Genomic DNA, 823,917 nt, shown 5'->3' on the forward strand with positions numbered 1-823,917 from the left:
GTGCTGGCACAGGCACTGTGGCCAGAGTGAACCCCTTTAAGGGCTCTGGGAATGGGGGAGGGAGAGGAGTGTTCTTGGTTGAGGCTGGCGTGGCCACCAGGGCACCCTGGGAAGGCTGGAGGCCCCTATTTCGAAATAAGTGTCTAAACAGCACTTATTTTGAAATAGCTATTTCGAATTTGGTGTTATTCCTCATGGAATGAGGTTTACCAAATTCGAAATAGCGGTTTGGCTGTGTAGACACTAGTAAAGTTATTTCGAAATAACAGCTGTTATTTCGAAATAACTTTGCTGTGTAGACATACGCTTTGATATGAGTGGGGTCTGAATCAGGCCATATATGACTCTCCAGCTGTGTCTACATTGACACCCTTTTCCGGAAAAGGGATGCTAATGAGACAAGTCGGAATTGCAAATGCCACGGGGGATTTAAATATCCCGCACGGCATTTGCATGAACATGGCTGCCGCTTTTTTCCGGCTCGGGGCTTTGCCGGAGAAAAGCGCCAGTCTAGACGGGATCTTTCAGAAAATAAAGCCTTTTCTGGAAGATCCCTTATTCCTGATTTTAAGAGGAATAAGGGATCTTCCAGAAAAGGCTTTATTTTCCAAAAGATCCTGTCTAAACTGGCGCTTTTCTTCGGCAAAGCCCCGAGCCGGAAAAAAGCGGCAGCCATGTTCATGCAAATGTCGCGGGGGATATTTAAATCCCCCGCGGCATTTGCAATTCCGACTTGTCTCATTAGCATCCCTTTTCCGGAAAAGGGTGCCAATGTAGACACAGCTCCCTGTTATACCACTGCTAAGTGTTATTGTCCTCTTGTTACGTCTGAAGTTTTTGCTTCATAAGAGAAGTCTATGAGAAGCTTCATCTTTGTTGAAAAATGTGCCTGACACTAAATCTAACAAATAAAAAAATATAAAGACAATGACTAGAAATTAAATTGTAAGCACTGAAACATCACCGGCTACGTCTACGCTGGCCCCTTTTCCAAAAGGGGCATGCTAATTTGACAGGTCGTAATAGGGAAATCCGCGGGGGATTTAAATATCCCCCGCAGCATTTAAATAAAAATGTCCGCCGCTTTTTTCCGGCTTTTAGAAAAGCCGGAAAAGAGCGTCTACACTGGCCCCAATCCTCTGGAAAAAAGCCCTTTTTCGGAGATCTCTTATTCCTACTTCGAAGGGCTTTTTTCCAGAGGATCGGGGCCAGTGTAGACGCTCTTTTCCGGCTTTTCTAAAAGCCGGAAAAAAGCAGCGGACATTTTTATTTAAATGCTGCGGGGGATATTTAAATCCCCCGCGGATTTCCCTATTACGACCTGTCAAATTAGCATGCCCCTTTCGGAAAAGGGGCCAGTGTAGACGTAGCCCACCAGTAAGGGCTCTTTGGAAGCCCATCTTGTTTTTGGTGTTCAAAGCATAATGTCTTAACTGAACCTGTACATGTGTGTGTTAATGGTTATATTGCAGTGTCTCTCCTACATTCTTCTTTGGTTTCTCTATTTTACTGTCTCATTTTACTGTTTCTGAAAAATACATACATTTAAAAACAAACAAAAAGCATTATATAAAATGTATTACTCAGAATCTCTTTATAATGAGCGTATCATATTAAAGCTAAAGTTCAAGTTCATACTTTTGGAGATTCAAGTCTTTAGCCATCTTGGGAATTAAACCTCACTTTCAGCTCACTGCACCTACTCATCAACAGAATACTATTTGGGTGGGCCATCACTGCACAGAGGAATATTACCAAAATAACCTTTAGGACACCAGCAATACTTTGAAGTTGAAATGTAGAGAGGGAAACAGATGGGCAATATCTGACAAATAAAATTTCTAGATATTGCCCATCTGCTTCTCTCCCTGCCTGCATTCTTTGCAGCAATATCAATTTTCAGGAAGGCAAGTCAATATAATCCTATAGAACTGATTTAATTTCCCCCCTTGAAAATCATCAGCTGCTGGCAAGGAAATATAAAACAGATTCGATGATGAAGGCAAACAATCCCCATGTCCATTCCCAGAGAGGCAAAGATATATATCAAGGTAAAATTAGTAGACAATAATCCTCCTTATTAATCATTTCTAGCAATTTTGACAGTTTCTCAAGTAATAGGTTTACCTGCCGAAGATTATTTTTAAATATATTTTTAAATTGAAAGTGTCTGAGATCACTTAGAGTGGGTTATAGTTTCCTTTTGTGAATAAGTCTACAAAAATCAATACTTGTTCTTTTGCATTTATTTGATCATCTAAAACCAAAGTCACTGAGTTCTCTCCAAGTGAATATTTGCTTAGAGCGAGTAGATGTTTTGATTGTAATAATTAAATGCATGTTAATCCTAGCTGCTCCCTTCTCAAAATTCATGTTTAAGGTTAATGGAATGTGGCTGCCAGCTGTTTACTAGGTATCCTTTCCTCTTTCAGTTGTCTTAAAAGTACAGCATGTAGATGGATATAAAGGAGACCCCATAAAATGCTCGGAATCCAGAGTATGGCTTTTGCCTTTTTTCATGCACAGCCTAAGAGAAGGCAGACTCATCACTTCTCTGCTCTACTTATCTGCAGCTACAGTGTAAGAATCAACATGGTTTAAGTATCATGTTTCATAGATCTAAATGATGCACATGGTAGGAAAGTAGTCAGGTAGGAGAGGGAATAGTCCAAATGAACAATGGGGCTGCAGGGGGCCATGGGGTGAGTTGGGATATGTGTAGAGAGCAACAGAAAATGTGTGGCTTCAGCTGAGACAGTCCTAGCAGAGACAAGATCTGCACTTCGATAAGCCATTTGAAATCTGTCAGATCACAGCAATTCTGCACTTCACTTCTACTGCTGGAACCCTATCATTTTGCCATACTCTCCTTCACTCAACCCAGCTCCCCATCACCCACACATTCCTATTCACCTCATTTAACCCCAGTCCCAAAACATACTCAACTCTTTCTCTCTCCTCCATCTTTCCTCCTGTTTGCCCTTTTTTCCCTCTCCTAGGATCTATCCTTCTAGATCTCCTTTTCACACATTTTCTCATCCTATTTGCTTTCCACCTTGAAGCAAGCTTTCTCCTATGTCTCTCTGCACCAACACATTCCAGAGTGCAACTCTGGGATTAGGGGAAAGCATTGATGTGGGCTCTGGCTGGGTTCTTAGTGACCTGCATATGACGATAGAGCAATGATAGACTCAGAGCTTGTGGTACTGGTTGGTGTTGGAGTCCTTGTGGAGTTGCACATACAAACTAGCGAAGGCTGGCTTGAGGTCTCTTGTAGGGAGAGGTCAGGTACATAATATAACAGAGTGGGGGCAAACTTGAAAGTGCAGATCTGCACAGCCAAACTGCTGTTACAGGTTGAATATCTCTAAATTGGGGCTCTCTGGTCTGGCAACATCCATGGCAGTGCCAGAGGCAGCAGCTCTGTGGGGGCTGGGAGCCCAGCTGAGCTGGCTGCAGACAGGCTGGTGGCTGAGAGCCCTGCTGCAGGAGTCCAGCTGGGCTGGCGGCAAGGTGGCTGGTGTGCCAGCAGGATCTGGCTGGGAGTCCAGCCCAACTGTGGCAAGTCCAGCAGGATCAGGAGCCCAACAGGGCAGCAGGCTGTTGGTGTGGCTGAGAGCCTGGTGGGTCCGGCAGAGCAGCAGGGGAACCAGCAGGGAGACCAGTGGCTGCGGCTGAGGTGCTGATGGCAAGGGGGCCAGAAGTGACCTCTTCTGGTCTGAAAAAGTCCCTCATTTGTGACCAGTCAGGCCCTGAGAGTGCCGGAACAGGGAGATCCAACCTGTAGTTTCAACAACTTAGCTGGAATATAGCCACTTTAGAGACTTAGAAAACCTGGCAAAAAACAATTTTTGAAGAACTGACATGGATACTGGGACAAACCCCGAAAAGGCAGTGTCCTCGGTTTTTAACCTCATGTAGTCATCTAGAAACCAGCAAACTGGGAAACTGCAAGAATAAGGCTGAGCTTCAGAAAGCTCAGAGCTGGCAATAAAAGAGCAGCAGGTTGCTTGTGATAGTGAACTTTTCCCCTTACCTTTGGATTTTAATAAGAGGTTGATGGTTCCTGAGTGGTACTGAAAATAACACCATGCATTCTGTAACACAGTTTGGCTTTTTGACCCCTACCAATGCTAGATCACATCTGAGCCTGCTACTGCCTGTTAATAGACCTTCCTTTAGCTCAGCAGAAATTCATGCTTTAAGATCCATTTTCAACCTCCACTGACAATTCATTTAGGGTGACCAGATAGCAACTAGAAAATCAGGATGGGAGTGGGTGTGAGATAACATGCCTGAATAAGAAGGCTGAATATCATCACTATACCTGTAAAATCAGGACAGCTGGCCATTCTAAATCCATCCAATATTGTGACAAACTAGCTAGTATAGGGATTTGCACTGCTTTTTACCTCTGAGTTGAAAGTTCCCAGACAGAGGGAGTATGCAGTCCATGCTAACATGGTGTGGCTCTTATAGAAATGTAATGAATGCAGCTGCTACTGCCTCTGATTTAATAGACCTGGCACTTTAGCGCACGTAATTGAAACTCATTCTTTTATAATAAGTGATGCAAGTAGATTTCAGATTACAAAATTTGAACTGTTCCATTTTGAAACTCCAGACAATGTGTTTGGAGTCAACAGCTTTGAGCTTTTAGTTAACATGCATTTCAACAGGATAGCAGCCAAAGCTGTGTATTTTTGTTCTCCGTTCCTTGAAAGATGACTACTTCCCATAAAGCTCTTAGGCTGAAATATGACAGTGAGAATATGCTGGGGATTGGTCTGACCAATTTCCTTGCAACATGCCACTTATTGCATACTCTATTGTTACAAAGCAATTAACTTTCAAAGAACTATCAATGCTAGTCTTGCATTTGGGTTTCCCAATAAGATCTGTAGAATGCTGCTATCTCATCACTGGGAAAGTGGAGGGTAGAGTGTTTTCTATTTACTTAAGTGTGCCAAATGTCTGACAGTTGAAGGAACATTACTATTGTCATTTTACTGGGAGAAAATGTCTAAAATGTATTAGAAGTAATAGGAGTTTTCAACACAGTGCAGATACTCGAGCCATGTTATTTTGGATAAAACCTCAAAATGAGCAGTTTTTGCAAGGACAAGAAACCACTTTACTAAATGCGGAGCAACAGTAAAGGAAACACATGGGCTTCATTGCTGGATACTACAGAGCACAATGTATTATCCACATATTACAGTGTTCTCTTGAATATGAACCTGAAATGGCTGAAAAAATTATCATCAAAAAAGTTCATGACTTTGAGAGCTGAAGTTGGCATACCCAGATTTGTGGGTCTCTTTCCTGCAATGTTATAGACATGGAAAGCTTTCCAAATTCATTATCCTTACTCCATTTAAACAGGAACTGTCATAGGAAGTTCAGATTATGATTAGACTTCAGTGCATAAACATTTATACAAAAGAGTATTTATGTTGGACGTGAGCAAATATATTCCACTGTTTAATCTCTAATGTATGAAGGTTATTAATTTTAAAAAATTGTTAAAACTTTATGAATGCATGGGTAATAATTCAAATCAGGAAGTACAGTGTTATTGAAAGTGCACTTTACTCAGTTTTGTGTGGATGAATCGTAATGTGGTCTCTAGTTGCATTGTTCAATTCCATTTTTCTAATACAATCTATTATACATTTTTATACAATTTCAGATACATGTTTGTAGTAACTCCTAGGTACACTGTTTTCATTGTCATAATGGCTTAACCTGTCTTTTACATATTTAAGTCAACAAAATGACTTTAAGTTCTTTCTCCCCTCTAAGGCATGTAGTTTAATAATTTTAGTCAGCTGCCATGTAGTATACATTTTATTTTAATCCAATCTCACAACCTTCTTTTCATGCACTTCAGGAAATCAGGCAGTTAGCTCTAGAAGGAACTAGTTATAAATTGATTTTATAATGCCAGCAAATTTCAAAAATTATTCAGTTGTAATTAATGTGTAATGCTGTGCACGTATTCCTTTGTAATTTTCATATAAATATTTTCATGGCTTTCTCTATCATACATACAGAAATAGGTTTAAGATAGTAGGAAAATTATACTTGGAACACTTGCATTTCCTGCTTTTTGATTGGTTGGCCTAAGTAACTTTAATTTTCTCTTAATGTAGCTTTTTGGTATAACATTTTCCAATGATTTTTAATAAGGGAATTAGAAAAAAAAACACTTGAAGAGAAGCTCCTCTCTCCAGCTCTTAAAATCTCTGCTGGCTTGCGAAAGACTCTTGCGCGTATTAAGCCATCACTGGCATAGCCTAGTGAAGATTTGGTAGGGAAGGAGGTGGCCCTGCAGAGGATTTAAAGGCAAATGCTTGGGGTATGTCTACACTTGCCCCTTAGTTCGAACTAGAGAGGCAAATGAAGCATACCGAAGTTGCTAATGAAGCGTGGGATTTAAATATCCCGCGCTTGATAAGCATATTTGCGTCCGGTCGCCATTTTAAAAAGCTGGTAGCCCAAATTAACTCGCCGCGTGTAGACACGATAGTCCGATCCAAAACCCTTCCCTCGAATTAACTGTTACTCCTCATTGCATGAGGGGGCAAGTGTAGACATACCCTTGTGTACTGGAAGCAAAGCCTGCTTATTCAGCCTTGTATATGGGGGAAAGGAGCATTTGACCTTTAACTCTGTATGAGGCCATTTCGAGCATGTACAGTGCTACATGTACTGTAGGAAACAATCCACAATTGGCAAGGAGATGGATTAGATCACGATAGTCTCTCCTCCCTAATTTCCATGATTCTAAGTCATGACTGGAGATGGGCTTTGTACCATATCCTCTGGTACATGGTCCAGCACAGCCCAAGCCTGGTAGGAGAAATGAATTCCAGAGATGAGGGTTCTTCTCTGAGAGCTTTCTTCCATCAGCCACACATAAACATAAGGGTTGTCAGTCAGTTCATGTTGGAGCTAGTTAGGCCTATTGTGAAGGCTCAAGCAGAAAGCTGTCTCTGAGGTGACTAGGCAACAGCTTGATTTACCCCTAGCAGCATGTGCAGTCCAAGCAGGGGCAGTCCTAGACTAGCTGCCAGCAACTGGCGCCCTAGGCAAACCATGCAATCAGCGCCCCCACCTCCAAACCCCTCAATGATATTGCGCCATTTGGTGCCCCATTTAACTTGGTGCCCTAGGTGACCACCTAGATTGCCTATATGGACAGGCCGCCCCTGGTTCCAAGAACAGTAGGGTAACACTGCTGCAGTCAGCATGAGTGCCCTATCAGCTGGGGCAGAGACAAGGGTACAGAGGTGAAAGTAAGGGGGTGCGCAGCTCCAGCCAGCGCTGACCACGCTGCAGCAAAAGCCAGCAGGGAGCTATTGGAAGAGCTGGCAGGGACCCGGTGCAATAGGACAGTCCCTGCAAGACATTCAAGTTACTTTCAGGGCTGCAAGGGTAGCCCCACGCACAGCGCGTTGGAATCCCATCTCCAGGTCCCCAAATCCTGCTCGCGCGGAGCCAGTGGCACGCAGCCCTGGAGCAGCACGGAGCGAGCAGGGCCCATAGGCGGTTGCCTCGGCGGCTCCTCTCCGAGGTCCCTCACTCCCAAGGCTTGCCTGGCTTTTGCCATCCTGCCCGCCCCGCAGGAACTCGCAGAAGGCCCCCAGACGGCGAGGCTGTGCCCCTGGAGGCTGCTGTCCCGTGCGAGGGCGCCCGTCGGGGTGGGGCAGCTGGGCGCAGGGAGGGGAGAGCAGGGGTGTGTCCTTCCCCCTCCTCCCGCACCCCCGGCTGTAGGGTCGCTCGCTGCTTCCTCCCTCTGCTCACTCGCCTGGCTGACCGGGGGAAGAGGTAGCGGCTCGGGAGCAATGGCCCGGGGAAGTTTGTCGCTCCTCCTGCTCCTCAGCGCGCTGGCCGGCCGGGGCAGCAGCCAAACTCCGCCGGAGCCTAGAGGTACAGTAGTGTTGGGGCCAGTGAGCGGCTGCCTAGCCCCGAGCTGCGGGGCTCCAACCGAGGCGGGAAGCGGGGAGGCGGGCTCCAGGGGAGGGCCCCGCGGGGCAGGCTTGGGGGTGTTGCCAGGGGTAGCACTGGCAGCAGCGGCAGGGGACAGAAGCGCCTTTGCGGTGCGGGAGGAGTCGGGCTCCACGCCTGCGTGCATTTCGGCTGGGTGGCAGCCGCCTGGGGTCCGAGCAAGGCAAGTGACAGTCGCCTGCTGGTGCGGGTCTCCCCCGCCTTGTCTGATTCCCTGCCCCCCACCCCCACCGGCGGCGCAGCCTGGCACTTCAGCTTGCCCCGGCGCACGACAGGCTCTTTCCAATGCCAGCCGAGAGCATTTCTGATCCCTGACTAATTCCCTCCCTCCCTCTCCCCACAACACGCACACAAATCCCTCTGCCCCGGAAAAAGCCAAGTGCCAAGCATTGCGCCTTGGTCCAGTTTCAAAACAGAGGTGAGGTCCAGTCACTATTGTGAGCGTCTGTTTCACCCCCCCCGCCCCCCAACACTTCATGTTGGGATTATTGCAGTTGGAGAAATACAGGAGTTGTATGTAGTGTGTCTAGGACCCGCTATCTCTTTTCTGTATCCACTGAGTTTAGAGGCGTCAATGCCACAGCTACCTTGAGTGGTCCCTTACAATATGTGCTAGCTATTTACATTAAACAATCCATTCCACCTTGCATGTTGCTGTGACTTTGGGAGTACCTTTCCCAGACTTGAAGATTTTTGCATGAGTCAAAAGCCTGTCTCTTTTGCCAACAGAAGTTGGTGGAATAGAAGTATTACCTCACCTGCCTTGTCTCCCACATGCAGGAATTATCACTCAAAGTGTGACAGTTTATATGTTACATTCACATAGTTTTCAGTCGGATTTGGTAGGAATGGACTTGAATATGACTTTAGTTCTCTTGTATCTCTCCAGTCCATGCCCCTCCTACCAGATATCTACAGGCATCTTAGTGTGCTTTTAATGATATTGAGATCCATATAAATGCATGCATTTTATGGTATGCCAATTTTAAGCAAAATTGTAAGCTGATGGTGTAGTTTCATTTAGTTTAGAAGGTGGTGTTATTCAAACTCTTAGTAATTTCTAAAATGAAATATATCATCTCAGTGGGAGTGGAATCATGTCCTTCCTAAGTACTCCAATGCTATGTCTATATAGTACTACTACTTTGCAGTTATACAGTGCATAACTAGTAACTTTGAAATGAAAGAACAGTAGTTTTTTGTTTTGTTTTGTTTTTGTAGCTAAGGCTGTATTATTGCTGGTGGGAAATAAGACAGAAAAATGATGTACAGATACGAAAGAAATGTTAATAAAAGTCATATAAAATTACATACACCAACAAACTTTTAAAAGTCTGTTTTCTAGTACACACAGTCATTTTTAGAGCATGTGCTTCCTACCCTAACATTTTTAGCTCTGCTTAAAAAAAAAAGGAATTCAGTAAGGAGATACCATGGGTGTGTGATAATACATCTCTGATTAAAATAGCTAGAATAACAACAAGCTCCTAAATGACCTTGATATCACACTATAACCAGATAGTAACATACATTCATCTAGGTTTTTTTTTATCCATTCAAGTTTGGATTTGACATCTATTTTATAAAACAGTGTATTATATAAAAAAGTCTTCAGCAGCTGACTCCTTAATGCTAATTTTAACCATGAAGATAGATGACAGTTGACTAAATGTCTTCATAGAAATTAAATAGTTGTAGTAAACCAAAGGCAAGAAATTTTGTCCTGCCAAATTAACTTATTGTAAATACTTAGGAGTAAGGCAGATTTTAAAATAGAGTGTTTAAGATATGGCAAATGCATGTACGGCTGTAACTGTCATTTGCTTTTCCTCCAAGGGATTTAATTCTCAGTTAAAAGAAACAGTAATTTTGGCAGGGTTTCTTTTACTATTTGCTCTCCCAGACTATCTTTCATTGGTGGAGAATGTGCTGTTCTTGAATCAATGTCTTGGTTTTTGACCTGCATGATGAAGAAACTTGATCATTGCTTTTCTCTTAGGAAGCAAGCAGCAGTCTTTGGTTTTCATTTATTTCAGCTGTTCTCAAACTTCATTGCCCCCAACTCACTTCTGACAACAAAAATATTTGATCACAAAGAGAGGAGGAGGATTGAAGCTTGAGTCCACTTGAGCCCCACTGCTCCAAGTTTGGGGCCTGTAACCTGAGCTCCACTGCCCAGGCAGGGCTAAAGCCCTTAGGCTTTGGCCCCAGGCAGCGGAGCTGGGACTTTGGCTTCAGCCCTGAGTGGTGGGGTTTAGGCTTCGGCTTTGGGCCTCAGCAAGTCTAATAGAAGCACTGGTGACCCTAATAAAATGGGGTCCTGATCCACTACTCATCTACTTCTTTATTTTGGGCTCCCACCGTGGTACTTTTCTTTGATTAGCAGATTTATCTGGTATAGTTTGGATCTTTAAGTGAAGTAAGGCTGTTTTTGTCTTTTTTTTAATACAATGAAAATGTACATGCTTTATTTAAATGATTGTATCTTTCAAAAATTAAGGAAAAAAGAAGTTCGTATTAAAAGAAGGAAAGCGATTCAAACATTAGAGCTTGCTGGCAGACAGTATTTGCAATTTTTCTGTCTTTTGCTACAATAAAAAGGGGTTAGGGATGCAGGAGTAGGGGTTGGATGTTCAGGGTAGAGGGTGGGAGTGCAGGAGTGAAGGCAGGGGCTGGAAGGGTTGGGGGCTCAGGTCAGGGGGTGGAGGGTGCTAGAGTGAGGGGAGGAGGGCTCAGGGCACAGGGATTGGTGTGTAAGATGGCTCAGGGTAGGGGGTGGGGTGCAGGAGTCAGGGCAGGGGTTTGGTTGGGGGGCTGAGAGTACCAGAGATACCAGAGTTAGGGCAAGGTCTGGGGGACTTGGGAAGGAGGGGGAGTGAAGGGACTGGAAGTGTTTGGGGGACTCAGGGATGGGGGTGCTGGAGTGAGAGCAGGGAGTGGGGGGCTCAGGGTACAGGGTTTGGTGTAGGTGGTGGTGAGTTCAGGGCAGGGGGTGGGAGATGCAGGACTCAGGTCAGGGGGCTCAGAGCAGGGAGTTTGGAGTTGTGGGGGCTCTGGGGCAACCCATGGTGGTGAGGGTGATGCTGCTCTGGTGATTTCTCTGAGGGGGATGGGTCTGCGTTCCCTGGCCGGAAGCTCCTCCCAGGGGGATGGAGCTGCATGGGCTGGCCCCTTGCTCCATCTTGTCTGAGGTGAGTCAGGGGTCCCCAGGCTGCAACTGCTCATGATTCCCAGCCTCTCCTTGGGAGGGGGGTGAATGTTGGGCTGTGGTTTATGGTCTCTCCTCTGGGGTAGGAAATAGGCTGCCACTCCCAGCCTCTCCTTGAGAAGGGCATCTCCTGGGGGGGGGGGGGGGGGGGAGACAGGCTGTGCTTCCTGGATCCAAGTGTGATCCTGGGGGTTGGGATGGTAGGTCTCTCAACCCCTGTCTGGCACTGTTTTGGGCAAGAGCGCCACTTTTCTGGCCACTTATCTGGTCTGGTGGCCAGCAACATGGGAAGCCCCATCCCCATATGGCCACTCTCCTGCTGGTGTGGCTTCCTCCAGTGGTCACTCTACAGTACAGCTATCCCTTTGTTCAGCCCCCTACCTTTCCATGTTATGGAATCCCATTCCAGACATACCCCATTTTCCTGGAACAAGTAAACCTTGACCTTGCATTAAATTAGTGTAAGAGAAAAGCTGCATACCAAATTTAGTGGTCCTAGCTGTTGCTGTTTAGGAGGAGTTCTTGAAGAAACAGACACACAAATGGATGGACGGACAGATGGACTCACAGACAGACAGATGCACAAACTCTCTAAAATATGTATATAGATGAGTTCCACTAATTGAAAGAGGAACTCTGGTACTTCTTGGAATGTTAAACTAAGTGTAAATGGGACCTTTTAGACCTCATTGCTGAATTTCCATATTGGACTGGCCATTTCCCACTTTATTTATGCTTGTCCTTAATCTCTTTTTAAGTTGCGCAACTGCTGCTACTAGCTTCTGACACTGAAAAGATCCCTCTACTGCAGAAGGATAATACAGTCAACTGTACTGTGATTTTAAAGTCTGATCTCAGTGAAATCCAGTGAGAATTTTTACACTTCCTCCAGTGGGACCAGATCTGGCCTTAAGTTTGTAAGGGTATGTCTACACTAGCCCCTAGTTCGAAGTTGCAAATGAAGCCCGAGATTTAAATATCCCGGGCTTCATTTGCATGTTCCCGGGTGGGCGCCATTTTAAAATCCCCTTAGTTCAAACAGATTACCTGTTACTCCTTGTGGAATGAGGGGTAACAGTTAACTCGAACTAAGGACTTCTGGTAGGTTGGTGCTATCGGTGGAGTAAAGTGTTCCTGAACATGAGGAATGGTGTCAGACTCTGACTCCAAATTACCTACAATGACAGATATGCAATAGGAAAAAGGAAATGAAAGAGCAATTTAGATTAAGTACCAGGAGAAATGTCAGGAGGCCACTCTGTTAGGAATAGAACACTGATACTTGGTCAGGAGTTCTAGAGTTGCAGGCCCACAAATGGGAGGTGGGGGAAAGAGACAACTGCCCTGAGCTCCCAGCTGCAGTGGGGAATGTACTTTTTCTTTAATCAGTGTCTTGGTTTTTGACCTGCATGCAGCAGTGGCGGTGGCCAGATCCATGAACCCTTTAAATCACTGCCAGAGCACTGTGCAGTGCATGCCAGACATCGCTGAGAGCTGCCTAATCCCAGCCCTGCCCTTTCTGCCTGAGGCTGTTCCTTCTGAGAGCATGGAGCAGGGCCCCCTGCCTTGTTTAGGGACCCAATAAGGCGGTAGGCCCCTCTGTAGAGTGGTATGTAGTACTTTTGGTCACCACACGTGGCTTTCCTGGAGTCAGATGGAAGTGCACTTCACTGCATGCATGTTCTCATCTGACTGCTGATGCCTGGAGTCACTAGAATTCCTTCCCCCTGCTGTCAGCAGGAAGACGAGGTAAGAGATAGCAGGTTTGACCCCTACCCCACCTCGGTTCCAGTAGACAGGAGAATTCAAAAGGATAATGTATCAATTGGAGTTGCAAAGAGCCAAAAAGTATCCCGTCATTTCATTATGATGCTGTCTGTGGATAATGATGCAGAGAACAGTGATCATCACAATTATTTTTTCACTATCTGCAGCTCCAGTTAGTGGCATTTTTTATGACTGTTATTTGTGATTATCTCTTGTCTACTGAAACTGGGGTGGAGAAGAGGACAAGCCTGCTAACCTGCCTCCCTCCTGACTGCTGACAATAGTGGGGAAGGCAGCTTTCCCTAGTCACTATGCAGATCCAGAGTCAAATAGGCTGCCCAGCATAGTTCCTGCGTAGCTGTGTAGCTTCCCATTAAGCCCCACGCAAGGGCTCAGGGCTGCAGGGGGAGAGATTGCTCTTCCCAAGCCCTGAAGCTTACAGCCTCAGCAGGGAGCAGCTTCTGCCAGCAAAGAGGAGGCCCTCCTCACCAGTCCCAACGGGGAGTAGCTGCAGCTAGCAGAGCGGAACTCTCCGTCCTGGCCCCAGTATGGAGCTACTCAGGTAAGCCCAAGCCTCAACCCCCTGTCCCACCCGAGCCCTCCCCAGCCCTGAGCCCCCCCTTGCACCCCAAAGCCCTCATCTCGTGCACTGCCTCATAGCCTATACTCTCTGTCCAGAACCCCCAGAGCCTTTGCACCTCAACTCTTGGTCTTAGCTCTGAGTTCCTCAACCCCAATCTCACCCTAAAGCCTACAACCCCAGCCAGAGCCCTCACGGCTGCACCCCAACCCTATGCCCCAGCTCTAAGCCCCTTCCCACACTCAAAACCCTTTGCTTCACTCCATCACATGAATTTTATTATGAGCACCAATATGAAGGTGATGTGTCACACACCACCTCCACATGGTGCATGTAAAAAAAATCATTACACTCAGGGTAGAAAAAATTAGAGGGAACACTGCTGCCCACTTGTTTTATTGTTGCTAAGAGTCTGGAGTTGCCTAGTCCTGTTCAGAAAAGTTATTACTCCAGTTACATAGAATACATAGTTGGACCCACACAACTTGTTCATGGGTCCAATTCTGCATATTCACTCTGTGATACCATGGGCACAGCATAAGCTCTTGGATATTAGGATCTGGCCCCAAAGCATGGAGACTTCGGGAGATGGATTTATAAGGGTACAAATATATCAGTTAATATATGCTCCCATTACAAATTTAAATCCTCACAGTATTATGTGGATTTAGGCTCAGAAGCATCTGGTATTGATTGTTGTTTGAGAGACAGAATACTAAACGTAGATGCACTATTGCTCTGACCTAGTGGGGGCAATCCTAATATTCTGATATAGAGTAACTCTTGGAGGATTTTGTTCCGTCAAAGAATGCTAGAATCTAATCCTGCTCTTACATGTTTCATGATACTTAACCTTTTCGGTGCTGCTTCCTGATGCAATATTACTTGGAAGCATTGAATTTCAAAATGACTAATATAGTTTGCAAAGAATTAATTCAGATGTTTTTAACTCTATGTACGAGGTGAGAAACTGCATACATTTTTCCACACACGCATATTGAAATTTAAGACAAGAAGCATTTCATCGTGGATCTTTCAGGGGCGGAACCTCATTTGGCACAATCTATTGAAAAAATATTACTTCTAGGAGGAGCAAAATACAGGTTTCTTTGTAAAATTGGTTCATTCCATGTGGAAACGTGGTCCAGCTTTTTTTCAAAGCAATAGATAGATGGACTAGACTTACCTCGGTACAGGGAAAAACAGTCTCTCTCTGTTTTGCAGTATATAGTCAGTCAATCTCTCATCTTCCTTCTTGCTCCTTGCCCTGTGCTGTAGTTGGATTGGCAAAAACTAATTTTCAACTCCCACTCCCGTGCACTTCATGCCCTTCCCTTACTATTACACTTTAATTTGACCCTCTCTGGTTTGGCACTCTCTGGTCCAGCAACATCCATAGTCTGGCATGATTTTAGTTGATCGGGACACTGGCACCTGCTTGATTATGTCAGCGTCCGGTTTCGAGACCATGGTGATGTCCTCATTACTCTTACATATCTCCAGAGCTTGAGATTCTACAATCTCCCTTGGCAATTTATTCCAGTGTTTCACCACCCTGACAGGAAATTTTTCCTAATGTCCAACCTAAACCTCCCTTGCTGCAATTTAAGCCTGTTTTTTTGTTGTCCTATCATCAGAGCCCAAGGAGAAGAATTTTTCTCCCTCCTCGTGACACCGTTTTAGATTCTTGAAAACCACAGTTATGTCTCTTCTCAGTCTTCTCCTTTCTAAACTAAACAAACCCAATTCTTTCAGTCTTCCCTCATAGCTCATGTTCTCTCGATCTTTAATCATTCATGTTGCTCTCCTCTGTACCCTCTCCAATTTCTCCACATCTTTCTTGAAATGTGGTGCCCAGTACAATGCTGATGACTGCTTGACTGACCACTGACTAATACATTCTATTATGTCACTCAAACAAGCACCAAGACATGTGCTCATCCCCCAAAAATAAAAACACACTGCAAGAAGATCAACACAGAGAAAATCAGATACAGATAAGTGATTAAAAAATTCGTATGTCATGTTTTACAGTGATAGTAGAAACTGTTAGTTTGCAAAAGTCTCTCTGGAAATTACCCAAACAGCTTGTGGAGCATCAGTGCTTATTCAGAGCTTCCTTGTTAAAAAAACAGTTTAGAGAAATGAAACAGGAAATTAAAAAAAATGAAGATGTTTCCAAGGGCCTTCTATACTTTCTCCTATGTGGATGAAATTTTACTGTCAAAGACAGCTCCCTGTCTTAGTTTGGAAAATAACAGGCACAAGATGGAGTCCAGAGTCACATGAGGAAGTCACATGCCTTTACATGACTTCGATGACTCATGGGAGCAGCTATTGCCTACTTGGAGGCTAAGGTGTGCACAGGAAAAATTTTCTGGGAAGGACAGGTTTCTTCTGTGGCCCATTGCCTCTGATGGGCCATCAAAAGAAAGCTGTCTGGTTTAAATATAGATTTTTACCAAATGGGTGTAACCCAGGAACACATTTGGGATTCACATCAATATCCAATATTAATAAAAAACAACAACAAATGATCTGGTAGCACTTTATAGACTAACAAAACATGTAGATGGCATGATGAGCTTTCATGGGCACAGCCCACTTCTTCAGATGACCAGAGTGCTGCCAGACTATTTGTTGTTTTTTTCTGTAACAGACTAACTTGGCTACCCCCTGAAGCTCCTGAACATGCAAGGCATAATATTAAGTTCAGATACACAAATAATACATGCTTATAAATAGGACAATCATACTTAGCAGTCCCCAGCTGACCCTGGATTCCGGGGAAGTGCCGTGTGGAACCCGGGGTCAACTGGGAGTCTCTAGCTGCCCTTGGGCTCCACAGCTGCCCCTTCGAATCGCGCAGAAGTGGTGTTTTAAAAGGGCAGCCCGCCGCATAGCTGATCTGCTGTGCAGTGGCTGCATTGAGGTTTCAAAGTGACAGCGACGCTGTACGTAGCTGCCACTTTGAAGTACCTCTTCCTCCCCCCTTTGCTGCTTCTCTCAGAGGCAGCAAGGGAGAGAGGTATCGACTAGTTGAGTAGTCAAAATATCCCTAATTGGTACCTTACCTGATATACTTCATACAAATTTTGCTGCAATTGTCTAACAGTGGTAGCAAAAGCAATATACACAGTCATATTTCAATCATACAGCATCACAGAAGGCTTAGGCTGGACATTAGAAAAACAAGTCCTAAATGTCAAGGTATTTAAGCAATGGAACATATTGCCTAAAGATGTTGTGGAATCTCTGTAATTGGAGGTTTAGAAGATTAAGCTACGTAAACACCTGTCAGGGATGGTCTAGATAATATTCTGGCTTGCCTTGAGGGCAGGAAACTGGATTAGATGATGTCTTGAGGTCTCTCCAGTCCTACAATTCTGTGATTTCTTATTCTTCCTGAGATTTACCTTGCAATTTCAGACAAATTGTCCCTTTGGTTAGTAAGTGTCCAATGACAACCTCCACTAATTACATTTAATTAATTCAGAATGAAGGAAGGAATTCCACCCCCACAAATGCCTTCACAGTCAATCTGGCTACTTGGACTGACAGTACTTGGAGAAGATCATAATTCTGAATAGAGGAGGCAGGACTTGCTCCAAAGTTTCAAATGCAAGAGTGCTAATACTAATGAGCCTCAAATATGTGTATATAAAAACAAATCTATATAGTTCATTGTCTCCATCTCTCCTACCCTTATGTTACTTTGTCTTTTTAGATTGTAAGCTCTTTGCAGCAAGGGCTTTGTCTTTGTGAGGGGAAATCATGCCAAGCATTTTTCTGATAACACCCACATACTACTACTAATAATTGAGGCTGCTGTCCAGGCTGAAACAGAACACCCCTCCATTGTAAAATAACAGACATAACTGACTGGTAATCTGTTTATTGAATGTGGCAATGAGAATGCTTTGTTGGCTGCTACTAAACTAGTTCATAGTAGGCATCCTGCTAGGGCTTGCTCCTTATTTTCCCTCCAAACCAGCTTCTGAGGCCAGTCCTGATTCACTGATGCCCTTTTAAATCAAGAACAGATAGTAATTGATGAGGTACCCTCAAAGAATTTGATAATTGTTAGAATATTGTTGCACTGTGTGTCAAGTAGAGTCAGACTGTGGTTATCTTGAACATTATAATTGCTATTACACCAGTGTTCTGAGTCCTTTTGGTGACAGGATTGCCAAGATAAGTAATTTAAATTAATATGTGTTTTTTGTCCTGTCAAGTAAGAAGATTACTTCTCAGGATTAATATATAAAAAGTCATCTGTCATTGCAATCAATTATTTTAGCATAGATTACTCATCATCATCATCAGCACTAACACTTTGACAAGATTTTCTGCCAGATTATTCCAGCAAAAAATCTCTGACTCATAGTCTAACGTCATTATAAGGTCTGCAACAGCTATAGCAGTGATATGTCAGTGAATGCTTATAAAAACCTTTTAATGAATAATAAACACATTTTCACAGCATCCTTTCCAAATACTACCAGTGTGCCTTGTCATACTCCCTAATAATGATAGTATGTGCATGCATTAGTTGACTTGGGTTCATGGGTATAAATCCTAGTCATGTTCAAAAATCAAGCAAAGTTGAGGTTTGATTTTGTATCCATGAGTTATAAGATCCTGTTGTTCTTCACTGCTTAATAGGCACAGTTGTTTTGGTGGCAATGAAAACTGCTATGTGTAAAAATAACCACTAATACAGGAAAAGGTAGAAGGAGAGAGAAATAGGAAGAAGTCATTTGAGGGAAGCAAAAGCAATATACACAGTCATAGTATAACACAGAGTAACAGATTGAAAAAGAAATGGAAGGACCTCGCCTTGTGAAGTTTGAGGATAAGGAATGGGAACTTACATGATCTGAGGGCAGGGATTCATGTAATTTAGAAAAATAAACAGGAAATATGCATTGAGATCTACAGATGAAAAGCATCATATAGAGTAAGTTTGGAAATACTAGATTTTTATCAGTAAACACTGATATGAATCAACTTGGCCATACACACAAACAGATGAAAATATATTTGCATGGATAATGATGATGATGATAACATTTACAGAGAGATAAAGTAAGACATTTATTAGAGTAAAATTCTATTGATTTAGACCTCTGAATTAGGCTTTATGAATGAGAAGTAAAAAATTACTATGTAAGGATATTAACTTAGTACATTTTGACATATAATGTCAACAATTTGTGTTTTGGTAGTATAAAGCCTTAACTTTTTGAATCCCAGCATCTACTGTCATTAAATAATTCATTTCTGACCCCTCATAGTTTCCTGCAACTATGAAAATTTAAGGTAAGCATAGCGGTCGGTAGGCTTTTGGTATAGGGTGGTATTGATGTGACCGTCACTTATTTGCACCATGGTGTCCAGGAAATGGACCTCCAGTGTAGATTGGTCCATGCTGAGGTTGATGGTGGGGTGGAAGCTGTTGAAATCATGGTGAAATTTTTCCAGAATCTCCTTCCCATGCGTCCAGATGATGAAGATGTCATCGATGTAGCGTACGTAGAGAAGGAGTGTAAGTGGACGAGAGCTGAGGAAGCGTAATGTAGATCTCCAGGTTAGCCATAAAAATGTTGGCGTATTGGGGGGCCATGCGGGTGCCCATAGCAGTACCACTGGTCTAGAGGTATATATTGTCACCAAATCTGAAATAGTTGTGTGTGAGGATAAATTCACAGAGTTCAGCCACCAGTTGTGCTGTGGCATCATCAGGGATACTGTTCCTGACAGCTTGTACTCCATCTGCATGTGGGATGTTTGTGTAGAGATCCTCTACATCCATGGTGGCTAGAATGGTGTTTTCTGGAAGATCACCTATGCATTGTAGTTTTCTCAGGAAATCTGTAGTATCACGGAGGTAACTGGGAGTGCTGGTGGTGTAGGGTCTGAGTAGAGAGTCCACATAGCCAGACAGTCTGTCAGTGAGAGTGCCAATGCCCGAGATGATGGGGCGTCCGGGATTTCAAAGTTTGTGGATCTTGGGTAATAGATAGAACAACCCTGGTTGGGGCTCTAAGGGTGTGTCGATTTGTTCCTGTGCTTGTGTAGGGAGTGTCCTGAGCAGATGGTACAGTTTCTTAGTGTATTCCTTAGTGCTGTGTTTCCCAATTTTATTTGGCTGAGGAACTCTTTTCAGCTTTTCAAAATTTCAAGTAACCCCTAGGTTTGTCAAGCAAAAAAAAAAAAAAAAGAGGGGGGGAGGGCGGGGGAGGAGAGAGGGACCCACCAATTCATGACCCAAGACCCCCCCCCCATCTCCTTTCTGTGAGGCCTCATCCGCTCTGTTCCCCTCCTCTCCATCACTTGCTATACCCAGCCCTTATACTTGTCTCAACCTAGTGAGTGAGATGTGGGGTGGGAATGAGGGATTTGGATGTGGGAAGGGGTGAGAAGTACAAGCTCTGGGAGGGAATTTGGATGCAGGAGAAAGGGCTGTTGACTCAGGGAGGGGGCTCTAAGCTGGGGAGTGTTGGGTTCAGGTGGAAGGTTGGGGTGCTGAGCAAGCCAGGGCTTGTGGATATGAGGGTGCAGGAGTTTGGGCTGGATATGTGAGGGACTCAGGGCAAGAAGTTTGTGAGTATGATGGGCTCAGGACACAGATTTGTGATATGTGGATGGTGGAGGAATGTTGTGGCAGAAGACTGAGGATGTGGGGATGCAGGAGTGTGGGGATGTAAGAGGCTCAGGACGGGGGGGGGGGGGGTCCAGTGTATGATAGGCTCAGATTTGGGGTCAGGTGGTGCAGGAGTGTTATGATGTTGCAGTGAAATGGGGATTTGGTCCCAATTGGGGGCTTGTTGGCCTGGCTTCATTTTTAAATAAAATATTATGTCAAACTCAAAAGGTTTTAGCATTGTCTTTATATGTGAGGGGGTGAGGAACCTGTTTTGAGTCAAAGGTCACTGACCCACAGAAAAGTCAGTTGGGGCCACACAAGTGAGATGCAAAAAAAACAAAAAAAAGCTCCTCCAAAAACCCCTAAGCCTCACTAAAGTGGTCCCAAATGTGCTGGTGGGGGTAGGGGACAGAGTACTAGTGGGTGGTGGGGAGAGGGTGCTGCTGGGTGGAAGGATGCTGGCTCAGGTGGCAGGATGCTGGGGCAAGGTGCTGGGACAGGCAGGTGGCAGGGTGCTGGGGTCAGGGACATGGTCCTGCTGGGCACTAGGGTGACTGGCAGGGTGCTGGGACAAGGAACAGGGTGCTGCTGGGTGCTAGCGTGGATGGCAGGGTGCTGGGGCTGGGGCCAGGGCCAGGGCCAGGGCCAGGGTGGTGCTGAGTCCTGGGGTGTGAGGCAAGGTGCTGGGGCCAGGGCGGTGCTAGGGTGGATGGCAGGGCTGCCAAGGAGCGGCATAGGGATGGGGTGCAGGATCTGGGAGGGAGCTGGGGGGCGGAAGGGGACAAGGTCTTGGTAGGGTGCAGACCAGATAGGTAGGGTGCAGAAGCAGGCTGGATGTAGGGTGTCTGGCTAGGAGGGAGGGTGCGAGGAGGGGACTTGGGTAGGAGTTGGACTTCCCTGATCTGGCACCCTCTAGACCTGACTGGTCCCAGATGAGGAATTTTTGGACCAGGGGAGGTCATTTCAGGGCTCCTGGTCCCCCCCCCTTCCCTACTAGGCTTCTTTGCACCTCTATCCCCTGCAACCAAACTAAGCTGCCCACCCCTGCTGGTTCCCTGCACTTACCCCAAAACCATCCCTCACAATCCAAGGGAGTGCAGCACCAGTTCCCTGCAGCCCCTCACAGCCCAGCTGAGCTGCCCATCTGTTCTGTATGCCCTCCCCCATCCACCTCAGCCCAGCTGAGCCCTGCACTGGTTCCCTGCATGCCTCCCCCACAGCACAGCTGATCCCCGTTTCCCTGCACCTCCTCCAAGCCCCACAATACTGCTGAGCCAAGAGCCGATTCCCTGTCCCTTCCTCCCCTTGAGTCTAGCCCCGGTTCCCGGCACCTCCCTCCTCCTGCAGTCAAACTGAGCTCTGAGCTCCACACACACACACCCCACCCCACCCCACCCCACCGCCCAGCCCAGCTCCCCAGACCTCCCTACTCTGCAACTCAGCTGAGCTCAATTTCCCTGCACCTTCCCCCAAACCATGTAGACATGCTGAGCCAGTGCTGATTCCCTGCCCCTGCCTTCCTCCCTCCCCTTGGCTGTGTCTACACTGGAACGATCTTGAGCCAAAGCGGCCGCTCTTGAGCAAAAATTTGCTGCCTGTCTACACTGGCCGTGTGTTCTTGCGCAAGTACACTAACGTTCTCATGTATGAAATCAGGGCTTCTTCCACAAGAACTACGATGCTCCCACTCAGGAATAAGCCCTTTTGAGCAACTATTCTTGCGCAAGAGGCCAGTGTAGATAGGCAACATTAATTTCTTGAGCAAGAAAGCCCTATGGCTAAAGTGGCCATCGGCACTTTCTTGGACAAGAGAGTGTCCACACTGCCATAGATGCTCTTGTGCAAAAGCACAGCTCGCACATGGAAGAGTGGATGTGTTCTTGCACAAGAACACTTGCACAAGATATTCTTGCACAAGAAACAACCAGTGTAGACATAGCCTAAGAGTTTCCTCACATGAGCAAAATGAATTTTGTGTTGTGCACCAGTATTGAGTTCATGTGGATTGTTTGGATGTGCCACCCAAGTTATTAATACATATTTTTAAACGTCTACCTTTTCCCTCTGCTGCCATGTCAGCTCCCCTGGTGCCTGCTGCCCCCCCCCCCCCCCGACTCCTCACCCTCCTCTGCTGTCCTGACTCCTGCTCTTTTCACTGTCCTCAGCCCTCCTGCAACCTGCCCCCCTCCACCAGCCATTCTCTCCTCCCTGTGCCCACTCCTCTAGTAGCCTCACTCTGATCATGTGAGCTACCCCTCCTCATCCCCTTTTCTAACACCTCCCTCTACAAACCTGCCCTGTGTCTCTCCTCTGATGGTGGTCCCTCCACTGGGCAGGTGTCTGCCCAGAATCCCCTGGCACCTGCACCTTCTCTTATCCCTGCACCCTCCTGGTGCCTCCCCCTTCCCTCACTTCCCCTGCCCCCTTTGCTCCATTTTTCCCTGATGCCCACCCCTCACCACCCTCTGCCCCCATTCCCCGCATGCCCCACTGCCCTCTCACATGACTTGCTCCAACCCAGCCTTCCTCATGCCCACCCCTTCTTTCAAGCCTTCTCCCAGCACCTCCCCTCACCCCTCTAGCCCCCAATGCCCTTACCCTCTCCCCTCCCAGCATCACCCTGTCCCCCTCCCACTGACACCTCCTCTCCCCTCCTGCCCTTTCCCTCATTGTCTGTGCTTGGCCCCCTGGCAATTGTCTCTCCTCCACCCCTGTACCTTTGGTGCAGTGGTCCCCAACCACTGGAGGTTGCCGGTCGCCAGGGGGTGTGGCCGTTCGCCCGCCAGCCGCCAGAGGGCGGGGACACTTGCGCGCCCAGGGCCGGCGCCCCCCCCCAGTGCCACGTGCCCGGGGCCGGTGGCCCCCCCCAGAGCGCGGGCGGCCAATCTGCGGCGCTCCTGGGGCCGGCGCTCACCTTCAGGAAAGGTCGCGCACGGCAGGGATGGGTCCGGGGGAGAGACGCTCTGGGGCCGGGCTGGGAGGACGCGCGCGCGGGGTCGGGACCAGCTCCATGCTGGCTAGCTGGCTCTCTCTCTCTTTTTCAGAGGGGGCGGGGGAGCGCCGGCTCCTCGCGGAACCCCTCGTTGTGCTCAGGATTCTGCGGAGCACCAATTGGGAAACACTGCCTTAGTGGGATCTGAGGAAAGAGGCCTGTAGAATTTGGTATTGGAGAGTTGTCTGGCAGCCTCCTTTAGGTAGTCAGCCTGTTCATGATGACAACAGCACCTTCTTTTTCAGCCTCTTTGATTATAATGTCAGAGTTGTTCCGGAGGCTGTGGATGGCATTGCGTTCTGCACGACTGAGGTTACCAGGCAAGCGATACTGTTTTTCTACAATTTCTGCCTGTGAACGTCGACGGAAGCATTCTATGCAGAGGTCCAGACTGTCATTTTGGCCCTTAGGAGGAGTCCATGTGGAGTTCTTCTTCTTGTGCTGTTGGTGGGAAGGTATCTGTGTGTCAGTGCACTGTTCAGTGTCGTGTTGGAAGTATTCCTTGAGACGGAGACGGCGAAAGTAGGCTTCCAGATCACCGCAGAACTGTATCATGTTAGTGGGGGTGGCGGGGCAAAAAGAGAGTCCCTGAGATAGAACAGACTCTTCTGCCGGGCTGAGTGTGTAGTTGGAAAGATTCACGATATTGCTGGGTGAGTTAGGGGTACCACTGTTGTGGCCCCATGTGGTAGGTAGGATTTTAGACAGCTTACAGTCCTTTTTCCTCTGTAGAGAAGTGAAGTGTGTAATGTAGATCTCCTGTCTTATTTTAGTAAAGTCCATTTGTGGGGAAGGTTGGTGTTTTATGAGAGACTCCAGATTGGAGAGCTCTTTTTTGATGTTTTCCTGTTTGCTGTACAAGATGCTGATCAGGCGGTTCCTCAGTTTTTTGGATAGTGTATGGCATAATCTCTCACTATAGTCTGTGCAGTATGTATATAGCAATGGATTTTTCACCTTCAGTGCATTTGGTATAATGTCCATCCGTTTGCATTTGGAGAGAAAGATGATATTTGTTTGTACTTGTGCAAGTTTGATTCTGGCCTGCATAGTTATACCTGCCTCTGGAAATTTCCACTACATGCATCTGACGAAGTGGGTCTTTGCCCACGAAAGTGTATGCTCCTACACTTCAGTTAGTCTATAAGGTGTCACAGGACTCCTCGCCGCTTTTGCAGATTCAGACTAACACGGCTACCCCTCTGATACTTTCTCTCACAAATCCACTTAAGATGTAGACACCAGTGGCTGGACCAGTGCCAAATACAGAAGTAAAATAACCTCTTTGAGACTCCCCAATTTATGCATCTCAGGATTGTATTAGTTCTTTTGGCGAGAGGAAACACATGTTCAGCTGATTATCCACCATGACCCCCAAATCTTTTATGTCACTACTTCCCAGGATTGAATCCACCATTTTGTAAGTATGAACTACATTCTTTGCTCCTAGATTAAGTACATTTACATTTAGTCATATAAAAATACCCAGTGTTTGCTTCCTCCCAGTTTACTAAGTAATCTAGATTGTTCTGAATCAGTGATCTGTGCTTTTTCATTATTTGCTATTCGCTCACTTTAAAGGAAAAATTGTTTTGGGTTGTCTGAAAATGAACAAAAAATTATTTACCAGAGAGTTTAATTTTTTGTTTTGTTTTGTTTGGGTATTTAATCCAAATTGAAATGTTTCTTGTTTTTTTCTTTGAGGTATTTAAAATTAAAATTTTATTTAAAAAATTAAAGTAAAATTCAAAATGCAAATCCCTTATAAGCAAATCAAAACTGTTTATTTCTAAAATGTTGAAATAAAAAGTTTTTTGAGTTTTTTCAATTTTTTTCCTGGCTGAAAAAATCCAGCAAATTTGATACAAATTTGTAACATATTTCAGTAACTATAATGCATTTTTGGCAAAAAAAAAAAAGACATTTTTTATCCAGATGTCCTCAGAGGTTATGTACATTTAAAGATATATATACTATGCAACTAGGGTGGCATATAAATACTGAAAGTATATAGATTTCTTTTTTTGTTACTGAGTAGTCTGAATAAGCAAGTCTGCACCGTCATATCTATGATGCTCAAGGGTGTGAAAAACTCACTCTTCTCCCCTCTCCCAAAACACATAGATAAACTGACCTGAGCTCCAGTGTAGAAAAAAGCTGATCCAATGGAAGAATTCTTCCACTAACTTAGCAACAGCCTTTTGGAGAAAGGGATTTATTAGAGCAATGGAAGAACTTCTTCCATTGCTGTAGTATGTGTCTACACTATAATTACACAGCTTCAGTGCGTCTGGTGTGTTACTGTAGTGTTTAGACATATTGAAAGGCAATTTGTCCCTGGGTCACTCCTCCTATAACACTCCCTTTACTTCCCTGTTGTCATTGCTATCTTCCTTCAAATTCACTGCCATTTAACACTTTAATCCATGTGTTGTATTTTAAATAGATTACACACATGACATTTCACATTGTTGGCACATGTGGCTCAGAGCATTGCTTAATGAGGCACCTTCCCACATGTATACTACTAGTCCTAGTGGAGAGCAGTCAATGCTAGCAACCTTGTAAATTGTACTAGCTGCTGAATACTCTGTATCTTGTTGCAAAGCAATATGCTATGGAATCCCCTAATACTGGATGCATGTATACGTGGGTATGGATATATGCATGTAAGGAAATATCACATAATAACCTCCTTGGGACCTTCCTCTGTGCTGCAGACATTTCTGGTGGATGCACAACTATTTTTATAAATTGTCCTTGAACATTTTTTAGATGTGGAAAAATAAATATACAGCAATATTTTCTTAATTATTCGTTATATGCAAAAATACTCACTGGTGCAGTATCTATTAATATATTTATTTTTTAAATCTTCTATAATAATGGGCAATTGTATAGGTAGAGCCCTGCATAGATGCAAAATTTGTATCCACATCCACGTCCATATCTGCAAAAATGAGCCACAGATATCCACATCCATATCTGTGGATGCGGATATCCATGGATTTGCAGGGAACTATGTATATGAGCACGGAATTCTTCTGTGCGGGGGAGAGCATGCAATAGAACAAAACACACGGTGCAGAAGTATGAAATAAGCATTTTGGATTTGATTTTTTTAAAATTAAATTTGCAATACCTGTGCGAGAAAATCCCAACACTGTACAGGCAGTCCCCGGGTTACGTACAAGATAGGGACTGTAGGTTTGTTCTTAAGTTGAATCTGTATGTGAGTCGGAACTGGCGTCCAGATTCAGCCACTGCTGAAACTGACCGCCAGTTCTGACTTACATACAGAATCAACTTAAGAACCCCAAGCGTCCCCAAGTCAGCTGCTGCTGAAACTGATCAGCAGCTGATTCCAGGAAGCCCGGGGCAGAGCAACTCTGCCTCGGGCTTCCTGTAGTCAGCGCTGGTCAGTTTCAGCAGCAGCTAAATCAGGACACCTGGGGCAGAGCAGCTGGGGTGCTTCTGGGTTGGACCAGTAGCGCCCAGAGCGGCGCTGCGGGACCAACTGGCAGCACCCCAGCTGCTCTGCCACAGGCGTCCGGAGAAAAGCCTAGTCTGCTGGGGGGGGGGGAGCATACTAGCTGCGCCCCCCCAACCCCAGCAGACCAGGAAGACACGGGCGGCGGACCGAGACACACCGCGGTCACGCCGCCTGGGTCCTCCGCGGCTTTGCTCTCCGTCTCCCTGGTCTGCTGGAGACCAGCAGACCAGGGAGACAGGGAGCAAAGCCTCTGAGGACGCGGGCAGCGGGACAGCCGCGGGGCGTCTGGGCTGTCCTGCTAACGGCTTCCCCCGCGGCTTTGCAAAGCCTCGGGGAAGCCGGCAGCGGAGAAGCCCAGGCGCGCCTGGGGTGCCCCGCTGCCTGAGCCCCCCCACCGCTTTGCAAAGCCTCGGGGAAGCCGGCAGCGGAGCAGTCCAGGCGGCTTGGGCTGCCTCGCTGCCCGAGCCCCCCCTCAGCTTTGCAAAGCCGCGGGGAAGCCGGCAGCGGAGCAGTCCAGGCGCGCCTGGGCTGCCTCGCTGGCCGAGCCCCTCCGTGGGTTTGCTCTGCGTCTTCCTGGTCTGCAAACCAGGGAGACGCAGAGCAAAGCCCCAGAGTACACGGGCGGCAGGACCGCGAGGTCCCGCAGTCCGTGTACTCTGGGGCAGCCCCGTTCCTAACTGCAGATCCGACATAAGTCGGATCCGCGTAAGTCGGGGACTGCCTGTATATGAAAATGACCAGAGCTAGTGATTTATGTGTGCCTGAAGTAATTGGAATCACACATGTAAATTAGGGGTGTGATTGTCCATGTTGGTGGAGAAGGAGTATAACTGACAGAACAGTACAAGTGTTGTGATTTGCCTCTCAAGCTATGCAAACCAGGCAAACCAGGTTACAATTAATTATTTTTCCCTTTGTGCCATTTCAGACCCTAGGACAGTGGTCTCCAACCTTTTTACACCCAAGATCATTTTTTAAATGTCAGAACAAGCCAAGATCTACTGCCCCATCCTTCCCTCAAGACTCCACCCCTTCCTTGAAGCCCCGCCCTCTCTATTCTCCTCCTCTCCATCACTTGCTATCCCCAGCTCTTCTATGGTCTATACTGGCTCTTTTTTTTATTCTTCTGTAGGAAGAGGTTTTTTCAACATTTGGCCTGTCTAGATTGGACCAAATGTTAGAAAAACCCCTTCTTTCAGAAGCCCCCTTATTCCTCATGGAAAGAGGAATACAGGAGTTACCGAAAGAGCATGTTTGCTCTTCCACTAAAAATAAGTGGAAGAACAAATGCGTCCCTGGATGTGGAAGAGTTTTTCCAGGATATCTCTGAAATCCTGGAAAAACTCCTGGGCTGCGTCTAGACTGGCAATTTTTCTGCAAAAGCAGCCACTTCTGCGCAAAAGCTTGTCAGCTGTCTACACTGGCTGCTTGATTTTGCGCAAAAGCACTGACGTTCTACTGTCCGAAATCAGTGCTTCTTGCGCAAATGCTTTGACTTTCCCATTTGGGCAAAAGTCCTTTTCTGGACATGTTTTTGCGCAAGAAGGCCAGTGTAGACAGCGAAAAACTGTTTTGTGCAAAAAAGTCCCGATGGCGAAAATGGCGATCAGGGCTTTCTTGCGCAAAACCGCGTCTAGATTGGCATGGACGCTTTTCCGCAAAAAGTGTTTTTGCACAAAAGCATCCGTGCCAATCTAGATGTTCTTTTCCGCAAATGCTTTTAACGGAAATTTTTTTCCGTTAAAAGCATTTGTGGAAAATCATGCCAGTCTAAACGTATCCCTGCAGTCTAGCATCTAGCTGTACCCTCACTGGGTTGAGATAGGATGTGTGGGCTCTGAGGGGGGAATGAGGGATTTGGGTGTGGGTAGGGGTGAGAGGTGCAAGCTCTGGGAGGAAATCTGGATGCAGGAGGAGGTGGAGAAGGGGATGCTGGCTCGGGGAGGGGTCTCCAGGCTGGGGAGTGTTGGGGTTAGATGGAGGGTGGTGGTACTAAGCAAGCCACAGGCTTGTGGATGTGAGGGTGCAGGAATTTGGGTTGGGTATGTGAGGGGCTCAGGACAGGGGGGTCCAATGTATGATCGACTCAGATCTAGGGTCGGGGAGCGGGGGGTGCAGGAGTGTTCTGATGCTGTGGCCAGATGGGGGCTTGGCTCCAATTGGGGGGTTTGTTGGCCAGGCTTCATTTTTAAATAAAATACTATGTCAAACACAAAAAGTTTCTGCATTGTCTTTATTTATGAGAAGGACAGGGAACCTATTTTGACTCACAGAAAAGTCAGTTGGGGCCACACAAGTGAGATGCAAAAAAAAACCTCCTCCAAAAGCCCCCCAAGCCTCACTAATGTGGCCCCAAATGTGCTGTTGGGAGCAGGGGACATGGTACTGGGAAAGGCTGCTAGTGGGTGCTGGGGCAGGGCACAGGATGTCAGTGGGGGCGGGGACAGGGTGCTGGGGTGGGGGCAGGGTGCCAGTGGGGGACAGGGAAGAGGAGACAGGGTGCCGGGGGGTAGGGGACAGGGTTCTTCAGCGGGGACATGATGCCAGTGGGAACAGGGTGACCGTGGGAACTTCTTTCCACCTTGCAAGTTCCTGGCATGCCACAGACCTGGGGGAGGGGTGCCCATGGGAACAGGAGACAGGGTTCTGCATCAGGGGACAGAATTCCAGTGGGGACAGGGTGTTGCTGGGGGCATAGGGCAGGGCTGGGAGACCCCCCACATCCGCCTCCTCTCGGGGGCATAGGGCAGAGCAGGGAAGCTCCGGTGCGTGCCTCCACCAGGGTCGACTCCCCGCTCCCGCAGAGCAGGGAAGCCCCGGCGCACGCCTCCTCTGGGGACTTCTTTCCCCCCTGCAAGTTCCCGGCATGCCACAGATCTGGGGGAGGGGAGCAGCCAGCGCACTTCTGGAACCCCCGGAGGTGGCGTGCAGCTGCGGGACTTCTGTCCACCCCGCAGGAAGCCGGCACTATCTCTATTGTTGCTGGAAGTAGGTAATAGGGCGTTTTGGAGGGTTGGGGGTAAATGGGGAGCCCCGAAAGCCTGGTGATCGACTGGTCGAGCCCTTGCAATCCTCTAGTCAATCGCGATCGATAGATTGGTGACCATGGCCCTAGGATGATCTTTAGCCTCTACTATAAGAAAAAAATATTTTTTTAATAATCTAACTGAAAAACATAAAAAATGCCAGATACAAAAATATGCATCATGAACAGAATAAACCATTCATTAGAAGTAAAGATTTGTTTTCTGTTTTGATATAATATAGTATCATTGAACTATGATTCCACCACTTAGATTACATTCTCTCAACATGTGTTTTAATTGAAAATGCATATTTAATTGGCAAAGTATTTTCAAAATATCTAAAGAATGGAAGACTTCTCTTTTGAGCAAGTTAAGCTCAGGAGAAACTCTTTTGAATTGGTGCCATTGTATCAAGCTTGTATGTTTTGTGGATTTCTGCTTAAATGTGCTTCTCCTCATCAGTCATTTCTTTATGGATGTACAGTAAATATGGCAAATATGTGCTACATTCAGAGTGGGTGGGCAGCTTTCACATGCATACCCTATCATTATTGATTATGCATGCGGCTACAGTTTCTCACTCCCCCCAGCTGTAGGTTGGATGCAGAGTGAGGCTCTAGTTTTCCAGCAGAGTATGTGAACATTTTGTACCACCTTCATAGTTTGGCAAATGGAAGGGAAAACTCGATTAATTTCCTTATTGTTGGCTATGGAGTCATTTTAAAATTGTATAGTGTCTTTGGAATTTGTGGATTAATTGGTACAACTGGTGTGTGTTAAAGCAATAATAATCCAGGCCCATGGCACTTTCTGGAGGATGAATAGCTATCCAGGAGAGATAATGGTACAAAGCAAGACTGAAGGTATTGTATCCAGTTAGTAGTTAATTTCTCTGGGCCATATCCTGAGTCATAGTCAATATTGTTACAAGATCATCAATATTATGGTCTTGCCCTACCACCACCCCCATTGTATGTCCTACCATGTAACTGAGGAAATAAAGTGTTTTGAACAGTTAATGGATACAGCTGTCCTTTGTCAGCATGGGAAAATCTAGGGAAGATAAACAATTTGTGCAAAATCTTCAGAACATGGACCATTTTTATATCTGTTTGTACAGAACCAACCACAATGGGACTTCTTTCCTATTTGGGGGTCTCTATATTCAAATACTATATATATTTTCTAATTTGTATGACCAAAAGTGATTATGGATTTTGACTGCAAGTGTCTCATTGTACTCCCTGTCAGTTTTGTGGCATCCTTTTGTCTCTCATCTTAAATGAGTCCAGTGGAATTAGTTGTGGTATTAAAGTTATGTATATATGTATGTCAGCTTAGAAAAGAGAAGACTAATGGTAGAGGTCTATACAATCATGACTGGTATGGAAAAAGTGAATAAGGAGAAGTTATTTACTTATTCCCACAATATAAGAACTAGGGGTCACCAAATGAAATTAATAGGAAGCAGATTTAAAACAAACAAAAGGAAGTTTTTCTCCACTCACTGCACTGTCAGCCTGTGGAACTCCTTGCCAGAGGATGTGGTGAAGACTAGCATTTTAACGGGGTTCAAACAAGAGCTAGATAGATTCATGGAGGTTAGGTCCATCAATGGCTATTAGTCAGTATTGGTAGGAATGGTGTCCCTAGCCTCTGTTTGTCTGTAAATGGGTGACAGGGGAGGGATCACGTGAGGATTACCTGTTGTGATCCCTCCCTCAGGGGCATTTGGTATTGGCCACTGTTGGAAGACAGGATACTGGGCTAGATGGACCTTTGGTCTGACCCAGTATGGCCAGTCTTATGTGCATAACTGTTTGTAGGATCAGGATCTTCACTTATCTTTTTGGTATATGATTGTATTCTGCCTTGCACTGTCTTCTAGTTGCCACCAGACCAAAAATAATATCTTTAATTTTAAAAGAAAGGGAAATATCATTTCAAAAATTGTTCATAGCTTTTCTTTTAATCCCAGTAACATACTTGGTTGATGTATACAGCCTGCCACTGCTTATTCCTAGAAGTGTTTTTGAGGGGATTGTTTTATCTGTAGGAGAAGAACAGGAGAAGTAGCATTACCCTTGCATTTTTGCAAGTAGTATGTCTCTAAGAAAGAAGATCAAAAAGAGTTAGAGGTTTTTTGACCAATAAAGATTGCTAACAAACCAAGCTGTATGTGGCATTTTTCTTGCCACTTTAGGTTTGTAATAAATAATTATAAATGGAATTGAATGTTGAGACAGTTCAAGCAATCTGACTGGATAATAGAGGGCATTAATTCTCTAGAAATGCCTTGGACAGCACATAGCAAATTAAAGTGATTCACCTATGTACAATGAAACCCACTCATAGTCTTTTTTCCTTTTTTAATCTTACAATAGCAATAGCTACCTAGGTGCAGAGCAATTTATTGAGAATTAATGATGGCCCACTCTGGTTAATGGCCTGAGACACAGCCAAGGGCCATCTACTCTCCCAGCTGGTCATTAATCCCCAGGAAATGCCCTATACCTTGACTGTAATTGCTTAATTATATTCTAACAGCCTAGAAGTAGAAGGTTTCATGTTCAGTCAATCCACATTTATTCTGAATGCTGGGTGAGTCTTTCTTCTTTTACAAACAGAGCCTCTTGTGCGTAACTTGAAAGAAATAAAACCCTTCCATTTAATAAGATGTTGGGTTGTGTAAATTATCAGAGTAAAACAAAAGATTTATTAATATTAAATGAGTCTCAGCATTTCTTGGTTAGTGAGGAGCATTGGCACTGTGTCTTTGGAGCAGCAGAATTGATGTCATTCTGAAGACACGCTATGCATTGCTCTCGATCATATCCAAGCTGCTGAAGCATCATCCAATGATCTATAGCACAAGATCACAAGTATGAAACTTAGAACAGGTTTTAGGGTGAGGCTCTAACTGGCTGTAAGAAAGTGATGTCTGGGATGTCATGTTGTTCAGCTGATTAAACTAATCTACCACACTCAGATGAAGTCAATTGGGGCGCTGCAACTATACAATTTGTGTAGTGGGAAAGCTTAGAGCCATTGAACGAAACTGTAAACCCTGTATATGATTGAAACCACTTCAAACAGCAGTTCCAACACCTATAAAGTCAATAAAATGAGGGTTAAATTAAGAAAAATGAAGTTCCTTCTTTTAAGTAAGGGAAAACCCTATATAAATCTTATTTCAAAATCTTGTAGTGGGTTACATGTCAGTCATACTTTTTCTGTCTCCTTGTTGTTCTATCTGTGGAGATTGCAACCATTGCAGAGCCAAAGTGAGTAGATACTAACTATATAGCTTGTATGAGTTGTGCAAAAATATTTAATCCTTGCTAGACAGATTAAGAGATTTTTGGAAGCTTTTTAAGCTTCTAAATTATTTTTTTTCTTAAAAGCTTTCTCATTTAGAGTTCTTAATTTATCTTCCCAATAATCAGGCATACATTTTATACAATGCCAACTAATGTTGATTGCTTCAGGAAGGAATCTTTGCTGATATTGGATTGTCTCTTTTATTCTTTCTCTTTCTGAATAATAAAGAGTCTGGAATGTAATACAGTATGGCACCTCACATGTAGAGCAGTTCAAATAAATGCAGAGGGAGATATTTGGGGTAGTAGTCAACAATAAATTGTGTACTTGTTTACTGTGAGTAGCATTGGTGAGGACATAGATTGAGCTGCCTGTGGTAAAAACTAAGGGCTTACTTGTGTGAACACTCAATTTATGGCAAGCTGGGGTGTAAATCTATCCCATGCAATGCCACACACTTAAGTGTGACTAACTGCCATGCACTAATAGTTCTCTAATACACTTAGATCTACTGTGTTTTTAAATGGAAGTAGATTAAAGAGCACTAGTGAACTTTTAGACCATGACAGCAGAGTTCACCTGGATAATTAGAATGCAGCAGGTGAATGTGGGGTAGACTTATACCCTTTGATGTTGCAGACTAAGTGTGAGTAGATAAATCCTGAGAGAGAGACACAGGGCAGAGATGCTCATTCCAATAATTTTGTAAAATAAAGGATCTGGCTTGGGTTTAGTTTGGCATAGGTAAGTTTGTGGATACAGGTTATGGTTAGAGTGTATTTATCATCCCATGGTAGGGTTATGGTGTGGTGCTATTTGATAAGTCTCAGAATGGAATAGGTGTTGGGTATGGATTAAATTTGGGTGAATCTTAAAATAATTGCAAATTTACAGGCTTAGATTAGCATAAGGGCTGAGGGCAGTTCAAGAACTTTGACTAAGAAAAGACTTGTCTGGGCTTGGGTGAAATAGAGAGTGGATTGGTGGAACTACTCTAGGGTAAGCATTGCAAGTTGTTCACTGTCCAATGGAAAGTTAGCATTGAGGCTGTCTAGTAGAGTTGGACAAATAACTGATTTTTTTGGTTTGCTGGTAGGTCTTGCAAAATTAAAAAAATCTGTTTGGGTTGATCATAGGTCACTGTTGTTTACATACAGCATACCCACTGAGGTCAGTGGTAGTTTTTTGCAGAGATACAGGGTGGAGTGGGGCCCCTACCAGTTTATGGATCTAGGCCTATATCTGGCAGATGGATATGTGTGCAAAGACAGATGCCTGTGCCCAAGTGGAGATCATTTGGACCCCATTCAATCACACTGCTGTGCCTGCATGCAATTAATTGCAGAATCAGGGCCCTAAAGTCTTATGAGAATGACTGGGTTTATTATCACTATTCTGTGTTTCTCACTGTTAAGAGTTATGGGACTTGTGAGAAAATACATTTCTAACTAATTACTGTTTGAATTGTCTCTAATGCCTCTCTTGAACAAATGTTTTTGTTTTTGTCAAATGACTCAGTACAATTATTAGATTAATAAAATAATAGAAAATTGCATGAGTTTGTGATTTGCAAATGCAAGTAATTGATTAAATCACACATTTACATGCCATTACACTTCCCAGAGCAGAGATATTTTTGATTTATTTTGAAACTGCAGTTTAAAAATATTAGTACCTTCTGCCTTTCTGAATAAATAAATAATAACTTTTTCCTTCTAGTGAAGAGGATCTTCTTAATTCTCTATGGCTGTGTCTAGACTGGCAAGTTTTTCTGCAAAAGCAGGAAAAACTTGCCAGCTGTCTACACTGGCCGCTTGAATTTGCTCAAGAACACTGACGATCTCATGTAAGATTGTCAGTGTCCTTGCAGAAATACTATGCTGCTCCCGTTCGGGCAAAAGCCCTCTTGTGCAAATGCTTTTGCGAAGAGGGCCAGTGTAGACAAGGCGGTATTGTTTTGTGCAATAAAGCCCCGATCGCGAAAATGGCAAAAACGCGTCTAGATTGGCACGGCCGCTTGAATTTGCTCAAGAACACTGACGATCTCATGTAAGATTGTCAGTGTCCTTGCAGAAATACTATGCTGCTCCCGTTCGGGCAAAAGCCCTCTTGTGCAAATGCTTTTGCGAAGAAGGCCAGTGTAGACAAGGCGGTATTGTTTTGTGCAATAAAGCCCCGATCGCGAAAATGGCAAAAACGCGTCTAGATTGGCACGGACGCTTTTCCGCAAAAAGTGCTTTTGCGCAAAAGCGTCCCTGCCAATCTAGATGCTCTTTTCCGCAAATGCTTTTAACGGAAAAACGTTTCCCTTAAAAGCATTTGCAGAAAATCATGCCAGTTTAGACTCAGCCTATGGGTATGTCTACACTACAGCGATATTTCAAATTAACTTAATTGAAAATAGTTAATTCGAATTAAGCTAATTCAAAATAATGCATCTGTACGCTAAAACTATTTCAAAATAGTGTTTTGCTATTTCGAAATAGCACGTCCACACTGAGTGGACCCTGAACCGAAGTTAAGGCTGGCCTGAACCAGTGCCGGCAGGGCATCAGGTTAGGACTTAGTGTGTGGGGCTGCTGCCTGAGGCTAACTGAGCTCCATGCTTAAAGGAACCCTACCCCCACCCAGGACAGACAGTTTTCAGGGTTCCCCGCTTGCTTGTCTACCTCGAGGAGGGACAGCAAAGCAGTCCTGCCTTGGAGTGCCCTGAGTGCCTGCGCTCGAGACACCACAGCACTCTGCCACATGGAGCCAGAGCTGCCCCTGGGCATGCCAGTGCATCTCGTGGGGTTGTTGCCATCAGCCCGGCTGCACTTGCTGCAGGCTGCCAGCTAGGGGGCCCATCAGGGGGCTGTCAGGATCCAGGAGGCCTTGTGGGAGAGTGTCCACCCTGAGGAACCCTTAGAGCCTCCCCAGTCCTCCCCACGGGGGCTCATGCACCGTTCCTTCCTCACATCCTTCCACTTACCCCTCCCTAGCTCCCCTTCCTGATGTCAAACAAAAGACATGTATGTTCAAAAATAGAAACTGGGTTTATTGATCAAAACTGGGTGGGGGAGAGAACCTCTGGGGAGACTGGGAAAAGGAGGTGGGAGAGGGGAAGAGAGAGGGTGGGAAAGGGGAGGGAGCAATCTGGGAGGAGGTAGCTGGAAGGGGGAAGCAAGGGAAAGAAGGGGGAGGGGATGCTCAGTACTCAGGGTTAGGGGTCTTGTCAGACCAACTTGAGTTTTATGCCAATCTGCTCCTGGGTTCGCATGTGGCCTTTGGTGGCCAGGCTGGCAGCTATCCTGCCATAGACGGCTGCGTTCCTCCATCTAGTGCGGAGATCATGGACGTTGGGGGCATCCCCCCAAAACCTGAATAAGGTCCATGATCTCCACCCTGGACCAGGAAGGTGCCCACTTTCTCCAGCCCGTCAGACTCCTGTTATTTCAAATTAACTTTGCAGAGTAGACATACCCTATCAGAGACAGTGTCCAAAAGGTAAGTAGTGAAAAGCAGTATTAAAGAGAAGAAACATATTATTATAATCTGGAATAATTACTGTGATAGTTAATGTGATCTAACAAGCTAATATTTTCAGGTGTGCTATCTGCACATCAAGAGTGAATCCTGGCCTTGCTGTAGTCAGTGGCAAAACTCCTATTGACTTCAACTGAGCCAGGATTTATTCCCCACTCTTATGAACTCAGCTATACAATCCAGTACACTAATTCTGTTATATTCCAATTATCCACTAAATATATGTGAATAGCTACAGTGATTTATTTCTGCAATAATCAAATGAACTAGAGAATTCAAACGGGAAGGTCCTGTAGCCATCAGCAAGAACAATTTAACATGGGAGGATCAGCTGCATTTGAAAGGTATAGGAAAATAAATCTTTACAAACTGTTATTAACAAGGATTTAAAGTAATTTCCTATGTAAGTGACAGATTGAGCTATTTTCTCTCCCCAAATTGTATTGGTACTGTAAATATTATACTTTATATCAAAACAACAATAAAAAGCAATATGTTTTTAAGAAATAAACTTTGTGGAAATGGCATATGAGGGAATGCTTTAAAGAAGACATATACCAGGTTCAATAGTAATCAGTTTCCAGGAATTAAACCATTATTCCTGTCTGAGTTGAAATCTGTTCTTAAAATATCAGCTGGGCCTAATGAACATCTGGCTCCAAAGCTCTCAGGAATGAACATATTGATCAGTATGTCCTCAGACAGTAGTACTGGCATCCTGCTGATTTGTTTCAAGGACATAATTCATAAACATTTAATTTAAAATGCAACCAGCAGCCATTTGAAGTCTGCATTCTGCTGCTGTTTCCATACAATGTTTCTCCTCACTCCTTTGATAAAGATATTTGTAGTTTCTGCTAGTGCAGTGAAACCTCTACAAAAGACCATTTTTATTTGGCAAATTCTTCTCTTCAGAGCACCTGCAATGTTCTGCTCAGGAAACCCAGAACCAAAAGTCACTGTGTTACTCAGCTTCCTCAGTAAGACTATGCTTTGTTTGAAATTAGGTCATCTATCACACCTTGTCATGCCAGTCTGTCTATGTCATCAGCTGTCTCCTTGAAATTCTGCTATTCTATGCTTTACCTTTCAGGTAACATACACTGAACCCTATTTTCTTAGGTTCCCAGAGACCTCCCCCTCTTTTCACTGGGCACTGACAGAAATTAAGTTTCCTGCCTCTAAAGAGACAGAGCATAAACCAGCGTGTTATTGAGGACACATGCCTACTTCAGTATAAAAGCACTGAAATGGTTTAGAGTAAAACTAAGAATAAGTTTACTAGCAAATAATAGAATTTTAAGTGATACTAAGAAAGGGAAAAAGAGACAGGCGTGGTTTTAAACAAAATAAAACACTTTTTTTTAACTGAAACTTAATTTTAGCAAATTACAATATTTACCTTAGCGGTTTTATTACTGAAAACAAGTACTGTTATCCTTAGCCCTTCAAGCTACGGGATCCAACTTTCACAACTCAGACGGTGACATATTCTGTGTCCCCCAGATGATGGATAATTATCTTTTTGCATCACTAATATTACCCAAAGTCCATTGTCTCAGACTCAAGAGCTAGGAAGACTTTCTAGGGTGCAGATTCTGTTCCCCGGCATGCTTTTCCCCACTGGTTAGCTTGATGGCTTTGCTTATCTTATAGGTAAATGTACTTTCATTGTTCTCTGCCTGTAATCTAGCCAGTCAGACAGGGAAATATATATTCCTTTGTTTAGACTGGATTTATGCATTGCCACCAAACACATTTTAAGAATATTTTTCCTGCACAGATCTAAGAGTCTCTTTCTACACAGCCCGTACATATACCACACAATGATTTTTGGTATCAGGGTGTTACCATCTTTCAGATACATATCATGACAATAATGTATTGAGGGTAATAAGTGTGACAGGCCTGATAGGAGTTACAGTGTGATGGCTCCTGTACCAGTTGGCATTAGTGGAATACATACAGAGAGAGAGAGATTCCCCAAGAACAATTTAACTCAGTGTCAGTTCCTGAAATCCTGACCCAGTTTTTACTCTGTCCTTTCTCAGTCAAGTATTTTATTAATGATCAATAAAAGATATTTATAGCCTGAATTGCAGTTTGTTCATTGCAGTGCACTGGGGACACAGTTGGAGAATGTGATTATACTGGTGTTTCACTCTATCCAAATAAAATACAATTGGGTATAGATACCATTTGGAATAACAGATGTTAGTAACTGTAAACTATTACACTCTATTAAAATGCTGTCTCAATTTATTTTCCAGGAATTTCAGTTTTAGGGCAGTGCCACTGAGCGACAGGTGTGTGTGTGTGTGTGTGTGTGTGTGTGTGTGTGTGTGTGTGTGTGTGTGTATGACTGAAAGAAATAGTATATAATAGTTTATTGTATTTTTATTTTTAATTATAAAATTAAAACTCTGGGTGAGAGACAGCACTCTTCCCATCCTTAACAGGAATCACTTGTGTTCTTTATTTATCCCATTATTACATCTTCCAACTTTATTGTCTATGCAATTCCCATGAAACCTTCCTGAATGGGAAATACTTGTGTGCATCAAGAATAGATGCATTCTTCAAGGGTTGACTCAATTGTTCTTTTCAAAGTCCAGGGATGAAACAGCAATTGTGCTATTTGGATAAGTACATAACACTTCCAAAAGGTTAAATATGTAATATGATATTGAATGAATTTGCAACAGAACCTCCATGAACATTAATAGTATATGTGTAGTTTATACCCATATAATATATTGACCACGAACCATGGGCTACATTTGGCCCAAGGTTTGAGGAGGTTTTTAGTATATGATGTATCACCATCTTTCCCCAATTATCTTGGCCAGACTGGAGCCTGAGATTAACTTAGACTCACTTGTAAAACATTGCCTTAAGGGGCCATTTAATTGGCCAGGCATTTTTTGGACACAGCGAGCTTTGGCTATTACTACCTCCCTCGTGGCTGCGTACCCAGTATATCCATGTAGTAGGGTCCAGTAGTGGGTGACATATGATGGCTATTTAGTCTTTACAACGACTATGTATTGTTCAGTTGTCTATTTAGTGCCACTTCACAGTGCATTTGAGTGGTTTCAGTAGTGCAGAGGGACTGCAGTTCCAGGATTTCATCCATTATGTTCAATATTTTAATGTCTTCCCTTCTCTAATATGGTCAAGTTCTTTTGGCTCAGGGATTTTATCTCACCTTGGTCAGCTACATGCATTTGATGAAGTGGTTTTTACCCATGAAAGCTTAGTCCAAATACATCTGTTAGTCTTTAAGGTGCTGTAGGACTCCTTTTATTTTCTGGTCAGTGAACTTATTCTTTTAGAACATTGTTTTTTGTCCTCCCACCAGTATCCCTTTTGGTTATGGGAGAAAAGAGTTTTTAACGCAGGTGATATTCTCATTGGCCAACCAGGAAGTATGAGGACTGATCTGTGCTACTGTACTTCTCAAAGACCTGCAATTGGAGTTGCTAATTGGGGGTTGGTGTACAATGCAGAGAAGGAAAATGAGCAGCCCTCCAAATGCTGTTTTCTGTTCAGTCCATAGTTTCTCCAAGTTGAAGTGTAACAGGGCATTCATGCTGCTTCAGAACAAGATGATCTCCTGAGGACTTATTTTCCTTGCCTCCACAGAACCAGGTGAAGTGGGGAATGACAAAGGGAAAGAGGAAATAGTGGTTACCCTTCCCAAAATGTTTTCCATGGGATAGGACATTTTGATCCAGATTATGCTTTTAAACTGTCATGTTTCTGAAGATAGACGACTTTACATTATAATACAAACTCTTGTCCAACTTCTGATTTGGCAAAACTTTGCAGTCTTGATTTTTTACACTTCCAGCTTCTTTCAGTTTCACCTCTGGTTTGGCAACATCTATGGTCCAGAAATAACAGGGATTTTGCTGGACCAGACAGTCCCAGCGGCAGAAGTTGATGGTGGTTGGGAGTGGAGCTGGCCAATAGGGCCAGGAGAACAGTGAATCTCATGGGCCAGTGGGGCAGTAGAGAACACTGGGCTGCACAGTCCGCAGAGCCTGTGCGGCCATGGAGTCCACGGTCAGTGGTGCAGTGAAGCCAGTGGGGCTGCTGGAGCTGGCTGTGTAGTCATTGGGGTCACCGGAGCCGCAGGGCTAGAAAGAAGAGCCCAGCAGGGATGCTGGCAACCCTCCTTTCCCCACAACCCTTGCCTGGCCCAGCAAATCCACTTGTCCAGGACTGATCTTGTCCTGAGGGTGCCAGAACTGTAGCTCTGTTTATCCCTGAAACTTCAGCTGAAACCATGGGCTGCTGTCCAAATACAAGACACAATGTCTGATGAAAATAATTTCCAGTCTAGGGCTCCAGTCCTGCAAAAGCTTACAGCCTCATGATAGGTTATGAACAGTGCTCAGCATTTGATTTCAATGGCCTTACTCACCTGGTGATGCTTAAGCACATACATAAGTGTTTCCAGGACCAGAACCTAAAAGAGACAAATTATATGTGAACTGATTGGAAAAGTCATAGCCTTTCAGATCAGGTCAGAGTGTATCTTTTTCTTTTTGTTAATAAACAATTATAAATTTTGAGCTTGAACAACATACACAGGAAGTTATACATTTAAATAATGATTAGAAAAATAAAGCTGTACATCTGGATTTAGTTACTAACCTTTAGGTGCTACCCAGAACAATTGTAGTATAACATAGTGGAAATCTGATAATGTTATATAAGTCTTTCAACATCATGCATTCTAATGCGGAGTATAGTTTCCTGCAGTATTGCTGATATGCCAGATAAAACAAACGTGTCCAAAGTCAACCTCTCTTATAACTGAGCATTCTTTGTATCCCTGTTTGTGCTGAGTCCCTGAATCCCTGTTTGTGCTGCAATTTATTAACCATTTGCTGTCATAAAAGTTCCACAAGAATGTTTTTGCCAACAGTTTTGTGTGTAGTTGGAGCTCACTGCTGGATGAAAAAGCAACTGTGGTTTACATGAGAGTTTGGTAAAGATAACAGACTTAATATTGCATTTCTGCTATGGTTAGGTAATACTTTGATTCAACAAAAGTGTCACTAGAACTGTTTACTTTCATTTTTCTCCCATGAGGAGGAAATTGTCATGTCTCTTCATCACCCTGACATAAATATTACTGTGACCAAGGTTCTGGAAAATAATAAGCATGGCTATTTCTCATCAGTTAACATAGCTTGTCCTGCTTTTTGTTTTATGTATAAAATTTAACTGTCATGTTTTGCATAAGCAGACAAAAATTGTTTTGTTGTTTGCTTTTTCTCAGAAAATGTTGCGTAGAAGCTGTGACACAACACTGAAGATTGCAAACCTTTTTCTTTCTAACCGTAGAAAGAGGTTTTCCTTGGAGGTTTTGCAGTTTACAGTGGAGAGTGTGAGATGCCCAAAGTGACATTTTGTAATTAAAGAATGAAGAGTACATCTACATTGCAATTGGGGTATGTGACTGCAGCCCATGTTGGCATGCTGGAGCTAGCTTGAGCTCCAATAGTTGTGAAGCGGCGACAACACAGGCTTTAACATAGGCTACACTAGATTAAAGCTTGCTCAGGTATGTCTGCACATACTGCAGTTGCAGTATGGTTATTCCTGAAAAGGAGAGATGTGCAGAGTTTTCTGCACGGACTTCATGCCTCAGACCCAGTGGTCACATTTAACATTTCTTCCATTTTGAAAGGTTCAAAGTATTTGAGAGAAATTCACTGTGTTTAAAAATAGGAGGCTACTGCTGTAATTGATCTCTCTCATGGGAATCTTTTAAAGTGTGCTATATTTCAGTATGTTACACTGGTAGCCCAAATGGCATGACAAATGTCCTCCTTTCCTCCAACCATGACCACATGTGGTGTGCTTTAGTAACTGCCACTGAGAAGATTTGAATCTGGGAATTCTGGCACTTAGGGTAGGAGCCTCTACAGGGGCGGCCCTAGACTAGCTGCCAGAAACTGCGAACCATGCAATTGGTGCCTTCCCCTCCCCCAACCCCGAGGGCAGGTATCGAATGAGGGTTTTGGTTCTGTGCTGAGGAGAGGGGGGGCTGGGGATGGAGTTCTGTGGCTGGGGGCTGGGGAGAGGGAACAGAGTGCCAGTCGGGGGAGAGAGTCTCCTGCACCCGCCTCCTCCCAAGATCCCTTCCCCTCCCCCCCGGCGGCAGGGGAAGCTGGCCAGCACTTCCCTTCTCTGGGGCAGACCCCTCCCTCCCACGGCAGGGGAAGCCGGCCGGTGCATGGCTTCTCCAGGGCTGACTGCCCTGCGTTGCAGGGATACCCCCCCACGCGCCACCTCTCCCAGGACTTATCCCCCTCCTGGCTGCAGGGAAGCTGTGCTCCAGGTAAGGCACCGGAAGGGGAAATGGAAGTGGCAGGGTACTTGGAATTTGGTGCCCCATGTAACTTGGCGCCCTAGGTGGCTGCCTAGTTTACCTATAGGAACAGGCCGCCCCTGAGCCTCTACAGCTTGAGCTATGAAGTCAGCTGGCTTTCAGCTTAGGGTGTTGAGCTCACTTATTCTTCTCTCTCACTGTAAGTGGTCTAAGTGCCACTACATGGGACAGTGAACTACATTAGGGCTATGTCTACACTGTAGCCTTCTTCTGGAAAAGCTTATGCAAATGAAGCACGGTGTGGAATATTTCTGTGCTTCATTTGCATAATTAATTATCAGCCTCTTTGTGCAAGAGGCTTTTACACACAAAGGAGCTGTGTAGACAGGCTCCTTTTTGTGCAAAACCCCCCTCTTGCGCAAGAGCCGTTCTTTCTCATTTTTTCAGGAAGAACTAATTTTTAGACCCTTTATGACGGCTAAAACTCTGTCTGTGTAATGAGATGCATGCAAGTGGACTCCTGCCTCCAGCACCCTGAGTTCACTGGAGTGTGAAGCACAAGGGTTTGCCTGCACACATCTCAATACAGAATTGGGGCATAAAACAGTAATAATTTTCACTTTCGTACCTTCAGCCAAAGCTTTTGAAACACTAAATAAATACCAAACCTCAAAACCTTTATGGAAATGCCAGAGTTTCTGATTTTAGATGCTTTTTTCCCCAGAAAAAGCTGTTCATGAAAAGCTGGAATTCTCTTCTGAATTTCTGTCTATATAAAAATATGGATGTCACCTTAGCTGCTTTTTTTTTTTTTTTTTTTTTGAGACTGAAGACATGATGCGCTCATTGAAGACAATGCACTCATTGAAGACTATTCACTGACCCTTACATTTTGTAGTCTGAGCTGAGCAGGAAGCTTTGGGGTCAGGGCAACGTGAGATGCAAGAGGGGAATGGATGGGAGTAGGCAGTGGAATGTGGACCAAGGAAAGTAATAATCACCTGGTAGCAGGGATATGGGTTACAGGCAGCAGAATAGAGCAACAAGGAGAAAATGAGGGGTATTTGTCCAATGAGAAAATGAGGGAAATGCACTGGATAGTTGTGGTACTGAAGATTGTTGGAGAGAAAAAGAAACTGAGGCCATGAGCAATGATTCAAGATCCAAAAAAGAGGGTCTTCTGCTTTAATGGGGAGAGACATGGGAAAAAAAAACTGTTTTCCCCCAGCATATTGAAACTGTACCTGTTCCTGAAGTCAGTGTTCAGGGCACCACTGCTACAGCAGACCCTAAAACACAGGCGGACAAATAATCTGTAGTGCGCTGTGCTTAATTTGTGCCTGGGTTTGCCAGGGCTGAGTCCAGGCATCTCTAGGCTTGGGCATTCATAGTGCTGGCACTATTCAAAGAGACCCAGGGCTCTGGCCACCACCACTGCTGCAGTAAGAGTGATGGTTCCTGGAGCCCCAGGTGCCTTTGAATCACTGCCAGAGTTCTGGAACAGCTCTGAGGGCGAGTGCATGACGTTCCAGGCAGTGCTTAGATCGTGCTGCCTCAGTTCCACCTCTTTTGCCCAAAGCCCCCTGCACACCTTACTCCGGGGCCTGCAGTAGTTGTTGGCTCCGCTACTCCAACCTTTCCACCCAAAGCAGCAAAGGAATTGTTTAATGCTGGAAGTGCACATGGTGCCCTACCAAATCAAACAGGCACTTCTTACCCTAGGGTACTCTGCCAAAGATGCCAGCCCCAGAACGTCGGGGTAGTACCATCTATAATAGTTGTGCATATGGCATAAGCAGCATATTACAAGTTCTAGATTTATGGACATTTGAAATTTTGAATCAGTTCATACTGTCTAGCTGTTTTAAATAGGTGTTTTCACAGCATTGAAGGTTCTAGTATGTCACCTTGTAGTTATTTACTAGAGAAATCTCCCACTCTTTGGCTCATGGATTTTATACTTCTCACCGTATAAGAATGCCTCACCAAGCATGGAACAGATACAGAAATAAGTGAGGTCTTTCCTATTTCTCCAGCCTTTCCAGCTTTTTCCTCTTTAAGGTTTAGTTAGTTTGACTTCACCATTAGTTAGACTTAACTTGTTTGGAATCCTGAGTTGTCTATGAGCATGTCTACCATACTGCGTAAATTGATGTATTTTACATCACTCAGGGGTAGTGACACTCCATCTTAGGTGTCCATTGTGTGCTCAATCACCCGTACCCGACACTGATTTCAATCCCCCATGTCTTTTATTAACCTATGGTTCCTTTACATCTAACTCAAGAGCCGCTTTCTCTACCCATACAGCCACTCTGATCCTGGATGGAAGGGGGACCTGGGCCCATCCACTCTCCAGGTCCTGACCCAGGGCCCTAAGGGTGGGGATCCTTTCCCATCCCAGTTGGCGGGGCATTACCCCTAAACACAACAACCCTCGGGTGTCCATTGAGCCCTACCCTGGGTCGCTTTGTTCCCCCGAGCCCTTGCCAAGCTAGGCTCTCCTTGACCCCTTGCTGGCTGCCTCTCTCACCTTCTCCTTCTGGTCCCATGCCCTTTGCGCCCCCTCTTCTATGTGCCCCATCACCATGTCCTCAGATGTACCTTCTGTCAAGTCCCGCCCACCGCTGTCTTCGCTGTCAGTCTCTGTCCCAGGCACCACTGAGGCTCCTCCTGCTGCGTTCCAACGTGGTTTGTCAGGGAAGTGCTCCCCCTCCCTGGTCTACGCGCCATAGGAGCGGCACCACTTTGGCCGCTCTGCTGCTTCGGCCCCGCGGCTCCATGACAGGTATGAGAAATCTACATCATTGTGCTACATAAGTTACATCAACTTAAAGCAGTGTCAACGCCACATTGTGTCGGCTTTTCTGCTGAAATACCTTCCATCTCTTGTTAAAGTGGAGTAGTTATGTCAATGGAAGAGCACTCTCCTGTTGATGTAGCACATCTTCTAGACACTGGCTCAGCTGATGTAGAATGGTAGGAAGAGAAATCCTATTTTATCTTCATACCCAGACATTTTTTTTACTCTTGTATCCCTCAGAAGTTTTAGCAGCTTATTTTTACCCCTGTTATATATAAACAGAAGTACTTGTTGTTTGTAATGTGTTTATATGCAATATGGAATCTTCTGGTTATTTAAGTTGTATATATATTTTTCTTTTTCTCCTGGGCTCTACTGTTATCTGTGTCATCCTATGCTGCCTTCTCTTTTGTGTCCATTGAAGGGAATCTCCCAACTCTAACTTCAGTAAAAGACCTTAACTTCAACCATCTGATGGATTTAAAGGTTAAGATAACATCCATAAGTGACAGATATCTGTAGTCTGTGCATGAGAAGAGATGTGCTTATGCATTAAATAAAAAATATTCAGGCTTTTACGGGAGACATAATATAGACTAAATTGGTTAGATTTTGTCAGGGGATACGTTCTTCCACCTTTGCAGTTACATAAACTACCTTTCTGGGAGAATAGCTTCAATTACAGCCTATAATGTATGGAACATTATAGCAGAACCATACTGAAGTTAAATTGCATTTTGACAGTGTCAACAAGTCAATATATTATCGGTGGCTCTTTCCTTTCCGTTTGCTTTTGAATAGTAGTAAGTGAAGACATGCTGTGAAAATGTTGTTAAAAGTGTGTTTCTCTGCAGGTATGTTTAGCAGTGCTCACATATGACGTAATTAGTCTATAGTTCTGATATATGGCAGTTTTTATTTAAACCATGCGATATGTGGAATACATTGCTTTAGATACCAACATAGAAACACAATGCAGATATCAACATAAGTAACAGAATGTAGTATAATATATACATAAGGAGGTTTTCTGACAGTAGATTGACATTGTGTTTAATGGCCTCCAAGATTAAAATATAACATTTCACTTCTACAGGTGATGAATTTAGTCACTCACATGGCTGCCTGGCTATATTATCCAAGCTATTTAGATATAATGTATCTATTAATGACTATATTCAAAATGGAGAGCTTTGAAAAAAAGAACCAACCTTGACAGATTTTATCTTTTTCAATGTAAATTAACATTTTTTTCTGCCATATTGTTAGTGTCAAGTAACTGGTTTCAGTTTCAGCATTGGATTGGTGGTTTACATATTCAACTTAGAATTTCCTACAGGTTGAACCTCACTAGTCTATCACTCTCTGGTCTGGCAACATCCATAGTCTGGACTGATTTTTAATTAGCTGGATGTCTACTAATCATGGGTGTGGCCAAGTTTCCCATGGTCCCATAAAGCTTGTTTACAGCTACCATTCCTGGCTCTCAGTGTTCTGTGCTGTTATTTAGCTCTAATTTACACTTAAATGTCATCTAAGAGCCCAAGAAGCAGTAGAACTGTTGGTAATGCTGCTAGATAATATTGACCTCCAGTGGTTCGGCAAATTCTCTGGATCCCAAAATCCCAAATCCCAAGGATGCTGGACTGGAGAGGTTCAACCTGTAGTATATATTTGAGAGAGTCTGTTTGTTCAAGAACTCCTAAATGGTAAGAGATAGGACCACCAAATTTGGTGTACAGCTTCCTGTTATCGTAACTTTAAGCAAGGCGAGGGATTTGGCTGTGCCAGGAAAATGGGATGTGTCTGGAATGGGATTGCTTCTCATAAAATTATACAGAAGAGAGACAGAATCACCAGACAGGTTAAAGGAGTTTGCTAGGGGCACTTCGCTCTGGCTGGGAATGCAGGGGGCAGATCAATCTGGATCTGCCCCCTGGGGACATGCAATCCTCCCCCAAATGTGCCTGTTGGAGCTGCAGTGGCCATTGAGAGGTGCTTCGCACCCAAGCCGCTGCCCTGAGAGAAAGCTGGGGTTGTCCTCTCTTCCCGGGGCAGCCAGTATACTGGATCCCTCTTCTCCAGCCCCACTCCTGAGCAATGATTTACATAAAGCATGTACATTTGAATTTTATTTTCTGGGTAAATCTTTTAGTTCTTAACACTGATGTTGTTACAACAAACGATTATAGCTTTAAGGTCCTATACAGTAGAACAGGATAGAGGTTAAAAATGAAACTGCTACATGTTGCATGTTGTTAGTGGCCTTGATTATGGACCCTTCTTGATACCAGTTACATAATGCCCTCATACAATACAGACTTCTTATACATTAGTCCTTATTATTCATGATTAAAACTTCTCTTGTCTCTTTGCTATATTAACAACCGGGTTTGGAATAGCAATCACTCTGTTAAGACTTATACCTCACTTAGGGTATGTCTACACTACAGCATTATTTCGAAATATCTAATTTCAAAATAGTTATTTTGAAATATCTTATTTTGAAATAACGCGTCTATACACAAAATGCATTTCGAAATAGCTGTTTGCTATTTCGAAACAGCGCATCCACACTGATTGGATGCTGAATTGCATTTAAGGTCAGCTGGAACTGGTTCCGGCAGGGAATCAGATCAGAAGTTACCTTGTGACCAGGGCGGCCAGTAGGGTACCCTGGGAAGGGCTGGAAGTCACCTATTTCGAAATAAGTATCTACACAGTGCTTATTTCGAAATAGCAGTTTCGAAATTGGTGCTATTCCTCGTGGAATGAGGTTTACCAATTTTGAAATAAGCCCTCCGGTATTTCAAATTAATTTCAAAATAGCAGTTGGCTTGTGTAGATGCTAGGAAAGTTATTTTGAAATAATGGCTGTTATTTCGAAATAACTTTGCTGTGTAGACTTACCCTTAAAAACTTGTCTTGTTGCTTTACAGTGTCACAAGCAACAGAAGACTAAAACTAAATAAACCTTGCAGGTTTTTTTTTAAATGTCACGTGCTTTCTTTGCTGCTGAGCCCTACTGGCAATATCTCAATGTTCATCATTTAATTACTTGGTAATTTAGCAGAATATTTTTGCTCACCCTTACTTTACCAAAATTATATCTAGCCAGGCCAGTGAAATTTGACCTGTTAGCTAGTATGCCATTGTTTAAAGGTCAGTGGAATCTGATTTTTCTGTAACTTGAATGCATGTGTTGCTGCAGCATTAGCTCAGCACTCAGTCACATGTGAAGAGAAAGAAATCAAATGCTGTGTTGATCAGATTATAGTTAACATTCTTTGCCAATTAATAGAGAACTTGTTGGAAAGCAGGCAGAAGTTAGCATATGTAAATGTAACTGAAATTCCAGAAAAGAGAGACTGTCAGAAAAGTGCTGTAAAGATGTTGCTTTTTGGGTATTGGGAAAAGGACAAAAGGAAAGAAACTGTGAAACATTGCAATTTTATCTTGCATGGGCACATACACAAGTATAGACATGTTCTGAATCTGGCAGTTGGGAGTGGTCTTTCTGTTAGCGCGGGACTTATAGCAGGGGAGCATAAAAGCAAGAAAAGAACAGACTGTGCTTGTAGTGCACAAATTTCGAAACTTCTCACATCAACAACGCTGCTCAGGGCTCAGTAAGCATGGAAAATACTTGTATTTCAATTTCAGAGTATTTATGACTAGCAACCTTTCCTCGGCTGGGTCACTGTGTATGTAGGTGTTATTTTTAAGTGTCTCAATGCTTTTAATCTTAATATAGAATTGTGTAAAGGTTCTTACTTCCAAATCTGTGGCTGAATTCCTATTCTTTTTGGGCACCGGACATGCTTCAGCAGTAGCACATTCCACATACGTGATGCCATCTTTATGTCCCCTAATGTTAATGTCTTAACATGATGGACATGGGTCTGACATTTTTGCCAGCATGACTGTTTATATGCATAGGCATAGGTCATGCCTTTAGGAACAGCCCTGAGGAGGGAGTGGTGGTATAAGCTGCGCCACCACAAGAATAGCTTGGGGAGACATTCAGAATCACAGTTCTTTGGATGCGTTTCACAGTTCTCTCCATGCCCCCTTACTCTGGTCTGTAGGCTAGCAGGAAATTACAACATCCCTAAGGTGGCTAAGCTGCGCCGACTATTATTATATACAGCACTGGTCTGCAAACTTTCCCAGTTGCACTCTCCCTTACTAGTAATAGAATTTGTCACTTCCTCCCTCCCCCTCCCCCCATTACTGCACAGCCAATGCTTCTTTAGTTGCAGAGCTTGGAGTGAAGGAGGGGCTGGGTGTAGACGCAGAGCTGGCCTGAAGTGGAGTAGAACTGCAGCAGGGGTCAGAGATGACCTGGGGCAGAGTTAGATGGGGGGTGCTCCCTTCCTGTCTCCATTGGTGTGGTCTCGACCCTGCTGTGTGTCCCTTGAATTTTCCTCTCTGCCTCCATGGGGGGGGTGCTCCCCAAAGTTTGGGGACCCATGATATATGGGTCTATATGGTCCCTCCTCCACTTCTCCATGAGAGGATGTAAAAGTAAGAGGGCACATGCACTGGAATGCTGGGTCTGGATAGCTCTTACTGATCTTTAAGTGGAGGGTTCTTAACTTGTGACTTGGATTAATCGCCTCCACAGAAAGTTGAATAATCCAAGTCACAAGTTACTTTGTAGGCTGGCCTTTTATATGAAAAAATGAACAATATATTCTCATTTTAGTATTGGCTATTATGAGTAATAGGACTGTTTCATATATTTTTACATGAATTACACTGTCATTCCTTTTTGGTTTTAATATAGAAGCTTAATGAATTTTTAAATAAAACAGTGTATTCTGTTGTGGGAGGGAGAAGGTATTTTCTTTTAACAGCTGTCAAGTGTTCAGCAAAGTGGGTTGGAAAGACGTCTTTCTGTTACTGCAATGCACAGTTTGTCACACTTCTTGCAAATGATGTAACATGACATTATGCTTGAATTTGCAAGTGAAAAGATTGGAAACATTGCCCAAAACGGGTCCAACATTTGACAGGAGTCCAGTAGGTGTTTTTACTCGTTCCTAATGCCCTGCCTTGACTTTAACCCAGCCTATGCTCAATATATAAAAGGGGCGGGAGAGGGAAGCTGATACTCCATTCCTTATATACTCACAGTCCATTGAAACCACTGGAAGCATTAGAGTGAGTGAAGGATGCAGCATTGGGCCCTGGTTGTACAGATGAGATTTAAAATACAGTCCTTCCTTAGGCATAAATTACAAGTGCAGGTAAAATCTCTAAAATGTACTTTCCTAGCAAATACATCATGTTCTAATATCTGCAAGTACACATTTTCACAATCAGAGGCAGCCTAAGCATCTCCTTTGGCTTGCTTTCTAAGCACTTCACTCCCATATCGAAAGATAGGAAGGCAGTATTTACATGTGATAGCCAGTGGCCTAGCTGAGCGAGAGCCCTTTACTCTGAGATGTACTGAAATGTTAACTGTATTATTTTGTGCAAATATTTAATGACTTGTTGGTTGTTAGACATTTTCTGCAGAGGAATGGGTTATTCCACATGAGAGGAAGCATTAAAGAGAGGGGGAGGGAAAGAACTACAAATACTGGGAACCAAATGCGTTCTAATTTTCATGATGAAGTACAGTATACATTTTTCCCATTATCAAATAGGCTGATAATAAAGCCTTTTAAACTTTGAAATTTACACAAACTACCCATGCTGTGCTCAGTGAGTAAAAGATACAATAGAATTTATATAACTGGGACATATTAGTACTGAATTTCAGTACAAAAATACTCCAGTTATATAAAGTTATTGTAGCCTCAAAGAGTCTAATGACTTAAATGTGCTATTGTAATTGTTTGTGTGAACTTTGCTGTAAGAGAGGTAAAATAAAGACTTCCTCACTGTGTAAGATGTCTTTAAAATAAATTAAATATCTCCAAGTCAGAGAAGTGCAGGATTGTGGGAAAAGGAGCATGGAAAGACATCTTGAAATTGTGCTGGGAAGCAACCTGAATAAGCATGGAAGGGTTCAGTGTTATTCTTACATCCAAACTCAATTGTCTGGGATGCTACTGCACTAAGAGCTTTGCTTGCTGCTCTCCCAGTCTACAGAACTGCTTCATGCAGTGTCTCTGAACAGTATTCATCTGCCTGACATGGAAGGTCATGCAGAGACTAGAGTATTACATGAAGGTGTCCTTCCTTCTCCGTCTAATCATTAAGAATGTGTCTGTGGTGTTCTATACCCACTGCTTAGTCAATGTATTTCAGGCCAAGTGAGATGCCAGTTTCAGCTGTGATCCCAAAATGAGACCCCTAACTTTGATATTCCTCACAGGGACTTGAGTCTGCTTCTTTTTTGTCTGCTATAGGTGGGTGTGACAGGGCAGCGCCCGAGCCCCGCACGGACCGAGCGCCGTCCCCGGCATGCTGGGGAGAAGTGGCGGCTCCGTGCCGGCTCCTGCCTTGCGTGGATTATTCTGCCGCGGGCAGGGCCAAGTGCGAGCTCACATGAGTGGCACCCGGCCGTGCCGCCGCGGCCTCGGCTGGGCTGGGAGGACGGGGCTCCAACTCGGCCCCGCCGTGCCGGACAGTGCAGGCGCTCGGCGGGATGGCACCAACCGGCAGAGGAGGCGGCCCCGCCCCGTGGTGGGAGACGTCATCGTGGCGAGATGCTCAAAGGGAGCGCCACCGCCGGAGCAGAGGAGGACGGGCCACCGGACGGAGGGCAACCAGGCAGAGGCATCTCGGGCCCTGGCTGCGGAGACCAGGGAGACCCAGCTGTCATGGCGACGCGACGAGAGAAGTAGGAAGCAACTCAGGGCAGGGTGCTGGAACCCAGGGTGCTGGAACTCCTTAGGGCCCTGGGTTGGGGCTCGGAGTGAGGGTGGGCCCGAGCCCCCCTACCCTCACCCGCCGGCGCAGACGCCCGTGAGTCAACCCTAACTGTGGACCAACCCTGCCAGACTCGGGGCAGGACACCGGGTGATTGGAGAGCACAAAGGACAGAGACCTCGGGTGAGGGAGGACGGAGGGGCAGGACAGTGGCCCTGCACGGCCCGAAGGGGGAGGTCGCCCTGGCGCCACGCCTCTCCACAGTGGGTTTATAGTTTTGGTGCAGAAATGATACATAACAAACTCAATAATTTAAGGATATGATCAATTAAAATCAATGGCACAAGTACCACTGATATCTGAGAGTCTGATTGGAGCTCAAAAACCTGTTAGAGGACGCTATTAAATAAACTGACAAAGGGTAAAATTATGAGGGCAAAACTAGAGCAGGAAGGAAAAAACCAGGTGTGACCAGAGATTTCAGTAGGTGGGCCACTCTGGTGTGCAGCTCCAGGAAGAGCTGGTTGAGTTGTGGCAAAAGCCAGCAGGGAGCTATTAAAAAGCTGGCAGGGACCTGGGTTGCAATAGGACAGTCCCCGTAAGACATTTTAAGTTAGTTTAACCACTGGAAGTGACGTAGGCTGCTGATTTTGAAACTGCCATTTGATTCTGACTAGATTTATCCTGAGTTTGAATGTCTATTGCTGGGTAAAATAAATGAAATATTAAAGAAAGCTGGAAGGACCAATTACAGGCAGATGAAATCCCTATCCACGTGAAAGACCAGATTATTTTTTCTCATGCACAGCGGAGTGGAAATCTTGCTGCTTTGAGTCACATTTGTCAGAGAGAGTGGCTTCACCCCCAAATTGATCTTATCATCCCTCACTTTAATTCTGCAGAAGCCCCTAGTGGTGCTAATGCTCTTCAAACTCAGGGCATTTGGATCCTGTCTAAATAGCTGTTACAGATTTGGCTATTTCTAAGATCTATCAAGTAAGGATTTCTATGATTTTATTATGTCAATTTTTCCCTATAAAATTAATATTAGATAGATATCTGTGGTGAGAGAATCCATCCTCCAGGCAATTGCCTTATGCTATTGTAAACTGTGCACTGACAGCTCTTTCAGTTGGTGACAGTGGAAGATTTAATCTTATTCCTATTAGTGACTTGGAAAGTGTACACAGAAAGTGTTATGCCTTTATAAATGGCAAATTATGGCTTCTGTTTGACTAGGCCTGTTTTGTTTTCAGAGCTGAGCAAATAATTTATAAAAATAATACAAATAATTTTTTTGTTAGTGATTTCTTTGAATGTACTTACTTAGAAGCTTTCACTTTTTATTTATTAAATTTAGTTATTTAAGAAACTCTTTGTAACTCCATGGATTGACTAGGAACAGTTCTCAACCATATTTTGATGTTTTAATAATATTGGTTGGCTTCTTGAACTTCTTAGAAGCCTGGCAGGATGAATGATATATTGTTGTTTCAGCTCCTTGACTGAATCAGGAAGCAAGCAATAGCAGCATGAATTTAAAATTGAGTTCTATTAATATTTGCACATGCAACTTTGAAATCTGTTTTCTGTTGACATTTATATGAGTAAAACACAATCACTTAAATATTTGCCCTGAAAGAAACAGAGAAAGACTGTGAACGTGGCCAAAATGTAAATTAAACATTCTAAGTGTTTGGTTTTTCAAAGACACAGGATAATTAGGAATTTAGTTGCCATTTGTGTCTTTGAAAATCTATCTCAAATGTTTTTGTAGTATTTATCTAGTATGGGCTATTTGCAGATAATTTAAAATGTGCCAAATTTCAATTTTGGTAAAATACTCACTTTGGATTGGGGAGACAAAGACACTTCAGATGTTTGATGTGAAAATAAACACTGTGGCTGTAGGCTATATGAGCTGGCAGAAAGAGTTTAGTACTCAGAATGACTGTACTTTGAGTATTTTTGATGAGGTTGGTAAACACATGAAAGGAGTGAATTTCTTTGCTTCAAGGAGATTCTGTCAAAAAGCTACATTTTAATTTTTATGAGATCTTGGTAACAATTTCCCAGTGAATATATCACAACAAGAACACATTCATATTTATGTACATTATGTTACATACAGTACTACTATAAACATTTGTCCCTAGTACAAGATGTGACTTGTGATCTTTTCAGCACTAGTTTCCTGTATATATGTTTCTTCAGGTTTTGCTATTTTGTGGTGTGAGCAACAAAGGAAAAACGTCTCTATGGCTCTGAAGAGAGTTTAAAAAAATCTGTAAATGACACCATGTTCTAAAGAATAGAACAACTGTACCCTTATTGTAGCACTAGGAGGGCATACTTTAGGAAGGGGGTTCAAGAATAGGTTCAGATAGGAGAAGGTATTAAATACTCTCTCTCCACCAGATACTCCCCCTAGACTACTGTCTATGCTACCTCAAATATTTGGAAAGTATGAACGATAAAACCCTTGTTGATGGATACAAGAGGGTTGTATTCTGTTCATTAGTATCTTGTTGCTAGGGAAATACTAGAATCATGGAATCATAGAATCATAGGACTGGAAGGGACCTCGAGAGGTCATCGAGTCCAGCCTCCCGCCCTCAAGGCAGGACCAAGCTCCGTCTACACCATCCCTGACAGATGTCTATCTAACCTGTTCTTAAATATCTCCAGAGAGGGAGATTCCACCACCTCCCTTGGCAATTTATTCCAATATTTGACCACCCTGGCAGTTAGGAATTTTTTCCTAATGTCCAATCTAAACCTCCCCTGCTGCACTTTAAGCCCATTACTCCTTGTCCTGTCCTCAGAAACCAAGAGGAACAAATTTTCTCCTTCCTCCTTGTGACACCCTTTTAGATATTTGAAAACCGCTATCATGTCCCCCCTTAATCTTCTTTTTTCCAAACTAAACAAGCCCAGTTCATGAAGCCTGGCTTCATAGGTCATGTTCTCTAGATCTTTAATCATTCTTGTCGCTCTTCTCTGTACCTTTTCCAATTTCTCCACATCTTTCTTGAAATGTGGTGCCCAGAACTGGACACAGTACTCCAGCTGAGGCCTAACTAGTGCAGAGTAGAGCGGCAGAATGACTTCACGAGTTTTGCTTACAACACACTTGTTGATACAACCTAGAATCATATTTGCTTTTTTTGCAACAGCATCACACTGTTGACTCATATTCAACTTGTGGTCCACTATGACCCCTAGATCCCTTTCCACCATGCTCCTTCCTAGACAGTCGCTTCCCATCTTGTATGTATGGAACTGATTGTTCCTTCCTAAGTGGAGCACTTTGCATTTCTCTTTATTAAACTTCATCCTGTTTACCTCTGACCATTTCTCTAACTTGCTAAGGTCATTTTGAATTATGTTCCTATCCTCCAATATCAGGGTATCTGAGTACTGCTCAACAGACTTTTGTGATACCAGTCAGACAATGCTGCACATTAGATAGTACTTGCCCCAGACTTTTGCATTAAACAATAATAAAGCAGACCATCAAAGAGCTAGGGAGACATACAGTATACAATTTGAGGAAAAAGGACACATAATTAAAGACAAGTTTATAATTCAAAAATATTTTGCCTGTAATTTATCCACACATCCCTACAAAATGTCTCAGTAAAGGACCAACATCCTGATCTGTTACCAAAGAATTCTTCAGATGAATGGTAACAATTAAACTGTGTGTGATTTCCTTGTGGGTTTTTTGTTATACATATTCAGATTGCCTGCACATGGGTGTTTCTTGTAAAGTTTGCTCATGTGAAACTGTAGAAAGTGTTTAGGTCTTAACACTCTAAGAAGCAAACAAGCATGCAATCAAACAACATTGCAACTTGGCAGGTGCAGTTATATAGGACATAACTCAGTCATCCTATTTCAAAAAACTTTCTTTTGGAGTTCAACATAACCTGCAAATTCTTTATGAGGATTTGGATCAATTTTGGAATGTGGCCCTGTGTTCTGTGTGTTTGTAAAATGGGTGCTGTTTTCAGCACTGTCTCTTGCTGAAATTAATTGGAAACATATTAAAAAAAGAATGAACTACACACGCGTAAATGTTATCAGGTTATGTGAAGCTGTCTAGACACTTTCCCATAGCTTTCTTATAACTCATTAGCCAGAAAAAAAATAGGAAAAAGAGGGGGAAGGAAAAAAAAACCCTGGGCAGTCCCAACCCAGCAACCCTTTTCTGTAAGGGCCTGTGGTTAATACACTTCACTGAGACTCAGGAAATTAATTTCAGTTCCCTGCTGTGCCACAGATTTTATGTTGTTCCATGGACAAGTCACTTAATCTCTTTATGACTGTGTGTATCTTGATGTGGGCACAGTGGTAAAATGAGGACAGACACATGCATAGAATAAAGCAGCAGGCCAAAACTTTTATTAAACTTTAATACAGGGGAGCCTGGCTACCCGCTTATCACCCATACTCTCCTATACCAGGCATTTACTTGGTTCCAGTGCCGAGGTCACAGGGTTTACATATAAACTGTAACTTAGGCTCTCCTTAGCCTACACCCCAGGCCTACTCTCCTTCTGCATCCTAGCTCACTCCTCCTTGTGAGGCAGAGGATGTAGAAGGGTGAAGACCTCAGCCTTATTTCGTAAGCCAAAGGCCATTACCAAAATGCCTGGCATTTAGCTTTGGGAAGTATTCTTTTTATTTTTTTAATTGCTTTGGAAACTGGCCACAAGTTGGAACAAACCCAGCTCCATCAGGCCCACTCCCAATCAATATGGGGATACTATGTGGCCTCTGGCCTCTGCCTCACCAGCTGCGGGGCATGGTTGTAAACCTATCCGGGGCAGCCCTCCTTTGGCATCAGTAGGCTGTGGAAGATTCCTCATTTGATCCCTAGCCTCTCCCTGTCTTGAAGAAGGAAGGCGGGGTGTGTACCCATCCTAAAAGAGGCTCCTGCTCCAATAACAGGGAGAGTCCCCATGTTGAGAACAGGAGTATGACCCCTGTGGTGGGGGAGGAACCCCATATCTGGGACAGGACCCTCTGCCTCTGGGGAGAAGGGCTCTAGAATCCTTACCAGCCTTCTTCAGCATCTCAATTGCTGTTGTCAGAAGCTCCCTTTTGCTGGAATGGAGGGAGGAGATACAGGCAGTCCCCGGGTTACATGGATCCGACTTACATCGGATCCCTACTTACAAACGGGGTGAGGAAACCCCGCACTAGCTGCTTCCCACCAGCAGACCAGGGAGACGCGAAGTTAGCGCCCCCCCTCCCCCCCCGGCAGACCAGGGAGACATGGAGCGGCTTTTCTCAGCAGACACCTCAGCTTGAGAATAAAGGACTGAGGGAAGTGCGGTGTGGGAGAATAAAACTGAGCTCTGGAGAAATGTTTGGCTAGAGTTTCCCCTACAATATGTACCAGTTCTGACTTACATACAAATTCAACTTAAGAACAAACCTACAGTCCCTATCTTGTACGTAACCCGGGGACTGCCTGTACCTAGTGTCCCTTAGGGAGGGTCATTCTCACCATCTGTTGGCTCCATCAAGTCCCTGCACCGACCGAGGCAGGTGGATTGCTTATATGTAAGATAGGGATATTGATACTGCCTTCCCTAATGGGGGAGTGATGAGCGTGTTCCAAAGATACAAATGATTGGGCATGACTATCCATATCAATAGGCAACAGAATGCAACAAATGAGATTTTGGTCTGTTTGGAGTCTGGGGGACCAGTTTTGTAGTGCTTACTGCTCCTTTTATTGTTTATCCGGAGTGATCGCTATCTAGTTCAATTGCATTGCACTGATTTCATTGCCAAATGCACATTTTAAGGTTTAATGTAGGTCTTTGCTGGTCATGTGGGATGTCGGCACTCTATTTGTGAACAGGCACCTTGTAGGGCCTGAAAGTCTTGCAGAAGAACTGAAGCCCTTTTACACTTTGCCACTTTCTTAGTCATGTGCCAGGAGCTTTTCTTTTAGAGTGGAAGTCTAAAAGGCCCATGTTATCTGATGACTTTAGTGTCTATGTATATATGGTTTGCAGCTGAGGATCATAAATTAACCCAGATTCTCAGTTGGCAGCAAGCAGTACCAAAGTAGAAGATGAAAAGTGATATTTTTGGCTTTCAATCCAGCCAGTTTTTAAAAGGACTTCCTACAGGTACGGGGCCATACTGGGATTCCCTGGGTGTAACTGTCCTTCTAAAAACTGGACTAACTTATAGGTCTCAAAATGCAGTAGTAAATGGGAAATTATCATCCTGCAGGTGTTTCCAGTGAGACCCACAGGACCAGTTTTTGCCTCATTCTGTTTAACATGTTTCCTCAGTGACCTGAAAGAAAATATGAAACTGTCTTTGATAAAGTTTGCAGATGACACAAAAATTGAGGGAATGGTAAATAATGAAGTGGATGGGTCACTGTTTCAGAGCGAACTTGATTGATTACACTCAGTATATCAAGCAAGCAGTGACATTTTAATAAATGTAAATGTATATATTAGGAACAAAGCTTGTAGGCCAGTGGTCCCCAACCTTTTGAGGCTCCTGGGCGCCCGGGGGTGGGCCCACTCACACGCCGGGCACCCGGGCTGCGCATCCGGGGGCACGCCAGGGGACAGGGATGCCCTTGCACCCGGCGCTGGTGCCGGCATGTGCCCCAGAGCTGGGGCTGAGGCCGCCCGAGCGCCTTGCACCCGGGGCCAAGGCCGCCCGAGCGACTTGAGCCCTGGGCCCAGGGTCGGCGCTGCCGCCTGAGCTGCGCGCCTGGGGCCGGCACCGGCGCCGCTCGAGCGCTACGTGCCCAAGCGCCCACATGTGCCCCAGGGCTGAGGCTGCCCGAGCGCCGCGCACCCGGCGCCGGTGCGTGCCGCGTGCCTGGGTCCAGCCCAGCCCGTGTGCCGCGCGCCAGGGGCGGGGCCAGCTCAGGTTGTCGGCGGGCACGCACAAATGCCCCAGTGGGCACCATGGCGCCTGCGGGCACTGCGTTGGGGACCACTGTTGTAGGCCATACTTACAGGATGGAAGACTCTATCCTGGGAAGCAGTGACTCTGAACATCATTTTGTGGTCATGGTGGATAATCAGCTGATCCTGAGCACCCAATGTTGTGATATGGCCAAAAGAGCTAATGTGATCTGGAGATGCATAAAGAAGGGAATCTTAAGCAGAAGTAGAAGAGGTTATTTTACCTCTCTACATGGCACTAGTGTGAATGCTGTTGGAATACTGTGTTGCTGGCCCACAGTTCAGCAACAATGTAGATTAATTGGAGAGGGTTTAGAAAAGAGGCACAGGAATGATTAAAGGTTTAGAAAATGCAGATTCCAGAAGCTCTGTCTATTTAGCTTAACAAATAGTCTATCAGGTAGAGCAAACATTTAACATTGGACTCTTCAATCTAGCAAAGAAAGGTATAACATGTTCTAGTGGCTGAAAGTTGAAGCTAGACAGATTCAGAGTGGAAATAACGTGTAAATTTTGAACAGAGTAATTAAACACTGGAGGTATTTACCAAGGGTTGTGGTGGATTTTCTATCACTGACAATTTGAAGGTCAAAGATTGGATGTTTTTCCTGAAATACATGCTTTAGGAATGATTTTGGAGGAGTTTTATGGCTTGTGTTGTATAGTAGGTCTTACTAGATTATCATAATTGGTCTCTCCAGATCTTAGAATCTATGAATCTGTGGCATTCAGTTAAATGGAAAGGTGGTCAGTTCAAAACTAGAGAGAAATATATTTTTTCGCATAATGCTCAATTAGGCCATAGAACTTAAAAATTTAGCAAAATTAAAAGATGGATTGGGTAATTATCTCAATTAGAATAGTTAATACCCTGCCTCCTCCCCCCCGCCAAAGAGTAATGGAGGAGAGAGTAAAAATTTCATTTTCAGAGTTCAAACCACTCTGTATTATGGATCAGAATATTTCACATCTCTCTTCTCTCGAGTTAGTTGGACTTTCTCTGAAGTATCTGGTGCCAGTCACTATTAGAGCCATGACAGATGAACTAAAGGTTTGATTTAGCACTGTAATTTCTATGTTCCTACAGTGATGATGATAAAACAAAATCAGACGCCAGTTCAAAAGGAAAAAATTAAAAGTAATCTAACCAGCCAACTTCTAAAACCATAATCTTCCCTTGACCTGTGAATATGCATCTCCACAAACCCACGCACAATATTTCTTCATGTGGCATAGCATACAGTCCCTCAATAGGATTGTGTGAGGAAGGCAGTCCTCATATTCCCCTTTAGATTTTGTTATACCTTGCATTGGTTTCATTGGAGAAGCTTTTCAGAAAAAAGGCTGCTATTATATGTAAAAAATTTGTTCCCTTTACTTTAAGTAAATGTCTTTTTGATGTGAAAACCTGCCTGAAAGCCTGTGAGAACATTTTCTCCCAGCTCATTTTTTAAAAAAAGAAAAATTACACTAGTAGAATATCCTGAAAAGTTATGAGTAAATTAACATTGTTAGCAGATGGTAAATGAATAATTGTGTGCATAGTATCAGTGTTACTTTTAAAATGTATTAAAACTAATGCTTATGAAAGTTTATGGCTTGACAGTTCTGTGACCAAAGTTCTCTATAATTATCCACAGGCCAGGAAGGGCATAGAGAGTTGCAGGGTAGTCTTCCCCATGTTGCCCTGCTTATGTGCCTCAATCTTCTCGTAGTGACATGACTCCAGGATTGAAAGTGTAGTACAATATCTCTAGCCATTCAATTCTTAGTCTACCTGACACTACCAATGGTGGTACAGGTTGTGACTCTGGGTTTTGTGGCATGGACATTTGTTCTGTAAGAAGTGAAATGAGATGCAACTATCTTGTACATATAAAAGCCATTGAACAGCTGTGTGATAACAATTTCCTGTCAATAGTGACCTAGGTTAGATTTGATTTCATACAGAAAGGTTTCATATCCTGTGTCTCAACTATTCATTCTTCCCTGTCTTCTACTTGTGGTTTTAAATAGTGTACGAAATTATCACATTTTCTGACGGATACAAAAGAGCCCTTGCAGTGATGGTTTTAAAATATAATTTAAAAGACTAAGAAAAGCACACAGACCTGATAAAACAAACTGGATGAAGTGCCTGAAAAACCTATGGCTCCTGGTATGTGGGACACTTGCATGAGACAGGTAATTAAGGAGACAGAATTCTGAAAGTTTGGGGAAACATCTTACACAAATAAAACTTAATATGCCTCAATTTTCCTTACAAGCATTAACTATTTAATGGGCGAAACATACTTCAGGATGGTGGCTGAAGTATCCCATTTTAGCTTTTAGGAAAGCTAGAAAAGTATAATTTAGAAGGGTAGTTCTTTTGGAGAAAAGTCCAGAAAAAATAACATGTAGCTCTCTAGGTAGGCAGGATGACCACTAGAGTATTGCTAAAAGTAGGTAGTCCTCAATAACAGTGAATTGAATTGATAGTAGAGGGGTTAGAATTGTTGTCTTCTCCAGATTGGTCTTTAAGAAGCAGGTAATAACATGGTATTGGTATCTCCTGTACTAATAATGTGGTAATGTAAACTGGAGATATGAAGGTAAACTGAGCTTTAAAGAATATTTGTAGCCCAAAGCAATAATCGGTGCTGTAGTGGACTATTGGAGCTATTTAGCTACCAAGGTTGTGAGCTAACAAAGAACCTAATTGATGGGTAGACTCAAAACAGTGAGGTCAGTTTTGAAAATTATCTGGCTAGTTTGCATATTGCAAGTCCCTCATTTGTACTCAGAAATTGGCATTTAAGAACACCATTACCTAATCTGCTAACATAAGTGCCTGCTGACCTATACAGTGAAGTGTTGGGATCAGTGGAATATTGGGGACATTTCACGTTAATTAGATATGTAAAGTACTTTTCCATACAAATTAGTAAGTCTTCCATTATTAGTAATCAATGCATACAAATCTGTCTATGAAGAACATGAAGTTATCACAAAATACTATATAATCCAGGGATGGGGAACCTAAGGCCCACTTGCCTAGATTCAACTCCTGAAGCTTGCTCCCCCAGCTTTGGGTAGCTGGCACAGGCATTCCAGTCCTATGCCCTCCAGCACCCCTTCCCTGTGCCATTGTTTTTAATGTGACAGAAATGGTTACATGTGTACACAGCTATATCTGTCCTTGATATTTGATATTAAGGAATTTAAATAGTCTGAGAGGGAAAGCCGTGTTAGTCTGTAATTTTAAAAGCAATAAGTAGTTTTGTTGCATTTAGAGACTAACAACAATATATAAATAGTATTGTGAGCTTTCGTGGGCAAAATCCACTTCTTCAAATGAGCTGGAGTAAAAAAATGGGAACCCAGAATTCATAACAGAAAAAGAAGAGAGAGAAAAAACCTGTTAATTTTAGGGCTGGTGCTAAAAAGATTAATTGAGTGGGCTGGAAGGGTCCCATACTTAGCTTTTGATGAGAATGAGATGTTAAATGTATGGAAGGCTGGCTTTATAATGGGATATCTAGTTAATGTTTTTATTCAAGACCAGGGAAACAGTTTCAGATTTGCATACAAAGGTCAATTTTGCACTTTCTCTCTGTAATAGGCTTGTGAAATTCCTTTGTAGAAGAATGTCTACTTTAAGATCCATGATTGAGTGCCCAAGCAGGTTACAATGTTCCCCTGAGTGTTTACATATGTTATTATTTCTAATATCTGACTTGTGTCCATTTATCCTTTGTTGTAGAGACTGTCCAGTTTGGCCAATATACATGGCAGAGGGGCTTTGCTGCACACCCTCTAATGCACTCTTTCAGTTTAATAAAGCTGCTCAGCCTCAAAATTCTCTCTCATTCTATTCTGCACTCTCTCGGCCAGTGGATGGGCAACCTAGGCTTATGAGAGGGCCACATCATCTAAGTGGGCCACAAGATTGTGTTACCAAGACAAACTTCCAGATAGTATAGTTTTGCTAACTGCTCTTGCGTGCCTAGAATTTGTGGAGTCTATACTTATTGAACCATAGCAGTGCTTTGAGTAGATGCACAGGGAGCACATGGATCTCTTAGTCAATGTTATGTGCAGTCAGCATGCACCTCACTTAAATGTGCTTTGTATGGGAAAAAAAAACCCTACACAGATGGAAACCAGTGGAATCTGGCACCCTGATCATGGGAATGGTAACAAAATATCTCACGGGCCACATATAGAACCCCATTGGGCTGCAGATTGCCCACACAGTTCTAGGTTCTCTAGGTGTTAGACTGAAAATCTTGAGTCCTGCGGAGAATGACCTGAGTTCAAAGGTGATGGGTGGTTCACCTTGGACATTGATACAGTTGTTGGCTGTTGCATGTTTATTAATAAAAGTCACAGAGGCTGTGTAAAGATTGGTGAGGCCATAGGAGCCGTGAAGGTGGTGAAGGCAGCATCCTATCGAAGGGAATAGGATGACTAGTGGGTTGCCAGGAAACTGCCCTTGTATAGGGGTTGGGAAGATACTTGGCAGGAAAAAGATTTGCAGAGTTCTGGTAGCCTTTCACAGCAGGGACACATAGTGAGGATGTTAAGGGTGGCTTTAGGTTGCCAGGAGTTTGTCAGGATGATTATAGCAAAGAAAAACTTTTAAATGGCTAGAATCCTGAGGCCTAGTGGAGGAGGAAGGGAGAGTCTGTGTGGCATTGTTGTAGAGAGAGAAACTGAAACATTAAGAGTGGAGTCAGTTTTTATATTAAGCACCAATAGGTTTGGATGCTAAGATGAGTAAATCTTGTTCTGAGGTTTGCATGCTAATTTTAACTAGCAGCTTCCACTCCCTCTACTGTTGTGCAGCATAATTAGGGATGCCAGTTTTGGTGGGACATATTCCTGGAAGTTTTATCACATGACATATTCTTAAAATTATTTTTAAATTCCTGGAGACTTCAGGACAATCCTGGAGAGTTGGGAACCTGCTGTGTACCACATGCACCCATGGCAATGATTTATAAAGAAAATAGATGAAAATGTCATAGCTGGGAAATAATATGTAGAAATAATGCAGTGTGTCAGTGTTTGAATTCATCTTCACGCTGGGGAAACTTTGCTTGGTAGACTTTGTAAAGAGATATTTTGCATTCTGTTGGCGCTTTCTGTTATGAATGACTGTTTCTAATTTAGATGGTGAATTAGGTGTACATGGTTCACAGCAGTGGTAACTTGATCAGTAGCAGAAGTGTACATCATTGATAACCACACCAAGAGTGATTTGTGTGCAGTACAGGTATATATGAATGTAGAGTAGGGGATGGTGTCAATTTAGGTTGACAGTGTTTCCATGGTGGGGAGAGAGAACCTTTTTTTTCTGATTTGGGCAATAATTTCCCCTCAGACTTTATATCTTATAACTGTGACATCCATCTTTATTTATTTTCAGATCTCTATGCAGTATTCCATGTTAAGTAAGCAAAGACTTATTCTTGCTGCTATAAAGCATACTTCTACTTAATCCTATGAAGGATTTGCTTGGAAATCACATCCTAAAATTCATTACATATTTAAAGAATGGATTGAATTAGTTCTGAGAAGGCTAGAATCAATCAGAACATTCAGGTCATCTATTGTCCTCTTGATCTGATGCCTTCTCAACTATTGATTTCCTTAGTTATTAATCTCTCACACTATATTTAATACTTATATGACCCCTATTACCAGAGTGTCTGTGTACCTCATGCATTTTAATGTATTTATTCTCTCACCACCCTTGTAAAAGAGGGAAGAACTCTGATTCCTATTTTGCAAACAGAAAAAAGTAGGCACAGAAAGCTTGTCTTCACTGCAGTGTTAACTCAGGCTATAATGTGAATGTAGCCCCAAACTGCTTCCTTAGACACACACATCTCTAGCTCAAGTAAGTGGTATTTGAAATAGCAGGCCTGTCAGGAGGTATGAGTTGAAGCTGGAGTGCTGCTAATGCTTGAGCTAATAATGCAGTGGGAATGCACCTACCGCAGTGGTGCTTAAACTTTTTTAGTCATGCCTCCCCCTCCTCCCCTTACCAGTAATGGAATCTGCTTGCTCTCCCTCCGACCCGTTACTACATAGTCAAGGCTCCCTCAGTATGGCTGTTGGGCTGAAGGTGGAGTTAGGGGAGGAACTCGGGATGAGGGAGGAGCTGTGGCTAGAGGCAGAGCTGGTCTGGGGTAAAGAGAGCATGAGGGTAGAACCTAGGTGAGAGCAAAGCAGGGGACCAAATGGAGCTGCAGGTTGGGTCAGAGCAGCTCTGGGAATGAAGAGGAAATGAGGCAGTTCTAGATGTGGAGGTGGATCAGGACTTAAAATTAAACAGGGTTGGGGGAGGAGTGGGGCGAGGGGTGGACCTGGTCTGGAAGAGAAGCAGGGCTGTAAACATGGCTCTACTTATGTACCCTTTGTGGGGACTGGCCCTAACCCTGCTGCACTTCCCCAAACATTCCTCTGTGTCCCCTTGGGATTCATGCCCCACTGTTTGGGGCCACTGACCTACTGGTTACAGTCACGTTAGTACAACTGATTGTCTGCTAATACAATTTGTGGAGCTTAATTGTTTTGGAGTGTGGCCATGATTCTCACCTGAACTAAGCTGGCTTGAGTGAAACAACATCTTGTAACTCTTTCAGTAAAGACAGTGTGGAGTAGGGAACTAAACACAGGTCTCCTAAGTCCCAGACTTTCATAATCAGAAGCAAGCTCCCACAGTCCAGGAGACACCAACGTTAACCGAAAAACAGATGCAAATTGCAGACATATTTTCCTCTTCTACATTGATCAACACCCTCTACAGCAGTGTTTCTCAAAGTGGGCTATGGCTGCTTTGGGAAAGTCAGTAGGGGACCTGCACCACTTTTTTACCTAAAGGGTCCATAGCCATGGAGCCTGGCAGCTCCCATTGGCTCTGTTTCCAGCCCAAGGGAGCTGCAGGAAATGGTGTGGCCTGGGCCGCCACTTCCTGCGGCTCCTCTTGGTTGGAAACAGCAAACCAGAGCCAAAGGGAGCTGCGACGCTCTGTGGCGATAGACCCTTTAGGTAAACAAAGCAGCATGGGCCTGCTAACAGCTTTCCCAAAGGGGCTTCCAGCCCACTTTGAGAAACACTGCTCTAAAGCATATATTTTAAGATCCACATAAATCTTACACATTTATCATGACATGTGGTGTACCTCAGCCAGCACACTCAGGGTATGTCTGCAAAGTAGAGCGTACCTTGAAATAAGCTATGCAGTGTGAGCTACGCAAATTGAGTAGCTCATTTTGAAACAGCGTATTTCAAAATTTGGTGATGTCTACACAGCACTAATTTCAAAATAAATCACTCTTTGGGCATCTTCCTTAAACCTCATGCAACGAGGTTTACAGGAAGCTGGAATAAGAAGCCCTTTATTTCAAACGTATTTCAAAATAGCAGGCAAACTGTTAAGATGCACAGAATACTATTTTGGGATAACAGCTGTGTAGACATACCCTAAATGCCCCCATAGCAACTATGTGGGTGAAATTAGACAATCACTGTGCTCTTCAATGAACTCACACAGGAAAATGATAAAAGACAAAAACACCACATTGCCTGTGGGTGAATGTTTTTCACGAAATGATCCTTCTGTATCTGACTTGTCAGTCCTCATCCTCAAAAGAAACTTGTACAACACTTTCAAAAGACATAGAGCCGCTGGGTTTATGCTTTGTTACAATCATCTGTAACCCACTAACTCTCCCACACCCTCAACTGTTTCTCCCCCTTATTTTCCTATGACCGGAGAGGTGTTTATGGGCTGCTTCATCTTGAATGGTTCCTTGAAATTTATGTTCTCTACTTATGCTGAACAGTTTGTTCCTTCGTGTGTTTACCAATGACACTCTGAGTATTTTCCCAGACCTGAAGATCTCTGTGTAACTCAAAAGCTTTTCTCTCTCACCTTGGAAGTTTGTTCTATAAAAGATGGTACCTCAGCCATCTTCTCTCTAAACCTTAGTTAACACATTTGTTTAGATTTCCCATCAAGTCTTTTCTGTGACAGTGTTTTGAACTATAAATTCCTTGGATTAGGGTCTGTCACTATTTTTTGTCTTGATCAGCACAAAATATATCATTGATATTTTACAGTAATAATCCTCACCAAAACTTGAATTCTAACCTTTTTGGAGATCTTATTCTGAATCCCAATGTAATATTTATCCTTTTCTGTACTTTCTGGTTCTGGCTGGATTTGGAAATACAGAAGCCATAAAAAAGTAGTGGAAATCTCCTTAGAAAAATCTTGTTTTATTTAAACTGACTTTTCCTTGCCCTTCTATTTTGAAAAAGCAGTATGTTTACTGAGTTATCTCTGGTCAACTGTTGTGGTGTTATGTTACTCCTGCACTGTTTACTGTGTAATTTTGTCATTTTTTTGTTTTGCTTCTGTGGAAATATTTTGTGTTCATGAAACCTTACCATTACCAGGCACTCTGTTTTTTGGAGTTCATGTCTTCCTGACCATTGGAATTATATATCCTAATTAGTTAAATACATAGACATTGTGTTAAAGCTGAAACACATCTGAAATGCTTGGATATTGGCAGTAACAAGCACAGAAGACATCAAAGGCTTATTTTGGAAAGAAAATCTGTAGTTCAGAGTGACACGTTGTATCATTGTCACTGCTAAGGATGGCTATCATTTTAGCTTTTTTAGAACAGACAAAGACATCAGTGAACATTAACATATAATGCCTGCATTCACCATAACATAAAATTAAATAAAATGAATACATGAACGTTAGTTTTTGATCTGAGACATTTAAATTCAATTTTTTTATTTTTTTATTTTTTGTGATAAAGCATTATCTCTGGGAGAAGCAGTAAACTGTGTGACAGTCCTTTGTGTCTGAAATATAAAGAAGTGTATGGTTTTTATGGAATCTTTAAAGAAACACAATGTATCAATGTAAGTCAGTTAAGAGTCATCAAAGTTGATTTTGTTTTGAATAGGTTACGTTCACCCTGGTGGTTTTAATTTTTTTTGGTTGACTCTTTTATCTTACTGATGACATGTTTTGATTTTTGCTTTAGTTCTTGGCATATCGCATGCTGCAAATTGATGTAATAAAGCTCTGGTAGTCAGGTAAATTGCAGGAGTTAAATTTCCATGAAGAATTCTACAAAGGCACAGGATAAGAATTGGATCTAAGTAATTATTGTAAAACACTTTTAGGTTAGGATCAAATCTTACCCAAGTGGAAAACCCGCACAGAAGTCAGTGGGATCTTTCTTTCTTAGTAATCACTGAGGGCCAATGTGTTGGCTTGAAGCCATGGGCTTCTGTAAGGGGCTGTGTGGAACACACTGCTTCAGGCAGGTACAATCAGGTACAAGGTGTCTTCGGTGTGCTCTCTGGCATTCTCAAAAATAGAGGGCTTGAAAGGGTGCAACATATGCTCCTCTGTTTATTCTTCTCATGCTCTTTAGGGAGGCTATCAGATCTGGCATCCAGAACTCTGTAAGTCACCCCATCACCTTTTCTGCCTTAACAAAAGAGGAATTTGTTAGTGTAACACTATGTGACAGCTCCCTGGTCTGCTACCCAGCCAAGTAAGTTCTTTAGGACTCTGCCACTTGCAACTTTGCCTTTCAGGTGTTAACTGTTGTGTACTTCAGTTCCCAAACTCTCCAGAAGTGTCTTTCTGCAGCATCCAGTTTCTGACACTTGCTGCAAACAGAAATACCAAGGCTGCTGTATGCATTGAGGTAGGTCACACACCAGCCAGTTGGCTCCATTTAGCATGCACACTTCATTTTAATGTAACATTGAGATGAATTTATAGTAAAACAAGAATGAGTTTATTAGAAAAGACCAGTGATGTGAGCGATGCTAAACAGAAATAGAAACAAAAAGGTAACATGATTCTAAGAGATGACATATAACTTGAGCTTTGTCTAAAGCAGTTTTCTTATGTACAGCTACTTCTCAGTGCCACTAACGCACTTTGGGGATCCACCATTCATAGATATAAAGAATACCAACATTCTTATTCCAACAGTGATGGATAACAAAATGGTCTTTTGCTTCTCCTTAAATTCCCTAAAGTTCATTGTGTTTGGCTATGCATTTGCTTGACAAACTTTTGTCGTTCACAGGTGCTTAATACAGTAAAACTCCATTAGTCCGGCATCCAATGCTCCGGCACTCCTGATGGTCCGGCACCATCAGGAACCCGGAAGTGCTCCGGCTGCCGGACAATTGGAGCTGCTCTGCGCCCGGCTTCCCTGATTCAGCCGCTGCTGAAACTGACCAGCAGCTGAATCGGGGAACCCGGGGGCAGAGCAGCTGGGGTGCTGCGGGGTTGGTCCTGTAGCGCTGCCCCTCGGGGCTGCGGGACCAACCCGGCAGTACCCTAGCTGCTCTTGGGGACGCCTGGGGAAGAGCAGCTGGAGTGCTGCCGGGTTGGTCCCACAGCACCGAGGGGCCACACTACGGGACCAACCTGGCAGCACCCCAGCTGCTCTCCCCCAGGCGTCTCCAAGTCAGCCGCTGCTGAAACTGATCAGCAGCTGACTCCAGGAAGCCCGGGGCAGAGCTACGGGACCAACCCGGGCTTCCTAGAATCAGCCGCTGATCAGTTTCAGCAGCGGCTAACTCAGTGCTGCGAGACCAACCCATCAGCACCCCAGCTGCTCTGTCCCAGGCATCCCCAAGAGCAGCGGGGGTGCTGCCAGGTTGGTCTTGTAGCGCCGAGGGGTGGCTCTACTGGACCAACCCGGCAGCACCCCAGCTGCTCTGCCCCAGGCATCCCCGATTCAGCCGCTGCTGAAACTGACCAGCAGTGGCTTAACAGGGGACGCCTGGGGCAGAGCCGGACTATCGGAAGGGGGGGGCTATGAGGGGCCTGAGGTGGCATCCCCCCCAGCCTACCCCAGACCCGTCATAGCCCCCCCCCTTCTGATAGTCCAGCATATTTGATAATCCAGCACCCCCTGGGTCCTAAAGGTGCCAGATTATTGGAAGTTTACTGTACTTCCCCTCCCCCTGTAAACGACAAGGTTTTGCCACAGCAAGTGCCTGTGTGAATGTTGTTTTCTTGGCAGGAGTGCTCTCCTGCTGACAAAGTGAAACCCACTGCTTGAGAGAGAGGTGGAAGTATTTTGTGGGCAAACGTGCCAACAAACGACATTCACCCACCCTGACTTTTAGCAACAGAGCAGTGTCAATACAGCCTTGTCACTAAAAGTTGCACGGTATAGACATACCCTGATTCTCAAGTTTTAGGATGATCCTCGGGGTTGAGTCACATGTCCTCTGTGATGGTGTTGACATGCTGTTTCCTAATCCTCCTGGTAACCAGTGGTTACTTAAGATGCAAATGAACTGCCCATTGTCTCTGGTTTACTCTGCTTAACTGACATTCAAGACTCAGTCAAACAAACAAATCAACATTCTTTGTTTAGGACAAACTTGTTTATCAACCCTGCTTTCAAAATATTTATAAGAATGTATTTCCACCACAGACACCTATTTCTTGCCACACCATCCACCCATATATCACTCAATGATATTAATGACTGGTGTGTCGCCACCTTTTATTTGATACTTTGCAGAATATACTTTATACATACATTATCTTGACAGCAATGGGATAGGCATAGAGAATTTGTCAGTTGCTGACATAGGATAGTGGACCACCAAAGGATGGTTTCATGATGAATTAAAGGACCATCACCTGTGTAGAGTATAAGGAGGGCATAGAAGAATATTTCTTGTGTTGGATTTTGGACTTAATATAGAGGGCAATCCTGCATCAGTCTGTGGGGTGAACTAGGTGATCCAAAGGGCTCATTTCAGTTTTGTCATGTATAGGTTTCTTCTCCTTTTCCAGGGCAAAATAAATGCCTACAAATCTGTGCATGAACCTGAAAGGTCAGAGGCCTGCTTCAAATACACAAGGCAATTAAGTGAGACATGCATAGATTGTACACAGACTTGTTTAGACTAACCCTTGCTAAACACTCTGAGGGGTAACCAAATTAGTCTGTAACTTTAAAAATTAGTAGTTCTGTAGCATTTTAGAGACTAACAATATATACTGTATATAGTATGATGAGCTTTCATGTGCAAAACCCTCTTGGGCTTTGTCATGAAATCCATGCAGCCAGTTGAAAAGATCCAGCTCTTGAGCTCAGATGTCACATCCTGAGAGAATTTTCTGAAAAAGAAGTGTTGCTCTTTCTGAACTATGTAGAACAACTATGCTATAATGATTAGCAGGACCTGTGTTTTACCAAGGTTTCATGTTTTTTATATCTGTTTGCCAATTCTATGTACTACAAATGTTTCCTTCAAAAACAAGTGTTTTTTTATGTTTTTAAAAGGAAGCCATTGCTAGCTTTTGAGTACTTATGAACAACCCTATAATAATAAACTAATTTGCATGTGTCAGGGAGGAAAACTCTTCAGGGCTATATTTTGCAACTCTTATTCAGGCTGAGGAACATTTACTTGTATAAAAGTAAATTCATTCCAGTGGGAGTAATCACGTGAGTAAGTATCTACCAACATTAGTAAGGGTTGCAAAATATAGCCTTCACCAAGGAAATGGATTTCAATTTGCAACATTGAAAAGGCTAATAGAATAGCAATAAAAGAAAATTACCTTAAGAACTGTGGAAAATGCTTTGGCAATGTCCTTAATACTAGCTTTATTAGTTCTATATTTGTTGTAACATGTTGTGATAGGTTATAGTAAATAGTCAGCTCTCACAGTTGTCCTGCATTCTAAACTGTTAGAGAAAATAACTTGTGTTTGCATCCTTTTTAATATAATGCTATCACTATTATATTATGCTTGCTATTTTATTCATAGTAAACTTCTGTCCTTGGGGGTTTTAAACTAGTTGGAAAAATGTCTCTAAGTAAATATGACACACAGAATTTTCCATCAGACATAACTTTGGTTTTAAAACATAAATTAAAGTGTAAACAAGACATAGTTAAGGCGTTTAGATATTTTTGTAGTCAAATGACTAATTAATGACTAATTTCCATTTAAACAAGAAAAACTGGAAAAAAAATCACAGTAGGCCAGTTTAATCTTGGTGTAAGCAGTTGCCATTTTACTACTCAGATAAAATCTTGAAATGGATGTAAAATTCAAAAGAAGTAACAAATCTTATGCAAATTCTATTAAGCAAAAATCTTTATTTTTTAAGGGGAGTGTCATGGCTCCATCCTCACTCTGGCATGATAAATGCAGAAGATAAAAGAGTCTTTTCTTGGAGGGAGACATAGTGTAGCTAGCAAAAGTACCCCAAAACCTTATCTTTCCAGGCTTTGGTATAAAACTTCCCCCCAAAATCTTAAAAACTTAGATTTTGGGGATAAAATCTGTTGCTTCCACCCAAGTAATAGTAAAGAAATCAGGGAGAGACTACTTGGGAAATCTCACCCCTAAAGTAAAACCAGGACACAAAAATTAACCAATACCAGGTTAATAAAAAGAAAAGAGAGAGAACTTTTAATATCATCACCATATTCCTGTTTCAAGCATATTGACTAGATGGAAAAGTCACACAGTAATACTCATGGAGAAACTCCACCATGGGCCTAGAACTTAGTTACAAAGGAAAGCAAAAACATTTTTAAAATTTGCACAGACATCAGATCCCATTTCCCAAACCATAAAACAATAAAACCTAATGCATTTATCTAAACTTTACCCTATTTACAGATAGTGAAGAAACAGTCTTTTCTTGGAGGGAGACATAGTGTCTATTCCCCTCAGTAGCTGGAGAGAAACTGCCCAGGACAAAGGAGGGAGAAACCAAACATTCCTTTGTCCTAGTTTGAGATTCCTACCTCCATTCCTATTGGCTGAATCTACCTGACTTAGGTAAGGTTAACCCCTTGGTTCCCAGGCTGCTGGCTAACCCCCATGATCATGACAGGGGGATAGAGAAGAAGAGTAAAGGGAAAGATCCTGGGGTACATGCAGCTATTTTCAGTTTGTTTAAAGAGGATTAAAGTAGCCATTATTATACAGAGCCCTGTGTGCGAATCTCTCAATTTTTTGCCTACTGGATAGTCTAGAGTAGTCCTGCTTCATCTGCACCTAATCTTTTCACATGTAATGTTCTAATTGGCCAATGAGATGGGTTTCAAATAGAGAGTGATTTAGAAGGCATGCCACCCTTTAGTTTGGGGATGTGGCTCTACTTATCATTTTCAAATATAATTAAAATATGGTGTCAGCCGACGGTCAGGGCTCCCTATATCTGCCCCTTAAGACCGGCTGAAGTTCTTTTAAATTGTGCTTGGTTCTGTTACAGCAACTGAAAGAGTCAGGTTAAAGCTTAAACAGTTACAGGTTTATTAAAGAAGCTTATAAATCATATGGTTACAATGGCTATTGCTCTATTTCTTAACTACTAGCAAAATATAGATACTGCTAGCAAAATATGGATCTTAAAAATGGTTACAAAGAAGATAAAGATAGAAAAATAGAAATAATGGTACCAAGTAACAGCTTACTCTTTCTATGTGTACACTTAAGACAGAGGACCACATCCAGGTACAATTTTTACCCCCTTCTGTGCCTCTCGACTCCAGCATGTCAGGCCAGGGCCGGTCCCTCAATTCCTAGAAAAGACGAAAATACGAGGTGGGCGTCCCCATAGAACCTCGGGAGGTCAAACACCTAACCTGACCAGCAGGTAGAGGGTAGAATGACACTCAAAGTGAGTGTGTGCTGGGCCCATCTTCTATACTCATGGGGTCACGTATTTCTCTTTCTTATCTGTCATGCCAAATGGGGCTGGTCTGTCTTTTGTGAGACCAGTTCTTACAAGGGAGTTGTGAACTTAATTTACACTTTAAGAGAGATAACTAAATTGGAATTACTGGGGATTCTTTTCTCAGTGGGAAATTCCTCTTCCAGGGACTGTGTGTGTGTTCGAATCTACATAGGTGCCAGCCGGTGGCAGTCTCGCATATCCTGTTCTCTCCTCATATCTATGTTTCAGCTTCTCAGGATCAGATGAGCCAGCATAGACTATGCTGATTTTATTGCTCCTTCTCTGTCCTGTATGCTTCAGAGAGGCAAATAAGATGGATGTGATGGAGGCGGGCTGTCTGGCCACATATGGTCACAGTTTTTTTTTACCCATTAATTTTCAAGGACCACATTTTGATTGTGGTGTGGTAGTTTTGTAAATGGTTGTATAAGGCAGCCACCAGAATATGGCAAGAGTTCCTTCTGTTTGCTGGCTGAGATCAGCTATGATCCTGTTTAATACTGTAGAATACATGTACGAGAAAGAAAGGAAGGAAGAAAGAAGCTAAGGTATAAAGGGTAGGGGCAAAGCCATCGCCAAATTGAAATGAGTAGTAACCTCAGAGTTAGGACACAGAGCATCTGAATTGCTTCTTAACCTTACCTGATTGTCCTCAGAACTAGTCATGTCAATGCTATATCTCCATGTTCTTAGATCCTGAAGAGAACACTATTCAAATTTTATTTTTCCTTATGTATTCATTTTTGTTACTATCTAGTGTTGCCAGGGTCAGCATACATGCACATAATCAGTATGTCTGAGAAGTAAAATTTGTTTTTAGAAACTCACTTTCATAGCTCTGATGGCAGTTGTGAAATAAGGCCTCCTGATGCTTTCCATACCTTTGAAATTAAGTGAAAGGAAAAAAATAAATGATGTAACTATCTGGGACTTGTTTAAAAAAAATTCATCAGATGTCCCAAAAAACCACAGTTCCACAAGCATAAAAGAAGTCCTCATTGGTTAAGAACCATCCCAGTTAGGAAAGTGATAGGAGAAATAAAAAATAGTACAGCAATATTTAACAAATGGAAAGAGGGAAATTTGACAGCAATGACGATAAACTAGCATTCCAAAAATGCTGACAATTAAGGAAGAAAGCTACAAGTATCAATACAAAAAATAAGGCCACTTAAGACTAAGGACAATAAGAAAGAAATTAAAAATATATATCAGGTTTAAAAATAAATTCTAGGAATGGTATTCAATGTTCTTTCTAAATTTTTCTATCCATGTGCAGAATACATTTTCTTATGTGAACCAATGCATATAGAGATGTGTACCATCAGTAGAAACATATGCTGCTGGCTGTGGGCTCTATGAGCACTCTGCTAATCAGCTGGCCAGCATTTGGATCTCTCTTGGGGGTGAGGGAGGGGAGCCGCTGAAGCTCTCAGCTTACAGGGAACCAACACTGAGTAATGATTTATTACTACATAGGGACTGTGAATGGTAAAATGGCATTCAGAACTACTTGCATTGATATTTAGAAAATCTTACAATACTGAAGAAATTTCAGAGTGCTGGAGAAAACGTGTCAGTGTTTAAAAAGAGTAAATGGTATGACCTCAATGGCACTAGAACCTTGACATTGATGCCAGCAAAATTCATGGCAAGGTTCATATTGGAGGCAATCAGTAAAGAAGAGAGAATAATTATTACAAGCTAGCATATTTCCCTGCAAAACAACCCTTGTCAAATGAACTCAATATTGCTTTTTGATCAAATTAAGTTGGGGGGCAAAGGTTGACATAATGTAATTAGATTTCTGAGAAAGCATTTGACTTAGTCTTGCATGACATTCTAATTAAAGAATTAGCATTCTACAAAATCAGCGTAGCACATATAAAATTGATTTGAAAAGTGGCTAAGCGATAGATCTCAAAGAATTGTAAATGGGGAGGGCACTTTCTACTGAGGTGATTCTAATGATGTTTCATGAGAACCTGTTCTTGGCCCAGTATTGTTCAATATCTTTCCCAAGGATTTGGGAAAAAACGGTAAAATCTTTGCAGGTTTAGTTTATAGTTGACACAAACTGGTGAACTGGTTAAAAATAAGAACATAGCAGTTTTACAGCACTTTAGATTGCATAGCAATTTGGAATCATTTGGACAACATGGGGTTTTATACAACGAAATCCAAGATCATACATCTAGGAATCAATAATATAGGTCAAGTTGATAGGATGGGACCTGCATTTTGGAAATAGTTCATAGTGGATAACCAGTTGAGCATGGACAGATAGTGCAAAGTGGCAGCTAAGAAAGTAAATGTGATTCTTGCATGTATGTGTCAGGAAATATTGAGTAGAAGTAAAAAAGTGTTATTACCAACAGGTTTGTGGCGTTAGATCTTTAGTGGACTACTGTATCGTTTACTGTTTTCTTCTCTTTAAAAATGGAGTTGAGAAATTGGACAGCATTCTGAAAAGAGGTAGGAGAATGAGTCAGGTTCTGGGATACAGCCTCTAAAGAAGCTCCATTGATTTAATTTACTGCAGAAAAGAGTAAGAGATAACTTGATCATGGTCTAGTAGTACCTTCCTGGGGAATAACAGATTGCTCTTTAATCTAAAAATGATTAGCACCTAAAGGTATGTCTACACTTGCTCCCTAGTTCGAACTAGGGATGCAAATGTAGGTGACCGAAATTGCTAATGAAGCTGGGATTTAAATATCCTGCATTTCATTAGCATGATCTCGCCGGCGTGTTACTCTGCTCAACAGCTGTTTTGAAAGTGAAAGTGCGTGCCGGGATGCATTCGTTCGAACAAAACCCCTTGGTTTGAACTAACATTACTCCTCATTTTTTGTGCGATCTCATGTATTGAAAGCATGTGCAGCATTGATGAAATAGGCATCTTTTTAATAAATCTGGACAATTTATTTAAGGAATTTAGCCCTGCTTTTGCTCACATTCTGTCTAAGCACAAATCACAATTTGTACAGATTTGGTTGTTTGAAATTGTTTGCTGAATCATAGTTATGGATTATTGATGCTGCCATTTCACGAGCAACTCTACAAATATAAAGTAACACCCCCGCCATAATTTACAGACTAAAAGGCTACGTCTACATTGGCCCCTATTACGGAATAGGCATGCAAATGTAGCACTTTGGAAGAGGCAAATCCGCGGGGGGATTTAAATATTTCCCGCGGAATTTTCATTTTCATGGCCGCCGCTTTTTTCCGGCTTGGAGATAAGCTGGAGAAAAGCGTCCAGACTAGAGCGATCCTCCGGAATAAAGCCCTATTCCGGAGGATCTCTTATTCCTTGCAAGTAGGAATAGGTTGAGTGGGGGAGGAGCAGAGCGTTGGGGAAGAGAGAGGCTGGGGTGCCAGAGGCAGGCTGTGGCCAGGAGACTTACCATCCAGCAGACCAACCAACCAGCCTGCCTGCCTGCCTGCAAAGCTAAGTGCCCGCAGTGCTTAACAGTTTCTCAGCCAGCCTGCCTGCCCTGCGCCTGGCCAGGCTGCATGACCATGTGCTTATGCAAATAACTGATATGGAGTGGAGTGGGACGTGGTGCTTTGTGTGGTGCCTGTTATTCAAACAGGCAGCTCCCATTGGCCAGTTTCTGGCCAGAAGCTGGCCTTTGGGATTGTGCTCCGAGTGGGAATTATGCCTGAATCCTATCCTACTCCGCTCCACGCTCACAGTTTTTAAAGAGAAATGGCCCTGCAGACGCTATTCTGAGCAGTGTGCTGGCCTGTGGGGCAAGCAGGAGATCCTGCCTGGAGGTCCCCGCTGCATCTGACGGCCAGATCCAGTGGCATGGCGGGCTGGATACAACCTTTGCCCAGGCATGCTTTGTGTTGAGGCAGAACCAAGAAAATCTAGTCTCTCTGATAGGTATTTTGTGCAATCTGTTCTTTAAAGCCTCCAGTGCTGGGGTTTCCACAACCACCCTTGGAAGCCTATTCTGGAATTTAACTATAAGTCCAGTTAGAAAGCAATCCCTTCAGATCTATTCTAAATCTTCTTTGCTGCAAATTAAGTCAGTTACTCTTGTTCTATCTTCAGTGGATCTGAAGAAATTTGATGGTTGTCCTCTTTAGGACAACCCCTTAACCCATTTGAAGATTGTTCCCCCTCAATCTTCTTTTCTCAAGACTAAAGATAACATGACTTTTAATATTTCTTCATACATTGTCTAAACCTTTTCCCATTTCTATTGTTCTTCCCTGTATTCTCTCCAATTTTTCCAGATCTTACTTAACGTATGATGCCCAGAATTGGACACAGTACTCCAGCTGAGGCTTCACCAGTGCTTAATGGAGCAGAACAGTTACCCTCCCTTTTTACATGCTATTGTTTGTATATCCTCACCTTAACAAAATTGTACTTTTGTCAGATATTAATTTTGTTTGCTTATTAAACTACTCTAGGCTACAAAATATTTAATTAAAAACTTTTTTCAGCAAAAACTAGCTGTGTGAAATGACATTTTCCAGGAATTTTGAATACCACTATAGAAAAATGTTATTCACAATAAGAGAGTTGTCTAAATTCCGATACTTTTCTGATTTTGGCTAATAGGTTTGTTTTTAATGGCTAAAACAAAAAAGTGTGTATATTGAGAGTTTTGCCAAAAACTTCTGAAGAAAAAATTCAATTAAAAAGATGTTTTGTTTTCATTGACTAATTTATGGAAATATAAAAAAACATTTCCCCCAGCAATTCTGTGCTAGACTCCAAAAATTTCCTTTCAATGAACATCTGTATAAAATAACTCTGGTCTTCCAAATATTCGTGAGAAGTGAATAATGGAGACCCAGCAGTTTCCTGTAAGTTTAAAACAAGTTTGACTAGTTGGAAGTCTAAGCTACATTGGCTCATACAATTGGAGCCTTTGACAAGTTATTTGTATTGCAGGTTCACTGTCTTTTAGCTGTTTAGTGATTTACTGTGAATTACTTACTATGACATCCTCTCAGTTCACTTTTTGATATATAGTAAAATTGCTGGTGAAGTGTGCATGTATTTATGCAAATAAAACCTTGGGACAGGTTAACTCAATGGGATAAATATTCTTTAGTAATAAGAGGAGTTTTTTTTTCTCATGAAGATAAACTATTTCATACGTTCCACAATTTCTGCTCAGTAATCAGGATAACTACAAGAAAAAAAATCCACACTCTTCTGTGAAATGTAATAATTTAGATTGCATGGTAATCAGACAGATTTCCCATAGCTCCACAGGGTCTGTTTTAATGTTTATTCTAACTGTAAAGAAACTGCTGTCTGTTCCAATCTGGTTCATTTATTTACTTCATTTTATTTTTAGGACAAGTTATATTAATACATTCCTCTAATTTTCTGCTGCGCCAAGAAACCATAGCAAACAAAATAGGCTGACCATATTTTTCCAAAAGGAAAATGGGACAGTGCACAGGGCTGGCCCAAGTCTCCCAATCTTCTTCCCCATTTGTGCCCCTTCAGCCCTCCGTGCTTCCTGTCTGCTCAAGGCAGGCCTGAGTCACTTCTTTCTAACATAGGTGTGCGGGACTGGCTTGGGTCACCCTGCCACCTGCCCATGAAGGACTAGTGCAAGGCCCCGTGCCTCTTGCTGATGGGGGGCTTGTGCAAGGTCCCGCTCTACCTCCGTGCATGGAGCTGGCCCAAGACCCTCTGTTGTGTACATGCATGGTGCTGGCCCTACCCCAAGCTGCTCTTCTGAGCCCTTGCTCCCATGAAGGGCTGGCATTGGTGCTTGTCCCTTCCTGCCTCCCCACCTCCTTCTAGGGGTTATATCACACTTTTTTGATTTTTTGGGTTTTTTTTTTTTTTTTTTTGGCAAAACTGCATTTGTCCAGTTTGCTCTTGCTAATGAATCATCAGTAGTTGGCAAGAGCAAACTGGACAAATGCACAATTTTGCCAAAAAAGTTGGGCTGGCTGGGTCAGAGCTTAAAAAAGGGACTATCCCAGCCAAAACAGCATCCTAGAATAAAACTAAAACAGTTGAACTTACTTATTTTGTATCATCATAAAATTCAGTAAATCTTTTGTGGAGAGAGAGGGATGGGGGGTGAGTGAACAAAGTAAATATTCCTTCTCACTGATAGGCTATGTCTACACTGGCGGGTTCTTGCGCAAGAACATCTTACGCAAGGGTTCTTGTTCAAGAACTCTTGCTCAAGAACACGTCCACACGGCCATGTGCTTTTGCGCAAGAGCATCCATGGCAGTGTGGATGCTCTCTTGTGCAAGAAAGCTCTGATGGCCATTTTAGCCGTAGGGCTTTTTTGTGCAAGAAACCCCTGCCGCGTATTCACACTACCCTCTTGTGCAAGAGCTCTTGAGCAAGAGGGCTTACACTTGTTAGAAAAGAGAGTAGTTCTTGTGAAAGAAGCCCTGTCTTCCGACGCCATACTATAAATATTCTTGCGCAAGAGCAGGCAGGCAGTGTGGATGCTGTGCAGGTTCTTGTGCAAGAACAGCCATTCTTGCGCAAGAACCCGCCAGTGTAGACATAGCCATAGAGGACTCTAGTGAAGAAAAGCAATTCTCCACAATGGCAGAGTGGAATTCTTCCCTCTCAATTTTTATAATGTATGTCATCTGTGATTTAGAAGATCACAGGAAAGTCCATGTGCCAATAGAGTGCCACCCACCCCTCATTGGGTGGGACACTCCTTGATCCTGGCTGAATAACTGTATGACAGCATTTGTCCTAGATTTCCTGTAGTGTTCCTATGTGTCTGCCCAAGCCTCAAGGGTTGCACCAGCCACTTAAAGGGGCAGAGGCAGGGGCAGGGGCTGAGGTGGGCTTTAGTTCTGCTTTACCATGTGGTCCTTCCTTCTGCTCCTTCTCTTTCCCTGAGACTCTGTACCAGCCCAGCTGGAACCTGGAGCCAGGCCGTGGTCAGCCTAATTTTAGTCAGAGCAGAAATAGAACTGTGAGATGAGCTGGATGCATGAATGTTTTGACTTATCATGCAAAAAGCTTGGATGGCCTAAGCAACCATAACTCCATGGAAATTGATGCACCTGCTTATACCAGCTTAGTCTTTCAGCTAAATAACTTGAGACCATATGTTGACCTTTGCCATTTGACTTCATCACTCTCACAATAAAGATTTTGTAAGTCCTCCTCAGCCTACCAAGTTAACTGATTTGGGGGTAATACTTTAATATCTGTTTTAAATACTGTAACTTTATTTTAGTAGAGGTGCTAAGACACTCAGTGTATGCAAGGATCTCAAAGCAGTGTATAAATCTTTTTTGAATTAAGCCTCTTAACTAAGAATTCTAAAATGCAGTCAATTTACTAATCAAGTAGTTGATAGAATTTTTATCAACTACTCAATTAGTCGATAAGGGAAGGCAGCCAGGCTCTGTCCCAGCTCACGCCAGGTCCAGGACCAAACCCTGCTGTGGCTCTTCAGTTTAAAAGACAGTAATATGTGGCTCTGCATTGAAAAGGCGGTAGGAGCCGGGCAGCCTGCTCGCCCAGCTCCTACTGCCTTTCAAATTGTAGAGCAGCAGCAGGGATAGGTCTTCTGCTGTGGGTTTGCATTTAAATGTGTATAGTTGATAACATTAACCGATAAGCTTTTGCTTATCAGTTAATTGTTTATTTCACTATACTATTACATACCTACTCTCAGCATCTGTATGAATTATGTAAACATTGTTTAGGTAATGGCGGCTTAAGCTGAAATTTTTCAAGGTGGTCGAGGAGCCAAATACCTTAAGTTTTGAAAATCCTCTGTTAAAGGCACCCGCTAAGTGAGTAGTAGTCAGTGAGTCATTGATAGAGTGGAGATAAGAACCTGTGATTCCAGAGTGCTATTTGACTGCCTTAACCAAATTTTCAATCAAAGATTGAGGAGGTATTTTTACTGGCTAGAAAAACTCAAATAAAACAAATGGTTATAGCGGAAAATATGTTCAAGTTGTTAATGAAATCAGACAGTTCATGTCACTCCAAAAGCTAAATAGACTCATCATTCTTGTGTGGTAAATCCATGTGTGCTTTCGCCAAGGTCAAGATGCCTGGAAATTATTAATGGACATTGGTATGGAGAGAGAGGCTACAATAACATTTATCACATTTTAGCTGATGAAACATTCATTAAAATGTTATCTTTGTAAGGAACTGGGAAACTCATCATTAGGAAGTTAAAGAGGCTGAGTTATCGTACAGGAAGAGCATAATATACCAGGGGAATTTATCTTCAGCATCTTATTGGCAAAAATTATGTGAAAGAACAGACGTTTATTATCTTCATATGTGATATCCCAGAAAATTGAATGTCTTTGGTTTAGCTATTCTGTTTGGGGTTTTTTTTTGAACGTTTTTACATAAAGATCTCAGTCAAGAGCAGATTAATTCACAATTATTGTTTACTGTTTTTGCTTGGGGCAGAATTACTAGATAATTGGATGGATGGGAAATGAAATGAGTTTGCTTTATTGCATTAATTATGTACGTATGCATGCCTTTACAAAAAAAAGGAATGACTGTAACAACTTTTATTTCTGAAGAATAAAAAAATTCTACTTTTAAATTGGGATATGCCAAATTCAAGTTTTTACTGCAGTAGCTGAAATCGTATATGATGCCTGACACAGTAAATAAGAGGAAATAAGCAGAGATGTAAATCTTCAGAACAGCTGCATTAGCTTGCTTTGGTAAAGACTAGTTGTATTTTTAGCTAAGTGTTGTAGATTTGTAAAAGTTGAGTTTTCATGCACAAAATGATACTTGACAATTTTGTAATCTATTCCATCTTTATTTCAGTCTTTTTTTTTTAAATCCCACTTGTTAAGACTGCAAAGTGAAGCACTCAAAAGTTAGGAAATGCCATAATTAAGGTTGTCTGTGAAAACTTGATTTACCCCTCACTTGCACATATGATACAGTCTTCGGGAATGTCTAACGTTTTACTGTGGCTCTAGAAACCCAAAGCTCTTCATAACTATTACTCTTGGCAAGGCTGTGGCAGGAAATTAATAATTGGAGGCATATCTGTCTGACCAATAGATGGCTGGAACAAACAGTATACAGTACAAGAGTGCTTTTGCTTTAAAGCGGCTCTTTTAGTCTCAAGCATTTACACCAGCGGTTCCCAACCTTTTCCAGATGGGGACCCAATTTGACATTTCAGGAAGAGTTGGTGACCCAAGGCAATTCAAAAACGGGGGGAGGAGGGAGGGCAGAGCCACCTGGGGAGACACTTGGCGACCCTTTTGAAATGTAATGGTGACCCATATTTGGGTCCCGACCCATAGGTTGGGAAACCCTGATTTACACATATCTGCAGCAGTTTAGTAAAGAACCCCAAAATCAATAATTAGCAAAGTCTGGAGCAGTCTTTGAGTAGAACAACGACATCCATCTAACTGACCTGTCATTTAGCTGCTGGGGTACCCTATGATGTATCTACAGACTATTCCTGAAATGTCCACCTTCCCCATACTTTCTCTATTTATTTGGGTTATTGTAACAATATCATGTCAATTAAAAAAACTTGATGAGCAAATCATTTCAAAGTTTAAGCAAAAGATTTCCTCAACCCGTTAATTAGACAGATGTGTTTTTGCAGTCTGCATGTCTTGTGGACCTTGACAAAGGCATCCCAAAGGGCAGATATGGACAATATTCCTGTTTTTTTTCTAACACACATACCTCAGCAATCTCAACAGAGATCTTCTCACGAAGGACAGAGGGTCAGTCTCCCTCCTAGCATTCCTGGCTGCTTGCTTAGTTGATTAGTTATGCTAAGGCTGTTGCACAGGCTTGCTAAACCCTACTGATTTAGCTACTTATAGCAATAAGCATGATAATCAATATTCCAGTTATTGATAGTGGTCCGGGCATTGTGCTGGTCTGCTAAGATCTCCCTGTACATACATGACATGCTTCTTTCAGCAGTGTGTAGAGTACGTACCCACATAGCCCACCCAGAATAGGTGTGAGTGGTAGTGTAGCCAGTGAGCAGGGCTGTCCGTTAGGTTTTATAGATCCCTACATAGTAGTGCTATTAAACTGGTGCCCAGATGCCTGATGGCAGCAGTGTGGAGGGGTTACAATTTTTAGAGGTGTGATTCTTCAGCAACACACTAATGAATTATTTTTAAAGCAGTGTTCTCACTATATATACCAGCCCCCACTGGTATGTAATGTAAACCTAAGCCATGTGTTCACATGTAGTTTTTTCTCAGAGCGCCATATTATCCAGTGAGTGGGTAGTTATTCAATATTTCTGTTTATTCTGATGTTTGGCCCCAATGTTTATTCATCTCATCCCATTCAAACCAAGCACTGAAGAAAGGATAACTAATTTCCACCTGACATTTCTGTACCCTAGACTCGTGTACCTGTTCTAAAGCATGAAGGCATTAGTGCTTTTCAGTGTAAAGGATATATGAACTAAACACGGGAAAAATACTTTTCACCAAATATACTTTTCACTTTTGACCTAAGAAACAACTGAACTATTTAAGATGAAAGTGTCCAATAAAATTAAACCTGAGACAGCCATGTGGCATGGACAAGATCAGCTATATGTTTAAACTTGACAAAGAAAGTAACAATTTAAATAGGATCTTATAATGAAAACCTTTAATTATAGGCAGTACTATCAGCTTACCTATGGTGAGAAGGGTTTTTCCAAAGTATTACTACTTAGTCAACTAGGGTATGTCTACACTACCCTCCTAGTTCGAACTAGGAGGGTAATGTAGGCATACCGCACTTGCAAATGAAGCCTGGGATTTGAATTTCCCGGGCTTCATTTGCATAAGCGGGGAGCCGCCATTTTTAAAACCCCGCTGGTTCGAACCCCGTGCAGCGCGGCTACACGGAGCACGAACTAGGTAGTTCGAACTAGGCTTCGTGAAATGAGGAGTAACGGTAGTTCGAACCAGGAAGCCTAGTTCGAACTACCTAGTTCGTGCCCCGTGTAGCCGCGCTGCACGGGGTTCGAACCAGCGGGGTTTTAAAAATGGCGGCTCCCCGCTTATGCAAATGAAGCCCGGGAAATTCAAATCCCGGGCTTCATTTGCAAGTGCGGTATGCCTACATTACCCCGCTAGTTTGAACTAGCGGGGTAGTGTAGACATACCCCTAGTATGTAGGCTTACTGGAATAAGATTGTACTTGTCCTTATTTATGGGCTTTCTTATGGCCCTCAGTGTGAAACTATACCTAATTATAATTTTAATTCTGAGTTTGAGGGTGTGGAAAAATTGGTATTTTGTTTTTAATAAGGGGCCTCACCATAAGTAGTATAAAAAGTGAGTTATGTCCTTGAAAAATCCAGTCAAGTCAATTCTCCCTTTTAGAATTGTATTTATTGTTCTGGTGTGTTTTAACTGAAACTTCATTACACAGTATTTTGAAAGTATACAGTCTTGCTTTTTGTCATTATAGTGCATTATTTTCTACAATATTTAGTAATAAAGAACAAAAAAGGATAAACAAAATCTAGACGGGATAAACATTTTAAAATCAGCAGGCTTGGAGAAAACGCAAAGATGCAGCCTTTTAGTTTTTGTGCATCTTTCTATACAGAACAATATTTCTGACTTTTCAAATAAATGCTCTCAGGAGTAGCTGTGGTTTGCTCATTAAGACCTCAGTCCTGCAAACAGTTGTGCACATAGTAAACTTTAAGTAGACCCGTTGGGACTACTCCTGTTAACTAATCATTTGTTTAAAGTGCTTACCAAATCAGAACCTAAGGGCCTGACTCTACACTATTGTCATTTTGCCCCTCATTTTATGGGGAGCAGCAAAAAAAGCCCCCAAAAGAGATTTATTGTCAAGCCCCAAAAGTATGCTAAGAGCTGCAGTCTATGCTTTTGAAGAATTTAGAGTCTAAAGAGACAGCGCACACAGACCAGGATGGAGGACTAGGGAGGAATAAATAAGTGAAATGACTGAGATGAAGTTTGTATTTTCACTATTTTGAAAATACAAAGTCTAGCTTCTTTCTTTCCCAGCCAACCTGCCAGAAATTTCCATTTTGCTGTATTGGGGCATAAAAATCCTACTTTCTCTCCTCATAACTGTTCTTTTCCCCTCAACATGCACCAGGAATCAGGGGGCGAGGGATTCTACAGTATCTCTACTATTAGGGGCATTTGTAAAAAGAATATGTTTATATAGTTATTTATTTATAAAGAAAATTGAGATGCACTTTTTTTTCAAATGTGTCCTTTTATTGGAGGTTGCTATGAGCAATCAGGAGCAAATTTCTTTATGTAAGAAATTTGCAGTGGTGCATATCAATATGTTATAAATCCTTTTGAGGGTTTTAGACTAAAATCCACTTACCCATTTATTTTTTGCTAGGAAAGATAGGACTGAATCATAGATTGTAAGCCCAGGAGAGCAGAGGCTGTTTAAAGCTCTGTATTTGTACAGTGCCCAGAGTAATGGAGTCTGACCCTGGTCAAGGATTGTGAGTGTTATTGTAACCTAAGTTATTTTTAAATCCAACACAAATGACCCAAATAACATCAGTAAACATGGTATTACAGAAAATACAATAACTTAGTGTAAGGTAAACAGATTGAAAACTGGAGAAGGAAGAACAAAAGACAGGACTATGCAGCACTTTAAAGACTAACAAGATGGTTAGTCTTTAAAGGTTAGTCTTGAAAGGTGATGAGCTTTCGTGAGCCAGACCCACTTCCTCAGATCAAATTGTGGAAGAAAGTTGGCATGACCATATATACCAAAGGGAGACAATAAAAAAAAGTGAACACATATAAAAAGGACAAATTAAATTTCAGAACAGAGGGGGGATGAGGGAACGAGGTTAATGTCTGTGAGCTAATGATATTAGAGGTGACAATTGGGGAAGCTATCTTTGTAATGGGTGAGGTAATTAGCATCTTTGTTGAGATCCAGTTGTAAAGTGTCAAATTTAAGCATGAATGACAGTTCAGAGGTTTCTCTTTGAAGTCTTGTGTTAAAATGTCTTTGAAGCAGGATGCAGGTAGTCAAGTCATTGAGACAATGCCCTTCCTGGTTGAAATGTCAAGAAACTGTTTTATCTTTGTGATCCTGTCTAATATCTGTTTTGTGTGCATTGATTCTTTGGCGAAGTGTCTGAGAAGTTTGTCCAATGTACATAGCAGACAGACACTGTCGGCACATGATGGCATAAGTTATATTTCTGGATGAGCAGGAATATGTGTTCTTGATCTTATAACTGAATTGGTTAGGTCCAATGATGGTGTCAGCAGAGTAAATATGTGGGCAAAGCTGGCAACGGGGTTTGTTGCAAGGGAAAGTTCCAGGGTTGGTATTAGTGTGGTATGTTCTGTGATTGTTGGTAAGAATCATACTGAGGTTAGGTGGTTGTCTATAGGAGACTATGGGTCTGTCTCCCAGAGCCTCTCGGAGTATAGTATTCTGTTCCAGTATAGGCTGTAGTTTATTGATAATGTGTTGGACGGGTTTAAGTTGGGGGCTATAGGTGATGGCAAGTGGTGTTCTATTGTTGGTTTTCTTTGGTCTGTCTTGAAGTAGATGGTTTCTAGGTATTCGTCTGGCTCTTTCAATTTGTTTTTTTATTTCTCCAGGTGGGTAATTGAGGTTTATAAATGCTTGGTGGAGATCCTGAAGTTTCTGGTCTCTGTCAGTGGGATTAGATCAGATGCGGATGTATCAAAGGGCTTGGCTATAGTTGATGGATCGTATGGTGTGTTCTGGATGGGAGCTGGAGGCATGTAGGTAACTGTATGAGTCAGTGGGTTTTCTGTAGAGGGAGGTATCTAATTTACCATTGGTGATTTGTACTGTGGTGTCCAGGAAATGGATCTTTCATGTTGAATGGTCCAGGCTGAAATTGATGGTGGGGTGCAGGTTGTTAAAGTCTCTGTGGAATGCATCCAGTGTTTTTTGGCCCTGGGTCCAGATCATAAAGATGTCATCGATGTAGCATAAATAGAGAAGAAGTAAACGGGGACAGGATCTGAGGAAACATCTAAGTCAGCCATAAAGATGTTAGCGTACTGTGGGGCCATGCGGGTCCCATGGCTGTGCCACTGATCTGGAGGTATAAGTTATCCTTAAATTGGAAATAATTGTGGGTGAGAACAAAGATACATAGGTCTGCTACCAGATTGTCAGTGGTGTCCTCTGGGATAGTGTTCCTAATTGCTTGTAATCTGTCTTCATGTGGGATGTCGGTGTATAGAGCTTCTACATCCATGGTAGCAAGGATGGTGTTATCGGGGAGGTTATCGATGTTTTGTAGTTTTCTTAGGAAGTCAGTAGTATCTCAGAGATAGCTGGGAGTGCTGGTTGCATAGGGTTTGAGAAGAGAGTCTACATAGCTGGATAATCCAGTAGTCCACGTGCTGATACCTGAGATGATGGGACATCCGGGGTGTCCAGGTTTATGGATTTTGGGAAGCAGATAGAACAATCCTGGTCGGGGTTCAGAAGGCGTTTCTGTGTGGATTTGGTCCCTAGTAGATGTAGGGAGTTCTTTAAGGAGACAGTGTAGTTTCTTTTGGTATTCTGAAGTGGGATCAGAGGAGAGAGGTCTGTAAAATGTGGTGATGGAGAGTTGTTTGGTTGCCTCCTGGTCATAGTCGGCCTTATTCATAATGACCACAGCACCTCCTTTGTCAGATGGTTTGATTATAATGTCCGGGTTGTTTTTGAGACTCTGGATAGCATAGTGTTCAGTGCGGCTGAGATTGAATGTTGCTTGTTGTCATTTATGAATAATGTCAGTCTGTGCATTGTTGCAGAGAAGGAAAGGAATTAAAATATGATGGTAATGGTATTTAGGCTTTTTTGCTTATGCTCTTTGCAAAGATGTATAATATTCACGATTATTTCATTAATACCTATCTTCTTTTCTTGTTTAGCTTTGAGGGTTAGTGATAGACCTGTTGAAAACACAGAATTAGAGATCATTTAAAAATTAATAAACCTAGATAATACACAACAGTGCCCTTTGACTATTTAGTCACAGGAAATAGTAAACATTTTAAAAAAAACTCAGCAATTGTCCATCCAGTCTGTTAGTCCTTTGTAGTATTTCCTGATTTTTCTCAGTAAGATTAATTATTTGGAATCATTTATTTGTGTGCAGTATATACACCAGGGGGGCAAGATACTCCCTGAGGACTGGATCCAGCCCATCAACATGTTTGATCCATCTCATGGTTTGTCCTACCTCACCGCAAGCCCCCAGTTCTCAATTGGCTTGGGGGCAGGGAAGTTTCCTCCCCCTGCCATGGGCATGTAGTGCCAGAGGGAACCATCAGTTGTTCAAAATGGCTGTTGGTTCCCTCTAGGCATCGCACGGCGTGGGGCGGGAGACTTCACATGCTCCCCCGCCTTAGGCCAGTTGGGACGGTGGTAAGGGAGGCGAGAGACCTCGCGTGCTCCCCTGCCCCATGGGGAGCATGCAAAGTCGTCCCCCACCCAGGCATGTCCTTTCTGCCACAGGACCTTTCCATCTAAGGCCCCGCCCGTTCCAGGGCCAGCCTATAACCACTACCAAAATTGGTGGAGTGGACCCCACTACAAAAATTATTGCCCACCCTTGATATACATACATACACATGAACATGTGTCTGGTATGAAGTTTCTCAGTCTCATAGATCTTTTTACCAATGGTCTTTAGAGGTGAATCTCTTAGTATTCACCGCCCTTTTATTAGAAGATAATCAATTAATGCCATAAGGGGAGAGGGCATTAAAGTATCTCAGCCTATCCATAGGGGGAAGAAAAGCCGAGAAATGTAGGCTAATATGCAAAATAGAAGAGTACTTCCCAAAATGCTTTAGGGATATTTGATAGTTAAGGTATTATAGAGATTATTTATAATCTGATGTATGCTAAACTGAGATCCTCATAGACCACTGGGGGAAAAAGATATTTTTTTGAGAAAATCTGATGCTTAAAAAGATGAGGCATGGATAAAGAAAAGAATGGCCTTTCATATTTTGTTTTCTTTTGCACTCGGTACAACAGGTGCCTGAAATAAAATGAGGAGGATGGATTCACTTGAGTCACTGATGTGCAATCGTTTACCTTGCCAAAGGAATGTCCAAATAATGTTGTTGATGGTCTCAAAGGGTCTGCATATCATGAAAAAAAATTGTCACCCAAATACTCTGTAAATTTGGTTTGTCATCAGTGAGGTTCCTATGCTGGATGACATTGTTGTGATGTTTTTCTTCTCTGCACACTCTTTGGGATACTCCAACCCAAACAGAAGTGTTATACACATGTTATGGTTATGTCTACACTACAAAGTAGGGTGTGGTTCCTCTGCTTTGATACACATTTGTACTAGCTGGAGTATAAATCACAGTGAAGCCATGATAACATGGGTAGCAGTAGCAGAGACACACCTTAGTTTTGACAAATACAAACCCACTTGAATTGTGTGGGATATGAACTTGGCATGGCTAAACCATGTCTCTGCAACCCATACCTGTACTACCATGGCTACACTGTTATTTATAGCCGGGCTATCTTGAAAAGAGATATTATATCATTTGAGCAGTGGAATTCACTCCCCTTACAGTGTAAATGTAGCCTGTAAACATACCTTTAATTAAACCAACACAAATTTGTGTCTTGACAAGTTAGTTCTTGGTAAACATGTATGAGCTGAACTTTGCAGCCCTTATTCAGGCAAAACTCCTAATTACCATAAGCTGATATAAATTAGAGACATTTTAATATTTCCTAAGGAGTGGTTATCGGTTTAAGTTAGCATTTTGTTCTGGGATCCTATATTAAAGATGGTTGTTGAAAGACATGCCCATGTCTTTGTCCCAATGTTAGCGAATTCAGTATTCACCTCCCAGCACTCAACTGTTCAGCTTGGTTCAGGACTCAGTATTTTTCTACTCCATGATCTTTTCGCATCTGACCTGTGCTAAGAGGTAAAGCCCATACATAGGAAGGAATATGGCCAGACATTGACAGACCTGGAGCTTGAAGAATATTATTTTCCATTCCAGGCCTTTTGTTATGTTTCACGAATAAAGAAAGAAAAAAAGTTTATTGTGCTAGCTAATAGTTGGGTGATATTCATCATTGGTGCAGCTTAGCTGATATCATAGTTGTTACATCTAGTTTATCATGTTTATATAATCTCGTCTCTTAATTTGTCTGTCTGTACCACACAGGAATCTTTCATTAAGGTCCTGATTCGGCAGAGCACTTAAGTATGTGCTTATGAATAACTGAAAATTGCTGTCTAACCATCAGAAAGTTAACACTGCTTGATGTGATCCTTAATCATAACTGACTGTCAAAAAACATGTTATTGCCGCTAACCTAGTGATTAAGGCCCATTGAAATGATTGTAAATTAGGCTTGTACCCAAAGTTAAGCATATACTTAAGTGCTTTGCAGAAATGAGGCCTAATTTACTGGTGCAATTTTAAGAAAAGCATTTGAAAAGCTTGCTAATGGTAACCAAACACATTAGAGCTGCTATTCATTTGTTAGTTATTCATTGTAATAATGTTATTACTTAGTCCTGCCTGGAGTGCAGGAGAAAAGGATTAGATGATATGTCTAGCTCCATTCCAGTCCTACACTTTTATGATTCTATGTATTTTATTATAATTTCTGTTGTTATAGTTTGTTTTTATTAATTATGTTTTTTACTGTAGAAACTAAGCTCCAAACAAGAATGAGTCTCCAAATACAATTTTAGAGGGTTTCTGCTTTGATGGCTATTTAAATAGATAAGACATAAGAACATAAGAATGGTCACACTGGGTCAGACCAAAGGTCCATATGACTCACTCTCCTGTCTTCTGACAGTGGCCAATGCCAGAGGGCTAGAGTGAACAGAACAGGTATTCATCAAGGGATCTGTCTCCTGTCATCCATTTCCAGCCTCTGACAAACAGAGACTAGGAACACCATTCCTACCGATTCTGGCTAATAAGCATTGAAGGACCTATCCTTCATGAATTTATCTAGTTCTTTTTTGAACTGTATTAAAGTCCTGTCTTCTAAACATCCTCTGGAAGGGAGTTCCACAGGGTGACTGTGCATTGTATGAAGAAATATTCCCTTTTGTTTGTTTTTAAACCTGCTGCCTATTAATTTCATTTGGTGGCCTCTAATTATTGTATCATGGGAACAAGTAAATAACTTTTCCTTCTTCATTTCTCTACACTGGTCATGTTTTTATAGACTTCAATTGTATCCTGCCCCTTAGTCTCTCTTTTCTAAGATGAAAGGTTTTATTATATTCTCCTCATTTGGCAGCTGTTCCAAACCCTTAGTCATTTTTGTTGCTCTTTTCGGAACTTTTTCCAGTTATCAAGATATCTTTTTTGAGATGTGGCAACCACATTTGCACTCAATATTCAGGATGTGGACATATCAAGGATTTATATAGAAGCAATAAGATATTCTCAATCTTAGTCTCTGTCCCTTTTCAAATGATTCCTAATACAGGTAGTCCACGGGTTACGTACAAGATAGGGACTGTAGGTTTGTTCTTAAGTTGAATTTGTGTGTAAGTCGGAACTGGTACATATTGTAGGGGAAACTCTAGACAAACATTTCTCCAGAGCTCAGTTTTATTCTCCCACACCTCATTTCCCTCAGTCCTTTATTCTCAAGATGAGGTGTCTGCTGAGAAAAGCCGCTCTGCGTCTCCCTGGTCTGCTGGGGGGGGGGGGAGCGCTAGCTTTGCGTCTCCCTGGTCTGCTGGGGGGAAGCAGCTAGTGCGGGGTTGCCTCACCCCATTTGTAAGTAGGGATCCGATGTAAGTCGGATCCATGTAACCCGGGGACTGCCTGTATTGTTTACTTTTTATTGACTGCTGATGCATATTGAATGGATATTTTCAGAGAACTATCACAATGACTCCAAGATCTTTTCCTTGCGTGCTAACAACTAATTTAGTCCCCATCATTTTATTTATATATATATATATATATATATATATATATATATATATATATATATATATATATAGTTTGAAATAAATAGGAGAGGGGATGCATCATTCTTTTCTCCTCCCCCCTTTCCCTTCTCCTATTTATTTCGAGTTCTAATATCCCCTATTCATAACTCCGGTCATCCAGTGGCCCCACTGAGAGTATGTCTAGACTAAATGCCTCTGCCGACAGAGACATGTAAATTAGACATTCCGACATAGTCAATGAAGCGGGGATTTAAATATCCCTCGCTTCATTAGAATAAAAATGGCCGCCGCATTGTGCTGACTCAGCTGTTTGTTGACACAAACCAGCAGTCAAGACGGGGACTGGTTGACAAGGAAAGCCTTTGCCAACCGATACCTTATGCCTCGTGAAATGAGGTTTACAGGATCGGTCGGCAAAGGCTTTCCTTGTTGACCGATCCCTGTCTTGACTGCTGGTTTGTGCCAACAAACAGCTGAGCCGGCACAACGCGGCGGCTATTTTTATTCTAATGAAACAGGGGATATTTAAATCCCCACTGAAAGAAAATAAGCCACTGGGGAGAAACTAAATGTGTTATTTGCATAGCTCTTCTTTGCAGAGGATCTGAGTGAGATTCCCATACGTGAGCCATTCTTTCCATAAGAAATCTGAAGAACTGTTCCAGATTGAGGTGGCCCTACGGAAAGTCTTAGAACAAGTTGATAAATAAAACAGAAGAAAATCACTGGTATTCAGATGGTTTTCACCCCAGAGTTCTGGGAGAGCTCAAATATGATATTGCTGTTAGTGTGGTATATAACTTATTGTTTAAATCAGCCTCTGTGCCAGATAACTGGAGGACATCTAATGTTACACCAATTTTTAGAAAAGGGCATCCTGGCAACTACAGGCTGATAATTCAGACTCCACTATCAGGCAAACCGGTCAAGTAAAAAAAGTAAAGAAAAGGAATTATCAGACACCTGGATGAATACTGTATGTTGGAGAAGAGTCAACATAGCTTTTGTAAAAGTCAAATCATGCCTCAGGTATCTATTAGAATTCTTTGAAGGGGGTCAACAAGCAGGTGGACAGGACTGATCGACTGGGTATAATGTACTTGGACTTCAAAAAAGTCTTTGACAAGATCCCACACCAAATGCTTTTAAGCAAAGTAAGCTGTCATGGGATAAGAGAGAAGGTCCTTTCGTGGTTTAGTAACTGGTTAAAAAATATAAGAACCAAGGGTAGGAATAAATGGTCAATTTTCACAATGGAGAGAGATAACATTGTATTGTACTAATCAGCATAATCATAAATGAAGGAAGTGAATAGTGAGATGGCTAAATTTGCAGAAAATACAGAATTACTCAAGAAGGCTAAGCCTAAAGCTGACTGCAACGAGTTACAAAAAGATCTCATAAAACTGGGTGACAAGGCAACAAAGTATCAACTGAAATTCAGTTTTCATAAGTGCAAAGTAATGCATATTCAAAACCATAATCCTAACTATACATACAAAATGATGGGGTTTAAATTAGGTGTTACCGCTCAAGAAAGATATCTTGGCGTCATTGTGGTTAATTCTGTAAAAATAATTGCTAACTGTGCAGCAGTAATCAAAAAAGCTAACAGAATGATGGGAACCTCAGGAAAGGGAGAGATAATAAGACCAAAATATCATAATGTTGTATATAAATCCATGACACATGCACAGTTGAATACAGCATACAATTCTGCTCACCTCATCTCAAAAAAGATATATTAGAATTGAAAAAGTACAGAGAAGGGCAAAAAATAATTAGGGCTATGGAACATCTTCCATATGAAGAGAGATTAAAAAGACTGGGTTGTTCATTTTAGGAAAGAAAGAGAAGACTAAGGGGAGGATACGAGAAAAGTGAATGGTCTGGACAAAGTGAATAAGAAAATGCTATTATTGCACAGTGAAAGAACCAGGAGTTGGCAATATTAATAAGTTGATAAATGATTTAAGCAGATTTAAGAATAGTATAAGGAAGTACTTCACACAATACACAGTCAATTTGTGAAACTCATTGCCAGGGGATGTTGCAAAGGCCAAAAATATAACTGGGTTAAAAAAATTAGATACGTTTGTGGAGGATAGGTCCCTCAATGGCTTTTAGCCAAGATGGTCAGAGATGCAACCCCAGGCTCTAAACCTCTGACTGCTAGAAGTTGAAACAGGATGACAGAGAGCTGGTCACTCACATTACACTGTTCTGTTAATTGCTGCTGAAGAATTTGGCACTGGCCACTGTTGGAAGATGGGATGCTAGACTCGGTGGCCCATTGGTCTTATCTGGTATGATGGTTCTTAGCTGGCATCTAACTTTTTGTAAATGGTGGGGCACTAAGGAAGTACACTGCGACTGCTGGTAAAGACTCGCAAGAAAAAGTAGTGAGGAAAGGACAGGAGCTAGCAGAAACAAGGTTTCAATCAGGCATATGATGTTTACTAAAGCTTCTGAGAGCCCCAGAGTGATGAACTAGGGCTTTGTCTTCTTTCATATTAGTATTCCAATTTTTTGAGGTGTGATCATACCAAGAGACAATCCTGTCTATAATGCACAGGAGACCTTGACATATTGTCTTGTATGTTTTAGCCCCACTCTATAATGAAATGGAAACATTTAGCCCAGTGATAGGCAACCAAGGCTAGTGAGTGGACTCCATGAGTGGCCCTCTATATGAGTGGGCCATATGATTGCCAGAGGTGGGCAACTTGTGGCTCGCTGGGGTTCCACCTGCAACCCCCCTTGTCTATCCCTTCCCCATGTGCCTCTCATGCACTGGGGTACTGGAGCCCTGCACTTCCTAATCCTCCTCCTCCCTCCCAGCACTTTGAGTGCCGTGAGTTCACTGATTGACACTCTATCCCCGCTCCTCGCCTTCCCTCCCAGAGCCGGAAGGTGGCAAATAGCTGATTTGCGCTGTTCAAGCATGGGGAGGGAGGGGAAGGATCAGAGATGGAGCATGAATCAACAGATTCATGGTGCTCCAGAAGTGCTGGGAGGGAGGGAGAGGAATAGGATGTGCCTGGCTCCAATGCCCCAGGGTATGAGAGGTGTGTCAGGCAGACAGGGGTCAAGTGAAACCCCAGTGGGAACTTGCAGCCCATGGACTGCAGGCTACCCACCACTTATTTAGCCCTTTTCAGGTTTATCTATAAGTTGAACGTGAAGCGGTTGCATTCTGCGCTGACTTTCTCAGCTGAACTATTACAGGAATATTATTACAACCACCAGTGCAGCCTGTCAGTAGCTAACCCTGGTGAACCCCGTCCAGCCCCGCTGGCTGCCTATTGCCCACCCCTGCGATAGGCTGAATGGTTGAGAAGTATTTAATTCTGTTGTTATATTTCAGCTTGTAAGAAATTGCCATAAATACTCTTCTGATGTAGTCATTGGGCCAAACTGGAATAATATAAAATTATTTTTTTCCTTTCTTTCCTACCCTCATTTCTTTAATTGTTGATAATTTCTCTGAATGATGTACCAGATCATACAATATGCAAATAACCGTTCGCTGCCATTGTGCTACACTAAGGAATAATCACTATCACAAATCAGTGATAGAGTCAGGATTTGATGGCTGCTTTTGAAGGCTGCCTAGAGCAAATCTAGCTGGGGAAGAGATGCTCTGACAAATCTTACAGGACAGGAATAGGGCTACAAGACATTTGTCTAGCAGCAGTTCTCTCTGCTATTCTTGGTGAGCAAGTCATTCCTAGTTCTTGCTCCTAAAAATGGTGGATGTTGACTGTAATGCTTATCTCTTCATTACTTCTATTCTTTGTACACTGCTGTGTCTTTCCATAGTAGAACTTTTTATCCTTTTTTAGTTTTTCAAGGAGAAACTCTTTCTTTGGCTTTCACTACCAGCAAACAGGTCATCAGTTTCTGTGATCTGAGATTACACCAGGGGTAGGAAATAATTTTTGAAGGGGGGCACTTTGGGAATTTTTCAAGTGATCGCAGGCTGCCCCAGAATGAGTGGGGCCTCAGGCAGAAGGGTGGGGCCAGGAGACTTCACCGCCCGCCAATCCTGATTGGCCTGGAGGTGGGGGAGCATGTGAAGTTTTAGCCCCCCCTCACCCTGCCAGGGACATGCAGTGCCTAGAGAGAACATTTTGTAAACAGCTGGCGGTTCCCTCTATGCCCCTGGTGGCGTGAGGAGTCTTCACAGGCTCCCTTGTCCCCGGTGCTCAACTGGCTTGGGGGCAGGGGAGTGGCAGGGCAGCTGTGGGCCAGAGCCCTTTCAGTTGCTGCTATTTAAAGGGCTCCGGGGTCCAGGAGTTCTGATCCTTTTAAATAGCAGCAAATTGAAAGGGCTCGCCCCTGCCAGGCAGCTGCTACTATGTTGCCTGGCAGCCACCAGGGAGGCACAAGCCCTTAGAATTGCTTCTATTTAAAGGGCTTATGTCTTCCATGTGGCTGCCAGGCAATGCGGTAGCAGCTGCCTGGCAGGCGCTAGCCCTTTAAAGAGAAGCAACTAAAAGGGCTTGCACCTTCCAGGCTCCACCGTGTTGTCTGAGAGCCACAGGAGAGCAATTGAAAGGGCTCGTGCCTCCCAGGCAATGCATTAGCAGTGGAGCCGGGAGCAGCCAAGGGCCGGATCAAAGTGCTTCATGGGCCAGATGTGGCCTGCTGACAGCCTATTGCCCAGCCCTGGATTACACCTTCTGACTCTTGTACAGTCAAAAAATAAATGAATAAAAAAGCTGCTATTCTTGTTTTGAGTACAAACATGAGCAGGGCTGGCCCAAAGGTTTTTGGTGTGAACTATGACTTTGGTGCCTCTCCACCCCACCAGATAGTGAAGGCTGTTCAGCAACCTGCCCTCTGCCAGTACCTCATAGCTGGCAGGTACTGGCAGGTGGTGGGTCGCTGACCGGCCTTTAGTAAGCAGCAAGCAACAATGACTCTACTGTATGACTGGCTTACACTGGGCAAGTGAAAGTGAATGAACTGCCAGACCCTGCTCCTGCAGCAAACCGCAGTGGTGCTCCTTTGAAACTATGCTGTGACACATTTTAACTATATTTATATGCATAGCCGTGCTCTGCAATGTGAACTAAATAATAGAACTCAACTCCTGACTTGGCAATGATGAACTATTTTACAAGTACAATATTTGATACTTTCAATTATATGAGATAACATATTAATTTTTTTTAAATAGAGACAATAATTCACTCCTGTCTAATTTGGTGCCCTGAAAGCCTGGTACCCTTGGCAACTACCTAGTTTGAATATATGATGTGGCCAGCCCTGAACTTCAGTAGGTATGAATTACAGTGATTGCTACTAAAATATATATTAGAATTACTACTAGTAAAAAAATTATCTGACCTATTTCACTTGGTCCTACTTTCCAATAAAACATTTAAGATTTTCTTAAAAGAAATGGATACAACTGGCAAGTATTTTCAAGAAAGGGACATTATGAGCAAAAAAAAAAAAAAAAAAAAAACCAACATGCAAAAGTTCCCTTTCCTCCTCTGTCATATATTTATATAATGAATTAGTTTGGAAATTATTTTTAATATTTGTGACCCTTGATAAACCATTGTCTGTAAATTCTACAGCAGCTGCTGTTGTCTTGATGATCCCTCTACTATATTGTAACTTAATAAAGAGGTAAGTGTTCCTGTGCATTGATATTTTCCCTTTTTGAAGCCTACACATTGAAAGAACGTGTGTTGTTTTTATAGAATGGATGGGATTTTGCCTTGGGTTTTTCTCATCATGTAAAAAGGAAATATGTTCCATTTTCTTTCTAGGTACTTTTCTCAGAGAACAATGTGACAGATTAAGTGAAACATAGGAAGCACCACTTGATTGTGTTCTTTGGTATATTTGCTAAAAGAATTACATATACAGAAATTTAAAAAAATCCTTGTTTTTACATTGTGTCAGAATGAGAGACGATAATCAGATGTCCTGTAAATAGTATTACCACCAACTGGAGCCAACATTTCATACTTCTGGAAAGCCAGAGCAGATATTTTGGGATGCCTGGTGCCCACAGTTCCTGTGAAGATTTTATTGAATTGGGCATTAACTCAATATTTTTTATTATTAATTTAATATTTGTGAAAGATGTTGGAGTTGCAGCCCTGATGACAAGAGTCTCCTGCACAGGGTTGATCTAGTGACTCCCATTGGTTCCAGTGGAATTTGGATTAAGATTTATAACCACAGAATAGCTTCATCAAGCATATTAGTGGGACAAACTTTCCTGCCTTTCTCTGAATTGGAGGGGCCATTTCTAGGACTGAGAGTTGTTCATTCTCTATGCCCTTTTCCTTCTGTGTTGAGATGCAAACAATCGCTCCATTATAGGATTTTGTGAAGTAAATATTGTTTTGAGGTATGTTTCTAATGGGTCACTGATGAATTATGTCATTTTTATTGGCTTTCTTAATTTGTTCTTTGCACTTCCTTTCATGGCATCTTTAATAATTGAAATGTTTCTCTTGTTCTTGCTTGAAGGCAGAATGTGTGTTCTGCTGTTCCTAACAGTGTTTGTTTAGCTGGTTGGGAGGGCACGGTAGCAGAGTATGACTGTGCTGTGTGAGTACTATGACCAATACACTTTTTCTGAATACAGAAATAAATCTGGGTAGGATTTGCAAAGCAGCCTTCAGAGGACAGTATGCTGCACAAATTGACGGCTCTGTCTCCTACTACCAAACTACAAATATTCACACTTGACTCTGGGATTCTGGGCACACTTCTTGAGGACTAGAATGAATATGACACATGATTGGTTCTGCTACTCATTTCTACTTCTTTATGATTGTTCTGTACTTCCCCTACAGAATAGGATGCATAAGTCACAATGGTGGTATTCCTAGAATCTCTCTGTAAAATAAACAAACAATAATCATCTACACAAGGGTCCTTCCTTCCCCCAACATCCTTCACCAGACTTTCTTTTTGGCTCAGTACAAAGAATTTTGTTTTATTATGAACACTGTTTTATTTCTTGGTACAATTTATTTTTTTATACTGTTTGTCTGATATGAAGCTCTTTCTCCATTGATTGGAAAAGAAGCTTTATGTAGTTACTGAAGCAACTCACTGAGGAAAGAACTGAACACGTTTTTTATTAGATGTCAATTAAAATGAAACAGATTGGGGTGGAGAGCGATGGGGATGTTTTAACCTCAAGCTATTGGATTCCATTTTCAAATTACACTGTAGTTTAATCCCAAGAATCAGTCACTTGCTGCAGACAACCAAGTTTTTGATGAGTTCTTTGTTGTGTTTTCATTTCTGTAGGGCTAGCAGGGGGTGCTGGAGTTACTGTTATGGCACAAAAATCACATTCCTAAACCTTAGGCTTCAAACATTTTGAAGCTCTATAGTGTGCTAAACATAAAGTCACGACTATTTCACTGCTCCCTATAAAATGTCTCATCTTCTTTCTGTAGAATATTCTACAAATAAAATTAGTTGGCAAGTCTGAATTACCTGTTTTATTAGATATGCAAAGACAGAATATCACATTTTTTCCTTTTGATGTAAATCATCGTGTAGTACCCTGTAAGTACTATACTACTCATTTGCCCCATTGTTTATATATCCCATTTCATCCCCCTTTTGATTTATGTCAGTTACATGTGTGTGGTCATGAATGCAAAATGTATTCCCAAGAATGAAAATAGGTCAGTTGTTTGTGCAGATCTGGGAGAAATTGTCACCTTTTTAGGCTCTTTTCTCAGGAGCTTGGATCTAAAATATAGATCAATTAAGACTGACAATGCTGCTAGAATATAGAACACCTGCAATGATTGTGAAGTTCATACTGCTTAACATTAAAGGTCACATCTTTGTTTATGAGGATTCTCTTTTAAGGATTGCTTGGATGGGGTGGGGATTTTATTCATTCTCTATATTTGAATACAGATCAACATACTATGTGCTAATTTTGTAAGTCTATTTCTAATCATATATGGATGTTAGTTCCCTAATTTTTATTTCTGCCATGTACTTCAAGATTAGTAAATTAATTGTTATTGTTAATTGTACTCCCTGTCAAATATTCAGCAGGCAGGTGAAAATCAAACATAATTTTTTACAAACATATTTACAAAACCGTTTAGACATTGGAATACTGAAAAAACAGCTGAGACATCTTACCAAAGGCTGGTATACTCCCTTATGTAGAGCCAAATACATTTTGGTATACCCCCAAAATGCATCTTTTATAAATAATGTCAGCGCCCTTCCCATATCACAAACAAATAATTCAGTTGCAAGTTAACATCTGTATTCTCATTGCATGGGCAGGAAATCATGATAGGGCTCAGAAATCTCTATTATGCTGATGACCAGTCATAGCAACTGCAATTATATTTTTGCAGGACAGTAAAAATGAGTTGTTATAATCTCACCTTTTGGTCCGGTTCTGATGGTTGCCTCTTTTCAGCAGGCAGGTGGAATTGTCAGAGCTAATTTGATCTCTGGTTCAGCAGTATATTCAATGGTAAATATTTGTCAGATAGCATTCAAAGGATTCTGACATTTGAGGATAATCCTCAAGATATAGACACACACCATAATTCATTAGCTGACTTTTACGGAACTAAACTGGCAAGATGAAGAGGCATGGGTGACATTCAGAGTACATTTTCAAAATGCTGTCCAGGTTTTTAGCCATGTGAATCTCATTCATGTCAATGAGAACTGCATATCTAAAGCCTTGCTTTGAAAACTTAGCCTCGTGTATTACAGGATGGAATCCCAGGCATGCTTTCAAACCTGTAAGAAGGTGGTAATGGTGGTGAGTATTAAATTAATGGATAGCAGAAGAGAACCCCTTTCCTCTCCTTGATTTGGGCAAGCAGACTGTGCTCCACATACAGATCCACCTTCTCAATGATTGGGGTAGTGAGCTCTCCCCCTTTTCATTCAGTCTCCCTTAACATGTGGGTAGGAGGATATCAGAGGACACACTAAGCTTGTGTCTCAGAAAGCTCCTTGTCGTCCAATGATTTTAGGTGGCTCAGGGGTTTGAGGTAAATCTTTCATTACAAACAGGGGTAGCCCATCAGCTTAGGAAAGGAGTCACATCCTAACCAAGATTTCTTAAAAACTACAGAAAACATTCTGCAAATTCTTTTTAAATCAATAAGTATGTAGAGATTTAAGGACAAACTGTGATTTGATGTAAATGTCACAAGTCACTCTCCAGTTGCCAAACATTTTGAAGTTTGAAGTACTGGGTGAGGCTTGAATCTTAGTGTAGCAAATTGTGTCTCACAAAGTTGCCTCAAGGGTGCTTGGTCCTGCTATGAGGATTTGATGACCTCTCGAAGTTCCTTCCATTTTTAGTATTCTATGAGTCTGTGATTACCAGGGCAATTCACTATGCCCAAGAGTTGCTTTTGTAAAGGTACTGCTGTGATAACCACCGTTTGGTACAGGCCACAGCTGGATTATAGCAGTTAAACCTGAGCTACAAAGTATTTGCAGGAGGTAGAGAGGGGGCCTCAACCCTCTGTCCCTCTTCCCTCATGGGGCAAGCCCATGGATGTGTGTGAGGAGCCAATAGTGGTGGCTCCATCTCCCATGGAAAATCTATGCCTTCTTATTGCTTAGTCCATTTCCCTCCCAGCTCCTGCTCTAATTCGCACACAAAGGAAAACAGAAACAGGCCAAACTTGTTTCATTTAAAAAAATCTTTCCCTTTCTTCCCATTGGTTCTCGGGGTTCCTTGCCAATACTTCTGGATGCCCACTGTTCTAGGTTTAACCCTTTAGTTACCAAATGCCTGGATGTTTAGCAAAGGCCCCTCCCATCCATCACAGTGGCCAAAGAATTAGTAAGGAACAGGCTATGTTCCTCCCTTCCTTCCAGTAAAATAGCTTGTGCTTCTCTTCTTACATCTGAGTTACTAGTTACTGGAGCAGAGGAATAGTATGTTGTAGATCAGGGGTGAGCAATAAAAAAATGGCAGCTCCCAGGGTTAGTTCCTGGCACACCACTACCGCTACATTTATGATCTTCAGGTATCAGAAAATTGCAGCTCGGGTTGGCCACAAATCACTGTTTGTGGCCAATGTGAGTGGCAGGAAGCATCATGGACTGGGATGCCACTTCCCACCGCTTGCATTGGCTGCAACAACAAAAGCTGCAAACCTCCGCTACCTGCAGAGGTGCAGGTAAACATGGAAATGGGTACCATCAGGGACTAACCCTGAAGACTGGATCCGGCCCACCCTTGTTGTAGACTGATGTAATAAAGCCTAAATCCATTGTGTGACTGAGGTCTGGTCTACACTACACACTTATATCAGTGTCTATACACCTGAGCAATAGTGATACTGACCTAACCCTCATGTAGCAGCACTATGCTAGGAGAGCTCTTACTCCCTTAGAGATGCTTAAAGAATCTTCCTGAAAGTGTTACAGTGGTGCAGCTAAACTGATACAGCATTTGAGTATAGATGTGCCCAGAGACGGCCAGCAGTAAATGTGTCCGTGTAGGGTACAGCTGCGTGCACTTCTGCCAGGGCTGGTCATAATCAATTGGTGTCTCCTGGGTTTGGAATATCTTTGCTGGCAAAGTGGAATCCTGATCAGTACTCTACGTCAGTGCCAGACAACAGGCTTCCCGTGATCTGCTCTCTTTAGTAAGACTCTTTAGTAAGACAACTAGCAGGAGCTTCTTATTTTACTGGAGGGAGGAAGGAGGCAGAGAACTCAACAATTCGTTGGTGTCTAAGAGGGAAAGAAGCTGGAGCCCTAGCTGCTCCAGGGCATATTCTACTCCTGGGTGCATTGGGAACCTGTCAGCTGCAGAGCCCATGAGGCAGCCGGCTCCCCACGAGTGGGGCCAGCTCATTGGAGTGGGGCTTGTCAAAATATAACCTTCGTGTGCTGATAATGTAACAAAGTGTCACCCATTATCCAGAACTTTTCCTCTCTTGATGCAATAAAGAGATGTTCAGTTACCCCCAAGTTACCCCCAAGTGGGTCTGAAGCAATTTTCATTTCTAGACTCTCTCCATGGCTCTTTTTTATGTTTCAGACTCTATAGTGTTGCTAACTTTGAAAATTACGAATTTGGACCCCAAGATAATCATGAGATTTAAAAAAAATAAATTATTTTGGATTCCTTTTATTTGCCTGCTGGCTGTAGAGCCTTCAGGATACATTCAATTCATATTTTCAAGAACGTCTTTACAATCATGAAGACAAGAAAATTACTTTAAAAATGGAATCTGAAATTCTCACATAACAGCTGGGGCTGTAAGAAAAAGCACCAAAGCAAGAATCACAATAAAGTTGGTGACAGAGTTATACAGAGTCTTATCGTACCAATTTTGTGATAGAAATGCTGCTAATCCAGTGAAATATTGACTTATTATAAATGTGCACCATTTTAAATCTTCATTATAAAGTCTTCTCTCATGGGAAAAGGGATGCAAATATCATGTCAGCACTAGCACTTGTTCTAAATATTAAGCTGAGTAACATGCAGTGGATGTGAAATGTAAATCATAATAAAAAATACTAGATGTATTAAAAAAATCTATTCTTTTGGACTGAGACAGTAAGTATTTTACTTTTGGCCTTTGATGCCAACAGCTTTGCATGAAGTTCTCTAATTGCTGATACTAAGAAATTTCAGTGTTGGTAAACACTACATCATGCACTCCATGTGATTTGCAATTCTTGAGACTAGACTTGCTAATATAATAGAGGTTATTAATAAAAATTAACGTTAGGCCCCAAATTAAATGGTCTATTATTCTTACTAAAATATCCTTTGCCTCCTGCAAAAATGAACATTCCCAGAGCTTTCAAATGTTCATGACAACAAAACCCGACTACATTATGCAAATATTCTGTTTTTATAGTTTATATGTTATTTACATAGGACTACCAGTTATGGTATTACACATTCTTCTCCAAAGATTTGTTTGAAAACCCAGAAAGGATTAACAGAAAACACGAGTTATGTAATCTTTTAATTTTAATTTCACTTTAAAGTAGCAACTTAGTTTTTCGGCTTGTCTGTCTTTGCAAGCTTACCTTGCCCCTTGACCTACGCTGAGAACTTGATTATAAAAAGCAATGTATGTTGCCACTGCAAAAGTCAAAGAAAGATTCATACATGATTTATTGCTAAAATCACAGGAGTACATGTTCTGAATATATGGAAAGAGTTTCAGTCTACAGAAATCGCTTCCTAAAAATGGGCTGTATGAGTTGATGTATGGCATATGCGCTACCCTGAGAGAAAACTGTCTTAATTCAGAGTGCTGCCAACACCTGTCAAAGAGAACTAAAAAGTTTTGTTCTTTCGCAGGAGATGCAGTGGCGGATTTCAGCACAGTATGGCATGATATGTGGAAAGCGGCTAATGCACTTATAACTATGTGATAGTTAAATAAACTGGTTCATTTGGCCTGGTCTACACTGAGAGTTTAGGTGCTTAACTGCATTAGATCGATTTTTCTAAACAATGAGTTCACACCACCAAACCCATTCTGCTGACTTTAAGAGCTGTTAAAGTCAATTTGGAGTAATAGTAAATTCAGCCTTGCATGGTCGACTTTAGGGTAAAGCAGATGCAGCACTGTGAAAGTTGACGTTATTGGCTTCTGGGATGCATCCCCCATTGTAGCCAGTTGGGCCAGGACTTTCAACTCTTGCTCTCCAGCTGAACAGGAAGAGCCCTGGGAAAATGTGAATTACATTTCCTGTGTGGCCAGCAGGAGTGAACGTAACTTACATTTCTTACAGGTACTGTGCTATCACAACCCACCCCTGGGGCAGTCTCAGATGGGGAACGGAAGGGAGCGGAGCCAGCCAGACTCTCTAATCTGCTTGGCTGCCTGCAGGAAGCCATGAGTTGGGTAGGGAGTGTCCTCTTCCTCCCCCTCCCCTGCAGCTGAGGCTCATTAAGCAGCTGTGGGGCTATGCTGCTACGCAGCTTAGAAGGAAACTTGGTCTTGACGATCATGGTGGATGTGATGACGTGCACGGCAGCCTTCCAGGACAGCCACATGCACAGGAACCCCCTTTAACTCTTGTGGACCCAAATTCCCTCCTCACGAAGTTCCATAGCCTCCTCTTCCAGGAGTCCTAGAACATGGAAGGGGGGAGTCAAGGGCAACCTCACATTCAACCCCCAGGGATGCATCCTAGATCAAAATACTGTCCTTCTCATACCTGTGATTGCACAGAGGGATTATAATACACAGCTTTCCCTTCTCTCTGCCCCCCAAAACTCCCATCTTGAACTCCTTTTCTGTTCCTGCTTCCCTGTATTCCCTAAATAAAAACACACAATTTTTCAGCAACAGTGTCTTAACTGATTGTGTGGAAGGAGGGGTGTACAGGATATTCAGGCAAATACACTTACTGCAGGGGGCACCTCATTATGCACGACTGTCTTATCACTGGCCATTCAAAAACCTGTTTTTCAAAGCCTCTCTGATTTCCAGTCCCCCTGCTCTGTTCTCCTTTTCTTCTTATTGCCCTGGTGTCTGGCTAATCATTATTACTGGTGAGGCACTGTGTCTTGACCCCTGCCTCTGCCGACTCTGCCATATACCATTCCCCCTTACCTTCACAAATATGAGGGAGCATATAGAAGTCTGCCACAACAATGGGAGTGTTGCTTTCACTGGGGTCAGTAGACTGGGGAACCTTCCCTTTTAATCCCCCAAACAAATTCTACCACCATTTTGCATTTTCTCAGCCTGTAGTTGAAATCCTCCTTACTGCAGTCCAGGCTACCTATGTACATCTTCATGAGCCATGGGAGCAAGGAGCAGATTGTGTCTCAAAGGATCACTGTTGGCATTTCAATACCTCTAATGTTAATTTTCCAGTCTGGAAGAAAGTTATAGAATGTAGCTTTCTGAAAAGAGTGGAGTTCCTAAAGATGCATGTCATGCATGTTTCCCAACCACTCCATATTGATGTTGGTGAAATGGCTGTTGTGAACTACCAGTGCCTGCAGCCTTATTGAACAGTACCCCTTGTGGTTTATGTATTCTTCGGCAGGGTGGTTAAGGGCCAAGATAGGGATGTGGGTTCCATTTATCATCCCACCACAGTTGGGAACCCCATTATGGCAAAGCTGTGTCCTGCATGTTTCCCAGAGTCACTATCCTTCATAGAGGGATATTGATTGCTTTGGCTACTTAGATCAAACAGCCCTCAGTAAAGATTTTCCCACTCTGAATTGATTCACAACTGACTGGTAGCTTTCTGGCATTGCAAGCTCCTACAGAGCTATTGTCACTCATTTCTAAGTGTCAGAGTGGGTCTCATTCTGGTATTCCTGCACTTCAGGGCAGGGGAAAACAATTCACAAAGTTCCATGAAAGTGGTCTTATGCATGCAAAAGTTCTGCAGCTGCTGCTGATCATCCTATAGCTGCATAACTATGTGGTCCCACCAGTTTGTGCTTGTTTCCCAGTGTTCCACTGTGTCAAGAGGATCAAATGCCAGAGGCATTTGAAGTCACTCATCTCAAATGCTTCACAGAAGAGTATGTTCATGGCCTGCTGAGAGTTTTCCTTGTTCCATTGGGCCCTAGATACACTCTGGATATACTCCAGCATAAGGCACAGAATGGTTAATATGATTGCCATAATACTTTGCTGAACAGGTTTCATGCTTACCTTGCTATGGCATCTACATAGATGACTAGGTGGGAAAAGACTGTTTGCTGTTGCTTTCAACCAGAGGGGAGGGAGGAGGTGAGTGCATTATGGGACACTGATGACATATACCCAGAACCACCTGCTGCACAGTTTTGGTCCCAGCATGCACTGGGAGCATCCAGTGCATAATCCAGAATGCAAAGGGGTTCCAGGAACTGTGAGAGAGTTACCCTCAGTGCATCACTCTCAAAGTCGACAGTAGACAACTTACTGGGATGCAGTATGTTGAACTATATTGAATTCTTGTGCACCTTGGGGGACATGCACCTTCCACTTTACTAACTTGGGTGCTAGAAAATTGACCTTAATAAATTTAGGAATCTGGAAAAGCATTATAACTTCCTACATAATGTTCAGCAGTGTTTGCTGTTCTCAGCAGCAATAACATACTATGTCTCTCTTAAAATAAACTATGGTTTTTCAAAGTATTGGAGTGAAGGTTTGGGACTTTTCTCACATTTCTTTATAGTACACCTTCATCTATACTTTGTGTATCTATTTTAGCATCTTCTGCTTGTGACCATTTTTCTGCTGTAACTTGGCATGACATGAGAGATGTTGGTTTGTGGCTAGGAATTAGAAGCGACTTTTGTAGTAAGTAGCTACGCTTTTTGGTGAATAGTTCATTATAATGCCCGTGGCCCCAGGAGACAAACACAGTACAAATATGCTGTCTCACACCAGTGACCTCGAATTATAAATATGTCTTTGACCTGAAAGATGTGGAAATTTGATTCCACCGGGGCTATCCAGAGCATCATGAATACAACTGAGTCCCATCCAAATTGGTTGAAAAATTGCAATCTCAGGGGTTTTGTCTTCTGTATTGCACATTTTTGTAGCGTTCAGGTTGCTCAAGATCATACTCCATAATGTTTTTTCCTCTTGTGTCTAGGCTGATAGATTTGTGACCTACTTATAGATATATTCATCCCCATTGAAGGCCTGCTTCATTCTATTGCTGAATGCTATTTTGCATCCTGAAAATGAAATATTATTGCTTTTTCTGATACAAGTAGTGCTATCGAAACTTAATTCAAGTGGGTGAAAACTGAGCAATCTATCACATGAAAGCAATGATCTCTTCTTATTTTTCTTTTTAAAAAGTATTTCAAAGCATAACACTGTCAAGTTTCCAGCAACCTGTACAAATCTTAAATTTCCTGAGTTCCACAAAATAAATTGCATGATATAAAATAATCTTTAAAGCCATGTTAGTACATTGTATGTGACTATATTAATTCCAAGAGCAATTTTAAGTTTTCTTGTGTTGAATAAGGTCATGGAATTATAGGTCGACCAAATAAATTGTACTAAAATTCTGGTCTTAATTCAATGAGGGCAAATCATGTACAAGTCTGAGTTATTTTTATATAATATTTCTGTATTTAGTAAAGCGTCAATTCAGCCAGGAAAAACACTATGAATATACCCTTGATTCCTGTTCTGAAATTTTGATCCTTACTTGTAGGAGTAATAAAAATAAATTTCAAAAATTGTGTAACTTGCCATTGGTTTAAAAAACAAAAATTCACCAATGTGTCGCAGACCAGCATATTATCCATGTGGTCATAAGTTTAAATCTCAAAGAATCTTCACAAGTAATTCATGCTTGGTTAAGATGCACACAAAGGTCAGTTGTGTAATCAGTTAGGATAAAATATATAGTAGAAAAATTAATGAGAGTGGGAAGATTAAAAGAAAGATAAAACATGTTCAAAGAGATTTTTTTACTACTCTTCAATAAGTCAACTGTGTAATTAGAAATATATTAGTTACGGATAAATAGTTCATCAAATTGTATTTCTGAAACCATTGTGCATTAAAAGTAAAGTATTATATTAGTATTACAAATGAGAAAAAACAGTTTTTCTGGTGTCTACAATTAGAAGTACATAGAATGCTATATAGTAGGTGTGTATATATAGCATCTGTGAATGCTGTTGAAAACTGATGGACCAAATCAATGAGGAATGACAAGAAATCTTTCTAGGACATCTGTGTGCCTGGGATGAAAGGAACTATCATGTGGAACAAGCAGCATGTTATCTAACATTTTCTAGGGAATGCCAACAATCACTGAAGCATAGTCTAGTAGAGGACTCCTTGGGCATATCACAGATGGCATAGCTAGCTGTGCTTAGTATTTGAGGAGATGGAGAAAAAGGTTCAGTAGATGAAGTGGACCTAATATTTGGCGGATGTCACCCATCTGCTGCACCTTAAGCTGTTAGCAAAGGCATGAGACAAACTTCCTATTTTTGTCTCTAAAAAATAAGAAATGGGAAGCCTGCAAATGTCTTTGATGCAGTTGGACAACCTGCAACATGGTAGCATAAGAATGATGGAATAGTTATCCTTCATAAACAAAATGTCCAGGAGAGAAAATTATAGCGCATTCAGCTGTACAAGAGTTTCAAGTGATCAGCTTACGTGAAAAAAAGCTTTGTAGTTTTGCCTTTGACTATTTAGTTGCCTGCAAAATCTATGGCTCAAGTGCCATGCACAACAATCTTGTCTCTGACCTATCCATAAGTAAGAAAGATTGGCAGAGAAATTTGCTGTGATAATTAGTTGATATTTTTGTCGTCCGAAGGAAAGGAGGATGGAACTTAAGTGGGTTATATTAATCTCAGAGCAGACAGTGACAACATTAATTATGAGATTCTAAGGATAATTCTGAAGCTACTTGAAACAAATTCTGCAGAAACTTTTGTCAGAAATTCACACTTTTGTCAAGTATCAGAGGGGTAGCCATGTTAGTCTGGATCTGCAAAAGCAACAAGTAGTCCTGTAGCACCTTATAGAATAACAGATGTATTGGAGCATAAGCTTTCGTGGGCAAAGACCCACTTCATCAGATGCATGTAGTGGAAATATCCAGAGGCAGATATAAATATGCAGGCCAGAATCAGGCTAGAGATAACAAGGTTAATTCAATCAGGAAGGACGAGGCCCACTTCTAGCAGCTGATCGGGAGGTGTGAATACCAAGAGAGGAGAAGCTGCTTTTGTAGTTGGCTAGTCATTCACAGTCTTTGTTTAATCCTGAGCTGATAGTGTCAAACTTGCAGATGAACTGTAGCTCAGTAGTTTCTCTTGCCTCTGGATAGTTCCACTACATGCATCTGATGAAGTGGGTCTTTGCCCACGAAAGGTTATGCTCCAATACATCTGTTAGTCTATAAGGTGCTACAGGACTACTTGAGACTTTTGTCAGTGGATGTATGAAAGAGAAGAATGAGATGTTGGAGTGAAAGGGGGATGATGCAAACCAGTTCACACTGAAATTAGAGTTGAATATGAGTGTCTACTTATTTTTGTTCTCTTTCTGTGTCATGAACATTCCTGTCACCTGCAATCTTCATATTAATCTTTCTGGCAAATCATCTGCCACCAATGAGTATGTGTAATGTGCAAGTTCTGTCATTATTTCTTGGTGTGAGGGAAAGGAAATGGTCTTCAGCTCATCAAAGTTGATTTGGGTACTTAAGTTAAGCAATCAGTTGACAAATGATACTGAAGATATAGGGCAAAAGTAGTCCAAGTTGCTGTATGGCTCCTGTACATATTGTCAGCATATGCTTTCAGTACGAACAAACCCTTTCCCGTGATTAGGAGGTGTTGGAAATCCATGTGTCATATTACAGAGCTAACTTGTACCTCTGAATTTTTGATCTCTCTGAGTGCGTCTACACAGCAGGGCTTAATTCAAAATAAGTTATTCAAATTGAGCTAGGTCAATTGTATAGCTTGTTTCAAAATAGCTTCTTTCAAGTTTTGGTGCTGTCTACACAGCACTTATTTTGAAATAGAGCACTCTTCCTCTGACTTCCTTTACCCCTCATAAAATGAGGCTTACAGGAGTCAGGGTAAGAAGTCCTCCGGCTTGACAGAATTTTGAAATTATGTCAAAATAACTGCCAGCTGTGTAGATATGGACTGTGTTATTTTGAAATAACACTAGTTATTTTGAAATAATGTTGCTGTGTAGATGTAGCCTCTGAGTGCAACCCCTCAGCTGTCAGATCCAAGGACTATAGGCTATAACCTGTGTATCAATCATGCTTACTAACCAGGTGTTATTGGGTCTGACAGTTGCAGTTCATCCTTTCAAGAGTCTGGGACCAGTGGTATATGTTGTGACCAGACAGCCTCCTGGAAGCGAAAACACTGTTAATTTTAGAGAGAGAGAATTTCAAAATGACACTGATCTATGTCTACCTTACCTAAAGTCTTATCCCTAATAAGGCCTAATTTCTTCAGCCATCCCTAGTGAGTTTGTGTGTGTCAGAATGGTTCTCCCCAATAACCCTGCACAACTCACTGAACCCACGCATTACTTCAGGGACATCATTCACCTTGTTTTTCAGGATTTTTCCAGATGATTCACACTTAGCTGATCTGCTAAGAAATACTTGAAAGATGACAACAGATGCTCACATCACACCAGACGTGAACAGTTGGGTGTTCTGTAATTTTATGTAAGACAACTAGATTCTCTTATTGACTGTGCAGCTGCTATCCAGTGCAACCAGTTTGGAATGACTGGTTATAAGAATTACTGCTATACTGCAGAAGAAATTCCTATAGATAGATCTTTATTTGTGCTCTTACTTACAAATATAGTTATAAAAAATAGATATCTGAACAAATGAAAGAATTAATACTTCAAGGTTTTTGTACTCCGACAATCCCCATTATACAACTGTAAGTTTGGGTTTGAATTCCATAGATACAATACAGTCAATGTGGAAAAAATTTCCATCTGAAATGGTGGTAATAAATTATACTTGTAGTTGGAGATGCTATAACTGAATGATTAGAGGAAATTATTTCTCTGTTTCTTTGCATAGTCAGTTTCATTTTTCTTGGGGTGGGTTCAGCTGTGCATCTGGGCATATGTATTACTAGGGGATAAACTCACATACCTTGCAGATCATACAAGAAGATGCTTGTCAGTGATACACAATTATAGCTGAAACTCAACAAGAAACATTCAGGATTGCTCACAGAAGAGTTAAGTGTAAACTCAAATTATATTTGGCAATGTAACACATAGGCCCACCCAAAAGACTTTTATAGCAGCAAGTGAACAGAAAAAGCTCTTGAAATTTTTTTCAAAGGAATTTATTGAAAAAGTGTCAGGAAATGCTATTGAATGGATTTTATATAAAGTAATTTATTTCAGTATTTTTCAAAAACATTTTTTACAATGGTACCTGAAATTTCAGAGAACTTGCACCCTTATTTTGGACTATTTTTCCATTATACAGGATGCTGCATACCCTTTCTTTTATAACTGTACTCATAGCATACCCTTGTGTTCTTTCTCCTGTGACCTATCTTACTTGAACCTTGCTTTCCCAAGATAGCACCTCCATTTTGAATGTCCTAAAATCACATCCTTTTGGTGTTCTTTGTTCTCTCTGGCAGCACATATTGAATGATGTGTGATGGCGGTGGGGAGAGGAGTGGGGCGGGAAGTGTTGTCTCAAATTATTCTGTATCCAAGCGTGGTAATTCTCAAAGGTGTTTGATTTTCAGAAAGTACTGAATATCTACCATTTGAGAAACAGTCCTTTTAATATATCTCAAATTAGGCACCATTGGAATCCATGAAGTCTTCAGACTAGCTGGAAATCTGTTTTCTAATGCTAATAAAATACTTTATAGTCAGGAATATATTGTTACTATTTTAATTAATGTTTATTATATTTACAGGCTTGGCACCAATTTCAAGGAAAATGGCGAGTTCTACATTTCTGACTATAAAATGTTAAAATTACCTAGATAATTACCATGTTATATAATGTTGCATACATGACTATATACAGGCAGTCCCCGAGTTACGCGGCTCCGACTTATGTCGGATCCGCAGTTACGAACGGGGCCCTTCCTCTCCCTGGTCTCCAGCAGACCAGGGAAAGGAAGCAAAGCGGCGGAACACGCGGCCAGCTGACAGCCCAGACGCGTCTGGGCTGTCAGCTGGCTGCGTGTTCCGCCGCTCTGCTCTGCTCTGCTCTGCTCCCCCTCCCCCTGGTCTGCAGACCAGGGGGAGGGGGAGCAGAGCAGAGCAAAGCCGCGGAGCCCGAGGGCAGCAGGATAGCGACGGCGCGTCTGGGCTGTCCCGCTGCCCGCGTGTTCCGCCACTTTGCTCCCCGTCCCCTTGGTCTGCAGACCAGGGGGACGGGGAGCAAAGCAGAGCAAAGCCACGGAGCCCGAGGGCAGCAGGACAGCCACGGCGCGTCTGGGCTGTCCCGCTGCCCCCGTGCTCCGCGGCTTTGCTCCGGACGCCTGTCGTACAGCAGCTGGGGCGCTGCCGGTTGGTCCTGTAGCGCCGCTCTGGGCGCCACTGGACCATCCCAGCAGCACCCCAGCTGCTCTGCCCCAGGTGTCCCCAAGTCAGCAGCTGCTGAAAATGACCAGTGGCTGACTACAGGAAGCCCCTGCCCCGGGCTTCCTGGAATCAGCCGCTGATCAGTTTCAGCAGCAGCTGACTTGGGGATGCCTGGGGTTCTTAAGTTGAATCTGTATGTAAGTCAGAACTGGCGTCCAGATTCAGCCACTGTTGAAACTGATCAGTTTCAGCAGCGGCTGAATCTGGACGCCAGTTCCGACTTACATACAGATTCAACTTAAGAAGAAACCTACAGTCCCTATCTTGTACGTAACCCGGGGACTGCCTGTACAGTGCATTGTATTTTCCTCTCTTTTTTCTGACTTAAAAACCCCCCAGGACAGATCTAAAACCAGGAGCAGGGAGAAGTTAAATGAAGGTTGATACTATGAAAGAGAATTAGAAACAGAGTCTTGTAAATACATAAATGTAGTAAAATAAAATATTTTCACTAGACTCCGGAACGGTCACTGAAATATTATACCTTTATGTTTTGTTAATGTCTATTTTCAGTGCGTGAGCAATGCTTTCAATGTGTAAGAGCACAAAGAGATGCTGTGAAAAATGAAAGCTAACTGGGAAGGTTAGCTTTATATTCCAACTGTTGCTAATTCAGATCACAAAGGAGCACTTTTTTGAACTTAGACCATTGAAAATGGTATATCAGATTCTGAACAATTTTTTTATATATTTTCTTCTAATAACTGATCTCACAGCTGGCAGGCTGCATTCAGTTTGCAGAAGATGACCTTCACTGTAACTTCCGTATACAGGCAGGCCCTGGGTTACATGGATCCGACTTACATCGGATCCCTACTTACAAACAGGGTGAGGCAACCCCACACTAGCTGCTTCCCCCCCTCAAACCAGGGAGACGCGAAGCTAGCGCTCCCCCCCCCCCCCAGAAGACCAGGGAGACGCGGAGCGGCTTTTCTCAGCAGACACCTCAGCGTGAGAATAAAGGACTGAGGGAAGTGAGGTGTGGGAGAATAAAACTGAGTTCTGGAGAAATGTTTGGCTAGAGTTTCCCCTACAATATGTACCAGTTCCAACTTACATACAAATTCAACTTAAGAACAAACCTACAGTCCCTATCTTGTACGTAACCCGGGGACTGCCTGTATAACACATAAAATGCCTGGTTCTGGAGAACAATTACAACAATTGCAGGATGTGCTTTTGTGATTTTATAGTAGGGTCCTGTTTCCCACCTCCTTTTTTGGACGATATTAAAAATAATATTATAATGCTGCAGTTGTTCTGCTTGCCTGATCATAGCAGTGAAGGAGACAAAATTGATTTCGGCTTATGGCACTGTGTTTCAATGTTGTTCAGCAGCACCTGTTGGCTGGCACCTGTTCACGATTATTACAGGTTTCTTTGTCATGGGCAGGATAGCAGTAACAACAAAAAATCAGATTTGAATTGGCAGCTGAAGGGGTGTATTTAAAATGCTTAAATATTTTTATATTTGAAGATGTTAATTTTAATTGTTAACTAGATATCTTGACAAATACAGGCACTCGTTATACATACACTAATATCTGTGGATTTCCTTTTAGATTCCATCATAACCAGATGAAAAAAATGTCAAAATCAAACAAAACCAATAAGCAGAGGAAATAATTTCCTTTCTGACCTTTAAATTCATTGTCTGGGTGAAATGAAGGATACCTCATTCTGTGATTAGAATTTCTTACTGTTTGTCTCTCTCTCTTTCTCTTTCTCTCTCTTTTACAAAGATTTTATTTAATCAAATCTCCATTACGTGAGAGGAGCTCTTTGCAATGAGAGTCAAGATATTTGCAAAAGAGTTGGAGAGTAATTAAACTCCATATTTACCTCCTCTGTCAAGAATCTGAGGATTAGTGTTGTAAAGTCACAAACAGACTTTTTCTCTCTTACTAGTTAATCACAGCTAGCATAAAGTGATCACATATATACACCATAGAACTGGGAGGGGATAGTAACTGTATAGTTAGACCTGATACTTTGCAAAAGACTGCTGTGTTTTATTAATTCATGAAATTATAGTACCTACCCTTCAGATTGGTAAAAAATGTGATTTTTGTTGGAAAACTTCCTTAGGACATTCATTTAATCTAAAAGCTAAAATATAGAATAGGATTATAGCTTTTGTTTTTAAAAACTTTTAGTTTCGTTTGCTTTAAAAAATCTTATGGCTTTGTATAACAGATTGCCTGGTTTCAGATTTTGGATTTTGCTTAGCGGAAAGAGAGAGATTTTTGATTATCCCATAAGCACTTGTGGTTTTGTGTGAAAGCACATCTGTTCATGCTCTTTTTACTTTGTTCTTGAATTGCTGTTGTTTTTCCACTTACATCTTCTCTCACTAGCACAGCATACAGATCCCAGGGCAGGAAAGGTCTCCTTCTGAACAACAGACATCAATTTGGTGGCATATCACTTAGCAAACTCTGTTACTTATCAAAGGCTTTTACCTCTTCAAGTTACCATGACTAGTGAATTTTGTGAGAGGGCTCCATATGTAGAAAATAATCCTTTGATTGTTTTCCTGTTTCTGTTGCCTTTCCTCTCCGGTGTATGCTTCTGAAATAATACTAATTTATTCCTTTATATTTTTGAAATTGTCTAGTGACTGAACTGTACCTAAGGGGAGTGGAAGTTCTTGTGTGCTGTACACAAGTGACCACTGCCAGTCCATCATTGAGTCTAGTAAAACATTTCTTTCTATCCTCATTGTGCTCTGTATATAGAAGGAAGAGCATGGAAAAAAGGAAGATGTGCAAAATATGATCCTACTTGACTCAGTTTAACATCAAGATTTGCTGCAACTGAAATCAGTGACTTTATATCAGTGTTGAATTTTGAACCACTGTCTTCAGAGAAGAAACAGTGAGAAATTTGCCATTGTATCACATGGTCTTTATAATGACAGCAAGAGAGCATTTGACAGGATATAAGGCATGGATTCCCAGTTATAAAAAATCCAGTTAATGTATACTCCTGATACAAGAATTATGGATAGTTAATTGTAACCTTCTGCTGGGGACACACAGAGCCATGAAACATGTTACTTCTCTGTCTCACTTTGCGAGAGTGAACTTGCCTGGAGATTAAATTGTGGCAGCTCTTTGCCAAACCAGTCTGTCTTCCTCCCTACAAATTCCCAGCCCAGCCCTGGTCTAACCAGTAACAACCAGTGAACTTTAGACCAAGAGTTTCTGTAAGAAGTTTCTCTGAAATGCACAGATCCTGACAATGTACATTCATACAGGATATTGCATTTGCTGCTCTTTTAAAGAGTCGGTATGTTGCAGTTAACTGAGGTAAACACACTCTTCTCTTCAAACACAACACTGCATTGGCATAATGTAAAAATAAAACAAGGGTCTGGCAAAAGAACATAGATTAAGTGATACCAAGTAGAAGTAATAAAAATATAAATGGTTAACAACAACCACCACAATAAAATGTGTTGTAAGACCTAACTTAGCAAACTGCAATATTTGTTTGAGGTAGTTTCCTCACCTATCTTCATTTTCCAGCTGTAACTGGCTAACTCTTAGCAATATTCCTCACAGAGTCCAAGGCACTGATTTTCCACATTTCCTCAGGTGAAGGAAAACTGAAGTCTTTCTCTGTCTCTCTTTATATCTGAAAGTCTGCCTTTATTTCAAGGGTCAATTGATCTTCTAGGATTCAGTCTTCTATCTTCTCCAGGGATCTGACTCCCTATTTATTAGAAATCTGTGATGCATTATGGTAAAATTTTACAATACAAATGTATGCATCCCTCAACCTCTGATACAAATGAATAGCCCATTGAATTTGGCAACACCTGATCTGAGATGCAGGCCTCAGTTCTTTGTACTGAGAAAACCTGTTCATCAGTTCTCCTTTATATCCTTGGTTTCATCACCATAAGTCATAGGTTTCAAAGCCTGGTGAGTGTCCGTAATTCCACAAACAGCATTGTCTCCTGCATTTCACAGTGATGTTATTTACCAGTGTGTTACAAGTTTTGAAATGATACCTCACAAGACATATGTTATACAAATACTATTGCAGTGACACTGAAACAGAAGAGGCTCACGCTGCAGGTTAATTCTATTTCTTACCCTCTATGTTTTGACATTGTTTGCACATTTTATCCAAATTTATAAAAATACATTATTAAAAGCAACAACATTGTTATAAAGACAAACCTTCAAAGGCCCAGAAGTTGGGATGAGCCTGGAAAATTTTGAAGCCAACCTAAAATGTATTTAAACCTTTTTTGAAGTCTGTCTTTTTTTCTCTTCACATCCTCCTTTTTTCCTTTTCTCCTCCTACTCTTTACTCCTTCTAACACATCTAAATACTCACTGCATTATGTTAAAAAGTGATAGAAATGTAGCACTTTAAAGTGCTACATAGTCCTGTTTTTTGTTTCTGCATTGTTAGTTTGCCTCTCACTCTCTTAGTTTTCCTCTCACCCTGCTTTTTTCCTGATTTCCCCCAAAAAACTGACTTTATCTTATTCTATCTTGCTCTTTTGGCTTTTTTTTAAACCTTTTGTGACTTTCCACCTGCATAGCTAAGTAAGTTCGGGTTTGATTCAACTTGAGATTTAAATATCGGAATGAGACAGTTATTTTTATTCTCACACTGGCTTCCCTCTTCCCTAATTCTGATATTTCTCCAAAATGTTATCTCCAAGTGGGGATGCTGTAACTTTTCTCTAATAGACCTACTGGCATTCAGAGTTTACTATATTAGAGTGGTTCTCAAAGAGGGTCACAATCCTGCTCTAATGGGGTTACTAGGGTTGTCGTTAAATCTGCTGTGGCTTGGGCCTAAAGCCAGAGCCCAAGTCCCACCTAGGTCAAAATGTATATTCTAGGGGTTCATCCCCAGGTAGAGGACCTGTAATCTCAGCGAACTCACCTAGGGTAGTTTGACTCAGGGTCAGTCCCCCACTCCTGGGGTCATGTAATAATTTTTGCTGTCAGAAGTGGGTTACAGTGCAATAAAGTTTGAGAACTCCTATGTATATGAGATTGATCAGTACTTCTGCCCTTTGTGAATTATGTTAGTTATTTTTGTTGCTGATCTTGTAAAGTTGCATTAAAGGTCATTAGACGGTATGGATAGGTGACTTTTTTTTACCATTGTGGGTATAACAGAAGAAAAATTAAATACATACTAGAGTTACAGGTGAATAATGAGTCATTTTATATTGTTCTTATTCTGAAGGGATGCTTGTTTGAGTTTGTATTAAGTATGTTACTTTTAATTTAGTCCATTTTTCCCATATTGTACTTTATCTGCATAATTGATTACATTTTTATCACTTGCATTTCATGCTCCATTTACTTCTAACTTGTTATTGAGATATAGTTTTGGTTACAAATGAAGGATTCATTGATCTAATATATATGTCAGAGGGATAGCTAACTCAGAAAAGTTTAACACTCTTTTCACTTTTTTGGTACATTCTCATTTTGTTTCTGTGACAGCTGTTATCTTTGTATACCATCCAGTCTTGGACAAATAGAAACAATTCGCAGATTTGTTGTATAACAAGACTTACAGTCTAAGCAGCTACTGGGCAAAATATGCTGGTTGTCAAAAATACCACTGTGGATATAGTATCATAAGATAGAGTCTCTGTTAGAATCATAGAATAAAAACATAGAATCATAGAGTTGGAAGAGACCTCAGGAGGTCATCAAGTCCAGCCCCCTGTCCAAGGTAGGACCAATCCCAACTAAATCAATCCAGCCAGAGCTTAGTCAAACCAAGACTTAAAAACCTCTAGGGATGAACATTCCACCACCTCCCTAGGTAACCCATTCCAGTATTTTACCACCCTCCTAATGAAATAGTTTTTCCTAATATCCAACCTAGACTTCCCCCTTGAGACCATTACTCCTTGTTTTGCCATCTGTCACTACTGTGAATAGCCTTTCTCCATTCTTGATCCTGCCTTGAGGGCGGGGGGCTGGACTCGATGACCTCTCAAGGTCCCTTCCAGTCCTATGATTCTATGATTCTATGATTCTCTTTGGAACCTCCCTTCAGGAAGTTGAAGGCTGCTATCAAATCCCCCCTCACTCTTCTCTTCTGCAAACTAAACAAACCCCAAATACCTCAGTCTCTTCTCATAGATCACGCACTCCAGCCCCCTAATCATTTTGATTGGCTTCCGCTGGACCCTCTCCAAAGCGTCCACATTCTTTCTATAGTGGGGGGCCCAGAACTGGACACAGTACTCCAGAAGTGGCATCACCAGAGCCAAATAAAGGGGAATAATCACTTCTCTATATCTGCTGGCAATGCTCCTCCTAATGCTCCTCCTAATGCACTCTAATATGCCATTAATCTTCTCGGCTACAAGGGCACACTGTTGACTCATATCCAGCTTCTCATCCACTGTAATCCCTAGGTCTTTTTCTGCAGAACTGCTACTTATCCAGTTGGTCCCAAGCCTGTAACAGTGCTTGGGATTCTTCCATCCCAAATGCAGGACTCTACACTTGTCCTTGTTGAACCTCAACATATTTCTTTTGGTCCAATCACTCTGGACCCTACTCCTGCTTTCCAGTATATCTACCTCTCTCCCTAGCTTAGTGTCATCTGCAAATTTGCTGAGGGTGTAATCCATCCCCTCATCCAGGTCACTTATAAAGATGTTGAACAAAACCAGTCCTAGAACAGATCCTTGGGGCACTCCGCTAGAAACCAACCATCAATCTGACATCGAGCCGTTGGGACTGACAGTCTAGCCAGCTTTCTAGCCATCTTACAGTCCATGTATCCAATCCATATTCCCGTAACCTGCTGGCAAGAATATTGTGGGATACTGTATCAAAAGTTTTGCTAAACTCAAGGTATATCACATCCACTGACTTTCCCATATCCATAGAGCCAGTTACCTCATCATAGAAGCTAATCAGATTGGTCAGACATGACTTGCCCTTTGTGAATCCATGTTGACTATTCCTGATCACTTTCCCCTCTTTCAAGTCCTCTTTCAAAATGGATTCCTTGAGGATCCCCTCCATGATTTTTCCAGGGACTGAGGTAAGGCTGACTGGTCTGTAGTACCCGGGATTGTCTTTCTTCCCCTTTTTAAAGATTGGCACTACATTTTCCTTTTTCCAGTCATCCGGGATCTCTCCTGATCTCCACGAGTTTTCAAAGATAATGGCCAAAAGCTCTACAGTGACATTTGCCAACTCCCTCAGTTCCCTCGGATGCATTAAATCCATGGATTTTTGTATGTTTAGCTTATCTAAATAGTTCATAACCTGTTCTTTCCTCAATGTTGATTGGCTCTCTACAGATTCAAAAAATGGAATATAAGGGTGATGGGATCTCACATGAGAGTGCACTCCTCAAGCACCAGTCATTGTCATTCACAATCATTAGTCTAAGGAGGTTCCTTGATAGACTCCCCAGTGAAACAGCCATCCAGCATGGTGTTTGATTCTGAAGTTTATACTTAGGCCAAATCGTTATAGCCAAGTCAGGTGTGCAGGATCAGACCAAAAATCCATTCAAATTGAGCGAGTAAGCAGAATGTACTTTCAAACGCATTATCCATAAAATTGATTATTAAAGGGAACAATTGTATTAGCTAATAAATGGTTCAAAATGTGATCCAATAGCACAGAGAATCACACGTGAGGATTTTCTAGGTATGTGTTACTGGGGTCATAAATCCCTATGTCCAAAGGAAAATTAAGAACAATCTGTTACTTTTCTACTGCATTTTACTATTCTAAAAGTTACTTTAAAATTAATATTAAGAAAAAGCCAGAACGGTTCCTTAAACCCCTGTGTCATCTGAATTTGACACTTCAGTCTCCTTCAAAGTACCCTTGACAGGGGCTAATGCTGATCGCAGCAGAAAGGAAAAAATGATAGGTTTTTTAAAGCATTTAAATCTAGTTGCAGCTGGCACCTGGGGGCAGTGGGACAGTGCCTGTAAGATAACTGGTTTTTTAAGCTTACAAAGGCAGGAGATGCTGCAGAAATGGCAATAGTGTCTTCTGCCTTTGAAATGTATATGCACTTTCAGTCATTAATATATTTTCCTTGGTTATATCTAGGTTTATTATATCACAGAGAGAGTAATATTAAACTGCTTTGTAAAGAGACCCAGGATGTCTTTTCTATGAAAGATGGCACATAAATGTGCATAGTATGGTATATGCTCATATTGACATCATCTGTAAAAATAAACTAAACCCTTAGCCAGTCTGAAGTTCATTTTGAAGGGCTTCTATTCTATATTGGTTCTTATCCCACTTATCACCATTGGATCTAAGCACCTTCAAGCAGTGCATAAGGTGATGACAAACATCTGTCACATTTTATTTATTCTTTCTCTTATCCTCTTATCCTCTCCTAAGGAAAGATTTTTGTGTACAGTGTAGTGTTTTGTTTGGGGTTTGATTGAGGGTTCTTTATTTAAAGGTACATACAGTTATGTGTAGTAGAGAAAGCAAGATTAAGTGTATCCTGAACTTGGAATGGAAGATGGTGAGGTTTTGATACTCCTTACTTCTTATAGAAACTTGTCCTACAATCTTGGTCCAGCCCCTATCCTTTTGATACAAAGTCCAATTAGGCCTGAGGACTGGAGTAATTGACCTCTGCCTTCATCCTGGAGCTTTAGATGATATTATGTGCATGGTGGACTCAGACATGGAGCACTTGAAGATACAAATTTGAACTTGATTCTGTAGCCAATGATGTGCTTGTTGTAGATTATGTTACTGAGGAGACACATTGCAGTGTTCTATACTATTTGGAGTTTCCTACCATCTGATACCTTTATATCTAGGTATACTGCATACAACTGATGCAAGATCTTTGTCTGACAGGATCAAGTAGAGTCTCTGTATATAACTGAAGATGGCAGAAAGCATTACTTGAGACCATTACTTGAGACAATTACTTTACCAAAGTCCTGCATCCTGATATGTTATTTTGGCACAAATATATTTTGTTGTGGGTGGAAGAAGAGGCTATCTGTGGGGTAGATGATGCTGAAAGAATGTTTATCTGTACAGGAGCTTAAATTAGGTTTGGATGGTACCTTGATGTAGCAGAAAGGATCTAATCTGTCTAGATATTCCATGCACATCACCTTGGTAGCTGAATACATATCAAACATCTTATTTTTCACATGGAAATTCTATCAGAAAAAGCATTAAAGGGTATTGTAAAAGATTTAAAGCAGTCTACATTTTATGCTGTTTCTGGCAACTAAAAAGAAAGTCATGCACAGGAACTGGTAGGTTGAATAGAATGCTCTGCAAGAATTGCCTCATAGTGGTCTTCTCTGGTTGAAGAGGACCTGGATATTACAGTATGTAATACTTGTCTATTACAGTAGACAAGAAGCAGAATATGAGTTAACAGTGCACCCTTGTTGCCAAGAAGGCTAATGGCATATTAGGCTGCATTAGTTGGAGCATTGCCAGCAGATTAAGGGAAATGGTTATTCCCCTCTAGTTGGCACCAGTGATGCCACATCTGGGCTATGTCTAGACTGCAAGCCTCTTTCGAAAGAGAGCGTCTAGACTGCATGTTGAACTTTCGAAAAAGCGGCTTGCTTTTTCGAAAGAAAGCATCCAGTGAGTCTGGATGCTCTCTTTTGAAGAAGCCCTATTTACATTGAAGAACGCCTTCTTTCGAAAGAGGAACTTTCGAAAGAAGGCGTTCTTCCTCGTGAAATGAGGTTTACTGCCATAGAAAGAAAAGCCGCGTTCTTTTGATTTAATTTCGAAAGAACGCGGCTTGAGTCTGGACGCAGGGGAAGTTTTTTCGGAAAAAGGCTACTTTTCCCGAAAAAACCCCTGAGTCTGGACACAGCCCTGGAGTATTGTGTCCATTACAGAAAGGCAATGGATAAATTGGAGAGACTCCTGCAGGGGGCAAGAAAAATGAATAGGGAGCCAGGGCACATGACTTATGAGGAGAGGCTGAGGGAACTGGGCTTAATTTAGTCTGCAGAAGAGAAGAGTGAGGGTGGATTTGATAGCAGCCTTCAACTACCTGAAGGGAAGTTCCAAAGGGGATGGAACCAAACTATTCTCAGTGGTGGCAGATGATAGAACAAGAAGCAGTGGCCTCAAATTGCAGTGAGGGAGGTCTAGGCTGGATGTTAAGAAAACTACTTTATTAGGAGGATGGTGAACTGTAATGGGTTACTCTAGATGTGGTGGAATCTCTATCCTTAGAAGTTTTTAAGGTGATGCTTGACAAAACCCTGGTTGGAATGATTTAGTTGGGTTTAGCCCTGCTTTGAGGAAGGGGTTGGACTAGACGAAGTCTCTTCCAACCCTAATCTTTTATGACTTCATGATTCAACGACTCCAACTACCCACAGAATGCAACATTCAAATAAGCTGATACAGTTTCTATGGTAGGGATAAGGGGCACTCTGAATCATCATCTCAAAGTGAGAAAAATATTTTCCCATGCCTAACTAACTTGAGCAGAAGGTCTTTAGATTCTGCTACTACCAACTGTTTGAGCAAAACATGTTTCATCCAGGTATCTCCATATGCTTTACAAAAGTGGACAAGTATTAAATGTGTTTTACAGGTAAAAACGTAAAAACCAACAATAGAGACTAGCACCTTAGTGAATAACAAAAATATATAAATAGTATCATGAGCTTTCGTGGGCATAACTCACTTCTTCCAATGTGCTTTTACAGATGTGCAAAAAGGAAATGATTAACTTGCAGAAAGTTAATAATAGAATAGTGAATAGAACCTAGATCTCCTGACTGTCTTTCATTTCAACTAACCTGTTTAAATACTGCCACTTGCTTTATGATAGTCAAATTTTTACAATATAACCCCAACAAGGGACTCTGGATGGGATTAGGAACAAAATCCTGCTGCTTCTAAGGCTACTAAATGCATTTAACTTATTTTCCCCTGTTTTATTCTCACAAAGCTGTTGCTTAAATAAAAAGTGAACACGATGTTATCTTAAGCAAATCAGATTCATATTTATCACAATTCACTGGAAATTGTACAGGAACAATGTACTTGCATTTAAAGATGCCAGTATGTTGCCAAGGTCAGAAACACCTTGGGTTATTTTTTTTCTGTTACTTACTGCCAGTTGCTTAAGTTAAAATGAGCTGAGACTTTTAACTCATACAGTTGGTGAGTTTTTAAAGCTTTGAGTCCATTTGCACAGTTAAGAGGCTGCCCTCTACTCTTTTCTTTTTCTCTTTTCCCAACATATCTTTATAATTGTACATCTTCCTAGTGCTTGAATATGCCAAATGTGTATTCTAATATTCATTCCAAACTGCACATGACAGATACCAGTTTTGCATCTACTGGCTCAGAGAGCTTAATTTTACCATTTTTTTATGTGAAAAATAGATTTGCTGTGCATGCTGTTGCTCGATTAGGAATACTTGTCCATAAACTAAAAATTATCTTGAGGCTGAAATATTAAAGGCTTTTGGAAATTCTTAACAGTTCATTTCACAGTATGATTTAATAGCCTGTAAAACATCTATAATACTTTCCCTACTTCTTTAAATTGTTCCCTATTACTCACTTTTTCTCTCTCTTAAGGGGTGCTCTTTTCACATAGCTAACAAATCTATTTATGTTTAGACCATGCTGTTTATGTTTCAGTTCCAATTTGTATTTTCAATATGAAGTTCATTTGGTCATGTGATTATATGTTTCTATATGGAACTGAAGGGAGATCCTGGGATTAAGAGTTTTAAATGAATGAACCACTAAGAGAAAAAGTCAGTATAAAATTATAATACACAGACTTTCTGTAATAGTGTGATAGATAGGAGGAGTGCTGGCCAGCACGCAGTGACTAAAAGGTTAAACTCAGATAGCAAGGGGGTGTTGGCAGAAAGTCAGGTCAGCCAATGGAAAAGATTGTTGAAATTTAAATTGAATGTAGAGGCCCTGCTGCTGTTCCTTTGTGTGTGTTCTAAGTTAGCAGCTGGAGGAAGCAAGATGAAGTAATTAAACAGAATTATCATGCCTGTAAGAATAATTGGGTGTGGGAATGGATGGGGCCTTGAAGTACGGATTGGTATGGTCATGAGTAGATAGAGAAATGTATGTTTAGTTGCGATCAGGGTATTTTTCTTTATTTCGCTGTTTTATTAAACTTTGTGTGAAATCCATGTGCCTCCCTCACAACTCACTATATCTAAGCTGTGCCAGAGATACCATTTTTTCCTCTGTGTTTTTTTCTGTTCTTTTCTTAATTGCTCCATAACACCTAGCAACCAAATATTCTTTATCGTATCAAGTATATCTTTTTGTTTTGTCAATAAAATCACCTCTTTTTTTTAAGGTGACGATTTGATTCTTTGGTCCTGAAAAGTAACAGGAGGTCTGTATGTGTGCCATGCTAGCCTGAGATGAGTTTGTTTTCTGTGTTTTTGTTTCTTTTTTCAAGCTCTCTTGTGGCAAAAGAGCTTGGGGTACCTCTTGGGAAAAAAATGCAAGTGTTTCTTCCTGGTTTCCAGGGTTTTATTTAATTCACTTGATGATGGCAGCTTATCTCTCAGGGGCAGTGAATCTGTGACTCTGGGGAGTTTTTGTAAGCAGAGACTATAGAGGTAAGGTATTCAAGGTCTTTTGCAGGTCCCCACCTTCTACACTCAGAGTGCCAAAGTAGGGAACAGCCGTGACAAATGGAATAAAATCTGTCAAATAACTCTGAAATTAGTTGCTGGGCTGATTCCAGAAATCCAAATTTTAGAGGAAATTAGAATAATAGAGTAATTACTGACTTAACAGTATCTATTTCATCACCCTGCGGTGACGTAACATCAAATTATTCTTAAAGCAGCTCATTCTAGTTTTGATCTTCACATCAGAGAGAAAGTCTTGTCATAAGCTGTACCATGTTTTTAAGAATCATAACATGAGTAACAATAGGAGGAACGTGGAGGAGAGAAAGAAAGATTTAAGGTCTGAACCTGGTCCTATTAGATTTGCAGTAGAGATTTACCTTAGACTTGAGCTGATTGAATATTTTCATCCAAAACATTTTTTTTCAAACAAAAGAAGCCTTGTTGAAAATTATTTTTTGTGGAGAATTTTCAAAATTTTCAATGAACAACCTAAATCAGAATTTTTGTGTTTCTTCCACCTCTCTTCCCTTTTTCTTCCCCACCTTTCAGTGTAATATTGGGAATAAAAAGGGAATAAGGGGAGAGAAGTAATTGGGGGAGTATTGCAAAAACTGATAAACCAAAAATTGGAACCTGAAACATATTTGAATTTGAGGTTCTTTTAATAAAAAAAAAATCAGAAAATTGAGCATTTTTTTAAAGCGAGGTAACAATTTTCAACAAAATGATACTATAGATTTAAGTGGGAGTTGGATCAAGTCATCATGTTGTATCCAACACCTGTGTTGGGGAACATCTGGCACACCAGCCACTCTTAGGTCATCAGTTAGCCACTGAGGGGCTGCCAGTTGGTTAGTTTAGCAGTGCTGCAGTGTAGATGTAGCCTCAATTTCGGGATACCACAGATACCCTAAAATAGCTATTCTGTGTCTTTTGAGTTCGCTTGTTATTTTGAAATATAACATGCTCGCTAGTCCGATGTCACTATAAATCTCATTCCACAAAGAGTAAAGGACGTTTCGGAATAGTGATTTATTTCAAATGAAGTGCTATGTAGACAGCTCTAAATTTTGAAATAAGCTATTTTGGAATTAACTCAAAACAAGCTATGCAATTTGTTTATTTCTGCAAGCACAGAGCCCCACAGCTCCCAGGGGCTGCAGTTTGCCATTCCTCGCTATTTGGAGCTGTGCGAAGTGATGCCCGCCCTCTGGCATTCCCTGTAGTCCTCATTGGCTGGAAACGGCTAATTTTAGCCACTGGGAGTGGCTGTGTCCATGGATGCTCTAGTAAACAAACTGTCTTGCACAGGGCCGGACGGAGGCATGGGCGAGCCGGGCAGCTGCCCAGAGCGCCAACCAATGAGGAGTGCCTGATGGAAGCTGTAAGGGGGAGAGAAAGATTTAAGGTCTGAACCTGGTCCTATTTGATTTGCAGGAGAGATTTGCCTTAGACTTGAGCTGATTGAATATTTTCATCCAAAACATTTTTTTTTTCAAACAAAAGAAGCCTTGTTGAAAATTATTGGTGGCCAGGCCAGGCTGGGCAGCGCATGTGCTGAGCGCCCTGGGGGCGGGCCCCGGGCTTCACACTAGCGGCCGTGACCAGCCTGTGCATACGCCGAGTATCCTGGGGGGGGAGGGGTGGGCCCGCACATGCGTCCTGCACCCGGGGGCGGCACCGCATGCCCGGGCCCAGGGCACCAAAAGGGCTCGGGTCAGCCCTGGTCTTGCAGCCTGTTAGTGGCTAACCCTTATGAATTATGTGTGGTCCACAGGCCAGAGGCTCTCCACCGCTGATGTAAAGGAAGGTACAATTCGCCTGAGCCAATTAATTTGCCTGGGACAATAGGTTGTTTTAACATACTGCAATGACTTTGGAATTGGAAGATATAGCAATTCTGAGAACTATTCATGAAAGAGCAGAGCCTTTGGTACATTTTCACACAGAAATTGATCATTAGAACTGGTCCAAATATTTCCACAAAATGTTTCTTTCCAGTGAAAAACTGAGAATTGCATTTGATAAACACCTAATACTTCACATTCTCCCAATCCATTGCCATTAAAAACCCAACATCCGGAGCCAAATTACAGCCACTGTTTCAACAAAAAAATGGAAACCTCTCGTTTTTTTCATTTTTGATGGTTTTCAGAGTACAAAAATACATAATTTCCCAACCAGCTATTCTGATCACCTATCCATGCATCCTGCATACAGCATACTCAGTTGCCCTTCCTAAGTCACTGATTTTAAATATCTTCCCCAGCTAGGCCACTGATGAAAAGCAGGCTGAAAGGCATGTCAACTGGGTTTATGATCTGCAGAGCTCAAGCACAGCAGGACTCCCTGATGTTTTAGAGAGTGTCAGAAATGAAGGAACAATGAGAAGAGCTGGCAGCATTATTAAGCATCCTTACTGTGAGAGCTCCCTGAATAAATGATGCCTTAAAATAATAACAAAACAATTTTTTCAAGAACATGACAACAACTAATTCTTGGCCTTTCATTATTTTAAGGAAATGTTATAATATTCTTATATTTATCGGGAGAAACATTAGGCATGGTAGTGAAAGAAAAAAATGTTCAGATCTGTTAAAAATTCTGCAGAATAGTAAATTTAGGCACAGAAAGGTAGAGCAAATCTATACTTTGTTTGAAAGTAGAACTGTATTGGACATTTAAATTACCACTTTGCAAATAATCATGATTCTGTTCCATAATGGTGGGAAGCAGGGGAGCTGGACCAATTTGTATAGTGCTGGTGGTGAGAGATGTTGAACCAAATCATAAAGTCTGTATATGGCAGAAATCACTTAAAGCTGGTGACACGACACCTGCAGCATGTCTAGTTCCAGTACCAATGGTGGAAGGTTAGACAATTACTTTGGTCTACATTCCATAATAGTAGAGACAGACCATACAATTACCTACTTACCAAGTAATACAACTATAGGCTTTGATAATTTACATCCTGTACCCTGCCTATTTACTTATAATAGTATTTCATTATTACTGGTGAGATATGACAGACTGTTATATAGTGCACATTATGTATTACTATGTCAACAACACGGATATATAAATCTATCAGCAGGATAAACCCGCAAAGACAGACACATGTCTAAATGCTTTTTTACAGTAAATTACCAATTCATCCTGTGTTCTCCAAGGAGATTAAAGATTGAGGTGTTACGGGAGAAACTCATATACAGGTTGGATATCCCTAGTCCAGCACCTTTGGGATCTGACTGGTCCTGAATGAAGGATCTTACTGGACCAGGGGAGGTCAATTCTGGTCCCCGTGATGCTTGCCTTCAAGCTCTCCTGGGCAGTTGCCAGCTTTATAGCTTGGCTCCCCCCCCCCCCCCGCAGCTGTTTGGCTTTGCTGTTGGCTGGGCTGCTGGGCTCTCTGCCCCCAGGCCGCCAGCTGGGTTACTGATTGTGCTTCCCTGTTGGCCCCGGCTGCTGGGCTCCCTGCCCTTGGCTTCTGGCCCATCTCTTCTGATGGTCCCGGCTGCCAGGTTTCCTGCTCCTGGGCCACCAGCTCAGTTCTGCTTTTAGCCGCCGGCCACAGCTGCTGGGCTTCCTGCTCCCAGGCTGCTACTGGCACCCCTGCTCCCAGCCACCTGACTCCCAGCTGGCCCCTGCTCCCAGTCGCTAGAGCTCTCTGGTGTCAGGGGTCTTCCTAGTCCAGCAACATCAGTCGACCTTCTGGACCATAAATGTTGCCAGAACAGAGAGTCCCAGACTAGAGAGGTTCTACCTGCACCTATCCTAGACCATTTATCTGCCCCCAACATAGGGAGCAGATACTGGAGTTTTCACTCATGAATTTTCCTCCCATTTGTCTTGTCAGGAGTTTCTCCTGCATGGAGATTGGCCTTTGTGGAACAGGCTTAAGGACCTGTTAATTACAGGAGATTCATGGAGATCTGATCATATAACCACCCTCTCTGATGGCACACCTCCTAAGGGTATGTCTACACGACAGTGTTAATTCGAGTTATCTTAATTCAAAATAGTTAATTTGAATTAAGCTAATTTGAATTAACGCATCTACACACAAAATGCAGTTCTAATTAGCGTTTTGCTATTTCAAAATAGTGCGTCCATACTGAGCAGACTCTGAATCGGAGTTAAGGCTCGCCAGAACCAGTTCTGGCGGGGCACCAGATCAGGACTTAATATGTGGAGCTGCTGCCTGAGGCTATCTGAGGTCTGTGCTTAAAGGGACCTTACCCCCACCCTGGACAGACAGTTCTTAGGTTTCCCTTCTTGCTTGTCTACTTCGATGAGGGACAGCAAAGCATTTGTGTCTCTGCGTGCTCTGCTTGCCCTCACTCGGGACACCACAGCACTCTGCCACAGGGATCCAGAGTTGCCCCTGGGCACTCTGGTGCGTCTTGTGGATGCGTTGCCATCAGTCTGGCTGCACTTGCTGCAGACTGCCATCCGAGAGGTCCATCGGGAGGCTGTCAGTATCCAGGGGGCCCCTGCAGGACAGCTTCCGCCCCAAGGAGCACTAACAGTCTTCTTTGTCTGCCCCACTGGGGGTTTGTGCTCCATTCCTCCCTCATGTCCTTCCACTTACCCCTCGCTAAACCCCCTTCCTGATGTCAAATAAAATATACTTTTTTTCAAAAGTAGAAACTCTGTTTATTTAACAAAATGGCTGCGGAGGGGAAGGGGGGGCATGAACCTCTGGGGAGACTGGGGAAAGGAGGCGGGAGATGGGAGGAGAGAAGGTGGGAGAGGGGAGGGGGAAAACTGGGAGGAGAGAGCTGCAAGGGGGAAGCAAGGTGAGGAAGAGGGAGGGGAAGCTCAGCACTCAGGGGTTGGGGTCTCGTCAGGCCACGTGTCTCCCAGCACAGTGGGTGTGGGGGTCTCGGCGTCCCTGGGGGGATGGGAAGTAGGGTGTGGAGATTGAGGAGGAGAGTGAGGAGAGAGAGGCGGGAGGGGGAGAAGAAGTGGGAGGAGGAGCGGTAGCTGGGGGGGTAGCAGGTGCTGGAACGGCACGAGGCAGCATGCTCTGCACCAGGGTCTGCAGAGGGGTACAGATGGCACGACTCTGGGCACGCAGCTCCCTTGGGAACTCCCGTTCTTCCCGTGCCCGCTGCTCCATGATGTGGGTCAGGGCTCTTAGGGCCCCCAGGTTGGTACCCTGCCATGTTGCAGTCGTCCTGTGGAGCCCTTGGGTGCGGGAGCATGTCCCAGGCGGGGTGGTGCACCCTGCACGTGCAGCTGGTGCAGCTGTGGAGAACGAAAAAACCCACATTCATATATTTAAAATATATAAATAAACTGTCTCAATACATAAAGTGGATGACTGGAGAAATGGCATTTTGGTAATCTGCAGTGTTGCACTTGGGTCAGATGACCTTTTATTTACACAAAGTGACAACACAACTATAGATTATGATGTTTGAAAGCAAAGCTGACCTAGAAGATGTAGCAAGAGGAGGAAAATAAATTCAGATTAGTGCGGAGTTTTGAGCTGCCACTCTAAATTAAACAAGAGCATGGAAGGCTGGGGGCAGGGGTGCAGGAGTAGCTCAGTGGCCTAAGCGCTGCATTTGTAATTGCAGCACTCCCTAAAACTGCCATTTCATGCTGTAGTGGGTCATCTCAGTGATTCAGCCATCTTGAGGTGGGTAAACTATTTAGCATGCAGTTTGCTATCCAGGTATCTTTCAGATGTGGCCATAAGCACTCAAGTTCAGTTTGGTAGGGGAGCATTAAAGATCTCCTGTCACTCTTGTAACATAATGCTGTCCCCCTCCCACTATTTTGAGAGCAATTGTATAGAATTCATATTATTATCAAATGTGACCAATGAAAAGGAGGGAAGAACTGTGGCTAAATGAGAGAGAGGGAGAGAATATGCAACTCTAAAAAGATGAGACACAAATGTTACACAGTTCAATCAAGCCTTAGAGCAAGATATAAAATAAACAGAGAATAAAAATGCTGTCAGATTACAGCAGGGGTGCTTTCCTTTGATCTTAGTATTGACAGAACAATTGAACAGTAATTTAAGACAGAATAAAACCTGGTAATATTATTTTACAGGAGAGAATATTAGCCGAGGGAAAAAAGCCTTCCCCTGCCATAGCAATATTTTAGTGAAATACTAAATGTACTGTATGCAGGCAAGCCAATCTGTATGGAACATTTTTATGTAGTTCCAATTTGTGTTGAATAGAAAGATAAAGAGCCTGAGGTTCTTATTAAATATGAAGAATTAATTGAAATGTATACTTCTGCTATCTGAACAATAACTGCAAAACTTTTTCTCCTAAAGAAACGTTTTTTCTTACAAGAAATTAAAGTGATCTGTTCTGTTTGGACTTTTTCATTGTTCCTGACAGCTAGTAACATCCATCTGTAGAAGAAAATCTGGGGGAAAAGTATAAATAGATCAGAGTAATTTTTTTAAATGAGGCTGCTTTGTGTGGGACTACAGTATTTGTTGGACTGCACAGATGTAAGGTTTTAGCTGGCTGGGGTTACATAATCACATGATCAACCTGAATTTTTAGGCTAAGTCTCATTCTAGCCCTAGTTCTATGTTGGCTGGATGCACTGATGCAAAGATGATAAGTTATCTTTTAGTAAGTATAGAGGTCAAAGCAAAAGCAGTAAGATTCTATGTTAACTAACCCATTAGGAAATATACTGCACATGGGTGGTTGGTTTGTAACATGGAATAGGTACTAATTGGATAAGCCCTAGCAATCCAAGATGGGAAAAAACTGCTTAACTGCAGAGACACCCATAGGAGCTGGAGAAAGGCATTCTAGTTTTGATCATCCCAGATTAGTGTAAACTGATTTGTAAACACACATTTTTTTTTAAAGTTGACAAAAAGTGGCTGCAAGCTCTGCACATTTGGAAGTTCCTTTTCTTCTCTGAGGAACTTACCTTGAAGAAAATTCTGACTGTCCCCCATGTGCTCCAAGTTTTGCCTTTCCACTTCTCAAAGTGATGGCTCCTCCATATAAGAAGCAGAAAAGTATGAAAAGTGTTCAGAAATAAGGAGCTTCAAAATTGTATCTGTTAATGGACTGCAAGAGCTGAAGACAACCTCTGTGAACCTGAAAAGACTAGGTAAAGCAGAAAGCTGCTAGAGACCACTAACATTTTCCTTGCTCCCCATTTTCTTACTTTCAGAACAACAGCACAGCCTCCCCAAAGGCAAAGTACAAGGGAAACAAAGTTGCTTCAGATTTCTGGGAGTGGGGGAGGAGAGAAGGAACATTTGATCCTAAGCTGTTCAAAAGAGCCCAAGATTGCAATCCTTACTGATGCACTTGATCCTATTCTTATGAGAGGAGTGCCACTAACGCCAATTAAAATCCTACATGGAGGACTGCTGGACTGAATTTCTCAAGGTCATCCCATACATTTTTAAAGTAGTATATGGAGATTTATTAGTATGCAATTCCAAATTCTACTAATGAAATGTAAAGTTATGTTCAGTTTTGAGTCACTTTAATTCCAGAAGAGGACAGATTTTTATAAGGGAATATAGGACTTCCCTGGTAGAATTGTGCCTAGAAGATACAATTACAGTTTAATATTCCTGAAGTGTAGAAGAACATTACAGTGATTTCAAGCCAGATGTCTTTTTGGCATTTTATAAGCAGGATCTTGCACTGTGTACCATGCTGCATATTTTTGTTCACTAATTCTCAGCCTTGGTATGCAGTCTTTGGTTTGCTGACTGCCATCTGCTTAGACCTTATTTGATCTTCTCATTCAACTGCAGTTTTATATTTTCCAGGGAGGGAGTAGAGAATGGAACAAACAATGTTTTAGGGAGAATAGGAGTATGTTTTGTATAGATCCTGTCGCAACTCATGTTTTTTAAATGAATTTCTTATTAAATATGTTAAAAGTAAAAAAAATAGGAATGGGCTATTGTCTGATAATTTGGGATGAAAAGCAAAAGGTTAAAAGGTTTAGATTTATATATGTAAGTCTGAATGTGGCTGCGCTGTAGGATGTAGTACATATGCCTCTTGAATCCTTGTTCTGTTAGACAGAAAGATATGGCCTATGTAACAAATGGCTGCAGTTTAAATGTATCTGAATAAAAGCAGCCAGAGAAACTGATACAGAATTTTCAAGAGTTTTCCCACTCTATTACTTGTGATTCAAGAACATCTACATAATAAAAGAATAGTAAACTCCAAAATGTGTTAGTGCACAATCTATTTAATATGCAATTTAATTGTACACTTTTAGAGGGCTTTTAAGGTACCCTGCTAATTGCTGCCTAAAAGATAGTGTGGGGGGAAGGAAGGAGAGAGAGATAATCAAGTCGGACAAACCTTTTCAGAGCTTAGAGCAGATTCAATAGCAAGTGCTCTTACAAAAACTCTTCAGCACATCTGCTAGCATGAAACAGCTTGCAGATTGGGAGCCTTATGATATGACCTTAGGAAAGTAACCTCTCTCCTGCATTTTAATGTGTAAAATCAGGCCAAATAATAACTACCTAGCAACACTACATTGAAGTTTAATTGATTTGTAAAGGCTGTGGAGATCTTCATATAGAAGTGACTATAAGAATGCACGGTATTGTCGGTGGTTTTCTAATATGAAAGAGATGTGACTCTCATAGTTTTCATCAGCATGTGTAAACACAGCACCATGGTAGTTTTTCAAAATGACCACAGGTCATTAAAGATGAGAAGAACATAAGAACAACCGTAGAGGATCAGACCAGCAGTCCATCTAGCCCAATATGCTGTCAGTGTCTTTTGACTGTGGCCTGTGTTTCATGTTTCAGAGGGAATAAACAAAACAGGGCAATTTCTCAAGTGATCTATCTCGTTGTCCAGGTTAGGCTTCTGGCAGTTAGATGTTTAAGGACACCCTGAGAATGTAATTGTATCTCTGATCATCTTGGCAAATAGCGAATGATGGATCTATCCTTCATGAATGTTTTTCTGAACCCATTTTTGTTAGTGTCTAAGGCTACATCTAGACTGGCATGATTTTCCACAAATGCTTTTAATGGAAAACTTTTCCGTTAAAAGCATTTGCGGAAAAGAGCGTCTAAATTGGCACAGATGCTTTTCCGCAAAAAGTGCTTTTGCGGAAAAGCGTCCATGCCAATCTAGACTCGCTTTCCTGCAAAAAAGCCCCGATCGCCATTTTTGTGATCAGGGCTTTTTTGCGCAAAAGAAATCTGAACTGTCTACACTGGCCCTTTTGCGCAAAAGCTTTGCACAAAAGGACTTTTGCCCGAACGGGAGCAGCATAGTATTTCCACAAGAAGCACTGATTTAGACAGTAGGAAGTCAGTGTTCTTGCAGAAATTCAAGCAGCCAGTGTAGACAGCTGGCAAGTTGCCAGTCTAGACACAGCCACTGGGTATGTCTACACGGCAAAGTTATTTCGAAAGAACAGCTGTTATTTTGAAATAACTTTACCAGCATCTACACAGCCAAACTGCTATTTTGAAATTAAATCGAAATAGCGGAGGGCTTATTTCAAAATTGGTAAACCTCATTCCACGAGGAAGAGCACCAGTTTCGAAATTGCTATTTTGAAATAAGCGCTCTGTAGACGCTTATTTCAAAATAGGAGGCCTCCAGCCCTTCCCAGGGTGCCCTGGTGGCCACTCTGGGCATAACCAAGAAAACTCCTCTCCCTCTTCCCCTCCCCAAAGCCCTTAAAGGGGTGCTCTCTGGCCACAGTGCCTGTGCCAGCTCCAAGCCTGCCAGCCCAGAGCCAACAGTTGCTGCACCTGATCCAGTGGCCCAGCATGAGCCTGGCAGCCAGCCCTTCACAGCTCCCCAGGACCAGTGTGCCAGCTCCCAGGAGCCTGCCACGGGCCGGAAAAGGCAGGCACCTGCCTGGTCCAGTGCAGAGATCAGGGACCTAATTCAGGTGTGGGGGGATGCCTCCAATGTCCATGATCTCCACACTAAATGGAGGAATACAACCGTCTATAGGCAGATGGCTGCCAGCCTGGCCACGCAAGGTAACTCGCAAGCACGGAAACCAGAGAACCAGCTGTCCAGGGGGGGTCCCTTTAAGCACAGGTCTCAAATAAGCACGGTAACTCTTGACCTGATGCCCTGCTAGAACCTGTTCTGGCCGGCCTTAAATGTGATTCAGTGTCCTATCAGTATGGAAGTGCTGTTTTGAAATAGCAAAATGCATTTCGAAATGCATTTTGTAGCTAGACGCGTTATTTCAAAATAAGCTATTTCGAAATAATGCTGTAGTGTAGACATACCCTAAGGTACCACAAGACTACTCATTTTTAAAGTTACAGACTAACATATCTACTCCTCTGAGACTTTCTGAACCCAGTTATATTTTTGGCCTTTACAACATCTCCTAGCAAGGAATTCCATAAGTTGACTTCCATTGTATGAAGCACTGAAATTTATTTTAAACCAGCTGCATGTTAATTTCATTTGGTGATCCCTGATCATGTCATATGAAGGTGTAAATCAATGGTTCCTAAGATTCCATTAGCTTTTTCATTGCTGCTACTACTCACTGAGTGGAAGTTTTCAGAGAATGATCCATGATGATTCCAAGGTCTATTTCTTGAGTATTGACAGCTAATTTAGACCCTATCAATTTGTACGTGTAATAGGACTATGTTTTGTATTGCTCATTCCTTTGCATATATCAACACTGAATTTCATCTGCCATTTTGTTACCTAATTTTGTGAGATCACTTTGTAACTTTTAATGATCAGCTTTTGACTTTAGTATTGTCTGCAAACTTGCTTGTATTGAACTTTTAAAAATTTGCAATTAGTTTTTGTGTCTTTGCTAGTTGTTTTTTAATATTTGTACTAATTTTTAAAAATTTGGTATATACATTTAGTTTGAGCCTCTATGCTGTTCTTTTAAAACCATTTCCATTCAGCTTGCAGGCATTTCATTTTTGTGATTATTATTTTTTAATGTCCATTTAATTAGCCACTCATTTTGTGTAATTCTCCTTTTTGAAGTGTGGCAGGGTCAGGCCAGAGGGCTGCTGCAGAGGGGGAGAAAGGCAGCACAAAAAAAGGTAAAAGACCTGTTAAATAGAAGCAGAGGGCTGCAGGACAAGTAGAAGCAGCTGGGAGGAAGCTGGTTCAGGCAGATTGGGGCCAGCTGACTCTAATGCTGAAGACCTTTAAAAGCCTCCTCATTTGGCACCTTGGGTGAGGAGGGGGTGACAGAGTGAGAGGACAGGAGAAGAGATAAAGGTGAGACAGAGAGCAAGAAGTTTGAGAGTGAGCCACACCAGCATTAGAGCAGAAACAGCAGGGGAGGGAGTCCCAGAAGGAGTGGGTGGGCTCCCCACCACAGAGATCTGCTGTGAACCCCAACTCCTGGGGCTTGGAAGTGAGAGGCTGGCCCCAGTGGTGGCCTGGTTAAAAGGTGCCCTTGCCACAGAAGTAAAATCTGTTCAGGTGGGTTTTCTCCCCACACTCAAGGTTGTTGAATTGAATTACATTGCTATTTCTATTATTGAGCAGTTCAGCTATATTCACCTGTTGGACCAGATTATGTGTGTCACTTAGGACTGCAGGACTGACTGCTCCAAGAAGCTGTCACTTACGGTCCCTAGAAATTTTATCTCTGCATTCTGTTCTAAGGTGACATGTAGCCAGTCAATATAGGGCTAATTGAAATCTCCCATTATTGCCAGGTTGTTTGTTTTTGTTTCCTCTGTAGTCTCTCCTAGCACTTCATAAAAATAATTAGAATCCTGGTCAGAGAGTTGATGGTATATTCCTATCCTTATACACTTTATATTCAAGTATGGAATTTCTATCTATAGAAAGTCGATGGTACTGTTTGTGTATAAGATTTTGCTATCTTTGACTCTATGCATTCTTTTACATATTCTACTTCCCCACCAAAACAGTCTGCTGTCATCTCTCTCTATATATTGTATTCTAGTATTATTGTGAGACATTGATTATGATCATTCCTCCAAATTCTCAGCACTCCCACTCTAAAAATTGTTCCAGAACTTCTGATTATATCAATATCCTCATTTAATACCCAGTACTCCAGTTCATTCATCTCAGTATTTAAGCTTCTTGCAACTGTACACAAGTACTTATAAAATTTGTCAGTATTTTGTTTTGCCTTCCCATGAAGTAAATGAATGGGACTCGTTCCTCTAACTATTCCTTTTCAGGGCTTACAGAGGTTAGCTTGTTTACCCTAACCAGAAGAAGTCAGGGGGAATATCTGACTGCTCTCTATAAATAGATCAGAAGGATAAACACCAGAGAGGGAGAGGAGTTAAGTGCCATTGTGCACACAAGAACACATAGGCTGTGTCTACATTGGTAAGATTTTGTGCAAAAGCACTTGCTTTAGCGCAAAATTTTGCAACCTGTCTACACTGGCCACGAGTACTTGTGCAAGAACACTCACATTCTAATGTACGAAATCAGTGCTTCTTGCACAAATACTCTGATGTGCCCACTCAGGGATAAGCCCTCTTGCGCAAGTATCCTTGCGCAAGAGGCCAGTGTAGACAGGCAACGTTAATTCTTGCGCAAGAAAGCCTGATGGCTAAAATGGCCATCGGAGCTTTCTTGCGCAAGAGAGCGTCTACACTGGCACGGATGCTTTTGTGTAAAAGCACATCTCTTGTGCAAAGGCACATGCCAGTGTAGATGCTCTCTTGCACAAATACTTTAATGCAAAAACTCTTGCGTTAAAAGTATTTGTGCGAAATCATGCGAGTTTATATGTAGCCATAGATATAATGGCCAACAAGTTTAGGATTCAAATTAACCATCAAAGGAGTAATGTTCTGGAACAGCCTTCCAAGGGGAGCAGTAGGGGCAAAAAGCCAAACTGCCTTCAAGTCTGAGCTTAACAAGTTTTTAGAGGGGATAGCATGATGGGCCTGCCTACAATGGCATGTGGCTTATCAGCAACTGCCGGTAGCTGGAGATGGGACGCTAGATGGAAAGGGCTCTTAGTTACTACAGGGAATTATTTCCCAGGTGTCTGGTTGATGAGTCTTGCTAAAATGCTCAGGAGCCAACTGATCATCATATTTGGGGTCAGGAAGGAATTCTTCCTTGGTCAGATGGGCAGAAATTTTGAGGAGTTGTTGGAGGGTGGTGGGGGGGTAGGGGAGGCTGCCTTTTTCTGCACCATGAGGCATAGGTCACTTTCAGTTTTAAACTAAAGTAAATGAAGAAATCTCTGTAACTTGAAGTCTTTTAATCATAATTTGAGAATTTCAGGAATTCATTATAGGAATGGGTGGATGAGGTGGTGTGGCCTGCAGACTGCAGTAGGTAAATCTAGATCAGTGGTTCCCAAACTTTTCGGCATCACGCCCCTTTTTGATTTTTGAGAAACTCTCATGCCTCCCCACCCTCCCCCCAAAAATAGCAGCAAAACTTGAACAACAACAACAACAACAAAAAAACCTGACCTCGGCAGCAAAACTTGATGGGGCAGAGGTCTGCGTCGCCTCATGCCCCTCCTGGAATTTCTTTATGACCTCCAGTTTGGGAACCCATGGTCTAGATCCGTGGTCCCCAACACGGTGCCCGCGGGCGCCATGGCGCCCGCGGGGGCATTTCTCAGCACCCGCCAAGTGCTCACGGCTGGTCTGGCCCCAGGTGCGTGGCGCACTGTGAGCGCCGGCCCCGGGGGCGCCGCGGATTCACCCCCCGCGGCGCATGGGGGGGGGGGAAGCGCTAGCGCTGGCTCTGGGCGCGCGGCGCTTGGGGGAGAGAGCGCTGGCCCTGGGCGCGCGGCGCTTGGGGGAGAGAGCGCCGGCCCCGAGCGCGCGGCGCTTGAGGGGAGAGCGCCGGCTCCGGAATGCGGCTGTGGGGGGGCCCCGCCCCCCCGGGCGCCCGGCGGGCGAATGGCCACGCCCCCTGGCGCCCGGCAACCCCAAATGGTTGGGGACCACTGGTCTAGATGATCATGGTGGTCCCTTTTGGCTTTAAAGTCTATGACCCTGACTGAGAGTTCCTATTGTACTATGTCAATTTCTGTCCTCTCTTGTTTGCTAGGACATAGGGAAGGGTTTATTAAAAAGGATATTCTAAGGGCGGTATCTGTCAAAACCACACTCTTCTCTGCACCTTTTGGCTTTCCCCCAGGCCTTAGTTTAAAAGCTCTATGACCTTTTTAATTTTATATGAACAAATGAATGAATAAGATCAGATCAAATAGGAAATGACCTGAATATTTACCTATTCCACAAACTGAACCCAGTCTGATATAGCTCAGTTAATTTAAAATTTCCCATCTCTATTCCCTGCTGTCATTTTCACCTGCGCCTTTTCTCCTCTCTTCCCATAAGCAAACTGTTCCCTGCTCTTCCCAGTCCCATCAGAAATGGAACTGTTGGAAATCTCTCAAGGCAACCTCTTATTCCAGCACAATAGCTAATATTTGGTAAAAGTCCCATGAAAATGAGTAGTTTGGATAGCAAGCTGAAAGCAGGGAATATCGTGTTCTTGGGGACAAAACCAAATGTAGGAAATTGGTAGTGTTCTCACCAGTACTATATCCAATTTCACTTTACAAGTACTTTGATGTCAAATTTTGGTAAGCATGATTGAGAACTCATATTTGAACATACACTAAAATGTGTGCCACCACTTTGAAATACAGGGCCAAGTTCTCTAATCATTTTTGCTAATATATTTGGGACTTTATAGATGTAACTGAGGTGACTTCTTGCTCTTCCAACAAGAGAATTTTGCCATGGAGAATTCTGAAATTTTGCAGTAAATCTACTTATTTGAAGGAGAGGTATCTTGTTGCAGAAACCAGTGGAAAAATTCAAGGTCAGTTACACAGGACTTACTTACCATACCTGCCACATACATATAACTTCAACTGAAGTCAATGAAAAGTGCTGTTGCTCAAAATTTTTGAAAATTCAGACCCACAATGGGAAAACGTTTATGATGGCTGAGTAAGTGGTAAGGACTTTTTCCATATACATGGTTTTGTCCTACAAGGTGCATGTTTGGAATGCAGCATAAATAAGAGCAGGGTAAAAAATAGCAAGTTGGACAGAGCATATGGGAACTTATTCCTGAATTAATGATAATGTAGCTGCAAGGCCAATGGTTTACTCCTGTCTAATTTGAAGTCTATGGCTAAAGGTACCCCTCTTGTATAATGAGGATCAAAGTAAGATGGTTTGCTCTGACATGAGTCTTCTGCATCTGTGCTCTCAGGCTTGCTTGGGATTTTGTTTCTGTACACAGGAACTGTAAGTTGATTTTTTTACCTGTGATGGTGTTGCCTTCACCCACTCTCACACTGAAACAGAGCAGACATTCAGGTCAGTCTGAGTAATGTGCAAATATTTTCAGGTAAAGTACCACATTGGTTCTAATTCTGGTTCTGCAGCAAATTTCCCAGGTGAATGGTATTTTAGATGACAATATCAAGGATGCACAAACGAAGTATAAAGCTTAGTGTTTGATATCTTTCCACATCCAAGAGGACAGGCACATAATAGTGCTTTCCCATGCATAAAACAATAGCTTTGTCAAGTCAAGTGAGGAGTATCTCTAGACAAAACAAAATGTGCTGTTCATGTGGAAAATGAAATGTCTCTAAAGGGAAAAATGTGTATATTTAAAGAACAGTATTTTGATTGTAGGCTTAAGGCTTTTCCAGAGAGCAGCTCTATTCTGCATCTCCCCCACCCTTGACAAACTCCACTTCATGTTTTCATTCTTATTCATTGCCATTGCACCATATCAGTTACTTTGTTTTGGAGAGCTGGAACAGAATTCAGACAGGCCTCGCTGAGCCATATGGGAGAATCATGGAGTATTTCCTGGTTAGTTGACATCTAAGGGAAATCCAAACATCTTTGTCATGGCAACTACACAAAGACTGGAACCTTTTCAACCATATAACAAAATCTAGGGAAGGTGTAAGCTGATGCACAGTAGATTAGAATAGGAGACAACTGTTGGGATTCCTGCAGTGTCCTAGATAGACCGATATGGTCTCTCAGCAGTCCTTTCAATTCCTTGTTAGGCTTAGCCTGCTGATCAGAACTATGATATTATTCTCCTCTGGGCTTCACAGAAGGTTGTGGGCTGTCTGATTAACAAAAATAAATAGCTTTGAACTTGTTGCTGTTTTCGTCAGATACGGTAAATCCTTGCTTAATATTGTCCCGATTAACATTGTTTCATTGTTATATTGTTTATCTTTTAGAGCACAGTGCCCCCTTAGAACATCATTTGACTGCCTGTTTTATCCACTACTTGCAGGATTTTCTGGAAAAGAAACCTGTCTTTGTGGGGGACTGGAAGCAGGGTAGGCTCGCAGCCCCCCAACAGCTCCTGTATGTTCCTTGTAAGGTATGCGGCTTGACAACTTTGCCATGCTGCTCTTGCCTTATGCCTTGGAGCTGCTCCCAGGAGACTCCTGCTTGCTGTGCAGGGGGAGAGGGGTGCTGATGTCAGGATGTCTCTCCTCCCAGTGACCCCCTCCCCCCCACTTCATACCCCATTTCTGCAGGGAAGTGTTTGCAGCTACTGCTATGCATCTATTGTGTTTCCTCCCACCTCTCTCAGTCCATGCTGTCTCTAGAGTGTGAGGCTACATTAATAATGTTAACTCTTGATGGCTTAGCTGAGTGCTAGTTCATCATTAGGTAGCAAGACATTCCCTAGGAAATATTCCACCCTCTAACAGCACCTCAGTCAAGTTTCAGAATCATCATTGCTGTGTACAGTATTAAATGGTTTTAAATTGTTTAAAATTTAAACTGTAAATATATATACTGTCTTTTGTCTGCTGAAAAAAGTTCTTTGGAATCTAACCCCTCCTATTCAGATTAGTTCTTATGGGGGAATTTGGATTCGCTTAACATCGTTTTGCTTAAAGTAGCATGTTTTGGGAACATAACTACAAGTTTAAGCGAGGAGTTACTGTACTTTTTTGGTAGTTATTGCATTTTGTTTAATTTCTACAACAATACACATAGGGTGAGGTTTTCCAAGTTACCGAAGGGAATTGGGAAGTTAACAGGGTTTGAGTTTCTTCTGCTCTCATTCTCCCTTGATAATTACACCTGAAAGTGACATTATCACTATTATTTCATGTTGCAAGGTCTCTGATACATACATATTCTGCTGAGGCCCAAAAGAAAACCAACAAGGTGCTCTAATTGAGCTCTAAATATTCTGTTAAGAATAGCACTTCCACTGTCTCAATGGTTAGTGAGGACAGAATTCCTGGGGTGTTTTTAACCTTGAACATACCTTATTCCCTGTCATATCAGGAAGTTCCATTGCTCTTACTGCTCCTTGCCTGGGACAGAACAGGATAAAAGTGGTGGTGTAATGTGTTTCACTTTACTGCTTGAGTGCCTCCTACTGACCAAGTGTGGTGTAACAGCTTCCTTGTTGTATGCCACTTCTGTTGATTGAGAGTTGCATCACTGTAATAGTCTCTTTAACATAATTTGTGATGAGTCCTCTTTGTGACTCAGCTCCAACTAGGTCATTGTATGATTCCCTCCACTTCTGGGTATTAAAGTCTCACCAAGCCTAGATGGCACCTCTAGCAGTCCTCAATACTTCCCAGTGGCTGGAAGGGGCCCAGGCCCTTCCTATACTGGGATCCAGTCCAGACACCCTTTAACCAGTAGCCACGGTCTACACAGTCACCGTCCATGCTGCTGGTTCTCTGGGTTGTTTCCAACTCTGCCTTTCTCAGGCTTTCTTTCTTCACAACTCCCCTGGGTTACTCTTCTTCTAGGGCTAGGATCCCAAATTTAATTTCACAGCTGGGTTTCCTTCTCCCACATCTGCCTGCTCCCAGAGAGTAAGTGAAGACCCTCTTGCTATAGCCCTTCACTACTAATAATTTCCTCCCTTTATTCCTTGCCCAGTCTTTGTTGTTTTATCACTGTCTTTTTCTCCCTCCCACCCACATTAGCCTGCACCATCAATTAGTATTTATAAATCTTCAGATGTAACAGTGAAGGTTAATTGGCTTCTTCTGGGCCACTTTAACCCCTTCAAATATGATGTGGGGTGAGTACCTCATCACAGATGGGTTATTTAGTAAACTACTGACTGCTGAACTCACTGAGTGTTCTGTTATTGACTGCAATGGGGTCGAGATTTCATCCATTATCTGTTTTGCCTTCTGTGTTTTCTAAATCGAGTTTCAGCCATAGGTCTGAAACACAAGATCTGAGTTCTTTCTCTAGCTTTGTGGAAGACTGTCTACATGATTGAGTGTGTATCTGTGACTTAGTTTCCAATATGTAAAATTGGTGTAATCGAGATGTTGTGTGGCTAACTCAATATCATTTTATGGTCCTTTAAAATATTTGAATGTCAGGGACCACAGCAATGAATTGGAAATAATCACTAAATAATATTTCCTTTTTCAGATGCCTCCACTAGTTATAAGCATTGTCAGCAGCTTTGCTTAGTGCTAGAAAAGGTCTGTTACTTTGAGTTTCATGCTGTGTATTTTAATTTGAAGATGAAAATATTATTTTTTTAAAAAAGTATTGTCCTACAGTACAGAGACAGAAATTTACTTATAATTTAAAAGCAAACAAAACCAGTCCATTGCAATTTTCCACTTTATTTTGAGGGAGAGAAAAAATGGGACTATTAAATACTATATGAACTATTGATCAGGGCAACATATGTGAACTGGAACTATAGTACGTACTCTCAGATTTTCTTTGCTGCTGGTCAAATGAGTTCAGTGCCATTTTTTTCCAGTCTGCAAGCACTGTTGGTCTGGACAGTTATGTTTTTCAAATTGGACTTATTTTCCAGTTATATAAAACTCTACATCTACATTGTCGATTGAGTACATTAAGTTACTCCCCATGGTGCACAGCTGGAATCCATTCTTGCTGCAGTGTTTTGTTTTGTCCCATTTTTTTTCTACCCACGATGTTCCCACACACTAGCATAGCTTAGTTCTACAACAGAGAAGTATCTGTTTTTTTCCCCCCACTGACACTTCTTAGAACATCTTAAATTGGCATGTTCTCTTTTGTCTTTTTAATACAAATTCAGTGGCAAGCAGCTCTGCTTGCTTGCACGAACATTTCAAAGTACCCTGCTGACTAGCAAGACTGGTTTGAAAAGTTAGACACTTTTAGGCAGACTGTTTTCTTTGCTGCTTTGAAGAGAGGAGAGCTGTTTTGAGAAGAAGATGGGAGGAAGTATATGCTATCCAATATTAGTGTGTTAAAAGAAAGCATGGGGACACTAGTCTCAGTAGAGCTTCCTCGAAGATAAAAATGATAATACTGTTCTTTCTGATGCTTTAAAAATAAAATAACAAAACATAGTGTCCCTTAGGTGCTATCAAATATTAATGAAAATAAATAATTTGGACATACTAATATGTCCTTTGGGGGCAGGGACTGCTGTTTTCTTTGTTTGTACAGCTCCTAGCAAAATGGGATGCTGGTCTTGGTGTGATCTAGGTTTTATCGCAGTCTAAATGTTAAATAATACATACACATACGTAATACAATTAAGTGTTTCTTAGTATGGAATGGAAGGCTTTCTGCATGAACCTCCCTGTGCCATCTGTCATCAGCCAAATTAAAGACCACATCTAGGGGACTGCTCTGACTATTTGCAATGAATTGGTTAAGTGATCAACAAAATAAAACCAAAAAATATGTTCTGAATGTCCAAGTAGCATATGTTGGAGGGGCTAGAAGATGAATGTGAAAGGTATTTTTTGTATGTACTTGGATTCTATTCACATTTTAAAAAACAGACTTCAGTAGTACTTCTTGACACATTTTAAAAATAGTTATGCTAATAGAATGCTACACGGACCACTACTATCGTATGCCCAATAATTAATATATAGTCATTCGACAGTTGAAGACATGGTTAACATGTTTGATTTACTACCATGGTGCATCTGCATAGCACCCGAAACTCGAAATAAGATACACGATTTGCGCTACTCAAGCAGCAAATACAAAATAAAATAAGCAAGGTAGTGGATGGGCCAGAGCAGGATCTTTTGCAACACATTTCGCTTCTCCTGAAGAACCTGTTGAGGATTCAAAGCAGCAGCTAGAGAGGTCAGACCTCCTTTAATGTGTTGTCCTATTTGATGTGAGAAAATGAAAGAGGTAACAGTCATTCTGTGACATTATGACACACAATTATTAGAAACAATAATTTTATGATAGCACCAAGTGATCCCCAACAAAATTAGGACCCCATTGCACTAGGCACTGTACAAACACCTAGGCTGTGTCTACATTGGTGTGATCTTGCACCAGAGCGGCCGTTTTTGCGCAAAAACATGCTGCCTGTCTACACTGGGAGGGAGTTCTTACACAAGAACACTGACGTTTTAATGTGTGAAATCAGTGCTTCTTGAGAAAGAACTCTGATGCTCCTGCTCAGGAATAAGCCCTCTTGCGTAACTGTTCTTGCGCAAGAGGCCAGTGTAGACAGGCAACATGAATTTCTTGAACAAGAAAACCCCATGGTTAAAATGGCCGTCAGAGCTTCCTTGCACAAGAGAGCATCTACACTGGCACGAATGCTCTTGCGCAAAAGCACATGCCAGTGGATACGCTCTCTTGCGCAAATACTTTAACGTTAAAGAGTATTTGCGCAAGATCATGCCAATGTAGACGTAGCCATAGTGAGAAACAGTTTTTTCTCCGAAAAGCTTTCAGTATACATAAACAAGGGACTAGAAGTTGGGACTAAGGACAGGAACAGATAACCAATTAATGGTACCATACCAAATGATGCTTTACTGGTTAACTGGTGTCTAGGAACAGCCCCCCATCCGTGGCCTGCGTCAGGCACAGTGGTGACCTGGGACCAGGAGCTGGTGGCAGTCCCAGTGCCGGGACCAGGAGCCTTCCAGTGTCAGCATCCTCAGTCCCAGGGCCAGGAGCCTGCTTAGTCGGTGTCACGGCTCAATTCCCCCACCTGGCACTTTGAGTATAGATATGGGGGCTGGCTAGCAGAATAAACTCTGTAAGAAGCTGTCTCTCTAACTCCCAGAAACAAAGTGGTCCGGTCTCAGTTTCCCTGAAACCCCAAAAGAAAGATGGTCGGTTTGTTGCCACCTTCAAGTGTAAATAAAAAATAAATAAACAAAGCCATTTCCAGGGAAGAGACCACTTGAACTCCCCTCCCTGAGGTAAAGCTCTGCCCCTCCCCCCCTTGTTTTTGCTTAGAGTTGGGAAAACAAGCAGATGTAATCTTCAGAGAACAATGGGGCTCTGCTTCTCCCAGGTAATGCAGGCACATAGGTTTAAGGACACATACACAAAAATCAACCAATACCGGTTAACCAAAACAAAAAGAAAACACTTTTATTATTAAAACAAGACTACTGTTGCAAGCATAGTAAATGACTATGTGTTAAAAGCCATGGATTGAAATAGTCTCAGAGCAAATCCCTGGGCTGTTATCCTTAGTTACAAAAGAGAAAAACAATTGACCATCTCAGACATGATTCCAAACCCCCAAATAAGGAAAACAATAAAATCTGACGGGCTATCTAAACTTTTCCTTACTTACACATTTCAAGGAGTCAGTTCCTGGGAGAGCCCATCTCTTCTGCTACCTGGGGAAAAAACTTCTCTGGTCTAAAATCAAGGAAGAGAGAGGAAAAAAAAACCCAGCCCTTTCTTGGTTTGAGATTATCTGCATTTCCTTGGCTGAATGCCCAAAGCCCCCTCCCTGAGGTGCATCTCCAGAGTTGCTTAACCCTTTCCTCACTCTCCAGGTAAATCAGACTCTCCTTATTAGCTCCTATTCATGACTGTCAGTTAACTGATTAAACATTAGGTTAATCAAATGTTTAACTGGTAAACTGATTTGTAGGCTTTTACCTCCCTAGTTGGGACAGATTGAATTTGTGAGGCCTTACACTCAACTTGTTGGCATGCCTATGTAATGTGAAATTAGACTTCCTGTTCTAAAATGGAAATCTAAATGAAAAAATAACCAACAGTCTTTGAAAAGAAAGGCTGCCTGCGTTAAACAGCATTCAAATGCATGTTTATCAACTGTGATAAAATCCTTGCTCTAAAGCTGTACCGCTCACTAGTAACAAGCCCCAAGAGCTGGGTATGTGGCAGAAGTACACATGCATTTTGTGCAACTTCTGTGCTCTTCCAGTCAGCTCCATTCTCATGAGTCAGCAGGGAATTGAAGGTAACAAGTTTTCTTCTCTCTGAAGCACTTGGACCTTAACACTGTATCTTTATTGAACAACTTCTAACAATAGTTGTCTTTGTTTATGCAGATAATGGGTAAAACTGTGGTTCAACTTTTGCTCTGGGATGCACCACAGTTAATGATGTTGTATCTGTACAACTATAGGCAAAGTTTGATATTACATGATGATTAAGCAGGCTCTGCCTAAAAATAACAACAATTAATAATAAATATAATATATAAATAAAATACCTAGCTCTTATTTTTCACGAGTAGGTTTCAAAGTAGCTTATGTGTAAATTTAACACAGCATGCATACGCATATATAAAATGTGTATATAAATAAAATATGTATGAACATGTGTACACAGTGTAAATACATATTTACAAAAAAGAGAGACAGGTATGCTGTAGTCCTTTTATGTTGCTATCTGTCACCTTCTCCAATACTCAGGTATTTTCACTAGCTTCTGTGCTGGAATTCTTTTTGTACTATACGTCAATCTCTTCTGACACTGGGCTCCCATCTGACAAAGCTATTTGCTGTACTCAGAGCAGAATGCCAGTCTTCACGTTGTGGCTAACTGATCACTGGCTTTTTTGTTATCAACAATACACAGCCTCAAGATGGAATAAGGAGACTCTAAGTCAAGTGGTTCTACAGCTGTTCATGATTCATTTGTGTTTGCAATGCTTACACTGTCTTTAGCATGTAGCCCTATTGTACATAGCAATAAATATCACTGAATGCTTGGAACAGAAATACAACAGGTATAACCACATAGATTTTAAAATGTAATAAAAATGGACTGTAATCTATAAAGAAGCAGCAAGCTGAGGGCTCAATACAATCTCAGCTATTGACTGACTGACTGTACAAATTGGACAAGCACCTAACCAATTGGATGCCTTACTCAAACAATATGTTTAACATGGGTTTAAAGTGAGCTGGAGAGTCACTAACTTATGTCAGAAAATAACTGTACTGTGACCACTGAGCTCTGTAATTAAATGGCACACAGGTTAATTGCAGGGACAGTCAGGAGAACAGAGTTAGAAGATCAAAAGGATTCAGCTGCATGATGTTTAATTCAAATAGCACAGTATATCTAGGAGAAAGAAGAGAGTCATTAACAAAGGAGGTTCATAAATGTGCAATAGTTTCAACATCAGTTTTGACAAACTTTGAGGTTAAAGAACTTTATGTTCTTTAAAATTGGCCATTGATTAAACAGTCTAATACTAGATAAGGGGCTGACAGACATTGGTGAAAATCTCCAAACAGACCTGTACCCAACCCAAACTACTTCCTTCTGTGTTTATTTTTGTTAAATTGAATTGATAGCAATTTAACAAAAATATGTGGGGAAGTGTAACTGTTTCCTGGCATGAAAGGTTAATGTGAAAGCTTAACTCACCACATCACTTTGCCTCAGTAGATAATTTTTTTCTACACCTTGGCAAGGGGGCTATTTTGGGTACATGGGGGGGGGGAGGGAGGGCAGCAGCCATGCGCTCCAGGACACAGCTTGCTTTTCAACCCATTCTCTGGACAATAAGGGAGTGAGGGAAAAGTACGAGCATTCCATGCATTCCTCTCGCACCTGGCCGTTGAAGGGAGTTCACCAGCCAATTGTGAGAGGAATGCACAGAATACAAGCACTTTCCCCTCATTCCTTTATCATGCGGGGAATGGGATGAAAAGCAAGCCGTGTCATGGAGCGCACGGCTGCTAGCCCATTCCCCATGTGCCCAAAATGGTGGCCTTGCACCTCCCTGGATTTGATCAGCATTTGGTGGGAAGTGGAATAGACTTGACTTAATGATTGCTCCTCATAGGACTGATACTCTTTAGTGCTTTTTGCATGATTCATCATTTAGACCTTGATTCAGCACTCTTGATAATCCTAGTGTGCAATAAATATGGCAGCTATGTACATTATAAACCCACAAAACAGACCCCCTACAACTATCAAAACAATACTGCACACACAGTTCTCTTCCTAAGGAGAGGATGACAGAGAGAACGAGCCACATGTGTCGATATTAGTCTTATTGATGCATGACCTATTGAAAAGTGCACAGATACGCCTATGATGAAAGTGATATAAGAATCTATACAGAACAGTAGTTCAGAGAAAATGGAATACACAAAATGAAGTATTTGCAAGGCAAGATGGGTTATCTGCAATGGAGATGAAAATAAAGTGTACAAAGTTTCACAGATAAATTTACATATGTGATTCATAGAGCTGGAAGAGTCCTCAGGAGGTCATCAAGTCCAGTCCCCTTGCCAAGGCAGGACCAATTCCAACTAAATTTACCCAGCCAGGGCTTTGTCAAGCTGAGACTTAAAAACCTCTAGGGATGGACATTCTACCACCTCTCTAGGTAACCCATTCCAGTGCTTCAACACCCTCCTAGTGAAATAGTTTTTCCTAATATCCAACCTAGACCTCTCCAACTGTAACTTGAGACCATTGCTCCTTGTTCTGCCCTCTGTTACTACTGTGAACAGCCTTTCTCCATCCTCTTTGGAACCTCTCTTCAGGAAGTTGAAGGCTGCTATCAAATTCCCCCTCACTCTTCTGCAGACTAAACAAACCCAAATCCCTCAGTCTCTCCTCATAGGTCATACGCTCCAGCCCCCTAATTATTTTTGTCAGCCTCCGCTGGACCCTCTTCAATGCTCCACATCCTTTATATAGTGGGGGGCCCAGAACTGGACACAATACTCCAGAAGTGGCCTCACCAGAGCCGAATAAAGGGGAATAATCACTTTGCTGGATCTGCTGGCGATGCTCCTCCTAAAGCACCTTAATATGCCATTAGCCTTCTTGGCTACAAGGGCACACTGTTGACTTATATCCAGCTTCTCATCCACTGTAATCCCCAGGTTCTTTTCTGCAGAACTGCTAGACATTCCGTCCCCAGCCTGTAACAATGTTTGGGATTCTTCCGTCCCAAGTACAGGACTCTACACTTGTCCTTGTTGAACCTCATTAGATTTCTTTTGGCCCCAATCCTCTAATCTGTCTAGGTCACTCTGGATCCTATTACTGCCCTCCAGTGTATCTACCACTCCCCCTAGCTTAGTGTCATCTGCAAATTTGCTGAGGGTGCAATCCATGCCCTCATACTGGTCATTAATGAAGATGTTGAAAACCAATCCTAGAACAGATCCTTGGGGCACTCTGCTAGAAACCGACTGCCAATCTGACATTGAGCTGTTGATCACTACCCGTTGGGTCCGACAGTCTAGTCAGCTTTCTCTCCATCATACAGTCCATTTATCCAATCCATAGTCCCTTAACTTGCTGGCAAGAACATTGTGAGAGACCGTATCAAAAGCTTCAAAAAATGTCCAACGTTTTCAGTCACTAGAGAGCTTGGATTGCTTATTAAACCAAGTTTTTGGATGATACTTTGAGTAAGTTATTTTGCCCAGCTCTTCAGGTAACACAACTGTACTATGTTTTCAGATGTATTCAGATTTTAGAAGGTAGTAAACTTGTGAGAGTATTAGTAAGTGACCTTTCATCAGATTTCTGAAATCTAGATTGGAAAATGGAAAGGTGTTTGTTGGGGGCATTGCATTCTTCAATACATATATGGCCGTTAAAAGTTGGGTCTTTAGCTTTATTGCCTTAAAACGATTTAATATATAGTATATACATTTATGTTTGTGCTACTGAACTCATCTTGTTCTCACTTGTGTTGTTTTTTTCCAGGCTTGTTTCCAGCAGTACTAAACTTGGCTGTCAATGCTATCATCACAACCAATGCTACCTGTGGGGAAAACGGTGCTGAAATGTATTGCAAACTGGCTGAACATGTACCTGGACAACCAACAAGAAATCCCCAATGTAGTATTTGTGATCAGAAAAGCAGGATTCCACATCGTACGTATGCAGTTTTGTTATATTAAAAGATATGCTCTTAAGAAAACAGTTCTGTGGGAGTTTTGTTCAGGTGAATCATTCCTATTTAGGGACTTCGTAAGCAGAAGACTGGCAATTGGGCAGGGGAGAAGAATAAACTCTAGTTCATTTACTTGATTACAGAGTAAAATAAATTTCCCTTGGCTAGCTTTGCAAAACTCTTGTCTATAAATTAAAATAAACTCTTCAGAACAAAGAGTGCCTAATACTGAGCAATTAAATCCATAATTAGAGGTTCTGCAGCTCCCACTGAGTTCGTATGAATTTGTGATTGCTTGACATACGTGAAAATTGGGCCATTTTATATAGGTACTTAATTTTAGGATTATGTCCTTAATTTAGGTACATGAATCTACAAGATTTGAGATTTGCAAATAGTTATACAAAATATTAATGTGTGGTTAAGGCCAATTTTATTTATCTTAAGCCTGTGATTCCACTCCCCACCTCCCATTGAGTTGAGAATTTCATTGACTGAACCCCAACCACCACTGAGAGTTTTAATTATACTTCATTTTTAACACTAAAATTGATAATTACTAAAATTATTACTATAGTTTTAAATACCATCTTCAGGATAAATCAGTTTTGAAGTATTAATTTATTATCATCAGGTGCCAGGATACTTTTGTGCCTCTAACAAGGGTAAGTGAATATAAGAAAGACTAGACCCTAAAAGAGCAATATGGTAGTAATCACATATTTTTAGCCCTGTAAGTAATGGAGGTGAACAGCATATTAGCAGCTATTCTCCATGGTAATTCTTGAAGAATTTCCTGTATGATTAAAATCACATCCTCCATTTTGGGACTGGCCATATATTTTAATAATAACGCATAATCTGTAATAATTTACACAGGAAACCAAACAGTATGAGGAATAGATTTTAGGTTGCTGCATCACTGATCCTTGACAGCTAGACATCACAGCCTCATTTATATATTAAAACATCCAAACTATAGATCTGTGTTTCTTTCCCTCTTGTTAACCTGCAACTGTCTGGTTTTAGAATGTCTGTTCTTTCATAGCCAACCATATCTCAGTTTAAAATTTTCATAATGTTAATCTGGTACTGTGAAGTGCTTTAATGAGTCATCTCTGTTTAAATAATCAGAGTACAATGTAATGTAACCAGACTTTAAGTGATCCCCTTGGAATCTGAGAGTCTGGTGTGCCTCCCCTTAATTACTGTTAATAGCATGTGAAACCAAATTAAAAGGAACAGTGGGATGGGCTTATTCTATGTGTGAGATCCCCCTGGTCATTTATCAGTCAGGTTGGTCCTTGGAGTAGCTCTGCAGTCCCATCCCTTTTTCAAATGTATATTATTTTTCTCTCTCTTTAAATAGGGAAAACTTGCCAGCATTTAATCAATGTTTTCAAATTAATTATGAATGAACTTTCATAATGTGTATTATACTTAATCGTTCATTCATCTCCCAATCCTACTTTCCAGGACTAAATTTCATATCAGTTTGGCTGGGGGAGACTGATATCACATTTTCCAATTAGATAACTTCTATCACAGTCACCTAAGAGCCCTGAGCTGAATTTATGGATGATTTTTGCAAGCACGCATTTTAAGACAGGGGCTGTAATTATGATCAGAGTTGTTAGATTTGACAATGCCTGGAGCATGTGTGTGTGTGTGTGTGTTTTAAATATAGAGATAATGCTAATTGTCATGGTCCCTGGATAAGCTGCTCCTGCTAAGGCTTCCCCCTTTGCTCCCCCAGTTCTCTACATTTTTAGTGGCAGGCCTTGCCTCCACTTCTGTTTGGGAAGTGGCACAAACCCTCCCCAATTGGGTCTCTGGATTCCATCTCTTAGGTAGCCTGCCATGATACCTAGCAAGCCCGATGGACTTGTGACCTGCAAGTGCTCTTGGATAGCAGTAGTATGCAGCAACATTTTCAGAGTATATTTTTATTGATTTTTGAGTTTTTGTAGATGTCAAAAAATGTGGGTTTATACCACATCTATTGTGCATACATAATAGAATATACTATAGTGAATGATCTCTTTGCAATGTTCCCTGGTGCGAGCAGAATAAAGCACACATGGGAATCTTTAGTGTACATCAGCAAGATCTGCATGGGCAAATTAATGCACAAATTAATGCAGTGATGGGCAAACTAGGCTAGTGAGTGGGCTATGAAAGTGGCCCGCCTTCATTTCAATAAGCCGTAAGATTGTCGTTACCAAAATAGTCTCTTAGGACGGAGCAGTTTTACTAACTATACTTGTGTACCTAAAATTTGCAAGATATGCTATTTGAACTGTAGCAGCATTTTGATGGGATGAAGAGGGGGAAGTGCATGATTCTCACAGTCAGGGCTCATCTAGACTACGCTAGAATGTCGAATGAGGATATGCAAATTCCACGGGAATTTGCATATCTTTTTACGATCTCACTTTTGAAAGCAGAGCTTTAGTTTAAAGTAGTTTAGTTTAGATTTGGCTTTTTCGGTGATCCCCCCCTTTGTCGAAAAGCCGTGTAAACCTACTTTTTTGAGGAAGAGCGGCTTTTCAACAGGGGGCGGGGGTTGCTGAAAAACCCTCATCTAAACTACTTTCACTTTCGAAAGCTTTGCTTTTGAAAGTGAGATCATAAGAAGACATGCAAATTCCACAGGAACTGCATATCCTCTTTCAACACTCTAGCGTAGTCTAGATGAGCCCTCAATGTTTGCACAGTTAGCAAACACCTTACTTCACATGCCCTTGTTTTACACGTGTGTCACTTTAGTAATACCAGTAGGGAAAAAAATTTGTGGGTGGAAACCAGTGGAATCTGGCAACCCAGCATGTGGGCAATGGTAAGCAAAATGTCTTGTGGGCTACATATAGAATCCCAATGGCCTGCAGGTTGCCCAGCACTGGATTAATGTGCTTTAGAAATCGCACCCTATAGAGCACATTATCCTACCTTCTAGATAAACCTTTAGATACAAGTAACTGTATCTGGAGTTTTTACCATGTTTATTGAATAATTGGAAGTATTGATTGGTTAAAACCTAAAACCAGAAGCCCTACCTACTTTCTTATTTCCCTTAAGGTCCTAGGTAGACATTACTTAGCCTTGATGCCCCATTCTCTTGGGCTGTGTCTAGACTGCATCCCTTTTACGTAAAAGGGATGCAAATTAGACACATCGCAATTGCAAATGAAGCGGGGATTTAAATCACCCCCGCTTCATTTGCATAAACAAGCTGCTGCTTTTTTTCAGCTCGGGGCTTTGCCGGAAAAAAGCGCCAGTCTAGACGGGGATCTTTCGGAAAATAAAGCCTTTTCCGAAAGATCCCTTATTCCTTTTTTTGTAGCTATGCCCTTGGGGACCAGACTGGAGCCACTTGCTGCAGCAAGCTCTCTCTCTCTTGCTCGCTTTCTTTCTCTCTCTCAGCTTGTGATCCTTCCCTTCTTGGCCTATTCTTTAAACCTGGCGATTGTATTTGATGGAAGTCTTCTCTGGGATGTTGTTTTACACTCCCCGCTTAATTTCTTTAACAATATAACTACACATTGAAGCAAACATTTCCCAGTTACCCACACCAATAATACCTCCATTTGTACCACTAATATTATACCAAGCAAATGCTAGTGCCCACTAGTGCCACTGAGTCATTTGATATTTAAATACACTTCTAACATTTGCAATTTGAAGGACTGACACCTCCCCTCACTCCCACAAAACACTTTAATTGTTTCTTTAAATATGTTCAGACATTCTGGCTTTCATTAATGAGGCAGGATTCCTGTCTTCCAACTGACGTGATACGAAACCACAGAAAATAGACTTTCAATCTGGTGAGTTAACTTAAAAACAAATAAATGGCCGGCAAACTCTCCAGTTTGATTTAGTCCCCTAGAAATCTAAGAACAATAAATAACTCCTTTTTCTTCCCATTTTATATATCTAGCAGTGCATTTTTAGGAAGCCATTCTAGACAAAAGGGTAACATTTATCAGGTGCTTGATACCTCAAGAATAATACATTCTCTGACTGGGTATAATATCTTCTATATCTAGCAGCTGAATGAAGGAGACGTATTGTTTTTGAAATACCTTCTGACTTTTCATTCTTAGAATTAGTCTTGCTCCTGGGTAAATCAGTGATTTCTGTAGGTGCAGATGCTTCTGCATTGAAGGCAGGCTACTATCCTGTATGTACAGGAGCAGAGCCTCCTGAAACATGTAGAGTGAAAATGCTTTTTTTGCAATTACTAAATGACATTTACCTGAATTCATAGGCTATGTTTACACTACAAGGTATTTGCGCAAAACCCAGCAGAGCGTCCACACCTCAAGTGTGTTTTTGCGCAAGAAAATTGGCAGAACAGAGGGCTTTTGCCAGTACAGTTATTCCTCTCCCCACAAGGAATAACTCTTCTTTGCGCTACAACTCTTGTGCAGAAAGGCAGGTGTGGCATTGTGAATGGCCATCAGAGCTTTCCTGCGCAAGAGTTTCCATGCAGTGTGGACTCTCTCTTGCACAAAAGCACTTCACTTTTGCGATGCATTTTGAGGTCTGGATGCACTTTTGTGCAAGAAGTTTTTGCAGTAGATCTCTTCCGCAAAAGGCTTCTTGCGCAAAAACCCTGCAGTGTAGACTAAGCCAAAGAGTGCAAGCAAATCCCCTCACCTTCTGAGTGCCATAAGAGGGCCTAAATAGTTCATAGGGTCTTGAGGACAACCTTTTATAGTAGAATGAATTTTACTTAGCAGTTTGCTATTCATATTAACACTCAGATAACACAGTGATGATCCCTAGATTAGCTCTGTGTAGAATAGAATGGAATTTATTTCTGCATGAAAACTGCTTGATTGCCTATGCCTTCCAAACACATATATTACCAAACCAACCACAGTAATTTCTCCTTCTCCTGCCTTCAAGTCCCAAATTCCTGGTTTGTGTTCGTCACACTGGCTCACACTCCTGATCTCAAACTATGTGCCTGGAAATGCTGGTTTAGTTGACTGTGATACCCTTGGAAGTTGCAAGGAAAACATAATATTAAATTCAGGCCTTTTTTCAAAAGTGAAAGACAAACAGATGATTGGTTATTTTGTTTTAATGTGCTATTTTCTCTCTTTAAGTCTGTGCTTGTATTCTGTTACAGATTTGGAGGTTTAAAAAGTCTTTTTTATACTTCATAATAAAGGTTTGCAGTTCACCATTAGAACAGATTGCAATCTGTGCCATAAAACCAACAAACTCATGGAAGTTCTTTTATGTACAGTATTCTACTCACATGCTGTTTTGACTAAATGCTACCACCAAACCACTGCTGGCTATTCTAAAGATGTTTTTCTTTTGCATATTGCCAATGGTCCCATAGAACGCCATCCAATAACTAATGCAATTGATGGGAAGAACACTTGGTGGCAGAGTCCCAGTATCCAGAATGGAATAGAATATCATCATGTTACAATTACACTGGACCTTCGACAGGTACTGTTTGTTTTTTATGTCTGCAAACCTTTCTTACTTGCATAAATGCAGTCTTACTCATCACTCCTTATTTTGTCAGTGATGTTTTTGGAGCGTAAAGATACTCCCTGATTCATTATTGCATACTTAGTTATTATAATGGCGGATGCACTATGTAGCTTATTCCTTCTAGCATACTGCATGACTATTTTTTTTAAATCAGATTTCAGGTTATTTGCTTTTAAGACACATTTTGAATTAGTGTAAGTATTCAGTGTTTGTTTTAGCTATAAGTTGGATCTTTAGGATTAAGTCTAATTAAAAATGGTGTATATGGGGGAAGAAAATTTATCAAAGGATTAACAGTAGGTTTAAAATGCTTCATTTAAAAATTGGTAAAATAATAAAGCATGCAGAATGTCTTTAGCTCTGGTAAAGATAGGTGCACTTAAAGGTTGTGGGATTTGTTTTTGTTTTTGTTTTGGGTTTTTTTGGGCTATCATGGCCCTTATATAAATTGCTTCTCCTTACTGAAAGCTCTGTAAGCTGTCAGTTGGTTTTAAATTAAACCTGGGATACTTGGAAAGTTAACAAGGCCCGTTGCATTTGCATAGACTCAATAGGTGTAGCCTCAGGTTTCATGTTACATCCTCTGCCAATCATTTCTGCCTCCTGACAGCTGTAGTTTTCTAGTATACAGTTATTTGATGCTCACAAATTTGCTGGATTATACCAGACATGTAAGCAAAAAGATTTTGGGTGCTGGAGGAGAAATAGTTTTATTTATATTGTGCTAATGCAAATACAGAGTAACTATCCATCATCAGAAATACCCCTCATGCTATTAGATTTACCACTCTGCTACTGATAACAGAAATTAAAGATGGACTAGATAATCCAGTAGGCTTTGACCTTATCCTCAAGACAATAGAATATTGTCACTAGGTCCCCTTAGATTCCTCTTTTTTCTGTGGTCTATTGGCTCGAGCCATACACCAAGATGATTTATAGGATGGGCTAATGTAAGGAAAATTCAATTATTTTTTTCCTTGGTAAAAGCAAAAGGGAGTGTCCTATCCTTTCCCTGTCTTGGGTAAATAGTACCCTCCCTCTCCCCTGATATCCCCCTTCTTTATAGCTAAGTGTGCAGAGATCCTCCCCATGACCCCTGATTCGATCTATTTTAATCCCCGGATGCATGGCCAGATTAAGAAAGGGGCTTTAGGGGCTGCAACTGAGAGCCTTAACTAAGGGAGCGGGCTTAGCTCAGGGCCTTGGGCCTACCTGCAGATACCAAGAGAATATTTCAGTTAGCACACTGTAATTGCTATATTACTCTGCTTAAGTTAAAAAAAAAAAAGTGTGTAATGATGTGCAAGAGGAAGATTGTACTGTTATCCTAGTCCATGGTCACTGCCCTTCCATTCCCTACCAGCCTTCACAGAAGTGGGGAAAGTTGTGCAGCCTGTGCTCTCCCTGTGCTCTGGCTGGCAATGTGAGTAGTCAGTGCAATGAAGGAGAGAGCTTATGCTCCTTGTCATTTTGTATAGGCCAAGGTATAATTTTATCACCCAACAGCAGTGATACATATCAATATGCTTGGCTATAAGATGTCGAGTATATAGCTCTATAATATATCAGAAGTGTTTTTCTTTGCATACAGAGAGCGATGGACTTCAATAAAGTATTTAGTAAAACATGAGATGTCAGTTACAGCTAGGATATCAGTCTTCACCATGAATGGATGAAGGTCACAAGATGCCTCTGAGGCTTTACTTAAAAAGGTTTTGCTCTTTATCTTCATTGGCAAACATGAAATTCAGTGATTGCCAGTGATTTTATTGAAGTATACTTGCTGTGCAGAAAATGTGTAACTTTTTTGAAACAGATTTGTCACATGTTATTTCTGCAAGTAATGGACTGTAAATTGCAGGAACACATTAGCAGGGTGTGCTATTACTAATAATTATGACACTACATGGAGTGCTTTTAGCAAATTCTACTTTTATGAAAAAAATTAGGAAAATAATTACTATTTCCTTCTTTAAATAATTCCATACTGTTTAGTGAAGCTTTATTATTTTTCTATTATGACTGTACTGCATAATAAAGTAATGGTGCATCATAGTAATAACGAATAAGTTATTTGCAGAAGTGACACATTTTTAACTTAGAAAAAGCAGGATTATTATAGTTCATTTTAGAAAAGCAATTATGTTCTTTTTGCATTAATTAGAGAAAAAGGGTAAAATATTTTTAAAAGCACTTAAAACTTAATGGGATTAGGCTCCTTATTCACTTAGGTATTGAAAATTTTACTCGTATTGCCTGTGGTGAGAGTGTGTTTTAGGAATAAAGATTTCTGGATTCTTCTTGTGACTTGGCTACTAATTTTAGGTAGTAGCTTGGATGGTCATATACAGTAAACTTCTGATAATCTGTCACCTTTAGGACCCAGGGGGTGCTGGGTTATCAGATATGCTGGACTATCGGAAGGGGGGGCTATGAGGGGTCTGGGGTGGAGTGGGGGGGATACGCCCCTTGGTGCTGCAGGACCAACCCGGCAGCACCCCAGCTGCTCTGCCTCAGACTTCCCCAAGTCAGCCGCTGCTGGTCAGTTTCAGCAGCTGCTGAGTTGGGGAAGCCGGGGGCAGAGCAGCTCCAACTGTCCAGCTTCCCGGAGCACTTCCAGGTTCCAGATGGTTCTGGACCATCAGGAGTGCTGGACCAGTGGAGTTTTACTGTAACTTCTGCCTGCGAGAATTTTCATTGGTAAAATGGTGAGTACATTGTCCTTTAACTCACAAGAGTGTTTTGTTGCACAAATCATATTTATAAAGCATTTTGAGATTGATGTATAAATACTTTTATAAGATTTATTTTTAGTTACGATTAATAGGTGATCAAAAATATTAATTCAATGGAATTTGGTGACTGTAACTGTGCTATGTGTATAGACTATTCACATGGCAAGTTTATCTGGAGTAAAAGCACCTTTTGAATTGGGCTGGCCTAGGAGTGTAGCAAGAATTATGAACTGGATTTCAGGTGGACCCTTTATTCTGTGTATTGGGAGCACAATATCTATGAAACATGCAACATATAGGAACAAGGAGTGTTTTGCCTCCTAGCTCTGTGTCAGAATTGGGGTTTTAGTTTTGGGAGCAAGGGGTAGTTTTGCATATAGCTTGATCATGTAGCCAAGGAGATTCTGATTCAATGAGATCAGTTCCGGCACAATGGAAATATTTTTTGAGGAAGGGCATAGGAAGGACACAGGAAAAAATTGGAAATGTGTGAACTTTCATGGAGAACTGGGGCTGCAAATTCTACTCCCTGGGCTATTGATCCCCCTAACTCCCCTAGTGGCTTGAGACAGAAGAAGCTGCTGTGAAAGATTAGCAGGGTTTCTACAGGTAAAACTGTCAAGTCCACAGGGAAGCTGAGAGTTGGTTGGAGGTGAGATAGTTATCCCCTCTAGTTCTGGTCCTAGAACAGAAAAAACAACAACGTAACTTGAAATTTTTAAAATCTCAAAAGATTTCTTTCAAATTTGGTATAAAAATAAGCTAGGGTCCCTAGTTAAGCTCCCTGTTTCCTTCACTATCTTACATCAAACAAATTTTGAAAAACTTTCTGCTCCATTGTACATGATCTGAGTTGTATTTTAATTGCTAGTGCCTTAAGAGTGTAAGCTTTCAGAGATGGGGACTTAATAACTCAAATGGCACATCTACTGTTCTGAACAGTGCAGTGTACACCATATAGAACTATGTAAAAAATAGGATGGGAGTGAGAGAGGAACATATTATTTCATCTGAAGCAGTTCTCCCATCCCCAGCTATGAAACACGAACAGCACTTTCAAGGATGTGTACACTGAACTCTTTATTTCAGGATTTTGTGTTGCCCAAACACCACTTTGAAGATTTTGATCTAGTTCAGTATAATCTTTCATGAAGTGAACCAGTTGAATTTCTTTCAGAACAGACCAGTTGATTGCTCATGAGTAAAACCACAGAAAAATGAACTTCTCCCTTATTATTCAGCTCTTCCATGAACTTAATAGGAATGGTGACAAGAAGGAGAAAATTGCAAAAGGGAGAGTTATGTGTTTGGTTTATATACATGATATTGCAGAAATGGGATGCTATGTACTGAAAAGAGACATGATGGAACTAAGCAACTGTGACAATTTAAACGGAGAGAGGCTGGAATATGAAAACAACAGGATGGAACTCAAGCTAGTACTATAAAAACTCAGTATAGCAACCAGTGGGAAAAGCTCCTTAGAGACAGTACTGTCACTAGAAAGCAGTGTTATGCTTAAAAGAAGCACACGGGATCTTTTTCAGGGGGACAAGGCAACACGCCACATTTATTGATAATATAACAAAGTAGCATATGCATTCACACACACACACACACCCCACCCTCCCACCCCGATGGAATAGCTACCAGTCGGGCCAGATAGGTCGGGTGCGAGGAAAGAGCTGGGTTCATGTCAGTCTGGACTGATGCCCTTCCTGGTCTTGATCTTATCAGGACAGAACCCGAAGAACCATACAAGACACCCTTTCTTTAACCGGACTTTCCTTCCATGCAAGTCTATGCATTTTGCCTTGTCAGGCCTTAATCGGTCATTCAGCATCACAATCAATCTTCCTATGACGTGCTTATTGGGAAGACATTGTTCTCGCAGTCATCTGATATCAGTATGCTGACAACGCCTTGGGGGTGTTGTCTTTCCAGCGAAAGTTGTGATTGGTTCCCTATCAAGGGGTGCTTGCCTCTAGCTTCATGGTTCGTCAATCTGCTCGGGTAGTATGCGTCTTCTGAGTTCTTTCACTTAGTTGATAATTATTTGGTGCTTCTAAGTCCTCAGCCCCTCCTCTGACCATTTGAGCATGCAGTAGCCTTCACACTTATCTCTCCTAAAACATTCTCTTGCTCATTCACACATACAGAATATTTACAGAATTGCAGCATGGAACAAAGGGGTACTTCTAAGTCACTTCAACTAAGTTACAAAGTCTTTAAACATTAAACTTCTTTCTATCTACTACAAGGCCTTACTAACACTAACATCACTATGTATTATAATATTCCATCCCTTTACTTTAACATGCTAACGTCAAACAGAGCTGGAGCTAAATTAACAAAGCTACCTGGCCCTATGTGAGGCCTACATCTTGTATGTAAGTTTAATCCAAACCTTTTGCTATAAGGGTATGTCTACACTACCCTCCTAGTTCGAACTAGGAGGGTAATGTAGGCATACCGCACTTGCAAATGAAGCCCGGCATTTGAATTTCCCGGTCTTCATTTGCATAAGCGGGGCGCCGCCATTTTTAAAACCCCGCTCGTTCGAACCCCGTGCAGGACGGCTACACGGGGCACGAACTAGGTAGTTCGAACTAGGCTTCCTAATTCGAACTACCGTTACTCCTCATTCCACGGGGTTCGAACGAGCGGGGTTTTAAAAATGGCGGCGCCCCGCTTATGCAAATGAAGCCCGGGAAATTCAAATCCCGGGCTTCATTTGCAAGTGCGGTATGCCTACATTACCCCGCTAGTTCGAACTAGCGGGGTAGTGTAGACATACCCTAACATACATTTATTACAACTGATTTATTAGTTACAAAATTCCAATTCCAGCGCTACAGTAGGATGAAATCAAAGCAAAAATTTCTACAAAACAACCACCACATAGAAAAAGTTATTGTGGAGAAAGGTCTTAATGGAAAGAGATCTGTGTAAAAATTCTAGAATCATAGAACTGGAAGGGACCTCAGGAGGTGGTCAAGTTTAGTCCCCTGCCCTCATGGGCAAGATTTTCCTCTTAATGCCCAGCTTAAATCTCCCTTACTGCAGTTTAAGCCCCCAGTGCTTCTTGTCCTATCCTCAGTAGTTAAGGAGAATATTTTTTCTCCCTTCTCCTTGCATCTATTTTTTATATATGTGAAAGCTATTATCATGTTCCCTCTCATTCTCCTCTTTTCCAGACTAAAGAACCACAAATTTTTCAGTGTTCCCTCATAAGTCATGTTTTCAAGATCTTTAATATTTCTGTTGCCTTTCTCTGGACATTTTCCAATTTGTCCACATCTTTCCTGAAACGTGATGCCCAGAACTGGACACAGAATTCCAGTTAAGGCTTAATCATTGAAGAGTAGAGTGAAAGAATTTATCGTTTCTTGTTTACAACACTCCTGTTAATACATCCTAGAACAATGTTTGATATTTTTTTGTAGCAGTGTCCCACTGTTGACTCCTGTTTAGCTTGTGGTACTATGACCCCAGATCCCTTTACACAATACTCCTTCCTAGACAGTTGATTCCCATTCAGTATGTGTGCAACTGATTGTCCTTTCCTCAGTAGAGTACTTTGCATTTGTCCTTATTGAATTTCATCCTGTTTACCTCAGACCATTTCTCCGATTTGTCCAGATCATTTTGAATTATGACCCTATCCTCCAAAGCATTTGAAACCCCTCCCACCTTGGTGTCATCTGCAAACTTAATAAGGTACTTTATATGCCACTGTCTAAATTATTGATGAAGATATTGAACAGAACTAGGCAACTGGTCCCAAAACTGATCCCTGCGGAACCACACTCATTATGCCCTTCCAGCATGACTTTGAACCATTGATAACTACTCTCTGGGAACCGTTATCCAACCATTTATGCACCCACCTTTTAGTAGCTTCATCTAGGTTGTATTTCCCTAGTTCATTAATCATCTCATCCTTTTCGATTACTAACATTTTGAAAAGGACAAAGTATGACCCTTAGAAACAGAATATGATACTCTCTTTAAGGTAATTTTTCACAGCTGTATTTTGGAGTCCACATGTAAAAAATAGGCAGTTTCACAGTTTTGTTACAGTGCTTTTGATTTTCTGAGTTTTGCAAAGCTTAAGCATTTAGTTTTGTATGCGATGGAGTTGTTTATGTTTCTGCAGCTGTGTTTTAAAATGTGTCTGTAATATGGGCTATATATGAGTTTGAACATTTGGGACCATATTTAAACTCATCTAAGACAAATATGAACATTGGTGTTTTGTGAGTACCCAGCCTAATCAAAAAATATCAGAATCCAAGTTAAGTAATGAGCCTGTGCCTATTAATATGTATCTACCCCTGAGCTATGTTCCAACATGGCCTGGCATAGTGTTATTGCTATTCCATGCTGGGGAAAAAAACTTTCTGTGAAAGGGCTAGCATAATCACTCTTCCTTAACTTGTACCCCTGTAAAATCTGACAGGACCTATTGGCTGCTTATGGAAGGGTCTGTATTCCCATAATGCACATAGCAGAAGAAATCCTGGGGTGAGGTTCAGTTGTTCTTTAGAGCTCTTGATAGGGTTGCCAGATGGTTTCAACAAAAATACCGGACACGCTTGATATTACATCACAATCTACATTACATCTTATTTAGAAAATACTGGACATTTATTTTTTCTCATTTATATTTTCTCAATTTGTTTCCCAAACAAAAAGCTCAAATACAGTTCAAAACCGGACACCTGGCAACCCTAGCTCTTGAACAACAGAGAAAAAAACGGTCACATGTACTTTACTGAGTTTAGGTTCAGACACAATCTTTTTAAACTTGAGTGCCTAAAATTGGGCATATAAGCATCTATTTACATATCAGGATGAGGCCTAGTTTTCAGAGCAGCTCCTGTAGAAGCTGATGGAAGTAGTGGGTACTCAGGGGCATGTTGAGATACTGATGTGCCCAAATGTCAGTGCATGAAATTAAACTCCTAAATCTGTACTTGAAGAGCTGCAGCTAAAGTTTTGGCCTTTGTGCTGTCCTATCTCTAATCACAGCTGTAATTCTGTACGAACTGTGTGTGCCATATAATTAAGTGCCAGAAGTTATTAAACCAGTGTGTATCCACTTACTTCTCTCCTAAAAGAGATATAACCCACTTTTTTTAATCCTAAATCTTAACAGTTGCATTGAAGTGGTAGCATTATTTTAGATAAAAGATAAAGCCAGCGGGTTCCACTTAACCCAAAACCAGAGTGTAACGAAATATGGATTGAATCAAATCCTCATTGTGCACCTCATTATCAATAAATGCCATTCTCTATTATTCCTTTTCCACCCTAAACACTGGGATAAAGAGAGCAAAATCAACGGAGTCAATCCTGGGACACAAAAAGGAGGGCTTGGGAAAGAGAGAGCACTAAGTTTAGAACATTGAAAGACATCTGGCAAATTCAGCCAAGGCCCGCAGGCTTTATTTTATATAGGATTTTTTTTTACATTGTAGTAGATGTGAATTTAAGCCACGTTTGTTTGAAATATTATAGTATTTGAAAATTCGGATTGTTTAAGGTTCTAGCGAGTAAGCCTTTGATTCTTGTATACATGAAAGCACCTTCACACCAATGTGAACACATAAAGGGTTTTCAGCTGGATATGAATTAGCCAGGATGAGTAGGAATAGTGTCCCTAGCCTTTGTTTGTCTGGATATGGGTGACGGGAGAGGGATCTCATGAGGATCTTGTGTTCCCTCTCTCTGGGGCATCTGGTATCGGCCCTTGTTGGCAGACAGGATACAAGGCTAGATGGACCTGTTGGTCTGACCCAGTATGGCCGTTCTTCTGTTGAATTATGTTTATTATACTTATTCCTACTTTAAGACTTTTATTTTTCCAGAATGGTGAAAAAGGGGTCTCGAGTAAAAAAATGAGGTCCCTGTTTCTAAGCAACGTCCAGCCAAATTTCACATACATGAGAAACTTTGTGAAGGAGTTGAATGTTTGGTTGCTTATCAGAATTTAAGCTGAACTCTGATCCTTTTCAGAGTTGCCCATTGCTAGTTTAGGTTTGTGCTTTGCTGGTACTAAGGGACATGTACAAGGTAGTGCCTGGTTTTCAAGGACTTTTTCTCTGAAATATTTGCCACTAGAGCTGAAGTTATTTTATAATTGTGCGCATTGTTTCAGATCATTTAAAGCAATTTTGTCATCAGCTTCCAATAACAAATATACAGAGGAAATATAATTATTAAAATATTTTAAAAACAAACAGAACTGTGGTGTTTTGACAATATAGATTTCTAATCATTACCTGTGTAATGTGTATAGTATCTAGCATATCCTATAATTTTTTCCTCTGTTTAAAATGCAAAAAGTGTGCCTGAACAAATTAAAAACAATGAACATTCTTTGCTAGCAGATGTCAACCCAGGTAGATTCCTGCCCTGGAACAATACTTAGTTTCCCTACACTTCTTCCCCTCAGATAGATGTCCAAGTAAATACATTAACCTTTCACCAAGGCTGACAGATGCAGGCTCTTCCATAGCAGCATGGAAGAGAAGTTCTAGAGCAGAGGACTCTCCAAGAGAGATTCTTGTATTTTAATGGCTGAATGCTTAAGACATGGATGTCAGTAAAACCCATCCAGTTGATCTCTGCTTTTGTAACAGTACATAAGAAAGCTGGGTTTCTCTTGGATAGCCAGGAACCAAAACATACCTATGAAAGTCATACTTTTCAAATACAACCTAAATTGGTTAGGAAGCAAATAGATTACTTGAAGAAGAGCTGTGATATCCTCCATGAACAGAAAACATAGCTAACTTGTTAGGTGATTGGGTTACCAATAAATCTCTTCTGAATTATGCCCTCCCATCTGTTGAACTCATTACTGAGTCTGATTGTGCAATTTTTATTGCCTTGTGGTCTGGAAGATTTCTTACTGACCTGTTTTTATCATCCTCACATTGGAACACATAGGGACAAAGAACAAAAATGCTTCAGAATTTCCAGAAAGAGAAACCCTTTCAGTTTCTTGTTTCATTCCTCCCACCCTCAGATGACAGAAGTATTGATTAACGTTATTTTCCTTTTTCCCATTCTGGCTGTTGCTATAGGGCCTTTCTATCAGTGATCCGATAGTTTCAGGGTCCATGTCCTGGATACTGTGTTGTATCTCTGTCAAAATCCTGGATGATACACTGAGACCTAATGAACCCTCTCTTCACATCCTGCACACTATTGTACTAATATTTCTCCAAAATATGCCTGGTGGGGTATCATTTGAAACTAATTAGTTACTAATCAATAATATAATAAAACGTGTAGCAACAATATACAGTATGTAAAATATGAACATATGCTGAAATTATGACTGAAATTTGTTTAGCAGACACATCAATAGGGATATTCCTGTTCCTCAAAGACAAAGGTCAAGCAAATGCCTTCACCAGGTGATATCAAAGTTGATTGGCAATCACCTGTCAAGTGGCCATTCTTTAGCAACAGAAGGGAGCAGGAACAGATCAGTAACCAAAAACTATGGAGCCTCTTTCACCACAAGACTCCCTATCGTTGTCCTCACAATGAGAAGGAATTCGATGCAGTGTAACCCTCAGGAAAATGCTTTTCAAAAGGTGACCAGACTATAAAAGTAGGATAAAAAAAAACAACACACATTTTATCTTTCTTTCTCTCCCCATCTCTCTCTTGCTGTCTTTCACCTGAGGAGACAAAGGAACTAGCTTTTGGATGTGGGGAGGTATTCTGACCTGCACTGTTGGTGGAAATATGTGGTAAAGATTACACCTTGAGCCAAGTATAGCTTGTTAAATTTTAGTTCTAAAAAGAGTTTTATAATTATTTTTCTTGTGACCATTTCTTTAATGCCCTTTATACTTAAAATTTGTCATTAAATAAACTGTGTTAAATTGTTTGAGTAATTCTGGTTAAAGTAGCAAATTGTTGCATATCAACCCGTTACAGGAGCAGTGAACTTATCTGAACTGTCCAGGAATGGGCTAGACAATGCAGAACACTTTTTGGAGAAAATCCAGCAGTGGAAGTATGTCGGAGTTACCCTGACAGTGGTAACCCAGGCTGGTGAAAGTCAGAATGCTAACTGGAGTGTTGATGGGTTGAAGTCATACACAGAAATTTAGGGTATGTGACCTGCATATTGTGTGACTATTTATGGGGGGACCCAGATTGGGAGCTACAGGAGAAAAGCATTATGAGGCACCAAAGATTGCAGAGCATATGGTGGCATAAGCTCTTACTTGTCTAGACTGCAGCTCGGAATGTCTCTCTCTCTCACACACACACACTCCAAAATGATTGTATTTATGCGTGTGTTTTATTGGCAAGTCCATTACTGAACAAAGTCCATAGAGAGTGTGGGAGACTGGTGGCATGACTGATGGTAGAATAAGAGGAATCTAAGTCTTGGTCGGATTTTGCTCGTCTTGCTGAAACATGTTGTAACTGAGCAGTTGTCGGTGAATAAAAACAAATCTGTAAAAATTGATTTTTCTGGTATACTATATGGGAATGTTGATGGTAATAAAATAAGGAAGTGGTATTCTTATAGCAGCCATTTATTGCAAAATCATTATTGAAATGTAGGCTTCATGCTAAAGCTAAAAAGGAATATAAGACGATGTATAGGAGGGGCATGTAGTGTCAAGTCTCACCCCATTTTTCTGCTGAGCCTAACTGTGGGTGGGATGGAAGGCAAGAGACTGTCCTTCTCCCACTGCATCTACCACTAGGCATGCTCAGCTCCTGTCCCTGGTAGCCAGGCCTGGGCAGGGAGCAGAAGGGGCAGGAAGAACCATGCACCTCTCATGCCCGTAGTTCTGTCTTGCTGCTCTATGACTGCCAGATAGGGAACTGGTGGCTTTTCTTCCCCTGTTCCCCCAGCTTAGTTGTTGGGGACAAGATCTGAGTGATCTGGATCCCTTTCACCCCCCTGATATTTCTGGCTGCTGGGCAAGGGTGCCATTTATGGGGGTCTAAGGGTGGCAGTAGCTCCCCAACCCCAGAAATTGGAATCTCTAGATTTCATACTTGAGGTCTGCTTAAAGCTGCATGCCCTGGCTCCAGCGGCAGTTCTTAAATGCAACAGAGTTTGAGAATGGCCATACTGGGTCAGACTAAAGGTCCATGTAGCTCAGTATCCTTTCTGCTGAGAGTGGCAAGTGTCAGGTGCCCCAGAGGGGGTGGACCAAAGACAATGATAGAGTAATTTGTCTCCTGCCATCCTTCTCCAGCCTTTGACAAACAGAGGCCAGGGGTACCATTCCTTACCCCCTGGCTAATAGCCTTCTATGGACCTAACCTCCATGAATTTATCTAGCTCTTTTTAAAACTCTATTATAGTCCTAGCCTTCACAGCCTCCTCTGGCAAGGAGTTCCACAGTTTGGCTGTGCCCTGTGTGAAGAAGAACTTCCTTTTATTAGTTTTAAATCTGCTTGGTAGCTTTGCCTTTGGGGCAGGAAGTTTGTTATAAAAAGAGAGAGGCAGGTGATTAAGACTAACACAAGGCTGGGCATTCCAGTAATTGAAGGATCATTAGATCATTGTGAAAACATTGCCAGGTACTCCATTTAAATGATAGGAGGAAAAGAGAGTAGGAATGAGTGTTGTGCTGCTGGTATAACTGCTGTTAAACTTATGCGTTCTTGAAAAAGGGGAGAAGAGGGACTAATCCAAAGCTGGTTACAAAGGGATCTCACAAAACTGGGTGACTGGGCAACACAAGGGCAGATGGAATTCAGTGTTGATAAGTGAAAAGTAATGCACATGGGAAAATATAATCCTAACTATAGATTAAAAAAATGATGAGGTCTAAAATAGCTGTTCTCACTCAAGAGATCTTGGAATTACTGTGGATAGTTCCCTGAAAACATCCGTTCAATGTGCAGTGGCAGTCTAAACACTGAAAAAGCTAACAGATGTTGGGAATCATTAGGAAAAGAATAGATAATAAGACAAAATACCATATTGCCTCTATATAAAGGAATTGTATGCCGTCATCTTGAATAATGTGGCAGATCTGGTCACCCCATTTTAAAAAAACCATATACTGGATTTGGAAAAGGTACAGAAAAAGCAACAGAAATTATTATGGGGTGAGGAATAGCTTCCATATAAGGAGAGGTTAACAAGACTGGGACTTTTTAGCTTGGAAAAGAAATGACTAAAGGGTAGGGGATATGTTAGAGGTCTAGAAAATCATGAATGGTGTGAAAAAATAGAGTAAGGAAATGTAATTAATTCCTTCACTAACATAACACAAGAAGCTGACCCAATTAAATTTATAAGCAGCAGATTTAAAACAAACAAAATACATTATTTTTTCCCAGTCAACTTGTGGAACTTTGCCAGAGGATGGTGAAAAGACCCAAACAATAATAGGGTTCCAATAAGAACAAAATAAATTCAAGGAGGATAGGTCCATTAATGGCTACTAGATGGAATGGGCAGGTATGGTGTCTCCAGCTTGTGTCCGCCAGAAGCTGAGAATGTGCAACAGGGGATGGATCATTTGTTGATTGCCTCTTCTGTTCATGCCTTCCGAAGCACCTGGTATTGACCTCTGTTGGAAGAGAGAATACTGAGCTAGATGGATAGTTGGCCTGATACTGCATGGCCATTCTGTGTTCTTATATAGAGCTGCCTCCTTGCTGTAACTCACTAGACCTCACTCCCCTTCCATAGCTGACATAGAGCCCAGGAGTCCTGAAAGGGTTTGTCTCTTTCTACAGAATTAGTAACAAAGTAAGGACATACATTAAAATGTTAAGGCTAACCAGTGTCCCTTAAGAGACTTGCCACAAGATGTCAGAAAGTATTAGTGTTAGAGCTGACATTTCTTTGATATTTCTTTAATTTTCTTTCTTTTATATGGGAATTAGATACAGTGCTCCTGTCAGCTAACTGACAAGTTGTCTGTCAAAAATGTAGAGTTTTTCAGTGCCTTAATAGCCCCTGAATAGAGATGATATGTGTGTCGGGGAGGGCAAATGGGGTTCATTCCCCCCATTTGGTTTTTAACTTGTACTGAGCATGCCAAATAACAGTGCTGAAGCCTCTGTCCTCAGTCTAGCTACCCATGCTCTCATCTCTTTCCCTCCCCAGTCTCAGCATGCACAGGTCAGCCCTCCTTACCAAAATCTGAACTGGCGCCCCTGCTGCTGGACCCAGAAGGTGAGTGGGGTGCCACTGTCACCTCCTCAGACAGGCTTTCTCTCAGGCAGCTGCTGTGCTGCACACAGCAATGACCCAGAGCCAATAACTTTAGCTGGTTTGAGAAGTGGTTCCCTCCCGGGCCCAGATGTCAGGGAGAATGGCCGAACATGCAGGGTGTGGGGGGAAACAGCAGGAGAAGGAGAGAGGACCCCACCTTCCTCTGGTAACTGGTGAGGCAAGGAGAGTGTCATGTGCTTGGGCTGGGTGCAAGATGTGAGGGTTAGTGGGCAGAGTAGGCATGTGGAGTGCATGTGTCCTCCCCTTTAGATTGTGTCCCACCAGTAGCAAAATCTCTATATGTGGTATTATGAAAGCCACTGATGATACATGTAGGATGACATCAGCAGGCCTATTATAATGTTGTTTATTGATTGCTTAAATTACTGTTTGGGGGGTATATTGGCTTTGTGGTACATTGGCTTTATGGTTGGGGGTTCAATTTTGCAGTGAGCACCTTTAGGGGAGCTGAGTATGCTAAACAACTTGCTGTAGGCATTCACCAGCTTTCAAGATTGGCCCAGTAAGGGTAAACTGACCTACTGACATTTGCTTCAAGTTTCTTTCTTGCACTTTTTTATATTAGCTGATTCCAGGCTGTAAATACTTGTTAAAATACCAGTAAACACAATATTTAGTAAGATACCACTGTCCCGAATAATATGGGTCACACCAGGGCATGGCCTAGGCCAGACCATTGCATTTAAAAAGATGACTTGCCAGCAACCTTAACCCAGCAGTGATTTTGATTTGCTGGTACATCTAAAATCAGCCCCCAGGAATAATGGTGTGGTGATAATAAAGTAAACGTTTTGGCAGGACCTGAGGTTGTATAAAAGCACCCAAGGCTCATTGATTCAAGATGAGGAATGAGTATGAGTGCCTTTTTTTTTTAAGATGGGAGAATTCATTAGTTGCTGGCAGTAATACTCTCCCTTTCTGCTCAGTTAAACCCATGTGCAGCAGACAGTGTGTGCTGCAGAAGTGCTTGGGGAGTCACTTTTCAGTGATTTGGTTTAAACAATCAGAAAATACAGTCATTAACACATGCCTCTTGCTCTTTGATATTCTAAGTCACTGAACATACTTAATGAGGAGGATATTTATTGTGTCTCTTCTAAACACCAACTACCAAATAGCAGAGGCTTGGCCTATCTTTATATAAAGGGTACAGTTTTATTGCTTAAGAACAGCTTTGCTTGGTTCTTAATCTTGAAATATTACAAGAAATTGTGCCTAAATAAATTCTTTCTCTATGGAGAAAAAATAAGGTAGACAAAATCTTCAGTTTGTTTGGGTTGGAGATTTGTGTGAAAGTTTGTGTTATTTCAGAAGCACTTCTTTGGTTATTCTGAGTTTATCAATTCATATTATTATTTATGTATATTGCAGAAAATCCAGAAGGCTCCAGTCAGGTATACTAGATAAGCATATCACAAAAAGATGGCCCTGCTTCAAAGACCTTATAGTCTAAGGCAGGGCTACTCAACTTTGGAAGCCCCGGGGTCACAATGATACTCACAGAGAGTACCGCAACTTAAGTGTAGTTGCACATCATGCAAATATACATGCAAATATATGCAAATAGTTTTTTTCACACTGACAGGCATGAATACAAAGATTAAAGCAAGACTACACAACACGCAGGCCCATTTAAGTCGGTTCTGCTGATATTCATAAAATGCAATATTTACCCGATTTCCACCCATATGACAGCACCTTTAATGAACAATGACAGTCCAGGAATTTAACTACCAAGACGCATATCAACAGAAGATCATTATAGTGACTCACCATTGTGGAGCACGTTCCCAGTGGAGGCCATGTTCAAAGGATCCCACCCGCAGGCCTCATGTTGAGCCCCCCATAAACCCAAACTTCACTGTGGGCTGCAAACAAATGGGCTGCGGGCTGCATGCAGCCTGGGGGCTGTGTGTTGAGTAGCCCTGGTCTAAGGCCTGATGTTGCAAAGACTTGTGCATGTGTTTAACTTCATGCACTGTGAGTAGCCTCACTGACTAAAGTTAAAAATGTATTTAAGCCTTTGCAGAATGAGGACTTGAGAACAGCTTAAATGGTCTAGATAAAACATTTCAAGTGCCTAAATGATGTAGGAACTTAAATCTCATTTTGAAAAGTGTTTTGGCACATAGGAGCCTAAGTCATAGGGAAAGTCAATGGGACACAAGCTCTTAAATGCCTGAGTTACTTTTTAAAATGGCACACACATTCCTAAGTTGCTTAGACCCCTTTGTAAATGTTATCCCTAAGTTAAAAAGAGTCTTTTCGAATTGGTGTATAAGGGGGGTTTCCTCCAATCTATTTGTAAATAATCTGATTTTTCACTACAACAGTGCAAACATGCCCTCACTATGATGTCAGAAGAAACATGTGAAGGTTTTAAATGTCAATTATACTAACGTTGATTTCTGCACAGTGGTATAGCAGTTTCATAGACATGTGTTATATCCTTCTTTCCAAAGTGGGTAACAGATGGGTGTCACCTCAGATTAAAAATAAGCATTTGCTTGCATACTATTCATTTTCCCCCCACTGACTAGAAAAATACAGAAACCATAAAAATGAATACAAGTCTTTAGACTTCACATTCATAAAACTGTTTAATGTACAAATTTGTCATCACCTGTACGTCAAGCAAATTCAAATAATTTCAGCAAAAAGAATTAGGCGTTCTTTGAGGAAGATAGTTTATTGCATAATGTGCCTGTACCTGACCAAAATGGCTCTATCTGGTTCAATATTAAAATTAAGGCTCCTATGGTGGAAGTAAAGCAGATATTTAAGTGGGGAATATTATTGATGATGTTTTGAGTCATTACTAGCATCTAAATTGTTGCCAGGTTGTCTCTGTAATCAGTGCTGAGATTGAGAGCAGCTCAGTAAATTACTAGAACTCACGATCAATGTATTCCAGAAGCTTTCAAATGGCACATGTAGAAATACTGCCATCATTACCAGCCCCTTAAGCCTACTGTAACTCAGTGTGGAATGAAGTAGGTGAGAGGGGTCCCAGTGCAACTTCCATTAAAGTATATGAAAGCTCCCATTGTCTTTAATGGGAGCTGGATTGGACCCAAAATTAGCAGCATCCCCTTCTTCCTGCTACACCTCATCATGAGTGCAAACCTATTCTAACCTGTTTTTCCTGATTCTCTCAAAACCAAAATGGAATCAGGATCATTGCCTATGTCTCTTTCTACGCTCAAATCCCCCATAACTTAATCAAACCTTGTGCTCTCCTCCTTGCTTCATTACCTCCTCTCTATGGAAAAATTTAGAGCTATGGGAAATGAAGAAATGTAAGTTGCTTTCTCCCGCTCGTGACTGGGAAAGCTTAACTTTGACCCTAAACACTGGCGTAATAAAGGCTAAAGACAAGAAGCAGCAAATGTTGTCTAGACAAAGCAATTAATCCTTTATAGGCCTTGAAAACTGAGCAACAAGTTCAGAAAGTAGAGAGAATCACAAAGAACATAGGCTGCCAGAAACCATGCTGGCACTGAAACTCCTCTCTGAAGCATTCAGCAGCTGGACAGCTTGGGAGTGAAGTCCAGTTTTGCAGTGCTTTGGTTTTTCACAGGGTGCTTTTTTTGGTTTTATTTTGTTTTAGTACATTTCCTCTTTGAATGTTACAAAAATAGATTAATGCTGCTATTCTGCTATTTAGATCAAAATGTGAACACTGTTCTAAAGTGTTTAGTTTTCTTAAGACGTACTTGGGTTTTAGAATAGTGATAGAGATGCAACCATGTTAGTCTGGTCTAGCTGAATGAACACATGTTCTTAAATCTGATTTGTCAATTTTATATGTGTTCTTTTTTTTTTTTTTTTTTTTTTGATTGTATCACTTTGGTATATATGGTTGTGCCAATTTTCTTCCACATATTGATCTGAGGAAGTGGGCCTGGCCCACGAAAGCTCATCACCTAATAAACCATCTTGTTAGTCTTTAAACTGCTGCATAGTCCTGTCTTTTGTTTGGGTTTTAGAGGATCTCTGGTCACTCTGATGGTTAGAGTGGGGAACAGGAGAGCAGACATTTTATACCCTTATTCAGTGTACATTTCAAACACGATACATTTGATTGTATTAATTGAACATAACTGAGTCATACATATGAGTGAATATTATTGTTTAATTAAGAAGATAAATACAATATCTAATTGGAAAACGGCTAGATTTATAGATACTGATGTTCTGACTTAGATTTTTAAGGTCATTATGTCAAAGCTATTCCCACATTTGCCTCCAAATTCTGGTCACTGGCATCTTATATTCAGTAAAACTCTCATCATAAGATTTTAACAGGACAGAGTCCTGCTCTCTTGGAAGTTTGTCACTGTATGGAAAAACTACCTTGGAATCTAGCATGTGCTGCTTTAAGCCCATCTCCTCCATCTGGTAGGAGCGTTTCAGCTGCAAGCAACTCAGATGAGCAGGAGAGAGATACTGTCATTAGGAGGCAAACTACAGCATGGTAGGGAGCTGTTCAGTTCTCTAAATTGATATTAGTTGACTCCTACTAAGCATCTTTTTCCCCATGCTGGCATTTTCAATTACAGCTTCTCTGACTGTGAGAGCAGAATGTTGGAGAGTGATGCGACTGTCTTTGTCATGACAAAGTGTTAGAAAGAAATTTACATGGCATCTTGAATAGTTGTGTGAGAAATGCTATTTTTAAATGAGCCTGTTTCACATCTGAATTGGGCTTTATAGTTTAAAAAGTTGTCTGACATAAGGAAAGCTGCTAATTTTTTAAAAATTTGGATGTCAAAGATTCCAATCTTCTGTGAGAAGAGAAAGAGTCACACGATTTCAAACTCTTGTAACAATCTCTAACCATACTCCACAACTGACAAATCACTGCCTGCATGGGGTACAGGGAACTGCCTGCATGATTTCTGTGTTCAAAAACATAAGCTGCTACACCATGAGCTAATGAAAAATCTGCTTAATAGCTATCAGTAGTAGTTGGACTTAGTATTTCTTTCACATGTGAATGTCATTAGAAAGCAAGACTATTGCAAAATGAAAAACACTGCAGGTCTAATATGTTATCCAGTGAAGGGGAGACATTCTGCCTACAAACAAACCAGAATACACTATGACTCAGGCTATGTCTAGACTGCTACCTCTTGCACAAGAGAATATGCAAGTGAGGCGAAGCAGTGAATATTGCCACACCTGATTTGCATACTTAGTGAGCTGCCATTTCTGCGCAAGGGGCTTTTGTGCAAAAAGGAACCATCTACACAGCTCCTTTTTGAGCAAACCCCCCCTTTTGCGCAAGAGCCGTTCTGCCCCTTTTTTCAGGAAGAATGGCTCTTGCGCAAGAGGGGAGTTTTGCACAAAAAGGAGCTGTGTAGATGGTTCCTTTTTGCACAAAAGCCCCTTGCGCAACAATGGTGGCTCATTAAGTATGCAAATGAGGTGTGGCGATATTCACCGCTTTGTCTCATTTGCATATTCTCTTGAGCAATAGGGGGCAGTCTAGACGTAGCCTTAATGTGTTGATATTAATTTGAAACTAACTGTGTAGGACAGGAATTGGCATTGTGTTAATTTCATTTAGATGGTGACTATATTTGGATTTTCTGAAGCATAGTTAATGATAGGTGCACCAAATATGACGGTTAGAATACTTAAAAACCAAAAAATGGTCTGGGAGCACTTTATAGACTAAGAAAACATGTAGATGATATCATGAGCTTGTAAAGTTTAAAAACTCCGGTCATCTGAAGAAGTGGGCTATGCCCACGAAAGCTCATGATACCATCTACATGTTTTCTTAGTCTATAAAGTGCTCCCAGACCAATTATTGTTTTCTAAGTTTGTCATGTACAGACTAACTCGGCTATCCCTTGAAGTGGTTAGAATGCTATCATTCATCTCAGTCTCCTATCGCAGCTCCATCCTTCTGCAATTAGCTCTGAGATCCTCTCTTACAAATGTATGCATTTCCTTATCACTCAACACTGAAGTACCATTTGGGTTTGGATTGGTCCCTTCTTTTTATTCAGTGTGATGTGTCTACTTTTCCCATGTTCTCAGAAGTAGGGGGAACATATACAAAGTCACATTTAACTCAAAGTAAACAATGCAATTTGAGCTTTGCAAATTGCATAGCTAAGGGTACGTCAAAACTACATGGCTCCATCAACGGAGCCATGTAGGTTAGTGTACTCAAAAAAGGGAAATGAAGCGGCAATTTAAATAATCACCGCTTCATTTACATCAAAATGGCTGCCGCGCTGTGCCAATCAGCTGTTTGGAGTAATAGCATGGTAGTCTGGACGGTCCGTGGTCGACACGAGAAGCCCTTCCAAGGGAATATCTCATTCCACGAGGCATAACGGGACTTATGGAATCGCCAAACAGCTGATCGGGACAGCGCGGCAGCCATTTTGATGTAAATGAGGTGGCGATTAGTTAAATCGCTGCTTCATTTCCTTATGTCTAGAAACCTCATCTACATGGCTCCGTTGATGGAGCCATGTAGTCTACACATACCCTTATTTCGTGATAGCACCAAATTTCAAAATAGGCTGTCTTGACTGTGCCAGATTTCAAAATAGAGTGCTATTCTGGTCTCTTCTTTATTCCTCGTGCAATGAGGTTTACAGGAAGCTGGAATAAGATGCCTATTATTTCAAATGTATTTAGATATAATGGGTGTGCTGTTAAGACACACACAACACTATTTTGGGATAAGAGAAGATATCCCAAAATAGCGCTGCTGTGTAGATGTACCCTAAAGGTTCTCTGCAAGGCATTCCGTAACAATGGAACAGGAACAGTGGAACAGGAAATGCTCCTGCTGCTACTATCAGCTCTGATTCGACTCCAGGCTGAGTTGCTTCTTCAGCTCATGTGGTTGCTGCTAGAGAAATCCCAAGTTCTGGGACTTGGGCAACTTAAATATTGAAGTCCCAGAATTTTTGTTATTTTGCAAACATTCATATTCTCCATATATGCCAATATTCTAGTCATCTGAGAAATTTACTATATTGGCTGCATTTTTGCAAGAAGAGACTTAACATTTTTTTCTGTTTTCAGTAAGATATCACATAGAACCTTCACAGAGGTATAGACAAAGCCTTAGAAGTGCTTTGTTTTTCAATTGCCTCAATCTGTCAGATGCTAGAACTGACACAGAGGTGAAGCTGTTTCTACGGACTCACAGTCCAAATTTCCTCTTTGTTGTGTCTTCATGGGTAGGAAAGGAAGTTACATATATATGTGTATATAATATTTTGGAGAAGAGAAAAGAGGGGTAGAGTCAGGAATATTAGTTTGAAGCCCTCATTCTCTCCTCCCTCCCCCATCAATAAACCTTACAAAATGCATTTGCCTTTGTTAACTATCCATACAGCATTCGTACATTTATTGTAAACGGATCAGAAGTAAAGCAGTTAACAATGTTGGTATCCTATTTATTATTACTACATTCCAGAGTTAAAGCATACTTGATATGAATAGGTAGCTCATACTTATCAGTTTCATGTTGCATGTTGGTAGATTTGGGAAGATGAACTGACTATAAACAATGCTAGAAGGATAAGCTGAGGAGGATATTTTTGCAACTATAAAGATTAAAAAATAATTTTAGTACTAGAAAAAACTCTCAAAATTATTCACACAGTTATACACAATGAAATGAATTATGTTTTTATATCTCACGCATCTAAATAAGAATACAAAACTTTTGCCCAAATTCCAAATGCTACATGTATGTTGCCATTTACCTGAATGATGTTTAGAATAAAAATTTTAAAAAAGAGAACTATAATAGTAAATGAAGAAGTGAAAAAAATTGCCTCAGATTGTTGGTATAAATCTTGAGACATTTACCCTGTGTCACCCCTCCTGCTCTCTAGCCCAGTGTGAGAATATTCAGCACACCTTGTGACTTCTTGCACAACTGTGGGAGGCTAGGCCTGAGGCTCCTTGGTGTGCTCTGCGTTGTGTATTAGGGTACGTCTAAACTACATGCCTCTGTCGTCAGAGGCATGTAGATTTGTTGTTTTGGCAAAGTCAAATGAAGCCGCGATTTAAATGATCGCGGCTTCATTTACATTTACATGGCTGCCTCGCTGAGCCGACAAACAGCTGATCAGCTGTTTGTCCGCTCAGCGCGCTAGTCTGGACGCTCCCCTGTCGACATCAAAGCCCTTTGTCAGAAGCCCCGGTAAACCTCGTCCCACGAGGAATAACGGGGCTGCCAACAAAGGGCTTTGATGTCGACAGGGGAGCGTCCAGACTAGCGCGCTGAGCGGACAAACAGCTGATCAGCTGTTTGTCGGCTCAGCGAGGCAGCCATGTAAATTTAAATGAAGCCGCGATCATTTAAATCGCGGCTTCATTTGACTTTGCCAAAACAACAAATCTACATGCCTCTGACGACAGAGGCATGTAGTCTAGACACAGCCTTAGTGTGTGTGCACCTCAGATCAGACCCACTCAGACAAACCACCAGAAACAGGCTTTATTCTGTTAAAAATAAATAAATAAAAACCCCAACCCATACAACAGGATCACAGTTCAGCAGCCCCGCCTGCATGCTGCTTCCAGTTCAGTCCCTGCTGAGACCCTGCTGGGGGCAGAAACCAGGAAGTTCTCCTAACATGCTGCAGTTTGTAGTCCACAACTTGTAGTTCCCAGGGCTATGGTTGAAGCACACTGGACCTTGGGCTATACCTTCTTTGCAGATATATGGTCTGAGATGTTGGGCAATATTCTGTATAATTGCTCAATATGGCATTGAATTTGTGATGCTATTCTGAATTACAAAAACTTATATTAGCTGATGGATTTATTTTTGAAATAAATGAGCAGGTGGAAGTAACAAACAAGGAAATTCCTGCTCCATTGGCTAACCCTATGCAGATGAATGATTCACTTCAGCAGTCAGAATAATATTAGTGTAGTGAATTATCCTGTACAGTAGCATACACTTTCCTACATCTTATGAGCCATTCTTGAGATGAGACAGTGCTATAACATATGGAAGTGTGTTTCTCAATGTGTGTTTTGCAGACTTTGCTGCTGAGATAATTAGCAATGAAAATGAGACCCAAGACTCATTTTGTGTCTCATCATGAGGCCCATTCTGTCTATAATTTGGGAAAGACTCAGAGGACTATTTAGAGTATTCCCCTACTAATTATGTTATAGTCACATGCACGGAGTAACTGGAAACAGCTCCATCTGTATGGTGGCTGCTGTGCTAATTGGCTGCTATCTGCCACTAGACAGTTTGGTATTGCTCTGCTCTTTTTTCACATTTGGATTGGCAAATTTGATTACCAGGTTGTTTTTCTTTGGACTTGTGTAAAAAAAAAAAAAGATGTGCTCTAAGATAGTCCAATTGTCATATCATTTGACATGTATCAACCTGCTGATCCAGTCAAAAAGCAAAACAGAAAGAGGTATTTCATGAAATACCCTATGGGAATAAGCTCAGAGTTACCATTTCACTAAGAATTTTGACTGCAGCTAACAGAACTTGTTCACTTTTTGTGTCACTATGAAATAAACACAGAGATGATCCGACTTAAGTGAAGTGAAGCTCAAAGATCCTTTAGGTTTTATTTTTGTTACTCAGTCACAGAGTTCCAGTGCATTCTATCACACTGACTAAAGCACCATTGACAGGGTTTGTATAGAGTGTGGTAAAGTAGCACCCACAGCAGGGGTGTCCTACACTAGTTCAGGTGCAGTTGCTATCATCTTTAACAAAGCTGACAGCTCCCTGAAATAAAAAACTTGCTTTACCCACTGAGGCTAGATCTATACTAAACGAGGAATGTTGGTTTAAGGTACACAATTCCAGCTGTATAAAATATGTATCAGAAGACAGCTTACCTTAAGCAGACCATGACGCAAATGCTCCTGTCAGCTTCCCTTACTCCTTGCAACTATGAGGAGCACCAGCGCCAACCAGAGCCGCCCTCGGTGTTTGATTTAGCGGTCTTAATGAGAACCACTAAACCAATGCCAGAAGATTGATCTCGGGGGTGACAAATGGAGATGTGACCTGAATCCCCTTTCAGCCACCTACCTTGTCACACCCCACCAATCCCCCACAATAACCGCTCCACAATCTTTGCCAATCCTGGTCCCTTGCCATGTTCCCTACATTATCCACTGTACATGTCCCTTGGGTACTTTGGTTCTTCCATCTAATACATTTATGATGTAACTTGCTTGCCTTCCCAACAATCAGACAAAACCCTTTTGTGTGTGTATGGGTAGAGAGTATTTTTCAACCATTTTGAGGGGGAACAGTCTTATAATTTATCTAACGCAGACACAACCTAAGAATTAATGAAAAATAATTAAGTCAGGGTAAGCTGATGTTAGACTTACACAGCAGAGGCATCTGGCATTGAATGTTTACATTTTAATGGTGTTTATTGTAGCATTAACAGCCTGTCCAAAAGAAACTCTTTCTCCCCAAATTCAATGTTGAAGCCACTAAGCCAGAAATTAGCACTGTATTCTCCCTCTGGCCTTTCTTCTGTGAGCTCATACCTCACAGAAAGGTGACTCTCACTATTAATTCACTGTGCATTCATCACTTCTAACAGGGACCTATGCTCTCCTCTGCTTCATTGTTAGCACTGTGGTATCTGTTTGTTGCTAATGAAAAAGGTGCTGTGTCATTAGCAGATGTCATTGTGGAGGTATGCATGTAATTGTTTGCGGCTCAAATCCCAGCAAGCAGGATAGTAGGGAAAAACCTTAATAAATCACTGAAAAGACAGCTTAAGATGACAAAAAGTGCTGATTACATGCTATTATTCTGTTTATAGTGACATTTCATGTATCTCTATCCTATAAGGCTTATTTATAGTCATTGTGCAGAAGCCATGTGATGTTGTCAGGAATGTTTTATGTAGAGAGAATTTATATTACATGATTATCTACTAATTTCTTAACCACAGAGCTTCACATGAAAGAGTAAATCACAATTGAGTTTGGGAAATGGATAACCGTTACAAAAGCCATATATGCATGTGCATGCTAAAATGCATATGTAATGCATATATTGATAGACTGTAAATTTTACAAATTTAAAAAAATATGCAAAGACAAAATTTTCAGTTTTTCAAATGAAACCGAAGGAGGAGTTTCTCTAGTGAGTTAGACTGAACCTGGTGGGTTATGTTTTATCACAATTCGAAAGTCTGTGCTGTTACTGTGGAACTTGCTTTCTTTCAGAAATATTACTGGAGAAGGGATATTTTCATGGTCAGAGTTTCAGTGCAAGGTGTTGTCACCTTTCATTTTCAGGGAAAAATTCTTAGATGAGAATTGACTATTTTTGTCAGGTAGGACAAAGAAAATGAATATATAAATACAAATTTACATGTATTTTTGATTTGTTCTCCAGGTATTCCAGATTGCATATGTTATTGTAAAAGCAGCTAATGCACCTCGTCCTGGGAACTGGATTTTGGAGCGTTCACTGGATGGTGTTAACTATGAGCCATGGCAGTATCATGCTATAACAGACACAGAATGTCTGACACGTTACAAAATTCATCCCCGCACAGGACCTCCATCCTATGCAAAAGATAATGAAGTTATATGTACTTCGTTTTACTCCAAGATTCACCCACTGGAGAATGGAGAGGTAAGATGGGAAATGTATGGCGGCCAACTGAAATATTGCAGACTGTGCCTTTATATAGGCTTTATATATGAAGGATGGGGCAGTTTTCCTTATATATGTTTATCAGTAGAGGTTGTCACATACCCCATTAAACACAGAAAAAAAACATAATAAACACATGCAAAAGTAAGGGCACTGTGTGTGCCCTAGTGTCTTGTACTTGCAAGCAACTCCTTTGTAGTTAACATAAGTAGCAATTCTCTCCTTAGCAGAGAGAAATATCCTGTGTGAAACTGCCATTTATTTTAGGGGAATTACAGTTTCACCTGCTGTGGTTAAATACACCACTTATAACTGTAAACATCTTTCCTCTTCCATTTTCTTATTAAAGTGACAATAAATTTGTTTTTTTCCACAGAATAAATGTTCATGTTTATTAAACTTACATCCTGATAATTCACAAAAATAAAATGACAGTTGAATTCAGAATAGAGTTTAGGCAACACATTTTGGTATACATTAGTCATAGAGTGGAATATTTTTATTTTACTGTACTGACTGATTGCTGAGTAATACCTAGCTTCCATGAAAACTCTCACTCTTCTCTTTTTTTAAAATCAAAACTGCTATTGTGTTTGTGGAATTTCTGAATATTCAGCATTTCTTCTTTTATACTCCATACCTATCTCACTTCAACTATGCACCTCACTATGTATCCTAGCTAGAATTTGTTTTAAATGAATGAAATGGGGTAACTCCTAGTGTTGGGTGCCTATATTGCATTTTTTCCCAGTAGTTTACATGTCAAAGCCTATGGATGCCCAATACACTGTAGTCAGGACTGCTGTCTGCAGACTTTTCACAATTCTGGAAAATACTCAAAACATGCATGTTTTTGAACTCTCAAAATGCTATCTGTCTAAAGACACTGTGGATTGAACTGAGAGACTAGAGGTCTGTATGGAAGAATTTGTGTATTTTCAAGCTTATGTTTGTATATGTACTTACCATGATTATTTGTGCAAATTGGGGATTGAGGCATGGAAATGGCCACCTTTTAATGCAGTTGCAGAAATAATACGTATACATGTAGGCATGAAAATGTACACCATTTCTTGCAATGAAATTTTCAAAGGGTCCTGAACGTGGCCTTGTAACATGTGCAACTGGATGTGTAATCAGTTGCACACAAGATAAAACTCAATATATAGATACCATTTGTGTTCACTTTTCATATGAAGTAGTGTTTACACATATAAAATGTAACAGGTATACAAATGACAGTGCTAAAAATTGTTTGTGCATGGATGTCATATTTCTGAACTGTTTCTGAGTAAATCTAGGGAGAGAATAGGGGGATTTGAAGTGGCAATTTTACAACTACAGAAATTTCAGACAGTTTAGTTTTGGTGAGAACATTTATACAGTTAAACCTAATGCAACCAGAACCCTTTCAGCTTCTCAGTTGATGTACATTCATTTCCTTTTTTTAAGTGCATATTTCTCCTCTGAGACTTGCAGGCAAATCTTGTATCCAATCTTCTGCAGTCCCATGAATGAAACTTTTAAATCAGATTCATGCTTCTTTACGTTCTTAAAGAATATTAAACTGGTTGTATTGAGCATGGGCTCCTAAATAATAAAGGGCCCAAATTCAGTAAAGCATTTAAGTATGTGCTTACACTTAAGTACATACTTAACTCTTACTGACTTCGGTGGAACTTAGTCTATGCTTAAAGTTAAGCACTTGTTTTAGTTCTTTGATGAACTGGGTCCCATGTGTTATCAGATTGGATTGCTGCATTAAACCACATAAAGATACATACCAGTGCTTTTTAAAAAAAGTCTGGTTTTGAGAAAAGGAGACTTGATATGAACAATGTGTCTGCACTGTGTAGGGCAGTGGTCTCCAACCTTTTTAACCACAAGATCGCTTTTTCAATTTAAGTGCAATGTAAGATCTACCTCAAACCCAAATACCCTTGCCACTCTTCCTTCCTGCCCCTTCTTTGAGGCCTTGCCTCTTCTCCACCCCTTCACCAAGGCCTCACACTGCTCACTCCATCCCACTTTCTCCCCCATCCTCACTCATTATCACCAGAGTGGGGTAGGGGTGCAGGCTCTGGTCTTGAGCCAAGGAATTTGGAGTATGGGAGGAGCTCCGGGCTTAGCAAAGGGTGGGGGATTGGGGTCCAGGAGGAGTTTCTAGGTGCAAGCTGTGGGAAGGAGTTTGGATGAAGAGGGACTCAAGTCTGAGGCAGGAGGTTGGGTACAGGAGGAGGTTCAGGTGTAGAACAGGGATTTTGGGCACCATTTAACTGAGACAGCTTCTGGGTGGTAGAGCAGTGGGATTAAGATAGGTTTATTCCTGCCCCAGCCCTGCACCACTCCTGAAAGCAGCTGGCATGTACAGCAATGGCTCCATGGCACCATGTGCTCTACAGGCACTAAGCCCGCAGCTTCTAAAGGCCACAGCTCCCCATTATTGATCAATGGGAGCTTCAGTGGTGGTGTCTGCAGGCAAGGACGGTATGTGGAGACTCCCTGCTCTCTCAGTCTCTCTCGCTCTCTGACTGCAGGCAGAGGTGTAGTGAGGGTGTTATGTGCCTGGGGACAAAGGAAAAATTTGCACCCCCCCGCCATGTGGCACGGCTCCATACCTGGTGCACAACAGAGGAGAACTTGTACCGCATCTTCCCCCACCCTCTACAGTTTGGGACCGGGCTCCCGCGTGCACTAACCCGTTAATGGAGATGGAGGAGGGTCAGGCTTGGATCAGAGAGGCAGGGGGGAGGCTCCAGCTGCCGGTGGCAGGCGGCGTAGGAGCACGTGAGCTGAGGGATGATGGGGGGAACAGAATGGGATTAAATTGGTGCCTCGCTAGCATGACTCCTCCGGCCCCCTCGCAACTGACTCCTCCGGCCCCCTCGCTACGCCATTGTCCCCCCTCCTGTAGATCTATCATCTTATGCATGTGCAAGATCTGAAAGAGCCGTCCCATGAATCTGCAGTTAGTGTCTGTGGCACCTGCTTCTGGGTGGTGTCTCAATGATGACACATTCACCTCCAAAGAGGGGGCTTCCCAAAGCAGGCCCTTGCTGCTGACCCCCAAGGGATCCACAGGTCCAGTCTCCTTTCAATGGGCCCACTTCCCAGGACTCATTGATCTTGGATCTGGCTTCCATCCCCTCTCCAACCTTTGCAACTGCCCAGAGGTGCTCACCTTCCGCCTTATCCATTCCCACCTCATTCACCCCATAGGGACAGTCTCTGCCTCACTTGTCCTAGGGACTATTCTACCAAGATGTAATACAAAGTTTCCATGTAAAAGGACTCAATACAAAGCTAAAAATTTCAATGAGAAAATGATTAATACAAAGATGTGTATTATCTGCTTCAGGGAGACACCTCTGCCTGCCTGCACCCCTCTCCCTCAGAGTCTACAGCCCCATTGCAAAGCGAGGGAGGGGAAGGAAAGAGGCTGAGGCCCATCCAACGGGACTGAAGCAGTCATGAGCAAACCATGCCTGGGAGCCATTCTCCTGTCCATTGCTGGTGCTGTGTTGCTTCAGGCACGCTGAAATGCAGTCACCTCTTGGTGGGCTGGACAGCTGTTTAACACCTGCACAAGGTTTCAGGCAGGGGCCAGTGCGGGCTGCCTTCCTGCAGAGCCCCCATCAGAATTACTGTGCATTCCTGGTTTAGGAAAAGAATAAACAGAGGATTGGAAATTAACCCGCCCAGTCTCACGTCCCCTAGGCAGGGAATGAGCCATCTACATTAGGCCCCAGCTGGAGTATCATGTCCAGTTCTGGGCGCCACATTTCAGGAAATGTGGAGAAACTGGAGAAAGTCCAGAGAAGATCAACACAAATGATGAAAGGTCTAGAGAACATGAGCTGTGAGGCAAGGCTGAAGGAATTGGGCTTGTTTACCTTGGAAAAGAGAAAACCGAAAAGGGACATGAGAGCAGCTTTCAAGTATCGAAGGGTATATCTACACTACCCCCCTAGTTCGAACTAGGGGGGTAATGTAGTCATTCGGAGTTGCAAATGAAGCCCGGGATTTGAATTTCCCGGGATTCATTTGCATGATGCCGGCCGGCGCCATTTTTAAATGCCGGCTAGTTCAGAGGAGGAGGAAGAAAAAATTTTCTCCTTGGCCTCTGAGGTTAGGATGAGAAGCAATGGGCTTAAATTGCAGCAAGGGAGGTTTAGGTTGGACATTAGGAAAAACTTCCTGCCTGTCAGGGTGGTTAAACACTGGAATAAATTGCCTAGGGAGATTGCAGAATCTTCATCACTGGAGATATTTAAGACCAGGTTAGATAGACACTTGTCAGGGATGAGCTAGGGCAACTCAACTTTGGAAGCCCCAAAGGCCACACTGATACTTACAGAACATGCTAAGGGCCTCAACTTAAGCGTGGTTGTGTATGCAAGCAAATATATACAAATAGCTTCTCTCACACTGACAGGCATGAATACAAAGATTAAGGCAAGATTACACAACACACAGGCCCCATTTAAGTCAGTTCTGCTGATATTAATAAAATGCAATATTTACCTGATTTCTACCCACGTGATAGCACTTTTCACGAGCAACAACAGTCCAAGAATTTAACTACTAGAATGCATAAGTACAGAAGATCATTACACTGACTTTTTTGTTTTGGCTCCCACTCGCCGGCCACATGTTGATCCCCACATAAACCCAAACTGCACCACGGGGCGCAAACAAACCGGCCGTGGGCAGCATACTAAGTTATTAATAAATATTTTATAAACCTTTACCTTTTCTCTCTGCTGTCATATCTCCTCCCATTGCTCCATCATCTCCCCCGGTGCCTGCTGCCCCCTAACTCCTCACCCTCCTCTGTTGTCCTGACTCCTACCCTTCTCACTGCCCTCAGCCCTCCTGCAACCTGCCCTCCTCCACCAGCCCTTCTCTCCCTCCTGTGCCCACTTCTCAAGTAGCCCCACTCTGACCATGTGAGCTACCCCTCTTCTAACACCTCCCTCTACACACTTGCCCTGCCTCTCTCCTCTGGTGCTGGTCCCTCCCCTGCAGGTGTCTGCCCTTCTGCTTCACTCCAGAATCCCCTGGCACCTGCACCTTCCCTTAGCCTTGAACCCTCGTGGTGCCTTCCCCTTCCCGCACTACCCCTGCCCCCTTTGCCCTCTTTTTCCCTGATGCCCACCCCCTCACCACTCTCTGCCCCCATTCCCCTCTGTGCCCTCACACATGCCTTGCTCCATCCCCACCTTTCTCATGCCCACCCCTTCTTTCAAGCCTTCTCCCAGCATTTCCCCCTCCCCCCTCTTAGACCCCAATGCCTTTACCCTCTCTTCTCCCAGCATCACCCTGTCCCCCTCCCACTGACACCTCCCCTCCTGCCCTTTTCTTCATTGTCTCCACTTGGCCCCCTAGCATTTGACTGTCCCTTGGCGCCTTCCTCTCCCACCTCCTCCCCCTCCACACAAGCCCCTTCCTCTCCCACCCCATCTCCCTAGTTTTTCCCCTTCCCTGCCCTGCCTTCTGCCTTCCACTTTGCGCTCGAGGCCCGGAAGTCCCCGTACTCTGAACTGTAAGCTAGGCCACGCAGGGCAACGCTGCGCCGAGCAGTTTTAAAGTCCTGAGCCGTGATGTCACATCATGCCTAGGTGTCTCCCTGGTCACCTGGAAACGCCGTGTATGGCGGCAGCAGCCTGCCAGCAGCGTGCACTGGCAAGGGGGAGCCGACTGAATGCTGTGCACAGCAGGGACGGTCTGGGGCCGGGGGGACACTCCTATAACTCGCCGCCCATGCCAGGTGAGCCTGCGCAGCATGCTCTTGCTCTCACCTCGGCCTGGCACCCCCCTTACGTGGTGTCTGGGGGCAATTTCCCCCTCCCGACCCCGATTCGCTACGCCTCTGGCAGAACAATCTTAAAGACAAAAGAAAAGTGATTGTGCTTTCCTCTGACTTTCAGAGAGCTGCAACATAACATGATGATTCCGTTCTAAGAACTTCTTTCTATATTGGGTTAGAGTCTGCTTATCTGCCTTATGCACATTTCTCTTCCACTGGGCACTGCATAGTTTGGCTCTGTTTGAAAAAACAACTCCTCTGCCTTCCATGAGGCATGCTGATCTATCAATATCACCTATCTAACAGATCCGGTGTAAAACTGGCTCCTATTGTGATAGTGGTCCAGGATTATAGGCAGGGTACTAACATTGTTGCCTTTCTGCTGCTGGGCTTAATGAAGAGGAGAAGCAGCAGATGCAACCTGTACAAGGAAGAGCCAGCTATGTGCTGTCCAGAGAGTAATTCTGATTTCCCCTCATCAGGGACAACTCCATCTGAAAATTCATGCCCCCTGGGTGGTGAGCCTTTAAGAAACAGGCTAAATAATAATTATTCTTTATGCAGGGTCTCTTAATTCAAGCTGTCTTCTTTCCCCCAATAACCCCCATTTATGCTAAGTGACCATGTCACCTCTCAGAGGAATACCCACTCTCCATCCATAGCAGAAACATTCCCAGCTCTGAATCCCTGATCCCATCTTCCTCAGATACAAATCTGTGTGCCTTTTAAATGTGTAAATTGGACCAACCTTTTCCATTTATATGTACTCGCAGCTCTACTTGTTTACTTTGAAACAATAGCTCAGAAAGACATAATCTACCCCGCCCAGGGAAAGAGATTGCTCCTCCTTGCAAGTTTACACAATCATTGTGCATCGACCTTAATCATACCTTCTGAAAAGCAGGTTTTCAGATCTCTTGTACAAGATCATCAAGTAGTCAAATGGCTATGGAGATTTAGATCCTTTCATCACTGCCAAAGGAGGAATCTAATTCAAATCCTATCTTCTCTTTCATAGAGTTGTCAAGGACTGAAAGCCCAGTGAAGGAGCATGCAGCCTCCTCAATGAAGTATTATCCCTCTTTACTGCTTTACCAGTGACTCTGAATGCTTTTGGCACAGATTCTGAGTAGAGTTCTCATCACCCTTTTTCACTAGATTAGAGTTGCATTTTGCTGCCAGTTCAAATCAAGCTGCTGCCCAGCAGGAAAGGTCATTTTAATGAAAATGTGTAAAACATGGAATGCGTGACAGTGAGAGCCTCAGTTTCCATTCTTCATCAGGTGCACTCAGGAGCATCTAGCAACGACTTATAAGATATAATTAGAAAAAATCATGTGACATATAAAACTTATAGTATATGATATCATGCATGCCATTTGAAACATCAAAATAGATGAAAACTCTATACCAGTGGTGGGCACCTTGTGGCTCAAGGGCCACATGTGGCCTGTTGGAGGTTTTATATGTGGCCCATGATAGATTTTGTTTATTGTTGCCATACACAGAGTTGCCAGATTCCTCTAGTTTCAATCCACATGTTTTTTTCTTACCGGTATTACTAAAGTGACATGCATATAAAGCAAGGGCACATAAAGGTGTGTGAAGTGTGTACTGATTGTACACAACATTGGCTGTGCGAGCTGTGCATTCCCTCTGCATCTGATCCAAGTGCTACAACGGTTCAGTTGGCACACACCCCAAATTATGCAATTAGCAATACCGCCTATCTTGGGAGACCATCTTGGTTACGACAATCTAGCAGGTCACTGAAATGAAGGACCACTCATGCAGCCCACTCACTAATCTGGGTTGCCCATCTCTGCTCTATACAGTTCACAGCACAATAAATGGTATTTAGAGTTAATGCTCCAAAGACCAATATATACCTAGTAGAATCAAATAGAAGCCCTGGCACTGGTTACGGTCCAAAAAAACAGGGAAGTGATTGCAGTAAAAAAGGAACAAATTAGATGTAAATAATAGAGATTTCTGTGCAAGGGAAATGAAGCAAAGAATTGCTATGGTAACCATAGATTTTTAGTTCTCAAACTAAAAAATGAGCTGAAAAAACCTAAAGTAGTAATCGCAGCAAGGAAAGATGGAAATGTCATGAAACCAAAAGAAATATGGTCTGATTTTTATGACACTCTCCAAACACCAAAATATAGCAGTCACCACCACCTCATATGTCCCTTGGATACATATTTAGTTTCCTGACTGTCAAGCAAATTAACACAACATCAAGGAACCTGCTTTATAACAGTGATAAAGAACATGTCATCCACTAATATATACTTGAAAAAACCTGAGTTTCCTCATTTGAGAATATTTGAGATATTGCAAAATACGTATTCATGTTGAAAATAAGCTTTCACTTTACTGCAGGTCCTTTCATTTGTTAATGATCCATGAGAAACATGCAATAGCCAACACGTTACAGCCTTTACAGCGCAATGTGACTAACATTCTACCTTTTCTATAAGCCAGAAGTCTCTGGCCTGGATTACATGAAGGGATAAATTCAAATTAAAATAAGCAGCTTCAGCTTCGTTAATTGCATAGCTTAAGTTAAAGTATCTTAACTCAAATTATGGCACTATCCACGCTGCGAGTATGTAAAAGGGATTTTCCTTACTCATCATAGAGGCAAGACTACTGGCATCAATGGGAGTGCCTTCTCAGTTCTAATTAGCATGTCTTCACTAGACTGCTAATTCAAACCCTAGAAGATCAACTGCGGCTGCTTCAATCTTATCTTTAGTGTGGACATAGCTTCTATGATTTCAGAATAAATACTGGGTTTGAATGTTTCACTAGTACTGATCCATTTACTTAAGTCAACACTTTTCGGGGTTCTGTACTTACTCCAAGTACATATTTCAATTGGTTTTGCCCATTTTACTGTTTGTAAATGTTCTAGAGTAGGTATTGATTTTCTCAAATTTATTAAAAAAATCACTGAATAATTTCTGTAAATAAGTCTGTCCCTATAGATTGTCTATGAGCACCTTATTTTAAGGAATCTAATATATGAAATTCAGCTGTTGGTTAGGCTGGCTTGGAGACAAGTCATGTGGCACTGTTTCTTATCTTTAATTGGCTGAGCATATATCTAAGGGTTTGTCTGCACAGCAAAGTTATTTTGAAATAACAGCCCTTATTTCGAAATAACTTTCTTAGTGTCTATACAGCCAAACCGCTATTTCAAAATAAATTCGAAATAGCAGAGTGCTTATTTCAAAGTTGGTAAACCTCATTCTATGACGAATAATGCCAAATTCTAAAGAGCTATTTCGAAATAAGTGCTGTGTAGACACTTATTTCGAAATAGGGGGCCTCCAGCCTTCCCAGGGTGCCCTGGTGGCCACTCGAGCCTCAACCAAGAACACTCCTCTCCCTCCCCCCATCCCTGGAGCCCATAAAGGGGTAGACTTTGTCCACAGTGCCTGTGCCAGCTCCAAGCCAGCCAGCCCAGAGCCAGCAGTCACTGCCCCAAAACCCAGTGGCCCCAAAACATGAACCAGCAAGCCCTGGCAGCCAGCCCTCCACCACTCCCCAGGAGCAATCTGCCAGCTCCCAGGAGCCTGCTAGGGCCCAGAGAAGGTAGGCACCTTCCTGGTCCAGGGTGGAGATCATGGACCTTATTCAGGTTTGAGGGGGATGCCCCCAATGTCCATAATCTCCGCACTACACAAAGGAACACAGCTGTGTATGGCAGGATAGCTGCGAGCCTGGCCACCGAGGGCCACATGCGAACACAGGAGCAGGTTTGCATGACAGTCAAATTGGTCCAGCAAGGCCCCCACCCCTGAGCCCTGAGCTTCCCCTCCCCCTTCTTTCCCTTGCTTCCCCTTTCCAGCTCCCTCCTCCCAGTTTTGCCCCTCCCCTCTCCCACCCTCTCTTCTCCCCTCTCCCGCCTCCTTTCCCCAGTCTCACCAGAGTTTCATTCCTCCTCCCCCCAGTTTTGTTCAATAAAGACAGTTTGTGTTTATGAAAAAATGTGTATTTTATTTCACATCAGGAAGGGGGGCGGGTAAGTGGAAGGACGTGAGGAAGGAATGAGGCACAAGCCCCCAGTGGGGCAGACCAGGGAGACTGTTAGTGCTCCTAAAGGTGGAAGCTCTCCTGCAGGGCCTCCTGGATACTGACAGCCCCCCGATGGACCTCCCAGATGGCAGCCTGCAGAAAGTGCAGCCAGGCTCACAGCAACGCATCCAAGAGAAGCACCAGAGTTCCCAGGGGCAGCTCCAGTTCCATGTTGCAGAGCACTGTGGTGTCCCAAGTGAGGGCAACCAGAGCATGCAGACACAAAATGCTTTGCTGTCCCTCATTGAGGTAGGCAAGCAAGCAGTGAAAGCTGAGAACCGGCTGTCCAAGGGGAGTCTCTTTAAGCACAGGCCTCATATAGCCTCAGGCAGCAGCCACATGAAGTAACTCCTGACCTGATGCTCTGCCGGACCTGATTCCGACCGGCCTTAAATGCAATTCAGTGTCCACTCAGCGTGGACGCGCTATTTTGAAAGAACAAAATGCTATTTTGAGTGCAGACGCGTTATTTTGAAATAAGCTATTTCAAAATAACTATTTCTAAATAGCTTATTTCGAAATAACGCTATAGTGTAGACATACCCTAAGAAACTTGTTTCTGGTGCAAATACCATGTTAATTAATTCCAAATCTGCACTTTGTTTAATATTTCTAATATTACTTAAAATTCCCTGCTTCCACACAATAATCTCATTAATTAAGATATATATAGATGACATGCACTAAGAGGCTCCAAGAAAGGTGTTTCTTTCTTCTAATGTATCGAGTTTTTAATCTCAAATGAAGACAGAAAGCATGACCAAATGTGTAATCCTGGAATATGCATCTGACCTGGGCAGTGTCATATAGATTCATAAATATTTTTCACAAGGTCAGGCTTAGATAAGTAAATGTCTGAAAATCAAGCCCCTTTGAGGTATACCAAGCAGGTCACCAAGATTTGAAGACACGTATAATCACTAGTCACACGTGCAAATTTTGGCCATCAGTACTTAGTATACAGATAAGAGATCTATGCTGGAAGTAAAATAAATAACACATGTATTTAGCTCTGCTGAAAGTCCAATCACATCTTCGACAATGTAAGATATGGCTAACTATAAAGTTTATATGGATTTCTGTTTCTATTGTTTCTTACGTCATGGTATTTTGACCAAAGATTAAAAAAAACTACTTTGGTTACCATTCATTCCACGAGGAGTAACGGTAGTTCGAATTAGGATCTTTAATTTGAACTACCTACTCCGTGTCGCGTGTAGCCGCAGGCATGGAGTTCAGTCTAAGGGGGATTTAAAAATGGCGGTGCCCAGGAACATGCAAATGAAGCCTGGGATATTTAAATCCTGGGCTTCATTTGCAACTCCGCTTGCCTTCATTACCCTACCTCGCTCGAACTAACGAGCTAGTGTAGACGTACCCTTAGAGTGCCATCTGTACTAATAAAACATTTAAGACTAACACTGCACCAGGGGTCACCAACCGGTAAATCGAGATCTACCAGTAGATCTTGGAGCCTCTCACAGGTGATCCTGACCGGTTTAGCCAGGAAGCTATCAAGCGCTGGCACTTCAGTTGCCCCACCACCCACTGTCATGCTGCTCCTGTCCTCTCCTTTGGAGCTGCCCCCCTGGGAGCCTCCTTCTTGCTGTGTAGGGTGTCAGAGGGAAAGGAGGGATGTGCTGATGTTGCCCCACTCCTGTACCCTATATCAACAAGGAGAGAAGGGGATGGAGTGAGTATGGCAATGCAAATCTCTGCCACTCTCACACACTTTATTTGTCTCTACCATTTTCATAAGCAACAACTGTCCTTCACTCTCATCTCCCAACCCAACACATACTTGGGGGTTTATTTACTTCTTTTAGTGGTCTGTGCATTTCATAATTTTCATTTCTCTCTCATGCTTAAACATCATTCTTTGAGTAGTGAGTTCTAAAATGCCTAGCCTGCTGTACCTCGAGTAATTATCCCTATGGGAGTTGCTGCTCCTGGAAGTGGCTGGCATGTCCCTGCAGGCAGAGGCGTAGGGAAGGAGGGTCGGGGGGGGGGGACAGTTGCCCCCGGGCACCACACTAGGGAGGCGCCGGGCTGGGGTGAGAGCAAGCGCACACTGCGCAGGCTCACCTGGCATGGGCGGCGAGTTATAGGGGCATCCCCCCCGACCCTGGACTGTCCCTGCCGTACGCAGCGTTCAGTCGGCTCCCCCTTGCCGGCGCATGCTGCTGGCTGCTGCTACTGCCATGCGCAGCGTTTCCAGGTGACCAGGGAGATGCCCAGGGCGTGATGTGACGTCACAGCCCAGGACTTTAAGGGTATGTCTGGACTACATGGCTCTGTTGCCATGTAGATTAGTTTACTAGACATACCCAAATGAAGCTGCTTCATTTAAATTAAAATGGTTGCCGCGTTGTGCCGATCAGCTGTTTGGTGGCACAGTGCAGTAGTCTGGATTCTCCGTGGTCGACATCAAAGGCATTTGTCGACCGCCCCGTTATGCCTCGTGGGATGAGGTATACCGGGGTGGTCGACAAACACCTTTGATGTCGACTGCAGAGGGTCCAGACTACCGTGATGTGCCGCCAAGCAGCTGATCAGCACAGCGTGGCAGCCATTTTAATTTAAATGAAGCAGCGATTTTTTAAATATGTCTAGTAAACTAATCTACATGGCTCTGTCGACAGATTAGCCACATCAGGATTGTCAAACATTGTCAAACATCAGCCACAGGTAATCTTGTATAAAGCCAATATGGTATATCAGCACAGAAAACACATCCATGCACACACTCATCCTGTCCCTCTCCCCACATGGAATAAAAACATTTTGAAAGACTACACTCTTTACAGGGAGTTTCAGAGTTAGACAGAATCTAAAAAGTATATTTGGGCTGAGATAGGGGAATTATTTCTATTGACAAAGACCCAACCCTCTTGTAAGAGATGTTTATTATTAAGAAGAAAATTAAGTCAGAAAGGGTCACTGTTTTGGGATGTTTTCCATTGTCTGTGGTCTGTAATCCTTTTTCTCTGGGGATAGTACTAGTCTTTGCTGATTCCCTGGATCTGTAAAGTTGTGAAACTTTAGCTTTATTTTTACATGGAATACTTATTTGCCTGGGAATGGGAATCTTGCATAGATGGATTTTGTCTGGATTTGACATTTCCTAATACGCAGACCATATATCAAACCTAACATCTCTTCTTTGATCTTTCTGAACTAGTGGCAGTAGATCAGTAGCATGCTGAAAACAAGATATCTGTTGATATAGTTAAGCATGCTGTGTATTTCCTAAGATCTCTAAGCAGATATTATATTTTCTAACCCATTACAGTTACATCATTCTGAGCCATTTCAGCCCAGATGTACCTTAAGTGGGTCATGAGCACTGGGTTATTTACGTTAACAGTGTCAACCTACTATCACTATCTCACTTAATTTAATAAGTCCACAGCATAATGGATAAAAGCATGCTTCCCATGGAGAGATGTACAATATTAATGTAATATTGATTCTTCATAAATAGAGCAGGGAAATAAGAGGGATTTAGAAAGGAGCTATTAGATGTCAGAGAAAGTGAGGCAGACAAATGCAGACAGAGAATGTTAGAGACAAATACAAGGACATGTATTGATCATGCATTCTCTCACAGTCACTGTTATGCTGACTGGTACCTGGAGAGCTACAGTTATTCATTGTGGGAATAACATATATTCCCTGGCTTGTATTTTGTGCAGTCTTATGTATAAATAATGCTTCAGCTCCATATTTGCTTCATAAGCAAATATGAAATTGCAGAACTTCTAAATGTGGTATGTAATCTATTGTTTAAATGAGCCATTGTATCAGATGATTGTAAGATAGCTAATACATAAAAATTTTAAAAAAAGGTTCCAGACGTGAGCCTACCAATTACAGGTTGGTAAGTCTAACTTCAGTACGAGGCAAATTGATGGAAACTATAGTGAAAAACAGAATTATCAGACTCATTGAGGAACACAATATGTTGGAGGAAAGAGTCAACATGGATCTTGGAAAGGGAAATCACCAATCTATTAGAATTCTGAGGGTTTCAACAATAATGTGGACAGGGGTGCATCAGTGAACATAATGTACTTGATAAATTTAAAAAAACAACGAATAGTCTGGTAGCACTTTATAGACTAACAAAAAATGTAGATGGTGTCAAGAGGGTATGTAAATATCAAAGGGAAAACCAAATAGGCAAAACTGGTAATCTATAAGCACCTAAAATTGAACAGTTAAAAGAAGCAGATAAGGATCATAGGATTGCAATTACTTGGACTTTCAAAAAGCTTTTGACAGGGTCCTTCACTGAATGTTCTTAAGCAAACCAGAGATGAGTAAGAGGGAAGGTCTTAAAAAATAGGAAATGAGGATTCCTTCCAAGGATCTGTATGGGTACCAGTGCTATTCAATACATTCATAAATTATCTGGAAAAATCAATCTATAAATACAGGAGCCATTTTATTAGTATTGTGTCCCTAAGTTCTGTCCCACTTGTACCTCATTCTTTTACTTTCTGTCTTTGATTCTTCCTCCTTCTCCTTTTTGCCTTCTTTCACTCATTTCTTCATCCTTATTTCTTTATTTTACCTTCTCTTCCCTTCAGACCTCTTGTTCCTGCTCCCTCTGGCTGCTGAGAATCTGATTCTTCACCTCACATAAATATTTGATAATTACACTTCTTTCACTTTTCCTAAAAGTTGTTCATGAAGCACTTGAGATGTCATAGTAACAAATGTAGTATAAATACCAAGATACATGGATTAAAAAGTTAGTGTGCTAATGTAACCATTTTGGTGGATTGTGTCATATTTATCTCTCCACAACCATCAATGACATGATTCTGCTGTTAGAATAAATGCCAGACTTGGAATGAAACATCTGTCTCTTCTACACTTCTTGTAGCTACTGTTTCCAAAGCACATAGTACTAAAATTGCATTTAGTAAACCTCTTCTGCTGTTCTGTAAGAGCCACTGTATGGAAAGTAAAGATTTGGGGAGCAGGCTTATCCACAGAGGATCCTTCTCACAAAATGTGGGAGAACTATTGCTCTAAGCTACTCATATCCTCAAAGCTTTTGGAAGAGTATTTCAGCCACAGATTCCTAGGAAGTACAAGCTTTTTTACAAAGTTCTGAACACTTAGCAGATGCAGATTCTTCAGGTTTTTTTAAAGCATTGTTTGTGTTAGATGGGGATAGTGTTTTGAGGATATTTTCACAATGACATTAATCCCTCAGTCTTTCCTGTTCTCTGACTGTGGAACACACAGTGTACTCTCCTGACTACTAAAATATTTGAGATTTATTGAAGCATTTGGCTCAACATAGAATCACTTGGTGGAAGTATAATGGCCCATGATATGCAGGAGGTCACACTAGATCATCCAGTGGTCCCTTCTGGCATTAAACTCTGTTAAATTATGAAACCAATATTTCACTTTTCTAGAGCCCCTTCTAACTGAAGATTCACTGAGGGGGAAAATGAGAAGCCAAATGATTTTGTCAATGGCTTTTCCTGCAACTGATGTAGCCTAAAACAGCAATAGAAATCAGGTCCTTTGGGTCCCAGTCTGAGGATTTAAGAACAAGTCTTTCCTTCCTCCCTAAAATCAACTGCCTAAGCCAAATGATAAACTGAGGATGTAGAGGAGGTGATGTAACTGTCTGTTGTCTTTTTCCCTTTCCTTCCCATTCCTCACATGACTTTTCCTGTCACTATTATTACTGTGGTGAGACTGACGGTAGAGCAGTGGTGTCAATGCTTTGTTGCCCCCTCAAACTTTTGACCCCATTGTCATCCTGAGATGGTAAAAAGATGAGTGCAAGGTCAAGAGGTAATTTCCTGTTTCTGTGCTTAAAAAAGTAGAAAGAGACTGATCTGACTGAACAGATGCATCAGTCTTTGTTTATTTTCTCCAGACAAGTGGAAGCCTGAAGTACACATGAAGAAACTGAAGGGATGTGAGAATTCTTAAAGAAAATAAAAACATTTTTTCATGAGAACAAATTTAGACACAGCTTCAAACTGCACTTATGGATGCAGCTGAAAAAGAATTCATTTGCCATGTGCTCAACTTCTATTTACTTGTTCCTTCTTCTAGTCTTCTTTTTGCTGCAGGTTTTGATTCTCTTAGATTTTGGGGGGGGGGAGGGTGAGGAGAGGAGGAGAAGGAAGAGACAAATTCCTATGCCCCTGGCAGGGACTTTGTTACAGTACCTTCTTGTTTCTCCTCCTACATAGAGAGAGTGGGTTTCACTCGGTTGGGGAGCCTTCCCACTCTATCACCCACTCAGTGCTTCCAGAAGATGAGTTCTTGGGGGACTTGCCTGCACTCTGCTTTTCAGGTGTAGACTCCCCTTGCATTGGGTCACAACACCATTTGGCCCAGTTACCTCTGCCTGCACAGAGGGGTGCCCAGTCAAATTATAGTGCCATTGCAATGCTGCACATTTCCATTTGTCCCATCCTACCCCTCTTACTATAGGAAGGGATGGCAGGGTCAAATTTCAGTGTCCTTTCACTGCTCATATGGTAGACCTATTCATTTAGTACAGGTTTGCTTAAAACTGGTTTGGCCATGCCCTGCCTGGCTCTGCAGCCCATGGAACTTTGAGCAAGTAGAAAAACTTAGGAGGCCCTTTCATAAGCACCACTGTTTCCAAGATTCCACTTCTCTGGGAATTTACAGCTCCTCTGTGCTAGTGTCAGACCCATGAAGTCCTGACTCTGCTACTTCTAAGTGCTTGCCTGTTAGTTTTATCTTCTTCATGCTCTATTGCTTGGCCTCGTCACTTCAGCATGATTGGCTGATAGGGAGAGGGAAAGGAAGGGAAAAGGGAAGGGATTTACAAATGAACTGTAAAGTTAATTCTCCCCACAACCAGATTTAATAATTGTACACTAAGAGCTGGGGCTTGTCAATATTAACAAGCCAAAGGGTCAGCATTTCCAACAGTACTCAATACTAAAAGGTACTCAGTTCCATGTCAGTGGGATTGAAAATTTGCTAAATCTTTCTCCCTAATAAAAGATAACTGGGTGCATAGAGGGATTCCAACACACACATTTAGATATGCCTTTATGAATAATCTCAATCATACCTACTTTTACTAGTTCTGTTTGACCCTCTGAGCACCCAAACTGCATTTTGTATGTTGTCTTTGCCTGTGAGAATCTGACTTCTGAGTTTGAGCTGTCAGTTTGCCCTGCGTTGCTACTATTGTTCTGTGCAACAGCAGTGCAAAAAGATGCCTGCAACATGAATAATGCAAGTAATCTCAGTCTCCGTATGATCTATTCAATCTTGCAAGGCAAATCTCAAGGACATGAATAATTTCAGTTGGTCTGAAAGTATTATACAATTAAAAACAAAGACACCTGTACTGCATACTTCCCTAGACTATTTATTTGTAAATATGTGCATGGAAACATGATGGTTTGCATAAATATTTTGTAAAGACACAGGGTACATCTACACTGCAGCTTGGAACATGTTTAGGTGGATAGACTCACACTAACTCCGCTTGAGCCAGGATGCTAAAAATAGTCTTGGGCAAATCACTTAACTTCTCATTGTTTCCATCTGTAAAACAGAAATTTTAGTCATGTTAAAGAGTTATTGGACCTGATCTTACTGTAGTCAAGAGAAAGACTCTCATTAACTTAAGGGCATTTGATGATGCCCTCATTCAATGCTTTGAAAATATACGATGCTGTAATAACATAAAGGTGTGCATCGTGCAATACTTATTGACTAAAATGAATACTAAAATGAATAGTCCTGTTGAATTGAATAGAATTACTCATGTAAGTAAGTCCTCACCTTTGGAAGTTATAATAGTACAAAGTAGTCCAAACTATGAAATCTGCTAAACTGGACTAGAGACCAACCTATCTTCCAGTATTTTGGCACTTACACTTTTAGGTGAAGTTGGGAAGTTCAAATGAGAACACAAACATGAAAAAGCAATTGTACAAAATGTTTAAGCAATCTTTTCCTCTACTCCTATAAGGCAGTGCAAATGAAAGGGTTGTGAAAAGGTTCCAGTAAGGATCTGCTTGCGTTGCCCTACTGCATTTTTTGTCTCATTGAGTAAAATAGTACTTGAGTGACCTACATAGAAATATATATCTTACACATGAATGGCAAATAAGAATATATTTTACACATTGGACTTAGACAATTAACTAATATGGAAGTACAGTAAACTTCCAAAAATCCGGCACCTTTAGGTTCCAGGGGGTGCCGGATTATCAGATATGCCGGAGTACCAGAAGGGAGGCTATGAAGGGTCTGGGGAAAGGTGGGGGGAAGGTCGGCAGGGAACTGCACAGCGTGGGAGAGGGCGGGGCTGCGGGACCAACCTGACAGCACCCCAGCTGCTCTGCCCCTGGCTTCCCCAAGTCAGCCGCTGGTCAGTTTCAGCAGTGGCTGACTTGGGGAAGGCGGGGGCAGAGCAGCTGGGGTGCTGCTGGGTTGGTCCTGTAGCTCCGCCCCTCACCTGGGCGGTGCTTCAGAACCAAGCTGGCAGTACTCCAGCTGCTCTGCCCCCGGCTTCCCCAAATCTGACGCTGGTCAGCTTCAGCAGCAGCGGACTTGGGGAAGCCAGGGGCAGAGCAGCTGCAATTGTCCGGCTGGCCAGAGCACTCCTGGGTTCCAGTTGGTGCCGGACTATCAGGAGTGCTGGACCACTGGATGCCGGACAATTGGAGTTTTACTGTATTAATGAATATTTCATATAATGCAGTTCATAAACATGTAACATATAGTAAAATATGACATGCTGACTTTGAAATGCAACATATGTATGCCTATTCCACATGGGGAAATTGTCTGGGAAACTTCTATTATGTGGTAGGACATATAGGTGCTATTAAATTATAAATAGTAATAGTCCAACTGTTTGACTAGTGTGCAAATAATCCTGCCTCTTTGCATTAAACCTGGCTTGTGACTTATTCAACTTGCAAAATGTGGAGAGGATGTACAATTACTGCATGTACCAGAATGAAAATGACTCTTAAAAGTTATTAATAAGCAGGACAACAATCTGTCATTAGTTTAAAAACAAGGGGGAAAGAGGTTTGCTGCCATTTCCCTGTGGGCCAAGTTGGAATGAAAACTTCCTCCTGGTAACACATGAGACAATCCATTTTTCCATCTTGGCGTTTCCTCTGTCCTTCAGCAGAAAGTCTGTTGTAATTTCTGCCATTTGTGGAAAACAGAACAGTGATTTATAACATGAATCATAAAGCTTTCTGAGATAATGTGTTGCAAATGATTTAAAAGTAACAAGTTACAAAGTACATATTGTACAGAACAATCTTTCACAGTTTGGGGGTGGAGGATAGAATGACCTGTTTGATCTCAGTCTAAATTTTATGATTCTGTTGACTGTAATTGTTAACTGGAAATTGAAATGTTGCAAATAGCTCAGATTTATATAAATATCTGCCAATATTGCCAAATAATACAGAGATTTATACCTGTAATTGGAATCTGACACACTTTGTTAGGGGTATATAAACTTGTCAGGCTGATAGCCAGCTGTGGCCAGTGATTGGTTTCATTCCAGTAAAAGAATAATGAGAAGAAGGAATTTAGGGTACCTAAATATAACTTTAAGAGAGCAGATATATCTCAGAACCCTGCACTGATGTCTGAAATATACAGCTGAAAAGATTGTGTACATTGAATAAGATCATTAATTACTTTTCAGAACTTTATTTATCTAATCTAATCTAATCTAATCTAATCTAATCTAATCTAATCCATATAGGGTCCCTAAGTGTACAAGTGTAGAGGAATGTGTGAGTGTTAGGGTGACTGGAGGAAATATCAGAAGTTAACTGAGGGAGGTGAAGACAAAAGAGAAGTTGGTGTTCATTGCCACCAAGTGAAAAAGGAGGAAAGGGGGAGTGAAACAAAGAGCAGGAAGGGGAAAAGGGATCACATTTTTTATACATTTACGGTAGAGATTATGTTGTATGCTGTTAAATATGCAGAATTACAAGTTTGTCAAAACCCTATCAGAACTTGTATTTATAGCCGTTCTGAGTAACTGCTACAGTTTTTGTAATATTACAGCAATTAGTGAAAGAAGTCAAGAGAAAGATATAATTGTTTCCATGACTATAATATTTAAATCTGTCATATTTTAAATTAGTTTGTTTAGGCAGATTTATGGTACCACTGCTGACCTTTGCTGTTCTCTCTGTGCAGCTTAGAAACAGATTTGTTCAGTTCTTTCTTTCATTCGCCCCTTAAAATAACACTTATTTGGAAAGGCCTGGATCAAAGTAGGAGTGGGGTCAATAATACTCATGTTCTACAGCAGAATGTCTTGTTTTTTCTCCTGTTTTGTTTTAAAAACATCTTATATGATTTTTAAAGGCACTGAATGCTTCCCATTGAAAAACATCCATCTGCTTTTTTTTTTAACTCTTTGTTAAGTTTATGTTCCAGTTGAAATGACATTGGATCTGTCACATTGACTGAAGCCTGAGCTCCTCCATTGTACTGTATTTGTAACTGGCCTTTCTGCACATGGGACTGAAATACAAAAACAAATGAAAAAGCAAATGTGTTGTTTAAATTTCCTCTGATCAGTCATTTCTTGCAAATCATAGCTCAAAACAAGCATTACTGGTTTAGTATAAATGCACTTCAGTGCAGTTTATACAACAATGTTCTGTAGCAGATGTATTTGCTTAGTGTTTTTAGATGTACTGTTTTGTACTGTCCTCATCATCCTTTAAATCCTTACACTCCCCATCCTTTACATCAGTAATTCTATCTGGGATTCCCTCAGAACTGCTTAAAAACCTGATCAAGTTCAGATTGGTTATTTCTTCTAGTCATTGTCATGCCCTAGCCATGAATTGTCTGATTTCATAGTGCACATCAGAAATACTTTCTTTATCAGAAGGTTTGCTAGAACATTTGTGGCCTATGCTGAGGGAACACAGAATTTAAATAGCACCTGTGACTCTGAATCAGCTGGCACAGGCCAGTCTCAAAATTCTCTAATTGCAGTGTAGCTATACCCTCAGACCTTAGCCAGGCTGCTAAGGATACCAGTTTAGGCAGCAGTTTTGTGACGATATTTGTAAACTTGAACCGACACTACTAACTAAATCTTCATAGGGATCAAGGGCCTGATCCATGACTTCAGTGGACTTTGGATCATATGCTAAAGATCCAGCAGTGTGAATTGTTGACAAACTGACAAAGATTAAGTCTATACTGGCACTTTATACCACTATAACTTTCTGGCTCACAGGTCTTCTCCCAAGAGCTGTAAGGTGCCATCATGAATCAGGCTAATGCACTGGGAGCTGTGCTCCCAGAGCGGTTAGCTACTTCCCTCACAAAGGTCGTCTACATAGAGTGGGGGGAGATCTCTCTCCTAGGCTGTGTCTACATTGGCATCCCTTTCCGGAAAAGGGACGCTAATGAGACACTTCGGAATTGCAAATCCGCGGGGGATTTAAATATCCCCCGCGGTATTTGCATTTACATGGCTGCCGCTTTTTTCCGGCTCGGGGTTTTTGCCGGAGAAAAGCGCCAGTGTAGACGCGATTCTCCGGAAAATAAGCCCTTTTCCGGAAGATCCCTTATTCCTACTTGAAAGAATTGCGTCTACACTTGCGCCTTTCCCCGGCAAAAACCCTGAACCAGAAAAAAGCGGCAGCCATGTAAATGCAAATGCCGCGGGGGATATTTAAATCCCCCGTGGATTTGCAATTCCGAAGTGTCTCATTAGCATCCCTTTTCCGGAAAGGGATGCCAGTGTAGACACAGCCCTAGTGTGTGTGGTATGGCCACACTTTTAGAGTAGACAAGGCCTGGCTCAAACTGGCAACCTGGAGACTGAAGGTTTTAGAGGCCATTACCAATTTCCTTAAAAAGGAAAACAATTTTAAAAAGTTCTCTAGAATTTTGCATGTTTTAGAACATTGTACTTCCTGCAAGAGGTGAGCCTTCAGCTGTTTTTTCCAATCAATTTAGCACATTCTGCTGTTTAGCCCTGAACATGAAATAAGAGTCTTTTTCTAAGGATTAGAATCTGCAGACCGTGATATACATTTACGGGTATATTCTGAAGAGCCAATAATACAGAACCAAACAGGGTTGTCTTTCTGAGGGTATGTTGTTTCATTAGTGCTTCATATCTACTGGATAAATACTCTATGGGTTTAGATATACACAACTATTGCTGAAACTTCAACCTAATGTAATATTTCCTCTTAGCTGCTGCAGCATCAAAAAGAAAATAAAAACAGTAAATGATAAATATACTTTCAGGAGAATTGAATTCCATTTTATGCTATGATTTATTAATAACCATTGGTATGACAAGTAACAATCTGTTTAAATATCTGATGGAGGACAATGTCTTTGACAAATTATTTTTCATCCAAAAATGACAAATGCAAGAATTGCAGTACTGTAGAAGAGGAATGGCTCGGGGAAGCAATTTAAGTTTCAGGTGCATTTGGAATCAAGGAGATGACAAAAGCAAGCAAAATAGAACTGAAGAGAGGAAGTCCTACTTAGCCTAAGCTTTAGGGCATGGTTGTCAATGACACAGTATTATTTGCTAAACAGTTCATTAAGCTGACATTTGCCTGTATTCTTTGGGGGAATGAGTTAGCTGAGGTAGAGTTTGACATGCACAGCCCTTGACATTTTTCTGGAAGTTCAAAGCATTGCATTTCAAGCAGCTCTATACTCATTAACAGTACATAGAATAGGATTTAGTATTGGGATAGTAAACGATTAATTTACTAGGCTAGGCATTTATTAGAAATTCTGCAAACTCTGTTCAATATACTATGTATTATACAGAATAAAAAATCCTGACTATCTTATGTAGGAACATTATGACACAGGCTATGAGAAATCATACGGTTAGAAATCATCTGTTGTATGTGCTTCCAGTTTTTTTTCTTTGTTTTGAAAACAACCCTACTGATGTCTGAAATTATGAGTTTAAGATTCTAATTTAAAAGCTCATGCTAAGAAACACCCACGGAAAAGAGATGTAAATTAGACGTATTGCAATTGCTAATGAAGCGGGGATTTAAATCTCCCGCACTTCATTAGCATAAAAATGGCTGCCGCTTTTTTTCAGCACGGAGCTTTGCCGAAGAAAAGCACCAGTCTAGATGCTGATCTTGTGGAAAATAAAGCCTTTTCCGAAAGATCCTTTATCCCTTATTTCAAGAGGGATAAGGGATCTTTTGAAAAAGGCTTTATTTTCCGCAAGATCAGCGTCTAGACTGGTGCTTTTCTTCAGCAAAGCTCCGTGCTGAAAAAAAGCGGCAGCCATTTTTATGCTAATGAAGCACGGGAGATTTAAATCCCGCTTCATTAGCAATTGCAATACGTCTAATTTACATCCCTTTTCCAAAAAAGGGATGTAGTCTAGACGTAGCCACAGAGTTTTTTCTTTAGGCTCCATGAACTAGCTGCTGAGGGATTGATTTGCCAATAATAATTTAGATATTCTGCAAATGAATAGTTTACAATGGGTTTATTCCATTATTCTGTTATTTAAGGGTACAGAAAATAAAACTACCAGTAGAAATAACTAGACAAAATGGTGGCTTAAACCAGATACATTAGTTAAAGTATTTGGATAACCAGCAAATAGGACCTACGTGAATAACTGTATAAAACTCAGGTCTGGTCTACATTACGGTGGAAAGTTGAATTAAGATATGCAACTCCAGCTACATTAATTACGTAGCTGGAGATGACGAATCTTAAATTGAATTTCTGTGCCATCCACACAGCAGGAATTATAAGGGCAAACACTCCCATCGGCTTCTCTTACTCCTCATAAGGAGCAGGAGTACTAGCCCTGAAGTGGTTGCCCTCTGAGTTCCATTTAGTGGGTCTTCACTAGACCCACTAATTGACTCCTGGAAGATTTGACGTGGCAGTGTCAATTTTCTGGGTAGTGAAGAGGTGGCCTCAGAGAAGTAGCTGTATTAGTCTGTTTCAGCAAAAACAACAAGGAGTCTGGTGGAACTTCAAAGACTAACAGATTTATTAGGGTATTAGGGCATAAGCTTTCCTGAGCTACAACTCACTTCCTCAGATGCTGAAAAAAAAAGAAAGAAAACTAAAAAGGATACAGAGATGGACTGTGACATTAGTGCTAATAAAACTCCTTTAACTGTTATGCTGCTCATTATCCATCTTCATATATTTAATGCTTTTCCGTGATGTGTCAGGAATATTTCACAATATGTCTTGTTTTTAACAATTTTAAGATTAAAATGTCTGCCTCCCACTCCCCAGTAATTTGTTATGCTTCCTGCAGGAGACAGAAAGGAGTTTCCCCCTTCATTGCACTACTGGCAAGGTGTACAAAGGGGGATATTCCTGTGCTTCAGAAATACCTCAAGAACTTCCCACTGTCTTGCCTTCAGTAGAATACCAGGCTTGGTATGCCAATGGCTTTAATATGAAATCCAAAGCTGACTGATGAGGAGTCGAACAAAGGGGTGCTATACTGGTGAACAAAGGTTACTTTGAAGTGCTGGTATTTATCTAATGCATTTCTATGATGTGTACCATTGAGATGCATTTTTTAACAAAAGAATTACAGCTTCCAGTAAAATTAAGACCTATACCTGTTTGTTTAACCAGCAGCATATCGATGGGTACCAGTAAAAACATCCCAGCCAGTGATATAGTTTATTTGAAAGGAAAGTGAACATGCAGGTTTCAAGCAACATAGCCAAACAGCTGGGTTTTTTTATATCTGAGAAACAGCTTGGGACTGACTGCAGTCAGTAGATTGCTTGGCAAAGTAGCTCACTCCAAATACCAAAGCTATGAGTAGAAGAAATACTGTTTTGCTGAATTTCTCAAGTAGCTATCATATGGTTTATTAATTTAAATGAGAAAATGTGCCTGATTTAAAATAAAAAACAACCTTGTTTGTTGAAATATATATTGATTTTAAATTGAAACTATACAATCATGTGAAGCACAAGTGTTGTGTCTTTTTCATTAAACAATACAAAAAAAAGAAAAAGTCCCTTTGAAACGATCAGTGTTTTACAGAAGGCTTTAGGGTCATCATGTGGGATTTTCTCTATTCTAAGCACAAGATCCATTAGAAATGGAAGGATAAGGAAATCCTTAAGTGATTTTCCACTTTGGGTATTTTCACTTCTTATCCTTGTCCACCCTGATTGAATTAGCTTTCATATAACACTACCATCTCTGCATCCCTACAATCTGTTTCTTTTTCTTTTTCTTTCCCTTTATGCATCTGACAACTCACAAAAGCTTATACCCTAATAAAATTGTTAGTGTTTAAGATTCCACCTGATTCCTTGTTGTTTTTGCTGAAACAGACTAACATGGCTACCTCTGAAACCTATTTAAGTAAATGCGACTGAGGCTTAAGCAGATGGTGTTGCCTGATCTAAGATTGCTTATGAATTTCCAGTTATCACCTTTAGGGTTGAGAGGTCCTTTGTCCCAGGATCAGGTCCAACATTCAATTATTCTATGGTTGGGAAGCTGGATGTGCACAGATGCAACACTCACACTATAGGAACTTGTGTATATGCACAAACAGTTTATTAATACATTTAGCACATTCACAAACACCATCATTTCATAAGATAAATAGGGAATGTACATGTATAGTTCCATAACATTTATTAACACCATTCCTTCTAGAATAACCCGAGGTGCTAGCCATCATCTTCCTCATCACTTGCATGTTCCCCGTCATCACCAGTGGTCATCCCAAGGATGACATCTCCTTCGTCTACTTATCATATATGTCAATTTGTTACTATGGGCCTTTTGTGGTTGTCTATCACATTTATTATTTCTGTCCTGCCTGGTTATTTAGTCTGGTCTCGACTTGTTATTTCAGGTTTTTCTAAGTAATGATGTACCTGCTAAGTTTGAGGATATTCTTGGAAGCACCTATACCATAGAAAATCCCTCTATCTTACCACCGTGGGTCTAGATGAAAGGCCCCGAACATATGTGAGCTAACTGTGCTATCTGAGCGAAAGGTCCCAGACAAAAATACTACCTTAGTCCAACATACAGGACGTGGCGTCTAAGTCTCTTGTGTTACAGCCAAACTGCCAATATAGACCTACCATAACTTATTATAATAAACATATAAGCAAGACCATAAGGAAATAATAAATGTATATAGCTATAGACAAGCAAGCAGATTAGCCATATTAGCTACAATAGATATACACTACAGTCATTGTAAAAGAGCTCCAAAATGAATCTAGAAAAGAGTTTATTTGGTAGCTTGAACCATTTGAGGACCACCGACTCCTCCCCAGCACGACACATAAGTCTATCTAGATGTCTCAGGAGATCTGCAACCAGGCAGGCAAGTCACCATTCAGTTCTCCCGGTCATTGCAAATCCATCTATATATGTTTCTAATGATCGAATCCCCTATCACTAACCTCTGTTTTGTCCTAGTAATTGGAGTTCCCTCTGCTGGGGTACGTCTACACTACAGCGCTAATTCGAACTAACTTAGTTCGAATTAGTTAATTCGAACTAAGCTAATTCGAACTAACGCGTCTAGAACTAAAAACTAGTTCAAATTAGCGTTTTGCTAATTCGAACTAGCAAGTCCACATTGAGTGGACCCTGAACAGGGCTTAAGGATGGCCGGAAGCAGTGCCGGCAGGGCATCAGAGGAGGACTTAGAGCGCGGAGATGCTGTCTCAGGCTAGCCGAGGGCTGCGCTTAAAGGGTCCCGACCCCTACCCTGGACAGACAGTTCTAAGGGGTGCCCCACTTGCAAAGCAGTCCTGGCTTGGAGTGCCCGGAGTACCCACACTGGGCACATCACACCACTCGGCCATCAGCCCGGCTGCACTTGCCGCAGGCTGCCATCTGGGGAGAGGGGGCAATTGGGGGGCTGCAGGAGAGCTTCCACCCCCAGAAGCCCGCAGAGCCAGCCCAGTCCTCCCCATCGGGGGCTCGTACCCTATTCCTCCCTCACCTCCTTCCACTTACCCTTCCCTAGCCCCCCTTCTTATTGATGTACAAAATAAAGATAACGTTTCCTCCAACATTGACTCTGTCTTTATTGAACAAAACTGGGGGAGTCTGGGAAAAGGAGGTGGGAGAGGGGAAGAGAAAGGCTGGGAGAGGGGAGGGCAACTAACATGATCAGGGGTTGGGAACAGGTTCCAGATGAAGAGAGGCTACAGAGACTGGGACTGTTCATCTTAGAAAAGAGGAGACGGAGCGGGGACAGGATAGAGGTCTCTAAAAGCAGGGGTTGGGTGGAGAGGGTGCATTCAGAAAAGTTCTTCACGAGTTCCCATAAAGAAGGACTAGAGGACACCAAAGGAAAGGAATGGGTAGCAGGCTTCAAACTAGTAAGAGAAAGTTGTTGTTCTTGACAAAGCAAATAGTTAACCTGTGGAACTCCTTGCTGCAGGAGGCTGTGAAGGCTACAACTAGAACAGAGTTTAAAGGGAAGTGAGATCAAGTCATGGAGGTTGGGTCCATGGAGTAGTCTTAGCCAGGGGGTAGGAGTGGTGTCCCTGCCCAAAGTTTGTGGAAGGCTGGAGAGGGATGGCACGAGACAAATGGCTTGGTCACTGTCTTCGGTCCATCCCCTCCAGGGTCCCTAGGGTTGGCCGCTGTCGGCAGACAGGCTAGTGGGCTAGATGGACCTTTGGTCTGACCCAGGATGGCCATTGTAAGCTCAGGGCTCAGGGTCGGGGGTCTCAGTGGACCCCCTTGATTTTCATGCACACCTGCTCCTGGGTGGCCAGGCTGGCAGCTCTCCTGCCCTAGACCGCCACTTTCCTGTGCCTAGTGCGGAGATCGTGGACGAGATCCACGATTTCCGCACTAGCCCAGGAAGGTGCCCGCCTCTTGCGGTCCAGGGCAATCTCCCGGGAGCCGCCAGCCTGGTCCCGGGAAGAGGGGGTGGGCTGGGGGACATCAGGTGGGTGGCTCTGTGCTGTGCCAGGTTCAGGGTCTGCTGGCTGGGTGCTGGCAGGCTTGCACCTGGCACGGGCACCGTAGCCAGCCCGAGCCCCTTTAAGCGGTCCGGGGCCGGGAGGGGGGCATAGAGTTTCCCTGGTGTTGGCCAGAGTGGCCACCAGGGAAACCTGGGGAGGGCTAGCCTCCCACTAGTTCGAATTAAGGGGCTACACAGCCCTTAATTCGAACTAGTAAGTTCGAACTAGGCTTAATCCTCATAAAATGAGGTTTTCCTAGTTCGAACTAGGTGCTCCGCTAGTTCGATTCAAATTTGAACTAGCGGAGCGCTAGTGTAGCGGCTATGAATATTAGTTCAAACTAACGTCCGTTAGTTCGAACTAACACTGTAGTGTAGACATACCCCTGGAGAGGTATCCTCAGTGAAGGAGGATACCTCAACATTATCTAGAACGAGGGTCCCAACTACGGGATCATTTCCCTCCGGTCCAGCTGGATGTTCTCCTTCCCTGAACCATTCACCCTCTTCAACATTGCTGAGGCTGTCTGACTGTAGGTGGGACAGTTCTACTGTGTCCCAGAAAGTCTCATCTATGTACCTCTCTATCTCCCTAAGCTCCTCCAATTCAGTCACCTTTGGCCTCCAAAGTCTGTTCACAGTTTCTGAGGGTCAGAAGCTTCTTGCACTGAAGACATACATATGCCACCTGTTCATAAGGCTAGGATTCATACATGCTACAATTGGTTCAATAAACTGGATAGCTCTTACTCTACTGCTGAGTTTCTGCTGTATTGCCTTTTTACTCCTAGAGATAATTAGTTTCTTGGTAGGCTTTTTTTTTTTTAATCAGGTGGTTCTGGTTTTAGTTTAGATGAAAGATGTTTAAAGAATGCCAACTGTATCTAATTCAAACTCCCCCTCTAAACTCTTTATAAAATTCTCTGGTGCCTGCTCTTGGTTACTAGACCCTCTGGTCACTTATAAGGAGGCTTTTTAAAGTTCTGTGCTTCCTTTAAATCCTGTCCCCCGGTTAGGGCTTGATCAGTGTGAAAGGGATTAGGTATCAAAGCCTCCTTAAAAAGCTTCACCGGGATTAAAGACAAACATTAAAAACTACTGTAACAGAGACCTTATAAGTACCTAACATAAGATCAGACAGCTGGGATAGTTATTGAGCCTGGATAATAAGCTTTTGGGACAGGAACTGGGGCTGTAACCTTGGGTGCTGAACATAAGTGTGTATAGCACATTTCATTAGGGTGAGCACCCAAAGAATTTTTTTAAAATGTACTCTTTGACCCCCTGACTCCCATTAACCACACATCTGGAGGCAACACTCTCGGTGCAATATGGACACATGACCAGAAGTAAAAGGTGTCATGTGACCCCCCCAAGGACTTTTCCCACCATCCGCCTACCAATAGGGATTAGTTTTGCCCCCACCAAACCCCCCTCATGCAACTATCCTGCAATTATATTACCCCAATGTGTGTGCCATTAACTTGGAGGCAGAGAGGCTGGGGGAAGTGTTCCCTCTAAGGCTGTCTACACTGGCGCGATCTTGCGCCAAAGCGGCCACTTTAGCACAAAAACATGCTGCCTGTCTACACTGGTGGGGAGTTCTTACGCAAGAACACTGACATTCTAATGTGTGAAATCAGGGCTTCTTGCACAAGAACTCTGATGCTCCTGCTCAGGAATAAGCCCTTTTGTGCAACTGTTCTTGCGCAAGAGGCCAGTGTAGACAGGCAACATAAATTTCTTGCGCAAGAGAGCATCCACTGGTATGGATGCTCTTGTGCAAAGGCACATGCCAGTGTAGACTCTCTCTTGTGCAAATACTTTAACACAAGAACTCTTGCATTAAAGAGTATTTGCGCAAGATCATCCCAATGTAGACGTAGTCTAAGAGTTTCCTCCCATGAGCAGAATAAATTCTGTGTTGTGCACCAGTACTGAGTTTGTGGCTTGTTTGGGTGTGCCACTGTGGCACCCAAGTTATTAATAAATATCTTATAAACCTTTACCTTTTCCCTCTGCTGCCATGTCTCCTCCTCTTGCTCCATCATCTCCCCTGGTGCCTGCTGCCCCCCCCCCCCACACTTCACCCATCTCTGCTGTCCTGACTCCTGCCCTTCTCACTGCCTTCAGCATTTCTGTGACCTGCCCCCCTCCACCAGCCCTTCTCTCCCCCCTGTGCCTACTTCTCCAGGAGCCCCACTCTGATCATGTGAGCTACCCCTCCTCATCCCCTCTTCTAACACCTCCCTCTACACACCTGCCCTGCCTCTCTCCTCTGGTGCTGGTCCCTCCCCTGTAGGTGTCTGCCCTTCTGCTTCACTCCCAGAATTCCCTGGCACCTGCACCTTCCCTTAGCCTTGCACCCTCCTGGTGCCTTCCCCTTCCCTTACCTCCCTCTGTCCCCATTCCTCTCATGCCCCTCTGTGCCCTCAAACATGCCTTGCTCCATCCTCACCTTCCTCATGCCCACCCCTTCTTCCGGCACCTCCCCTTCTCCCCTCTAGCCTCCAAAGCTCTTCCCCTCTCATCTCCTAGCATTATCCTGCCCCCCCCCCCCCATTGACACTTCCCCTCCTGCTCTTTTCCTCATTGTCTCCACTTGGCCTCCTGGCATTTGTCTCTCTCCTGCACCCTATTCTTCGGTGCCTTCCCTTTTCTTCTCCTGACTTGCCCCCCTCCCCTCAGCATAAGCCCCTTCCTCTCTGACCCTTTCCCCCTATTTTTCACTCCTCCTCCAGAGGCTGCCAGCTGGTCTGTAACAGAGTTCTAGGGTCGCCCTGATTTTCACCCGTCTGGTGCTCCCCCTACTCCAGGGGTCTCCAACCTTTTTACACCTAAGATCACTTTTTAAATGACAGACCAAGCTAAGATTTACCATCCTGCCTCTTCCTTGAAGCCCCACCCTCTCTATTTTCCTCCTCTCCATCACTTGCTATCCCCAATACTTATACTGCTGCTTTTTTTTCCCCCAATTCTTCTGTAGGAAGAGGTTTTTCCAATATTTGGCCTGTCTAGACTGGACCAAATGTCAGAAAACCCGTTCTTTTGGAAGCCCCCTTATTCCTCGTGGAAAGAGGAACATAGGAGTGACCGAAAGATCATGTTTGCTCTTCCATTAAAAAAAGCGGAAGAACAAACGCATCCCTGGATGCAGAAGCGTTTTTCTGGGATATCTCCAGAATCCTGAAAAACTCGGAGGCTACGTCTACATTGGCATTTGCGCAAAAACATACTGCCTGTTTACACTGGCGGGGAGTTCTTGCACAAGAACACTGATGTTCTAATGTGTGAAATCAGTGCTTCTTGTGCAAGAACTATGATGCTCTTGCTCAGGAATAAGCCCTCTTGTGCAACTGTTCTTGCGCAAGAGGCCAGTGTAGACAGGCAACATGAATTTCTTGCTCAAGAAAGTCTGATGGCTAAAATGGCCATTGGAGCTTTTTTGTGCAAGAGAGCGTCTACACTGGCATGGATGCTTTTTCGCAATAGCACATGCCAGTGTAGATGCTTTCTTGTGCAAATACTTTAACGTAAAAACTCTTGCTTTAAAAGTATTTGCACAAAATCTTGCCAATGTAGACGTAGCCCTGCAGTCTAGCCATACCCTTGCTGGGTTGAGGACAGGATGTGTAGGCTCTGGCATGGGAATGAGGGATCTGGGTGTGGGAAGGGGTGAGAGGTGCAAGCTTTAGGAGGAAATCTGGATGCAGGAGGAGGTGGAGAAGGGGATGCTAGCTCGGGAAGGTGGCTGCAGGCCGGGCATTGTTGGGGTACTAAGCAAGCCACTGGTTTGTGTATGTGAGGGTGAAGGAATTTGGGTTGGGATATGTAAGGGGCTCAGGGCAGGAGGTTCCAGTGTACAGATATAGGTTGTGGGGCAAGGGGGAGTGCAGGAGTGGCTGTGGCCAGATGCGGGCTTGGCCCCAATTGGGGATTTGTTGGCCAGGCTTCATTTTTAAATAAAATATTATGTCAAACACACAAAGTTTCTGCATTGTCTTTATTTACAAGAAGGGCAGGGAACCTGTCTTGAGTTAGGGGTCACTGACCTACAGAAAAGTCAGTTGGGAGCAGGGAACATGGTACTGGGGAAGGGTGCCAGTGGGGGCAGGGTTCTGCAGTTGGGGGCAGGGAGAGGGAATAGAGTGCCAAGGGGAGGGGAGAGAGGCAGGGGACAGGTTTCTGCAGCGGGAGACAGGTGCCGGGCAGGTTGCTGCAGAGGGGAGAGAGGGGGACAGTTCTGTGGCTGGGGGCAGGTGAGAGGGAGTCCCCTACACCAGCCTTGGAGGGAAGCCTCTGCCGTGTGCTGCCTCCAGGGCTGACTCCCCATGGAGGAAGGAAGCCCCGTTGCGTGCTCCCTCCTGCCGAGCAGGGAAGCTGCGCACGCGATCCCTTGGGGCCGACCCCCACTCCTGCAAGTAGGGAAGCCCGCGCATGAGGCCCCACAGGGCCCGGCCCCTGTGGGCCAGCCACACTTCTCCCGACCCTCCTCCTCCTCCTCCTCCTCCTCCTCCTCCTCCTCCTTCTCCTCTCCGGGCCAGCCACACTGCACCCAATCCCCTGCCTGGGGCACCCCACATCTCTTCTACTCTTTCCTCCCGCCCTCCCCCCCCCCCCGCCTTGGGTTTAAACTCACCGCGCTTGGTGGGGTGACGTTGCTGTGTCCCTGCCACCTCTTTCTGTGGGACCTAAGACCCGCCGGTTTTGACTGCGCAGCCGTTCATGTGCGGCAAACCCAGTGCGGTGCCCGTTCCCCGGAGCGCTGAAGTGGCGCACCTTCTAGTGCAGGGGCTCGCGCCCCCGCACCACAGGCAGCCCTTTGAAACATTAGTGTGTGCCTGTGCACACCCGGCACACCCCATGCGCATGCCTATAGTGCTGAATCTACATTGTCAGAAGTTGTGTGCCTCATCACCCAGCAAGTTTTTGTTTGGGCTTTGGCTTTTCTGATTTGCCAGGCCTTAAAAAGCAAACAAACAAACAAAAACCAAAACAAAGAAAAAACCCTCCTCAGTTTGAGAAGTACTGAACACATCTTCCACCTTGTTGGCTAAACACTTTAGACCCCAGGCAAAGACCAAATTTTTTGGTCTACTTCAGTATTGTCCAGCATACCATAGTGCTTTCAGTAAGTGCTTGAATTTGAAAAAAAAAAAAAAGAAAAAGAAAAAAAAGAATGTATGCTCTTGAAAAAACACTAAAATCTTATTATGAAAGTGTTTAATTGAAACAATATTTTAACAGTCAAAAGCTGAAACTTCTTTTTTAAAATGCATATTTAAATGAGTCATAGTTAAAATTCTAGCTTCATATTCCTGACTTAGTGGTAAATATTTCCTAGGTACTTTTAGTTCCTTCGTGTTCCCTTCTAAGAAGTAGGAACATTTTAGCCTGCACTATTAATGGAGAGTCTAAAATGTTTCATGGGGGAAATGTATGATTTATTCACAAATGCTGAAAAGAAGGAGAAATTATTTGGATAATTACATTTTGCCTATCTAAAATTTCTGTTACACATTCAGTTTGATAAAATACTCATCTATTCTCCTAAACCAAGAAGTAGTCTTGGAGTACCCTGTTTAACAGGTACAGGTTGTACCTCCCTTACCCGGCATGAACCATAGATGTTCCTACACCACAGAGCCCAAGAACAAGGACGTCTGGTGGCAGGGCAGGAGTGAGCTTGGGGGTACCAGCAGTCCAGTGTGTGTGGAGAAGGGGAAGGAGGGGGCAGCACAGAGGGATTTCTGGCCCCAGTAGCAGCCAGGGAGCTCTGGCCCTGGTCCTCCGCCCCAGCCCTGGCTGTGTAGTTCCAGCCCCAGCTGTGGAGCCAGGTGGCTGCTGAGCTGTACCCTGGCTGCGGAGCTCCAGTCCCTGCCACCAAGCTCTGCGCTGCCACCAAGCTCTGGCCGTGGCACACCGCAGCATCAAGAGAGCCCCAGGGGGCTGGGGCAGCAGCAGGGGCAGGCAGGAGCCCTAGCCCAATGGCAGCACAGGCCAGAGGGAAGGGTCTTTCCCTGGTCCGGCAAATCCCCTTGTTCAGGACTAGTCAGGTCCCAAGAGTGCTAGACTGGCGAGGTTCAACCTGTACTACACTTCACCAAAGAGATGGCTACATTTCCGCAATTATATAGATTTAAAATTGGATTATACAGTAGTTAATGATCATTCTGTATGAAAGACACTGTAAAAATGGAAATCATTACTGTTACAGCATTATCCTTGCCAAAGAGATGGGTTGCTGGCAGATAGTTGCCAGCTATAATGGTTCAGGGGCAGGTTGCATCTGTAATCTTTCCTCCTGTCTCTCCTGTAGGAACTTTTTCCAAGTGTGACAGGCCTCTACCTGCACTCTTCTCACAAGGCTACACCTCCCACCCCCTATTCCTAGCATACTGTCAAAGTTAGAAGCTGAGTAGAGTCTTATACAGCCCCTTTGCAGCTCCTCTCAAGAGTATTCCTCAAGTGACAGGTTCTTGCTACCTTCACTGCTCTCTGGGTGATATCCCACAGTTTTATCACTTTCTGACTAGATATCAGGGTGTCTTTCCAAATGTGTTACCATGACAACAGGGCCAACTGTTTTGACACTTGTAAGACATTTCCCTATGGGAGCTTGTGACCAGAGATTGATTAAAGTGACGCAGCAAAAGAAATGTTTTGTTTGTTTACCCCAAAATACATAGAAAGCAGAGAGAAGTATTTAAACAACAAAAGTCTAAAGATATCTGGTCTCACCTAAACTTTTTCTCTCATCAAACAGGGTTGTTTTTTGGTAGTTGCTCTTAGCCCAGCTACCTTCTCTGCTGAGTTGGAAAAGCCACACTGTTCCTTGCAGTTCTTTCTCTCTTTCTCTCTCATGTTCATGTCTGTCTCCTGTTCCCAGCTGCTGCCTGCTCAGATCTCCTTTCTGTCTAGGTCAGGCTCTCTCAGTTTAAGGCCCCTTTGATCATAAGTTCAGAACTGGGTAAAATTAACCTTTTAGCATGCTTGAGCAAAAAAAGTGGGGCTTTACCTACTAATAGGTCCCTCATCGTTTTCATAAAAGTATTGATATTCTCTCTGGTGGTAACTGATCTTGGTCATTATATGACAGGACCCTTGGATTTAATTCAATTCAGTCAGACATGATTATATCAATTGGGTGAATTCAGGTGAATACGACAGTCAGAAAAATAATACAGATAACTCCTTTTTTAAAGCAACTGCTCAGGCCAACAAAAAACAAAACTCTTGTCTCACAGGACTATAGGCAGAAGTTGTTGCTTCATTGATCTGCCTCAAATAAAGTGTGTGTGGGAAGGAGAAAACTCTAACTTTTAAAACAGGAAGTCAGGAGTGGAGCTTGGATCTAGCCTGTAACACTTCGGGCAATCTAGTTTACCCTGTCATGACCACTTTACTACAATTCCTTCATTGTCCACAACAGCCCTGCATATTCAATCTGGGACCTGAAAATGGGGTCATGTTCTTTCATCAGCTGGTAATAGAATCATAGAATGTAGTTTCTGGAAGGGGCCCTAAGAAATCATCTAATAAAGATACAACAGACCATAGAGTAAAAGGGTTTGGTTTGCCACAAAGTGCTCAAGCATGTTTTTTTATTACATGCAATGTTTTCTTCTGGCAAAACTTTTCCCAGAACACATCTCTTGTAATTCTTTTTCTTAAATGTTTTGCTCTATGACTTAATAGGTCAGTCTAGAACACGGTAATCTATCTGCATTAGGTTTGGACATCTTATTATTTATGATTTATGTATTGGTTGGGGCCAGGTGTGCTAAAAGCTGTTCAATATACAATAAATCCGTCTTTTGAGAGTAAGGGGATATTTGCTTTCTAAAAAAGAAAGTATTTGAAATAGTACATGCTCACCTGGCTCCTCAGTCTGAAAAAATACACGCACACCTGGTTTGACATCATAACAATGACATTTACTGGCATCTTCACAAGTAATGTTCATTTAACCTGATCATTTCAATAATTCTGTCCTTAGATTCATACGTCACTGATCAATGGACGCCCAAGTGCTGATGATCCTTCCCGAGAACTGCTGGAATTCACTTCAGCTCGCTTTATTCGACTGAGATTTCAGAGGATACGTACACTGAATGCTGATTTAATGAGGTTTGCACACAAAGATCCCAATGAAATTGACCACATAGTTACAAGGAGGGTAAGTTCTAGCAAAGACACAAAACGATATAATAGATTCTGAACTGTCCTCAATAATATTGTACCTACCTTCGATCACCACAGGAAATCTTAGAAGAATATGAATAGCTTCTGTTAGCTGTCAGACTCGCAGTGGCAGATAAATGGTTCTCCCTTCTTCAGTCTTTTGTTTACGCCTTAGCAGAAGGGAATGTTTGTTTATATTTTCTGTTTAATGATGTTATTAAAGTGAAGAACCAGTAGCAGTGCTGGCATGAGCACTTTAATACAAGAGAGCTCTTTTATTGTTATTATTCATGTTAGTTTTAAAACATATTTTAGTGCATAAGAAAAAAGGGAGTGCCATGCTTTCATTCTCATCTCTGCACAGTTTTGTGTTTTGCTCTATATGTTGTCATTTTGAAGACATATCCCATTTGGTAGCTAATGTTTCAAGACTTGGTCTGCTGTGTCTCTGGTGCTTTTAGGAAATGTCCCAGCTGTGTGAGCACTGGCTAGCAAAGAGGCAAACTAGGCAATTTGGAGGGGAGGGAAAGAAGCATGGAATCATTCTTGGAGAGGGGGGGAATAAACCTCGTAAAATCACTGAGGTCAAAAGCCCTTCTTCAGTTATTGAAAATATATCTTTAAGGTGGATTTTTCCATTGCCATGAATGTTATTTTTAATACGGGTTTAACCTCTCTGGTTCAGCAACATATGTTGTCTGGCGGGGTAATGGGTGTTTCTGGGTGAGAGAGTCCCAGCAGCTGGGAGTGGGGACCAGTTGGGAGTCTGGCAACAGAAGGGCCAGCAGCCAGGAGTCCAGCCAGGGCCAGGAGTAGAGCTGGTTCAGTGGCCAGGGGACCAGCAGATGAGAGCAGAACTGGTCTGGCAGTCAGGAGGCCAGCAATCTGGAGCCCGGTCAAGGCTGGCAGTGGAGCTGGTCCAGCTGCCTGGGGGCTAACAGCTGGAAGTGGAGCCAGGCAGATGTCTAGGGGGCCAATAGTCAGGAGGCCATGGCCAGGAATGGAGCTAGGCTAGGAGCAGACCCAGGTCAGCAGCTGGAGTGCAGGGAGCAGAGCATGGTGGCTGGGGCCAGCAACTGTGTCCATGGTCATGAGGGGAGCCTGGGAGCCAAGGCCGGTAGCCAGGAGGGGAGTCAGGCTGGGAGGATGGCAAGAGCATGGAGGCTGGCAACAGCAGGGCGGAATTGACCATTCCTGGTCCAGCAAACTCCCTAGTTCAGGACTGGTCAGGTCCCAAGGGTGTGAACCAAAGAGGTACAACTTCTAGTTCTTAATTCTGGACAATAATATTCTGGAGTCTAATTGCTCATATCTCAAAACAGGACACTTAGCTGATCTGAACTAGGCAGGCTTGACAAGAGAATCATCTAGTTTTTTGAAATGTTGAAAATAACCCAAAATGGCAAGGGTAGTGAAGACTAGAGAAAAATGTGAAGCACTTTGGTGGATTCATAAACAAAGTAAATGAATAGTAAACAAGATGGCAGTTAAAATTGGCTGTTGACAATGGACAATAATGAAAAGTAGGAGGAATAATTTGAATTTCTTGTGTATTTTGCTTTTTTTTAAATTAACTGTAACCATTCATGAAAAAGGTATTGCAATAACTCAGTGAAAAAGCTCTGTTCAAGATGCACCAGTGGTTTTAAAAAATGTTAAAATGGAAACTAATATTGAAATAATTATAATACCTTTATGTAAATAGTGGTATGTCCTCATCTGGAGAACAGTGTTCCTTTCTGATCCCTCCTCACAAAAATGATGTGGTAGAAATCTAAAGTGTGCAGAGGCAGGCAATGACAGGTATCAGAGGAATGTGAATACTTCCATCTCAGGAAAAACTGAAAAGATTGGGAGCGTTCAGCTTAGTTAGGGGATATTTTCAGTTCGATTAGGCTGCAGGCAAGGTCCCTGCCAAGCCAGACCTTGTCTTCAGTCTTCAATGCTACTACCAATTATATTTTCCACTGTGATGTGCATCTGGGGGTCTTAGTTTGGGAGCTGTAAGGCCAGCCACAAACCTCTCCCATATAAAAGCTGTTTCAGGCCTACTGAAGCATATTTATTTGAAGAGTCTTGCAGTCGTTCTTTCACCATCATGGATATACTGCTTGTTTTTGTCTGGGCTGTTTATCCCATGAGGAAATGAATAGTCAGTGCGTGGACTGACAGGTCACAATGTGGCACATTAATCAGGATAGGAAAATCTCCCTTCTCCTTGTCCCTATTTCCTATCATGTCAATCTGCAAACTAGCAGGAAATTTTAAATCTATATCTCACTGATCAGGTCATGCTGAACCGGTACCTTATTGAGATGACCAAATTAATTTCATAATATTTGTTCATAAAAGGTTCTTCCTTTAACACAATAGTATGTATTTGCCAAATAATTTTGTACTATTACTATTAGTGTACTTTCACCATGTGCTCTGAGCTTTCCTTCTTCACAGGATAAGGTCCACAAACAGTAGACTTCCGATAATCCGGAACCTATGGAACCTAGGTGGTGCCGGATTATCAGATATGCCGGACTATCAGGAGGTACTATAAGGTGGTTATATATATACTGTATACATTATATACCATATATAAAGTGTTCTTAACCCTTTTTATTGTACATACTGTATACAGTATACTGTAATGTTTTAGTTTTTTTAAGCCTTTTTTACCCTTTTTGCTCAGTTCAGCTGCTGCCGCTGTTACCTTGTGACTCATTTTTTGCCGAAGCTCACTCACTAGGCTCTTGCCATTTTGATGCCGGACTATCAGGAGTGCCGGACTATTGGATGCCGGACTATTGGAGTTTTACTGTATATGGCTACTCATTTTATATTGTGAATATTTAGCCTTTATTTGTTCTGTATCTGCTGGCTGTATGTGAGCTGTGAGCCAGTTCTATGCTGACTTCAGTGGAGCAATGCCACTTTACACCAGCAGAGAATTTGATCCTCTTTCTTTTTCTCTGAGGCTTGAAACTGATGTTCAGGAAGCAGTTATCTACCTTTCCACCTGTTGTATTTGTAAGAGACAAAAATGAAATAAAATCAGCACTTTCTCAGTACTTGGGCACCTGCAGCTTGCAATCCACTTAGCAATTCCTCGTTTGTTTTGTCTTACAGTATTACTATTCTATAAAAGATATATCTGTTGGAGGCATGTGTATCTGTTCTGGCCATGCAAGAGCTTGTCCTTTGGATCCAGCAACTAACGTATGTATATTTCTAGGCCCTTGTTCTTGGCATAAGTCAGGAGGCCACTGGCAAAAAATATTCCCCACTGGCAAAGTTTTGTGAATTGATGTCTGTTTCCCACTTAACTAATACAAACCAAACCTGTGCCAAGGCAAAAAAATGTTGACACTATTGAAAACTGGATAGACTTTGAAATCCACCATCGGAGTAACAGTGAAAAATTTCCTTAAAAAAATGGCTTTAAATACATCCATTCATTCTGGAAACGCTCCAACTCTGACAGGAAGTTGCATGAGTTAGCCTTAGAGACTGAACATCCTAAGTCAGTCTTTCTGTTCCTTCCATAGCATTAATCATGATTCTTCTTAAACAAACAAACATCACCATTTTAATGGACACCTGTAAATAAATGATGGAATATTTTCCATGTCAGAAACAATAACTGAATGGGAACTGAGTCTGTCTGAAAAATCACGAGGCGGTTATAATTTCTTCTTCTATGTTTTTAGCTTTCCACTCAAGTTTAATTGAATCAGAACATAATCAAATAAGGACTTCAGTTTAAGACTGATTCTTTAGCTTCTTCCAAACTGCATACACATTAACACTGACATGAAATTATTTAATGTATCTAAATTACTTGTAGCATGCAATAGTGTGAGATCACACCATGCTTTCACTTATGGAGCGGTCCTGTAGAATTTTATAGAAAATAATAATCTTTCTGTGGGATACTGAGCCATCTTGTGGGTTTTATACTTATAGGATTTTTTTATCTTAAGTCCTACAGAATAAATGATGACCTGTTTCTGCAGTTATTCTCAAAGAACAGTTGTCAGATTACAATCATAACCTTGGAACTATGCCTTTCCATTGGGCTTGCCTTGAAAGAATGGTGATAACATTGCAGAACCAGAAATAGTTCCTCAGATAATTCTGTTTGGATGTACTGCCTGTGCAACACAGGAAAGGATTTTGGGGGGTGACGTATCTTTTTATGCAAATATTCATAATCTAAATGTTGTTAAAACTATAATTCAGAAAAAAAATGAAATACACATGGAATCCAGGGTAGAGCACTTTGCTTGCAATAATTTACATAAATATATTGCTTGAAAGGGACAGGTCTGAAATATTTAAGATAATTATAAAAATATGAGTAGATTTTAAAGGCTCATTGAAGAAAACAGGATAATTTAATAAAAGCAGTCAGTCATAGGTAGGTTGGTTTGCATGTATTCTCCATCATCCTCAGAGCTTTTCTCTGTTTTATTCTAACACCATGCTGTATTAAGATTTTGTTGTCTTTTTTTAATGTGAATTAGAGATCTACTTGTGAATGTGAGCACAACACATGTGGGGAAAGTTGTGATCATTGCTGTCCTGGATTTCATCAAAAGCCCTGGCGAGCTGGGACATTCCTGGTCAAGTCTGAGTGTGAAGGTAAGTTACAAAAAAGTGAAGCAAAAAATAAAAGCTCTAGCTTAATTCCTGCTCAGCATTGAGTAGTATTTAGCCCTTAAACCTCTGCAGAACTCATTTAACTTCAAAATAATGCCAATTATTGTAAATGTAACCACATGTTAGTTCACATCCACTATGCAATTTTTTTTTTGCCATTTAATAAAAACACATGGTTGAAAATGTTTCCATGAAATAGATTTCCTCTGAAAAATGGAATTTTGTCAAAATTAAAACCTTTTGAGAGAATATGTCAATTCTGATGAAATTTTCAATAGGCAAATATCAAAACAATTTGTTTTGACTTTCTCTTTTTTTGATAAAGTAAAAATGGTTAATACAACTGATTTCATTTTGACTATTTATATATTTCTATGTAATAGATTAGATGAATATTTATATAAGGTGTTTCAATATTATCTAAATGAAAAAATTGTGTTTCCAAAGATTTTTTTTTCTAAATTTACATTTTATAGAAAATACTGATATTCAATTTTTTTGTTCTGATTTGGAATGAAAGCAGAGTTCAAAAAGCTGGAATTTCTCCTATCTCTAATAGTAATAGTAAACACTAATGTTAACAAATTACCTTAATTTCTGAACCTATTAAAAAGTAGTGCAACTGTACATGAATGCTCATATAGCTACAGGAGTGCAGACGCATTCATTCTAATACCTTTTGCCATGTTTTAAGTGTAGCACAGTATCTAATGAGTGAAAATGAGCCCACAGGGCCTGCTCCAAAGCATGCTGAAGTCAGTGGAAAGACTCCCTCTGATTTCAATGGGCTTTGTATCAGGGATTCCTATTTATTAAAATTTGGAAATGATAATTACCAAAATTCTATATTCATACAAACCAGGCACCAAACTTGCTTATATCACATTAGAAGTTGGCCATCGAGCTTGACTTAAGTTCAGCCTAAGATTCAGAATTTGAGACCAAATGATGGTGAAAAAATTAATTCACTAGTGCTAAAATCGTGTAGGCTATTTTATGCATTTTAATAGTGGAAATTGCATTACATGAACCAGTATATTGTCCTCTTCTAATTTTGGATCCAGCCTGAAACAAAAGCCAAAGGGGACAATTTTACATCTGAGGATTCATATAAGAACTAGGGGCCGCCAAATGAAATTTAAAAGGAGCAGGTTCAAAACAAATAAAAGAAAGTTCTTCTTCACATAGCACATAGTCAATCTGTGGAACTCCTTGCCTGAGGAGGTTGTGTAGGTTAGGACTATAACAGGGTTTAAAAGAGAACTAGATAAATTCATGGAGGTTAAGTCCATAAATGGCTATTAGCCAGTATACATAAGGAATGGTGTCCCTAGGCTCTGTTTGTCAGAGGGTGGAGATGGATGGCAGGAGAGAGATCGTTTGATCATTACCTGTTCAATTCACTCCCTCTGGGACACATGGCATTGGACACTGTCAGACAGGGTACTGGGCTGGATGAACCTTTGGTCTGAGCCAGTATGGCCATTCTTATGTTCTTACGATTCAGATCTGAACTGCCCTGAAATTAGAAGGCATTTGGATTCAAAGTTTTTGTTTCACCATCTCCCGTATGTCTTATTTGTAGATGAAGTACTTTCATTAAGCTTCCTGTTTAGCTTTGGTGAATATTAAAGTGGCTAATCATTTTAACTTTTCAATATATTCTTTGTAGTCCTTGTATCTTCTTGTGTCTTGTACTATATAACTTCCTCATGAACAAAATGTACATTCAGCATGGGATCACCAATTTCCAGCATATATTTTTTTTTAAAAAAGAGCTTTTAGGGATTTTTCCCAAGACAAAACACCCAGGCTATATCAAGACTGGAGACTTCTTTTGGAAGAAGCTTTTCTGGAAAAGATCTTCCAAAAAAACTTCTTCCAAAAGAGAGCATCCTCACTGCCAAAGCACATAGAAAGAAAGAATCTATTCACTGTGGATGCTCTCTCTCATTTAAACTGTGATTACTATGGACGGAGTGGCCACTAGGGCACCTATGCGTTTTCAAAACTCTTTCCTCTTCTTTCGAAAGAACTCCCTCTTCCCCATCCACACACACCTTTTTCCAAAAGAGCTCTTTCAGAAAAAGGCTTCTTCCTTGTAGAAAGAAGTTTATCAATGTCAGAAAAACCTCTCTGTTTTTTCCGAAAGAACGCGATTGCAGTGGGGACGTAAGTGAAGTTTTTTCAGAAAAATGGCCGTTGTTGTGAAAGAAACTCTGTAGTGTAGAGTTAGCCCAAGAAACAACTATTATATGAAGCAACTCCAGGCACCATTTGTGAGTCGGTCTTATTATTTTTAAAAATTGAAGAAGTGGTAAACTCATGAGTAAGTGTGCTATTTGTTTCAATGTTCGTGACACAGATGTCAAAATGATGTAAGAATATTGTTAATATTTCAGTAAAAATGTTATTTCTGCATGTCTATAGCCTGTATGTTATGCTTGCTATTATAGTTGTCTCTTTTTCAGAATGCAATTGTCATGGGAAGACTAAGGAATGTTATTATGATCAGAATGTTGCAGACAGAAATCAAAGTTTGAATATCCACGGAGAATACAATGGGGGTGGAGTGTGTATTAATTGTACACATAACACTGCAGGCATAAACTGTGAGACCTGCACTGATGGCTACTTCAGGCCAAAAGGGGTAAAGTATGCTTTACTGTCACTTCTGTGTTGTTCAAGAAATCACTTCTGTGTGGGGCGTTAGTTATTAAATACAAAAGACACACTTTTGATTGCCGTTTTATGGAGGTTAAGTTGTAATTCTGATACTAGTTGCTTTTCACAGCTGGAAATCTGTAAAGTAGATGTTCACAGGAATATGAAAGCAAATTGTGTTGATATGAAGAAATGTACTTAAGGTCAGGGCCTCCAGCTAGTATTTCAGTTTGAATTAAAGGAGGATGCAAGCCTGTAAACATGGCTTTTCCATCGGTAGAAAATTTCAATGTACACTCTGAAAAAACAGAAATATTGCTGTAGTTGCTCAAGGTGGAGGGGAAAGTCAGAGAAAGGAGAATCTAAAATTTGTTTATGCTCTTTAAATATAATGTAGTAGTACTTCTAAGTCTATCTGTTACCATGACCTGATCTGTACCATGCCTGGCCAAAATGTAGATGCAAATCAGACATAGTTAACAAAATTCAACACTATATCCTGAAGATACCTTCCAATCAGTACAGAAAGATGTGGTCTGTGAAAGCACTACACTAAATCTCAGAAGGCAATGCTCCATCTTGGTCTGAACTGAGGTCATGAGAAGAAGCATGACATACTGGGATCCATTATCTGCATAGGCTGTGACTCTATATTAAAGATCTGGAGAGCTACTCTCTATTCTGTTTAGTGTGCCTCTTGGTTCCTGAAGGTCCTTGGCACATTATCTATACAGCCCTCAGTTGCCCAAAGATTGGCCACTGGACATGGTTGTTCTTTCCTCTACTACCATGCAGTCTTAAATGAAAAAAAAAATTCCCCCTATGTAGCAAGTTTGAACTTTGTCTTCAAAGGATATAGAAGAAAGAGTTTTGGTCTCTTAGCAGCAGCTGGATGGTAAAACTGACTTTGGAGCAAAATTCAATCAATCATCCAACTACAAATATATGTCCACAAACAATTGTGAGTGTAGAAAATTTGGACAAGCATCTGAAAATAACAGTAGGAAGGCCAGGCTTTTGAAAATATAGGGCTAAGTGACTTGTCCAAGGTCGCAAAGAAAGAGTGTGGTCAGCATGAGAACAGAACTCTCACCTCCCAAGTCATATTTTCAGAAGTGCATCAATGACATATAGGAGCACAAATTCCATTGACTGTCCATAGGAATTGTCATCCTATGTCACTTAGGTGCTTTTGAAAATACCACTCTAACTTCTTTGATGTAACCATGGGATTATTCTTTCTTCCTAGTAATGGAAAAAAAGACTGTGAAAACATTCTCAAGGTTTAGTATGATTTTGGCAGCTTTCCATGTTCAGAGATGCTGGGTTATTAATGGTAAAAATACTGAATCTTAAAATAAGGATGAGTATATCAGGCTTCAATGTGTACTTTGTTCCCTGAACTTTTGAAGATCAGGCACAGAATGGAAGTGTTAAAGAATTTTTACAACCAATACGGTAGTTTTTTATTGCTTGTGCCCAGTTCATCGAGCAACAGGACTACGTAGAGCTCAAGTGACCTTATGGACACTTGAACAGCTACATGGGGTCCCAAGATGATGGAATACTCACCTTCCATATAAATCCTCTGCTGCTTACTGGAAAAAACAGAATTATGGAATTGGGGCATCTACATCAGTGTTTTTCAACCAATGGTACAAGTACCCTTAGGGATACTCGAGAGAAGTCGTGGGGTACGTCAACACAACAGAAATTTGAAGAAAACTGAATTTTTGTTTTAAGCTTTACAGCACTTTATTATTTTTGTACTTTTTACACCCTAAAATTTCATTGCCAGCCTGGCTACGATTAAGTTGTTTAAACAAATGTGTTGCAAAGATAGAAAAAAATTTTATGTGTCTGAAAACTGTAGGTACTAGGAGTACTTATTTCTTTTAAAGGGGGTACTTTATAATTTTTAAAGGGGTACTTTATTAAAAAAGAAGTTGAGAAACTCTGATCTAGATTTCTCTGCACTTTTTACATTTTGGTTCCTTTACTAAGATGAAAAAAGTGAAGGTGAAAGCAAATTGTTGAATTGTGTAGTGTTCCCTTTTTTTCATGAATCCTGTAGTTTAATTATTGTGTTTCACTCATCTTGGACAGTGTAACAGAACTTCTCCTCTTACAATAACTTTCACTCCATACTTGTTATTCGTTATCACAATGATGCAGAATTTAGGTACTAGAAACCCAAAGACACTAAAACAAAGGCATTCTTTCACTTTCTGTAATTAAAAAAACAATAAAACATTTCTGATATTAGTTTATATACAACTGTTTTTCTTTAACTAAATTTGGGGCCTTCATTAATGGAGCGTCTCTTTGGTAAAAAATTGCTAAGATTAGCACAAATACCAAATTAATAGATTGAAAGAACAATGGTGTTTCAAATTTTTTTTTAAAACAATGGTGTTTCAGATTTTTTAAAACAAATAAATAAACAAATCCTAAACACTTTGGCTAAATCTAGACTGGCATGATTTTCCGGAAATGCTTTTAACGGAAAGGTTTTCCGTTAAAAGCATTTTCGGAATAGAGTGTCTAGAATTGCATGGACTCTTTTCCGCAAAAGCACTTTTTGCGGAAAAGCATCCCTGGCCAATCTAGACGCTTTTTTGCAGAAAACAAATCTCAGCTGTCTATACTGGCCCTTTTGCGCAAAAGGGACTTTTGCCCGAACGGGAGCAGCATAGTATTTATGCAAAAAGCACTGATTTCTTACAGTAGGAAGTCAGTGCCTTTGTGGAAGTTCAAGCGGCCAGTGTAGACAGCTGGCAAGTTTTTCCGGAAAAGTGGCCGATTTTCCGGAAAAACTGGCCTGTCTAGACACAGCCAGTATGATTCAATCCTGACTTGTTTGTTCATGTTTAATTTAAGTGGGCACTTCTAATTTTTAGAAAGTAAGATTTAGCTTGGAAACTCACTGGGGTTTATGGTACTTTTTTTAATTTCTGGTAGGTGTTACCAGATGACCCTAATCCATGTCGACCATGTTCCTGTGATCCAGTTGGGTCTTTACATGCTACTTGTGTCAAGGATGAGAAACATGCTGGAAGAGGTGAGTTCCTGACAGTTAGATTACAGTGTTAAACGTGTACAACATTGTTAAAATGAAAACTGAATCATCTCCCCTCACAGAACCAGCTCTTATGAAGTACAACCTCACAGCAAACCACTGCTAATTCATTCACATAGCCTTTAATCTACCTGTGCTCTCATTGCATTCTCCCATATTGTCTTAGTTTTTCAGCCTGCAGTCATACGCATGTTGGGAAGTATATTCCCAATTGAATTTATTTATGTTGGCTTTTCTCATTATTCCTTGAGTTCTTAAATGCGGTAGATACTGGCATTCTCTCTCTCTCTCTCTCTCTTTTTCTCTCTCTCTCTCTCACACACACACTCTCTCTCTCTCTCTCCCTCTTTCTTCCCCCCCCCCTCCAAACTCAGCCTCTAGCATATCTCCTTGTTCCTTTGGGAAGTAACATGCATTTATGAAGCATACAGCATGAAGTGGCATCCTTGTAAAGGATTTTCTAGTTTTCTTGCCAAAAGCAAAGAGCTTTCTTTAAGAGACAGAGATTAAAATAAAGCAGAACCTTAATCTTATCCTCCCTTTTCTTCTGAGTGCCTATTATGCATTTTGAAAACTAGGGATACTCCCTTTGAAAAGTGTCACATTTACCTACCATCTCTATTATAACTCTAGGATTACAAACTCTTCACTTTAGTTTCCCTATAAGATCTATCTCCAGATAGTAAGCATGTTGCTTCCTTGTAGTTTAGACGATGCTTTTTTGTTGTAGACATTTGGTTGGGGTACAGCAAAACTACAAGGTCAGCTTTTAAAAGATTTTTCAAATTAGGCTAATTATACACCATTTATAAAAGATACTTTAGTGATCTTTTTATTAAGTAAATCAATGACACATAAAAGAAGCACAGCAGAGCTGTAAATACAGAGCTCAGAGGTACAAAATCTACTATGCCCACCATGTACTGATTACATCAATTAAATAATGGGATTAAAGATTCTAGATAGAATGACAGAGCCTGATTAATACAGAAGGAGAAGGAACAGTATATCACACAGATTAACAGGATACTGTCTAGAAGCTGAAGAGAACATGACTCGCAGGGTTAGAAAAGATACAGCAAGACAATGTGATATCTTTCGCAAACCTATGTGTAAGAATGCACAGGTTATAGATGAAGGACTTAAAAAACTAAAGGCTACTTTCATGCTATTAAAAGAGATATGTTTTATTCAAACATCCGCTACTGCTGATGTTCAATTTCCATAGTAAAATAATGAGGCTATCAGTCTGAGGGAAGAAGGCCTTAATTAAAGAAATGTGCCACACATGCATGCATGTCTGTGGGTTGCTGTCAGTTACAGTGCAGTTTATTTCTCATATCTACTGACCTAACCACGGTAGGAGGCATTCTACAGGGTTTTGTATTATGAAGAGCAAGGTGTCACAGCATTTTAAACGTGCTTGAAAGTAATTGTGTCCTCCATGTGTTTCTTAAAACCTTGTCGTTCCTTACTTTTGTGATTTTTGTCCTTTCCTGGTTCTTCTTCTGCTTCTACAATCATTCCAGCTCTGGTTCTTCTGATAAATTCTCCTGGTCCCCTTTTCATCTTCCTGACGGTGTCAACAGTGAGGCTGACAGCCACCATGGGCTTGGGGCAAGGTGGGAGGGGCCCCGACTCCACACACCCTGAAGAAGTGGGGTTGAGGAGCAAAAAGGGTGTGGCTTAGCAAAGTCAAAACTGCAAGGAGCAGTTCAAAGGGGGCTGGGGTAGCAGTAAAGGTGGCTGGAAGCTCCAGCCCCTTTGAAACGCCAGGCCCCATGCAATTGGCCTCTTCCTCGCTCCTGTTGGCGGGCTTCGGTATCCTGCAGCACTTCAATCTTGGGCCACTCCTCATCTTTCTCCACAGTTTTTCTCCTGTGTTTATTCAATTCCATATTTTAATGTCTCTACTTATTATCTGCCTGGATGTCTTGACATTTTTCTCTCTTCACAACATTAAACCTTTTCTCAAGGCCCTTATAATCCCATAGTTTACCAAAATCACTTCCTTTCTGGCAATCCTGTTCTGTTACATCTGTGTTAGAACACTCTTTTTGTTTCTTTGCTGGCTTTGTCTTCTTTGCCATGTCAGATATAGGCTTCTTTTCCTAACCTTTCAGATCTGTAATGCCTCTTTCCTTCCCTACTTACCTGTTCTTGTTTCTTGCCATATTGACCTCTGAAACACTATTCTGCCAGTGATGCCAGCCTCAGTTGTCTATATCGCCAACAAACTTCTCCAGGCATTTTTTTAATTCCAGCCTTCATGAAAATAAAAAAAGAGAGTCCTTTAAAAAGTTCAAAGTTGGTCAAATTTCAAAGGATGAATATAAAAAATAACCACAAGTAAGGACAAAATTAGAAAGGCCAAGGCACAAAAGGAGCTCAAACAAGCTAGAGACATTAAAGAGTAAAAAGAAAACACTCTACAAATACACTAGTATCAGGAGGAAAACTAAGGACAGGGTAATCCCATAACTCAATGTGTGGGGAAGTAATAACAGAAATTGTGGAAATGGCAGAGGTGTTTATGACTTGGATAAAGGCAAATGTAATGCTTGCCCATCTATAAAAAAAAAAGAAGGAGGAGAATCTGGGGAACTACAGACTGGTCAGCCTCACCTCAGTCCCTGGAATCAGGCTATCCCCTATCAGTCATGGAAAGGATCCTCAAGGAATCCATTTCGAAGCACTTTGAAGAGAAGTGATCAGGAATAGTCAACATGAATTCACCAAGGGAAAATCATACCTAACCATCCTGATTACTTTCAGTGATGAAGTAACTTGCTCTGTGGATATGGGGAAGGTGATATACCTTGACATTAGCAAAGCTTTTGACATGGTTTCCCACGGAATTCTTGGCAGCAAGTTAAAGAAGTATGGGTTGGGTGAATGGGACGGTAAGGTAGAAAGAAAGCTGGCTAGATGGTTAGGCTCAACATGAAGTGATCAATGGCTCCATATCTGGTTGGCATAGAGTACTCCAGTACTCCAGTGGTCAGAGTACTGGAGTACTCTATGTGGTCAGTTTTAGGGAAGGTTTTGTTCAACAACTTTATTAATGACCTGGATGGGGGGATGGATTGCACCCTCAGCAAGTTTGCAGATGACACTAAGGCTACGTCTAGATTGCATTGCTTTTCCAGGATACCAGAGATGTGCTTTTCCAATTTTTTTTTTGAAAAAGCAGAGGCGCTCTTTCGCCATCTCTGTAAACCTTGTTCTATGAAGAATAAGGGATGTGTCAAAAGAGCACTTTTTTCATAATTGGGCACCGTGTAGATATGCCAAATTTTGAAAAGCTTCTTTTGAAAGTAGATCAGAAAAAGATACACAAATGGCATTTATTTTCCTGATTTAACTTTTCAGTGTAGATCTAGCCTAAGATAGGGGGTGAGGTACGTATGCTGGAAGGTAGGGATAGGATCTGGAGTGACCTGGACAAATTGGAGGATTGGGCCAAAAGAAATCTGGTGAGGTTCAACAAGGACAAGTACAGTGTCTTGCACTTGGAATGGAAGATTCACAAGCACTGCTACAGGCTGGAGACTGATTGGGGAAGCAATTCTGCAGAAAAGGACCTAGGAATTACAGTGGATGAGAAGCTGGATATGAATCAACTGCGTGCCATTATAGCCAAGAAGGCTAACAGCATATTGGAGTGCATTAGGAGGAGCATTGCTAGCAGATCTAGGGAAGTGATTATTCCCCTCATTCACCACTGGTGAGGCCACATCTGGAGTATTGTGTCCAATTTTGGCCTGCCCATTACAGAAAGGATGTGGACACACTGGAGAAAACCCCGCACACGATAACAAAAATGTTTAAGGAGCTGGAGCATGATTTATGAGGAGAGACTGAGGGATTTGGCCTTATTTACTTTACAGAAGAGAAGAGTAAAGTGGGATTTGATAGCAGCCTTCAACTACCTGAAAGAGGATGGAGAGAGGCTATTCTCAACGGTGACAGAAGACAGAATGAGGAGCAATCAACTCAAGTTGTAGTGGGGGAGGTCTAGGTTGAATTTTAGGAAAAATGTTCACTAGAAGGGTGGTAAAGCATTGAAATTGGTTACCTAAGTAGATGGTGGAATCTCCATCCCTAGAGGTTTTTAAGTTCTAGCTTGACAAAGCCTGGCTTGGATTGTTAATTGGGATTGGTCCTACAGGATTTTAGCAGGGGATTGGACTCAATGACCTCAACCCTACGAATCTATGACTTCTTTGTTTTGGTTTTCACAAAGTAGGTTGGTAGCGATTGGACATCTAACATAGTGAATGCTAGTTAAAATGAGGTAGAATCAGAAGAGGCTAAAATAGGAAAAGAACAAGTTAAAAATTACTTAGACAAGTATGTCTTCACCAAGCCCTGATGAAGTGCATCCTAGAATACTCAAGGAGCTGACTGAGAAGATATCTGAGCCATTAGCTAATATCTTTGAGAAGTCATGGAAGACAGGAGAGATTCCAGAAGACTTGAAAGGAGAAAATATAGTGCAAATTATAAAAAGTGAAATAAGGACAACTCGGAATTACAGATCAGTCAGCTTAACTTCTGAACCTGGAAAGTTAATGGAGAATAGTCAATCAATCTGCAAACATCTAGAATATGATGAAGTGATAACTAACAGCATGGATCTATCAAGAACAAATCATGTCAAACCAACCTGATAACTTTTTTTGACAGCGTAACAAGCTTTGTGGATAGGGAGGAAGTGGTAGAAATGGTATATCTTGAATATGGTAAAACTTTTGATACTATCTCACATGACCTTCTCATAAACAAACTAGGGAAATATAACCTAGATGGAGCTACTGTAAGATGGGTACAAAACTGGTTGGAAAAGCATTCCCAGAGAGTGGGAATCTATGGTTCTGGATACCATATTTCCAGGAAGGATGTGAACAAATTGGAGAGAGTCCAAAGAAAGCACAAGACCTAGGAGGAAAATTTGAAAGAATTGGATTTGTTTAGTCTTGAAAAGTGATAACTGCTTTGAAGTATGTAAAAGCTTATTACAAAGAGGAAGAAGAAAAACTGTATTTTTTTAAAACCTCTGAGGATAGGACAAGAAGCAATGGCCTTAAATTGCAGAAAGGGCAGTTTAGGTTGGGCATTAGGAAAAACTTCTAACTGTCAAGGTAGTTAAGAACTGAAATAAATTGTCTAGGGAAGTTGTGGAATCTCCATCGATGGAGATTTTTAAAAGCAGGTTAGACAAACACCTGTCAGAAATGGTCTAGATAATATTTCATCCTATCATGAGTTCATGGGACTGGACTAGATGACCTCTTGAGGTCCCTTCCAATTCTGTGAATCACAGAATACCCTTCTTGAAGCAGTCCATGAAGAAGGACAAGAACACCATCTCTGACAAAGTCTGTAAAACCACTCTTCCTTCCTACCAGAAGTCCCTCCACAGGATACTTTTCTACTCTTATGCCTGTAGGAAAGGACAATTTGTGATGGCAGGCTGGAGAGTCAGTAAGGGAATTCTGATTGTCTGTCTGTCTGTCTATAAAAAACAGCAAACACAAAACCATTAAACTGTGTATACAACTAGGTTACATAACCACATATCAGGTCCTTCTCCTTGTTTTTAAAATTACAGACTAATGCAGCTACACCTTGAAACTATTACCTGTAGTTATTCATTACTCTTACTTGCCTATTGTCTTAAACTGTAAACAGTGGTGGTGCTGCTGTTGTTAAAGCCTTAGAAGTCTAGTTTGGCAGTCTCTTTTGATGATAACAGTCCAATGTAACTGTCAATTCCATGTGGCATTTGGGATTTAGCTAGAGCCAGAAGGGGTGTGGTGTCATCTGGGCTCCTCTCTTTCTGACCTATTCTGATCAGGACACCTCACAGGATTCGGAAGATGTAGGGATAGTTTCCTTGGAAATGGTGAAAGTGGAAAGTATGATGGGCTATGTCTACACAGCAGTGTTATTTGGAAATAACTGACATTATTCTGAAATAAAATAGTCCGAGACTACACAGCAAGCAGTTATTTCAACATAATGTCAAAATAATGTTGAGCTGGAGGACTTCTTACTTCGATTCCTGTAACCCTCATTTTATGAGGAGTAAGGGAAGTCGAAGGAAGAGTGCTCTAACTTGGACTTCCTGCTGTGTAGACAGCGCCAAAAGCTGAGTTAAACAATTGCGACTTCAGCTATGCAATTGACATAGCTCAAGTTGCGTAGCTTATTTCAGCTTTAGCCCTGCCGTGTAGACGTGCTCTCAGTGAAGCTCATTTCAGTAGAGTCTGTTCTTTCCATCTGTTCATTTTGTTATTTTGTACTTTCTCGTAAAAAAAAAATTCTTTTCAGGATACGAAAAAGGAGAAATGGGTGGAATAACTTAAACCCTTATTGTTTTGTCCTCCAATTAGACCTAATATTGGATATTCCAGTTTTTGGCTCATTAACCTCTAGTACCACGTCTATTTTTAACAAATATAATTTCAACACAGTCCTTGAATCATATCAACTTGGTCTATTACATTTTACCTAATTTGGTCTGATTATCTGGCACTTGTTTATAAATAACTTGACCTACTTTCCGTGACAAATTCCTAAACAGGAGAAAGTTATAGGCTAATTTTCGCAACCGCTCTTATACTGCAAGCATCACTGTAGTATCTAGGCACAGAGCCAAACTTTTTTCCCTTGTTCATTTCTGTCTTGAATAAGTGCTCACTAGCTCAATGAAACCTTATGTACTAAAAAAAAATGTACCTAGCCAATTGTGAAGGAAGTACTATGTACTGAGCCCATAATATGCTACTTTGACAGAATATCTATTTCAGTGAAGATAGCAAAAAGTCTCTCATCCAAGACAGCAACTGAAAAAAGCCAATTTACTTGAGTATTTGTAAACTGAAATGAGTTTGTTTCTTCTCTGAATGAAAGGCTGAGAAACATGATCAATTCCAATGGAATTTCTCTATATACTTGCAAATCAGAATGAACACACGTTAGATGTATTGAAACACATTCCAGAGGAGCTCGCTGATTGTTTAAGGATAAATGGTTTGCTTGGTGTAAAATGGAAATCTGCTTCTGAAGCATGTGGCACACCAAGCAATGAACAAGTTATAATTCTTATATTTAAATAGTAAGATGATGATAAATGGGGGTATAGGCTAAAAATGAGAGATTCTCACTGAGATGGAGGTTACAGAATAAGCATTCTGAGTGTGCCAAGGCTGAGAAATATTGGGTATGAGTAATAATTACTATGTCTCTTTGTAGCCTAGTAGAGGGATACTTTACCATTAACAATTGACCATTGCTACAAGAAGAGATTATAGAAAATTGCATATAGAGTTGTGATGAGGTTGGGATAGATCAGAAGACAGGTTGGAGAATGATGTATCCAAGGGTTTGGGAATTGTTCCAGTTAAAATGTTACTTTTTTTAATGTGTAGTTCCCATTATGAGCAGCATACTGTACATTTCAATAGCAATACTTTTTTACCATCCTCATATGTTCCACTAATAATTTCAAGGGTGAATAACAATGTTTCAGGCATTAATAGAATGTTTTAATATTTGAATCTCAAAGTGCTTTTTAAAACACTGATTTTCATAATTGTCCTGTGTAATAGGTTTATTTTCAATATAGATAAGGACAAAACCAGAATTTTTTATGAAACCATCCCTACCTTCAAACTTTGGTATGGATAAAATAGAGATGTGACCTGAACAACCTCTGGGTTTGGATTTGAAAGGCCATAATCCATGCAAAGATTTGTCAGACGAAACAGTGACTTCTTATAAGCCATTTTAACTTCCCCTGCCACCCTACCCCCAGTTACCAGCTGATAAACTAAAGCAGAGAAGTTAAGTAATTAAGTCCATAATCACCCAAGTCAGTGGCAGAGCAGGAACCTCTAAGACTCCCAGCCTACTGCTCTTAAAATTAGACAAAAACCCTTGACTAAAGCAGCCTACCACTTTATCTGAGGCACTGTAGTTTGGGATGAAATACGTCATTTCCTAATCATTGTGCTGTGAAACAGTCTGTAACAGCTGCAGTGACATGCATACTTCTGGAATCAAAGACTCCACCATGCTGCCATTTTTTTTCTTTTTACCCACAGAGTTTTATGTGTAATGCTAAATCCCCATTACAGCTGTTCATTTTAATTGGAAAGCTTGCTCAGACACTGTGGGATAAATAGGATCTAGATGCTGCCACACTCATATTTAGTAGTAGTTTACTCTGGGTTTGTCAGCTTTTCAGGGCACAGACTGTGTACAGCATTTACACTTTATAGTGCCTAACACAAGTGTGGCTCCAATCCTTGCAAAACCATCATAATACAAATAACTAATAATAAAGATGAATTGATCCACGTGTGAGTTTAGTGTTTTCTTTGACTTTCCATAGGCATGCTCCCTGGATTCTGCCACTGCAGGACTGGCTATGCAGGTCAAAGCTGCAATTGGTGTGCATTGGGTTACAAGGGTTATCCTAACTGCATGGCCTGCAACTGCTCTGCGAAAGGCAGCTTGAATGATGATCCTTGTATAGGTACCTGCATTTGCAAGGTATGGGTGTCTAACTGTTATAAACCATAGCAAATCACCATTGTTAGTATGAGAAATTAAAACTCATAATCTACTACCATCATTATGCTGTTCTTTTTCTTCAAGGGATTGCACATGTCCATTCCATTGTGGGTAGGTATTGATGCACCATTTGCTCAGTTGTCGGAGATGTTTTCCTTAGCAGTAACCATCAGACCAGCGTGATCTCTCTCTGGTGCCTCATACCACTGCTGTTTTGCCACATCCCTCCTCAGTTCCTTCCTACCAATAGTAATGGTTGTGGTCAGAGTTGCCAACTTCGATTCTTCATACCTTCCCTGCCTCAGTGTGGATAAGGTAGCATTAGTTTGTAGTCTTTTAGGGTATGTCTACACTACAAAGTTAGTTCGAACTAACGGATGTTAGTTCGAACTAACTTTCATAGGCGCTACACTAGCACTCCGTTAGTTCGAACTTAGTTCGAACTAACGGAGCGCTTAGTTCGAACTAGGTAATCCTCATTCCACGAGGATTAAGCCTAGTTCGAACTTACTAGTTCGAATTAAGGGCTGTGTAGACCCTTAATTCGAACTAGTGGGAGGCTAGCCCTCCCCAGGTTTCCCTGGTGGCCACTCTGGCCAACACCAGGGAAACTCGTCTGCCCCCCTCCCGGCCCCGGACCCCTTAAAGGGGCACGGGCTGCTACGGTGCCCGTGCCAGGTACAAGCCTGCCAGCACCCAGCCAGCAGACCCTGCACCTGACACGGATCGAGCCACCCACCCGATGCCCCGCAGCCCTCCCCCTCTTCCCGGGACCAGGCTGGTGGCTCCCGGGAGCTTGCCCGGGAATGCAAGAGGCGGGCACCTGCCTGGGCTAGTGCGGACATTGTGGACCTCGTCCACGATCCCCGCACTAGGCACAGGAAAGTGGCCAGCTAGGGCAGGAGAGCTGCCAGCCTGGCCACCCAGGAGCAGGTGTGCATGAAAATCAAGGGGGTCCACTGAGACCCCCGACCCTGAGCCCTGAGCTTACAATGGCCGTACTGGGTCAGACTGAATGTCCATCTAGCCCAGTAGCCTGTCTGCCGACAGCGGCCAACCCTAGGGACCCTGGAGGGGATGGACCAAAGACAGTGACCAAGCCATTTGTCTCGTGCCATCCCTCTCCAGCCTTCCACAAACCTTGGGCAGGGACACCACTCCTACCCCCTGGCTAATAGCACTCCATGGACCCAACCTCCATGACTTGATCTTACTTCCCTTTAAACTCTGTTCTAGTTGTAGTCTTCACAGCCTCCTGCAGCAAGGAGTTCCACAGGTTGACTCTTTGCTTTGTGAAGAACAACTTTCTCTTACTAGTTTGAAGCCTGCTACCCATTCCTTTCCTTTGGTGTCCTCTAGTCCTTCTTTATGGGAACTAATGAAGAACTTTTCTGTATGCACCCTCTCCACTCCACTCCTGCTTTTAGAGACCTCTATCCTGTCCCCCCTCCGTCTCCTCTTTTCTAAGCTGAAAAGTCCCAGTCTCTTTAGCCTCTCTTTATATGGGACCTGTTCCCAACCCCTGATCATTGTAGTTGCCCTCCCCTCTCCCAGCCTCTCTCTTCCCCTCTCCCACCTCCTTTTCCCAGTCTCCCCCAGTTTTGTTCAATAAAGACAGATTCCATTTTTGAACACAATTGTCCTTTATTTTGTACATCAAGAAAAGGGGCTAGGGAAGGGTAAGTGGAAGGAGGTGAGGGAGGAATGGGGTACGAGCCCCCGATGGGGAGGACTGGGCTGGCTCTGCGGGCTTCTGGGTGTGGAAGCTCTCCTGCAGCCCCCCAATTGCCCCCTCTCCCCAGATGGCAGCCTGCGGCAAGTGCAGCCGGGCTGATGGCCGAGTTGTGTGATGTGCCCAGTGTGGGTACTCCGGGCACTCCAAGCCAGGACTGCTTTGCAAGTGGCGCACCCCTGAGAACTGTCTGTCCGTGACCCTTTAAGCGCAGCCCTCGGCTAGTCTGAGACAGCATCTCCACGCTCTAAGTCCTCCTCTGATGCCCTGCCGGCACTGCTTCCAGCCATCCTTAAGCCCGGTTCAGGGTCCACTTAATGTGGACATGCTAGTTCAAATTAGCAAAATGCTAATTCGAACTAGTTTTTAGTTCTAGATGCGTTAGTTCGAATTAGCTTAGTTCAAATTAACTAATTCGAACTAAGTTAGTTCGAATTAGCGCTGTAGTGTAGACGTACCCTCAAATCATGGCTGTAACTAGTTTTAGGAATAAATTTGAAATACAGTCTTTGTAGTATACAGTTGCTGGTGCCTGATTTGGGTTTGAGTTGGAGATCCCTGATCTAAGCAATGATTTTGGCCCATTGGTTGAGGACAGTATATCACTCCTCATAATGCCATCTTTTCTGACCATGAATTTTGCCAACTGCCTATCCCACTTACCATGGATTAGTGGAGGGGCAGGATGTTTTTTCCTATGAGGGACCACTGACATCCCCAGAAAAAAATCATTTGTGGGCCACATCCGGCCTTGCAGAGAGGAGGACATGGAGTCTCATGGCTTCCCCTAGGCTCTGTCATGAATCCAAAAAGGAGGTGTTCAGGATATCTGAGGGGGCTCCAAGAGGGGCTTGGACTGGGAGGGGTTTGGGGTCTGAGGTAGGGCAGGGAGATGACGGGCTTGGGGTGCAGGAGGAGGCTCTGATCTGGGGCAGGCAGATAGGGTGCAGGAGGAGGTGTGGGGTGCTTATCTCAGGGATCTCTTGTTGGTGACGCAATTGCCCTCTTTAGGCCCCCCCCATCAGCAATCCTAGTAGTCAGCACGTCCCTGCGGGGGCGGGTGGCTCTAGCACTGCCCTTGCCTACTGGTTCCACCTCTGTAGCTCCCATTGTCTGCAGTTCCTGGCCAATGGTAGCTATGGGGGCAGCACCTGCAAGTGAGGACAGCATGTGGAGTTTCCTTGATCTCCAAGATCCAGCATTTGCAATTCCAGCCCCACACATGGAGAACCAAGGCTCAGGGACCTATGGTGTATGCTTTCCCTGCAGTTCCACTCCTCTCCAAAGTCAAGCAAGATTCCACTCACTTTATTTTAATAGCGCCAGTGGCCATGTCGGCAATGACTTCGCTAGCCTTGTCAGTCAGACCTCTTCTGTTGCTCCTGTGAGATGTGGATGTGACATCCCAGGATCACGGTCAGCTTCTTCATTCCAACTTCAGTCCTTTCACCTGACAAAAAGCAGTGGCATGGACATGTGGAACACATCTCCAAGAACAACTATTATGGAAAGATAGGTGTCTGGTTTTTAACAGTGGTGATGTCTGCGTGTCAAAAATTGTCATTTAGGGTGAATGTGTTTCTAGTCTGACTGCGGCACTTTAAGTCTTGATTACAAGTATTAAAACAAGTAATTAGGAATCAGCTGCCATTCAGGTAATCCCTATAGAATTATGCTCAAGATAAGATATTTATAAGATTCAGAAAACTGTGTATCACTTATTTCGAAGTCCCACCTCCATCTGCCCAGGAGCTATACATTAAAAGCAGGCAGGCACTGTAAACTCTAAAAATAAATAACCTGTTATATATCTTTAAAAGGACAGATATCCTGAACTGTTGGTTTAAGGGGGAATGGCATTTAAACCCTCTGTTTTATAGATTATTATGTAGCATATATGGGTATTCTGCTGCCAAAGTATGGACAAAGGAGATTCTCTTTTCCATTCTGTGCACTTTGTTTGGAAACCTCCAAGGTATTTCTGTCAAATTTCTGTTAAAATCTGACTGCTGAGGCTGAATGTGCTGTAGGCTGAAGTTCTCAGTTCCACAGAGAATTCAGAAAGATGTGTGTGTGTAAATTCAGAAAACCACATAGCTTTTGAATTAAAACAGTATTTTAAAATAATATGCAACTATTTTAGTTAAAATCATATCCTGACTACCAGTAATACACACAAAGAGCCTGTTGTCTAGAAGATGCTGCTTACATAAGAAATAAATCATCCTGAATATGCTCAGCAGAAAGCAACCTGATATATATTGTGGATTATTTTTCAACGTTTTGTTATGTATGTTCCATTTGGGTATTTAATTTATAGACTGTGATACAAATACAGGTGCAAGCATGAGTGTACAAAAAAGTTTCATTCCATCATCTCATATTGTACATGCTCATAAACCACCAATGTGACAATGGAACAGCACTGAAGTCTGTTCAGGGTATTAATCTTATCCTCACTTGGCACATATATAATGCTCAAATGTTCTCTGTCAGAAGTAAAATCTCCTCCTATCAGGGTTTTAATATTTAAGCTATCGAGCCTAGAGGATCAGACTTGGGGCACATTTCATTATGTTCTGATTTGAAAATGAGTTTTGGTGATGACTTATACACTCATAATATACTATACTGTAGGAAACAATCCTCTACTGACAAAGTCATGGATATCTTTTTATATCTTCAGAGTTAGTGTTTTTCCTTTTGATATTTCCATACCCTCTGCTCCATGTTTCCTGCCCCCCTCCTTTTTTTCCCTTCTCACCTATTTATTTTGGGTTTGCACAAAACTCTTGTCATCTGACGAAGTGGTCTTTGCCCACAAAAGCGCATGATACCATCTACATGTTTTGTTAGTCTATAAAGTGCTACCAGAACATTTGTTGTTTTTTAAGTTTATCTTGTTAAGTTACTGTTACTTAAGTTACTCCTAAGAATGGTGGAAATTACTTGCAGTTATAGAGTATAATTATGTTCTACTTTGTTACTGAAACTTTTGTTATAACTAATGCATTTGTTTTTCTGCTCTCACTTTTTTTCCTTTTCCTACCTTGCCCACACTAACACATCTGCAAATCAGTTGGATCTATTAAAGAGAGTTTTAGCACCAGATTTTCTAAGTGGGTTCAGAAATTGTGGCTGCAAACATTTGGGCACACAGAATCCATTTTCAGAGGCCAGCTACAGTTAGACTACGTCTAGACTACATCCCTTTTTTGTAAAAGGGATGTAAATTAGACGTATCACAATTGATAATGAAGCGGGGATTTAAATCACCCCCGCTTCATTAGCATAAAAATGGCTGCCGCTTTTTTTCCACATGGAGCTTTGCTGGAAAAAAGCACCAGTCTAGATGCTGATCTTGTGGAAAATAAAACCTTTTCCAAAAGATCCCTTATCCCTTATTATTTCATAGAGTGATAAGGGATCTTTCAGAAAAGGCTTTATTTTCCGCAAGATCAGCGTCTAGACTGGCGCTTTTTTCCAGCAAAGCTCCATGTGGAAAAAAAGCGGCAGCCATTTTTATGCTAATGAAGCGGGGGTGATTTAAATCCCCGCTTCATTATCAATTGTGATACGTCTAATTTACATCCCTTTTACAAAAAAGGGATGTAGTCTAGACGTAGTCTTAGAGTATAGTAGTCCTACCGCTTAAATTTTCAGAACAACAGCCTTGTCACTTGCTTTAGGCTTTTGGTACAAGGATTCCAACTGCTGTTGCTAGTTGGCATTAGGGACAATGGAAACAGTTATAGGAATAGATACATAATTACCATATATTTGGTGATAATGTCCTACATCTGCTCTTTGCCTTTTTTTTAGGGTCATGTCTGCACTACGAGACTAGTCCAAATTTACTAAGTTCGACTTCTGGGCCCCCTGTTATATAAATTCAAAGCTCTGCATCCTAACAATGGGGAAGAATTGAATATAGTCCGAGGCAGGCTCCATTAATGAGGATGCACTACGTCAGACTCAGAGCACCAGAAAACATTCTGGGGAGCTGCAGGAGGCCTTCCAGAGGCTAAAAAGTTTGAATTAGTGGCACCGGAGTGTCCACACTGACGTTATTTTGGACTTACAAGTTTGGGAATAGCATTATTCCTTGTGAAAAGCAGGAGTACAGAGTTCGAATTCCATGCCCCTTATTACGGAATGATGGGCTTGGTAGTGTGGACACACTGCTTATGAATTTGACATTGGGGGGCTAATTTCAGACTAAGGTCCTAGAGTAGACCTTTTCTCTCTTTTCCCCCTCCTGTCTTCTTTCTCTTTGCCCTTTGTGTTTCTATTTTTCTCCCCTTTCTACCACTTATCCTTTGTTTGCCTTCCTGTTTCCATCTCTCCAGCATCTCTGACCATAAGTCAGCCAAGTGGCTGCAGTGCACTTATTTCTGTGCTGCAAAGCCAGGCTGATCCTAACCTACTTGTATTATGGGCAGGCTTTCTATAAACTATTCAGCCTTTGCTGGCCTGGAGCCAATGGTTCTGGTACATCTGTGCACACTTCACAGTGATATGTACATGATTAAAGAGAGCATGTGGAAAATATTTTCGAGAGAGTACTTATAAGAATAATTCTTCTCTGGGGTGTCTTTGAATAATACTGTTGCATTATTCAACTCCCACTATGGTGAGAAGCTGAGTTGCCAGTATGTAATCACTCTGGCCCGTATGCACCCTATGTGGAGAAGCAGCATCTCTGTTTGTGCGTATGGGCCAGAGTGATTATATACTGGCAACTCAGCATCGTAGCTAGTAAAATAAACCATTACTGTAAAACATAATGACAAAATGCTGGCCTTTGGATCTCCCTCAATCATGGAGGGAGAAATACAGGCATTGACTCTACCTGGAATTAGCCCTCATTTCAGTGGCCAACTACAGGAGTAGCTGCACTCATGCAAACTCCAAGCCTAGACAAAAAGATACAAAAAGAACTGAAAAGTTTCATTTCACACTGGATGATCATGCTTTGGTTTCAAGTAGCTATCCCAGTTGCTGGCCACTGATTCCCAAGTATAGGCAAGATTTCCATTGCCGTACCCCATGCTTTCTTCCCTTTGACCTTCCAAGTTTCAGAGGAGATTTACTAGATTAATGTGAGAAAACATATGTTCATGAAAAAGATGTAAAGCTAAATGGCCAAATTCTAACTTCAGTTGTTGCTATGCAATCTCTTTCATTTCAGCTGGGTTGTACTGACTCAATTGTGTGATTACTCTCATACTGACAAATTAGGGGAAGGTTTCCCATAAATATCTTCCCTTTGCATTGTTGTATCAAACCAAAAGAGAGCAAAAAGCCTCTAATTTTAATATGGTAGATGAAATAATATTCTAACATACATTTCCAGGAAAATGTTGAAGGAGAAAACTGTGATAATTGCAAACCAAGTTTCTTCAACCTGCATCAAGATAATCACAGAGGCTGTGAGGAGTGTTTTTGTTCAGGGACAACAAACATCTGTACAGCTTCTCACTGGACCTATAGTAAGGTAAAAATAATAGCAAACATCATAGTACAAATATGTCATTGGTTATGTTTTTGCTGTCATTTAAAGCCTATCTTGTACACTGGATATTATCCTAAGACCTGCAGGCATATTATATGCAATGTAGGTCTTTTTAGATATTCTAAAGAAAAGGATTTCTTGCACCCAAGACTGAATCATTTTTTGTTTTCATTTTGAAAATGTTCTGAAATCAGCACTGTGACTGATACATAGAGAAACTCAGAAATATCTCTCAGAGATGAAGCTGTGAGTGTAAAACAGTCATGGAATGTATAAGGGGAGAAATATGAACACGAGGGTAATTGTGAAGTGTTCACAGGGCTGCCACTTTTCTGGGTGTGAAATAAATCTCCATGTAGACAAAAATTGGTTCATTAAGATTTTACACTTACATATATAAAATTTATGTAAGAAATATCTTTTAGAGGGGCATGTAAACAGTAAGGCTATGTCTACACTCGTGGCTTCTTGCGCGAGTAATATGCAAATGAGGCTAAGCATGGAATATCGCCGACCCTCATTTGCATACCTAATGAGCCACCATTTTTTTTTCAGAAGAGGCTCTTGCGCAAGAAGGAGCGTCTACATTGCCCCTTGTTGCACAAGAAAAACCCTCTTGCGCAATGCCGTTACACCTATTACTTTCCAGGAAGAATGGCATTGCGCAAGAGGGTTTTTCTTGCGCAAGAAGGGGCAGTGTAGATACTCCTTCTTGTGCAAGAGCCTCTTCTGAAAAAAATGGTGGCTCACTAGGTATGCAAATGAGGCTCAGCAATATTCCATACTTAGCCTCATTTGCATATTACTTGCGCAAGAAGCCGCGAGTGTAGACATAGCCTAAGGGTCTTATGTCTTTGATGAATTTCTTCTGTACAATATGAATATAACAATCAAGTTGAAAGTAGAGTGAGCCTCTCAATGGTCTTACTTGCAAAAGCATATATTGTACTTTAGCGAATATAACCCGCGGATTATGCAAAGTTTTACATACCCCGCCCCTTCCCCCTACGGGCCATACTCATCCGTGTGTAATACAGGTTTTTCTTTTTAGTGAAAGGAAGACAAGACTGACTCTTACTTGAGAAAAGCCGCATATTTTAATTTAATAATAGAGGCAGTTATATTAAAATTCATTAAAATACATTAAAATTCATTAGTTTACTGTGCAACTAGAAAAAGAATAAAAACAATTTAAAAAAAGCCGTCTTCGCATTCTCATTCACTCTGATCTCTAGAATCAGCGCCAGCGTCCTCCTCCTCAGCGTCTGAGTTCTCAAAACCATCAAAACTCTCGTCATAATCACTGTCTTTAAAAACATCCATAAAATCCATAGTCAAGACTAGGTCGGCTTCGGTGACAGTTGAGGTCTGTGGTGCAGAATCAGAATAGCTGTCGTACTCGGAATCAGAGCTTGAAGAGTCAATGTTGGGAAGAATTTCACATTTGCCACTACATACAATTTAAAATCGGCTGTGTAGGATTTGCGCTTAGGCATATTTAAAGGTTTAAAAAGTTTAAAATACGAGTTAAAACCACTGAAGGAATAAATGCATGGAAAAGCAGTGTGGTTCAAAGGGGTTATATACCAGTGATAAGGGTTGTAGCCTACTTAGTGCTTGGCGTTATCAGCTGCGGCTCATTAACACTTGATTACAGGTGCTTTGCATTAACATTACCAGAGGTTCATCTCCCAGGGGCCATACACATGCATGGGGTATACAAGACTTTTTTTACTCAATCAGGGAAAACAGCGAGTTATACACAGGTGCGGGTGATACTTGTGAGCGGGTTATATGCTCTAATTTACAGTAGTAGAGAATATTTTTTGTACAAGCATGCCCTATACTTTCAATAAGGTAACAAAGCCTGGATATCAGTTTCTTTATAAAAGGGCTATAATATTTAACCATGTCTATAATGCTATCTGGGAAAACCTGTTTCAGATTAAATAGCTACCTGTTTGGTAGTTTGGTATATGGTAATTCTGGAAGTAAAGCAATCTCCCTGGTGTACTCATCTACATATTGGTCTCCAGAAAGCATTTCCAGCTCACCGCTGAGCCATTTCATAGCTCTGCTGGTATCCAGGCTCCAGAAACCAACCAAAAGCCTTGAGTGTGCTTGTATATGTATTAACGTCTTCTGTACTGGTTAGTTTCCTGATAGAGGATTTCAGAGATTGAGGATCTGAGGTTTTTTATCTTTGCTAGCTGGTACAGTAGAAGTGACCTTTGAGCTTGGAAGATAAAGGTCTTTAGAACAATAAACTGCGTTACTTAGGTCTGAATAATGTCTGTTCAGATTGGTCGAACTTTCACTTCAGACTGCTGTACCCTCTGGGACAGATATCACTTACAGAATATTTGTATTGTGTGACCATGAATGGCTCTTATTCAAATAATATTGGGGAGTGAACAGGAATTCCCCACTCTCTGTTAAGCCACTGGGAACAATTTTTTTTATCTATGGCATCCTCATACTTTTTGGCAGACTAAATGGCTGTCCAGGACACAAAAATCCAAAAGCTGATATGCATACAGTAATTTCATTTTTCTATTAAGCTGAAGAAAAGAAAAATGTAAACAAAATAGAGAGGCTCAGTAGGTGCTGGGACTTGGATAATTTGACACAAAATTTTATTTTGTCATTATAGATACAAGACATGAGTGGATGGTATCTGACTGACATACCTGGTCACCTTCGAGTTACACCTCAACAGGATAGATTACCTCAGCGGCTTAGCATCAGTAATGTGGCTGCCAGAAGAGTGCTGCCACCAATATATTACTGGAGTGCACCCAGTTCTTATTTGGGCAACAAAGTAAGTGCAGATGGTCATTGCATGTATGATAAATTGATTTATAGTTAGGGAAAGTTGAAAGAATTTTTCTTTAGTCCCTCTTAGAGGGAAGATTAAATTGGATGGATATTTGACCAGCATAATTGCTTGCTGAAAAGAACTGAATTACGCATGCAGAGAAACTTTATGAGACACAAAGCATCAGGGGAAAGCAGAATAAACTATTTCAGTTCTGAGACCTCATGAGTTGCTTGCTGTCAGGTCTTACTGAACCTCAGATAATTTGCAGTGTTATCTCTCAAATGGATTTGCTGGCATATGGATATATGTTTCAGGTTGCCCTCTTCTCTTTCCACCTTGTTCTTGGATATGAAAGGCTGTTCCCTTTCCTACTTTTTATAAATGTAAATTGTATATCAGATGTTATGAGTTAGGTTACAAAATTCAATGCTTGTCTACGGAACTCTGCCCCTGAACTGAGAAGATGCTGTGCTAAAGTTTGTGCCAGTTTTATGTTTATCTTTATTCAGGTCCACTTACTCCTCTCTCACACACACACATAAATATGTAAACACACAAGTATCTGACCTCTGAAGGTTACCGCACTAAAATCTCTGGAAATCTCCTGTTTTCCTTAATGATTTGAGTATCAGACTTGCTGTCCAGAGACTTTCTGTTATCAGATGAGGTGCACTCTTAAAATGAGTTTTCTGTCAGTCTTTGAAATTGAGGACTGTGTTCAGAACTTGAGCTTTTTTCTGGTTATGGTGAAGTATTTGAAACTGTAGTGTGCTTCAGCACATTTTCCATTCTAGTCTCTTCAGTCTTGCCTGCCTATTTTTTTCCTGTTGGCTGGAAATCAACATGACAGAAGGTAAGTGAGCATGTGAAGATTAAACAGGATCATTTCCAAAGAATGTGAGCATTTTCTATGTGGCTATGAGATGCTTAAAGCAAAACCCATTCAGCTGGGGTAAGGGACATTTTTTTACCTTCCACACATAGTGAACTTTTCCTGTACTTCAGTAAAAACTTTGCACAGCCAAACTTCTTCCTTTTCCATTCAGTGAACAAAATAATGGGAAGACTTTGTGCAAATTGTCTGAACATGGAAGGCATTTTTCAGTGTAATTTGGAGGTCCTTTGTGGTTTACTGTCAGACATTTCTGTATGAATGAAACAATTTGCCTTAATAACTGAACCATATAAATTTTTGATACTACAGTAATACTGAAAGCACTCACAAATTACCACAGTACATCTTAACTGTCATGTTACATCATGTAAATTATAGTCATGATGACATTCTTAGCTTGGATGATTTAGTGTATTGCTATGGAAATGGAGTATTGCACATTCTTATTTGTAAACTCAATAAAACATTTCTCTAAATAGCTGAAACTGGATTAAACCAGCCCTTCTCAACTATGCCTCCTAGCTGTGTTACAAGTATAATAATTTCTTTTTAAGGTGGGTGTGTTTACCTAAGAATGTAAGTCTTAAAAGTATGCTGAGGAAGGTTTTAACAAGTGTTATATCCGTACATTTAAGTTTACTGTAATCTGTAATTCTGGGGTCCATTCTACAATTTCAACCCTCTTTCTTTTAATCTCTAGCTATTTCATTAAAAAGTTTTCTCTAAAAATAACTTTTGAGTACAACACGGTGACAAATATCCCTCTATATCAGTATTTCTCAAAGTGGTCCATAGACCCATTCTGGGAAAGCTGCAACTGGGCCGCTCCATTTTGTTTACTTAGTGGCTCTGCAGCCACAGAGCCTTGATTCCCCCATTGGCAGTGGTTCACTGTTTGCACCCAAGGGGAGCTGTGGGTAGCAGTGGCCTGGGTCACGCCACTTCCCGCGGCTCCCCTTGGCTGCAAATGGCAAACGATAGCCAATGTGAGCCGTGAGGCTCTGTGGCCGCGGAGCCAGTAAGGAAACAAACTGGAGTAGCCTGGTAGCAGCTTTTTCAGAGTGGATCCACATACCACTATGAGAATCACTGTTTTGTATTGAAAGATCCTAGTTTTCAACATAACACAAGACCCTTATTTGAAAGGCTTCTTCTAACATAAGGCTGGCATGTTGTGCGTACGTCTCCAAAATACTGATTGCCACATATTTTCAATCTGCATGTTTTTGACCTACCTATAAGTGGTGCTGTCAAATGACAAAAGTGTTATAAAAAGGGATTGTACTGAGTTTGTAACCCTGAGCTTTGCTTAAGAATGAATGACACGGCAGTTAAATGATATTTTTCTGTGACAGATTCTAGTTTCTCTAAAAATGTTGGGCTACAAAGTGAGCACCAAGAGGCTGTAGGTCACTCCATTAGAATTCTTCTTTGTATGAAAATGACTAGAAGATTATGGGACAAGAATGCAAGAAAATTATTGTAACATCTTGATGGTTTTTATTTTTCTAAACAACCAAAACACTACTATATCACTACCAACATGGCAGAAGTTAGAGGAAATTTTACCAAATTAAACACACAAAATAGATGCTGTCCTTCGGTTATATAACATGCAGATTTTTGAGTTTTTTAAAACCAAAGTTAGAGTTTTCTGATTCTTGCTTTAGCTTTTATTGGTTTACAGTAACAATCTGAAGGTTTGGTTTAGTCTTCAAGTAGAGGGATGTTATTTGGATTATTTTGAAGCAATATAATTTGGGAACTACTGGATTATTTTAATACAAAGGAAGTTTACACCAGGTTGCTGTTAAGATTTAATAGGGTTCTTATAATAGCTTTTCTGTCCGTCTTAGGGCTGCCATTTTCATTCTAGATTAAGGCACTCGTAATTACTTGGTAACACAGTTCTGTAAGGATATGTCTAAATGTCTAGACATTCCAGCTGGGGCGGGCTACAATTTAAGCTTTGGATCATCCCAAGCTCACAGGATCCTAGAGTCCAGCCTGAGCTTCAACATCTCTACTGCAATTAAATAACCCCTGAGTCCAAGCCCCATGAGACTGAGTCAGTTGGCATGAGCCAACTGTGGGTTTTTAATTGACATACCCTAAGAGCGCCTGCCTAGTAAAGAAAGTGCTTTTGTTCTATTAAACATAGATACGTATTACCTATTGTAAAGATTCTTTTGGTAAAACTGCCTTTAACAATTGCTTCTGCTAGGAATTATTTTTTACTCTCTTTGAAAGAAAAGTGGATAAGTTAATATAATTTTGTCTTAAAGCTCCAAGTGCCAAAAATTTGAATTAATGCTACAGTTTTATCCATAACTCTTTCCACTATGCATAGATATTATCCTTCTGTGTAGACCCCGAAAGAATGGCTGCTTTAATGTTTTGTCTGATCTGTATCAGCTGTGCAGCATAAAGGAGTAAAGGGAATAATTTAGCCTTAGTTTTATTCCATTAGTAGGCTTAATCTTTAGGGCTAAATTTTAAAACATTTGCATCTCAAGGTGTTTCTGAAAAAATAATGTGCAGCTACACCAAAGAAATTGCACAAGCAAATGGATAATTGTAGATGGACAAATAAATTATCTGATTCTCCGATGTGAGATGTATAATATAACATCATGGTAAAAATGCTATAACTTTAAGACCCTGTGCTGTTTGGTATTATTATGCAGTCAAAATTCCTTTTGACCTCAATGGAAGTTTTGGCTTTGAAAAAGATTGCAGGTGCAGCTTAGTGAAATCTGTGCAGTGGCACTTCACCATGATTTAAGGAAAAACAAAAATAGTGTAAGTTTCTTACTATTCTATGTATAACAGAGCTGTATGCTCTATTTCATTCCATGTATTTTCATTTTTGGTGCAGTTCTGGTGCAAGAGACAGAATGCAAAAGAAATTGCAGAATACAGATCATACAGAACCGCCCTCCCAATAAAGCTGCATGTATAATACAATGATGGACTGAAACAGAAACACCAAGATCAATTGTCCTAAATTATTAATGCCTCTAGACCCTCAAAACTCTATCTAGTATTCCTATGGTTGAGCTTCAGATAGCAAAAATTGGAGTCTGTTTCTAGATCATGAGACACAATAACTGCAATTTGATACCAGAGTATGAAAACATTTCGGCTTGTTTTCCCTGCAAGACTGAGAAAGGAAAGCAATCTCTGCTTTACAGTTCTTGATGGTTGAGATGACAAAATGCTATTGGAAGCTAATTTTTTGATAATCTTTTCTTTTGAGAGTTGCTGGCACTTCTTGGAAAACCTCAAATGTTAACAAATAACATCGATAGCACTGTTGGATGTCATAACTGGCCTAGTGAATTTTGTTGAAATATTTATAATTCTAGTTTCCCTAAGACACACACACACACAACACCCTTTTTAGTTTACTTATTTATCAATTCTGATAGATAAAATGTTATATATTTATTTACAATGATGTAAAATCAAATGGGTATACAGCAAGGTGTATATGATTTAATTATGTTTCAAATTTGACATACGAATTTATTTTTTTAATTTAGATTTGTATAAAATTCAAATGTATAACTGTATTCAACAACTTCTTAATGTCAGCTGTTAAGTAGATACAGAGGGGTCATAGGGATTTCCTGTGTCTGGCAAACACAAACAGTCACACTGTAGGACTAGAAGGGACCTTAATAGATCATGTAGTTGAGTACCTGACAAATGTTTGTCTACCCTATTCTTAAAAATTCATCAGTGATGGATAATCTCCTTAGGTAAATTGTTGCAGATTTTTATTACACTTATACTTCAAAAGTTTTTCCTAATGTCTAGCCTAAATCTCCCTTGCTGCAATTTAAGCCCATTAATTCTTGCCCTGTCCTTAGTGATTAAGGAAAAAAATGTATTACCTTCTCTTTATAAAATCCTTTTAGAACCTTGAAGGCGGTTATCATGTTTCCCCTTGGTCTTCTCTTCTCTAGACTAAACAAACACAGTTCATTCAGTCTTTCCTTGTAGGCAGCCCCGCTGACAAGGATGGGGGGTGGGAGGCAAAAGGGGCAACTGCCTCGGGGTTGGTGATTAAAAATGGCCCAGGGCTCCTGGCCTTGCCAGTACTATCGTTATTGCAGCAGCTGGGGGATGCTCTGGGGGATTCTGGAGACTGGCTGTGGGGGCGGGCAGCAGCACGCCACAAGCAACATGGAGGGCTGGCTGCTACATCCCCGTCCCTTCTGCCTGATGCTCTATCCCTTCCATGAGCGCAGAGCCAGCCCCGTTGCACCTGACAGTTCCATCAGCACCCCCTGCTTGTAGGTCATGTTTTCTAGATCTTTAATATTTATTGTTACTCTCCTCTGTACTTCCTTCACTTTGTCCATGACTTTCACCAGTATGGTGCCCAGAGTGGGACACAGTATTTCCGTATGTTCTAGTTTACCAAAGAATGTCATATGAATTCTCAAATAAAGGCTGTTGTTAAATTGGTCATTAGGATCATTGTGAAATGCCTTAAGTTAAATTGATGGAGATTGCCTATCTCCTAGAACTGGAAGGGACCTTGAAAGGTCATTGAGTCCAGTCCCCTGCCTACACAGCAGGACCAAACACCATCCCTGATGAATTTTTGCCCCAAATGGCCACCACAAGGATTGAACTCACAACCCTGGGTTTAGCAGGCCAATGCTCAAACCACTGAGCTATTCCTCCTCCCCCTGTAAGTATGCTGTGTATGTATGCCTGTAAGTATGCTGTGTATGGAAATACATGTATGCTGAAAATTATGTTTTTAACATCTCTCTCCAGGGATTGGTCACCAGCAGAGGTGAAAAACAGGTTTCTGTTAGACAGGAAATGTTTATCTATTTTGCTGTTTACACGTCAATTAAGTATTGTATGGTTCAAAGAGGGTCTCCTCTCCCCAGTCTGAACAGAATGCTAGTGAAGGATTGTAAAACTTTCTAAGAAAGAAGAATAACGGGAAAAAGTAACAGTGGTTTGGGAGAACCTTATCTTGAGGTTTGCACCAAAAGCTTGCTCTAGTTCATCTGGGGGACAAATATAACATAATCATTATTCACCTAAAAAGTAAATGACAATAAATTTGCTTCATGAAAGAGAGGTCTCATCAGGCTTGGTTGAAAATAATCACTGGAGAGAACTTTGTGTGAGATGAGCCTATTTAGATAAGAGTATAAATTGTTAGTTTAGTCTTTAGAAAGTATGTTGTTATTTTGTTATTTGTTTTATATGCAACTATTTGTTTTGAATATTCTTACTCGCTATCACTTAAATCCCTGTAATAATCGAGATAATAAACCTACCCTTGTCTTCCTAGAAAGATAGAGAAGTGCTGTAGTATTAAGCAAAGTGGTGATTCTGACTTGACTCTTCCCAGCTGGTGTGTTCCTTTGGCTGGTCTTTGCCTTTTGCTAAGGTTTACAGATCAAAAGGTCTGGAAAGCAGTGCTTATGGTGCCAAAGGATTGTGGTTTCAAAGTGCAGGGAAGACTCCCATTCTAAAAAATAGGTGTGGTGAGACACCTTACAAACCTGGATAGTCTTGGGGAGTGTATCAAGTATATTTTCCAAGGACTTGTCTGCAGAGTTTGAAGAGTCATATGGATTTTCAGTTGGTTCATAGAACTGTTTGACATCTTATTAATGGCATTTCAAAATTGTGTACTGTGGTATCAGTTATCAATACATAGCACAAAAACATATAGTTCACTATTATTACCTTTCTAATCTTATTAACTTACTCTAATCAAAAGTGGAGTTTGCTCATTTTTAACACTGTCATTATAAAGCACCACAACTTATCGGGCTCCAAGGTGTCCAAGAGGGGTGAGTAGAAGGGAAAATAAAGATTTTAAATTAAATTTCTCTTAATATCTTAATGTCATTCAAGAGATAGGAAAAATCCAGATTTAATAAAAAGTTTAGATTCAAGCACATACAAAAGTTGATTTTCTTTTTCCCTTTGTTCTTTCTCTTCTATTTTAAAATAGAATATATAATTCCATAAATTATCCAGAATCCCCAGTGTTTTTTAAAAAGTACACAAACAATTAGACCATGGCAAAAGATAGTAGTCTATCTCTCATACCTACTATAGACTAATAGTTACTGGATAGTCTTCAAACATGAATTAACAGTCCCTTAGAGAACTTTGATCTAGTTGTCTCTAGATGGATTAGATAGGCCTAAAATAAAATCTGAGAGTCAGGCCCCCAGTTTGTCTAAATCAACTAAATAGATTACTTAACATGGCTTGATTTTTAGAGGATGGGTGTTTAGCACTTTCTGAAAATCCTTCCTTTAAAATGTATCAAGTTGGTCACCCAAAAGTCAAGGCACCCAAAATCACTAGGAATTTTTGAAAAAATTGGCTTATTAATTAATAATAATAGTCTGAGTCTTCCAGAAGTTATCCAAGCATTCAGGATCATCAATAATTATAGAAGAAAATAAGATAGGCCTTTTTGAGAGTTCATTACTAAAAACTGGAGTTTTCTGATTGACTGACTGAAAAGTGGTATTTTTTTTCCTGGATTAATAAACAGCATTCTGTATGAAATGTTGAGAAACAAATGCCAGTCAGAGCTAATAGTAAAACAACAGATCGGCAGGAAGCTTGTAGTTGTTACGTATATTTCAGTTGTTTTCTTCTACAATTTTAAAAGCAAAAAACATTAACAAAAGTTGCTAATAACATGAATGACTTATGCTTTTATCTGATCATCCAGCTAGAATATTGTGTCTTTTAAAAGCCCTTGGGCTATCGTCTCCTCTACTCTATCATTACCTGCTGCAAAAGATTTCCGAATGGGTCCATATTGCTTAGTTAAACCCTGGAATGCAAGCTGAGCTGCTTTCCCTTAGGTTCCCATTAGCTTTCACTGCCTTATTTTGATCTTCAACTGGAGGGTAAGGTGGGGCCAAAGATTTTGTTTTTCAGAGAGATAATTCAACTAATGACAGCAAATTTCTTTAGAAAGGAAACCTCAGTGGAGATTTTAAATATGCATTAAGTGCATCAAAGCTAACTTTTTTTTTAAAAAAAGTTCTGTTTATTTCCATGGACCCAAGAGATGAAAGTGTTAAGACCAGACATTCTGCAGATTGAAATGGGAGTAATTTGATAGAACCCCAATTTGCAATGTGATGAATTATTAAACAAGCAGTTTGTTGGGTGATTGAATATTACCTGCAAAATACTGCTCATCTCCGACTCCTTGAGGCACATCCAAAGCTAACGAAATTGAGCCAATTAGAGTGGCTGTCTCTTCAATGAGTTGTGACCTATCAATGGTAATAGCTTATTATGATGATAAATGAACCCATCTCTCAAACTGAAGCCTGAGTACACAGTTCAGCAGTTTCCTTGAATCATGGGGCCATTACCTCTCAACTTCAGATCGACAAGAGCGACAGCAATGAGAGCAGATAGCATGCATGAATAGGCACCAATGATTGTTTTACCCAAATGAGTATATTTACAGTTATTTTTGGTGAAGCTTTTTTTTTTAAATATGGACCTGTCTGAACATTTCCTGTTTTTACAGGAGATATTTATAGTATTCCTCACACTGTATGAAGAACACCTCCCGCATCTCCTGAGATGGCTGGATGAATTTCTGATTCGTATCTATGTGCCTTTCCAATCAGCAGGGTTTCAGAGGCATTGCTATGTGGCAGAATATCTTTTCTGACTGAAAAGTTTGTTTTATTTGTTTAGTCCTATTAGCCCTTGGAATTATTGTGCAAGAAGCTCACTTTGGTCGGAGGGTGAAGGGAGAGCGCAGGAGGAGGAGAAGCAGGAGAGTTGTAACATCAATAAACTTTTGGTTTTTTCATTAATTTATTCTTTCCATAGAGAAGTTTTTTGAAACTTTGAAGTGAAATATCATGAGGCATTTCAGAGTTTTCTAGAAGAAATGTAGCTAATTGTGGAGAAGAGATATTTACATAGGAACAGAACATGTTTACAATAGCTTACTTTCTGCATTAATTTGCTCATGTTTTAAATAAGAATTAAATGTTATTGAAATGGTGATGCCAGAGTACATTCAAGAGAACATTGGAACTGCCAAACTGGATCAGACCAAAAGTTCATCTAGCCCAGTATCCTGTCTTCTAACAGTGGCCAATGCCAGATACTGCAGAGAGAATGAACAGAACAGGGCAATTATCAAATGATCCATCCCCTGTCATCCAGTCCCAGCGGATAGTTACTTTGACCAGGAGTGGCTATCTTCTTGAATGAAAGTATAGTTCAGTTTCCAGAGCCAGTCAGCCAATGGAATATACAGTCTGACTGTCTTTAGTTATATGATCACATGATGCTCTCAAATAATACAATTCATATCAAAATATCTCCATATCATTCAGAGCACCTTATCATTCAGATGCACACTTTGGCAAGGCACTTAGCACACACTAACTCTGCAATTGCTGTTCTCTAGGTAAGTTCTCTAGGTAAGCTCCGCGAGCTTTTTGCACGGTGGCTACAGTGCTGTTGTGTCAAGGCAGACACTTCAGTTGTTTGCTGTGTTGTAACTGGCCTCTCAAAATGTCCCATAATCCCACTTGCTCATTGTTTTGAGCTCGGCTGGCTGCCTGACAGGCATGTGTATCCCCTTTCAAAGTGCTGTTTCGGACAGCCTGCATACTGTGCTGGCGTGTTCCGGGACACAGAGTAAACCTGTCAGGTGGAATGCTTCTGCTGTTGAACACAGAGGCAGGTGTTTGTGTGCATGTGTATGTGTGGAGGGGGCTTAGAGCCAGGGAGGGAGGCAATGTGGCTGATGTCGGGATTTCCCCTTCCTCTTGCCTCAGGACAGGTAGTTTTCTGCTGCTGTCTAAACCTACAGGAAAGCATGCTGATGTTCCCCAAAACACACAGTCTCTTAACCCACACACACACACTCTCTGTCACACTCTCTGCCCCCACACCGCACCCTTCAGTTGAATAGCAGCTGTCAATGTAGTAGGGTGTCCAGGGAGCACTGGGATTAGGAAATCTGCATTGTGTGAAGCTGTACCTGCCCCATGCGGCATAGCAAACCCTTCCCGACGCACCCTCTGGCCAGTTGCACAGTGGGATAACTACCACAATGCACTTTTCTCTGTGGTGTTGCAAGAGCTGCTAATGTGGATGTGCTCCACTATCTCAAGAAACACAGTGTGGACATGCAGCAGCAGTTTTCCTGCAGTGTTTCATGTTCCACACTGTAACTGCCAGTGCTTTACATCTGCCAGTGTAGACAAAAACTTTGTTGTGTATTTAATGAGGTAGGACTCTTAGAATTACATCTACATTTTATTACACTGCATGTCTGCAGAGGTATTAGTAGATGTGGAGAGTACTCTCTGGAATTCATCCACCAACTTATCTTCCACCCTACAGAAGTCCACATCAGCAATTATCACTTAATTTTCTTCTGGTTCCTCTAAGGTCAGATGATCAAACTTTTTTACTTACTCTCTTTCTTATATTGTATTATATAGTACAGTAAAACTCCAATTGTCCGGCATCCAGTGGTCCGGCACTCCTAATAGTCTGGCACCAACTGGAACCTGGAAGTGCTCCAGCCAGCCGGACAATTGGCGCTTCTCCGCGCCGCTTCCCCAAGTCCGCTGCTGCTGCTGCTGAAACTGACCAGCTGCGGACCTGGGGAAGCGATGTGGCACAGAGGAGCTGGGGTGCTGCCGGGTTGATCCTGCAGGGTCGCCCCTCACCCCACTGCTCAGTGCCTGGCAGCACCCCAGCTGCTCTGCCCCACGGCTTCCCCAAGTCCACCGCTGCTGAAGTGACCAGCGGCGGACTTGGGGAAGCCATGGGGCAGAGCAGCTGGGGTGCTGCCAGGTTGGTCCCACAGTGCTGCCCCTCACCAGCACCCAGTTCGCCCCACGCCATGCCGTTCCCTGCCCGCCCCTCCCCTTTTCCCCCCAGACCCATCACAGCCCTCCTGCTAGAGTACCTCCTGATACTCCGGCATATCCGATAATCTGACACCCCCTGGGTCCCAAAGGTGCTGGATTATTGGAAGTCTGCTGTACAGATATTTTATCTAGATCTAAACATAATTGTACAGTTTACTGTTAGTTATTTTAGTACATACAAATGTGAAGAAATGAGTCAATATTTTATTATTAATGACTTTAAATACGAGATTTCCTAACTGCCAAGTCCATGAAACCAAAATTAATAAAATTAATTGGCTAAAATGACTTTATTTAATTTATGCTGTAAGTTAGAGACAACAGATGCCTTTAAAGAGAATATTTGGATATTATGATGTTTGGTCAGCTGTGAGGTCTTATTAAAATATGTGAGTTAATGTTGTTTAGTCTGCTGGGATTGGAAGTCCTCTCTGGAAAAAAGTTTGTATCACATTACTCTTTAAGGTCTTCTGTGATTTGAAGAGCATCTCAGTTAACTCTTCATTGATTTTTTTTATATTGATAAATGCTGAGTTCAGGCAGACACACATAAAATTCCTATTCTATGTAGCATTCCTCTTGTGTGTCTTTCATAATATGTTGTCCAATCACATTTTTCTTAGCCTGCTGTAAGTAACATATGTGTGTATCTATATAAATGTAAGTTACATCTGTCTAAGAAATATATGAATGCATAACATTATTAGACACACAAAAGAGGAAAACTACATAAAATGGGATTGTAATTTCTATAAACATGGAAACTAACTAACTAAAAATAAGAAATAACATGGTCCAAGGTGCCACTAGTTTCTTTTATAAGTGTGCTTTATAAATCTGTATTAGAGTTGCATTAGGGTTTTTCCATCCAAACGTTTCCCTGCAAAATTCTAATTTTGCCAACCACTGGGAAAATCAAAATAAAAAATTTTGTTTCAGGTTTGGTCTACTTGAAATGAAATATTCTGCTTGTCAAACTGAATAAAAAAGATTTAGTTTCAGGTCAGTTTGATATTTGGCTCCTCACACGTAGCAAATGCACATAACCCTCAGGCAGTGGAATACAGATAGGGACTACACATCTCAAAGTATCTCTAGTTATAGGTAAACAAACCTCCTCTTCCCTCTGTATTGATGGCTTCTCTTATCCAATCATAAAACACCACATGGCAACATGTGATAAAATGCAGTCATCCGTCAAGAGATAGAGAGTGGCAAAAGAAGTATTTGTGAAATTTCAAAACTAAGCAAAAATAAAATAAAAATATTTTAAAAGATACCAAAAATTTAATTTTCTTCAAGAGCTAGGAAATTATGAAGAAATCTATGTATTTTTCTAAAATTTTTTGAACCTGCATTTTTTACAAGATATTTTTGTTGTCAGAAAAATTTCAATTAGCTCTGGTGCATATCTTTCAGGCTACTATCTGTAATTCTGGATCATAGCTAAAAGTTGCATTCCTGCAGGCAACTTTTTAAAATATAGCAGTATTTTTTTCTCACAAAATGTGCAGTAAATTTCATCTTATTCCACTTTGCTTCTGATACTCTATTTGTTTTCATGAAATAAGGTGATTCCAATATGCTCTGTGCTAGGATTACATCATGTACCAAATTAACCTTGTTGTGGAGTGTCATGCTGCCAATTCTCAACATGAGTGCTTTTGCTTTCCTCTTTTCACTTTTGTGTAGTAAAGGAATTCTTTAACTCATGTTTCAATCTATGTAGTTTTCATCTTTTGATATGGGTAATCAGTACATACATGCCACCGCTTTTATTTAGCAGATGACTGTTTTACAGATCTTTGTGAGTCATTGGCACAAAAGAATCTTACCTTTTCAACAATGTAATAGAAAGAAACTTCAAAAGTATTTTCCAGAATGTCCACTGTTTGCTCTGAAGACTCTTTGTAAATTGTAAAATATGGGCAAAATTCTCTGACTCTCAATACAGTTCTCTTGTACATGTTCAGCACAGGTTTCACTCTTGGTCTCCCATTAAAATTAGTGATAGTTTTGTGTATGAACAGGATATACATCATGTGCAATTGTGCTCTCTTTGGTATTGAAGAAGGGACAGTGCTGATCAAAGGAATGATTTTTACGCAATGTATGTAAATAAATCACCAGGGAGTCTTGAGATAGAGCCAATAAGCAGTAAATTCTTTCCTTAGTCTTTCTCACTGACTTTCTTTCCCATTGGTTTCAGTTGGGTTGCTTGGTTGAAATAGAGTGCAGAATTTAGCAATGCTCTCTAGAAATTCATAGCCTGATAGTATTAGAATCCTGCTCTTTTCTTGGACCATAATAAAAAGAAGCTGTGTGTGTTCTTTTGAAAATATCTTTTTGTGAGTCTAGAAGACTATAAGAGTAGATGTGCTGTGCCTGACACCCACAATTTTACTTGGGAGAAGCTGTACACTTCCAAAAAAAGCTACACAAAAAATATCAAATATCAAGTGCTGGAGTGCCACTGTTGTTTCATGTCTCAGGACCAGAATTTGACACATCTGAAAAGTTAGGCATCTGACTCCATGTTGGAGAATCACATACTCTTGATGGCAGTTAACCTTGATGTTCATTTAACTTCAGTCATCTGTGTTTGAAAATTTAGGCCTGAGGATTTCTCTTCTCTCGTTGTCAATCATCACCCTTCAGAAGCAGGCTGATTTCATGTAAAAGAAGGATTAAAATTTTATAAATAATAAAACAGTGCTATATTAGGTGTTATTACAGTAGAGTTTTACATCTTATTTGTAGAACATTCAGATTACCAGCATCTGTTTGAACTGCCCTGAAGCATCCTGGGAGTTTGTTACCATTGCAATTCACCTTCTCTAAGTAGGCAGTGCATGCCACTTTATAGTAATGAAAAAAATCCACCTTATTATTGAAAACAACCATCATAACGAATGCTACCATCCATGCTGAATCACAGTCTAATGCTTATGGTAGGGTATGACCTACATTATAATATGTTATTATGGTCAGTGTTAATGAGAGTTCCAAACTAATTAATGTGAAAGGAACACTAACAATAAAGTATGATCATTAGCTTTGAGGGTAAAGATATGCAGTCTTTATCACACAGTTATCCAGACACCATATCTTACAATGTACTTGCTGTGGGTGATCTGAGAACATCAGGAAAATGTCTTTACTTTGAAATTTGACCAAGCAGTAGATCAGGAAATGATAAACAATTGAATCAGAAATACAGCCAAATATTAAAAATGCTAAGAATGTAGTATTATTACTGCCTAAAAGGCAATCCATCTATCTTCCCTTTCTCTGATACATGTGACAACCTACACAGAAATCACAGCAAATTGACAATAGAAATTAAACAAGTATTATTCTTCTGTTTGTATGATTTTCAATTATGTTGATTGTGTAAACAAAATGCAAGTTCCCAGTGATTTGGGATGACCTTATAAACATCCCTCTTTAGGACAGTATTCAACATCCCGTTCAGAGCAGATAAAAAGGGTTCCAGCAAACTGGGCCAACTATTAATATGTGACATGCAGGAAAGTTCAGTGAGCTCTTCAAAGTTCCCAAGACTCTTGTTGTTATCTCTAGAGGCTTACATTTCATTGAAAGCCATAAAGTCTCCTGTAAATTTTTTTAATAATTATTATTAATGTGCCAGTGGAACATGAGGAAATTCCAATTGCTCCAAACTCAGGAGACCAGAGGCTTGTGGAAGAAATGAAGTGATACTCAGAAAGAGACGGTTACAACACATGATCTCATTAAGCTTTTAATTTTTTAGCTGGAATGAGTGTGGTTGAGAAAAGTTGTAGAAATACACTGATGATCAAAGAAGCCCTTGCCAGTATTTATTTGAGATCTAAGAAAAGAAAGAAGGAAAAAAGATGGTTTTAGCCACAAAGAACAAAACATTTTCCTTTTTCCCTTGAGTGTCTAAAAATACAGCTAAAATTCTGCTACTTGATCTACAGTGTGGATTTGTATTAGATATTCTGCAGTAGCTCTGAGGGCACTGGGAGTTTTGTTCATGAAACAGGTGCACAACATAGAATGTAGGTTACACACTGCAATCAAGAGACACACTGCAAATCAGAGGAAAAATTTTGTGTGAAAAAGGGAGCATAAATTGAGCTCTAGAAGTATTCTGGTAAGTATTTTTATTATTATTATTTTATTTTATTTTATTTTACTCTTCATAAAGGAGAAGCAGAGATATGAGGTAGGGACTGTGGAATAATCTCTTTTTAGGACATTCTCCTTAGCGTGGAATTAAGCACAGGCATTGAAAGGAGAATACCCATGGAGGTTGTGTCTACACTACAAAGAAAAGTTGGAAAAAGATACGCAAATTGCAATTTGCTTATCTTTTTTTGCTTTTCTTTTGAAAGAGGGTTTTCTGACATTTGGCCCATCTACACGGGGCCAAATGTCAGAAAAAAAACCCTTTTGAAACATTCCTTCTTCCTCGTAAAAGAAGGTTTACAGGTGTCATAACCATGAGGCTTGGCCAGCAGCCCAGGGAATCGGGCTAACTATGTCCCCTGGACCTAGCCAGGTAGCAGTCAGCCAATAGAAATGCAGGTAGGGATTTCAAACTGAGACAAAGGAATTTTGGGGTTTTCCCTCCTTTGTCTCTGAGCCAGTTTTGCTCTCTAGATACTGAGGGAGACAGAAGACATGTGTCTCTCCAAGAAAAAGACTCTTCATAATGTGTAAGTAGAGTAAAGTCTAAATAAATCTGTCAGGTTTTATTGTTTTCTGGTTTGGGAATTTGGATCTGATGTCTGTGCTGTTAGAAATGTTTTTTCCTCTCTTTTGTAAATACATTTTGGCCCACAGGGGGATCCTACATGAGTATATTAATTGGTGACTCTTACCATCTAGCCATTACAACTATGCTTGTAATTGTGCTTTTGTTTTGATGATAAAAGTTCTTTCTTTTTTAAAACAACCTGGTATTGGTTCATATCTGTATCATGGGAAATCTGTCTCTGGATATCTGCAAGCCTCTGACTGGGGGACAGCTACCACAAACTGAAGCTTGTATTTTCTCTCTTCTTTTTCAAGCTCTTTGGGGAAAAGAACTTGGGGTACCCCTGAGGAGTGAGGTTTTTAGGGAGGAGGTTTCCTAAGTGACCTCTTCTCTGGTTTTCCTTGTAATACTTGAGTGGTGGCAGTTGTTTTTATTTCCCAAAGTCCGGGTATTAGGATTTTGGGGAAAGTTTTTGTACCAAAGCCTGTAGAGATTAGGTTTTGGGGTGCTTTTGTGGGCCCCCACTTTTGCATGCACATGGCATTCATTGTGCCAGAGTGGGGAACAGCCTTGACAACAGGGATGCTGAAAAAACGTGCCTGCTTTTCCAAATTTTTTTCGGAAAAGCAGATGCCTTCCTTGGACACGGCAGAGCAAGTATCCCAGAAAAGCTCTGTAGTCTAGACGTACCCTTTAGTTCCTGGTGCCAAGACCTGTGCTCAGAACCACTTTCTAGGGAACATGTTTAGAGGCTGTAAACAGGGCATTCAAATATTTAAGGAAAACAGGGACTCTGTGATGACTGAGGCTGAAAGCCTATCTGACTGCTTCCCCTTCCCCTTACTTTGTATTATTCCCCTCCCCACCTAATTCTGTATTATTATTGAAAATTGTTTGGAGGTATAGAATAGCTGTTAAGTAATGGAACAGCCCTTTCCCACAAGCTTCAGGAGCACTTTCAAATGTTCTGTTATCTTGGAACCTGAGTGTGACTGGCCTTTCTATGGTTCTGCAGGGGAATGAGAGTAGAGTAGGACTCCAGATCTGATGTGGTTGCGTCAGTGCTTCTTGTGACACTAGCATGACTTTTTCATAAGTCTTTCTTCTAAGTGGGTAGGATTATAGAGGGGCAGGCAGGCCAAGCTGAGCTTCCTTGCGTGAGGGGTGGGGAAAGGGAGGAAAATAAGCATCTTAGACAAGGGCTGTAGCTAATCACTTTCCCCTTGGAGCAGGGCAAGGAACAGTGACGCATTTCCTCCCCAAATCCCTTTCTTAGGCAGGACAGCTACAAGCTGGACATAATGCTAAGGTTCAGTCTAGCCAGTTTGGGTTTACTGTATTTCTCCCTCCTTGGTGTCAGATGTAAGGAAAATATTTTTGAGACAATAAATAATAAAATTCTTGAATGCCTTTATTGTTGTTTTCTCTTAGTGGTTTATTTTTTGTCTCCACATGACATTCAGTTTCAATAGCTAATCACGTCCCTTATGTCAGCAATGCCAGGAATCTGGAGGATTTTAGGATTTAATCGGTCTTTTCCTGGATTGGCTTCAAGAAGATTGTAACATTTTAAAATTCTCTTTGTTTTAGGCTTAGGCTCAGAGCAGCTTCACTCCATATATTGTTATGGCATTACACTAGTTCTAGGTCTTAACTTCAGATACATCCATCACATGCTGCTCTTTGTGCTAAAGCATAGCATAAGCAATGGATCAAGGAGACAAATTTCAAGTAATATGGGTACTCAGTCTTAAAAATCACTTAATAAGGTTGAGTGAAGGGAAAACACAAGACAAAAGGTCACAGAAGAATACTGAGAAGAATCACTGACACAGGAAGAATCTCACTTTAAAAGGCCATATTTTGCCTTCTCTTGAATGGGTTCATACAGGGGAAATAGAGAGCATAGCAGAGAGAGAACAGCCATACTGCTCCCTGTTCTGTGTTGCAGCAGCTAGATTATTTGCTGAATACAGAACTGGGTTCCAATAGAGTCATGAGTTATATGAAGCTCCCTAAAAAGAGTGTAAGGCCATAGCCTCATCCCTTTTCTGCACCAGCTGGCAGTCTAAGACTAATGATTGTGGTAGAACTCTGTGTGCTCTTTTAAGGATGTAGCAGTGAATGCTACTTTGTGTACTGTCCCAAATGCCTTGCGGTATTTAGTTCTTAACTTCACAACACACTCCCAGCATAGTATTGGCTTAGAAAGCCAGTCCAGACCACAGAATGCAGATTTGTCGAGAGCAATAACAACCACAGATAAACTCAAGAGTCCAGACGTTCGGCTGGTGTGAACTGGCATGGCTCCATACAAGCCAACGCTGCTAGAATTGTACCATCCAAAGAGGGTGGCTAAAGTGTTTAATGTTTTGACCAACAGTGTTACACTAGGAGTTAAGTTATAACTCAGTGTGTGTGAATGAGTGAATTGGGTGAAATACGTGGTTAGAGACTATGTTGTGACAACAACTTTAAAACAAAGCCTCTAAAAATTGAGGCAACTTTATTAGATTCAACAAAGTCCTTATTAAAATTTCCCATCTGGAAGAGCTATAGAATTCATAAATCTTGTGGAAGGGCTATGGGAGTCATGTACATTATTTTGTTGTACAAAAATACATCATATTAACACCATAACAAGTTAATTACTTTGTAGTCATTCCTAAAAGAGGGTTTCAGTAGCAGATTTTAGTGATATAAAAACAAAATGATTTAAGAAATCTTCCTCCTGTAGGGAGTATTAGGTCTGACTGTACCAAGTCACTTAATAAATTCCCATGTCTGAAGTTACATTATTCATTTTTCTATTTTTTACAGAATTCAGCTAGTTTAGATCAATATCCCAAGGAAATGTAGCTTTCTATTTTAAGATGACATTTTCTTAGTTGCCAGGATATTATCGTCATATGGCACGTGTGTAGAATATGGCAGCAATTTGGGTCTCTCTGTGTTAGTCTGGGAAAAGTTACCCAGTCTCACTACATTGAGGTGGGGCATAACTTTTATTTTTTGCAAGTTTTATAACATTTTTAGAATATCTTGTTTTACTTTTCTTATTTGACACTTATCATAGTGTCAAATTTCATCTGGACACTGAAACTGGGCACACAAAATTCTTGAGGCCTTTGAGTTCTACTTGCCCAGAAATTAGCTGTGGCAAAATTAATGTAGAGATTAAATAGCAGTTTTTGAGCTAGTCCATCAGAAATAGCATCCATGTGGATACTGAAGTGTCCCAAGTCATTTAAACTTCATTCATTCACATGTCACATAGGAGATGTCTGCAGTGCACAAAAAGCCCAGGTTCTGATCCAGACCCTCTTTCATCCATCCGCACATTAGCCTTACTTGGGTCAGCAAGCATTCAGAACCCAGGTACTAAGACCCTGCCAGAGTGGGTTGGGGAAGCAGTCAGGTCCAAGCTTTGTCATTTTTCAGTGAAGCAGCTCAAGCCGCACACCAGAATGAGAAGGTCTGTGTACTGCAATATGGATGCACTAGCATGTCTGAGAGACCAGAGTACAGCAACTGTAAGCCCATGTTTCAAGCAGCGTAGATAGACAAGCATGGGCTTGCTACATTGAGTCTGTAAGCCCAGATACTCATAGGCTATGTCTAGACTGTGGAGTTAAATCAGAAAAGGTTACACACATTGCGAACTGCAATGTGCGCATCTTTTTTGGCTTTTTTTTTTTTTTACACAGGGCCAAATTTCAGAAAAACCTCCTCTTTTGGAACATCCCTTCTTCCTCGTACAATGAGGAATACAGGGATGCCAAAAGAACCAATCCACTTTTTTGGAAACTGTTCCAAAAAAGTGGATGCATTCCTTGGATGTGGCAGAGCTTTTCCAGGATACCTCCGATATCCTGGAAAAGCTCTGCAGTGTAGACATAGCCATAGTATCTGTATCAGATCTTCTGAGAAGCCTTTGCTGTCTGGGTATTTGATTAGCAGATTATCCCAATTAGATTTGTCTCTGGAATCACAGATTCAGTGAATATATTCAATGGATACCTGAAACTATGTCAGTAAAAAACCTTTTTCCTTCCCTGTATTTTTATTTTCAATCCTGCCCAATCTCAAAGACATTTTGTTGCAGCATTATACACACCATACTATTTTTTCACACACAGATTAATACCTGACCTGGTGTTCCTTTTTCTGTTACCTAAATACAGTTCTAAAAGGTGCTAATATTTTTACCTTTCAGATATAAGTGAAGCTGAAATCACATATCCCAGGTGATCTTGGAGCAACCCCAAAGGACTATTAATCATTTGACAAGATGAACTCCACCAGAGAAAATAGCTCTATATGTAAATTCTGATTTAACTATTCATCATAGTTTCTAAAATGGGTCTCTTATATTAGAAATGGGAAAGACCTGTTAGTTCATGCTGCTCTGTTAGTATGGTTTGCAACAGTAACAAAAAATAGCTCATTCTTTATAATATTCGGAGACACTTTGGATCAAGTTTATGCATACACAAGATATCTAAAAGGATTTTGGCCACTTCGCTTCCAAAGTAACTGCTAAATTGATACATTAGGCCAAACCAGATTCATTCAGGATTGAAATCCTTTCAACCCCCCTTCTCTCAATTAATCTTTATTGATTATGGTTATTATAATTGGAATGGGTAGTGTGGCTTTTGGTCATAACTTTACAAAACTTTAGTTTTTGAAGCTCTTTTGTGATGGGGTGGATTTACACTATTCAAATCCTATGGTATGTGCTGGAGTCAAGGATTATATCACTGAGGGTATGTCTACACTACCCCACTAGTTCGAACTAGCGGGGGTAATGCAGTCATCCACAGTTGCAATGAAGCCAGGGATTTGAATTTCCTGGGCTTCATTTGCATGAAGCCGGCCGGCACCATTTTTAAATGCCGGCTAGTTCGGATCCCGTGCCGCGCGGCTACACGCGGCACGGACTAGCTAGTTCGGATTAGGCTTCTAATCCGAACTAGCTGTACACCTCGTGGAACGTACAGCTGTATGCCTCGTGGAACGTACAGATCGTGGAACGAGGTGTACAGCTAGTTCGGATTAGAAGTCTAATCCGAACTAGCTAGTCCGAACTAGCCGGCATTTAAAAATGGCGCCGGCCAGCTTCATGCAAATGAAGCCCGGGAAATTCAAATCCCGGGCTTCATTTGCAACTGCGGATGACTACATTACCCCCGCTAGTTCGAACTAGCGGGGTAGTGTAGACATACCCTGACTGATCTGAGTTAGGTAAGTGATACATGTCTGGGTTGCTATATAAACAACAATAATATATATGAAAGAAGAAACACATGTACCACTTCCCTTTTCTTTTATGATTGCAAGGAGACGCTTCCCCTCCTACTCGTGATTGCTTACCATCCCTGTAGTGATGACAGTTGCTACTTATGTGGAAAAGTACTGTTAACACATGTTTGTGAAACTTTGCTGTGTCCTCATAAAATGCAGCCACCGGAAATAAGGAGAGTCAGTGCCATGGGACTGGCAAGTGCCCCACAGATCACCAGAGGTCCATGAACCATGGTTTGGGAGTCATTGTACTCTCATACTACTTTTATATAAATTCAGTTTCAGGATTTATTTCAACTTGCTTAAGAGAAACTATAGGTTAGATAAAAGCAGGTAGGTGAGGTAAAAGAGGTAAATGTGTCCAAGAGAAGTGGCATCCCTAAAACTGAAGATGAGTTGAGAAGCATTTTGAATAGGACAATGACAGTAGGACAATGTAGGATAATGATTTTTTTTAAAGTTACCCTTTGCCTGGATAGATTTCAAGAAAAACACAGTTATTTAACTTGTGTGGGAATGAATTTAAAATTAAGAATCTAAAGCTGCATAAATATTTGTACCACCCAAGAGAGTGTGAGAATAGCAGCAGTCTGCATCCTGGTGGATAGTCAATGCTTTCATACCCTGCTTTGAACTCTTAGTAGACACTCCACAATGTCCTGGGGGCCTGCCTTTGCAAAACAGAGACTCCTGTTTTCTTAGAAAACAGCAAATAATACCACACTGTGTAAGGAGACACCGGTGGTTTATGGTACATATCTAAACTAAAAGGAAGTCATAGAAACACTTAAATTATCTCAACCAAGAAGGCTATGAAGATATATTTTACACACATACACACACAGCGGTTAGAGGTTTAATTTGCAATCAAAAGGTCATGATTTGCACTATGTATAATTCAAATGCATTGGAATTTATGACATTAATGTTAAGATACAACCATTAGGGAAGATGATCAGAGATGTAACAATATGTGAATAGCACAAATTCAAGGGACTCTCCTGCTCCTTGAGCCAACGTTGTCTTTGTTCTTGCTCCATTCTTCCAGTGGAGTCCAATCAGAGACAGGAAGAGTAAAAATATCAGAGTCTTACTTTAGGTCTCCCTGGTCCCAGGTGGCAGAGGTGCCTCTTGCAGGGCCCCTAGTCTTCATGATATTGAAAGGATACTGTGGAATTCCATTCTATGAATTAAGAGCATATGTTAAAAATAATGTATGGTCCCCTTCCTTAAAGTATTCTTTGGCTTGGGTGTGACCTAGTGACCACTGGAGGGCGTTGACTTGCTGATAAAGCATTTGTATTGGCTTGCTGAACCTTACTTAGCTAAAACTGAATTAATTTGAAACATTTGTACTGGAAATCCTTGTGTTTTACTCAGATTATTCTTAACATTTAATATTGTAGCTCAGTCCCCTCTGCTGCACTTTACTGAAGTGCTACCATTTAATAACACTGCGATCCCTTCTACAGTTGAGGGCTTAGTCTGAAAACTCTAAGATGTTGATCTGGTTCTCATTGGAACGTTTTTGGGTCTTTTTTTTTTCTAAAGTAGTAACTGAATCTAAAACTTCCATGGCATGTTTTACATAAACAAGTAGTTCAGCAGGGAAAAGATAGTATCCACTTACTATTGAACACTTGTTTTAATAACCTCACTAGCACTACTCTCAAGAACACACTCTTGTTGCATTGATTCTTTGATTCTTATGAGCACATTGTGACCACTTTTGTTCTCTGATTCTCTGGCACAGGACCTTTGAAGTGCTAAACATCCTGAGTTCCCCATAATTTCAGTGCAGTTCACTAAATTGGGTTAATTGGACTGATTTCAGTGAGAGCTGAGGTGGCTCAGAACTTCAAAGGCTCAAAGTCTGTACTTTTAGAGGTTTGTCAGTCACTTATCCCTTGTGAGAAGACCAAGTCTCCATGACAATCAGTAACCAAGCTGTGTCTCACTGATTTTTACCGGTTTCGGATAGGAATATCATTACCGAGCACAAGTAATCTCTTCAATCAACTGTTCCAGTTAGATTATGAATTAACAGTAGGTTTTTAATATGTGCTAAGATTCAATTAAAAAAAGAAAACCTTCCACTCTAAATCCTGAAGTCTGTATTCAAACAAAACTCCCATGGAGAGGTGTGGTTTTGGTTTTTTTTGTTGTTGTTTGTGGTTTTTTGTTTTTGTTTTTGTTTTTTGTTTTTTGTCTGAAGGAAGATTGATTAAGGACTTCAGGACTTGGCCCTCTGGAAATAAAAAGTGCTATGTCTATTCCATGCTATCCTTGCATGCCAGTAGAAATCTTCAATTTGGTAAGAGAAACTAAATTTAACAAAATATCTTCCAGGCTATTTGTGGAAACATCATTGATCCTCTGTCCCTAGCAACAATGTTTTATAATCCTCTACCAAACCAGAGTGTACACTTTGTGCATATATAATAATATGGTATATAGGCATTGGAAGATCAGATGCATAAAGTGTTGCATAGGCATCAGTATTAATATGAATTACAAATATGAAATTATAATGCTGCTTTTCAAAATGTGCATGTGTGCACACAGACACACAACTTCCATTAAACTTGCATTTATGAATATAGTCTCATTCATTCTGAAGAACATTTAAAGTGATTTTCAAAGAAAAATCTCTTCACCTACTGTTTCAGCATAGACACCTCTTGAGTTGGAAAGTCAGCAACCAGCTGTATATCCAATGGCTTTTAGGTAAATCTGATAGCTGTTCAAACAAACTCAATATTGATATGGCTCTAAAGCAGGTCACTTGATAGTGGTTGGCATATTAAAAAAGATACCCATGTTCCACAATTTTATGAAAAACAAAGGGTGGGATTTTCAGAAATGCTCCATGTTAGCCAAATTCTGCTCCCATTGAAGTCATATGGGGAGTTTTACCATTGATTTTTAGTGGAAGTAAAGTTAGGCCTGGCCATTTTTGAAAATCATAATGAATCCTGAAGCAATGGCAGAGCTGGTACTTCTTAGAGATAGCTGAAAGCTCTGTGGACAGTTACACATGTCACATAGCACTGTACTGTGGGGAAGGAATGTTTTTGATTAACTATTCTGAGAAAGTCCTTAGTTTATTAACATACCTTTAAGGTCATATAGACAGAGAGTCTCAAACTGACCGCCATTTCTCAGTTATTAATAATTGCTTATGCAGTTTATATAATTACATGCAGAAACCCCATCACAAGTAGGCAAGATGGTGGCACGTACAGATGTATGTTCGGTCAGAGGTGTTGTTCACTCACAAATAGAGGCTGCATTTTGTAAATCTGACCCAGTTCCCATAAAGAGCACACTTCAATTTAAAAGTCCCACCTGACAGCCCACACATGTATAGTTGTATGGATTTAGCATGTAGCAATGGTTCTGTGAAATGCCTCTGTTTTAGTACATTTAGCGTATATTGTATGTATGCCTGTTTCCTCTTCCTTTTCCTCAGCAATGGGAAGACCTTGATTACCAGTTGAACAACATACTTTTGTAGATACAGTGCACTGCAAGTAGTCTGGGTCAGTTACTAGCTCTGGACCTGCAAATCATGGAGTAACTAGCAGTCCCAATACATGAAAGTAAATTCACACACAAGATTATTAAAAGGCATACTACTTATGTGTAACAGTTTACAGCATATTCTTATTTCTGTGTTGTTTGCAGGCAAAGGTGATAGCCCAGAAACTTCTGGTACATCATGTAGACAGTTGTCCTTTACCCAACGGGCTCATCTACACTGGCCCATTTTCCGGAAGGGGCATGGTAATTTTTGAAATCGCAATAGGGAAATGCGCGGGGGATATTTAAATATCCCCCGCGGCATTTAAATAAAAATGTCCGCCGCTTTTTTCCAGCTTTTAGAAAAGCCGGAAAAGAGCGTCTACACTGGCCCCGATCCTCCGGAAAAAAAGCCCTTTTCCGAAGGATCTTATTCCTACTTCAAAGAATAAGATCCTCCGGAAAAGGGCTTTTTCTCTGGAGGATCGGGGCCAGTGTAGACGCTCTTTTCCGGCTTTTCTAAAAGCCGGAAAAAAGCGGTGGACATTTTTATTTAAATGCCGCAGGGGATATTTAAATCCCCCGCGCATTTCCCTATTGCGATTTCAAAAATTACCATGCCCCTTCCGGAAAAGGGGCCAATGTAGACTTAGCCAACATGTGTTTGAACAATACTAACTTAAGTTAAACACTTTTAATCATTTTTCTCTTAATACTATTGTCAAGCAATAGCTCTTTTATCACATTTTATCTTCCAGCTATAACATTAATCATTGCTTCAGACTACACTATTTGTATTAAATCCAAAGCACTGTGAATCCCTGTTAACTATTGAAAAGTTTGGAATGGAAAAACAGAACATTTAGATTGTTAGTCAGTACCTGTTTTTATTAAGACCTGGCAGCCTGATTTACATTGGAACTAAGCAAAAATACACTTTGCCAACAGACAGAAGGAAGGCATAGTGTATTGGAACACTTTAATTAAAAGGAATGTATGTAGGTAGTATATAAATCATACTGTCACACTCTGCAGATCTTGTGTTTATATTTTTTATATGAGCTAACACCTTTATGTTGACATGAGTGGAAGTTTAAAGTTAACTATCACAATATGAACTTTAAAAGTGATGAAGTTAATTATAAATAATATACTGGATTAAGGATGAGATTTTCCCAACAGCCTAAGGAAATAAGGTTCAAATCCCATTAGCCACATTTTGAAAATCTCACCCTGAGTTCAGATGTCTCAAAAACAGTGTGTGACATTTTAGTCCTATGAAAATCAGTGGCAAATCTCTCACTGACTTCAGTAGGGCCAGAATTTCACCCTTAAGCATTTTATGAAATTCTGCGCTGAGGCTTCTCTATTTTCAGCTGCCAAATACAGGTATTAAGACTTTGAATACCTTGTGGTAAAGAGGGGTCTCACTGTTAGGAAGAAATTACAAAGGTAAGAAAAATGCTTGTAGGAGTCTACTAATGGCAAGCAAGGTTGCATATTTTTGCCTCTTCTTGATTGGTACAGAAGATGCAAGGTTATGGATAATGAGTAGCTTGGAATATAGATTTGGAGAAGGGTATATTTCTGTAGTAGTGAAAATTTCTCATCTTTATCTTGCACTGCTGGTTATATAGAGTCTTATATGAAGTTTATTCTGTACATCCAAGAGATTGTGGTTTTACACTCAACTGTGAAAAAATATTACTCCTGTGCCAGGTTTGATATTTTCTGAAAATTCAAATATAATAAATGCAAATTAATCTTTAATACATGGATTCAATGTTCTATTTGGCATGTAGCATGGTTGGAATGTAAGGAAATTCTGAGAATGGATAGGGGAATATGTGGCAAGGAAAATGGCTATCGAGAAATCTCACACCCACACTCTTTAATGCACACGCAACACATGTATTAATACTTCATTAACCTGTGCAATAGATCCATATGGCCCAGGGCTAGGCTGGTAAAGAAAGTAGGCCCAGGAACTCAGGGAGGAGCTTGGGAACATTTCCTCTAAGCAAAACATTTCCCTATCTATGTGGAATAAAATCCTTATTATAACCATACTACTTTAATTCGCCGTGTGGAGCTTCAGGCAATGTAAAGGGGACAGGGTGTAGCAAGGATTGCTAGTCTCTCTGCAGAGCTGAGTGGCACATATATTTAGCGGACAGCTTGATTTCCTTTAGATACCCAGTTGCCACTAATTTTATTACCACATTTCCTGCTAGCAGTGCATCTTCACCCTCCTTGTGAATGGTGCAAATGCAGAGCCACGGATTGTCTCAGTTATATTGCCTCCCATGCATTTTTTACACAGAACACACCGGGTTTTTATTTCCCACAATACAAATTATGTTACATGATTGTAATAGACATAATCTTCTCAGCAACTGACATCACATGCCATTTCGTAAGCCATATTGCACTAAGCCCAGTATGAAAATATTGCATTTTTAGGAATCAATGATAAGCAGAAGTGACAGTTTATGCTGGCCAGCAACAAAATAACTATATTATCTCCTGATCAGTGTAACCACTGCAGAATAGATTTTTTGTTGTTGTCATGGTGTTTGGGTTGGTTTTTTTTAAAATGAAATCATAGTAATAAAATGACATTAAAGGTAAGAGACACAAACACACAAAAGTCAGGAAATTCACAGAGATAGATTATCATCATAAAGCCCCAGGGATTTCACATGTTCAGCTCCCATTAGTGTGAATAGGAGTTACAAATATAATTTCTCCCATGTACAGAAACAAAAATAGCTTTATTTAGAACTAATAAAGCATCCCTGTCTCACTCTCTTTTGTGCTTAGACTTCGATTCAGTCATCCTCACTATCCCTTTCCCCCTTATTTCCCCTCTAGAAATAAACTGTTGTTTCTACATTAAATTTGACATATAGGAAAGATTATATAATTTGATCTAAGGAAAATAAATTTAAGGAATTCCTCTAACGAACCATATTGTAGCAATGTAGGGAAGCTGAAGTAAAGTAGCAAGACACTGTGAGTAGCTGCTTGTATGTTTATAGTTAGGCATATTTCCTATACTTAATTGACAAAGAGACTAACATAAGCTAGGGTTTGTTTATGTCGACTATACAAATTTTCTGGATAAGTCATCACTGGATTATCCTGGAACATATCATGGCTGTAAAATTATCCAGTTGGGGGATGGGGATACAGAGAAGCAAACGCTTTGTCTGTGATTTTAAATTGTCTTTTAACACATTTATTTGCAAGTCTAACTATGTACATTAGACTTTACAAACTTTTGTTCATTGTGTAAAATGACTATTAAAATTCCCAAGTCTTCAGCACTGGGAAAATGCACCTTTTTAACTGACATATCTTTTAACTTGCACGGTGCTAAACATGATTTTGTTCTTAATCCAAAACAAAAACAGACATGTCCAAATGTGCTAGTCACACACATTATTTAGTATAGTATAGGAAGGCCGTTGTGCACACAAGCTCAGAAAAAGTGGCCATACAGTAGGGATGTAAGTGACTGGTCAACTATCCGATAAGCATATGCTTACCGGATAGTTGACTCGACTAGACGCTTCCTCCCCATCGCTGCCTCTATCAGAGAGAGGCAGCAATGGGGCGAGAAAGAGCTAGTGCTCCCCAGCACTGTCTCTGTGGAGGGGGTCAGGGCACAGCGGAGAACTGGTGGCACTTCCGCCTTTGAAATGCAGCAAGAGCAGGGCTCTTGCTACATTTAAAAACAGAAGCGCCGTGGGAGCAGGGAGCGAACATCACCCTCTCCCTCCCCCTGGTGTTCCCTGCTTTTGAAATGTACAAGAGCCCCTGAAGGAGATGCCCCTTAACAGCTCCTGCTCAAAGATTTCATAGAGCTCAGGTAGGATTTAAATTTGGGGCTTTCCTTGAAATCCCAGGAGAGGGCCAAGGCAATATTACTGCACAGGGAGCTTTATTTATACTATGTGACAGCTTTCCTGAACTTGACCCATCAAGCAACTTGTTCAGAACTCTTTTCAAACCGTTGACATGTACGAACTGCAAAATTTAACTTTTAAAATTCAGAATTAGTGTTAGTGAATTATAGTAAAAGGTGACATTTTCATATCATCTTATGTTTGTTTAGGATTTTACTGTGTATTTGTAGTGCTTATTCTTTGAATTCATGGCCCTTAGAGGTCTCCATGATACATAGAGAGTTACTAAATAAGCATATAGTTAATAACAGTGAATCTCTGAAATGCAAAGTATTGGACTTCTCAGACCCCGTATAGTGGTGAGGAGAGAAGAGAAACCTGTGCTGAAATTGGGAGCTTTCTTCTTTAAAAACCTCCCATTTTGTTTTTAAGGGAAAACATATTCAAAGCTAATATAGGGAATGTTTAATGGACAATGTATATTCTCTTTTGGAGATGGATGCTGCAGTTACATGAGTTTTGTCAACTGGAAATATTAATTATAATTAATCATAATAATCTATACTATGCATTCTTTTTAATGAATGATCCCACAATTCAAACTATGTTATCTAATCATGAATCACTTGTGCAATTGTTTTGGGGTTGGAATGCAGCAGCACAAAAGCAATATTACAAAACAGCTTTGAGCAAGGAGGTAAGAATAACCATTTCCAATTAACTGTAGAGAGGGAAGTTATATAAGTACTATATTTTATTATTCATTAGTATTGGAGTAAAGGATTGGAGCTCCATTGGTGAACCTTTCTGTTTGGTGCTGTACAGAGACAGATCAAAATACGGTTCTGTCCCAAGGAGTTTACAGTTTAAGTAGGTAAAATGGAATTTAGTCAGTACATAGGTGCTAACTGCCTTACTTGTGCAAATACTGAATTTACCTCTCTTCTAAGTATGATTGATTTCACATTTTATGCTATCTCCAGATGCATAGCATATATTGACTGACACCAAAGGCAATAACAAGGCTGAGGACAATATGTACCATCTTTTAAACTGTTGTTAACCCTAGAAACACTCACTATTTGTTTCATTATTCCCTTGTGTTTGGGGGTTCTTTTTTTTATGAGAGATGACAAAGACTTGCAGTGAGATGGCTGTAGGCAAGGAACTTGACAAGCCAGAGAATTATAGGTTTTCTTAAGTGCGGGGGAGGGGAGAACATATGACTATTTTTGGTATTAGCGGGATTCTTCTTGCAGAAGTATAGAAGTGATGGGTCAGCTCCTGTCATTTGAAGCAGAGGAGTTGAATGTAGAGACAGACATTCTTATTTTACTTAATGTTACAGGAAGGCATTAATTGACCTATAGCCATAATTATCATGTTGGCCATTGAAAGCCTATAGCTCAAGAACTGACAAGTAAACATTTGATCGGTGAGATTTAGAGTTGTTTTTCACTTATACATCCTTCGTCAGTTTCAAGTCCAACAGTAAAGTTGTGGGTAGTTTTCATTAAGAAATGTTTGATGTGGGGATGCTATTTGCAACTAAAGATGAGACTCAGAGTGGGTAACCAAATTGATCAATTTGATTTGCATCACTGTTGGTCATCTGTAAATTCTCCAACACTTCAAAAAAGTGGCACTTTATCCAACCCTACCTCTCCCAAGCCCACACCACCCACACTAAATTATTGTTTATTAAAGGAATAGCAGCTGTTGCAAAAATCTACTTAGCAGCTGGTGAGCTTGTATTATGGTTTTTTTTGTTCAGTTTAACTACATTCAGACAGGGAATAGAGGTTTGGATAATATTTGTAATTCTGATGAAGCACTTAGTAGATTTTTAATAGCCCTTCATGATGAGGGCCTGGCATATTCTGTAGCAGTGTCACATCTGTTGGCATTTTTTTGCCAGACTGGGTGGCTTCCAAGGTCTAAGTCAGACTGTGTGTCACCACAGTAATAGAGGATGTGAGTATATTGTACCTGAATTATCTCCACCTAGCTAATATTGGCATAATATATGGTTTAGTGTGGATTTAAGGCCACGATCCAATTGCAAGCAGTATGTGGGAGTAGTGTGTAGGAAGGACACAATCACATAAGGTATTTTTAGTTATGTATGAAGCAATTGAGAAGAAGGGGTATAGTAGTGATCTTACACTCTGTGTATTTCAAGAGATTACCAGTGGCAGAGAGGATCTTTGTTAGAGGCAATAGGCTGATAAGATGGACAGGAATCCCTACTCTCAATATGAGCATATGGTAATGCAAAGGAGTGATACATTCATAATGCCTGCATTTACAGCAAGACACACATTTTTAGGGCTCAACAAACAGTATGAGGTTTGAATCAATTCTGCCACCCTTATGTCATCTGTGCTTCAATCACTGTTTCTTTGAAACATCACTAGTGAGTTTTGGGTTTTGCCAGACGATTGGAGCAGCTCTCCACTGACTCCAGCTAGTCTGGAACTAGTAGGTAAACAAAGGTGGGAAAGTTCACAAAGTCTTGGAACATGCTCAGTAAGACATCTCCAAGAGTGGAGGGCAATTCCACTCCTAAGTATGTCAGGAAAAAAAGGGCACTAAAATTCAGTTATGTCAGTGCAACATAGAGACAGCCATACTTCACGGGAGAGGAAGATTACTGTCCTGAGAACTGATCCTTAAGGCCTGCTTTTTACAAACTTCAGGGATATGCTAGAGACAGATTTAATTAGGGATTCCTTGTTAGCTGTTATTGTAGTTAGATGTTTGAGGGAACTGTATTGTGTGTGTTTGAAATGTATGTTTTATGTGTGTGCGTATAGAGGAAGAGGGGGAATGAAGCCGCTGCTCAAAACTGTTGAGTTCATTCAGGCAGAGAGAGAGAGAGAGAGAGAGAGAGAGAGAGAGAGAGAGAGAGAGCCTTGCTGGGAGCAAAGTGAAAATATCTGCCGGAAAGGTGATGCTCATAGGCCTGCTTTTACTAATTGCAACAAAAGGATAACCACAAAGAGAAGGGTACCAGGCCATTTAAAGAACAGAGTGCTTGCTGTTTGTTCAGCTCTTTGGGACAACATCAGTGTCAACTCAAGGGTGTATGATCTAAATGCCTGGAATTTATGGCCTGTTTACTTTCCTGCACTGAAGAAATCTGTGTGTTTGATATTTTTTTGTTCTGTTTTATTTGCACAAATATTTATTATATTGCTGTAATGATAAGATTGTGCTTAGATTTATGAGGAGTCTTGCTTAATCAAACTTGGAATCTGCACCCCGCACCCACACTCTGAACATCTTGGCCCTAGCCCAGAGCCCCTGCCTGCACCATAAATCTTCTCATCTCTGGCCCTGTCACAGAACCCCCACCTCCAGCCAGAGTCCTTACTCCCTCCTGTATCCCAAAAAGTATGAGTGAGGGTGGGAGAGAGTGAGTGACAGAGGGAAGAAGGATGGAGGGGGGTGAGGCAAAGGGCAGGCAAAAGTGTTTGTTTTTCTGAAATTAGAAAGTTGGCAACCCTACATAAGAACAGTCATACTGGGTCAGACCAAAGGTGACTCTAGAGTCCCAGTATTTGGTAAAACTGTTAAAACGCATGTTTGGTTCCATTGGTTTCAGTGGCACTACTTGCAGAGAAAGGTATTAGTCAGCAGGAATAAAGGTGGCAGAATGGAGATCATGTTAATCAGATCTGAGAAGAAATGGTTTCTTCAAATCCTGTATGCCCCATGGACAAGATACTCGGATGGTGCCACAAAGTTTTCTCAAACTTCCATTAGGTCATTGCACACTTTGATGCTGTATTAAATGTGTATTAGATAAAATAAATTGTTGAGCTTAATTTAGACAAGTTGAGTCTTTTTTTATTTCAATGAATGATAAAGTGTGATTCATTTAAGAATAGCTGGGAAGTAGGATTGGGACTTGGTGGTTTTTATGCAGTATTTCAATAAAAGTCAGATTCGGATGGATTTATCTGTATAATTTAGAAAATCCTCATATAATAAACTTCTTATTGTATTACTTATTTTTTTCCATAGGAAGGTTTCTCATTTTGACAGACACATTGAATTGAAAGAAAGTTGTAGGATTTTTAATTAATGTGTATTGCATGTAACAAGCTGTCTGTTTCAAATGTAAGGTGCCCAAATGAGACAAGAATTTTGATAATCTTGCTCAAGATAGCAAGCAGTGTTCCCTCTAAGATGGAGCAGCACAGATGAGTAATCAGCCTTGCCCAGTCAGTCAGCTCCGAGCAGTGAGCCCTCAGCCTCTGACTGGGCAGAGTTGATTAATCACCTGTGAAGCTGTGCTGCCATGCAGTTTAGAGGGAACACTGGCAGCATGGCCCATAGATCCAGTGGCTGGGTCTCAATAGTTCTGCAGAAGGAAGCAAGCATAGATGGGACAGGAGGATCCCCATGCCAGCATGCGGCACAGATAAGCATTCTTGATGTACTCATTTTAGGGTAACACTCCTGATGTGTTTGGCATTGTCCAAACATATAAGAAGACACCAGAGCAATGGTTAGGGGACTGGTGATGGAAAATGGAGCCTTTTATCTGTCCAGTTTGAGTCTTGCTTGTTAGGAAGAGACTGAATGCATGGCTTTCTGTCACTTGTGTCAAGGGGGCTGATGAGCTCTTCCCATTTTCTAGTATACACAAAGTCACCACTACAGGTGGGACCCCAATGGGCACTCTTATCAATGAAGCCAGGACTGAACAAGGATCGAAATTAAACCAGTAGTTCTCAACCTGTTTACCCTTACGGGTCTCATATGCAACTGCCTGTCTGCTATATGGGTCGCAACCACACAATGTCTATGCTACCTGTACAGCTACCAGAAAAATAAGATTTAGTATTTGTTATGTGACAGCAATATGATTCAAATTGATCAAGTACCGTTCATTTCAACACTGGCAAATTTTGCTAATTTAAAATACTCTAAGAGTATTTTAAATTAGCAAAATAAGTAAAAAATTAATTATTAAAATTAACTAATTTATTATAAGGGTGGCATGGCATAGTTTATTGCCACCCTCCCTTCCACTCTGCTGCTGGCTGTGCAGCTCGGCTGAGTGCCCAGAGAGTGTGGCTGTAGAGTCTGTCAACAAAAGATGGGGAGCACTGCCTAGTGAAAGCTGCCTAGTGAAAGCTGCCCCACCACAGCCTAGTGAAAGCTGCCAGGGACTCATCCAGGGGCTTTATCCTATTAGCTAGTGCCCCAGCCAGGGACTCCCCCCAGCCTTTCCTCAGACTTCCCCTTCATCCAGGGATGTCTTCCAATCAGTCAACATCTCCCTTTCTCCACGCTCCTGGGATTGTCCCTCAATATGCAGAGTCCCCAACATTGGACTGGGAAATGTGTTTGACCTGTAGAGACACGGTACCCTGTCCAAGGCTAAACATCCTCTCCCAGGGACTGCACCCAGACGCCTCAGCAATTGCCCCCAGATCTACCAAGGACTGCCACTAGTCCCCAACCTAAAGACTGCCCCTCTCCTGCACTGGCTGCAACCCCTCCCTGCAGCCCTAAACCCCTGCAACCTGTTTCCTTGCATTTGCTAGTCTCCTCCCTCAATTGCACATAGCTCAGCTGTGCAGCCCACCCTGCCCGGCTGCTGCTGTGGTCATAGCGCTAGGGAGCCTGCTCCAGCCAGTCAATGGACTCATGATCCTGCGGAGACGGGAGATACTAAGTAAGCATCCTGGACTGCTGCCAGTGTCACTAGGACTGATCTGTGTGCATGTAGGGAGTAGGAGGACTGATACTAGGCCCTATTCAGTGCTGCCCCATTTTTTTACATCCTGCCAGCTCTGTACCTGATGCAGGTTTCCCTCCCATTGCACCTTAATTATGTCTCTGGGATGCAGCTATGTGCTGATTAGGCCACAAGTGGCCTGTAGGCGGTAGGTTAACTAAACTATCCTTATGGGTATAAAAGGTGTTGTGAATAGAAGATATCATTGTCTTAGGTTTGCAGTTGCCCTTCATCAGCTATGTTCACTCAAAAAGAGAAGAGAAAAGTAGCAGAAGAAACAGATTCAGAGGCTGTGTTACTTTCCCTGTTGGGAAGCAGCAAAAATTAAGGGGTCTTGTGAATTCTTGAAAGTGTTGTCCTTTGTCTAGTATCTATATGCATTGTGTAAAAGGACTTATGTAGTCAGTTTTGTGAAAATTTGTTATCTAGTTTTGCCATAAAAATCTTTTGAGTAGGACAGAGGGATGTGTTCCCAGTCATGTTCTTTATAATTGATATTTACCCTTCCCAGCATAGAACCTTCCTATAGAAAAACTAGTTCTGATAAAATGAATACTCACCCTGAACAATCACTACTGAAGTTTGGAAGAGTTATTTCTGCTTCTGAGCTACCTGTCGGCCTGGAAGTGAAATATTAAAATACAACAAACTTATATCATTTTTTTTCTGATGTGATTTCAAAAAGGAAGTAGTGGACTTCCTGGACTCATGAAATTTCTAGTCTATGTTGATCAAAGAGTTATATTCAGGCTACTAAAGGAAGTTGGCTACTAAATGGTAACTTTTAATCATGCTAAATTAGTTTAAGTAGTTTGTCACCCAACAGATTGATTGGTGGTAGTTGCAGGTGAATTCCCTGGCACAATCTGAAGACCACTTTCCTAGGGAAAATATTGATAGGAGGCAAAAATTTTAAACAGTGAAAAAAATATGATTCAGGAGTAAACAGTTATTCAAACAGAGCATGGCATTGCTGCTGTCCCCTTTATCTGAAGCATTAATACAAACACTTAACAAAGTTTATGTATGCTACTTAAATTCAAGTCTTATCTACGATAATAAAGACTAGTTACTCTCTTTCCTGAATAATACTACTTGAATAGATTTAAAACAGTGAGGATCCAATTGGAATGCCTTTCTTCTCCCTTCTCTCTCTCCGTGTATATGCAGACCAAGTGCAACGCGAAGATTGAATCAACAAAATGAAACAAAATTTCCTTAGGAGTTTTCAGTCTATATTTGGGTTTTGTTTCTTAAAAACATATTCATTCAGACCTGAGCTGGATTAATGATGGAATGTTGCCTTAAACATAGCGGCTACGTCTACACCAGCATGAATTTCCGAAAATGCTTTTAACAGAAAAGTTTTCCGTTAAAAGCATTTTCGGAAAAGCGGGTCTAGATTGGCAGGATGCTTTTCTGCAAAAGCACTTTTTGCGGAAAAGCGTCCGTGGCCAATCTAGACACGGTTTTCCGCAAAAAAGCCCCGATCGCCATTTTCACGATCGGGGCTTTTTTTGGAAAACAGAACTATGCTGTCCACACTGGCCCTTTTGGGCAAAAGTCTTTCAGAAAAAGACTTTTGCCCGAACGGGAGCAGCATAGTTTTTCCGGAAAAGCACTGATGATTTTACAGGCGATCATCAGTGCTTTTCCGGAAATTCAAGCGGCCAGTGTAGACAGGTGGCAAGAGCAGCTGCTTTAGCGGAAAAACTTGCCAGTCTAGACACAGCCAGCAAGTAAACTCAGGACAAACAGATGTACAGATATTTCAATCTGTGAATCCTGCATTAAGTAATCCCACCCGAGGTACATTCATAAACTCTTTGTACTTACGTCAAGATATACCGTCTGTTAAGATGGCATACAGTCCACTCACTACTTGTCAAACCCCATCACTCTTACATAGGAGCCAGTTGATTATGGATCAAAAAAGCAGCCCATGGACCATGAGTGCTGTTATTTTTGTGGGCATTTCATCTTCATTGTTACCACTGCTGTAGTGACATGTGATGTCTTTGTACTTGCTAAAACCTATGTCATAAAAAATCAATGCTGGGTCATTGTATACAATGGGGTTTCAGTATCTCCCACCATTGTGTATAAAGACAATCTAGTAGCAGATACTGCTACCAGGATACTGTCAGAACCAAAGAGTATTGAGCAAGTTTTCAAGTACCATATCTTGGAATCATTACAAATGATGGAAATTTCATAGGCATAAAGGAGAGAAACATCTTACTGAATATGAGTAATATTTTCTCTTACCACTCTGTTAATGTCAAATGGTAGGTGTCAGACACCTTCCAAACATTGGTTTTCTGGAAGCAATTTGGACAAACTCTTGACCAAAACATTGTTCTAATTAATATATTGATGGTAGCAGAAATCCAATTCAGAGTTTAGGTATACCATGCAAAATATGTTACCTAGTCACATTTTAAAATCTTACTAATAGATACAAATTGATAAATAATAATTCTAACCATTGAGAAAATACATGTAAATGCTGCTTTGATGACTATTCTTGTTGCTGGTTGTCTAAAACGAAGGAGCAATTTGGCCTTCACAGCTACAGAAATAAAGATTGGGATCAATGTCAGTAAAAGTGAACACAGATCTGTTAGTAGCTTATTCAATACCTCTCATTTATTACATTTTATATCTGTGTAATGGCATTAGTGTCAATAGAATGTCTGTGTAATAATCATGGCATCATTATTATTTGAAATGAAAAAGACCTGTTAGGTTGTTTTATGCACCCTTCTGCCACTTTACACTTGTACCCTGGAGTATATTCAATGCATTTCTAAAGCCTTGTACTGTGAGTGGTGAAATCTCTGAATACATAGCACGATTCCACTACCCTGCAGTAATTTCTTTCTCCTTTTTAAAGTATCTTGCTCCCTTGTATTAGGTCAGAGATAAAGCCTCTCTGAAAGAAATCCATTGTAAGGCAGGAGTTTTACTACTAAATGCACCACTGCACTCATGGACAAGGTACATATGCTTTATATTCAACATTACTATTATCAGTGCTTTTCCTGAAAGGCTTTAGATTCTTTTTTGTGTTTTCCTAGTTCGTTTTCACTTTCATCAACAAAGGAAACTTTATGGAACTGACCTGAAACATCTATCTGTAGAAAGAAGTGAAAGTGATGTACTGTATGTTAAACTTTTCATTGTGAGTGTGTTGAAGATATATAATGTTTGCTAAAGATTATTGTTAGAGTTACAGGGCTAATTGCACCTCAGTCCCCTGTCTAACTCTCCTTGAAATGTCAGGTTTCATGCCCTGACCTATCTCAGGGTGAAAAGTCATAATTCTTCTCCCATTAAACAGCACCACTTATTACTGTGAAGATCTGACTGGACCCCTCTGTCTCTTCCCCGTGGGAATCACACAGATTCCTGAAAGGAAGAAACACAGGTGTTCAGTACATAGTGATATAGTGAATAGCAGCCTTCTTAAAACAAAACAAGTTTAACAACAAATAGACCAAAACACTATAGAGAATTATTTTAAAACAATGAACAGCTGACACTCTATCTAAACTCATCTAATGATTCATTACAAGCTCATATAAATGAGCTTCCCTTTGAGTTGCAGGAACAAAACAGACCCAATTTACATTTGTTATCCAATTGGCACATGTTTTTCCCCAGGTAACAAGCTAGACCATCTGTGTTGGATAAGATGAGTGCTGGCCAGCATTCACTAACTAAAGGGTTAAACTCAGGTAGCTAGGGGATGCTGACAGGGAACCAGGAGAGCCAATGAAAGAAAGTGTTTAAGTTTAAATAGAAAGATGTACCTGCCTGCTGTTTCCTTTGTGTGAGTTTTAAGCTAGGAGCTGGGGAAAGCAAGATGAATTGAACCAGGCAGAACTACCATGCCTACAAGGAACACTGGGCATGGAAATGGACTGAACCTGAAAGTACAGATCAATAGGTAGAAAAATGTATATTTAGTCACAATCAGGTTATTTTTTGTTTTGTTTTGTTGTTTGGTTAAACATCTCTGTTAAATCCATGAACCCCCCATTCGCTATATTGTGACACACTGCTGGCTAATTCAGAGCTCTGCCACTACAGCCTGGCTGAAAAGGCCAATTACAGCTAGTTGAGCAAGCCAGGGCCTGAAGGGTTAATGGAAGCAGCTGTGGGCCTCCTTAGCCAGAGGCCTACATGAGGCAGCCAGAGAGGAACTGAGAGAAAGAGCCAGGATATGGCTGAGTGTGCTCCCCAAGCAGAGGGGAGGAGCTAGGGTATAGCTGAGTGTGCTCCCCAGGCAGGAGGAGAGGCTGGCTCAGTTTGCTGTAAACCAAAGCTCTGTAATTAGAAGGTGATGTGAAACTGACAATAAAACACACAGGTGACTGCACAAGAAAGGGTCTTGTGGATTAAGAAGATGTACCATGGTGAGGTACCTGAGCTAGGACCTTGCCACAATATCTAAGCTGCACCTAGAGATACCATTTTTCTCTGTGTTTTAATCTGTTCTTAGTTGTTTTATAATATCTGCCAACTGTCTTCCTAATATTCTTTATCAAGTATAGCTTATGTTTTTTAATAAAATAACCTTTTTAATAAGTTGATTTGATTATTGTGTCCTAGCAGGGTGTAGCAGGAGGTATGCAAGCCTAAGACTGAGAGGTAAGCCCTCAGAGATTGCATTTTGCTTTCTGTTTTTTTTTTCTTTTTCAAGTTCTCATGTGGTAAAAGAGCTTGTGGTTATTCATCTAGAAGAAGTCCAACTGCTTCCTTTCTAAGTCTAGGAAGAAAGGGTTTTTTTTGTTTGTTTGTTTGTTTTGGTTCACTTGGTGGTGGCAGCTATCTCCCAAGGCCAGGGAATCTGTGACCTTGGGGAGTCTTTGTAAGCAGAAGCCTATAGAGGCAAGTTATTTAAGGTCTTTTGCAGGCCTCCACCTTCTGTACTTGGAGTGCCAGAGTAGGGAACAGCCTTGACACCATCTCAGATAATGTCCCTATGATGGCTGCTCCATTATTTGGCAATTAGACCTTTTCATCCTTAATGGCCTGTATGACACTCAAGGGTGCAATCCAGACCAATGAGGGGCAGTCTCATTTCTGTCCAACTTGAAGGTATAGTTAGCAATAATAGGACTCTACTTCTAAGGGTATGTCTAGACTTACTTTCACTTTTGAAAGAAGATATGCAAATTTGGTGGTAATTTGCATCTCTTCTTCCGCTCCTTTTTTGAAAGATTTTTTCGAAAAAGCAAGCAATCTAAACCTTCTTCCTCAAAAATTGAGATTTACAGGTTCCTTCGAAAAAAGGGTTGCTGTTTCGAAAAAAACTCCTTCGAAAAAGCAATCGGAAGAAGATATGCAAATTACCGCCAAATTTGCATATCTTCTTTCGAAAGTGAAAGTAGGTCTAGATGTACCCTAAAACTTTAAGTCAATAACAAAGTATTCTCAATTACAAAAAAGTATCAAAAGAATAAAAGTATATCAAAGATCTGGACATAAGAGAAAACCAAGAGAGTACAAACTTAAAACAACTAGCTCTAGAAATCTTAAATATGGAAGGTAGAAACTTTTATTTCAAGTTTTCTGTCTTTGAATCAAATTTCAGAGTCACTTATTTTTTCATGAATGAGAGCTACTAAATAACTACAGTATCTGAACATTTGCTTACTGAGTGAGCCTGCCTGAAACATTAAACAGTCTCATAAAGTATTTTTCAGTTGCAATATAACTTAGGACATGATCCTGCAACTTGCTGAGTTATTCCTGGGGATGCTAAGCACTGCAAGTTTATGTGGAATTCAGTGTAACATTAGTGAGCTTGCAGAATAAAGACTTAACTCATCATCTGGCATAAACTGAAGAGGAAAGATTATAGGGTTCGTCCGTAGAAAAGTTTTCTTCTTGTTTAATTTTTCCCTTCTCTATTCCCCTTTCTTATTCTTCACAGACTTCTTTTTCAAGAAGATATTTTGTGATCTGACTGCAATACTACCTTTGCTATTACCATACATATGGGAAAATCTGCCTGCCTCATTAAATCCCTGATGCAGTGTGTTGCATATGTAACATATTATTTCTGGTGACATCAGGTTATATTACACCATAATTGTAAAGTTACTTGTAAATATGCTGTTTCTTCCCCTCCAGGCAAAATTAAGAAAAGTGCACATGGAAAGCAGATTCTTCTGTTTTTTTTTAATTTTAATTGGCTGAACTTGATACTCATGGTAACAAAAGACTTGCAGTACTAGCTACCTTCGGGCATAGCGTGGACTGGTGCTGTGCAGCCTTCTTCTACAGAGCTTAGATAAAGCACCTGAATGCTGACTAGCTTCATTCCTCTTATTTTTGTCCGGCTGTGTCTACACTGGCCACATAACCCGTAATAGCTATGGAAATGAGAGAAGTCAGAATAGGGAAATGCGTGGGGGATTTAAATATCCCCCGCGGGATTTAAATAAACATGGCCACCGCTTTTTTCCGGCTTGGGGAAAAGCCTACTTGCAAGTAGGAATAAGAGATCCTCTGGAATTCCGGAGGATCGCGCCAGTCTGGACGCTCTTTTCTGGCTTTTCCCCAAGCCGGAAAAAAGCGGTGGCTATGTTTATTTAAATCCCGCGGGGGATATTTAAATCCCCCGCGCATTTCCCTATTCTGACTTCTCTCATTTCCATAGCTATTACGGGTTATGTGGCCAGTGTAGACACAGCCTCCTTGAATTGCTCTTCAGCAAAGACAGGAAAATGTGTCAAATCACATTAACCTGTGATATGTGCTACTGATACATGTTCTTGCCAACATTGGAAGCGAGAGCTATCGACTGATCAGTAAATAGATATGAACATTTTAGGAGAGAAATAAGACTTCTTTTTGCCTCTGTTGCTACATGTGGGGATATACATAAGAGCTTTTTTGCAGGGAAGTAATGGGAATAATGAAAATGTTGCTAGAATATTTGTTCTTTCCCTGGCTTCAAACTTGTTGGGATCCCCATGGTTCTATTGTGTTATCCTTCCTGTTCAGTGTTGATGTACAGTATTGTGCTGAGGAAGAAAATGGTATGCAATGCCAAGAATATGTGGCTGTACTTAGCTGTACATCTCCTTTTCTTGAATCTGGCTTCTCTAGTCTTCCCTGTCAACAATGTCAGACAGAGGTAGGCCTATGTTTATGCCAGATAAGATAGAAGTCATGGTGATGTGTAAGAAGAAATGGGGAGGTCTTGTGCCATCATTTGTTATATCTGCATTCTCTGATGGGTCCCAGTTAATCAAAACTCTTAATTTTAAGCACATGAGTAGTCCCATTCATGCTTACATAGTTTTGAACTTTCATGAAAAATGGTGATAAGAATTATGTGGAAATTCTTGCTAATTTTTTTTAAGCAGCCCTGCTTGCCTCAGTGATCTGTGTATTTGTCACTGTGAGGGAGTGAAGAGAGGAGGGCCTGGCATCACAAGGGTTAAACAAAGCCTTTTGGCCAAGCTATCCCCACCCCATTTTACCTGCAGCCAATACTTGCAGCCAAGGCTTGGAGGGAGGATAAAAGGAAGGCGCCTGGCTTAGTTAGGGTCTGACCAGCAAGAAGACAGGAACGTGGTTCCACAGGACACAAAACACAAAGCTGGTCCACTTGGCCAGCCACAGGAACAAACTACCCCACTCCCTAGGATAAAGAGAAGAACCTACTAGAAACCCTAAGTGGGGAATCTGGAGGAAGGAGCCATACCAGCAGCTGGAGGAGCAGAGGAATGGGTGGGGGTGGGGCAGGGGCAGAACAGACATGAGTTCAGAATTCATAGGGAGCATGGGGCAGAAATGATGGCGAGCTAGAGAGCAGAACAGATGTGGGGGTAAAATTGATAGGGGACAGATGGATAGGCAGGTGTGATATTCTTCTCATTTCTGCAAAAAAATGATATGGCCCTCTTTCTACTTTCAGACCACTTTAAATGCTGGTGCCATGTTCTTCTTAACTTTCTTGTTTACTTCACATAAAATTGAAAGTGTGTGTTGGAAAATATTCGGAATCCCTAATGGTCCAGCATTGAAATTCATGCTGCTGTAGAAGTTAAGATCTATTGTATTTCTCCTGCTGACTGTATCTGGAACTTAATTGTTTAAGATCACTGGTAGGTGATTCTCAGTTGAGAGTAATCAATAGGAGGATGGAAGGAGGTATGGCCTAGCCAAAGCTATAAATGCACCCCAATTTGCTGGTACCTTTCCTGGTACAAAGGCACAGTGTTGACTCCTATTCTGCTTCCCATCCAGTGTAATACCAAGGTCCTTTTATGCTGAACTGCTGCTTAACCAGTCATCCTCAGCCTGTAGCAGCACTTGGGATTCTTCCATCCCAAGTGAAAGACTCTGCACTTGTCCTTGTTGAACTTCATCAGATTTATTTTGGCCCAATCCTCCAGTTTGCCTACATCACTCTGGATCCTATCCCTACCCTCCAACATAGCTACCTCTCCCTTTAGCTTAGTGTCATCTGCAAACTTGCTGATGAATGCAATCCATCCTCTTATCCAGGTCATTAATAAAGATGTTGAACAAAACTGGCCCTATAATTGACCCTTGTGGTACTCTGCTTGGTATGGGCTACCAACCAGACGTTGAGCTGTTGATCACTATTCGTTGAGCCTGACAAACTAGCTAGCTTTCTATTCACCTTACAGTCTATCCAATCCATTCTTCTTTAACTTGCTGGCAAAAATACCATGGGAGAATGTATCAAAAGGTTTGCTAAAATCAAGGTATATCATGTCCATCACCTTCCCCATACCCACAGAAACAATTACTTCATCACAGAAGGCAGTCAGGTTGGTCAGGCATGACTTGCTCTTGGTGAATCCACGTTGTCTATTCCTGTTAATAAATTGCCCAGATGCTATAAGGGTAATTCATAGAAAGACCTGAATAAAAAACAGAAGTTCCCTTCCAAAATGAAGATAGTTGACACTGGACAAAGACAAGATCACCAAATTCATGTTTACCAGTGACCTAAATTGTAGCAAAACACAGATTGGAACAGAGGAAGGCAAGTACATTCAGAAACAATGGCAAATATAAGTGATAACTTCTGTCATATTGTGAGAATTCAGTTGCATAGTTAACCACTTCAGTATTATATAGAATCCTAGGTAAAATACACTTCCAGATCTGACCAAAGGACCTGTCATGTGCCATGTTGAAACATTAGAGAGACATGGTGGATGAGGTAGTATCTTTTATTTGACCAATTTCTGTTCTGAGACAACATCAATTGCTCCAATAAAAGATATTAACTCACCTACATTGTCTCGCTAATATCCTGGGATTAAAATGCAGCTACAGCAACACTGCATAAAACTTTGAAACGCTGGCCTTCCCATGCTACCATTATGGTGACATTTCCAAAAAAGCGCTTGTAAGCATAGTTGCCCCACACAAGATATGGTGGCACGATGTGTGGGAGGGATGACCACTTGGAGTTTTTATTACAGTCATGTGTTTGTTATCTGTGCCAGCTAAAAAAGCAACGGGTTAACTAGGGGAAATAAGAACTGACTGTGTTCAGACCCTTTCTGAAATTTAATTAGAAGAGTAGACAAAATAAGAACTGACCTGACTTAGACCCTTTCTGAGGTTGAATAAAGCTTGACTATCTTTGCCTTCCTATTGCTTTTCATTCTCCTAGATCCCTGCAGGTTTAATCAGGACTAGAAGCAGAGTGCCAAAGCACTGCATTAGAAGCTGGGCTTTTTAAGTGTTTTTGATGTCACCAGAGGTTAGAGGTAGTTTTGTTGACCCAACTGGTTTGGATAACGTTTGGATACATATCCAAACTTTTGGTTGCTGATGAATCCTGGGAGATTCATGTAGTTTTCACATGGCTACTAACTATATATCCTAAATCCATAAACTTTTTATACTTTCATATATGATCTAAAATTAGCTGATTGCTGTATCTTAAATAAGGAGATTGATTTTTCTTTTTTTTAAATACTGTGCACACAGAAATATGAGAGCCCTTTGCTTTCTGTTACATGTGTGCAAACACACTGTGCAAAACATACAGTATGATGAATGATAGAATACAGCACATTGTTCCCTTGGATCAGCCTTAAGAATAATCATACTGTTCTTCTCCCTGCAGAATACTCATAAGATTGCTTTGTGGTCAGCAACATGGATTGAAAGGGCAGGGAGCTTGCAGTTGTAGCGTGTTCATCTCAGAAGAGGCCCACATGTTACACTGGAATACAAAACAGACTTTTTAATATATATTTTTAAACTGCTTCATGTGCAATGTGTTGGTGCAATAAGCAAAGCAAAGCTGCTGTATTTGCAGTGAACTCTGTCATTCATGACAGCAATTTTTATTCCTGTCCTAAAAATAATCTATATACATTGTGATTTTTCTCTGGTAGGTTATAGTCACAGCTCTGAATTTGGGTGCAAAAACAGGATAGGAAAATATTGAAAAGATGCAATATGACCTGAGGTTTTCAGCCTCTTATTTTCGCAAGTGACACAGGCTGAGATAAAGAACTATAGCTTTCCTTTGATTGACTGCATAAGGACTGATTATTACATTTCTCAATTTTAGATTACAATTGATATGAAAGCAAAACTGTCTTTCCTGTATGCCAGCTTGCCTTTATTGATATATTTTGCATCTGAACAGGAGCTGCTATATTCATTATTAATTATTATTATTGTTTATTGTTGTTTGTATTCTGGTTGTATCTAGGAATCCTAGTCCTGGATCGGGGGACTGCGCAAAAGCCTGTCTGTTGATTCATAAGGAGGCAAAGATCAGATGGGGGCTAAAATAGCTGAAACATATTCAAAACCAATCTTTGAAACAGTTCTTAGCCTTCTATAATGCAATTTAAAGGAAGATGTATTTGAATAGATTTCAAAGCTGTTTCTGAGGAACTGCTGCAGCTTGTGTTTTATTGCATTTTTTGAGGGGGAGGGAGGGAAGGTGTGACCTTTCTATGGGGAAAATATCACTAGGTGAAAGTGAATCCACTCTTGCTTGGGACATGGAGGTTCCAATGTTTCCTAAGGATTTCCTGCCCTAGGCACTAGATCATTCACATCTCCTTTCACTACACTGGAAATCTGTTTCCTGGAAATATTGCCATAGGAAAAGAGTAACCCAGAATGGTTAAAGGCACATTTCCTATCATGTAATAAGCATCATTCTTGGTTTATTGTAGATAACAGCTGCTGGAGGGCATCTGAAATTTACCATCTCCTATGACCTCACAGGGCAGGAAGAAGCTGTTCAAACAATATTGCATTCTGATATCATCATAGAGGTAAAGTATTTCTATTTTCAGTGACAAGTTTTGTCCTTCTCTTCTGTGAACACTGAAGGCTAATTAGTATCCAAAAGTGAGCAATCAAAATTGACATATAAAGGTGTACCAGCAGCCAACAGCAACAAATAAAGATCATACCTTAATGATTTAAAACTGCCTAGACAAGACTAAGTACCCAAAGGAGCCTCTGCAGCTACCAATGTTAGAAAATATTGTAGATTTACTACACATGTAGCAACGAACAAGAAAAGTGAGGAAATACAATACAATAGTAGACTGAAATAGCACTTGTAGACACTTTAAACCAGTATAACACTCCAGACATCCATACTATATAATAACATATATGCTATGCTGCAGTGGGTTATATGGATTTTCTCTGGCCCATGAAAAGCTATGCCACTGGTTTCCAATTGGATTACTTGGACTTTGCCTGCACTGATTTTCTGCAACAAAGCTCATGTCAGGAACATTGTAAATCCAGTGCATTCCTGGTATAGACTGTTCTTATCAAATATGTTTTCCGGTTCTTCTTTATACTAAATATCTTCAACAATACAGCATTTTTCTACCCCTTTTAAATATTTCATTGTCTCCCTAACACGTTGCTCTTTCTAGGGAGCTGGCTTAAGAATCAGCACTTCAGAAGAGGGCATTCACCTGCATCCATTTGAAGAACACACTGGAGAGGTTGTGCTGAAACCAGACAAATTTACTAAACATGGCACTGACTCTCTAGTCAGCAAAAGGGAATTCATGACTGCGCTGGCAAATATAAAAAGGCTTCTCATAAGAGCCACATACAGCAATGGGATGGATGCCATCTACAGGTAGATGTCGGAATTACATGTTTTGCAGCCCCTCTTATATATGCTTTTATTTCAATTTGTGCAGGGCTGAGGTTGTTGTAATTTAAATGGATGCTTAGTGTAGTTTTTTCTCAATTAAACCTCTAGCATTTATTTAAGTCTTAATATTTGCAAATAGTCTGCATTTTTCTATTCTGATTTTTTTTGGCTTCTGCTGGCAAACAGAGAAGTGAAATCCTGTGGATAAAGAGTGAATCACAATTCTACAAATAGATCTATTCTGTGGCAGTGCAGTTCCCTTGTAGATGAGTGATGCTGATGGCTCATAGTTCTGAGATGCCTTGGGTATGAGAGGAAGATCGTAATTTTTGGTTCCTCATTTAAAGAATAGGATGTTCAGACTATGCATCAGAGAGGGATCCTTTAGCTCTCAAAATGAATAACAACTAAATTGACAAAATATAGCTAGAAGGATTTTTTTTAAATCAGTATTGTATCTACAAGTAGCTAATCCCAAAACTTTCCACCTGATTTATGTCAGATTATTCTACTGTCTGGTCTTCTTAAAATGAATAGTTTAATTTGAAGTCTTCTGATCTCTTTCTATACAATGAGTGATATGTGCGCGGAGGGGCTTTATATGAGCCAGCACAGTGGCAATCCCATCTAGCTGGCTGCGCTGTGTAGTCTACATTGCCCACAAAAATCTGGTTCAGTCTATAAAGCTGGCTTTGGATTTGAAATTTCTATTAGTGCATTAGTGGACACTACAGGTGGACCAAAAGGCATCCAGGTTCCTGATACTGTAGGTTTATCATTTGTTAATACACTGTTGCTCAGTGACTTGAATTGTGTTTGTAAAACTTGGTTCTGGAAGTGATTCTGTTGCATAGTGGTTTTCCAATCACAGATTATCATTTACACAGTATAGACTAACCCACAAACCAGTCACTTCTGTTATCTAAACCAACTGGAGGAAGAAGGAGCTGACTCCACTCCTATGATTACCTGTCTTGAATGAACTATTATCTGAAGGAGGAGAATAATCAAAATCTCTGTGTTCCCCTGTTCCAATGGAACAGTAGTGCTCAACGTTGTTTAATTCACGACCCCGAAGGCCGGGAAAATTTTTGTCAAGCCAAAAAAAAAAGGCGCCGGGAACATTTTGTTGTCCCCTTTAATTTAAAGCCACTCCCCTGCCACTCTCCCCGCCCCCGCTGCACATACGTCGGGCGCCGAGCTGGGAAAACACAATTGGCGGCTGTCATGGTGCTGTGACTCCCCAGGAAGACAGCCACAGGTTGTGCATCGCTGCACTAGAACACGTTCCTAGACACAGTATGTGGAAGCATGGTAGCATTTCCAATATTTTATTTCACACCTTTATTTAGGGAGTTGAAAACTTAATCATTCAAGTAGTATCCAGCTGAAACATGACAAATTATTTGAAAGCAAATAAATACCAGTTTTGAAACTAAATCCCTCAAGCCACTATAGAAGGCAGCAAGGGGTGGAGAGGCAGGAAGGTAGGTCCGTGGAGCTGGCACGCGAGGGGAGCCTGCTTGAAAGTTGATTCCCCATGTGTACAGGCTCTTGATTGCCCTCCATGCTGCTGCCTCTCTATCAGAGGCAACAGGGTGGAGGTAGAGGGGACAGGCAGATCCAGTGCTCATGGGCGGCTATCCCCCTTTGAAGCCCGCTCCCCCCTCCCTTGCTACCTCTAATACAGAAGCAGCAAGGGGGGAGTAAATATGTGTAGTCAACAAGATTAACTGATAAGCCCAGGTGTAAAGTTTGTTACCTGGTGTTTTTATTTATCTGTCTTAACCATCACCCGTTTCGCGAGTCCTGAAGTTCGACCCACGCCATGCCTGCCCAGCGCTTGCCTTTCTCAGTTGTGATTTGGGCTAGTTCAAATCAAGTTGGGACGTAGTCTCGTAATGCCGCTCTGGGCGGTGGGTAGAGGAGGGTCCGGGCTCGCCCTCACTCATGGACCCCAGCCCAGGGTCCTAAGGACACAGACCTGATGTGGTCTTGTCCAGCTGGAGGGGCTTCCCGCCGAAACACACCAGCCCGCTGGCCATCCGTAAATGCCCTACCCTGGTCTGCTTCCTCTCCCCTCCCCGCCTTCTCCCACCTTCCTTTTAAATACCCCTCGTTCCAGTTCGGCATCCTTCCCCCTTCTGGTGAATGCCACCCTCTTTTCTCCTCCCCTCCGAACCCTGCCCCCTTGCCCACATCACTCCCCCCCCCACCCCCTCCGTTGTTTTCCCGGGCGCCGCCCTCAGCTAGCTGTTTGGCAGCACATGAGCATGCCGCACATGCGCCAACCCCATCTTGCTGCCCTCCGTGCATGGCCGGCGCGGAGAATTTTCAAGTGCAGGGCAGTAGTGCCCCGGCATACCCAGCTCGCTGCGCCCCGTACATGGCCGGCAAAGGGGATTCTAAAGTGCAGGCTGGTAGCTCCCCGTCACACCAGGCTTATCGGTTAATCAGGTAGTCGGCTACACACTGACATCCCTAGTCAGAACTTAGGACTCCTGATTCCCAATATGGTGCGCTATCCACTAGATCACATTACTTCCCCTGTAAAGAAGACCCTTTTTTGCTAAGATGGTTCATTGTATTTTGGAGCATATTGGAGTTTCATGGAAAAATGAAATGAAGTTTCATGGAAATGCTGAGAAGTACCTGCAGGGAAGTTCAATAGGGGAATACATGGATGGGGCAACATAAAAATCCCTAAAGTGTTTTATAGGTTCATGGCAGTTTTCCTCCAGTTGCAATGGGATTGTAGTTGGAAATACAGGTACCACAAGGGCTATGATATCAAGTAGCTATTAGTTATTTAGAATATTCTCTATTTGTATTGTCTCTGGCTGAAAAATGACTTTGAGTTACTCTCAGTCCATTATTCTCACCATCTTGGGGATATACTGCCTGCGATCACCATAGACAGACTCCTAATCAGTACTGATGGTACAAAACCCCTTCCACAGTGGCTGGTAAATCTGTGTGGTTTGAAGTAGCTTTTTGTGTTTGTTTGTAGCATCATCAGTATTGTGCAAATGCATTAAAACTCTGAAGACTCTTTGATTATCATGGTTTACTCAGTGCAGGTGTAGAAGTCAGGGTGCTCAGTGCTGTACAATACAGATAAAGACATGGTGTAGAATCCAGGCTCCTACTGAAATCTATGGCAGTTTTGTTAAGATTTCACCCATGGTCTCTGTAATTAAGATGCTGATGGTACAGACTCCCTTGCACACAAAGAAGTGGTTGGTAAATCTGTTATTTTCTGTTAGATTCCATTTCATTCTAATAAAACACTATAGGCCCCGGGGCTAAGTGGTAATGCTCTTTACTATCTTTGCAAAATACCTAATGCAATTCTCAATTGGTTGAACACTCAATAATAATTTTGCACATTAAAATAAATGTATAATATTCTGTTCTCTCCATAAAGGATTTGGCTAAACATTAATTTTATTCTTGTTCCCCTGGCCCTACAAATCTTGGGAGTATAGGGAAATAGCTTGAAGCATCTATGTGCTTTGTACCAGTCAGCAGTGACTCTTCTGGTTGCTTAAAGACTAATTTTGATGGATTATGAAGGAAATCAGACTTCCCCAGAAATCTCATGTAGCCCCAATACTAGGAGTGTGAAAAAAAGAAAATGCATGTGTGGAAAATGTTCCTTGGGGTGTGTGACAGAGATGCAGAGGTCCCACTCCTCTGGTAAGCATTTGAGGGTTTTTAGGTTTTTCTAGTGAGTAATTTCTACCTTAAAACAGCAGCAGAAATTCTCTACCTTTATTACCCAGTTTTTTTAAATAGAGCAAATTTCAGCCTGCTAATGACTTCACATCTGCAAGGATTTTCAAGGGTGATGTGATCGTTTGTGTTTGAGAATCTCTCCACAGAGAGATTAAATGAGTTGCACAAAGTCATAGAGAACTGAGAATTAAACTCCAGTGTTCTGAATCCCAGTCAGCCTCAGCCTGAACCAGAAGTTCATCCCCACTCCTGACAGGAGGATAAAACAGCAATAATAATAATAATAATAATAATGAATAATTAATAATAATTTGAAGGCACAGTACTTCCTATTAACTTGTAATGTTGTACCCTTGACTTAGGATGCATTTACACTGCAGGGCTTAACTCGAAATAAGCTAAGCAAATTGAGCTAGGTCAGTTACGTATCTTATTTCGAAATTGGGAGCGTCTACATACTTATTTCAAAATAGAGCACTCTTCCTCCAGCTTCCCTTATTCCTCGTACAATGCAGGTTATAGGCATCAGAGTAAGAAGTCCGCCAGTTTGATAGTATTTTGACACTATTTCGAAATAACTGCCAGCTGTATAGTCGCAGACTAAGTTATTTTGGAATAGCACTAGTTATTTTGAAATAGTGTTGCAGTGTAGACTTACCCATTAGCAACAGCATTTAATCTAGAACGTCTTGTGAAATCTTTTACAGGTAGGGATGCAATTGTTACTCTAGTTTTTAATTAGGAAGTGTCCTCAAATTAAAATCTAAATAAGCCCATTTAGGGCTGCACTGGGGTATTATTTTGAAATAACTAGGCGAGCATCTACACTACCAAGTCTGTTATTTTGAAATACTAACTCCTGTTTGTGAAGAGGTATAAGCTTATTTTGAAATAACTCCTGAAATAACTATTTCGAAGTAACGTATTTTGAAATAACCTGGTAGAATAGACATAGCCTTAGAGAGGAGAAGAGTGAAATGCAGCAGACGTCTTGGAAGTGATTGTTGCTTTTCTGCCTAAATTGGGAGACTGTTCAATCTGGTGGTATCTTTCAAACTGATTGAACTTTTAAAGTGTATATACTGTAGCTAGGCAGAACTGAAAACCTCTGTTGTGTCGTGTCACTTAATCCGCCATTGTTCAGATTCTGTTCCAAGGAAGCCTGTAGTAATAGAGTTTGATTCTTCGCTGTTAATATTTGCCATTACAGCTAATGTCAATGTGGTATAGCCTGAGATGGGGACTAGAAAGCAGCTGTAGAAATCCTGATAAAGACAATATATTACTTGCAATCTGAAATAGACTCATCAATGATACAGAGGAGAGGAGGATGGGAAAGGCAAAGCTCTGGGGTCCCCTAAGTATACAGAATCAGCTAAAAGACAAATGAACAATGCTCAGGTCAGTTCCTCATGTTCTTTACATGGCTGATGTAATTCAGATGCCTGCCTTAGCAGGCAGTAAACTATGCTGATACTGCCTGAACTGTCTCCCTTTCTTTTTAATCTTATTTGTATTTAGAAGTCAGCAGTTGCCTGCTGACAGTAACAGTCAGCTTAAATATTTGGTCTAGATGTCGAATCTCAGATTGTTCATGTATCTCCAGGATCCAGTGCTCCATTACTGCCAGTATTATGTATTTTAATGAATGCGGAATGGCACTGAGGAATAGAAATTACAACAATGAAGTGGAAAAAATGCGCTGCAGCTTTCTTCAATGAGTAACTGTTTAACACTAAAAACTGTTAAACACATTAAAATCCCATTTAGCAACCAGCAGAACCTAATGAAAATTGGAACTCTTCAGTGAATACAAATGTGGAATAATGTTAGGTGAAATGTCTCTGTGTAACAGTTTCTCATTGTTCTAAATTATATTACGCAGAGCTGAGAGCTGACCAAAATAGTCAATAGGCAAATGAGATTCAATATTTCAATTTTTTTTAGTTTATGGGTCTTTCTAATCCTCTCATTTGTTTTGTGCATTTTTTTAGCATTTCAGTCATATTTCTTTAATGTCCAATAGACTAGCGATTGTTCATGGAAAGTAGAACTCAAAAAAGGTAACTGTATAACTGCTTTGTTGTGGGGCGGGCAGAGTGGAATAACAAAGGAGAGAGGGAACTTATTGGAGAATCAGATGTGAAATCAGCTCACGCTCTCTGGGTTAAGTTTTATTGCAGGGGTTCTTGGTTTTTTCTGAATTTACTCCGATTTGGCATAAGTCTCCAGATGAGCATTTCACCTATGGAATAAACTCAAACTCTGGCAAAACATAACTCCCTTAGAGACCGACCACACGGAGTACCTCATGTTTCCCCAGGCTCCCTGTTTTGGCTTCTTGTAGCTCTCTTCCCTTCCCTCGCCACTTCTTTTTTTTCATCTGTTCCTTTCTTTCTCTCTGCCAGCCATCCATCCATATACAGGCAGTCCCCGGGTTACGTACAAGATAGGGACTATAGGTTTGTTCTTAAGTTGAATTTGTATGTAAGTCGGAACTGGCTCCAGATTCAGCTGCTGCCACTGAAACTGACCAGGGGCTGACTACAGGAAGCCAGAGGCAGAGTTGCTCTGCCCCCAGCTTCCTGGAATCAGCCTGATCAGTTTCAACAGCTGCTGAATCTGGAGCCTGGGACAGAACAGCTGGGGCACTGCCTGGTACGTTCCCACAGGACCAACCCGGCAGCACCTCAGCTGCTCTACCCGAGGCGTCCCGCAACAAAAGCCTGGTCTGCTGGGGGCGCAGGGGGCGCACTAGCTGCTCCCTCTCCCCCCCAGCAGACCAGGGAGACCCGAGCAAAGCCACACCGGCGGAGGGACCCCGCCGCCCGTGTGGCTTTGCTCCTTTGCCCCCGCGCAAAGCTGCACAGGCGGTGGGATGCCGCCTGTGCGGCTTTTCTCCTGTCTCCCTGGTCTGCTGGGGGGGGGGGGGTCCAGCAAAGCCGCTGGACCCCCCCAGCAGACCAGGGACACCTGAGCAAAGCTGCCGCCTGGGCAGCTTTGCTCCCGGGCAAACGAGCAAAGCCTCCTAGGCGGCGGCTTTGCTCAGGTGTCCCTGGTCTGCTGGGGGGGTCCAGCGGCTTTGCTGGACCCCCCCAGCAGACCAGGGGGACAGGAGCAAAGCCGCCCAGGTGGCGGGGGTCCCGCTGCCTGGGCGGCTTTGCTCCTGGCCAAACGCCGCGCACAAACATTTCTTGCACAAAAAGAAAAAGCACAGATGCCTGGGCGGCTTTGCTCGGGTGTCCCTGGTCTGCTGGGGGGGTCCAGCGGCTTTGCTGGACCCCCCCCCCAGCAGACCAGGGAGACCGGGAGAAGCTTTTCTCGCCCCGGAGGACACGGGTGGCGACCCGCCGCCCATGAGTTCCGGGGCGAGAAAAGCCCCGTTCATAAGTGCGGATCCGACATAAGTCGGGGACTGCCTGTATAGCTGGTTGGGGGGATTTTACTGTGTGTCTGTGTGGAGTTTTCATATTTTTCCAAATCAATGTATTTTTTCCAGTTTTTGGCAAAATACCAAACTTGCTTGTTTGAAAACAAAATAATTTTTAGTATTTTAGTGAACATTGATTTTTTTTCACAAGAATTGGCATTGTGTCAAAAAGCCATTCTCTTTTTAAAATGCATTTCAGTGGAAAGTTTTCAACAATCTCTAGGAACCAAGGCATCCTTTAAGGCTTGTATCTCACCAATTCAAATGTAATACTTCTGAATCATAGCTGTAGTTTGACTTCTATATTAGAGGTAGGGGGCACCTCCAGTCAGGCCAATGGGTCCACAAGTCCATATTTGAGGGAAATTCTGTGACTTCCCATATATATCTATTCTCTGAGCCCTGGCTGGGAATTAACCCCACAAATCTCAGCCTGCTAACTATCAGAGGGATAGCTCTGGAACAGGGCACAGCAGGGATGTATAGAATCATAGAATGACAGAATATTAGAACTGGAAGGAACCTTGAGAGGTCATCAGTTCCAGTACTCTGCACTCATGGGGACTAAGCACCAGTCATGGATGGTCGGTGCAGCTAGGACTGGAGAAGGCAGGCCCTCAGCCCCACCTACAGCCTTGCCCCCTCTGCTGAGGCCACACCCTCCACCACAGGGAGGAGAGGAGGCAGGGCAGTGCACTGAGTACGTGCACCTCACCACCACAAGCAGGGGAAAGAAGTGGAGGAGGCAAGTGTGCATACCCCAGCCTCCCCAGACCCAAGCACTGGGGAGGAGGAGGCTGCACGGTTCCAGCCTCCCACCCCGGAGCACAGGGAGACAGAGTGCTGGGGGTAGCCACACTCTGCCCCCAGAATGCCTACAGCAGGTGTTCTGGGGGCAGAGTGTGGGTGGGGCCATGCCTGGAGGTTTGGGAAGGCAAAGCCTTCCACCTCCTAGGCTACCAGATGCCCATGAGCACCATCTAGATAATCCCTGACACGTGTTTTTTTTTTCTAACCTACTCTTAAAAATCTCCAATGATGGACATTCCACAACTTCCCTCCCCTCCAAGACTCATCAAAAGATTTGCAGTCTTTTGCAGCATGCAAGAAGATGGGGTCACTTAGAACTAAAATTATTATTAAAATAGCTGTCAGATGTGATGACGGTACTTACTTGATTTGCTGATTTATACATTTTTGATTGAACGTCATCTTAAATAATAAAAATAATATGTAACATTCAGCCAAATTATTTATGTAGGGCACTGGAAGATTGTAGCATTTTCTCTGACTCGGTACAGTGAATATTGATTATGTGACTCTTTAATTTTTTCAAAGGAACTGAAAGAAAGTTACTAGTGTAGGGCTTTAGGGTTAGTTGCTGCTGAGATAAATATCAGCCAAATTGCTGCAGCACCAAAACAATTTCAAGAAAGGTAGACTTAACATTTTTTTTCAGTTTTCTGCTGCAAGATTATGGAAACAATAGAAACTTCCTGTGCCTCTCTCTTCTCTTTTTGTGACATATGGAGAACTGGAACTAATGATAGGATATTATTTTTCTCATGTGTAAGGTTTAGAATTCCTCCTTTACAGAGCTGAAAAGTTGACATCTTTTTTTCAAAAGGGCAAATCTTCAGAAGCAAAAGACCCCATAATCAAAGCTCAGTAATGTAATGTTTTAAGCAGGAGAAAGTGATTTTATGGTGTAAAATTCTTTGCTACTTCATTTGCGACAAGCAGGCTATTTATATGTACATTTGTAATTGAAGCTAAAGCATGCAACTTGCATGCCAAGAATAGCCTTCCTCCTACAGTATTGTGAATTTTCAAGTTTGTGCTGACCATACTCTTCTTCACATGATGAACAGAAATAGTTACATGCCTTCTGCCATTAGGCTAGAGAATTTGAGACAGTGAATACCTTCCTATATTTAAGCAAGTAAATGAGAACAGCACGCAGAATCTCCCCATTCACTTTTAGTTGCATTCAAGCGTACTGATCTGCCTTCTATACTTGGTCTGTGAGTTAACCATTTTATTTTTGTTAATCTAATCTCAGGTTGAGTGGAGTTAGCCTTGAAGTTGCTGATCGTTATTCAACTGGCAGAGATTTGGCGTCGGCTGTGGAGGTTTGTCAGTGTCCTCCAGGGTACAGTGGTACCTCCTGTGAGGTGAGTATACATGTGGAGCTGAGAGATTTATCTCAGTGCAAATCACCTGTGATAATGCTACAATCTGTTGGAACAGCCTATTGATACAACATATCCACTTGAGCCAACCTGTTTCATAGATTCACTTTCTCTTGGACTCTGGATCAAATGAGAAATTGCTGCTTGAAATTTCAAGTTGCGAATGCCAGTCTTGTAGTGTTAGGTGGTGGTGGTTCTTATTATAATTGAAAATTGTAATAATAAAGTTCCTTAGTTATTTGCAAATCATGCCATTTGATTCCAGAATGCCTCTTCTGTAAATCTGGTTTGATCCCTTGTTTAGTTACTCTAATTAAAAAATGGCAGATATACTATATTTGATAGTGTTCAAAGCTGATGCTTTAGACCCCACAAAATGATTACTACGTTATAGAGTGTGAACACTTTGCTGGTTTAATATACTGTAGACTTGTCATTAGTGTAGTCATTGCCTGAGTGTAGCTAGATTCCCACTCCCCCTTGGTTCTTTGCATGAGTGCAGTTCAGCTTTTTTTCCCCTTTTGCGCAGTCTTGTGGAAGGTTACAGGAGTAACATACACATGCTCTCAAAACATGCATATGTTCATACAAGCTCACTAATGCACCCTCAGTACATGCCCCTACATATGCGTCTGCTAAACTAAGAAAAGCATGTCTTGGGGTAGTTTGGTGCACAAAAGTCTTCAAAAGCCATGCCTCTAAGGAAGTGCTTTCAAACACCAAGATGCTCTGCTTCACAAAACTACAAACAATATGCCATTTACACAGACACTCTAGGCATTTGCTTGTCAGCTCTCTTTTTCTTATATATGATATTTAGGGCTTAGAGTCTTGTTTCATGCCAAATGCTTTTGCTTTTTGCTGGGGCTAGTAATACTAATCTAGAAAGAAGGCCTAAAGGAATTTGCAGAAGCTCATCTCACTTCAAAAATGATATAGATAGGAAGAAAATCAAATGAGACCATTGCTTAGCTAGATACATGCAGCTTTTCCAGCCCATCTCCAGTAGGTACAATTACTTGGGAAAGCACACTTGGCTGAAAGACCATTATTATCTTGGACACTCATACTTCTGACTGCTCCATTATTCTTCCTAATTCAGACCTTAACTTTTATCTCAAGGCCAGAAATTGTAGAGGACCCTTGACTGCAATTGTGTTTAGTTCTGCCACAGCCAACTTTGGAACACTGGCGGAACTCCTACTTATCTTGATGCTGCCAAAATTCTGATGCGTGATCCACTTCTCATCTTAATTATCCTAAATCTCTATCTTCTGGGCTCCAGGATGTCCAGGATGTTCTAGCCTGACCGTTCTCTTGCTGCTCCAGAGAGTCAGAATATATTACCCTCATATTTCATCTCCACATTCAATTCATAGTTATTGCCCATTTGCAACACTCCTCATGGATTTAACACACATAAAGGCCTAGATTCTACAATGGACAGAACATGTGCTAACAACTGCCCTGTCAAAGAGCCCTAGTGAAGTCCATGGGGCTCTGTATGGGTGCACCAGTCTGCCTGTGTTCTCTCAATTATACAATTGGAGCCTTTGTGCTGAGCAAATAACGTGTAGTGGAAAATTCTGTTGGACAAGTTTTTTCTTTATTCCCTCTGACAGAATGCCACTGAGCAGATCATGATTTCCTAATATTTATTTATTGAATTGACGGTTGTGAGCATACCTACTTGAGATTTAAAATCTGAGCTGTGTGCTGACTAATTGTGATTGGTCACAAAAATCACAACTAACTATTGTGTCTGGTCCCTGGCTGGACCAGTATGACACTTATAATCAGGAGATGGGAGAAGGAGCCGGTGGGGCTTTGAATCTCCCAGGGAATAAAGCAGCTGAGAGAGTGCAGTTAAACAGAATTTTAATGAACTTTTAACCTCTTTCTTTCTTGGCAGCACTGCCAATGCTAATACGTTTTTTCAGAACTGAGGTTACCATAGATTTATTAATATGGTGCGGATTTTAAATTTGACGTTCTTTCATGCTGTTTACAAGGCAATTGCATGTGCACGCACAATACAACTAGTAAACAGGCATGACCTCAATATAAATAGTCCTAAGAAGAAAAAGTAGTTGTGAAAGGCTGAAGTCAGACACTTTTCTGGCTCATTGAATTGCACCTGTACTAATGCTCTAGTGAAGTATCTAGGGGAACCCAGTTTCTTTGCTCTGCTAAAATGTGTCCAGTCCCCCAGTAAAGAATTCACCACCAGTGATAATATTCAAGAGCATGAGATTAAAATTCACTTTCTACACGAATTTGCACAGGGAAAATTGTTCAGTTAAGTGTTCGTGACAAGAAGCAAGTGAAGTGGAGCCATTTTTAAAAATCTAAGCAAGTGTTCATTCTTGTGATCGTCATCTATTTCTGCCCGTGTGACCCTCTGACCTTATATACTCCTGTTTCCTTGCATACTTACTCCTCCTCTTGGCTTTGGCTTTTTGCTGACCTCCCTTATAGCTTTCCATTGTGGGGAGTCAGTGTCTCACTTGTGCTGCCATGATTAAACTGGATTCAGCACCTGCCCTCTGAATCAGTGTAATTTCCTCTCTTTAAATCTCAGCTCATAAACTCTCTCCTGCTCTTCCATGCTGATTCTTCAGTTTATGCTTTAAACCTGGTCGTGGCTTTCTCAACACCAAATAAGGCTGGGATTAGGCATCTACATCCCATGAATGACTGAAAATATCAGCCTCAAATAGTACAACGTGGCTCATGCTTGCTAATCCTCTCATCTTAGATTAAGTTTCTAAGAAAGACTAAAAATTCCATATACATTTAATAAAGGAAGGAAAGATTAGAACATAGAAAATGTCTGTTAAAGAACTTACTGACATATCTTGCACGCTAAGGGTACATCTAGACTACCGGGTTTTTTCGAAAAAACGTCACCTGTGTCTAGACTGCAGCCGTGTTCTTTCGAAAGTAAATCGAAAGAACGCTGCAGGTTTTTTTGATCGCGGTAAACCTCATTTTACAAGGAATAACACCTTTTTTCGAAAGTACTCTTTTGAAAAAAGGCACTATTGAATGCAAACTGTGCTTTTTTTGAAAGAGAGCGTATAGACTCTCTTTTGAAAAAGTGGCTCGCTTTTTCAAAACATCTGCTTGTATTCTAGACACTTTTGAAAGAGTCTTGTAGTCTAGACTTAGCCTAGAAGAAAAAAGAATTCTTTGTTTGTTAAGGCTTTTTGTTCTTAATTTGACATCTACCGTTAATGCTGATTAAAAATGCCTAGCCAAAAACAAAACAGCAACAAAAAAAACCAACATCTTTTCCTGGAATGTTCCTCAAAGAAAATCTTCCTTTTCTGTCTCTGGGATCCCTCAAATTGAGTAAGATTTCTCCTTGGATGCTTATAGCTCATGATTGCGAAGATGAGAAATTGGGCTAATTCTGGCAAGAAGCATTCTCTGGCTGTGGCTGCACATGAGGTTTCCACTGGCGCCGACCCCAGCAGCTCCGATGTAGGCCTGAGCATGATCTTTATGTCGGGCTCTCTGATCTTCACGAAGACGATGCTTGATCCCTTTGGCTACGTCTAGACAGCGGGGCTATTTCAGGATACCAGAGTACCCTGAAATAACAATTCTGGATCTTTAAACATGCCCATTATTTCACAATCTATTTTTAAATAACAGGTGCACTACCCTGGCATCCCTGTAACCCTCGTTCCATGAGGGTTAAGGGACTGGTCGGAATAGTGCTTTATTTTGAAAATTGACATTGTGTAGTCGGTGCCAAGTTTCGAAATAAGCTATTTTGAGGTAAGGGTGCTGTGTAGACACACACAAAGTGTCAGGCACTGTTCTTGATGGTTGTCCCCCAAGTTACCTGATCTGCCATCTGCCTCTTCAGGTGTCAACATCAATATCACGCTTTACCAAGGTGTTCTTAAAGACATCCTTCCTTTTCTAATTAATCTTCAAAGCTATCTGATGTTATACAGGAACATGGCTATAAAAACATAAAAATAAAAAGTAGCACCCCTTAAAGGGGAAATGAGATCACTTGTCAACAGTAGGTTGTTTGGAAAACATTGTTACAAATGTAGGATAATTTTCTTAAAAATAGCTCTGTTTCTGTAAGGCAACTTCTACTTTACATAAGGCTGGCTGTCTCGGTTAATACAGTGCGTCATGCACCTGTTTACAACATGCAAAATCACTGCACCACATGAACAACGTTATAGAGGGAGGATAATTTGTGAAAACTATAAAGCTATTTTTGAAACATATCGTAAGAGAGACTGCTGCTTGACATCTTATTATGAATAAGAGAGAGAGCTGCATTTTTGCTAATGAATCAGTTGTAACACATTACCTTTGCCAAGAATAATGTAGTAATGCATTTATTGGATCTAAATGTAAAGTAAAGAATTTCAGAAGTGAAACAATTATACATTCATGAAGAACTAAAACTGCAGTTAAAGGAGCATGTTTTGTTTTCAACCTGTGTTGTAATTTCACACCGTCTCCTGTTAAATTTGGAGGGTATTTTAGTTGTGAATTGTTTGCAGTTAAGCTTCTCAAAAAAGGTCCTTGCTTTTTTCTCTCTCCCTTTCAGTGTTTTGTCTTCTGGCTATTTTTCAGTCTGTACCTCTTGCTTTGAAACTGTCACATTTCTATTCTTCATTCCTCTGCTTTATTTTACCATTTCAGAAGAAAGATCAAGTTAATACTGCCTCTAATCTCACACCTACCAATAAAGCTAAGGTCAGTGCAAAGCTACAGTGCTAGGAATAATAGCTTTCTATAAATATTTCAATACTTTTAGACATTTAACAAATATATTTTCTGTGTGTGTCAAATTCAAAACTTTAAAAAAATAGTCACATTGTAAATTTGTCTTTCTGGCAGTCTTGTTGGCCTAGACACAGACGAGTGAATGGCACTATTTTCGGTGGGATCTGTGAACCATGCACATGTTTTGGTCATGCGGAGTTCTGCGATGACATCACAGGAGAATGCATAGTAAGTTCTACTGCCTATGATAATCTGATTGGTAGCACCAAGATCTCATTCAGTATACCAATACAATTGAGTTAACCACCATTAGTACCTCATGTATTTAAGGAAAAGAAGCAGTGATTTGGCAGAAGAGATCATTATATTGAATTGCTGCTGAATGCTCCTATATCAGGATAAAGTAGTTTCTGCAATAAGCAAAAAGAAGGGTCTATTCACTTCAGCTTGAGTTGGTAAAATAGGATCAACAGCACATGATATTGCATGATGGAAGAGAGTGAAGTATATCAATAAGCGTTTCAAGAAAGATTTCCTATAGCCTCCTATCTCTGTCTCCTGTGTGGATTTATTCTGTTTATTGTCTGCAAAAAGTAACTTTGTGAATTCTGTTACAGTATAGCAAGAAGGTATTGTTGTTGGCTTCCTCCGTTTAGCTTCAAAGAAATACTTAATAAATCAGGATTTTTTTAAATGTAAAGCATATGTTTTGGAGTGAATAGAAACCAGCATTTTTCGTGCAGAATGCATATATTCACTATAGTTTCCTACTAATTTAGCAATTAAGTCCACACTATTATCCAGAGCAATCTTACCCAATATACAGCAGTTTCTACCCTGCTCTCTAGCCTTTTGGAATGGGCAAATTATGCTGAATAGACTGTTCTGATTAACTCAAGGGCATTTTAGTTTTATATTCTCTGACATGGCATGAAGCTTGAAACAACATTTCTCATTTCATTAGTCTTGCAGAAACACAATTTGAGCTGGTGCCAATTTAGTGGGATATCATGCTCTCATTTCCCTGAAGAATTTCAAGCAGATTCTGTATTGTGTATGTTTCTAAATGTTCCCTTTTCTTTCCTTAAGAAAAAGCTTCTGGGAAAAGTCCAAAATGAAAATTCAGGGTTTTTACAATGTAATTTGGCATTTAGAATTACCGCTGGTCTTCCTGTTTTTCCCCCATACAAGATGTTTAATTGCATTGCAGTATAAAACAAGATAGCCTTAATTTGTGGATCAGTGGATTTTTCAGATTGCTTTTCCATGAATAGAATTTTAATTATACAGTGAGTCTTAAAGAGGTACCTAGGAAAACATAACCCTCCTGACAGTTACATTTTGAATCTTGTACTTTAAATGCAATGAGAACAATTCATGACTATGCTGATATGGGTGTGTCTTTCCTTACACAGACAGAGAGAATTTAGTGTATTACTGATTGTAGCTTCCATCCACAATCTTTGTGACATCAGCATGGGATAGAATCAGTTTAAAAGAATGAAAAGAGAAGGCTTGCCAGTGATTTAGTGTTTAAGGCTCCAAAAGGTAAGGCAGCTGCTCTGGGCTATTTTGCTTAGAAGTACGTGGCTGACTGAAACCACTTGCTCAGCCAAGGTAACCCAATACACTAGGATCTCTTTTTATTGTTCTCTACCAGTCATTCACTCACACTTCTTTGTAGGGAGTAATGGAGGGAGTTGTAGAGGTTGTGCAGTCCACTGATTTGGCACCATTAAGTTGGTGTTCACAAGTGAATCAATGACAAATTAGTATAGCTCCTCTATCACATGTGTCTGGGCACAGTACTGTGAGGATAGCATACTACTGAAAAGGATTTGGAAAATATCCAGTTGAAACGAAGAATAATACCTAATCTACCTACATTATCAGACATTTATGGTATGCTCATCATTGTTCTCTCCATGCATGTACTGTACCATTCTGTCTAGAGAGAGAGTGCAGAAAGGCTTAAAAGTCTGTCCAGAGGTTTCTTGTAGCTTCAGTTAAGTGCACTCCAATAAAGTGAAGTTAGATTGGTTAGTATCCATGCAGGCTTTTAAATGCTGTTGTTCAGTTTGGATTCTACAGCTTTTGAAGTGAAAGAGAGAGAAATGTTTCACATCAAAGGCATTCTTTCTATTGAGATTTACACAGCCTTTTGGCCTCCTTATTATTATTCATGGTATTTTTTCAGTAACACAACAGACAATTTAGGCACCTAATTTACTGATATGATACCTCTTTTTATTCTCTTGAGCTTTGAAATGTGGTTGAAAAGCAGCTGAAATATGTTTTTGACTCATGATAAAAGCTCAGCTCATCTGCTCCAGAATAGGCCCGTATAAAAAGCTCATTTCTAATGCACATTTTGGAATAACCTGCGAAGCCCTTTGATCCCCAGAACAACTATACAGTGAGCTGTGTGCTGTACCATTCACATTACCATTGTGGTGTACATGAGCACTGCTTTGGTAAGCAGTGCAAGTTCTAAACACTCAGAAATCCTCTTTTGTAATGCTAGGAAAGCACAGTTACTATGCAGCTTAAACCTAGTTCTTGGAAAGAACAAAAGCACTTACTGGTGTTAATATTCATTGCAACATACAATATTTGTAATGGATTATTAAATCCCTTCTAGTAAGTCAGGAGAGAACAGACCCTCTGAGATTTTGGTTTGAAATTATTCATTTTTGTAAAAGGATAGTTCCCGGAATCCTTTGCGAAATAGCCCTCATTGTTTCTTCATTCATCTGTACATGGGGTGGGCACACACCATGAGTACCGTAGCTAAGAACAGGCAAGGACTGGAAGGTAGCTGAGAGGATCATGCTGGCCAGAAATATACTAAGTGTAATCTAACAAAGGGCATGACTCTCCATGACAGAATCCAGAGGGAGGGCAGCAGTACTTGGGCAATCTAAAGGGGCCTTAGCATAAATAAGATATAGGATCTTAGTATGTAGCAGTGTTAATATTTATGCATTTGCAACATTATCTTGAGAGTCTTGAGTACTATTCTATATGCTGAGAGAAATGTTACTATGTGACATCCAGGACAAAGAGAATAATATTTTGAGTGCTATCTGAACCTTAGAGAGAACATCCCTAGTAACTATTGGCAACTCTAAAAATGGCAAGCTATTGCCTCATCTGGCCCAGGCCCCTTTCCTATTAAGTCATGTACATTTCTTGAACATCACTTATGGCTTTCATGTTGGCCTTTTCATGGTTCTTCAGATATACAGCTGTGTGTATCTGTAACATTGTGTATGGCTTAGAGTTGCTATACCAATTTACAGTTCTCTGTCTTTGCATTTCGCATTGATTGCAGTATTGTGTAGGATGGAACAGGTGCAGATGAGAAGGGTAATTTGTGAATAGCTGCTTGATAATGAAGTTGCTGAGCTAAAGGTGGAACCTTTCAAAACTAGGGATTTCTGGGACTGCACTTATGTCAATAGGCAGAAGGAATGGAAAAATGTGTCTAGCATTGGAAGCATTTGTTTTTAGAAAGTCAAGAAATGGGAGATAAAATGAAATGTAGGGACTCTTAACTGCCTATAAAATCATGCCATTGATACTTTTAGGGTATGTCTACACAGCAAAGTTATTTAGAAATAACAGCCCTTATTTCGAAATAACTTTCCTAGCATCTACACAGCCAAACTTATTTTGAATTTGGTAAACCTCATTCTACGAGGAATAATGCCAAATTCGAAATAGCTATTTCAAAATAGGGGGCCTCCAGCCTTCCCAGGGTGCCATGGTGGTCACTCCAGCCTCAACCAAGAATATTCCTCTCCCTCCCCCTCTCCCCCGAGCCCTTAAAGGGGTAGACTCTGGCCACAGTGCCTGTGCTAGCTCCAAGACTGTCAGCCCAGAGCCAGCAGTCACTGCCCCTCACCCAGTGGCTCCAAAACATGAGCCAGCAAGCCACTGGCAGTCAGCCCTCCACCACTCCTCAGGAGCAGTCTGCCAGCTCCCAGGAGCCTGCCAGGGCCCAGAGAAGGCAGGCGCCTTCCTGGTCCAGGGTGGAGATCATGGACCTTATTAAGGTTTGGGGGGATACCCACAATGTCCATGATCTCAGCACTAGATTGAGGAACAAGGCCGTCTATGGCAGGATAGCTGCCAGCCTGACCACCAAAGGTCACATGCGAACCCAGGAGCAGGTTTGCATGACAATCAAGTTGGTCTCGCGAGACGCCCACCCCTGAGCCCTGAGCTTCCTCTCCCCCTTTTTCCCCTTCCTTCCCCATTCCAGCTCCTTCCTCCCAGGTTTCCCCCTCCCCTCTCCCACCTTCTCTTCTCCCCTCTCCCGTCTCCTTTCCCCAGTCTCACCAGAGTTTCATTCCCTCCCCCCAGTTTTGTTAGATAAAGAGACTTTATATTCATGAAAATACATGTATTTTATTTAACATCAGGAAGGGGGGTTAGGGAGGGATAAGTGGAAGGATGTGAGAGAGGAATGAGGCACAAGCCCCTAGTGGTGCAGACCAGACAGGCTCTTAGTGCTCCTCAGGGTACAAAGCTCTCCCACAGTGCCTCCTGGATACTGACAGCCCCCCGATGAACCTCCCAGATGGCAGCCTGCAGAAAATGCAGCCAGGATCACAGCAGCGCGTCCACGAAAAGCACCAGAGTGCCCAGGGCAGCTCTGGCTCCATGTTGCACAATGCTGTGGTGTCCTGAGTGAGGGCAACCAGAGCATGCACAGACAAAATGCTTTTCTGTCCCTCATCGAGGTAGACAAGCAAGCAGGGAAAGCTGACAACTGGCTGTCTGGTGGTGTGTGTGCGGGGGGGGGGGGGGTGGAACCTTTAAGCACAGACCTCAGATAGCCTCAGACAGCAGCATTAAGTCCTGACCTGGTGCCCTGCTGGAAGTGGTCCCGGCCAACCTTAAATGCGATTCAGAGTCCACTCAGTGTGGATGTGCTATTTCGAAATAGCAAAATGCTATTTCAAAATAAGATATTTCAAAATAACACTGTAGGATAGACATACTCAAAGATAAACTTCATTCTTACACTGAGGTGATAGAAGGAAATTATCATTATGGATTCTGAAAAAATCGATCCACTGTGAATGAAATATTTTCAATTCATCAGATACTTGAATTTGTGGTTCAAAAAAATAGAGTATGAATAGAGAATGAAATCTCATCCCTATTTGACATCAGTACTAGAGCAAGGCTGAACTATGCATTATTCCTGGTACCTAGACTTTAAGGTCAGATGAGACCATGGTTATCATTTAGTATGAGCTACTACATATTGCAGGCAACAGAAAATCATCTACCTGCTCCTATAATAGGCCTCTAACCTCTGGCTGAGTTACTAAAGTCCTTAAATCATGATTTAAATACTTCAAGATTTATACAAGTTTAAACCAGCAAGTGACCCATTCTCCATGCTGTAGAAAAAGGCCAAATAACCTCAAGGTCTCTCCTAATTTGACCTGGGGGAAATTCCTTCCCACCACCAACTACTGTAATCAATAAGACCCCAAGCATATGGGCAAGATCCACCAGCCTGACATGTGGGAAATAATTCTCTTTGGAAACTTATATCTCTCCCCATTTAGTGTTCCATCTCCGGTCTTTGGGGATTTTTGTTATTATCAGTTGCTAATGGGCCACATACCAATGTAGGCAACCCTGTTAGAGAATTCCTCATGTTTTTTACTGTCACTGCTTACCTAGAATGGTTGTTCCAGAATTGTTCTTCTCTGATAGTGAGAAATCTTGGCCTAATTTCAGCTTGTTGATGGCCAAGCTCTTTTGAGTCTCCTCCAGATGAGGTCTCACTGCTGTCTCGTGTAGTAGTTAGTTAAGATTTTGTAATGGCTATTTTTAATAAAAGTCACACTAATAAAAATTCACAGAAGCCTGAACATGTCCCTAACTTTTATTAAAAATTCCCAGGTTGTTAAAGTTGTTAGCACGGTTTCACTTTTTGTGCCAAGGCTAGTAATAAAAATGTTAAAGAAAATTGGTCCCAAGACCTATTTCTGAGGAAATCCATTAGTAAGCTTCCTCCAGCGTGACAGTTCACTTTTCAGTATGAACGGTTGTAGTCTCCCCTTTAATAAGTTCTTCCTCCCCCTTTCAATACTCACATTAATCCTTATTTTCTCCAATAATTTCCCATGTGGAATTCTATCTATGGGGGGAGGGATAGCTCAGTGGTTTGAGCATTGGCCTGCTAAACCCAGGGTTGTGAGTTTAATCCTTGAGGAGGCCATTTGGGGCAAAATTCTGTCTGGAATGGTACTTGGTCCTGCTGTGAAGGCAGGGGACTTGACTCAATGACCCTTCAAAGTCCCTTCCAGTTCAAGGAGATATGCAATCTCCATTCATTTTATTTATTTATTTATTTATTTTTATCAAATGCCTTCCTGAAATCCAGGTAGCTTAAATCTACTAAACTTCCTCTGACAAAACAATCATTTCCTTTGTCTTTAATGTTGCTGTTGGAAAAAAGGTGGCATGATGATTGCAAAATTCTCAAGATGGGGTGAATGGAAATTGCCTCCCCCACCATTTTGTATATGCTGATACCTTGCCTATCATAGGAGAGACAGATGATATGGTTCTAAGGATGACTGGAGATTGGAAGGGAGCTACAAGAAAAATGGCTCTTAAGACTAATGAAGATAAAATCAAATATATGATTATGAACTGATGAGAGAAAAAGGGAGTTTATGTAGTAGACCATAATCATAAATCAGTTAAACATTATAAATACCTAGGAGTATTAATTACCAGTGACAGTATGGTGAGGGAGGAAATTAAGGCACAGCTTCAGGGCAGGAATGCCTATTACCTTTTCCTGAAAAAGAATAAATTCAGCTCCAAAGTACTATTGAGAAAAAACAAGCTTCAGAAATACAAGATCTTGTTTTATATGGATGTGAAACTTGAACTCTTACTGAGAAGGAAGGTGATGGCTTAATATCTTCAAAAATAAAGTAATGAGATGAACTTTAGGGACAATAAAGGAGACTGATGTATAGAGAAATAAAAGACAGAACTATGTAGCACTTTAAAGACTAACAAGATGGTTTATTAGGTAATGAGCTTTCATGGACCAGACCCACTTCCTCAGATCAATATGTGGAAGAAAATTGGCACAACCATATATACCAAAGTGATACAATCAAAAAATGAACGCATGTATAGAGAAGTTCTAATAAGGAACTGTTAAAGGTCGATGGCAGAGGTGGACAATAAGCGGCCCATAGGCTGGATGCGATTTACCAGGGGTAGATAGTTCCCTGGCAGGCTACCAGTGCTTCATTTATTTGTGTGCCCACACATACAGCCACTTGCAGCTCCCATTGACCATGGATCACCATTCACGGCCAGTGGGAGCTGCAGGAAGCAGTGTCCTGGTCTGTGACACTTCCCATATCTCCCATTGGCCAGGAATGGTGATCTGTAGACGGGCGGTTGAAAGAGGCCGTACCTGCAGACATGCAGGTAAATAAAGCACCAGTGGCCTGCTAGCCCTGATGAACTGCATCCAACCCACTTTTTGCCCACCACCGGTTTATGGAGAGCCAGGTATAGCAAATGTAGTGAAATGGCAATAACTTCAGGGGGCAGTTAGAATGACAGAAGACAAATCAGCAAATTGTTTCCTGGTTGGACATCCTTGTGGTGTCCAAGATCATAACGGATGAAGACAGGACAATATCGAGCAAAATCAAAGAGTTCACAATGTGAATTACTATCAATAGGAAAAGTTATGCTGATGACAGAAAGGGGTAAAGGCAAATTATCAGAGCATCCAAAGGCCTATACAGCAAGGGACTGAGCAAATCAGTTGCTAAAAAGGAACACATATGATTTGTTGAAGTTCCATGTTTTGGGGCGTGCGCGCGCACACACACACACGCACACACACACACACAGTTTATTACCTCTAATTAGAAGTAAGAGAAAGAGAATCTCTTGCTTGTACCTGCAAATCATAACACTGATCCTGTTATACAGCATAAGTAATAAATAACCAGGCGTCAGCTTCTGCCAGCTACAGACCTTGTAAAATGAGTGACTGTAATGTGCAGCAGCAACAGTTATGTACAGATGATTGGCTGATATATTGTGTGCTGTATGTGTCAGATCAGCATCTGAATCCTTTACTTTTTCATCAAGAGCATAAGGTCTTTTGTAAGGTTATGATAATAAACCTTTTCACACTTGTAAGTGGATTGGGTCCTTTTAAAATATACCAGTTCTAAACAAGAAAGAAAAAAGTATAAATACTCTTTTAATTTTGCTTAAGAAAATCTCTCCAGAAGGAGCATGAACATTAATGGACACGAACCACTGATTGTAAGAATTAGTTCTCACTATCACTTTTACATATAGTAGAACATGTACTATAAGGAACAATCCTGCTCTTGTGGGAGAATGAATTAGATGACCTTACAAGGTCTTTTCCATTGCTAGATTCTTTGGTTTTGAGATTGAATTGATATTCTCCACTTTGCATCTTCTATTCAGGACTGCAAGTACAATACAGGTGGCCCATACTGTGATAGATGTCTTCCTGGTTTCTATGGTGATCCTACTAAAGGCACAAGTGAAGACTGCAAGATATGTGCTTGTCCATTAACCATCCCTTCTAATAAGTAAGATGCATGTTTACTGTATAACAATAATTTGTTCATACATTTCATAAATTTGTGTTATTTTTGTGTTGAGTGCTTTTTCTCTTTTGAAGGAGGCTTTCTAAATGTCATAGTTCAAATAAAAACAACAATAATTTTGTTCAGTTATGATTTAAACCGTGGACTCTTTTAGAATTGATACTGCTTCATTTTGGGCCAGTCAGTACTGTAAAATATTGTCTCACATAGGGTTTTATGAACATTAATAAATATCATATGACCTCAGATAAATATTAGTTCCACAGAAATATTAGTGACACAGAAAAGCTGAATGGCTTTAATTACTATAAAAACAAAGAGTAGCCCTGTAGCATCTTAAAGAATAACAAAATATATATAGTATCGTGAGCTTTTCTGGGTAACGGTCACTTAATCAGATGAGTTGAAATGGGTCTTACCCAGTATTTCCTGTAAGCTGCGCTGCAGCACAGCTTCACAGGTGATTAATAGCCCCACCTAGTCAGTCAGCTCCATGCATGGTGCCCTGAGCCCCTAACTGGGCAGGGCTGTTTAATCACCTTTGAAGCTGTGCTTTCCTGCAGTTTAGAGGGAACACTGGTCTTACCAACCAAAGCTCATGATACTATATATTTTGTTAGTCTCTAAGGTGGTACAGCACTACTCATTGTTTTTAAAGTTACAGACTAAAACAGCTATCCCTCTGAGGTATTTTTGTAATTATTATGCCAGTCAAGACTGGGGAAAAAGTAAAATCTAAACTTCTCAACTCCCAGAGCTGTGTTCTCATCACTAATCAGTATTCCCTCTTAACAATGTCCCACTTTACCCTCCCTTACATTAGCCCTCCATTTACCCTCCTACCACATTAGCTCTTCATTTAAATAGAAAGCTGAAATTACATATTTTGTGTGTGTTTTTCTTAGGCGTTTAAGCTGGTTTTTTAAACTTTCTCAATAGTAGTTGGATAACCAATCGGGCTAAGATTCCTTCTGCCTTTTTCTTTTTAATTGGAATTCAAGTAGCTCATTGTAGCTGCTGATTCATTCAAAATCTGATGAATAGAAGAGAATTTTCCTAGTTAATTCATCCTTGTAACTTGCAAGTCAAGGCATTCTAACTCACTCATAAATATTTCTTGGAATACTCACTATGAACTTATATTAGTAAATATTGGTGAAATTGTCAAATCATTACAACTATTTCTCTGTGATGCTTACATGCAGGCAATTCAATAGACCCGTAGTGTCCAACAATCTAGCCACTAGTCACATGTGGCTATTTGGCCACTTGAGTGTGGCTAATTTGCTGTAGCAGTAGCCACTGGTTGGACACCATGGCAATATGTTGTGGTTTGATTCCCTGGGTTTATCCAGGATGATGTCCTGACAGTTCAAATAACAAAATTCTATTGATACTGTGTACTCTAGGTAAAGTTCTGCTCTCAGACCCTCATGCTGGATCTTCTGGCTGATATTCTGCTTGTCTCACATGTGAAGACATATTTTTAAAATAAAGATATGGGTTCAAATTAACAACTTTAGCATAATCCAGCCACAGCCTGACTGTGTTCCTTTTGTGGCAGTGTCATCATTTGTGCTGCCAGTATTTTAGGAGCCCAATGTCAAAGATTCCAAATCCATGTCCAACCTGCTTTAATACTTAAGAGACAAAGATGATGATTGCTTCATAGGACGTTTAGGGCTAAATTATTTCTCCATGAATCAGAGCTCTGCAGGGAACAGGGAAGGAGGGCATCACCTGAATGGAAACCTGACTGCACAAAGCATAGGTGGCCCAGTTTTTGCTCTTAGTTATATCAGATTAACTCTGTTGACATCAGTGGCGTTGTTCCACATTCACATCTCATTGTAAGTCAGATGGTACTCTGACCAGCAGTGTGCAGAGTTCCTGGGGGAAAGTGGTGCACAACTGGCCCTTTAAACAGTCCTGTCCTGGTGCTGGTGCTATTCAGTATACAAGGCTTTACACCTACCCGGCCCAGGCATAATTCCCCTGGAACCACTACTACAGGTATGTTACCTACTAGTCCCCAGCAGAGGCAGTAGATAATCTTTCTTTAGCATGGCTGTATTGTAGTGTATGGGCTTTTTGTACCTGCACCCCTGTCTAGTATACACGTTTGTGCAGAGCACCTTCTGCTTTTGCTTGGGATTGAACCCTCAAATTGCCTGGTGGGTCTCACTTTCCCACAACCACACACTTTTGAGCACTCCACAGGCTGCTTCTAATAAGGAGATATCTATACTTCAGTCACTGAGCTAGCACAATCAATGCACTAGCAGTGAAGCCAGGACAGTGAGCTTTTCAGCATGGACAAGTCAGCCCAGGCTTGGAACCCTGAGTAGTTACTTATATAGCTAGCCCTCCCTGATGGGCATCCTGCCACAGCTTCACTGCTCAAGCTGCAATCACACCCCATGATTGCATTATAGACATACCCAGCCTCATTCATTTGTAACTTGTACTTGGCTCCATGCTCATCCTCACATGTGAGAAGACTGCAGTGGCAGCTGCTGCATAAACAACATGAGGAACCTCCCCCACTATGTGAGTGGGAGTAGGAGACTGAAGTAAAGCTTCCTATTGTAAGAATATGTACTTCAGTACAGTCCTGCCGTCAGTTAACCATGAGAGTGGTAGCAAATAATATCCAGTATTTTATGTTGTGCAAGTATGTATTGGCTGAAATCAGCTCTTGTAGTGAGGTTACTTTTCACTGGGAAAATGTCTGTAACAAAATGCCCATCTCAGGTAATTGACTTGTGGGCAGTGTGCTTTTCTTACAACTGGAGGATGAAAGCTCTGCTTTCTATACTGAGTTTTTTCTCTTAAAGATATGGGCCCAAACCAGCATGCCATGTGATGATCCCAAACTGTGATGGAGGAAGGAAGTGCTTAGAATCCATATCTGGAATCAAATTTTGCTCATATCTCTAAAATGGGTAGAGCCAAAACTGTGTACAAACATTCCCAACATGTTGTGGGGGAAGTCGGGGTTCTAATCTCATTGCTTATGCCCAGCTGTAAACCTTTTTTATGATATTAAAACAAAATAAAGTGATGTCTTTTGCACTAGAGCATATTATATTAGCTTAAAATATTCTTTTTTCATAATTACTGCTATTGTGACAATATAACTTAGCTTTACTTCATGACATATTTTAGTATGCATGGCTCTGTAAATCATTCAGAATGCGACAGCAAAATTCTTTCCAAGGTAGCTGAGAAGAAATATCAAAACATTTCCAGCAACCTTCTGCCTTTCTTCCCTGACATATATAATTTCCCCCAATTGTGTATGTACCCCAAATTAGCTCCAAATGTAAAGTTCAGAAGAGTTCATTCCTGCATGCAGTGTTTTTGTAACTGTGTCAGTCTTAACATATTAGAGACACAATGTCAGTAAGGCAGATCAATTTTTGTTTGTGACACAAGTGTTTGACCTTACATAGATCTCTTTGACATTCTCAGTATGTTTCCCAGACTTGAAGAAGAGCTCTGTGTGTCTTAAAAACTTGTTCCTCTCACTACAGAAGTTGGGCTAATAAAAGATATTACCTCATCCATATTGTCTTTCTGAGCATACTATTAACAATTTCTGTTTCTCTAACATATAATTTAATCCACTTTTTTGCATCACATGGTCTAGTTTTTGAGAACCTAGGAAGTGGCCAGTATATACATTGTGCACATACAAAAAAGTATTCAACTCATCAACTTACATTATTAATTGGACTTTCCTACCTCACACTCTAAATCTGAGTAAAATGTGTCTTGTATAACTCACTACTGTCTATACAAGGAATTTCTGGGCAGATTTGAAGCCAAATTGTTTGCTATGATATTCAAAGAATATTTCTCTATCTATGGTACTTATATGCCCTCCCCCCAAGCACCGTAGTATCTCAGCACCATACAATCTCTATCCTCACAGTACAGGTTGGATCTCTATAGTTAGGACTTCTGTCATCCAGCAGCATCTGTGGTCCAACATCCCTGTAAGAACTCCCAGGCTGGAGCATTCACTTGGAAGACCTAAGCCCTGCGCTCAGCAACTCCTCTCCCCCACCCCCAGACCTTCTGGAGTGCTGCAATTAGCTCATTTGTAGCATTCAAGCTCAGGGACAGAGTGGGAGGACCAGGGATGATGGACACTTGGGGGAAGTTGCAGGGTGGCTGCAAAGCCCTTTGGCTGGTGATGTGGACTGGGAGCATAGGCTGGCAGCTGCAGGGCTCAGTATATTCCCATTGGGTTGTGTAGCCTGGGGGTGAAGAATAAGATAATTGATATGGCTATGGCTAGCGTAATCTGACTAGAAGGTTTTAGGTCTGTCCTCCTACTCCAGGTCACAAAGGTTGAGAGCTCTGAAGCTCTATTACTGGAGGCAAATCTAGGGACTCACAACAGAAGTCACACTTACAATTAGGATAGTTCCAAATTAAAACAATTTTTATTATGACCGGTATTAGGATGGCAATATAAAATGCACAGCACTGATGGCACATCTTAATTCTATCACCCCAGAAGGTAGCATTAACAAAGTTTGGATATATAATTGTACTTATCTAAGTAACACGACAAGTAAAGTTCCAATACATTGTGAGCTATGAAGACTAAAAATAAGAGTATTGAACCTATGTAAACTACAAGTTTCATAGCAGTACACGGCACTTTTATCCCTCGTGGATCACAAGATATGGGATCACAATATGGTGACACATATATTGGGAAACCTGGGTAATTATCAGGAGTTTCAAAATTCCGGTAGTTATTTTCCTTGACAGATAGCAGAACAAAATAGTACAAATAAAATGTGTGCAACTAGAATACTTCCAAAGAATTTTTTTCTATAAGGTATATGTCACCCTTTGGGCAGGGTTTTTCCCTCACTACATTTTTTTTGTACAGCACGCATCCCAACAGGACAGAAGTCCTGAATGGAATGAATATTCATGAGCTGGAATAAAGTTTTCTTGGCCCTTACTTTGTTTGGCCTATACATTGTGACTTTACCACCCCTGAGTAATGAGGTTATTACACCGCACTGTCATGTATTCCCTTCATAGGATACAAATGGGAATTGCTTACTTATGTTCAGTCTGCAGACTTGACTTGCCTCAAATAAGGAAAACTTGAAAAAAAAATATGAATCATATTTTTTTGATGGCCATTACAAGAGTGGAATATTATGTTTATCCTATTATTTTTTATTATTACTTCTATATTACTATATATTAATATATGTAATAAAATGACTGCTGAGCTATTCATTTTGGGCTAATTTCACATGATTGTAAAGGTGTATTACATAGATAATAAAAGGCATCACAATTCTGAAATGTCAATTTCCATCACAGTTAATTCATTATTATGCAGTTATTATGGCTCCTCAGAGGTTTCTAGGTCACATTCAAAGTTTGTTACATGGTTCACAATAGTGTAAGCAATACCCCCAGGGGAAAGAAGAGAAAATTACAAAAGCTTGTTCACGTTTACTAACTGCACTGTACTCATTCTTTTCATAGCGTTTTGTCCTAAGGCTGTTGGACCACTGGTGTTTCTTGTGGCAGCCAGAGTGGTTATAAATAGAATTTAAGTTAATCTATAATTGAAACAGAAGAAAGAATAACTGAGGGCAGATTGCTTTAAAGTGGTAGAGTGAAGGATCTCTTGTTGTCCTAAACCGTTTATATCTTTGTGTGCCAGCAGATTACCTCATTACAGTGTGTCAGTCATGTAACAGGGAGGAACACAGCCAGGGTAAAACACAATTATAGGAGGCTTGCAAGCATGCAAATAACTGCATTGGCAAGACCTGACTTTTATATAAAGCCATAGCTAAAAACATACATGAAGAAGTAAAGCTCTGTAGTCTGCAATCCATTTTGAAATTGCAGCATGACGGGATGGCTTGTTGATACAGCTATTGCCATTTGATTTGCTCACCTAAGGAGAATTTTAATCTTGAATTGTCTTGGAAGTTACACCAAACATTTTCCTTTACCCGTCCCCATCTCCTTTTGGTTCCATTGAGCTTCTTTCCCACTCCATGTAAACTATGTTATATGAGCTTTCCAAAGAATTGCCCTTCAGTTCCACATGGATTACAGTCTGAGGTTTCATGTTTTGCCAGGCCCTCGGGGGCACAGACAAGCAGCTGTACATTCCTGCTTTTTAATGGTGGACTGATTCAGTGAAAGGCTAAAGTCCCATAATAATATGACATTGGGATGGTGCCATCAGCTGTGCTATATCCAGTGTCGGTAGAAATAGCAGAGTCATTCCAACTCCTTTTGGCTGGAGTCAACCCTAAACTCCATGTGCTGGACCAGAGGGACTTTCCCTGTGCTCTGTTTTCAAAGCAATGCTTTCTGGTGAGAGAAGGGAATTAAAACACTAATGATTATTTTTTTATGTTTCCTCTTTGTCCCTGTTTTTGCTCAACATCAACAACATAGCTTTAGCCCAACATGTCATTTAGACCGAAGTCATGGATTAACATGCGATGAGTGCCCACCTGAGTACGCAGGACCACGTTGTGAGAGGTAAGTGCCATGCCATTCTCTTTTTTACCATTTCTCTCTTAAAATCTAAAGCAAGAGTGTTCTTCAACATAGGATTATCATGCCTGTTTGTTCTCTCCTTTTGCCCCCAAACTTACAATGAACTCACAAAAGAGGTTTCTATTCATACTTCTCTGTCACAGAGTATGTATACTGATATAGTTACCTATTTTATATACTAGTTTTCTTACATTGCTTTGTAAATCAGTTGCAAAAAAAGGGATCATTTATTATTTGAAGGTTAAATATTAACTACAACTTCAAAAAGACACTTGTCAGAAAGCAATCAGAGTTTTTAATATTAGCTTTCTGGCTATTTTGTACCTCTTTTGAACTTTCATAATTATTTTTTGTCTTTAAAATGTGAGTCAAATGCTCAGAGCATGGTGAATCAATTATTCAGTGTATCACTGTTGCTTCTTTTTGAAAAGTGTGCAGCCAAAAATGCAACTTTTCTAAGAGGATTTATTTGCCGTGTTAATTATTTTAAGCCAATATTTAAAATCTTTGTTGCTTCTAGATTTCTATTGCATTTCTATTGTAAGTTACTTAGCAAGAGGAGCTACAGGGGTTTAAATAGTGACAGAAAAATGTGTGTAAAATGTACAACAAATTTACAATGCCCAAATAAATAATTCAGAGATGTATCTATTGCTTTAGAATATCTCATTTTAACCTATATAAAAAAGACAAGAGAAGCTTTGCATATAAGAACATGAGAATGACCTCACAGGATCAGATAGATGGTCCATTTATTCCAGTATCCTGTCTTCTGAGAGTGATCAGTACCAGTGCTTCAGACAGAATGAACAAAACATGGCAATTTATCAAGTGGTCCGTTCCTTGTCATCCAGTTCCAGCTTCTGGCAGTCTGGTGTAGTCATGTATAGTTGGTCTTAGTCTAACTTCCCTCCATGAGCTGTTGGTATTAGGAGAGCCTAAAGTTTAATGAAGTTCCTTTTCTATCCTCCCATCCCACTTCTGGGTTGTTATAGAAGCTGTAGCTCAGCGGTTTCTCTTTGAAGTCTGGTCCTGAAGCTTTTTTGGACAGTCCCAAACTGGACAGTCCCTACGTAAAAGAATAAATGGACACAAATCAGATATTAGGAATGGCAACATACAAAAACCTGTTGGGAAACACTTGAATCTCACTGGACACACAATTGCAGATCTAAAGGTAGCCATCCTGCAGCAAAAAAACTTCAGGACCAGACTTCAAAGAGAAACTGCTGAGCTACAGTTCATCTTCAAGTTTGACACAGTCAACTCAGGATTAAACAAAGACTGTGAATGGCTTGCTAACTACAAAAGCAGCTTCTCCTCTCTTGGTATTCACACCTCCAGATCAGCTACTAAAAGTGGGCATCATCCTCCCTGATTAGATCCACCTCGTCATCTCTAGCCTGATTCTGGCCTGCATATTTATACCTGCCTCTGGAAATTTCCACTACATGCATCTGACGAAGTGGGTTTTTGCCCACAAAAGCTTATGCTCCAACACTTCGGTTAGTCTATAAGGTGCCACAGACTCCTCACTGCTTGTGTTTACACTGTCATCTCCTTTTGTGAAACCCTTAGAGAGGGGTAGCTTAGAGTTTGCAGTGCTCCCTGTCAGCTACTTAAGGGAAGTGCTGAATTAGTATATCCCTAGGCCCCCAGGCCATCCAGCATATCATCCTGATTTGCATACCTCTGACTAGATCCTGGATCCTCCAAAGTGCTGCTTTGACCTTTCTTTTGGTGGACTTTTTGCCTTGGGACTCACTGCTAGAGTTTTCTTCCAGCATAGACCATAAAGTGAATGAAGGCCGCTGAGTGTAAACTGATGTAAGTTACAGGATGAAAAATGGGAGAGTGGGATTGTAGCAAGAAAAGTGACCAAAAAAAAGTGAAAGAGACGAGAAGGGTTCCATGTTTATACCCTCTTTCACCTTCTAGTATATTTACTCCTGTGTAGCCATGCTGTTCCAACTTACAGTCATAGTGATTTCCACTGAAAGCCCATATAGTGCCGTGATTTCTCTACACAGAGCACGTATGTGTGTGCAGGCTGTCTCCTCTACTTGCCCATCTTCACTGTGGCTGCTCCTGCTGAGTGCTATTTCTGCCTGTCTTTTCCAGTCCACCTTGGACATCTTCCTCCTCCTTTCAGCTATGGAGCTGTGAAGTTAATGACTGCAGGAAGTAATCACATCAGGAACACTTTGATGGCAGTTTGTCAACGCAAGGTCATTGACAGTTTCCATCAGCAATAACTGCTGTTTTTGATATCAGAAGGGTAGCCATGTTAGTCTGATCAGCCATACTGTCACTGATACGTTCTCCTGCACATCTACCAACGTAATATATGCCATCATGTGCCAACAATGCCCCACTGCTATATACATCGGCCAAACTGGACAGTCCCTACGTAAAAGAATCAATGGACACAAATCTGATATTAGGAATGGCAACATACAAACCACAGGAATCCTCACCGCTTTTGCTGTTTTTGAATGGAGCAAAATATGTAAATTAGTGTCAAGGAGGGGGAGGCGTTATTTAAATTGAACATGTTTTTTCTTTGTTTTTTTAAAAATATAGAACAAAATTAAAATGTGAAAAGAATGTTGCTTAGGTTGCAAAGCCAGGCACTCAAAAATTAGCATTTATAGTTGTACATACAACCTTAATTTGACTACACAGTGCATGGTTAATCACATGCTATTTTCCCATGGCACCATTGCTTCATTCAGTGCATAGGTTGGAAGCACTAAGGAACCAAATTAAGGTTGAATAGGCAACCAGGAATGCATTATTTTCCAAACTTTAGAGCACTTGGCTTTGCAATGTAAAGAATTTTTAACATTTTATAGGGTCTCTTGAATCAAAGTGATTTTTCTATTGGTTGGAACTTAGTTAATGGTTGCTACCTATGTCAAGCTCAACCAAATAGTGAGAAGAGGCAATAACCAAGCAACGGGAGTACTAAAGGATTTAGCCTGGGTGGAATACTTCACTAGTGTTGAGTAGTACCGTACTCCATGAGCAGGCCTCTTTAAATGAGAAGCACATTCTGGTGTTCTATGGCTGCTTGTGAGAATGCAGCCTATGGGTGGTAAGAGAAGGGCTTATACGTTTTCCAGGTTGACTAGAACAGCAAAACCAGATAGAAACAGAAGATCACAGGATACCTGTAAAATGGGGGAGGCAGAAGAGTGAGTTAAATGAAAAGAGGGAAAATACTGAAAGATTATTACAGTTTTTCTCACTCTGTCCATAAAGCTTTTCTCCAGTAATCAGAATTGTCTTTCTTAGGTTTTGTTCCCACCCTTAATGCAGGAAGTTTACTGTCCATGTCACACAAAGCTTTGCTCTTCATTTACATGAGCCTTCCCAAAGGCATAGCACATTGAATCAGAGAACAGCAGAAGTGAAGTTGTCTTAAAAAGAGGACATATAGGAAAGTGGAAGGATCGGGGGGAGGGAGAACACCTTAGTTCTATGATAGAGCTACCATAGATCAGGGGTTCTCAACTTTTTTTTCTGAGGTCCCCCAACATGCTATGCAAATTCCAAGGCCTACCTGTGCCACAACAACTGGTTTTCCACATACAAAAGTTAGGGTTGGTGTTAGGGGATAACAAGCAGGGTAATTGCCTGGGGCTCCAAGCCACAGGGCCCCCCACAAAGCTAAGTTACTCAGGCTTTGGCTTCAGCCCTGGGTGGCAGAGCTTAGTGCCTGAGGCTTCAGACCCATGGGGTTAGTCTTTTGCCTTTCTGTCCTGCCCCCACCCCTCAGTGAGTCTAACATTGGTGCAGCTTGGAGGACCCTCTGAAAATTGATTGTTGCCTCCCCTGGGGTGCCCCATTCTCATGGTTGAGAACTAGTGCCCTTGTTTCTACCTGTTTTCAAAATGTAATCAGGGTTCAGGACAATATGTGAATGTAGTTAGAATTAGGGCCATCCTTACCCATACACAGAATATGCAGCTGCATAGAGCACATTTGGGGCACCAAAGGGTCTTAATGTCCACCCACCTGCCTCTTCCTATCCCTGTTCTGTGGCTTCACTTTCTCTGGAGAGGCTCTAGTTAACTTAAAAGTGAAAAAGCTTGTCAGATCTATTAGCAGAGCACAGAACCTTATGAAAGAGCCATTCAAGTGGTAACAAAGTCATTTAACAGGCATTTGCCAATCCGGTATATATTGTCAGTTTCTGTATCTACTGCCTTAGTCTACAGGACCTTAGTTTAAAATTTGCTCTAAAGGTATATTGTTAGTGCATTGCTGAAGATTATAAAATCACATCTATAAACAATCATCCCCAGCCTCCGACTGCCATTTGGCCTAGGGGCATGAATTTAACAGTACTGCATAGGGCCCTATATAGCCGAAGTATGGCTCTGGGTAGAGTATAGCTTTGAAATGCTGACAAGGTCCATGAGGCTGTGGTTTATATATTTTATTATCAGTTTGAACTAACCAGAATACAAGAAGCTACCAAAGTCTATTGTTGTTAATACCAGTGTTATATGATTAGCAGCCATAGTACTTTCAAATCCATGGAGTATTTTTAATATGAATGGCTTTGAAGTTTCTCTGAGTATTATCAGATACAGAACTAAAGCCTAAATGGAAGGAAAAGAGAAAAATGAATATGCACTGAGGAAAGAAAAAAAAGAGATTAGTAACACAGGAAGTTATAGATTTATCTTCTATACGTCCAACAATAACAAGGTTTTTACTATTCACATGTGAATGCCTTAAGAAAAGCATAGGTGAAATGTTCCTGATGTGCCATTCTTTTTACTTATAATAAAGTTTTACATGGAAAATTCAGTAGTTTCTCCACTTTGGGGAAAGTATATCCTATATTACTTGGGAACCTGTCTTAAGAAGAGTTCCTAGGCTCTTGTAAATAAGATGTCATCTCTATAAATGTAGTAACTCATTGTAAAGGAAGTAAGTTTGAAACTAATCTTTAATCATTGCTGAAATACTGTACATATGTAACCCACACTCCTAGGCTATGTCTAGACTGCAAGCCTCTTTCGAAAGAGGCTCTTTTGAAAGATACTTTCGAAAGAGGCTCTTTCGAAAGAGAGCGTCTAGACTGCACGTTGAACTTTCGAAAAAGCGGCTTGCTTTTTCGAAAGAAAGCATCCAGTGAGTCTGGATGCTCTCTTTCGAAGAAGCCCTATTTACATTGATGAACGCCTTCTTTCGAAAGAGGAACTTTCGAAAGAAGGCGTTCTTCCTCGTGAAATGAGGTTTACCGCCATCGAAAGAAAAGCCGCGTTCTTTCGATTTAATTTCGAAAGAGCGCGGCTTGAGTCTGGACGCAGGGGAAGTTTTTTCGGAAAAAGGCTACTTTTCCCGAAAAAACCCCTGAGTCTGGACACAGCCCTAGTGTGGTTCACTGACCAATGCAGTAGCACCTAGACCTCAGCAGCAGTTAAAACCAACAGACCTCTACAGCATGGGCTGGGAGCTATCTGGCTTTTAAAAGCTCAGAGGGTAGCAGCTCGTATACTAAGCTTCAGAGGTCCCAGGTTCAAATCCGCCCGATGGTGGTTACACATCCAGTAGAGGAATATCACCATCCAGTGGTGGTTACACATCCATGGAGGAATATTCGTTGCTTTGCTGTGACTAAAACACAATATGTTCTAAATTGATGACAAGTTCTGAATATAAAGTAAATCAAGAAGAGTGTGGTACACTATCCTAAAGGCCATTGACTGTATCCTATTCTTCTCTTGTGAAACAGCAGTGATTGGAGAAGGTCATGCATAAGAAATAAAACATAGAGCAGGTTGTGCAGGGGAGCGGACAGACTTGCCAGGCCCCTGGACAATGTTTCGGGGTGGTGACTGGCTGTGCACTCCCAGAAGGGGCGGGGCCTCAGCTGGAAAGGCAGCCAGTCCTCAGTGCCACCTGGAGTGTGCTGTGCTGCCCTCTGCCCTCCCCTTACCCCAATCAGGCAACCCTGAGAGCCATCTAGAGAACACCGGGAGGAACTCCAGTGGCAATTTAAAGGGTCCAAGGCTCTAGTGGCTGCAGCTACTCCTGCAGTAGCAGCAGCTGGCTGCCCCAGGCCTTTTTGAATTGCCATGCTCCGGGGCAACTACCCCCATAGTTTCCCTCTATGGGCGGGCCTGATGTTGTGCAACCTTTACTCACACTGAGGTGTACATATACATTTAGTCCCATTTGGGCTGTTTGTATGAGTAAGGCTTACAAAATCTAGACCATAATAGTTTTTAATTTTAGATATGGTGGAGGAATTGGAATACTTTATTTAAGTTGTATAGCATCCTGCAATGGACAGATTTGATCAGATTCAGACAGAATCTCCTCTCTAATCTCAATCATCCAATGCTTTATGAGCTCTGTTAGATCTAATAGTCATTTCATAAGACCGTTATAATAAAGGTGTTAGGATCCCTTTAGAAGCAATGATGAGATGTGCTGAGGTGGACTTGATGGAAAAGAGTGAAGTTGCCCCTGAACTTCTGGGAGGAAAAGTGTAGTGAAGATTTATGGGTCTATTCAGGCAAAATGTACAAGATTCTTGCTCCTGTATCCTGCCTGATATGTGATGATGTAGAGCTGATACTGTCAAAATATTAGAGTTGATTTTGGACTGATTTGAAAACAGTCTACTAGTTGGAGTTCCTGGCTTAAATAACATGGAGGTTAGTAGAATTTTGGCCTTCTTTTATGTTGAATTCTTGTGAAATGACATAAACATCAATTACTAGCCTGAACTAGGAGATTTTACGTTCTTTCTTTTACTTCTCCTTTAACAATAAAATGATCTTACTGTGAAGTGTGAGCAAATGCAGTGGAAAGGGAGAGCAGACCAGAATATAAATAGAAATGGGCTGCAACAGTAAAGATACACTTTCAAAACATGCCATGTGCATTCAGATTCACTATTTTTTTACATAGAGCCTGGAGAAAGCAACTGGTAGAGAAACAGGTAATATCTTAGCATCCCTCTTTTGAAATTAAGGTGCAGTATATCTTATTTAGCTAAAACTTAGTAGTTCTCACATTACATTACATTCTCTCAATATAACCTCTGTGTGGCAGACAGACATGCTTGTAGTATTAAACAAATTGCTCTATGTGGCAGATGTGATGTATTTATTTATCTGTGTATCAATATATTTATTTATTTACATGGACAAGCAGACAGACAAACAGGAAATTGCTTCTGTATTGTTAGGAAAAATTGTCAGCCTTCTTGATTAGTGAGTACAGAAAAGCAACCTATTTGGGTAGCTACACATGATGTGCTGTACAAAGGCTTTGCAACATGGACCTGAATTCCTCTAGAGTGCCAATAGACAGATTTCTTATTATGCTTCTGTCTTGTCTTCAGTACCAGTGACAAGATTTCTCCCCATCTTGAAAATCTAATTACTAGCAGAGCTGGCAGGATTACAGCTGGTTCTGTACAATGCTGTTTTTCAAGGTGATTAAAGAAAAAGAAATACTTAAAAGAAAATCAAACCATCCTTAGTGATTAGTGAGACAACAAAAATGTAAACATTTCTCCTAACAGGATTATGTAAATACTCTGAGTGATAGTATCTCTTGTCGTAGGTGTGCAGATGGCTATTTTGGACAACCTTTAATACCAGGAGGATCATGCCGGCCCTGCCAGTGTAATGACAACCTTGACTTCTCTGTTCCTGGCAGCTGTGACAGCTTATCTGGAGCTTGCCTGATATGTAAACCTGGTATAACAGGCCAATACTGTGAAATGTGTGCTGATGGATATTTTGGAAATGCTCTTGATCCAAAGAATTGTCAATGTAAGTCCTGAACTCTAGCTTCTGCTGACAGAATTGATATATTCCATATCAGCGTAATTGATGAGTACCTGAGATGTGTGTGGAGAGCTGCATGAATGTGAGTGAGCTAATATATGTATATAAGAAAAAGCGATGCTCACTATTTCTATCTATATATAGAAAGAAAGATTTCAATGTATATTTAAAGCAGAAATTATTGAAAAGCATCCTGCTACATGTGAACAGTGACATGGATAAAGCTGTGTGTTTGGTATTACAGTAGGGACTACATTTTAAAAATGGCATTTTAAGAGCCACAGTAATCAGTAAACACAACTTCCATTTTTGTTGAGACTGTGTGTTTTTCAGGCCTACTGGTTGATACTGTACTTTATTTAGGGCTTGATACTCTCTTACTGGTAGAAATCAAAAGGCCTGTGACCGTGCCCCCTCCCACGTTCTGGTCCCAGCCGCTTTCCCAGCCGGTCGATTTATTGCTGCACGTCGGATTCTATCACGTTCCCCCTTTTAGCGGTTGGGGGAAGGAAGGGGGGCCCGGGCCCACCCTCACTCTCGGGCCCCAGCCCAGGGCCCTAAGGACTGAGACTGCGCCCCAGTCTCGGTCCGGCTGACGGGGTTGTGCCCCTAAACGCACCAGCCCACGGGCTGTTTCACCGCCCTGCCCTGGGCTACTTCCTTCCTCCCCCACCCCTCTGCGGGGTATCTGTACTCACGGCGTCCGAGCGCCCTGGGAGACGTTCACAAGGACATCCGGATCCCTCCACTCTCCAGCAGTCCGTGTAGTCTCCTCCTCTCTCCCCCGCCTCTCATGGCTTGGGTTTTTTTTAACTTCCCGCCACACCGGGAGGGATTTACGCGCCCCGCCCTCAAGCCGTCCGGCACATTGCATCGCCTCCCCCCTCCCCTTTCCCTGGCTGGGCAGAGGCCGCTTCAGCTGCGCTGCGGCGTCTCTCCAGCTGAGCTATGGCGCCCATCAGCTGAGCCGCGGCTCGGGGCAAGCAACGCACCGCCAGCGCGCGTTTTGCGGTGGCGCTAATCAGCTGAGCCGCGGCGCCATTCAGCTGAGCTGCGGCTTGGGAGCAACTGGTGCACAGCCGGTATGCGCTTCGCGGTGCCTCGGAGAGGGCGCAGAATCTCGGGCGTTGAGTGCGGGGTCTCGGCACCCCATCACAAGGCCACAGGGGCCACTTGAGTTACAGTGGTGTAAAACTAGTGTAAATTAGAAGAGAAACAGCTGGGCTGTGTCTAGACTGGCAAGCTGTCTACACTACCCGCTTGAATTTCCGCAAGAACACTGACTTCCTACTGCCTGAAATCAGTGCTTCTTGCGGAAATACTATGCTGCTTCCGTTCGGGCAAAAGTCCCTTTTGCGCAAAGCTTTTGCACAAAAGGGCCAGTGTAGACAGCTCAGATTTGTTTTGCACAAAAAAAGCCCCGATCGTGAAAATGGCGATCAGGGCTTTTTTTGCGCAAAAGCGCCTCTAGATTGGCACGGACGCTTATCCGCAAAAGCACTTTTTGTGGAAAAGCATCCGTGCCAATCTAGATGCTCTTTTCCGCAAATGCTTTTAACGAAAAACTTTTCCGTTAAAAGCATTTGTGGAAAATCATGCCAGTCTAGACGTAGCCCTGGTGGTTTTACTGCAATATGCTGCTGAGGTTGCAGTTTCTGGAGCATTTGGCTAGGTTGGTGTTTCTTAAGGTAGCCCACAAAACCACTCTGAGAAACCTGCTAACTGGCCACTCTGGTGTGTTTATTTACCTGCTCCACAGCCACGGAGCCTCACAGCTCCCATTGGCTCTGGTTTGCCATTTGCAGCTAAGGGGAGCCAAGGCTGCAGTCAGTAAATAAACAAATGGGAGCGGCCAGTTAGCAGGTTTCTCAGAATGGTTTCACAGAGCACTTTGAGAAAACTGGGCTACGTGCTAAAATATGAAATTCTGGCTCATCACTAATTGGTTTTGTAGTTTTGTCTAGTACTGATTTGTAGTTTTACAGTGGGACGTCATTTAGAAGCATGGTTTCAAAAGTGGTCTGTATATTTGGGTACAAGGGCTCTAATTCTAAGGACTTTTTTGGTAGATTCTGAGCACCACCAACTCCATTTGAATTAAATTAGGATTTTGGTCAGCACCCCCTGACTATCAGACTGTTTAGGTTTAAAGTTGGGCATCCAGAAATGGAAGTACCCCAATTTGAGGCCCCCTTTGAAAATATAGGTTTTTGCTTAGCAGTCTCTTTAATTGATATACAATGTTAATACTTATCTCCAATGGGATATTGTAAAGTTTTTTGTTCTTAGCATTTAGAGAGCCTTTCATGAAGGATTTCAAAGCATTGTTATTGATCCTTTATCAAGTGTTTCCGTTGTGTGGATACACACGTGTATCCATAAACTGTGTGTGCATAACAATATCTTGTGTGTATGTGTAGAGATAGCTAACTATATAGTCAGATAAGTATGCGTAACTATCTCCATAGACTGTATGTGTATGCAAAATTATAAAGCTAGCGTCTATGTAGCACTTTTCCTCGGTAGATTTTAAAGTGCTTTAGAAAGATGGTCAGTTTCAATTCTCCTCACTTTACAGATGGGGGATATGAGGCACAGAGCAGTGATATGGGTAATAGGACTTTCCAAATATGCTGTACCTAGATAGTGTTAAAAAAATAGCATTCACAAGTGGTCTCAGAACTGGTTAATAATTCATGATATGATGTCACATGATTTAAGACTTTAATGTCACTTAAAAAGCACAAATCAAACTTCAGGTGCAATCACAGCTCCCATAACTGTCTCACCCTCCCTCAAACATTGACATGGCTAAAGCTTTGAACATTTCTGCAACAGTGGCAGCTGAAAAGGGGAGGTATCTGGAATATGACAAGAGATTTGGAAAAATATAAAGTATTAAAAATAAATAAATTTTAACACATAATTTCAGTTTTTGCTTTTGTAGTTAGTTCTGGCAGGAGAGACTCACAATGTATTCATATCATTATGTTCAGAGTTACCTTTCCTTTTTTTTTCCTCTACCTTTCATGTGGATTTTCTTTTTGCATAAGATTTTATATTTCTTTAGTAGACTTCCATCATATTTGCCCTGTAGCTACAATATCAGAGAGTCTGTGACTTTATGTGGTTGTTTTCCATTTTCACTTTTCATGAAAGAGCCTAATCCAAAACTACTATAAAATATGAATTTTGCTCTCAGATTATTGTTTAAAATGTTTCCTGCTCTTTCTTAAGTAGAATGCTGTTATCATTTGCCTTAGCCGTTTCAAATGATGATCCAGCTTTATATTATCACAGAATTTCTGAATTTCATAGTGTATTTTTTTGTAAATGAAATGTTAGAACAAATGTCCTAAGCCTATTTGATTTGATTCTTCAGAGTTTGGTTTTTAGTGATGGTAGTATGAAGGTGCATGGTTTGGCAGAGAAAACAGCTAGCAATTATTGTAGTAATATCACAGTTGGATGAAATAAGAATTGCATAATGATGTGTATGTGTGTGTACCCTACCATAGATAAAGATAGATGGGTGAGTGTGCGTAAATAGTGTGAATAGTAGATTTTGACCAATGTAATTTGAGGGGAAATTTCCACATTTGCTGGAAAGAAGAAAACATTTCCCTGACAGGCTAGTTTATTACATAGCAACTGTTTGAAGTTGCTCAAAGGCTTGGACAAGAATAGTGGAGGTAAATAAGTGAGCAGTGTATAAATGAGAATAAATGCAGTTTATTGTGAGCATCTGTAGATTAGCCGATGATGCTACTAAATGCAAGTGACTTCATGCACAGTGGTGGAGCTGGAAAAAAGAGCCAGAGTCTCATCTTCCATCTTCTGCCCTTACCTCTATATTACACTCGTTCTCAACTCAGCCCTAGCCAAGATAAGAGGACACTGTGTGAAATTTTGAGTATATTATTTATCATATATCCCGACATGTGTGCAAAAAGTTTAATTTCTGCCTTAAATTCTCAAGATATATTTGGAAATGAGTAATAGATAAAAAAAATCGAATGATGCCCTCAATAGACTTACTATGTATATTACATGCTGACAATATGTAGGAGGCTTTTAAGAATGGAGGTTTACAAGTGTATCATCTTTCACTGTTGATCTCAGAATTAGAAAGCTATTTTGAAGCAGCTATGTGATGATAATAATTATATATCCTTTTTTTTAAATGCAGGTAGTTTTAAAAATTAAAAAATAATAGGAGGCAATAAGGAGGAATGGGAAGTAAAAGAGTGAGGGAAGTGGGCCAAAGATAGAGCTAGAGAAAGATCAGAGAAAGGAGAGGACAAGGGATATAACTCTAGAGAACTGTTTCTCAAACTGGTCCATGAAACCGCTCTGAGAAACCTGCTATTTGGCCACTTTGGTGTGTTTATTTACCAGCTCCACAGCCACAGAGTCTCTCAGCTCCCCACTGGCTCCAGTTCGCCGTTTGCAGCCAAGGGGAGCTGCGGGGAAGCCGCAGCCAAACCTCAACAGCCAAACCTTTCATCTCTATGCATCCAGCAATCTGCTAATACAAAGGTTTGGTACAGTGGACAGGATGCTCTTTAAATTCAGTGGGCTTCAACAGATCTTTGTTCCTCTTTCCTCAGTTTTCCACGAGATTTTGAGCATGTAATCTGTAGAACAGGAAGTAAAAGTTTCAGACCCTAGATTATAGGTTAACAAGACCATAACAGAATGTTTTTATTTTATTTTTGGATTGTGGTGACATGCAAATTATTTAATTTATCTTGAAGCAAAATTTCTCAGTGTACATACAGTTTTATAATCTATAGTTAGAGATTCACTGATCCTAAAATGGCGTGTAAAGCTGTGATGTGCTTGGTATTTCTTTAACTGCTTAAGGTGATCAGCACCTCGTAGGGTCTTCCCAGTAATTAGCCAAAAAATACTGCACATTTTTTCTTCAAAAAACTTTGTTAGGAAATTGGTATGTAATCTTTCACGTATTATTATTCATGTCCTCACCAAGTACATTGTGACAAGTCTGTTTCCCTGTAGCATGTCACTGCAACATCAATGGCTCATTCTCAGAGATCTGCAACTCTCAGACAGGGCAGTGTGACTGCAAGCCCAATGTTGTGGGGCGTCGCTGTGATGAATGTAAGGTGAGTAATCCGAACTGGGATTTCACATGATACTTCTCTACTGTTTGACGTGACTACGTGATTTTCCGTTTAAAAGTATCATGGATTGTTCCATGCACAGAAAAACAAAGTTTAAATGGTTTTATTACTATAGCAAGAGATCAGTGTGTATTCTGGGAGTTTTCTGGAGGAAAACTCGGCACTAAATGAATATGCCACTTTCTGTGTAATTAACATGTTCACCTTGTTATTCTAAGTCCCCTGAAAATTATATACACTATAGATATGTAATGTATATGGGGAATGCAATACATATGAGAACCCTAGGGGAAAAATTATTGCCTCAAAAAAGACTGGCTGATTTGCAAAAAAGTAAAAACCTTGTAGTCTTTGCATTGAATGTTGTGCTTTTTTGAGATTTTCATGGCAAAACTGCCTGCTGTCTTGGTGCGTTAATTCCAAAGTGTAAAACTGCAAAAGACAGTTCATCTCATAGAGCCACCCAACAGCCCAGGTCCCAAATCCTTAATGTTCAAAAGTGTGTTCTTGTTTAGACCAGCAGGCAATACTTCATGGATTATTGTAGCTCCAGAGATTGCTGAGTGAGAACTGGCTTTGGCCAATATCCATTGAAACACCTAAGCAGGCACCTAATTTAAAGCACATGAGGAATTCTATGGAGTGAATGTAATTATTTCCACATTTAGTTATGTTTGTTAGTTAAGTAAGTATATTTCTGGGGCAGGGCCTCCATAAATGCCTCTACTTTGGTTTTCAACATCAGTCAAAGGTTTTGTTCAAGGAAGCCCCGCTATAGGTTGGATCTTCGGTAATCTGGACTGCCATCATCTGGCAACATCTGTGGTCCAGCATCCTCATGGATACTCCTGAGCTGGAGCACTCATGGGAAAAAAACTTGGCCCTTCACTCAGAAACTCCTCACCCATTCTTCCCAGAGCTTCTGGGCGCTGCAAATAGCACAGGGAGAAGAGGGGAGGAGTGGGGATGGGAGGACACTTGGGGGAAGAGGAAGGGTGGCTGTGGAATTCTGAGGTTGGTGGACAAGAGCATAGTCCCATAGCTGGCAGCGAGGTCTGGGAGCGCAGCCTGGCAGCCACGGGGCTCAGTGAGCTCCTGTGGGGCTGAGCTCCTGAGTCCTAACCCATAGACATGGGGCTCCACAGCCACCCTGTCTCTTTCCCCAAGTATCCCCCTGGACCGCCCGCATTTGGTGGCAGCAGAGGGGCCAGCATTGACCTCTGTTCATCCCACAAATTCCCTGGTTCAGCATTAGTCAGGTGCTGAGGATGCTAGAGCAGGGGGGTACAATCTATAATATCACTGGAACATACCAGGTGGAAGAGAGGGCAAAATGCACCCTTTGCTATACAATACGTACATATAATAAATAAAGCTAACCACGGCATTTATATTTGAGTTCTCGTGATCAAATTCAATGTGTGGTGCGTTCCATTTCATATCTGCATTACCAGGTGGCAAATACAAAGCTAATCTTTATTTAATGCTACACTTTTTTCTCATCATTTTTCTTTTCATCTCACCTCTCTGCCTTTGTTTGCTAATTCTGTTTTGCCTTTCACTCTTAAAGAGCAACTATTTTTGGGCCCCAGAAAGGCAATTCTGTGTACCCTGTGGCTGCAGTCCTTTAAGATCCATGTCCCTACGCTGTGATATGTCAGGAAGATGCATCTGCAAATCAGGATTCATGGGTAAACACTGTGAACTCAGGAGACAGGTGCATAAACGGAAAGAAAACCCACGGGCCACTCAGCAAATCCAAGTCCCTTCTCAGAGATGGGGCTTCACCGGTACCAGCGGGTGCCCTCGGGGTGCTTACAGGCCTGTCGCTTTGGTAATCAGAAAACCTGTGTGATGCATGTGCATGTGGACTCCCAAATAGTGGTTGGAGGATTTTACACACTCATCTATGTTGTGCTAAATTAACAGTTTACCAAGAAGCCACTAGCTTCTTGTGTACATAGTACAAATTCAAACTTTTAAAATATTTACACTCTTTCAGAATTAAACCTAGCATAGAGCACAATGTAAGGAAACCCATGAACACCAGATAAAGTCTAGAGACAACATAATCCATAATAACACATACAAAAATTACAAGTAAGCTTCTGGCCCCATTGATATCAATGGGAGTTTTTCCACTCGCTTTAACAGAGCCAAGATTTCACTTTGTATCTTTGCTGATTCAAGATACCAGGAGAAGGATCCGGCCTGCTGATGAAGCATGTATGTATGGGTTATAAATCAACATATATAGTAAACCCTGAGTTTTCACTAGTTCACATTCCAGATATTAGAGCTGACTTCCTTTTATTGGCTAAAATGCATCTTGTTGGAAGAACCTGTTTCTCAAACTGAAAACTGTAATCAGAATAATCCGTCATTTTTCATGTCTAGTCAAAACAGCCTGTTTTTGAAGCTAGTGTAATTATAATGCACTATAATGCACTGTTCCTAAATGGAAGTGGTATAGGACATACTTTTGTTGCCCAAACCACATTCTCAAATACTATTTGCACATACATTACACACATGAACATTCATCACAAGAACAAAACGTAGTACATTGTGAAAGTTTTTTTTTCCAGGCTTTTAGAAGTCAGACATTTGCTCCCCATTTACAGTGATTGTTATAAAACAAAATGTTGATTTCAGTATATAAATAGCCTTGATTGAGGATTCATTCGGGGAGGGAGAAGGGGGGGCGGGGAATGCTGCATGCCTTATCAGAATGCAAAACTCATCACTGTAGAAAATACAGTATTCTGGTGATGCTTCTTTCCTTCCTTCACACCATACAGTTCTAGCCTCTGAGCCAATTTTACTGTTTTCACTCTGATAAACAGAATGTATTAGATCCTATCAAACTTTTTCACTGAGAACTGAGCTGCACGCTGGGTTGTGCTTATTTTACTGCATTAATCTGAATGGCTGTCCTGAGATTTTGCATATTCTCATTTCTCCTTTTGAATTCTATTTCTTCCTCTGATGAAATAAATCTTTAGAGATGAATTATGGATTTAATTGAACTTTGAAATTTAATTACAATGAGTTGGGGTATTTCTTTCTCTCTGTTATGTTTTAGCATGCTGAAATACATACCAGGGTAGCATTTCGTTTATCGAGTGTAGAAATGAAAATATGGATAATTGCTTGTTATATGGATAATCATTTGTTTTTACATGATTCTTCTGGTAAGCCTCTGCCCAGCAATCTGATCTATCTCTGTGGCATATGGAACGTCAGGGTTCCTCCTCCATGGATCAGACTTCAGTACCCAGACCTTAGTTGCTTACATGGTGTTTCATTGAAATCAATGGGTAACACTCAAAACTAGAATAAAATGGTACAACTCACACTGAAGTAAATAAAGTTGTATTTGCTTGTATCACAGCTGAATTTGGCCCTTTACTGTAAAGGGTTTTTTTTTTCTTCTATTTTGTCTGCAAAATAGAGAGTTCAGTTGTTGTTTTTTTCTAATTTATCTTTTTGCATTATTCACAGAGTGCTGTAGTCATATGTACCATTTGACAAATGTGTGAGAGATGGTTCCTGGCCTAAGGAGGTGAAATCTATCCTCCCATTAAATCCTGTTTCCTTTCTGAGGGAGCACGGATGTGCCTTAAATCAGACAAATGTAACAAAGTCATAATGGTAATGTGAAAATTGTATAACAGACTCTGCTGAAGCATAATGTATTTACTCAGTAAGTTTATGACTATAACCTTCAATAGTATCACAGTCCAAATATTCAGTTCAGCAAGATGGAGCTGGCATTCCAGCCAGGTTAAGTGGCAAAATTCTACGTGTGACCTTTTAGAGCAGATTTCAAATTTTCCCTGCTGAAATAAATTGCTACACAGAGGTTGCCTTATGAGTATGTAATTGGGGGGGCTGTTTGCAATCTGATTGCCTTGCAATTCTGCATGTGAACAAAGATTCTAGAAACGGGCATCATAAGAAAATTCAGTAGGCTTACACAGCAACTCAAAGTACCCTAATTATATTAACATTGAATCAAATCTTTAAGTACTTACTCATATCAGAGCCGATACTTCATGTCCTCAGCTCGAATTATTATTACTGCCTTTGAGAAGGAGTAAAACTCTCTGTCTTCAGTACATTTACCATTTAACTTTTTGTGCTATAGCTAGACCTCGTCTATACTGAATGCTCTTCCTCTGTCTTGTGTGGCAGCCTGGAACATTTGGTCTACAGTCATCTGGAGGATGCATTCCCTGTAACTGCAATTCTTTTGGTTCCAAATCCTTCGACTGTGATGAGAATGGACAGTGCCACTGCCAGCCTGGTGTAGCAGGAAAGAAATGTGATCGCTGTGCGCATGGGTTTTACAACTTCGAGGAAGGAGGATGCACTCGTACGTAAATAATCAGGTTCATTTAATGGCTTATTGCAGATTTTTCCTTCTCAGTGTGCATTTTGTTCTTTCTTGGACTATCCTTCCAGTTACCATATTTTCTGAACCTGTCACATGAAGTCCCACCCCTGGAGGTAGTACTTACAGGGTTAAGATGGACACGTGACCGGAAGTAAAGGGTGTCATGTGCCCCCTTTAATAACTCCTCCCACTGTCCTCAGCCAATAGGGATGGGTTTGGCCTCCACAGGACTCTCCCATGCAACTATGCTGCAATTGCATTAATCCAACTTGCATTAACTTGGGGGAAGAGGCCAGGGGTACCTCTATTTCAGTGGTTCTCAAACATTTTGGCTTGTGAACTACCTGGTTCAATGTAAACCTTTCCGTGGACCATCAGTTGCTAACTCTAACTCCCCATTATTCACTGATCTGGCCACAGGGCGAGGGGATGGGACAGAGAGGAATGAGGTTCAAGGTAAGGGTGTTAAATTGTGGTTAAATTGTGGTTATCAGGCTAATCATGTAGTCGATACAAATTGTATCAACTACATGATTAGTCAATAAGTATTGCTGTGCAGAGCAACCGTAGGGTACCTTCAGGAGCTGGCTCGAGCTGGAACTCAGCAGTCCTGGCTCGTGCCAGCTCTGGGAGCCACCTGTGCTGTGGCTCTGCATTTTAAATGTAATAATAGCCGCCGGACTCTTACTACATTTAAAATGCAGAGGTACAGTGACCAGCGTGAGCAAAGGCTGCTCGGTCCCAGCTTGCACTGAGTCCAGCAGCCCCGTAACAACCCCACTGCAAGGGGGTGCCATCCCCCTTCATACCTAGACCCCCCCCATCCAAGTCCCCCTCATTTGTTCCCCTCCCCCCGCCAAGACCCCGCACTCCCAGCTTGCTCTGACACCCTCCCTTGCTCCTGCACTCTCCCTTCTGTCCAGGCACCCTGCTCCAAGCCCTTAGTGGAGCTAGTCAAGAATTTTCCAACAAAATATTTTTTGCCAGGAAATCTTGTTAGGGCTGACAGCTCTATTCTTTTTATATTTGCATTTTAGGTTTGGCAATATAGTAATATAGCAATATACACATATATATCAACATACATTTTAATATTGTATTGAATTAAGTCCTTTTAGTTAAGTATATATCTCCTATACCTCCTTGTTTTAAAGTGTAGTGTGTAAAGAGACAGAGTTCTGGGTATTGTGACTATGTTAATGAGATTAGAAATATTGAAGGCCCGGGCCTTCAATGTGAATTGTTTGGATTTTGATTTCACTTAGTATTGTTTACCTTTAAAGGATTCTGTGTGAGAGACTGTTTGCATGAATGAGATATGGTGTGAAGGTCATCGTTAGAGCCAGATGGCCAGAGAATGGGGAGAATGTGGGGTGAATACAAACTGTAAAAGACTGTGAAGAGCAGAAAAACCGTCAGTGCGTACCCACGGTCAAGAATGGATCAGATTGGCAGATTGATGAACCTTGAAGTGGAGTGGGCACCCCCAAAAGGACGATTGATTACAGGATGAGCCTTGAAGAGGTGTTTGGGAACGATTGACATCAACAAGATAACAGTCTGGTCACAAGCTGACAGAGCAGGATCCATGGATTTTAACAGAGAAGAAGGATTATAAATGGTAGGGTGCTTTGCTATGGAACTTTGGGTTTGTCTGCCACTGTCTGGAGAGGAGCATCGGATCGATTGACCGACAAGGTCCTGTTCCCCCCTGTGCTCGATCTAGCTGGACACTAGATTGACACAGACTCTGGACTGGTAACTATATCATCTGGCAGAACTGTGTATGCATGATGTTTTGTGTGTGTGTGTGTGTGTGTGTGTGTGTGTAATTGAAAAGCATATGCAACGATTAAATTCTCAATAAATGTGGCATACTGACTTTTCCCCCATAAAAGATATTGTGTGCTTCGTTTAAGCATAACAATCTCAGGAAGTTGAAACCATTTTTTTCTCACAGGCACATATCCATTTCAACAGAACTTCTGTTGGGAAGGATTCTATGGTCTGTTTCTTTGGGGAAGGGTAGACATTGCTCAAAACCCACCCAGAATAGCCAGGAGCCCACTGATTGGGGCACTCTTATGGGGTGTGGAATACCCAGGTTCTAGTTGCTGGTCCAGATCTGGCATGGCAAAGACTTGAACCTGGATCTTCTGCTTCCTAGGAAGTACCTAATGCACTGGACTATAGAATTAGCCTCTGTTTTTCTTCTGTCCTTTTGCAGCAGTTTTACTTTGTGTAAATAATTAACTTCTTTTTGGGGTAGAGAGAGATCAAGAAAGGTATCCTTCAGAGTTATAGCCTAGTAGTTAGTAAAATGTGGGAGGGGCAAATTCAAGTCCCTGGTAGAAATCAAGCACTCTCTAGAGTCAGTATCACTGTCTCTAGATCAGTTTCAAAAGCTTTAACTTTATTCTACATTGGAACAGGACCAAACACAGAGACTTCAGTGTTTTTCATAAAATGGAATTCTTGTTTTCTGGCCATCCTTAATGGGCTAACATTCACAGAATTAAAGGTATCTTTTTAAAAAATGTCCAGTCTTTAATCATACGACAAGTAATCAGAATTCTTAAATACATTTTTTCCCTACTCACTACAAAATGTTTTTATGTAGTTGGCTAAGGAACATGAAAGAACAATAAATGAGATTTTGCATTAAAATATTAAATTCTGTGTCTTCAAACATAAAAAGACAATGTTTTAAATTAGATTAAGAGTAATCTAGGTGAAATGGTGGGGATTTTGTTGGGTTTTTTTGGCAGGGTGGGGTGCGGGGAGTTGTTTTAGGGATGGTAGAGGAGAAGCTTAACAGAAAAATATTTTCTTTGGACCAGATGAGAAAGTAATTGGGGAAAAACCTAGTTACTTAAAACGTTAGAAAGACTGAGATTTTTACAAGTTCTAAAATGAAGAAAATAGACAAGGAGGAATTATGTTAAAAATGCAGTTTTCCTCCTATTTATTTTTAGTAAGCTTTTTATATATTCTTTCAAAAGACAAAAAGTACAGGAATTGAATAATGAATCACATAGAAAAGAAAGAATGTTTTAAAGTATATCAAATCATGCTAGAAAAAAAGTCCATGAAAATGAGCACCAGAGAGACAGCTAAGCGTAGAATAAAATATTGGGCCTCTTTTATCTAGCATTTATCCTAAAGGAATGTAATTTACAGATTTTTGGCATAATAAAAATACATAAAACCTACAAAGGCATATTATAGAAAAACAAAGTATCACAATATATTATTGACATCTATAGAGAAAAGATTTATGAGATTTCTACATGTGAATCCAGTTTTTCATCTACGACAAATAAGTTCTTTTTTATTATTAATTTATTTTATTAAGCTGACACCCTACAATTACTGTATATTCTTATATCAATTAATTTTAATTAAACAACATGTATTAGGAATAATATTAAAGTCTGAAAATCCAGAGAAGAGAATTCAAGTCCCTCAGAGAATTTTGCATGGCTGAACCACTGCCCCAACATGCACTTAGTGCAGCTGTGGAGGCCGAGGTGTCCGTCTGCATGGAGGTCCTTGCAGGTTCAAGGCAAACATTTAATTATTTTCTGCAGCAGTTGATTTGTTTTAGAGAGATTACTTTTACCAAACTACAGACAACTGTTTCATCTCCATGCTATGCTCATTATTGAGTTCTAGTTGGCATAGAAATATTTTAACATTTAGAAAGTTTTTTATGGGTATATTTTATCTGTTCAGTGTGTTCAACTGTGGTTGTGCCACAATCCCTATGCAAGGGGCAGTACATTATTGTGCTGTCCCATAGAAATAGATCAGGGAACAGATAGTCACTCATAGTTAGAATGCACTTCTTATGCTCCAGTGGGGAGTGCGGGAGTGAGGATGGAGTAACTGTGCCAACCATGTACCTCCCTTATCTATATTTTTAACAGTGAGAGCAAGTAACCATTAGGAAAACTTACCAGAGATGGCAGTGTATGCTCTATCACTGGCAATTTTTTAGTCAAGACTGAAAGTTAATCTAAAAAATATGCCGTAGTTTAAACGGGAATTAATTTGGGGAAGTTCTGTGGCTTGTATCCTACAAGTGTCTTGTATCTGACCAGTGTTTTATAATCTATGGACCTTGAGCAAATTACTTCTCACCCCCTGTGGAAGCAGCTCCCCACCCAAATGCTGCCCACAGCATAGACTAAAAAAATGTCCTATGCCAGCCTTTGTGGAAGTGTTAAATTGGTCATAATCTGGCCCATTATATTTTAAGGTGTCTTGGTACCGACCAATAAAGCTAAAAAAGCTGAAACTTTAACTGCTAGCTCTTCAACACACAATGAGCTGGGACTACCCAGAATCTAAACATTTGTACATTTGATAATTTTTCCATAAATTCAGGTTTACTATGAGCAGCCAACTTTCTCTGATAAGTGCTCCAGTTAGAGCTTTAGTGCTACCATTCTCTTCATAAAAATTCTGAATCTTATCATCAAGCTCATTGATTTATTTCTTCTATTGCTGTATTACGTTGTTCTAAACTCACACTTTTATTTGAAACCAGAGTCTAATTTTGTTTGAAGAGTTTATTACTGACCATTAAAAGCAGAATATGGTGAAGAACAGGAGCTAGATTTCTGTTTTACCTATTTAACAGCTTCTGAAGCAGATGCAGCTAAAGGGGATCTCATTGACACATGTAGAGATCCTGCTGCCCACACTATTAGCTTTACTTGGAGTTGCAATAGGTTTGGTGGTAAGACTTCTTGCCTTTTTTTCTTTCTGCCTCCTCTTTGGAAGCAAAAGAGTGAAAAGAAGGGGAGCCAGGAAGATTAGCATGTCAGGAATGGAGGGTAACATTCTCTCTGTTTTATTTATTTCTCTCTTTCTCTCTCTCCCCCTTGAAGCTTGTGAGTGTTCCCATCTTGGTAATAATTGTGATCCAGACACCGGCCGCTGCGTATGCCCTCCCAATACCATAGGAGAGAAATGTGATAAATGTGCACCAAATTACTGGGGTCATGACCTTGTCAGAGGATGCAAGGTGAGTGGATATCTATTTTGTCTGTGTGTGTGTGCCATGTTTTCTATCAGGTAAAGTAGATTACTTTGAAGCTACAATGCTATTTTAGGCTTGCAAAGAACCACAGGATTGTGTTTGCACGAGTGACAAGGAGTCCTGTGGCACCTTATAGACTAACAGATGTATTGGAGCATAAGCTTTCGTAGGCAAAGACCCACTTCCTCAGATGCATGTAGTGGAAATTTCCAGAGGCAGGTATATGTATGCAGGCCAGAATCAGGCTAGAGATAACGAGGTTAATTCAGTCAAGGAGTTTATGTTTATGAGTTTTGGTATCAGTCAGGGCAGCGATATAGGTATTGATGACCTTTACTGGAATACTGCAGATTCTCTGTCTCGAAGGCTTGCAATCTGTTATGCTCTTCATTGGCGTCCATGTTTGTACCACACATGTGATCTGTGCTGAAGCTATTAGGTGTTGCTTGTTTATGATTTCTGTATTATAGGTATATTAGCACGCCTGGGAAGATTACTGTCAGAGTTCAAGGCAACTGCATCTTTATTTCTCACTGTGGTTGATCAAGGGCACCCACTATTAGTTTTCTGCCATCCCAACTCTTGGGCAGAGACCCAACTTTTTCTCCCTAGTGATGGGTACTCTGCATAGCTCCCTGGCTACAATGTGAATTCATCAGAAAGGAAGACAGATTCATGAGGCCGCTTTGCCTTCCTTCCTCAGTAACTATAAATAGCATGGCTTCCCACAGTTAAGTTACCACGCAGCTCTTTCTGTGCAAGCACAGTTCTTCTTACATTGAAAGCATTAAAATAAATAATAGAACCTGCACGAGCTAATAAGCTGACCAGAAATTGCACCCTGACTCTAGAAAGGGTTCTGGCAGGTGAGCAGTCTTTCAAACCCCATCTAGGAGTTTGCCAGTAATTACAGGCTCATAACTACATTGGCTCACAATGCCCATGAATCTTAAAGTCTCTCTTTATACAGTCTGAGTCTTTGACTTGGTAATTGGTGATTCATGGACAATAGGTTTTTCCTCGGGGTGTAGCTTCAAAAGGCTGGAAGGTTTGCATAACTGGAGGAGTCAAATTTACATACACCTCCCCTAGAGATTTCCTGGAGAATCCACTTAACTTTAAAAGTCCTCATTGTTTCAAATAGTCTTGTGAAGCTTTTAACACTACCCAAGATTTACATTAGTTGATTCTCCTCCCTAGAGACAGTGCATATTATTCCACAATAATGCATAAACATTTGCATTTTTAATACAACTAACTCCTAAAATACTTAAATTGAATTCAATACGGTTTGTCTGGGATATTGCAGGAATTGCCATATCTGTCACAATCACAACTTGTTTATATTAAGTACTGACAAAGATTAACAAATAATATACTGTGTCTTTGCAAAGCAAATTCACTTAAGTTGTGCATCTGACATCAGTGAGAATTTTATCTTAGCCTTCGGTACAAGGAGATTTTCAACTTGTATTTAGCAATCCGTGGAAGAGAGAAGGGGAAGGGTAGGAAAGAGCAATGATGACAATTTAAAAGTGCTTTTTTAAACTGGGCTGTACACTCCTACTTTAAGAGATGTGTAAACCAGTTATGTTCATAGGTATAGCGGACTCCTCCTCTAGACAGGAGAGGAGGTGCATGACACTGCCCCCTCCACCCTATATCCTACCCCCACTCCACTCCTTTCCTCAATGTCAGCCGACGGTCAGGGCAGTGAGTCCCTTATGACCGGCTGAAGTTCTTTTAAATTGTGCTTGGTTCTGTTACAGCAACTGAAGGAGTCAGGTTAAAGCTTAAACAGTTACTATTTATTGTTACAGGGTAAACTTAGTTGTTAAATGCTACTACTGTGTTACAGATAACACAGACACTACAAAGGACAGGACAGAAATTACACCAATAAGTCACTTACAGGTACCATGAAACCCTTTGGTTCTCTGAGCTCTTATTAAATGCATGCAAAATAGACACATAGCAGGTATATATTCTCACCCCTGCGTTCCAGACTTGGCGTGGCCAGTGTCTTTCTCTCAATCCCTTGGGAAGAAGTAGGGTGAGGTTGGGCGTCCCACAGACCTCGGGAGACAATCAATACCTGCCAGCAGGTATAGATGATTGGAGCTCAAATGGGGTGGGCTGCTGAACCTCTTTTATACCCCTTGGGTCATGTAGGCTTCTTCCTGGTTTCAAGTGGCCAATTAGGAAAAATGGCTTTGAACACCAAGTTTCCCACGAAGGGTGCAAAGCATAATTTACACCTGGGAAAAATGCAGACAATGGGCACCTCTGGTATGTGATGGGCGAAGATTCCTCTCCTGGGACAGTGCAGGCGTGTCAATTACTGGTACTAGCCATCAGGGCGACGGGAGGTCCCGGGTCGTCAGCTAGCCCATTTACTGTCTGGTTTCTGTTTATGGTAGAGTCAGGGACAGGCAGCACACCTGTGTTCCCAGGGCATCAAAGGCTGACTGCCTTTCTCTTTCTCTCGGGGGGGGGGGGGGGACAAGATGGGGTTTGTGGAAAAACAAGATGGGGTTTGTGTCTGGCTACATTCCACCCCCTTGACACGCCTCACTATGTCCCAGAACGCAAGATGGCGGTGATGCCAGCACCCTTTGCCCTCCTTGGAGGAAGCTAAAATCGCCCTATCAGCAGGGTCTGATCAGATAATTTGGATCAAGGGATTGATTAGGATCGCTTCCCAACGCCATATACCAGATTTGTGCAGAGGAGGTGGCAGTGTACACAAAATGCCTAACAATACATAGAAGCATGCAGCAAGCAATTACAACAAGTAAAATGGTTAATATAGTATTTACAATAGAGTGAAGGGAGTTAACGAAAGTCCTAGGTGTTGGGCTAGACAATCTAGCCATGAGGCTTTACATTTTTAGTTACAGCATGTCTTATCCCATACCGTTTGTTGCCACTTCCCTTGCCTTCCGCCCTTGATCTCCCCCCAGAGTTATTTAGAGGATTGCGGTAGTCGCTGTCATCGAACCATACCAGTCCCCATCGGAAGATGTCACTTTGTTTTACCAGTCATTTGTGCTGAGAGGGACAAACTCGATTCCCAGTCCAGTAGAGGAGTCAAGTAAGGTGTTCTGGTACAGCAGTAGCAGTTGGGATGAGGAAGAAGACCATGGCGAGTTGGAGTACCATGTCTCATTTTAATAGTCTGTAACTAACAACAGTGGTTGCAAGTACTACAACAGCAAGCGGTATATATATACAAAAAGTTCATGGTGGTTTTCCCGGATCCACACCAGCATTGGGAGGGATCCATCGCACTGGAGCACTGTTTAGGGCTATTGCCTCAGTTTCCTGTAATAAAACATAAGGTTTGCCGGTCTTGGATACAATCCAAGCCTCAGTGATGGTTATTGGTGTTAGCCCAGCACCTGCAGTGGTTCAGACTCCTTTTCCCTTATAGGAGTGCAGTACATGGGTTTGTGTTCCCAAACTGGGGTGTTGGGACAAGGGCTATTAAGTGGTTTAGTCCCATGATCGTAGACAACCCTGTTGTCCATCGGGTTGGGTAAGCAAAACCAATTTTTGAAACAATTTTTACTCCAGTTAAAACATACTTCCACCCTTGCTTACTGGTGGGTAGTGTACCAATATAATTTACTTGCCATGTTGCCCATAGTATTTTTCCATCTCTTAGCCTGGCAAATCATTGCCTTTCTGTTATATGTTTTCTGAGTTCAGCACATAGGGTGCAAGCTTGTACCAGATTTCTGGCTTGTTTGTGGGTGATAGGCCACCCCCTGGCATGTGCCTGCCGCACCAGCTTATCGCTCTCTGTGTGTCCCAAGGTTTCATGTAGCCAAATGTACAGGCGTTCCCAATCCACCTGGGCAGCAAAAATTTGTACTGCTGCATCTGCTAGGTTATTTAGCTATGCAGTCACGGTGTTATTCTTTTGGTGAGCTGCCACATGACCTATGCTTAAGGCATTTTGGGTTGCATACTGGTATATCCATTTCCAATATTCCAATCTCCAAACAGGCTTTCCTATTTCCCAGTTATTATTCTTCCAATTAGTTATCCACTGGGTGGCTCCAGCCCATACAGCATAGGAGTTAGTGTAGATGGTACTGGCCCCTGCCTCACAAGCTAATTGATTGCTGCCAGCTCTGCAAGCTGAGCTGTTCCTTCTATGTTTGTGGACAGGGGTGCAGTGGATGTGTCTGCTGAAACAGCAACAGCCTTCCCTGTCCACTTTCCTTTGAAATAACCAGGCAGCCTGTATTTACATATAATGTTGAATTTAAAAGCAAGCCAAAAGTGTTATCAACTCAGCCTTGAAAGAGACAGTTAAGTTTCAAAGCTTGAATTTCTAAACTAATAATTTGGTTTCTAGAAAGTTAAATGTCCTTAAGAGTTGAATGCCCAACAGAAGCACTAACCAATTTGTACCTTGTTTGTTTGCAATTTTAAGCAAGAGGACATTATCCAAAACAAAATAAAACTAGTTAATTTGAAATCCACAAAATAGAGTTACAATATATAGAGCTCATTCCTTTATGCAGTTAACCAATTAAGTTTTAGTAGAATCCTTAATTTTCCTTTGCAGATTTAACAAAGGTGTCCATAGACAAAATGTTTACATTTGATTGTTTCTTTGCATAGATGGTTTGCACATTGTTAAGAGGCTGCAAAGAAACAAGGTGTCATTTTAAAACAAGATTTCCCTTCACATATTACAACCACCACTTAGTTCCTTCCACACTCCCATGGAGTCCACCTTTATCTTCACATTCCCTCAAATCACTTGCTTTGTTCTTTCAAAAATGTTTTTCATTTCTAGTAACTTTCCAATGTCTGCCTTATTCCTTCAACTATGCCTATAGGGCTCCAAACTTTTTGCCTTCCCCTTCTTATGGTCCATCCTAATTCCTGCTAAATGACTTTTTACAATGACACGTTTGTCTACTATTAATTTGGTAAGGAGGGTGAGCTTGTTCACTAAGCCTCATACCTCCTTGTCCTTTTCTTAAGCATATTCCTGAGGGAAGAAAAAAAATAAATACATCTGAGAGTTGCTTAACTCTCAGCACCCATCCTTAAGGGAATCTAGCTCTGTCTGGGTACTGAGGGACATGCATTTCTACCTCTCCACTTCTGCAGCAGAGGCTTTTACATTTTTGCAGTTTTTACTCATTCTATAGTGTACATGGCATGTTACAGGAAAGTGTGCAATCTTTGTTTACAACACTACTTAGCCACATTAAACTTTGCATAGAGTGTAACTCTTTCTTTATGCTTACAGTTTTTTTGTACCTTCATTAAACAACTTGGACTAAAATGGTCTTACTGAAAATAAACCAAACCAATTTGTTTTAAACCTACAAACAAACAAGATTACTGGACCTTAAAACTTCATTTATTTACACTATATATATATATATATATATATATATATATATCTACACAGAGATACACATACATTCTCTCTGAACCTTTCTTACACTATTTCTACATAGCTGTACAACAATTACATTCCCTTTTTATTCAATGGGGTAGTTCAGTTCCAATAGAACCCCCTCCCTTTAGAGTTCTTTTAGCAGTATCTATAATCAAATGTTCAGATTTGAGTCAAATTTGCCTGGATTATTTACAGACATTCCTTTGGAAAAAGGGCCCATTTTTCCTTCAGAATGACTGTAAAGAAACCACAGTTTTCTATCTACACCATTTTAGCATTTGCACAACTGCTCAATTCTCTCCATTCTCTGCAGAGTTTAAATTCTCTGTGTTTCTCTTTTTTTAACACACTTTCTTATCTCTAAAATAAAAAAACCTGGCCTTGTTTTAGATATTACTCTTGTAAGTATGTTTAAGGGTTTAGATTTCTAGTACTTACTGCCTTTTTCTCAGTTCTACCACAAGGCTTTCAATCTTATCTGTTACCTGCCTGCTTGTCTGGGCCTGATCCTGTTTTTCATTTCTGCCTTCTTGTCTGGGCCTGATCCTGTTTTCCTTGCTAAATGGAAAGTGGCTCCTTTCCACAGACTCAGGCTTTGTCCCATTTTTTAGCTTGCAGGCAGTTCTATACTTACAGAACTGCACCCACAAATCTTCAGGATTTCCCCAATCCTTTCCTAACATTTCTCTATCCCATTTTGGGTTGCCCCAACCTTCCTGGGCAAACCCTTTCTCTATACCACTAAAATCCATGTCTATTATGACAGGCTTCATGTGGCTGTATGTGAACCAGTAGCACAATCCTGCCAACTACGCCAATTCTGTCAGCCGACGGTCAGGGCAGTGAGTCCCTTGTGACCGGCTGAAGTTCTTTTAAATTGTGCTTGGTTCTGTTACAGCAACTGAAGGAGTCAGGTTAAAGCTTAAACAGTTACTATTTATTGTTACAGGGTAAACTTAGTTGTTAAATGCTACTACTGTGTTACAGATAACACAGACACTACAACGGACAGGACAGAAATTACACTAATAAGTCACTTACAGGTACCATGAAACCCTTTGGTTCTCTGAGCTCTTATTAAATGCATGCAAAATAGACACATAGCAGGTATATATTCTCACCCCTGCGTTCCAGACTTGGCATGGCCAGCGTCTTTCTCTGAATCCCTTGGGAAGAAGTAGGGCGAGGTTGGGCGTCCCACAGACCTCGGGAGACAATCAATACCTGCCAGCAGGTATAGATGATTGGAGCTCAAATGGGGTGGGCTGCTGAACCTCTTTTATACCCCTTGGGTCATGTAGGCTTCTTCCTGGTTTCAAGTGGCCAATTAGGAAAAATGGCTTTGAACACCAAGTTTCCCACGAAGGGTGCAAAGCATAATTTACACCTGGGAAAAATGCAGACAATGGGCACCTCTGGTATGTGATGGGCGAAGATTCCTCTCCTGGGACAGTGCAGGCGTGTCAATTACTGGTACTAGCCATCAGGGCGACGGGAGGTCCCGGGTCGTCAGCTAGCCCATTTACTGTCTGGTTTCTGTTTATGGTAGAGTCAGGGACAGGCAGCACACCTGTGTTCCCAGGGCATCAAAGGCTGACTGCCTTTCTCTTTCTCTCGGGGGGGGGGGGGGGGGGGACAAGATGGGGTTTGTGGAAAAACAAGATGGGGTTTGTGTCTGGCTACACTCAAACCCTACCTTTTCCTGCACCTGCTGTTTTGTGGTGGGTGAAAGGCACTGGGGGATCAATGAGACCACCACTATTCAGATGGCGCCATTGTGGAGTGAAGCAAAGGTGGGAGTTTGGCTGCCAGTGGGAGCCTGCTAATTTTTCTTTTGGGTGCTCCAGCTGTAGAGCACCCACAGAGTCTGTGCCTAAGCTGATGAGTATCTAAATCCCATTATTTGTCACAAGAGTTAAGGAAGGGAAGGAGAAGAGAAGAAAGGAAAAGTAATGAAAAGATGAGAGGATGGAGAGGAGGTGGATTTGAAAGATATGGTAATGACATGCACTGACAGAAGGTGAGTATCAGTCAGCCAAGGCTGAAAACTAGTGACAATGAATATTATGCCAAGTTCAAATATCTGTTCCTCTCTGCCAGTCACCTTGACAAAATGGGGTTTAATACTGCTGCAATTATGCAAGAAGGGTGTGCATTGCCTGAACATAGTCATTTACCATTAATGACCTTCCTTAAAAGACTGTTTCTCGTGTAGCTCAAGCTGCTGACTAATTACGTAGCCTCTTTTATGATTGTGTGTAAAGCTCTTCTTGTAATGCTTGGCTTCTGAAACCAGCCTAATAGAGGTGAAGACCCTTGTCTGAGCTGTGGAATCCATTCTCTTTTTGTCTTTTCTATGAGGGTGTCAGTATGGCAGCTTCTATGGCACTGCCTAAATTAATAATGATATATCAGTCACATCTTTCCTTCTAGCCTGTTGCAGCTAATTTCTCCAAGGTGAGGTGTGAATGTCCACTCCACCAGAGTACTGGATGGAACAGGTTTCAGAGCCTGTCATAAACTCGCAGGCTGAGGATGCTGCATAAAACCAATTCCTTGCAAAAAACCATTGTATTTTATTGTTATTTCAGTTTTTATATTGTACCCTGAGCTATGTCTGTGTGTGGTGAACAATTTGTTCTCTAGGATTTATCTTCCAGCATAACTTACACTATAAGCATACGGCTTTGGAGGTTTTAATTCTTAGACTATACAGCAGCCTGTCAAACATTTGCTAACCATTAGAGTTTCTGTTGCAGTCAGTAAAGATTGAGTGCATGACTGTCATATAAATGACCTGTGCTGTGAGCAAGTCTTTTGAATTCAGATGGGATCCTGTAGGTAGTCATGTTAACAAGATTTTGAGTGGAAACTAAACCTACAAATTTTGTCCCTCTCTCTGCCAGATTTACTTCTTAATTTTAGTGAGCATGTGTCCATGCCAATTACTGTGGCAACTTGTACTATTGGCACTGGAACAATGTTGCTATTGCAAGCAAAGTTTCTTGATGTGAGGCTCCCATTATACCGCTGATTAAATTGAATGTCCTCTGCTAGCATTACAGAATAGTCACAATAATACTACTGAGGGATTCTTCTCTTTGGAGGCCTTCAGCTTCTCTTATTGCCTGCTTCTCTGTAGGATCCTGAGCAAAATCTGTTCCATCTGAACAAAGAAATGTGTTGTCCGTGCATTGGAACGTAATTGCTAATCATCACTTTAGTTCAGGTGGGACTTGGTGGCATTGGGAATGAGACCTGCGGCAGCTGCAGTTCTGGCAGTATTGGCTGAGCCTGCCCTTTACAGGCTATCGAGATTTGTTTGTGGGTTTAACAAAACATATTGTATTTCTTGCTCTGCTACCTCAGACTCAGAGACTGTACAACCAGCCACTAAACTGGTTCACTTACAATGTATAAACCTTAACTGATAAATAAAATATGACGAAAACAAAAACAATATTGTAAATACGTGTACCGTATATTCCGGCGTACAAGACGACCTCTGAAGTTAAAAAACATCCCCCCAAAATCGGGGGTCGTCTTGTACGCCGGATGCCCCCCCGCCGGAGCCCCTCCGCGGCTTTGAAAGCCTCGGGGGAAGCCGGCGGGGGGGCATCCCAGGCGCGCATAGGCTCCCCCCCCGCCGGAGCCCCTCCGCGGCTTTGAAAGCCTCGGGGGAAGCCGGCAGGGGGGCATCCCAGGCGCGCATGGGCTGCCCGCCCGCCGGAGCCCCTCCGCGGCTTTGAAAGCCTCGGGGGAAACCGGCGGGGGGGCATCCCAGGCGCGCCTGGGATGCCCCCCCGCCGGCTTCCCCCGAGGCTTTCAAAGCCGCGGAGGGGCTCCGGCGGGGGAGGAGCCTATGCGCGCCTGGGATGCCCCCCCGCCGGCTTCCCCCGAGGCTTTCAAAGCCGCGGAGGGGCTCCGGCGGGGGGGGAGCCTATGCGCGCCTGGGATGCCCCCCCGCCGGCTTCCCCCGAGGCTTTCAAAGCCGCGGAGGGGCTCCGGCGGGGGGGGAGCCTATGCGCGCCTGGGATGCCCCCCGCCGGCTTCCCCCGAGGCTTTCAAAGCCGCGGAGGGGCTCCGGCGGGGGAGGAGCCTATGCGTGCCTGGGATGCCCCCCCGCCGGCTTCCCCCGAGGCTTTCAAAGCCGCGGAGGGGCTCCGGCGGGGGGGGGGAGCCTATGCGCGCCTGGGATGCCCCCCCGCCAGCTTCCCCCGAGGCTTTCAAAGCCGCGGAGGGGCTCCGGTGGGGAGGGAGGGGGGGAGCCCAGCGCTCCTGGCGGCTTTGCTCCCGGTGCCTCTGGTCTGCTGGGGACCATCTCCAGCAGACCAGGGACACCGGGAGCAAAGGAGGCGGAGGGGCGCTGGGGTATAAGATGAAACCCTATCTTTTAATTAAAAAGATAGGGGGTCGTCTTATACGCCCAGTCGCCCTATACGCCGGAAAATACGGTAGTTTTGTTCCAAGCCCTTCCCTTATCCAAACTAGATTCCGTTTGATACAGATACATTGCTGTTAACACTGAAAATACAGTACTCTATAGGAACTCCTAAATAATCTACGTTCATCTATGGCTGCAAATGACAAGACTTCCCCTAATAAATATGATTAAAATCTATTGTTATTTCTCTCTTCTTTCTAGGCCTGTGACTGCAGTCCACTTGGATCCCTCAGTTTCCAGTGTAACTTAGATACAGGCTGCTGCTCCTGCCAACCTGAATTCTCTGGGGACAAATGCACGCAGTGCAGACCAGGCCATTGGAAATACCCAAAGTGCATTCCCTGTGACTGCTTTCTGGCAGGGACGGATCCTCAGACGTGTGATGCAGAGACAGAAAAATGTTCATGTGCTGATCGTACAGGTCAATGTAGCTGCAAGGTAAGGCAATGAGGTATGAAAGCTGACTTAATGGTGTTATAGGAACCTGCTTCAAATTTAATGGGAGTTTGTACTTGCCTATCACAACAAGTTTTCAGTGGAATATCTTGGGGTCTACAGTAAACACAAACTCTGTTAGTTGCTTATAATCATAGCTTTTTTATCCTAGCTGAGAAGTCTTGCAACTAGAGGATGAAACAGACACTTACCTAAGTGTTCTACTATAGCATTCTTTCATCCATTAAAGTTTAACAAAGGAAGTTCCCAAATGTGACCTCAACTTAGACATTTTTTTTTCAAATTGTTTTTCTTTTTCTCCTTACAGAACTGTTATCATGTTAAACATATTCAGTGAACATCACCAACCCTTTGGCAAATTAAAGTAATTTTTTGGGCAATAGCAACATTTGGGCCAAATGTCTAATCCTTAATAAGTCCTTACTGGGACATTTACTTCAATGGGAATTTTGCTGAGTAAGGGCCATAGCACTTGTCTCATTAATAACCATGTGTGTAATCAGAGTGACTCTGTTTTAAGATCCTTCATTCTGTTTCAACAGCCAGACGTGCAGAGAGAGTGGAGAACTAATACATAATTAAGGAAGAAGGAGTTGAGATTACTTATTATTTCTTGATAATTCTTTTGTCAAATGCACATTAGTCAACAGAGTTTTAGGCCTAAAGTATAGTTCCCAAAGGGAAAAAAGGAATTTTACAAAGCCTTCTAAACAAATATTGCTTTGATTGATTGGGTTTTACAATTTTGATGAAAGCAGTTGTTTTTACGTATGTGATCCTGCCATTGTTGTGAATCAAAACACAATAGCATGGAGCTTCTATTTAAGAACCAGAAACCATACATAAGTAGGAGCAAAATCAGTAAAACTGATCATTTTAGGGCTCATTTAAAAAAAAAGGTAAACAGCATAAATGAAATTAGATAATCAACGTTCTTTCAATTTTAATACTCTGATTTGTTAATAATAGAAATAGATAATTTTTCCTGCTATGTTTTATATTGACATTGTTCTTTAAATATAAGATTTGGCTCTTTAATATTGCTTTTGAGTGTTAAAATGCCACAGAATAGGTACAAATATCCTTTCAAAAAGGCTCAGTGTGAGTTCTTCACAACTTAGCTTTCCTTATTGGGCATAATGGTGTAATTAAATTAAAAGCATTGATATTACAACAGTAAATAGGTGCACATTTCAGCCCTTTAAATATAGTTCAATGATGCAGAAAAACAATCTGATGAAGAGAGAAAATGGGAATGTTTTTTCACACTTGATATTTTTATAAAAATAAATTCCTCAGCAACTACGGTTAGTATCATACCTTAAATATTCAGATATGCCAAGATAAACTTGTAGGAGACAAAAGGCTTGATTAACCTATCATTTTTATAGGGAATAATTTTACTGTTATCAATAAGCTGTTAAGCATTCCACACTAGAAGTGCTATTTGTTTTAGCACATGTTCCTCTACCAGCATGGAGCAAGCATCTTCTGCCCATACTAATCTAGTAGATAGAGGTATGATATATGTATGTGTTGCAGAGGGGCGGGGCGGGGGGGGGGGGGGGGCGGGAAGGGTGGTTTTTGCTGTGTTTAAAAAAAAATCTTCCCTGTGCTCTTTCTCTTGCAGGTTAACGTGGAAGGTGTCCGCTGTGACAGGTGCAGGTCTGGAATGTTTGGACTCTATGCCAAAAACCCACTTGGCTGCAACAGCTGCTATTGCTTTGGCCTGACTACTCAGTGCAGTGAGGCAAAGGGGCTGATCCGCATGTGGGTGAGTAGGGAACTGCTGAGCCGTGTAATGTGATAATGTTGTTTCCTGCTGGCGTCTTTTAGCCAGGCACAGAGAGGTAGCTAGGAAATGGCAAAACGTTTAAGCAATCTTTTCCCCTGCGTACTTTAAGAAGCAGAGAGAGGAGCATGTTCCATTAGACAATCAGGGTCAAGGCATTAAAAAAATTGTTTGATAGTGTAATAGATGTCAAGCCAAAGTAAATCTATTAAAATGCAGTAAAAAGCAATGTGGGAAAATTTTGAGATGGAAAATCCAGTGCGCTAGAGCTCTGGTATAAAGATGAGAATCTGAACTAGTTGCACAGTAGTTTCCCTTACCATATTCCAAGGTCATTGGTGCTTATTGTTAAATATGTAGATTTGATTTGATTAACTCCTCATTTTTCCCCTTCTAATTTATTGTCAAAGATGTGCTTGTGACAAATGTTGATCTATTTAAATCTTGACTTAGTGGGTGGAGCCTACCTAAACAACAAAAGACCACATGCTAGATTGACAGTCCTGGTGACTGAAGTCCTTTGATTATCTCTAGAAACTTTTCTTCGTCTGAGCAGATGGGGAAGGATTCTAGATGAGCTATATTGGTGCAGGACTGTCAATCTGACATGGCTTGGGTCAAGAGAAAGGTGATAAAACCAGTCAGGCCACAGAGCTAATGAAAGCATCAGTACTTTTGCAAACTCTGTTTCAGTCTTGGTATGAGACTATAAAGCTGAACAATTATTTCAAACTGTTTTTATTCCTCTCTTTTTACTTATCTCTCTTTGAATTCTGAAATTTAAACAAGACTTTGCAGATTCCCACTGTAAGCTACATGGGCTTGTATAATTGGGAACACTCTGATCTATCTCAAAACCGAGTCAGTCTACATCTTGGAAAAACTTCCTCATCTCCTCTCTCCCTCTCCCTGCTGAAGCATGCTCAGTACAGCCTTAGGGCTGCTAACAGTAAATAGGTATTCTCACACTGGCCACAGCAGTTGTCATTGTAACAAAAATACGTAAAGCATTATGTTCCTTCCCCTTTAAATAATTAGTAATAATGAACATAAAACATTAACATAGCAACAACAATATAGACCGTCCTAACTAATTGATTGGGTACACTACCGCAAACGTCAGGCAAATGCCAGGGATTTTTTTTCCATCTCTAGCATAATTGCCTTATGTTTGGGTTTCCCTGATACCTCTTCCACACGGTTCCCCAAGAATTCAGTGTGACTCCAGTATTGTCACTTCGGTTCAACACTCAGGTTCTGTTATTTAGCATATAGCAAAGCTACTCTGAGTGGATCAGACACAAATGTTGGGGAGTGCCTGTAGGTTGTATCTCACATCTAACAGTACACAGCAAACCCTCTTCCTTTATATACATTTGCAGATGATATTGCATTTGCTATGCATTGCATCCTGTGTTTTGGGATTGGCTCAGTTGCTTTGTAGGAACCAATCCCTGTACAGCATACTCCGTCCACAAATTGTCCATGCACAACTTACTCCTTATTTCATTGTGTGGTTCTTGGGATATTTTCTAATTGTTATCTTGACCACTAATCCACTTATCTCCCTAACCCTGTCTCCCAAGAAATGAGGCCCCACCCATGTCCAATTACTCATATCAAGCCAAGCCTACATCCTACTACTTCAAGTCCAGTCTAGTTCTAGGTTTGGGAGATTTTCTGGAACTCAGGAAACACCTGCGATCCTTGGTCAGTAGCAGGTGCAGAAGGACTTTCTGATAATAGAACCATCTGTGCAGATGTAATGTCCAAATCTGCTGAAGTGGTTGGTATGGGGTCTTCAGCAATCTTCCTATTTTTGGAATTAGCATTTGGTAATTAGGGCCTCTGCAATACGTGATACCTCAATATCCAAATGAGAATTGTCTACAGGTAACTCCTAGCAATACTACAATAAAACATGACTGTGATATACAAGGTTCCCTCTAAGCCGTGTGTCAGGACAGCTCCCAGCTGCTTAATCAGCCCTGCCCAGCCATAGGGTTAGGGCCCCACACATGGAGCTGTAGTCTGAGAAATTCTCACACCACCTCTGGGTCCCTCTGAGAGGCAATGCTTCCCCACTCACAAACAGAATCTGAGTGTAGAAAAGAAACTTGTAATAAAAGGAGGGAAGTAGCTTGGCATTAATTTGGGAAAACACCACAAACAGGGCTCATAAATGTGCACCATGAGTAAAAATCCCGCCCCAAGTAGGCTGGGCAGTGTATTTTCCTCTCAGGTCCTTAAGACCAGCAATCCCAAAGTCCCCTTCACATGCCCAATCCTTCTCTGTACCCCACTCACAGTTGCTGCCCTTGGGCAATGCAGATCCAAAGTTTAGAGGTGCATCCACAGAGTTCATCTCCTTTCTTGGGGCAGAGGGGGCCAATATGTTTCTTATTCATTCTGCTGGGGACTCACCAGCCTGGGATGGTGAGGAGTGTGAATAGGTGTGGGGAGGACACAGCTCAACACTCCCACCCTAAAAATAGTTTCAGTGCCACTGATCTTAGAGCCTCTAATAGTAAATAATTATTCTCATATTGGCTGCCCAGTGAATAAGTATAACAAAAATGCACCTGTCAATCCAAGATCTGGATCTTATAAGAAGCGTATTTCATCTTAATGTAAGATTCTTAGACTCTGAACAGAAGTGTGGTCCAGGACTGAAACAACAGGCAGAGCTTGCAGACATGTGCTCATATTTGCTGCTGGTCCCCCCTTTCATGGGCACTGAATATGAAGGGAGCATAGTAGAGTAGAAAACTTAGTCTAATAGTTCTATTTAGTGGGACTACTCACATGACTAAGGACTCTACAATCTAGTGTGAAAGTAAGTGCAATCAGTTTTTAAAATAATAGAAGTAAAAGCATAGCAAGACTTTGCCTACTTGAAAAAAGCTTGAAAAAATAAACTTGTTTTTCTTTTTAATACCTTTAATACGTTCAGGTGACCTTGAAGCCAGAACAGGTGGTTCTGCCACTGGTAGATGAAAACCTTCAGGACAGTACTACCAGAGGGGTTGTATTCCAACATCCAGAGATAGTAGCTGACATTGAACTGGTGATGCAAGATATCCATTCAGGACCTATTTACTGGAAACTTCCAGAGCAGTTTGAAGGACGAAAGGTAAAGATAAGATTTCTTTAAATTCTGATAAAAACTGATGTTTTACAAAAGCTTCTAATTCTTGTATTGACAAAATCACTGGAAGATTTTTGCAACGAATAAACATTTTTCTTGTTCCAATTTATTCTGGCAAAAGTTTTAGAAAAATAATAGGAAATTCTATTAGTTGTCATCAAAACTTGGAATCCTATAACATCAATACCATCTTGAAGAAGATATTTATTCATGCAAATATATAAGAAATATGCTACTATGAAATTTTTTTGGCCATCACAGGAATTGATAGCTAGCATCATTAGATAGATATGAGGAATTCCTTCTCTATGAGAAATACCTTCTCTTTGGGCCTTATCCATCTCTGTGGCTCTATTATGTGTTGTACTATTGAAGGCCCCTTATTGGATTTGTGGGAATATTAATATTCCCACAGAGCCAAACAAAGAGGGACATAACATTTGTTTCACTTTCTGCAGAAATAGATTATCTTAATATATATCTGTGCACAATCCTGTATCTCTGTATGTTTCAAGTAGCACAGACCTCTGTGTTCTCTCTCTCTCTTACACACACACACACACACACACACACACACACACACACACTGATGTTTCTATACATGTATTCGTAATACTTACATGCACAGAGATATATTTGTAGCTAATTGTAACTCGTGTCTCTGTATGCTTTATTTTGCTTTTTTAGCTGACTGCTTATGGAGGGAAACTGAAATATGCTATCTACTTTGAAGCACGCGAGGAGACAGGTTTTGCCACCTATAATCCCCAGGTCATTATCAGAGGTGGGCCTCCAAAACATACAAGGATTATAATCCGGCATATGGCTGCCCCTTTGATTGGCCAGCTGACGAGGCATGAGATAGAGATGACGGAGGTAACATTTTAATCTGTTGTGTTTCAGAATATTAATCTTTGGTTCTGTTGATACAAATAGTTGACTGGATTTTGTGTTACCATTTTCTTCAGCATGAATGGAGATACCATGGTGATGGTCCAAGAACCAGTAGTTCTGTGACACATGAGGACTTCATGGATGTGCTATACAACATTCATTACATTCTTATTAAGGCTTCCCATGGCAGCATCATGAGACAAAGCAGGTAACAATTTTATGCAATAGCTTGAAATACTTCAGCTATCCCAGCTAATCCACTTGAGACTTCAAACTGAATTTTTAAATCATGAAACAAGCTATAAGCACAAAAGCAGCAGGTTGTACAAAAAGAAAACTAGAGAAATGGGAGAAAGGAATTATACTCAAAGGAAAACCATAATTGTTGTAGCCAAAAGAGACCTGTATTCTCAGTATCTCAAAGCCAATAAAAAACCCAAAAATATATTTTGTAAACAGATGTGAATACTATGCAGATATTGTGCTTTCATATAAATACGGATTGTAGCCTATGAAATATTTGTCTCTTGACAATCAGTGATGAATAAACAATTGGTGATGTAAATAGTACCCTCTTAAAATGACACATAACCCAATATAGCAGAAGCAGATAAAAATTCAATAAGGTACTAGTATGGTGGTAGCACTAAAAAGTTGTAGTGTAACAATGTTTGTGTACCAGAGAAATTGAAAACTAGTAGCAATGCCCTAAAAGTGAAACAAGCAGCTGATGGTTATTTATTATTAATTTATTTAAGTAATTTTAAAGAAACTAACTATCCATTTTCCAAAACTTGGTTGTCCCCTGCAGCTGCAGTTGCCACAGTTCTTTAAAAAGTCATGGGGTATGTGGCTAAGAACTATAGACTTTGATTCTGGAGAGCAGTTAAAACACAGACTTAAGTCCAACCCTATTCAGAATAGCCCTTAAGTACATGCTTACCTTTGAACATGTGCTTAAGTCCAGTGATGTAAAGTTAAGCATGTGCTTTAATCATGTCCTGAATGCTTTCCTGAATTGGACTCCAAAGCTATGTCTAGACTACAATGATTTATCAGAAAAAGGTATGCAAAAAACCTTTTTCCGATAGTTTTTTCAGAAGAGGCTTTTCCGAAATTTGGCCAGTCTACACTGGGCTAAATTTTGGAAAACCCATCTCTTTCAGAAGAGCCCATCTTCCTCATGGAATGAGGAAGACAAGACTTCTGAAAGAGTGTGTCTGCTTTCCTCAAAAAAAGCAGAAGAGCAGACGTGTTCCTTGGTCACAGCAGAGTTTTTTCTGTAATACCTCTGGTATCCCTGAAAAACCCCATCGTGTAGACTTAGCCTAACTCTTAACAAGCAAAAGCTTCTCTTCTCGTCCAGTTGCCATTAGAAATAAAATATGGGGGATGAGTTATAGAAAAAATTATTATAATGGAGTGTTGTCATTTTTTTCAACGTGAACAATGAGGAATTAATAGCTTTTAAATTTTCTATGAATATTCTTTCAACACAAAAGTTTAAAAAAAGCAGAGGTGCAGATGATAGTCTGTAGAAAAATACCATCAATGACAATTCGAACCAATGGCAGACTTAAGTATAAAATAGCTTAATTCCAATGTTAGCCTTTTATTAGCGATATAATTTATAATTTGTTTTGCAAAAGCTATGCTATTACAGAGAGTGATTTAGAGGCTTCTGCTAAAAATCCAAAAGCAAACATTTTTCTCCTACTGTGTTCATTATGTTGTTCTCCTTTTTCTCATTCACCACTCAAAATTGAAACATTTATTTCATAGATTCAAATTAGATTTTGTTTTGCTTTTCAGGTATTTCGTTCCTGATAATAAATTAGTTTGGACTGGAACTATGCTTTCACTTTCACTGTTAAATCTTAGGTGATAATAAGATAGCAGTGGTTATACTTAGGGATGCTAATGGTTAACCAGTAAGCCTCGCTTTTAATGGTTGAGGCTTGCCAGTTATGGTTAACCGGTGGGAGCTGGAGCAGCCTCCCACACACCTTAGGTAGGGGGGCTGCTCTAGCCCAATAGCCCCCTGCAAGTGGGGGCGGAGGGGATGTTTCAACCTGGCCAGGGAAGCCCCCTACCTTCCCAGTTTAATCGGTTAACTCATTAAACTTATCATGTAACCAGTTACCTAATTAAAAGGGTTTTTACATGCCTATTGCACTGGTTCCCCTTAGACATGCTTCAGGAAGCAACTGGACCTAACCTAACTTAAGTAACTCTTTTCCCTGGACAACAAGTAGCTTTGTGGTCCCAAAGTAATTGTAATGTTAATTCAGCTCTGTAACAGTTTGTGCTGTACACAGAGCATTGCCTTTAATTTATGATTACGGTGCAGTGTGGGTTTTAGTATGGACCATGTATAGTCATGCCAGTGATCTAGGATTTGTACTTGCATTGCTAATTTATGCTGAACCCATCCCTGCAAGTATGGCTATTTTTGCTATTTTTGCTATTCTCACATCATACCATAGTTTGCAGTGCAGGTTTGCCCTATATTTTAAAGATGATGGGGAAGCAGATTCCACTCCATTGTTTTTATATTAAGTGTACAAGGAATTCCATACAAAACAATATTTTTGGCCCTATTTATTTTGAAATCCTTTTTTTCTTATTCTACTTCTCTATTCTAGGTGACCCTCCTTCTGAAGTAGGAAAAAGGTATATATGCTGCTGTCATTTGGAACATTGCATTGACTTAAGATAGTAGAGGTGAACTCCGGATCCCATTGAAGTCAATTGCAAAACTCACATTGGTTTGAATGGGTCAGGATTTCGCTCTAGATTTGCTAATGGTCTTCCTAATGTTGGCACCTATATACCAAGATGACAATTGCAGTAGACGTGCCTAGACAAACAGATAATTGTAAGGGGGGGGGGGGCAAGTCTGTGAGTTGGGTGGTTTGGGAGTATGAACAGGAGCTAATTATTTCCATACGTTTCTTTGTACTAACGCCTACACACAGATACTTAATAAAATAAATTCTGGCTGGATTAGCTTCTTTGTTTTGATTTAACTCTTATAATAAGTATTCATATTCAGTGATAGAAGAGAAGGAAATTTCATCTCCTTGCTTGGATTTGAATTATATTTGGAAGCTTTAAAATTTACATGGCTTGCCCTATATTTTTTACTTATTTGAAGAGCAAATGTTTTCACAGTTTAGTATTCATTTAAACAAAAAAAAAATGAAATCCATAAAATATATCCTTTCAGCAAAGCAACAGTTTTTCAATCTCCTGGGATAAAATAATGCTTTAGAAATGACTTTTGCTGTCTATGTCCATGCTCCATTTCATGCCCTTAAGAATAATTTTGTCTGTTCAATGTATGTGGGGGGAGGATGGGCAGGAGATAAGGGTATAAGAAATTTACATAATAAAGAGAACATTTGGGAAAGGAAAGAGTCAGCAGTACCAACATGAAACATCTTTCCTGACAATAACCAACTTCTGTATGTTTCTTTGTTTTAACATTTGGCATATTTGTCCTTCATATTCTGAAGGGGGAAATGAATTCTGCCTAATATCTTAAAAACTGCTGCTAAAAGGCAACTATCTGTCCAATATCTTTGAAGTCTATTCTACAGCTTGTTATCTTGCTTTAGATACTGGGGATATATTTTAGTTTTTAAAAAGCTTCATTAGAAGCATGTTTAGTGAATACAGTTGTTGCACCTTTGTGAATTGTGAACTCGATCCAGGTTTATTATGTGACATCAATTTTTTAATGATCTATTCAAATAAAGAATCAGATACGGGTTTTCTCAGCATTTTCCTGCAAATAAAAGAGAGGAAATGGAAGATGAGTAGAAGAATTAGTTAAACTGCAGGGTAGAAATGGAAAATGAGATTGAAAGAATGTTGGCTTTGAAGTTTCCTTCATACGTAAGGCAAAAATAGAGCAATTTTTGTCTCATGTCTTTGAGGCCAACAGAGTTCGAGGACAGCCAAATGTTTTTCTCCTATACTGGCTGACTCTGAACTTGCATTGAAATGGTGCTTTATGGAGTCAATAAGCTCTGTTTACCTGTTTCTTTTTTCCAGAATTTCTGAGATCTCAATGGAAGTTGCTGAAGAAAGCAATGTGTTTGGAATGAGTCCTCATGTTCACTTGATTGAGAAATGTGACTGCCCACCAGGTTATTCTGGCTTGTCATGTGAGGTACAATGTCGGGTTAACCTCTGTTACATGTCTTTACTCTGTATTTATCTTTCAGCTGTACTAGTATGAGGAGAGTTTCAAACAATAACCATGCTTAACAAAGCCACATGCTCTCTCTTAATTTAGTCCTTCTGTTCCTTCCCCCCCATGTCCTCAATCTTCAAAGCACAAGTACTTACTTAACTTTAAGCAGATAAGTAATCCTACTGAAGTCATTGGAATTGTTCCTGTGCTTAAACTTAAGCACATTCAGTTTTGCTGGATCAAAGTCTCTGCACCTGCATTGTGTGAGCAGTGAGAGCCAATGAAACCTGCTGAAAGTGATGACATGCATACAGTAGTACCTCAAAGATCTGAACACCAGATTTATGGACTTACTGGTCAACTGGATACCATGTGGAACCAGAAGAAATCAATCAGGCATCAGGGGAGACAAAAAACTCCAGCATATACTGTACTGCCAAGGGCTCAGGGCTTCAGGTGATTGAGGTTTTGTCTTTGAGTCTAGCGCTCCCATAGGGCAAAACCGTAGCACTCCCCTGAGCCGTGATGCCTCAAGCGTCAGAAGCTCCATCACTTCCCTCCCACCTAGAGCCAAGATACCTTGTCTTTGTGGCTGCAGCTGCTACCACCCCCCGCTTCTGCCCCCTCCCCCCCCCCCCACCAGGTCTGAAGTCTGTAAGGTCTTGTTCAAAGTTACAGTACATTTCAACATTACGAACAACCTACATTTTTGGGGTGCCCATACTGCTGAGCAATATTTAAGTTTTTATGATATCACTCTTCTCTAGAGGCTAGCCTACAAATATCAGTTTATCATATTCATATACAGTGATAAAAGAGAAGGAAATTTCATCTCTGTGCTTGGATTTGAAATTATATTTGGAAGCTTTAAAATGTACATGGCTTGCCCTGTATTTTTTACTTGTTTGAAGAGCGTGGCTATTGTTTAAAATGCTCAGATACTGTCATTGGCTTGGTATATCCTTAGCCAGTTCCCTGCAGTGAATTTGAAGTTAGATACTTGGCAAAGCAGCCATGAGTTAAGAGACTATCACACATTCTTATTTATCTCTGGATGAACACAGCCCAAAATTGTGAAAATAAATTCATTTGACCTGCATTCACATCCCTTTTGTGTGTATTGCACAAATATTCTATCAAATGTATTTACAGGGAGGAATGTTCCCCCAAATCATCCACAGATTTTTGAGTGGATATTACAAAATCTTTCCCTGTAGTGAATTTTTATTTTATACGTGTGCAGAATCATGTTGAAAAATTATCCTAAGTGATGCGTCCATCCAGTCTGGGAATAGAAACAACAGGTAACCTCTGGGTCCAATAAAATCATCTTGAATTTTAAATATTAAATTTTTACTATGAGTCATGAACAAGCTATATACTAACAAATATGCACAGTAGTAATTTGGTAAATTTCACCTAATTTTTAGTTAATGATTTCTCCACAAAGAAAAAGATTTCTTCCTTTTTTATCAAATGAGTTTTTATAATATCCTGAAAACCTTCATTGAACAATTTTATTAATGTTTCAAAGTCAGACACCCAAAAGTAGAGCAGTGTAGGGATGAAAGTTGCATTTCATAAAAGATTTTGAATTTTGGAAATTGGGCTTTTGTTGTGATGCCCAAAATCAAAACAAAAGAAAATAAACTGCATCAAAATAAAACCTTTTCATTTCAGCCTGACTCAAAATTCTTTCATCTTTTCAATTTGCTGTAAATTTTGTTTTTAGTTTGAATCAAATCCAAACTTGCTTTCAATTTTTCAATTTACAAGCAAACTAAAAAATCCATGATTTACTCAGTTCTTATATGTGTCAATATTGTTAGAACTTTATCATAATACACACTTATGGCGGGGGGAGAGGTACGGTTGAAGTTATAATGTTGCCATTTCCTGCTTAACTGTGGAATCTTAATACTCTCTCAACATATATTTTAATGGAATATTCTATAAAGGATTAAACCCCCATATTCCTGTAGGAAAAGAGAAAGATCTGATACCCAGTGGCTTTCTAGTATGTGCCCATAGATTGTAAAGCTTGTGAAGTCATCTGGAATAACTTCTACTGCTTGATATAGTCAATATCCCAAAACTGTAGTTCTTAAGAACTATGCATGTAGTGTTTTTACCTCAGAGGATGTCTAGACTGCATCCCTCTGCATCGTTTTACAAGGCATAAGGGATCTATCAGAAAAGGCTTTATTTAGCAAAAGATCAGCCTCTAGATTGCTGCTTTTCTCCGACAAAGCTCCGCGCCAAAAAAAAAGCAGCGGCCATTTTTATGCTAATGAAGTGCGGGATATTTAAATCCCCGATTCATTAGCAATTTCAACCTGACTAATCTGCATCCCTCTGCCGGCAGCAGGTGCAGTCAAGACATCCCTCAGATATTTCAGAGGTGACATTGGTCACCTCTAAAACTTTGTATTCAAGTGCATGTCCAAAATATAAGGATCAGAGTTCTTTCCTGATAAGCACTGCTGGTATCTTTCAAAAATAGCTCTGGAAAATGCATTCAACATGCTCATAATTTACTTGATATTATACCCATATTCTGGATCATTTTGTAATTTTAAAATCAGTACAGATGAGAAGAATGTCAATATCATATTAAACAAATGAGTTGGAGTTTCCATTTAGCTTAAGATGTACCAAAAATTGCGCATATATATATATATTCTCCCAATCTTAGGGGCTCTCAGCACTTGCAAAGATCCCACTGTACCAGTTTATTTTAGACAAGGACATTTTTGAGGGAGGAAATGAAGAATCCCTAGTAAGGAATAAATTACTCCCATTTGAGATTATTCCACTAAATTAGAATTCCTCACAAGCCATGCTAAAGGCAGATAGACTGTTTCTGTGCTTCACTGATTTTAACAGTCTAAGCCAAAATAAAAGTGAGTTGAAATTACTTACTTCTGACTCTGAAGAAAATAATTGTGTTTCTGCTTTATCTCTTACTTAGATTCTTAATGGGTCACCAGTGATTATAAATTTAACATACTGCTACAGGCTATTGTATGAGCGTAGTCAAGCACATGTCAATTAACTCTCCACTCAAATATTCCACTTTTGAAAGTGCAAAGTGTCTACCAATAAATACAAGGTGGAACAGAGTGTTTAGCATATGTAACAATACATGTTTCAAAGGATCTTTTAAGGTGAAGTGGTCAATTTAATTACCCCTCCCTCCAGTCTTAGGGAGGAAAGGTCAGGAGAGGAGAAGCCACTGGAAGAGGTTGTTATGGGGCAATAAATTGTTGTAATAAGCCATAACTCCAGCGTTTCCATCCTGTCCATGATTTTTAGTATCTCACAGAGTTATGAGTTTGAGCTCCCAGGCTTGCCTTTTAAAAGTGTTGAGTAGGCTACCTTTGAAGATGAGTGATATCTAGGCATTTTGGGGATCTCTTGCTTATGGCCAGAAATATCACTGTCTCTCAGTTCCAAGCAGCATGATAGAGGACCTTTTTATTCCCTTCTCCCAGAGTTCAAACTATAATGAAATGGGAGTTTGTGTACCTCCCTTCTTCATGGGTGTGAGGGGTGTAATCCACAAAGTCTTATGTCACTAATGTTCCATGAAGATTCTTGTTATGTCTACAAACCTTTTTGTGCAGGAGAGTGCACCTCTTGTGGCAAATTAGTATTTCATACTTAATAATGGTTTTCTCCTGACTGGGAGTTTCCAGCTTCATAGCTAACACTTATAGTTACAAAGCAAACACTTAAATATTACCTTATAACATGGCATAAAGATGTTATAAGTGAGATTAATACATGCAGAAACTCACAAGCATTCCTTAAAGTCCAAACTCTAAATACATTTCTCTACATCTAACATTTATTTTAACAATAACTAATGCCTGGTAAGCTAGACTGGTTTTCAGCTACACATTTGCCAGTCTTTAATGAGACTTAGAGGCCTTGACATGAACTGACACTTGATGTGCTAGCTTAACAAATACCCCATGTGAGTTCTAATGTGAGGTGATGGGTGATAACTAGGAGTATGCAAACAATGGGGTTGGGGTTTATTTTCTGTACTGAAGCAGTTTCTCTTGGAATATTTGGATGGTTCCTTCCATAATGAGATCTACTTCTCTAATGGTGTGCCTTTGTTTGATGAAGCCTGTTTCAAGTGTGTTTAGATGCATATCCTGCTTACCCCACACACACTCAGAAGAAAGGCTCCCTGGCCCTGTTTCCCTTTCACAACTGTAATCTTGGAGGAGAGGGGGGAAGGCTTCAGGTGCTGCTCTCGCCCCCAGCACAATCCCATTGGCCAGTTTCAGACCAGAAACTGGCCAATGGGAGTTGCCTGTTTGAATAACAGGCAGCCATGAAGCACTACACTCGCCTCCCCTCCTGCTCAGTTATTCACACAAGCACATGGCCAAGTAGGCAGGCTGGCTGGTAAATCTCTTGGCCAGAGCTTGCCTTTGGCACACGGCCCCTCCTTTCCCCAATCCTCTGCCTCCCCGCTCCTGCCCCCCTCCTGCACCCAGACCCACTCCCAAATCTGGTGCCCTACTCTCCTGGCCCCTGGCTGCACACTGGGGCTCTTGTACATTTCAAAGGAGGAATGCGGAAGTGCCTATTGACTAGTTGAGTATTTGATGGAAATTCCATCGACTAATTGACTGGTAAATTAACCGAAATTTAATGCCCTTAATTGAGTGGTGCACTTCTCCAGAAATGTTTCCTCATGATGGGCCATGGAGGGGTTGGTATTCTGGGAAGCTATCCCAGGTACCAGGGCTATTCCCATAGTTTAGACAAAGTGTTTGGTTGTTAAATATAAAGTTGTTCTGGGTGAGGATGAAATGGGTGTGAATGAAAGGTCTCTCCAACTGTAGTATGAAAAGGCTGGAGTCAGGAATTTTTCAGTTGTGTTTCAAATTTTTGTTGGTTCTGGTATTTATTACATAGATGAAGGCATGTCAACTTGTAAAAGGTGGTGGTGATGAAGATGAGCTTGCTGAACTCCCACTATCCATCCACTCTGTGTTTGCCTCTCTTTTATTTTAGGCATGTTCTCCCGGATTTTATAGACTGCCTCCTGTATCAACTGTCAGGAGTCTTGGACCAACCCTAGGCATTTGCGCTGCATGTCAATGTCATGGACATAGTAATGTGTGTGATCCTGAAACCTCTATATGTCAGGTATAAATCCCAGATTCTTCTTATCCCAGTGCACTGTTTTTTTCTACTTAATGTAAAATTAATCTGCTGTGTGCCAAAATTGAAAATATGAAGGACATATTTTAATCTCTTGCCTTAAAGAGGGGACACTGAAAAAGTTGCTGGACCAAAACCATGAATCTCTGTCTGCCTTCAAAGATTTTCCAGAATGACCTTGAGTTAAGGATTCTAATTCTGTAGTGTATATTTTCTCCTCCAAACTACTGCTTGGTGAAGCAGAAAACGTCTTGAAGAAGGGTGCTCCTCTCTTGTCAGGGGATAGAAGAGAACTTGAGAAATGGAGATAACAGGAGCAGGGGAGAAGATCCTCAGGAAAAAGCAGCTATGGACAGGAGTAAGAAGTGTGTGGCTGTTGTTTAGAGTCCCTGAGTTGGAATCCAGAGTGGTGAGCAGGCCTGGATTTCCTTGCCAGCCCTAGGTAATGGAGTATGTATTGCAAGCAGAGGATAGATCTTATTTGGGAGCCTGAACAAATGGCCTAATTTACGATGCTAAAGACCAGGGCTGAAGACCTTGGGGAGGTCAAATATACTACTGGACTTTTTAATACCACTGAAGGGGTTCATCTGAATTTTGTGACGGGGCCAGAAGGCCAAGCCACAACCCAATAGCCTGCGGAAGGTGCCAAGGGTGAGAAAAGGACTGTGATACTGCACTCCGCTTCTTGGAGGCACTCAAAGGTGATTGCCCCATTATGCGTGTAAGCCTATGCCCAACGTGCAACTCACTGTTTGTTTCACAATAAACGATAATATTCCACCTCTATGTAAACCCATATGTAACACAGCATGTCTTCTGGGAGAGACTGAAAGAAGGCAATTCCAGAAACAATCACATCAGAGACAGTCAGCAATTAAATACTTGTCAATGCAAAAATCCCTTGTATCTAAAAATGTTTGACTCCTTTAGGCCAGGAACAAAACACAGACTGTTCTCTTTTCTTTCTCCCTCCCTCCTCTCAGAACTGCAGGCACAACACAGCTGGTGAACATTGTGAGAGGTGCGCGGTCGGCTTCTACGGGAACGTCCAAGGATCTCCAGAGGACTGCCATCCTTGTGCTTGTCCTCTAACCATTGCCACCAATAAGTAAGCCTGTAGTGTTAGATTGCCTCTTCTAGCCACTCAGTGCTCTCGGTCAGCTGAACACAGGATAAGTGCATGCTAAAATGTGTCCAATCCACTTCCACTAATTGATCTTGCTAAGAGTCAGGGATTGCTCCCTTGCTAATTAGTGATGAATAAATTAATAATGGGTGGAAAAGCAGTGCTCCAGAGCTAATGAATATGTGTTACAAAAGGTTTCTCATAAGTGAAGCTAAAGCAGAGCTCAAGTACAATGTAGCCACAAGGGAGCTGTAAATAGTCTTTTGCTCATGTATTGTGTTAGTATAAATGTATTACAGCCTTTTCGCTTTCTACTGGGCAATTTATTGATTCCTTATTTAATGTTACATGGGTTTTAGGCAATTTGTGAAAGATAGAATAGTTTAAAAGCAATATAGTTATTGCAGTATCCATTTTATTGGTTGCCTTATGATAATGAACCTTCCTACCTCCCTCTCTCTCCTTCTTCCCCACAAATGATACTTGAGCTTTGTTTTTTATTGTAATGAGAAGCCATAGGTACCATTAGGAGTTATTCTTTAACGCTTTTGAAAGACTGTGGGACATGCAGTTTTCTTCAAAGCCATGTTCTATGCCATTAGGATAGGCTAATAGGTCAGTATTCTTCCCCTTTGAGAAGTCATCTTCTGTCTTCATTGTTTTATAATTTTGAAGGTGGTTTTGGGAGGGGGGCAGGGTTGGTGGAAAAAGTTCCGATTTCCATCCTCATCACTCAAGATTTCCATGACCTTTCATGTGAGGCAAAGAGCCTTAAGAAAATAAGCACTGAATCTAGATCAACCAAACCAGTTACTTAAGGATGATTCAAGGTGTTCCCTTTTCCTTAGGAAATTGTTGTGCAACCTCCATAACTACCAACTCTTATCAGTATAGACAGTGAAAAACTTGAATGAGACTTAAATCTGCCTTCTTCATAGCAGTGTACAGCGCTTTAACCTCTGGGACATGGTCCTCCTTTCCTAATTAAAAAGAAAAGATGTTCTTGTGCTTATTAGTTTACCTTAGATTTGATAATTGCCAGCCTGACGATATTCATTTGACTTGCTTATTGCAAGCTCTTTAAGACAATATTAGAGGTGAAAAAACTCAGATTAAACCATTGTATTGCAAGAGTAATAATAAAATGACAGACACCTTTGTGCCATACACACGAGCTGGTAATTGGATGACACGGAGTGATAAAATAACATTTTTTCATTAATATAATTCAATTTTTTTATTTTTGAAGTTTTACAAGAACCCAGCTAAGTTTATAAGGCTTTTAAGTTTTTAAAGATGTTGTTATATTTTTGCACAATCAGCATTCAACTACAAATATGATGAACTGAAAAACTGGAGTTGCTTATGGGTATGTGGATCTATTTTCATGGAGATGAAAATGTGTTGGATAATGAGTCTGTGAGTAGTAGATCAATTTGTTTATATTTTATACAAAGGAGTAATTTTTACTACTCATTCAAGCACTATTGATTTAATGCATTATAAGGATGCTGACTGCAGTAGACCAAATGGGTATTCTGTGACACCACACCCTCAGTGCTTTTTTAGCATTAATCTGGTTTGACACTCCAGGCACAAACAGTTGGATACATTTTGTAGCATTGTACTATTTTGATGCTTCACTGTGTTTCTCCATTTAAAAAAAAACTGAGTATAGAATCCCAACTTACTAATATTCCACTTCTTTCATGGATGTGCACTACAGTCACCAATTTACCATATAAATATGGCATAGTGAACAGAACTCATTATCTTCTGTGTCTAAAATACATGCATTCACTGCTTGAGCTAAAAGAAATTATTCTTTCATTAGGGTAGCATTAGGGCAAGAATGTGAGATCATTGCAAATGATCTTGCCAGTCTTTAATTATCTCTTCTTAGTCAAAGCTCAGAACCAGTATTCCATCCTCATGCTCCCTGGCCTGCTAGCCATCTTCAATATCATCAACATCATATCCTCCCTTGGCTTCCTGTTATGCTATCCCATCCTTTTTTTGATCTCACTTGTCCGAACACTCCTTTAAAGAAGGAGCATCCTCTTTATCTTGCCCATCAACATTCAGTTGTAGTTCCACAGGGCTCTGTCCTTGGTCTCCTTCTCTTCTTCCTCTATATTACCTCTGGGTAATCTTATACACAACAAACAAATCAGCTGTCCCCTATGCTGTGACTTACTGATTCACTGCCCTACTCTAGACCTGTGTCCTACTATCTAAATTGAAGTTTCAGCCTCTCTCTCCAGCATCTCCTTTTGGATGTCTAGTTGCCAGTTCAAACTCAGTGTGGCTAAAACAGAGCTCTTATTTACCCCTCCTCTCCTAAGTCTTTCTCACAGCACCACGATTCTGCCTGCCTCTTAGAACCATAACCATGGTATCAATTCCCCATGTACACATATCCTAAGATAATGGCTTTTCCTGTCCAACCACACAACTAAAACTCTTGCTCATCTGTTGTCTTGATTATTGTGATGTCCTTTTCTCTGGTTTTGACAAATGCAGTTTTGTCCTGCTCATAGCCATTCCAAATGTTCCTGCAAAGATAGTTTTCCTAATCCGTTCACTTGGACCATATAATCTCTCTGTTTGCACTGGCTACTTATCTCTGTCACATCAAACATAATTTTCTCATCTTCACTGTCAAGATCAAAGTTCCCTCTAAGCTATGTGGCTGAGTGGCCGCACAGTTATGTTCTGAGCCCTGCGCAAGCAGGGAAATCAGTTGATTGGCAGAGACGGGGCCTCTGTAAACAGCAGTTAATACTCCCTGCTGGGAATGAGTGGCTGGGAGGAAGGAAGGAGTAATTAATTGGCTTGGTGGAAAGTCCCGTCTGCTGGAGGAGACAGAGAGAAAAAGAGGAAGGCAGAGACAGAAACCCAGCAGACTCTTCAAACCTCCTGGGCTGGGAAGAGGGAGGTAAAGGGCTGACTGCATGGGATAGGTGGGGGAAAGAGGGAGTGATTGAGTGCTAGCATCTGTGCAGTGAGGTGGAGGCATGGGGCAGTTTGCAGTATCCGACTCACTGCAGTCCTCTCTGTTAGGCTGGTTTGGAGGGAGGGGGGAGAAAGCCTGGTGTGTGAGTGGGGGGGGTGTGAATGTGTGTGGGAGGAGGACATTTGTATGATTACATTTCAAACAAAGTTTGCATAGAGGTGTTAATGGCTTAAGATAAGAAAGAAAAGATTATTTTAACAGTTTCAGAGGGGTAGCCCTGTGAGTCTGTATCTGTAAAAATATTGAAAAACAGTGAATAGTCCTAAAGACTATTAGTTGTTTTTTAATTTTTTTAACAGAATTTTTGGAGCGTTGCAGATATCTTAACGATTTTTTAAAATCCTGTGTTACTAATTAATACATGGAAAATTGTGTTGCATTAAGGCCAGACCTTTGCTATCTGGTAGAGTTCCGGCTTTTATGAGTTAGAAGTAGCAAATACTAGGTGTAATGCTAGTTATTTTGTAGGATGAAACCTTATTTGCAAGCTCTTTGAAACATGCAATGTCCACACACCCTGAAACCATGTGTTAATTTGTTCTGGGGCTTCTACTCTTCCTCTAACAGAAGAAGGCTAATTCCCTACCTTTGTAGTTTCTAAGTGTACCTCACAACAACTAGTCACAGGTGTTTTTTTAAATATATTTTATTCCACACATATGGACTACTTAAAATACATGTATATATGTATTTGTGTAGACACACCCACACAGTATGTGTTTTGTTGTATTGGTGGTATACATCGACACACTACCTCAATATTGGTGGTGCACATAAGAAATTCAACCCAGCCAAAAGAAAATTCAACCTAGCCAAGGAGAGAAACTTTTAGAGGGAACACTGCTCAAGACCCCACATGGCCTATCCACATACTACTTACCATCTCACAGCTATTATGATGTCAATTCCTACCTTCAAAACCCTCCTTCAAACTCTCATTTGCCTTGATTCCTGTAAAAAAAATTGACAGTAGTTAGGCTGCTGGTTTGTGAGATCACTGTCTGTCACACTGACCAATACTGTCTCATTGTTTCCTTGAATTCCCATCTGTTTTCATTCTTCTATTGTTCCCTTGTCTTACATTTACACTGTTTTCACATTGGTAGACTGTCTTTTTGTTTTGTCTTTGTACAGAATCTAGCACAGTGGTATGCTGGCCCACAATTAGAAATTCTAGGCCCTCTGATGATGGTGGTGGTAATAATAATAATAAATAATAATAACAATAATAATAATAAATAAGTGTTTAAGTAGGTCTGATTCTATCCATTGGAAGGCAGAGGTATCCATACACATCAGCAGATGCTACATTACAAAACAAAGACCAGAGAACTTGAAAATCAGCAAAATATGGCTAGGGTGGGAACATTTACTGATGCTTGGCTAATTTTCCCCTTTACTTTTTATCCTCTGATACCATTCACATCACAGCTAGGGACTTACAGAATAATTGTTTTCACTGATGAGTATCTTTCCACTAAGGCTATGTCTAGACTGCAGGCTTCTTTCGAAAGAGGCTCTTTCGAAAGCATCTTTCGAAAGAGCCTCTTTCGAAAGATCGCGTCTAGACTGCAGGCGGATCTTTTGAAAGAGAAATCCGCTTTTTCGAAAGAGAGCACCCAGCGAGTCTGGATGCTCTCTTTCGAAGACGGCCTCTTTACATTGAAGAACGCCTTCTTTCGAAAGAGGAACTTTCGAAAGAAGGCGTTCTTCCTCGTAAATTGAGGTTTACCGCCATCGAAAGAAAAGCCGCGTTCTTTCGAAATAATTTCGAAAGAACGCGGCTTGAGTCTGGACGCAGCGGAAGTTTTTTCGGGAAAAGGCTACTTTTCCCGAAAAAACCCCTGAGTCTGGACACGGCCTAAGTGTACATAGGTGGGTGAGAAAATCCTGACATTAACATTGAAGAGTAGACTCTGTTACTGGCCCTGTACAGCTGCTAAGAGTGAGATGACAAACTAATGGAGTACAGTAGAAATGTATTTATTCTTTTTCCCTCCTATGTCAGCTTTAGCCCTTCTTGTGTTGCGGAAGGTCTCACTGATTACCGGTGTACCACTTGCCCACCTGGATATGAAGGCCAGTACTGTGAAAGGTATGGTAATTGTGTGGGTCAAGAGTGAGAGAATTGGAAAAGGGATAATGTAGAAAAAGGCATGATCCCTTTCAGTCGATGTCAGTAAATAATACAAAATCCTCTAAATATGCTTCCTTTGATAAGTTATTTCCTCTTGTATATATGATTTAAAATCTGGATTTATCAGGTAGTTCACCAATTCCTACTATAAATTGACAGTGGATAAATTCAATAATGGCAAAATTATATTGGCTTAGACTTTTTTACGCCATATTACTTTACATCGTATCCCTAAGATCTAAAGAATACAGTACATTTATCTAAAATTAAGTACTTCATATATTCATTACTCAATGTCATCCTAAAATTCACTTGTTTGCTATTAGTGGAGCCTTCTTAAGCTTGACTACAAGGGAGAAAAGAGACAGAAGTTGTTCCAGCTATCAGAACAAAGAGTTGAATAACATAGTATGAATAAGATGACCACAGTTAGTAGATTATTAGGACAAATTTCACTTTTAAACACAATAGCCAGGCAGTATCTTCAGTAGCATTTGGAGGTCTCTTGATAATAAGCAGATCATGGGGAATTTGTTAAGTCAGTCTGTTGTAGAGTTTTACTTTTGTCCACCCCTGCAGCCCTGAATAAAACCTTGACTACAGGATTGTGCCTATAATCACTTGGTCTGATGGTATGCACATTTCTCCCTTACCCGATATATATGTAGTCATAAAGTGCCAAAAAAGAGACTTATCTTGCCAGCTGCAGACAAGGTAAATATAATGTGCTATCATTCTTGATAGGCCAAATCTGTGTTGATATTTTTAATGTCTAGATGTTCCCCTGGCTACACCGGTGATCCAAGAACTCCAGGACGGTCCTGCAAGGAATGTGAGTGTGATCCATATGGCTCACTGCCTATCCCCTGTGACTCAGTCACTGGACAATGTACTTGCAAACCTGGATCCACAGGGTGGACTTGTGCAGGCTGCGAGCACCGGCATGTGCGTGATGGCATGGAGTGCATTTGTACGTATACTAATATTACTTTTTGGGGTTTCGTGGTGGTCTTGTTGCATCTAAAGAACTGAATCTTGCTATGGTGCCAGTCAGTTCTGTAGCTGGTTCTTTCTGAAAACATATACCCTACTTCTCATTTCCCTGACATTCTGCCCTCCCATTTTCACAAGCCTCAAGTTGCTGGAAAAATCTTCAGTGTAGTTTAATACTATCGTTGAAAATCAGCAAGGCTCTGAAGGACTTCTTTTAGTCAGTTTCGAAGTTTGCAGTTTTGCCAAAGGTTGGGGCTTCTACTGTGACAGATTAAAGATCTGAGTTTATTGAATATTTTAGTATTCTCCTAAATATTTAATCAGCAGCTCCACTGTTTTTTGCCATGAATCATACATAAACTCTGAGAAGTATTCATTGAAGCTTATAGGATGCGTTGGACATTCTGGTTCACAACCTCCTGTTGAAATCCAGCTGAGAAGCAATCACGGTACAATCTGTTCAGGAACAAAGAAAGTATTTTGTTTAAAAGATAAAATGAATATCAATCCATCCTGAACACTGTTGAGTTAAATTTTACAAAACACATGCCATTTGCCCTTCACTTCAGTTTTATTGGTTCAAACTGTCTTCACTTCTATTATTTTTTGGAATTTGGTTTCCATGAAATTGGATATTATGTTTGTTCTGAACCCACAGTTTCATTTTTCTATGATAATTCCTTGTGTATTATCAAAAGCACATAAAAATCAGGTTGAGGAACCTATTCTTAGACACTTAGTCAATCCTGCATTGAAATAAGGCATTTTCTTCTTCAAAAATATGAATAGGAACTAATTTAATTGTGATCTTTTTTTCCCCGCCAGGCCTTCACATCATTGTTCCATTTAAAGCAGAATACAGATAGGGATCCAATAAGCTCCCAATATATAATATTTTTATTCTATGCATACTTGAATATATTGGCAGGGCACAATGAATTGGTTTTAATGTTTTATCTGAATTTTATCTTGTTATTGAATTTTAATGGAAGCTTTTTCATTTTGCTATTTTCTTTTCATGTAAGGCACATATAATACCAAAGCAGACAGGCACCATAAAATTAAGATTTATTTTCATATTGGATAAATTCCTGAAGTACAGGCAGTCCCCGGGTTACGTACAAGATAGGGACTGTAGGTTTGTTCTTAAGTTGAATCTGTATGTAAGTCGGAACTGGCGTCCAGGTTCAGCCGCTGCTGAAACTTACCGCCAGTTCTGACTTACATACACAATCAACTTAAGAACCCCAAGCGTCCCCAAGTCAGCTGCTGCTGAAACTGATCAGCAGCTGATTCCAGGAAGCCTGGGGCAGAGCAACTCTGCCTCAGGCTTCCTGTAGTCAGCGCTGGTCAGTTTCAGCAGAAGCTGACTTGGGGACGCCTGGGGCAGAGCAGCTGGGGTGCTGCTGGGTTGCTCCAGTAGCGCCGCTCCTCGGCACTACTGGAGCAACCCAGCAGCACCCCATCTGCTCTGCCCCAGGTGTCCTGATTCAGCCGCTGCTGAAACTGACCAGCAGCGGCTGAATCAGGACCAGAGCAGCTGGGGTGCTGCTGGGTTGCACCAGTAGCGCCCAGAGCGGCGCTGCGGGACCAACCGGCAGCACCCCAGCTGCTCTGCCACAGGCGTCCGGAGAAAAGCCTAGTCTGCTGGGGGGGGGGGCGTACTAGCTGCGCCCCCCCCCACCCCAGCAGACCAGGAAGACTCGGGCGGCGGACCGAGATGCACCGCGGTCCCGCCGCCTGAGTCCTCCGTGGCTTTGCTCCCCGTCTCCCTGGTCTGCTGGAGACCAGCAGACCAGGGAGACGGGGAGCGCCTCTGAGGACGCCGGCAGCGGAGCAGCCCAGGAGCGCCTGGGGTGCCCCGCTGCCCGAGCCCCCCCCTCGGCTTTGCAAAGCCTCGGGGAAGCCGGCAGCGGAGCAGTCCAGGCGCGCCTGGGGTGCCTCGCTGCCCGAGCCCCCCCCCCCCCCCCCGCGGCTTTGCAAAGCGCGGGGAAGCTGGCGGGGCAGTCCAGGCGCACCTGGGGTGCCTCGCTGCCTGAGCCCCCCCGCGGCTCCCAAGCTGCGGGGGGGGAAGCTCGGGCAGCGAGGCACCCCAGGCGCGCCTGGACTGCCCCGCCGCCGGCTTCCCCGCGCTTTGCAAAGCCGCGCGGGTGGGGTGGGGGGGCTCGGGCAGCAGGGCTGCCCCGCTGCCTGAGCGCCTCTGCGGCTTTGCTCTGCGTCTTCCTGGTCTGCAGACCAGGGAGACGCAGAGCAAAGCCCCAGAGTACACGGGCGGCAGGACCGCGAGGTCCCGCAGTCCGTGTACTCTGGGGCAGCCCCGTTCGTAACTGCGGATCCGACGTAAGTCGGATCTGCGTAAGTCGGGGACTGCCTGTACCCATTTAGTCCTTACTAAGCCTAAATTTCCAGTGACTTCAGAAAGGACTTGGGTCCTGTTATTATTAAATCAGCTAATACTGTGGTTACCAACCAGTCAATCGTGAGGTGTTCCCAGCCCCCTCTTGTTCCCCTTTCCCCCAATGAGGAACTACAACCTCCAGCAAAAATGGACTTAGCGCCGGTTTCCTTCAGGGTGGAGGCAAGGTCCCGTGGCTGCACGCCAGAGCCTCTCAGGAAGCACGTGCACTGCTCTTCCCCTCCCTACAACAGCAGGCGCTCTTCTTGAGAAGACAGATCAGGTGTGTAGCTGCAGGATTCTTCCCCTTCCCCTCCTCCCGCCATGCTGCAGGAAGGAAGAAAGGCAGCACAGGGAAGGAAGGGAAGACAACAAAGTGCGTGCCACCTCTGCCAACAACAGTGCACACTTTCTTGTCTTTCCTTCCTTACCTGTGCTGTGGGGAGATGGGGCAGGGGAGGGGAGCACATTAAGATGGTGGTGCAAGATCCGGAGTGGATTTGTCCAGCATTACCCAGAGATCCTCATCCTTGGAGACCCCCAGGTACTGGCCGAGCTGTCCGTGCCCCCTCCCCTCAACCCCCATCAGCACCTTGCCCCCTGTTCCCTGACCAGACCCCCACTAGCACCCTGCTCCTGCCCCCATCCCTTCTGGCCAGACACCTACCCCCAGCTTGGTTCTGTACCTTACTCTCCACCCAGATTCTGCATCCCCATCCCTAGCCCAATCACTGGCAGCTTTATCCTGCCCACTCTATACCTCTTAGTTTTGCCCCCACCTCAGAGTGTAAAGGGGCCAAAAAATTCCACTAACCCTGGAACCGCAGAAGAGTTAATCTGGACTGAGGCCTTGAACCTCAGTCCTACTGGACTGAGGGCTAGAGTGCCAGGGAAGTGAGGTGTCTCAATTGGTGGCACATCAGTGAGGTTTGGGGGGGTTGGTTTTTTTGCATCTCACTTGTGTGGTTTTTCGGTGGGTCAATGGCCCCTACCCCTCCCATAAATAAATGCAATGCAGAAAAATTTTGTGTTGGATATTTTATTTAAAAATTAAACGTGGCCAACAAGCCCCCATCTGTCCACAGCCTCATAACACTCCTGCACTTCCCACAGACCTCAGCCCATCATGCACCTGAATCCCCTGCCCTGAGCTCCTCACATCCCCACACTCCTCCTGCACTCGCACATCCCCAGTGTTCTGCCACAACATTCCTGCACCACATACACACTGCAAATGTGTGTACTGAGCCCATCATACTCCCAATACCCCTGCCTTGAGCCCCTCATACACTCAATCCAAACTCCTGCACCCTCACATCCACAAGCCTGCAACTTGATCAGCACCCCAACATTCCACCTAACCCCAATACTCTCCAGCCTGGAGCCTACTCTCTGAGCTAGTGGCCCCTTCTCCACCTCCTCCTGCACCCAAATACCCTCCCAGAGCTTTCACACCTCTTGTTCCAACCTAGTGAGAGAGAGTAACGGCTTGAGTCAGCAAATGATGGAGAAGAGGGGAATGGGGAGGGCGGGCCTCAAGGAAGGGGTGAGATCTTGGGGAAGGTTCTTGAATTGCCCTGACTTTTAAAAAGGGATCTTGAGTGTAAAAAGGTTGGAGACCACTGAGTTAACACATAATCTGGACAAACTGCAACTGTGCAACACAAATAATGCAAAAGACCCTAAAATAGTCATTAAACCTCAAAATTGATTTGGAACAACATAACAGCTCATATCCATCAAGAGCTAAGTATGTCTTTGTTCAAGAGGATGAATAGTAAAGCCCTGTTTAAAGTATACTAGGCATAACAGGCCTGATACTATAAGATGCAGAAAATGCCAGTTTGAGCTTCATGGGCTTCAATACCTCTCAGAAAATGCCCTGAATCTGGCATCATGAGAATTGTAAGTGTGCATAAAGTGCTGGCTCTCTTGAATGAAGTATTCCCACTGCATAGGAGCCAAAATTTCCTTGTTGATGAACAGGGAGTTTGATGGGAAACTTCAGTAAGTGCTGAAAAAGGACACTATGTTCTATATGGAAAAAGTAGTATTAGTCCATTAATATAATCATATATTAGTGGGAATGCTCCAGTGTTACAAGGCTTGATTCTTTGTTGTCCTGCACCATGTATTTTCATTGATATCAGTGCTGCATGAGACAAAAGTGCATGTAAAATGCTATCAAATGAGAATGGCAGGGTTTTACACCCTCTCTGTGGTTTTATGAATGACTGCAAAAGATGCCTGAAGCCATGTTGCATATAGCTACTTACCTATAAAAGATGGACCACTTTCCCTTGTGTGGTGCCTAAAGAAAGCTACCTAAAGCCATAGGTAGGTACCTAAAGTAAAATGGTTTTCAGATGTGCTGAGCACCCAAATGTCCCAGTGAAGTAAATGATAATGTATAAAAAACAGTGCATAGTACTAAAGCAGTATTAAGGAAACATGAGAAAAATATGTCTGTGGTTTGTGTATTATCTAGTAGTAATAGAACCAAAATTGTCAGTGCAGTATTAACTCACTGTGTGTGTGTGTGTGTGTAACTAGTATATATACAAAACCACATTAGTACTCAGTTTGCAGGGCCGGCCTTACCATGAGGCGAACTGAGGCGGCTGCCTCAGGTTCCATACTGGGGGGTGGGGTGAGGAGGAGGAGGGCGCCACTAGGACCCAGAGTGTAGAAAATTGTGTCTGCTGCTGGTGCAGTGGGAGGGTATGGGGGCATCATTTGAGCTCCCCGCCTCAGGTGCCAAAATGTGGAGGGCTGGCCCTGTCAGTTTGCATGTGCAAATGGGTTATTAGCATTTCCACACACAAGTGAAAGTGCTCAAAATTAAATATATAAGTGATTGTGTGTGCCAAGTTGCAAGTATACAAATAGAGGTATTTTCTCAAATATGTATTAATATGTCCTTTCTAACAATCTCATACTTTAACTACCATGCGTGTGAGTGATTGTTAAGCATGCCTAAGGTGCTTCTCACTGTAGTATTTAAGTGTAAACAATGTGAGCACAAAAATGATGTTATTATTGATGTGAGCTAAATAACTAGTGTATACTTCAGAAATAATGTTGTGTTTCTGCACATGCACTTTTCATGTCACTGTTCCAAGCTGGTAATTCAAGAGTAGGTAATTCTCTACTCCCATACTGAAGAATATAAATCAGATACCACTCTGCTTCCCATTTCTACAGGACTGCCTGCTCATGTGGCAGGTTGGAGATATCCCTAACATTGTGAAAACCCTGAGTAGTCTAGAGCCAGTATAGCTAGCTCTATTCTCCTCCCTCCTAGCCCACTGAAGTCATTCTATGGTCATGGCAGAGACAAGAAGTGTTGGTGATATACAGCTGCACTGCAATCATCATCAGCTGTCAAAGGATCAATCAAGAGCCATTGTAGAGAGTCAGTGGCTAACCACTTTCAGCTATAATAAAACCATAATAATATTGATTAAGTGACTAATAGTGACTAAAATGGAGTAAAATAATACCCCATGAGGAATGATATAAGCATAAAATATTTTAAAAAATTCTATATGAGTATTCACTTAGGTATTTTTGTTCCATTCAATAATTTCATATTTAATACTAGTGCGTTCGAGGTAATTGCGAGAATTGTGATGTAAGCACTAAGTTATTGGATGGTATTTAAATGGTTTAACTTAATACAAATATACATACATATACAAAGTTAGATAATTATAAGTAATGTAAATTTAAAGCATAATCTTGTTAAACTATTAACATTTTGGCCTATCATATTTAATATTTGTCCATTGATTTTAGATAGTTAATGCCAAATGATTCTATTAATGAATTTTTGGAAGTATTCTTTAAATGGCAGTGCCATATTTAAAAATAGGACACAAAAGTTAAGGAATGCACATTGAAATCCTATTAAAAGTAATTTTTTAGCAAATGTATTACAATGTATTATAATTTAAATGAAACATTTATATATAAGGTTCCTTTTATATTGTACATCTTAATGGTGGAACAACTCACTGTGAAGAAGAAGAAGAAAACAAACCAAAGTGTATATTTGTATTTTTAACTGAACATAACATTTATTTATTTACAATATAGTGTCATCTGGTCTAACATCTGTAACTATTTCATAACATCATTTTTGTTGTTTGACAGGTGGCATTTTTGTCAGTGTTATTTTGTAATAATTTTAGAGAGCCACAAGCAGAATGGAAATAGGGGATTTTTAAAAACATACAATTGTTGTACAAAGGGAAGAATTTGTTTACAATCACATTATAACGGAAAGACAATTATATGTGGATAGCATAGGCAGATGGAATAAACGTCCTTATTAAATTCCCAGAACAAAACAACATTTGGTCTCGTCTGATGAGCAGTTAGGACAGTGATAAAAATTACACCCAAAAATACATTTCTTATGAGAAGCCCCATAGTCTAAATAGCCTAGCATGCCTCTGAATTAATTCTGATGTGTTTTTATTGTTAAATGAGTAATTCTGGCACATATATAATTGCCCTCAATTGATTGGTTCGTGCTAAAATCATCAGATTTTCAAGAATTCCAGGGAGTGAATAGTTTGTATACTCAGAGTCATGCTGAGAAGGCCTCCATACTGATTAACATCTTTGCTCCTTGAAACTTGTGTTCTCATGTAGTTGAGTTCTAATATCTTATTTTCCCCTTTCTGTTCAAACAAAAGATAGCCTTCATAACTAATAAGAAAATTAGTAACAGAGCTTATTTTTGATGATGCTCGGAACAAATTGTTTAGTTTCAAATATGAAAAAGTTCCCCAAATTTTATCTGATAGGCTGACATATTGTTTTTAGTGTATAATATTTTACTCTGTTTAAGCACTGTTGTGATGTTAAATAATAAAAATATCTATGCAGAGTTCACCACTATAACTGTCACCATTGACCGAAAGCTACCACAGTCATAGACACGGGCAACGCTATCTCCTCCTTTCAGCAGAAAGTAGTTGTGAAGTTTTGGCTATTGTGGTGTAAATGTTGAACTTTTGACAGTGACAACTGATTTCAGAAATGTGTACTTCTCTATCAAAGTTAAAAAGAGATGACCACAACCTTCTGTGTCAGCGGTGGGCAACTTCTGGCGTGTGGTCTGCAATGCCGTCTAGAAGGGTTCTATGTGTAGCCCTCAAGACATTTTCTTTACCATTCCCTAGGCACAGGGTTGCCAGATTCTGCTGGTTTCCATCAGAGTAGTTTTTTTCCTACCAGTTTTGCTAAAATAGCGTGCATGTAAAAGGCAAATGCAAGGCTGTGCACTCCCTCTGCATTTAATCAAAGCGCTGCTACGGTTCAGTCATCCCACCCCACAAAACTACCCTAGCCTGGGACACTGTCTTGGTTACCAAAATCTTATGGCCCATTAAGATGAAAGAGAGCTATTCATGCAGCCCACTCAATAACCAAGGTTGCCCATCGCTGCTCTATGCCGATGAATAACTCAGTGTTTGGGTGTAGTCTTTTTGCAACTCTGCCTCTTCACCTACATTAGATGGTTTGGGGCACAGAAACCTAAAATTGCCTACATGCCCACAATATGTAACTCAGCATTCCTAATATTCTCATACTTGTCCTCCCTCTCCTTTTCACCTCCCATATTGCTTGAGCCAACATCTACTCATGTCAATGAAAATACTTTCATTCATTCAGCTGAATTTGAATCAAGTCTATAATCTGTTGTATCTCATTTTAAATTAAACCCTGATTCTGCAATGGCTTACTTGTGCTTAACTTGATACTCTGTGAGTCATTTTAGTGATGTCAACAGGACTGCACGGAGTGCATAAAATCATGAATGAGTCTTTGCAGGATTAAAGTTTTAGATTATAACTTAATCTGGACAGGGACTAAACCTTTCTATGTGTTTGCACACAGCCTAGCACAATCCTGATTGGCTCCCAATTCTGATAAAAGCTTCCAGGCTTTACTGTAATAGATGTAATAAGCAATATAAAAATAATTCCCCTATTGAGCACATTTCAGGGGATCAGTTTTAAGTACATTCCAGGCTTATCTGTAAAACTTAGTCACGGTATTTTGAGATCTACAGCAATACTTAAACAACAAACCTTATCTTCAAATGAGAAATCTTGTGAGATCTTTATGTCATACAAAGGAATTCCAGAAAAAGTAGGACTTGATGAAAAGCCTTTAAAATATGATCTGATTACATTTTCATTATCTTTGGCTTTTATATTTAAAATAGGTAAGTGCACAGATGTCTTTAAAATAGTGCATCTTGAAGTGTCATTTATAATGAGATCAGTGTTTGTGAAACCTTTTTTTTTTTTGGCGTACATGCTTTTTCAGACACTTTTTACTATGAGGTAAGTCAGAATATTTACAGGACATATTATGCATGAGACATTGTGGTGAAAAATGAAAATACAATATTTTGTGTTAATTTGCCTCTGCAAACATTGTAACAGTGACTGCATGATTTGCTCCTTACACATGTGTACTGCTATAATGAACTGAAATATTTGTTAACATTAAATAGAGATTTATGCTGACAGTTTTATAGATAAAGCTTTGGAAACATGTAGTCATATAAAATACATTCATACTCTTGAAGTATTTGCTATTATGCCTGTACAACTTAAATATGTGTATTGGAGTAACTATATCTTCCCCTCAACTGTGGTGCTGATTTAGAACACTTATTAAATGATAGTAGTTTATTCATTGAGAATACTTCATGTTTTTAGAAACTATTTTTTTTCTTTTACTGTGAATTAAGTTTTTGGTTTTAACTTGCAGCCCACTTTAATTTCTAGTCTTGAAAAATATTGAAGTCAACTAGACATGTATTGTTTCATATAACATACAGAATAAAAATAAATAAAAATAAAACATCCTTAAAATAATTCCCACGCTTTATAAGAACATTGACTTTCTATTGAGCAATGGATTTACATCCTCGACATGGCTATCTGATCTGTGTGTCGTCTTCATCAATTAGGAGACAGCTGTTGGTATATACAAAATATGCAGCTTGCCATAATACTTATCTTCAGCTTATAGAAATATGTTTTCTCTGTCTAAACACATAGATGACAAGAGGTCGGACAATAAGTGCTATTTCGGGATAACAGAAGTATTCCAAAATAGCTATTCCGATAAACACGCCCATTATCTCGAAATAGATTTTGAAATAATGGGTGCGCTATTCTGGCATCCATTCTATGAGAGTTAAGGGACATGTAGGAATAACACTTTATTTTAAAATTAAATTTCAAAATGAGCTATTTTGAAATGAGATCAAAATAAGATATGCAAGTTGCGTAATTCAAAATTGTGTATCTTATTTAGACCTACGGGTGCAGTGTAGATGCACCCTAATAGGCCTTTTGACATAAAGGAATAAACAAGAATATAAGGGCCTTCATTAGAACAATTGTAACACAAGCAACAAACTATTGAGATGTAGGGGGAAGAATTAAATAAGGAGAGGAACTCTTAAAATATCAATATCTATCCCCCTTACAGAGTAACTAATCAACCTACTTCTTATTGCACTAAACCAACATCCATTTTCTCTCATGCCTCTCCAAGTAGCTCCTTGGTGTATTAAATCGGTATCCATTCTTCTTTCTACATCCACATTTGGTTCCCTGCTTCACAATTCCACTGTCTTCACCTTATTTAGACTGAGGGAACATTCTAACGACTGTGACTGAACATTATGAAAAGCAGAGGAGATTTAATCTACATGGAACAATAGATTTCAGATGAAGCTGTCATTCTGCATTGGAAATCATCTACCATACATCCTATTTTTACAAAGATGCTTATTTTACTTAATGGTTTCCTAGCCATTAGGCAGCTTAAAAGGGTGTTGTTGAGTGAGATAATTACATCCTTGTAAAATTTTAGGCACAACCCTCTGTGTCTTTTAGCATCCCCAGTGTATTCATTGTTTCACAATTACTCCACCTCCCAAAATGCTGTATAGCTGTGCTGAACCTATGTAACACGTTTGTGCATCATGATGAGAGACTCATACCCACACAGAGGCATACCCATAATTTTCTGTTTACAGAGTGAATAATTTTCTGTCTGCAGGGTGAATAACATTAGACTATAAGGTTGTGTGAGCTTCTTTTAACGGCTGATAAAGTACTGGCAAGAAAAGATTCAAATACCTTTAAAGCATCTGCGGTACACAACAGATAAATTATAATCTGAATAATGAAATGAAGTGGAGAAAATCACTAAATAATGGGAAGTGATCAGCATTTTTAAACTGACCCTTTTTGCTATCTACATTGTAGTTTAACTTGCTTGACCATGCTGCTATGTGTGGTGTCCCTATAAAGTACCTAAATGACATGAATTCAAGAGGTTTGCATTTATTCAAATACATGGCAGCACAATCATAGTTCATTTTTAGTGCTCTTTAGATTTGCTGAATTACCTGCCTGCTTTCTCTAGGCTTCCTCTAAATTGCTTACCTAAATTAGGAATTTGTACAGGCTAGTCTATATCATGTGTAATGTTATGTAATGTTAATTTTTCCCTCTATCCCAGGTATGTCTATTAATTTAGCTCTATAGGTTTTATATCATATGGTCCCATTATCAAGTGCTAGGCAATATTTCTTAGCTATTGTTTCCATAATTTTTCTAGTATCATTCATTTATTTAATTTTGGTTTAATGATCTGAAATTAGTGACATTATCTTTCACAGAAGTGTAAGTGTGCTATAAAAGATTTCTGACTCAAACATCTGCCTTAAATGTTTAGTAGGAATAAATATGCTTTATTGTCCCTGTCCTTCCCACAGCCTGTGATGATGAATGCACAGGGCTCCTTCTAAGTGACCTGGATCAGCTAAACCAGATGATTCTGAGCGTCAACCTCAGTGGCCGACTGCCTCCTCCATATAAGATCCTGTATGGTTTTGAAAACACGACACAGGAATTAAAGGTACATGCACAGCACTTGTAACACAGGCAGGCGAGATCAAGCCTGGGACCCCTAGAGCTTAATGCATAAGCCTAAAAGCCAGCTGGCTATTAGCTAAATTACACAGCAGTCTCATTATTCTCTCTGTAAGTGGTCTTAGTGCTACTAGGTGGGACGGTATACCACAGCCAGAATACACACATACGTCAGTCCAAGACTTCAGGCCAATCAGATATATATTTGCCTATATACATAACAATAGCTAGAGCTAAGGAAGAAAAAATAAAAGATTTAATTACTTCAAACTTGTCACAATTGGTAAATAGTTATTACAATTGTGTATTTTGACTTACGATAATAATTAAATCATGCAGAGGTAATTTATGCTTTTGCACTTGGCTAGAAGGAAATATATTGCAGTCATAGAGAAAATGAAATGAAATTATAAAAAATAAAAATATTCTTGTTAATAGAACATAGAGCAGTTACATTGCACTGTATATATGCTACCACATGCATATATTTTATATCCTATATTAAAACATTTAAAACTGTCATGACACCTAAGTAAACAGTTTTGGATGGGTGTGACATTAGTTATTAGTGTCAAAAAAGGAATTGCATCTGCACTGAGAAGAAAGCTTTGATGTTTCTTCTCTTTACTATTTCTGAAACCCTGAAATCCAGGAAATATTTTTTCTAGCATTTGCTATCACCTCAGCGAGCACCAAAGAGACTCCTTCAGCTGGCACAAAAAAATCTGGATACCCTTGTGACAGAGATGGATGAGCTACTGACAAGGGTAAGTCTGTAGCATTCTGAGATAAAGCTAGGAGTTTGTTTAAAGGGGTGTTTCTAAGTGACTGACAGGATTATTTTTGTAGATGAATTAAACATGAATTAATGCCTGAATTATAAATTGCTTTTCATTCCCAAAGAACCAGTTTTAAATCACATACCCACCCTTCCTCTGACATCCTCTTTCTTGGGTGGCAGAATGTTGAGATGTATTCTTTCTACTAATCGGAAATGGTAGAAGTATCTATAATAATCCAGAAATGGCAAAAGTGTTCAATAAATATTTAAGTTCTGTATTTGTGGGGAAAGAGATAATTCAGTCCTATTGTATGGCGAGAACATTCTTCTTATGCCATTAGTATCTCCAGAGGATATTAAATAGATGATATTAAAGTTTGACATTTTAGGCAGTAGGTCTAAATAGCATTCAGAAGTTCTAAAAAAGCTTGCAGAATTGCTCACTGTGCCTTTAATGTTGATTTCTTTCAATAAGTTTTGGAGCACTGGGGATACTTTACAAGACTGGAAGAAAACTAATGTTGTGGCAAATTTTTAGAAAAGAGAAATGCAAAGACCTGGGTAATTATCAGTCCAATTAGCTTGATATCAATCCTAGGCAAGATAATGGAGCGGCTCATATGGAATTTAATTAATAAAGTATTAAAGAAATGTAATGTAATTAATGGAAATCAACATGAATTTATGAAAAATCAGATCCTGTCAAACTAAGTTGATGACATCTCAAGTTTAGTTGATAAAGGTAATAGTGTTGACACAGACATCTGTAAAGCATTTGCATTGGGATTGTATAACATTTTGATTAAAATACTAGAATGATATAAAATTCATGTGGTATACAATAAATGGATTCAAAATTAACTGACCAGTAGGAGTCCAATTGTAATTGGGAAATCACCATCAAGCTTGTCCTGCAGGGATCAGTTATGGGGCATACGCTATTTAACTTTTTTTTAATCAGTGGCCTAGAAGTAAGCAAAAAATCAACACTAATAACAGTTGCAGATAACACAGAAATTGAAGGATTGTTAAATAATAAAGAAAATAGGCCACTGATTTGGAACTATCTGGATTGCTTTGTATATTGGGTTCAAACAAAAAAAATGTGTTTTAATATGGCTAAATGTAAATGTATACCTCTAGGGATTAAGAGAGTAGGCCATAATTACATGATGGAGGACTCTATTATGGGAAGCATTGTATCTGAGAAACACATGGTGTTGTTGGTGGATCTGAACTTGAGCCCTCAGTGTAAGTGCCACTATAGCCCCAAAAAAGCTACTGCAATCATGAGATGCATAAAGAGGAGATTTTCAAGTTGGAGTGAAGAACTGGAGAAATGGTCTGAGGTAAAAAGGATGAAGTTTACGAAGGACAAATGCAAAGTACGCCACTTAGGAAGGAACAATTAGTTGCACACATACAAAAATGGAAATGACTGCCCAGGAAGGAAGCAAACATCATGCTGGGATGCATTAACATGAATGTTGTAGGCGAGACACATGAAGTAATTCTTCACTCTACTCTGAGCTGCTTAGGCCTCAACTAGATGATTATGTCCTGTTCTGGCTGCCATATTCCAGGAAAGATGTGGACAATTTGGAAAATTTTGAGAAAAAAAGATTAAAGATCTCGAAAACATGACATCTCAGGGAAGATTGAAAGAATCAGGTTTGCTTACTATGGAAAAAAGGAGACTGAGAGGGGACATAACAGCTTTCAAGTACCTAAAAGGTTGTTACAAGGAGGAGGGAGAAAAATTATTCTCCTTAACCTCTTGATGATAGGACAAGAAACAATGAGCTCAAATTAGAGCAAGGGAGGTTTAGGTTGGACATTAGGAAAAACTTCCTAACTGTCAGGGTGGTTAAACACTGGAATAAATTGCCTAGGGAGGTTTTGGAATCACCATTATTGGAGATTTTTAAGTGCAGGTTAGACAGAGACCTGTCAGGGATGGTCTAGATCTAGATGGTTGTTATAAGTGGCCTGCGGACTGGACACAGGTCGCCAGATACTTTATCTGTATCCACAGGTATGGCCACTCACAGCTCCTATTGACTATGGTTCATTGTTCCTGGCCAATGGAGCTGCTGGAATTGGTGGCCTGGCCTGTGATTCCTATATCTGCAAATCATGGACAATGGGAGCTGCAAGCGGCCGTATTTGTGTACGTACAGGTAAATAAAGTGTCTGGTGGCCCTCTAAGAGCTTGCCCTGGTGAACAGTGTCCAGCCCATGGGCTGTATATTGCTCATCCTGGTCTAGATGATGCTTGGTCCTGCTATGAGTACAGGGAATTGGCCTTGATAGTTCCTTCAAGTTCTATGATTCTATGAAGTTATGTGACCTCTCTTTACGGAACTTACTTGGATGACCATTGTTGGAAGTTTATAGATTTGATTATAGTCTGTAAGTACCTACATGGGGACCAAATATTTTATAGTGGGCTCATCAGTCTAGCAGAGAAAAGTATAACACGATCCTTCATCTGGAAGTTGAAGCTTCACAAATTCAGACAGCAAATAAGGCATACATTTTAAATGGGAGAAATTAGCCAATGCAAGAAGTTACCAAGGAATGGGATGGATTTTCCATCAGTGACAATTTTAAAATCACAATTGAATGCTTTTCTAAAAGATCTGTCCTAGGAATTATTTTGTGGAAGTTCTATGGCCTCTGTTATCCAGGAGCTCAGACTAGTTGATCATAATGGTTCTTTCTGTCCTTGGAGTCTGTGAATCCCTTAAAAAGCATAATTGTCTCTTTCAAATCCTCTGGCCTTGTTTTTAATAGTCACAATCTGTTTGTTGTGATTGTTCATTCCTCCTACGTCTACATTGCGCTCTCTTGAGCAAGAACATATGCAAATGAGCCTCCATTTTTGCGCAAGGGACTTTTGCGCAAGAAGGAGCAGTCTACGCTGCTCCTTCTTGTGTAAAACCCCCCCTCTTGCGCAAGAGCCATTCTGCTGCTTATTTTCATATGTTCTTGTGCAAGAAAGCACAATGTAGACATAGCCTTCTTGTTTAGCTACACAACATTATTTCTCAATCTGTTTACCACTGTGGACCACACAATCAGCTCTGTATTTGTTATGTGGGCTACATCCACACACTATATATACTACCTTTATGGCCCTGAGGATGTCTCATGAGCTGCAACTGTGTGCTGATTGGGCTGCAAGCAGGCTGCAGTTTAAAAACTAATGCTATAGAGGGTATGGTGCTGTGAGTTGTTTCTATTTCCAGTTAAGAAAGTGCACAGCAAGACAGAGAAATTTCTGCTTTAAAGTTAAATCTAGTTATCATGAAGAGTCAATCAGTGGAAATATCTAACTGGCAATGTCATTTACAGCGATAAATCAAGTAATTTTAAAACACCTTTATTTTGAGGAGGTAAGGGTCTCTGGAGGTAAGGGTCTCTGGAGGTGAGGGTCTCTATGTGCTAGCTGTTCATTTTTGTTTTTGTTTTTTAAGGAAAGCTTTTATTTCAGATTAGAGCTTCAGTGCAGAAACTGGAATATTGTTAAGTTATCAGAAAGAGAGTAAGGAAAATAATATAAAGTGTGCCACCTAATGGTAGATGATTCTAAGAAGGGGAATAGTTGTCAGCTGTGAAGTTCAAATATTTGATGGAACATAAATATAAAGGATAGGCAGACTTGGAAAGATGATGTTCAGCAAAATAGTTGAATTGCTCCTCTGGGCACTAATTAACTAACTCACACACACACACCCACCCACCCACCCACCATTGAAAGCTGTATTGCTAACATTAGCATCTGAAGTTTGTAAAAGTTTTCTTGTAATTTTAGACTCCTTTCCTAAAGAGAATCCTGTGTTGTAGTTTTAAGCCACTTTTAAGATAGTGCTGCTTGTGCTTTTGTAAATTTTATCTAAGTATATTATTTTGAAAATCTCTTCTGAATTACATGTGGTGCATGTACCAAAAAAGAGGGAATGTATATGTGTACAAATATTAATATAAAGTAATATCATTCATTATCTTTTTATTTTCATTTTTAATACAAAATATAAAGTATTAGGTATCACAGATCTTAAATTGAAAAGGACCTTTATAACTGCAACCAGGGAAAATAGTATTTCCTAGATTTAATGTAAAGGATGGGAGAAAATATTATTTAATCTTATTACAACCCCTTCTCTGTGTTTGGCCAGTCGAAACAACTTCTCATCAACTCTTTACTCCCCTCCACCATGGTTATCATCCTCCTATCTCTCCCTGCTGTCTCCTCCTCCATCCACACTCCCTCATCCACCTACATTCATATTCATTACCAATTCATTCATGCTCGTTAGTATCTGGTGCTTGTTTGTTCTTCCCTTTCCTTCAGCCATTCTTTTCTCTCCCTTTAGGTCTCCATTTGACTTTATTCTCCCTCATTTACATTCCTATTCACTCATTTCTTCCAACCCATCCTCACTGAGACTCAAGTAATGATACTAGTTGTCTGTGCCTGTAAGGACTGGGCAAGGCGCTGTAAAGACTTTGTGGTGATGAAATCTCAGGGTAGCTGTTTTAGTCTGTAACTTTAAAAACAATTAGTCTTATGACACCTTAGAGGCTAACCAAAATATAAAGAATCATGAGCTTTTGTGGGTAAAACCCACTTCCTTGAATGAATTGGAGTGGAAATAACAGAAACCAAGAGATTGGTTCTAAACCTGTTTCAGCTCAGAAAACGTCTTAACCCACCCCAAGATTACCTCTAAGGTGTGTGGTTCAGCCCCTTCTCTACTGGTTGGGAGAGTCTTGCTGCTGTGTCCTCCCTCAATGACAGCAGCAACTCCCTGCTGAGAAGTCCCCTTCTCCCCACTCACCCCCCATCCAGGCAGCTTCATGCATGGAGCCCTGAGGCTCTGGGTGGGCAGGCCTAATTAAGCAGCTGTAAGGTCCTGCTGCAATGAGGCTTAGAGGGAACCTTGACCCACACCTTATCCTGCAAATCAGAATGTCCCTATATCCATCTATGACATCCACAACTCAGAAAATCTTGTTACTGAATCTGGAAAAGTAGAGTGCTGAGGCAACATTGGCTATAGGTAGCAGGAAGTACTTAAAGGGAAGTCCAAACTCTGCCTCTGTGAAGCCAATCTGAATTAGCCAACTATATGCCTGCATTGCTTGTTCACTCTGCCTGAAGCATGTGTTCAGTAGAAGCCTTTGGTGCAGCTATTTTCTGGGTGGCATGTAGAAAATAGAAGCAGTATCACTGTAGAAGTCCCTTCAATGAAAGCATGTAATATTAGGAGGCCATATCACACAGAGGGAGAAGTAGAGCCGAGCACAATGATAATATTTGTATGGATATCAGACTTGTCACAAAGGGATCCAAATAAAAAGGAAAACAAAGACAATGTATATGGATGTGTGCCATCTGTGAACCCTAGCCACACAAGATGCTTATAGGACCCACCCAACTTAAAAATATTGCATTTCCTGAATTTCCACGGGATAGAACCTTGTGTCTAAAATTCTAGAATGTTTAAAGCCTCCAACCCTGCTTTAAAATTCACACACAGATGTGTCTCTGTCTATTTTCTCCAGTTCCTTTTTAGCTGACAGTGGCTCACAAAGGAGTTTGAAAGCTTCAGAGGGGTAGCCGAGTTACTCAGTAACAGGAAACACTTAAAAAAAGAACAGATAGTCTAGTAGCACTTTAAAGACTAACATAACATGTAAGTGGTATCATGAGCTTTCGTGGGCACAACTCACTTCTTCAGATGACCAGAGACATCTGGAGTTTGATGTCGTAAGGAGTTTGAGCCATTTAAACATCAGCTACGTCTAGACTGGCATGATTTTCCGCAAATGCTTTTAACGGAAAAGTTTTTCCGTTAAAAGCATTTGCGGAAAAGAGCATCTAGATTGGCACAGATGCTTTTCCACAAAAGCACTTTTTGCGGAAAAGCGTCCGTGCCAATCTAGACGCGGTTTTGCCCAAGAAAGCCCCGATCGCCATTTTAGCCATTGGGGCTTTTTTGCGCAAAACAGTCCTGAGCTATCTACACTGGCACTCTTGCGCAAATACATTTGCGCAAGAGGGCTTTTTCCCGAATGGGAGCATCATAGTATTTGCGGAAGAACGCTGACAATCTTGTATCAGATCGTCAGTGTTCTTGCGCAAATTCAAGTGGCCAGTGTAGACAGCTAGCAAGTTTTTCTGCAAAAGTTTTTCTGAAAAACTTGCCAGTCTAGACGCAGCCAAGGAGTGTTTTCTTCAGTTGAAACCTGCCCCATGGCTATGTGGAATTATCTCCATACACAGCAAACAGTTGGGACTTTGTTAACAATGAGCAACACCTGGTTGACTATGTTATGGCAAGACAGCATCTGAGTGAAGCTATCTGTCATTTTATTTGATTTGTAGAGTGGAAGTTAGGCCAAAAAAGAGAAGAATAAACTGAAAAATGTATTTTCCAGGAGAGCAAATCATGGTTAAATACAAGAATCATTCAGTGGAGTTGAATGGGTTTGAGGAGTTAAGGGAATGGTCACAGAAGGGAAACAGAAACTGTTCAAAGTCAAATTCATGTGCACCAAAATGTAATATGTAGCATCCAGCCATAAATAGTGGCAGTTAAAAAAGGCCAGTTTGAATTAATATGAATGTGAAAAAGTAATCAAGGATAAGAATGTATATGCAAGTTATAAAACATCATTTTGTAGTGGAGGACTATAATATTATAAAAGAAAGTGAAGTGCATGTAAAACATCTAGGAAAATCAAAGGCAGATAATAAAAGGATGATTACAGAAGATGTGACTATAATAAAAAATAGGGGCAGTTCTCTCATACATGAGGAACAAAATATCATCAGATATGCCATCCTGGAACAGACCACTGGTCCCTCAAGACCAGGTACATTCACCAATCACCTGTGCTGGATGCCCTGTATAATTTACCAAGACAGTTCTGTATCTGAGGCACATTTTAAAGATTTGATAAATCAGTAACAGAAGCATAACTTACATAGAAATGAGAAGCCCATGTTCTTTTATTGGTCAGGATATGAAGGAAGGATTGGTGCTTTTACTCTCCTCAACCAATTTTTAATGTAAATTACCTGTGATGTAATTACTGCAAGGCAGGTCAGTCTAAGAGATCAAAATCATCTATGGATTTCATTTCAAGGACAAATTTGCCCATTTGTGCTATAAATAACAAAAAGTATTATACTTCTAGGTTTTTAATGCCATTTCTGTGCAGTAACAAGTAAGTTTTCTGGGGCAGATTTAGGGATTGGGCAAGATCTAACGTGATAAGTAAGGATTCACACACAGTCAGCTTGGTTGGACAAAACTCAGAATTATAAAGTGTCTATTAATTTCCCTTGACTAGATTATTGCAATGCTTGTTCATAACTGAGACTAGAGTTTGTATAACTGTAGCTGGATAAAATGTAAGCTTGCTTCAGGTCACATGCTTCCAGCACTTTCCTCAAATGTGGAGAGAATATCGTGCTCTGTGGCATTGGATGTCCCTTCTGGGCAACCATATTCCTACATAAACAGCTTCTGTTGCTCCATGAAATAATGTTTGCACTCATTATATGAAATGCTTGCAAGAAATGGTACCAGATATCATATGGTAAATTTAAGCATATTATAAAGAGGGATGTTTTGAATTTGAAAATAAAGATTAATGTATATGGATCGTTTTTTTTTTTCTGACTAGTGCTTTGTCAGGCCTGTGATTGATGTTCATCTCCATCTTGATCTGTTGTGATTCATTAAAACTATAAATCATGTAGGTACCCATAGTCAAAACTATATTGATCGCTTGAAAATGTTATATACAAAAGATTTCAAGCAAAATGGACGAAAGAGTAATTCTTCCTTCTCTTTCCCTTTTTCTTTCTTCCTCCTCTTAATTAATGTATTGATTTAAAATTTGGAGAGAGACCATGTCTTCTTCAAAAACACCTCAGGGAAGGTAACAGGTAAGGAGTGCTGCGTATACTGCACTCTGTCATCAGGAAATCAATCACATAATAGTGAAACTAGTGGCAGTACGCCCCGAAGTATCCATTAAGAGCTTTTCAACAACATTGCTTTAAACAAATTCAAAGAATGTTCTCATTTGGAATCCCTTTGTGTGCTGATCCACACAACTAGCATTTCCAAGAACCAAAAATAAAGCCTTCCAATTTCTATTTAATGGAAGAGGAAATAAAATGTAATTGTGTACTTAAGTAGAGTGTGTCATTTCCAGTACATCTGATCAATAATTCATTGATTGCCTTTTGCCCGAGGAAAGATTTGCAAGTGGATTCAGCCAGTGGGAATATCTCCTGGTGCAGTCTTGTCATGTCCATTAATTATACTTTTCCTGAATTTGGATCACTAGGCGACCAAGGTGTCAGCAGACGGGGAACAAACTGGGCAGGATGCTGAGAGGACTAATGAGAGAGCGAAGTCTCTTGGACAGTTCATCAAGGACACACTGCAGGCTGCAGAAGGTATTGGAAAAGAAAACTGTGGCAGTTGCTCTTCATAGAAATTGAAGAGTTGAAGAGAGAGAGAGCATTAGCTGGTAGACATTCTGTGATTTAAGAGTCAGGCTAAGAAACTCCAGCCAACTATCTGCAGACTTCAGTAATTGACAGGGTGCAGTTTATAACAACTGTTAGTGGATTGGTAATTACGAGCACAGAATAGCAAGAAATTGGATGCGTTCCTTCAGGAATGTTCCAGTTCTTGAAGAACAGCTATTATGATTACATAACTAATGGGTGCCTTCTGCTTAGCTGTTGTTTATTTCCAACGCAGTTAAAAAAAATCATTTGGGTGGAACAAAAAAAGCCTCCTATAATTTTATCATTTCATTTGGTGCATTGAAGCTGCATCTTAATTTCTCAGAATGACTTCAAAAATACATTGCTACTTGCTGCTAATGAACATCTGCTGCTTGAAATTTGCAAGAGAGTCCTTGCCTTGAAAGTGGCATTGAGCCAGTTCTCCCCCAAGACCTTGATTTTCTGCACCTACAATTGCAGTTCAGAATCACAAGCAGAAAGATAGCAACCAGTTTTCAGAAGAAGAACCTAAATACTCTAAAAAGCTATAAAATAAGAGAAAGGTAAACATGCTTGAAAAGCATGGATTTTTATAATTAAATATGGTTTAATTTGAGATGACATTTTGCTTCCCTACTAGACTCTTATTTCCCCTTATTGTTTTCAGTAGGGTTACATGGGTGTTACTTAAACTAAAATATAGCCTATGCAATTTAAAGCATAACGGCTATGTCTAGACTACGGGGAAGATTCGAAAGAGGATATGCAAATTCCGTGGGAATTTGCATATCTTCTTCCAATCTCACTTTTGAAAGCAGAGTTTTCAAAAATGAAAGTAGTTTAGATGCAGCTTTTTCAGTGAATACCCCTGTCAAAAAGCCACGTAAACCTAATTTTTTGAGGAAACTTTCGAAAGTGAGATCGGAAGAAGATATGCAAATTCCCACCAAATTTGCATCTCCTCTTTCGAATCTTCCCCGCAGTCTAGATAAGCCCAACCAGTTTTGTTACCAGAATGTACTGTAGATTAATTTTATATTGATTTTCATGTAATGAATGGTAGCACTAATCAGTTATTTAAAATATCATTTGATCTTGCAACACTGACATAAAACAAGTGTTAACAAATCTGCAAGTTTTCAAAGCGGATTTAAACCATATGAGATTGAGCACCTTGCACTCAAAGTGGGTGAGGAAATGTCTTTTATTTGTTCCAACTTTGGTTGGTGAAGGAGACAAGCTTATCTCTGTCACCAACAGAGATTGGTCCAATGAAAGATATTGCCTTATGCACATGAAGTCCCTAATGTCCTGAGGCCAACAGGGCTACAGCAATGCAGACTCCTTGCTCTCAGACAGAGTTTGAAGGCTGACAAGCCAAAGCTGTTGTTCCACAAAGTTTGCATCCACTGTTTGGAATCACCACAGAAGATGCTTCCAGCAGGTTTCCATGAACAACTGGTACCAAAGAATTAAAAGATTTGGAGGGGGTTGAAGCAAGTCCACATAAAGCAGTAGAGAGAGTGATTTTAAAATCAAGGGCTGTGTCTAGACTGGCCAGTTTTTCCGGAAAATCAGCCGCTTTTCCGGAAAAACTTGCCAGCTGTCTACACTGGCCGTTTGAATTTCCGCAAAAGCACTGACTTCCTACTGTAAGAAATCAGTGCTTTTTGCGGAAATACTATGCTGCTCCTGTTCGGGCAAAAGTCCCTTTTGCGCAAAAGGGCCAGTGTAGACAGCTAAGATTTGTTTTGCGCAAAAGCGTATCTAGATTGGCCACGGACGCTTTTCCGCAAAAAGTGCTAGATGTTCTTTTCCGTAAATGCTTTTAACGGAAAACTTTTCCGTTAAAAGCATTTCTGTAAAATCATGCCAGTCTAGACGTAGCCAAGGTGTTTGACCAGCAGCCAAGTCAGCATTTTAAGAACAGAAGATAATATGCTTCTTTCACCACTTTTTCGTAATAAATCTTTCCTTTCAGCAACCAATGGTCATTCAAGGTTAACCAACATTGTGAATCACACTTCAGGGCAAGTTTTGTCCACAAGTGCATCTATGCAAACCTGGCAGATGTTAGGTACTAATGCCAGGATCTACAGAAGCACTTAGGTGTTAAAACACTAAGCTTCATAACGCCTAAATATTATTCACCTTGGAAATTTCAGGAACCATAGTCCCCAAAGGGGAAGGTTTTCCATATAATTAATGAAGAGAAATAGGTGCCTTAGAAGTGGTAGTGGTGTTGGTAACTATACAATATATAGCTTTTGCTATTTATCTCTGCTTCATGTTCACTAAACTATTTCTATTTGACTACTTCTCACTTTCCAAGCATGTGAGTAGTTGTACACAACCATCTTGAAAAAAAAAACACAATGAAATCTGCCGGTAAAATGTTTCCTTTTTTCATCTCAAAGTTTGAATTTTCCAAAAATACACTCACTAGAGCTCATAGACAGGGAATATCCAGACCTGGATCAGTAGCATCATTGTAGTCTGATAACTTGCAACTCAGCACAACTAGGAAGTACTGATGGCCTTATTTTAAAGCAGGAGGAAGAGCATTTGCTTCTAACCTTTGTAGATGTGAGATATGACTTATTTTCTATTTTAGGTAAACCTTAGTGAATTCTTAAATGATCTATTTCTTTCCATTAAACAAATTAAAATAGCGGTGCTGATCCCCATCCTCAGATGCCCTGATCATATTTTAGAATAATAATCCTTACAAGGAATAAGCATCCAGTAGCATAGCAAAACTCATGGCCCCGCCCTGCATCCAACATTATACAAACTTTAAATTAAGCATTGAGAAAATTTAAACAACAAAATATATACCATATTGCCCCCAAAACACAACCACTACCCAAACCTCTGTCTTTCCCCATAGATCTAGTAAATAAAGACTCTTTGTAGTATGTCCTAATGCTCATATAATTAATTATTGTTCTATTTCCTAATCAAATCTATGCAGTTAGGTTAATAGCAACTAAGGGACTAGCCTGCAGTGAATTCTGTGTAGACATTTCCCTGTGCCTGCATGAAGTACCATTATCAAGTCAATGAGGCTCCACAAAGCTGGAAGGATTTCCCTATGTAACAGGGTTCTTTGCAGGATTTGGCTTTAAGGAATACAGAATCACAGGGACAGTTACAGTTATACAAATTGTCTAATGAATTGTAAAATAGCTTTTGGAGGGTTTTGTTTTGGGTTTGTTTGGTTAAAGGCGTAGAATAAAAATTTCAACCATACTTCTGTTCCAGTTTCAACCAAGATTGAGGTATATGTTTGCATTGAATACCAGGGGTGACTGCGGCTCATGGCTTTGACTGAGCTAACTCAAACAATAGCAGGGAAGCTGCAGCAGTGTGGAATAACCACTTGGGAGTACATACCCGAGGTCAGTGGCAGGCTTGTATTACTGCTGTGCTTCACTGCTACTGTTATTTTTAGTGAGAACCAGCTAGGGTAAGTTGGCCCATGTTGCAGTCACACCTTTGCCTGCAGTGTAGACATATTCTAAGGCACTTAGCATAGTAATTTCATTGAAAGGATCCCGAAATAGCTATTCTGCATCTATTGAAGCAGACTGTTATTTCGAAATAGATTTCAAAATAATGAGTAGCTTATTCGGATGTCCCGGTTACCCTCGTTCCACGAGGGTTAAGGGGAGTTTCAGAATAGCGAGTTATGTCAAAATTTGGCACTGTGCAGACAGTGCCACATTATGAAATAAGCTATTTCAAAATACCTTTTTAGCTTATTTTGAGCTAAGGATGCTGTGTAGATACACCCTAAGACTACATCTACACTGCACAGTTTTTGCGCAAAAACTCGCAGAGCGTCCACACTACAAGCGCGTTTTTGCATAAGAAAAAGTACAGTAGAACGTCAGGAGACAGGGCTTTTTGTGCAAGAGTTATTCCTCTTTCTCCAAGGACTAAGCCTTTTTGTGCAAGAACTCTGCAGTCTAACCCTTTTTGACCTCTTCTCTCCATCTGTGTGTCTGTATTTAAATACATAAGCTTGTGCTATAACACCGCTGTTCATTCACCCTTCATTTTTAGAGGGGAACTCCATCATTTATTCTCATCATTCATAAACTTGAATTTTAAAAACAAAATATTTAAAAAGTCAATGAACTCTCTTCCACGCCTCATTTACATTCCTTTTTTTCATCCCATTTCTTGCTCCACCCCCTCGCTCCCTCCTCAGTGTCCCAAATTACCATTTCAAGGGTTTAGTATATATTTTCTCTTTATATTTCTTGCTCTGGATATAAAGCCGCCTCACTTTAATTACTGTGCCTGGAAATGAAATACAATAAAGGATTTGATGGAACATATAACATTTTCTCATTTGTTACTGATCGTTGGATTAACTGTCCTTTATATTTCACAGCAGGAATACCCATTGCAAATTGTATTTCCCTTGGTGATGGCGATGATGTGTGGATACTGAAAGTCTCTGTGTCACTTTTATTTACTTACTCTCTGTGTGTTTTTGCCCCCCTCTGCAGCTGTAAATGAAAAAGCTGTAAAACTGAATGAGACACTCAGAATCCAAGACAAGACCCTGGAGAAAAGTCTTGAAGCTCTGCAGAATGATATTGACAGAATGATGGGAGAACTGAGGAGAAGAAAGTTGAATGTGCAAGAAAAGGCAGCCCAAGATGAGTTAGAGTAAGTAGAAGGGCCGCAAATTTCAACATGCTGAGCCCAATAAAATGAATCTGATTAATGCATTCCTATGGGATTTCAAAACTGAAGGTCTCAAACATAAGGGGAGATAATCCTGATTGTCTATTTTGTTGCCTTTGGATTCCTGAAAATGCTAATGTTTGTATAACATTATCCCCCAGCAGAGGCATTCATAAGGACATGTTTTGCCATATTTGAATTGTTTTGTAGGCCACAAGAACTTCTGCTGTTGACTTTAGAGTTAGGATTTTAAGCATCACTATCAGAAAACTCTCTAGTCATTCTTGCTGAAGTATTAAATCATTCTATAAGGGAAAGAGATAAAAATGTTATCCTTAAAATTATATATATGTGTGTGTGTATATAATATATATATATATATATATATATATACTTTTACAAAATTTTCAGGAAAAAAGTTTATTTGAAATATTTCCATTTTGGAAATGCAACCCTTCTCACTACTTTGAAGGAATTACTCGTGCTCACTCTTTTATCAAATGATTTTGGACAGTCACTGTGTTCTGGTTGGCTAGGTTTCAGGATTTTTGCAAAGGACAGAAATGACTAGCATCTCCCCTCCCCTGTGTTTTCCATGAAGTGCTGCATGCTAAGTGAGGAAGAAGACTGTTTTGATTGTTCCTTTTGAAGTTGTCTTCTTGCTCTAATAGTCAACAGAACTTTACTTGCAGTTGTTGCTTTTTCCCATTCTTATTTCAGTGTTTACATTTGAAGTAAAGTCTGTAATCCTATTTGTGTCCTCAGTCCACCTAAAGAACACATTACTGAACATAAATTTTTAAATCCACCACTTTCTCACCAAATACTCCAAACTATAAGTTTTACTAAAGCTAATGTTAAAAATTTAAATAATGCACTCTTAAGATAAGAGTGTCTGTACCTCTGGATATAGTGCTTAGATTATCTGCAAATACAAAAACAACAAGGATTCTTGTGGAATCGCAGGCCACGCCTACACTATGAGGTAAGGTTGATCCAATATGGTCAATTTCTGGGCACCTAATTTTGCAAAGTTGAAGGTCCATGTCCTCCCTGCAAGGAAGAATAGTATATAGTCCAAAGTAACATGTACCCATTAAGGAGCCTACTGCCAATTCAGAAAGCAATGCACCTTGGACCACTTTGCATTCTGAGCTATGTTCCCAGTGCCCACTGGGACCAAAACTCTGCAGCGGCTGGTTATGGGCTCATGTCATCAGTGTCCCATAACACACTTGTCTAGTCTCTCCCCCCTTGTGTGAGATCAATGGGAAGCAATGTGCTTATACCTTTTTGTGCCCTGGTTTCCCATACAACCACCATAGCAGCGTAAGTATAGATCCTGGTTTGCAGCAAACAATACTGATGCTAATGTGTGCCATGGTGTGCCTACTTCAAGAGCACATGCATGTCACTGCACCAGGAGGAGGAAGCCAAAGCTCAGCTTGGCATGGAGGTGTTGCTCATGCAAGCCCTGGTAATGATGAATGCACAGCTGCCAGTCAATCCTGTGGACACAGTGCTGGCACCGTGAGACAAGCACAGACTGGTGGGACTACATTGTGATGCAGAGATGGGATGATCAGCACTGGCTGCAAAACTTGTGACTGTGCAAGATCACTTTTTTGGAACTTTGCGAATGTAGTGGGGTTCCTTAACTCAGTGGCGCAATAGACAGAACACTTATCCCTATCTTGTCCCCCCAACCACCTTGCCAAGGAGTACATAAACTGCAAGGGGTACTTCTCCATGGTGCTGTAGCAGGCATTGGTGGATCACAAGGGCCGTTCCACCAACATCAACATGGGATGGTCGGGAAAGGTGCATGACAGGCAGAATCTTTAGGAGCTCCCGCTGAAAGATGCATAGGGGAACTTATTTCCCAGACAGAAAAATCAGAATCGGAGAGGTGGAAATGCCTATTATGATCTTGGGACGCCCAGCCTGCCCTTTGCTCATGTGGCCATGAAATCATACATGGGCAACCTGGAACCCAACAAGAAAGAGTTCAAATACAGACTGAGTAAGTGCAGCATGGTTGTTGAATATGCTTTTTGGACATTTAAAAGGTAGGTTTAGGAGTCTCCTGACTCACTTGCACCTCAGCTAATGCAACATTCCCTTTTTGCTGGCAGCATGTTGTGTGCTCCATAATCTTTGCAAGAGCAGGGGGGATCTTATCTGGCAGGGTGGGATGCTGAGACAGAGCTCCTAGACAGAGAGTTTGATCAGCTGGACACCAGGGCAATAAGGAGAGCAGGGAGTGGGGCAGCGTAAATCAGAGAGGATTTGAATGATAGTTTTATGAATGGCCAGTTTTGAAAGTCTTCCTTGTTGCTCTCAACAAGTTGCCCCTGCATTCCTGTGTGTGCCTTTAATTCCCCACCCCAGCCATGCAGTTCAAGCAATAAAGAGACTGTTGTTCAAAAAACATGAGTTTTTATTTGGGGAAAACAGCTGGGAAATGAAAGACGTGGGGAAGAGGCTCAGAAACTCATGTGGGACCACCTTTTACCTCACGAGATACTGGAGGATAAGGCTGCCCTTGAATTACCTCCCTGTAAACCAGTGGATTCTGGTGACCCTGGGAGTGGGAGCAAAGGGCCTGGAGGAGGAGGGACTTGTGTTGTTATTGGGGCAGACAGGGTTCTGGGAGGAGTCCCTCTCTAGACATGCAACCAGGAACTCCATCACAACTGTCAGGGAGGCAAAGAGAGTTTTGGTCTCCTCTCCTGACAAGCTGGTCCTGCAGCTCTGCCCGCATCTCCTTCAAGAGGGAGTTTATGTAGTCTATCTGCTCCCTAAATGTGTCCTTCCTTTTATGTTTTCTTCTGTGGATTTGAGCCAGGCAGGCAGATGCTGGAAGAAGGGAGATACGCAGCAAGCTGGGTGCAGTCCGAGCTGCAATGAAAAGTTACAAGGGCACATATTACAGCAGATACATTATGTTAAGCCTGCCCCAACCTGTTAATGTATACCAAAGGTCTCTGTAAAGACAATGGATATGTGTTCTGTGCAAAGCCAACAATGGAATTTACAGACGTGTGGAGGCAGTGTCCATATGTGTAATACACACACACACACACACATACCCTTATGTCTCGGAAAACTCCACTCCAATTCATCTAGTGAAGTGGTTTTTACCCACAAAAACTTATGTCCTAATAAATCTGTTAACCTCTAAGGTGCCACAGGACTCCTTGTTTTTGCAGATACAGACTAACATGGTTACCCCTCTGAGACTACACAAATACAAAGTTTGTTTTAAAAGACATATGATACATATAGTACAAAATCAGCAATAACTCAAATTTAAGCAAGTAAATTAACAACATAGTTTAGATAATAGTTATTTGGGTACATTACTCATGAAAAGTTACAAAGAGAGTTGATTGTGGAAACAGATACCTCAGTGAATGAAGACTGACCCTCAGTAATTGAGAATTTAAGGTGTACTGTCTGTTACAAAATACAGCCCATCAAGAAAGCATTTGATTTATTTTCCCAACTGCCTTTTTCTTCAGCTCACCAGCTCATCCCTCCTGGTATTGCTGATGTCCAGTAATGTCTTCTAAGTAGATGTCCTTTGACCACTGGATGGTGTCCAAAACCATGAGCTGTCGCAAAAGCCAAAGATAGCATTGTCTGATTCCACATTCTCTCAGTGTTCACTCATGACTGGGGTTCCATTTGCCCAGGGCTCCAGTGATCAGCATGTGAGTTTGAATGTGGTAACTCTAGTTCTCAGGCTGTGGTCCTGGGCTCAAAGGTATTGTGACATCAACCATGATGATCTTCTTCGTGTCCCATTGGTGATGATGATATCCAGTTTCAGTTGGCTGACCCTTCTAGGGATGACGGAGTTCATGGCAACTTACCCATGGGTGGCAGGATGGCTCTGACCAAAGAGATATGGGTTAGCATTGTGTCTCTGAAGTGGAACTTGCAGCTATACAAGATGTAGTTGAAATATCTCTTTGGCATAGCCACACTTCCTGTATCACTTGTCCTGATTTCTGTGGAGGATAGCACAGTTCAGCAGGACACAGTTGAGCCAGGCTTAGTGGATGAATCTCCAGTCAGCAACTACACATGAAGTTTGTCCACTCTCATGATTTTATGAAGCATCTTGTGGTGGTTGATATTTTTCTTAAAGCTCCAGCTCCTGGGATCATGAGACTGTGAGAATTTCAGCTTTCATTTAAAAAAGTGTCTAACGCTCTAGAAGCTGATTGTAACATAGAAAAAGGGAACAACATTAATTATTTCAGACTCTCACAGCTTGTCTGAAGCTTTGCTTTGAGAAAACTTCAGATCAGGCATTTCAACATTCTGTCCCCTCCATTCAAGGTAATGGACCACTTTGTGACAAGTGTCAAATTAATGTGAATGAGGGGATTTTTTGACGAGTGTAGTGATTCACAAAAACTCACCAGTCAGATAGCAAAAATGGCAATATAAAAAAGGACTTCAGTGAAGACCATTTTCTAAATAAGGACTCAGGGTAAATTTACAATCCAAAAGGCAAAAGCCTAATATCAGCTTTTCTTTTTGCTTTAGTAAGTGTGTGCTCTCCCTAGAGTTGTTTTACACTTTTATGTAAAATGAATATTTCAGCAGTAAGCAATTAAAAATGGTGAGATTACTGGTTGTGATGAAGATGGATTCAATGCCTGTTTTTCATGTGTCTTGGGGGGGAACTGCAGAAGTGCTGAAGCCCTTTTGAACAAAGTGAAGAAATTATTTGGAGATCCCACCAAGAAAAACGAGGAGCTGAAGAATGAGGTCAGGGATAAAATGACAGATTACAAAAACAAGGCTGATGATGCTCGAGATCTGCTGAGAGAAGCCAGCAGTAAAATTAGGGAAGCCAATCGCTTATCTGCAATCAACCAAAGAAACATGACAGTGATAGAGGTGAGTGCTGATGAGCAGATTCCCTTAATTTACAGCCACTCTGAGGGTCAGACCAAAATCTAGAACTCTGGCCCTCTTTGGTTCACATGAACGTTTTTACAACCTGCAGAGAGAGAGAGAGAGAGAGAGAGAGAGATCCCAATAGTGCACATGGGGAGAAATTCATCCCAGTGCAAAGACATGTGAAAGTCCCTATGCAAAATTTAAACTATTGATTAAGGATTTTAATAAGAGGCCAATTACAGTCTTCACTATCCTCTATTTGCATCTTGCAGCCCTGCATTTTCTCCTTCATACCCCACCTCTAGAAAGAAATGAACTGGGTGTATAGGCGTTAAAGAGTATTAAATCAAAGTATATCTTTGGTATTTAGTAGTTGTTATAAATGATCTACCTGGTAGCAGAGGAATCTGCTTTTGATCTAATTTTAACTGCAAAGACTAGAAAAAGCACATTATACTTTTCATTAACAAGCATTTATCCGAGACAGAAAGAGCAGAGTCAAATCTAAATGAAGATAAATGTTTCAAACTCTGGTTGCTCTTGATGAGCTTTTGCCTAATATATGGTGATGAGGTTAGAGTTCCAAAACCTGAATTTTCATCTGAGGTTTGTGGATTTGATTGATTTACAAAGAGATGCAACATTGTAAAGTAAGAAAACATCGGCTGTTCTATATTTCTTTCTGGTGTGGTTAGAGCATGAAAGATGGAGCAATTGTCTTTTATCTAGGTTCTTATGCCATCCTTAATACTATAGACTCTATGAATAAATAAATAATAATAATGATTAATAATTAATTCTCTGAATACTGTGAGGAATCTCTTCAACCTGTGGTTTTGCTCTCTTCATCACTCTGAGATTTCCATCTTTTTTGCCTTTCACTTAATTAGTGGCCATCATAGCACTTTCCCATTTGCCTCAGTGATGCAATTGCATGGCCTACTGTCAATCTATTCTGTGATGCTTAATGACTCTGTTCATGATGCTGCTAGTACTTTGAACTAGAGACAAAGAGGGTGCCATCTCTCTTGTTCAATATGCACAGTATTCACTAATTGGAAAAGTGAAGGTTCCAAGGTTTGCAAAACTTACATTTCTCACATCATAATCCAATAAGACAATGGTGTCAAAAACCAAAACCCCACAAACTGAAAATTTTTATTAAATATGGGATCAAGAATTAAAATAAAGAATCTTTACAACATTTTGGTTTGGGCTAATTCATGGCCATAGTTGGGGAAAATAACATTATCAAAAAGTAGAGGAAGAGGGGATTTCTGACTTTTTTTAACCCATTCTGCTGTAATGTTACAGTCAGGCACTGTTGTCATGGGGCAATATAAAAATGACTTTTGACTATCTTTGCCATTGAGACATTCCATATTTTTATTGTTCACCATAATATCACTGAAGGTGGAGGAGGCAGAAAAAATGCAGAGGTGTTAGAATACCTGGGTACTCCTGCAATACCTTTACTTAATTAATTTCTATCATTGTGGGTATTCAACCTATAGAAAAGGAAGCAAGCTGTAGAAAGTAACAGACAAGAGACGGAAAAAATTCTGAAAGAAGGGAATGACATCTTGGATGAAGCCAGCCATCTTGCAAATGAAATCAATTTAGCTGTAGAGGTGAGCATTTTTCTTTTTGTTTTGCTTTTGAGGATAAGTTTATCGAGGCAGCAATTTTGGAGGAAAGTCCATATTTAGGTTGGGAGGAATAAGAAATCCTTTGGAGTCAGTTTCTTTGTGACGAAAGTGGTGGCCATTTTAAAAGTGTAACCCTTGGTGACATGGTTTAATAACCAAAAGTGCAGGTGAGTCAGTGAAAGGTGCATGATAAATGGAACAGCTTGACAGTGTATTTCAGAAATATCACCACAGCATAGCATAAATATTTCTACATCCATAATTTAGAAAAGATCTCCGCAAGAGTGCATGTGTGGAGGCATGTGTAAAATGCATTTTTATCTTTTCTCATACATCATTAAGAAACAAGGCAAGTTCAAAACAGTCAAGTCTTCAATGGAACAGTAGCTTTCAAAATAGTCTAATTGTCTCCAATTTGTTTTTCCATAGTGGTTCACTGAAGTTTTATTAAATGTCCAAGCATATGTGATTATATCTCATACAGAAACAATATGCAAAAGGACTGTGATGTTTGCATGCAGCTGTTTAAATATTCTTGTTTTGTGGCTTTCAGTATGTAGAAGATACGGGGGATCGGATACAACCAATTGCTGATCAGCTGAAGGATAAAATAGATGATCTATCTCAAGATATTCAGGATAGGATGCTTCCAGAAAAGGTGTTGCAGGCTGAAAACCATGCATCCCAACTGAATGAATCATCTGCAATACTGGATGGGTAGGACAAACATTTTTTGACACTTCTAAAGCTGTCATAGTCTAGTATCTAGAATTCCGTGAGAGAAATAGGAGATAATTTTCAGACTTTAAGTCTGTAATTATGAGTTTATTAGACTCCAGTGCCCTATACAGTTGCTCCAATGCTCTCCAATTGGGAGAGGCTATATTCTTCTCTTTGGAGGAGCATCAAAAGTCTGAATTAGATATGGAGGATTATGAAGATATGGTACATGGCTTCGGCTATATCCAAGATAATTAGTTCCAAGTATTTCTGAAAATGAACCAGTAGATGGAAAATACTGACATATTCAATTTTTTTTCAGTCTTCTACCTTGTGTTGTCATGTACACCTGGGCAAAGTGAACACAAAGTGGTATAAGATGCTACTCTTGTAATTTAATAGCATCTTTTACAGTCACTTCTCCACCATTGAAAATGACACTGCAACAGGCAAGGAGAAGCAGACCCTTTTTGTTTATCTTTTTATGTTTGAAATTGGCAGCCTTTAAGAGTGTGCACTTGCTGACTCTCGGGTAAAGGAAGCAATTTAAACATCACTTTCAAAGCAAAGTGAATGCATCTAAAACCTGTCCCCGAAAGCTTTGGTAGATTATTGTTTAAAAGCCAATTGTTGAGCTCCTTCATGTCATTTGGAAAGAGTCATACAAACTGATGTGAGGGGCGACAGACTGTGGAGAGGCAGATCGCCACAAAACAGTATTGCCGAGTAAGTTCCTGTGGCCATTACAGCATAGGAGAAAAGAACTTATAGCATCTCCTTTACAAAGTACAAATTGTTACAACTTAATCACAAAATGGCGCTCTTTCGAAAAAGCGCTATTTCAAAAGTAAAACTGCAGTCTAGACGCGGTTCTTTCGAAAAGGGAAGGCTTTTTTGAAAGGTCCTATAAACCTCATTTTTTGAGGATCTTTCGAAAAAGCCTTCCCTTTTTGAAAGAGCTACGATTTTACTTTCAAAATAGCACTTTTTCGAAAGAGGGTCATTACGTGATTATGCAAATGAAGCATGGGAAATTCAAATCCCGGCTTCATTTGCAATTTCAAAGTGCCTAATTTACATCCCTCTGTCCAAAGAGGGATGTAATCTAGACACAGCCTCAGAGCGGAAGGTGTATTTTGTGAACCAAGAAGACATAACTATAGTATCTCTGATCAAACTAACATGCTAGAAATAGCAGAAGACCTGCAGCAGGAGCTAATTACCCTGAATATATACTCTGGCAGTTAGCCCTTCATTCTGCTGCATCACAAATTTTAGTGAGTTAGCATGGGTACTTCTTCTCAAGATGAAAATTGAATCTTGAGCTTGAAGTGGAGCTGTACTATGACTTGTCTAAGATCACCCAGGCAGTCTGTGGTGGAGCAAGGAAATGAACATGGGCTTCTGGCATCATAGGCTAATGCATCATATGCTAATGATTGAACCTCTCCTTTTCTCACCGTCGAAGATCTCATTAACGCACAGTGTAAAACCCTATTATTTTTCTATGTGACACTATAAAAATAATATTTGACACCCCTCCTCTTAAACACTTAGCATCTGTGCTCCAGAAACCTCAAGTATGGCATTATGTACTGGCACCAATCATAAGAAATCTGAGCTGTTTGGCTCCAAGTACCAATCCATTTTGTTTTGTTGAGTCACAACAGCAGTTTTTAATGATGTGCTGTATCTTTTTCACCCTAACAGAATCCTTGCTGAAGCTAAAAACCTCTCATTCAATGCTACTGTAGCTTTCAAGGCCTATAGCAATATCAAGGACTATATTGATGAAGCAGAGAGAGTCGCCAGGGAGGCCAAGTCCCGTGCAAATGAAGCTCTGCAGCTGGTAAGAAAAGTGAATGGTGTCTTCTGGAAGGGAAACTAAGGCTGCTTCTATAACCCAGGGCCCCTGCCTACCCTTCATTTCAAATTCTATTATCTACCATCCTACTTCTTTGTCTGTACCCCTCCTACTGCAAGAGCTCCACATTCTGAGATCATATCTCCATATACTCCTGGTCTATAAACCTCCTCATCCCATTTTCTCCTCTCTGTGCCTCTTATAATATCCTTTTCTGGACTCTTTCCTCTTTACTTTTATTCCTGTCTCATAGCCTTCCAGCTAGCAACTGCTGCAACAAAGCCTCCAGACAGAAGCAAGTCAGCTTCTCTCTGATGAATGTGTACCTTGTTTGTATTTTAAACTGTGTTCTGAAGAAATCTTCAGCTTGGGTCCTTGCACACTGGTTCCCTAAAAAATATTTAAGGTCATTTCTCCACAATAAGGTCACTGAAACAGAACAGAAAGGCTTTTTGGAACAGTGCAAGAGCTCCACATTCTGATATCATATCTCCATATACTCCTGGTCTATAATCCTCCTCATCCCATTTTCTCCTCTCTGTGCCTCTTATAAAATCCTTTTCTGGACTCTTTCCTCTTTACTTTTATTCCTGTCTCAAAGGCAAAACAATTTTTAAACACTATATTTCCAAAATGTTCCAAGCTTCACAGAAAAGCTTCTCCCCCATGATGAGATGCAGCAAGTAGATGCAGTAGTCAGGGGAATTGGTTCATTGGGAGAGACAGGGCGGCTAGAAGGGTTTTAAATGGGTATTATAATGGAAAGAACTACCTCTGCTCCACAACAAACTCATGAGAGGCAGAAATCCAGGGATCTTTGTACTAGAAATAATGAAGGAGTTAAAAGCCTATTTATGGAGGCAAATATGTGACCAACTGACACATCACAGATACACAGGCAGAAAATACCCCTGCAGATGACAGAACAGAATGAAATTGAAAAGTCCCTGTTACAGGTAAAGATATCACAATGATGCAAATAGCTAACAGAAACAATACTAAATCCCTGTAGAATCAGAGTTACAGGGCTAGAAAAAAGGAAAATGTGACCAGTCCATACTCATGAATGAGTTAAGAAGGTCTGGATTTTAATTCGGAGGTAATCGCAGTTTTATTTACTTCAAATATTAACAGTTCAAGCATCACTAATTACTGACTTTAATCTCTTGAAGGGAAAATGGTGCCTCACATATTAGTAAATGCTGATGATCAATAAACATAGTTGTTTCTGTCAAACTTACCAATTTTAATGCAAAGGCAAATAATGAGTAGTGGGTTTATTTTCAGAATAAAAAATCAGAAAAATACCTCTATCTTTTGGTCCTATGATGCCTCAGAGACAATGAGGGAGACAGATGTTGTTATAGTGGATTAGGAAAGAAGAGAGATGAAATAGTCAGGAAACAAAGCAGGTGATTGCTATATGTCTACAAAAGGGCATATGTTAGAGAGGCAGTGAACCAGCTGATTATACTATAGCAAGAAAGTGAATAGATAATTTGAAGTGGAATAAAGAAAGGATGTAGACACTGTGATATAAATAGATCCAAATGATTAGCAAGTGAGGAGACCAAGGCAACATTTTTAAAGGTGCTCATTTCTGTGAATTCAATAGGTATTGCCTTATTTGTGATATGCAAGTTATATAAACTAGGGATCTAACTGATTAGAAAAATAGGAGTGTGCTGCCCATTTTAAAGTAATATGTTTTAAGTAAGTTCTTCTTGCTAAGTGGTAAAATAATTGAATCTTAGAATCTAGTGCTGGAAGAGACGTCAGGAGGTCATCGAGTCCAGTCCCCCTGATCAAAGCAGGACCGAATCTAACTAAATCATCCCAGCCAGGACTTTGTCAAGCCAGGACTTAAAAACCTCTAGAGATGAGATTCCACCACCTCCCTAGATAACCCATTCCAATACTTTCCACCCTCCAAGTGAAATAGTTTTTCCTAATATCCAACCTAGACATCCTCCACTGTAACTTGAGACCACTGCTTCTTTTTCTGCCATCCATCACTACTGAGAACAGCCTCTTTCCATCCTCTTTGGAACCTCCCTTCAGCAAGCTGAAGGCTTCTATCAAATCCCCCTTCACTCTTCTCTTCTGCAAACTAAATAAGCCCAAATCCTTCAGCCTCTCCTCATAGGTCATCTGTTCCAGCCCCCTAATCATTTTGACTGCCCTCCGCTGGACCCTCTCCAATGCATCCACATCCTTTCTGTAGTGGGGGGGGAGGAGCAGAACTGGATGCAGTAATCCATATGTAGCCTCACCAGTGCCGAATAAAGGGGAATAACAGCTTCTCTAGATCTTCTGGAAATGCACCTCCTAATGCACCCTAATAGCCTTCTTGGCTACAAGGGTACAGTGATACCCATATCCAGCTTCTCATCCACTGTAATCCCCAGGTCTTTTTCTGCTGAACTGCTACTTAGCTAGTCCATCCCCAGCCTGTAATAATGCTTGGGATTCTTCCATCCCAAGTGCAGGATGCTGCACTTGTCCTTGTTGAACCACATCAGATTTCTTTTGGCTCAATCCTCTAATTTGTCTAGGTCACTCTGGACCTTATTCATGCACTCCAATGTATCTGCCTCTCCCCCTAGCTTAGTGTCATCCTCAGATTTGCTGAGGGTGCAATCCATCCCCTCATCCAGGTCATTAATAAAGATGTTGAACAAAACTTTCCCTAGAACCGATCCTTGGGGCACTCTACTTGAAACCACCCACCAGCCAGACATCAAGCAGTTGATCACTACCCGTTGGGCCCGACAGTCTAGCCAGCTTTCTATCCACCTTACAGTCCTTTTATCCAATCCATACTTTCTTAACTTTCTGGCAAGAATATTATGGGAGACCATATCAAAAGCTTTGCTAAATTCAAGGTATATCACATCCACCTACTTCCCCATGTCCACATAGCCAGTTGCCTCATCATAGAAGCTAATCAGATTGGTCAGGCATGAATTGCCCTTGGCAAATCCATGTTGATTATTCCTGATCACTTTCCCCTCTTCTAAGTGCTTCAAAATGGATTCCTTGAGGATCCCTTCCATTATTTTTCCGGGGACTGAGTTAAGGCTGACTGGTTTGTAGTTTCCTGGATTGTCCTTTTTCCCTTTTTTAAAGATGGGCACTACATTTGCCTTTTTCCAATCATCCGGGACCTCTCTCAATCTCCATGAGTATTCAAAAATGATGGCCAAAGGCTCTGCAATGACATTTACCAACTCCCTCAGTACCTTTGGATGCATTAAATCCAGACCCGTGGATTTGTGCATGTTTAGCTTTTCTAAATAGTTCTTAACCCATTCTTTCTCCATTGAGGGCAGCCCACTTCCTTCCCATACTTCATTACCTAGTGTAGTAGTCTGGGAGCTGACCTTGTATGTGAAGACAGAGGCAAAAAAGCATTGAATAGTTCAGCTCTTCCAACATCACCTGTCACTAGGTTACCTCCCTCATCCAGTAAAGGCCCCACATCCTTCCTGATCACCCTCTTATTGCTAACATGCCTGTAGAAACCTTTCTTGTTACCCTTCATTTCCCTTGCTAGCTGCAATTCCAAATGTGTTTTTGTGTTCCTGATTACTCCCCTGCATTCTTGAGCAACATATTTATACTCCTCCTGAGTCATCTGTCCAAGTTTCCACTTCTTACAATCTTCCTTTTTGTGTTTAAGCTTGCCAAGGATTTCCCTGGTAAGCCAATCTGGTCACCTACCATATTTGCTTTTCTTACTGTGCATCGGGATGAATTGTTCCTGTGCTTTCAATAAGGCTTCTTTAAAATACAGGCAGCTCTCCTGGACTCCTTTCCCCTTCATGTTAGCATCCCAGGGGATCCTGCCCATCAGTTCTCTGTTTGCCTTTCCTTTCCCACATAGTATATAATAAAATACCTACTTCTGTATCATACAAATTCTTACATAGCACTGTGATGTATGATCATCTTAGAATTTTATTTATGTTAATCTAAAGGATGCTTTTAAAAAATGAAGTTGACAGTGTTAAAAATCAGAACTAAAGGAGACCGAGAAGCATTGCAGTAGCAGGAAGCCTGATAGATGAATAGAAAAGATAATCCAAATTTAAAAATATGACAGAATTCCTCCCATGTTTTATATGATGGATTCATTCTCCCTTTTAAAAGCAAAATAAATTAATCACAGATGGAAGACTCTCCAGCATTCAAGCAGCTTTCCATGGCCCATTACCTAGCCTGGGTGATGATGGTGATCAGGTTAATTGACTGAAAAGTTGAATCATGTTAAAGGATTTGGCTTCTAGTTCAGAGTTTAGAATGACAATTTTAAAGTGATGCTTGAAAAGTTATTTTTAATGTGATCACTCTTTTTAAAAATGTAGGTGGAGTCTCACAGGTGGTTGGTGAACCCCTGGCTTGAGGAGGCTAACTGCCAACCCGGCCCTGTCCACCAGCGGCCCTGCTCTTTCCACACCCACCAGAGCCCAACCCTTACTATGGTTTTTAACACCCTGTCCAGTGCCCCAGCTCCCCTATCCAGGTGGTCTATGGCCTCTGTCTCAGGCTAGTGCCCCCAAACCTTGAAGCATTGATCAGCATGGCCTCAGCCCCAGCTAGCTGTGGAGCACCAGGTGGCCAGGCAGCATGGCCCCAGCCTCCTCTGGCCCTGAAGTGCTGAAGAGCTGGGCAGTGCCACCTGGCCTGACCTCAGTTGGCATGCTCCCCTTTCCCCACCACTGAAGGCCCTCTTGCTGAGCCACGGCCCAGTACTGGATAGATAGCATGGCCAGAGCAGCCCCAGCATTGGGAAGATGGGCAGCTTGGTCCACATGCATGGACATACCACAGCCCCCAGCTTGTCTGCCCAGCCTCTGGCCTGGAAATAGCAGGCAGAAGGGAACCTAGAGGTGGTCATGGGCAGGGACTTTTTCACGCCTAGGATACCCATTCACAATGTGCAGTCTACTAAGCAAGATCAAAGGACTAGGGCTTGGTCTCCACTGCAGAGTTAGATTGAAACAAGACAGCTTACCTCACCCTTCATATGTCAGTGTGCATGCTACAGCCTTTGTCCTGCTGAGACAAGTGCTATACTACACCAACATCATAACTGCACCTCCACAAGAGGTCAGTGTAGCTATGTCAGTGTAGCTAGATTGATGTGGTATAGTAGACACAGGGGCTACATCTAGACTGGCCCCTAATTCCGGAAAAGTCATGCAAAGCAGGTAAGTCAGAATAGGGAAATCCGCGGGGGATTTAAATATCCCCCGCGGGATTAAATAAACATGTCCGCCGCTTTTTTTCCGGCTTGGGGAAAAGCCGGAAAAAAGCGTCTAGACTGGTGCGATCCTCTGGAATAAAGCCCTTTTCCGGAGGATCTCTTATTCCTACTTGAAATGCTTTGCATGACTTTTCCGGAATTAGGGGCCAGTCTAGACGTAGCCTGCATTTCTTACATTAGCTGGTGACTGTCATTCTTCTCAGCCATCCATTTACCATCATATTCATTATAATATAGAATTTCTGTTGTATGTAGTATTCTCCTTCCCAAATGACAATCAGCTGAAATATCCAGGAATTTGTAATATTTTTGTTGTAATTTGATTAAATGTTTCCTTTTTCAGATGTAATCAAATTTTGTTCTCAGAAGGATACATAACACCTATGGAAGTACAAATTAGGCCACTAGGGGTTTGTGAAGTAATATTTTTCATTATTATTATTATTATTATTATTTTATTATTATTATTTATTACAGTAACACTCAGAAGCCCCAACTGAGATGGGACCTCATTGTTTTAGGCAGTATGCTAAAAACGGGAAGGGAGAATGGAGAGGTAAAATGACGTGCCAAGGTCAGAGGCAGAACTGGAAATAGAATCAGAATCTCTGGAGTTCAGTACAGTGCCTATTTATTGGCCCTCACTGATTCCCTTTTTCTATTGCCCTTTGTTTAGCATATGGACTGATATAGGACATCTAAACACCCTATCAATCCATATGTCTAAACACAGTGTCAAATAAAGGAGTTCACCATCGCACATGTTTGCCTATGCACATGAACATGCATGTTGCACACAGTAAGATATTGGTAATGTCTGTGCTCTTCATTAAGTTAATATCTTATGAGCCACAAATCAGCAAAATGCACATTTTCTGTAAGATGCTTTGATTGGTTCACTCGTTTTGAATGACATGTTTCCTTTTACAAAAAACAGGACTATGTAGCATTTTAAAGACTAACAAGATGGTTTATTAGGTGATGAGATTTCGTGGGCCAGACCCACTTCCTCAGATCAAATAAGCTCATCACCTAATAAACCATCTTGTTAGTCTTTAAAGTGCTACATAGTCCTGTTTTTTGTTTCATCTACACCAGACTAACACAGCTACCGTATTTTCCGGCGTATAAGACGACTTTTTATGCTAAAAAACATCCCCCAAAAATCGGGACTCGTCTTATACACCGGGTATACAGGCAGTCCCCGACTTGCAGGTACGAACGGGGCTTTTCTCGCCCCGGAGGACACAGACTGCAGGACCTCGCGGTCCCGCCGCCCGTGTACTCCGGGGCGAGAAAAGCTGCTCCGCGTCTCCCTGGTCTGCAGACCAGGAAGACGCGGAGCAAAGCCGCGGAGGGGCTCCGGCAGCGGGGCAGCCCAGGCGTGCCTGGGCTGCCCCGCTGCCGGCTTCCCCCGAGGCTTTTCAAAGCCGGGACCATCTCCAGCAGACCAGGGACACCGGGAGCAAAGCCGGGGAGGCGGAGGGGTCCCGCGCCTCTGAGGCTTTGCTCTGGCAAAGCCGGGGAGGCGCGGGACCCCGCCACGGCTGCGGCTTTGCTCCCGGTGCCCCTGGTCTGCTGGGGACCATCTCCAGCAGACCAGGGACACCGGGAGCAAAGCTGGGGAGGCGGAGGGGCGCTGGGGCGCTGTCGGTTGGCCTCTTAAGGGGGGGTAGTCTTATACGGCGAGTATAAGATGAAAACCTATCTTTTAACTAGAAAATTAGGGGGTCGTCTTATACGCCCAGTCACCTTATACGCCGGAAAATACGGTACATTTCTATCAGTATTTCCTTTTAAATTGTTTTGAATCTGTACATCTCTGTTTATCTCTGAAAAGATCTTTGTAAAACATTATCTTTAGTGTTTGTAGTGCAATCAGGGTTTCTGGCACAAATATCAGCCTGGCCCTAATTACTCAAACCCTTATTCAACCTGCAGTATGTTTTTGCATTGCAAGTGCAGCCTTTCTACTTCATTCTATCAGATATAAACAACTTTAATAGTCAGTCAAGCAAGCCCAGTGAATTGTTAATAATTACTATCATGATCATTAGATCTGAAGTTCCATGTGCACAGAGTGATCATTCCCTAGCTTTTGTAGCTCAAAGGGAAAAGAAACATAATCGTATTTGACAGGTGTATCTGCTGCCAGAACTGGCCAAACATGCCTCCTTCAGGAGCAATTCCCTCATTGCATTGGAGCTCAAGTAAAGATTCTTCATGGCTACTCTTTTAATGGATTATGAGCGTCATTTTTTCTATATGTGCAGTGAATTACATTAGATATTACTCTATGTTAAAAACGGAGATCTGAAGATCCAGCTCTGCAGTTTTTATGGAATCAATAGTTTCATGTGGGTCTGTGAAGCTTGGAAGTGTGGAATGCTATTGCACAATAATGCAGCCACATGGATTTTGATTCAGGGGAGCTCCTAAGCACATGCTTAATCAGTCTCTATTCAAGAAAGCACGTATATAAGTATATGTTTCAGTCCTATATGATACCAAGGAGCCTGAAACTGGTAGCTGTGTTTATATGGAGTACAGGACATGAAGCAATAAAATGCTCCCTTATAGAGAATCTCATTATGAGAGTGTATTGACTTTCCAAATAATTTAGGGTTTCTGACAAAATTTTGATGTGGGAAGGCAAATGTATAGGGTTAGTGTGTAACAGAGAAGTGAGAGAGATATGCCAAGTGTACAAAAATATGACCTCGGGGTATTTTTAATATAAATATTCAATAATAATAGTGTCATTTAATTGGCATGTATTTAATTGTTAAGAACATGTTTCTGCCCTGGAAAATGAAAAGTAGTTACTTCTTAATTGCATACTAGTTACAAGGCTATGACCCATGACTAATATAAAATGTTATCTGGCTGTCAGGAGTACTCACAAAGAAATGCAGTGTGTATTATGGAGTGACCAGAGTTCATTATCTCACACTGAATAGTAAATGATTCATATTCCAGAGCATTTCCTAGCAATTTAAAATATTAATTTAATTTAGTAAAACAGTTTTCCTATCTGTCAACCATTGAACTGTAGGTACAGCTTTGTGTATTTCTCAAATAAGATATTTTAAATAGCATTTCGTAGTTAAGTATTTCAGATTTAACTTTTGTGCCCTCCTAAATCTATTTTTAGTCATTTCACCTTCAGTGACTTGATTTGGTTAAGAAATACAATTGCTACGAGGAAGTCTCTTGGTCTATATTAAAGTCTGTGTTGTGAGATCTAACCTCTTTATTAAATGTTTTATAGCTGTTGTTAGCAAGATGTTTAGGTTGAACTTCTGTAGTCCCAGCCACAGATGTTGCCAGATCAGAGAGCCTCTGGACCAGAGACCCTCAGTGGCTGGGAGTGGCAGCTGGCTGGGAGTCTGGGTGACTGGGAGTCCAGCTGGGATTAGGAACAGAGCCAGTTCAGAAACAGGACGAGGAGCAACCAGGAGTAGAACTGGGCTGGCAACAAGGAGCAGAGCTAGGTTGGGGGGTCAGCAGCAGGGAGATCAGCAGCCAGAGCCTATCTGGGGCTAGGAATGGAGCCAATCCAGCAGCTGGCCTGGGCCAGCAGTGGATTCAGGGCAGCAATCCTGAGCAGAGAGCCTGGTTGGGGCCAGCAGTGGCCGAGCTGGTGTCCAGGAGAGGCTGGTGGTCCTTCCAGGAGAGCCTGGAGCCTGGCAGCAGTAGGGTCAGAATTAACCACAGGCATACACTCATTCAGGACTGATCAAGTCCAGAGGTTACCTGACTAGGGAGATCCAACCTGTATTGAACTGTATTATGTTATTGTGCCTATAGTTGCAGGAAGAAATTTGGATTTAAAAAATATGCTTACAAAGATTTGAAAAAAAAATCTGGTCCCAGATTCAATTCTGCCTTCGCTACTTTTAGAAAAAAAAATCCTTTCTTTCTCTATTCTTAACTTTATCATTGACATTCCAGGGGATCCCTGCTTTCTTGTAAAAATAAACATCTGCTATATATTTGAGATGTCTAGTCTGTGTGACCATCTATCATGGGTCCATTTGTTCAAGAACTCCTCCTAAGTGGTAAGGAGCTAGAACCACCAAATTTGGTCTGGAGCTTCCTCTTATCCTCTATTTAAAGCAACGTCAGGGTTTTATTGTGCCAGGATAATGGAATGTGCCTGGAATTCAGTTGTTTCTCATGAAATGAAAGAGAGGGGTCTAGTAGGAGGGCCAATTATATTGCAGAATGACCATAGGACGGCAGTAAAGGGCCAGAGATGAGGACTGGGACAGCCATAACCCTATTGGGCCAATAGGGGGCAGAGGTGGAGAAAGGGATAGCAATATACTATATATTTCAGGGAGTTTGTCTGTTTGTGTGTGTCTGTCCCCTAGTCATTCATCCCTCCTGTGGCTGTGCCCACAGCAGCTGTCTTGGCCATGGACATATGGCCTGGCCCCAAGCTGATGCAATAATTTTTCAACTAGATCTTCCTCTTATACTTTTATGTTACTTTGAACTTGCCCTGAGCCAGCTTTAAAAATACTTTTTTTGTGAATGACATTGCTTGTTGTTCTGCAGGCATCTGGTCCTCAAGGATCATTGAAGGATGGTGCCAAGAACTCTCTTCAGAAAAGCTTTAGGGTTCTGAATGAGGCCAAGAAGATAGAAAGTGTTGTTAAAGGTATGTGTCCTGTGCATGACATTCATTTTCATTGGTAAGCTGCTAAGATCGGTTGTGGTCCTAGTGCCAGGAGGACGCATAGAAGGGAAATAAAATTTTTTTAAAGGCCAGCCTGGAACTGAGGTGTCAGTCGGTGAATACAAACTAACCCTCCAAGAGAGATTGTGACTTAAATATAGGGCTTTGAACCACTAGGCCATTCTAATTGCAAGAAATGAGTGCATTTTGTAACTTTTTGTCTAGTTATATAAAACTAGCTTCTAATTATGACTGTGGACCCATGCAAAGTTTTAATGCAGTATTATGTTCCTGCATGGGCTACCTGGGCATTGGGTCCAGGCATTACGTGGAGCTACTAGTAATATAGGTGGACAGGTAAGGGGGTAGGTAATGGTGGAACTTTAACTTCACCCTCTTTCACTGGGTACAGTAGTGATGCTTAACTATAGGTACTGGCTGTTACTGGCCAGCAGTAAATTACTTCCCACCACCTATGAATAAGGATGAAGAAATGTAAACTTTGCAATGAAAAGCTATGACTCTTGAGTCACAATATGACAATGGATAACTCATGGATTAGTGGTACAGCTGGGCAGAGTACTAAGAGTTTTTCAACTGAAAATTTCAACAAGAAGAGGAAGAATCATTTTCATCAAAATTTTCATTGGAAGATTCCAACTTTTTCTTAAAAATTACAATGTTTCACTTTTCAGAAACAAACCATAAATGTTAAGTCCCAACACTGCAGATTTGGGTCTAACAACTGTTAAAAATCAAACCAATTTCAATATTTAGCCAAAAAAAATTTGTTTAGTGTTCAGTATTACAATGAAAAAAATCAAACTTTTGTTTTAAGAAATCAAACTCTTTCTGTGAAAATTTTCATTGACTCAAACACCATTTTCTGTTGCAAAGAAAATTTTGACCTGCTGTAGTTTATGCTGCTGATGGATTATTTCTTGCTCAGGGCTTTGCTTGAAGTCAGAAGCTAGACCTTTCAATAAATGTATTACTTTAATAAATAATAAAACAGGTCAAATCATATTTATATATAATGCATTTGAATATTTTGAATGTATTATTTGACCAATTTTAGCATCTTGCAAACAGTAGTAACTTACTTCTGTGCTTTTTATCCAAACAAATTATACATTTCTGAAAAGTATACAAAATCACTTACTGTAACACTAATAGAAGCCATCTCTGGATGTAGTAAAATATAGTATCTGTTTAATAATGGTAACAAACTTCCATAACAGCTAAGAACAGGAAGTGAAGAATACCTTACCTGAATGAAATGGAGGGGAAATTTTTGTTAAACATAATTCAGTTACCCACTTCAAATTTGGCCAGTACTCTGAGGTTCCCACTCCGGGCTTGTGGGAAATGTTAGAGGTCTTTAATGATTCTAGTGGTCTGAACCACCATTTTTCTGTCAGCCACAGAAAAGCTGTATACACTGGCTCACATTCTTGTTAACCTTTTCAGAGAATCCTGGTAGATTGGTAAGGAATGATTTCCATTTACAAAAACCAATTTGACCCTTTCCCAACAAATTTTCTTAATCTATATGTCTGACACTATTATTCTTTACATAGTATAGTATAGTACAATGTGTATATGAAAATAACCACAAAGACAGGAATTAAAAGTCTTTGGAAGCCTTGACAAGAGACAGATGTGGAACCTGCAGGGAAAATGAAAAGTTGGCACTCTGGAAACAGAGAGACTGGCATGATTTTCTTACTGATGAATTGCAAACTCATCATAATATCTGAAAGTCAAGTTATGATTTCTTATAGTTATACATCATCACTCGAAAAATATCAACAACAATAAGATTCTGGAATCAGGGTCTAGCTAGTTATTTCCTTGTGGTGTGCTAACATTAGTTATACATTATTTTTATTAGTACATAAACACATTTTGTTCAAAAAACAATTTGGTCCAGTCAGTTGGCCCTTTTCCTGCAAAACTCCCATTGGCATCAGGTCAACTGTAGTGCAAAAGTATAAGGTCTAAGGGATCAGACCCAAAGGAGGTAGATTTTAGAGAATCTCTTTGGCTTTTTGCACTGAAACTTATTTTGGCAGCCCTAGGAATTCAGCCAACAGAACATATTTAACACACCATAAGTTGTCAGGTTTAAGGAGGTCATTTATTACATTTTGCTATCATATTCTCTTTGGGAATTAAAAACATTTTATCACAGTCTGAAAGTGAAGAAGGTGTGAAAATCTGTAGCACTGACTGTTTGTAAAACTGAATGTGCATTGTGGTTGCCAATTCAATAAAATCTATTGTGTGTCTTAACCATAAGTAAGTATATAGTGATATATTATGACATTGGGGAGCAGTCCACGGTAACATCTGGTACAGATCCACAATCCCTTGGAAGGTGAGGCAGAGGAAGTAGTCAGATTAGGGAAGAAGGAGGTCTACCTCACTGAACTCCCAGGCATTCAACTAGAACATCCCTTCTGGGGTAGAGCTTACTCCATCATGCACTGTTGGCTGGTTTGCAGACCAGTGTGTATGGAACAGCAGAGATCTCGCTCTATCTCCTGCATATCCACTTCGATGACTGCATTTATTTTGAATACATGGTGTCATAAACAGGGTCTATTTTAATCTATTGAGAGTATTATGATACAGGATTCTATGTACAGAGAAGTAAAGAAGGGTAATATAATTAATGTTTATGGAAAATAAGTAAGTCAGACTAACTTGTTACCTTTTCCCGTGAATCATAGCAGCACTTAGATTGGGTGCAGAGGGAGTGTATGGCTCTCATAGTCAATGTTAAGACCCACTTCGTCAGATGCATCTGACGAAGTGGGTCTTTGCCCACAAAAGCTTATGCTCCTACACTTCAGTTAGTCTATTAGGTGCCACAGGACTCCTCGCCGCTTTTGCAGATTCAGACTAACACGGCTACCCCTCTGATAGTCAATGTTGTATGCAGTTGACACATACCTCTCTTCGCATGCTCTTGTTTTATGTGTGCATTACTTTAGTAGTACTGGTAAAGAGAAAAACTACACGGACAGAAATCAGAGGAATCTGGCAACCCTGCACAAGAGCAACAGTAAACAAAATGTCTTGCAGGCCACACATAGAACCCCGATGGGCTCCATGCAGTCCACAGGCTGCAGGTTGTCCACCGCTGAGCAAGAGTAAATCTCTGACAATTTTTAACCTAGGTTTGGATATTTTTTCTAAAAGATCTGCTTTAAGAATGATTTGTGGGAAGTTCTAGTGTCTGTGTTGCACTGGAGGCCAGAGTAGATGATCAGAATGGTCCTGTCTGGCCTTTGAATCTATGGCTATCTGAAAAAGTTATGCAGCCTATATTGGAACAATTATTTGTTACGGCCACCATTCCACAGTCCAAGACATTTTGTGCTCAAAATAAAAAGCGAGGACAGAATTTGTCTTAGATAAGTGCGAATTCCATATATAAACTTGGCCTTGAGAAAGTTCATTACAGTATAAATTACATATTGAGGAGATGTTTTAAAATATACTTCAACTAATATTTTGTTCTTACCAAATTCACAGAAATGAAAGTGTAAATAGTGTGACATAGTCACAAAACAAATCTAATCCAAGCAGAGATGGAGCTTTATAAATTCACAAATTAGGTTCTCATCTACATTCACACAACCCCACTGAAGATTAATGGAACTGATGGTTTTTCATTAGGTTCTTTAATAATGATTTATATTAAAATTGCTTTCTAGAGGCATAAAACTTTAACAGGTCATTGCATGGATTCTGAACATAATGAAATACAGTCTCAAATTCCACCTGCCCTGCAAAAATCAGTTAAAATGTGTGCCCTGAATGCAGAGTAAGTGCAGTGAGCAGATTTCCTCTCTCCCCTTCCCATCCCCCCACTTTTACATCAAACTAATGATGTTACCTGGCATTCCTGTATCTGTTGGCATTTCTGAGATTAAAAGTGTGAGCTGAGATTAAAAATAATAGAATGAAACCTCCTTAGGATTCTTACAAAGCTGTTGTCTTCAAAATCCCTACTGAAAATACAGAAGTGAAAGATGTATGATGGGCACTCTATAAAGAGCTGGTAGACACAAATGATCGTTAGTTTAGAATTTCTCTCTCTGCACTGCAGGTAGTACATTAGTTAAAGTAATGAAAACTCGTAAACCACTCAAATAATATATCCTCCAGGAAGCCAGGCCTAAGCGATGAGGAAGATGGGAGTGTTTTCTTGATACTTTATGACATTCCCTTGATTTGTGGCCAATACACTAGTTATAAAATGACTATTAATCAAGAAAATGCCATATATAATTTCCAAAATGGGCAGAAATAGTCCTAACAGTGCAAAACTTCTGACAGGAGCCATTATAATGGAGGTTTAGTCATTTCTTTCTCTGTGGACTGAAGGTTAGAAGGAATAAACCTGGTGGGAGAAGTAGATTCTCTTTGCCTAAGTGTGGAAATTCAAAAATTTGGCCACTGGTGAGCGAATGCAGCTGCCTGCCAGCTTTTTCTGTGTCTGTACCTTGACAGATTCTCAGCTTGCCCAGAGCAATTTGTATTCGTTATAATTTATTTAAATTTTTAAAAATATGGTTGCTCCCGTGCAGATTGGGGATTAAATACGGGTTTTCCAAACAGATCAATGAAAAGTGAAGCAAGATGATGTACAAACCCCTTTGAGGAGGAGATGTAATGTCAGGTGGCCTCTGAAATCTAGCACATATCATTTTCTTTAATTTAAGAATTGACAGCTTGAATCCACCCATCTGATGACAGATGCACGTTTTTAGCTAAAACATTTCACTTCTGACAAGTACAGGTAAATCTCACACAGGGATTTTGTCCCTACCTGAAGTGGATTTTAGCTTTTCTAGTGTGTTTTAATCACTAAATAGTGAACCATAGTAGATTTCCTGCATTAATTTTGGTAACTAACATATTCTTCAGTGCAAAAATTACTATCAATACTAAATATACTGGGATTTTTTTTAGTAAAGATTTGCTCAACACAGGCTACATCCCCCTAATTACATCTCTATTTCTTCTGCTTATTCCTGTCTCCAGTCTTGTATATTCTGTAGATAAAGCATTAGCTTGGGACTCATAATCCTCTTTTATAGGATAAGACTGTGGGGAGCAAGAATTCTATTTGTGAAGGAGCAAAACAAATGTAATAAATGCAGTAAGATATACACATAATTTCAGCAGCTAATTTGGACAATACTCAGCCAACATTGTCCACTATGTATGCAGTCTCTGTGGTTTTAAAACTACTCTTATTAAAATAATCTAACAAAGCTTCCTTCTTCATTCTTTGGTGTCACCTATTTAACCATGTGCTCTTTGTGATAGTGCCTTAGACAATTTCTCACGAATACATGCATTGGGCCATGTTACTATAAGAACATGCTAACATAAGTTAGCAGCCAATTTAAGGCATTTTAATGGTACAATGCCATTGCAATTAATCCGTTCCCCAATATATAAAATTTTCAGAGACCTGAACTACTCAGACATATAAATGGATAAATCATTCCCCATTTATATGTAGCTTCTTAATCATCTACACTACTGAGGCCATTTAAAACATGGGGAAATGGTTTTGCTGTTGTGACTCCTTTCAGTTAATTTCTTTTTCTGCTGTGTAGACAATGCTTTGTCCCGTAGCATTGCCTTTACAACAGAAATATAAAAATGATTTGGTGCTCTTAATACAGGTCACAGGAACAGCTGTCCACTGCACAAACTGCTACCACAGCCAGCACTAATTGGCATTCTTGTGCAGTCTCCTCACAGAGGCTAAGAACTGAATGGGTCTACAAGGAGTAATCCTGAAGGCATTCAGCCACCTCAACTTCAGTGGGAGTTGAGGGTGCTCAGCATCTTACAATCATTAATCCATTTACTTCTCCCAGGGCTGAGGTAAAGCATATTACCTGAGTATTGTGGACAAACTTATATTGCAGGTACCCATGTTGTACCTATTCCCTAGCCAACTGAAGGATTTTGGTCTCCAGCATCTTTCAGTACTAAATATTTCAAGTAGAAGGAAATTTTTCAATGTTAAATGAAGCCAGTATATGTAGTGACTAATATACCACATGCCTGGTCAATGCTAATAAAAAGTACTGTTGGAATGATAGATTTATAACAGGTTACTTCGTAAGTTTCATAAGTAAGTTTCAGAACTTTATTACTTAACAGACGTTTTAAGAGAACTTCTCATTAACAATGAGTAGTCGTATGGCACCTTAGAGATGAACAAATTATATAGGATCATGAGCTTTTTTGGGTAAGTTCCACTTCATCAGATGAGTTGAAGTGGAAATAACAGACTCCAAAATATATATCGCAGCAAAAGACGATCCTGTCAATTGTAGGATCTGTGTTAATGAAGCTAATTAAGTGGGCTGGATGTGTCCCATTCATAGCTTTTGATAAGAAAATGTGGGTGTCAAAGGCAGGGGAAACTGGCTGGGTAGCGTGTTAACCAGTGAATGTCTTTATTTGAGCCCAGGATAACAGTGTCAAATTTGTAGATTAATTCCAGTTCTGCAGCCTCTCTGTAATTGGGTGCTGAAATTCCTGTATTTTTAAATCCCATGATTGTGTGACCAATTATGTGTGTTACCATTTCTGATGTCTGATTTGTGTCTATTTATTCTTTGTCACGGTATATATGGCCAATATAAATAGCAGAGAGGCATTGCTGGCCTCTCTGAGACTTTTTCTCATTATCGGTGATTTGAGGAGCTCCTTTCCTTCCCTGCCTTTGAGCATAGGACTCTCTTAACATTTATTTATTGCTTTATTCTTCTAATACTAAGATCACACTATTAAAATGCATTTGATAAATTAAAAGAAAAAATATTAAACAGATGTCGTTTGAATATTCAAATATAGGCATTCCAGAGGGAATTAAATTATTAAAATCCATAATAATTATTTTGAAGCTATGGTTACAAAGCTGGAAGCAGAGTTCTGGAAACACTATGCTTCAAAAATATAGGAAGGGAATAATTAGCATAATTTCTGGATCTGGCAGGCTAAAGTGGAAGAGAAGAAACAATTTAAGATCACACAGCAAAATTATTAGAAACACCACCTGAAATGAATAAACTATGTCAGAATTATTAAAAATATTCTAAAGGGGACCAGAGACGTTGGGGAAATATCAGACAAATTTAGAAAATTAAAGGGATCTCATTAAACCTGTTTAGAAGCTGATCTTAGTAGATAAGAAATTAGTTCTGCTACATTCCCTGATGTCTTAGGACTAGATTCTGATGTCCTTACTCTCCTCTAGAAGCACCTTACTAATAGCCCCACTGACTTCACTATTCAGTGGGCTCTTAAGCATTTCAAAAGCTGGTGCTTAAAAATTCCAGCCATCTGGGCACCCAAACCTAACCTTTATCATTCAAACAAGGTCTTTCCTCAACTCACCTCCCTGTCTCCCCCAGCTTTCACAAACGAGTCTACCTCCTGTTCTAGTTCCATTTAGCTCAAAGTATTTCCCACCCTCCTGCCAAAAATGAGGAGTAACATCAGTTCGAACCAAGGGGTTTGGTTTGAACTAACACGTCCCGGTGCGCACTTTCACTTTCGAAACAGCTGTTGATCGGAGTAACGCACCGGTGAGCTCGTGCTAATGAAGCATGGGATATTTAAATCCCCACTTCATTGACTATTTTGAATGCCTACATTTGCATACCTACTTCGAACTAGGGATACTCTAATTGAAATGGTTTTGCAGGGAGCAATAGATTTGCTTGAGCAAGAACCTCATCCACTTCCAATTTCAAAAAATTTTCAGCTCCTCCAGGATGTCTGTTTATGCTCTAGTGGCTGTTGTCCCCTAGCCTCCTTCCTTTTCAACCTGTGACTATTTCTCTATTTCTTACCCCTTCTGGAAGTTGTGTTTCCTGTCCCAGAGTTTGTGTGGGTACACATGCTCTTCTGCTCCCTTTTCTTCCCATCTAAAAAATACTTTCTAAAATCATTATTAAAAGTACAAGCTACTAAAAGTTACAGTGTTAATACTGTTCTAATATATCACCAGCAATAGCAAATCTAAATACTTTTATGTTAATTCATTAAAATAATTGGCCAGTCAATCAAAAACACGACTATTGGGCTGACAGGAGAGCACATGAGATTCAAGCACAGAGTATATGGTCTATCCAGAGATGTGAAGAACACTAAATACATGCTGTACACTTGGTCGGTGAATTTAGAACGCAGGAAGATAAGAATTTTTTGACACTCAAAATCAGTCAGTTCCCTGAAAGTAATTGATTAATTCAGAGTATCAGAGAGTAGATGTGTTAGTGTGTGTCCACAGAAACAATGAGAAGTCCTGTGTCACCTTAAAAATTAACAGATTTATTTGGACATAAGCTTTCACAAGCAAAAATCCACTTTGTCAGTTAAGGTGCCACAGGATTCTTCATTAGTTTTGTGTGCACAAAAAAATCTCCAAGCGTTTTCATAATTTAGGAAAATGCAGATCTTGTTTTTATAGGCAGCTAGAAGACCCTGTGTCCAGCCCATGGGCAAACAGGGCAGTGCCAGTAATGATCCCCAGGGAGAGGTGAGGAGGAAGCAACACACAACTGTTTGTGCGAGCACGCTGAGTAGTCCAGTGGTGTTTGGGGGTGCTGCCTGTAGGTTGGGGGGCACAGTGTTGTCCATCCCTGGTGGTGCTCCAGGGGAGGGCTATGGCAATGGGGCCAGTGAAGCTTCCTCCTCCCTCCCAATCTGGCACTGGGGGCCAGAGCTAGAGAGGAAGGGTTTGGGGTAGAGTGAGGTCACTTACCTGGGCCACTGGCCAGCAAGATGATGAGTCCCATCCCCAACTGGTCAATCTCTTCCTGATGTGGCTACCCCTAGTGGTCACTCTGCAGTACAGCTGTCCCCTGCTCTTGCTGCTCCCAGTGGTAACTGTGCAGTATCACGTCCCTACAATCAGCCCCCTCCCTTTCCACATTATGGAAAACAATCTAATTCTAGGCACATCCCATTTTCCTGCCACAACCAATCCCTGACCTTGCTTTAAGTTAGGCTAAGAGGAAGCTGCATACCAAAGTTGGTGGTGGTAGCTGTTACCATTTAGGAGTTCTTGAACAAATGGATTCACAGGCAGACAGGCAGAGTCTCAGACGGCCTCTAAAATGTATAGAGAGAAGTTTGCTATGGATCTTATTTTTTCTTAGATCTTTTTCTACAGTTTTCTTAGTGCTTATTTTTTTAAAATAACAATTTGTTTTCCTGTCTGTACATATCTGTCTTTAAGATATTTTAATCTTTTGTAATCTATTGACTGGTTTCTCTCAAACTACAGCCAGAAATGTTAATACCCATCAGTGCCAAGAAAAGCAAATATGCTTTCTTTAAAAAAAAATCTTTGGAATTCTGTAATAGTCACTGAGAAAATTAAAAGTATTTAATGACATTTTTTCAAATCCTAGTCTTACTATAATATTTTGTACAATAACTTTCACAGGGGGTCCCAAGCTTTGTATTAGTGCACCACATACAGGCTCCCCCTGTCTAATTATAACAGAGACAGCTGTGACACCCTTTTGCACAGATAACAGTGTCAAATTGCTCACTCAATAATTCTTCTGATAGTTTGGTAAAGTGAACAGTATACTGACACCAATTAACTCAGTCTTGGACTTTAGGTATGGCAGTATGAGATTTTTCAGTCTGTTCTACAAATGTCTCAAGTGTCTATGATAATTTAACTCACTCTGGGAGCTCTTTTGACCCTTACTCTATAATCAGAGAACCAGAAAGGTGACTTCCATTTAGTCTGGCAAATGCCAGAGGCATCTCTTTGAATATGTATTCAAATTTCTACTGAATTTAATTTCACTGAAGTTTTACATGTTTGAAGGTTAGAGTAAGAGTTTATACCCATTCCCTTTTTCTACAAATTATTTTCCATCTTTTGCTATCAGTTCAATCAGTGATTCTGATTCAGGAAATGCATTGCAGGGGGAAAATTCCCACTTTTCTTCTTCCTTAGCTCCAAAGAGTTCCATAACAATGGGAATAAGTGATTCAAAATGTCCCCCCAGATAAGAATTTTCAGGCTTAATTAGCATTTTCTTTACCAAACAACTCTGGACTTTTTCATCTACAGATTTCTAAATAACTTAAGTTGGAACCTCTCTCCATAGAGTGTGAAAAATCATTTTTATGTAGCATGTTGTTCCAACAAAAATATCATTGTTATGCAAAACGGTTTGTGAAGAATATCAGCCTTTCTGTGGAGGATGTTTCATCTTTTATGTGCTGATTATCACATTATCTGTTCTTCTGATTTGTACTAGTTTTTCAATGTAAACAAATTTTGATGTATGATTTTAACTACAAACAAATCTTCCCAATCAATCTGCATATTTCATTGTGACTTTTTGTTGAGGTCGCCTCCTAATATTGATCATAATGCTGCTAATGTAGTTTCATGTCCTTTCTCTATATATTTTATCAGCAGTTGTTTCCATATTTTGAAAAAGGCCAGCAAGAATTGGGAAATAGGCATGCTAATTGTGACAGAACACTACTCTGACTGAATTGTTTTATCACACAAAATGGATGAAGCATTGGCCCAAGATAAACAACTAAAGAAGAATTTGTGAGGTTACCATAGAAAACCTTGTGGGCTAGCTTCAGAGCACTGGACTGCTAATCTGGCTTCCTGGGTCCTCTGTCCAGTTCGCCATTGATTCACTATGTGGCCTTGAGTAAATCACTTAACGTCTGTTTGCCTTATTTTGTATACATCGCTTACAGGAGTGTTGTGTACATAAAATATTTTGAGAGCCTCAAATAAAACTCCTCCATAAGCACCAAATATCACCATATAGTAGTCTAAGGAAATCAAGCACAAAGGAATTAGAGGCCTTTAAAATACAGAAAATAGCATTAGTAAACCCTGGAACTGGTGGTGTAACATATGCTCATTGCAGTAACAGAGTAAATTAATTAAACATATGTATATTGATAACAGTTGTTCATGGTCTCTTTTATTAAAGTGGATACCAAATGAATGTGTAAATGTAACTCATGCCAGTTTGGTTTGGCACTCTGTCCCCGTCTAATGGCACCTAGGTCAGCTACATACTGATGAGTCTTCTGCAGTCCTGGTTAAGAAGCAGATGGCTTTTAGCTCATGAAGTAGGAGTTCATACACTAAATTTCAAATTTCCCAGGTTTGATTATGCCTGCCAATGGCTGGAGGCTGCACTGTGAGTTAAAATCTTTTGGTATGTGTGCTCTTTGCAGAAAATGGGGATAACTTGAACAGTATGCAGAACAGGTTGAAAAATGCTGATGAAAAGAATTTGGCTCTCCTGAGAGCTTTGAACGACACCTTTGAAAAGCTGTCAGCCATTCCCAATGGTAAGTACAAAAAGTGCTGAAGCACTGGGCTCAGCTATGTTTCCTTGTGTCATCTTGCATTGTTTAAAAAATATGTGTAGGTGTTACTCTTTGTCTACATACATACCAACCATTGGCTGGTATCTCAGCCACAGTGCCTCTTTCATTACGAAGGTATGTTTTGTGCAAGAGGGAAACTGACCTGAACATAAATGACTTGGCAACCCCAGAGGTATCCTGCCGCAAGAAGCAGAATTGCTTCCATGGTACAGCCTAAAAATGAATTGCCTAAGATAAAAGAGGAACAGAGTGGTGGAACAGGGGTTTGAAGTCTGATCTCCTGAGCCTCTGTTTAGTGACTTAGCCGCTAAGCACCCCACCCTTTCTGAACTAATAATATCCAATAGTTTCCAGAGCATTTTCATACCTAGCAGTGAAAATCATCTTGCTCAAAACTTTGTTGCAAAAGGTTAACAAATGTTCAATTTCACAGAAGTTCATGTAATTTGTAAGGGGCCACATTTTGATGAAAAATATTACAATAAATTATTTCACTCAGCTGTACTTCAAAGTAACCATAAACTATAGAGCAGCAGCGTTATGTGAATCATGTAGATTAATATTCCGTATTTTCTTCACCAACACATCAAAGTGCTCCTTCATACCATGGGTTTTGAGGATCACAACTTTCATTCTCAAGGTTAATCAGCTATTCCTAGCACAGGGAATGATTCCATAGAAAAATTAATCTGGCTAAGAAGAGATGTTTCATTCTCTACATTTAAACAAGGCTGAATATTTTGTTAGGTCAAGAAAGACATAGAGGCATAGAGGAGCTGATTCTGCCGTGTGTATTCATGACTGCACTGATATTTTGATCCTTTCTTGCCCCCAGACACAGCCGCAAAGATACAAGCAGCTAAAGATAAAGCTGGACAAGCTAACACCACTGCAAATGATATACTAGCTAGGATTAAAGAACTCAACCAGAATCTCCTTGGCTTAAGAAACAACTACAGCCAACTCGCAGATGATGTGGCAAAAACAAATGCTGTTGTCAAAGATTCCACCAAGAACAGTAAGCTCTTTATCTAATGTATATGCTTTCCCCCTCATTCCCTCAAAAGAAAGATTTTTCCTTACTGCTATGATGTGATTTATAAGACATCAGTGTTACATGATCTTACTAGAGTACACTGCTGTAATAGGAATCTTTTTACACAACCACCATATTATTATGCAGGCCGGAAAGATGAAAAAGTCTTTGAATCTAACAAGATAGCTGTTGATAACATAAGAAGAAAGTCTAGCATCAGCAGAATGAACACACAGTGGATGTATTTGCTCCAAAACTATTATTTAAATGGATGGAAGTGGGAGAAGAATCGATTAAGCTACTCTTGGTTGGAGATTCCACCTTTAGATTAATCTAAGCTCTGCCCCATCCCTGTGTTAGGACAATCACTTACTCAGTTTTGTTAGGGATACACGGTATGTTCCCTGTAAGCTGTGCAGTCATGGAGCTGCCTAGCTAGGGCCACGCAAGTGCTCAAGGCACTTGCCAAGGGAGAGCTGCCTCACCTACAGCATAGTCCAGCTTCCAGACTGCCAAGGCTGTGAGAGGGAAGCCTGAACCTGGCACCTCTCCTCTGACCCAAACACAACCACAGCCCAGGTAGCCTGGCCCCAAAGCTGTGGCCTGGGCAGGCCTGGTCGGGAGCCCTCCTGCTGAAGACGGAGTCACCTGGCCCTGCACCCCCCAGCTATGGCCCAGACAGCCATGAACTCACTGCCATGACCATAGCGGCCCAGACCGAGAGCCTTCCAGCCATGGCCCAGATGGTCTGGAGACCTCTCTCACACCCCTGCGCTCTACCCTCTGCTGCTGCTTCACCCCAAAGCCCTCACACACAGCCAGAATCTTCACTACTCCATCCCAATCTTTCACTACAACTCTGAGCCCCTCAACCCGCGCCCCACCATAGAGCCCACACCCCCAGCTGGTGCTTTCACAATCGAACACCAAATCCTTCTGATCAAGACCTGAGTCCCTCAACCCCAGCTGCAGTCCTCAGCTTCCCCACCCTAGAGTCCACATCCCCAGCAAGAATCCTCACACTCCTACACCTCAACCCATACCTAAGCCCTTTCCCACACTCAGAATCCCTTGGGTCCATTCCCCGCCATGTGAATTTTGTATGTGCACCAATACACAGATGATGTGTTGCACATCTTCCCCATATTGGTGCATATAAAAAACCTTATTAAAATTAGAGGGAACACTGGATACATTAAATGCCACCTTTTATATTGGTTATTGTCTTCTTTATAGAGAATAAAAACATTTCTGAGGCAGGATAATAAAAAGGTGTTTTGAGTGAGGGTGTTTGCATGCATTTTATTATTGAAGTGACTCTTGCTATCATGTAGTAATGAATGTGTTAAAATTTTCATTGGAAGATCCTTTGTGTTCAGTGGAAAAAGTTCAACAATTTAAATTGCAGCATACTATATAGTTCAATAATAAGATATATAAGTTGTGTTCAGAAACTTGTTGTCTCAACAAAAAGACCTAAGGGTTTATTTCTTAAAGCTGGAAGCCAAAGTTAGGTCATGAGGATGAGTGATCAGACTGGCAGTTAGGCACCCAGATGTCCTATTTAAGTGACAGCAAAACTGCCCAAGTTTTATAACTATGTTCTAGTTATGCATTTCTGTCTGGGTAGTGAATTGTAGGTGATGAGTTTCTCAAACAAATCCTGTCCTGTAAGTTATGTGGCTTCTGTGTTGCACATCTTTTAAAAATAATTATCTTGCAGTATTTTCTTTTGTTTCTGTCTTATACGTACATACAAACACACACTGATCTCTGTAGGCAAGATAGAGATATTGCTGTTTTCAGTAACTGATAACTCGTTGCCTACCACAAAAGCTTTTGCAATGCCACATTTGGGGCTGCATTAGAATATTTACTTTTTAAAATGCTGCAACAATGGAGCTAAAGATTTAAATAACTTTGGCAGGATGTACCATTAGCACATATGCCTTATCTCAAAGTAAGGAGAAAGAGATTAACAAAGGAGCATTTGGTTTTTTTTTTTAAGAGCCTGGTCTCTTGTGCCTAGTGAAGAGTGAACCTCAAATTCATTCAGTTTGGATAAACATCCAAGTTTTGGATGTCTATTGGAACCTCATCCAAACTTTTTAAGGCTGCGTTCCTATTACTGGCTTGCCTCCCTACTATATTGGCCACTCACACACACTATCTTTTCTGGACACCTGCTGCCATGCAAGTCAGATTTTTTACTCGTCAGTTCTTCTAGAAGTTGAGGAAAATTGAGAGAGCTGTTGAACTGTTAGATGGCTGTATATGGTAAGGAATTTCAGTCATTCAAGGAAAGAGAATGGAGAAAGGAGATGAGACCTTACATGATCTGATGTAGTTGATCTGAAATATGGGAAAATATATTCACTGGTGCTTTTTTTTGCATATTACTTTAATCACATTTCTCACTGTACATAGGTAATCTGAAACTTGTGATCAGGATAAAATGTTTTCTAGTTTTGACCCTATAACTAATTTAAAAATTATTTCTCTAATTATTGTGCAAATAACTAATGAATCACTCTTTTAATCCAACATGTTTCATTAAATCAGGAATAAAGAAAAAAGCTAAACTCTGAACTTGAAGCTGTATTGTACTACAGTTTATTCTACAAATACCAATCTCAGACATAATTACTGATCCATACCTCTATTATTTTCTAGTACTGCAATTTTAAAATCAGTCTAAAACTTTCCTAAAATTATTAGGAAATTAGGAAATTATTGTGCCCTTGATTGTCTTAGGAAACTGTTTTTTTTATTTTGTTATTGGTGTTTGTAGCCACTCTGTTAAACTCTCCTTTTTAATTTTTTTATATGAAGTTTCTGATGCAGATGCCACTGTTACAACCCTACAAAAGGAAGCAGATCGGCTCCTGGATAAACTCAAACCAATCAGAGAACTTCAGGATAATTTGGGAAAAAACATCTCTCAGATAAAAGAGTTGATAAACCAAGCCCGGAAACAGGCCAATTCTGTAAGCACTTCTTTCTCTATATTGTGGATAGTTTGCATTCTTTCATCTAGCAAGCCCTTTTAAATCTCCTTCAACAGCCCTTCCTATATATAACACAGCTATGCTGAATGAGGAATAACCTATAGGAATGTTCGTATTGTGGGGCAATTGAGGTAACAAGAATAATGGCGGAGGGTTACTGGGAAGAAAAGCAAAATACAGGACAATGTAGCACTTTAAAGACTAACAAGATGGTTTATTAGATGATGAGCTTTCGTGGGCCAGACCCACTTCCTCAGATCAAATAGTGGAAGAAAGTAATCACAACCATATATACCAAAGGATACAAATAAAAAAATGAACAAATATGAAAAGGACAAATCACATTGCAGAACAGAAGGGGGATGCAGGGGCTGGGAAGGGGGAGGAAGGAAGGTAAGTGTCTGTGAATTGCTGATATTAAAGGTAGGGAGAGTGGGATGTTTGTGAGTTAATGGTATTACAGGTGATAATTGGGGAAACTGTCTTGGTAATGGGTGAGAAAGTTCAAATTCTTGTTAAGTCCTTGTTGGCAAGTGTCGAATTTTAACATGAATGACAGTTCAGAGGATTCCCTTTCAAGTGCAGATGTAAAAGGTCTTTGTAGCAGAATGCAGGTGGCTAAGTCATTTAGAGAGTGTCCTTTCTGGTTAAAGTGGCAAGAAACTGTTTTCTCTTTGTGATCTTGTCTGATATCTGTTTTGTGGGCATTAATCTGAGATGTCTGAGTGTCTGAGATGTTTGTCCAATGTACATAGCAGACGGACACTTTCGGCACATGATAGCATAGATTATATTTCTGGATGCGCAGGAATATGTGTTCTTGATCTTATAACTCACTTGGTTAGATCCAATAATGGTATCAGCAGAATGAATATGTGGACAAAGCTGGCAATGGGGTTTGTTGCAAGGGAAGGTACCAGGGTTGGTATTAGTGTGGTATGTCCTGTGGTGGTTGGTAAGAATCATCTTGAGGTTAGGTGGTTGTCTATAGGAGACTATGGGTCTGTCTCCCAGAGCCTCTTTGAGTATGGTATCCTGTTCCAATATAGGCTGTAGTTTATTGATAATGTGTTGGACAGGTTTAAGTTGGGGGTTGTAGGTGATGACAAGTGGTGTTCTATTGTTGGTTTTCTTGGGTCTGTCTTGAAGTAGATGGTTTCTAGGTATTCGTCTGGCTCTTTCAATTTGCTTTTTTATTTCTCTGGGTGGGTAGTTGAGATTTATAAATGCTTGGTAGAGATCCTGAAGCTTCTGGTCTCTGTCAGTGGGGTTAGAGCAGATGCGGTTGTATCGAAGGGCTTGGCTATAGACTATGGATTGTGTGGTATGTTCTGGATGGGAGCTGGATGCATGTAGGTAACTGTATGAGTCGGTGGGTTTTCTGTAGAGAGTGGTGTCTAATTTTCCATTGTTGATTTGTACGGTGGTGTCCAGGAAGTGGATCTCTCGTGTAGAATGGTCCAGGCTGAGGCTGATGGTGGGGTGTAGGTTGTTGAAATCTCTGTGGAATATCTCCAGTGTTTCTTGGCCATGTGTCCAGATCATAAAGATGTCATCGATGTACCATAGGTAGAGGAGGGGTGAAAGGGGACGGGAGTTGAGGAAACGTTGTTCTAGGTCAGCCATAAAGATGTTAGCATACTGTGGGGCCATGCGTGTACCCATGGCTGTGCCGCTGATCTGGAGGTATAAGTTGTTCTCAAACTGGAAATAATTGTGGGTGAGAACAAAGTTACATAGGTCTGCTATCAGGTTGGCAGTAGTGTCCTCTGGGATAGTGTTTCTAATTGCTTGTAATCCGTCTTCATGTGGGATGTTGGTATATAGAGCTTCTATGTCCATGGTGGCAAGGATGGTATTATTGGGGAGGTTATCGATGTTTTGTAGTGAAAAGGATCACAAAGAAGAAAGTACACCTCATTTGATAGTTGTACAAAAATTATTACTGAAACCAAAAAGGTAGATGTTCTCTGACTCAGCATAAGTATTAAAAAACTAATTTTGGAGGAGTTGCATTACTTGTGTAAAATATTAGTTTGGTAACAGCAGATCTGACTGCTTTTGGCCTCCTGATTAGACCGTCTCAAGCTCACTGAAAATGCAACATACATTTGCTGTCCCATTTTCATGATATCTATTTCAATTGGTAACAATTGAATAGATCAATATTCTTTTGGCAAGAGCAGATTTCCTTACCTGGTTACTGAGGTCCAAGTCAATATCTTCAATATAATTATCTTTTTAAACTCGGGGATTGACTAGTTGTAATAAACTTATTTAGCTTCTGACCTTCAACAGTCAGGAAAAGTGTAAAGAAAATCCTAAAACATGAAAATTTAATAAATCTCCCATAAAACTCAAATTCAACACACTGGAGTGAAAATGGCTGAAAGGACTGTGTGCATAATAATGGAATCATGTCGTGATATAGCACATTTCAAATTCTCATAGAACTATTGGGAAGGCAAAAGGGCAGATTAATCATAATCATCATACTTTCCCCCTATAATACATCTTTCATCCAAAGACTTCAAAGAACTTGACCTATCAGCATTTCTGTACACTATTGCTATCTTGGTTGTGTGGTTGGGGAAGCTAACACAGAGGGAAATGAAATGACTTGCCCAATTTCATATAGCACTATGTCCACAGGGCCAGAAACGAGTATGCATCTCTAGAAGATTGGGTAGTGTCTGTATGTGTCATGTGTGAGATGTTTTGGGGGACACTAAAGGTTTTGATGCGTTCATGCATCATTTAATTTTAATCAACTGTTATTTGCATTCCATATTTCTCTCAGGTGTATATGCTCATAATGGGGTCCTATTTCAGTCTCCAGACAAAGTGTTTGCTAACTACTAAGCCATGTTCTTTTATTGTTCTTGATCTTTTTATCCTTTAAAATTTTTTCCGGGTTCATAAAAAGCTCTAATGAAACATATATAAATGTTTGCAAGCATGCAGGCTCCTAAACATTCTGAATGTACAATAAATATTTCGAATCTTTGTCTGGAGATTGCAGTAGGACCCCACTAAAAGCATACACCACTGAGACAAATATGGAATACATATATAAGTTGATTAGAACTCAGTGATGGATGAAAACACCAAAACTTTTTAGGGTCCCCAAAACACCTCTTGCACATGACACACAAACCCTGCCGAGTCCTAATTGCTGTCCTCAGTGAGCTATTGGGTTCCCTTAATTCAGTGGTTCCCAAGCTTTTTTATACCGTAGACAGGCAAACTCATTCAAAAACTTTGAGCAAACTGGCATTGAAACATTTGCATAGTCATTATGGTAATTACTTTATTTGCATATTTATTCTGGTAATTGATTTTTTAAGTCGTCACGTGTTATTTTACCTTGCATCTGTAAGAATACAATACAAGTCCTGTAAAGGATTTTTTAAAATTATTATTCCTCTCCCCCCAAAGTATTCACTTTATACCTTAAAAATATCATACATAACACATCGCTATCTAGCTGTTAATACTTTTTTTAAAGACTATTCTCTAAACCTTTTTCCTCAATTGAACCAGAATTACAGAGGCAGTAGTTAACAGGTCTGTCAGTGCTGACACATCCTGCACATTCATATTCTTCAGCTTTGGTGTTAAGATCAAGAAACATTGCAAACACTTTAGCCACAAGTAAAATGATTGAGCAACTCTGCAAAGTAGAATGTGGGATGAAAGGAAAATCCCCCTCTGCTGTGATCTGGTTTTGGCTTTGGCCTTGGGTTTATTTTAAAGAAGGAAAGGAAAGGAAAACTTAAAACAAATGGTGTCTTGATAAGATGACTGCCAGGACTGTGCTGCCTGCATTTTGGCGAGATATAGCTCAGTTTCAGGACCTGGATGTTTTTTTTTAATGGCAATACAGCTGGAGTCTGGAAGGAGCTCGCAACCATCCAAGGAGAGAGTCAAAGGGGTAGATCAGGCAGGGCAGAAGAAGGGGGGTTATGGCCAAGAGGAAGAAGGGAGGAAAAGTGAACGTCTCTAGCTAACGTGCCCTGGCCACAAGGAGAGGAAGGGGCACAGAGAGAAGCCAGCCTGCAGACAGAGCAGAGGGACAGAGTCACTCTCCATGTGGTGCTTGCTCCAACCACTGGAGCAGCTGCCCTCCCCGTGCCCTCCAGATCTGACCAGATCCATAGGAGTCAACCTATGGAACTCCTTGCCAGAGGATGTTGTGAAGACCAGGACTTTAACACAGTTCAAAAAAGAACTAGATAAATTCTTGGAGGTTAGGTCCATCAATAGCTATTAGCTGGGATGGATAGGAATGGTGTCCCTAGCCTCTTATTGTCAGAGGCTGGAAATAGATGATGGGAGAGGGATCACTTGATGATTCCTTGTTCTGTTTACTCCCTCTGGGGCACCTGGCATTGGCCACTGTTGGAAGACAGGATACTGGGCTAGATAGACCTTTGGTCTGACCCAGTATGGCCGTTCTTATATTATTATAGGAGCAAGGTAATAATAATAATAATTAATGCTATTTAAATAGAGCAGCCGTACAGGTCAAGATATTGTCACTATGATTCTTTTATCTAGCTATCTTTTTAATATCTTCACCTTCTGAACTACCACAGCTGCTCTTGGCAGACTTTAATTAACTCTAATAATTCTTAATTCTGAACAAGAAAATTACATTTCAGTGTCCCAGATACTGGGTGGTGAGCATCAGGGCCTAGTCCTTAGTAACAGGTGTGAAACAGAAATGAAACAAAGGCACAATCCATTTGCAGTTATTCTGAATTTCTGGAATAATGAGGCTATAACTCAGGTTCTCTCTGCTGTTTTCTTTGAAGATCAAAGTCTCTGTGTCTTCTGGAGGTGACTGCATTCGCACATACAGACCGGAAATAAAGAAAGGAAGCTACAACACTGTCATTGTCAATGTGAAGACGGCAGTAGCCGACAACCTTCTTTTTTATCTTGGAAGTGCCAAATTTGTAAGTCTGGTTTTCAGTTTTCTCTTGTCAGAGTTTCTTAGTCAAATTGGATCACTGACATACAAAAAAGAGGAGTTTGTTTCTCCCCAGAGGCTTCAGAAAAACACATACAACCTGGACATTTACTGGGTCATTAGTTACTGCTTCTCATATTATATTATATTATATTAATATAGGCTTTTAGAAATAACATAGATGGCACATATATTATATTTTTGCTAGGAATCAAATCTGAGATACCCATATGAATGGCATTAAATTTGTAAGAGCAGTAATGCAACTGCGATGATTTTGTTTATTTGTTTGTCATGTATTTTCCCTTAGGAATGAAGCAGCTAATCATCTTAAATCTGTCAAAGATTCTGCTTACTATGACTTTAGCTCAAGTCTATAACTTCAGGAATGTGTAGTGATGAAAGAATCAATTGTCCATGAGCCCTTTGGCAGACGGGCTTCCAGAATCATCAATAATGATTCCTTGAATAGAAAAAGTGTTCTTTTCCTAACATCTTGAGCTGTGTGTTATTTTCCCACTATAAATGAAGATTTAGGATTGCAGTGTGTATCAACCCATAGAACACTCACATTTTCCATTGTAAGATTGCCAACCTAGTGAATGTTTGTAAAGTATTTCAGTGTCAATGAGCCAGAATTGTGTGGACACACATCACTTACCAAGATGGGAGCATGGGGCTAAGAGATGGAAGTGTGAACTTCGGACTCCCATGGACTTCTTTGTTCAAATTTTGTTATGTGAGCATGAGTCTCATCTCAAGATCCATTAGGTTACTAATGATCTTCAGAAGCCTGAAGAGGGATAGGGATTTATAAGAATTGTTCTAATGCAAGTATTTGATTTCTTTATCACATAGATAGTTGTTTTTTGTTTGTTTGTTTGTTTGTTTTATTTTTTATTTTATTTTATTTTTTTGTTTTAGACTGACTTCTTGGCCATAGAGATGCGTAAAGGCAAGGTAAACTTCTTGTGGGATGTGGGATCTGGTGTTGGACGCGTTGAGTATCCAGATCTGACCATTGATGATGCATCTTGGTACCGGATTGAAGCCTCTAGGCAAGTAATCAATTAATTTCCAAGCTATAGTTCTTATTCCTCTCCCGCCGAAAAAAAGGTTGAAACTTAGTAAGCTACCATTGGGTCCACTCTCCCCAGAGTCACATTATTAAATATATCACTTGTAACAGTAGTTTTAAAAAAGAGATACTTTTGAAGATGATAAATGTAATCCATCTTAATGGATTTTTGAAGCCCGTGTCCAATAGCCTGTTAGTAGAGAGTTTGTAGCCAAAGAGGTTATAATTGTGTTACTCTCTCTCTCTCTGATTGCTATTGAAATATACAACACATGTTCAATATCCATAGTCTGCTTTTACCCAGATACTTCTACCCTTCCTCCTTCAGTTCATACAAAATCCAACTACTAAAAGCTCCCTGGTTTTACTCACATGGTATATAGCCTCTTTTCAACATCTTTAAGACCCTTCATATTTCTATCCCTCTATTCTTGGCCACTTTTGTATTTTATATGGAGCCCCCAGCCCTCTACTCTGTCAGGGTACGTCTACACTACAGCGCTAGTTCGAACTAACTTAGTTCGAATTAGTTAATTCGAACTAAGCTAGTTCGAACTAACGCATCTAGAACTAAAAACTAGTTCGAACTAGCGTTTTGCTAGTTCGAACTAGTAAGTCCACATTGAGTGGACTCTGAACAGGGCTTAATGATGGCTGGAAGCAGTGCCGGCAGGGCATAAAAGGAGGACTTAGAGCATGGAGATACTGTCTCAGGCTAGCCGAGGGCTGCGCTTAAAGGGTCCCGACCCCCACCCCGGACACACAGTTCTAAGGGGTGCCCCGCTTGCAAAGAAGTTCTGGCTTGGAGTGCCCTGAGTGCCCACACTGGGCACATCACACCACTCGGCCATCAGCCCGGCTGCACTTGCCGCAGGCTGCCATCTGGGGAGAGGGAGTAATTGGGGGGCTGCAGGAGAGCTTCCACCCCCAGAAGCCCGCAGAGCCAGCCCAGTCCTCCCCATCGGGGGCTCGTACCCCATTCCTCCCTCACCTCCTTCCACTTGCCCTTCCCTAGCCCCCCTTCTTATTGATGTACAAAATAAAGATAACGTTTCTTCCAACATTGACTCTGTCTTTATTGAACAAAACTGGGGGAGACTGGGAAAAGGAGGTGGGAGAGGGGAAGAGAAAGGCTGGGAGAGGGGAGGGCAATTAACATGATCAGGGGTTGGGAACAGGTCCCAGATGAAGAGAGGCTACAGAGACTGGGACTGTTCAGCTTAGAAAAGAGGAGACGGAGGGGGGACAGGATAGAGGTCTCTAAAAGCAGGGGTTGGGTGGAGAGGGTGCATTCAGAAAAGTTCTTCATGAGTTCCCATAAAGAAGGACTAGAGGACACCAAAGGAAAGGAATGGGTAGCAGGCTTCAAAGTAGTAACAGAAAGTTGTTGTTGTTGACAAAGCAAATAGTTAACCTGTGGAACTCCTTGCTGCAGGAGGCTGTGAAGGCTACAACTAGAACAGAGTTTAAAGGGAAGTGAGATCAAGTGATGGAGGTTGGGTCCATGGAGTCCTATTAGCCAGAGGGTAGGAGTGGTATCCCTGCCCAAAGTTTGTGGAAGGCTGGAGAGGGATGGCACGAGACAAATGGCTTGGTCATTGTCTTCGGTCCATCCCCTCCAGGGTCCCTAGGGTTGGCCGCTGTTGGCAGACAGGCTACTGGGCTAGATGGACTTTTGGTCTGACCCAGGACGGCCATTGTAAGCTCAGGGCTCAGTGTCGGGGGTCTCAGTGGACCCCCTTGATTTTCATGCACACCTGGTCCTGGGTGGCCAGGCTGGCAGCTCTCCTGCCCTAGACGGCCACTTTCCTGTGCCTAGTGCGGAGATCGTGGACGAGGTCCACGATGTCCGCACTAGCCCAGGAAGGTGCCCGCCTCTTGCAGTCCAGGGGAAGCTCCCGGGAGCCGCCAGCCTGGTCCCGGCAAGAGGGGGTGGGCTGGGGGGCATCGGGTGGGTGGCTCTGTGCCGTGCCAGGTGCAGGGTCTGCTAGCTGGGTGCTGGCAGGCTTGCACCTGGCACGGGCACCGTAGCCAGCCCGTGCCCCTTTAAGGGGTCCGGGGCCGGGAGGGGGGCATAGAGTTTCCCTGGTGTTGGCCAGAGTGGCCACCAGGGAAACCTGGGGAGGGCTAGCCTCCCACTAGTTCGAACTAAAGGGCTACACAGCCCTTAGTTCGAACTAGCTAGTTCGAACTAGGCGTTAGTCCTCGTAAAATGAGGTTTACCTAGTTCGAACTAAGCGCTCCGCTAGTTCGATTCAAATTCGAACTAGCGGAGCGCTAGTGTAGCGCATAGGAAAGTTAGTTCGAACTAACGTCCGTTAGTTCGAACTAACTTTCTAGTGTAGACATACCCTCAGTGGTGCCAGTCTTACCCCAACTTTCACTTCTTTCAAATTCTTGAGAAAAGCTTTTCTCATCTCATATGAAAGACCAACTCTCTCCTCCAAACTTCTAATAACACACTTCTACCACGAGGCCTACAAAAATTTAGACAAAAAACAGTGGTTTGGTAGACAAGAATGTTGGGATAGATTATCTAAAAAATTCAATTGTATGTACTGTTCCTGTTCCCTACCTTTTGTCTGTTTGCTTATCCATAGTCATTTCATGTCAGGATCTGTATTATCGTATGTATATGTCATCTCATCTGCACTGTTCTGTGGGCATGACTATAATATAAATAAATATTGATAATAATGTGAAACAAATTACTCATTAGCACAGAGTTATTTTTAAAACGTTTAAAAGTTAAAGGCTATTTTTGCACTCAAACTGAAAACTATATTTTTCTCTTTGGCTTTCAATGAATTGTGTCTTTTCAAAACCCGTTGGTTTGATAAAGTATTGGGAAGGGTGGCTTGTCACATCCTTATACTTTGATTGTCATTCAACACACGAAACTAACAGGCACAATGCCTCTTCAGTCTGAAAACATTAGAAAAGATGTGGCTTATGGAAAATCAAACTTAAAAGATTTTGCTCGGTTTAAACAACACAGATTTTTTAAATGTTTTGAAAAAAAGAAGGTGTTGAAGGGTTTTTAAAAAAAACATTTTAGACGTTTAGATAAATTAATACCTGAAAGTTATATTGACTTCTTGATCCATATATTTGGAGGTACTATATTAATATTTTCCTAAAGTGCATACCATCTGGTATGGCAGTTAAGGCAAAAAAATAGTTTGGTTTAAAAAAAATAGGTGTTTTTGAATCTCTGTCCATACTATATATTTATTGTAGAGTAGACACTGTTAAAATCTTCAGAATTTTTGTTTTGGCAAGTAGAGAACATAGCTGCACTTAACATAAGGAACACTATAATACATGCATAAAGAATACCATATCAGCACTAATTATTTGCAAAGGGAGCTGTAATATTTTAATTGCAAACCATGCTGCATGTGTGCGCTATGTATATTATGTATCCTTTGTTTGTTAGTGCTAAACAAAACCCTGTAATTTATGTAATCTCAGATCCAATGAAATCTGATAAAGAACACAAATCCTAATTTGAATAAATCCTGTCCCAACATAATATGTTAATTTTACATAGTGTTAAACACAAAAAAAGATAAAATAGTCATCAAATGAAATAGGAAGAAAATATAGTTTTAATTTTTATTACATCTGTAGCTTTCAGAAGAGGGAAAACAATGTAATGAAATCACAGAATTAGCCATTCAAAGCAGAGAGCTAAATAAAATTATGGCAAAGTGACCAAGATGGCTCAATTAAATCTTATAGCTGGGAAAACACAAATTGAGATACATATGTAAGATCTTCATCAGGTGAATGCTGTTGGAGTTCATATTATGCATACTGAAATAGTATAGAACTTTAATTTACAGGAAAACTATCTCAGCAGAAAATGGAGGCAGGCCATCATGCAGACATCTTACAAATGCACATTTGCTATTAAGCTGCATCTCATGATATATAGGGCTTTAGATCTAACACAACTGGAACAAACTGCTACATCAGCAAGGGAAGCAATTACTGTAGCACAAATCAGAGCAGTGGAGCAATGTTTAGGAGGATCAGATTGTGGAGACACTAGTTGGATTTTAAGGATCAAGATGAAGAACTCGGGACCGGTTTTATATTCTTAAAGAAAAATTGAGGCAACACACACTGAAGACCTTTAATCTGTATCACTGTTGTATCCCTAACACAATAATGTTGACCAGGTTATCAATACACAGAGCAGTTAATTCTGTGACACAATCAAATGCATTAAAGACTTGATTCAGAGTCCAACAGAATCAATTAAAAGATCCCCATTGACTTCAGTGGGTTTTTAATCAGCCCACAGTCTAACTCTAGTCTAAATCTTGTTTTACTCAAATATTCTTTAGATATCACGTCGTTAATATTACTTAGAACATTGAAACATTGTTACTTAGAAGGTTTAAACAATTTATTTTCCATTAAGGGAACCTTAACTTTCTGTTTGGAATATTCGTCCTTTGGGGAAGAACTGGTATAAAAGTAGACATTTATTTTAGGCACATGCTCTTTACCGCCAGCACAATTAGTAACTTGCTCCTTATAACTCTCCACACAAGTTGGTCAAAGAGCAAGGATTCATATGTGGGTGCCACCAAAGTTATTCAGATGTTGATGGCTAATGTAAGGTGAAGTCCTCTTGCTCCATGCATCTCTTAAATAGTATGCATTTTTGAATAGTGCAGTGTACATTTTTCAGATTGTCAGTTACCAATGTGCTGGTACATGTTCTCAAGTCTGCCAAGCATCTCAGAGGAACCCAGCTGTCACTTACAAATTATCATTCAAATCCTATTAATGTCTCTTATACTGACATATTAGTCAGCTGTTCTTCCCTTAAACCTCACTAGCCCTTCTCAAATGAGTTATTTGAGGAGGCTCTGTTGTTAGCACTTTAGTTGACAATATCCCCTATGTTTTGTGAGATATGTGAGAGCACATAAAAATGTGTGCCATAGTCTTCTCATTGCGTTCAGATTGATTGAATTAGTCTTTTTACTCTGGTTTAACTGAATACTGATTTCTGTACACTGCCATTTGAAATATTGAGTGGTTTAATAAAAGCCTTATAGTCATATTGTTCTTTCTCCAGTTCCTGTACTGACTATTCCTACCCTTTTAAGTACAGGATTCACAAGTCTATACATTTTTGAGGAAATAAAATTCAGAGTTCAATAGAAATGAGATTTATGGATTTACAGAAGACTGGCTCTCTTTCTTCACCCCTCTGCAACACCCTGATTTAGCAGAATGCCTAAACCCATGTGTAATTTCAAACACAAGGGTAGTTCCACTGACTTAAATGAGACTATTTGCATACTTAAAGTAATGTATGGGCTTCATTACTGTACTTTGGATGTGGGCCTGAAGTAAGATATCAGATAGCACTAATGACAGCTCTATCTGAGTAGTAACTCTTTAGTTTACTGCTTACTTCAGCATTCACAGACATCTTTTCTTCTAATGAGAAAAAATTGATTTTCTTAATGTTTAAATCCAGACGATTTCAGGATACTTTGTAAAAACAAAGTTTTGATTTGCTAGCTGAGATATGAGAAAAGGGTGGGGTCAGTGGCTATTTTTCAAACTAGAAATGCTACCTGGAACAGCTCTAGTTGAAATGCAGTCTCATTACTTCTGTCTGTCCAGAAATTTTCTTGTATCAGAAATGCAAATATCAGTTCTGCTTTTTGAATAAAGACCATTTAGTTTTGCTTGAAAATTGGATTCGTTTTATATTACAATAGGGTAGCCCACAGAAGATGAATTGCTAAATATTAATCAATTAGCTAAATAATAAGTCTTGACAGATGTAGGAAGTAAGCAGGAGTGGGTGAAACTATACGTGGACTGTTAAGAAAAAGACAAGTTGTAGTAAAAGCACTATGTTTTTCTATTAATCGTAGATAATATGAGATAAATATGTTCCATATAACACAATGAATTCATATTTCTGTCTGTTAGGATTATATGATCATATAGCCACATTAAGAATGTCCATGTTATCATGACATTGCTCATATGTGAAATCCAAGATCTAATTGCCAACTTAGGAGTTTTACATTTTCAATTATTTTAACATGAATATAAACTCTTGATGATGTAGGAGTTCACATGTGACAGTTCAAGGCCAAAGGTAGAATCCAAAAGAACATACATTAGGTATAATATTGAGACACTACTGCAAATTAATAGAAACTAACCCTTTGTATTAACCTTTCCATAAGGCTAATAATCTCAGAGGAGTTCATACCTTATGATGCAAAGGTTCATAATTGGTTTCCATTAAGTTGTAAGTATTGGCCAACAGTTTATCACACCAATATCTGAGATACTGCATTTATTTCTGACTCTGAATACAGAAACAGGAAACGCTGAAAAAACTGTTCACAAAGCGGCAAATCATATTATAATATATAAAAAGGCAATTTTAAACACAACGAGGCAGCCATTTTAAACATAATAGGGCTTGTGCCTGAGTGTATTAATCAACCAGGGAGCTCCTTTGTGGAGGATGCAGGTCTCCTGCATTACAATGAAGTAAATTAAAGGGCTTTGTTATATGATCATCCACTTTAGAGGAATAAAATTAATCCAATACACCATATGAAATTCAGAAATGAATTTGAATCATAGCCTACTTCATTTGTAAAGTCAAAATACATTTACACTGTACTATTTTGGTCATAGTAATTATCAAAAGAGAAGATTCTCTATTTTAGTGGGTGAATTCACCACCTACATGGATGCATATAATTAATTATATGCAGAAAGGATACTGAGGTGAGAATAAACATTTGTTGTGTGATCAGATTTGGTGCTTGCACAGGTATATGAGAGCTATGAAACCTCTTCTGGTTGATATTGAAAACTGAATAATAAGTACAAAAGGACTAGTAGTGCATGTCACTTGTCAATGATAGCTAGAAAATATGAGGCTTTTATTCATTGTGGTTTAATAGCAGATTTTTTTTATTTGTTTGTTTGCTTGCTTTGGTTCAATTCCAAGGACTGGAAGAAACGGCACAATTTCAGTACGAGCTCTTGATGGTCCCAAAGCTACCATTGTGCCGAGTACCTTCAGCGCAGTCTCTCCACCTGGTTATACTATTCTGGATGTAGATGCAAATGCCGTGCTGTTTGTTGGTGGTCTAACTGATAAAATTAAGGTAATGTACTTCTTCACCCTTGGTGCATTAATACTTCAGTTTTGTTATTTACATAGGCAGTGCCTGCTTTTATAATTAATGAATATATATTTATTGTAATGAAAGCATGGCCAGCACAGGTTCCCTAATGACTCTGCATCTGCCCCCTGCCAAAATTCATTCAGTTTCAGTGATGGTCTGTTGCTTCTTGCAACTTGGCCCTACATCTGGGTCACATGGAATCCCGCCCTTACCAGAGTAGACCATTAGTCCCACATACAAAAGTTGATCAATTCACATTGGACCTTCTATCAGAGTCCAGACTCACAGGTCCTAAACTCTGGTGTCAGGGGAGGGGAGTATTCACTGTCCTGCACTCCTCATTAGGGAATTTCAGCTACACTTTCCTCGTTTGGCTAGGTTCTGGTGAAGGGATCCTTGAATAGGGAGTCAATGCCTGAGTGCACAAATTCCCCTGACCACTTCTTACCTTGCCCTGGCCTCTTTCTGTGCTCTCATGTGTCACCCCAGTTCTTGGCAAGTCTCAGTTCTGTAGACTTATCCATTTGTTCCTGCTCCCAAATCAATGTATCTGAGACATCTTCCATTCTCCTTTCTGTTGGCTCCTCTTCCTATTCTTTTCTTGTGGGTGATCTTCTCAACCCTGAAGGCCTCCAGCTCCAAAGGACTCAGGATAGGGGATCCAGAAAGAGAGAAATTAATATAATGAAAGCTGTAAGAAGTTATTTTTGCCTACTATAGTAGGTGGTGCACAATATTTGCAGCACCTAATTTGCATTGTTTAAGTTAACACAAATTCAAGAACTGCTCTTACATATACATGCAAATGAACTTTATTCTGAATAAAGATAATTAATTTTTTTCTACAGTAAAAAATTTCCTAACAAAACAAGTATTAAAAGAAGTATAAATTAAATTAAGAAGAAAATATTTTCTAGTGAAATAGTGTTTCACGGGAAAAAACATTCAGTGAAATTTTCCAGTTTCAAGAAAAAAATGGAAACAATGTTTAATTTCAAATATATTTTTACACTTTGAAATGGCAAGAATATCAATGTGTAAAAAAACAAAATATTTATTTTCATAAAAATGTTGAGATTGTTTATTTAGACATTTCCAAACTAAAAATTTTCAAAATTTAGTTTCACTAGAAATTTGAATTTCAACTTTTTGGGATAAAAGCAAGTGTTGAAATATCAGAATTTTTCATGGGATGGAAGTTCAGTTTTCTGAAGTTCTAATTCTAAAAAAATGAAGCTAATAGATATTTTTTATTAATAGAGTGTTGCTTGTGCATGTAAACTTGCATAAATAGCAGCTCTCTCACATAACACTGGATATCAGACATTCAACAAGCAACTGTAGAAATTGAGAAAACTTCTTTTAAGAGATTTGGATTGGAGAATTGTAAGGCACTCTTTATTACCTGAACTTTGATCTAAATTCTTTCTGCTTTACCTGAAAATGGATCTGCAAGCAACCTGAATATTTTATTCTTTGAAAGTTTTCTGAGCTGTTGAGCAAATAAATCTTGAAGCTTCTTCTTGAATCATTAAGTGGAAAGATAACTATCACAGTTGTTTCTTTATCTTATGTTTTCCTATCAGAAAGTAGAAAAGGTAATTTCACTCAAGATGGCTGGACAAAAGTTTAGTGACACAGAACAGCCTTTGCTACGTCTCTTCTCATGCTTCCCTAGCAGCTGCAAATGTAGGTCTAGATTGCTTTTCATCTTCTTGCTTTCCCAGAAGCTAGAAAAAAAAGATTTTAAGCTTCCACTGAAAGCTACAAATAAGAATCTCTGTACCAAACACCTGGCAATAATATTCTGCCAGATACTCAGAGTCCAGAGAGGGTTCAAACTTTCAGAGTATTGAGCCTTCCATAATCAGTTGCAAAATGAACATTTCACGACTACCCGTTGCTGAACCCATGCCAAATCTATCTGGCTATTTAGCACAGTAACTCACTATCACTCTTTCCTATACTTTCTCTTGTTAGTGCTCTGCTTCATCAGAAAGAGAAACTGGGTCCAGGGGCTTCAAGTGGAACACCACACACCTAAAATGCCTTTTTCTCTACTATCTAATTTTTATGGTATTCAGCCATGTTGGAAAAACATATTAGCTGGAGATTTCACCTATAATATTCAGCAATAATGTATTATGATTTCAGTGCTTGCCATTAGGCTTCAGAATAAACTGAGATGAATGGAGACAGTATAGCCATAACCCCCAAACACCCAATTAGACACAACGACATAAAGGTGAAGTAGAATTGCTTCTGCCTATACCAGTAGTGAATTTGAACCATTATGTTTGTTTGGTTACAGATTCAATTAGACAGCACACATCTGGGTCAGGTCACAAGGGCTAGGAGTCTGGTTCTGATAAACATTTAATCATGTTCATGCTTAAATTTTCCCTATGCATGAATTTAAGTCTGTGGACTTAAATGGGATTTTAGCATCTTTTAATATTAGTGCTTTCCTAAATTGGACCTAAAAGCTTAACTTAAAACAAATCTAATGTATAAATTCTGCAAGAACTAAAAAGCCATCAACAGACTTCAAGAAGTCCCTCAGCCAGCACATTTGGCCTGTCAACCAAGAGTGGTGAACCACAGTGCTCAAAGCTGTGGGACAAAACTAAAAATTCAAGTTCATTTTACAGTTTTAGTTAATTTCTGATTTTATTTCTGATTTCTGATGGCATAAGTGAGTCAAACAGTCACATTAGTTGTTTTTATTTGTACAGCTCTACTATTTTAAAATGTCTGCACATACATGTTTTAGCATAAATCTGGAGGAGAAACAGTACTCCCAGAGTGAGTCTTTTAACTTAAGTTCCAGCATGAAATGAAATTTTCTGTCTGGGTTATAAAGTCTGGAGAATTGGAAGGTTGTAGTGGAAAAGCTGCCACAGTCTTCACGGCAGCTATGCTATCCAATTCAGCTTTTAGAAGCCAAAATCATTAGCACTGTCCACAGGCTGCCAATGCAAAAGGCATTCATTTAATTAAATAATGTTTGTGCTTGGTATTATCTTCTGCAGCAATGCTGTAAAATCTCAGATGTGTTTCTTTAAAGAAAAGGTTATTTAAAAGCTCTAAATCTAAGAGATTGAGATCTATTTGATTAGTCATTACTTTTTAATGGAAACTTGATACCAGTGTGTACTCAGTAATATCTTGAGACTATGCTACTGTCACTTAATTAGGATGTCTGTTGTTACCCAATATTCCAGCTGCAGACAACATTTCACACTTGCTATAACATATTAAACTGTATTGATACTATAACTAGTTATATATATATATATATATATATATATATATATATATATATATATATATATATATATATATATATATATATATATATATATATATATATATATATATATATATATATATATATATATATATATACACACACACACACTGCTTCCTTCCCTAACATTTTTCATCTGTTTGCTTCACAAAACAGTTAACAAGAATAACTTGCAAATGATGTATTATAAACTATCTACCACACAAAAATGAAATAAAAGATTAAAAATCTAATGCAGAAATACCGGGGGGGGGAGGGGGGGGGGGGAGAGGGAAGGAGGTTAAGAGGGTGTTGAAGGTAGTGGGCCAAGAGAGCTTAAAAGATTTTGACACACAGCAGAGTTTAAATTTGAAAATACAATTGACAAATAAGTGCTATTGTTTATTTTTCCCCACATTTGGAAATAGGATGGGAATAAGGTAGAGGTGGAATAAGGTAGAGGTGCCGTGAAAGCAATTCAGCACATAAAGCGTGTGCTATCTGAATTGGGGACTCTGAAGTCCCAGTCACTCATCAGCATGAGGCAGAGACGTGGAAACTCCAAAATTTGAAGTTATATTTAAGAATCAGAAAATTCAATATTTTCAGTGACTAAACTACATTCTAGCAAGGTCTGTGAACAAAAGAGACTAATGTAACCTTGATTCTCCTCTCTAAGAAACACAACGGGTGCATCTAAACTGGCAAGTTTTTGTGCAAAAGCGCCTGCTTTTGCGCAAAAACTTACCAGCTGTCTACACTGGCCACTTGAATTTGCGCAAGAACACTGACTTTGTAATGGCCAATCTAGATGCTCTTTTGCGGAAATACTTTTAACAGAAAACTTTTCCATTAAAAGTATTTCCGCAAAATCATGCCAGTCTAGACGTAGCCAAGGTGGGTAAGGTAATACCTTTTATTGTTGGTGAGACATGAAGCAATTGCTCTGTGTACGATCAACAGTGTGTCTCTCTCACCAATAGAAGTTGGCCCACAAATAGATTATTACCTCACGCATCTTGTCTAATATCCTGGGACCAGCATGAGGATAACAACATTGTATCCTCCTCTGTAAGTTTAGTTATTAAATAGACAAAATGAAGTCTGGCAGAATCTTACAGTATTTAAAATAGCATCTCCTATAAAAAATTGAAACATTCATCAAGGTCATTGATACTTTAAAAGGTATCACTCATAAATCTAATATTTCATTTACTCTGTCTCAGTCTGGGTGATCAAACAGAATCACAGATTTGCCTTAGGATAGGATCGGAAATCCCTTTTTGTGTGTGTGTGTCGGCTTCTTTCATATCACTTTCCTGCTCTGAAATGTTTATAAAATGTTCCTTTCCATATAGAATTTTTCTTACTTACATATCATGAAGTTCTCATAAGTGACAATAAATTCATCCTGCTTCTAATTAAAACATTTATGATTACTCTGGGAAATATGACAGCACATTAAGACTTTCAAACCATATTCTTCTTTCAAAGTTTTCAAGATGTTCTTCTTCATGTTCTTGTAAATTAATATTCTTAATATTGATTACTGCTTATCAAAAGCATCTGGTGCTTTTATGTCTCAAAATTCTAAATGCATAGATTTTAAATCAGCTTATATGGAAGTAAAACTTTAAATGAAATTAACATTTTTAGAAGGATGAATTGAGATGAGATTTATATGCGCTGATCATAGTCTCATGTTAATTTCAGTTAGCTAAAATGAGTGGAACCCACACAGAACGTGTTACCATCATTTAGTAGGAGTTTCATCTTGCTTTGCTTTTGCAGTATTTTTTTAAATTTCAAAATTATATGATTTTTCCAATGTTAACCAACTAACTGGTGTTAGCAATGCTCATCATGCTAACGTGCTTCATTTTCCAGTCTCTCATTTTCATGGCTTTCAAGGACTGAATATAATGTGGAAACAGCATATTTACCATAGTGTGGAGGAGATTAAACAGTCCTTACCTTGATCTGTAAAGGAAAAACACTGAAACTTGGAAAAGAGTATTCCACAGGTGGAAGAATAGTAACTATCATGAATATCTGGTGAGGCAGATGGGGCAGTTGAATCAGGAAGAAAACCAAGAATTATGTGCCCAGATCTTTTCCCTACATATCCTGCTTTTCCAGTCCTACTGCACTCCTATACTAGTTTATCTACGCCCAGATACTTATTTTAAAAAAGAATGTGTGGAATGAAAATGATATTTTGTCATAAATCTCCACTCTCTTTCAGTATTTGTTGTATCCATTCTACCGTTATACTGTGAAGATAGAAGATCACTTCAAACTTCATTCTAACAAATTCTGTATTTTCCTATCTGCAGAAATCTGATGCTGTAAGAGTCACTACCTTCACTGGCTGCATGGGAGAAACTTACTTGGACAGCAAACCCATAGGACTGTGGAATTTCAGAGACACAGAAGGTGACTGCAAAGGATGTACTGTCAGGTTGGTAATGAACTGGCTTCTTTTTATGTTCTTTGCTCTTTATATATCTGTCTGTGAGCATGCATCATTCTGTTGGGGAGTAAAATAGGAATATCTTTACCAGTCATCCCCCTGTAAGTAAGCACAATACAGAATGCTGCACATAAATCAATGAATCTAAAGGAATATTAATAATACCAAGTAGTGGGTCCCCCTCCCCCATTTAATAAAGGAGGTTGATAGTACCTGCAATAGAGTTAAGGCTAATGAGGAGAGAGTACCCTCATCTGAGTACAGTGAAATCTTGCTCCAAAACCTATTGAGATTGTAGAAAATCTTTTGTTGACCTCACTGGGCTTTGGATCAGGCCAAAACAGAATAAATCTCATTTCTCAAGCACATGTGTGATGATCCTGAAATGATTGATTGGAGCTCAAGAGAAGGAATGAAAAAGAATGTTGGGGCTTAGGAACATGTAAGAAAGTGCAAAGTTTGCTCACCTTAACTTCATCCATAGCACATTGCCCCATTCCCACAATAAGAACTTTAAATTAATCTCATAAAATTGCTCTCCTGGAAAATATATGAGAGAGCAACTCACCATGAAACATGACTATGTGGGAGTTAGAAATCTAAATCCAAGATCCTTTTTTACATATAAAAATGAGGGAATAGTATGTATAATTAGGGCCCTGCCAAATTCACAGTCCATTTTGGTCAATTTCAAGGTCATAGGATTAAACAATTGGAAATGTCATCATTTCAGCTATTTAAATCTGAAATGACAGTGTTGTAATTGTAGGGACCCTGACCAAGAAAGGAGTTGGGGGAAGGAGTCGGAAGGTTATTGTAGTGGGAGTTGTGGTATTGCTACCCTTATTTCTGCATTGCTGCTGGTGGCTGCGCTGCCTTTGGAGCTGGGCAGCTAGAAAGTGGAGGCTACTGGCTGGGAGCTCAGCTCTGAAGGCAGAGCTGCCACCTGCAGCAGCAAAAATGTAAGGGGAGTATGGCAGGGTATCGCTACTGTTACTGCTTTTGCTACTGGTGGTGATGGGGCGCTGCCTTCAGAGCTGGCGACTCAGCTCTGAGGACAGCACAGAATGGTGGCAGTATTCCCACCATCCTTTAAAATCCTTTTGGATCAGGATGCCCAGTTTCAGAACTGGTCTCCCCTGTGTAATCTATGTATTATAAGGTAAAAGCACACAAAAGACCAGACTTCATGCGGGGAAAGCAGATTTCACAGTTCATGACATATTTTTCCTGGCCATTAATATGGCAGGGCCCTATGCATAATGAAACATTGAGGCTATGTCTACACTCGCGGCTTTTTGCACGAGTAATATGCAAATGAGGCTAAGCGTGGAATATCGCTGAGCCTCATTTGCATACCTAATGAGCCACCATTTTTTTCAGAAGAGGCACTTGCACAAGAAGGAGCGTCTACACTGCCCCTTCTTGCGCAAGAAAAACCCTCTTGCGCAATGCCGTTACACCTGTTACTTGAGAGGAAGAACGGCATTGCACAAGAGGGTTTTTCTTGCGCAAGGAGGGGCAGTGTAGACGCTCCTTCTTGCGCAAGAGCCTCTTCTGAAAAAATGGTAGCTCATTAGGTATGCAAATGAGGCTCAGCAATAGTCCACGCTTAGCTTCATTTGCATATTACTTGCGCAAGAAGCCGCAAGTGTAGACATAGCCTGAGTGAGGACCCATGCACGCCACTTCTTTGTTTCTAAATCTCTTGATCAAATTCGGCTGACTTTAGTAGTGCCCAAAAGTCACTGGTTGTCTGACAGAAAAGAATGGGAATGAATCCACATCTCAAAAAACCCCACCACAATAGTAAGTTGGCATGAATTGCATCTCTTGTTGGAAGTCTCAGAAGAGACAACATTGTTTGAACAGCAAAGGAAACTGAACTGACTTGTTCCTGAAACATGTGTTCTCTTCTTAACTTAACTGTCACACCCTGGATTTGGGTGGTCTGACCTAGAGTTCAGAACAGGAGATGGGGGTCAGGCCAGGTCCAGTAGCAAGAGCTCCAACTCCAAGACAGGCCAGAGGTCAAATCCCAAATCAGATGTCAGGAGCAGTGTTCCCTGTAAGCCGTGCACTTGTGAAGCTACTCAGGAGAGATTCAAATGCTGCCCAACTAATTGAGTGCCCATACCTAGGTTTTGTTTCTGTTGGTGGTGCACATTCATACATCCTTGGTGCACATAAAATATTTATTCTGCACATAGATGGAAAAAGTCTACACAAGGATGGAAAAGATTAGAGGGAACATTGGTCAGGAACTAGGTGAGTCAGGTTACCAAGAGATCAGCAGCAGACAGTAGAAATAGATATCTCAAAAAAAAGAAAAACAGTCTGAAGCAGAGAGAACCCAGTTTCACAGACAGCTGCTTGCACCAATGTGTGGTTTGTACGGAAGGTGTGAACCAATCAGGAGACCCAGCATTTTGCCAATCAGAGTCCAGGATTGGGTTCCTTAGTCAGAGGTGGCAGGTTTATAGGTTTAAAAAGTCCTGTGGCTCAGAGCTCTGATATTAACAGAATTCAGGCACAGTGGCAGAACAGTGTGGGGAGACTGACACTGCTGTTCTTGTGCTGTATATCAGTTGTGAATAAATAGAGGACTTCAGTCTCTAGGGCTGTCACCTACTAAAATCACTTAATATCTGTGGTTACCTAATGCTGACATGAATCTTTTCACACTAAAATATGCCAGATTAAATTATATGGCCTATGAAACACTCAAGGCAGACATCTCCCCTATTTTTCTCCTAGACTACCTTCCATGTTTTACAACATATGGATTGAGTTTACAGGCTCAGGTGTCAGAAGATATATTTGAATAAGATTTGGCTTCCCTCAGATTCTTGTGGTTCCTTTTTGCCCAAAAGCAGTTCGAAAAACTAGTGGGAATATGAAGACTTTCTTTTTCTAATAGCCCACAGGTGGCAGACAGTGAGGGAACTGTTCAGTTTGACGGAGATGGTTATGCGTTGGTGAGCCGCCCAGTCCGCTGGAACCCCAATATTTCTACTGTGATGTTCAAGTTCAAGACCTTCTCTTCCAGTGCTCTGCTGATGTACCTTGCTACAGATGACTTGGTAAAAAAATAAAACCTTCTCACCATGTTTCATGCTATCTATACAATTACTAAATATCTGATCCTCAAAAGAAGAAATGAAAATTAAAAAAACAACTGTGCAATTACAATGTTGATTATCTCTGCAATACTGAAGCTGGAGGGTTTTATAGATAGTGAGTTGTGGAGTCAAATGATTTGTATGTGACAATATTCTAGTATACTAGGCAGCATTTCAGTTGTCATCTTATGTTTGGATGTGAGAGTGTTGAGAAAGGAGTGGTGGTGTGTGTTCATATGGGAAAAAATGTCATGGGTGCAGTCCTGGCCCCACAGAAGTCAATTACTTTAGTGTGGCCAAGATTTTTTATTTCATCTTTTGAGATGCTCAAATTAGCAAAAACTTTTTATTTTGTCCCTTCAGTTGTGGTTAATTTTTGTGGCTTAAAGTATAATAAATGAAAAATGATAGGCACAAGAAAGAACTGACTACAGAATGATTTTGTGTCCAAAGTGGGCATTGGGATAGTGTAACTATGCACAGAACACCCAACAGAATATGCCTTAGGCATGTCTTTTAAAAATTAGTGTTCTCACACTACAGCTGAACTGGGAAATTTCAGACATTGTTTATCGAGATTATTTTATTTTTTCATTTGTCTGCTTTGTCAAGGGTCTGTGGACATAAGGAACAGACCAGTTGTCTTATTCCTAAAGCTTCAGAGGGGTAGCTGAGTTAGTCTGTAACAGGAAAAACTTAAAAAACAACAAATAGTTTAGTAGTACCTTAAAGTGTAACACAACATGTAGGTGGTATCATAAGCTTTCGTGGGCACACCCCACTTCTTCAGATGATCCTGACATCTACAAAAGTGGGTTGTGCCCACAAAAGCTCATGATACCATATACATGTTTTGTTACTCTTTAAGGTGCTACTAGACTATTTGTTGTTTTTTAAGTTTTTCTTATTCCTAAATACAACTGTCCAGAAACTGATCTAATTTGCACTGATGTAAATCTTGAACAGTTCCACTAAATATCAGTACAACTGCTTCAAACTGACAATATCATAACTGAGATCAGAATCCATCACACTTTATTCTTCTAATATGGATTGTGAGCTTCAGGTCAGGGGTTTTCAAAAATGTTTCTTGGGTCATTACAGAACATTTACTTGTGGGCATGTGCCATTCGCTGATCACATTGTGCTGGCTTATTTCCTGTCACTGGAACTGCATTAAGAGAGAGCCAAAATTCATTATTTTTGTTAAGATTAATTTTTTATATAGCAACTGTGGTAGCTTCTCTGGGGATGTCTTCTGGTTGTGAATAGGTGGGTAGGTGGCCATACAACAGGAGCAAAGATGGTCCGTGAAATAATTTCTCTATTAAAATGTGGGTTCATACTATCTTTGGAAGGAGCAGCCATGAGAGAAACGATATCTAAAATTAAAACTTGTCATGGTCTCATGCCCCTGGTTAAGTAGTTCCCTATTTCTCAAGACCTACTCTTTCATGAGCTAATAATTTTTTCTCCTGTATCCTACTGGTTTTTGTTTGCTCTAGATATTCTAGTTTATTATACCATCACTCCAGTCAGCTACCACTGATGCAACCTCAGGGTATTTAAACACCAGCACCAGTACTTGTTAGGAATCACAGCAAACTGAACTACACAAATCCATTTGTGGTAAACTAGAAACAATTGCAAGACAATGCACCACTTTAGCCAGTGACCTGTATAAGAAATTAAGAAATAAAAATAACTCTTTGACAATATATTTTGGTGCACTTGAAGTTAGGCACAGCAAATATCTGAAGAGTTTAACAACTTATATAACAATCTTGTATATTATCACTCATTAAAGAATTGTTTCATGTTAAATATTGCTTATCACGGAGAACAGAAACCAGTCTTCCAGTGTGTCTAAGCAATGTGTCCAATATGTCTCATTAACAGAAAGATTTCATGAGCATAGAGCTCACCGATGGGCATATAAAAGTCAGCTATGATCTGGGTTCAGGTACAACTTCTGTAATTGGCAACCAAAACTATAACGATGGGAAATGGAAATCATTCACCCTGTCAAGAATTCAGAAACAAGGTGAGTTCCTACAGTGATAACATCATAAGTGCTCTAATTACCCTATCCAGCACAGCTAACCATCTAATCATGGGGAAGATGATGTACAAAATTGCTGGATTAGAAAGTTCTTTGAGAAAGTGATTTAGCAACTTCTTTTGCTTAGGTTTCAGGTGGCTTAGGCTAGAAATGACTGATTGTAGTGTCAACCAGGTCTTTTATGACTTTCTCTTGAAACCGGTAGCTTAATTTTCAGGCATAATTCTGCTTTCAGCTGGCTAAATTACATTCTAAAATGTATTTGAGTGAAAAATGTTTTCTTCGTGCAGTGCTCTGATGTTGTTTAAAGTTCATAAAGCAAACCTATGTGATTTCTGCTAGATTCAAAATTGGTTTTATGCTTTACAATGCTTTTCATATTTCTGGGTATCACAAAGTGCTTTAAAAATAATGAGTTAAATACTGGCAGTGCAATAATTATGTAAATAAACACAGAAGCCATTATATATTCAGTAATACAGTATCATGAATACTGGAACTCAGACAGCAGAAACGCTTTAAAAAAATGCCATGGATTCTTTAAGCTCTACTTGTACAAAAACTAAAGCTAAGCAGGAACTACAGGGAGTCAGAGGTGAATGTGGACTCCATATCCATTCTGTATTTGACTTTTGTTGAGAGGAATCTGGCAATTGTATACAGCATGAGGCTTGTTTGTGAAGTAAGTTATATGTCCACTGGGACTTGAACTGAGATACGTATGATGCTAAGCAACTATCTATGGTAAAAGCTTTTGCTTATTTGTGTCCTGCATTGGATTCAAACGAGCAAAGTAGATATGAAATGATCTCCTCATTCTTGATTGTGTCCTAATCTTGTCACTGAATAAAGTATTGACACTGAAAACAAACCAGGTAGGGCTGGGGATAGAACATATTTAAAAATAAAGCATACAAGATTGCAGTGGTACTTTTCAGGTTGTTATGGCAACAGAGAAAAATATGTTTTTTCTCCCAGCCAGATAATTTATTATTTGGAAATCCAGTATCTAACCAGCAAGATACTCTACCCCACTTTCTACACTCCAAAAAGAAATTTCCTTCATTTATTTCCACTGTGCAATATATTGTTCATGTCTGATTTTAAACTTCTTATTCTTTTCCAGCCAATGTATCAGTTGTAGACATAGATACCAATCAGGAAGAGATCATAACAACAACTTCTACAGGAAGCCATTTTGGTCTCAACTTGAAAGCTGATGAGAAAATATATTTTGGTGGATTGCCGATTCTCAGAAACCTGAGGTAATTGGACTTAAAACAATATATTTGCCTATTGGGAGGGTATATAACGTAAGTGTGGTGTATCTACCTGGTTCTCCTCAAGTTCACTTTCCAGGAGAGAATTCCATTCCCAATGCAGGACCGAAAGGTACCTTGGCATTGACACTCTTAAGTTATATTTCTTCTGTAAGTGACAGCTTATTCCCTAAGATGGCTTGAATTGGTCATTGCTCCATTTCAAATGCACTGTAAGCTGTGATTATACTACAGTAAAGGTTCCTGATGCTGTGTATGGAAACAAGTAATGTAACATGGCTTCTCTTTATCCATATTTTTTTTGCTTCATATAAAAATGGAATTTGCACCTCCAAAACTACAGACCAAACTAAGACCCAAATCCTGCAATGACTTAAGTACATGTTTAACTTTACACATATAAGTAGTCTCTCTGAAGTCAGAAACTACTAATTTGTTTAATATTAAATGATTGTGTCAATTTTTGCAGGATCTGGGCCTAATATACTTTCAATACGGGTTATATAAAATGTATTGAATGTTGTACTTATTTAAAGAGAAAAGTTCCATTCTTAAATACTTCACTAAGGTAAAATTCTTTGAGCTCAAGAATTATATTGAATAGATTTAAAATATCATGCAGTGTACTTAAAATGTAATGAAATTTGGTTAATTTTATTTTATTTTATTTATCTGTGAGTCCAATTCTGAACTGCTTACTCAGAAAAACTCCTCCACAGTAAATTTCACCATGTATAAAATACATTGAATTTTTCTTTTCACTATAGTTCAGTATTTAAGAAATGGGATATGAGATTCTGGAATTTAACAGGTTCAAAGGCTCAATGGTTCAATGATTGTTCAGTATTTCTACATGACAAAAAAATTGAGCTACAATGAACAGATGAACTATAACAAAAATAGTCTATTAATCCATGTCAATCTCATTTACATTTCTTAATGAAAGTCTTAGTCACCTTGTGCACCAGAAAGCATTGCTGTAGTTTAGTGGGCTGTGCGACAACCAAAAGGAGAAGAGGCATATTTGTTAACTTATTACATTTAATTTATGGTACCTCTGATATCAGTTTACTTGCAATGAAAAAACCAAGCTGTTTCACTTATGAAGTCTCATATTGTATTATATAATTGTGAAGTCACACTGGTATGTGCCAAATTATGTGAAGAAATTACTCCTAGGCATATCCTTTCTGGTTGTTTAGGAAACGAAGAACACTATAGCTACTTTAAACTGTGGGAACCATTGTGCCTGTAGCTATGATTCATCAGTTGTGAAGTGGTGCAAGATGCATGGTGCAGTAATTTACTATCGTAGCTAAAGATCACTTGAGCTGCCGCAAGCAGCGGACATTGAGATACCTATGACTTTGTGAGAACACCAGGCTGTATTAGTCCCAACCCATTTCCTACAAGTTACTTTTAAGATTTTTCTTTTACACATGACTAATTGTAGCAACAAATAATGCAAGTATTTACAGAGCTACATGATATTTTAAGGGAGAACGTGTGGTGGGGAATAGCACCATTAGCTGTGCTAGTGCCTGTTAAGGTCTGTTGCATAATTATTTATATTAAAAGAATCTCTCTATCATACATCTGTTTTCACTAGATCTATTTCAGTCTGAAATGTTCTGAATCCTGATTATGAATATCATTTTCTACAGTGACTGTAATTAAAAATAAAATTGTTTTTCCCTCTCTTTTATCCTAGTATGAAAGCAAGGTAAAAATAATTAAATATCTGCATGACTTGCATGCATTGAGTAAGCGCAGCTTGGTTCAGGTGGCAGTGCAGAAGCAGCCTGTGGGTAGCTTTCACACCAGCTGTTCCCCTGGGGCTGTTAATTAAAAAAGTTGCTTCTGCTGCAACAAGCAAAGCTGCTCCCAAGTGCTTAACACTCTTGTTGCACGCTGCGCACACATGTACCCAAATAACTTTCCCGCCTCTTCACATAGTTGCTTATTTCTGCTGTAAGTTGTTGTAGTTTTTTAATTCAATCAAGATCCCAGTTAAAGAAATCTAGGTGCAAGCTATATTTAAAAATACTGTACAGATGTGCTTTTTGCTCAGCTTGGGGCGGTTTAGTGGCTCAACAAGTTCAGGGACTGGAAATGTTGTTCTCCAAGGCAATGATTTAATTCCTAAAACTGGGTGGAAGATTAGGAGCATATTTGTGTGAAACTTGCCAGTTTGGGCCAGCGGGGAGTTGTGATACCTTTTGCGCATGTGTGTTTCAGTTTGAATGGGGTTGTGTCCAAGTTAATGCCTAGTTTTGAGTCACACATGCAATCCCCAAACTAAGAAACCCTAATGATTAGAACAAAACCTTACATGTCTCCCTGGAAACGACCTGGCTTAAAGGAAAGCCTACTGAGATTCACCTGAAATTCACCCTAGGTTTTCAAAAACTATTGTGAATCTCAGCAAATGTCTAGATGAATCCCAATTGGATCTTTAGTAAAACATGAAAGCAGAGTTAAAATTTCACACAAAGGTTAAGTTCACATAACTCTTGTTGGGAATTGTAGGTTGGCAACAGCAGATTTTTGAAATTGGAGATGTCAGTGAAAAGGGGTGCAAATGGGGAATTGCTGTTTGGATGGCAGAGACATGCATGTAGGTATTTGTACAACCTGGTGGCATTCAGGCAACTGCAAGTAATTGCTGGCAATGAGATTGCAGAACAGTTCTGCTGCCTCAAAGTGAAATCTTTAAAGAGGTACTGAGAAGAGACTGGATGTAGAGAATCAGAAATGTAAATCTGACTATAATTGAATGGCAGTGAAAAAATGCAGTTTGAATTATTTTGGTAAACCAGAAGGTTGGTACAATTTATGTAAAGGATGCAGAATCCGTGCTGAACTTTGAGATGGCAACAAGGCAAAGAATGGCTTTCAATTCCAAAATGTGTATTTGAAATGATCTGTTATAAATCCAGTTATTTTATAATTAATACCCACAAAATCATATTACATCATTTGTTTGTTTTTTCAGCATTCTGAATTCGATGGCCTGGATTTCAGTTTTCATTCCCCAATTTAGTTCCTTGTTATTTTCTAAAAATATTTTTTATTTTATTTGGCTGATCAGATTGTCCCCATATCCCATTAATATATTTATTATCATCTCCAAAGACTTTAATGACACGAATGATCAGACAAGGAGTAGTCTTGTGGCACCTTAGGGCATCGCGGGAATTTGCATATCTTCTTCCGATCTCACTTTCGAAAGTGAAAGCCATTTAGATGCGGCTTTTCAACAAAGCGGGGAGGAGGAGTTCAATGAAAAAGCCGCATCTAAATTATTTTCCCTCTGAATTTTCATATCCTCTTTTGACACTCTAGCATAGTCTAGATGAGCCCTCAGAGACTAACAAAAGTATGTAGAATCATGAACTTTCTATATATTTATGTTATCCTCTCAGGTGCCACAGGACTACTCATTGTTTTTTTAAGTTACAGACTAACATGGCTACCCCTCTGAGACATTTTAACACGAATTATCAGTGAATTCACTCCAGGCAAATTAACTATAATGTCAGTGAATTGGTTATAGGTACTGCTGCTCCTTTTGGATTTCGTCTCCATAGCTTAATGGATTGCGGGCGGGCGGGGTGGGGGAGGAGGAGGATTTCAGCCAAAATGGAGATTGTGGAGCAGTTCTTGCTAGTTGGGAGGCTAATGATTATAATAAAGGGCTGACTTGGCCACAAGTCCTAGGGCTTGAGTTAGTGCTCTTAGAAATGAGGTCTCTGAACTACTTCCACACTAGCTGGTTAATTATAGTGGAATGCTCAGTCTTTGTCTTCTCTTCTGGCATTCCAAGACCATGCAATGCAATAGCATAGGAGTTTTGCTGTTACATTAGGATACCTTTAATTACTTGGCTGTGCAGTGAGGATCCAAATCAAACCCCAAGTGTTTTGTGGGAGAGGGAGTTAACTGACTGAAATAATACAATTACCTTTATAGGACAGTGTTTGAAAAACTGAGGGCTATGTAAGAAACGAATCTTAGTCCATGAGAGCATAATGGCTTCCCAAAATAAGAAAACTAGTCTAGTAAAAAAAATCCAAAGAATTGAAATGAAATATTCTTTCATTTTTTAGCAAATATTTAATCCTAAATTTCTTTGTTACAAAAGTTCCTCCTCTTCCATCAAAATCTAATGTAGGCATGAACGTAACATTTTTATCGGAGTCAAGGTTTTTACTTGGGATTTCCAGCCCGCATCTTTTAGCTTTGCATGGAGGACAGTTTCCTACTTATTTCATAGTTTTCTGCATTTAAATGTCAACGGAGACAGCACTCTTTGGAAAGGAAAAGAAGTAGAGCTAAGGACTGTTCTTCTTGGGGGATGAGAAGAACATCCTTTCGACCTCTGGTGAATGATGGAATCCAGAGAGCTCTATGTGCTGATGGGCAGTAGAAAGCAGGATGTACTTTGTGTGTGTGCACACACTCGAGTGTTCAGATGTGTACCTGTGCTTTTAAAAAATGGTGCAGTATGTATCTTTGTGCATATGAATGCATGAGTGTGTGGGTCTGATTGATAAAGCCTCTCCTTTAGTGGACACAGAAAACATATTGCTTGGTAACTCCCATGACAAGCACTATGTTTTTAATTTGTTTTTATCTTTCTACAGGCCAGAAGTGAGCTTAAAGAAATATGCAGGCTGCCTCAAAGATATTGAAATTTCACGAACACCATATAATATACTAAGCAGCCCCGATTTTGTTGGCATAACCAAAGGATGCACATTGGAGGTTAGTCTCTCTCCTATTCAGTTTGTGTAAAAAAGTAAATAAAATATTTTCTGTGTACGTTAGCAACACAAAATATCAATCCCATACTGTGCTCATACAGTGGATTTTCAAAATCACTTTGTTTTGGCCTGCCTTTCCGCCAACCTACTGAAGGAAATAGGAGCTTTTACTATTGATTTGAACAAGAATAGAGTTAGGCCAACTATGTATTAGTTACTGTTTATAGCATCTTTCATTATCAAGGATCCTAAAGCGCTTTACAAAATACAGTTTGTGCCATAGAACGAGGATAATTGAAATGCAGCTACCTCCAAGCTACACGGCGACAACCCATTAATGCTCAGTGCCCTGCAAAGGACTCTCTCACAGTAAGATGCATGAAAAATAATTGTTTCTGCCTCAGAAAAAAGAAGGTTTGAGTAACCCTCCCAGAGTTGTTAATATATCAGTAGTACATAGCACTTCTGAAGCACATTCTATTTGAATGTCTCAAAGTCCTTTACAAATGTTAATTAATTTAGCATTGTAACTGTGCTATATATATTATTATTCCGTTACTGTAGATGAGAAGACTGAAGTTTTGAAAGGATGATAAAGACTATGGGTATCCCTATGCTGCAATGCAAAATCTGAGACTGGTCTGTGTTGGTTGATGCAGGATCAGGCTGAGGGGCTGTTCAATTGTCGTACAGGTTGAACCTCTCTAGTTCAGCACCCTCGGGAGCTGACTGATGCCAAACCAGAGAATCTGTCGCACCGTGGGAGGTCAATATTGTCTGGCAGCATTACCAACACTTTCACTACTTACTGGGCTCTTAAAAGATACTTAGGTGTAAATTAGAGCTAAATAAGGGTATGTCTACACTACAGCACTAATTCAAACTAACTTAATTCGAACTAAGCTAATTCGAACTAGTGCATCTAGACCTAAAAACCCCTGTATCACCACACTGAAGTTGCAAGAGGAACATGCTGCTGTTTCCAGGAGATGCAGGAAGTAAGCAGCTCCCAGAGCCTGTACCCCTAACCTCCTCCAAGGCCCTGTCCCCCTCTTGCCCTCCAAAGCAGTTAGTACCTGCCCACAGCCTCCTCCTGCATTCCAAATCCCTTATCTCCAGCCCCACATCAGAACCATCAGCTCCCCCTTCACCTCTGCCCCTTTCCGCACTCTGAATCCTTCATTTCTGGCCCCACCCGTGATGCCATCCTGCATCCCAGCTCCTTGAACCAGCCCAGTAAAAATGATCAAATTAGTGATGGTGGGGAGAGCAAACCACATGGGGGGGATGAATTGAGCGGGATGAGACTTCAAAGGAGGGTGGAGCAAGGGTATTCGGATTTTGTGAAAGTAGAAAGTTAACAACTTTATCTTACTCAAATTCACTCAGAAGGCTGAGAGAGCTTGTATTCCATGCCTCCTCTTATGTGACACCATGGACTTGTAGGTGTTTGAAACTAGGACTAAATGGACACTCTAGAAGTCAGCTGATGAGGGCCTCATGAATCAACTCAGGCAGAGTCTGTTTGTATGGAGTGGCCAAAAACCCAGCTGTGCCCACCCCACTACTAGGTTCACTCTGGAAAGCAATTTTTGCATAAAATTAATATAAAAGAAACCTCACTGGGCCTCACTTTTGTAGTCCAGGTCTAAGGTTCACTGAATTCACCAAAATCTGAATCACCATCATGGTTTCAGGTTGGTTCAGGTTTGGAGGAGAATTTATCTTGCAAGGTCATTCCCATCTGTGACATAGACCACAAAGTCTCAAGATTTCAAATTAGAATATAAATAAATTTTAATTACTACAGGTGACAGAAATGTAGGCAAACACCAGTCAGTGGTACTTCCATTACTGTTTATTTTAATAGCCATCCACTGAACTATTAGACGTATTCTATCTAATTCTCTAATAATGTAGTTTGTTTTCGCTTTAAATAGCACTTAAAATATATATATTTTTTAAACTGTTGCTTTTAAATGAAAAGGCTTTTAATCTGTATGAAACTGAAAAAAATCATATTCTAGAATTGGGAGCAGAGTATTTTTATTCTCCAGACACAAAAAGAGCCTTCTTACTTGAAGGAATGGCACAAAACTTAACACAATATTTAGTGAAATTTATTTTCTCTTATGGTGTCTACACAGCAGCATAATTTTGGAATAACAAAATACATTCAGAATAAGGGACAGCTTATTCCAACTTCTGTAAACCTCTTTCCATGAGAGAGAATGTCTATTACGAAATAACTATTTTGGAATAGGAATAGTGTGGACGCTCTACTGCTGCTATTTCATAATAGCTCCTTCCCAAAGCCATTCAAAATAATTACTCCCCGGTGCCTCCTGGGGCTCTAAATCGAGGTAACATGTTCACATTAGGGAAGCCTGCTTTGGACTAATTTTGAGACTTCCCTGTAGTGTAGATGTGCTATTTCAAAATAAGCTGTTTGAGTATTTTTTCCAGAATAGCTTATTCAGAAATAAGTGTGCAGTGAAGAGGTACCCTTAGTGACTAGCTTGCACTTCTTCTGTAGTGTAGGATAATTTTGTTACTCAGTGTATGAGCTAGATAAACAATAAAAGGGGAGAGTACATAAAAGAATAGGATAGGATAATAAGTGAAAGGAAAATATGAGGTTTAACATAATATTCAGTTCACTGCCTTGGAATTTCAAAGAAAAATATTGCAGATGTCTGTCTGCCTCTCTCATGTGGCACAATCTACTCTGTCTCTTTCTGAGGGCAACTCCACTCTACTAACAAAATGGTAAGTTATTTTAGAAAAAGGCAGTGTTTCTGTGAAATATTCTCTACTCCTCAGTTGGAATCAAGTACAGATTGGCAGCAGTTACAGAAAACCTGATATAAAATACATTGATTTATTATTTGATGACATACTGCATGTCTTTACATTGTGCTTCTGTCTGCCAGCATGCAAAGCATTTGGGCTATGGGCAAAGTGTGCTTCATTTATGAGTTGGTCTCATCAGGAAAGCAGTAGTGCTTAGATGATGATGAAGCGGTGATGAATGATTGTATATTCCAGTCCACTTTTACAAATAATAGAATACAACACATGTTCATATTGCTTACTGTTTTTTAGTGGATTGATTTAAAAGTGGCAGAAAAACAGCCAGATAAAATAACCATAAGTGCTCTCTTTTAAACCAACTGGATATTCTGAAATAAAGCTGCAATTGTGTAAACCATTCATTCCCTCTGAAATTTAATATTACAGAAATGTTCTAATTATGTTTGATGGTACTGATTGATTAATACTTGTGCAACACTTTCAAAATGTAAATTGCTATATATTATCGTCTATCTCTCTACAATACATTGGATAAATATAACCTGGGAGGGGCTCATACTTCGTTTTGTGTCATACCAATTCACCTTTTTTCTCTCCTTTTTTCCACAGAATCTTTACACAGTTAGCTTCCCCAAACCAGGTTTTGTGGAACTGCAACCAGTCTCATTTGACATGGGTACAGAAATCAACTTATCCTTCAGCACCAAGAATGAATCTGGAGTCATCTTATTTGGCACAGGTGGGACACCTATTCCTCCGAGGAGAAAACGCAGACAGACTGGACAGGTAAAGAACAATACAATAGAAGATATGGAAAAATCATAACTTCCGTTGAGCTTTTTTTGTACAACTTGGTGTACACTGCACTACCATGATATATTTATGAAGAAATAAAAGAGCAATGCTGATTAATGAGATTTTTCTTTCCAAAGCTCTTGCTTGTTTGAAGGAAAAATTACATGAAGGCTCACAATTTACTTTTGCATTGAGCACTGGCTTTCTTGAGTATTTGAGGGTTTGAAGTTCACAGAATTCCATCAGTTCATGTTTTTATTTTTTAGGTGGTATCACACAAAGCACTAATATAGCACAGAGTTGCAAAAAATAGGATTTTTCATCTTAGAAAAGAGGAGACTAAATGGGGGATGAGAGTTCTATAAAATCATGACAGTGAATAAGGAAAAGTTATTTACTTGTTTCTATAACAAGAACTAATTTCATTTGGGGGTCATCAAATGAAATTAACAGGTAGCAGGTTTAAAATAAACAAAACCAAGTATTTCTTCATGCAGTGCACAGTCAACCTGTGGAACTCCTTGCCAGATGATGTTGTGAAGACCAGGACTTTAAAAGAGTTTGAAAAATAATTAGATAATTCATGGAGGGTAGATCCATCAATACTTATTAGCCAGGATGGTCCATCAGAACTTCTTTGTTAGAATGTCCCTAGCCTCTGTCACAGGCTGGAAATTGGTGATGGGAGGGATCACTTGGTAATTCCCTGTTCTGATCACTCCCTATGGGAAACCTGGCATTGGTCACTGTCAGAAGACAGGATACTGGGCTAGATGGACCTTTGGTATGACCCAGTATAGCTGTTCTTATGTTCTTTGGTATAGTAATTTGACCATATTTACAGATCAATTCTGGATTTCTCTATGTGACTACTGCAACAGCACTCACTTTTTAAGAATAAATGCCACATTTATTTTGGTGTCCTATATTTGCTTCCATTTATTTATTTATTTGTCAGACCTGAGTGACAAAATGTTGCCCTTTGGCTCCTCCCAGGACTGATCAGACGATGCTTACGTGCTGGATTTAATGAAATAATTACTGCAGTTTGTACAGTAATTTTCCAAAACACCAGAGTTTGTGATGGGTCTCATTCCTTATGAACCCACATTTCCCATTAACTTATATTGCCATTGGATGTTATGAATGTCTGGCGCTGCTACGGTAGACTGGGGTTTGTTTATTTTTAATACAAGGGTGCAGCTTCAACGACACCCCAATCTCCCCTTCCTTCCCAAAATAAAGTCTAGTTTAAAATTCCTTTCAGAAGGAGAGGATATCTTGTATTAACATCAGCAAAGCACAGTCTACACTACCCTTGTGACTAATTAGCAAAACTGCAGATGTTTGAAATTACTGAAATAATGATACAGTTGAAGCTTTCTAAGTAGACTATAGCAGAGTGAAATCAACTCTGTTTTCCTCGTACAGTTTATTTGATAAATGATTTTCCCCTGTTCTCCCCTACACCTGCAGGGTTGTATTGGGACAGAACACTTGCAAAAACATATTCAGAGTCAACACATATAAATGGCTGATCCATAAAGAAAATGTTCATCATAGTAATTATAGGATGGAGCTACTTCTACAACTTCCAAGCTTTTCAGGACACAGTTATGAACATGGCATTCATTGTTAGAGTGACTGTGGGATGGGTCCTGGGAATCCTTCACAACATGGTACTAGTCACTAGAGTAACGGTGGCTATAATCCGGGCAGCCTTCCATACACAGAATGTCCATTGAGATCCATGGTAATCCTGTGCCTGGAAGATTTAAGATTAGCCTTGTGATAGCAAAGAACTGGGATGCTTTGAGGCTGAGGTGCTCTTTCCTATGTGCATGTAAATAGGGTAAAATATTTTAATTAAAAATGTCATGAAAGATGTTTTTTATGTATCTGAGCCCATCGGCAAAATTGAAACTGATATATCTTAACTCTTCCTATAACAACCACTCTAGCTATCAACATCAGATGCCCAAGTCTGAGTTAAATTAGGCTCTCTTTTATATTACTGTAAATCTAAAGCAAGAACTTTGGCTTAAAAAACATTACTCCTGATTCATACTAGTGTAGGATGGCAGAATTTCATCTACTATCCTAGATGACTGGAATTCTAAGTACAGCCTCAGTCAATTACTATATTTTTATGCCTTAAGTAAGACAGTGCACAGTTCTTAAGGACAGTCTCATGAGGTTATTTCCTACCACCAGCAACAATAAGTGGAGGAATGGAGAATAGATATGCTTTACTAAAGGAAAGCTTGGGAAAATGCAAAGCTAAGAGAAGCAGTTTCCTTCTGAACATGGCTTAGCTGTTAATAACTATTCCACATTTCAGGCCTATTATGCAGTGTTCCTGAACAAAGGTCGACTAGAAGTGCATATCTCCACTGGAATACGAGATCCACGCAGGATCACAATCAAGCCTGAATCTGGAGATTTTCATGATGGTAGAGCACACTCCATCCGGATAGAAAGAATCAAAGGGTAACAAACAAGGAGTCCAGGGTGCTACACAACTCATAATACAATTAATTCAATCACCATAGTAAACAGACAACTGAAATCAGTATCTCTTCTTATGTGGGCATTGTTTTCTTTTAAAAAAGTTTGACTGCTGATTTTATTACTGCATTGGGTAAGGCTACATACCTTAGTGAGGTTATCAGGCAGCTCCTCTTAAGGATTTCATTAGTTAGAATTGCTATATTTAACCTCTTGGTACTTGGCAAATGTATTTGATTAATCTAATTTGAGTGGAAGTGAAATAGAGCTTCAGAACAGCAAGTCATCTTCGCAGGAGTTGCAAAGAAATGTAGCTTTCAAAATAGCAACAGCAGCAGATAACCTTTCCCAAATACCACATGCTAATTTTTATGCTGATGGTTGCAGTGGTGTCCAATTGAGCGAGTTAAGAAAACTAAAGATTCATAGTAGTAGATTAACACTAATGTTGCTTTATCACAGTGAAGGCATTGCAGATATTTCAATTACATTCACCCTTTCACTAGCTCAACCTCCCTTGTCACCTTTTCAGACACGTGCTCCCAACAAGGCTATTAAGGAATTGCACTTTACCATTTATTATGAATGTTGCAAAAGAAACAATAAACATTCTCATCTTGATGTGTAAGGATTTATGCAGTTACTATATTTATAGTCTGTTACTTTCCTAAGTCTTCAGTCAAGGTTTAGGCCCAATTGTGGAATGTACTGTACAAATATTCAATGGGCTTGTGCACGCTAGGAAGAAAGATGTTTTTATAAAACATTATAAACAATATGTTAGTAATAGCCAGGGCTCGACAAATAATGCAATCTATTCGCCCGGGGCGAGTAGATTGCAACCCAGAAGAGCCGGGTTCGGGCGATCTGCGCATAAGCAGAATGATCTGCGCATGAGCAGATCGCCAGACAGCGTGGCTAGCAAGTGGGGTTTGCCGCGGTTTGGCGAGCCCTGGTAATAGCTAACATGTTGTGAACTCCAAGTGTGTCCAGAGCAAGTTGTAGTTGAACACGTTAACTGATCAAGGGAAACCCTATGATCCCCCCCTTAAAATTCACATGGACTAACCAATGTGTGAAAAGTATAGTTAAGAGTATTATGCTAATCTAGTCCAGTGTTTCTCAAAGTGGTCCCTGAATCCACTCTGAGAAACTTGCAAACTGGCTGCTCCTATTTGTTTATTTACCGGCTCTGCAGCCAAGGAGTCTTGCGGTTCCCATTGCCTCCAGTTCACCATTTGCAGGCATGGGGAGCCGCAGGAAACAGCGACCCAACCCACATTGCTTCCCGCAGCTCCCCTTGGCTGCAAACGGCAAACTAAAACCAATGAGAGTTACGAGGCTCCATAGCTGTGGAGCCAGTAAATAAACAGAAGCAGACAGTTAGCAGGTTTCTCAGAGTGGACCCACAGACCACTTTGAGAAACATTGTTATAGTCTATACTCCACTTATGACTTTTTGTCATAAAACTTCTGTATAAAAAATGCGGCGGTAATCTGAAAGAATTGGGCTTGTTTAGTTTGGAAAGGAGAAGACGGAGAGGACATGATAGCAGTTTTCAGGTATCTAAAAGGGTGTCACATGGAAGAAGGAGAAAACATGTTCTTGGCCTCTGTTGATAGGACAAGATGCAATGGGCTTAAACTGCAGCAAGGGAGGTTTAGGATGGACATTAGGAAAAACTTCCTAACTGTCAGAGTGGTTAAACACTGGAATAAATTGCCTAGGGGGTTGTGGAATCTCCATCTCTGGAGATATTTAAGAGCAGGCTAGACAGATGTCTATCAGGAATGGTCTAGACCAGTGGTGCGCAACCTTTTTTCCACCACGACCCCTGCACCACGGAGCTACCAACTGCCAGGCCCAGCCCCCAGCTGGCCAGATCTAGGCACCGCACCATGCGGGCTGCCAGTGGTTGGGCCCAGCTCCTGGCCAGCCGGATCTAAGCACTGCAACCCCTTAGGAAGACATCCGCAACCCCCTTGAGGGTCACAACCCATGGGTTGCACACCACTGGTGCAGACGGTACTGGGTCCTGCTATGAGGGCAGGGGACTGGAGTTGATGACCTCTCGAGGTCTCTTCCAGTTCTAGTGTTCTATAATTCTATGATTCTATATTAAATCCAAATATAACTGCTCTGTGATGCCATCCAGATGATGAGAGACATATATTATAATAAAGCCTTCACAATTTTCTCAGTAGCTCTGTTATAAAACAAATTAAATGAACACTGTGCACTTTATGTAACCCGGAGTGAATTGGAAATAGAAAGAAATCAATTATTAAACCTAACCCCTTTATCTGCTAGTCATCAGCTCAGTCTTAAATTTGGGGAGCAATATTTGAAAACTCTTCAGATAGCTAATTGTCCATATAATTATAAACTAATTACTTCCCATTCCAGGATAATTATATGATAGTGCTCAGGACTAATGCACATCATTGTGCGATAGTATTCTGTAGGAAAACATGTAAATGTTTTCTGTGGTAATCTGAAGATGAAATAAAGTATTATTGTACTTTGCTGAAGGTATCTAAAAGTGAGAAGCAGTGGAATGGAAACTAGGAAAAGAGTATTTATGTCTTTTGATCAGAGTACTTTGTTCCACCTCTTGCTACTTATAAATGTGAAGGGGCTGGACACTGTGCACTCAGTAAACCTAAATTGTCATGTGTATGCATAAGTTTAAGTGCCTATTTCTGCATATGAGCATCACAATAATATAGACTTTGGTGTCTTACTTTTGAAAATTGAATTGGATTTTCTTTGTTATATGATTCTGTGTTTGAGAAAATGAAGTTACTTGCAGAACCGAACTCTTTGTGAGCGTGCGTGCTTGCTTCTTCTGAACAAATGATACTGATTATTTAAGTGCCTAAATATAGATGTAGATGCCTAACTCTAGGCACCTATAAATATTTAGGGCCTAATATTTAACATCTTTTGATCCGGAAATAGAGAATTGACTCAACAACGCTAAAGTAACAACACACTTGCTAACATGCCCCAAAGTTACAGATTTCTCTCTATTTTTCATTATCCTTACTCTCTCATGACTAATTTCTATTAAATCCCATAAAGCAATGTAAAGAGATTATGGCAAATTAAGCATTCCACTTTCACCCTCAAACATACTGAAGTTTTTGATCCACGTTTTGGCACTGAGTTCACAATGAATTAGGTTTCCCCAGTCGCTACAACATTCACTCATCTCCAGATTGTCCCAACGACATCAAATAGATGGCTGACCCTGCTATTGTTTTGCCTTATATTATATTATATTTGTAATCGGTCAAAATAACTCATTGTCTCTCTACTGCAACATTCTCTGTATTAGTACCTGTTTCTTTCTTTTCAACATACAGATTCCTAACAAGCTAGCTTTCTCTGTCCTCTTAGCTTTGTTGAAAATGTGGTAAAAATCTTTCAGTAATTTTACACTGACATGCATGGGTATGTGTCTCTATCTAACTGCTCTGTAGCATTGTCTTTGTGTGACTTCTCTTACATTTGGACTATACATTTGCATAATTACAGTGAACAATTCACATGGCTTTCTCCCTTATTCCCTTCCCACATCACAGAATAACCATATATTTTTTAAATGTATGGTATGATTCCACTGTTCATTCCTGCAACCAGAGCACTCCAGAGCATTGTTTATCCCCTAGCAAGAAAATAATAGCTAGTACAAACCAGAAAATAAAGAGCCAAACAAAATGTGACCCCATGCTGTTGTATCGCACTGAGCCCTATATGATTATACATCCTGTCACATACAGCAGGCTTGACTCTTACCATGTCAGTGCTGTCATGCTTCACAATTCAACTACTATTGTTCTAACTGCACTGTCTGTTGCCAAGCCCTGATGGAGAATTAATGAAGGAAACATAGTGATGGCTATGAACCTGTTAGTAGCTAATATTTGCTTAATGTGGTGTTGCTAATCAAGCAATTTGGGTTCACCCAGTGTTATAGCGGGTGCAGCAGCAAATGGTGCCTGCAAAATTATTATTTTAATGCAAGCAATAGCCATGGTAGCTCTTTTATTTATTGATGTGCTTTTAATCTTTCTGTAGGATGTTTACTGTTCAAGTAGATGAAGACAGAAGACAGACTCAGAGGCTATCTACTGATCAGTCGATCACTGTTAAAAAGCTCTTTGTGGGAGGGACCCCATCTCACTTTCAGGCTTCACCTATCAGGAACATACCCCCTTTTGAGGGTTGCATATGGAATCTTGTCTTCAATGCCATGTAAGTAGGTCTTACTTTTTCTCACAAATGTTTTGGTTACTGGACCTATAAGCACCTCAACTTCCAAGAGAAAAGTTGCTGTAATAAGCTAAACTTACACAAAAGAAAACTGCTCTCTAAGCCATTGTTCTTTTTGTTCTATCAATATGCATTATGCCCTTGACAGGACATAGGTCTGATTTGTTGAGGTCAGTCTTCCCAGGTGCAAGAATTAGTGCCTTCCCATGTAAAATACCACAGTGTTCTACAGCAACATTCCAGACCACAAAAGCTTACGTTGATAATGCCTTGGTGTTACAGACCGTTACTGTGGAATTCTGTGCCTTCGTTTTTAAACAAGGATGAAATTCTGGGCTGTCAGATAATGAAAATTAGTACACTTTGCATAGAGCTTTAACCATATTAAATGCTCTGCTCTATTAGGTTAATGATCTGAAGGGAACAGGTGGACAGGAGAAAAAAAAGGAATACAGAATGAAAGCGGAACTTCTACAAAACAAATCACTTTGATAACACTTTAAAACAATAGACTCAGTGCTTGGTCAAGTGTGACCACAGAGCAGTGCATATCTTATTCAGGGTTGACAGAGAGAGACAAAGGAATTCATGAGACTGGTTGATTTTCATTGTGTCTCCATAGCCCCATGGACTTCGCTCAGCCTGTGTCCTTCAAAAATGCAGATATAGGCCAGTGTTCCACTTTAGAACCTGAGGCCAGACTTCCTGAAGGAGAAGATGAAAATGAAGCTACTCAGGCTTCTGTCTTGATCCAACCTGAACCTGATGCTAAAGAGGAGAAAGAGAGCACAACTACTACCCCCAGGTTTCCTTCCTCTCCTCCTCCACTATCATCACCTTCACCTCCTGCCCACGTAAGTGTATATTGCAACTAGAAGGAACATTTTCAGAAGATAAGTCTTTTTTATGTGAAAAGAGGAGAGAAGTCAGTAGTGGTGCCTTAAAATTATGGTTACTGTGTAGATGGCTAGATGACATTGAGTCATGGGGGTACCTATACTATTATTTGGATGTTTCATGCAGCATGTAAATAAAGCAGATTATTAGCTAAAGCTTTGAAAAAGCTTGAATTCTGAATTTTATTTTTTTCTCAGAAAAAGTTTTTACAATACAATGATCATAGCATCCTGAGGTGATCTTCTCTTACATATCCCCTTTCTCCACCTTTCCCCTCCCCAAGAATTTCAGAAAGTAACTATGGCAATCCCAAATTGTGCTTTTGTTGGCTTCTTCCTCATTTTCAAACTAAACAATGGAAGCTGTAGGTTGATGACTGCTTTTGAAAACCTGGATGCTTCACTGAAGTGCCTCAGAAGGAACTTAGCTCACTTGACAAACTTGCCATAGAGACAGAGTAATAAAACAGCTGGTTGAACATCATCTGGTACCAGTCAACACTCTTTCTACAAAAGAAATTCATGCTTCTACAATTTACTAGAGTTCTTGGAACATGTCAATAAAATAATGGACAAAGGAAATCTGACTGACCAAAATCTTTGATGAACTCCATCATGCAAGTATGTTAAAGAAATTAGTCACAGGTTGAGAGTTAAGGGTGGAATTTGTAAAGCAGTCAATTATTTAAGGGCAAAAATCTCCCTGACTTCCACGACTAACCCTAATTCGTCTGGCTTCAGGATGTAAATCAAAACTAACCAGGATTAGAAAAAAGTTTCCTCTATGGGAAAGTTCTCATTATAGTGTTTCTTGCACCTTCTTCTGATATCAGCTGTTCCCTGTGATGGGACACTGATCTTGGTAGATCCCAGGTCGCATGCGCTCTGATGATCCCTCTGAAATGTTATAACCTTAGCCAAAATGTTATAACTGCTGTATCATAGCATCATAGGACTGGAAGGGTCCTCAGAAGGCTATTTAATCCAGTCTCCCACACTAATGGCAGGACGAAGCATCATTAGACCATCCCTGACAGGTGTCTGTCTAAACTGCTCTTAAAAAGCTCCAATGATGGAGATTCCACAACCTCTGTAGGCAATTTATTCCAGTGCTTAACCACCCTGAAAGTTAGAAAGTTTTCCCTAATGATTACCTAAACCATCCTTGCTGTAATTTAAGCCCATTGCTTCTTGTTCTATCGTCAATTTTCTCCCTCTTCCTTGTAATAACCTTTTATGTAGTTGAAAACTGTAATCTTTGTCCCCTCATGGTCTTCTCTTCGCCAGACTAAACAAACTCAGTTTTTTCAGTCTTCCCTGACAGGTCATGTTTTTTAGACCTTTAATCATTTTTGTTGCTCTTTTGTGAACTTTCTCCAATTTGTCCAAATCTTCTTAGAGGCATAGGAAGTAGCAGTACAAGGGGTGCTACAGCACCCCCAGGGTTTGGCTATTCTGGTCCCATTCCCCAGTTGTCCATGTTCCCATGCACCAGCCTTCTGTTCTCCAGAGGCTCTGCTTCCAGCACCGGGTCCTGTTTGGCTGCCATATCCACATATAGGGGCTTGGCTACTGGCCTTGGGTCCAACTCAACTGCTGGCACTGCTACTAGGCCCTGCCAGCTGCTGGCCCCGTCCCTAACAGACGGTGGGGGGCACGGACATAGTAAGGAGGGGTGCATCTTTCCTGAAATGTGTCACTGTAAGCAGTCTCACTCAATCCCGGGCCCCTGACTGGTGTTCACACCTATACTTATTAGTCCAACAGCCCCTTTAAGAGAGTGGGACCTGGGGGTAAGGCAGGCCGCAATGCCCTCACTAGCCTAAATGTCAACACAGTCCTGACCCTGGTTCAGGGTGGGACAGGCAAATAAACACTTTTCCCAACACAAGTTGGGGGGGGGGGGACTGCCACCCAGCATGGGGAGTGGCAGGGGGGATGCGGCCCCTCCCTACTCCACAGTGTCCTGGCCCAGGGCCCTAGCACTGGCTGCCTTGGTGGCCACTGGGGTCAGCAGGGAATCCACTCTGAAACATGCTGACACACATCAAAGGGCTCTCAGGTCCACCTGACCATCCTCTGCTTCCCCTGGGCTACTTCCAGACTCCCCCTCAGTCTGTACCTGGCTCCCAGGCAGTGGCGGGTTCACAGGGTCTGCATAGTCCACTTTTGGGAGAAGGGAGAAAAGGGTCTCCTCTTCAATGCCTGGGCCCAGTGGCCCAGGCCAGTTGGCAGTGGCAGCCTCGGCCCCAGAGTTCAGGGTTGGTCTCTGCTCCCTCTGGCAGCTGGGCTCTTACTGAGCTTCTTGGCTCATCTTTTATACTTCCTGCCCCACCCTTAGGCCTCTGTGGACTTAAAGGGGCAGACTCCATCTCAGCCTACCCAGGCTCAGAGAGGGGTTCTTCCTCTTTGGGGTCAGTGAGCGGCCAACCCTGCTCACTACAGTCGCCCAGAACTAGACACAAATTTCCGGTTGAAGCCCAATCAGTGTGTAATAGAATCTCAGCTTTTAGATTCTTGACAGTGCAAAACTGGGTGTTATTGGCAAGAATCTTAAAAATGTGTTTCTCAGAAAAGAAGCTTTGATGTTTAAATGGATACAGAAATTTGTTCCTGCTCCAAATCAGCAATATTAAAAGTTGGCACAGCATTTTCCTGGCCAAATAGCTCAGGTGCTTGAAGTAGTAAATTGGAAAGTATTGTGAAAAAATCCACTGTCTTGAATTTGTTTTTGTACAAACTCAGAAGTTTCTTGCAACTCTGTGATGGTAGTTTGTAGACATGAGGATGTTTACATGTCTACGGTGTGATTTATTGACATAATCCCATTCATGTTATGTCCAGGTACTTAATTTTCTTTTTTAAATACCAATTAGGTACAAGAACAGTTTCTGCCATATCCCATTGCTAATGTACTTCAGTCCTTTTTGTTAGGGTGCATCTACACTGCACCCATAGTTTGAAATAAACTATGCAGTTTGAGCTATGCAAATTGTGTAGCTTATGTTGAGTTTATTTCAAAATAGCTTATTTTGAAATTTGGAGCTATCTTCACAGAGCCAAATTTTGAAATAGAGCACTATTCCAAAATATCCCTTAATCCTCGTGGAATGAGGTTTACCGAGATGTTGGAATAGCACACCCATTATTTCGAAAGATATTTCAAAATAATGGGCATGCTTTCAAGATATGGAAAATGATATTTTGGGATACCTGAAGTATTCCAAAATAGTGCCACAGTGTAGAGGTATCCAAAGAAACTACCACAAAGTATGAGGGATCTAGTTCAGTCCATATTCCCATTAACACTTGGCCTCCCACCTATAACTGCTATCAAGGATGATAACTAGAATGGTGAATTTTTTTATGTGGATTCTAGTCTACTAAAATCAGCAAATTATTTTACATGGGGTGCTAAGTAACCATCAGGTACTAATGATTTTCATTGTCTACTAGCATAGGAAAATTCATATGAATCCATTATCTAGAGGCAAAGTTCTTTTAAAGATTACAGAGCCTTTTTTTCAGTAATAACCTCTGGTTTTATTGACACAGTATAACATCTAGCTACTGTTTTCATCAAACTTCCCCGCAAAAACAGAGGATGAGTTAATGCCCAAATAAAATGAAGGGCAATGAAGTGGATCTTACAATTATATTTAATTTTTCTGGCCATCTAGCTCACCTAGAAAAAGGCTAACCGTGCACTGCTGCAGATACTGCGACACATGTAATGGTGTACCTGAAAACTGGAACAAGGACAGTAGCATGTAGTGTTTTACTTACTAGGCAAGCTCAACATTAGTTGTGGCTCTTAGTTGTAATGTATCCATGCATCCGGCACATGCTTATACACAGGTTTGGTAGAATTAGCTTTGTATTGTTAACCTTTGACTTCACCATAGTTACACAAACCAACAAAAAATGTTTCTGTTCATTTTAAAATATTTAGGCATGTGTTGTTGGCAATTTTTTCTTTAAAATAGTGATAAACCTTTAACTTTTTGAATCACAGCTTCTGTTGTCATTAATAAATTATTATGTGTCATTCAATCATTATTACCAGTCAGAGTTGTCTGACCACCCTAAAAATATCCCACATCAGTGAAAATTTAAATAAATGAAAATTAAAAAAATGTTTCGTACTCCTATTTTAAGCAACTGTGAAAATGTAAATTGATAAAAATAAAAAATTCTTAAAATAAACATTGAAATAAACCCATTGAAATTATTTTAAAACATTAAATTCTTCCAAGCCTGTTTATATGAGAACAAAGCAACACTTTTGTTTACTACCCACAAGATGGCGAAATTGCAACATGATGAAACTTATACATGTTTCTATTTTCAATGAAAAAAAATTCTACAGTTCAAAAACCCTGAGTCTATGGCACAATTATACAGAGCACAGAAACTTCAAGATAGAGATGATAATCCATTCTTAACTCCCACTCTCATGAAAGAGAGAAGGTCAGGTTGTCATGAGCATATTGTTTGAGGGAAGGATTTGTTTCTTTTTTTATTTCTTTATTTTGCTTCAGTTGCCTTGGCTGTCTTCTATATATAAATCTGAAACACTTTTCCAGTGTCTTAGTATATGTGTATTTATACTAGCCATTTTTCAGAGACAAAATTAAGAGGAATAAATATTAATTAATTGTTTAATGATAGAAAATATTTCCCTAACAAAGAGATGGTATTGGTACATGGAGCCATGGAGAATCGTGTAATCCGCATACAGTACATTGTCCACAGTGACAATCTGAACAAAAATGTGTGAAACCTCTTCAGTTTCTCTTTTGAAAAATAAATGTTAAAGTTCTGCATATTCAAGAGCACTTTAAATTGTTTAGTTTTTTTAATTGTTTTATGTTTGCTTAAATTCTGCTCAGTAGATATGGGCAAATAATGGATTTTTCAGTTTTCTGGCAATTCTGAAAAATTGGTGGAAAAATAATTTTGTGCTGGTTCATATAAATTTATTAAAATGTTCAGCAAATCAGAAAGCCAAAAATCATTTTAGGTTGCACAAAACAGTTTGTTTTGATTTTGAACCTTTTAAATATGTAAATAAACCCAAAGAAAATGTCTCAGCAGAAAGTAATTTTGAATCAAAAAATCAAAATATTTCATTTTGAAAATGCTGTAATAAAACATTTGGGGATTTTCAAAAATTTTTAAAGGGTTGGGTCTTTTAATGGTGGTGGAACTAACACAATTTGGTGAAATCTACATGACTTTGCCAGATATTTCAGAGTAGCTGAATCTGAATTTTTTTGCTGAAAAATTTTGCTCAGTTCTATTGCTCAGTATTTGCAGCTTCAACAAAGAGTATAACCATGGATCATATTGGAATAGCTGCTACATCATTCATTAACCCATGGTTTATTGCCTCAAAGCCATTCTGGAAGAATCTTAGGTACAAATCAATTCAGCGCAGAAATTCATCTTCATCAAACTGGACTATGCTAAACTTAAATCCCACCCTATTCTTAAGACTTAATCACTCATGTGCTCTCCAGCTCCACATAAGTTAAACCCTTAATGAAAAAGTTGTGTTGGTGGCGGGTAGTGTGGGGTTTCTTTTTTTTTTACGACAGAACACAGGTAGTGAGGTAGTTCAGAAATTTAGTGGTTGACTGTTTGCTGCTGTCTTCTGCTAGGATTGCTAAAATATGTCTTGATTGAGAACAATGCCTTGGTTACTGCTGCTTCTGCCTCATATTATTTACTGCTTCTCAGGATTTGTTTGCCACTGAAGAGCGCCAGCATTACAGCTGACTTTGACATCATCACAGTATCTTCCACACTTTTCCCAAATGGTCCCTAGTTGTTTATGTAACACTATTGGGTGAATTGTAGTGCTTCCTTCCTCCTTTGCTAATAAACACGTTTTCTTGAAAGTGCTAATGCAGCATCATTTGTAGAGGAATGTGTGAGATAGTCGGACAATGAGGTTCCTATTTGCTCACACATTTGTGAATGAGGTAAAGTCAGACCACCAGAGATAAAGTCAGGCTGACCTTTGTTGAAATGAAGGTGGAGACAGACTTGTGAACAAAGCCTGGACTTCCCATAACAGTTCCCTTGTACAGTGTTTTCTCACTTCCACTTCCACCTCCATACAGTTGACTATTTTAAGCTTTGTTTTTTAAGGGTTGTATGAATAATATAATGACAATATATTATTGTCATTAAAATAAAATGACAAAATTAAATTAATAGATATGTTAACCTATTTACCTAACTCCCAGCATTTGTGGCACCTATCATTAATTCCTTATCCTCCCAGACCTCCTACTGTACATCTACCTAAGTATCAGTGCTTACTGAAAGTATCAAGTGGGACAGTTTAGTAATATATAATATAGTATATATGCAGTACCTGTAATCACCTGTAATTGTTAAAAGAGCTTTGAACATAAGCCAGCATTATAATGACTATTATCCTGCAACTACACCACTTTTACCCATTTGTTAATCACTGAAAGATTATCGTCACACATTCGTCACTCATTGTTTTGTGCTGTTAGGTAACTCCTTTTCCCCATTTTTCTTTAATTGCTCACTGGTGTGTACTTGTCACAATGCATGCTTTTCCAAAGTACAAGGAGGACTATGGTATCAGAACAGAGCAGATGTGGATAACATTCTCAACTGTTGGGAGGATTTATTTGTGACATGTGAAAGGCAAACTATCACATTATTGAAGGGGAATTTCCTCTTTGCAATAGAAGTGTCCTGTTTCTTGAGGAATGATGATGATATCTAGAAAATGCTTCACAAAAAGAACACTTTGGCAAGAAAGCATTGCACATTGTACTTTGAGGGCCCCCCCACTTATCCAAGGCTGTGGTCAATACATAATAGGGCAGGGGTGTAATTTCAGATTTTGGTGGGGAGAAGACCAACCTGTGCATGCTGTGATGGGGAGGGGGAGGGCGGAGAATGATAGCATAGGGAAGTGGACTGAAGATGGAGGCTTCAGCAATGTTAATGAGCATGCTCAGTACAAGCCCTCACACACTCACATCATCTCTATCCAAGGGCTACCAAGGCACTGGAAAACTCCAATTTTTTAAGCAGACAACTTAGCAGTTAGCTGACAGGAGCACTGTATCTAATGCCTACATAAAAGAAAGAAAATTAAATAAATATGGACCCACTTAGTTCTAGCACTAACATATGCTAACATCTTGTGGCATGTCACCTAAGGGACACTGGTTAGCCTTAACATTTTAATGTATATTCTGTGAAGAGAGATAGGCCCTGTTAGGAGTCCTGGGCTCTATCTTAGGTCTGGAAGATGAGTGGGGTCTAGTGAGTTACAGTAAGGGAGCAGATACATTTCAGCTCTATAAAAGAACATCAGAATGGCCATATAAGAGCAGACAAATAATCCATCTAGCCCAGTATTCTGTCTTCCAATGCTGGCTGCTTCAGAAGGAATAAACAGGAGAGGCAATCATCATGAGCCATCTCCTGTCACCCATTCCCAGCTTCTGGCAAACAGAAGCTATGGACACCATCCCTGCCCATTCCGGCTAGTAGCTATTGATGGACCTATTCTCCTTGAACTTATTTTGTGCTTATTGGAACCCTGTTATAGTTTGGGCCTTTCCACCATCTCCTGGCTGAAAGAGTTCCACAAGTTGATTATGGAAAAAATAATTTATTTTGTTTGTTTTAAATCTGCTGCCTATAAATTTAATTGGGTCAGCTTCTTGTAATATGTTAGTGAAGAAATAAATACCATTTCCTTATTCTATTTTTCCACACCATTCATCATTTTCTAGACATATAACATATTCACCCACCAGTTAGTCATTTCTTTTCCAAACTGAAAAGTCCCAGTCTTGTTAATTTCCCCTCATATGGAAACTGTTCCTTACCCTAATAATTCCTATTGCCCTTTCTGTATCTTTTCAAAATACAATACACCTTTTGTTTATGTGGGGTGACCAGATCTAGTATTCAAGATGAGGGCATACAATTAATTTATATAGAGACAATATGGAATTTTGTCTTATTATCTAGTCCTTTCCTAACGATGCCCAATATTCTGTTAGCTGTTTTAGTTTTTGATTGCCACTGCACATTGAACAGATGTTTTCAGGGAGCTATCCTCAATGATTCCAAAATCTCTTTCTTGAGTGATAACAGCTATTTTATATCCATAGTTAGGATTATATTTTTCCATTTGCATTAATTTGCACTTATCAACACTGAATTCTGTCTGCACTTGTGTTGCCCAATCACCCAGTTTTGTGAGATCCCTTTGTAACTTTTTGCAGTCAGTTTTGGATTAGTCCCTGTTCACCCCTTTTTCAAGAACATTTATAAGTTTGACGGTAATCCAAATGCAAATCCTAACAGCACAGTACTCTTCTCTTCCCCACCCCCCATCTCTTAAGTGGAATACCTGGCAATGTTTTCATGATTTAACAATCGTTCAATTGCTTGAATGACCCACCTTTTGTTATTCTTAATTACCTGCCTCTCTCTTTTTATAACAAACTCTCTGCCCCAAAGGTAAAGCTTAAAGCAGCTCAAACTCTGTTGCATGTAAGAACTGCCTCTGGAGCCAGGACATGCAGCTTTAAGCAGACCTCAAGTGTGAAATCCAGAAGTTACAATTCGGGAGGGGGGAGCTAATGCCCCCCCCCCCCCCAGTTCCTCATAAATGGTGCCCTTGCAACAGAGGCTGTGGCTAGTCCATAACTATTAAACACAGTGCATAAAAATAGAGCTTCCCAAGTTTGTTTTTTCGTGTTATTGCATATTGTCCAAAGATTGTGTTGTTTAGATCCTCTGAGTAACTTTTTCACTGCATACCCAAGGGGAAACTGAAAGAGGAATATTAGGGGGGGAGATAATAATTCTTGTGGCATTTTCATTGAACAGTGCTAGACTGTAGCTGTATGATCAAGATTCAAAGGGACACAGACAAATAAAAACAATCTCACTTCTGCTGGAAAATGTTCCTCTATTGCTACAAGTAACACCTAAAAGTAACTGAAAGAGATCATTAGTAAAAATGTATTCCTTTGGTTTGTCATTTTTGTGCATTTGATAGCACACATTTTATAGTGCCTATTTCTTCAATCAGTTTCCCTAATATTTGTGTGGGTCTTTCAAACAGCAATGGGAACAGAAAATATTCTAAAGATAGTTAAAGAAACCTGATTGTAAAAGAAACAAAAAATTGGCATGGGGACTTGAATGCAGGTGTAGCATTGGCAACTACTTCTATTTTATTTTTAAAAGGTTGTCTAGATTTCAAGTTGACAGTGTCCCTTTAAGTCAGATTTCAGTCCTTCTGAGGCTCTATAAGACAGCACCCTAAAGGATAAGTATCAGTAAGTTACACTAAGGATGCACTGAACTGCCCAGGAATCATTTAAGGGTCTGGTGAGCATACTCTGGTAATGAAGAAACAGCACATAAGTCTAAAGGCACTTGGCTTTTAAAATAAATCTTCATCCTACTGCCTGCTAACTTTATTTTATGTGGAGAGACAAAAGACACTGGGAGATTGCAACACCAGTAAGAGGTAGCACATCTAACATGCTCCAGGGTAAATAAAGAAACATCTTGGACAGATGGGATTCAGAATTAGTTGTTCTTGAAAAAAACTACAAGCATCCCTTGAAGACTATAAAAGAGCTTTTTTATTTTTTGATATATGCTTCATATTGCTGTAAAGCATGTAATAAATTAACATACTAAATCAATTGAATGATTTATATTTTACAGGATTTTTGTGCTGCTGATACAAAGCCAGCTATTTTGGAGGGTGGCAAGCAATTTGGTCTTTCAAGGAACAGCCATATTGCAGCTGCATTTGATGACACCAAAGTGAAGAATAGGTACAACATCTGATTTTTGTGATGAAGTAACAAAAGCAAGGTCATATGTGGATGGCTGATAAACAAAATACTCTGGATCATATTCTCATAAACTGTAGGCACATTCTTGAGTGCTATTTTTCATAGTCCAGTTTTGTACATATAGGAAAACAATGGAGAGTGCACACAAATAGCATTTTAGGCATGAAAACTATGTATGATTAGTCTGACTGAGTACAACTTTGTGAACACGCAGAGAGAATTAAAGTTCAGCACACACAAAACTGGCCTATGAAAATGGTTATGTGCACAAAAGTGTTAGAGGCCAGGTGTGGCTCTTTTCAAAGCCTGGTATTTTGGTCCATAAATAACACAATTAAGAGTAATGTTTTGTTTATTTTGTTCAAGGTTACCTGTTGCACATCAGGAACATTGCCAAGATACACGCCCACACAGAAAAATTCACAGAATTTTTCCTTCTGAAAGTTCTAGCTATTGGAACAGACATTGTGAAGCAATACTTGGTTCATTGATCCCTTTTACAGTATAAGAATGCAACAATACATACTTTCAGTGATTCCAGTGAATTTTGTTCACCTTCCTACTCTTCTGCATCTTCAACATTAATTCTGAGATTCCCTAATTTTAAGTGCTTGACTTAGTATATGTAATGTCACTTGAACATAGTTTTCCATGAGTAATTTCTTAGTTAAAAAAGTAAAGTGAAAAGACAATCTCCATTATATAGCATCACTTAGACACCTGCATAGGTGATCAGTAGTATTGCTCTATTAGACAATATACATCTGCATGATAACAAGTGAAATGCTGCTCTCAAGTCTGATGATGTTTGCATTTTGATAGACAACCAGAAGCAGTAGCATCTGGCTTCTCAACAATTCACTTTTCTGAGACAGAGGAGAGTGGAGAGAGAGAAAAAAAACTAATTTTTCCTCTGATTTTAAGACATTTTTTCTTTGGTTCTCATTTTGCTTTTCAGGCTCACAATTGAATTTGAAGTCCGAACAGAGGCTGAATCTGGCTTGCTTTTTTATATGGCCCGGATCAACCATGCTGATTTTGCCACTGTTCAGATAAAGAATGGATTGCCGTACTTCCGCTACGACCTAGGAAGTGGGGACACCAATACAATGATTCCAAACAAAATCAATGATGGCCAGTGGCACAAGGTACAATGCAGTGGGAGCCTAAGAAGTGCTAGAGAAATCCTGGACTTGTTCAGGAGATCTGTCTGAACTCTGCATGAGCTGAGTTTTTACACAGTAACACCTAACTTGTGTTTGAATAATTATTGTTTTCAGAGGCACACATGTAATTGTAGATACATTTTACACAGATTCATATTCTGTTGGATGCCAATATTTGAAAATTTGATCCCTTGGTAATGATATCTTTTGGGTCACATTTAGAACATACAGTATGTGTAGCTGGGAAACAGAGAAAATTATAATGTTCTCCTCAATTGTGAAAGTTATCTAAGTAATGAGGCCCAGGTGACTTGTTTGGAGGGTTTCCCGCTCAATGAGACAAATCATTAATGCCTACAGTCTTTTGGGGTATTATTGTGTCTGAAATGTGACACAATTTAGAAGACTAAAGAACTTAAAAAAAATCAGGTGCAGTCAATTTTGCTTGCCCTATTAACTCAATTCATCGGGGGAGCAATATGATATTCATAGACATGATTGCAGTCAGGTCTGCCAACAGGAGGGAGGGCAAATGAGACAAATGCCCTGCGCCCAGGGATTCTAATGGGCCCAGAGCTCTGGCCACTACTGCTGCTACTGTGACATGGGAGCGCCACACAGTGTGCTTCAGGAAGATTTAAGGGCTCAGAGGGAGTGGCATGGCACATCCCAAGTAGCACTAAGTGCTGCCTGAGGAGTTGCCCCTTCTACTTAAAGCCCTGCCCCCTTGGGAGCATGGAGCCATCCCACTGCCTTGTTCAGAGGCTCGGCATGGCTGCCAACTCTCCTGCTTGCAGTGTTTGTGAGAGTTAGCAAAGGAAACTTGATCATGAGTAGGTAATATCACAACCATCGTTATGGTATCAATCACTGAACAAGTAGAACCGTAACAGCACTTGACCTTAATCATTGCTCACCATCCTCTAAATCCTTGTCTGCAGCAGAGCTTTAGTGCTGGTTTGAAGATAGTTTTCCTTTGTGGAATTTTTTTGACAAAAACAATATCATTTTGACAAAACAAAACAAAAAAAATTGTAAACATTTTGTTTACATTTAAAGTTTCCATGGGAAATTTTGAGTTTTCAATTAAAATGAAAAACTGAAAGATTTCAGCCTACAGTAAGAGTTATAGAGCAATATTCTGATCCTCATACCCCATTGTTTTTTATGGGATCTTAACTGGACTACATTTCCCATAGTACATTATATGAAGCCCCTGGCCATGGGTACATTAGGGGAGATCAAGTCCATCTGGAGATCTCAACCAGTAAAAAAATCTTGGGGACATGAGGAGCCAACTTCAACTCTCCTGAGGCTCCACAGCTCCCATTTGGATCTAAAATCTTTCAATTTTCTGTCAAACACTTCTGACCAAAAAAAAAAAAAAAGCCTCACAACTTTTTCTTCGGAAAGCAGACTCTGTTCAAGAAAAAAATCATTTGATCAAAACGTCAGTTTTCCCTCTGAAAACAGTGTTGATAGAAACGCTTCAACCAGCTCTAGAGGGGCTAATGCATGGTCATGGCAAAATTGCCAAACCCTGATGAACAGTAGGAGCCATGGCCAGCTGAACCAGAGAGGCAGTGGATGTTAGTGCCACCACAATGGAAATAATATGACAACTGATCTATGTTTCTGCCCCTCACTTGGCTCCACTTCCCCTCCAATTCTGCCCAATCCACCCAGCTCCAGTTATTGATTCCCCATTGACTAATTGTTCAATAGCTGAGAGACAGTCAGATTCTTTCCAGCACCTCCTACCTCAGCAGTGGGCAGGGTTTGGGCACACTTTCACTGACAGGGAGGCAGTAGCTGAGTTCATGTGCAAAGGGGGCTAACGCTACAAGAGGACCCAAAGTGGCAGAAGCAGCCAAGGAAGCACGCAGGATCTAGCCAACAGATAAGTAGGAGTTAGGATGGGGAGCCCTGCTATCCATCCACCTCCCCGCCTTCCAATTCAAGGTGTGTTGCTACCACCTCTACTAGGACCTAAAGGAAGCAAACTAAGAGAAGGGATGTAGAAATACTGCTCCCACCTCTCTCCTGCTGCCTGCATCATACTTTGTTCTGGCAAGGTGGAGGGTGAAAGGTGGTGCTACTCACAACACTCAGTCAGCCCCTCACAAAATTTAAGCAGCACTTCAGTGTAGCAAAGCAGAATGAGGACAGGGTTGGGAAGCACCCCCTTTCCCTTCCAGCAGCACACCACCATTTTCAGCCTTCTGTACCTCCCAGCACTCCACATCACACCAACAGCATCCACATCCAATTTTAAATACTGGGTGGCAGCCACTCCACCAACATTCCCAACACCAGTCTCTCAGCCATAGAACATGCCCTCTCTCCACCTCAACCTGAAGCCTGATGTTCCTTCCTGCAAAGGGTGGTGTATGAATGTAAATGATTTAGTGATTATTAAGGTCACTGAAATAGACTTAAACTGTTAGGGCATCCCAAATGGAAAAAAGTTTGAGAAACTGACCCAGAATATCCTCCTTCCTCATCTTAGCCCTACCCTGGTCTGAAATTCATTATTCAATGATACTGTGTTAGCACTGCCCAAAGCTTCTTAATCTCATTCTTGTGCCTCAACCCCATCATACTGCTACTGTCCAATTCATCCTTGAGCTTTTTGGGCTCCATGTAATAATATTTCTGAGTACTTCAGCTACTCCATACCCGATTCCTTTGCTACTGGCCAAATCATACTGCCACCCAGCTTACAGCTGTATCCCAAATTCACCAGAAATTGCTGCCACCAGTTTTCAGTTCCTCTCTTCCCAGACACATTCCTGTCCATTCTCAGTACTTCCTACTATAGATGCACCACAGAATCCTCCGTGACTGATCTGCTGCTTTGCTGAACAAGGAGAGGTGATGTTAAAGAAACACACTCTGAAGCAGCACTACAAGGTCTTATAAACCACTTTGCTGCAGTGGCTCATAACTTTAGCCTCACCATCAGCCAAACAAAACCAACAGCTATGTACCAACCTTCTACTCAACAATTTTACCGAGACCCATCAATAAGCATAGAATGTACCCCATGCCAAGCATCAAAAGGTTACTAAACTTGTCAAGAATAAAGTAACAATTGGCCATAAGATAGATTTCTGAATCAAGAAAGCCAGCTCTGCATATGATCTCTTCCATCATTGAATCTGAAGTCAAGGTAGAATCTGTCTAGAAACAAAATCAAAGTCTATAATGCTGTTGTCCTAACAACATTGCTCTGTGGGTGCCTACCATTAATCTGTTGTCAAGAGCATAATAAAAAACTTGACAGTTTCCCCTTGCAATACATATCATGATTGTTTGGCATTAAAGAGCAGAACTACCTTCCTTACATGGAAGTCCTGGAGAGAGCTGGTGTAAGATCACCTGGGTCTAGTACCCAGGCCTGCAGAACTGATTGGTTGCAGGCTGCACCATGCTAGCATGCATTAGCAGGTCTAACCTCCTTGTACTCCATGACCCCATGATTTGCTCTGAGCAAGTCCAGCCTCAAGGGGTCTGACAGACAGCAACGTCATGGCTTCTAAATGGCTCTGCACCCTATTGAGACTAAAGGGATGTTCCAGGAAGCGCCCATAGGCAACAGCTGAAATCTTCTGTAGCTGCCACTACCATTTCTGCTCCTTGATCCTAAACTCCCAGCTGTGACCTTGGCTTGACTTGGACTGTGCCTCCTGACTTGGACCCAGAAACCTGACTTAGACTCTGACTTTTAGTATCGACACTGGCTTGGAACCTGACTCCAAATTTGTCCATTATTTCCAACCTCAGGTTTCCCCCTACTTTGACCCTGGGTCTTGACTGCCTAGTTCAGTCAGTTTCAAGGCTCATTTAATCTGTGCCCAATTGAGAATGACTGATCATGTAATTTGTATGTGTGAGGCCTGTTTATCAAAACAAGACATATTCTAAATTCAGCTCTGGCAATCATAAACATAAGAATAGATTAAATGCTTCAAAGACACCCTGCAACAAAGTGTCCGAGAAACAAACATTTCTGACTTGCCTTTTGAGCATCTGGTAGTTGATGGTCATGTATGGTGCAGTGCGGGAAGGGTGGGCATCCATGATGACTTTCAGAAGAATCAAGTTGAAGAGCTGGAAGAATAGTGCCAGGCACAGAAACAAAGTGCAACTCTGTCACCACAACTAGGCAAAGGGCTTTGTAGCCTGTGCAGTAAATCCTGTGCTTCCCAAATTGGTCTATGGCCGTGGTCACCAACCAGTAGATCGTGAGCTACCGGTAGATCTCAGGGGCTCTAAGAGTAGCTCTTGAGCCCTCTCTGAACTGCGCACCTGCACAGTACATTTACATTAGATTTCCTCATTTGAGGAGCAGCTACTCACCGAGCAACAACACAGGTGAGTAGCTTCGAGGAATGGTGGGAGCTGGGAGGTCGGGAGGGCTGAAACACCCCAGCCAGCTGACTGTGTCTTTCACAGCTGGAGCTAGGCACAGCCTCCCTGGGCTGAGTGCAGGGCAGCCGGGCTGGAGGGAAGAGAAGCAGCTGCCCGGCCAGCTGGCCATGGCGCTCAGCCAGGGTGCACCATGCTCCATGTGGGCGGGCACAGAGGAGAAGCTGCCTGGCCTGCTGGCTGTGGCGTTCAGCCCAGAGGAGGCTGAACCACGCTCCAGCTGATTGGGCAGCTACCCGTCTGCGCCTGCCCATGTGGAGCTTGGTGGCACCCTGGCTAAACATCATGACCGGCTGGCTGGGCAGCCACTTTTCTTCGCTCCAGCCCAGCTGCCCTGCGGTCAGTCCGGAGGGAGCGCGGGTTGGAGGCTTCTCTCCATGGCTGGTGTAGGGAACTCCCTGCCTCCAACCTTGTTCCCTCTCCTCTGCCCCAAACTTGTCCCCCACCCTCCTGGTCCCCTGTTTCCTCTCCCTTGCCCCCCCCCCGACCCCGCTGCAGAAACCTTCCCCCCCCCTCAGAAACTTGTCCCCCGGACCCTGCCCCCCCCCTGCAGAAACCAGTTCCTTCTGGCACCCTGTCTCCTACTACAGAAACCTGTCCCCCTGCTCCCCTCTGCAGAAACCTGTCCTGGCACTTTGCCCCCTCTCCCCTGCCCCCACTGGCACCCTGTTCCCTGCTCCAGAACCCACTAGCACTCCTCCCCAGTACTGTGTCCCCAAATGACTTTTCTATGGGTCAGTGACCCCTGACTCAAGGCAGGTTCCCTGCCATTCTCATAAATAAAGACAATGCAGAAACTTTTTGTGTTTAACATAGTATTCTATTTAAAAATGAAGCCTGGCCAACAAACCCCCAATTGGGGCCAAGCCCCCATATGGCCACAATCACTCCTGCATTCCGCCTTCTCCAGACCCTAGATCTGAGCCTATCAAACACTGGAATCCCCTGCCCTCAGCCCCTCACATACTCCAACCCAAATTCCTGCACACTCACATCCGCAAGCCTGTGGCTTGCTTAGTATCCCAACACTGCCCAGCCTGGAGCCCCCTCCCCGAGCCAGTGTCCCTTTCTCCACCTCCTCCTGCATTCAGATTTCCTCCCAGAGCTTGCACCTCTCACCCCTTCCCACACCCAAATCCCTCATTCCCACCCCAGAGCCTACACATCCTATCTCATCACAGCAAGGGTCCAGGTAGACTGCAGGAGTTTTTCAGGATTCTGGAGATATCCCAGAAAAAGTCTTCTGCATCCAGGGTTGCGTTTGTTCTTCCACTTTTTTAGTGGAAGAGCAAACAGGCCCTATATTCCTCTTTCCACAAGGAATAAGGTGGCTTCCAAAAGACGGGTTTTTTTTTCTGACATTTGGTCCAGAATGTCACAGGCCAAATGATGGAAAAACCTCTTCCTACAGAAGAATAAAAAAACATAAAATAAGCAGCAGTATAAGGATTGCGGATAGCAAGTGATGGAGAATAGAGAGGGCGGGGCTTCAAGGAAGGGGCAGGGCGGTAGCTCTTGGCTTGGTCTGTCATTTAAAAAGTGATCTTGGGTGTAAAAAGGTTGGAGACCACTGGTCTATGGAGTTACTATGATTGTCAATGTTGTCCTTGAAATTAGCATCACCAGGGCACTTTAAAAATGTTACTTTGCCCAACATATATACTATACTTGACGTTTAGTCTTCTTCACACACAGGAGCACTGCTGCTCAAGTCACAATGGAGTCTGATACATATCTTCAGAGAAAGAGTGGATTAGCAGTAATTATAGGAAAAACTTGAACATCTCCTTAGAAATTGTCTCTCCATATGAGTCCTGCCCTGTTTGTCTAGGAATTTTACTAAGTCAGTGTGGGTTACATTTTCTCCTTCTTGAACTATGATCTGTAGCAAGGATAAGAGAAATGAACAAGAAACTCAGTCTTGGGATATAGTTCTTAAATATGTGCTGTAATAAACCTTTTCAGTGGATGCCATTATAAAGTCAGCATTAACCACCCCAAGTGCCTCCTATATCTAGAAAAAGAGATGCAGCAGAACTGCTATCACTTTAGTGAGACAAACATTGAGTTTTCAAACGCCCAGTACTTTTAGTAATTCTAATATGAATACTCATGATGTTTCCTGACATATTTGAATTAAAAGTTTAATTCTATGGTTGTACAACATATAAAATATAGAGTCCTGGTTCATGACTAGGGTTGCTAGGCAATACAAATAATACATAGCAATAATATCGTCTGCCTTATTCTTTACACAGAGAGAGTTTTATTTGTCTTAAGCGGGAAATCTGAAGTTGCACTTTGGAAAGCGTTGTTTGCTCCAGAGTTGTCTGGTGCCTGAAAATGTTAATGTGCTATATTTGGGTCTTATTTCTAGGTTAAAATATTTCGAACCAAGCAAGAAGGAATCCTTTTAGTAGATGGTGTTTCAAACCGGACCACCAGCCCCAAGAAGGCTGATATCTTGGATGTTGTGGGAATGCTGTATGTCGGAGGATTGCCCATTAACTATACGACGCGACGAATCGGTCCAGTAAGGAAGACAGTTTAATAAGCCATTTCACAGTCTTTCAATAGGTGTTGGCCAGTATCACCATATACATTTTTTCCCAAAATATAAATCAAATAGATAAAAAGATCGATCTAATTGTTCTTTAAGTAGATGGAAGGTTCTGGGTTAGAATAGTCAGTACAAAGAACTGAAAGTAGCCCATAGTCATTACTGTGGGGAAAGGGGAAAGCTTTTAAGTCCCGAACCCTTACAATTCTCTGTCCTGCAGGGGGAATTCAAGTTTAAAAATACAAGCTTCCTGTTGGGCAGGATTTTGGAATTTTAAAGGCTCCAACATGAGAGAGAGCTTGTGCGCACACAAAAGCTCAGTCGGCACCTCGGATAAAACATATCCATTTCTCTGGTTCATCTTAAACTGACAAGTACAAACTGTTTACTATGAAGTTGGCAAGTTTTGACATTTTAGTAATAAAAGTCATTCCTTTGAAAAAAAAATCATAAAGCATTCTAGAAAAGACCATGATATCTGTTCATGCAGATCTTGGCCAAGTTCATTGGTGAGTCCAAAACTACCTTCACTTGATACAATTCTAATTGCTATGTACTGTACCTTACAAAATACCACAGTGATACGGTGGGCGAGGTAGTCTATTTTATTGGAAGTTTGTCTCTCTCACGAAGAGAAGATATGACTTCACCCACCTTGCCTCTCCTGGGACCAACATGGCACAACAACACTGCATACAAAATACCACAGGACATAAAACAGACCTAGTGAATAAGGATTTCTTATATGAAAGATTGTGCAGAGAAAACCTGAATAAAACCAGAAGGGAGAAATTTCATTGAAATCAGTGGTCTTAAGCCAGATGCATGAGTGTTACTGGGAGCAAGCTTCAGAGGGGTAGCCGTGTTAGTATATAACTGGAAAACTTAAAAAACAACTAATCACCTAGCAGCACCTTAAAGACTAACAAAACATATAAATGGTATCGTGAGCTTTTTTGGGCACAAAGAGCAAGATTTGTCCCAATGTGTCTGTGTACCTCTGTTTCCACTTCTTTCCTCAGTTCCTGCCTCCTTCCCCTTTTTCCTCAATCTCTGTGTGTTTTTGTTATTTTTCATTCACTTCTCCCTCCACACACACACCAAATGCTTGGGTTTGAACCCCTTTTATGCTTCGGAGCTTGTGTTTGGCATTTGCTCTTCACTTTCCCGCTATTCTCACACTCCAGCATCAGGCAGGACAGGGATGCAACAATGGTTTTTTTGTGTGTGTACTTATGATGGAAACTATGTATTTGGTGTTTATTATTATTACTTCTAAGTTAGCAGGTACGGCAATTCCCCCACCATCCCTAGTTCCAGGATCACTGGACCAAAGGCTTTCTTCAGAGCCTTGGGTCTCCATGCTCCTGAACTTCCTGTTCCCCAAACTCTTCCAGCACCAGTTCCCCATTGAGGATATGTCTAAACTACATCCCTCTGTCAAAAGAGGGTGTAAATTAGGCAAATCGAAAGTGCAAATAAAGCGGGAATTTAAATATCTCATGCTTCATTTGCATAATGGCATCTGAACGCTTTTTCAAAAAAGGTTTTTTTGAAAGTGAAAGCGCCATCTAGACATGGTTCTTTAAAAAAAAAAAACACCTTTTTCGAAAATGAGGAGTACGGGATCTTTTGAAAAGGTGGTTATTTAAAGAACCATGTCTAGATGGCGCTTTCACTTTCACTTTAGACATACCCTAAGTGGGCAGATTCCAAGGCCACCTTCAGGGAGGAGAGAGGAAATGCTTACACAACATCCAGCATCAAAGGAAAGAGAAATCTCATTAGATGAGAGGGAAAGTGCTGGTATGCCACACCAGCTACACAGACTCAGTGCAAACTCTGCTGTTTCTTCCTTTAAAGGTTGTCCGGTGAGCATAATAATAATAATACCTAGCTCTCATAGTGAAAGATTGCTAAATAGTAAAACTCGGATAAAGATGCAAGAAAATCCTCAAATAATTTCTTATCTATGATTGAATGATGGTCGTAGATAAGGTTATACAGAGGGCCATATGCAGCCATGAGTATTTATGTAGAACTTCCATTCACTTCAGCAGGAGTTCCATTTAGAAGGAGGTGGCCCAATAGAATCACAACTTTATGTGCTAAGTTAGCCCCTCAGGAATGGTAAACAAAAATGTAGTAATGGTACAAATTAACTTGAGAACACTTCTTATGGTCCATGCCTTTGCCCAGGCTCTTAAATAGAAAGTATGGATTCTATTCAATTACAAAAGTAAAATTAAATTAAATTTCTGCATTGCCTATGTAATTTGCTATGTTTCATTATGCAGTACATTATTTTATGCTCCTTCCATTAAATAAAAGAGATGTGGCTCAGTTTTATGAGATCTGAGCCTTAGAATTTCTGAAAAGCAACGTAATTAGTCTGCAGTGTGATGGAGATTACATTCTTAATACTATCAGATACTATGGATTAGCCATGTAAAGTTCAAGACTCCACAAATCCATCAGCAAAATCAAAAGAAGGGGTACTTTCTAATGCCATAATTGAGCCTTTCCATAACACCATTTCTGCTTGCTTTTCCTAATAACATTCTCTGTTTGAAAATATCACCCAGATAACCTACAGCATTGATGGTTGCATCAGAAATTTTAAGATGACAGAGGCTTCTGTTGACCTAGATAATCCAACCTCAAGCTTCAATGTTGGCAAATGCTTTATGAGTGCAGAAAAAGGAACATTTTTTGATGGAACAGGCTTTGCCAAAACAGGTAATAACCCACAACTCTACTAGTGCTAAAAAATTCAAACAGTTAAAGCAGTTGGGATTTTCAAAGACATTCAGCACCGCCTAACCCTGTCTACTTCAGTGGGCCAAGTCTGACTCTGAGGATTTTTCAGAATCCCATTCAGCATGTTCAAACATTATGCCTGATGTTTGATCTTGTATATTTCCAGCAAGATCTCATATTATGAACTGGTACCATAAGCCACTATTTTATACTGTATTTCATTTGGACTAAAATATATTAATAGGGTTGTGCTGTGCTACCTTGCAGAGCATTGCATATTATCATCGTGAATACTGGAGCCATTTTTCTAACTGTATTACTGTATATTTTCCACTCCCCAGTTGGAACATATAAAGTGGGAACAGATCTACTAGTGGAGTTTGAATTTCGCACTACTCGAATGAATGGTGTTCTGCTGGGAATCAGTAGCCAAAAAATGGATGGACTTGGCATCGAACTGGTAGATGAAAAAGTGAGTGAATGCATTTTGCAGTGAAGTCATCATCTGATACATTTCTGGATATCTGTTATGCATTTGTGTGGTATGTGTAGTGCATAGTGCATGTATAAATTTTAACTCTGACTTAATGTCAAGACTTCTCAGTCAAGATCAAAGCCCCATATTTGCCAGTCAGTCCTTCAAAATTTATCTGCCACTTCTGGTTTTACTAAGTCATATCTAGGGCTGTCAAATGATTTAAAAAATAACCACAGTTAATAACCACAGTTAATCACACAATTAACAAAATTAACTATTAATAGTGTGATTAATTGAGCTCTTAAACAATACTAGAATACCATTTATATAAATAATTTTGGATGTTTTTAATATTTCTAAATAAATTGATTTCAGTCACAACACAAAGTACAAAGTGAATGGTGCTCATTTTATAATTTTTATTATAGACATTTGCACTATAAAATTAAAATAAATAGCGTTTTTCAATTCACTTAATAAAAGTATGGTAATGCAATCTCTTTCATCGAAGTTGAACTTGAAAATGTAGAATTATCTACAAAAATAACTTCATTCAAAAAATAAAATAATGTAAAACATTAGAGCCTACAAGTCTACTCAGTCCTTTGTACTGTTTAGCCAATCGCTCACACAAACTAAACATTATTTAAAAATAAAAACAAAGGGAGAATATTGATTAAAATTCAATATATTCACAGATATGAATACAGTTTTAAGAGACAATTCATATCGCAGATGGTGAGCTTTGTGGTTGTAAAGAGTCTGGCAGAATATACTCCATGGTTATACACCAGGGTCTAACATCATATTCAGGATGTACCAGCTTAGGACTGGGATCTCAATCCTGATGGTTTAGGCTTCCCCTCCAGGGAACCTTAAACAGATCTGTTATGACAGGATCAGGCTCCACTTGTCTTCTTAGAGCATTTTCTGGCAGCCTTTTGACAATATAGTCCTGGGTGAACAATACCCTTTTAATGTAACCTTCTGTTTCCCAAACATCAGAGTAATAAACATAAAGTAATAAACATAAAGTAAACCGTTTATCACAAACTTTAAAGAGACATATAGACAATGAAATTATTTCAACCAAGATTCTGTTAAATGTTAATATTCCTTTTGATCTCCTAATCAACAACTATAGTAATAGACAGGAACTATCTGCTTACATGGCTAACATCTAACAAGCTAGAAAAGTAAATACACACAGTTATGTTTTCATTTGAAAGTTCTAGCCCCATGGTTACCAACCAGTCGATCGCGATCGACCAGTCGATCGCAAGGTGTTCTGGGCCCCCCATTTCCTCCTCCCCCAAGAAGCACCACTACCTACCTTGAGTGACAGTGGAGGTAGTGGCAGCTTCCCGCGGGGTGGAAGGAAGTCCTGCAGCTGCATGTCACTTCCGGGGGTTCCGGAAATGCGCTGGCTGCTTGCTTGCCCCAAGTCTGTGGTGTGCTGGGAACTTACCGGGTGAGTCTCCAGAGGCACACGCTGAGAATTCCCTTCTCTGTAGGAGGGGCGCATGCACAGGCTTCCCTACTCCATGGGAGGGGTGAGTCGGGCTCGGAGGGGGTGCGTGACAGGGGCTTCCCTGCTCCACAGGAGGCTTGTGCTGGCCCCGGCAGAGACGCACAACAGGGCTTCCTTCCTCCGCGGGAGAGGTGGTTAGCTCCGAGGGGGCGCGTGCGCGGGCTTCCCTGCTCCGTGGGAGGGGGGAGTCAGGCCCGGAGGGGGTGCATGATAGGGGCTTCCCTGTTCTGCGGGGGGGGGGTTGGCCCCGAGGGGGCACGTGCGTGGGCTTCCCTGCTGCGCAGGAGGGGGGAGTCGAGCCCGGAGGAGGCGTGCGACAGGGCTTCCCTCCTCTGGGCGGGGGGGGGGGAGAATCCTGGGAGAAGGCGGGTGCAGGGAAGGCTCTGCCCCCACTGGCACCCTGCCTCCTGCCACAGATCCCTGTCCCCTGCCTTCCCGGCACTGTGTTCCCTCTCCCCTGCCCCCAGCCACAGAACCCTGTCCCAATGGTACCCTGTCCCCTGCTGTAGAAACCTGTCCCCTGCCCTCCCGGCACTGTGTTCACTCTCCCCTGCCCCCAGCCACAGAACTCTGTACCCACTGGCACCGTGCCCCCTGCTGCAGATCCCTGTCCACTGCCCTCTCAGCACCCTGTTCCCAGCCACAGAAACCTGTCTCCTGACCTCCTGGCACCCTATTCCTTCTCCCCTGTCCCCAGCTTCAGAACCCTGCCCCCACTGGCACCCTGTGCCTTGCCTCAGCACCCACTAGCACCCTTCTTCAGTACCATGTCCCCTGCTCCCACCAGCACAATTGGAGCCACATTAGTGAGGCTTGGAGAAAAGGGGGGGTTGGAGGAGGGGTTTTATTTGCATCTAACTTGTGTGGCCCCAACTGACTTTTCTGTGAGTCAGTGATCCCTGACTCAAAACAGGCTCCCTACTCTTCTCAGAAAAAAAGACAATGCCGAAACTTTTTGTGTTTGACAAAGTATTTTATTTAAAAATGAAGCCTGGCCAACAAACCCCCAATTGAGGCCAAGCCCCCATCTGGCCACAGCATCATAATGCTCCTGCACTCCCCTTTCCCCCACAGTAGATCTGAGCTTATCTTACACTGGGACCCCCTGTCCTGAGCCCCTCATATACCACAGCTCAAATTCCTGAACCCTCACATCCACAAGCTGGTGGCTCGCTTAGTACCCCAACCCTACATCTGACCCCAACACTACCCGGCCTGGAGCCCTCTCCCCGAGCCAGTGTCCCCTTCTTCACCTCCTCCTGCATCCAGATTTCCTCCCAGAGCTTGCACCTCTCACCCCTTCCCACACCCAAATCCCTCATTCCCACCCCAGAGCCTACACATCCTGTCTCAACCCAGCGAGGGTATAGGTAGACTGCAGGAGTTTTCCAGGATTCCAGAGATATCCCAGAAAAACTCTTCTGCATCCAGGGCTGCGTTTGTTCTTCCGTTTTTTTTTAGTGGAAAAACAAACATGCTCTTTCGGTCACCCCTAAATTCCTCTTTTCACGAGGAATAAGGGGGCTTCCAAAAGAAGGGGGCTTTCTGACATTTGGTCCAGTCTAGACAGGCCAGATGTTGGAAAAACCTCTTCCTACAGAAGAATTGGGGGGAAAAAAGCAGCAGTAAAAGGATTGGGGATAGCAAGTGATGGAGAGGAGGAGAATAGAGAGGGCGGGGCTTTAAGGAAGGGGCGGGGCTTCAAGGAATGGGCAGGTTGGTAGATCTTGGCTTGTTCTGTCATTTAGAAAGTGATCTTGGGTGTAAAAAGGTTGGAGACCACTATTCTAGCCTATCTAGATTTGAATGACTTCAATTACTATTTGTTTCTATAAGTGGAGTCAGTGGAGAGGGAACACTTTCTAGCAATGTGTCATACTTGGTATAAGATTTGTTCCAATTATAGAACAGTAGAAGCAACACTGGTTTTTATGGTCATATTGTAATTAGACAACATCACAGTGTAAATATTTGTAATGTAGTGAGCAGTATACACTTGGTGTTCAGTACTGAAAATTTAAATTTAATATATTTGAAATGTAGAAAAACATCCCAAATATTTAATACATTTAATTTGGTATTCCATTGTTTGACACTGCAATAAGAATGGCAATTAATTGTGATTATTTTTAATCATAATTTTTTTAGTTAGTCATGTGAATTAACTGTGATTAATCAGGCCTGCTCACACTATAAATCACCACTTATGCACCTCACCTCATACTCCAGATGGCTTTGAGGGCCTGGCTGGCTGCTCCTAGCCCCACCCATTCCACCTGAGATCCTGTTCCTTTCAGAAGCACACAGCTGACCCTCCCTTCACCTTGCCCAGGGGCCCAGAAAGTCTGTCAGCTTTCCTGCGATTAATAGACAGCCCTAGTCATAACATGTTATTCTGCTGTTATATTTCCTGAATTACAGCACTGGGCCTTTGTTAGCAGAAATGTGCAAAGTTGTGGCCATAATGTCTGTCATGTCATTAATATCAAGTCCCTTATGTGTGTAACTCAATTTTGGTTCATAGTTTAATCAACCACTCAGCTACACTCACGGTATTTTGTATAGGACTAACACAAAACTAATATTTTTTTTGTCCTTATATAGTTTCACAGTAGAAAGCTGGCAAATATGCCCACAACTTTTCACATTCCTGCTAACCTAAGCTCCTGTACCACAGATGGATCTACACAAGTGAGCTCTGTTGACTTCAGGGGGATTCTGTATGGGTGCAAGAATCAACCTACACAGAACTATTGCAGAATTGGAACCATAGGGTTCATCAGCACAGTAGCGTGTAGCTCGAAATATGCTGCGCAATTTGAACTACTCAAATTGTATAGCTTATTTTGAGATCACCAAATTTTGAAATAGGCTCTATCTATTCTGATAAATCCTTTAATCCTAGTGCAATGAGGTTTATGGGATGTCGAAATAACAAGCCCATTGTTTCAACTGTATTTTGAAATAACAGGATTGCTGTTAAGATGTGCAGAACGCTATTTCAAAATAAAAGACGTAATACTGAAACAGCACCGCTGTGTAGACGTACCCATAGTTACTAAATTCTAGTGATAGAAATAAGCACAATAGAGCTAAGATGGCTTGTGTTGATTTAGAAATGTAATAAGACACTTTGATTATATCCGTTATCCTAACTCTCTATGGAGCTTTTGGGAAGATAAGATTTGATGAAAACCATGTTCTGTATTATTATTAATTTGAAAACTAGTCCTTTTCCCCTTCTTCCATCTTACATTCTCCAGCTGATGTTCCATGTGGATAATGGTGCAGGAAAATTCTCTGCCATTTATGAACCTGACAAACCAGGCAACTTGTGTGATGGTCACTGGCACAAGGTTACTGCACAGAAGATCAAGCACCGATTAGAATTGACTGTGGATGGGAATCAGGTGGATGGGAGCAGCCCAAATGGGGTATCCAGTTCCACTGACACTAATGATCCTGTCTTTGTTGGAGGATATCCTGGTGAGTGCCCAATACACAAATAGGGCATTATTCCATTTCTCTAGTAATGATGCATTGCTAGTGTGTTACGTATAATTCTATTTCACATTCTAACATTAAAGGAGATAGCATGGAGATTATTATGAATATCCAATCTTCTTTACAGTATAAATGTCAATTATCAAGATTTCATTTTTGTTCATTTGAATAACGAGCTCTGCAGAACTGAATTTCAATCACGTGCTGCCAATATTTCATCCAAGGAAGCCTGTCGTTCTTTTCCCCTTGAGCCTTTAACAAACCCTCAATCCAGTAAAGTGTTGGTACTAGCAGAGAGGAGTAAAAAGACTCTATTCCTTTCTTTTCACATTTAAGCAAAACCACTTTTTCATAGCTAAGGCAACAGCAACAGCGTTTGACAAACTAGAACTGCCAAAAATGTTCACACATTGCTCCTGGGGGGGAAAAGGGGTAGGCTGACTATATTGATCATATAGCACAGATTTCAGCCTGTGAAATTTGTTTTAGGAGATATGGGGAACAATCTGTAGAAGATGAGGCTGTCCTCCCTCAGCAATGTTTTGGAAATATTTGTTATTTGGTGTAATCTAGTTTATTTTTAAAGGCAAAACAAACATTAGGCTTCGGAAGTATTTTTATGAACACCGGCAAAGTTATTTCTAGCAAGGTGGAAGAAAGCAGGATTCAGAGGCCTCCTAAATGCTACAGGAGGCCTGCTTACGTGCTAACAGTGAATATTCGCAATTAACTGTACACAAACAATAGACAATTATTTGATGAATAATTTAATTTTGAAAATCCAATTCTGACATTTGCAAAAATGCTCATAGTCAGGGCTCGACAGACTGTGGCGAGAGCTACTCGCCAGCCCTGCACTGCGCATGTGCCAAACCGGCACTGCGCATGCATGCAGCACCGGTGAATGGGGCACACGGAGCGACCGGCTGAAATCTACTCGCCACGGGTGAATAGAAACAGCGGTTTGTCGAGCCCTGCTCATAGTAATTATTTTTTTTACTAATTTTGTAGCATTCCAAGTGCTTATTTGTTAAGGGAGAAGCTAAACATCAGTTAAGAGTGACTAATCCAGTGCCCATTGAAGTCAATGGAAGGTCTCCCATTGATGTCAGTGAGCACTGACCTGAGCTCTGAACTATTTTCTTGGCATTTTTTCTCCATTCCATTTGATGTAATATAGTGTATCCAGTAACATTTACTTTCAGTCACTTCTAACATGGTCTGCTGCGTTACCCTGTATTGTTTGATATGTAAGCAAAAGCTGGGCTCTGCTAACTGGTCTAATCAGGAGTGAGTGTTGTGCCATAAAGGTGTTGCCTGTGTGGTATTTTTTTGTAAGAACGTCTATGTTGGATCAGACCAAAGGTCTGTCTAGCCCAGTATCCTGTCTTCTGACAGAGTCCAATGCCAGGTGCATCAGAAGGAATTAACAGAACAGGTAATTATCAAGTGATCCCTCCCCTGTTGTCCATTCCCAGCTTCTGGCAAACAGAAGTTGTTTTTACAGCTATCCTTACACTGTACTATAGAAGAACAAGTTTCCAGTGGACTGTGTAATGAGTTATGAGCTGCATTTAGCCAAAAGAAATACATTCAAATGTAGCACAGCAGTCTATCTAAAACAAATCTACACCGTTTGTGTTGGAATGATACCCATGAACTGAATTAAAGCTTCATAATAAATTGTAGCTCAATGTGATAAATAATTTATCATACATCTTTGACCATCTCTCTTCCTTCAGTTGACTAATCCATCTCATCATCATCATCAACCATGGGCTCAACGCCCATTGGTGTCCAATGTCTCCCTCACTATTTCCTTCCATCTTTCCCTGTCCAGTGCGGAGTGGCTTAGTTTCTGTAGACTATCTCTGCACCAATCTACTGTGTCATTCACTCATTCTCTGTGGGGTCTGCCTCTCCTATTTGGATCATCCATTATGTTGAATACCAGGGTCTTAACTTTTCATTCATCGTTCATTCTGCAGATATGCCCAAATAGCTGTAACTTCCATTGTATAGCCTTCTGCAGTAGGTTCTTTTTCAGTTGTACTAATCCGTCTCCCTGTGGGTTTACTCTAACATTCCAAATACAGAACAGTCTCTCACACCTGCCTCTTTTTAATCAGCCTGCCAAAGAAATGTTTTGTCTTTCTCACAAATGTGGAATTTTGTCAATTTATCTTTGCCTGAGGCACACAACAGACGAGATTCAGTCCAAGATCAGTGGACATTTTTCTATGTGTACGTACGTATGTCACAAATTTAATGTCCATAATCATGGGGCCTGGATTCAACAGTCCGCTGAGGTTGCTTTATGCGTCATTAAACCATCTGGAATTGGCTAATGGAGAATTCCCTTGGGCAGAGTAATTTTCCACTAGCAGAAAGTTTTTGAGGGCAACTCTCATTGCCTTCTGCACCAACAGTTGTCTCTCCTGCCACCCCATCCCCAGTGTAAGGAGAAGGAGGAATAAGAGTTTTTGGGGTAGAGGAAGGCTTGTAGTGGAACAGAGCTGTGTTGTGCCCAACCCCTCCATTGATGATGTAAGGTTCCTGTGACATCCTGTCTTGCACTAAGGCTAGGCAGCCTCGAATCAACAAGCACAACTGATTCCCTGTAGCCACTATTGCACTCAGATACATTTGAAAAACAAGGTTGGGAATTTTAAAGAGTTTAGAAGATAAGATTCCCAGCTTCCCAATGGGACTAGCACTCATTTCTAGCTTTTGTGGTTCCCAAGATGATAGACTTTTAAAATTGACACACTTGTAGGCAGGTAAAAGCTTTTTGGGGTCATTTTCAATGTTTTTATGGCTTTGAGCCCAATACACTTGGACTCACAGTAGCTAAAGCTCTTGCCTTTACAGGCACAAAGACAAAAACTATAATGCAAAAATAATCTCTCCACAACATTGCTAAGGTTTTGTGGCACCTGCAGCACATACTGAATTCACAGTAAAAGCTCTCTGGGGATAAAGAAGTCTCCCTGGCAATTTTGCTACTTGTGAATAAATGTGCCCATCCCAGACTCATGATGATAAACCTTTTATGCCACGTGTAAACAAACTACAAGTTGCAGATGCCCGGAAACACTGTTTGCCTGCTGCATACCATTGTAGAAAAAATGTCATTTGGAAGTTCGAAGACTGTATTATTTAATATCATGAGCATCACCTGAACTGAGCTGCATGATTAAATTGGACAATTAAATGAGTTCTGATTTTGCCAGTGGCACATCATGGAGAAAGAAAAATACCGATTAGATAGTTACCACTAAACCGAGCATTTATTATTTATTGGGGATGCAAGTGGGAGAAGAGATTTGAAGACACAAAATGAGTAACAGTATATTTTGGATTTTGTTTTGTTCATTTTTTTTCTTCAGATGGTCTGAACCAGTTTGGCCTGACCACAAATACCCGTTTTAAAGGATGTATTCGCTCTCTGAAGCTCACCAAAGGCACTGCTAAACCGCAGGAGATTAACTTCAGCAAGGCCTTGGAGCTGAAGGGAGTTCAGCCGCTATCATGCCCTACAAACTAACATGAGATCATTCAACTTTGATATGTATCTGGTTGTTTTAAATGCTGCAGCATTTTTTAAATAAACATTATATACAATGGATTTATAATAAAATGTCTTTATGCAAGAATTTTGAGTTCTGTCTGGGATGTATTTAAATGGTTTTATTTCAAGGAAGCTCCCAAAGGAAGATTAAATTAGTAATCATTTGTTTCTTCTTACTTTAAATGAGTAAATAAATAAATAACTCATGTGTGCTGTTTTTTGGTGGTTTGAAATGGAATTGCTCACCATTGTTTTCTTGAGTGGGTCTGAATACTGTGGGAAAACGTGTTTCTGTGTGTATGTACTTTATATAAAACAGTGTGTTAACTTATTTCAAAAATCAATTTTGTTTTGGATGCTCCCAATTTAAAAAAAAAATGCTTTCAACAGAAAATTCTGCTTTGGATTAATGGGATGATTCCATTCCTGGCGTGGAACATAGATTATTTATCATTGCTGGTTGAGTGCAATACTAGGTACCTATTTAGTTTGTGTGATATTACTAAGACTATATTGGACTTAAATCCTTTAATTCAGCATTAAAACAGTTTAGGAATGTAATGTGTGTTTTCTGTTTGGAGACAAGAAGTAGGAGCAAATTGACATGGGGAATTAGTGTATTAGCATTTCACACCTGAAGACCAAGATTTAAACAGGCCACTAGTGAAATGTTTAATGGCCATATCTAGTATACATCCTACTGATACCATAGAGAGCTATGTTGATGAGACTTTCCGGGACACTGTAGTACTGTCCCACCTCCAGTCTGAGAGCCCCAGTGTTCTTAAGGAGGATGAAAGTCTCAAGGGAACCGAGCATTTAATGGGAGCAGAGGGAAACCATCCCATAGTTGGGACCCTCCTCCCAAAGGATGTTGCGGTATCCTCTCGCACTGAGGATACCTCTGATGGGGAGGGAATGCCAGTTAGGAAGAGGTAGGTGTTAGTAGTGGGTGATTCGATCGTTAGAAACATAGATAGTTGGGTTTGTGATGACCGGGAGAACCGTATGGTCACTTGCCTGCCTGGTGCAAAGGTTGCGGATCTCTCGAGGCATCTAGATAGACTTATGTGTAGTGCTGGGGAGCAGCCGGTGGTCGTGGTACATGTAGGGACCAATGACGTAGGGAAGGGTAGGAGAGATGTCCTGGAGGCCAAATTTAGGCTGCTAGGAAAGAGACTGAAATCCAGGATCTCTATGGTGGCGTTCTCGGAAATGCTTCCAATTCCACGCACAGGGCCAGGTAGGCAGGCAGAGCTTCAGAGTCTCAATGTGTGGATGAGACGATGGTGTAGGGAAGAGGGGTTTAGATTTATTAGAAACTGGGGACACTTTTGGGAGAGGGGGAGCCTATACATGAAGGATGGGCTCCACCTCAACCGGGGTGGAACCAGACTGCTGGCACTAAATATTAATAAGGCCGTAGAGCAGTTTTTAAATTAAGAGATGGGGGAAAGCCGATTTGTGCGGAGATGCACGTAAATCGGAGAGAGACTTCTCTTAGAGGAGAATCCGTTGATAGAGATTCTCTAAGCTGTAGTTGGAAAGAGAGGAGGGGAGAGGGCAAACCATGGGCCAGAGCTGACAAACAACCGCATACAAAGGAATCCAATACATCAGGGAAGGCCAGACAAATAAACAGTGGCAAATTTTTAAAGTGCTTGTACATAAATGCTAGGAGTCTGACTAATAAGATGGGTGAACTAGAGTATCTCGTATTAAATGAGGAGATATAATAGGCATCACTGAAACCTGCTGGAATGAGGAAAATCTGTGGGACACAATCATACCGGGATATAAAGTATATAGAAAGGATAGAGCAGGCCGGGTGGGTGGCAGAGTGGCAGTGTATGTGAAAGATAATGTAGAATCAAATGAAATAAAAATATTAAGTGAATCAACATGTTCCATAGAATCGCTATGGATAGAAATTCCATGCTCCAATAATAAGAAATTAGCAGTAGTGATATATTACTGACCACCGGACCCGGACAGCAGTACTGTCATAGAAATGCTGAGGGAGATTAGAGAGGCTACCAAAATAAAGAACTCTATAATAATGGGGGATTTTAATTACCCCCATATTGACTGGATACATGTCACCTCAGGAAGAGAAGCGGAGATAAAATTTCTCAATGGCTTAAATGCCTGCTTCTTGGAGCAGCTAGTGCAGGAACCCATAAGGGGAGAGGCAATTCTCGATTTAGTCCTGAGTGGAGTGCAGGATCAGGTCCAGGATATAACCGTTACAGGACCGCTTGGGAATAGTGACCATAATATAATAACATTCAACATTCCTGTGGTGGGAAGAACACCTCAGCAGTCCAGCACCCTGGCATTTAATTTCAAAAAGGGGAATTATGCAAAAATGAGGAGGTTAGTTAAACAGAAATTAAAAGGCACAGTGACTAGAGCCAAATCCCTGAAAGCTGCATGGAGGGCTCTAGAGGCGATCCTGGCAATTACAGACCGGTAAGTCTAACTTCAGTACCGGGCAAATTAGTCGAAACAATAGTAAAGAATAAAATTGTGAAGCATGTAGAAGAACATAATTTGTTGGACAAAAGTCAACATGGTTTCTGTAAAGGGAAATCCTGTCTTACTAATCTATTAGAGTTCTTTGAAGGGGTTAACAAACATGTGGACAAGGGGGATCCAGTAGATATAGTATACTTGGATTTTCAGAAAGCCTTTGACAAGGTCCCTCACCAAAGGCTCTTGTGTAAATTACATGGCTATGGGATAAGAGGGAAGGTCCTTTCTTGGATTGAGAACTGGTTAAAAGACAGGAAACAAAGGGTAGGAATAAATGGTAAATTTTCAGATTGGAGAGGGGTAACTAGTGGTGTACCCCAAGGGTCAGTCCTGGGACCAATCCTTTTCAACTTATTCATAAATGATCTGGAGAAAGGGGTAAGCAGTGAGGTAGTAAAGTTTGCAGATGATACCAAACTCTTTAGGATAGTCAAGACAGAATCAGACTGTGAGGGACTCCAAGAAGATCTCACCAAACTGAGTGATTGGGCAACAAAATGGCAAATGAAATTTAATGTGGATAAGTGTAAAGTAATGCATATCGGGAAAAATAACCCCAACTATACGTACAGTATGATGGGGGCTAATTTGGCTACGACAAATCAGGAAAGAGATCTTGGAGTTATCGTGGACAGTTCTCTGAAAACTTCCACACAGAGTGCAGCAGCGGTCAAAAAGGCAAATAGGATGCTAGGAATTATTAGGAAAGGGATAGAAAATAAGACCCAGAATATCTTACTGCCCCTGTATAAAACTATGGTACGCCCACATCTTGAATACTGTGTACAGATGTGGTCTCCTCACCTCAAAAAAGATATTTTGGCCTTGGAAAGGGTTCAGAAAAGGGCAACTAAAATGATTAGGGGTTTGGAACGGGTCCCATATGAGGAGAGGTTAAAGTGACTGGGACTTTTCAGTTTAGAAAAGAGGAGACTGAGGGGGGATATGATAGAGGTCTATAAAATCATGAGTGGTGTGGAGAGGGCTGATAAAGAAAAGTTATTTATTAGTTCCCATAATAGAAGAACTAGAGGGCACCAAATGAAATTAATGGGTAGCAGGTTTAAAACTAATAAAAGAAAGTTCTTCTTCACACAGCGTGTAGTCAACCTGTGGAACTCCTTGCCAGAGGAGGCTGTGAAGGCTAGGACTATAATAGAATTTAAAGAGAAGCTAGATAATTTCATGGAGGTTAGGTCCATAAAAGGCTATTAGCCAGGGGATAAAATGGTGTCCTTGGCCTCTGTTTGTCAGAGGCTGGAGAAGGATGGCAGGAGACAAATCGCTTGATCATTGTCTTCGGTCCACCCTCTCTGGGGCACCTGGTGCTGGCCACTGTCGGTAGACAGGATACTGGGCTAGATGGACCTTTGGTCTGACCCAGTACGGCCGTTCTTATGTTCTTATATATAGCAGAATTTTCAGACTTTTTTTTAATAAGAGGCCTTGGGCTGCCCTGAGAACAACGCTGCAGCAGAATACAGGCGAACTGATAGAACAGCAGAAGGAGTTAGTGCAGTATATTGTTCCATATTACTAACCTCTGCACTTTTAAAGTTATGCCCAGGGATTTCACAAAACAATCATGAAAACTTCATTTGTGTCAGATGTTCACAGCAGAATCTTCTGTCAGTGCTTTTCATCAAAGCTGAGAGCTTCACAAGAGCAAAACTTTAGAATTATGCTTTGGAGTATAGAACTTTAGTAGCTTTGGGAACTTGTGCGGCATATTTTTAGCGTGGCCCTAATTTTGCGTCCCTTCTGAATCCAAACTCCCATTCTATAAGGAAAGGACTCCTGCTGAGCTTCATTTTCAAATCCAGTGCTAGTCATGAAAAAATAACTTTATTTTCTTTGGGTATCCAATCCAAAACTCAATAATAGTGTCATATTGTGTAACTCTTCAGACATCTGATGAAATATTCTTTCAAATTTCTGAGACAGATTGTACAGTCCGCTCTTTACAGATGGCCTATAAAGGGGAAAAATTTGTTTATGCTACACTTTAAACATACTTTTCAGATACTCTTTCAACGTGATAAAGAAAAAAAAGTATAAAGACACAACTTTTTTTTTCTTTTTTTGCCTGTTTCTTTAGCTTAGACATATTGGGAACATCAAGTCTGGTTTTCCCTCATTTTGCTGAAAGGGTGCTGGGGAGGTATCAGTTGACATCTCATCTCTTTAATGGAGGGATAGGTATAGAGATGGTTGACATTTCCCCTAAAATATTTTTTTTTTTTGACAAAAAAGTGTGTTTCTTGATGAGATGGAAAAAATGGTTTTTGAAAAAAATTGTCAAGTTTTCACTGAAAATTCAAATATCTGAAAACAAGCACTGGCATATAGCATTGAAACTTTCAGATAGCTTTTCTTCCAGTCATTTCTAAAAAGTTTGAGTTTGAAAAAAAAAAAGAAAAAAACCTAAAAGCGGAGCTTTAAACAAAATAATCAATTCTCTTGTCAACTGATCATATTTCATGTTTACGGTATCTCAGATGTCATAATCCTACTACTTGCCAATCACCCAGGCAGAAAAGATTTGAATTTCTGATATATACACATATGCGGAACTCTTTTCTATCTCCTTCATAAATCATAAATAAATACAGGCTTCAGGGGGTAGCTGAGTTAGTCTGTACAGGATAAACAAAAAACAACTAGTCTGCTAGCACTTTAAAGACTAACAAAACATGAAGATGGTGTCATGAGCTTTTGATAAAGCTCATGATACCAACTACATGTTTTGTTAGTCTTTAAAGTGCCACAATTAAATACAAGTATGCAGACCTTAAAAAATTAAGTAGCTGATAATGTTTCATGCTATGTTTCTGTACTGTCTGCTATAAAAACAAGACAGAATTGTTCAGACTATATATTACTGCCCTATTGTAATTCATATCAGAAAATACAAAGTGTTTCTTTAAATGGGTGAAATGCTGCAAAATATGGCACTATTTCACTTTTTGACACAGTGTATATAATTCACAGGCCAAAAGGAAGACATTCTCTGTTCAGACTTGGTGCAGAATCCAGTATAAACTAAATGACACGTCAGAAATTAAAATGTGTAATTTCAGCAAAGAAATAAAATGCTAAGGAAAATCTCCTACCACCAGTTTTCCCTTTTTTACATGTAGTTTTTATGTTCTAAAGAAATCAACCACAGGACTTACAGCTCAATGCTCTACCTCAACTGGTCCTTCAGAATATGTGCTAACTACTTACGTTAATCAATCTGTTGTACCTTTCATGTGACTATGTCTCTGGGAGTACTTTTCCAGATCTGAAGAAGAGCGCTATATAAGCTTGAAAATTTGTCTCTCTCACCAATAGAAATTGGTCCAATAAAAGATATTCCCTGATCCTCGTCTCTCTAATATCCTGGGATTGACATGGCTACACCTACACTGCAGGTAGCATGGTCTCATAGTTTTCCCATGGCCCCAGAGTTATTTTCTGGAGCAAACAGTACAATTTTTCTAGCAGTCAGTGTCCCCTCTTTTTTTTTTTTTTTTTTTTTTTTCTTTTTGGCTGTGTTTCCAGTGGGATATGTGTTTGGATGTGCAGTAGTATAAAATATTCCATCAAGACAAGTAAATTGCCTCACATCTCTCTTTTCATCAGAAGTTATTCTGACACCTCTTGTACCACTAGGTGGCATTAGCAGGAAGAATGAAAATGTTTTCTAGAGAAGAGATGCAGAATCCAACCCCAGGATGTGAATATGCTACTGTTGCTTTATTTCCTTTTTTTTTTTTTCATTATAATTCTGAGGTAAAATATGAGATGGACAGAACTCATCCAGTCTAAGGCCTCAATCCTTCAAACAGCTACACGTGGGCAGAGTCGAACCATGTAGAGCTGGAGGATGGGCTAGTGGTTTGGTCACTAGCCTGAGTCTTAGAAGACCCCACAGACAATTCCTTGCTCAACAGTTGGACATCTTGAATGAACTTTAGCAAGATATTTGATGCAACAGTTGAATACACTTAAAGATGCAGATGGTGCCTACTGAGATTTCAGAAATACCTACGTGAATTAAATTCCAGGGATTAGAGTGTTAGGGCTCTATCCTGATTAAGTACTTCTGAAATCCTACTGGGAGCCTAAGTTCCTCTTTAGGCACCTAAATACCTTTGTCAAGTTGGTCCTTGGCCTCTCTGTAGCACAACCCTACCTCACGGAAGTGTTGCGAGGACAGATACATTAATAATTGTGAGACGCTACAATAATGGGGTGGGGGAGCATAAAAGTTCCTTAAATAGCCAGACGCTGGGAGCCTGGTTCTCAACCACTGTAAACTGGGTAAAACTGCATTGACTTAAATAGAGCGATGCCAATTTACATGAGTGGTGTGTCTCATTCTGGAATGCCACACAGATCCTATTGCAGGTCAGAGTATTTAATCTCCTTCCTAACAGGCCCTTATTAGGGCTGCCAATTATTTTTAAAAGTACACATTTAATCACACTATTAAAAAGAATAGAACACCAATTTAAATGTGTTATAAATATTTTTATGTTTTTCTATATTTTCAAATATATTGATTTCAGTTACAAAGAAAAGAAAGTATATAATGCTTAGTTCGGATTATTTGTTTTTACAAATATTTGCACCGTAAAAAGAAAAAGAAACAAAATGTAGTGCCATTTAAAAGTCAAAACATGATGAGAAATATATTTAGCATATTTGGCACATAAATACCTTGCACCACTGTCTACAACAATGCCACATGAACAATGGATCTCACTTCCAAGTGATATTGTAAATAAGTTCCAGACAGTATTCTCCCATAAATGTAAACAAATTTGTTTGTCTTAGGCTATGTCCAGACTGCACTTTTTTTCAGAAAAATAAAATTTTTTGCTCCGCAATTTGCGTACCTTTTCCGATTGGTTTTTTGGAAAACAATCTGTCTACACTGGGCCAAATTTCAGAAAAGCCTCCTCTTTCAGAAGAACCCTTCTTCCTCATGAAATGAGGGAGACAGGGCTTCTGAAAGAGCATATTTGCTCTTCCTCAAAAAATGTCAGAAGAGCAGATGCATTCCCTGGTGTCCTGGAAAAATGCCGTAGTCTAGACATAGCCTCAGTGATTGACTGAAGGGGAAGTAGGACTGATCTTGTAGGCTCTACAGTTTTACATTGTTTGGTTTTGAGTGCAGTTATGTAAAAAGTAATTGTACATTTGTAAGTTGCACTTTCATGCTAAAGAACTGGCACTCTAGCATTTGTGTGAGGTGAACTGAAATATATCATTTTGTTTATCTTTTCTACAGTGCAAATATTTGGAATAAAAATAATCTAATGTGAGCACTATGCACTTTGTGTTCTGTATTAAAATGGACATTAATATGTTTGAGAATGAAGAAAGACATCCAAAATATTTATAATAAATGTAAATTGGTATCCTATTATTCTATAACAGAACAATGAAAATTGTGATTGATTTTGATTATTTTCTTATTTTGTTTGAATTAATCACTTGTTACCTGTGATTAATTGACAGCCCAAGTCCTTATTACTGCCTCTGTCCCTTTTTTCTGTAGTCTTCCCTTCACTGCATTTTTTTTTTAATGTTAAAGTCCCTTCTTCCCCTTAGGGGAGGTCCTCCACATATTTTCCCTCTTAATTTCTCTTACCATATGCTCTGCCTTGCAGAGACCCAACTCTTGCAGCTATTGCAGAAATGGAAATCTTCAGCTGAAGAACCACATTGGTACTTTGAAACAAAATATGTAATCACCGTCTTTTTTATTTATTTACCCACCATACAGGAGCTTTGTCTTCAAGGACCCAGAGGGAATCACTCTAAAGCAGTGTGAGGGACTCTCTCTCCAGGCACTGTGAGTACTGTGTCCATGGCATTCCTACTCCCCACAGTTCCAGAAGCCAGGGTTCAAATTGGTTCCTATACTGAGATTCCAGAGAATCTCCACTGTGTGTGAATGAATAAAAAGAAGCAAAGCCTTATGTATTGTCAGAGATGGATATCGCCACTAGTTTTCACAGGCTGCGTCTAGACGGGCAAGATTTTGCGCAAAAGCACCTGCTTTTGCACGAAATCTTGCCACCTGTCTACACTGGCCGTGAGTATTTGTGCAAGAACACTGACTTTGTACTCTACAAAATCAGTGGTTCTTGCACAAATACTCCGATGCTCCTGCTCAGGGATAAGCCCTCTTACGCAAGTATTCTTGCACAAGAAGGCCAGTGTAGACAGCCAAGTTAATTTCTTGCACAAGAGAGCGTCTCCATTGGCATGGATGCTTTTGCACAAAAGCATCCATGCCAGTAAAGACGCTCTCTTGCACAAATACTTTTAACGGAAAAACTTTTCCATTAAAAGTATTTGCGCAAAATCATGCCAGTCTAGACACAGCCACAGTGTTTCATCCGATGCCATTGATAAAAAACCTTCCTTCCTGACTGAACTCAGGGGAAACCAATCTAGTAGTTTCTCAAATATTGTAAGTGCCCCCAAAGTTAATGTTTTTTAAACGGTGCCATTAATTGCATACTTGCAAGCTCTATAAAGCAAAGAAACAATCAAGGGATGTAATGAATTTAGGGACTGCTTGTTTAAACACCATTTGTGAGATGACCTGTTTAAATCTTGTAGATTAGCTCAGGCAATAACTTTTGCTGTTTAAGCACATTTGTAGACCGTGCAGTGCTCATCACTGTGCTGCACATTATCCTGTTTTAATGAACACAATCCCATAAAGGCAGCATACCTGCTATCTTGAAAGATGATGAGTCCTTCTGCTCCCACTGATGTTAGTGACTGTCAAGGAGTGACTACCCCTTGGAGACTCCCCGAGCCTAATATCCTCTGATTCAGTGACTTGCCGTCACCAAGTCAATTTACAGGATGGCTCGACAGCCTCAATCAATACCCACGACTCTCTTCGCAAAGTACTGTGGCCCCATGACCCAAGTCCATAGGTAAGTCCCTGCTACTCAGGGTAATACAGCCCAGCTGCCTATGTCCATAACTAAGTTCCTGCTACTGAGGGTAATATGGGTCAGTGGCCTAAGTTCATATGCAGGGAAAACTCCCCCACACTGGGTACAGAGGAGATAGGGAGACCCGGCCCTTCTCTCTCCACCTGGTCCCAGCTCAGGGCCTGTTGGCAGAGGCACATCCCAGTGCTCGCTCAGCAGGGATTCCTGCTACAACATGCTGAGTACTCAATTCCCTGCCCGGGCTACTTCCTGCCAGTACCTGGCAGATGTCTTCTCTGGAGACTCATTCTCATTCTGCAGCTTCTTTGGTAGCCACTCTCAGGCCGGCTGCTGCTCCATGGTCCAGCTGCACTTCCTCCTCTGGAGCGCCCTCAGCATCTCCTTTCCCATCAGCATTCAGCCCTGATGGAGCTGCTCCAGAGCCTTTTTAGAGTTAGTCTCTAGCTGGAGCAGGCCCAGCAGAGCAGTGTGGGTGGGGTCTTCTCAGCCAGCTGGGCCAAAGTAACTGTCAGCTACAGTGCTGGCTTGATACACCCCGTCACAGCGACTTACATGACAATTGATAGTGTTCAACATTTTCTTCAGTGGATGCTCATTACACAGGATCAGACCCTTAAATACAAACATTTCACCTAGATTCTAATATGGTCCTTTTTGAAGCACATAAGGATAACATGTTTCACCTTGATCCCTCTCCAAAGGGTCTGGGTCAGAAGCACTCTCTATATGAGGTATGCTAAACTATCCAGCATTTTCTCCTCAAATTTGATTTAATCCCATTTGTCACCTGCTTTTTCACCTGAAAAAGAGGCAGGACTATCCAAGGAAAGTTTTTTGCTATGCCTTTTCCTGTAGAGAATCTGGGGATTGAAGGCCCCGTGGCTACAGGAAAGCATTCCTATAGCTGTTTTCACAAATGAAGGGACTAATCTATTGCCCTGAGACTGTGGAACACCATGCTGCACTGACGGGAGAAAAATTACTGAAAATGATGTAAGGGGCAAGGCAGACTACATGAGCCACTTAACGGTCATGCTGGTCGCAGCACCAGGACTGGATGCTGCAAGATGCTGAGCACTAAGGCCTAGTAGTGCTGGAATATTTTTTATTGTGGGGAAAGTGGGGTGCTGATGGTGGAAACCATTTATTTGGGTTGTTATTACTACTTTAAGCCAAGAAGTATGGTAGCACACCCCCCTCCCTCCAGTGCTGCTAGTTCCAGCACCCAGGCACAGGTCCCCTAAGTGAAGATTAAAACAAGAGGGTTTAGCACATTATCAAATCTAACCCTCATGTACATAAAAGCCGTGGTCCAGTAAAGTACATGAATGACCTTACACATGTGACTATGCTCATTTGCTGGATTGGAGCTTTAATGTTGCTTACAGAGCCTAACTTAGCTGGTGGGGGCATGCTACCCTTCAGAACCATTACCCTTCATGCTACAATAGGCAGTGGGGATTACTGCTACACAGCAGTCAAATAGGTAGAAATTTTGGGAATAAAAAGTTTCCCTTGAATTAAAAAACAGACCTATCTCAAAACAAGAAACTTTTCGTGCAATCATTTTCTGTTTTTTTGGTTGGTGTTTTAAGAAAACTTTGAGGAAAACTTTATTCAGGCGTGCTTTGACATCATTGTTGGAACTTATTTGTCATGTGTTTTTGTTTGTTCTTTTGCTGTTGCTTTTGCATTGCTGATTTCAATTTGTCAATATCATATGAGTGAGATTTTTTTCCCAAAAGATTTAAAGTATCTATTCCGATACAATAAAAGTGTTGATTACAATGTTTGCAGAATTTTTTTAAAAATCAATATTTTATATTCCCGTACATTTTCAGTCATTTGACATGCTCTAAGCAGCAATTACTAAGCCTCCTTTACTCTGACGCAGTCGGCACATGGAAGGCAACACTCCTGGGAAACTCTGTGTCAAAAAAAATTCTGTGCACAATAATTTAAAATTCTGCAAACTCCTGCAAATGTTGTTTGTCAAAATAGCACAATGTCATCATGCCAATTTCATGAATTCCTTTACTAATGTATTTCATAAATGCCTGTCAGCAACTATGTCTGTAACAATATAGGCAACAAAAAAGTTGAGGAAATGTTTTTGACAAATAGATTCCTAACAAGATGTAGCAATACAGAACGTTAAGTAATACATTTAAGTTACATTATAGAACTATATTTTTATGCACCTTTCATCAGCAATACAAAGGATTGGGGAAGTCAGGGGTAACAAAAGAGCTGAAGTAGCAAGAAGTTGTTGGGAAGGAGCCTTGGAGTGAATCTGGAAGGTTGTTTGCTGTGGGTGGGAAAGTATGGAACAGGGCTTTTAGTGGAGGGAGGAATTATTAGCGAGTAGGGGAACATCACCTATGCAGACTTTGGCTGACCCCTAGCTGCTCCCATTCAGTCAGACATATCTCCCCCTATTCCCAGGCATCCCTGCACCACACCTCATTTAGCTCCTGGCTCAGTAGTGTCACCCCACTAATCCCTGTCCCAGTCTGTCCTCCCCTCCCACTAGCCTTTCTGAACCCCAGGTTGTCTGAGCCTTCTCCCAATAGCCCTGTGTGCCCCTCTTTGTGTCAGACCCAGATCTGTGTCTCCTCATGTGGCCCTCAAGGGCACGGTACTGTGAGAAATTCAGCCTCTGCCCCCTCCCTCTCTGCAGCTAATGTTGCTGGCCAATGAGCTGGTTGCTTTCCCTTCTGGTGCCAAAGTGGCTCCTGGTGGGCAAAAAGTATAATTGCAGCACCTCTCTGGGGCTATGTCTAGACTACAAGCCTCTTTCGAAAGAGGCTCTTTCGAAAGATACTTTTGAAAAGCCTCTTTCGAAAGAGAGCGTCTAGACTGCACGTTGAACTTTCGAAAAAGCGGCTTGCTTTTTCGAAAGCATCCAGTGAGTCTGGATGCTCTCTTTCGAAGAAGCCCTATTTACATTGAAGAACGCCTTCTTTCGAAAGAGGAACTTTCGAAAGAAGGCGTTCTTCCTCGTGAAATGAGGTTTACCTCCATCGAAAGAAAAGCCGCGTTCTTTCGTTTAATTTCGAAAGAACGCGGCTTGAGTCTGGACGCAGGGGAAGTTTTTTCGAAAAAGGCTACTTTTCCCGAAAAAACCCCTGAGTCTGGACACAGCCTGGCAGAATATATTTTCTGTGGGGGAAAAAATCTGTGGGGGAACATGACATTTCTGTATGTGCACTCTGTACAACATTCTCTCTGTGTAACAGTTTGCCTATGCAAATGTGCTCATACTAAGAATCTTTTTTATGTGTATTTGAACCAATCTACCTCACACTGCTTGAGCCCTAACTGTTATTGGCTTAAATGCAGGGATCCAGATTGACTAACTCAAATGTATTTCCACAAGTTCAATAAACAGACCCATTACCTTTGGAAGTGCATGAGCTATTTTAAGAATCGAATGTTTCCTGATGGTGGAATAGTTGGTTCAGTACCCATGCACAGGTTCAGCTAATCACCCATACTGCTCATTAAATAGCAGTAGCTTGGCCGAGGCCTCTATAAACTTATTTAACGGGAGCACAGCAAGATACACAGCCTTATCAAGTTGAGCAACCAAACCTTGTTTTCCAGTCTAATGGTATGGAACTTGTGGAGAAAAACACTTAAAAAAATCTCTGTTAATGCAGCTATAGTCATTCTTAAAGATCTCAGCTGTCTATTAGATTGTTCCTACTTATGTGGAAAGGTAATGAAATGATGGGAGCACTTACACCAGTACAAGCTTTTTATGGCAGTATAATTTGGTTTAGGCATATTTAGCTAATCTCTGGCTCAATGCTTGAAAAGGCACATTGCTTTTCAATATTAGAGCAATCATTTTAAAATAAATAGGTCTGCCTCTGTCGAGAATGTATGATAGCTGCTGTCACTCTACCATTAATAACTAAGGCTATGTCTACACAGCAGCATTGTTTTGGAATAACTGATGTTATTCCGAAATACCAAAGAGTGTATTTACACTGCAAGCCATTATTTCGAAATAATGTTGAGCTGGAGAATAATGTCTTACTCCAACTCTGGTAACCCTCATTTCGCGAGGAGTAAGGGAAGTTGGCCGAAGAATGTTCTTTCTTTGACTTCCTGCTATGTGAACAGCACCAAAAGCCTAATTAAGCTATTTCGACTCCAGCTATGCAATTGTTGTAGCTAAAGTTGCATAGCTTAATTCAACTTTTGCCCTGCTGTGTAGACGTACCCGAAGGGCCAAAATCCTGGTCCCATTGAAATTAATGGTTTTTCCAATAGACTTCAGAGGGACCAGGATTTAGCCATCATTTAGTATGATTCATGTTGTATCAGCGGGGTTGTGTTTGGAATACAGTGAAAACAGCAAGGTGAAGCACTAGCAAAGGGAATACATGTTTTGTACTTTTCAGCAGTTGGACCAAACACAGTTAATTTAAAAGTATTCAAAGCTACAGGCCCATTAATATGGTTAATGTGTAATAAACTTATAGCTGTTTGGCTCTATTGACGTTAACAACAGTGGAGCAGGACTGCTACATGAAGGATTCTTATGAGTAATACTCACATCTTGAGGACATGCTTTTGTTTGGTTTAGCAGCTGTTTACGTTTGTTCTTGGTTTCTGTTTGAAAGTAGGTGATTTAAGTGACTAATTACCATGAGGAGAAATTAGCTGTAGAGATTAAGAAAATAAGCACTACTACAACAAGTCTGAGAAACAAACACAATAAATCGCTAGGGCTATTAAAGTTTTAATCTAGTACACTAATTTGTGGAACAATCGGGGAGTGTTATTATATGACTAAGAACATTAATAAAATGGTTTTAATCTTTAAGATGCTTTGCAAATATTAAACTATTAATTAATACACAAAAACTTTGGAATGAAGCCGTTAACAGAGCTACAACTCGCATTCTGACACGAAACCATAGAACCAGGGAAATGAAAAGGTACCTCACCTATTGTTACATAACTTCTACTCCTCCACCTACACATGCACCTTACCATACATCAACTTCCAGCCATCATAGGCCAAACAATGCAATCTTAACTCTCCCCTTCCTTTATACTTCTGCATGCATACCTTTTAAGGGTTATTTCTCCTCCTCCCCCAACACTAGTAGTGCTTCATGTAATAGTGGGTCTTTTGGGAAGCAGGTAGTTAGCTAAATAGTTGTAAGCAGAGTGAGGTTAAAAGGGGTGTTGGAAAGTTGAGAGCTCTAAGAAATGCTTGTGTAACTCAAATATAGATTTAAGTACATGGTCTGTGATGACTGGCCATTGTGCTAATGGTAAGATGCGAGCCTACAGGTAAACATGAAGTGGGTACTTACTGCTGGGTAGCTTCGTTACACCTTGCTTTTGTGAGTTTGAGTCAGGCATAGATCTGTGTGTGGTGTACAACACCAATTGCTCAGCACAAAAGATTTTGAGGTACTAATTTAATGGGAGCTTATGAATCCTTAATTTAAGCTGCTGTTAAATGTGGGAAGGATGGTGGGGAAGCAGAAGTATAGCTGCTAAGATTATTTTATCCATTAGCATCGACACATCAATCATTTTCCATGATAGAATAAAATCTGAGAAAGAAGTATAGCTCTTGCTAGAGAAGGTTGTATAAATATATCCAGCCATCATTAACCAATAAAATGTATGGGTACACAGTCCCGTTTTCCTATCAATTGTGTGTGTGCTCAAACCCCCCTCCCCCCCCCCCCCCAGACATAGAATCACAGAGCTGGAAGGGACCTCAGGAGGTCATCAAGTCCAGCCCCCTGACCAAGGCAGGACCAATCCCCAACTAAATCAACCCAGCCAGGGCTTTGTCAAGCCGAGACTTAAACACCTCTAGGGATGGACATTCCACCACCTCCCTAGGTAACCCATTCCAGTGCTTCACCACCCTCCTAGTGAAATAGTTTTTCCTAACATCCAACCTAGACCTCTCCCACTGTAACTTGAGACCTTGTTCTGCCATCTGTCACTACTGTGAACATCCTTTCTCCATCCTCTTTGGAACCTCCTTCAGAAAGTTGAAGGCTGCTATCAAATCCCGCCTCACTCTTCTCTTCTGCAGACTAAACAAACCCAAATCCCTCAGCCTCTCCTCATAGGTTATGCACTCCAGCCCCCTTATCATTTTGGTCACCCTCCCCTGGACCATCTCCAATGTGTCCACATCCTTTCTATAGTGGGGTCCCAGAACTGGACACAATACTCCAGATGTGGCCTCATCAGAGCTGAATAAAGGGGAATAATCACTTCTCTGGATCTGCTGGCAATGCTCCTCCTAAGGCACTCTAATATGCTATTGGCTACAAGGGTACACTGTTGACTCATATCCAGCTTCTCATCCACTGTAATCCCCAGGTCCTTTTCTGCAGAAAACATCAATCATGTTTGTGTCTCCCTAGCTCTCATTTGTCAGGTTTGAAAGCACATAAACTTTGGTATAATGTGGCTGGCTATAAATGACCCATTGCAAGAGATCTACCTAGGAGCCACCTCTATGAAGTTTCATATAGAAATATGTGTTTATAGCCTTATATGTGGAAATAGAATAGGGTTTAGTGGCTAGAATACTGAAGTAGGACTCAGAAAACCTGGGTTCTGTTCCTAAATCTGTCAGTGAACTTGTGAGAGTCATGTCATTGGTCAGTGTCACTTTCCTTATCTGTAAAATGGGGATATGGATACAGTCTTTACAATGAGCTTTGAGATAATAAAAAGCTTCAGAGGGGTAGCTGAGTTAGTCTGTAACAGGAAAAACTTAAAAAACAACAAATAGACTAGTAGCATCTTAAACACGAACAAAACATGTAGATGGTATCATGAGCTTTCGTGGGCACAACCACTTTGTCAGTATAATGGTCAATTGTGGAAGAACTTTGTACGTGCTAGTTTAGGGGTGGTGAGGCCTGCATTCTTTTCCCCCCTTTTCCCTATATCTGATGAGCCAGAAGCAAGTCTTTGGGAACATACACCATTGTAGCAAGAACGAATTGTAGATAAGGGCGAGAACGCATAAACAATTCTGTTTACCCTAATGTACTAATCATGTAAACAGGGCCAAAGAACAAGTAGATCCAGAACAGAACAGAACCAGATCGATAACTAACAGCTAAGCCCTATATCAGCACGTAATGAGTAACCCCTGGAAATTTCCAAACTGCCAAACAAGGCAGGAAAACTGTATTTAAGGCTGCCTCAGATCCTAGCAAATCAAACCTCACCGATGGGCTTTGGGTACCGGCGCCTCAGAAGCTGAGACAACTTCCCACTTCGTCCGCAGCCTTCCCGGGGTTCCAGGCTTGCAGGAAGGGACATAAAATATGCTGCTTCTTTGTTATGTTGTTCTTCCATTTATGGGGCACAGCTGTTAGCTGTCAGGAAATAAACTACTTGTGTTTGACAGATACCTGTGTGGCTTATTTTGTACTTTGGGAACCCAGTGTCGGACCTTAGACTTACTTTGGCCGGCTACAGTCAGATGACAGGAGATAATGTAAGCATTCTGCATTATTGTTATCATGTTATTAAAAATGACTAGGGGGCTGTGCCCCCTGCTCACTACATTCATCCATCTCCACAGAGCACTGGGGATGGGGGAGGCCATGTGACTCTTTCCCCCTGGAGCACCAGGGAGGGGGGAGAAGGAAGTTGTGCAGCTTTCCCTCCCCGGAGCACCAGGGAGGGGGGAGGCCATGCCACTCCTGCTCATCCCCCCCTGAGGCATTGGGGGGGGAAAGGTGAGGCCGTGGCATCCCTGCCCCCCCCCAGCACTGAGGAGGGGCAGACCACACCACTCCCACTCCCCAACTCTGGGGGGGGAGGAGGCTGCACGGCTCCAACTCACCCCCTTCCCCTGAGCACCAGGGAAGGGGGAGGGGAAGAACACATGGCTCTGTCCCTCCAGTAATAGGGAAGGGGGAGGCCGCATGGCTACATCCTCCCCCAAATACTGGGGAGGCTGTTTGGCTCGCCCTCCCTCCTCTCCCCCCTCCCCCGAGCACCAGGGAGACTGGGGAGGTCACGTGTCTGCAGCCCCCAGGCACTGAGGTAGGGAGGAAGGATGCTGGACAGCTGAGGGGGAAGGGACTGGAGGATATAGAGTGACATGCTGATGTTACTCTTGTTCCACAAGAAATGTTTTATATATATATATATATATATATATATATATACACACACACACATACAGAGAGAGAGAGAGAGAGAGAAGTAGGAAAAAATTGAGCCACATTCAAAAACTTTCTATTCAAAGATTCTGCAGCGAACCAAAAATTGCAAATTGCATAAGGTTTGCCCACCTTCTTTTAAAGAGAAACAGAAATGTATGTCCTAGTTCAGGGGTGGCCAACCTGTTACAGACAAAGAGTCAAAATAGTAGTGGATACAGTGCAAAGAGTCGTGGGAAAGAAGATGTTGAGAAAAAAAATGCTGCCCCTTTAACAGCCGCGTGTGGCCCAAGTAGGCTTCCATCAGCCGCAGCGTCAGATCTTGCTGCCCCAAGCAGTGCCCTGACCAGACAAGGAAAAAAGGTCTGAACAGGAGAACACAGAACAGCTGTGGGTACGGGAGTCGAGCTGTAGGTGCGGGAGTCACAATTTTTCCATTGAAGAGCCGTGTGCGGCTCGCGAGCCGTGGGTTGGCCACCCCTGTCCTAGTTTATACCCATTTTGGAATTCAACTCCAACTGGAGAGTCACCACCAAGTGCCTCCATAATATAGACAGTATGTATAGTTTAGAAACAATACTTTCAGTTGCAGACTCTCCTGTGCTAGGATGCAGTCCACTTAATTTAGCTCCATTTTAAACAGTTATAAATACATTCAGAACAGGGTAAATGTAATTATAGTACTCCAGTATTCATACCCTACACCTTATTAATATTCTTGTGTAATGTATGGATGGAATGAAAAAGCTGAAATGATGACTAAAACATGTTTACAAGTTCTTGGAGGATGTAAATTGGTTTCCCAAAGGCAAAGGACAACTGGTGCCTTTAACCAGATGTTAACAAAGTCAATGGATGATCACCAATCAAAAGGTTATTTTTTGGTAACGAAGCCAAAACAGAAAGAGATCCCATTTGCATTTTGGCAAGCAACAATGTGCAACCTCTTTTACTACTAGACTCTGAAGTCTCTTTCCTGTAATGAACTTTATCTTTCTTGGCGCAGCCCTCAAGGAAATGCATTTCATAGGGTGACAAGACTAAAAGGGTGTGTCTACACAGCAGCATTATCTTGGAATAACATTTGTTATTCCCAAATAATTATGTGAGCAACTACACAACTAGCCCATTATTTCGAAATAATTTTATAACAACAGATGGCTTATTTCGGCATTTGTAAACCTCATTCCACGAGGAATGATGTCTGTTCTGAAATAACTATTCCAGAACAGCAGTACTGTGGATGCTTCACTGTTGCTATTTCAAAATAGCTTCTCCCCCAGGCCATTCAAAGTAATTACTCCCCAGTGCTTCCTGGGACTCTGAATGGAGGTAGCACGTCCACATTAGGGGACCCTGCCTCAGACTAATTTCCAGCCTTCCCTGTAGTGCTGACACGCTATTTTGAAATAAGCCATTTTGGCGTATTCTTCCAGAATAGTTTATTCTGAAATAATCATGCAGTGTAGATGTAGCCTAAGAGTGAGAGGCAGAAACACCTCAATTTGTCTTTACCTAAGACAACAAAGGAACAATCCCTTCTACTTTGAGAGGGACACTGATCTGATAATTTTGTCTGCCCTGTTGCTGGGATCATGTGGTATGGATTTTACCTTGAATCAAGTCTGTCTGGTTAAGGTTTAGCTTCTAAGAAGTGTACTTTCTATATTTCTCTTGTAATCATTCTTGACTTTAGTACATTACACTTATATTCACTCAAAACTTTTTCCTGTCTAAGTATACAAATCTGGTTTATTTTTACTCTAGGGCAGTACAGTGTTGTGTTTACACTGACGTGTTTGATAACTCTAGTTAAAGTAGGAAATGGTTAAATATTGACTCTTTACAGGGGCAACAGACCTTTAATATCAAACCAGACCAGGACAGGACCAGCAGTGCAGAGCACATGTTTTTAGGAAAATTTGGGACTCGGAGTGCTTTGAGGTTACCCTGAAAGTAGAAACCAGTCTGGTGAAGGGGACAGTGTGACTGGTGTGTTGCTGACAGGCTGCTGGGGTCAGAGTTGCTGGACCAGAGCTGTAGCTATACACAGACAATCAGTGGACTCTTGCCTCTACGCCTCGCAGTCCTCAAGGCTACTCCAGTATAAATTGCCCCGTGGATCAGGGCAATTACATAGATTCTAGCCAGTGGGCCTTAGAACCCTGTGGATTGGAGCAGTTCTATGGATTTCAGCCCTTAGGTTTCACTGCCTAGACACAGATAGCTTGAAGGATGGAATGAACTCACCCCACACTGGACGGAGTCTCTCCCACCCCATCACAGTGCAACATAATATATGTATATTTGTCACTGGAATCCTTTGGAAGGGATTTATTGAGGAGAGGATATGCTAAGTAGAAAGATAAAGGATGAGGGGACAGGTCACCGAAGGGATTGAGCAGCAGAGAGAAGGGAGCATGGAGGGCAAGTGGAATGAAGTTCTGGTGACAAGACTGGGTATAGCAGAGAGAAAGTAATGGAGAAAACAGCCAGTCAGCACAGAGAAGATGATGTTTCCTGAAACCCTTGTACTGAGCAGAAACAGGAAATATTCCAAATTTCCTCTATTCAGTATTTGTATGTCCAATTTTATTTTTCAGCAGTTTTAATGGGTTTGAAAGTGACTTAAAAACTTCTGTCAGTTTAAAAATACCTGGAACAGCAAGCAAGATGTACTGTTCCATGCCATATACATTTACAATTTACACTAATAGTTACAAAAATTATTCCCTGCCTAGCTAACCTTCCGTGACTTAAGTTTTGAATCCTGGGTTTCCCTTGCCAACAGATGACATGTGTTAGCTCAGTTATAGCATGGAAAACAATTGCTCACAACTCTGAGAATGGGTCTTGGCTGATAAATAATGGAGAAATGAATTTCCAAATATTTTAGTTATTTTCATACATGTAATATGTGTACATGCATTGTTTATATATTAAAACAGTATATGCTGATATTGGATGGTGCTGTGCAAAGTTTTTATTAGCTATATGTATAATTAAACGTAGTGCTTAGATTAAACTGGTCATTGTAATGAATCCAGACATGAAGATGTAACTGGGTCGGGAAAAATAACACCATAGAAATAATATTCTCCCTCGTTTTACCCATATCTTCATGTACTCACTGCAAAAGCAGTTTAAAGATTGAGACCATAGGTCACCTCAACAGGGCTATCTTATCTGCTTCCCGCACTGAAAATCCGGGATGAAGTGAAAATAGTTTTGTAGGTAAAAATATGTCTTTCTCCATCTCTTTTGACCCATTCTTTGTACACAGAAGATATTTGTTATTTCACATGCAGCATTCAAGAAATGGAAAAAAACATCTGGAATTCCTTATGTTTCAGTGTGAATGTGCATTTTTGTCCAGTGAACAAAAGACAGTTTGTTTGCGGGGTGGAAGTTAATGTGGTTGAGAAACAAACAGATGGCTTACTACAGAGGGTACGTCTACACTACAGCGCTAGTTCGAACTAACTTAGTTCGAATTAGTTAATTCGAACTAAGCTAGTTCGAACTAACGCATCTAGAACTAAAAACTAGTTCGAACTAGCGTTTTGCTAGTTCGAACTAGCAAGTCCACATTGAGTGGACTCTGAACAGGGCTTAAGGATGGCCGGAAGCAGTGCCGGCAGGGCATAAAAGGAGGACTTAGACCATGGAGATGCTGTCTCAGGCTAGCCGAGGGCTGCGCTTAAAGGGTCCCGACCCCCACCCCGGACACACAGTTCTAAGGGGTGCCCCGCTTGCAAAGAAGTTCTGGCTTGGAGTGCCCTGAGTGCCCACACTGGGCACATCACACCACTCGGCCATCAGCCCAGCTGCACTTGCCGCAGGCTGCCATCTGGGGAGAGGGAGTAATTGGGGGGCTGCAGGAGAACTTCCACCCCCAGAAGCCCGCAGAGCCAGCCCAGTCCTCCCCATCGGGGGCTCGTACCCCATTCCTCCCTCACCTCCTTCCACTTACCCTTCCTTAGCCCCCCTTCTTATTGATGTACAAAATAAAGATAACGTTTCTTCCAACATTGACTCTGTCTTTATTGAAAAAAAACTGGGGGAGAATGGGAAAAGGAGGTGGGAGAGGGAAAGAGAAAGGCTGGGAGAGGGGAGGGCAACTAACATGATCAGGGGTTGGGAACAGGTCCCAGATGAAGAGAGGCTACAGAGACTGGGACTGTTCAGCTTAGAAAAGAGGAGATGGAGGGGGGACAGGATAGAGGTCTCTAAAAGCAGGGGTTGGGTGGAGAGGGTGCATTCAGAAAAGTTCTTCCTGAGTTCCCATAAAGAAGGACTAGAGGACACCAAAGGAAAGGAATGGGTAGCAGGCTTCAAACTAGTAAGAGAAAGTTGTTCTTCTTCACAAAGCAAATAGTTAACCTGTGGAACTCCTTGCTGCATGAGGCTGTGAAGGCTACAACTAGAACAGAGTTTAAAGGGAAGTGAGATAAAGTGATGGAGGTTGGGTCCATGGAGTCCTATTAGCCAGAGGGTAGGAGTGGTGTCCCTGCCCAAAGTTTTTGGAAGGCTGGAGAGGGATGGCACGAGACAAATGGCTTGGTCATTGTCTTCGGTCCATCCCCTCCAGGGTCCCTAGGGTTGGCCGCTGTTGGCAGACAGGCTACTGGGCTAGATGGACCTTTGGTCTGACCCAGTACGGCCATTGTAAGCTCAGGGCTCAGTGTCGGGGGTCTCAGTGGACCCCCTTGATTTTCATGCACACCTGGTCCTGGGTGGCCAGGCTGGCAGCTCTCCTGCCCTAGCCGGCCACTTTCCTGTGCCTAGTGCGGAGATCGTGGACGAGGTCCACGATGTCCGCACTAGCCCAGGAAGGTGCCCACCTCTTGCGGTCCAGGGCCAACTCCCGGGAGCCGCCAGCCTGGTCCCGGCAAGAGGGGGTGGGCTGGGGGGCATCAGGTGGGTGGCTCTGTGCTGTGCCAGGTGCAGGGTCTGCTAGCTGGGTGCTGGCAGGCTTGCACCTGGCACGGGCACCGTAGCCAGCCCGTGCCCCTTTAAGGGGTCCGGGGCCGGGAGGGGGGCATAGAGTTTCCCTGGTGTTGGCCAGAGTGGCCACCAGGGAAACCTGGGGAGGGCTAGCCTCCCACTAGTTCGAACTAAAGGGCTACACAGCCCTTAGTTCGAACTAGCTAGTTCGAACTAGGCGTTAGTCCTCGTAAAATGAGGTTTACCTAGTTCGAACTAAGCGCTCCGCTAGTTCGATTCAAATTCGAACTAGCGGAGCGCTAGTGTAGCGCCTATTAAAGTTAGTTCGAACTAACGTCCGTTAGTTCGAACTAACTTTGTAGTGTAGACATACCCAGAATGATCATGAGGGGCAAGAAGGGATACTCCTATAAATAGATAAGAGTGGATTTTTTTTCCTTTAGATGTGCTTGAAAGGTACGCACTAAGAAGCATTTGTATCATTTTTAGGGTTATAAAAAGTGTTTAAAAGACACAGGTCAACTATAAAATGAAAATAAGAAAAGTTACACGATTATTTGCCTACATTGCATGAGGTGGTTTCCAAGGTATATTGGGCAGTTATGGCCATTGAAAGCTAATGATCATTAGCACCCAAGTCCCAGTACAAATCTTCCTTTAGATTATTAAAACTAAACTGTTTGTGTTCATATAACTTAATTTTCATTGATTATATTGTTTCCTTCTTCCTTTTAAGAATGGACAATGAAAATAAACCAGTCAGTTTCTCTTTTATCATCTTACTTACAAGCAGAGCTGGTCCCAAATTGGACACAAATAAAATTATAGAGAGAGCTGGTGAAACATTTCCCACCAGAACAGTCTTCTGTCAGCAAATGCTAATTCCATGAAATCGAAATGTCTTGTGAAAATATATTGATTTTTTTCAATAGTTTCAATAAAAAGTTATTGAAAAAATTTTCAAATAAGGATAAAGTGCTCTGTTTCGACCTTTAAATTATAGTATAAATTATATGTTATACATCTAATCAGTATAATTTAATGTCAAAGTCAAAATGATAATGACAATGAAGCCCTTCAACTTTTATTGATTTGAAACACATGGATATTTCCAACACACACATACATAAAATCTTTCCTGGGAAGGTTTTAGCTTTTGACTTTTTGTTCCAGTTCAAGCCAAAAGGAAATTTCAAAATGCCACAATTTATCTCAAAATGAAAAATTCCAAGTTTTGACCAGCAATAGTCATAGCCTGTTGCTATGTTTAGAGGAGATCATCATTTGATACTGTGAGTAACTCATGAAAACCTAAAATGACTTACTATTTCACTCAACCTCCACACTTCATATGCAGAAATGAAGAGCTATTCCTGTACATGTCTGCGGTTGTATAGAGAAGGTGCCTCCCATCCCTGTGGTTCACAAAAAGTGAGCAGTACATGGCTCTGGCACATCTTTGAAGTTGTTTATGAGGAAGTGACATCACTTAAAAAACAATCTAAGTTAGATCAGATTCAAGCCCTTTATTTATTTCCCATGTTCCTGCTGACAATAGGAAACATCCCCCTAAAAAGTCATCCAGAGTTTATGCACATTCTGCTCCATTTTACACAGCTGTCATGTGTTGTCCATCTATTGTTTCCTGACTCTCTAAGGGTTCCGATTAGAATTATCAATGCTAAATTAAGTTCATGCAATTAAATAAAAAGTTGAAATTCAGTTAAATTATATGTACCTAGGGTGTTTTTAAAGTGTGTGTGTGGGAGATATACTGATAGTTGAAATGGGAGAAGGGATAAAAGTTATCCATAGTATTGTATGGGGCAGGGGGAAATAATTATGTAGTGAGCTTTATCAGCAGAAACACATTGCTTGCACTTGGTGCAATGCTGATCTGTATGGATCTCAGCAACCATTCAGTTAAGTGTTTACTGTTATGTACAAGTCTCCAGTATCTTTTCATGTTAAAAAAAGAAGTTGGCAACAGCTATTACACTCTTCGGGTATGTCTATACTAGCTCGTTAGTTCGAGCTAGGTAGGGTAATTAGGGCAACCAGAGTTGCAAATGAAGCCTGGGATTTAAATATCCCGGGTTTCATTTGCATGTTCCCGGGCGCTGCCATTTTTAAATCCCCCTTAGTCCGAACTCTGTGCCCGTGGCTGCACGCGGCATGGAGTAGGTAGTTCGAATTAGAGATCCTAATTTGAACTACCGTTACTCCTCATTCCACGAGGAGTAACGGTATTTCAAATTAGGATCTCTAATTCAAACTACCTACTCCGTGCCACATGTAGCCACGGGCACAGAGTTCGGACTAAGGGGGATTTAAAAATGGCAGTGGCCAGGAACATGCAAATGAAGCCCGGGATATTTAAATCCCGGACTTCATTTGCAACTCTGGTTGCCCTAATTATCCTACCTAGCTCGAACTAACGAGCTAGTGTAGATATACCCTACATGTGTTAGTGAGCAACTGTATGAGGAGTCTGTCTCTAAGGCACTGCCAGTTATTCCAGAAAGTTCTCTTCAGTTTATAAGGAAAAGAGATAGCCTTACACTGCTGAAGTGTTTCTTTTCATTTTGCTGCTTAGGCCGTCTTATTTCTTTCTTCCCCTTTTTTATTTTATGTTATTGCACCTTTACTCACCTAAATAACAATTTGGCATGTTGTCCACCAACATAATTTGAATGAGCTGATAGAGGAACTACTGTCCCTTTGAGGCAAGTATATAATTAGAAGAAAGAAATCAGAAATGGCAAATATATTTAAGGTAATTCACTGTGAATAGACTTCAGCTGCTGCCATCCATTTTATTATTGCATTTCTAAATTGCTTTCTCACAGTTCCCTATCAGGCACTCTATTCAATCTCACTGTATTATTTCAAGGATTTGTCCAAAGTAATGCTGGCTGACAGTGAGAAGTAATTATTTTATCTGTGGTACACGTTATGCTTGTCACTATGACTCTTTCTTTATTAGGAAGCTTAGAAAGCCAGGTTAGCACTGATGTGTGTAGGAGGGCATAACACTGGAAACCTTTTGGCTCACCTACAGTAAGTGGACTATTTTTCTTTCTCTAGCTCACCACTACTGCTAGAACATTCTTTGTTCCATAGTCAGACACTCCGCGGCCTTTTCAGAGGGGGAAGTTTCTCTTGCCTCTGACATATGGACTCTCCAAACATTTTAAAGCTTGGAAGTTGGCAAATAGGAGATGGGAAGGTTGTCACTGCTACAATGTGGAACCTACCTGATAAGACGCTGTGACAGAGTGCAGAGGCCCTAGTGAACAAGGGATTAAGTATACCTCTGGATCCTAACTTTGCTTACACAGATGCTCATGGCTGGATTGTAAGAGAGCTTAGTCAATGGGGTTATGTCTACACAGCAGCATTATTTCGGAATAACTGACGTTAGTGCGCATCTACACAGCAAGCCATTATTTCAAAATAATATCAAGATGGAGGACTTCTTACTCTGACTCATGGTAACTTTCATTTCATCAGGAGTAAGTGAAATCAAATTCCTCCTATTCCTCCTTCGACTTCCCACTGTGTAGACCGCATCAAAAGCCAAATTAAACTATTTCGACTTCAGCTATGCAATTGATGTAACTGAAGTTACGTATCTTAGTTCAACCTTTGCCCTGCTGTGTAGACGTGCCCTGAGGGAGGGTTCTGTGCCCACAGGCATATAGGAGTGGGTTAAACCACAAGCTGGGAGAGTTTTTCTCCTTACTTTACTTTACTTTAGTGTTATATGGACAACACTAACCTTTCAAGTGTAAGCATGGTCTGGACCACTCCTTCCAGTGCAGCGAGCTGAAAAGGGAGAGGAGTCCTGGGTGTGGTTAGCCCTGCAAGATATTCAACTGTTGATATATAAACACATCTCATGCTGAGCTGAGAAAGGAATCTGGGATGTGGTTATGTAAATCCAGTACAGTCAGTGCTATAGGCCTGATGGACAGTCAATTGTTAGAATGGAATTGTATTGTAACTAATTTGGCTGTTGTGGGGTCACAGGCCATGTTTATCCTAGATGTAGGAGCTGTAAACTGTGACCACCAGTGCTTGCAGGAGGGACACTGTCATTGTGAAGAGTCTCGGATGGACAAGCCTTCCCCTTCCAGTCTCAGGGTATGTCTACACTACCCTCCTAGTTCGAACTAGGAGGGTAATGTAGGCATACCGCACTTGCAAATGAAGCCCGGGATTTGAATTTGCATAAGCGGGGAGCCGCCATTTTTAAAACGCTGCTGGTTCGAACCCCGTGCACCTCATTTCACGAGGAGTAATGGTAGTTCGAACTAAGAAGCCTAGTTTGAACTACCTAGTTCGTGCCCCGTGTAGCCACGCTGCACGGGGTTCAAACGAGCAGGGTTTTAAAAATGGCGGCTCCCCGCTTATGCAAATGAAGCCCGGGAAATTCAAATCCCGGGCTTCATTTGCAAGTGCGGTATGCCTACATTACCCCGCTAGTTCGAACTAGCGGGGTACTGTAGACATACCCTCAAGTGGATTGGATTGGATTGGATTGGATTGGATTGGATTGGGGGGGAAGGAGCTTGAACCAGCAGGCTACATGCTCTCCAAAAATGAGCTGTAAGATTGGTTCAACCTGTCGTCCATCCCCACACAACCCTGTTCTAAGGATAGACCTAAAACTGACACCATAAGGAGTCTCTTTGTTATTTTTAAATATTATTCCAGTGGGAGCTGGAACCTTTTGGCCAGCCTCGGTGGTGGGCCAAGAGCTGAAATCACTGAGAGACTGACAAAGAGCGGAAAGGTTTGGCCCAGAGCCAGACCCATCATGGAAGCAGCAGCTGGCAGGAGTGGTCAGAGGGCAACAGGTAGGAATAACGGCAGGTGGGAGTGGCTAGCGGTCGGTCGGTAGGAACAGTGACAGGCAGCCAGCGGGGTGGCTGGCAGGAGCAGGTGTCCAGCGGGGTGGCTGGCAGGAACAGGTGGCCAGCAGGTCGGCTGGCGGGAGCGGCAGACAGGAGCAGGGGCAAGTGGCCAATGGAGTGGGTGAGATGCCTCCTATCCAAGGGTGGAAGTTGAGCTCTGATAATCACCTCTGAGCTCTGATCTTCCCTGACTAAGGGCAGCAACTGTGAGTGGGGTACGAGGAAAGTTTGGACATGTGAAAGGGACACTTACACTGCTGAACTCATGGGCCTGAGAGGCAAAGGACATTGCTCAATCCATTTGAGCTGGGACATTTACTCGTGGTTTGGTTATGAACTCAGTTTGTACTATTTTCTCAAGCTAATGCCATGTTACTTCTCTCCTTCTGTCATTAAAAGTTCCAGTTCTGCGCTCAGACTCTGTGCTTGCAAGTGGGGAAGCACTGCCTCTCAGAGGCACCTGGGTTGGGGGGGGGGGTGAATTTCCCAGCCTACTGGCTGAGGGCTCTAGTTAGTTCTGTGTGAGATGGATGAAAAGGAACCCCTAGATACCGAATCCAGCCCTGGCTGCTGCCAGCACTACCTGGCAGAAGAGTTACATTTTAAAAGCCTTGTTCATTGTGACTGTGCTTTTATTCTACCACGCCACTGAGTTAGCTTACACATACCTTTTTTGTGCCTTTTTTATTGACAGGTGTATGATTGGGCTAAGATTTTCAAAAATGAGTCCAGATGCTGGCTGCTTTTTTTTTTTTTTTTTTTTTTTTTTTTTTTGAGAATGCTCAGCTTGAGCAACATGAATGGGGCTTGATTTTAAGAAACTCTTGATCACCTGTCTTCAGAAAATCAAACCCCTTTCAGGCATGCCAGATTGGGAACTCAAAATTAGCCAGCCAAAATCATCAGTTACTTTTGTAAAGTTTTGCCTTAATGTGTAAGATGGCCTTGTCTGGTGTATTGCCCTGCAGCCGGTTTCTGTAATGGTGATGTACTCTTAGTTTTCATGACATTAATTCAAATGGGTTTACTGATGGTCTTTTTGTTACATATTTGTATTGCCCCAGGAAGCCTCAACAGTAGGTTCTATTGCAGTATATATGATTGAGGAACTGCCCATGAAAAAAAAAATAGGAAAGAACTCTAACTCCACCGTTCTGCTAGCATTGCTATACGGACTAAAATCTGGTCAACAATGAAAGCGGAGAAAGAAAAAAAATTGCTGTTACCCATAGAGCAAAGGCAAAGAGAATATGTAAGAAATTGCTCCATGATTATATACCGAATGAGGAAATCAGAAGGTTTACAGAGGTGACCATTGTACTAGAGGTAATATACAATGCAAAGGGAGCTGGGCAGGTCATGTAGTCCACAGGTTAGAAAATAGGTGGAGAGCCTGCACTGGTGACTGCATCCCCAGAGAATACAAACCACCGGTGAACAGACTGTTGATCTCATGACAAAACGCACTGGACAGAGCTCATGACAAAACTCTTTGGTCAGAAATGGAAAGATCATGCTTGCAACAAATGGTATGAATGGTATGAAGTTGGCTTGCACTGAAAGAGCTTATAGCTGATATAGAGAAGATATACATAGTATTAAGAAACTTATTATTGTACCCATTTTACAGATGGTAAATTGAGGCATACGAAGATTGATTTGCTCTAGGTTACATAGGAAGTGGCAGTGCCATGCCTTAAAGTCATTTAACCTGACACACTGCTCAAGATAAGGACAAAGAATCTGATGTAATATAGCACGGAGAGGCCACGGGACAGCAGATGTGATAATTATTGAACAGTTGGAATAATTAACTACAAATTGAACCTCTCTAATCCAGAACTCTCTCATCCAGAAACATCTGTTGTCCAGAATGATTTTAGTTAACTGGGTGTCCACTTTCCATGGATGTAGCCAAGTTTCCCACAGTCTCATAAAGTTTCTTTACAGCCACCAGTCCTAGCTCTCAGTGTTCTGTGTTGTTATTTAACTCTAATTGATACTTAAATGTCCTCTAACAGCACAGTAAGTAGAGGAAGTGTTGATAATGCTGCTACACAATATTGACCGCCCATGGTCCAGAAAATTATCTCATTCAGAACCAGTCAGGTCCCAAGGGACTAAAGAGGTTCAACCTGTCATTTCCTTTACTCATTTCACTTAAAAATTGACTCATCTTATGCTTATAATGTTGTTTCTTTGCATCAGCAAATAGAAGTTCCAAATCATGTGCTCTTCCACAACATACTGTGCTTTGGGGGCCTGATCCAACATTCTCTGATGTCAAAGGAAAAGCTCCCACTGACTTTGGCGGTCTTTGCATCATGTCCTCTCTTCATACTTGATCTGTGCTTTGTTTTCCTTCTCAGGGTATGTCTATACTTCCTGCCAGATCAACAGGAAGTGATCAGTCCAGCAAGTATTGATTTATTGCATGTAGTATAGACATGATAAATCAACAACCAAGCGATCTCCCATTGACTCTGGTATTCCACGAGAGCAAGAAGAGCAGGAGAAGTCAATGGGAGAATGTCTGCCATTGGCTCACTGACTCACTGCAGTGAAGACAATACGGTGAGTAGATCTAAGAACATCCACTTCAGCTACGTTATTCATATATCTGAAGTTGCATAACTTAGATCAATGTCCCGTGATAGTGTAGACTAGGCCTTGGTGTTAATTGCACTCAGAATGTCTACACTTCCAATGTCTCTACACCGCTTTTTTTTATCAGTGTACTGTCTCTTGCTGTCACAGCCTTTCCTTTTTGCAAAGAGAGGCTCTGGAAGGAAGAGACTGCTGGGAAAGGATCAGGCTCCATGCTGCTGGAACAGTTCCCTGTTTTTTGTCTCCTGCCACAGCCTTTCCCCACTTCTGATGCTTTTCATTGCAGCATTTAGCTAGCAATGTCATGCCTGTCCTCTACATCAGTGATTGTCAACCAGGGGTGTGCATATCTAGAGGCCTTCCAGGGGTTAAATCAACTCATCTAATTATTTGCCTACTTTTACAATAGGCTAGTAAAAAAAGCACTGGTGAAGTCAGTATAAATAGACCATGATGTGTTTATACTGCTCTATATACTGAAATGAAAATATAATAATTATATTTCAACTGATTTATTTTATAATTACATGGTAATGAGAAAGTAAGCAATTTTTCAGTAAGAGTGTGCTGTGATATTTTTATGTCTGAGGCAGTGGTTTTTAAGTGAGGTAAAACCAGGGAGAGAGAAGGGAGATAGGTACACAAGACTGCTGAGACCAGTGTTCCCTCTAAGCTGCCTGGCAGCACAGCTTCACATGTGATTAATCAACCCTGCCCAGTCAGAGGCTCAGCACTCCATGCAGGGTTGAGAGCCACTGCTCTACATGGTGCTGTAAATAAAGACATAGCCTATGTCATCTTTCTAGTCACAAGTTTACAGCAGTGTTGTAAAATATGCAATGTTGGTTGGTAAAGCCAGACTCCTATTAGAATGAAAAAGAAAGAAATAGGTAAAAGAAGAAATAAGGTGGGGAATGAAAGGGACATGCAGGGTTTGGGTGTGAATAATGAAGTTTCACATCACACATGGAAGTTTGGATTTAGGCAAAGCAGATGGAGATGGCAATGCCACCTGAGCCCTTCTGTCTGGCCCAATCTGGTTAGGACATCCATCAGAATGAGGATGACGAAGGCCCAGTGGTATTCTGGAAGATCCTGAGCTCCCAGGGGACAGTGTGGCTGGAAGTTATGATGATAAAGATCACTACAGTGGTTGTTGGCAAACAGTTGTTGCTTCTTGATGGATTTTTTTTTCTTCGCTGTCTATTCTTTTAAGGACCTCAAAAGAGTGAGGGGAGGAATAGCCCATTCCTTCGTTATTTTATTCACCAGGTAGGCCCAGTTTTTGACACACCAATTTGGTTTATTTTGGCCCCATACTACTTTTGTTTATCAAGAATGATTTTAACATATTTCTTTGGTTATTTCAGTAGGCTTTTATGTTTGGATTAATTCAGTCTTTGTCTCCCTTTAGCACCATGCCCCATCAGCTTTTGTTATAGGTTATTGTGACACTTGATAAACTTTTACTCACTTTCCACAGTTGAACTTAGGGTAAATCTGTAGGCCCATTTATTACCTCAGTACTTAGGCATCTTATATCATGAAGAGAGAAAGAGAGAGAGAGAGAGTGAGCAAGAGAGAGGGTGAGAGAGAGAGGTACCCATAATGTTAGCCACAAACGCCAGAACACTAGGTGGGGAGCTGCCTACACCAGTCAGTGGGAGATGCTGATGACTGCGTATGTGTTAAGCCCCTTCTCTCTCACAGTTAGGTATCTAAATCCCAGCTACTGGGAAGTGCTTATCTCTGCTTTGTAATCCACAAAGAGGAACCTGTCTCCTGGAGTTAGGCAGACTAGGCACCTAAGCAGTTTCTTGTGGCAATGAGCTACATGCTTGACTCACTTCTCACAAAATGGCCAGCGCCCACCTTATAAGTTGTAGCCCAGTGGTTAGTCCAGTCATCTGGAAAGAACACCCAGGTTCAGATTCCCCTTCTGCCTGAGGGAGAGAAAGGATCTGAATTGCAGTCTCTTGTAACTCTCAGGAGAGTGTTATAACCACTGAGCTATGCGATATACTGGTATGGGCTCCCTCACTCTCTTCTTTTGACACTGCTCTACTGGGGAGAAGAGAGACTGGATCAAGGGTCTCTCACCTCCCAGGTGGGAGCCCTAATCCCCAAACTGCCTATTCATATCCATCTTCCCACCTACCCACTCAGTGATTCTCAACCAGTGGTACGAGTACCCTCGGAGTACATCAGAGAAGATTGAGGGGTACATCAACACAACTTCAAATTTGGAGAAAACTGAATTTTTGTTTTAAGTTTTACAGTGTTTTATTATTATTGTACTTTTTACACCCAAAAATTTCATCGCCCGCCCGGCTACGATTAAGTTGTTTAAACAAATGTGTTGCAATGGTAGAAAAACATTTTGTGTATCTAAAAACTGTAGGTACTGGGGGTACTTTTTTTTTTTTTAAAAGGGGGTACTTATAATTTTTAAAGGGGTACTTTATACAAAAAGGTTGAGAAACACTGTACCTACTCAAACTCTTTCTCTTTCACATTTCTGGCCCAATGACTAGGGAACTATGTATTCATAGTGAACAGGCACGGGCCCAAAGAGAGAGAGAGAGAGAATGACTTGGTGGTAGGAGTGAGGACAGTCAGCTGGGAAGTGAGAGGTGCTGGATATTGTTCCCCTGCTCCATTCATGCTTTCATTCTTTATCCACAATAGAACAGCTTCAACAGCAGAGACTGAGGGAGCCCCACATCAGAAAATCCAGTTAGAGCCCTTTCCTGTCCAAATCCTTTCTTGTCCTCTCTCAGGAGAGGGATTGGACCTAAATCTGCCACAGCCTGAGCACGTCTCCTAACTACTTGGCTACAAGTTACAAGGTGGGCTCCTTCTTCTCCTTCTGCAGAAGCAAGATTCTGAATGGGCCCAATCTGCTGGTAGGGAACTCTGAGCATACCTACAGGGTTGGGCTCCGCACAGGCATTAGGTCTTTGTCTGCCTATTTTCCCTCCCAGGGTATGTCTACACTACCCCGCTAGTTCGAACTAGCGGGGTAATGTATGCATACCGCACTTGCTAATGAAGCCCGGGATTTGAATTTCCCGGGCTTCATTAGCATAAGCGGGGAGCCGCCATTTTTAAATCCCCGCTGCTTCGAACCCCGTGTAGCGCGGCTACACGGGGCTCGAACTAGGTAGTTCGGACTAGGGTGCCTATTCCGAAACGAGGAGTAACGGTAGTTCGGAATAGGCACCCTAGTCCGAACTACCTAGTTCGAGCCCCGGGGTTCGAAGCAGCGGGGATTTAAAAATGGCGGCTCCCCGCTTATGCTAATGAAGCCCGGGAAATTCAAATCCCGGGCTTCATTAGCAAGTGCGGTATGCATACATTACCCCGCTAGTTTGAACTAGCGGGGTAGTGTAGACATACCCCCTGTTCTTCAATAACTCTCGCTCTCAGACAGGAGAGTAAAAGGAGGCAGAAGTGGTCATGCCCAAAGGCAAAATTAGCTGCCCAGGGAACTTTTACTCTGAAAACTTAGCCACTGAGTAGGTTCGGTGCAGTTGAGTGAGTGTCGGTGCCTGTAGTGTTCGGCAGCAATTTTGTGAATTACAGTAGAGCCTTCAAATTGTAAACTAGACACTTAAGCCTGGCAGGTTCTTACATTTGGGGTTCAGGTGCCTAAATAGCTTTGTAGTTCAGAACCTTAGCCCCTCTGTGCATCAGTTTCCCAAAAGTAAAATGGAGATACCACCATAGCTTTACCTTACAGGCGCTTTGTGAGCACAAATATATTAAAATTGTGAGCTGATCAGATACTGCAGAAGTGGGGACCATAGTAGCAATAAAATACTATTAAGCTATTCTCTGGTTCTAACCTCCCACATAGATCTGCAGAAAAACGTTGCCTAACTTTCAGGCACATTGTTCTTCTCATTTTAAGCGCTGTGCAGTTTTCTCAATGGGTTTGGCTTGGACTTTATTTCTGAGCCTAAAGAATTTAGCTCAATGTCACCCCAAGAGTGTCTGACTAGCATTTTTTCCACAAGGCCTTGATAGGAAATGTTCAGTAAGATGCACAGAGGAATCAGATGCAAAGCTGCATATTAACACAGACCAGAAATCCACATCTGTTATGTTCCCTGCCGCAAGTTGATGCATCCGAGAGGCAGAATCAAAGGCTAAGGCAGCTTTTATCTCTTCAAAGAAATAGCAAATCCCTTTGTGAATGAATTGCAAATGTTTGAATAGAATTTGTTTTTTTAGCTGCCAAACAGCTGAAACAACTATAGCAGTTCAGACATCAGCAAACATGATAGCCACGGTTAACATGTCACTGAGCAAACGCAATATTTCTGAGGGGAAATTCTAAACCCTGTATTACATCTTAGTAGCTCCTTGTCCTTTTTGAATATGTATTTGAGTCAGCACTTGGACTGCTCTAAGAGAAGAAAGCTGACAGTTCCAAGATATGCAACCTGCATCAGAGTCTCTTTTCTATGACTCCGTCCCTTCTAAATTCTTTGTAAAACTCTTCATTTGCACATTAGGGCCTAACCATTGCTTCAGTTTCCCCTTTTTCCCATTTCATCAAACCTCATACTATAATCTGTCCTTTTGCGAGAATGATTTATTAAAGTTCAAAGCAGTATATGTCCTTAGCGCAGCATTGCCAATTGTTTCATGGTGCAAGTCCTGGTTCTATATCACATGACTCATGCACACATTCTTTCCAGTTCCTGAGGCAGGCTAAATCTGGCGAAGGTGAGGCTTAGCCCCAAGCCACTTAAAGGGCCTTTTTATCCTCTGACAGTATTAATTTGAATAATCTAGATGTTCTTGTTATCCAGATATAATATTGTTATTTTCTTGGCCTCGGTGATATCATGTGGCAATGAGTTCCACAATCTAATTATTTGTTGAGTGAAAAAGTCTTTCCTTTTATCAGTTTTAAAGACGACACTTTTCAGTTTAATTAAGTCTTCCCTTTTTCTTGTTTTGTAAGACAAGAGAAACAGAAGCTCATTAATCTCACTTATCTAAATTGTCAGGATTATATTTTTTCCTATGTGCATTCCTTGGATCCCCAGGTCCAATTGCTACCTTTTAGGAGCAATACCCTTGTTCATCTCCTTCTCGTTCCTCTGCATATATACCACACATTGGGTCACGCAGCATTTATAAAATGCACATTTTTATTACAAATAATAAAACTTGATTTGTGTAAATAAGATTTTTTTGAAAAATAAATAAAAATAGTTAGATTGTAATAGTACTTCCCTATATGTGAATTCTGGAGAACCAGCTGTATTTTTAGATACAAGTACAACAGTTAGACATGTAGAGTAAAAAGAACTAGAAACAGGTAATTTCTAAGCATCCATATTTAGAAATGGTTCTACTAGTTGCCTTCAAACTTCCCCTACCCCAGCCCCACCCAAAAACCTAAAAACCATCCAGGGTACTATGAAATTAATTAGGAAAACGTTTTTTATATAAAAGAAGTTATACCATATGTGAATATCAAGTTTATTTTAGAAAGTGGATGACACTCCTGCTTATGGAATTGGTACATAAGTTGCTCCATAATCAGGCTAATTTTTAATTACCTGTACCAGTAATTCAAACATAGCAGGAATTTCCTCTCAAATTCTGCAATAATAAAAAAAAAAATGGGTCCTATGTTTGGGAATAAATCTGTTGGATATAAACACGGTTATTAGATAAACCATTCAAATTTCCAATGAAAGGACTCAAGCCCTGCTCCTTTTGCTCTCTCCTACTTGAGCAAAAAACCCAAAACATACCAAAGCAAACTTTTCCTTACAGTCTCAGAATCAGATTTTGAAAAGACCTCAGTGCCTATCAGTTCCCAGAGTGACACTTATGACCTGAAGTCAAAGGAACACAACATACAACATGGTACATTCTTTTAAAACTCTGGCCCATAACGTTCTCTTTAAGGTTCAATCACCCATGAGAGAGCCAACTGTTCCACTATAATCATTACAATTAGATTTAATAATTTTGCTTAATTTACTCTGTGTGTTCTTTTGCGACTGGAATATTCTCTTTATCTGCAAAAAAGCTTTTCAAGAAGATTTTGCTACACAATGTGGACATTTTGAAGGAGAATAATAAGGCATTTCTGAGCTGGAAGGCCACAAACATGGGCTACTTGTTAAAATTTCAAATCAGGGTAAATTTGCATAGGCCTGTAACTCAAAAACTGCTTATCCAATTTTCTCTGAACACCTTCAGAAAAATGCTATATTTATTCTGGCTAATCCAACTTTTCTAAATCTGCATGTCTCAGAGCCTAAAAGTAGGGCTTATTATAAAGCTCTGATTGCCACCTTAACTATAGCGAAACTAATATCCGTGCATAATTCTACAGGTTGCTATTCCTTCTATTGTATGCTTTTTTCCTCTACCATAGTGTAGACAGCAGGTGCATTGGCAGGAACCAATTAAATGTGATGAGGCTAAAAATAGGCAAAAGCTACAATGAAATGTTCTTGACACTGTGTAAATACTTAGAAGTGCTATAGAAGATTGGAGGAGAAATAAATTAGCAGCCTAAGAAAAGATCATTTGTGCCATAGGGTTGGGTTTTTTGGTTTTGTTTTCTTTTTTTCAATTTGGAACATTGAGTGGCATAAGAAGAATGTTTGTGCAAAGCAAAATGATTACATGGACCAAGAAAGGATTCGTGAAAGGCTAGATAATTATAGCTGTTGCTCAACACTTTCTGTGCAGGTCCTTGGATTACTATTTTTTAAGAGCAAGAAAAGACTAAGTATAAAGGCATGGAACTGCCAAAAGGCTGCCAATTGTGGAAAACTAATTCAGTGTCTTCAGAATCCTGAGTTACAATAAAAACTGCAGACATCAGCCACTCGTCAATTCTGGTGTCTCGCTCTGTATCAAATAACTGCCTTTCACTGAAATAGCACAACAGTCAGACTGACTTACTGTGAGGAAACCAAAGGGGGGAAAAGGGATCTGCAGGAGGGAAGACATAAAGAGGGAGCATAAGGAAAGCCAGACAAGGAAAAAACAAAACAACCAACAGTGTAATAACAGTATAAAAAGTGCATTCTAGCATCTCAAGAATTTTTGTGTGTGGGAATCATATTAATGATGATCAAATTGACATGGAGAGGAGGAATGAGCTGCTCATGCAGGAGATATAGGCTTTGAGGAGAAAGCTGAGTGCAAAGCAAGTACCTATGTGCCAAGAGTGACTTTGTGGCCTTGAGTGCCAATGCCTGAAGTACCCAGTGAAAAGAACTACTGGAAGACAAGACCTCAGTAGAAATGGTGGCTCTGCAGTTATGCTGCAGACATTTGCTCTTAAAAACAAATGGCCTTATATGCAGTTGTGTCATAGTACATACAAAATATTACCAGTTTGCGTCCGGTGGTGTTTATTTTTTGAGGTGGAAGTTGTTGGTTTGGATGTATTCTTCATCCTTTGGGGCACTGAGCTGAGAGTAAACTGTGATATGGGGTAGAGTTTAAGGAGGCTTTATCTGTGACTAAAACCCTAAAGCAGGGCTATTGTTAAACTACCAAATGAGCACTGGAAGACAAGCAAGAGTAACCCTTGATTCAAAGCTGTCGTTGAGACATTTTGGCTCAGTCCTGCTGAGTATCCTCTGAAAATCAGGCACCACTGAAAATCAGGCCCCTGAGGGTTTGTCTATATTGAAGTGTGGCCATTGCAGCATAGGCAGTGGTGTGGGTTAGCTCTGCGAGTCCAAGCCTGCCCAACCCCCTGATGCTAAGCTCTGGTAGCTCGCCCAAGACTCCACTTCTGCTGCAGCAGCCACACCACCATATTTAGATCCAGCTAGAACAAGTTTCTCTAGTTCCAGATCTCTCTGTCCAGGCTGGGAATCATATATCCCAGCCACAGTGCATACATACCCTTATTTAGGTATTAAGCACAGAAATTTGAAAAAGGTGGTTCACAGCTCTATGGCTGGGTCTCCCAGGCAGTGGTGTGGTCTAGTTGCTAGGTCCTGGAGTTAGTTAGTAGTAAAGGGGTGTAGGCCCCTGCCAATGAGGCCCCGGGCCTTGGAACTCCAGCCTCTTATCTGAGTCTAGCTCTGAAGTTTGGGGCATGGCTCCAATAATCCAATTTCCCCATCCTCAGTGAGGGCTCCTTGTAGGTGCTCCCCCTTTGCAACGGGGGAGAGGTTGGAGGCTTATGTGCTCCGGTGGCTGACCCAGTAGACAGCTCTGGCTCAGCTCCCGCAGACAGCAGAAACAGCTCCTGTCTCTTCACTGGTCACCCCCAACTGAGCCAGGTTCCTCTCTTTTATCCTTCCTCCAGGCCTGGCATTGGCAGCAGGTAGAACAGGGTGGGGATAGTTGGGCAAAAAGGCTTTGTTTAGCCCCTGCACTGCCAGCCACTCCTTTCACTCCCTCACAAGCTCTATCATGCAGGAACAGGAGGTGCCATCTGCCCTGTCCTAGTTCACCCAAGTATTCAATCATATAAGCTGATACAGCAACATCAAAGACACTAATCTGCCAGGAGTCCCTCGGGGCCTTAAAGTTATGCATGTGCTTAAAGGGTTTGATGGACTGGGGTCTAACTGAACAAGGAACTGGGTAACGTTTTTCCATTATCTTTCAGCCTCACAGAAACAGCTGACTGGCACTGTGTCTGTATTTTTGGCAACATCACACTTACCACAGAAAAAGTTGTGTGAGAATGGAAAATCTCTGCCGTATGTGTTTTAATGAAAAGATGCCCTGACAATGTTACTGCAGAATGTTGTGTCTTATTGTGTTTTACAATCTACAAAATCAGGGCTCGACAATTAACGTAATCTACTCACCCCGGGATTTTAGCACGGTGCGGCTGTGTAGCTCAGTCAGCACATGCGCAACACAGTCTGTGCATGTGCAGTGCGCAGTAGCGCGCGGCGGGCGAGCAGGGCTCTTCACCGCTTGGCGAGCCCTGCTCATAATGTACAGAGCTCTGACATGGCTTGCAGGGTGTTAAAGATGCTGTTATCCATGTACTATGGCCATAGCAATGTACCTTACATTTCTTGTAAAACATGATCATGTATAAAATCAATATTAGAGTAGCGCATTAGGACATGGGGGTCGGTTGGGTGGAGCAGGCAGGGGTGGGCATTTGTGTTGGGACAGGACCATAGGAGAGTCTAAGCATCCCTCCTGTCCATAGGGCATCGTTGGGAAGGCTGCTGGAATGTAATCCCCCAGAACTATCGACAATACATTATGCAGGGAGGCCATTCCAAACTTCAGAGCAGCCCAGGATCCTGATAGCACACAGGCAGCTTAAAGCTACTTTGGAGTTGTGAGCTGCACCCCTGAGAGGAGCTCAGTTTGTGATTTTTCTTACTTCATTGTCAGTTTATACCCCATGAGCATTTCTCCTAGGCAAGAGGAACATTCGGTTGCCCATTTAGGATCTTGATTCAATAAGTTACTTGAGTACAGTCATAACTTTACACACAAGTAGACTTAAATTAGACTGCTGTAAAAGAAGAATTAGGTTGTTTGGCAGTTGTCCAGCTACTATGCTCTGCCTTAGCTGGACACAACAAGCTAAGATACTCTTAGCTTGAACAGAGTATCCAAGTGGCACATAGAGAAGCATAGGACATTATCTCGGCCCAGGTTAACAGAATTGTTTTATTTTTGTTCTTATTAAGACAAGCACCCTATGATATTAATTTTGTAGAAGCTTATTAGTATTATTATCAGGGCTTGACAAACAGTGGTAAAAACTGCTGGCCAGCCCTGTACTGCGCATGCGCAAGAGCCGCATTGCGCATGCGTGCGCCGTAAATGAACGGGCGTCAGCTGAAATCTACTCACCCTGGGCGAGTAGATTGTATAGGTTGTTGAGCCCTGATTATTATTATTATGATGGGCTTTGTTTCCTGGAACTGAATGAAATGCTCTGTTTTGCCTCAATAAGATGCTTATGTAACTTTATTAAAAACTTAGTTAACATGAACTGAGCTCTCACTTTTTCCTCAACAAAGAACAACACATTCTTGTTAAAGGGGCACCATCGTGTAGCTCTTGCAATTATCTCTTGCGTATGCACAGTGCACCTAAAGTGGCACGAGACTAGGATTCATCATCAAATGTGAGCCGTTGGTGGGATTATTAGTTTCCCCAGCATGGGCAGGGTACTGACGGTGTGTGATGTGAACCCTGATCCACTCTCCTCACTCCTGTGATGAGTAGGCAGTATTGCAGTCTCTCTGGGGAGTGCTAGAGTACGTCCAAGAAACGTGTCAGAAATGTTGGAAAAGTGGACGTGTTTTGTCGGCATCCCTGTAAACCTCATTTCAACAAGGAAGAAGGGATGTTCCAAAAGAGGGGTTTTTCCAACATTTGGCCCCATGTACACAGGCCAAATGTCGGAAAAGCCTCTTTTGGAAGAAAAAAAAAAAAGAGGAAAAAGATATGCAAATTGCGTATCTTTTTCTGGCTTTTCTTTGTAGTGTAGATGTAGCCTTAGAAATGCTTCTTTCCTATCCCTCAGGAATGGCACTCATAGGTGATCCAGAAAACTTATCTTTGGAAAGTGCAGTCCTCAGTTCAGGCTTGCCCCTTCATGAGTAGAAAAGAATTCCACTTGCTCCCCATATACTTCTTTGCAACTTCAGTCATTTCAAATTAACAGCCACCCCATACTCCCATCCTACTAACTAAACCATCATCAACCTGGTGATTTCACTGCTCACGAACAAAGTTTAATCGGGCAGGCAGTGATGGCTTGTATTATTAATATACTACCTGCATTTACTAATGTGTTCTACCAGAAAGCATTAGCAAACATAAAGCACAAATTGTGGCAGATGCTGTGGCAAGGCTCCTGAGAGGATCCACGTGTGCTCTCACCTGCTAGTGATGCCTATTCAGTGCTACTGTGGATCCGGCCATTCATTTGCAGTGGTTGGTAATCAGCAGTGAATGTCCCAAGTGCAAACCTGAGAGATTCTGCTGTACAAAGATTGATATCTATGCACATGTCAGGTTTTACCATTTCCAGCGCCAATAATTTATGGGAATAAATGACAGGACAATGCCACATTGTCCAATGAAACAGTACCAGTTGACCAAAAAGCTTAATGACTTTTTAAGAACTATGAATGAAAACATTGATGACATGAAAGAGATTAAAAATGTAATGGTGAACTCTGGCATAGACCCAGGATGTAGTTCTAGCAATGAGTAGCAGTGTAAATGCCAACCCTCTTCAAAAAAATTCAGTTACAACTCTCCATTATTTGTGTGTTGAGGATGACAAGGGCTCACTAGCCAGCTGGCCAGTTTTATGTTCTTTGTGTTCAGTAAATGTTTCTCTTGCATGTAGATAATATCTATGCCCACTTTAGTCATATACGCCAAGATTTTATACTGTGAATAGAAGAATTTCAAACTTTTCCCATTCCTGACATCTGATGTACTGAGACACAGAAGAAAATACCTGAGCAATACTGCCACCTTTTGGGGTGAAAGAAGAGAAAATGCAATGCTATAGAAAAGAAGAAAGCAGAAGGTGCATTTATAGAATGTCACACTCAAGTTAAAAAAAACTCATTAGTTTATTGCCTAGGGTTGTTTAAAGGGATTTTATAGAAACATGAAATCATTCAGACAGGGAAATAAAGGAATGCATGTTATAATACAAACAAGGAGTCCTGTGGCACCTTAAAGACTAACACATTTATTTGGGCATAAACGTTCATGGTTTGCAGCTCGCTTCATCAGATGCATGAAGTGGAAGCTTTAGTGGGGCAGGGATTTCCACGTATATATTCATCTTGGGTTGTGCCCATGAAAGCTCATGATCCCATCTATATGTTTTGTTAGTCTCCAAGGTGCTGCAGGACATTTTTGTTTTTGTTTTTTGTTTTAAGTTTTGCACGTATATTTTGTGGAAGATCAGTGCTAAGGAGGCCAATTCAATGAGTGTGGATGTGGCCCACTTCCAACAGTTGATAAGAAGGTGAGAATATCTAAAGGGATGTGGCGAGTATTTGGAGATGCCTCCTGCCTCAAGCCCCAGAACGGGGAGATGCGAATGCTTCAGCAGCTACCCCCAGCTTTGGACAGTGGTAATAAAAAAACCTCAGGAGCTGCACAGAGAGCAGAAGTGAGGCTTGGAAGGACAGAGCTGCTTGGGGCAGGGGGGCTGTGAGGCTCATAATTAAACATTGGGATAGGGGGCAGATGCGGGATTGGAAGGACACAGAATTGAGTTTGGCAAACAGCTGGAATTCTGAAGTGTGGTGAGCAGCTGGAAGCTCTGCACCATCAGGCAGCCAGCAAGAGCTCCTGCAGCGTGGGCTGGAATCCCCTTTGTGATGGGGCACTCCCGCCCCGCACTCAGAGCGCGCCGGGGGACGCCGGGCAGACACACCGGGGGGTCGTGAGCACGGTCAGGCCCGCCACGTCGGGCTGCATGAACGCGCCGGCAGTCGGCGCGGGGAGCGTCGGGAGGCAGAGGGCGCTGACCGGCAGGGCCCAGGAGGGAGGGGCTGGCGAGGCGCGGGCTGATGAGGTCACGGGGGAAGGGTGGCTGGAGAGCGTCGCCGGGGAAGTGACGGAGAGGGGGAGCGGAGCCAGCGGGGAATTTAAACCCGGGGTCGGCACGGTGCAGAGGGAGGAGGCGAACGGAGCAGGAGGAAGGAAGAAGGAGGGAGAGGTGAGACGGGAGATCACAGGAGGGACGGGCCAGGAGGCCTGGTGGAGTAGGAAGCGGCCCAGGGCGGGGTCGTGGAGCCCGTGAGCGGGTGCGTTTTGGGGCATTCCCCCATCCGCTAGGGAGGGACCGTGGGTCCCTGCCTTTAGGGCCCTGGGCCGGGGTTCGGAGAGGGGGCAGGCCCGAACCCCCCTACTCCGCTGACCGCCGGATCCGGCTCGGGTGGAAGCACGAGCGTGCGCAATAAAAGGGCCATCGGCCGTGGTGGTGGCTACTTATGGTTGACTCTCCGTGATAGACTAGTTTGTAGTTGACTCTCGGTGACGAACCTGTTCACACCCTTACTCAATAAATTTGGCAGAGCTGGCAACACTCATTGCTGCTCTCACACACAACACGCAACAGATGGGCAACAGATCAAAAATGAAGACAGGCCAAAAAAAATCACACTATAGTCTTTAACAAAATCTCATGCTTTGGGGGGGTGAGGGGATCTGACTCATGAGGTTTGAACTCTTTGGGTTGACAATAGTGTATTAAATTCTACTGGCTTTCTGCAGCAATTGATGGAGAGAGCTATTGACTTGCTTTCTAAAGACTCTGATTGGTTACCTCCCTTTTGGCCTTAGGGCAAGTCACTGTAACATTTTCCCAGCTGTAAAATGGGGCTGATACCAATTTAGCTGCTTTAGATGAGGGCTGCTATGGGTACAAATTTGCACAGAGCTTTGCATCATTTAAGCACTAGGCTATATAAATATTTATTATACATATTACTGGTGATTTAGAGCATACAAATTTTATTCTTGTAAATAATTGCTTCATTGCAAAAACTGAGGTGTGATCGAGGTCCAGTGCTTACCTATGAGGCTTGGCACAAAGAAGATATAGTCAGTTAGCATATCTTTCATTTCATCCAGCTATTTTTCACTGCATTTTAATTTTTGATTGGCTGGAAGCAACTTTGTTCCGTGGTCATCTTAAAACCATGTATTTGTTGGTAAACTTTTAGCAAGAGGCTTCCTAAAATTTGCAGCTGAGAAGCCAATACATGTGCTATTCACTGGGTAAGGTACACTTCCTTGTATCAGTTGCATAGTATTCCTGTCACTCCTGTCCCATCTCGCCCAAATATATCGAGCTTTCCACAGATGCTAGCTCATTACCCTTCCCAGTGGTGGAAAAGGTACCCCAAAAAGTTACTTGAGTAAATGTATAGCTACTTTGAAAAAAATGTAATTAAGTAAAAGTCAAAGTATCCTTCTGGAAAACTACTTGAGTAAAAGTACAAAAGTATCACAACTTAAGTATCCAGAAGTAACAAGTAGCCCTCCTATGGACATCTATGGTTAACCACCCAAGTTATGATAGAGCACCATTATTTTTCACACACATTTTTATACATACACACACATATAATGTGCATGTATATGTATGCATATATACAGGGCTCGCCAAACCTCAGCGAGCCCCACTCACCAACCGTGTGGTTCAGCACGCTGCGCATGCGCAGACTCGCCACGGGCGAGTAGATTACATTAATTGTCGAGCCCTTTCCTATATATATGTATACACACACACTTATAAGTATGTGTATGTATGTGTGTGTGTGTATATATACACACATGTGTACTATATACTATATACACACATACTATACATTTATATTTCAAATCTGGTATTTAAATGTAGTCACAGCCTTCATTTATAAAGCTAAAGAATGACCAGATTAAATACAGGAGTCAATGTATTTATTTTGTCCACCTTCACAAGTGTACATTTTTAGCATTTTAACATTGTAATGATTAATTACAAAAATGTTTGTTCAGCCTTAGAAGCAGTTCATTTTCAAAATGATCAGAGTCAAGCCTTGGTCTCCTAGAACAAAATATGAGTCCAGCAACACTGAAGAGTCTCACACTGGCAGCTGAGGCAGGCAGAGGTGTGTTGGCCTCTTGCTGATTGTAGGAAAGGACCGCAACGGATCCATGGTGTCTGCTGAGCAGTTTCATTTGTGCAAGAGGATGTCGTTGAAGCAAAGATCTGCTGCGGTCCTTTCCTACAAGCAGGGAGGTGTGCATCAGGCCCAACACACTTCCACCTGCAATGTATTTTCTGTTTATCTAGTCCTTTCCTAACATTTCCAATGTTCTGTTAGTTTTTTAGTTTTTAAACTGCCACTTCACATTGAGCAGGTGTTTTCAGGGAACTATCCACAATGATTCCAAGATCTCTTTCTTGAATGGTAACAGCTATTTTAGATCCCATAATTTGTGTGTGCATAGTTGGGATTATATTTTTCCATGTTCAATATTTTGCACTTATCAACACTGAATTCCATCTGCTATTGTGTTGCCCAATTACCTAGTTTTATGAGATCCTTTTGTAACTCTTTGCAGTCAGCTTTGGACTTACTATAAAATTACTTGAAATAATTATATGCAGATTTTGCCATCTCACTATTCTTTTCAATAACATTTAAAAGTTTAACTACTGGTCCAAAAGCAAATCCCAGCAGCACAATACTCATTGCTACTCCTCTCCCTCTCTCCCCCTAGCTTTTAAGTACCTGGCAATGTTTTCATGATGATCTAACTGATCCCTTAATTATTTGAATGACCAGTCTTTTGTCATTCTTAATCACCCTGCCCCCCCCTTTTTTTTAACAAACTCCCTGCCCCAAAGGCAAAGCTGCAAGGACTCAAACTCTATTGAAGTTAAAGCTGCCTTTGGAGCTAGGACATACAGCTTTAGGAAGAATTCACATATGAAATCCAGGGGTTCAAACTTGGTACTTACCCCGCTCCCATAAAAGGCACCCATGCACATGTGGCTATGCTTTAGCAAATCAGAATGCTGGCTTGTGCAACTGTCAGTGGGGTGATGAAAGAGATGAGTAAGTAAGCGCTCCCAGAAATGGTAGTGGAGTAAAAAGTACAATATTTTCTAAAAAAACTATTTGAGTAAAAGTTGAAGTATCACAAAAATAAATTACTTGAGTAAAGTACAAATACCAAAAAAATGTACTTGAGTAGTGTAATGAAGTATTTCTAAAGCTTCAGAGGGGTAGCCGAGTTAGTCTGTAACAGGAAAAACTTAAAAAACAACAAATAGTCTAGTAGCACCTTAAAGACTAACAAAACATGTAGATGGTATCATGAGCTTTCGTGGATACAACCCACTTCTTCAGATGATCGACGTGTTGGAAGTCCAGATCCAAGAATAAATAAGGGAAGGAGGGAGGGGAGGTGAAGGGAAAAAAATGGAGGGGAGGAAGAAAAAAGAGAGAGTGAGTAGATAAGCTTCAGAGGATAGCTGAGTTAGCCTGTAACAGGAAAGACTTAAAAATCAACAAATAGTCTAGTATCACCTTAAAGTCTAAATAGTAACAAGAGGCTGATAAGAACCATTAATTTGCACTTGGAAAGGAAGATGACCAACACCAGATTCTACACAGACATTAAGAACCATTAGCACTTTCATTGTTTGGTTGGTTGATAATGTGCGAACCCCATCCGATATCACATTCATACCATTTGCATGAGAATTCAACTTGTGAATGAAGTTAAGTTTCAACCCTTCTCTGTGTATTTGGCTTGTGGAATTGGTCTGAAACAAAACAGCGACTTGGAGATCCATTAATGAATGTTCAGGAAAATTAAAGTTTTCTCCAATAGTTTTTTGTGTATTGCCTTTTTGGATATCTGATTTGTGTCCACTAATTCTTTCCCATAGAGACGGTCCAGTTTGGCCAATATACACTGCAACATGGGCATTGCTGGCATTTGATGGCATACATCACAATAGTGAATGTACACTTAAATGAGCCTCTGATTTGGTGGCTGATGTGGTTGGGTCCAGTGATGAAATCGCTTGTGTAGATATGTGGGCAAAGTTGGCACCGAGGCTGATTGCAGAAGTGGGTTCCTGGATGCTTATGATGGAGATACGTTGCATGGTTACTGGAAATAATTTGTTTCAGTTGAGGGGGAGTTGTCTGCAAGCGAGAATTGGCCTTTCCCCGAAGGCCTCTGAGAGTGAGGGGTCATTTTACGGTTTGGTGGCACAGCGCGGTAGTCTGGACACGCTGCGGTAGACAAGGGAAGCCCTTATCGACCGTTCTGTTATGCCTCATGAAATGAGGTTTACCGGAGCGGTCAACAAAGGCTTCCTTTGTCAACCACGATGCGTCCAGACTACCGCGCTGTGCTGCCAAACAGCTGATCGGCACAGTGCGGCGGCCATTTTGATGTAAATGAAGCAGCGATTATTTAAATTGACATTTTCCTATGTCTAGTAAACTCATCTACATGGCTCCGTCGATGGAGCCATGTAGTCTAGACATACCCTAGGTGATGACAAGTGGAATTCTGTTGTTTTCACTTTTGGGCCTGTCTTGAAGTAGTTCATCTTGGGGTACTTTTTTGGCTCTGTCAGTCTGTTTTTTCACTTCTCCAGATGCGTATTTCAGTTTTAAGAATGCTCTATATAGATCCTGTAGGTGTTTTTGTCTGTCTGTGGGATTTGAGCAAATCCAGTTGTATCTTAGGGCTTGGCTGTATAGATTGAGAAATGAGTCAGGGATGGAAGCTAGAAGCATGAAGGGAAGCATAGCGGTTGGTAGGTTTCCCGTATAGCGTGGTAGAAATATGTCCATCATTTAATTGTACTGTAATGTCAAGGAAGTGGATTTCTCGTGTGGACTGATCTAGGCTGAGGTTGATGGTGGGGTGGAAGTTGTTGAAATCCTTGTGAAATTCGTCAAGGGTCTCTTTCCTGTGGGTCCATATGATGATGTAATCGATGTAGTGTAAGTAGAGTTTTAGGGGGTGAGAGATGAGGAAACTTTGTTCAAGGTTAGCCATAAAGACGTTGACATATTGTGAGGCCATGCGGGTGCCCCTGGCTGTGCTGCTGACTTAAAGATACAAATTGTCTCTAAATCGGAAGTAGTTGTGGGTGAAGACAAAGTCACAGAGTTTTGTAATCATGTGTGCAATGCTGTCATCAGGGATGGTGCCTATAATCCATCTTCCTGTGGAATGTTGGAGTAAAGGGCTTCTACGTCCATGGTGGCCAGGATGGTATTCTCAGGTAGATTACTGATGTTTTGTAGTTTCCTCAGGAAGTCGGTGGTGTAGTGAAGGTAGCTAGGAGTGCTGGTAGCATAGGGTCTGAGGAGAGAGTATTTCTACTTACTTTCCACCTCTGCCCTTTCCACAGGCAAACACCACCTCCCATGTTTCCCAGCATCCTCATGGAAACTCATCTGCCATCTGTTCTTCATATCAGTGATTGTTGCGCAAGATGCGTAATCCTGAAACCTCTGTTCCTGGGGGGATGCTCAGTGGGGATGGAAGTTTTGAGGTGCTTCTCCTGGGCCTGTCAGAGAGGTCTCCCCTGGGTGGTGTGTGTATGTGTGTTTAGAGGGTGGGTCAGGGGAGCTGGACTATCCTGGCTGATGTTTCAAGAGGGTGAAAGTAGTTAGAGGGAGCTTGGAGAAATAAGGCTCCTGGCTTCTTCCTGCTACCAGTTAGCTAGTCATTTGGCAGATACTGCTCAACACAGAGAGGGCTACAGCCATTGGTATTAGCAGTGGTTTAGCTGAGAGACACTCAGGTTTTTTAAATTCATCCTGGCTAACTGGTATCTTAACTAAGGTCTTAGGTTTGCTTGGAAGCAGGAGGTGTCTCCTCCAAAGCAAGCAGCTCCTCCACTGCAGCAGAACAACAGCTTCTTCCCACCCTCAGGCATCTCTTCTCTCTCAATAGCAGCAGAACCCAGCTCTCCCCTGCTGAAACCTGCAATTTTAATATGCTGAGCTGGCCTGAGGTTGCTGGAGTTTTAAAGAGATGATTCTTTGAGCCACACTTTTAATGTATCTATGGGAGGCAAGTAAGAACCTGGATAAAACAATTCAAAAGTATTAGAACAACAGGCTGCTGGAATTCAACTTTGGGGCAGAGATGATACTCAGGCCTTGTTGCCACTATGCTGGGGACCAACACGGCAGCAACTGGTCCACAAGCGTCTACTGTAAATGTGATAAATTGATCTCTGAGCTCACTCCCACCCACTCCACTCAGGCAAGAAGAGTGGCCGGCACTGATGGGAGAGCATCCCCCACCGACCTTACCCGACACGAGATGTTGTGGTAAGTACATCAACTTTAGCTATGCTATATGCTATTTGCGAAACTGAAGTAGATCGACAGTACAGGTAAGTGAAGACAGGGCCTCAAAGTATAAGGCCTTGATGAATTCCACCAGGTTTCAGTCTATAATCTACTTGTGATGCCAATTCAACTGGCTCTGCATGAATGATGTGAATGTTAAGGAAAATATATCCAAATCTCTTACCAATTGTCTAAAACATGTAGGAGTGGGTTTGGATTAGAAAGAACCAGAATGGGCTTTGGTCGAAGGAGCTAAATGAGGTTTCTCTGTCATCAGTGGATGTAAAGCAGAGATGAGCTCAACCTACAAAATTCAGATCTGTATTTCAAAACTCTGCCCTGTGGAGGTGTTTAGACTTGGGGTTCCAGTTTGGACCCATCTCTAACATGAAACAAACATCCTCTTCCTCTTTGTTAACCATTGGCTGTGTCTAGACTGGCAAAATTTTGCCGCCTGTCTACAGTGCCCACAAGTATTTGTGCAAGAACACTGACTTTGTAATGTACAAAATCAGTGGTTCTTGCGCAAATACTCCGATGCTCCTGCTCAGGGATAAGCCCACTTGCACAAGTATTCTTGCGCAAGAGGGCCAGTGTAGACAGCCAAGTTAATTTCTTGCGCAAGAAAGCCCAAAGGCTAAAATGGCCATTGGAGCTTTCTTGCGCAAGAGAGCATCTACACTGGCACGGATGCTTTTGCGCAAAAGATGTTTTTTGCGCAAAAGCATCCATGCCTGTATAGACGCTATCTTGCACAAATACTTTTACTTGAAAAACTTTTCTGTTAAAAGTATTTGTGCAAAATCATGCCAGTCTAGATGCAGCCATTGAGTGTACAGCTAATAAATGCTACAATTGCCAACAGTGTGAACGACATAACTTCTGGTATGGTAAATTTTCAAAAAAAGTAGGTCAGTTTTCTAGCTCCCTCATTGTGAGGCTTTGATAGAGAAATTATTGTGGGAGATGGTTGCATTATTTTCAGTTTCATTCATATCACCTATTTTATGGTAGGGTTAGATGAAGTAACCTATTATCTGGATCAGCGGTTCCCAGCTGCTGATCTGCAGACTCCTGGCTGCTGGGCCATGGTGGCTCTGGGGACTGAGGCTTGGGTACACCACCCAGCTCCTCTTCTCCTGCCGTGGCTGTTGCGAGAGGCATTTTCTGTTCTACCTCTGTCAATCAGCACTGGGCAGGGGCGGAACACACGGAGAGGAACACACGGAGCTTGGAATAGCAACCATAGAGTAGCCATGATCTGGGCAGCAACACTCAGCTGGCAGCTAGGAAACAGGGCATGGCTGGGGGAGGAGGGGGGGAGGCACTGGAGGCTCCAGGGGCTAGTGCTGGTGGGCTCTGGGTGGTGGGGGCTCTAAAAGGTGGGGGCTGGCACGGGGGGGGCACTGGGGCATCCAGGGTGGAGAGCTGGTACTGGGGGACTCTGGGGGAGGGTCTAGTCTTAAGGAGTCTCTGGAGGCAGGGCTGGCATTGGGGAGCTCTGGGGATGGAGCTAATACTGGAGACTGGGGGCTGGCACTAGGGGGTTCGGTGCAGTGGGGCTCTGGAAAAGGAGTCTAGCACTGGGGAGGCTGGTCAGAGGGCTCTAAGGGGCCGATGTTGGCACTGAGGCATTTGGGATGGGGTCTGGCACTGGGAGGCTCTGAGGGTGTGAGGCTGGCACTGGGGGGGGATTGGGTGCAGGGCACTCTGGGATCAGTGGTTGGGCCTGGGAGGTTATGGGTGGGGAGGGCCCTAGGGGTTAGGGCTGGCACTTGGGAGCTCTGGGGGCTGGGGCTTTTTATATTGCAGACCGGCAAATCCATTCACAACTTTTGCTGGACCGGTAACATTTTATTTGCATATTTGAATATTCATTATTTGCGTAATGAATATGAAAATATTCAAATAAAATGTTACCTGTCTGCCAAAAGTTTGTGAATGGGTGCGCCGGTCCATGGTTTAAAAAAGGTTGAAACCACTGATTTGGATGATGCACAGCACTACATCAGCAGATTCAGTCATGTGAAGGGCAACTGTCAAATTATTTTGGATGACCAATCATGCCCATACTGTCTTTTCATGACAAAAGAATTTTATCAGCTCACCTCCATGCTCTTTGATCTTCACTTATGCACTGACGATATTTTACAGTTACATATTCTTGAATAGCATTTACAGCAAATGCTGGAGGCCCCTGCTTCATTACATATTTGCTGTAAATATATATTGTAGATTGTTGTGTCAAAGCCCACCCAAAACTGCAGTGTAGTACTAAAATAGAGCACCCTGATAAATAAATAATCTTCCTGTTTAAACTGAGGACCCTGCTGTGGCTATTGGCCAACTGGGCATTCAAACCTCCAAGGCTGTGTGGGTTGTTACAGGATGTATAAAAGTAACACCTAAGGAAATATGGAATATAGTAAAACACTAACTGTTTTCATAAGAAAAAAATACCAAGTAAACCAGTTTTCTTCTGAAATATCTCTTTTACATATAAAGGTATAGACTACCTGTACAGATTATGAAGTGAGGCATTTAAAACAAAAAAGTTCATCAACAACTTGTCAGCATTGCGTTTGTGTATATTTCATGTACAACAGGCATAATAATTAAAATATGAATTTAAAAATTAATTATAAAAATTATTTTTAAATAAAAAAGTAATGGCACTAAACCAGGAACTAAGTTCTTTAAATTATCATAGCCTCCAGGGTGAAATTTTACAGCTGGTCTTCTCATCAGCACTTTGTTCCTGATTAAAATAACATCTAGAGTTCTAGTAACATGTAATCAGCTTTTTAAAGAGCTACAGATAAAGTATTATGAACACACACATTTGTTATATTACACATCTAAATTGCCTTATATTTATTAACTTCTAGGCTCATAAATATTTATGCAAGCATTTTTATGGGGGATTTTTTGTTTGTTTTCTTGTTTTTTACTCCCTTCCTTGTATTTACAATAGAGTATCTTTTTTCTATTCACAAGATAACTTGTTATAGAATCCCTGGGAACAATTCTTCCTGCCCCACTGCAATATTTTCTGCTGTTTTGTTTAAAAACAAAAACAGAAAAATACCAAAAAAGACAAACACAAATTGTTCGTACATTGTGTGTCTTATCTAAAAAGAAATAACTAATCAGCAGATGTTCACAAAGCTCTTTCTATCAAGAACACATTCCATAACCTTTACAGTTATATTCTATTGCAGATCCGTCGCTGCGGTGACAAACAGTTCCAACAGTGTAAATATAAGTTCATATGTGAATAATGGTGTAGGAGCCTGATCCAAAGCTCATTCAAACGATTCCCTTTGATGTCACTTATTTTGAATCAGGTCCAAAAGGCCTGATTCTTCCCTTGGACATGTGTGCAAGACTACCTTTGAGTTCAGTGAAATCAATGTAAGTGTGTTTAAGGGGAAAATATGGTTGAGAAGATACATTTTCATTACAGAGTTAGACCAACCAAGTGGCACTGGCATTGAGCTAGCTCAGGTGAATAGCTACACTGCAAAGCGTAGGTCCTCATTGCAGAAATTGGGCTTTAACCAGAAAAGGCCAGATAGTAGATATGTCTACACAGCAGGGCTAATGTCGAATTAAGCTACATAACTTGAGCTACATCAATTGTGTAGATTAAGTTAAAATAGCTTAATTCAGCTTTTGGTGCTGTCTACACAGCAGGAAGTCGAAGGAAGAACACTCTCCCTTCGACTTCCCTTACTTCTCGTAAAATGAGGGCTACCAGGAGTCGGAGTAAGAAGTCCCCGAGCTCACCATTATTTTGAAATAAAGGCCTGTAGAGTAGACGTGATCTTTGTTATTTCAGAATAAAGTCAGTTATTCCAAAACAATACTGCTGTGCGTAGACATAGCCTTATAAAGCACTAATTCAGTTGGATAAGAGGGTTATGTGTGTGGTCAGGAGTTGGTTTAGTGGCAAGAAGTAAGAGCCTGGGTTGCCTCAGCAGTGAAGACATGCTCTCAGAAGTGCATTGGGATTTTTTTTCATAGTTTGCTAAATCTGAATTTCAGACTCCAGTTACTTGCCACAGTTGTTTTATTTATTGTGAATGTTTGTGTTCTGAATTCATAAGTTATTGGCAGCCTTTGGCAGTTTGCAAACTGTTTTGAACTCTGTGAGATGATCTAAGAAAATCCACAGTTTATGCAGTGTCCCAGTATGGCACTAGTAAAATAACTTGATGCTGTTACATGCTAACATTCCAGCATTACTAAGGACTGCATTCTTTCAAATGGACTCACCTTGGTATGTGCTCCCATTTAAAAATTCAACCACCAGACCAATAATATTAAAGGGTGTGCAACTTAGTTTGCCTACAAGGAGCGCTGGGGAGAAATAGATGTTTTCATAAAAAAAAAAAATCACCCCCCCCAACTTTCATCAAAATGTACCCTAAAAGGAAATGGGGACACACTTACTAAGGCAGAGACAAGATATAGTACATTATGGTTTGTCCCCTTTGAATCTCACAGTGACGGAGGAAACTATATCTCTGGAATTAAATATTCCTATTTAATATTTTTATTACTGTAGCACTCAGAAGCCCAGTCCAGACTGGGTTCCCCACCATACTTGGTGCTATAAAAACACATATAAAAAGAAAATATAGATCTCTCTAGTGCAAAAAGATTAAAGATATGAACATAAGTCCTGCCATATGGGACTATTTGCAAGATATAATGGTTGTCACTGAACAGTGAACATTTAGCTTCAGTTATCACGCAATGAGTCCTTAGTCTAAGTATGTGTGGCAGGGAAAGCTAGTATCTCAGATATTGCTGAGCTGTGACTGTGGTAAATGTTGCCAGGTTAGTGGAGACCACTTGTAGGTGTTTCAGTCAGCTTGACAATACTCCTTTCATAGTACAATGCGTGCAAATGATAAAACCACATCCTGTTCTTTTATCCAGTCCACAGTATTATGAAGTCCCGTTCACAGATCTTTTTTCTTTTGTAATTTGTTATGAGTTTAATTATTCTTGAACTTTATAACCCACTCAGCATTCGGGTTGAGCTGGTATAGATCTTTCATGTAGGTATCATTGTCAAGGCAGCGTTCTCCTGATAAAAAGAGATGTGTGATTAGAGATGTACACCTAACAAAAAGAAATTTGTTTTCAGTGTTCATTGAACTATTCCAAGCTATTTAGATTTTATACTGTGTCCATCGCTTTGGTATCTAACGAAAGAAAAGTGACACAAAAATGTATGCTCTTATTTTTCTCCCCTGACTCATGGGAATTTGTATTTAGTGGGAGTTTTAAAATTATCATACCCATAATTAGCTCAGATCATTCAGCTGATGTAAACTGAGGTATTCATTGTCTATACTGATTTACACCAGCTAAAGGGTTTGACATTACTAAGGATAAGTCTAAAGGCTGGGTTTTACATTTAGACCTGAAGGTTGTTATATTTATGGTTATTTTCAATTTCTTTGGAGGGGAGATTAAGAGGTGGCACTTCTGATCAAGAAAGTTGTGCCCCTTTCTACTCCCAGCTCTTATGAGTCTTGATCTTGTTGTTAACAGTTCCTGTGTATCCAGTGTGCACAGCTGTGTTGTGATAGGTCAAGTCAGGGAGAGAAAATCAGTGCATTGTTTAACTTCTGCTGATATTTTGCCTAACCTAACGTCTACTAGTTGTTACGAAAATAATAATTTAAGCATAAATGAACATAAGAGTATCACAATGATTAGAAAGGCAGCAAGTCAATATTAATAAAGGAAGAACCATGAATATGCCTTCTTGTTTGGGCGGTAGTCTTCTATGTTCCCTAGTTCTTCAAGTAATCGCATACAGTAATTCCTCATTTAACATGTGCCCACTTAACACAGTTTCACGATAGCACGATTTTTTTCTTAGGGAACGTTTTTTGAATTACACGACCATCCCAGAATAACACGATTTCCCCAGCTGGCCCATTGCTGGCAGATGCACAGGGCCTCCCCCGCCTCCCTGCAAAGTGATGGAGGGTTCGCCACTCGCCGCACCGTTCCCCGCTGACTCCTCCTCACTGGACGCTTTGCCCCCTCTCCTCCGCCCCCGCTTGCAGGCTGGCAGCTGGGTTTCCCCAGCCAGCCCATCGCCGGCGGCTGCACGGGGCTTTCCGCTCGCTGCGCCATTCCCCGGTGACCCCCCCCCTCTCCTGATGCAGTGTGGGTCCCAGCAGACCCGTCACAGGGGCATATTCCCACCTCAATCCCCCTTCCCTCTCCTCCCCTTCCCTTCCCCAGAGCAAAACACCTCCCCTCCCTGCTGTAACCCAGTCACCTTTCTCGCCCAACCTTGTGTCCCGGTCCCAACAGATACCACCTCTTGAAACACAACCTTTTCCATTATTTTCAATGAGAAAATTGACCCCACATAACATTACTGTAATATATATACGCATGTATTACACACACAAACTCTGCTGAAAGAACATTATTAAGGCTACAAAGTCAAGCATTCATAAGTTCAGAAATGGCAAATTTAAGATTCCTTGAGCAATTTTAATTCAGCTCCCTGTGCACAAGATACAGTGGTTAATTTCATGACTTCATAACTGACACGAAGGCTGGCCTCCTGCCAAACTTCAAATCCCTGCTTCAAACATGGAGGACCAAGAGCTTCTCAAAGAAAAGGTTATTTTTCTCTAACCTTGTTCTCAGAAATGGCCTATCAGTTTAGGATGAAATTTCATCTCCCTCTCTCTGCCTCCATCCCTGCCCCCAAAATAATCAGCCTGAGGCAGACACGCAGCATGGAACATTTCAGACCAAACTTTTAAAATTTTGCAAATGTATAAGCAACTGAAAATAGGATCTTATAATGAATAGTGCCAGGCAACCTGCTGATACTACCAGCCTTGCATAGAATACAGATGAAGGAGAAAAGACTCAGCAGCAACGATCAATAATTAAATATTATTGGTCATATTACTGCATTTCATAGTGAGCAGTTAGTTTGTGCCACTTTTTGTGCAATCTCTGCATGAGATTGCTATGTCGTGAAGAAAATGACAGCCAAGAGCAGAAGAGCCAAGACACAACAAATGAAAAGAGTCAGTCTGTCTGCCCATCAGCTTAAAGTCAGGAAGCTTCTCTTCACCAGCCCCACAGTAACTGATACAGTAATTAGAAGTAGAAAGCACAGGGAGTGATAAAATCCAATTATCACAAAGACTTATTAGAAAAGGGGAGGATTACTCAGGAGGTTTCCAACATTCCACCATATACCATATCAAATGTTCAGTAAATTTCCAACTTGCCACATCTTCGCTTTAGCGGGCACATAGAATAACTACATTTCAAACAGAAGGACTAATCAATAAACCAGTTTCTACATTACACATTAAGGAACCAGTTATAAATTAAAAGTAAAAATTCTCTCTCTCTCTCTCTCACACAGACACACACAGACACACACACAGCTTGACTACCACAGAGCTTCCCAGTATTACAAAATATGTGTACTCACATTATATTCTATAACTAGCACATTTATCCAGTGTTGCTTGGGAGCAAGAGTAAAGTGCACAGCTCATCTGCCCCGTGCACTCCCCAGCCGAAGTGAAGAATGCAGGAAACTGGATACTTTCCCCTCATTCGCTGATGAATGGGAACAGCCAGCAATGTCTCTGTATGAATCTGATGGGGGCGCTTCACCCCCTTACCCTCCTTAAAGCATGCCTAGGGGGTGGGTGGCTCAGGGCTGGAGCAATCCCAGATGGGAGTGCACCTCCAACCAGCCTTTTTCACCTGCCTAGTAAGTCTCTCTCTTTTCTATATGGTTTTATGAGATGCAGTCCCATTCCAGGCACATCCCATTTTCCTGTCACAGCCAAACCCTGACCTTGCTTTAAGTTATGATGATAAAAGCTGTCTACCAATTTGGTGGTCCTAGCTCTTACTGTTTAGGTGGAGTTCTTGAACAAACAAATAAACAAATATATAGTAGACTAGAAGGTGTACCTGGCGTTGCTCTGGTCCTTAACTCAGTTAATTTTTGTTTTTCTTCATTTAAATCATTGCCCTAGGGATGAGGGGTTCAATATTCAGGGGAGAGAGAACTACCCCAGCCCTCTTTCACCACAGGAGGTTGGGGCCAGGTGAGACACACCCGTCCATGGCTAATACAGATGTAGCGGGCACAGTAAGGGGAGGGGTGCTTATCCCCATGGCTGGGGGACAAACAGACAGAAACACAAAGAGACAGTCTCTTTCAAATATATAGTAGATACCTCTCCTTTTCTCCACTCCTGCTCCCTCATACCCCAATGGGTTAATAGCTGTGTTGGTCCCCATCTTTGGCCCCTTGCTGCCACCCTGTGGCCATTATAGAGTATAACTGTCCTTGCTTTCCATCCCATATCCCCTGCTGCCACCATGAGGTCATTATACAGCAGAGCCCTCCCTTTCCATTTTATGAGAAACAATCGAATTCCAGGCATGTCCCATGGTTGGTTGTTGCACAACCAACCCTTGGCTTTGTTTTAATTTATGATAAAAGAAAGCTGCCTACCAAATTTGGTGGTCCTCGCTCTGACCATTTAGGAGGAGTTCTTGAATAAACAGAGACAGACAGACTCTCTCAAATATATAGTAGATTACACACATACATGCAAAGAAACCCAGGATTATTTATGTACATACATTATATGCTACCACAATGTACTTGACATGTAGTACCATACAAGTCTCAGTTCCACTGAAGTTGATCACAAGCTCTTTTTCTATAATATTAATATTAATATTGCTGTAAAATAAACAAATGCTTCTCTCTTAAAAAAACAGCCTCATGAACCTGACAGATATAGAGAATCTGTGCAGGCACACATGGAGAACATGTGCAGACATTTGATATAAATTAATACTATTTTTATCAGACATTTAGGTATGCAGAATAATGAGCACAGAATAAAAACTTTTGTGACTAGTTGCTCTTACAATGTTGTATTAGAAAAACTGAAACATAGCTATACCACACTGTAACTTGTCCTTATAATAAGAGCTGATATTGTAATTATTTTGGTTTTTATAAAAACTGTTTAGCTGTTTTTAAATCAGTAACATGGTAGAGAAAAAACAGGTTAGAATCTGTAGAGAGAACAAAAGTATTATATTTTTGCTTAAAGTTATACATTTTGGTAAGCGTAGGCCACCGTTAATAGAAAAAACAAAGCAAATTTAATTAAGGTTTTCTAGCTCGTAAATGATTTAATTTGCTTAGCCTTTTAAAAATGTCTGATTAGAGTGATTCTCCATACAGACTTTAGAAAGAAACACTTTTCCATTCATTAAAGAAAAATTCTAGCACTGCATTCAAAATGTAGTTCTGGTATTAGTTACACTAAGCCACTCTCTTGTTTTAATAAGCTGTTATTCCGAGCTGGAAAGAGTAAGGATTGGGAAACTTGCACCACAGGAAGGCCAGGGAGTCTTTCCCTGACAGGAATTGTAAGGGAAGCCCTAACAGTGAGCCTGAAGACAGAACACTTTTATTGTTCCGTATACTTAAATATTTCTCATTTTTAAAAATAAATTAGCATGTTGCACCCTGCCAACCCCCCCCCCCCGCTCTCTGGCCGCTTTCACTTTCATGGCCAGAGAGTGTGAGAGCATGATGATGTCATTCTGTCACCAAGCACCAAAAACTTTTTTATATAGACAGAGAGAGAACTAGGAGAAGCTGTGACAATGGGATATGGGCTAAGGCAGGGCTGGGCAAAGTATGGCCCGGGGGCTGGATCCAACCCGCCAAGCCATCAGATCCAGCCCGCGGACCACCCTGACGGGACCCTCAGACATGCAGCTGCCGCAGTTTAAAGTGTAGTCTGTGCGGCTCTTTGCTCTGCAGGCAGGGGCTTTGTGTGATCTCTCCACCCATAGCCCAATCCTCAACTCCTATTGGCTAGAAACAACCAGCCAATAGGAACTGAACTCAGCCAATCTCTCCGTTTCCAGCCAACAGGGCTGAGAGATTGGCCTGGGGAATGGGGGCAGCACATGCCTCTTCCCCCTCCCAGAAGTGAGAGCCACATGGAGGGAGCAGCTTGCAGTTTTAAGAGATCTGGGGCTGGAGTAGGCAGGGAGTCCAGCCTGTCTTGGGTGTGCTGCAGTACTACTAGCTAGTAAACACTTAGGTAAGTGCTTCCCAGCCAGAGCCTGCCTCTGCACCCCTGCCCCTCCTGCACCCCAACTCCCTCCCCGGGTCACCATCTAAACCCTCTGTGCCCCAGCTCACAACTCCCTCCCACACCACTTCTGTACCCCCTCCTATACCAAGCCAGAATCCTCTCCTGCACCCAAACACCCTCCCAGACGCTGAACCCCATTCCCCTGCCTCACGTCACCACCCAAATCCTCTGCAGTCCGCCTGTTTCCCTTCTCCCAGGTCACAACTCACTCCCAGACTTTGCATCCCTTCCCCAGGCCAGAATTCTCTCTTGCACCCTTACTCCCTCCCTGACCCTACACCCCAAATCCCTGACCCAGGTCCAACCCCTTTATTCACCTAAACTCCCTCTCAGACCTCCCACCATCTCCTGCACCCCACTCCCTTACCGTGTGCACCCTTCTACACTTAACCTCCATCCTAAACCCTGTATCTCCTCTACAGAAAAGTGAAGCCCTTGACCACTTTGCAAAATCTTGGAGTTGCCCCCCACCAAAAATTATTGCCCACCCCTGGACTAAGGTGTCAACTACATGCTGATGACACCAGCTCTTTGCTTCCTTCTCGCTAAGGTTTCCATGATGCTTTACTGGAGTAAACTACTGGATAAAAAGCAACTGGTTCAGACTCATCCCAGGCCAAACAGAAGTGTTGCCAGTTGGCAGGGAACAGCACTTCAGAGAAATGCAAAAGCCTGTCACCATCATCTCACCTCTTCTACTCTCAAATCTTTTGAACTTTTCTCTGTTGCTAAACACCCGGACAGCAACAGTATTCAAAACCACATTTCCTCCTCTATCGCCAGCTCTACACTTCTGGAGAAAGTCCTTACTAGACCTGCTAAATTGAACCCTGGGATATCGATCTCCAGAGCGTTGATCTAGCGTAAGCTTAGACAAGGCCTATGACTGGGCAGGAATTGGAATTAAGCTTTCCTTCCAGATGAGAACCATGCTTTTATTAACTTTCAAACTGGACTACTATTAAAAGGTACACCTAGTAATTTGCCCGGTTATTGTATATGTATAGTATTCAGCAGCCTAACTTCTGAACAGGACACACCAATCTTGCACAGGTTTCCTGTGCTGCTCTGAGTCCAATTCCAGGTTCTGGCCCTCACCTACAAAGCCCCGAGTGATGTTCGCATATTATTTAAGTGACTGCCACTCTTGCCTCACACTGGCTTGGAAACTGGTAGGGACTCTTCTACCAGGGCACAATTTGGAGGTGCTGAGGCAGAATGGAATCTGCTTCTGCTGAGGCTCGGACACAGGCTAGCTTTCGGGTATGTTAAGGACCTCACTTCCTCATGTTTGTAATGCTAAAATATGTGGCATATGTGGGGGTTACTGTGAATTGGACCCTTCAAGGAGAAAGTTATGAAGGACAGAGAGTTTCTGTCAGGGGCATGTCTGGTATATAAACTTGTAGGGCAAAACATTAATATAATGGTGATAGACACTTTAAAAATGCAAATAATCATCAATCAATACTACTAGGAATGCCAGCTTAGCAGAGACCCATAATATAGACTATTCCATACTTTGGACCTACCTCTTACTTTCTACTTTTGGACTAATGCATCTGCAAAGGAGGACTGTGACACAATGTGCATGCTTGCCCATGCAACGTGGGGGCACAGAAGTGCTTTCCCCAGGCATTCTTGCACGTGGGAGCCTAGACAACGATCCATGGAACCTAAGCAAGCAGAGAGTGCCTAGGCCGAATCAGTGAACCTTCTGGATGTGACTACGCTGGTCCCTACTTCTTCTCCTTCCAGGACTGCTCACTTTTTAAGCTGTGCCAGGTGGCTCTGGGTGAACATGCAACCGTTAGGGCCTGGGAACTACTAATGAACCCCTGGAATAAAGGTATCAAGCCCATAATTAATTCAAAACTTTTAATTGATTGATTAATTTTAAAGAGCCAAACTTTTGCCTCTTCACACTTACATGCACCCACAGTGAAGTTAATGTGTGTCTGTGGATGTAACTGAGCGCAAAGTTAGGCCCAACCAATCTCATTTCAGCAAGGGAATCTGTTGAGAAATTATCCTTACCAATATTTCCTCCAATTTCATATAAAAATACCTCTTCTTTCTTGAGAGCTTGGGCAACTCCACTGTTAGAAACAAAAAAAAATGATTAGCTATCCCACCAAATCGCTTGCAATCAAACCACTTAAATGTGCTTGGGAAATGCTATGGTAGTTACAGAAACTGACAATGCAATGAAATTATCCTTACATTTCTATTTTACCTATCTCTTAACATACAGAAAGGAAAAGGACTATCACACCAGTATGATAATGAAAACACAAGTAATCCAGCCTAGTAAAATACGAAGAAGTAAAATAAATCAGACTTGAATTAATTGAGACCTTTAGAAAAGAATAATCTTTTTACTGACAGTTTGTGTCTGCTCTGTTTTTTATTTTGTTTTGGTTTTTTGTTTGTTTTTTTAACTGTTACTGCAAAAATGATTTTCCCATCATACATTTCATATCTCTGATACAGTGGCACAAGAGTGTAAGGAAAGGCATAATCATGCTTTTATGTTCCTTTTTATTTTTCTGGAACTAGAAGGAGGGCGGGGGCAAACCATAATTTTTCCCCAAAACTGTTGGGGAGACCAATAAAATTCTCATCTGATTGTGATGAGATGCTACAACATGCAGCAGAAAGGAATTTTTTGACAAAATCACAAGCCCCTTAAAAAAAGAATGTAGATGGGAATAAATTCTTAAACTTAACCAGAATGGAATGCTACTGCACCATCATTAATAACCATATAAATGATGTAGACGCTGAAAAGTTATTTTGCATTACCTCCCTCCCATTCACACACATACAATGGGGTCCAAAGTCCACTTAAGTTAATGATGTTAAAGTCCATTTAAGTTTCCAATGAGTTCAGCATGATTTGGATTAGGCCCAAATATAAAAACAGATTTACATCTGTGTGTGTGTCTCCCTCATAGGTCTACGTATTTTTATATATGAATTAATGGTAGTTTTTTTCCTTGAAGGTTTTATCTTCTCTTTTCCCCATTTTTTCTCTCTCAGACTTCTTTTCTTAAGAGTTCCCTGCTAAATGCTCCACAGGAAGATATAAAAACTTACTGTGTTCCATGGATGCCATTCCTAACCCAGCTGACAAAACAGCAATTAATTCTCTACCAGCATACTGCACTTTGCCATATTCCTGAAGGCCTCAATATGTAAGTATTTTGGCTTTAAGGAACATTAGAAGTGCTTCTTGGAACAATCAAAATCATTAGCTTATCAAATGTTTATTTTAACAGGCTAAACTCAGCTCAAGTGATCACTGAAAACACCTTAATTGTTAACTATATCTGCTGTTTCTCAACCAACTTTAAAACTTTTTTTTTGTGTGTGTGATAGGAAATACTCATTCTGAAATGTTAGTAAAACAAAAAGGGATTTGTACCTCTGCTGGCTGAGAAACCTGGCTACTATATCACTGGCTTTTAGTTCTTCCGTCAGCTGTATTGCCATGGAAACTTTCGAAAGATGAGGCGCTTGCACCCGTATCACTCCCTGAGGAACATCAGCCTGCAAAGCAATAATGAAATTGGAACAAAGCTGCTAGCAGCTGGCTTTGATGAGTTTCTCCAAATACTGCATGGAATAAGTAATTTAGTACAATGCTCTGTAAGTATGCTTAACTACTGTCTACATCACTGCATAAAAATGTTAACTACGCTGTAATTTACTAAATTACATCAGACCCTCAAATCTCTTTTTAATGGCAATAGAGAACTTTATAACAAAAGAACAGTAATGTTTAATTATTTTCTAAAGATGTTATGAATGATAACAGTAACGATTATTGCTATATTAAGAGTTAATTTCAGCACGTTAGGAAGCTTGGTGTTTGATATTGTAATACATGAATCAGATTCAGAAAGGAGATGTATGCACTAGCGCCAGACAAAAAATTCCAATTTCCTTTAACCTGAATTTCAAAAAAGATCTTACACAAGGATTCATGGATCTAATTTGTTCAATTGATTTTGTTAGCAAAATATTTTCCCTTTCATATACAAGACACTCACAAATAATTTCTGTAGCTTTTGTCCTCCTTTTCTTGTTATTCTGATTTTGTTCAGCTAGTCAGCATGTACTTTTGACTATATACATTTTACTTCAATCTTTAAATCCCATGGTGGTGAATATCAAACTTATATCAGTGCAGAGAAATTATTGCTTTTTCTATTCGATTTACAATAATGACATTTGGCATTACAAGAAGGCATAATTTATTTATATATTCAATCCTAATTTCTGGTCTTAGAAAACTTAGATAATTTTTCTGTACACATACACTACTAGCAGCAGGCCCCAAAGGTCGTTGTTTTGATGTGGAAAGAAGTGTTAAAATATCAGAAGTAGTCAGGTTTGCTGCAAAGAATATGAGAAGCTCTGAGAGGTTATTCCTTTTTTTTTCTTCAATACACTGTGATTGTAAAGCTGAATGTTTGTTGTGTCTTTATTAGTGAATCATATCAAAAGGTACAAGGGTTATAAATTTAAGCTTAGAAAAGTTCACAGATGTGTGTCTGCAGAAACTCCACTAAAATCAGTATTATGGAATAGTGTAGAACTGGTACAAATAAAATTAGAAAGAGATCTATAGGTCACAGAGTACAAATGTTATCCCACTATTAATTACATCATGGTGCTGAGTTCTGCAGTGATAAAGGAAGTCTGACTAATCAATGGACTAAGAACAATCACAGCTTACACTGTGCCCCAGGTACCTTCAGTCTTTTCATGTATTTTACAACTCTCAAAATTGAGCTGCTAGATGTAATACCTAGTTATGGCTAAAGAATTTACAACTGGTGGATCAAGAATTTGCAAGAGACTACTTGCAGTGATCATGACCATAAGCATTTGTCAAAAGGCATACAAAAATTAATTAGCTCATGCCTAAATAGCTCCTGCCTGTCTTTAAAACTGTTATGAACATACTGTCAGCAAGGGAACAATCGTGTAAGGGTGGAAAGGCTATTTATGCATATCCTGAATAGGTCTTTCATTGTGTTCTGCACAGTAAATTTAAATCAGGCTTCATTTTAGTATTCAGTGAGCTTACATAGTCATTAATTTTTTGTTCATCAGGCATATGACAGATGTGTGAGAAAACTGCTTGGTATGATTGTATGAGTGGAGGCACTCACCCAGGGAACAAATGCATTACAAATTTACACCATATTGTGACATCAAAGTTGTAGAAAACTTGTTTCATAGCTAAGGAAAATGAACCTATCATTTTCAATTCCTACATTTCTTGGAGGCGTTCATGCTCAACCATACCTACATTCAGAATACTCTACCGGTACGGGGCTTTTCAGTACCTTTCTGCTTTCCTCATCTCTGAGGCTCACTATGGGATAAACTGGTTGCTACAGGTTCCCTTCTCATCTGTCAGTGAGAAGAAGTTGATCCAACAAAAGATATTGCCTCGCTTGCCTTATCTCTTTATTATCCTAGGATCCACAGAGCTATAACACCACTGCATACAGATCAGTTACCTTGAACTATTATGCAACCTTAGATTGCTCTGTCCTGCCTATGACTCCTATGCCAAGAGGGATGGAATAATGGGTGACATAAAACTGGCTATGCCCCTCAAGGGTTTTCCTGCCTTGAGAGAACCTTCTGTTACCTGAGCTGCCTAAAGTAGATTTCAAACCCAGCTTGGTCCTTGCACCATAACTGTAATGAGATTTAATAAGAGCCATGGATCTAGCCTACAGAGCTGTAAATATAAATATTTTGGAAAGTAGATAACCTTCATGATTTTCTAAAAAGCAGTCATTAAAGGTAGGATTCACCCCTCTGCAGAGGGTCCTCCCAAAGCATGTCTAATACTTAAGTCCTGCTTAGCTGCTATTCTGAGAGCAGAACTTAAATGGAGCACAGGGCATGTGCTCTGCAGAAAGGTGTGGATAGTCCAGCACACACAGGATAGAGGGTGAAAAAGAGACTCTACTGTCATTTAAAACTATCCTGACATATTAAGATAATTTAAAAACTGTGACTTTAATTTATAACTCATAACCCACTCATTGAGCACTGGGGATTCCATGCTATGTAAATTATATAGACATTAGTCCCATTTATTTAGGAGTCTGATTCCACAAACAAGGAAACAGATGGACACTTAGAGATGTGCTGTGAAGAATTCTAAAGTTATTTCAGTATTCAAAGAACAAGTCCAGACATGTCAATTACTATTTCAGCACTGTAAGAAAATGTTTTATGTCATCAGGAACTATACATTACAATCTCAAGTCTGAATAATACACGATATCCAAATATGACTACTACGCTTCCCTGCATCAAATATTATGCAAGTAATTTATACAAGTAACAATGATTTGTGAAATAAACTACCATTACATTTTTCAGTAAGATTGGTGCTTGAAATAATACAAGGAGATTTACAGCTGGGTTAAGATCGGTTACATGATACCTCAGTCTTAATTCTTAAATGGCTTGTGAAAGGGGGAGGGAAAGATGGATGTTTTTGATGACAAATGCTCCACACCACCAAATTACATCAGTTAAAAATAAAAAAAGATCTAAAAATACTGAATGATTTAACTCCTTCACTGCATTCAGCTGCTGTTTCTGTAATGTAGCAGATGATGGCAGTATTCTTTTAGGTGCCAACATCCTAATTGTACTGAACTGTTTTCAAAGAATCTATATGCCATTAATCTTCCCACTTTAAGTGGTCAGTGTAAAGGAATTACATGTTAATTTTTGGCTATTTCCATTTTTAAAAGGTAGGTAGATGGAAAATTCATTCTTTGCATGTGCATTTGAAAGAAAGATTGAGTAGTATCTTAGGAATCAGTCTGTTTTGAAATTGTGTCCTAGTCAGAGATGTTTCAAATCCTGCATTATACCTCTGAATATGGATAAAAAATGTTGAAAACTCTAGCCCTCATCTTGCAATTTAGATGCAAAGGGTAGATTCCTTTACCTGTATAGAGTCCATTGTATACAAAGGCCTGCACTGACCCCCTCTCCCTCCCTTCTTTATAGGAACAAGGACTAAGTTTTTGCCTTTTGGCAGAAATGCAGTCAAACTTCATGCCCCTTAAATGGCACTTCTTAGTCAGTTTATACAGAACTATGAAATGCTGCCTTGTTAGGGGAGCAACATTGATCCCAAACCAACCATCAATAGAGGTAGGACTTTTGCAAAGAATGTCACACAATGATCATTCTTCTCATAGGTATATTTGGAGTGACTCTATGGGGAGGACTTTAATAAACAAATATCAGTAGTTACTGATATATCTCTAATCCCTAAATTATGGCTGTCTTGCACATACACCATCAATTTTAGAAAAGTATCTGTGAAGAAGTAGACATCTAAGTTTAACTGGCAAGTTATTTAGCCTACCTTTAAATGTCACGTGCACACTTCAGCTTTTCCTGACCTTAAAAAAACCCTATCCATTACACAAATTAAGGGTTGCTTTCTTGAAAAAAGTATATACTTCACTGTTACATCATCTTGCATCAAACACTCTTAAGAGCTTTTGTTGTTATTTTTGTTCAAGATCATGGATTTTAAGTGTACATTCATTTCAGGCTCTCTCCATTGTTCATGACAATTCTATTCCTGTGAGAAAGTAGGAAACTGATATAAACATGAACCCTATGCTACAGTGTACTGAGAAAGAAATTAACACATTTCAAAATTCCTTCTACCCACAGTGACAAAACAGACAGGAAGATGAGAGGGATATTGCAACATACACACGGCATAAATCAAACCGCTGACAGCTCTAATTTTTAGCCTAATGGCCTTGACAAACATGCTTACATTATAAAAGTGTAGTCCTTATATATCAAAGCTTGCCCTGAGCTACAAATGACAAAGAAAATCAGACAATTCAGGCCAGTGTAGTTTTACAGCCTTCCACAAGATGTCTCTGGCTCACCAAAATCTGGAATATGACCTCTGCTGAAGAAGATGATCTGTTCACACTCATCCAAGCCCAATTTTTATTCATTATGGTACAAGGGAAACATATACTTGATGTTACTTGGTTGTGTGTTTAAAATACCAATTACCTTCACAATTATCTTTTTTCAGATACAGTGGATTTTAGTGGTAAATAAACTAAAAAGTTAATTATATTTAAGTAATTGAAAATAATGATGCAACAGGTGTGTTTGGGGTTAAAACACCATATTAAGAGAGACAGTCCAATTAGCCGATTCCAAGATTACAAACCAACAGAACAAAAATTCTCCAAAATCCACATGCAATTTAAAATCAGGATGTTTGCTATGCGAGGGGCTGTTGCACTGAAATCTATGCTTAATAATCACTTCTGGGACTGACAAAAACTGCTTTCTTAATAAAGATGATACTCTAAATTGTACTCTGCGTATCTGAGAATGCAATGAGATGAAATATTAAGATAGTGTTTTCATAAAGGGTTGTATCTTGTACAGGTTTTACTATATATTCAGTTACTTAATACATTCTTGACAATTTGTTCTCTTCACTGTTTAAAAAGACAATAATCCTCTCAGTCTACTAGACTTTAAAAATCCCTTTCATTTCCCCCGCCACGCATCGTATTATAGTGCCTGCCAGATTTTTCACTGTCCTTGTTATTGGTTCAAAGTCAGTTGTGATCCCATTCCAACATGGTTACCATCTGACCTGAAAGTATACAGAACGAAATGATATGCTCTACATATAGTTGTTAAGTGTAGCTTTATATAATGGAATTATAAAGAAGAATGTGGTGCATTATGTACATAGACCAGTATTTCTTAAACTGTGCTCCCCGGCACATCGGTGTGCCACAAGGCAGTCGGAGGTGTGCCGTGGAGAACAACAGAATTAAAAATGGCCACTCTTATAGGGGCAGGCGACGCTTTTTTTTGGCTCAATAACTTTCCCAACCCTTTCCTTTCCCCAACAACTCCCGCCCTCCTCACAAAAATCCTTGGTGTTCCTCTTTCTCATAAAAATAGTTTGGTGTTCCTCGGTCTTAAAAAGTTTAAGAAACACTGACATAAACCTTCATGCTTTTAGTTGTGGCCTTCCACTGCACTCTTCTATGTTTCACTATCATCACTATTAATTTACATTGGGCTGTAATCATTACAATGTATCTAGAAAATTCAAAGAGTGTCAGAAAAATTCTACATTTCTATCTGGAAATGCAAACAATTAGATGCATGTTCAGCAACAATCATAATACATACTTTGGGAAGTTTAACTGCCTCCTATGTACTATTTGCTAAAAGATACTTTATGAGTACATATTAAATGCTATTAGAATATATAAACACAATAAAATAAGACAATACTTCAGGATGAGATTTTCAAAAGTGTCTCATGATTTTGTGTCCTTCTGGACACCAAACTGAAAAAAAAAACCCTTAAGGTTTTTCACAGGATGAAAAATGAGATCTCTTGAAGGTGAGTCTAGTTTGACACCCAAGAATTAAAAGTCTCCTCTCAGATACACCTAGGTAAATCAAATCAATTCACTGTAAACAAACGGAGAATTTGGCTCACTATCTATGATTTGACAAGAGCCTATTTTCTTACATCATTGGGGCTCTTGTCTTGCTTTTCATATTTCTCCTTGTCATAAGCCATCTTTTTCAGCAGTTTCTTCATAGCTTTGTCTTTTTTCTCCTTTTTCTGACATGCAGTGTTTTGCTTTCTCACTTGGTTGACTATAAATTTAGGAATCTGAAAGAATACACATCTTAATTATTAACGCACATTTAACTTCCTTGAAAACTACACGCCTACTAAAACTTTCTTAGTGACACACTGTCAGAGGCAACGTGCAAAAGTTAATATTTATTGCCAGTAGCAGTTAAACACTCACAAGTGTCAGTCTTAGGCCTGGACCCCGCATTTGAGATCTGCAAGTGTTAAAATTAATAGGAATATTAAGGAACAAGGTCTCAACGTGAATGAGTGTCAGAACTGGGCTCTCACCTAATGCTTCTACTTCCACAAATCAAAAAATAATAAACAAGGAATTTGTACTACAGAGTTTGCCTCCATCATAATTTTGTGTTAGTCTGTTGGAGGAGACTGGAGATTGCTAACAATAGCTGGTGGAAAACAAAGCTCCAAGTTTCACAGGGCTGACTAACATCTTCCTTGTAGGTCTTTCAGAGAGGCTGTCATGATATAACTAATTTTTCTCAAAGTACAATGAGTGACCCTATATAGAAATAAATTGCAGAACAGGAGACAAATAACTAGAGGCTGAAAAGGGCAAATTACTCATTAAAATGGATTGTAGTTATAAACTACCCACAGGTATCCCAGATGACTTGGCTTTGAGGTCAGGTATTCTACATGGCTACGTCTAGACTGGCATGATTTTCCGCAAATGCTTTTAATGGAAAAGTTTTTCTGTTAAAAGCATTTGCAGAAAAGAGCGTCTAGATTGGCACGGACGCTTTTGTGCAAAAGCACTTTTTGCGGAAAAGCATCTGTTCCAATCTAGACGCGGTTTTGCGCAAGAAGCCCCAATCGCCATTTTCGCGATTGGGGATTTTTTGCGCAAAACAGTTCTTCTCTGTCCACACTGGCTTTCTTGCGCAAATAAATTTGCGCAAGAGGGCTTTTTCCCGAATGGGAGCAGCATAGTGTTTGCGCAAGAACACTGTCAATCTTACATTAGATCGTCAGTGTTCTTGCGCAAATTCAAGCGGCCAGTGTAGACAACTGGCAAGTTTCTGCTTTTGCGGAAAAACTTGCCAGTCTAGATGCAGCCATGGTATATAGTCTGTGTATTACATTAATAGACTGAAAGTCTAATTTTGCTCTCATCTATAATGATTTTATCATTGATGTAATTCCACTGAGAATTACCCATTAGTTAGGGACCAGCTGTGCCCTTTGCTTCCCTCTTCTCCCCTATTCCAATATGTCAATCTCACTCCTAGGTCAGTGGTAAAGGTTCAGGTGCTCCTTGATCTTTGAAAGCAATGATGCTTTGACTGAGACTTTGTAAAACTTAGGAGAAAAGCATAATAAATTAAAGAAACTTACTGTCCAAAGAAGTTTTTGGTATTTAATCATGAAGCGCATGACGTTTGCTGTTCCAGCAGCCATAGCAAACTCGCTTTGTTCAATAGTCTTTGAGCCAAACCCATGAAATGTGAAGAGGTTTGGGGCCATCACCATTGCAACATTATTTAGTGTCATTTTATTTTTATCTCGATGATCAATTACCCGTTGGAGGAACTCAAGCAGAATCTGAAATTAGAGTAGTACTTGACGACAAGCTTTGCACATCAAAAAATCATGTACAGTGACACATCTTGTTATGTAGCCTTTGAAAAAGCTTTTTTATATCCCCGTTAACAAAAGGTTATAAAAAAAAGCAAAGAATGATGGAAAGTGCAGATGTGTTTATTCACAAGGCTACAATATGAACTTACTTACACTACTTTACTGATTAGTTCAAATCCTCACTTAGAGCTGAGAATGTGAAGAAGTAAATCATTCTTCATTCTACTGTAGTTTTGGGGTAACATTTTCAAAGGCATCTAATGGTCTCCCTACACTGCAATAGACACCCACGGCTGGGTGTACCAGCTGACTCAGGTTCACAGGGCCCAGGATAAGAGGCTGTTTAACTGCAGTGTAGACATTAGAACTCAGCCTAGAGCCTGGACTCTGGGACCCGAAGCTGTGCTGAAACTCTTTTATTTACTCCGGTCATGCAGACTACTGATCAGCAGAGAAGTGCATTGTGAGCCACAGGTAGTCTCTGGAACTGCTTCTGTCAAGGTGACAAAGCACTTGTCAGTCTCTAAGCAATGACACTTCAGCTATTTCTAGCATAGCCGCTGAGCATTCCAGTGGTGCTTTTGTCAAAGTAGACTGAAAAAAAAAATACTGTCCCTACAACTTTGCACCATATACAGCTCTTCTAAATTTGTCTTTGGCACAATTTCAACAGTGATCAAACACCAGAATCCAAGCTTAGGGTGATGAGAACAGAACCAAAGGGCAAAGTGATTTGGAAGGTTTAGAGCAATGGAGACAGGGAAATCCTAACTCACAAAGAGAGAAAATAAACAGTACAGATAAAAATGGGGATATAGTCAAACAACTGCACCCATCACATTCAAGTGACTATCTTGCCTTTTTGCCTCCATACTATTCTAAGCTTGTTTTTTTCCATGAAAACCAGCAATAAAGGCTGCAGAAATGGTCCTGAATTAGGATTTTGATTAGGAAGTTGAAGGAGAGGTGCGTCATTACAAATGATGATGATCTCTGGTAAAATGTCAGTAGTATTTAAGAATCAGATTTGAAAGGTATTTAGACTGTACTACCCAATGATTTAGGAGCTCAAGTCTCATTTTCAGAAGCATCTTGGTCACTTTAGGATTCTAAGTTCCATAGAATTTCAGTGAGACTGAATATATGTCTACACTACAATCTGAGCTGTGATTAGAACTCAGGTAAACATACCTGTATTGGTGTGTTGAAAAATATCTGTTTAGATGCAGCAGCGTGACTTCAATGTAAAGTTTGCAAGCCAACCAAGGACCCTGGGTACCTATTTGCATTGCTGAAGACTGCACCATTGCATTTACACTGCTTTTCTTAGCCCTGAAAGCTTGGGTTAAATCTAGCACAGGTATGTTCATCCAAACTGCAGTCATATCTGGCACTGCAGCGCACACATAACTTTAGATTTTGAAGTGCTCAAGTCACTTGTAAAAATGAGATCAGAGTCCTGAGTTACTTACACATTTTTGAAAATTTTACTCTCTCGCTTAAGTGGTCTCAAATATGAAAAAAGTAACAACTGGCTAGTTAAAATGTTAAAAGGTACTTGAACTTTTCACAATAGATACATTTTAAAATAAGTTCACTTTCCTAATTCATACTTTGTTTAAAAAAGTGAATAGCCAATCTAACCTTCAAAGTGTCTCTGTTTGTTTCAGGTAGGAGTAATACCAAAAGATTCAGTGCTTGCAGTTGATGCTTCTTGGTGGGAAGATCTGCCAGGGAAGCATATAAATCTCATTTCTTTAATAGTTTTATATTTTCCCTCCAAAACAAGCATAAAAGGTTAAATATTCTTGTAAAATGTCATGTTCACAACAGATACATTTAATAAGCAAGGCAAGTTTTCACAGTATGACAAAAGATTGACAGATATTTCTCCTCTGATGTTAATTTCCAAATGTTGTTTTATGACTCGGTTGCAATATGATTCACCGCTGTTTTGACAATAGCTTTTTCTCATACTTTATTTTGCAATGCCACAACATGCAAGAGAAAGCAGAATGATTCATCCCTATCTGGGCTTGTGTCCAGGCATATGAATGAGTATGTCATTGACTGAAATTATAATGTGAATTGTTGCATAATCTCTTAGATCTATCCTACCAGAATGTACATAATGTGCTGCTGAATGTAACAGGTGCGCACTAACACTGTACAGATTACAAACATAAAATGGAGGACAGTACCTGCTGGGTCACTGAGTCCTGTTGCAAGCAACCCAAGCAGACTATTCTGTTCATAAAGTATCTACCTAATATTAATGAGTGATAGCAGTTGCAGCAGTGATAAGGTTAACAACAATACTGTGGATGATGTTAATAACGGTCATGAAGATGTTCCTATTCTGTAAAAATTGTACTTATTTTATTGTACATGGACAATAGAGAAGAGACAGGCACGTTTAAAATAAATAGCTATGACTCTCTGGCCAAATTTGCACTGTCCTTTTGAACATGTGACAGTCTTAAATGGTATGGATCTAATCATGTGAGGACTCTTCATATGCAGAGGAATCTTTGGATGTGGTAGAACCACCATAGTGGCTGCCCAGAGCTCAGCTGACTACTGATGGAATGAAGACATGGACAGAGCCGCCTTAGTTCCCAGCAATCCATCGTTGTGGAACAGCCCCAGAGGGCTACTGGCTGACCAAAAAAATTAAATTGCTGCTAGGAACTGCATATCTCACTGGCTGCAGAATCTCACCCATATCTCACTGGCTGCAGAATAAGGCTGCACAAAGGTGTCTTAAACCTTGACCCCATCCGCTCCTGACTTGTATCACGTGCTCTGCAATCTGGGCCCCTTTCCTGTGACATGTGAAGAGATTCCATGTATGTGTGACCCTATTGCTCTCTTGGCCATCTGGGATTCTCCTATTACCTTCTTCCAAAAGTGACTGGTTCTCTTGGTCACAGACAACAGGAAATGGATCTCTCTGAAATCTGTCAGCATCCCACTTGTGTTGGCTATGGGACTTAATAAAAAGAGATACTCCCCACTCCTGCTAGACTTCTCAAAGAATCACAAATTCAGTATTCTGCACACCCTCTTTTTAAAGGAACAAGTGGGTGTTCTGGCTCAGCTTGGTGCTTTATTAGGCAATAGTTGATGGTGGAGTAGATTCTCATAGTAACTGGCTGACTATTGGGGAACTGATGCTAATCAACAGCTCTGACATTTTTTCTGACAGATACCAAATAGTCTCAAAATATTATCAGAAGCAGCATATTTCATTTCTGTTTGATTTCCAGCTGAACTGTAACTTCCTCACTGCGGCTTATTTAAAGAGAATGATAATTTATAAATTGCTGATATTTTAACTGTAGTTTTTTAGGGCTTGTTTCACTGAAACAGAGAGCTTGAGTTACTCCCTTACCAGCACTCTGGCTCCTGCTACCCCCGCCCGATTGATTTTGCTGAAGGTCAGTGGGTCCCAGCCCAAAAATGTTTCCTTGCCCCTGCTCTAGTGTAATGCCCCACTTAACATTTTCTAGCTCGAGTTAAGTGTGGACAGGAGTCAGTGTAGGGACAACACTCAAGTTCTAGCTCAAGCTAGCCGTGAGTGAAGACAATTCAGAAATCACCTTCGCCTTATAGTTCACCTAGACTATGTCTACACTCGTGGCTTCTTGCACGAGTAATATGCAAATGAGGCTAAGCATGGAATATCGCCGAGCCTCATTTGCATACCTAATGAGCCACCATTTTTTTCACAAGAGGCTCTTGCGCAAGAAGGAGCGTCTACACTCCTTCTGAAAAGTAATAGATGTAACGGCATTACGCAAGAGGGTTTTTCTTGTGCAAGAAGGGGCAGTATTCCACGCTTAGCCTCATTTGCATATTACTCATGCAAGAAGCCGCAAGTGTAGACATAGCCCTAATGTTTCCCAAATACTGTTATATAAATCTGTGTATTTTCTTTCCCAGGTGTGCTAATGCATGCTGCTCTGTGGGGAAAAAAAAGTCTCATTTGAACACTAGCCAAGCAACAGCCAACCTTTCCTGGACAGAATTAATCCTACTGCTATATAATGTATTGTTCAGGCTCACATACTGTTAGTGAAAATGGTTTTACAGCAAAGGCATATTTGTTGAGACAATTTTCTTCTCTGTATTTAGTATGCTGCTGTTTGTAGTGTCACCTTTGTATAGCTGAGACAGAAGAGGCACTGCTTACTCTGCACATCCTGGAAAGCTTTAAGATATTCCACAGTGAGCAGTGGCTGAGGAAGTTCTCGGATGAAGAGTTTTAAAAGACTTGCTGCATCATGTTGCTTTACACTTTCCCAGTTGAAAGTCCCTTCATAAAACTTTGCTTCCAGCTCTTGGCAAAGACCCTGAAAGACAGCAGAATAGAAAGTACCAGCAATGCAGTTTTACTGATGCTGGTGGAGGATTTGTGCATTTCCCTTATAGCAATATTTTCCACCCTTTGAAAAAAAAAAGCATCTGAAATTATCATTCAAGTACCACCTGCTGTTACTAATTTGCTACAAAAAGGTAAACTCTAGACAAGAAATATTAGAATTGTGCAATTAAAACCAAATTCTAATGGACACCAGACAGTATATCTGTTGCCAAGGCATTGGCACACCTACAGGGCCAAATCCTGCACCACTTCCTTAAGGTCACATGGTACTTTGTGCAAGAAAGAGCCTGATAAGAGCCAGATAATTATGTAAGTTGAGACTCAGAGTCTCCTATCAATACTTTCCACTGAGGCAAAGTTCCCTTTTCCTCTTAAGGCACGTCTTCATTCCCTGTGCTGGAGATCATCATTTGATTTAGCGGGTCTAGTTAAGACTCATAAATCGAACACTGAGGGCAGCTCTCGCCAGCACCTGTACTACTCCCAGTTGCGAGGAGTAAGGAAAGCCAACGGGAGCAAATGCTCCCGTCGGCCTCCCTCTGTGAAGAAGGTACCAAGCTTGGGTTAAGGTAGGCCAACTCCAGCTACAAATGTTACATAGCTGAAGTTGTGTACCTTAACCTGGCCTTCCAGGTCTATTGTACACCTGCCCTTACTGAAGAGGGAAATATCCAAACCTGCGGATGGATTGGTATCTGTGAAAAATCTCAAATCAGCCCTGGATATGTGCACAGATGTTCAAATCCCTACTGAATGGCTTCCATGGTAGTGTTCACTAGTGTTGGACCTTAAACCTGCTCTTTCTTTGAGCTGGGGATTGGGTATTACACAGTGAAGAGTAAGCAGCATCAAACAACACTGACTGCTTCAACATTGCCTTATGCAGTGTAGTGGGGTGGAATGGCCTCCCACTCACCCTGAGGGGGAGGCACCCCTCCCTGAGCTTTGGTGGGCAGCACCTGACTAAAACCCACCTGACCAGAAACCAGGAGGCTGGGGCAGGGATATAAAAGGCCTGCCAGACAGGCCAGTGAGGCCCCAGTGACTGACGGAGCCAGAAGCCTCCCCTGCGCACTCAGAGGAGGAGCTGGACACATGGGAAGCCAAGGACTGGCTGTTAACTGGTTAGGATTCCTACTTCAGATTTCATTCAATTTAATAGATTACTGGATGTCTCAGGAGACCTGGAGGCACCTAGGCACCAAGGGAAAAGAACCCAGGACCCAACCCACCAAAATGTGATGATAAATTCTCAACTCGATGGGTAAAACATTGAAAATGCTCAGTCTATGTCTACACTGCCCCCTCTTGTGCAAAAAAATATGCAAAGGAGGCGAAGCATGGAATATTGTGGCACCTCATTTGCATAATTAATTAGGCTCTGTATTTGCGCAAAAGGCTTTTGCGCAGCCGTCTACACAGCTCCTTTTTGTGGAAAAAAATCCCTTTTGCACAAGAGCCGTCCTGCTTTTTTTTCAGGAAGAGCGCCTCTTGTGCAAAAGTCTCTTGCGCAAAAAGCGGCTGCTCATTAATTATGCAAATGAGGTACCGCAATATTCCACACTTCACCTCATTTGCATATTTCTTGTGCAAAATAGTGCAGTGTAGACGGAGCCTCAATGTTTTACAGAAAAAATAGGTTCATTCAAAGGAGAAGTTCTTCCAAATGTTTGAGATTTTTGATTCTCATCATTTTTGCTGTTACTTGATGAATGATCTCTTCTCTGGAAAATCTCCTCCCATTAAACAAAACAAAATTCCAAAGTCACCCCAAAAATGTGAAACTGGGTGGAAAATGGAAACTAAAGTACTAAACGAAGCCATGAAACATCTTAGTTACTGGTGAATCAATAAAGCCAGTTTCCATAATATTCTTTTCCTTTTGTTGTTTCTAATGAAGCAGCTGTTGGACAAAGTTTTACATGACAGTCTCTGGCAGATGTCTTAAGGCAGCTGAATCCATTTAAATGTTCTTTCTATTTACAATTTCAAAATCTCTTTAGACTGTTCTTATAACAAGCTTCATCTTGGTGTAAATCAAACCATGCATTTGTTTTTCTTCATGAAAGCAAATACTGACTTACAGTTTGGTGTAGTTGGCAGTCATGCTGTAATGTGAACAAAGACTGTGGATAGTGACACAAGTAGTTTGTAATGCTGTTTGTAGAGATAATGGGAAAGATTCTCTGTGCCATTTGGTTGCTTTATGCTTCTGGTTGAAACTGGCCCTTCACATTATCTAATTAGGCCAAGGAATATTACCCTATAGTGGCATACAGCCTACATAGGAGCCCACTGGTCATCTGGTTCAGATGGTTCCTCTGATCCAGGTGCAGACAAAGAATTTGGAAATCTTGTGAGAACAACTCATGAGATTTTGGCACAGCAGAATCTGAACCTAAACCTTGATTCAGCTTTCATTTGAACCTGTGATTTCCTCCCCAAACTTAATCTGGAACAAAACATCATCTCTTTGGCTAATCTAAATCAAATCTGTTTTTATGTAGTTTTATTAACACTTCGATGCCAATCTTGCCATTACACAAGTGTTAACAAGCAAAGAGTAAAAACAGCAAATGAGTATAGGCTTTCAGGATTTTGAGAGTCCATGTAATATTTTACCTTTACTCTTGCTGCTACTCCTGGTATTCGAAGAAGTCCTTCTGTATCCAATTTTGCCTCTTCTATTTCAGAAATCAGCTGTCAATAAACAGAATCAAGCAGCATGAAGCCAAGGTGCTAATTAAAATGCAACTGAGAGGTAAATATGGAACAGTGAAATCTGGTTTTGAACACCAATGATTGGCAAAGCGGATTATCATTAATACGGTTATATATGTCCGACAAAGAACACCTGATACTGCTCCTTTATTTTTCATCTACTTTATTAAGACTGTTTTTAAAAGGGAAAATGCAATGTCAACACTTTATACTGAGATAGGGAATGAAAAACTTGCAGTAAATTGTAACTAAATTACATAGCCCTTGAACAAAAAGAAAAGAGGCAGTGCTGGCCTGTTAGGCAGTCTGGCTTGCTGGGGTAACACAATTTAGATCAGGGGGGCTGTGCAGCCTTAAATGTGAGGTCAGGGGGAGTGAGATGCAAGATTCCATTCAGGGGAGTTGACAGCTAGGAGGAGGCAGAAGCCTTTAAGTGAGTGACTTTGGAGATGATGGAGGGGGGCGGTACAGGTACAATCGCCCTGATGATGGAGGGGGGCGGTACAGGTACAATCGCCCTGATAAAGTGACAATGTAATGGATTAGATAAAGAATATAGGGAATTGTGTGCACCAAGGGATAAATCTTTACCCGAAGAAATCCATAAATATCAAATGATTACAACACCTATTATTGCCTAAATTAATACTTTATGCAGTGTTTAACCTGGACAACACTTGTAATGTACATGCTTCTGTGCCAACTATTTTCTGAACTATAAACTATGCTGTAGAGCAGAATTTTTAATTGCACCAAAAAAAGGGGATTATTTGCTATTCCATATATGGATGCATAGCTTTTAAGGTCAGAAAGGACTATTATGGTTATTTGGTATGACTCCCTGCAGAACATAGGCCATAGAATCTCGCTCAGTAACTTCTGATTAAGTTCATAGCTTCTAGCTGATCTACAGCATATCTTCTAAAAAGATATACAGTCTTGACCTACTGACTGCAAGTCAAGTAGAACCCGCCTTAGGGAGATCTGAGCTGGTCTCCATGATTCTTAAAAATTTTAATCACCATTGAAGAGTTCTGATACAGGAATTAGCTTTTCCAATTTTTACTGGAGCCCTGTAGGCCATATCATGACATTAGTTTTTAATTAGGACTCCCTATTGAAATCAAATTTATAGCAAGTTCTGCTTAAAAATCAATGTTATGATATTACCCAGTGTTCATAAAATTGACAAAACTGGAAGGAAAATGACAGAGTTGGTGGGGCCTTTTTGGGTGGAAAGGGTTGTTTTGTTTTACAAAATTGATGCTTATTTTAAAAAGTCATCTTGTTAAATTGATTTGTTTCAGTGGCATTCAATCAATGTTTTAAAATCCCTGAAAATGTTTTCTCTTAATTTTTGATGAACACGCAAGTCCAGTGATGGATATGCTGCAGAGATGAGAAGAGAGAAATGAGAAAAACATTTATATATTTCCCTATTTATACAAAAATTATTTTGTGTGGGTTTTTTTGTTTTAGTCCCTAGAATGTAATTTCTGGCATGAATGATACAGCAGTAGTGCCTAGAGCAGTGGTCTCCAACCTTTTTACACCCAAGATCACTTTTTAAGTCTCAGAACAGTCAAAGATCTACTGCCCCGCCCCTTCCTTGAAGCCCCGCCTACATTACATGAGGAAATCTAATGTAAATGTACTGCGCAGGTACGCAGTTCAGAGAGGGCTTAAGAGCTACTCTTGGAGCCCCTGAGATCTACCGGTAGATCGCGATCTACTGGTTGGTGACCACGGGCCTAGAGAGAAAGAGGATATTACTATAGGTGTCCTTTTGATTTGATGGCAAAAACAACAAAAAAGCTCCCAACAACCTCTAAAAGGCCACTCCAGAACTTCCAAGATTTGTCTTGAAAAATATTGGCCTATTCTCCTATAACCATCTACAACTCCTCCTAAGCAGAATTTGGCCTGGAATGGTGTTAAACGCTGGCTATATGGGCTTACTAATAAACCCTGACCAAATCATGGCTGAGTTACTACACCTTAGTAATGTGTTTTTCTAATAATAATTCACTAGATGTCCCTAAATATTCTATGCTTACACTCAAGCATGCCAATAGCAATTCACAATACTTATAAAATAAACAACTTACAATAAGTTACTGAATTGTAGTCTCTATTCCACTAATTCAACTGAAGTTAGCGTAGTAGAGAACAGTATAAAGGCCATATATCCAACTTAGTGCATTAATAACACAAAGCACAGCCCTGAATAAAAGCTACAGTTCCTTCTAATGGAGTGGAGTACTACGTTTGAGGTTCACAGTATAGAGATGGCATGTCACTGTGGAAAACTGATTATAGTGAGCATATGAATCCAAGACAAATGCTATCACCTCTGGAATCAAGTAGGTTTGTAACAAATGGACTTGTTCATGCCTACTCACTTTGTGAAAGATCAGTGGTATCCTGGTGCCTGGTACTTTCTTCTGATCCTGTTCCAGCAAAACTGACAGTGGGACACCAAAAAGACCAGAGTCTATACAAAGAAGAGAAAATAGAGACACTATCCACATCTGCTCCAATACATGAGATAAGAGGCACAAAACACATTTTCCAAAAGATAAGACTATTCAATATATTCAGAGTCATTGACCTTCTCTTCAGCATATCTGAATGTCTTCATCAATCAAGTCATTCAGAGCATGATTAAACAAAGCACGTGGCTAAAAGGAAAACTCTCATTCATCTCCTCCTTCAACCATAAGAGAGGAGCCTTCTGTTTTACCTTCAAATTGCCATCCACGAACTCTCCAGTACTGTGAAGCAAAATGCATAAATGAACAATCTGCATGATTCTGATTTGTGGAAAACAGTTGTGCTGTTGACCCAGATCTTTATCACTCAATACAAGTTTAGCTGCAAAAGATTTTAGTAAGCATCCCAAGAATTTGACCTGCTAAAATTAAATAGGGGTTATTATAAATCAGATTTACTTTACTCTGAACAGACCTCTCCCTCTATGTGTTGAAAAAAGAGCATTCATTGTGCTGCTTTGCATCCTATGGAGCAAATAGGATGATAATGCATCTTGAAAAACGAATGTATTTATATGAAAATTAAAGCCAAGTCTTGTTGCATACTCTTGGTAAGCCCTGGTTAAAAAATGGCCATTACCTCCTCTTATTTAACTTTACATTACTATATGGGCCTATAAATTTATGGCAGGACTGCTCTGCTCTGCTTTAGATAAACAAACTTACCATAAACATATAGGCCCATATAATAATTTAAAGTTATATGAAATGAGATAATGGCCATTTTTATCCAGGACTTACAAAGAGTATGGAAGAAGAGTTGGCTTTAATTTTCATATGAAAAATAAATCAGAGGAGCAGCCATATTAGACTGTATCTGCAAAAACAACAAGGTCGCCTGTGGCACCTTAAAGACTAACAGATTTATTCAGGCATAAGGTTTTGTGGGCAAAAATCCAACGATGCATCTGACAAAATGAGTTTTTGCCCACAAAAGCTTATGCCTGAATAAATCTGTTCAGGCACATCTACATAGCAGGGCAAAAGTTGAATTAAGCTACACAACTTAAACTACGTTAATTGTATCGCTGAAGTCGATATAGGTTAACTCGGCTTTTGGCACTGTCTACACAGCAGGAAGCTGAAGAAAGTACACTCTTCCTTCAACTTCCCTTACTCCTTGTGAAATGAGGGTTCTAGGAGTCGAAGTAAGACGTCCTCCAGCTCACTATTATTGTGAAATAATGGCTTGAAGCTTAGACATGCTCTGTTATTTCGAAATAACGTTGCAGAGTCGATGTAGCCTTAATCTTTAAGGTGCCACTAGACTCCTTGTTCATATAAAACAGGGGTGGGGAAATTTTTGGGGGTCAGGAGCCAGTGACCCACAGAAAAATCAATTGGGGGCCGCACACAAGTGAGAAGCAAAACAACAAAACCAAACAAAAAGCAACCTTCACTGTTGTGGTCCCCAACTGAGGAGAAAGACACTCCCCATACTCCCCTTGTACACCAGAGCATGGGGGGTGAGGGGCAGGCTAGTACATTGTGTGCAGTGGGGCGGCAGCGGGGGCAGGGGGTTTGGAGTGCCAGTGCAGGCACCCCAATGCTGCGGGGACGGAAGCTCTGAGCCTCCGGGGCCAGATCCAGCCAAGCCAGGGGCTGCATGCATCTCCCAGCCCAGAGGTTCTTCACCCCTGATATAAAACATCTTGAAAGGTGTATTGTGTGGGAGGGAAGTGGGGGGTATTAATCATCAAAGCAGTGGAGATCTCTCTGCAGGTTTTCTAACTGTTGTTTTGGCAAGATGTGGTGTCACTTTCTGTTGGTGTGTCTTGGTCTGTGGTAAGCTTGCAAAAAATGAGCAGGGCAAGGTTTGGCAATTGTTTGAAGGCCAGAAGAGAGGGTTCAGGACAATTTCTTTCAGGATGTTGTCCCATCAAATAGGGTTGTCATTGTTTGATGACAACCTATACGGATTCCCATGTGGGATGGCAGGTGACAACAAGGAGACTGTGTGGTCAGTGAAGGCTTCTTTTTCTGTATTGAAGCAGGTTCTCCAGGTGGCCCATTCTATGATGTGATCGGCTTCTCTGGTGGAATATTCCTGTTTGTTAAAGATGGTTTTTAAGTGAGGTTTAGGTGTGAATATAGAACAGACCTGGGCAAAATACCCTCTGTGGGTCACACCGGCCTGCCAAACCACTGGATCTGGCCCTTGGATGAAGCGGGGAGCCTCAGGCAGACTCCCTGCACCTCCCCCCTCCCGCGCTGCTCCAACACTGCTCAATAAAGCAGCTGTTTCTCTTTCTCAGCTGTGAGCCCAAGGGAGGGGTGAGTGGTACTTCACATGCTGCTACCACCCCCAGCACAATCCCATTGTACACACATGCACAAAATCCTCATCCCAGCAGAACTCATGGGAGTCTGTTGTGGTAAGGAAGGAGGTGCTACAGGCAGCCAGTGCAGAGGTTTCACCATTCTCCCCTCCCACCTTTTCGCAGCAGAGCTGTGTGCTCTCCAGCTTTTCTAGCCACCCAAACATTAATGGAAATGGATAGTGGTTCCACTATCACATGGGTCACTGGCCAAACTAAAGATATTAAGGACCAGTCGACTATCTGATAAGCAAATGTTTATTGAATAGTCAAGTCGACTAGTCGCTTCCCCCCACATTTTGCTGCCTCTATCAGACAAGAGGCAGCAAAGGAGGGAGGAGGAGAAGGGAGTACTTCAAAGCGGCAGCACCAAATGGAGCCCAGTAAGGGCTCCGTGCAGAGCTACCGCTTTGAAATACCATGACAGCGTTTCAAAGGGGCAGCGCCACATACAGCCTGGGATCAGCTGTGCAGCACTGCCCCTTGGAAATGCTGCTGTGGCATTTCAAAGTGGCAGCATTGCATGGAACCCGGCGTCAGCTGGGGACTCCCTAGCTAACCCTGCGCTCCATGTGGCATTTCCGCGAAACCCAGAGTCAGCTGGGGAGTCCCCAGCTGATCCCAGGTTCCACTGAAATGCAGTGCGGAGCCTGGGATCAACTGGGGAGTCTGCAGCTGATCCCAAGTTCTGCAGAAATGCAGTGCAGAGCCTGGGATCAGCTGGGGAGTCCCCAGCTGACCCCAGTCTCTGTGGCATTTCCATGGAACCTGGGATCAGCTACAGACTCCCCAGCTGATCCTGGGCTCCACACACAGTATTTCAAAGCTTGTGGAGCCTGGGGTCAGTTGGGGAGTCCCAAACTGACCCCAGCTCCACGCAGCATTTGAAAGCAGCAGGCTGACCCCAGGATCCATGAGGGCGCTTCCGCTTTCAAATGCACAAGAGTTCCTGCTAGGACTCTTGTACATGTGAAAGCGGGCACCCCACGTGAAGCGCGGGGCCAGTGGAAAGTCCCACTGACTCTGGGCTCCATGAGGGTGCTTCTGCTTTGAAATGCACAAGAGCCCTCGTGGAGCCCGGAGTCAGTGGGACTTCCTGCTGGCACCGGGCTTCATGTGGAGTTCCGCATTCCCTTGTAGGGGCTCTTATACATTTCAAAGGAGAAATACGGAAGTGCCTATCGACTAGTCGAGTAGTCGATCGAAATTCCATCAACTATTCAACTAGTAAATGAACCAGTATTTAACAGCCTTAGGCCAAACCATGCTGCAAGATGTGGGAAAAGGGAGATGCTGCAGAAGCCAGCTCTGCTGAAAATAGAGGTGTGAAACCTCTGCATGGACTCCTGGCATTCTCCCACTACCATATGGATTCACTGGCCAAATTACATTGCAGGTGAGAGGGGAAAGAGGCAGTGAAGCTACAGGGCAAATCTACACTGCTTCTGGAAGCAAGCTGTGCCCTCCCCACTCCCGTAGCCTAGGTCTATAGACTTGTGTTAGCTTGCTAAAAAATAGCTATGTAGACTTCACTTCATTTTGCAACTTGGGCTGGGGCTCGAGCCTGGGCACAGACTCTGAGTCTCAACATCAAAGCAAGGTGTACAGTTATTTTATCACATTGCTGCAAGCCCTCTTAGCATGCCTCCATGGGCCCTGGCTGGGGGACTTGCTCCCTCAGGTAGAGTAGACATCCCCACAGATGGATCTTCATCTGAGGTTGGAGTAGCAGCTGTTGAGCCAGTCTATTTCCCAGGAGGCAGGGTGACGCTCTGCTACCTCTTTCCCACACTGTTGTAGAACCCCTAAATCAAGTTCATCTTTTTGGGTTGGGTGCTGGAAAAATATTGTAGTCAATGTACTTGTTTTATCTGCTGGAAGTCATCTCAGAAACACAATGGAGATCATGTTAAATTAAAACTACATAGGTTTGGTAAGAAGGTCTAAACAAATACGCAATTAAAAAAAAAGAGAAAAAATGTATTTTGCCTACACACCATTTTCTAATGATTGTAGTACAGGCACTTCTGCATGGTGGAAATTCATTTGGGAATCAAGGTCGCAAAGATGGTTGGGTGTGTGCTTTTGCATTTAAAAAGTTATTTTCTGCTACTGTAAAGTGAAGAGTGTATTCAGCGGAATCAATTGTACCCTGCTGTATGTCTCTCAACAATCTCTATTGCTTTCAATTATTTAAAGGGAGCTATTTCACTGTCACATCCACTGAACCTTGACAATAGGGTTTTGGCCAAAGTAGGTTTGTGATTAACTAATAATACATTTGAAACTCTTGTAAAACATTTAGCAGAAGGTCAGAAAAGCAGACAGCTACCAAAACAATGAAACCACTTGCAACTTGAAAGAGGTTTCCACATATTCCTAGCTTTTGAAAAGGTAGTCAAGCAGCATCCATAGTCTCCACCAGCTTGATGCAAGAGTGACTTGCTACAAGAACTGCCTCAACATTGTTGGCAGAACCCTGGTATATATTGGTATGTCTACACTGCATTCCTCTTTCGAGAGAGGAATGCAAATGCAGCCAAGCGAAATTGCAAATGAAGCACAGATTTGAGTCTCCTGTGCTTCATTTGCATAATGGCGTCCGGGCGCTTTTTCAAAATACCCTATTTTGAAAGAAAGAAAAAAAACGCAGTCTAGATGGAGTTATTTTGAGGAAAAAAAACCTTTTTTTGAAATAACCTTTAAACCTAATTTTTTAAGGAGTAAGGGTTATTTCGAAAGAAGGGTTTTTTCTCGAAATAACCTATTTTGAAAGAAAAAAAGGCAGTCTAGATGGGATTCCTTTCCTTGCTCCCTAAGACATCTGCTCAGTGCCTGGCCTAGAATGATCTATTGCTAAAGTTAGCTGCTATAGGATTTTAGCCCTAAAATCCTCCTTAGCTGGAACAGTTTATGTCTCTGCGGCTGTTTAAATATGGAGCTGTTTGGCTAAAGTGTATGCTAAGTGCCTTGCTCAATCAGGGCCTATATTACCAGCTAAATGTCTCTCTCTTCTTTTGGAATCATTCTTAAACAACCCCACACGGACGCCTTTGTTTCAGGGTAGTTTATAACTGTACAACTCACCTTTCATTTTGACTTTTATGGCTTTTTGCTGCTTGAATTCTGTCCCGAGTAAGTCGTACAGCGCAGTTAGCTCAATAAGTGCTAAAGAATAGACTTTCTTCATGTCCTGTGGGGCCAGGTCACCGATCTTTGTGGTACCCGTTTTGTCCTTTGGCAATCTGAAATTCTAGAACATGGGATTTGCATCATGGCAAATAAACAATCTCAACACCCTGACAGAGAAAGAAAAGCGACACGTATAAAGGCCATCCTGCTGCTGTGGTGTGCGTCTGCAGCAACTGCGGGGAGGGAAGGGTGTTGCCCCAGGCCGTGCACCCTCCTCAGGACAACTCTGGTCACAGATGATTACTCTTTGGGGCAGGAATAGGTCCTCATATGTGTGTGTAAATCACCTCACCCTTTTATTAATAATAGGGGGCTCCCTGTTTTTCACTTCATATTTATTATTTGTATTACCATACCACCTCAGCCCCCACTCATAGAACAAGGCCTGCTTAGCTAGGCACTAAACAAACAGAAAATAAAAGGATAATCCCTTTCCGTAAGATTTATTTGACTTTACTTCTACTTCCTGTGATTCAGGAAGTCTAACTCTAGCAGACACAGGTTGCATCATTCTGAAAGTACAACAACCCAACAACTGGATTACTCAGAAACTAGACATGTCATTTTCTCTGATGGAAAGGGTCCTGGAGACCTTCATAATCCTCCATCTTCTCTGGGGTCATAGCTGATTTAGGGGTTGAAAACTGCATGGCTGCTGAGCCAGCCCTTAAATAATGATTGGTGGATGTAACCAGCTGCCTGATAAGGATTTAATTACAGGTTGAACCTCTCTAATCTGCCACCCTCGGGACCTGACTGGTGCTGAACCAGAGAACTTGCCAAATAACAGAAGGTCAATATTGTTTAGCATCATTGCTAACATTTTCTCTGCTTACTGAGCTCTTAGAAAACATTTAGGGGTAAATTAGAGTTAAATAACAGCAGAGAACACTGAGAGCCAGGATTGGTGGCTGTAAACAAACTTTATGGGACCTCAGGAAACTTGGCCACACCCATGATAAGTGGACATCTGGCCAACTAAAATTATTCCAGACCACGGGTGTTTCCAGACTACAGCATGCCAGACTAGAGAGATTCATCCTGTAGCCATGCAAAACATGACATGGACTGTGAAATCTGGTGTGCTCCCATGAAATCTGGCCTTGTGTGTGCTTTTACCATGTACTAATAGATTTCATTGGAGAGACCAGAATTTCTCACACTGAAGGGTCCTGATTCAACAGAGAGGTGCAGAGGGATCACAAGGTAATTTTAGGAGGGTCACAGTATTGCCACTCTTACTACTGTGCTGCCTTCAGAGCTGGACAAGTAGAGAACAGTGATTGTAATGTTGGCTGGGTGCTCAGCTCTAAAGGCAGCACTCTGTCAGCTGCAGTGCAGAAATAAGGGTGGTAGTACTATGCCTGTTTTGCTCTTACTTCTGTACTGTTGCTACGAGACCTGGGTGGCTGGAGAGTGGCAGCTTCTGACAAAGGGCCCAGCTCTGCAGGCAGCAGCACAGAAATAAGAGTGGAAATACTGTACCATGCCAGCCTTACTTCTGCACTGCTGCTAGCAGTAGCTCTGCCTTCAGAGCTAGATTCCTGGCCAGCAGCCATTGCTCTCTACCTGCCCAGCTCTGAAGGCAATGCTGCTGTCAGCAGCTGCGCAGAAGTAAGGGTAGCAATACCACAACCCTCAGACAATAACCTTGTAATTCCCCACACAACTTCCTTTTAGGTCAAGACTAGGGATGTTAGCGTATAGTCGTTTACATGATTAAACAATAAGCTTGGGCTCATTGGTTAATTCTAACAACTACACGCACCCCCTTTGCTGCTCTGTATCAGAGGCAGCAGCACAGGGGGGCAGGCAGGAGCTGATCCATGTGGAGCTGCCTGTCCCTCGTACTGCTGCCTCTGATTGAGAGGCAACAGTGAAGGGGGGGTGGAAGCAGGGGCTGGTACATGTGGGAAACCAGCTTTCAAGCTGGCTCCCTACACATACCGGCTCCTGTGGAGCTGCCTGTCCATTCCCACCTGTACTGCTGCCTCTGAATCAAGCAATAGGGAGGGGGGAGGGGGCAGGCAGGAACTGGTGCACGTGGGAAGTCGGCTTAAAAAAAAAATTCAGCAATTATACATTTACAAAAATAAACATTTGCTAACATCCCTAGTCAAGACCCCTCCAACTAGAACACCACGAAATTTCAGATTTAAATATATGAAATCATGAAATTTACCATTTAAAAAAATCGTATGACCAAAATAGACCATGAGTTTGGTAGGGCAGTAAAGATAAGCTATAGTGTTGAAAAGGCATAATAAGCATAAAATTAAGATTTCCATAGGTATTAAGGTCTGAATGCTGCTCTCCAATAACAGACACACTGAAGGGACCCAATCCAATGAGACCGTTCTGAATCTTCCTGTTTCAACCCATAACATAGAAACATAGTCAAGCAGGCTAAACTAAAAGTTTAGGAAATTACTACAGCAATAAATGAGAAGCACCTACAGGAAGTTGTGTATCATCCTCTTTGCCTTTGCACATTTCGCCGATTGAGCCATCTTTGAGATTGGCTGCCTGCTCTGCAAATGAAATCTCTAAATTGAGATCAGTTTCAGAAACTGGCATATCCTCAAGCAGGCTGGTCTTTTCACTGATGCCATGGCTGAACTCTGGATCTGAAAACAGAGGGGAGAAAAAAGTCAACTTTTTTTCAAATATTGCCTCTCTCATCCTCTGGTTTGCATGAAAGTGAATATTTAGAACTCCAGATAGGTTAGTCCTGTGCAGGGGGTAGAAATTTTGGGGGCAAAATATCTGCTGATGTAACGCCAGTGATTTCAAAGGAGTTATTGTCAGCCGAGAATTTTCATCTCATGGAGTTGCCCTTGAATAATTCTTCCAAGAGGAAGAGTTTATATCTTCTTCATCCTTTATGGAAAAGCACATTCTATTCTAAATGGATCATAGTTTCCTGGGACCTACCAGAACCAAGAAGCTTGACTCAGATCAGCTTCCCATTCTCCTCTGTTCTTCTGATGCTCTGCAACCATTAGCTACACAACTCCTTCAGCAGCCATGCCTCTAAGGGCTACCCTAAATGCCAGTTCTTTGTCCTGCACGTATCAAACTGGTATGCAGGATGGGCGTATGGGGGTGGGGAATTTAATATAGCATGACTAAGTCCTGATATTATTAGCCCCTTCGCATCATGTAGAGTTCGAATCTCCCAACACTGCTCCAGAGATGGTTGCATGACGAAGAGGCGGGCAGAGGCGAGTGCTAGCATGCAATGTGACACCACTTCTCTTTCCTTGTTGCCCTCTATAAGGAAATGGGCACTGAACAAATGATTTAGAATAACAATTTTTTTAAAATAGAGGCAGTTCTTCTTTTACCATTTAACCCAGAAACAGCCTGCTTTCATAAGTAATTAACAGGTGCTTTTCATTCCCAAAGCATTACTAGTGTCAGGAGACAGAAGGATGCAAAGTATTTTCAGGGGAGGAAAATCATTTTAAATATTCTTTTCTGTAAAAGAAGAATTTTAGTCAATTCACAAAACAATTTATCTTATCACAAAGTATCCAAAAGAACCCAGTCAGTCAAGGGCTCTGATGGTGTCAGAACGTGGATGCTATCTCCACTACCCTTATTTGTAACATGGTATTCCTCCACAGCTCTTGGTCCCATTGTGAGAGGATCTGTATAAGCATGCTGGAAAACACACTGGCTCCATTGAAGACAAAGGCAAAATTCTCAGTGACTTCAGTGGGACCAGGGTGTTGCCCTTTGGTCCCTGCCCCCAAAAGCCCACAATCTGTTTAAACACACGATGCTGCAAGAAAGTGTAAAAAAACAATGGAACGGGAAGTGGGATGGAAGGATGAGGGAAACCATAATAAGAGTATGTGTTTGTATAGACTAGTTGTTGTGTAATGAACCACTCAGGGGGTGCCAATTTTCTGGTGTCCCTGAATTCCTCACACAATAGGGGCAAACCTGCCCACCCCCCAAGGAAACAGTTTTAGCTTGAGCAATTTCTCTACACTACCTCATTCTCACGGATCCTGGTGTAAAGGCTATGGTGGGGACAGGCTGGGTAAGGGAGAGGATGCAACTGAAGTGCTACTGCACTCCAGCTATTCTCTGCTTCCCATGAGCCTAAGCAGTGATGCTGTCTCCCAATACTGCAAATCCAAATAGTGTAAGAATACATTATAAAATAAAACATTTTGTTTTTTATTTTAAAAAAAAAGTGGCTCATACTTGTTGAAAAGTATCTATTTAAAGAAAAACTATTTGCAGAGTGCTTGGAGTTGAGACCATCCCATGCAAACTGCCCTTGGAGTTTTCACAAGGAAGGGCTGGCTTTGAGATCAATTCAACAGAGGCTGAAGCAGCAACAAAGAGCAAGACTGCTTTTGATTTTGGAGGGGGTGGGCAGATGCTTTTATTCTACTCACAACTAAGTATAAAGCTATGAGTGGTAGGGTAAAAGAACTGTAAAATATACATGTACGCCTAGTTTCTCTCTTCAGACTAGCTTCAGCCTCAGCTGTGTTAGAACCTCACATGCTTCACTAAGCAGATGTAAAGGATCAAGCTGAAGCTGAAATTAGAGCTGATAGTTTCAGTAAAAAGATATAAAATGTGACAATCACAACACTTGTAGGACCAAATTCAGCCCTCCACCAAATCTACTGACTTCAGCTGGGTTACATCACAAATATATTTGGCCCCAGTATTTAATGTTTTAAAACTGTTTTTAATTGTAAAAGGGGAAATAGGATTTGGATTCCTCTATTATTATTTTTATCAGGATGTTGTGGTTAATGTGGCTTACGTGTGATCCGTGGCTCTTTTGCCCCATATCAGCTTGGGACAGAATTGTTGCTAGCAAAAATGTAATACAATAGTTCCTGTTTCAGCCCTCTGTTTAGATTGAAGTTATGGGATGGGCTGAGTTTGGGGGGCTTTTTAGTACAGATATCTTTGTAATGATATACAGTCTTCAAAGATGTGTGGAAATGCTATTGTTCTTATTTTGGGTTTTGATGTTTGTACAGTCCTGGTCCTACTGCTTTGTTTTTTATAAACTAGGAAATAGCTGTAAGAGGAAGTAGATCTGCTGTGCTGTCAAATTGCCAGTTGTGGTCAAAGTTTCATATGAGAGAAATGTGAATGTAAATACTGGATATTCAAGGGGATGTGCAAAATATGTGTTTTAAAACTGGGCCTGCACCCTTATTTTACTTCAGTGTTGTGTAAAAAAACAAAAACAAAAAAGGTCAGGAACATTAGAAATGTCAGGTCTGGTCTTTCCAGGAGAACATAATAGATGTCCCATGGAATGTATACTGTTAAGTCTCACTTTTTATTGGAGGGGTTTAATCTTTAATCAACACATCCTTTTTCAAAAAATGCCAGTTGATCATTGAATGCAAAAACTAACCAACAGTTTTAAACTGTCATTGTTTTACTAGCTCTCCAACTAGAGAGTTTTCCAGGCTGCATAGTCATTTATTACGAACATTAAAAAACAGCAGGAAGAAAAACTTTTGTAATAATCTTCCAGGCCTTATTTATACACCTAAAGAAGTAAATTAGGGCATTACTTTTCAGAAGAGTCAATTCTTCCTTCAGTTACAGGGGTACTACTATTTCAAAGAGTTATGTAACTGAGGTAAAACTAGACCTTATTTGTGGTGTTTGGTGATTTTTCTCTTATTTTGGAATAGAAAAACTAAAACACAGAATGTTTGGAGTTCCATCTTGCTTCCAGTTAAGACAATGGGAGTTTTGCCATTATCGCCTGTTGGAGTCGAACAGGTCCGAATACAGCAGAGTAGAGTTATGAAAAGTCTGGGAAACAATTGTTGAACTAATGAGTGCATTAAACTGAAACTAGCAAACTAACATCTCTCCCATTTCCATCAATCCCCTTCTTCCACCTCAGCACTAAAAGGAGGATTGGGAACATCTGGGACTTACTAGGGCATTTTCGGGACCTCTTTCCTGGACAGATACGTGGGGCGTTCTGTCAACTTAAGGACAACAATCCACTTAAGGTACACTTAAGGACAACAATCACTCTCTCCCATTCCCAACCCTGCCTCATTCTTTCCTGACTAATATTCACATGCATGGGACCAGCCAGAATGAAGAGTTTACAGAGTTCCTAGAGTTTAGAAACATCTGTTTTTTAACTGCCTGAACACTGGGCTTTGGTTCAGCATCTTACTTTCCATTCTTACCTGGAAGCTGGCCCTTTAAATCTGAGACAACCAGCCGTATGAGACAACCAGCCATAGACCAACATTGGTAATTTGTCTTTGGCTGTAGCTTCTCTGAGTGGTGAGTTGTCAGGAGGTTTTTTTAATGTTTTTAATTAGCACACCTTTTTTCCTGAGGAAGTAGCACATGTTCTCATTGTCCTTAACTCTTAACTGAGCACTTTTACATGATCATATAAAGAGAACTGCATCTTTTTACCCTCATGCAATGCTGTGTGATTTTTTTTTTTTTTTTTTGGGTTTGTGCTTTTGATAAAGGACTGAAAGTTGTGGATGGTTAAATATGTGAGATTGTTATAATTTCCAACAGGCATAACACATGATTTTTGAAAGCTCAATGTGTATCTTTTGGATTTTGTTTGTTATGTAGATATACATATAAAATCCATGGAGACAGAGGTTTCAAGCAATTCAAATAAATGAACCTCCCTATATACTAGGACTAATTGACTAGATTGAAGTGTCTCCTCACTCCCTTCCCCCTCCTCTCCCTGCCACCTCCGGATTGGACTAGTCAGGAAAGAACAAAAAATGCGAACAATGGAGATCCTTTCACATTATTTCCTGAGTCTGCTGACGTCTGTTCAACCAAGGAAGTATTCAGGTTAGAGTAGAAGAAAAAAGGGAGTAGGAACAGAATCAAGGAATCTGAGTTCACTTGATCCATGGAATGTTCAGTATCATTATAGACCTTGGTGCTAGTCTTGGTTCTGCTACTGGCCTGCTAGTGACCTTGTGTCATTTCTCCTAATGTAAAATGGGGCTGGAGCGCCTAACACTTCTGTAAAGCACTCTCAGATCTGCTAATAGTAAAAGCGAGGTATTATTGTAGCGCCATGATCATCATGCTCAATTTGTTACCCCAGTCAGATGCTCTTGGGAAATGAACACTTCAGATATCTAATTAGGAGCAATTGTCACTTTCAGAATGTGAGAAACCATAGATTTCACATCCATTAACAAATTTAAAAATATGGACATAGAAAACAGAGGCATCACTATGATTTAAATATCTAAGAAAAAGTAAAAATCTGTTATAACGGATGGTACTAGTTCACTTTGCATACAATGTTAAAGCATTGTAACTTTACAATAAGGCCTCTGGATTTAGATTTCATAAGTATGGGGTGTCTGTGAAACCCGACAACATGTTTGTGTTGCCTTTAAAGCCATCCACTGTTTACATAACATCAATTAGCTCATTAGTTTTGAAGAAAGGGATCATGGCACAGCCCTGAAACAGGTGCAGCAGTTTTTAACGCATCTCAGGTTGGATGACTTTCCTGCAAAAATGAACTGATTTTCTTCTTGTTCTAATCTCATGAGCGGAGCCCACTTTAGCATGCTGGCAAAAGAAGAAGTGTAGAAGGATGTAAGCAGGCTGCATTTGCCTTGCCCATTGCAATCTGTGCTGGGGAGAGCTAGCATATGGAATTTGCCTTTCAGAACTTCCCATTTCTAAAGGGTTCATCGGGCCACTGGAAAAAAAAGCACCAGATGTGATAAAACACTGCAATAATTGCTTGGTAATTTTCCAGACCCAAATTTTAGTGTAGCTTATTGACACGAACACCAGGCTTCTCTTCCTTCCCTTGTGCTGACCCAGCATTTTGGCAGCTCTCCCAGTTGTTCACAGCTCTTAACAGCAAAGGGTTTGCTGAAAGCAGGGAGGGTATGATTAATAATGCTTCTGGAAACACAAGAACTGTGTAGGGCTCATTTCAACCTCTCTCTCTTTTTTACATTATCTATGTTTTGTATTTAACCCTCTGTTAGCTATTTCTCCAAAATACTTCATATCCACATTCTAAAATTAAAACAATAGTTTATTAGGTGATACAGTTAAAAAGAAATGATCTAGTCATGTGAAGGTGGTTAATTGGTTTTTGTCTATGTGATTACAAAGTGCCCAGCACTCAGTATACAATCTAAATGCCATCCAATCACTTGGATGTTTTTGTTTTGTTTTTTAAAGGAAAGAGTAATTCTCTACAAAAATAACAGAAGTATTTAGGCCAAATTCACGGCTTGACTAGCTTTAACTATGACTCAATTGTAACACAAGGATACAGAGATGAGCAGCTACACAGCCCCAATATAAGTGCCAGAAAACATAGGAGAGGCAAACCAGCCACAACCGCTTACTACACAGGGCTGGAGAGCTACACCGGGCTGGAGAGCTACTGTCAAGAACATGGGTTGAAATCTGGAGTTATTGAAATCAGTGGGACTTCTGCCATAGATTTTTACACAGGCCAAGATTTCAATTAGGCCCTGCCTCTTCATGGGAGTATAAAGGTTGGGCTGGTCTTTATAAACTCACTCTGTAACTCACCTTGTTGTTCAACTGGGCATGACAGAACCTACCCCATAAAAACAAGCAACTCCCCCTACTTTCTGTCCTCTCCATGAATATAATCAACTAGTTAAACACTGATATTTCCTCTCACTTTGAGTCCTAAATATATGGGAAATCCTTCAATTTTTCTTAGTCTTTTTGCTTTCACTTTCTTGTATTTCCTGATGAACTTGCCCAGAGCACTTGTTTCTTGTGCTGAAAGTGCAGAAGAGAGACAACCAAAGCAATAAATGAAGAGCAAAGACTGAGCCATTAAAGCGGACCTTTACCAACACATTCCACTGTAAGATCACCGCAAGATTTACTAGACTTTTCAAAGGACACGATCTATAAATTCATTTTAAAATGTTTCAGACTTGGAAAGTTGTGGCCCACAGCTATATTCATATGGTTTATCAAGTAGCTGGTTTTTTCTCTTACGCGTTATGGAAAACATGGACCAGTGCTTCAGTATACCGTGAAGCTAAGACACTACAGAATAGAAAAAAGGAGCAGAGGAGCTACTCAGCATTACCGTCTTTCACTTCATCTTGAGCTTCATTTTTCTCTCTTGCTTTCACAGATGAGGGCTCACTCTCACCAGAGACCTAAAAAAAGGCAGAAAGAGAACAAGCCATGGCTAAACTCAAACACCAACAGCATATTACAGCAAATGATGGAATGTAAGCAACCCCTTTGGTCCTGATCTTGTGTGAGGGTAGACTTGCAATCAAGGAGAGCCCCTCTGCAGTCAGTGTGACTCCATGGATTCTGCCCATGGACTTTCAGCAGTGGAACTGGTGTGTTTGATAGGAGCCTATTAATCAGAGACATAGGGCATAAGAAATTAAGTCCCTCAACCAAAGGCACAAATAGATACAAACTTAATTCTGATGTCACTACTGCTCCACCAAAACATGCAAAATGAATGGGGAAGGCTAGATTGTGGATTAAAACCCCAGTCTGCCCTAGCAGAGATCTTGAGGAGACATCATATATTACATAGGCACAGAACAGGGACTCAGGAGACCTGCATTCAATTTCTGGCTCTGCCACAGACTTGCTGGGTGACCATGGGCAAGTCACTTTAACCTCAAATATCATAACCTGTAAAAGAGGCATAATGATACAGCCCTCCTTTGTAAAGTCCTTTGAGATGTACAGATGAGAAGCACTATATAGGAAGTAGATATTATTTATTATTATTATTATACTATAGTAGGAGCTGCTAGGAGAAATTATGATTGATTCAACCCAAAAGTGCAAGCTGCAGCAGAAGCACTGTCATCCCGGTGCAGAATGTATCATGCACTCCCTGCTGTGTTTTGGTGGGCCTGGGATAATGCTGGCCGTGCTGTCATACCAAGCCTTGTTGGGGGAGGCTAGCAATGTCAATTGTGCATTCCCAGCAACATTATAGCTGGTCCACTCTGCAAAGGGACAAGGAGGGAGCAAGAACAAAGGCCACTTGCGCTGTTTTTGTTCCCATAGTGCAGCCTTGCAGGGCCAACTACAATGCAGTTCTGAGTTTATAAACACACAAGACCGCTGTAGTTCCATTGCTTGTTTATCTCTAAGTTTATTATGGATACAGTATTCAGAATTTGCTGGTAATTCTTAATATCTATTGTCCTTACCATTTCTTATCTCCCTATTAAAGTTTCATTAACTCCCTACACAGCTGAGAATGTTAACTAGATGTTGAGTGGCCTGGCTCTTGTCTGGCATTTTAGATAAGTGCTGTACATCCCAAGACTTGGGGAGAATAAGATTGAACTGCAAAACACAGTGAAGAAGCAAGTCAGGTTCATTTTGTTTTAAAATCCCAAATCCTACCCACCTCTTGTGGGTGAAGAGGGTGCCAGATACAGCAGAAATACTGCCATCCCATGATACTGGGGTGGAAAGGGAAGGGCAGGAGGTTTGCGAAGGGTATATGCAATCTCAGTACACAAGGAGCATGGCTCCAGGAGACACTCAGTGCAGTCACACTGTTGCTCTTTGAGATAGATGACTCTATTGTATTTTTCCTGTCAGCAGAGGAGTGATAAAGAAGGTAGACAGAGGCTGTATTAGATTGAAGTATCAATGGCAGTTTTACTCCCATTTTGTGACATGGAAGGGGCACTCGTAGGAAGATTCCTCTCCCTTCTTCTATTTAAACCCTTCTTTTTGGTATATTCTTCTTTATGGTATATTCTTGTTTGTGCTGCAGAAATTATGGTCTGGTTTAAATACAAAAACGTGAATGTTCTTTTCATGCTGAATTATCACAGTTAATGAAATGATACTGCTCTAAACTGCATTTTATCCTACCTCTGCGATCTAACAGTAGTACAATGTAAAACACAAGAACACACGTTCACTTTGTGTATAACCTCTCCATCCATATGCAGAGGGGAGCTTGATCTTGCTGAAGGGGAAGTTCTGCTTCTACAGCATTTATCTTACAAACTTCCTCTGGAGAATTTTAGTTCCTCAGTGCTAGAAGGTATGGGGGGGATTGGAAATCAGCGGTCTTAGATTCTCCACCTCACTGCCTTTACTTGAAGTACAATGCTCAGGAACAAAAATGAGGGCAAGTGGCCAAAAACCCAAATGTCATGTGGATGGCCCTATGCCACCATCAAATCAGTGCCTTCTCCCAGCTGAATGTCCAGCTGTTGTTTTGGGGGTCTAGAAGGGAGAAGAGGTCAAATACCAATGCACCCAACAGAAAAATTATCAGGTAACTCCCTACACTGAAACCAAATTTCTTCTTCCTTGTATTGCTTGCCTTTGTGTAGCGAAGAACAGCTCTTCCCTTTGATGTTTAATATCTACTAGCTACAGGCATAAAGGGAAACAAGAAGACCTTTTATAAATACATTAAAAGCAAGAGGAAGACCAAGGACAGGGTAGGCCCACTGCTTAGTGAGGAGAGAGAAGCGGTAACAGGAAACTTGGAAATGACAGAGATGCTCAATGACTTCTTTGTTTCGGTCTTCACCGAGAAGTCTGGAGGTGTGCCTAACGTAGTGAATACAAGCAGAGAGAGGGTAAGTTTAGAAGATAGGATACACAAAGAACAAGTTAAAAATCACTTAGGAAAGTTAGATGTCAGCAAGTCACCAGGTCCTGATGAAATGCATCCCAGGATACTCAAGGAGCTGATAGAGGAGGTATCTGAGCCTTTAGCTATGATTTCTGAAAAATCATGGCAGACAGGGGAGATTCCAGAAGACTGGAAAAGGGAAAATATTGTGCCCATCTATAAAAAGGGGAATAAGAACAACCTAGGAAACTACAGACCGGTCAGTTTAACGTCTGTCCCAGGGAAGATAATGGAGCAGATAATTAAGGAAATCATATGCAAACACTTGGAAGGCAATAAAGTGATAGGGAATAGCCAGCATAGGTTTGTGAAGAACAAGTCATGCCAAACTAATCTGATAGCTTTCTTTGATAGGATAACGAGCCTTGTGGATAAGGGAGAAGCGGTGGATGTCATATACCTAGACTTTAGTAAGGCATTTGATACGGTCTCGCATGATATTCTTTTTGATAAACTAGGCAAATATAACTTAGATAGGGCCATGATAAGGTGGGTGCATAATTGGCTGGATAACTGTAGTCAGAGAGTTGTTGTTAACGGTGCTAAATCCTGCTGGAAAGGGATAACAAGTGGAGTTCCGCAAGGGTCTGTTTTGGGACCCGTACTGTTCAATATATTCATCAATGATGTAGATATTGGGATAGAGAGTACGCTTATTAAGTTTGCAGATGATACCAAACTGGGTGGGGTTGCAACTTCTTTGGAGGATAGGGACATAATTCAAAATGACCGTAGCAAGTTAGAGAAATGGTCAGAGGTAAACAGGATGAGGTTTAATAAAGAGAAATGCAAAGTGCTCCACTTAGGAAGGAACAATCAGTTCCATACATACAAGATGGGAAGCGACTGTCTAGGAAGGAGCATGGCGGAAAGGGATCTAGGGGTCATAGTGGACCACAAGTTGAATATGAGTCAACAGTGTGATGCTGTTGCAAAAAAAGCAAATATGATTCTAGGTTGTATCAACAGGTGTGTTGTAAGCAAAACTTGTGAAGTCATTCTGCCGCTCTACTCTGCACTAGTTAGGCCTCAGCTGGAGTACTGTGTCCAGTTCTGGGCGCCACATTTCAAGAAAGATGTGGAGAAATTGGAAAGGGTACAGAGAAGAGCGACAAGAATGATTAAAGGTTTAGAGAACATGACCTATGAAGCCAGGCTTCATGAACTGGGCTTGTTTAGTTTGGAAAAAAGAAGATTAAGGGGGGACATGATAGCGGTTTTCAAATATCTAAAAGGGTGTCACAAGGAGGAAGGAGAAAATTTGTTCCTCTTGGTTTCTGAGGACAGGACAAGGAGTAATGGGCTTAAAGTGCAGCAGGGGAGGTTTAGATTGGACATTAGGAAAAAATTCCTAACTGTCAGGGTGGTCAAATATTGGAATAAATTGCCAAGGGAGGTGGTGGAATCTCCCTCTCTGGAGATATTTAAGAACAGGTTAGATAGACATCTGTCAGGGATGGTGTAGATGGAGCTTGGTCCTGCCTTGAGGGTGGGGGACTGGACTCGATGACCTCTTGAGGTCCCTTCCAGTCCTATTATTCTATGAAAACTCCACCCTATGCGCTAAAAATATTCATCATTGGCCCAGCTTTTCTGCCACCAAAGTCAATGGACATTTTTTACACCAGTACTGAGCCATTCTGAAAAGCCCAGCCAGGGTTTTAGCATTGCGGAACAAAGCCAAGACACAGTAAGGAGCTTACTTTTTCCTTTGAATCACTTTGTTGCCTGAAGATATCTCTGACGTCAGGAACCTGGTACGGCTTGTTTTTTTTCCTCAGGGTCTGAGAGACAGTTTCCACTCGTTTTCGTACTGCTGCTGTCTGAGTTCGTGTCAATGTGGATAGAAACACCATGCTGTCGAGGGAGTCTCCAGCACTCTCATCAAAAAGGTTTGACAGCCCAGCTTCTTTTAGCCACTCTTCTTCCAGTTCTCCCTCTGTTCCAGGGGAGAAGAGAAAAATCAAAGGACGTGAATGCTAGATTTTGGGTCTGAGCTTTCTATCTGAGCACAGGGAGTTAAAGCCACACAGTGTAGTCTGTGTGAACCAGCTGGAAAAGGTCCAGGAGGGTCCTCAAGTGGAGTGCAATTCTTAGCATGGTTCTGCTTTATATTAAAGGGATGTCTATGGTGTCTAAATGTGATTCATCCTTTTTCATTTCTGTAGATTGTGATACAGTCTGACCAAGGGGTAGGCAATCATTTTTGAAGGAGGGCCACTTTGCGAATTTTGAAACTGGTCGCGGGCTGCCCCAGAAGGGGTGGGGCCTCAGGTAGAAAGAGCAGGGCCAGGATACTTCCAGTGCTCCCTGACCTACAGACCTTGATTGGCCTGGGGTGGAGGAGCATGTGAAGTCTTTGTCCCCCACCCTGCTGGGGCGCCCAGCACCTAGAGAGACCCATCAGCTCTTTTGAACCCCCCATGTCCTTCTCACGTTACTTCTGCCCCCAGGCCAATCGGGATCAGGGAGGAAGAAAAAAGAAAAAACATCAGAAGGGGGGGGCCAAAGGGAGGCTTTCCCCTAGTTCGAAAGGTACCTCCCCTCCTCTCACAGCCACACCTCCTAGCTGCTGGGAAGGATCTGGGGGCAGGGGATTGGACATAGTCTCTCGCTCTTCCACCTTGCCCTGGCCTGCCTGGGGCATGTGGTTCCCTCTGGGGCCGTGCACCCTTGGCAGGGAGAGGAAATCAGGGCCTGGGGGGAGCATGCAGAGTCTCTCACTCCCCACCCCGCTCTGCAAGGAGTGCGAGTTTCTATCCTGGCAGGGTGGGGCAGGGAGCGTGAGACTTCGCACGCTCCCATGTCTCCAGGTCTCGACTGGCCTAGGGATGAGGGAGCAGCAGGGTGGCCATGGGCTGAATCAAGCTGCTTGGTGAGCCAGATTCGGCTTACAGAGGCCCCTTGCCCTGGTCTGACCAATTACAACAGGTGATTTATAACAATCTAAAGCACCTTCTGCTGAGATGCTTATAACCATCTACTCATAACATGTTAATTAACTTCTATGCATTAAATCCTTTATAAGCCATTTACAAACATGACCCTTACTGCTCTTAAATGTTTCAGTTTCTAACTAAGCAGGAAAGACCTGTTTCTCTGCCAACTCTCCCTATTCCAGTGGAGCAGGTGAAAAAAATATAAAAGCTTGAAAGCCTTTAATCGGCACCACTTTATTTATAGGTCAGGGCTCTATTTTTTTATACCTTTTACTTGCCTTTGTTTGCTTTTTTTAAAACACTAATTCCTACAGTTTTTCACTTGTGTGTTCTAGTTCTATTTGATCGGGGTGATTCAATGTAATAGATGATTTTAATGCAATCTCTACAGATGCCATCTCTAATCTGCACTGTTATTCAGTAAGATGATCATTGCTTTGTTGTTTCTAGCTGATTATGTATTTTTATTGACATTTCATTGCAAAAAGGCAGAAGGCATCTGTTATTTATTGCAATCGACCAAGGGTGTAATAGTACCTGTATTCTTCAAATACATTTTGACATAATGGTGTTTGTTTAAGAATTGCTACCAATCCCTGTACTGATGTGGACTGGATTATACTGACCTTTGATGTTGCCCTCAAATTTGTAATGATCATTAGTGATGTAGAGCTAGATTCTCATCTCAGTTAAATCAATCTGGTAGTCCTGGATTGACATCAGTTTATCTGAGATATGAATCCAACACATATTCTTCAACATTGTTATTTGCTGTAGCCTAGTTTCTCTTAAACCCTGGTGAGCATCTTTGTATTCATGGAAAAGTAAAAAGAGTAGAGCCCTTACTGAACAGCAGAAGTCTGTATTGCAAATGTATTACTGAATTGGAGCCATATCTTGAACTCCTTTCTCTGTCAAAGCTCCCCACTGACTAGGGAGTTTTCCCTAAGTAGGAAATTCAGAATTTGGAGTAAGGACGAGAAATAAGGTATCTAATGTGTTACCTTCCTCTGAAATATAACCTCAGGGATGAGTGCCCAAGGGTATGTCTACACAGCAGAGCTGAAGTCAAATTAAGCTACGCAACTTGAACAACTTGCGTAGTTGAAGTCAAATAGCTTAATTTGGCCTTTGGTGCGGTCTACACAGCAGGAAGTTGAAAGATAAACACTGTTCCTTCCATCTCCCTTAGTCCTCGTGAAATGAGGGTTACAGGAGTTGGAGTAAGAAGTCCTCCAGCTTGCCATTATCTTGAAATAATGGGTTGCACTGTAGAAGCGCTCTTTGTTATTTTGGAATAATGTCAGTTGTGTTATTTTCTTTCCTAACATTTTTGTATCTTTGGGAGAAGTACACACCATATTGTTGAAAATAAGCACTTACTTCAAGCAATCACTCTGGTATTCAGGGCTTTGAATCTTTATTGGAAAAGTTGCATACTGGATCAGTACATCTCATGCCTAATCCTATCTCTGATAGGCAGGGACGGCCCTAGACTAGCTGCCAGCAACTGGCACCCTAGGCGAACCATGCAATCGGTGCCCCCCCGCAACACCAAGGGCAGATATCAACTGAGGGTTTTGGTTCTGTGTTGGGGGCCGAGGGGCTGGGGATGGAGTTCTGTGGCTGGGGGCTGGGGGCCGGGGGCTTGGGAGCTGGGGATGGAGTTCGAGGGCTGCGGGCCAGGGAGAGGGAACAGGGTGCCAGTCGGGGGAGAGATTCCCCTCCACCTACCTCCTCCCAAGACTTCCCCCCCCCCCCCCCCAGAGAGAAGCCAGCATGCGCCTCTCCCGGGGCGACCCTCCCTCCCACGGAGCAAGGGAAACCCCCCCGCATGCTGCCTCTCCCCGGACTTACCCCCCTCCTGGCCGCAGGGAAACTGTGCTCCAGGTAAGGCATGGGAAATGGAAGGGGCAGGGTTTGGAATTTGGTGCCCCATACAACTTGGCGCCCTAGGCGGCTGCCTAGTTTGCCTATAAGCACAGGCCACCGCTGCTGATAGGGACTGATACCCAATTTTCTACCAGAAAGCCTCAAACCCCCATAACAGATTATACCATGTCACAACTGTAAGAGCTGATGTTTCCTAAACCCAGGCAGGTAATGCTTGGCTTCTGTTCGGAAGCATGAGATTTATGCCTAATGTGCAACTTTATCTTATCTACTGTAATTCCTAATGGCTTAACAAATCCTTTTCTTCCTTAAGACAGGAATATAATCTGTCTATAAATCTTAAACTAGTATAATTTGAGAATACAGAACATTTGGAAATACCTTTATAAGGAAAATAAAATTGATATTTTATCTACTCTGGCATTATTCTCTTTAAAGACAGGGTTTTTCTAAGCAGCCTCTCATTTATTGGATGTCCAAATTGAGGCACCCAGGGCCTGATTTCCAGAGGTGCTGGATAGCTCCTATTGACTCATTCGGAGTTTTTGGGGGCTCAGCAGCTCTGAAAATGATCCTAAGGTGTCTCAGAACTGAGTAACTCAATCAGTAGGCACTAAAATAATCATTCATCAAAATGTTACCATCAGGTTCTTTCACCACCACTTCTTGCTCTCTACGATTATTTTCACTGGTTTCATGGATATTTTCAAGTTCTTTCCAATAGTCATCCATTGACAACTCATCCAAGGAATCCTGGGAACCTGAGTGGTCAAACTGTGACCTTTCTGTGGACTTCTTAGCGTTTTCATGGTTCATTGTATACTGGCCAGATCTGCGACTATAAGAATACACAAACAAATTAATCATTAGTAAATCATTCAGCATGCAGGATATAGTGATATCAATACATACAGTTAGTATTAACTGGCATAGATATTAAAAAACCCAAAATACTGTAATGCACAACAAGACACTAATTACACTTTGTCTAATATGTTTTAAATTAACAACTCCACTATGCATATTTTCAAATCTGGAAGCCCACACCAGAGCATTTTCATCGAGTCCAAGTGTTGGGGAACAGATTCCAAGTTATCTTTATTTAAAAATTCACTAGTTTTAATGATATCCCAAATTTAGCTCCACTCATGTTCAATAACAGGAGTTGTTTTTCCAGTAACTACCAATCATTTCTTTACCAGCTCAGCTATGAATTGCATCTCTGTCCATGAGTGTCTGCATTTAAAGATAAACTTCTAAAATATGAGCAAATTCCCAAGGGTGAGTTATGCTGAAAAACGAGCTGCATGATAATTAAAAGAGGAAGTGCTTGATATTCAAATAATGGATAAGGCATTACTTATGCAGCTCCTGCTGATGAAGATATCCACTACTTGGCCCTCAGTAACATTCAGAAGAGGCAAAGTTCATGGCCTTATACAGGGGTGGGCAATAATTTTTTTACCAGGGCCACTTCAGAAATGTTTTGAAGTGGACCTGGGCCACCCTGGAAGAGGCGGGGCCTCAAGCAGAAGGGGAAGGACAAGGATACTTCCCTGCTTCCACACCCATAGACCATGATTGGTCTGGAGGTGGGGAAGCGCGTGAAGTCTTTGCCCCCTCAGAGTTTCCCATGCCCCTGGAAGTGGGAGGAGAATTTGCATGCTCCATCTTCTGCACCCAGGCCAATCAGAGCTTGGGGATGGGAGAGCAGGTGAAGTCTCCTCCTGCTCTGCCAGGAGCGTATGGCACTTCTAAGTGCTGTGCACTCCTGGCTAGGGAGAGGAAACTTTGTGCACTTCCCCTGTCCTCAGGCCCTAATTGGCCTAGGGGCGGGGGAGCAGCAGGGTCTCCGTGGGCTGGATCAACCTGCTGGGCGGTCTAGATCCAGCCCGCAGAGGCCCTTTTGCCCACCCCTGGCCTAATATAACTATTATGGCCGAGGGAAGTTTTGACATTAATTAGTGATGAAATTTATGAATAATCAAAAATATTATTTGCTACCAAGAATGTACACTAGGTCAAGGTTGTCCATCCAAATAACATGTTAATCTTCTATACTGAATGGTTATTTTCATAAACACAGTGCTTCCTTTGAACTGCACCCTGCGGGAACTGCAATCACAAAGGAAAGATGGATTAGCGATTAGTGCACTAGCCTGGATCTTGGGAGATTGGACCTATGCCTCTGCTCTGCCACAGACCTAATATGGTCTTGCAATGTCAACTTGTGGTATAACTTAAATGTTGCCCTTAATCAGGTTGCCCTCTGCACACTGAAATCTCTAGCTCAAGGTAAGGAGTTGTTTAAACTGAGAGCTAGGTGGTCCATCAGTGGGCTCAGGGCTGTGAGGCTTCGGGCGATGAGGGCCGGGGCCTTGACTACAGTGCCCACCTGTAGGGGAGGGACTAGAGGCAGCCAGACCTCAGTGCCACCTGGACCATGCCACACGGCGCTTCCCCTAGCCAGCCCTCGGTGCTTAGTCCTGTCTTTTGTCCCAGCTAGCACAGGGTATGTCTACACTATCCCGCTAGTTCGAACTAGGAGGGTAATGTAGGCATACCGCACTTGCAAATGAAGCCCAGGATTTGAATTTCCCGGGCTTCATTTGCATAAGCGGGGAGCTGCCATTTTTAAATCCCCACTGGTTCGAACCCCGTGCAGCGCGGCTACACGGGGCTCGAACTAGGTAGTTCGGACTAGGGTGCCTATTCCGAACTACCGGTACACCTCATTTCACGAGGAGTAACGGTAGTTCGGAATAGGAACCTAGTCCGAACTACCTAGTTCGAACCCCGGGTAGCCGCGCTGCACAGGGTTCGAACCAGCGGGGATTTAAAAATGGCGGCTCCCCGCTTATGCAAATGAAGCCCGGGAAATTCAAATCCCGGGCTTCATTTGCAAGTGCGGTATGCCTACATTACCCTCCTAGTTCGAACTAGCGGGATAGTGTAGACATACCCCCAGTGACTTAAAGGGCTCAGGGCTCCTAGTACTGCTGTTGCCACAGTAATGGCAGCAGTGGCCCAGAGCCACAGGCCCTTTTCAACCTCCAGGCCCCAGGGCAACTGACCTTTTCCCTACCCCCCTCCCATCAGCAGCCCTGAGAGGGCATGAGCTAAAGCTTGAGTGCTGCAGATCCTGGAATAATGAAGTGGGGACTTTGCTACTCCGTGCTGCTAATCTAATCTCTATGGGCAGCCCGAGTGGCATTTTGCAGCATAGTCGCTCACAATGCAGCTACCCGAGTGTGAAACTGGTGTAGAATATTCGAGCTAATAGGGTTTCCTGGTGTCCGGTTTTGAACTGGACAGTCCAGTATTTGAGCTTTCTGTTTGGAAAACAAATTGAGAAAATATAAATGAGGAAATATAAATGTCTGGTATTTTCTAAATAAGATGTAATGTAGATTGTGATGTAATGTTAAGTGTGTCCAGTATTTATGTTGAAACCATCTGGCAACCCTATGAGCTAACACTCGACAGCTAAGGATGAGTCCGCTGTCTTTCTGTGCCCGGTTATCTGCCTGAAAAATGGGGCTAACAGTACTTCCCTATGTCCCTACCAGAGACCTATTGAGTATAAACCCATTAAAGCAGGGTTGAGGAACCTAAGGCCCGAGGGGTAGATGTGGCCCCTAGCTTGCCTGGACACAGCTCCCAAGGCTCATGGCTCCCCCCCCCCCCCCCCCCCGCCAGCATTGGGGAGCCCACACTGGTGCTCCAGCCCCCCACCACAGGGTTGGAGCACACAAAATCTACTAGTGTGGTCGCCCACCACCACCACCACTGGCTCTGGTGCAGGGGAAAATCTTCCTGCTTCTCAGTTGGGAGCCACATCAGAGTGAAGGTGGTGTTTTGGAATGGGGGGGGTTGCTTTGCTTCTCACTTGTGTGTGAACCCTGACTGATTTCTGTGGGACAGCAGCCCCTAACCCAAAAAAGGTTCCTCGCTCCTGCAGTAAAGACTGTGAAGTATTTAGAAACTACAGGTTTGTCTACCTAGCCAGTTTGTGAACCTACAGTGCAGCAGCTTGCCGCACAATAACATCTTATATGGACGTTTTCAAGTAGTGCCAAGTTGTATTCTGGGACTTCCAGTGAACTGTAACAACGTCCACATGCTGCACAGCAACTTGGTGCACTGCAGTTTCACAGCCTGGCTTGCTGCACAATAACCTACAGTGTTGACAAACTCTAAAATGGACAGAATTAAGCTATTGTATAAATATATCCAATTCTGACTAAGCTGCAGTACATTGCAGGGAGGAGAAAGGCTCAGTTTCTCTGTCACAAAACAACATCTGTTTCTTCATAAAAACGTTCAAGTAGTAAAATTTCTGCTATTATATTGAACTAAATTTTTGGCTAAGAACTGACTGAAAATAACACTACAAGTCAGTAAATTTTTGTTGTTTATCTCCTCAAAACATTAAGTTTGCATAGTGAATTGAGTTCAGTGTGAAATATTTTTTTGCCTCTAATGAACCAGCTACATAACATCTGGATATACAAATATCTGCTTTCTGATTGCACTAAGAGATGAGTATGAACTTTATATCCCATTTGTACATTTAAATTTTAAAAAGGGATTTCAAAAGCACAACTGCATTTTTTCCCTTGCTTTAATGGGAAAAATATCCAGATATTTCCAAATAAAAAGTTCAGAATGAATGTAATAGCCAAATCACTTTATGCTGTAATTAAGCCAGAACTTCTTATTTTATCTTTGAACAGGCTGAATCAGCACTTGAATGGGATGTCTCCAAGGGTTTGTACAAAGTTGAGAACGTGATACAAATTCCCCCCTGATTTTATTCAAGATCATGTTTGAAGCACTGATTGTCAGAGGGACATCTTTTGGATAAGACATAAAACAAGATTCCCTGATCCACATTCCCTTTAAAGATCTGAGAGCATTTTGGCAACAGAATGAGTATTAATCCCATGGTCCTGACCAAAAATCTTCTGTAGTTATTATAGTCTGCAGAGACTCTCTAATTCAGCAGGGACTTTGGTGGCTCCAGTCAGCACTACTAACTGGGCTGTTAAAAGTCCAGCTGGCATAGTGGTAGCAGGTGCCCTAACTAGCTCCATTTGGCTCCCAGAAAGTGGCCATCATGTCCCTCTGGTTCCCAGACTTAGGGGCAGCCATGGGGGCTCTGCGCACTGCCCCTGCCATGAGTGTCATGCTCCACAACTCACAGTTGCCAGGTACCATGGGCAACAGGAACCGCAAGGGGCAGCACCTGTAGGTGAAGGCAGCTCACATATCTGCCTGGCCATACCTCTGCCTAGAAGCTGGAAAGTGCTAGTTCCTGGGAGCCACCTGAGGTAAGCACCACCCAGAGTTCATACCCCACATACTCCCATGCCTCAACCTCCTATTCCAGCCCTGAGTCCCCTCTCACACTGAAATTTCTTCCTGGAGGCAGCACCCAACCCCCAGCAATGAGTCTCCTCTTGCACCTACATTTCCTTCTGGACTCTGAACCCTGCACCCCAATTCCCTACCCCAGCCCTCACCCCTACACTCCAAACTCCTCATCCCCAGCCCAGAACCACCTCCTAAACCACAAATCCCTCATTCCTGACCCCATCCCGAGCCTGTTCCCCCAGCTGGAGCCTTCACCCTCTCCTGCATCTAACTCCCCACCTCAGCTCAGAGCCCCCTCTCATACACTGAACCCATCAATTCTGGCCATACTTGGAGCCAGCACCCCAATCCCAGAGACTGTAGCTCCTTCCACACCCCAATCCTCTGCCCCAGAGAAAAGCTCCCTCCTGCATCCCAAACCCCTCATTTTGGCCCCACCCTGGAGCCTGCACACCAGCCAGAGCCCTCATCCCCAGGTGCAGCCCAGCCTCCTCAGTGAAAATGAGCAAGTGAGTGAGGGGGAGATAGAGTGAATGGGACTGGGACCTTGGAAAAGGGGCAAGGCAAAGGGTGTTGGGTTTTGTACAATTAGAAAGTTGGTAACCCTAGTGAGGAGATGGAGATTTCAGATCAGAGTTTGTTGAGTAGTACAAGTTGAACCTGTTTCTTCATTCAGGCTTTAGTACTGTGGTAATAATATCCTTTCTGGTATACAGGCTTTGGTGTAATCATAAATATTTTTTATTGCTATGGCACACTGAACATGTTTTCATTAACCATAACAATGCATTGGTCTTCTGCCACCTCTTAGTGATAGACTTTAAATTAGAACCCAGCAATAAGAATAAATTTGCATTAGCTTGCACTTTATATTGAATTTCATCTGCCTCATAATACCTTACTCAGATAGCTTTGTTAGTCCCTCTGAAGTTTCTACCAGGCTTCTCTATGGCTGACCTAAATAACTGTCATCTGCAAATTTTACCTCTGCTGTAGTCCTCTTATCTTCATCTTCCAGATAAGTAAGATATGCTAAATAATACAGTTGTAGTATGAATCTTTGAGATACACTATCATTAACCAACCTCCTTTCATGTTGAAAATTGACAAAATATTCCTATCCTGTTTGCCATCTTTTCACAAGTTTCTAATCAAGACAAAAGTTACTCTCACTGGATGACTGCTTTCTTAATAGGCTTGGATGGGCTTTGTCATATCTTCTGTGAAGGTCCACATAGATTATAGTTTAGAAAGGCATGATTTTCATTTACAGTAGCTGTGCTGGTTTTAAATATTCTATCATGCTCCTCTGTCTATTTTGTAGCTATCTCTAATTATGCTTTCCACTAATATACCAGATACTGAAGAAAGGTTCACAAGATATGTAATTTCCAAGATCAAACCTAGGCACCTTTAAAAAAATTTGGTACAACAGTGACTACCCTCATTAAAATTCATTACTGTACAGCAAAACACATTTCTTAACAGCTCAACCATTCTCTTTAACTCTTTCAGTACTCCTAGATTGATACCAACTGGCTCTAGTGATACAGGATTTTAAGAGTTTGATCTTGAGCTCACTGAATTATCAGTTTCCTCTAGGACAGTATGCCCCCTTTAACTCCTCAGTCCCTGACAGTACCTCCTCTTTATTACCTTCAACACAAGCTTTGCAATTGCGATCTTCCGCATCATCACTATCTGTGATGAAGAATTTGTTTAAGGGTACATTCTTTGCTTTAATGAACTCTTTTGACTTGCTGTTTATCCAAACGCTATCCCTTTGCCTTCCTGCTTCATTATTTAAAGCTAAGCACAACTTCTATGATCTTAATAATCATGTGTGTTTTTCTGGGTGGAAAGAAGGGGATGTTAACACCACTACAGTTAAGGTTGTTCTGGTTTACTAAAGTCACTCTTAACATGACCTTAATACATGTATTTAGCTATTGTTTCTTCTTTCTTACTATCTTAGGGTATGTCTACACTACCACCCTAGTTCGAACTAGGGTGGTAATGTAGGCAACCGGAGTTGCAAATGAAGCCCGGGATTTGAATTTCCCGGGCTTCATTTGCATAAAGCCAGGCGCCACCATTTTTAAATGTCCACTAGTGCGTACTCCGTGCCGCGCGGCTACACGCGGCACGGACTAGGTAGTTTGGACTAGGCTTCCTAGTAACTACCGTTACTCCTCATTTCACGAGTTCGAACTAGGGTGGTAGTGTAGACATACCCTTATTTCCTCACTAATTTTAAACTCACCTTTCCTATAAAGCTTTATGGTACAGGCTTTGATTTTGGTACAGTCCAGTACTAACAGTTTTCAGAACTATAATTAACAATTTTTGGAAAGCACAAAAATATTTTACATTTTAAGTGGTAGCAAAGGAGAAGGGGAAAACAGCTGACTAAAATGCTACACTTAGGTTATGTCTACACAGCAGTGTTATTTCAGAATAACTGACATTATTCTGAAATAACAGTCTGCATCTACACTGCAAACAGTTATTTTGATAATGTTGAAATAATGTCGAGCTTGCGGACTTCTTACTCCGACTCCTGTAACCCTCATTTTACAAGGAGTGAGGGAAGTCAGAAGAAGACAGCTCTAACTCAGACTTCCTGCTGTGTAGACAGCCCCAAAAGCCAAATTAAGCTGTTTTGACTTCAGATATGCAATTGACAGGGCTCACCGAACCGTGGCAAGCCCCGCTTGCCAGCCGTGCTGTCCGGCGATCTGCACATGCGCAGATCGTTCTGCGCATGCGCAGATCGCCCGAACCCAGCTTTTCCGGGTTGCAGTCTATCGCCACGTGAGTAGATTGCATTATTTGTCAAGCCCTGGCAATTGTCATAGCTCAAGTTGTGTAGCTTATTTTGGCTTTTGCCCTGCTGTGTAGATGTGCCCTTAGTGAGCTGCCTCCCCCAGATTTGCTTAAATAGTAAGAATGAAATCCTGGTTCTGTAAAGCCAATTGCAAATCACCTATTGACTTCAGCAAAGATTTCATCCTACAGGTGCCCGCCAGCTGAATTCACTAATCAGCCAACAAACGGATACACAATTCCAGGAAGGAAATACAGATGAAATGGATTATACAAAAGGGTGCTTGATTTTCTTCCTCTCATTCAGAAACCAACAACAGCATGATGATTTTGGAACAACTTTAGAGTGTTCAGCTCATGAGTTTCTTTAAATACAATATGTGACTGTGCAAATTATGCTTTTGAAAATGCTTGAGTGTTTGATAAGCAATGCAGGCTATTTATGGACTTTGCCTCCATAGCCTTCATACTTTTGATGATGAAAAGCATTCACTATAGAAACAAAAACAATGAGCAGTCATGTGGCACCTTAGGGTATGTCTACACAGCAAAGTTATTTCAAAATAACACCTGTTATTTCTAAATAACTTTACTAGCATCTACACAGCCAAACCGCTATTTCAAAATTAATTCGAAATAAAGTGTTTATTTTGAATTTGGTAAACCTCATTCCATGAGGAATAACGCCAAATTCAAAATAGCTATTTCGAAATAAGTGCTGTGTAGACACTTATTTTGAAATAGGGGGCCTCCAGCCCTTCCCAGGGTGCCCTGGTGGCCACTCCAGCCTCAACCAAGAACACTCCTCTCCCTCCTCCCTCCCCAGAGCTCTTAAAGGGGTTGACTCTGGCCACAGTGCCTGTGCCAGCTCCAAGTCTGCCAGCCTAGAGCCAGCAGTCACTGCCCCAACCCAGTGGCTCCAAAATATGAGCCAGCAAGCCACTGGCAGCCAGCCCTCCATTGCTCCCCAGGAGCAGTCTGCCAGCTCCAGGAGCCTGACAGGGCCCGGAGAAGGTGGGCACCTTCCAGGTCTAGGGTGGAGATAATGGATCTTATTCAGGTTTGGGGGGATGCCTCCAACTTCCATGATATCTGCACTAGATGGAGAAACATGGTCGTTTATGGCAGGATAGCTGCCAGCCTGGCCACCAAGGGCCACATGTGAACCTGGGAGCAGGTTTGCATGAAAATCAAGTTGGTCCAACAAGAGCCCCCCAACTCTGAGCTTCCCCTCCCCATTCTTTCCCTTGCTTCCCCCTTCCAGCACTCTCCTCCCAGGTTTTCCCCTCCCCTCTCCCACTCTCTCTTCTCCCCTCTCCCACCTCCTTTCCCCAGTCTCACCAGAGTTTCATTTCCCCCTCCCCCCAGTTTAGTTAAATAAAGACAGTTTGTATTCATGAAAATACGTGTATTTTATTTGACATCAGGAAGGGGGGTTAGGTAGGGGTAAGTGGAAGGACATGAGGGAGGAATGAGGCACAAGCCCCGAGTGGGGCAGACCAGGGAGGCTCTTAGTGCTCCTCAAGGTGGAAGCTCTCCCTCAGGGCCTCCTGGATACTGACAGCCTCCCAATGGACCTCCCGGATGGCAGCCTGCAGAAAGTGAAGCCAGGCTCACAGCAACGCGTCCACAAGAAGCACCAGAGTGCCCAGGGGCAGCTCTGGCTCCATGTTGCAGATTGCTGTGGTGTCCTGAGTGAGAACAACTGGAACACGCAGACACAAAATGCTTTGCTGTCCCTCATAGAGGTAGGCAAGCAAGCAGGGAAAGCTGAGAACTGGCTGTCCAGGGGGATCCCTTTAAGCACAGGCCTCAGATAGCCTCAGGCAGCAGCCACACAAAGTAACTCCTGACCTGATGCCCTGCCGGACCTGGTTCCAGCCAGCCTTAAATGCAATTCAGCATCCACTCAGTGTGGACACGCTATTTCGAAATAGCAAAATGCTATTTCAAAATGCATTTTGTGTGTAGATTCATTATTTTGAAATAACTTATTTCAAATTAACTATTTCGGAGTACCGTATTTTCCGGCGTATAAGATGACTTTTGATGCTAAAAAACATCCCCCAAAAATCGGGGGTCGTCTTATATGCCGGGTATACAGGCGGCGGGGCAGCCCAGGCGCGCCGGGGCTGTCCCGCTGCCGGGGCGTCCTCAGAGGCTTTGCTCCCAGTGTCCCTGGTCTGCTGGAGACGGTCCCCAGCAGACCAGAGGCACCGGGAGCAAAGCCGCAGCGGCGGCGGGGTGCCGCGCTTCTGAGGCTTTGCTCTGGCTGGGGTATAAGACGAAAACCTTTTAACTAAAAAATTAGGGGGTCGTCTTATACGCCCAGTAGCCTTATACACCGGAAAATACGGTAAAACCCACTTCATAAAATGAACTGAAGTGGAAATTACAGGAGTATATATATATATATATATATATAAAATAGTAAAAGAAGTTGCCTGTCCATTGTAAAACCAGTGTTAATGAAGCTAATGAAGTCAGGGTGGATGTGTCTCATTCACAGAATTTGATGTGAAGATGGGAATGTCAAAAGTGGGAAAACTGCTTTGGTAGGGCGTTAACCAGTTAAAATCTGAACTTGTAAATTAACTTCAGTTCAGCAGTCTCCCTCTGTAACTGGGTGATAAAATTATTTTGTAGAAGGATAGGTACATTTAAATCCATCATTGAAAGTCCAGGGAGGGTTACAATGTTCCTCTACAGGTTTATGTGTGTTGCCACTCCTGATAGCTGATTTGTGTCCATTTATCCTTTGGTACAGAGAACTTCCACTCCAATTAATCTGATGAAGTGGGTTTTACCCTCGAAATCGTATGCCCTAATTAATCTGTTAGCCTCTGAGGGCATGTCTACACTGGGGAGTTATTTTGAAATAACTCCCCTATTTTTAATAAGATGGCAAGCATCCACACTACCAAGCCTGTTATTTCAAAATAAGGGTCTTGTTATTTAAAAATAATAACTCCTGCTCGAGAAGAGAAATAAGCTTATTTTGAAATAACCTGGTACTGTAGACATAGCCTACAAGTGCCTCAGGACTCCTTGTTATTTTTGCAAATACAAACTAACACAACTACTCCTGGAAGACTTGTTAGTTTAGGCCCAGTTATATGCACCTCCATAATCACAAATGACAAGGCCCTATCAAATTCACAGTCCATTTTGCTCAATTTAAAGTTGTATATTTCATGATTTTAGAAATTTAAATCTGAAATTTCATGGCATTGTAATTGCGTGTGTCCTGACCGAAAAATGTAGTGAACAAGATGGTAAGGTTATTGTGGGATGGTTCAAGTACTGCTACTCTTACTTCTGCACTGCTGCTGCTTTCATAGCTGGGTGACTGTAGAGAGAGAGGGAGATACTGACTGAGAGCCCAGCGCTGAAGGCAGAGCTGCCTCCTGCAGCAGCAGCAGCAAAAGTAAGGATGGCATGGTATGGTGGTGCCACCCTTACTTCTGCACTGCTGCCTGAGGAGCTGAGAGACCTCCGAAGCCAGCAGTGCAAATGTTAATGGTGGAATGAGTTGATATTGCCACACTTACTTTCCACCCTTCAAAGCTGAGCTGACCAATAACTGCCTTTCCTCAGCCACGCAGCTCTAAAGCAGCACAGAAATAAGGGTGGAAATAGCAGACCCCCTTAAAATTACTTTGTAACTCCCCTACCCCCACAGTCCTCTTTTTGGTCAAGACCTCTAGTTTGGGAAACACAGGTCTCCTCACGCGGCAACCACATGAAATCTCTAAGGCCGTGGTCAACAACCCATCAATCGCGATCAACAGGTTGATCGGGAGGCCTCAGCCAGTCGATCGTGAGGTGTTCAGGGGTCCCTCTCATTTCCCCAATCCCCAAGAAGCCCCACTACCTACCTCCAGCAACAATGGAGGTAGTGCTGGCTTCCTGCAAACAGCTGATGTCGTACCACAACCCAGGTCTGCGGCGCACCAGGGACTTTCTACATGGCGGGGGAGGAGTAGAAATCCCCAGAAGAGGCATGCGCTGGGGCTTCCCTCTTCTGTGGGGGGGGTGGGGAGAGGAGTCCTGGGAGGAGGCGCAGGCTGCCACACCCTATCCCCTGCCTCCTGCCCCCACTGGCACCCTGTCCCCTGCTGCAGAACCTTGTCCTCTGCTCCCACTGGCACCCTGTCCCTACTGGCACCGTCCCCTGCCCCCACTGGCACCCTGTCCCCTACCCAAGCACCCACTAGTACCCTTCCCCAGTACCATGTCCCCTGCTCCCACCAGCACAGTTGGGGTCACATTAGTGAGGCTTGGAGGGGGTTGGGGGTCACATTAGAGAGGCTTGGGGGGGGGTTGGAAGAGGTTTTTTTGGTATCTCACTTGTGTGGCCCCAACTGACGTTTCTGTAGGTCAGTGACCCGTGACTCAAAACAGGTTCCCTGCCCTTCTCATGCATAAAGATAATGCAGAAACTTTTTGACATAATATTTTATTTAAAAATGAAGCCTGGCCAAAAAAAACCCCAATTGGGGCCAAGCCCCCATCTGGTTGCAGCATCATAACACTCCTGCAGGCCCCCTCCTCCCCCCGACTCTAGATCTGAGCCTATCATACATTGGAATCCCCTGTCCTGAGCCTCTCTCATCCCCAAACTCCTGCACCCCCACATCCTCAGTCTTCTGCAACACCACTTCTGCACCATTCACACACTGCAAATCTGTGTCTTGAGCCCATCATACTCCCAACCTCCCTGCCCTGAGCCGCTCACATACCCCAACCCAAACTCCTACACCCTCACATCCATCTGATCCCAACACTCCCCAGCCTGGAGCCCCCTGCCTGAGCCAGCATCCCCTTCTCCCCTCCTCCTGCATCCAAATTCCCTCCCAGAGCTTGCACCTCTCACTCCTTCCCACACCCAAATCCCTCATTCCCACCCCAGAGACCACACATCCTGTCTTAAACCAGTGAGTGTACAGCTAGACTGCAGAAGTTTTTCCGGTATTCCAGAGGTATCCCAGAAAACCTCTTCCGCATCCAGGGATACGTTTGTTCTTCCGCTTTTTTTAGTGAAAGAGAAACCATGCTCATTCCATGAGGAATAAGGTGACTTCTGAAAGAAGGGGTTTTTCTGACATTTGTCCAGTCTAGTCAGGCCAAATGTTAGAAAAACCTCTTTCTACAGAAGAATTTAAAAAAAGCGGCAGTGTAGAGTGTATATGGGTTGGGGATAGCAAGTGATGGAGAGGAGAAGAACAGAGAGAGCGGGCCTTCAAGGAAGGAGTGGGGTCCTGGGGGAAGAATGGGACGGTAGATCTTGGCTTGTTCTGACATTTAAAAAGTGATCTTGGGTGTAAAAAGGTTGGAGACCACTGCTGTAAAGTATAGGGTAAAAGCAAACAAGAGACCAGATTTCATGGTCTGTCATGTTTTTCATGGTGAATTTGGTAGGGCCCTAGCACACTTCTACAAAGCAGGGCTAAAGCCAAACTCAGCTATGCAACCTGAGCTACGTCAATTGCATAGCTTAACTCGAAATAGCTTACTTCAGCTTTTGGTACTGTCTACACAGGAAGTCTGAGAAAGAACACTCTTCCTTTGACTTCCCTTCCTCCTCATAAAATGAGGGTTACAGGAGTTAGAGTAAGAAGTCCGCCAGCTCAACATTATTTTGACATTATGTTGAAATAACTGCTTATAGTGTAGGCGTGGACTGTTATTTTGGAATAACGTCAGCTATTCCAAAAAAAAAAAAACCAACCCACTGCTGTGTAGACGTACCCGTACAGATAGCTATAATGAGTAGATACAGCAGGTAGCTGAAAGATTTTGGGAAAAAGCTATTCTAATAAATGCACCTTTCAGGTGTCTGACTAGACATCTGTGACCTTTGTCATGGGTATAGAACTTGCCATTGTGGACCACTTCTTCATCTATTGCTATAATGAAATGTTCATGGGGCAACACTTTAAAACCACTCAGAAGCTAAAGCAAGTGCAGGATGTAGCTGTGTTCCTGCCTAGCCGTGTTAGCATCAGGAAGGTACTGGATTCTTAAGCGACTGACTGGCTTCCTGTTTCCTTTCTGGTATATCTCAAGGTGCTAGCTTTTATCTCTAAAGACCTTACGGGTCTGAATCCATCTTAGAGCACCACTTAACTTAGAGGAAAGAATATAGTTTTAATGCACATCTCCATTCAAACCCTAGCAATATCTACTTTCACCCACAATACATATTGTGCCCTTTAAATATCTGATTATCACACTGTTCCCAATCGGCAGGCTCAGCTCCGCCCTCTGATAAATGTAGTCAGTGAGACTTTCGCCTGCTTATCTGAGGACAAAATTTGGCCCCAGCTGTAAAATAATTGTTCTATATGCTTAAACACACTTGCATTGCAATCTATTAACACAGCTAATCTTCTTGCCTCACCACTTGGAGAAGTATTCTTTTTTTTTTTTTTTGAATTATCAAGGATATAGGAATAAGCACAACCAGGCTCTTTGGGAAAACCCGGGGGGGGGGGGGGGAGGATCGCTTATTGTAATGAATGCTATTCACTATGCACGTTGCATGATTTTATGAGGTCACAATTTATACAACAAGAAAACAGATTCAGATGATTCATACTGACTCTGTTGAAGATTGATTATGCTAAGCACTGAAGTGAGAAGAAATCTGTGTAAATATTATCTCAATCTTTTCCTTTAGCATTTGGCTACTTGTCTTTCTCAGCCTGTAAGATAAATATGACCCTTAACATTAGTCAGTTCTTTCACTCACTACATTAAGTTTTTTTTTCTTTAAATTCTTAAGGCCTTTATTTTGATCTCACAGCAGTTCTAAACTGATTGAGCTCCACTGACTTCAACGAAATTACTCCTGAATTACACTGGTGTGAAATCAAACTCTTCCTGGGTGTTTCTTAATCCTCTCCTTCTCAGTAGTTCATAGCTAGCATCAACAGAATTCAAAGCACAAACACTGTGTTAGCTCAGTAGCTTCTCAGTGTTAGAAAGTGACTGCTTGAGAATTACCAATTAAGTGCCATGTTATTGGATTTCTATGTGTCTTTCAGCTCACTGAAGGATAACTCTGGCTTGCTCCTCCTTTACACAACTGGGTGTTATGGGTTTTTTTTAGGAGAAAGCTGTTGGAGAAAACAGCTTTTTTTGCTAGTTTCACAATAATAGCTACCAAATGAGGATTTGGGGCATGTTTTTAAATGGTATTTTTATATACATGCAAGCACCTGTAATGTTTGCAGTGTCAGGCCAATAAAAGAGAGTGCCTCACCTACCTTATCTCTCTCTGCACCTTCAAAGGTTATGAAAGCAAAAGACTAACAGAATAAAGCTGAACCGGGAAATGTAGAATAGCATAGTAGAGGTATACTACATTATTGGTAATACTACTGTTAAGCCTAGGGAAATTACTGTATTAGTCAACAGGACCTTAATTTAAAATTTTCTTTAAAAATATTTCATTAGTGTGTTGCTGAAGACTGTCAAATCACATCTCTAAAAGATTGTCATGCCTGCCAGCCCCGTCTGCTGCCATTGGGTATAGGGGCACCAGTTTAATGGTACTGTGTAGGGCCCCATAAATCCTCTGGATGGCCCTGCAAGATGCAATCTGTGGATGAACCACAAGTGGGAACAGAGAAAGGGGGACAGTTGAGATAACAGTGAAGGAAGCATTCTATGATTCTCTGCATGTTTTTCCTACATAGGGAATCTGCCAATGTGCTACACTCTGGTTTAAAACATTTATTATTCCAGTCCTGGGCCTTTCTTGGACAGAGAATTACATGATGCTAATTAATTTCTGATTTAGTCATGAGTTCAGTTCAACAAATGTGTTTAAATCTGTTAGTCTGCCTCGGTAAGGGCTGGAATTATAGTCCACTGAAGGAGTGGAGTGGGAGGGGAAACAGAGGCACAGAGAGGTGAAGTGTTTTACCAAAGTCCACACATCAGGAGAATGGCAGAGCTAGGAACATATCATAGGTTTCTGTCATCCCAATCCACAGACCATGTTGTGGTCAGGGTTTGACCTATAGTAAATGGATAGTTAAGAGTAAGCACTATAGTATGTGTATGGCAGATTTCAGTTCTGGGTTTATAAATAGACTGAGTACCACTCTTTTAAGAGTGCTATTCTGTTGATATAGAAATTACAACATACAGCAGTAACTCACGGACGTGATTTTAATTTGCTGACAGGCCAAGTTGTAATTGCCTTAACTAGTTTTATATAAACATAAAAATGCTTGGAGATACATTGCTCCATTCTAAAGTTATTCTATTTACTGAGCAATCAAATCAGTGGTTAGGATGAGGTAGTGTCTATATATAACACAACAGTATTTTCCAACTCTAAATAAAACCTGGAACAACGATGATTTGGCAAGGAAGGCAATGTGTTCTAGAGCATAGTACACTGGCCACGGAGTTAGAAAGTGTTGGTTCTATTCCAGACTAGCTCCGGATCTGGTGTTTGCACCCTTAAGCAAGTCACTTTGCTTTTTGCCTTGTCTATTTAGACCAGTGATCACCAACCAGTAGATCAGGATCTACCAGTAGATCTTGGAGCCTCTGACAGGTGATCCTGACTGATTTGGCCATGAAGCTATCAAGAGCTGGCACTTCAGTTGCCCCGCCACCCTCTGCCTTGCACTTAAATTGAAAAAGTGATCTTCTGATTAAAAAAGTTAGAGACCACTGATTTAGACCATAAGCTTTCTAGGGAATAGCATTTAGAAGGCCAAGCTGAAACTAAGGCACCATTGGTGATTGTTGTTGTACAAACACAAAAAGATTTTTCTTGTGTGTTTGCCAAGTAGCTACCACAATGGTGCCCTGATCTCAGCAGGTCTAGACACTACTTTAATCCAGACAATCAGTAATACAGATAACACATTACCTTGACTCTCGGAAACAGTTAAATGAAGAAATCCTGTGGCTGTGTCTAGACTGGCCAGTTTTTCTAGAAAATCAGCCGCTTTTCCGGAAAAACTTGCCAGCTGTCTACACTGGCCGCTTGAATTTCCACAAAAGCACTGACTTCCTACTGTAAGAAATCAGTGCTTCTTGCGGAAATACTATTCTGCTCCCGTTCAGGCAAAAGTCCCTTTTGCGCAAAGCTTTTGCGCAAAAGGGCCAGTGTAGACAATTCAGATTTGTTTTCCGCAAAAAAGCCCCGATCGCAAAAATGGCAATCGGGGCTTTTTTGCGGAAAAGCGCATCTAGATTTTGCGGAAAAGCATCCGTGCCAATCTAGACGCTCTGTTCCGAAAATGCTTTTAACGGAAAACTTTTCCGTTAAAAGCATTTCCGGAAAATCATGCCAATCTAGACGCAGCCTCAGTGTTTAAAGAAGGAAACAGAAGAGGAAGGGAGAAGATTCATAATTTTTTCTAACGAGGTGAAGTTTAGAATTAAGGAATCTTTTTCTAGTACTTATACGCAGCTTTGAAGATTATGCAGTTATTGCTTTAAGTGTCTTTTCAAGGCTCCCATTAAAGTTATCACACTTGCAGTGGTCAGAGCTGGCTGTTTTGATGCTGTTGTGCATAAAGCAACTGAACAATAAGGCTTCCTCATTGAAGTTCATGAAGAAGTTGTAGCATGTTGTGTTTTTCTAATGGGTCAACATACTAAAGATTCTAATATGTTATTTGGAATCTCAGTCTCCTGGCAAAGGAAAGCTGATAACGTCAGTGTTTGTGAGCAGCGGGCATGCCAAGGGTAACTGCTAGTTTAGAAACAGGTGTAACATTTGGGATCCAGCACACTTCTATGCTATTTTGTGCCCCATTTAAAATGGTTTATGACATTTGGAAAGAGTTAGCGATATCTTATACCAAGACTGTGTTTACATTTTGACGTTAGTCCTAGTAATCCATTATCGTGGCTGTAACCTTTCCTTGCATTCCTTTCTATTAACCTTATTCTTTCCATGAATAACTGCAAATTCCCCAATCTGCTTCCCAGTCCGTTCTAACAGACATATTTGAACATAACAAGTAACAATTAGTTGATCAAAGCCCAGAGGGGAAAAAAAGCAAGTCGTTTCAGGATAACTGCACATGTAACCCCCACTCTGTGGTCCACTCCAAGGGCTTCATGTCTCTAGACTTCACCAGTCTCTAGGGCCCACTCCATTCTAACCTAAGAGGTTTAAACGCTATACAGCAACCTGTTTTCCACTGTGATATCCCAGCAAGCCAGTCTGCCTAGAGGCCAGCACCTGTGATCTGCTTTCTTTCTCCAAGGGCTATGAAGAGTATATTGCCAGCAGTTACAAGCAGGCAGGCCGTTTCTCTAGTTCCGAACCAGATGGTCCTGCTTTTGGTAATCTTTATCCCTGTCCGATACTAGACGTGGTTTTGTCTGGTATCAGCATGTGCTCCTCCCTTCCTGGTATGAAATCGCATACCTCATGCATGCAACCTCACATTGCATAGGATGCCAATGTGTAGAGGGCCAACATGCCCCTGCAGACTGCTGCAGGCCCATACAATGCTAGAAGTATGTGAATCTCTGGTGTTTTTAGGATGTGTCAATGGCCACTCTAGTTACAATTTACCACATAGCCCTTTCTCAGCAAGCATCTTTATTCTTAAGGCAAAAACTTTACAGTGATAATAGAGAAAAACAACCCTAGTTCCTATGTTCATGCTAACAGCTTGCCAGAGATCACACAATGTGGTAGATCAAAGTTTTTCTAACCTCTCCACAAGGGTTGGGACCTTTTCACAAAAGACCTGTCCATTTTCTGGATGAGAAAGAAGGTCCTGGATCTATATAAATGCAGCCTTTTTATGGCAAAAGCCCTTTGTTTTCCTAGCTTTGGAAACCCAGCTTGAACCACAATATACGAAACCTTCCAGGGGTGGTACTTCTCTGGAGGTATTTATAGTATAAGTGATTCAATGTAATCACTTCTCCCTATTTTAGTTCTTGCAAACTAAAGCTGTGGTAACCATCCCCTATACAGTAGAACACAATCATACATGCAAACACAGTGATACATAAACTTCATGCAGTGCATAACCCCAAAGATACTGAATGAGGCTGCCATATAGAGATTTCTGGTTAACTTAACCCTCAGGCTTCTTCCCCCACAACTTGACAGTTGTAAAGCTGTTTTGTGACCTTTTGAGAGTTGTCACTCCCAAGTTCAGGGTTGCCCAAGTTTAGCTTCAGCTTAAATGTAGTAAGGTGAAGACTGGCGGGAGTAGATCAGAAGCACAGTAATGTTCATTTCTCAAATCTTTGGAAACAGTTTAGTAGTTTTACACTCACGTTGTACTTGCTTTGTAAATGACTATACAAGGCAACAGAGAATCTGGGATCTTGGGGCGTTTTAGAAGCCTAGAGTGTCTGCACATAGAACTCCACTGCTGCCAGCAGACATCTCATTAGTGCAAGACTTGAATGCTGCTCCTCCATTTTTCTGGGAATCTAGAGTGTTTGTGGCATTTGATCTAGGAGAAGAATATTTAGCTAATTCTCTAATCGATAGTGCTGTTTCTAGATATGAAGCTATAATCAAGTGACCCAGATTGTATGTATAATACAATACTACCAAGGGCATAACTGTTGTGAAATGGAAAAACTTAAAAAAACCCGAATAATCTAGCAGCACCTTAAAGACGAACAAAACAAAGCTCATGATACCATCAACATGTTTAAGGTGCTGGTAGACTAACTCGGCTACCCCTTTGAATATTGTGAAATGGTTTAACCTTAAACTATCAAGGACATGCACAGCTATCTAAACTAATCTTATCACAAAATGGAAAACTGCTATTAGCCATTGCTCGGTAAGCTGCTCGTCTCCCATGCTGACACTTTTTCCAGTGTCCAGGAACTAGCAGTGAGTATACATTAAAGCATACTCTGCAGCAGACTGTAATAGAAATCTATACTGCTTCAATGTGACATGCGCTGTCTGTTGCCAGGTGGACACTGCTGCTTTTCCCTGAAAGCTCCTCACTGTGCATTGAATTACTGCTGATTCGAACTACAGTAACTCAGTACACAGTAGGGTCCACTTAGACAGTGTATGGAATAGTGGAGCTCTGTAGACTTTCACTCCAGATGCCACACCGTGAATGTTTGTATAGATGTGCCCTACATTGTCTACCGAATAAATGCAAATTTGGAGAGGTCAAGAGAGTTCTACGCTGTGAGCTGATTGATACAAAACACATAGTATCCAAAATAGGATGTTAGTAGCTCCTAGGCCTTGTGTAGAGCCCTAAGCATCTACAGGGTGAATCTTACCCACAGAAGCTATTGTTTTTAGAAATCAATTTTTTTTTTTTTTTTTTTTTTTACTTTCAACGGAAGTGACCAGGATTTTATGTCAGATATAATTTTAATCTCCACTCTTGAAATATTTAAACAGAGAAATACTTGGGCTTTGGAAATATTTCCCAGTTGGATGCAAATGTATAGAAATTTCCTGTTCACAAAGGGTTTCTGTGTGTAAAGTATGAATTCATATAGAGCCATAGACTTCTCTAGATATGCTTGGGAACATTTCAGCAACCTGTCAGGAAAGCAAGGAGATAGATGGAAATGAGGGCTGAACATAACATATGACCTTTATTAGGTGTAGGTCATGTAATTGATTAAAAAATTCAAAAATACTTTAGTAGCTTATGCCCATTTTCAAAAGTGCCCACAGTCACTTAAGAGCCTAATTTTTATTGAAAGAAAATGAGACTTAGGATCCTAATTCATTTAAATGCTGTTGCATATAGTTGGAAAATAAGAAAAATAATGTGACCCTGTTCTCCTCCTCCTCTTTTCATTTTTTGTTTTTATTTTGGCTTCTACTTATGAAATTGCCAGCTATTCTATCCAACAGGGGTGGGGAACTTAAGGCCCAGGTGCTGAGTGCAATCTGGACCTAGTCATCAAGGATCAGGGCTCACACACTCCCACAAAACATTTCTTCCTTCCCGCACTGGCACTTCCAGCTCCCCTCCCTGGACTGCTACTCCCCGTGGGGCTGGAACACACAAAATCTACTAGCCTGTGCCCAATTAGGCTCTCGTGTGAAAGGGGAATGGGGGGAGTGTCTTTCTCCTCAGTTGGGGGCCACGTCAGTGAGAATTTGTGGGTTTTGTGGGGTTTTTCTTTTTTTGCTTCTCACTTGTGTGCAGCCCCCCGACCTCTCATTCCTCTAAACTCTTTCCCCAATCCTTTGTTCTAACACAGATACAACTCTACAACCCCATTCAATATTACTATATTTTCTCTTTCAGTAAAATCCCTCTAAAATATTAAATCTTTAATATTCATAACTTTTATTCCTCTTTTCAAGAAAAATGAGCATGTCGGGCTCACATATTAGCGTGTGATTTCTGTTTTGGAAAAATTATGACATTTTCTGAGATGTAATCACTGGATCTGATAATATGTCTAAGAATAGAATGAAACCTAAGGCTGACCACTGTACTCTGAAAACTCTGCATGTATCATGCAGCTTGGCTCGGCAAATATAAAAGAACTAGAAAGTTTACCCCACATTGCTTGAGTCCTTCAGGACAGGGGGCCAGACATGTGGGGGACAGAGGGTTTGGGAGTGTGGCGCACTTAGTGCAGGGGGGCTGATGTGTGAGAGGCGTAGGAGTCAGGATTTGATGGTGTGTGAGCTCAAGGGAGGAGTTAGAGATGTTTGAAGGTGCTGGAGTCAGGATTGGGGATGAGCAGGGGGTAGGGTGTGTAGGGGGAGTGCAAGACTCAGAGTTGGGGTGACAGGGCATAGGCGGGGCACTTGGATTGTGAGGAGTGCAGAAGCTAGCAGGGACTGTGCTGCCCAGAGGTGACTCCATGGGCCTGGTCATAGTGGAGGCCGCAGTTCCTGGGTGGCGACTTTTGAGAGTTGGACGCAGTGGGTAGGAAGCATACCTCCACTCTGCCCCCTACTAGTTCAATTTGATTGAAACTGTCCCAGACCCCATCTCTGGCCTCCCTGTGGTCATTACACAATATAATTATCCCACTAGCAGCCCACTACCTTTCTAAGTTATGAAAAACAATCACGTTCCAGGCATATCCTATTGTCCTAGCACAACCAAACCCTGACCTTGCTTTAAGTTAGGATAATAAGAAGGTACATACCAAATTTAGTGGTCCTAGCTTTTGCTGTTTAGGAGGAATTCTTGAACATACAGATGGACAGACAGACAGACAGCCACAGTCACTTGCTCAGAGACAAATTCTCTCAAATGTAAAGTAGAAGAGAAGTTTGGAGGTGAAACTGGAATTAAAAATGCTGCCGCTTTCTGAGAAAAAGGGCTAAGTGCTCAAAAGAATCATTTGCAGTGCTATTGTACCTAGTCAGTTCCAAGGCATTAGAAATGCAAGGTTTGTGAGGTAATACAATTTATTGAACTAATTGAAGCAAGGCTCCTTACTTCTATGTAGGCTCCTAACCTACTTTGATTTCAATAGAGATTAGAACCTCTTTTGAGCTGGCAAAGAGTCTTCTGCTCACAGTCAAAAAGAATCGTATGACTAATGTCCAGTTAATTTAAGATTTTTTTTTTTAAATCCATGGCTCTCTGGCTACGCATGGTAACATCCATGCGGTTATAATGGGCCCATGCATGTCTTCAGAACAGTAATGATACAAAATTAGAAACAAAATGACACTAACAGCACAGGTCAGGAGATTCTCCATTAGCTAATCTAACTATAGGGCCTACCGTCATTTACAAACTCCAATTCTCTCTGAAGGTTACTGGTGCACTACACAGCCAGTTTGTTACAGTATAAACACAATAGTCAGATAAGTTGTAAATGAACTTTGGTGAGCCTTCCCAAACAGTGCTCAGAGAGATCCAGCTACAGAAGATGTTTTTATTGTCCAAAGGACAATCACAAGGACACTACACCCGCGTAGGAGCTGGAGAGCTGCCTGCAGAGCAGGCTGCAGCTGGATGGAGAGCCCCATGAGGAGCAGGCTGTGACTGCCTAAAGCTGCAGCTGACTACAGGTTTGTGCATAATTAGTAGGGAAACAGCAGAGACTGAGCAGGGACCCTGAAGACAGAGTCCTAGTAAAGAGGAACTGACTGAGTCCCTCAGCGACACAAAGCCAGAGGCCAACAAGGGCAAAACCTGAAGATTTTTGCAAACAATGTGCCAAAGATCATGATGCTTTGACTACAAGTATGGCCCAAAGAGGAAATGCTGCTGTGACAGAAAACTATATACATCCACAGATTGGGGGCCTTGTAGCCCAATTGTTGCCCACAGTTTGCTAGCAGGATCTGTGCTGGAAGCACTGCAACAACAGCAGGATGATAATGCAAAGCCCTGCCTCTCCCAACCCCAAGGAGCACCATCATAGAGTGATCAACATTAGGAAAACCTCCTGGTCTCTTCATCACTTCTAGCACATGAGAGAACTGGAAAAAGTTCTCTGCCCTAACAGGGTCAAGCTAGGTATAGCTTGTTTTATTTTGAAGAGTTTTAAGCCATTATTGTGACCCATGAACCCCTGGATGCCAGCTAGCAAGGGGAGTACAAGACTATCCTGACTCTGGTGTGTACACTTTGGTTTACCAAAGAATATCGTATGAGGTCTTATATGAAAGCCAGGTTGCACTGATCATCAATATTGTGATGAAATGTATGAACAGATATTATAAGTAGAGCAATATGTTCCTCAAGTCCACGTCAGTGCAGAACTGACAACCAGGTTTTCTGCCAGACAAAAGCCTATGCACCAGTCTCTCAGCTGGCAGGTAAATTAAGCATTGCAAGCCAACCCAATGGGAATCCCATTGTGACGGAGAGTACACTGCCTATATGGGCTTGTGGTCCCTCGCAAGTGCTGAATCAGGCTAATAGATCCAATCAGCCCGTTCAGCTGTAAAAAAAAGTGAGATTTAGGCTCAAGGAAGTTAATTGGCTTACCTGAGAGGGAACAGGGCCAGGCATATATCAGGATAGGAAAGTGGAAACAGAAGGGGCTATAGGGAAATAGTTTACAATCACTCCCTGGGGGAGAAGAAGGTTATAAAGACAAAGAAGTAATCTACCATTACTTGCTGGGAGGAGGTTGCTGAAAGTCTGACAAACTCTGAGGAGTGAGCTGGACCAGAAGGTAAGGAAGATGCTCAGGGAAAAGCTGAGAGGTGCCAGAGGGAACTATCCCTTGATTTCTGTTTAATGTCTTGGATATGGAACCCACTGTAGAGGGTGGGCCTGGGTTCCTCAGTGGCTGGCAGAGGGAGTCAGGGTGGTGAGTTTTATGGGCCTGTGGTACCTGGGCTCTAGGAATATTTCTGGCCACCAAAGTTTGAGCTAAAGTTTCTCTCCTGGCCCCACCCATTCCCTAAAAGTGTCTTAAGAGGACCTGGAGGCTAATGCTACCACCACTGGCAGTGCAGTGGGGCTGAACTGGCTTCCTGCCTGCTCTACGAAGCTAATGGCATGTCCTTGTGACCCCTAAGCAGGGAGGACAGTGTGTCTCTGCCTTTAGTGCCTGTGCAGTCAATTAGAGCTGTGGGGGCAGTGTCTGTGGGCAGCAGCATATGGAGAACTCCTGTACTCCCTGGCGTAGAAGCAGGTGCCAGAGGGAGGTAGAGGACCTGCTCCAGGTAAGTACTACACCCCTTCCCCCCTCCTGTACACCAAGCCCCTTTCCCAGCTATCTTGTGCCCCAAACTCCCTCCCAAAACCTGTGCCCCAATCCCCTGCCCCAGCCCCGAGAGCTTCCATCTAGCCAAACTCCCTCCCCAGATCTATACCCAAAATCTCCTCCTGTGAAGGGCATTTTGCAGTGAGCTGAACTTCTTTAGTTAGCCTGTTGAAGTTCTAGAAACTGTTTTGATTAAATATAACCCTTGTGTTCAACTTATCCTTACTTGCTATTTCTTAAATTTCATAAATATAATATTTTTACTATAATCACATCTTGGTGTTGTGGTATGATGGAAGGAGATGATGCTGCATTAAATCATACAGGCTGGAGTGTACAATGTTACCTTGGGGACAGTAAACTTAGTATTTGTGACCATTTGGTGGAAGGGACTGGATGCCACACAGAGTACTTCAAAGGGGCTTGGCTTGGAGATGGGGGATGCACCTATTGTTAATCTGCAAAGGCAAAATGAGGGTGGGTAGAGTCTAGAGGAGACTGCTTGGATGGCTAGCAGGCTGGCGATAATACAATGCTAACAACCAGATAAACGCAAGCATCTCTCGCTGAGTACCCAGACAGCTGTCAAAACTGTACATAGGGTATCTGCAATCTTTCTGCCAGCCTAGAGGATTAGCCCTTCACTCTAGTCAGAGGCCTGATTACTAAGATACGGACTCCTGAAGCATATAGACTTTCAGTGTTTGTTGGAACTGTGGCACTGAGTTGCATGCTACTGAGTATCTTAAACTTTGTGCTGCAGCAGACAAATCAATTACAACACATTTAAGTAAATGCACAAAGGGAGTGGGTGGGAACTTATCTGTATTTCTAGTCTCTCAATCTAAAATAGAGATACTTTCCCACCACTTTAGGCTGCAGGAGTCAAACTATCAGGCTGAAATCCATTACTGTTTTGTCTTCCACCATTTCCTTATTACCAACTTCAGCTCTTCTTACGAAAGAGGATGCAAAAGGCCAGCAGAATCCACTTCCAGTCTGGATTCTGATATTTTGCATGCACTTGTGTCTGTATATAACTTGCATTTCCACTTGCAAATCACATTGTTTGATAAGATCATGAGTGTTTAATATGTAACTTTTGAGTCTATTTGAAACCTAAACCATATATCTCTTCTTTGAGAGATCCAGTTGCTCTCCCTTCCCCCATGCCCCGAAATGGAAAGAGATGCAATTTTAAACTATCAAAGAAATAGATAAGGCCAAAAAAATCTCATACATCCTGAGGGCAGGTCCTGGAGAAATCAGAGGGTTGTGGATGACCAATAATCCTCTGTACTTAGGCACTTCTCTTGCTTTATTGCTCAGGACTGGTTCCATGGAAGAGTTCGTGATCAGCTGGCTGGTCTTGTAACTGATACCTACTTCTGTGACATCAGGAGTTCAAGAAAAGAACCAAAAAAACCCAAACCCGCACATCTTCCCACCTGGAGCTAATAGGCCTCTAAGAGAAAAAGGCAGATTTTTTTTAACTGAAAATGCAGTTTTGTGTTTAAAAAGCAAAACTGACAGACTAAAAAGGAAACAAAGTAAGCAAGGGTTAAAATAACTACCTAATCAATGTAGGAAAGAATTCAAATAAATATATTTTATGTCAGTAGCTAGTCCATTATCTTCTGCATTTAGGAAAGGAAAAAGCACAACTTCCTAGAATGAATGACATAGGAAAAATGGTGTTGTGGGTTTGTCTGGTTTTTAAAAGGTTTGAGAACAGGAAGGCTGCATCTAGACTGGCAAGTTTTTCCACAAAAGCAGCTGCTTTTGCGGAAAAACTTGCCAGCTGTCTACACTGGCCGCTTGAATTTCCGCAAGAACACTGACTTCCTACTGTCTGAAATCAGTACTTCTTGTGGAAATACTATGCTGCTCCCGTTCGGGCAAAAGTCCTTTTGCGCAATGCTTTTGCGCAAAAGGGCCAGTGTAGACAGCTCAGATTTGTTTTCCGCAAAAAAGCCCCGATTGTGAAAATGGCAATCGGGGCTTTTTTGCGTAAAAGCACGTCTAGATTGGCATGGACGCTTTTCCACAAAGCCAATCTAGACACTCTTTTCCGCTATTGCGGAAAATCATGCCAGTCTAGACGTAGCCAAAGACTTCTCACCCACTCGGGACTGAATTCTTGGTGGTGGATGTATAAAGAAGGTGCACCTGGGAGGCAAGTAGAATTTGGCACTAAAAAAGTATCTTATCTGATACTCTCTAGTTCCCACACACAAACCCCTTTGTTCTCTGACATCTCATAGGTTTGATATTAAATTAAGTCAACATGTATTTGGTACATACACCTAACTGAAAATGGCTGCCATGAATGGTACTCTGCCCCAATAGTCAAATACCTCAGAAATCAACCGGTGACTGTATATAACTGAGTGATGTCGTGGTGGGTTTTTTGTTAAAGATACTGCTTAATCCCATCAGTCTTACCTTCTCTGTGCATGACTAATAAAACAGGATTGCTGGGTGTGTCAATGCAAGCAAAATAATGGTATTGTTCCCTGACTATCTATTTGCATATGCAAGGCACAAATGATACAAATATTCTTGTCAGCAGGCTGAAATAATGTCTGGGGAAAAGAGACTATAAGATGGATAGAAAGCTGAGTAGATCAATGTCTAGTTCGCAGCTGGCATCCAACGGAGTGTCCCAGGAATTGGTCCTGGAGACAGTTTTGTTTCCCGTTTTCATTAGTAAGATGGATTGTACCCTTAGCAAGTTTGTGAATGACACAAAGCTGGGGGGAGAAGTAGATATGCTGGAGGGTAAGGTAGAGTCCTGAGGGATTTAGACAAGTTGGAGGATTGGGGCAAAAGAAAACTGAACTTATCCTTGTTAAACCTCAGAGTCCTGTTCTTAGAATGAAAGACTCCCAAGCACTGCTACTGGCTGGGGGCAATCTGGCTAAGCCACAATTCTGTAGGAAAGGACCTGACAATAATAGTATATGAGAAGCTGGATATGTATTAACAGTATGCCCTTGTTGTCAAGAAGGCTAAAGGAATAGTTCTGCATTAGTAGTAGCATTATTCACCTGGTGAGGCCACATCTGGAGTATTGTGCCCAGTTTTGGGCGACCTGCTACAGAAAGGATGAGGACAAATTGGAGAGAGTCTAGTGGAGGGCAACAAAAATAACTGCAGGGTTGGGGCTCAAGACTTAAGGAGAATCTGAGGAAAGTGAGCTTTAGTGTGCAGAAGATCAGAATAAGAACTTGAAGGGGAGGTTCCAAAGAGGATGGAGCCAGGTTCTTCTCAGTGCTGACAGATGACAGAATGAGGAGCAATGGTCTCAAGTTGCGGTGTGGGAGGTCTAGGATTACAATTAGGAAAAGCTATTTCACTAAGCGGTTGTGAGGTGCTGGAATGAGCCACCAAAGAGGGTGGTGGAATCTCTACCCTTGGAGGCTTTTAAGGCCCAGTTTGACAAAATCCTGTCTGAGATGATTTAGCAGGGTGTTGCACTAGATCAGTGGTCCCCAACCTTTTGTGGCTGCCGGGCATTTGGAGCCATGCATGCGCCGCGCGCCCAGGGCAGGGGCTGCCCACGCATCCTGCGCTCGAGGCCGGCACCATGTATGTGCCGCACGCTGGGGGTGGGGCCAGCCCAGATGTTGCGGTGGGCGCACATAAATGCCCCGGCGGGCGCCATGGCACCCGCGGGCACTGCATTGGGGACCACTGCACTAGATTATTGGTTGTCAAACTTTTTTTTTCCTTGAAAAACTTAAATAGTCTGGTAGAACTTTAAGGACTAAAAAAGCATATAGATGGTATCATGAGCTTTCGTGGGCACAGCTTTCGTGGGTTTTTTATAGGGCAATAAATGAAGCAGTTTAGCATGGTGACTACGTATCACATCAGGATCTGTCATGCTGGCTCAAAATACCAAAATAAGGAGTTTAAAGTTAAGATCTAATTTTTATTTTCTATAATTTACACAGTTTAACAAAGTGACCTTTTTCCTGATCCTCACTTTGGAAGTTTGAATCAGAAAAAAAAAAAAAGAAAAGTAAACACAAAAGAAGTTTAGACTCAAAATAAGAGATTAACTCATATAAACATGAAGAGAGGCTCAACCAATCCCAAAAATGTTCCCTCATTCCGAGGAAAAGTAAACATGCTCCTAAAGCAGAACTAAATCATCAGTGTGCTGTACATAATCCCATGGTATCCCCTTAAAACTAATCAAATTCCCACTGGCATCAGTGAGGCCAGGACTTTATCCCTGGTTTCTGGGGTTTTATTTCTTGAAAGAATGAAACCAAAGAACATCTTTAGTTGCCAAAATGTAAAAGGTCAAAGGTTTATGGAAAAATATATAACCGCATGATTTAGTAACCTAGCCGTCTCAAAACTACAGTCAACATTGACCTTTGCCAGCAGCTAAGTGTTGATTGTGTCTTTAGCACACCAAATTGCACTTTGACCTCAAGGATGTAAATTACAAAATTATGTAAAGGTCAATTCCTCTTCTAGAAGGATTAAGATAAATTTACAAGAATATATAAGATGTATCTATATTATACACACTAAGATCTGTATCCTTCCCTATATGTAGGAAATTTTGCAGCGAAAGTACGAAATGCATGGTATTCAAGGGTCTCCTTCCCATGGGTCCCATTGATGTCATCAGTGTAGCATAAATAGAGGAAGTATGCTAGGAGACAAGAGCTGAGGAAATGTTCAAAGTCATCCACAAAAATGTTGGCATATGTGGAGCCATGCAGGTGCCCATCGCTGTACCGCTGACTTGAAGATATAAATTGTTCCCAAATTGGGTGAGGACAAAGTCACATAGCTCAGTTGCCAGGTGTGAAGTGGAATCGTCAGGGATAGGGTTCCTGACAGCTAATAATCATCTTGTGGAATGTTGGTGTAAAGCTTCTACATCCATGGTGGCCAGAATAGTCTTTTCAGGATGATTACTGTTATTCTGTAGCTTCCTCAGGAAGTCAGTGGTATCTTGCAGATAGCAAAGAGTGCTGGAAGCATAGGGTCTGAGGAGAAGTCATGCTAGCTGGATAATCCTTCTCTTGGGGTGCCAATGCCTGAGATAATAGGATATCCAGGATTTCCAAGACTATGGATCTTCAGTAGCTGAATACTCCTGGTTGGAGATGTGAGGCTGTGTTTGTGTGGATTTGGTCCTAAGCTTTAGCAGGGAGTTTCTTGAGCAGATGGTGTAGTTTTTTTTGGTATTTCTCTGTGTGATCAGAGGAAAAAAGCCTGTAGAATGTGGGGCTGCTGATTTTTCTGGCAGCCTCCTATTTGTAATCTGACCTTTTCATGATGACTACAACACTCCCTTTATCAGAGTTGTTTCTGAGGATGAGATTGTCATGATGATGTATTCGCAATGTCAGCCTGTGCACGTTTGCAGAAGCAATCGGTGTAGAAGTCCAGACTATCACCTAAGACCATGTAGAAATCTTCTTGTAGGGTTGGTAGGGACATCTTGAGGGTCAGTGCAACATTTAGTGGTTTGTTGGAAAAATTCCTTCAGTTGGAGGTGGTGAAAAGAGGCTTTCAGGTCACCACAGAACTGTATCATGTAGGGAGAGAGGGCAGAAAGAGTCCCCAAGATAGGAAAGATTTTTCTGCTGGTCTAAATGTGAGGTTGGATAGATTAACAATATTAGGTGAGCTGAGGATACTGGAATTGTAGTACCCTGTGGCATGTAGATGTTTAGTTTGTCGATGTTTAGTTTGTCCTTTTTTCTTCTGTAGGAAAATGAATTGAGCAGTGAGTTAGGAACCAAGTAGGTAGAAGATATGCGAAGAAACTCCACAAAACTAAGCTTGTGGAACTTTTCCTAAAAACCTCCTCCAAGGAGGGGCTTAGTATCCTTTATAGACTTCCAGGGCCCACAGAAAAAAGGTACCGGTCCCAGAGAGACTTGTCCCTATGCACTATTCTGCTTCTTTGTAGGAGCTATGCCCCGAATCTGTGCCAGATGCCTGTTTAAACACCACAACCTGGAGAGGAGCGGGGGGAGTTTACAGGTACAAATACGAACTTTGTCAAGTAGTACTGACTGAGATAATAGGATAGCCACAGAAAGCAGCTCTTCCTGCTCACTATAATTTGGAACTTTTCTGCATCTGGGGGAGTGATTTAGAGTTGAGATTAAAATATTTTGTATGATTAACAACAATTTGAGTTGTTAGATATAGTACAAATGTCTTTTTCTTAAATCCTAAGGAGCCGGATACCATACACAGGTTCTGTAGGGAGAGAAAGTTCTAAACCAGGAGTTGGGAACCATTTTAGGCCACTGATCCACAGGAAAATCAATGGGGGTGGAGCAGGGGCAGGTTTACAAGTGAGAGCCTTGGGAGCCCAGGTTAGGAGTAGGGCCAAAATGAGGGATTCACTGTTTGGGAGGGGGCTGCCAGGAAGCAGGATTTGAGTGTGGGGTCTGGGCAGGCAGAAGAGTTCCGGAGCAGGTTTGGAGGGGAGCTCCGAGCCTTGAAGGCTGGATCCAGGCAAGGCATGGGCTACATCTAGACCCAGGGCCTTAGGTTCTCTGTGCCTGTTGTAAACAATGCTATAGGACCTCCACTTAGGCTGCACCTAATCAAACAGCAATCAGCTCTGAAAACTCTTAAGTTTGTTTGGGTTTTTTTAAGTAGACAAAAAAGCAACAAACAGGATTCGATTAAAATTATTCGGAATATAAACTGCTTTAGCTTTGCAGACTGGCATTAGGATCTTGTACACTTATAAATCAATATGTACTTAGTTTGCATGATTTGAAAGGCTCTGGTATAAAGGGGAGATTGATGCTTACCCAACCATATTTTTAGGGCCCAGTCTTACAGTTGTCTCCGTATGTGCCTACCATGGCTCTGATTGCAGACTCAGGGCCTTTTCAGATTGGCTATTTATGCAGCCACTTAATCTTATACATATGTACCCTAGAAGATTAATCTTAAGCAGCACATCCTGTTCTTGCTCTTTTTCCTCCCTGCATACACAAACCATAGTAAGAAACAATACTGAAACCTTAGTTCCTGAACCATGATTTAAATCAGACATTCATTATAATCTGAATTTTTCTGTTTCTGGGGGAGCAATCTAGAGTCGAGACAACCATATAAAATATTTTAAACAACAATTTGAATTTTTTACATACAGTATAGACTATCCTAAATACATGGACTTCTGTCCCTCTGGTGATTACTCAGTCCCTTATCACTTTAAACATAAAAATTTAAGCAAACCTCCCTAAGTGCTTTCCTTCACCGTGGGGGAAAATATATTAATACAAATATTCCATCTCCTAATACAAGGGGACTTTTAACTGTGGTAACACTGTAAGTTAAGTCTCAGAAAAGCACCCTCCAGCAGATTTTACCAGCCTATGTCATCGTAAGCAGTCTTGACAGATAAGAGGTATAAAATACTCCTGTAACAATTCTAGAGCAGCAGTTCCCAGACACTGGATTGGGGATCGGGTGGGAATAAATTCAGTATTCGCTTCTTAGAAATTTTTTTTAAAGAAAGCTAACCATGTTCAGTCTTATTCCCTATTTTCCATAGTAAGGATGTTGCTGGGAGAGTGAAGATAATGGAAATATGCCCCAGGGATGTTATATTTTGTTTAATTAACTAGTCAATTAACCAGTAGGCTCTTAATACATTTGAAAAGCAGAGGCGCAGAATCTAGGGCCAGTCGTAAGCCAGGAAACAGCTGATTGCTGTCTCATGACTGGTCCCTGCTACCTCCTGCAGAGATGATGCTGGGGGGAAACTGGCTTTTATGCTAGCTTCCCCCCAGCACCGACTCCTGCTCCCCCTCCACCTTGCTGCTTCCGACAGGGGCAGCAAGAGGGGGGCAGGCAAGCGACTAGTCAACTATCCAATAAGTTTTTGCTTATTAAAGTCAACTAATTGTTGGTGGTTTGAGTCTTGAGACATGTTTTCTGTTACAGTACTAGAAAAGTATTCATATTGCTTGCATAGCTTCCATGCCACATTACTCTTTAATAGTCTTAATTAAGTATAAGTCATGGATATCACAAAAGATTGCTTCCTAAAATGTCCATTAAAATAACTTTTGTCTATTGCTCAATAACTCCATCAGAGTACCAAGCCAATGGGACAGTGGATTTTTTTTCCTCTCGCTGTAAGGAAGCTTGAAGAGCTTGCCACAAATTCTACAGTATTTGGGATGGCAGTAGTAACCAGCCTACTTTCAGGATGCTTGTGGACAGTCTATATGCTGAACTCCTCCACATTGTCTGTAGTTGTGGAGCACAATGCACAACACCTAGCAATAGCTATTGGGTTTTTTTCCTTGCTGAGATGAGAGCTCTCCTGGCAAGACTGCCTGTTATCCTTCAATCCTCCAGATGCACATTTCAGTCTTCCTGCTCTAGTAACAGTACTCTTCCTGCCAAGCATCTGGAAAACAATAAAGGGTCACCAAGAATTACAAGAGGTCCAGGAACTCCATTATGCCCATTGGTCCCAGTTTCTGTCTTGTCAAAGTCTTCTATTTCTAAAAATCCATGTGTCATGGCCTTCTTCTGATCACCAAAATTTAGGTCAGTACATAATCCAAAGTGATCTACCCAGGCCTGAAAAAACATGGAGGAGGAGGGAGTTTAGGCTGGCAAATGCTGAGTGGGCAATCCAGCAAGGTAGAAAAGGCTCAGGGACAAAGCAGCATATGGGATAAGGCAGAGCTTGGTTTTTGATGAACAAGCTCTTGAGCTGGAACCTGGAGTAGAGGATGAGTGCAGGTTCCCCTACCAGCCACTGAAGAAGTGGCATGGAATAGAGAGGGGACTGCCTGGGACAACTTGCTTTGGAAGACATTGATACTATGGTTCTCCTCTTCCAGGGTGACCTAGTCAGAGGGCTAAGTCACGAACAGGAAGCCATAGTTCCTGGAGCAAGAGGGGCCACATCATGAGACAACAAGTGGAGAGATTCCAGGTGCTGCACTCTCCTCTGCCAAAGAGCTAAGATGCCTGTGTTGCAGAGAGGCCAGAAAAACAGGTATCTCTAGTGGTGAGTAGACTCTGTGATTTGGCCTTGAATACCTTGATAAACCCAACAGTGTAGGTGGTCACTGTTTTGTTTTTGTTCTTTTACTTTTGGTGCCAAATTCTGTCAGAGGCAGTCAATCTATGGTGTCTTGTTTTTCATAAGGCTGTTGGCATCCATTTATACACTGAGTACAGATGTCTTATTGTTCCTGTACTGCAGGGTTGGGTTTGGTGCACACCATGCTTTCGCATCTAGAAATTCTGGTTCCACTGCTGGTCCTCCTAGGCTTGCATCAGGGTTCAGCTCATTCGACTAGATGAAACAAACTATTCCATCATGTGTGGTTTTGGGAAGAGCTGTACCATTGAATCCGCTGTATTCAATGTACACTCATCTGCTGCTGACTGAACACTGCAGCTTTGTAAGTACACCAGAACTCTGTGCTCTGTACTTAAAATGGAGAAGACTGATATGTTTGCAACAGAGTTGAAAATTTATACTGAAATTAAATAAAATCATGTCACAAGCAGCAGAGAATGGGATGCAACAGAGGGTGTTGTGAGGATTTTAAACCCAAATGCCCACCATTCTCTAAGTGTGTGCACCACCCAAATGTCCAATGTGAAGCTACTTAACCTAATGTCACCAACAAAGTTATTTCAGTCAATAGAATTCTTGTTGGCACTACTTTCTAATTTAGACAAAGGTCTACAGAGCTCTCAGCAATATTATTATATAAAATCCTACGAAATCTAGTATCTTTCTTCCCAATATTGCTGTCTTCAATGGAATGAGAAAAATGTCACCCAAATACACCAGACCTTAGTAGTAAGCCAACAACCAAGCACTTTGAAGCCAGTTTTTCTACTCAAATGTTGTGAAGAACACTTACAATGGATCCAATACAGTAACAATTTGTCTCCAAACTTCCTCAGACCTGACAGTTGCACAGATACTTCTCAGCTAATCCTGTCAATATTAATAGACTTAAGCATTTCCTAAATCTTAAGTAATGCATAAAGATTAAATAATTCTCTCCCCATCCCTGTGAAGTATTTACATACAAGTCCTATTTTTAAATGGGAAATTGTGAAATTAAGGCAGACTAAGTTACCCAGGGCAGAGAGTAAAGGCTATCAGTGTGGTAAGACTCTGGAGTAAGGAACAGGTGTTCTGAATGCTGAACAGACAGAGAACTTGTACTGAAATTCAACTAAAACAAAAAAAAATGGAATCTACCCTCCCAGACCATGGAGACAAAAAGCAGATGATAGGCTGGTAAATGTGACTCTTTTAGAAAGACATAGCAATATAAAAGTAATGCCATCTCATGTACAATCTGCTTTGAATAAACTTCTTGAACATTTTAGAAACAGCCCAGACCAAACTAGCTCTCTCATAAACATGAGGTATAACTATCCTCTTTATTCCAAACATTTTTGCCTTCAAAAATATTTATTCTGCATACTGCAGGATGGAACAATTACCAATTACAGAATAAAACTTATTTATACAGCCTCTCACTTTTTGTGAGTAAACTATCTTGCATCCATATGGAAAATGCAGTGCTGTTGAGAAACCTCATTAATCCTGAGTTAGCGTGGGTAGCAATGCACTGTCACGGAAAAGTCCTCAGATGATCTCTCTCCTATCATGAAGAAAACTTCACGATTTCCCAGGAAATCAGCATTTCTATAAATCGTTAGATCACCACACTGATCTCTGGGATGCAGTTTACGTATCTGAAAGTTTGTTAAACAGAATGGGAAGCCTACATATAAAATTAACAAGAAAAATGATATGTGCAAATCAACAAAGTCAATGACTATACAAGAGCAAATAGGTATAGATCTCAGTCAGTCCCTGCACAGAGGAGCTTAACAGAAAAAGGGTAATCAGAAGTAATATTCCCTCTTTACAGAAGGAGAACTAAAAGCCAAAGATTAAATATTTAAAGATTCTAGAGCCTGTAACCAATGCTTCCTCTTAATTTATTCCACACATAGGTGGAAAAAATGTTCACCACAGCATATGTGCACCACCTCTAAAAACACATACTGTGGGTGGTACCTGAATCTCTCCTGAGTGGCTGCCCACTGTTCTTAGAGAACACTGAATGCAGCTCTTCTGAGTCCCAGGACAGTGCCTTAATGGCAAGACTATCCTTCCTTCCTTGCATTCCAACCTGCCTCAAAATAAAGGTCCTTTTTTAGGTGTGGTATTAAGGTCTGTTTTGGAATTGCAATTCTCCATGGAGTCCTGTCTTTAAATTCTATGGGATTGAACTCAATGGGTTTTGTGTTAGGGGAGAAGACAGGAAAGACAGAGGAACTCCATTGCACAGCCTTCCACCTTCGCTGGGGATAGCCACACCTGAATTAATTTTGCTTGCCAAAAATATACACGTGGAAAGGATGACTTAAGCGTGTGGGGTAGGGTTTTTGTTTGATTTTATAGAACAAATCAGGTTTTGCTGAGTGTGTGCGTGCATTTGGGTTTTTTAACATCTAGATTCTCTCTCCCCCCTCCCACTGCCCCCTCCAAAAAATTTCTACTTTCCATTTGGCCTGACTTTAAAAAAGTCACACTAATAAATCTGAGCTCTATATTCCTGAGCAGAGATGGGGTCATTTTAAAAAGCACTCATCATGTGGCCTGTCATCTTGTTCAAAATCTTACAATAGTGGAATCATTCCTGCCTCAAACAGATTAACAGACTAGTACAGAGTAACAGTCAACCATGTACTACAGGAACCTTCAAAACCATTCATGGAAAGAACTCCTCTGTAGCAGAATTACTGTAATTATGAGCTCAGCTCAGCTTGTAGTATTCTGATTCATAGAAAAAAAGTGAAGGTACATATTTAGTAACTCTAGTGCAAACATTAATTATAGAGAAGGGTGTTCGAGTTCAAGTTACAAATGTTTCTGGGGCACCTATAAATAGCGTTTTGAAAGCTGTACAACATTCAGCTCCAACTTGTCTAGTCACAGCTCATTTTGTTAAACCATGATACAAAGAAAACAATATTGGCAGTGACAACAGTTCAGTCTTGCAAATTCTTATTGAGTGCAATGCCAGCCAGCTGACAGCAGCAGTAAGACTTATTCTAATACCAGGAAAAGCAAGTGTTAACTATTCCGCTCCTCAAAAGAACTTCTAGTTATATTTAGTTTCTCTCAAACAACATTTTTAATGTACCATATATAACTTTCAGAACTTCAATATTTGCTTTAAGATGCAAAGAGGCCTCTGGACCGTTCTTTAAAAAAAAAAAAAATTACTGCACTTTTGAATAAACTTTCAACAGCGCACACCTTATATTGTACTTCATAGCTAATAAAAACACCTTTTAATCAAATGGTCTGTAAGACCCTATATTCTGCATCCAACCAGACAAACAGAAGAGGGCATAGGGTGGTTTTTGCATATTGTAATCCAGGCCCCGTGTGTGTTATCCTCTCCCACCAATCTCACACTGATAACTCCAATAAAACTACTACTCATTTACATCTGTAAAGGGTCTGATTCAAAGTTCACTGAAGTGAATAGAATTCACTGTGATGTCCGTGAGCTTTGGCTCAAGCCATAAGTGAGGTGAGATTCCCATGGATAGTGGGGAAAACACAACTATTAAGTTAGACAAAAGTTATTTAAACTGTTCATCAGTCTTAGATGAATTTGTAAAGGAGCATCACATTAGGTAGTCTAAAAGCAGATAGAGCCAATAAAAGAGGGCATATACCTACCTGCAGGAAAGTGTGAATGTACAGATCTGCAGGCATCAAAACTACGGTTAAGTGAAATTAGCCCTGATTCAATAGATCTTCTGTTTTTGCTGGAGGTGGGAGAATTAGCACAAGGCGGCATATATGAAATTGCATGTGTAAAATACTGCTGAGCTCCCCATAGATGCATAATGAAAGACCGGTTTCAAGACTTTAGAACAATCTGCATGGTGAATGTTAGGGATGTAATAATATAACCATTTAAATGGTTAACCAATAAACCTGGGCTTATCAGTTACAACTGGTATTGGCCATGTCAGAAGGCAGGATACAGGGCTAGGCGGACCTTTGGTCTGAGCCAATTCTTAAGTTTGTTCTTATGATATCTAAAATATTTTGCTGATTAAACTTTTTAATGTGTCTGCGGGTTGCTGTTCTTTCTGATCTGTCATGGTTTTGATTAAAACTCCCACTTCTGATGGGATGATCAATAATCCAAATTTGTCACCTTCCAGACTCAAAGTGTTCTCAGACTTGTTTCTAAGTAGCAGGTAAGTCTTTGTGACCGTGCTTGTATAACATGTTAACTAAGTGTTCTGTGCTTCCCTTTAGTGCTGGTTCTGAGTGGGTAAGAGCTTACTGTTGCTATCCCCAACAGGGTTAAGTGCTTTAGCTCGAGTAGTGGAACCATGTATTTTTGTTAACCACAGATCTCAACACTGAAAACTTAAGTTCATTTCAAAGCCTAGACCTTGGAGATTGGATGGTCAAAGGGGAGCACTATATCACATGGAAAGAATGGATAAATGAATAAGGACTAGACTGTCAGCCCAAAGATCCTCTAACTCCCTCTTTCCCACAAGAGAAGTCAGCAGGGTAGCATGAGACTCAGGAGAAGGACCGATCCATGACAATTGCCTTGCTCTGTGGAAGTGCTGGAGGTTTAGGAGATGGCAGGGATGGCAAGAAGAATGAGGTCTGACCTTGGGAAGTTACAACGTTTAAGTTGCTCTTTCCCAATGGAGAAGGAGTGTAAGAGGGCAGTGGTAGCAGGAGCGGATGCACTTGAAGGCTGAGTAATATAAACTGGCTGAGTGACTGCAGAGAGATGGGAGCAGAGAAACACAGAATGGCAGCCCAGGCTGGAAGCAAGAGTGGGGGAGGGAGGAAGAGTGCGAAATCAAGAAAATAATAAAACTTAAGACCTAGAGTGGAAGAAGACACAGAAGGAATAGCTACAATTTAAATCATTCCAACCAGCTAACCTGCTTCTTAGGCTTAAACAATTTTATTTTCAAACAGCACCAGTGAACACACAATTTTTGCTCTCTTATTTCCTCCCTAGCCTTTGTATATGCTCTGTTCAGGACTTAATTTTTTAAGTTTTTTTTTAACTAGTGTAATTTAACTCAGACACTTCATGTGCCTGAAGTTACATACTTGCATAAACATCGGAGATTGGGGTCTTTAATGGTAAGATATTCAGAGCAGGGACCTCTTTGTTCTTACTTGGCTACAAAGCACCTCACTTTCTTGGCCCAATATAAACCAAAATGACATGCTTGATAAAATAAGTCCAGGTGAAAAGGCATAGAGGCAGGAGGGAGAAACTCTTTAGTGTATGCAATCAGCTGATCATGAATCCAATGATAGTGGATCCAAGCTGTGGATAAAAGTGGGAGTTGTGGGAAGTGAGGGAATGTGGACCAGTGTTCCATGTAAATGGTGGGCTTATGAAGCCGCTCAGAGACTGAAGTGCTGCCCAGCTGATTAGCAAAGTGCTAGGTTTTGTTGGGGAGCACATTAACACATGCATCAGTGCACATAGAATTTTGTTCTCTACATGGATGGAAAAGATTAGAGGGAATATTCATGTGGACAGAGCAGAGTTGTTAAACTGGAGTTTGATACTGGGTCAGCCATCTCTGTTTCTCTCAAAGGGGCTGAGATAAAACTGAATGAGTGTTAGAAACCACCCAGAGCTATTACTTAAAATATAAAAAGAAGAGATGCTGTCAGTTGGTATGGTTACACAAATGTAGACAAACAAATATTGTGTCTCAGCCTCCAGCAGCATTTGAAAGATCCTGGCTGAAGGAAATACAGCTGAATTGGGAAATGTTAAAGCAACCACCTGGAAACATATTCTAAATGATTGTCTCTTAAAACCATGCTCCTGTATGTCTAGTCCTTGAAAGAGCTTGCTAACTAGGAACAGGTTTAGATCTTTCATCCATCGGCATGGCTTTGATCTAAATTTTGTAAAGGAAGACTTCTTGTATGTCTGAAGAACAAAGTGAACTGGGTTGGCTATTTTTATTTTTGCACTGATATTATCTCTGGAGCACAGTCAGTTTACTGCTCCAGTATTGCTCATTTTGAAACCAGGATTCATTTGATGGGAAAGTGCAACATTGTGATTTCTGCTCAAGTAGGCCAGTAGGTTGCAAGTAGGTTTCCAAGAGCTGAGTTTTATTTGAAACGCTAGCAGGGAGAACGTATAATAACTCAATTCAATTTAAATGCGCCTGGAGAAAGTGGTCAACTATGTAGAATCAATTACTTATCCAAAGCATTGTTTGTTTTAATACAACAATCAACTGTTAGCTGCGATTGACTATACAACCATGTATCCCCCAAATCATTTAGCCACTTGCTGAGTTGCACTGTTACTTCCTAATATTTTTATCACTATTACATTAAGAGGCATATTTAAGATAAGTACCTGCCAAGCTAGATACTCAAAGTAAAGCCAAATAAATGTGACTTTTAAACTAGTACTAATGTTACTGCAGCTGGAACACTGAGCTGGTGCATGTATATTGCAGAACAAAACAGAAGCTGGAGTTAGGGCACCAAATTCTGCAGAAGATCATTTTTATTTCATTTTTATCCAACTTCTCAAGCCTTACTCATGCTGAACAGTACCTTCACCCACCCACTGATGCCTGAGGATTCTTGCATAGCAAGGCGGTATAATAATAATAATAAATGGAGATATACCTATCTCATAGAACTGAGAGGGACCTTGAGAGGTCATCAAGTCCAGTCCCCTGCCCTCACAGCAGGACCAAGTACTGTCCCTGACAGATTTGCCCCAGATTGCTAGGTGGCCCCCTGAAGGGTTGAACTCTCAATGCTGGGTTTAGCAGACCAATGCTCAAACCACTGAACTATCCCTCCCCCTTCATGTAACCATCTGGCCCAAATGAGCAGAGCACAAGAGAAACCCATACTCTTTCAAAAGTTAAACCAAATTATGCCCAGGTAGTCTAATGAAACAACCACCTATCTCTTGACTGTAGGGCTTAGCTGCTAGGGTATAAAATTAGTCCTAATTTCATAACTAGGACCCTACCAAATTTACAGCCATTAAAAAAAAAATCATGTACTGAGAAATCAGGGAGCAGATGAGTGTTTCTCAACTTAGGGGAGTTGTCGCATATGGGGTTGCAAGGCTATTTTAAAGGAGTCAAGGGGGCACCCTTACTTCTATGCTACTTTCAGAGCTGCGTGGCCAGAGAGTGGCAGCTGCCTACTGATGACCCAGCTCTGCCGATAGTGGTGCAGAAGTTAGGTGGCCATGTTATACCATGCTTGCTTATGTACTGTTGGCAGTAGCTCTGCCTTCACAGCTAGGCTTTTGGCTAGCTGCTGCCATGCTCCAGCTACCCAGCTCAAAAGGCAATGCTGCCACCAACAGCAGCGCAGAAGTACAAGTAGCAGTACTGCACCCCTCCCTACAATAATCTCATGTCTCTCTTCCTCCCCACCCTCCATACACCGCTACTTTTTTGGTACAGGACCCACTACTATAATAACACCACTGAATGTTAGATTTAAATAGCTGAAATCATGAAACCTACCATTTTTAAAATCGGGGGGTGTGTGATAAGCAGTACACACACTGTGTAGCTGGTATCTTGCATGGGTGTGCATTTCAATCAAGGTCCTCAGTGAGCAAAAGACATCATAACCAGCCATTGTTTAGACAATATAGTAAAATCCTTTTGGTGTCAATATGACCAGAATCTGGGGGAGTTAACAGCCTTGCCTGGCCTTTGGGCAAGGGGTGGGGGGGAGGAGAGGCAGTGCCACATTCTCAGAAGTTGTGGCATCTAGTTTGGAAGGGGCAGGGCCAAGAGCAGCTAGACCTCCTTACCGCTTGGAGCCTCGGTCTCAGCGCTGCCTGGAGCACTGTGTGGCATGCTTCAGCAGCAATTTAAAGGGCCCAGGGTTCCAGCTGCTACAGTGGTAGTGGTAGGTTCATGTCGGTAGGCCAGCTAGAATCTAATATTTATATGGCCTTCTGAAGTCCTCTGAAAAGAGGTATTCTGGAAGGCAGATGAACATTATTCCTATCTCCATCTATTTGCTAATTAACTCTTCTACCAGATTTTTTTCAAAGGCAGGAGCTGAACATATTTTCCCTTAGATTTTAGTCATAACTTTGTAAAATGGAAGTTAGTAGCCTGGGTCAACAGTTCATTTAGGTATTGGTCGTAGCTGTCTGCTCACTTAGGGAATCCTAAGCTATCACACAAAATACTTATACTGTATACTCCAAATACATCCACAATATATATCTACATAATTTGGAAAAATGGCAGATGACTGTAAAGATTCCTTTTGCATGTAGAAATAAATGTGTCCTCTTCATGTCACTTAATCACAAGCAAACAGTCTACAAAATAAGGATTGGATTATCTACTTGGAAGAAAACCAGATAAAACCCATTCAAGGTGGGAGGCAAATGGGGTTGCCAGATGGTTTCAACAAAAATACCTGCCACACTTAACATTACATCTCATTTAGAATACACCAGACATTTTTTTATTTTCGCAATTTGTTTCCCTACCAGAAAGCTCAAATACTGGACTGTCCAATTCAAAGCTGGACACCTACCAAGCTTACTGAGACCCTATCCTTAAGTCTCCAAATATTATAAACCTCACCACTGTACCTGGCCCAGTCTCAATAAAGAAATGGTAGATGCTTAGAATGAGCCATGGAGATACTAGTCCTCTTACTCCCACTATTTCATTTCTCTACAGATGGTCTTTGTAAGAGCAGATGTGAAGAAGTTTGCAGTGCTGCAGCCTGTGTGCTAAACTTGTTCTGTGCCATAATCCGAGGCCATCAGTTTACATGTCAATCTGATCCCTTTCCCATGCACTAATTTTTCTCCTAGGGGCAGGCAGAGAAAAATAAATTAAAAAAAAAATCCTTTCACTCACCACATACTGCTCTGATTTTTGTATAATAATAAAGAGTCTATGAAACCATTGTACAATGCTTGACTTGAAAGGTCTGATCTTTTCACATGTTGTTCTAAAATTCCAACTAGCACTAATGGAAATTGGATGTGCAAAATACTCCTTTGATTCAGACAGCAAGGCTACATTTACACTGCAGCACTATTCGGGATACCGGAGGTATCTCGAAATAGCAATCCTATGTCTTAACAGCGCGCCCATTATTTTGAAATGAAATGGACATGCTATTCCGACATCCCTGTAAACCTTGTTCCACAAGGAGTAAGGGACGTTTTGGAATAGGGGGTTATTTTGAAACAGCAGCAAATTATGAAATAAGCAATTTTTGAAATTGATTTGAAATAAGATCTGCAATTTGCATAGCTCAAATTGTGTAGCATATTTTGAGCTACAGGTGCAGTGTAGACACACCCTAAAGGAAGGGGCACAAAAAACTGGAGCTGCTGTGTTTCTAAATAATGCACATACAGGTATTGGTACTAATTAAGTTATAGCGGCATTTCAACTCTATGCCTTTAGCTGCAGTGAATATTTACTATTTCCAGTACACACAATGAATCAGGAAACAATTCACTAAGCACAGTGGTCATTGGAAAAAAAAATCAGTAGGCGGAAAAAGAACAAAGTACACAGAGCCTATTCACACCTCAGTAATCTGTGGAATACATGTTTCTCACTCTCCCTCTAAATAACATACATAATCAGTGAGAAGCTGTTTTGTTAGTATCTAAACTTTTTCTTATGAACAGTAGTAAAATATATCTACAGTCATGGACTGTGCACAACCAATGTCTCGCTCACATCACCACACCCCCAATTGAAAGGTGATGTGTAGCCTCTCCTGCAGCCAGAAAAGTTAAAGTCAGGTAATCCCCAGGATGGGCACAGGGAGAGTTTTTGTTGCTTAACTTTCTTTACAGATTATGTTTACCAGTTCAGACTGGTAATTTTGCTGACAAAGTATTTCGACCTGCTGAAAGCAATCCGGACTCCCAACCTGTGGGCGCTCCTGTCCTGTGTCTGCAAATGCACCTGTTCCCAACGCTAGTCATTCTCCGAACCATGCCCTGCACCTCTTTTCGGAGAACAACTTCTGACGTCTTCCGAACTTTGCCCCTCTGAACTGCAGCCCAAAGACTGCACCCCCGAGCCTTTGTACTGAACCCTTGGACAGCATTCCTGCGTCAACAGGCTGCACAATAGCAGCAGCGTCTCCCTCCCCCCAGCTCAGATTGCTTTGGCATTGCTTGTTCTCTCTCAGCAGGTGAAGTTTCCCTTCCATAGTACCGTACCTTGACAGGGGCGTTTCTTCGCTCTCTTTAGCATTACTCCCGGCCACCGCATTGTTGCTGCTGGGGTGGTATGCTGTTAAAACGACGCCCGGGGAAGCAGACAGCCAGTTCATGGTGCGAATCGCAGCATAATTTGCCCAGATACTATGGCAAAGAAGTTCCTGCCAGCGCCTCGCTTGGCAACTCAGCTCATAAGCACCCACAGCTCCTCCTCTGAAGATCAGCGTTTGCACCACAAAGGAGGAAGGAGGGGAGGAGTTATTTATGTGAAATGCTTCCTGTCTCTCTCCAATTAGACGCTATGATTCATGAGTATTGTTAAACAAGGCGATTTCTTGCTCTTTGCACTATTTTATTATTATCGTGTTTAATTACAAAAACATCTAAGTAGGGGTACGTTCAACTAGTTAGGACAAGTGTAGCAACTATTCACTAGAGGTTCCAGGAAAAAGTAGCTTTGTTTTCCAATTCCTGTTTCCAGATTATGATGATTTTTTCTGGTCACTGCAACATGAGTTGCAACTTTCCTTAACCCCTTGGTGACAGGATTCAGGATATCTAAATACAGCACAGAAGGGCTGATGTAACCAGATTCATATAGATCTCCCCCCTCAGACTCAGTAATAATTACCAAGCTGTGTCTTCCAGAATACAGCAGATTCTATTTTTTAGTTTGAGCCATTTAAGAAACTTATAGGCTGCCCTGTAATCAGCACTGGGAATATAGAATACAAAAACTAGAATGTATTTTATATGATGGTACAGATTTAACTTGTCTGGTCCAGCAACATCCACGGTAAAGCATGGTTTTAGTTAACTAGATGTCCACTTATCATGGGCATTGCCAAGTTTCATGTGATACCACAAAGTTTGTTCACAGCCACCAGTCCTGCTTCTCAGTGTTCTGTGTTGTTTAACTCTAATTTACCCCTAAATGTCTTCTAAGACATTTACATGTTTTGTTAGCCTTAAGTGCTACTAGATTACTGTATTTGTTGTTTTTTAAGTTTTTCTAAGAGCCTAGTAAGCAGTGGAAGTGTTGGCAATGTTGCTAGAAAATACTGACCTCCTGTGGTTCGGCAAATTTTCTGGTTTGGCACCAGTCAAGTCCAGAGGGTGCTGGATTCCAGAGGTTCAACCTATAGTCCAGTCAGTATCAGGGTTCCATGGTCATAGGTACTATGGAAACTCCTAAACTGACAAAGTCCACATTTTACAATCTGAGAACCTGATCCTGCACATTTCTTTTTCTTGTATTCATCTGACATGTCCACTGACTTCAATTTGACTACTTGTGTGAGTAAAGTTATGTATACATATATACACACACATTAACGGGATCAGGGCTAATTTATGACAGGACACAACTAATTATTGTGACACAGTAGGGAAAGGGGGTTGAGGGAGGAAGAGGGTAACAATTAGTTGTTTCCATAAGATAGCAATATTTGTAAATCAAAAGTTCTGAAAATTTATTTCTATAAATTATATAAATGAGTAAATAAGTCTCCACTAGCCTTCAATTTAATATGGCTTTACTACAATATTAATACAATATGACTAGTTTATAATGAAAAGGATTCAGTCAACTAAAAATCAGACTTCACTCTGCAAATTTACCACCTCTCTCTCTCTCTCTCAATAAACTTTTCCTCTGGGATGACAGAGTGATCTCATCATATCGCTGCATCCTGCCTGACTAATTCCTTACTCCCCCTACCCATTCCCCAGTACTTGGCTGCCATGATGAGGCCTTCCCCTTTCCCAGCAGCTGGGGGGAGTGCAGGGAAGTGGATCCCCTCCTCTCCCCCAGCAGCCGGGGGGAGTGCTTGGGGGGCCTGGTGAGGCCTGGAAGTGCCCCTCCCACTGGCAGCCAGAGGGAGAGTGTGGGGCCTGGCGAGGCCTCAGAGCAGTCCCCCCACCCTCTCAGCCACCAGAGATGGAGGAAGAGCCAGGGCTGGGTGGAAAGAAGTGAGGGGGGCAAGGGCTGGGGTGGTCTCAGCGCTGAGGATGGGGGTAAGAGCCAGGGCAGCCAAGGACCCTCCCTGGCAGCAGGGACGGGTGGGGAAAGAGACTTGACCCAGTCCCTCGTGGTAGCCATGGAGAGAGCTGGGCCAGCCACTTCCAAGCTGGGGAAGGCCAGGGATGCCACGCCTTGACCTGGCCTTCCCCGGCGGCTGGAGGGAGAGCCAGAGCTGCCTAGCCCCAGAGAGGGGAGTTGGCGAGCATAGAAGGGGGTGCAGCCCTCTAGTTAGAAGTGAAACCAAAGAGTGCTATGACTGGAAGATAAAAAGAAAAACTTATTTTTCTCATTTCTTCCATTGGTTTATTTTATGCATCAGACAGCACTTAGTGCACAGTCTGTGTCACTGAATCTCTATAGACTACTTCCCATATTGGCATTTTTCACGTGATTTTTTTTTTTTTAATTAGAGAACTTAGTAACTGGTAATGGGGAGTAAGGGCAGCTGCTTTGTCCCCAGAGTGACTGAGAAGCCTTAGGGTTGCTTGGACTTTTACTCACCTGCCAATAGCCCCAAGGCAACATTCTGACAATCAGGGTCTAATTGGCATAGCCAGAATGCAGGAGTTCCATGATCGTGCGTCTTTCTCCTTAGACATACCACGGCCACAGGCTTTGTGTTGGCATATCAGAAAATCACTCAGAAATAAAGCCAAGGTTCTGTCCCCGCACATTCAAAGCTATGATTTCACAGTGATTATAAGGAGTCACTTTCTGTATGTGTACACAAGTATTAAGGATTGTATCATAACATCATAAACCTCTATCTAAATTATGAATTTCTTGATCTCTGCATATTGTCATTTTACACTGGTTTTTCCTTCTTTTTTCTTTTAAAAATAACACAAAGATTACACATGAAAGCTTCTGTGCCCATGGCTGTGTTAGTTTGTGGTTTAAATATTTCATGAGTTCAGCGCACAAAGGCAGTCATTTGCTAGCATGCAAATATCTGGAGTTCTTTACTTACATTTATTTAAATGATCAAACACTGAAATAAACATGGAGATGGAAAATAAATATGAAGATGGTTAATCCCTTTATTTTACTTCTTGTCTGATTTCCAAAATGGGCATTCAATAATTTTGACCTATGGCCAGAACTGGTGATAGACTTTGCCAGGCCCTGGGGCAAGGCCTCAGGTAGAAGGGGCAGGACTCGGGAAAACCAGCTCTCAGTGAAAGCGGGACCGTGCTGCACCTTTCCCACCTACCCTGTCCTCAGCACCTCCTGCACTGCTCTATGTAGGGTTTCAGCTGCCACTGCTGCCACAGACGCTGCCTGGATCCTCGGGGCCCTTTTAAATCACCAGGTCCCGGCTATAAATTAACTCTCCTCTTCTCTCCTTCCCCCAAGCACACAGCAACCTTGCCTATGGCCACGGTGAAAGAGTTTCCTAGTTGAGAACCACCCAGGGAAGAATAGTGATAGAAATGTAGCCGTGTTAGTCTGGGGTAGCTGAAGCAAAATGCAGGACAATGTAGCACTTTAAAGACTAACAAGATGGTTTATTAGATGATGAGCTTTCATGGGCCAGACCCACTTCCTCAGATCAAATAGTGGAAGAAAATTGTCACAACCATATATACCAAAGAATACAATTAAAAAAAAGGAACACATATGAAAAGGACAAATCACATTTCAGAACAGGAGGGGGATGTGGGGGGGGAGGAAGGAAGGTAAGTGTCTGTGAATTGATGATATTAGAGGTGGGGAGAGTGGGACGTCTGTGAGCTAATGGTATTAGAGGTGATAATTGGGGAAGCTATCTTGGTAATGGGTAAGATAGTTTGCGTATTTGTTCATTCCTTCCCAGAGAGTGTCGAATTATAACATGAATGACAGTTCAGAGGATTCTCTTTCAAGTGCAGATGTAAAAGGTCTTTGTAGCAGAATGCAGGTGATTAAGTCATTGAGAGAGTGTCCTTTCTGCCTACTGCTGTACCTTTCATAATCACCCCAGCAGGGGTGAGTTAACTTTTCATCTCCAAGCCCTAGAGAAGTATAGGAGCAGATATGCTGCCAAACCACAATTTGCAACTGTAAACACCTCCTTGATGTTCTCCTTGATCCAATGGGCTGTGTCTGAATAGACCAAATAGAGGCCTGATTCTGGTCACACTTAACTGACAATTGTAGTTATAACTTATCAGAATTTTAAACTAGTGTGAAACCAGAAACTGTATTCTTGTTAATGTATGTCACGGAATCTACTATAGATGACTTTTGCCTACTGTTTTTTTGTTTTTGTTTGTTTTAATAAAGACGAAATAGTTAAATGTTAAATAGTCTGTTTTAAAGTAATGAAAGTTGTTTGCATTATTTTTCTTTTTAATACTGAAAACATATATAAATACTAAGATCTTCAGGACATGGTGGATATTTAAATTTAAATTTTCAAGATATTGGATGCATGCCAAAATCAGTTACAAAACATCCTGTAAAGACTAATAATAATATTTAAAGCATTGTATGTGTAATTCATGTTCAAAGCAATTTTTCTTAACAGAATACAGATTAGGTGCTATAAGAATAAAAATGTAAAATGCCTGTTCTTTGATAAATATTCCTAAAGAAGGCCATAATAAAGGCATAATGCACTGTTCTTCCTCTGTAAAAGAAGAATGCAAGAACAAGATGCAACCAATGTGGTGACACTAGGGACTGCAAATGGAAAAAGAGAAAGACAAAGAAGAATACTTGCGCTCTTAAGGTGTGCTAGCAAAAGATTAGGGTGGGGGGGGAAAACAAAAAAACCCAAACAGAATTATTAACTAGCCAAATAGAGAATAAGAAGAGCTTTCTTAAACATATTGGAGAGGGGAAAAGTTGTTAGAAAGAAAGTAGTTCCGTTAATTAATGAGAATGAGGGTTGAATTAGGGATGACTCAGAATTAGTAGAGATACTGAAATCATCTCTTAAATCTGTCTTTAACAAGACAAATAAGGAAGTTTGGCCCAATAAATGGTTTGATTTTTTCAAATGTGCTGAGCACACAACAGCTGTGGTTTTAAGAGCTTAATTCAAAAGATTACATTTAAAAAAAACAACAAGAATCTTTGGTCAGTGTGTGTGTTTGGCTGTCTCATGGAACTAAATTCCAGTCTGTAACATCAATGTATGGTAAATCCAGAGTAACTCCACTTCCTTCAGGGAATTATCATAGATTTATATGGAAGTAACCAATACCAGAATCTGGCCCTAAATATATACAGGTTATGTTGTACATTTATGTGACTGCCACCATTTTCCTCCACTAATGTATGTATCTTCTCCCAAAGGCATAGCAAGGGTGTTATGCGCCTGGGGGAAAGGAGAAATTTGCACCCTTGCCCCCGTAGCTCTGAACCTGGCACACAGCTAAGCCCAACCCTGGGTGGGGGGAAGCTTGAACTGCATCTTCCCTAACCCCCGCTGGTGGAGGAGGGTTGGGCTGGGGGCAGAGAGGTGAAGAGGAGGCTCCAGCCAGCGCCAGTGGCAGGCAGAGGAGGAGCAAGCAAGCCAAAGGATAACAGGGGGAGCAGAAGGGGACTAAATTGGCACCCCTCTAGCGTGGCACCCAGGGGCAACTGCCTCCCCTCCCCCTCCCTCACTATGCCACTGTTTTCTCCCAATAGAAATATTGTGCTCAATAAATACTGAGTTTGCAATAAATATTTCTGTTCTTACCAAGAATGGAAATATGGATTTGAAAGAAGGCATACAAGTCAGTATTATCAATTATACTTGAGGGTAACATTGAGGCATTTCAGAAATATGACTAATACAAGGCAGCAAATCAATCTTTTACTACGAAGTGCAAGACTGTAATAGATTACAGTGCCTTGTTTGTTGGTAAAGCATGACTTTTTGTACACAGTTGCATTAACCTGTCAGATCACTCAGCTTTCAAACATCCTTATGAAATGTTCAGTGTAAGAACTTTACAGAGAAATTGTACCTACAGTACTATTCTTTACTATACAGTCCCTACAGAGCATATGAACAAATTAGTGTGAAGTATATATTTTTTAAATACATTGAATCCTGTGTACCTTAAAGACAAACAGATTTATTTGGGCATAAGCTTCCATGGCATAAGCATTCTGTCAGATGCATGGAGTGGCAGGCAGTTCATTGTATAACTCTGAATCTTATTATTTCATTTTGCTTCATTTTTTCCCAAATAGTTGCAGTTCACAAAGGATGTTTGGAACCTGAGCTATCAGATTGGGTAATGCAACTGAGTCAAAAAGTCATGCTTTTCTAAGACATGTTAGGGATGTTAGCATAAGCTTCTCACGTAGTCAAATGGAGTATCCACCACTCCCCCCTTCCCGCTGCCTCTATGAGAAGCAACAAGGGGGAGATGAAACAGGATCCAGTGCTGGGGAGAGCCAATTTAAAAGCTGGCTACTCCCTGCTCCCTCCTCTACCAACACAGCCTCTAGCAGCCTCTGCCCATGGCAGGTCTTAAAATTTAAAATGCACAGTGGCAGAGCAGGTGGCTCCCAGAGTAGGCATGAGCAAGCACTGCTCAGTTTTGGCTCAAGCCAGCTCCTGGAGCTATCCCCCGCGGTGGCTCTGCAGAACACTCCTTATCAACTAATCATGTAGTCGATACAAATTGTATCGACTGCACAATTAGCCAGATAACCACAATTTAATATCCTTAACACATCACAGATGAAGCACAGCAATCTATTAATGTCTTGGGCTCCATAGCAAAAGAGATTGATTGTTCAGATTTTTTCCAATTTGATGTTATGGATGATTTTCAGATTCTATGTTCTCTGCAGATGTGGCAGCGTTATCAGTTTAAAGAGCTGGCCTCTAAGCAACCTAGTCTTATGGTACTATGTCAACATGAGCTTACAGGTTCCAAATTGAAATGATGGCCCTACCCCACTTGATTCTAATTGATGCTCAACCATCCATACAGATACCCTGATCCAGGACCCCAAACACAGTACTGCCATGAGATCACAAGTTTGTCCAGTGACTCATTATATTTCTGGTACTGTGGAATCCCTGTCGCGGAAGACTTTTAAGAACAGGTTTTACACATGCATGAGGAGATGATCTAGATCAGAGGTTCTCAAACTGTGGCCCATGGACTACCAGTGGTATGCAGGCTCCACTCAGGAGGTCTGTGGATAGTTCCCTCTAAGGTACACACCTACCCACCTAATTAGTGGCTCCCAGATGTGGCTCTACTCTTAGGTGCCTAGACTCTGGAGAAGATGTATATGTAAGGTGAGGTGGTGGCCTTGGGGGGAAAATAGGTAGAAAGGTCGGTGGAGTGAGGGGGGAGACATAGGAGGTAGGTGTGAGTCAGTGGGGTGTGTAGAGGGGGTTAGGGAAACTGAGGAATGTTAAGGGCTGTGGTAGCTAGAGGAAAGAGGCAATTTTCCCCAGCTCCAGGGCTGTGGCTGTGGAGGAGAGATGCCCATAGTGGCTGCTATGGGAAGGGAGAGACACCTACTGCTCTTAAAGCATGAGTTGTGTGCTTGTATCTGTAGAACAAAAGGTTAATTCTTATTTAGGGATTTTTTTTATATAGCGCTTTTATCCAAAGCACTTTCCAATAGTTAGCTAATGGTACAAACAACATTTGAAAATATTGTTAAGTGGTCCACCAAGACCCTCAGCAGTTTTCAAGTGGTGCATGGAAAAGAAAGGTTTTAGAGCCAGTGGTCTAGATGATCTTCTGATGTCCCTTCCAGCCACTGACAGATTAGCCAGTAGGGCAATGGGGCCCATGCCCAGGGGTCACAGACAATATGGTGGGCAAGCCTCCTGCACCTCAACCCTATTTCCACAGCAGGAGTGCAGGGCACGTGGGGACAGCAGGCAGAAGGAATGGAAAGGGGGCCCTACTTGCTTTGGCCCAGGTCCCCACAAAAGTTTCATCCACCTCTTCTTCCAGGCTTACATTTCCATGATCCTATCAATACTTTCTTCTTCAAGACAATGTGTGCTTCCTTAAATTAGTCTAGACAAATTTTAAACTGAGCTGAAATCACTCCATCACCCCAACATTGTGATCCACATTCATATAAAACAGTGGCAGCCTTCCTTTTTTCCAGTTTGTGTTTGTGGCTTAAAAAAAAAAGATGAAGGCATGAAATGAAAAAGCTATTCAAACTGAATGCAAACCTGTATTAAACTGATCACTTGATATGGTATTCCATTCTGTTCTGTAAAGGTTCACATATATTAATACCATTCTATAGACACAGGTGAATGATAGAAATAATTTAGACAGGGTCTGCTATAAAATGTTTGTTTCTGTTGCACCTGTAAATAGCAAAGCAGTTTCAACAGTTTATTTTAGTTGAATATGAGGCTTGTGGTACATAACATGCACAGTAATCGAGGCTTTACCTATATACTGTACTGGCATATGGGAGGTGATTTAGATCAGCATAGTTATGCAAAGAAATTAAATATGGACATGAAGCCACACTCTTTTTTCACAGAGAGACTGGTCCCATATTAAGTAGCTGACATGTTACGTGCATTCTTCAGGTCTGATCCTGAGAGGTGCTGAACACCCTAAATTTGCATTTCATCAATGTGCTGAAGCTGCTTGTCAGTACTCAAGGATAGCTTCCTACATAGGAAAATTTTCATGAACAGCATGTGACAGATGCAGCAGCAGCAGCAGCTGCAAAATGGTGCAAGGGACACATGAGAACTAACACACTTTGGCTAGGTCTAGCCTAAAGGTTTTATCAGAAAAAGCTACACAAATTGCTCTCTGCATTTGCGTAGCTTTTTCTGATTGCTTTTGCAAAAGAGGCTTTTCTGCCATTTGGCCCTGTCTAAATGGGGCCAAATGGGGAAAAAGCCTCCTCTTTCGGAGGAGCCCTTATTCCTTGTAGAACGAGAAGTACAGGGCTCCCTGAAAGAGTGCGTCTGCTATCCGCCAAAAAAAAGCGGAAGAGCAAATGTGTTCCCTTGACACAGTGGGGTTTTCCCACAGTGTAGACATAGCCTTTCTGTTCTCTGATAGTCCTCCCTACACACACATCTTGCACTTGTAATCTTTTTTTATACAGATTAATTCCTTTCCATTATATAAAGGGAAAAGAAAAAAAGAAACCAGGAATACTTTTCGATGTTCCCTTTCCTCCTAAAAAGCTATTCTAAAATGCATGTGGTGCGCTCTGCTGGCTGCTTTGGTAATTCATCTGATGAAGTGGGTTTAATCCACGAAAGCTCACGATGCTATATATTTTGGTTAGTCTGTAAGGTGCTGCAGGACTATTCATTGTTTTTAAAGTTACAGACTAACACGGTTACTCCTCTGAGGTGCTTAGGTAATTATTACTTGTCAATTAGTTCATGATGAATAATTAGTTATTGGTGATTTTTTTTTCAGATTATCCTTATGAAGACTAGTAAACACATGAATTAATCTAAACAAATCCCACTATAATTTTGATTGAGTTGCTTTTGGCTATTATGTAGCTGCTGTGCGTTTAACACAGAGATGGCTGAGGTTCAATGGTAAGTAAAGTGCACTTATTTATCTACTTTTTACAATCGATGTTGGGGATAAGTGATTAGCCTAGTGGCTAATAGTCCTTGGTTTCATTCCTAGACCAGCCATTTACTTTTTGTGACTTTATAGAAGCCTCTTAACTGCCTCAGTTTATCTATCTATACAATGAAAATATTATGTATATTACAGAGCTGTCTGAGGCCTATTTAATGCTTGTTAAATTGTTGTAAAAGTCACTTCCCAACCACAGCATATTGTTGTTCGTTAATGTCCTTTTATGCATGTTACACTGAGGATAAAATGATGCAGATTTGAACTGTACTGTCTGCACTAATGAGGGCTGGGTAATGTCTTCAGGAACAAATTCTGAATTTCCTGTGCTTGAGTTCTGGTTAGTGGCTCTACCTGATATACAGAAAGTCTGGGGAGAACTACATGACAAAACCTACGCCTTGGAACCAGATCACCTTTGGCTAGTAAAAATCAGTGCTGAGGAGCTAGCCCTATTTCCAATGCTAACTGCCATCTTCTCTTAATAACAACAGAGAGGTAGCCATGTTAGTCTGATTTTGTAAAAAAGCAGTCATATAGCACTTTAGAGACTAACAAGATAGTTTATTAGGTGATGAGCTTTCATGGGGCAGATCCACTTCTTCAGATCATAAAGAAGTGAGTCTGCCCCACAAAAGCTCATCTCCTAATAAACTATCTTGTTAGTCTCTAAAGTGCTATATGACTGCTTTTTTTATCTTCTCTTAAGGAAGTAGTGATAACAGTTTTAGTTCAAAAAACTAGCATGTGGTCCTGACAAATGTGGCTAATATCTAGCTGCCTTAAATCATAACCATGTCAAGTCTGGGTTTTAAAAGGAAAAGTGCACTGGTTTTAGTGGCTAATGATAGAATGGATACCTGATCTGCATCCGAAACTGTTATCCATGAAAAGTTGTTGTTTTGCCTGCAGCTGCTAGCAGGCATGGGTGAAGCTGTTCTGACACTTTACTGCATGTTCCCAAAGGAAAGTTTTCGTACAATTCCTCTTTTTCCACAGAGGATCTCTTACATAGGCTTTCAGCGGCTTTAATTTTGTCTCCCTTCTTGTACAATGGGTGTAGGGGACCAATGTCAGGGTGAGGCAGGAGTTGTGTAGTATACAGTTTTCTGATAACTCAGAACTCTGTGTCTGACTCTTACCCATTCCAGACAGTGATCTTAATGCTGTTTCCAGTGGTTGGTGGATACTGTGGGAGTTGGATGAGAGTTAGGGTATGTCTACACTAGCCCCCTATTTTGAAATAGGGAGGCTAATGTAGGCATTCGAAGTTGCAAATCGAGCCCGGGATTTAAATATCCCGAGCTTGATTTGCATCTTCCCGGCCGGTTGCCATTTTTTGAAATTTACAAGTCCGGAATAACTGCCCGCGTCTACACGCGGCAGGGACCCGGTATTTTGAATTAAAGCCCCAAATTGAACTACCTGTTAAACCTCCTTGCAGGAGGAATAACAGGTAGTTCGATTTAGGGCTTTAATTCGAAATACCGGGTACTGCCGCGTGTAGACGAGGGAAGTTATTCCGGACTTGTAAATTTCAAAAAGTGGCAACTGGCTGGGAAGATGCAAATCAAGCTCGGGATATTTAAATCCCGGGCTCGATTTGCAACTTCGAATGCCTACATTAGCCCCCCTATTTTGAAATAGGGGGCTAGTGTAGACATACCCTTAGGGAGCTTATGGTTTAACCAAGTCCAATGTAAATTATGCTTGTAAGTAGGGAGAAGCAATCTGGAAAAAAATCAGATGGTATCTGCTGCTGAGATTAAAGGTGTGTGTCTGCCATTTGTTAGTATTCAGGTTAAGAGGAAACCTGTGCATACAACTAGTTGCCAGGCCAGTCTTAGATATCAGGTATGAGAAGGGACTTTTGGTAATTTACATCTGGCTAGGACTTAGCAACAAATTATTTCAGATGCTCTCCAAGTCACTTTGCAGTTTGGCTTTGTTCTCTTTTCTTTGTTACCCTCCCCTTTTGCTGTTGTCTGTAAATTTGATCACAGCTGAATGTACACAAGATAAATACCTGCTAAAGGCGGGGTGAGGGGGATGAGGAGGATATACGCTTTTATTTTTATTTATTTTTTGCTTAGTCAAACAAGACTATGAAAATAGTGAACCCTGGATTGGGACACAGCTATCTGAAAATGTCACTGCTTGAAGATATTAGACACATCAAACTATGAGAGAACAAATTGCATGGACTGCCTTTGGTCTACTCATCACAGTTTGAGTATGCATGGGTTCTCATACTGGGGGTCAGGACCCTAAATTGGGTTATGACGCTGTTTTAATGAGGTCACTAGGGCTGGCATTTGATTTGTTAGGGTCTGGGGACTGAAGCCCAAGCCATCCCACTTGGGCTTAGGCCTGGGTGGTAGGTTCAGGCTTCAGCTTCAGCCCTAGGCAGTGGAGCTCAATTACAGACCCACAGTTATGGGAGGGCACAGGGACCAGTGTTTCAAAGGGCCCAGAGCTCCCTGCCACTGCTACTTCGGTAGCGATGGCGAAAGAAACCCTAAGTTCCTTTGAACTGCCACAGGAACGCTGCTCCACATGGCTTTGAGGGCTGGAGGGAAGGAGAGAGGGAGGCCAGTGCCTCAATCTGGATGGTGCTAAGGGCTGATTGCCCTAGGCTCTCTTTCTTCTGCCCTCAGCTTCACCCCTTCAGGGGGCATGGAACCAGCCCCCTTCTCACCTAGATCTGGGGATCATGGTAGCTGTTGGTCCCACTGCTTAGGTAACAGGCCTACTGCTTGGGACTGAAGCCTTTGAGCTTGAGCATTGGCCCTGTTGCCTACATTGGTGTAACTTGAGCTTTGGCTTTGCCCCCATCTTGTCTGGGTGGCAGGATCTGAGCAGGCAGCAGAGGGCCAGAATTAACCTCTCTGATCCAGCACCCTCAAGACCTAACTGGTTCTGAACAAGAGAGTTTGCCAGCCTAATGGAGGTCATTTCTGGCCCCCTGCTGCCAGGTTCAAGGCTCTCCAGGGGGGCCGCCAGCCTCTGGGCCCCTAGCAACACTCCCAGCCTTGGCCCTGGCTGATGGTTCCACTCCTGGCTGCTGTACTCCCAGCCTTGGCTGCGCTTCTAGTCCGTGGCCCCAGCCATGCTCCAGGACCTGGCCCTGGCCCCACACTCAGCTCAGCCACTGGCCATAGATGCGCTCCCAGCTCGGCCACCAGCCACTCTGCCACTAAGGCTTTCAGGTACAGCAACATCTGTGGTCTAGTAAGACCACAGATGTTGCTGTACCAGAGATGTCCTACCTATAATTATTTTTTTTCAGACAGTGATCAGAGAGGTTCTCCCATTAGGCAGAGGGACTTCATTTGGAAGCAACTTCATTTGGAAGCCCCATACCTAATGTTCCTCAGAAATGTTCTTCTCATCTACTATTGATCTTAGTTGCCCTAGAGAGCTGAAGTCCCCAAATCGCTCACAGTCTTGGGTTTCGTGACAAGCTGCCAGACTCATTCTAGCTACCCTTGCAGTCTGTAGAGATGATCAAATGAAGAAATCCAAATAATGTATGCAACATTACCATGCCCTGGGCGTAAATTGACTCTGACAGCAAAGCTGAGCACTCACATTTTACAGTTAAATTTGATTATAAATGTCTAACTTTATGACATTTTGCTTTATTTATTCTGAAAGTTGAATTCTTTGAACAGCTTCTTGTAGTTTGAACTGATCAAATATTGAATAAAAACATTCACAAACATTCATCGTAATAACTGGGACTTTCCTTTGATAATGTGTCTTCTTTTATTTGTTTTTATTTTGCATTCATCTGAGTGGAGTATATTTCATGTGAATATTCATATGAATGAAAATCACTGTGAATACTTGTGCAACAGTTTGCACTAGAAATCATGAGGGGTGTATTCATTTGGCTCCTTGTGGGTTTTGGGAATCAGCCAGTCAGAGAACTGAAAAAATACGAAGCTCACAGCAGGAATTGTGAATCTTCAGAGTGACAGCCATGCTGAATTATGTATAAGTATTTACAAGCTAACACACAACCATGTAAATTATGCACAAGAATTTTAAATAACTAGCACATTTTTAAAAGTTAATCCCATTAGCAATCAAACTAATTAATTTTTTTTGTTTGTGGCTAGCTTGCCATTCTCTGCTTACACCAATGCCCACTCTATTGTGATAGACAGGAAAGCAATATGATAAAAGAATGGAAAAATATAGGGTACAAAAACATATTAATGTAGGTATAAATTGGGTGTAGTAAATTGATATTACAAAAGGCTAACTTAAATAGTTTACCTAAATCACATGTAAATATGTATGTGGTTTCTGCAGAGAGAACTATTTGTAGGCTATGTCTAGACTGGCATGATTTTCCGGAAATGCTTTTAACGGAAAATTTTTCCGTTAAAAGCATTTTCGGAAAAGAGAGTCTAGATTGGCACGGATGCACTTTTTGCGGAAAAGCGTCCGTGGCCAATCTAGACGCGCTTTTCCGCAAAAAAGCCCCAATCACCATTTTCGTGATTGGGGCTTTTTTGCAGAAAACAAATCTCAGCTGTCTACACTGGCCTTTTAGCACAAAAGTTTTGCGCAAAAGGGACTTTTGCCCGAACGGGAGCAGCATAGTATTTCCACAAAAAGCACTGATTTCTTACAGTAGGAAGTCAGTGCTTTTGCGGAAATTCAAGAGGCCAGTGTAGACAGCTGGCAAGTTTTTCTGGAAAAGCGGCTGATTTTCTGGAAAAACTGGCCAGACTAGACACAGTCGTAGTGTTTACTTAAGATTTTCACAAAAAGTGGGTTTCTGTGACACTAGTCAGACTTATTTTGACTGTGGTAGTTTAATATTTCATGGCTCTCACATTATCACATATTTACACGAGAACATATTGCTAACCATGAGTACATCAAATAGCAGAAAAGATGAAACACTTGTTATAACTTTTATATTCTTCATACACATGTATTGCAGTATATGTGCACACATCATGAAGACTAACCTACCTTTCAGGATGAAGCTAAGCAGAGGTCATGGAATGTTGATCATTAATTTGTGTAAGAGACTACTGTTCTCACTCTTCTCACTAGCTCAGAATGAGCAACTGAAACATACACTTTTTTGCTTCACTTTGGAGGAAGAAGCATATGCATCCTCTGTCTTGTATGTGCTGCCGATCCCACCACAAGACCTAGCAAGTTGGGAGGATAATAAACATCCTCTTCAAGTATATGAAACCTTTCTGAGACAGGTACAGTGACTGGATCTGTAGTTAGCACCCCTTCTTACAACTCTCCATAGTGCTATACAGAGGACCTGTGCTATTTATTTGACAGGTGTAAGGAAGGGAAGTTGAATCATGGCCCCATTTAAGTCACTGGAAATTTTGCCTTAGATTTCAACCACAGCCAGGGTCAGGATTTCACCCAGAGAAAAAGACTTCTATGCACCAGAGGATCTCTACATCTATGTACTGTATTTCTATGTGTATCAAATTAAATATAAAGCCATTGAAAACAAATTGAAAGAGGACCCTAAAATCTGGCTCCTCTCCAACTCCGTATTTACCCAGACCCATGCACTGCTTCTTCCTTCTCAGCGGAGTGTGTGTGTGTGTGTGTGTGTGTGTGTGTGTGTGTGTGTGTGTGTGTGTGTGTGTGTGTGTGTGTGTGTGTGTGTGTACTGAAGGATGTGCCTGAGAGCTCATGAATAGAGCTCTGCAAATCAGTGGATATCAGCTTTATATCTGCAGGTATCCATAGCAGCAGATATCCAAGGCTCATTTTTACAGATCCAGATACAAATTTTGTATACACACAGGGGAAGCTAAATTGAACAATGAGTTTTCCATTTATTGGAAGTTAAACTTTTTCAGGAGCATCTCTTTTCCAACCAGTGAATTTAAAAATGTTAATGCTCAAATTTCTTTGGAACAAGATTCTAATTGAGAATGTATGATGATTTTTGTAGAAAGTATTTTTTAGAAAGTAGATGCTAGGCCTGCTTGCAGCCTCTGTAACCATCGACTCCAATACCCATAAGTGAATCTGGCAGCTATTCATTTTGCTTTGATTTAGAACATTTTGCAAAAGTACACATATGGAGGTAATAATTTACTGTAGCTTTAATTCAGTTGCCATGTGCTGGTTGAAAATCAAAGCTTCAAACAAGCAAGAAGTACCTCTGCTTTACAAGAGGCTGTAACTTTCTCAGTTTATAACAATGTCGTTAATGAATATCATGTTGTATTAAGTAAGCAGAGAGTATCATGGGTAATCCAGTCACATTCATATGAAAATGACATTGCTTGGTTTTGATTCCCCCTCTTCCCTATTGTAACACCATCTAACCTAGATTTAAGAGGACAAACTACAGTACCATGTGTTAAAGGTTAAAGTCCAAGAGAGATGGTGACATCTCTTGTTCTCTTGCTCACTCACACAGTGTCTGTCTACACAGCCTACCTACCAACTGCAGTTTACAGTAATTTTTTTTAATTTTATCTTTTGCTTAATTAATGTTACCATAGCATTTGTGGTATTTCCTCTACTAATTAGAGAATATATGTGAACTTTTTTGTAAATGGTATTTGTAAATATTTTACAATATGCATGCAGATTTCTATTAAAATTCCTAAATTTTCCAAGTGTTAGTGTTGAAAAATTAGTTTCTGTATTTTTGCAGCTTGTGAATATCTATATTTGCAAGGGAGATTATTACTATTCATTGCATCACAATAGGAAGCTGTGGAAATGAAATCACATAAAACAACACAGATGAATTAAAATTTTATAAGTTGTTGAAAGATCTCATAGAAATTCTGTCCTCTTTGAAGTCAATGGGTAGAACATCCATTGACTTCAGTGGGGCCAGGATTTCCTTTCAAGCCATCTCAGCATCAGTCAAGCAGGTTTCTAGCATGTTCTGAGACACAGCTCACTGGTTCCAGAACATGCTAAAAACATACTTGATTAGTCTAAATCAGTGAGAGGCAACCTGTGGCCTGATGGCCACATGTAACCCATCAAGGTTCTATGTGTGGCCCTCCAGATATTTTGTTTACTGTTGTTCATGCACAGTGTTGACAGATATCACTGGTTTCTGTCCATGCTATTTTTTCCTATTGGTATTACTAAAGTGACACGCATGTAAAGCAAGGGCACATGAAATGAGATGCATGCTGATTGCACACAGCAGTGACTGTAAGAGCCACTTACAGACTGTAAGAGTGCTGCTATGGTTCAATTCTAGGTTAACAAGCACAGTTAACAATTCTACCCAATCCCAGGAGAACGTCTTGGTTATGACAGTCCACTGAGATGAAGGAAGGTCACTCATGTGGCCCACTCACTAGCCTAGGCTGCCCAACACTGGTCTAAATTTTTGAAAAAGCAAAGTATTTGATGAAAGTGAATTAGTGTCTAAGCAGCTACAAGAGAGTGATGGGCCTAAGAAATTAGTAAACACTGCACTGGGTTATGTTCTTGTCTGTCTTGCTTTTCATTAGGGACAATATTTGTTCCCTTGTTGGTAGTGGTGGTTGTCTGAGGTATAAGTGTGCTTGTGAGGTGAATCATATAATGTGTGTCCTGGTTTTGGTCTCAAAAAACCTTTTTGGCATTTTTATTGGATAGGGTTAGTGCTTTTAACTATTTGTGGGAAATAGCACCAATCCTGCAAATTGCTCAGATCAACCCTATGACTGAAAAATGTGGGGGAAGAGCAGGGGCATGAAATTCTGCAAAATTTAACTCATTGAATTTTCCCCAAAATTCTTTCACTGACGGGAGAGAGAATAAAGGTTTGCTCCCTCTACTATCTTCTGTCCTGGAGGAAAAACTAAAAGTTCAGGTTGGGATTTTCCAAAGTACAAAATGACTTAGGAGCATAGGTGTCGGAAAGAGGGATGCTGAAAGTGCTGCTGCACTCCCTAGTTTGAAGTGGTTTTTCATCACATGCAAGGTACACAATTTGATTCATTTGCTCTCTGCAGCCCCACTGTACAAGTTGTTCCAGTACCCATACTGATGAACACAACTCTTGTTGAAAGTCAGTGCGATTTGTTCTCCTAAGCAATAGTGTACACTTATAAGTATAGCTCTGCCCATGAAAGCTCATGATACTATCTACATGTTTTGTTAGTATTTAAAGTGCTACCAGACCATTGGTTGTTTTTTAAGTTTTTCCCATTACAAACTAACTTGGCTACCCCTCTGAAACTTCTAAGTGTTGCCACAGTAACTACGGCAACATAATTAAATCAGAAAACAACTTGCAATATAGATGCAATATCATTATAACAGTTTCAGAGGGGTAGCTGTGTTAGTCTGTAACTTAAAAACAAGTAGTCCTGTGGCATCTTAGGGCATGTCTATATTAGGAAATTATTTCTAAATAACTAAATTCGATTTAACTCCTGATTCTGCAGAAAAGGACCTGGGGATTATAGTGGATGAGAAGCTGGATATGAGTCAACAGTGTGACCTTGTCCAGAGAAGTGATTATTCCCCTTTATTCGGCTCTGGTGAGGCCACATCTGGAATATCGTGTCCAGTTCTGGGTCCCCCACTATAGAAAGGATGTGGACACATTGGAGAGGTTCCAGGGGAGGGCAACCGAAATTATTAGGGGGCTGGAGCGCATGACCTATGAGGGATTTGGGTTTGTTTAGTCTGCAGAAGAGAAGAGTGAGGGGGGATTTGATAGAAGCCTTCAACTTCCTGAAGGGAGGTTCCAAAGAGGATGGAGAAAGGCTGTTCACAGTAGTGACAGTTGGCAGAACAAGGAGCAATGGTCTCAAGTTGCAGTGGGAGAAGCACTGGAATGGGTTACCTAGGGAGGTGGTGAAATCTCCATCCCTAGAGGTGTTTAAGTCTCGGCTTGACAAAGCCCCGGCTGGGTTGATTTAGTTGGGATTGGTCCTGCCTTGGGCACGGAGCTGGACTTGACGACCTCCTGAGGTCTTTTCCATCTCTATGATTTTACAAAATCGAAATAGGGTGTCCCCACTACTGGGAAGCCTCAAAAATAGTCTGAGGCAGACACCATTAATGTGGATGTGCTACTTCGACTTAGAACACGAGGAAGCATTGGAAAGTAATTAATTTGAATTACTCTGGGGAGTAGTTATTTCAAAATAGAGGTACCGAAACATCCACAGTAACGCTATTTCAAAATAACTATTTCAAAATTAGCATTATTCCCTGAGAAAAGCAGGAGTACAGATTTTGAAATAAGTGGCCCATTATTTCAAAATAACAGGCTTGGTAGTGTTGATGCTCCACTTACAAATTCGACCTATAGGGAGTTATTTTGAAATAATGCCCTAGTGTAGATCAGGCCTTAGACACTAACAAATATATAATAATGAGCTTTCATGGGCAAAACCACTTCATCAGAAGAGCTGGAGAAGGATAACCAGAACCCAGAATTTATAACAGAAAAAGAAGGGATGGGGTACCTGTCAATTGCAGGGCTGGTGCTAATTATGCTAATTAAGTGGGCTGAAAGTTCCCATACTTAGCTTTTGATGTAAAAAGTAGGTGTTAAATGCAGGGAAGTCTGGCTTTATGATGCACTAGCCAGTTAATATCTTTATTCAAGCACACGGTAACAGTGTCAAACTTGTAGGTGAATTAGTCTCTTTCTGTAATTGGGTAGTGAAATTCCTTTGTAGAAGAATAGCTACTTTTAAATCCATGATTAATTGACCATGCAGGTTAAAATACTCTTACAGATTTATGTATATTACCATTTCTGATATCTGACTTGTATCAATTTCTCCTTTGTCACAGAGACTGTCCAGTTTGGCCAATATACACAAGAGAGGGGCATTGCTGGCACTTGATAGCATACATCACATTAGTGGAGGTGCAGTTGTATGAGCCCCTGATGTTATGGCTTATGTGGTTAGGTCCTGTGAGGGAATTGCTTGTATAGATGAGTGGACAGAGTTGGATATGGGGTTTATTGCTGGTATAGCTTATTCCAGTTCAGGAACCAAAATAAGCTATACAAACATAAAACACTCTTATACTTATGCAACTATATCTAAACTAGAGCTTTGACTGACATAAATATATCAGAAAAAAATCTCTCTCCTCCACCCAACTGATACAGTTATGCTGGTAAATTTTGAAAAGGAGACTAGCCCTATGTCACTCAAAGGTGTTTTGGAAAATCCCTCCTTTCAGTATCAAAGACTCTGGCTCTTGGGGATCTGCCAGAGGCACAGGGCCATACAGCTCAGAGGCCATGTGCCTGTGTACTGCCTCTGGGATACCTATCATCTCCAGGGCAGTGTGGTTCCACAGCTAAATGAAAGCCTTCTAAAACCATCCATTTCCCCTCCCCCCCCCCCCCAATTTCTACTGCCTTTCTCCTTTCAGTTGCTTTAAGGACTCATTACAAATTAATTAAAAGTTGATGTCAAAAATGATTACAACAGATTTGACACTGAAGAGTCCTTCCTTTTTATAGCCCCTAGCCTGAATATTATTTATTTCTGGAAGACTCAGGCTCTACCACTTAATCTATTCAAAGTTAACTTCATTAGAATAATCATAGAAAGATATTTTTGTAAGGAATCAGCATGGTGCATAATGTGTAATATAATATTATGCAAAAGTGTATATTTAGCATGTAAGCAAAATAGTTATTTTATTTCTTGAATGCTGCCTAATGTACTTGTTACATAGACAAAAGGGCTCCTCTCTTGTTGCCCCATCCAGCAGATGTATCATTTCTGATGTTTTGATGTGCCAGTGGAATTCTGACACCCTAGAATGCTGTCACTTTCTGCCTCAAAGAACCTGCCTCCAAGAGGTTAAATGTTCTGCTTGTGGATATTTCAGTGGAAATACTTTACATTCCCCAACCTTAGCTTACTTTTATAATATGTAACCTAGTTCAGTAGACCTGATTCTTCTGACTACATCTGAAGTTCTTCTACAAGGCTCATGCTGAAACTTTCTAAAGGGGCCTGTGATGGGGCAGTTGCTCTGCACTGGAATGAAAAGGGTGAAACAGCCCTGAAAGAGAGCTTGAGGCAGACCATCAGAGCCCAAAAGGGCTGTATAAAAGATGGCTGGCCATGAGGAGCTCACTCTTGCTCCAGCTCTGCAGGGAGAGGAGCCTATCTGTCTGATAGCAGGGACACCTTGGACAGAGCAAGTGCTGGGGGAAGGCAGGGTATGAGCCATGGGAGTTCAGGCCTGAAAAAACCCCAGCTTGGGACCCAGGGAGGCAGCCAGAGCAGGAGAAGGCAGCAGGTCCACATCCTCTTGCCAATGGTAGGTGGCTATTTCAGGCTACAGTTTGCCCTGATGCAGGGGCTAGATGAAAACGGGCAATGGATCTCTGAGGCTCGGTGGGCATAGGGGTTGGGGTTCCTTAGGAAGGGAGGACCCAGATTGTGGGGGCACTGCTGCGCTGCAGTGCCTCAAGGGAAGGGCCCTGAGTTCGGGAGGGATGTGGGTCCTGACAAGTGGTGGAAAACAGATAAGAAAGGTAATAGCAGGCAAGAAGATTGCATTCTGAGCTAATTCCCAGAGTGATCAGCAGGAGAGGACATGTCAGTGAGTCACAAACTGTTGCAGGACCTTCAGATAGTTAGACCCCTTTTGAAAATCCCAGTCTAAATTTTTGTGCATATCTTGTGTTCAGTGTTTTTCCCCTTTGGGTACTGAGGACAATGGAGTGCACAGGTTTAACTCTGGTCAGATGTGTGATGAAATCTCCATTGTAAGTCACTAGGGCTATGTCTAGACTACAAGCCTCTTTCAAAAGAGTGTCTAGACTGCAACCACTTCTTTCAAAAAAGTGAGCCGCTTTTTTGAGAGAGAGCACTCAGGCAGCCTGGATGCTCTCTTTCATAAAAAGCCCTGTTTGCATTCAAGAATGCCTTTTTTTGAAAGAGCATTTTTGAACATTCATTTCCTTGTAAAATGAAGTTTTCTGCTATAAAAAAAAAAGCTGTGTTCTTTCGATTTAATTTTGAAAGAACATGGCAGCAGTCTAGACTCAGGGGAAGCTTTTTTTGAAAAAAGGCCACTTTTTTCGAAAAAACCCTGTAGTCTAGACACACCTTAGGAGTCTTACTTTTAGCTTTAATGGGAGCAGAAGGCTGACACTCAGACCCTTTAGCTTTTATTTTAACTGGTCTCACTGGAGCTTTTCACTAGAGTTTTTGCTATGAACCACAGATTGTGAGTCATTGTCTGCCTCATTGATTTCTGAAGACCACACTCACTTACGGCATTATATGAAAATTAATATTTTGTATACCTGCAAACAGCTCCTTTGATATTCCACCATTCAATTGCCTATTTAAGAATTTCAAACAAAAAAATGTTATGAGAATATTAAGGTTGCACAATTAAGCAGCCAATAATCAGTAAATGATTAAATGAAGGCTGCATGCTCAGATTTAATTCTCCCCCTTGTGTATACATTGGGTTTTACTTTGTGTGTGTCAGATTGTTTTCAAGTCATATTTAAAAGTACACAGTGAACTGTGCTTACACAACATACTGCAAATTAAGGGACAACAAAAGAAATAGTGAAAAAAATGTTGGCATATATAGGCTACATCATTTCACAACTAAGTCATTATTCTAGTTAATATTTCAGTCCCCTAACTTCAGCTAATGGAGGCTGTTCTGATTGTTGAAAAGAAAATATATAAAACATGATTGTTGATTTAGGGCCTAATTTGGCAACCCCTTGTTTATGCAAGTGTCCCAGTGGTGCTATTGCCAGATGCCATAGTGACAGGAGCAGTACAATAACCTGCATAGCACTGAGTAAGTAGTAATCAAGTTGCAGAATAGGTCCCTATATTAATAAAACACAGCATATCTTAGAACTAATTGCTGTTCATCCATCGAGGTCGATGAGGACCACCCAGTGTCATCAGTTTAGTTGGGGGTGGGTTCGGAGATGGCTGATTAGTCCAATCTGAGCCCAAAATTGACAGTTACAGTGGGGACATGGAAGATCAGACTGCCGACCAGAGGAAGAGAGGACACCAGCGCTGGACTTGCGAAGAAGACGTTTCTCTGCAGCATAACGCAGTCTCTTTTGTTCGTGGGCTATTGCACCATCATGTATTCATCTGTCCAGGCAGAACGATCATCAGCAATACTCTCCCAATTTCCAGGATCTATGTTACAGTTCTTAAGGGAGACCTTAAGGGTGTCTTTGAATCTCTTCTTTTGACCGCCAAGAGATCGCTTGCCATGTTGTAATTCGCCATAGAGCATCTTCTTGGGCAATCGATCATTAGGATCAGGTCCAATTAGCTTGATGGGGGGTGACCCTTTTAAATATTTTGACCATAACATTTCTTATTATACAGAAGTGCATCACTCATGCCTAAATCTGAGCACATTTAATCTACTGTTCCCAGGAGCAAGCTCCTAAAAGCAAGTTCCAAACCTGGATCCTCCCTCAAGTGATACATAGTTTGACCTTCCTTGTAGGAATAAAAGCAGTTCTATAGCAGTATCCCCTGTAGCTGCAACTTTTTAAATACAGAATTAACATTGTTGGCATACTTATCTCCAGACCACAGGCTTTTTCTCTAAACTGCAAGCCAAAAATTTAAGCTGAGTGAGTTTTCAATGTTATCTTAATTTCAGTGAATTATATATTAGCACAGTAAATATGCTTTTAAATTTGAACACACTGCAGTGAGGCTATGCTGCTATATTTTATGCTCAGTTGGTAAAGGTAAATGTCAGAATTGTTAATGACAAAACAGACATTTAGTGATACAATACCCTATTAATTTCTGACTGATGTTCTGGTCCTTTGGGTCCACTTAATAGCACACTAGTTAATGGAACACAACTATTTCAATATGTTTTACTAAAGTAAAATATATATACCTTGAAAATCATAAAATTCAACACCTTAAAAAAGGAATAAAACAATTAACTACAAAATACCATTCTTCTGAAAAATTACACGTATGCAAAGTGAAACCCCATCCTCTTCCTTTTTTTTTGTCACTGGGATTGGAGCCCAGGGATCTATGTTAAATAAAATTATTTCCTCTATGCCAAATCAAGGTAAATGTCACAAATCAAAAAAAGGACTCTGAGGAAAACTTATGACCCATTGGCTGTGGTTTTATTGAACAGGTTTTTTAATGTAAGAGAGCATGCTATTCTTCAGACTTAATGGCTTGACTCTTAAAAAAAATTCTACATTCTGCAATATCATAGAATGAGTGACTGACACTATTATCTGCTATTCTCTGTGGTCCTTTTCATTTTTCCCCAACTGTTCATGCATCTATGCTAAGAGTCATTGTTGGGAGCAAGCTATTAATTTATATTGAAACGGTTCTGCAGTATCAAATGATTTTCTATGCTAACATTTTTAGCATGAATGTCACCACTGTGCATCCAGAGTCTTGCTAAAATGCAACTATTTTCCATATGCAAGTGGGTGGAAAGTTCAGTCTCCATGCCCATTCAATCCGTGGCGCCTCTGCTGAAAGTGGCAACAACTAGCTCATTCAGCTGCTTAGAGCATTCCTTTCAAAAACAAAGGACAAAATTCTGGCTGCCAAAATGCAGGTGCAGTAGGAAGGAGAGGCGGGCAGAAGGAGACCATTCTCTCCTCATAGTTCCACTTAAGCGACAGCCATGATTGTCTGTCCAGACTCCCTGATTGTAGGGAGGGTATTGATTTCATTTCTTGCAGTGCAATGAGCAAAAGCGGGAAAGTGTTAGCAGGGCATAGCTGTGGCTAAGTGTCTCCAGCAACTTTTAGGAGGACCTCAGTGAGAGGGAATCTAAGCTACCACTGAGCAGCCTTCCCCAAGTCATAATGCCTACAGTCATTGCTGCTCACAATTCATTTCCTCCTCCCCAATGTGCCTGAAGCTCTAAATTATTAGCATACATTTACACTGCACAGCTTTCAGGCTTCATCTAAACAAGAAATTGCCCTGGGAGGTGGGTATGTGTGTGTGTGTGTGTGGTAAAAAAAAACCACACGTCTAAACTGCGGTTTCACTTTTGACATGGCTCTTGTTTGAAACCCCACCATGATGTGATTATGCAAATGAAACATGTGATATTTAAATCCCCACTTCATTTGCACTTTTGAAGTGCTTGATTTACATCCCTCTGCCGACAGAGGGGTGTAGTGTAGACACGGCCTTAGTGACAAGGCTGTGTTGGCACAACCCTGTCGCTAAAAGTTAGCCTGGGCGAAGGCTGTTTGTCAGCACTTTTGCCGACAAAATACTTCCACCCTCTGAGCAGCGTTCACACATGCCCTTGCTGTGGCAAAACTTTGTCATTGATGGGTGGGAGTGTAAGCATTCATGAATGACAAAAGTTTTGTCAATCAAGTGTAAGTGCAAGTGTAGACACAGCCTAAGGATAGTTTGGGGCTATGGTCCTAGCTGTACTCTTGCCCAAATCTATTCCAGCCAAGGGTAGAAGGCTGCCACCTAGATTCAAGCCAGGACTATTTCTTGCCTTTTTGGTCTCTGAAAATAAGGTTTTGGATAAAAGACATATACAGTTACTATTTTACCAACCTTTGCTTTATCCAAATCCCTTCCTTGTCCCCCAAGTATCTCATGCTGGGGGACAAGGAAGGGACTGCAGTAACTAGTAGATAGTTACTAGTAGCTAGTAGATAGGACACATCTGGCTAGGGCTGCAAGGAGGAAGAAAACAATGTGCCCATGGCTGCGAGGGAGGCCACTCTGCTGATGAATGACTTCTGTGGCTGCACAAGGAGCCCTCTGCCTGCATAGGAGGGAGCGAGAAGGGCTGTGACAGCACAGCAGAGCCACAGAGGGCACTGCCAGAGAGTGCTGGCACCTAATCTCTGAAGGTACAAAGTATAGTCCTGGAAGGGAATCAGAGTTCTGCTTGGAGTCCCTTCTTTGTTCTGCATCTTGCAGGAGTTGTCACCAACTCTGCAGCACCATGGGAAACCCTCTGCAGTGCCTCTGTCATGGGAGTGGGTGCACAAGGCAAAACAGAGACCCTAGCCAGTACTCTGTGGAGAAGGCAGATGAACACCCAGCTCTATGAATGCCATCCTATTGCTGAATAGTTCTTGTTCTCTCAGGCTATGTCTAGACTTCAGAGTTTTGAGAGAAAAATTGCAGTTTTTCTGACAACTTGAGTTACATCCAATGTCCAAAAGTTACTGTTTTTTTAACAGTAAATCGAAAGAACAGAGGGCTTTTTGCACAATTGGTAATCTTCATTCTATGAGGAGAAAGCTTATTTGCAAAAGAGCTCTCTCTCAAAAAGGCATGTGTAGATGGGGAAGAGGGAGTTTTTTTGGAAGAAGAGGGAAGAAGAAAAAGCACAGGTGCCCTGGTGGTCATTCTGTCCATAGCAATTTTTGCTTACAGGCGAGATAGCATCCAGACTGCCTGGATGCTATCTTTCAAAAAAGGGCATTGCTTTTTCGATGCGCTTTTGCAGTGTGGACAGTCTCTTTCACAAGAAGTTTTTTCAGAAGATCTCTTCCAAAAAAAGCTTCTTGCGCAAGAAGCCTGTAGTCTAGATGTAGCCTCAATTATCTGAATAATAGCCATCTAATCTATGCTAACTAGTGTGACAGGGTGTCTGCCTTGCACTGGCCCTTTAAGACCAGGACTCAGGCCCTGAGCCGGGGCTGGAAACAGAGAGGCCAGCTGAAGCTGTTTGGGCTAGGGAGAGCCCAGCTGGCAACTATCTAGGGCAGCACAATTGGCTTGTAGAAGCCAGCTGAAACCATTAGGGCGAGTGAAAGCCCAGCTGGCAGGTATATAGAGAAGCACAGTTCCCTTAGAGAGGGGGTAGTGAAGGGCTGACCATGGAGGAAGCAGGAGCTCCTTGGAGGGAGATAAGTTGGGGATAGCCAGCAAAGGCTGGAAGCGGGCCAGCCAAGACTCCCCTTGGCTAGGGGTGGGAGACAAAGCCTCTGGTTTGCAGGTCGATCATGAGGCCGACTAGGTAAGCAGAGCTGTGGAGACAAATGCTAATGATGAGCAGCCCATACAGACTGTAACTTGCCCTGAGAGGGGCTATATGAGGACAGTCGGGGGCACTGAGGCACAGTAGGGGGGCTTGCACCCCTGACAACCAGCTAATGGGGAGTATGCTGTATGTCTATATTTTGAGGATGAAAGAACCTCAGTTGGGATTAAGTTGTCTAAATTATTGAGGGTCACCTTTATGGAGTCTAATATTGCTTCATAAGAAGTACTGGGCTCGTCCTTTAAGTCCAAGGTTCTGCTGTGCAGGTGCTAGAATATCTTTTCAGGCTCATGCAAAAAAAATAAATAAAATCTGCTACCTTTGTTCTCTCTCCCCTATATTCGCTCTGTCTTTTACCACTTTGCTCCCTGATCAAATGCGCAGAACATCAGTAACATAGAAAGAAGCTAACTTCTGCCATTTACATGTGGACACTCCTCTGAGCACCATGAACTGAAGATAATGGGGAGAAGGGAGATATTTGTTCTCTTATTCACCATTAAAAGGTATCAATAATCCCTTCAAAATCCAGAACTGTGTTTCCTACATTATTGTACAGGAGAATGGTTTTTCTAAGAACAGATGGTCTCTAGTCAACACTGAGGAGCTAATACAATAAATACATGTCATGAAGAGTTACTACAGGAGTGCTGAACACAGAAGATACTGATAAAAAGAGGTGTTATATTCTTCTCCAGCTCCAGTTCAAGATGCCACATCCTTTGTGGCTTGCAGAAGCCATCTACCTCTGTCAAAACTGCAAATGACTAAGCAATATGATATGCAGTTCCTCCTATGTAGTACTTATTTTGTACCTTCCATGTGAACTAGTAGTGCATGGCTCTTCTGTGACATGTAGCCTACTTTTAATTTATAGAACTTGAAGGAAGCTGTGGTGTAGAAACCCCTCCTACTCTGAGGACACATACTAAAGTGATGCCAAAAAGAAATAAGGTTATGCATTTAACTGGTTTCTACTGTAATAAGGACAAATTTATTAAAGACAAAATACAGCAGTAGCCATTAAGTTTGCCATGGTGCAGCAGCAATTTGCCTGTAGTTTTCCAATTTAATAGGAAACAGTTGTTAGTTGTCTAATAGTAATGTGAATAACTGTTGGAAAGGAGGGATTATAGAATTCTAGGAACCTTAATCCTAGTACATCAGAATTAATGGAGACTTTCCTTGTACTGCAAATGACTAATGTGGAGAACTGACATTTGCCTGAGCTTCTGTCATGTTAACTAAGATTCTGTTAGCTGTATTATAAAGTAATGTTTCAGTTTGTAAATATGTAATGCATGGTTTTAAGGTGGCCATTTTTTTGTTTTCAAAAGCCTTTCATATGGATGGCAACATTAAGCTAAAACATATCTAATCAGTATCTGTACACTGAGTGCAAAGGCACTTTGAAGGAGAACATAACACTTCATAGTGGGAAAGTACTGCACTTAAATCCAGTATATACGATTCACAAGTATTTCCTCATAAGCAAATTAACTCTTTGGGATTTACCTTGTACAATGTATATTCTGCTTTTTCAGTGAACAAATGCAAGGTAAACTGTTGAGCACTGTCATTCATGAGTATGAAGGCAAGTGTGAACAAGATACCTTGGCCTACTAAAAGAAGTAAAGTTCAAGAGACTGAATATCTCGGGACCTTAGGCCAGTGTTTCTCTAGACTTGTCTAATCTCCAGTCACATCTCATGCCATTTTTATCCTGCCTGCATTCTTGAAAGTAAAGGAGTGGGTCTTTGCAGATCCTCTTATGTACCATGTGTGTTACATGATTAATTGCTCTGTTATTAACTAATCTTAAGATATAGCCTAAATTGGCTCATGTACCACTGTACCTGACAAAGGTATTTGGGGGTTTAAACAGTCTTTACTAATGTGAACAGATACTTTTAAATTTCACTTTTTTAAAAATAATCATTTAGATTCCGACCCTCTGTAATTTGTCTCAGCTAACAGCATGGTTCACTAATTTGGTTTCACTGGTAGCAATATCACCTGTATCATTTCACAGAAAGAAGAGTATCCCTATGCCAGCGGTGGGGGAAGGGAAAGGAACACCAAGGACCAACTTGATACTGTAGGCAGATCAAAGGATTATCACATAGTCCAGTCCTTAAGTTTTATTAGAAATTGATCCCTTAACTGACTTAACTGTCTACTGCAGGCTTTTTTCCAAATCAAGTTTACTTCTTAAGTTTGGGGAGTAACAGATGGCAGTCTTTAAAGGTTATTGAAGGTATAAAGCCTTCCATTTTACATAATTACAAATCAATACTGGGTGTCTAATTCTGAGATTAAAAACACAGTTTTTTTTCTTGTGACCCTGGTGTGCTTATATGTTCCTGAGGCTAGCTCTAATTGCTCTTAATGCCATAAAGGTATAAAGCAGCAATTAGCCAGGAAGTTGATCTGCAGCCAAAGGTAGCCACCAAACAGTTGTTACTCTCTGTGATGGGCACCAGGGGGGAACAAAGATGATTTAAATGGAACAGAAGAATTCCCTTTCAAATGGAAGTGGGAAATCAACCCCTTTCTGGCATTTCCCTAGCACAGAGATATCTTTCACAAGTAACTTTGAGGAATGTGTGCAAGAGAAGTCTGGTTCCTAGAACAAAGCAGTTGACTGACCCCAAAACATACTCCCCTTCTAGATGGTAGAAAATTTGACCTATCTTTTTTTTCCCCCCACTCTCCTGATCCAACTACAATCTGACCTGTAGGATAGAATTCATTCTCTTATTCCATCTCTGAAGCATTACTAAATCATTTTAAATGTTAGCGCCATTATAATAAAGGTAGATATAGCTTTTTTTGTTTCTAAAAGGCCTGGGAATTATTTTCCAACAGAGACAATGTGACTTTGTTCTCCAGGGCTTCCCCAAAATAACACTGAATTTTGTAGTTTTCTAATAGCTATTAGGTCTTTGACTATCTCCCGCTCCTCTAAGATTTCATTGGTGAAATATTTTGCAAAAATTAAGAGGGCTCTGATTCTGCTATTCCTGTGCCAACAGTACAACTTCATGAAATGCTTTATGCTTGATTGAATAGTGACTGCAGAATGTCTTTTTTTAACTTTGTTTGACTCCCACAATCAAGAACTGAATGTTTCTTTGCAGCATCACTGATTTGTGTCAAAAAAATTTGTTCTGGACATAAGTACATTCACCCCCATTGAAGTTTTTCCAGAAATCATTTCAGAGATGTTGCTCTTGTGGCAATGAATAATTTTCAACCCATCATTGCTATATCAAGCATCAAAGTAAATTTCACTCTGTGCTCCTCCTAATTACAACCAGGAGGACAACATGATTTTCATTGTTCAGGCCCACTAGAATGAATGATGAAATGGAGCTATTGTGGACAGCTTACACCTGGCGATAGTGAGCCTGAACGTGCTGAGTGTGAGACTGCAGCCACATCTTAAGTCAAAAGTATTTATAGCAATGCCATCAATCAAGCCAGCACAATTACAGTCTCTTTTGGAGTCATGTTTATTTGCAGTGAAAATTTCCCCAGTGTTGCAACCCTGCTCATACTGGGGAACTTAACCCAGTCATAAGTATAAGGGTGTCCTATGTCTCCAACAAGCTGCCTTCGGGAGGGGAAAAAATAAGAGAACACCTGGCTCCTTGAAAAGGATCATGGAAATAGACATTGCTGCTCCTCTTTCCTTAACCCATAAGAAGAGGCAGAGAAGATGCTCTAGCTCTTACAAGAAGAATCTGTGGAGCATGGGGGTAGGTGAGCTTGAAGCAAGAGGTGTGTGTAGAGGGAGTTAAGGATGGGCTGGTCATTGGTCAGGCATTCATACTTCTAGAGGATTGCTTAGCTCTTTGGGACTGCCTCAGAAATGTCAGTGTTGCCCATAGCATCACTGTCATGGGACAATGCCCACAAGCATTATAGCTGTGGAAGCAACATTTAATAAAACAATCAAAAAGAGGAAGAGCAGTGAATTGAATCCTGTACTGTCCAGGCTGACTGCAAGGCAGATAGGAAGATACTGTGAGGTTAAGGGTTCATTAAATAAGTGAGATTTTTTAAAAAAAATTAATGTGAGGTTTTTTCCTTTTCTGGAAATGACTATTTGTATTACAGTAAAACTCCATTAGTCCGGCATCCAATGCTCCGGGACTCCTGATGGTCCAGCACCATCAGGAACCCAGAAGTGCTGGGGCAGCTGGACAGGCTTCCCCCATTCAGCTGCTGCTGAAACTGATCAGCAGCTGAATCGGGAGCAGAGCAGCTGGGGTACTGCTGGGTTGGTCCTGTAGCACTGCCCCTCAGGGCTGTAGGACCAACCCGGCAGCACCCCAGCTGCTCTTGGGGACACCTGGGGCAGAGCAGCTGGAGTGCTGCCGGGTTGGTCCCGCAGCGCCAAAGGATGGCGCTGCGGGACCAACCCGGCAGGACCCCATCTGCTCTGCCCCAGGGGTCCCCGATTCAGCCGCTGCTGAAACAGATCAGCAGCTGATTCCAGGAAGCCCGTGGCAGAGCTGTTCTGCCCGGGGCTTCCTGGAATCAGCCGCTGATCTGTTTCAGCAGCGGCTGAATCGGGGACCCCTGGGGCAGAGCAGCTGGGGTGCTGCCGGGTTGGTCCCGCAGCGCCGAGGGGCGGTGCTATGGGACCAACCCAGCAGCACCCCAGCTGCTTTGCCCCAGGCGTCCCCAAGAGCAGCTGGAGTGCTGCTGGGTTGGTGCTGTAGCGCTGCCCCTGGCAGCACCCCAGCTGTTCTATTGCAGGCATCCCCCATTCAGCTGCTGCTGAAACTGACCAGCAGCAGCTGAATCAGGGACACCTGGGGCAGAGCCAGACTATCGTAAGGGGGGGGGGGCTATGAGGGGTCTGGGGTGGCATCCCCTCCCACCCCACTCCAGACCCCTCATAGCCCCCCCTTCTGATAGTCTGGCATATCTGATAATCCGGCACCCCCTGGGTCCTAAAGGTGCCAGATTATTGGAAGTTAATGTACATGGCTGATACTCTTAGTGCTGGATCTCTTCATGTCAGTGGTGCAAATCAAGACATTTTGGGAGGTAGGAGACACATTCTAGACCCTCATCCTTTCTTCTGGGCATCCCACTTTGGCTCTTGCTTGTCCACCACTTATTTTCTCAGGGATCCTGGATGTCCCTTGGCCTGAGAGTCTCTCTTCTTGGCAAGTTCCCCATGAGCCAGATCATACCACTATTTGTCATGGCCTCCCCTCCATCTGAACAAAAAAGTGGCCTAGCCAAATTTGAGTGGCATTGCAACCTTGCATGCCAGATCATAATGCCCCTCACTGAAATTTGTCTGCACAGAGGGGTGCCTGGGTCAAATTTTAGTGACCACACAATCAAACCAGCATGCCACATTGTTCTGGAAGCTACTATACTGATTTAGTACAGGACTGCTTAGAAGTGTTTGTGTCATGGCTCCCCCCAGCTCCCAGTGTATGGAATTTTGAGCATGTGCAAAATTCAGATTGGGAAGCATGTTCATGCCACCATCCCCCTTAACTGGTGTCATTGCTTCGTGTTGGAATTGCCTTCAAATCTTTTATCCTGCCATTTGTTTATCCTGGTAGTCTCCCTTTACACTATGGTGGGCATTTTACATTAACCAGCCTTTCTTTACTTTCAGTGCTTGTTAGCACTCTCATTTGGAAAGAACATTTTCCACTAGATTTGCAACTGTGCATTGTTCTTTGCAAAATCTAGTCCATTTCCTGCGATCACATTGACTTGACCTACCTATCAGTTATATCACTGCATAGTTTTGTCTTAGTCCATCTGCTAACAGTTCAATTTGATGTGGCTTTGCTTTAGAGCAGGGGTGAGGAACCTACGGCCCAGGAGCCACATGCAGCCCCTGGTTTGCCTGGATCCAGCCCCTGATGCTTGGGGCTCCCCCCAGCATTGGAGAGCCAGAACTGCTGCTTCAGCCTTGCTGCCATCTCCCCGTGGCGAGGGAGCACACAAAATCTATTAGCCTGAACTCTGTTATGCTCTGGTGTGAGGGAATGTGGGAAGTGTCTTTATGCTTCTCAATTGAGGGGTACATCATTGAGGGTTTGGATTTTTTTTTTTTTTTTTTTTTTTTTTTTTGCTTCTCACTTATGTGCAGTTCCTGTCCCAACCCCAAAACCTGCTTTAGACTGCAGTTCTAACAGAGGTCATCTTGCTACTGGTTTCCTGCAAAACAACTGCCTTCTTTAAGTGTCTTTCTTGGGTGGGTTTTTGGTCTTATAGTTTGCAGTACGTTGAAAGCTCACAGTGTTACTTTCCAGTGCTGCTGAGCCTGCCTCATGCAACCAGCTGGAGAATTTCAGCCTTTGATTTCTCTACTATAACACTCAGTGCTAAGCAACCATCCTTTCCAAGCTGATGGCTTGGTGGTTTCATTTTTGCCAACAATTATGGTTTTTTCTGATACAGAAAAGTACTAATAAAACACTGAACTTTATTTACTGGCCTGTCTCATGACATGCGTCAGGCTCAAAAATGGTTATCCCCATCCCACTATAGAAATCAAACATCCATTGGGTCTAGCGGTCACTATTACAGAAGGAAATAAAGTATATAAAGGCAGATCTCAATCAAGAGAAGAATGTCTGGCTTTTCAGTTTCCCTTTGTAGCCTATTGTGTTGTAAAGGAGTATGTGAGTCAAGATGGAGGAAATGAGAGTGATTAGCATAAAATGGTAGTAGTGGTTTGCTGGAAGGTACAAGTAATAGATTGAATAACTGGGATGGGTGTGCAATGTTGTTTGGAGAGAGTGACAGGAATGAGGGGGATATGTGGAGGTGCATGGGGAGATGAATAGAGGTGCATGGTCATGGAGTGGTGATGTACAAACCTGGGAGGACTAACTTCAGTAGATGAGTGGGATGGATGCAGGGCCCTGAAGAGAAATACACAGTGCTGGAGTGCATTGTTTTCTTCAACTGGAAAACACTAGCCTTGCAACTTATTGCTGGCTTCATCTACCTGCTGTCTTTGCTCCGGACCTAGTCACTTGCCCACAGCACTGCCTCAGCCTCGGTCACGTCTCTTGGAATCATCTGGTAAGATACTTTTCAATACACAGTGAACAAAATAGTCTACAAATTAAAGGTATTCTCAAAACATTGAAAACAAAAGCACCTGGGAATGCACAGAGTTCGAAGAAAGCACAGGTAAAAATAGCATGAATGAAGAGGGAACCTGGTGAAAAGCTGAAATGGGACGTGTCCCACTCTGTGAATTCTGACTGACCTGCTTCCCATTACTTGGATAACTGCTGGTGGCACTAAGCTGTTCTGTCAGTACAAAAATCCAGAGGATTGTAAACCTCTCCAAGTATAAATGCTGGTGGCAAATGAAATGTAACTTAGGTAAATATGACTACATCCTAGCAAAGAGCTTTGTTTACATGGAGAATTGCACCAGTTTAAAGGTATGAATTTAAATATAGTGCATCCTCTTGCATGAAAACTCTAACTTTGTTTTGGGAGTCTTTTGTAAAACGTTTTGATTTAGCTTAGATTGATAAGGAACAGATTTAAACTAAAGTAAGTCAAACTTAAACTGAATGATCTAAAGCTAAGAACCTGATCCCTTAGGTCTTACGGGCTTGTCAGGGGCTTCTTATTGGGCTCAAGATCCTCTGACAAAAAAGACATGGGATTTGTGAATAGTTCAATAACCATGACCTATCACTGTGCAGCAGCTTCAGATGGTAAAGCAAATAGATGGCTTGGGGAGGTTAATAGCAGCACAGGGGAGAATATAGAATTATAATAAAAGCAAAATAACCCCACTGTTATAAGCACATTATAGTTGTAAAATTAAAATGGACAAGAGTAAAGGACTGACTTAGTTAACAGGTAGCCATAATTGTGTCCCCTTGTGCTCATGAATTACAATTCAGTATTTTAATTGCAATAACATACAGTTTCTCACAGTGAAATTAAGGGCCTATAAACCATAACACTACAAGAAAGGACTACTGATGTGAGTAAAGTTTGCAGTAACGGGCTAACACAATTCAGTTTTTTTCTATAAACAGAGGGCCAGAATAAGGCAGTGAGGAAGCTGAAGGCGCCTCCTTACTCCTGAAAACCAATATGCTGTACTGGTTTGTCCAAAGGTAGCAGACTCTCTGCAGAGCTACTATGTGCCCCACCTGTGCAGCTGGGCCAGAATAGGAAGGAAAGGCTGGAAGCAAATAGAGCCTGGCTCCAGCCCCACAATCTAGCCATTGACACAGTTACACAGGCCAGTTGGAGAACACTGTTCCAAACATAGATCTCTTCCCATGTACCTCCTAGAAAGAACAGCATGGAGAGTGGGAGGGTTACTTCTGGAAGGGAAGCACCACAATGCTGAGCTAGTTCATAACATCATGGCCTACCATAAGCAGCACATCCTACAATCTTTACTCAAACAAAACTCTTGTCTAATTAACTGGAGTGTGTGTGTGTAAGAATTCAGGACTGGAGCCAGAGACTGAGGGATGAAGAAAGACCTGATTAATGGCACAAAGAGAAAATATGCTTTGTTCTGACCCATTTTTCTAAAAATATAAATGAAAATGAAACTACAAAATCTGGCACTATTGTGACCACTCCACAACAAAAGACATGACCATAATATTAGCTGTTTCACTATATACGGTAATCTTGTGTATATCTTACATTCACTTTCTAATAATTCTAAACTATTTTATAACAACATACAATTAATGCAAAATGAATACTAACATTTTTGTACAAAATAAGCCTTCCTATTTAAGTGTATTTCACAATCTTGTTCTTCCTCTATTTCTTGAGTTTTAAAGGTCTCCTAACTGTAAATTCATGGTTCTGGAATTTTTTATGTCTCCTTTATATGATATACTAGAGGTATATCTTTGTTAGCATCCATTGGCCATTTTCTCCATGAATGCTGTCTTGTCTTTATGGGTTTATTATGTCTTTGTAGTCTTCTGTTTGTTTAGTGTTTCTTGGTGTTATGATCTGGGGCTGTTCTATCTGCTTCTGTCTCCTTTGTTTGTTGTTCTCAAGTATCAATGTGCATCTGTTTTGATTTATTTAATTATATGTTTATTTTCATATGATGAAAATATTTATTCTCTCAGTAAATTATTACAAAAAAGAAAACGCATGAAACCATCTCACTTGTACTGAGGTGTTTGGGTTTTTTTTCAAGATAGCCAATTTTCACAGCACACTCAGCTATGGAAGCCTTATTTAGAGTCGGTAAGGTTTTATATTGTTGTCGAATTAAAATATTAATTTGTTTAGTTATCTATTAGTTTAAAAAGTTCGCAAGACAGTATTAAAGATTTGTAAGTCACATCACTTGCACAGAATCTAAATATTTCCTTTAATAAAACATAGTGTAACAAGATTTTTAAAACATTTCCTAGTAATAATCTTATAAATATTTCCAAAAGTTTGTTTGTTTGTTTTTTGTTTGTCCTGAAAGCTCTCTGAAACACTAAGAGCTAGAAACACCACATTTTGCACAGATACTACTGATTTCCTAACTTAAATAACTGGATTGGTTATATCTTGAAATCGGTCCCCCAGAGCCCCAACTGGGCCACTAATTAGCTTTTAGTAGTGCCTGATCATAGGCATTTGCTGGACTCTTCTGTTAAGCATGTCACATAAACTGCAACTACAAGATCCTTTCCATATGATAACAGAAAAAGTACTAGCTATGTTAATTTCTTAAAGTAATATATAAGAAGTATTTCCAATAAAATATGCTATGTTAATGTCATTGACGTAGTTCGTTCATCACACCTTTTACTGTATTTTCCCCCAGGACCCCAGTTGGTCCCCCAGAGCCCAACTGGGCCACTAATTAGCTTTTAGTAGTGCCTGATCATAGGCATTTTCTGGACTCTTCCAAATATATGTTTATAATGAAATGCCAGTGTAATATTTATTTATTTACTTGATTATGGTGCACGTACAAGTTCTAGTCACAAGACCTAACTCTGTTAGGTAATATGAGCTCCTTGAGATAGGGATCATCTTTTTATAATTTTTTTTTCAATCAAAGTATAAGATAGCACATACCAGCTGTATATGGATAGGTGGGAAGCAGAAGTTAAAAATGAGGCAAAACTGATCAGCACAAGACATTGGTCTCAGTACACCAGCTGTCTAACGGTTCTCAAGTCATCAACATAGCTTCCTGTTCTGTGGACTCCCTGCCTATGCAAGTCCACCAATTCCAAATTCTGGCTAGGTCAGACTGTAATGTGTGCAGGCTCTCTAGGGATGCTTGAATAGCCTTTCTTGTCCTGTTACAAGTCAAAGTATGATCGGTATCTGCTGCTGTACGTTGACTCAAAGTATTGACCTTTACTTGTCTACCTGTTTCCAAATATTTAAATATTAACAAAACTAGCTTATTATCCTCCTTTAAATCCCTCCTAAAAACTCTCCTTTCACTTAAGGCTACAAAAAGATGATAATGGTTAAGCTGCTGGCATGCTAAGACCACTGCCTATAATGCTGACCAGTATTGCCTGTTTCCTTGTACTTGCCCATGTGTCTGTCTCTCTCTCTCTCTCTCTCTCTATTTTATACTTAGATTGTAAGCTTGTTAGAAAAGAGACCCTTTTTTGTTTTGTTTGTACATCTCTGGTCTATCACTGGCTCTTACAGCCTATGATATAAATAATAATGATTAATCATTCAATCATAATTAATAATTATAACAATTAACAGTAAACCCAGATGCCAGGGAAGGCCCACATTGCAAGGGAGCTGAGATCAGAAATACCACGTGGGTTAACTGTGAAGCAATATAGCTGCCCTCCACAGTATCCCATTCAACCGGAGTGTAGAAGAGTGAGGCATGATAGTACAGGTTGAAGCACAGTGAACGGGTTTGAAGACTTCATTTTTGGTGGCCCATGACTGCGCACAGTGGAGGGGCAGGAGCATACTGCTGCAGTTGTCATCCAGTCCCAGCATTATGAACTGATTTGACAAAATCGGAGCCAAATTTTCATTTATACTGCGCAACAACACAAATGCATTTGCATGCTCTTAATTATTTCAGCAGATATGCAAAGTGCACTTTTTAGATCAAGTATTTGTGCAGTTAAATGCCTAACTGAATATGTGAATGTGCATGTTCCAGAACAGATGTTTGCCTGCCCGTTTTGTTGAGAGAAAATGTGTATACACAACTGTGCACACATTGTGTGTTTTTTAACTCTGAAAATATTTGCCCTATTTTTCTTTACATATAACACTGTGCTCCTCACAGTCCAACTGTATTTCTGGGAAATATTTGGATCCATGATTTTGTAAGTTTTGATTCACTCCAGTTAAATATAGATAGTATTAATTTCAAAGTAGTGTTATGGTGATTAATTTTTTGTTCTCTTAATGTTTACTTGTGACATCAGATTGGTTCAGCAATTATCTAGAAACTTTTACATTTCTCTAAGTAAACAGACCTTGGGGGATCAAAATGAGTCAGACTAGAAGCAACTCATATTATGGAAAATGAATTCCCTTTTGAGACCAGTGTGTACTGTAGTTATTTAGGGCCACTGACTTCAATGGGAGTTGAGGACACTCAGCATCTCAGAAGAAGCCCAGCACCTTACAGGAAACTTTGTAGGATACGTTTTATACAGTTATCCAAAAGACATACTCTAATCACTTCACTTACCAAGAAAATGAAGTTACATATCTGGTAGAATTACATGCCTTTGCAATTTATATAAAATCACTTAATATTTCAAATTAATTTTAATACACATATATCATAAAAATTCCAGGAATCCAGCTTAAAAATAAAGAAAGAAAATAACTCAAATTGACCATGCAATTGTTAGGTTGTTTGGGGGAAGGGGGGTTCATTTATTCCTTCTGAAGATAAACATTTATTTATAAGTTAAAGTCAACATTTTAATGGATATATTGTTTTGAAAATGTTACACCATAAATGTCATACTTTTAGAAAATTGAATTCTTCTCAAAACTATGTTCCTGAAATATTCTGTTTTTGTGAAGTATTTTGTAATTCCTCTGAACTTTTACTAGTGCAATATATTATTGTTTATCTGATCATAGAACATATCCTTGTATATTTTTACTATTGCTTTCTGTTCATGAGTCAACAATATTAATGTTCATATTTTAGATTTTTAAGGGAGAAGCCTTAAGAAAAATTGGCTCAGTGATGTGGCCTCTCCATGGTTTTATTTAAAAGAAAAAAAACGAAGCAAGCTTATTTAATCCATTATCTTGTAACGGTGGTAGCTAAGTACTCTATTATGCTCTTCAGCGGCAGCTATGATCTAAAACAATAGCTATCAATTTTTTAAAAAATTCTTAACTATTGTAATGAGTTTTCAATAAACTAATAATACTGTATATAATATATAAATGCAATTAAATCTATCCTTTGTATTTTGTTCTTGTCAAGTAATGCCCTTCATAACTACAGGATAATATGACATGGAAAACAGTGGTGATTTTTTTTTACCTGTGTGTTACTAGACTAGGAGCACATAAGATGACAGTGGCAAAAGCTGCTCTACTGTTTTCTAGTTAGGAACAACCCAGCCTGCAGCAAATGACCTAGGAGTTGCCGTTGTATCTGTAAAGCTGGTACCACTTAGGGGATCCAGCCCAGACTGCATTCATCTATCATCCCAGCAGAGAGTGGATGGCTGGCTGTGGCCACTGCAGGCGGTGCTTTTTGTAGGAAGAAGGGTGTCTAGGCAGAGTGACTGGGGGTGGGGGGCAAGTGCCTGTGTGTGCGTCTGGGGGGGTGTTTAAAGGTGTGGGTCTAAGAGACAAATCTGCCCTCTTACCTTAGATGCAAGTAATGCACCAGCTTGGTTACCACAGTAACCATCTTGCTGGAGTCCAATGTCTCCGCCTGTGGCCCGGGAATCCCAGAACCAGGAGCAGGTCGGGGCTGCCAGTGGACCCCTCCTCCTCTCTCCTGGCCGCTGCCTTCCTCTGCCCCCGCGCTGGACCAGGCGCTAAGGGCGCCGCGGCGGCGGCTTTGCCTCTGACGCTTTCACCTGCCCCGCAGGATTAGCGCCGCGGAGCCCCTGCCTGCTGCTCGCCGCGGCCGCGCGCACGGACCCGGAGAGCAGAGGGCGGAGCGGGGCTGGCACAGCTGCGGGCATCGGACGGGAGCGTGGCAGGGGCTCCGGCTGCAGCCAGCCCCCTCCCCGCGCACCTGGGCTCTACGGCCCCGCCTAGGTTACCCCCTCCCCTCCTCGAGAGCAGCCCATTCGACCCCGATGCGCCCCAGCTATCCCCATCCCACTTCCTCCGCGGACACCCGCTGAGTCGGTCAGGTCACATCAAATTAGGGATGCAAAGGGCTTGATTCAGCACCCATTTAAAATGTCTCACCCAATATTAATGCGCCTTACAAGAGCAAAGTTGAAAGCTGGGCGTGAAGAAAATCCCCAGAACTTTGTATAGTTCTGGGAGATGCCCTCCACCCCTTTCCTCCCCTTCCCACAGCATCCCTTCTCTTTTCCTGTCTCAGACTAACAGCCAGGCACAGGTACCAAGAAAAGGGGGGAGTTGATACGATTTTCAGACAGGTAATAAGCCACTGAGGGACTGAAGTGATTTCTAACCAAATGTCCCAGCTGGAGCATCTGAAAGCTGGGTGCATTTGTTGCCTACTTCCATTTTATATTTTGTGCCACTGAGAGTGCCTCATGGACTAGGTATGTCCACTCCACCTAAAGGCTTTTGTAGTAGCTAAAGCTATATATCACTGGACTCCAACCTTTTAAAGCACCAGATCACTTTTTGAATAAGTGCAATCCAAGATCTACCTCAAACCTAAATACCCTTGCCCCTGACCCTTCTCTGAGGCCCCACTCCTGCTCGCTCCATCCTCCCTCACTTTCACCAGGCAGGGGCAAGAGGTTGGGATGCAGGCTCTAGTCTTGGATTAAGGGAGTGAGAGTGTGAGAGGGGCTCTGAGCTGACCTTGGGGCAGGCAGTTGGGATGTAGGAGGGGGTTCTAGGTGTAGGCTCTGATGGGTGTTTGGTTGCAGGGGTGCTCAGGGCTAGGGCAGGGGCTTGGGATGCAGGAAGGGTTCATGACTGAGGCAGGATTTCAGGATGTGGGCACCAACTGGGCACTGCTTACCTCAGGCTGCTCCTGGGTGGTGGTGCAGTGGGGTTAAGGCAGGCTCACCCCTGCCCTGGCCCTGCACCACTCCCTAAAGCAGCCAGCAAACTCCATCCCAAGTCCTGTTGTGCCCCCTCTCTGTTCTGTGGAGATAGGATACAGGGTGGGAGAAGGGGCACCTTGACATCAGCACTCCTCCTCTCCCGGGGGTGGGGGAGGCAGCTCCAAAGCAAAGGGCAGGAGGTGCGCAGCAGCAGGGGGAGAGGCAGCTGAAGCACCAGCAGTTGATAGTCTCTTGGCCAAACCAGTCAGGATCACCTATCAGAGGCTCCAAGATCTACCAGTAGATCCCGATCTACTGGTTGGTGACCACTGCAATTAAATCAAGATTTTTCATGTTCCATCTGTTCTGGCATTATCACAACGTGAAGTAGAAGTGTAAGGTAACTGTCTTCAGACTTGAAGAGCTCTGAGTAAGCTCCAAAACTTGTCTCTCACCAACAGAAGTTGGACTTATAAAAGATATTACCTCACCTACTTTTCCCCTCCCCTTTCTCTATAGCTATAGATCTATAATTGAGACATAAAATCTGAGTTAAAACATGTGAAAGGATGTATAAGTAGGGGGATATAAAGTAGAAGAAGGAAATATTTTACTACTATATATGGAATTAGTGAAACTGTTCCTGGAACAGTGTGTCCAATTCTAGTGTCCACACTTAAGAATTTGGACAAACTGGAAAGGGTTCTCCAAAGAGCTACAGGAATGATTCAGGTTCTGGGAAACCTGTTCAATACTGAGCGACTAAAGAAGCTCAGTCTATTTAGCTGAACAAAAAGATTAAGAGGTAACTTTATCATGATCTATAAGTACTTATAGAGGTTTGTGAGCAGTGAACTCTTTAATTTAGCAGGTAAAGGGATCTAACAAGAACCAAAGGCAGCATAAGTTAGACAAACTAAGTTAAACAAAATGTCCTTTTTTTATAATGAGGATAATTTACCACTGGATTAATTTACATAGGTATGTGGTGGATTCTCTATCACTTAGCTTTTAAATAAAAATGTAGGCACCTTCGTAAAAGACGACATACACTAGCTAAACCAGGCATCATAAGCTTGATGCAATAATTACTTGGCAAATTTTTGTTTGAGGAAATGTCAGGTTTATAGTAGTTCATGGATCTTAATCTGACTCCTTGTGCATCCTGTGTATTGAATGAGGCAAGAAAAATAGAAAAAGTAGTATGTAATGTAATTAAAGAGTGCACAATGTATACAGACATAGAAGAATTAAGGGTTCATAGGAATCCATCTGGCATTTTCTAATTTTAGATCATTTGACTTTACAACCTAAACAATGTTATTTTAGCATGCGGGGGGAGGTTGGCTAGAGGTAAAAGCAAATTGTATTCGGTGTAACCATAGAAACCACTTAAGTGGCGGGGTCACTTCCAACTCCCTTCTTAATTAGAACATACAGAGACAGAAATGAAGCAGAGGTTCATATTTTCTAGTGTGGATCACTCTTTAAAAAAGAGATTTTCTTATACACACCTCCCTTGTGATTTATAGTCCCATAGTGTATATTCTTCCATCCACATGTACCACCTCTTCTCCCATTCATAATAGCTTACTATCCCTGTATGAACTATAGTAATGGCTAAGGTACACAAGTAATATTAGGAAATAATTTATATTTTTATTATTGTAATGAAATTCAGTTTCTAGAAATGTGAAGAGCCACAATCACATAATCATCCAGATCTTTACCAGCAAGTAGTCCATGAAACCTTATCTGAAAAGACTTAAATGTGTAATCTCATGCAGATAAACATTAACGTTATTTGTAACAGTGTAAATAAAAGCTGGACTCAGATGGTGATAAAATTGAAATTTCTTTTTTAGAATTGGTTTAGATTCTATATCCTGTATTATAGTTTTGCTGGGATAGCCCAGTAGACATACCCCATAAACCACTGGATTTTCAGCTCACAGTTTGTGGTCTGCTGTATATAGCAATAATCATCTCTTGCTGCTCATGTATCTTTGGCAATACAACAATACTTGTAAAAAATCAAAATTAGGCTTTGTTTCTGTATCAGTAGGTTATTCATACATATAACTTAAATTGTAGGCTTTTTAATATTTTATTTGAAATGGTTTGTAAACTTTGTAGTATTTTTCTATACATAGTCCTCATATATCCCTGACATTCAACCTTCTTGTTTTCACTGTTAAGGTCTTTCTAACTCTGCTCATACCTCTTATACTTCTCAGCTTCTGTGTCTCAGACTAGGTCTACACTATGCCTTTTTCCGATTTTTTTTTTTTTCGAAAGAGACTTTCCCAAAATTTGGCCCATCTACACTGGGCCAAATTTCGGAAAATCCCCCTCTTTTGGAAGATCCCCGCTTCCTCGTAGAACAATGAAGACAAGGCTTCCAAAAGAGCGTGTTTACTCTTCCAAAAAAATGTGGAAGAGCAAACACATTCCCTGGACACAATGGAGGTATCCCGGAAAAACCCCACAATCTAGACATACCTGTACTGATCCCAGCTATGTTACCTTCATTCTGCCTTATCTGTTCATGCTCTTAGTTGTCTTACAAGTCATTTATTTTTTTTCTCCTTTTTTTTTTTTTCCCCTCCCTCTTCAAACTCACACAGCCGGCTTCTTTCTTGTGTTTAATGACTTCGCTTTGCTTCTTCAAATTCTCCTTCAAAACTTGCTGGTTTTTCCTAGCATCCCACAACTAATCTCCATGGCTACATCTAGACTGGCATGATTTTCCGGAAATGCTTTTAACGGAAAAGTTTTCCGTTAAAAGCATTTTCGGAACAGAGCATCTAGATTGGCACGGACACTTTTCCGCAAAAAGTGCTTTTGCGGAAGAGCATCCGTGCCAATCTAGACGCGCTTTTCCGCTTTTCCATTTTCGCGATCGGGGCTTTTTTGCGGAAAACAAATCTAAGCTGACTACACTGGCCCTTTTGCGCAAAAGTTTTGCACAAAAGGACTTTTGCCCGAATGGGAGCAGCATAGTATTTCCGCAAGAACACTGACAATCTTACATGAGATTGTCAGTCCTTTTGTGGAAATTCAATCGGCCGGTGTAGACAGCTGGCAAGTTTTTCCGGAAAAGCGGCTGATTTTCCCGAAAAACTGGCCAGTCTAGACACAGCCCATGGGTATGTCTAAACTACACTCCTCTGCTGACAGAAGGATGTAGATTAGGCACTTCGAAATTGCAAATGAGCCTGAGATTTAAATATCCCGGGCTTCATTCGCATACTCTCGTTTGGGCGCTGTGCTGATCACGCGTCCTTTTGAAAGTGAAAGTAAAGGAGGCGTACAGGATCTGCTGGAAAAAGCTCCCTGCTGTTGGCAGAGCCACAGCTAGACTTCACTTTCACTTTTTAAAGGGCGCGTGATCCGTACAGCCCTAACGTGAATATGCAAATGAAGACTGAGATATTTAAATCTCGGGCTCATTTGCACTTTCAAAGTGCTTGATTTGCATTCCTCTGCCGACAGAGGGATGCAGTCTGGAGGAAGCCCATGTGGTTACTATCCATAGCTATTTCTGCCTGTAATAAAATTATAACACAGAAACATATAAATATTTTTTTTAAACAAATAGAACAGGAATTATCTATTCTCTAATAAATGTTGTGATCATTACCCAAATTTGCTGTACCCAAAATACAGGTGTATAGGAATGGCCATAGTGGTTTAGATAACTGGTACAGCTGCTTGAAACTTGGAATTGCCATTCTACAGGAAATTCTGGCATTTACTGTCCTTTTAATTAGAATTAGAACAAAAGTTAACATTTCAAAATTTCCTGGGAATCTAAAGTCCACCACACACAAAATTTGTTTTGGAAATAGCTAAGCAACTTTATAGAAATATTTCATTTTGAAAAGGTCAAATAATTTTATATTGTAATGCAATAGTCAAAATTAGACATTTTGATCTTATGAAAACTAAACATTTCTATAGTTTTTCTTCAGATGTTGACAAAATTGATCTGATTTCACTAAGCATTTGATGTCCTTTTCTCATGGAAAACTTTTATGTTGGGAAAATTTCCTACCGGCTCTTACATCTGGTCTATGTATGCCAATATCTTCACTAAGTCAATGGCAAGTTCGAATTGCTTCTGAAGAAGATAGATGAAAGACCATAGTGGATATTTATGGCATAATGTGCCCACAAGGTAGATTTGTTTGTAATGCTGTTATTTAGTAGCTTATTCTCTAAAACAGGGGTCTCCAAACTACGGCCCGCGGGCCGGATGCGGCCCGCGAGGCCCTCTCATCCGGCCCGTGGAGACCTTTTTGTCAATTAGCGTCTGATTTCGAAACATGTTGCACTCTATTTTATTTAGTGATAATTTCTTTCGCGTAACAAATCTAAAGCCAGAAATGTCTGCTATTTTGGCATCCAGGAAACAATTTCACCATTCACACTAATACAGGTGTTCATGTGTAGTGTATCAATGTGTTATTAAATACTAACTGAATAAAATAATATTAAATAAATAATTAAAAACAACATCCATGTTTTGATTGTTTTTTATTTGGACCTCAAGTGTGTAGTCGGCCCCCGAACTGCTGTTTGATAGTTAATGCGGCCCTCGGGCTGAAAAGTTTGGAGACCCCTGCTCTAAAACCATGAGTTTATGTCCTTTAAAAAAAGTATATTTGGACTTATCTAATGAAACTGTAGAATTTTTTGCTATTTCTACATTTTCAAAATGTTGCTTGTGATTCTCATTATGTGGTCTCAAATGAGCATAACAGAAAAGACAGAAATTATGTAGTTGTTGAGGGGGATGTTCAATATAACAGACAGATCATTTGAGGTTAATATACACAAATGCAGGAAAGGTACCTCTCAGAAAGGTTGCTTAGCTATTTCTAAAGCAGAGTCAGAAGAAATCCCCTCAATTACTACCTAGTAAGGCTTTCTTATTCCAATTGTGGCTGCACATGCTCTGAAAGGGATTCAGAAGAATTCCATCCATAGAAGGAATAGGGTCTTCAAAGGTATTGATTTAATGAACAACAGGTTAATAGTGTCATCACACAAAACCTATTGACTTTAAAAGCGATCATATGGTTAAAACTTTTCAAAATGTAGGGGGAGTGCATGTGATGTCGCAAGTATTGAGCATATCACATGCTCTCACTTCAAAAAATCCAGTTCCTCTAGGAAACTGACATCCATTATTTAATACAATCTATGGACATAACACTAAAAGAAGGAATCTGCTTGCTTACTAAAGGTTGAAGGAGATTCCAATAGCAAAATTGAGGGTTTTTTGGTTGTTTTTTTGTTTTTTAACTTGAAGCAATTTGCATTATTCTTAAGAGGCTTATGTTTTGTAGCAACAGTTGTTACCGTTATGAGCTTGTGCGGCTTATGTAGGATTTAGTCTTAGTACTTTTGCAGTCTGAAGAGTTTTTAATAGGGAAAACAGACTTCAAAGTAGAACCAAATAATAAACTAATCAATGTACATAATGTTATGTTTTTACTTCAGCGTCAAAAAAATGATGATTTTAATGTAATTGAAAAGTGATTCAATTCCACTTTGTCATGGAATTTATACGGATAATAGGATATAGGTAAATAGGTAATCTCTTAGTAAAAGGAGACAGCTGTTAAATGGCAATTTTTAATGTCTATTTACAAATTGACCCTGTAAATACACAATACTTTATAATTAGCTTTCCTCGGTAATCTAACGGATATTTTTCAAATGTTAACATGGAAATGTTGCTTTGAAAAGACAGTTTTAGTTTTTAAAAAATCTGGCTTTGTGAGAATTTCACATAGTATGCGCTAGATATAATTCCATGAAAAGCAGGTAGACCACAGTATTTTCTTTACTATTTCTATATAAATAATTCTTGTTTCACGTTTGTCAATCTGTTTCTTTCTTGGTAGTCAGTTGCTGCCTTAATTCGCTACATTCAGAAAGTGTAAGCAGAATCAATATGAAAAGAGCAATCTAACACTTACATATTAACTGGATCTTTATGGAGGGAAAAAGGCATTTTGCAAAGAAAAAAGGTGCAGCCTCAAGGTAACAGCAAGACATCAGTTCCCAGTGCTGGAAATTAACATAGTGTTTTACATAATGATACATTTTACTGATCATTAAAATAACATAGTTACCTGGGCAACTGGAACATTCTGCTAATATTAAATAGGGATATATAATTCAAAAAATACATTCAACAATACAAGGTGTTCCCCAATCTTTCTAGGACAAACATTTTTCAATTAAAAATGCCTTTTTGACTGAGCAGAAATTTTTGAGAGAAATTTTCATCTTTTTAGATTTTCTGTTAAAGAAAAGAATTTTTCACTATTTGACACCTGAAAACTGATAAATTGTTAATTTGAAAAACTTCAAAGAAAATTATATCTTATTTTTTGTCAAATTTTCTCAGGGAATAGAATATACTTCCTGGCCAAGTCAAATATTGAAACACATCCTACCAACATATATAAATAATTAATTGGATTTGTAGCCATTTCTAGTGTTCATCATTTTAGGATCTGAACATGTCATGTAAACTAATGAATTAAATCTTGCCACAATCCAGTGAATTCCTCTTTAAAAAAGGAATAAGGGATCTTTCGGAAAAGGCTTTATTTTCCGAAAGATCCCCATCTAGACTGGCGCTTTTTTCCGGCAAAGCTCCAAGCCGGAAAAAAGCGGCAGCTACATTTATGCAAATGAACCGGGGGGGATTTAAATCCCTGCTTCATTTGCAATTGCGATGTGTCTAATTTGCATCCCTTTTACGGAAAAAGGATGCAGTCTAGACACAGCCACACTGTTGAGAGAGTGTTAGGTTAACTGTTTATTTAAAGTTAAGCAGTCTTCTAGTCATAAACAATATGTCAGCTCATATCTGATACTTTGTTTCTTTTGAATTCATATAACGTAAATAATTTGACCAACGATTAAATTCTCCCTTTACCTTCCATAGAAGGCATCTACAATTTTTACATTTATTGCCATATGATCTACCAAGCAAATCTTATTATTTTAGCCCCTATTTAAAAATATTTCTGTGTCAGAGCCCACATCACTTTTCAGGGATCTTGAAAGTAAGTCACATCAAATATTCTATATATCTTAATCTATATAGAGATTTGATTTGATTTGATAGAGATCTCCCAATTTAAACATAATTTTGACACACCGATAGCTATAGGCCTTGATATAAAATAGGAAAGACATTATTTTGTTGAACGTTTTCCTGCACATTTATTTAAATGACATCACTACTTCTAAAAGACTGACCATGGAATAGGTGATAGGAAAGAAAGACAAACCAGTCTTGTGCACTGTTCTCCTGTTGGAGTTAGTGGGAATTTTGCCATTGGCCTATGGCAAATGTGTATGTGCACACAGTAGGAATGTAAAACCCCATTTAATTGGTTAACCAGTTAAACATGATGTTTAAACGGTTAACCAATTAAAGGGGGTGTAGACGGGAGGACTGCTCCGGGTGCCCTGGCCCACCACGCACAGGAGGGTAGGGAACTGCTCTAGACCCCACCAGTTAACCAGAACCAGTAAGCATCTTAACCTTTCACATCCCTAGTACATAGCAGCAGGGAGGTATAATTTCCAGTGCAGATAGACAGACTTGTGCTAGTTCTGCTCCAGCGAGCATGCTAAAAATAGCTTCATGGATGTTGTAGCACTGGTGGTTGTCAAGGTACTGGGCCAGGGCCCAACAGGGTTGTGGATTCGCTTCAAGACAGAGTAAATTAGGGATAGATAGTTGCTTTTATTAATCTCATTACGTCACTCTTATTACAGGTTTAATACTGTCAGATAGTTACACAGCTACTGCAAAGTAATACAAAAATCAGCATAGGCAAAGCAATGCATAAAAGAGTAACAGGCACTTGGAAATGTTTACACCCTTTCAGATCTGCAGGGAGTCCCGTTCCAGTTACCTCTCACCAGGCCACAGTGGACGTGGCTCCGGCTAGGGGGATTCAGGACACCCTTCGAGGTCTAGGTCCCTGTTGAGATACAATGGGTACAAGGCTTCCTACACTACACTTGTTTACTGGATGTGCACGTACCTGGCGCAATGCCATTCTTATCACTCTTATGAGCTGAGACCGAGGTCAAACTTGTTTACTGCTCAGTAGTTTCCCAGCTTGAGGCACGGGTTAGAGCTGATAAAGCCCAGCTGCTGTTCATGCTTGCAGCATCCCACACTATGCTAAGCTGGGTACAGCAGGGATGGAAACTTCCATCCCAGGCCTGCTAAGCTGCAGGACCCACATATGACTTTTATGTGACAGTGGTGGCTCAGACTTATCATCTGAGTCCTAGCCTGCCTGACCTTCCAGTGCTGTACTGCTATTTTTAGCAAATTAGCTGAAGCTGAGGTAAGCCAAGTTTGTCTACCCATGCTGGGAATCATACCTTCTAACTGCAGCATAAATATAACCAGCGGGAGCAGAGTTAAATCTTTTGTGTCCAAATCTTTTTGAAAAAATCTGGCAAATTAGCTAATTCAAGGATACACTTTCCTGATCCATATGGAAAATTAAGGGTTAGATTGTTGTGACTGGCCTTGGGCAGGTGCATGTAAGGGGTGGACACTATTGTGTGCCCATCAAAAGGCCCAATTCCTCCCTTACACTGAAAGGTTTAAAGCCAGTAACCAAGAGTATTAACTGTATCATCAAAATTTACAGTCATTGCTAAGACTTTTATCCTCTGTGTCATCTAATGAAAAAGTGTGCACTGTCTGAGGCTGTGATTACCTGACAAAATGGAGAGATTAAAGCATTAGTCATTACCTGAGCAGATGGGTCATTATATAGGGCCTTAAGCCAAGAAATAAATACACCAATGAAGTCACATTCTGGAAAGTATAAAGTAGCAAGATAAAGATTTAACTATGTGTAAAGATTAATAAACATCTAATTTTATATTGTAACTATATGCACATTGGATTTAGATATTTAATATGCATAAAGTATCACCATCTTTTCTCCATTTAACAAAGCTTGCTTGGTCAATACCATTATTTCTAGATCAGATTCTGTGGGCCATATGGTCTTCTGCAGGAATTGCCTGCTTAGGAAACCATGAATTCCATGAAGTGCCTTATCCACTCATTACTGATTATCTGGTACATTTCATACTGTTTTACTTATACGCTGGTACAGTGTTTGATTCATTGTTTCATGCATGCATTGTGAAGACAGATTGCTGTTACTGCAGATAAATTGCCACTAACTAGTTTGTTTTTTTTAATTTGGACTCGTTACTATCCAAAATATAGAGCTGCAGTGAAATTTGATGATCTAGCATATGACAAGAGATGTGCTGGCTGACTACTCGATAATTAGTTCCTCACAACTATGAGTTTAAATACCATCTAGATATATCTTGTCACGTACATTCCAAATCAAATTCTTAATCTCATTGTTTATATTCTGTGGCATGTTATTTTACTGATTGGCTGGGCAATCTGAGAAAACCAAGACCAAAGGTAATTGCTTGCTTTTACTTTTTGAAGTGTAAATATAGTTAGAATTGCAGTAGAGCTTGAGTTACTAACACCTGATTTATGAACTGACTGGTCAACCACACATCTTGTTTGGAACTGGAAGTACACCATCAGGGCAAATACAATATAGTCCTGTGTTTGAATGTAAGCTACTAAAACAAATAAAAGGACTGGGTTTTTTTTTAAAGCTATTTGACAAGGAAAGGAAACTGTTTCTGTGCTTATTTAAATTAAATAAAGATAATTAAAAGCAGCAGTTTTCTTCTGCATAGTAAAGTTTCAAAGCTGCATTAAGACAATGTTCAGTTGTAAACTTTTGAAGAGCAATCACATTTTTTTTCAGTTACAAACAGTTCAAAGACAGTGTTTCTATTCTGGCAAAATAACTGTCCAAGTTTAACACTTCCTTTGCTTTCTATTTCATAGGCCACTGTATCACATGAAGAAGTGAACACAGCCATTGGAACGGAAGGTCCCTGAGTTGGGGAAAGGGGCTTGCTGGATAGTGTGGACAGAAATAGAATTTCCTTAGAAATCTTTAAGGTCATTTCTATTCTTAAAAGTGATTCTGAGAGCAGCATTGTGAGGCTCCCTGTGTAATCTCATTGATTTCCATGCCAGATGTGCTCAGTTTACAACTTCAAACTTCCTTTCCTGCAAACTCTGTTTAGGATCTTAGATTGGAAATGGGCTCACTCTTCTTCACCATCAGTAATGAAGATTCTTCCATCAAATTGTACCTTTAGCTGTTAGAACAGTTTTCCCAATTGCTCCAGGAGCTCTGCTTTCAGTGCTGCTGGGGTAACTGTGGAAGCGAGAACTAAAATAGGAAGGACTGCAGAATGTCATCATTTAACATTGCCACTTCTCACATATGAATTATTAGCATTTTATATGAATTTCAATCTATTAAATACTGCTGCATAACCATTCTTACTAAGTAATGCGTACACATATGCTTTAAATAGTTAAATAATTTTTGGTGATGAAAAATAATGCATACGTGAGCAGCAAGAGGAAATAGCAGAAATAGTGATGGCTTTTCACACTTCTCATTCTTTGAAATACTGTGGATTGTAATAACAATGAGGAGTCCTGTATCACCTTATGGCATGTCAACACTAGAGAGTTATTTCGAAAAAACTTCCCTTATTTTGAAAGAACAAGGTGAGCATCCACACTACCAAGCCTGTTTCAAATCTAGCCAAGTAGCCTGTCATAAGACAGGATTTTTCAGATCTTCTCTCCTGAGCTCTCTCGCTCTGTCTCTCCTCCTACTGCCTCCCCCCACCCCAGCTCTCCTCTGCCTCCTGCCTCTCTCTTTCTTTCTTTCTCTTCTCCTCCTCCTCCGTCTTTCCCCGCCCCCCTTTCCCTTCCCCTTCCCTCCCACCATGGCGCTTGGCTGAGTGCTGCTTGCTCAGCCGGGCTGCTGCGAGGGAGGGGAGCGGGGCGGTGACGTACACGGCCAGGGGGTGGGGCTGTCTACATCACCACCACCCCTCTCCTCTCCCGCGGCGACCCAGCTGAGGAGCGCACCACTCAGCACCGCAGCGGGAGGAGAAGGGGGGCGGTGACATACACGGCCCCACCCCCTAGCCGTGTACATCATGGCCCCACCCCCCTTTCTGTCCCACCGGGGCTCAGCTGAGCGGCACAGCGCCAGCGCCACTCAGCTGGGCAGCGGCCAGGGAGCAAGCGGTGGCAAGCGGCCGTTTGCGGTCTGGCTGCGGCCAGTGGCTGCATCCCCCCCTTGCCAGGTCAGTTCCTGCCCCCTTCATCCCATCCAGCCCCATGGCCCCCGATCCTCCCCCAGCTCTGCTTCCTACCCCCTCTTCCTGCCGGCCAGCCTCACGGCCCCCGGACACCTCCCACCAGTGCTGCTTCCCTCCCCCCTTTCTCTGGGTTACCCCATTCTCCCCTCAAGCCCCATAGCCCCCGATCCCCCCCCACCTCTGCTTCCCACCCCCCTCCCGGCCAGCCCCGCCCCCTTCCGCTCCCTGCGTGGTGCCCTGCCCCCTTCCCTTCCCTCCATGGCGCTCTGCGGGCCCAGCGGGAGCGTCGCTCAACTGAGCGGCGCAGCACGCCACAGAGGGAGGGGAAGAGGTATGGGCGCAATGCAGGGAGGGGATGGGGGCAGCTCAGCTGGGCCCGGGGCAGCAAGCGGCTGTTTCGGGACCCCAAAGGGCTGCTTGCTGCCGCTTGCTCCCCCGCTGGGGCCAAGCTGAGCAGCACAGCGCTGGGCCGAACCACCAGGGAGGGAGGGGAAGGGGAGCGGGTTGCTAACGTACACGGCCAGGGGGTGGGGCCATGTATATCAGTGTTACAGATGTGCAGACAATGGGCTACTATATATATGATAACTCCTGCTTGGAGGAAGAGGATTAGCACTATTTCAAAATTGTTATTTTGAAAGTTATTTCAAAATAACATATTTCAAAATAACTCTAATGTAGACATGCCCTAAGAGACTAACAGATTTATTAGGGCATAAACTTTTGTGGGTAAAATCCACTTCAGCAGATGAATTGGAGTGGAAGTTACAGAAGAAGGGGTATATATAAAGAAGAAGTTGCCAGTGTTAATTTAGCCAATCAAGTCAGGATGGAAGGCATCATTCACGGCATTTGGTGTAAAGATGTGAATATCCAGAGAGGGAAAATTGCCTTTGTAATGTGTTAACCAGTTGAGATTATGATTCAGTCCTAAACTGATAGTGTTCAGACGGTAATGGTTTTCAACAGTACAAAGTTTTTTAATCCTTTGTGGATCACCTGATCTGATTATACACCCTCTAGGGAAATCCTGTGGCTGGGACACTTCTCATATTAAACCAGCAATGTTTCTTGCCTTTTGTTTGATATGATTTGATGTTTGAAATAGAAAATAAAAGTTGCACAAATCTATTGAAAGCTGCAGCTGGGTGGACACTCTTACAGTAAAGGCCTGCCAATTTAAAAATAGAATCTTGGTCTACTCATGGATTAATTTGTATCCTAATCCACTAATACACTGTGTCATATAGCTCTGCTGCCCACACACAGACTGTGTACAGACAAGGTGAAAGCCAGTGCGGATATATTATTTTTTATTAAACTACTTCCCTGTCCTTACATTAGTACAGTTTTAAACTGGGACAAATAATGCAAAAGTCTTTCATAAATATAACATCAGTATGTATGTATGTAGATGTGGCATTTTAAAAATGTTCTGGCATTCAATCCAAATCTCTCTGAAGTCAATAGAAAGATCCTTCACCAAGATAAAATCAGGCCTGTAATAGGCATTCATTGACTGTAGTTCTAGGTTTGTTTTGGTTTTTCTCTTCGAATCCAAGAAATGCAATAAACTTGGAGATATGAGTTGCCTCTAAATATACTTGTGTGTTATTCATAAGCGCTAAATGCATGTTATTTGGTGAGTCTCCCAAATTTCCCCTTTTTACCATAAGTACATTCATTCATCAATACAAGTTTTAATACTTTAAAGCCACATGGTTCTCAAACGTATTTGATTTAAGCAAATGGATTAATGCACAAATGGCAATGGCTTGTATAATGTTGTGCAAACGTAGTCTGTTAAAAATCACAGTGTCATCTGAGGATCTGATATGTCTGGAGGAATCAGCTACACTAATTATTCAATGCTGTGGGTAAAATGTGCATAGTACTTTTTTTCTCTAATCTTTTTATGTCCCTCGCCATCCTCCACCCGCTGAGATTACATTCCATGACTACCAACTTAAGAACCGCTGCTTAAAGCAATTGTGAGGCTCTATATGGTCCAGTTTTGCTGTCCTTACTCAGGCCAAATTCAGGCCATATTCACTCTTGCTTTCAACTCAAGTCACTGGAGTTGCATGTAAGATGAATTTGGCTCACAGGGAGTCATGTTTAGCATGAACTGCAGGATAAAGTCTATTATATGTACAGATGAAGATCAATGTTAAGACAGTATTGTGTTTTTTTAAATAATTGCAATCTATAGGCTAGGCCTTGGGAACACAGGGAGTGAGAAAAGAATGGGTGCAAAAGTGGCTGTAAGCAATCTTTGCCTTTCTCAATTCCAGCACCACCAAATATTTATTGGTTCAGTAGTGGAGTTAGAGCACCCTTAAGGCTGCTCTTCATACATTTCGCTCCCTATGTCTCCATTCCCTATGCACTGCTGTGAAAGCCACGGGTCAGCTGGAGGTTGTTGCTCAGTGGTCATGTCCCTTTTATGTTCAACTTCATATGTTGCGGACTGCAAGAGGTGGTGGTACAGAGCTAGCTAAACTAGCTGTATGCTATTCAGGGATTCACCTGTATGAAGGAGACCCAGGAAGCAAGTGATGACGGCTTTGAAATTTCTTTGTACCACTGGAATGGCACAAAGAAACTGTAATGGAAAACCAGACACAAACCCAAGTATGTATTGACACTTTGTAAAATAAATTGTATTTCACAGTTTACAAAACAACAACCTTGGAAGCTTGAAATTAAGGTCTCTTTGCTTACTAATTTTTTCTTCTCTTCCTTGAATGCATACTGCTTTGTTATAGGGTTGTACATGAGTCTTGTGCTGCTGGCCTTGATCCCTTTCTCGCTTTTTGATTGGTTTATGTTTAGGGAAAGGGAATATGTTTCAATGTTTGCTTAGAGAGAAATACCCCCACAAACAGCAAAAAGTAATAGCAGGGAGTTTGTATACAGCTGTAAGAAATTAATGGTACAGTAGGTAAATGTTAGATTTATAGTCTTGATAGTGTATCTTACTTTATTAATGTAAATTACATCATAGAAATAATACAGACTCAGATACAAAGGTCTATTTTTTGCTTTTCAAAAATCATCAAGTACTGGGTAAATTAAGTTGTTTTTGAATAAGCAGTATGCCAAAATCTGTCCTCCACAAATCATCAAAATTAAGCCAGATCCTGAAAGGAAATGTAAGAATATTCTGTATTAATATTACGGTTGGTATACACACATTAAAATAATACTTAAACTGATCTGATTTTTATAAATAATAATAATTAATGAGAGAGTAGTTTTTGTTACACACTTCTCTGGTAATACAAAGAAAGTGAAACTCCTCATTCCAGTGACTTTGCTTTTTTCATTTTGAAAATATTGATTTTTCTCTTTCGTTTCTAACAACGAGGCCTTTTATTTTCATCTTTTTGGCCTGATCACACAACTGACTCTGTATGGTCACTGGCATTTGCCTATGCAGAACCTGTTGCAGGTCCAGAATTTTGTCTCTTTACCGAGGATTTCAGTACAGCTCTGGATACTTGTTAACTGCTCCTGGCTTCCACAGGTTTTTCTAAATCTCAAAAGTAATGGATTCTCGTATAGGAGGCAGGCATCTCTATATACTGAAGTTGGTGTGAGTTTTGCCATTCATTTCAATGGGAGCAGGATATAAATCAGAACCCAGATCCGTCCTATTGCATTCCTGTTGACTTCATGCAGTTTTATGGATCTATTCACTGTATCAATGTGATTGATATTAATGTACATAAACTGAGCAGGATTTGGCCCTAGAATATAGATTTTAAGGCTTGGCAAACATGAGGTCTGAACTACTTGCCTTTTTAAAATAGTATCTATTAAATTGGGTAGGGAATATACATGTCACTATCTTTCTTGTTTGAACTATTAAGATGAGCTTTTCCCTGAGGTCACATTCAGGCAGGTTCAGGGTCTCTTCTCCCTTCCAAAGTCCTTTCTTTACTTAGGAAATTTACTCCAGCCTTTCAGTGTTCTCTTCTGGGGGAGGTATGTCTCCCAAAAAAGGATACATTCAATCTCTGAGTTGCCTAAAAAAACCCTCTGGTTTATATATGTCCATTGGGCACAATTGGACTTCCAGTCAGAGTTTACCTCTGCCTATGGTGATCAGCTTGTCCTGGTATGGTAAGTCTTTGGAAGCTGCAGAGATCTGTCAGCTGTTTCCCTCTCCTGTGCTATGATGACTCTTGAGATACATCTATTTCAGAGGCACAGCAGCTTTTTCCTCTTAATTACCACACCCGTGTATGACAAGCTTCTTCTTAAGCTTGCTTCCTGCAGCCAGAGCAGACCTGGCAGGAGGCCTATTTTGTAGTGGTTAAGTTCAGAGGACTTCATTAGACTTCTTATTGGGATGGGGGTGTCCCCCATTATACACCACACATACATTGGATAGAGAGGGAAATCTTATAACTGGAACTAGATGAGTAATGGGAGTTTCAATATTTTCACTGAATCAAAACAAGCTTATGTGTGTTTAAATATTTTTTGTTTAAAAAAATTAAAGGAACTTTGCAAACGAAAAGTCACTAGAAAAAACTAAAATGTTTCTTTTTGACATTTAGAAAGGGTGGTACTTTTTGTTTGTTTGTTTTTTTGACCAAATGTTTGTGTCACTGAATCTATATTTTATGCCAAAAATAGGTTTGATCAAAAAATTTCACTTATCTCCACTGTTTTATAAATACTAGGAATCCACGCAGTTTGTGACTATTTCACAGTTTTATAATTGACCAGTACCTAAAGCTGTCCACCAGTGCGGCATCAGAGGGAATTCAGACATAACTGTAAAATGAGAAAAAGTTACATCATACATTATTTTAGGGTTATTTCTTACATGAAGAAAACTGAGTCTTGCACATTAGATAAGCTTTGCTACTGTGAGACATCCCTTTGGAAGTTAAATAAGGTGTAATTATTTCCTGGATTAAGGGCTTGTAATGTAAACTCTCTGAGGCAGAGACTGCCTCTTGTATAGTATCTAGTGCAGGGGGTCTCCAACCTTTTAAAGCATGAAATCCCTTTTTGAAATTAAGTGTAATTCAAGATCTACCTCAAACTCAAATACCCTGGCCCCACCTCCTTTGTGCCCCTTTTCTGAGGCCTCGCCCCTGCTCACTCCATCCTCCTTCCCTTCCTCTCCCATCCTCCCTCACTTTCAGTAGGCTGGGGCAGCAGGTTGGGGTGCAGGCTCTGGTCTTGGATTAAGGGATTTGGAGTGTGAGAGGGGCTCTGAGCTGAGTTTAGGGCAGGCAGTTGGGATACCAGAGGGGGTTCTAGGTGCAGGCTGTGGAAGGGTGTTTGGATGCAGAGTTGCTCAGGGCTAGGGCAGGGGTTTGGGGTGCAGGAGGAGGTTCATGACTGGGGTAGGGTTTCGGGACTTATATTTCTGCAGTAAAAATTAATAATAATAATAATAATAATAATAATTGAATTATTAATTGTATTTTCTTAATGAGGATTGAATAAAATGCATAAGATAACCATGGAAACCATCCTCCCTGGTAACTCCAATATGGTGCAGGGTTTTTGTAATTTTCCTTAACAGTAATTGTTTCTAAGGAAAGAGAAATTATTTAGCAGGATTAACAGGGCTATAAAACTGGAAGGATGGGATGAAAACCTTTAAAGGAAATATTACACCACCCTGATCCTGCAAGAAGGTATTCCAAGTGGAGCTTATTGCTGCAGAATCAAGGTTTTTTATTCAGCATATCAAGAAACTGATTCTAATGGTGAAGTCTGTTGATCTCTGGAACAATTTCTCATGGGAAATGGGGAAGTCTCATCCCTTAGGATATTTACAACCAAACTGGACAAGGCACACAAATAACTGGGAGAGGCAGATGATCTATGACTCCTTTCCTGTTTCTAAATTATAGGATAAAAATAGTAAGAATAATAGAATGGGTAGACAAATTCTCTATAAAAGCATTGTGATGGGATAAATAGACCCCACGTTGGCTCTGGCAAGGATGGGGTTAAACATATCTCCCAGTCAGCCATCCCTGCACTCTGCTAACAGAGATGGGTAGATCAGCAGGTGTTCCCACAAGTACAGTTGATGAGCCTCATTTGCAGAATGTAGCTCTTTTCTGCAGGGAAAGAGAGAGAGAGTGATTGACAAGTGACAAGGATGCTGGAGCAGAAAGTACGCTCTGCTTTCCTTGTGGCTCATTTCAGCTAAATCCCAACAACTTAGACCAGTGGTCACCAACCAGTAGATCGGGATCTACCGGTAGATCTTGGAACCTCTGACAGGGGATCCTAACTGGTTTGGCCAAGAGGTTATCAAGCCCAGTACTTCAACTGCCTCCCTACCCCCTGCCCTTTGGCTTGGAGATGTCTCCTCAGGAGCCTCTGCTTTCTGTGCAGGGCAGGAGAGGGAGAGGAGGGGTGCTGATGTCAAGGTGCCCCCTCTCCCACCCTGTATCCTATCTCCACAGAACAGAAGGGGGCACAGTAGGACTTGGGATAGAGTTTGCTGGCTGCTTTTGGGAGTAGTGCAGGGCCAGGACAGGGGTGAGCCTGCCTTAGCCCCACTGCACCACCACCCAGAAGGAGCCTGAGGTAAGCAGTGCCCAATTGGTGCCCACATCCTGAAATCCTGCCCCAGTCATGAACCCTTCCTGCATCCCAAGCCCCTGCCCTAGCCCCAAGCACGCCTGCATCCAAACACCCTCCCAGAGCCTGCACCTAGAACCCCCTCCTACATCCCAACTGTCTGCCCCAAGCTCAGCTCAGAGCCTCTCACCCGCCAAATCCTTTAATCCAAGACCACAGTCTGCAACCCAACCCTCTATCCCAGGTTGGTGAAAGTGAGGAGCAGCAAGTGAACTGGGGCAGGCCTCTGAGAAGGGGCACAAAGGAGGCGGGGGGAAAAGTATTTGGGTTTGAGGTAGATCTTGGATTGATTTAGAGCTTTTGTCATAGACTTGGCTGAGGCAAGTTTAAATTTTACACTGAATTATGGCTGAGGTATTTATATTTGAGCCTTAAAGGGATAGGACACTAAGGCTATGTCTAGACTGCAGGCTTCTTTCGAAAGAGGCTCTTTCGAAAGCATCTTTCGAAAGAGCCTCTTTCGAAAGATCGCGTCTAGACTGCAGGCGGATCTTTTGAAAGAGAAATCCGCTTTTTCGAAAGAGAGCACCCAGCGAGTCTGGATGCTCTCTTTCGAAGACGGCCTCTTTACATTGAAGAACGCCTTCTTTCGAAAGAGGAGCTTTCGAAAGAAGGCGTTCTTCCTCGTGAAATGAGGTTTACCGCCATCGAAAGAAAAGCCGCGTTCTTTCGAAATAATTTCGAAAGGACGCGGCTTGAGTCTGGACGCAGGGGAAGTTTTTTCGGGAAAAGGCTACTTTTCCCGAAAAAACCCCTGAGTCTGGACACGGCCTAAGATTGAGGACCCACCAGGCTGAAACTGCCAACAGGTAAGCTTCTTTCCTTGGCTGCCCTGTTCCCAGTGAAACCTCCTGAAAACAATGTGAGATAATTTAACATTTGGAAATTGTTGCAACAAGATTTTTAAATGGCCGTAACTCATCTATATGTGCTGCTTCAATGCAAGAAAGATGAACATTTGATGGGAAAATCTGAAGTAAAGGGCAAAATTAGTTCAATAAATATAAGATCAATAGTATTTGACTAGCTTCTATTCAATGAATGGCACAGTTCATATACTTAATAACATGCTCACTTACCAGCTGAAGTTATGATAATATGAATAGCAGTAACAGTAATAGCATAGTCCCAAACCCATTCTTCCACAATCAGGACAAACAGCAGCCCACAAACAAAGTAGGTTATCTCCAATGAAATCAGAAGAACTATAAAGAAAAATAGGGTACTTACTCCAAATAGAGTTTTGAAAGGTTGGTTCACATCCTTCTCATAAATGGCAACTAGCATTTCTCATTTCTGAAGTTAACCCGTGGCCTGGTCTACCCTAAAAAAATAGGTGGGTAATTGCTGCATGTGGCAGCTATATTAGGAGGAGCAAAAATACTGTCAGGTTAATCCTAGGTGTGAGGTTTTTTTAGTTCCTTCCTATGCAGTGCAGTTGACAGGAGTCTAAATGTGAAGCAGTGACCTAGAAGGGAATGGCTCAATATTTCACTACTGAGCAAAAGTCCCTGTTACAAAAGATTCTTTTGGGGTGTGTTCTGGCCAAGTCTCAGTTCTCTAATAACAAAAAATGAAGTACAATCCACTGGCTTCCATTTATAATGTGGTTTTATAACTTGAATGTGCCTTTGTTTTCATGCTAAAATGGCACGGAACTATCGTCTATATCATAAGTAATGGTGGGTTTGTTTTTTAAACACCTTTGTATGCAATAGTGTCTGCTACAGATGAGCACACTTACGTGCCAATTCGACAGGGAGACATCACTAAGGAGGAACTGTACGGATAGACCTATCCCTTGGTGTCCTAACTGTCAATAAAAGAAAAAAAAGCTGTCTGTTAAGAAATCATCACTATGGGTATTATAAATGTAGTCTTGCCTCAGCAAAAATATTAGGAAAATGAAATGTGTTTTCAAGGAGCCGGTATTTCATCTTAAAGTAAATTAAGGCCCTGATCCTAAATATCCCAATGCATTTGGTTAACATTAAGCATGTGACTAGTGACACTGAAGTCAATGGAACTACTCACATGCATAAGTATTGCAAGATCTTTGTAGTTGGTACAGAACTTTCAAAGTATAATACCTTACTTTTCCATAGAATCATAGAATAGCTCGAGAGATCACCAAGTCCAATCTCCTGCCTTCGGAGCAGGACCAAGCACCTTTTTAAAGGGACACAGTCAATGTTTATCCTACCAGTACTGCAAGTAACAGTTAAGGTTATATGACAGAGAGTAGAGAAAAATATTTTTCTGTTTCTCTTCAGTTTAATTTGTGCATGTATATATTGTCACTTTCATTCTTTTCCTTACATAGTCAGTTATTTAATAGTTTCCACTATTGCTTGTGCAGCTGTTTCACGTAGCAGTGAGAGAGAGGAAAAATTAAAAATCAGGAAAAGGTGATTGTAGATTCACCCCAAAACTGGAAGATATAGTTGAGCAAGTAGAGTACCTGAAGCTACTGTTAACTCTTTTTTTTTCTTTAATTGACTAGACTTCAAGTTGATTGTGTCCCTTTAAATTTTACTAATCATTTTAATGCTCATGAAAATGGGAAACTAATTTGAGCCAGGCACAGTGCAGGGAAGTTCTGTATAAGCTTCCCTATAAAATACCTTAATCCATATGTGTAATCTCAGTTATCAGCTTTGGGCTTCTCTTTGGTCACAACTCACTTTAGTAATGTGCACAACTGAGGCCTGTCATAAAAAGAACAAGATCGCATTCATTTGTGATCTCAGTCGAACACTTGAATCTTATCTATCTTTGTGTCAACAGACCTTCAGTAGCTGCTGTTATCGTCTATTTCGCACTGTTCTGCTAACAGCTAAACACTTTCTAAACAGAAAAGAGACTACTGCCCTAACTAACACATTAGTCTCCCAGCCATATTTTAAAAGGGATCTTATTAGTGAGTTTAGGTAAGCCACTAGCTGGTAATACTTCATTGCTACCACGTGCTAGGCACATATATTGTGGTCAGTGATGCAATTTTTCTATATCTCATAGGCTGCGTCTAGGCTGGCAAGCTTTTCCGCAAAAGCAGCTGCTTTTGCGGAAAAACTTGCCAGCTGGCTACACTGGCCGCTTGAATTTCCGCAAGAACACTGACAATCTCATGTAAGATAGTCAGTGTTCTTGCGGAAATGCTATGCTGCTTCCGTTCGGGCAAAGCCCTCTTGAGCAAATGCTTTTGCGCAAGAGGGCTAGTGTAGACAATGCAGTATTGTTTTGCACAAAAAAGTGCCATTTTCACGATCGGGAATCGGGGCTTTCTTGTGTAAAACCGCGTCTAGATTGGCACAGACGCTTTTCCGCAAAAAGTGCTTTTGTGGAAAAGCGCCTGTGACAATCTAGACGCTCTTTTCCACAAATGCTTTTAACGGAAAAACTTTTCCATTAAAAGCATTTGCAGAAAATCATGCCAGTCTAGACATAGCCATAAAGTTTAAATGTTATCAGAACTTGAGAAAATCAAAAAAAGAGCCATAACTTGAAGAAATATAGTCTTTTTACCAAGAATTGGCAGAAAGCTTCTAAATACAATTTATAATGCAAACGTGTTCAAAACAGTACCATTTTGGAAATTTGGAGAAATATTTAGCCCTAGGTGACATACTGTATGAATTTTCCCATGCTTTATGGCTATAGTCACATGACAATATGAGCTTGTTTATACTATGTTCCAGTGTTGTCATGTGGATTATGCTAGGTGGGTTTGTATAAATGTAGCAGAAGCATGAGTTCAGGGAGATGCTGTAGTACCCCCAGGTTTTGTGAGGGGGTCCCAGCTGATGGCCCTGCATCTGGGGCTCTGCTCCTAGTTCTGCTCCTGGTCCCACCTGCTGCTGATGCTGGGCCTGGAACTCTGCTCCTGGCCCCATGCTTGTACTTTGTTCCCACCCCCAACTGTAGTTCCAGTCTCAGCACCCTTATCCTTGTTTGTGTCCCTCTTCTCCTACTGGAGCCATTGCCTGGTCCTGGACCCAGCTCTGGAAAGAGGGGGCTTGGACAGAGGTAAGGAGGGGTGTGAGATGAGTTTGGGGAACCACTGGTTTCAGCACCCCTTTGGGCGGCAGGGAAGGGACGTTGCCTTCCCTGGTGCTCCTGTCAGCTGCCCACCGGACAACTGAGCGTGATGTCCTCTGCTTCCTTGGAAACCCCACTGCTTCCTCTGCACCATCCTACACCCCCTGAAGGTCCCAGCTGCTCACTGCATCCCTCCTCCTGTGGGCAGAGCAATGAGGAGTGAGACAGAGAACTGGTGGACTGAGGAGGCTCGTCTGGGTGCTGGGAAGCGGATTGAGAGTGATGGTGTGTCAGGAGGGCCAGCAGCTCAGCCCAATGTGGTTGGAATGTGTGGGCCAGGGGTTCTCCAGTTTGGGGGCCTCCTTATGGCTTTTTCTTTTATTGACGGGGGCATAGGGTTGGGCTCCAGCATGTGGGGACAGTCTTGGGCAGAAGGATCAGGGGCAGTGACCTTGCTTTCCCAAAATAGGTGTTCACCCACCGCCCATGAGTACCCCCACTGTAAAAAGTGTTCAAGTGTCTCTGCAAGAGCCATGAAACAACAAATGTGTGGAATGCAGCCTTCAGCAACAGTTCTCCACAAACTCACACATCTACCACAAAGTACATGCCTCCAGATGCTGCTGCTGTCCAAGATAGTATAAAAGATGTGACTGAAAGAACAACAGATTCTTTTAACACAGAATCTGGAGCAAGGCCAGACAACATATAGTCACTTGTGAGTATTGCAAGTGCAATGTTCGCTGTGCCCCCACCTGAAATTGCAGAAGATTTGAGCATACTAAGAGAGAATGGCACACAAGAAATGGAGCAGTTTTTAATAGTAGGCTGCAAAGGTGTGCGAGAGACCTCCTTGATCCCATAAAAAGGCATAATCTCAATTTGGTCATTTCAACAAAACGATTGATCAAAGGAAGCACAAGTTATTGATTTCCACATATTCAGCAAGCTATTAGCTCTTGCCTGGTCCAGAGATGTTGACATATAGGATTTGATTATATGTGAATCGGCATCTGTTCTGTTTCCATCTACAGCTTGGTCAGATCACTATGAAAGACCCAAAAGAGTAGCATGATGTCTTGTCTGGAGAAAAATCTCTCAATGGTTGAGCTATCAACAGACAATGAGCTAACATTAGCTATAACTGACGGTGTGCTGCATCTACCTAACACTGACAAGAGCAAAACTTTTGGGGAGCTGTCAAATCTGGTGCCGAATATTATCCTTGGACTAATGTGTCAATGCACTGTTGTTCATGGTGACAATTATGTAAATGATAATTCATCCAATGTGATGAGAGTGCCTGGCGAGGCCATGTCCGAACACAAGAAGTTCAGAACTCTATTACCATTAACAAAGCAATGCTTGAAGATGACATCAAATACACAGCACAAATCAAACATCGCAAACTATCTCCTCCCAGTGACTGGATTGTGAAATGTGACCAAAGACTTCTATGTGGTCATTTTGCTGGTGGGTTTCACAACATTGCATAAACAGTGAAAGTAGCACCTGGCAATTGCTCTGCAGTACCAGAACTCAATGCTAGGAAGCACATTTACAGACCAGTGGTCTTTTATTTTGGGTCTGCACATCCTAAACTCATAACTCCGATCATCTGAAGAAGTGGGCTGTGCCCACGAAAGCTCATGATACCATCTACATGTTTTGTTAGTCTATAAAGTGCTACCAGATCTTTTGGGGTTTTTTAAGTTTATAGTCTTATATGTTATTCATGCAAAGCAAATATTTAAATTAAATAGAATGTTAATGTGGAGCTTGGACACCAACATTGCATTCATTTGTGGGGTGGATGAATTCTCTTTCAAAACTGTTGCTGGTCAAAGGAAGCGTGGCAATGGACCTGGGAAGAGACTTTAGCAGTCTTATGCTGCCAGACATTGGTGCTGAAGGTTTCAGGGTCATGGGAAGCAAGAGATGGCTGAAGACAACAGTTGAGTACAGAGTGCAGCACTCACAGAGAATCTGAAACCTCTTAGGAGCAGTGTATCTCAGCCAGAGAAAGAGACTAAGGCAATCTGTGTTTCACTGATGTCTTGACGGTACTGTGATAAGAAGGAAGCATATCTGGACAACAAGTGCTTTAAATTGTTTGCTAAGAACAAAACTGGCGAGAAACTAATATCAACAATGGGATCTTCCATGCATCACCTGAATTGTGCAATTTATCCATCATGTATGTAGCCATGCAAACAGATCGGTATCTTCAAGTGTCCCCTGTCAGCAACAGATAAGTGATAGGCAGCATTGAGCATCTTGTTCCTAATACAGTCCTGCTATCCCCTGCTCTACAAGCTGTCATCACCTTTGTGGAGCAGGGCTGTGATAATACCTGTGAAACAGGGAGATGCAAATGCCACAAGAAGGCTTTGAGGTTGTCCAAGGTATACAACAGTGCAGTAACAAGGGTGACAACAGAGTACTGAACACATCCAGGGCAGGTTCTGAGGAGGAGGAGAAATGTTTCAACAATCTGCTACGTTCTGTGTCTATTTTCTGGGTAAATATAGCTTGAAGCACTGTTGCATTACACATTCAGGACCTCATAGTTACACTTAGAGGTTACATAAGAGTACCTGGTTATATTTTTGTTATTCACACGATAGTCATACAAGATGTTCTACTGCCCTTCCATTTAGAGTCATACTGTTCCATTTAGAGTCATTATATCACTGAATATAATGTACTGTCATTATATTCAGTGATAATTACAATTTTACCACATGTTTTCTACTTATGCCCCCAGCAGAGGAAATAACATCAAAAATACAGGATTTATAGTTGGAAGTAAGGCATTATTATCTGGATAATTTAATTAAAATAGCAGATAGAATAGAATGATTTGAGAAGGTTTTCTACAAATAATGATAAATATTTTGATGTAGTAAATGGTATAAACAAGCTCATACAGTCATATAACTATAGATTTTTGCTTTAACCAAAGGCAAAAGAGTATGGGGTAATGCATAAAATATATTGTTTGGGATTAAATAATTCCAAAGCTTTCCAAAACAGTACTATTTTGAGTACATCATTGCATTATCATTGTATTTTAGAAGCTTTGATCATTTTGGTCAAAATTAAACCAGTTCTTTGAGCGATGACCTTTTTTGTGATTATATTGATTTTTTCCGACTGAAAGCCAATAATGTTCACTTTACACATTACATGATATAGAAAAACTGCACCACTTTTGGCATCTATATCCATCCTTATGATGACCATTACGTATGTGCCTAACATGTGGTAGCAATGACATTTTTCTAACTGATGGGTTAACCTTTAGTGCCCAAAATGGGTCCAGGCTGGTTGACTATATTGTACAACCAGCTTAATATATCTTCAATATATCTTGTTGAGCACTGTACATGTGAAGACTGGTAACAAACTAATGTTATAATTTAAATACAAATTCTATCAATCAGTTTGAAATTCAGTATTTACATTGGCATTGTGTACATGGAAACTAATTCAATCCATTTTTCTCCTAATCTAAATATTTTTTACATTTAAAATCAAATCAATAATAGTACTGAACAAGCATCCCTTCACTTTCTATCCCTGTTAGAGGTTAAGATTATGATCTAAATGATTTATATTTGAACAGCTCTAATTCCAGTGTAGTTTTCCTTTTGCAACATAGAGTCCAAACCTGCTGATGCTTAATTTATGTAAATGCTTCTTTTTTCTCCTACAGACAGTAATGGCTTGGAAAGGGTCACTGTCTTTAAGATCTTGGATAAATATGTACAGTGATTTGTATTAGCTCAAACTATACTTTATTCTCGATTTAATATATTGCATTGCCATTGGACAAAATCCTGAAGTCTTATCTTACTTTGTATTCACTCCTTGCACTGAAAAAAATCACCATTTATGTCAACGAGGTTTATGTGATTAATAATTTGTTTTATTATTTAGAAGGCCTTATTAGTAGCTGAGTTGAATATGGATTATAGGAAGCTTTGCTATAGTAGAGATTAAATTTAGTAATGTCGTCTTCATGGTAGAACAATTGGTTTCAATTGAGAGATGCAAATTGGGAAGAAGAGAGAAATGGAAAAGGCTAGCAACGAGTAAAATTATGTCTGCAATACCAAGTTTTGCCAACAGAACTTGTCAACATCCAAAAGTCAACAAAAGAAAAATTGCCATAGGGTGTTCACACTTACTCCCTCTGTCAACAGATCAGTTCACACTGGGAGCACCATCATTGATAGTGTAAGTAATGTACTGTAGGTATGTATCCCACAGTGCCGTGTTGTGGAAAGGCAGAGCTGATCTCTGTGCATCTTGGGATTCCCTCTGAATTCTCCCACAGCCTCCTCAGCTACTGGGAGCAGTATTATGTATAGCTCAGTGAGCTCCCTGTGCTGAGGAATGTCAAAACAACACAGCAGCCTGTCCTCCTCCCCCTGCAGCAGCAGTCTGCCTGCCCCTGTGTTCCTAGTGCAGGGCAGAACAGAAGCAGTCCAATTATTTGCTCTTTGTTTGTTCCCCAAACAAAGCAGCTCACTCAGCTCTCAGATACTTCCCAGAGCTTTGAAAGACAAGGGGTGCATGACTTCAGGGCAGCAGAAATCAAAGCAGAGCAGAGCCATCAGGGCAGGCATTGAGGATATTGGCAGAAGCCAGCTCTGTCTACAGTGGCTCTTTGTCAACAACAAAGGGAGGGGAAAAGAAAAAAGTCTTTCACGGGGTGGAAGTTTTTTGTCACCGAAACTAGGTATTTTTCCCACCAAAAGTCCCATTGCAGTGTGTATGCTCTCACCATTTTATCACCAAAAAGGCAGGTTTTCATGACAAAACTTTGCACTGTAGACAAAGCCTAAGAAGACAAGAAATATCTTAATGTATAGTGATACCCTGTTGAAGAGCTATGGAGAGATGAGCAAACACTTCATGTTCAATACAATTAAAACATCATTAAAAATATTGAAGCTAGGTGGAGAGGCATTATTAAAATATCTTGCGATACTTTGTACATATACATGCAGGGAGAGGAAGCTGGGTTTATGGGTACAAACAGTCTATTTTCTTACTTCTACAAAAACGAAAACAAAATCAAGTTACCTAAATAATTTGGATTTATCCATGAGGGATTTGTCTTAAAATCAAAAGGTGCCAAACCATCCAACATTTCCAATCTGTGGAGATTTAAAAAAAAATCATTTGCAAACCTTTGCATACACTACCAATGTTAATTCATTTACAGTCCCAGTTAACGCATTGCTAAATGTAGCTTACTCTATGAGCTCTTTTAAATAAGATTCCAAATTGAATAAGATGGGATGGAAAAATTCACAAGTATCTGTGGTTTACTGCTACTGTGTGTTGTGGGTTTGCCTTCCCATGCTGTCTATGGTCTTCACTCTGATTTAATATCAATTTGACATCCCAAGCATTCTTAATGACTTTCTGAAGCAATGCAACTTATCTTTCTGGCAACCACAAAAAACACCTTTATTTGAAAAACTTGTAACCTTTCCCCTAGTGCTCAGGTATTCAATAAATATAAGTCAACTGATGTGATAAAAAATGAAGAAATTTGAGCCACACAGGCAACTAAAACATTTTTTTGTGTCCACGTCCTAATTTGTTCAATGAAAGTTCAAGCCATCTGATGCTTAAAACTGTGTTTACAACATAACTGAGAACATATTCTAGACTTCTCCCTCTCTGCTGCTCCTCCAGCTTGTAAATCATAAATGTCCCATTTATGTTTAGGCATATTAATTATAAATGCTAGAAATTCATACCTGAATGCTGTGAAACAAATGCTTAGGACTATGTAGTACACAGCGTAGAAAACTACTACACATATCAACAGGTTCAGCAGCACAATCTGTAAAGAAAAAATGAAATTAAACTTACCTTCTTTTCTGCATTTGCCAGGTGGAGTGCGTAGGAGAAAGAAAGAGCCTGAAGCATGGGCTTGTGTAAGGCCTGAGGCGTGAACCAAAGTGAGTAAAAGTTATACAATGAGAAACAAGCAAAACCTGTCAAAAGCAGATGTTTGCCTGCAGGTCCATGTCAGGGACATGAACTCGGCATTAGTACCGCTGGCACTGCTAAAACACATAGAACATGTAAATGCATTCCAACAGGGCTATACAAGGACACCCCAACCTAGCACACAATAGAATAGTTTGACAAAAGCAATGAATCGTGATATTTTATCTGAAACATTAGGAGTGAAAGCACAATCACAGGTGGTGAATAGGAATGTTTTGGCAGAAAGTAAAAGAGGAGGTAACAAACAAGTCATGAAATGTGTAAGATGACATAAGATGTGTATCACAGATTGTTTGTCTATAAATGAGGGGGTACCTCGACTTGACTTTTTGTCCAGCCAAAAGGGCAGTGATGAATCTCTGTCACTGACAGGTGAGTCCATTCTCATGGGCGCACATTATTTGTGTCCTTATAGTCTACCAAGTGCTATTACTATGTTTAATATACAGTAAACCTGTCTTGGGTCCCTTATTTGATTCTGTGGTCTTTGGGGTCAAGTATCAGAGGGGTAGCTGTGTTAGTCTGCATCTGACAAAGTGGGTCTTTGCCCACGAAAGCTTATGTTCCAATACATCTGTTAGTTTATAAGGTGCCACAGGACTCCTTGTCGCTTCTGTGGTCTTTGGGGCTCTCTCAGAGTCTGCTGTGTAGGCTACTTGCACAAAGTCATTGCAGCACACAGGAGGAGCGCGCACACGCATCTGAATGATTATCATTGGACAGAGAAAGATGCCTGCCAGGACATCACACCTATGATTTCTGACAGCCACAAAGTGCCATGAAATGATGCTAGGTTTCTAACTAATATTTTGTGTAATGTTTGAGGAGAAAGAAGTACTTGGGTAGGATTTTTGAGCTCATCTTATATAAAGTTCTGAAGTAAATGACACAGTGTTATTGTTCTGTGTTTCTTAAACCAACCAACCCTAAAACTTATCCATGTTTTCATATTTTAAAAGAAATGTGCAGTGTAGTGTACATTACTTTGTTGTTATGTATCCACAGATGAACTGCTAGAACTAGATATAATCAAAATGGCAGATGAAGAGCACGTTTCCTGGCAGTTAATGATCCGCAGGAAGTGTTAAGAGCCTAAGAAGATCCAGTAGCTTAATCAAGTCCAGTTATTAAACGCCAGGAAATACCCTCCCTGTAATTGCCATCATGAAGTGTATGCAAATATACACATAGAAAACCGTACAGTATTAATGCTTTTATCCTGTCGTTATGTCTAGAGCTCCACGTGGTGCTACTATATAGTTTTGCTGATAAGGACACAGACTGCTTTTTAAGTAGACGTTTTAAGAGATGTAATTTGTATATCAAAAAAAAAATAATTTTAAACCCTTACTGAGGCAATTTGTAAAAAAAAAAAAAAAAATCAAGTTTTAGAAAGCAACCATTTTCTAATGGTCTAAGCCAGGGGTGGGCAATGGGGCCTCCATGGGCCAGATCCGACCTATCAAGCCAGTGGATCCAGGCTACAGCCCCCCTGCCACTACAATCCCAGGCCACTTGAGACCTGGGGACAAGGATGTGCACCAAGTCTTCTCCCCACACTAAGGGTGCGTGGCATCAGAGGGAACCAATAGCAGGGTGGATGCAGGGGGCAAGAGACTTCTCATGCTTCCCCTCCCCTACGTCCTGATTGGCCTGGTGGTTGGAGAGGGGAGAGCGTGAGGTCTCCTCCTGCTGTGGTGCCTAGAGGGAACTGCTAGCTGTTTTAAAACAGCTGGTGATTCTCTTGATGGGGGGAGACTTTATGGGCTCTCCTACCCCCAGGCCAATCAGGGTCTGTGGGAAGGGGACCACAAGAAGTCTCCTAGCCCCACCCCTTCCACCCGAGGCCCTGCCCCTTCCAGGGCAGCCTGGTGTCACTTTGAAGTGGCCCCTTTTAAAAAATATTGCCCACCTCTGATCTAAGCAAAAGTCTGGAAAAAAAAAGAAGATGGTTGAATTGTATTCCATGCTTTGTTACAGACTTCCTGAGATATCTTGGGGCGATGCCTCAATTTTACAGATGAGGATAACATGCATCACAGCAGAGTTGTGAGGCAATGTGCTTAAAGTGTCTTAAGATCCTTTGGTGAAAGCTGCCCTAGACATGTACAGTATCATAATTCATAGATTAAAAGGCTAGAAGGGACCATTGCAATCTAGTCTGACTTTCCAGATAACACAGGCAATAAGACTTCCCTGAATTAATTGCTGGAGATCTGACCACGGTTTTATTGCTCTATGTCCCTCCCTTTCCTTTTTTTTAAGTAGCTTCTTTCCTCTCATTCTTGATTACCCCTTTCAGATTTACCAGCACCACATACCCATTTCAGTTTTATTCTTTCCCCTAACTCTCCCATTTTCATCTGTGTATCACATTGCCTCTCCTCAGCTCCTTCCCAGCACGTTCTCTTAGTCCTGTGATATCCAACATCCTAGCCACTGACCACATGTGGCTATTGGCCAGTCGAGTGTGGCTAGTTTGCTATTACACTTTAGTGGCTATTGCTTCAGAATTGGTTGGATACCACGGCCTTTTTCTCTGCAGTTCCTGATCTCTTTCTTACTTCCTTCACACAGGCGAACCATTCCCTTCCTAGGCATCTAACTCTTTTTTCCTCGTGTGCTTCATCCCCTCCTCTATCTCTGGAGAGTAAATATATGTGCATGTTTAATGCTTCCATGTGGTCAGGTGCCTGGTTGCCTTTTTCTAGCTCTTGCTCTCTGGCAGCTCTTGCATTGTGCAAGAAGTGAGACAGGTGCAGAGTGGAAGCAGCAGATGAGTGCAAGAGGAGAAGGCAACTGACACCCATCTACCTGCCTTGTAGCTAGAATGGCGGATGAAAGTCTGTACCAAGATTTTTCTTCCATTGCAGTCAAAGACCCATACAAAAACAAAAGGAACATTAGAGCACTGAGTGTTTTTTGGTATTTGCAAGTAGTAATTTGTAAAGATCTGTAGGCATTTGCAGTTTGGTAAATTCCAGTCATTATTTTCATATTAGTAGGCAGGACACAGATTTCATGCTCTGGGCCTAATTCTTCACTGCTTTGCACGTTGGTAACCATTTACACCTGTGCAAAGTGACCGTGAAATACTAAAATTCTGGTAGCATTTTACACCCATATTACATAGTGGTAAATGATTTCACAAGGTGCCAGGTGATGGAAAATGAGGCCCTCAGCAAAATCCCTTTATCAGGAGCTGTCATCTTCCCTGAAGGCAGATTGATATCAATCCTACTGGGAACAATAGGAGATGATGTTGCTTTGTTAGCCTTTAGGCTATGTCTACACTGGAAAGTTTTGGCAACGAAAGTAATGTTGACACGCGAAAGTTGCCAAATTATGTTACACTGCGGTCCCTTCCAGTCCTATTATTCTATGATTGAACATAGCATGGCCAAATTTTTAGCTCCCCCATTGACAGAAAGATGCATCCCACAGTGCCTGGCATCACCTTCAGTCGCTAGGCACCATGGGAATGTGAAATGCAGTGCAAGGCATTTTAGGAATGTGAAAAACATCCTATCAGCCACCTCCTTCCTTCACAACTCTCCCAGGGCTTGCAGCTTTTGTGCCATTTGAAACTGCCCAGTTTTTGCTGCACACTCCAGCATCTGCTGTGAGAAATGATGGACCTCAGACGTCTCTCCTATGCTGTGGTCAGTATATTGTCAGAGGAAGAAGACTTGGAGGAAGATGATAGTGTGAGTGACACAAACAGCAGCAACTTGGCATTACGTTTGTCTGTCACAAAGCATCTGTGCAGAGTAGACTGTCACTGCTGGGTTAGGGAAACCAGCACTGAGTGGTGGGATTGCATTGCCATGCAGGTGTGGGATGAAGAGCAGTGGTTACAGAATTTTAGGATGCATAAAGAAACCTTCCAGGAGCTGTGCGCTGAGCTGGTCCCTGACTACATAACAAGGACATCCAATTGAGAACTGCTCTCTCAGTAGGGAGGTGTGTTGTGATTGCTTTGTAGAAGCTTGCGACTCCCAGTTGCTACCATTCCGTTGCAAATTAGTTTGGAGTGGGGAAGTCTATTGTCAGGACAGCACTTATGCAAGTGTGCAAGGCAATAAATTGCATTGTGCAGTGTAGGGCTGTGACTCGGGGAAATGTGGATGACAGAGGGGCTGGCTTTGCAGAAATGAGCTTAGCAAACTGTGGTGGGAGAATGGAAGGCACACACACGTTCCCATTGTAGCGCCACCTCACCTTGCCACAGAGTGCATCACTTGGAAGAGATACTTCTCCCTGGTGCATCAGGCACTTGTGGATCACTGTGGGTGTTTCACAGACATAAATGCAGGGTGGTCTGGAAAGGTGCATGATGCAGGCATCTTCTGGAACAGTGGCCTGTACAGAAAGCTGCAGGCTGGGACTTTCTTTCCAGGACAGAAAATTACTTTGGGGGATGTGGAAATGCCCATAGAGATACTCAGTGACCCAGATTATCCCTAATAGCCCTGGTTCATGAAGCCTTACACAGGGCACATGGACACCAGTAAGGAGAGGTTTAACAATAGCCTAAGTCAAAGCCACATGGCTGTCCAATCTGCCCCAAGGTGATGGCCACATGCTGTGGCTTACATAATTTCTGTGAGAGTCAGGGTGAAGCATTTGCCCATGGGTGGAGGACTGAGGCACAGCGCCTGGACACACAGTTTGAACAGCCAGGCACTCGGTGCTGTCAAAGGAGCCCATAGGGCGGCCATCAACATCAGGGAAGCTCTGAGGACAGTGAGGGGCAATGGCATTCATGTGTATTGGGATTGCTTCTCTGCCTCATCCACTACTCATCCTGAGCAAAGCATTCCCATGAAACCAAGGGATGTTACAGGTTTCCCCAGAGGCCAGAGCAATTGGTATGGATTGTGTCACACAAACCTGGGCTCTGCTTCTGGATGCAAGCAGGGGGCGCCCTGCTCCTTATGCGGACCAACTCTGTGCCACCTTGGTACCACTGGCACAGATGGAGGAATGTTTGGGAGGGTGTTGTACCACAGGAGTGGGGAAACAGCAGCCCTGGCATGGAATCTCTATGAGGAAATTAATAAGTACCTCGGGAAAAGCTTCGACACCATCTTTCAGCAAGATTCTATTGATATCTCTGAGTGCATCCATGCCCTGCTTAGCCATAACACTGAGCCAGGCAGGGCTTAGCCAGCTCATAAAAATACAGCCACTGGTCGCCGCCCCACCCCCCACTCCCGCTGCAATAGAGCATCTCACCCTTGCTTCATGCTCCATGTCCAGCTGCTGCTGAGACTCAGCATGAGCCTCGGGACTTAAGAACAGTTCCTGACTGCCAGCTATACCAGGTAACCCTTGCAATGATACCCTCCTTGTTGTCCACCTCTACCTCTTCAACAAGAGCTTCTTCCTCCAGGTTAAGTCCTGTTTCTGCTGACTCTATGCCATGGGAAGCATCTACAGGGTTTTTGGCTGTGGACATGAGAATCCCACCCAGGATTGTGTCCTGTTTTTTATAAAAATGGCATGTCTTGGGTGCAGCACCAGACCAGTGGTTTGCCTCCTTCACCTTGTGGTATGACTGCTGGAGTTCTTTTATCTTGACTCTGCTTTGCAGGGTGTCTTATAGGCTTGAGAAATATGACCATACACGTCCCAGTTCCTATGGGTCACTTGCAGTTATGATAGCACCGTTTCTTCACTCCAACAAACAGATAAGATCCAAAAGCAAGCGAGCATTTGGAGTGACAATCACCTCGATTCCCTGAGAAGATGCCATGAGGAGCATTCCACAATGAGCCAGCAAGAAGGAAATGGATTTTAAAGTTCCTGGGCTTTACAAAGGGAGGGCCACATATCTGTAATCTGTTTACCTTTTTACCTGCTGAAGAGCAGCAGAGTTCAAAGCATTAGCCAGAGTGGCTAACTGGACATTGTGGAAAACATCCTGGAGTTCAATAAACTCAAAAAGCCTACTGTAGTACACATTGCATGATTGTTGACAGTAAAATGGAAGGAAGAGACAAAAGTCCCTTGCAGAGGTGGACAAATTTGTTGCCAAAAATGGGCATTTTTCATAACTTTGGCTGCTTTGTGCTTATCCAGAGTGGCATATGGCAGCCAGCAGAGTATTCTGGTAAATCTGGCACTGTCAGTTTTGTTGTTAGGGTTGTTTGCTCTTTAAACCCACAATCCCAAGTTTTGTACTTGAGCTGGTCAGAAATGTTTTCCCCACTGAAAATGTCTGTTTGATTTGCTGACAAAAGCCCAGAAGTTTTGAGGAAAGGAGACACTTTCCATGAACATTTCCATTTTGTCAGAAACAAAATTTTCTACTGGAGGGCAGGGAAATTTTTGACCAACCTTAGTTGACATGATATGCACAGTTAAAAACACACACACACAACCTTAACTCTGTCTTATAAGGACAACAGAGTGAAAAACCTGAACAAAAGTCTGTCTTTAAAGTTCAATTCAATCTAATCAGTGACTGCAAAGACTACTATAAACCACTTCTCATTTCATGTTTATTGCACGTTATCTCGAGAGGGAAGATTCGGGGTGAGGGGAGGGAGCAGGTTGGGTGCTTTAAATTTGCATTTCAGTACCTTAATATATTTGAATTTCTTTTAAATTTAACTTTTAACTCAATTAAATATTTGGTAACAGCTGGCTAATGTGTTCAGCGCTAAGTAGTTATTCTGTTTCTGAAAGCTCATTTCTATGGGACCCACAAATGGCACACATTCTTGATCCCAATTTAAAACACAAACACACTGGTGTAAATTATTTCCGTTGGGTAAGTCTGCTGGAGAATTTAGCCCCATCTATCCCTACCTTTTAGATAGATGGTTAGATTCTGGGGCAGGGATTACAGCTTCATCTGTGTCTGGTACCATTCCAGTCCCTACAAACTAATGGAATGCTGTACAGGGTTTGAAATGAAGGGATGAAGAGGGAAATATGATTTCCCTTTTTATTTATTGGACTCAGTACGGTGTAGATCATGCCTGATAGACATTTATCTAACCTACTCTTAAATATCTCCACAGATGGAGATTCCACAACCTCCCTAGGCAATTTATTCCAGTGTTTAACCACCGTGGGTACATCTACACTACAACGTTAATTCGAACTAACTTAGTTCGAATTAGTTAATTCAAACTAAGCTAATTCGAACTAATGGATCCAGACTAAAAAACTAGTTCGAATTAGCGTTTTGATAATTCGAACTAGCATGTCCACACAGAGTGGACCCTGAACAGAGGTTAAGGATGGCCGGAAGCAGTGCTGGCAGGGCATCAGATGAGGACTTAGAGCGTGGAGCTGCTGTCTCAGGCTAGCCGAGGGCTGTGCTTAAAGGGACCCGACCCCCACCCTGGACAGACAGTTCTCAGGGTTTCCGAGCTTGCAAAGCAGTCCTGGCTTGGAGTGCCCGGAGTGCCCACACTGGGCACATCACAGCACTCGGCCATCAGACCGGCTGCACTTGCCGCAGGCTGCCATCTGGGGGGAGGAGGCAATTGGGGGGCTGCAGGAGAACTTCCACCCCGAGAAGCCCGCAGAGCCAGCCCAGTCCTCCCCATCAGGGGCTCGTACCCCATTCCTCCCTCACCTCCTTCCACTTACCCTTCCCTAGCCCCCTTCCTGATGTACAAAATAAAGAAAACGTGTGTTCAAAAATAGAATCACTCTTTATTGAACAAAACTGGGGGAGACTGGGAAAAGGAGGTGGGAAAGGGGAAGAGAGAGGTTGGGAGAGGGGAGGGCAACTAAAATGATCAGGGGTTTGGAACAGGTCCCATATGAGGAGAGGTTAAAGAGACTGGGACTTTTCAGCTTAGAGAAGAGGAGATGGAGGGGGGATATGATAGAGGTCTATAAAAGCAAGAGTGGTGTGGAGAGGGTGCATCAAGAAAAGTTCTTCATTAGTTCCCATAATAGAAGGACTAGAGGACACCAAAGGAAAGGAGTGGGTAGCAGGCTTCAAACTAGTAACAGAAAGTTCTTCTTCACAAAGCAAAGAGTCAACCTGTAGAACTCCTTGCTGCAGGAGGCTGTGAAGGCTAGAACTGGAACAGAGTTTAAAGGGAAGTGAGATCAAGTCATAGAGGTTGGGTCCATGGAGCGGTATTAGCCAGGGGGTAGGAGTGGTGTCCCTGCCCAAGGTTTGTGGAAGGCTGGAGAGGGATGGCACGAGACAAATGGCTTGGTCACTGTCTTCGGTCCATCCCCTCCAGGGTCCCTAGGGTTGGCCGCTGTTGGCAGACAGGCTACTGGGCTAGATGGACCTTTGGTCTGACCCAGGACGGCCATTGTAAGCTCAGGGCTCAGGGTCAGGGGTCTCAGTGGACCCCCTTGATTCTCTTGCACACCTGCTCCTGGGTGGCCAGGCTGGCAGCTATCCTGCCCAAGCCGGCCACTTTCCTGTGCCTAGTGCAGAGATTGTGGACGAGGTCCACGATCTCCGCACTAGCCCAGGCGGGTGCCCGCCTCTTGCGGTCCCGGGCAAACTCCTGGGAGCCGCCAGCCTGGTCCCGGGAAGAGGGGGAGGGCTGGGGGGCATTGGGTGGGTGGCTCGATCCGTGCCAGGTGCAGGGTCTGCTGGCTGGGTGCTGGCAGGCTTGCACCTGGCACGGGCACCATAGCCAGCCCGTGCTCCTTTAAGGAGTCTGGGGCCGGGAGGGGGGCAGTAGAGTTTCCCTGGTGTTGGCCAGAGTGGCCACCAGGGAAACCTGGGGAGGGCTAGCCTCCCACTAGTTTGAATTAAGGGGCTACACACCCCTTAATTCAAACTAGCTAGTTCGAACTAGGCTTAATCCTCGTGGAATGAGGATTACCTAGTTCGAACTAAGTGCTCCGCTAGTTCGAATTAAATTCGAACTAACGGAGCGCTAGTGTAGTGCCTATGAAAGTTAGTTCAAACTAACGTCCATTAGTTTGAACTAACTTTGTAGTGTAGACATATCCCCTGACAGTTAGGAAGTTTTTCCTAATGTCCAACCTAAACCTCCCTTGCTGCAGTTAAAGCCCATTGCTTCTTGTTCTATTCTCAGAGGCCAAGATGAACAAGTTTTCTCCCTCCTCCTTATGACACCCTTTTAGACACCTGAAAACTGCTATCATATCCCCCCTCAATATTCTATTTTCCAAAATAAAAAAACCCAATTCTTTCAGGCTTCCTTCATAGGTCATGTTCTCTAGACCTTTAATCAATTTTGTTGCTCTTCTCTGGATCCTCTCCAATTTCTCCATCTTTCTTGAAATGCGGAGCCCAGAACTGGACACAATACTCCAACTGAGGCCTAACCAGCACAGAGTAGAGCGGAAGAATGACTTCTTGTGTCTTGCTCACAACACACCTGTTAATGCATCCCAGAATCATGTTTGCTTTTTTTGCCACAGCATCACACTGCTGACTCATATTCAGCTTCTGGTCCACTATAACCCCTAGATCTCTTTCTGCCATACTTCCTAGACAGTCGCTTCCCATTCAGTATGTGTGAAACTGATTGTTCCTTCCTAAGTGGAACACTGTGCATTTGTCTTTATTAAACTTCATCCTGTTTACCTCAGACCATTTCTCCAATTTGTCCAGATCACTTTGAATTATGACCCTATCCTCCAGAGCAGTCTTGGTATCATCTGCAAACTTGGCATTATCATGCAAGACCGTATCAAATGCCTTGCTAAAGTCTAGGTATACCAAGTCCACCGCTTCTCCCTTATCCACAAGATTTGTTATCCTATCAAAGAAGTTATCAGATTGGTTTGACATGATTTGTTCTTTACAAATCCATGCTGGCTGTTCCCTATCACCATACCATTCTCCAAGTGTTTGCAGATAATTTCCTTAATTATTTGCTCCATTATCTTTCCTGGCACAGAAGTTAAACTGACTGGTCTATAATTTCCTGGGTTGTTCTTATTTCCCTTTTTATAGATGGGCACTATATTTGTCCTTTTCCAGTGTTCTGGAATCTTTCCTGTCTTCCATGATTTTCCAAAGATGATAGCGAAAGGCTCAGATACCTCCTCTATTATCTTCTTGAGTATTCTAGGGTCCATTTCCTCAGGCCCTGGTGACTTGCAGGCATCTAATTTTCTAGGTGATTTTTAACTTATTCTTTTTTTATTTCATCTTCTATACCTACTCCCTTCCCACTAGCATTCATTATGTTAGGCATTCCTTCATCAGACTTCTCGGTGAAGTCCAAAAGAAAGAAGTCGTTAAGCATCTCTGCCATTTCCAAGTTTCCTGTTACTGTTTCTCCCTTCTCACTGAGTAATGGGCCTACCCTGTCCTTGAAGAAGAATAAGAGCTGACTTGATTATCCCTGGGGAGAAAAAAGTAGGTACTGAAGGATTCTTCAACTTAGTGGAGAAAGGCATAACAAGAATCAGTGCGTGGGAGCTGAAGCCAGACAAATTCAAATTGGAAATAAGGCACACATTTTTAAGAATTAGAGTGATTACCCATTGGAATGAACTAGCCAAGGAAAATAGTGGATTTTCTAACTCCTTGATGTGTACCCATCAAGACTGGATGCTTGTTTGAATTTATGCTTTACAAGAAGCAATGGACTTAATTTGCAGCAAGGGAGGTTTAGGTTGGACACTAGGAAAAACTTCCTATCTGTCAGGGTGGTTAACCACTGGAATAAATTGCCTACGGGCGTTGTGGAATCTCCATCACTGGACATATTTAATAGCAGGTTGGACAGACATCTATCAGGGATGAACTTGTTCCTGTCATGAGGGCAGAGAACTAGGCTTGATGATCTCTTGAGGTATCTTCCAGTTCTGTGATTCTCTTGGTCAACACAGTTTATTAAACTCAATATAAATGGATGGAATCCTATGGCTTCTGATATTCAGAAGACCAGATTATCTAATGATCCCTTTTGACCTTAAAATCTATGAATATTTGAATTTCAAAGTACTACAGAATATATCTTAGAGCAGAGGTTCTCAGACTGTGGTCTGCAGATACCCAGTGGTCTGCAGCTCCATTCACATGGTCTGCGGATAGTTCTCTCTAAGGTGCATGCCTGGGCAGCCACATATGAGAGAACTAAGGATTATCCACCTAATTAGCATAGCCACACAGGAGTGAGAAACACATTTTGTTTCCCAGCCATAGCTCACTGGGTTCTGGGATGGGAGTAGAGAGAGAAAGTATACCACCCCTTTCCCAGCCCAGCTTGGTGGCTACCACAGGAGAGGAGAGACACCCTCCCCTTCTTCCCAGCCGCAGCTTATTAGATGCTGCAGAGAGGGAGAGACAGCGCTGCTCAAACTGTTGCTAAAACATAATGGAAGTCATGTGTCCAGACAAGTGATTTTCATTACATTTGGGGAGAGGTATGGAAACCACTAAGGTCAAGACTTTGTTGGTAGAGTCCTGGCTCTCAAGAGTACTCCCATTGACTGTTAAGTAGCAAGGAGCACTAGGTTAGGTGGGGGTGCTGTTAAGTGTTTTGTAAAATAAAGACCATATTTGTAAGCTCTTTGAAGCAGGATCTGTCCTCAGAATCCAAGGTATGTGTTAACGTACTCCAGGTATTATAAAAACTCATTGAGTCCACTGAATTTTTGAGTACTGATATTAAAATATGAATTGTGTGTTTTTATTTTTAGAACAAAAATGTTAATTACATTTTTTATATATAGTGCTTTTTTCCAAAGCACTTTACAATAGTTAGCTAATAGTACCTGTTAAGTGGTCTGCCTGGGCCCTCACCAATTTTCAAGTTTTTCATGAAAATAAAAGTTTGAGAACCACTGTCTTAGAGAATAATCCTGTACTGGCAGAATCATGGGCAACAAGAACTTAACATTTTTTACTTCTGTTTTAAACTTTTATAATTCTTCTGTCAATTCCTAAAGAGAGAGCAAAATAAAGCATGTGGTCAGGTACATATAGCTTTTCCTCCAAAAACTAACATAGTGCAGTAGGACAAAAAGTAAACCCATCATGTCTGCAAAAGCTTGAAGTGTTGTTTCCCCATCTTCTATAATTTTGTGCCCCAGATAAGGTCAAAAATTATCTCATCCCCTCCCAACCAACCAACAAAACAGACAAATAAAATTCCTTCATCATCTGCAATCTGGGACTGAAAGCGTAATGTCTCACTCCTATTCATTGGTCCTTCTCCAAATTAAAGTTGGCTAAATATTCATTATGCTCTGGTCAGTTCCATGTAGTCCTCCAACTTTGGCTTAAATATAATATTAAGAGACTTCACCATGGTATCTAGAAATCTATCCATTGTGCTAGAAAAAACAAAAATCCCCTCTCCCAAGTATAACCTTTAGTACAAATTGGTGGATGTTGTTTACATTGCACTTAACCAATTAGATATGCATTTCATGGCAGTCTCTACCTTTGTGTTAGCAGCTGAATTAGGATGGCATTACATCTTATCTGCAGATGCAAGGTTGTATTATAACGAAATCTGCGATACAAGGGGAGGAGACCTGGCAGTGATTGAAAATATCAGCTCTGGAGAAAGATGTGAGCTGATGAAATATTAACTTTTAGATAACATAGATTAAATTCTGGCCCTAATGAATTTCCTGACAAATTGGCACCTGTTGGGGCATTTATGTGCACCCGCCGAGTGACCAGGGCCAGCCCAAGCCATTCTTGCGCCCTGGCACCAGGTGCCTGGCGCTTGCATGGTCCCCGCCCCCAGGCGCCTGGCAGCCCAACAGGTTGGGGACCACCTTGGATTATGTGTAAGTAGGCTAGAGAAATGCATTGCATAGATGCCAGGAATTCACCACTAAAAGAATGACCTCAACAAATAGAGCTTTTTGGACATTTTCAGAATTATTAAAATCCACTTCATTTTTAAAGAAGTATTTTACCATTTAAATTTAAATATACTTGTTAAAAAGTCTCAAATCTATCATGTAAAGTTCCATTTATTTTCCCCCTTTTTAAAATAGCTATTAAAATGCATTTCTTTAAAAATAAAATGCACAAATAAATTGTGAGTCAAAGGGTTATATATTTATTTGTTTATGCAATTAAAGGAAAAAATGGAGGCACTTGTCATGGTATATTGACGAGCTCAAGTTTAGGGTTTTATTAGGCATTTATAAGAATTATATCTAGAAAACTGCACTCTCTTTACATCTACGTCAGATGCATGTCATAATATTCACTCTCAGCACTAAAAAGAAGGTAGCAGTGCACTTTTCACTTGCTTATTCAGAAACTGAAAACTGTAAAGCATTCTGTCACAATAAAGGCAATGGTTTTGCTTTAAATATCTGCTGTAACTGCGTAATGCGGTAAGTACTGTAAAATGTCCTAAAATGCAATACAAACGCAGTTCTTTTTACCTTGGTCTCAGGAAGATTGATCTTAAGAGCCATATATACATCATAAGTAAAAAGAAGTGATGCAGTTATGTTCCTTATGTCAGTGTCAGCTGGCAAAAGAAGCTATTTTTCTCTCACAAAGCACTCCTGTCAGTGCAGTATAAGAGTGAGTAGAGCAATGTTATTGGATTAAACTGAACCAAGATACAAGCCATCTGTGAGCTAACTATAAGCTGCTGTAGACCAAACAGAAAATCCTTACTAGTTCATTAAATGCTCATGCTGTTTGTGGAGATGTTCAACATGTTTGTAATATGTCTTAATTGAGTCTGCAAATAGAAAACAGCAGATAATATTTTCTATTTACTCTATACAATGTTCTTTGATTAGTTAATGGCAGTTTTAAAGTCTCCCACCTCCAATTAGTTTTACAGTCCTTAAAATTAATTGTATGCTTCAGTTTACTTTAAATCTGGAAGGGTACCTTCTTTTTCTTCTTTGTTGGCACTTTTCTGAAAGCTAGCATTTTTTACATCAGATGTAATTTAGTTAGGTATGATTATGTTCTGTTCTGTGAAGAAATGCTAGTCTTGTCATACTGACTTCCTTTTTTTCCCCTGAATCTCTTGTTTTGTTCCTCGGGTGGCATGGAATTTATCAGATTTTGTAGCAGATCCATCCATTATTGAGCTATTATTTAATGAATTTGGATTTCAACATTGGCAGTTGACAGCTTGGTACAACATAGTTATGTATATATTTAGAGATAAGGTGATACAATGCAATGATTCTAAAAGGCAAAAATGAATGGACTCTGAATTTAATTTCTTCACCATCATAAAAATCTGAGACAAAATTAAAATGATTTATTTTAAAACATAATCTGTGTTCTACAAACAAGAGTTCCAGCAGGACATGTGCATCTTTCTTGGTATGCATAATCTCATGTTGTAAGTATCATATGGAAATAATTATATTTTTGTGGGAAATTTTCCCTAGAGCCAGCACAATACCTGTCTATCTCTTTCGGTCTATTTTGAGGATATAACCAGTGCCCAGATCTTGTTCTGGACCTACAAAAGTATGTTGTAAAAAAGCAATAATCTGGAATTAATTTGCATAAACGATAGGATTAAATAGCAAACTAATTAGTAAAAATCATAATGAATTAGTTTGTAATAAACTGTTTGAAAACAGGACAAAGGTTAGGTTTATTGACTAATGTTTTTCACAAGGAAGAAAGTCATCTAGCTCAAATTGTAAGCTGAGATCTAAGGGTGTATCTACACAGCACCCTAAACTTGAAATAAGATATGCAATTTATGCTACACAAATTGCGTATCTTATTTTGAAACTATTTTGAAATTGCTTATTTTGAAATTTGGTGCATCTACACCATGCCAAATTTCAAAATAACGTGCTATTTCAAGCCATTCCTTGTGCAACGTGGTTTACTGGGATGGCAAAATAGCACACCTGTTATTTAAAAAAAAAAATCAAAATAACAGGAGGCTTGTATAAACACGGGGTAGCTATTTTGGGATACCTCCAATAAACGTACCCTAAATGCCCAACTCTCTTAAGTTGGGTGCCTAGCTCCTTAGGCTTTTTTGAAATCCTAAATTCAACTTACTTCTACAATGTCATAAATGTCAACATTTTGGTTAGGGCACAGCCTGAGATAGACTTAGGAAAGCCAAGTATTCATAGAATGACTTTGATCCTAAAAGACCCTAAAACACTTTATAAACTATATACAGACACTGTCACTGAAATGAACGTAGCCAAGTGGCATGCAGAATGCTATACCACAGGGAAATTTTGGCCAAGACTCTTCAGAAGATCCCATGGCATTTTTATATATGTCCATTTAGAATCCAGGACTTGTCTGACTTGTGGTACCTTAAGCATGTTTATGTTTATTCGCACTGAAAAAAGTAGCTATGGGTGACTTCTTTAGGATCACTAAAATTATTTATAAATTTCAGTTGAATTCCTAAATAATTTTGGCTGAAAAAACCTGGATTTTTTTTAAAAGTTGAAATGGCTCATGTCAGCAGTTTCAGAATGAAATGTAGACTTTTCATTTTGGTATACCCTTGTATTTAGAAATTGAGCTTTAAAAAAAAAAAGTGGAGGTAAAAAAACAACCCCAAATGACCAAAAACAAAATGAAAAATCTGAGGAGGAAAAACAGATTTTAAAAAATGTGGGGTTTTTGTTGTTGTTGTTTATTTGTTTAAGTAAGAATAAGTGGGAAGGAAAATCAGTTTAGGTTTAACTAAAGCCTTTTTTTTTTCCAGATTTTTCAGTTTGGCCCTATAATGAGACAGAATGGCCTCATTCCAGTACAGAGGGGATTAAATCAACCTGTGGGCTCAGATAATTCTGTGCCACTCCTTTCACAAGAAGTATGGGGGCAGCACAGAAAGTATAAGTGCCCCTCAGCTGGAGCCATCCCTCCATCCCAGGGAGCAGATTACAAGGATACTATTTCAGTTGGGTATGGGTATGGGGGGGCAGCCATGCATTCTGGGATGTAACTTGCTTTTCATCCCATTCCCTGGACGCTAAGGAAGTGAGGAGAAAGTGCTTGCAATCTGTGCAAGCCTCTCACACCTGGCTGGTGGAGTAGCAGAATATAACCTGAAAAGGAAATTTTAGGACTTCTTTATATTCTGTTTTTGTTCCAGTGACTGACAGATTTTGGCAGCAAAGCTGGAGGAACATAGTGAAAATGCATTTTTAAGAATAAATGTCAAATGTTATTTAATCGGTATGTCGAATCACTAAATCTAGCCAGAAATGGTCCAAGTGTTGCTTATAAAGCAAGCCCAATTCACAGACTTCTTGGCTGTGATCTATAGTTTACGTATCAACTTATCATTGCCTATGAAGGTGGGCATGTGCCCAGGTCACTCAGATCAAGATGGAAAATTGGGTTGTATCTGTAGTGTTTGTAGATTACACCTTCATATAACATATTTTAATGTATCTTCCCTCTCCCCAAAACAGCTATCTAGGTTGCAGGTGGGTGTAGTTTTAAAGAGTCTAGGAAAATAAAAATGAAACAAAGTGTTCCTTTGCTGAATGGGTCTGCCTCAGGCCAATTCTAGAGGAAGTAGGCACTGTTGGGTGAGGGCTCAGGCTGCCTTACGTTTTTGTTGGATTATTTTAGGCAATGTGGCCTTGCCTTAGTCTTTCAGCTGCCTTCACTGTTACAGTATGAAGGAGGCTTCAATATACTACAAAATATGTTAATAAAATGTATCCGTCAGACTCCACAAAAAATTGTTAATTTGGCCTCCATTGAGGACACCTCATGATCTCAGCTGTACCCAAGCAATTAAAAGAAAAAGAAACTGAACTTATATAGGTCATCATGATTTTTTTAATTTGTAACTTGCAAATAAATAGAATGTGTGTTAGTGAAGAATAACCCCAGTGTGTTTCCTGTCTGTAAAGAGTGGGCTTAATAGGAGAAATAGTAAAGAGAATATTTTCTTTGTTTACTGACACTGCTGGAATTCTACTGTCTCTGAAAAATTTAAATGAAGGCTTTAAGAACATTAGCAGATGAATTGCTTTCAAAGCTGTTATTTGTTCAAATGTAGAAGTTAATTTTATCATTTGTGAAAGGTACACTAATAACAGCACTGAAAATGAAGTCTTCTGTTTATTCAGAGAGAGGAGTAGTACTGTTGCAAAAGTGAAAACTATCTGTGCTGGCTTCCTTCTGTGAGCCTAAACCCAAGTTAATTATCCATGTCAGAAAATTCAATATTTGGCTTTTCTGCTGAGATTCCAACCAACTTACTAATTATTATAGGCCCAAATTTTGAAGTCCTTATTTTATTTTGATAGACCTCCCATGAGTGTCAGTGGAAGTTTTTGAGGAAGGAAGAAGAAAAAAATTAAGGAAGGAGCTCAAGATTTAAAAAAAAGAAGAGATGTAAGTAACAAAATGTTCCTCTGTCAAGGTTTGCTTCTCTTCTTGGTTTGGCAGAGCAACAATCTGTCTGTAAGCATATGGTGGGGGAGTGCGTATAGGATATATTTGTTATGCTGAATACCTTAGGGGAGTTCTATTTTCTGTTAATGTTTGCTAGTTAATACTAGTATTATTTTTAATATTTGTACATGTGCCCAGAAACAACTGTGATGGGCACACAGTTTTAAAATAAACAAATAAAAGAGCCTTAAGCCTGTAAGTAGCTGGTTCAAATCCAGCTAGGCTGTTAGTGAGTGCAATTTACAACCATAGAATAGTTGAGGAGTCTGTGTGAAATGACCTGGGGGACTCAGTCTAGTTTATAGCACACAGGTGTCCTGGCACAAAAATACACTGCTATAATCACCACCCTTTTTGGCATTCTAAAAATAGAAGTCAAGGCTGATTAGACCTTCAAGGTGGTTCCACCAACTCAAGTTTTGAGGCACATTCTGAGGGCAATATGGGAAAGCTTGCCACACCAATAACCATGGTGTACTTTAATAAATAGACGATTATGCTTTATTTCCCCCCCATTAATATTTTTGTCTTTGTTCTCATATGCAGGAATTTAAGCAAACATACTGGAGATCTTTTACGTGGTGCTTTTAGAATTACATAGTAAATTGCATAATATATAATTTGTTCCTTTCATGCTATCTTGTTTTTGTTGTTCATTGGTGATTGTTCCAGAGCAGCAGGCCAGTGAGCAAAAAGAGGTTGCATACACCCAGCAGTGACCAGGACTTTAAGTTCTAATAAAGTAGAAAGGAGAAGGAGAAAAGTATGCATATTTATGATGATTATATTATGCTTCTTGCCTTGAGCTCACCAGTTTAATTCAACTGATAAAGAAACTATCAACTTGGCTTAGACCTAAAGTGCTGCAGCATAAACCATGTCAGGAATTGAACTGAAAAAATTCTCTTCTCTTTATTTGCCTTGATACATAATTATACTGCTTTTAGATTGAGAATATGATGCCTTATCTTGGCAGACTGTGCACTCATGCACACTTACTCACTTTTGTCTCATACTCAGGAGATCTGAAATGAGTCTTTAAAAATGGCTGGGTAGCTGTCCAGTGTTGTTTCTATAGCTTACAGATCACGTTTTTGTGATTGACAGAAAAAAAACCTCTTTTTACTTAACTTTCACACCTGCAAAGCTCATCTGGAATCTGAAAGTCAAGCATTGCTCCCTGTGGCAAGAGCAAAAAACAAACCAATCCTGGCCTTAACTGCATCTGTTGATGTGTACATTTTATTTACTTTTTCCTGGGAATTTATCAGTGCTTCTTTCTACAACAACAAAAACAGCTGAAAAGAGATGCAAAAACTATTAACAATTTCGTGGGTAATATCAGGGTTTATTCTGGTAGATGTAAAGACAAGCAGGGGAAATGCTCAGTAGATTAATGCTTTGATTAATGGAATTCAATGTGGTTTGCTGTAGAACTAAAACAGAACTCAAAACAAAATGCCACCTTTGAGTTTAAGAAAACAATATATCTAGAATCCCCCAATAAAACTTTTCATTTGAATAAACAGTTCACTGTTATACATTAAATATTTACCTTTAATAATTGGGCCCAATATTTTACAAACATGCCGGCTGTGTCTACACTGCACCCCTTTTCCGGAAAAGGGATGCAGATGAGACAAGACGGAATTGCAAATGCAGCGGGGATTTAAATTTTCCCCGCTGCATTTGCATGAACATGGCTGCCGCTTTTTTCCGGCTCGGGGCTTTGCCAGAGAAAAGCACCAGTCTAAACAGGGATCTTTCAGAAAATAAAACCTTTTCCAAAAGATCCCTTATTCCTGATTTTAAGAGGAATAAGGGACCTTTTGGAAAAGGCTTTATTTTCCTAAAGATCCTTGTCTAGACTGGCGCTTTTTTCAGGCAAAGCCCCGAGCCGGAAAAAAGCGGCAGCCATATTCATGCAAATGCAGTGGGGAAAATTTAAATCCCCGCTGCATTTGCAATTCCGACCTGTCTAATCTGCACCCCTTTTCCAGAAAAGGGGTGCAGTGTAGACACAGCCTCACTGTCTTATGTGAAATCCTTTAGTGTAATTTTCAAAAGTCCACTGTAGCATAGGAGGAGATTATGGAGCATTTTCTTTAAATTTGTTAGCTGAGGCCACACTTTTTTGATGAGGGTCAATAAGCACAATGACTTTCCAGAATCATGATTCGTTTGGACAAACTTCAGGGAAAATATTGCAAGTGGCAGTAGCTTCCCACTTCTTTGACAGCTCTTCATGAAAACTTATTGAAAGCTTTGCAAGATTGTCCTTTGCAAGATTTGTTTTTTCTGGAATCTCCCAAGATGTGCTTTTTGCAAGAAAGTTTTGCAGAGATATTGCTGGCCAGAATGCCAAACACTGCTGTATTAGAAAATATGCCATCTGTTAAAGAATTGGATTCCAATTTCTTCCATGCCTTATGCAGTGATTGAAGTGTTTCATTCAGGAATTCACGTTTTGTAGGAAGATTTTGCCTAATTTCTTATTTAGATGTTTTAAATGTCCACGTTTTGACTTTTCCATCATTGAACTCTTTGTGATTTAAAAGCCATACTAAGATGCCCTATTCTTTCTGAATACTCTTCACAGTCAAATACAGACTAAATCATCTCTTTGCAAACATCATTGAAGATGTTTTTTGTTTCACTTTAATGCTTGAAAACTGCATAAGCATTTATTATAAACTTTTTAATATCAGTCATTTTGGGAACACCTGGACATGAGAGACAATAACATGAAGACAGCAACACAAATAAATCAGTTCAGGCTTTTTATTCCATGTTACTTCTTGTGCAGACTTAGTGCAGTAAGAAGCCAAGTTGGAATTCATTGTTGCCACATTCTTCCCGGTAAGTGTATATTCATTTAAAGTTTTACACACACAAGCTCTAAATGTTTGACTGTTTGCTGATATTACAAACTCCAAATCTGCCAAAATGAGTTCAGGCTTCTCCACAATAAAATAAAAAAAATGCAAACAAAATCACCGAGGTGGGGCAGTTGAGAGCATCTGGTGATTCCTAAAAAACCAGTTAACTGACTATATTTCCAGCCAGCCTCACTTTGCTTTTGTTGGTCAGAGCAACATTGTTCTCCAAATATCTCTTGGTCAGATTGATTGAATTTGGCAAGGATTTTGCAGCTGGGTGGAAATTTCATACAAAGTCTACCCAAAAGACTATCAGCAACGCCCTAGCAGCTGCCCTGAAAAGCAGAGGGCATGTACAAATTCACCTACTGTTATATCGATCTTCTCTTTCTGCCGTGTCTGGACAAATGCTGATTCCAGTGTTTGGTTGTTTCTGTTTTCACCATCTTGTTTTAGTTTTAAGTGTTGTTTCCTTTCCAAATGTTTTTAATACAATTGACCTGAATGTCAACTTAGATGCCACAGCATTCCAGCACATACACTCAACTTCATTCAGTTCTCTTGTTTTTGTTTTTGTTAAACTGTTGACTACTTCCTTGTGTTCTGAAATGGATTCTCATTACAGATTTTTGTTTTCTTCCCATTGTAGTGTCAAATCTTTAAACTGTTATCTGCTAACAGCTTGAAATGTGCATATGGTGGTATGAGACTCATCAGTACGTTCAGATGTACATGCGCTTCAGAGCTTGTGTGCATGTTGTTTGTTTGTTGTGTGCATCTTCTAGATTAATACATAGCTTTACTTCAACAGGCAGCTTTACCTATTCACACAGACTAATGTCCTATCATCTACTATATATTTGAGAGAGTTTGTCATCTGTGAGCGAGCTAGTCTGTCTGTTTGTTCAAAAACTCCTCCTAAACCTAAGTAGGAGCGCCAAATTTGGTAAGCAGCTTCTTCTTCTCCTAATTTAAAGCCAGTTCAGGATTTGGTTATGCCAGGACAATGGGATGTGTCTGAAATGTGATTGTTTTTCATAACATGGAAAGGGAGAAGGCTGCTAGCAGAGACATTTCTGCAGTATATGACCACAGCGGTGCAGCAAGAGGCCAGAGATGGGGCCTGTAATAGCTATAACCCCATTAAGGCAGGAGTGCAGGCAAGATTCCTGTGCTGGTGCTGGGTATGGTTGGCCTACTCCTCCGATTCCAGCCCCGACCCCTCACAGCCAGAGCCCAAACCACCACCACCATCCCCCACCCTCAGCCCCAGTGCTGGGCAGCTAGTGGTGGGGAGGTGAAGCTCCAGACCTGGTGAGCTCTAGCCAGATTCCATAGCCTCTGGGCCACCACAGAACACCCAGGCTTCAGCCCCAAAGCTCCTTCAGCCCCGGCCAGCCCCAGGGAGCCACTGCTGCCCAGGCAGCAAGGCACATGCTGCCCTGGCTAGCCCTGAGAAGCTGTCCCACCTGGTCAGCTCAGCGAGCCACTGCCCTGCTCATGAGCAGCCTGGAGGATTCACTGGCCAGCAGCAAGGACCCCACCACACTGGCTAGCCCTGGGAAGCAACCATCCAGGCAACTTGGTGGCCACAGTCCCAACCCTGAGCCTCCCACACACAATCTCCTTCTGAGACCCTGCACCCTCCCATATTTATGCCTGTAGTCCCTTTCCCCCTGTCCTGTGCCTATATCTCCCAACCCCCTACCCTGACTCCTGCACCCCCCACACCCTACCCTGGCTGCTGTGATTAGAGAGGGCTGGGGTAGTCCTCTCTCTCCAGGGCAGCCTGCATACTCAACCCAAGCCCCATCCCAGAACAATGATTTAAATAAAGAAAAACAAAACATAATTGAGTTAAGAACCCAAGCAACACTAGGTAAATCTAGTATATCTCATGCAATTTCATATGTTGTATTTTCAGGCAGGGAAAAATTGTGGGGGGAAACTAATATTTTTTGTAAAAATTGGGATTTTTTTTAAAAAAAGGTTTAAACTGAAAGTGAAGGGATTGTATATGCAGATCCACGGACTTGACTCATTTGACCCCGCACGTGGAAATTCAGTTAATAATTTAAATGATAGTTGCATGGGCTAGAGAAGAATTGAACTCATTTTCTCATGGCTTGGTTGACTCTGCAGGGCTAACACATGCAGAAAGTAATGACAAAATAAGGTTTATTTAAAAAAGCTAAAGTAGACATAAGTCACAGAATACAAAATAGAAGCGCTATAGTCATCACTTTCTGATCATAAGTACATTTTAAACAAATGTATTATTGAGCCCATAAACTTGACGCATTATCTCATCTGAATAATCTTTTACTCAGTGTCTTGTTGTTACTCTGACATCAGATCCACCCTTTGATGTTCATCTGTAAAAGAAGGAATTCATTTTAGAGAAATGAGTTTTGTAAATGCTAGGCACATTTCTTATTTGACAGAATTCATTGTTACCTGCCTTTTCAAAGGGTGATATCCAATGATGTGCTCCAATAAAAATGTCAGAACCCTGAATCCTTAGAGCTACTCTTTTAATGATGCTGATGCTTGAATTCAAAGCCATTTTAGGATCCCCCTGTCTATCTATGAAACTTCTAATATTGGAGGATTGGTGTTTCTCCCTGACCTTGTATCACCCTTTGTCCTTTGCTATTTGCTTAGTTTAACTACAGCCAGTTATTTGGCATGTCTTCCATGTTGATTGACATCAATTGGCTTTCAGATCTTTGGTCTCCATGATTATGGAATCAACTCCCAGCAGTTTTGACATGCAGAATAAATACCTTTTGCTGTTTTAAAATTACATATAAAGAAATTGAAGCTTGGTTTTATTTTAATAGGTTTAATTTCATGTGCAGACTGGTGTATCTAAAGGTACTCTGCACTTTATGTATCCTAATATGTATGCTATTAGCACTTGGTTGGTCAGTGACTAAGTTCCCCATCTGTAAAATGGGAATAATAGCATTTATCCTATCTCCACTGCGGTATTCTGAGGATAAATACATTATAAATTGTAAGGCTCTCAAATACTACAGTAACGGAGGCCATAGAAGTACTATAAATATATATAAAAAGTAAGTTTTCTTCATGCAGCACACAATCAACCTGTGGAACTTCTTGCCAGAAGATGTTGTGAAGACCAGATCTTTAACAGGGTTCAAAAAAGAACTAGATACATTCATGCAGATTAGGTCCATCAATGTCTATTAGCCAGGATGGGCAGGAATGGTGTCCCTAACTTCTGTTTGTCAGAGGCTGGAAATGGATGACAGGAGAGGGAACATGTGATGATCACCTGTTCTGTTCACTCCCTCTGGGGCATCTGGCATTGGCCACTGTTGGGAAGACAGGTTACTGGGCTAGATGGACCTTTGGCCTGACCCAGTATGGCCCTTCTTATGTTCTTATATAGTCAAATTACAAAGAATTGCTAATGTTGGGTTTAATTATGGCAAGAGTCAAAGATATAAGGAAGAACTGCAGGTACTATGCTTTACCCATCTATCCTTATGTTCCGGGTTCTGTCAGACAAGTTCTCTGCTGACTAGCCACCATCAGATACTAGACCTTTGCACTTCCTGAGCAGCTTAAAAGGAGCTGGGATGGCAAAGAATCTGAACCATAGTGTTTCCCACTGAAATTCAGCTATCAATGTGCTGTGTTCAGTATTCCATTGTGTCAAATACCTTTGTAGCCTCTGTCCTACTACAGACCATAACATGGGAGAAAATACTTCCTGTAACCATGTGAACTGTGGCTATTTGCAGTCAGTGGACTACCCATTTGACTAAACAGAACATGAATTTGTCCAGTATCAGGCAATGTGATCATCTCTAATGATCAAAATCACTTTTTGTGGCTGTCTGGTGGGCAAGAACGGAAGGGAAGGAAGGTGTGGATATTTTGGCACATCTCCATTTATGAAGGACACTGTATCCAAATCATAGCACAGCATTGCAACTGTTTGAAATGTTGAACAGCTGATAGCTTGAAAGGAGGAAAAATTCTCCCATACAAATACTCAAAGCTGGCATGATAACATGGTATAAATAAACACAAGTTGATCTTTTCCTTCATTTTTATGTATTATGAAAAACTCTGGAAGGTGATAAAATGGTTTTCCTACAGTAGCTAAAATCTCTGCAAATTTCAGATGTTTTCAAATGCATGTAGTCATATAAAAATAACAGCTTCTGCTAATAGCATCAAGTTGTGATTTGTGTTCAAAATAGCTGCCACTAGATGGCAAGCTGATTGTACACAGTGGGCTAAGAGGAGTTTCTCTATGAATGTGCTATACTGCTAAGTATACATATTGCATCAAATTCATCCCTCGTGTAATTCCACTCAGTGCAGTTGAACTGCACTAGGGAGAATATGGCCTATTGAGCTTCCAGCACTTAGGTAAGATCAAGCACTGTCAATAATGTGACAGAGGGCTATGTCAGCTGCTGTTTGCTTATTTAATTCAAGCCTCTATACTAATTTTTTTTAATTCAAAAGGTTTAGTCAAATGCAAGAGCTAGGCATCTAAATGCATTGCTAGGCACTTAAGTAACTGGCCTCATTCTTCACAGGTGCTGAGCAGCCCCAGCTCCTATTAATGAAGAGAAAAAAAGATAAAAGATTTTTAATAGTTGGGCAACAATATTCAACCTATATGTGGGACCCAATCCTTCAAGCTTCTCCATGTAAAGGGACTCCTGTGCCTCCACTGTTTGCAGAGGGGCTCTGGCTACACGGAGTGTCTGCTGGGGATAAGACTCTGCTATATTGCCCCTTCCTTACGTCTCATAGCCCTGGTCTACACTAGGGATTTATTTTGAAATATTTCCCCTTTGAAATAACTCCCCTTATTTCAAAATAACAAGCAGAGTGTCCACAACACCAAGCCCGTTATTTTGAAATAAGGGGCTAGTTATTTTGAAAAAATAACTCCTACTTTCCCACAAGAAATAATGCTTATTTTAAAATAGTTGTTTTGAAATAGCGATAGTGTGGATGCTCCCCTGCTGCTATTTCAAAATAATTGATCCCCAGAGTCATTCAGAGTAATTACTCCCCAGAGCTTCCTGGGTCTCTAAATCTAGGTAGTGTACCCACATTAATGGAGCCTGCCTTAGACTAATTTCAAGGCTTCCCCATAGTATGGGTGCGCTATTTCAAATAGCTATTTTGGGAGTTATCATTTCAAAATAAGTTATTTTGAAATAATATCCTAGGGTAGACCTGCCCTTACTGTTGCTTAGGAAAGACTTCTATTATTAAAAGATTTTGTGATTACAAGATCCTACAGATGACAACATGTTCATGCATAAGTGTTAATGTATATTCTTGTGTGAAAAAAAGCAGTAGCTTGATCCTGATCTTGTTAATATCAATGTTACATCTGTACAACTCCATATTTGCTAGCTCTGTACCTTACTGCTGGCTTACTCATCTGTGGGGAAAAAAGTGCTTTTTATTATCATTGCTACTGTTGCTGACTGTACTAGAGCTACTGTGCATTACACAGATTTGAGACAATTTTGACCCCCTGTTTTAAAAACATTGAGCATATGAATCAGCTGTATTAGTTAATGCTTCCAGGTGTGCAGTTGTACAACACTAGCAGATAACAAGCAGAGGGCATCTCTGAAATGCGGGACTCGACCAGGGATTTCTTTCTGTAACATCAGCAACTTGCTTACTCTGTTTGTGTTGATTGAAAGAGTTGTCATGAAAGAGTTGTCATTATCTTGTGGATATTAGGGCAGCAATATCTTTGATTGCCTTCAGTTTAATAATAGGTTTCTTACTTAAGAGTTGTACAGGGAGCGTCCCTATGCATGCTAGGGCGAACTAAATAATTTCTGAAGGCAAAGGATCAATAGTTGTTTCATAGTTTTTGTTGCAGAAATGAAGTCAATCTGTCCTTGGATAGTTTTCTGATGTCACCTTGGCTTGTGGGCTGCATGTGAAATTGCTACCTCACCAGAGAGCAGACTGGGATCCCAGTGCTAGTTGAGTTTTTCCTGGGGATGTGATTTGATACAGTTAATAACTGACCAGAATATGGAGCCAATACCACAGTCCAGAGGAATTGTCTTGGAATCAATTGTTAAGGTATCCTGGTTCAACTTTCAAAGGGGCAAATATACTAAATACAGGTTTGTGACCAACGAGCCAAGCATTACCACACAAGTTACTGTATATTTGCAATCTGAAATAGCTGATCCGCTACAGTGTATTTCACACCATGGAATTACACAGATTATTATGTACTTTTAGAAATAATTGCCTCAAAGGAGAAAAACAAGCTCCCATTTCCTGCTGCAGAGATTAAAGTTCTTTGGTTAAGAAGAAAGAAAGCTATATGGATTTATTTTTTCCCTTGAGCACAACTCAGTCTTTCCAAGCCTTCTCCAAAACTATTTATAAAGGACTACTGCAGCTGAAACTAGCAAGTTTCTGGTGTATTGTAATATTGAAACTGAAATATCCAGATCTTCTGGTCAAAAATCTGGAACATAAATCTGTGACATAATTGTGACTCTTCCCTTAAATATCCCCATTTCAGTTCTGAGAAAGGTTTCCCGTTTTGACAAATTCTCTTTTTCTGTGGAAAGGATACCACGTGCCCCATCCAATGCTCTCTCATTCAGTTTCAGAAAGTGCTCTTAAAATAAAAAGTTCTTAAAAGCAACAGAAGGTATGTTGTGCTTAAAAGAAGCACCCAGAATCTTTTTCAGGGAGATAAGGCAACACGCCACATTTAATGAACATACAGGCTGTGTCTACGTTGGCACCCTTTTCCGGAAAAGGGATGCTAATGAGACAAGTCGGAATTGCAAATGCCGTGGGGATTTAAATATTCCCTGCGGCATTTGCATGAACATGGCTGCTGCTTTTTTCCGGCTCGGGGCTTTGCCGGAAAAAAGCGCCAGTCTAGACAGGGATCTTTCTTAAAATAAAGTCTGATTTTAAGAAGAATAAGGATCTTCCGGAAAAGGCTTTATTTTCCGAAAGATCCCTGTCTAGACTGGCACTTTTTTCCAGCAAAGCCCCAAGCCAGAAAAAAGCGGCAGCCATGTTCATGCAAATGCCGCGGAGAAAATTTAAATCCCCGCGGCATTTGCAATTCCGACTTGTCTCATTAGCATCCCTTTTCTGGAAAAGGGTGCCAATGTAGACACAGCCACATAGATCAATCAATACTTTATCATATGCATATGATTCATTACACTCATGTACTCACACACACAAGCACACTCCATCTTGTTGTTACCAATTATTGCTCCCCCTAACTGCACTGGCCACAGGAGTTAGATGGGAGAGGGGTGGAGCCAGGCTTCTGCAGATCTGGATTGATGCTCCCATATTGGCAAGACGAAAACCTCTGCAAGATGCCTCATATTTATCCCTCTCAAGCAGCCAGTTAGTCATCACCTCGCCTTTTTTAATGCTGCTTCAAAGAGGGTCCTTCCAATGGCAGGCATTTGCTGCTTGACTCCCAAGGCCATCTATATGTCTAATCTGCTTTTCAATTAGCTCACTTCACAAGTCTTTTGACTTTGGATCTGGCTCCCAGCCCCTCTCCACCCTTGCAATTGCTGCTGGAGGTGCTCATCTCTCAAGGCTTCTCCATTCGCACCTCATTCATTTCAACAGGACAATCAATGAAAGGGGAGAGATCTATTCTTCTCCTAGAAAAAGACATTGTCCTATTCCTAAGGCCTATAACATAAAGGGATTAATACAACGTTTCTATGGTATATAAGCAACAAAGATCTATACAAGATCTATCTATATAAAGACTTACAAAGTTTATCTTCATATAAAGTTATATGAGAATGATACATGGTTATATGGAAATATTGCAGAGATTTATCAACATGTATATGGTTTCCAAGAGCAAATTATTTCTCAGGATGATGTTTTCAGTTCAAGTTTGTATTAATCCCTTTATGTTATAGGCCTTAGGAATAGGAAAATGTCTTTTTCTAGGAGAAGAATAGATCTCTCCCCTTTCATTGATTGTCCTGTTGAAATGAATGAGGTGTGAATGGAGAAGCCTTGAGAAATGAGCACCTCCAGCAGCAATTGCAAGGGTGGAGAGGGGCTGGGAGCCAGATCCAAAGTCAAAAGGGGGAGCACAACAATGTAGCAATATTGGTCAACATGATAACCAGTGGTCTCAGCACATCAGCAGCCAAACTGCTGTCAAGTTTTTCTAGAGCAGTAGTCCAAAACACTACTGTCTGCAATACTGTTTTACAGTGTGTTGTGTTAGTATTCATAGCAGACACTAGTCACTTTTTAAATGAGATTGAGTCTTTATTTTGATATTATCAAAACTCTATGTGCACATTTAACACACACATGCATATTTAGTATAACACCATCTATTTCTTATTTGACAACCATCCTTGAAGGGGAGGGGATGGATGGTCTTGTGTTTAAAGCATAGGACAGGGAATCATCAGTTGTGCTTTTTACCTTCTGGTTCTACCACAGGCTCTTTGTAAAAGTGAGCAGATTTCAGACTCCCTGTGCCTCAGTTTAATTATCAGTAAAGGGTAGTGATACCGCTCTTTCACAGGAGGTTTGTGAGAATTAATTAACATGTAGAAAATGGTTTGAGATCCTTTAATGGAAGGTAGCATGGTATGCACGTGTGCTGGACGTGACACACTTTAAAATGAAGAGGCGAAACAATTTGGATTCTTAGAAATGTTGATGCTGTCTTAGTAAAAATCTATACTGAACAGCCAAATACTAATTTTTACCTCCAATCCGCCTTGTTAGTGGATTTGACCATTTTCTTTACATTTTTGGTTTGTTAGAGCATGAGCTGTAAAAATCACAACAACTTCAGTGGGCTTTGTGTGTCTGGAGTTTTAACAGTTTAGAATCAGTCCTGTCTATGTTTTTCCAGGTAAGCTAGTCTTTTAGTAGAAAAGTGAAAACAGCATGAGTTGGCAGAGAATTATGCAGCTAGGTGCTTAGATGTGTGGTAATAACCTAAAAATATATATATAAATAATGGAGATTGCCTATCTCCTAGAACTGGGAGGGACCTTGAAAAGTCATTGAGTCCAGCCCCCTGCTTTCATGGCAGGACCAAGTATCATCCCTGATGAATTTTTGCCCCAAATCCCTAAATGACCTCTGCAAGGATTACTGTAAACTCACAACCCTGGGTTTAGTAGGCCAATACTCAAACCACTGAGCTATATCTCCCCTAACAACTAAACCTAGACAACTAAATAGATATGAGAGACTGTTCTGAATTAGGGATGTTAACTGAATAATCTTAATGGGTGGGCTACCAGTTCCAGTTAACCAGTAGGGGTTGGAGCAGCCCCTGTCCGTAGCAGGGCTGAATGGGCCCACTTTCCCCTGTGCCGCAAGTTACATGCTTTGGCTCCTCAGGAGTGAACCATTACCAGCGTGAGCTGGCTGCAAAGCCTACAGCAAAACCTCCCTGGGGCCCTGCTCCTGAGGCGGCTTTGCTGTAGGCTCTGCAGTATAAAGCTAAGTTTTATACTGCAGAGCCCACAGCGCATAAAACCGCTAAGATTTTTAGTGATTACATGGTTACTTTTTTAAAAGACTTTGTACATCCTTATTGTAAACCTTGTCTTCACCCAATACTACAAGAAATCTTCTCCCTCCCCCCCCGCAGCCCACCCTCTCCCCACACTTTGGGATTGAAAACATTGCTGTTTGCCACTAGTTTGTAAACCTTAGTTGTGTATCTAACAACTCAAGCCTAGTAGTTCTGAACTTGAAAATGAAACGAATGTTCAGTACTTAAGCCATTGTTCCACTGAAATGATTGTCTACAAGTCATTTTACTGTAACTCCAAATCATTCTTTGGTTTCTGTCCAAAAGTGGAGAGTTTTGTTTTAGTTATAACACACAGGTTATTCAGTAAATGCTAACTATAATAGTTTTCTCATTCCAGAACTATTGCTCTCTCCTTATGCATTTAAATCAAGAACCTAATTGAAACCCTGTGTGAAACGAGTCAGCAGATAACCAAAAAACTACAAGAATCCCCCTAGGATTTAGCTGACTGTTCAAGCTAGGCAAAAAAAAAACCAAATCACTGTAGTTGCCCATGCATCCAAAAAAGAATTGTTTGTTGAGTTATTCAACATGAAATGTATTATGAAATAGTGACATTTAAATTTCATCTATTTTGAAAGAGATTTGACCTTGCATTGTATGGTTTGTAGTTACTGGAGGAGTAAGGCTTATACACAAGACAAGCATCTATCAGTTTCATCTGTCTTCAAGTTAGTGAGGCACACCTTTTTCCATGTGAGCAAAATGAAAACTAAGCATGTTACGGATTTATTCATTAGTGGATTTATATGTTTAACTATAAGTTGGATATTTGAATTAAATTGTATATAATATGAAGTATATTAAATTCACAAGCACAATTTCATCTATCTTCCCTCATAATAGGTCATGTTTTCTAGACTTCTAATACTTTTTGTTGCTTTTCTGTGGACTTTCTCCAATTTGTCCAGAAATGTGATGCCCAGAGCTGGACACAATATTCCAGTTTGAGGCCTAATCATCCTGTAGTAGAACGGAAGAATTATTTCTTGCATCTTGGTTAGAACGCTCCCGCTAATACATCCCAGAATGTTGTTTGGTTTTTTGTCAAGAGTGTTAGTGTTGACTTGAACCTAGCTTGAGATCCACTATGACTTTGAGCTCCTTTTCTGCAGCACTCCTCCCTAGGCAGTCATTTCCCATTTTGTATATGTGCAACTAACTGTTCGTTCCTAAACTGAGTACTTTGCATTTGTCCTTATTTAATTTCATCCTATTTACTTCAGACCATGATATAGAACTTTGTGTTCAAAGCACAGTGTTTATAAACTTTGGTTGCAGCTGCAAACACTCAGCACTTTTTCACATCAGACCAAGATGATGAGAGACACACAACTGGAGACTACCTGTGGAAAAATTTAGTATAAGTGATTTGCCCATCATCACAGAAGGACTCTGTGGCAAAGTCATGAATGTAATCCAATTCTACCGATGTAACCATGAAACCATCCTCCCTCTTCCTGTAATGAACTGCATCATTCCCTACAATCTTTCCAATTTCTGTAAAAAAAATGAAGCAGTATTTTTATAGACAAGTCTGCTTCACTATGCATTTTTTATTCATCCTCAGAACTGGTCAGTCTAGCATATTGAATGGGATGGGGGCCCTATGTGGGGAAAAAATATAATAATGTTATTCAAGACTGTATGCAAATGCATACAAGTACATTAATTCTGATATTTCCTAACTTTTAAATTCTTGACTTTGCAACATAAACAACGGTCTTTTTGGCCTTGTCTATATTGCAGAGTTTTGTCTGCAAAAGGCAGCTCATATACACACTACAATGCCACTTTTGTTGCCAAAATTCTTCAGTTTTGGCAACAAAATAAAGCCACCTCAACAAGAATATAGTGCTTTTTGTGCAAAAGTGTCGTATTTATTGTAGACATCATGCTTGATTTTATTGTTTTAATTGGCCTCCAGAAGGCGTCACACAATGCCCATCATGTCCACTTTGGTCAGCAGTTCCAACTCCACTGCCCTGCAGCGAGGTAAATGACCATCCACTAGCACCCTTTTGAAACCTAGGGAATTTTTTGAAATTCGACTTCCTATTTACTCAGCTTAGAGCGCTCACGTCAAATCTTCCCAGCTGACAATGGAGGATCTACTCAGCAGATGTTCTACCCCTTAGATCACTGCAAAGCTGCTGGAACAGTGCAAATGATAGCTGGAGTTACACACAACTCTGAAAGTCAGGCCTCCTCTTCCACCAAGCACAGGCACGTGTGTGTGCGCGGCTGGTGTTTCCTGTGCAATAAAGGTAAAGTTTTTGAATAAGTAATATTTATTTGTTTCCTTCAAATTGTGATAGCAGGTGGCAGCAACACATAGAAAAACAGTTTAATCATTTGCTTTCACGGAATTCTAGGCTACAAAAATCACAAGTGCTTCCTAGATAAACGTGATTTAATTAAGCACTGCAGTCCTGAGCATAGTAATATACATTACAACTTCTTAGTTTCAAAGTGTTGACCGAAAGCCACCCTGATTCCAATTGCCCCTCTGTTTTGCCCTTATATAGCCTGGCTGCTCAAAATCAGTGGGTAGGCAGTCTGCCTCAGCAATCCGTCCCTGAGCAAACTTTTCACCCTTACCTTTACAAATAGTGTGCAACATACAACAGTGACCATGAAATATTAACCTCATTGGGATCTAACCTGCGATAAAGGCATCACTAGCATGCCTTTAATCTGCCAAATAGGTGTTCTACGGTCATCCTGCACCTACTGAGCCTATTGTCTAACCGTCCCTTATTGCTATCCAGGTTTCCTATGCAAGTCTTCATGAACCATAGCTATAAGGAGTTTACTGGGTCTCCCAGGATCACTATGAGCATTTCAACATCCTCCACTGTGATTTCTTGGTCTGGAAAGAAAGTCTTCACTAGTTGCTTTCTCTACACATCAGAGTCCCCGAAGATACATGCATCATGCACCTTTCCAGACCTTCCCATATTGATGCCTGTGGAACATCTGCAGTGATCCACAAGTGCATGCATACTGCTTCCTTTTGGTGTACTCCCTTGCAAGGTGCACTGGTGCAAAAATTGGAATATGGATGCCATCCATCACTCCTATGCACTTAGGGAAACATATTTCTGTAAAGCCATCCATTATTTCATGAACCTTGCTAAAAGTCATGGTCCTTAGTAGTAGGATATGATTAATGGCCTTGCACACTTGCATTATTGCAGCCCCAATGGCAGACTTCTCGGCTCCAAACTGATTCATGACTTACCGATCGCAGTCTGGAGTCACCAGCTTCCGCACTGCAATCACCATGCACTTTTCCATGATGATGGCAGCTCTCATTTGAATGTCTAGGTGCGGGGAAGGCCACCTCCGTGCTTCCAGAAGGGTCAGGGCTTCAGGTGGAAGGAATGGGGCCTCCACCTCAGCGCTATCTGGGGTGTGCCACCTGGGGCTCTAAAGCATGTCACCCAGAGCTCCAGCAGCGACTTAAAGGCCTATGGCTCCAGCTGCAACCACAGTAGACGTGATGGCAGTCAGGAGCCCTGGGTCCCTTTGAATTATAGGGCCCTGAGGCATTTGCTCCCTTTGCCTCCCACATCAGTGGACCCAGCTGCAGGGATGTGGTGAGCTCTGTGCACAGTTACAGGATCCAAAAATTCTGTAGCCACTCTGTCACCCCAGACCTGCATGACAATGCAATCCCACCTCTCAGTGATAGTTTACCAAGCCCCAAAACAACGGTCCTCCACAATAGTCTTCCATATACAACAGTTCCATGAATGCCCATTGCTTCTATCCATGTCAGACAGCACTTCAGGCATTCGTGTTGAGTTAGGAACTTCATGACTAACTGCGCTGCCATTCACAGTGTGTTACTGACAGCTAGCAGAGTATTGGAGAGCAAAGCAAGATCCATCCTTTCACACACAGATGGTAGGAGAAACATCCAACAAAGGCTATGGAAAAATGCTACAAACCAGAGATGGAAGCACATGGAATGCCAGGACAGAAATCAATCAATCCAGGGATACTGAGCCTGGATCCATGATGCACTGAGATTCACTCTGCCTTCCCCAAAGGCCTAGCTACCCACAGTACACTGTTCCTCACTGTTGATCCTAGTGCCCCAAGTGTGGATGCGCTCGGACAACAGACCGAGAATAGTGTGAACACGCAATACCAATTTTCTTTTAGTGCTTTTTGATTGCTAACAAAGCTTTTTATGATACAATTCTACAGTGTAGCCAAAGCCATAATATTGTGTTTGTATGTGATTTCCTAGGTTTAAAATAAAAAAGTACTGAAAAAACAAATTCCATCATGTGGCATCACATTGACTCACATCAATGGGTCATCAGCAGGATTTGTGCCTTTAGACATACTCCACAGCCCTCTGACGCTTCACCTAAGCATATAGCTGTTAGCAATAGTGGGTTGTTGCCCTCTAGTGGACCAGCATGCTTCTTGGAGTACCTCTAGACTACGTTCTTTTTTCGAAAGGAGATATGCAAATTTGGTGCTAATTTGCATATCTTCTTCCAATTGCTTTTTCAAAAGCTTTTGTTTTCAAAAGTGAAAGCAATGTAGACGGATTTTTTTTCCGAAAGAACCCCCCCTCTTTTCTGAAAAAAACCTTCCTTACAAAAGGTGTACAGGGTTCTTTCAAAAAAGGGGGGTTCTTTCAAACCCTCCCCTCCCCACCCCCATCCCCCAGTCTAAACTGCTTTCACTTTTGGAAAAAAATGCATTCGAAAAAGCAATCGGAAGAAGACATGCAAATTAGCACCAAATTTGCATATCTCCTTTCAAAAAAAGAACAGAGTCTAGATGTACCCTTTGTAAGTGTGTTTCATGGATTTTTATTACTAGATTTGGGGGGGGTTAATTTTTGTTTTGTTTTTGAAAAAGGCACACAGGAATAGCCAATAGTTCGGTGGTTAGGCACTCCGGGTATGAGAGACCAGATTCAAGTTCCTACTCTCAATCACTTAGTGAGAGGAGAAGGTGTGCATATTTATTTATTTGGATGACCAAAAAGAAATTCTGAAACCATCATTCTTATCATCTGACCTGCCCTCCCCACAGCTGAGGAATAAATGTGAGACTCAAAAATCATGGGCTCTCTTCCAGACTCTGCAGGAGTGTATTTTCCAGTGGGTATAGACTCTTCTGTCTACTATCTCCAAGCTTGACTCCTTTTACCCCATTCTTTTCAACTTCCCCATCCACTCTGTCTCTCCCTTTCTTCCCCCATCCGCTTGTTAAGCCAATCGCAGTTTTCCCCACAACTCCTTCTTCTCAGTCTCTTTGCCCAGTCAGTCTGAGTTCCCAATCCCCTGGTTCCCTGTCTGATTTATCTCTTCTATTTTCACTCCCAGGCTTTCAGTCAAATTATTGTCTCCCATGAAAATACTTCTAAGATTCCAAATCTTTGAGCAGCGTAGTGCTTGTTGCTTATAACAAAACTGTGACAAGCTTCTATCCGCAAATTCTCTTTCAAATGTGTTTGCATTCCCCTGGAATTACTGAGGCCTGAAGAGAAGACCACTTTTGTATTCACTTACTGCATTCTGTATGTGATTGTTATTTGTTATACTCACACATACACATTAGAAAGCTGCAGTCCTGCCTACTTTAATTTAGACACTCACCCAACTCCAAGTTCTTTGGAAGTTTCTGCTGTCAGCTTCAGATGAGCCAAAGTTGGGAAGCTGCCATTTCAGCTCCTTTGGGCAAAGAGCTCAGGAAATCATCAAATGGGTAAAACATATAGTTCCGGAGCTTTGAGGGTGAGGATTTCCAACTATTAAGCTGTTTTGGCACAATACGCTATAACTTTCACCTTCTAAATCAGCTTGAATACATCTGGATAAGATAATTTATATGCTACAATCAGTTTGTAACTCCCCCCTCATTGTGGATGTTGCTATAATATATATTGTGTAATTCTATTTCTCAAGTTATTGTAGGGTATTACAATATAAATATGCTGAAAGCTCATCTAGAAGAGCAGCAGAGTTCACTATATCTTGGATTGGAGCAATAATACCTCATGATTTTTCTTCTTGCTGGGTGCGACAGACTGTTGGCTAAGCCAGAGCTCTGCCACTGTAGCCTGGCTAAAGAGGCTGAGGGAAAACAGCTGAGCAAGCCCAGGCCTGAAGGGCTATTAGAAGCAGCTGTGGGCCTCACTGGGCGAGGGCTATATAAGGCAGAGGAAGTGTGCTCCCAGGTAGATTGAGGAGTTGGTGAAGTTGTCTGTAAACTTTGTAAATAGAAGATGGTGGGAACTGACAATAAAAGCATCGGTGATTTCACCAGAAGGCTCTCCGACTGATTTGTGGACCAGAAGGTGTCCCAGACCAAGAGGCCTGAGTAGGGATTCTGCCACACTGGGTCAAACCCTTATGGTCAAAATAGCATCAATTTGGACTATCAAAAGGGGTAGGGATATTCTCTGTTTTGTTAGGAAGCACTTATTTTGTGTAACTTGAATATTAAGAACTAGGATTTTCTTGATGAGTGTATCTGTCCGAGAAGCAGAATTACTTAGCAGACGAATTGAGGTACAAGGGTTAGGATCAAAAGTGAAAAGGAATAGTCTTTCAAAGAATCACATTTTCCCCCTCTCTAGTAACAAAATGCTCTTGGACAGTTTTGTAGCTCGTAAGCCAGTAAACAAGTTAACCAATGATTTGTGGTTTTGAGAAGAGTTTTTTGTGAAAAACACTAGTTACTGATAAGTAACTTCTTTCCATGTTCATAGAGCATCTAACTTCAGTGTTGTGTCTGGGTATATTTACAGGAATACAGTTGAGAAATAACCATCATATATATAGTAGCCCAATGTCAGAGTCGGTAATGCTGAAATGCTGGCTGTTCCCTCTGGGCGGCGCTGTTGCTGTAATGCTGGCTGTTCCCTCTGGATGGCCTGTGCTGCATGGGGAGCATGGGGCCCAAACAGCTGCAAGGTGTAAGCCCTCTTGTGCAGGAACTTGCTCACTTGCTGCATTTCTCACTCTGGCTGGGAAGCACAGGTGGTAGATGTACCTGGACCTGCCCCAGCTGGGAGACATGTACCCTTCCTCTGGCTGTGCCCAATGGAGCTGCAGTGACCAAGGAGGGGCACTTCTCACCTGGCCTCAAGCAGCTTTGGTGAGAGAGGGATGGGGTTGTCCTCTCTTCCTCAGGTAGCCTGCATGTTGAATCCCTCCTCCCAAGCCTCACCCAAGACCAATGATTTAAATGAAGTACGGTATGTACATTTTCGTTTTAGTTTCCAAAAAACAAAAATTAATGGAGTTAAGGACCTGGGCAATGACAGCTAAACTTTCTAGTGTTTTACTATTTTGAAATGCTTTGTTTTTTAGACATCTGTCAAGGCTTCACAAAACGTTTAGAACTAATAGCGTATAAAATGTATATTATTCATTGCAAACATTTCTAGAGAATGCTAATTATTCCGCTGGCAGTGTTAGAAATCTATATTCTTGAGATTTTGAGTCGGTTACTTTATTTTATATACCACCCTTAGTGTCAAATACCATACTTCTTTATGATCCAAAATAAGTTGCCTAATGAACATCTATGAAAAACAATAAAAATACAACTCTAATATAATCTTCAAAATAGTTAAGCAGTATTTATAATCTTCAAAGTTCCAAAATTACAAGTCAGACTCACTGCCCCCATCATAAGGTTTTATATATATTTCATGTATCTTAGGCCCATATTTGTAAAGGTATTTAGATGCTTCCATGCTCAACATGGCAATGCATAAGTCTAATTTTCAACAGGGATTTAGACACCGAGGCGCTTAATCCCCACTGAAAGTCAGTTATGCTGATTTTCAATTTGATTTATGCTCCTCAGTCACTTTGGTGTTTTCTGAATATTTGTTCTCAATCATGTTTTGTTTTTTTAACTATACTTCCACTTTGTGCATGAGACCATTATAGTGTTGCTGTCTCTCACAAATACATAGCAGCTACATCTACACTGGCAAGATTTTGCACAAATACTTTTAATGCAAGAGTTTTTGCGTTAATGTATTTGCGCAAGAGAGCATCTACACTGGCATGTGCTTTTGCGCAAAAGCTTTTGAGCAAAAGCATCCGTGCCAGTGTAGATGTTCTCTTGCACAAGAAAGCTCCGATGGCCATTTTAGCCATCGGGCTTTCTTGCGCAAGAAATTCATGTTGCCTGTCTACACTGGCCTCTTGCGCAAAAGGGCTTTTCCTGAGTGGGAGCATGATAGTTCTTGCACAAGAAGCCCTGATTTCATACAGTAGAACGTCAGTTTACTTGCACAAGAACACACGGCCAGTGTAGACAGGCAGCAAGTTTTTGCGCAAGAGCGGCCGCTTTGGTGCAAGATCGCGCCAGTGTAGACATACCCCTTGTGTCTGGGAGAGAAGGAATGCCAGTTGCTTAAAAGTCAGAATTTAGCTACAGTTTCCTGCTTTCATTTTAGGAAAATAGTGTGTTATCTGATCTACCATGCCAAATGTTAAAATGTTCACTTATAATGATAATCACCAAAGGGTATTAGTTGAAATTTAGGATAGGTCAGTAGTGAGCAAAAGTATTATTTAATGACTTTTCGATGTTGCCTGTATCAAATGAGCTTATGGTCTTGGAGTAGTCCTCAGAGTACAGATATCCATACTATAGAAAACATTACTACTCCATTGGCACTTTTGTTGGCAGATGTTAAGATGAAATGCCAAGGATTGAATAGGCATTGAAATGCACCTACTGGTTTATCTCTCTGGTGTGGTTCTTCTAAGTCATAATTAAAGTACATTGATTGTATAGTATGTGAGAAATTTGCATTGCCCTTTCTATGCAGTACTTATTCTGTTAGACAATAGAGTGTTTAGTCAACCAAGATCTGAGCACGTGTCTTTCAATAAGCATGTGCTGATATATTGTAGACTACGAAAAGACTTACCTGCTGTTGCCCAGGTCTAGGCTGTCCAGGAGGGCAGTCCTCCCGACAGCATTCCTTCGGCCAAGGGAGGGGAGCGCAAGCTGGCTCCGGGGGTGTACTCCAGGCTTCAGGGTCTGCGGAGAACCCACACGGGCCGGTCACCCACAGCACTGCCTGGGCTGGGAGTCTAAGGGGGGGGGGGGCTGTGCAGGCTGGTTGGGCACAGCTGCAATGGTTAGGTGGGCTGTGGCTCCCGCAGTGCGGCTGTGTGCTGCCTGGCCCTTGCAGTGCTTCCATGGGGGACTGCAGTGATGAGGCCAATGGGACTTCCCCCTCCAGGTTATGTCTACATTCGCAGCTTCTTGCGCAAGTACGGCCATTCTTGTGCAAAAATCCGCAGAGCGTCCACACTGCCTGCCCGCTCTTGCGCAAGGATATTTACAGTACGGCGTGGTAAGAGAGGTCTCCTTGCACAAGAGCTATGCTCTTTTTTAACAGGTGTAAGCCCTCTTGCACAGGAGCTCTTGCGCAAGCGGCCAGTGTGGACGCTCGGCAGGGATTTCTTGCACAAGAAACCCCTATGGCTAAAATGGCCATCAGAGCTTTCTTGTGCAAGAGAGTGTCCACACTGCCATAGATACTCTTGCGCAAAAGCACATCTCCTACATGGCAGTGTGGACATTTTCTTGCGCAAGAGTTCTTGCACGAGAACCCTTGTGCAAGAAACTGCCAGTGTAGACATAGCCTAGTCTGGCACAGAGGCTGAAGGCTGCGGGGGAGGAACTTGGAGATGGCGAGCCCCATCCCCAGCTGTCCACACTCTTCCTAGTGTAACTGCAGCCTGTGGTCATTATAGTGCAGTGTCCCCCATGCTCACTGTCCCCACTGGTCACTGTGCAGGATCTCCTCTCTGATCAGCCCCTTCCCTTTCCATGGCTCAGAAAACAATAGAATTCCAGGCAAATCCTGTTTTCTTGGCACAACCAAACCCTGATCTTGCTTTAAGGGTGTGTCTAGACTACAGAGTTTTGTCGACAAAAGTGGACTTTTGTCGACAAAACTATACCTGCGTCTACACTACCGCTGAGTTCTGTCGACATAACGTCGACAGAACTCAGCAGTTTTGTCGACGCTGGTAAACCTCATTTTACGAGGCATAACGCCTTTTGTCAACAGAGTTCTGTCGACAGAAGGTGTTATTGCATGTAGGGTTGTGTCTAGACTACAGGGTTTTGTCGACAAATCAGCTTGCTTTGTCGACAGAACTGAATGTGTCTAGACGCTCTTTGTCGACAGAAGTTTTATCGACAGATACTGTCGACAAAACTTCTGTCGACAAAAGCCTGTAGTCTAGACGTACCCTAAGTTAGGCTAAGAAGAAGATGCAAACCAAATTTGATGGGTCTAGCTTTTACGGTTTAGGAGGAGTTCTTCAACAAACTTGCCGACAGACAGATGGACTCACAGTCACCCAAATCTCTAATAGATAGCTAGATAGATTATATCAGGAGAAACAAGGCAGCAAGTGAAATTAAGGTTATGTAGCAGTTTCCATTCTAATACCCTATTTTTCAGTCACTCGTAACTTACTGAAATACTTTGTGTCTGAAATTTTCCATGCTTACTCTCTGCCAAAATTGATTTCCATTTATCTTTGGAGAGAATGAGCAGAAAAATACTTTTCCATTACAAAATAATTCTTCCTATTTTTTTAACCTGCACCGCTATAGCCAATGTGGCTGAGGTTTTAAAAAGCAAAAATTGGCATAGAAATAGCTATCACTGAGGAGCAGGACATAGCCTTCATCTGGGAGAAATTAGTTCTGATTTGACTGAGTTATGAACATTTGTTAGTTGGCTTGTGAACATATGTAATAGTGTTTAAGTCTCTAAAGACTGTGTCTAAAGAAGCACAGGGTGCCCTCAAGTCCCACTTCGCCACCTTGCAGTATTTACCCTTCAGCTTTTCAATGAACTGGAGCTTTAATTGGTTGTAATGTATAATGACAACAGGGACTTACTTAAGGACACCTGCAGACTTTAAAATATGCACAAGGATAGAGGCAAGAGTTCCTCTAGAGAAACCAATACATATACTTACTACCTCTGGTTTAAATTTTAACTGAGCATGTAACATGACTATACACTTATCCTCAGCCAGTCTATCTAGGACGGTGTAACTTCCCCAGTGCAGATTTCCCAAAGTGTGCAGAAAAGTGTCTTCTAGAGCTATGCCCTGACATATAACAACATACATAAAAGCGTGCAATATTAGAGTTTATTTCAGAAATGGCTTGTGATCAGAACTAATTCAGACTGGACTTTTGCTATTCTATGTTCCCACTTTTGGTTAAACCATGCTCCCTTTCATGGGCTCTTCCAATGAAAATGCAGGTAATAATATTCAAGCTATGAAGCAAGGCTGAAGGAATTGAGCTTGTTTAGTTTGGAAAAGAGAAGACCGAGAGTGGACATGATAGCGGTTTTCAGGAATCTAAAAGGGTGTCACAGGGAGGAGAGGAGAAAATTGTTGATAGGACAAGAAGCTATGGGCAAGGGAGGTTTAGGCTGGACATTAGGAAAAACTGCAGCAAGGGAGGTTTAGGCTGGACATTAGGAAAAACGTCCTAATTGTCAGGGTGGTTAAACACTGGAATAAATTGCCTAGAGAGGTTGTGGAATCTCAATCACTGGAGATATTTAAGAGCAGGTTAGACAGACATCTATCAGGGATGATATAGTCCGTGCTTGGTCCTGCCATGAGGGCAGGGAACTGAACTTGATGATCTCTCAAGGCCCCTTCCAGTTCTAGTATTCTATGATTTTATGAAAGCTGGAAATCAGTCTATTTTGTAGGTGGTATTGTACGAGAAGAGCAAAAAGTTGATGTAAAGGCTGTTATCTGGCATTTACACATGTAAACTGTCAGAGATCCATCCACATTACAGATCTCATATTATATGGGGTTCTTATATAAAAACTATCCTGTAGAGCCCTTCTGATTTATGAAAATACTGTTTTATTTTAGTGCGATCCTGGCACTATACATGTGGGCTAGCCTCTTTTTAAGCGAGCTTTTATAGTGCAGCTAAAACATCATCTATTCTGAGCTGTATCTTGATTTATAGTCTGTTGAGGGAAGCAAATATTTTCCTGAGACATGAAAAAAATTATTCCAGCATTTTTATATATTTAAACCCACTATAATTTCAAACTTTACTTACTCATTCAGACACATTTGACTTATATCCTTTATTCCCTGAATGGATGCTTGGAGTGTCCCCCTTCTTATGCCTGTCAAAGCAGAAGTTTTGGGTGGGTAGAGAACATCACCATTTTGGAGGCTGGTTTGTGGTGTAGATTGCTAGGTTAGAAACTAAGTCCCCAGACCCACAAGCATGTGCTTGTGACTACTCACAAGTAGTCAACTTGACTTAATGAGATTGCTCATGTGACTAACAAATCAACATGTGCACAGTGTTCCAGGTGCATTCAAGGTTCCACCATAATTACAAGTCTCTTGCACATCTTCTCATAAGGGAAAAGAGGAGAAATATATCCTATACTTGGTGCCAAATACCTCAACCATCTCTTGGATGCTAAAGACCTAAACCCTCTTTCATGCTTTCCCGGGTGCTTACAATCCTAATTGTGCCCTGACCATTTGCCAAAGCCTCCAGCTATGACTAATGTATGCATGGTCAGTACAAATATCTACTGAACATTAAAATCTGGAGACCAAGTGAAATAGATTAGATATATCCAGCTGAACAATGCAGTACCACAATAGCTGTGTTTTTCATTTTTGTATTCAATCAAATCCTACAGTTCTTGACCAATTTACTTGGAAGCTTCCAGAGAATTTTAATTTTGCACAAGAATCCAGCTCTGAGATATTGTTCAGAAACCAGGGGTTTTTTATGCGGAATTTAAGTGAAATGTGATACAGATCACTTAACCTAATTTTTAATAGTGATCTTTTCAAGAGTTCAGCGCCACTTGAACACTTATTATGTAACAGTTCTGTTTTCACTGGCTATTACTTTCTTGGTAAATTATAAAGTAGAGTAACATAACATAATGAAACCGGCTATTATGTGCATATTAAACATTGAGCATAGTAGTACCCTAACTTGATCACTATGGGATTACAGTAATACATCTAAGGCAGCTTTATTTAGGTAGGTGTGGTAAAAGGAGACTGAATTCTCCACGAGAATGTATTAGTCCCCCTTGACCACTGTAGCAAGATGAATACAATTAAGCTGCCTCATTGGAAGTTAATTTCTAGTGTTTAAGATCACTACTTCACACTGCTTATCATAATCGAAATACTGGATGGTATTTTAACCAGATTTCATCCTTATGCAGTAGATTGGTGAAAAGTTTCCTTGCCAGGAAAGGTCTGTTCCAACTGAAGTCAATAACAAAACTTTCATTGACTTCATTAGAGCCAGTATTTCATCCCTGGCGTGTCCACTCTATTCCATTGCAGGAAATACAGAGGAACAGCCACTATTCTAGCCTGAAGAATTCTTAAGAGTTTCCTGCACAAAACCTGATGACTCAGAGTTGGTGGCAACTGTAGTTAATTTTCACCCATTTTGAATAGCCAGTATAGAGGAGGCAGAGGAAACATATCCCATTAGGGTTCTTTGTTTACTGCCTGTCAGATGCTAGCGGAATGTTACTTCTGCGTATGGATGTGACATGACATTACTGGAAGAATGTTAACAAGGAGGGGAAGTGCTTCCTGTTGTGCTATATTGGGTGCTGGATTTAATATCTAACAGAGCATATTTTCTCTCTATTCTTCATATAAAACACATTTTGCAGTCTCAGTGGATACCTGTCTTGCTGTGATTCCAATTCTGCAATCCTTACAGAAGCAAAAGTACTATTAATTTCAAGCAAATCTTTATTCAGCTTTGTCATGATTATGGGTTGGCCCTTTTGTTAGTACCCTCAGTCTCTTGTCTATATTCATCTTGAGGTGGCATCTTATGATTCTTTCACGCTTAGTCTGAGATGTGGGGACAGTGTCTCATATATACCAGACACTTATCACCCTAACGGTGCAACTATGTTTGGGCACTCGCATTTTCTCTCTTTGGCAACCTGTGACCAGTGGCGGCCCGCCAATACAGGCGAACTAGTTGGTTGCCTAGGGCGCCAACACAAACGGCCGTTGAGGGCTTTGGAGGCGGGGGGCACCGATCGCACGCTGATTGCGCATTTCATCTAGGGCGCCAGTTACCTGCAGCTCATCTAGGGATGCTCCTGCCTGTGACCAGTGATATAATTACCAACAGCCTTCTTAAAATAAAATATTTGTATTTAATTATTGGAAAAAAGCATTCCAGGGGAAAATGGGGGAAAGAGCACCCCTCCCCATTTGTCACAAATGACAGTGAATTTTTGTTAAGCAAGAACTGTAAGACAGAGCCTTTATTAATGCAGCTGCACCCTTAAGAATACTGTTTGTCCCTGTGCTGTCTTATAAAAATGCCTTCCTTTCACGTATTTAAATATATAATCCTATATTTTCAAAAGTAACTAGTGATTTTCAGGTGACAGTTTGAGAAAATCTGTTAGTGTCATGCTCTGCTGCCTCATATGCAGCTGAAGGGAAGCCCTCAGATTAAAGAAGTAAAGGGCCAGTATCTTTTCCCAATAGGGTAAAAAACCAGGGAGATGAGTGGTTGCCTTTATAAACACTGCTTGTGTGTAGTATGTGCCTATTCTCTTTACACCTGTGAAAAGAGCATGACCACCTAGCCAGGAAGAAGAGGTGGATGAGGTTTAAAAAAAAAAAAAAATCAACCACAGCACATGCGTTGGTGGTGATGGGGGACTTCAGCTATCCAGACCTCTGTTGGAAAATGATACAGCAGGGAACAGATTATCCAAGAAGTTCTTGGACAGCATTGGAGATAATTTTTTATTTCAGAAGGTGAAGAAAGCTACTAGAAAATTCAAATTTCTCACATACTATACAATCAATGTACCTTAATTATGACTTAGAAGAACCACACCAATGTATTTCAGTGCCTATTCAATCCTTGGCATTTCATCTTAACATCTGCCAACAAAAGTGCCAGCTGAAGTGGCAATGTTTTCTACAGTATAGCTATCTGTACTTATGTTATAAAAATGGTAATGTTACAAGAACACAGTTAAATAATATATTGTTGCTTACAGTATATAATTAACCCATTATTTTGTTTCTGAAAATGTGTAGGATTGCCAGAATAGGAATTTGGGAAAGATGGAAAAAGAGAAGAAACAAGAAACTTAGTTAAGCTGTAATTCTTTTTTCTCTAATCAAACAGATGTCTAATAAAAACTGCCGAGGCAAGGTATTTTCTGTGATTAAATTTTTAGATTCAAGTTTAAGTATTTGGTTTTCAATTCTAACTTCAAAATAATGATATGCATAGTTTTCAAACTCACCAATATTAATATTTTGAAAAATGTTTAAACTTAATGAACACACTTTTTAAAACTAGTGAAATCTATCTTTTATATTAGTGAGTTAGATTAGAATGCAACAGAAATTCTTAGAAATATTACTGAAGTTTCCTTTTTTCAATCTTCAAAGGAAAAAGAGGCAAAATATTTCAAACATAGATGAAATGTATTGAGTACCTTATGATGCATATTCCTTACTCAGCTTAGTAAGAAAAACACCACTATGATATAGCATATGAGGGAAAACCAAAGTGATAGAAAAAAACAATTCATGTGGAATGACCTATGCACTAGTTTAAATAGTATAGAATTCTATTACGTTTAAAATGTGGTATTTTCTGAAGGATCCACCTAATTTAAAACTTAGTGAAAAATCTAATTTGGTATGTACTTGCCTACATCTAGATAACACTGGGAACGATTTTCAGAGGAGTGTCCAATGACTCCAGCTGGAATTCTGGGTAAGGCTATGATTGTCATAGAGGTCACAGAATCCATGACTTCCAAAGACCCCCGTGACATTTTCTGCTCAGTCTCACAGCTGTAGGTGCCAGAGCTCTGTTGCAGAAGCACCACAGCTTCTAGCTGTGGCAGCCCCCTCCCCCCTGCTCCCAGCCCACACAAGTGATGGGTAGGCTCTCCAGCAGCTTGGAATTCCAAACACTGGAGGTCCAAAGTGCCACAGGTGACTCCTGGAGCTCCCAGCCATTGAGGGCACCAGATGACCTGGGAGCTCTGAGCTGTTTCAGCCAGTAGGTGGCCTCCAGAGCTCTTCGGGCAGCAGGTGGCCCTGGAAGCTCAGCAGACAGAGAGGGGCCCTGGAGTTCTGAGCCACTGTGGGTAGTGGGGACCTCCCAGAGCACCCAGCCACATGGGTGGCAGGTGGCCTTTGGAGCTCTGCAGACCCGTGCACTCACAGCTACTCATAGGTGACAATGGACCCCACAACCCCAAGGGCAGTAGGTGATCCCAGTAGTTCTCAGCAGCCAGTCCCGATGCTCTGAGCCTCTGTGGGCAGTGGGGGCCTGTAGCTCCTAGCCTCTGTGAGTGCAGCAGGTGGGTAGTGGATCCCTTCACTCCCTATTTTGTCAGAGTTATTTTTAGTAAAAAGTCACAACAGAACATGATGAGCTTCCATGAATTTGTGCTTATTGTCTGTGAACAGTCCATGGCTTTTTACTAAAAATTACTATGACAAAATCATAGCCTTAACTATGGGTACTCTGTATTTTTGAAAATTTCGGTTCTTCACACTTCACTGTATTAAAGTAAAAATTATTATTATTATTTATTATTTACTTCTTTTTGGATCTGTTTTCTATACTAGTTCAATTCTATTGTATTAAAGTATGTCAGTTATCTAAGTAAGCTAATGTGTTTTCTGTAATTAGTTCCTTATTATATGTTTGTTTAGTGGAATTGATTCCTGTGCAGAGTATCTGGCCTAAACAGCTATAAGAAATGTCAGCCATGTGTCTCAGTTGTTATGTGCCATATTGGTGTCCCAGTACAGCAAATGTGCATGGGCTTGACTTTACTTCCATCATTTACTTCTACCCATGATAGTAAACAAATGTATAAGTGATTGACTGCGGGATGGAGCCATGGTAAGAACCTTATTCACCATGGTACTTCAGCATGTGCATAACTTCCAGCACGAGAGTAGCCCCATGTTATGTATATTCTTAAAGAAATAGTTTGGTGAATGGGGGCCCAGATTGAAAGAGCTCTTTTTCCTGACAACAACCGTGTACTGTTATGCATGTGTATGGTGCCCAGAACAATAGAATCTCACTCTTCATTGGGCCTTCAGAGCCCTACTTCAATACATATATAATAAATTCCATTTATAATAACCATGGCCTTTTATTATTTTTATTTGCTTTTTGTTTAGACCTTGTAACTAGATGTCCTTGACCATCATGGATAGGCATTTGTTGTCATGCAGTAATTTATTGTTGTTAATGTTTAGTGCTGAGATTTGTCATCCACTTGAAATATTTATTTCTGTTCATTATGTGTTGTGATCACTAGGTCCTGATGCTGCCAATGACTTTATTTGCATTTTCAAATTACAGGACCATGGTCATTTTTTAGTGTGGGTCATTGGAAAGATGAGCAAAAAGAATCACAAAATGCTAAATCTGAAAACGTATAGACATTATGTATACAAGAATAATGGAAAAAAATATTAAAAGCTGAAAAATCACTTTTGATTACTTTTTTCAAATGCAAAGAAAAAAGTAAATCTTCTGTCTGAAAATTCTTATTGTTGGACCCTAAAACTGCAATGATTGTTTTGTCTTTTTTTTTAGTTTGTTTACTTTGTACATTTGAGAACACTCTGCGTACAGTCAATTTCATTTGCCCTGTACAGTTAATTCGGCTTTATTCCCATATACTGCTGCATTGAATTCAATGGGTTTTTCCAGGCTAGGACTCCATTTGGGTGCAGGGGTCTGTGCTAGCTGATTAGGGGCTTTTAATTGTCAGCTTTTTTTGTCCTTTTTGTACCTCAATAAGGGAGAGAAAGTTATTGGTAAAAAATAGGATGTTGTACTAATGAATTTACAGAAGTTGACAAGGGTGATCATGCAACTGTGATACCTGAAATTATTTTGTAAATGTATAAATTAATTAGATGTCAAGCTAAATAAAGTCCCTTTATTATTGAAGATTTTAGCAATGCACGAACAATATTTTTATCTAACAAAATATAGGTACTGATCCTGTGCTCAGCTAGATGGGGCAGACCCCCCTCGAACTTATATCGAGTGTCCCTATTTAATGTGAAGGTCTGCTTGCATAGAACAGCTTGCAAGATCAGGATCATAATTATTGTCATGGTGGTACCCATGCTTCACCTACTTCTATAGTTATTGTGTGTTTTTCCTATGCAGGAATATTCCTATATATACAAACGTTTCTTTTTCCAGACTCCTACTACAATCTGCACAGATTTAATAGTACCTGATGGGACTTATTACTATTTGATCCTCCCCTGTAAAGAAAAGTAATGTTTAAAGATATCCCAAACCTAAAAATAGTAAACGGCTGCTGCATTTTTCTCCTTATTATTCCTTCAACGTTGGCATTAAATCAGTGGAGATGATGCACCTAAGCTGTAGCTGTTGTTTGTGGCTGTATTTTTGGTAACACTGATTATTGCTGCTCCTGCTGCTGCTTCCCGGAGGCTCAGACGCAGCGGCAGCTAGAGCGAGGGGAGGAAGAATGAGACACCCCGGCGGCAGCGGCAGCAGCAGCAGTTTCCCCTTTCCCCAGCCCTGACTCCACGGGCGCATGCTCACTTGTGCCCGCAGCCCTGGACCATATTTGTCAGGACTACTCGAGAGACGGAGAAAGAGAGAGATTGGGGGGGTAAGAAGCGGCTGGTTCTGATCTAATCTGTAACCCCTTTAGGGCGGTGCAATGCAAACGGCTGGTGATGGGTTTTAATTTTTCCCCTTAGGTGAAGATGAAAGTTAGAGAGCGCGCGAGAGATAAAGGGAGACGCACCTCCTCTCCCTTCCTTACGAAACATATCTGGGGAAGCGGAGAAGGGTGTGGGGGGTAGAAGGCTTCTTTCCCCCTCCCCGGGCAGCAAGGGTGGAACTTAATGTAGGGGAAAGAGGGCAAGTGACTCTCAAGTGGCTGGAGAGCGGGTGGGTCACTGGCGATGTCCCTAAATAATAAGTGTGTGAATGTGAAAGAGGAACAAAAGAAAGAGCGAGAGGTGCCTTGTATTTATTTTTTTCTTCCCAAACACACGAAGGGTGGACGACAGGGAGGAAGGAGCTGGGAAATGTATGTGTGTGTGTGTGGGGAGGGGGGAGGGATTGGAGGGAGGCGGAAAGAGAAAAACATTTTGCAGACCTGCCCCACCAATGAGCTTGTCAGTTAGCTCCATTTAATGACACTTATGGGGCGCTGCTGTGGCGCTAGGAACAATGTAACGTGGGTACAGCGGCTGGGATTTTGGAGTGGGGGTGTATATGTGCGCGGAGGGGAGGGGGCGCGAATTGGCAGGTCCCCTTGCCCACCCTGTGCTCTTTGTTCCCGACACCCCCAAGAAAGAGAGGCGTAAGGGCTGCAGGGGGGCCATGGGCAGAAGACAGGGGCTTTTTCACACCCCGATTTTCGCGTTTGAAGCGGCGAGAGGTGGCGGCTGCCGGGATATACCGGTTGAACGTGCAGCGTGTCCCTTGTGCAAAGGCCTATTCGGCGCACGGCAGAGAGTTTGCGTTTTCTTCTGCTTCTGCACTTTGTGTGAGTGGGTGAGGGATATTTAAAATATCATCTCCCAATTTCCGCCATTTTGGGGAAAGTTTGCACACACATACACGTACCAAAAAAAAAAGAAAAGAAAAAGAAGCTCCTGGCAATTTTTAAAGCAAAGGGTGGGGGTGGGGGGCACTTTGGCTGGAGCGTGTTTGGTTCCTGTCGGTGGCGTGTGCGGAGCTGCTCTCTCTGCTGTAGCTGTGGGGCGCAGAGTGGCTCTCCAACGGGCGGGGGAGGGGGTGTTATACGATTGAGTGTGGGGGGGGGGCTTGGCTTCTGTGACACTAGGGACTGTGGGGTTATGCTGGGAGGCTTCTGGGAGGCGGCTTGCGTGTGTGCTAACACGTGTGGAAATGTGTGCCTAAGCGTGGGGGCGGCTGTTCCACAAGTTATGGATATTGTTGCTGACCCTATAGATTTTTTTTTTGGGGGGGGGGCAAAAATATTCTCTGCCCTCTCACCTCACCGCTTCCTGCAGCCACTGTGCATAATAACAGGATATCTACCAGCCACTTGCTGTAATGGGTGATGAGGCAGCAAGTCGGAGGTGGGGTGGGGGTGGAAGGCGCTCGCACAAAGCGTCCGCCCGCCCCCTTTCCCCCTCCCCAGCCACGGGAGTCAACGTGGGACACAGAGCGGGGCCGGGGGAGCAGACGCGCGCGTGTGTGGGGGGAGGCGGACTCAAGTTACTCCTCCCCCCAGTCCCTCCCCCCAATCGTGGGAGCGGACGCGTCCGAGAGCGTGAGAGAAAAGTTTTTCGCGAGGGTCTGGCTGCGCCTCCCCAAGGCGGGAGGCTGGGGATGCGGAGAGTAGCTGGCTCCTGGGGGAGGGCGACTCCTCCCGCAGCTCTGCCTTTACCTTCCCCTTAGGAAGGAGGGTAATTTCTCTTCCAGGGGACTCTGGAGATTGGCTGAGCGCGAGCGAGGAGGGTTCACCAGCAAATCTCCAGAGTCTGCCGGAGAGCGCTCGCCCTCCTCCCCGGGCGTGGGGATGGGGGAGGAGAAGGTAAGTTTCCCTCTGCCGGGGGTTGCGTGAGGGAACACTCAGCGTCCTCTGCCAGGATCCCGGCCCAGTGCTGCAGAAAGGGGGTGGGGAAATCACTGGGGGCCGGGGCACAAGCAGAGTCCCTCTCTCGTTATGCAACTTCCTCAGGAGCGCTTTGCACCCGGTTCCTGCCCCCACAACTGCGCGCTCGCTCCTGCGCTCGCCCTCGGCGTGGGGGGCATTGCGGCCGGGCAGGCAGCTGAGCGAGGAGCGTCCGCTTCGGCCTCCTCTCCCCCCCCAGCCACCGGGCCAAACACATTCCTTGGCGCTTGAATTACGCGGGGCAGGCTTTGCCCGAGCTTATTTACTAAGCCTCGTGTTGAGCCGTTGTTGCGCAAGGGCCTCTAGCAGCCTGGGCAGCGGTGGGATTGTTAATCGTGGGGACGCCAGGAAGGTGCATGCAAATGCTTTCGGCTTTTTTATGATTATTTTTTGGCCCTAGTTTTCGGGAAGATACGGACCTGAGTTCAGCACTTCAAAGTTTCAAGTGCAGCAAAATAAAAAAATAAAAATTGCCGCAAAAGTGGCCGAGGAGGGCCCTCTACTGGTGGAACTGAGAGATCCACCCTAGGGAGGAAAATGCAAAGTCGGCCTCCAGTTTGAAGTTACCTCTGATTTCCTGTTAGATGTCAAGATCAATCTGGAAAGAATGCTCAGACAAAATATCTAATTAAGGGAGTGTTTCTTCTACTGTTCCTGTCCCCATACTACTCTGCCTTACACTTTGAAAAGTGACTAGTGGACTCTTGTTTCCTCCCTCCTCCCCTACATACTTGTCACTGTCACAATAAAGGGTTCTGGCTAGGTGTGAGCAGTTCCTGAAAATTAGGCCCCTTACAGGATCATGTTCAGGCTAGGAATAGAAGTATGCCTAGCTTTTGATATTGTAGGTTGTAGTGGTTTTCTTGAATTATCTTTGTGAGTAACAACACGTGTATAATACATTGGAAATTTTTACAACTAGTTAACTTTTAGGCAGGTTAATTTTGCTATTTTATTCACATTGACATAACTTGTTATTTTCACTTTTGTTTTTACTCATGAATTTGGCACTCTAAAACTGAAACATCAAGTTTTTTGCATTGTGTACAAAAAAACTGCATTCTTAAGTAATTTGAAATAATTCTAAGTAACTTCAAACATAATCCACACTTTAGGAGAGTGATTTCTTACAGAGGAAAATTATCTGATTTCCAATATCTTGTGTAACTGATTTTAATATTAACATCTATGAGAGAAAAACTAGAGATTGGATATGCTAGATTATTTTGTTTAAACCCTGGATGTGGGTTAAGTGGCATTCTCTATAATATATGCTCGTCTGCTATGTAAAGTTTTTTTTTTAATTAATCAAACAAATGAAGTGCTGATAGATCTGTCATCTCTTGGGAGACTATTCAATAGTGTAATAAACATATTTGTTAAGAAAAGTACATTTAAGTTTAATTTGCTGTTAATAGCATGTCTTTCATTTTAACTTGGTTTCATTTAATCACTTTATCTAGAAGGATGATTTTAAAAGTCCCAAGAGGTTGTAAGAGAAATGGGTATGTTTGACTACATTGTGAATGTTTGTTTTCCTCTTAATGACTCAAACACTGAGTTGAGTTTGATTGGGCTTCACCTGTTGTGTGTGGAGGCAGCAGAGGGATTGCTGATGAAACAGGAGACTTTATTTTTTGTGTTGCTTTATTTACCCTACATTTTTTATGATGCTTATAATTAGGATTGAGGCATGTGTATGGTGTGGAGGTGGGGACTGAGGAATCAATGGCTCCAAGCATTGTGATTACTAAAGACAGAGAGTGTGCATATATAGTAGTAGCTTGTTTAATACTTTAAGAGCAGATCTGCTGATCGTAAAAGCTGTGAACTACATATTCTGAGAGAAAATTCTGTAAATGCAGTAATGTACTGGTTATATTAAGAGCTGGAAGGACTTCAATTCTGTGATAAAGACAGAGGGCAGATGATAGCTGGTCATTATATAGGGTACGTCTACACTGCAGGGCAAAAGTCAAATTAAGCTATTCAACTTGAGCTACATCAATTGCGAAGCTTAAGTTTGAAATAGCTTAATCCGTCTTTTGGAACTGTCTACACAGCAAGAAGTTAAAGGAAGAACACTCATCCTTCGACTTCTCTTACTCCTTGTGAAATAAGGGTTACCATGAGTCGGAGTAACATGTCCTCCAGTTCACCATTATTTCAAAATAATGACTTGTAGTGTAGACACACTCTATGATGCAAAAGAGAAGAATGGTCAACTATGAGGTAAAATTAACCATGGAAATCTTATTTCTCCTAAAAATGAATATTTCAGAATAAATGACGTGAAGTGCAACAGACAGACTCCAAGAAGTACAGTCCTGTCCAGAGAGACATCCAGTCAGGAGTTGTGAAGAGCCAGTACTTTTAGTGCAAGGAACAAATAAAAGTAAGCTGAAGTTTACTTGGCCCTCTGGCTCAAATAATTAAGATAAACTAAAAAACAGGGATTCAAACAGTTCTTTTACTTAGAAATACTATTGATTAGATTAAACTTCCATTCAGGACTTCACAGACGATTACACTACTGATAAAGAGTTTCACTTGAAAGTTTTGCCTTTGTATGGTCTCTCTAAACAAAATCAGAGATATCAGAGAGTTTTTTTTTTTTAGACTGGTAGCATAACTGTGTACTGAGTATTACTATGCTGCACTAAGTCAGAGATAGTTAAAAAGACATTTAAGAAAAGCTGCATTTTAGGCTACGTCTATACTGCACTTATCTTGCGCAACAGCCTATGCAAATGAAGCATGGATTAGCATATTGCCACACTTCATTTGCATAATTAATTAGCAGCCATTTTGTGCAAGAGCCATTCTTCCTAACATTAATTATGCAAATGAAGTGTGGCAATATGCTAATCCATGCTTCATTTCATAGGCTGTTGCGCAAGAGTGGTGCAGTGTAGACGTAGCCTTAGAAAATATCCATTGCCTAGTTTGATGCAGCAGCATTAGTGTTAGCCATGTTGTAAGCACACAAGAAGACATGGGGCACCTTTGCTGCTAGTATTGGTGCAGATGCACTGTTGCTGAAAAATGGGTGACACCTTTTCTAGTGTAGATGTAGCCATAGACTTTTTATATGGGGAAAGACTTTAAACTATCATACTGGGAGGCAGGTACAACCATATGTAAGTATCCTGAGAAAATCCAGCAAAAACACTACAACTAAAATAAGAAAATGGATATAGGCGATACATTAAGGAAGCTAGTCAGTTTTAAAAAAGAATTTAAAAAAAGAATAAAAGTTTAAAATTATCACCTGTACTTGACTCTCTGCCATTGTTGATGGTTTTACAATCACAATTTTTAATAGCTTATCTCCCAATGGCTACATTAAAGATGTAAACAGCTATAGGAGCCTGACTGATTGGCTATACAAAAAAGCGAAACTTGCTGTACACAAAGTGCTGTCAAATGCACAAAATAAACAAACTGTAAACACAGAAATATTTTTCTCTAGTATCTTTCCTTTAGTTATTTTTGGTCATGTTTGTGACAACAGTAGTTTAAAGAGAATTGGGACTGTGATTTTTTTTTTTCTAGTTCACAGCTCCCCTTTAAGTAGTGAGGGAAGAAAATTAAGAAAGAAAAATGTTACTGTGTGGTGGGAGGAAGAGAATGAAATATACCAACATCTTTCTACAGAAGACAATTAAATGGTCACTTAAAGGGATGGTGGGCCCAATTTAGTAATTTTACAGTGAGGAATGGGTAATTTTACTGCCTATTACTCTAAATCTTCAGGAGAACTGGGTTCTACTGCGTTTGTTGTCACTGGGAAGATAAGTTATTCAGATTTGTGACTAGAAAAAGAGGAGCTTGGGTTGCCTGAGGAGAGACTTCTTGCAGGTGGAAATGTCTAATTTTCCCTGAACTTGGCTTTGTGGGGCATGGTAGTACTGGTATATTTTAGAATACCTTTGATACTACTAGGTAGTATGTGTATGATTTTTATGTAGATGTTTGTGTGTGATTTTCATCTTTTCATTTAATTTCTTCAGTGCGATTCTAATTACTTTTTTTATTGTCAGCAGTCCTTGACAATTTGAACATAGTTCAAGGACTGAGCTGCTGCCTCTTACATTCCACCATTGGTACCACAAGAGAATAGATATTCTTTCAGCTTTCATTGGCTGGGGGGTTATGGATGAACAAGCTGAGTGCCCTAATGCATTGTTTTGCCATCTGACTAACACGCTTTCACTCATTCAACAAATAAATATGCACGTCTGTCTTTCTAATCTCCCTATGTAGTCCCATATACAAAAGCCATCCTAGTGATATCTGAATGTCTGAAAAGAATGATATGCAAGCAGGTCTGTTGACCCAGTAGTACTATCATTACTTTTGTGATCTGCTGTCTTCATTGTTGAGGATCTCTGTAATGAATTGGGCCTCTTCTCTTGCTAAAAGTTATACATACTAGGTCCCTGCAAATTCATAGATAACTCATTAGATGAGATTATAAAAATGTAGGTAGTTGTGAGGCAAATTTTTCAAGCATTGGTTTAAATAATGAATGCTTCTATTATTGTTGTGTTTTTTTTGTTATATTCAGTACCTAAGCTTACAATTACTTTAAAAAAATACTTGTACATTTAACTGACATATCCCCTCCCATATCTTTGCTTGAAATCTTTAAGTAGAGAAGCTTGCAACAGATGAAACTATTTAATTTTTTAACTCTATTATTCTTTGTAAGTGTCTGTTTTGTGATGCATGCATTCCTTATTGATTTCAGTTGATAAAGATGAATGCTTCTCTAAAGAAGGTGTGCAGTCTTATTTCAGATACTTCTTTTAATAAAAATGTGTTAAATATATATAAACCAGAAAGTTCATATTAAAAATATTTAAGGTGTACTTAGTCTCTTCAAACCATTGCTGAAACATTAATCTTCAAAACACATCTGAAAATATTGTATTTTACAGATGAGAAAATTAAGAGAAGTGATTGTTTTCAAGCCACATGAGTCCTACTTTTAAGTCTATTCAAATCAAAGGAAAGGTTCCCTTGATTTCAGTAGACTTTGTATCAGGCTTTTAGAACTCAGATGTTGAAAGCTCTTAGGGTATGTCTAGACTACATGCCTCTGGCGACAGAGGCAGGTAGATTAGACTACCCGGCATAGGAAAATGAAGCGGCGATTTAAATAATCGCCGCTTCATTTAAATTTAAATGGCTGCCGCGCTGAGCCGATCAGCTGTTTGTCGGCTCAGCGCGGTAGTCTGGTCGCTCCACGGTCGACATCAAAGGCATTGAGGATGAGGCATACCTGGGAGGTCGACAAATGCCTTTGATGTCGACCGTGGAGCGTCCAGACTACCGCGCTGAGCCGACAAACAGCTGATCGGCTCAGCACAGCAGCCATTTAAATTTAAATGAAGCGGCGATTATTTAAATCGCCGCTTCATTTTCCTATGCCGGGTAGTCTAATCTACCTGCCTCTGTCGCCAGAGGCATGTAGTCTAGACATACCCCTAGTGAAATCCAGTAGTCACCAGCCAGTAGATCTTGGAGTTTCTGACAGGTGATCCTGACTGGTTTGGCCAGGAATCCATCAAGCTCTGGCACTTCAGTTGCCCCTTCACCCACTGTCACATGCTGCTCTTGCCATGTGCCTTGGAGCTGCCCCCCTGGGTGCCTCCTACTTTTGCCCATAGTGTGGGAGGAAGAAGAGGAGGGTGCTACTGTCAGGGCGTCCCTCCTCACCTCTTCTGTACCCTATCTCCACACAGAGAGAAGGAGATGGAGGGAGGTTGGCAATGCAAATGTGTCACCTACACAATGTGCGTGTCCCTGTCATGCAAACAAACACACTGTCCTTCACTCTCATCTCCCAACCCAACACACACGTGGGGGGTGGTTGTTGTTTCTGTTTCTGCTTGAAAAATGAGTTATGTTTGGTTTTTGACTGGTCTGGAGAATTTTCATTTCTCTCTTACGCATAATTTAATTCTTTGAGTAGTGAGTTCTAAAATGCCTAACCTGGCATGGCTGGAGTGATTATCCCTATGGTAAGTGCCACTCCTGGAAGTGGCTGGCATGTCCCTGCAGCCCTGGAGAGCGTCAGAACAGGAGGTCTCCATATGCTGTCTTTGCCTGCAGGTACCACCCTCAAGCTCCCAATAATCAATAACTGGGAACTGTGGCCAGCTGTAGGCTCAATGCCTGTAGATGAGGGGGCAGCACATGGTGCCATGGATCCATTACCATACATGCCAGCTGCTTTCAGGAGTGGTGCAGGGCAGGAGTAAGCCTGCCTTAACCCCACTGCTCCACCATCCGGAAGCTGTCTCAATTAAATGGTGCCCAGCCAGAGCCTGCTTCTTGAACCCTTGTCCCAGCCCTGAACCTCCTCCTGAACCCAACCTCCTGCCTCATACGCGAGTCCCCCTGCACCCAAACTCCTTCTCAGAGCTTGCACCCTGAAACTTCTCCTGGACCCCAAGTCTCTCCCCCCTCCTCCCCCGGCCTAACTCAAAGCCCCTCCCACACTCCAAATTCCTTGGCCCAAGAGCAGAGGCTGCATCCTTATCCCAGCCTGGAGAAAGTGAGTGGGGAAGGGCGAGGGAAGGGGGATGGAATGAGCAGGGTGAGGCCTTGGAGAAGGGGTGGAGCAGGGGCAGGGCCTCAAAGAAGGGATGGGAAGGAAGCGGGGCAAGAGTATTTGGGTTTGAGGTAGATCTTGCATTGCATTTAAATTGAAAAAGTGATCTTGTGGTTAAAAAGGTTAGAGACCACTTGTGTAATCTAACAATTAGTATATAGAACTGTCTCTTGCTGTTAAGGTTTGGCACAGTACTTAAGTTACTTAGCCACAATTTACCAATTTATATGACTATTTTCATAAAGCACCATATGAGGTATTATCAATTCAAAGATCCATCAGTCAAAGCTTTAATGGAAGGAGAAACAAGTAGTAAATAGGTATGCAGTAGTCTTCATTATTCTGTCACATGTAGATGCATGTGATTTTTTTTTATTCTTTCATTTAATTTCTTTACTGCTGTTCTGATTTCTTTTTCATTGGCCTGTTTCTTTCTCCTTACCACCTACAGTAGAGGAAGTCATTTTAGAGCTAGCAGTCTGAGATCTTTCATCATTTTTGCATTCAAGACCCCATAAAGTCAGGAAGCAGAGATTTTGTTGAAAATAGGTGCCTCTAGTAACTAAACTTACTTGTCAGCACGGTATAACAGTCCCATGACAGCATCATCCCTGAGGAGACAGGACAGTCCAGAAGTGTGGAAGAGAGTACCGGGGATTGAAAGTACAAATTGTGCCTGTAATGTTGGGTTAATTTAAAAAATGGGAAAAATACTCGAATGAGTTGTTTGCACATTGATCATTGGTTTTTTATTTTTTGTTCTATTTTTGCCAAACATTAGACTCTAGACAACTTTTTTATCACTGTTTGAGGCCATCAATAGAGGCTACAATCAAATTACAGTAAACTTCCGATAATCCGGCACCTTGAGGACCCAGGGGGTGCTGGATTATCAGATATGCTGGACTATCAGAAGGGGGGGCTATGAGGGGTCTGGAGCTGGGAGGGGATGCCACCCCAAACCCCTCATAGCCCCCCCCTTACGATAGTCAGGCTCTGCCCCAGGAGTCCCTGATTCAGCCGCTGCTGGTCAGTTTCAGCAGCAGCTGAATCGGGGATGCCTGCAATAGAGTAGCTGGGGTACTGCCCGGTTGGTCCTGTAGCGCTGCCCCTCGGGGCTGCGGGACCAACCCGGCAGCACCCCAGCTGCTCTTGGGGACGCCTGGGGCAGAGCAGCTGGAGTGCTGCCGGGTTGGTCCCGCAGCGCCAAAGGATGGCGCTGCGGGACCAACCCAGCAGGACCCCAGCTGCTCTGCCCCAGGCGTCCCCGATTCAGCAGCTGCTGAAACAGATCAGCGGCTGATTCCAGGAAGCCCGGGGCAGAGCTGCTTTGCCCCGGGCTTCCTGGAATCAGCCGCTGATCTGTTTCAGCAGCGGCTGACTTGGGGACCCCTGGGGCAGAGCAGCTGGGGTCCTGCCGGGTTGGTCCCGCAGCGCCGAGGGGCGGCGCTACGAGAGCAACCCCGCAGCACCCCAGATGCTCTGCCCCAGGCGTCCGGATTCAGCCTGCTGGTGAAACTGACGCTGCTGGTCAGTTTCAGCAGCGGCTGAATCCCTACGCCTGGGGCAAAGCAGTTGGGGTGCTGCCGGGTTGGTCCCGTAGCGCCGCCCCTCGGCACTGCGGGACCAACCCGGCAGCACCCCAGCTGCTCTGCTCCCGGCTTCCCTGATTCAGCTGCTGGTCAGTTTCAGCATCAGCTGAATGGGGGAAGCCTGTCAGGCTGCCCCAACACTGCCGGGTTCCTGATGGTGTTGGACCATGAGGAGTCCCGGAGCATTGGATGCCGGACTAATGGAGTTTTACTGTAATGTGTATATGGGTTACTTGAAAAACACCATATATACTTTTATGGTCAATATTCACTTTTCTTTTATCTCTTAAAATATCTTGTGTAAAAAGATTAGATTGTAAGGATTATTGTTTCTTTCCAGATTAATCCTTTTCAACTGACAGTGTTACAGAGCATTCTCATTGCTGAGAGTAGCACCAGCAGAGACAGACAGCTGTTAACTTCTTTCTGCCCCTTAGTAAGAGGCAAGACCTCTGTTGACGTATTGGTCAATATGGGAGAAGCATGCCTCAGCAGCCTCAAGCCATTAGAACGCTTATACTATACAAATAAATGTACAGATTGGATTACTGCAGTGTGCTTTAGATGGAGGTATTTTAAGATTACTTGGAAACTTCAGCTAATATGAACGCAGCTGCCCATGTGCTTAGCCAAGCTACTCAGAACTTGCAATCTTAAAACTGCATTGGCTTCCAGTTTGTTTCCAGATACACGCCCAGTTGTTAGCTCTTTATGGTTTGCATTATGTATTTCAGAGATAAAGAAAAAGAAAGTCTAGGTCCTAACATTGCATTTTAGATTAGCTGCAGCATGCCCAGATTTATTCATCTGCTAGTGGGAGAGGGGATTCTTGTTGGGTCTAAGATTTGGAATTCACTTCCTTCATTGGTCCGATGGAGTTCATGCCTGTTGACCTTGGGTGATATCTAAACATCTTCCCACTATAAATGTTAAAATATAGTTTTGGTTATTTTTTGTAGGTCTGGGATTTGTTTAGTTTACATTCAACTGGTGTAGATTATTTATACTTATTAAAAATATCAGTGCATGCATTTAGAACACAGTTTATAAACGTGTTTAACTATAGACAGAGGAAAAAAAACATCCAGTTAATCTTCCTGTCAATTCGAGATTGTTTCTCAAAGTATGTGTAAAGATTTGTCACAATACTCTTCAGACCTAGATGCATGCCACTCATGTCTCCGAACCCCAGCTGTTTCATGCATAATAAGGATGGTTCCTCACTCATGTCCTATGTTATTACTCATGCTGAGTAGTACCTTTTTAGTGGGACTATTAATTTAAATGAGGTATTACTCAGGGTGGGCAAAAATGTCGGAATCAGGCCCTGGGAGTAACGGTAGTTTGGAATAGGAAGCCTAATCCGAACTATCTAGTTCGTGCTGTGTGTAGCCGCGGGCGCAGATTCCGAACTAGCGGACATTTAAAAATGGCGACGCCCGGCAATATGCAAATGAAGCCCGGGAAATTCAAATCCCGGGCTTCATTTGCAACTCCGGTTGCCTACATTAACCACCCTAGTTCGAACTAGGGTGGTAGTGTAGACATACCCTAAGTGACTTTGAGAGCAGTGTTTATGTAAACAGCATATTTTAAGAAAATATTGGTGAATATTTGTGTAAAATTGATTTTAAACTTTTAAACAAGAACATTCCCACTAGAAACCTGATTCTAAGAGTAATGATCAAGACACTTGCGAAGCAGAGACTATACTGCATGACTTACATGTTCATCTGAAACCAACCAATCAGCATATTGAATACTTTCAACAAACTGCTTGCAAACAATCTGCAAGATAATTTTTTGTCTAGGAAAGTATTTGGTAAATAAATATTAATAGCAACTAAAGTTGAAAACACTGTAAGCTGCTAATGGACAGTTTATGAACCAAAAGAGAAACTAAATTATTTGCTACAAATAATTCACTTTGTGTAGATTATAGAAGTCCCTTTTAAAAAAAAGAATTGTTCACTGTGATTTCACATTGAACAAACAGAAAATCAAGTGCAGATCCATAATTTGAAGATTCTTGGTTTACAAGAATATGAAGAAGGTGAAAAGTTAATAGTCTTTTCTGACAAATGGCTGCTAGAGATTTTGCAGTTCAACGCAACTGATGACCCTTCCTGCTTGTGAGGGGGATTGGATCACATCCAGGGAAAGTGACAAGTGCTGTATAACTATTATTGCTTGTGTAACTGATTTGAGAGAGACTCCTACAACAGCAAAGGGCATTGAAATCCATTATTTATAAGGGTAAACAGATCTTTTTTCCCTCTGGTTTTACTACCATGAAGCAAAAGGAGATCTAGTAAAACAACTCTCCAAGAGTGTATGTATAAATATATATTTTAAAAGATGTATATAATATTTTATGCAAACATTATGTTAGGGATGTGAATGTTAAACCAGTGGGGGATGAAGCAGCCTGTCAGCAGTGGGGGGAAGAGCTGCTCCAGCCAGGGTGGGAGTGTCCCTCTTCCCCCGCATGAACCGCCCTTTTATTGGTTAACCAGTAAAACAATACATTTAACCAGTTAACCAATTAAATGGGATTTTACATTCCTACATTATGTGCAGCTTCATGGCTTGGGCTAAAGAATATTCAGAGGATTTCTTTTATTCTATAACAGCCTGCAAACTATTGTATACTCTAAGAAGTAAGGTTTAATTTGGATTTGGATAAGAAATTCCCCCATACATATTACCAGCTATTAAGAAAAAGCTAGTTCTTTTAATCCATACTTAGCATACATGCTTACATTTGTTTCTTGCTGCCTCTGTATATAAAAATATACAATTTTCTCACATTAGCCTGTGTACAATTTGAATTTTTTGGATTCTTTCCTGTCCAGCCTCTCCCCATTAGAGGATGGTGGATGGACTACTAGTGTTGTTTTAAAAGGGTTCTAAAAGATTTGCACCTGACTTTTGTGGCATTAGCTCATATATTCAGCATTTTGATCAAGTAAGTTATGTGCATTCTGGATGTGAGTGGAAGGACAATTTGATATTCATTGTGTAAAGTGTGCTTGAAATGTCCGTGAATGAAACATCAGCTCAGAGTTAGGTTTTATCTGAAAATGTTTTTTCGCTTTTTTTTTTTTCCAGTGCATGCATCATGAATGAATCAGCCTCAAGTGCAAGTGGCCAGGAGTTTGATGTATTTAGTGTCATGGACTGGAAGGATGGCATAGGCACTCTGCCAGGAAGTGATTTAAAGGTAAGTAAGATACGTATTTTTTAAAAACACTGTTATTAAAAACTGTAAATGCTTAGGAATGGGGGGAGTGTGTGTCACCCACTGGTAATTGGGTGTTGTACTCCTTTCTGTACCTGCTCCACAGAGAATATAGGTCTGTAAGAGCACGTCTACACTACGTGGAAGATTGATATTGCCGTGGCTGATCTTCCTGGGTTCGATTTAGCAGATCTAAATCAAACTCAGAGGGTGCCTCTGTCAGCACTGATACTCTTGCCCTTCAAAAGGAGCAAGGGAATATTTCTGTCGGCCTCCTGCTTTATGAATGACACTGAAATGTGATATAAGATATGTCGACTCCAGCTCTGCTATATAATTTACATAAGTTACTTCCACTATAGTGTAGACCAGGCCTTACTGCCCTCAGCTGAAGGCTGTTTTAAGATGAAGCTGTAGAAAAGCTTTAGCTTTGAAGATGTCTCGTTTAATTCCTGGTGTATGTTAAAATGGCAGCTGTCAGATAGCTATGCAAATACACAAGAGAAACAGGAGTCTAACTCTAGCTTAGAGCTCAAGTTCCCACAAGCCAGTAAATTGAAAAACTAAGGCTGAACATTTCATTTTTAAAATGATATTGTCACCCCTTTAAATCTTGTTTGCAATATTGTTGTATCTGTGTCGGTCCCAAGATGTTGATGAGGTAATGCTTTTTGTTGGACCAACAGACATAAAGAAGAGCTCTCAGTAGCCCAAAAGCTTCTCTTTCACCAACTGAAATTCTCATCCACCTTCTCTCTCTCTCTTCAAATTTAGTCAGTTTTAAAAATGAGTAAAAGATACTGTATGAGCCCTGTCTTTTTATGGCTTTACAGTTGCATTTTATTTTTTAAAATGTTTTCTCTAGTTCCTTGTTGTCTGAAAGATACACAGACATGTGGGTGGAATTCACCCCAGTAGAAGTATTAAATGAATACTTCTGATTGTTAGGACATTTTAGAAACCTGAATACTTCGATTTATCTCTTTCAAAATATAGATCAGGAATGTAATATTTAACATTTTAAAAATTTTGAAATGCTAAAGTTAAAAAAAATAGACTATACATTTTTAGCTGGTTGTTTGTTTTTTGTCCTTAGGCTTTCAAGCTTTCTTGCTGAAGGCCTTCAGCTGTTTAACAAAAGCTACGGCTATGATATTAGAGACCCTTCTTCATAAAATTGTTATTGCAAATAGAATTTGTATGTAATTCCACTCAACTAACATTAGTGGTTTTTTTTTAGAGTTTATTTTTACAAGGTTTCAAATATTCATTTATAAATACTCTGGGTTAAACTACTCTGGGTTAAAGAACTGTATGTCCACTGGTGCCTTAAGATTTGTGTTACTGGAGTCAAGTGCCCTAGAAAGTGGGAGATGGGTTTCAGATTTAGGATAAATGTATTATGTAATTTTTTGACTACATTAGAAGCAAATAATATTGTGGAATGCTAATGGAATAGAATGGATAGAAAATATTGCAATGCCATTGTATAAATCCATGCTATACCGGTAGCTGGAGTACTGTGATTAGATCTAGTTACCTTATTTCAGACACGAGAGAGCAGAAATGAGGGTAGATTGCTTTAAATCACCATGAGTTAGATTACCAATCTTAATGATTTAAGTAAGCAAACAAAACTTTAAAGCATAGATTATAATTGTCTTGCAGTTGTACTTTTTAATTATTTTCCTAGAGAAAGGTTGATTTCACTGATTGGTAACTATTAAAGTATGTTGATTAGCAACTAAATATTGCCTTTACACAAAATTCCGTTCTGCTTTCTGCTCATCAGGAGGATGCACTACATCTATACGTGTTTTTATATATCTTCCCTTACATTTATTCAGCTTCTTAATTTTTTACATTTTTATGATGCTAGAAAATGGTAAATGATGCATTTCCTATTTCATACTTTTTTACTGAAATTAGTGCAAAACTCAACTTTTTATAATGATTAAATATGCTAGAAAACTTAAATATGCTAGATACCTAAGAAAAACATTTATTAAAATGTTATCAAAACATATTTTGAATTTAAACCTGATTTATTAAATAAAGAAGATATTTTCTGTAGTTAGTAAATTGAACTGGTTGTTTCTGATTATTATGTCCTTCAAGTTTTTAGAACTAGTAGAATTTAGTCTTAAATCTGGCTTTTGTTTATAGATTGAAAGAGGAGAATGAGCCTTCCTGTTTTTTTTAACTTCTAATTGGCTTATTAATGTTGACTGAATTAGTCTTTGAACTGTACTAGCTGAAATTAACTGAAATAAAGAAAATATTCTCTCTGCACTAGCAGAGAAGGGTGCTGCTGTCAAAAGCTGGTCTATAACTTCAACAAATTCAAGTTCCAAGTGCTTAGCCAGTGATTTCTCTGTGGTTTGACTTTCTTTATAACTTGGGCAACATAAGTAAAACACATACTTACTTTTTGTTTAATTTCAATTATTTAAATAATTTTAGGAAGTATAGGGCTTAACATACATTGTCAATTTCAAATTTAATTTTAAATAAGGTTATTTAATAGGTGAGTTGAATTTAAATTTAAAAATCAGTTTCAATAAAATTGTCTTTTTTTTTTTTTTTTTTTTTTTAATAATTTTTATCCACTATAGCGGAGACAGAGGTCATTCAAAGATGGGTAACAACATTATTAGATGCAAGGAAAAACTTCCATGTGAAGAGTGACTGAAAAGATTGGGTCTAGTATCTGAGGCCCCAAGTCAGGAAAGCACTTAAGTATATACTTATGTATATCCCTGTTCAAAAAAGCATGAACTTAAATTGAAGTATATGTTTAAGTCCCCTAAACTTCAGTTGTATTTAAGCATATGCTTATGTGCTTGGTGTTTAGGAATGCTTTCCTGAATCTGGGCTTTAGAGAAAAGACAAATATAAGAGGAAACAAGATAAACTTATACCTAAAGATATAGAGAAATCAGGTAGGCAAATGTATTAATCCAGGTTCATAATATGACAACAGAGGAATCTTAAATGAAAATGAGATGAAAGACAGCAAATAGATTTTCAGAGAACGCACAGTTAGTTTGGAAGAAGTCCTTGTCACATGATCTCATGGAGGCCAAGAGCTCAGAAGTCTGCACCACCATGTTGGATGTTTGTGGATTACAAGCACATACAGAGTTGTTGGGGGATAAGGATTTAAAAACAAGATTTGGAAGGAATATAAACATTAATGCTTCAGGTTATAAACCAGCCTCCAAGTAGCAGTGGTTAAAAGAAACTTGCCTGGTAAGTAGAATATTCCACAGTTGCTTGTTGCAGAGTCTTGTTCCTTAGTCTGAAGCCTGTTTTGCTGGACAGGTTACTACAAGGCCATTGGTTTTATCCACTGTTGCCATTCTTACTAGGGATGTGAATGGGTAACTGGTTAACCCGTTACCTGGTACCTGGGAGCTGCCCTGTCAGGACTTCGCACGGGGCTGGGAGCCAGCAGCCCTCTTTGCCCCCTGGACTGGAGCAGGGCCTTCCCCTCCCAAGGCAGGGGTTGCTCTGACCGGAATTGAGCAGTCTCTGCGTGTGGCTGGCGGGAGGGGAGAGGAGCACTCCAGCTCAGCCATGGTAAGCTGAAGGGGAGCTGCTCTAGCCCGACTGGCTGGAGTGACCCCCTGCCCGCACCCCCTTTAATCAGTTAACTGGTTAACCAATTAAACAGGATTTTACATGCCTACTTGGGGGGAGGAGGGAGAATAAGACCTGTTCATCTTCTGAAATACATCATTTTGTTGATCCTGTGTTGTGTATCTTGAGTGGTTCAATATCTGCATTATTTGAGTTTTAAGACTGAAAAGGAGAATTCTTTTTAAATTCAAACTAATTATTTTTGTGAAGTTCTAGGCTTGTCATACAAGATGTCAATCTGAATTCTCACAGTGACCTTGTAATCTATGAATATAATGAATAGATGGTACCTGTCCTAAAGAATTTACTATCTAACAATAAGATGAAAGACAACAGGCAAATATGGCAAATAGCACAAGGTAACAATAAGCCATTTAAGTTTGCTATACTAACCAGTGATGATAGCCTAGCAGATGCCTAACAGTTCTTATGTGTTTTAAAGGAATACAGCAAACATGGCTTTTAATAAAGATATTGTAAGGATTATGTGGGGGGTTTTTTAAGAGGGAGAGAGCCTAACTGGTTGCATGGGAGAAAGCATAAACGTCCATGTTGGAAAAGTTGACAGATGGACTGGCACTGTTGGCAGATCAAAGGGATAGCTCAACAGCTGACTAGAACTTAAGGGTTCATAGAGTGGAGATAGTCAGCGAACAACCTTAACAATGGAGGCAAGAAGCCTGGGCTTGATGCATTGGGAAGGGAGCCAGTGAAGAGTTTCTGAGAAGGGCATGAAGTGGTCAAAATGATAAGCCAGCACAGTGATTTTTTTCACAGTAGTGTTTTGAATGGACAGAAAGGAGAAGGTTATAGTTGTCCAGATGTGAGATAATGAAGGCCTGGATGAGAGTTTTAACTGTAGCAGTGGGGTGGCATAGAGATGCTATGGAGAAAACATTTGTTCATAAAATGGATACCAACATAATACTGCACTTTGACATTTTTCACTTTTAAATGTACATTACTTTTCCCCTTCATCTTAGGTCAGAAAAAAATCTGGCTCTCTAGGTAGCTTTTAAAAAATAAAATGGAATGGGGACAGGGGAGCAGAGGGATTAAAATTAGGTTTATGCTGAAAAGCAATTTACGGACTTCACAATTGAGCCATTATCGTACTGCTGACACACACTATAATAATTATTCAGTAAAATAATTTACCCATATATGTTCCATATCAGAAGAATACATTAGGAGCGAAATCTTTTCCTGCTAGTGGAAATACTTAGAAATTTTCAAATGGAGAAAATAGCTTGAGATTTTGCATTCTTGACATGCTTCATGTGACTGCTGATGAATGAAATGTGGAAATGGGGAATGGTAGAGAAGGTTATCTGGACACTTCTGCACAATCAGAAAGTAGCTCCACAGGGTTATGTGATTTAGTTATTACTAGGCAGGGCCTTTAATACTGTTTGGAACTGATATAAAAATGCCTTCCCCTTGCCCTGAAGGAATAGGTAACATATAGCAGCAGCCTTTCAGAGTGAGTAAGCTTACATACCTTTTTCATAAATGAAGAACTCATTAATTCCATGAAGGATATAAAATGCGAGGTATTTACATTGAAATATAATGGAAAAATGCTGTGAAAATTTCTTGTTGAAAAATGCACACAACATTATAACTCACATAGTTTACAGCAGGGGTGGGCAAAATCTGGCCCACAGGCTAGATGCAGCCTGCTATGACACTTCAGGCTGCTAATTTCGAACATCCCAGCAGAGTGCTTCTGCTTTGGTTCCACACTTGGCTCAAAGCAGCTGGCTGCTGGGACAGACGTGTCTCTGCACACCCCTTAAGGGAGAGCAATGGATCTGTGTGTGCTGCCTGTGTCCATAAGCACCCCTTCTGCAGTTCCCATTGGCTGATTTCTGCATTTAAAATGTAGAGCCATGGTGGTCTCGAGCTGGCTCTGGTAGCTATCCCTGCTGCAGAGCAGCCCCTTTATCAACTAATTGTGTAGTCGATACGAATTGTATTGACTACACGATTAGCCAAATAACCGCTCTTTAACATCCTTAGTTTAAAGTAACCTTTTTTTCTGTTTTGAAATTTTAAGTATCTCATGCTTTTGAGATTTGTTGGTTATTCACATTTGTTCACATATTTTTATGTAATGCTTACAAACTGAGCACTGTTTTGAATATTCAGCATCTGTTGACCTTTGTTTTTGGTCAGCTAGGTTACTTTTTATTTGAGTTCTCTGATCAGATGATGCATTTTTCTGTTGTTACGATAAATCACTTTCTGTCCATGCACCCTCTCTCTACTATACTTATACCCTTCCCGTCAATAGGAGATGTTCTGGCACAAATATGTGTTCTTGCAGGAGTAAGCATAAACAGTTGCATTTGCATGAATACAAGTGAACAAAAATTAATTCTAGAAATCTTCAAAAACATTGTGTATGGTCACAGTGAAATGTGATTTAGAATGTCTGAGATGTTTGTAAGTAACTTTTCTCAGACCAGGTCTACACTACAGCCAAAGATTGTCTTACGGTACACAATTCCAACTATGTAAAAATCGTAGTAATAGTAGTTGTATCTGAAGCTGAGCTTCAGTACTGTCCTAACAGTGGGCGATTGATGGGAGAAATGTTCCTGTAAACTTCCCTTACTCCTCATGAGGAGTAAGAGTTCCAGCGACAATGGATCTTTTAGATCAGAAGATCAGCCCCCCTCCCCCCCCGAGTTGATCTTCTCCATAGTCTAGATGGGGCCTCAGTATTTGTAATCATTCATTACAGACATTCTCTTGTTCAGTGTAAAATAGAGATTTCTGAAAACATGGAGTTATCATTTTGTCTGATATCGCTGAAGCATGGTGATGCGACTCAAAAATACGATCATGGGAGTTGGGTACTATGGCTTTTATTTCCAGTTCTGTGCCAGATTTTTTATCCTCGCCTCAATTTCTAGGTTATTAAATGGTGAGAATACTATATCATAGATATGTTATGAAACTTAATTATTCTTTGAGGTCTCTGGAAAGAATATATTATAGAAATAGATTTTCATGCATATAGCTCACAAAATATAACTAATTAAAATCCTCACAATGCTTTGAATGTACAAAGTGCTAAATAAAGGCTATACATATTTTTAAAAGGTATAAATCTAGAAATATAATCAGAAAACAGGGAAAACTAAAAATTGTAGTTAAGTAGTTTATTTGATGAGGAAGTTCTGAGAGTAGTATAGTGAGGATCATTTTAGTCTGGATAGTTGTAATGAAGTAGGCACACTAGAATGCTGGTATTTTAGACACATGACATGTAACGCTGAAGTTTATAACTCTTCTCTTTAATAGACTAAGTAGCATGTGCAGATCTGCAACGCTTCAGTGCTTTCGAATTGCTTTTCACTAGGCAAGGTTGGCTGATAACTTCTGAAGTGAAGAGTGTATGTAAATTACTTAAAAAAAAATCACCGTGTGCTAAATGCATACAGGAACACCATAACTTCAAGATTTAAGTGCTTTCATCAAATTGGAAAAACTGTAATAATTTAAAAATGCTTCCTGCTGGAGTGACTGAAGGTTTATACACTGCTTTGTTGTTTGTTTGTTTTTTTGTAATTGTTGTGTTTCCAATGTGAACTGTGATATACGGCAGGGATGTAGTTTGAGGTCACTTCATCCAGCTAACGAATGGCAATTAAACTGAACAAAAATGAACAATTAAATATGTTGTTTACGAAAGTAATCATCCTGCAAATAAACAGAGCTTAGTTCATTAAAACAAAAATTATACAGCAGATAAATACTAGAGTGTGGTCAGTTAATTAGAGTGATGTGGGATACTCCCAGCTAAGTCTTAAAGGAGGTAACTAAATGTAGGGTGTGGGCAGCCTTATGTCTTCTTCTTGTATACGGAGGTATATGAGTACATAGTGGGCCATACCAAAGATTTACCCAGTGTCCTGTCTTCAGGCAGTGACCAGTGCTAGGTGCCACTTGGGAATGAACAAAACAGGGCAATTTCAAGTGATCCATCCCCTTTTGTCCAGCTCTAGCTTCTGGCAACTGGAGGTTTAGGAATATCAAGAGCATGTGTTGCATCCCTAATAGCTTATCCTTCATGAACTTTTCCAATACTTTTTTTGAACCTAATTCTATTTTAGGCTTCACAGTATCTCCAGAGGAGTGATTCCACAAGTTGACTATTGTATGAAGTTAGTTCCTTGTGTTTGCTTTAAATCTGGTGCTTGTTAATTTCATTGTATAACCCCCCCCTTTTTTAGACATTCTTTCTGTTAAGCGGCCACTGTCCTTGTCTGTCTGTCATGGGATTTTCAACTTGACACTCCTGTGCATGTGCCGGGGTGGCCAGTTCCTGCACATGCGCCAACATGGCCTACCCCACCTGCTCCTGCAGGTGTGCTCTGCCACTTGGCTCAGTGCTAACAGTTAGCAACTAGCTTGAATCGTACTTAGCCATCTAGTCCTTCTCCTAAATTGCCAGCTTTAAACTTTATTTTTGACTTTTTGGTGCACTTTTGTATTAATTGTAGTCTTTTGGTGCGCTTTTAGAATGATTGTCTTTTTAAAAAGTTTTTTTTTTTTGTGTTGCATGAAAGGTAAATAGCACTTACCTCTTCACTTTCTTTTATACTATTCATGATTTTATAGACTTTTGTCATATATACACTTAGTCATCTTTTCTCTTTTGGAAACTTTATGGTTTTTATGCAATGTATAAACACAAAGTAAAATGAAACAATAAGCACAGGCAAAAGGTGAAAATGACAAAATCCATTTTGCATTATGTAAGAAAACCGAGGAAAAAAATAAAAAAAAACCCCTGAGCCCAAAGAGGTCATAGAGGGCGTCAGTTTTTGGTGACTAAATAAGTGACTAGATAAGTGAGACTATAACCTATGTGTATTGGGCTCTAAAATATACTAACTTGCAAAAGTATGCAATAGTTTCATGACAGTCTCATATTTTTTCCATGTGTGTCTGTTAGCTATTTTTCCATTAATACAGTAGTAGAAATTCATTAAGCTAGTCTGTGAGAGGAATTACATATTTCTGTTTTCTCAAAATTAATTATTTTGACCTCTAAAATAGTTACTGCAGTTTATTTCTTAAAAGTTAACTGGTAATTGTCTGACACCCCTGAAACAAATAGGCTTGGAGAAGGAAAGATAGTGTCACTTAATTTTTTGAGAGACCACTGAATATGGTGCTTCAGAACACACAAATTTTTGAAAGGTGTAGAGAATATGCAAAATGTTGCATGTTTTTATTTGCATTCTCAGCATTTGCTGTGTGTTGCCAATCTAGTCTTAAATAAATGTTTTAAAGTCCATTGTTACTCATTCATTATCTTATTCTGGAAGAATTGCAAGGGTGAAGAACTGGAAATATTTTTCTCTGTGAGCCAGGTAGTAAAGCTATCTCAGTAGAAACCTGGGAGGCTGTTCTTTTTCCCATTTTTCTTTGACTGAGATTGAGAGTATTGCTAAGCATTAAGTCACTTGCAGGTTCTTCTGTGAGTAGTGTCTCTGCGGGAGTCCCACTGTAGATGTGGCAATGCTTCCATGACTAAGTTTTTGGGGACTTTCAGTAGTAGTGCCTATTGGATTTAATATGTGCTCTTTCCCACCTTGTGCTGTGAGTGGCATCTAACTGCCACGTGGCTTAGTTGCCCTCAATGCCTTCTCAACCATCTTTGGTCTGAGACAGAATCTGGAGCAAAGCTCTTCCATCTTCTGAGCCCTTAGATTGGGGTTGGGAGCCTCAGGTCTCTGGGTCCAGTCCCCAAGACTCAGGCGCCCCCTGCATTGGGGAGCCCATGCTGACACTCCAGCCCCCCCTTCTGCCCCACCATTAGGGTTACCAGGTAGTCATAAAAAAAATGGACACGCTTCATGGAGGGAAGTGGGGGAGGGACCAGCCGGGAGGGGAGCAGTGCTGGCCGGGGCGGGGCGGGAAACAGACCCGGGGCGGGGCGGGAAACAGACCTGGGGTGGGGCAGCGGGGCTGGCCGGGGGAGACGGAGGGGCTAATGGGAAGCACGGCTGGTTGGTGGGGGGGTTGGGCAGAACAGGGCTGGCCGCGGGATATTAGGAGGTGGGGGGAGCAGCCGGCAGGGGCGGAGCTGGCTGGGGGAGCTCAGGAGGAGGAGGGGAGAACTGGCCGCTGGAAGCAGGGCTGGCGGGGGGTGCAGCAGGGCTGGCCAGGAAAGATCCGGAGCAGGAACTGGCCAGTGGGAGGCAGAGCTGGCAGCGGGGGATGACTGGCTAGGGAAGACTGGGAGGAGAAATCAGGGAGAATCAACCAACTGGACAGTTAAGAGGGGGTGGGGAAGCGAATCAGCTGGCGGGGAACAGGACTGACCCAGGCTGTGCAGATCTCAGGGCGCTCCCGTCCCTCGCGAGTCAGTCCGGCTGATGCTCCACCACGCGCTTGACCAGCGCACAAGAGCATGGACCTGGCTGCCCCTACTCCTCCTCCTCCTCATACATCCAAATCCGGAAAGCATAAAGAGCAAAGGAGGAGGCTTACAGGGATTGCTTACTGGAGACAGATGTAGTCGTCTTCCACATCAGCTGAAATGCCTCTTTGCATGACAGGATGACAGGAAGCATTGAGATTGAAGTTGTGGAGCAGGTTCCCCTTGGAGCATCATACAGATCCAAATACATGAGACTCAGCTCTCAAAGCACGATAAGCCGATCCTTGTTATTTATTGAAATATGTTAAAAGTAAAATGTATTAAAAGATACATGGAAACTGAGACACCCCTCTGCAGCATGACTGTAAGTATTTCTGTACCGTACATTCATTTTCCTCCAGAATTGACTTTTCCTTGTGTTTTTAGAACTGATTCCAGCATGCGTATGATTCCAGCATGCGTATGTACTATATTAATTTTAGATCAGGCTCCAGTTCTACTTACTATGATGCTAGGTTACCCTTTATTAACGACTTCTAAGTCAATGGCTCTCAACAGGGGCCTGCCAATCAGGGCCAACACTAGACTTAAGAGGGGCCCAGAGCAAAAAGCTGAAGCCTCACCATATGTCTCTGAAGCTCAGGGTCCTTGAACCCTGTCACTCAGGCATTCTCTGGCAAGGGGCCCCAGGCAGTTGCCCTTCTTGCTACCCCGTAAGGCCAGCCCTAGATGTTTTAGATGCTGAAAAATAGTAGTTCTGGCACACATGGACGATGGAGTTTTATAAAGTATGGGGAGAGTGTGTGTGTGGGGGGGGGGGGGGACTAAAAAAATGCTTGAGAATCTCTATTCTAGGTGAAAGCTATTAAACAATGCAAAATTTCATTGCACAGTTGATTCAGTTATCTCTAACTTCATACAGGAAAATGATCATCCAGATACAACTTTTGGGAAATTCTGAAAGCTGTTATAAAGATGTCAATACATAAGGTATGCCTTCCAAAAGGAGGGAGGGAGACTCAAGTTACTAGATTCTCACTGGCCAAGAAAATAGATGAGTTGGAGAAAGTGCACAAGAGTGACCCAAATAACAAAAACTGCCTAGCCAAATCTAATCTACCTCAAATATAACAAATGATTACCAGGTCAAGTCTAATTAATATGCAGCAGGGTTAAAAAAGGGTACATCTACACAGCAGCGTTATTTTGGAATAACTGATGTTATTCCAAAGCAACAAAGAGCACGTCTACACTGCAAGCCATTATTTAGAAATAATGGCAAGTTGGATGACTTCTTACTCCGACTTCTGTAACCCTCATTTTACAAGGAGTAAGGGAAGTTGAAGGAAGAGTGTTCTTCTTTCAAATTCCTGATGTGCAGACAGTGCCAAAAGCTGAATTAAGCTATTTCGGCTTAAGCTACACAAATGACATAACTGATGATATGGCTGGGGGGATAAAGCAGGTAAACTAGTTGCCAGAAGACTTTAAGATGGAACTAGTCAATAATTATATATCTTACAATAAGATGGGAGTCTCATCCTTGAACCAATAGATATAAATAATCAGTTTAGACAATTCTGTCAAGCTTTATCTATGTAATTCCCATGTGCAGTCTGACTAAAAAATTGGATCATTGTATTGATAGCCCAGATTTTATTACCCTATCTTGTGAACAAGTGTTAGTTATGGGCAAAACTTTCTTGATAAAACTTGATAAAACAATACCTGAGATCAAATAGGCTATTAAAAATAAGAGTTCCGCCAAGTCTCCTTGGATAGATAACTTTTCAGCAGATTTTTGCAGTGTGTTTTGGAATCAGCTATATACTATGACAATGCTGTACTCCTCTTAATAAATTTCAGGATGTTTTACGCTGGGTAATCTGATCCCAAAACTGGTAACGAATCTGTGTTTCCAAGCAGTATCAAGAAGTAAAATGGTGGGGACACAGCACCTCTGTCTGACAAATGATTGGCAGGTGCACTTTCACTCAAAAAAACCTTTTTTATTTAGTTCATAGCATGTATCTAAAATAAAAATGTTTTAGAGCACTCCAGATATAGTTACCAATATCTGAGATAGTGTCAAGTGGTCAGCAGCAGGGTTAGGTGGCCAGTGTTCATCTTAGCTGCTGAAAAGATTGCTGTCAGTTTCTTAGCTTGTTGAAAGCCTTGCTGAAATTTCTCTAAAGTGCATACTCTAATTTCATTCATGTTTCTCAAAACAAAGCACTCATACTAACCCCAATGGGCTGACTAGCAACAGCAAAGAATTCATCATTTCTATTTATCTCTAAAAGCAGCTCCCAGCAACAAATTCTCAAACAAAGTCAGCTATCTACACTTCTTCCATTTCTCATAGGTTTATGTGAAGTGCAGGTTACATCAAGTCGAGTTCTGCTGTAACAGATGCCCCATGTAGATGCAAAGATTTGGATTTTGCCTTAAGGATGTAGTTCGCCTCTCAAGATGAGTATACTGTATACAAAAGAAGAGGAACTAAGGGTACGTCTAGACTACATGCCTCTGGCGACAGAGGCATGTAGATTAGACTACCCGGCATAGGAAAATGAAGCAGCGATTTAAATAATCGCCGCTTCATTTAAATTTACATGGCTGCCGCGCTGGGATGAGGCATACCTGGGAGGTCGACAAATGCCTTTGATGTCTACCGCAGAGCGTCCAGACTACCATGCTGAGCCGACAAACAGCTGATCGGCTCAGCGCGGCAGCCATGTAAATTTAAATGAAGCAGCGATTATTTAAATCGCCGCTTCATTTTCCTATGCCGGGTAGTCTAATCTACATGCCTCTGTCGCCAGAGGCATGTAGTCTAGACGTACCCTAAGTGTCATAACTAAGCTTTTCTTTTTATCCCAAACTCAACTGGTATGTTTACAGAGCTAGTGGAGGGAAAACATCTTACCAAAGGATGCATTTGGAATGCTAGATTAATATAGATACAAATCTGACAACTCCAACCTCCAATTGTTCAGGATTCTTAAGGATGTTGTGTGACAAGGAAGGCTGTTTTTAACCGATATAAATTGCATGATAATCCTATTTATTTGAGCAAACAGTGAAGGAGAGACCCCAGAAAAGCAATACTCTAATGCTATAAGTCAATCTAGGGCCTATATTCATTTGGAAAGTTCTACTCTCCCTAGTAAAGAGAGATAGGGTATGTCTACACTACCCTCCTAGTTCGAACTAGGAGGGTAATGTAGGCATACCGCACTTGCAAATGAAGCCCGGGATTTGAATTTCCCGGGCTTCATTTGCATAAACGGGGCGCCGCCATTTTAAAATCCCAGCTCGTTCGAACCCCGTGCAGCACGGGGTTCGAACGAGCCGGGATTTTAAAATGGCGGCGCCCCGTTTATGCAAATGAAGCCCGGGAAATTCAAATCCCGGGCTTCATTTGCAAGTGCGGTATGCCTACACGCGGCTACACGCGGCATGGACTAGGTAGTTCGGACTAGGTTTCCTAGTCTGAACTACCATTACTCCTCGTGGAATGAGGAGTAACGATAGTTCGGACTAGGAAGCCTAGTCCGAACTACCTAGTCCATGCCGCGTGTAGCCGCGCGGCACGGGGTTCGAACGAGTCGGGATTTAAAAATGGCGGCGTCTGGCTTATGCAAATGAAGCCAGGGAAATTCAAATCCCGGGCTTCATTTGCAAGTGCGGTATGCCTACATTACCCTCCTAGTTCGAACTAGGAGGGTAGTGTAGACCTACCCACAGTGGCTATCCACATCCTTAGGAATTTGTTTCATATAGTTGATAGAGACAATTTTGGAAGATTAGGACATGTCTTAACACATAAATAAGTTATTTCCTTGCAATGGAAAATCCTGAAACAGGAGGATCTGGTGTTTTGAATACATTTATTTGGTTTATTCTATTTAATCTGAAAATCAGAGGTGTCTTCAAAAATATCAGCTAAACTTAATGATGGAATTGATTAAGAATGATTCTTCAGTCATGCAAAAATGTCAGTACAGAGAGTGTGTTCTTTCTTGATTAGAGTCGCAACTTTAATGATTGAGTGCTGACCATAAATTCACAGATTAAAAAAGGAGGGACAAAAGGGGACACATTGTTGAGTACCTCTTTTTAATTTATATGGAAGAGAAATTATTCCATTAGTTGACAGTGAAGCTAGAGGAGAAATGTGTGTAACAGACCTAAGTCAAGAATATCTGAATTTTTTCAGACAACCTTTAATACAGCTATTCGACCCTATCAGAGGCCTTTACTGCATCTAAAGATAAGCCCGTGGAGGGAAAGTCTGACATCTAAGTTTGTTGGATCAAGTGAGCAATATTTTTATATTATCAGGATTTTTATATTCCTTTAATGTAACCATGTCAGATTGGTGGAAGAATGGTGTTCAATTTATCACTAAATTGTTTGAAGTATTTTGCAATCTGTGTTCCACAGAGCTATGAAATTCGAGTTGTCACAGTTACAACTATCTTGATTCTCCTTTAATATTAAAGTTACCATGTCATAAGTTTTGATATTTTTTGGAATGTTTCAGTGAAGACCTTTGAAAGAATGCTAGATAGCTGATTACAAAACGTTTTGTAAAAATCTGCTGGAATGCCATCCATTCAAGGCCTTGGTGGAATTCTTATTTTTAATAGCCTGTTTGATCTCCTGCATTGAGTAAATTTTGTCCATTAATAACACTAGTTCAGACAATAAGGTATTAATGGATGTATCTTCAGTTAAATGATCCAATAAGATAATCTCATTTTATTGTAATAATGAAGAAATGCTCGCCAGCCATTCTAGGGGGTCCTGTTGAGAACCATTGACTTGGGAGAGATTAATAAAATGTAACCAGCATCTGTGGTAAGTAGAACTGGAACTAGGGATGTAAGCGACTAGACGACTATCCGATAAGAATATGCTTATTGGATAGTCGACTCCAGTAGTCGCTTCCCTCACCCGTTGCTGCCTCTATCAGAGAGAGGCAGCAAAGGGGAGAGCAGGAGCCCGTGCTGGGGAGAGCTGTCTTAAAAGCTGATTCCCCCCAGCACCATCTCCTTGGGGATGGTGCAGGGGCTCAGCGGGGAACTGGCAGTGCTTCCACCTTTGAAATGTAGCAAGAGCAGAGCTCTTGTAACATTTCAAAAGCAAAGCGTGCATGGGGGGGATTCAAGCAGTCCCCTGCTGGCCCTGTGCTCTCTGCTTTTTAAATGTACAAAACCCCCGAGGGGAGTTGCTTGAGTCCCACACTGGCCCCAGGCTCCCGGGTGCACCTTGCTTTTGAAATGTACAAGAGCTCCTCCGGGCTCTCGTATATTTCTAAAGCAGGGAACGAGAGGCTAGTGGGGGACTCAAGCAGTCCCCCACTGGTCCCGTGCTCTCTGCAGTGCTTCTACCTTTGAAATGTAGCAAGAGACGGCAGGGCTTTACTACGTTTCAAAGGCAGAGGTGCGCTTCTTGACTAATCGAATAGTCAATGCAATTTGATTAATCTAAATTTAACAACTTTAAGTGGAACATGATCTAAAATAAATATAGCATGAATAGTTGCTTCTGTGCATGCTGGAATCAGTTCTAAAAACACAAGGAAAACTCAGTTCTGGAGAAAGATGAATATATTGTAGAAAAATATTTATAGTCATGCTGTGGGTAGATGTCTCTGTCTCCATATATCTTTTTATACATTTCAGTAATTAATTATGAAGGTTGGCTTATTGTGCTTTGAGAACAGTCTCATGTAACTGGGTTTGTATAGATGTCTATTTAGTGTAGTATTGTAGTGACTTCTCAGCATTACAAGAATGTGTTTTATTGGAAAGAATGTCTTTGATGTCTTCGAAAAATTCAGAATTACCTCCCACCTGGATTATGAATGCTTCCTAGAATTAATTTTTTTTTTTTTTTAAACTTGGAACGGCCTTCACAAAGGGTGTATCTTCTTTGAGGACCATACCAAGACTGTATATGTTAAAAAGTATAACTTTTCTGAATAAAGATGTATGCCTCTGCTGTTAGAATTCAGTGATGAATGGTGCTTAATGTCTTGCCTACCCACATCTTTTTCAGACTTCAGCATCTATTTCTGTTAGATGAATTTCCTGTAAGAAAGCTACTTGATGCTTTTATTTTAATGTCAGATATGTCTGGACTCCGGTCATCTGAAGAAGTGTGCTGTGCCCATGAAAGCTCATGATACCATCTGTATGTTTTGATAGTCTATAAAGTGCTACCAGACTGTTGGTTGTTTATACTGTACAGACTAACTCGGCTACCCCCTGAAGCTTCTGGATTTTAATTCATTTGGATGGTTGAATAAGGCTCCTCACGTTCAAGGAGCACACTCTAAGGAAATTTATGGCAAAGTTGTAAAAGATATATTAAGAGTTATAAACTTATTCTGAAGATACATATTTCCCCATTGATATTGTAAAATTATATCTTTAGGATATGATCTCTATTTATGTATATTAGATACTGGTTAGTTTTGAGTAAATTTGTCTTCAGTTAAGCTTTGAAAGTGTGTTAAATACCCATAGAAATTTCTATGGGTATAGTGTGTGTTCCAAAATATATTTGTAACAGAAAATAAACATTAACAGTTTAATACAAGCTAGTGTAGGCACAGTTGGATCCTTGATGATTTCAGTTTCATCTGCTCGCTCCTTAATAATAATCCATACATATCTAAATGTTATATATTTTAAGACAAATGTTATTCTATAAATGTCTTTGGGTATTTTAAGAACAAATATAATCTTACGTACTGACGTTTTGTGCGTGTGTATGCATACATACTCATATAAGACTCATCAGTGTACATTTACAATTGCTCTGATAAATCAAATATAAATTAGTACAGAATTAAATCTAAAAATTACAGCATAAAAATTCATATTCAAGTAGGGATGTTAAAAAGCAGTTAATTAGATAACTGCGTAACCACTGAAAATCTTAGCGGTTATATGCTGCGGGCTCTGCCGAGTAAAGCTTATATTGCAGAGTTTGCAGTGCAGCTGGCTTCCGGCAGCAAATGCGCACTGGGAGGCAGCTGCAGGCCCCGCTTCTGGGGAGCTGGCTGTACTGAGGGCTCTGCAATATAAGGTTTATACAGCAGAGCCTGCAGCGCAGGGTGGCAGCCAGCTCCCTAGGAGCCAGTGTGTGTTGCAAGCCAGCTTTTAAGCCATCTCCCAGTGTACACCAGCTCCCACCTACTGCCCTGCTCTCAGGGAGCTGGCTGCTGCCCCGTGCTGCTGCCTCTGATACAGTTGATACAGAGGCAGCAGTGTGAGACAGCAGGTAGCAGGCAGGAGCCAGTGTGTATCAGAGGTAGCAGCGCAGGGCGGGAGCCAGCTCCCTGGGAGCCAGTGTGTTACAGTTATGGTAACCGATAAAGTCATGCTTATCAGTTAATGGTTTAATTGGTTATACTGTTACATCCCTAATTCCTAGTATATGAAGTAGCCTGCACAAATTGAATTACTAGTGCTGTTTAAGACTTAGGTTGTAGTCTACTTTGCATGTGAGGCGTATTGACTGTTCAAAGAGATTTGTTGACTATAACAGTGATTTTTCAACATGTGGCTCACAGATTGTCTAAAATTTCCAAAGAAGTCTAGACTTCCATTGCATTTTTTTTGGAAGTATACAACTAAAAAAAATTGAACACTGCCGCCATAACCTAATCCATCACACACAGCAGAGCTAGTGAAGAGATTCTGTCTAGCAGTGCAAGTTCTCATGATTAGTGCAGACTAAATAGTAGATGAATGCTCTTTACTATTTTTGAAGTGGGGACCACATTAGGAAAAACCTTCAATGTGAGAGCCACATGAACTACTAAATTAACACATTGCTTACTACTCCTTAATGATATGATGTTTCGGAGCCAGTCACATAACTGAAACAAAGTCTACTTGTATAATTAACGGTTGTTCATTTTATAAAATAACCCAGAAAATATATGGAATTTTAAAAAGCACCAGTTCGAGTAAACTTTTTAAGCTCAGAATAATGCAAATCTTACTTTCTGACGTATCCAGTTTTTAGCATGCCTGTTCCTCTTTGACTTTGTTCATGCCATGTTTATAATTGTGGGGGAAGGGCCCTTTTTACCCCCCGCCATTAGACAGGAGTGAGCTCCAAGGGAAGGGGCCCTTCCTCCTTTTGCTGGTAGGCAGCATTGATTTCTGGGGGAGGGGTCCCTTCTGGCAGCTAGAGGAGAGGCCCCCCCAGCAGTCCTGCAAGTCCCAACTTGCTCCGTTCCTCAGTTACTGCCCAGCCTCTACCTCAGTTTACCTTTGGGACAGGTCCAGTCCTGAACTGTTCCTAGAAGGCCAGCTGGCACCCTCTTCGGGCAGAGCTTCAGAGGGGGGGCAGGGATCTCTGTGCATTCCCCTCTGCCACCATGTGTCTCCTGGCCCATGCACACACACCCCTCACGCATCTCCCGGCCCTGCCTTCCACTCTGAGGTAATTTAAAACCCTCCGAGGACCCCTGCTGCCATCACCTGCAGCAGACGGGGATAGAGTGACTTCTAGCTGCTAGCTCTATGCTGCTTCTGACGTGTCCCTGTGGCCCAAGGGAGGTAGGTGCTGAGCTATCCCGTCGTAAGTATAAGGTGTGAAAGTATTAATGCACTTTGTGTAACTGACTAGATATCAGTGATACCAACTCTCTTGATTTGATCACAAGTTGCCTGATAATTGGGGCTTTTTTTTCCCTGGAAATATCCAACTATGTTGTTAGAATTAAACCATATCTGGGGACTTCATTACCTGATGCTTGATGCACCACTATCAACTGAGTGCTCTGACTTAACAGATTATACTTGCTTGTTGGTGCTTGTTGGTGCATGTATTTGAAAAGAATCCCAGCCTTCCCCACTCCCACAAATAAGACTTTTTTGATCTCATGGTTTGAGGAGAAAATGTGCCCCTAAAAAACATGGCCCAAGTTCAGACAAAGACCTCCAACACCAGATGACAAGTAAAAAGATACCCAAGTGCATTTTTATTTGAGACTTCAAAAAGCCATCCTCTTTTGGGGGGTGGAAGGATGAGGTGATTCTTGAGTTTTGATCTCTTGGTTTTGGCAATATAGTACATGCAAGTTGATAGGGGGAGAAACTATGCCCAGGAGCCCAGGCAGAGAGCAGGATCCCACAAAAGATCTGAAACTGAGTGCTTACTCTGACACTCCCGTTCTCTCATGCAAGGATCTCTTGACCTTGCCTGGAGTAACCGAAAACAAAACCCACCAGCATGCTGGCTGCAGAAGCATGTCAGCTTGATTGGCTCCCTGGCAGTCGCGGTTCACGTTGTGGAGGCAGCCAGTGCAGCTTCCCGAGCTGAGCAGCGCTCTCTGTGGCTGGGACGATGTGGACACTGGGGATCTGGGGGTTCTGGATGAGTTCCTGTCTACCCCCCACCTTCCTTCTGGACTGGCAGCCGTGCGGGACTGATTAAATAACTTTTTCAAACTATTTCGTGGGCCAGATTGGGGAAGTGCTCAGGCCGTAGATGGCCCCTGGGCTGGGAGTTTGAGACCCTTGCAGTGCGCATTGCCGTTCTGTAAAATTGTTGTTACTCAGTTCCAAAAGAGATCAGCTGTTCAGCCTAGCTGGTTATTTGCTAGGAGTTATAATACTGTATAAGTGAATATTATCATGTCTGCAAAGATAAATAGGAGAAGAAAGTGATTGCTTTTTGATGTATGCTAGCAAAGTCTCAATCTTTGAAATGTCTAACCAAGCTCCAAAGAAGGTTTGCAAAGCCCTGTGGAGCCTGCTAAATCCATACTGAAGGTGGACAAGTACTTGGTTCTGTGTTTGACCTTGGTCCCCCTCAGCATTTGCTTTATGCCACTGAATACAGCCCTCTTTTGTTAAGTTCAGCTGAGAAGTCAAGAAAAAGAGAAATTTTGTGGCCTTTGTACATGAGTTTCAGTTTTTCTTGAAGCATTCATTAACATTACTTTGTCATTTAAACATCAGCAGCTTGAAGATGATGGGTCTGAGGTTCTCGATTCCTTCCTTTTAGTTCCAGGCATTCAATAGGTCATTTCAATATCTAGGACAGTTGAGGGTGGAATTTAAATATGTCAGAAAGTAAGTTCTGAAGAAAATGGATAATATCCTTCTCCTTTAGACCCTCAGCAATGCCAACGAGGTGAAGCTTTCTTCGAGGTAATTTTTTCCAGTCCTTTTTTTCTTCCAGTTTGTCTGGTCTTTATTATAAAGAGACAGGGTATGTCTACACTACAAAGTTAATTCGAACTAACAGTCGTTAGTTCGAATTAACTTTAATAGCGGCTATACATACAAACTTCTAGTTCGACGGAGCGCTTAATTTGAACTAGGTAAACCTCATTCTGCGAGGAGTAACGCCTAGTTCGAATTAAGTAGTTCGAATTAAGGGCTGTGTAGCCACTTACTTCGAACTAGTTGGAGGCTAGCCCTTCCCAGGTTGCCCTAGTGGCCACTCTGGGCTGTCTAGGGCAGGATAGCTGCCAGCCTGGCCACTAAAGGCCACATGTGAACCCAAGAGCAGGTTTGCATGAAAATCAAGTTGTTCCAGTGAGACCCCCAACCCTGAGTCCTGAGCTTAGAACATAAGAATGGCCGTACTGAGTCAGACCAAAGGTCCATCTAGCCCAATAGCCTGTCTGCCAACAGAGGCCAGGGACACCATTCCTACCCCTGGCTAACAGCATTTCATGGACCCAACCTCCATGAATTTATCTAACTTCTCTTTAAACTCTGTTATAGTTCTAGCCTTCACAGCCTCCTGTGGCAAGGAGTTCCACAGGTTGACTATGTGTTGTGTGAAGAAGAACTTTCGCTCATTAGTTTTAAACCTGCTGTCCATTAATTTCATTTGGTGTCCTCTAGTCCTTATATTATTGGAACTAATGAAGAACTTTTCTTTATTCACCCTCTCCACACCACTCATGATTTTATATACCTCTATCTTATCCCCCCTCGGTCTCCTCTTTTCTAAGCTGAAAAGTCCCAGTCTCTTTAGCCTCTCTTCATATGGGACCTGTTCCAAACCCCTAATCATTTTAGTTACCCTTTTCTGAACCCTTTCCAAGGCCAAAATATCTTTTTTGAGGTAAGGAGACCACATCTGTACACAGTACTGAAGATATAGCATACCATAGTTTTATACTTCCCCTCCTCCTTCTTCCCCTGGCTTCTCCCTTCCAGCTCCCTCCTCCCAGGTTTCCACCTCCCCTCTCCCACCCTCTCTCTTTCCCCTCCCATCTCCTTTTCCCAGTCTCCCCAGAGGTTAATCTCTCCCCCGTTTTGTTAAATAAAGAGAGTTTCTATTTTTGAACACGTGTCCTTTATTTTTTACATCAGGAAGGGGGGCTAAGGAATGGTAAGTGGAAGGAGGTGAGGGAGGAATGGGGCACGAGCCCCCGATGGGGAGGACTGGGGTGGCTCTGCGGGCTCCTTGGGGTGGAAGCTCTACTGCAGGGACTCCTGGATCCTGACAGCCCCCCGATTAATCCCTCCGGATAGCAGCCTGCTGCAAGTGCAGCCGGGCTGATGGCCAAGTGCTGTAATGTGCTGAGTGAGGGCACTCAGGGCACTCCAAGCCAGGACTGCTTTGCGGTCCTTCATCGAGGTAGACAAGCAAGTGGGGAACCCTGAGAACTGTGTGTCAGGGGTGCGGGTCGGGTCCCTTTAATCACAGCCCTCGGCTAGCCTGAGGCAGCAGCTCCACACTCTTAAGTCCTAACCTGATGCCCTGCCGGCACTGGTTCTGGCCAGCCTTAACTTCGGTTCAGGGTCCACTCAATGTGGACTTGCTATTTTGAATTAGCAAAACGCTAATTCGAATTAGTTTTTAGGTCTAGATGCAATAATTCGAATTAGCTTAGTTTGAATTAACTAATTTGAATTAAGTTAGTTCGAATTAGTGCTGTAGTGTAGACATACCCACAGTTTCTTCTTTAATTTCACTGGTTTCAATGGCAGTATTTTTTTAAGTTCATTTTCCAAGTAAGCCATTTGGGATTTCACATCACATATTTCTTGAGAGGCCATGAATATCCTTTTAGATTCAGTCCATTTGGTTTGTATTTCTTTCAGTGCTACAGTATCCTGGACTAGGTTCTGCTGTGGCCTTGGGGTCTCCCCCTTCATCTGTTTAGGTGATTTAGGTGTAGGGCTTGTGTTACCTTTCACTTTCTCATTGGAATCTATATTCAATAGTTTGAAGTTTATTCAGGGGACAGAATCTTCTTGCCAGTTTGCAAGGACAGTTATTATTAGCAGCGAATTTGATGTATGGGATATGAGGAGATTCAGGACTGGCAGTTACCTTCCTTATGGGTATCATATGATCTCCATCCTCTCTTTTCTAAGTTTTTACAGTCCCATTTTTTAAATCTGTCCTCATATAGAAGCTGTTCTGTATCCCTAATAATTTTGTTGCCTTTTTTCTAACTTTTCCCATTCTAATATATACATTTTTGAGAATGTACAGCCAAAATTGAGTGCGGTATTCAAGGTGCAGGCATATCATGGATTTATATAATGATATTATGATATTTCCTTATCTGTACCTTTGGTGCCTGACATTCTAGTACCTTTTTTTGACTGCTGCTTCACACTGAGTGAAAATTTTCACAGAGCTAATCACAATTTCTTTCTTGAGGAGGGTAACAGCTAATGTTGACCCCATTATTTTGTGTGTAAAATTGAGATTTTTTCCAATGTACATTACTTTGCACTTATCAATCTTGTATTTCATCTACCATTTTGTTACTCAGTCACCCCAGTTTAGTGAGAGAGCCATTTGTAACTAGTCCCAGTATAGATCCTTGGGATACCCTGCTATTTACCTTTCTCATTTGTGAAAACTGACCATTTATTCCTCTCCTTTGTTTCCGATCTTTTAACCTGTTACTGATCCATGAGGGGTTCTTCCCCCATCCCTTAGTTTGCTTACGAGGCTTTAGTGGAAGTCCAAGTACACAATATTGACTGGATCAATGTTGTCCACATTCGTTTTTACACCCTCCAAGAATTCCAATAGGTTGCTGAGGCGTGACTTCCCTTTCCAGAAGCCATATTGACTTTTCCCTAACATACTGTGTTTCAGTGTGTCTGATAAGTCTTTTCTTTACTATAGCTTCAGCCAGTTTGCCTAGTATTGAAGTTAGGCTTACAAGCCACAGAGGTCAGAGAAAAGTGCCTTTTTTAGGGAGTGAGGTCCCATGAAATTTGAGGCAAGTGTAGCAGAGATCTGCAATTTAGAAAAATGCAATTTATAAAATCACAATTTCTCTTCTGTCCCATGCATTGTCTGCAGATTTGTTACAGGAACACGGTGATAGTAACTGAACACAAACATTCTAATCTAAGGCAGGGCTCATGCTGTGGCTGTTGCAGGAGCAGCACACGTTGCACTTGGAATCTTGGCAGCACTTAACCTCCTTGGAACGAGTGAGAGAGAGAGAGTTGGGCCTTCCTAGTAGGAAAACTCCATCCCATGACCTTGCATAACGCCCTGGTAGTCCATCCCCACAACATAGAAAAGGAGCTCTCTATACTTCCTCAGGAGAGGGAGCTGGAATGGTCTCCTCTCAGCTACCCTTCATTCTCAGCATTTGGCCTGTTCTCTCCACACCCAGGATATCAACCTTCTCCTTCCAGTGAGTGTAATTAGTTTTCTAGCTTAAACTGTGCTCCATTGCTGGATGTTCAGGATTCAAACCTGCGCATCATAGCATTTGGTTTTACAATTTGCCTTTTAAAATGGGTAAATCATGTGTAAATGAAGTCCCTCCTGTTAAAATAATGTTATTTTGTTGCAAAGCAACCACTCAGAAGTTAGGAAATGCCAGAATTTAGGTTACTTATTAGCCCACTTGCATTACGGTGCAGTCTTTAATTACATGATCGCATAGCAGTTTTTTTTAAGAGACCTTGGTCTTATTTAGTCCACCAAATGGATGGTTCTTTGGGAATGAAGCAGGGTTGTATACTGAATTAGTTGCTACCCTACTTCATTTGCTTTCGATGGTGGAAGGTTCATAGAGAACAAGGCAGGAGACTGCAGGAATTAAAAACACGATCTTGTGGTTAAGGCAGGTGAATGCCACACAGGAAAGCATAGTTCTACCCTTGCTTCTACCACAACCTTCCTATGTGATGCTGAGTGAGTCACTTAAACCAAAGTTTTGGCAGATGGCCACTCACTTCTATTCATGTTTGGGGGCCTGAATATTAGACTTGATGAGCAGAAATCTTGAGGTCTGACAACTGTAACTGAATTCAGTGGGACCTAGGGATGTGAACAACTAGTCAACTATTGGATAAGCAAATGCTTATCACAGGCCTGCACAACTCGGAAAGCAAGGAAGGCCATATTACTCCAAAGAAAACAGCGAGTAGTGTTGCCAGATGCTTTCCCAAAAAGTACCGAGCACGCGGGCTAAAAATTTTTGTCGAGGAAAAAGAAGAAAAAAAAAAAACCATGCGTGTCGGGCATACAAAAAAACCACCTTACTGTCCAAATTAAGCACGCAACCACAGATTTTGTTGAAAGCTCAAGATTTTGTTGAATAAATTCACATACAAGGGAAAGATTCACAGTCACACACAAAGAGAAGAAATATCTCACGGAGCAAAATTTGTTCTCTGATACAAGTTATAATATCGACGGGGCATAGAATTTACCAGCTGGCGAGCTGTGACTGGGCAGGGCCGCACTGCTGCAGCAAGGGCGACCCACCCCGCTATCCAACAGCGCTGATGCCCATGCTACACGGGGAGCGCGGCATTCTGACAGCAGTCTGCTCCGCGCAGTCAAGTGGCGTGCAGGGGGGCCCAGCCAAGTGGCATGCAGGGGTCCGAGTCCTGGGACGGGAGCTGGAAGCGGGGGTGGGGCCATACGTGGGCGTAGAGCGGGGCCAGAGTGTGCGTGCGTCCCTGACTTTGGGGAGAGGCACTGGCACAGGAGAGCGCTGCATTCAAAAGGGGAGTAGAGGAGAGCAGAAGAGAGGAGGGAGGAAATATTAGTTCCAAAAGTCGTCATGGGCCACACAGTGAGCCCCTTCGGGCCGCATGCTGTGCAGGCCTGTCTTATCAGGTAATCCACAGGCTAGTTGACTAGTTGCTTCTCTCCCTTGCTGCCTCTATCAGATAGAAGCAGCAAGTGGGAGGAAGAGGAAGGGACACTTCAAAGCGGCAGCGCAGCATGGAGCCTGGGATCAGTGGCGGAGTCCCCAGCTGATCCTGGGCTCCACTGGATGCTGCCACTTCGAAATGCCATGAGGAGACTGACTCTGGGCTCCCTACAGCATTTCAAAGTGGCAGTGCTGCATGGAATCTGGGGTCAGTGGGGGAGTCTTTGAAGTGTAGCAACAGCCCTAGAGCTATTGCTACACTTCAAAAGGGGAGGCACCCTATTGACTAAATAAATAGTCAATGCAAAATGCATCAACTATTCAATTAGTCAGTTACTCGATATTTAATATCCCTAGTGGGAACTGTGGACCTGCAACATCTCTGGCAATCTGGTATTGTTGCCTGAAATTCTAGACCTAGCTTTTTTGCCTCAGGCAAATCTTTGTCTCAACTTTCCCCTCTGTAAAATGGGGATAATGATGTGGTCTGATCTCACAGTGGAGAGAAATTCCTTAATGTATGTGGACCGCTCCAATATCCAGGAGAAATGTGAGTAGTTGAGGTAAGGTGTGAATAGGTGGAGGGTCAACCCAGGGATGATGATCCGAGGTTGGGAGTCTGAGATGGAAGAGATGATATCAGAGCCTTTGAAGCAGTGCAACTGCCTTTGCTGAGCAGGGCTTGAAATTTAGGGATGATTCTGGAGTCATACCTGCTGTTGAACAATGATATTACAGAGGCAAACCAGTAAGCTTGTTACCTTGTGTGTCTGGCTAGGCAGGTATGACCTTTCCCTTAGGAAGTGCACTTTGTCACTGTTATCCATGTCTTTATCTCAGGCATCTGGAGAAGGAAGCTTCAGCTTGCTTTTTGAAAGGGTATCTCACTGGGATTGTGACACCCATGCTCTGGACTGTGCCTCTGGCTGCCTATGGGCTTCTGGGAGTTCAACAGGGGCACTTGAATTGGATACCTCTCGTCATAAAGAGAGGGAAACTAGCAGAGAGTTCTCTGTGAGGGCTCTGGGATTATGGAATTTGCCTCCCTCCTGCTTAGATGTCCAAAATAGTTCAGATTTAGTGATTATCGGGGCATACTGGAAAAGACACCTGTTTGCTGGGAGCTGTGGAGATGATTTCCCAAAACAGTGAAGAGATAGGAATGAATATTTCTGTAGGGATCTGGCTGGTTGAGTTTCTGCCTAAAGGATTGTTTTAATGCTAGGGATGTAAAATTTCATTTAATTAGCTGATTAAAGGGGAGAGAGCAGGGAGGAGGCTTTTCCCCCTTGGCTGCAGTGGTCCCTCCCTCCACCACGGGCAGGGGCTGCTCCGATCTGCTCCCTCCCTTCCTTGCCATAGACAGGGACTATGTCAGCCAGGTTGGAACAGCCCCTGACTGTTGTGGGCTAGGGCACCCCACATGCAGTGGCTGCTCTGCCATCCCGGCCGGAGCAGCCCTGTCTGTACGGCACCCAGACCAACTGCATGCAGTGGTCCAGCAGTCCGCAGTGACCCACAGCAGGTGGCGTGCTGTCCCCCTGCTTAGCCTTATCCAGTAAGTGTCACTCATGGGTGAGGCTTACTAGTTAACTCAGGGATTGGCAATAATTTTTGAGTGGGGGCCACTTCAGAAATTTTTGAAGTGGCTCCGGGCAACTGCAGAAGGGGTGGACCTCAGGCAGAAGGGGCGGGGCCAGGACACTTCTGTGCTTCCTCACCCAAGACCCTGGTTGGTCTGGAGATTGGGGAGCCTGTAAAGTCTTGGCCCTTAGCAGTTGAAGGCGATTTTCTATGATTCTCCCTGCTGCCCCCAGGTTAGTCAGGGCCTAGGGAGGGTGAACATGTGAAGTCTCTCGCTCCCTGCCCCTGACCTGCAAGGGAGCGTAGCCCTTAGTCAACAGCCAGCTGAGCAGCAGCTGGAGGTTGACTTCAACTGCTGAGCCCCTTGCAGGGCGGGAGAAGATGTCATGCACTCTCCCTGCCCCAAGCCCTCATTGGCCTGCAGGAGGAGGGGGAGTTCGCAAAGTCTCCTCCCAACTTGGCCCCATTCCGCAAGGAGCATGCGGCGCTTAGAAGTGCCGTGCCCTTCACAGGGTGGGAGGGGACTTCACACACTCCCCCTTCCTCCAGGCCAATCAGGGCTTGGGGGTGGGAGGAGCAGGCAAAGTCTCCTCCCACCCTGCCAGGAGTGCGCGGCACTTCTAAGTTCACATACAGGGCAGGGGGAGACTTAGTACACTTCCCTCCGCTCCCAGACCCTGATTGGACTGGGTATGAGGGGCGTGGTAGGGCCTCTGCAGGCCAGATAAGCTTGCTTGGCAGGTCGAATCCAGCCTGTGGAGGCCTGTTTGCCCACCCCTGAGTTAACTGGTTAAACCTTCACATCCCTATTTAATGTGACTGGGGTTATGTTATAATACTAATGATTATGGCACAGGAAGCCTTTGTATAGGCATTCTTTTTATTAATGAAATAAGTAATAAATTGTAATTGCAGGCGTTGCATAGTGTTCAGTAAATAAGATAGGAACCATTAACTTGAAGATGAGTATATATCAAACTGCTGCCTCATTTCCTAACCACTCACTCCTATGCACAGAATGAGGGAGGGGTCTTGTGACAAAAACAGCATGTGATCTTGTAATTTAAAGATTATATCATAGTGAATCCATGCAGACATGCAGAGTTAAGACTACACAGACAAATCCTTGCATTTCTTAACTTTTACAGCCCAAATAACATTATTTTAAATAGTTTTGTGTGTGGTATATTTCTGTAGTATGGTGGGACTTATGGTGTCTGTGGATTGCCCCATCATACAAAAGAGGAAATTTGCTGGAATATATTTCAAACTGGGGTACTACTCCTATAAATTCATAAACACATGCTTAACCTTGAACATATGAGTAGTCCCATTGGTTCAAATTAAGCATAAGTCCTAGTGCTCTGACCTGAAGTCCTTTGGACTTTGTCCTTTTCACTAGGTCTGATATATCCTGATGTGTTTCCAGCATAGGTCTTGTTTATTTGAAATTTATTCATTGCTTGTGTATATACTTTGGGTTCTGATCTCAATAACATCAGTATTAGACAAGTTTAATTCCATTGTGATCAGCTCAGTTAGTTTTTGATTATGTGAGGCCAGGATATTCAGTCCCTTACTCCCAAATATATTTTCAATGGTATGGTACCAATTTTATGTATTCCTGTAACCTTATTATTCTATCCTTGCCCAGTAGATGGTACTGTTGACTCTGTTTTATGATTTCTTTGGACATTTGTTTCTTTAGAGCTGCTGTACCTTTTTATTGTTTCCATTTAATGTGTTTTAACTATAGCTTTTCTCACTTTTCTCTCTCTGCTCCCAAGTAAATTCTGCAGCCAGTGGAGTAAGGATGTTAGATTGCAGTTACCTAGCAATTATATAGTCAATACAATTTGGATTGAGCAGTCCTGGCCCATGCTGGCTCTGGGAGCCACCCACTCTGTGGCTCTGCATTTGAAATGTAGTAAGAGCCACACTCTTACTACATTTCAAATGCAGAGGTGCGGCATACCAGACCAGCGCAAACTGGGACTGCTTGGTCCCAGCTCATGCTGAGTCCAGAAGCCTCTGTTCGCAGTGGATAGCCCCCGTCCACCGCAAACAGCTTCACTGCAGCCTCTTCTATCCCTTCTCCCCCCTCCCCCGCTGCCTCTAACAGGCAGCAAGGAGGAGAGGGAAGGCACCCTGAAGACGGTGTTGGGGGGAACTGGCTTTTAAGCCGCCTGCCCCCAGCACTGGCTCCTGTTCTGCGTCCCCCCCACCCCGCCCTCCTTGCTGTCATGTGGAGCAGTGGCAGCAGAGGCACAGCAGGGAAATGGTGAGAGCGGTGATCATTTTGGTCCTTCAGCCTTTGAAATGTAGCAAGAGCCTATGGGCTCTTGGAGTGGTACCCAGTTTGAAAGAATCAGCTCTATTCAGCAAGAAATATACCATCACTAACATCGACAAATTATACATCATATGGATTCTCCTCCGAAATTTTATAGATTAGTGGTTTTAGAAAAAAATGAAGTCATTGTGGCATAGAGACCTGTGTTTTAAATATACAATACCAGTTTGTGTATCATCCTAGCTTCACTGAAATCAATAGGCCTTTAACTGTTGACTTCACTGGAGCCAGGGTTTCACCTCAAGCTTGTTACCAGCTTTGAGGGAAGATGTCATAAAAGCAAGTACTAAGTATTTTTATGATTTGGGTGAAATCCGTATGATACTGTGCATACTCAACTCCCATTGAAGCTAGTGAGGTATGTTTTCAAATGCACAGTTAGTGTCTTAAGTGTAGTCATTTGTGCCTTTGAAAATTTTCCCCAGTAGCATATTCTGACGGGGAGCCGGTCTAAGGCTTTGGCACAAAAGCACTAATATAGTAATGCAGGTGTTTATATACCAGAGTGGGAAGGCTAGAAGCTAGGACTTCAGGGGAAATAACAGGTGTTCAGCATCTCTCAGGCTTCAGCCCTTTATTAATAATGGAAAATTAGTGGGGTGATACTGCAAAGCGTTGAGTGGGAGTTGAGCTTATTCAAAATTTCAGAGACTCCGTCATGATTATATTCAGGATTCTCACTCTATTTCATGATCACAGTGAAAAGAGTTGGATTAATCATATCTGTTCAGAAAAAAGCAAGTCTGATTACTCTTTGTTGTATTCACATAACTTTATTAGATGTGCTTATCACCTTCTGGCATTGTTGCAACTCTGGGGAAGAAATGCTGGCACGTCAATGATAAGCCAAATCTTCTGGCTTCAGATGTTTTCATGTGTATATAAATATTGGCAATATCTCCCACTCTTACAATTCTGTTGTAATATATGACCTTTTTCTTAAAATTCTAGCTTGTGGAGTCATGTGTTTGATCTGGGAATCTCCTCTGACATCTTTAAAACAAAATAGTTTCTAGCCATCCTAGTTGCAAAGGGAAGCTTGGAAGCATAAACCCTAAGGCTCAAAAAGGAGACAATGAATAAAAAGATCCCAATGGTTATTTCTTAAAATCTCATTATTTTTGTGGGATTTGACTTATGATTTTGGGGCAGCGTCTCAGGCAGAAGGGACAGGGCTGGAGCCGCTGCTCAGAGTGTAGTGCTCTGGTCCCCCGGTTAGTGGCGCTGGCTCCCCCTCCCCCAGCCCTTAACGCTGCCAGTGGTAATTTAAAGAGCCCAGGGCTCCAGCTGCTACAGTAGCAGTGGCAGCAGTCTGGAGCCTTGGGCCCATTTGAGTTGCCAGGCCAAGGGGCAACTGCCCCATTTGTCCCTCTATCAAGAGGCATGATGACACCTATACAACTCAGTGAACCTGCTGACTTATATATTAACTAGAAAGCTGAACACTAGATTCATCCACTAACACTGAAGTCGTTATGGCATTTGGAGGATGCTTTGTTACTGGAGGCAAGATGGACATAAATTAGTGCCCCCAGTATAAGCACAGTATGTGGGATATTGCTCAGTCTTGTTCCTGACTGATAGTTATACAATAGGTAATAAACAATTCATAAACTGCTTTGAGATGTTTGCTTATTTTCAGTGGAGAAACACTGAGTTTTTGGTTGATGCTGAAATTACAATATTCTGGAAATACTTGTATTTTTTGGATCACTTTCAGGCCTTTGACAAAAATGCTTGGTGATAGAGCACTGGTTTACTGCCAGTGAAAGGAGATCCAAAAAAAAAGCAGAATGTTATTTTTTCTTCAGATTTCTGCTATGGGTTAGACCTCCCAGGTCTAGCACCCTCAGGACCTGACTGGACTCGCACAAGGGGATTCGCTGGACCAGAAGAGGTTCCTCCCCTCATGACCCATGCTGCCTCTCTGCCCTGGGCTAGGGCTACAGCCTGGTCCCACTTCTGCCCCAGCCCTCCAGGACTCTCTAGCTGCTGCTGGGGCTGGAGCAGCATGGTTGGACCTCCACAGCCAGAGCTCCCTGGCTGCCAGTAGGGCTGGAGCTCCCTGGCCACTGGAGTCAGAACGGGACTGGGATTGGAGCTCTGTGACCAGGCCCGGAGCTCCCTGGCTTCTGCCCTGGCTGCCTCCAGGGCCTGAGCCCTGGAGCCTTGGCTGGGACCAGAGCTCCCTGGCTGCCTCTGGGGGTCAGAGCTCCTTGGCTGTGAACATAAGAACATAAGAACGGCCATACTGGGTCAGACCAAAGGTCCATCTAGCCCAGTAGCCTGGCTGCCGTCAGTGGCCAGCACCAGGTGCCCCGGAGAGGGTGGTGGACCGAAGACAATATCAAGCGATTTGTCTCCTGCCATCCCTCTCCAGCCTCTGACAAACAGAGGCCAGGGACACCAATTCTATCCCCTGGCTAATAGCCTTTTATGGACCTAACCTCCATGAAATTATCTAGCTTCTCTTTAAACTCTGTTATAGTCCTAGCCTTCACAGCCTCCTCTGGCAAGGAGTTCCACAGGCTGACTACACGCTGTGTGAAGAAGAACTTTCTTTTATTAGTTTTAAACCTGCTACCCATTAATTTAATTTGGTGTCCTCTAGTTCTTCTATTATAGGAACTAATAAATAACTTTTCTTTATCCGCCCTCTTCACACCACTCATGATTTTATATACCTCCACTGCCAGGCTGGAGCTATCCGAATGCTGGGGCCAGAACTCCCTGCCATGCAGCCTCACCCACACATGCAATGGGGCTCCTGGTTGAGTTGCAGTCACCCGTGCTTCTGCCCTGCCACCAGAAGTCCCTATTCCTAGACTCTGTGGTCCAAGATTATCGGTAATCCAATATTGCCGGCCCAGAGAGTACCAGTTTAGTGAGATACAACCTATATTGATTTTATTTTGTTTGGCTACATACCCCGATCAAATTCATATATGTATATACTCACTATTCTGTTAATATTTGAGAGTTAATTTAAACATTTTTCTATAATGCCGTCTATGTTGTGTGTTAGAGAAAAAATGAATACGCTTTGCCTGTGGCTAAGGGATTAGCAGTGTCACTGAGTATCACTCATGTAATACAATGAAGGACACCTTTATAAGAATTCTTAAGGGAGAAGCAGTTAAACATTTTTTTTTTAATTTCACCCTATTTTCCTTGGTTTTATCAGTTCAGAGTGAATGAGTTTGGAGCCCTGGAAGTCATCACAGATGAAACAGAGATGGAAAGTGTTAAAAAGGCCACTGCTACTACTACCTGGATGGTTCCAACTGCTCAAGAAGGTCAGAAAGAAGCTATTTAATTTTTGTACACTGCATTTTTTTAATGTAACAGTGTCTCATAAAATGTTTCCAAAAGCTTTAAAAATGCTTAGTTGTTTTTCCTGTAACAACTGCTGTAACCACCTCATGAAAAAACTGAAGGGATGTTATTAATTACTTGTGTGAATAGGTGTCAAAATAAATGTCTTTTAAAACTTTACACTTCTATTATTAAACATCTGGGAGCAGTAATTTTAGAAAACTGAAGCTGTATCCTTCTAATAGGACCTTTTATCTAAGTTTCGAACTAAACCAATTTTTAATATGCTCTGTCCTGTTATTATTTAATTAAAAGATGCCCTAATTGTTTACTCTGTTTGAAATGTATCTGTATCCTGCACTTTGTTCTTACTGAAAACAAACAGAAAAGGATTTTACCTATGATCTGTAGTTAAACTTCAGCCCAAAATAGTGTAAACTATAAACAGTACTTGTTACAGTATTTTGTTTATTTGTTGCTCTAACAATCGATGAAATTAGGTCTGCGGCATGTCTTTGTTACTGCTTATTCTAGAAACACTTTTCTGAGTAATAACATTGAGGTTTAAATGGGCATTATAATGCTGGCAAAAGGAAAATACACTTTTTCATCCATAGAACAGTATATCACATAGTCACAGGTGCTCAGTATTGTTTTGTACACATTTACTGTAGAATCAATAGAGTAGCACTGAATAGAATACCACAGTTACCGTCCATGGTTTCTTGCAGCCAGCATTATTTTTGGGTGGAGGGACCCTTTCAGAGGGTACATTTTGGTAGGTGTTCCTTTTTTTTAATTACATTTTTAATTATTGTTAGCATTTGTAGAAAATGACAGATTAACAGAATGTAACTATCTACCCAACGGCACAAACAGTAGTGCCAAAAACTTTGCTACTCTGCCCCGTAAATATTTCTTACACCTGACCTGGAGAGACTCTTTCTAGGGGTGAAAAAGTAGTTCCGCCTGTTTAGTCCTTGACCTCTCTCCTTATTGATATTAGCAATTGTAACGGGTGTGATTTTGTTTGATGGGTGTCTTTTCAGTATCTATAAGTAATTGAACCAAGAGTGCCAGTTAATATACCATAAGTCAAAGTAACTGGTAACAATTTTCAATCACTATTCATATCTGCAATGTGGAGGTGAGAGCCTTGTTACTATAGTACTTTAAACTTCCGATAATCCGGCACCTTTAGGACCCAGGGGGTGCCGGATTATCAGATATGCCGGACTATAGGAAGGAGGGGCTATGAGGGGTCTGGGGTGGAGTGGGGGGGATGCGCCCCTAGGCGCTACGGGACCAACCTGGCAGCACCCCAGCTGCTCTGCCCCCGACTTCCCCGAGTCAGCCGCTGGTCAGTTTCAGCAACGGCTGAATCAGGGAAGCCGGGGGGGCGGGGGCAGAGCAGCTCCGATCGTCCGGCTGCCCAAAGCTCTTCCCGGTTCCAGATGGTGCTGGACCATCAGGAGTGCCGGACCATTGGATGTCGGACCACTGGAGTTTTACTGTATAAGGCACAGTGCAATATGTTTAGGGTGACCACCCATCCCATTTTTACTGGGATTGCCCTGTATTTAAGCTGTCTTCCAGGCATCCCGACTTTTTTTAAAAAAGAGGCAAAATATCCAGTACTTGCATGCCCCCTGCTGCTCTTTGAGTTCCCCAGTCAGAGCAGCTGCAGCAGCCTCCTATTTGTGGTTAATAGTAAAGCAGGTGCCAGCACATGGTGTCTGGAGTCAGGCAGGGAGCCAAGGGAGAAACATAGAAAGAAACCAGGTTAGGGATATTAAATTGTGTGTAAGCAGCTAATTGAGTAGTCGATGGAATTTCCATCGAGTACTCAATTAGTTGACAAGGGGGGAAACCACAGAGCCCCAGGAGCTAACCCTGCTGCAGCTCTGCCTTTTAAATGTATTAAGAGCAAGTAGGCTTTTAATACATTTAAAAGGCAGAGATTTAGTGGGGGGGACTGGGTGCAAGCTGGGAATCAGCTGATTTCCAGCTCTTGCCTGGTCCAAGATATGCCTCTGTCTCCCCTGCCCCCCTCCCCTCCCCCCCCCCCCCCAGCACCAGCTCCTGTTCCTCGCCCCTTGGTGCCACTCTCTGATAGAGGCAGCAAGGGTAGAGGGAACCAACTAGTCAAGTCATATGCTTATCAGGTAGTGGACTAGTCGCATGCATCCCTAAACCAGGTAGGAGTGTGTTCCTTTCCTGTGCACCCTGAGGAAGGATATAAGTCTGCTAGCCTTTTCAGAACATGAGGCTAAAGCCCCAACCACTGGCATTTCCTTCCTCCCCCCCCACCCCCAGCTCCAAGGCTTAAACCCCTTTCTTGCCTCCCACTGCTGGCTGCTTCCCCATTTCCACACAGCCATTGGTTCTACCACTAATGGCAATGGCATAAATAGAACCTTACCTTTGTTTGCCAAGCTCTGTTGTATGAAATTTCTTACTTTTTGTACTGTAGCGTGGAGAAATCACTCTTTTCCTTTCACTATGCAGCCTTTTCAGAAAAGACCGGGATTCCCCTAAAGTTGAAGGAAACTGCAAAAGTGGATGGACATATTTTCTGTGAAAACTGTTATCACTATGGTACCACAGAAGAGTTTATTCCTGAAGGAAAATTTTGCAGCCAGAAATGTGCACATCAGGTCAAAAACAAGTAGGTACTATATCTACATTAAAGCATACATATCATACAAATGCAGCATGACGAGGGAATACTGGGACAAAATAGTAGTGGGGTCAGAT

General features: G+C 41.3%; 4 protein-coding genes and 2 long non-coding RNA genes across 19 annotated transcripts in view; 4 read left to right on the forward strand and 2 right to left on the reverse strand.

Annotated features, from left to right (window-relative positions):
- The first annotated feature begins 7,768 nt into the window (after positions 1–7,768).
- LAMA2 (laminin subunit alpha 2) lies at positions 7,769–511,633 on the forward strand. Of its 5 annotated transcripts, none has more exons than XM_075924139.2 (65): positions 7,769–7,935; positions 152,861–153,031; positions 158,410–158,522; positions 183,952–184,194; positions 220,099–220,278; positions 223,404–223,493; positions 224,801–224,918; positions 227,408–227,586; positions 230,562–230,661; positions 239,081–239,241; positions 246,351–246,491; positions 249,163–249,330; positions 294,613–294,714; positions 295,336–295,547; positions 304,796–304,907; positions 309,606–309,659; positions 309,804–309,917; positions 318,204–318,331; positions 324,812–324,898; positions 332,513–332,724; positions 337,762–337,868; positions 339,457–339,720; positions 342,084–342,264; positions 347,181–347,317; positions 357,409–357,645; positions 359,294–359,437; positions 362,409–362,588; positions 363,291–363,479; positions 363,572–363,705; positions 367,557–367,674; positions 372,736–372,870; positions 373,872–373,996; positions 379,039–379,125; positions 379,944–380,137; positions 391,377–391,519; positions 392,202–392,300; positions 400,688–400,799; positions 405,377–405,539; positions 410,264–410,474; positions 411,992–412,108; positions 412,680–412,843; positions 414,557–414,695; positions 424,543–424,645; positions 435,953–436,069; positions 436,944–437,126; positions 439,977–440,131; positions 444,970–445,113; positions 446,052–446,185; positions 453,221–453,380; positions 459,027–459,151; positions 462,084–462,246; positions 464,185–464,329; positions 465,474–465,612; positions 470,274–470,394; positions 473,817–473,993; positions 476,344–476,492; positions 480,595–480,771; positions 481,412–481,643; positions 491,442–491,554; positions 492,534–492,723; positions 499,550–499,705; positions 502,318–502,471; positions 502,834–502,964; positions 507,765–507,987; positions 511,395–511,633. In XM_075924139.2, the coding sequence occupies exons 1-65, from the start codon at positions 7,851–7,853 to the stop codon at positions 511,550–511,552; spliced, it is 9,699 nt and encodes a 3,232-aa protein (XP_075780254.2). In that variant the 5' UTR covers positions 7,769–7,850; the 3' UTR covers positions 511,553–511,633. The 5 variants fall into 5 exon arrangements, with proteins under 5 accessions (XP_075780254.2, XP_075780256.2, XP_075780255.2 ...); XM_075924141.2 differs by having other exon boundaries at positions 379,944–379,999; XM_075924140.2 differs by lacking the exon at positions 309,606–309,659 and having other exon boundaries at positions 7,770–7,935.
- Positions 511,634–518,492: 6,859 nt separating this feature from the next.
- LOC149524678 (uncharacterized) lies at positions 518,493–590,533 on the forward strand. Of its 2 annotated transcripts, XR_016349170.1 has the most exons (6): positions 518,493–519,959; positions 541,498–541,702; positions 560,504–560,571; positions 573,852–574,006; positions 574,191–574,460; positions 589,204–590,533. It is a non-coding gene; the product is annotated as an uncharacterized LOC149524678 (long non-coding RNA). The 2 variants fall into 2 exon arrangements; XR_016349169.1 differs by lacking the exon at positions 518,493–519,959 and having other exon boundaries at positions 539,916–541,702.
- On the reverse strand, positions 563,160–658,205 carry ARHGAP18 (Rho GTPase activating protein 18). Its single transcript, XM_006118580.5, has 15 exons — positions 657,959–658,205; positions 614,444–614,640; positions 610,674–610,909; positions 606,412–606,484; positions 599,751–599,920; positions 597,189–597,354; positions 591,634–591,725; positions 589,133–589,210; positions 586,319–586,478; positions 583,768–583,850; positions 581,881–582,087; positions 580,411–580,557; positions 574,237–574,361; positions 572,847–572,908; positions 563,160–565,690 (listed from the first exon to the last, which is right to left on the reverse strand). Exons 1-15 carry the CDS (start codon positions 658,069–658,071, stop codon positions 565,599–565,601), a joined length of 2,001 nt encoding a protein of 666 aa, XP_006118642.1. The 5' UTR covers positions 658,072–658,205; the 3' UTR covers positions 563,160–565,598.
- LOC102462822 (uncharacterized) lies at positions 637,836–656,623 on the forward strand. Of its 2 annotated transcripts, none has more exons than XR_012902670.2 (3): positions 637,836–638,108; positions 647,513–647,682; positions 656,445–656,623. It is a non-coding gene; the product is annotated as an uncharacterized LOC102462822 (long non-coding RNA). The 2 variants fall into 2 exon arrangements; XR_016349168.1 differs by lacking the exon at positions 637,836–638,108 and adding an exon at positions 638,235–638,604.
- Positions 658,206–712,778: 54,573 nt separating the features above from the next.
- Positions 712,779–732,157, reverse strand: TMEM244 (transmembrane protein 244). The gene is made up of 6 exons (XM_089777157.1): positions 732,021–732,157; positions 726,441–726,635; positions 725,755–725,828; positions 717,702–717,827; positions 714,739–714,783; positions 712,779–713,138 (listed from the first exon to the last, which is right to left on the reverse strand). Exons 1-6 carry the CDS (start codon positions 732,155–732,157, stop codon positions 713,044–713,046), a joined length of 672 nt encoding a protein of 223 aa, XP_089633283.1. The 3' UTR covers positions 712,779–713,043.
- Positions 732,158–762,784: 30,627 nt separating this feature from the next.
- Positions 762,785–823,917, forward strand: part of L3MBTL3 (L3MBTL histone methyl-lysine binding protein 3) — a 159,604-nt gene continuing 98,471 nt past the window's right edge. For 2 of the 8 annotated variants that reach the window (XM_006118582.4, XM_006118587.4), the window contains exons 1-4: positions 775,131–775,277; positions 788,589–788,700; positions 821,030–821,141; positions 823,669–823,828. In XM_006118582.4, the coding sequence (XP_006118644.1) occupies positions 788,599–788,700; positions 821,030–821,141; positions 823,669–823,828 (374 nt within the window). In that variant the 5' untranslated portion in view covers positions 775,131–775,277; positions 788,589–788,598. Of the gene's footprint in view, positions 762,941–775,130; positions 775,292–775,840; positions 776,166–776,892; positions 777,183–777,242; positions 778,769–779,544; positions 779,659–788,588; positions 788,701–821,029; positions 821,142–823,668; positions 823,829–823,917 lie in introns of those variants that run through there. The other 6 variants (XM_006118586.5, XM_089777251.1, XM_075924145.2 and 3 more) reach the window with 6 other exon arrangements.

Source organism: Pelodiscus sinensis, chromosome 3, assembly GCF_052426305.1.
Source record: "Pelodiscus sinensis isolate ZL-2025 chromosome 3, ASM5242630v1, whole genome shotgun sequence".
Classification (NCBI taxonomy): domain Eukaryota; kingdom Metazoa; phylum Chordata; order Testudines; family Trionychidae; genus Pelodiscus; species Pelodiscus sinensis.

Coding starts and splice junctions, on each gene's coding strand:
- ARHGAP18 (XM_006118580.5), bottom strand. CDS start 658,071: ATGAACTGGCTGTCTGCTTCCCCGGGCGTCGTTTTAACAGCATACCAC. Junction 610,910..614,443: donor GGTGGTGAAAGAACCTGATG/GTAACATTTTGA, acceptor CCCCTGGAACAG/AGGGAGAACTGGAAGAAGAG. Junction 582,088..583,767: donor CAAACAGAGACACTTTGAAG/GTTAGATTGGCT, acceptor CTCTAATTTCAG/ATTCTGCTTGAGTTCCTCCA.
- TMEM244 (XM_089777157.1), bottom strand. CDS start 732,157: ATGTCCACAGCCAAAAACCCTGTAGATGCTTCCCATGGCATAGAGTCA. Junction 714,784..717,701: donor TATTATCATAACTTCAGCTG/GTAAGTGAGCAT, acceptor CTCATTTTACAG/TTATGTCTGAATTCCCTCTG. Junction 713,139..714,738: donor GCACTGGTGGACAGCTTTAG/GTACTGGTCAAT, acceptor ATTTCCTTTCAG/GATCTGGCTTAATTTTGATG.
- LAMA2 (XM_075924139.2), top strand. CDS start 7,851: ATGGCCCGGGGAAGTTTGTCGCTCCTCCTGCTCCTCAGCGCGCTGGCC. Junction 339,721..342,083: donor CTTACAGGCCTGTCGCTTTG/GTAATCAGAAAA, acceptor CTTGTGTGGCAG/CCTGGAACATTTGGTCTACA. Junction 379,126..379,943: donor GAAGGCCAGTACTGTGAAAG/GTATGGTAATTG, acceptor TTTAATGTCTAG/ATGTTCCCCTGGCTACACCG.